Source organism: Chrysemys picta, chromosome 1 (genome assembly GCF_011386835.1).
Source record: "Chrysemys picta bellii isolate R12L10 chromosome 1, ASM1138683v2, whole genome shotgun sequence".
NCBI lineage: Eukaryota > Metazoa > Chordata > Testudines > Emydidae > Chrysemys > Chrysemys picta.
Genome location: NC_088791.1, coordinates 328,386,926 through 329,540,358, shown reverse-complemented (window position 1 = coordinate 329,540,358; position 1,153,433 = coordinate 328,386,926). Strand labels below are relative to the sequence as shown.

Sequence of the window (1,153,433 nt, the reverse complement as noted above, 5' to 3'; positions counted from 1 at the left end):
GCTCTCCCCTGTGGGGGCAGGAGGCAGAAGCTTGGTCCTGTGGCAGCCAAGCTCCTCCTCCCCCACTTCTTCCCCCAGCCAGCGTGCTGCTTTCCTGCCCCTCCTCATCTCCTTCCCTGCGCCGATCAGCTGATGGCCCTTGCGAGGGGGAGGGGGAGGCGGAGAAGTGGCAGCATGCTCGCTGCTCCGTGGAGGAGGCAGAGAAGAGGTACGATGGGGCTTTGGGGAAGGGGGTAGAACAGGGCATATCCCTTCCAGCCCCCTGCCATGAGCCGCTCAGGGCAGGGGGTTGGGAGCACCCTCACGAGCCAAGCACCCCAGCCTTCTGCCCTGCACCCGTGAACCCCTCCACACACCCAGACTTCTACACTGCACCCCCCACACCCCAGCCCTCTGCCCTGACCCCTGAACTCCCCCACACACCCACTGCTCTCTGCCCTGACCCCTGAACCCCCCCACACACCCAGCCTTCTGCTCTACACCCCCCACACACCCCAGCCCTCTGCCCTGACCCCCCCACACACACACCCAGCCTTCTTCCCTACATGCCCACAGCCCCCATCCCTCTGCCCTGACCCCTGCACCCCCCACACACAACCCCAGCCCTCTACCCAGGCCCCTGAACACACACACCCCAGGTCTGAGGTCCCGGCTGCTGGACGCTTGCCAGCCGGCGTCCCAGCCGCAAGCCCCGCTCAGCCCGCTGCTGGCCTAGGGGAACAGAACCCCAGGCTGGCAGCGAGCTGAACAGGCTGACAGCATAAGATCAGCATTTTAAAATGAAGCTTTTTAAACATTTTGATAACCTTGTTTACTTTACATACAACAACAGTTTAGTTATATATTATAGACTTATAGAGAAATGCCTTCTAAAAACGTTAAAATGTATTACCGGCATCTGAAACCTTAAATTAGAGTGAATAAATGAAGACTCGGCACACCACTTCTGAAAGGTTGCCCACTCCTGCTCTAGGGTTTTCGTTTTTGAATACAAGAGTCTCTTGTGGCTAAGAAGGAAAGATTTTTTCAAAAAGATTAGATATGTATTGAACAAACGGGATTTCAAGTTACACCAGCTAGCTTAAATGGTACAAGGGGGATTCTTCTTCAGGCTTCCTGGCACAAACTGATCACCACCAGCAATCAGGAAAGAAAGACTCCTCACTTCACTCTGAGAATACACCAGATGTGTCCAGGTGCATTGCTGAATACAACATGTTTGTTGAAGGACCTGCTTTTCTCCTTAGCACGAGGTATAGGCTGCTATTAGGGGGGCTGTGTTGGTGAGTATCTGAGTGCCTGCTGCTGGGACAGTTGGTCAGTTTGACCGTGTGCTTGATTGCTTGCTTGTTTGTTTGAAAAGTGTGAATTGGGAGTGCTTTGTTCCAGGTGGGCCTTGAGTGGGCCTGACTGGTATATAAGGGCAGTCAGCAGCGAACCAGCTGAGCGGCGAACAGCAGAGGCTAACAGCGGGAGTTTGCCTGGGGAGAGCGCACGGAGGCTTTCATCTGCAGGTTTCTCTGAGTAGGTCCTGCAACAGTTGAGGAAGCTCTTAAGAGGATGGTGATATGGAAGGTGAGCGATCAGCTGTTGTAACCTGCACAGGTTGTGCCATGTTTGTCTTTCTTCCACAGGACAGAAGCGACTTTGTCTGTACAAAGTGCAAGCTGGTCTCCATGTTGGAAGAGAAGGTTCGAGGGCTGGAGAAACGAGTGTCGACTCTGCGTTGCATAAGGGAAAATGAAGATTTCCTGGACAGACGTCAGGAGATGCTTCTACGGCCACAATGTTCTGAAGATTCAGAGCAGGCGCAGCAGGGACAGAAGGATTGTGAGGAGGTTTGGCAGCATGTGACCTCCAGAAGGAGAAAGAGGAGCGTCCATGCACCAGCAATGGAGATACAGGTGAGCAATCGTTTCCATGTTCTCTCTACAGGTACTAATGCGGAGAGTGGACTAGATGACTCATCTGAGGGAAGGGAGCAGAAGGAGACTCCACCGATTGGAAGGCAAAAGATGCACTGTCCTAGGGATGGGGGTTCCACGACCACCACTCCCAAGAGGAGGAGTAGGGTGGTGGTGGTCGGGGACTCCCTCCTCAGGGGGACTGAGTCATCTATCTGCCGCCCCGACCGGGAAAACCGAGAGGTCTGCTGCTTGCCAGGAGCTAGGATACACGATGTGACGGAGAGACTGCCGAGACTCATCAAGCCCTCGGATCGCTACCCCTTCCTGCTTCTCCACGTGGGCACCAATGATACTGCCAAGAATGACCTTGAGCGGATCACTGCAGACTACGTGGCTCTGGGAAGAAGGATAAAGGAGTTTGAGGCGCAAGTGGTGTTCTCGTCCATCCTCCCTGTGCAAGGAAAAGGCCAGGGTAGAGACCGTTGAATCGTGGAAGTCAACGAATGGCTACGCAGGTGGTGTCAGAGAGAAGGCTTTGGATTTTTCGACCATGGGATGGTGTTCCAAGAAGGAGGAGTGCTAGGCAGAGACGGGCTCCACCTAACGAAGAGAGGGAAGAGCATCTTCGCCAGCAGGCTGGCTAACCTAGTGAGGAGGGCTTTAAACTAGGTTCACCGGGGGAAGGAGACCAAAGCCCTGAGGTAAGTGGGGAAATGGGCTCCTGGGAGGAAGCACAAGCAGGAGAGTGCAAGAGGGGAGGACTCCTGTCTCATGCGGAGAAAGAGGGACGATCGATGAGTTATCTTAAGTGCCTATACACAAATGCAAGAAGCCTGGGAAACAAGCAGGGAGAACTGGAAGTCCTGGCACAGTCAGGGAACTATGATGTGATTGGAATAACAGAGACTTGGTGGGATAACTCACATGACTGGAGTACTGTCATGGATGGATATAAACTGTTCAGGAAGGACAGGCAGGGCAGAAAAGGTGGGGGAGTTGCGTTGTATGTAAGAGAGGAGTATGACTGCTCAGAGCTCCGGTATGAAACTGCAGAAAAACCTGAGAGTCTCTGGATAAAGTTGAGAAGTGTGAGCAACAAGGGTGATGTCGTGGTTGGAGTCTGCTATAGACCACCAGACCAGGGGGATGAGGTGGACGAGGCTTTCTTCTGGCAACTAGCAGAAGTTGCTAGATCGCAGGCCCTGGTTCTCATGGGAGACTTTAATCACCCTGATATCTGCTGGGAGAGCAATACAGCGGCGCACAGGCAATCCAGGAAATTTTTGGATAGTGTAGGGGACAATTTCCTGGTGCAAGTGCTGGAGGAACCAACTAGGGGCAAAGCTTTTCTTGACCTGCTACTCACAAACAGGGAAGAACTAGTAGGGGAAGCAAAAGTGGATGGGAACCTGGGAGGCAGTGACCATGAGATGGTCGAGTTCAGGATCCTGACACAAGGAAGAAAGGAGAGCAGCAGAATACGGACCCTGGACTTCAGAAAAGCAGACTTTGACTCCCTCAGGGAACAGATGGGCAGGATCCCCTGGGAGAATAACATGAAGGGCAAAGGGGTCCAGGGGAACTGGCTGTATTTTAAAGAATCCTTATTGAGGTTGCAGGAACAAACCATCCCGATGTGTAGAAAGAATAGTAAATATGGCAGGCGACCAGCTTGGCTAAACAGTGAAATCCTTGCTGATCTTAAACGCAAAAAAGAAGCTTACAAGAAGTGGAAGATTGGACAAATGACCAGGGAGGAGTATAAAAATATTGCTCAGGCGTGCAAGAGTGAAATCAGGAAGGTCAAATCACACTTGGAGTTGCAGTTAGCAAGAGATGTTAAGAGTAACAAGAAGGGTTTCTTCAGGTATGTTAGCAACAAGAAAAAAATCAAGGAAAGTGTGGGCCCCTTACTGAATGAGGGATGCAACCTAGTGACCGAGGATGTGGAAAAAGCTAATGTACTCAATGATTTTTTTGCCTCTGTCTTCACGCACAAGGTCAGCTCCCAGATTGCTGCACTGGGCAGTACAGCATGGGGAGAAGGTGACCAGCCCTCTGTGGAGAAAGAAGTGGTTTGGGACTATTTAGAAAAACTGGACGTGCACAAGTCCATGGGGCTGGATGCGCTGCATCCGAGGGTACTAAAGGAGTTGGCAGGTGAGATTGCAGAGCCATTAGCCATTATTTTTGAAAACTCATGGCGATCGGGGGAGGTCCCAGATGACTGGAAAAAGGCTAATGTAGTGCCCATCTTTAAAAAAGGGAAGAAGGAGGATCCGGGGAACTACAGGCTAGTCAGCCTCACCTCAGTCCCTGGAAAAATCATGGAGCAGGTCCTCAAGGAATCAATTATGAAACATTTAGAGGAGAGGAAAGTGATCAGGAACAGTCAGCATGGATTCACGAAGGGGAAGTCGTGCCTGACTAACCTAATTGCCTTCTATGATGAGATAACTGGCTCTGTGGATGAGGGGAAAGCAGTGGATGTGTTATTCCTTGACTTTAGCAAAGCTTTTGATACGGTCTCCCACAGTATTCTTGCCGCCAAGTTAAAGAAGTATGGGCTGGATGAATGGACTGTAAGGTAGATAGAAAGCTGGCTAGATCGTCGGGCTCAACGGGTAGTGATCAATGGCTCCATGTCTAGTTGGCAGCCGGTTTCAAGCGGAGTGCCCCAAGGGTCGGTCCTGGGGCCGGTTTTGTTTAATATCTTTATTAATGATCTGGAGGATGGTGTGGACTGCACTCTCAGCAAGTTTGCAGATGACACTAAACTAGGAGGCGTGGTAGATACACTAGAGGGTAGGGATCGGATACAGAGGGACCTAGACAAATTAGAGGATTGGGCCGAAAAAAACCTGATGAGGTTCAACAAGGACAAGTGCAGAGTCCTGCACTTAGGACGGAAGAATCCCATGCACTGCTACAGACTAGGGACCGAATGGCTAGGTAGCAGTTCTGCAGAAAAGGACCTAGGGGTCACAGTGGACGAGAAGCTGGATATGAGTCAACAGTGTGCTCTTGTTGCCAAGAAGGCTAACGGCATTTTGGGCTGTATAAGTAGGGGCATTGCCAGCAGATCGAGGGACGTGAGCGTTCCCCTTTATTCGACATTGGTGAGGCCTCATCTGGAATACTGTGTCCAGTTTTGGGCCCCACACTACAAGAAGGATGTGGAAAAATTGGAAAGAGTCCAGCGGAGGGCAACAAAAATGATTAGGGGTCTGGAGCACATGACTTATGAGGAGAGGCTGAGGGAACTGGGATTGTTTAGTCTCCAGAAGAGAAGAATGAGGGGGGATTTGATAGCAGCCTTCAACTACCTGAAGGGAGGTTCCAAAGAGGATGGAGCTCGGCTGTTCTCAGTGGTGGCAGATGACAGAACAAGGATCAATGGTCTCAAGTTGCTGTGGGGGAGGTCCAGGTTGGATATCAGGAAAAACTATTTCACTAGGAGGGTGGTGAAACACTGGAATGCGTTACCTAGGGAGGTGGTGGAGTCTCCTTCCTTGGAGGTTTTTAAGGACCGGCTTGACAAAGCTCTGGCTGGGATGATTTAGCTGGGAATTGGTCCTGCTTTGAGCAGGGGGTTGGACTAGATGACCTCCTGGGGTCCCTTCCAACTCTGATATTCTATGATTCTATCGCTCCATGAGAAAAAGGGAAGGTAATTGCTGGCCTGGCAAACCCCTATGAAATGCAGGATTGTTTCTAAAATTGAACAACATTCTATCTTTTCCATCAGGGCTCAGTTTAATATTGGAAATAATTTATAAGTAGCAAATATGGTTGCAAATATGGTCGCAGCAACTGACACTGGGGCCCTATTATGCTAGTGGCTGTTCAAACTTATAGTAAGAAACAGCCTCAGAAGAGCTTAAGGCCTAAACAGACCAAGGGGGAATTAGTACTGTTCCAATGCACAGATGAAGAGCTGAGGCACAGAGGAGTTAAATGACTTGCCCAAGGTCAGGAAGTCTGTGGCAAAGCTGCAAAACAAACCTAGAACTCAATAGTCCCAGTCTACTGCCATATACCAGGTTTCAGAGTAGCAGCCATGTTAGTCTGTACCAGAGACCTTCCTTCTTCTCAAAAGTCTACCAGAAAGTCTACGTTGTAGAGAGCTGAGGGATCCATTTAGGACTCTATTAGTAATCCAGTGACAAGCTAACTTGTGTCACCGACCTTAGTGAGAATGAAAGTCTGCTCCTACATATAGATGCTATAGACCAAGTCAGACATGAGATACTGGAATATTTCAATTTTTATGTGCTGGTTAATGACTGACAGCACTGGAGGTGCATTTCTTCATCTTCAATAATAAACAGCAGCAGTGCAAGCTTCCTCATGCTTATCCTACATCTGTCTCCATGGCCTAAAAAAAAGTAGCTTTGGTAGTTTGGTCTCCAGGCCCCATTCAGTCCTAGGTATAAAAATAATCCAAGAGCATAACATTTAGGAAACACGCCTAAGCTCTGAAGTCCTCTCCCCTCAGCCATCCAGGCAGGAAGAAAGTCTGTGCAGACAGAAACAGAGTAGCTAGAGTACCTTCGCTATCACCGAGTAGGCAGATACAATGGTTCACTGGCCAGTTAAAGCTTTGACTGCTTCAGCACATTTCCAATGCCATTTACAACATGTATTATCCCCAGTTTGCATTCCAAGCACATCCATTGTAGCTTCCTAGGTCAAGTCAACAGAAATTACTGAAGAGAGAGCTGTAACCATTGATCACAGTGAGAGCAGATAATGTGATTACAGAAAGACATTTGGCCATTTGTGTATTTTACCCACACACACCCCACTCCATGTCTCCCCAATTTGCCTTCCTTCTGGTCCTGGAGTATTTGCCTTTTCCTGTTTCAAATTTGGTTTGTTTGTGTGTGTTTACGCTCTCACAGTGAGTGACACGTGCTCAGTGCTGTACAAAACAGAAGGATACTCTTCCTGCCCGAAGGAACTTATTCTCCTGCTCTCACTGAAGTGAGTGGCACAACTTTCACTGACTTAATGGGAGCAGGAGCAGGCATAAGACATACAAATAGTAGAGACCAAGGTGTACATCCCCAGTCACAGTCTGCTCGCTGCACTTGTGGAAATGTGAAACCATCTTTATCCAATCCTCAGGCTCTGGGGGCTGTTTTGACCTCTGGTGCAAGCGTCAGGGTTGCTCTAAGGTATACCCAACTGACCACAGATGAAAGGTGCTGCTCCATATACAGTCCCTTCACCCCTTGCCCTTATGCTGGGATCCAAGAGGAGAGGTGTCAACGCAGAGCCTTTATACTTGCTCTGCATGACCTTAGGGAGCTGTGTAAGTCAGCTTCTGATCTGGTGATTCAAAGAACTGGGGATTGGGCTCTCAGATCCAGATCCTTAAAGGTATGTAGGCACCCAGCGCCCATTGAGTTCAGTCAATCAGCGGATGGTCTTTCTCTTACAAAAATGTTGCAACCCCCTCTCCTCCCCTTGTAAATAAAAAGGCCTTCAAAGGTTATATCAAGGAAGATTCCATTTTGAGACTCCTAAAGAAGCCTGTCAGACCTCCTTCTATACCACTTTTAGCAGCTTCCCCCTCCCGCTCAACCCTTAATTTCCTGTCTCGGTATTACATAAGCAGCTACTATATGAGGGAAGTAATTTTCATGCAATAAAACTCTGGAGTTTCAATTCACAGTCTCCAACTTCAAAGAGCTGTAGCCTGCGTGAGCTAAAGCCATAAAATTTTAGATATGCTTCCCATTTCCTAAGATGATTTGTGTACAAAATGTTAAGGGCTTGATTGTAATAGCTTTGATACCACCGGGTTGAAAACAAAAAGCTGTGCTGAGATAAGAGCATTCAGTGGCTGTTCAGACGGTTACACTGTGTTTTTCTTGGACACCTGCCTACCTCAATCAGCCCACAAAATTCAAAACATTGTGGCCATTTAAGAAAGGAAAAGGAGGTTTTGAACAGATGCTCAATATTTTCTCCTATGATCCCTGCCCTAGAGTAGGAGAATTCAAAGCCGATCTGGAGGGGGGAGTAATATATCACTGTGTAACTACGCAGTTTGCAGGTACTTAAAGTCCAGATCTTCAAAGGTATTTAGGTGCCTAGGTCTGACTGATTTCAGTGGAGTTAGACACCAAACTACCTTGAGGACCTGGCCCAACATCATTCTTGAAAATTCATAGATTGATAGATTCTAGGACTGGAAGGGACCTCGAGAGGTCATCGAGTCCAGTCCCCTGCCCGCATGGCAGGACCAAATACTGTCTAGACCATCCCTGATAGACATTTATCTAACCTACTCTTAAATATCTCCAGAGATGGAGATTCCACAACCTCCCTAGGCAATTTATTCCAGTGTTTAACCACCCTGACAGTTAGGAACTTTTTCCTAATGTCCAACCTAGACCTCCCTTGCTGCAGTTTAAACCCATTGCTTCTGGTTCTATCCTTAGAGGCTAAGGTGAACAAGTTTTCTCCCTCCTCCTTATGACACCCTTTTAAATACCTGAAAACTGCTCCTCAATCACTTAAACACCTTTAAAAATTTTACCCTTGATGTTATTCCACTCATGTATCCAATGCCCTGGATAAAGCTATGAGGTCAGACCCAGGCCAGGGGGACTCCTCCGTACAATGACCAGAGTCACCAAGGTCTGATGTGGGCATGGGAAAGAGCAAAGCCAGGGACCCTTCATCAGGGTTTCCTCATGAGAGCAGGGGACAGTCTCATAAACACAAGAGCCCCCTCTAAGTCCACTCCAAAGATAACGGATCCCTCCGCAACCCATCCAAGTTGGGTGAGTCTTCGTGCTCAGGTTCTAAGGACTTAGGATGTCTGAAGCCCCTGGACCATGACAAAAAGGCAGACAAGAGAAAGGCTCTGCCAATACCAAACTCCACACCAGCAACGATGCCGTTTGCAGTACCATCCAGGTCGAGGGGCTGAAAACTGCCATGTGACAGGGTGTACCAACCCCACATTGGAGAGGCGAGGGTTAATGAACTGCTCTGGACCCAAGATGCCATGCCCCCTCACCCCTACGAGGCATTCTCCCAGTGGAGGGAGCATTCAAAAGGGAGCAACTCAGTCCGGGCTGACTGAGTGGAAGAGTTGTTGGGTGCAGGAGCCTCCTGCCAGGAAGCTATGAGGGCTCCAAGCTGCTGGGGCTGAGTCTCCTAATGGTGCCACAGATAGCCAGACGACCACGGGAACTGAAGGGGACAACTCGCTCTTGCTAGTGGAGGAGACTCCAAAGACAAAACAGCGGGAATACAAGATGGACCCCATGTCCAACCCCGAGAGGACGTTGGAGGGACTGGAATGAGGGTAGGAAGCAACCCAGGCAACACGCTTAGGAGGTATTAGGACCTGAACCCTGTGTTGGGGCCCACTGTTTTGAAGGGCCTTGGGTTGAAACCCGGTCGAGTATAGTTAGCTTGGGTTCCCCTTCCCTCCCCTCATGTTCCAGTTAGCCTGGGTTCCCCTTCCCTCCCCTCAGGTGCCAGTTAGCCTGGGTTCCCCTTCCCTCCCCTCAGGTGCCAGTGGGTGACACTACCTAGTGATATTGCCACCAGGCAAGGCAGCCTTTGAACTCACCATTAAGCAGCATATCCCAGAGCATCGCCATTAGGCAGTGCTGTCAGCCTGGCACACTTAACCAACCCCCAACATGCCAGTACTAAAGAAAAGTCACCCAAGAGGAGCCTCATTCACTGGCATTACTACCACAACCTCATATAGAGCCACCAACCACATGGATACTGATGGGGCAAGCTGACAAGACTGCATGCACCCCAGAGAGGGGGAGGGGATATAAACCACTTGGGAGGACATGTTTGTTTTCCTGGAGCCAACATTTTCCCTGTTGTTGGGACTGATTCTCACCAGGGAGATTTTTTACCCTGTCAGGAGACACGGGACAGAGGAAAAGAAGTCAATCCCCCTTCCCATCTACTAGCTGTGGTTTCCTTTCAATGGAACTTCTGACAGAGTCATATCTGGCAATTATCAAGTGATCCATCCCTTGTCATCCAGCCCCAGCATCTGGCAGTTGGAGGATTAGGGACACCCAGAGCATGGGGTTGCATCTCTGACCATCTTGCCTAATATCTATTGATGGACCTATCCTCCGTGAACTTATCTAATTCTTTTTTTAACCCATTTATACTTTTTGTATTCACAACATCCTCTGGTTCCATAGTTGACTGTACATTGTGTGAAGGATTATTCCTTTTGTTTGTTTTAAACCTGCTGGCTATTAATTTCAGTTGGTAACCCTTGTTTCTTGTGTGATTGAATGGGTAAATAATACTTCCTTATTCACTTTGTCCCCACCATTCATGATTTTATAGATCTCTATCATATCCCCCCTTGGTCATATATTTTCCAAGCTGGACAGTCCCAGTCTTTTTAATCTCTCCTCCTATGGAAGCTGTTTCATAACTTTAATCATTTTTGTTGCCCTTCTCTGTACCTTTTCCATTTCTAATATATCTTTTCTGAGATAGGGCGGCCAGAACTGCATGCAGGATTCAAGGAGGAGGCACACCATGGATTTATAGTGACATATTTACTGTCTAATTATCTATCCCTTTCCTAATGGCTCCTTATATTCTGTTAGCTTTTTTGACTGCCGCTGCACATTGAATAGATGTTTTCAGAGAACTATCCACAATGACTTCAAGATCTTTCTTGAGTGGTAACAGTTAATTTAGACCTCATCATTTTGTATGTAGAGTTGGGATTATGTTTCCTAGTATGCATTATTTTTCATTTATCAACATTGAATTAATCTGCCATATTGTTGCCAAGTCACCCAGTTTTGTGAGATCCCTTTGGAACTCTTCTCAGTCTGCTTTGGACTTAACTAAATAAAAGTAATGTTGTATCATCTGCAAATTTTGCCACCTCACTGCTTACCCCTTTTTCCAGATCATTGATGAATATGTTGAACAGCACTGGTTCCAGTACAAATCCCTGGGAGAACCCACTATTTACCTCTCTCCGTTCTGAAATCCGACTATTTATTCCTACTCTTTGTTTCCTGTCTTTTAGCCAGTTACTGATCCATGAGAGGACCTTCCCTCTTATCCATGAGTGCTTACTATGCTTAAGAGCCTGTGATGTGGGACCTTCTCAAAGTCATTCTGAAAGTCCAAGTATACTATATCCACTATACCACCCTAGTCCACATGTTTGTTGACACCCTCAGAGAATTCTAATAGATTGGTGAGGCATGATTTCCCTTTACAAAAGCTGTGTTGACTCTTCCCTCAAGTAATTGTGTTCATCTAGGTGTTTGATAATTTTGTTCTTTACTAGAGTTTCAACCAATTTGCCTGGTATTGAATTTATGCTTACTGGCCTGTAATTGCTAGGATCGCCTCTGGAGCCTTTTTTTTAAATTGGCATCACATTACCTATCCTTGAGTCATTGGATACATAAGCTTATTTAAATGATAGGTTACAAACTACAGTTAGTAGTTCTGCAATTTCACATTTGAGTTCCTTCAGAACTCTTAGGTGAATACCATCTGGTCCTCATGACTTATTACTGTTTAATATATCAATTTGTTCCAAAACCTCCCCGATTGACACCTTAATATGGGACAGTTCCTCAGATTTATCAACTAAAAAGAATAGCTCAGGTGTGGGAATCTCCCTCACATCCTCTGCAGTGAAGATCAATGCAAAGAATTAATTTACCTTCTCTGCAATGGCCTTGTCTTCCTTGATGCTCCTTTAGCCCCTTGATCGTCTAATAGCCCCAGTGATCATCTGGCAGGTTTTTTGCTGTTAGTTTTTAAGTCTTTTGATAGTTGCTCTTCAAATTCTTTTTTGGCCTGCCTAATTATACTTTGACAATTGAGGTGCTAGAGTTTATGCTCCTTTCTATTTTCCTCAGTAAGATTTGACTTCAAATTTTTAAAGGATGCCTGTTTGCCTCTACCTGCCTCTTTTACTCTGCCATAGTGGGGAGGAGGGGGAGGTCCTCTTTTTTTTTTTTTAATTTGGGTATACATTTAAGTGATTTCAGTAATAAAGACTACCATATGCAGCACTAGCTTTCTTAATTCGCACGTCCACTTTGTGATCAATTGTCGCTTAATTGTTTACCATACTGCTGAGATAAACTGTTTGACAGCTTGGAGCTTATTGTTGGATCTTGGTAAAGTTCCAAGCTTATTGATGGCTCTTGGTAAAGTTGTTGAGGAGCTGACTGGTACGTAGCCCCAGTTTTCATTTAGCTGATGGTAAGGCCAAAGTTTCAAGCCTCCACAGCAAAATGATTTATAAGATCATGTGGAACGGCTTCAGAGTGTGCCAACAAGGCACAGTCATTGGCGTGGAGCAGTTCCTGCTTCATTTGCATGTAGATGAGAGAGATTAAAAAGTTTGCCAGTATGAAAGCATACAAAGAAGCCATTTGAAGAGCCATGGAGAGCCTCCTTTAACAATTCTAAGAATGAGGATCACTGCTTCACCCCATTCTTGATCGGAAATGGGTCTCTTAGATGACCATCAACACCTAACTCTTCCAACCATACCTTTGTGGAATTGCTGAAGAATGTTAATAAATTTGCCTGCCTGGATATCCAAATTTAGAAAACAAATGTCTAGCGGGCAGTGCAGCTGACCAAGTCAAAAAGAAAGTCAGAAAGAACTTTGTTGATAATTTGGGCCAGGAGCTGGTCAAAGAAGATGTGTGCAAGACTATTATTGGCCATGGAGAGAACAAGCAGATGTCACAGTAGTTACTACAGTCACTTTTTGAGCCTTTGTGCTTATAGATAGTAACAATGCTGACATCTTTCAGTAAGATTTCTTGAAGCCAGACATGTTAGAGGAATTCAAAAAGCTTGTAAATGAGAAGATGTCCTCTGTGTTTGAAAGTTTCAGCTGGAATGGTATCGGGACATCCCCCAAATCCAACTCCTCCTCCACATGATAGGATGTTGAAAACAGGGTGAGTAGGTGATTGCCATGTAGCATGAAGTATGGTGGGTGAGCGGTTCTCTCCAGGTCACTACCGTGGCCCTGAAGGCCTATGGTAATCTGTTCCAAAACACCCTTGTTAACAGGTCTCTGCTTGGGCAAATCAGGCTTGTTAGCCTGATAGCTGGCAACTGGTTTAAGAGATGGCCACTCCGAAAACAAACCTGTAACCAGCAAGTGCTTCAGTTGTCTCAGTCTTATCCTGCCACTGGCTAAGAGGGCATGCAAGTTGGTGCAAAACTGCTAGTCCACTTTAAATTAATTTCCAAGCAGCTTTTGACAGTCCAACAAGTCCTATGGTGATGGAGAAAACAGCAAAAGTGATCATGAGGGACATTACTGGGAGTCATAGTTGTGAACCTACACAAGGGCAGGTCAAGACTTTGGTCCCTCTGTGCTGACTTGGCGTGACACCATAGTTTGGCAGTATCTTGATGGACTCAGCTGCTCTATTCAGGGACAGCACAACCAGCCTCAGTCTGTGAAGCAAGTTAGAAACAGTGCCCTAAAAAATGCTCATCCCAAACAGCCCTACTCAGCTTACCATGAATGGAGGATGTCTCATCATGCAGTTGAACCTTAAGCCTCAAAAAGAAGAACAGGAGTACTTGTGGCACCTTAGAGACTAACAAATTTATTAGAGCATAAGCTTTCGTGGACTACAGCCCACTTCTTCGGATGCATATAGAATGGAACATATAATGAGGAGATATATATACACACATACAGAGAGCATAAACAGGTGGGAGTTGTCTTACCAACTCTGAGAGGCCAATTAAGAGAGAAAAAAAAAAAAAAAAAAAAAAAAACTTTTGAAGTGATAATCAAGCTAGCCGAGTACAGACAGTGTGATAAGAAGTGTGAGAGTACTTACAAGGGGAGATAGTCAATGTTTGTAATGGCTGAGCCATTCCCAGTCCTTATTCAAACCGGAGTTGATTGTGTCTAGTTTGCATATCAATTCTAGCTCTGCAGTCTCTCTTTGGAGTCTGTTTTTGAAGTCTTTCTGTTGTAATATAGCCACCCGCAGGTCTGTCACTGAATGACCAGACAGGTTAAAGTGTTCTCCCACTGGTTTTTGAGTATTTTGATTCCTGATGTCAGATTTGTGTCCATTAATTCTTTTGCGTAGAGACTGTCCGGTTTGGCCAATGTACATGGCAGAGGGGCATTGCTGGCACATATCACATTGGTAGATGTGCAGGTGAACGAGCCCCTGATGGTATGGCTGATGTGATTAGGTCCTATGATGATGTCACTTGAATAGATATGTGGACAGAGTTGGCATCGGGGTTTGTTACAAGGATAGGTTCCTGGGTTAGTGGTTTTGTTCAGTGATGTGTGGTTGCTGGTGAGTATTTGCTTTAGGTTGGGGGGTTGTCTGTAAGCGAGGACAGGTCTGTCTCCCAAGATCTGTGAGAGTAAAGGATCACAAGATGATCTTATCTTATCACACTGTCTGTACTCGGCTAGCTTGATTATCACTTCAAAAGTTTTTTTTTTTTTTTTTTTTTTTCTCTCTCTTAATTAATTGGCCTCTCAGAGTTGGTAAGACAACTCCCACCTGTTTATGCTCTCTGTATGTGTGTATATATATCTCCTCATTATATGTTCCATTCTATATGCATCCGAAGAAGTGGGCTGTAGTCCACGAAAGCTTATGCTCTAATAAATTTGTTAGTCTCTAAGGTGCCACAAGTACTCCTGTTCTTCTTTTTGCGGATACAGACTAACACGGCTGTTACTCTGAAACTTAAGCCTCAAAAACTTTTCTTTTGTCTCATTGTTGCAACATGGACTGTCCATGCACTCCTTGATTGTCCAAATCGCAGACCACTCTGGTGGCTCAAGAGCCAGAAAGATACTTCATTGACACTACGGCATAGAGTGAGATGCAATTGGCTGAAGAAGGCCAACTGACCGAGGAGATTGCTGGGTACACTTTCTTGTGGAAGGGACACCCACAAAATGAGCTACATGCTGCAGGAGCCAGTTTTGCACTTAGAAAGAATCTTGTTTCTCATTTGTAGAGCCTACCCATAGCATAAATGCCAGAATGATGAAGCTCTGATTGCCACTGAGAGGGGAACATTATGTTTCACCGATCAGTGCCTAGGCATCAATAATGACTAAGCCTGGTGAGGTGAAGGTACAATTTTACTCTGAACTAAATGATCTGATCCAATTGACTCCCCACGAAACTAAATTGATTATGTAGATGACTTTAACTCTCATGCTGGTAGTGATGATTCTATGTAGCATGGCATACTTGTCAAACATGACATCGGCAGGATGAACAGTAATGCCTGGCTTTTGCTGTTGACGTGTGTCAAACACCAATTAGTTGTCACAAACACCGTCTTCCAACTCCCTGACAAATATAAAACAACCTTGCTCATGTCATTGGCATTTAATAGACTAGGTGTAGTTCTGACAGCGGGATCTACAAGATGTGCTCATAACCCAGATATTACATGGAGCGGATTGCTGGACTGATCGTCTTGTTTGATCAAAGCTTTCCCTTTTTATTTGTCAAAAAAAATGCATAAAAACTAGTCAGTTAAGTATCTAAATATTGCCTGCCTGAAAGATCTGTCAACCAGCAAACAATCATCAACATAGCTAACTACCACTTTGGAAACTCTTCCAACGATCTGTGATAACGCATCTGTCGAATGGGTATCCCAGCGTGATACAATCTAGAATACTGTTGTGAACTGCATTTGATATATGAAATGCCATCAGTGCAGACTGGTTCAATGACACTGATCCTGAAATATCAAATCTTCTTGATGTCAAGTGGAAAGTGCATGATGTGCTTTTAGCTGATCCACGGTCTGAGTTGAAAAAGGCCAGAAATAGAGTACCTTGCAGCTTGCTCTGCCAAATGCAAAATATGTGAATGACTGCAAAGTGGTTGAACTGCAGGTACTTGCTGAAAAACATGACTCCAAAGGCTTCTATGATGTGGTGAAAGCTGCGTATCGTCCTACCTAATCTGCCTTAACACACAAACAAGTGCTGATGGTGAATTTCACATCATAGATCACACTACCACCCACCAACTGTGGCATGAACACTTTAGTGAACTAATCATCCATCTACTGTCTGAGTTACTGGATAACATCCTCAAAGTATCTACATCTAACAAACTTGCTGATCCACCCACATGAGCTAAGATGTTGAAGGTTGTCCAAGCAATAAAAAATAACAGATCTCCTGATCCAAAACATTTAAGCAGCATATAAAACAGAGGATATAGCACCTCATAATAAGGCTAAATACTTGGAAGCTAACCTAAAACAGCAGCAGACTCTCCCAACTCTCCAGTGCTGAACATAGCTACTTTGAATGTCACTACATCTATAAGGAATAGACTGTTTAAGCTACCACTGTCAACACTTACCCCTCAAAGAATTAAAAAGAAAACCAAGACCAGTATTTTAAAGGAAGTTATAGGAAAGCTCCCACAGCACTTTGTCCACACCAGACCCAGCAATTTTGTTTTGGTCAGCCTGGAAGAGAGTTCCAGGCTGGTCTCCATACCTCAGAAAGCTTTCCCCTCCTTTGGTTCAAGAGAAAAGCATTTAGTCAGAAGATTTAACAATGCTGATCTCTATAGAGAGAAAATGATATTTAATTATTCAACTAAAATGGAACAATTTCAATAGGAGAGATGGAGAGAAACCCATATCACAACATCCCACAGACCAGTGGTTAGGGCCTCCTCACACTCTTTCTTGCTCGGGAAGCCACTTGGGAGTTAAGTGGGGTACCTCTGCAGTATTAGGAGTGAGAGATCTGGAATAACCAAACTATGGCCAGACAGTAATCAATCTCCTCTGCATTTCCAATGGATTGGGCTAGGTTCAGCAACAAAACTGATAGAGAGAGCTGGAATGATATACAATCTAGGAGCTATTTTATACTGAGCACTCTGTATGTCTGTTGCTTTGGAAATTTTAAGACCATTCAAACAAGCATCTATAATGGTCTCTTTGCTCAGTATCTCCCAAGCTTTTCTGGCTCTCATTCCAGAGATATAACATGAAAATGGGGCTGGAGGATGATGGTAATTAATTATTATAGTTAGTCTGCTATGGTGAGACAGCTAAAGACTCCCCTTTCTCCAAGCCACTGAATGAAAGGATTTGAGTTGATATGTTCAAGGATTTTGTGCATTTGGTAAAATAGGTAATTGAATATACAGGCCTGCAGAAGCCAACATGATGAATGTATATGCTTTCTCGTCTCAGACAGTCTCTTAAAGAGGGAAGCAGACATGCAGGGTTACAGAATCTGATAGAAGGAAACCCAAGACTTTCTATTTTAGACCTCTTGGGATCTGGTAGGTGCATGTGTGGATGTCTGCCATGCTAACTGAAGTGAGAACATGCCCCTCCAAGTAAGATGCCATCCTCAGAGCATATCTAAGATATATAGTTATTTTAGCCAATATTGACATTTTAATTGGTTAAGCTTTCCCACTACAGAAGGAGAAGGTGCCATATGAACAGATATTATTTAATTTCATTAACCAAAAGGATAAAAGTTGCAGGAATGCAACTCAGAAAAAGTGTACTTGGGATTGAAACAGTTAGATAGTAGAGTGATTTCCCAGGACTGTGAAAAGGAATGTGTGTCCAGCAGAGGATACAAACACTAGCATGTCATCAGCTAAACAGCTGTGAATGGATTCTACCCCCCGTGAATGCCCAGAACGGAAACAGAAGAATGAATGACCTATGATAAGGGTTCTACACCTAGAGCAAAGAATAAGGGGAGAAAGAGGCTCCATTGGCCTTGTCCCACTGTAGGGGAAAAACTTTGGTGCTTAACATCACAGGTGCACCATCTTTAAATGCCCAAACAACTGGGACTCCATCTTGGTTGCCCTTCTTCCCCCTCCCCAGGTGACCTTTCTGCCAAAAGGTGGGGAACCAAGCAAACCATGTGATCTATGATCTGCCCAGTAAGAGTAGGGCATATAAGGGCTAGCACGTCTAAGGGAAGGGGCTGCCTTTCTGAGTGGCAGTCTGGAGGTGCTGCTGCTGCAACTGTTGGAAAGCACAGTAAACACCTCAGCTCTCCAGATTGCCTTAGAGGAATATGCTGAGCACCGCACTCTTTCATCTGGTTGTGGGAGGGTAATTCTCACTTGCATCCAGAGAGTGTGTCACCAGCTGCCACTCTTTCACTGAGGACAAACACACACCCACAATGTCGCAGGGGGAGAACAAGCCAAGTCATCACTGGGGCAGAGCTGTCATCGCCTGATCCTGAGGTCCACTTCTTACCTGTGAGTTTCACCTACCTGGATGGAGTCTGGAGCTGTCCTGTTGTCATGAGGCTCCTCAGAGCTGCAAGACCTGGTAGTGGTCCATTGATCCTCCATTCTCTTACCTGGGTCCCATCATAGGGGAGGGAACTTACCCTCAGTCACAATCAGCATACTGCCAATCCTTTACTTATATCACCTGTTGTATGGGGTCCTTGCTTTACCTGTGTTCCTATTCATTTGGTTTACCTTGTTTAGAGCTGTTGATGGTTTAATAAATACCTTGGCTATTTACACACACACTTCCTAGTTGGTTATTTTTTAAGGGGCTAGCAACAAACCCCGATGACAGATGTAGGCATGGGGACATTCCCCTAGCTTGGTTTCAACACCATCCTCTAAAGTGAAATTACCAGAGGAAGAAAGATTGTAGCAGCTCTAGTGGAAATGTACTAAAACTGGGTGCAACTGAGGAAGTGTGTGCCCAGGCCAAATCTGCAAAGAACATGTAGAAGCTGTTTCCATTGAACTCTATAAACAACCTTCTTTGCAGCCAGGAAAACCAGCAAATCCTGGATTTTCCTGGACACCAAGAGGCAAGAGTGGGAAGCAAGTGTCTGACATTGAGCCTGAGTGGTGGCTGACAGGAAAAAACCTAAAAGCACAACAGTCTTATCTGGTTTAACCGAAAAGGAATGGAGAGTGCTCAGCTGAGTGGCCAACATTTTAAGCAGAATTTGTAGGGTTTATAAGAAACAAATCAGTCACTTCAAAGTTATATATAAAGAAGAATTATCTTACATGACTAAGAGATTCCTCTATAAAAGCATGATAATAGACCCCAAATAGGATCAAAGTCCAGGGCTGCACCAACATTTTAAAGGCTTCAGCTCCAAACCCACCGGAGCACCAGGTTTCATCCAACCTGAATTAGTGAACTGAAATGTAACTGTTTAACTGGATGATTTATTAAGCCACAGCCCTGGGTCCAAGACAAAACTGGAAATACAATACAAACATTCCCTGAATTAGGTGGAGCTTTTAATTATAAATCAGCATAGAGATAGCTATATAATGTGGGGTTTTTCATACACAAAAAACTCAAAAAGCAGAATTCTCCTTTCATATTCTTAACTGCAGGGATCGATGCAGATGGAGTATAGCCCTTAGTCAGTATTGCTAATGATCCCGGGATTGTTTTTCTCCCTACAAAATAATAATTATATCTAGCTGAACATACAATACTGAATTTTGGGACATTTCTTCTATCAGAGCATAAATGACAACATGGCAACATCTACCTCAGATTTATCCTACAGTCTGAAATGATGTTTAAGTTTAGCCTCAGGTTCTCTTATCTTATCCTCAAGATCTAAAGGAGTCTTGACTATTTCTTTCATTTTTTCCAGAGGCATATCAGATTATAGCCCTGCTAAGAAATGCTTTTGCTATCTCACCAAAGAAGGGAGCATTGCTGTCACTAATGGTATTTTCCTCCACAAATAGTATCTATTTTCTCAATATATTGTGGGATGGGACTAAGTGAAGCAGTGTTCATCCTCCAGGGTTCTTTGCTGTCCCAGGTGAGAACTTTATGTAAAAATAACTGGAAGTGTGGCATGATCTATATTGAGGAGTCTCTACTGCCAGTGTAAGGATCGATCTTTGGTCAACTTTAATATAGAAAAGCCTACTTGCGCAAAAAAAAGTGGGGAATTGTAATTTCCCTATGAAAATACTTTTAACAATAACAATGTGTGCTTCAGTGTTTGAAAAAACAGCTTTCACCTGTGAGTGGTGGTGTTTATGGATTGGCACACAAATGCCTCTGGAATTTCTTGTTGTAGAGTATGTTGAAAGTATCTTCATTCATACCACGGTTTAGAGAACTCCAGTTGACACAGATGAGGTTCCTGAAAGAAAGCAATCTGAGCACCGCTCCTCTTAATCTTCTATGCCATTTTCTTTAATTTTGGTGGGGTCTGGGTAGCATAAGGATACCATAAGGCCACTGCACTTAACAAAAGCTTATCATCAGTGCACACCAACATTACAAAAATTATAGGATGGTAAGTGAAAAACCAGTATATTGATCTAACTGAGCTTGCAGGGGGAATTTAAACAGGCAGATACCCATCATGGAATTTGACCGAGCTAGAGAGGTTCTTTATTATCATTGGTCCTTGTGGTAGCAGCCTGAGGCCCTGATCAAGTATCAAGTCTTCATTGTGCTAGGTGCTGTACACAGTATCCTGGAAAGCCCTTCCAAAAGCCCTTATCCTCTCAGTATATTAGAGGCTTGAAGAAGGATAATGGAATGGCCTTGCAGATTCTAAAACCCTTATGGTTTCACAAAGCATCATGGATTATATAATTATATATATAAAATTTTAAAAAGATCAACACTTAGGAACCATGTGTATACCACATCTACTCTTCCCCATATCCCGCTTGCCCTGCCATTGAAATGTAGAATATTTATGAGTCGTATTCCTAGTGCCTAGGAACCCAAGTCATAAAGTGGGACCCCATTGTGCTATATGCTGAACATACAGAAGAGAAAAAAAAGATAGTCCCTGACTCCAGAGCTTACAAAGTACAAAATAGGAGACAATAGGTAGATACAGACAAGGGTGATCAGATGTTCCAATTTTATAGGGACACTCCCAATATTTTGGACTTTGTCTTATATAGGTGCCTATTACTCCCCAGCCCCATCCCGCATTTTCACCCTTGATGTCTGGTCACCCTAATACAGACAGACAGTGGCACACAAGCAAATAATGGGAAAATACTGGTCAGCAAGATAGGCATCGGTCTCAGCACACCAGTAGACTTATTGTTAAGTTTTTTGTAGGCATCACAGCAAAGAAGAGTTTTAAGGAGGGATTTGAAGGAGGATAAAGAGTTAGTTTTGCAGATGTTAATGGGGAGCTACTCGCATGCATGAGGGGGAGCATGGGAGAAAGCATGAAAGTGCTTGTTTGAAAATGTAACAATTAGGCAATGGAGGCTGGTCAGCCCGTGAGCCAGACAGAGGTGGGGGTTGGTCTCTCGATATCATATGAGAGAAGATAGATGGGGTGGGATCGGCCATGAAGGGCCTTGAAAGTGAAGACAAGTAATTTGTATTTGGTATGATGGAGAAAAGGGAACCAGTGGAGAGCTGCAAAGAGAAGGCGATGTGGTCTAAGTGGCAAGCCAGGAAAATTCTCAGTAGTGCAGTATTTTGAATGGATAAAAGTGGGCCCAGGTGGAATTTGTCAAGGTCGGAAAGAAGGATGTTGCAGTAATAGAGATGTGAGATGATGAGAGCCTGGAAGAAAGTTTTAACTGTGTGGATGGATAAGAATGGACATATCTTAGAGATGTTCTGCAGAAAGAATCAACTAGATTTAGACATAACTTGAATGTCTGTATCAAGAGAGAGGCCCAAGTTGAAGATGGTGCCCAAGTTTGGGGTCTGCATGACAGAGGATGGAGGGGTTGTCCTGAAGTGACTGAGAAAGAAGGGGAGGAGGGAGGTTTGGAGCAAAAATATGAGGCATTTTGGTTTTGCTATGGTGAGTGAAAGTGGAGGGCCAGAAATCCACAGGGAGGTGTCAGAAAGACAGGCCAAGATCAAATACTGTAGTTTGGGATGTTCTAAGATACATATTATTGACCCATGACTGTAATTGCTGTTTCAGACTGGTAGTATCTCCTGCTTCTCCTCCCTGCATAGACCCCAGTTCAGGAGAACACTTAAGCACATGCAAAACTGGGACTTAAGTATATGATTAAAGTTAAGCTCATGCTTAAGTATTTTTCTGAATAGGGTTGATTAAACTTAATATTTCTGCACTGTGTTTTATTTGTCTGATTAGTATTCTTTTTTCATGCCATACGAAAGAGACTAACATGATTATACTTTAGTCCTATTAGAAAATATAAAAAAGATAAAATTCAATTAAAATTATGCTAATTTGATAGGATAGAAAATTGCTTATGTAGGATACAGAACTTATTAAGCTATATTGGCTATCCGTAGGAAAAGATTCATAGCGCTTATCAGTATTTATTTTGGAATGACTGAAAAGAGAAGAAAAAAAAAACTTCTGACTGCAAAGTCCAGTACTGCTTTCAATTCATCCCATGATTCAACAGAGCAAGGTCTAGCAGTAAAGCTCACTTTATTTTCTCTATTTATAAACTAAACTAACTCATGGTTGCTTAACTAACTCATGGTTGCTTAGCTACTCAGTCACAATGACCATCACCACCTCCTACCTATTTTGGAGCAATAAGCAGCTGCTGATGATTTATTATTTCTATCGTTGGGGGTGGGGGAAGGACCTACAGCCCCACCCATGAACCAGGAACATATTATATAGGTGCTGTACAAACACAGGACAAAAATATGGTCTGCCCCAAAGAGCCTGAAACCAATATATAAGGTAAAAGCAAACAGGTGGATACAGACAGATGGAAAGGAGAGGACAGGGAGACAATGAGTGTTCTTCATATGCTTCATTCTTTCCAGGCTCTCTTTCTTGAGCATACTTCACCTGAGTCCTAGTGTGATTTTATCCTTATTATTTTAAGTATTTTTGTTAAAGCTGGCAACAAACATTGAAGCACTGGACACATTCATGAGAACCAGTAATGGAGCCAACTCTAAATAAAGAGAATCAGATCAGTCCTGTTTCAGCTTACAAAGTAAACAAGGAAGGAAAGTCATCATATTTCACAAGAACTATAATCATATTTTGTCTTTCATTGGTTGCAAAAATCAGTGAGGCATCCCTTAAGGATGTCTGTGGGCTCCGATCTGTGGCTAGCCATAGAGGTTGGACACTATGACCACACCTCCTCCCTGCTTGTTTAGGGGTAACTAATGTGACCTATGAGAGCAAATTAAGGAGTATCCCTTGCTCCCAGGGAAGGGAAAATGTAGTAATTGTAGCCTTGTCCCTCCCTCCCTCCGTACTGTTAGAGTAATTGGGCCTACAAATTCACTCTAATTGTAAGCTCAATTGTAAAAAGTCTGTGAAAGTTCATAAGATGTCACAATCTATAAAAAATGTTAATGAAAAAGGTACGAAAGAAAAACTAAATTAGTCTAAACAAAAAGGTGTACTACTACAACTCAAAAACTACGTTAAAATTGTGCTTGATAAAAACAAAAAGATGTAAAATCAGAAATTAAGGAGTCAGAATTGGTGTGTTGGATAGTAGACCTAATTGCTGGACGAAATAATGAGGGGATGGACGATTCCATCCATTACTTTCTTTTGGGTCTTTGAAGAAAGAGACTTTGGGAGGAAAATAGAGAAGAACCGATGAAAGCTACTGAAGCAAGCTTCACAATCATGGCTCCCACCCCCACCATTTCCAAGGACCTCCAGGCCTTTGTCATCCTATTCCTGAAAGATGTCCGACCAGGCCAGAAAGAGGGCTCCAGATGACATCACCACCCCTACCACCTCCAGTTGAATCCCAACCACCACCTGAGCTAAAACAGCATTAAACTTTAACAGTGGCAGCGACAGCTCCAGCTCATCTCAGCTAACTTCTTCTCTTTTCCTCAAAAGGACAGTTATTACCATCTTTAACACCATCTAAAAATCTGTCAAATAAGAGGGCTTTTCCTTCTAAAACTCTCTCCAGCTAAAGAAAAAGGGAACAAGGGATGTTGTTAAAATGAAAGTCTTATTGAATTCTTTAAATTTCAAGTGCTTTAACTGTTTTTCCTTCTTTTCTGTATCTTTAATATAAGGTTTTAAAAATAGTGTTTGCCGTAGGACTAAGCAGGCTGAAGTCTTTGTATACCAAACCCCAAATCTCATTAACACTGTTTAATATTATGATTGTTTTGTCCTGTTTAACATCTTTAACTCTTTTGACCCTTGGAATTAATACAGCAGTATCCACTCCACCTGGGAAACAACTATCTGTCCCAAAGGTTGTCCAATTGAGATTTTTTCAAAGGTTTTCCTAAAATAGGGTTTCAATAAGATCTTGAAATGCTGCATTCTCAAATTACTATTTGTTTCCACGTCTGTGAACTCTCCATGAGTTGCTCATTTTAATTGCCTATTAATTAATCATGTTCGTTATGATAGTACCTGCTGCACTGGGCAGCACAGTAAGGGGAGGAGATGAGCAGCCCTCGGTAGTGAAAGAACAGGTTAAGGATTATTTAGAAAAGCTGGACATGCACAAGTCCATGGGTCCAGATCTAATGCATTCAAGGGTACTGAGGGAGTTGGCTGATGTGATTGCAGAGCCATTGGCCATTATCTTTGAAAACTCTTGGTGATGAGGGAGGTCCCAGATGATTGGAAAAAGGCAAATATAGTGCCCATCTTTTAAAAAGGGGAAGAAGGAGAATCTGGGGAACTACAGACTGGTCAGCCTCACCTCAGTCCCTGGAAAAATCGTGCAGCAGGTCCTCAAGGAATCCATTTTGAAGCACTTGGAGGAGAGGAAGGTGATCTGGAACAGTCAACATGGATTCACCAAGGGCAAGTCTTGCCTGACCAACCTGATTGCCTTCTATGATGAGATAATTGGCTCTGTGAATATGCAGAAAGTGGTGGACATGATATATCTTGACTTTAACAAAGCTTTTGATACGGTCTCCCACAGTATTCTTGCCAGCAAATTAAAAAAGTATGGATTGGATGAATGGACTATAAGTGGATAGAAAACTGGCTAGATTGTCGGGCTCAACAGGTAGCGATCAACTGCTTGCTATCTAGTTGGCAACTGGTATCAAGCCGAGTGCTCCAGGGGTCGGTCTTGATCAACATCTTCGTTAATTATCTAGATGATGGGATGGATTGCCCCTCAGCAAGTTCATGGATGACACTAAGCTTGGGGGAGAAGTAGATATGCTAGATGGTAGGGTCCAGAGTGACCTAGACAAATTGGAAGATTGGAAGATTGGGCCAAAAGAAATCTGATGAGGTTCAACAAGGACAAGTGCAGAGTCATGCACTGCTACAGGCTGGGGACTGACTGGCTAAGCAGCAGTTCTGCAGAAAAGGACCTGGGGATTACAGTGGACGAGACACTGGATATGAGTCAACAGTGTGCCCTTGTTGCCAGGAAGGCTAATGACATATTGAACTGTATTAGTAGGAGCATTGCCAGCAGATCGAGGGAAGTGATTATTCCCCTCTATTCGGCACTGGTGAGTCTACATCTGGAGTATTGAATCCAGTTGGGCCCCCCACTACAGAAAGGATGTGGATAAATTGGAGAGAGTCCAGCGGAAGGCAATGTAAATGATTAGGGGGCTGGAGCACATGACTTATGAGGAGAGGCTGAGGAAACTGGGCTTATTTAATCTGCAGAAGAGAAGAGTAAGGAGGGGATTTTATAGCAGCCTTCAACTGCCTGAAGGGGGGTTCCAAAGAGGATGGAACTAGGCTGTTTTCAGTGGTAGGAGATGACAGAACAAGGAGCAATGGTCTCAAGTTGCAGTGGGGGAAGTCTAGGATGGATATTAGGAAAAACTATTTCACTGGGAAGGTGGTGAAGCACTGGAATGGCATACCTAGAGAGGTGGTGGAATCTCCATCCTTAGAGGTTTTTAAGGCCTGGCTTGACAAAGTTCTGGCTGGGATGATTTAGTTGGGGTTGGTCCTGCTTTGAGCAGGGGTTGGACTAGATGACCTCCTGAGGTCTCTTCTAACCCTAATCTTCTATGATATCTAAGGGTTCAATCAAGATTGAAGCTCCATTGTGCTTGCCACTGTATAGGCACAGTAGTAGAGAGTCCCTGCCCCAAAGAGTTTACAATGTAAATATTCTATACAGGCGGTTATCTTCCCCTCATCACTGTGGCATCTGAGGGCAGTCCAGTAGTGCATTAAGTGACATGACTAATGTCTATCACATATGGTTCATTATTTCTCTCATCCATTCCCCAGCAGAGAACTATGTGTACAGTGGAATGTTCTGTTTTGGTAGGGTTTTCCTTTATACATACACACACACACACACACACACATATATATATATACATACACACATATATATAGTGGCAAAGTTCCTCCTCTACCTTGGTGGGTCCTGTGCTTATTGGCGGATTTGCTCACCTCAGTGATCTTCCCCCCTGGTGGAACCCACCGTCTGGGTCAACTCCTCCTGTGTGTGATCAGGAGTTGGGAGGTTTGGGCAAACCCAGGCCCGCCCTCTACTCCAAGTTCTGGCCCAGGGCCCTGTGGATTGCAGCTGTCTATAGTGCCTCCTGTAACAGCTGCATGACAGCTACAACTCCCTGGGCTACTTCCCCAGGGCCTCCTCCAAACACCTTCTTTATCCTCACCACAGGACCTTCCTCCTGGTCTCTGATAATGCTTGTACTCCTCAGTCCTCCAGCAGCACACCTTCTCACTCTCAGCTCCTTGCACCTCTTGCTCCCAGCTCCTCACACACATGCCTCACTGACTAACTAGGAGGCTTTTAACTAGTTCCAGCCAGCCCTTGATTGGCTTCAGGTGTCCCAATCAATGTAGCTATCTCCACTGCCTTCTAGAAGGATCTTAATTGGCCACAGGTGTCTTGATTAACCTGGAGCAACTGCCATTTGGTTACCATGGTACCAGGGATTTGTTTAGCCTGGGGCTAACATACCTGTTCCTCACTACTTTACTGTAGCCATCTGGCCTTGTCCCATCACAATATATATACATGTATTATATATATATATATAAAATGTACACACTGCCCTGTGTTAATATTAGAGAAAGCCGATCAAAGAAATGTGCCTCGCACCTAGGCTGGAAGGTGGTGAAGTTTGTGATGGTCCTTAGTTCCTGGGGGAGTTCATTCCCCAGTCTCAAAGCAGCCCCCTCGAGAGCTCTGTCTCACCTACAGATGAGCTTTATCCTTATGTTAAGGAGATCTGTTTTTGCCAGAGGAGTAAAGTTGTTGACCACGGTTTTCATCCAAGAGGCTATTCTGGGCTAAGGCCATTGAGTGCATTGAAAATCACACCAAGACAGACAAAGGGTACAGGAAAGGAATATCACATGACTATTCAATACTCTTTTCCTTCTTAATCCTTCTGCTCTCACCATTTTGAATTGGGAATACAAGGGGCAATCTGAACTGTGCGTGATGAACTGCCATAGGATGAAATGTTGACTACATATTTTTATATTATTGAAGCAAGTGCTAAAATGTAATAAGGTTATCCTATTTTGTTTCTGTCAACATCCTGCTCAAAAGGAAGTATTTCACTCATTATTTGTGGATTGCTGCTTTACAATTACATCTTAATTGACTTTTGATAACCAAGCTGAGCATTTAATATTATAGTATCATTAGCAGATTTATTCTTCATCTAAATCATACAATTACAGCAATTAAATTGGCTGCCTTCTAAACACTTGGTTCATTGATCTTTAATTAGACTTCTGTGAACTGAGTTACATGGGAAAGGTGCTAAGTTTACAGTTGTAGGTAGTGCGTTTAGTACCACATCATATGGGAAAGATTTAGCTAAATGTGATATATATAACTGAATGCCAACTTAAAATATTTTTGGGTTCCCTACTGATTCAGAGAGGCTGTGTACCACAACACCATAGGCAAATTTCCGAGATCTTTTAATCCCCAGTGGAGGGTACATAAGAAAATGGTACACACTATCGTACGTCTGGGAAACTTGGTCTACAGAGGAGGGATCTAGGAGGCACCTGGACAGTAACTCCCATCAGGCACCACTATTGGTGGCATCTACAAAAATCGGGTTTTCAGATTAATGTTTTTGCCTGTTTTTTTTTTGTTTTGTGTTTTGTTTTTGTTGTTTTTGGTTTTTGTTGTTGTTGTTGTTTTAAGAGAAGGGGCTGCCAATTTTTCAGTGTTTGATGAAAATTGTCAGGATTTTTTAGTTTGTTCATTTCTTTGTTTTACCACAAACTCTAAATTTTCTGTAGGAAAACATTTTTAAAAATCCAAAAAGTTATAGTAGGAATCATGGCTTAGTAGCTAGGGCTCTGGACTGTGTGAAGCTCAAGAGACTTGTGTTTTTTATCTCCTGAGCCATGTTTTTAGTATATGATCTTTAGCTTAATCTACCCTGTGCCTCGCTTTCCCATCCATAAAATAGGGATAACAAATTTCTCTACCTTACCAGGATATGGGAGGATAAAATACATTAACAGTTGTGGTAGGGGCTCAGATACTATGGTAATGAGGGCCATCTAAGTGCACCATGGGATGCTGCAGCAATCAGTATTCCATTCCTGGCTGTTGTCATTTAACGCAGCCATTAACAATCTGAAAAAGCCAATGATAAATTTTAAGCAATGAACAGAACCAACAGTAGTCAAACACTTCAGAAGACACCTTGATAAGATTCTTGAATTGAAAACTCAAATTGAAAGTATTAAGTCTTTAGCTGGAGCATTAATTAGAAGTGATGTAATAACATCTAAAGAACTTGATAGGCAAAAACCACCGTATGAATTCTAGTGCTGTACAGATTCTTGAAATTGGGTTAATCTTGCTAGTATTGAACTGTATGAAAAAAAATCTGCCGTATTAAATTCTCCTGTTAATTGAGATTTAGCTATTGAGATCCTTAGAGGCACAGCACAGAATTTTCAACCCAGGGGGAGAGTGGGCTACTTGCAGCAGGTCTCCTCAGAATCTCCATCATGCTGCATCCTGGGTCCTGTCCCTGCCACATCTGTCTCTTCCAGCACACCCACTAGAGCTGGCCGGAGCTTCCAAGGGGATCCTCAGGGAGCAGCCTTATGGCTGTCTTCAGCAGTGCCTGCATCAGGGGATTCTTCCTACAACAGGATATGGGTTTTTAGGGCCCTTCTAGGTCATTCTGGCCCTTTTAACTGAAGAAAAAGAGCAAGATCATTGGTGAAGATCTCACCCTTAATCTTCAAAATTGTATTCTCCTATTACGTCTTCACTTAACACTATTACTATTGGTTTGTATTAGAACTTTTTTTATATATAAAGATAAGCTATTATCCTGCAAAAACTTAGTTATGGGCATATTCATTTCAATGGGACTACTCATATCTGTATAATCATGCCATGTGCACAATCAGGGTCTTAATGATATACCTATGCTCTTGGAGGTTACGAGAGCAGTAAGTGATCATAAGTATTTTATGACTTAATTGTGTAAATTTAAAAATGATATTTTATTAAATAATAAAAAGCATGAAAAAGTCACTCAAGTTAAAGGAGAGCTTCCTCCTTCCTCCCCCCAAGTGATACAGTTCCATGAATTTTTGCAGTTCTATGTTTCTGGAAAAATGGAGACAGAACATGAAAAATATATTTTATCAATCAAGCCAGATAATTATTGCCTTCTCAAATGCACTAAAAAGCAACAATCACTAAGCAAATTAAATTAAATAAATCAAACTTTAAATTCATCAAATCGCACCTATCTCTATAGGTATAGGTGCCTCCCAAAATATAAATTATTTAATTAACGGTTATCACGGCATGTGTTTCCTTCAAACTTTCCAATGGCATAAACACGAACCGTAAAAGAAGAAACCCCAACCCCACTCACGAGGACTCATCCAATTATTCTTTAGATACCAGTCCTGTAAACATTTATGCACGTGCTTCACTTTCTGTGTGAAAAATCACCGGGATGATTCAGGTGCATGAACATTTGCCAGATATGGGCCTTAATCTCAAGCTCTTCACCTAGATAACCCCAATTTCTCTAAATACCTGAGAGAAAATATGGAATTTCTGGCATGTCTGGAATAATAACAAATTTGGGCGTGCTACAAACCTCATTCCTGGACTACAATTCTTCATGGAGATTGCTCTACCAGCAGCTTCCCCCATGAATTTGTGGAATGCTCTCCAAAGGAAAGTGGTGGGACCTCCAACTTTGAGGACATTTAATAGTTAGATGGGCTATAGCAGTAGAACATATACGCTAAGCCAGAGCTTCTCAAACAGGGGGGCAGGCCCTCCTGGAGGGGTGCAGAATGTATTCTGGGGGGCATGAGAAGCTCTAGGGAAAAAAAAAAGTTACTACGCACATTTTACCCACAGCAACGAATAACTAGCAAAGCTGATTCCTCCCGACATATCGGGTCCTCAGATGGCGCTGTGCATTTTGACTGATTTGTTAAGCTTGCAGAGCATTATACACGACGATGAGGGCATGGATCGCATTCACGTCGCGCTCCGTATCAGTTCCCAGCCCGGAGAAGCGAATGATCCAGCCAGCAGACCAAATCCTGGTCACGTGCCACCTGAGGCACGTTGTACATATGCTAAGAAGCAGAAGCATTATACATTAAAATCATTGCTATCTGTATGTTAATCTGTTTGCTACAATGCGGTGTGCACATTCCATTGTAAGCATAGACCACAATTGCGTTTGGCTTTTGCTCTTATTACAATGGATCATTGGCTCATTTGTTCAACAGAAAAACAAAACCCAACTCAAGTGAAAAACAAAGAAGCCGATTCAAGTGCTTCTTTCACTGCTGCCACATATATTGGTATATGTACTTGTGTGGTGGGGGTGGGGGCGCATAAACTAGTACTGACACAAAGAAGGGGGGTCACAATCAAATAAGTTTGAGAACCACTCCCCAAAGCAGTAATCCTGCAGTGGCAGAGGAATGGACTAGGGTCCAGATTTCAAAAGGAGTTGGGCCCCTAGGTGTTTTGAACATCTCAGTAGGGGCCTATCTGCATCTGTAAACGCTTAAATACCTTTACAAATCTGGCGCTACGTGACTGTTTGCCCATGTTTAATTTCTTGCATTCCATGACTCCCAGTTTGCTTCTATAATCACTTAACATCACTTCCTCCCTCTGATTAGAGGAGATAAACTGTATGGCTTATCTGTGAAAAGTTGTTCTATAGGTTCATTTTATTCAGCAGATACTAGCACACAAAAATCATCATCTTGTGATTATGAACTCCCCTCTGCCCTCTTATCCTCCTTCTGTTGAGCTCAGCCCAGTCATCCGTGACATACAACATGACCATAATGGAAGTGCTGAACTTGATATGGCAGACAGAAGGGCACTTATTGAAAGGTATCCCATGCTACTCACAAAAGTTGTCCGTAAGCGTAGCAGGGTGTGCAGGATACAGAAGCTTAATGTGTGAACAGCAATAACCTCAAATTCCAAGACAGACAAGTAAGCAGTCTTAATAAACAGAGGCTCCACAGTAGGAGCCTTGTTATACATTTAAAAATAAATTTAAAGCCTATTTAATAGCACTGGGCTGCTCGCTGCTGAGTACAAAGTGTTCAGATTTCCCCCCTTGTACGGTACCGTACAGATCAACAGGTTTTTCCAGCCATTGCATGCACCGTTTGAAGACAGAAGGAGTGTGCAGAGGCAGAGGCAGTGTGGTCTACAGGAGAGGGCATTGGACAGGAATTCAGGACACCTGGATTCTATTTCCACCTCTGCCACTGACCTGCTGTGTGACCTTGGGCAAGTCATTCCCCATCTCTGCTTCTGTTCCCCCTTCCACCATTTGCTTTGTCCTTTTAGACTGGGTTACTGCGTATTTGTACAATGCCTACAAATGCCTATGGGGCCCTGGTCTCCATAGGGACTTTTAGGCATTCCTGTCATTACAGTAATAAATAAGAAAATTTGAAGCAGACATCACAATTCCTCTATTGAATATGGAAACTAATTACACTCTTCTCAGTTCTCATGATTAGGAATAAAATATTCAAAATCACCTAAGTGACTTAGGAACCTAAATCCAAAAGATTTAGGCTCCTAAGTCACTTAGGTGCTTTTGAACATTTTATCCAAGGACTATTATAATTAGGATCATATGTGATTTTTAGTGCCAAATTTTCAAACATACTACGAAAATTGCACCCACACATTAGTCACATGCACCCTGTAAACAGGTATTTGTCCACCTAAGTACCCAATTTACTTGTTCATACCTTATAAGTGTAGTTTTACAAGCATATTTGAAAATTGAGCTTTCATTTTGCTGTCCTTTGAGAGAAGAACATTATTTTTTAAAGTTAGGATAAGTGCAAAGCATGATGGGCTTTGACTGTATGCGGAAGTTACATTTCAGTGTTGAATGAACATTGACATTAAACATAATGGTTGTGGGACCATCGAGAAATAATTCATTCACTGAGTACTATAAAGCTAATACTACAGTAAATTGGATACTACAAAATAAAAAAGGATATGCTGAAAACAGGTGGTCATGTGACGTTTAGCCACCCTGCCAACAAGATCTGTCCAGCATTGTCATTTTACTACAGCATGGGGCGAAACTGGTTGCCTAGTAGGTTACAAATTCAAGCAGTTATTAAAACCTTAAGCCATATATTCTATTTCTGCCTCTTACTTACAAGTAACACATGTTGTGCCATTCAGAAGTGGTAAAAGTCAATGTAATTGACTGAAGAACATAGGTAACTGCCATACTGGTTCAGAAAAGTTATTTGTCCAGGATTTCTGTCCCCCACAGTGGCTATTACCAGATTTTTTCAGACCAGGTGTAAGACCCCCATCATGGACAATTATGGAACAATCTGCCTATAAGAGAAGCTTCTTCCTAGCCTCAGGCAGTCAGTGGATGGCTAGTGCCCTGAAGCATAAAGATACCTCTTGTATATTTCTATCGCAGCAGCCACTTGAACTAGAGGAGTCAAAGTAAAGAGACTGAATAAATAAGAATCCTTTTTAAATATTTCCTCTGATTCTATTACCCTACAGAGCTGTTTTCAAAGTGGAGTGGTTGTACCTCTTCTCTGCAGTTTTGAAAATTGTTGGTCACTGCACGCCTTCAAAATACAAAAAGGGTCCTGGGAATTAGATATGGGGTATGAAGCTCGCACTTTCATCTGCTCATGCAGCTTTTCACTGAGCGTGGAACCTGCAGCACTGAAACATAACTGAGCGTTTATATTTGTGCAGCAATGATTTCTGCCTGTCTTTTACTCATACTTTATTATGAGTCTGATTTATTATAGACTCCAACTGTAGTTGGATAAGGCTGAATATTTGTAATTTTCTCTGCAGGGGTTACGTAGCCATTTCTTGCTTTAGAGTAGTTGCATGAGGGTAGGGTTCCCATGTTCTTTGCTGCCAGTTCCAGTTCCTTTTGAAAGAGTTTTTTGTGGCTGCAAAGTTTGGAGGTAATAATTACACACAGGGCACATGGCCATCTTTACATCCCATCTCTATCATTTGTCTTCCTGTCAAGCTCTTTGATTTGTAGAAGAAGGTACAATATTCTCCTGGGCTGTTCTGGAAATCAGAACTAAGAATGGGAAAATATCTCCTGACATTCTGAATCCAACTAGGTTCTCCACCTTTCTGAAAAGACCTGAGTGTGTGAATTTCACTAGCACCGCGCACATTTTCAGCCAGAACATTCACCAAACTCAAACTGCATAAAACTAGCCATGTGTGTCATTCAGGTTAGTTACACAAGCCATCCAATCGACTATCAGAAAGGACACCATGTAACTTCTGCCATAAACCATAAACAGGCCGACTTGCTAACAACAGCATCAAACCAGTCACAATCTGCATGTGGAGAAATATTTGAATTTCTTCAGCAAATCAAATTTGAGAGTTTTGTTAGCTGTTTTGCAGGCAGCTCAGTGGTGCCAACTCTTGCTGACTAATATTGTCTCATTGTTTCCTTGTACTATCTATCTGTATCCATTTGTTGTCTCTTGTCATATTCTTATAAGGTAAGCAGTTTGGGCAGAGACTGTGTTTTTATTCTGTAAAAACAACGAGGCATCCTTGTGGCACTTTAGATAGAGACTAACAAATTTATTTGGGCATAAGCTTTTGTGGGCTAAAACCCACTTCATCAGATGCATGGAGTGGAACATACAGTAGGGAGGTATAAATACACAGCATATGAGAAGATGGAAGTTGCCTTTCCAAGTCGGGGGTCAGTGCTAACAAGCCAATTCAATTTAAGTTGGAAGTAGGCAATTCTCAGTTTACACGAAGGAGTGGAAATCAGTTTTGTAGTGTTAATGAGGCCAATGTAAACAGGGTGGCCCATTTCAAACAGTTGACAAGAAGGTGTGAGTATGTGGCAAGGGGAAATTAGTACTTGTGGCACCTTAGAGACTAACAAATTCATTTAGTTTTTTTTAGTGACCCATCCACTCCCAGTCTTTATTCAGGCCTAATTTGATGGTGTCCAGTTTGCAAATTAATTCCAGTTCTGCAATTTCTCGTGAGAGTCCGTTTTTGAAGGTTTTGTTGTTGTTGTTGAAGAAGTGCCACTTTTAAATCTGTTCTTGAATGACCAGGGAGATTGAAGTGTTCTACTGGTTTTTGAATATTATAATTCCTGATGTCAGATTTATTCTGTGTTTGTACAGGACTTAGCACATTGGGGTTCTGGTTCACAATTGAGGCTCATTCACCATTGGAGAGCAAAATTTGTCCATGAAAAAAAAGAATCCAAGGGGCGAGGAGCCTATACAGTATCACAGCTGTTATTAGCATTTGACTTATTGATTTCCTTTTTTTCTTTTAATTTGTATATTTTTGGAAGCAGTTTAGTTGATGCACTGGAAAAAAAAATAGTGTGGCACCTTAAATGCTTTAATGAATGACACCTTATTATCTGCAGCAGCGTGCACACTAGGCATCCATTTGATTATGTTTTATTGATTTCAATATTGTTTTCTTCCGTCTGAGCAGCAGAAGTTGCAATATTGAAAACCATCTGTAATAAAGAAGCTTTCTGATGCCTCTTGTCGCATGCCTGAGCGAACAAGGAAACTGAACTTCTCTTCCCCCATCTAGTCTAGAAGAGGGATGCAAGCTGTGCAAATCTGTTCACTTACAGGTTAGATTGCCAGGGCATTGTTCTCATAGATATGATCTTCATTTTTCAATCTCCCCACAATATTTATCATCAAGTAATAACTCATAAATTCACCATTTAGGTCAGTCACCAGGAAAACATATGGAGCTTTCCCCACCTTTCAAGCTATCATCTGTGGGTGGTCTTAAAATATCTTTGTGGTTGGAAGGATTAGAGATTTATCAGTAAATGTCAATAAACATCAATGTCACTGTAGAAACTGATGAAAAAATATTGCCATCAATAATAACAAATTTACAAATAGGCAAAGTAAGAAAATTGTTGCTTGAGAACTTAATAAAGTTTGATTTAAGGTTATTTACTTTGTATATTTTGACATATTATGATGAATATTTGTGTTTTAACAGTTATAAAACTTTAGCTTTTCAAATGGCAACATCTACTGTCATTAAAATAATTATTTTCTGACCTCCTCGTAAGTTCCCACAACTGTGAACATTTAAAATTGGATTAAAAAAATAAATGTCTAAACCCCATAATTTTGTCTGACTGAAATTTTAAATAAATTTAAAATACTCGAAAATATATATTGACATTTTCCATCAAAATTATAAAACAAATAAAACAAAACAAATTCTGACAAGCCTAAATATCACTAATTAAAATGATAACAGCTGTGCACAAAACTGTAGGCAATATGTAATTGATCACAGATTACAAAGAGAGGATGTTCCTATGAACACAACATGCTAATGTGTGTATACTATGGGCCAGGTTGTCCCCAATCCATATGGAAGTGTGCAAAAGAGAGGTCACAAAACCTTCCTACTCTCATTCTCTACTCCCTGGTGTCTGTTTCAGTAGCAGCTGTTGTATTCTTCCAGGCATGAGGTATCTTAAGGTCTAGTGATACCAGGGGTACTATCCTCTTCCTCTCCTACTATCCCTGTCCTTCCCTCCCCCCCGTAAAAAAATGGACTTGGCCTCTAACTATTAAATGTCCTCAAAGTTGGAGGTCCCACCACTTTCCTTTGGAGAGCATTCCACAAATTCATGGAGGGAGCTGCTGGTAGAGCAATCTCCATGAAGTTCAGACTTGGGTGGTGGCACAATGGCTGCACTCCCCAGAAGATATTTCGACTTCCCGAAGCACAGTACTTCTGGCAGCAACTCCTGGCACATTCAACTCCTCCTACTTACGTCTCTGCCTAAATGGCACAATATGGAGTGGACCAGCATACATACCAACATGTCAAATGCTAATAACCATACATTAGGTACTCACTAACAGTGTCAGTACAGTATAGCTAGAGGTAAATATGGCCAAATTCTGCTCTCATTTACACTAGTGTAAATCCAGAGTCACTCCACTATCTTCCAGTGTTGAGTTATTCTTGATTTGCACTGATGTAAATGAAGAAGAGACTCAGACCCATCATTTATAGACTCAATAGACTCCCAGCATGATTTTTATCTCTTCCTATCCTGAGTGACAACTTTGTCTTCCACGATTAATGAGGAATAAGCAGCAATACTGACACCAAGCAATTGTAGCTTTTCGAGTAAGATTTTATGGTGCACTGCGTCAAATTATTTTACGCTCGGTGGCAAGATGGGGCATTCTATTTCATTCCCATTTGATCAGCGGTCGAAAGCCTATTCGCCAACAGTAAATATAACTCAAGCAATTGAAATACATTGTTTACACGACAACGGATTGGTTTTAAGCACTGATAAAATGATTTCTGTGAAAGCTGCTGTTCATGAGGAGCTCAGCTTCTTCAGACTTCAGCTCCAACAAGATTGTTTGAACAATGACTGAGGCATATTAGGTAACCTCGTTACCAGGGAGACACAGGAAGTGTTTATTTTTCATGGCATATTTATATCTCGTAGGGCTTTGAAAATTGTTTCTTTAAACACTGCATTCTGATTGGGCCTTCTTGGTGATGTCATATCTGTGTACCAGCTCCCAATGGTTCACAGCTGGAACAAAATAACCACAAAGAAAAAAATATACCCCTACCCCTTTTATTCTTATGGGCACACCTTAGCCAGCCTCAAGATGCATCTCCATGTCTCAAGCAAGACACTGAAAGCTCATTGTATGAAGCCCACAAATATGCACATAATCAGGACAATGGACTTACGTGAAGGATGCTTATGTCTTTAATTTTTAGGGCCATGGGTGACTGTCATAAGAAGAAAACAGGTGCTCCGTCTTTGGATAAAAGAAAAACTTCAGTGTTTATATCAGAACACAGCATGTAAAGGAGAAAACAGTCCGCTCTATCATTTCATCTGCAAGAATGTGCCAGATAGATCCAAACCTCTAGAAGTTTGGATCTGGGATTTTGGTTTAATTAGCTTTGGCTAACACCAATCATTGAAAGTAGGCTGGCAATTTCTTTTACAAATGTATTTTTTTTTTAAAACTGTCTTTTAAAACTTTTTTACAAGTGACCCCTTTTGTTTTAAATCAAAATGCCTTTCTGATCAGAAACATTTTTTTCCTTATTTTCATACAATTCTCAGACTTGTAAATAGACAGGATTATTGTACTTTCTTCACTTGCAATCTTTTATTCCTCTCAAAGCACATGCATAAAAGGGTAACTTATTTCCTTGCATTTTTAATTAAATTAAAAGCAAAGTGTAGAAGGCTTTGAGCTGATCTGGTGAGAAAGAGGACTGATCAAGGGATCTGTTACTACAGCTGTGTGTAGTGAGGTTACAGCCCTTCTCTCAGCAAAGAGCATGTTAAAAAGAAGTCACTTTTGATTTCCATAAAACGGTTCTGTTAAGGTCACTCACAACAAGTAGAAAATAAGCATTTGAAGCCAATAAGAGTTGTGGGTGTTCAGTATCTCTCAGGATCATGTCCTTGAGAGCAAAAAACCCTATGTCGTAATAATGAACACAAAGAAGGAAATGGCTTGTTATGGTTATAGCCTTATGTTTTTAAAATCTCACCTGATTCCTTGATCAACACCTTGTTAATTTCCTATATCACGCTATAAACCTTCCACCTAGAGAGGCCTAGATTCATCTGTGGGTATAGATGCTAAACCTATAGCTAAAACTATATAAATACCAAGTCAGTGTGTGGACTTGAGCTTTACCTGGCAACCAAAGAAATAGCTCTTAGGAATTTGAGTCTAAATCTCTATTTCAGTCACACAAGATCAATGCGAAACTGTAGGAATATATGGCTAGTACTGCAAGCTTTACATTGGGGTAAGGTGTCCTGCTTACCTAAATGTTTCCTTATAGCTAGGCAATATACCACCAAAATCATGGTTCAGCTCAGAAACTGTCCAGAGGTCAGATTAAATAAAGGGGCCAGAGTCAGAATACATGTTCTAAATTCTGACCTAAAAATCTATCAGTCTAAGAAGCTGTAAACTCAAGGCTATAGAAACTGCACTAGGTGTCCTACTTTCCACTGGCAAGCAACTCTTCTCAGGGATGATTTAGCTGGGAATTGGTCCTGCTTTGAGCAGGGGGTTGGACTAGATGACCTCTTGAGGTCCCTTCCAACTCTGATATTCTATGATTCTATGATTCTATGATTCTCAGCTCCTGTAATGAAACAAGGCCAGAACCAGGTGAAATAGCAGCATCTGGAATCTAGGCAGGTAAGATTCTTAGGAAGATAGGTCTCTCAGTGAAGGTCTCTCAGTGAAGCAAAGAAAGAAACTTTCAGGATAATACTGTTTTCTTTATTCTAATAAAGTAGAGTCTCAGTGAAAACAAAATGACTATCTTTAAACAGTATATACTTCACAGGATGTGCCATCTGGGATCATTATATAATCTACTGGCATGTCCTTCTAGCACTGAACAAGAAGCTTCATTCATTAAGTGTTGTGTCAATACTCAGCTTGACCAGTTCAACATCAACAGGACTTTTGAATATACCAGAGAAGGAATAAAAGTTATGTGAAACCATACTAGTGTAGTTAAAGTGTAGTTCTACTCTGAGAAGTAAAGGTGTAAAAATGGCATAATGCAATCTCATATTCATTGCCTCAGACTTCCAGATCAAAGTTTTGTTTAAGATGAAAATACATGTTTTCATTGTATTTATTACTGTCAGCCCAGCAAATTCAACCTGGGATCTGAAAGCCATGCTATGTTATTTCTGGCTTCTGTTAACAGAGATTCTGCAGACCAAATTCTGCCCTCAATTACACTTCTGTAACCCCATTGTCTTCATTGGGGTTGCACAGGTCTACAGACAAAAGTGGAAATGTAGTTTCCAATTCTGTTGCTAATGCAGGAGGTAGAAATATAATCTAGAGGCTCCACAGAATAATAAAATAATAATAATAATCCAGACTCTGTTGAAGGCAATGGGAGTTTTGTTATTGTTTTCAGTGGATCCAGAATTTCACCACAGGTATTGACCAGTGTTTAGCTTGACATTGCAGTGCTAAAGGAACGTAAAGTAGCCAAAACTTATTTTTTTTTCATTACAGTCATTAGATAGAATACTGACTATACACAGGCATCTGAATTCTCCATTACCTGGCACCTTGTACAGTCATTACACTCACGCCAAGTGGAAGGAAAATGTTACCAAATGAAAATTGTCCACTCACGTCCACTGGTGGTAGCAGTTTACATCCACTTTGCATGGATGCCGATAGACCAAGGACTTATGAGGAGCCTATGCTCACTCACCAGACACACTGTATACATTTGTTTATAGGCATTTCCATAGAACTTGTCACCAGAGTATCTGCTCATTTGCTAATCATGCACCTTCAAGGAGTGTTCAGTTTAGCACTGCTCATCATGATTTACATCAGTCCTGCAGCTAGTGTAGTTACTTCCCTGATGCAGACAAGTACTTTGTACAACCACCACCCAGCATCTAGCTTTGAGGCAGCGAAGTACTTTAGTCACAATTTTCACACTAACAACTGATTATGGCCCAAACATGCCTCCAATAGCCAACAAGATGTCCCTCCATAAAGACACTCTTTTGTAGTACTTAAATGACTTCACTCCAACAGCTGTTGATTTCTGAAGGCCTAGTACAATGGTAATCTCTTTTAAAAGATTGGTGTTTCAGAACCAGTTAAGGTAGAATTCCTGGGTCACAGATTTAAGAGAGATCTCTGTCAAGTCATTCTGCTGAATTTGTGCATATTCAGACACAAATAGCATAAAATTGCTGTCTGTGTGGAGGAGACAATAAAAATCATGCTGCAACAAATCACAGGTCACTCTGTTCCCTCACCTGTGTGTCTTTCTACCAGCTGCTGAAATGTCCTGAGAGTGCAGCATAGTCTGAGTGCTATCTAAGTACCTTCCTAGGTAGTTGGAGAGGTCGCAAATGCATTTGTTTCCTTCATCTTCAGCATGGGCACCCAGCCACCCCTAACCACACAGACTGAGTTGCAAACTATTAATTGATTTAGTGAGACAAGAGACCTATGCAGGGAGCAAGCCACCTTATGATCTGAGCATCCAGCTTATTAAAATCATTATCGTTCCATCAGTGTATTAAAGAGAATCAGTGAAGTTCAAGGGCCCTGGCTTTTCAGTCACCCTAGCAGCAAACATATGGTCTCACTTTTCTTCAAAGCCTCAGGGATATCCACAATTACCCTGCATAGCTGCTATTTCAACTTCTGTTCTGTCAACATTACGTTCTTGTTGAGAATACTATTTATGGTACTTCCTGAAAATTGTACAGCTCAAATGTCTGTTCAGGCAACAGAGTAGTTGTCTCTCTACTATCCTGGGACCTACACGGCTACAAGGCAGGTGAGGTAATATCTTTTATTGGACCAACTTCTGTTAGTGAGAGAGACACGCTTTTGAGATCAGGCCTGAAGAAGAGCTCTGTGTGGCTCGAAAGCTTGTCTCTCTCATCAACAGAAGTTGGTCCAATAAAAGATATTACCTCACCCAACTTGTCTTTCTAATATTCTGGCAACAATGTGACACCCTGAAAAATCAACAGGGACACAGATGTCCTTACCAATTCAATGCACAGTTTGCCCTGGATACCTTCCCTTGTATAATCTGTCTTAAATTCAAACCACAATTAACTAAACCTGTTCAAAAACATTTAAAAAGATGAGATTTGGAAGGCTGGGAATGGGCAAATTTTCCTTTTTCTGAAAAACAAAGTTTATACTTGGTCAAAAAACAGGTAACATTTTTCATGAAAATGTCGTTTAAAATGTGTTTTTTTTTTCAAATTTCAAAAATGTATTTATCACAAAACCCAGGACGAAGCATGTAAGAGCTGGGGGACAAAGCATTCTACGGCTTTGTCTACACTGGCACTTCATCAGCAAAACTTTTGTCATTCAGGGGTGTTAAAAAAAACAACACACACACACATACCCCGAATGACAAAAGTTTTACCGATGAAAAGCGCTGGTGTGAACAGCACTTTTTTGGTAGAAGCGCTCTCCTGCTGACAAAGCCACTGCCGCTCCTGGGGGGTGGAAGTTTTTTGTCAGCAGGAGAGCTCTCTTCGGCCGATAAACAGCAGCTACACTGCGTGCCTTTTAGCGGCACGGCTGTAGCGACACAGCCGCGTCACTAAAAGCCTCGTAGTGTAGCCATACCCTAAGCGGAGGGGAATCCAGCTATGGAACAAATGTCCAGAAGAGATCAGGTGAATCCAGAGTCTGAGTGTCTTTAGGAAACACTGCAAAACCTTCCTCTTCAAAAAAACCTTTCTACCAGAATAATGGCATTCACAATGCTGACACTCCCTGCTAATGTCTAAATCCCTACCAGTCCCCTCAAAATCCCTACCTGAACTAGAGTTATAACCCCAAAAAGAGAGAAGTGGTAGACATCCCCTGAAGTCCACTAGGGACTTTGCTATTGCTAAGATTTTAAATGGAATGCGCTCAGATACTATGACGGGTGAGAGTATAAAATCTTAAGAAAGATAAATAGATAAATTTGTGGCTTGAAAATTATCCGTAAACAAAATAGTTTTCTTTCCAAATATGTTTGTTTATTTGCAGAATCATTTCTCTGAATACTCTTTTGGTCTGTAGATCATTTGGTAGCAATTTGTTGTGAGCACTGAGTATTCATAATTAGAGCTGTTTTGATTGGCGGCAGCTTGCCTGGTATATTTCTCCTCTCTAACAGGCAGAATATAATTGTTAGAATCAGATTTCTGGTGGGAATATTCAAGAATAAAAATTCAATATTTTTGAATGCTCAGCAAAATTGCTATTTTAGGAAACAGTCCTGACAGTAAATGTGCACATCAGCATATGCACAGAGTGTTAACACAAGAGGAGCATGAATGTACAGAAAAGGGTTTGTGGAACCGAGCCAGAACTCATTAGCAGAAGTTCTCTTGGAGTCAGCCTACTGGGCAGAGTGCAGGGTATGTGTCACAAATGCATGATAAATACAGTTTGGTACATGGTTCCGCATTCTGTCACATGGATATTGGTACCACATGTGATGTCTGAGCCGTGCACAATGATGTACATCAGCAATACATTTGTTAAAGTGAATGGGCTTACCTGAGTATAAAATTGGTGTAAGCGAAACACGACTCAAGTCCATATATACACATACAAACACTCTGACCCTAATCCTGCAAGATGATGAGGAGATCCCTGCAACCTGGCAGAGCCCAACTGACATCAGAAGAAATCAGTGAAATTACACCACCATCACATTAGTGGGAGTGGGAGCAGTCAGAATCGGGTCCAGTCCAGCTTATTTAAATTCACTCTAACGCTGTTAAGATATATGTGTCTTTATCAATTACACATAAGAGCAAGTCAAGAGTGGCTTGATGAGCAAAGTTTAAAGGAACCTATTGTCAATAGCAAAAATCTACCGTGTTAATCCTATGATCCAAAGATTAATATCCCACTAATTTCTTCTCATTAAAACTTCATGTTAAACTGCTCAAAAAAAAAATCACATAGGAATGGAGACCAAGCACAGAGCTAGCTTCAACACCATCTCTTTGAATGGGAGGGGAAAAATCAAAGGGTTATGAATCACAGCTTGTAATTTTAACATTAACATTGTTGCTGATGCTTTTACAGAGAAGTCACATTGAATCTGATACTCATTCTCTCTCTTTCTGTTTCCTTGCTGTGGTTTCTTCACTCCCATCCTCCATCAGAAAATTCAACTCTTTTATCAACAGCAAGCTTCTACCCCAGCGGAAAAGAGTATTTACATCCCAATTGCACCTTTAAATTGTCCAGTTAATTAACAAGTTTCCACCATCAGAGCTGAGGGTGATGTCATTTTAGAGTGAAAAAGCACCCTTTTAAAGTAGTATCCAGGCAGGCAAAGTGATTCTGGGACAACAAAGAAGACTCCTCTGGTAATATTAATTCAGATATGCTCTGGGTCATACTAATTGCCAGACTTGGAGTCAGGAAAGAATTTTCCTCTGGATCAGATTAGCTGGGATCTTGGAGGTTTTTCACCTTCCTCTGCAGCATACATGGTTAGCCTGCTAGGATCTTCTGGGCATATTTCACCTAATCAATTGTCTGCCATTAGAGACCAGGGACATTGGTGGCACCTTGTTCTTTCCCATTCTCTGCCTGTGGCACACAGATTAGTTACCTCAGGATTAGATTCTTTGGTCTAACAAAAGTTTTCAGGCTTAATATATGGTATTTGGGTGTAGTTTAATGGCCTGTGATATACAGGAGGTCAGACTAGATGATCTAGTGGTTTCTTCTGGTCTCAATCTCTAAGGAACTATGAGATACATGATATCACAAATGCAGACATTTTCATGTAGAAATTGTGCACGGCCTTTATGTTCTTATAAAGATGGATACAATCCCCAAAAAGATAAGTCAAAATGTGCAAGCTGATATGCACAAAGTTAAACTGGTAAACAAATCAAAAGTGCTCTGATTTTCAAAATGCAGTGACTTCCTGTGATTTATGGGTGCTCAGTGCTTCTTAAAATCAAGCTCCTTAAATCAGAATATAGGAGCCTAATTTTAGTCATCCAGGTACAAAAATGTTGGTCTTGGAGACCAACTTATTTAGTGCAATGAAAAACAGTGACAACTCTCAATGTCTTCAGAGTCATTCACCAAGGATATTAAATCACACTAACTGGGGAAGTATTGTGGGGGAGAGTTTCAAAGGTACCTAGTCCCTTCAGTGCCTTTAAAACTGTGACCAACCAGGCAGCGGATAGTCAGCCCTAGTGGTTGAAATGAGACTTCAGTTTACTGGTTAGAGCTGGGTCCAAGGGGACAGAGCCCACAAATGAGCCAAGGGTTAATACCAGAGGGACAGAAGCCAAATACCAGAGCTGGAGGATAACCCAGAGTCATAAGCCAAAGGCGGGGCCAAGGATCAAAGCCAGAAGTCAGAGGGGAACAGGAGCTGGAGCCAGAGCAGGTAGCAGATGGAGCAGGAAGAGGTTCAGAAACAAGCCCGGAGCAGAACAGGAACAGAGCAGGAGCACAGACTGAAAACAGGCTGGAGCAAGGGCTAGAAGCAGGAGCGAGCGAGCTAGCAAGCAAACACAGCTGCAGACATGATACACACTGAGCAGTCACTGACCTGCTGTGAGTGCTAAGCTTATAAACAGGGCTGCTAAACCAGCAACCAATCGAGTGCTGGGTACAGTGTTGCCTAGCAGTGAAGTTAGTCAAAGAGCAGGCCAGTGGCTGGTCCTAGATGGCCTGGCCCCTCACAAAAATTCCTACCCTAAGCCTGCCTTTATAGATTAGAAGACAATTTGTGATTTACCTAACACCACAAAGGGAGTCAGAAGCACGAACAGATTAAGAGCCCCGGTCTCCTGACTTCCAATTCCCTTTACGAACTACTAAAGCATGCTGCCTCCATATGTAGGGCTGCCTTAGATAGGTCTGGTCCAAAGCCCATTAAAATCAATTGAAAGATTCTCATTGACTTCATTGGGATTTAGTGCTGGTCCAGTATAAACTGCCCCTTAAAATAGAAAACACTGATTTGAAATATAAAATATTTGAGTCGGTGTTGGTAATATTCCATTCTGTAGGGTAATTGCTCTGCTTTGCTTGTCATTTGCTTCTTGTTCTGCAGATCAATTGTAGAGGTTTTCTTTTATAAGAGTTAAAAGACCTGTTCCTAGTGATTGAATTACTTCATGATAATCTACCCTCTTGAGCTATTATAAAAACTGAGTTAATAACTTTGACTGAATGACATTTGAATATGATGCAGCTGTCTGATTCATATGATTATAACTACCTTTTGATTGTCAGAAAAACAATTCCAATCATTCTTTTACCATTTCCATCTCTATGTTAAAAGGTTCAGCTCCGGAATGACAAAGAGCACAACATAAAGAGAGAAGGAATTTTGATGAAATTGGGTAGAAATATCCCTAAAATACCCATTTGACTTTTCTAAACTAACACATTTCTAAAAGTCTCCTTTTCTATCAGATCAGAGTCCAGCTCATTCTTTGGGAAAAAATCACTGCTAATGGCCAGGTCGTTACAGTACTATGCATTCCCCAATTAAAATGAAAAGGAATGCCTATTAAAACTAAGACTCTGGTCAGTACATACAGGACAGTTTGAGCTACAAAAGACTGACTGAGCCACAAACTGAATATCAATCTGTTCTCTTCAGAATCAGTTACTCTAATGGACAGTCAGTCCTATAAAATGCTGAGCCCACCAAGTCCTGATTCTCCTCTCACGGATGCTAGTTTGACAATGGTGTAACTCCATTGTCATCAATAGAGTTCTTTGTGATTTATACCAGCGTGAGAGGTGAAACAGGCCTCCTGACTATAATCTATGAAATGCTCAATTTATTCACTTCCTTTGTGAGCCAAAGTCAGAGTGGAAAGTTCTGCATTGCCCTCAATATGTTCATTATATTTCCAGCTCTGCATAAAAACAATCACTGTAATCAAATCTCATGCTTCAGGACTTCAGCCTCTTGCCTGCCAGTGTCAGGAAGGATTCTTTCACCTCTGCACAATTGATGTGATGTGTTTGGGGTTTTTTTTTTTTGCTTGTTGGGGAGGAGTCATCTTCCTCTGAACTATCAGGGATTGGCCATGGCCAGAGATATGAGACAGTATGGACTAACGCTCTGAGCAGGGCTGGCTCCAGGCACCAGCGGAGCAAGCACCTGCCTGGGGCAGCACATACTAAGGGGCGGCATTACGTCCATTCTTGGGGCGGCAGAGTCCGGGCAGCTTTTTTTTTTTTTTGCACTTCGTCAGCAGAGCGTATTTTTTTTTGCTTCGGGTGGCAAAAATGGTAGTGCCGGCCCTGTCTCTGAGGTAATACAAAGAATCCTCTGGCTGGTGAATTTTGCTCACATGTTCCAGGTCTAACTGATTGCCAGATTTGGGGTCAGAAGTAATTTTCCCCCAGATGAGATTGGCAGGAACGTTTTGGGGGGGAGGGGTCACCTTCCTCTGCAGCATGGGGTACAGCTCACCTGCTAGGATATCTGGACATATTGCTACCCAGGCAATTCCCTACCATTGTGGAGGCCTCAGTCATTAGTGGCACCTCAGACTTTCTTGCTCTCTGCCTGTGGCACACAGTTTAGTTTCCTGAGGATTGAAATGTGTTAATCTAACCCACGTTATTGGGCTCAGCACAGGGGTAACTGGGTGAAATTTATTGGCCTGGGATATACCAGACCAGGTAATCTAATAGTCCCTTTGGGTTTTAAACTGTATGAAATCTATTAAAGAGGAGTTCAGGGTTCTCAGCACCACATCAGAGAAAACAGAGCTTTTCAGGGCTGAACCCATGTTGGGCCTTTCATGGGTTTTTACAGCAACAACAACAACAAAATCTGGATGACAGGAAATATTTAACAATTCCTTTATTACATTTTTAACAGAGCCAGACAAGTTGCCTATAAGATTTACCACAAATGAGAAATGTGTATAACATAACACCTTACTTTATTGCACCTTTTGCCCTAAGAGGGCCAAATCCCAGAGGTATTTTCCAGAATATCATCATTCCTGTGATCTAAAATAATCTTGCACCTCTCCCTCCATGACTTCTTGGCACCATTAACTGATGTAGTGTCACATGATGCAGCAACTAAAACCAGAGAAAATGTAACAGAAGGCATTTCTAACGCTACAACATATTTATGTTAACAAGACAGTATTTTGGGAACACAAAATTTATTCCATACTTGATGTAGCTTTTAGGGGTCTATTGCTGTCTCCACACCCTCCACCCCCCACCCCCCGCATCTTAATTGTCACGCTAGTAGAGGAAAAAATGAACATAGTGCCAGTTGAAAAAATATACAAAGGGCCTGATTCTGATCTCATTTACATCTCTTGTTTCATCCTGGTTTTCAGTGGAGTTTACAGTCAGTGAGATCAGCATGAGACCCAATGACTCCACTATTCCTAGGGACACCAGGAGATGTGCTAAATAATGTTTGGATTAAAAGTTTTTTTAAGGAGAATGTGATAGACATAAACTATAAAACCAGACATGTATTTTTACTTACAGTAAACGCTTCTAAGAATCCAAAATCCCCACTCCTACTGTGCTGGCTCTGCTAAATTGCTGATTAACCCTTACTCATCAGCACCACTCAGTCATTGAGGGGTTTGCTTGGGAACTGAGTAAGTCATTTCAGATTTGCTCCTTTTTAAACTATAAAGACATGTCTCTGAAGCTGTTAGAGCCAATACTGATTGGGTAACGTGTTTACTGTGTACCTACATCGCCAACAGACATGGCGGCGCCAACGTCCCCCGCATGGGTGACCTGTGCGACGTCGCGGTGATCACCCACGCCTTCCGCCTGCTGACATGTCCTGACGCCATGGTAAGGAACATCGCAGCAAACGCCCTGCGTGATGCGACAGAGAAGCGGATTGGCAGAGCCCCCTCCAACCAAGACATCGCCACCTTCCTGAGCGGGTCCTTGGATGGGGAATTCGGACGGGACGGGCGCGACATTGTTTCACTGTGGTCCTGCACTTGCAACGCCACGCGTCGCCTGGGGAAGCACATCGACTACCACTGGGAGTGGTGCGAGGAGCGCCAGGAGCTGGGAGTCCGGGTGCTGCAGATCAGGTCTGACGACAACACCATCATCACCCCGAGGGCCAGGGGCTTGCTGGACAGGACTCTGAAGGCCGCCATCCACTTGCTGTGGAAACCCTGAAGCATAAACCAGACCAGGGTAAAGCCTTTGAGTTGACCAGCAAGTGGGACGCCAGCAACTACTTCCTCGCCGGGGGCGGCTTCACCCGTTTTGCCGACTGGCGGTTCATCCACCATGCCCAGCTCAACTGTGTCTCGCTCAATGGAGCTGTCCGCCACGGCAACCGAGACAGGCGTTGCAGGAAGTGCGGCTACTCCAACGAGACCCTGCCGCACATCCTGTGCAGCTGCAAACCCCACTCCAGAGCCTGGCAGCTGCACCACAACGCCATCCAGAACCGCCTGGTGAAAGCCATCCCACCACACCTGCCGGAGGTCGCTGTAAACTGCACCATCCCCAGTACCGACAGCCAGCTACAACCTGACGTGGTCGTCACCAACGAAGCCCAGAAAAAGATCATCCTTGTTGACGTCACGATCTCCTTTGAGAACAGGACCCCGGCATTTCGTGAAGCCCGAGCTCGTAAGCTGGAAAAGTACGCCCCCTGGCCAACACCCTGAGAGTGAAGGGCTACGAGGTGCAGATGGATGCCCTGATTGTTGGAGCCCTGGGCACCTGGGACCCCTGCAACGAGCGTGTGCTGCGGACCTGTGGGATTGGTCGACACTACGCACGGCTCATGCGGCACCTCATGGTCTCAGACACCATCCGATGGTCCAGGGACATCTACATCGAGTACATCACTGGCCACCGACAGTACCAGGAGGCGTGAGCCAGAGTGACATCATTCTCCCACTACGAGAAAGGGACCAAGAGATCTTCTCCGTTGGATCATATGAACTGGAACCATAAATTCCCTGAACATTAAATCTTACCAAATGAGGGTCAATCCATCTTCATCATCATATCCACTCATTATATACTGCACCCGAATATAGCCACTCTATGAACTTCATACCCTCATATCTCAATGCCTATACTTTGACCCATCAACCTTTTACCCCCAATCGGGGATATTGCAGATTATGTATTCCTTATGCCACCCGATCTTAAACCAAACTTTGCACCCTCAATAATCTGTATGTTATTCCCTGATAACCAGAAACTTCTGTGCTCAAACTCTGTTCACTTTTTTTTAACATCATCTTAATAAAATTTTTAAATCTGGGGCACACTCATCATTCTGATTGTTGTCCTCTAAGAGAGTCCTGGGTCCTGCAGTCACTTATGTTTCTGAGTAACTTTTAAACACTTTTAGGAGCACAAGGATTCAAGAGGGTTATTCACATACACAAAAAGTTAATCATGGGCTTATATGGTTGCAGGACTGGGGCCATAGTTTTAAAGGAGACTATTTGTGCACTTATGAGATAATTTAGACAATTCCATCCTGGTTTATTTGAACTCACACATAATTCAGCCTCAAGGTATTTTACACCCTTGGGACTATTTAGTAAAAGGCAGATATTTTTCTATAGGCCCAAATCTTAAGGCCCTGAGCACCCTCAACTCCCAGTGTCTGCAAGGAAAATCGAGGCAATTTGGCAGCTTGCAGGATTAGTTTCTAACGACCTGATTCAACAAAGCATATAAGCACCTGCTTAAATTTAAACACATGGTTAAATCCCACTGAAGTCATTGGGAGTTAAACATGTAGTTAAGTGAATTACAGAATAAGGATGGTATTACTTACACCCAAAGTGAAGCACATATTTAAGTGTTTTGCTGAATTGGGACCTATGGTCATTTACCTGCAGAATTTCCAACTTCATCCAGTTGCACATCTGGACATAACATTAAAATTATCCACCAGACCAAGCACAATTGTCATTGAGATGCATGGATTAGTAAGAAACATCAGGATGTCACCTGTATCCAGGATAGTTTATATTGCTTTGGATTATAAAGGCATCCTTTGTATTTCTTGCATAGATTTTAATCACAATAGCTAGCAGTTCCACTACCAGGAAATTAGAAACTAGAATTTCCTTGCAGGTGAGTTTAAAAAAAAAATCCTGTTTAGTTTACCCCACACCAACGTTAAAGGAGTCTGGCTTAGGAAAATTAATAGAAAAGAGGTGCATTGAGAGCTAATGACATCTCCTGCCAGCTTTCTCTAAAATGAAGTTCGACAATATTAATGTTATTACCAGACTAATAAGTTTCACTCTGTCCACAGAGCTCACATGAAAAGTTAAGAGGAGAGCAGTGGGCAAATTATTCTTTTTGCTTTATGTGTGGTGGGGGAATTACAGTGTATGCCATGGCTCTGTTTGAAATAAATTGTATTTTCTACTTTTTCTACATTTGGCATTTCCAGGTGCCTGTCTGTTTTGAGCATCTTCTTCAGGCTCGAAAAATTTGTTAAAACAAAACTCCGTCATAGTTTCAGTGAGTCACAGCTGAAAAATGAAGTTCTCTCTCAGAGGGGTAAGTGCAGCAGAGTTTTGCACGCTGTGATTGAGAGAGATTAAGTGACTGGTCAGAAAGAAAGTCTGTGGCAGTTCTCCTGAGTCAGCATCTTAACCATAAGAGTACGTGTCCTTTGTACACTATCTTCTCCTGTTGCAGTCTGTGCTGTATGTTCAGATAGCCATTGCTAGAGATTCCCAGACTTGGGGCTTTGGACTATTAGAAGTCCAGGGAGCATTTTCTGGTGGGCTGTGAAGACCTGGCTGGTCACATGGTACTGACTCCTCCACCTCCTTCTTCTTTCCAGATGGTAAATTGCATTAAAAGAAGGTGACACTTCATGAAATGTTGTCCTAATATCATATTTCCATGTACGTAGTCACTGTAGTTATCACAGGGATGTCATGCACTTGAAAATAGGAGGAGAGCTGATCTGTAGGATTGCAAGTGGGGAGGCCAGGTGGTTCATGAGACAATCTCAACATTAAAATGTCATCCATATGGTGAAGATTTTTGAGAACTCCTATGCCATTAGAACCAGGTCAGCTCTGGATATGCCTAGACGCAGTCCCGCAGAAGGCTTAATACTGCAGTCCTTGCGCAGACAAAACTCCCTTTGACTTCAGTGGGAGATTTGAGTGAGTAAGGACTGTGGGGGTCAGGTCTAGAACCGTATTTAATTAGTAGTGCCTCATACTGTCTAGCCAGAGATAGCCTGATGATTTATATTCCAGACCTCAGACTCTGGGAAGCTGACACATAATATTCTCTCTCTCCCTCCCTCCCCCTCTCTCCTTTATTATATTATCTTTTGCCATCATTTGCAGATGTTTTTAGCATATTATCCATAAGCAACATCAATCTGGTCTCTTATTTAATTTCTGTTCTCTACTGTTCTCCAGTTAAAATCCTAATCCCTATTATTTATTTGATCCCTGATCTCTTCCCACACATTCCACAACCCCAGTCCATTCAAGTCCTTTTGGGGTTAGCTTGCTCTGTTGCATCATTTTAGCAGATTTTCTTAAAATCCTACCCTGTAAAGAAGTTCAGTCGCTTTCCAAACGATTCCGTCCTCTAAGTCCTCAGTACGACTGTCTGTGCGGGGGGATTTCTAAATAAGACGTAACACAGTCTGTAGTAATGTATTATAAAACAAAGAACAGGCTCTACCAGCCGTATAGCCTCCATGCTTTCGATAAGATGACGTTCAGTACAACAATGAATTTTAAAATTGAGAAAATAATGATAATATTTTGCACCTTTCATCTTAAAGCAATTTATAAATACCAGTAGTTATTAATTATGCCTCACTCCCACTCCCCAGGCTCCCTCTTCCCACTCTGTGAGGTGGATAATAATTATTACAGTATATACACATCCCAGCTGCATAGGTTCAGGGCAGAGAATTTAGGGCCCCTTAGCTGTCCATCCCTATTCAGCAAAGTTCTTAAGCACATGTTTAAGCTTCAATAAGTGCATGCTTACATTTTTGCACATGTGCAAAGTGCTTTGCTCATTCGGGGCATAAGTTACTCACCCAAGCTCACATAACTGAGTCAGTGGCAAAGCCAAGACTAGGCGGAAAGCCCTGACTCCCAGTCTTCTGGTCTAACCACTAGTTCATATTCTTCTTTCCTTTCTCCTCCTCCTTTTTTTTCTAATTCTTTCTTTTTGATTTACATTTCCATCACTTCAGTGTCATGAGGTGTTTCTGTGTGACTGTATCTATCACACTATTGTTTATCTTAATGATACTGATATTGGGTATGGTCTATTCTTCAACACGTTACTCGATAACTGTATGAAGCATGTGAAAGATAGTCTAATACTGACCCTTCAGGGCCCTCCATGTTAGCCTTCTTTTCCCTTTGAACTCACCGACTGAAATCTTCTGTTTTCCATCAAATAAGCTTTTAAAAAAATCCAGTCCATTAATTATCCTTTTAACCAATTTACTGGATCTATGGAGGGAAAAAAATCTATCTATTCCAATATCAAGAATTATCCTGAAATATGGATAAATTATGTCTCTGCTTCACCCCTGCCTCCTAATTCAGAGATGTTCTTTAAGGAGTCAAGCTTCTTCATCTGGCTCCATCTTCCCCTTCTTGAACTCCAGCCCATTCTCCTGGATCATATTAAACATTTCGGAAATGCTGTTTAATTCCCCTCTCTTATCAAAATTTCCAGCATCTTTCTCACAGGCAGAATTCAGGCTTACAAGAGTTTCAGTGTCTGGAGTTAATTTTATAGGTCTCTAACGTCTGGATCCTTTCTGAACCATGGATACAAAGCATGTGTTCCCTGATTCAGCACCTGTCTGACCCTTTTGGATGTCTGCTGTGTATCCTAAATCTTCAAGGCAGTGCTTTAAAAAAACAACAGGTGCATCATGGCTCCTTTATAACAGGCTAGCAGGCCAGTGAAAGAAGAGAGATATTTTACAAGAATTATCTGCCCCAGGCTTTCTCTCCTTTACCCTTGCTGAAATATTTCCTGGAAAGTAATTTCATTGGGGAGCGGTTGTGATGATTTGGAAATCTGTTTGTACCATTTACACGTTCTGTGTGAGATTATGAACTCTATGTATCTTTACCATGCTGCAAACTTCATTTTGAACTCCTTTTGCTTTCTCTGTGATTTGTTTGCCTCCCTGTTAGGCTGAGATTCCAAAGGCTAGTGGCAAAAGAATAGCAAAAGAAGGTCATTGATTAAGAAATGTAATTTTTCTAGACCAGAGGTTCTCAAACTGGGGGGCATCCCCTGTGGGGGGGCATGGACTGTATTCTGTGGGGGCGTGAGAAGCTTTACTGTGCACATTTTACCCCCAGCCATGAATAACTAGCAAAGCTGATTCCTCCAGACATATCAGGTCCTCAGATGGCGCTGTGCATTTTGACAGATTTCTGTTAAACTTGCACAGCATTACACAAAGTCGTTGCCATCTGTACGTTAATCTGTTTGCTACGACGCGTTGTGCACATTTAATTGTAAGCATCAATCAAAGTCAGAGTTTTGCTTTTGCTCTTATTACAATGGATCGTTGCCTCACTCGTGCAACAGAGAAAAAAACCAAACTCAAGTGAATAACAAAGAAGCCGAAACTGATTCAAGTGAAGCACCGCCATTGCATATGTCAGTATATGTGGTGGGGAGGCGGGGATGCAAACTACTATAGACACAAAGGGGGGGTATGATCAAATAAGTATGAGAACCACTGCCCTAGGCAATAGACTGGATCCCAACCAGGAGAACAGTTTAGCAAGGGAGAGGTCGCCTGGGCAACGAAGCCCCCTGGCAGGGGTCAGGCTCACATGGGAAGCTGGCAAAGGTGTCACCTGACAGAGGAAGGTTATAAAGATGGAGGTGCTGATCTTTCTGGTGGTAATTGGCAATTGCTTCTTTAGCTCAAAAGGAGAGAGAAGCGACCCAGCATGTAAGGGCTTGCATCGGGTAGGGGTCTCTGCCAGCTTTCTGGAGCCCAAATGACCCTACGGACTCTCAAGGGAAAGAGATCAGAGTGGTCAATGGCAAAGGAGGCAAGCTGATCTAAGGGGAAGCAGGCTCCAAGTTCCAGCCTACAAGCCATGCGCTTAAGCAGAAGGACTCCGAACAACCAAAGAGACTCTGACCACTGAGGTGCTAGACCCTGGGCAAAGTGCCTCTCTCTGTGTGTGTTAAATGCTGCATAACTGCTATATGCCTCCAGAGTGAGTTACACTGGGTGGAGTTCTGGGAGAGGGTGTATTTAAGTAAACAGGAAACTCTGAACAGTCAGCGTTGTGCCCAGAGTGACTCGGCAGCTGGACAACAGATTCCAGCTCTCGGGAGAGGGTGTCAGATAGAAGGTCTGTGCCTGGGAACCCAGAGGCCTGGATTCCCCACGCAGCAGTCCAATGGATGGCTGGATTGGGATCATCCAGCCAAATCTGTGACGCTATTACCTGGTCAATTTAATATTAGGGATGAGCCGGGTAGGCACTGTTCTAACCGCAGTCTGGAGTAGGTTGGAGCAGTATATAGGGACTGAGCATCCCCATTATTCTAGTATGCCCAGACTCAGGGCTAGGGTTCATCAGTAGGTTGAACTGTACCAAAATCTTGTGTACTAGTCTCCCAAGATTTTGTACACAAATACTAGTGGCATTATGAGAATTGGCTTCTCGCATAAGATCTCCTTATTTATTTATTTGTATTACTATAGCACTTAGGAACCTGAGACATGGACCAGAACCCTATTGTGCAAAGCACTATACAAACTCAGAACAAAAGTGGTCCCTGCCCCAAGAAGCTTACAATCTAAGTATAATACAAGAGGCAACAGGTGAATACAGACAGGCAGATGTGGAAGCCTAAAGATACAATATCAACAGCAAATTCTTGTATGAGTTTACCTCCCCAGCATCCCGACCAATCCCACCGGGATCCTTTGGGATAAAAGACATGAATCATGATATTATTTACTGCTTTCATCTTCCTTAAACATATTTCCATACTTTTAAAATGTTATCCATACACACTTCTATCCTCGTGTTCCTCCTCTGAGATCGGCTTTTTGGAAGCCTACAATTTCTTTTTCCTGATCATTTCATGACTTTCTTATTCATCCACGTTGGTCTGATTTTATAGCTACTTTATTACAAAGACAATCTTTATGTACAAAATAATTTGCCTTTGAATTATCTGACTCTCCCCCACTATCTCATCCCATTTCATTACATTCAATAAATCTGACATCCTCTTGGAGTATAATGTGATTATCAACGTTAATGTTTTTCACAGTTCCACCCTTCTGATTGGATTTTTTCCCTGCAATTATTTCATGGTCTAGTTATTCTTTTTGATCAGATGGCCTATTGCATGTTCTTGCTTATTTTCTGTGGTCTCTCAACTTTTAAAGCACGCTGTCAATCTGTTTCATCCCAAGAAGATAAATCCATATAGTGTTACATGAGAATAATAGGGATAATGAGGACGTGGGTTAAACATTTTTAAGCAAAATAAAACCACTGAAGTATTTAAAAAAATAGATCTTGTTATTGCACAAAAAAAAGCACAGAATCTTTTTTTCTGGAATTGCAGAAAATTAACCATAAGCAAACACATATTTCCTTCAAAAATGAAGCAAATGGAAAAGATGGAGTTAATAAACGGTTGTATGAGCACAAGTCCATAGCTCCTAGACCATGTATACCTCAACAGTGTTGAACTTTATGCCAGTATTCAACTTAGGTGAAACCGTCACTTATGCAGCGTGCCAGCACTAGTCCTAAGTATCAGGGTTATTCTTTCTACTACCCAAGATCCACAAACCTGGAAATCCTGGACGCCCCATCATCTCTGGAATTGGCACTCTCACTGAAGGACTATCCGGATATGTGGCACTCTCTACTCAGACCCTATGCCACCAGCACTCCCAGATATCTCTCTGACACCACTGATTTCCTGAGAAAACTACAATGCATTGGTGATCTCCCAGAAAACACCATCCTAGCCACCATGGATGTGGAGGCTCTCTACACAAACATCCCACACACCGATGGAATACAAGCTGTCAGGAACAGTATCCCTGATGATGACACAGCACAACTTGTTGCTGAGCTCTGTGACTTTATCCTCACGCACAATTATTTCAAATTTGGTGACAATATATACCTCCAGACCAGTGGAACTGCCTTGGGTACCCGCATGGCCCCACAATATGCCAACATTTTTATGGCTGACCTGGAACAACGCTTCCTCAGCTCTCATCCACTCATGCCCCTTCTCTACCTACGCTACATTGGTGACATCTTCATCATCTGGACCCATGGGAAGGAGACTCTGGAAAAATTCCACCACAATTTCAACAGCTTCCACCCCACCATCAACCTCAGCCTGGATCAATCTACACGGGAGGTCCACTTCCTAGACACCACAGTACAAATAAGTGATGGTCACCTTAACACCACCCTATACCGAAAACCCACTGACTGCTATGCCTACCTTCATGCCTCCAGCTTCCACCCCGGACACACCACACAATCCATCGTCTACAGCCAAGCGCTGAGGTACAACCGCATTTGCTCCAACCCCTCAGACAGAGACCAACACCTACAAGATCTTCACCAAGCATTCTCAAAACTATGATACTCACACGAGGAAATAAGGAAACAAATCAACAGAGCCAGACGTGTACCCAGAAGCCTCCTGCTACAAGACAAGCCCAAGAAAGAAACCAACAGAACTCCACTGGCCATCACCTACAGTCCTCAGCTTAAACCTCTCCAACGCATCATCAGTGATCTACAACTCATCCTGGACAATGATCCGTCGCTTTCACAGACCTTGGGAGGCAGGCCAGTCCTTGCCCACAGACAAGCTGCCAACCTTAAGCATATTCTCACCAGCAACCACACACCGCACCATAACAACTCTTACTCAGGAACCAATCCATGCAACAAACCTCGATGCCAACTCTGCCCACATATCTACACCAGCGACACCATCACAGGACCTAACCAGATCAGCTACAACATCACCGGTTCATTCACCTGCACGTCCACCAATGTTAGATACGCCATCATGTGCCAGCAATGCCCCTCTGCTATGTACATTGGCCAAACTGGACAGTCCCTACGTAAAAGGATAAAAGGACACAAGTCAGATATTAGGAATGGCAATATACAAAAAGCTGTAGGAGAACACTTCAACCCCCGTGGCCACACAATAGCAGATGTAAAGGTAGCCATCTTACTGCAAAAAAACCTTCAGAACCAGACTTCAAAGAGAAACTGCTGAGCTTCAGTTCATTTGCAAATTTGACACCATCAGATCAGGATTAAACAAAGACTGTGAATGGCTAGCCAACTACAGAAGCAGTTTCTCCTCCCTTGGTGTTCACGCCTCAACTGCTAGAAGAAGGCCTCTCCCTCCCTGATTGAACTAACCTCGTTATCTCCAGACTGATTCTTGCCTGCATACTTATACCTGCCTCTGGAAATTTCCATTACATACATCTGACGAAGTGGGCATTCACCCACGAAAGCTTATGCTCCTAATACTTCTGTTAGTCTTAAAGGAGCCACAGGACCCTCTGTTGCTTTTTACAGATTCAGACTAACACGGCTACCCCTCTGATACTTGTTGGTTTGATGACTCTTTGGTGAAGAAATCTTTCAGCTATCACATCCAGGAATATCTGGGCCCCTACCATCATTAGTAGCACAATTACACTCTACAGTATTATTTAATACCAAAAGAAAAACTTGCATATATCTTCTCCATGTTCCAGGAATATATATTTGAAGGTATAAATACTAAGGACCCCATTCTGCATCCTTTACATTAAGGAGCACGGATTCCCATGACAAGTCTCACTTATACGTTCTCTTCATCACTGTGGCATGTACGCACTACTCGTGCAAGAGCTGCAGGATCCAATCCTAACAGTTTAACAGTGTCTATCTAGTCCTGTTAAACATACAAAGCTACTGTACATTTCCATCTCCCGTTACATTGTTTTCCTGTCTTTCCTGTATAATTATATTGTTTAAATATTAACGATAAACTTTGTCAGCCATTATTTTCTTCTCTCAGGCAAGATTCTGTTGTGCACATATGATCACATACTCCCAGTGTGCACCTGCCTCGAGTTATCATTTTGACTCAGTTCCTTTCAATTGCATGTGCAGTAGCCACAATAATATGTTCTGTTGCTGGGCTCAGTTCCTGCTGTTAATGTCCACAGAAGTCTCAAAAGGAATCTGTCATTTTATGCCGGGCCTCAGGTTTATCATAATCCCACCGCCGTTCTCATCAGTTTGGATTGATGACATGGCAACCAGTGAGAATTTGCTAATAAAAATTATAGAGATGGGAACATGCAAAGAACTGACAGAATAGACAAATTTTAATTTTTCACCACGAGATGACTGAGCCTGCTGGAGCTGACTCCCATGGATTTCCATGCACCTCGCAGGACCAGGCTCCCTCTACAACATAAAATAAATTAGACACAGACTATCACCCAGATAAATGACACAGATAAAATGTGGCCTATATCAAGGATTGAAAATCCCAGCTTCTTCAATGGACAAAACCCTGCCTCTCAGCCCCTTGAAAGGATCGCTTCACAGTGGCATGCTGTGACAGTTTTCATCAGACATGTCACAACTCACTCGCATGCCTGAGGCAGTCCAAGATGGCGTCCTACATGCGGCGGGCCCTCACACGATGCATGCATGGTCACATTGTGCAGAGGATGTCATTTTGTTCTACAAAATGGTGTCCTCCATGCAGTGTGACCTTGCACATATGGTGTGTGCAAGGTAACTCTGTGAAGAGGATGCCATTTTGCATCCTCCAGAGGGGGCTGGACATAATCTTCCCACACACCAAATCCAGTCAGACATGCAGGGCGTGCTTTGCAGACATAGACAGCACACTATTGACAGCTTGTTTTGGTCAACAGTGCCATCCTGCCAGATTTAGCTACTGCAATGCTCTACTAACTATTTTGGTTTGGGGGGAGGGATAGCTCAGTGGTTTGAGCATTAGCCTGCTAAACCCAGGGCTGTGAGTTCAATCCTTGGGGGGGCCACTTAGGGACCTGGGGCAAAATCAGTACTTGGTCCTGCTAGTAAAGGCAGGGGGCTGGACTTGATGACCTTTCAAGGTTCGTTCCAGTTCTAGGAGAGAGGATATCTCCATTTATTTAATTTAGGGTTTTATACTGCCATCCATCCATCACCATGGCATCTTAGCCCTTCCATGTAGATTCAATAGCAATAGCCGAGTTCCTAATGGACTTCCTGGAGTCTCTGGTAATCTCTGCTTGAGAGAGGGTTTTTTTTTTTTTGCTTGGTTGATGGGTTTGGTTTACCATACTGACACAGTCCCCCTGCCTATGGGATATGCCACATTTGCAACCATTGCCCTAGATAGATGAAGAGGTAAACTACATAGCCTGTGCTAGTGCAACCCACACACCTCCTTGGGTGTGGTGCTCTGTCCCATCTAGTGGCACCCAGACCACTTAGAGAGAGAGAGTTAAATGAGTTCGCTCTACAGCCTTAGCTAACAGCCAGTTGGCTTTTAGCTCATGTGGTAGAGGCTCATGCACTAAGCTCCAGAGGTTTCAAGTTCAACCCTGTCTGCTGATAACCAGGGTCTGTCAGCATTATACTAGGGGGGGGTTCTGAAGAATATGCCCCTATTACTAATACAGGTGCAGCTCCACCAGTGGCAAGAGTGGAACTTGCACTAGCATAGAGAAGGCACTTTCCAGACACACTGGTACTTGCCAGCATTGTAATTGCTGTGTCATGGAGACCAGCTCCAAGCAGGTTTACACAACATATTTACAGTTCCAGCAGCCACTTGGAGCCATATCTGCATTAGCATTCCCAGCAGTGGAGCTCCAACAGTGTTAGCAGTGCTGGAATATAGTCTTCAGGGGGGAAAAACCTTGTGTTGTCAGTGTGGCTTATCTCTTCACTTCTCCTGGTTTCTAGTAGTAGGAAACGGTTATCAGTGTGGTGTGCACTGTTGGTTTGTCAATATTCCATCACAGCGATGGTGAGAAATTTATCAGAAGGAGAAAAAAAATCTAAGTGCAGTCACAGCCCTGCTGACCATGTTATGCAGCTGTTGCCAATACCTGCATCCCTTGATTTCCTGGCATACAGAAACTCTGCCAGTTTCTGCTTCCCCTCTCCCCTTCCTTCTGGTCTTTATGTGACAGCATAACAGGACCTCTGGCGCTGAGGGCAGAACCATGCAAGTGCCTAGTGTGTCACCTCATCACCAGGTCAGTGATTATTTCTGCATCTGGGTCTCTTCAAATGTTGGGTCTAGATCCCAAGGATCCAATGATCTTGCTTCACCTCACCCCTCATACCAAAGGAATAGGTGCAGCCTGGCACAGTGCAGGAAATGTTTGCAATAAGGATGGCTGAAGGAATTTGGAAAAAATAAAAACTCCCCCTAAAATAGTCTCAAACCTTCACTTCCTAGAATCAACTCATATCACCCCTCCATCCCATCCCCTCTTCCCCCCCCACACACACACACACACTCACACTCTTACACTTTTTTAAGGTTCTGAAATGTTCACACAAATACATTTTATTCATTTCTTTCTTCTGTTCATGGTCAGAAACATAAATGACAGAAACCCAGCACTCCCTTCTTTGCCCCCCCCCAATCCCTCTATTCCCACAAGATGCCATTAGTGCCATGAGAAACAATGTGATCTAGTGGTGTTGGACTGGGATTATGACACCTGGATTCTATTCTCAGCTCTGCCACTGACCTACTGGGTCACCTTAGGTATGTCACTTTGCCTCTCTTTCGCCTCTCTCCCTGTGTCTGTTTAGACTGTAAATCCTTCAGTACAGGGTCTGCCTTTCACTATGTGTTTGTGCAGTGCCTAGCACAATGGGGCACCAATCTCAGAGGGACCATCTAGGTGTTGCAATAATATACAAAATATAAGAATGAAAATGTAATTAGCCCTGTTATGCACCCTCTCTTCACTTCTGCACTGAGTGGAGCTCAGCATCAGGAATCTGGTCCACTGTCATGGACCCACACGTGATAACTGCACACTTGTATATGTGCCTGCTACTGTACTAAACATTTGGAAGCGGCAGATCCTATGATATCCCCAAAGCACTTGGCATCTACAAGTGGAAACAGCCACAACCTGCTGAAAACAGCATGTTTGGTTTTGCATTCAGTGTATAAACTGTAAGATGGTTGCAGCCATATTTCATTACCCATTCAAATGTTTCCTCAATAGCAGTTTGTACCATCTGTTGCACTGTTTGCCTACATGTTCTGCTTGTTAGCTTGCCCCCCTCCCAGGAGCAGACATGAGTGGAACGATGGAGGTGATACCATTCAGAAAGGTGTCTCTCCTCCCCCTGCCTCTTCTCATTCCAGTACTTCACTGCACTAAACAGATGTTGCTCCAGTTCTATTGCATGCATCTTTCTTTAAGGACCTCATCCAAAGCCCGCTGAAATCAGTAGAAAAACTTCAGTGGTCTCTGGATCTGCCATTAAGTTCCTTTTTAGACACTATACTAAGGACCTGGTGGCACCTTAAAGACTAACAGATTTATTTGGGCATAAGCTTTCGTGAGTAAAAATCTCACTTCTTCGGATGCACTAGGCATCTGGGAGGCGGAAGCAGCATCCGCGAGCGCAGGGACATGGCTTCGGGCGGCGCCTGCAGCTCCAGCCCCTCTGCGGAGCGGTTGCCCCCGCCCTTCCCTAGGGCCGAAGGGGATGTGGACAGCGACACCGAGGGCGAGGACATCTTCACCGGCGCCAGCAAGCCCCAGTCTCCCAAGAGGGAATCTCCTCTCCCAGTGACTAGCAGCTTCAAAGAAAATGGGGTTCGTGTGGAACAAGATGATCAGGACCTATTTGCAGATGCCACGGGTGGAGCTGTCTCTGGACAGTACACAAAACAACCAAAAAGGAACCAGCCAGAGTGATGAGGTTTTTACTCACGAAAGCTTATGCCCAAATAAATCTGTTAGTCTTTAAGGTGCCACCAGACTCCTTGTTGTTTTTGTAGATACAGACTAACACGGCTACCCCCTGATACTATACTAAGGGCCAAACCCCGCAGTCTTTACTTAGGCAAAAAGAAAATGTACAGTTGGGTAAACTGAGGCATGGGCACTCCTATTTATTATTTGTGTTGTCATAGTGCCTAGGAGCCCCAGTCATGGACCAGGACCCAGTGTGCTGGGTGCTGTACAAACACAGGACAAAAAGATGGTCCCTGCCCTACAGCATGTTGGGCAGATCTTCAGCTGGTATAAATCATTGTAGCTCCTCCGAAATCAATAGAGCGATATTGATCTGCACCAACTGAGGAGCTGGCCCATCAGGTGCTTTGCTCGAGGTCACACAGCGACTCATCGGCAGAGCCAGGAACAGAACCCAGCAGTCATTGTTTTCAGTCCGGCTCACATAGCGACACATTTGGACAATAGGTATTATTCAAAGATGGTTTGTTTTTCTAGCTGCATTTCCCAACCCTGTGCAACGGCTTAGGGGCTGCACTTTTACTGGTTTGGTCCTAATCAGAAGAAAAATATTGAATTGCTCTTAAAAATCCTTGGTCCAGATTGAGCCGCCTGGAAAAACCTGCATAGGAGAAAATAAACTCCATGGGGCCAGATCCTCAGCTGATGTAAATGGGCACAAGCAATGGAGCTGGTTCACACTAGCTGAAGATCTAACCCCATCTGAGGGGAACCTGTGCGGAGTTTCCATTTGATCATTGGATCAGGGGAGGGATGGCAGGTTTCTCCCATGTGGAAGGAGTGTAGGGGAGTCAGTACCCAGAATCTGCAGCTCCCTCCTGATCAGCATGGCCTCTGCTGTACCTTACAGCCCCCTTTTTTAACCCTACCCACCCCTCAGTTCCTGTCTCTCCCTATTAGCACCATTCCCACATAGTGAGCCTGACAAGGCTTCCCTTGCCAGGAGCTGCCCTTTGTCGCTACCATCAAAGTGGAGCGAAAGCTATGAATCACTGCGGCGTTTTGGTTTTTAAACCAAAATCGGGCTATTTCCCCCAAGCAATTATTAGCCCTGTGCAAGTCTTGGCAAATGATTTTATTTGGAACGTTGTGTGAAATGCGTTGAACAAGTCCTGCAATTAATATTCACAAATTATTAGCTCCGTAATCTGGGTGGATAATGGGAGGCGGGGGAGAGGGGAAATCAGTGACATGTGTTGAATAAATTATGCAGCAAATACTATTCAAGCAGGTCTATTTTTAATAGCGCTACACATCTCGCTTGTGGCAATAAGCCATGTCTAGCAGCAGGAGGGAATTAGGAGGGGCATTCACCCACAGCAGTACTCTATTCCTGGTTGCACTTTCACTCTGGAGGAGCAAGGTCACAATGCCACCCACAGTTGCTGGAACCAGAGGTGCTAGGGGTGCAGCAGCACCCCCTGCCTTGAAGTGGTTTCCATCATATACAGGATTTACAGTTTGCTTCAATGGCTCTCAACACCCCCGCTACACAAATTGTTCCAGCACCTCTGGTGCCAGCCCTCCCTACACTCTTCAAGGAGTCTAAGGCTACATCTATACTTACCTCCGGGTTCGGCGGTAAGCAATCGATCTTCTGGGATCGATTTATCGTGTCTTGCCTAGACACGATAAATCAATCCCGGAAGTGCTCGCCGTCGACACCGGTACTCCTGCTCCACGAGAGAAGTACACGGAGTTGAGGGGGGAGCCTGCCTGCCGCATGTGGACCCGTGGTAAGTACCTTGTAGTTCGAACTAAGATACTTGGACTTCAGCTACATGAATAACGTAGCTGAAGTTGCGTATCTTAGTTTGAACTGGGGGGTTAGTGTGGACCAGCCCTAAGTCCTGCAATGGTACCAGACATAAGTAGCCTTTTTGCTAAGGGAGTCTGAAGATTACAGTTTTGCCCTTGTGCCCACCACCTTTGCCCCTGCTCAGCAGCTAAGCATAGTCAAGCCCACTGTGTGTGACCAAGAGGATTCACATGTTGCATTATAAAACATTTCTCTACTGTTTCACTTTCTCCTTGTGGCTTGATGTTCTTGCCTGTTAGAAATCCAATTTAATATCTTAACATTGCCCTGAATTCTGAGTAAAGAGACCTTTCTGCTAGCACCAGAAATATTAGCCTGTTTCCCAGTCTTGGCATCAGGTGCATTTAAAACCAGATTTTCAAAATGGCTGCAACAGAGGCTCTAAAATGGCATCAAAATGTTTTCAGACGTGCACGTAAACTCTACTGTGTGCATGCAAGATTGTCATGAACAGCTGGGTAACCTGTCCCTAAGTACCTGATTTGCACATGCAACTATTTTCTAGGCACAAATCTGAGTTTGAGTTTCCGCCCCATCAGGAGGTCAGGCACATTAGTAGGGCAGTTAAGGTAATGCTGCACTGTAGGTAATGCTGTTTGATGATGATTTGTATTGCGGTTGTACATAGCAGGCCCAGTCATGGACCAAGACCCCATTGTGCTAGGCACTGTGTAACAAAAAGTCCTTTGCCCCAAAGGGTTTACAATCTAAGTATGAGACAAAAGACAACTGATGGATCCAGACAGAGGAGCCCAAGGAAACAATGAGACAGCACTGGTCAGCATGCTAGGCAGTGATCACAGCTCACAGCTGCTATGCTTTTTGTAGGCATCATGGCAAAAGAGTGTTAAGGAGGGATTTGAAGGAGGACAATGAGGTATCTTTGTTTACAGGAAACTCCTCCGGAGCTTTGATACTTTGGTGATTGAGGCAATAGAAAATCCTAATAATATAAGATCAGATCGATGAAGCAGATCGACAGAGCCAGTTCTAGCCCATTGGGGGCCCAAAGCAAGAATATTGGGGGGGGCACACACAATACTAAAACAGGCAAGTGCTTATAACAAGAAGCAAATTGGGGGGCCCTTGAGCTGCTTGGGGCCCTAAGCAATTGCTTAGTCTGCTTATGTCTAGCATAGGTGCTGGAATTAGCGGTGCTGGGGGTGCTACCGTACCCCCGGGCTTGGAGTGGTTTCCATCATATGCAGGGTTTACATTTTGGTTCAATGGCTCTCAGCACCTCCACTATACAAATTGTTCCAGCACCTCGATGCCTAGCGCCTGCTCTGCGGATTGACATCATGTTAGTAAATGGAGGATTTCCGTTTCTAAGTGCAGATGTAAATCTGGCACCTTTCCTGCGCACAGAATTCATTCAAAAATTAAAGATTAAAATATTTTGCCAGCACTTAGGATTTCAGATCATGAGACTGAAGCAGCAGCAGCAGATCAGGTAGTCTTGGCAGGAGCCATGTCTGTTTTCTGGTTAGATTTTGAAATATACTGTAATTGACACATATGAAACATAGTATCTCTCAGCAGCCCCGGTAATTCTATGTACCTTTCTGGCAGGTGGGAATTCAGGGCTTCTTACTGTCCTGGAGGACCAGCATCTGCACATAGCCTTCCTTGCAGGGCCGGCTCTAGGCACCAGCAAAACAAGCTAGTGCTTGGGGTGGCACATTTTTAGGGGCGGCATGGCCGGCGCCAGAAGGCCGCCCCTAAAAATGTGCCCCGGCCGCCCTAGCTCACCTCCGCTGCTGCTGCCACGGCGTGCGAAACAGCTGATTCGCGCGCCGCTACTCGCCCTCCCTCCCAGGCTCTCAAACCTGGGAGGGAGGAGGAGCAGCGACGCGCGAATCAGCTGTTTCGCGCGCCACGGCAGCTCGGGGTCTCCCCCTCCCTCCCAGGCTCTCAAACCTGGGAGGGGGGGAGACTCCGAGTGGCCGCGGCGCGGGCGCCGCTTCTCCCTCTCCCTCCTAGGCTTTAGAGCCTGGGGGGAGGAGGCAGGGCTGGGGATTTGGGGAAGGGGCGGAGTTGAGGCGGGGCCGGGGGTGGGGTAATTAAAGAACGGGGGGGGGCGGCCAAAATTGTTTTTGCTTTGGGCGGCAAAAATCCTAGAGCCGGCCCTGCTTCCTTGGACTATGATCTTTGCTTTGTTTCTCCACTAGGGACAATATTTATGAATGGTCTGAAATCATTGCACCGGTGCCTGCAGTAGTAGGTAAAGAGAATGACGGGGAATCTCCTTTATATGCTCCTGCCATATGGACTGACCTTATGCTAAAAGTGAGCAAATACAGCCTCAGCCCAGGAGTGGAATTTTTTGTTCTTTTGCGGCTTTAGCTGATGATCTTTAAATTTGCCTGCTGTGCATCTGATGTTTCATTAATGTTCCAGTGAAGTCAGTAGGTTAGGTCCTACCTGGAACATTCAGTAGAAATTCAAGTATGTTTTGCTCCATCAATGTGAAGCCTCTGACAGCAATCCAGAGCTTTAAAAAGAACTGGCAAAAATATCTATGTGGTGGCTAGGTTACAGGAAAGCAAACCAAATCCTCCCTTCTTATGCTTTCTTTCAGATGCATAACCCCAAACAGACACCTGAGAAGTTGGAGGATCGTATAATCAGTTGCGCTTGTCAAAATAGGAAGTTTTTTTTTTCTGTGGAAAATTCAATTTTTCAGCAAAAATTCCATTATTGACATATTTCAGCAAAACAAAAGCATCAGAAGTTTACTGGTCTTAACGAAGTCAAGCAGCATCTTCTCTGCAATCTGGGCTCCAGGAATGCCAAGTGCATGTGAAAATTTAGTGTTGCCTAGACACTGTAGCACACAGTATGAGACAGTCCCTGCACCCAAAGACCTTCCAATAGACAGGACAGATAAAGGGTGGGAGAAAGGAAGTATCATCTTTCTTTCTGTACCACACTGAGCAAGTATAGAACTGAATTTGGTTTAATTGGAGTTTGGAGCACTGGGGTCACAGTATAATTAAGTAGCATAATGCATCTTTTATTTATGAATAATGGTTCTAGTCTAGCCTGTCAGGTACATATTGCATATGTAATCTAAACATATGTAATTTAAATTCTAAACAGATATGTTTCTGACTGACAACTGAGTATTTAATACAATATTTTATTTAGAACTGACTATATAATTATCAAAGAGGATGGATAGTCCAAAGCCTTTTTGGTCTTACAGATTAACTATACTCATTTTATAATGGGGGAAAAGGAAAATTAGCTTAACGTGTTGCCATTTCTGAATATGAGCTATGATTGTTAAACCTGCATCGCCAGATACTCAAGTTAAATGTAAAAACGGTATTTCATTATTTGAACACTCTGACTTAAGTTGACAAAAATCAGGAATATTTAAAGTTAAACCTCTCATTAGTTCCTTAAAATTTTCCCAAAGACTAATCATTCACATTGGTTTTTTTGCAGGGTATTTTTTTCCACTTTCCATGTGTGCTTTCACACACACACACACACACACACACACACACACACACACACACACACCAAAAAAGAGAGTAGAAACATTAGGTTTAATGTACAACACAGCCAGTCAGTGCCAGCATTCCAAACAAGTACATGCCGACATCAGCTGTGTATGAAGGGCTGCGTATCTGTCCTAAAAGCCCTGGGCCAAACTTTGCATTCAGATGGACACACAAAACTCTCATCAACTTCCATGTGAACTCTAACCCTAACCCTACCATTTAACTAAAGCCTTTTATTCTTTTATTTACAGATCGTTTACCCTTTTGGCATTGCAGGTTCTTCTGTCGATCTTGTCCTGAAACTGCATTTGCATGAGTAAATCCAAAGGCAAAAATTCACCCTAGAAACTAGAGACAAGGGGTGTGGGTGGCTGGGAGGGAAGGCATTAAATCATATTACCCATGCTTCTGCCAGTGCAGGATTTTTCCCTGCAATAATATGTTTTCTAATGTTTTTGTCCAGTCTATTTTCAAAAGTACTTAGAGAAAGGGCTTCCACAGTTTCAGATATCTTACAGTCAGGATGTTTTTCCTATTATTTGACTTCAATTTTGCCTCAGCTGGGTGTCAATCAGCACCACTTCACTGCAGTCAATGCTGATTTACACTGCCTCAGGATCTAGTTTATTATTATTACTTTGATTGTAAGTTCTTGGGGGCAGGGACTATCTCTTTGTTTTGTGTTTGTGCAGCACCTAGCGCAATGGTGTTTTGATCCAGGACTGGAGCTTCTAGGCGCTACTGCAATAAAAATACTATTGTCCTCGTGCAGTACTGCATGGAACGTGTTGGTGGATTTTTTACAGGCCATGCAGCATGCTCCATGACTGAGAAATTTCTGCACTTTACTAAGTTGGGAGATTGGAGAAGGAGGGAATTAAGTACCACCCACTTAAATCCTCAAATCTGCCTAACTAGTAGCTGTTGATAAAGGTTCTTTACTTAGGGCCACTGATTTCAATGGCCTTCAGAGCAGTCCCTTTGCTGCGCTGTATCCTGAGTGAGAGATTACAGTGTAGCTGAAAGGTAACGTATTTCAGCACAAAGGCGGATAAACACCTGAACACAATGCAATGCCTCCAACTCAGCTCTGACACATGAAGCATGTGCATTTGTGTTAATGCCAACCTCTTCGTGTAACAACTCAACCCAGCAAATGTCACCACTTTCTAAGGTTCAGGGAGGTTCAACATAAAAGGAGATTCTCTTTTGAAATAAAGGGAATTATAAATTAACTCTGACTGAAGAACCCCTTTGCCACATTGAAAATTGCTGAAGCTCCACCCCTTCAGGAACTGTAGTCTGTTTCTTGTCCTTCACTTGATGTGATGGTAATTACATACCTGTCACCCTACCTACTGCATTTAGAAGGCAAGTTGCACATTTTCCCCAACAACCTACCACTTAGTTCTCTTCCACTTTTTAAATAGTGCTGACTGGTACTTTTTAATTAAGATCTGACAGTTGAAATTTGCATTCCAAAAGCCAGCTGAAGTCCCTGGAATTAGATTGTCTGTTATTTTACACTATACATTCGCACAACATTGCACTGCAAGAATACCCTACCCGTGTCTTCATCACTCACAGAGAGAACTATGTGTGAGGGTTATAGGCTAGTTCTCCAAGACCATTCTGAATTGGCATTTTGCAGTTTGATGCTCAGTTAATGGAGTGTAATTAAGCGTGCTGTGTGACTTGTGTAAGTCAGATAAAAACATCGTTCTTGTCTGATTAATTATTCATTCATACCTACTAGCTTAAGAAGTTGCTGCTACCAAAAGGACAAAATTCTTGTAGCAGTTTTAACATAAGAATGTTAAGAACGTAGGAGCTGCATACAGGGTCAGACCATGGTCCGACCATGGTCCATTTTGCCCAGTATCCTGTCTCTATCGGTGGCTTGTAACAGAATTTCATGGGAATAGGGCAATTATGGAATGATCCATGGGGTGGTGTCTCTGACCATCTTGGCTAATAGCCACTGAAGGACCTATCCTCCATGAACTAATCTAGTTCTTTTCTTAACACAGTTATACTTTAAGAACATAAGAATGGCCATACTGGGTCAGACCAAAGGTCCATCTAGCCCAGTATCCTGTCTTCCGACAGTGGCCAATGCCAGGTGCCCCAGAGGGAATGAACACAACAGGTAATCATCAAGTGATCCATTCACTATTGGGCATCACAACATCCCATGACAATGAGATCCCCAGGTTAGTTGTGTATTGTGTGAAAAAGTACTTCCCCTTGTTTATATTAAACCTGATGCCTATTAATTTTATCAAGTTACTTAGTTTTTGTATTGTGGGAAAGGATAAATAACACTTCTCTAGTCACTTTTTCTACACCATTTGTAATTTTATACACTGCTATGATATCCCCCCTCCCCCGTAATTGTCTTTTTTCTAAGCTGACTAGCCCTAATCTTTTTAGTCTTTCCTCATATGCAAGCTGTTCCATACCCTTGATCATCTTTGTAACCCTACTCCGAACCTTTTCCAGTTCCACTATATCTTTTTTTGAGATGGAGTGATCAGAACTGGACACAATATTCAAACTGTGGGTGCACACCATGGATTTAGGTAGTGGCATTATGATATCTTCGGTCTTATTTTCTATCCCTTTTTTTAATAGTTCCTAACATACTGTTAGCCTTTTTGACCGCTGCTGTGCATTATGCGGACATTTACATAGAACTATACATGGTGACACCAAGATCTCCTTCTTGGGTGGTAACGGCTAATCATTGTGTGTGTGTATATATATATATATATATATATATATATATATATATATAATGGTTGGGATTATGTTTTCCAATGTGCATTATTTTTCACTTATCAGCATTGAATTTCAGCAGCCATTTTGTTATCCAAACACCCAGTTTAGTGAGATCCCTTTGTAATTCATTGCCGTCTGCTTTGGACTTAACTATCTTGAATAATTTTGTATCATCTGTAAACTTTTCCACTTCACTGTTCACCCCCTTTTCCAGATCATGAATGAATGAGTTGAACAGAACAGCTCCCAGTACAGATCCTTGGAGGACCACACTGTTCAGCTCTCTCCATTGTGAAAACTGACCATTCATTTCTAACCTTGATTTCCTATCTTTCAACCAGTTCTTGATCCATGAGAGGCCCTTCCCTCTATCCCATGGCTACACAGGTTCCTGAAGAGCCTTTGGTGAGGGACCTTGTCAAAAGCTTTCTGACTATATGTAAGAGAAATAGCTAAGACATCCTAGAAATATCACATATCCCAAAGATCTCACTGAAATCCTTTGTATTCATCATGCCTTTTTAGAATTAAAGCTGCTAGGATCTTTATTTTGCATCTTTTAAACACTGAGCAGTGGCACATTGTTGGGGCTTAATACTTACAAAAGAAGGCCCATGGGACAACTGATACAACTGAACCAATGGGGCAGGCCGAAATGTTCCTTGTCCTGCAGCAGAGGAGCTGAATCCCTGTTACAAAGCACTGGCCCTTTGCCCTGCCTGATGATATCCAACTCAGGAAGGTATCAAGGAAGCTAACGTTTACATCTCAAGGGCAAATTTGCCAAAACTAGACTCTTGAATGCAAGGCTCTTCACAATTCGGATGGATTCCCTGTATCTGAGCTCATCTCAGTTTTTCCTTCTTGGTAGGATCTAGAACTGGAAAGAACCTATTTTCCAGTTCTGATTTAGAGGCAACTGCCACCTGATGTTAATAGCTGTGCTTGCAAGATTATGACCCCAAATGGCAAAAATCTAGTGTTGATATGATTTTGGTCCCATTTCATCCAAACCCAACCTAGATTTGGCATTGAACTCTACTCTGAAAATCTAGCTTAAGCCTGACCTGAACAGCACCTCCTTGGCTCATCTTGATGCTGATGCAGGAGAGGGGAAAGAAAATCAATGTCATAAGCAGAGGTATAAGTGAAATATGAAATGTAGGAAGGTAAGAACTAAAACTCTAGTGTTGACTACAGTGAGCACAGTCAGTACATCAGGCTGCAGAGAGGCAAAATGAATGAGCATCCTCTGGCTTATGAAAGAAAAAAGAACACCACGTAGCAGATAAATCCTTCTTTGTAATATCATCAGCCCCTGCGGTCTGCATGCTGCCAAGAGCTTTAGCTGGGAGAACATGATTCAGAAACAAAGCGCTCCTTGGGCCTTCGATGACAGAACTCTACAGATTAGCTGGTTCACCTCACGACAGGGTAATAGCAGAATTACCAGCAGCAATAAGGTAAGCACAGCAAGAGAGTCATATTTTCCTAAAGGGCATGATGAGCTTTTAACATTGGCACTCCATCCAAAACTAGATACAACTAAATGGCATAGGAAAGAAGTGACTGTATTTTGACACCAAAGGAAGTGAATCTGGCTGGCCTTCCCCCTAAGCTTTTACAGACAGCACCAATTTCCTATGACTGAGACGTGAGTCCCAACTGCATCATAAATGCATAGGGCAGATCCGCAGTTGAGAAATCATCGGTCCATTGATATCCTAGACCAACCATTTTAAAATATGAAGCTGGGAGAGAGCAGTGACATAAGTTAGTGGGTATCTAATGGAGAGGCCAAACGCCTTTTAAATGGTTTCTTCTTAACAAGTGCTATTTCCTATCTCCCGTCTCCAACAACTGCCCCATGAGACTCAACTGTCTTTGCACATAGCGACCTCACTTGTGTGTTTGAATTATTCTTCCCTTTCCCTTCACATGTACTACTCTGCACATGCTGCTTGTGTTTCTTGGCTGCTACTTGTAAAGAATCTTTCTGATGGAAATGCCATTGAGTTCCTCTCCTGCAGAAAACCCCCCGAAATACAGTTGTCAGCTGAAATTATTACCTCATGTTTAAAAGAATGGAAGGGAGAGTGCCGGGGGCTTCCACAGAAACGTTAGTAGATTAATATCAATGTCAGCCTTATCAGATGGTGCATGAAGCTCCATAGATTCCTGGAATGCGCACACCACTTTGAAGCATTGACACAATCAGGGAGGATGGAAGCAATTTCTGCAGGTTTGCCTCAGAGCCTCTGACTAAAACAAAGCCTGGGAAAAGTGGCATTGCAATTGATTGCTGATAGGAAGTGACTAACGAGTATTTTGTGAGTAAGACTGAGCTGGTTAGATTAGTCATGTGATCCCACTGGGCCTTAAACACCTAGAAGCCAAATAGCAGAGATTGAAATGATGCTGGGAAAGGGTAGTAGAAATGAGATTGCAGCAGTCAGAATAGCTGACAGTTATGTTAGAATGGAAAGGAGGAAAGTGGCAGGGGACACAGCTGAGGTATTCGGAATTATGAAGGGCAGAGGGACTGATCAGTCATCTGTAACTCTGCCTCATACCAAGAGAGCAACGGGGCACTCATTTAAAGGAAAGGGGCATTCGATTTAAACTGAATACAGAGAAATATGACTTTGTGCAGCCTGTAGTCAGCCTCCGGAATTTACTGCCACAGGAGACCATTAAGTCAAATAGTGTGGCTGGCTTTGGATAATGTAATGGTTATTCACAACATACGTTGTTATACTAGCTAAGACAATGGCAGAGATAATAAAATTTCATGCTTCAAGACGTAAACCTGTCACCTGTGGTGGTCAGTAGGGAATCTCTCTTTCTTTCCCCCTCAAGTATTGCACAAGTACTTGGAAGCTGTAAGGGAGAAGATTGAGGCCTTCACCAGGGCCAGAGGCAGGATGCTGTCTAGAAGCCCCAGTGGTATAATCTGATATGGCAGCTCCTAGGATGTGAGCCCCGAGGATGTCAGAAAAGCACACAGTAGAAAGGCATTTTCTCTAGTGCACTGCTCTAGGTGATGGGGCGACATGTGCGGGCAATAATCAGGACTCTTAACTGCTTCCATTTTGACATGAATATAAACTGAACTGTGAAAGCAGCCCCATCTGAGGCACTGTTGTGTGTGGCTACTGGGGGAGAGGCAAGTGGGAAAGGGAAAGCAAAGTGAGAGGGTCCCTGATAAAATGACAGGCGTTAGGCTGCCTTTTCTGTAGAGACTGCAGTACATCCTTTAGAAACAGGACCAAATCCTCAGCTGGTGTAAATCGGCATTGCTCCACTGAAATCTGTTTCCAGCAGCTGAGGATCTAGCCCATCATCTTTAGATTAGAGTTGTGGGGGAAAGGTTTTTATTTCCCACACTTCTTTACCTGTCTAATATGCATAATTGATGGATACTTTATTTTGTAAATGTGCCAATCAATGTCTTCCCCATGTATTGTAGGGGATTAACAGAGGGAGATGGAGCCCCTAGCATTATTGTCAGGTTTCCCAACAAGTCAGTCAAAGATGGCAGACACTCTCTCTTGCTACAGCATAGCTTTTACATTCATCCCCCACATGCAACATTGAAAAGGTTTAAAATAAAATTTTAAATAAATAAATTAATGGAGAGATCCTATCTCCTAGAACTGGAAGGGACCTTGAAAGGTCATCAAATCCAGCCCCCTGCCTTCACTAGCAGGACCAAGTACTGATTTTGTCCCAGATCCCTAAGTGGCCCCCTCAAGGATTGAACTCACAACCCTGCGTTTAGCAGGCCAATGCTGCATCTTTGGCAAGTGTCATATCACTGTGCACACCCAGTTTATAATTAAAGCTGATTGTGTGTTATGGCAGAATAATAAAAATAGAAAAATACATTTAAAATGTGCAAAGTCAAACTCATCATTTCAGCTTCTAAAAATTGGGAAAATTACTGGCACATAATATTTTCAATAACAGTAAAATTTTCCATTAAAAATTTGCTTTTTCACACACACACACACACACAAAAGTGTCAAATTCATGGACGTGTTTTGTCCAGGCATGGGAACATCAGGGTGGCCTTTTATGAAAAATATTCTATAGTTACTGGCCTAAAGTTTCAATGAAGAGCTAGTGATATTGGGTGCCTCTGATTTTGGCTATCCAACTTGAAACACTTTAGAGGAAACTAATTTTCATGGGATGGGTGCTAAAGTGGGTTGGGGAAAAGTATGTATTTGAGCTGATTGGAGGATGGGGCGGTTCCCACAGAAATTTTCAACTTTTAATGGAAAATCCCCCAAAATGTTCCGCTTTGGACAACTGAAAATTTTCAGCCAAAAAACAAAAAACAAAAATGGTTTTCAGCTCAATATTTTTGAACTGGGGGCTTTCCATTTGTGATGAAAATTCAATTTTCTTCAAGGAAAGCAGATGCTTTCCACAAATATTTGATTTCCCTAATAAAAAAACACCCCAATTTCTTGTTTAAAAAAAGTTTCAGTGGAATATTTTCAACCAACCCCTTACTAAGGATGTTGCATAAATATAAATGCATTTTTTACATTTCATTCAAATATTTTTGGGGGAATTATTTTAATTGAAACAAAACAAAAAATGGTAATTTCATTTCATTTCAGATTGAAGATTTTCATTTTGTTTTGGTTTTCACAATATGAAAACAATCAGTTTTTTATTTTTCACTCTCTCCTTTACTTTTTTGGGGGAAAGCAAAAAATAAAAGAGACAGGAAGGGAAAAATTTTAGTCCTGCAGTTTCTCTTTGAATTTTTTTTGTTCAAGTATGGCTACTTTTAAATCTGTTATAGAATGTCCAGGGAGATTGAAGTGTTCTCCTACTGGCTTTTGTATGTTACCATTCCTGATGTCCGAAGTCTCTTCTTCAAAGAGAAACTGCAGAACTAAAATTCATTTGCAAATTTAACACCATTAATTTGGGCTTGAATAGGCCCTGAGAGTGGCTTACTCACTACAAAAGCAACTCTCTCTCTCCGGTATTGACATCTCCTCATCAATTATTGGGAGTGGACTACATCCACCCTGATTGAATTGGCCCTGTCAACACTGGTTTTCCACTTGTAAGGTAACTCCCTTCTCTTCATGTGTCAGTATAATAATGCCTGAATCTGCAAGTTTCACTCCATGCATCTGAAGAAGTGGGTTTTTACTCACGAAATCTTATGCCCAACTAAATCTGTTAGTCTTTAAAGTGCCTCCTCATTGTTCTAGCAAAAATGTGCACCTTTCCAGTCAGAATTCATTTTCAAGGTGCTGGCATATAATCTGCCATTAGTCGATATGTGCTGCTAGCCAAGACTTGCAATAACTTTTGCATTGGTTCATAGAATGGAAATCCTTCCCATTCCTGTATTAATAAATATTAAATGGAGCCAGTAACTTACCAGGCTCTGGGGCAGCTTCTGTCCCTTCCATTTTTGCTGCCGGTTTGATGGGAGGCTGTCCCTCAGAGGGGCATCAAAAAAAGCTCTTCTGAGTACAGCCTCAGGATGTGCGGTGGCAGCTCCAATGTCAAAGCTTCCACTAGGACCAGTGTCAGCAGCAGAGTCACTTCAGTGGCCTCATTCAGCACATGCTGCTGGCTCCCTCAGTTCCCATGCTGGATTTTGGGGCCAGCAAGTCACCATCCTGACTGATCAGGTCCTCATGCATTGCCATTGGCTCAGTGTTCAGCGCTGTTCCCAGCACCCAGTCAAACGCCTCAGAAAACAGGCATGATGTTCATGAGCTGCCCGAAGTGGTATTCTGGTCCCTGGTTTTCTGGTACTCGGTCCTGAGCTGCTTAATCTGGTCCCCAGTCTGGTAAATTTCCAACATTGCTAGCATCTTCGCTATTTGCTGGTATGCATGGTCATTCCTGGCACTCTTACTAACAACCACTGTTTTGCTGGCCTCACACCAGAGATTAACCAAAACTCTGGCTGTGCTCCTGTGACTATGAAACAGCGCACTTTGCAAAGGACTTCTTCTGTTTGGTCTCCATTGCAAATGCAGAAGGTTCTCCGAAGGTGTGTTTGCAGCTAGGTGGTCAGAAAACAATAGAGGGGGTAAACACTGACTCGCCAAGCTGCGGCGCTACAACGAGAGGGGTTGCTTCCATTTCACTGGAGTCAACTGGCAATTCTTCGGATAGAGGGGACAAAAGGAAGTTAGCCCATGGGATTGTGGAATACTTTTGGTGGAGTCTCAGGACCTGAGTCTGGAGGGGCTGCTTCTATGCTGCAAAGCAATAGAACTGCCATGATAGCTGTTGTGATGGCTGTATCTGGGGGTGGTAAAGCAGATCAGTAGTGGAGGCTGACAGAAGACCGCCCCTCCCCAAAAAAATTCACATGAGAGTTTACCATGTCTGGTTTGCCTATTTCAGCCTGCCTTTTACTCTTATTAGAGCACCTAAAGTCAATGTGGATATTATTAAGCAACCAGGGTAACCTGAGTGCTCCTGAGAGGGGTTACAGAAATTAGAAAGGTTTAAGGGTTAAAAAAAGTCTTTGGACTTAGGCTGCTTGGACTATGAGTAGTTAATACTAGAAAAAAAATGGAACACACAGTAGTGCAATAGGAAAGAATGTAACACATCAGGCACCCAGTTCATCAGAACACACAACAAAAAGTCAAGGCACATTCTGAACCACTGAGTTAAGGTAGTAGCTGTGTTTCAGCTGGCTGAAAGGACACTCTGCTCACAGACCTGAAAGGAACTCAGCCCTGGCTCAAAGCAAGTATAGTATAAAAGGAGTTCTGAGGTCATTCAGGTCTCTGTACATGCCGAGAGACACTCTGTAAATACACTCCTAGCTAAGGAGTGCTCATGAAGTGGAGAGGCAATGCAATGGCCATGTGACTGCAGGGTAGTGGAGGTGTGTCAGAAAATGCAAATTAGATCCTCCTTGTCTATAAGGAGTCTATAGTGGAAGCCATTCACAGAAAATTAGAGGACTACCACATATGGGCCCTGGCCTAGTCTAATGATCGGTTTTGCAGGCTGTACTTCCTTATCTAGCACATAGTGAATAATTGGCTGAGTTTTCTGACTTTTTTGGTTCCTTTAACCATAGACAGGGTGAGTCAGCCGACCCTTCCTGAACGCATCAGAGTAAGAGGATGTAGGTCAGAGGTTCTCAACCAGGGGTACGTACAGCCCTGGGGGTACACAGAGGTTTTCCATGGGAGTACATCAACTCATCTAGATAGTTGTCTAGTTTTACAACAGGCTACATAAAAAAGCACTAGTGCAGTCAGTGCAAACTAAAATTTTATACAGACAATGACTTGTTTATACTGCTCTATATACTATACACTGAAATGTAAGTACAATATTTATATTCCAGTTGATTTATTTTATAATTATATGGGAAAACTGAGATAACACTGCTCTACAGCCAAAATGCTTCTGAAATAAATGTAGTCAAACTTTACTAATTCTGGGTCACTGAGAACGAAAATGATGCTTAAAATTGTTGATTGGCTCTAGTTTTCAAGATATGCTATTGGGTCAGTATATACGACCCTTGACTTGGGAATGGCGGAGGATAAGTGAGTTATAAAGAGAAGGGATCTCAATTTAAACCAGAAATGACTAAAATACATCTTTAACTGGATCTATGAATAAATCTATGACTGGGTTTGGACAGTACTTGCTTTTTAGGCAAAACAATGAATGATGCAATCTGAAGCTGGTATTTCTGACTCTTTTGGTTCCTTTAACCATAAACAGGGTGAGTCAGCCGACCCTTCCTGAAGACATCAGAGTAAGAGGATGTCATGGAAGGTGATCTTGTAGCCTGCAACAACATCGATGGTGTGATGGCAGCCCTCAACATTGTTCACGATCCAGACGAGTGGAGACTGTTCATTGATTCATCGAAGACGAGTCTTAAAGCTGTTTTACTGCATAATGGCAATGTTTTGCCATCAATTCCAGTTGGTCATGCAGTCCATATGAAGGAAACCTATGACAACATGAAACAACTTTTGAGGTGCATAAACTATGACCAACATCAGTGGCAGCTTTGTGGCAATTTGAAGATTGTTGCTCTCTTGCTTGGTCTGCAGACTGGATACACAAAGTACTGATGTTTTCTCTGCGAATGGGATAATCGTGCAAGAGATTCCTACTACATCAAGAAAGATTGGCCACTCCGACAGTCATTGGAGCCTGGGAGGAAAAGTGTTCAGCATCCACTACTTGTTGAATCAAGGAAAATTTTGTTACCACCCTTACACATCAAGCTGGGTCTGATGAACTTTGTCAAGGCCATTGACAAAACACAAGCAGCTTTCAAGTACCTCCGTGGAAAATTTCCAAGGTTAAGTGAAGCTAAGATAAAGGAAGGTATCTTTGTTGGTCCTCAGATTCGTGAACTTCGAGATGATGCATTTGACCATGCACTGCGTGGCAAGGAAAAGACGGCATGGAAAGCCTTCCAGTTAGTGGCAATAAATTTTCTCGGAAACAACAAGGCAGACAACTACAGGTTGTTGATGGAAAACCTCCTCAAGGCATACAAAAGCCTTGGTTGCAACAGGTCACTAAAGATACATTTTTTGCACTCTCATCTAGATTTTTTTCCACCAAACTGCAGAGCAGTGAGCGACGAGCACGGCGAGCAATTTCACCAGGACATTGATAATGGAGGAACGCTATCAGGGCAAATGGAGCCCATCAATGCTTGCAGACTATTGCTGGACAGTGACAAGAGATGCTCCATTTAATGAATACAAGAGACAAGCCAAGAAGCGCCGAGTAGACACTGAATAGGACTAAACTATGTACAGAATAGTTGATTTTGTTTGCCTTTTGTTTCATAATACATTTTGTTTATATAACCCTTTTGCCGATTTTTGAAGTGTTACATAAACAGGACAGGTGACATCATCATGTAAAGCAACCATAAACACATGAAAAGACCTAGGTTTACAATTTATGATTAAAACTCTACTATCTACACAATATACATAGACATAAAATGTAAAAACTTAAATCTTAGAAACAGTAGCCAATCAGTTGTTTTAATTGTCATATTTGAATTCAGCACATCAAAATACATAATAAATAGCACATTTTATCTCTGAAGCAGACGACTTCTCAAAAATTGTAGACCAGTGTAATGAGCAATTTGTCAGTAATAGTGTGCTGTGACGCTTTGTATTTTTATGTCTGATTTTGTAAGCACATAGTTTTTAAGTGAGGTGTAACTTGGGGATACGCAAAACAAATCAGACTCCTGAAAGGGGTACAGTAGTCTGGAAAGATTGAGAAACATTGATGTATGTGGTAGTACACAAGTTCCCACCTACCCCAGGAGACTTCAGAGGGGAAACAGGTTCCAGGATTTGTTGGAATGAGGGAAGAGAAATAGGAAAACAAGGCACAGAAGGGTGAAATGACTTCCCAAAGGTCTCCAAGCAAGGTAATGTCAGAGCCTTGAACAGAGCAGGAATCAGGAGTCTTGGGCTCTAACACCCTACTCACTGGAGCATGGTCTGTCCCAAACACAACTTCTCCTTTCCTTTTGATTCCTGCACTCAGCTGGCCTGGTCTAGCTATAGGTTCCGTTAGTTTCCCTAGCCTCCAACTATGTCCCAGCTCGTGGAGACTGGAAGGACAGGAGAGAATAATGAAGCTATCATCTCTCAGCACAGACACAGAAAAATGTACCAGCTCCTGCTGCTTCTCCCTGAAATCGGGAGTGATTTCAAACCAAAAAACACAAGACGTGGGTTCTTCCTGGTTGCTGAGGGAGCTTGCTGTCTCTGATAGTTGAGTCTAACACAATGGGTGCCTCCTGATTATTTACAGACACTAAAGAGGAACAAGCTTATTACATCAGTGATGGGTTTAATAGGAGACAACTTTGGGCACACGTGTCACATAGCTGACATCCTACATTTTAATGTATTTATTTGTTTTTAAACCAGTCCTGAGACTGAGGTCCCAGCAATAAAATAGTCGATTAACTACACTGGCGATTTGACAAGCCCTCACGCTAATTACACAAAATCTGGATTTGTTTGTGACCAAGCCAAAAGCCTTCCAGTGCAGTCTTTCCCCTTTTAAATCAAGGCAGGATGGGTTCCAGGGTCTGGGTTACAAACTAAGTTGTGTGCGATTTGCAGTCATTCATTTGCCAACAGGGGATTCTTCACAGCTGTTTTTTCCTCTCATGTTCATAAAGCAAGTTTTTTAGTTTAACTGTTTGTATCACTGTTCTTATAATAGGTCCTTTTCTGAATAATAATGACACCTACCTCATATACCATATGTCATCCATAGACCTCAAAGTGTTTTACAAGGGAGGGGTCAGTATCATTAGCCCCTCTTAGCTTTCTGTTTTTGCCTCTCTACAGATAGCCTACAGGTTAGTTAAAAAATGCTATGGGTTAAAGGCCTAAGCACCAGCATCTCCTTTTGACTTCATTGGGAGCTCTGAAAATTAGGCCATTTGTTTTCAAATATGTGCATGCAAATCATGCACATGCATATACACAATTAGCTCTACATAGACAATTGTTTATTTTGTACACCCAACTCCATCACATCTTCTTGAAAAGTAGACATTACATTTTATATATATATATAAAATGTAGTCTTCTCTAGTGACCAGGTGAGATGTTGCTTGAACACAGGTCTGGCTATTTTTCAATTTGTCATGTGAAGTGGTTACCATTAATGATTCAACAGTTGTCACTCCGGAGTGACTAGACTCATATCCTCAAAGTTATTTAGGCACCTAATTTACAGTGAAACTAATGGGTGGTGGTGCCTAAATACTTTTGAGGGTCTGGGCCTGAGGTCCTGTGATGTCTCCTATTCCCTGTATAGGAAGAGATCCCAGTTTCTGCCCGATTCTGATCCAAGTTACACCAGTGTAGAACCTCATTGTGTGGTGACTGTTGGTTTTTACTGAATTTGCTTACCTTCAGGACTCAGTGAAATCAGGTGACCACAGATTAATCCATATGATTTTAACTGAGTTCAGTTTTCTCTCTCTACAGACCCCTGCATTCTTATATGTCTGGCAACAAGAGCCCTGTATAGAAGTGATGGGAAGGAAGTGCAGACAGGACCAGATGAAGGCAGAACAGGTGGCTCCATAAGACAGGAAGACATCAGGGGCAGGAAAATGTCTGAGGCTGTCTAGTGTGTGAGTAACTTCAGACTCTGAGATTTGGACATTTTCCATTCTGTCTAGGACAGCAAAAAACAGAGCTATTTGTAGAATTTGACAGAAGTTTCACTTACTGCAGGGAGTATTAACTCATATTAAACAGAGTAAAATCTTTCTGATCTGTGTATTTGGGAAACAAAGCTGAATTACAGGCAAAGCTTGCTCCACACTTTCCTTTATAAGAACTTGTTTTTGTTTGTCAAATTCAACTGTTCAGGTATAAATGTTTCCTTCTGAGTGTCTGCTTGAGCTCATTATTTTTGTAAAGTTTCAGCAGAAACTGATTAGACATTTCTGAGAATGAGGTTAGGGGAAAATATGTTGTTTTGTCCATGTCTCAAAAATTCTTCTCACTGTTTCATTGAGAAGTTCTCGTGCCTCCATGCTTTGGAGTAGGGACTTGAAATTTGTAGATGGGTCACCCCAAAGTCAGGGATGTGCCTTTTACCATCAACATAAAAATTAACTAAAATTTGGTAAATTTTAAGCCTCTGAAAAATCTCAATTCACACATTCTCTGTAGAGGTTTGTTAGAACTTTGTAGATAAAATTCTCCAAAGATTCCATCTGCACTGAGCATGCTCCATCCCCTCACTCTTCCTATGTACAGCCGCACAGTGCATGTGCCATATCCACAGAGGCTGGGCCGGGCAGGATTGCAGGGCCTGAGAGAACTTTCCCTGCAATTGTTCCTGCTGGCTGCTGCAGGCCTTTGTGATGCTAGGCACAGAACCTGGGCAGGGAGACGGTCTCTCCTGTGCGCTCATGTTTCCCTCTGCCTTTGTTCAGGCAGAAACAGCCTGAGGCACATGCAGAGGGCTGAGGAATGGGGAAGAGGAGCCTGGGGGAAGGGAGCTAGCTGCAGGTGATGGGGGAGATAGGAAGAAAAGGGACAGGAGCTTTGGAGGGAAGAGGATAGGAACAGAGATGAGGGACATTGACAGTATTGGCAGAATGAGTTATTGTTTGGATTGGCATTTGGTGAAGGGAAGGAAAGGGGATGGAGCATTGTCAGATTCAGCAGGAGCCATAGGGGGTGAGTCCAGGGGCAGGTAGGAGCCAGAGAGGTGAGAATTGGAGTGGGAGGTGGGCATGGTGAGGATCAGGGCTGAGGTTGAACAGATAGGAGACAATGGTGGGTAGCAGCAGGGGGGGGGGCAGGCAGGGGAAGAAGAATCTGTGACCAACAGAGCACACTCTTCTACAGAACCTGGAATTGAACCCTTTATCCCTGAGGATCTGTCTAGCAAACAGCTGTGAAGTCTATTGGTGAAAGGGTATATCTCCACACTTCTCTAGTAGCAGGTCCACATAGAAGTTAACCGCCTATAACTGCTGTCGGTTACTCCATTAGCTCACGTGGTAGAAATAGAGAGGAGAGACTATACCCCTAGCCAGTAACACCTCAAATGCTGGGGTTAGGTGGAAGAATCATAGGGCTGGTCCACATTAACCCCCCATTTCAAACTAAGGTACGCAAATTCAGCTACGTTAATAACGTAGCTGAATTCGAAGTACCTTAGTTCGAACTTACCGCGGGTCCAGACGCGGCAGGCAGGCTCCCCCGTCGATGCCGCGTACTCCTCTTGCCGAGCTGGAGTACCGGCATCGACAGCGAGCACTTCCGGGATCGATCCATCGCATCTAGACAATACGTGATAAATCGATCCCAGAAGATCAATTGCTTACCGCCGGACACGGAGGTAAGTGTAGACCTACCCATAGATGCAAATTTCTGACGTAGCCCTATTTCAAAAGCGATCCACACCAAAACTCCAGATTCAAACACTTGTGAACAAACTAGGGTGTTTGAAATCCAGCAGAGGCCTTCAGCCTCTCTCTATGAGGCAGTCCTGGAATAACTAGTGTGGGAATAGGGGCAGACTGGGGAAATTCTGAGACATCTCTATCAATCAACTGGTGCAAGGTGAAAAATAAAGTGTAAAGGGTCTGACATTGATTATCAAAATAAATGTATCCTGCTCTTATTCAGTTAACCTTTGAGAGTTTCCACTCCTTTTTCTAGAACGTTTGTATATGTATGTACTGTATTGTATCTTGTGCTCTTTGTTCTGAACAAAAACAAACAGCTTAAAGGTGTCAAGAGGTTTTTTGTGTGAAGGGTAAAGGGAAGAGCCTTTTGTCAGATCTTTGCTAACTAAGAATTTTCAGCTAGAAATATACCATTTTCACCTCAGTCCTCACACCTACTCATGCTGAATAAGTCTTACAACATCTTCATGTCTTCTGTGACAAAGTTCCTCCTCTATCTTGGTGGGTCCTGCGCTTATTGGCGGATTTTCTTGCCTCAGAGGTTCACGATGCGGGTTGGGGAACAGCCCAGAGACATTCCCCTCTGGAAGAACCCACAGTCCAGGTCAATTGGGAGGTTTGGGGGGAATCCAGGCCCACCCTCTACTCCAGGTTCCAGCCCAGGGCCCTGTGGACTGCAGCTGTCTATAGTGCCTCCTGTAACAGCTGCATGACAGCTACAACTCCCTGGGCTACTTCCCCATGGCCTCCTCCAAACACCTTCCTTATTCTCACCACAAGACCTTCCTCCTGGTGTCTGATAACACTTGTGCTCCTCAGTCCAGCAGCACTCACTCTCAGCTCCTTGCACTTCTTGCTCCCAGCTCCTCACACTCACACCACAACCGGAAGTGAGCTCTTTTTAAAACCCAGGTGCCCTGATTAGCCTGCCTTAATTGATTCTAGCAGCTTCTTCTTAATTGGCTCCATGTTTCCTAATTAGCCTGCCTGTCTTAACTGGTTCTAGCAGGTTCCTGATTACTCTAGTGTAGCCCCTGCTCTGGTCACTCAGGGAACAGAAAACTACTCATCCAGTGACCAGTATATTTGCCCTCTACCAGACTCCTATACCCCACTGGTCTGGGTCTGTCACACTTCCTTATAGCTTTCCCCCCTCTGTCAACTGAAAGGATAAAAAATTCTTTTCTACTTAAATAGCATGAATTTTACTAGTCACAAATACACATTTCAGGATGTTTTAATCCATATTCTTTTACCATTATATCTCTACACCAGTTTTTGTACATTGCTGCTAGGTCAACAATAACAACATACCTTTCTTTATATAAAGTGCTCAATTCCAAAGGCCTCTGAACAAAGGAATTTTAAAAAGATGGCATTGCTGAAGAAACAAATTCTGATGATTCCACAGGAACTGCGGGGAAAAAAAAAGGTATCTCCTGATTTGAGTAAATGCAAAGAAATCCAAATGTTAAGATTAGTGTTTCTCTCTCTCTCTCTCTCTCTCTCACACACACATACACACATGTTGTTCATCAGTTGGCCAAGGCAGGCTCTCACTCAGTCCACTGTCCCCTAAGGCTGAATCGAATCACAGAACCCCTTGAGTGTTAGGGAAAGTCATTGGCTCTATGGCCTGTGTAATAGCTTGGGAAACCCCTAAATTTCCACAGCAACCATGTGAGAAGGACAGGAGTGATTCACATGTGTGTTCTGGGGTTGAGTCATGGCAGCGGGTGGACCTCCCCCTTTGGGGAGGCTAACCCTACAGCCCCGCCCCTTCTGCACAAAGCCCCACCCCTCACGGCCGGAGCCTTGAGCCCCGGCTTCAGGCTGGAGCAGCCCCAGACCAGCATCCCATGGCAGCAGCTGCATGTTATACCCACCGCCCATGTTGACAGTGAATCTCAAATCAAGGGTCAATTTGAAATGTGTAGTCCTCATGGCTCCTGCTATCGGTTCTGGATGTCTGGGAAAGCATCAGAGTGGCAACCCCAAGTAACTGGTGAAATGATTCCACCCAATCCTTGGTTGCAACTCTCACCCGCAGTCCCCTGCAAATGCAGACTTGACAGCCTCTCACCCAGCTCTAGGAAGCAGGTGGCTTTGGAAGCCCCAATAGCTTCAGGTCCCTGGCAGCAACAACTCCTGATCTGGAAGGAGAAGGAACTGCTGGCCTCCAAAATGGCTGCATAGCAGGTGGTCTAGGAGCATGGCATGTGGAATATCTCCCTTGGACCTTGGCATGTTTCTTTCTTCCATGAGTCTAGTTGTGAGAGCAGGGCCAGGACTCCTAGATTCTAGTGCCAGCTCGGTCACTAACCCTTTGGGTCAGTTGCCTAACTCTTCTCTCTCTGCCTCAGTTTCCTTACCTGTAAAATGGGATAATACTACCTATCTACTCCGTAGGGGCACTCACCTTATTGCTATGAGGCTTACTTAACCTGTAAGTCTAAAACGTCTTTGAGGAGAGAGTACAAAGTTTTTATTCCAAGCATGTGAAGCACTGTGGGATTAATACACAAAAGGAAGCCCTAGTTCTCTAAATTCAGGTGGAAATTTTGTTGAGTTTCTGCCAGAGTCCTTACCAATTGGAGAACATTAATTGTTCTGTTTTATTTTCTGATTCAGTTCAAAATATTACTTTAACCTATAAAGCTCTGTATTCTGAGTCCTATAAATGGCCCAATCCCGTCTCAGCTGTGACATTCAAAGACACTGAATAGCATCCTAGAAGAACTGATTCACCTTTCTGGGGTTTTCCTCCTTCGTTCCCTTCATTTTTTCCCCTCATCTTTCTTTTATTTTTTTTCTTTATTTTTTCCAGGGTCTTTCTCCCTCAGGCTAATTTTCAATAACACTTTAGAATGGATAGTAAGATTTTAGTGTCAACTCACTGAACTTTACGGAGCTAGTGAGACTTGAAGATGATGAATATTGCTGACTCTCCAGGGCAGAGACCTTTGCCAATGAACTTGGGGGTCATATTCTACTTTAAGACCTTCAGTGATAACATCATGAAAGCTGCTTAGGCCTGTTTCATTTTTATTATTCATTATTATTATTAATGTACTGCTTTGTAAGGTTTTTTTTAAATACAAGAAATAAACATACCTGGATAAACAAATTAAGCACATAAAAATGTTAAGGGAGGAAATAATGAAACTGGAAAGGTGACATTGAGGACCATTGAATGGGCTAAGGATTTTGCCAGAGCAGCCCAATTACAGGAACACCTGTGCTAAATCACTCTATGCTGATTCACCATGTTCATTCATAAGGCTGAAGAGCCCTCAGAATGTCTCATTTCTCGTCTGTAGTGTGATGGCAACGATGGTCAAGTGGTTGCACTATAAAACATGAAAGATTGCTTGTTCAAATCCCCTTAAAGGGCTCTTATTTTATTTAATTTTCATTACATCGCTTGCCAAGGACACCTGATATACTCCACTTGTCTTTGGTATATAATTTATTTTTGCGTCACTTTTTAAAACCCTTGAAGTAGGACAATAGCTGCTACTGATATAATTATAGGTCAGGGTTTCAAGTCATTCTGCCTCTTCAATAATCTGCAATAGCATCATCCCATATCAGAACCAAATCCGGCTTTGTTCCCAGTACTGCTTCCTGCTCAATGTTTCTCTGAATTCTCCTGTAAGCTCAAACATGCAGTGTGGATCTCTGAGTCACCATTTAACAGTACTAATGTCTTTTTGCTACCAGCAAAAGTTGCAAACTCCTATTTGCCAACTGAGAATGTGAGCTGATTTGGAGAATTTCTTATCCTTTGCAATATACCTGTACCACACCAATCTTGAAACAAAGAGACTTTTATACACCTACGGATGACAACAACATTGTTCTGAAACTTTTCTCTAGTGAATTCAGAATACCTCTGCTGACTTTGGCAGGGATCAGAAATTTCCTACAAGGAGCATCACCAAAATAAAGATACAGTTGCTACTGTAAGTGCTGCAGCTGCACTATAAGTTGGACAAGAAACCTAGTATGTTAGGCAATCAGCATTGATCCTTTCATTCCTGAATCCATTGAAATCAATGGCAAAACTCCTATTGACTTCTGCAGTTTACATGACAGGTCATCTTACAGGAAAGCAAGTGGGATCCCAATAGTTTTTTGATTCTGTTCTATTTAGGTTATTATATTGTGCCCATCACCGTGGACTCTAAGTACGGACAAATGGATTCTAAAACTTCTCCTTACAGTAGTGACCTGAAAAACTACATCATCCCAGGGGACCTTACAGGTAGAAAGTGGAAGCAAAACTAACTCTAGTGTCCTTGAGGAATCAAGTGGTTATAGTCTCCACAGTTGGTTTTCTTCTTCTCAGCTCTACCAAGCTCAGTAAGACCAGTCAGTATGTGGATGGGTGACCAACAAAATTGTGGATCTACAAGCAGTGGTGTTATTATTTAATGCCCTCTTTCTTCTGAGTCACCTCTCAATCAGTGCCCCAACATGGTGTTAGATGCCCTCTTCAAGGTGAGATGAGACATAAAAGCCAGGTTCTACCCACTTATGATCAATAAAAATCATGTGCCTTTTTCACAAGAGGAGTAGGGATGTTGGCACTGGTGTCCAACTGAACAATGGCATGCTGCCTAACTATCTTTCTCCTGCACTTCAGTTGGATATGGCTACTCCTTACATACTGTTGCTGTGCATTGGCTAAAGGCTGTTGCATTCAGGACTGGGATCCCTGTTCATATCATATAGGCCCATAGCTCCTGCAGTAAAACTCACGACCCAAGAGAACAGGAAACGCTGCAAATTAATTCAGGGAAATTTCTTCCTAATATTCTACTTAGGGGGAAAGTTTTGGGTGGCAGGAGGAAAATGGCCTCTAAACCGGAAGGTCCAAGAGATCCATTGGGGAACCCTATCCCTAAACGTGCAGACTCCCCCATAAAAGACCTGCTTCACACTGCTCTGTAGGCTTCTCTTCCCCATCTGGCTCCCCCAGGAGCAGTGCTGCTGTTCCTTCCCATACTGGGCAGCATCGGAGCTCTACAAGATTTAATGGTGCTTTTAGAAGTATTGACTCCAGCATACAATTGGGTTCAGAAATCAGCTGGGTTCTATGGGAGGCATGAAGCAGAACACCTCCTTACCACCCAATCTCCTCCAAAAACAGCTTACTAAGCCTTAACTATACAGAGTAGACAGGGTAAGGTGTCCAGGAAGCATGGAGCATAGTACAACGATTCACTTCTGACCACAGAATCAGCGCTTCGTTCCCCAATTTCTGCTTCTTCTTTCTCCAGAGCTGGGTAATGGAGAGGAGCATAGCAAGTGTAGCTTATTCTGTTTTACAGAATCTTTGGATGAAAGGCACTCTTGCTAAAATGTCCCTCACAATCATTACTGCCCACAGTTCTCTCCCTCTGAAATGATATAAAATTAAGATAGCCCAACCCAGCAATCTCACAAATGTATTCCTCTAGTATGTAAGCTTTCAAAGTGATTATAAGATCAGGCAGGGTTTTTCTTTAGCTCCCGGCTCTAGCAACCTAAAATGCTGCCACATAATTTGAGAAAGAAAATCAGATATTCTGATATATAAACCCTACACATATGTCTGACTTTGAATAATGCATCAAGTGTTTCAAAATAAAATCTCTTAATAATTTAGTCACCGTCCTTGAATCCATTGTGATGGAAATCTGCCAACAGAGGCAAGATGTAAGCCTGAATATGCCTTTGGGGCCAGTGCTGTTAAAGCCATACATTCCAATATAATGCATGGCTAGTGGGCTTCCCAGCTCAGATCAGACTGATGACAGTTTAACAAAGAATAGAGCAAATTGCATGTAAGGAGCCCACTGAATAGGTCACTGGGCCAGGACAGTGGTCCCTTCTGATCTTATAATCAAGGGAATTGTTAACTAACTTGAAATTGTGCAATCCCATTGTTTTCAAGTTACGCTTTCAGTTGAGGAGAGTTTAGGTTGTCACCCTAAGCTGTCAGTACCTTAGTTTTACATTCCAACCATAAAATATCACCTCCAGTTGCATGTCAACCCCTAAAACTACTGAGTCCCCAACATTGCTTTCCAGATGTTCTACAGAAGTCTCCATCCAAGTACCTACTCTGTGAAACCTGACAGGAACCCTGCACGTGGTAACAAGACTCCAAGCAAAAAGCGTTTCCTTAGTGGGTGTGATCTCAGAAGACGTTCAAGGGGATCTTTCTAGCAACGGTCAGCACTGCAGTACGTTGTTCAGTAAATAGGCAGTTGATTCCCATCTGAAATATCATGGTCAGCAGTTAAAAAAACCCACAACTCAGGTTAGTTTATTAATTTTTGTTTATGTTTTAACTCAAATGGCTACAAGTGGCTTTTGGAGAGGGAAACACTGTGTGGTTTGTGACAGAAAGGCTGCAAAAGCCCTAAATCCCTCAAGCGAAGTCTCCATTGTAACAAATTTTCAAATGCCAGTGCTGTCAAGGGATGTCCCTTTCATTTTTACATAAACCTATCCAGCAGTGACATGAAAAGAGCAAATAGCAGCTGATGCAGAGCAAATGCATTAGACAAACTCTCTCTCACCATTACAAGTATAAGTACCTTTGGAGACCAGGGGGATGATTCCACAGATGGTAAATTGGCTGACATGTATGCAAACTGACAAGGGTTTTCAACCTTCAATTGTTAGACAGAATCATTTTCTGTTTAATACAGGATTTCCTCCCCTGAACTTCACTTTATATTATTATTTTTGCAGGGCTACTGTCAGCTTCAGGGCAAAAGTACTTTGGAGGCTGCAAAGTGCTATTTAGAAACTGTTAGTTTAAAGATTAGGAGATAAAATTAGAATCTGGGATGACTTCACTTCTTCAGGTGGAGGCGCTAATCAGCCTCAGAGACAGATCCTGCCGAACAAAGCCAACAACAGATAATATTACCTCGCTACTCTTCATTCTTAATACTTTGTAATATGACTGCAGGCAGTCCTGTAAACACCAAACATACAGATGGCAAAGCACTGAAGTCATCTGCAAACCTTGCCTCTTTGCTGTTTGAATCATTAGGTCTGATCCATCCAGGCCTTCCTCCCATTCTACCCTGGTGTAACACTGCTATTGGACTACAGTAACGGAGGGGAGAAATTGAAACCATTTCTGGGAAGTTGGAAACTATTCCCCTATAACAGGTCAGAGGGCAAGAGACTGCTAGAGATGGCCACATCCTGGGGTATTGTTTCCTTGGTGACTTTATCAGTTTGTTCCAGTGACAAGGCGGGCTGGCTCATGAAGAAGAGGCAGATTAGTCAAATTCCGTTTCAGACCCAGTTACAGTGAACTGTCAAATGGATGGTTCCCAGAGGTACAGGAAGCAGATTAAAAACAGGAACCTCGGGGGAGAGAGTTTAATGCTGGATATGAAGCCAGAGCTGGTAGGGGGCCTACTGTAAACTTGAACTAAGGACTTTTGTGACTTTGTTGTTGGTAACTTGTCGTCTTACGTCTGTGAGGAGATTCTTTGTTTTGGTTCTTTTCCAAGGAGGATAAAGACACTTTATTTTCTTCTTGTCTCATCTGATTGAGGTGCCCTTTATAAGTCAATCTGGCCACTCAGTCTCTGAGATACTTCCTTATTTCATCCTACTTCAGGTAATAGTATTGGTTGCCCGTATTTCAGAGCTTCACAAAGCTAACGGCAAAGACAGTTTGTTTGGTTAGTAGAAAGGCTTTCTGGCGCTACATAAAACTGATAACAGGTCATAATCTTAGTCAGCACACAAAGCGCATATAATGTCAGCCAAACATTTGAGAGTACAATCAAAATTAGCCTGGTTGAAAGCAGTCTATTATCTGCTTGCCAATAAATCTTGTCTTTAAACAGGGAATAAATTGCATGGCTAATGATACCATATTTTTGCCATTTTAGTTTAATCCCTCTTCTTCAGAAAGGAATATTTGGACTGTTAAACATGAAGCAATAAACTAACAGCAGGTGTTGCTAAATATATAGCATGCAAAGGCAGCTAAGCTTCTTCTCCGGACAGAGGAATCCGCCTTAGCAAAAAAAGCAGAGATAAATTTCATCAAGAGACACCACGTAATAACCAAACATGAGGAAAACATTTCAGAGGAAGAGGCTAAGGCAACTGAAAATGCTTCATCACATGATCAGTTCCAAGAATAGCAAAAGGACTGCAAGACAAAGGGGGGCTTCCCCCCTGAAAAAACAAAACAAAAAAGACCACACCTTTCTAAAGCTGTACAGTGGCAGGTATGCCTTCAAATATACCGGCAAACTATTTTTGTGAATTCCCATGATCCCATTTACCCATATTCAAGGTTATGCTCCATTATATGTATGACCATATTAGATTGCATTAATCCTTCTATCGGCAGATGAACCAGCAATGGAGAAATGCAGAACATAATTACCTCCGCACAAAAGCATCTTGGAAGATTTGAAGTGACAGTGTGACTGACTGTAGTATGTTCTGAGCTAATTCTATGCCCGATAATGTAGTCACGGACAAGATGAACACTGATTCACTCCTAGCCTTCACCACCATAACTTCTTGTGATTCTTATTCAACACATCTTTTCAAAGCCAAATCTACACTGAAGATCCATGCCCTCTATTTTACATGTGACGTTTTTCTCCAGTGAGTTTTAGGTTCTTTCCTTCCTTTTCAATATTAAAATTCATACCAGCTTTGGCTCAGTAACTTCTTCTAATGAGATTATTATTTTGAACAAAGCTGGTCATAAGTGAACCAACTGTACATATTCTACAGCTCATTGCACTTCTGGGATCAAAATGGGCAGCACAATGAAAGTTATCTCAGCCTTGAGATGTTCGGTTGCTGCTAAAACAGTACCAATGTAAACTTCTAATAAAAAAACCATGATGCACTATTTAGAAGTCACCAGGTGGTGGTGGGTGTGGTGGTGTGTTTCCAGAGTGTGCTTCTACAAATTACAGTCATCTCTCTCCTCTACTCCAGCGTGTTACCAACAAAGCCAACTGCTGTCAGTGACTGTGAAACTTATGCTGATGCAAACTTTTTCAGATCCAGGCATTAATCTAGCATCTGGAAGCTTGTTAATCAGAGCTGCAAGATTACTTTAACACTCCCAGTGGCTTTCCCTCCCTGGCAAAGCTTGCCATTTCATGAAGCAATCTGTTACTGTCTGTGTTTCATAGAGAAAGATGTTGAAATTCGTCACTGATGGCACTCTTTGCAGTCATTCAGTTATAATGCATGCACCTGGAACCCACTTGTCTAAAGTGTAACAGGATGGAGTTACTAAATATCCCATACAGCTACTCCTAGCCTCATGCAAAATTTTGAAGGTTATTGAGCAGACGGTTTGAGACAACATTAGTGTCATCTGAAATCTTCAGACATCTTGAGCAGTAGCAGTCTCGCTTTCAGCCTGGGGACTGCACTACTCTCATTGATAATCTACTCCTAGCAATGGACAAAAGTCAAGCATCCAGGCTAATTCTTTTAGAGCTACCAGCCGCCTTTGATATCATTTAACCACAAGGTTTTGTTGTCCAGACTCAAGAGAGGAATCTCATGCAGGGTTCCTAAGTGTTATGTCCTGCCACTGTTCCTGTTCAAGATGTGTGTAATGCCATTATGAAAATCAGTGAGGAGGTTTGGGCTGATTTTCCTATGCCAGGCCAAGGTTGAGATTTAGCTAAGAACATGCTGAGTAGGCTGAAATGTAACTGAGATGAGACAGAGGAGTTGATTGTTGGTTAGAGGAAGGGTCATCTTGGGGTGCTTCCTTCTATTACTTTGGGCCTGAGCCAATGGGAATCTTTCCATTGACTTAATAGGCTTAATACATAGGTGCTGGAATGTGGAGTGCTGGAGGTGCAGCTATACCCCCTGGCTTGAAGTGGTTTCCATCATATACAGGGTTTACAGTTTGGTTCAATGGCTCTCAGCACCCCCACTATACAAATTGTTCCAGCACCTCTGGCTTGATCATGTCCAATTTAAGTAGATGTCACAATCTGGGGGTGTTTTTGGACCCCTCATTGGACCCCTCATTATGAGGGGCATCAGAAGTCACATTTTCCCCCCATTTACCTCCGGTTAGGTGGGCATTTGTGACTTTAGGGCCCTGTGCTCCCAAATCCCTCAGGTGCTTTTGAAAATCTCCTTCTTCCTGTTTTGAATGAGTTTTTTCATCCACCAGTGAGCGAGCATTGTGAATCACTTTGAGTAAAAGAACTGGTCTGAATAGTGTCTACCCATACTCCCCCTTTTTTTTCACTCCATACACTGCTCATCGCACTGAGCACTCCTTCCACTGGACTGCTTGTTGCTGGTAAATGGAACAAATTGTATTCTGAATAGCAACACATCTGGAACAAACACTCTGACTGATGACAGAGAAACTGGCATAGTTCTGGTATTCCCAAAGAAGAGTGTAAATGAGAATGAGGCTGAGGATCATCATATAAAATGCAGGATTGTTCGGGTAAAACCAGGATGTATGGTTGCTTTAAATATGAATTATGGTGCAAAGGCCAACTTCCCTCTCTGGCTTTTGCTTGAATGTGAGACTGGTGGGGTGACATTTTGCACATATGCCTCAAGTAGGGAAAGAGTGTGGCCAGCCTATGAACAGATACCTGGGGGTGAGGGAAAACCAAAAAGAGTCTCTTGTACATGACACATGCTCTGCAAAAGACAGTCATAACTACAGACCTTGCGCTTACCTGAGGCAAGGACATATAGAATCAACTGTGGTAGACGTCTCAATAAAAGTGGAGACCCGACTGGGGTGGGTTGCAGGGCCTTCTGCGCAGCGACAGCAGAGGTATTCCTGTGTATAGAATAAATCAAGCATAAATATCTGAGAACCCATCTTACTGAAAACCACAGTAAAACATTTTCATAGAAAACATAGGCCAGAGTATTCAGACCACCTCAACAATGCATGATTAGTAAAGTTACAATTAATGTTGTAGGAGAATTACAGTGCATAGATCGAGCTATTTATCTCTATGTACTAGAAAATACAATATCTTCCCACTTAAGATGGATCATTGCTAAGGGCAGGTCTTCACTACGGGGGGGGGGGGGGTCGATTTAAGATACGCAAATTCAGCTACGTGAATAGCGTAGCTGAATTCGACCTATCGGAGCCGACTTACCCCGCTGTGAGGACGGCGGCAAAATCGACCTCCGCGGCTCCCTGTCGACGGCGCTTACTCCCACCTCCGCTGGTGGAGTAAGAGCATCGATTCGGGGATTGATTGTCGCGTCCCGACGAGACGCGATAATTCAATCCCCGAGAGATCGATTTCTACCCGCCGATTCAGGCGGGTAGTGTAGACCTAGCCTTAGTCATCAGAATACAGTATTGCCTGGCATATATTAGCTATGAGCTGGAGGTTTTCATAATAATCATCCCCTTATAAAAAAAGTCCTGCACAACTTGATGAATAAATGAAACTGCTCCAAAATCCTTAAGTTGAGGGTAAAGTTTCTATAGCTTTTTAAAACATCCTATAGAAATGTGTAACAGGTAGGGTTACCATATTTCAACAATCAAAAAAGGGGACACGGGGGGGGGGGGAGCGCTGCCCTAGCCCCGCCCTAGCCCCGCACCCACCCTGCCCCCATCCACTCCCTCCCACTTCCCGCCCCCTGACTGCCCCCCTCAGAATCCCCAACTCACCCCGCTCTTTGTCCCCTGACTGCCCCCCCAGAACCCCCAAACCATCTACCCCCCCTGCTCCCTGTCCCCTGACTGCTCCGACCACTCTCCACACCCCTGCCCCCTGACAGGCTCCCCCAGAACCTCCAACTCATCCAACCCCCGCTACTCCCTGTCCCTTGACTGCCCCCTCCAGAACCCCACTGTCCCTTCTCCAACCCCCTGGCTCCCTTACCGTGCCGCTCCGCAGCACACTCCAAGGGGCATCTGGACACAGTCACAACTGGCTCAGAGGGCCTGGGGGTGGGGAGACTTCAGAAGACATTAATCAGGGGGGGACCCCCCAAGGCCTCTAACCATCATCTGTCTGGGGCTTTGTTTTTTTAAATCTTCCCCAAAATCTATCCCCCAGCGCCCAGCACCAGGCTGGGCACGGCTACTGCTGCCAGGCGTCCTTTCCATCTGTCAAGTACCCCGCAGTCACCCTTCCCCTGCCCCCACTCCGTTCCAGCGAGGGCACAACCAGCGCCCCACGAGGAAACGGACACCTGGGCTCCAGACAGGAGCTAAACTCTCTGTTTTCCCTGCTGCTGGGCGGTTCTCTCCCCCCTGCAAAAGCAGGTTAGAACAGCCGTGCCCTAGCTCTCCCCAGGGAGCGGCACGCTGGGCAGCAGGGGAGGGGGAGGAGGAGGGAGGAGCTCTAGAGCTGCCGGGGGCTGCCTGGCCAGTGATTTGAAGCTGCAGGGGAGAGGAGGGTGGAAGGGGAGGAGAGGTTCTGGCTGCTAGAGCCCCATGCTAGTGGCTCAATCCAGCCGGCCGTCCTATCACCCGCGCCGCACTTTGCGGGGGGGAGAGAATGCCGAACATTTTAAGATATTTACAAATTTCCCCCCGGACGCTATTTTTAACCTAAAAAGCCGGACATGTCCGGGAGAATCCGGACGAATGGTAACCCTAGTAGCAGAGATATAATATTATAGGATGGTTAAAAATTATAGAAGGAACATAATCCTCTACTATATTCTAGATGGCAAGAATCTGTTTTGAAACCACTATTTCCGCCCCCCACACACACACTCCAATTCTCCTCAAACGTGTTAGAGACATGACCCCACTTAACATAATCCAAGATATAATTTTTCCTGTGGCTTTGACGTCCCTGTGCTGCACCATCTTTGTATTCTATTGCAGGCCAGTGGCGGTTTCAGACATCTACAGGCCTAACCAAAAACACGTATGGAGACTGAAGCAGGCCCTGGGAAACTCGTATTGCACATAATTAACAACAGAACAGGACTGCCCGCCTGAGAGTCAGATAGTTTAGGCTGAGGGAATGTAGCTTGTTATCTGAACACATGCCAAAGGCAGGGGATTTATAGAGCCACACACAATGTATAGCAAAATAAATATATAAAAGAAATTTCCCCACAACATTGCAAGTCCCCTTGCCATGCATTCAGATGAGGTCAAAATTATGTTACTTGGGAAATGGGACTTTATGCAGCTGAAGTGCAGGTGTGATTGGGAGGCAAAATTCACACTATCCACACTAGGGCACAAAGCTGCAGTACTGCGCCCTTTCCCTTGTCTCCACCCCCCATCATGGGGAGCCCACTCCAGCCTACAGACTGAAACTTGGACTTTTTGCAATTAAAAGTAATCTCTCTCTCATGCACACAAGGCAAGCCTAGCTCTCTGCACCATGTAAGCCTTTTTCCTGTGGCTTCACTTAGATTTCAGAGTCTGGCATGGGACTTTTGCACTGGGTACATTTCATCCTGTAAGATGCTATCTGGTGCAATTTTCTTGTACCTGCTACAGCACAGTCTTAAATGAGCTGAGCCATTAATGTCTTAGTCTTTTGGTTTCAATACATTGCAATCATAGCAGATGTTTAGAAAACTGTGTTCATAGGATTGGATCCATCGCATCTGCTTCTACTAATACATGCTGCTTTTGTAGTTCATTGCACTCTCATTTAAATTTAAAAAAGCAGACGAGTTTGATCTCATGCTTGATATTAAATTAATCAGAAGGAGAAAAGCTGATATTTACACATTCTTGTAGTGACTTGTTTTTAAACAAGTTTCAAAATGAAGCAATTGCTCCAGTACCTTTAACGATTATTGCTCATTTCTATACCATATATCCTTCCAGCTGACTAAAAGGATCTTATTTCCTTTTAATGAGAAAACATGTCCTGAGCTCCGTGATGATGAAGATGATAATAATAACAATAATGATGTAATCATGTAATGACTGGGATTACATGCTATCATGTAATGACTGTAGTGGGAGGCAGTGTGACCTAATAGCTAGCACATGCACCTAGGATACAGGAAACCTAGGTTCTATTCCCATCTCTGCCATTGACGTGTTGTGTGACCTTGGGCAAATCACTTCCTTTCCCCCACCTCAGTTTCCCCATCTGTAAAATGAGAATGATGGTATTTCTCTCCTTCCTAAAGCCCTTGGAGATTGACTGATGAAAAGCTCTGAATAGGAGCTGAGTATTATTTAGCCTGGTTGCTTTATAATATCTTCATTTAGTCTTGATTTGCTCTCAGAAGAGTGACAGGCTGTCAGAAATTTGAAAGGCAGACTGGTAAACTTACAGGTGATATTTATTGGTGAAATATCTGCTGATTATATCTTTGATATCTATTGATGAAAAGCAGCATATAAAGGCTAGATATTATTCATGGGGATAACAATACTGACCTCCTTTGTAAAGCACTTTGAGATCTACTGACAAAAAGCACTATTATTACAATGTTTCATGGAAACACATTTTACATTTTTCTTTTTCTAGAACCCTGTTCTCACGATTTGGGATTAAATCTTTAGCTGGTGTAACTCAGTGCAGCACCGTGCACTTCAGCTTGAAATCAATGGAGCTACAATATTATTACACTGGCTGAGGATCTGGCTGTCTTGACTCCTATTTCTTTTGTACAGGTGGCATCTCCCATGACTGTCAAGGATGTTTGCAGTGTCAAGAGTGTGACAGGAATGAGAGACAACTCCCCCGTCTCCTGGAAACAAGACGAGGGAGAAACTTCTTTTTTTCCCTGTGCAGGACTCACCCTGTGCTGAGCTGGGCTGGGTGAATAATCTGAGGAAAATTCTCAAAATATTTAATCTTGAAACAAATGCACTCCATCTCTGTTAGGCTATTTATGAGCTTGCTTTTCATTAGTATGTTAGCTAATGGGTTTAGTGGAAGGAACATTCCCTAACGTATGTGGCCAATCAAAACCGAATAGATTTCAAATTGCAACTATCCAATACTCACAATGAAGCACTTACAAACAAGGTGCATACCAAGATGTACTGGAAAGGTTCTTTCCAGCCCTAGAGCTATTACCATTTCTAGCAGTATTCCCTAATTTGAAGGATAGGGAATATTGCAGTAGCCTATAATCTCCCTGAAACCAGGGTGAGTTTTTACATGTGCCCTCTGTACCTAAAGACATTCTAATGCTTTGTGATGGGTTGTCCATTCTAATCTGCAACTAGGGGGACCAGATGCCCCGATTTTATTGGGACAGTCCTGATATTTGGGGCTTTTTCTTATATAGGCTCCTATTACCCCCTATCCCCATCCCAATTTTTCACACTTACTGTCTGGTCACTCTATCTGCAACTCAGTGTGAAACATGATGGTGCGAATTTATGCAGCTTAAAGGAACTCCAAAGATATTGAGAGAAAGAGCGTGGTGAATTTCCAGCCCTCCAGTGCAGTGGAAAGGGGAAAAGTCCTGAGATAGGCTCCAGTGGGTGAAAAGGCGGGGCAGGAGCAGGGAGAATCATAGAATCATAGAATCATAGATTATAGGACTGGAAGGGACCTCGAGAGGTCATCGAGTCCAGTCCCCTGCCCGCATGGCAGGACCAAATACTGTCTAGACCATCCCTGATAGACATTTATCTAACCTACTCTTAAATATCTCCAGAGACGGAGATTCCACAACCTCCCTAGGCAATTTATTCCAGTGTTTAACCACCCTGACAGTTAGGAACTTTTTCCTAATGTCCAACCTAGACCTCCCTTGCTGCAGTTTAAACCCATTGTTTCTGGTTCTATCCTTAGAGGCTAAGGTGAACAAGTTCTCTCCCTCCTCCTCATGACACCCTTTTAGATACCTGTAAACTGCTATCATGTCCCCTCTCAGTCTTCTCTTCTCCAAACTAAACAAACCCAGTTTTTTCAGCCTTCCTTCATAGGTCATGTTCTCAAGACCTTTAATCATTCTTGTTGCTCTTCTTTGGACCCTTTCCAATTTCTCCACATCTTTTTTAAAATGCGGCGCCCAGAACTGGACACAATACTCCAGCTGAGGCCTAACCAGAGCAGAGTAGAGCGGAAGAATGACTTCTCGTGTCTTGCTCACAACACACCTGTTAATGCATCCCAGAATCATGTTTGCTTTTTTTGCAACAGCATCACACTGTTGACTCATATTTAGCTTGTGGTCCACTATAACCCCTAGATCCCTTTCTGCCGTACTCCTTCCTAGACAGTCTTTTCCCATTCTGTATGTGTGAAATTGATTTTTCCTTCCTAAGTGGAGCACTTTGCATTTGTCTTTGTTAAACTTCATCCTGTTTAACTCAGACCATTTCTCCAATTTGTCCAGATCATTTTGAATTATGACCCTGTCCTCCAAAGTAGTTGCAATCCCTCCCAGTTTGGTATCATCCGCAAACTTAATAAGCGTACTTTCTATGCCAATATCTAAGTCATTGATGAAGATATTGAACAGAGCCGGTCCCAAGACAGACCCCTGCGGAACCCCACTCGTTACGCCTTTCCAGCAGGATTGGGAACCATTAATAACAACTCTCTGAGTACGGTTATCCAGCCAGTTATGCACCCACCTTATAGTAGCCCCATCTAATTTGTATTTGCCTAGTTTATCGATAAGAATATCATGCGAGACCGTATCAAATGCCTTACTAAAGTCTAGGTATACCACATCCACCGCTTCACCCTTATCCACAAGGCTCGTTATTCTATCAAAGAAAGCTATCAGATTGGTTTGACATGATTTGTTCTTCACAAATCCATGCTGGCTGTTCCCTATCACCTTACCACCTTCCAAGTGTTTGCAGATGATTTCCTTAATTACTTGCTCCATTATCTTCCCTGGCACAGAAGTTAAACTAACTGGTCTGTAGTTACCTGGGTTGTTTTTATTTCCCTTTTTATAGATGGGCACTATATTTGCCCTTTTCCAGTCTTCTGGAATCTCTCCCGTCTCCCATGACTTTCCAAAGATAATAGCTAGAGGCTCAGATACCTCCTCTATTAGCTCCTTGAGTATTCTAGGATGCATTTCATCAGGCCCGGGTGACTTGCAGGCATCTAACTTTTCTAAGTGATTTTTAACTTGTTCTTTTTTTATTTTATCCGCTAAACCTACCCCCTTCCCATTAGCATTCACTATGTTAGGCATTCCTTCAGACTTCTCGGTGAAGACCGAAACAAAGAAGTCATTAAGCATCTCTGCCATTTCCAAGTTTCCTGTTACTGTTTCTCCCTCTTCACTAAGCAGTGGGCCTACCCTGTCTTTGGTCTTCCTCTTGCTTCTAATGTATTGATAAAAAGTCTTCTTGTTTCCTTTTATTCCCGTAGCTAGTTTGAGCTCATTTTGGGCCTTTGCCTTTCTAATCTTGCCCCTGCATTCCTGTGTTGTTTGCCTATATTCCTCCTTTGTAATCTGTCCTAGTTTCCATTTTTTATATGACTCCTTTTTATTTTTTAGATCATGCAAGATCTCATGGTTAAGCCAAGGTGGTCTTTTGCCACATTTTCTATCTTTCCTAACCAGCGGAATAGCTTGCTTTTGGGCCCTTAATAGTGTCCCTTTGAAAAACTGCCAACTCTCCTCAGTTGTTTTTCCCCTCAGTCTTGATTCCCATGGGACCTTACCTATCAGCTCTCTGAGCTTCCCAAAATCTGCCTTCCTGAAATCCATTGTCTCTATTTTGCTGTTCTCCCTTCTACCCTTCGTTAGAATTGCAAACTCTATGATTTCATGATCACTTTCACCCAGGCTGCCTTCTACTTTCACATTCTCAACGAGTTCCTCCCTATTTGTTAAAATCAAGTCTAGAACAGCTTCCCCCCTAGTAGCTTTTTCAACCTTCTGAAATAAAAAGTTGTCTCCAATGCAGTCCAAGAATTTGTTGGATAGTCTGTGCCCCGCTGTGTTATTTTCCCAACATATATCCGGATAGTTGAAGTCCCCCATCACCACCAAATCTTGGGCTTTGGATGATTTTGTTAGTTGCTTGAAAAAAGCCTCATCCACCTCTTCCCCCTGGTTAGGTGGCCTGTAGTAGACTCCTAGCATGACATCTCCCTTGTTTTTTGCCCCTTTAAGCCTAACCCAGAGACTCTCAACACTTCAGTCTCCTATGTCCATCTCTACCTCAGTCCAAGTGTGTACATTTTTAATATATAAGGCAACACCTCCTCCCTTTTTCCCCTGTCTATCCTTCCTGAGCAAGCTGTACCCATCCACACCAACATTCCAATCATGTGTATTATCCCACCAAGTTTCAGTGATGCCAACAATGTCATAGTTGTATTTATTTATTAGCACTTCCAGTTCTTCCTGCTTATTCCCCATACTTCTTGCATTTGTATATAGGCATCTAAGATACTGGTTTGATCTTTCCTCCCAGTTTTGTCCTGACTCTCCTTTCTCTCTGCCAATATAGCCCACACTCCCTCTTGTTTCCGACCCATCTCCCCGGTCTCCATATTCCCCACTTACCTGTGGGCTTTGCTCACCTGTCCCCGTCAAACCTAGTTTAAAGCCCTCCTCACTAGGTTAGCCAGTCTGTGGCCGAATAGGGTCTTTCCTCTCCTCGAAAGGTGAACGCCATCTCTGCCTAGCAGTCCTTCCTCAAATAGCATCCCGTGGTCTAGGAAGCCAAAGCCCTCCTGGCGACACCATCTTCGCAGCCAGGCATTCACCTCCATGATGCATCTGTCTCTGCCCGGGCCCCTACCTTTGACAGGAAGAATTGAAGAGAATACCACCTGCGCTCCAAACTCCTTCACCCGTACTCCCAGAGCCCTGTAGTCACTCTTGATCCGCTCAGTGTCACACCGCGCAGTATCATTTGTGCCCACATGGATGAGTAGCATGGGGTAGTAGTCAGAGGGCTGGATAATCCTCGACAATGCCTCCGTAACGTCTCTGATACGGGCCCCCGGCAGGCAGCATACCTCCCGAGATGAAATGTCAGGGCGACAGAAGCAATACTGGCAGGCGTTGCTAGGTTAGTTTGGAGTTTTAAGGAATATGTGAACCACAGGAACTGAAATGGGTAGTTTTCACACATCCCTAGAAACATTCAATTTATTTATTGGAAACATAACTCGGGTCATCAGCTATTATGGTGAATGTAGAGACACTGCTGGAAAAGCCAAGCAGATATCATACCTGTGTCTGAGAAAATCATCCTATTGCAAACTGGAAACACCATAACAAACTGGATTTCTACACTTAGCTGAACAAAATAGGGCAGATCCACCCTTAATATAATTTCATCAAAATCAGTGTGGTCATACTAAAGATGAATTTGGCCCACTATATTTTTCTACTAAATCTAAATGCTGCTTCTAGAAGCAAATTGATGCTATAGTTTGAATCACTACTTAAGACATCCAAACTAAAAAGACACATTTAGGACTTCCTTACAAATGAGATTTCATTTTAGATTAGTTGTCATTTCTGACCAGTTCTATAATTCATCATGTTATCTATACATTTACACATATAAAGTTTGGTTTATTTCAAAACAAGGGTATTAAATCAGCATAAAGGCAAAAGATCTCCTAAAGAAATCTTCATGCAAGTCACTTTTGGTGTGCCAAACCAACATCAGGGTCCCATTGTACCAGGTGCTGTACAAATACATACATATTTAGGACATCTGAAGCAGAGCAAGGAATTGCACTTAGGTCTCCTGAACCCACCACTACCATCCTAACAACTGCAACATCCTTTCGCTGCATAGCACATCCTCGGACAGTAGTTTTCAGAAAAGTGTGTGAGGGGAATGGTTAAAAGGGGAAAGGATATCTGCACCACCATCTTCACCACAGGCTTTGGCAACCTGTTGGTTCACTGGTACACTGTGGGAAGTCCGGGGAAGACCCTCTGATTTAATGCTTTATGCAAATCCAATGGGCACATGCAGGTTGCACCATATAGGCTGGAATAGCAGCTGCAAAGGACCTGGCTATAAGTTGAGAGTGGTGGATTCTGTTCTCACCAATCCCACTTGGTTCAGTGCCTATACACATTTTCACTGGGTTTATGCCAGGAGAGAAGAATTCCACCCAAATAGATTTTGTCTGAGACGGGAGTGTAGCCCCTGAGCCATGGCATGTAAGGAAGTCACTTGCCAACCTGTCTCATTGTATCACAATACATATTGAGTCGTCTGGTCTGAAAACCCCACCTCTGTAAATAGACAGTGTAGGCAATCAGCAGTGACAGCACTGAGATCTCCATTCTGGAGGGCTCATCTTCCCAGGGAGAATGCAGAGTCAGAAGCTAAGTCATTGGGCAATTTATGGGCACCCATAGTCAGACCTGGGTATTTAAACATATGAGCATCTGGAGTGGGTGGAGAGGGGGAGATTATTGTAGAGGAGTGTTGTTCTACTAATGGCAAGTGTGTACTCTTGTATATTTCCCAAAAGAGCTGTACCAACTTCAACTTAAGAACATAAGAATGTCCATACTGTATCAGACCAAAGGTCCATCTAGCCCACTATCCGGTCTTCCGATAGTGGCCAATGCCGGGTGCCCCAGAGGGAATGAACAGAACAGGTAATCATCAAGTGATCCATCCCCTGTCGCCAATTCCCAGCTTCTGGCAAACAAAGGCTAGGGACACCATTCCTGCCCATCTTGACTAATAGCCATTGATGGACCTGTCCTCCATGAATTTATCTAGTTCTTTTTTGAACCCTGTTTTAGTCTTGGCCTTCACAACATCCTCTGGCAAGGAGTTCCACAGGTTGACTGTACGTTGTGTGAAAAAATGCTTCCTTTTGTTTGTTTTAAACCCGCTGCCTATTAATTTCATTTGGTGACCCCTAGTTCTTGTGTTATGAGAAGGAGTAAATAACACTTCTTTATTTACTTTCTCAACACCAGTCATGATTTTATAGAACTCAAACATATCCCCCCTTAGTAGACTCTTTTCCAAGCTGAAAAGTCCCAGTCTTATTAATCTCTCCTCATAGGGCAGATGCTCCATACCCCTAATTATTTTTGTTGCCCTTTTCTGAACCTTTTCCAATTCCAATATATCTTTTTTGAGATGGGATGACCACATTTGCATGCAGTATTCAAGATGTGGGTGTATCATGGACTTATATTGAGGCAATATGATATTTTACGTCTTATTATCTATCCCTTTCCTAATTATTCCCAACATTCTGTTCCTTTTCTTTTTACTGCCACTGCACATTGAGTGGATGTTTTAGAGAACAATCCACAATGACTCCAAGATCTCTTTCTTGAGTGGTAATAGCTAATTTAGACCCTATCATTTTATATGTAGAGTTGGGATTATGTTTTCCAAAGTGCATTACTTTGCATTTATCAACATTGAATTTCATCTGCCATTTTGTTGCCCAGTCACCCAGTTTTGAGAGATCCTTTTGTAGCTCTTTGCAGTATGCCTGGGACTTAGCTCTCTCGAGTAGTTTTGTATCATATACAAATTTTGCCACCTCACTGTTTACCTCTTTTTCCAGATCATTTACAAATATGCTGAATAGGACTGGGCCCAGTACAGACACCTGGGGGACACCGCTATTTACCTCTCTCCATTCTTAAAACTGACCATTTATTCCTACACTTTGTTTCCTATCTTTTAACCAGTCACCAATCCATAAGAGGACCTTCCCTCTTATCCCATGACTGCTTACTTTGCTTAAGAACCTTTGGTGAGGGACCTTGTCAAAGGCTTTCTGGAAATCTAAGTACATTACATCCACTGGATCCCTCTTGTCCACATGCTTGTTGACCCCTTCAAAGAATTCTAGTAGATTGGTGAGGCATGATTTCCCTTTATTAAAACCATGTTGACTCTTCCTCAACAAATTATGTTCATCTATGTGTCTGACAATTTTGTTCTTTACTATAGTTTCAACCAGTTTGCCCAGTACTGAAGTCAGGCTTGTCGGCCTGTAATTGCCGGGATCACCTCTGGAGCCCTTTTAAAAAATTGGCGTCACATTAGTTATCCTCTAGTCATTTGGTACAGAAGCTGATTTAAATGATAGGTTACAGACTACAGTTAGTAATCCTGCAGTTTCACATTTGAGTTCCTTCAGAACTCTTGGGTGAATACCACCTTGTCCTAGTGACTTATTATTGTTTAGTTTATCAATTGGTTCCAAATGCTCCTCTAATGACACCTCAATCTGGGACAGTTCCTCAGATTTGTCATCTAAAAAAATAACTCAGGTTTGGGAATCTCCCTCATATCCTCAACTGGGAAGAATGATGCAAAGAATTCATTTCTCCAAAATAGCCTTAGCGGCCCTGAGTGCTCCTTTAGCATCTCGATCGTCCAGTGGCCCCACTGGTTGTTTAGAAGGCTTCCTGCTTCTGATGTACTTACAATTTTTTTTGCTAGTAGTGCAACAGGTCAGTCTGGATCAGATAGAAAATTTATTCTCTGTCTCTTTGTGTGTGTTGTTTTATTAAGAGATTACTATAAACTTCAAGGGGCCAGATTCTTTATGTTGTACAATGACCCATTTTAAGGGTGGGGTGGAACCACACAGGAATGCAAATAATGCCAATTTTGATTCTTCTAGCACAAACAGACATCTCCACTGACCACTGTGGACTAAGATGGATGCAAGGCCTGCTTCCTTTAGAGCGATTTTGCATTCTCATAGACTCTAGGAAGGACCATTGCTTGGAGAATAGGGAATGAAATTGTCTATGGCACAAAGGGAAGGAAAGGCTCTCACTCATGCAAGCCAAGCCCTATAGCCCCTGTGTAAGCAGTATAAGGAATTTAAATGCTATACCTTTAAACTTAACTGGGTTTTAATTCCCGTTCTTATTTTTTTTATTAGAAATCAAATATGTTTTCCCTTTCCCGGTTGCTTTATTTATTGTTTTACTTATAATGATCTTGCTTCTCACACCCAAATGTGTTTGTAATTTGCTCAAGGTGGTTACACTCCAGCACTTTGCCCAGGCAATGATACCAGCTATCAGCTGATTGAATAAAGTAATCAATTGGCTTTACCACCCAGCCTTTCAGTAACAAAAATACTGCTGCTCTCACTGGAAAAAAATATTTAAGAAGCTCTTGCCACCATGTCTGTCTCTATCTGCCCTTTTTTAAAAAAGAATCCCTGTGCGTTTCTGTTACTACTATAACTGCCTCTCCCCAATAACCATTATGTTCTATCAGGTCAGTTATCAGTGGCACCCTTTAAGCCAACCCTTCATACTGTAAGTCTGCACTACTTAAATCCTATTTTGTTGGCTGGTGACCAAGATGCTCCAATTGATTTTTTTTTTTTACTAATTCCCAGCAAGATCAATACACTACTGAAATCCACTGCTGCACGGCTCTTTTATCTCTGTATTCAGATAACTGGTTGCAGTGCACAGGAAACAAAGAACTAGCAAACTCAAAGCAAAGGTATGGTATGCCACTAAGTATTTCTATCAGCCATATGATTTGGAGTTTATTGCCATTTTGCTGCCTCCTCCACTGAGACACCATCACTTATACAAGAATCCTAGCATTATTTTAGCACCTAGAGGCCCAGATTCTGTCCTGACTTATACCTGTTCAAAGGCCAGTGTATCTCGGGCAGAATCTGGCTATTTACAAATATACATATACACAGAAAGAGATACCATTTTGTACGTATAACATACTGTTCACATCGATACATAGCTTTGAGTACAGAAGGTTGGGGCCCGCAAGGATTTTAAAAATTAATACTGGCCACTCCAGGCTTATATTAAACTCCCAAGGTTACAGCTTTTCTCTGACCTTGGCTTGGTAAACACGGCCACCACCCAAATGCAAAAAAAACCCTTGGACCCAGGAAGGAACACTTGGGAATTCCTCTCTGTGGGATACCCTCAAGCCCTTTCACCCTCCTTTACCCCCCCGCCCCCCGCTCTGGGGAAGAGCTGAGAAAGAAAACAAAGGAAATTAGCTATTGCTACCAGCTTATCAAACAACATGCACAGACTTCTTAGGACACCAAAAATCCAATCCTGTTCTTAAAAAAGAACAATTTTATTAAAAACAAAAAGGAGGAAAATACACTGGGAACTTAGGCTTTTGCTAGATTTTAAAAGAGCAATTTCAAAAGTTAAGCACCCAAAATAGCTCTCTTTGGGGGTTACCTTAAAGGTTACAAGTGAACAAAAGGATCTAGGGTTAGCATAGAGGAGTCCACCAGGCAATAAGAAATAAAAGGAATAACCCTCATCGCGTCTTTTCAGACATTCCCTAATTTACTTACATATCTGAGGCTTCAGATAAGTAGGTTCAAGGTATGAATTGATAATCTATAATCATACCTGACTTAAAGCTGCTTACAGTATTGCTGCTCCATGTCCCTGCAGCCCGGAGAGAACAGACAAAGGGAAAGTTTCTTTCCCCGTTTTAAAAATTTCTAACCTTCCCATTGGCTCTTTTGGTCAGGTGCCCACTTTTTTTTCCTTCTTTACCTGTATACTTTAAGAAAGTATACACTTTCATTTAGCCTGCTTAAAACACATATTGTTTGCTTGCACCCAGCTTATTGAGTGATCCAGATCACTCTGTATCAAGCGATCTCGGGTGGAGTTTTTTCCATTATTACCTCTCCCCCAATTTTTTTGTCATCTGAAAATCTTATCAGTGATGATTTTGTGTTTTCTTCCAGGTCATTAATAAAAGCATTACATAGTTTAGAAACAAGAACCAATCCCTGGGATCCCACTAGAAAGCCATGCATTCTATGAGGATTTCCCATTTACAGTTACATTTTGAGACCTATCAGTTAGCCAGCTTTTAATCCATTTAATGTGTGCCATGTTAATTTGATATAATTCTACTTCTTTAACAAAAATGTCATGTGGCACCAAGTCAAATGCCTTACAGATGACAAAGTATATTATACCAGTGCAATTACCTTTATCAACCAAACTTGTAATTATCAAAAAAAGAGATCAAATTAGTTTGATGGATCAATTTTCCATAAAGCCATATTGACTGGCATTAATTATATTCACACCTGGATCGATCGGTCTTCAGCTGTCATTAAGACTGTGCCGATCACAATACATCCGCCATTCTTCTCGCATTCTTGTCTTTCTTCTCCACGTTCATCCGAAATGTTTAACAATGTCATCTTCCCATCTTCTTGGAGGCCAACCAAGTGGTTTTTTCTGCTCTCGCGGGTACCACTCAGTAATGATTGCAGTCCAACTATTGTCTGTGAACTGTGCTATGTGGCCCGCCCATCATATCTTATTATATCTGCTTTCCACAACAATATCTTTCACACCGCTGCGTTCTCTAATCATTTCATTTGGGATACAATCCAGAAGGGAAATTAACTTCTTGGCCCAAATATACGTACTGTTCCACTTCTTAATTTCTTCTCCTGTTACCATTATTCGGGCTTTTCGTAAGATGTCTGATCGCATGTATTTTGTTTTGCAACGGTTCATTTTCAGACTGACCTGAATGCTTTTCTTGTCGAGTCTTCGTAGCATGGTCTGCAGTTGGTTGGTGCTTTCGGCAATTAGTACAATGTCATCTGCGAATCTGAGATGAGATAATCATTCTCCATTTATATTAACACCACTCCTCCCATTGATCTTGTTCATAACCATTTCAAGGCAAGCGGTAAATAGTTTAGGTGAAATCGTATCTCCTTGCTTTACGCCTTTCTCGATTGGGATGCAGAGGGGAGTTTTGAGGAGAGTAATGTCTGTTGTACATCCAGTATTCACTTCCTTCAACAAATTGATGTACTGCGTATTACTGCCCTGCTCTGCGAGCGCCTTTAATATTGCATTGAACTCGACGCTATCGAAGGTCTTTTTATAGTCGACGAAAGCAATGCACAGCGGGAGTTTGTATTCCCTCGCTCTTTCTAGGAGCTGGCTAAGGGTAAATATATGGTTGATCGTGCTGAAATTTCTTCGAAACCCTGCCTGCTCTCTTGGCTGCCTTTTCTGTATTATTATTGATAATTCTACTATTTCCCTCTAGTAATGGACAAATATCATTGTTAAAGTCCTTTTTCTTCCTGATATATTTAAAAATGTCCTTCACTCTGCTGGACATAGATTTCTCCTTGTGACCCTTTGCTTCCCTAATCAATTTTCCACAATTTCTAGCTTTTGATTTATATTCATTACTATCAACCTCCCCTTTCTTCCATTTGTTATTTATTTTATTTATTTTTATAAAATAAATTTCTTCACTTTCTTTCTAAACCAGGTCTTTTTTTAACCAATATGGCCTTCTTCCAGTGTGGGATTCTAGCTTTTTAGGCATCTAGTAAAGTGTTCCAAAATTATTCCCAATTATCATTCACATTTTTCTGATTAAATTCTTCCTCCTAGGTGGTTTGGCTCATAATTGTTTTCTGTAGATAGTGTGACAGACCCAGACACGTGGGGTACAGGAGTCTGGTAGAGGGCAAATACACTGGTCACTGGATGAGTAGTTTTCTGTTCCCTGAGTGACCAGAGCAGGGGCTGCACTAGAGTAATCAGGAACCTGCTAGAACCAGTTAAGGCAGGCAGGCTAATTAGGACACCTGGAGCCAATTAAGAAGAAGCTGCTAGAATCAATTAAGGCAGGCTAATCAGGGCACCTGGGTTTTAAAAGGAGCTCACTTCAGTTTGTGGTGCGAGTTTGAGGAGCTGGGAGCAAGAGGCGCAAGGAGCCAAGAGGGAGAGAGAGAGAGAGAGAGAGAGAGAGGGAGAGGGAGAGGGAGAGGGAGAGGAAGAGGGAGAGGGTGTGGGTGTGGGTATGGGTATGGGTATGGGTATGGGTATGGGTGTGGGTGTGGGTGTGGGTGTGCTGCTGGAGGACCGAGGAGCACAAGCGTTATCAGACACCAGGAGGAAGGTCCTGTGGTGAGAATAAGGAAGGTGTTTGGAGGAGGCCATGGGGAAGTAGCCCAGGGACTTGTAGCTGTCATGCAGCTGTTACAGGAGGCACTATAGACAGCTGAAGTCCACAGGGCCCTGGGCTAGAACCCGGAGTAGAGAGCGGGCCCGGGTTCCCCCCAAACCTCCCAATTGACCTGGACTGTGGGTTCTTCCAGAGGGGAAGGTCTCTGGGCTGTTCCCCAACCCACATGGTGAATCTCTGAGGCAAGAAAATCCGCCAATAAGCGCAGGACCCACCAAGATAGAGGAGGAACTCTGTCACAATAGATAGATAGATCAGTGGTCTGGACTTTATTCTGTTTGCACATTATAAATGTGATGAAGTCATGATCACTAGTACCTAAGTTACCATTAACATTTAGTTCTGTGATTGGTTCCTCTTTTTCTATCAAGATGAAGTCAAATATAGAATTTCCCCATGTAGGTCATTGTAGGTGATTCTCATCTATAATATTTAGAAAATCCAATGATGTTTTAATTCCGGCAGCATGAAACCTCCAGCATACGTCACTCAAATTGAGATCCCCCATGATAACACAGCTTTTTTTCCTTACCTATTATTGGTGAGTCAGGAGCCAGTAATCCTTTTCCCTAGTGTGATTTGGTGGTCTGTAGCAGACACCAACTAATGCCCCATCTTGTGCTTTATCTGTTAGAGAGCTATGAAGTATATCTGCAACTATTTGCACGAAAAAAAATCAGAGGCTATTTTTTCAAAATCAGGCCATTACTTTTCCAATTCCAATTCCAATTCTCCTACAGTTTACAATCCCACTATCCTAGCTGTTCTGGATGTGCGACTCTTGTTGACTGCTGGAATTGCATGGCAGTTGCACGATTAGATTAGATTCTTCATTATTATTTGTACTGCAGTAATACCCACAGGTCTCAATCATGTAAGACTAATTTCCAGCATGCTAGGTATTGTACAAATATAGAGGAAGGCATGTGGTTCTAGTCCTGAAGAGTTTACAATCCAGATTTAATTAAGTTAATAATTATTATATTATTATTTTTATGAAGCTATTTTACATAGGTGCTTTCCCCCCATTTTATAGATAGGAAAACTGAGGCAGGGAAGTTAATTGACTTGCTCAAAGTAACAGAGCAAGCCAGTGTCAGAGTTCAGATGTTCCTGGGTGCCAGTCCTGTGATCAGATCCCTACAACACACCTCTCTCAGTTCTAATGGTTATTAATTATAGAATATGTTAAATCTTTATCAAAATATGAGAAAAGTAATAAATGATGGTGTTTAGGATTTGACTAGAAAAATACTGGCATAGAAATAGCTTGCAATGACAGAAAATGTTTCAAAGGGTAGGCTGATGTCATTGACTGCAATAGACAACCCACTGTCAATTTAGTTGCTCTTTTGGACACCCATACTTCGTTGCAAGATTGTTCAAAATTCTTATAGAATTGCAAAAGCTAGTAGACAATATCCTTTCAAGAATAAAGAACAATATTCTTCCCCAAAATTTGAAAGTGGTTATTAATTGCTATTATTTCTTTGCAATTAATATTATTTATTTGCAATGCCCAGAGGCTCTGATCAAGATTCAGGCCCCATTGTACTGGACAGTGCATCCTATTCCATCATGAAATAAAAGAGATTGCAATCAAGACACTAGATCTTCCAGCTGTATCTACATGGGTAGTCCACTATGCCTGCATGGAGCTCATTTGACTTTAATAACTGGAGCTCCATGCTAGGGCAGGTTCAACCATGTGGAGCTTATTGCAGGACTGTTTTCAGACAACCTACCATTCAAGTGGGCTAAGAGAATTCAAATGTATCCTTAACATGGATGCCTTCCCCTCTGGCACAGCATGAACATGTCTGGCAGATGTTCAGTACTCTAGGTATCTGCTAAACTGTCTAAACTGCACCGTTTGTCACAGCATTGTCCACCCACTGCAACTGTGGTTCTCCAAATTATGTCAGTAAAATTTTGCTTGGGGATTTCCATGTTTGCTTTGCAGATATTTTCCATGAAGATCATAACACAGCAGTTCTGCCGATGATCCTAGGAACAGAAATCAGACCAAGTCTATCTCAGAAATAAATCAAGTACAAGTGACACTCACAATATTTACTTCTCTCATAGAATGCCAGCAGGTTTTTCAATGCTTTTGCTTATTTCTACATGTTAATGGTCCCCAAAACCATTACCCGCTGTGTCCTTAGATGTACAATATGTAAGATCATACATCTGGCCCTCAGCTAATATACTGTTGAGCTTGCTTCATGATTTATTAATTATTGTATAATGACTCACCTTTTTTTAAAAGTAATTAAGCCCACCATTGTAAGGACATGCTAGTTCAGAGATTACTATAGAAATGTTTTATACGTGGGTGTTTCTTTAAATTATCATCTGATGAGAATTAAAGTGTAGTTTTTCAGAGAATGTAAAGTCATTAATCTCCAGTTACATGTCTGTTTCCATTTATGAAGAAAGCAGGTAAAGAATGGTTTCCTGGTGCATATTAGATTGCATATTGTATCAATAGAACCAAGATTCTTCTCTTCAAATGAAATGATAAATATGCTTATGAGGCTCTGAGTTTAACACATTTTGATTCACAATGTACACACACATACCACAAAACCAATTTCCTGACAGATTATTTAGACTGAAAAATACTAGCTCCAAGGTATATTAAAGTGTGGCATTAATAGCAGCACAGCCCCTTCATGATTCCAACACTTTCAAATTAAATTTTCCAAAATCCTATGTTTGCACATTTAGGCCACCCACTTCCATAATTTATTATTTTAAAACTGTTTATACACATGAAATTGTCCATTTATCACCAGAGAAATGTGACACATCAAACGTTGAGCGCCAGAGTTAGGGATTTTTAAAATAGGCATGTCTCTCCCATACACCGAGAGTGGAATTAAGAGTACTAAATCATCCTGTCTCTAGAACCACATATGAACTGTAAACGAATGAGGTAAGCAATTTTGGCTAATTAGAATCAATAGCATCATCCTTTAATTAAACAATATTGATTGCATAATGCAGACGGCGGCCTTTGAAAGAATATGGTTTAATGCAGTTTCTGTTTGACTTGCAAAAATATGTCAAAGGTCAAATTAAACTTGGACATGGACTGTCCTTTTCTGTGCTGAGGACTTTAGCACTGAATTCATCGCATTTCTTCTCATCATGTATACCCATGCAGAAAGTTGCACTACAAGGAAAACATGTTGATTTTCACTGAGAGGTATATGATTTATTTATTTAAAGTTCCTCCTACAGAACAGCATTAGTAAGGCCAGCATCCCATTTTCCACACCGTCCCCAAAGTCAGGAAGGGCACTAGTGCTACATGTTACCTCAAGAACTGCATTGAACTCCATGGCTCCCACAGAATCTCCAATAAATCATACAATGTATGATTTCATGTGAATACAAAGACTTGTAAGGTGAGAATACAAAGTGGTCTCATATGTTTCCGGAGTCATTATTTCCTTCAGATCTGTGGCAGCAAGTTCCAACTACTCCACTACATGTGTGAAAGAGTTCAGAGCAGGTCAGGAGCAAAAATGGAACTAGAAAGCTAGGTCTCTGTATTCCCCGTCTAATGCCTTAACTCCTGGATCACACTGGCATTTAGATCTTGTATGTGGCAGTAGGGACAGAAGAACTGAGATCCTTCTGCTCTAAAAATACAGACATTTGCCCCTTCAGTTAAAAGAGAATCTGCATTAGCTATAGGCATTTTAGAGCCTATGACACTCTGTTGAACACTTCTGATCAAACAGCGGATCAATATCTCACACCCAGAGAGCAGTGATGTGCATACTATTCCATCCCCGGGAACAGAGTGGCACATGTACCATTTCATCCATGGAACACAGAGGGCAGAGGGGTGTCTACCATTGCATCGCTGGAAAGTGGTACCATTATGAGTCATCCCTGAACTAGAGCCTGATTAAGCTACATGCACTGTTGAGTAAGGCTACGTTTTAGTCACCGGTATTTTTAGTAAAAGTCATGGACAGGTCACGGGCAGTAAACAAAAAATCACTGCCCGTGACCTGTCCATGACTTATACTATACCCCTGACTAAATACTGGGAGTGCTGCAGGTGCTGGGGTGGCCACACGTGCTTGGGGGGGCAGCCCAGAGGGTGCCGCAAGTGCTGGGGGGGAGGGTAGGCCCAGGTGGAGCTGCGAGTGCTTGGGGGGGGAGGCCCATGGGGCATCATGAGTACAGGGATCCCCCTGGTGCTGTGGGAGGGTTGGTGGAGCTGGTAGACTCCCTACCTAGCTTCTTGGAAGTGATGACATGTCCCTCCCTAAGCTCCTAGCTCCATGTGCTGCCTGCTCTGCAGCTCCCATTGGCCAGGAACAGTGGCCAATGGGAACTGCGGAGGTGGTGCCTGTGGGCAGGGGCTGCACGTGGAGCTAGGAGCTGAGGGAGGGAGGGAGGGACATGTTGCCGCTTTCAGGGAGCCCTCCCCCCACCCCCAAGGTAAGCACTGCCCAGAGCCCTCGCCCCCTCCCATGCCCCAGCCCCCAGTCCTGAGCCCCCCACCTAAACTCCTCCTGCTGCAGGGGAGGGGATGGCTGGAGAGTGCCCCAGCAGCAGCCAGTGTGACTGACCCAGGGGCAGCCTGAGCTGCTCGGGCAGCCCTGGAGCCAGCTGCAGAAGTCAGGGAGGTCATGAAAAGTCACAGAATCTGTGAATTCCATGACCTCCGTGACAAACTCGCAGCCTTACTGATGAGTCATTCCTGTGCTAGGCTCCAGCCAATCCACAAGCCAGGAACTGGTCTGGTCACTCTGAGGGCAGGTATGTAAGCCTCAGAGGAGGAACAACAGCTCCTCACAATCTGCTCACTGTCACTCCAGGGAGTGGAACTCTCCCCTGCCTAATAGTGGCAACAGACTCCTACCCTTAGCCTGCTCTAGTCCTGTTTCAGCCTTGCTCTTGCTCCAGCCTCACTCCAACCGTGCTCTAGACTCCTGCTTCTATCTCTGACCACTAGGCATGACCATCCCCATCATGGTTCCTGACCACAACAAGGGGGGTATACCATTCCATCTGTGGAATGCAGAGGGCCGTGAGGTACAACACTTGCCAGCTCATTCCAATAGATTGTATTGACAGGGAGTAACATTCATGTTAGTTTTAACTCCAATCATTGGAATGAAATTAGTTATTTAAAACATGCTATTTATTCCATTGATCACATTCTAAGTATTCTCCATTTCTAGGCTTCGCTCTCTGAGTTATTTCCCCCCAGCTGTCATTAATACAATGACAAGATGTGATGGGGTGGCTGCCCCACACAGGGGGAAAGGGTTAAAGCAGGCCAGAGAGAGCCTACGCAGAACCCTCCAATTAGAGGAGGGCTCACTAAGCAAGCCAAATGGGAGGTGGCTTGTTGCAGCGGCCAATCAGGGCCAGTAGGGGCCATATATAAAGGGCTGCTCAACAGAGCAGAGGGCAGTCTTGCTTTGGCCTACTAGGGGAAAGGACTGGCTGTCTAGGAGCCCTATGGCTAGAGCGGAGCAGAAGGTGCTTCTGGCTACCTGCTGCCCGACTGAGGCCCTGGAGGAAGGGCAGATAAGGTGCCCTCACTTTCCCTGAGGGAAGTGACCAACACAGACTGCAGTTTGCCCCTAGAGCAAGGGACTAGACTGGTGACTGCAGCAGGCCACTGAGGTGAGTGACTGGACTATAGACTCCTGGGGAAAGCAGGGAGACAGTGGAGGTCCAGGCAGCGACACAGGTCACAGAGTGGTGGAGACTGAAAGTGAGAGTAACTGTGAGTGAGACACCATCGGAGGAGGGTGCCCTGTGGAAGGACTTGAGCTAATTTTAGAATGACCAGAAGGAGGCATCACGGTAGTGAGTCTTGCTCTAACTACACAAGCTAATGAAGCACTAAATAGAATATGAATATTAATGAGGAGTGTTAGTGTCACTAGCTACAAGGCCTGTGGGGAAAGAGAATTGAAGAGGTGAGTACAACTCTGGAAGCGCATATGTGCTTCCAATCATAGCAAAGGACTCTTACTATTAAACATCAAACTTTCTTTGTCCTTTGGTTTTGAATTGCCAGACTAATCATGTAAGTAGAGTGTAACCCAATATACTCCCAGGTTCTCCAGTTTGGATAAGCCTGAGTGATACGTCAGCTCTAAGATGTTCATGTTCAGATCTGCTTTCCTTTTGATCACAAGATTGTATTGAGATTTCTCATCTTATTTTTGATGGGTGTGGTTTTGTTTAATGAGGAATGCAAGTCTCAAATCAGCAAGACCAGAGCAGGAATTAAGTGTGGCTTTTCCTGTACTGGTGAGAGGTAAAAATTGACTGCTCCTGATTTCTGCTCTCAGGCTCGATCCTGCCCTTGATGCCATCAAGAGCATCAGGGGGATGTGGAAGGGCTACAAATCTGGAATCCCCTAGAAGGAATTGGGGAGCACATGCCAGCTGCACTGCTCTGAAGAAGGTACAGCATACTCTCCACTCTATGCATGGGGAGGGAGAGGTGGGGGGAAAAGCAGGTTTTCAGTGCTAACTAAGGGATTTACCCACACAATTTAGCCATTGAAATTAATAGGAGTTGTGTGGCTAGATCTTTGAGCTGGCTTTGAAAAATCTCAGACAAAGCTCTTTGCAGCCCCTGCACCTGCTCCAAAGGCCTGTTTCTTGGGCTTTGTTTACTGCTTTAATGTCTATTGCTTTAACTACAAGAGTGTTGTTAAAGTGGTATAACCCCCCCCTCCCCCATATGGACACAGTTACACCTGTCTATAGGTGCCTTTCTACTGGAATAACTGCATCCATGCAAGGGGTTGTATTTATTTAACTAGCACACCCCTAACCCACACAGAGCTATACTAGCACAAAACCTGTGTGGACAAAGCCTGACTTGCACTAAGGCCTCTTTATACTGTTCTGGCAGTGGAGGGTAAAGGGGCCTCACTCTGAAGCCCTTTTATGCTGCCAGAATGATGAGGAGGGCTCCTACTATAAATGGGAATCAGGCCCACTTCATTTCCTGCCTTTTTCAATGAATTCTGATCTCTCTCTCTCTTTCTCCCCCTCATTTGTAAAGGTATGTAAGGTATCGAGAGGGGAAGAATGGTCTTGTGGTTAAGGCACTGCATGGGGATGTGAAAGGGATTATTTCTTCTCTCCGCCACAGCTTTAACCCCAAGCAACTTTGGGCCAGTGATTTAACCTCTCTGCCGCAGCTCCCCATCTATAAATTGGGAATAATCCTTCCTTTCTCCCACCCTTTGAATATCTTTTAATATTTTAGGGTCTGGGATTGTCCCTTGCAATGTATTTGTACAGTACTTGGCACAACAGGGCCCTGATCTCCCTTGGGCACTCCAGGTGCTCCTGTAAAATATTGCTAGCCAGGTGCTGCCAATAACATCGAAACAAATTGGTGGCTTTGATCTGAACCAATGTTTGAAAATACTTTTTGCAATATTTGCCCAGCTTTGTGAGGTTCCCACAACCAATTCCCCTGCAAAGTATGTTCCTCTGCTTTCACGAATGAAGCGAGAAGCAGGCATCCTCCTCCCCTTCAGCCCCCACTTCTGTAATGACCCTATCGTATAAAATGCATAAGTGAAATGCTGTGCCTGTTAAATGCATTTGCCATTTCTGAAGTTCCTTGGCAAGAAACATGAGCTAGACAAAAACATTGTCAGTTTCAGTTGTCTCATGATCACCTTTTATTAAGAGTCTTGACATAGAGGAGTTTTCTGGCTGTGCATTGTTCACACTTAAACAGGCTCAAATAGAAAATTATTGCCAGCACACTGATTTAATTGGAAGACATAACACTACAGTGCTTGCCTAACTTGATTTTCTTCATGTCAGCTCCAGCGTATCTATTGTTTGACACACACACAGGACAAGCGTGTATCTTATTTCTTGGGAGTTCAGGGCTCACACAGCTACCTCTGGGCAGTTGATGCAGACTGAAACCTTTCTAACCTCTCTAGTACTTCCCAGCCAATTTTACTAACGGAAGCCGTGAGACTTCTCCATTTAACTCTGGGAGTCGGAGGTGAGTAATTGCTGGTTTCTGGAAGCTGCCATTTTATATAAAACAGCCCAGGCCATATTTGTTGATCATACTGTCAATCTACCTGCCAACATATTCTCATAGATGCACTGGATCAGAAAAACTGGAAATGTATTAGGGTGTATTTTGGTATTGTGGATGGTTTTTATTGTGCCTTGGCTAGGGATTATACAATCAGATTATTCCTTGTTTCATCTAGTCAGTCCACAGGCCAGCCTTTAGCCCACAGTGTCAGAACTCTCCTTTTTAAAAATGTCTTGTTGCCATTCTCCTGCTTTGCCACCACCTCATCTTTTGTTCGCCATCCTTATCAGTGCAGTCATCCCACCATTGATCTGCATCAATTTACCCATTGCAGACTATCTCCTCAAGTACAGTCCTTAAGGGTTTTTTCTAAACTTTGTAATTGCCTTTCAGCCTCAAGCCGTCACTTGTGTGTGGGGAGGTATTAAGCATGTGGTCTAGGGTTCAGAACCATGAACTGGGTTCCTTGGATCAAGCAAGTCCCCAGTTCTGCCTGGGCTTTGCTGTGTAACCTCAGACAAGTCACTTAATGCTGTCTCTTCAAAAGAGCATCTGCAGATGTGTGCACAGAAGCCAGAATCTGTGTTTTCACTGGTGTCCCGATAATAATAATAATAATAATAATAATTAATAGAAGTCTAGAGCTTTGCCTGACTCTAGACTGATAATGCTGCCACAGGCACAACCCCCAGCCACACTAAGCACAGTGCGTTATCCTACATATGGCCCACATCCTTTATGCCTTTTTGATTTTCAAAAAGCCCAACTACCATAGAAGCACTAGGAAAACAAACATACCATCAAGGAAATTCCAGGAGGAGAATCCAGTTGGCAAATACACTGGGAGGAGAGGGCCAAGTGGAAGGCTCATTGCAGGAGCTCAGTGAAGACATGGGTTGGCTTTGATAAGGGGACAGCAATGTGAATGGTGCAGAGAATGGTCACCAAGGACTGGGGGTGGAAGGACTACAAGATGCGGGGGGGGAGGGGGCGGAGAGGGAGAGGAGGAGCTGAACCACACTAACTGGAGGGATAGGCTGGCTTATACATCTGGGACGCTGCAGTTATCCATGTACCACCAGGCACAGGGCAAGAGTTCCATGCCAAGCAGAGTGTGGGAAGTGGCAGGGGACTAGGAGTGGTAAGATAGGGACTCTACTTTAGGAGATGTAATCAGGAGACAAGAGGTGGTGCCTTGGCCTGTCTCTAATTCCAGTCTTCCCAACTGTAGTTTAGGCTTTATGTCAGGTGATGCCTGAATGGCCAGATGTTTCTCCATCTCTTTCTAGCTCTACCTCTCCTTCTCTCTTGCTCTGTTTTTCTCCCATCCCCACTATCAATTTCCCCCTTATTTTTATGGAGATGGGAACCACTCTTCTTTCATTGGAGGCTTCTGTCCCCTCTTTCTTTTATCCATTGGGGCCTTCCACACCATCATCCTGTCTTCTCCTCTCCTCACCATCAGGGGGTTAACTGTCTTTTGCCCCCTTTCTGACCCACTAAATGCAGAACTGTGGAGACCCTAAATTTGGAGGACTGGGGGAGTGATCTGTAATTACTACACACATGGATTTTTTTCCCCCCCAGCTCTGGTAGGTAACTCCTATGACCTTTTAAATCAACCGGGTTCCTGGGCAATTGCTCCCTCTTCCTGCCCCCCAAGAGTTTTTCATTGAAGTTGTTCAAATGTTTCTTTTTGTAAAAGTAACCCCCAAAACTGAACAGTTTTCATTCAGAAAACATAAGTGTTTCAGTTTTCAGTAACCAACAAATGTTTGGTTCTTGGCTGAAAATTCTGTGGTTTTATTTTTTTTTTAGTTGCCAAAACAATCATTTTTGGCTTTTTTTTTTTTTTTTTTTTTTTTTTTGATGAAATACTTCAGTCTGACACGTTCCACAAACTTCTCTAAAAATAATTTCAAATAAAGTTGATCAACTCTAAATCACAGGTCATAATTTGTGACGACTTAGCTGAGAAACCCGGTCTCCAGACTGGCGCCATATAATGGTGGTTCTTTCAGGCCTAAATACATGGGTTTCCCCCAGTTTGACATACCCTCCTATCTTAAAGAGGCAGCACCTTAATTTTGTGTAATTTTTTTTTTTTTAAGGCTAGAGCGGTGACCTTCCCAGAAAATGTCATCATCTGATGTCTCCCCAGCTACATATCACAATAGGCAAAGCCACTCATGCAAGGTCTAATTTCCATCATTATCAGTGCCAGACTGGTGACAATGAAAACCACAGTGAAATGCTAAAGATCTGAAACTTCAGAAACTAAATCATACCACTTATGTGGTGTTAGCCAGTTATCAGTGCTGCTAAACGGCACTCCATCATTTCCCTCCTTCCAGTGCAGTTGGCCACAATGCTACCAGCTATCTGTCTGCACTGTGCTTTAGCTTCCCACACTCCACTCGGGAGCAATTAGCTCAGGCTGGCTTCCTTAGTAAGCATAAACCCCTCCCACAACTTACACTGAACACCATTCCAGAGACACGGACCAATTCTACTCCGTTACAGGGTTCTGAAACCAGAGCATCTCTTGACTTTAAGAGGGCTACTCTGGGTTTACATCCGTATAACATACCAATTTGCCACAAAAGCCCTCGTTTTCAGAACAGCTGAGCACCTAGAACTCCAAATGAAGTCAGTGAGAGCAGGCCATAAATGTATAGTTGCTCATGAATGGGATAGAGCAAAGGGTAGAATCATAACCACCTAGGAGAGAGGTTACTACTGCAGAACTTGCATCCGACGAAGTGGGTATTCACCCACGAAAGCTTATGCTCCAATACATCTGTTAGTCTTAAAGGTGCCACAGGACTCTCTGTTGCTTTTTACTGCAGAATTATTTATTGTAGCCCAAATGAAGCTTACCGCATGTAGTAAGTTATCTTCACGTGCCCAGCAAACTTGCTTGATACTAAAATGTCTAGTTTTTGCTGTTTGTTTTTTTCATATCTGAATATAGCAAAAGTGAATTTCCTGCACATACTTCCAGTTCTACAACACATTGTCATCACTCCCATGGCCACATACATGCCGAGAAATGAACAATGAGGAGAGAACACTCCTGCATAGAAATTGTAGCAATGTATATACATGAACATCAGCTTCTTTTGCAAACTTACACAATCATTGCACTGTGTGGGGCAAAAACTGCCCTATGATGCATACTCTAGCAATTTATAGCAGGATAACATCAAAATTTCTTTAATCTCTTCACTTTCTCAATGAGTGTTACAAATTGTACATGCACTCACAGGAGGTTAATCTGTCGGTACACAACACCATTCACTCCACTTTGATTCCTATGCCACAGATACTACACCTGCTTCTGGCAATGATGTTCTAATATACCGCTATTACTTATGAGCTCTGTTTAACCCCATCTATGCTTAACTACAGTTAAGGCTCGCTACTTTCTAAGGCACCATAGCTGATTGCTGCAAGTCCTCCTCTCATATATGCTAAGGTTCAAGTTACCTCTTCTGCCATTGCTATCCTGCCTGGGCCTGCTCTCAGCTACCCAGGTGTAACTTGGGAGTAACCTCACTGACATTACTGAAGCTGCACCAGTATAAGACTGTCCCAGAAATGTGTAATGGAGATTTCCCCCCCCCCCACTTTGGGGGGGCATGGATGCATGGAGTGCCTCCCTTCCCTATGTGGCCTTGGGGAAAGAGGTTGCAGGGAGGAGCCCGCTAGAGACTAAAGCCAGTCGGAGCTGCTGCAGAAACAGTTTAAGCAGGGATCAATGGACACTGTTAGTATTTTCTCTAGTACTAAATAGAGATTGTGTCTGCTGTGCTGACTGGTTGTTTGCTTCAACCTCCTCCTTCAGTCTCTTCATATCAGCTTCACTCCATACCCGCCCTTTGCACCCTCCTCATTGTTCCCATCCCTCTTCCCACCTGCTGTTCCCCTCACCCCTCTCCCTTCCCATGTCCTTTCACTGAGTGCATCAGTGCCTATCTCATAACCCAAACTCCTGTCACAAAAAATATTTTGTAACTAACATGTCTGCCACAATTGCACTGTTCACTCTACTTCTGTGTTCTGTCCCTTTCCCCTGCCTTGTGGTGTTTTTTTCTGTTCAAGACTGCTACTCTTGTTTTGTCTGCTACTCTGTACAGGGCCTAGCGCCGTGTGGCCCTGCTCTTGATTGGTCCCTAGGCACTATTGTAACAAATAGTTTTATTCTTATTAATCATAAGAGAGTAAAAACAAAGTAAAAGAATAAATGAGTAGAAGAATCAGGTATTTGCTTTCAGGATACTAAATATAATCTGTGTGAAGGATGTTCTGCTGAAGACTGGTCACAAAGGTTGACATGCCTCTGGGTGGTTTGGTGAAGGGGAAGAGAAAAGATTCTTTATTTAAAACTAGCAACAAAAGCACCATTGCCTGAGCTGGGTATGGGCTAGGGTCAGCTCCGGAGGGAAAGCCTATTTAGTTCATAGCTAGGCCTTCCCTTACTTCAAGAAGACCCGAGAACCTCATCCACTCAGTCATGACAAAAGCTGCTGGGTACCAGTGACTAGTGTGACCATTGCAACTGCCTTGCCTGCTACCTTGTCCTCCCATCTCCTCCAAACCCATTTGTCTGTCCATTAACCTGTCTAAATCCTACATCATGAGCTCTCTGGTTCAGGGACCATCTGTCTCACTTTTTTCTACAGTGGGGCCCTGCTTCCTGACTGGGGTCCTTAGGCACTACATCAGTAAGACCTATAAACACAGGCTGGGTCTACACTACCCGCCTGAATCAGCGGGTAGAAATCCACCTCTCGGGGATCGATTTTATCACGTCCCATCGGGACGCAACAAACGATCCCCGAATCGATGCTCTTACTCCACCAGCGGAGGTGGGAGTAAGCGCCGTCGACGGGAAGCCGCAGAGGTCGATTTTGCCGCCGTCCCTACAACGGGGTAAGTCGGCTGCGATACGTCAAATTCAGCTACGCGAATAGCGTAGCTGAATTTGCGTATCTTAAATCGACCCCCTCCCTGTAGTGTAGATGTAGCCACAGTCTGTACAGGTAAGAGACAACATCCCATGTATTAGTTGTGTCCAGGTTGTCCCTCGCTGCTGGGAATCCCAGACAATCTCACTCCAGAATGATCAAAATGGGGCTCAAATGTCTGCTAATTTGATATCATGCAATAATTATGGCTTGCGCTGCCTTCAAAGAGAGAGGTTAGTAGAATGTACTTATAAAGCAATGCTGAGGAGCAGATAAATCCCAGTATTTATTTTGGCTGTGATTTTCAAAGGGTCCTATGGGAACCATCTCCCTTTGTCTTTCAGTGGGACCATACATGTGCCATATGTTATAGGAAGTCCTGAGCTGTACCCCATTACTGTATATCTGAGGTCACTGGCACAGGCCCCTGTTGGAGACAGGATACTGGAATGGATGGACTTGACTCTCATGCAGCCTGGCAAGTCCAGTGTTCTCAGGTAAGATTACCAGATATGTAAAATACCCTGCAATTATGAGTTTTTTCTATGCCAGTTTATTTTCCTTGTAGTCAGCAGTTATCCATCTGGGGCTACAAACCTGGTACTAAGCACAGAGCTTTGGTTCAAAGGTGAGAAAGCATCACGCTTACATTCAAAATAGTAGAGAATGGAAGAGACAGGAATTGGGGGGAGGCTTTATGAAGTATTTGGACTGATTATCCAGCGAGGAAACAAAAGTTGTCAGACTGAGGCATAGCAAGTTCTGTTCAAAACAGACAAGGAAACATCCCCTCTTCTTCTTGACAGGATGACAGAAAGGTAGAAGATCTAAAGCAGTTACATGCACGACTATTGCAAGAGCTAGTTTCACTCCCTGTCGTGTGACACTCAATCCCTCCCTAGGAGAGGAACAGATTCACATACAACTTTGTTTTGGAAATGTATGGCTCTTGCTTTTGAAACTAAGGGCCAGATCCTCAACTGATGTAAATTAAGACAGTTCCATTGATTTAGATGGAACAAGGTCAGCTTACACTGACTGAAGATTTGGTGTGTTTAGCTTCCTAGACATTAAAATACATATTAAAAACAATATGGGGTGAAATCCTTGTTTCCTTGAAATCAATAGTGGTTTTGTTGTTTATTTCTGTGGGACCAGGATTTCACCCATGTCCTTAACTCCTGCATTCCTTGTTTTCCCCACATTTGTACCGAGGTCAAGTTTTGGGTGTGCAAGGAAAGCAGGATCAGGCACCATGTATATTTCTTTGGAAAGTATTTGTGTCTCTGCAGCCCCTGCAAGTTGTTGTACATTTACAATGAGAGATCAGAACTGCAAGCCTCCAAGGGAGGGATCCAACAGTGTGAAATATACCTACCTCAGTACTGAATGCCTTCACAAGAGCCTCTGCACAACTTAAATCCCCTTTAAGTCCTGTGGTAAGGGATAAAGTGGGGCAGAAGTGGCCCAAGAAGGGTTTGAATGAATTTCACCATTAATGACACTAAATAACTTGGACCATGGCCTTTGAAGTTAATGGGAGTTTGAGATGTTCAGCATCTCAGAGGGCCGGACTGACCACGTGCACATGAAGGGTCCTCTCCATTCACAAACCCCTCTTTCTACACATGATATGTGGAGTGCCACTTCCATCACATCATTCCAACTCTTCCTTTCCCATGACTTCACTTACCCTGTGCTGATGCCACTGCCCTACAGCTCCATAGAGACTTCAGGGGTGGTGCCAGGAGCCAGGGAGGAGATGCGGCACTATCCACTTACCCTGTTCTGTCATTTCCAAGAGGAAATCCAGGCAGAAGGCAATCTTTCAGTACTATGTCACTTCTCTCTAAGTCCTGCCATGAGCACTGCAAGAGGACCACACACAACTCTTGTCTTGGGGTAGGGGAGGCAGCAGAACCAATTGTGACGGGATCCCTGGGGTGCAGCCTGGGACCACGGTGCCCCCTTAACTCTCCAGCCTGGGCTGTCTCTCACAATGCCTTGCTAGTGACAAGTAGCAAACCCCTCCAGGCGCTGTTATTACTCAGCACAACTGCATGTGGAGCCCCACAGCCAGCTAGATTGCATGAATGCTCCCAGAGTCACTCATGAATCTCAGAGAAAGGCACCAGCCAAATCCCCCCAGCTCCTAATTGTACCTCAGGAATATACTGTCTCGCACTGCTCAAGACCCTTTCTTCAGCAACACAAATTTATTAATTGGCTCACCACTTCATCAATGGAAAGTGGATCTACTCCAGCCTTTGCAAACCTGAGTAGATTTACCAAGCAGTTCAGGCAAACTCACTGGTAAAGATAAACAGTAAAACAAATGTATTGATTACAAAAGATGGATTTTTTAAGTGATAGGGAAAAAGTCAGAGTGGATACCAAAAGAAAATATAAGCACACAGTCTAAACTCTCAACCCCCTTAGACTTGGCAACATCTAGATTAAGCAGTTTTTCTCAGCCCATTGGATATTGCAATTCAGAGTACACAGATTTCACTCTTGAAACCTCGGCCAGTCTCCTTTGTTGGAGTTTTCGGTCTTCTGAGTGTCCTTGTTTCTAGTTGCAGCATAGATGGGGGAAGGAGAAAAGGCAAAACATGGGCCACTGTGTTCTGTTTTATACCCTTAGTCCATGTGCTTGGAGAGCACAAGTCCAGGCATGTCTGGTGGGCATTGCTGAGTCCCCAGACAAAGTTGAGCAATTCCCCTGGTGTAGCCTTGTGCAAGTGGGGTCATTGCATTGTAACTCCCTTGCTGGACAATAGCTGTTGATGGTTGTTCAACACCCACCTGGGTGTTGGTTACTTTCCTTGCTGTTGTCTCTGGAGATCTAATATCTGGCCAGTTGCCAACTTACAGCATATTTTAGTGACAATCAGACAACACAATCTCATAACTTCATATGTACTAATGATGTATGTATTTAGATAGAACAATGACTTTCAGTAGATCATAACCTTTCCCCTGATATCTCACATGGCATACAATTATATATACATGAGGAATATGGGGGTTAACAGGGTTCTCCCCCAAGGTATAGAATGTCACACCAGTCTCCCTTTACCAGTGGTGGAAAGGGCCTGTTATTTCACTGTGGATCTTCCAATTCTGCGGGGGTCAGGTGAGGGTACAGCCTCCAAAATTCAGTGATGGTTGGCCCATTATTCCTGTCTTCTGCAGAATAAAGACCCGATCCTGACATTTTTACCTTTGCAGGGCTTTCAGGATTGTTCTTCTACCAGAAATTCTGAAAAATACTCTGAATTGTTTTTGCTTTTGAAAATTGCTGCAAGCAGCAGATCAGCTTCTTTAAATGACAAAGAAATAATATGGATCTGTTTAATTCCTTTGCTTTAAAATTGAGAAGCTGGAAGAGGTGTATTCTAGCAGAAAGCATTATTATTATTTGTCAGCAACTGCACTCACGAGGCACAAGCCCCTGTGCCATCATAAAGGAAAGGCATTTCCCCAGTGACCCTGGAAACTAGCGAGACTAAGGAAAGTGAACATGGAGGACTGACCATGTGAGACAGGGTTTACGAACCCCAGGCTAAGGCTCAGACAAGGGACGGGCTGGAGCAGTACCCTCAGGCACTGCAGAGTATGCTTTGGGCAAAGACTAGTATAAAGGGAGCTTCCTTAGCCCTAGGTGAGGGGGGGGAAATAAGAGGCCATTTCCTAGAGGAGCACTGCAGCAGTAGAGGAAAATTCTGGAGGGGGAACCTGGCTGTGAGTCTTCCCTCCACATGGGCAAGGCCTCCAAGCAGGGGCACTGGAAGTTCCCTAAAAGTGGGGGCACCACCCCTTCCCACTGAAACTCTGCCCTTGCCCCACCCCTTGCCCCCCCATCCTCACACCACCCGTTCCCCCTGAGCACCTGCCCTCATGCTGCCCCCCCCCCCGAGGCCCTGCCCCCGCTTGCTGCTTTCCATCCCCTTACCCCCATCGCTCACCCTTAGGGCTGGTAAAAAGTGAGGGGGCCATGCCCCCCTGCCCACCTCCGTTCTGGCACCCCTGGCTCAAAGGCCACAAGCATCAACCCTATAATGTGGAGATTTGGAAGTAAAAACTAATTCCACTATAGCCGTATCGGTGGTAAGAAGCTCCTAGGGGAAGGTGAGCAAATGGGTGGCCAAACTTAGCCTAGTGCTTTACTTTCAGGATGCTGGATCAAGAACCAGTGGAGAGGGAGAGTCTGGGGTCCCTTTCCCCACCCTGAAGCTATGACCCCTGACCCCAAGGAGGGAGCTTCCTTAGCCCTAGGTCAGGGGGAACTAAAGAGGCCAGTCCAGCTAAGACCTCAGCTGAGGGCTGGGCCACCTTGATCTAACAGAAAGACTGGAGTCGGAGGCCCAGACCAAGAGGCCTGCTGGCCAAACAAACCACCTTGCTACACGAGATCTTAATCCTTATTATTTGAATTCGAGACCCCAGCTAAGCTCAGACCCCATTGCACTGGTGCTGTGTACACACATAACAAGAGGCAGTCCCTGCCTTGAAGAGCTTGCAAGCTAATTAGACAAGACAGCCAAAGGCTGGGAGAAAGGAAGTGTTATCCCCATTTTTTTTTTTTAGAAATTAAGTGACTTTCCAAGGTCACACAAGAAGTCTGTGGCAGAGGTGGGAATTGAACCCTAATCTCTTACATTCCAGGCCAGTATCTTAAAAGCAAGGCCATTCTTCCCCAAAATTAATGATATAGATTGCTAGCGCCTACTGTCTCCTCCATCATGCTTTTATTAATCAGCCCGTTGCTTGTAGGTATCAGAGCAGAAATAGGTCATCAAGAGGGGTTTAAATGAGGAGAGGGCGCACTGGTCTTATGAACCAGCTCAGTGAAAGGTAGTGAAGCCTAATGAACAGCATGGAAGAAAGCACAGAGAAGGGGACAATGATGTATGGAGGCTGCCATTGCTGGTGGGTGGAGTAAAGAGGACACAAAAAGGGCTGACTGCACCTTTCAAAGCCCACACCCCTCCCAAATTGAATAGCTATGGAGCCTGGTCTCGGTGCACTGTAGTAAATTGGAGTTTTGTCTTTAATGGGAGCAAATTTGGGCCTTTAATGTGCAATACACTTACAATAATTTTCTTCAGGGAAATATGGCACATGTTTTTGTGAGTGAATTTAGACCCAAAAGAGAACAGAGTAAGATGTTGGTAACCAACATTGTGTGAACTGGTCCTTTGAGAAAAGTAGGAAAAACCTAGCACAGCTGAGACTGGAAGATATTTACATGTTTATTCATACTAGTGACAACACCAGCTTCCCTCCATTGTCCCTCTTAACACTTCTGTATTGGGTGTTAACTTGTAACTAAATGTTATTTCTCACATGAAAGAAAATGAACATGAGAAGATGACAACATACAGCATTCCTTGGCTTCTACATCATATTTAAACACATTGGGCCTGATTCTCCATTGCCCTTTACCTTGTGTAACCATTTACACCCTTGTAAAATGGGTGTGTAAATTACTATTCTGATCTTATACCCATTTTGCACTCACTTTTTCCACTAGTATAAACGGTTATGCAAGGTTCAGGTCAATGGAGCATTAGGCCACTGGTCCATATGTTCAACACTGGATACAACTGTCAGAGTCTACACCTAGGACCTCAGGCCCAGGTCCTCAAAGGTATTTAGGGAAATAAATGACATTGATCTGGGCCATATTTCTTAACGTGTCACCTTTTCCTTCTGCTTCACCAATGTATCCAGCCCAACTAATCTCCTTCTCCCACTCTGGTCTCAGTTCCATTTCTCCTTGCTGGCCCCTATGTATGGAATGCCCTCCCTAATGCAATATATATATGCTGGTTAGTGTACTCTTGGGGTTCCCAGTCTTCTGAGCCTAGCTGATTGCAACCTCTTCAGAGCAGAAACTCTATTCCTTTTGTGTTTTGCACAGTATCAAATGTTATCAGCATTTAAATAATAATACTTCTAGCCCCATCATGGTATAGCTGGTATGCCTCTAGATTTCAGGTGTAAGCTGAGGCTCTATCTGAAATCGCTATATCTACTCGCCAATTGGTAGTACTCTACAGGTTAAAATATTTACAGAGAAATGAAAGATAGTAATACCACTATTTAGAGAAAGAGGTACATAGCTTCATGGAGAGAGAGAGCTCTCAACCTGAGTTTACATGTGTTAAATATTACATAACTTTCTCAGTAGGAAAACAGTGGTCTATTATTGCTGGTCCACTAGAACTATGTAAATATTAATAATTGACTATTAAAGATGTGTATTGAGTTTTGCAAAACAAATCAAGGTGGAGTCCCTGCCCTGAAGAATTTACGATCAAATGATCAAATTCTGCACTTTAATCAAACAAGACTCCCAGTGAAATTGCCTGAGCCCTGAAAAATGCCTGTACCCTGTCTACATTACAGTGTCCACCATTACACTGACAGTGGGTACCAGCTGTGAACTATAGGTCTAATTATTGCAGGTGTAGATGCAATTACTTACTGGTATGCAGTCTAAGACTTATCAGAGAGTGCATCGTATCCCAAAGCACACTGCTACTGTGCTCTAAAACAATCTGGTGTCTTATTAATAAGTTAATTGAATTCCACTGTAATTTTCCCCTTATTAGGCATCTAAGCCTGTCATTGACTGATAGACAGATGAATTTGGAGATATTTAAGAGCTTCATAAGAAGATGAACATCCATACCTAAATTATCATTAAAGAGGAAAAGTTAATAAGGGACTGTGACAGTATTTCATGGGAAATTTGATATGGTAACCATTGCAAGCCCAGTCTTGTTCCCATTGATGTCAGTGGGAGTTTTGCCTGAGTAAAGTCTTTAGAATCAATGAGAATTTGCCTGAGCAAGGACTACATTTTGCCTACAAGTCAAACCAATAGCAGCAGAAGAAGGTAAATATTGGGAAAGATGACAAAGCTGGAGATATCATGCAGTTTCTTGGGTGACAAATGTATCTTGGGTGTTGAATATATATTATCTATAGGGTCACAATAGTCAGCAGTGCTCATGTATTCAGCAAAAATTGAGGCACGCAGTATCTCTGCAACTTTTGACACAGTAAACCATCAGGTATTGCTAATCCGCTTATGTAACACAGTAGGAATAGAGGGCTCAGTAGTACAGTGGCTCCAACTGTTGCTCTGTTGAAGAGCTCAGAGTATGATTATGGGTACCTGAGCCTACTCTCCACAGGCCCTCACCTATAGAGTCCCACAATGAGCCACATTAGCCCCTATTCTCATCTAATATCTAGATGAGCCCACAGAGATAGAGAGACTCCATGGGCTCAGGTGCCAACAGTATGACGATGACATTCGACTATAAATCTCATTCTCAGCTGATGCAACCATTGCCACTCCGAACGTATCAGAATGATTAGCAGGCTGAAGGGCAACTGGCTCAAACTGAAGCCAGGGAATACTGAAGTGATGCTGGTTAAAAAAGGGAAACACTTTAAAGGAGAGGTTGTCTCCACCTTCCATTGAATGCCCATGGCACCTCGATCTTGGCACCAAAAAAACCTGAGGCATCCAAATCATTAGTCACTTTTGAAAATAAGAACGGCCATACTGAGTCAGATCAAAGGTCCATCTAGCCCAGTATCCTGTCTTCCAACAGTGGCCAATGCCAGGTGCCCCAGAGGGAAAGAACAGAACAGGTAATCATGAAACGATCCATCCCATCACCCGTTCCCAGCTTCTGGCAAACAGAGGCTAGGAACACCATCTTGTTTCTATATGTATAAACCACATGATGTTGGGGTACATAGGTTTTATCAGCATGAGTTTAAGATGGCTTTCATAATTCACAGGTGGCAAAGCCAAGAATGAATCCCAAATAAATGCCCATAGCATCTTAACACTACACCATCACATATGTGGTGTTTTGATGTGGTGTTCTGAAGGGTTAAGGTGGCATAGATAGGCCAATTAACCTTTAGGCTGCACCTCGTGGAGTCTGGCTTGATTGAAAATGACTAGCTGAGGGAGAAGCTGCCTAAGGTATAAAGCCAGGAAGTTTGCAGCCGAAAGGGGCTGCAATGTGAAAGCTAGCAGTCACTCTCTGGGCTTAATGCAGGAAAAGGAGGAAACCCAGGGAGGGAGAGAAGCCTGGGGACCCTGGTGCCAAGGGAAGAGCTTACCCAGAAGGATGGAGAAGAGAGCCTGTGGGAGGCAGAGTAGGAAGCAACCCAGGGAAAGAGCAGCAAGGTTAGAGATTGTGCAGACCTTGGCTCCTGATTGTAGGGTCTCTGGGTTGGAACCTGGGGTAGTGAGCAGGCCCAGATTCCCCTACCAGCCCTGGGAGATGGCATGCGATTGTGGGAGACACCAACTGAACAGCTGGTCAAGAGGGACGTTGATACTCTGGAAGTGGGGCTATATAGTGACCGGGGCAGAGGGCTGAATCACCCAGAGAGCACCCAGAGTCAGAGACTGAGGCTGCAGGGCAAGCAACAGACAAGAGCACCAGACTGGCCAAGAGCTGATTCCCTAGCCACAGCCACAAGAAGGCACTCCAACAACGAGTGAACCCCGTGACAGGTATATATGCCACATGTACTGGAGGAAAACTATTTAAGGACTGACTTCAAGCAGTAGAAGGTGATGAAAAGGGTTAGGAACAATGGCACAAAGGATGTTGTCATACAAGCCGGGGCAGTGAGGAGACAAGAGCAAAGTGGTGGGAAGGAGCAAAGTTGTGGAAGGGGGTGAGACTTTTATTCAGTGGTATGTGTCAAGGGCTAGGTCTACACTACCCGCCTGAATCGGCGGGTAGAAATCAATCTCTCGGGGATCGAATTATCGCGTCTCGTCGAGACGCGACAATCGATCCCCGAATCGACGCGCTTACTCCACCAGCGGAGGTAGGAGTAAGTGCCATCGACAGGGAGCCACGGAGGTCAATTTTGCCGCCGTCCTCACAGCGAGGTAAGTTGGCTCAGATACGTCGAATTCAGCTACGCTATTCGTGTAGCTGAATTTGTGTATCTTAAATCGACACCCTCCCCCCCCCCCCCGTAGTGAAGACCTGCCCTAGGAGATACGACTCATTTACATCCATTTATATTATGCTAACACAATCCAGGATCGGCTGTATGTGACTTCAAGCTGCGCTGAGTGGAAGACCCAGAATCAGGGCTGCTAGATAAAGAGAGATTGTTCAAAGAAGGCTCAGGTTTAAAACACTCTCACACATCCCTCTTTGGGGTTTCTGGGTTATTTCAGCACATCTGGTTTAACCAAAAGAATACAAATTGGCTAAGTCTCTGACAGCTGAATTCCTTCCATGCTTCCTTTACAGTAAGCCAATAAACCAGGCAGCTCTCTCAGTCCCATCTCTTCTGCTCAGAAAAGAACCCGGCCTTTCCTCCTATTAGATCTGTTAGGTCCGAACCCAGGAACTTCCCAAGTAAGACATGGACAGAGAGCAAAGAAACCCGCTTGTTTATTCAGCTGCTTCTTGCTCTTTGGCCTGGTCTACACTACGACTTTAATTCGGATTTATCAGCTTTAATTCTAATTAACCCTGTAACCGTCCACACAACGACGCTAGTTAATTCGATGTAAAGGGCCCTTTAAATTGATTTCTGTACTCCACCCCAACGAGCGGAGTAGTGCCAAAATCGATTTTAACAATTCGAATTAGGGTTAGTGTGGCCGCAATTCGATGGTATTGGCCTCCGGGAGCTATCCCACAGTGCATCATTGTGACCGCTCTGGACAGCAATCTGAACTCGGATGCACTGGCCAGGTAGACAGGAAAAGCCCCGCGAACATTTGAATTTCATTTCCTGTTTGCACAGCGTGGAGAGCACAGGTGACCACAGATACCTCATCAGCACAGGTAACCATGCAGGCTGATAATCGAAAAAGAGCACCAGCATGGACCGTGAGGGAGGTACTGGATCTGATCGCTGTATGGGGAGAGGATTCAGTGCTTGCAGAACTTCGTTCTAAAAGACGAAATGCAAAAATTTTTGAAAAAATCTCCAAGGGCATGATGGAGAGAGGCCACAATAGGGACTCAGATCAGTGCCGCGTGAAAGTCAAGGAGCTCAGACAAGCCTATCAGAAAACAAAGGAGGCAAACGGTCGCTCTGGGTCAGAGCCGCGGACATGCCGCTTCTACACCGAGCTGCATGCAATTCTAGGGGGGGCTGCCACCACTAACCCACCTGTGTTCGTGGATTCTGGGTCGGGGATAGTCTCGACGCCTGAGGATTCTGCCGATGGGGTAGAGGAGGAGGAGGAGGAGGATGAGCTTGCAGAGAGCACACAGCACTCCATTCTCCCCAACAGCCAGGATCTTTTATCACCCCAACTGAAGTACCCTCCCAAGCCAGTACCCAAGACTCTGACCCCATGGAAGGCACCTCAGGTGAGTTTACCTTTTAAAATATAAAACTTGTTTTAAAAGCAAACGGTTTTTAATGATTACTTTGCCTGACTTTGCATTCGCGGTCAGTTCAGCTACTGGAAAAGTCTGTAGCTACTGGAAAAGTCTGTTAACGTGTCTGGGGATGGAGCGGAAATCCTCCAGGGACATCTCAATGAAGCTCTCCTGGAGGTACTCCGAAAGCCTTGCCAGAAGGTTTCTGGGCAGTGCATCTTTATTCCCTCCTCCATGGTAGGACACTTGACCACGCCATGCTTGCAGCAAGTAATCTGGTATCATTGCCTGACAAAGCCTGGCAGCGTATGGTCCCGGTGTTTGCTGGCATTCAAGCAACATCCGTTCTTTATCTTGTTGTGTAATCCTCAGGAGAGTGATATCACTCCTGGTAACCTGGTTGAAATACGGGAACTTAATTAAGGGGACAGAGGTGGCCGTTCCTACTGGGCTGTTTGCCTGTGGCGGAAAATAAATCCTTCCCTGCAGTTAGCCAAGCGCAGATGGGAAATTGGCCCTGAGTTTTTCGCGTTTGGCTAGCAGGGATCTTCCCTGTTACCAGCCACGCGGTGGGGGGAGGGGTACTGTGATCATCCCAGAGAATTCATGGCGAGGGGGGGGGGGTTAGTTTGGTGCCTGTAGGGATCTTCCCTGATACCAGCCACGCGGTGGGGGGAGGGGTACCGTGATCATCCCAGAGAATTCATGGCGAGGGGGGGGGCGGCGGTGGGGGGGGGGGGGGTTAGTTTGGTGCCTGTAGGGATCTTCCCTGATACCAGCCACGCGGTGGGGGGGAGGGGTACCGTGGTTAGTTTGTTTTCTGGTGCTGCTGAATGTTAACAGAAAAACCGCAGCACTCTACTTGCCTGAAGGGGCCCAGACAAGCCCCACCACACTGCCCCCCCCCCCCCAACTGGCTGAGATTGGCCAGGCTTCTGCAGCACTCTACAAGCTATGCTTGGTATGTGGGAAAGTAGGGCGCAGAAGCTGTAAGAGAATGGCTTACCATGGCCGCATGCAAGCAGAATTCTGTTGCCCAGACCTGTGATCTCTAGCAGCAAAGCCACAGGCACTCAGCATTAAGAGGCAAAATGCGACCTTGCACAGAAATCACATGTGCTATGTAATGTGAACAGTGTTGGTCACCGTGAAAGAGTATAAGCTTGTTCGGCAAAATGTAGCTTTTAAAACAATTCTCTCTTTTTTCCCCTCCCTACAGCAGCTGCAAATTCCTCAAGCCTCCCTCCTCCATCCCGGAGGTTATCACAGATAAGGCGTCGTAAGAAGAAGACGCGAGAAGAGATGTTTTCGGAAATTATGGAATCCAGCAGAAGTGACAGAGCTCATCTGAATGAGTGGAAGGAAACAGTTTCAAAGTATAGGAAAGAAGTCAGTGAACGTGAGGAGAGGAGGGACCAACGTGAGGACATGAGGGACCAACGTGAGGAGAGGAGAGACCAACGTGAGGAGAGGAGAGACGCTCGAGATGAGAGGTGGCGTCAGGAAGACCAGAGGATGAAGGAAGCAACGCTGGGGCTGCTCCAGCGTCTGGTGGAGGTTCAGGAACGGCTGCTGGAAAACAGACTGCCGCTTCAGCCCCTGTTCCACCCTCCCCCCTCCCCATGTTCCATATCCTCCTCACCCAGACGTGTAAGAACGCGGGGGGGGAGGCTCCGTACACCTTCCCATTCCACCCCAGTAGACAGCCCAAGCAAAAGGCTGTCATTTTTTTAACCTTTTCTTTGTGGCTTTTTCCTTCCCAGTAATCCTCCTCCCAAATACCACCCGGGTTCCCTCCCTCTTTTTCTAATCTATTAATAAAGAATAAATGATTTTTAAATGATAGTGACTTTATTTGGTTTGAAAGAAAGCTGGGGGAAGGGGCAGGGTGGGTTCCTTACAGAAAATCAGTCAATAAAGGGGGCGGGTTTTCATGAAGGAGAAACAAACAGATATTTCACACTGTAGCCTGGCCAGCCATGAAACTGGTTTTTAAAGCTTCTCTGATGCACACCGCTTCATGGTGTGCTCTTCTAATCGCCCTGGTGTCTGGCTGCGCGTAATCAGCAGCCAGGCGATTTGCCTCAGCCTCCCACCCCGCCATAAAGGTCCCCCCCTTACTTTCACAGAGATTGTGGAGCACACAGCAAGCAGAAATAACAATGGGGAGATTTCTTTGGCTGAGGTCAGAGCGAGTCAATAATGAACGCCAGCGACCTTTTAAACGGCCAAATGCACATTCTACCACCATTCTGCACTTGCTTAGCCTGTAGTTAAACAGCTCCTGACTCCTGTCCAGGCTGCCTGTGTATGGCTTCATGAGCCATGGCATTAAGGGGTAGGCTGGGTCCCCAAGAATAACTATGGGCATTTCAACATCCCCAACGGTTATTTTCTGGTCCGGAAAGTAAGTCCCTTGCTGCAGCCCTTTAAACAGAGTTGTGTTCCTGAAGACGCGAGCGTCATGAACCCTTCCCGCCCAGCCCGCATTGATGTTGGTGAAACGTCCCTTGTGATCCACAAGTGCTTGCAGCACCATTGAAAAGTACCCCTTGCGGTTTATGTACTCGGTGGCTTGGTGCTCCGGTGCCAAGATAGGGATATGGGTTCCGTCTATCGCCCCACCACAGTTAGGGAATCCCATTGCAGCAAAACCATCCACTATAGCCTGCACATTTCCCAGAGTCACAAACTTTCGTAGCAGCACCTGAGTGATTGCTTTGGCTACTTGCATCACAGCAGCCCCCACAGTAGATTTTCCCACTCCAAATTGATTCCCGACTGACCGGTAGCTGTCTGGCGTTGCAAGCTTCCACAGGGCTATCGCCACGCGCTTCTCAACTGTGAGGGCTGCTCTCATCTTGGTATTCTGGCGTTTCAAGGCAGGGGACAGCAAGTCACAAAGTTCCATGAAAGTGCCCTTACGCATGCGAAAGTTCCGCAGCCACTGGGAATCATCCCAGACCTGCAACACTATGCGGTCCCACCAGTCTGTGCTTGTTTCCCTTGCCCAGAATCGGCGTTCCATGTTTAGAATCTGCCCCATTAACAACATGATCTCCAAAGCACCGGGGCCTGTGGTTTCACTGAATTCTGTATCCGTGTCCGTGTCCATGTCCTCATCATGCTTGTCGCTGCGCTGCCGCTGCCGCTGCCTCCTCTCCTCGTTTTTCTGGTCCTGGCTGAGCATAAACTCCACGAGAACGCGCGAGGTGTTTACAATATTCATGAGTGCTGTCTTGAGCTCAGCGGGCTCCATGCTTGCCGTGGTATGGAGTCTGCAGTGTTCACCCACCCAGGAAAAAAGGCGCGAAAATGGTTGTCTGCCGTCCGTTGCTTTCATGCAGGGAGGGAGGGAGGGAGGGAGGAAGTGAGGCTGTACCCAGAACCACCTGCGACGATGTTTTTTGTCCCATCAGGCACTGGGATCTTAACCCACAATCCCAATGGGCGCGGGAGACTGCGGGAACTATGGGATAGCTATGGAATTGCTACCCACAGTGCAACGGTGCAGAAATCGACGCTAGCCCCAGTACTTGGACGCACACCACCGAATTAATGTGCTAGTGTGGCCGCATTCATTTCGACTTTATACAACCTGTTTCTCAAATCCGAATTATCTAAATTCGGATTAATCCCGTAGTGTAGACATACCCTTTCACATTCGGCTGCTCCACTACTAAGGCTCTTGATACATACAGATGTCCCCTAGTGGTTAGGTATGAGACATGCACAATCCCATCACATGCAACACCTCCAGGCCCCCCTGTTGGTCATTAGCCCCTTTTTCAGGCAATGGGACCAATTAGGCTCAGCTGCATGTACTTAGTTTCCAGCTGGGAGTGCCACTCTGTGCTAACCTGAATCCTGTGTCAGTGCCAACCCAAGCTTCCACCTGGCTTGATGGAGAATCAACATAGGGACCCCACTGAGGCTAGGGGAATAACAGGGTTGCTGGATACCTTCTAGGGGGCACCAAATAACCCATATACTCCATTGCATGCTTTCTTACCTAGTTGAGTATTTTCAGTTTATAAGGTTGCCAGTACCACTCATTGAATAGCTAATGGATTCAAAAACTGGTTACATGGTGCTGGATAGACAGCTTCTAAGTAACTAACCAACTACTGAGACATGAATTGTTCATCTTTTGGGGGCAGGTCCTATATAATTATGCCACAAGCCTAAACTATTAGAAATGTTTCCAGGCCCCAGGATGGTTGGTATTCTCTAACTCAGTAGCTTCCTCTGTATTTTCTTAAGTGATTATAAATAATGCCCAAGGACATTTAGGGCTATAATTTTAGAACAGTATGTTGAAAACTCTGACCACACAGATCCCCAGTTAATAAGTAAGAGAGTTTTGGTGCTTCTTTTTGCACACATTCCTTGGAAACGTTGGTCTGCCCTTTCTTTGTCCATTTCCAGGAAGAGTTAAACTTCAGACCACAGGAAACCTTTTGGAAAACAAGTAAACAGTATTTTGTCCACCAAAGCAGATTTCCCATTATATTCACTCCATTTCTCCCCTGGGTCAATTTGCTTCTTGAATCACCCTTGTGAGTTTGCCTCTTGAACCTAGAAGGCCAGTGGTCAAAATCAATTTTTGTTTGTCCATCGTCTAAATGATTAATGTCCCTGTTTGAGGTATAGTCTGGGCCAGGTCTTCAGTCAGTGTAAACGGGGAAAATGCTGATTTACACCAGCTGAGGACCTGGCCCCTTTGTAAGTGTCTCTGATAAGGAAACTTATTTTAGGCAATTTCTTAAGACCACCAATTTTTTTTTTAAAAGGGAAATGGTTTCTTTTGGACATTAAAGCATGTGCTTCGTAAGCAATTCAAATTAAATTGGGATTCTTATAGCATCCTTCTTGTGACATTATATTTAAAAATAAGGGCACCATATTTTAAGATTAAATTGGTTATACCTCAAAGGAGTTTAGTTTTTTTAATTTAATTAAAATTGGATGAGCCTAGTTTTTCCCTTTGGTTTAAGAGAGGGAAATAAGAATTTTTACTGGTTTATAAAGAAAAGATTCATTACTGTTTTTAATCACAATCCAAATTCTCCAGGCTCTGAACTTTAATATTGTGTGTTTTTTAAATATTCAATACAGTTAAACTTTTGTAAACAATGGGGAAATATCAATGTAAGCATATTGTGTTAAGGGAAAGTTGTAAGGGCTGACATATAGATTGGTTTTAAGTCTAGTCTGACTTAAATATAATGGGATACGCATAATTCTTACCCAGTCTCCCTCCATCCTATCTCAGTTGTGTTCCTTGCCCCTCTATTATGTCTTGTCTTTTAGGCCTGGTCTACACTAGGCGTTTATGTCGAAGTTAGCGCCGTTAAATCGAATTAACCCTGCACCCGTCCACACTGCGATGCTATTTAGTTCGACATAGAGGTCTCTTTAATTCGACTTCTGTACTCCTCCCCGACGAGGGGAGTAGCGCTAAATTCGACATGGCCATGTCGAATTAGGCTAGGTGTGGATGGAAATCGACGCTAATAGCTCCGGGAGCTATCCCACAGTGCACCACTCTGTTGACGCTCTGGACAGCAGTGCGAGCTCGGATGCTCTGACCAGCCACACAGGAAAAGCCCCGGGAAAATTTGAATTTGAATTCCTTTTCCTGTCTGGCCAGTTTGAATCTCATTTCCTGTCTGGACATCGTGGCGAGCACAGCAGCACTGGCAACGATGCAGAGCTCTCCAGCAGTGATGGCCGTGCAGTCTGGGAATAGAAAGAGAGCCCCAGCATGGACTGATCGTGAAGTCTTGGATCTCATCGCTGTGTGGGGCGATGAGTCCGTGCTTTCCGAGCTGCGATCCAAAAGAAGGAATGCAAAGATCTACGAGAAGATCTCTAAAGACATGGCAGAGAGAGGATACAGCCGGGATGCAACGCAGTGCCGCGTGAAAATCAAGGAGCTGAGACAAGGCTACCAGAAGACCAAAGAGGCAAACGGACGCTCCGGATCCCATCCCCAGACATCCCGTTTCTACGAGGCACTGCATTCCATCCTCGGTGCTGCCGCCACCACTACCCCACCAGTGACCGTGGACTCTGAGGATGGGATACTGTCCACGGCCGGTTCCTCAGACATGTTAGGGGACGGGGAAGATGAGGAAGGAGATGAGGAGGGCGAGGCAGTTGGCAGCTCTCACAACGCTGATTTCCCCGACAGCCAGGATCTCTTCATCACCCTTACAGAGATCCCCTACGAAGCGTCCCCAGCCATTACCCCGGACACAGAATCTGGTGAAGGATCAGCCAGTAAGTGTTGTAAACATCTAAACATTTATTTTTAACAAAACAGGAATATTAACAATTAAAAGAATGGGTTGTTCATGATTAGTGTGCCCTAGGCGCTTAACGGTTTAGTAAGGGGCAGTGCAAGTTTTGAAAAGAAATCTAGCAATGTCCGGTTTTCAGTGATTGTCCTGCACAAGCCGCTCTACTGTGTATTCCCTGCTACTGCAGCTACAGTAAAATGCGGTCTATATGTGCGGGGATAGAGCAGTAATCCTCCTGGGACATCTCGATGAAGCTCTCCTGGAGGTAACTTGAAAGCCGTTGCATGAGGTTCTTGGGGAGAGCGGCCTTATTGGGTCCTCCGAAGTACGACACGTTGCCGCGCCACGAGATTATCAGGTACTCGGGGATCATTGCTCTGCACAGCAGGGCGGCATACGGCCCTGGTCTTTGGAGGCTTTCCCAGAGCATTCTCTCTTTGTCGCTCTCGGAGATCCTCATCAGGGTGATGTCGGCCATGGTGACCTGCTTTTAATTAGGTAGGGGAATGTTAGTGTTGGGACTGCTTTCCCGTTCCTTTACAGAACTGTCACCGCTGGTTTGCAGCCACGCGGTGGAGGCGGGAGAGGGGCAGCCGAAAGGGATCATTCCCGGGGACAGCCGCGAGGGGGTGGGACAGGGGCAGAGTTCCCGCTTGCCGGATTGCTGGCAGCAGGGACTGACATTGATTTAAATGTGAAATGAGGCCAGTGGTAATATAAAAGTTTTAAACTGCCACAAGTGTACGGCTTACCATGTCTGCCTGCAACAGAAATTCCGTTGTGCTGCCTCGCTTCTCAAATGTGCTGTTCAAGACCCCAGGCACAGAATGCGAAGGCCGAGAATTCGACCTTGTGCTGAGTGCGCATGTGAAAGGTGCTGTGCATGGTCTTGTTCACAGAGAAAGACTATGTTCTTTGTTCACAACTACATTTATCTTTCAGAGGAATTCACTCCCTTTTTCCCATTTCCACAGCCCCGTCTGCGACTGTCTCACAACCTAGCCTGGAATCACACTCCCAGAGGCTAGCGCGGATTAGGCGTAGGAAGAAGAGGACACGGGAGGACATGTTCTCTGAGCTTATGGCCTCTTCCCAAGCCCAGGCAGCACAGCAGACCCAGTGGCGGGAGAACTTGACCCGAATGCACCAAGCCAACATGGATCGGGAGGAGAGGTGGCGGCAGGAAGACCAGCAGGCGACTCAAACGCTGCTTGGACTACTGAGGGAGCAAACGGACACGCTCCGGCGCCTTGTGGATGTTCTGCAGGAACGGAGGCAGGAGGACAGAGCCCCGCTGCAGTCCATCTCTAACCGCCCTCCCCCGCCACCAAGTCCCATACCCACCTCACCCAAAGTGCAAAGAAGGAGAGGCGGCAGAGTCCCTGCTAACTCTCACTCCACCCCTGCAGAGAGCTCTAGTAGCAGAAGGCTCTCATTTCCCAAAATTTGAAAAGTTCTTTCCTTCCCGCCTGACACAAGCCCACGTCCAAGTTTCACCTCCCAATGCCATGTGTAGTTGATAATAAAAAATTCGTTTCTGTTAACTACTGTTTCAATCATGTTCTTTTGGAGGAGGAGGGGAAAGGGGGTTGGAAATTGGACAGGACAGTCTCCTTTGGCAGGGTACATAGTCGGGGGCAGGCACAGCAGCAGGGCACATACACAGTGCAGTGATGCAGTGACTAGTTGCCCCGGTTAGTCTGGGAGGTTGTTTTGATGTAATGTTGGGGGGGGGTGGGTTGCTCTGTGACTTTGTGGCGGGGGAGGGCAGTTACAGATCTTAAGCGCCGGTCCTTAGACAGGATCACAGAGCCACACAGCATGGGATCTGTAACCGTCCTCCCCCTGCCACAAAGTCAAATAGACCTCCCATACACACAGTCCCGATCAGGAGGGGTGACAGGCTCCGTTGAAACAAGCATCCCACCGCAGCGGAGCCTGTCAATCCTTGAGTTTAGAAGCTGCATTCGCATCACAACACTAGACCCGCCCCGCACCACAGTCTGCGTCCCAGTTTTAAAAAATTCCCGCTAAAACAGTATTAAAGAAAACGGTGTGCTTTAACAAAGTAGAACTATTTTTATTTCGACACGTGTGTTGGAGGGGGGGTGAAGGGGGTATGTAACTGGATAGGATAGTCAACATTACCTGGGTAAAGAAACGGGGGCAGGTTTAGCTTCTCAGTACACAAACTATAAAATCACAGGTTACCCTGCTCACTCAGGAACTTTGCTTTCAAAGCCTCCCGGATGCACAGCGCTTCCCGCTGGTCTCTTCTAATCGCCCGGCTGTCTGGCTGTGAGTAATCACCAGCCAGGCTATTTTCCTCAACCTCCCACCCCGCCATAAAGGTCTCCCCCTTGCTCTCACAGAGATTGTGGAGCACACAGCAAGCTGCTATAACAATGGGGATATTGGTTTCGCTGAGATCACAGCGAGTCAGTAAGCTTCTCCATCTCCCCTTGAGACGGCCAAAAGCACACTCCACCACCATTCTGCACTTGCTCAGCCGGTAGTTGAAGAGTTCTTTTTCAGTGTCCAGGGCGCCAGTATAGGGCTTCATGAGCCAGGGCATTAGCGGGTAGGCTGGGTCCCCGAGGATGACTATAGGCATCTCCACATCCCCAACAGTTATTTTGTGGTCCGGGAAGTAAATACCTTGTTGCAGCCGTCTAAACAGACCAGAGTTCCTGAAAACACGAGCGTCATGAACCTTGCCCGGCCATCCCACGTAGATGTTGGTAAAACGTCCCCTGTGGTCCACCAGTGCTTGCAGCACCATGGAAAAGTATCCCTTTCGGTTAATGTACTGGGTGGCCTGGTGGTCCGGTGCCAGGATAGGGATGTGAGTTCCATCTATGGCCCCACCGCAGTTTGGGAATCCCATCGCTGCGAAGCCATCTATGATCGCCTCCACGTTTCCCAGGGTCACTACCTTTGGCAGCAGTACATCAACGATTGCCTTCGCTACTTGCATCACAACAACCCCCACGGTAGATTTGCCCACCCCAAACTGGTTCGCGACTGACCGGTAGCTGTCTGGCGTTGCAAGCTTCCACAGGGCTATGGCCACTCGCTTCTGTACACTCAGTGCAGCTCGCAACCGGGTGTCACTGCGCTTCAGGGCAGGGGACAGCAACTCACAAAGTTCCAGGAAAGTTCCCTTCCGCATGCGAAAGTTTCGCAGCCACTGGGATTCATCCCAGACCTGCAGCACTATGCGGTCCCACCACTCAGTGCTTGTCTCCCGTGCCCAGAATCGCCGTTCCACGGCATCAACATGACCCATTGCCACTGTGATGTCCTCGGCGCTGGGTCGCCTGCTTTCTGACAGGTCTGTGCTACTCTCAGACTTCAGGACATCACCGCGGTGCCGTAGCCTCCTTGCCTGACTTTTCTGCATCTGCCTCAGGGAAACCTTTATGATAAGCTGCGAGACGTTGAGAGCGGCCACAACTGCAGCGATGGTCGCAGCGGGCTCCATGCTCGGAGTACAGTGGCGTCCGCGCTGTCAATGACTGGAAAAGCGCGCGAACTGTTTTCCCGCCGGCGCTTTCAGGGAGGGAGGGCGGGAGTGATGGACGGATGACGACAGTTTCCCAAAAGCACCCTCGACTCATTTTGTTACCCAGAAGGCATTGCCGGCTACACCCAGAATTCCAATGGGCAGAGGGGACTGCGGGAACTGTGGGATAGCTGACCACAGTGCACCGCTTCGAATGTCGACGCTATCACCGTTAGTGTGGACGCACAAAGTCGAATTACTGTCCTTAGTGTGGACACACACGTTCGACTTTGCAATATCGATTACAAAAATTCGATGCAAGTAAAATCGAACTACTCTCGTAGTGTAGACAAGGCCTTAGATAGCAAGCTTTCTGGGACAAGGACTATCATATGTTTGGACAGCATCTAGGACAATGGCTAGCTTCTAGGTGCTACTGTCATGTACAAGTTAGACAATAATAATAATAGTTAAAAGTATATTGTCATTGGGTGCTCTGCGCATCACCGGAGCGACTCTTTCTGGCTGTGTCTGGGAATTAGCTCTGCCAGTCCAACATCACTCCTGCCATTGCTCACTCTATTACTCTCCCTGTCCTGTTTGCTTGGGACTTGACTGCTCCCAGTTTGTGGCTTGGGCCTCCAGCCAGGTCACTGTAGCCCTCCACTCCCAGGGTATGAGTCTCTCAGTACCCACTGTCCCAGGTGGCCTTCCTCTCACTGCCCCTTAACAGCACCACTACCTGGTAGGGGAACTCAGGACCACCCTCTACACTGGGTGCCAGCCCAAAAACCCTACAACAAGCAGTCAAGGTCTGCACAGTCCCAAACCTTACTGCTGTGTCCCTGGGCTTTACCCTCTTTCACCCTGAGAATGACTGAAGTGTCTCACTTTACAACCCCATTCTGCTCCCAGCTACTGGGCTTTATACAGGCTTCTCCTGTTCCTGTCCAGCTGAGCCTCATCTCTAATTAGTTCTTGCTCCCTGGTTCCTCCTCCAGGTGCTTTGTAGGTGATTAATTGGCCCACCTGGCCATTTTAACCTCTTCAGGCCTTTTGTGGGGTAGACACCCCATCACATATCTGCTGTAAAAAGTTGTAAGTGTGCATCTGCAATAGTAACAGTATTCAACTGATGAACTACCCAGGACAACAGCTTTCCAGAGCACCACTCCTTCAAATTCAGTGAGGAATCGGAATGCATTCAGGATTCCCTTAAGCCTGGGCTACACTGGTGGAAATAGGAGTGTTGTTCACACAGGTGCAGCCCCAGTGGAAGCTGTAGCGTAAACAGATCTCAGGAATTTTTATCGCTGTCTCGTCCCCTTTCTTCGGGTTAAATGACAAGGTAGTAAAGCTTTGAAGATTCCACCATTTCTACCAACAAGGGAGTTACATGAGAAAGCACCAGTAGTGGATCGGGGTCCTTTCTTGAAAGTAGACATCACTTACACAAAGTCACTTACAAGGAGATCAAGTCCACTTACTACCTACACGCTCTAGATGATTTATCACAGAGTGGATCATATCCCAAAGCACAGTGCTAACAGCTCTGAAATATTCTGATGCCTCATTAATAAGTTAATTGAATTCCATTATACCTCTCCCTGTATTAATGCATCTAAGTTTGTCATTGACTGATAGACAGAGATGAATATGGAGATATTTTAATATCTTCTTACATGAACAGATGAACATCTATATCTAAATTATCATAAAAGAGGAAAAGTTAATAAGGGAGTGTGATAAGGTTGCATGAGAAAGTTGTTGTAGTAGCCACTGCAAGCCCAATCCTGCTCTCACAGAAGTCAGTGCTAAATCTCCTTTTGCTGGCAAGAGGACTGGCAGCATGACTTACAATTTAAAGTAGTAATCACCATTAACAAATCTTATTAGTTGAAGATTGTGCCATTGGGTCTGACCACAGCACAGTTCCTCAAAGCGAAGAATGGAAGGGCTCAAAGGTCACAAGATGCACCACCCCTGTCTGTGTCCTTTGGGTGGTTTCATAAATGCTATGGCCATTATGACCATCTAGTCTGACTCTTCATAACACAAGCCATAGGATTTAGTCCAGTGATTCTTGCATTAGGCCCAATAACTGGTGGTTGAGCCAGTCCATATCTTTGACCCCCTGGAATGCAAGACATCTGGAAAGAGACAAGGAGGAGGCAATGACAAGCAGTAGGAAGCTCTCTGTCATGCTGGTGGGACTACACTCCTGAGATACAATGGTGACCAATGCTCCCACTGGAACAGTGCAGTTCTGAACCATTCCCTACTGGAGGCTGTACCTGGCATGCAAACCCAAGCCTAATGTGGTAACTGTGTGGGCATTAAGTTTAGAAAATAATTAATATGAACAATGTGTTAAGCTGTCAAGGTGGTGCATGGTATTTGAGCTATCCTGAGGCGTCTGACCTGCCCCAGGGCTTAGGACAGTAAAGGATGTAACTTCAAATTTTAGCTAACCACCCAAAAGTTCTGGATTTCAGCTACCTTTTGAGTTATATCCTACCCCTCCATTCTCTGGGTCCCATCACACACCCAAAACATCAAGAACTTTTGTCTGTCTCTCATACCTTATTCCATAATTGACTGCTGCAGGGTTCTTCTACTTTCCTCTGAAACATCTGGTTCAGTTAGAGACGGGATATGGGATCAGAAAACCACAGCTCTGATCCTGTAAGGCAGTTCCCATGATTCTGTAAGTAAAACTGATCAATTGCAAACACAAAGTGTTATATAGCTTTTAATTAGACTTTTAAAACTGTTGAATCAAAGTTAAAAGCTCGCAGGTGACAAGGCGAGAGAAGCAAGGAACCTCTTCCCACATCACTTCCCTGAATGCTTAGCTGTGGTTGGCTGCTGTCATTCAACTCAGAGCTATCGATATTGCAGCTAGAGCTGGTCCAAACAAATGTTAACAGAACAATTTCCTGTGAGAAAATGCAGTTTCATCGGAACAGAAATATTTTTCAGGATTGTGGCGTTGATTGTAATGCCATTTTAGACTGGAAAAAAGTCTAAACACATTATTTTGATTTTCTTGTTTTGTTTTGATAATGTCAAAATGTTTTGTTTCAGTAAGGCAGGGGTTCTCAAACGGGGGGCGGGACCCCTCAGGGGGTTGTGAGGTTATTACATGGGGGGTCACGAGCTGTCAGCCTCCACCCCAAACTCCGCTTCGCCTCCAGCATTTATAATGGTGTTAAATAGACTTAAAAGTGTTTTTAATTAAGGGGGGTTGCACTCAGAGGCTTGCTATGTGAAAGGGGTCACCAGTACAAAAGTTTGAGAACCACTGAAATACGGCAAATTTTCATTCCAACTTTAACTTTTCAATTTATTTTGTTTCAATTTACAGCTATTAAATTATCTATTAGATAGATTAGATTAGATAGTAGTTAACATTTTGACACTACCAGAACAAAACTTTTTGACGGTCCCGAATCTAATTTTGGGAGAATTTTCATTTTGTGGGCAATGTCGGCTTTTTTGTTCCAGTTCAGAACTATTTTTTTTTTCAGTGATGGAATTTGCCACTGAATGACAATTCCATTTTCCAGTCAGTTCTACTTACAGTGATGCTGTCTGAACGTGGCTTGTGAAGAGCCCCAGGAAGCAAGATAGTATTATGTTATGTCTTCCAGAGGGAGAAGGAAAGCACCCTAGCAACGCATATGATAGCAGGCTAGATTGAGCCTTTGAGCTCAGTCCCTACTGTGCTGCTTCAGGAGAAGACTTAGGAAGGAACTGTGATTCAGATCCTCCCTTGCTCCTAGGAGGGAAATAAATTGCAATGCCCCTTGACAAGGCTCAGCTTACTTATCCGGGAGCTAGGGGATACACTGTGCTCATGAACACTATTTCCTTTATACTGACCTCTTCGCTCACTTTTTTCTCTAGTATATTCTCCATATATTTCTATTATGTTAATGAATAAAAATGGGAGCCCTCCGGTGGCCAAACCAATGCCTTTTGAATAGTATGCTTTATTCTGGTCATCCCCCTGAAAGCTCCAGCAGCTCAAAGGGCTTTTGTCCATGAAGCTCAGTAATGCCTGCACCCTGTGAACTGAGTTGGTAGCGCGACATCCTGGGACACTGAGTGGAAGGATCATGGTCACTGGAAGCATTGTGGGAGGCTCGCACTGAATTCAGTGAGCACTGGAATCAAGCCCTGCTAGATTGAAACATATTATTGTTATTTTTAAAAGCCTTGAGTAACATAGGACCGGTCTCTCTCGCTCTCAGGAGTGAGCTCCAGGAGAATGCAGCACCCGCTCTCCTAATCCCAGAAGGACAGGAGCCAGGGACTTTTCTGTTGAAAGGCTGGGAGTCTGGAAAGCTCTCCCCTCCACACCTACCACAGGACACCTGCGCCATTATTTATCCAGTGCCCAAATGTGGGCTGGGTGCTAGGGGGGTGATTCCCAGCTCGCGTAGACATACTCACGCTATCGGTCATTGAGCTAGTGTGCTAAAAATCGCAGCGTGGCCGGGGTAGCCTGGGCAGCAGCAAGTACAAACCCGCCTGAACCTGGGCGGTGTGTTCTCTGCACAGCTAGCCCATGCCGCTGCCAACCACTGCCCAGGCTAGCCCGGCCACGCTGCTATTTTTAACATACTAGCTGAATGAGAGCTAGCATGAGTATGTCTACGGGAGCGGGGAATCACCCCCCCCCCCCCAGCTCATAGCAAAGACATAGCCGAAGAAAGCACAATCCCCACCCTGCAGAGCTGACAATCAAACTAGACGGCACATAGATAAGGGCTGGGGGGAGGGGGAGTTACAGGCAAATTACGGTAAATGACCAGTTAGTTCCACTATTCATTTTTTTCAGATAGAAAGTCCATTTCACTAAACCCTTCTTGACTCACAACTCCCTCCTCCCCGCCCCAAGCTGGGCCAGCAATGCTCTTCTTCCCACCCACTCCCTCAGTCTCCATCCTCCCTACAAGGCATCCCCTGGGAGAGAGCAGGATCTCCTGATGGCTTCTGCTGCTGGCCTTAGTGGTTCCTGCTTGGTGACCTCTGTACTTACTGAGAAGGAGAGCAATATTAGTGTATGTTTGAGGCTGGGTTGTAAAGGTTGGTGTTCAGGAATTCAGGCTTGTATTCATAGATTCATAGAAGATTAGGGTTGGAAGAGACCTCAGCAGGTCATCTAGTCCAACCCCCTGCTCAAAGCAGGACCAACACCAACTAAATCATCCCAGCCAGGGCTTTGTCAAGCCGGGCCTTAAAAACCTCTAAGGATGGAGATTCCACCATCTCCCTAGGTATTATATCACCTGGATCTTCATTTTTGTCTGTAATGTAAATCGGACACTTTTGCCACCACATAACAAGACTGGTAACTTATTGTGTAATTGGGATAGAGAGAGGAATGCTGGGTTTTGACTCTGTACCATCTTACACTGTGTTTGTTAATCACAACATGTCAGTGGTAGTCTTGAAGATTTGCATAGTAGCATTTTTGTCATGAATCTTAAAGAATTTAGGAATATGTGCATTAGAAAAAACGTATTATTTATTAACACTTCCTCTAAGGCTTGGTCTACACTACCCCCCCTAATTCGAACTAAGGTACGCAACTTCAGCTACGTGAATAACGTAGCTGAAGTTCGAAGTACCTTATTTCGAATTAGTTCAAACTTACCTTGGTCCACACTCGGCAGGCAGGCTCCCCCGTCGACTCCGCGGTACTCCTCTCGGCGAGCTGGAGTACCGCAGTCGACGGCGAGCACTTCCGGGTTCGACTTATCGCGTCCAGACTAGACGCGATAAGTCGAACCCAGAAGTTCGATTTCCAGCCGTCGAACTTGCCGGTAAGTGTAGCCAAGGCCTAAATGTTGATGGCTGCTAAAGTCTCCGCTAAAGTCAAGACAGTATAGGTGACAGGTTAAAAGATTATCTTGTGATTCAAAGACATTAAGTTACAATCCTTTTGAGGTTGTACTTTTATTGCAGCCTAAACTATTTTTATCAGTGCAATTATAGAGTAATTCTTATCACTTTTCTAAAGCAAAACCCAATTATATCTGATTTTTATAACATAGCTTGAAAAAGAACAGTTCAGCCATCGAAAGTCATATCTACTCCTTTTAAAAAGCCTCATTACAAAAGGGCTAGCCACTTACATTGTCACACTAAACCAGATACAATTAAGGCTGAGTGTGTCCCTAACACTACATCTCATGGTTTCCACATATGGATTTATAAACAGCAGGGTAAGAACAGAGTCAAAATTATCTCTATCTTTGCCTTATGGAACCTATAAGCAGCTGAAACCTAGATTCTTATGGCAGTTCTTATCCTAAGCAAATATTATAGCTCTTTAAATGGATGAAGTATTTTTAACATGGCTTTTTCCTGAGGTTTGGTCAGACCTGGACAGAACTGTCCTGCATGGGAATGAAAAGCTGAAGTATCCCTCAGGAGCAGACCAATAATGCTTTGGATCAGAGCTGGCAGTAAACTTTTTGAAAGCAGAACCGTTCAGTGACTAAGGCAAGGAACAGGGATTCAATATTCTGGATTCTCTTCCCAGCTCTATCAATGTATATCCTTTGACAAGTCACTTAGATCAATCATAAGCAGGGGCCTAATTTTAAGCACTTGAGAAGTCCCATTGAAGTAAATGGACTACTTATGTGATTAAGTATCTTGCTTATTTGGAACCATAATTTTTCTGTGCCTCTGTTTCCCCATTTATAAAATGGGGAGGATGCTTTCCACTGTTCTGAAGCATGCTGAGAACTAATGCTGAACGCATTATAGTCAGCAAAATGTTTATTAAGCACAGCACTATACAATGGTTTGAGCTTCTATAGCATATTTTATTCAAGGACCTCAAGTCACTTTGAGAATATTAATTCTCACTGCATCTGTGAGATTATGCTGGCAATATCAGTGCAATCATAATGGGGCAAGTGCCATTTACAGTTGAACTACTCTGATTTCCTTCAGCATTTATAAGACACTCCAATAGCTCGTTCTCTAAGAGGATGAACTTCTAGCGGTGCTGTGCAAAGGACAGAAATCCCATTTTGCGAAGGATTTTGATATTTGTCTTCATTCCTGTTAGGAATGAAACCTGAATTTCAAAATCCTCTGGGAAAGAAAATACCCAAAGATTTTGTTTCAGGTCAACTGAAATATTTCTTTTCAACAAACGCAAAATATTTGGGTTTTATTTTGCCTTTAGAAGCATAGAATTGTAGACAATCAAGGTCGGAAGGGACCTCAGGAGGTCATCTAGTCCAACCCCCTGCTCAAAGCAGGACCAATCCCCAACTAAATCATCCCAGCCAGGGCTTTGTCAAGCCTGACCTTAAAAACCTCTAAGGAAGGAGATTCTACCACCTACCTAGGTAACCCATTCCAGTGTTTCACCACCCTTCTAGTGAAAAAGTTTTTCCTAATATCCAACCTAAACCTCCCCCACTGCAACTTGAGACCATTACTTGTTGTTCTGTCATCAGGTACCACTGAGAACAGTCTAGATCCATCCTCTTTGGAACCCCCTTTCAGGTAGTTGAAAGCAGCTATCAAATCCCCCCTCATTCTTTGCTTCTGCAGACTAAACAATCCCAGTTCCCTCAGCCTCTCCTCGTAAGTCATGTGCTCCAGCCCCATAATCATTTTTGTTGCCCTCCGCTGGACTCTTTCCAATTTTTCCACATCCTTCTTGTAGTGTGGGGCCCAAAAGTGGACACAGTACTCCAGATGAGGCCTCACCAATGTTGAATAGAGGGGAATGATCACGTCCCTCAATCTGCTGGCAATGCTCCTACTTATATAGACCAAAATGCTGTTAGCCTTCTTGGCAACAAGGGCACACCATTGACTCATATCCAGCTTCTCGTCCACTGTAACCTCTAGGTCCTTTTCTGCAGAACTGCTGCCTAGCCATTCGGTCTCTAGTGTGTAGCAGTGCAGGGGATTCTTCTGTCCTAAGTGCAGGACTCTGCACTTGTCCTTGTTGAACCTCATCAGATTTCTTTTGGCACGATCCTCTAATTTGTCTAGGTCCCTCTGTATCCTATCCCTACCCTCCAGTGCAGGGGTGGGCAAACTTTTTGGCCCCAGAGCCACATCGGGGTTGCAAATCTGTATGGAGGGCTGGGTAGGGAAGGCTGTGCCTTCCCAAACAGCCTGGCCCCCGCCCCCTATCCATTCCCTCCCACTTCCCACCCCCTGATTTCCCCCCTCAGAACCTCTGACCCATCCAACCCCCCTGCTCCTTGTCCCCTGACCACCCCCTCCCAGGACCCCCTGCCCCTAACTGCCCCCCAGGGACCCCATCCCCTAGCCAACCCCCCCTGCTCCCTGACTGCCCCGACCCCTAGCAACACCCCAACCCCCTGACAGCCCCCCTGGGGCTCCCACGCCTATCCAACCCCCGCTCCCCATCCCTTGATCACCCCCCCCAGAACCTCCACCCCATCCAACTGCTCCCAGTTCCGTGACTGTCCCCTGGGACTCTCCATCCCCGCCCCCTTCCCATGCTGGAGCCAGCCACACTGCCGCGTTGCCCGGTAGGAGCAGCGGACCAGAGCGCTGGCGGCGCGGCGCAGTGAGGCTGCAGGGGAGGGGGGGGCAGTAGGGGAGGGGTCAGGAGCTAGCCTCCCAGGCCAGGAGCTCAGTGGCCGGGCAGGACAGTCCCGCAGGCTGGATTTGGCCCGCGGGCCATAGTTTGCCCACCTCTGTTCCAGCGTATCTACCACTCCTCCCAGTTTAGTGTCATCTTCAGACTTGCTGAGGGTGCAGTCCATGCCATCCTCCAGATCATTAATGACACGATACTGGCTGCCAACTAGACATGGAGCCATTGATCACTACCCGTTGAGCCCGAAGACCTTATTTATTTTATATTCTAAAATATAATAGAATTCAATTTTTTTTTTAATTAAAACAAAGTTGTTTCGAAACAAAATGGAAACAGTTCATTCCAAAAAGGTCAAAACGAGATGTTTCCTCATGGTATGAAGTTTTTTTTTCAGTCTTTCTCTAAAATGAAATTTCAGCTAAATCAACACTATTTCCAAAATAGTGTTTTGATTTCAATAAAACCACTTTCTCCAATGGAAAATGGTTTCAGCCACTTCCAGCCTGGATCCTTCCATAACAGCTACTAGTTGCAGACACAAATGTCAAGGAAGCATGGGTGGACTTTGGGGGTGGCCTGGGGGCCCCCCCAAACTGCAGCACAAGAACCAGAGTAGGACAGCTCCGGGGGCAGCTCTGCATGCCTCCCACCTCCCTCTCGAGGCCCTCTGGCCGAGTCAGAAGACAGTGCTGAGTGGCTGCTGCTCTGGCTGGTTCCAGGGAGCAGGTGGCCGCGGCGTTCCCCCATCTGCTGATGGTGCCTGGGGATGTGACTGCTCCTCAGCACCCAACCCCTTTTGAATGCTCGTGCAGCTGGTAAGAGCCATCAGGGTGGGAAGACCCAGCTCCGGGCCCAGCAGAGCCCTCGGGGAGCAGTGACCGGGGGCAGGACCCTCCCAGCACACAGCTCCTAGCTACCTCCTGCCTTCACTCTGAGGTGAGTCACAGGGTGGAGATATATGTTCTCTCCCTGGGCTCTGCCGTGAGGCGCTGACCTGAACCCCGCCGGGACCTTCCCCTCCCCCCAAATATAGAAGTCAGACTATGCCTATGCCACGAAGAGAGATAAAAGAAGAAGCTGGGGCTTAATGGTTCCTGAGGGATGTTAGGACAAACACTAATCCAATCCACTAACTAGTCAAGCAAGGGGAACAGCTGAGTCACCTAGGGGAATCTGTTGTGATAGGTCAGTTTGAGAGCAAGAGAGAGATGTATTTGAGCTGGAAGTGAGATTGAACCCTTCTAAACTCCATCTTTAACACAAAAGACACTTTCTGTCTGTCTCTCTAGGCCTGTGGGCACATTAGCATGCAACATCAAACTGCAGTTCAAATTATGTTCACCATAGAATATCAGGGTTGGAAGGGACCTCAGGAGGTCATCTAGTCCAACCCCCTGCTCAAAGCAGGACCAATCCCCAGACAGATTTTTGCCCCAGATCCCTAAGTGGCCCCCTCAAGGATTGAATTTATAACCGTGGGTTTAGCAGGCCAATGCTCAAACCACTGAGCTATCCCTCCCTTCATTTCTATGGATTCTCTGTTTTTTCCTATGTGGAATACACTCTGTTATTTAAGTTACATTGGAGTTTTTCACTGTTCTGAGGAGAAGCAAATGATACTGTGGCCGCTGAGGAGAGGCTGAAGGGCAGAGGTGTGTTCTTTTTATGGCACAGAGATCTTGTCTTTAACAACTACATTATTTTAATTTAAAAATTTACATAAAACTCTAATACAACAACAACCAAAGCTTGCAATCCATAGAATTTAAGACCAGATGGAACCACCAGATCATCTAATCCGACCTCCTGTATATCACAGGCCTCTACACACCACCCCAACACGCCTACATTAAGACCAACAACCCGAATTAGACCAAAGTATTACAGCCCCCAGGAGATTAAACTATTGTGTGCCACAGGTAGAGAACAGGAGGTACTAATGTGCACCAATGTCTGAGGCCCTTGTAATGGCAGAGAACTAAATGAGATATACCCAGATGATACCAACAAGTGACTCAGGCCCCATGCTGCAGAAGAAGGCAAAAAAATCAAAGTCCCTGGCAATCTGACATTGGGGCAGATTCCTTCCCATCTCCACATAGAATTATAGAAGATTAGGGTTGGAAGAGACCTCAGCAGGTCATCTAGTCCAACCCCCTGCTCAAAGCAGGACCAACACCAACTAAATCATTCCAGCCAGGGCTTTGTCAAGCCAGGCCTTAAAAACCTCTAAGGATGGAGATTCCACCACCTCCACACATATAGAATCATAAAGGTGTATGACTAGAAGGGACCTCAGTAGGTCATCTGCTCCAGTTCCCTACACTCAAGGCAGAACAACATAATAACTAGACAATTCCTGACGGATGTTTTTCTAATCTGTTCTTAAAAACCCCAAAGGTGGAGATTCCCCAGCCTTCCTACGCAATTTGTTCCAGTGCTTAACTATCCTGACAGTTAGGAAGTTTTTCCTAATGTCCAACCTAAACTGCTCTTGCTGCAATTTAAGTCCATTGTTTCTTGTCCTATCATCAGAGCAGGGGCACTGGAACAATTTCTATAGTGGGGGTGCTGAGAGCCATGGCATCAAGCTCTAAACCCTGTATATGATGGAAACCACTTCAAGCCGGGGCTTGATCCCCAGCATCCCTAATTCCTTAGAGGTTAACAAGAACAATTTTTCAACTTCCTCCTTGTAACAACCTATTATGTACTTGAAAACTCTTAGCATGTTCCCCCTCAGTCTTCTCTTCTCCAGACTAAACAAACCCAATATTTTCAATCTTTCCCCATAGGTCATGTTTTCTAGACCTTTAATCATTTTTGTTGTTCTCCTCTGGAATTTCTCCAATTTGTCCACGGAACTGTGGTGCCTGGAACTGGAAATAATATTTCCGTTGAGGCCTTATCAGCATGGAGTAGAATGGAAGAATTACTTCTTGTCTTGCTCCTGCTAATACATCCCAGAATGATGTTTGCTTTTTTTGCAACAGTGTTACAATGTTGACTCATATTTGGCTTGTGATCCACTATAACCCCCACATCCCTTTCCTCAGTACTCATTCCTAGGCAGTCATTTCCCATTTTGTATGTGTGCAATTGATTGTTCCTCCTTAAGTGGAGTACTTTGCATTTGTCCTTATTGAATTTCATCTTGTTTGCTTCTGACCATTTTTCCAGTTTCTCCAGATAATTTTGAATTTTAATCCTATCCTCCAAAGTACTTGCAACCGCTCCCAGCTTGATATCACCTGCAAACTTTATAAGTGTACTCTCTATGCCATTATCTAAATCATTTATGAAAATATTGAACAGATCCAGGACCAATTCCTGTGGGACCCCACTTGATATGCTCTTCCAGCTTTATTGTGAACTACTGATAACTACTCTGGGAATGGTTTTCCCAGTTATGCACTCACCTTATAGTAACTCCATCTAGGCTGTATTTCCCTACTTTTCTTACGAGACGGTCATGAGAGGATCAAAAGCCTTACTAAAGTCGAGATATATCACCTCTGCTCTCCCCCCCATCATCCATAAGGCTTGTCACCCTGTCAGAGAAGGATATTAGGTTGGTTTGACACAATTTGTTCTTGATCCATGCTGACTGTTATTTGTCACCTTATTATCTTCTAGGTGTTCGTAAATTGATTGCTTGATCATTTGCTCCATTATCTTTCTGGGTTAGTGAAGTTAAGGTGACTGCTCTGTAATTCCCCGTGTTGTCCTCATTCCCCTTTTTATAGATTGGCACTATGTTTGCCCTCTTTCAGTCCTCTGGAATCTCTGCCATCTTCCATGATTTTTTGAAGATAATCACTAATAGCTCAGAGATCTCCTCACTCAGCTCCTTGAGTATTCTAGGATGTATTTCATCAGGCCCTGCCAACTTGAAGACATCTAACTTGTCTAAGTAATTTTTAAGTTGTTTTCTCTAATTTAGCCTCAGATCCTATCTCATTTTCACTGGTGTTCACTATGTTAGATGTTTGATCACTACTAATGTTTTTGGTAAAAATTGAAACACAAAGGTAATTTAGCACTTCTGCTATTTCCACATTTTCTGTTATTGTCTTTCCTCCCTCATTGAGTGTCCTTGGTCTTCTTCTTGCTTCTAATGTATTTGTAGAATGTGTTCTTGTTATCACTTTTGTCTTTAGCTAGTTTAATCTGGTTTTGTGCTTTGACCTTTTTAATTTTCGTCCCTTCATGCTTGTGCTGTTTGTTTATATTCATCCTTTGTAATTTGACGTAATTTCCACTTTTTGTAGGACTCTTTTTTGAGTTTCAGATCATTGAAGATCTCCTGGTTAAGCCAGAGTGGTCTCTTGCCATACTTCCTATCTTTCCTATGTAGTGGGATAGTTTGTTCTTGTGCTCTTTGAGAAACTGTCAACTCTCTCTGTTTTTTCCCTTAGACTTGATTCCCACGGGATCTTACCTATCAACTCCATGAGTTTGCTAAAGTCCACCTTCTTGAAATCCATTATCTTTATTCTGATGTTTTCCCTGCTACCATTGCTTAGAATCATGAACTCTATCATTTCATGATCACTTTCAGCCAAGCAGTCCACTTCCAAAGTCTGATGATCAGTTAGATCATGCGCAAGACCCAGCTGCCAAGCACTCAAAAGACAACTCTCAGTACCATTTCAGAGCACTGGGCCGTGCCATCAATTGTCCAAAATTGAGCATGACCTTTGTTCTCTGCAGCCAAACCCACATCCTTACATCATGATCACAGCTACTGCACACAAGGGGAGCTGATCCTAAGCCCAATTCAAGCTCTTGGCTAACAGCACGGTGCAGGGGGCACCATTCCATAAGGTACTTTTGTCAGTTTGGCTGCCATTGGACTAAAGCATGGGAAAAACCTAAAGAGCAAGGATGAAAGAGGAGTTCAGAGATGCCAAGGGTAACATTGGGTATTCTTCTCTTACCTGCAGAGTGGTCAGCCTTCATACCCAGATTCACTTCTGACCATGCAGACTGACCTGCTATAGAGAGAATGTGGCAGAAACACGTCTACCAGCTACACAAAGAAGAACCACCAGAGAAATCGGAAACAGAGATATTTGTAGGGTCTGGATCACGACAGCCTCCCCACTGAACTTTCATTTTCTGAGTGAAATCCTGAATGATAAATATCTTAGTCTCAGCATTGTTGTGAACCACAGATACAGCCCTGAGCCATGGCTCCTTGTTCTGTAGTCTTCTCAGCAATCACACTGTAGGTAGTGGCTGGGCCAGGTTAGTGCATGAAAGGGTGACCTCCAAGCAAAAGTAAAGCAAAACCCAAGTGCTGAAGGAATTGGCATTGATGATTCAGTAGGTGTCACTCTATTCTGAGTCAATGCCCATTACGTCTCTGTGTCATCGGTGTCCCTATCTGCTGGAAGAGCTCGTCTTTGGATGAACTGTAAAATAGAGATTCTGCCCAGTCATAATAATAAAAAAAAATCATAATTCTTTCTGAGATGAGGGTGATTAATCCCTGGCCAAATTACAACACAGCCAATTATATTTCACCAAGGTACATTTCCCCTGGCAGTTTCCCTTGGGATATTCACTGTCTGGCCTAGACTATGGTGTATTGTTTCTGGGTACTGATGCATGCCAAAAATGGCTTCATTTCAGAGGCAAATGAAATTATAGTTTCTTTGGGGTACTTTAGGGTGAAAGGTCCTGTATAAATGTAAAATGTCATTGCTGAGAGTTATTCTCCATGTGTAGATACATATCAGAAGCTAAAGGCCAGTTCCTCAAAGGTAGCACCCATTGAAGTCAGTGGGAGTTAGGTGCCTCAATACCTTTGAGGATCTGGGCCTAATTCTACAAGCTGCTCTGTGCAGGTGGGCCCTGGCCCCCACACACAAGCCAAGTGCCATGTTCAAAAGCACAACCCATTCTCACAGAAGCCAATACACAAGACTACATCTGAGGCATTGAAAGAGAAGAATACGAGGCACAGTCTACCCCAATGAATGATGTAGCTGAACTGCAGCAAGAAAAATCAAAGAAGGGAATAGCTCACTGGAGCACCCTTAATGTGTTTAATATGGGATTATATTAAATCTGGACAGCATTATCTCATTACCAGGTATTATTACAATATTCTGTTGAGGCCATGTTCATTTTAAATGCAGCTTCTCATTAGGTTTAATCAGGATAGAAAGAAAATGTGGCTTCTCTTGAATGCATATTCCAGTTGCTACCTAGTGAGGAGAAGGAAAAAGGGCAGTTAGTTTAACTCTGTATCATTTAAAAAAAAACGCAGTGTAACAAGTTTAGTGACTTCAGTAACTTTAGAAAGAGTCTGAGGCATTTAATGTGCCGGTAAGGATTGAATGAGAAGTAGCTTTTTGCTGCATTCGCTGGAAGTCTGAGATTTAGGCTGAGCACAAGCTGTCAATCATTTCTGTGCGGTGTTCTGCGAGGTCAGCTGCAAATATTGTGTTCTCCTTCTGACCTGTCTAGAGTCTCAAGATGGGGGCCAGCATCGTGTTTATAAAACCTGCATCCGACACAGCTGCTTAAAGCAGCATTTTAGAGGCAGGAGAGCGAGAGAGAGAGATTGGCAGAATTATCTGACTGAAGCACCGAGGGACTAAAAGGAGACGCATACTGTGCTCCGGCATCGCACTGGGAATGCAAGTTTGTCACTGACAGAAAAAGAAGCAGAATGTTTTAAAGCCTAAGATTGAAAGGGTTTTGGTAGCTCATTTTCTTCTCTCATTCTCACCCTCCCTCCTTACCTTTCCCAACCTCTAACTGGAATTCCTGCCATTACACTACGGCTATAGGAAAATTTCTACATAAACTCACAATGAAATGGCCTATCCCCATGGACTCAGATTAACTTCATACTATATGTTGGGTTCATTCTTGTCTGAGTTTTTGCACTTTCCACATTCACTCCAATTGCTGCAATTTGCAACACAGGCACCAATAGGAGTGCAGTTGCAATGGAGAGGAGTTTCACACTTGAAAGAGGGGGGCAACATTAAATTCTGGCTGGGTTTTCATAGGAGCCTTACTAAGGGAGACTGTCTATTAAATGTGCTGAAGCCATGCATCTCGTGGCTGGCCAGTCCCACCCCCACTGGACAAATGCTGCTCATTCTTCTGACAAGCAAAGACACCAGGGTTGTTGGTAGACTCAGCACGTACAGAGGTCTGCAGCCCAAGGGGTAATCAAGTCTTCTCATTGTAATTTGAACCAATTATTTTTCCATGGCAGGATCAATGTAAAAATATATACAAAGCCAGGTTGTCTAACTAGCAGGGAGTCTGTGTTATTTATTAGAGACAAAAATCTAGGCTGGCCTAAGTGTGTATACTCTCTATCATAGCTACTTCACTTATTTTTTTATTAGTCTATTTGTCTCTCTCCACCTCCCTCTGATCTTTACTTCACAGCCCTGCTGTCTTTACGTTTCACTCTGCTCACCCACCATTTCATGTTTCATTCAGGTTTTTTCCTTGTCCTTTTTTTACATGGTTTTTCCTAATGCATGTGGAGGGGGTCAAAATCTAGCAGAAACTGTCCAGCAGAGGAGACAGTAATGAATCAATGACAGGCTCTTCTGCCTCGGCATACGTCCCACTACCCCAACTCTGCAGGGGTGTGATTTTGCAGCTGTGTACAGTATTTTCCTGCAACACAAGAGATGGGAACAGAGTATGACAGTTCGCCATGGCATTCTCCCACAACCAAAATTGCTAGTATAATCGTCCATAGCTTCCCACTCCCTTATGTAAAACTACTCCCTCGCCCAAGCGGTTATTGGATCACCTGCCAGACGGGATAACATAGCAGCAGAGCTCTGGAGGAAGTCTGGGAAGTAATACAGATATACTAGACCTTCCTGTGATCGGCAAGAGTTCTGAGATCCTCCAGATTTCGGGACATCCACATTTTTGCTGTGTCTTCCTGCCTTTCAGCTCATGATGGAATGGTATGATGGAGAATCTGTGTGATGCAACCTGTGAAGCTTTTTAGCCTACATGGGGCCAACTTTGACTGCTTGTTTGTGTGTTTTCAATGGAAGTGGTCAGAAAGTGGGCTGGTGTCCACTGAAAATGTCAACTTTCATCAAAAATTGGAAAACTGAAAATGTGTGACCAGAAATTGCTGAAGGGAAAAAAAAGTTTTGTTTTGTTTTGTGTTTTACTGAATGTTTTTGGTTTGGGGGTTTTTGTTTTCCAATGAAAAAATCAAAAGGTTTCAATTAAAGCACGGATACTTCCTGTGAATTTTTTGTCATCAAAAATCCCATTTTTCATCAAAATAAAGTTTAAATAGAAAAATTTCAACCGGCCGTAGTTTCCAGAGCCTCATATCTGATGTTCAGGCTCAGATCTGTCTTTATATTCTAGGCACAGAAATCAAAAATGGAAGAGAAATATTAAAATGAAAAGAAATCAGACTTTGCCATCAAACACAGGGAGAAAGGAGACAGGTGTCTATCTATCCCATTAGCACACAGTGTAACATGACTAAATACAGGAGTGCTGCAGGCAAGATGGCATTCAGGCAAATTGCCCAACAGATGGTACAACCTATTAGTGGAGAAACTTTCAAATGGATAACAAAGCACAGCAGAAAATGCAGCCCTTTTCGTATGCAGAGACTGACAGTCTTTGGAGGGAGGAGAGGGAACCCACAAACATGTGATTTCAGTTTTTCTCTTAGTATATACTTTAGATAAAGAAAACCTACTTAATTGCCGCAGCAATAGACAGCTCTTCTAACCAATAATGTAAAAAGATATAAGATAACACACTGGCAACATGATGACTGGGGAAAACACTATTGGGATTTGTTGGTTGCTTTGAGGAGCCCTGTTGTGGGGTGCTTAAACCCCACACCGACAGGGAAAGGGCCAAGGAGGTTTCAGTAACTCTACCTCTGCCAATCATGCATGATAGCAAGGTGGAAAGTGCAGTCAATGGAAGTCTTAGGGGGGTAGTCCGGAGCAGGGAGTGGCTAGAGCAGCTCCTGAAGCAGTGAGAGAAATTTCCCCCATGATAAATATTCGTCCTCCTTAGGAAAACTCCAGCACCCGCTGAAGCTAGCCAGCATCTTGTGAAGTAAGCCAAACCAGGAGAGGCTGCTACTCTGTCAGGGAGGCCCCGCACAAAGCTGCTTTGAAAGCAGCCCTGAAGGAAGGTGATGCTAGTGACATTTGCCCTGGTCAGTAGGCCCCCCAGGAGAGGCTTATTTTCAGGGGTTTCAGAACATTTATGTTTTTTTTTCTTTTTCCACTGGCAAACAGGTAGCAGGGCCTGCCACGACGACTAAGAGGTGGGCGCCTGATTCGGTTGACCCAGCGTTAGTAGCTGGGCGAAACAAAGGACATCAACCCCACTGAGCAGGAAGTAGAAAGGGCTGCCCTAGAGAAAAATCACGTACAGCCTCAAAGCTGCTTTCCACTTACAATGAAATTGTCACATGAAAAATTAATAACTAGGTCCAGATCCTCAGCTGTAAGTCACTGTAACTCGGTTGAAGTCGATGGAGTTAGGCTGATTTATGCCAACTTAAAAACCTCTGTGTCCAAAGGCTAAAATGAAAGCAAAATCTTACTGAGTATAAGCACAGAATCTTTTTAACTGAGCGGTCTGGGTTATCAATACGAAAGCCATCAAACTGAGGGCCGTCTAATTACCCCCATTCCTTTTGTACTGGAGCTGCAGGTATGGGGAAATATTATTACTGTTGTCAGTCTTTCCATTAAGCACAGTGTATACGATGTCGCTGGGAGTTTGAATTCACCAGGACAGAAACCCATCATTTGTTTGTGGAAATGAATATTTGCATTGTAAATGGAAGAATCTGCCAGTCCTCAATACATCAGCACTGCAGCCCAACAATTCACAAACAAAAGCAGCAGGGGACACAAGACATACAGCTCAACTGACAATATACTACTATAATGTAAGCAATAGTGGGTCGGCATCCAGTGTTTTACTGCCATTGGCAGCGGACTGTGTGTGCGCTTGTTCCCCCAAACTTGAAAAAATGCAGAGCATGAAAAATTACCGTTACACAGTTTACACGCTGCGTATAAACTCAGAGGGTCAAATGCTGCTCTCAGTCATTGACACATGCAGCTCAATCTTCAACCCTTTTCTGATGAGTCCTTACTCACATGAGTACTCTCACTGAGCCAAATTCTGCTTTAACACCAATATAAGTCGGGAATCATTTTGCTAACATCCAGTTCAGACAGATGTAACTCAGATCAGAATTTGGCCCATTGAGTGCAGTGGTTCTGATTGCTCAAATAATGCTAGTGGATTACACCCATTGTTTGTTAGTATTTAATTTATTTAAAGATGTGTATATGAATAATGTAAATTTAGATTTTAAAAATCTGTTTAGATAGCACATGTATAATATATAACCTGCCAATGAACTTATATTAACTAGCACTAACAGGTCTGAGTCGCCCCTCACTTACACACGATTACATCAGTTGAACTCCATTAGGACAGACCCTTAGCTGGTGTACCTCAGCATAGCTCCATGAGAGCCAATGAAGCTATGTCAATTCATACCAACTGAGGATTGACCCTTTGACTTCAGTGGTGTTACACCTGATTTATGCTGGTTTAAGTGAGAAGAGGTTCAGGCCGAAAGTCTTAAATTAATGACTCAACTCAAGGTTCCGCCTGTGCCCAGTACCCTATACAAAGTGTTGGATCCCTCAGTTCCACTGGACATCTTTGTGAGTTGGGGGTGCTCAGTCTCTCATTTGAGGTGGCACTGGACACCTGGCAGGATCAGGTCCTGAGCATGTAGTAATCAACACTGCAATATAAATTAGAGCATTCCCAGACATTAGCACTAGTTTGGAAGCTTTGTGTTTCATACACTCAGTGGGTATCAATGGAAGGTTGGCTAGAGTCCTGTGCCGTGTGGGAGGCTCCCTTCCTCACATTTCAATGTACATTTTCATTGTTGTAGAGGGTTTTTTCCCTTCTCTTCCATGTTAAATTAGAATATTCAATTTAAAAATTCACAGCTGTATCTAGAGCACACCCCGTGTAGTAACTATAAGGGCCTGATCCAAAGTCCATGGAAGTTAATAGAGAAATTCCAAATGGAATTTGGGTCCAGCGCAATGTCCGGAGCTTAAAAAAAGTCCCTCAGCCTTTATCCTCAGAGCTGATCTGCTATAAAAAGCTCAACTTTTGCCCTCAGAGTTTATACATCCAAGGATACAATTATTACCTCATAAATTATGAGGCACCCTCACGTTATTGTTACAATATCAAAACTAGGTCTTCTTTTCCCTAGAAGCTGAATTGGTCACTTTCTTGACCAACACTAGGAAATGAGAGACAGTTCTTAGCCTCTAGCCACACACACAGGGTCCACTGGCTCATTACATCTTTTCAGAGAGTCATCTCCACTCGAGGTTAAATGTGGGTTTGAATAAAAGATTGTCTGCTGGACTTTATGATGTTGGGTTGTTTTTGCCATTATGCAACAGCTGTAAAAGTAATTTATGAGAACATCAGTTAGAAGTTCACTGTAAAGTCAGACAGTGAGGAACAGTGGCTTTAATGCTTGCTTGAGCAGAGCACAGATTCTGATCCTGTTTGTCAGTTCTGCTCAGAAAAAGACTTAGAGCAGTGACTTGGCAATCTGGGATTTACTAGACAAATGTCATGTCATCGCTCCTCTCATTCTCCAATGTCCAGGATGAGATTTATATGTATCGAGCAGCCGACTCTCAATTTTGAGGAGAAAGACAACTAATTAGGACCATAAATCAGGATGAGCCTCAACAAGCAAAAAGGGACATAAAAATTAAGCATGTGGAAATAAGATAGAGACAGAATTGCTGCTAGTGGGGATATTACTGCTGGAGTGAGTGAGAGACACAAAGGAAAGTTAATCCAGTACTGTGGCTGATGGCTCATGTCAGTTCTGACAGTAACAACAACAATTGTTACTGTATATGTTGACAGCTGAAAATGAGTGGCTGAAAAAGAGACATTTTCTAGACTCAGATCCTAAAACACCGTTATTTAAGCCAATTGAGACAAGTGACTGGGACATAATTTAGTAAACTCTAACATGCGTTATGCATTCGGCAAATTGACACAGATATTCTTCTGACACCTAATAGCCAATGATAATCTTTGCATGCCAGCTGGTCATGTAATAACCCACTTCATTTTGATTTGTCAGTATGACTGAACTTTCCAAGGCGAGAGGTATAAAAAATAACAAACGTGGATAAAGGGAAGGGATTTTGATCTATTTCGCATAAAATGAAAAACTACAGGAAAGGCTTCGGTTATTTTCTAACAAACAAGTTGCTTGGGACCACTCCGTCCACAAGCAGATATATACCTCTATTATTATTCCTTATTTGCATTACAGTTACACTCAGTGCAATAGATATGTCCGTACACACAGAGAAAGATACCATCCTTGTCCCAAAGAACTCACTCAATCTACAAATTTCAGCTCTCATCCCTGCTCTGCTGGTCCGTTTCACCAGTTTATTTCTCTACTTCCAGATGGCCTCTGTTTCAATACTCTGTAGAAGAAGGACATTAACAACCAAAGAAACACAGACAGAGCACCATCTTTGAAATGTGAGATAAAGCCACAGTCCTGCCACTTGTGGTCAGTAAAGGAACTCCGCATGCTTTATAACAAAGGGAGTATTATCCTTGGTGCCTACTAATCCAAGCTGGGTAACTGAATTCTGCTTACTTACAATACATTCTCCATGCAGCTACATTCTTCTCTTTGACAATGCCCCTGGGTCTCATGCATGTGGTTGAATCCTTCCGGCTGGTGGATAATCTGGTGAATCCAGCATTCCATTGCTTAGAAAGTGTTTTTATTTAGTATTTTGTTGTTAGAAATCTTTTGTACAATGACTGTGCCCTACTGTACCTGGCACTATACAAACTTAGATTAAGACAAGTTCACTTCCCCAAAGCATTTACCAGGACGAAAAAAAAAACAAACACAAGACAAGACAATGGATCAGTTGACTGAGGGTGTGGATTTATGAATGGTGAGGAGATGAGAGAAGGAATTTTCTGCAGTGGCAAATTTTAAGGAGTGATTTGAAGTAAGAAAGAGGATCCTTATCAGGCAAATACAGGAAGATTGCGCCAGGCATAGGGGGCAGCATGGTAAGCTTGAAGCAAAGCTTTGGAAAAATAAATGAAGAGAACAGTGAGGGGAGGGGATTGGGAAGAATGTAAGGATTGGAGTGGGAGTATGGGACATTAAAGCAAACATGCGGGGCAAGATTACATAGGGCATTGCAGTGAGGAAGGGGAGCTTTCATGATGCTAAGTATTAATACCTAGCTCTTACGTAAAGCTTTCCATCAGTAGATCTCAAAGTGCTTTATAAAGGAGGTCGGTATCATTAGCCTCATTTTACAGATGGGGAAACTGAAGCACAGACAGGTGAAGTTGCCCAACATCACACTGGAGAGCCACGAATAGAACCCAATGCTTTTGAGTTTTAGACCAGCGATCTACACAGTAGGCCACACTGCTTCCCTCAGTACTGTAAGAGAATCTACATGTGCTATGGGAGTATTCAGCAGCTATCTGTGAAGTGGATACCTGCCTAAATGATCAGTAAAATCAAGCAGGTAAGAGAAAGGGTTTCTATACAGGTAAGTACTGTCTGTTGTTACGGCTCATTGAAATCTTCCGAAAAGTGCCAAAATTCTTCAAACAGTCACTATGCCCTTGCTCAAAAAAGATTTCTGTTCACACTGACAAACTATTGTAGTGGTTATTCATTTGCACTGCAGGAGCACTTAGAAGATAGGTCCCCTATCATGCTATGCACTATAAAAACACTTAGTAAAAGGCTGACTCCTCCCCGAAGGGAGGTGAAGTAACTTCCCCAAGGCCACTCCTCACAGTAGAGGCAGGAATAGAACCCAGGTCTCTACTCTGACCTTTTGGACTAAATTAAGAGACAAGGATAGTGAGGGCAAGCCAGCACTATGTTCCTTGAGCCTTAACAGTCTCATTTCAGTCCTTTATACAGTATAAGGACTGCACTGTCCTCATCTATGCTGATTCTTTAGATCTGTGCTCAGTCTTATATGCATGATGATTTTGTTGACTTGGAACAGACCTTAGTAGTAATGAGAAGGATTGCACCTGAGTGATTATCTTCCTTCCTTAGAGAGATCCTGGATAATGGTGTGATATCAATGTCCTTCCACCCCCTACACACCCCAAGATCTTTCACAGGTGGTTCCCAGGTTTCTGTCCATCACCCCTATTCTTCAACATATATATGTAAGACTGCTAGAAGATTAGTGAGGTGGTCTGGACTGCCATGCCACTTGTATGCAGATGACCTGCAGCTCGCTCTCTCTTTCTCTCTCTCTTTTAATTTATACCCAGACAATGTAGTTCTCTCTTTTCCTAAAGCGTGGCTGTGATAGGATCTTGGATAATGGCAAGTCAGCTGAGGCAGTGGGGATGCTGCTTGCGGGAAGTAACTAGGGAGTTCGGCAGGAACGGTGCTTTACATCCATTATTGAAGGGGGTTTATTCAAACTTCATTAAGCAGGTTCATGGGTTATTAGTATGTCTCAATCCCTGATAGTTCTTGGAGTCCCCAGGTGGCTTTGATAACTAGGGCAATGGCTAAGCTACAGACCTTACAGCAGCGTAGCTGTGCCGATGCAGCTGCACCGCTGTAGCACTGCTAGTACAGATGCTCTAAGCTAACGGGATAGAGCTCTCCTGTTGACTTAATTACTCCAGTCCCTGCGAGCAGCAGCAGCTATGTCGATGGGAGAAGCTCTGCCGTCAACATAGTACTGTCCACACCAGTGCTTAGATCAGTGTAACTTACGTCCCTAAGTTGCCCGTTAACACCTGTGCAGTCACAAGACAAAAAGAGGGGGTTAGTGGGTTACAGATTGTTGTACTAACCCATAAATCCAACATCTCTGTTCAGTCCAGGATTTTTAGTGTGTAGTGGCGCAATAAATTTAAGCTCCCAGGCTTGTCTTTTGAAAGTGTTGTGCAGGTTTCCTTTGAGGATGAAGACTGATAGGTCAAATACAGAGCGATCGCTTTGTGAAAAGTGTTCACCCACAGGTGAGATGGTGGTTTTGTCTTTTATCATTTTCCTGTGTGAGTTTTCTGTAACCCACTAAACCCTGAATCCTATGACTGCAGAGGTGTTAACAGGTAACTCTACCTTGAATGGTCCCTTACAATATGTGCTAATTACTTTTGCTAAACAATTCCCAGATCGGTAGAAGACCTCTGTGTGGCTCCAAAGCTTGTCTCTCTCACCAACAGAAGTTGGTCCAATAAAAGATATTACCTCACCCACCCGTCTATCTAATATCCTGAGACTGACACAGCTGCAACTACACTGCTTACAACCTTGCTATAGTAATTCATGCATTTGTGACTTCCATGCCGGATTGCTCAGCAAGAGCTAGCGTGCCACTGAGAAGTGAAGTCTGGAAAGTAACTGAAACACTTCTCTTATGGATTGTATTTACTGAGGGACAACCTATCCTAAATTCTCAGTTAGTGAGGGACAATCTACACCCATTGCTGTATTTGCTTTCCACAAGCTACTCTTAGTATAACTTTTTATGAATTATGTATCTGAATAGTTGGATGCTAATATTTAAACTGTATCATAAAATTTATTAATCTTAATTTGGGGTATTGCAGATCATGTACTATATGTATTTTATGACTTTTTAACCCAAACTGTAATTTTGGATAATTTAAGCAATATGCCCAGATGTATAGAAACCCTTTCTCTAAGCTGTGTATTAGGTAATCTTAACATTAGCTATCATAAAAAAATTTAAATCTGCGGACCACTCAGAAGCCTTAGTTAGTAGGCACAGAATGTGGTAGCCCAGTTGCTTACTGGTGTTATCTCTACATTAGTAGCTGGTGTTGCACATTACAACATTGGTCTATATATTCCATTGGGTTCCTGTTGACTTCCAGGAGCAAATCTACTTATTAAATATTGATCTTTAAATCTTATTCTCTGTATCAGGGGTGGGCAAACTTTTTGGCCTGAGGTCCACATCTGGGTATGGAAATTGTACAGTGGGCCATGAATGCTCACAAAATTGGAGGTTGGGATGTGGGAGGGGATGAGGGCTCCAGCTGGCGGTGCGGACTCTGGGGTGGGACCAGAAATGGGGAGTTCAGGGTGCCTGAGGGGGCTCTGGGCCGGGGCAGGGGGTTGGGGCACCGGAAGGGGTCAAGGGTGCAGGCTCCGGATGGCACTTACCATAAGCAGCTCCCAGAAGCAGCAGCATGTCCCCCCTCTGGTTCCTATGTGGAGGCATGGCCAGGCAGCTCTGCATTCTGCCCTGTCCTCAGGCGCCCCCCTGCAGCTACCATTGGGAGCTGCGGAGGCGATGCTTGGGGTGGGGTCAGCATGCGGAGCCCCCTGATTGCATTAAAAAGTCTGAAAGGCCGGATGCGGCCCCAGGGCTGTAGTTTGCCCACCTCTGCTCTATATGGCATGGCCCCTTGTTCCCCTAGAAAGGAGCCCCATGCAGGCCCAAATTGAGGGACAAGTTGGATGTTTTTGCTTACTATCCCTAGATTTGAATATTTGACAGATGCTTTTTTCAGTGCAGAGCCCTCAACTCTGATATTCACTTATGCTGTTTCAAAAGAGCCCAAATTTCACTTGGATTTTGCCAGGGAGTTTCAGAAAAGTTTATTTATAATCTCATATATTATGTCAGGAGTCTACTTTTTAGCTAAAAAAAATTTCACTCAGAGGAAATGGGTGAATTTTTAAAATTGTATAAATAAATCAATTTGAATACAGAATTATTTTTCAGTTCCTGTGCTAATCTTTCTGTAGTCAGACTCTGTGCTATTAAAGAACCATTGCATTCCACCCATAAAATGGCCAGATTACAGTGAAATCTGATCAAGTTTGTAAACTATATATATTACAAAGAGCTTTGGGATTCTCCAGGCTGGAAAGTGCTTAGATACTACAGTAAGGGGCACATGAGAAAAACGAGACTCCAATAGCAAGGAATTATTTAAGAATACAAGGATTTGAAACAGATCCTTAATGTTGCATATGGACTTGTTGCCAAACTATTTTTCATGAAAATGTGAAGAATAGGGTATTATTGTCTGTAAAATGCATATGAAAATTCAAAGGCAGTAGCAAATTCACAATCTGTTTAATGCATATAATGGTGATTCACAGCCTCTGAGAGCATGTCATTAACTGATATTATCAACTGGTTTTAATTATAATTCTAAAGATGATACATGTATTCTCTGCCTACTGTACAATCTCATACAAAAGATATGTCATCTGTGATTGATATTGTACTGTAAGGGAATCCATGTTGGGCATTACTATAGAATAGATAATTACTTGCTGTTCAGTGTGGGCACATGTGTTTCTCTGAAATCTAGAAAGGCAAAGGGACAACTCATATTTGTACCCATCACTCAGCTTTTGCTGAAGACTGACCTTAGTTTGACCTGGGAATATAAAGGCCTAATTGAAGAGTTAAATGAGAGTTACAATGAGCCGACAAGACCTATGAAGCCTTGCAAGAAATAAAAGCAAACTTATAAAATTACACTTAATCACTATTGGCAATTCTTCAGGGTATGAGCAAATGTTCCTGGGTTATATCTAGACAGGAAATCACATCACCATATTATTTGTAGGATTCTGAATACATGAATAACTCTCATCACTGATCTTAATTAGTCCCAGAAGTACTGAAGGTCAGTTTCTAAGTAGAAAGTGTTGATAAAAGGAGCATTAGGTTCTGGCAGAATCCACCATACTAGGATTCAGAAGATAATGGAAAACTACTTACCAGTATTTTTCTCATGGTATAAACAGGATCAGATGCTTAAGGTTAATAATAATGATGGCTCGTTTATATAGCAGCTTTTCATCCTGAAGGATTCCCGAGTATTTTACACACTTTATCAATGGATTTACAAACTATCGACTGGATCCAGTACCCATTGACTATTACCATTGACTTCAGTGGGTGTTGGATGCAGGAATTAGTCCATGAACCACTTAAGTGTATGCCTCATTGTCTTCTTTCTCATGGGAAGTGTAGCCTAGCTAATTTAGTGCCTGGGCTGTTATAATTCCATGACAGTCTTGCAAGGCTGGTGTGACGAAGCAGAGAAATTGCCTACCAGCACAGCAGCGGTTGAAGAGAGCCTGTGAGCCTAGCTAACCCTGCCCCATTATACCTGTGGCCAATGCCAGGCCTAGAGGTGGGGAGAAAGGAAGAAAGCCTGGATCAGTTCAGGGCTGACTGGCAAAGAGGCAGGAGCTAGCTGCCTCCCTACTGGAGAGGAAGGGTCACTAGCCTGCCAGGCGAAGCAGCCAGCACAGAGTAAGCACTGTCTTCTCCGCCAAGGGAGACTGCAGAGAAGACATAGGAGCCCCCAGCAACTCAGGTAACTGGGTGCCTGATGCACAGAACCTCACCAAACTTACAGCTGCCCTGCCCAAAGGAGCCTGGGACTGTGGCAGGGCACAGTCAAAGATCCACAAGGGGGCACTACTGGAGACCCAGCCACCAGCAAATTGGACTATAGGGGTCATGCCCCAAACTGAAGGAACAGTGTGGGAAGTAACCCAGGACAGTGGATTTAGACTTCCTGTTTGGAGGGCCCCATGTTCAGAGGTTAACTCATTCAGGGCCCAGGGCTGAGACCCCGTGAAGAGGGAAGGCCTGGTCCCCCTACACCACCACTTAAAAGACTAAACCAGGGAAATAAGGGACCAGAGATCAGGCACACCAACCACTAGGCCGACCGGCACCCTGTTAATGTTGCTTTATGAAATCTGATGCTATCACAGCCTGCAGTGATTTAGTTATGGTGACTTTTGCTCAATGCACAGTTAAAATAATTTTCAAATATGGGATCAGGATGGATATTTTCCCCAGTGTACAGTGTCAGGAACCTTGGGCAGAAGGATTGGTGTTGGTTTTCCTTCCTCTGGAAAAAGAAGAATGGCCCTTAGGTACTAGCCCAGGACTCAGGCGACCCAGGTTCAAGTCCCTGTTCAGTCACAAAGTTCTTGAACAAATCACTTTGTCTCTCTTTGCCTCAATTCCCCACCTGTAAAAGGAGGATAACTGTACTGCCCTACCTCTCAGGGATATTGTGCTAAATACGTTGAAGAGTATGAGATGTTGAGACACTATGGACATGGTGACTATTTAAGTGCATATGGATTGACAGACCGTGATAAAAAGAGTAGTGAAGACTATCAATAGCCAAACAATTCCTATTTATGAATTCATCCTTTCTACAAAATTATTTCCATATTCTTTTTTTTAGGTGAAATCTTGTCCCTTGTCCATACACACACTCTTAATTCACTATTTCTCCCAAGAGTTGCCAGTTATGCCTCACAAAACAATTCCGGTAGACACAATCAAATGTAGTTCTGACTTGTAGATATCACCTCAGGTGTCTAGGCAAGCCCTGTATGGCCTTCACCACTCTGTTTAGTAGCATTCAATTCAAATCAGAATACTAATCCCACCAAACTTGCCATAAACAGTACATTAATTGAACAGACATATGATCAGAACTAATTGCAGGATTCAGGACTGTAGTGAGGTGGAGGGGCCTTCCTCTGAGGCTAACCGGGAAGAACCACTCCCTGCCCCCTGGTGGGCAGAACCAGGTCAGTCCCGGCACCTGCAGCGAAAGCAGAGAGGTGGACAGGAAGTATAAGAGGCAGGGCCTCCAACTCAGTTGTGCGGTGCTCTGGAAGGAGGTAGATGCCCCTGCCTTACTGCTGAACCAGGAACCCAGCTGTGCAGTGACCAAACCATGGTGGAGACTGATGCCGGGGAGGGACTGCTGGGACTACCGTCCACCAAATACCCAGAGGAGCCGCTGGGACTGCTGTCCCCGAAGGAGACAGAGGACCTGCAAATGATGGAGCCCTACGATCAGACTGGGGTAGGAAGTGGCCCAGGGAAATCAGACATTAGTCTGGTTGCTTAACTGAGAGTTGAGTCAGCATGTTGCAGTGGGATCCCTGCTGACCCAGTGGCGGGATCACTCACCACTGTTTGGGCCCAGTGGAGGAGGTGAGGTAGGGTAACCTCATGGGGGGGGCAGCCTATTCACCTGAATCTGAGAGGCCTGTGTTTGCTTGCTGTCTGCCCCAGCCAGGGGGCTGGGCTAAAGCCTGCTAACTGCTCTGCCCTCCCAGAGGGCTAGACCCTGACTGTGGTTCCTGTCTGCCCAAGTGAGGGAGCTTGGCTTACAGATGGCTAGTTACCCACTTCCGTCCCAGGGCCCTAGACCATTCTAGCATCCTATACCTTGATAATCCCCTGCCGATTGACTCTTGATAGCTAGGTGGCGCAGTGAGGCAGAGTGGCCTCCCTCCGAGACTGTGCAGAAGGAACCAGCCACTACAGGGACTTAGTTTGGGTTTTTTTTTTCCTTGTGTATAAAGAGGAAGCTATATAGTCTTGCTGAAATGCTGTAAAGCTCTGTGCCTGTTTATTTTAAATGGTAGTTAGAAATAATTCTCAAAAAAATTCCCTGTATGTAACCTACACTTGAACCTCCTTTCTTCCTACAATAAAAATGTTTGAATTTTAATATATATTTTCTGAACATACACAGTAATGGCAAAAGAAAAACAAGTGTAAATAAATAATCATAGGATGGAATAGGACATGAAAGAGTAAAGTACTTCCAGGCTCATTAATAATGAAACACACAAAAATAAACAAGAGCAAAACTAATATGAAAGAACCCAGAAAGGTCATGCGATGCAACATTCATTTATTTACGTGATTAAACAAATATGTGGAATAAGTAATAGTAAACATATGCATTCAACTACCATGGTATTCAGGGATGGCCTCGGAGGTCCTGAAACCAATAACTCTAGGTCTTTCAATTTCTATGAAGCTACCATACCAAATCACTGGAAGAATATTTTGTTATGTGATTATTTCTTTATGTGGCACAGAAAAACCTAGCTATCATTATTCTATAGTACATACGTGTTTGTGGCCCACTTTCCAATTGATTTATGACTACCTGAAAATCAGGCCTTTGGTGCATGAAAAATATAATAATCCGATATAAATATAATAATCCTATTCTCATAGGTATCTGGGAGATTAAAAATATAACCTATTCCTTCAAGACTAAATTCTGCCACCTTTACATTAAGTTATTAATCAAAATAAGTAAGCTTGTCAGAATCTGACCCTTAATATATGAACTTTTGAAAGTATCTAGTATCAAGTATACACTGGAGGACATCAGCTGTAAATGTATTGCAAGACATAGGAGCATTGCTTATGGTCCATGTACTCCAGCATCCTGTTTCTGACAGTGGCCAGCACCAGTTGCATCACAGACCCATGCAAGAAAGCTCACATTAGGCATATGTGGGCTAATCTGTTCCCCACATTAGGTTTCCTCCTAATTTCTAATATTTAGTGATCAGATTAGTATGAGGTTTAACATCTCTTCCAAATTTTGTTAGCATTAATTATGATAACTGTGGCAGTGCCGAATTAAATAATTTTGTGGTCCTATGTAGTATAGCAATGGGGGACCCCCCCATCTTCACTGCCCCCAAGGGGTGGGAGGTCCCAGGGGGAGGGTTATTGAAAAGTGAGACCACCCCACCCTCATCCTGCAGCAGCTCTTGTCCTGCAGGCCTTGCAGGGCTACCCACTCCGGCCAGTTAGCTCTTGCCACAGCATGCAGGCAGGGCCCTCTCCAGATGATGACCTGCCCCCTTCCTGTCCCAGAGTTGTTTTGGGGGGCGGGGGAAAGTGTTCCCCCTGGTATTGCGGGGCCTGTGCAAGCGCACCGAGTGGACATTCATTAATCTGGATATTCTTGTTACCCAAATAAATGTCCACACCCTTTTGGAATCTCACCAAGACCATCACGGCTCATAGATGAGCCTCCCTTACCTTGCCCTTAGTCCAGGATGGGATTTTTTTTAAAGGGAAATAAGGGATTTAGATGCCCAAATCCCATGGAAATTTCTGTCCCTAGTTCTAGAATATTAAAGTCATCAAGACAGGTAGATTACACATCTGGGTGATCTCAGTATGGAATTGGGCAAATTATGACATGGCTGCTCACAAATATATAGCCTAGTGACCTCACTCAACATCATTGAATTACACCAGGAATGAATTTGGCCTGGTATCTAATATTGCGTCAGTGGCGCATTTCCCCTTATAAATGTCATTGTTCAGGAGTTTACAGCCTGCCAATAAAGATCCTGTCTGGGCTAGAAGTTCTAAACCATGGGATGTAAGGATGTCAGCAGAGAGCAGGATGATTTCTGTGCACAAATGTAGTACACATCTTAAGTCATGATCTTCTTCCTTTTGAAGTCAATGCGGAACTTCTATTGATTTCAATGTGGCCAGAACAAACCTAGGTAGAGTGAAATTAAGAAACTCATATATTTTGGAACATTTTTTAAGCTTATGTACAGTAACTCAAAACGAGGTGTGATATAACAATGACATTTAGACGTGGTAACACAGTCTAGCAGTGGTTTTTTTGTTTGTTTTTTGGGGTTTGGGGTTTTGCATAGAAAGAACAGCGGAGCTATTCATTTTAAAAATCAGCATTTGGCCATGAACACTAGACTTGCCTTGCAATCGTTTCTCTGGGGTTTGTAACATGCAACCTAAGAAGTATTCCTTTCCTCAATGTGAGCACGTAGCCCCCATTAATGTGAATAAGAGCTATGCACAAGCATGAGGGAGGACTAAACCACTCAGTATGCATGTTTAGTAGCTAGATTAACCCAATAGACTGCAGTGGTGCTAGGAAATTGGTTATGATATAACAGATCAATAATCAATTATAAACTAAGTTCACGCCAGTCACTAGATAGCTCAAAGGACTAATAATAGGATATTCTGCCACTAATTAGCATGCAGGATGGGTTAGCAGTGACCAAAAGGCGTACCATCCCCCTATGTGAAACGAGTTGGTGGTCCAAGTTCCATTTCCAACAACAGCCACAACTGTAAACAGACACCTATAAAAGCCTGTAGCATATACATTAGTATCTAGTACCTTGAATGCCAGTAAAGTAAAAGATCCATTACCAAAATAAGCTTCCAGTGCTTTATAAAAAAAAGGAATAGGTCTCTCCCTCCAAGGTTTTCTATAAAAATTATTAACTTTTTTATCTAATAAACTGGAGTATGTTTGATGAAACAGCAGCTGCCTCTAACAGGCATAGTTCAGGAAAACTTATATGTTTAGTTTCTGCACGACAGACATGTGCACAATGTCCTAGAAGCCAATATTGGCAGTGAGGTGTTGGATCTCAGAGGATCCGACACTTCTAATGTCTAATATGCACAGTACGCTTCCAGTTATTCAAATGGCCTGGGAGACAGCCGAAACTTTCAGATAATCGTGTGTCCGTATAAACAGAAGTGACAAGCTACCTTAGGGATATATGGGCGGTACGCTGTGAATTCAGATAACTAGGGTTTTTGGATAAAGGGAATTTGGATAACTGGAATTACACAGTAGTACTCAAATTCATAGCTAGATTTTAGAACCAGTGAAGTCAATGGCAAATTTGCCTACAGAAGGACTGAACAAGGACACGATTTGGCTTACAGGCTCCAGTGAGACTTCTGGGTGCTCTTTCATCTCACATAATCAGGTCCTAAAAAGTATTTAATCTTACTATGGTAACATCTGATAAATTCAGCTAGATGTACCCCCATCTAATCTATCCAGTATATATTTCTAAAACTGGAACGATTTACAACACAGATACATACAAATGGAAGTATGTAGCTTTTAAATGTATATGTCAGTGGTGGACTTGAATATGTTTGAGCACTTACTCACACAAATACTCCCATTGAACCCAATGTGTCTACTCACATAAATAAGTGCTCACCAGCTGAGTAAAGACTCCACAATCTGGACCTGTGTGCGTATGTGCATTGTTGGGGAGATATTACCCGGATAAGATAATTGCAAACTATTTTGTAGGGATGGTCAGGAATTTTCCATCAGAATGATTTTCGGATGGAAAATTACTTTTTACCAAAATCTTGTTATTGTGGTGTTGTTGTTTGGGTTTTTTTTTTTTTTTTTTTTTTGCAGGAAAATTTCAATAGTGTCAAAAAAATTGATTTGTCCATCTGGGGAAAATCAAAATGACAAGAAAGTGAAATTGACAAGAACCTTCCAGGCAGGCTCCTGACAAGCCAAATAAATCATTTCCCCTGAAATCCATTCCCACAACAACAACAAAAATCATATTTTTGACCCAATTTGGGATGAAACTTTTTTTTCAAAAATGTGAAATTTTTGGCAGCAAGGGATTTCCATTTTCCAGCCAACTCTAGCTGTTAGTGCCTAAGTCTATGAGCCAAACCCATAGTACTCATTCAGGCAAAGCTCCTCTAGAATTAAGTGAATATTGCTCATACACAAACATATTAGCATGACAGTACTGCGTATTATATGTATAACCGACACTTCCAAAATCCAGCACCACATTATCACAGTAGCATCTGACACATGTGTTTGTAAATATAGGCAATACTCAAGGAAGAAGCCATTTTAATTTTTTTGTTTCCATTAAACTGCTTCCCTCTCCTCCTTTTCTCTTCGTAATAGGTCTTGCAAGATCAGCCCTTGTACAAGGGAATCTAGACAGATTCTTGGCATTTTTAATACAGAAAAGGTGCCATAATTTCATGCCTCTACAAACACACACTGTGAGCAATCAAGAGAAAAAGAAATTAAAATCTAATTCTGCTATTTATTTTCCTCATTTATTTTATCAGTCATCTCACTGTCACACTGAATAATAATCAACAAGACTCGATGCACACACACGTAGCACATGGCAGATATCTTTGTGGGAATCCAGAGAAGGCTGCAAAACTAAGTCAAATACTGGTATCTTAGGAGTGGTGGGTTTAATTTGAGCCAAACGTGGCTCTGGTATTAACATTTCTGTTCGATGAACTATCCAATTAGCAGTATATGCTGCAAGGATGAAGAGTCAAGCTAACTTTATATAAGTGATCATGTCTTCATAGGGGGGAAAAAAATCTTCAAAGTACTACTGCGATAGAGGGCTGCTGATATATGCCAGGTAGAGTAAACAACATATCTACAGTGAGGTATGAAATTACAGCAGAAGTGCTGTGACAGACTATTGATAATTATTACTCATAAAGTCTAACTGCCATTATACGATTCTGTACCATTCCACATTTAGTAGCTCAGAGTTGGCATTAGGGCCTACGATGACTGCTGTGATGGAATCCCATTTAAGTTTCAAAAATGTTATGAAACTGATTCATAATGTTTAACATGAAATTCAACATCAAAGCAAAACACATCATTTGGTTTTCTTCTGAGACCCTCTTTTCTAAGGAAAACAATCCAAGAAGCATTAACCCTAATGACTCTTAAAAGCCTTCAGAAATTTTGTAACAATTACCAAGTGGGTGAAACTGGTATGAAACTTTACAAAAACTCACTGATGAGTAATGTCTGGAAAATGTACAGGATGTAAATGTAAGCCACAATTGTAATTTGCGTGATGCATGTCTGGAGGAAAGACAATTCAACTCTTGAATTTTGTGAAGCAGAAATATGCACTCAGCAAGGAGCATTGTTTCAGTGAACACCAAAAATTATGGAAGTGGCAAAAGTAGGTTGTCTCTTATAGTACCTCACCTGGGGGTAAAATGTTCCTAAGCACCAAAGAGCCAGATTTTCTGAGGTATTCAGGCTGCTAAAGATGCAGATTGGCACCTAGTGAGATTTTCTAAGCGCCCACGCACCTAACTCCCATTAAAATCAATGTGAGTGAGGCACGTAAACGCTTTTGCAAATCTGGCCCCAAGTGTCTATTTGATGGAGCAAAAGTGTCCAGTGTCTAGAAAGCCACCAAGGCAGGTTTTGTGGCAAGGAAATATTATCTATGTCATTAAGATTCCTAAATATATTTTAGACTCTTTGAGCTGATACACAAAACAGACTGGTTCATAGGGGAAATTTTCCTTCTTTACTTCTGTATATGCTTTTCTTCTGGCAGAGGGAAAGAATTACAATGTCTAAAAGGGGAGTTATAAATTCTAGTACATGGCTAAATACAGTGTGCACGTAAATCTGGCAACTGTGAAGTGTTGTTAGATAGATAAATGTAAAGGTTTTTTTAGCTGGCCGTGTATCAATGCAAGTTTCCCCATACCCTCTTCCTCCTGTCTGTTTGCTAGTGTTTTTGCCAGTAGAGGAAAACTGATTATTACTTGAAATATAGCTACATAAAAGTAATTCTACCAGCCAAAAGAATCTGCCTTAACCTTTTTGTGGGCTTATGACAATATACTCCCATATATATCCCATTTGTCCCTAGCCTCTGTTTGCCAGAAGCTGGGAATGGATGACAGGGGATGGATCACATGATGATTACCTGTTCTGTTCATTCCCTCTGGGGCACCTGGCATTGGCCACTGTTGGAAGACAGGATACTGGGCTAGATGGACCTTTGGTCCGACCCAGTATGGCCGTTCTTATGTTCTTATGAACCTCTGAATTATCCAAATCCCTTCCTTATCCCTGCCCCCAAAACAACTCCCTGTCTGCAATCTCCCAGTTAGCCACTCCGCCTAGGTGCCAGCCAGGGCCGGCTTTAGGCCAATTCCACCAATTCCCCCGAATCAGGCCCCACGCCTAAGAGAGCCCCACACCCAGTGGCAGGGCCTCCCAGAGTGGGGGACAAGTGGCAGAGAATCCCTTCCCTGGCTAGAAGCGCCTTTTTAATTTTTACTCACCCGGCGGTGCTCTGGGTCTTTGGCGGCAGGTCCTTCTGTGCCGCCGAAGACCTGGAGCGAGTGAAGGACCCGCCGCCAAAGACTAGGAGCGTGGACCGGTGAGTACAAGCCCCACGTGTTGGTTTTTTTTAGTCATCCCTGTCGGGCCCCCGTCGAAACTGTTGGAATCAGGCCCCGCACTTCCTAAAGCCAGCCCTGGTGCCAACATACAATCCCCTAGTGCAACCCCCTGCAGCCACCTGCATACACATTCCCTCCCCTGACCCCCTTGCCTCCTCCCCATCCCTCTGGCATGGACTTGCTCTTCACCTTGTGGGTGTTGTAGTTCTGGCCTGTGTTAAGCAGCACCGAGGTGCCCAGCTCCCCCTTCAGCCTGGACAATCCGGGCACATGCATGCCAAGCTGAGCAGCTGCAGGAGGCACCTAGGAGCTAGGTAGTCTTCTGCCTTGCTGTTCCTATGCATGCATAGTGAAAACAGCAAAGTTTATACCCCATCCAGCTGTTTCTGGCTGCAAGGGAAAGCGCTGGGGGGATTGAGGTGAGAGGCTGCCCTCTCAATTATACAAACTCCTGATTGTCTGAATAAAATCTGTGTCCCCCATGTTATTAGATAAGCGGGAGTCTGCTGTATTTGTATTGTAGCAGCACCGAGGAGCCCAAAGTCATGGACCAGGACACCCTTCTGCTAGGCACTGCACAAACACAAAACAAAAAAGTTGGTCCCTGCACTAAAGAGATTGCAATGTAAGTGTAACCCACATACCTTCTGGGTGTGGTGTTGTGTCCCATCTAGTGGCACCGAGACCACCTAGAGAGAGTTAAATGAGTCTGCTCTACAGCCTTAACTAACAAGCAGTTGGCTTTTAGCTCATGCAGTAGAGGCTCATGAACTAAGCTTCAGAGGTCCCCGGTTCAATCCCACCTGCCGACAACTGGGGTCTGTCGGCGTTACAAGTGCCTCTATCGCATGAGCTAAAAGCCAACTGGCTGTTAGCTGAGGTTGTAGAGCAGACTCATTTAATTTTCTCTAAGTGATCTTGGTGCCACTAGATGGGACACAACACCACACCCAGAAGGTATGTGGGTTACATAAGTCTAACTACAGACACTGTTGGATCCTACATCCAAGCTACCAATCGGCTACAGTGCAGTGTCCACATCTGATCCTTACTTCTTGTTGGAAGCTTCCATCATTGAATTCTACCCTGCATGTCATTCCACTCCCACATTTTCCATACGTCATTAGATTAAGTTCTATTTAAAGTGAGGAGGAAACAAACAAGGTCCATGCATGACACTAAGTTTAGCCCACCATCATTCATCTTTGTGGCCAGGCCTCTTCTTTTAGTTTATTGTCCTTTGCGGTGTTAAATCAAGGTTAGTAGGACAGAAACCTGTCACTGCAGTTATCCATAAAGTGCCACATGCACTTAGGACATTATAACACATTATAATAAGAAGACAATGGTGACTTTTCTCATTGCCAACCCAAGCTAAAATCAAGCTTCTATATATCAATCTAGGGATTTATATGGACCTCTGGCATAGGTGCAGGTGAGCACCTCCTCTTGGCCACTTGCTAGACTGCTGTGAGGGGATCCAACTGCTGGATCCCAGGTGTTTTAAGCCTCCAGAATCTGAACAGAGCCCAGACACCATCCCTACCTTGGGGGTCCCCAAGCACAATCTATGGATGCAGATCTTTTTTCTAGAACCTTCTCCTGATATGTTAGGCCACACAGGCTTCTAACCAGTCTCTGAAACCAGTGCAGATCCCATTGGTCTCCCAACAAAGCTTTAACACACACACCCCTTCCAGAACTGCCCTGAAGGTGAGACCCTTTCAGTTTACCCCTCCAGGAAGCATGACAGGTGTAAATGCATCACATATACTGTCAAACTTTGCACAGGGTTCTAGCACATTATTGCTTTTTCTTTACTAGCACGACACACACAGAGATCTATACAATAATAATAAACCCCACACGCATTTCCCTGCCTCGGTCTCCTCACCACTCTGGAGCATTCTTTGGCTTTGCATCAGCGTCCTGTTGGCCTGTCCAGGGTCCTTCTGATTCAGCACATAAACCATGCACTGTAACATGGGACCTTATCCTCCCATTTGGCCTCCTCTGTCCTTGGGAGGTCTGTCCCCATCCCTTCTCCTTCCCAAACTTCCTGTGCGTCTCCCTAAGTCTTTCCCCCGTGAGTCCTTTTATTACCTTTCAGTCCCTTGCTCAAGTGACTGTCAGATCAGCCTCGATAGGTGATTGCCGTGTTGCTGTAGTTGTGTTGGTCCCAGGATATTAGAGGTGGTAACAGACCTCTACCAGGTGATCTCACTGTCAGGCATCCTCTCCCCTGCCAAGGTAGTTCTTCTGGCTGGGAGACAGTCTATTGGCTAGGAGATTTGGATTAGGACCATGCTGAGATAACGGTCTTTTACTGTTAGGTAAATAGACATCAGAGAAAACAACTAGCCGCTCCCCACCAAAATGAAGCTTGCAGCTTGGTAAAGATGCATACAGAGATTTCAGAATCTCACACAGAATCAATCAACTGTGCAGACAGATTCCCGCAAATCATCACACCCCCATTGCCCCTCATTTATTGCTTGAGGCCTCTAGTCTCCCCAGAAATGCTCTCTCAATCACTGCCCACTCACAATATTGGCAGTACAAAAATGGGATCTAGAAAAATTACCTTTGACTATGAATTAATGGCCATAGGAGTTGGTGTCGGAGTAGGAATGCACCACAGAATCTCCAGCTCATTGGAAAGAATGGCCTCTGGTGAAAAACAATATGGTAGTGAACATATGAGAGTGGATCTGGAAAGAGAGTTGGGATCAAGAAGTGATTAACAGGGACAGAGATGCATCCAAGAGCATTTTTTGTTTTATTGGTCATTGAGATTTTGTCTCTGCAATTCATGAAGCTACAAACATTTAATAGATATAAAACTTGCCCTTGTAATTTAAAAAAAATCTTTGTTGGAAAATATTTCTTACAAATGTTTCAACTAGATCTTTCCTCCTATATTCTGTGCTTCTTACCTGGAGTTAGGATTGTCCACTCCCAGAGAAAGTTTTATTCGGGAGGTCACATTTTCCTTGAGTCAGAGCCTGGCACCAAGCAGAGACATGCATCCATGATTTATAAGTTACTATGAATGGGACAGTACTGTGTTGACTGCTTTCCAAGGGTTGAATGATAAAAACATGGCCCTGGGACACTGCTGTTCCAGCCATGTCATTTAAAGCAGGGGGATACTGTGGAAAAATAGAAAATCACTTTCTGGGGTTGAGACAGGAGGAAAAATCTCCTTGGGAACCAGCTATGTCTGTCTTCTCATAATAATGCTTTCTTCAGTTGGGTTGGTCAGAGTGCTGTGTATTAAGGGACAAATCCTGGACTCCAGTGCACAGCGTGAGAGTCTGGGCTATGGACCGGGAATCCACATGGAAGCTGACAGAGTAACATACCTCAACCTAGGCTTCTGGGCTGTGTTAACCCCTGTGGCCAGTGCAATCCCTGTGGCCACCATCACTCCTGCCCAGCCTGCCTTTTCCGCCCCGTGGTCACAGTTAGATGGATTCTCTGTTCAAGATCCTTAAAGACTCTATGATGGTGCAAATACATTTGTTTCGCTGGGTCAAGCCCCTTCGCACTTGCAGAGGAAGAGTCAGGATTTGATTTTCATCCTGTCCCTCATTCAATCCTGAATGATTTCCCATGAAATCTCACATCAGACAACATTACTAAGGGCTGGCATAGAATAATCACTTGCAGCAGAGTTAGTGGCACTGAGATGCAATAATGACTGTGTGACATGTTGGATCACAGAAACCTCTTGGGAGCTGCCACCCGATGTGCCAAGACTACTCCTACCCCTGCCTTCTCTGCCAGTTCGCGGCCCCGACACACTGTCTTGCTGAGTCAGATACTCCCGTCAGCTCCAACACAGACACAGGGTCTGAATTACTTGCCCCAAAGCTGCAGGTTTACCTGAAAGCAGCTAACAGAAGCGTTCCTGTCTTTAACACTCAGATGCCCAACTCCCAATGGGGTCTAAACCCAAATAAATCCGTTTTACCCTGTATAAAGCTTATATAGGGTAAACTCATAAATTGTTCGCCCTCTATAACACTGACAGAGATATGCATAGCTGTTTGCTCCCCCAGGTATTAATACATACTCTGAGTTAATTACTAAGTAAAAAGTGATTTTATTAAATACAGAAAGTAGGTTTTAAGTGGTTCCAAGTAGTAACAAACAGAACAAAGTAAGTCACCAAGCAAAATAAAATAAAATGCGCAAATCTATGTCTAAATCAAACTGAATACAGATAAGATCCTCACCAGTTCCAGAATGCTCCCTTTTACAGACTAATCTCCTTTTAGCCTGGCTCCAGCAATCACTCACACCCCTTGCAGTCACTGCCCTTTGTTCCAGTTTCTTCCAAGTATCCTGGGGGGTGGAGAGGCTCTCTCTTTAGCAGCTAAAGACAAAATGGAGGGGTCTCTCGGGTGTTTAAATAGACTCTCTCTTGTGGGTGGAGACCCCCCTCCTCACTCCTATGCAAAGTCCAGCTCCAAGATGGAGTTCTGGAGTCACCTGGGCAAGTCACACATCCATGCATGACTCACAGTCTTTACAGGCAGAAGCCATTGTTCACATGATATCTTGTATATCTCCAGGAAGACTTCTTATGTGGATTGGAGCATTCCAAGATGCATTGTTCCACATGTGCTTCCTGATCGGGTACTTAACCTTGCGAATTCCTTCCTAAAGAAACTGACCAAATGCCTCACAAAGCTTACTTAGAAACCAAGCAAGTATACAGCCCATATTCTTAACCTCAAGTACAAAATGATATATGTGTACAAATAGGATGAATAGATATGGTAGACCATAACCTTTACAGAGATATGTTACATGGCACAGGCAGCACAAAACATATTCCAGTTATTTCATATTCCCATAAAGCATTATGGGGTACAGCATCACAGACTGCATTATTGAATGGTGATGATGCCATTAACAAGTCAACCCAGTTGCAAAATTTTCACTCTCCGGGAACCAGCATATCCCATTCCCAGACTGCCATGTGAGCCACTTTTCCTTGGCAAAGTGATGGGCAAATCTCAAAAGGGTTCAGGTTCATTTCTGATATACACCCAAGCATTTAGAGGTTCCTCTTATTCTCCTAACTACTCAAAACTGAGCTGAAAATCTGAAAAGAATATGATTTCTTATGAGAGTTTTGGTACTTCCTCCAAGAAATGCACACAACACAGGGAAAATAAGAAAGAGAAAGGTTAAAACAAGCAGACCAGAGAACAGGGCACAGGCATGAAAGTCATGGAACTTTCCATTTTAGCTTGAGCTAAAGCTCTGTAGCTATAGGTATAACATATTCATTTTGTGGATTAGGCACAGAGGGATACCTGTAAAACACACTCACCAGCAGGTTACATAAGCCTTGATTAGGAGCACAAAAATAGGACAAATAAGACTCCAATGGCTGAGCCTGTAAAAGGTAGAGAATCTCCCCGGTGACAAGATATGTAAACCCCAGCCAGGGAGTGGCAGGGAGAGGGTTAAGAGTCTTTCTGTGACAGAGGAACAGCCACAGCTGCATGCCTTAAATGTAGGGATTGTCAGGGCAGAAGGGTTGTGCCAGCTGTGGGAAATTAAGTAATTCCTCCAGCACATTATATTAGGGAGATGCTCTGAGAAGCTGAGACTGGCTGATGTTAGAATCAGGAGTCTGATCTTAAAATATGGGCAGGAAACCACAAACCATGGCTTCATAAAGTTACCTTAATTTCAAACCAGGGCAAGGAAGCCGTTCTAACACTTAGCTTCAAGCAGTGGTTTTCAACCTTTTTTTCATTTGTGGACCCCTAAACATTTTTGAATGGAGGTGCAGACCTCTTTGGAAATCCTAGACATGGTCTATGGACCCTCAGGGGTCTGCGGATCATGAGTTGAAAACCATTAGCTTAAAGCCTTGGTTGCAAAGAGGTCAGCTCCTTCTTTGCTTTGAGGTGTTTGGAAAAGTCTTTATATACAAGTCAGCCAGCTGGACTTCCAGGCTCTGAGATATCAGTCCACCCTCTGTCACACTGCAGATTTTATGGCCTGCCCTGTGCCCACAAAATGGTCATTCTCACCTGTACATTGAGTACTTGTACCCCCAAAAGGTACTGAGAGCAGATACTCAATCTGTAGCCACAAACTATCTGTTTGAGGCTACAGCTATTGCCCCCTTCCACCACCACCACACACCCCTTTAAAAATTTGGTCCTATGTATTTTAACAGTGAGAGTAACCAACCATTGGAACAATTTGCCAAGGGTTTGTGGTGGATTCTCTATCACTGGCAATTTTTAAATCAAGATTGAATTTTCCAACAGATATGCTCCAATTCAAACAGGAATTAATTCGGGGCAGCCCTATGATCTGTGTTACATGATCACAGCAGTCCCTTCTGGCCTCAGAATCTATGAATGTATGAGAAAAATAACATTGTTGAAAGTTTGTGTAGTTTGCTTTAAAGAGACAAGCACTGAATTTTATAAAAATGTGAACTACAATTACAAAGTTGACAGAGGTGAATAACTGAGTCACAGTGAAACCCCATACATATCTATCTCTACAGTAGTTTATACTAGGTGATAACCAGGGAACCAAGTTTTCCGTGATAAAAAAAAGCAAAATTCTCCAGTAAAAATACATAAAAATCCATGTTTTTCCATGATTAAAATGAAATGCTGAACTTTAGTTTCCCTGGCTGCAATATACGTACAGACACTCCCAACTTAAGCAAGTGTTCCATTCTGGAATGCCTTGCGGAAGTCGAATTTTGCGTAAGTTGGGGACGTATATCCGACAATTACGCAAAAAAAAAAAGCTTACGGAAGTTTTTCCGTAAGTGTGGGTTTGCGTAAGTCAGGTTTGCGTAACCCAGGAAATGTCTATATCAGGTGAACACAATGGTTTACAGATACACAGGAGAACCTATTTATCTGAGCCTCCATTATCCAGCTCTCCATATAAACTGAACCGCCAACCACCTGGGCTAACAGTGGCTGGCGCTCTGGTGGCCAGCCCTCGGCAGCTGGGGCTTCAGCTGACTGGCCCAAGCCACTGCCGCTTGGGGGTGACTGCCCGGAGCCACCGTGGCCCCAATCTTAACTTTTATTTTTTTATTTTTATTTTTTTGCCAATTCTCCTAATTATCCCAATTTTTGATTATCCGATTGGGCCCCAGTCCCAATTAGATCAGATAAATGGGGTTACACCGTAAATGTAAAGCACATTGAAAAATTCACCACAAGATGGGGTGGTTGAGTGCATTGAATAAGTGACACGGGGACTTTTAATAAAGTTTGGTTAATCGTTAACATATGTTTTTATTTTTTCACAAAATGAAAAACTAAAGAGTTTCTGTAAAAATGCAAATTCTGCATTTTTCCATGGCAAACCGATTTCTAGGATCCCTGGTGATAAAACTGTTGCAAACAATGGAAACTCATGGTATTAGAGGTGGGGCTATAGAGGATGAGGGTATCTAGTGGCCAAGGTGCCAGCCTGGGACTCAGAAAAAATGGGGTTCATTTCTTTGCTCTGCCATGGTCTTCCTGTACAATGTTGGGCAAATCACTTGGACTTTCTGTGCCTCAGTTGCCCCTCTGTAAAATGGGGATACTAACACTTCCCTACCTCATAGGGGTGTTGAGAATAAAGATTATGACGTGCTCAGATGTTATGTTAATGGAACACATATACCCAAGAGATTTATTTATCTACATGTTGAAACCTTTTGAATATCAAAAGATTCAGATTTGAGCATTATTGTATTTACAGTCACCTTAGGCGGGGTGTGGAAGAGGAGAGACAATCCAATGAAAAATTAGAAATGAGAGCAGTCATAGAAAAATGACAGTGGAAAAACAAATGATGCATATAGCATATAAAATACCCATTTGTGCCAGTCTGCTCATCAGGGTGATCATCTATCCCTAATATATCATGCAAGGCTCTAGAAAAAATTGTAAGGCTCTAGAACAAATTGTGAAGGAAAGAATAATTAAATTCACAGAGGTAAGTCATAATGGAGATGTAATGCAACATTGGTTTACCAAAGGTAGATCATGCCAGACTAACCTGATTTCCTTCTTTGAGAAAATAACTGACTTTTTAGATAAGGGAAATGCAGTAGAGCTAATATACTTGGACTTCAGGAAAGCATTTACCATGGTACCACATGGTAAATTATTGCTTAAATTAGGGAAGATGGGGATCAATACAAGAATAATAAGTATGGAATTGGCTGAAGGGGAAAAGGCAATGGGTTGTGCTGAGAGGTGAATGAATGGACTGGAAGGAGGTTACTAAAAGAGCGTGGGAGCGTTCTAATTCAATATTTATATTAATTACCTTGGCACAAGAAGTAGGATGTGAGCTAATGAAATTTGCTGATGATACAAAGTTTGGAGGCATCGTCAAGACAGAGGAGGATCGGAATATTATACGGGAAGATCTGGATGACCCCATCCGGAGTGACAGAAATAGGGGTTGAGGTTCTGGAACAGCCTCCCAGTAGGAGTTGGGTGGCAAACAACTTAATTAGATTAAAGAGAAAGCTGAACAAATTTATGAGTGTGATTGTTTGATGGGGTAGCTTGTGATGGTGGAGAGCAGGACTCAGCAGCCCTGGGGCTCAGTTCCAGTTTATGTCTTCTGTTTCATGTTTCAGGGCTTCAGCCAGCCCCCTGCAAGGGACCAGAAAGGGAGCCCCCACCCCGGTCCCATGTATTCTTGGAGAGAAGGAGGCGGGTTTTGAGCTTCTCTGAAGCATCAGAAATGTTCACGGCTGGAGATGGGACACTGGACAAGGCTCTGACATGGCACTGTGCATTCTCCCTCTTTCTCAGGTGCTTGGCTGGCTGGTTCTTGCTTGCATGCTCAGGGTCTAACTGATCACCATATGTGGAGTTGGGAAGGAATTCTCCCTCAGGTCAGATTGGCAGTGACCGTGTCTTCCTCTGCAGTGTGTGGGCGTGGGTCACTTGCCAGGATTATCTGGATATAGCTCACTTAATCATTTCCCTGCCACTGCGGGGGCCTCAGGCAGTGGTGCACCTCAGTCCCTCCTATTCCCTGCCTGTGCAATGTAAGTCTAGTGTCCAGAGAGCTGTAATGCTTTAGTCTAATTTTGGTGATTGGGTTTAGTGTGCTGGTGCTGAGTGATGCTGGTGGCCTACGATATACAGAAGTCTGACTAGATGATCTGGTGGTCCCTTCTGGCCTTAAACTCTATGACTCTGACTCCAAGTTCCCCATTAGCCAGGAAAAAAAAGTCTTATTTTGTGGTTGGATTGGGGGGGGAGAAGCTTCATGGACTCAAACTAATCTGGTGAACCCCCAAAATAGTCTCAGAGGTTCATAAATCCTCCTGCTCTGTGAGAGTTCCCCAGTGGTAACACTATGCAGAGTACCTCATTATCCCCTGATACCAGGGCTGGATTACCCAATAAGCAGACTAAGCACGTGCTTAGGGCACCAGCAAAGCAGGGGGCACCAAAATATGAGATTTTTTTTAATTGATATTTGATATTTCAAAAAAAGCATCGAAGTAGTCATCATGGGAAAAATCAGAACTTTGCTAGACTTCCTTACACTCCACTACACACTCTTCCCCATTTTTCTGTTCTCTTTTTATTACTTATCCCCACCTAAACCAGGGGGGCATCCTACTAATATAGATCTTCCAAAGCTGACATCATTTTCCAAAGCAAATCCATCAGAAGCAACATCTTCTCTCAGTAGCACATACATCATTCCAAAACCTGGAGGTGTTTCAGAGACTGACCCTTCTTCTATTGGTGAAACAAACACCATTCCAAAACATGTGGATGTGTCAGAGACTGTAACTGATCATCCTACTCCTGGTGGTAAAACAGACATTGCTCTAGAAGGTGTGGATGTGTCAGAGACTGAACTTGCTCATGCTGTAAATAATAGGAGAAAAGATCCTCGTACATGGGTTGATTTCAGTACTGATGATGTAGCTTACTGGATAGATCATGAACCAAATGACTGTCAACTGTCACACTGGGCCATTTGAGAAATTACATCGGACTTTTACCAATGGCAAACCAGCAAGATATTGTCCACAAAAAATATTTTTCGGCATGAAAGCAAATGGTGAGAAATATACTCACGAATGGCTACTGTAAGGGCAACTAAAACGATTAAGGGTTTGTAACGGGTCCCGTATGAGGAGAGATTAAAGAGGCTAGGACTCTTCAGCTTGGAAAAGAGGAGACTAAGGGGGGATATGTCTTAGTCATATCCTAAGATTTTGACTAATCATGAGTGATGTGGAGGAAGTGGATAAGGAAAAGTTATTTACTGATTCCCATAATACAAGAACTAGGGGTCATCAAATGAAATTAATAGGCAGCAGTTTTAAAACAAATAAAAGGAAGTTCTTCTTCACGCAGCGCACAGTCAACTTGTGGAACTCCTTACCTGAGGAGATTGTGAAGGCTAGGACTATAACAGAGTTTAAAAGAGAATAGGATAAATTCATGGAGGTTAAGTCCATTAATGGCTATTAGCCAGGATGGGTAAGGAATGGTGTCCCTAGCCTCTGTCTGTCAGAGGATGGAGATGGATGGCAGGAGAGAGATCACTTGATCATTGCCGGTTAGGTTCACTCCCTCTGGGGCACCTGGCATTGGCCACTGTCAGTAGACAGGATACTGGGCTAGATGGACCTTTGGTCTGACCCGGTACGGCCTTTCTTATGTTCTTATGTTCTTATGTTCTTATCAACAGGGTCTGTGTACTGTTTTGTTTGCAAATTTTTGCATATAAACCTTCAACATCCCGGTGTGCTGCAGATGGATTTAGTGACTGGCGGAATACTGTTTTAATTGAACAACATGAAAATAACACTACTGACAGAGATTCAATGTTGACATATTTAAATCGAAGACAGGGCTTTGAATTGACACAAAAATTGGAAGAACAAATTAAAGGGGAGCGTGAATACTGGCAACATGTCTTGCAACATGTTATAGCTGTTATTCAAATATTAGCTGAATGTGGTCTGCCTTTCCGGGGATCAAATGACACATTTGGATCATTGCAGAATGGAAATTTCTTGGGATTGTTGGAGCTTGTGGCTCAGTTTGACCCATTTTTAGCAGGCCATATCTCAGAATATAGGAATGCTAGTTGACACATACCCTGTTGACTTGAACATGAATCTCTGTGGAGAAGTACGGCAGTTCCACTGTTATATGCGCGCAAAGTTTAATGAAACAGGAAAAATGAAATTCAGTCACATTGATCTTCATGACACAATATTGAAAGATGGAATACAATGTGTATTTCCAAATGTAGAGATCGCACTACGTATTTTTCCAACATTGATGATTACTAACTGCTCCGCAGAATGCTCTTTTTCTCAGCTGAAAAAAATAAAAAACCCTCAGAGAACAACAATGTGTCAGGACAGACTTGATTCACTTTCCCTATTGTGTATGGAAGTGGATATGCTTTGTCGAGTCAGCTTCGATGAACATATCCAGAATTTTGCAATCAGAAAATCTAGAAAGAAGCTATTTTAATTTCAGCATACATGTAAGTCTTGTGTCATTTCAAAAAAATAAGATTGTATTTTACAGTATAGTATTGTTTTTATTTTGAATTACATATGGGGGGGCACCATCATCTTTTCAGTGCTTAGGGCCTCTAAAGGTCTTAATCCGGCCCTGCCTGATACAGTCAATAATATCTCACCACTGGGATTTTGCTCATGAACTAGAAACTCTGCAAGTACAGGGAGCTGCAATGTTCCTCAAAATTGTGTTTTTAAATATTGATATGACCCAGGCTATTATATCGGTGATGTGTTTAGCTGCCAGTATTTTAACAGGGGGTGCTTTAGTAATATCCAGGAGACCTACAATAGGTGCAGAGGAAACAGACTTTCTCTTCAGTTTGGTGATAGAATATTGTTACGAGGTGAGTGAGACCTGTTATGGGTTGAGTTAAAACCCCGTTGAGGTGTGAACTCACCCTTCAGTTACCATAACTGTTAGCGTGAGCCCCACCTAAGACAAAAGTTGTGGGTGAACCTGCCCAGGAGCTTTTGGCTGAGTATTGTTTTGCATAGGTGAGGGAGCGAGAGCACACAAAATGAGGTCAGACAAGAACAGACTGAAGAGAGAGAGAGAGACAGCCTGAAGGAGCATCTGAAAGCATAGTGGCTGGGAACAGGTCGGGGGCAAGATAAAGACTGCCCTTGGTGTTGTGAGCAAACAAAGCTGTTTGCTGCCATTTGATTTCTTCTGTGTTCAGAGACACAGGACTTTGTACACGATTGGTAAATAAACAAAACTGCATTAAAAAAACCAGACTCCATCAATTTCTACATACAATTGGAACACACACACAAGGCTCCAAACTTTGATTAGTTGCTTTGGTTGAAAAGGGGCAACAATATTTGAACCAGGGGTTTTCAACAGCCTTAGAAAGTGCAGACTACTCCACTCCATGTTATGGTTAATTTCCTACCAATGTCTCAACACAGAAGACAAATGATGTTTTATTTTTCACCTGAAACTTATCAAATCATTAGTACATGCGCTTTCCATCCAAGGGACTTTGCTTCCTGTCTCTAATATAATGGAATTGGTCTATCCAGAAATGAAATTTCTCACTGAGGTTGGTTGGATATATATAAATATGTTAAACAGAAATATCATTTGTCAGCCAGAGGTATTTTGGGTTTATTTTCTTATTACCATTATATTCTTGGTGCTTTGTGTGCAATGAAAGAGACCTGGGACCAGATTAACAGCACACACATGATTTGTGACATAAATCTTAACAGAATGCAGTTTTTCTGCAGATTGCATTTGCAGATTTACTTTAAAATTGGTTTTCAGTGGAGCTGGGTGAAAAATTGCTTGGAACCATGAGCCCACCTGAAATCAAGATAGGTTGAGGCTCTAACCCTACCTCGAAACAGGTGCCAGGGCTGGTGCTATTCACACAGATCTAGTACCCCTATGCTCCTGAACGAATGCCCTTCCCCTTCAGAACCTAGCCTTGTTTCTTCTGTTGGGGACAGCAATGGCCTCATCATTCTCCTATTTCTTCGTAGTGCTAGATGTCCCCTCCACCCAGGTTTTGATGGCCTGGAGGTGCCTGAATCTAACCTGAAAAGGTAACCTAGGAAACTCCAGAAACATTGCTTCTCGCACGGCTAGAAGAACAACAAGGTTATCATCCCATAAGACTTAGGGCAAGTCTGCACTAACAAATTAAGTCAACCTAAGCTACGGCGACGTACAGCCACCACAGTAATTAAATCACTTTGGCATGTCTACACTAGGCTTTTTGTGTCAGCGGTGATTTAACTGTAGTGTGAGGCATTGTGGGACGGCTTCTGAAAGGCAGCCACAATTGATGTAAGCAACACAGTGTTTACACTCACACTGCGTCGACCTGACTACATCGACTAAGCGCTACACCTCTCATGGAAGTAGCGTTATTAAGTTGGTGTCGTGGGTGAATTACATCAGTGGGAGCTACATTTTAGGGTAGATGCTTACAGAGTTGGGTCGACATAAACTGCCTTACGACAATAGTGAAAAGTGTAAGGTGATGCATTTAGGGATGACTAACAGCAATTTTAGTTACAAGCTGGGGACGCATCGGTTAGAAGTGACAGAGGAGGAGAAAGACCTCGGGGTCTTGGTAGACCGTAGGATGACTATGAGTCGACAATGTGACGTGGCAGTGAAAAAAGCCAATGCGGTCTTGGGTTGCATTAGGTGAGGAATATCTAGTAGGAACAAGGAGGTGCTGCTTCCGTTGTATAAGGCACTGGTGAGACCACATTTGGAGTACTGTGTGCAGTTCTGGTCTCCCATGTTTAAAAAAGATGAACTCAAACTGGAACGGGTACAGAGAAGGGCCACTAGGATGATCAGAGGAATGGAAAACCTGTCGTATGAAAGAAGACTAGAGGAGCTCGGGTTGTTTAGTCTGTCCAAACGAAGGCTGAGGGGGGATATGATTGCTCTCTTTAAATATATCAGAGGGATAAATACCAGGGAGGGAGAGGAACTGTTCCAGCTCAGTACTAATGTGGACACGAGAACGAACGGATATAAACTGGCTGTGGGGAAGTTTAGGCTTGAAATAAGACGAAGATTTCTGACGGTCAAAGGGGTGAAATATTGGAACAGCCTTCCGAGGGAAACGGTGGGGGCGAAGGACCTGTCTGGTTTCAAAATTAAGTTAGATAAGTTTATGGAGGGAATGGTTTAATGGAAAAACATGATTTTAGCCAAATGAATACCGTGCCTTGGTAGGTAAATAGTATAATGGCCAATGAGGGTCAGGCTGGAGACTCTTGCCTACATGCTCGGGGTTTTACTGATCGCCATATTTGGGGTCGGGAAGGAATTTTCCTCCAAGGTAGATTGGCAGAGGCCCTTGAGGTTTTTCGCCTTCCTCCACAGCATGGGGCAGGGATCACTAGCAAGAGGGTTCTCTGCCAGTTGAAGTCACTAAGCCACAGGATTTGGGGACTTCAACAGCAGAGTTAAGGGAAAGGGTAGGGACGGCTTTGTGGCCTGCGACATGCAGGGGGTCAGACCAGATGATCATAATGGTCCCTTCTGACCTTAAAGTCTATGAGTCTATGAGTCTATGAGACAACCTGACTCTATAGTGTAGACCACGGCTTAGCTTCTTTCATAGGAAACCCAGGCATCCCATATAGTGTGCTGATCTCCTCTCAAGTCTATGAGCAGCTACTTGCCCAGGGGCTAATTTAGCATCCAATACAGCCAAAGAGGGAAAATTCGCCCTCTGGATGAAGGGGTGGTGGGGCAGGCTTTATTCTGTCCTGCAAGCACCCTTTTAACTTTGAAGCAATTCTTATTAGTCAAGCCCCTAGGGAACAGCCTGTGTATTAACTAAATGCCAGTACACACTGAAAGAAGAACTGAGAGAGGCCAACAACAACCCAACTGGAAGAGTTGTGGGGCTCTCAAGGCAGGTGGGTAGCTGGAGGGTTACAGGTTGCACTGGGAGGGATGGAATAGGGGATAGAGTAGGCTGGTCTCCCTGAAGTTTGGGGCGCTGTAGAAATCTAACTTAATATGATCCTGCAGATGGTGGCCTACAGCTACCCCCTATGAATGGATCTTGCACAGGGTCTGCTTCATTTAACCCCCTCAGGTTCATGCAACACAAGTCTTAAGTCAATAAAAGTGACTTTTAAAGAGCTGCTACAGTCAGGAGAAGTGATGAATAATGGCACCTTTTGACTCAACATATCTGCTTCCCATGAGCCAAGTTTTCAAAAACAGTCCCTCCATCTGCGGTGCAAACAAGTTCAGCTTCTGGAGATCGTTAGTTAGATGGCCATCTACTTGATTCATGCTCTCATGTCCCGTCTTCCCATGCAAATCTGTGCACACAACCATGGGAGTTATACTGAGATCAGACTGGGGATAGAGATTCATTGTTGTGAATCATATCTATTTGGATGACTGGCAAAAAGCAAGTCTGTGCTGCTTTGCTTTGCATAGTTCCTGGATACCGTGCTTCTGAATGGCAAGTTGTAATTTTTTCTTCCTCGTGTAACAACACTGCCAGGCAAGTTTTGATTCCAGAATATTGATTGTTGGTGACATACAAAGCAGAAAGAAGGCAGCTTGATATTTCAGTTCCAGGGTGAGTTTGCAATGCTGGCAGTTGACTAGCCAATCGTATTGTTGACTTGCAAATTTGACATGGAAACCACTGATGGTGAGGCAATATGGATACTCCAATAATTTAGTTTCACATATCCATTTTTTAATTCTAACCATACTTCCAGGAAGATATTCTATTTCATTTTCTACATATCACATGTAATGAGTGTTATGTAAAGCCTCCGCTCAAATGTGATTGTAAGATCTGTAACTTGTATCATTAAGTTCTGCAACCTTTTCGCAGACTTTGTAACTTCAGTGATTGGTAGCAGAGCCTTTGAAGTTTTGTAACCTTTGCAAGCTCTGTAACCTTTTCAAGTTACCACTTGCATGAACTTCCACGCTTTGTAATATCCCATCACTCAATCAGAGAGAGTGTGAATGAGGGAGTGTGTGGGGAAGATAAGGGAGAGTGAACAAGGGAGTGTATGTGGGACTGGGCAGAGAGGAACTGCAAGAAGAAGAGAGCCCGGAGCCAGGAGCCAGGTGTGCCTGATGTAATCTGCCCTGAGAAGGCAATCACGGAGTGCTGTAAAGAAACGATGCATGAAAGGAACAGGGACTGGGATTGCTTCTCGGTGACGGACACGAGGAAAAACTCAGTGTACGTGACCGGAGCTGCCCAGTTCCAAAATAAAAGGAAGCAGCCACGCACACAAGTGGCTGCTCCTTGACCCGCTCAGCAGCCTGGATTCGTGACCGCGGGCGGACACACCAGGTCTCCCCCGCTTCGGCTTCTCGGCCTCCATGCTGTCTCCGGTAACTCTCCGCCGGTGTAAGTGTGTGGGGGCATGAGGGTATGAATGCAGTGAATGTGTGCGTGTACGAATAAGCTCCATCTCTTTTCTATCTGACCTAACAGCGGCATTGTAATAAAACTAATACAAGTGTGAGCCTGGGTTGGTTTTTGGGGGAACAGAGGTAACAATGAGAATCAGACATTTGACAGTGTATTTTGTAGCCAGTTTAGGGTAAACAGAGTTTCTGCAGCCTCGGTGTTCAAATCATAGCTGCCAGGATTGCTTTTCAGACAGACAGCAATGTGTGTGCTTGCACATGTGTAAAAACTTTTACAGAAAAGTTCTAGGATCCGATTCCTCCATTTTATAGGTTGCTGTGGAAACAGATTAGCCCTGTGGAATTAAAAAAACATGTTTGACTATAATGCAAAGAACAATCCAGAGCATGAAAGGAAAGAACAGCTGGGAGTTGGAGTAGTATATGCCGACATGTCAGACAGTAGCCAGACAAAGTGAGCCAGGCTCTGTCTGAAGAAAAAAAGAAGTAACAACTGAGTACTGTCAACAAAGTCTACAAACTGGTCCAGCTGTTCACTCTCATCATAACTAAGAAAATAAGGAGAGAATTCCAGGGCAGAGGATTAAATTTACGAACAGAAGAGAACCTGTACGGTAAGAGGGAATAGGATTTCAGACAAAACAGACCCCGCTCAGAGGTCTTTATCGGAAATGGCCTGGAAAGTACAACTCTGGGTTCTGGACAAAACATACATCCCTCTGCAGCCTTGCTTCTAAAAGGCCAAGAGGAGTCAGAGTACACGATGTTCACCAGATTCTACAGCAAAGCAAAGTTGTGTTAGGGTGAATATCACTGTTCTGGGCAGCTCAACAGACTTTGAGAATTAGGAAAAAGGAAGGTCTGGCATGAGTGTGTGGGCAGGACAGTGGACAATCAGGTTTACTGCACAGTCCCACTGAAAACAGATATTAAAGCAAAAGGCTTTCTGAGACCTGGTCTACACTAACCCCCCAATTCGAACTAAGGTACGCAACTTCAGTTCCGTGGATAACATAGCTGAAGTCGACGTACCTTAGTTCGAACTTACCGTGGTCCAGACGTGGCAGGCAGGCTCCCCCGTCGACTCCGCATACTCCTCTCGCCAAGCAGGATTACCGGAGTCGACTGTGAGCACTTCTGGGTTCTATTTATCGCGTCCAGACAAGACGCGATAAATCGAACCCAGAAGTTCGATTGCCTGCTGCCGAACCAGCGTGTAAGTATAAACAAGCCCTTAGATACTGTAACTAGCTTGTCAGCTCTTCTTGCCTTAAGCAATATCTGGAACTCTGTTTTGAAGATAAATAATCCAGCCAAAGATTCCCAGGATCCCATGGAGGGAAATGGAGATGTGAGAGAAGACGCCTTCCCTTGTTAATTCAGAGACATACTTACCTTATAAGTGAAGTCATTTAGCAATGCAGCACCTGACTGAGGACTCTTGCAAGAAATCCAATATCATTCACCTAGAATGAGCAGCTGGGACTATGTATGGGGGCATAAACGGGAAACAATAATGGATGCATTTTCTTTTCCCTGTTTTTTTTTTTTTTCATTTCCTCTTTGAGCAATGGCATCACTGCCCAGTGATCCTCTTAGGAACGAAGCCAGATAAACATCTAGCAAGATGATTGATTAAGAAGACGCTTTGTTTCCATTGTCTGTGAGATAAGTCTTAGCATTCAGCAATCTAATCTGTTAACTGCTGCATCAATAAGTATGTTATAAATCACGAATAAGAATCATAAAATTCCCAGTGAGGAAACTTCATATTCTTTAGGTGAACCCAATTAAGAGAGTGGTTTGCATTACTGATAGGACAGTTCTGAAATATCACCCTAATAATTACGCATCCCTGCTCTGGTGTCCAAAGATAACATTAGAAAACTCTGTGGGAATAATGGGATAACCGGGTTGAACTAATATCCCTGAAAGTATGTAATTTGGGCATTCAGTATTCACAGCTGATACCTACTGAAATGAGCAGGGAGTGAGGAGGAGGGCGTGAGATTTACTGAGCTTTCATAAATCTCCCACTCCTATCATGATCAATGATCATGCAGTGCATTTGTGTACATCCTACAATAATTACGTCTTTTGTTTGTGCCCAGCAAGCTCCACCGCCTTTGCTAATCAGGCTTTAAGCATTTTCACCTACTTGTTTTACTTCCCACTTTTATTTATGTTGGGTGATAGGGAAATGTTTGGCTAATTAAAGATACACCTGAATACATAAGAGTGCAGGGACTAAGTTACTGAGACAAAATGGGGCTCAGTTGTTGATCTGTTACACAGTGAAGTCTCTTATCACCCTATATCTAACAAGGGGAATTGTGCTCCTCTTCTCATTCCCCTCCCACAGTTGTATTGTGACCTTGGCAGATTCCTTCTGGATGCCACCATTTTCATTACCTTGAAGAGGTTTCAGGAAGGACCTAGTTTGGGTGTGACATCAAGGTCTCAAGAATACCAGCTGAGGTCAGGCTGTCACCACACAAACACCTAACCTCAACATGTAATACTGTACCCTCAGCAGACTGAGCAAAGTTCTCCTTCCTCCAGCTCTGCCTGCCTGCTGCAGCACTGATGGCTAAAGGAACACCTGCTACTCAAGTCTTGGCCCCTGCATAAAAACATCATGGTGCCCATCATAATTGGAGCCACTTAGTTTTCTGATATTTTTACAGAGCTCAGATCATAGAATACCAGGATTGGAAGGGATTTTAGGAGGTCATCTAGTCCAACCCCCCTGCTCAAAGCAAGACCAATCCCCAGACAGATTTTTGTCCCAGATCCCTAAATGGCCCCCTCAATGATTGAACTCATAACCGTGGGTTTAAGCAGGTCAATGCTCAAACCATTGCGCTATCCCCCCATCTGCTAAGGCAGTCAAGCTAACAGTCCTCAGATAAACATCAGAGGAGCTGCTGGCAGGATGTTCTTGATGAAAGGTCTTTGATTCACACTGCTGCCCTGAATCTGATGCCACTGGGCTCCTCAATGTGCTCAGAGTTTTGCATGAGGGTATAGGATGCAGAGGATGGGGGGGGAAGTAGGTATACTGCAGTTTAAACTGGACCAAGTCCTTTAAAAAATGTTGAATTGATTTGTTGAATTTTATTTTTATTTTTTATATGGGCCTGATTTTGCCACCTTTCCCCTGAATATCACTTATTCCCATGAGTAGTCCCATTGAGGCAAACTGTAGCACTTAGCCACTGGCTCACATAAGGGTTGGGCCAGGAGAACCGTGGAGGAATTGGTCCACAGCCCGGTGGCCTGGTGTGTGGGGACATTGCACAAACAACACCAGCCCAGATTACTTCACCCAGTGATGTGGATCTGCTTGGTGTGCCATTGTGGAGGGATAACATGGAATCACTGCCTCCCACCCACTTCATGGCGCTGTGCAGAGCCAGGGATGCAAGGAGGGAATAGTCACTGAGGGATTACTTTGGCTTTAAGTGGTGCATATGCATTTTCTGGTCCTCTGCATAGGGACAAATTCCACCCAGAGACTAGCACTAGCATGATCAAAGGCTAATCGTGCCAAACTTCAAGTGAACACACGTTTAAAAAAAAAAGTTTGCAAATGGCCCAGTTTGTGTGTGTGATTAGTGTATTTTGTAAATCTAAAAAATAAATTAATTAAACCTAGACCTCTGTCTCACCAGTAAGACAGTTGGGTACAATGTGAAAAACTCCCATGATCGAGACTTGCCTCATTTCCTGTCCCTTTTACAAATGTGCTTCTTTTTGCCTAAGGCAGAAACAAAGGAACACACCCAAACAAACAAAGACCTTGTGAGGCAAACCCCTTAGTGGGACTGGAATCAGCCCGCATTCCTGCATGTTTTAAATTATAGCCATGCATCTAAAAGTGCTAGGTCAGCACACAGCCAAGAGAGAAGTATGAGATCGAGGGGACGCTGACTTTCCCCAGTGTATTGTAATTACAATAACACCTGTGCAAAATTTCATGCTGAAAAGCCACATGGTTCAAAATATCCCAATGCTACCTGTGACTGGATAGGCTGTTCATTGAGCTACTACAATATGAACCATATACTGGCTTGTATGGTGACTCACTCAAAATAGATGCAAGCCCAGATCCAGATTTCAAACATCTAAAGTTCAGGGGCGTTTAGCTACAAGGTGTTGGTTGCTGTAATGGTCATTTGCCAATTGTGGCTCCATCCCTCCAATGCCCCTGATGACGGAGCTGCTGCCTGGGGCAGTGTGCAGCACTTGCAACAGGTATAGAATCCCTTGAATCACACTCTCCCTCTCAGGCTGCTCCAGGGTCCATGCTGCAATGCACGGTCCCTAATGCAGGGCTTATGGCCAAACTGTGACTGAACCTTAGGTTCCCCCCCTCTTTGGGGGCCTCATTTTGGTGTTATATCCAGCACCTAGCACACTCTTGGCACTTTAGTAAATAAATAATAGTGAGGGTAGGGACTGAATTTTGTTTGTGTTGCACACATCACATTAGTTCCCTATTTATTTGCCCCGCCCACACATGTATTTGTATCTAGTTGCACCAGAGTTGCTCCCAACTAGCATTAGGGAGATCGTCAGAAGCTGATGTCTGATGACCTTTCACCTCCAATCTGCTGCCACCTAGTACGGTTTTCCAATCTTTAATAACATGGGTGAAATTGATTAGGTTTTCACAGCCACCAAATTACTCTTTTTTTTAATTTCCCAGGGCTAGCCATTGAGGTGTCAATGCATGGTGATAGCAAAGACCAGTGCTTCCAGCTAAGGGAAAGGGTCCATCTCTCCCTGCCTGGCAAGGATAGGATGTGAAAGGCCCCCTCTTCCATCTCTCCTTCAGCTATTGCAACAACCACCATTTGCCCAGTCTGTGTCACTACTTTCTTTCTGTCCCTTCCCGCTTACAATTCTCACCTCTCCAAGGTAATCTGAAGATTTTCTACCCACTCCTGATGTCCCCAGTGTTTTTGATTTAGAGGAAGAGGCAGGAAGGGCAGATCCCTTTCGTGTACACAGAGTCTTAGTCCACAGCACCTGAAAGAGGATGCTGCTCTGATCTCCTGCCCCAGACATCTCTGGAACTGGGAGCTCTTAGGGCAAAGGCTGACAAGACCAAATTCAAGTTTAAGTGTTTTAAGATTTCTTTACAGCATGGCATGCCTAAAATATGGTGACACCTACTGCTCAGTGCTGTTTTCTCAAGGGTGTGAGTGAATCAAATAAAAGGGGGCCTCTTTGTAGAACAGACTGGCTGCCTGGCATGTCATCCCTCCATGTATTTAGACACCATGGTGATAAGCACTGTCTAAAAATCCAAGATAGAGAGCTAGAAGTCAGGTAGCTATAAAATAGGTGACAAAGAAAGTGTAGAATAAAAGCTATGTTGAGCGGTATTTTTATTTTTGGTTCTGTACATAATACAAGGGGTGAAATGCTACACACTGAATTAAACTGTCAGTTTGGAGTTTCATGAGAAGAAGGGAAGTCTGGTGATTAATGCATTAAGTTAGGTTTCATCAGATTTGGGTTAAATTTATGCCTCTGACACAGACTTCTGCTGTGACATTGGGCAGTTCACTTAATCTCTCTATGCCTCAGTTCTCCATCCGTAAAATGGGGATAGTAGTTCTTTGGCTGTCTTGTCCATTTAGATCATGAGCTCTGTCGGTCAAGGATTGTCTAGAAGTCACCTGTTTCAAAAGCTTTCCTAACAGTAATTTCCTGTTGTTCTTTCCCCAAAATCTCCCAATACATTCACCCCATTAGATGTACCATAATCCAGAAGTCAGGAGTTGTGGATTCTAGTCTGGGCTCCGGCACTGTCCTACTCTGTGGCCTTAAGCAAATCACTTCACTTTTCTGTTCTTTCCCCTCACACCCTTTGTCTGTCTTGTCTATTTAGCTTGTATGATCTTGAGGGCAAGGGCTTTCTCTTAGTTTGTGTCTGTACAAAATGGGGCCCTGATCTCAACTGAGCCTTATAGGGACTACTGGAAAATAAACAAATAAATAAATAAATTGTGGCTTCTAATATAAAGAAGAAAATTAAAATTCTGTTGTCACCACAAAATCCCCCACACTTTAAAAATAAAGGAGGTGACATGAAAATACAGTAGATCAGGCAATTGTTTCTACAGCTTCATATATAACAATCTAGGTTTTTCCGCCCTACTTTTTCTAAGCTATGTACCCTGATCATTTTTACCTTGTCCATGGACTATGGATTTTCTTTTCAGTCAGCAGCAGTTCGGGTGATGTCAGTTAACTACTGTAACTCCTCGCTTAACATTGTAATTTAGTTCCTGAAAAATGCTACTTTAAGCGAAACAATGTTAAGCGAATCCAATTTCCCCATAAGAATTAATGTAAATCGGGGAGGGATAGGTTCCAGGGAAAAAATTTTTGCCAGACAAAAGACATTATATACATCTACAGTATAAGTTTTTAAATAATTTTAAACAAACAATTTAATACTGGACCAGTGATGATTGTGAAGCTTGGTTGAGGCAGGGGTGTAGTGGAGTCGGGGCGCGGGGGCTTGCCCTGCTCCGCCCGCCCGGCGTTCCAGCCGGGCAGTGGGGTCGGAGCATGGGAGCTTACCCCATTCCACCTGCTCGGCACTCCTGCCTGGGAGCGGAGTCAGGGGCTTGCCCACTCCCTGGCTGGAATGCCGGGCAGGTGGAGTGGGGTAAGCCCTCGCGCTCCGACTCCACTCCCTGGCAGGAGTGCCGAGCGGGCAGAATGGGGCAAGTCAAACAACCTTATAAGGGAACATTGCGTGACTTTAAGTGATTATGTTCTCTAATAGATCAGCAATCTAATAACAAAACAATGTTAACCGGGACGACTTTAAGTGAGGAGTTAGTGTATTAAGGTAATTTAGCTGCAGACTTCACAGGCTTATATATGCCCATGTCTCCAGGGGGAATTGGTGTCAGAGCCAGGTCTAAAATTCAGGATGTCTGAGAGACAGTCTTGTATCTAAGAAGCTGGACCCGTTATGCCTTTCACAGCCTTCTCAACCTGGCCAACTTCTCCTGGCACCATTATGTGCTAAGTAGAGCACTGTGAAAATGAGAATAAACCGTAAAAAATCAAGCAAGCAAGCAAGGTGCTGAGGAGGGGAGTGGAGAGTTATTTTCAGACTGCTGAAGAAATACCTCCCAGTGGAAGAAATAATCAGTGCTGTACAATTAACAACAAGGAGAGAATCCCAGTTTGAAAGCTCACCATGCAATATGTCACATAGTTTTAATTATGACATTTATCACAATGCAGCCTTTGAAGAAGGAAAGTCCAGAAACCAAACAATATATTTTGAAGGCAACTAATCCTGTGGTTATATTAAACAATGCTTCTGGACTATCTAAAACCAGCATGGTTTCTGGAGATGTCAGGTTCGTTAAAAAGCTCTTCCTATTGCTAAACAGCAGGAGCAGTGCACTGTGACATTAGCTAGCAACAGTAGTGAGCAATCATCTCCTTTTCACAGCTGTGTGTATGCATGATTAAAAAATAAATAGGGGATCCTTTTTCTAACCGCGACTGAAGCAAAAAAAAAAAAAAAAAGGAAAAGAAAAATGGTTCCAAATGTAGGATTATTATCCTTTTCTCTTTTAGCTGAGTTAATTTTTCTATTACTTCTCAAGAATTTTGTTTTGTGCAAACCCACTAAAGTGTGTTGTCTGAAAGGGGAAATGATCTTTTTAAATACTGCGCAAAGGAAAAAAATCATTTTTTAAGATGACTAATGATAGGCCAGATTGTACCCTGCTCTTGTGCAGGTGTGAGGGAGCAGAGGGAGAAGAGGGGAAGTGAGGAAAGCACACAGAGCCAGATTTGCAAAGGGATTTCAAGGAGCTGGCTGAAACATTTTCAACCCTGCAGTTTTCCATCGGAAAATATAGTTTCATTGTAATCAAAATGTTTTGCACCAACGTATTGATTTTGACAAAATTTCAAAGGGAAAAGGTCAAAATGTTTCACTTCATTTAGTTTAGACTTTTCTATTATATTTTAATATTAATTTATTATATTATCTCTTATAGTAAATACAATATACATTATTTAACATTATATTTTTATGTTTCAAAATGAAATGTTTTTATTTTATCGAATCAAAACTTTTTGATGTTTTCCAACATCAACATTTTTCAGATTTTCTGTTCCATGAAATTTTCTTTACTTCTGATTAAGAACAAAAACAAATTTTGAATTGTTGGAAATTCCCCAGAAAATCTGTTTTCCATCCAGCTGTATGCACCAAAAGATGAGGGTAGGTAAGGATGTACAGACATCCCCAAGCAGGTGAGGTGCCTAACTCCCATTGTTTTTATTGCATAAATATCTTTGTAAATCTGACCCATGGTACCTTGTACTCTTTATGAAAGCGCAGGCCACAGTTTGGGTCCTTGTGCTCCCCAGAGCACAAAGCCTGTTCTTTGCTAGTTCTACTGGTGGCACTAGTTACACCGATGTAGCAAAGAGGAAACAAAACTATGACTCTATCCCCTTCACACTATTCAGCAGAGCTGACCAGCCCCACAGACAAGCACAGGCTGCACTTCCTTGCAGGATGTAGCGGAAGGTTGCTTCATGCACTCTAGGATGCCTCTGAAGTTATCACCGGGATGACATGGGTCCCCCCATGCAGGACAGTGCCACAGAAGTACAATCTGACTCTAAACAAATTTGCTTAACCTTTTCACTAGTGTTCACTAATGTTGAGTGCCCACCTTGTTCCCAACCTTAATGTGACTCAAGTTGATCACACAGAAATAGAGACAACCAAAATGAGAAGTCACATTTGAAAATCTGTGACTTTATTCGATACCAAATTAAAATACATGAAGTACATTCAGCAACATGAGATTGAGTAAATTAAGTAACTCTTCACTAGCTATATTTTTTTCAGACTTCCAGGCTTTTTTTTAATATCATTTTCAAATATTCATGTTTTAGGTAGACAGAATATAATTCACCATCTTGAAATTTTCCCCCAACACTAGCTAACAACCTTGCTTTTGCAAAAATATAACATGGAATCTTTGATAGCCCCCCACCCCACCCCACCCCAAGAACTCTGTTTTATAACTTATCTTAGAGCCTACTAGATACTATGGTGATGGGTACCCTAAATGCCTAAAATAGATACATTTTCCAGACAGTGCCACCATCAGCAAAAAATACCAGCTGTTCAATCACCACCACCATATCTTGCAGCATCCTGGGTTTTCTTTGTTAGACCTCTATATCCAAGTACTGTACAGGCTACTTAGCTGGTGAGATCCAGCAGGATCACAGGGTGATCTAGCATGTCTGTACTTTCAGCTATGTCTACACTATGAGCTATTTTCAGAGTGGTAGCCATGTTAGTCTGCATCAGCAATTCAATGAAGAGTCCTTGTGGCCCTTAGAGACTAACAAATTTATTTGGGCATAAGCTTTCGTGGGCTAAAACCCACTTCGTCAGATACATGGAGTGGAAAATACAGTAGAGGTATAAATACACAGCATATGAAAAGATGGGAGTTGCCTTACCGAGTGGGAGGTCAGTGCTAACAAGCCAATTCAATTAAGATGGAAGTGGGCTATTCTCAACAGTTGACAAGAAGGGAGGAAAAATCACTTTTGTAGTGCTAATGAGTTCAATGTAATCAAGGTGGCCCACTTCAAACTGTTGACAAGAAGGTGTGAGTATCAGCAGGGAGAAATTAGTTTTAGTAGTGACCCATCCACTCCCAGTCTTTATTCAGGCCTAATTTGATGGTGTCCAGTTTCAAATTAATTCCAGTTCTGCAGTTTCTCGTTGGAGTCTGTTTTTGAAGTTTTTTTGTTGAAGCATTGCCACTTTTAAGTCTGTTATTGAGTGTCCAGGGAGATTGAAGTGTTCTCCTACTGGTTTTTGAATGTTATAATTCTTGATGTCAGATTTGTGTCCATTTATTCTTTTGCGTAGAGACTGTCTGGTTTGGCCAATGTACATGGCAGAGGGGCATTGCTGGCACCTGATGGCATATATCACATTGGTAGATGTGCAGGTGAACGACCCCCTGATGGTGTGGCTGATGTGGTTAGGTCCTATGATGATGTCCCTTGAATAGATATGCAGACAGAGTTGACATCAGGGTTTGGTTCCTGGGTTAGTGTTTTTGTTGTGTGGTGTTTAGTTGCTGGTGAGTATTTGCTTCAGGTTGGGGAGCTGTCTGTAAGCGAGGACTGGCCTGTCTCCAAGGTCTGTGAGAGTGAGGGATTGTCCTTCAGGATAGGTTGTAGATCCTTGATGATGCGCTGGAGATTTTAGTTGGAGGCTGTAGGTGACGGCTAGTGGCGTTCTATTACTTTCTTTGTTGGGCCTGTCTTGTAGTAGGTGACTTCTGGGTACCCATCTGGCTCTGTCAATCTGTTTCTTCACTTCACCAGGTGGGTATTGTAGTTTTTAAATGCTTGATAAAGATCCTGTACGTGTTTGTCTCCGTCTGAGGGACTGGAGCAAATGTGGTTGTATCTTAGGGCTTGGCTGTAGACAATGGATTGTGTGATGTGTTCTGGATGAAAGTTGGAGGCATGTAGATAAGTATAGCAATCAGTAGGTTTCTGGTATAGGGTGGTATTTATGTGACCATTGCTTATTTACACCGTAGTGTCTAGGAAGTGGATCTCTTGTGTGGGCTGGTCCAGGCTGAGGTTGATGGTGGGGTGGAAATTGTTGAAATCATGGTGGAATTCCTTAAGGGCCTCCTTCCCATGGGTCCAGATGATGAAGATGTCACCAATGTAGCGCAAGTAGAGAAGGGGCGTTAGGGGACGAGAGCTGAAGAAGCGTTGTTCTAAGTCAGCCATAAAAATGTTGGCATACTGTGGGGCCATGCGGGTACCTATAGCAGTGCCGCTGATTTGAAGGTATAAATTGTCCCCAAATGTGAAATAGTTGTGGGTGAGAACAAAGTCACAAAGTTCAGCCACCAGGTTTGCCGTGACATTATGTGTAAGTACCCAACACTTTCAGATGGGTATGTACTCAGCACCTGTCATAACTATAAAGGGAAGGGTAATAGCTGTCCTGTGTACAGTACTATAAATCCCTCCTGGCCAGAGACTCCAAAATCCTTTTCCCTGTAAAGGGTTAAGAAGCTCAGGTAACCTGGCTGGCATCTGACCTAAAGGACCAATAAGGGGACAAGATACTTTCAAATCTTGGGGGGGGGAAGGCTTTTGTTTGTGTTCTTTTTTTGGGAGAGTGTTCGTTCTCGGGGACTGAGAGGGACCAGACATCAATCCAGGTTCTCCACATCTTTCTAAGCAAGTCTCTCCTATTTCAAACTTGTAAGTAAATAGCCAGGCAAGGCGTGTTAGTTTCCTTTGTTTTCTCAACTTGTAAATGTACCTTTTACTAGAGTGTTTCTCTTTGTTTGCTGTACTTTGAACCTGAGACTAGAGGGGAGTCCTCTGAGCTCTTTAAGTTTGATTACCCTGTAAGGTTGATTTCCATACTGATTTTACAGAGATGATTTTTACCTTTTTCTTTAATTAAAAACCTTCTTTTTAAGAACCTGATTGATTTTTTCCTTGTTTTAGATCCAAAGGGGTTTTGGATCTTGATTCACCAGGAGTTGGTGGGAGGAAGGAGGGGAATGGTTAATTTCCCCTTGTTTTAAATCCAAGGGGTTGGATTTGTTTTCACCAGGGATTTGGTGAAGGTTTTTCAAGGTTTCCCAGGGAGGGAATCCATTGAAAATGGTGGCAGCCGAACCAGAGCTAAGCTGGTAATTAAGCTTAGAAGTTTTTATGCAGGCCCCTACATTTGTACCCTAAAGTTCAAAGTGGGGATCTCAGTCCTGACATGGTGGCAGCGGTGGGATCATTTTAAACCCAAAAGCCAGTGAGATTTTTTTTTCCTTCTAGCTGCTTGGAAAGCCGAGCTGGAAGTAGATAGATGCATATCTTATCTCTCCTTGCCTGAAGGCAGAGGTGTTAAGTTTTTTTTTTACAGGTCCTTTGTTAAGAGAAGGGTTCAATTAGCAAATGACTGGTAAAAGGTATTTACAAGCTGAATTGTTTTTTTTTCTTTTTACATCCTCGGGAGTAGCTAGTTAGAAAGTTACTGTTAACTCTGCAGCAGCCAGAGCTGAGAGCTTCCCAGTTTCAGCCCACTGCAGAGGGGGTTACCCAGCACAAGAAAACAGGAAAATGACTACCAAAGAAGTAGCTAACAAAATAGAACTGGCCAAACTAGAAGCAGAAGAAAATGAAAGAAAACATCAGAGACTGCTTCAATTAGCAAAACTCGAGACAGAGCAGAGAGAAAGAGAAGAAAAAGCCAAAAAGGAGGCCCATGAAAGAGAGATGGAGCTGGAAAAAGCCAAAGAGGAGGCTCACAAGAGAACTATGGAGCTGAAAGAAAAAGAGATGGAGGAGAGAGAAAAAGAAAGGAAGCATGAACTGGAAGTGGCAAAAGCTAAGCAGGATGCACCAGCCAATGCTAACAACCCCCCTCCCGGTACCACTTCCCATCCCAGAAAATTCCCCATCTACAAGGCAGGCGATGATACTGAGGCCTTCTTAGAAAATTTTGAAAGGGCCTGCCTTGGATACAGCATCACTGCAGACCAGTACATGGTAGAGCTGAGGCCGCAGCTCAGTGGACCCTTAGCAGAGGTGGCGGCTGAAATGCCTAAGGAACACATGAACAGTTATGAACTTTTTAAAAACAAGGCCAGACTCCGAATGGGGCTAACACCCGAGCATGCCCGTCGGCGGTTCAGAGCCCTAAAGTGGAAACCGGATGTGTCATTTACCCGTCATGCCTACCACATTGACAAAAATTGTGATGCCTGGGTATCAGGAGCAAATGTTAAATCTCTGGAAGATCTGCTTTGCCTAGTAAAAATGGAGCAGTTTTTAGAGGGTGTTCCTGAGGAAATAGAAAGGTACATCCTAGATAGGAAGCCCAAAACTGTAACTGAGGCGGGGGAGATTGGAGCCCAATGGGTGGAGGTGGCAGAAAAGAAAAAAACTAGTAGCAGTTGGAACGAATATCAGAAGGGGCAAGCCGAAACAAAACCTTACCACCGGGGACAACCCAAGGCCCCACCCACATCCCAAGGGAAACCCCAGACGCCTTCTCACCCCACCACAGCAGTATCCACCAGCCAACATCGTCCCAGTGATACCTTAGCAGGGCGATGTTTTAAATGTAATGAACTGGGACATATAAAGGCTCACTGCCCCAAGAACCCCAACCGATTACAGTTCATTACACCCCAATCACACCAAAGATCCCCAAACCCAGATGCCTCTCTCATACCCTCGGAGCGAAGGGAAACCTTGAGAGTGGGCGGAAAGAAGGTTACCGCTTGGAGGGACACTGGGGCTCAAGTGTCAACTATCCACCAATCCCTAGTGGACCCCAAACTCATCAACCCAGAGGCTACAGTGACAATTCAACCCTTCGTGTCACAATCTGTAACCTTGCCTACAGCCACGTTGCATGTCCAGTACAAGGGCTGGTCAGGAATGTGGACTTTTGCAGTCTATGACAATTATCCCATTCCCATGCTGCTGGGAGAAGACTTGGCCAACCATGTGAAGGTAGCCAAGAGGGTGGGAATAGTCACCCGCAGCCAGGCTAAGCAAGCTTTCACCCCCATCCCTGTTCCTGAGCCGTCCACCAGGGCCCCGTCTGTGTTACCGGAGACCCAGACAAAGGTGGTGGAACTGGATCCCCTGCCAACGACTGCAACAGCCGTAGTGGATCCAATCCCAGAGACCCAGCCAAAGCCAGTCCCAGAACCGGAACTGGCAACGCAACCAGCACCAGAACCATTGCCAGCCCTGAGTCCAGCGCTTGCAAACCCGTCTACAACTCCAACGCCAGAGGGCACCAGCGAGCCTGAATTGGCAGAAGCAGCAGATAACCCTACCCAAGAGGCTCAGCCAGAGCCTGAGTTACCACATAGTGCTCCAGCGGACAGCGGTTCACAGTCAATGGAAACAGCCCCAGCACCTGCATCGCTTCCAGAGGGACCAAGCCCCAGTCCACAGTCCAAGGAGGAACTGATGTCTCCAGCATCAAGGGAACAGTTCCAGGCCGAGCAGGAAGCAGATGACAACCTTCAGAAAGCTTGGGCGGCGGCGCGGAGCACCCCACCGCCTCTCAGCTCTTCTAACCGATCCCGGTTTGTTGTAGAACAAGGACTTTTATACAAGGAGACTCTTTCGGGTGGGCACCAGGAAGACTGGCATCCTCAAAGGCAGTTGGTAGTTCCCACTAAGTATCGGGTAAAGCTCTTGAGCTTAGCCCATGATCATCCCAGTGGCCATTCTGGGGTGAACAGAACCAAAGACCGGTTGGGGAAGTCCTTCCACTGGGAGGGAATGGGCAAGGACGTTGCTAATTATGTCCGGTCTTGTGAGGTGTGCCAACGAGTGGGAAAACCCCAAGACCAGGTTAAAGCCCCTCTCCAGCCACTACCCATAATTGAGGTCCCATTTCAGCGCGTAGCTGTGGATATTCTGGGTCCTTTCCCAAAGAAGACACCCAGAGGAAAGCAGTACGTACTGACTTTCATGGATTTTGCTACCCGATGGCCGGAAGCAGTACCCTTAAGCAACACCAGGGCTAAAAGTGTGTGCCAGGCATTAACAGACATTTTTGCCAGGGTAGGTTGGCCCTCCGACATCCTTACAGATTCGGGAACTAACTTCCTGGCAGGAACCATGGAAAGCCTGTGGGAAGCTCATGGGGTGAATCACTTGGTTGCCACCCCTTACCACCATGAAACCAATGGCCTGGTGGAGAGGTTTAATGGAACTTTGGGGGCCATGATACGTAAATTTGTAAATGAACACTCCAATGATTGGGACCTCGTGTTGCAGCAGTTGCTTTTTGCCTACAGGGCTGTACCACATCCCAGTTTAGGGTTTTCACCATTTGAACTTGTGTATGGCCGTGAGGTTAAGGGGCCATTACAGTTGGTGAAGCAGCAATGGGAGGGGTTTACGCCTTCTCCAGGAACAAACATTCTAGACTTTGTAAGCAACCTACAAAACACCCTCCGACATTCTTTGGCCCTTGCTAAAGAAAACCTAAAGGATGCTCAGGAAGAGCAAAAGGCCTGGTATGATAAACATTCCAGAGAACGGTCCTTCAAGGTAGGAGACCAAGTCATGGTCTTAAAGGCGCTCCAGGCCCATAAAATGGAAGCGTCGTGGGAAGGACCATTCACGGTCCAGGAGCGCCTAGGAGCTGTTAACTATCTCATAGCCTCCCCCACCTCCAACATAAAGCCTAAGGTATACCATGTTAATTCTCTTAAGCCCTTTTATTCCAGAGAATTAAACGTTTGCCAGTTTACAGCCCAGGAAACAGATGATGCGGAGTGGCCTGAAGGTGTCTACTACGAAGGAAAAAAGGATGGTGGCGTGGAAGAGGTGAACCTCTCCACGACCCTTGGACGTCTGCAGCGACAGCAGATCAAGGAGCTGTGCACAAGCTTTGCACCAATTTTCTCAGCCACTCCAGGATGGACCGAACGGGCATACCACTCCATTGACACAGGTAATGCTCACCCTATTAGAACCCCACCCTACCGGGAGTCACCTCATGCCAAAACGGCTATACAAAGGGAGATCCAGGACATGCTACAGATGGGTATAATCCGCCCCTCTAAGAGTGCATGGGCATCTCCAGTGGTTCTAGTTCCCAAACCAGATGGGGAAATACGCTTTTGCGTGGACTACCGTAAGCTAAATGCTGTAACTCGTCCTGACAACTATCCAATGCCACGCACAGATGAGCTATTGGAGAAATTGGGACATGCCCAATTCATCTCTACTTTGGACTTAACCAAGGGGTACTGGCAAGTACCACTAGATGAACCCGCTAAGGAAAGGTCAGCCTTCGTCACCCAGGCAGGGGTGTATGAATTCAATGTACTCCCTTTCGGGTTGCGAAATGCACCCGCCACCTTCCAAAGACTTGTAGATGGTCTCCTAGCGGGATTGGGAGAATCTGCAGTTGCCTACCTCGATGATGTGGCCATTTTTTCTGATTCATGGGCAGAGCACATGGAACACCTGGAAAAAGTTTTCGAGCGCATCCAGCAGGCAGGACTAACTGTTAAGGCTAAAAAGTGTCAAATAGGCCAAAACAGAGTGACTTACCTGGGGCACCAGGTGGGTCAAGGAACTATAAATCCCATACAGGCCAAAGTGGATGCTATCCAAAAGTGGCCGGTTCCAAAGTCTAAGAAACAGGTCCAATCCTTCTTAGGCTTGGCTGGATATTATAGGCGATTTGTACCCCACTACAGCCAAATCGCCGCCCCGCTGACAGACCTAACCAAAAAGAAACAGCCAAATGCAGTTCAGTGGACTAATGAGTGTCAAAAGGCCTTTAACCAGCTTAAGGCAACACTCATGTCTGACCCTGTGCTAAGGGCCCCAGACTTTGACAAACCGTTCCAAGTAACCACAGATGCGTCCGAGCGAGGCGTGGGAGCAGTTTTAATGCAGGAAGGACCGGATCAAGAATTCCATCCTGTCGTATTTCTCAGTAAGAAACTGTCTGAGAGGGAAAGCCATTGGTCAATCAGCGAAAAGGAATGCTATGCCATTGTGTACGCGCTGGAAAAGCTACGCCCATATGTTTGGGGACGGCGTTTCCAACTACAAACAGACCATGCTGCGCTACAGTGGCTTCATACCGCCAAGGGAAATAACAAAAAACTTCTTCGGTGGAGTTTAGCTCTCCAAGATTTTGATTTTGAAATACAACACATTTCGGGAGCTTCTAACAAAGTGGCTGATGCACTCTCCCGGGAAAGTTTCCCAGAGTTAACTGGTTAACAATTGTTTTTGGAATGAAACATATTGTTAGTTTTTATATAATCAGTCGTATGTCTAAAGGTACATGTGTCTTATTAACTCTGTTTTCTCCTAAAACTCCAGGAAGAAATCACAGCCAGTGTGGAACCGAACATCCAACACTATCTGTGATTTGGGGGGCGTGTCATAACTATAAAGGGAAGGGTAATAGCTGTCCTGTGTACAGTACTATAAATCCCTCCTGGCCAGAGACTCCAAAATCCTTTTCCCTGTAAAGGGTTAAGAAGCTCAGGTAACCTGGCTGGCATCTGACCTAAAGGACCAATAAGGGGACAAGATACTTTCAAATCTTGGGGGGGGGAAGGCTTTTGTTTGTGTTCTTTTTTTGGGAGAGTGTTCGTTCTCGGGGACTGAGAGGGACCAGACATCAATCCAGGTTCTCCACATCTTTCTAAGCAAGTCTCTCCTATTTCAAACTTGTAAGTAAATAGCCAGGCAAGGCGTGTTAGTTTTCCTTTGTTTTCTCAACTTGTAAATGTACCTTTTACTAGAGTGTTTCTCTTTGTTTGCTGTACTTTGAACCTGAGACTAGAGGGGAGTCCTCTGAGCTCTTTAAGTTTGATTACCCTGTAAGGTTGATTTCCATACTGATTTTACAGAGATGATTTTTACCTTTTTCTTTAATTAAAAACCTTCTTTTTAAGAACCTGATTGATTTTTTCCTTGTTTTAGATCCAAAGGGGTTTTGGATCTTGATTCACCAGGAGTTGGTGGGAGGAAGGAGGGGAATGGTTAATTTCCCCTTGTTTTAAATCCAAGGGGTTGGATTTGTTTTCACCAGGGATTTGGTGAAGGTTTTTCAAGGTTTCCCAGGGAGGGAATCCATTGAAAATGGTGGCAGCCGAACCAGAGCTAAGCTGGTAATTAAGCTTAGAAGTTTTTATGCAGGCCCCTACATTTGTACCCTAAAGTTCAAAGTGGGGATCTCAGTCCTGACAGCACCACTTAGCCATGGCTCTGCAACTGCTACCCATATTACCACAGCTACTATAGCTGCTATTTATACTCATGCTAGCTCATTGACAACTAGTGTGAGCATGGGTATACAAGCAGGAGAATCACACCCCTAGCTTGTAATGTAGATGTAGCGTATTGGTTTAACTCAGCTTCCTTTGTAATTGATGGTATAAATCATGCTTTTTTTTTTAAATTCCCTCCTTGCTATTGCTAGCATCTTCCCTTTTTCTTTTTATCTCTTCAATACTTCTTTTGGTAGTTCCACTACCTCCCAGTAGGTGCAGATCAAGTGTCCTTTTGCTCATAAATTAACACAGGTTAATATGTATTGATTCCGTGCATTTCAGGGAAGAGTTTTCCTATGTCAAGCCTTTGCATAATTTTAATGAAAAATGGTCATGTAGAGAGTAAATGTCATTTGAGTTAAGGTTTGGGTTTTTTAAGTAATATTTTCTTTCTCTTATACTGTGTAGTCTTCATCAGTGTGGCCTGGCCTTACTTTACTTGGGATCTTTTTTTTTAATTTACCTTTGTCCACTCCAATATAAAACTACCTCCTTGCAATGTTCTCTTATATTAAACCATCTATTTTTAATTTGACCCACTAAAGGCATTTGTCTGTTATTACTTTAAAAAAAAAGCTGCAACTTGCTTACACCAAAAAGAGAGAGAGAAAAATTAAATCTAAAATATTGAAGACAGTCAGCTTTTTTCCTAAGAACTGTAAAATCACTCTCAGCAAGAATGCCGAAGAGAAGAAATTAGATGGATGGCCAGAGTTCAATAAAAACAACTTGGAAACGTAGTGGCTTGTGCTATTGCATGGCTCTCCTGCTTACAGCCATCATATTTTCTTTTTATTATGAAGCATAGTTCAGACTGCAAATATTTCCTATTGACCTGAACTTTGTTGCTTTTCAAGCTCACTCTTAGTTATGATTCCCAGCCCTGTATCTGCCTCTGGGTTTGTCTTTAAACTATTTTCCTAGTGAGTTAAAAGCAAAAACAAATGTTTATTTTAATTTCTAGTAACTATCCTCAGACTGTCAGAGATTAGCTATGGGCCAAATTCTGCTCTTATTGAAGTCAACATTAAAGCTCCCAATGACTTTAGTGGGACCAGAATTTCTAGGTATGTAGTTTATGCATTTCTGTACCACCCACCAACATTGTATCCCATACTACTGAATGGTACTGTAGTAGCACCTAGGGGCCCCAGTGATGGACCAGGACCCCCTTGTGTTAGGCATCTACACATACAGAAGAAAAGGACAGTCCCTACCCCAAAGAAGTTACAATTCAAGGGTTTTTTCCTAAGTGGCTAATCTAATTCTATGCTGGCTAAGGCCCCAGTCCAGCAAAGCATCTAAGCAGGTGCATAGCCCAATTGGCTTCAGTGTTATCCATGGGCTTACGTGCTTTGCTAGACAGAAACCCAAATAAATATCAAGATCCGGTCCAGTATAGACTTGCACTTTGTCTCTATTGAAAAGAAACTATCTTTGTCCTGATTTCTTCAAACAAACCATTTTTTGATTATTCTTCTTCCCAAACATGAAAAGCATTTTTGATACTTCTTCCCCACTGTCTCTGACATTTTATCAAATTCTCACCAAAGTAGGCCTTCCCTTTGCTCAGACCAGCTTTTCAGAAACTTTTCATTCTTCTTTTTTTTCTGTTTAGATCAAAGTTACCACAATATCAAAGCTCAAAGGGACTCTGCCAAGACTTATTGACCCTAAGTGTAACCTAGCCTAAATATACAGTTCCACATTATAGCTGAAAATAGGCTACCAGCTGTAGATCTTTTAAATCCAATTGTCCTCAGTCTGAAAAAGTAAAAAGTAAAACCGAAGTCCATATAGTGTTTGGCCAACACTCTCAAACCTGAGAATCTGCCCCATTTGTATTATCAATGGCCAAGGATTTCAAAAGGGATTTGGATGTCCTATTTTTAGAGTGCCCAACTTGTGTTATGTTAAAGGGGCCTGATTTTCAGAGGTTGGTGCTTCACAATTTGTCAGGCTCCTTTAGGGCTCCCCAAAACTGATACTACTAATAGTCTGTACTAAAAGTTAATACTAATAGTGCACATGGGCAGTTTTATTTGTGTAACTAACTCAGCTTACTAGTCATGGCTGAATCCAATTAAATAGTCCTTTGGTTCACTCCATCCTACCTCTGTGGCCTTATATCAAATTGCTCTCCACTCATTCTATTAACCTTTTCTCCATTATCCCCTCCCTGCGATTCTCCATGACTTAGGGTTTGCTTTTCCATTTGTGCTGTTCCATCTATTGGGAGTTCTTTTCCTTCCTCCTCCGATGCCACTGAGTCACATCCTCTGTTCAAATCTCACCTTAAAACCTTCCTGTTTGCTTTAGCTTATGATTGACAGTATGCCCCACTCCTACCTGTTTCTATTTCCCCATCATTTGTAGCTAGTCTGCAAGAATACCTTCCTGGCACCTTATCAGATTTAAATTTCAGCTTTCCCTTCCTTCATCTTGTTCTCCGTCTCTGTACATTATTGTCCTTGTCTGGCAGTACAAGTGCCTTTGTTACCCACTTGTTTCTCATCTCAATCCTACCTGTTCCTCTAAAGCATTTTCACATACTGTGTAGTAGGGCTGTGGAATAAAAATAAATTGCATTCTACGCAGAGAACATTTCCTAAGTACCACACTATTTGCTTCATGCATTTTTTTTTCATCCTGGAAAAATCAATGTAAAAAGGAATAAATGTTTCAAATGGAATAAGGCTTATTGGCCCAGGGCATCAATGAACAAATCACTGGGGAGAGAGGGCACACAGAGGTGGGTTTAAGCAACCTTTATGACCCTCATTTCAGGGCTGGATGTATACCCAGCCAGTCCCCTGCTATAAATGAAATCAGTACATGGACTGATATGTCAACCAGTGTTCATTGGGACCATGTCCCTTTCCTCTGGGTACAACCCCTTGTTCTGGTGGCTGGGAAGGGTGCTGGTGTAACTTGTAGTGATCCTCCCTTAGTCAGCTATGCCAGTTGTAGGGTTGCTTTGTGCCAGAGAAGTGACACAAGGCAGCCGCAGTGCAGCTGAGAACTGGGGAGCCCAGAATTGTCCAAGTTTCCCTCATTCTGTCCGTATGTCCTGACCTGTGATATATTGCACATTTCAATTAAGAGTTTGACATAGAACGCAAAACGCAACCTTTGAAGGTCACATTGGGGGCCCCAAACCTGCTTTTCAAAGGGGCGGTGCACAACTGTGTCCCTAATTTGTAGGCACATTTATGGCAATTGGACCTGATTTGTATGTAGAAATGACCAGTTAGATTTGTGATTTGTAATTACAGTAGCCATGCATGCATATTAGGAATGCAACTGTGCATGCATTTTTGTGTCATCTGCGGCTTCTGCTCTTGACAATCAGGTCCAAAACATCTTGATAGCATGATGTCATTTTAATTGCATATAAATGTCTGAAATCCTACCCATTGTTTATTAAACATTAATTCATTGAACATAAAAGCCAAGTTTCAATGTGAATGCAAATGTGTTAGTGAAGGTATTCCTCATATCTGCCTTTTGTGGGGAAAATTAATGAGTTTGAGAAGCAGGGAGTTTGATAGTTTAGAATTGCCATCCTTCACATAAGACCTGAGTTCTGTACCCACTAATCATGGAAATCATGCTTTCGCCTAAAACATTCCATGCCTGAGGGATAGGTGTTTAAACAAAGGAGCAGCTTTTAGAAACACTGTTGCTATCTCTCGAATTTAGCTAGTCATCATGTTATGGAACAGAAAACAGGAAACTCAGACCTTCAAAACCCAAACTGAGGAATTACGCATGGAATTTACATTAGCCTGATATGCCGTGTACATATTATGAATATCAGTACAAGAAGTAGCTTGTGCTATTTGCCTGGTACTATAGTGCAAATTAAAGAATGAAGCTAGGTTTGATGAGGCTCTTGGGTAGAGACCCATATTAAATTGCTACGGTCACTGAGATGTACTACAGACTCAGAAAAAATTTCCATTCAAAACCACTGCAAGAGTGTTTGTAGTAAAGACTGTAGGTTCATGGACCATGATGCCATTTGTGCCACCTGGTAATCGCATTCTACATTTACAGATATAAAAGGAATGCAAATAGTGTGTCATATTCTTAGTCTTTTTGCAGTTTAAATCAATGCTACAAAACTACGGGATGGGCAAGCAACAAACACCTACAAAAATAAAGTCCTGGACAAATAAGTAAGAAACAAAATGAGGGACGCAAATTTTCAGTCAATGGAAATAGGTGGGTGCTAAACATTTTTGAATATCAGGCCAATTCTTTAGGTGTCTAATTAAGGAGTCCAACTTTATTAACACACTTCAAAAATATTGGCCAGGATACCTAACTTATACACCAATATACATGAATGCCTATTACTTACTCAACATCCATTTATGAAGAAGAACTACTTCATTCCTAGTATACTGAAAGCTTCCACTGTGGTCTAATGGCCAAGGCCCTATGCTGGGAATTAAGAGCTGTGGATTCTATTCCTAGGTCTACTACTCACCTGCTCTCTGATATTAGCAAGCCACTTCACGTCTCTGTTTCTCCCTCCCATACTTTGTCTATTTGGACTCCAAGTTCTTCAGATGTTTGTCTTGTTCACCACTTTGTTCAAGGGGGCCCAGGTCTTGGTCACAGCTTCTAGGTGCTGTAATAACAGTAATGTGTGTTTTATCCTGGTTTTCAGACTTGGGCACAAAATATATTAAGCTTCCTTAGCTATTTAATGTGTAACCTGCTCTGTTTACAATAAGTGATGAACAATATAAACATTTGCTACGGCCAATGCTTTTCTGGAATACTATACAGCTTCTTAGGGCAAAATGCATTATATAGCTATACCACACCTAAGGAAAGTCAACAGGAGCTGTGGATGCATCACTCAAGACAGAAACTGGCCTTAAAAACTTTAAAATTAAGCTGCGGGTCAAGCATATATTTTAAAAAAGAAAAATCGACAATACTCATGCACAGCTCACACTTGTGTTATCAATAATACTTTTCTCATGAAGTCCGCTCATAAGCAACATGAGTTAATGGAATTCCTGTGCGTCTTTTAGAGGAATTAGGTGAATAATGCAACATGATATTCATTTGCTTTTTTCATCTTACCATTCTTCCACTAAGCCAGCTGCCTGCTTTAGCTGTCATTTCCAAGGACCTAAAGATCAGGTGGGATTATATACTCAGGCTTTTCTGATTAATAACTGTGTGAATCAATAAGGGATACGACATTTAGCATAATATACCTGGGAAATAATAGGAAGTTACAGAGCTTATAACAGCTCAGTTTTTTACTTCCTATTTCTTATCCAGCTTGGTATAGATGTGATTCAGGAGCTGTCAGTTAAACTTGCCTAAAATGTCAGGGATGAGAAATACATGGGTTAATTGTATTACACTGGAGTTCTTTCTTGTTACTTTGGTACATATGTGATCCAAAGAATGGATGCTTGCAACAGTGTTGCTTACAGGTTTTATTTTACAAGTATGCCTGCAGTTTGTTACTAAAACAACAAAGAGGCACTTCGTTACCACAGAATAATGCACTAAAATGTTTCAGTATCATTGCTTCAGATCTTTTCAATAGAACTTTTTACCTCCCCTGCCCCATTATTTGAGAACAAGAGGGTCGCTTACCAAAATCAGTGAATGGCAAACTTAAGACAAATCACTGGAAATGATACACCATACAGCATGTAGTCAGTGGAATTCCATCTATCTTAGGTACTTGTATGGCCTCCATAAATGTAATATCTGAGCACCTCACAATCTTTAATGTATTTATCCTCGCAACACCCCTGTGTGCTAGGGCAGTACTATTGTCACCATTGTACACATGGGGAACTGAGGCATGGGGGTGGAATGCTCAAAAAGCCTAACTTCTATTTAGGCTCCTAATTTCCGATAGGAGAGACTAAGGCCCAGGTCATCAATGGTGTTTAGGTACTTAGCCCAAATACCTTTGAGGAGCTATGTCTAAGTGATTGCCCAAGGTCACAGAGGACATCTGTGGTAGAGCAGGGAATCCAGGTCTCCTGAGTCCCAGACTAGCACCCTAAACACTAGATCAGGGGTTGACAACCTGCAGCACGCGTGCCAAAGGCGGCATGCGGGCTGATTTTTAGTGGCACACTGCTGCCAGCCAGGGTCCCAGCCGCCGGCCCTGCTCAGCCCGCTGCAGGCCTAGATTATGGAACCCCAGACCAGCAGCGGGATGATCCGCTCAGCCCGCTGCCGGTCTGGGGTTCCAGCCACCTGCCCCTTGCCAGCCGGGGTCCCAGCCGCCAGCCCCGCTCAGACCGCTGCTGGCCTGGATGGACACTCTGTGGTGTGGAAAAGCCTGGCGCCATTTTGTAGTCAAGGATACAGCCGCTCTACCAGACCCCTAATGTGCCCCACTCCTGTCCTATCACTGCCAGTACTGGCGGCAGGCAGCCCTGGCAGAGCTGTGCTCTGCAGCACACCATGGGTAAGCATCTCCTGTGCAGGATTCCCTCCTCCTGTGCCCTCATCACCTACACTCACTGTGGAACCATTTAGCCAGAGACCTTCACATTCATGGAAGCGTCTTGACGTCACTGCCAGAAGCAAAATGTTAACATTGCTGAGCCAGCATTCTCATCTGGTGGGGCAAACCTTGTGCCCCTGTGCTGCGTTCACAATGTGCATATGCCTGATGCAATTATTCTCAGAAAAATGAATGTTCTTCTTCCACGATGAAGGTTATTGGCAGGTGCTGCATACCCTTACTCACTGATCGATGTCAGTGCTCCCACTGAAGCTACACACTATAGGATCGGACCCTGGAAAGCTGCAGTTCCATGCTCTGAAGGTGTTCTAGACTTAGCAGTGCTTAAAAATAAATTATAAAATAAAAAAATAAATTAATGGAGATATCCTATTTCCTAGAACTGGAAGGGACCCTGAAAGATCATCCAGTCCAACTCCCCTGCCTTTACTAGCAGGACTAAGTACTGATTTTGCCCCAGATCCCTAAGTGGCCCCCTCGAGGATTGAACTCACAACCCTGGGTTTAGTAGATCAATGCTCAAACCACTGAGCTATCCCATTAAAATTAAATATGCTGGTTAGCCTGACTTGCTATTTTATGCCACCTCAGTGCAGTGGATTTTCACTGGAAAGGGAAATAACATACATTGACTTGGAAGTAGAGAAACTCATGGAAAATCAATAAAAATAAATGTAATTCAAACAAAGTGCAGCTTTTTGGTAGATAGCTAGAAATGATACAGGTGATAGATGCAGTTGATATGCGTGACAGATCGAGATACAGATGAATTACTGTACATTGCAACCTTTAAGCTGGAAATATTTGCCATTCTGAACATTCAGGGTCTGATCCTGCTGAAGCCAAGAGGAAAAGCCCCATTCCCTTTGTTGGCTTTGTTCTGTTTGTTTTGTTTGACTCAGTCCTATTCAGGCAAGACTCTTATTCACTTCCATGGGAGCTTTGCCTCAGTAAAGATTTAAGGAGTTGGCCCTCTGTCAGTGCTTGACCACAAGCAGCCTTGTGGCCGGTCTTCCCCTGGGAGAACAGATATCATGTTGCTGATACAGAAATGTAACGTGTAACAGAATGTAATGTGTTCTTTTGCTGATCCATGCTGGTGGCAGGTGTTGGAAGCCTGTTGGGAAATAATGAGGGACTCACTGCAGTGTGTTAATTCCACCTTGGATAGGAGGGAGGTGGGAGCAATCCTTTGTTCTTTTAAATCTAGCATCCAGGGCTGAGCAGTCTTAAGGAAGGGACTGCCAAGCCAAGTCAGAAGGGCTGGCACCCACTTTGTGCCACAGAGCAGAGCTCTGCCCGGGCCACCTGTACCCCAGCTTTCAGGGATGGAGAGGGTAGGGTGGGAGTGGGGCATGTTAGATGTTTGAGTAGAGCTGCTGGACTCTTCACTACACAGCGGCACCAGTGTTTTCCCCACTGCAGGTGGTGATGGGGGGGTTATGTTATTTATTTGTGATTAAAGCAGTATCTCAGACAGCAGAATTGGCCCTAGGCATAAGCAGACTAAGCAAAGACTAAGCCTCAAGGGTGCCACCTATTCACTTTTTTGGGGTGGAAAGGGGAAATATTCCTGCTTAGGGCCCCCAATGGGCTAGCACCACCTCTGCCAGAAAGTGGGGTCACATTATGTGTGACTGTTTTGGGGGCAGCTATACAAATGAGATGAATACACATCATTTGGAAGCATCTGGTGCACTACTGGGCACCATCTGAGATTGTCAGAATTTAGCACCTTCAGCTGAGTTTGAGGACTAGGCAGCCCAGCCTCCCAGCTGGGTTGCAATAGGATGAACGATCCCAGCTGGGTTGTGATAGGATTGGCTGAAGGGAGCCAGCAGGCCTGCTTTTAAACTCAGCAGCCGGTTGCTGGCTGCTCAACACTTATGCTTGCAGCTGCAATCATGCCTCTGCCTGCCTTGTTCCTAATCTCACTCCTGCCTTGTTCTTGTCCCGCACCAATCTGCTCCAGCCCTGCCGCCCTACTTGGTCTGGACTCGAGCTCTGCCTCTTGACTCTAGTTCCTAGCACCTGACTCCTGCTTCAACAACTAGGTCTGACCACTCACGCCCCACGCGTGACAGAGATAGCATACTGGAATAGATTAGGGTTGTCAATTTTGCTTGGATGTATTCCTGGAGGTTTCATCACATGGCATAATATTTAATTAAAGATTAATCTTTAATTCCTAGAGACTCCAGGACACTTTTAGAGGGTTGGCAACCGTAGAATAGATGGACCTCAGATCTGATCCAGTCTGGCAATCCCTCTGGTCCTATATAATGTTACTATGAGAGTGGCTATGCTAATACCTATACTATGCCTCAGAGCATGACCAGTATAACCAGAAGCCTTAGCTGATTAAAACTGACCCAAGTGCTCATGAAGTTAATAAAAGCAGGCTGCCTTCTCTTGAACCTACCGGTTTCCTGAGTGCTTTCTAACCCTTCTACTCCTGATCACCTGGAGCAGGAATAGCCAACCAGGGACCCTGAAGACTTACCACGTGAATTACACCTCGTGACCTTTCCCAGTGAATGGAAAATATAATCTGAAATTTACACTTATCCTCTGAATATTTTTTTATTTTATTTTTTTTCTTCCCGTTCAATCAAAAGGGGCACAGACCTGAAAGAGCTTAGGATGTGTCTTTACTACAATACCAGGGTATGATCGCGGCTCGAGCAGATGGCCCGGAGCTAGCTTGAATCTAGCGAGCTTGGGCAACCCAGCAATGAAGCCATAGCAACTTGCTCTTCAGTACAGGCCAAACAAACCTGCCTGGAGCCAGGGGTAGTTACTTGTGGGGTTAGCCCAGGCTGAAGCGCTGCGGCAGTACCCAAAGCTAGCTACAGCCTGTCTACTTCAGCTACAGTCACATCCTAGGATTGCAGTAGAGACATCCCCTCAGCATGAAGCCCTGCCCACTAGCAAATAGAATGCCAGTGAGAAACCAGGTCAACCTGAAGTGGGTTCAAGTTTCATAACAATGCCTGTGGATAGCTCCGAAACTATTGACTCACCTCTTCATGTGCACATAGCTAAAGGGAATCCAATGCTCACACTCTTTCTGTTCTGTATTTTTAATATGTACAAATTGTGAACTGTTATGCCACAATATTAAGAGTAGTGCTGTAGCATAATGTTATGAAGAGTGTGTGTGACCTGCTCAGTGAGGAGAAGCTGTTGTATATTGGGAGTACTGGGATGGTTATTATATACCTTTAATGTCTGAATTCAGTGGGGTCAGGGCAGGAAGGAGACCCAGTGGCTTCCCAGATAAGAACACCAAAGCACACAGTTGAAAGGCACCGGCCTGCCAGGCCCTAGGCAGAAGTGACACAGCTGTTTTGTCAGGCTGAGGGGCAAGAGCTGAAAAGGGCTCTAGACAGTTAAAAAATGTCTTGATCCTGCGAAGCGGGTGAGTCGCCAACGGCTGTTTAGAACGGGTCAGTGAGCTCTGGCAGAGAGAGGCTCTGCAGAACAGTCTATGGGGAGTTAGTCCTACCTGGGTCCCACTGTGGAAGATGGTCACATGCCTGGTAAGCTAGACATGCGTGTCGTGTGTTTTACTGTTTTTAAGATATTTTTTCTCTGAAATGCTTTTCTTCTAAATAAATGATATTTTGTTCAAGGCGGCCATTTGGTCACTGATGATCACTGCCATTTCCCCACAGGGAACAGAATGGCAGGGTCTGAGCCTAAATCAGAACCGCTGAAGCAAGCAAGGTTAGTACCAGGGACTGCAACCTAGTACCCAGTCTGAGTGAGAGAACAATAGAGCTCAGGTAATGTCTAGAGACCTGAGACCTGAAGGGAACACACTTGACCAGACGAGGAGTTAGTCAGAGGTACAGTTCATGTGGTAAATGTGGTACAGATATTTTCTAACTGGCTAATAATTAACAAGTCCCCCAGACAGAAATAAAACTCTAGCATGATTTTCCCTCTCTCCCTCTCTCTGAACTTGCTACTTCACTGGTTAGCATCTTTGTTCTCTGGAGCTCAGTGAGTTAATATACCGTAACAAATGTAGCTTCAGTCCTCAGATTTCAAAAGTTATGTTACAATTTTACAACTGTACTTACTGAATGGGGAGAAGAAAGTTCAGAAGGGGCCATTAACTAGCAATCTCTTTAGAAGTATTGTTCTTAATTGGAGAGCTGTGTTAATAAACTAAACAGGACCAAAAAAGCAAAAAGAAAGAAAAGAAAAAGACTTCCAGTGAGCTAGTTCAGCAATGAACCTACCCTGTTCTCACATAATTGAAATGTTGATGCCTATGTTGCTTTTTTATTCACTTGCCTTTGGCTTTCCAAAACACTTCCCACTGACAGGTTGACATGTGGATTCTATATTAACTGTTAGAATTGCTGCACTTTAGTTTCATAGTATTTTTTTTAAAAAAAGATTTAAGAAAAATTGAGCATGTTTCCACCTTATTAGTGACAGTGAAAACTCACCAAATTCCAAGCTGTTTTCAGGGTTAAGTTATAAACTTGGCATGTGTGCACACAGACAGACACACACTCTCTCTATTTCATATGGGTATAAATAATTAAGTCATGTGAGAATTGTGGTTATTTGCATATCCTGTCTCACTTCTAAATTTCAGTGTCCAGACTGTTTGTGAGTTTTTCTTGTACAGTTTTAGCTCCTTGGAGCCTGTTTAAAAAGAGCTGTACTGAGTCGATAGAAAATTAAACATCAGTCTGCCCCAAAAGAAGGAAATGAAATGAGGGATTCAAGCCCACTTCCACTGGCTAAATGCTACTTGCCACCATCGATGGTTTGGCTAGGAAAACACATGCTTGGATCAGTTTTCAGAAGTAGATGAGAAATCAGCATGACTGGTTAGCCACTGAGGCTCTGCCATGGACATGCCCCTTCCCCAAAATCATATTGTAGTCGTGTGGGCAGGGTTTGTCCCGCAGCAGCATGAGTTTCCCCAGAGCCAGTCAGATTCCCGGAGATCTGCACATCAACTTGCAGGAGAAAAGAGCAATCTCTGTCTCTGCACTGATTCTTATGCCCTGCCTCCTTGAGAGCCCACTTCAAAGGAGATTTCTGCGTGCTAGGCCTCTCCTACAGGATGGCTTGGGCTATAATAGCTTTTGCGAGTTATCTGGGCAGGAACAGTGTGAGAAACTAAGAAGCACGGGTGAGATCATGGCCTCAGCACAGTCAATGGGAGTTTTGCAATTGGCTTCATTGTAGCCAGGATTTCAACCCATATGTTGGGATGATACTGGTACAAGCAGGGGAGATCTGTGTTTGGATATCAGGGACATTAACTAGACCCAGATGAACATTTAAAAACCAAACAGTTTTCACATGAACAGATCACAGCCTTTCAGCTGATATATGACATAACATCAGGAGGGGGAAATAATTTGCAGTAATGAACCAAACAGAAAATAATTTTATTAGAAAAATGGTCTTTTTTGCACAAGTAAATAATAAAAATAGAAATAACTCAGATTCATCGTAAGGGTAACTCAAATGAGGCCAATGAAGTTATCCCCAGGATGAATCTGGCCTAAAATATTTATAAAGTTCCTTTATATCGCATCCTCTTTCTTAATCTTTAGTGTTCATTATATAATTTTATATATGTTTTGTATTTACTTTTTGCCTTTTAACTGCAAGTCTGAGAATTACTAACATGCAGGTTTATTATGGTTTAGTGCCATTTCTCCTTGTACTGTAATTATCTTTTATGCTTCATGAAGGTTTTGCGTGGTTTTAGATATTACTATATGTATGTTAATTAAGTTTTATTTCTATTTCTTTGTTGTCCTCATATGAGTTACTGTCAATTGTAAAAGAGTCATATATGTATTCTGTAATAAATAATAGAATATGTATATATAAATATATTATATGTAATTAAATATATATGTGCATATATATAAAATGAACACTTTGTTCCTATAGTGCCCTCCATCTGCACATCCTAAAATGCTCTAAACATCATAATGCAAGTAATTATTATCCATTCCAGTTTACAGACACATAAAAAGGCTCAGAGAAGTAAAGTGAGTTGCTCAAAGATACTCAGTAAGGAAGGGTACTTGCTCAGTAAGTTGGCCCCAGACTTTGTACGTGACCTGGTATAGAGAAAGTAGATAGGGAAGTGTTGTTTACTACTTCTCATAACACAAGAACTAGGGGTCACCAAATCAAATTAATAGTCAACAGGTTTAAAACAAACAAAAGGAAGTATTTCCTCACAAAACGCACAGTTAACCTGTGGAACTCCTTGCCAGAGGATCTTGTGAAGGCCAAGACCATAACAGGGTTCAAAAAAGAACTCGATAAATTCATGGAAGATAGCCATTGATGGACCTATTAGCCAGGATGGGCAGGAATGAGCAACAAGGAATGGATCACTTGATGATTACCTTTTCTGTTCATTCCCTCTGGGGCACCTGGCACTGGCCACTGTCAGAAGACAGGATACTGGGCTAGATGGACTCTTGGTCTGACCCAGTAGGGCCATTCTTATGTTCTTATGACCCTGGTAAGGTCACTTAGACTCAGTGTGCCAAAGTTCCCCACCTGTAAAATGGTAATACTTCCTTACTATACTACTACTACTTCCTTACTACTACTATAAGGAAAAGTACATTAAAGATTGTGAAGTGCTTTGAGATCTACCGATAAATAGTGCTATATAAGAGTTAGATATTATTATTCAAAGCTAAATAAAGACTTTCCATTGCCTCCAATAGGGTTTTGATCAGGCCCTCAGTCTGTGACCCATCATGAAGTAGAACCCAGTCTCCTGAATCTGACATCTACGCGTGGGCCAGCTCGTCTATTAACAGTCTGGAAAATTATATCCTATAAATATATGATGAATTTCATTTTTTTTCCCTGCAGCAGGAAGTAGGATACTAAATTCCAGTTGTTGCTGTGGTGACCCAAAGGATAATTAGCTCCCCGGCCCATGAAAAGATAAATTGCTCTTGCACATTTCTCACTGGTCCATCTGTTGCTGAATGAGATTTTGTGTCATTTACTGTATGGTCGCTCATAAGTCCTGCCAGCCACCAGTTACTGTAGATGAGCTCTATGCTCTAATATCATTGACACTGAAAACAATCTGATGTGCTGTACCACCTGCTGTGCTGAGCGCATTTTCTGTGCAGTTTCATAACCGGGATAGAATTGCAACGTGAGCAGAGCATGACACCAAGCTCTGAAAACAGGCTGGGGTGTAGTTATATCATAAAACAAGCACATTATCATTATTAGCTAACATTTATTAATATTCCAATAGGGTTCAGAGATCCCAAGCCAGGCTTGTTGTCCACATGTGCAATGTGTTGTACAAATACGAAGAGTCAGTCCCTGTCCCGGAGAAGCTTATAATCTAACCACTGGGTTTTTCAGCGTTCTGCTTATAAACTTCAAAGGCCTTTAGCAAATGAACCAGCTTTTCTGTTCTTGTTGTCAAGGGTTCATACCCAACCACCTTGGTGTCCCCTTCAGATTCCTGCGACCAAACCACATCAAACTGGGTGCATATAAAACTGAATATTGGGGGACAAACGGGGATAATCTTTTCCTGCTGGGGGGGCGGGAACAGGAGCCAATCACAAGCAGGAAATGATGGAGAGATTCCTTTTGTAAAAGCAGCTAGGTTGCCTCTAAAAACTGCAGCATGTAAAAGGAGGCATTTTAACATACTCATAAAAGCTCATGGCCAAACACTATAGCAGAGTCCATTACAAAGGCAGGAATGTCATAGTAAAACTGAAACATCTGTTTGCCTTATTCCAGGGGCCACACTAACTTTTTGCTAATGCTGTCCTTTTCTGTAAAGCTCTCGATAGAAAATCAGGCTGGTTTCGTCAGCATGGCAATTCTGTCATTTACTGAGTACTGGACATGTATTCCTAGTCTTGCTCAGTCCTTTGCAGGCTCCGCAGCAGAATTCAAAACATTTCCTCTCCCCCCCCCCAAAAAAAACCCACCACACCCCTCATTCACACCTAGAAATGATGGTATAAGGCCTTTCAGGGCGGTTTTGTACAAACTGTCATCTCCCATTTATTTTTCATAAAGGAAATATGCAGCTCCATTTTAATCCAATCATAGCATAGATGTAATTGCAAACAATGTACTCCCATGCTCTCTAAAATGCATATCCAGGTGATCTTAAATCCATCAGTAACTGCTCTGGTTGTGTTGCCTGAACTGGACACCAGCATAATTCTTGGAATGTAATAAACCCACAAACACAGAGCTACTTTATTTCCTTTCCACTGCACGTGTTGCTCAGAGCTATTTAATTCTCCAGGGTGCTGTCTGCTGCAGGAACAGGAGGGATGAAATGAGAACTTTTGAGAGGCAGCATGGACTAATGGAGACTTTGGGTCTATGCTCACCTCTGCCACTGATCTCCTCTGTGACCTTGGAAAGTCGCTTCACCTTTGTACCACAGTTTCTCCTCCATCCTTTGTCTGTTTTGTCCATTTAACTTGTAAGCTCTTCAGGACAAGGCCTGGCTATTCTGATATGAATGTACAGTGCCTCACACAATGGTGCCCTGATCTCACTTGGAACCTTTAGGATATATTGTAATACGAATAAATAAGAAATAGAAGAAATGAATACCAATTAAAACTATCAAGTTGGCTCCTAAATACATTTCTTTCTGCCTTCAGATAAATTGGCTCTGCCAAAGAATTAAAATTCATTGCCAGCCTGTATTTAATATTATCGTCTTTGACTAGCATTGGAGAAACAAATGGTAGCTGACCCCAATGCAAAATTGTGATATATATATTTTGGATCATTGTGCAGTGTGTAGACATACAGTACCACATTTTGCACAGCAAAGTCTAAGAGCTGGACTTCAGAATAGTGTCAGCTCATTGCAAAATGGCTGATAATGAATTGTGCAACCCAAACTGGCATTCTTTGGTTTGGCCTACTTTACTTTCCTCCACACTTCTCTAATAAAAGCATAGCACAGAAGCAGTGACTCCCTGCTCTGTACTAACTCTTGCCCTCTTCAAGGAACATTTTCCCTGGCATGCATTTTTGTGGCTGGCCCTTGAAATTTGGCGGAGCCAAGCAGTTGCAGCTCTCAATGGACCATTTTACAATTGGCTACAGCTACCTGCATATGTTTTTCAGCTGGGTAACTCTTACGTTCCCACACACCGAGATTTCCTTTTCTTATTATTGAGGAGATGGCATATTTTTACACAGCAAATATATATTTTATTTCATATCACATTTATAAAGCATCATTTGCCTATGGACTGCAGTTTCCATTGCAGTCCCATCACATCTCACACGGTAGGGAGGGGTCCGTTTTTGGATAGGAGATCTCCAAGGCACAAGAGTTGGTGCTGGTAAGGCTGCAAGAGGAATTCTTGCAGTGAACAATGGTGCAGGATGATGTTACAGGGCATTGTGCTGGTGCAGATGTCGTTGTTTAGATGAGGCCTGGCTGCTTGTGGGTATTAAACATCAAGTGGATTCTTCCTGTAATAGCAAAGGAGCTAAAATTAGTATTCTGGCCGGTGGAGGAGCAGACTGGTCATGGAAGGTCTGTGCATGGAGAAGTGAGGATTAGCTAGTAGAACTGATTGGAAAATAGGCTCTCTTCCTCCCCCTGGAAAAATTTACTGGAAAAAAACATCATTTTCATTGAAATTTTCCATTGATTTTTTGGTAAAAAAACAAAAACTTAAATATTTCAGCTAAAACCAGATATTTTAATTTGGAAGTACTGCTTTGTTGCCTCATGGAAGCTGTGTTCAGGTGCCTAATGCATCCATTCTCCCTTATGTGCTGGACTCTGAAGTCAGACTGAATTTCCCATGATGCACCATGGGTTCCCCTGATAGTGCGGGGAGGTGCTACAAAGGGATCTCACAAAACTGGGTTACTGGGCAGCGAAATGGCAGATGAAAGTCAATGTTGATAAATGCAAAGTAATGCACATTGGAAAACACAACCCCAACTATACATATACAATGATGGGGTCTAAATTAGCTGTTGCCACAAAGAGAGAGATCTTGGCATCATTATGGATAGTTCTCTGAAAACATCCACTCAATGTGCAGCGGCAGTCAAAAAAACAAACAGAATGTTGGGAATCAATAGGAAAGGAATAGATAAGACAGAAAATATCATATTTCCTCCATATAAATCCATGGTACGCCCACACCTTGAATACTGCGTGTAGATACAGTCACCCCATCTCAAAAAAGGTATATTGGAATTGAAAAAGGTTCAGAAAAGGGCAACAAAATTGATTAGGGGTATGGAATGTCTTCCATATGAGGAGAGATTAAAAAATTGGGACCTTTCAGAGAGAGACAACTAAGGGGGAATATATAGAGGTCTATAAAATCATAACTGGTGTGGAGAAAGTAAATAAGGAAGCGTTATTTACTCCTTCTCATAACACAAGAACTAGGGGTCACCAAATGAAATGAATAGGCAGCAGATTTAAAACAAACAAAAGGAAGTATTTCTTCACACAGCTCACAGTTAACCTGTAGAACTCTTTGCCAGAGGATGTTGTGAAGGCCAAGACTATAACAGGGTTCAAAAAAGAACTAGATAAATTCATGGAGGATAGGTTCATCAATGGCTATTAGTCAGGATAGGCAGAAATGGTGTCCCTAGCCTCTGTTTGCCAGAAGCTGGGAATGAGCAACAGGGATGGATCATTTGATGATTACCTGTTCTGTTTATTCCCTCTGGGGCACCTGGTACTGGCCTCTGTCAGAAGACAAGATACGGGGATAGATGGACCTTTGGTCTGACCCAGTATGGCCATTCTTATGGGATTGCAGCATAGGAGTCCCTGTTAGGGTCTGGTTGGGGAGCATGGCCTAGTGGTCACAACCACAACCCCAGACTGCCAAGGGGATTGTGGGGAGGGGAGTCCGGGCCCTCCCACTCCACCAGGCTCTGACCCAGGGCCCTTTGGGCTACCCATAATCTGGCAACCAAGGCTGCTTAAGCCTGTCCTTCCTGTGCCTCTTCCTCTTATTTCCCCCCCTTCCCCGGTCAGCTCAGACCAAGGCCTTCACCTGGTGGGGAAATCCAAACCAAAAGAAGTAAGAGAGAGTTACCCATGTCCAAGGTTACAGGATACTTCCCTCGCTGGTTGTCTCTGGGGTGGATCCCTCCCTTCCCTCAAAGAGGGCCCCTTTAGGCTTCCCTCTCCTCTCCTCTGCTCTGCTCTGCTGGAACTGCAGGTCTACTCACTTCTGCTCCCACAAACCTAATTCCCTGCCTTAGCAGATGGAGCATTTGCTGCAGGTGTGGCAGGGTGAGGCTGGCTGAGTCCAAAATGATCCCTTAACCCCTTGTGGCTCAGTGTGGGGTTTGTACACCCCATCACACCATCCATTGTGCATCATGGGAGACATAGTATGGCTGAGTAGCCCAGCCCATGGAGGAGAATGAGGCTATGAGAAAAACTGGACTATAACTACCATTAGGCACTACAGCAGCATTTCTAAATTGAAATATTTCAGTTTCAGACAAAATGTTGGGGTTTTAGGTGTTTGGTTTTATTTTTGATGAAAAATAAAAATTTTCCACAGAAACCAGAACCTTTTAATAAAAAATGTTTAGTCCAAACCCCCCGATTTTATGGTGAACATTTGTTTTGACAGAAAAGGTTTGACTAACCCTATTAACTAGTAAATATTTATAGAATGCTTTTAAGACTAAAAGTATTACATCAGTGCTAACTATTATTAGTAGCATCCTTTGCTAGTCTGTAACAATTAATTAGTATCAGAATTTCTAAAGGGCATTTCATCCCCTTTCTTCCTCTCTCAAAGATACCAACAGAGATATTATAGACAGTGATGTACATAAATAGCTATGATATGATACACTGCTGTCTTTATATGAGGGGCACATTGAGAAGAAGAAAGGAATACATACAACCAGGTTTTATAGAGCTTTGCAGAGAAGGCTACAGCAAGGCACAGAAATAATTAACGTGATATTTGGAAAGCTGTTTCAGTCACACACTCTCTCTCTGGGTTACCTTCTACGGCTATTTATTTTATTGACTGAATGATTCGGAGATGTGCAAAAGAGACTGTAAATCTTCTGTTCAGCACAGCGCTGCTACTGTGCGAACGGCATGTCCCTCAGCCGTTTAGTGTGTCGTTAGTACCTTATTTGCAGCATTCTTATTTTTGAGACTAACTTAGAGAGCAGCCTGTGCAGTAATTTCCTTTCCATCCACCTTTTTTATTCCTTAATTAAGTGCTTCATTGAGATGAGTGTAAATGTAATCACTGACCTGAAGAAAAAATGATTCAAGGAGCCAATCCTGCAGTTAGCCCAGAATAGATACAGTCACTGATAATATGCTCATATTTCCTGCAATGTAATGCCATGTGTGCCTGTAGCCAGAGCACAAAGTGGTGGGAGCTCATCAGGTCTCATAAGGTTGGCAGGGTCAGGCTGAGCCTGGGCAATTATTTCGTTGGGAATGCTTACAGTAGCTGCTGCAGGAATTGGTGTTAATGATTTCAGTTCAAACTCAGGTAAACTTAGCCTGTTCCTAGCAGTGTCTTTTTCAATGTTTACCACTACACAATTTTTAGCCGAAAAAGAATGCAGTCTCACAACATACCAAACGGTTCAGTTTTCAAAACACAAGTCCCAGCATGCAACATGTTCCTTCTGCTAAAGGTGGCAGGCTTTCTCCTAGGGTCCAGGATAGTGAGGTACAGCCATTGAGTCCACAAGATCTCCTCTTACCATTCCAATTGTTCCTTCAGCATGTCCTTCAAAGGATCTTCCTCCTCCCTCCAGCTTTCCGTGGGGGTTCCAAAGGGCTCTGTCCTTGTCCCCCGTTCTTCCCCCTCGACACCTTTTCTCAGGTAATGTCATCCAAAAACCCAAATTCATCTCCCATCTCTATGCTGATGAAACGCATATCTACCTCTGCTCCAGAACTGTCTCCTTCTGTCCAAATTCAGCCTGTCATTCTGATATCTCCTTGAAGATGTCTGCCCATCAACTCAAGCTCAACATGGCTATTATAGAGCTTTTAATCTTTCCCCCAAAACCTCCCCCAACCCCGTTCTTTCCTCCATCCCTGTGGACAACACCTCTGTCCTGCCTGTCACTCAGGCCTGTAACCTGGGTGTCATCTTCTACTCGGGCCTCCCTCTAGCTCCTCACATCCAGGCTATGTCTAAATCTGTCAGATTCTCGTTGCATAACATCTCTATGATACGGCCTTTCCTATGCAGCTAAAACTCTTGGCCAGGCTTCTGTTATATTGTGACTCAGTTACTGCAACGTTCTTCTCTCCGGCAGTGACAAATGCTGTCTTGCCCTGCCCATATCCATTCAGAACGCCGCTGCAAAGCTCATTTCCCTAGCCCATTGCTTTGACCATGTCATTCCCCTCTTTCAATCCCTCCACTAGCTCCCCCTTCTCCAGCACATCAAACATAAGCGAGAGCAAGACACTATGTTCTTATCCTCTCTCAGTTGTGGAGACTTACATTTGCTCTTGCTTTCTTTTATCTAACAGAACAACGAAGAAAGAAAGGTTGAAATTGCATCGTACTCATATGTGTTTAGGAAACACAGCTCCCACCTCCTTCAAACTCATGTGTCCTCTGCCTGCAGTGGGTGGGTCACTGCCAAGCCCCATACCGAGCCGCAGGGTTCAGTAGTGTAAATAAATTTATTTTTCTAAGATACTAAAACAGTTAAATAACAATGCAAAGCTCACAGGGAGAGTGATGGCAGTTGGTATCTCCCTGAGGGATTTAGATGGCCCTGTGATGGGACATACCAACACCACACTGGTGAGGTGAGGGTTAAGGAGCTGCGCTGCATGCAGGAAGCCACGCCTCTCTCACCTCTGCTGGGCTGGGCATGCTCCTAGTGGAGGGAACATTCGAAAGGGAGCAGCTCATCTCAGTCTGGGCAGATGGAGCAGGAGAGCAGTTGGGTGTAGCAGCTTCCTGCAGAGATGCCTCTGGGACAAAACCTCACAGCCAAGCTACTGGAGGCCTTTCAACTGCATGGCCCAAGGGTGACAAGTCACCACTGGCAGGGGAAGGTGCTCTGGAGACTGACCTGAGAGGACACCAAGAGGGATCCCACAGCAGATCCGTGGTGCTGACGAAGGAACAGAAGCAGGGGTAGGAAGTGACCCAAGTAATGGGAGTAAGCCCTAAGTCTCGTGTATGGACTACTGTTGTGAAAGTCCCTGTGTCAGAACCCAATGCAGCAGGATGGGCCTGGGTTCCCCTACCCTCCTCCTCCACCTTCTCCTCCCTCCTTCCCCCCCCCCCCCGACTGTAGCTACTAGACAATGTGGCCACTGAATCTGGTCAGTAGGTGACATAGTCCAGGGTATCGCCACTAGGTGCTACCACCAACCTCAGACAGCAAACACCCCCAACAGGTCCCCATTCCCAAAGTATCTGAACGCCTCACATTCTGTAATGTATTTAACCTCACACCACCTGGAGCAGATAGGCATGGCCATGCTGGTCTGCTAATTTCACTTTGCATGCACTATGAAGCCACAGGAGCCATGCATGGATATCCCATCAGAGATCCACTGAAGGACAAAGAGAGCCTCTTCCCCTCCCTATTGCATACTGGGCAGGAGGAAACCTGAATTTGGCACGGAGTGTAAGAGATGGAGACTTTTTATTACCATCTACAGTGCTCCCTCCTACCACCTGCACACCACCAGGCCTGTGCTAAGGGGTGCACACTTTATTAGAAAAAGACAGTGTAAGTCACTGGTGAGGATCTTCCCCCAGTCCTCTTGCAGCATTATGCTCATCGTGCTGGCCTGTATGGAGGTAGGGCCCCATCCTGCAAAGTGCTGCACTCACTCAGATTTTCAGAAGCGCTCAGCAATTATTTATGCACCACAGCCCATGGGCAGATTTTCAAGAGAGCTCAGCAGACAGGGTGCTGAGCACCCCTGAGAATATGACAGGTTTCAGAGTAGCAGCCGTGTTAGTCTGTATCCACAAAAAGAACAGGAGTACTTGTGGCACCTTAGAGACTAACAAATTTATTAGAGCATAAGCTTTCGTGGATATGCATCCGAAGAAGTGGGCTGTAGTCCACGAAAGCTTATGCTCTAATAAATTTGTTAGTCTCTAAGGTGCCACAAGTACTCCTGTTCTTTTTCCTGAGAATATGGAAATTATCTAAGTGCCTAAATGGGATTTGAGCTCTTGAAAATCGGGCTTCAGTTGTAGGGGGTGAGCAACTGACAAATCTGGCTCTTTGAAACCTGGACCAGTGACTATTACTATCTAGGGCAGCGGTTCTCAAACTGTGGGTCGGGACCCCAAAATGGGTCAGGACTCCATTTTAATGGGATCACCAGGGCTGGCGTTAGATTTACTGGGGTCTGGGGCTGAAGCCCTCGGTGGCGGGGCTCAGGTTACAGGTCCCCTGCCTGGGGCTGAATCCGTTGGGCTTTGTCTTTGTCCCCCCCCCCCCCACACACACACACACACACAGGGTGGCGGGACTCAGGCAGGCTAAGGCTATGGGTGCACCTCCTGGAGCCGTGTAGTAATTTTTGTTGTCAGAACGGGGTCACGGTGCAATGAAGCTTGAGAACCACTGACCTAGAGCCATGGTGGATTATTTGTCACTTCAAGTCTTTAAATCAAGGCTGTTTAGGGTGACCAGATGTCCCGATTTTATAGGGACAGTCCTGATTTTTGGGTCTTTTTCTTATATAAACTCCTATTACCCTCAGCCCCCATCCTGATTTTTCACATGTGCTGTCCGATCACCCTAAGGCTGTTGGTAGGACTGCTTGAACATTTTCAATGGAATGTTTTTCCATCAGAAAATACCATTTTGTCAAAATCAAAACCTTTTGTGAAAAGTGTTGATTTTGACATTTCATTTAAAAAAACAACCTGAAATGAAGTGTTTCATCACTGTTGAAAGGATGATGTTATCAGAATAAAATGTGTCCATTTTTCATTTTGAAAAAAAAATTGTTTCAAAACGTGTGCAATTTTATTGTATTATTTATTTTATATTATAAAATGTAGAAAGTCAAAATCAGAATGAAACATTTTGATTTTATCAAAACGGAACCTTCTGATCCAACCAAAACTTTTTTTTTTTAAATTCATGGGAAGTTTCAAATTTTGTGTTTTGATTTGGAATGAAAAAAAAATGTTGAAATCTCAACATTTATCATGGAATGGAAATTCCATTTTTTTACCAGCTCTAGCTGGATGAAACCCTGTACAGGATACCCTCTCAATCAGAAATTATGGGCTTGATGCAGGAAACATTGGATGAACTTGTATGGGCCTGTATTATGCAGGAGGTCAGACAAAATGCTCATGACAGACCCTTCTGGCCTTTAAATACAAATCTATGAACTATGATGCCTCCAGCTGCCACCAATTGGGCAGGGCATAGCCCTCATGTGGTGCTGGTTCATGACAGAACGAATACAATTGCAAATAAACAATGCCAGTAAATTCAGTTACTGTTTGCAATAAAAGTGATAAAACATCAAGCTACTGGAATAATCTACGAGTACAGCTAGATATCTTCATAAAGAGAACCCTAAGCAGAACTCTGTGGTGCAATTCATAAATGTGCAGCTGCTCTCAGCACGGTCACACCAGGACAATCAAACCGGTTCTCTTGGACAAGCTGTTCACTGATCAACAGTGTCACTTCAGACAGCATGGGGTGAGACAGGCAGAAGCTCAGTCCATGGGCAGTGGCAAGGAAGGAGGAGAGGCAGAAAAGAGTTAGCTTGATGCAGAGACTTGGATAATGAAAGGAGTGCAGTAAGATGTCACAGTAAATGATTCTATGCGTAGGGCCCCTTGTGTTAAACCAGGACCCAATGACACATATAATCTAACCACAGATGAATGCTCATTTTGCCACCTTTTCCATAGATCCATCATAAAGTCACAATGTCCATTCACCAAGAATAAACTGGTAAAGTCCAAACTAAATTCAGGATCCTGAAAACAAGGCCTATTATTCTCACTCTGAGTCTGCAGCCATCACCAACTGCAGTTTCCTTTTTGTTTTTTCCATTTCTTATATCTGTGCCCACTACCTTACTGGTTACTTGATTGCATCTTGATGGTTTTGTAAGTACTTTTTACCATACTACTACCCTTCCATGCCGTCTTCCTTTTCTGTGTCTCCTAGAAAGAATATTTATATCCATCCGTGTCAACATCCCAGTCATGAGCCTTGTCCTGCCAAATTTCAGCTGGGCCCATTAGATCATACTCTGTCATTCAGCTTCACTTCTTGTTCCTTCTGCTAATTCCTTGCATAACAATGGGACAAATGTTGGGGGGAGTATAAAATTGTGTCGCTTACACCTTCTGTACAACTTAGACATGACAGCAACTCAGACCAATTTACATCTGTTTCCCAGATTATAATTTACAGCAGTCCTGAGGTGAAATTCTATGGCCTGTGTCATACAGAGGACAGACTAGATCATCATGATGGCCTTAAAATCTAGAAGTCTATGAATAAACTGGCCAGTAAAATCAGTCATGATCCTTTTTATTTCCATCTACATGTCGTTTCAGAACATCTCCCTTTCCTCTCTATTAGTAAATGAGATATACTTTGGAGCAGAATGTAAGCTTCTTTCCATCCATTTCCTTCGTAGTTTAAAGCCTTGCTAACAAGCCCTGCTAGTTTGGAACCCTGGTGACTAGACCCTATTTGCTTAAGTGAAGACCGTCTAATCCAAACATCTTCCTCTCTTCACAGAAGGCATCTGTCACAGGGTGACTGGCCCCTTTAAGGGATATGAGGCCAGCCACACCTGGGCCATAATTAATTAGGAGCGTCAGATGGTAGTTTAATGCTCACCTAGACAGAAGAATCTTTTTGTTTGTTGGGACTTTTTAGTTTGGCCTGTTGCTACCCCAGAGGTGGGGTTAAGTTTCATTTGTGACTGGGCTGGAGGGCTAAGCACAGACTAGTGAGTGCAGTGCCGAAGAGACTCACCTAGGGGAACTGTGTCAAGGAGTGCCTGCAGAGCCATGCTTGCCCACCAGGGGTCTACAGGCCAGGATCTCACAACAACATCCCAATTGTCTGTAAATCTCATTCTGATATTGGGCCTGACTTCTCTCTCTTATACTGGTCTAAATTGAGACTCATTCTAATGAAGTCCATGGAACTGACCATAGTGTAAAACTGGGATAAGTGGGAGCAGAAACAGGCCTAACTTCAGAGCATCCCTTGAGCGGTTTCTAGTAGCTTCTCCCATCTTTACTAGTATCTGCCACAGAATGGCTCTTGGAGAAAGTCCCTTTTGTTAACCTGATGGTGCCTCTAGGTCATGGCTGTGTTACATTGGTGGGAGAAGCTACTGGGATATAAAAACTTGCACTGTTGCTGCTTTTGCAGTGCTTGTCCTGTGGCTAAATAGGGGACTTTGACTTCGGAGACTGCTACTCTCATATCTTCCACAGTCATTCACTTAAAGAAAAATGAGTAACTCGTTACAAATGTGCTTCCTGACTGCGTTGTGATAGTTCTGGAAACTAAGCTCACTGTAAAACTACTCTGACACCATCTACTAAAATTCTACGAGGTTGTTAACTGGGGTTTTTACAATCCTCTTAATTATACAAATATGCTTATGGTAAAAAATTTAACCAGATAGTAGTGTAATTCATCAGTCCAAGTGCAGTAAGTTGCAAATTAGAGGTGAATGATTTCCTCCACCCCAACCAGAACAGTAAACATAAATCTGCATCAATACTTGACCACTTTAATATGGTTTGAAAATGCAATCTTGTTTCATTAAGAAGAATACGAGCCTCCTGCTTAAATGACAGCTGCTGGTGGTACCGACCACTGCACAGCATCAAAGGTCATCAAGTGCACTAAGCATGTCATCAGCTACAGTATGTTGTCAACCCTCCACTCCAGCTGCTGGGGCTTGCAGCCAGGATTTCTTTCATGTCCTCTTGCAAGTTCCAATGGAACATTTCCACATGCTTAGTACATCAGGCAACTGATCTGAGGAGGCATCAGTCTGGCCTCATCAAAGTCAATGAAAAGTCAATGAAAAAATTGCCATTACCTTCAATGGGGTTAGGATGGTCGGTAGAATCAGGGCCGGATCCAGATTTTCTGCCGCCCCAAGCGGCCAAAAAAAAAGCCAATCGTCGGCACTTTGGCAGCAGCTCAAGCGCACCACTTCATTCTTCGGTGGAAGTTTGGCGGCGGGTCCGTCGTTCCCTCTCTTCCTCTTCGGCGGCACTTTGGGGGCAGCTCAAAGAGGAAGAGAGGGACTGAGGGACCCACCACCAAATTCCCACCCCTTTGTATTGGCCGCCCCAAGCACCTGCTTCCTTAGCTGGTTCCTGGAGCCAGCCCTGGGTAGAATGCTACCCATTTTACAGAGTAAGAAGCTGATACACAGAGAAGTTAAATGACTTGAGCAAGTTATAGAGGAAATCAGTGGCAGAACCTGGACTCCTGATTATGCGTCCTGTGTTCTAACCATTGCACAACACAGGACAGCCCCCTGTGAGGCGGTTTATATTTAGGCTAGCAGCAGGAGGGAACAGGCACTCAGGGGGAGAGCACAAAGACTGACAATTCCACCCATAACCTCTGTGTTTTGTATAGATCTGAAATGAAACAGTGGAGAGGGGGTCGTATAACAGTTTCAATTAATATTGTCCCATATTATATCCACGAGACGTAGAGGCTAAGCTAGGAGTCATTGGATGAAATTAAAAATGGAAAAATTTAGGTTTACTATGAGGAAAACTTTCTAATAGAGAATAATAGGGAAAATATGATGTGTTTAAATAAATCGGTGATTCAGCCTCATCTGGAATACGGTGTGCAATATTGGTCACCCCACAGAAGCACAGAAATCGCACACAAAATGTAGGTCTAGAAGCGATGTCAAGAAGTCACCAAGTCCAAACCCCTGCGCTGAGGCAGGACCAAGTAAACCTAGACCAGTGGCTCTCAAACTTTTGTACCTTTCACACAGCAATCCTCTGCGTGCGACACCCCCCCCCCCCCGATAAATTAAGAACACTTTTTAATATATTTAACATCATTATAAATGCTGGAGGTAAAGCGGGGTTTGGGGTGGAGGCTGCATCCCTGGCATGTGTTTGTCCAACCTGATCTTAAAAGCCTCCAGTAATGGGGATTCCACCACCTCCCTTGGAAGCCTATTCCAGAGCTTAACTATCTTTGTCATCAGCAAGTTTTTCCTAATATCTAACCCTGTGGCAAAGCAAGCCCATTATTTCTTGTCCAACCTTCAGTGGCTGTGGAGAACATTTGATCACTTTTGTCCTCTTTATAACAGCAACTGATCACAATTGTCCTCTTCACAACAGCCCTTAACATATTTGAAGATGTTACCAGGTCCCCCCTCAAATCTCAAATAGGATTTGCAGAACAAGATGAGGTTCCAAGAAGCTAGTGATGACAATGATCAGTGACCTGGAAAACCTCTCATATGCACAGAGATTGAAAGGAGAATAAGGAGGGGCATGTCCCTGTCTCGTAACATGAGAACAGGGGAACAGTCAATGAAATTAAATAGTGGGAGAGTCAGAAACTATAAAAGGAAATACTTTGTTCACACAGTGTGTTTAAACTGTGGAAGCATTGCCACAGGAAGTCATTGAGGCCAATGACTTAGCGAGATTTAAACAGGGATTGGACATTTATATGGATAACAAGAATATCCAGAGTCAAAATTAACAACAACAAAAATTCAGAAGGGACATAAAACCTTTGGCTTCAGGGCTTAAGCTGATCTCTACTTTTTAGAGCTCAGTATCAGACCTAATGTGGGGGGCAGATACACCAAATTTGCCTGCTGCAGGGTTCTTACATCTTCCACTGAAGGTGCTGGTTGTGGCCACTGACAGACACAGGCTACTGGACTAGGATCACACCCAAGGTCTATCATTATGGCAACCCCTGTGTTCCACCTCTTCCACACACATGGGGTTTATCAACTAGTTATGGGCCCAATTGTGACTGGTCTCTTCACAGGAACAAATGGGAGTAAAGGGTGCAAGATAGTGGACAATCTGTCTTTGTGGGTCCCATGTGGAGTCAGGCATATTTTCAGTCTCTGTGCTCTCCAGAGTGAAGGGACTGCATCCTTCTAGTGCTCCCAGGAATACACACTGCCTCCCATGGTGGGGACAGGCAGGGAAGGCACCCATAGCCTGGAAACTCTGGGAAGAATTGTTTCTCCTGAAAATCCCCCTGGGACTCACCGCTCACAGGATGGACCAGTGTCTAAAATCACTGCTAAGCTCTATAAATTTTGGATTGCCCTTGCAAGAAACCGCATTATAGAATATACATTCTGGCCCAGATTTTCAACTACGCACAATTATGCACCTGCAAAAACTTTATCCTGCAGTTCTGCACCCACAATAAATTGTGAGCACAAATGCCAACAGTTGAGCACCTAAGTTCATGACTTGTAGATGTAAACAAGTAGTTTAGCACCTAATATCTGTTGTCAAAAATAATGTGAATGTAAGATATCGTGGCTGCAAAATTGCATCTACTGAAAAGGGGTCAGTATGTTCCTAAGAGTGACATCTTTGACTGCAGTAGTCTCTCCCACAGAAAGAGATATAAGCCCCATTGGTTGAGACATTATGCCTCCAATTCAAGAAAGCAGTGGAGCAAGTACTTAACTTTACGCATATACTTCACTCCCATTGACTTCACTGAGACTTAAACACATGCTTAATATTAATGTCCTGATTAAGTGCTGTCCTACATGGGGCTGTTTTCCTGAATAGAGGACTTAATGCCCAGCTAGCCAAATGAGTAGATAGCATTGTAAAATTGTGAAATTTCATGTTAGTTAATATTTGTGCTATTATTTATAGCCCCAAGCCATACTTATCTTTGTTTATTTTATGTGCCAGGGAGCCAGACACATCTATAAAATTTCAATGCAAATATAGCTGTGTGGGTCAAAGAGCTAATGTGAAAATCCTTTTACAATGAATACTCCTGTTATGCCTTCCCAAATCCAATAAGCCAACTCTGCCTTTTCAATTATCTACAATGAGTGGGCCAGATCTCAGTTGGTGTAGATCAATGGTGCGCCATTGATTTCGGTTTACTTGACTAATTTATTCAAGCTCAGGATCTGGCTCAAGGACTTTAACTGGATCAGAACAACAAGCAAATAACATAAAATAAAAAACCAAAATGAATCAAGCTCGCAGTGTGTTTGGATCCAGATTTACAAGATATATGGAGCAGCCATTCTCTGGAAGAATCTGTGTCCAGCGCAGCTTCAGGCACAATTGACAAGTCTTGTGGCAACTGCATCCCAAGATGTTACAGAACGTAAGGGTACAATATCCAGACAGAGTCACCATCGTTACTAAAGTTCCCTACACCACAATTTCCAGGACAAGAGGATCTCAGGCCTGAATCTGCAACCCTTTGAGTAGCACCTATGCACACAAGCAATCCCAGTTACTATTACCTGTATTACAGTAACGTGGCCCCAGTGCGCTAGGTGCTGTACAAACACATGGTAGAGAGATAGTCTCTGCCCTGAAGATTTTATGATTTAAATAGGCAAGACACACAAAGGGTGGGAGAAATGAAGTATTATTATCATCATCCCTCTGGTACAGAACTGGTATACAGAGAGATTATGATCCTGTTCCAAAGTAACTTCACTGAAGTCAATGGGAGTCTTCATCCAGGTCTGACTTGTGACTTGTCCAACAGAGAATCATAGAAGCAGAGTCACACTGTTGTCTTGTTGAATGACTGATTCAACTCCAGGCTTATCTCCACCACTGTCTGCATCTTCATCAGTATCAGAATCAGAATCAGCACCATTCTCACCTTCAAGAATCTTCAGCAGTTTTTTTTCCTCAGATAGCAGTTCTAACTGATCCAGGCAAAGCTTTTTGATTTCCTTAAAAAAACCAGGCAGCATTTTCTGCAGTTTCTTCTCCCCTATGACACAGAAGCACTGATGAAGCATTTCTTTTGTCTGCAGTGTAGGAATTAACTGGCTTTAGTGACACACGGAGGTCTTGTCCACCTTCCTCTATGTTGCTGGGCTCTTCATCTAACTCCTCCTTTTCTGCAGATGGCACAGTACATTTTGTTTCCTCCGGGCAGCTGGAATGAGAGCGGGACTGCTTCTTCTCCTTAGGGGATTTGCGGCCCAACTTCAGCCTTGCCTCACAGCAGTGGAACCGTGCTCCGTCCCCTACTAACAGTCACATTCCAGCCCTGCTGATTCATCCAGGGAACATTTTTCACACCCCACGTGCTGCTGCCCGCCTGCAGCCATCGCGGGTTGATTACATGACCCAAAGTCTGTGGCAGGGCTGGGAATTGAATCCAGGTCTCTTATGTCCAATCTGACACCACAAGACCACCGTTCCTCTCCAACAGAAATGACAGAGGGGGGTGGAAGGAAGAGCTAGATTGTATAAGTGCCACTCAATGTACATGAAAATTGAAGACACAGGCCTTTAATTTCTGTGTCCTTTTCATACCAAAGTCATGCCGGTAATGTTCATTATAAAATGCAGATACTTCCTAGTGCAGCATGCAGTGTATTTACTTAACAGCAGTGCCCCTTGATCAGGTGTTTACTTACAGGGAAGATCCTAAATTACACAGACACAGAACTCCTATGTAAGACATTTATTTTTTCCAACAAGATGCTTCCACTATGAGCCACTCAGTGCTATCATTAAGTCTAAAAGAGTGAAGTGGCCCTAAATAACAGGAGTCATCACAGCAGGTTCATCCTTTTGTTAATATGATCCAAAGAAAAATTGTGTGAGATGGAGTCCCATTTAGAAAAAGCCACAAACACACATAATAACTTGTTAATAATTTTAATAGCTTTAAACCCCAACAAACCACGGTGACATTTACACGTGAGAATTCAGGTAACCGCTATCTTATATGAGGCAGGAAGAAAAATATCTGTGGTTAAGACCCCAGCTTGCGACTCAAGAGAGAGGTTCAATTTGAGTGATCTTGTATAAGTCACTTATGCCCAGATCCTCCAAGATATTTAGGCATTGAAACCAATGGGAGTTAGGTGCCCCAATTCCTGTGAGGGTCTGGGCCTTAATCTCTCTGGGTAAAATGTTCAGAAGTGTATAAATCCCATTTTCAAAAGTGATTTAGGCACTTAAGGTGGAATTCACAAGGGAAACTTAGGCACATAAGTCCAACAATTAGGTGCCATTTGCATTCACAAAACACCTATCCACACGATCAGTCCTATGGCCCCAGTTTAGAACAGTTTCTGAGACAACCCCTTCAGTGCTCAAGACCCCCACATGGGTCCCACTCTGCCTCCAGGGTAAGCCACAGTGCTTCACTGGCTCCTGAGGCTGGCTCTGGGCCTTCAGCACTCCTCCTTCACACCGTGAACTCTGTTCAGCAAGTCCAACTGAGATGGTCCCCTGAGAGAGAATTGTACAATCTGAAGGAGCAGCGTACCTCCACAAGCATCTGCAATGGCACTCAGCCAACATTGTCAAACAGTACTACTGTTACAGTAGGGTTTATTAGCTGACTGGAACACAGCATGGGAAGACCTTGGATAGCACAGAGAAATGAAATTTATAGCATTGACCAGTGTTTCTCAAACTCTGGTCTGGGGGCCCCTGGGGGTCCCCAAGGGACTCCAGGGGGTCCGCAGACCCTGCTGAGAAACTCTTACCCCTCTCTTCCTCTGCTTCTCTCCCTCCCTCCCAGGAGTACCTCCAGCACGCTGGGAAACAGGCTTACCAACTTAGGGTATGTCTACACTACCCGCCAGATCGGTGGGTAGTGATCGATCTATCGGGGATCGATTTATCGCGTCTAGTGTAGACGCAATAAAATCGATCCCCAATCGCTCTGCCGTCGACTCCGGAACGCCACCATGGCGAGAGGTGGAAGTGGAGTAGACAGGGGAGCGGCAGTGGTCAACTCGCTGCCATCCTCACGGCCAGGTAAATCGACTTAAGATACGCTGACTTCAGCTACACTATTCGCGTAGCTGAAGTTGCGTATCTTAGGTCGACACCCCCCCCCCAGTGTAGACCTAGCCTTAATAAGATAAATAGAGATACTACAGAATGTACATTTGCACACCCATATACTTACACCATTTTTTGTAGAACAACCTGAAATGTTAGCCATTATTTTTTTATTGCCATTACCTTTTTTATTATTACCAGTGGCCAATATTTTGGCACCTTCCAAAGACTACATTTTTTTCCCTACCACCCCTAGGCTGGGTTGCCACTTTTATGATACATCTCTACCTCGATATAACGCTACCCGATATAACACAAATTCGGATATAACGCGGTAAAGCAGTGCTCTGAAGGGGCGGGCTGCGCACTCCGATGGATCAAAGCAAGTTCGCTATAACACGGTTTCACCTGTAACGCAGTAAGATTTTTTGGCTCCCGAGGACAGTGTTATAATGAGGTAGAGGTGTATGTTACACTGACGCCACTATGTTTGATGCATATTTAGTAAGGGATTTTCCCCCTTTTTCTTATTTGTATTTTCTTACCTTATTAATGTTGGAGTGTATACACAGAAGCCTCTAAGTATAGATGTCTGTCCAGAACCTCTTTCCATTCTCTTTTAGGATTGCTCCTGGTTTTGCTCCCAGCGTGCACTTTAGGGTCATAGACACACCTCTGCATCTTTTGAGAGAGCATCTGCATCACTTTCCATGGAACACTATGCGTGGCTGGTGGAGTTTGGAGCTTGTTTTTGGAACTAAGGGATCCTGTTCCAGATGGCAGAGCAGAAACAGCGACAGGCAGGGAGATGTCCTACTGGAAGAGGAAATGATGTTGGAAGGTTACCAGGTAGCTTGCTGAGCAGCATGGACTGATAGAATGTAGGAAGCAGGGAGAAGAAGTGTGTGGGGCATGGAGCTACATAAATGTGAAGGAGACTTTAATATTCTGTTTTCTGAGGATGTAAGGTATATTCCTGTCTGTTTGATGGGCCAGATCCTCAGCTGGTGTAAGACTGTGAAGTCAATACAGCTACACTGATTTATGCTAGTTGCGGAGCTGGCTCCATATTCCCAATGAAAATTGCCTATTGCCTGGTTCTGCAATGCCAATCCCAAAACATGACTGACCCTGTCCTGACCCACCCCCATTATGCCCATCTACACTAAGGAGGCTAGTATCACAGTTCAGGGAACATTTAAAGGGCTTGTGCCTATTCTGATTTTATTGGAGCATAATAGTGTGACCTCTAGGCAGGTCACCATTTCCTTCAGTGTCATGAAACAATCCTGTATGTGCCTGATGCTGCACATTGATCTTATTTATGGAAATTTCATAAACACTATCTTACAGAATGTCAGATGTGCAGGGCTGTTTCTAGGGTGTATTGCTTAGGAATGTAAATTATTTACTCGATTTGTTTCAATGTTTTGTTGTTATGTGCTACACCCGCCAATAGGGAGTTCTTGTACAGTATAATATTCAGAAGCATTTTCCCATAGAGATACATTTTAATAAGAAAGGGGGAAAGTTTCCAGCCCTCAATTATTTATGTTTATATGGGGAATATTTAAAATTCTCTTCTCTGAGAAGAAAGGAATACACAACATGCATATATGATTTCATCAACTGGAATAGAACGACCCAGAGGATTTCTGAATGTCACCAGCTCTTCTTATGGAAAAGACCAATAGGGTCAGATCCTCAGCTGATGTAAACTGGCAAACCTCCACTGACTTCAATTAATGGGATTCTGTAGAAAATATTCTAAAAAACTTCAGAATTTCATAGAAAACAGTAACCTTTCCGTGTTTTGGGGTCCATGTATATTAAGGTTCCATTTATAACTGGTCTATAAATGTTTAGTAAATGACTACTAGAAGTTTTAATTAATGGTTAATCAATTGCTATATATTTTATATAGTTCAACAGCACAACATATCGCTTCTTATAAACATCTATAATACCTTTGAGTTATGTGCTTCTAATCACCTACAATGCACATACTTAGATTTGTAACATGTTTATAATCTTTATCAATCACTTTTTAACTCTTTGTCAACCATTTGTAAATGGAACTTTAGCATAAAGCGTGACTAGTTTTTGGAAACATCCTATAGAATATTATAGCAGGGATATAATTCTAATAGGCCAAAAGTTATCTTCTGTTAAATTCTGTAGGACTTGTTCTAAAAAGTCGTTGATAATGCACTATCACTTCTACCTTCTTAAAAATAAAAACCCTGTAATATTAGAGGGAGATAGGGGAGCTGCAAGGACTATATTTCTGAAACATTCTGTCATGAAAGTCAGTTATGAGTTTCATTATATTCCTTTTAGTAAAGAGGAAGCGCAATTCCATGGAAATTACAAAATTACATTAATGGAACTCTCAGATATAGGTCCTGTGAGGGAATAAATTCAACCATCCACTGAGTTATGGTCTAAGCCTTTGAGGTAAATGGAAACTCTTGGCATCTGACAGGATTGGGCCTTGGACTCTGGATCACAATTTAATGAGCTCTCTGGGACCCTATTTCTGAGTGGTGTGAAATCAATTAGAGTTGTGGGTGGGTAGCATCTCACACGAAAAGGGCCTGAATGAAAAGGAACAACGTTAATGATAGACAAAATAGAGCGGTCAAGCAACTGCTAACTTAAGAGATACCCTTTTCCCCCTTTCTGTAAGTGACCAGACCTGTTCTCACAGTTACACCTACCATCATTATGTCAAAGACCCGCAAATCTACCTCTCCACTCCTGCCCCCTTTCCCTCACTCCAGTCCCACATCTCAGCTTGTCTCCGATGTCTCATTGTTCCGCTGGCCAAAACAAAAGTGGTCTTCCCTATCCTCTCCCACAATTCTCTGCCACTGTCACCTCCCAGTTATGTCCCCCACTCCCACAATTCTCTGTCACTGACACACCCACCATTATCACCTCTCCCCCACCATTCTCTGTCACTCTCAACAGCACCACAATCTTCTCTGTCACCCAGGCGCATAACCTGGGGTTCATCTTCACCTGCTTCCTGGATCTTAGTCCTGCTACGAGTGCACGGGACTGGACTAGATGACCTCTTGAGGTCCCTTCCAGTCCTATGATTCTATCTTCTCCCGCGCATCCAAGCCATGTCCAAATATCATCACTTTGTCTTCCCCAGCATTTCTCGGGCCCAACTTTTTCTTTCTGTCCTAATAGTTAAAACTCTCATCATCATCATTTCTCACGACCCTCTAACACCAACACTGCCCAGGTTCAGTCCATACAAAAGGTAGCTACTCAGATCATTTTAGCCCATCTTACTCCAGTTGAAATCAATAGCAAAAGTCCTACTTGGTTTCAGTGAAGGAGGATTCAGCTCAAGGTGGTTGGAAAAATATAACCCCTTTGAATATTTATCTACATTTTCCCCCTCTTCTCCCCCCACTCTCCCCAGTGCATTATTTCAAGCTTAGCTATCAAGCAAGAAGGCATTTAGGCAGGTATTAAAGTCTAAGCAGTTAAGATTATTCAAGTTTTGCATGACTGTCTTCAGTGCAACTGACATGCAATTACTAAGAAGTTTTCAGAGAAGCTTCCAAGTTACAGTTTAAGGCTGCTGATTCTGGAGTTATTACAGTGCTGGACATACAGGAAATATTGTTTTCTTTCCTTTAGAAAGACCCAACTTTGTAGCCAACAGTTGTTGTACAATATTGAGTACTTCTACTGCACTAGCATCTAAAAAACCCTTACGCAGGAGTCATAGCCCCATTGTACTACATGCTGTATAAGCCAATATACCACAAACGCAGACCCTGACCCCCAATAGCTCACAGTCTAGGAAGTGCACAAATGGTCGGTAAACTGGCGGAATGGGTCAGCTGGCACAGCAACAACAGAAAACTCAAATGAGAATTTCCTCAATTGGCAATACTGGTGAGAATCTTTCAGTTTTCCTGCCAACTCTTTCCCCACCTGCAGGGAGGGGGAGTAGCAAACCGCTCACAGGTACTGGCCTCCAAGAGCAAGGTCGAGCAGTGCGAGTATCCCATGCAGGGGAGTAAGAAGACTCCTTATGTTACCTTCCTGCCCTGCGTGAGGACACAGAGAGGCTCACAACTGAGCCCATAATCATCAGATTAACTTCCAAACTTCTGGATGCTTATCCAAATTGAACCAAACCATTTGATCTCGGTCCATCATTAATCACAGGGGCCTGGCTGTCTGCCACTCCTTAAAGAGACACAGACTGGCCTTGTAGTCCAAAAATCATAGCTATAGGCATTGTTTTGATTTGCTGATGCACTGCGTGTAAGCTGCGCAATCCCTTCGCAGTAGAAGACGGGATTGTTGTAAATTTCGATAACCAACACGCATGGAGCGGGCAGGCAGAGCAGAGGGGACATCAAATGAACACATGTCCAGCTGCATCAGCCTTGAGTTTGTTGCTGGCAAGTCCCCCGGCACAGAACCTAGGATTTTATCTGGTGCGGAGCAAGCCTTGAAGGTTTTGATTTGTTTCTCTTTTTTTTTTTCCCCCAAGCATCAGGATGCCTTCCCACGGCACCCCCAAAGTTATTTTTAATTAAACATCAGGAAAATTTAATATTTCCACTAGGTCCAACAAAAAAGAATGCAATGCCAAATTACAAGGGCTGCAGACTGAAAACATACAGAGCAGCCTAGACAATAAACTGGCTATGGACACAGAGTCTCTGTCTTTGTCTCTCTCACACACACACACACGTAAAAGCCTAATGAATCAAACAGTCATATGAGACTTGAGGCTTCTGGCTGTACAGCCTGCCAAATCTGCCCTATAGAGTGGGAGCTGTTAATTTAGCATGACTTTCTGAATAGATCCAACATGAGTTGACTGGTAGCATCTCACTTGCCAAAAAAGATCTATTTGTTTTTAGAGCACCCAGAGATTATGAAAACAAGTTTTCTGGACAGAGTCTGCTTTGCCCAGTGACTGGGATGAAGTGGTTTCTCACGCAATGTGTGCTAGAACACCCAAAGCTGAGTCTTCTAAGTGCAAACAATTGCTTTTTTTATTAATATATTAATCACCGAGCAAAAATAAGCACTTAATGCTGCCTGCATACAGTTCATATTACATGGTGGCATTACCTGCTAACTCTCGGTCTCTTTCTGTGCACATAATATTTCCAGTTGCTACCAGACTGGGAAAGCATTTTTTCCACATACATTAAATTAAATTTGGCTTGTAAGCAAGATCCCGCTGCCAGCACAAGTGCTCCTCTTTCCCTTTCTGATGCTTCTTAGCCAACAACAATGCCCAGCGAGAACACTCATACCTCAGGTCAATCATCAGTGAGCCATTTACAGCATGCTGATAACTTTAATATGAACTGGCCAGTCCATAGATTGCCGCAGCGAGAAAGGATGGATGGTTTTTCAGCTCTTGCTTAGCTACATAAACTGTCAGCTGGTCCAATGTGACTATTTCAGTGGCATGAATTAAGGGCTAAACTAGGGTGACCAGACGTCCCGATTTTATCGGGACTGTCCCGATATTTCCTTGTTTGTCCCGCGTCCCGACCGACGTGCGGTCGGGACGCGGGACAAACAAGGAAATGCCCCGGAGCCTAGAGCCCGGAAGTGCTCGCGCCCCCCCCCCCCGCCCCGACTCCGCCCCCTCCTCCCCCGATTGTCTCCCTCCCCGAATCCCCGCCTCTTCCCCGGGCTCACCATTCCCCCTCCCTCCGCAAGCGCTGGAGGGAGGCCCAGGAGACTCAGGGGAAGCGCGGGGCCGGGGTGAGTAAGAGTCCGGCCTGGCCCCGAGCAGGCAGGACTCAGATGGGTGGTTGGGAGAGGAGGGGGGCGGCCCGCGGGGTCAGGCGGCGGCTGTTCTCCCCCCGGGCAGCGGGACTCGGGAGCAGCCGCTGCTGCAGCTCCCACTGCCGCGGGGGAGGAAGCGGCCATGGCGCTCCGCGGCTGCGGCGCCTCCGAACCCCCCGAGCCGGGGCCTGCTGCAGGGACCCAGCAGCGCGTACGCTGGGCCCAGCCCCTGGCCAGCGTCTGGGCTGCTGCCCAGCTGGTGCTATCCCGCGGCGGCCCCGGGGTGGAGGCATCGGCCGCCCAGCCCCGTTCGTTCCCCTGCGGGACGGGGGGGCTGGGGCCTGCTGCCCCCACTCCGGGGCCGCCGCGGGATAGCACCAGCTGGGCAGCAGCCCAGACGCGACTGGCCAGGGGCTGGGCGCAGCGTGCGCGCTGCTGGGTCCCCGCAGCAGGCCCCGGCTCGGGGGGTTCGGGGGCGCCGGAGCTGCAGCCGCGGAGCGCCATGGCCGCTTCCTGCCCCCGCGGCAGTGGGAGCTGCAGCAGCGGCTGCTCCCGAGTCCCGCTGCCCGGGGGTGAGAACAGCCACCGCCTGGCCCCGCGGGCCGCCCCCCTCCTCGCCCTACCACCCAACTGAGTCCTGCCTGCTGGGGACCAGGCCGGACTGTTACTCACCCCGGCCCCACGCTTCCCCTGAGTCTCCCGGGCCTCCCTCCAGCGCTTGCGGAGGAAGGTTTTTTTTTTTTTTTTGCCACGCCCCCCCCCCCCCCCCCCCCCCGCGTCACCCCACCCTCCCCCCGCGTCCTGATATTTGTCTTGGGTGATCTGGTCACCCTAGGCTAAACAGCTGAAATTAGTAGTAAGGTAGGTGTGCTGAAGAAGCTTGAGCATATAAATATGTGTGTGTTGGGGGTGGGTGAATATCAGTTGAAATGACACCAAGATGATATGTGCTTTTTTCACTATATGGATTTCCTCATATAACCGTTCCTTTTCTCTTTTGTTTGTGCTAATGTTTCTGTTTTCTAATCAAACAAATGAACTGACAGAAAGCTAAATACCAGAACAATACCCTGAACCTGAGTCACCTTCTATTATCTGTCTTATTCTCCCATCTACCCAACACACACACACACACACACACACACACACACACAGAGCCCTTGCTGTATTTGATACTGGGAGAATATTGCCCATTCAGCATGGAATTTATTACCAGCAAAAAGGCCATCATGATAACCAGCCTTGCTGGAGTACCATTTTAATAATCAGAATAGAAATGATTTGTCAGGCCAACACAGCCATGTTTGAGTTGGAACGTTTCACCTTGCTGTTTGTTTCTGTTCAGTTTCATTTTAGCCTCTCTCCAAACTGCAAGAATAAACATCTTACAAAAGGAGCTATTTTAGTCCAGTTATGTGGTCTCTAGCCACATAAATTAAAGCAACATCCCCAAGATACCACATGGTATTTATTCGAGAGCCAGAGAGGAATTCTATTTTCAGAGAAAATTAGAATGTAAATGGAGGTGAAAGTGTCTCTTTCTCCCTTTCTCTTTTGCAGAACAAGTCACAGACATTGTTCGATGCTTCAAAGCTAACAATAAAGACCGTCATCTTATTCAAGTTGCAGTGCTCAGTGCTTTTGTTCTCAAAATCTATTTCACCATGTGTAAAGGCTTTCTGAAGAGTTAATATACACTGTATACGTATTGTCTCCTTATAAAAGAATTACTGCAGTCTAAAAATAGTGGCAGCCTCACTACATGCATTTAAAGTTTTCATCTCACAATGGGAGCAAAGTTTGTGTCTACTGAGCAGACAAAAAGTTATTTACAGGTGCCATGTACCATTCCACATAACAAAATTCACCAATGGGGTCAGGAGACACCTCTGTTATGTAACAGAGATATCAACCTCACATAACCCTGACCCACATCTCTCAAATGGCATGTCTGTCTTCACGGCACTCCTGTGCTCACGCATCTAATACACTTCTATATTTCCGAAAGTCCTGAGCTGTGAAGGAGCTGTCCACCCACATGTTGATAGAAAATCACTGTTGATTGGAAATAGAAGGCCTAAAGGCCCACTGAGTCACCCATGCTTTTAATGCCTTTCTTTATTGATCAACATAACTTATGTACCATTCCATAATAACAGAAGAAACCTCATTTTCATGGAAACCAGCCTGTTTCTACTCTGCAAGGATTTCAGATGTATTTGTTTATTTAATGACCTGTTAGAGATGTAAAATTTAACTCAGGGTTAAATCATCCCCTCCAGTGTCACTGTTACAAACAGAGCCACAAAAAAGGTCTGTGAACATTAATAGAACTGAAACATGTCATTTGCTTTGTCCTTGTTTGTGGCCCTTTTGCATTCGCTGAGACCGATTGAATTTTATTTACAAGAAGAAGGGTGATCCAGTGACTAAGATGCTAGCCTGGGCCTTGGGAAATCTGGCTTCAGTTCCCCTTGCCACCATAGGCTTTCTATGTGACCTTGGGCAAGTCACTCAGATGCTTTCAAAAGTTTTACCCTAATTCCCCCCCCCCCCCCCCCCCCCCGGCTGCCTGCAGCCAGTGTAACAACACAAACAGCCCCACCGGCAGCGTGTTTTGCCTCCATGTGGAGCCAACATCTGACCGGCATGGGCATGGTAAGGGGAGTCCCGGGGGGCAGCCAGGGAGCAGGGGGAGGGTTGGATGGGTCCCCGGCCTCCACCTGCCACCCCTACCCCGCGCATCCCTCCCCCTCGCCCCACCTCTCCCGTGCCTGCTTGTGCTGCCGGAGTAGCACATTCCTACACCGGCAGCAACTGCTGTCTGCTGCCCCAGGGTCCTAGTGCCCCCCATCCACTAATGGCAAGGCAGGCTGCCCTTACCCTGCCCTTCCACCCTAGCCCTGAGCCTCTCCAATGCCCCAAACCCTTCAGCCCCAGCCCCAGCCCTCATCCCCCCGCACCCTTATCCTCTGCCCCAGCCCTGAGCCCCCTCCTGCATCATGAACCCCTCATCCTCAGACCCAACCCTCATCCCCCTGAACCCTAATCCTCTGCTCCATCCCTGAGCCCCCTCCTGCATCATGAACCCCTCATCCTCAGACCCACAGCCCTCACCCCTGCACCTCCTATCCCCAAACTCCTTCCTAAACCCCCTCCCCCTTCCCACACACCCCCTCCTGACCTCAAACTCCCTCCCAAAGCCTGCACCCCCTCCCTTTGCACCGTCTCCCACCCCCAAACTCCATCCTAGAGCCTGCACCCCTCACCCCCTCCTGCACACCCACCCCTGCCTGCACCCAGCACCCAAACTCTATCCCAGAGCATGCACCCTGCACCCTAATCCCCAGCCCAGGACCTGCACCCCAGACCTCCTCCCCCCATCCAACCCCCCTCCCAGAGCCTTAGGCAGGTGGGGGGGGCGGGTTCTGGGCACCACCAAAATTTCTAGAAACCTGCCACCCATGCAAGTGGATAAGGGTCGGGACAGTCAGGGGACAGGTAGGGTCCTAGGGGGGCAGTTAGGATGGGGGGTTCTCAGGAGGGGGCAGTCGGGGACAAGAAGCAGGAGGGGTTGGAGGTTCTGAGGGGGGCAGTCAGAGGGTGGGAAGTGGGAGGGAGTGGATGGGGGCGGGGCAGGGCCGGGGCGGGGGCAGGGCTCCCCCCCCCAGTGTCCTCTTTTTTGATTGTGGAAATATGGTAACCCTAGTAACCAGACCCACCCACTCCACTAGGTTCCAGCTCAGGTCTCTTAACCCAGGTAGGCAGAATCAGTCCTCAACAATTCTCCTGCTGTACCCTGAACTCCTTCCTACCTCCCTTGGTGTAATGGGTCATCTGTGAGCCTGAAGAGGGCTCTGAGCCTGATGAGTCATCACTGAGCATGATTAACTGAGGGCTCCACATCAGTCCACCAGGGCTCAGCCCATCCAGAAGTGCACTCTAACTAGGTGATCCCCTAGACTTCCAATGAGAGTAGCCACTCCAGTCTGCTCAACATGGCTACCTTGCTGGGAGTATCCCCTCCCTGCTTGGTGGTTCTGACAGACTGCTTCCACTCCTGCTCCTGCTCTATCCCCAGCCTGTGCCTGCTCCTGCTTCAGCCTTGTTCCTGTTCTGACCCCTGGCTCCGGTTCCTGGCCCAGCCACTAGGCCTGACCATCCACTTCTCAGGTTCTGACGCTTAGTTCTGTAGACTTCTGCAGCCTGTGGCTCTGGTTGTTGTCAGTCTGGGGCAGCTTCTCACCAGCTGGCTGGCAAGACCTTCTTTCCCTAGCCTGTTTGCTCCTCTGGCAGCTGTCCTGCCCCTCTGCTTCTCAGCTTATTTGTTCTCCCAGCTGCTATGAGGCTGTCAATCAGCATTTGATGGCATTTCCTGCCTTTAATCCTTGGATGCCAGCCCCATATAGAAAGTCCCATTTTCAACCCTATGAAAGTCCCATTTTCTACTCTATATAAGTTTTATGTACGTCTCATCACCATAGTATCTGAGCACCTTCCAGCGGTGCATTAGGCAATGTGACTACATATCTGTCTCATGTTGTTTGCTCTCTCATCTTCTCCCAGAGGGAGAAGAACGTGCAGAGGAGAGTCATGTTTTGATTGACACCTAAGTCCCATTGACTTTCCATGGGACTGGGGTGCCTAAATGACATTGCTAGTTTTGAAAACAGAACTTAGCTTCCTACATCCTAAACTGTAGGGGCTTTGGGGATGTTTACCTTTCATCTCCCTTTGTCTCTGTTCCTCGTCTCTAAAACAGGGATAGCACTTCCCTTCCACACAGCAGTGTTGTGAGGATAAATATATAAAAGCCACTGAGACACTGAGATATACTATGGGGCCACACCAGTAATGCATAGTGAGACTCCTAACAGGAAGCTAATTTCAAACTTACGTGTGTATTTTGCTCTGTGTACAGCACCTGGCACAATGGAGCCTTGATCCCGGATCGGGCTCTCTAGGCACTACTAAAATATAAATATGAAACAACAATACTGGTGTAAAGTGAATTTTAAACAGGCGGTGAGGCAAAGCTGCAGCCAGACCAGGGCAGCTCACTCAGCCATGACTCACCCCTCCAACAGAGCCTGCAGCAATTCATTGTCCCAGGGCCAGCCTTATGGGTGGGCACGGTGGGCAACTACCCAGGGTACCATGGTCAGGAGGGGCGCCTTGGCCAAGAGGCTGCAGAAGGGCCGTGCCCACCTGGGAGGCGGAGGGAGGAGATAAAGGGAGGTGCAGGCAGAAGCCAGGTGCTCACATGCAGCCCCGTTCTGCCCTCCCAGCAGCACAAACCTGCAGTGCCGCCATCACTCCACCTGCCTGCTGAGCAGCTACTCACTGCTTCGGGAGCAGTACTTAACGGGCACCAAAGAAAGTTTGCCCAGGCCGCCATTTTCCTTAAGGCTGGCTCTGCATCATTCAGTCATGCTGCAGAAGCCTATCCTTGGGCAGAGCCTGGGTCAGATGACCCCCAAGAACAGGTATTTCACTGACCCCTGCAGACCTGCAAGTTAGTCTGTGCAGCAGAACTACTTGGACAGGAACCCTCTTGCGGCCCCACAGTGTTACAGACTCCCTAGGCTTCCAGCCTGCCCTTGATCCTGTTCCTGCCTAGGCCTTGCCCAAGCTTCTTCCAGCCCACTTCAGCCTTGTCCATGCCCTACTCCAACCATGCTCCAGCCCTGTTACTAACCTCTTCAGCCCTGCACCCGCCTCCTGCCTTCCCTCTTCCCCCCGGCTTTCAGAGTGACTCCAACACAGCTTCGACCTTTTGGCCTGCATCTGGACTCCGAATACGACCCTGGTTTGGCTTGTCTACAGACTCTGACCTCAGTTCTGACCCAGAGCCTCTCCCCGAACCTCGGTTTCAGTTCTGCCCTCAGCCTGGTCTTAACTATACATCCAGTTTCAACCTTTGTACCTGTTCCCGACTGCAGTTCTAACCAACAGGTTTGACTGCCTTGAACCCAGAGCCTGACACAGGCCAGTAAACGAGCCAGTAAAGGATACTGGCACATAATCCATATTTAGACACCTAGGTAAGTGGCCTGATTTTTCAGAAGAGCTGAGCATACAACAGCTCCTGTGTTAGTTGTAATGGAATCAGTGATGCATGTTGTGTTTGCTTAGGGCTTGACCTAATCTCTACTGAAGTCAATCATATATATGGGATATAACCTCACATATTGCTCTGAAACACCTGCTAAATTATATTGGCTTAGGCTATGTCTACACTACGAGCAAGGGGTATGATTCTCCTGCTCGTGCACACAAACTCATGCTAACTCGACAAGGGGTAGAGCAAGTATGAGTAGCAGTGTAACTACCATACCACAGGCGGTGGCAGCAGAAGCATGGCTGAGCTGTGCCTAGTACATACCCACCAATTTCAGACAGAGTTGTACTCGGCATGGCTCTGCCACACCTCCGTTGCTGCAACCGCTGCTACAGTTAATGGGGTATTTTGCTTCGACTTCAGTGGCAACAGGCTCAGACTGATGGATTGACATAACTAAGGTCAGAACGTGTGACTGTACAGGTATTTCAAACCTTTCAGAACTTGTTCTTTGAAAGAAATCTCTAATAGGCCTTTTGTTATATGGGCACATCACCTATGGAAGCATTTCAGCTCGCTTACAAAGAAAATGCTCCACTGCAGATTTATATGCCCAAAAGCTAGCAAAAAAAGGTGTTTCCTAATGCTGCGTGGATACCTTTGTTAAAAAGTGACTGAATGATTCAGAGAACTACATAATTGACAAGGTGACTGGTTTAAGTCTGCCTGATAGTGTATTAAAGTTGATACCATGAAAGACCATAGATGAACTCAAGAGACAGCTAGATTGTATTCACAGAAGGAAAGGCTTGTCAAGCATAGGTGTGATGTGGTCTACCAGGCCATTGCGGCTTTCTGTAGGAGGCCCCATGGTCCTACTACACCCAGCCCCAGGAAGCAGCGAAGTGACGGGAAAGGAGAAGCAAAGGTGGGTCCTCCAGGCCTATCTAAAGAGCTCTCATGGAAGCAGCCAATCAGAGCCCAGCAGGCTCAGATAAAAGGAGCTGCAGGGCATTTGCAAATCAGTTCCTGGCTAGTGTAAGAAGGTCAAGGAAGGGTGAGCCTCTCTGGCCAAAGGTGCTTGAGGGATAACCAGAGTTTGTTTCTGGCTCAGTTTGCTCAAGCTGGGTGTGCAGGGAAAGAGAAGACCTAAGAACCTTAGCTAAGGGTGAAGCTGAAAGGGGCCAGGTAGGAAGAGGTCCACGGAAGAAGCATCACTGAACTGAAATCGAGCAGTGTGTAGTTACTGTGTATAGGACCCTGAGTTAGAACTCAGAGGAATGGGCGGGCCCAGGTTCCCCACTGGCCGTAGTAGCATAAACCACAAGATGGGGAAAGGACTAATTTGAGATCCCAAACAACAGGCTGAATTTAAAGGGCCAAGAGCTGGGGCTGAAGATCCTAGCCAGGGCAACGGAACTGTTCATTTATTGGACTCTTTTCTACCCGAGAAGGGGTTTGTTTGGACTTTGTGACTTGACCGGAGGGCCAAGTCACTGAAGATCCACCAAGGTCAGCCAGCAGCCTACAGGGGGCACCAGGAGTGAGGAAAGGACTGCTGTACCATACCTAGCTGGTAGGAGGCTCTCAAGTAGTGATTGCCACATTATAATGGGGAAGTAAAAAAGAGCCATGGGAATGAAGAGATGTAACCCTACTTCAGTGAAATGCTATTGCATGTTTTAAAGGCAAGAACATTACCAAGAAAAGTGTACATAAAGCCTCATTAAAACTTCAGTGAAGAGGGTAAACACCAAACCAATGAGAAGAGATGCCCAGTTGACAACTCCAAATCTCTACAAAAAGTCAAACCATAACAAAGTATCAGCAATAAAGAGCAAAGACTGAGTCATCAACCAGATTGTTTCCTTCCATGTCATCCACATTTTGGGGTCCTGAAAGCCTGAAACTGCTATCCACCTATGCAACACCCTAGTGTATTGCATGCTAGAAAGTGTATAACACAGGATAAAAGATAAGACATACATAAAAAGCAAGTACTCCTGACTTATTCAAAATTCCTGTCTAAGCATTTAAATTAGTAAGAGGTGGAAAAGGAAGACAAAGAATATAAAAGGAGGAACATCCCATGATGTTTGACTCTTTAGGCAAGAGGATATTATAGTTCACTTAGTAAAGCATCTCTAGTATCAAATTAAGGTAGCAAAAGACAGTCGGCTATTGGGAAGCTGCATGCTTTTTTGGAATTACAGAAAGATTTTTGTCTTTTTAGTTTCTCCAGCAGCATACCTTGCAGGTCAATCCCAGAAAACAAAACTTCCAGCTGCATGTGCATCATTGACCTTGAGATGGGCAAAAAATTACATTCTCTACTGTCTTTTTCCACAAAAAGGCTTTCCCAAAGATATTAAGCTGCCTTCGTGCTTAAAGTCAGAAGGTTCAGAACCTAGTAAAGCAGAATTCTCTTATCCTGTGAAAGATGCACTCGTCGAAATCTAAAATTCTGTGCAGGCATGTTTAATGCCCTTCCTTGCTCCGCTTCCCTTTGGCTTTTCCACCAAGAATGGATGCTCTGTTATATGTCAAGCTCAATTCTCACACTCTTTAAGCTTCTTGCATGTACACATGCTCTTGGATGTATTCATGGCTTCCAATGAATTCACTAGAAGTTAGATGAATCCATCTAACAGCAGAATTTTGCCCTACAATTCATAGAAATTATTTAGTGAATCATTGTAACTAATTAATACATCCAAGAAAAATCATAAACTGCTGGATGGACAATTCACAAATAGAAAAAGCCTACATTCATCAAATAAATTAGCCACTATGGATTATTCACTCAGCTCCAGCAGAATGCAATTTCTCTAGAAGGATTCAGGTCAAGAAGCTGAACCATCCCCAGCTCCTGTGAAAAGGGTGCTGAACTCTTTCATGTTCACACATGCTCAGAGTTCAGTTACGTCCAGAGCCAAGCTAAAAGCTATTGATTCCTATGGGTTTATCCAGTTTCATGACGTTTTCTAGCCCTCTCAGGACATCAGAGCTCACAAAGATTTCATTAGAAATACAAACCAAAACTGCAAAACTCAGTCTTGAAAAATTTGTGCTTAAACAGAGGAGGAAGGAAAAGTTTTATTTCCAAGTTTGCTCATAGTTCTGGGAGCCTCAGAAATGTCCATCTTAAATTAGCTTAGTCAATGGTCTGATCTTTCTGCCAGTGAAGATAATGGAAGGCTATCAGGGACTTCAACAGAAGAGGATTGGACCTCAAGTATGACACTGTTTTGGGTGTCATAATAAAACTTTGGTGAGGGACCTTGTCAAAGGTTTTCTGAAAGTCCAAGTACACTATATCTATTGGATCACCGTTGCCCACATGTTTGTTGACCTTCTCAAAAAACACTCGAAATCTGAAGTATTTACAATAGTTCCTCCTGATTAAGTCACAGCTCAGCAAGGTACATAAAGATGTGCATCATTCTAAGCACATGAAGTCAGTAAGATTAGTCATGTGCTTAAAGTTAGACACATGTTTAAGTACCTTTCTCAATCAAGACCGTCAAAATGGACCCAAGCCACAAAGTTCAGGTATGCATTCTAATAACCTGTAAGGAGTTGTAGGTCTAGAACCCAGGTCTGTGCAAGCTGCTATGCTCATATCTAACCCAGGGCAGTTAGGTGCCACAGGAAACACAGCTAAAGTTTTCACAGTGACAACACCCTGTGGCCTGCTGTTTGGCCCATGCTCACTATTTAACCCTGGAGGGTGGTTCAGAAAGTTGTCTGAGCAATCATGCAGACTTCTGGCTTGTTGTGATGCCAGACCTTACCTTGCATTCTGATCTCCAGTCTCTGACCCCAGGCTGACTTTTTCCTCCACCATAACAGAGACTCAAATTAAATGTATCCCCGGGGAAAAAAATAGTAAGATCACCAAAAAATGCCACCGTGACAAAACAATAGAGTAAAAGAGGTGGTTAGAGGCAAAAAGGCATCCTTTAAAAATTGGAAGTCAAATCCTACTGAGGAAAATAAAAAGCAGCATAAACTCTGGCAAGTCCAAGTATAAAAGTATAATTAGGGAGGCCAAAAAAGAATCTGAAGAACAACTAATAAGATTCATAGATTCATAGAATATCAGGGTTGGAAGGGACCTCAAGAGGTCATCTAGTCCAACCCCCTGCTCAAAGCAGGACCAATTCCCAACTAAATCATCCCAGCCAGGGCTTTGTCAAGCCGGGCCTTAAAAACCTCCAAGGAAGGAGACTCCACCACCTCCCTAGGTAACCCATTCCAGTGCTTCACCACCCTCCTAGTGAAATAGTGTTTCCTAATATCCAACCTGGACCTCCCCCACTGCAACTTGAGACCATTGCTCCTTGTTCTGTCATCTGCCACCACTGAGAACAGCCGAGCTCCATCCTCTTTGGAACCCCCCTTCAGGTAGTTGAAGGCTGCTATCAAATCCCCCCTCATTCTTCTCTTCTGAAGACTAAACAATCCCAGTTCCCTCAGCCTCTCCTCATAAGTCATGTGCTCCAGACCCCTAATCATTTTTGTTGCCCTCCGCTGGACTCCCTCCAATTTTTCCACATCCTTCTTGTAGTGTGGGGCCCAAAACTGGACACAGTATTCCAGATGAGGCCTCACCAATGTCGAATAAAGGGGAACGATCACGTTCCTCGATCTGCTGGCAATGCCCCTACTTATACAGCCCAAAATGCCGTTAGCCTTCTTGGCAACAAGAGCACACTGTTGACTCATATCCAGCTTCTCGTCCACTGTGACCCCTAGGTCCTTTTCTGCAGAACTGCCACCTAGCCATTCGGTCCCTAGTCTGTAGCAGTGCATGGGATTCTTCCGTCCTAAGTGCAGGACTCTGCACTTGTCCTTGTTGAACCTCATCAGGTTTTTTTTGGCCCAATCCTCTAATTTGTCTAGGTCCCTCTGTATCCGATCCCTACCCTCTAGTGTATCTACCACGCCTCCTAGTTTAGTGTCATCTGCAAACTTGCTGAGAGTGCAGTCCACACCATCCTCCAGATCATTAATAAAGATATTAAACAAAACCGGCCCCAGGACCGACCCTTGGGGCACTCCGCTTGAAACCGGATGCCAACTAGACATGGAGCCATTGATCACTATCCGTTGAGCCCGACGATCTAGCCAGCTTTCTATCCACCTTACAGTCCATTCATCCAGCCCATACTTCTTTAACTTGGCGGCAAGAATACTGTGGGAGACCGTATCAAAAGCTTTGCTAAAGTCAAGGAATAAGAGCCATCCACAGAGCCAGTTATCTCATCATAGAAGGCAATTAGGTTAGTCAGGCACGACTTTGCCTTCGTGAATCCATGCTGACTGTTCCTGATCACTTTCCTCTCCTCTAAATGTTTCATAATTGATTCCTTGAGGACCTGCTCCATGATTTTTCCAGGGACTGAGGTGAGGCTGACTGGCCTGTAGTTCCCCGGATCCTCCTTCTTCCCTTTTTTAAAGATGGGCACTACATTAGCCTTTTTCCAGTCATCTGGGACCTCCCCCGATCACCATGAGTTTTCAAAAATAATGGCTAATGGCTCTGCAATCTCACCCGCCAACTCCTTTAGCACCCTCGGATGCAGCGCATCCGGCTCCATGGACTTGTGCACATCCAGTTTTTCTAAATAGTCCCGAACCACTTCTTTCTCCACAGAGAGCTGGTCACCTTCTCCCCATATTGTACTGCCCAGTGCAGCAATCTGGGAGCTGACCTTGTTCGTGAAGACAGAGGCAAAAAAATCATTGAGTACATTAGCTTTTTCCACATCCTCGGTCACTAGGTTGCCTCCCTCATTCAGTAAGGGGCCCACACTTTCCCTGATTTTCTTCTTGTTGCTAACAAACCTGAAGAAACCCTTCTTGTTACTCTTAACATCTCTTGCTAACTGCAACTCTAAGTGTGATTTGGCCTTCCTGATTTCACTCCTGCATGCCTGAGCAATATTTTTATACTCCTCCCTGGTCATTTGTCCAATCTTCCACTTCTTGTAAGCTTCTTTTTTGCGTTTAAGATCAGCAAGGATTTCACTGTTTAGCCAAGTTGGTCGCCTGCCATATTTACTATTCTTTCTACACATCGGGATGGTTTGTTCCTGCAACCGCAATAAGAATTCTTTAAAATGCAGCCAGCTCTCCTGGACCCCTTTGCCCTTCATGTTATTCTCCCAGGGGATCCTGCCCATCTGTTCCCTGAGGGAGTCAAAGTCTGCTTTTCTGAAGTCCAGGGTCCGTATTCTGCTGCTCTCCTTTCTTCCTTGTGTCAGGATCCTGAACTCGACCATCTCATGGTCACTGCCTCCCAGGTTCCCATCCACTTTTGCTTCCCCTACTAATTCTTTCCTGTTTGTGAGCAGCAGGTCAAGAAAAGCTCTGCCCCTAGTTGGTTCCTCCAGCACTTGCACCAGGAAATTGTCCCCTACACTTTCCAAAAACTTCCTGGATTGTCTGTGCACCGCTGTATTGCTTTCCCAGCAGATATCAGGGTGATTAAAGTCTCCCATGAGAACCAGGGCCTGCGATCTAGCAACTTCTGTTAGTTGCCAGAAGAAAGCCTCGTCCACCTCATCCCCCTGGTCTGGTGGTCTATAGCAGACTCCAACCACGACATCACCCTTGTTGCTCACACTTCTCAACTTTATCCAGAGACACTCAGGTTTTTCTGCAGTTTCATACCGGAGCTCTGAGCAGTCATACTCCTCTCTTACATACAACGCAACTCCCCCACCTTTTCTGCCCTGCCTGTCCTTCTTGAACAGTTTATATCCATCCATGACAGAACTCCAGTCATGTGAGTTATCCCACCAAGTCTCTGTTATTCCAATCGCATCATAGTTCCCTGACTGTGCCAGGACTTCCAGTTCTCCCTGCTTGTTTCCCAGGCTCCTTGCATTTGTGTATAGGCACTTAAGATAACTCATCGATCGTCCCTCTTTCTCAGCATGAGACAGGAGTCCTCCCCTCTTGCGCTCTCCTGCTTGTGCTTCCTCCCAGGATCCCATTTCCCCACTTACCTCAGGGCTTTGGTCTCCTTCGCCCAGTGAACCTAGTTTAAAGCCCTCCTCACTAGGTTAGCCAGCCTGCTAGCGAAGATGCTCTTCCCTCTCTTTGTTAGGTGGAGCCCGTCTCTGCCTAGCACTCCTCCTTCTTGGAACCCCATCCCATGGTTGAAGAATCCAAAGCCTTCTCTCCGACACCACCTGCGTAGCCATTCGTTGACTTCCACGATTTGACGGTTTCTACCCAGGCCTTTTCCTTGCACAGGGAGGATGGACGAGAACACCACTTGCGCCTCAAACTCCTTTATCCTTCTTCCCAGAGCCATGTAGTCTGCAGTGATCCACTCAAGGTCATTCTTGGCAGTATCATTGGTGCCCACGTGGAGAAGCAGGAAGGGGTAGCGATCTGAGGGCTTGATGAGTCTCGGCAGTCTCTCCGTCACATCGTATATCCTAGCTCCTGGCAAGCAGCAGACCTCTCTGTTTTCCCGGTCGGGGCGGCAGATAGATGACTCAGTCCCCCTGAGGAGGGAGTCCCCGACCACCACCACCCTCCTCCTCCTCTTGGGAGTGGTGGTCATGGAACCCCCATCCCTAGGACAGTGCATCTTTTGCCTTCCAATCGGTGGAGTCTCCTTCTGCTCCCTTCCCTCAGATGGGTCATCTAGTCCACTCTCCGCATTAGTATCTGTAGAGAGAACATGGAAACGATTGCTCACCTGTATCTCCATTGCTGGTGCATGGACGCTCCTCTTTCTCCTTCTGGAGGTCACATGCTGCCAAACCTCTTCACAATCCTTCTGTCCCTGCTGCGCCTGCTCTGAATCTTCAGAACATTTTGGCCGTAGAAGCATCTCCTGACGTCTGTCCAGGAAATCTTCATTTTCCCTTATGCAACGCAGAGTAGATACTCATTTCTCCAGCCCTCGAACCTTCCCTTCCAATATGGAGACCAGCTTGCACTTTGTACAGACAAAGTCTCTTCTGTCCTGCGGAAGTAAGACAAACATGGCACAACCTCTGCAGGTTACAACAGCTGATCGCTCACCTTAAGAGCTTCTTCAACTGTTGCAGGAACTACTCAGAGAAACCCACAGATGAAAGCCTCAGTGGGCTCTCCCCAGGCAAACTCCCTCTGTTAGCCTCTGCTGTTCGCCACTCAGCTGGTTCGCTGCTAACTGCCCTTATATACCAGTCAGGCCCACTCAAGGCCCACCTGGAACAAAGCACTCCCAATTCACACTTTTCAAACAAACAAGCAAGCAATCAAGCACACGGTCAAACTGACCAACTGTCCCAGCAGCAGACACTCAGATACTCACCAACACAGCCCCCCTAATGCAGCACTTAGCGTACCTCCTCTCGGACAGCTCCCAGGCAAACTCCCTCTGTTAGCCTCTGCTGTTCGCCGCTCCAGATACAAAAACTAACATCAGAAGCAGGGAAAAATCAGTGGGGCCACTGTATGATCAAGGTGCCAAATGAGCACTAAAGGAAGACAAGGCCGTGTGGGAGAAGCTAAATGAATTCTTTTCATTGGTCTGCACTGCAGAGGATGTAAGAGAGATTCCCACACCTGAGCCATTCTTTTTGGGTGACAAATCTGAGAAACTTCCCAGATTGAGATGTTGGTAGAGGAGGTTTTGGAAGGAGGAGGTTTAATTGATAAATTAAACAGTAATAAGTCACCGGACCAGATGGTATTCACTCAAGTTCTGAAGGAACTCAAATATGAAATTGTAGAACCTATCACTTAAATCATCCCTTGTACCAGATGACTGGAGAAAAGCTAGTGTAATGCCAATTTTTAAAAAAAGGCTCCAGATGCAATCCTGGCGATAACAGGCCAGAAAGCCTAACTTGAGTACCAGGCAAATTGGTTGAAATTATAGTAAAGAACAGAATTATCAGACACATAGATAAACACAATTTGATGGGGAAGAGTCAAAATGGCTTTTGTAAAGAGAAATCATGCTTTACCAATCTATTGGAATTTTTTTAGAAGATCAACAAATGTGTGGACAAGGGTGATCCAGTGAATATAATGTACTCGGATTTTCAGAAAGCCTTTGACAAGCTCCCTCACCAAGGTCTCTTAAGCAAAGCAAGCAGTCATGGAATAAGAGGGAAGGTCCTTTCATGGATCACTAACTGATTAAAAGACAGGAAACAAAGGGTAGGAATAAATGGACAGCTTTCAGAAAGGAGAGAGGTAAATAGCAATGTAGCCTGAGGATCTGTACTAGGCCCAGTGCTGTTCACATATTCATAAGTGATCTAGAAAAAGGGGTTAACCGGTAAGGTGGCAAAGTTTGCAGATGATAGTTGACTCATCCTCTAGCAATTATTCTAATTTCTTCTCACTGACTACCACCTTGTGACTGTCCTTGACTTGTAGACACCTGCTCAGCTGTGACCTCTATGCCAGAATGCCTATGCCCTGATCCCTTATACTGGTGGCTCTCAACCAGGAGTAAACATACACCTGGGTGTACGCAGAGGTCTTCCATGGGGTACATCAACTCATCTAGATATTTGCCTAGTTTTACAACCGGCTACCATAAAAAGCACTAGTGAAATCAACACAAACAAAAATTTCATACAGACAATGATTTGTTTATATTGCTCTATATACACTGAAATGTAAGTATGATATTTATATTGCAATTGGTTTATTTTATAATTACATGGTAAAAAAGGAGAAAATAAGCAATTTGTCAGTAACAGTGTGCTGTGACACTTTTGTATTTTTATGTCTGATTTTGAAATCTCTGGTCTACACTGGGGGGGGGAAATCGATCTAAGATACGCAACTTCAGCTACGAGAATAGCGTAGCTGAAGTCAACGTATCTTAGATCGACTTACCTCCCATCCTCATGGCGCGGGATCGATGGCTGCGGCTCCCCCCGTCAACTCCGCTTCTGCCTTTCGCTCTGGTGGAGTTCTGGAGTCAACAGGGAGCGCGTTCGGGGATCGATTTATCGCGTCTACACGAGATGCGATAAATCAATCCCTGATAGATTGATTGCTACCCGCCGATCCGGCGGGTAGTGAAGCCGTACCCTAAGCAAGTAGTTTTTAAGTGAGAGGAACTAGGGGTAGGCAAGACAAATCAAACTCCTGAAAGGGGTACAGTGAAGTCTGGAAAGTTTGAGAGCCATTGCCTTACACACTGTACGGATAGGCTCCCAATATGGAGTTTGGATCCAGAGCTGAACTTTCCTAAAGCTCATGTTCAGATCCAAGCTTTGTTTCAGAACTATTCTTTCTCTAGCACTGAGATTATGTGTCAAGTGCCTAGTATGTCCCAGCTTTGAGCTATGAGTGAAGCACCCATTATTATCAATAAGAGTTTTCAAGGGAAAACTTGGCCTTGCATGATTTATAATCCATTTCAACATGTTTCTATTTTGATCTTTCTCTTCATTTTCTTCCATTCTCCCTCTGAGAGCAATCCAAGTGTTTATATTAATTATATTCAATGCACAATTTTTCCATGATGTTATAATCCCCCTATGGAGAAGATCTGTTAACAAGCACCGCTTCGCTGGTGTTAGAAAGAAGTCAGGAAGCTGCTACTAATCAACTAACACTGCCTCATCACTTCTCAGCTGATGTGCGGGAGTACAGTACATGCTGACTTTCCTTCCCAGGAGGTCATATGTGCCATCTCAAACCGGCTCCTCTGACTCAGAGCAAGAGTTCTCATGAATCAATTGCATATGTTGCTGAGGAGGCTATGCATCTTTATCAGAGTTTAGTAATGCTTCATATTTGCATTTTTAATAGCTATCTTGGCTTCCCTTTGTTTTCCTTAAAAACTGTACTCCTCAGCTATTTTGAACAAGTCACTCACACCAGGCTGCAAAAGTTATCATCCCTCAAACTCTGTAATTAAATATAAGACATAATTTGAGTGATGAAGAGCAGCAATTGTACCTGTCAAACTATGAGTAAGTAGGGCAATTGGATACAGACAAATATTTTCCTTTTTTAAAAGGTAATAAATGTATAGAATAAAAAATGCATTGCCAGTGAAGATAGGTGAAGCCAGTCACTTCAGTTGGCACCTCAGTGCATCTCCAGACAAAGGGTAGATGGAGGAATAAGGTAAAATAGCAAGAAGATGAAATTAAGATCTTTTTTAAATGGCTAGTCATAGTAGAGAAAATAGTCCTTTCCTGTTACAATATATATTAGTAAGTAGAGTGATCATGGTGATGGTTTCCTTCTCATATGATCTGCAAAAGGTACCTGTCATTTAGAGTATGTTGTCCAGTTACTATCAGGCTGGGCATCAAGATTTCTGGGTCTGTTCTTGGAGTCATGAGCTTGGAGTCATTGTGGATAGTTCTCTGAAAACATCCACTCAATGTGCAGCAGCAGTCAAAGCGAACAGAATGTTGGGAATCATTGAATAGATAAGAAGACAGAAAATATCATATTGCCTCTATATAAGTCCATGGTATGCCCACATCTTGAATACTGCGTGCAGATGTGGGCACCCCATCTCAAAAAAGATATATTGGAATTGGAAAAGGTTCTGAAAAGGGCCACAAAAAGATTAGTGTATGAAACGGCTTCTGTATGAGGAGAGATTAATAAGACTGGGACTTTTTCAGCTTGGAAAAGAGACGAGTAAGGGGGGATATGATTGAGGTCTATAAAATCATGACTAGTGTGGAGAAAGTAAATAAGGAAGCCTTCTCATAACACAAGAACTAAGGGTCACCAAATGATATTAAGATTAAAAACAAACAAAAGGAAGTATTTCTTCACACAATGTACAGTCAACCTGTGGAACTCTTTGCCAGAGGATGTTGTGAAGGCCCAGACTATAGGGTTCGAAAAAGAACTAGATAAATTCATGGAGGATAGGTCCATCAATGGCTATTAGCCAGGATGGGCAGGGATGGTGTCCCTAGCCTCTGTTTGCCAGAAGCTGGGAATGAACGACAGGGGATGGAACATTTGATGATTACCTGTTCTGTTCATTCCTTCTGGGGAACCTGGCATTGGCCACTGTCAGAAGACAGGATAGTGGGCTAGATGTAACTTTGGTCTGACCCACTATGGCCATTCTTATGTTCTTGTTCTTATACTGACTCATTAGGTGTTCTTATACAAGGGATGGCCTATTTCCTCAGATGGCCAGCACCTTGCAGTGACATGTGGAGCTGCTCAGCACCAGTGAAAATCGGATCCCTTGTATTTTGGTGTTTAACTATGGATTTAGATGTCTAACTTTTGCAATTCACTGTTAAAAATATGAGTCGTAACCTTTCTGTCTCAGACTCCCTAACTGTAGAACGTATAAAATTCCTTCCTACCTCAGAAGAAGGTGTTATTTGACTTATAGCAGGCATTTATTATTCTTGTTAGATCTCTCTTTGAAGCCAGATGCTACTTTGTGAAGTATGAAACGAAAAGAAACATCCAAAATACCTGACTGGGAACCAGCAAACAAACTGGGTTCAGAGATGCTGGAATAATTTTTATAGTGGGGGCGCTGAGAGCCATTGAACCAAACTGTAAACCCTGTATATGATGGAAACCTCTTCAAGCCACGGGATGTGAGAGCACCCATAGTTCCAGCACCTCTGACTGGGTTTCGTTCACAGCTTATGTAGGTCCAATCTTCAAATCCACTCAAGAAAAATTTCTCTTCTTTTGACTGCACAAGTCTTAAAGTAGATTGCTGAAGAAGAATTCACAGAATGCTCAGAGAGCCAGCCCATAGTGGACTATAACTGTCTAAGAATGTCCTACAGACAAACACTCACACAACACAATTCATGCATGCTAATGTTCCTCATGCAGCTGCTTCTGAAGCTAGAAACTCATGTCCCCATAGCACCCTAGAGAAATTAGTATTGAACAGTCTACCACTTTGAAAATATAAAGATACCAAGGTCAGGTCAGCTTGAGTCGTTATTTGTTGTTGTAGCCGTGTTGGCCCCAGAATATTAGAGAGACAAGGTGGGTGAGGTAATATCTTGCATTTATTTATTTTATTGTAGAAGTTGGTCCAATAAAAGATATTACTTTGCCCACCTTGTCTCTGTTATAGCAGAGACAGTCAGGTAAATTAAAGCATCTGAGAAACCACTTTAGCTTTCCTAGTCTGTCTTTCCCTAAGTTGTATGCAGTGTTGTTGTAACCATGTTGATTCCAGGATATTAGAGAGAGAAGATGGGTGAGGTAATCTCTTTTATTGGACCAATTTCTGTTGGTGAGAGAGACAAGCTTTTCAGTTTACACAGAGCTTTTCTTCAAGTCTGGGACATTTACTCAGAAATGTCCAATTCTTCGCTAGTTTGTGTATGGGGTCATCTTTTTTATTTGCTCCTTTTGCTACCTTATGTGTCTCACTTCCAAGTACCTGTAACTGTTTCATTGTTAATTATAGAGAAGCACATGGTGATGTAGAAATGAAAGGTTCCCAAACTATGGTCCATGAAACACTTATGGTGAATTATTCTTCCAACCCAGTGCAAAGGCAAAGCCATGATCTTGTCCTTCATGCCATAAATGTTGAAGAAGAACTAAAGGTTTCTAAAGGAGAATGAATGTTGCTGTACCTCACTCCTTCACGATTTTTGCAATGCTCTCAGCCTCAGCTAGCAAGCCAAGCAAAGCCCCCCTCGTCCCGCACCCCACCCCCCCGCTAGATCTAAATGATATATGGGCCTAATCCAGAGCCCACTAAAATCAATGGGAGCTTTTCTACAGATATCCATGGGCTTTGAGTCACTCCTTACAATGTATTACTGTCTATCCATTTGTACTATTGTGGCACCTAGCAGCTCCAGTCCTGGACCAGGACACAATTGTGCTAGGCACTGTACAAAGGCAGAACAAAAAGCTTAAAATAGACATCTGAGAAAACATGTGGATACAGAGACTGACCCTGGAGTACAAGGAAACAATGGGACAACATTGACCAGCATGACAGGCAGTGGTCTCAGCAAACAAGCAGCCTAACCCTTGACAAGATCTTTTTCGGCATCATGGCAAAGGAGGGATTTGAAGGAGGAAAATGAGTTCGTTTTGCAGATGTTTACGGTGACCTTCTCCCAAGCATGCGGGGCGGCATAGGCGAAAACACAGAGATGCTTGTTTGAAAATGTAACAAGTGGGCGATGGAAGCTGGCATCATGGGCTGAGCAGCAGTGAGAGTCGCCATCGGAAGTGGGAGCGACGTGTGCTGGAGGGCTCATGTTGCCAGTGTTAAAACATCCTTGGAATTTTTAAACATAATAGATGACAATTTCCTAACTCAAAAAGTGTTGATCCCAAGACAGGGGAATTCTTTATTAGAGTCGCAGAGTTAAAGGCCAGGAGGGACCACCAGTTCACCAAGGTAGCCTGTGATATACAAGACGTCAGAAAACACCAACCGAAATTAGACCTATCTATTACAGGCCTCAGACAATTCAACTATTATGTGCCACAGGCAGGGAATATCAGGGATCAAGTGCACCAGTGCTTGAGGCCCCTGTCATGGCAGGGAAATGATTAAATGATATACTCATAATCCTAGCAAGCGACACATACCTATACTGCGCAGAGGAAGGTGAAAAAACCCCAATGTCTCTGCCAGTCTGACCTGAGGGAAAATTCCTTCCTGACCCAACATCTGGTGATCAGTTAGACCCTGACCATTTGAGCAAGAACCAACCAGCTAAGCACCCGAGAGAGAGAGAATGCTCAAGGCAATCTCAGGGTCCTGGCCCTCCCCGTCCAGTGTCCCATCTCCAGCCGGGGCCATCCCTGATGCTTCAGAGGAAAGAGATTTTTAAAAAAATCTTCCCAGAATACATTGGGGGGCAATCCCTTCCTGACCCCTGCCAGTGGCTGGCTGAAACCCTGAAGCATGAACTTTAGGAGCATAAGACATAAACCAGAAGTGAGCCCCAGGGCTATTGAACCCTGCCCACCACCATCACAAGCAAACCCACCATACAATTGCACTAATAAATTTTTCCAGCTCTTTCTTGAAACCAGTTACGCTGTTTGTCCCCACAACTCCTATGGGGAGACTGTACCAGACCCTCACTCCCCTGATAGTTAGAAACCACCTTTCTAATTTCCATCCTAAATTTATTCATAGTTGGTATATATCCATTTGTCCTTGTGCCAGTGTTGTTCTCTAGCTTAAATAGCTCATCACCCTCCCTAGTATTTAGCCCCCTAATGTGTTTATAGAGAGCAATCATATCCCCTCTCAGCCTTCTTTTTGCTAGACTAAACAAGCCAGGTTCTTCCAGTCTCTTCTCCTAAAATCACCCCTCCATTCTCCTGGTCATCCTACTAGCTCTTCTCTGCACCTGTTCCAGGTTAAAATCATCTTTCTTAGACACAGCAATCCAAATGACAGCTTACTAGTGCCTTGCACAATGGCATTAATACTTTGTCCTCTCTGCTGGAAACGCCTCACCTAATACATCCGAGGATCACATTTGCCTTTTTCACAGCCACAACACATTGGTGACTCAGAGTCATCCTGCGATTGACCCACACACCCAGGACTCTCTCCTCCTCAGTCACTTCCGATTGATAAGGCCCCAGGTCATTGGGTTACCATTAAAAGCAACTAAATATCAAGGCCTTAAAATTGCAATACCTCTGCAAATGCAACACAGGAGAATTCCGAATGACATTTTTTTGGTAATGATTCACAAACAAATCTGGACTTTGAATGAAAAACCCGTGGTTAAAGAAGATAAATGTGGACAGTAAATAATCATAGTATGTTCTCCAACCCTACCCCCACCCCACAATAAATTAAAGGGATAATATATACTGACGTATAACATTGAAAAACAAAAATGAAAGATTGCTAAATGGTCAGATTAAAAGCTTTGTTAGTTACATTTTAATAATCTGTCATACGGATAGCGAATGAGTATAGATAAAGTAACACTTAGGCAAAGGCCTTGCCTGGTATGTTTTTTGCCAATTCTTTTTTTATATAAATTGCTGATTAGTTTAAAATGATGATATTGTTGGCATGATTGGTAATATGTCATGTTGGAAGACACAAGTAAGAGGTTCACAAACCGGTGATGATAAAGAACCGCTTTTCTAAGAAGACCCAGAACAGGGTGTTACAAAAAAACATGATGCAAACTTCAAAACCAGCAAGAAAAATGCAGAAGTTGGGTAATGGAAGCTTGCATGTGCATGACATACAACTCACATAAAAAATAAAGGATCAATGTGCTAAAAGCCAGTTAGATAAAGGTTAACTAATTTGGAATGTGGAAATGTATAAAAGACTCAAGTGAACTTGGGTCAAATTGGAGAAATACCAGACCAGAAACTGAAGGATGGGACTACAGGACCAGACCAGGCCATCAGGGGAGGCAACAACCACCATGGAAAGTGGAAATACTTCTCGGTGTCTCTAAATGCGGTAACTTGGACCCATTTACCTATTCAATCTTGTCTGTTGTTAATTGTCTGGCATAAATGTATGGTCAGACACTATAAGTGACAATAATTCTGTCAAATTGTATAAGTAAAGGCAAAAATTTATATTAAATTGGGTGTGACTCAGTTTCCCCATTCTACCCCCAGCCAAGATAGTAGCAGAAATTTTTATTATTAGACCCTAAGTGCATGACCTTGCACTTTGTACTGTTGAATTTCATCCCATTTTTGTCAGTTCAGTCTTCAAGGTTCTAGATCTTTATTAGACCTTGTCTGAAGAGATAAAGAGGAACTGATCACAGAACTAAATATTAATGATAGCTAAGGTGCAAGTGATTATGACTTGATCACATATATAATATGCAAGCAAAACAAAGTCCAGACCAGTAATACACATATATGTGGTGCTTTAAGAGTGCCAGTTTCACAAATCTAAAAACAATTATGAGCCAAATTAGCTGGGAGGAAGAATTTAATTGGAACAATGTGAATGATAACTTGGAATAATTTAAGAACATCTTACTCCATGCCCAAAAAGCCACAATCCCACAATTGAGGAAGAAGACTGTTAATAAAAGTTGATAATGAATATAAATCAGAAGTTAGGAATTGTAGAAAATTGCTAAGGGAAACAAAGGGACACAAGGAGAACTCTATGGCCATCAGACATTAAGAAGGTTTTTTTGTTTAATATATTAGGAACAAAAACAATCTTAACAATGGTATTGGTCCATTACTAGAAGGAAATGTTAGAATTATCAATAATAATGTAGGAAAGGCAGGAGTGTTCAATAAATATTTCTGTTTTGTATTTGGGGAAAAAACAGATGACATAGCCTCATCATATGGTGACAACACTCTTTCCATTCCACTAGTATCTTGGGAAGATGTTAAAAAAAGAAGCTACTAAAGTTGGAGATTTGCATATAAGAGTTTTAAAGAACTGGCTGAACCATTAATGTTGGTTTTTCAATCAGTCTTGGAGCAATGGAGAAGTTCCAGAAGACTGGAAGAAAGCTAATGTGTGGTTGGATAGGAAAGGCAATATCTTAGAGATGATATGCTGAACAAATCTGCAAGATTTAGACATAACCTGAATGTGAGGAGCTAGAGGGAGGTCTGAGTTGAAGATGGTACCCAGGTTATGGGCCTGAGGAATAGGCAGAATGGTGGTGGTGTCTACAGAGATCAAGAAAGGAGGTAGCAGGAAGGGGTTGGGGGAGATGAAGAGGTCTGGTTTAGCCACGTTGAGCTTGAGCTGATGGCTAGACATCCCCAAGGAGATGTCATATCACTGGTTTGGCCCTCAATACGATTTATATTCGCATATGCAGTTGCTTAATTTTAAATAGCTAGGATTTCCCACCTGTTTTAAATACCGAGCCAGTAATACTATGATGCAGCCTGACAACTAAAATGTTCCAGTTTAGTAAGATTCTTTTTGCTAAATCGTGGCAGTGCATCTGAACCGCTGTCTATCTGAGTCTAACAACATCTGGCAAACAAGCATTGATTCATTATAATGTTGATAGCACCATATGGCAAGATGTCTGCAATGTCACCTGCAGGTTGAAATAAAATCCTTGTTATCACTATTCCTTACACACACACACACACACAAATAATCACAACATTGATTACCATTGTGTACTAAGAACGCATAATACAAATGTCAGAAATAGCAACAGATTGCTATGAAGCCTTAATTACAAAAGGGTTTAATGCTTTTAATTACCATGGAGCCTAATAAACCACTGATGTGTCTTGTTTTCACTACAAACGCTAGTATTTCTGCACCATAGAAAATGACTGATAAGCTATCATTCTGGTCAGCAATTATTGTAAACTTCTGGAAGCAAGGAACAAAAATATCCAAGGTCATGTGCATCCGGATGCATATACATAAAGTCAATGGAAAGCATTTTCACTCCTTTCCAGCAGTCTCCTATGGAATATCAAGTACTTTCCACTTTCACTTGAGATTCCACATGTTTCTTCCTCAAACAAGGACAATTTGAACTCATTTTAATCTTCCATTAGTGGGGTTTATCACATAGTCTGTTTCCTAAAGCCCTGTTCTTTATGGATCTACGGGGGAGTCGGTGAAAAAAAAAATCAAGCCATTTCTCTGGAGTGCTCATTGGGGAGGTTCTCCTGCTCTTTTCCTTTTGTAGACAAAGTGAATATTCTATTATATTTTATCAACAAAATCTTGGCTATCTTCAAACATAAGATGATTTACAGGGTACATTTTAGACTGGTGGGGATGAAAGCTTGTGTGGATCAAACATATGTTTCAAGGCTATAGGATATTTATTTTTAAAAGCCTGTAACATCAGGCATCATATTTTGCAAGTCTTACAACTGTTCATATTTTAAGTGTTCACTGGCCAGACAAATTAATACACTATATTAAACTGGGAGTTCTCTATCTGCTAGCAAACAAATTAAACTATTAGTCATTTATCTGAGGCCTCTGTTTCACACTGAAAATGTAAAACCAGCAGACATGCCATGTTTTTAAGATGGTTTGTGGCTTACATTCACAGAGAAACAGGAGTGCTAGTGGTATAGTTCTTTTAAAATACATTGCCCAATGTCCTAAAAAGAAGCACAAAAGTATGGAAATGGAGATGCTTAAATTGGCATCTTTATCCAGATCAGTATCCTCTGGCCTGTATTGTGCAGGACTGACGAATAGCAGAGTTGTGTATTTTCTCCCCTAATTATTATTTAATTTTCACTTTAGCTGTCACAAAATGAGTGTTAAAAATGAAAATTAAGTAGCAATTAGGGGGCAAAATGCACAATTATGTGATTTTTTTACATCTAGCACAGCTTTTTAATAGTGATGGCAAATTAGGCATGACAGCTTAGCAATTCTACCCTGCTTTTGGTCAGCTGGGGAAGGCATTATGGCCTTGAACCTGTGCCCAATGAAATCAGTGAGAGCTTTGCCATTGACTTCATTGGCAGGAGAACTGAGCCTAATGTCAAGATCTAGATTTTAAACGGTGTTTGTGGTCATGAGATGAGAAGGTAACTTTATACATTGTATCAAAATTTTCAAACTTGGGTACCTAAAGGTAGAACCTAAATCCATAATTAGGCATGTAAATAAAAGTGTCCTGAATTGCAGAGATGCTTAACACCTGCAGATCCCAAAGAGATTAACAAGAACTGCAAGTACTCAGTATCTTTGAAAATTTAGGTGTCCAAATATGGATTTAGGTGTCTAATTTTAAGCAACTTCCTTTGAAATGCTGGGCCTTGCACATCAAGTTCAAGGTGACATCAAACTGATGGGAGACATAAGATATCCCCTGACAATTCTCATGCATGCACCAGTGAGGAATGTTATCAGTATTACATTCCAGAAGAACCCAGACTAAAATGATTCTGCTTATCATTATTTATATAACAATACCATCAAGAGGCCCCAACTGAGATCAGAGCATCATAGTGCTAGGCACCGTACATTGACAAAATGAGAGAGAGTTTCTGACCCAAATAATATGAATAGATAAAATAGACAAAGAAAGACAGGGAGCACAGTAAAACCTTGATTTTATGAACACCAATTTTGAGGACGGCCAGTCACACAAACCATTTTTCCTGCCAGAAAACAAAAAACAAAAAATCACACAGTGCAAGTGATGTTGATGAAGAATAAGTCAACAGCCCTTCACATTCTGATGCCTTCAGTGCACTGGAAATCACTTTGCAGTCGTTAGAAGCACAAGAAAAAAGTGATGTGATGCACCAAAATGCAGCGTATGCGCTGGACCTACTATCATTATGTTCAAGTTTATGCATTTGCAACGTCAGGAACTCTTCAGTCCCCAAAGATGGGTTCTGCTGGCTGTTTTTCCCCTTTTACAGATGGGGAACTGAGACACAGAGAAATTAAGTGAGTTCCCCAAAGGCACACGAGTAGATGGGTTCTGCTGGCTGTTTTTCCCCTTTTACAGATGGGGAACTGAGACACAGAGAAATTAAGTGAGTTCCCCAAAGGCACACGAGTAGTCTGCGACAGATCTGGCAACTGAACCCAAGTCACTTGAGTCTCAGTCAGAGGCGGATTTACCATGAAACAATGACGGGGGCCCCCAAAATACAGGGCAAACTCATCTGACAGTCTGCCCCTGAGTCCCAGCCAGTGGTGCAGCAGGATTCAGGCAGGCAGGCTGCCTGCATTTCGTGGCCAGTGGCCCCATGCTGCTCCCGGAAATGGCCGGCTGCTGGCATGTCTCTGCGCGCCCCTGGCATGGGGGAGGCAGCTCCTCGCGCTGCCTCCGCCCCAGGCCGCACACGGAGATCCACTGCCCATCTCCCCCCAAGGTGCGCGCAGAGATGTGCCAGCAGCAGTGCAGCAGGGCCCAGGCAGCTCCCTGCCCGCGGTGCCTCCCTCCCTCCGCGCCGTGTCGCTCCTGGAAGTGGCCGGCATGTCCCTGCAGCCCCTGGGGGGGAGGGGTTGTCTCCATGCATTGCCCTCGCCCCGAGCACCAACTCCGTTTCCATTGGCTGGGAACTGCAGCTAATGGGAGCTGCGGGGGCAGTGCCTGTGGGCAGTTGTGCGCAGAGACCCCCTGGCCCCGCCCGCCTTGGAGCTGCTGCCAGAGGGGTGTGCTGGTCGCTTTGGGAGCTGCGCTGCCCAAGGTAAAGCGCTGACCCCTGACCCCTCCCTCCTGCCCCAGCCCAGAGTCGGCACTCCGCACACAAACTCCCTCCCAGAGCCTGGCACCCCCTCACCCCCTCCCACACCTCAACCCCCTGCCCCAGCCCAGAGCGCGCACCCAAACTCCCTCCCAGAGCCCGACCCCCGTACCACCTCCTGCACCCCAACCTCCTGTCTCTGCCCAGAGTCAGCACTCTGCACACAAACTCCCTCCCAGAGCCTGGCACCCCCTCACCCCCTCCCATACCTCAACCCCCTGCCCCAGCCCACAGCCTGCACCCAAACTCCCTCCCAGAGCCCGACCCCCATACCACCTCCTGCACCACAACCACATGTCCCAGCCCAGCGTCAGCACTCCGCACACAAACTCCCTCCCAGACCCCAACCCCTGCACCCCCTACTGCACCCCAACCCCCTGCCCCAGCCCAGAGCTCACACCCAAACTCCCTCCCAGAGCCCGACCCCCGCACCCCCTCCTGCCCCCCAACCCCCTGCCCCAGCCCAGAGCCCACACCCAAACTCCCTCCCAAAGCCTGACCCCTGTACTCCCTCCTGCACCCCAACCCCCTGCCCCAGCCCAGAGTCAGCACTCCGCACACAAACTTCCTCCTGCACCCCAACCCCCACACCCCCTCCTGCACCCCAACCCCCCTGCCCCAGCCCAGAGCCCACACCCAAACTCCCTCCCAGACCCCAACCACTGCACCCCCTCCTGCACCCCAACCCCCTGCCTCAGCCCAGAGCCCACACCCAAACTCCCTCCCAGAGCCTGACCCCCGTACCCCCTCCTGCACCCCAACCCGTTACCCTAATCAAGGTACCTCACTTTATTTTCATTTACTTCCTATTACTTATAATATAGGAGGAGGATGATGGAAAAAAATGAGAAATGGGGGGGAGATAAGAGAGAATGTTCTTTTTCTTGGCTGGGTCCCAAGGGGTGGGGGGCTGAAAATGAAGCTGCGCACAGGACCCCAACTAACTCTAAATCCACCACTGGTCTAGTCCAGACTTTAACTACAAGACCACCCTTCCCCTTATGGTACATTCTAAAATCAGTGGGCAGCAATTTTTCTTCCAGAGCCGCCTCCACAGCTCATAAAAAAAAAAAAAAGATATTGTAGGGAAAGCGTTTAGCCCTCAAGTGCCCATGTGCACACTGCATATTATCAAGGAAAGGGCATAGCTAATGCTCTTCTATGAACACACTATACTTCACATCACCCCCAAGACATTCTAAGGTGTCCACACAGAAATGTCTGGTGCTGGGCACAGAGGAAATCTAATTAAGAAGAAAAATAAAGAAATTTTTCCTAAGAGGCTTTAAACAGTCTTCTTGTCAGAAAAATAGGCAGGTTTTTCGTTTTGCCCTAAGTTCGTTCTCTACTGAAATGTCTTCTCTGAAAAGGAAGTGTTTTAATTTTCTGACATATAAAGCAAGCAATGATGTTTTTCTGAGCAATGTACAGACTAGCGGTCTGTGTCCACAGACCCTCAGACACATTCCTTTAAGGGATTGTAGTACATAGGCAATTAACTGCATAAAAAATAGTAGCTGCTGCAAGATTTCAAAATAGTTACTCTACTGTCTAGTTAAATGAGGTCTGTGCCTCTTGTTCAAAATGATCCCACCACTCTGCCACCATGTCAAGGCTGATTCCCCACTGTGGCACTTCGAATGCAGAAGGTGGGGGCCTGCATGGATTCTAAATTAATACTGGCCACTCCAGGCTTGTATTAAACTCCCAAGGTTACAGCTTTTCTCTGACCTTGGATTGGTAGATGCTGCCACCACCCAAGTGCAGAACCCCTTTGAGAGCCTAGAAAGGCGCACTTGGGAATTCCTTCCTGTGGGGTACCCTCAAGTCCTTTCACCCACACCCCCTACAAGGAAGAGCTGAGAAAGAAAAAAAGGAAATCAGCTGTTGCCACGAGCTAATTAAACAACATATGCACAAACCTCTTAAGACACAAAAATCCAATTCTGTTCTTAAAAAAGGTAAATTTTATTAAAAAGAAAAGGAAGGAAATACATCTGGGAACTCAGGCTATTGCTAGATTTAAAAAAAACCAACTACACGGATTAAGCATCAAAAATAACTTTCTTAAGGTCCAACTTAAAGGTTACAAGCAAAACAAAAGCACCTGGGTTAGCACAGAGAAGTCCATAAGCCATAAAGAAATAAAAAGAGATAAACCTAATCACATCTTCCTAGATATTTCCTGATATACTTACATATCTGAGGTTTTAAATGAGTAGTTTCAAGGTATGATACTGATGATTTTTCATACCTGGCCCAAGCTTCATACAGCATAGCTCTACCCTGTCCCCTCTCTCTGGGTGAACAACCACAGACAGACAAAAGGGGCGTCGTTTTTCAATTTTAAAAAGTTCTAGCCTTCCCATTGGCTCTTTTGGCCCGGTGTCCACTTACTTCCTTTAACCTATGCATAGCAGTGAGACTTTTTAACCCTTTACAGGTAGAGCAAGTGAGACTTTTTAATCCTTTACAGGTAGAGCAATTAGAGAACAGCTACTAAGAGGGATTTTATAGCTATTGGCTGGCTGGTTGCCCATAAAAGGGAGCTATCCCTCCCCCTTCATTTATCACAATATATCATAATTATATGACAGTGGCGAATATGGGGGCTCCAGGGTGCTACTCTGAGGTACAGTGTCACAGCTGGTCTGATAGGTTGCTGATGCAGGTTCAATTCCTGGCTCTCCCACAGACTTCATCTGTGCCTATGTTTCCTATCTATAAAATGGAAATAATAGCACTTCCCTGTCTCACAGGGATGCTGTGAGGATAAACACATTAAAGATGATGAAGGCTCTGATACTACAGTAATTGGCCACAGAAGTAAGAGCTGACCAGAGGATGACAGATCTGTTTTGTGGCCACATTTGAGGTGTTGAAATTTCTTTCTGTTCTGCAGTGGAACAAACACAAAACCTTTAGACCATTTATGTGTATGTGGAAGCGTTAGTCAGGGCACTGGCCTGGGTTATAGCAAACACCGGTTAAAGACCCCACTCTGCTGAGTCATATGGAGTTTTTCATTCTAGATCATGCTGATTCAGTCAGAACAGTGACTTGAACTGGGGTCTCCCATGTCCCAACCCAGTGTCCTAATCACCAAACCATGATGTGTGAGAGTCTGTCTTGCTCTTACCTCCGCTCCCTGCCCCAAAATATTTTTTAGTTGAAAATGTTCCAACCAGCTCCACATTTGTATCATAGATAGACTGCTGAGATTTCAAAGAAGCATCTCTCAGTGCACGCACACACACACACACACACAGAAACCTCTAGGTGAGCATTCATCAGCACTGTCTGGAATTTCAGACATCTGCACTGAGTAAACTGTGTCGTTTGTTTCCTTCCTTATATTTTAAATCCCATGGAGGAGAGAAAATACAGCAGAATAGAAATGGTTTAGCCAAAGTGTGAGTGGGAAATGCCCCACTTAGTGGCATGTGACATGAAAGGCACATCATCACACCCCTGCAGTCTGTCAGTGACATGCCTCTTAGCCTGGGCTATGAGAAAGGCATGGCAGTGTACAGAGGACATGTAAGAGCTGAAACAGAGCTATCTAGCAGGCAGCAGGTCTTTCACATTACTGACACACCGGCCACAAATGCTACACTCCCTATTGTTTTCTCTTGGAGCCCAACCTTTTAGTTGCAGTAAATATGACACGATGGTGGGGCGGGATCCAGCTGAGAAGTTACATGATCTCATAGATGTAAGTGATAAGTATCAGTTTCTGAGAAATAGTTGCTGCGTGAAATAATTCATCATAGGAGTCAATCATCTGGACTAACTGCTTCAGTACAAACATAAATATGCCCCAGAGGATGTTAATCATAAAGAAGCTGGATTCTGTGTACATTGAGATTGGAGAATAAGTAAGAAATGTACTATGCCTGCCAGACAGAACAAGGCAACATGTGCTAAATCTACCTCTGGATATGGAGCTAACCATTTGCTAAATGCTGTGTGTGTGAATGGTGTGGTACACTCCCATAGTGCCAGATCAGGCAGTAGGGGAATTAGAAGCGATTTCCCCTGCCCTGGCTGTGCTCAGAGATCCACAGATGATTGCGGTGTCTGTCCAGGGAGGTCTTGCTATCAGGACCCCCCAACTTTCTACAGTTCCTGTTAACTGATTTCCAGATTCCTCTTGCTACATAAAATTAAGCACCAGGCAGATTGTTCAAAGCCTTTCAACAGGGAAAAGTTGGACACACTGAGAAAAGTTGAATGTGAGCCAAAAAAAATTAATAGAAACAGTTAAATTGCAGACTTGTTTCCATCCTAATTAATAATTTATGCACTCCAGAGATATGGCTGTTTACTTAAGAATATTTTAGTAATGTTTCATACAGCTATTTTCATGTGAGCGTTCAATTAGCATAGCTTAACGACAGCCCAACATAATACAGCTTTCTTTAGAGCTGGCGGAGGAGGCCAGACAATAAGAGGACTGGGAAAGGCTCTAAAAAGAAGCTCAAGAGTGAAGCAGAGGCAAAGTTTTAGGGATAATATAGTTTTCCTTAGTCTAATAAAGCTCATTGGTCAGCATTAGAAGAAATCAACTCTTTTCATGCGTCTGACGAAGTGGGCATTCACCCACGAAAGCTTATGCTCCAATACATCTGTTAGTCTTTAAGGTGCCACAGGACTCTTTGTTGCTTTTTACAACTCTTTTCTGTGATTCTTTACCATTGTTTTGCAATATGCTGTTGAAAGATGATTAGTATGGCCACCTTAAACAGGAGGAAAAGAAAATAGCAAAGTTCAACCCTTTATATTATTCTTTTTCAGTTTATCTGTTAGTTAAGCGCACTAAGAGCCGTGAAGGGAAGATTGTAAGCTTTTCAGGGCTTCAACCATGTCTTCTTTTGTATTGGTACAGCTGTTAGCACACGTTGTAGATTCAGAGGTTTTAATGCCAGAAGAGATCATTGTGGCCATGTAGTCACACCTCCTGCATAACACAGGCCCTGCTTGGTGCTATGACAAAACAAATATGAGTATCAAGAATAAAAAAGGCATTATCAGAGGGCAAAGTCTTATTTATACCATCACTTTATGTGGCTGTGGCTCGTTAGCATGTCTCCCTTCAGTTTTCTTTTCCTTTTCCCTAATGAGACCTATTTCTCGTAACCTTCCCCAGTACCTAGGTCTAATTTTCAAACCTTTTATCAGATGTGTTGCTTCCCCCCTTAATTTGTCTAAGTTATCTTTAAAGCTCGATGCTCATAACAGAATGTTCTCAGAAGTGCTGGGGAGCGCAAAATAATTATCTCACTTGTTTTATATGCAATATGCCCATCTTCCTCATTGCTCTTGTCACTGGCCTAAATACATCAACAATCATTGTCATATTTATTCCAGTTCAAATGAAAAAGTAATTACTTTTTGTAACCCAACTATATTACAACCTTATTTACTTAACTGGAGTGGTTGTGACCCAAGCACATTATAACATGTCTCAGAATGACATCCTGAGCTTGCCCCACACCACTGGGCCACTGCTCTCCTCTGCATATGGTGCCCCATCTAACTCCTACTGGAGTCAAAGGACATCCTGGCATGGACACCCAAAAGGAAGAGAGGAACCAGATCCCACAAGAGGGATGGTGAGAGTGACAGGGAAGGACACATGAGGAGTTTAGTACAGATAGATAGATGTGGAGGTGGGAAATATTTACACTATTCCTCTCCACCACAGAGTTATGCTCCATATGGATGGGAGGGCAGAAGGGACTGTGTCTAAGGGAGGAGAAAGAGGCACAGATGCCTAACTCAACATAACTTGTGATGACAAAGCATGGCAGGTCTCAGAGGGGACTAGATCATGTCTTTACAGGGTAGCACAGTGCCTCAGTACCCCAGGGGAGCACCAAGAAGCATTCAGCCTCCAGGAATGCCTCCCAGGGCACCCTAGTTCACCCACTGTTTTGCATCATTACAAAGTTCAGCCTGTCCCCCCTCCTGGCACTGAACCTACTCTGTATGGTCTAATGATTAAAGCACTGGGACTCAGTGGATTCAATTCCTGACTCTGCCATGTGCTTCCTGTGTGACCTGAGGCAAGTCACTTGATCTCCCCTGTGCTGAGAGCAGGAGCGTTCCCTGTCAGCCCCGGGCGGCTGTTGTCAACCCCGGCCTCATCCCCGAGTGGCCAACAGAGGAAAATTGCTGAGAAGTAATAATGGAGTTTATTATCACAACTAAGAAGTTCCTTTATTACGGTATTTTTTTTCAATTCTCCACGGCTTTTCCCCAACTCAGATGCAATTTTTTGACAATCATCCCGCAGTTTAAGCGAGGCCTTAGTCATTAGGAGTTTTGCCATTAACTTCAATGAGAACAGGGCAAGGCCCACTATGAAGGACCTAGGCAAACCCAGTGTTGTGTGCTCTGCAGTAGCATCTGACTTTCATACCCTGAGACTGATTCTAATCTCACTCATATCCATGCACATCAGGAACAAGTCCACTGAAATCTATGAAGTTATACTAGGGAATACAAGTTACGTGAGATCAGACTCAAGCTCCCTATTTCTCAGGTGCTGCTGGCATCATTCATAGTGTCAGTGCACTAAAGAGGATGCTAACAAAATATTCATTTCAAGCTCCACTGGAAGCACAGTAGAATAATCAATATTTGCTAAAAGAAAGGGGGGAAATAGAAAATAAACTTGCTGTGGAAATACTATCCTAGTGGTTTGCAAATAAAATGTACTGTGAATAATTGGGGGGAAATACAACTATATAATTAATTTGTGCATTTAAAGGGGCATTATCAAGATAAAAAAAACCCTTAGTTAATTTCCTTTCACTGTTTTATTCTTGTTTGCTCACCTTTTGCATCTCAGTCAACCTGGACAAGTTAATAAACTTGGTCTTCACTTTTGTTTCAAGTCAATTTCAAGTTGCCTTTGTCCAGTGTTAGCACACTGTTGTTTGGTTTTGTGATGGACCATTACATGAGCACATACCTACATCAAGTAATTGCATGATTCTTTTGCCACAACTCTCTTCCTTCCTCACCTCTTCCCCATTGTTTGTTACCCTCATTGTTGTGTGGGCCCTGATTTACAATCTGAGCTGCTTAGGATCACTCTTACCCTCAAACAGAATCCCTTTGAAGTTAAGAGGGCTCTGCATAAGAATAAGTGTCTGCCCATGTAAATCTAAATGCAGGATTGGGATTTTAGATTGTAAACTCTTTGGAGGAAGGACTGTGTACTCCTAATTGCTCAGCAAAGAACCTAACACTCTTTTTTCCCTGAAAATTTTCAGATGGACCGTTTTTACATAAGAGAATGCCTTTTTGTCAAAATCTAAACTTTCATTTTGAACACAAAATAAAATGATGCATTTCCATAAGTTAGATAGAATGTTTTAATTGTTTGTTTCATAATGATTTTTCATTTATAAATTTATTATATTATAAATTATCACATACATTTTTAAAATCTAACTCAGAGTGAAATGTTTTGATTTTATCGAAATGGAGCCTTTCAAATTACCTGAAATTTCACAGGAAATTTCAGCTGTTTTTGTTCTCATTCTGATTCAGGACAAAAACATTTTGAAATGCCAGAATTTCCTGTGGCGTTTCAACCTGCTCTGTAAACAAACAGCAATAAAACATTTGAATTTACCAAAAGTGATACAAAATTTTATTTGATTTTTTTTTTTTAATTTAAGCACAAAATCCTTTCAAAAGGCAAAGGCTAATATTGGCCTCATTTGAGTTCCTGTTGTCCTTTTCAATTAAGCCAAGAATATCACTTGAAAAATACAGATGAATACTCTGAGTTGGTCTTTTCCATTGACTTCTGTGGAACAACAACCATAGATACCTGCTGAGGATCCACAGAGGCTGCATTTATGAACATTTCTTCCACTGGTTAAGATGCTACTGGTTTCATTGGTATTTGCTATATTAAGCACAGGGATTTGTCTCAGACAAGTATATTTATTCATAAATGATTTGGATAATAGCATAAAGAGCACACTTATAAAGTAAATGATACCAAGCTCGAAGGGGTGCAAGTGTATTGGAGGCCAGGATTAGAATTCAAAATGATCTTGCCAAACTGGAGAAATGGCCTGAAATTAATAGGATGAAATTTCTATAAGAAAAATGCAGAGTACTACACTTAGGAAGGAATAATCAATTGCACAAATACAAAATTTAGTTGGTGTTCATCCTGCTTTGAGCAGGGGATTGGACTAGATGACTTCCTGAGGTCTCTTCCAGCCCTAATATTCTATGATTCTATGAAAATGGTAAATGACTGCCTAGGAAGGAGTATTGCGGAAAAGGATCTGGGGATTACAGCGGATCGCAAACCAAATGTGAGTCAATAATGTAATACTGTTTCAAAAAAAAGGTGAACATATTTCTGGATGTATTAGCAGGAGTGTTGTCAGCAAGACAAGAGAAGTACTTCTCCCATTCTACTCAACACCGATAAGCCCTCAAGTGAAGTACTGTGTCCAGTTCTGGGCACCATAAATGAGAAAGGTGTAGACAAATTGGAGGAAGTCCAGAGGAGAACAACAAAAATGATTGGAAGTCAAGAAAACATGACCTACAAGGAACAATTGAAAAAATTGGGTGTGTTTAGTCTGGAGAAGACTGAGGGGGAACATAACAGTCTTCAAGTATGTAAAAGGTTGTTACAAAGAAGACAGTGATACGTTGTTCTCTTTATCAATTGAGAACAGGATAAGAAGTAATAGATTTATATTGCAGCAAGGGAGATTTAGGTTAGACATTAGAAAGAACTTCCTAACAGTGAGGGTAGTTATTAAGCAGCGGAACAAAATTATTTATGGAGGTTGTGGAACCTCCATCATTGGAGGTTTTTAAGAACATGTTAGACAAACACTTATCAGGGATGGTCTAGATAATATTTAGTTCTGTCTTCATGCAGGGGATTTGACTATACTACCTATCCAGATCCCTTCCAGTCCTACATTTCTATGATTACAGTAATATCTAGGGGCCCTAGTAAAAAAAAACAAGTCCCCATTCATCTAGGCACCATGCAGGGAAGTAACAACAAGACACCTTCTCCCACAGAACATACAGTCTGGGTTTCACAAGACTCAACAGGTGGATGAAACAATCCTTGGGAAGGTGGAAGAGTGAGGTCAGAGAGCAAGGTAACAGGAAATACTCATGTTTTGCATCATAGTTTCAGCTCGCCACCTGCCTAGGCAAGCCATTCAGACTCAATGAATGCATTACAGTAAAAGCTCTTTTAACTGGCATGCTGGGTGAATGGGGGGTGCCAGTAAAGTAAAAACGCAGTTAACTCAGAGGAAGGGGTTTGGAGTGTGGGGGGGATGCAGAGCAGGGGCATGGGAGGCGCTGTGGGGCTTGGGCTCTGGGAGGGAGTTTGGGTCCGGGTGGGGACTTGGGGCAGCGGGGTTGGGGTGTGGGAAGGGACTCGGGTGCCTAATAGGAAGGGCGCTCACCTCCGGCAGCTCCCCTGCAAACAGCTCCCTGTCCCTGCTGCTCCTGGTGGAGGCGTGGCCAGGCGGCTCTGCAAGCAGGCACACTGCCTCTGTCTGCAGGCACCACCCCCTGCAGCTCCCATTGGTCGTGGTTCCTGGCCAATGGGCTGGGAGCTGCGGAGTCAGCACTTGGAGCGGGGAGACGGAGGCAGGGTGCCTGCAGAGCTGCCTGGCGGCACCTCCGCCAGCAACAGCAGGGATGGGGAGCTGCTTTGCGGGGAGCTTGCCGGAGGTGAGCGCCCCCCCATCCAGCATCCCCAAGTCCCTCCTGTGCCCCAAACTCCTTCCCCAAGTCCCCTCCCAGACCTAAACTCCCTCCCAGAGCCCAAGCCCCACTGGAGTACAGCCCGGAAGCCCCATTCTGGATCTGGACCCCATTGTGTTAGGAACTATATCTATATGGTACAAACGCATAGTGCAGTGCAGCCCCTGCCTCCAAAAGCTTACCATCAAATGGCTCAAATCCAGCAACTGGAGTGCTGTGCCCCTATGGGGCCCCATTGATTTCGGTCGGAAAGTGCAGCAGTTCGCTCATGCGCTATTACAAGATCAGAGCTTGATTTAAGACAAGATGCTACATGTGGCTATAGTGAAAGATAAGATGGAAGGGGGAGGCAGGACAAAAGTAACAGCAGTGAAAATCCAGGGATACGTGGGTTAGAAGTGTGCACGACTTGATGATCAAGATGATAGTTACTTTTGATGAGGGATAAGTGAGACTCAGAGAGTTTAAGTGACTTACCTACTATCACACAGTAAGTCAGTAGCAGGATGAGGAATGGATCCCAGATTTTCTATTCTATTTTAATTATAAGCCTGTCAGTCTGACATCAATCCTTGCAAGCTAATGGAGCAACTGATACGGGACTCAATAAAAAATTAAAGGAGGGTAATTTAATTAATGATAATCAACATGGGCTGGGGAAAATAGATCCTGTCGGACTAACTTGATATCTTTTTTTGATGAGATTACAAGTTTGGTTGCTAAAAGTAATAGTAGAGGCGTACTATATTTAGTCTTCTCTAGAGTGTTTGACTTGGTACCACATGACATTTTGATTAAAAAACTAGAACGATGTAAAATTAACATGGCAAACATTAAATGAATGAAGAACTGACTGACTGACATGTCTCAAAACATAACTGTAAATGGGGAATCATCATCAAGCGGTTGTTTTTCCAGTGAGGTCCCTCTGGGCCTTATGCTATTTAGCATTTTTATCGATGACCTGGAAGAAAACATAAAATCATCACTTATAAAGTTTGCAGATGACACAAAAATTGAGGGAATGGTAAATAATGAAGAGAATAGATCATTGATTCAAAGAGATCTGGATCGCTTGGTAAACTGCGCACAAGCAAACAATATGCATTTTAATACGGCTAAAAGTAAATAGAAGAACAGGAGTACTTGTGGCACCTTAGCGACTAACAAATTTATTAGTAAATATACATTTAGGAACAAAGAATGGAGGTTCTATTAAGGGGGGAGGGATAGCTCAGTGGTTTGAGCATTAGCCTGCTAAACCCAGGGTTGTGAGTTCAATTCTTGAGGGGGCCACTTAGGGATCGGGGGCAAAAATCAGTACTTGGTCCTGCTAGTGAAGGCAGGGGGCTGGACTCAATGACCTTCTGAGGTCCCTTCCAGTTCTAGGAGATAGGTATATCTCCATTTATTATTTACTTACACACTGGGGGACGCTATCCTGGGAAGCAGTGATACTGAAAAAAGATTTGGGTGTCATGGTGGATAATCAGCTGAACACGAACTCCCAGTGTGAGTCGCTATGGCTGAAAGAGCTAATGCAAGCCTGGGATGCATAAACAGGAATCTTAGGCAGGATCAGAGAGGCTATTTTACCTCTTTATTTGGTGCTGGAGTGACTGCTGCTGAAATACTGTGTCCAGTTCTGGTGCCTGCAATTCAGGAAGGATGCTGATAAATTGGACAGGGTTCGGAGAACAGCCACAAGAATGATTAAAGGATTAGAAAACCTGCCTTACAGTGATAGTCACAACAAGCTCAATCCACTTAGCATATCAAAGAGAAGGGTACCGCGTGACTTGATTACAGCCTGTAAGTATCTACATGAGGAACAAATATTTAATAATGGGCCCTTCACCTTTGCAGAGAAAGGTAGAACACAATCCAGTGGCTGGAAGTTGACAAATTCAGACTGGAAATAAGGCATATATTTTTATGGTGACCGTAATTAACCATCAGAACAATTTACCAACATTCACAGTGGTGTTTCCATCACTGACCATTTTTAAATCCAGATTGGATGTTTTTCTAAAAGATCTGCTCTGGGATATATTTTGGAGAACTTCTACAACCTGTGTTATTCAGGAGGTCAGACTAGATGATCACAGTGGTCGCTTCTGGCCTGGGAATCTAGGAATCTATTCTATGCAGACTCTCATAATACCCTCGTCACCGTAGTATCTAAGCACCTTCCAGTAATGTATTAAGTGACTGACATCTGGACACATGACTAACATTTGTTCTGGTTCCCAGCTCCATGCTCAGTTAATCAACAGCTCCATCAGGCTGTTTGTTAAGTAACAAACACCATGCCAAATTTTGCTGTCATTTATACCCATGGAATCCCAAAGAAGCTGTGGTTGTAACAGAGAAGAATTTGGCCCACTTGTTCCAAATCATTTGAATATATATCACACCTATGTGTCAAAATGTATTTGCCAGGATCATCTATCCACGGCATGTTTTCTCCTGCGCCCTCTGTCACCCACCCCACCTCCCGACACACAGACACACACAAACATTTCGTTCATTCCAGTGGTGGAGCACCCCTTGATTAACAGAAAAATTGCATGATATGTGATGGAGAACCACATTCAGGAAAGCAGAATTATTCTCTTATATGCTTGTTTCAAAACAAGGACCTTGGCATTTACACCAAAACCACATTGTTTAAAGTGTCTTGTTGCCCATCCACCACCACCAGGCCTCTTCATCCATACAAGCCCAGTTATACTTTGACACATTTAGTAGTTCTGAGCATCATTAGGATTTTTTTTTAAATGTGTTCCCAAAACAGAGAGAGGAGATGAGCAGAAATGTCCACAAAATCCACTAGGGACTTCACCGTGTAGAACTGATTTGCTTAGGAAATGGGTAGATACCACAGTGAAGGATGCTATAGAAAACCCTAAGGCAGAGGGAGGTGGAAAGTCATTAAAAAAGGATCCAAGGAAAAACACATATAAAACCAGAAGGAGCTCCAGCCTTTTACAAACTATGAGCAGTACCTGATGCAACAGGGCCAAGAGAGGGAAAGGCATGGAAAGACTGATATTCAGATGAGCAACTGCAATACGTAGAAAGGCTATTGCTATAATACTAAGACATTGTCATTAACACAAGCATGTCTATATGGAAATGTCTCAGACATAGCATTGATAGTACGTATGTGATTTCTTTAAGAACTGAAATGCTTGTATTGTTAATCTCTTTTAAAGGAAATATTTAAATAGTTTTGAAAATACCAAGGCATGTTTCCCAGCTCTTCATTCTAGCCACTGGCTTCTAATCATATCTAGTCTCTCGACTTCCTTCTTCACTACTCCATTTCACAAGTGCAGGCCATCCATATGGTCTCTCTTTTAATTTCTTGAGACTAAAGATCAAATTAAAGATTATCCAATCAGCCTTTTTCTTAACAAACATTTGGGCCTATCATATTCTGAACCTTAGATGATGCTGCAACAGAGAAATAGCACCCTTACAGCGACTGAACGTTTGCTTCTCATAAAAATTCATCGTAAAATGAAAATGGCAGCAAAGACAATACAGAATATACCGTTTTTGGTTAATACACATCTGCTAAATAAAATCTAGTGGTAGAATAAACACAAAAGGGTAAATATTTTTATAAAGAAGCATACAGAAAACACGTATATTTGTGCTTACAAATTTATGTTATGTTATGCTTCTAAGGGCTCATTTCGAGGGCTTATGTCTAACTCTTAATTTGCAAATGCTGTTGATACTTTAGCATCTCATTAGCGTATAAGACACGCTTTGTAAATTATACAGTCACTGCTAGCAAAAAATTGCTCAAGGAGATTCTAGAGAACCTTGACACACAAAAGGATGTTTAATATCAAACATTTTAGCTCCATTCATAGCCTACATCGATGAAGAATGTGTTCTGGAGCAGTGTCATTAAGACGCTGTACATGTTAAGAATAGGAATCACATGAGTATCTCATATTAATAGACACATGAATATCTCATTTTAATAGACTAAAAAAGAATAAGAATCACATGAGTATCTCATTTTAATAGATTAAAAACACTTTGAAAAGAAACAGAATTGAGAGCCAAAAATGAGCTGCACTGCACAGGAGTTTCAGAAGAGCTGGGGTATAATACTGGCAGTACATTCTTAATATTAAAACTTGAGAGACAGAGAGAGAGAGAGAGTGTTTCTATGTAAAGGGCTGTCGTTCTTCCAGGATTGTTCTTCATAACAGGTACACTATTCACTTTTGTCCTGCAATGTTTAAATGACAATGACAAATTGAAGCAAAGAACGTTGGGTATATTTTCATATGCAAATTTTTAGAAGTTTGCTATTGCAAATTGAAATTGTACACACAGTATGTTTCTATGCAGCCTTTGGAACTCATTATGTGAGCAAACACGGGCTTACTTGAGAAGGGAAAGTGTATGCAGATTGTTGATTGCCTGAATATGCAAAATGCAAAATGGGAAGGCCCTCAGTTTGGATGTCCAAACTGAATGCCATTTTGTGGGGGATTGTTATTAATAATTATTAACATTATTCATAATAATATTATCTAATGACAGGAGGGGTTGAAAATTATGCCAGATTATCAGGGCTTGAGAGTGAAGTCCTCTATCCATAGAACAGCTCCAGAGCAAGCTGTGGCCAGGCAAGCTTCCCACTGTAACCCTTCTGCAGAGGTGCAGCCCGCAGCAACCAGGGCCAGGTTCAATATCTAGGGGTTCCTTTTCAACAATACAACACAAAACTGGCTCAAGCCCCCACCCAGTAACCTGGGGAAATTACACACCACCCCTGAGTGTCTCTGAGAGGCAATACTTCCCCACTCACAAACACAGAGTCTGAGTGCAGAAAATAAACTTTTAATGAAAGCAGAGAAGTCACCTGACATTAATTAGGGAAAATTCCACAAGCAAGATTCATAAACATAAAACTGTGAGCAGGATACCCACCCCAGAGTGCATGGGGCAGTGTCTTCTACCTCATGTTCTTGAGTTCTACAACCAAAAGTTACTTTTCTGTGCCCCTCTCTGCTCCCTCACCACATCCCACTCACAGTGGTTGTCCTTGGTCAGTGAGGACCCAGGATTCAGAGGAGCATGTGTGAGTTCACCTCCCACCTGGGGAAAACGACACCTGGCTTGCTCTGCCATCTGAGCACTTCCTCTGGCTGGCTGCCCTACCAGCTGCGGTTCCTTTCCGCTGGCCACCCCACCAGCCACCGTTCCTCGCCACCTGGCCGCCCTGCCAGTTGCTGTTCCTTGCTGCCTAGCCATTGTTCCTTGCCACGTGGCAGCCCCACCAGCCAACTGCCTGCCACTTTCACTGGCCTCTCCCGCCAGTCAACTGCTCGCCACTTTCACCAGCTGCCTGTCAATTACCTTCAGCTACCACCTGCCTCTCTGCTGTGACCTCTGTAGGTCAATCTCTTAGTGATTTTTAGCTCTCATCAGGCTGGGCAGAAATATGACCCCACCACAAGTGATTTCAGCTCTTATCAAATACTTGAAATACCAACAGGCGCCTAATGAAGCCTATTAGTTCTAGCTTTGAACACTGTGGAGAAACAGGTTAAACCAGAGTCCACACTTCCTCACTGGTACACCTGTCCCTACCCCGCTTACTTTCAGATGTGTCTGGCATTCGAGCCCCTGGCTTACCAAGGTCCTTTCAGCTGAGGGTGACCCTCCTCATTTGGGACAGGTTAAGCACAGTTCTGCTCCCCTTTATTCATACAATAAAGACAACAACATCGATAACAATATTTCATCACCGTGCATTCAATAATAAAGTGGTTTGTAACCCAACACCAGCTAAAGTTGATCTCTTTGAGCAACACAGCTCTATCTGCTGGATATCTAAGCAGAGTAGGTGTGTTCATATAAATACAGTTTGTTCCTGAAGTCTCTCCCCCTCCCAGCTAGCTGACAGGGGAGAACTCCTTCAGACCCTGCTTACACCACACCACACCAATATGACTTACTGAGTTTACTTCAACATCCGTGACCACTCAGTCCTTGGCTCATTCGCTGAGACTACCAATTTTGTCAATGGTTTCTTGAGATAGACACCGGCCCCCTGGAGAAGGAAACAAGACCACTAGCTCATTTCCCTGTCACTAAAGAGCTGCTTGATCTCAATCCAGTCATTTGAGTTTACAAATATAAAAAGCCCTTAACTGACAAAATATTCCTTTTTACTTTCATGTATCTGAAGCCTTTGCTACTACTTTTTATTTTGAAGGGTCTCAAAGAGTTTTACACACTCTGTACAGAGATCACTTTGCCAGCCCCTGAAATGTGACTGTCTTTATGAAGGAAACACAGCAGCAGATCTATAACAACATTCACTACAAAGTGAAGGGCAGCTTAACTAGGTATAGGATTAACATCATCTGCAGCCACATAAAATAGGATAAAAGGGTATAAAGGATATAAAATCTGATGTTTTAGGGCATTATTCAACCAGTAATGGATGGGGTTAGTATAAAACATCTCCAGGATGTAAGCTATTCTCTTGTTTTCCCCATGGCATTCCCCGCACCTCCCTCTGAAGCATATGGTGCTAGTCACGGTCAGAGACAAGATACTGGACTTGATGCATCAAGGATCCTAGGTCTGTAACTTTAAAGGGCAAATCCTGCCCTCAGTTATGCTCTTTGCAAGTCAGTGCATTTGAACAGCTGTAAATGAGGACAGAAATTGCTCCAAGGAGAAAAAAAGAACGGAAGTACACCGAAGCTTCAGAGGACAAATACTTGAATAATTTAATCCTTCATATAGAATAGCACTTTCCTGGCCATGCTTAGGGCTGACTGACCAGGCTGATGCTGTCACTCTCATCATGTGTGTAAAAGATGTAACACGGTTTCTTGCTAAACTAAATCTTCTAGCAAAAATACTGTTATTGCTGAATTCTTCTAATGGTGTTCCTACAGAGTTCCCCTTTAATAGGCAAGGAATAAGCCTGGGGCACATTGTGGTGTCAGCGATAGCTTTGTCTTTACTGCAAAAAGTGTGGGTTTTAGACTGAGATCACTATTTTGGGATACAATCTGAGTGGAGACAAGGCACATGCCTTCATGTCTCTAGCTGAGATCAACACTATTCCCCCATCTGAGGCTGACTTTGGCCAGTTACCCTGAAGTAAAAACTAACTGTGCCTTGTCTCCATTAGGATTTTACATGAAGGTAGCTCTCTGGAATCAAAATCACACCTTTTTTGCAGTGAGGACACAGCCTATGTGTACACAACTCCCCTGGACATGAGTAACAGCTGCACACAATGGTCCAGATTCCCAGCTGCTATAAATTGGTACAGCTCATTTTATGTCAATAGCAATTTCCAAACATTATGATTTATGTACATCATGGAGCAGAGCTAATTAACCTAGATCAAGGGCTGCAGCGGGTCTATAGGACATATATTGCAGTAACAGTTTCCTGCGGTTGTGCCCTGTTCTCTGCTTTATCAATGGCTTGCCCCAAGAGTGACATGCAGGGAATTATCTGTTCTCTGCTGTTCCTGAGACTTTCAGAAAGAATGTGCTGAGGAGGCTTATTGAGACAGTAGAAACGCAGAGAAAAAAATGGATTCAAAGAGACTTCTGAGGCTTGAGGTCACTTCATAGAATTAATGTAGGACCAGGTAGCTTGTAAAATATGGAGGAAAGCTCTGGTTTTCCACTTCAATATTTTTTCCTTGGGTCAACATTTGAAAAAAAAAAATGTTTCCTGGTGCCTTCTGAGGCAGCATCACATGATCGTTTCATTTATGTTTTATATAATATCTTTTAAAACTTTCCCTGTGATCTAATATGAGTGAAATGCACTTTGCTGGCTAAAAGAGTTACAATATTAGGGCCAAACTCTGAGAAGAGTTGAGCGCCTGTAACTCTCATTAGAACAAGAGACTCCCCAATGCTTGTGTTTAACATTATCATTTGAAAGCCCATAATATTCTATGTTATATACTATTCTACATAGGTTCCTATACTGTGCTTATCACTATAGTATCTGAGCACCTTCCAGTAGTGCATTAAGCAACATGACTACACATCTGCATGAGTTGTTTGTTCTCTCAGAGTGGTTATAGCTAAAAGTGATTGAAGAGATGGGGGTAAAATTTTCAAAAGTGCCTAAGCCTAGATCCTCAAAGGATCACAGGTAGGTAGGCACCTAAATACCTATGATCTGGGTCTAAGTGATTTAGGAATCTAGACTCGAGGTACTTTTGAAAATGGAACATAGGCTCTGAAGTCGCATTTTCAAAAGTGACTTGGGCCAGATTTTTAAAGATGCAAATAGGTGCCAAATGGGATTTTCTAAAGTAGGTTAGCCATCTAATCAACTTATGTATAACTGATATATACCTTGCCGTAGCGTATACACGCCAAGTTGCCTCTTGTCACATCATCTTGTTTTAAAAGCATAACAAGATGTTTTACAACTTTATGGTGTTTCTGTTTGAAAACAATTATACTCTGAAAGAATCACAGATCAGTGTTTGTTCTGGCTAATTATTTTTATGTGGAGTGTCTATTTCTGAGCTCCTTCTGGGAAGAAGCCTAAAGTCTAAATACATATATACTGCACAAAGCAACAAATTATGAGCATCCTTTCCTGGCTATACTTTTCACTTGTTTCCCTTTCCTCTTGCAATTATAATCCCAAACCTTTCAATACAGCAGAACACAGAAACAGAAGCATTCAGTGGTCATTCCACAAGTGGGACAATATTTCACTTTGCAATCTTTGTTACAAAATAATCTGTTGACTATAGAGCATGCACTTTATACCCTACATGCCACGTGATCCCTCCATGCAAAAAGGGATTCCGGAGAGCCATCTTGCTTTTGTCTCTTCATGTCTGGTGGTCAAGATTTTTAAAAAAAAAACTCATTTTTTGAAATTTACATGGCCAAACATGAGATATTTGTGTATTTATTTGGTGTCTGTAATCTGGTCAAGCCAAGCCACAGTGTTCTTATCAACAATGTTCAAGGCATGAAGCCCTCCAGAAAGTTGAGTCATTTTTCAGTCTTCAACAATGTGTGTCATGGTTTGTGGCTGCCCACATAGATATAGTGGATTGTCTCTAAAACACAAATTCCATGTCTGGTATGAAACCGAAATATTTATGAGAAGCACTGAATATTTGGGTGGCATCAAATTTCATGATGACTCCAATTATTTTAACCCAAAGGAGCACCCCTTTCACCATATACACAACCCACATAACTAAGCTGTGCATGTTGTGTACTATGGTAGCAAGAGGAGAAGAATGTCTCCTCTCCCATGTCCACTGACAACAGACAGAGTTACTGCATACATTACATGCACACAGGGACACTGCATTACAATCTTGGTCCTTCAACTATAGGCCACAGTCCTATAATGCTTGAGCTGAAGGGGTATTACATTAGGGCTCAGTCATGCAAGGTGCTAAGCATGTCTGGAAGGTGCTGTACGCTCCTTGAATTCTCACTGGCTTCAATGGGAGCAAAGGGAACACAGCACATTACCGGAGTGCTGTGTATTTGAGCAGGGCCGGCTCTAGGATTTTTGCCGCCCAAAGCAAAAACAATTTTGGCGGCCCCCCGCTTCTTTAATTACCCTAGCCCCGGCCCCGCCTCAACTCCGCCCCTTCACCAAATCCCCAGCCCTGCCTCCTCCCCCCAGACTCCCAAGCCTGGGAGGGAGGGGGAGCAGCGGCGCGCGAAACGGCCGCTCGGGATCTTGAGAGCCTGGGAGGGAGGGGGAGACCCCAAGCCACCGCGGCGCGCGAAACAGCTGATTCGTGCCCCGCTGCTCCCCCTCCCTCCCAGGTTTGAGAGCCTGGGAGGGAGGGCGAGTAGCCGCGCGCGAATCAGCTGTTTTGCGCGCCGTGGCAGCAGCAGCGGAGGTGAGCTAGGGCGGCCGGGGCACATTTTTAGGGGCGGCATTCTGGCGCCGGCCATGCCGCCCCTAAAAATGTGCCGCCCCAAGCACCAGCTTGTTTTGCTGGTGCCTAGAGCCGGCCCTGTATTTGAGGCAGTGTGGAGCTAGGACAGTCCAATAGGTGTTTTGGGAGGAATTGTTCTTTAGGGAGGAGGCACAGGAGAAGCATGTCTTTCAAGTAGGCAACATACTCCCCTCCTTCACAGATCTGCTGGCTCACTCTGGGGGTAGGCTTGGCCCTGTCTCCTCCTTGCTCCCTTTGTATGTCACAGTCCAGGGGGCACACAGAGCAAGCAGCCTCTGTGCTCTGAGGATACAATTGCAACTCTCTCCTCTTTAGACCCCCTCCCAGCAGGGCACAATCAGGCCTTAGCTAGCAGTAGTAGTCAGTCATTCATGGGAGGCTACATCATCACACTCTCTCATAGACATAAAGCCAGGAATGTGCGTTACAGGTGGACCGGGAACCAGCAAACCCATTAATCCCAACTCCTCTTCTGACCCAAAGAACTTCATATCTCCTACGGAGGCTTTTCAAACCCACAGTAGTACTTGGGGCCTTCACACCCTTGGACTGGGATTTTCTCCATAAAGAGTATGAAATCTCAATATGTTAGTGAAAATCCTGGCAAGTTTTCAGACCTGGAGGCAGAGGATGAACCCAGCCCACACACCCGTCTCTCAATTGAAAAGTGGTTCATGATGTCCAAGGTTGTAAGTAGCTGCAGAGAGCACAATGCCGGTCATATTTGCCTACAGAGTCACTAGATACAGTTCATTATTGTGAAGTGCTCTGGGACACCTTGAAAATGAAAGGTGCTAGATAACACCATCTTTTATTCTGCAGAGACATTGCAAAGCAAACTTTGTTCTTAGAAAATTATCCTTTCTGGTCTTTTCTGTCTGTTCAGCTGATTCTGTGGCTAATGTATCCTGTGTGCACTGACAGAATCAACACTGAAACGATTGTTTTTTTTCCTTCCTCTGTGACAAGAGGATTTTTTTCCTTATACCAAGGCAATCACAAAGAGCTGGACGTGAATAAAAATCACATATCAACGACTTATCCTGTTGGCTATAGATGTGAGGGATTAAAGCTACATCAAACTCAAGGTGCAGTTTCATCACCCACTCCAATAGCTCCGATGTGCTTCGCTAGGGAAAGAAGTAGCTGCATCAACAGCAAATCAGTGTTACTTCAAACATAATCCCCAGTATACTAATTTGTGGACCATCTGCTGGAGCAAGATGTAGTCCCTAGAACCACATCAGAAAACAGATCTGTGCCCACACAGGTAAGTAATGTCAAAACTCCAGTACACCCCAAACCACCATATTTTCAGAGCTCCTGCAATATTACTAGTTAAGAAGCATTTTAGAGCCTGATTCTGCACTACTGGAGCCCACAGAAGCCTTGTTCTGGACTTTCATGGGTGAAACATCAAAACCTTAGTGAGGGTAATGTATCTTCACTGCACAAGCAGTTGTGCCTTTAGTGTTTGTTAAACTTACACAACATATGAACTATGATCATCACCAAGATTCTGACTCAGACTTTGGCTATTTTTCAGTTGGATCATTGTATCAGTCCCTTGGCTGCCTTTTCCATTCCTCTGTCACATGTTTGCCACGGACTCAAGCTCTGTCACATTTCATTTTCTGCCCTTCCCAGAATTCCCATGTTACCCCTTTTGCTTCAGCAATTACACCGGTCCCTGCCCACAGAGAGAATTAGGTTTCCATTTTGGTATTAGTTTTAAAAACACTCCCACCACTTTTCTCTGCTCATGCCTGCCTGGTTTAATTCATGTTCCAGCTTGCTCTATATTTCCTATCCTTGGTTCACTATTTGAGATAATAAACACACAGCATTTCTATACTTCCTCACCTCTGCAGATCTCAAAATGCTGTGCAAAGGAGAGTAAGGATCATTATCCCCATGTTACAAATGGTGAAACTGAGGAAAATGGGGGTTCAGGCCGAACCTTCCAAAATCAGATGCCTAAAGATGTGGACTGAAATCAATGGAATTCCACCAGCCTAAAACTGGAGTACTACAGTGGAGAATCAGGTCCAGGGAATTTATAGAGCACCAGTCAATTGTTTTTTCCACACACTGCGGTGTTGCAGCGTAATGTAGAGGGAAGTTTGTAGTGCTGCTACCTGTGCTGCAGATAAAGAGGACTCCAGTCTGCACTCCTGTCCATCCACCACATTTCATGAACACTAGTGTCTCCTAAAAGGAAAAAAACATTGTTTTTAATGTTAGCGTGCCTATGTTTTGTTTTGTTTTTTTAACAATATAGCAACACCAATTTACACCAGCTATCTCAATCATAATACATCCTGAGAAGAGAGAGATGGATTTTAGGGTTACTTTATGATGTAGATGAAAGTCTATACAAGAATAGTCTGAGATCAGCAGACTCATTTTGTTCACAATGTAAGGGCATTTTTTGAACCCTCGCTATGGACTGAAATCAGTGTGTCCGTGCAATGGTTCCATCTAGCTTTCATCATTTGTTTTAATCACTACAGACATGTTGTTTTGCCTCCAGACGTTTTGCTATGACAACGATGATTAATAAGTATAATTCAGCCAGGTTTGTTTTATTAAGAGAGTAGGATTTAATATTCAGGTGACAAACACATAACTTATCATTTTAAAGGAGAAGTCTTAAATTAAGTCACATTTTAGAAAATATACTGCGTGCGGTGAGTAAAGCAGTGTTTTTATGTAACACTCACATTGTAACACATTCATGCTAATACAGCACCGTATCATTTACATCAAATCATTAGAAACAAATGGTCTACCAGATTAAAAATTTAGACATGTTTTCTTGTCAATTAATCATCTGTTGTGTGCGCTACAGACAGGTTATTTTGCAAATACATGGGCGCAGTCCAACTCCATACACAATCCCTCTGTATGTAGAAACCAAATTCAACTTTGAAAAGGGGCCAGATACGTACATATAGAGAGAGAAAAATCAAAGATGACTTCCCCAGAAATAAACAGCAACTCCAATCAGCCCATGCTACCAGCCTCCATTGCCCACTTGTAAAATTTTCAAACAAGCACCTTTGTGCTTTCTCTCGGGCTGCCCCTTACGATTCAGAGGAACTCCCTGTAAGCATTCACTAAGCAATCTTAATACCTCCTTCAAACCTCTCCTTTGCTGCAGGGCCGGCTCCAGGGTTTTGGCCGCCCCAAGCAGCCAAAACAAAACAAAACAAAAAAACCAAACAAACAAAAAAGCCGTGATCGCGATCTGCGGCGGCAATTCGGCGGGAGGTCCTTCGCTCCCAGGCGGAGTGAGGGACCGTCCGCCGAATTGCGGCTGAATACCTGGACGTGCCGCCCCTCTCCGGAGCCGCTGCCCCAAGCACCTGCTTGAGAAGCTGGTGCCTGGAGCCGGCCCTGCTTTGCTGTCATGTCGCCCAAAAAAATCAACAATAGTTAAGCAGCTGGTAAGCTGATACCATTGCTTATCATGCTGGCCAATATTGTCTCATTGTTTCCAGGGACTTCCCTGTCCATCTGTCTGTATCCCTCTGTTGTCTCTTATCTTTAATTTATATTGTAAGCTCTTTGGGGCAGGGATCATCTTTTTGTTCTGTGTTTATACAGCACCTAGCCCAGCAGGATACTGATCCACAGCTAGGGTTCCTCGGTGCTGCTGTAATACAAATAAATAGATAATAATAAGAAGAATTAATAAAGGGTTGGAATCCAGGCCTGTCTAATAAAATTTTTTCTAGGTTTTAGACACCACCTGGGCTATAGTGATAGAGCAAATGGGTGAGGAGCTACCTGCTTCCTGAAACAACATGAAGTGTTTTGAATTTCCAATGACTTTACCCCCACTTTATTCCCTTCACTCTTAGGAGACTCTTCCCACCTCACAGGACTGGACCTGAGCAGCCATCTTAACATTAAGTGTTGTTATCTTTTAGAGCAAGGGATCAGATACAGGGCCAGTTTTTCTACCAGATTCCAGTTTTGTCCACTTCTGCCAGCACAATCACGTACTGAACAAAAATGAATATGCACCTATTAATTAGCAGGATGTCCACCTTGTGTTGTGGGAGGTGAAGCTGCTGCTATGGCAGATCATATCTATAATATCGGAGGCCAGGACTGAAAATAGGACACCTGCAGCATGGTCAAAACTATCAACGAGGTGCCTAACATTAGGCTCCTAAATCCATATTTAGACACCTAAACAAAAGTGACCTGCTGTGCAGAGGTGCTGGACACCTGCAGCTGTCATCAGCCTCAGTCAGATGTATGGCTGCTCAACACCTTTGAAAATGAAGCTGCTTTTATTTACCTGGTTAAATATCAATTTAGGAGCCTAACTTTGGGCATCCAGGTTTGAAAATTCCACCCTGTGGTTTTAGGGGATTCATACAGTCTCATGGGAGCCAAGGGAGCTCAGCTCCTCATAGTAGTGGTCTGCTCAGGCCTAATTTTAAAGCCCGACTTGGACCCAAACCCAAGCCAAGCCTACCCTAACTAACCTGAACCCAACGCTTCCCCCCCAAACCTGAGTCATTGCCATCACCAGCCCCTCCTCCATGGGCTCAGCATGGTAGGGACTTCCCACTCCCCCCAGCCCACCATGACTGCAACCTGTCTCCAGCCATATCCTGCCCATGGGGTTGGTGCAGCAGATGCTGCACGCTCCACTCCTGCCAGCCGCCTTGCTGCACTGTGTGCGGCCTCAGAAGCGCTGCGACTTGGCAGCATGCTCACTGTGCAGGGCACGCAGGGAGCGCAGCAAGGTGGCAGCGGCCGGCAAGAGCAGGACATGCAGCCAGCACTGCACCAACTCCACAGGCATGAGGAGCCAATCAGAGTCAGCCTGACCCAATCCAAGCCCGAGAGGGTCGGGTTGGTTTCAGACCTGACAGGACCTGAACCTAATACTTGTAGTTGGGTCCTATCAGGTTCAGGTAAGTTTGCAGGACCTCACACATCCAAGCCTCTAAGCCCTTATCTCAATCTAGGTGCTGTACAATGCCAAGCACGTTGACACTGCTCAGGAATAAATAATAATAATAGTGGCAAAGAGTCTGCAGCTAAAAGCAGAAGCTGTACGAATTAAAGGGCTCATAATTTGTGTTAAACAAGGAGTTGGCTTTATTTCCCACTCAAATAACAATTAGGCATTCCCCCGCACACATACCATAAACACAAACATGAAAAGCATGGTGTGGGGCCCTGCTGTTTTTCAGTCTCACACTTTATTACATGCCTAATGGCCACATTCAGGCTGGCAATGAAGAGAGAACCTTATGCTTAGCTTTGAGAGCCTTCAGCACTGACTGACTGCACCTTCAAAACAAGCCATAGGGCCAGTTTCTGCCCTCAGGTACATTTGAACAGAGAACCAATGGAGCAGAAGCCATCCTATAGCTTCCCAAGAATCGTGTTTAAACTATTCTCTGTGATTCATACAACTGTTCTTTGCAGGGGGGCTAGACCATGGAATTAACACAAACTCAGAATAAGAGACAGCACATAGGTGTCTGGGAGTCACAAGTCAGTCCCCACTGCTCTCTGGCTCTACTCGTGGTGAAGTCAGCTGTCCCAGCCCTATACCTGAGGTGCATCTTACTTACCTCTCTATGGGGCTCAGCTGTGCTAGTCAGTGAGTTCTCTGGGTGGAGTCAAGATTCCTCCCATTCCTCATCCCACCGCACCCACCTGCAAAGAGAGGAAAGTAGCAGCCTGCAGTAGCTGCTCTCCTCCCCATGCACAAAGTAGAAATGTGGGTAGTTTACTTGCGAAGCAAGGGGGCATCTTTCCCCTCTGTAATGGCACATAAGTCAGCTCAGGGTTGAGTCCTTAATGAGGACCCCATTACCCTAGTCAAAAAATATGTGTATGTATTTCCCACAATAAATTATTGTGTTAGGAATATGCCCATGCTGCTACAGAACCATTTGGCACTTGTCCATCTGAGGACCATTAGCTGACCCATCTGAGGAAGAGCAAGGTGAGACGCTTCCCATAAAGGCTCCTGAGAGAGAATGAACACTTATCTAAAGTGGATCAACTGGACACACACATCCAGACCTCATGTTCTCTTATATTAACAGATCCTTTAACAGCACAATAGCTGGTATTCACAAGATGCAGTTCAATGGAAAACTGACTTTGGATTTATTGAAACCCTCTCTAATGAGAAATTAAAGCTAAAGAATGATCTTATCAGGGAGATTTTGAACACTGTCTTTGGGCTGAGAAACAAAATCCCTGAAAGCTCTTTTGTGCCTGCAGTCAGTGAATGTTTCTGGCTCCTTTAAGGAATTTCTTTAGTTAGCTATTAAAAGAGATTGGAACCAATCAGATAATCTCTTGCTGATGATTTTTGGAGTAAAGCATGAAAAGAACTAGAGAATTTGATCCCTCATTTCCACCTCTGCTACTTACATTCTCTCTAGATATGTTCACTCTATCTGTGTTGGCTCATTAAACAACATCTGAATGTCATAAAAGGAAAGGAAGGTGGGATGTGTTACTGAAATTCTTGGCCAAAAAGAAGATTCATCAAATTTCCTTGTAAAAAAAGCTACAGACTCCAGTGTGAGTCTCAGACATACTCAGCTCTAGGGGGATATGTACTATTTCCTCTGGGGGAGACTGTCAAAGGCCAAGTAGGGTCCCAGCTCCCATTGACTTCCAAATTCCCATTTGTGGCTTTGAAAATCTCCCTGTACATGATAGGAAGAAAAGAGAAGTTTCATGCTTTCCTATCAGGGCTTGCTCCAGACACCCAATCCTAGGGTGGCACGGCCGCTTTTTTTCTTTTTTTTTTTTTTTGGTGTTCCACTCCGGCCGCCCTGTAGGGGGCGGGGCGCGGAGGATGGGAGCGCCCTGCAGCAAGTCTGGCAGGGCAGCCCGCGTCCTTCTCTCCCAGCCAACCGGAGCCGCACAGAGCCCTCCGGGCAGGCGGCAGGGCCGCGTAGCAGCTCCCCGCTGAAGCCCTGGTCGCCCCCCTTCTCTCTCTCTCCCCCACACTCCCTCCTCCACCCCCCGCTAGCTGGGGCACATCTGCAGCGCAGGGAGTCCCCCTGCACCCTGGCTCCGGCCGCGCCGCAAGTTTTTTTTTTTTTGCTTTGCCATTCTGGCCGCCCCCAGTTTTTTTTTATTATTTTTTTTCTTTTTTGGTTGGGGCGGCCAAAAAGCCAGAGCTGTCCCTGTTTCCTATCCAGCATCTTTCCAGAGAACTGTTGAGGAAATGAAGAGTTAGTCCATCTCTATTGGAGAGGCATTTTTGAGGTAGCAAAGCACAATTGTAAAACCAGGGGTTAAAGGAAGCCACACTTGTTGAGCTGCTAAGATTACCATCTGCTCCATCAGGAGTGAGATGTAAATGGAACTGGCCTGTAAAATTTCTAGCACTGCTTGTGGAAATCTGATGAATTCTGCAGTGCAGATTTCTCTTGGGCTTATAAGATTCTAGAGGCATTTCTTCACCAGGAAGAGTGTGCCTTTGAAACCATTTTAAGGGACTCTAAAATGCCAAATGGGCAATAGCTGAACATTAGGGAACAGTGTTTTCTCTAGGCACCATAATCTGTATAATCACGCAGCACAGTGCAAATCTCTCTGACTCATGAAACATTCACAGTCTTTTAGGAATGTGTTTTTTCTATAGATTCAGTACTATACTCAGGGATTTACTAGCTAACAAGGGGGATGTGTAACTAGTCCAATGTTATTATATATTGAAGTTAGAAATGCTAATGGAATAATAGGAGCTAGTATTAGAACACCATTTAGCAGTGATGCATTTCAACTGAATGCTCAGATCTGATACTTACAAAAGGGTGTTTTTGAAATGGGGTGGGGTGTGGGAGAGTGATATTCTTTCACATTCTTTGTCTTAATCTGGCTCAATGCAATCTGGGGCCTGGCTCATATCCAAAATCGGAAGGGGGCATGTTCTCTGAATCCAGGTCAGATGCACCCCAAGATGGTGGAAATCTCACAAGACCAACCAAGCTCATAAGATTTCCTAAATCTGGTGAGAGCAAGGCTTTGTGAGAGTTTTGCAAGAACACAGGCACATCCAAACTGAATATCAAACCCAAAACCTACTCTAGATCTGAACATCACCTCCTGGGCCCATCTCTAAGGCAAGTAGAAGTAAGTAACAAAATTGGTAACTATTACCAATGGACTCATATATATTTATGAAATTGGGACTCATGCTGCAAGTGGGCAATATGCCAAAGCCACAGAATCTCAGCACAGCATAGCAATGTACTATGACCATCCATTATTCACTAGCTATATAAGCAAAAGCACTGAAACCCATTGACTTATGACAGTATTCAGAAGAGATTAAAAGGGCCTGTTAGATCATCCAATATTTTTTCTAGTTTTCTGTCAGTCAAATTTTAAACACCATCTTCCTTTTAATACGTGGGCATATTTCTCACAGAATGACAAATATAAATAAAGGTTATATCAGGAACAGTATCCCTGATAATGTCACAGCTAACCTGGTGGCTGAACTTTGTGATTTTGTCCTCACCCACAACTATTTCACATTTGGGGACAATATATACCTTCAAGTCAGCGGCACTGCTATGGGTACCCGCATGGCCCCACAATATGCCAACATTTTTATGGCTGACTTAGAACAACGCTTCCTTAGCTCTCGTCCCCTAACGCCCCTACTCTACTTGCGCTACATTGATGACATCTTCATCATCTGGACCCATGGAAAAGAAGCCCTTGAGGAATTTCACCATGATTTCAATAATTTCCATCCCACCATCAACCTCAGCCTAGATCAATCCACACAAGCGGTCCATTTCCTGGACACTACTGTGCTAATAAGCGATGGTCACATCAATACCACCCTATACCGGAAACCTACTGACCGCTACACTTACCTACATGCCTCCAGCTTCCATCCAGGACACACCACACGATCCATTGTCTACAGCCAAGCTCTAAGATATAACCGCATTTGCTCCAATCCCTCGGATAGAGACAAGCACCTACAAGATCTCTATCAAGCATTATTAAAACTACAATACCCACCTGCTGAAGTGAAAAAACAGATTGACAGAGCCAGACGAGTACCCAGAAGTCACCTCCTACAAGACAGGCCCAACAAAGAAAATAACAGAACACCACTAGCTGTCACCTTCAGCCCCCAACTAAAACCTCTCCAGCGCATCATCAGAGATCTACAACCTATCCTGAAAGATGATCCTTTACTCTCACAGATCTTGGGAGACAGACCTGTCCTCGCTTACAGACAACCCCCCAACCTAAAGCAAATACTCACCAGCAACCACACATCACTGAACAAAACCATTAACCCAGGAACCTATCATTGTAACAAACCCCGATGCCAACTCTGTCCACATATCTATTCAAGTGACATCATCATAGGACCTAATCACATCAGCCATACCATCAGGGGCTCATTCACCTGCACATCTACCAATGTGATATATGCCATCATGTGCCAGCAATGCCCCTCTGCCATGTACATTGGCCAAACCGGACAGTCTCTACGCAAAAGAATTAATGGACACAAATCTGACATCAGGAATCAAAATACTCAAAAACCAGTGGGAGAACACTTTAACCTGTCTGGTCATTCAGTGACAGACCTGCGGGTGGCTATATTACAACAGAAAAACTTCAAAAACAGACTCCAAAGAGAGACTGGTGAGCTAGAATTGATATGCAAACTAGACACAATCAACTCCGGTTTGAATAAGGACTGGGAATGGCTGAGCCATTACAAACATTGACTCTATCTCCCCTTGTAAGTACTCTCACACTTATTATCAAACTGTCTGTACTGGGCTAGCTTGATTATCACTTCAAAAGTTTTTTTTCTCTTAATTAATTGGCCTCTCAGAGTTGGTAAGACAACTCCCACCTGTTTATGCTCTCTGTATGTGTGTATATATATCTCCTCAATATATGTTCCATTCTATATGCATCCGAAGAAGTGGGCTGTAGTCCACGAAAGCTTATGCTCTAATAAATTTGTTAGTCTCTAAGGTGCCACAAGTACTCCTGTTCTTCTTTTCACTATCATTTGGCACCCTATTGCCACAGCCATCTTCTGCTCAGATTCTAGTCATATCTCTGCTATTTTGATAGCTGTCTTACTGTAAAGTCACCTTGCAGGGCTCTCATACAGCCTGATTCTTTTTCAACTTTATTGCTAAGCTGATTTGTTTACCGATGAAATTTAACGGCAACCAGAAATATTTGCTCAATGACTATGAATAAGCCTATAGGATATTTACAGGACAGTCTTCACAAGCAGTGAGGAATAACAGGGCAAAAATTACCATTAGAGTATGTAAAACTGATGGCCACCCAATGTACATTTCTCAGACAGCAGTTACAGTTTGCTCAGCATATTATCAATTCATTTCGCTGATAAGAATGGTAAGCTCAAGACACAGTCGCGGGGAATGGAAAACAATACATCTGTGTCTCTTTTCTATTCATACCGAAGAGACACAGATGAAAAATACTGTACATTAGTCGTCGAATAGTAATCTGTTATGATAATGATTCCATTGCTCTCCTGTGGGTATTGAGTTCCTTGAAAACAGTGTAGTTTGTCAGCTAATATTGTAGTTAGTTCCTCCTCAAACATAAACACTGGTGAGTACATACATCTGTTCTGTGATCCGATAGCCAACATTATAATAGCAAATGTATTTTATATGTTAATTTTTAAAATAATTAAAATAAAAGATGTTTACTTTTTGTGCTGTTAAAAAGGGGGACTTTTTTGTTTATGGGGAAGCTAATACTATGACTGTAGGTATAATAAGGCCTACTTTTTTCTGCAACATACCTCTAATAACGTTTACAGAGAGAGTATGATCTTGTTATTAAGGCTTTAGACTGGGATTTAAGAGCTTTGAGTTCTAGCCCTAGCTCTGACAGACTCGTAGTGTGACCTGGAGTGTGTTGTTTAATTTTTCTGTGCCTTAGGTCCCCATCTGCAAAGTGATATTTAATATTCTGTCATGTCTATTGGGACAGGAACTGTCTCTTACTATTGCTATTACTCCTGGGGGGAATTCTATGCCACTGCGCATGCACAGAATTCACAGATTTTTTTTTTCTGCAGAAAATACATTTGCCAAAGAGGCGCTGCAGTTATGCTTTTCACTCACCCAGGGTTTCTGTGGCACCAGAACAGAGGGCAGCCAGCTCATCAACCATAGCAGTCAGTAGAATTTTGCAGAATTTTAAATTTTTTTGGCACAGAATTCCACCAGGAATATACTATGTGTGTACAGCCTGAAACCCTAAAGAATGTATTTTTTTTAATGGAGATATACCTATCTCCTAGAACTGGAAGGGACCCTGAAAGGTCATTGAGTCCAGCCCCCTGCCTTCACTAGCAGGACCAAGTATTGATTTTGCTCCAGATCCTTAAGTGGCCCCCTCAAGGATTGAACTCACAACACTGAGTTTAGTAGGCCAATGCTCAAACCACTGAGCTATCCCTCCCCAATGGGGAGTGCGTCATTGATATCTGCTGGTGTATAGGGAGAACGGAAGCCCCGAGCTACTTGACAACTCCAGCTGCATGCACGCTCCATTGGGAAGGGAGTTCTCTGTTGGTGAGCAAGGGGAATGACTGAACTGGCCAGGCTCCATTTGTACTTCTGTTATATGACAGTTTGGGTCATTTTGGTCAAAAATCAGTTACAGTTTTAGCCTGGGGTTAATATTAATAAAATGCTATCATCTCTGTGGAGTAATCAAAGGTCAAGACAATTCCACCAAATGTGCCTGGGGTGAGGGGTGATCCTAACCAAAACCATAGTCTGACACAGTCAAGTAGCAGAGCCTGGATTAAAGTGTTCAAAGGGAAAGTGGTCTGTATTTTTTGTGGGAATGTGTCTGTGATGTTTCCCTCTGGTGTTATCTTGACCAGTGATCTGCTAGGTCACTCCAATCCCTTGACTCTGGGAGCCAGCCTTACCCTGTTCTGCTATGAGGACTCCCACTCCTGGGCTGTTCACGCACAGCCTCTGGCATGTAAGCAGCTCCCAGCTACTTGCAACTGAATGACACTAGCCAATATCTCCGGTCCCAGACACAACCCTAAGAACCTCTGTCTTGCAGTGTCCAGTTACGCCCACTGGACGCTGCAAGCTTATATGAGTTCGTCATTTTAACAAATAAATTGATATGTACCAGGCTTGTTATCCCAAGGGAAGTCTCTGACACACTTCAAACCAAACGCACCGCTTCAGGTAGAATAAACAAACAAATTTATTAATTATGAAAGACAGATTTTAAGTGATTATAAGTCAAAGCATAACAAGTCGGATTTGGTCAAATGAAATAAAAGCAAAACGCATTCTATGCTGATCTTAACATTTTCAGTGCCCTTACAAATTTAGATGCTTCTACCACGGGCTGGCTGGTTGCCCTTCACCCAGGCTCTCCCCTTTGATCAGCGCTTCAGTCGCTTGGTGGTGGTGTCTGTAGATGGAGGTGGAAGAGAGAAAGCATGGCAAAGTGTCTCCCTTTTATCGTGTTCTTTCTTCCCTCTTGGCTTTGCACCTCCTTCAGAGTCGGGTGAACATTACCTCATCGCAGTCCAAAACTGACCAAAGGAAGGGGAATGACTCACTCGAGAGTCCAACAAATCCTTTGTTGTTGTCTAGGCCAGTGTCATTTGTTCCTGTGAGTCTGGGCTGGGTTTGTCCCATACGTGCCCTGATGAGGTTTGAACTGCCCCTCTGCTTCTGGAGAGTTTTTGCCTGGGCTCACTTTAATCCATGAGGACACATTTTCAGCCTCATAACTATAGACATGAAATTACAACCTATAACATTACTATAACAATGATTACTATAACATTACCATTACAACAATGCTCAATACATCATGAGCCTTCTGAAGACACCCAACATGACAAACTTTGCATTAGATACCACACAATCATATTATAAGGATGAACATGGGGGTGCTGGGTGTTCCCCCGAGGTACAGAACATCACAGTGTCTTAGAGTGTAGGGACTCTCCTTGGGGTCTGATATGCTACTGATCTCTCTTTGAAGAATTTGTGAAGCAGCAGCTTTGAGGCAGTTGATGGCCTGGAAATGTCTTTAGCTGATGCTGCTGAGGGCAGTAGCATATCTGAAGAACTCTGGGGAGAGCCTCCTTTTCCAGCAATAAACAAAAGCTATAATCACTGATTCTGGGATAGATGGTACAGCACCTGATTTAGACCAGAGAGCACTTTAGGGGCTAAGAAGGATCTGTCTGAACTCCGGATTCCACTGACTGGCTCTGCTGACCCTGGACAGTGAATAGTGAGTGGGGCAGATAATGAAGGATGGGGGAGGGAAGTGTCTATCATAGGAATGGATTACCTTATTGGACATTCACACCACAAGTGAAAGGCTGAGTTTAAAAGTATTGCCAGGTCTGGGGTAGGGGTGGGGGGAGGGGAAGAAAGGGGGAATATAGGAGAAGGAATATTACTTAATAGATATGTACAGCTATTGCTGATTGATTATTACTGACTTTCCCAAAATTATTCTGTGTTCCCTTTTCCTCCCAGTAAAGTTTCCTTTTTTGTATAATGGACTCAGTGTTTACAAGGAGGAGGTATTGCCTATCAAGGGTGCTCACCAGGGCTGGCCTTACCATGAGACAAACTGAGGCGGCCGCCTCAGGTGGCAGATTGTGGGGAGGGCACCACCTGGACCCAGAGTGTAGAAAATTGTGTCTGCTGCTGCTGCATATGTATTCTCTCTGCTCTAGATGCACAGAGATGGTGGAGTGCTGTGCTGGAGGAAGGAGGGCACAAGAGACATGACAGGCAGGCAGGAGAAAAGGGGAGAGGGAATAACAGAAAGCAGCAGGAGCTGCAGGGAGAGAGAGGAGGAGGAGCCTCTTATTTACCTCTCTAGCATCCCCAGGAGCCTGGACTGATTAACACCAGCTTCTCAGGGAGCTTCCTGTTTCCTGCTGCTTCCCTGAACCCACTTGAGGAGAACAGGCAGTCAACTGAAGTAGTAGGAGCCAGTTAGGCCCTTAAGACGCTGATATCTTCCCTCACTGAGGCCCTGCTACCAGCCTGCTTATTTGTCCCCTTCAACTGAGTGTTAAGAGTCACTATAACTGGCACAGAACAGCAGTCATGAGAGAAAGAAGAAAATGCCCCTCTGGGGCAGCATTAAGAAAAAGAAAGAAAGCAAAGGAAGCTTTTCTATTTAAGCAGGAAGGAGCTCTCCTGAGACACATAGACACAAATGTTCACGGTGAGCTTTTCACGGTGAGCCTTCCGGCCCCAGTGAGGATGTGAGTGGTGAGGAGATGCCTGATCTTCCAGTTAGTCAGAGTGCAGGTGACCTGGCAGTTACTGCAGCATCCATATCTCTATCTCAAATGGATGTAACCATGCACATTCCTGACGAAAAGTGTAGATGAGAGAAGTGTGCAGTGGAGGAACAAGAAACAGCTGCTGCTGAGTTTAGTTCCTTAAGTCTAGATGATCCAGGACTGTGGACCCACTTGAGCTGTAGCCTGAGGGACTTCCTTGTACTGCATGGGCCACAGCAAGTGAAAAACTTCATGTTCCCCAAAGACAATGAAAATAGAAGTTTCCATCCAACACATTACTGGCATGAAATCCCCAATGATAACAAAGTGGACAGGCCATGGCTTATGTACTCAAAAACCCAAAATGCTGCATACTGTTTTTGTTGCAAACTCTTCCAGTCTAATGTTCCAGCCACATTGGGTTCTACAGGAACAAAGGGCTAGAAATCTGGCATGCCATGAGAAGGCAGCAAATCACCAGAGAGCATTCCATAGGTGGAAAGAGCTTGAGATAAGACTAAAGTTAAAGGCCACCATAGATGATTAGCATCAAGAGAAGATTGCATCAGAGTCTCTTTACAGGCAAAATGTTCTGAAAAGGCTCATTGCCATTGTGAGAATGCTTGCTACCCAAAACCTAGCACTGTGTGGCACTTCAGATCAGCTCTATGTGCCAAACAATGGAAACTTCCTTAAAAATTGTGGAGCTGATGTACTGTTTGATGCTGTACTCTTCATCTAAGAAGAGTCACCACTCAAGAAATGTACATGCACCACTACCTTGGAAAAACAAGTCAAAATGAGATCAGACAGTTACTGGCAACAAAAGTCAAGCAGAAGATTGTGGCAGATCTGAAGTCAGCAAGATATTACTCTGTTATTCTGGACTGCACACCTGATATCAGCTATACGGAACAAATGACTTTAATGGTGCATTTTGTAACAACAACAGAACCTAGTGAAAATGTCCCTGCAATGGTGACTGTCAGAGAGCATTTTCTAGAATTTATTGACATTGATGATATTACAGGAGCTGGTATGATAAATGTGCTCCTTAAAAAGCTGGAAGACACGGGAATTGCGATAGCTGACATGAGAGGTCAGAGCTACGATAATGATGCCAACATGAGAGGAAAGAACAGAGGAGTGCAGACATGGATCCGAGAGTTAAACCCTCAAGCTTTTTTTCCCATGAAGTTCTCATTCATTGAACTTGGTGGTCAGTGATGCAGCATCAGCTTCTAGTAAGGCTGCTGAATTTTTTAACGTAATTCAAAGTATCTATGTATTTTTTTCTGCATCAACTCATCGATGGCAAATTTTGAAGCAACATCTGGGAACATCCTCTCTGACACTGAAACCACTGAGTGCCACATGATGGAAAAGTCGAGTGGAGGCGATAAAGCCTATCAAACACCAAATTGGGAAGATAGATGATGCCATAGTTGCCATTATGGAGGATAATGCTATGACAGGAACTGTTCGTGGGAGAACAGTGGCAGAGGGAAATGGAATCATCAGAAACATACATAACTTCAAGTGGCTTAATGTTGTGGCATGACATACTGTTTGAAATAAATGTTGTAAGAAAGAGACTCCAAGGTGTTGACCTTGATATATCTGGAGCAATGGAACAACTGGACAAAGCAAAGTCATACCTAGTCTTACCAGTCAGATGAGGGATTTCAAAACGTTCTGAAGAGTGCACAGAAGTTGGCAGAGGAACTTCACACTGAAGCTATTTTCCCACCCATTCAAGAATACAAGAGTCATTGAAGAAGAAGACATTTTGATTACGAGGCACGGGATAATCCCATAAGAGACCCCAAACAACAATTCAAAGTTGAATTCTTTAACCAGGTGCTAGATTGCGCAATACAGTCAGTTGAAGAATGTTTCATGCAGCTCAAGGAACACAGCAGTGTTGTATGATTTGGGATGTTGTATGATATTCCAAAACTCCTCACTATACCTGAAGAAGACCTACACCAGCAATGCAGGGCACTAGAGACAGTGTTGATGCATGATGACATGCGCGATGTTGATGCAAGTGATTTAGGTGATGAACTGAAAGCCCTTTCAAGATACATTTCAGCAGGATCAACTCCAAAGGCTGTTCTGGAATATATATGCACAAATAAGACGAACACCCTCTTTCCAAATGCTTTTGTTGCCCTGCACATACTTCTAACACTTCCTGTAACAGTTGCCAATGGAGAACGCAGCTTGTCCAAGCTGAAGTTAATAAAAACACATCTACGCTTCACAGTGACACAGGAGAGGCTGGTTGGCCTTGCAATCATCTCAATAGAGCATGAGCTTGCCCAGATTGTGGACCTTCAGCAGGAAGCAGTTCAAATCTTTGCAACCAAGAAGGCACAGAAAGCACCACTTTGATTATTCAAACAGATAAAAATACCAATGTTTACTATGCAGACAAGAAAAGTTACATTTGCTGTTCAAGCATTTGAAAGTAAAGTGTTAACTTAAAATGCCTTCTTCAAAAATTTTAAGTGTTAGTTCTCCTTTATTGGGGTAGATAGCAGAGCAGTACCATGAGAGGAGTAGAACAGGAAGAAGACAGAATTGAGACCTTTCAAAGTTTTGGCCCAAGCAAGGGGGCATGGGGGCATCATTTAAGCTCCCCGTCTCAGATGCCAAAATTTGTTGTGGGCCGGCCCTGATGCCCACTGTGTTATTTCATTTCCCCAGGTTTCTGGGAGGCAGGATGAGCTGGTGTTATTTGTTAGGTTTTCAGAAGGAGCCTCTAGATGACTGACCCTGGCCCTCCTTGCTGCTGATAGCACCTTGCAGAAGGGTTACAGGTGTATGCAATCCTGAAGTAAAACATTTCCTCAGTCTTGGTTGGGGCCTTTAAGCACTATTGTTATACTACTAATAATAATAATTATATATCTCACAGGGTTAGATTAAGAACATAAGAACAGTTATATTGGGTCAGACCAATGGTCCATCCAGCCCAGTATCCTGTCTTCTGACAGTAGCCAATGCCAGATGCTTCAAAGGGAGTGAACAGAACAGGGCAATCATCAAGTGATCCATCCCCTGTTGTCCAGTCCCAGCATCTGGCAATCAGAGGTTTAGGGACACACAGTGAATAGGGTTGCATCCCTGACCATCTTGGCTAAAAGACATTGAAGGACCTATCCTCCATGAACTTATCTAATTCTTTTTTGAACCCAGTTATAGTTTTGGCCTCCACAACATCCCCTGGCAACGAGTTCCACAGTTTGACTGTGTGTTGTAGTATTTAATGAGATTAATGTGGCAGGTCTGGCCCAGTCTGGTTCTTGGTGGACTCTAAAATAACCTAAGATAGAGGAAACCATGGTCCTGATCTTGCTTCCTCTGAAGTCAATAGGAAAACGCCCCTTGATTATAATGATGCAGGAATAGGTTTATATATCACTGTTTAGATACTGTAATGATGGATACAATAGACATAGTCTCTTCTGCCCCTTCCTCAGCTTCTTACAGAGATTTTCTCACACTGTCCATTAGGTGTGGAGTTAATCCATAAAACCATGACCCCACTCCTCCTTTAATTCCTTCTAAAGACTTACCTCCATGTGAAGCCTATAAAAATTCAGCCAATTAAGGCAGGATTGTTAACCCTCATCACTCAAAAATCATGAGGCAAGCCCCCCAAAATCATGCATTTGGCTAAAAAATCATGTGATTTCTTTAAACAATAAATGTTGGACTCTTTTATTTGCTTTCTGGCTTCTGAGTCACTCATTTCATGTTTACCAGCTTTTCTCTACAACCATGAGGTCTAGAAACTTACTTTTTATAATTAAAGCTGAGACTCTCAAATAATCACATGAATCCAAGAGCTGGGGCTTACATAAAAACATAAGAACTTCCATACTGGGTCAGACCAAAGGTCCATCTAGCTCAGTATCCTGTCTTCTGACAGTGGCCAATGTCAGGTGCCCCAGAGGGAATGAACAGAACAGGTAATCATCCAATGATCCATTCTCTGTCGCCCATTCCCAGCTTCTGGCAAACGGAAGCTAGGGATACCATCCCTGCCCATCCTGGATAATAGCCATTGATGAACCTATCCTCCATGAATTTACCTAGTTCTTTCTTGAACCCAAGAAAAACACCAAATATCTCAAAACTCATGACAAAACTGTGAGAACTGGCAATCAAGGTTAATGATGGCTAAATTGAGGAGCTGATAGATATCACTAAAAATTACTTTATTTATATTAAAAATACAACAAATGCCTATAAAAGTCATTTATTTGACTCTCTCTCCCTCTGTCTTATGTATATCATCTTTATTAGAATGCAAGTTTTTCGGAGCAGGGATTATCTCTATTTATTTTGTACAGTGCCTAGCACAATCCTAATTGAAATCTCTCTCTGGGCACTATTGCACTATGTATGTTATTAAATAATAATAACACTGAGCTCATCAAATAACAGGAAAATCCGTTCACAGCAATTACTCCATCCATATTAGTTACTCCATGAACAAATAAAAAAATCCCCAAAATATAAAATTGGCTGTCTTTTTAAAAGACATGCTCTAGTTCAAGCAGAAGTTATGGATTAGATGCAGAAATCACTGGGTGAGGTTCTGTGGGGCTGTGTTATGCAGGAGGTCAGACTAGATGATCATAATCAGGGCCGACGAGAGGGGGTGGAAGCCGGTACAAATTACCGGGGCCCGGCGGTCCGGAAGGGGGCCCGGCTTCCCCGGCTTCCCCCCCTTCTCGTCGGCCCTGTTTAGCTGGTCCGCCCTTGCTGGGGAGCCCGAAAAATTTTTTTTACCAGGGCCCGAACCCGCTACCAGCGGCCCTGATCATAATGGGCCCTTCTGGCCTTAAAATCTATTAATCCTGTACCCATTGACTTCAGTGAGTGCACAATCAATCCCTACAAGACCAGCACTTGATAGTTGGGGGCAGACGTAACAAGGGAAGGTTCCTAAGAAGACAGAAAGCCACACCTGTTTCTTACAGACCTGCTGGACTGTAACCCTGGCTGGGTTTTTCCCATTTGTTTCTCTTGTCCTAATCAATGAATAAGCAAACCTCAGCAATAAAACCGTAAGGAGGAAAACTTGCTGACTAATTATCTGGATTTTCTCTAATTCCTGAACTAGCTGACCATTCCACTAGCTCACTGGATCACTAATTAGCAAATCTCTTTCATTTAATCTTTGGTGGACAAAATGAAAAAGTTCACACTTTATATTAAAGGTACACAAATAGTATATTAAATGATATTAAAGTTATATAAATAGTTTCTCAAGAGTTCTTAAATTATTAATAGATGTTTTAATAAATGGTTTACCAATTTCTAGAATCCTACAAGTCAAAAAGTTGCTTATAACTATGGTTTATATCCATCTATCGTTCCTTCTATTTAGGTATTTATAAAACTTATATACACTCACATCTGTACCGTGTTCATATCACTGTGACGGGTGTCAATGTTCCTAATTAAATGAGACAATTTCAAAATCAGCAGTAGCACAAAATGTAGCTCAAAGTGGGACTGAACAATAACGGATTGCTTTATTATAAATCTGCATGACTAACATTTTCACAGTGATGTGGCAGGAAGCTTATAGCATCTGCTCCATATGTACCAAGATTCAATTAAACCATCAGCCCTGAATTACCGTGGAATAAATATCAGCAATGGAAACTTTGACCTAATTATTTTATTATTACACCTGTCCCTGATATAACACGCATTCGGATAGAACGCGGTAAAGCAGTGCTCCGGGGGGGGGGTAGGGCTGCGCACTCTAGCGGATCAAAGCAAGTTCGATATAACACGGTTTCACCTATAACACGGTAAGATTTTTTGGCTCCCGAGGACAGCGTTATATCGGGGTAGAGGTGTATTTAAGATTTTTAAAACAGCAAAAGGTCACAATTCAGGTTGCTGATGCTGGTAGATGCATTTTGTGACAATGAATAGACCTTTTTAAAAACAAGGGTCTATTTTTCAACAATGGGGAAAAAAACCTTCCCTCTATTCCTCCTTGGTTTTTGGCAGGTTCCCCTGAGTTACATTTGCTGATGTTCAGAAAAATACAGGGCCAGATCCTCAGCTGGTGTAAATTGTCATAGACTACAAGGGTTGGAAGGGACTTCAGGAGGTCATCTAGTCCAACCCCTTGCTCAAAGCAGGACCAATCCCCAGACAGATTTTTACCCCAGTTCCCTAAATGGCCCCCTCAAGGATTGAATTCATAACCGTGGGTTTAGCAGGCCAATGCTCAAACCACTGAGCTATCCCTCCCCCTCATCATAGCTGCACTGAAGCTCCATTAACAGAACACATACTCCTGCTGAGGCTGTGCCCTGCAGTCCCAGATGCCGGCTGCCATTTCTGAAGAGGAGATATTTATTTTCATGAAATGAGTTAAATAGAACCTAAGTTTCCAGTGGCTCAGAAGCACAATTTATGTTTTTCTTTCAAGTGTGTTCATCCTCCACATCGTCACGTTCTGTATGACTGACAGGAACTTTGACTTATCTTAGATCCTTTCCTATTTTGCTGATCTCTCTCTGAAAGGTTAACCTTTGACCATGTTAAAGGCTGGTAGCCAGAATGACCATCCAAAGGGAATGTGTGTGCCAGACAGCTAATCTCCCTTCAGATCAGAAGAAAATGTATTCCTATATTTATCGCCAGATAAAACTTGCTGGTGGATAGACTGTTTTCTTAGCACATAGCACATGTTGTGATAAGCATCACAGCTAATAACTAAGAGTTGGATCCTGAAAATGGATGTGGGCAGGCCCCTGTAACCACAGCCCCACTGGAGTCATTCGGGCTCTGCATAGGGGCTAAAGTCCCCCACACATAGATCCAGTTGTAGGACTGGGTCCTTACACCGGCAGTATACAATCTTACAAAACTGTAATGCTCACAGCTGTGAAAAATGCCTTTTAAATCACTATGCCCGATAGTAAGTGTTTGCAGGACTGGGAAGGATTAGGAGATTAGCAGCATATTGGTTGTGTGTGTTAAAATATCTAATGAACAGAGAAAAAGAAGAAATAAAGTAATGGCTTATTTCTATCTGACCATGTTCTCCAGCTTGCCAGTGCTAACTGCCAAGATGGATGCAAAAAGCCTTCCTTTGCTTCTGTGTGCCCCATTTAAAGGCTACAGACAATTGCAGTCCATATATTGCAGAGAATATGCATTCCTGGGGATGGAAATCACTGCAAAAAGGGATGGGGAGGAGATAAAGCTATGGTCTACCCATCTCCTGCACCAGCTCACATTACTGGCTAGCGGTGGATTGGGGAGCATACCCCTTGTCTGTGCAGGAGACAGAGATTTCTCAGCGTCCATCCCCAGACCGTGGAACGAAGGGCCATCCCAAACCTCACCACCTTGTGCTCCAAGAGCAACACACACTTCTTCTGCCTTCTCTAATATAAACTTAGAGCACCAGGTACATCTTAAAAAGAAAAGCCTACCAAAACAAAACACGCCATTACATGCACAGATCTCCCCCTGAGAAAAGGCTGGGAGACAGGATGAACCACAGGTGACAGATGTTTGTCGTGTCACTTAAGGCCTTCAGATACTGAGTGATGAGGCCAGAAGAACTTGAATAAAATAGAATAGAGCCAAATTCTGCCCTTAAATGTACACAGACCACTTTTAGTGGCATGAATGGGAAGTGTGCCCATCTCCAAAGGCACTACTCCCCTATAACAGGGGACTGGTAGACTATTGGCCATGTATGTGTTTAAATATCTAATGTACAAAGAAAAAGAAGCAAACTGTGTTGAAGATTTGCTTCTACCTGCAATGCAGCTACCCGAGTGATCACCATTAGTTCACTAACAAATATGAGTTGAAAGGCCAGTTGCCAGATGGATTTTTGTGCTTTTCTAAACTAACTAAAAGTTGGAAAGTGTCAGGAGTTTTATAGCTTATTTCTCAGCAATTTACTACAGAAATGTAGATTTTCTAAAGACTTCAGCTGACATGTATTTCACATCAGTGCACTACAATCTCTGTGCTTCTTGCATTAGTTGCATTGATTTTTAATCCATTTGAGTTGGCAGCTAGCTTCAATCAGTTATATTAGTTGACTTAACATTTCTAGGAGGCTTTAGAAAGTTTCCTGTCTGCCACGTAAGTGAAACTTGAATCAGTATTGACCTTAAAAGCTCTTCTTTGTTTGCATTTTTTTTTTAATTGAAACCTACAAATTGTGCTGAATGCTACTCCATGTAACTACACGTTCCTGTAACCCCTCTGTGGTGTGCTGAGCCCCCCTGTTGCATCGTGTCTTGAACTAGGCCTTAATCCTGCAAAAATGTATGCACATGAGTAATTTATGTATATCATCCCATTGAAGTCAGCAGGATTACTCACACGTGTAAAATTACTCACATGCAAAAGTATTTGCGGAATCAGGGCCTTGATCTGTGATCTGTTCACAGCAAGCATGGTCTTTTAGTATATGCTTTGGACCAGTACAATGGGGCCCGGATTTAGGTCTCTGGGCCGCTGCTGTGCCACAAATAAAAATAAGGGTGATTATCTGAATCCTTATAAAGCCTAGATTTATAATTCTTCAGGTTCCTTGGAATCCAGATACCAGTGATACCTTGTAACTGCCTACCCCAACCTTCGCACTCTACTGACTTTATCTTCTGCTGCAATTTTCACCGTATGCCATTTAATTAAGTAGTTGCTTGCTAGGTAATTTCTCCATAGATGGTAAAAAATTGTGCCTCGTTCTGTGAAGAGCACTTCATTAATAAGATGACAAGACGAGGCGGGAGCACTGCCACATTTCTGTTTCAAGCAGGCCTTTTGAGACTGCATATTCACCCCAATGATAATCCAGTATTATGTGTTTAATTATGTTTATTGTAGTTCCCAATGAATGTTCTCAGGGAAGTAACAGAGAAAAACAGTTGCTATATTGATATGCAGAGCTTTACAAAAGCCTTCATATTTTTTGTTTGCTGTTAATCTGATTCAGCATTTAATTACATTAGTGTAAATCAGGACTAACTACATTGGGATCAATGAGGTTACACTGGGGTAACACCATCATGAGAGAAGAATCAGGACCTATCTATGGACCATGTTAGCTCCATATCCCAAACCTGCCAGGCACCGAGTGCCCTCAAATCCCACTGTCTTAGCACCTTTTGGAAGTTCTCAGTACCTTGCCAGATCAGGTCCTAAAGTCCTGCCTCTGCTTCTGCTGTAATCTGGGGGCTTGCTTCTCATTTTCACTTGAAACCTCTTTGCATTTTGTTTTGGCCATTAAGTTACACTGACATCTGTTTTTTTTACACTGCCAGAGCAGTGTAACACACCCTTAGTGTAACTGATACTCAGTCCAAAAAGAACAGTCAAGATAACTGGAATGATAAGACATTGCAGGATGTGTTTTACCCTCATTTACACATACATTGCTGTCACTGTATTGTAGGGGTATAAAGTAGGGTGAATTTGGCCCTTCAGGCTTTTTAAGTATCATTTCTTTGCCAATGTCATTAATTTAGGAAAAGCCAGGCATTTAGGTAGCTATAATACCAAAGGAATCTCTCTACACTGAGTATTTGTCAAGTCTTTACTGTCCATCCCTTCAGCGGGTGTGTATTAAAGCAGCAGCATTCCACCGTGATGAGATTTTAACTAGGGCTGGCTGCTGACCAATTCCATTTCCCCAAAAATTTCTCTGCCTGGTTTGGAGCAGGTACTAGATCCTAGGTCTCCTATATAACAAGGCGAATTCCCAGCTACCACACTATTGGCCATCCTGGGATGCTGCCATTTATACATTCACATGCATATACATATGTATGTATGTTCATTCCACCCTGGACCTGAGACACCTTCCCAAAGGAAATGTTGTTAAAACTTTCCGCAGGTTTCTGCAAAACATTTTTGTTTAGATAAAACTGCATTTTCTGACAGAAAAAATGTTCCATCCATTTTTTTTTACCAGCTATAATTGTAACAGACAACATGATATATTGTAGCAGTAAGTTTGATTAGTTTCCATTGTTCACACCATATGAACACCCAGGAAGCAATTTAATTTGCCCACTACTGCTGAAGTATATTTAGCAATTTTGCCTCCCGATACCTTCACATTGTGGAAATCCCACTCCATGTGGTAAATCTACCTAGCGATAGGCTTGGCAGAAATCAATTTTTTTATTTTACAATTTTAATGGATAATATGGCTATTTATTTTAAGCTTTTTTTAATTATTATCAATTGAAGTTTTCACAGTTGCAGGAAATTATTTCATGCCAGTAGCTTTATAACATGTTAAAACACAACTTATCCACATCACATGTCAAATATACAAAGTAAATATACTTAAATCAAACTCTAAAAAGTTCTCAAGCAGCACTTTTTCTTACTTTGCCTCTCTATAGATGTTGATTAATATGGATGGAAATATTTTGCATCAGTTTGTGTGTGTACAGCGAAATTGACATTTACTGACATTTACCGATAAAAATCGAACCCTTGCAAACCTCTCTACCGGTGCCAACTTGATGAGGCCAGCATACAGAGATTAGACAGATAACAAAGCATTCTTCGCTAGGCCAGCAAAACATTTTTGCTCCCGCTCCCCTCCACCCCCCCACAAAAAATTTAAATGACAAGTCTCCTGACTCTCCCTCCCTCCTGAAAAAATTAAACAACTTTTGTCCAGCAATCTGACCACTAACTATGCCATTGCTGTCTTTATAAATATACATGGTAAAAAACCATGTGTTGGTGTAAGCTAGAAATGTCCCTGTTTTCCTGGCCAGTCTCATACTGGCCACCTGAACGAGCAGGGAACCAGCTGAACGGGTGAAATTGACAACAGTCTGGACAAGCACCTGTGCTTCTCAAGAACCACCCTTAAAACAATGTTGAACTCTGCTCCCTCTGAAACATCCAAGGAAGCAACCCCTTTGAGTCTGCCCTCACTCATCTACACACACAGAGAATTAGGTCCATGAGGAACCTGAAGGTGAGAGCCTGGCCCCTGCTTTGCTTTCTTCCCCCTGCCAAATAGGAAGTCTTGTTCTTTGTCCGGCCCACAAGGAGACAGTAGAACTGTCTAAATACTGCTATGGAGGGAACAGGACTGCCTGCCAGGAGAGGAATCTACCAACACTGAACACACACAAAAAGTTCCAAAAGAGCGAAGGAACCTACTTGGTTTAACCATTTGGGGGGGGTTGGAGAGTACATTTTATTTAACAAGTTAGCATCCCCTTGGACAAGATGTGTCTGACCCCTGCTCAGGTCTTCAATTGTGTGCTAGGAAATAACATGAAAGGACTCCATGCTTGTTAAATTAAACTGACTCTTTATTAAGAGAACTATTTAGAGATACTACAACTGCAGCTAGCATTGACTGACTTCCTGGTGCCTCCTCCAAACTCTTCTCTCCTGTGCTCCTCCCTCCAAGTTCCATGCAGGATGCTACAAGTTTGCTTCCCCTATTTCATGCAGATGCTGGTCATAATGGTCAATCTTTGCCCTAAGGGATTACAATGGCTACACTGCACTAATGCTGCTGCTGGTACTAACCTCTCCAAAGAGGATTGGGCACTGCACCCTTTACTTGAATGACCTCAATAGCTGTGCTCCCCCTGCAAAGCCTGGATCTCCAAGAAGCACTGGCCCTGCTTCCCAATGACTGCCACAGCTTCTACTGAGCAATGTGCTTCTGCACCATCCCCTCACAGAGGGCTGTGGCCTAAAGGCATTATTAATTATTATTATTTTTATTAGTACTTATTAGTACTGAAGTAGCATGTAGGAGCCCCCATAATAGACCAGGACCCTATTGTGCTAGGTGGAGAGACCAGGGATACAGACAGACGGGGAGCACAAGGAAGCCGTGAGCCATCATTTCCTTCCACTTCTACCTAACAAGCTGTAGTTTAACAATTAAATGATTAAATAGGCTGGATGAAACATTCATTTTAAAGCTTTTGCCTTTTCACACATAAATTACATTTCTTGTTTAATCTCTGCTTTTCTTCTAATGAGCTCTCTCCACACACACTAATGGCTCACAGCTAGTATCTCTCTTCAAGCAAAATGATTAGGAAGTGGCTGTGTTTTCGCACAATAGATGGTAATGTTATTCTCTCATCGTCTAGACGCTGGTATGATGATATACCAGGAAGGCAGGAAGACACCATCATTCAGACACATCCGACTAGAACTGGGTGAAAAAAAAATCTGTATTTTAGAAAATATATTTTAATGAAAATTCTGTAATATTGCTTCCACTTCAACACCTATGATTTCATAGAATATCAGGGTTGGAAGGGACCTCAGGAGGTCATCTAGTCCAACCCCCTGCTCAGAGCAGGACCAATGCCCAGACAGATTTTTGCCCCAGATCCCTAAATGGCCCCCTCAACGATTGAACTCACAACCCCACGTTTAGCAGGCTAATGCTCAAACCACTGAGCTATCTCTCCTGACAACTGGAGAGATAGCTCACTGACCCACTGATGAAATGTAGGTTTTTCGTGACGTTTCAGGACAGAACCTTTTTTTTCAAAATTGATGACCGTGAACCATCTTTCATGTAAAATTATAAGGCTGATTCATGAGAATGGCTGAGAAGTGAGAAAAACTGGGCCTGTCCACATGGTCAGAAGAAATAAGCCACAGAGCTGGCACTCTGGCTTCAGTCTCACCTGGAGTAGAAGTAGGTAAATGCTATTGGTCTCATGACAAGAAAGTTTCCATCACTGTCATGGCATGGGGAGAAAGAAAGCCCACTTGTACTATTTTTTTAATATATATATATATATGCATAGGTAAATATAGATAACAATAATAAACTTTGCAGGTATCACTGCCCTCTACTGGATAAAATCAGAACTAGTCAGGTGTGTTATAGAGCCCTCACTGCTGACAGCTGAGAGTCTCCTTCAACTTAGGCTGAAGCTGCCTGTGCTTTTGGAGCACAGGGATTTGAGCTCTCCTCTGTTGTTGCTGTGCAGAGTCAAGTGGTCATGCTGGGTAGCATAGTGACAACTAAATTTACCAGGTGGACACAGGTTTGTAACTATATACAGAGGACAGTTTTATGTAGACACACACTAGATTGCATGGGACATTATTCTCCCAGCCCAGGAAAATGTGAGATTTCAAAAAAATTTCAAATCCCGAATTGGGACAAAAAGTCCAAATTTTTGCAAACAGACCATCTGAATACTAACTCAGTTGAGGTCAATCAAAACGTTTCATTCTGATAATGTTTGAAACATTTTGATTTTTGCCCCATTTTTTACTTATAATGAGCTTAAATGTCTAAAAAAAAAAGTCATTTGAACCACAAAATGGAGTTTTTCATTTCAAAAATATCAAAATGCAACATTTTGACAACCTCTAAACTTTTTTCCATTTTTTTAAATAAGAAATTATTCAACACTGACCCTTTCCTGTTAATAGTTTTCACAAATTGCCACTTTCCATTGAAAAAACATTTTGTCAAAAAATTCCCAACCAGCTCTAATCCACAAACCCAACCCTCTCCCCCGCAACACACACACACACACACACAGAGTTCTAAATAACAGCACAATGGAATTTTCGTTTCCCCTCAATCTGTGTATATGATACAGCGACTAGGATCAGTGGAAAGCTATTTTACTAGTACATAACCTACTGCATCTATATCACAAGCAAGTTTAATTTTGGACAGCAAATAGTTCCAATTAATTTGTTAGTCTCTAAGGTGCCACAAGGATGCCTTGTTGTTTTTTCTCTTGATATATTTCACATCCCGTAGGGGAGCATTTTCACAGCTTGCATTTGCACAGCTCCTTGCATTTGCACAGCTCCCACTGTAGCTCAGAAGAGCATTTAGCTATTGTTTGGCTGGATGCATCTTCAGCCTCGCCAATTAATTGATGAAGAGCATTAGGAGACAACTGTATCATCTGTGTTTGAACTGCCTTGAATAGAAGGTGGCTGAAGTAACGACTAAAAGAGTCAAAGTCATGGGGCGGGGGATGTCAAATGGCAAAGTTCTGTATCAAGTCTACAAACTAAATTCACTCTTGAAGATGGTTTTAGCACTTGTGGTGACATAGATGAATGATGCTGATTAAAAAAGAGTGAAGGAAGGATTATCACCTTAACATGGATCCTGCTGGTGTCATTTGCAGTACGATTAAAATAAAACACTTTGAATTTTTCAGTGGCTTCATAGCTTTACTGTGAAGTTGCAGGTGTCACTGTGTACTGGTAGTTGAGTGCAAGATAAGGCAAAAGTGGAGATAAAGTAGGATATAGCAAGAACAATAGCACACAAAGAATGAGAAGATATGGTAGTTCTGTGGTTTAAAAATAGTGTCTTCCTGGGGCTTCTTTGTGGCTGAAATATTTGTATTGGTGCTGCCAGCTATAGTGAGATATCATTTATACTGAGCAGAGATGCTTACAGTCACTCTGAAGGAGCCAATTGTTAGTTAACGATTGAAAATGTAAAGCACTATTAGTGTTAAATATTATTATAGTTATAATAAAGGGCTGGCTGGTGAGGCAGTATGATCCAGTGGACACCACACTGGACTGGGATTCAGGAGACCTTAATCTCTGCCACTGATCTTCTGTGTGACCTTGGGTAAGTCACTTAACCTCTCTGTGCCTCTCACCCTTTGTCTGTTTTGTCTCTTTAGGCTGTAAACTGTTTGTGACAGACCTGTCTCCCCTCGTGTGTTTGTACAGCTCCTAACACAATGAGGCCCCAGTCTTGGTTGGATCCTAATGTCATATAAATAATTAATAATAAATATTCATAAAAAGATTTACAGTGTGACTGCATGAAATCAGAACAGGCATAAATAAGCCAAAGTATAATGCAGACATTTCACTTACAGTTGCATCCCCATTAAAGGCAGTGTGCTGACAAAAGTTCCGTTCCCATTGTGGAAAGCTTGATTTTATGATTTTCTGGACCCATGGGAAGGAGACTCTGGAAGAATTCCACCATGATTTCAACAGCTTCCACGCCACCATCAACCTCAGCCTGAACCAATCTACACGGGAGGTCCACTTCCTAGACACCACAGTACAAATAAGTGATGGTCACCTTAACACCACCCTATACCGAAAACCAACCGACCACTATGCCTACCTTCATGCTTCCAGCTTCCACCCCGGACACACCACACGATCCATCGTCTGCAGCCAAGCGCTGAGGTACAACCGCATTTGCTCCAACCCCTCAGACAGAGACCAACACCTACAAGATCTTCACCAAGCATTCTCAAAACTACGATACCCGCACGAGGAAACAGGGAAACAAATCAACAGAGCCAGACGTGTACCCAGAAGCCTCCTGCTACAAGACAAGCCCAAGAAAGAAACCAACAGAACTCCACTGGCCATCACCTACAGTCCTCAACTTAAACCTCTCCAATGCATCATCAGTGATCTACAACCCATCCTGGACAATGATCCCTCGCTTTCACAGACCTTGGGAGGCAGGCCAGTCCTCGCCCACAGACAACCTGCCAACCTTAAACATATTCTCACCAGCAACCACACACCGCACCATAACAACTCTTACTCAGGAACCAATCCCTGCAACAAACCTCGATGCCAACTCTGCCCACATATCTACATCAGCAACACCATCACAGGACCTAACCAGATCAGCTACAACATCACCAGCTCATACACCTGCATGTCCACCAATGTTATATATGCCATCATGTGCCAGCAATGCCCCTCTGCTATGTACATCGGCCAAACTGGACAGTCCCTACGTAAAAGGACACAAGTCAGATATTAGGAATGGCAATATACAAAAACCTGTAGGAGAACACTTCAACCCCCCTGGCCACACAATAGCAGATGTAAAGGTAGCCATCTTACAGCAAAAAAACTTCAGGACCAGACTTCAAAGAGAAACTGCTGATCTTCAGTTCATTTGCAAATTTGACACCATCAGCTCAGGATTAAGCAAAGACTGTGAATGGCTATCCAACTACAGAAGCAGTTTCTCCTCCCTTGGTGTTCACACCTCAACTGCTAGCAGAGGACCTCACCCTCCCTGATTGAACTAACCTCGTTATCTCCAGACTGATTCTTGCCTGCATATTTATACCTGCCTCTGGAAATTTCCATTACATGCGTCTGACGAAGTGGGTATTCACCCACAAAAGCTTATGCTCCAATACATCTGTTAGTCTTTAAGGTGCCACAGGACTCTTTGTTGCTTTTTACAGATCCAGACTAACATGGCTACCCCTCTGATACTTGATTTTATGTGTGTGTATTACACTTATGAGTTTTCCCAGTAAGCTATTAGTTTTTCATACCATTACTTTTAGCTGTACAATCAAACACTGATAGCTTCAGACATTCAAACCGTTTAAATGGGTTCTTTAATATGCAGTATTTTAAGTGATTAAATGTCATTTACAAAAAAAAAAATCTGATGTGTTGGTGACAAGAGTTGAATGTCACATAGGGAGAGATAAATTGCACTAATAAATTACAACAGATAAAATAGCTACATAACTGTGTGCAATTCCTTAAAGTAAGGATAAGTAATATTTTCTCTGCATCTCATAAAAGCATCATTAACATGTTAGGCATGACTCCTATTCCTATCTGAGGCTGTGCCACAGAAATGGCAAAGGGGCTCTGGCCAATTACTTGCAACAGGATTTTGTTCTGAGAATTTTATTTGCAATGTCTAAACTGATGCAGCCTATTTAAGCAAACTTGCCTTACTGTAGAATCCAGATAAGGAGAAAAAAATTATACATGGAAGGGCTTAGTAACCCCAAAGCACAACATGAAATCACGTCCACACACCACACTCCTTCCTGGCGTGTTATTGAATAGCCATTTTCTGGCTGTGTTTGCTGGCTGTTTATAAGCTCTACATGGCAGCTTCTATGTGTTTTACATCATGAAAGGCAGCGTTGGTGTGGCTATAAAGGTTCACCCTTATTGGCTTTTTCAGGGATCTGTTGTTTTGACAGAGGAAGAGGACCTGGCAAGTGTTTATTGTAGTTTATTTTTAATCACACTGGACACAAATTGAGATCTCAGAGGTTCACCGTAGCAGTCATATTTTGCACTTTACACCTTTAGATTATAGGATCTCAAAGTGTCAATACAGGTAGGTTTAAACCTAGTGATCAAGATTTTTCAAAATGTCCAGTGATGTTAACATTCCAGAGCAGATCTTGGCCTCCAGACGAGTGTGCAGTACTGGCTTTTCCTTGATATGAAAGCCACAAGTATTACAGAACAAAGCTAAAATCCAGCATGTGAGAAAGATCACAATTTTCAAAGACCATGAGGACAGTGTTTGTGTCTTTACCATGCCTACCCTAATTACCATGTTTGTGAAGAAAGCGAATTTGACACTCTGTTTGTACACTAACATGGGCTGCGACAATGAGATGGCAAATCCAAAATCCCAGCGGGCCCTGGGAGAGTGTGTCATCTCTAGGAGAACTCAGAAGGGAAGAAAAACTTCAGGCATGTCAAAATTAAGTCTCAGGGCGGAAAAATGTTTCCTTAAACTCAAAAGTTGCTTCTGTGTCTCCACTGTGGGTTTTTAAATAGAGAGAAGCCAGGTAGCATTTGCAATCTTTATATCTTACACGTGAGTCTATATTAATTGTAATGAAAAGCCAAGCGGACTCTCTCTCTCTTCTTGCTTTTATAAAGATGCCTTCTTACCTGGGTATTAGAAATAAAAGTAACACACTTTGCTTTGGCTGCTCTGACACTAATTATAGAAGAATGCACTGTAATATCCTCTGCGCATTGGTAACATTTTATCCTTTTTCCTTTTGTTTATAGTGTTATTTATTTATTTGGATTAGCCAAAATGGAGGTAGTTTCTAAGTAAGGGTACCACTGGAGAACTAAATCACGTTACTCAGGCCTTGATTTTGCAAACACTTCAGCACATGTTCAAGTGTTTGCAGGATTGGGGCATTATTATTTACGGCTCTTATTATATCTATTGTGGTAGCACCTAGAATCGCCAGTCATGGACCAGCACCCCACTGTGCTAAGCACTGTAAAAGCACAGAACAAAAAGACAGTCTGTGCCCCAAAAAGTTTACAGGGTAATCCTCCCAATACCATAAGCCTATTCATACAGCCTTGGCAGAGAGTAGAGACACTAACAAAGATTCAGCAAGGAGAGGGTTAATTTCCTGCTTCCTACATCCAAATAACTGGAAAAATTTGAGCTCATAACTCAGTTCTGACTGAGGATCAAACAGGAGAAGAGTCTCAATTGGAGAACTTCATGAAAAGGAAAAACAAACAAACAAACAAACAAACAAAAACCCCAATACTCTCTGGTAGAGAGGGGAAACGGATTAGCATTGGATAAATTGAGGCCCCAAGCCTGCAAACATGCTTCAAGATAAAGAACTGGGACACTTTTGTGGTGAGATCTTTAGGGTCGTGAGCTACTTGTAAAAATAAAGCTACTTATAAAAAAGCTACTGATAAAAATACAGGGTGTTGCTAATACTGCCAACTTGTGACTCAACAGCCGCATGGGCTTGTTTCTCAAAGAGGAAGACATTTTTCCAGGGACACAGTGTTCTGAATGACTTGCTTCAGGAAACACAGAACGAGTGTCATTAATGTTCACTTTAAGCTAAAGAACAGCTTTGACCCGGCGTATGTTCATTGGACTATTCTCTTCCCTCCGCACGTTGCCCATCGCACTGAACGCTTATTTCCCCAGACTGTTTGTTCCTGGTAAAGAAAGAACAAGCTCTACTCAGGGCAGCAATGTATCCTGAACAGACAGCTTTTAGCTGTAAAGAAAATACAAAAACGTTTTGACTGCAGAAATGAAGAGCCAGGAAATTTCATATGTCTCCAAAGAAGTTCCTGGGACACCATATGTAACACCAATTAAACACACAACAACCTTTGTGGGATTGGGGTCTAATTCAAGAACCTTTGAGAATGCTGTCTTCTGACTGAGGTCATTACAAAAACTAATTTCCCCCTACTGTTACTCACACCCAGGCACCAGTGTAGCAAGCTGTGTCTGGGGCGGCCAATGAAGAGAGGGGCGGCACGTCCGACCCTTCAGCGGCAATTCGGCGGTGGGGCCATCACTCCCTCTTGGAGCAAAGGACCTGCCGCCGAATTGCCGCCGTAGAATGAAGCGGCGGTAGAGCTGCCGCTGCTTGCGATTGTGGCTTTTTTTTTTTTTTTTTTTTTTGGCTGCTTGGGGCAGCAAAAATGCTAGAGTCGGCCCTGCTCACACCTTCTTGTCAACTGTTTGAAATGGGCCACCCTGATTACATTGGCCTCATTACCACTACAAAAGTGATTTTTCCTCCCTTGGTATTCTACTGTTGAGAATAGCCCATTTCCACCTTAATTGAATTGTCTCATTAGCACTGACCTCCAACTTGGTAAGGCAACTCCCATCTTTTCATGTACTGTGTTTTTATACCTGCCTACTGTGTTTTCCACTCCATGCATCTGATGAAGTGGGTTTTAGCCCATGAAAGCTTATGCCCAAATAAATTTGCTAGTCTCTAAGGTGCCACAAGGACTCCTCGTTGTTTTTGCTGATACAGACTAACACGGCTGCCCCTCTGAAACCCGACTGAGGTTGACATTCTGGCTTTTGGTTTTAGCCGGAATCTACACTGCAGTGGGGAGGGTGCTTCCCACGCACTAGCTCGAGCTTCCAACACTACACAAAGGAAAGTGTTCATCACTTACTTTTTCTGTTCTAGCGATCCCATTGTGCTGGAGACCGGACAAACACATCATAATAGACTGTTCCTGCCACAAAGGAATAGACAAGACAGACAAAGGTTGGGAGGGAAATTAGAGGCACTGAGAGGTGAAGTGACTTGCCAAAGAACACACCGCAGGTTACTTGCAGCACTGGAAAGAGAGTCTAACTCTCCTGATTCCCAGTCCAGTGCCCTACCACCAGACCACTGACCACCCACTTTGCCATTAAGAACACACCCCAACAGCTAAAAATAAAGCGTCTAAGGCTCTGTCTCCACTTTGAGCTGGGAGTGTGATTCCCAGCTCGCATAGACAGACTCACACAAGCTCTCATTGAGCTAGCGAGCTAAAAATCTCCAGGATAGCATGGGAAGCAGTAAGAGATGGCACGGGCTAGCTGTGCTGAGTACATACCCATGGGGTTCAGGCAGGTTTGTACTTGGCACAGCTAGCCACCACTCACCCACTGCCCATGATCTCCCAGCTACACTATTACTTTTAGCATGCTAACTAAATGACAGCTAGTGCACATTTGTCTGCACAATCTGGTAATCACACACCCCCAGCTCCAAGTGGAGACATTCCCTAAGAGTAATTGCATGGGACAGTAACAGAGGGAGGAAAAAGGGAGAGGGAAAGATAGTGGGAAGAAAGCTGGGGTGATTGAGGGAAGGTAGATAATTCTTTAAAAAAATAAATAAGTTAAAATGTAATCCAGGTATCAAGGCAATGAGTGAATGGGGTGGTTGGAGAATTAGGGTAAATATTAAATTAGCGACAGATTCTGTCACTCTACAAGTAAAATGATTGGGGCTGCTGATAGAGCAATGAACCCGTCAACAGAAAAAAATATGGCCCTTAGCATATCAATAATAGAGATAATGTGTATGGCTAGATTAGGTTTATTGGACACACAGTTAAGTATAATGGGGCAAGGGATTTTACAAAATGTCCAAGGACCCTTTTCTCTAGTGCACCATAAACTTACTGACATCAACTACTCTTCTCTCTCCCCCACTAAACAACAGCAGAGCTTCTTGTGACCCAATAAAGGAGAAAAGATCAAGAGACTACATAAAACTCACTTTGTAGTTAACTATTGCCCATCTATTTCATGTGGAAGGTATTCAGATACTACAGTGATGGACAGCAATACAAAACACTAAGAGAGATTTGTTGTCATCCTAAGACTGTAAGCTCTTTCGGTTAAGAACATAAGAAAGGCCATACTAGGTCAGACCAATGGTCCATCTAGCCCGGTATCCTGTCTTCTCACAGTGGCCAATGACAGGTGCTTCAGAGGGAATAAACAGAACAGGTAATCATCAAGTGACCCATCCTCTGTCACCCATTCCCAGCTTCTGGCAAACAGAGGCTAGGGACACCATCCCTGCCCATCCTGGCTAATAGCCATGGATGGACCTATCTTCCATGAACTTATCTAGTTCTCTTTTGAACCCTCTTATAGTCTTGGCCTTCACAACATTCTCAGGCAAAGAGTTCCACAGGTTGACTGTGCATTGTGTGAAGAAATACTTCCTTTTGTTTGTTTCAAACTTGCTGCCTATTCATTTTATTTGGTGACTCCTCGTTCTTGTATTATGAGAAGAAGTAAATAACACTTACCTTATTTACTTTCTCCACACCAGTCATGATTTTATAGACCTTTATCATATCCCACCTAGCCGTCTCTTTCCCAAGCTGAAAAGTCACAGTTTTATTAATCTCTCCTCATATAGCTGCTGTTCCATACTCCTAATCATTTTTGTTGCTCTTTCTGAACCTTTTCCAATTCCAATATATCTTTTTTGGGATGGGGCGACCACATCTGCACGCAGTATTCAAGATGTGGGCATACCATGGTGTAGTGGGGCTCCCACAGAACAGGGGTTGAAAGCAGTCCTGGAGAGGGCTTTGGCTGGGAAAAAGAGTTAAAAGCAGCCAAGCTAGGCTGAGAGGGGAAGCAGCCACAGCTGTGGCCAGCTCAATCAGGGCCCAGCTGGCCCTTATAAGAGGGCTGGGGGCCAGAAATCTCTCTCTTGCTCTGGAGAGGGAAGGACCTGGCTGCCTGGGATCTTAGGGTACTGGGAGTAGAGCGGAGCTGGGGCGCTCCAGACTGGCAAGTTCCCTAGGCTGTGGGCCTTGCTAAAGGCCAAAGCTGGTACAGGGGTTGCAAAGGTGCAGCCTGGGCTTAGGCAGAGGCAGCTGGTCTTACTCCCTTGCTGATGATGAGTGGCCTTTACAGACTGCTGTCTGCCCCAGTGAGTGGGGGATAGATGACAACTGGCAGTAGCCACTGAGGCAAGATGGGTTTAGAGGGTTGGGAGTTCCTCTGGGAGGGGAGACCCAGAGTGTGGGGGTACTGCTGGGGCAGAACCCTGAGGAAAAGGGCACTGGGGTCTGGAGGGGACATGGGGGGCCAGCGGTAGGCGAGACCCTGGCCTGCAGAGGGTGCTCCATACACTGGAATCAAGCTAATTCCCGGGATGACCAGCAAGTGGTGCCACACCAGTGAGGCTTTGCTTCGCTACACATGGATTTATATGGTGGAAATATATTTTCTGTCTTATTATCTATCCCTTTCGTAATGATTCCCAAAATTCTGTTTGCTTTTCTGACTGCCACTGCAGATTGAGTGGATGTTGTCAGAGAACTATGACACAATAACACCAAGATTTCTCTCTTGAATGGTAACGGCTAATTTAGACACCATAATTTTATATGTATAGTTTGGATTATGTTTTCCAATGTGCATTACTTTGTATTTATCCACTGTGACAGACCCAGACACGTGGGATACAGGAGTCTGGTAGAAGGCAAATATACTGGTCACTGGATGAGTACGTTTCTGTTCCCTGAGTGACCAGAGCAGGGGCTGCACTAGAGTAAGCAGGAACCTGCTAGAACCAGTTAAGGCAGGCAGGCTAATTAGGACACCTGGAGCCAATTAAGAAGCTGCTAGAATCAATTAAGGCAGGCTAATCAGGGCACCTGGGAGCTCACTTCAGTTTGTGGTGTGAGGTGAGGAGCTGGGAGCAAGAGGCGCAAGGAGCTGAGAGTGAGAGGGTGTGCTGCTGGAGGACTGAGGAGCACAAGCGTTATCAGACACCAGGAGGAAGGTCCTGTGGTGAGAATAAGGAAGGTGTTTGGAGGAGGCCATGGGGAAGTAGCCCAGGGAGTTGTAGCTGTCATGCAGCTGTTACAGGAGGCACTATAGACAGCTGCAGTCCACAGGGCCCTAGGCTGGAACCCGGAGTAGAGGGCGGGCCCGGGTTCCCCCCAAAGGTCCCAGTTGACCTGGACTGTGGGTTCTTCCAGAGGGGAAGGTCTCTGGGCTGTTCCCCAACCCACATGGTGAATCTCTGAGGCAAGAAAATCCGCCAATAAGCGCAGGACCCACCAAGATAGAGGGGGAACTTTGTCACACCACAATGAATTTCATCTACCATTTTGTTGCCCAGTCACCCAGTTTTGTGAGATTCTTTTGTAACTTCTTTGCAATCTGCTTTGGACTTAACTATCTTGAGTAGTTTTGAATTATCTGCAAATTTTGCCACCTTACTGTTTACCCCTTTTTCCAGCTCATTTGTGAATATGTTGAACAGGACCGGTCCCAGTACAGACCCCTGGGGGACACCACTTTTTACCTCTCTCCATTCTGAAAACTGACCATTTATTCCTACCCTTGATTTCCAATCTTTCAACCAGTTCCTGATCCATGAGAAGACCTTCCCTCTTATCCCATGGCTACTTTCTTTCCTAAAGACCCTTTGGTAAGGGACCTTGTCAAAGGCTTTCTGAAAATCTAAGTACTGTATATCCACTGGATCATTCTTGTCCACATGCTTGTTGACCCCCCTCAAAGAATTCTAGTAGATTGGTGAGGCATGGTTTCCCTTTATAAAAACCATGTTGACTCTTCCCCAACAAATCATGTTCATCCATGTGTCTAATAATTCTGTTCTTTACTATACTTTCAACCAATTTGCCCAATACTGAAGTGAGGCTTACCAGCCCGTAATTGCCAGGATAGCCTCTGGAGCCTTTTTAAAAATTGGTGTCACATTAGCTATACTCCAGTCATCTGGTACAGAAGCTAATTTAAATTACAGTTAGTAGTTTTGCAATTTTACATTTGAGTTCATTCACCCAGAACTCTTGGGCGAATACCATCTGGTCCTGGTGACTTCTTATACTTTAATTTATCAATTTATTCCAAAACCTCCTCTAATGACACCTCAATCTGGGACAGTTCCTCAGATTTGTCACTTAAAAAAAAGGGCTCACGTTTGGGAATCTTTCACATCCTCAGCCATGAAGACCGCTGCAAAGAATTCATTTAGTTTCTCTGCAATGGCCTTATCTTCCTTAAGACCCTGTCTCTTTTATATGGCTGTAATGTACCAGCACACTTTGTGTGCTATGTAAATAATGATAAATTAATGTGTAACAAATGTACCTGAAAGAAGATGAAAGCCTCTGTGTTAATATTGCTGCTGCTGCAAAGAAATTGATAGCAATTGTAACTATTGGTCATTACTAACCAGTTGGAAAGAGTCTGCTTCATCGACAGAATTGTTTAGTAGCATTTCTTTATTTTATCCAGCTGAAAAAGTGACAGCTGAAAGAAATAGTTATGACAATCATAAAAGTTTGGCAATCACATACCAATTTCACTGAGGTTTCAGCAGCTGTATCTCTAAAGTTTTAACAGTTATAGCAATGATATTAGTGATCTAAACTCCAGACTCACTGTAGCCACAGATTCATATCCTAGTAGACCCACACATACACTTCAAAAAAAAAAAAAAAAAAAAAACCTTAAGGAAGGAATAGAAACTCCAATAAAATCTACTTTGTTGCTCTAACCTGAGAACACAATTCTTACTAAGCTTCCTGTAACTTTCCCTCTTTCTCCATAGCAAATGTAGCAGTGTGACACACGGGGCCGGCTCTAGCGTTTTTGCCGCCCCGAGCAGCACAAAAAAAAAAAAAAGCCGTGATCGCAAGCGGCAGCAGGTCTACCGCCACTTCATTCTACGGCGGCAATTCAGCAGCAGGTCCTTCGCTCCAAGAGGGAGTGATGGCCCTGCCGCCGAACGGCTGGACATGCCCGCCCCCCTCTTCATTGGCCGCCCCAGGCACCTGCTTGCTATGCTGGTGCCTGGAGCTGGCCCTGGTGACACACATGTTCCTTTAAAATCTGCACACTTCTATCAGTTCTGCTTTTCCTTGTCAAAGGGACAACTGCTTTGGAAACTAATGATGTTTATTTTATTCAGTGTTTCACTGAGGAAAGAGGATGTTGTTGTGCCTTCCAACTGGTCAGACACTACAGAGGGTTTGACCAATTAGTGGTGCTCTCCAAGTCTAATGGTTGGACTCCATGCTCCAAATTCTTCCTTGTTCACCTCCTTACAGCCCCATTGAATTCACAGGGACTACACAGCAATCGCTTGTGTTCGTGGCCTGTATATTACTACAAGCAAGGTTTGAACTAGGACTGACTTTCCTTGATCCATCCATGACTACTCCTTCCCTGAACTCCTGACTTGTCACTGATGTGCTGGCTTGGAGTTATTTTGCTGGGTGCTGAAGAATTGGCCTTATTATTGGCCTCTTCCGTAGATGCCTTTACTTGATGGCCAGCTTGTGGAAAGCTGGGAACAGCAATGTGTTAGTCTTTGCTCTCCATGCCCTGATCGTTATTAGTTGTGCTGCTGTACAGTCTAGAGACCCCTTCCCCATTGTGCTGGGCAATGTACAAACATACAAAGAAATGGTCCCTGCCCCTGCAATCTAAGTATAAGATGAGAGAGAACAGGCCACATGGGGGCGCACAAGTTTATAATGAGACAATATGGATCAGTGTGATAAGCAGTCATCGTAGCAGTGCCCTATGAGGTGGTCATTCCCACTGTAGGCATTTTTTTGCCATATTCTTGTAGGGACCTCAGCCAGATCAGAGGGGATGTGAGACCCAAGGCAGCTTTTCTAGGATCGCGATGTAACAAACCACATCCAAATGCAAAGAGATACTAGAGTCACAGTGAGGACCAAACTCAGGACCTATAGCACAGGCCATTACTTGTGCTATAACAAAATTTGTATATATGCAGCCACAGTTCATTCCAACAGGACTGACTTTCCACAACATCCAGGCTCAGGGCTAGATCCACAACTGGTGTAAATTGGCATCATTCCATTGACTTCAGTTCCATTGATTGTGTTCCTCGGGTTGTGAGTTCAGTCCTTGAGGGGGCCACTTAGGGATCTGGGGCAAAAATCAATTCTTGGTCCTGCTAGTGAAAGCAGGGGGCTAGACTTGATGACCTTTTGGGGTCCCTTCCAGCTCTATGAGATAGGTATATCTCCATATATTTTATATTTATGTGTTTCAGAAAGCAGCACAACTTTCATAACTGCTTGTTCTGGAGGCAATAGAGAATCATCTGCCAAAAATGACCACGTATTAACTTAGCTCTGATCCATTCTCCTCTCAGCCTGAATTATAACCCATTTTTATCTTCCAGTGACTGAACTCCAACCTACCTGAAGGATCCTGAAATGTCACGGCACATGATTTGACTTAGATTTAATTCCACTAATTGTGAACAGTTATATAACTATAGCAATAAATAGTCTAAGCTGACTGGATAATGGTTCTCAAATGAAGAGTTTGAAGGCTCAAATTGATCTAGTTGTGTCTTTTAAAATTTTGTGATAAATAGTGCTAAAAAGGTTATCAGGGTGGACTCCTTTTCTGGTATGCATGTGTGTGAAAGGAAGTTTATTTTCCATTATTTTATCTGAATAAATCCCCTTCCCTTTCTTTTTCTATATTTAAAAAGTTTTACATGGGGAATAATTACCATTTCATTGGGAGCAGATTCTGCCACCTTTATTCACACTGAATAGTTTTTTACTCCTTGAAATAGTCCCATTGTAGTCAATGATATGACTTCTGGAATAAAGAGAGCTATTCAATGTAAGTAGGGTTATCAGAATCTGACCCTTGAAAATGGAAACAAGGAAAGCTGCTCTTCTTTCCTCCTGTGGTTTTCAGTCATATGATTTTATTTTTCAATAAATAAGATTTGTGACACAGCAGTTAGCTTTAAATGAATCTATCTAGGCCACCGTGATTGGAAAATGTAAGACACAGGTTATTAGAAAATTAGAACACTGAAATGCATAATGATTCTCAGGCTAATCAGAGCCAAGAATGTTCTGTTCATTACAGATTTCTATTCAAACGCCATGAGGAAAGATGGTCTCCAAGGTTTAGATGCTTAATTTTGTTTAATAGACTCAATGCAATAACATACCTTTAATCAAAGAAGCCCGGTATCACACATTACAATGTAATAACACTTGACTTTCAATATTCTCTTCCAAATAAATTAACCAGATGCTGACATATTAAAACAAATTTAGAAAGCAGTCCTTTTGAGAATCTTTTATTTCCTAGTCCCACAAATCAAAGCCTTTGGTGATCAGTTGACATTCTTCAGAGACTGCCTAAGATACAGCTTATCATCCTGCATGGAAAAGCTCTGTAAGAAAAGCAGGCTACTGACATAGTATGTTAAGGGTTTAATTTTCCCCCTCACATAATGACAAATATTGCTCTACATATATTCCTAAAATCAGGAGGAGTCTTATAGTCTAGAGGTGTGGTAATCATTAGCTCTTCATGAATAAACTCTACTGATATTAAGGAAAAAGCTGGCAAGAATGGCCTACATGTAATAGTTCATTTTCATGTACATAATGGGTGAGATTACTGAGGTGTAAGTCTACTCCAAGCTAGCCTACCCCGCACTCACTATCTGTGTAGACTCTGTTGCCGCACACTATCTGTGTGGGCCTTCCTGCTATTCACTTGATTTGTGTTTCAAAGCAGGGTAGATCAAAGCACACTATGGAACTCTTAATGTGCAGGAGCAGGTTCCACCTGGACAATTAGTGTGCAGCGAGCGTTAGATTGATTTGATTTACACCCCCAGCTTGCTGTGAGCTAAGTGTATGCATAGACAACCCCTATGTGATTTAAGAACACACATTCCCCTGACAATCAGTGTCATGACCTGTGCTCCTGGGGCCTGATCCTGCACCACTGAAGTCTCTGGGAGTTTTGTCACTGACTTTAATGGAGGCGGGATAAAGCCACTAATCACGTAGGTGCTTTTGAAAATTCCACCAATATTCATAATGTGCAAATACACATCCCCAGAACGATGATACCCACTCCCCGCTCCCCAATATTTCTTTCTGGATTTGGCAAGTTTTTGTGTTGCCCTACATCAGTTTAATCCCTATTTTATCTTTTAGATGGATTAGTTCCTAAACTATATCACATAACAAATAAACAGGAATGACTTTATATCTGCCCTAGGGTACCTTGACCCAAGGTTGCCCATTCTCTTCCTTATAGGTCATAATCTTTATAGCACCACCAGTTAAGATGATAACTAATCTACTCGTTACGGGATTAAAGGGTAATGAGAAAGCCCATCGGTTCTATGCAGGTGATGTTCACTATACATACAAGAATCAACCAACAACTTACTTTCCTGAGATAGTAAAAACAATTGGTACCTTTAGTAAAATATACAGATATAAAACTAACTTAGCAACAAACTGAACTTCCAGCAGTGAATCAGAATGGATGGTTTTCACTCCCACAAACAAAAACCAAGATTGCTGAGTATCCTAACAGCTGAATAAGTGATTTGATTTTCACTGTGCTAAGCACCCTCATCTATGGACTGAGGAGTCTGATTTCATGCATTCTGTGGATTTGGACAAAACACACAAGAACAAATCCAGTTTCTTTTCTGTGGCCTCTAATGATGCCTTTCCGACAGAAGTCATGCACATGGAGAAGCCTTGGGGGTGCTCTAAGTTGTGTCAATTTGTAATGGTTCTCATGGGGCTATGATGTTATCAGGGACAGCAGGAGTGCAGCACGCTCTGACCACTGCCTTCCCACTCCCAACACATCCCCTGCACCAGCCAGAAATTCCCTTCACAAAAGGGGAAACCTCACTACCTACTAAGGACACAATGTTAGCAGGGCTAAGGATTTGACCAACAGTCTTTAACCTACTTTTTGATAGACTCATGAAACATCAGCCCTACCACCCTACATCAACAAGTCTTCCTACCTGCCACATCACTGTAGAGACTCAATGAACTTTATAACCCCAACCAAAACAATGCACAGTGAGGTACTTCATCTAAATATGGGAAGAAATTATAATAGTCTTTAGGATAGCTACATTTTCCAGAACTTACGGGACTACCATAACACTCCAGAATCTCTCCAAGCAAAGAATATAGTGCAGCATAACTACACTGCACTATATTCTTTTAGAAGCAGACCAGTCAAAATGAGAATTTAGTTAAATGCAATCTCTAAGTATCATTTACAGTTTCAGCAATGCACTGGCTCCGGGCACTCTTCTTTTAAGACTGACTCCAATATTTATTTTTAACAAAAGGGCCCCACAACAAAACAGTTCATTTCTTTGATTTAAAACATCTTGCAAGTAGTTGGGTTTTTTCTATCCAAACTCTAGAATCTTCTTTAGTCCTTATAGCAATTGGAGACTGCAACAGATCTTTCTGTATCTTCTCAAGGGAAAACAGAAAGAAATATAACAATTAACAAACACACAACCTCCTCTAAATTTAGACCATCATACTATTTTCTCACTCAGAGACTTTTATTTCTCACCTGTTAAATTACACTGCCTGGGAGCACAGCCAAGGAACAACTGCTGGCATTGTCATCCTCAGCAAGAAGCAACATTTCAGATATTTTGGGAATGTCCCCCTAGTTCTTCCAGTTCTGATGGGGAAAATAACTTACAAGCGATTAAGGAGATGACACTAATTAATTGGTACCTCAACCCACTGCTTTGTCTTTTGGGAATGGCTAAATCTAATAACTGTGAAGTTAAAATCGAGTAAGGATTATTTTGGATACTCAACACTTTGTGCTAGAAAACATCTTGCCAGCACATGGTAATCTGAAAACTCTCCAAAAGCAAATGCTGTCCACAAAGTCACCTGCTGTTTCCTGATGGAAGAGAGACGTTACATGCCAGACAAAGAGGGCTGTTTTCTATATTCTACAATATGAAATTAATTATTTAAATGCAATGGGGGAAAATAGGCTAACTAAAATATTTGTCATTACAGACTGCCTGTAAAGTAAAACAAAAAGGCCTGGTGGCATAAAGAGACCTTAAATGGGGTTTAAATGGCCCATGCAGAATACCTTCCTCATAGAGGAGTTCTCCAGCAAGCATAGAAACAGCATCATGGCTCTCCACTGGCCTCAATCCATTTCCCAGTCATAGAGGGTGTGACCGCTTCACAGTGTGCTCTGGCTATTCTGTGACAGCATAATGGCCCTTACTGAGCTGAATCAAGTATCCAAAAATCCACTACCTGAAGCTGTGAGGGTGGCCTGGTGGTTTGAGATGGCTTAGGGTGCTGAGTGATTTGGTTTGGTTTGGCTTTTGCACCTTTATTTGAAATGTCAAATTTATTTGAAAAGTTTTCAAATAACAGTTGAAGAATCAAGCTCTCAAAAGGCAACAGATTAAACGAGTTCAAACTGAAATTAAGGTTAAGTTCAGCCTAACTCGAGCCTCCTTAAAATATGATTTCTCTCTACATCAATATTTAGCAAATAAGACACTGAACTATGAGTACAACTTTACATACAGTAGTGCACTTAGGCTTGTCTATATGGAGAGTTAGTGCATGTGTCATGAACATACAGCTAAGGGTAGCATAAAATCCCTCCTTTACCTGTAAAGGGTTAAGAAACTCAAATAACCTGGTTGGCACCTGACCAAAAGGACCAATAAGGGGAGAAGATACTTTCAAATCTGTGGGGGAAGGTTTTTGTTTTGTCTCTCTGTGTGTTCTCTCTGGGTCAGAGAGGAATCAGGGCAGGGAAAATACATCTCCCGAAGCCATACCTGAACTAAGCATCTAAGATTACAAATTGTAAGTAATAGGAAGTGTGGTGGGGCGATTGCCCACACTCAGAGAGGGTGGGCTACAGCAGGTCTAGGCGCCTGCGCAGCCACCCAACCAATCAGGGAAGGGCTTACAGAGGGCCAATCAGAACACAGATTGGGGCCAGCCAATCAGGGCCCGCCTCAGCCATATAAGAGACTGCCCAGAGCAGGAGCAGTCAGTCTGTCCCAGGCCTTCAGAGGGGAAGGTCTGTCTCCAGAGCTGGGAGGCCAGCACCTCGGACAGCGCAGTGCAGGCCAGTCCAGCCAGAGAGTGGGAGAAGGCCCTACTCCATAGCCTGCTAGGCGGCAGGCCTGGGAGGAGGAGGCCTAGCGTAGTGAAGGGCTGTTGGGGGAAGCGGTCCAGAGGGATAGTCAGAGGAGGAAGGAGAAGGAAGACAGTGAGACTGTCACACGAGGGCCTCTGGACCGGGACTCAGAGTAGTGGGCGGGCCTGAGTCCCCCCCCCCCCTTTTTCCCCCTTTTGTTTGCTGTGCTACCCCACGCACAGCCACAGGCCGCAGGGGGCGGCTGGTCAGAACCACACCAGATCCTAGACTGTGAGGATTGGACTTGAAGGTGTGGGGCTGTTGTTTACCCCCCCCCCCCCCGGAAGGGGGTGTGATTGGACAAAGGGACACTGCCGGAGGGCAGTGCTCCGGGAGAGGACGCCGACGTCGGGAGCAACGCAAGTCCGTGCACCCCTCAGAGGCGAGACGACAGGCGGAACGCCACCCAAAGAGGGCGCTCTACCGGCGCAAAACTAATTCCCCGAAGCGGCCAGGAGGAGGCGCCACAGCGGTGAGCCACAGACCCTGTCACACGTGGTGGAGAATGCGGGCATAGCGGTCCGCCCCTGATACGAGGGGCCAGCGCCAAGACTGCGGACTATTGCCCAGAGCAGTGTCTTGCGCAGACAGACGGTCGACCCAGATTGTGGGTACAGACCCGGACCCACCAAAGGGGTCCAGAGTGAGGGGATTGAACCGGGAGTAACCCGCTGAACCCCAACATGGAGGCTGAGAAGTTATTAAAATGGCTGCTAGAGAAGCAGCAAGAGCAGTCGGCCCAACAGCACCAGCAGCAGATGCAAATGCTGCAACAGATGACCACTCAGCAGCAGCTGCTGATGACTCAGCACCAAGAGAATCAGCAGCAGCTCCTCCGAGAGTTGGCCACCCAGCAGCGGGTGCAGCAGGAACATTTGGTGCAACAGATGGCCGCACTGTTACGGCCGGCAGGAGGCACCCCTGCCGCCCCCATGGGAACCGGACTGGGGGATACCCCAGAGGCCCTACCAATACACCTCACCAAGATGGGGCCCGAGGATGACCCAGAGGCCTATCTGGTCACATTCGAGCGGGTGGCGACTGCTGCCCGGTGGCCCTCAGAACATTGGGCCACGTTACTAGCCCCTTATTTGACGGGGCAGGCTCAGGCCGCATATCGGAGCCTCGACCCCCGGGAAGCACTCGAGTATGCCCGAGTCAAGGCGGCCATCCTAGACCATACCGGCATTAGCCCAGAGACCTACCGACAGCGTCTCCGTAAAGAACAATATCCTCCGGGAGCCCGACCCCGCGCCGTGGCCCAACGCATCCGGGACCACTGCTGGAGATGGTTGGACCCAGAGGGCCTGACGGGACCCCAGGTGGCGGAGCTGGTAGCCTTAGAGCAGTTCACCCAGATCCTACCCCCGGGAGGGAGGGCCTGGGTGCGACGGCATCGACCGGCCACCCTCCCCGCAGCAGTGGCCTTAATGGAGGATTACTTGTCGGCAGAGGGGGCGGAGGCGCCACCCCGAGCGGCTGGAAGCCTTGGTCGCAAGGGCGGTGCAGAGAAGGTAAACTCTCGTGGGGCGGGAGCCTCCGAACCACTGGCAGGCCACAGCCATGGGCGTCCGAGGCCTCCCAACCCTGAACCCCGACCCAAGTTACTACTGGGGACGACTCGGAGGGAGCGACAGCCCCCTGAGCGAACAGGCCCCCCCGGAGGAGGCACAAGCACGGCCGAGACCCGAGAGAGGTGCTGGGACTGCGGTCAAGAAGGACATTTCCGTCGAGATTGCCCTTTTATGGACTGCAGCTACGGGCAGGCCTGGATGGCCGGACAACGGGCCCGGAAGAGAGGGGCAGGAAAGTTGATAGTCCCGGTCCGGGTGGAAGGGAACCCCACCAATGCCCTCGTAGATTCGGGGTGTAGTCAGACCCTCATACGAGAGGGGCTCGTCCCAAATCTCAATCTTTCGGGACCCCCGATCTACCTACAGTGTGTGCATGGGGACATCTGCCAGTATCCCACAGCCTGGGTCAAGATGGGAGTAGGCGGCCGAGAGGAGGGTCTCCGAGTAGGAGTGGCCCCTAGGCTGGCCTACCCGGTGGTGTTGGGGCGAGATTGGCCCGGCTTCGGAGAGGTCCTCCTAAGATATCAGCCACCCAAGCCCCGACCGGATAGGACTATAGCACCGGGAACGGGGCTGCTTGGGAGCAGGCTAAGCGATGACCCCGGCGAGGGGACCTCCTCGACGGCGGAGACCCCTGCGAGTTGTCCGGGAGACAGACCCCGTTCGGTGGAGGACGCCCGGGTAGAGTTAGAGCGCGACGGGGACTTCTTACGTGAGCAACGGGAAGACCCAACCTTAAGCCGAGCCTGGGAGCAAGCCACCAACCCGGTCATTGAGGGGGACGGGACGCAACGGATTCCGCAGGGCCCCCGCTTTGAGGTATGGCAGGATCGCCTGTACCGAATAGCGCAGGAACCCCAGACCCGGGAGACGTTCCGTCAGCTGTTGGTCCCCCGGAGACTGCGAGCCGGTCTCCTCCACTTAGCCCACGCGAACCCTTGGGCTGGACACCTCGGACGCGAGAAGACCCTACAGAGGGTGGCCCGCCGGTTTTTCTGGCCAGGCATCCACCGGGAAGTGGCAGACTTTTGCGCCTCGTGCCCAGAATGCCAGCGAGCCGGACCGAAAGGGGTAGCTCCTGCACCCCTGGTACCCATGCCAGTCGTGGGGGTACCCTTTGAACGGATCGGGATGGACCTCGTCGGCCCCCTTGAGCGAAGCAAGACAGGGAACCGCTTTATACTAGTAGTCGTGGACTATGCCACACGCTATCCCGAAGCCGTTCCCCTAAAGACAGCGACGGCACCGACCATTGCGGGTGAACTGGTAAAGATTTTCGCCCGGGTGGGGATACCCGGTGAAATATTGACAGACCAGGGCACCAATGTGTCCTCCAAGTTAATAGCTGAGCTATGTCGCCTCCTCCATATCCGGACCCTCCGGACATCGGTGTACCACCCGCAGACCGATGGCTTGGTAGAGCGGTTCAACGGTACACTAAAAGCCATGTTGCGGAAGTTTGTGGAGGAGGACCCCTCACATTGGGACACCTTGTTGCCGGCCCTGTTGTTCGCAATAAGAGAGGTACCACAGGCCTCGACGGGGTTCTCGCCCTTCGAGCTCCTATACGGCAGGCAGCCCAGAGGAATACTGGACCTCCTGAAAGAGGAGTGGGAAGCACAGGAAACACGGGTCCTTGGGACCACACACTACGTACTACAGCTCCGGGAGCGACTCCAAACGTTAGGGGCCTTCGCCCGTGAAAACCTGGAACGGGCCCAGGCAGGTCAGGAGCGCCTCTATAATCGAAGGGCCAGAGGGAGGAAGTTCGCCCCAGGCGATAGGGTGTTGCTGCTGCTGCCCTCGTCCGAGTCGAAGCTCCTGGCCAAATGGCAGGGTCCCTACGAAGTGATCCGACGAGTGGGACCAGTCGATTACGAGGTCAGACTGCCTGGTCGACGCAAAGAGACCCGTATTTACCATATTAATCTCCTAAAGGCCTGGAAGGCCCGGGAAGCCATGTTCATCGGCCCGTCCACCCCAGAGTCGGAACTTGGACCCCTAGCAGGAGATCTTCCCGACCCCGGACCGGCTGTGGTGGGGTCAGGCCTCGACCCCAGACAGAGAGGGCAACTGCAACAGATGCTGGAGAAGTTTTCAGATGTCTTATCGGCCCGCCCGGGCCGGACGACCCTAATGAGTCATCATATTGCCACAGACCCCGGGAAGAGAGTGACGGACAACCATCGACCGTTACCCAAGAAAATGTGGGACACCGTCCGGCGGGAGGTGGAGACGATGTTGGAGATGGGAGTGGTAGAAGAATCGACGAGCGAGTGGCGAAGCCCTATCGTCTTAGTACCGAAGCCAGATGGGGCGACCCGGTTTTGCATCGACTTCAGAAAGGTCAACGCTATCTCTCGTTTTGATGCCTATCCAATGCCGAGAGTGGATGAACTGTTAGAGCGCCTCGGAGGAGCCAAGTACCTGTCAACTTTAGATTTAACTAAAGGATATTGGCAGATCCCACTGACGCCAAACTCCCGAGCGAAGACGGCCTTCCCTACGCCCTTCGGCCTCTTCCAGTTCGTAACCATGCCGTTCGGCTTGCACGGAGCAGCAGCCACGTTCCAACGTCTGATGAACAAGGTACTCCAGCCCCATGACCAATACGCGGCGGCGTACATCGACGATATCGTGGTTTATAGCCTTGACTGGGAGAGCCATTTACACCACCTGGCAGCAGTGCTACAAGCCCTCAGAGCGGCCGGCCTGACAGCTAACCCGGCGAAATGTCACTTAGGCCAAGAAGAAGTGACCTACCTGGGATACACAGTAGGAGGGGGGAAACTAACACCCCTGATTAGCAAGGTACAAGCCCTCAGAGATGTACCCACCCCCACGACGAAGAAACAAGTGCGTCAGTTCTTGGGATTAGCTGGGTACTATCGTCGTTTCGTACCAGACTTTGCATCTATAGCCGCCCCCCTGTCAGACCTAACGAAGAACTCCCAGCCTCGACAGGTACAGTGGACTACGCAGTGCGAGCGAGCCTTTAACACGCTCAAGGAACGGCTCACTCAAGAACCAGTACTACGGCACCCCGACTTCACGAAGGAGTTTATTCTACAAACAGACGCTTCAGAAGTCGGCCTAGGTGCAGTACTCTCCCAGGAAGTAGACGGGGAGGAACACCCCGTACTGTATTTGAGTCGGAAGCTGTTCCCCCGAGAAAGACACTTCTCAACAATAGAGAAAGAGGCCCTGGCGGTGCGGTGGGCTATCGACGCCCTCCGTTACTATCTGCTAGGGAATAGTTTTAAATTAATCACAGATCACGCCCCTTTGCGATGGATCCACAGCATGAAAGACACAAATGCTAGAATTATGCGGTGGTACCTCGCCCTTCAGCCTTACGACTTCCAGGTGCTCCACCGACCGGGTAAGGCCCATACTAATGCCGATTTCTTCTCCAGGCTAGGGGAGGAGGGCGAAGAATCGGATCAGGGAGGGGTATCTGTAGCGAAGGGGGTGGTCTGCGAGGGGGCAGCCAAGCCCCCATCCAACTGCCGAGGTCCTAGACAGTCAGCCCTGACGGCAGAGGATCCGTCACGGTCGTACGGGGTGTGTCCCAAATGCACGGAGAGCGTGAAAAGAGGGAGCATACCCCAGCCTAGGCAGACGGTCGTGGGAGAAGAACCCTTGCGGGAAGCCCCGGTGGAGGACCAGCCCACACTCCTGGAACCGCTAGGGACTGTGACTTCTCCAGGTCGAGAGGGAGCCTCACTGTGGGAGGGACCAGCCGAGGCGGTGGACCACGAGACCCGTGGAGAATCAGGGGACCCGTGGGACACTCCGGCAGCTGAACGGATAAGAGACAGCTTCAGGGAATCGACAGACTGGTACGTCGGACCTGGTAAGCCTCAGCGTGTTTCGGTGGGATCCCCCCGCTGAGGCAGCGGATAAGCCGGGTTGCCTGGTAGCAAAGACTAATTTCCGTGACAAGGGCTATGTTTCTGGACTGTGAGCCGGTAAGCCGAGACACTGTGGGATAAAGGCTAAGTTCCGAGCTCCTGAACCTTAGGCCGACTAGGATGCCCCCCCCCCCGGGAAGGTTCTTAAGGGGGAGGGTGTGTGGTGGGGCGATTGCCCACACTCAGAGAGGGTGGGCTACAGCAGGTCTAGGCGCCTGCGCAGCCGCCCAACCAATCAGGGAAGGGCTTACAGAGGGCCAATCAGAACACAGATTGGGGCCAGCCAATCAGGGCCCGCCTCAGCCATATAAGAGACTGCCCAGAGCAGGAGCAGTCAGTCTGTCCCAGGCCTTCAGAGGGGAAGGTCTGTCTCCAGAGCTGGGAGGCCAGCACCTCGGACAGCGCAGTGCAGGCCAGTCCAGCCAGAGAGTGGGAGAAGGCCCTACTCCATAGCCTGCTAGGCGGCAGGCCTGGGAGGAGGAGGCCTAGCGTAGTGAAGGGCTGTTGGGGGAAGCGGTCCAGAGGGATAGTCAGAGGAGGAAGGAGAAGGAAGACAGTGAGACTGTCACACGAGGGCCTCTGGACCGGGACTCAGAGTAGTGGGCGGGCCTGAGTCCCCCCCCCCCCTTTTTCCCCCTTTTGTTTGCTGTGCTACCCCACGCACAGCCACAGGCCGCAGGGGGCGGCTGGTCAGAACCACACCAGATCCTAGACTGTGAGGATTGGACTTGAAGGTGTGGGGCTGTTGTTTACCCCCCCCCCCCCCCGGAAGGGGGTGTGATTGGACAAAGGGACACTGCCGGAGGGCAGTGCTCCGGGAGAGGACGCCGACGTCGGGAGCAACGCAAGTCCGTGCACCCCTCAGAGGCGAGACGACAGGCGGAACGCCACCCAAAGAGGGCGCTCTACCGGCGCAAAACTAATTCCCCGAAGCGGCCAGGAGGAGGCGCCACAGCGGTGAGCCACAGACCCTGTCACAGGAAGGAAATGCATTAGATTATATTTTGTTTTAGGTTGTGAATTGTCCCTATGCTAAGAGGGAGGTTAATTCCTGGGGTTGTTTTTTTTTTTTTTTTTTTTGTAACTTTAAATTTTGCCTAGAGGGGAATCCTCTGTGTTTTGAATCTTATTACCCTGTAAAATTACTTTCCATCCTGATTTTACAGAGGTTCTTCTTTTACATTTTTCTTTATAATAAAGTTCTGTTATTTAAGAATCTGATTGGGTTTTAGTGTCCTAAAAGCCCAAGGGTCTGGTCTATGCTCACCTTGTTAACCTATTTGGTTGGTATATTATTCTCAAGCCTCCCCAGGAAGGGGGGTGAAGGGGCTTGGAGGGAATATTTTAGGGGAACAGGAACTCCAAGTGGTCCTTTTCCTGAATCTTTGTTTAACTCACTTGATGGTGGCAGCAGTACCCATCCAAGGACAGGGAAGGATTTGTGCCTTGGGGAAGTTTTTAACCTAAGCTGGTAGAAATAAGGGTAGGGGGTCTTTCATGAGGGTCCCCACATCTGTACCCCAAAGTTCAGAGTGGGGAGGGAACCTTGACAGCGTGGCAAGCTGGGGTGTAAATATAGAGCGCTCCAGCCTATAGCAGTAGCTCAAAGGGCATCACCGAACTTCTTGTGCACAGTAGCAGGGTACACCCAGCCAGTAAATGCATGGCAGGCTAAAGGATTGTAGATTTCAACTAGGGTTGCCAATGTTGGTTGGATGTATTCCTGGATGTTTCCTCACATTACTATCTTTAATTAAAGATTAATTCCTGGAGGCTCCAGGACAATCCTGGAGGCTTGGCAACCCTAATTTCAACCCCAGTGTGTCACCCATTAGACATACTCTTAGGCTAGTGTTTTCAAGTGGGGGCCTGAGTGAGATAAGCACTCAGCTTTCAATGTGAGTTGAACATCTAACTTATTTAGGATTTGAGCCATTCAATAGCAAAACTCCCATTGAATTCAAAGGTACTGGATCAGGGCCTTCGGCTCCTTTGGAAATCTCAGGGTTAATACATTTACCATGCTATGCTGCCATGTAATCCACGTCCTGCAACTAAACTTCTAACTGGAAAAGCAATGCTTTCCCACTCACAACAGTGTATTAAAATATCACACAAGGTGTATTTACAAAGCATACAATGCATACCCTGGGGTACTGGTGTTGGTTAGGAAATTATGGAAAACAGAGTAATCTTTTCAAATGTATTATTTTAAAAGTAGAAATCTGTATGACTATGTATTATGACTTATATTAACATCCTGTGGACATCATTCTATTTTGTTTTTCCTTTTGGTTTCGCAGGCTGCTTGCAAAAGGCTTTCAGTTGTGTGAAGAAAAAAGAAGCCTGTGGTATCTGAAATGTCTGATGTGTTTCTTATCAGTCTGAGTAGAATAGCTCTTGCTTATAATTCCACTGAGAACGACGTTGTTTCATTTTTAAACACAGTCTTGATATCCATTTGCAAACTGCTCTAGATCAAGGAACTTACAGACCCAGCTGCCTTGTAAAGATTGTGTTGTTGAAGATAAATACTCAAGAACATTGTAAACAAGTTTCAGATATAACATAAATGTATTGCAAGAACCTTGGGTGAAGTCCTGGCTATGTTAAAGTTAATGGAGGTTTTGCAAGTTTGTCATTGACTTCATTGTGGCCAGGATGTTCCCCTGCTTGGTTTCTTTTAAGGCAGTACAGCAAGAAACTTTAGCCCTCCTATCTTGCAAACAAGTGCCATGAGACCTTAAGATCTAGGTCAAGCCTCTCTCCCCCAGTTTAGATGTCTCACACAAAAGACAGCACTGTACCCTCAAAATCACGCTGCAGGGACTAAGGAGGAAGAGTGCCACTTCCTGCAACATGCTGGGTTGAGTGAAGGCATCCAGGGACTAGGCCCAACACTGTTTAACTTGTGAAATAGGGTGAGATCACAGCCTGAAGTAATAAGCTATGTTTGCAAGGTTTATTAAGCTTGGCTTGGCTGGAAGGCATTCTTTGCATTGTTTCGAGGGATGAATATTTTTTCAGGGGTCCATAAAATCAGTGAATTCACATCTCAGGGGATATTTTTCTCTTCTTGAGAACTGTGGGTATAGATCTACTGAACAATACTTCCCATCAAGTTCTGCAAGAAGCAGTTCTAACATGCTCCTGCGTGCACACTCCTTAAGGCCCTGATTTGGCAAAGCACTTCAGCATGTGCTTGTTAGAGCTATACGGAGAGAGGTCATTCCATTTTGCAGAGGATTTCAATACTATGAAATATGGTTTCAATCCAATTCAGAATGAAAACAAAAAACTTCTGAATTCAGTACCCCAGGGAAAGCTCCAGAGTCCCTGACTCAAAGATAGTCCACCTGTCCTCAAGCCATGGACTTCTGAAGGCTTACAATCCCTGACTCTGAGGCAATCTGCCTGGTGGGCTGCCCCATAAGAATAGCCATACTGGGCCAGACCAAAAGTCCATCTAGCTCAGCATCCTGTCTTCCAACAGTGGCCAATGCCAGGTGCCCCAGAGGGAATGAACAGAACAGATAATCGTCAAGTGATCCATCCACTGTCATCCGTTCCCAGCTTCAGGCAAACAGAGGCTAGGGACACCATCCCTGCCCATCCTGGCTAATAGCCATTGATGGACCTATCCTCTATGAATTTATCTAGGTCTTTTTTGAACCTTGATATAGTCTTGGCCTTCACAACATCCTCTGGCAAGGAGTTCCACAGGTTGACTGTGTGTTGTGTGAAAAAAATACTTCTTTTTGTTTGTTTTAAACCTGCTGCCTATTAATTTCATTTGGTGGCCCCTAGTTCTTGTGTTATGAGAAGGAGTAAATAACACTTCTTTATTTACTTTCTCCACACCAGTCATGATTTTATAGACCTCTATCATACCCCCCTTAGTCATCTCTTTTCCAACCTGAAAAGTCCCAATCTTATTAATCTCTCCTTGTATGGCAGCTATTCCATATTTAATCATTCTTGTTGCCCGTTTCAGAACCTTTTCCAAATCCAATATATCTTTTTTCAGAGGAGGCGACCACATCTGCACACTGTATTCAAGATGTGGGCATACCATGGATTTATATAGTAGCAATATGATATTTTCTGTCTTATTATCTATCCCTTTCTTAATTATTCTCAACATTCTCTTTGCTTTTTTGACTGCCACTGCACACTGAGTGGATGTTTTCAAAGAACAATCCACAATGACTCCAATATATTTTCCTTGAGTGGTAACAGCTAATTTAGACCCCATCATTTTATATATATAGTTGGGATTACATTTTCCAATGTGCATTACTTTGCATTTATCAACATTGAATTTCATCTGCCATTTTGTTGCCCAGTAACTCAGTTTTGTGAGATCCTTTTGTAGCTCTTTGCAGTCTGCCTGGGACTTAACTATCTTGAGTAGTTTTGTATCATCTGCAAATTTTGCCTGTTTACACCTTTTTCCAGATCATTAATGAATATGCTGAGGAGGATTGGGCCCAGTACAGACCGCTGGAGGACACCAATATTTACATCTCTCTATTTTGAAAACTGACCATTTATTCCTACCCTTTGCTTCCTATCTTTTAATCAGTTACCAATCCATGAGAGAACCTTCCCTCTTATCCCATGACTGCTTACTTTGCTTAAGAGCCTTTGGTGAGAAACTTTGTCAAAGGCTTTCTGAAAATCTAAATACACTATATCCACTGGATCCCCCTTGTCCATATGCTTGTTGACCCCCTCTAAGAATTCTAGTAGATTGATGAGGCATGATTTCCCTTTACAAAAACCATGTTGACTATTCCCCAACAAATTATGTTCATCTATGTGTCTGACCTTTTTTTTTTCTTTTACTATAGTTTCAACCAGTTTGCCTGGTACTGAAGTCAGGCTTACCAGACTCTAATTTCTGGGGTCACCTCTGGAGCCTTTTTTAAAAATTGGCATCACATTAGCTATCCTCCAGTCATTTGGTACAGAAGCTGATTTAAATTATCTGAAATTAGATGCTACCGTGTTGGGCCATTGTGGTGTTTTACCCACCACAGGGATGTTAAATTTAATTATATTATGGTCACTATTACCAAGTGGTCCAGATATATTCACCTCTTGGACCGGTTCTGTGCTCCACTTAGGACTAAATCAAGAATTGCCTCTTCTCTTGTGCGTTCCAGGACTAGCTGCTCCAAGAAGCAGTCATGTACAGTGTCAAGAAACTTTATCTCTTCATCCCTTCCTGAGGTGACATGTACCCAATCAATATGGGGATAGTTGAAATCCCCTGTTAGTATTGATTTTTTTTATTTTAATACCCTCTCTAATCTCTCTGGGCTTTTCATAGTCACTATCACCATCCTTTTCAGGTGGTCTATAATATATCCTACTGCTATATTCTTATTATTCAAGCAGGGAATTACTATCCATAGAGATTCAATGGTACAGTTTGGTTCATTTAAGATTTTTACTTCATTTGATTCTATGCTTCCTTTCACATATAGTACCACTCCCCCACTAGCACGACCTGTTCTGTCCTTCCGATATATTTTGTACCCTGGCATTACTGTGTCCCATTGATTATCCTCATTCCACCAAGTTTCTGTGATGCCTATTATATCAATATCCTCATTTAATATGAGGCACTCTAGTTCTCCCATCTTATTATTTAGACTTCTATCATTGCTATATAAGCACTTTAAAAACTTGTCACTTTTTAGCTGTCTGCTGTCATGATATAATTGAATGGGACTTTTTTTCTTTTGACTGTTTGGCATCAGATCCTACCTGTATTTTATCATCTTCCATCCTCTCCTCCTTATTAGGACATAGGGAATCTCCATTTATAGATCCTCCCCTAACGGATGTTCTAACCATGTGCTCCTCCCCACCTGTCGCTTTCCCCGAGCACTTAGTTTAAAAACTGCTCTACAACCTTTTTAATTTTAAGTGCCAGCCATCTGGTTCCATTTTGGTTTAGGTGGAGCCCCAGAACTGCAGAACTTGGGATACTAGGCCCCAAAGCAGTCCACCTCACCATCTGCCCACAAGCCAGGGACCTTGGAAGCTCTGGGATCTGTGACTTTGGGGGAGTTTATCTAAGGCTTCTGCAGTGGGCTGAATTTCACACCAACAGTTATATTTCACAGTATGGGTAATAGAAATAGCATAGTTTTATTTGAAAGTTACCAAAAAAAAAAGTTCCCTTGATAAGTTTTATTTAAATTAGAACACTTCCTAAGGGAAAAAAAATTCAGATAAGAATAAAGATACCGCATAGGCATATGCATGTGGTGACATTTCAGTTTAATTAGGAGGACCACTGTACAAACACTTGTTGTTAATATCAAAACAAGTCTGATTCCAGACTGCTGCTAACAGTGAAATTAAAATAAGGTGAATAGATGATGCATGGGACTGGCAGTGCCTGAAACCAGACTGCTTTGTGCTAAATCGAAAGAGCAAAATTTGCCTCTGCACCGAGGGACAGAAAAAGGTCTATGTATAAGTACCATCCAAGCCCTCCAGAGAGATAGAGTGGTGATGCAGACAGGATAATGACGTGTTATTCAAGAGACCTGGGTCCTCTTCCCAACTCTGCCGCTCACTTGGTTGTGTGACCATGGTCCGGTCACTTTTCTGCTTCACCTTTTGCATCTGTGAAATGGTGATCTCTTCCTCATAAAGCCTTCTGAGACCTGCGGACGATAAGAACCATATCAAAGAATTTTTTATTATTATTAAATGAGATGTAAGTGGTGAGAAGACTTTCTGGTGGCATCCTGCACAGGGGGTGAATTTCACTCAGTTAAAACAAGTGCATTTACATTTACCTGAATCAGAACCCTCCTGTTCTGGTGACAGCATTAACAAGTCAGCAATCAGTTGTGGAAGGAATGTCAAGGCAAAAGGAATTAGAATTCAGTGCAGTGACTGCCATTAAAAAGTCACAAAGAGACTTGCCAAAGGTCACCAAGAGAGGACGTGTTGAAGTAAGGAATTAAACATGGGTCCCCTGAGCCCTAAGGTACCACTCCAACCACTGAACCATCCTTCCTCTCCAAGCAGACCCTCTTAGATACCTCACTTACCTTTAGATTCCAAAAAGGTAGAATATGATGATGTGCCATATACCAGTGTGTGGTAACTATTGGCAAATCCCAATTTTTAAGGATGACCCCACAATATGCAAAGCAATAGCTATTTTGGTAGCCACTCAGCTGCCTTCAAAAGCTTTGACCTGACTTCATTCTCTAGACTGATGACAAATATTCATACTGATGGTTTGCTTTCTGAGCTGTGTATGAAACTGGGACATAATATGGGATAACAGAGCATGTTTTCAAAGTGTTGGTGGGAATTACAATGAGAGGCAGCATAGAGAAGTCTCTATTAACTAATAACACACATATACTGTAGGGCAGATGGTGGTTTCCCCTCTGCACATGCAGGACATTAAGGAAATATGATGTGCTTTCTTATTCCGTGCAGGCAGCCCAGATTTCTGGTATTGTCATGGTGAAGTTAGGAGTCCCTTTGAGCCAGCCACTGTCCCTTCCATCCACCCCACCTCACTTCCCCCCACACACACTACAATGGGTGATGCAGCTGAGCCAGCTCTGAGGGGGAAGTAATGTGCACCACGTAAATGGCTGGCCAAAATTACACTCAGGCTGGAGCTATAGAGGAAACCAGGGACCAGAGTCACAGTTTGGTCCAGAAGCAGTGCAGTTACACAGTGCCCCTTACCCAGACCTTGTGGTCCACAATCAAGCCCTGTATAAGCTTCTATCCCAGAAAATGGCAGCAATACAAATCCTTCAGCTTTCCCAAACCAGCAGTGGTACAGAAGATGAAATTTCAAAGCACACTAGTTGCTCTTTGTTGTTCCTCTTAAACAGATTAAAAGCCCTCTTTTAACTCCCATGGAAATATGTGCTAACATAACATACTTGGCAGTGCAAATCTTGGAAACATCTCTATTTTCTAAACTCTCCTTTCGTTATGCATGTATAGTGGCTGTCATTGAAGTATTGACTTTGAATGTTGACCACTGTCTATGCACAATCAGATCAGTATACTGAATTATCTGCAAGACTCTAAAGTCTCTGCAATGAAATGATTTAATGTGAAAGAAATATTCTACATCACACATCCTTAGATGCCATTGGATATGGGTGGATTTCCCCTGCTTTCTGAACTATCACTAAGAGGCTGCCAGAATGTTCAGTGAAGAGAGTGAGAGTGAGTATTTTGTATCACCAAAATACTTCACAGTACAGTAGGAAACAAAAAACAGAATTTTAATTCATCATGTCAGAATAAGTAGTTGCTTTGTAAATGGGTGAATTCTCTGTAATTTGAAGTCTTCAAACCACGAATTGAGGACTTCAGTCACCCAAGCCAGAGGTTAGGGCTCTATTACTGGAGTCGGTGGGTGAGATTCTGTGGACTGCAGTGTGCAGCAGGTCAGACTAGATGTTCACGATGGTCCTGTCTGACCTTAAAGTCTATGAGCCAAAGCCCATATGCACCACCAATAGTGGTGGCAAGGAAGAAGGGTGGTTCTATGCGAGTGTGTATTGATTACAGACACCTGAATGCTAAGACTACTCAAGATGCATTTCTTCTGCCCCGTATCGAGGAAAGCCCTGGCTGCCTTAGGAAAAGCCAGATACTACTCCACCCTGCACCTTACCTCAGGATACTAGTAGGTGGAAATGGCAGAGCATGATAAGCCTGAGACCACATTCATCAGCCCATGGGGCTTTTTTAATGTAATCGGATGCCTTTTGTTCTACAGAATGCACCAGCTACCTTTCAGAGACTGATGACACATACCTTGGGGGACTTAAACTTCTTGGCAGGACTGATTTACCTCGATGATGTCATAGTGATCTCCCACAATTTTGAGGAACATCTGCAGTGCATGATGGAGATGGTTCTTGATGAACTCTGCTAACACAGTCTCAAGATGAATCCCAAGGAGTGTCACTTGTTACAAGAGAGGATAGGATAGCTTTGGCAATAGTGTCTGCCCAAGGTATTGTAACAGAGCCAAATAAGATACAGGAAGTATGGAATTAGAAGATCCCTTCTAACAGGAAGGAAGTGATGCAGTTTCTTGGATTCACCAGCTATTATAAGAGATACATCAAAGTATATTCCAAACTGGCACCCCCATTGTTCAGATTAACTGCAGATGAATCCCAGACCAGAAGGAGAAGTCAGAGGGTTCCCAATAAGATACCCAGTTTCACCTGGACAGAGTAATGTGACCAGGCCTTCATGGAGCTGAAGACAAAGCTGACTACTGCACCAGTGGTCAGATATGCTAACTAAAGTTTAACATTCATGCTCCAAACGGAGGCATCCATGGAGGCGCTAAGAGTTGTACTGATGCAGGCTCCGTCAGGGAAGGAAAGAGTCATAGCTTATGCCAGCAGGGGCTTAACTCCCTCAGAAATAAAAATATCCTGACAGACTTACCCTATCTGGAACAACCCCATACCGGAAGGGGATTACACATGGAAGGTATTATGGCCCTGCTCTCAGTCTCATCTGGGATATAGAGGCTAGCTCCTGTGCTCCCATACAGTAGGGCACTTGCTCACCATTTCAGCTGAGTAATGTCCTACGTTGCATGTCCTGTTAGATCTGGAAGAGGGAGCCTGCCAACCCTGCAGCTACCTTAGTAAAGAGTGGAGCAGTGATTAGCCCACATGCCATACTGCATTGTAGAATATGATCACACCCCAGCTCTATTCAGCCATTACCTAACACATCCCGCCGACACCCAGGAGAGACGCAAAAGGGTGTGTGTCCCATGTGCAGAGTGAGTGTGTCCAGGCCCAAGCTTGGGTATTCCACTTCCCAGCCTTGCTGTTGCACTGTCATTCAAAAGCTCAGCAGTAGAACCGATCAGAAATTTTCCAACAGAGTGTTTTTCCATCAGAAAATGCCATTTTGTCAAAATCAGAATGGAATGTCTAGATTTTTTGTTTCAAAATCACTTTTCATTTCAATTTTTTAAATTGTATATAACATAATTGTGACGTTGTGCACTCTATATGGTTTTATAAAAATATAAGTGAATATAATGTAACTGGGATATGCTTCATGCAAAAGGTCTCTTGTAAGGTATCATTACAAAGCTCATAATCTACTGAGTGTGATCATCCTATTTGTAGAAATGTACCACTCTTGTATCTAAAACTAGAAATATAAAACATAACTCTGAGGGCCTATTGTAATTATGTAAAGTGTGGGCCATTAAGGATGGTTTGGAATCTGGATGACTCCCATTGTCTGCAGATGGCTGTATTTACCTGTGAGTCTTCCTGTATGTGTGTATGCTGGCAAGTGGGTAATGAAGTCTTGCAGTGACATGTGATCATGTCACCTGAACTGGAATCCATCTTTAACCTGGTGCTTTTCCAGTGAGGGGGGGGTGGAAACCCAGAAGGACAAAGGGTTCCTGCCTTATGCAAAAGATATATAAAGGGGTGGAAGAGAACAAAAGAGGAGGAGCCATCATGAAAAATCCCCTAGCTATCACCTGAGCTGCAACAAGAGGTGTACCAGGGGAAAGAATTGTGCCCAGGCCTGGAAGGTGTCCAGTCTGAAAAAAACTTACTGAAGCATCTCTGAGGGTGAGATTATCTGTATTTAGCTTGATTAGACATAGATTTGCTCATTTTATTTTATTTTGCTTGATGACTTACTTTGTTCTGTCTGTTACTACTTTGAACCACTTAAATCCTACTGTCTGTATTTAATAAAATCACTTTTTATTTAGTAATTTACTCAGAGTATGTATTAATACCTGAGGGAGCAAACAACTGGGCATATCTCTCTATCAGTGTTATAGAGGGCCAACAATTTATGAGTTTGCCCTGCATAAGCTTTATGCAGGGTAAAACGGATTTATCTGGGTTTAGACCCCATTGGGAGTTTGGCATCTCAGTGCTAAAGACAAGCACACTCCTGTGAGCTGTTTTCAGGTAAACTTGCAGCTTTGGGACAAGTGATTCAGACCCTGGGTCTGTGTCTGGAGCCAGACGGGAGTGTCTGGCTCAGCAAGACAGGGTGCTGGAGTTCTGAGCTGGCAGGGAAAACAGGAGCAGAGGTAGTCTTTGCACATCGGGTGGCAGCTCCCAAGGGGGTTTCTGTGATCCAACCCATCACAATAATTTTTTTGAAAAAGTCAAAATCAGAAAGAAACATTTCAGCTCATGGAAACAAGACACTTTGGTCAACCCAAAGTGTGTGGGTTGGTTTTTGTTGTTGTTGTTCACTTCGAAAGAGAAAAAAAAATGAAATTGTGGAATTTCCTGCAAAACTGAAAATCTGGTTCCCACACAGTTCTACACAGCAGTTATTATTATTTGTGTTGTTGTAGCACCTAGAGCCCTAGCCATGGACCCCATTGTGCTAGGCACTGTACAAACATAGAACAAAAAGACAGTCCCTGCACCAAGGAGCTTACAATCTAAGTATAAAACAAGACAACACAGGAATACAGACATTTGATGGAGTACAAGGAAACAATTAGACAATACTGGCTAGCAAGACAGGCAGTGGTCTCAGCACACCAGTAGACTAATAGCCCAAGTTTGTCATAGGCATTATAGCAAAGGAGAATTGTGAAGAGGGATTTGAAGGTAGACAAAGAGGTAGCTTTGTGCATGTTTATGGGGAGCTGTTCCCAAGTGTGTAGGACAGTATGGGAGAAAGCACAAAGGAGTTTGTTAGAAAATTTAACAAGTGGGCAGTGGAGACTGGCATCATGGGCCGATGGGAGGAGAACATCGACAGCTCACTAGTGAATGTGTGATGTTAGGTAGGGTGGGCCTGACTGTGAAGGAGTTTGCCAGTGAAGGTAAGCAGCTTATGTTTGATACAATAGAGAAGTGGGAGGTGGTGGAGGGATTCAAGGAGATGGGTGGCCAGGTCAAAGCAACGAACTAGGAAAATGATCTTTGCAGCAGCATTCTGAGTGGGGATAGTAGTGGGGCAAGGTTGTGTTTGCCAAGGCCAGAGAGAAGGATGTTGCAATAATTGAGATGCCAGATCATGAGAGCTTGTATGAGCGTTTTACTGTGTGGGAGATAAGAAAGACCAGCAGTAACTGGGAGGCCCTCATGGGTGCTGAAAGTATTGCAATTCCCATGTCCTTTTAGATCTGAATGAGGGATCCTGCCAACTCTGCAGTCTCACAAGTAAAGTCAAGCATTGCTTGGACTTTAATGCACCCACCTTCCATTCTGGTCAGATTTGGAAGTGGCCACCTTAATGATGGCTTCGGTCATTCCGTTAGTTTTGTAAGGGAACCATTTCATGGGTTTACAGCTTACCCCAGATCCACTGGTATAGGCCTGCCTGCACACCTGTAGCTTTAATCAAAATCTGGCTTCACTACTTGTGAAATCTACATCTAGCTCAACATTCTGTGATTTGGCACATTTGAATTTTCACCCATGTGCAGCATGGTGGTCATCTTTGGTCGCCTTGGCTTGTAGAGAGAAATTGGGGTGAAATACAGCAATACATAGGCAACTGCAAAACACTGATATAAAAACACGTGCACCAGATCAAGAGGACGTGCAAAAGGCCAGGGACATATGTATTCAAGTTCCACCTCTGGACATGGCGTGGGAATCTGTAGAGAGAACTGTGACCCAAAGATTTCCCCATCTTGTGGTCTGGCCAAGTCAGAGGGCTGAGATTTTTCTGCTGAGTGAGTCTGGGAGGTAGGCCAGATGGCAGCCGTCTCCTGTAACCACTGTGTTATTTCTCGCTCAGCATAACTGGGCACTGGAGGAGAATGAGTGAGTTCTGGATGAATGGGAGCTCTGGCTGCTCAGCAGGAGATGCAGGCTTATCTCACTGCTGTGCAGCTTGATGTCAGTGTCGTGCAACCAGCCATGCAATTAGTCAGGGGGTACACAGAGTCCATATGGGCACCTGTTCTGCTGACTCACCAGTGATGGACTCTTCCAATAGCCCTATAACTGTGGTGCCATTGCAAGTTGTTTACCGGACTCATAATAGCCAAAAAGTTCAGAGCTGGAATGCTTATCTGAATGTGTGGAGGACCTCGCCAGGAGACATTTTCCCACACACCCCCTCTATCTCTTTCAGGTGTTGTCTTTGCAGGAGGGAGGAGGATCAGTAACCCTGCCCCCTTTCAGCACCTTTGGATGGGCTGCTCTTTCTTCCAATGTCTTTGACACTGACAAGCTAAAAACCTGAATGGATCATCAGGATGGTGGAAACATATGTGGCCTTCCCCTCCCACAGCAGCAAGATACACAACAGGGCCAGTGACTGCCATCAATTAATTCTTCTTTTGGAGAATGACTCACAGAGACCTCATAAACTACTCTGAAAAAGTAGGCCAACATCATCTGTGATTTCAGTGGAATTGCACCTATTTAAAACAGGGTTGACGTTGGCTCCATTAATCAAAAATGGAACTGTTCCTCAAGCATTAAATCTGTCCCCTCAAAATGTAAACATGGTGATAGATATACCAAGTTTCTGTAACCACTAGGTCCTCCCTTGTTCTGCAGCCTAATCTCTTGATCTGTACCTCCAAGGTGCAAAATAAAAGATGTCTTGCACTGGTTTTATTATAATAAAAAAGAAAGCAGTTTGTGCCCTAAGTCTGATTTATACTAAACAATGAGCAGTATATCTGGTATGCCAACATTTTAGGAATAAATGTAGCAAACGTGCAAATTGTAATATCTGCGTCTGAGAGTTTAGTGCCTTTATATAGACAAGTAAACTCAGGCGGCAGCTCAGCAAATTTATTTCTTGGCAGTAGCTCAGTTTTGAGATAGAAAGAATGTTGTTTGTAAAACCCTCTGTTCTTACACATCTTCGCATGTCTTAATTCCCTACCACTTTTCCCCTCACTAGCCAGTAATTGCTTTTAAGTTGCAGTTTTTTTAAGCCTGTGAAGAACAAGTGGAAATTATCAAAGCCAAGAGAGCTGAGACATCAACAAAGTTAAACAAAAATCAAGGCAAAATTTTATCTTGCACTTAGATTTTACATCTGAGCTAATTATGTCAACCTAGATCCTGGCACAACTCACCATTGTAATGGAGGGGATGTTTCAATGAAAAACCTGCATCTTTATATAGTAACTGTTCTTTGAGTCATTTCACATTGAACCATGACAGAATCAATACTACAGAGTTCACCAGTGTACTGTAGTATTGTGAACATGCTGCTGGCTGGCATTCAGATTTCCATTTAATTGTGCTCTTATTTAAAATTCTCCTGCACCTGCAGTAGAGCAAATGAAATCTGCTAGACATTTAGTATGGTTATGAACAAAGAGCACTTTAGATACATGTCAGATAAGTAGTGTAGACCATAAATCAACAGATGAAGATACTATGTGAAAAAATCTGATTCCTGAGGCAAGCAACCCTGAAGATGTTCAACAATGAATTTCTCAGCAATGCAATATCTCCACTGAGGCTGGACAATGGACCATGTCTGCAATGATAGAGGGAAAAGAGAATTTTCTTCAACTTATAATTCTTTTGATTTTTCTAGGGATGAGATTTGCCATCGGTGAAGCATAAAAACAGGGAGAAACGTCAACATCAGGAGTTGCAATGGATTGTCTCATACATCTTTGACAAACGTACACAACAGATCTATTTATATGACAAGAGTGGCTTTTTTGATATTGGTGAATGTTAATGGTGTCTCTGGAATGTTGTCTTTCGAACTGCAGCAATTGAGGCATTCAAACTTCTATGATACAATCTCCCAGCGCCCCAACAGGCTTTTTATATATGTACAGCTGCCTGGAAAGAAAGCCAGCAGAGCCTGGAATCTCCGGGGACTCCTCAGCAAATATTTTTAAAATAAATAATTTACTTTTAGTTCCTACATTTTCCAATCTATTCATTATTTAACTTTTTATTGATAAGAATAAAAGGCTGTTTTGCTGATGCAGTAGCAAAGCAAAGTAAAATGACAGCACAGAAACAGAAACATTCTCTTTTCTTCAGGCTGCTAAATCTACTCTTTGTTTTAAAATAGGTATTACCATTGTTTTTTAAGAGTCAGATTTTCAAAACTAGGCAGCTAAGTTGTGCCTGCAAAATATGAATACCTGTGGGGGCACATGTGCACATACACTGACACATACCCCTACTTGCTTTCAGACCGTGAGAGCTTGAGTGCACAAATGCGTGTTTTGTGTGTTTGCCTGTGTGTGCATATTCTGAGCGCATAAATTAGGCACCTATTTTTGCAAATTGGGTCCTTACGACTCAAAGCTCATAGTGTGCGTTTGGGGAGGAAGGGACCCAGACAGAATCCCTCGGAGAGCACTGGAGCAGCACATGCCATGGCGGAAGAGTAACACTTTACAACAGGAGGACTTGTGGCACCTTAGAGACTAACAAATTTATTAGAGCATAAGCTTTCGTGGACTACAGCCCACTTCACCACGAAAGCTTATGCTCTAATAAATTTGTTAGTCTCTAAGGTGCCACAAGTCCTCCTGTTCTTCTTTTTGCGGATACAGACTAACACGGCTGCTACTCTGAAACTTTACAACAGTGCAATGTGCACCTCCCCACAGACTATACATGGTTCACTAGTTGGTGCAGAAGGGGACCATAGATAGACATTCGACTCCTCTAGTTCTTGAACAACAGTGACCCAAGGATTGAAATGGTGTCTCCTGTTTGCTCAGGAGGGGCTGCCCTGTGAACTGAGGCAGGACCAATCCTATACAACTTGTGGGATTTGACTATTCAGGACCTACATTTTTACAAAGTTTGAACAGCATCCAAAGAAGTTAAAACTACAGATGGGCCTTGTGACAAGTTGACACTCCATCACAGGCTAGAAAGGGTTAAAAGCCAGCTCAATACATCTATTATACCTCTACTGTAATTAATTAGCTGTTTCTCAGCCAGAGGAGTGGGACTAAGAGGGGTCAGGTTATAATTTATTGGACACCTGGGCCCCATAAAAGTCTGAGAGAGTTCAGTCAGGGGAGAGAGAGGAACAGCAGAGGCAGTCAGAGGTGGTGGACACTCGCTTGGGGAGAGCTAAGTTTGGGGTAGGGGGTGCTGAGGAGTGCAGATAGAGGTCCAGGGTGCAGATAGAGCTCAGGCAGTGCCAGGGCTCTGACAGAGGGGCAGGGACTCACCTTGGCCTGGGTGACACAAGTCAGGCTGAGAAAGTGGCATGGTCTGGGCAGCTGTGTGGCCTGGGGTCCCCGCTCCCCCACTCCAGGCAACCCCTTCTCCCCACCCTGGCTGCTGCTTTCAGGCAATTAGCAGCAGCTCCTGTCCCCAAAATGCCACAGCTGCAGCCAACTACCTCTTCCCCACCCAGCCTGGATCCTGCTCCCACCTCAAGGCACCCCCTCTCCCTGGCACTGAGGGGGCTGGGCTGGAAGAGGAGCTGGGTCCAGGCTGCCCTGTCTTTCACCCTTCCTGGGTACAGCAGAAATATTGTGGGGCAGGAAACATGGCTCAGCCCCACAGTATTTCCATTGCAAGGGCACTAACCCCAGTGTCCCCCTAGTTCCACTGCCTCTGGAGAGACTCCTGGGAAGGGGCCTGAGTGAGAGTCTCCAGGAGCATAGACACGACAGGAAAACTCAATCTGAGGGGCCATTGCTCAATACCAGAGCTGGAGAGGAGACTCCAGAGTAGCCCAGAGAGGGAAATGAAGACGAAGCCCAGAGGAACGGCTGATTTGTTGAGACACTTTGGCCCTAGTTTGAACTTGGACACTTAGTTTGAATTTTGTTACCCTGAAAGCGAAAGGGATTTAAACTAGAAGCTTCTCCGCCAGCAGGCTAAACCGTGCACAAAGGCATATGGCCTACAGAGGGCACTAGGGCGAGAATCCCTGCACCGACAAGCTCCAATAATAGGGGGCACTAAGGCAGTGAGTACCACCACTAACAGCCCTGAGAGAACTTGGACTTAGATCTGGATTTCCATGCACACACACCAGGCACATACATACATACAAAGTTCAGCAGGTTTTCATTATAAAGATACCATACTGTGTCCCTACTGCTTTGGGGAAAGGAATTGGGCTCAATCTGATTTCCAATCTCCAGTAATAAGGTTCAAGGATCCCAGAGCTAAAAAGAAAACTTTTCTTCCCAATCTGCCTCTTTGGTAGCTGTTACAAATAGAAAGCAACGGCTTCCTGTGCACTCTGATATACAAGCTTCTTTCTAGCTAGGCGGGCAGGAGCTGGCCGTTATTTCTAACTGCAGCTTGCAACGGCTCAGCACTGCACAATGATCTTTCTTCCTTCCCAAAAAAGGGAAATGTCTAAGTGCCAGGGACTCCTTGCACTCCTCAGCAGCTTAAGGTTACTTCTTTACTCTCTGCACTCACATATATCCAAAGGTGACTGGCAGCTCTGGAAATAACAATAACCCTCTGCTTTGCCCTTATATTACAGACCTGATGATTTTAGCCATGACTTTAAAGGACAGCCACTCTAGCAGGGAGAGGGTGGTCATTCTTTATTATTTATTTATATGATATGCTGTATTATTGCAGTTGAAATAGCCGGCTGTTCGATCCATGGATAAAGCAGCACATGGAATGCAGGGTATTCAGATCTTCTTGGGAGAGGGACTGATCTTCCAGCTAAAGCTCAGGACTGGGAATCAGAACCTAGTTCTCATCTTGACTCTGTCACGGGCTTCCTGTGTCCCCTCAGACACTGAGGGTATGTCTACACTGCAAGAAAATGCCCATGGCTGGCCTGTGTCAACTGACTCTGGCTCATGGAACTTGGGCTGTGGGGCTATAAATTTCAGTGTAGAGGTTCATGTTCGTGGGGTCCCGGAGCCCGGGCTTCAGCCCAAGCATCTACACTGTAGAGCCCTGCAAGCACGCACTGTAGAGCCCTGCAAGCACGAGCCAGCTTGGGTGTTTTGTTGCAGAGTTCACCTACGTTGCAGCATAAGCCCGGGGTTAGTGGGACTCAAGTCAGTGGAGCCTGGGTGAGAAAACCCAGGGCTTGAGCATCTACACTGATTGTAAACCTTAGGTAAAGAATTTTCTAACCTGGAATGGAAACCATGGCTCTGGCGTCCACACTGCAGCGCACAGACCTGAGTCAAACCAGCCGGATCCTAGGCTTCCTAGCATCCTCCCGAAATGTGGCCGCTCTGTGGGAAAACGTGACTATCCACCCTGCGTGTTATAGGAAGTTTGAACAGCCTCCTAATACATCCTGCCGAGCGATCATTTTGGTCTGTGCACTCCCAGCAACTGGAGCCAGCAATATGGAGGAGGTGCCATTTGAAGAATTTCTCTTGTTTGCGCTTTCATTCCTGTGTCAGGAAACAGGCAGAGTTTCCAAGAGATGCTGGTGGACATTTTAGCAGCATTTTCTGACCCACCAAAAGCACCTGATGGAGCAGGAGGAAGAGGACACAGCCATGGCAGACGTGAATTGGTTGACTCTCAGTGTAGCTGCTGATGTCCCCTATGTAGACCACTGCTTCTGGAGCAAGGTCACAAGCACAGACTGGTGGGACCACATCGTCTAGCAGACGTGGGATGACCAGCAGTGGATCCAGAACTTTCGCATTAAGAAAGCTACATTTCTGGAGTTATGTGAGTAGCTTGGCCCAACCCTCCAGCGTAAAGACACCCGCATGAGGGCTGTCATGTTGGTTCAGAAGTGGGTTGCTATAACCATCTGGAAGCTGGCTACCCCGGACTGCTACAGATCCATTGCCAAGCAGTTTGGTGTTGGAAAGTAAACTGTGGTAAAGGGGTAGTGAAGGTTTCTGATGCAATCAGGCATGTGGTTTGGCCCATGTTGGTGGCCATCAAAGATATTCTTGAGGTAATTGCTGGTTTTGAGAGAATGGAGTTTCCAAACTGCACTGGGGCCATTGATGGGACTCCTGTGCTCATAGTTTGCCCTCCTCCAGGAGTACATGAGTACATAAACTGCCGAGGGTACTGTTCCATTGTCATGCAGACCTTAATGGACCACAGAGCCCGATATATGAATGTCAGCATGGACTGTACTGGAAAAGTCCATGATGCCAGGGTTTTTATTGCTGATTGGGAACCTACATTTATGGACAGGCTGGGAAATCATTCCCACCAAATGACATTGTCATAAATGAGTGACTGTCCCCACTGTTAAATTCCCAATTGTCCCCGTTCATGTGTTTACCTTTATTATTTGAAATACACCTTGTATCATGTAATGTAGGCTTTCTTAATCAAATAAAAAGCTTTATTCATAAGCATGTATTAGAAAAGTACAACATTAACCCATTGCCAGGCAGCCCAACTGCCATTACCCCACCAAAACACCAGTAACAATATAGTCTTTTAAAAAATGCATGAACAAATGCAAACAGTGAAACCACGTACTAAACAGAACCCCCCAATTGTTGCATGTCCCCACCCTGCCCCCTATTCTCCTTTTCCTTCCTTCCACATTTGCCATCCACTTGGCACCAGGGAAAGGGGTAGAGGCATCCATGCGGGAGGGGGTAATATGGAAGATTGTATAGGGCACAGGTGCCCTGCCCAGCTGCTCATAGGGCCTGATTGCATGGGCCACCCAGCCATGAAGTTGTCCAACTATTTCTGGACTGCAGCACAAGGAACCACAGAGGGGACTCAGGCAGGCCATGGTGCAGATGCATCTGGAGCTGGTCCTCTTGTGGCCATTAGAGATAGCAGCTGCTCAAACTGTTCTTTCTGCTGAGCTCTGTCATCTTGTTCCCTTGCTGAAATCCTTTTCCTCAAGCTGTGCAGCCAGCCTCAGCCTTTCCTCTTGCCGTAAGTCCCTCGGTCTTTGATACTGGACCTGCTTGTTGGCCCTCTCCAGAACTTCAACGATCAGTTCTTCACAGAAACACTTCCTCTTGGAAAGGTCAATGAAGGTACATTGACCCAGGCTTCTGCTGCAGTGTGCGCATGCCATGGAGGTACTGCAACCTGCAGAGGTCGAGGGGCTTGGAATAGGACAAGACACAGAGGGTTAATGTCTCAAATAGCTCCGTGAACGAGCACAGAAAAAAATCCTTGTGGAATTTCAAGGACATAAAACATTACTTTTTCCAAACTGAACTGTAATACAGCATGAGAGGGATGCTTCAGACCACAGAAGCTCCCTGGACACAGCGGGGTTAATCACAATGAAAGAAGTGCAGAGACAATGGTAAGTTAAAAAATCACAGCTTCTTTTTTTTCTAAAAATTGCAGAACAACTTGGGTTTGGGGGGCAGTTGATGGCCATGATACAAAAGACACCATATTTCAGATATGATGTAAAACTAAGATCATGATGATTTGCCATTAAATATACCAGGGTTCTTTTCAGGTACCTTTTAAGAATAGGGGTTTCATCACAATCCTATTTAGCCAATTGTATTCTGCCTACCTAAAATGACCCCTACAGTGTCACATGAATGAAGTACTGTATTCTCCTTCTCTTATATCTTAAAATGTTGTTGTCAGACAGCTGACATGTTTCACCCAAGACATGGCTGCAACTCTGGTGGGTGAAGAGATCCATGTTTCTAATCTGGATATGTTTGTTAGGATTTGAGATGATGGGTGCTGGATGAATAAAAAAGCTAATATTTTATTTATTATTACTTTGGTCCTTAGGGCTTTCTCATTCAGGCCTATATCATTCATGAAATGCAAATGCAAATACACTATCTCTGTGCTATAGAAATGGGACTTTTGTGTCATTTGGGGCATAATTTCTCCTCGCGCTACTCCCCGAATTCCACTTAGTTGCACCTTGACTTTCATCCCCCTCAGGAATGTGAAGTCCATAGTAATAACTGCATGCAGACAACATTGTTTTCCCTAGATAAGATTATTCCTACCAACAAAAAACGTAAAACATTTAAGAAATGCAGGTGTGTATATATTATAAATTCACGCTGCAAAGGGTAGGAAAATAGATTGTGAAGTCAAATTAATCAGTATTGTATCTTAGCACTTCTTCTTGCTTGGACCTCATTAGGATTGGGACGGGACTATCATGGTGAATGCAAACCTGTGTTCCGCATTTTGTCTACTTTCATTTCACTTTATGCTACTCACAGGGGATGCCACAAGAAAGCAATAGACACATCATCCAAGAAATTTGGTTTAGGCCAGTCTTCACAGAGTGACTGCAGGGCAGAGATGCAGACAGTCAAACATGTTGGAGGAATATAAAATTAGAAGACTGGAGGGTGGACTCCCACACCTTGCTACCAAACATGCCAAACCCATGAAAAAAACACAGACATTGGGATTGTTTGTGGCTTAATTGGCTTGTGAGTTGCTTGTTGGCTAGTTTTTGGCTTGTAGCTTGTTGTAGCTTATTGCAGCTTTTTTTTTATCGGCTCCTGGCAAGCAGGAACAAGGGGGGGCAAGCGGGGGCAAAGGGGGGCAAGCAGGGACAAGGGGGGCAAGCGGGGGCAAAGGGGGGCAAGCAGGGGCAAGGGGCAAGCAGAGGCAAAGTGGGGAGAGAGTCAGGGGTGCACAGTGGGCCCACCACAGTCCCAGACTGCACGCCAGGGGGATCTAGTCACACAGAGCAGTGGTTCTCAAATGTTTTTTTTCGTGGACCACTTGAAAATTGCTGAGGGTCTTGGTGGACCACTTAATGATCTTTCCAAATGTTGTTTGTACCGTTAGCTAAGTATTGTAAAGTGCTTTGGATAAAAACACTGTACATAAAAAAATTAATAATTCACTTTTTTTGTTCTACAAATAAAAGCACACAACTCATATTTTAATATCAGTAGTCTTACCTTTCTAATGCGATGGATATGCCCTCTGTCTCCTGCTGCGGCAGCCCGTGAGCTGGGGCTGAGCAGGAGGGGGGTCTCTCCCTGGCAGCCGCAGCCCTGGAGCTGGGGAAAGTCACCTCTTTCTCTGGCCACCACAGCACTGCACATCCCAAATTCCCCCCCCTCTTTTCACCCCACCGCTCCCTACCACCTACCCCCTATTCCCTCCAAAGCCACCACCTCACCTTACATGTGCATCTTCTCCAGAGTCCAGGCACCTAATTAGTGGAGCCACGCCTGCGTGGTTCCACTAATTAGGTGGGTGGCCCTTCATTCTCTCATGTGTGGCCGCCCAGGTGTGCACCTTAGAGGGAACTATCTGTGGACCATCTCAATGGAGTTCGCGGACCACAGTTTGAGACCCTCTGACATAGACTGTTGGGGTTCTTAGGGATCGGCTTGTTTTGGCCTTGTTTTGAAATGGGATTAGTTTTATGGAGGGAGGGATAGCTCAGTGGTTTGAGCATTGGCCTGCTACACCCTGCGTTGTGAGTTCAATTCTTGAGGGGGCCACTTAGGGATCTGGGGCAAAATCAGTACTTGGTCCTGCTACTGAAGGCAGGGGGCTGGACTCAATGACCTTTCAGGGTCCCTTCCAGTTCTAGGCAATAGGATAGCTCCATTAATTTATCCTGCTTTGAGCAGGGGGTTGGACTAGATGACCTCCTGAGGTCCCTTTCAACCCTGATATTCTATGATTATTGGCTTATTGTGAAAGTCAGGGTGCTTATTTACCAGGTGAAAGTTGGCAACTGTGCTTGCTACCCTCAAGGATTCATCAGTTAGGTGGCTGAACAAGCTAGATATTGACTTGTAACACATAGGAAAGAAGACCATGGTAAAAATTAATTAGGGGAATTTTCTAACCCTGCAAACAAGAGCAGAAACATTACAAGAAATACCAGTAGCAAATGAACCTGTAACTCCCCTAAACAACATGAGATAACATGTTTTCCACTCAATTTAAAAGCAGGAACTCTTTACGGACAGTACTTCCAGGCTATAGACAGACAAAAGAGCTGCAGTGGCCGTTGTATGCGTTCAACTCCAAGTATGCACTTGAAAAAAGTTCTACTTGTGAGGTTAATGTCTAATGAATATTGTAGGAGAACATTCTGACTCTCACTGTATTGAAAGCTGCCTGCAGTACAATAAACAGAGGGAGCCACAAATAGAACTTTTTGTTTTTTAACTGGAAAAAGTTTAATAGGAAAGTACCTCAGCCAGTGAGTTTGAGTCCCAAACCCCTTTTTTGTTTATTGTATCACATTTAATTGACTTGGAGGATAATGCGGAAAGTCAACTTTCTAGGCACGTAGAAGGTAACATGAGGAAGAACAAAAAATGGCAGGAAAAATGCAGATGAAGGCAGGGGGGCTTAATGTACATAATTTAAGCACTTGGGGCGGTGGATGCCACACACAGCTCAGGGCACAGTCATAAAATCCGAGTCTTGAGGCAAAGATTGCTCAGAGGAAGATGTAATAAGCGGAGATATTCTACAATATGCTAACTACTAAAGAGATAGAGCAGTCATAGAAGACATTGGGAATTATAGGACAGAGGAAGGCTAGGAACTGCATCATAGAATTATAAAAATAAGAGCTGGAAAAAACCTACTAGGTCAGCTAGGCTACCCAAACCAGTTATCTAGTTGTGAGGACCCTAGTTAGGGTGACCAGACAGCAAATGTGAAAAATCGGGACGGGTTGGGGGGTAATAGGAGTCTATATAAGAAAAAAACCCAATGATCGGGACTGTCCCTATAAAATCGGGACATCTGGTCACCCTAACCCTAGTACCAAATCCAGCAGCCTTATCCATTGCACTACAGTAATGTACTGAACCACTACCCCTGACTAAGAAGAACAGGAGTACTTGTGGCACCTTACACGTCTGCTACTCTGTACCCCTGACTAACAGCTTAGTGCTTTTGCAGTGTTTCTCAAATGCGGCCACCAGGGCCTTTTCTTGCAGCCACAGCCATCTGGGCTGTGATGTGGGGGTGGGAGGAACCAAAACAGTGGCCCCTCTCCCAGAGCTGCCAGCAGTGGTTGGGTGCTGCCCCCCTCCAGAGACACAAGCTCTGGAGGTGCAGGCAGCTGGTGAATTCCCCTCTTTCCCAGGGGGAGGGGAGGCAGGCTTCGGCCGCGGGGCTTCGGGCTCCATTTACGTGGTGGCAGGCTCGGGTTCCAGGCTCTGACCTCAGGCTCACCACCCCTGCTACTGTCTCTGGGCCCTGCTGCTTCCCTGTCCACCTCCCCATTCAGGACTTAATTCGTCGCAGGGCTTGCCGGGGCTGAGTAAGTCTGCTGTGAAAAGTGGTATTAACAAACATACAAATATCACTTTTCACAGCAGAAGACTTACTAGCTAGCAACTCTTACAAGAAAAAAAAGCGCAACCAAAAAAGCAAAAGAAACAACAACAACAACAACAAGACAAGAACATGCAAAGCGCCTTATTTGTGTTTCTATCCTGTTTAGGTACAGTAAAGAATAGAGACAACAATAAATTATTTTTATTACTGAGTCTGAAAAAAACCCTACAAAAATAAATTACAATGATTTGGACACGGATATGTGCATATTTATTTGTTTTTCCTAAAGTTAATTAATTATTTTAGAAAAAATTGTCAACGTGGCCACCAGCAAGAGTTGGTGGCCGCACTCTGAGGCCACCAAAAAATTTGTTGTGAAAACCCCTGGCTTAAGGCCTACTGACCTGCAGTGGTCACACCTCATGCCCCTGATTAGCTGGACAAAAAGCATTGGGTACCTGGATTGTATAAAGACTCTAACAGGAAGAGGACACTGGCTGACCAATAGACCTGTTGGTTCCTACCTTGCCTGACTCTGCCTTGCCTTCTCGTCTCTCTGACTGGGCCCCTTACATGGGATCTTCTGGCTACTGACCCCTGTCAGAACTCTGACTATTGCCCGTGATGGCCTCTGATACTGATTGACCTCCCAGCTACCCAACACCTGCACACACTTGACCACTGCTCTGGATTGCCCCCTAGTCTGCCTTGGCCACTGGGTATCACAATGGGTCTGTTCCTGCTTTAAGCCCCAATTCAGCAGCCCCATTGTTTACAGTTGATTTAGGCACATGCTTAAGTACCTTGTTGAATCAGGGCATTAAGATGCCCTTCCACAATATTTTCCTCTTACTAGTTCTATAGTTCTTATTACCCTGTTTGTTTCAACTGCTGCTTGTGCCTGTACATTCCATACATTAACTATGCTCTCTCTAAGGAATTCCCCTTAAATGCCTTTAGCGCCTGGACTGTAACTTAAGTGTGTGCCTCTGCTGTTCTCCTGCTGTTCCTGTATTTGACATAAGCTAATAATAGCCTTATAGCATTTATCTTCTCTAGTCCCCTCAGAATTGTGTTTACCTTAATGAGGCCCTCCTACTTTCCAAATAATCCACTGTAGATTTTCCATTCTGTTTGAATGCCAGAGTCTTTGAGCCGTGTTATCATTCTGGTTGCCCTCTGCTGTATGTTTCCCCTTTTTGGCAAGCAATTTGTGTAATAAGTCAATTGGAACAGCACACAGCATTTGACTTCACTAGTTCCTTGCATTGTAGATAAGTTTTTCCAAAGTACATTCAATACTCTTGCTTTCAGCATGGATCACAGAATTGCATTTGCTGTTATTCCCTCCCCTGAAGGGTTAAAAGATGCATTCACCATAGCCACAGACAGTCTATATAATCTCATCATAGATCTTTCATCCAGCCACAGAGACATTATATCCCAAGCATCTCATACTTTAACAGTTCATCACACCAACATTTGGTGGTGGCTTCCGGTATTGAAATATACAGGGATCTGGAGGTACAGTTTGTAACTCCAAGAAACATGTAATGCTGGGGAGAAACAGCCATAAATGAATGATGTGCTATAAACAGGCTTGACAGAATTTCGTGTTTTTTTTATAATGTTGATGGATAACATTGATGTTTATTTAAGCATTTTTTAAATTTTTATTTATGGAAATGTTCACAGATGTGAGAAATTATGGGGGAATCACATAATTATTTAATAATGGTAGACACTGAGATTCAAAAAGTTAAAGCTTTATAAACCATTAAAACACAAAATGTCAATATCACATGCCAAAATATGCAAAATAAATATCCTTAAATCAAGAAATCCTACCCATTTTAAAGCCACATTTCTAAAATAAATAAATAAATAAATAAACTACAATTAAAAAAGAAAACCACAAAACGCAGCCCAAAACAAAGTCCAGGCCTCAATGACTCTGGAGGAGTGGGAAAGAGAGAAATATATCTCTGTGTGTATGGTTTGTAATACAGATACCAAAGTTGTATGTACCATATAAGAATCTAGATAGATAGAAAGATAAGTCATGTAAAAAATGTACACCAAGGAGAACAGCATATTGTAATCAATTTATGCAATAATAGAACCAATTTATATTTTTTGTGGATTCCATTATCATTATGCTATGTATTTATAAAAAGGAAGGAAATTCATTTTGCTGGTTCAGAAGTTCTTGAATATACGGAGCCAAGGAACAGACTCATACAGAGTTAGGAATTTCCTTGGCTTACTCCACTGCAAATAAATCACTGATGTAATACTTTAAAAATGATAAACAAGTGGAGCTTGTGTCAATACTAGCAATTCTGCAGCTCTTCCTATCAGAGGTGGCTCCAGGCACCAGCGCAGCAAGCCCTGGGGCAGCAAGCTGCGGGGAGCGGCATGCCAATCGCTGTGATGGTGGCAGTCAGGCAGCCTATGGTGGCGTGCCTGTGGGAGGTCCACTGGCCCCACGATTCCTGCGGCAACACGGCGGCGGGTACACTGAAGCCGCAGGACCGGCAGATCACCCACAGAAATGCCGCCAAATCTGCATGACCGCAGACTGCCCGCAGGCATGCCGCCAAAGGTCGCCTGACTGCTGTGCTTGGGGCGGCAAACAACATAGAGCCGCCCCTGCTTCCTATATATTTACTGCCTAGCAATGTATTAAAACAAGTGTAATAATAGCAATAATGCTTTGCACTGCTGGCAGTCTGAGGATCATTCTTAATCGTGTATATTACAGTAACCTCATTGTGGTAGGTACAGAGCAACCACAGAGTAAGGCAGTCCCTGCCCCAAAGAGCTTACAGTCTAAATCAGAGGTGGGCAAAGTACTGCCCGGGGGCCACATCCAGCCCGCAGGACTGTCCTGCCTGACCGCTGAGCTCCCGTCTGGGGAGGCTAGCCCCTGACCCCTCCCCTGCTGTTCCCCCTCCTCTGCAGCCTCAGCTCACTGCGCCGCCAGGCAGCTCAGCACCGGTGCACCCCCCACAGGGAGGGGGGGGAGCAGGGGAGAGCCGGGAGGGAGGCTCATCTGCAGCCTCAGGGGAGCAGGCAGGAGGTGCGGATGGTGGGAACGCGGCCGGAGGACTCAGGAGAAGCACCGGGTGGCCGCGCAGCTGGCCGGAGAGAAGCGGTGCTTTAAAGGGGAAACCACCGCTTCTCTCTGGTTGCGCGGCTGCCCCTGCTCCTCCTGAGGCCTCTGCCCGTGTTCGCAGGGCCACATTCCGAAAGGGGCTGGGGGGGAGGGTTGGATAAAGGGTGGGGTCCCGAGGGAGTTGGATAGGGGGTGGGGTCCCAGGGGGGCAGTTAGGGGCGGGGGGTCCCAGGAGGGGGGCGTTCAGGGGATGGCAGGGGGTTGGATGAGTCAGGGGTTCTGAGGGGGGCAGTCAGGGGGCAGGAAGTGGGAGTGAGCAGATAGAGGGCGGGGGGCAGGCTGTCTGGGGAGGCACAGCCTTCCCTACCCGGCCCTCCATACAGTTTTGCAACCCTGATGTGGCCCTTGGGCCAAAAAGTTTGCCCACCCCTGGTCTAAATAGACACAAGGTATAGGATATGCAAGCAGAGTGAGCAGTGTGATGGCAGAAAATGTTATGTTCATGTAATCCCCTTTTATTTTTCTTATTTCATGGTGTTCAGTCAAAAACACTTATTGCTGTAATTACAACTGCTGTTTTTACTTGCTCTGAGCTGATATAGAAACATTCCCAGACAAGGTGGCGGTATAGAGCCTTGAGTGACTGCAAAGTAGTTGCTGTTTCAGCACAGGAGAGGGAGCACAGGAAGCTGTTAACCATGCTCAGTAGCTGTTTGAAGCTGGTGTGAAAGGTTTCATTAAGGGCAGATATCCCTGCATGTACACACGTTTTGCCAGCATGTACACACAAAGAATCTGGAAGCTCCTGGCCATGCAGTAGTGAGTTCTGTCAGGTGTACAGCACTGGCAGCCATGTTGAGCACCCATCAGATCCATCCCAGCCCTGCAGGCAGGGGCCGCTCTAGGCACCAGCAAAGCAAGCACGTGCTTGGGGCAGCCCATTTGCAGGGGCGGCAGGGATCCAGCATGGGAGCTGAGAACCAACAGGGGGCCCTGGGAGCTGTAGTTCCTTGGTTAGCTCCCTGCCGATGGAGCCAGCCCTGGAGCAGGGAAAGAACTACATTTCCCAGCATTCCCTTGGCCACTACCAACAAGAAAGAGGGGGAGGGAGTGAGGTAGCTGAGACTTCATGCTGCAGTGAATGGAGAGCTGCACTGTGAAGGTAGGGATACCATATTTTAACATTCAAAAAATAGGACACTCCACGGGGAGGTAGGGTAGCCCCACCCTGCCCCCATCCACTCCCTCTGACTGCCCCCCACAGAAACCCCAACCCATCCAACCCCTCCTGCTCCCTGTCCCCTGATCACCCCTTCCCGGGACCCCTGCCCCTAACTGCCCCCCAGGACCCCACCCCATATCTAAGCCTCCCTTCTCCTTGTCCCCAACTGCCCCCTCCTGAGACCCCCCCCAACTTTCCCCCTAGGACTCCACCCCCTACCTGTCCCCTGACAAACCCCCGGGACTCCCATGCCTATCCAATCGCTGCCTGTCCCCTGACTGCCCTCCCAACCCCTGACCCATCTAACCCCCCCTTCTCCCTGCCCCTGACTGCCCCCCCCGAACCTCCGCCCCATCCAACCCCCCAGCCCCCTTACCGTGCCACTCAGACCAGCGTGTCTGGCTCCACGCAGTGCCAGGCACACTGCTGCATACATGCTGCCGTGCTTCCCCGCAGAGCCACAGCCCCCTCCCCCCCCAGCACCTGCCTTCCAGATTTGAACACCTCAAAATTCAGGAGTGCTCAAGCTCAGTTTGGGCAGCTGTTACTTCATTTCTCCCAAATCAAATATACTGATCCACTGTAACTTGCTGTAGAAAAAGTAGGATAAAATTGAGCAAGAAATGCTTCCCAGTGGTTATTAGGACTGGAATTGCTATTTTCAACAGCCATTGCATTTTTTGTTTGTTTGTTTGTTTGTTTAAAAGGAAGACAGTGATATTGCATTGGCAAATTCCCCATAGAAAGAAAGAGAGGAACAAAAGAATGAAGAAAAGTTGAGGTGCCTTTATTATTTATGTAGGACAGTCTTATAATATGCATCCAGATATCCTCCAGTCACACAAGCTGAAAATTGTTCCACTTTACTGCAGTTCTGTAACCATATGGGAACCAATCCTGTCTGTGTTCTGTGCACATCTAAAATTCCTGCTGAATGACCCACCGTGGGAGCGAGTTACCAGTGACCCAGGGCTGCGGTGGAAGGAGGTTGCAGTTGTGGGGGGAGAGAGCCCAGGGCTGGGGCGGCAGGAGGTGTGTGTGTGGGGCAATGGTGGGGGGGAATGAGAGACCCCAGATCTGGGGTGGCAGGGGGTGTGGATGGGGGGGAAGAGCCCAGGACTGGGGCAGCAGGGGGGTCCAACAAGGAGCCCAGGGCTGGGATGGGGGGCAGCCAAAATTTTTTTTGCTTGGGACAGCAAAAAACCTAGAGCCGGCTCTGCCTGCAGGGAGAAGATAGAACTGCCAGGGATAACCCAGACTGAATCTGTGGGTTGGATCTCAACACAGTTTCCCGTATCTTTATAGAAGTCAGTGAGATTGAGACTCAGAAACACTAATAAGGAGGAATCACAGACGGGAGGCAAAATGTCTTTGCAAGGTGTATTACATCATTGATCAGAAGACACAGTGTGTGCTTAATAGCTAGGCTTGCCAACCCTCCTCGTTTCGCCGGGAGTCTCCTGGAATCAGGCCCTATCTCCTGGAGGCTACCAAAGCCAAACCAGGAGATTTCAGGAGCTAAAAGTCTGGTGGTGCAGCGGGGCTAAGGCAGGCTCCCTGCCAGCCCTAGCCCCATGCTGCTCCCAGAAGCGGCCCGCACATCTCTACATCCCCCGGGGGTGGAGGGCAGTGGGTGTCCACCATTGCCCCCACCCCAAGTGCTGACTCCGCAGCTCCCATTGGCCGGGATCTGTGGCCAATGAGAGCTGCGGGGGAAGTGTTTGCAGGTGCAATGAGCCCCCGGCCCACCTCCCCTTCCCCACAGGGACATGCTGTCCCCTTCTGGGAGTGGCGGGGGGCCAAGGCAGGGAGCCTGCCCTAGCCCCGCTGCAACGCCAACTGGGAGCCACCTGAGGTAAGTGCCTCCCAGCCGGAGCCCACACCCCTCATCCCCTTCTGTACCCAAACCCCCTACCTCAGCCTGGAGCCCTCTTCTGCATCCAACTCCCTCCCAGAGCCTGCACCCCAACCCCTTGCCCCAGCCCTGAGCCCCCTCCCACACCCAAACTCCTTCCCTGAGCTTGCACCCTGTACCCCCTCCTGCACCCCAACCGCCTGCCCCTGGCTCAGCCTGCAGCCTCATCCCACACTCCGAACCCCTCAGCCCCAGCCCAGAGCCCACACTCCCTCCTGCACCCCAACCCCCTGCCCTAGCCTAGTGAAAATGAGTGAGGGTGGGGAAGAGTGAGCGATAAAGGGAGGGGGATGGAGTGAGTGAGTGGGGTGGGGCCTTGGGGCAGGAGCAGGGCCTTGGGGAAGGGGTGGGGCAAGAGTGTTTGGGTTTTGTGTGATTAGACAGTTGGCAACCCTACCAACAGCTACAGTCATTGTCAAGTTTTTTTTCTTATTTGAAGTTATGTATGTGCTAAATAGTGTGGATGCTGAAACAATTGGTTATGTGATACAACTAAATGTTTTATTTAATTGTCAATATAATACCCAGCATGAGCCTACATGAAAGCAGAAGATCTCCCTTGTCAGATGTCCCAATCCCTGTATCTATATTGTAAGGTTTTATAAATACATATATCTTTGGGTTTAGACCCTGTGTTATAGTCTTCAGTTTAAAAGGAAACACATTTCTAGTTAGTCATGTTCGTGTAGTTAGGGGGCATTGTAACTGTTATTCTGTAACAATTTTTTTCTAGTGTTATTCATAAAAAGGAATAGGAAATTATTAACTATATGTGCGTAACTGTCTTATGGTAAAGATTGGTACTGGATTCCTAAGGAGGGAAAGAAAGTGAATCCTATTATAATTTCCTTTCCTACAGAAAATCCTGCTGTAGTTTCTTGCAAGGATAAGCTTTCGTGGGTGAATACCCACTATGTCAGACGCATGTAGTGGAAATTTCCAGAGGCAGGTATAAATATGCAGGAAAGAATCAGTCTAGAGATAACGAGGTTAGTTCAATCAGGGAGGATGAGGCCTAGTTGGCTAGCCATTCACAGTCTTTGTTTAATCCTGAGCTGATGGTGTCAAATATGCAAATGAACGAACAGGTGTACTTGTGGTACCTTAGAGACTAACAAATTTATTTGAGCATATGCTTTCGTGGGCTACAACCCACTTCATCAGATGCATATAATGGAACATATAGTGAGGATATATGTGTATATGAAACAGAGAACATGAAAAGGTGGGAGTTCCCCTACCAACTCTAAGAGGCTAATTAATTAAGATGAGCTACTGTCAGCAAGAGAAAAAAAACTTTTGTAGTGATAATCAAGATAGCCCATTTAAGACAGGTTTCAGAGTAGCAGCCGTGTTAGTCTGTATCCGCAAAAAGAAGAACAGGAGGACTTGTGGCACCTTGTTAGTCTCTAAGGTGCCACAAGTCCTCCTGTTCTTCCATTTAAGACAGTTTGACAAGAAGGTGTGAGGATACTTAACATGGGGAAATAGATTCAATGTGTGTAATGGATCAACCATTCAGCTTTTCTGTTGCAAGTTGAAGTGTTCTCCTACAGGTTTTTGTATATTGACATTAGGAATTAGGAATGGCAATATACAAAAACCTGTAGGAGAACACTTCAACCTCCATGGACACACAATAGCAGATTTAAAGGTAGCCATCCTGCAGCAAAAAAACTTCAGGACCAGACTTCAAAGAGAAACTGCTGAACTTCAGTTCATTTCCAAATTTGACACCATCAGCTCAGGATTAAACAAAGACTGTGAATGGCTAGCCAACTACAAAAGCAGTTTCTCCTCCCTTGGTGTTCACACCTCAACTGCTAGAAAAGGGCCTCATGCTCCCTGATTGAACTAACCTGGTTATCTCTAGACTGATTCTTGCCTGCATATTTATACCTGCCTCTGGAAATTTCCACTACATGCGTCTGATGAAGTGGGTATTCACCCACGAAACTTATGCTCCAATACTTCTGTTAGTCTATGAGGTGCTACAGGACTCTTTGTCGCTTTTTACAGATCCAGACTAACACGGCTACCCTTCTGATACTTGCAAGGTTAGGAATTCATGGTCTGTGAAAATACTTTAGAGAAATTCTGTAGCACAGAATTGGTAAGTAAATTGACTTATCTTTCTTCTACATAGGTTACATTAGTTCCACATTTGGGGGAAAGGTTTACTTAGGAGGGGATCAGGTAAATGTTACATAAGTATTACCATAATTCCTGTTTTAGAACATTGAAGCACAGCGATATTAAGTGACTTGCTTTAAACCACACATAAACTCTGCAGCAGAGGCCAGAATAGAAGGTAGTCTCCTCAGTCCAGTGCCTTTACCACACGGCCATCCTTCCTGGCCGTGTATACACTCTGTAGTCAAGAGAGGAACAGCCAGATTTCAATTGCACAACCCATATGGGCCATTAACTGTTCAAATAGTCAAAACTACCCCTTGGATTTAAAACCACATTTATTGTGCCAGAGAATTGTTTTTGTTCACATTGGACATTGGTCCAAATGTACTCAGCCAGAATTGCCAGAACAAACAAAGGCTGGTGTAGTAAATCATATCTGGGCGTGCTCTAATCACATTTGCTATGGGATCGTCCTAGGTTTAGATAATTCAGGGAGGACATAGCTGGTACAACTGAAAAGAGGACAGGTTTACTTGGACCCTTCACTGAGCTCTGCATTCGTTTCACAAACAGATCTAGTCAACCCCACCCACCATGATCCTTCCCGCTCAAAAGAAAATGGTTCCCTTAAATATCTCTGGTCTGATCCTGAAAGGAACTGAGCATGTACTAGAAAGCTCTGAGCACCCTCAACTCCTGCTTTAATCCCATTGACCTCAACAGGAGCTGACAGCATTCAGCATCTTGCAGATTCAGGCCCTAGGGCCCATTCTTGTACCCATTAAAGTCAATGGGAGTTTCGCTACTGACCTCAGTAAGAGCAGGACTGTCCTCTTATGTCTCAGTCCTGCAAGGTGCTGACTGCCCTCCACGCCCAATGAAGTCAATGGAATTATGCATGTGCTTAAATTTAAGCATTTGTTTAAGTGCTTTGCAGGACTGGGGCCAGAGCGCTCAGGATTTTGCAGGATCGAGCCCGTTGGGGCATGTGCTCAAGCCTGAATAAAGCAATGGTGTAATCAAAGGCAGAATTTGGCCCTTGATGTTAATCAATGCCTATCTCTGAAGAGCACATAGAGTAGGTCTAATATGGCTGCAAAGGTTGTTGCACTATTCAAGGCACATGGGCCCAAATCTCCAAAGGTATGTAGGAGGATCTGGCCCATGATGAATTGGACTTTCTAGTGCTGTAATTTCTCCCAAACCTATGAATAAACCACTATCCAACATTGCAGTTTTATATGGCGATATACCTATCTCATAGAACTGGAAAGGACCGTGAAAGGTCATTGAGTCCAGCCCCCTGCCTTCACTAGCAGAACCAAGTACTGATTTTGCCCCAAATCCCCAAGTGGCCCCCTCAAGTATTAAACTCACAACCCTGGGTTTAGCAGGCCAATGGTCAAACCACTGAGCTATCCCTTCCAATGGTTGTGAGTTCAGTCCTTGAGGGGGCCACTTAGGGATCTGGGGCAAAATCAGTACTTGGTCCTGCTAGTGAAGGCAGGGGGCTGGACTCAATGACCTTTTAGGGTCCCTTCCAGTTCTAGGAGATATACCTATCTCCATATATAAAATATAAAAAAAATAAAGTTTAATCTAGACATTTCAGAACAAGCCATCCTCATCTTTTCCCTCATTCTTTGTCTCACGAAGAAATGTGTGATAGGTTGAAGGTTTGGTCTGGTATGCACTGATTTATGAAAACTGAAAAGAAATAAATTATATTACTCAAAAATAGATGCATCCATCCCACCTTTCAATGAGAAATGCTATTGGATGTGGTTCTGTCAATAGCCCCTGGGTATCCTAGAGAGGGAAATTAAAATGACATTGCTATAAACAATCAGAAATTATATTTTGGGGTATTTCAATCTGTTCTCTTGCAACTTGGCTGTTGCTCAAGTAAATTGTTTTTTTATTGTTTTTTTTTCCCCCAGTAGAAAGTCTGATTGGATTCTTTACATATGGTACAGTACATTCCAGCTGTCCCTATTTAGCAGAGAATGCCCTGTTTGGGGGTTGGTTTTGGTTTGGTTTGGTCCTTGATTAGCAATGAAATGCACCCGCTTCCCTCTCTTTTCATCCAAAAATCTTCTTTTAATCTAATGTATTTCAGTGGATCAAAAGGGGAGGTCCCGATTCCACCTCCCACTAGATTTCGCTGTTTAATAGCATTCAGATCTTGGCATCCATGACATTGAGAGGAAATACAGCGAAGCTGTGCTAGTCTTGCTCCCTCTCCCTGCCCTTGATTTTCATGCTCACAGAAATAGACTCAGTAGCCATCTGTATCTCCACTTCTAAGCAAGTTGAATGTCAGCATTCCTGGGGTTCTTCCAACATTAGACAGCTCGGGGGAAGTTGCTGGTAGCTAATTCAAACACCAAAGGTGGCTCAACGTTTTCCACTATCGATATGTTCTCTTTCATCCTGTGGGTCTTTAAAAATCCATGTCTCTGTAGCAAAGAGGAAGAAGTACCATAAAAGGACCTCTTCAGGTAGCTTATAAAAACTTTTCCCCCAGGAGGGATTGCATGCACACTCCTGAGTTTGTTTAAGGAAGAGAGCCCTCTTATGCCCTCTCAACACTATGAAAAGGGGTGTGTGTTTAAAATGTGATTTCTAAGACACTGTAAATGTCTGGTGTAGACAGGGCAAGTTGTGGTTTTACCTCCATTTACCAGATCGAGATGAACCCCTATTTTCTGTTAATATTTTTGAAACATTCAAAAAGACATTTTTTCACTGAAAAAACATCCTTTTCCAGTCATCACTAGTGCTGTGTTTAGAATGAAGGGGGAAGAGTTACGCTTTAATAAATAATAAATTAATGGAGATATCCCATCTCCTAGAACTGGAAGGGACCTTGAAAGGTCATCAAGTCCAGCCCCCTGCCTTCACTAGCAGGACCAAGTACTGATTTTTCCCTAGATCCCTAAGTGGCCCCCTCAAGGATTGAACTCTCAACCCTGGGTTTAGCAGGCCAATGCTCAAACCACTGAGCTATCCCTCCCCCCTTTAACTGACTATTGTGTACGATGACTTAGGCCCAGATCCTCAAGGGTATTTAAGCTTCTAATTTCCATTGATTTTAATGGAAGTTAAAAACCTAAATACCTTTGAGGATCTGAACCTTAGGTCCTGATCCAAAGTCCATTGAAGCCAATGGAAAGATACCCATTTGTATGTTGCACGTAAACCCCTTCAATCAGGCTGTTAAGGAGAGAGCAGAAAATACCCTGGAGCTGGAGTCATTATTTTTCTATCCACAGACACAGGGAGCCACTCAACTCCCAGCAAGAATGAAAAGGCCCATGATCCAATGAATGATATCATTCTCTCTGCACCCAGTACCAAAGGGTGGATCCCAAAGAGAGGTCATTTTAAAATTAAACTCTTGCTATTTTACTGGCAGTCCTGTGATATTTGGTGGTTTTCTTAAAGCCCCAATTCCTGGAGTCTTGAAATTACATGAGAATCTGTTTTTGTGCATGTCTCTTTGTTTGTTTTTAATGTAAGCTTCTAGCCTTCCTGGTTGTGGAAAAAACCTTGAAATCGTAACTCCGAAAGGCTTGAAAACCTGAAGGCAAATAACCCCACCAAATGTGGTGTCTTTGAAATTATGTGATTTCAAAGCCAACTTCATGGGCAGCTCTGACTCATGATTTCTGAACACACGCAATGGCAATATTAGATACAATGGGTTGGAAGGGACCTGTGTGAGTCTCTGGTTAATAGAAGCAGCCGCTGGACTCCTTCAAGGAGCATTTCACCTGTCATTTCATATAAAAAGTTTGTTTCACACCCTCCTCTTTGCAAAGATGACATGGAAAATGTAAACTGATCATGAAGGTTGAAAGAAAGAAGCAACTGGCTGTCACTCCTGCAGCAGTAGGCTGGGTGGAACTGAATGGTCCTCCCCACACACACGCGCACACACACTTGATGTAAATGTCCCTAGCCTCTGTCCCTAGGCTCTGTTTGCCAGAAGCTGGGATTGGGTGACAGGGCATGGATCATTTGATGATAACCTGTCTGTTCATTCCCTTTGGGTCACCTGCCATTGGCCACTGTCAGAGGACAAGATACTGGGCTTGATGGACCTTTGGTCTGACCCAATATGGCCGTTCTTATGTTCTTATGTAAATAAGTTAGATGCATTTGGGGTGGATCCCAAGAATCTTCTCTCTAGGCCTCCGGTGATAGGCTGTACAAACTCCACACTGGGCAACAAGGGGTTAAGGAATTGATTTGGGCTCAGCCAGCCCCGTCCTGCCACACCTGCAGCAAATGCTCCATCTACTGGAGGAATTAAAAGGCAGGGAATTAGCTCATTTAGGTGGTAGAGCTGGAGGTGAGCAGACCTGCAGCCCACAGCTCCAGCAGAGCAAAGCAGAGCAGAGGGAAGCCTAAAGGCTCTGACATAGCTGCCAAAAGGGGCCCTCCCTGAGGGAAGGGAGGACCCACCCCAGAGACAACCAGAGAGGGAAGTATCCTATGCACCTTGGGCATTGGTAACTCCCTCTTACTTCTTTTGGTTTGGTTTTCCCCACCAGGGGAAGGCCTTGGACTGAGCTGACCCAGGGAGTGGGGGAGACGAGAGGAAGTGGCCCATGGTTGCCAGACCACTGGTAGCCCAAAGGGCCCTGGGTCAGAGTCCTGTGCAGTGGGAGGGCACGGGCTCCCCACTTCTTTTTAAAAAAACAAAATCCTAAATTCTTACTGAGCATGCTCTGGGTCCGCAGCATCCATCTCAGAGTGGGGTGATTTTTGTTTATTCAGAATGGAGATCAGAAACACAAAGCAGAGACTAGAGAGTTTTCTCTGGTAATACCTTAATCTCTCTGTGCCTCACTTCAGCATAAGTAAAATGGGGATAATAATACTTTTCTCCCTCCTGATCTTTCTGTGGGGCAGGGACACTTTCTTATGTGTTTGAACAGTGGGGCCTTGATCCTGGCTGGGGTGTTTTAGGCATTACTGTGATACAAAGAATAATTAGAATACAGGCGTTTCTGGTTCCCCAAACCTGTGTATTCCTCTATAGCATATTGTCTCTTATACACAACTCGTTGCTATTGTGTTTTAATTTCTTTCACATTATTGATCCTTTTTAAAGCTTATAGAATTTGGCATGCAGACCATGATCTTCATTGCTCAGGCAAGGGCTGCAGGACATGCCACTAGATCGTATGAACCAGTCAACTTGACGAAAATGCATTGGCTGGCGTTTTCTGTCACAGCATTTAAGATAGGCATATTACACACACACACACACACACACACACACACACACACGGAACAAAGAATAAATACGTCAGTGAAAACTACTGACATGACATAATTACTCTATAAAAATTCATGGTAGTTGTGTTTTACTTCATTTGCATATATGGCTGAGGAAACATGGAATAAATGGATATAAGGTAAATTAAGAAAGCAGCTCTCTCTAGATTCTTGGGGAATTAGAGAACATTGTTTTTGACACAAAAACACTGTGTTTGGACAGGTATTCAAATTCCGTAGGGTCACAGGTTGTATGACTTTCCAGAATGTACAATACTTCATTCCATGATGGTAGTGCTATAGCTAAAGCTTCATGTAGCCAGTTAAGGACTTAGCCTTCAGGGAGTAGCAGGATTTGTGCCTCGTTAAGGGAAAGGGGCAAATACAGAAAAGGCTTTCCCTGCAATACAGTGTATGAAAATGATTTAAAGGAGCAAGGTTGCTGATGTGTATCTAGGCACAATCCTGAGAGATACTGAGTTCCATCCGCTCCCGGCCTAGGCAGTGGGAACCGAGGGCGCTCAGCACCTAACAGGATTGCGCACTTTGTCTATGTGCATTTTCATTCTGAACTGAACCAAATACAGTGGATTTATGGTAAATAAATGGTTCTTGCCATTGAAGTCCCAGATATGGAGGGGAGCAGTTTTATGTTGTAACTATTATAGTAATCCCTATTAAGCACGTTTTGTACTGTACAAACATAGATTAGTGTCAATTCTCACAACACACCTATGCAGCAGATAAGATTGGATTCTAATACTGGCTCATCTCCAGTTCAGAGATCGAAAGCCAAAGCAGAGACATGAAGACCTCTGTAGCGTCACAAAGGCAAACCATGGCAGAGGCCAGATTGGAGCTCAAAACATTCCTGATGCCAACTCTTGTGCTCATATAATGCTGTCTCTCTCTAGCATGCTTGAATATGCAGATGAAAGTTGCCCATGTGGCTGGTAATTTGAAATTCCATCTGTGATATAAAGTGCGGCACGACGGCCTATCTCTGCTCCCATTAAGTCAGGAGTTTAATGCAACATACACAAGATGTGATTAGGCATACTTCAATGCTAATGATAGCCCTACATTTTCACTAACCATATGCTAGACGTTAGTCACCAGTGACTAAATAGTATCATGATGATTCCAATGTAGCATTTCAAAGTTAAATACCTATATGAAGTAAAGCAAAAAAGGTGTTCCTACTCATTAGAGCTCTGTGCCAGTCATTTGGTATGTATGGCCTTGGGCAATGGAAGTTATCTTTGAGGATCTGGGCCTTAGCTTCTCTTTCCTTCAGTTTCCCCATTTCTACAATATCTGGCCCCATCCTACAATCCCTTTCTCACATGCTTAACTTTAAGCACAGGAATAGTCTCCTTGACTTCAATGAAACTGCTTGCATAAAGTTAAGCACATATGTGTCTGCAAGATCCGGGCTTTGTTTTTGTTCCAGGGGTGTTGAGAGGCTTAGATCATCTGTGTTTGTAAATTGTTTTGAGATCAAAGGTATTTGGCTGACGTACTATGAGCTGTGTTGTACAGAAGGCCAGACTAAATGATTTAATGGCCCCTTCTGGCCTTAAACTATTGAATCTGCAGATGGAATAATACAGGGATGCAAAGTGTTTTCTTAACGAAGATCAGGAAGATTAGTAAACCACGTAGTAAACAAAGCTTCAAAAACAGAAGTGTGTAAAATAATGCAATAAGTAATCAATGACCACACCAATGTCAGCCATCTAGTGGGCGTATGTAGTAAGCAACCAAGAGTCAGCATATTAATACTCCCTTCCCACCCCCCTGCCCCAGCATTATTCCAAAGCGTATCTTTTTTCAGGGGTGATCTACTTCCCTATCTAAACTGAATGACAACAAGAAATCTGAAAAACTAATGAACAGAGTTTGGCCCAACCCACAAAATTCAGATCCTGATTTCAAAACCCTCTGAAGCATGAAGGTGTCTGGATCCAGGGCTGCGGATCAGGCACATCTCTATTAATAATGTAAACATGCACTATAAGTGCAATAAGCTCTCAACATCATAAGTGCAGGAACAAAAAAAAAAATCCTTCTTAATGAATGCCTTGCCTTGAGTTCCATCAGCAGGGGATGCATGTATTATTCAATTATACACCTAGCTCCATTATGGAGTAGCTCTTAATTAAAGTACTAGTGGAACCTCTCAGGTAATCAGAATTCAGGGGTAATTCGCACTTATTCCCGCATCAATATATAATAGACAATATTAATCAAATTTAGAGTTCCTAGTTTTCAGTGATTATTTCATGCAAACAATGACTCATTTTTAGAGGGGGGGGATTGTTCTTTTAATATGATTCTCTCTTTCTTTAGCTAAATAATTTATAACGCACCTATTGCCACAAAAGTAACTTAGCATGAGACAAAAGTTTAAGAGCTATAATGAAGGGCAGTGTGTGCAATGGATGAAGTAGCAACCTGAGAATCAGGCTATCCAGCGTTCTACTCCAACTGATCAGCTGTGTGACATTATGCAACTTCTTTCACTTTTCTGTGCCTCTGTTTCCCCTCCCACACTTTGTCTAACTTCTCCATTGAGACTACAAGCTTTTTTGAACAGGGACTAGCTCTTGCTATGTGCCTAGATCAATGGGACCTAGTGAATATATAACATAAATAATTAACTGCCACAATGACCCGGCTACATATCCCCAGAAGCTGTTCCTCCTCTGTTAGATCCCAACACCATTGTTCCTCTTTTGTCTTTCAAAATTATGCAGGTCATGTAATATACAAATTATACTCTGGGGGAATAAAATAATACCAAGATCAAGTGATTTATTTGGGACATTCCTAGAGAAGGGGAATCCATATGAAGTTCTCAAAGCTGCAAACCAGCATTCGCAGCCTGTTGTATTATAGTTCCCAGAAGATAAGAAACATATAGAAAGGGGAAAAATACATTCTTTGGTTGGGAAGCTTTGGAATCAAGGAGCTCGATAAATAGATCAATGGGATTATATGATGAGGTTGCATGTGACAGCAGGGGACAGGACTCAGTGGCCCAGGAAGTCCCTTCCAGTCCTATGTTCCTATGAACAGATTGTTTGTTTAGAGGGAGGAATCTCTCTGCCTGACCTCACTACAAATATATCAATAATTGATATCATTCTGAAAATATTACAAGTTAAGCTTCAGTTGCAATTCTGCAGATATTCCTATGAAGTATTTACTAACAATTTTTAAATGATGCTAGTACTTTGCATTCATATAGCGAGGGCCCTACCAAATTCACAGCTATGAAAAATGTGTCACAGACTGTGAAACCTGGTCTCCCACCGTGAAATCTGGTCTTTTGTGTGCTTTTACCCTATACTATACAGATTTCACAGGGGAGACCAGTGTTTCTCAAATTGGGGGTTCTGACCCAAACGGGAGTTGCAGGACGGTCGCAAGGTTATTTTAGGGGGCTGTCCTTCTGCTGGGTGGTCGAAGAGTGGCAGCTGCTGACCAAGGGTCCAGCTCTGAAGGCAGCAGTGCAGAAGTAAGGGTGGCAATACCACACCATGCCATCCTTACTTCTGCGCTGCTGCTTGCGAAGGCTCTGCCTTTAGAGCTGGGCTCCCAGCTAACAGCCGCCACTCTCTAGCTGCCCAGCTCTCAAGGCAGCAGCAGCGCAGAAGTAAGGGTAGCAGTACTGCGACCCCCCACAACTCTTTTTTGGGTCAGGACCCCTACAATCATAACACCATGAAATTTCAGATTTAAATAGCTGAAATCATGAAATTTGTGATTTTTGAAACCCTATGACTGTGAAATTGACCAAAATGGACCATGAATTTGGTAGGGCCCTACATATAGCACCTTCCATTCAAGGATCTCACTGGTCTTTAGAGACATTAATTAAGCCTCTTAACACCCTTATTTCGTATCTGTGATGCTCATTTTACGGATGAGGAAACTCAGGCACAGAGAGATTAAGCAATTTACTCCAAGTCACATTGAGCTGGGAATAGAATGCAGGTCTCAATTCTCCAAATCCTGTGCTAAGAATGTGCTCATGCTCGCGCGGTCCAAATCTTCCCAATGCTACATTCCAGGTACGGACAGTCTCTAGACCAGTGTCCAGAACGCCCACACGTGAAACACTGGTCCTGAGCTTGGGTGGCACGTGGGGTTTCCTGCTTGGGTACCTGTGCAATCTGGTCATGATGGGTCTCCCCAAGTTCTGGGCTTAATGATAGTCAACATATTCATCAATGATCTGGAAATAAATATAAAATGACTGCTGGTAAGACTTATGGTTGGCACAAAAATTGATGGAGTGATAAATAATGATGAGGACTGTGCAGAGCATGAGCACACTCAATGGTTAGTCTCATTCTTAAAAGACTGTGCTTAATTTCTTATTCAAATTTGTCGGGCTTCAGCTTCCAACCATTGGCTCTTGTTATGCTTTTCGCCACTAGATTCAAGACCCTTTTCGTACTTGGTATTTCTTTCCCATGAAGGTACAACTGTAATGAAGTCACCTCTCAATCTTCTTTTTGATAAGATAAACAGATTGATTTTTACAGTGAGAGACTTAAAGACATTTTCTCCAGCCCTCAAATCATTTTGTGGCTCTTTTTTCGCTCTCTCCAATTTCCCAGCATCCTTTAAAAAAATATGGAGACCAGAACTGTATGCAATATTCCACCAATGCTTTATAACAGAGGTAAAAATCACCACCTTACTATTACTTGCTACTCTTGTTTATACATCCAAGGATTGCATTAGGTCTTTTTGCCATAACAGTGCACTGGGAACTCATGTTGAGTTGCTTGTCCACTATGAACCCTAAATCATTTTCAGAGTCACTGCTTTCCAGGAAACAGTCCCCCATTCTGTAGTTATGGCCTATGTTCCTTGTTCTTAGATGAGTAGCTTTGCATTTGGTCACGTTAAAATGCATTTTGTTTGAACTGGTCCAGTTTACCAAACAATCAAGATCACTCTTGCAACAAACTACCAGGGGAATGACTTCTATTTATATAAGCCCTTCCACTGAGGAGAATCTTAAAGCACCTTAGAAACTGTGGGTCAGTGGTGCTGGACCTAGGGGTGCTGCCACACCCTCTGGCTTGAAGTGGTAATAACAAACACCAAATACATGATTTCTGTCATTAGTAGCCCCACTGTAAAAATTGTTCCAGCACCCCTGCTATGGGTCAGATTCTCTGGGCCACCTGAGCCGCACTTGATGCAGGATCAGGGAGGGGCAAAAGTCATAAGCTACCCGTATACTTCCCTGATCCTGGATGAGCCAGTCCAGTCCCCGGTGAAAATCAGAATGAAGTCTGCACTATTTTATACCAGTTGCACAGGGGCCCCTAAGATTAGAATTGTTCCAGCAGAGTAATTCAGCTAGACACTTCAGCATCTGAATCACAGCCCTTTCGCCCTGGCATGCCCATCCCATACTGGTGGGGGCAGCATAGAAGCCACTATGGCTACCCACACCAGCAAAACAGTCTCTCGCAATGGGCAGTTCTCCTGCAGCCAGACCCACCAGGTTTAAGTTTGTTTGGTGCCATAAGACCAATGCAAAGGGGATAGATAGCGGCTGTATCTGACCAGTTGAAAATTCATCCAGTGGTGGGGAGCTCTCAAGTCGTGTGAATCTGAAATAGGGCGTGTGCTAGGGGCTCAGGTACAACAATATCAATGTTTTTTTCCCATTTCTCATCTACAGGACAGTCCCTTGGGACTGTTGCCAGCTGGCATGGGTCACAGCAGCCCCTAGCCTGCTCTAACCTATGCTGTGACTATGTCTTCATAGAGCAAAGAGTGAGTGAGCTATAACCTGATGGCTTAATCCCTTCTCCTGAGCTAAGCAGGTTTTGGCACAAGAGAGAATCTGGCCTGCTGGATCTGAAAATTGGAGGTGCTGGTAAGGCAGGATTCTCTTTTTCCCTTAAAGCAGGGATTCAGCCTCTTTATTTTGTCTGAAGAATACAGAATACTTTCCTCAAATGTACAGCACGTAATCTGTGAGTAAAGATGAACTTTTTTCAAGATTTTCAGGTAGGGCTGTTAATTGGTTTAGCATTATAACAAATTAAAAAATTGCTGCTTTAAAGAACTTTTTTACTTTCAGTTTTAAGACTTTCCTGGGTAATTAATTACTGATTTCTGATCACTGAAAATCGACTTGCTTGTAGATTTCATCAGCACCTGAAGGAAAGGCTACTTTCTAACTTTATTGTTGTGTTCATTTTTATGTATTGACAATCTTCATCGTAATTTGTTTTTTTTCCCCTCCATCACAATGTTGTTTGACAAATATTTTTGACAAGTTAATGGCTGCTCCAGACTCAAAGCTTTCAGTTAAAAACAATAATTATGTTTCTAGTACTTATGTTTCTGCAGAACATCTCGAAAGCAGCGTTGCCTTCACCAGCTAGCAACTTTAAAAGAGTCTCATTCGCCAGCCAGTAACAATGTACTTGACAAAAGCAGCATCTTTCTGAAAGGGCACAGCTGGTTCAGGACCACTTCCCCAGAGTTACAGCTGCTTTGCATCACCAGAGTGAAACAAGCAGCTGGAATACACCAGGGAATCTGACCCCCCATTTTTATTATTCCAAGCAATGGTGGCGTAATTCACTGGTGTACATGTATTACAAGCCCTCTTCTGGGCCCAATCCACAGAGTCTACAGCCCAAGTGACAGAGCAAGTTGGAGAGCACTGTTAGCTCATGCTCAGCTCTGAAGGTCCCAGCTAGTTCCAGTTCTGTTGGCCAAGATGGAGGCTGTCACAGTGGCACTTGTCAGAATGCTAACTGTGCTCACAGCACGAAGAAAGGTTTTATCTGATACTAGGCCTATTTGAATGTGATCTTTCTATTTAATATATAGAAATTGGGAGAATTAAATGCAAATTCATTCCCACACCAAGGTTCTCAGACATGTTGAGACCCTACCACTTATCTTAACAATAAGACCCTTTCACTTGTTTCTAGAGAGGTTCACACCATCCGACGCATGGCTGGTGATGACCCCTTTCCTCCACCCCCAGCTATCTGTCACCACTTCTCCTCCTGCAACAACTGTACTAACACCGTGTTATATATGGTCTTCTTGCCACGTTGCGCTGATGCTAAAATGTATACCTCCATATAGAAGATTCAGATGCCAAGCTCTCCCTTTAAATAGAAGGTTATACTACCCAATGAACTGGGGTGACTTTTCCTTATTGTTGGCATTCAAATAGCATGCTGGGCAAAGAGTAAGCCTTCTGGAATGACTCACTGCATGACTTTTCCCCTTCCCCAGGTGCGGTTTTTTTGTCTTTTTTTGTGTATATGTGTGTGCAACCAGTTGTTTGATATTTTACAGCTTTCTAAAGGAAAGAACATTCCATCCTTTTTTAATTTAGCTCAGTGTACAGAAGTATCACCATCTGAGAAGTGACCTGGTTTCTTCTTCTGCTACTAAAGGTATACAGTCTTTCACTTTTGTTTGAAAGCCCAGCAGCAGTTCCAGCTGCAAGAAACTCACACAACTGGGCTTTTTGGGGACAACTTTCCAATTTTGAAATAATTACAACATTTTTTTTACTTCACTTTCTTTATCTCTAGCACCCAACACAAACCAAGTAGAAATTCAAATTGACATTTTTCAGCTGCTTCTTTCTGGTTCTGGTTGAAAACTAGGTTTTAGTGCAAAGCATCAAGCCTTTTGGCCTAGTGATTCTTGAATATATTGGTTCCTGAGTCCACTGGTCTCCCAGTGGAAACTAAGGCCCTGATCGAGAAAAAGCATTTAGGCCCAGACCCTCAATGGGAATTAGGTACATAAATATCTTTAAGGATGTGGGCCCTAGTCACATTCTTCGCTGGGGGCAGTCAGGAGAGCAGGGATCACTCATCTGACACACCCCATTGCAAGCAAGTTTGCAGGTAGTGGGCTGAAATGATTAAATTTATTAATGATCTGGATGATGGGATGGATTGCACCCTCAGCAAGTTTGCGGATGACACTAAGCTGGGGGGAGAGGTAGATACGCTGAAGGGTAGGGATAGGGTCCAGAGTGACCTAGACAAATTGGAGGATTAGGCCAAAAGAAATCTGATGAGGTTCAACAAGGACAAGTGCAGGATGGAACAATCCCATGCACCGCTACAGGCAGGGGACCAACTGGCTAAGCAGCAGTTCTGCAGAAAAGGACCTGGGGATTACAGTGGATGAGAAGCTGGATATGAGTCAGCAGTGTGCCCTTGTTGCCAAGAAGGCTAACGGCATATTGGGCTGCATTAGTAGGAGCATTGCCAGCAGATCGAGGGAAGTGATTATTCCCCTTATTCAGCACTCCACATCTGGAGTACTGCATCCAGTTTTGGGCCCCCACTACAGAAAGGATGTGGACAAATTGGAAAGAGTCCAGCGGAGGCAACAAAAATGACTAGGGGGCTGGGGCACATGACTTACAAGGAGAGGCTGAGGGAAATGGGCTTGTTTAGTCTGCAGAAAAGAAGAGTGAGGGGGGATTTGATAGCAGCCTTCAACTACCTGAAGGGGGGGGTTCAAAGAGGATGGAGCTCGGCTGTTCTCAGTGGTGGCAGATGACAGAACAAAGAGCAATGGTCTCAAGTTGCAGTGGGGGAAGTCTAGGTTTGATATTAGGAAACACTATTTCACTAGGAGGGTGGTGAAGCACTGGAATGGGTTACCTAGGGAATCTCCATCCTTAGAGGTTTTTAAGGCCTGGCTTGACAAAGCCCTGGCTGGGATGATTTAGTTGGTGTTGGTCCTGCTTTGAGCAGGGGGCTGGACTACGTGATCTCTTGAGGTCTCTTCCAACCCTAATCTTCTATGAAAGGAACAAAGATGCCTGAGTTAAGGCCTTTATATCAATGAGTATGGCCAAGATACTGAAAGATTCATAGGCATACACTTGCCCACAGGGCAGTTTCCTGTGAATTTAAATCTTTCAGCTAAATATTTTCAGATATACTGAGAGCCAAAATAACCAATTGTTTGTTTGTAAATGGAGCCTTCCCCCCGCCCCCCATCTAGAATACTCAAGGAGCTAATAGAGGAGGTATCTGAGCCTCTAGCTATTATCTTTGGAAAATCATGGGAGACGGGAGAGATTCCAGAAGACTGGAGAAGGGCAAATATAGTGCCCATCTATAAAAAGGGAAATAAAAACAACCCAGGAAACTACAGACCAGTTAGTTTAACTTCTGTGCCAGGGAAGATAATGGAGCAAGTAATTAAGGAAATCATCTGCAAACACTTGGAAGGTGGTAAGGTGATAGGGAACAGCCAGCATGGATTTGTGAAGAACAAATCATGTCAAACCAATCTGATAGCTTTCTTTGATAGGATAACGAGCCTTGTGGATAAGGGTGAAGCTGTGGATGTGGTATACCTAGACTTTAGTAAGGCATTTGATACAGTCTCGCATGATATTCTTATCGATAAACTAGGCAAATACAATTTAGATGGGGCTACTATAAGGTGGGTGCATAACTGGCTGGATAACCGTACTCAGAGAGTTGTTATTAATGGTTCCCAAACCTGCTGGAAAGGCATAACGAGTGGGGTACCGCAGGGGTCTGTTTTGGGACCGGCGCTGTTCAATATCTTCATCAACGACTTAGATATTGGCATAGAAAGTACGCTTATTAAGTTTGCGGATGATACCAAACTGGGAGGGATTGCAACTGCTTTGGAGGACAGGGTCATAATTCAAAATGATCTGGACAAATTGGAGAAATGGGCTGAGGTAAACAGGATGAAGTTTAACAAAGACAAATGCAAAGTGCTCCACTTAGGAAGGAAAAATCAGTTTCACACATACAGAATGGGAAGAGACTGTCTAGGAAGGAGTACGGCAGAAAGGGATCTAGGGGTTATAGTGGACCACAAGCTAAATATGAGTCAACAGTGTGATACTGTTGCAAAAAAAGCAAACATGATTCTGGGATGTATTAACAGGTGTGTTGTGAGCAAGACACGAGAAGTCATTCTTCCGTTCTACTCTGCTCTGGTTAGGCCTCAGCTGGAGTATTGTGTCCAGTTCTGGGCACCGCATTTTAAAAAAGATGTGAAGAAATTGGAAAGAGTCCAGAGAAGAGCAACAAGAATGATTAAAGGTCTTGAGAACATGACCTATGAAGGAAGGCTGAAAGAATTGGGTTTGTTTAGTTTGGAAAAGAGAAGACTGAGAGGGGACATGCTAGCAGTTTTCAGGTATTTAAAAGGGTGTCATAAGGAGGAGGGAGAAAACTTGTTCACCTTAGCCTCTAAGGATAGAACCAGAAGCAATGGGTTTAAACTGCAGCAAGGGAGGTCTAGGTTGGACATTAGGAAAAAGTTCCTAACTGTCAGGGTGGTTAAACACTGGAATAAATTGCCTAGGGAGGTTGTGGAATCTCCATCTCTGGAGATATTTAAGAGTAGGTTAGATAAATGTCTATCAGGGATGGTCTAGATGGTATTTGGTCCTGCCATGCGGGCAGGGGACTGGACTCGATGACCTCTCGAGGTCCCTTCCAGTCCTAGAATCTATGAATCTATGAATCTCTTTTGCTTAACTGGGTAAATTCTATGGCCTGTGTTAAACACTAGGTCAGACTGGATGACCATAAGTGTGCCTTCTGGCCTTAAAATCTATGGAAGTATGTAACCTTTAAAAAACTGTAGATTAATGGAATCATCTGATGTCTGGATACAATGAATGATGGATCAAGGTAAGACAACAGGGCTTTTGGGGGGGGCACAATCCTTAACAGAGACACTCGAGCATTGTTTAATAGTGTTTCATCATACCCTCTGAATTTGGTTCTGTTTCTTCCACATACAAATTACTGATCACAAGGTATGTTGTTTGTTATTTCTCTTGCGTAGTACCTCGGTCCCCCAGTCAAGGAGCAGGACCCATTCGTGCTAGGTGCTGTATATATATAGAACAAAAAGATGGCCCCACCCCAAAGAGCTTACAATATCCGTAGTACAATCTATGTTCCACCATTAGCAACCTGGGACTCGAAGGCAGTGTCTGAAAACCATCTACTTCTTTACGGTTGCCCAATAGGGTTCTATTAACAGCAAAGAAAGCCTTTTTTATCACTGTTAATTTGCAGCTCTGTTGAACCTACTTTGCTGTTGCCTTCCTGCACAGGGCTTCCTTTAGCAATCTGACACCTGTAGACACATTGATCAATTCATTTCTTCTCCCACTCTACCCCGACATCAGTAGACTCCTAATCTTCTTAATAGACATGTCTTTTACACGTACAATATGACCACTAGCGCGGGGGATGCTGTTAAATAGAGAAACCTAGCAGTGGGTTAATAAAAAGCCTCCTGAAGAATTAAACTACTTGCCAGTTGCCACAAGAAATGTCACACACAGGATATTAAAAATTGTATGTCATGGAGTTTAGTGGTGCATGCCTGCTTATACCCAGGGTCCTGCAGATTGCCTGTCTGGCTGAAACACATTGATGGCTGAATCTGCAGTTCACCTCCACTATCTCTTGTTAATCTGCTAGCAAAAACTCTTCCTTTCACCTACTGCATTACAAGATATGAGAAGCTCATTTGCTGTGAGCTGAATTGGCCTCAGCCTGTACAGCTCTGTCACCTCTAACCACAAGAAAATGTTTCCTTTATTCTATTCCTTTGCTAATCCTCACCCTATGTATTTGAGATTTTCTCACCAGACTTAATTGGGGCATATTAATGAGAGCCATCCCTCTTATTGCAGCCATTCTTTCTAATTTTTTGCCTGGGTGTGTTTTACGGCTGTTAAGTCATCTTGATATTATATTATAGGTACGATCTGGAAAAATACAAAGTGCACTGACCTAGCCATCAGCACATTCTTTTTGGAGTGCAACCTGCCTCAATTAAATGACGAAAACATCAGCAGAGCAACGGAAAGATTCTCTACATTACATTCATGTTAAGAAGGTAAAGAATGTCAGAAATAGTGTGTAAGAAAGCTCTCGAGTGGTGAAAGGAAAATACTTTAATCCATCACTGAAGACATTTAGAATGAAGGACTACATTTTTTCTGTTAATTTTTGTTACTTTGTAATTTCTGTGAGTGCTCTTTGGTAAAGCTCTAATTACTCTGCAAAAAATTACTGTTGTACATCTGATTCACTTGAATGCTATGATGGTCTGTATTTAAGGGAGATATAGTCTAGTGGTTTGAGCACAGGAACTGGAGACTAGGACTCTTGTTTTCTAAACTAGGTTCAGATACTGAATCCTCATGAAGCCTTAGGCAAGTCATTCAGGGTTGCTTCCTCAGTTTCCCCATCTGTAAAATGTGGGGAGTTAGTGTTTATAAGGCACTTTAAAGATGGAAAGCTGTATGTAAGTTTTAAATTATTTACTGTACGAAGCAACCATACACAATTATTTAGCTCCTTTCATAACAGTGTGGCAGATATGACAATACCCTGGACAAACATTATTGAATTAAGTTAAACTTTATTGAACTGAGCTTTTTAGGAGTTCACTGTATTAAAAATGCAAATGTTTATGTACTATGAGGGAGCATATGTATTTCCATGAGGAAGGGGGACCACAGCCCTCCAGAAACTAAAACCAACGGTGCAGGGGGTGGGGCGTAGGCAAATTCATTCAGGTTGTAGCCCTTCCAGAGAGCGACCACCACCTGGAGAGAGGCTTGCATATACAGGTTCAAACAGGAATCTCCAGGAACCAACAGACAAAGAAAGGATATTTGGTTAAATAGCCTGAGTTAAAAACTGAGTCAGGGCCTTCTTTCTGATCTACCAAATGGACAGAACCTCTGGTCCGGGGATGGTGTGTGTGTGGAGCACTCAATCCTTAAGGAAGGGTTGGAAGGTTTTTGACCTACTGAGGCCCCAGAAAACATAGGGTGTTGCTTCAGAGCTGAAGCTGTGATGAAATTGTGATCACAGGAAAAACCCCTATGTGGAGTTTGAAGGACTAGTCACCGACCAGAGCCCTCGTTGGAATGAAAGGATGATCTCTAGTAAGCTTATCAGCATGTGTTTTGGTTCTTTTTTTGTTTTTGAATATGTTTTTTCTGTAATGCTTTCACCTTAAGGATAAATGTGCATGCTTAGAAAGGGCTGTGTGGTAATTTAATTGTGGCAGTTACACTGTGTACTGTCTCTGAGGAGAGAAGTGAAGCAGGAATGTTTAGGCAGTCTGTCTTTTTCCAGGGAAGTAGCAGTATAGTCAGGGAACTGTTCAGCCTGGAAATATTCCAGTCAGAAGGGAGAGAGATGCATGTCTCCACCGAAGAGAGGCAACAGCTGGGGATCCGGAAGCCTAGAGTGGGTGCCCTTGCTGGATCATAGAGGGGGAATACAGGTGCACTTGCCCTGAACTGTGACTGACTATTACATCAAATGCTTATACTTTCCACTAAGCAAACAGAGACTGGAAATTGTTCGCTGTTCACAGTTTTGAAATGTAATGTAGCCTTTCTGCAAACATTGCCAGATTGCCTGATTTTTTTACTCTGTTTACATCTCTTTCAGATACTCCTTTCCCTTGATAGGACACAGAGGTTTTGCTGCTTCTGGAGTTACATTTTAGTCTCTTTTGAACAATGTTGCTGTGAAAGGATATGACTGTGAGTTATCACTTTCAATTTTAATTATGGCTTTCCCCCCTTCTCGGAGGGATAATTTGTTATGATGCAGAATTTAAAAAATACAGTATTGACAATGATTCCAGATGCCAATTGGTATGAAAGAGTAACTGCCAAATAGAAAAAACATTTTTCTCAGATAGGTTTTAGACCTGGAATATGTCTTATTTAAGTAATATGCTTGGAGCCATTCACCTTATGCAGAGATCCTATCAGATCTCACACACCTGGATGGAGGTATACTTGGATGAAAAACCTCTGAGGAACTAGGAGCTGCAGGAAGTTGTGGTGTTGATTCCACAAGTATCCCTTTTTCTAAGTCAGTACTGGACCAACGTCTCAGGCTGGTGTTAGTGGACTCTGTGCTGATAGGGTTTCTGTCTTTCTGCAGGAGATGTACAATTAAAATGCTAACCACTGTGAATCAGAAAAGATTCTGTGGCACTTGTTGAGGGCTTAAGGGCACCAGTCCCTGTGTTCTGGTCAAATCCCAGCTGGGATAATTACATTCAGAGTCCCCACATTCCTCATGCACTTTCCACTGGATATGCCATTTGTCACCTCCTGTCTTAAACTGCAGTGTCCTATTGACACTGTGGGCTATTAATAGCAGTGGGCTGCATTTCCCTTCAGAGATGGCTCCGTATCAGTAGTGAGTGGGGTGATCCCTATCTATATTTTGTACATTTTTACATCTAGATGGCCATTAGCCATGTAATGGCAACAGCCACCATTTTATTAGATGGCATAAAAAGACATTATGGATATAAACTTTAATGCTTCAGTGCATAAGCCAATCACTAATTGTCGGGAGTCAGCAAGATAAAACTTTCTCCGTCAGCAGGTTATTCCATCATTGTCTATTACAGGGCTTCTTGCACCTTCTTGTGAAACACTTGCTAGTGACCATTGTCAGAGACAAGATGCTAGATTAGAAGGACTTTTAGTCAGATCCACTGTGGCAATTCTCATTTTCCAACTGCCTGAATACCCTTTCAGCAATATGTAGAATACAGCGTGTTGCACTTTATAAAATGATCGCTCTCCTTTGTAGATCAGTTTTATATCCAGGATATTTCCCACAAAACTGATAATTCCTAAAACAACTTCATGTACCTCCTACTATCTACTTGTCAGCCTTCCCTGGGAGATTCCTCTGCTATGCACAGCTTGTCTGTAAATCTTCAGGCTTCCTCCTTCCACTTAGTCTTCAGCTTCTCTTTGCTCTCTACTGACCATTTCTAAGACACACTTTCTCTCACCCTTTCGCTGCAGCTCCTCTCAGTTTTCCTCAATCTCCATGGCTTTCTTCTCTGACATCAGCTCCCCCACAGGTAGCCTAATTTCTCAGGCAGCCCCTACCCTTTATGCTTCTCTCAAGTTCTTTCCCTACCCCCTATTCTCAGGCTTACGCCTGACTGTTCCCGTTCTGTTCATTCAAGTTCCGCACTGTAGTGTGTTAGCGGTGGGCCCTCCCCCTCTGGGTCAGTGGGAGGCCACTCCATCTCACTAAGTCAGTGGGAGTTCTCATAGCCAGGGTATTAACAGACATTGAACAGTTTATGACTCTGGCCTGTACTCAGGGAACAGCTGCAAATGAGCCTACGGGCCCAGGCCATCAAGCAGGGTGAGGCACCCAACAGTCTATGGTTCTGGCCTGCAGTCCGGACTGAGCAGTAAACAGTTAGAGCAGGGGCGGGCAAACTTTTTGGCCTGAAGGCCGCATCGGGTTTCATAAATTGTATGGAGGGCCAGTTAGGGGAGGGGGTCTTGGCCCAGCCCCCACCTCCTATCTGACCTCCCCCGGGACTCCTGCCCCATCCAACCTCCCCCCCCCCTCCCCCCCCCCCCCCCCGCTCCCTGACGGCCCCTCTGGGACCCCTGCCCCATCCACACACACCCCGCTCCCTGTCCCTTGACTGTCCCCAGACCCCCGCCGCCCCATCCAACCCCTCCTCTCATTCCTGACAACCCCCCTGGGACCTCTGCCCCATCCAACCACCCCTTCTCCCTGTCCCCTGACTGCCCCTGGAACCCTGCCCCTGACTGCCCCCTGCCGTCCCATCCAACTTCCCCTCCTTCCTGACTGCCCCCCAGAACCTCTGCCCCCATTCAACCCCCTGTTTCTCCCCCGACCACCAACCACACCCCCACCACCTGTCCTCTATCCAACCCCCCCTGCTCCCTGCCCCCTTACCGCCCTGCCTGGAGTACCGGTGGCTGGCGGCGCTACAGCCGTGCCACCTGGCTGGAGCCGGGCCACGCTGCTGCTGCCGCCGCCGCCGCCGCCACCACGCAGCACAGAGACTGGGTCAGGCCGGGCTCTGCAGCTGCGCTGTCCCAGGAGCTCACAGCCCCGCTGCTCGGAGCATTGTGCCGGTGGCAGAGCGAGCAAGCTGAGGCTGCGGGGGGTGAGAGGGACAGCAAGGGAGGGGCCGGGGGCTAGCGTCCCAGGCCAGGAGCTCGGGGGCCGGGCAGTATGGTCCCGCGGGCTGGATGTGGCCTGTGGGCCGTAGTTTGCCCACCCCTGAGTTAGAGGCTCTGGCCTGCGATCTGGGCAGAGCAGCACAAGTCTATGATTCCATGCCCTCAGTCAGGGTGGGGCAGCACGCAATTTAAGGGTCTGGCCTACAGTCAGGGCAGAGCAGCAAATGGTTAGGGGCTCAGGCCTACAATCCAGGCAGAGTAGCACAGGCTCGGGCATCCTATCTCTGGCAGATGGCCAACAAACACAGGCCTCTTGGCCTAGAGAGAGCAGGCTGCCACCCCAGGGGTCGAGTGGCAGGTGGTAGGGAGGCCCAGGCCCACCTGACTCCACTGGGCCCCAGCCCAGGGTCCTCACAGTGGCAGAGTGTTCCACACTGGGTCAGCGGGGATTCCAGCCACAACACGCTGACTGGGTCTCTGGCACCACTGCAGCCAGACTGGGGTCGGCTGCCCCAGGGCCACTTCCTCCCCTCCCCTTGGGGAGTACCTGGATCCATGGCGGGCCTCCATTTCCTCAAGGTAGAAGGCCAGTAGTAGTCCCAGCGACTCCTCAGTGCCCGGGTCAGTGGGCAGCTCCAGCAGCTCTGACCAATCCTCAGCTTAGCGGGGCTCCGCTATAGTCTCCCAGCTCGGGAGATTAGTGCATCTATGCACCCATCTAATTAGAAGAATCTTATGCAAACAGCACTGGCGATACTTCTCCAGTGTCTTAAGATGTCTCCTTTTGGTGTCCACATTTCAGCCCCATAGGATAGGGTGAGGATCACAACAGCTTTGTAAACCATACGTTTGATTTTAATTCTGATGTCACAATCTTCAAATACCCTCTTTCTCAGATGACCAAAAACTCAGCTAGCACATTTGAGGCGATAGTGGATTTCTTTGTCAATGTCAGCTGTCTGTGAGAGGTGGCTTTCCAAGATATGGGAAATGCACAACATTCTCCAGAAGGTTATCATGGATCTGTATTGCTGGTGCTTGGAATTGTGCTGATAGAGAACCTTTGTCTTCTGGATGTTGAGTGTCAGTCCCACTTTCTGGCATGCTTCAGCAAAGACGTGAATGATCGCATGAAGATCTGTTCCCAAGTGAGCACACATTACAGCGTCATCAACATACTGCAGCTCAATGACATGGGTCAGCAGCATTTTTGTTCTGGATCAGAAGTGACCCAAGTTGAACAGCTTACCATCCATTCAATAGATGAGCTGCACAGCTGCTGGGATCTTGTCTATGATCAAATAGAGCATCACAGCAAGGATGGAAAAGAGCATCAGGAGAATGACACAGCCCTGCTTAACACCTATATCATCCTTAAAAGGAGCCATAGGAGATCCATTACAAAGGATCACTGCTTGCAAGTCATCGTGAAGGAGATGAAAGATGGTGACAAATTTTGGTGGCTATCCAAACTTCAGAAGGATTTTCCACAGTGCTTCCCTGTTGATGGAGTCAAAGGCTTTTTTGTCAGGTCAATGAACACCAGATATAATGGTCAGAGTTGTTCTCTACATGTTTCCTGCAGCTGGCAGGCAGTAAAGATCATATCAATCGTGCCTCTAGATGGTCTAAACCCACACTGAGATTCAGGAATAATGTCTTTGGCAAAAGGAAGAAGACAGTTCAGAAGAAATCTAGGGAGGATCTTTCCTGAAGTTGCTAGCAGAGAGATTCCTCTATAATTTCCATAGTTGAATTCATCTCTTTTCTTAAAGATCATAGAATCATAGAATCATAGACTTTAAGGTCGGAAGGGACCATTATGATCATCTAGTCTGACCTCCTGCACAACGCAGGCTATAGAATCTCACCCACCCACTCCTGTATCAAACCTGTGTCTGAGCCATTGAAGTCCTCAAATCATGGTTTAAAGACTTCAAGGTGCAGAGAATCCTCCAGCAAGTGACCCATGCTGCACGCTGCAGAGGAAAGCGAAAAAACCCCAGGGCCTCTGCCAATCTGCACTAGATGAAAATTCCTTCCCGACCCCAAATATGGCGATCAGCTAAACCCTGAGCATGTGGGCAAGACTCACCAGCCAGACACCCAGGAAAGAATTCTCTGTAGTAACTCAGATCCCACCCTCTCTAGTGTCCCATCACAGGCCATTGGGCATATTTACTGCTAATAGTCAAAGATCAATCTCATTATACCATCCCTTCCATACGCTTATCAAGCTTAGTCTTGAAGCCAGATATACCTTTGCCCCCACTACTCCCCTTGGAAGGCTGTTCCAGAACTTCATTCCTCTGATGGTTAGAGACCTTCGTCTAATTTCAAGTCTAAACTTCCTGATGGCCAGTTTATATCCACTTGTTCTTGTGTCCACATTGGTACTGAGCTTAAATAATTCCTCTCCCTCCCTGGTATTTATTCCTCTGATATATTTGTAGAGAGCAATCATATCTCCCCTCAGCCTTCTTTTGGTTAGGCTAAACAAGCCAAGTTCTTTGAGTCTCCTTTCATAAGAGAAGGTTTTCCATTCCTCGGATCATCCTAGTAGTCCTTCCCTGCACCTGTTCCAGTTTGAATTCATCCTTCTTAAACATAGGAGACCAGAACTGCGCACAGTATTCCACATAAGGTCTCACCAGTGCTTTGTATAATGGTACTAACACCTCCTTATCTCTACTGGAAATACCTCGCCTGATGCATCCCAAGACCGCATTAGCTTTTTTCACGGCCATATCACATTGGCGGCTCATAGTCACCCTGTGATCGACCAATACTCCAAGGTCCTTCTCCTCCTCTGTTACTTCCAACTGATGCATCCCCAGCTTATAACAATAATTCTTGTTATTAATCCCTAAATGCATGACCTTGCACTTTTCACTATTAAATTTCATCCTATTACTATTACTCCAGTTTACGAGGTCATCCAGATCTTCCAGTATGATATCCCAGTCCTTCTCTGTATTAGCAATACCTCCCAGCTTTGTGTCATCCGCAAACTTTATTAGCACATTCCCACTTCTTTTGCCAAGGTCAGTAATAAAAAGATTAAATAAGATTGGTCCCAAAACCAATCCCTGAGGAACTCCACTAGTAACCTCCCTCCAGCCTGACAGTTCACCTTTCAGTACGACTTGTTGTAGTCTCCCCTTACAGTTCCTTATCCACCTTTCAATTTTGATATTGATCCCCATCTTTTCCAATTTAGCTAATAATTCCCCATGTGGAACCGTATCGAATGCCTTACTGAAATTGAGGTAAATTAGATCCACTGCATTTCCTTTGTCTAAACAATCTGTTACCTTCTCAAAGAAGATCAGGTTGGTTTGGCACGATCTACCTTTTGTAAAACCATGTTGTAATTTGTCCCAATTACCATTGACTTCAATGTCCTTAACTACTTTCTCCTTCAAAATTTTTTCCAAGACCTTGCATACTACAGATGTCAAACTAACAGGCCTGTAGTTCCCCCCCCCCCCCCTTTCTTAAAGATAGGAACTATGTTAGCAATTCTCCAGTCATACGGTACAACCCCTGAGTTTACAGATTCATTAAAAATTCTTGCTAATGGGCTTGCAATTTCATGTGCCAGTTCCTTTAATATTCTTGGATGAAGATTATCTGGGCCCCCCGATTTAGTCCCATTAAGCTGTTCAAGTTCTGTCTACCTCGGATGTGGTAATATCCACATTCCCATTTGTCATCCTGCCATTATCCCTAATCTCCTCATTAGCCTCATTAAAGACTGAGGCAAAATATTTGTTTCGATATTGGGCCATCCCTAGATTATCCTTAACCTCCACTCCATCCTCAGTGTTTAGCGGTCCCACTTCTTCTTTCTTTGTTTTCTTCTTATTTATATGGCTATAGAACCTTTTACTATTGATTTTAATGCCCTTTGCAAGGTCCAACTCTACATGGCTTTAGGCCTTTCTCTCTTTATCCCTACATGTTCTGACCTCAATAAGGTAGCTTTCCTTGCTGATCACTCCCATCTTCCACTCCTTGTAGACTTTCTGCTTTTTCTTAATCACCTCTCTGAGATGCTTGCTCATCCAGCTTGGTCTACAACTCCTGCCTATGATTTTTTCCCCTTTCTTGGGATGCAGGCTTCTGATAGTTTCTGCAACTTTGACTTGAAGTAATTCCAGGCCTCCTCCACCTTTAGATCCCCAAGTTCTTCAGTCCAATCCACTTCCCTAATTAATTTCCTTAAATTTTTAAAGTTAGCCCTTATGAAATCAAAAACCCTAGTCACAGATCTATTTTTGTTTATCCTTCCATTTAGTTTAAACTGAATTAGCTCATGATCGCTTGAACCAAGGTTGTCCCCTACAACCATTTCTTCTGTGAGGTCCTCACTACTCACCAAAACCAAATCTAAAATGGCATCCCCTCCTGTTGGTTCAGCAAGTACGTGGTGAAGGAATCCATCAGCTATCGCATCTAGGAAAATCTGAGCCCTATTATTATTACTACCACTTGTCCTCCAGTCTATATCTGGGAAGTTAAAGTCTTCCATGATCACACAATTCCTTTTAGTATTTACTTCATTAAAAACATTAAAGAGGTCTCTATCCATATCCAAATCAGATCCCGGTAGTCTATAGCACACCCCAAGCACTATCTATGGGGAGGCTCTAGTAGCTTTCTTCCCCAATGTGATTTTTGCTCAGACAGACTCTGTCTTATCCATTCCGTCCCTTCTTATTTCTTTACAGTCTACCTCATCATTGATATACAATGCTACTCCACCACCTTTGCCTTTATTTCTTTCCTAAACAGCACATATCCTTCAATACCTGTACTCCAGTCATGACTACTATTCCACCATGTTTCTGTTATCCCTATAATATCCAGTTTCACTTCTTGCACCAGTAACTCTTGTTCCTCCATTTTGTTACCTAGGCTCCTCGCATTGGTGTACAAACATCTTAATTCTTGCTGTTTGGCTTTGCTCACATTCTTTACCCGATTAGGCCCAGACATTCTACCACTAGTATCACCTATTAGAATGGTATCTACAGTACCCTTCCTCCATATGTCCATTCTCCTACCCATGGCTGTATCCTTTCTTTCTTCGTTTTCTTCCCTCTCAATGTTAAAATCCGGCGTGGAGATTACCTGGACATCTCCCAACCATCTCCCCCCAATTCCTAGTTTAAAACTCTCTTAATCAGTTGTGCCAGCCTCCATCCTAGAAGTCTATTTCCCTCCCTATTCAGGTGAAGTCCATCCTGAGAGAACAGTCCTCTGTCCATGAATGCCTCCCAGCGGCTATACATCCCAAAGCCCTCCTTATAGCACCACTGCCTGAGCCATCTGTTGATCGTCATAATCTTGTCACACCTTTGTTGCCCTTCTCTAGGAACAGGCAGAATCCCACTGAAGATCACTTGAGCCTCGATTTCCTTAAGCATTTCCCCCAGCCTGGAATAGTCTCCCTTGATACGTTCCAGCGAGAATCTAGCCGTATCATTTGTTCCCACATGAAGGACAATCAGTGGATTCTTTCCTGCTCCCGTTAGGATCCTCTTCAGCCTCAGGTCCGCATCCCGTATCTTAGCACCCGGCAGACAGCACACCCTTGTGTTCTCCGGATCAGCTCTGGTTACAGGCCAGTCTATTCTTCTCAGTAAGGAGTCTCCAATCACATAGACCTGCCTTTTCCTGGTGACGGTGCGATTCTCTGGTCTATCCCCTGTTCCCTCTGGCTGCAAGTCCTCTCGATTCCTATTCACCCTTGCAATCCTCCGCAAACCATCCCGTATCCTCCTGGGGCTCATGTTTGGTGTTGTTATCTCCATTGACTCTTCCCCTCTTCCTATAGGACTAGCTGCTCTTCTCTTCTTCCTTGCCCTCTCACCTTCAGGGACCACCTGCTGTGCCCCTTCTTCATTTTCCAACTCCGCAAACCTGTTCCTGAGCTCTATTTCTCCTTCACTAGCCCGTCTTTTTTTCTGCCTGGTTCTCTTAGTCACATGCTTCCACTGTCCACTTTCCTCACCCAGCAGTCTCCTCTCCAAGTTCTTTGGTCCTGCTTCCATCTGCAAGTCTGAGCGTTTCCATTCAGACTCCTCATGTCTTTGCTCCATCATCCGCTCAAACCCCCTTCTGAACTCAACCAGAGTTTCCACCTGCATCTCCAATCCTCGGATCTTTTCTTCCATCAGTTCTATCAGGCGGCACTTCATGCAGACAAAACTCTTATCAGGTACCCCCTCCAGGATCATGTACATGCCGCAGCTTCCACATCCAGTCATCTTCATTGTGTCTTCCACTGCTTGGGTCACTACCCACTGCTGCCTCTGTATCTGTCATAGCCTTCTCATCTAAATCCTGTAAATCTGGGAAACACAAACCAAACCAAAACACCACCACCCACAGCAAAACAAACCCCCAACAAGCATCAAAACACTGCTAGAACAGTGCACACTCCCTTCAGTAACCTGTCTGCCTGCCTCTCTTAGTCTTCCCCCAAATTCCCCCTGCAAACTCCCACTCAAACTCCCCTGTTATAGCTCTCTTTGCTGGCTCCTGTGCCGCTGCAGCTGTCTATGCTGCTGCCTGACTGTCTGGCTACCTTTATAAGACTCCTAGTCAGAGAAGCCCCACCCCCTACTCAGGGCTCAGCTTCTCTCCCAGCACACTGCCCCTACCAGCCTCCACACATACAAATACAACTACAAATACAAATAGCTACAAATACCTTCTCCTCCACCTTCTCATAATCACAGCATCTTTAAATTCATCTGGAATTTTCTCATGGTTCCAGATTTTCAAAATAAGTGCATAGTTGTAAGGAGAGTTCCTCTCCCCCGTGCTTATAGATTTCTGCAGGGATTCCATCAATTCCAGATGCCTTGTTGTTGTTCATCTGCTTAATAGCTCTACACACTTTTTCCAGGGTTGGAGGTATTCTGAGTTCGTCTCGGGTGTTGTGGGATGAAGGTGAAGACATTGTCATCAACAGTAAAGTCCCGACTGAGGAGAACTTCGAAATGTTCCTTCCAGCATGCATTGACAGCTTCCATTTCTTTGATCAACTCCTCTCCATCCATCAATCTCAGAGTGGTTGGCTCCCAGATGCATGGGCCATAAATGGTTTTAATTGCATTAAAAAAGCCACGCATATCATGGGTTTCAATGAGGAGTTGAAACTCATGTGACTTATCTAGCCACCACCTGTTCTTCATGTTCTGAGTTCTTCTTAGAACCTCTGCCTTTGCTTGCTGGTGAGCTGACTTCTTTAGCACCAAATTGATATCATTCTGCCAGACACAAAAGGCCTTGTGTTTGTGATAGATCAGGTCGTCTATCTCCCGATCATTTTCATCAAGACAGTCCTGATGGTTCCTAGTAGAGAATCCTAGCATGACTTCACAGACACTGAGGATGCTAGATTTGAAGGCATCCCAGGTACTTATGACTCATTTCAGTTGTCTTTCTTTGGGATTTGTCAGTTTTTCACTAAGGCGTTGGCGGAAGAGATCATGCTTTATCTGAACCTTGAATGTCTCTATATTGCTTTTCTGTCTCTATTATTTCCATTGCAGCCATCATTTAGGAGCCAGTCTGACAGTCATGATCAAGTGGATTAGGCGATCAGTACAATAGTCATCTCTTCCAGTCATGGCTTGAGTAATGTGGACGTCTTTGCGATCCTGAGCCCGGGCAATGACCTAGTCAATCATGTGCCAGTGCTTGGATCATGGGTGCTGCTGTCAAACTAGTCTCACTGCATGTATATCATTTAGCAGAACATATGCAAACCAGGAGGAGGAAGAAAGAGAGCCAGTTATGTCAGAAACATCATCATATGGCCTGGTCTCCAAAGAAGAGTGGACGTTTTCTATCCACTGCAACTGCAAAAGGTAGAAGGTGGTGGCTGACAATCTCTGCATTGGAGACCTCACTTGAAGAGAGAGTTGAACAGTGTCCAAATGAGGTGTGCTATAGAGGAAGGAGAAGAGCTGGTGCTTTCAATGGCTTATGTTGCAACTCCTCCAGCATTGTAGTTTTTAATGTACAGCAAGGGCAGCCAGAGGACTTGACAGGCATCCTTTTGGTGAAGTTGTTTTTAGATGGAAATCAAAATGTAAAAGCCAAGGGTGATATCGTGGCCCTACTGACGTCAATAGAAGTTTCACCATTGACTTTAATGCTGTCAAGATTGTACTCAAAACATCTAGAACCAAGGCCTTCATTCTCAGCTAGTGTAAACTGCAGTGTTTCTCCTCATCCCTCCATGGATTTCTTGTTATAGTTAGTTAGATAGTTAAAGTTACATGCCTTTTGAGACGCTTGGGACCCTGGGACAGGATTCTCAAAAAACAACTAGTGATTTTTGGGTGCTCAACCTGAGACACCTTAAAGTGTCTTGATTTTCAGTTAGTACTGTGCAAATCAGGGCCCTCTAAGGTGTCTCAAGCTGTGCATTCAAAAGTTGAGGCACACAAAACTAGTCTCTTATAAAGATACAACCATAGTGTCCTTGGTCCACAGGTAGACTGCCAGTCTGAACTTCTGGGAATGTGAGTGGTGGAAGCAGTAATTCTTGGAGTCTTCTTTCAGCCTGAGGAAAGGCCAACCCCACTGTAATAGAGGCCCTTCAGCTCACTATCAAGCTTTCCCCGACCTCCATGGCAATTGGCCTGGCCGTTATTTGAGAAGAAGTTGGAAGTGTGCACACTTTTCTAAGGCTGTCATGTTAGCTTTGTAGGGAGGAAACGTCCATGTCCCTCAAAGCTATGAATTCCCTGACTCTTTTCCATCCCTCCACATCAATCCTTGGTCTGTCCAATAAGGACCAATGGTGTGTAAAGTGCCCTTTACGTGCCCTTGGGCATTAATCATCTTTATCAATCATTACTAAACGAATAAACTGTTGGCAGAATAGACCTGTGACAGAGTGCAAGCTGTAGCGCCCTGGTCACTCAAGTGATTGAGTAACAGAGATGATGACAGGTTTAACTGGGAGCAATTGATCTGTTATGGTGGAAATTTTGACATGTGGGGGCAATGACTGGGCTAATGAGGTAATTAGCTCAGTAAGGGAAGATAAATAGTTGCTAGGTGTGGCAGAGAAAAATGGGTGGAGGGGGGCCCTGGACCTACGCCTGTACTGTGTTCTGTAGTGCCTGGAATCTAAAGATTAAAGATACACATGGTGAACAGTAACAGACTGCATGCATATTGTGAATAGGAGACCACCCATATGGGTCAGGCAGTGCAGCACACTGGGTAGCTGGGGAATGCCTTCTGACATGGCCTTATTACTTGACCAAGCAATGGGACATTTTTCCTTTCTCTCTCTGTCTTGTTTTTCTTTCTCTCCAACATTTCTACTTATTATAAGGTGTCATCCAGCGCAAGGAACCACCACGTACTGAAGCAGTTGTTGGTAGGGAATGACACATCTGGAAGCAGACGGAGGTGGGTGGGAAATAAAAACAACAGCTTAGCACACTAATTGTACCTGCCAGGCTGTCACTGATAACGGCCACAAACATAAAAATACAATAAAAGGAACATGACTATACAGCGATAGTTGTGCCAAGTTATTGGTGAAAGCCACCTTGATACAAGTTTCTAATTCAATAATTCTGTTCTGAGCAACTTTTAATAAGAAAAAAATGGAGCAGCAGTAACCGTAAAGGAAGAGCGGCATGCGTAGATACCCACTGATCGATGTCTCCCCTAATGGGTGATGACAGCTATGAAATGAGACCATGAAAATGTTGTCACTTGTATCTCTATTGTTTATATACTCCTTTTTAAACCAGGTACTGTGAATGTATACAACAATGGAAAAACCTGTGAACCCTAATACACCTTAATTATTATCTTCGAGCTAGCAAACAGGTGCAGCAAACAGTTTTGTGAGGGAGCTCTCCAGGTGAAGGAGGAGTGACTACATGACCGTTGGAGTGAGGTCTGTTTAGGGGCGTGTGTGCTGAGCCTAGCGGCCTGCTAGGGAAGGCTGAGTGCCTTGCTAACGAGGCTCTAGCCTGCCGCCCTTCGATCCCTAATCCTTTTAGGAACCTTTGACAATGGGGTGGTGCTAACTCTGGGAGAACAGGGGTTCAAAGACCAGCTTGTAAATGTCCAGAGGAGCTAGATCAGTAGTTCTCAACCAGGGGTACGTGTAGCCCTGGGGGTATGTCAACTCATCTAGATATTTATAGTCCAAACTCTTTATTTTGTAATTATATGGTAAAAATGAGAAAGTAAGCAATTTTTCAGTAAGAGTGTGCTGTGACTTTTTTTTTTTGTATTTTTTGCAAGTAGTTTTTAATTGAGGTAAAACTTGGGGTACACAAGACAAATCAGACTCCTGAAAGGGGGATAGTAGTCTGGAAAGACTGAGAGCCACTGAGCTAGAGAACAGGAGCAACAAACAAGGGAGTTTTGTGAGAGAGTCAAATAGACCTAATAAACCCTCTCTAAACGTAAGCCAACAACCCCCCTGAAACAAACAAATCATCTGCAACAGTAAAAAATAATACAGGCAGAAAGCCACCACTCTTGCTGCTGAACATCCAGTTTATTGCACTGAATGCACCTTTGTGGGCAGGTGGCATATGTGTGAATTCGGTGCAAGATGCTCATGGCCCTCAGAGTATGGGCTCTTGAGATCATCCTAGCTGAACTGGAGGAGACAGAGAGGTACATAGACAAGATTTACTGGGGAACAGTAGAGTGGCCCCACTCCCAGTCTGACAGCCGCTGTGCTGTTGAGGAGGAGAAAAGTCTTGGGGAAGGAGAACATCAAGCTGGAGCAGGGGTGAACAATCCCACTCTTCTTCCAGGTAATGTCATGTTACCCTTGCACTGAGAATATCCTTCCGAGGTATATGTGAAAGAAACCATAGTCAAATATACTAAAAATCTTAACACAGAATCTCTAGGGATAGAAGTCTCATGCTTGAATAATACAAATATAGCAGTAGGAATATGTGATCAACCACCTGACCAGGATGGTGGTGGTGATTGTGAAATGTTCAGGGAAATTAGAGGGGCTACAAAAACAGAAAACCCAATAGTAAGGGGAGATGTCAACCTTCCCCATACTGACTGGCTATATATCACATCAGGATGGGATACAGAGAGAAAGTTTCTAGACACCATTAATGACTGCTTCTTGGAGCAGGTAGTCCTGGAATCCACAAGTGGAGAGGCAATTCTTGATTTCGTCGTCAGTGGCACAAAGGATCTGATCCAAGAAGTAGCTGAACTGTTTGGTAATAGCGACCATAATGTAATTAAATTTAACATCCTTGGGGGGAGGAGAAATACCAAAGAAACCCACCGAAGTAGCATTTAACTTCAAAAGGGGAAATTAAACAAAAACAATGAAATTAAAAGAAATAGTCATAAGGGTGAAATACCAGCAAGCTACATGGAAACTTTTTAAAAACACCATAATAAAGGCTCAGACTATATGTATACCTCAAATTAAAAAAAAAAATGTAAAAGGGCCAAAAAAATGCGCCATGGCTAAATAACTGGGTAAAAGAGGTCGTTAGAAACAAAAAGGCATATTTTAAAAATTGGAAGTCAAATCCAACTGAGGAAAATAGAAAGGAACATAAACTCTGGCAAGTCAACAGTAAAAGCATAATTAAGGAGGCCAACAAAGAATTTGAAGAACAACTAGCAAAAGCCACAAACCAACAACATTTTTTTTAAAGTGTATCAGAAACAGAAATTCTGACAAACAATCACTTGGGCTACTGGACAATTGAGGTGCTAAAGGAGCACTTAGGGAAGACAAGCCTATTTTGGAGAAACTAAATGAATTCTTTGCCTTGCTCCTCCTGCAGAGGAGATTCCCACACTTGAGCCATTCTTTTAGGTGACAAATGTGAGGAACTGTCTCAGATTGAGGTATCAATAGAGGAGGTTTTGGAACAAATTGACAAATGGTAAATCACCAGGACCAGATGGTATTCATCCAAGAGTTCTGAAGGAACTCAAATATGAAATTGCAGAACTATTAACTGTAGTATGTAACCTGCAGCAGAACCTCAAAGATAGGAACACCAGAGTTATGGAGTGACCGGCCAACCAAACACCGAATGAAACCAGTGTCCGGAAGTAACCAATCAGGCAGCAGCAGAGACCGAAAAAAAAGCAAATACTGTATGTGCCTGTATTGATTCTTAAAGATAGGCACATCTAGGCTGCCTGTCCCCACCCCCACATGTGGGTCAGTCACTTACAGCAAGACGCTTGGGCTTGGAGCATCAGCTGCTGGATCTAGAGCCGAAACTGCGCTTTGCTCAGAGTTACAAACATTTCAGAGTTATGGACAACCTCCAATCCCGAGGTGTCCGTAACTCTGAGGTTCTACTGTATTGCTTAAATCAGCCTCTATACCAGATTACTGGATTATAGCTAATGTAATCCTGATTTTTTTTAAAGGCTCCAGCTGTGATCCTGGCAATTAGACGCCAGTAAGGCTAACTTCAGTGCCAGGCAAATTGGTTGAAACTATCATAAAGAACAGAATTATCAGACACTTAAATGAACACAATAGGTTGGAAGAGTCAACATGGCTTTTCTAAAAGGAAATCATGTTTCACCTATCTCTGAGAATTCTTTGACGGGGCCAACAAACATGTGGACAAGGGTGATCCAATGGATACAGTGGACTTTCAGAAAGCCTTTGCTTAAGAGCCTTTGGTGAGGGACCTTGGCAAAGTAAGCAGTCATGGGATAAAAGGGAAGGTCTTCTCATGGATCAGTAACTGATTAAAAGATAGGGAACAAAGAGTAGGAATAAATGTTTAGTTTTCAGAATGGAGAGAGGTAAATAGTGGTGTCCCCCTGGGATCTGTACAGAGCCCAGTGCTGTTCAACATATTCATAAAAGGGTTAAACAATGAGGTGGCAAAGTTTGCAGATGATACAAAATTACTCAAAGTAGTTAAGTCCAAAAATGACTGTGAAGAGTTACAAAGGGATCTCACAAAACTGGGTGACTGGGCAACAAAATGGCAGATGACATTTAATGTTGATATATTCAAAGTAATGTACTTTGGAAAACATCCCATCTATACATATAAAATGATGGGTGATTAAAAAGACTGGGACTGTTCATCTTAGAAAAGAGACGACTAAGGGAGGATATGATAGAGTTCTATAAAATCATGAATGGGGTGGAGAGAAATATTATTTACATAACACAAGAACTAGGGGTCACTCAATGAAATTAATAGGAAGCAGGTTTAAAACTAACAAAAGGAAGTACTTCTTCACACAATGCAGGTCAACCTGTGGAACTTCTTGTCAGGAGATGTTGCGAAAGCCAAAACTCTAACTGGGTTCAAAAAAGAATTTGATAAATTGACGGAGGACAGGTCCATCAATGGCTATTAGCCAAGATGGTCAGGGATGCAACACCATGCTCTGGGTGTCTCTAAACCTCTGACTGTCAGAAGGTGGGACAGGACAACAAGGTATGACTCATTGTCCTGTTCTGTTCATTCCCTCTGGCACTGGCAACTGTTGAAAGACCAAATACTTTGCTAGATGAATTACATTCTTAGCTTGCTACTGCACTATTATCCTACACCAAGCAGTACATTTTTCTCTGTTAAAGCTAAGAATTTTATCTACAACACTTTATTTGCAGTGGCTTATAGCTCAGCTGGTAAAATTTTGCACTGGTCAGAAGCTTGATGTATAAAATCTCGAGTCCTAAAACAGGAAATGAGCATTTTACACCATTAATTTAGGTTTTATTTATTTTTTGCAGTTGTGACTGTCAAAAATCACGTTTGTTGCCCATTAAGGGCCGAATCCAACACCCATGGAAGTTAATGGAGAGTCTCCCATTTCAGTGGGAGCTGGATCATGCCTGAAGTCCATACTGTTGTTTTCACTAGACATGGGAAACACCCAAAGAAGGCACTATGGTGTTTTGGGCCAATGAATCCCAAGCTGCGGCCCTGATCTTGCTAACAGTAATGCATATGCTTAACTTAACATTAAAAGTGAAGTCAAATGATTATGTCTCTGCATAAAGTTAAATGTGTGCAAGTGTTTGTAGGCCTGGAACCTCGGCACAATGGACTGACAGAAGTGACCGCACAGAGCTACTGGGGATATAATACCCTTCTCAAAAAAATCAGTAACTTCTTAACTACCCTGTAGGATGGCCTGAATTCTGGAGTTCTCGCTGTCTGCATTGCAGCAACACTCACAAAGTTTATATAACCCACTTTTATTACACCGCTACCTCGATATAACGCGATCCGATATAACACGAATTTGGATATAACGCGGTAAAGCAGTGCTCCAGGGGGGCTGGGCTGCACACTCCGGTGGATCAAAGCAAGTTCAATATAATGCAGTTTCACCTATAACGCGGTAAGAGTTTTTGGCTCCCGAGGACAGTGTTATATCAAGGTACAAGTGTATTATCAACATATTATTCTTGTTTGCATGTTAAACATGTTTTGCTGTTTGATAAAATCTTTCATCTGATCTCAAAGTGCTTTTCAGCATTAAATCAGTCTCATAATTATTCTCAATTTATTTATTATTATTAAAATGGCCTAAAGGTCCCACCACAAGATCAGTACTCCATTGTGCTAGGCACTGTACAGACACACACTGAGAGATGATATCTGCCCTAAAGAGCTTCCAACAGGGATGGGATGGTATCTACCTGTGTGGTTTTTATCAGGTAAAATCATGATTTTTACCACTCTGGGACAAACTAGGTTGTCCGAGGTCAAGGTATTTTTTGTTTTAAAAACTTTTTTCATTAATCCATGCCACATTACACTTAGTTTTAGTTACATATTCTACTCCTGTGGGAATTCTGCACCAAAACATTAAAACTATTTTGCAAAATTCTGCATATTTTATTTGTCAAAATAACACCATATAATCATGCCAGTTTCAATTATGAAATTTATTTCAAAATACCTGTTAGAAAATATATCTGCAACCATACAGGCAACAAAATGTTCAGGAAATGTAGCTCCGCTGGGGCTCCCGCTGCCACAGAAGCCACAGTCACCTTGGGCTAACAGCGGGAGCCCTGCCACCCATTCTCCAGTTCATCCAGATTTTTGATTATCCAATCTGACCCATGTCCCAATTAGATTGGATAATCAGGGTCCCACTATATGTAACTAATACTTTTGAAACATGCAAAACCGGAAAAAGGAAGCATTCTGGTGAAAATCACAAATTCTGCAGGAAAAAATTCTGCAGGGAACATTAATTCTGGACAAATTCTGCATTGCACAGTGGTGCAGAATTCCAACAGGAGTAATATTCAAATTGTGGTTACATAAGACAGTAGATTTGGAGATTAATGTGGGGTTGTTCCAATAAAAAGTAAAACGTAATAGAATACTGAACATTGGAATGTCTATACATTTTGGTTCAGTATTTTCTCAAGGAAGTTATAAATGTCATGACTCATACTTCAGTTTTCAATATTATATATACTGCAAACTATTATAATATTGCTAAATATTTTTCAGCAGTTTTCATTAGTATATTCTAATAATTTTATTTTTCCTGGTTTACATTGGGTTTAAGCCAGTATTTACTGATGCCCTGTCCTAAACTAGTTTTTCCTGGGAAATTGCCAACCCTGGCTTTCCGTCCAAATAGACAAGACAAAATAAGTATTCATATCCCCCTTTTACAGGGGAAAGTGTGGTAGACAGAGATTAACATGACTTCTCCAAAGTCACACAAAACATCCAGTATAAATTCCGGAATTGAACTCAGATCTCCAGCAGCCCAGACTAGTAATATAGCCACAAAACCATCCAGCCTGTGTCTTATATTGGCATTCTTCAGTGTAAGTATTATAGTGCTTTGCTTTTATAGCAGGGCAAACTAAGGCACAGGGAGGTTAAGGGACTTGCCAAGCGTTACACAGCAAAAGTCAGTGGCTGAGCTGTGACTAGAACTCGGAACTTCACTCAGTGTTCCATGCTCTAACCACTAGACAGTACTTCTTCCTGTCTCAAAACTCCCTAAAAGGCACAAAACCCTGCTTTCAACGCTCTGTAAACAGGATTCATTCATGGATCAAGTCATCAAGTTTGATATCCTCCCTCTGGAGAGGAAGTGTTCCAGTATCACAAATATGTATCTCCTAAAGGCCAACTCAGGTCGGAATCTGTTCTTTGAAGGTGGCATGTCTGATTTCTTTGAACCTAGGTTAGATGCTGATCAGATACACTCCTCTTAGAGTTCATGCTGTGCCCAGTCATGCTAAAGTGATCCTTGATTGGATGTGGGAAGAATTTAAAGAGAGCAAACAGAAAGGTAAGGCTACAAAAATCTGAACTGACGTTGCCTCTACATGTGCCATTGTCTCCTTGTTTGCAACAGCATAAATTAAGAATGAATGTCAACTCCAATGTATCCCTTTTACTCAGAATGACCTAACTCATGAGGGTTTAAGTCAAACCTTTAATGTTCCTTTAATACGGTTCCAGGGGGGTTAAATACTATTGTGCTGTAAATCACAATCTAGAATTATGCTAGTGAAGTGTTTTAACTTGGATTGTCAAAATCAATTTTTGGATGCATGATATCATTGCATTCATAAAAGGAAATAGTAACTGCAGTCCCCTTCTGACTATCACAATAAAACTCAGTTGCAATGACTTCTGCATTAGACTGGGGATCTTTCTTGTTAAATGGCAATTACAGCTCAAGATAATCCAGATACAGCACCTGTTCTCAATTACTAATATGATGACACCTAGAGGCCCCAGTGAGGTATCAGCTTCATTGTGCTAGGCACTGTACAAACAAGTAACACAAAAGACTTTCCCTGCCTGAGAAAGGAGGATTATGATAAAGTGAAGCAAGTGGATAAACAGGCAACTGTCCTGGGGTGAGGGCCAAGGTAACGGTAAGAAATGATTTGTTTGCATACGTATGTAGCTTCAGTGGTCAGAATGATGGGCCAGTCTTACCAATGCCAGATAGTTCTGATCTGTAAACATCATGGCAAAGGAAGGTTTCAAGGAGGGAGCATTAGTCCTTAAAGATGAAGTATTTAGCTAAATCCTTAGTATTTAACGGCTAGTGACATCTCAGATCATTCACAGTGTGGCCCTTGTTAGTTTCATTGATTTTTAAGATCCCATTGCGAGCGTGTAGTCTGACCTCCTGTATTATACAGGCAACAGAATTTCATCCAGCTACTCCTGTGTTGAGCCCAGTAACTTGTTAGATGGCTGGCACTACTGAAGATCAACCAATTCCTCATCAGAGAGAGCATACCTTTGAGTAAGATGTGCTCAAGGACGTGAGGACTAATGTCCCAAAGAAAAACGTCTGGTATGGGCTCCATTTAGCTGAATTGTGCCTCCACATCTTGTTTCTAAAGTAGAGTATGAGTAATGTCACAATCTGTTAACTTTTAACACTGACTTAGTGTTATAATTAAAATATCTCTTGCTGCCAGCAGATGTGAGAAGATATACAAAGATGCACGGGAAGTTTGCACGAAGTTTTATGGCATCATCGGGTCAGTGGGTACCATGCTCTATCACTTCCCAAATAGTTTCAGAATATATGATGAGAAATTAAACTGTAGGACATGCTTCTGTTTCTTGATTGCAGATTCACAAACATCTGTTACTGAGATGGGTGATTTTGCCTCTGAGAGAAATAAAAAATGATGGGCAATTGATATAGAAATAAATGTTTTTTTGTCAAATGATGGAACTGAAAACAAGAGCGTTTTTCAAGTGACTCCTTAATTTCATGTTGTCAGATGACTTTTTCAAATACCTGTTTTAGACCCCAATTCAGCAAAGCAGTTATGCATGTCCGTAAGTCCATCCATAAAGTATTCACCCATGTGCTGAAAGTATGTTTTTAAGTGCCTTGCTGAACTGATGCCTTAAACAGTAGATAATCTGTAAGAAGTAATCCCGATTACTTTTCAGACAAAAAACTCAATTTAGAGTATTTTCATTTTCACTGACGTACATGAGCAGTAGAATGGCATTGTGGTACCTGTTATAGCCAGATATAGCAAAGGGAACTTAAGACTGTGATCAGCATTGCTATCGGCTGCTTGTGGACTCATGGAAATTAAGCAAATAGGCCTCCCCAGTGTCTACCTCTGGCACCACAGTTGCCAAAATTTAAAACAACTTTCTTTGATGTTCATGCCTTTTTGGGCAGGAAGCACAATTATCCTCTCTCCCCTTTTAGCAGCTTGAGGCCCTGTAAACTGTAGGTATGTCTACACTGCAATTAAAAACCTGTGGCTGGCCCATGCCAGCTAACTCAGGCTTGCAGGATTCAGGATAAGGGGCTGCGGTGTAGACATTCCGGCTCAGACTGCATCCTGAACTCTGGGACCCTCCCATCTCCTAGGGTTCTAAAGCCCAGGCACCAGCCCGATCCTGAAAGTCATCATCACAATTAAACAGCCCATTAATCTGAGTCCAAGTCAGTGGGCACAGGCCAGCAATGGGTTTTTAATTGCAGTGTAGACATACCCAGAAAGGCCAGCCTGGGCCTATATGAAAATAATCAGTAGTATTTTGAATCAAGCAATTGACGATTCATAACAGATTTGATTCTTTTCAAAGTAACTTTCACAACAGCCCTGGGGAACAACGTCTATTAAGATATTTTTTCATTATGCAAATAGTTTGCTGTTTTGAAAAGTAGCAGGGTTGCTAACATTTGTTCTGGTGAAGTAAAATATGTATTAATTTGCCTAAGCAAGTGACTCTAAAATAGTGTACAAGCAGCCCTTCGCATTAATTCCAAATGAAATGTCAGCGTTTCATAATTCATGACAATATGCTGAGATTTATTTTTAATAGCGTGCTGCAGGTTGAGTTAAGATCAGATGTAAAACCAGTCTCTCTGTCCCTTCTTGGAGCTCTTGGAAGCCTTTTTCCCTCTGACTTGGTTTTATTTTTTCTTTACCTTAGCTGAATAATCATTAACTACAATTTCAGCGTAAACTCTGAGTAGATTAAAAAGTAAGATCATATATCCCAATAGTGATTTATTTAGATCTTCATTAACTTGGTCATCTTTGCAGGAAGGTGACAAGATTTCCCTTGCTGTTTGTTTAGAAGATGGCATAGGGGGATCAAGAAGCAATTTCAAGACTGGTGTTTGTAGAGTGTGATAACACAATAAATCAGACATGATAGTTGTGTGTTTTTTTTTCCAATAGTAATGCTATAGAGATTATGTTTTAGGGACAGCTGGATCAAGTAGACTGAGTTGGGACTTGGAGTCAGGAGACCTAGGTTCAGTTGCTGACTAACACAACTCACATAACCACTCTGGGCCAAATTCTCCTCTTACACAGTGTAAATTAGGGGCAACTCCACTGAAGTTGATGAAGTTACACTGTTGTAAAAAACTGGTATGAGAGGACAGGGGACTGGACTCGATGACCTCTCGAGGTCCCTTCCAGTCCTATAATCTATGATTCTATGATTCTATGACAGTATGGTCCTCTATGCCTTAGTTACTCCATATGGAAACTGTTTCCCTCCTTTAGGAAAGTAATCTACAAATGAACAAAATGCTACATCCATACAAAGTGCTATTGCTAATCAACAGAATTCCCTCACTGCTGGGGATAGTTCAGAGAAGAGCAGCAAAAATCATTACAGGGCTGGAAGGATTGATTAATAAGGAAAAACTGAATTAACTACTAATACTCATTAGCATTTATCTACTGTAACACTCAGTAAATATATAGGCAGAGGGAGGCTTGGCAGAACTAGACTTTTTTTATATAATTTTGACAGATAATATCAGTTTATTTTTAAGCACTTTTTTCTATTTTTAGCAATTAAAATTTTCACAGTTGCAGGAAATTATGGGGCTCTGACAATTATTTAATGACAGTAGACATTGAAATTCAAATTGTTAAAACACAAATTATCACATGTCAAAATACACAAAGTAAATAGCCTTAAATCAAACTCTAATAAGTTCTCAAGCAGCAGTGTTCTTATTTTTCTTATGTGTAAATTTCATTTATTATCAATGGAAATATTTTGTCATCAGTTTGTGCATGTATGGTGAAATCAATGCTTACCGACATTTACCGATAAAAATTCTAATACCTTCCAAGCTGATATACGGTATATACATCTCTACCGATATAACACGAATTTGGATATAACGCGGTAAAGCAGTGCTCCGGGGGGGCAGGGCTGCGCACTCCGGTGGATCAAAGCAAGTTCAATATAACACGGTTTCACCTATAACGCGGTAAGATTTTTTGGCTCCTGAGAACAGCATTATATCGAGGTAGAAGTGTAGTTTGGCTAAGTGACAACTAAGGAGGATCTACAACAGATATGTCTGTTAATATCTGAAAGATGTATTACCAAAGGATAGAATTAAGAAAATAGAAATTTAGGCAAATATTGAGTGGGGTGTAGGTGGAATAGAGAAAGAACCTGTCCTAACAGTGAAATCCATAAAATTGTGGAATAGTTTCCCCAGGAGAAGTGATGGAAGCCCTATCCTAGGAGACATTTAAAAGAAGGCTAAACAAAGGACTGTGCAATATTGTAACAAATTCAGTGCATTATTTTCAGAAGTACATGACAACAGAAGGGACAGCACTGCAGTCTTCATACTTCCTACTCCAAAAATACAGCCTCCTTCCATTTGAGTTAAATATAAGCAGTTGCATCCGAAGAAGTGAGGTTTTTACTCACGAAAGCTTATGCCCAAATAAATCTGTTAGTCTTTAAGGTGCCACCAGACTCCTTGTTGTTTTTGTAGATACAGACTAACACGGCTACCCCCGATATAAGCAGTATGAGAACTTTGACACACAGTTCTGATTTTATCCAGTAGAGGGCAGAGGTGTACACATACACTAGCCAGTTCATTACAATAATTTGTAGGGACCAAAATTGCAGTGCCATGGAACACAATCTATCCTAGTATTTTAATTTATAGTTATAGGAATTTGTGTTTGGTTTTATTTATGTTTTTATAATGTTACCATTCACTCACAGAGACAGTTCAAAAATATAAAGAAAAACAGCCAATACCTAAAAAAGATGACTTAAAAAACAGTATAACATTATCTGTATGGTCTTTTGGAAGCTAAGGAGCACTATTTTTATACTAGGACTGGAGAGATCTGGTTTCCTGGCTCCAGAGGTGGATTACGGTTTTGTGGGGCCTGGGCCAGAGCAAGTGGGGGCCCCTCCCTACCCCTTCCGCCTGTAGTCCCCCTGGTCCCTCCCCCGGCATTACTGCAGGGGAAATGGGGGAGGGGGGGGCTTGCCATACCTGCCTGCCCGGCGCTCCTGCCAGGCAGCGGGATCAGGGGCTTCCCCTACTCCCTTGCAAGAGCCCCAGGCAAGTGGAGCAGGGCAAGCCCCTGCGCCCTGACCCTGCTCCTTGGCAGGAGCGCCGGGTGGACGGGGAAGAAGGGGCGGTGTGTGGGGGCGCCCATTTTTCCAGGACACCCCAATTGGCTAGGGCCCCTGGACATGGGTCCCATTAGCCCTGTGGCTAATCCCTCAGCTAAATCAGTTTTTCTCCCAATACCATCTGTAATATAGTATATTTTCCTTCCCAGTCTATGTTGGTCTTGTCTGTGCAGAGTATAAGCTCTTAGGAACAGGGCTATTCCTTACTTTGTGTTTCTATAGTACCAAGCAAAATGCTTCCCTGGTCTCAGTTGTAGCTTCTTGAGACTACCATAACACAAATATTACTAAACTTTTAGGAGTAGTAGTAAATTTCACTGGATGACCCATTATGAGAAAAACAAACATTAGTATAAAATGACTTGTAGCAAAGTTTTGTTTTAGTAAACGTAAAATTGCCTATGTACTTCTGCCATGGGGCATTCACACTTTTATTTGTAGTTAGTAGGGTCTTAAAATAAACAATTAGTGTTTGATGTTTGTTTGTTTCTTGTTTTGTCAACTACAGTCTGGCCCTCCTGTTTTGTGATTATTGGCCTGGATAGTGTGATTAATGTGGGCTTTTGCTGGGTTTTTTCCACCTTCACACTAATTTACAGCAGCAGATTGCCCACTGCATGCTGAGCGCTTTGAGATCAGTGGAGAGAGCAATGCTGACAGTGGTTTTCATGGGGAACTTTTCACCTGTCCTGTGGTTGGAAGTCATGTTTAGCAACAGTGACCAGCAGTAAAGGGGTAGGCAAGAAAAGAGTGAAAGAGCAGCAGACTAGAAAATAAACGAAATTAGCACTTCAAAGCACTTGCACTGGTGATAGCTGTCTCTCTCAGATGTAGTACATAAGCCGTAAGTGACTGTACAAGCAGGGAACTGGATTCCATCTCTACAAAGGGAGATAAACGGATTTAGAGATGATGTACCTTATCGTAACACCCCATTAAAATAGGGATTGTTGAGCATCACCATCAACACAAATGGGAAGAAACTGCTAATATACGGAAAATGTTCTCAATGGTAGAACAAGAGGGGCTCCTTGGGCAGATTTACCCTTAGCATAGCAAAGGGGCCATAATGGACCTACAGTTCAGCAACATGAATATGCATATTGTGAAACAAGTAATAAGTACCCTAGTACATAAAAGCCGGCCCCAGTACTCAAAAATGAAGAGGTTCTCAACCCAAATAACTACAGAGGCGTAATCCACTCTTGTATTTCCTGCTCTCAACAGCCCTAACCTCCCAACCAATGGAGTGAAAAATCTGAAAATGCTCAAGATGCTAGACCCTACATAATAACAATATATGAAACACTGGGAAGAAATCAACCCTTTAGACTGCTACAAACCCTTGTGCAGAGCTATCACAGCAGACTACCCTCACTACAGTGAAACACAAAGCTAAACTGGACTCTTACCAAGTGCAGAATCCATGAATACAAACTAGACATGAAAACTGGAAGTCCTGAAGCACCATTCAACCCCAGATGGGAACCAATGGGACAGAGAAGAAATTGAGACACCAAAGCTGGGAATGGGTGATAGGGGATGGATCACTTGACGATTACCTGTTCTGTTCATTCCCTCCGGGGCACCTGGCATTGTCCACTGTCGGAAGACAGGATACTGGGCTAGAGGGACCCTTGGTCTGACCCTGTATGGCCGTTCTTATATTCCAATGTGTGACACACAAGAGAGTTTGAGAAAGATCTTTCCTGTAATTATCAACCAAGATAAAATATTTTTCATTAAAGAAAAGAAAAGAAAAGAAAAGCTGCCAGAAGAAAAACAAGCAATAAAAGAGGAAGGATGGCTCAAAAATTAAGCTGCTAGCCCGATCTGTGGGATATATAAATTTAATTCCTTGCTCCACCCCAGGCTTCTTGTGTGTTCCTGTGTGGCCTTAAGTAAACCATTTAGGGAGGCATTTTAAAAAGTGCCTAAGTGACTTAGGTACCTAACTCCCATCCCATTGACTTTCAATAGGGGCTAGGAACTCACCTTAGGTGCTTTTGAAAGTGTCACCCTTAGGCTACGTCCTCACTACCGGGGGGGGGGGGGGGGAAAGGATCGATTTAAGATACGCAAATTCAGCTACGCAAATAGCGTAGCTGAATTCGACGTATCCGAGCGACTTACCCCGCTGTGAGAACGGTGGCAAATCGACCTCCGCGGCTCCCCCATCGACGGTGCTTACTCCTACCTGGGCTGGTGGAGTACAAGCGTCGATTCGGGGATCGATTGTCGCGTCCCGACGAGATGCGATAATTCGATCCCCGAGAGATCGATTTCTCCCCGCCGATTCAGGCAGGTAGTGAAGACGTAGCCTTAGTCTCTCAGTTCCTCATCGCTAAAAGGGGGATAATAGCAGATCCCTACCTCATAAGGATGTTGGCAGGAAAGACACATTAAATAGTGTGAGCAAGTCAGATACTACAGCAGTAAGAGCCATAGATAGTGACTCATCACACATAACCACCTGCCAGGGGATGGGGTAAACAACAGTAAGGACCAAGGGCCATGGGATAAAAGCAGAAACACACTGGGAAGCCCTGTCCAGACCTCAGGTTTTTACACTGCACCGTGTGGCTCGCCCTGCCACTGAAGTACTATTGCATTGAGCTGAGGGTGTATCCTGTGGAGCCTGCGCCGGTGGGATGGGTTGAGGCAGATGTGAGAGGATACAGGGTGGGTGTGTAGGAGCGCAGCAGCTAGTGATGGGAGAGAAGAACTGTGACGGGAAGGAGGCAGGCGCTTGAGAGGATCCAGGGTGAGCTGTGTGTGTCTTTGATGGGAAGAAGAGGCAGCAGGGAGGCTGTGGAGAGCGAGCGCGTGGTCGTCTCTCTGCCGGAATGAGCGGACCCAGAGGCTGAGTGTCCGTGTTTGCGAGAGACCAGGCGGCAGGACGGAGTGGGGTGAGTGGGTCTGTCTCTCCGCTGGAAAGAGGGAGAGGCGGGGGGAGTGATCCGTGGGGGGAAGAAGAGGCGGATACACGGGAGCGGGCTCTCCTCCCGGTAGGCTGCGCTGTGATCAGACCGGCGGGTTGGGATCGCCCCCTTCCCCCTCCGCTCAGAGCCCCCAGGCAGAGTCCGGAGCTGCGTGCCGAGCGCGCCGCGCCTCCAGCCTTCTCCTGCCGGCCCCAGTCCCAGTCCCGGGCTGCGCGTTGCACCGGGAGGGCGCAGCTGGGCTGGCTCCCGGGCTCATGGAGACAGTGCAGCGGAGGCAGAGGGGGAAGCCCCGCAGCTGATGCCGCTGGAGGGAAGGGTGCGTCGCTTTTGCTTCTTGGGGTTGGCCGGTCCCTGGGCAGAGCCGGGCAGGGGGCTGGGGGCAACGCGTGGAAACTTTCCACCTTGCAAACTTGCCTGGGCGTGCACAGCCCGCCGTGCCGCTCGCGTGGGACGCCGAGGAAGGTGCAGCAGCTCCGTGCACGCTCCGAAGGGGCTCAGCGCGATAGGGAAGCTTGCATGTGCAAGTTGCAAAACTTAAACCTGTTTGCTTTTCGTAAAGCAGGAGAAACTCCCCTTAGGCCAATGCAAATTGCTGACTCCCGCCCCTCCGGTGTGTTTGATCTTTATCTCTAGTTCAGTGGCTCTCCGGGTGACCTGTCCTTTTGCAAAGGGAGGAAGCAAGTGAGTCCCCTCCCCCCCCCCCCCCCCCCGTGCACTCCAGCTGCTAGGGAGTCTTCTGCTTTGCACCAGATTTAAATACAGGCGGAGGCTGGAGCTGGGGGGGGGGGGTGTTCTGCTTATGCTGTTCAGCTGCGTTTGGTACTAGCCCAGTCGTTCGCGGTGCCTGACGGAGGCTTGCTGCTGCTGGGGGCGGGATGCAGCAAGCAGAGAAGGGGCTCCCGTTTTGAAGGCGAATTCGCTTTCCCCAACCCCGTCTCCTCGCGGCGTGACTTGCTCGTTGGAGGTGCGGGGGGGAAAGGGGCCGTGACTGTGCTGCGGTTTGCATGGCTGCAGCGGGGGGTTTCCCCGGGAGGTGGCGACGAGGCTGCTGCGGCTGCCCGGGCTCCTGGAGACCAGGCGAGAGACTCGCTCAGCTGCTCCCTGCTTGGGGGCTGGCAGCGCGGACTCTGCCCGGTGGGGGTCGCACAGGGAAAGTGCTTGCAATGGGCAGTGCTGGGGGGAGGGGAGACTGCTTTCCCCATCGCGCCCTGGGGGCCGATCGCTTTCCTTTGGATTTCTGCACGTTTGAAACAAGTTTGTTTTTTTGCAGGAAGGCTTGGGGAGGGCGGGCGGGCGGGGGGGTGAGCGTTGCAATAACCACTCACCTCTCCCTTGGTGGCTGCTGCCTGGGCTCGGGCGGAGGGAACAGACCTCGCTTTGCCTCTGCAGTTAATGATTAGTTCAGCCTTTGTCGGGCAGCCGCGGGAGGGTTGCTGGGGCCTCGGACCGTTTCCATCCCCGGTGCATTGGTTTCCAAAAGGGACTGAATTTTCATTGCCAACATAAAGGCACTAAAACAAACGATCAAATGACCGTGTTTCCACTTGCTGCTAAATGTAGGCGTGGAACAAAACCCGCCCTGGTGTGGGGACTGGTAAATGTGGCTTTCCCACCTCTAACGTCTATGATTAAGAGACAGTTGAACCTCTTTTGCTACTGCTTGAACCCGGCCGGATTATTTACAGGGGCAACCCCCGTCGCTAAAGAGACGTATCGTTGTGTGCCTTGTATTTTGTTCTTGGTGGCTTCGTGCCCTTGCTTTGTTGTTTGGAGGATTAAGCTTTGACGATTGTCCTCAGTCCTAGATCCAATTAAAATAAATGCAAGTAAGTGGGACATAAAAGAAGGAAAAACTCTGCTAGCGCTACGAAGCAGCAAGCTTACCTTGTTACAGAGACAAAGCGTGCATTCCCTCTCTCCTCCTTTTCTGTCCCTTCGCATTGCTGTCAGACTCAGCGAGGAGCACCATTTGCTCAGTTGCATCCGAAGAAGTGAGGTTTTTACTCACGAAAGCTTATGCCCAAATAAATCTGTTAGTCTTTAAGGTGCCACCAGACTCTTTGTTGTTTTTGTAGATACAGACTAACACGGCTACCCCCTGATACTTGACATTTGCTCAGTGTTGGTCAAAAATCTAACTCGCCTCTGTCCAGCAGAAAATGTATTTTCCACCGGCATAGTCATTGAACATCCTTTAATATTTAGCAGAGGCTTTACTTATGAATGATCAGGTTCCTGGCAGAGGAATTAGCAACTGAAAAAGAGAGAGAGCTCTGAGAATTAGGGAGGAGAAATTCTGCACCGTTCACTAACCGCTGAAGGAGTGCCCTTGCTTTCACTGGTCGCTTAGTTCTGAATTGAAACAGGTATATAGGGGGTATGAACCTGAGCTGGGAAACCTGGACGCCATAAAACAGCGTGGGTCCAGTTCTTGCTGCCCTTTTTTTGCTGACCTGGAGCTTATCCTTTAAATTTAACCAAAGTTACCTTGTTTCCTTGAAGAAAACGTGTTGGTGGCGCTGGGAAAAGAACAAACGATCCCTCTGAAGCCAGTCTGTGTTCCCAAGATGCTGCTGTGAAAGAGTTCACAGAACCCGGCGGTTATCATTGTGCCCAAAAGATGTTGCAGGCTGGGTGAGAAACCCAAATTAGAACCAATTTACTGGAGCTCCAGAAACCAATGATGTAGCTCTGCTTATTTTTTCCCCAGTGCCTACGTATCTAGTGTTATCGCAAATAATCAGTAGGTTGCCTTGACTGTACTTGCCTTCAGATGTTGAGCTTTTTTTAAAGGACAAGAGCCTTGCTTTCTAACTAAAAGTTGTATCTTTTGGAATCTTAATATCTGTATAGTAACACCTGTTAACTAGCAATAAGATGAGGGTGCCCATTGACCTGTGTGTTATGATGCCATTTTACTACTGTGATGGATGGCAGCATAAAACACTAGGTCCTTTTAGTGCAGTCCTTGTTTCTGACATAAGTGCATTCTATTTGATCAAGTTATGTTTTCATTGTTGCCATTCTCAAATACGGCAATGCGACCTGATGTAACCTACTTTATAGATTATGTCAAATAGAATGAAGTGGGCAATTATAACTGAGTAGTGTGTCGAGCCATTACTTGCTGGTAGGATTTAGTAGCTCTTATTCCATTACGAACATAAATATGTTTGGAGTTCTCAGACGTTTCTGACACATGCAAACAGTACAAATGTTGCTCAGATTAATAGTTTTCTTTTACTCTATTGAGAAAAAATTGTGGGGTAGGGTAGGATAGGATTTGTTATCGTATGCAGTCCCAATACAGGATATAGAATAGCTTTCACCTCTTGGATGCAGGTTTGAATCAAGTACAGGTCAGTAGTGACTAAAAGCTTTTTGGTTTTGTGTTTTTTTTTCTTTTCTTTTTTTACCATCTTATGGCTCTTTGATGGCTTATGTGAAGGGTTTTGTGACTTGTTTCTAGTTCACATCACTAAAACTGCTTGCACAATTAGCATCCTGATGGTTTTGGCTAGAAGGCCAAAGACAGACTAGACCGGGAGACAGAACTACTAGACCAGTGGTGAAATCCTGTTTCAGCTGAAGTCAAAGGCAGCTTTGCCCCAGGCTTCAGTGGGACCAGAGTTTCACAGGAGAAGTAATCCCTACTAGTCTGGGAGGCACATTGGTATGTAGTGTGGAGAAGCTTTCACTGCTGCCACTTACGCTGTGTCTGTTCAATGGCTCAACAGAAGATTTAAGGGAGACAGGGTGGGTGAGATAATATCTTTTATTGGACCAGCTTCAGTTGGTGAGAGGCAAGCTTTCGAGCCACACAGAGGTCTTCTTCAGGTCTGGGAAATGTACTCAGAGTGTCACAGGTACACTAAACAAGTGGTTCTACCTTGTATTTAAGTAGTTAATGCATATTTCAAGGGATCATTCAAGGTGAAATGGCCCGTTATCACTTCTCCTGTCATAGTGGGGAAAGGACAGGTGGGGAAAAAAAGGTGGTAGGGGGCATAAATAGGTTATAGATTGTTGTAATAAGCCATAAATCCAGTGTCTCTATTCAGCAAGCTCTCCACAGACCAGGTTACAGCAACTCAAAGCAGCACCAGACTCTGCCAAAAGAACAGCAAAACTTGTAGCCATATCTCCACCGCTACATCTACCCCCACAACACGTCTTTCAAGATCCATTCCTATCACAACATGTGGTGTACCTCAGCCAGTGCACTAAATGCCCCCAAACAACTATGTTGATGAAACCAGACAATCACTATGCTCTCAAATGAACTCACACACAAAAATAAGACAAAAACACGACATCATCTGAGGGTGAACACTTTTCACAAAGCCATCACTTTATATCTGACTTATCAGTCCTCATTCTCAAAGGAAACCTGCCCAATACCTTCGAAAGACAAGCCTGGGAGCTTAAATTCATAACTTTGCTAGATACTAAAAATCATGGACTGAATAGAGACACTGGATTTATGGCTCATTACAGTAATATATAACCCTCTTAACCCCTCTCCTATCTTTTTTTTTCTTTTCTCCCCCATGACTGCAGAGGTTAATGGGCCACTTCACCTTGAATGGTCCCTAGAAATGTATGTTAACTACCTATGCTAAACAATCTGTTCCACCTTGTATTTAGCTGTGACACTCTGGGTATGTCAGAGTTACAGCACCGCTCAGAGAGCGCTGAAGGGAAACCGCTGTTGTGTGTTCACACTGTCAGCTGCCTGCGCAATAGCATGTTCACACTTGCGGCACTTGCCCCGGTATTTGGAGCGAGGCACTCTGGGTGCTATCCCACAGAGCATCTCTTCCTCTTCTGCCTCTAAGAGTTGTGGGAAGGCGGAGGGGGTCGTGGGGCATCTTGGGTCCTATCCCAATGCCCCATGATGCATTGGTTCACATCTCAGCAATCCCTGTGCTTCCATCCGCATTTGGTGCCATCTTTCAACAGTTCGTACTGTGCGCCCTGCCTCTTCGGGCTCCAGGAATGGATCCCAAACTGTTGACCAGTATTCTGCTTGCTCTGACCAACACATCATGAGTGGCAGTGGAGTTATTCCTTAAACTACAAAGGCAAGAGGAGTGTGACATTGATTTTGCCATGCGTAGTAGCTACGACACGAGATTGCTTGTGATGTTCATGGAGGTGCTGACCACAATGGAACGCCACTTTTGGGCTTGGGAAACAAGCACTGAGTGGTGGGATCACGTCGTCATGCACATCTGGGATGACAAGCAGTGGCTGTAGAACTTTCGGATGAGGAAAGCCACTTTCATGGGACGTGTGATGAGCTCGCCCCAGCCCTGCAGCGCAAGGACACAAGAATGAGAGCGTCCCTGCCTTTGGAGAAGCGCGTGGCGGTTGCACTGTGGAAGCTGGCTACTCCAGACTGCCACCGATTGGTCGCTAACCAGTTCGGAGTGGGAAAGTTGACTGTTGGACTCGTGTTGATGGAAGTGTGCAGGGCCATTAATCGCATCCTCCTCTCGGCAATGTGCATGATATTGTGGATGGCTTTGCACAAATGAGCTTCCCTAACTGTGGAGGGGCGATAGATGGCACGCATATTCCAATTCTGGCACTAGACCACCTACCTACCTAGTACATTAATCACAAGGGGTATTTCTCAATGTGGCTCACCGGGGGCGTTTCACAGACATTAACGCAGGCTGGTTTGGAAAGGTGCACGACGCGTGCATCTTTCGGAACGCTGGCCTGTTCAGGAAGCTGCAAGCAGGGACTTTCTTCCCAGACCAGAAGATCACCATAGGGGAAGTCAAAATGCCCATTGTGATCCTGGGAGACCCTGCTACCCCTTAATGATGTGGCTTATGAAGCCATACCTGGGGCAACTTGACAGCAGCAAGGAGCAGTTCAACAACAGGCTGAGCAAGTGCAGAATGACCGTTGAGTGTGCTTTTGGCTGTTTAAAGGCCTGCTGGCGCTGCCTCTATGGGAAGCTGGACCGAGCTGATGACAGTATTCCTATGCTTATAGCTGCACGCTGTATGCTCCATAATATTTGTGAAGGGAAGGGTGAAAGCTTCACTCAGGGCTGGACCGCAGAGGCTCAGCGCTTGGAGGCTGAGCAGCCAGAGACTTGGGCTATTAGAGGGGCGCAGCGTGGGGCCATAAAGATCAGGGATCCCTTGAGGCAGCAATTTGAAGCTGAAAGCCACTAATATTTGTTGCTATGCTTGGGAATGCAGTGCTTGTAATGCTAGGAGGTGATTGTGATTGGTGCAGATGATGCAATATAAGGTTTAACATAATTGTCTGTTGCTTTGCAGGGCTCTGTTTGCTTTCAATTAATAGAATAAAGATTGCTTTCAAACCAACACAATTCTTTTATTAAAAAACAACAATTGGAGGAGAGAGTCAAACCAAAGAAAACCTCAACCATGATGGGGATGGGAGAAGGGAAGGTTCCAGGAGGAGGAGGGATGGCCAAAGATTTGTGTATGTACAGGGATCATATCTAACCTTCTCCTTTGGAGTACAATGCAGCGGATACTGTACTTCAGCAGGGCCAAACTGCAGAGGGCTGGGTGTTGAGTGCTGTGGGTAGTGGGAGTCTGCAGTGCTGGACTGTGTGTGGGGAGGAGTGGAATGCCGCATGTATAGACTGGAGCCAGGAGGTAGATAGGAGTGTGTTGGTGGTGTCTGGGGGGTGCATGGAAATATCGCCTGGAGCGTGTCCACTTGACGGTCTATAATGTTTAAGAGCCGCTCCATGGCTTCGTTCTGGCATGCCGCGTTCTCCTTTCGGTCCCTCTTCTTGCTGTCCCTCCACTACTTCAATTTCTGTTTCTCAGCCGCGGAGTGCATCATAACATCATGCAGAAAGTCCTCCTTAGTTCGTCTTGACCGCTTCCTAATTCTGCGCAGCCGTTCAGTTGCTGATAACAAAGAGGGAGTCTGGGCTCCCAAAGTCATCTCTGTGAAGTTTAAATGCAACATTTTACAGAAGCAGTATTGTTTGCAACACAGACAACATTGATTCAGTGCTTTAAAACACAGCTAGTACTCTCACACCTGTCACTAACTGGCTGACCCCAAGCAAGCACACATGAGCCACATGACCTCCAAAATGGTGAGTAGCCGCAGGGGCAGGGTAAATCATTCTTCCTGGCCCCTGCTGTACACTGGGCATGTGGCTCTTGGTGACAGCCAGCAATGGGGGTGGGGGTGGGGTGGGGCTGATAATCATTCCTGTCCCCACACTTTCCACAGGATGTGATCATTATGGAAAATATCTCGCTGCTGAGAGTGAACAGGGAGTCAAGGGAGGGTCTTCTCCAATACTGTGGCTTCTGTCCTGGCCCCTATGCGGCTCGCCTGTGTGCAGCAATGGTGTCCTCCCTCTCCTCCCCCCCCCAAGGCCTTGTCATTTGCCTGGGGGTGCTCAACTCCTGCTCTGACCCAGGCCCCACTCCTCCCCTTCCCCCAAGGCCCTGCTCCCGCCCTGTCTCTTTCCTCTGAGGGAGGGGGAGGAGCTGATTGGCAGGGCCTGCGGGCGGTGAGTGCTGAGGGGGGGGCGGAGGGGGGAGCTGATTGGCGGGCCGGTGGGCAGTGAGTGCTGGGGGAGGGGGGAAGAGGGGAGCTGATTGGCATGGCCGCCGGCGGGTGCTGAGCACCCACTATTTTTTTTTCCCCGTGGGTGCTCCAGCCCCAGAGTACCTACGGAGTCAGCACCCATCATTCAGTGGGAGGGAGGAGAATTTGAGAGAGTAGAACAAAAATTGTGATGTGACATTGGGTATAAATGTTACCTTTTGTGGAAAAGTTTTCACAGAAGTGGAAAATGAAACATTTACATGAGGTTTTTTTGTTTTGAATTCCTATATAGAGAGTTTTTCATTTAGGTTCAAACAGTTTTTTTGCAGTGCATTCAACCCATATAATGCTTCATTGTGGGATTTGCACAAGAATTAAAAGTAAAATTGATCACAAAGATGAGTGCTTTTTGGAACTCAGTCAGCATTCATTTTGGAAAAGTACATTTCTTTAGAAAAAAAATCTTTGAGCAGGTTTATGGAAATTAAGAGGCTTTCATAAAAATAAAGGTATTTGTTTAAAAAATGCAATTTATACCCTGTTAGTATCTTTTAGTTATATTTGTGGAAAAAAGGTGACTAAAACAGAACGATCCTGATTCTCCTTTCTGTTAAACCAGTGGCAGGTCCTTGTCTTGCACTGTTGTAGTCAATGGGTATTTTGTCAATAACTTAGGTGGGAGTGGGAGCAGGAGTGGACCCTAAATTCTGTGTAAGTTCATTGAAGTCTTTGGAGCTGCACCAGTGCAAAACAGATTTGAGATCAGAATTGAGCCCACTGACTGTTCAAGCTGTTGCTACACAAAAGGCAGTACGGCAGTGAGAGACTGATGAGATCCAGTATTGTACTTCTTTTCCCTGGACTGCACTGACTCCCAGTTCATTTCTGAGTGCAATGCAGGGAGTTGATTTTGATCTCTAAAGCCCTTTGTGGTTTGGGTTATGTGACTCCTGAAGGCCATTCCTTTCCTTGTGTTCTAACCTGATCGCTGATATCAGCTGGCACGCTCCGCTCCAGCCAACAGTCTTAGATCTTGTAGCTCTGGGAGCTGGAGGCAGGTCACTTACAGTGGCTGGCCAATGACTCTGTCAGAGTCCTATTTTTGTTGATTTTCCAGGCAAGCTGTAAAGTTTATTTATTCGCTCTGGGTGAAATCTTGGCCCTACTGAAATCAATGGGGAAAAAAATCGACTGACTTCAATAAGGCCTGGATTTCACTCTGTTTTTTCCCTGAGGAGGGGGTGATTTGGGCTGTACGTGGGTGGCTGAGGGTGTTTGTGTTGGAAAATTCTCTGTTATCATTAGTTGATGTCTTCTAGTAATGTGCCTGGATGCCAGGATAGGAGAAGTAATATACCTAAACTGTGTACCAGCAGTCAGCCACGTTTTCTTCCTGGGTTATAACTATTCTAATTGTACTGCGAAATCAGTAGGTGTTGCGAATGTACCACCCTTTCTGCTAACCCAGCTTCTCTCTGGTTTTCATGAACTCCTGTCTTATGCTGTGGGAGAAGTCTGAAGAGACATTCTCTTATCATCAGGGTAGGGAACTGATTTGGGAGACTTAAGAACTAGGGCTGGGATCCATAAAGGGATTTAGGCATTGCTGTGCTCAGTGTCACAGCACCTAGCTTTTAGACACAGCATGCAATCCACAGCTGCCAGGAGAGAGGTCCAAAAGAAAGTGATCTACAAAAGCCAGCTTGCTAGGTGGGGAGCCACCTATGCTACCAATGGGAGATGATTGTGTGTCCTATGCTCCACATCCCCCCCCCCATCTCTGCTTAGTGATCCACAAATGGGAACCTGCTGCCTTCAGGCAGGTGGATTAGGTGCCCTCCTCATGCCACACACACAACAGATGGAGGAGAAAGAGGTAGTGGTGCTGCTGCCCAACTTACAACTGTTAGCCTAGTGGTTAGAGCACTCAAATGGGGAGTGGGAGACCAGGTTCAATTCTCCCCTCTGCCAGAGGGGGAGAGGATTTGAACAGAATTCTCCCACCTCTCACAACAGAGCTCTAACCACTGGTCTTTGGGATAGTCTGAGATGGGGCTTCCTTAATCTCTCCTGTTGAAGTTGTTGCACTCTGGAGAAATAACGAGAGAAGAGATTGGAATAGTGGGACTGGACACACTGGAGTACAGAGTTGTTTCCACTTTCTCTGACCCAATGACTGTTTAAGTATTTATCCACAGCTGAACAGTCACTGGGTCAGAGAGCGAGAGTCTGAGAATGACTGTAGTCCAGTGGTTAGGGAACTGCCTGGGAAGCGGGAGACCCAAGATCCAGTGCCCCTGCTCCAACCACTCTTAACTATCCAGAGTGCAACAGGTTCAACAGGCGTGGTTGAGGGAGCCCCGCATCAGCATATCCTACAGTTGTGTAGGTAGAGAGAGGTGGGAGACCCAGGTTCAGATCCTTTCTTTCCCTCTGGCAGAGACAGGAGAATTGAACCTAGGATCTCCCACACCCAGGTATGCTTTAATTACTGGGCCAAACCAGTAATTGGGTGCACACCACTTCCTGCAGGAGAAGTTTGAGTAGCACCTGTTCCAGTAGGTGTGCTCAGAGGCTGCTGATCAGATATGGCCCCACATGCGATTTAGGTAGCTGAAGGTGCCTTTTCTGTGATTCATGAATCACTCTGGGGCTTAGGTGGGAGGGAGACAGCAGTGCATGTGCTCTGAGGGTGAAGGGAATTTCTCCTTGAAAAACTTAGGTGCCAAGTCCATTTAGGTGTCTACAGGGTTCGGCAGGAGTTTTGTGGATTGCAGTGGAGCCAAACCTGGAGGTCAGGCGCCTAAACTCCTTTGTGGGTCCCACCAAAGGTGGCTCTTCTGACCTGAAATTCCCTTCCAGCTTCAGTTAACTGGGTGGATTTCTTTGGACCGTAAAAGGGGTGTACCATTCTTTACGGATTTAGTACCTGATCCTTAAACTTATTGGATTCTACAGGTGGGATTTTCAAAAGTCCTCGAAGTTGGCTCATTCCTCCATTGACTGCAGGGAGAGAACAGTTAGGCCAATGCTGAGGGCTTCTGCAAATCCCTTTGTGCGTGTTCCCAGGAAAATTACACAGCAATTTTGGTTTCAGCCTTGAATAGCATCTGGGCTTGAGGGAGTGAAAGGTGGGGAGAGGAAGTAGCTTTGATGATTTTCCTGCAGTGCTGGTAAGAAATGGTTTTGTTTTCCACCAACTCAGAAAATACATAATTCAACTTGCTGATACTTGTGTTGTGCAAACCAGTTGTAAATAGCATTTTGTGTCCTGTTCTTCCACCCCCCCCTTTCCTCCAGATTTGAAAGATTATTCTAGCTGTTGAATGAAGCATAGTTAAAAAAGGTAGCTGTGAGTTTAATTATAGCTTCAGGACTTGAACTAAATCAAATTCCAAACAATCTGATAAAAATTACAGCCACTTGAACGTTGTTAAAGGTTAAAAGTGAGCCATCTCGAGAGGAGCTATTAGTGTTCCCATTTTGAAATAAAGGAGGTTATTAATACTTCTAAATAACATTGAAAATACGTTTTGCCTTATAACCATCTAAGCACTTCTCAGGGTAATGCAGATTATACCGTCATTATATGCACTTCTCACTAAATTTAAATGTCCATTTTGCCATCAGATCTGTTGCGCTGGTTTTTTAAATGTTAAACATTATGATGTTTCGCATTGCTTATAGGAATTATGGCATCTAGAGAGTCTTAAACTAGACTAAAGCAACAGAGGGTCCTGTGGCACCTTTGAGACTAACAGAAGTGCTGGGAGCATAAGCTTTCATGGGTAAGAACCTCACTTCTTCAGATGCAAGTCATACTTAAACTAGACTGTATTCTGCCATAGGGTGAAATGTTCTGTGGACTCTTCAGATTTAAATGTTGAGCCAATAATTTTGACGTTTACATGGCTATTTTTAAGGCTGGGATTTAGAGTTCTTTGCTAGGTTTCCTTTAAGTGGTGATTAAATAACGGCAACGCTGTTATTGGTTGAGTTATGTGGAGTCATGTAAGCTGTGAATCATATGGCATGATTCCATGTGGAGTAGGGTTGTCAGCTGCTATTTCTTTGGAATGACCTATCTTTATAGATTTTCTTTTTTTCCCTGCAGTTCGATGCATACAAGGGATAGGCTGACCATAAATATGGACCCAAAGCAGAAATTTGGTGTGTACTCCTTTTTCCCCATAGCTTTGTTACAGTATTTTGTAGCAGTGGTCCACAGGCTAGAATTTACTTTAGCTGAGATCTTCAGGGGAGCCTAACTCCCTTGGGCACCTTGAAAAATCTCAACTTGCTTCTTTGTATCGTCAGTGTTCTGGATAGTCTGTGTCACTTTCTGTACTCTCATTGTCCCTGAAACTTTAGTGCATGTCATTGTTACCTGTGTTGTACTGGCCACACCTCAAAAACTTCACTCCTGGCTGGCTAGCAGGCATGAAGTTTCCCTAGTGAATAAGGTGGGGAAGCAACACCAACTATGCAAAAATATTTGAAGCTGAAGGTTTTTCATCCCAGACCTGGATGGGAACAGAGAGGAAAATGCAATTGCTTTTTTCCAGTGGCCAGAGGAAGGCTTCCATTTTACCAGAGACCTTACTAGCTAGAGGGTGATTTGAAAGATGGTGCATTCTGGTAAGAATCCCATTGCCTTCACCACTTCCCAGAAGCCTGGGGTTAGGTATGGCTGAGCTGTTCAGGGCTTATCAGTTCCTGCATCTCACCTGGGCAGCGGGGCTTCCCTCTCCTCTTTTGTGTCTGCGGTTGACATATAGGTTTAGTCCCCATTTAGGGAATGCTCTTTTTACTGGCCTTTCAGTTTCTTTTTTTAAAAAACTTACAGCTGACACAGAATCCTGCTGCTCCTTTAATTTGTTTTGATGGGCTCATTATTTGTGCAGTTAGATTAGTTGCCTTTTAAAATTGAGAAGCATTTTAAAAATCTTGCTGTTGAACTTCAGCATTTTAACGATTTGTGCACTTTGGTTCAGATTTGTGCTGCTTGCCATTTTTTTAAGGGCCTTTCTTAGACTTGACCTCCTTGTATCTTCTGTTTGCAGTTTCCAACGACTTGGTGTTGCTCCTGTTTTGCTGGGGGTCTTTAGCCTATGCGCAGCAGAATATTTCAAAACAAGCTGAAGACTCTCTCAGGATAGTTTTATCTGATTACTAAAAAGCACTTTGATATGTATAATTAGTGCTACATATATGTACTCTGTGCCACCTAGAGGAAGTCCTTGCCCAGCTATGCCAGCGGGTCAGGAGGAATGGGGAAGGACTATATATCATTTAAGAAGCTTTGTAATTAATTGGTTCTCCTCAGGCTGAAACAAGCTTCCTTGCTGGTGTCCCTTTGTGCCCAGTTTGGATTCCCTGTACTATAGGCTCGGGCTCAGAAATGCACTATAAAATGGTAGGTGTGCCTTAAAGCAGGAGTGGGCAGTATTTGGTTCTCTTTTGCTCCTCCTACCCAACCTGCAACCATTTCCCCCTCCACATCTACCACATGGGTCACAATCGAACACAGTTGTCTTCCTATGTACACAGAGCAAGGTCTGAAATGATTGTTAAATGTCTATAAAATATCAGTTGACTTGCTACTGACTCCAGACATGGATTGGAAGGGTAGGAGGCTAGGAGAGGGAGTGGAAATGTGGAGGAATAGCAGTCCAGGAGAGGTACAGATTGTGAATAGGGTGCTACCTGGTCTTGGAACCAGGGGAGGGCGGCTGGAGGAGGGCAGGAAACTGGCAATGGCAAGGTTTTGGGTGTGATTGATGGAGATCTACAGAGAGGGCACAGAAGGGAGCTGAGTGGGGGACATGAAAAGGGACAGCGATAGGAAGAGACTCTTATCCATGTTAAGTGTAACATTTTCTAGGTTTAAAACTTTAACCACCTAAAGTTTTCCATGTGGATAAAGCAGCATACGTAATACCATTTGTAGTATTAGCTGGGCTAGTTTAAAACACGCTTTCAGTTTTCTTCATCATTAATTGTATTTGCAAGCAGAAAACTTGTTTGGGTGTGTATAATATCTGGGAAGCAGTGTGGCCTAATGGGTAGGGAATCCTGCTTAAAGTGTCATAGAATCATAGAATATCAGAGTTGGAAGGGACCTCAAGAGGTCATCTAGTCCAACCCCCTGCTCAAAGCAGGACCAATTCCCAGCTAAATCCCTCAAATTCTAGCTCCGGTGGTGACTTGGGCAAGCCACTTAACTTCTCTCTGCCTCAGTTATTTTATCTGCAAAATGGGGATACTAAGGCTTGCCTAGCTTTCTTTATGTAAAGCACTTTGGAATCTTCACAAGAAAAGAGCTATATGTGTTCATTGTGATTAGCAGGCTAAGGCTTTTGAAAAATGCTTTTCATATAAGCCCTGGCTGATTTTCACCTGTACTTGTTTACATTTGAAAGTCCAGTTGTAAATGTGCTTCAATAAGTTAAACGTTAATTTGGAAGCTAACTCTTTCAGTCACTTCGGAGAGATCTTCATTTTTATTATTTCTCCACTCTATAAATATGTTTGTTACCCAGAGTGTTTTTAAAACAAATCTAGCATTCCATCATTCCTGCAGACATAGCTGATCATTCACAGTCTGCTTGAACTGCACACACTGCCCAGAGTTAGTCTTTCTGGTGTACTTTGAATCTACATGAAAAGGATAACTGGCAAGAGAATGATTTAGAAATATCCTCTAATGATCTCTTCTTGTGCATATACTCTACCCCCCCCCCCCCCCATTTTATTTTTGCATAGGCTAGTGCAGGGGTCTCAAGCCCGCGGGGTGATTTTCTGCGGCCCGCGAGCCCCTCGCAGCCCCCCTGCTCTCCCCCAGTGCTTACCAGAGCGGTGGCCGGACGTGCACCGGGAGCAGGGAATGGGGAACCGCGGCCAATGGGAGCTGCTGGAGGCGGTGCCTCAAGCAACAGAAATACACAGCCCCTCCGCCCCACCTTCCCCACGTTCCAGCCTCTTGCGGGAACAGGGCAGACAGGCAGGGAGCCTGCCCTGCCCCCGGTACGCGCCAGGCCAGATCCTACCCCCCGAACCTCTTCTGCAGCCAAACCCCCTGCCCTGAACCCCCTGCCGCACCCTGCACCCCGACCCCCTGCCATACCCTGCACCCCTCCTGCACCCCGACCCCCTGCCTTACCCCTCACCCTTCCTGCATCCCAACCCACTGCCCTGAGCCCCATGCCGCACCCCTCCTGCGCCCTGACCCCCTGCCGTACCCTGCACTCCTCCGGCCCCCTGCCCTGATCCCCCTGCTGCACCCCATACTCCTCTTGCACCCTGACCCCCTACCCTGAGCCCCCTGCCACACTCTGCACCCTGACCCCCTGCCCTGAGCTCCCTGCCACACTCTGCACCTTGACCCTCTACCCTGAGCCCCCGCCACACCCCGCACTCCTTTTGCACCCCAACCCACTGCCCTGATTCCCCGTCGCACCCTGCACCCCAACTCCCTGCCCTGAGCCCCCTGCCGCACCTCTCCTCTTGCACCCCAACCCACTGCCCTGATCCCCCTATCGCACCCTGCACCCCTGCACCCCAACCCCCTGCCCTGAGCCCCCTGCTGCACCTTGCACCCTGATCCCTTGCTGTACCCCTCACCCCTCCTGTACCCCACACCCCAACTCCCTGCCCTGAGCCCCCACCACACCCCACACCCCTCCTGCAGCCCCTGGGGGCAGGGAGGGGGCAGAGTTGGGGTGGGGATTTCGGGGAAGGGGTTGGAATGGGGGAAGGGAAGGGGTGGGAAGAGGTGGGGCAGGGGCGGGGCCTCATGGAAGGGGTGGAGTGGGGGCGGGGCCGAGGGCGGCGGGGGGAGGAGCTGTCAGTAACGCGGCCCTCGGGCCAATGTACTAGTCCTCATATGGCCCTCATGGTCATTTGAGTTTGAGACCCCTGGGCTAGTGTGTACCCCTGGGCTAGTGTGTATTTGGTCTGTGAATGACAATTCTGCTGGAGAAAAGCAATATGCCAATATGGAAGACCCATCCCACATATATTGAAAAGAAATTTGTTTCCTCATTGCTAGATACTAAGGAAGAGTTTGCTCTTTGGGAGCAAGCTTACATCCGCACTCATTTGACTTAATTGGAACAATTCATATGAATAATGCTTGCAGAATCGGATCTTTATTAGAAACAATATAGGGCATAATCCATTAAAGCGCTCTGTGTGCAGAGCATTTGTAGGACTGGGTTCATAAATATTATTGCAATATACTTTTATGAAGTAAGTAAAGCTGTGCTTAAATGATCTTAAAGTTTTTAAAGTCACTGATGATACAATCCAAGATCTACAGGGGGAATTTTATGGGAGTGTTTTAGTTGTTGTACTGAGTGCATAAATATATTTCTTGCTGAAAGTTAAAACTTTGCTGAAAGTTAATAGAATGATTTAGAATTTATTCTCATCTCAGTTAAGTGATGTAAATCTAGAGTCGGTCCTTTGACATTAGTGGAGATGCTTTAGATTTACTGCAGTGTAACTAAGATTAGAATCTGATTCTTTGACGCTTTTTCATGTGTTAGTTTCTCTGCCAAAAAAGGCTAGATGACTTAACCTTGTACTTATCAGGTTGTTTGAGTTTCACAGCAAAATATTTAGCAGTAACGATAGCAAATATTTAAAAACATTAGCCTGAATTTTAATTTAGGGCCTAATACTGTGCTTGGTTATGCAACTCCTACTGAAGACAACAGGAATTACAATACATGGGTACATCTGAGGATAGAATTTAGCCCTATCTATAGTACTGTGTAGTGGGAGAGCTAGCAAAACATCCTTCTAAAGCAAGATGGTTTGTGGCATGGCATTTAATCAAGTATGTCTTACTAAAACCAAAGTAAGGCCCTGTAACCAAAGGAAAAACAAAACGTTTGAAGCCTCTTCTGTTAGGACCGTTGCTATGTTATTTATTTTTTTAAAGTGAAAATATTGAATTAGTTTTGGATGCGGTTGCTAGGACAGATTTATTGTATAGCTTTTTCTTCTTCTTTCTTTTATTTCCTACCTCCAGGTCTTAAGGTCTGTCTTTAATAGGCAGAAGGTTTAAAACAAACAAAGGGAAGTATTTCTTCACATAACGCACAGTCAACCAGTGGAATTCCTTGCCAGAGGATCTTGTGAAGGCCAAGACTATAACAGGGTTAAAAAAATAACTAGATACATTCATGTAGGATTGGTCCATCAATGGCTATTAGCCAGGATGGGCAGGGATGGGGTCCCTAGACTCTGTTTGCCAGAAGCTGGGAATGGGCGATAGGGGATGGATCACTTGATGATTACCGGTTCTGTTCATTCCCTCTGGGGCACCTGCCATTGGTCACTGTCGGAAGACAGGATACTGGGCTAGATGGTCCTCTGGTCTGACCCAGTATGGCCATTCTTATGCACATTGGAGCTGGAGGTGTAACTTCCAGCTTAAGTAGACCTACCTGCACTAGCTCTGGTAGCATGCTAAAAACAGAAGCGTAGCCGCAGCAGCGGGAAGGACTTTCTGCCCTGAGTATGACCCCATCCGTGACCATAGGCTTTTACTTGGATCGGCTAGCCTGGCCTGCACTTGTGCCACCATGGCAACCCTCTTTTTTTTAGTGCACTAGCATAGATATGTCCTGGGAGCTGTGAATTACACCTTCCAGCTCAAGTGTGGGACCTACCCTTTGAATTGATACAGAGCTGAGCCTCTTAGTTTCAGTTCACAGTAGTTTATGAGAGCCAAACAAAATTAAAGCGAGGAACTGGACAAAAGTATAATACACGTTTGACTGTGGAAAGTAATTAAGTCGCTAGATTTGTTTTTAAAATGTCTTTTACAAACTTGCTCTCTTGTATGAGTTCTTGTCAAGGTCTCAGCAAAACTTTCCAGGCTGTTCATTGACTATGTTCTGCAGCTGATAACACTTCAAGGGGACAGTAGAGCAGAACTTGGATCAAAAGCAACTTTTCCAAGCAGGCTTCCATCATCAAGAACAACTCCTGATTCCTTTTGCCATCATTCTAAGGAGCTAGATGGGGCAAGTTTCTTCAGTGGGTTGCTGTATCTTTGGATCGATGGGTGATAGAGGTAATTGGCAATGTCTGCTGGACAGTCCCCATCCATAAAATTCTTTCAGTACTCAAATTCTCCATACATAAAAAAATATATATATATAAAATCAGTCATTGTCCTCATTTACTAGTTATTGGGGTCAGGGGCCAATCTCCAAATCAAAAGATCTCCAAGGAACCTATTCCATCTTTTGTGTTTCCAGTTGCTCTGGAGCAGGGATCGGCAACCTTTCAGAAGTGGTGTGCCAAGTCTTCATGTATTCACTCTAATTTAAGGTTTCGCGTGCCAGTAATACATTTTAACGTTTTTAGAAGGTCTTTCTATAAGTCTATAATATATAACTAAACTATTGTTGTATGTAAAGTAAATAAGGTTTTAAAAATGTTTAAGAAGCTTCATTTAAAATTAAATTAAAATGCAGAGTCCCCCGGACCGGTGGCCAGGACCCGGGCAGTGTGAGTGCCCCTGAAAATCAGCTCGCGTGCCGCCTTCAGCATGTGTGCCATAGGTTGCCTACCCTTGCTCTGGAGGAATCCTCCTTGTGAGGAACGTGAACCAATGGGTCAGGAGATCCAGGTTAGAGATGGAAACCTTGAAATCCACACTAGCAACTATATGGTGGGAAGTGATTTCTGGCTTCATATTACTAACTACACATCCTGATCAGGCCTCCCCACAAATGATTCCTCAGCTTCTCTTATGGACAGAAGTTATTGATGCAGGGCTTTGTTGGCGTTGCAGACCATTCAGCTATTCCTCCTTGTCCTAAAAGAATACTTGAGATATTGACACACTTAGGCCATGTCTGCCCTACAAAGTTAAGTTGACTTTATGTAAGTTGACATCAAGGCTCTGATTTAAGCAAGTCGATCTTGCATGTCCACAGTACGCTCATTGTGTCAGTGGAGCGCATCCTCACTAGCAGGGCTTGCATTGATGCACAGAGCACTGCACTGTGGGTGGCTATCCCACAGTCAATGTAGCCGAGTGGAATTTTGGGTTTGGCTTGCAATGCCTTATGGGACCAAAACATTGGCGCGGGTGGTTATGGGAACATGGCATTAGTCTCCCATGATGCACTTACCTCCCCACAGGAAATGAACCAAGCCTTTTTCCATAAGCCTGTGTTACCAGCGCCGATGCCATAGCATGATAAGCATGGATCCTGCTCAGCTGTACACTGTTGTTGTATTTACACAGCTGATACAGGAGCTGCCATGCAGAATAATGTGATGCTATGCAAGCAGCCTTGCTGGAAGGCATAGAGCAGAGCAATTCGCAGTTGCTGGCAACAGTCCCACATCCCCTTGACATGGTGGAGTGCTGTTTCTGGACCCGGGAAACAAGCACTGACTGGTGGGAACACATCATTATGCAGCTATGGGATGACAAGCAGTGGCTGCAGAACTTTTGAGCGCATAAGGCCACTTTCATGGAACTGTACGAAGAGCTTTCCCCAGCCCTGAAGCGCAGCAATACTAAAATGAGCACTGCTCTGACAGTGAAGAAGCGAGTGGCGATAGCTCTGTGGAAGCTTGCAACTCCAGACTGCTACTGGTCAGTGGAGCGTCAATTTGGAGTGGGTAAATCTGCTATGATCCAAGTTTGCAGGGCCATTAGTAGACTTCTGCTAAGAAGTGTAGTGACTCTGGACAATGTGCAGGACATAATGGTTGGTTTTGCTGCGATGGGGTTCCCTAACTGCGGTGGGGTGATAGGGATATGTGTGGCACCAGACCACCTTGCCAAAGAGTACATAAACCGAAAGGGATACTTCTCAGTGGTGTTGCAAGCGCTGGTGGATCACAGGGGCTGTTTCACCGACATCAACATGGGATGGTCTGGAAAGGTGCATGACACGTGCATCTTTAGGAACACAGGTCTGTTCAGAAAGCTGCAAGCAGGGACTTTCTTTCCAAAATATTGCAAAATAACTATTGGTGATGTTGAAATGCCAATTGTGATCCTGGGAGATCCAGCCTACCCCTTGCTCCCATGGCTCATGAAGCCATACACCGGCAGCCTGGATAGCAGTAAGGAGTGGTTCAACCTTAGGCTGAGCAAGTGCAGAATGGTGGTGGAATGTGCCTTTGGACATTTAAAAGGTCGTTGGCGTTGTTTGCTTACTAGGTTAGACCTCAATGAAAGCAATATCCCCATTGTTATAGTTGATTGCTGTGAGCTCCGTAATATCTGTGAAACAAAGGGAGAAAAGTTTCCGCTTGGGTGTGGGGTTGAGCCAGACAGCAGTGCAATAAGAAGAGCACAGTGAGGCTTTGAAAACCAGTTTCAGCAATGACCCAGAGTAATGTGACACTTATCTGAGTTGTTCCTTACCAAACTGTCCCCCCATTGCATTTTCTCCCCTCTAAACACCACCCCCACCAATCACTGTGTGTTGAATGAATAAAGAGCCTTTTCTCCTCAATCCATTTAGTTTTATTATGCACACAAACACACAGAGACAGCAAAGAAAAGTAAGATAACCTGGGGCAGAAGGGCGGATAATAGTGTGGGGGAAGGAACAAGGAAAGCTTGCTCACAGATACACTGCAATAACAATCAAAGGTGTAGGAATGGGCACCTTCTAGTTTTTGTACCCTCCCCTGGTGTTGAGTGCAAGAGATACTGAACTCCCCCCATCCCCTCAGGACGTTTTGGGGAGGAGGGTGTAGAACTGGGAGATGGCAGCAGGTTCAGCATAGGCTGCAGAGGGATTCTAGCAGCTAGCTGCCTTTCTTGAACCTCAACCAGACACCTCAATATGTCTGATTTGCTTCTTCATAATCTGCAGCATCCCTTCCTGTGTGGCATACTCTTGTTCCTGCATGCTCTCCTTTCCTCCCTGTCCATGTCCAGGTTCTTGGACAGTGCAATCATCCATGCTCTGATGTTACTTTCGGAGGTGCGTATTAACTCATTGAATATGTCCTCCCGAGTCGTCTTTTTCTGCCTTCAAATTTGGGAAAGTCTCTGTCCTGGTGTGGAGGATGTGCCTATGGATATAGTTTCAGCTGCAGGGAATGCAAAGCACAAAGGTAGCATTGACAGTGCATACATTGTTTTTGGTGCAAGGTTAATTTTTTTTAATAAAAAAACACCCCTCAATACACTTCACTGCAAGCCACAACATAACCACAACTGCTGGCTACTGCAAGAGTCGGTTTGCTGCTCCAGCCAGGGTGAGTAAGGCCACAAGGCATGGGCGAGAGGTGAGGACATTGTTGGGATCAATGGTTCCAACCTCAGAAAAGCCCCCTTTCCCCTAGCAGCCTGGATGGTGGTTGAGGACAGGCACCAGTGTAAAGCCCCCCAAAAACGGCACCGGGTTGGGGGGAAGGGAGACAAACAGGAAGCCCCCCCCCTCCTTTTTTTCCAGTGCTGCTTGCAATACACGGTGGTCCCTTCCAACCACAACCATGGCATGTTTGGGAAAGCATGATTGTGTGACCAAGATTTCACCAAATGGGGGCAGATTACTCGTTGACTTGTTTGCGGCTTAAGGGCTAGCATTGAAAACTTCCCCCGTTTTCCATAGGTGACCCTATGCAATCTCACTCTCCTCAGGGTGAGAGAGACAGCAAGGGAGCAGATGCTGCAAGCGTCTGGGTACAGACCTGGTTCTTATGCTGTGTGCTGCAGTGATGCCAGCAGAGTTAATACTGGAGTGTTGCGGGAAAGTATTACTGTGGTGGATGAAATAAGGCAGCCCTTCCCAGAAACCTTCTGCAAAGGATTGCAAAGTACCTCCATGAAAGCTTGCTAGAGATCTCCATGGAGGATTCCGGGGCCATCCCCGTGCACATAAACAATCTTTTTAGGAGAGCACCCTCTGCATAGCTGGAGTGGCCACCGATACCCACAACACCCACTTTTCTGTTCAGGTTAAACATTAAATAATAATAGCATGCAACTGTGATAGGTTGGACTCCCCATCTGGGATGCCCCCTGATGTGCTGGGGTCCCACTGGGTCTGCCCGTTCCACCAGCCTGGGTTTCCTCACCCTGTCTTAGTTGTGCCAGGCCCTGAAGCCTTCTCCGCCACACACACAGGTAGGGACACACCCTGCGGCAAATGGACACACAGACACTGTGATCAGCTCTGTGTGGGAGGAATCAGCTCTGGGATTCACCCAGCACACATGTGCACACCTCCTTTGGTGTATAACCCCAAAATAATATTGTCTTGCGCTGTGTAGAAAGATCTGCACACCGCAAGCTCATAAAAATTCACCCTCTCCCTCAATGTAGAGAGAGAGATGCATAGCTTTTTGCCTCCCTCCCTCCCCCTACATGAAGTGCACAAACTGAGTTTTGAAATAAACAAGAAATAAGTTTATTAACCACAAAAGGTAAATTTTAAGTGATTATAAGGGCTAGCAAACAGAACAAAGCAGTCAAGTATCGGGGGGTAGCCGTGTTAGTCTGGATCTGTAAAAAGAGTCCCGTGGCACCTTATAGACTAACAGACGTATTGGAGCATAACCTTTCGTGGGTGAATACCCACTTCATCAGACGCAGAACAAAGCAGATTACTAAGCAAATAAAACAAAACACGCAAACTAGGCTTAATACACTCAAGAAACAGGTTACAAAATGTAATTTCTCACCCTCAATGTTGTTTTAGGCAGGTTGCAGAGTTTCTGAGGCTTAGAGTTCCAGTTATTTCTCTTTACAGACTGGACCCCTGTCTCAGCCTGGAGTCAACCCTGCCTTTCCTTCCAGGTGTTTTTAGCAGTCTTCCTTCCTGGGCAGGCAATGGAGGAGAATCAAGATTAACCCCCACCCCAGCCTTAAAAGGGATTTACCTAAGGCAGGAATCCTTTGTTTGATCCCCATCCTCCTACAGTGGAAAAGTACCAGCAAGTTGAGACATTGTCCAGTACCAGGTGACACGGTCACCTGACCCTGCTGTGTCAATGCAGCATCCCCGTAAACTTATCAGGAAGGAGTGAAATTAGCATTTTCAAAATTCTATTGTTCTCCTTAATGGCTCATCCAGGCTCTTTGCCTACTTTCTGGTGGGCGTTTCCCAAGTGAAAACACAGTTGTAATTGTTACAGAGTTAGTATTCCTAACTCCAGACACAGAAATGATACATACATACAAATTGGATAAACACATTCAGCAAATCATAACCTTTCCAATGATATCTCACATGACCCATCTTGCATAAAACCTATCTTAGTTATGCCATATTCATATCATAACAATATCTCTATGAAGAATGTGGAGTGTAATGCCACAGTAACCCCTGCAGTTTGATTGGAAATGTGAACTCACCAGAGTTTGCCCCGGCATCACACTCCTCCGCCAACTGGTCCTGTGAAGGGATGGTCTCCAGGGTTAAAAACAGTTCTTGGCTCTCGAGAATGGATCCTCCACTTGCCTGCCTCACATTCTTCTCCTTCTCCTCCTCCTCCTCAACAGTGTCCTCCTCATTGTTGCTCAAGGTCGCCCGGGGCTCCTGGGAGGTATCCACGGAGTGTTTTGGGGAAGTGGTGAGGTCGCTGCCGAGAACCGCAGGCAGCTCCTCATAAAAGCGGCATGTCTGGGGCAGAACCAGAACGACTGTTCGCATCTCTTGTCTTCTGGTCTCTTGTCTTCTTGATGAAACTCCTTTATTTTCACGCAGCACTGCTGCGTGTCCCTGGTGTAGCCCTTCGCCTCCAGGCCCTGTGTGATCATGGCATATATGTCAGCGTTTCTTCTCCTGGATTGGAGCTCTGCCTTCACAGACTCTTCTCCCCACACAGCAATAAGATCCACCACCTCCTGTGTACTCCATGCTGGAGCGCGTTTGCAGCCTTGAGTCTCCATGATCAGCTGTGCTGACAAGCTCTCCACCCTGATCAAACAGGAAATCAAAATTCAAAAGTTCCTGGGGCTTTAACAGGGGAGCGGCTGTTTTCCTGTGTACTTGGCTGAAGTGCAGTGGAGTTGAAAGTGCTTTCCAGAGTGGTCACAGCAGAGCACTATGGGACACCTCCTGGAGGCCAGTTCATTCGAATCACACAACGCAATGTCTACACTGTCCCCATGTCGACCCATGGATGTTGAATCAAGCACTACACCTTTTGCGGAAGTGGAGTACAGAAATTGACTTTACAGGCCACTTAGGCTGGCAGACGGGACTTGGTAGTGTAGACACGTACATTATTAGATCGACTTAATGTGGCTTATGTCAACCTAAATTTGTAGTATAGACCAGGCCTTAGTGACAACAGCCCTGGCCTATGCACCTGCTGTGGTGCAAAGGACTTGGAAAGCTGTCTTAACACACCAGCTCGGCATTTCTGTTTCCCTATGACCACTCCCACATTGTGTGCCAAGGCCATTTCACACTATCGATGCCTGGCGTAAGTTAGAGCAACTTCAGGGCTGTTCTAATGTTAAAACAGTGGCTACGCAGACTCCTTGTTGAATCTAGAATCAGGAGCGTGAAAGGTTTAGGACATCTTTGCTACCTGACGCTCATGTTTAGTGCCAGGTGTAATTTGGCCCGAACAAGAATCTGGCCCTATGCTCTGAACACCATGACAGGGCAGTCCTGTCCTCAAGAGTTTTCTTTCTTTGTAACTACTTCCTTTTACAGTTGGCTGTTTTCTTCAGGCACGTGTGAGCTAAACCAGACGAGAGAGGAACGCGGAGGGGATGGGAGAGAGGAAACATAAATCTCCGTTCTTTTACTGTTAACTCCTGAGGCCTGCTGAGTAGCAGCAGGCATTAGTAGACACTTAATTGTGCACAAGGTAAGTTTGGCACATCTCCAGCATGACAGTGAAGTAAGAATTGTGCTAATCAGCTAGGACGTACGGCCTGTATTGATTAGACTTAGGTTTTTCTCCCCCATAAGACATCCTTAATAATAGTGTAAAGATAATTAGAAGTAATTAAAAGGTAGTTAACTTACAGTTCTTTAGACGAAAGAGCTTTTTGATATGTTGCCTGGATATAAACTCCAGGGCAGTCAGGAGCCATCTCTAAGTGCTAGATGTATGTTACACCATATTGCAGCTGTCATTCAAGTGAAAAGATTGTATGGATATGTAGATGAAGGCTTTAGGCATTAAGTTACACCACTCTGCTCCACCAGCAGCCTCGATTTATATATTTGTGTTTTTGGTTTTTAATTTGAAGGTGAGTTAATTCAGTACAAACCGCTGTCTGCTTGGGAAAGGGGGTTAGTGAGAGAAATGCAGGTGATGTTTGATGACCTCTTAAGGACAGAGAAAAGCAGATATGTCACTATCTAGGTTTCTTTTGTACTGAAGAGCCAGAGTGTTTAGCTGCTGGTGATGGGGTTTCTGGATTCACTAGCTGTAAAAAGTGTAGAGTAGTTTGGTTTTCATAAAGTGTTTTCTTTTTTTTTAGACTTGAGACCTGCAGCAAGGTAGGAGTGGGGTAACTAGTCAGTAGTTATCAAGCAATATAGAAAGGAGAGAAGGAAAAGAGCTATTAGGCCATCTAATTCTGCCCTAATGCTGTGTAGTTTGCTGAGAGAGGCCCCAGGCAGGTTGCAGCACTGACAGAATGAGCCCAGGGGAATTTGGCACTAAGGTGGTGTAGGTGGTTTAATTGGTTATTCATGATCTAGAGTAAAGAAAATCCATTAAGTAAACTCAGCCACTGAGAAAACCATAAATTCTAACTTACAGCTAAAGATAAAATCCAGCTCAAGCTTTTATCCAGATGCAGAGCAAAACCCCTGATTCAGCTATGGAGGCAGAGGCCAGCAGCAGATTAATCATGGTGGGGACTATCCAGATTGATTAACAGAGTACAGGATATAGGGCTACCGGCCTTGTAGCCAACTGGTTGTATGTATGTGCCTTATGCAAGCAGCTTGTGACCCTCAGAGCCTAAGTACGGTGTCCTGAAGCCAGATCTGGTGAACCAGAGAGAGAGAAAGAGAGAGTTCTTTATAGATCATTGTTGTACAGAGATATTGCAGAATGGGCCCCCATGAAACCTTGGATGCCCCAATGCTCTGGTTGAGGAGGCAGCCTCAGGATGGGAGAGGGACCAAGGTGGAATGAAGGAACCAAGATAGAAGAGGCGGATTATTCTTCATGCAATGAGGAGGTCACTGCGATAGAAGGGGTTGCAGTTGTGAGATGGAAGCAGACTGTGGCGATGGGAAATGAAATAGTTAGAAATATCATTATTCTGGCATGGTGACCATGAGAACTGTTTGAGTCTAAAAGGACATCTTCTAGACAAACATCAATGCATGCTGGAGAGGTACCTGTATTGGTACTTGTGCTGCAAGGAACTGTAGGAGAGGGAAGCTAAATTTGGATTACTAGGCGGACTTTCCCAAATTAGAAGGCGGAAAAAGATGACTTGGGACCTGGGATTATCCTCTGTGGTCGCTTTCTCTGAAACATTGTAAGGCTAGCTATAAAGGGGGAGCCCATGGGTCTCAATGCATGAATGGATGAGAAATAGGTGTAAAGAGAAAGGCATTAAATCTGTTAGCCATCGGGGATCTTTTTGGCAAAATGAAATCCTCCCAGCAGATGCTTTTGAAGTCTTTTTATTTACTTCTTGTTGTTGTTGTTTTTTTATTATTTTCTCTGTAGTCTGGACCTTGACTATACCTTGACCAAGAGATTTGGACCTTGACAAAAAATAGACTATCCCTGCCTTACAAGTTTCCCTTTTGGAACAGTTAGTTCCAGAGCACTCCAGAGGGCAGGCCATTCTTGATTTAACACAGTAATATACTGGAACCGGTTCAAGAAGTAACTCTAGTCGAGTCACTAAGTAACAGTGAGCACAAGATAAGCTCAATATCCTGAGCACATAAAAGCAGTGGGACAGATTCATCCTCCTTGTAAGTTAATAAACTGACAACAGGAATGAATTGACCCATTATCTCTGGTCTACAACATCCTCGCCAAACAAATTGAAGACAACCCAGACTGAAGCTTCTAGGAGTATGTTGCATCTGTTTCTATCACATGGCAGTTGTAATCGTCCAGCTATTTCTTAAAGTGCAGGTGTACTCTGAAAAGAGACCTATCTTTTCAGAGTCCATTTTTTTTAAGTCTCAGTGGTCTCCTTAACTGATGTGATGAATTTATAACTAAAAACTTGGCTTTTTTTCATCTGTTGGCAGCCCTGCATACTCAACCCTTGGATTTTAGAGTTTGGTTCATTTCCTCTCTCACGTTTCCTATGACAATAGAGCAGAATTTGGCCTACAGACTCTCTCACACTTCTGCATCTCTGTCTTTAGTTTATATCCTCAATTGCTTTTGCGCAAGCACAACAGCTCCAATTGGGGGTTGCACAGGTGTAACTGAGGGAAGAATTTATCTAGCAAAATCTATGGTACTGATGATGATCTTTAAGAAGGAAAGATCTCAGCCTGATTTGCAGATCCCAGGCTGAGTTTGCGGGTCAAGTTATTTACAATACATGTTTTCACTTTTAAAGTCAGATAATGAAGCTGCTGATATACAATTGCCCCCTACAATCTCCCCCAACACTCTCCCCCCCCCCCCAAACTCTACAATGCCTTTTATCCAGAATGTCTTCAGAAAAAACATAGCACTTCAGAAGGAGTCCTCAATTTAGTAGGCTAGGAATAATGTCCCACAAGCTCTAGGTCTAATTTTGCTGCATTAGGGATGTTTCTACTTCCAGATCCAATATTCAATCTAAAAGATTTTCTTCCTTTCTGCCATTCTGGCCTGTTTTTTTTTTTTTTTTTTTTTTACAGACTCAGTGAGTCCATGTGTTCCGGACTTCAAACTGTACCAGCAGAAAACTCATCATCTGTCTTGTTTCTTTATTTAATTTTAAATAGAGAGAGATCAAGTAAAATAGCAGCAGCTGCTCAGTGTGTAAATTTGCAGCCAAAAATAAACAGTTGGGTTCTAATTAGAATGATGGTTTTGGAGATGTGTGCCTACTCCCTTTGCCCTTTCCATTGCTTAGGGGCTAGGGGAGGATGGTACTTTAAAAGCCTCTGGATCTTCTGATGTAACATCATCATTGTGACATAAAGTGGTGTGCATTGTGTCAGGTTAATATCTACCTACCCTAGCTGGAAAAAATAAAAACAAAACCCTTGGATACCTGTTTCCTTAGAATTTAATTTCAAGTTGTCCACAGCTTATAAACAAGTGTATTTTTCCATTACTTTCTGGAAAAAAAATACAAGGATTATCTAATATACATAGCTAAGAGGAAGTGAGCGGAAGAAAAATAAGTGTTCATAAGAACAAGATACGTATTAGGTTACATCTTTTCATATATTTGTAGTTCAAAGAATTTGTGGCTTAGATATTATTGCAAGTTTAAGTTATCTGGTATTTTGTAAAGTATCCTTTCCATTACAGTGAGTTAATTTAGCCCCATACTCTGTTTGCTAATTTGTGGTGCATATGATGATTTCCATCTCATTAAAATTAATTTCTTTGCCATGAGGAAAGCTTGCTCAAGTCATTTCTTATGATCTTTGGTAGTGTCACGTAGACTCAGTAAGACTCTTGCATAAAGTGGTGCACGTCTCATAGTATTTATTATTCCCACCATTAATTGGATCTGGATAATAATCCCATTACCATTTTTTTTTATCTTACACGTGATATGGGAAGATTCTAATGGGGTACACGGTTTAGAGTGATAATGTCAACATATCAAGGTTTGAAAATCTACTCCCATCCGTAATTGGAAGCCTTCTCTCTCTCTCTGTGTGTGAGAGAGAGAGGAGGGGGGAGGGCTAAGCTGTCAATTTTTGCAGAATTTTAGCTTACACTTAAAAAAAAAATACTGGTTTCCTAGCTCTTGTAAGTTCTCTACAAGCACAATCTATTACATTAATTCAGTAAGCACTGTTTGGGGGCAAGGGCCGTCTTTTTGTTCTGTGTTTGTGCAGCACCCTGCATGTAGGGGTCTTGGTCCATGACTAGGGCTCATAGGCTCTATGTCTACGGTAATATTAATACTGTACTGTCATCTGGTGCAGAGAGCTCCAGTACCTTTTGTGTGCTCATAGCTCTGCCCAGCAGTTAGACTGTAAATACCTGCGATACAGTTTGTTTCACTGCTAGTGTTCGGAACGCTGCTCTAGATGATTAAAGGGACAACCACCATGTCCGTTTCATGCAGCTACAGTTTTTGAGAAGATGCAGCAGCAGCAGATACTAGAGAGATTCACATAGAAGCACCCAATAGTGGAGGCTGAGAGAGAGGGTGAGTGGTTGAGACTTCACTCTCCCAAGGAAGCTCTGGAAGGAGAATGGAGAGAGAAGGAGAGAGCTTCTTCCAGCAAATGGAAATATTGTGTGGGAGGAGGGGTGTGCGGTTTCACATGTTGAGGATGTTACAAAAGATTGAGCCATCAGATAAAGCTAGAGCCCAGGGCCAGCTCCTTGGTAGAAATCCCAGAACCTTCTTTTCCCAGTAGCTGGGACTGTGGCTAGGAGAGAGCTTGTCTAGTAGGACATTTCCTGTTGATCTTGGTGGTGGAGTACCCTAACTTTCAGCTGTCGCATTGATTTTTGACTAGTAGGTCAAGTCCTCCAGCTCATAGATGTCTGGTAAATGTTTCGATCCCTGCAAGATATGTTATTCTGTATTTAGTGTGCACTGAGTATTTGTCACGTGGAGTTTGGTATGTCTGAGTCTTAAAAAAACAAACATACCCCACACAGATTGTTGTGTACATGTGTGGATTTGGTGTATATTTTGATATCTAGAGGATATTTTTACTTTTAAACATTTAAGCCAATATTTTCAAAGCTGTGTGCCCAAAGGTACCTAAATAAAAGTGGCTTGATGTGTTTTTTTTTTTTTTTTGTCCAGAGGTGCCAAGTATCCGGAGCTCCCATTGACCTCAGTGCATGTGTTCCAGGGGCTCAGCACTTCTGAAAAAGTCAGGCCACTGTTATTTAGGGGGCCTGCCTATGGACTTGGATGACAAAAGTTAGGTCCCTAAGTTTGAAAACTGTTGGCCTATGTGTCTCAAGTGTCCAGTGACATTTGTGTGGCATCCAGATCCTTGCTGTCCCCTTGGTATCAGGACTGTAGATGATTCCAAACATGGATACGTTTTCAGACTCTTCACTGCGTTTATCATTTTCCTGCGTAAGACACAGTACAAAAGACTTCGCCAGCATTGTACCTCTGGACTCTTGGCTGTTGGGGAGGCTGAAAAGACCCCGCAACATAAAGCAGAGCAGCCGCAGGGCTGCCTGTCCGTTTCTCTGCATCTCAGAGTCCCAGTAGCACTGAGTACCTTGAGATGTATGCCCCCGCCACCCCCAGGCAGACCCTCTGTGCTGAGGCTTGTACTGCTCCTGTGGCAGGATAATTATCCCCTAGCCTCCTGCAACCTCTTTACATCCCCTGTATGCTACCTGAGCAGCATATAGAGGCTGGAATAGAGCTTAACCCTTTTTGGAAGAGGCTGTTAGGCATTTTTAAACTTTGGTTCGAAAACATGCGTTTACCTGCAGCGATGCTTTGTTTGAACTGGGTTATATTTTTCTCCCTTATGCAAGAATGAATAGATTCTGAAAAACACGCTGGGAGAAACTGAGACACTGGATGCTGTGAAGTATTTATTTTTTTTTGCTAGAAAGCTATTTCTGTAAAGTTCTCTGAGTGCCTTCAGTTTTTTCACCACTTGTTGCTGGAATCTTGAAGGATGATGATGTGTTCTCCATAACCTTCCGGTGTGTGTTTTTAACTAGTATATTGAGAGATGCTTTACTATTTGAGGAGAATTGTGTCTCATTTTAACAGTCGGTAATAGGTGCATGAAATTGGCACACTTTCTCTAAAAACTGTAATTGAAGGTTCAGTAAAAATAGCATAAGGCTACAACAAATATTTTCTTTAGCGTGTCTGACTCATTTTATTGATATATATTGTTTTGTAAAGTGAGGGTGACTTGCATTGTTTTCAACCAAAATAACTCTCATCAATCAACATAAGTGGGTAATTTATTTACATATTCTCATTGTGGAAATGTTCCAGAGACTTGATTTTTTTTTTTGTCATGCACTGCTAGACTCAAGAGAAGAAAAATGAAGTAATACTTTAAGTTCATAGTTTGTTATAAGCTATTCTGCAACTTTTCCCCCCATTGATGAAAGCCTTCAGATTTGCTTACCATTGAATATTGCCCTACTGTGGAATCAACATAAAGCAAGGATTAGAAACAAAATTATACTTTGTGACTCAGTGCTTTTGTCACACATAATTAAAATGTAAATAAGATGCAGGGAGGTCATCTATTGTATTCAGTGGCAAAACTTGTTCCTAAATGCTCATTACAGAACACATTCAAGAGAGTTAACCATGTAATTACCCTGTGCGGGGCTGTAATACACTTCTGAATATTTATTCCGCATTCTAAAAACGTAAAGCACTTTGCAAGTGCTACATATTATCTCTTATTAAATAAAACATACTCACTTTGATTTTATGATCCCCACCTTCTCTGCCTCTGGACAGCATCATGGGTCTCTGAAGCAGAATGTCCATGTAACATCCATTTAGAGGGATGCTGTTAACTAGATAATCATATTTATCTGAACATTTTGCAGCTCCTATAGTTAAATGTAACACACAAGATTATTAAAACTGTACGAAGTTAGTGAAAATAATATTGTTTTGTATTTTTTCAGCTTGTTTACTTTGTGGATTGTCGCTTGCTGTGTTTGGTCTCTTGCACTTCCTGTCTCATACTCTAGCATAATGATATCACTTCCTCATGTGCACACTGTCCCCCAGATACTACATCTGTGTCTGCCCATGAGAGCAGCAGCAAAATGGAAATTGAGGAGGCAGTGGGTTGGAACATGGGGGCCTAGTGCATTTGGCCTTGTCTACTCTAAGGAAACTTTGAATAACTTCCCATTGTTGCTAATGTTCTTCTGAAACCTGACATCCTTTTAGATTTATCTTATGAAGATATCTGTTTGAGGTGGACTTCCCTATATGTTTAGATGAGCTCTCTTGCTCTATAATTTTCCGATATTGCCTGTTAAGGAGTGATTTGCCCTTGCCTCTTAGAAAGCTCTTCTTTATTATACTGCAAGGAAAGCCATTTCGTGAGAGGGCTGCTGTTGGTGAACTATTGTTGTTACAGAAGTGAAGGCTGGAATCTGACATCCTAACTCTTAGGAGCCCTGAGACATGAGAACAGGGTGTAATATTGAGAGACAGAGTTAATGCTGTAGCTGTCCGGATGTTAAGCCAATCATATCAGCAGCTGATATAGAGAAAGCAGAAGAGTACTCCTGCGGGAATTCTGCACCAAAAAATTAAAAATTCTGCACACACTATTTTAAAATTCTGCATATTTTGTTCGTCAAAATAACACAATATAATCATGCCGGTTTCAATTATTTTGGTAATTTATTTAAGCTACAATGAAATGGATGGAGAATGGAAGTGGGTAGTATTGGAGGAAATCCCCAAACTCCCTTTGTCTAATAGTAATGTAACTAGGTTTGACCCTTTATTTCTCGTTATTATTCAACAAATATAGGCAGCTGTATGCTCAGGGTTACATTGTAGGCAACTGAAGAGCAAGTGAGGGCTGGGGAATCAAACTCAGAATGTATATTGGCTACTGACCATCTCCAGAAAGGTCAGTAGTAATGGAGCACATTTTGATAGGAAAATTTTTCAGTCTGAAAATGTAGACCAATTCTAATAATTAAAGCACCATAAGCATTTACAAGGCCACACTGTCATTTACAGTACGGATTCTTTACAGCCTCTGGCAGTGTAAAGGAACTTTAAAACTTTTACACCTGTTTTATGTTCCTGGGGGAATTCACTAAGAATGAGAACAATTCACCAACAAGAATGGGAACAACTAAATAGGCAGGATGCTACATATGCTCTCTGTGAGGAGACAGCGCTTGCCTCATGCCTACCTCCCAACACCCTGAAGCCCTGCCCCTCCATGCCAGGCACGGTGCAATAGTGATCCAGAGGGACAGAGTCTCTCTTGCTTACTCGCTCATACGCTTGCCCAACCCCACTTCCTGGCAGTGATTGATATCTCCTCATGCAAGCGCACCCAGCCACCCCACCCCACCCAACCCTGCACTGATTTACATCTCCGCTGTCTGCTCCTGGCTGCCGGGGAGTAGCAAGTGACCACTTTTGTGGCTTCCCTTCCCCTCAGAAATAATTTTTCTGATGGGAAGCAAAGAAATCTGCGGATGACATGAATTCTGTGCCAATTCCCCCAGGAGTAAGAAGAGCTAGAGCAGCTAGCTAGGGTTTGTCTTCATTGCAGATTTAGCCTACGCATTTCCTAATTTCCCCCCCCCCTGTCCATACACACAAACCTCTCACCTTAGTTTAGTGGTGCTTTCTGTTGAGGCTAGCTGGCCATCTGGGATGTGTGGGCTAGAAACCAATGCCACTTTCACTTGGGCTGGTAACCTCCTTTTGCAGTGAGGATGTGGGCTAAATCACTCGAATGCTAAACTTGTCCAGTGCCTTTCCCCCACCCTTCTGCCTGGAAGGACAGATGGTTTCTCCCAACATTTATTGGGTGGAAAATCCCATGTTCCACTCTGAAGTGCCTCCAACTGCCCTAGTGACACACATGGGCGAGCACAGCACTAGTGAGCAGGCAGTAATTTGAGCAGGTCTTGAGTAGGCTAACTTGGGTGCCAATCAGCTGGGCTAACTCTGTAGAGAAGACAAGAACTGGCTGTAGAGCGACAATTCCAGTCCAATTCTGAGGCTTCAGAATTTGTTTGCATTTCATGTTGGAATGAACAATAGAACTGTAAGTGGGTCCACGGCCTAGTGGTAGGGTACTGGTCTGGAGTGTGGGAGACCCAGGTTCAAGTGTCCCTGACCACCCATCTATAGAAAACCGCTCTCTTTCTCCTTCCTCTATTCCATTTCCAATGAAAACCTTGTCAAAACCAGTATAGCTTTGAAAACTGGAAATTTTCCAACCGGCTCTACTGAAGACATTCCCCAGGTGCATTGCTATTTTCAACAAGCTTCCTAGAAGAGTGCTAATGGCTATAGCAGGCGATGCGTAATAGGTGACTCAAACTGTGAAACTTTGTTGGCAGAAATAGCCTTTTCTTAATGATAGGGGAGCACATTTGTTGAAATGACTTTAAAACATCAGCTGAGAGAGAACTCATGCACATTCAGTTTTCCTAAGAGCTAAGGAATTATCTGGGCAGTCATCTTTTTACATAAGAATGGCTGTAGCATTTCTCTACACCTCTACCTGTGGACTCTCCCCTTAAATGTTGACATCCAGTGGCAGTGGCTTTACACTTTAGCAAGTGAGGTAGTACTCAGATAACTAAGGGCTGGTCCACACTAACTCCCCCCAGTTCAAACTAAGATACGCAACTTCAGCTACGTGAATAATGTAGCTGAAGTCGAAGTATCTTAGTTCGAACTACAAGGTACTTACCACAGGTCCACACGCGGCAGGCAGGCTCCCCCGTCGACTCCGCGTACTTCTCTCACGAAGCAGGAGTACCGGTGTCGATGGCAAGCACTCCTGGGATCCATTTATCGCATCTAGACAAGACGCGATAAATTGATCCCAGAAGATCGATTGCTTACCGCCAAACCCGGAGGTAAATATAGACGTACGCTAAGTGATAGCTGGAGGGGGGGGGGGGGGAAGAAAGGCATTGTCTTCACTCAGTGCAGCTTCTTCCCCCCCCCCCCCCCCCCCCGCAAAATGAGAAGTCATTTGAAGCTGTTCCATTTTACACTAATGTACTCATTGGTTAACAAGTTGGAAGGTTTTTTCTCTCAGTTCAGTGAGGATGAGTTGAAAGGGGACTTTTATCTAGCAGAGAAAGGTGTAACACAATCCAATGGCTGGAAGTTTAAGGTAGACTAATTCAGACTGGAAATCAGGCATAAATTCTTAACAGTGAGAGTAATTAATCATTGGGACAATGTACAGGAGAACCTCAGAGTTACAAACACCTGAGTTCCGAACTGACCAGTGAACCACATACCTCATTTGGAACCAGAAGTACACAATCAGACAGAAGCAGTGACCAAAAAAAAAAAAAAAAAGCAAATACAGTACAGTACTATGTTAATTGTAAACTAATTTTTTTAAAAAGGGAAAGCAGCATTTTTCTTTTGCATAGTAAAGTTTCAAAGTTCTATTAAGTCAATGTTCAATTGTAAACTTTTGAAAGAACAGCATAACGTTTTGTTCAGAGTTACGAATGTTACAGAGTTACGAACAACCTCCATTTCTGAGGTGTTCGTAACTCTGAGGTTCTACTGTACCAAGGGTCGTGGTGGATTCTCTATCACTGACAAATTTTAAATCAAGACTGGATATTTTTTCTGAATGTTACGCTCTAGGATGTACCTAATGATTTTAGTTTATTATCCCTTTATTGTGAGATGTTATGATTAATCAATGTTATACCATATATATTAATTGTATGTTAATTAGAGTTCATTTGTAGGATTATAAAAGTATAAGATTGATCAGTATTTAGAGAAACCATGTAGACATAAGTAAGACAAGCTGAAATACAAGAACCTGTATGCTGAGGCCTGCAAGATTTTAGCTTAGCTATTTTGCGCCTTGGAGACAAGAAACGATGGTATAAGTCAATGACCGAGAAGTAACCCGAAAGATTATGGGAGAAGAGGTACAAACTGGTAATATTGGAAAGTATGGCCGCGAAGATTACATTTCAGTTATAAAATGCTGTAACAGTAAATATTGTCTCCAACATGTGCCTTAACCACAAGATAAAGGTGGTGTGTCAATGTTAACGAGAACCTACACAGCCTATAGAATTTGGGGTCCCTTGTGTTTCTAGGGGACACAGACCAATAAGATAGAGAGGGTTGACACTTTCATGTACATGCACAGAATGTAGGTATAGACAGAATCACAATATAAAAAAGGGTGTCCAGAGCAGGAAAATTGAGCTTCCTATGGAAAACTCCAGCAGGTACCACTCCCATATTGCTGATCAATCCATGAGAGGGCCAACACACTCTAACACCATCTGGGAGGATGTGAGGATGTCTGTAGGTATAACTGGTACATGGTACTTATCTTTAGGAATTGTAGATGCTGTGACATTTATAGCTTTGTTGGTAATCTTAATAAAACTGATAAAAGATGGATGCTCTTGTAATTGTGTTATTTGACTATGGTTTCATGTGTTCATAGAATCATAGAATATCATGGTTGGAAGGGACCTCAGGAGGTCATCTAGTCCACCCCCATGCACAAAGCAGGACCAATCCCAACTAAATCATCCCAGCCAAGGCTTTGTCAAGCCTGACTTTAAAAACCTCCAAGGAAGGAGATTCCACCACCTCCCTAGGTAACCCATTCCAGTACTTCACCACCCTCCTAGTACAAAAGTTTTTCCTAATATCCAACCTAAACCTCCCCGACTGCAACTTGAGACCATTACTCCTTGTTCTGTCATCTGGTACCACTGAGAACAGTCTAGATCCATCCTCTTTGGAACCCCCCTTCAGGTAGTTGAAAGCAGCTATCAAATCGCCCCTCATTCTTTTCTTCTGGAGACTAAATAAGCCCAGTTCCCTGAGCCTCTCCTCATAAGTCATGTGCTCCAGCCCCCTAATCATTTTTGTTGCCCTCTGCTGGACTCTTTTCCACATCCTTCTTGTATTGTGGGGCCCAAAACTGGACACAGTACTCCAGAGGAGGCCTCACCAATGCCGAATAGAGGGGAATGATCACGTCCCTCGATCTGCTGGCAATGCCCCTACTTATTCAGCCCAAAATGCCGTTAGCCTTCTTGGCAACACGGGTACACTGTTGACTCATATGGTCCACTGTAACCCCTAGGTCCTTTTCTGCAGAACTGCTGCCTAGCCACTTGGTCCCTAGTCTGTAGTAGTGAATGGGATTCTTCCATCCTAAGTGCAGGACTCTGCACTTGTCCTTATTGAACCTCATCAGATTACTTTTGGCCCAATCCTCTAATTTATCTAGATCCCACTCTATCCTATCCCTACCCTCCAGCGTATATACCACTCCTCTTAGTTTAGTGTCATCTGCAAACTTGCTGAGGGTGCAGCCCACGCCATCCTCCAGATCATTAATGAAGATATTGAACAAAATTGGACCCAGAACCGACCGTTGGGGTCCTCCGCTTGATACGGCTGCCAACTAGACATGGACCCATTGATCTCTACCCGTTGAGCCCGACGATCTAGCCAGCTTTCTATCCACCTTATAGTCCATTCATCCAGCCCATACTTCTTTAACTTGCCAGCAAGAATACTGTGGGAGACCGTATCAAAAGCTTTGTTAAAGTCAAGGAATAACACGTCCACTGCTTTCCCCTCATCCACAGAGCCAGTTATCTCATCATAGAAGGCAGTTAGGTTAGTCAGGCATGACTTGCCCTTGGTAAATCCATGCTGACTGTTCCTGACAACTTTCCTCTCCTCAAAGTGCTTCAAAATTGATTCCTTGAGGACCTACTTCATGATTTTTCCGTGGACTGAGGTGAGGCTGACTGGCCTGTAGTTCTTCGGATCCTCCTCCTTCCTTTTTTTAAAGATGGGCACTACATTAGCCTTTTTCTGGTCATCCAGGACCTCCACCGATCGCCATGAGTTTTCAAAGATAATGACCAATGGCTTTGCAATCACATCCGCCAACTCCTTTAGCACCCTCAGATGCAGCGCATCCGGCCCCATGGACTTGTGCTTGTCCAGCTTTTCTAAATAGTCCTGAACCACTTCTTTCTCCACAGAGGGCTGGTCACCTCCTCCCCATACTGTGCTGCCCAGTGCAGTAGTCTGGGAGTGGACCTTGTTCATGAAGACAGAGGCAAAAAAAGCATTGAATACGTTAGCTTTTTCCATATCCTGTGGACTCTAGATCCAGAACAAACAGAGATAACTCTGTTGAACTTGAGACTGTAGCTGCCAGAGCTGAACCTACTGCAGTACAATTAACATTAAATAAATAAAAGGCTGCAAGGAATTATTTTGGAGAATTTGTATGTCCGGTGCTATACAGGAGGTCAGAATACAGATGATCACAATGGACCCTTCTGGCCGTAGAATATGTATCTATTAAAAAAAATAAAAATAAAAAAATACTTGCATCCATTGCACGTGTTCACACACAGAGATAACATGCCCGATCTTTTTTTGTAGTCAGTTATCTCAGAACATGCATCTTGCCCTGTGTAGTGTTTCTACCATAGCTCGATGTTGCCTAAATGCAGGAATACTGCACCAAACAGGAAATGTTAGCAGCGTGATCAGACTTCTAATTATTTTCATTTACGATGGCACTGTTTATCTCAAGTTTCACAGTTTGTTGGGTTTTCTGAAAACCTGAAGTGATATGATTTAAGTTGGGGATGGGAGGAATTAAGTGTTTGTAGAGAAAAAGCTTGAAAAATGTGACTCAGAAGGCAAATAAAAAGAACCCCAGATTACTTTAAACAAAAACAAAAAAACAAAAAAACCCCAACCCCTCAAGATTTCTGTCAGTCTCATGATTTTTGGGTCTTCACTCATATTTTTGACAGAACAAGGAGCAATGGTCTCAAGTTGCAGTGGGGGAGGTCCAGGTTGGATATTAGGAAACACTATTTCACTAGGAGGGTGGTGAAGCACTGGAATGCGTTACCTAGGGAGGTGGTGGAGTCTCCTTCCTTGGAGATTTTTAAGGCCCGGCTTGACAAAGCCCTGGCTGGGATGATTTAGTTGGGAATTGGTCCTGCTTTGAGCAGGGGGTTGGACTAGATGACCTCTTGAGGTCCCTTCCAACCCTGATATTCTATGATTCTATGATTTTGTAATCCTTGCAGTTTTCAATACTGCAGTAGTGCCTCGCATCCAGTGGTCATAAAGTAATTTAGCATCACCATGGTGGGTAAGTATAACTATCCCCATTTAAGAGATGGGGTAATTGAGAAACAGATTAAGGCCATAATTCTGATTAGTATTTACCCATTAGAGACACCTAAGGCTCAATCTTCGGGGGCCCAGCATTTTTGGAACTCCTTTATTTCCCCCCCTCCTCCCCAGGCTCCCCATGTGTGCAAATAAGTATTCTTCCAAGAGCCACTTTAAGATTCATTAGGAATTTGCAATCAGGATCCTTTTACGTTTCTGTTACAGATCCAGACTTTTAATTTTTCTGAAAAAAACAAATTCCTGATCATGTGTGGTCATTAAAGAAGAGTTCCCGTGATGCTTCATGGAAGTGGGGAGGGTATTAAACATTCAGGGTTTTTTTGGCAAATTCCAGTGGAACAATTATTCTGTCCCCCTAAAATTCACTTTGTAGTTTGTTTATAGAGGATGTTGTTCAGTTCCGCTCATAAGGACTGTTCTGTAGTATTATTGGTGCATGATGGCTGTCACTTTCCACCCCAGAGTTGGCTGTGTTTCAGTGGTGAATGATCCCTATATTGTGTATGTACAATTGCAAAATGCTCTTAGAGTGAACAAATTAATGAACTGGAATGCTGATTCTTGCATATCCCTCTAGATCTTGCAGAGCTTCACTGAACTGCAATACCTTCTTTGTTCTTAAAACAGCCCCCGCTGATTCGGCTTTTAATTGCAGATATTACAGCTGTCAAAAAAAAAAGGAAAAGATGACCGAATGATTACGTTCAGAAGCTGGGGATATGTCATGTTCCAGACTTTAGATCTTCTCTCATTCAAACTCAATCACAGATATATTTGTATGCTAGAATGATTTCGTGGAACACAGGAGATCTTTCTAATATTAAGCTGACCCTAAAGTGGATTGTGTCTCATTATAGGCACCGGGTTGACTAAACGAATCATGTAGGCCTACAAGGACTGCAGGTCCGTAATAGAAACAAACAGGAACAGATAGTTATTTAATATGCTGGTGGAAACCTGAGCCTGATAAAAGAAGAAAAAGAATTTATTCATGCACAGAGGCACCATGACTTGCGGTGACAATTGGTATATTAAAGAGCAAAAACAAGTCAAACCTCGGCACTAAAATGCACGTGAACCTTGCACATCAATCAATAGTTATCAGAAGCGCAGAACTTCCGTGTAAATGAGCTGAATCTTTTCAATCCAGACATGTCAGAGTAATTGCGATCAACCAAGTGTTCTGTCACACCTGCTTTTTTACTTCATTACCTAGTGATTGACTTTTTGGGTTTTACCAGTTCATAAATCACTTTATTTAGGGAAGCCTCTTACTTTGCTTTGTCTTGTTTTCTGTTTCTGGTCCCTGGAAAGATTGATAGTCTACTCCCAGTTAGGGGATGCTTCAGCTTCCCTGTTTCTCTTCTTGGTGTCGTTACATAGCTTCCTTTGTGCAGCATCGTAACGGAACGCGAGGCCATCCACACAACCCGGAGATGAAACACATGCCACAAAAGCGGACTGACTTTGCAGATCAGTGCAATGCTTAATGCTAAGACTGCAGACAAAGGCCTAGATCATCAAAATAATTTAGTGCCTGACTCCCATTGAAATCAACGTTTGCAGTGTTGTTGTAGCTATGTTAGTCCCAGGATATTAGAGGAAAAATGATGGGTGAGGCGCCGATCCTGCAAGCCAGTACTCCGGTTGATTTGAATTGGGCTACTCACATGCATAATGTTACTAATATACTTGGGTCCTGATCCTGCAAATACTGAAGTGCGGGCTGAAGATAGTAGTAGGGTTGCAGGATCAGGTACCTAAAAAGGAGCATCAGGCTCTGTCTCCTGTTGTGACTGTTGAAGGTAATATATTCAGGGTCATTGAGGGGTTAACCACACCCTTTCAGAATTCCAACATGGCTAAAGAGATTTTGCTAAAACAACAAGAACAAAAAAACAAAAATAAAAATTGCCTTTTGGCCAGAGATTAGGGCTGGAGAATGTCAGTCTAAAAAGTGATTTTTTGCAGTAGTGCAGAAATATGTGAAGATGGGGAAGGAGATCTTTGTTAGATAATCACTAAAACTGTTTCTCAAGCTTAATGCCTGGTGTTTGTTACTAAGCAAGCACAATAGTAAATACAGCTTATTTCCATACGTGGATGAAAGGTGAAATCTTTACTCAAAAGACTTCAATATGCCTGCATGTGCGGCTAAAATAATTCCATAAATGAACAATAGCATTTGTAATTAACAATGAAGTTTGATGGTTCTTGGAGCTGAGAATTATTGTGAGTGTGTGTGTGTGTGTGTGTGTGTGTGTGTGTGTGTGTGTGTATATATATCTATATCTATGTATGTATGTGTATATATACAGTAACTCCTCATATAACGTTGTAGTTATGTTCCTGAAAAATGCGACTTTAAGTGAAACGATGTTAAGCTAATCCAATTTCCCCATAAGAATGAATGTAAATGGGAGGGTTAGATTCCAGGGAAATTTTTTTTGCCGTACAGTACTATAGTTGGGAGGTGGCCCCGCCTTACCCCACACTGGCACAGCCCATTGGCACTGGAGACAATGAGGCAGGCACAAGCCAGCTGATTGCTGTGGGCAGGAGTGGGGGGAGAAGTGGGAAGGCGCTGATCTGCGGGGTCTGCCGGTGGGCGGGAGGTGCTGTGTAGGGGGCATAAGGGAGCTGATAGGGGTGCTGCCAACTATGGACAAAACAGACAGCCAAACAACGTTATAGCGAAGCATTGCACAACTTTAAATGGAGCATGTTCTGTAATCGAGTAGTGATATAAGGTCGAAACAACATTAAGTGAGAGGATGTTAAGTGGGGCGTTACTGTGTGTATGTGAGTGTGTGTGTGTGTATATATATGAGAGCGAGAAACAGAGAAAAATATGGTGTCATATCAGGATACTTGACTTCTACTTCCTTTTGTTCCTTGTTGCTTGTTTGAGATGAAGAGAAAATCAAGTGGAGCTTTCCTGTCTGAAATATTTAATCTCTGAGTGCTTTAACAAGTCTGGAATCAGGGTTGTTTTAAAGTTACAAGTATCATTTGGATGAGATTGAATCTTCACTCGGGAGTGTGAAATGCTTTAGCAATTTTATATGTATGGTGCATCATTCTGAAACTATTTTGAAAATCACAAAGCAGTCTTTATTTTTCAACTGTACTTCTGTCCTCTCCGTTATTGGCTATGGCGAAATCACTTGTACATTCAATGTCAAGACTTACATTTTCTCTAAGTAGAGAAAGGGGAGACAGGGAGAAGAGAAAATGCAGTGTTAGTACACTGGCAGCATAATCTTCAGTAATGACCTTATCCTTAGCTGCCAGGAGTTTGCAGAGTTAATTTAGAGGCTCTGTCTGCATCTCTTGTACTATTTTAACAGGCTGACACCAACTATTAAAACGTTGCTGTGTGGAAAGCAGCTGAGGATCAAATCCTGTGTTTCTGTTAGGCAAATCTCCCATGGAAGTCAGTGTAAGTTTTGCCTGCTTTCATGTAAATAATAAAATAAGTATGTTGTTATATGCATAAATGTATTCCAATCAGAATTAGATGATTTCATGTAGGATAGATCCATCAATAGCTCCTAGCCAGGATGGTTAGGGGTGCAACCCTGTTCTCTCATGTCCCTAAATTTCCAGCTGCCGGAAACATCTGGCACGGGTCACTGTCAAAGATAGGATACTGGGCGAGATGGACCATTGATCTGACTCATATGGTCATTCTGATGTTGTTATATTCTAGTTAATTATTTGTACGGTGCATCATTCAACTTTTGCATGTTGATCCCTGTGATGGGTTGCTCCCCTTAGGATGCCACTTGATGTGCTGAGATACCACTGAGCCTGCCTGTTCTGCCAGCATGGGCCCCCTTTTTACCTGTCTTGTGAGCCAGGCTATTAAGCCTCCTCCAGCACACACACAGGCAGGGCCACACCCAACTGCAGAACGACACAGACACTAAGATCAGCTCTGGGAAGACTCCATTTTAGGGACTTGCCCCAGCACTCAGGTGTCCACCTCCCTTGGAGTGCAGACCCAAAGGTATATTATGAAATCTGGCTCCTCCCTCAGTGTGGAAGAAGGTATGCACAGCCTCTTACCCCTCTCCCCCCCATTATGAATTGCACAAACTGGGTTATATTATAAACAAGAAATAAGTTTATTAACTACAAAAGGTGACTTTTAAGTGAATATAAGAGATGACAGAACAAAGCAGATTGCTGAGCAAATAAAACAGAGTACGCAAGATAATCTCAATATACTTTAGAAGCAGGTTACAAAATGCAATTTCTTACCCTAAACGTTATTTTAGGCAGGTTACAAAGTTTCTCTTGCTTAGCGTTCCAGTTATATTTCTTTTCAGACTGGACCTGTCTCAGTCTGGACTCCCCCCTTGCCTGCCCTTCAGGTGTCTTTAACAGTCTTTCTGGGCAGACAGGCCATGGAGTAGAGTCCCCTTTTTCTTCCTCCCCACCCTTAAATAAGATTTACGTAAGATGGGAATTCTTTGTTTCCCAAACCTAACCCCCCTTTCCTTTTAATGGAAAGTTACAAGAAGTCCCAGGTAATGTTTAATATTAGGTGACAAGACCACCTGACCTAGTAGTGTCACAGTTATGTCCCTGGATGCCTCCCAGGACGGGGAGAGATTAGTATCTTTATAGTCTTGTTCCTTCCTAATGGCCCATCAGATCTGATGGCCTGTCGTCTGGTGGGTGTCTTCCCAGTAAACACCCAGTTGTAATTGTTACATAGTCCATATTCCTAACTTTAGATACAGAAATGATACATGCATATGTAATCTATACACCTTCTGGGTGTGGTGCTCTGTCCCATCTGGTGGTACTGAGACCACTTAGAGAGACAGATAAAATGAGTCTGCTCCACAGCCTTAGCTAACAGGCAGTTGGCTTTTAGTTCATGCAGTAGAAGCTCGTGCACTAAGATCCAGAGGTCCCCGGTTCGATCCCGCCCACTGACGACTGGTGTTACACATTCAAATTGGATAGCCACATTCAGTAAATCATAACCTTTCCAATGATATCTTACATTAGCCATCTTGCATAAAGTACATGTGATATCATATCTGTGATGTCATATTCATATCAGCATATTTTCATAAAGCATGTGGAGCATAATGTCACAATCCTAGTCTGTCATGTTGCCCAGCAGATTGCGGTTGCGTTGATTTCAATGGTACAAGTGGAATCTTTGCATCTTATGGGCAAAACTGATGGGGAAGATCATCTAAACAAAACAAAAATGGAAGTTTAAGAAAACCAATCAATGCCCCCAAACGCCACAACTTTGCTATCGCAAAAGTAGGCTTTGTTGATTTTAGGAAATCCAAACCATCCTGGTTAAGAAAGGAAGTGAAAGCAGCAATAATAAAGGTGACTTGGTCATAATCTCTAAGTAGTTGCATAGGGAGAAGAAAGTGCTCTGTAATCTAGCAGACAAGGTGTAACAAGACCCAATAGTTGGAAGCTGAAGCTAGACAAATTTAGAGTAGAAACAAGACACTTTTTTTTAAATCAGCTAGTGTAATTCACCATTGGAACAATTTACCTAGGGCTTGTGGTAGATGCACTGTCACTTAAAGACTTTAGATAAAAATTGGATGTCTTTCTAAAGAGATGTTCTAGCTCGTCTAGAAATTATGGGCCTGATGCAGGAATACTTAGTGAAATTCTCTGACCTGTGTTATGCAGGAGGTCAGATTAAGGGTCCCTTCTAGTCTTAAAATGTGTGGAAAACCTTACAAGGATCAGGTCCATTCTGCTTTCATGTGATTATTTTCTACACATCCGTTAGTGGATATGAACCTCCCTGTAAGGCCCCCAGTTATTACAATGGGCGAATAGTCCTGGTCAAAGGAGGTTTTGTTTGTAAAGAGATGAATACAGTAACTTTTGGTTCAGTTGCATTCTTGGGTCAGGTGTGTTTGTATAACTGCATCTCACCAGTGCGCTCAGTGTTGTTGCTTGCATTCATTCTTTGTCATATGCTGGCTTGTTTGTGGCATCAATAGCGTTAATTTCATAGATGGATACGTGAGATGCACTCTATTTCAGGAGAAATTCATTTGCATCAGTTCTGTTTGCTTAATTCTATGTAGGGCTGAAATGATTAATCAAACCGCTAGATTAAAAATGGTATGCCTTTTACAAAAGGGATTGGATAATACCAAGATGGTAGACAGATCAAGCTGCATGGCTGAAAAGGACACACAAGAGACCAAGGGGAAAGCACCCCAAAGCATTACTTCATAGTATCTATAAAGCACCAAGCTATTTCTAAAATATTAAACTAGGTTCTGGCTTTTCCCTGTAGCACCTCATTATCTTTCCCCCCACTTATCAAAAATAGCAACATAAAACTTAATAGAAGAACCGTGAATATCCTCGAGAAACATTCATTGCACAATATAGTTAACCAGCTCATTGAACTTAAGTGAAATTTCACAAGGTGCTCTATAGAATAAAAATGATGTAATAGTTAAGCATGTGTATAAGTATTTGCAAAACCCTTAGTTATCAGCCGTTGAGCTATCCCCCTGAAATCAATTGGGCCACTCCTGTGAGGAAAGCTGAGTGTGTGCATAGGCAGTTGTAGGGGTATTGCTGTCGCGTTCAGTGATGTTGCTGATATATATTTTGGTAGCTCTTAAAGGTTTGACAAGATGATCTTAAAGTTTGGCTTGCGTTCAGAAGCCCCACTGCTGTAGCCAAAGCCAAAGTTGACCAATATGTTAATACCAGATCTACTGCACATAGATAGTAAAGGGGGATATACCATAATTTGGGCCAGCGGAACGTCTGCTACTTGGGAAAGAAAACAGGCTGCCTCGTAGTGAAAAGGAAACGTTCTCTTTTCTGGGTGATACTGCATCTAACTTTATTCTCATCAGTATCTGCCAGAAAATAGGGGTATTTCTCATGAGAGTGTTCTGAAAAAGATGGGTCAATCTGGAAGGACTCTCTCTATAGTTCCCCGTTTATTTAGTGCCTTCTTAAAGTCACTGGATTGGCCCTGCACTGTACTTAACACACCAGACCCAACTCCATATAGGTCCTTCATTAAGTGAACTCTGTCAGGAGTGCCTGATGGTAACTCCATGGGATGTTTACAACCAGTGCAGACTGAGACATCTCTTCAGGGCTGTAGGGACAAGTGCATGAGGGCTACATTGGTAAAAAAAAATAATGGTTTACCGCAAACAAATATTCCTCAACCAATGTGGTTGGGGTAAAGAGACTGCTCAGATTCAAAGTGTGCAAACAAGAGGGTTCCTAAATCAAGTGCTGAGGTTGGGCAGCGCAGTTTGTGGATGTTTTAACAGGTATCCTGTTGGGGATAATGACAGTAAAGGGAGAGGCAAAGTGCTCGGATCCACAGAAATTGCACAAACACCTGCCAGGGCAGAAATGGAGTAAGTATAGCTGCATGGGACCTGCTAGAATGTAGTGAAACCGTTTTATAAGTCCCTTTGTCTATGCAGCAAGTGGCAGTAGCACCAGAGGCAAAGACCTTGGAATTGTCCTTGGAGAGTAGAGGAGATATTTGTATGCATTGAGATTCAGGTTATGGGAGCAGACCTTGGCAATCCCAGCATTTATGTCATTAACGCAGCTCCAGCTTACATAGCCAGGTGTAACCCACACCCACTCAGTGTGGCACTCTGTCCCTCTCCAGTGGTGACTGGGCCACATACAGATATTGATGGGCCTGCTGCAAGCTTGGCTAAGAGACCTGGTTCTCTTAGATGAGATAGAAAAGACTCCTGCTTTTAGATCTAGAAATCCCAGGTTCAGTCCCTATTGCTGAGCTGCCCAAAGGTATGGGGTAACAGAAGCACTATGCTTCTGTTTTCAAAGTTCTGTTGTTCTTCTTTGAGTGCTTGCACATGTCCATTCCGATGTAGGTGTGAGCGTGCCCCGAGCACGGTTGCCAGACTTTTTCCCTTAGTGGTCTCCCTCGGGTCAGCTCCAGCACTCTCTGGTGCCGCACACTCATAACATCGCTATACGGGGCCTCTTCAGTTACTTCTTAGTGCCCGTGACGGTTGCTGGAACTTCCCTCATTTCTCAGGCAATTTCTCCCAGTAGTTTTCCTTCGCTTTTCCTGTGTATATAGTTATTGTAGTTTACTTAGTTTGTTAGTCATAGTTCTAGTCGTTAGTTTTGGACAACTCCACATTTAGTTGGCAAGGCTGGTCTGCTCCCCGGTGCTGGAGCACGCCTTGGTCACCGGGCTTCAAGCCCTGCGCTTCCTGTGGCAAGTCGATGCCCTTGAGCAATGCGCATTCAAGCTGTCTCAAATGCTTAGGGGAAGCTCATAGGAAAGACCATTGCCAGATCTGCAAGGATTTCAAACCCAGCACTAAGAAAGACCAGGACACGAGGTTGAAGGTCCTCCTCACAGAGGCAGCCCTAACACCAGCGTTGGAGCTGTGCTTAGACTCGGCACCAAGCAGCTCAACTTTGGTGTGGAGTGTTCCTCTCACCAGTTGAGAGTCCCAGCACTGATCCTCTTTCCTGGTGCCTAAGAAGAAACACCATAAGCACCAGGAGAAGAGTCGTTCCCCGGTGCTGAAAGTAAGCAGGCAAGGGGATTGGGACAGAGCGAGACCCACGTCGGGCCGCTTTCCCTCCCCAGCACTGCAATAGCCATCTCCGTCAGCCTCGGTACCCCCTCAAGCGCTGCTAACTCGAGCATGGGAAAGCAATCCTCCAGGAGATAGCATACCGATCAGGTTGTGGTGCCATCAACCTCAGAGGCATTTGCAGCTGCTAGAGACCTGCTCACTCTTCCGGTCCCAGGGTTCTCAGAGATTCAGGACTTGGCGCCACCAGTACCGATGAGCAGCAGAGGGCCATCCCCCAGCTTTTGTGTGGCACCCGGGCCACCCTCTAGGGGAAAACCCCCATGGTAGCCTCGGCTCAGACTTCTTTGTGGCACTGAGAGGGTCGGCATTGCCTTGGGCTCCCTGCTGCAGCTTATCTTCCTCATTGGAGTCCTACTCTCCCCACCGTCAGGACCATCCGCGCTGCCCTCCTCACCAATCCTACCCTGCAATATTTCCCCAAACGCTTTGCATGGGTGCCAGTCCCCATGGTCCCAGAGGCTGTGGCCTTTTTGGAACCCATGGGGTGCCCCTGGGCCAGGGCACTGTTTCAAGCTGTTTGTATCCTGTGGCCTAAGAAAGTAGGTTACCTCTGGTACCACACTGCAAGATCCCCGATGGTGCCAAGCCCTGTGTTGAACCTCAAGAGGAGGAGGTCCCACCGGTCTCAGTTGAGACAGAGGGGGAGGGAAGGAGGCCCCTCAAACAGCCTTAGCCACTGCCTTCTCTTCCCTAGATCAGGCAGTGGTGGCTTTCGGTGTGCCTTACCTGAAGATGACCACAAGGCCTACCTGCGGCCCGTCAGGGTAATCCATTGATGGGCTGCAAGACAGTGTTTACATTGACGGTCTGAAGGCACGGCCGCCCGCAGCTCCCAGTGGCTGCAGTTCGCCGTTCCCAGCCAATGGGAGCTGCAGGAAGCGGCGTAGGCCACAGGGACGTTCCTGCAGCTCCCAATGGCCATGCCAACTGGGAGCTGTGGGCGTCCGTGCCTGTGGACAGTCAATGTAAACAAATTGTCTCGCGGCCTGCCAGCAGATTACCCTGACGGGCTGCAGGTTGTCCACCACTGGCCTACCAGGACTTATTAAAGCGGGTAGCCTCAAACTTGAGTACCCATGCCGAAGAGGTCAAAGAGACGACACACAGTTTACTAGACATTTTGTCTGCAGCAGATCCCTCAAGAGTGGCTCTACCCCTTAATGAGGCAATCATGGACCCAGTTAGAGCGCTCTGGCAGACCCCTGCTTCTCTCCCTCCTATGGCCAAATGGACGGAGTGCAAATACTTTGTACCAGCAAAGGGGTACGAATTTCTGAATTTCACGGGGTCCCTAATGGTGGCAGCGGCCAATGAGAGGGACTGGCAAGGTTAAGTGGGCAAAGCAAAGGACCCATAAAAACTGGACTTGTTTGGCAGAAAAATTTATTCGATGGGTGGACTACAACTCCGAATAGCAAACCAGCAATCTTTGCTGGGTCTCTGTGATTTTAATATGTGGAAGGCAATGCAGAAATGTAAGGACATGCTCCCCCAAGAGGCCAGACAGGAGTTCTCTTCACTAGTCGAAGAATGGAAGACAGCAGCCCAGGCCTCCTTGCATGGAGCCTTGGATGCTGCCAATTTTGTGGCCAGATTGATGGCCATGACTGTTACCATGCACAGGAGCTTGTGGTTACAGTCCTTGGGGTCCCTCAAGAGGTGCAGCAGACCCTTCAGGATCTCCCATTCGAAGGGTCCTCACTCTTTTCAGAGCAAACAGACGCCAAACTCCACGGGCTTAAAGACTGCATGGTGACCCTAAAATCTCTGGGTCTATATACATCAGCACTGTCCAGAAAACACTACAGGCCTCAACAGACTGGATGCTATTTCGTGCAGCCTGCCAGACAAAGGGTTCAGGCATAGACCCCCTCCACCAACCTCCTCCTCAGGGCTGATGCAGTCTGGCCTTAGACACATGGGCAGCTTGAAACACTCATTTTGATGAGGTGCTTGAGGGTGACATCTTTGTTATCCCTTTGTTTTCCAGTTATCCCTTTGTTTTCCAACCGACTCTCCCTCTTCCTCAATGCCTGGACCCACATTACCTCAGACTGTTGGGTTCTAATCATAAGAGAATTAGGTTATACCCTCCTGTTTTTATCCACCTCATCTTCCCATTCCCCCTCCCTGTCCCTCTTCAGGGACCCATGTCCCAAGCAACTATTGGAACAAGAAGTCCAATCCTTCCTTCAGGTTGGAGCCGTGGAAGAGGTTCCACATTATCTAAGAGGAAAGGGGTTTTATTCACGTTCCTTCCTAATTCCAAAAGTCACGGGGGGTCTCAGGCCGCTCCTAGACCTGAGTCGTCTCAACCACTATCTCAAGAGTTTGAAGTTCTGCAAGGTCTCCTTGGCTTCCATCATTCCTTTGCTGGCTCCAAGAGATTGGTATGCTGCCCTTGGTCTAAAGGACGCATACTTCCACATATCGATTTTTCAAAGGCCACAGAAGGTTCCTAAAATTTGTCGTGAAACAGACTCATTACCAGTTCGTGGTTCTCCCGTTTGGCCTGTTGACTGCCCCATTGGTCTTCACCAAATGTATGGCAGTACTAGAGGCTTTCCTCAGGAGAAAGAGACTTCATGTATTCCCATATCTTGATGAATGGCTAATCAAAGGACGGTCCAGAGCTCAGGTGGAATCTGACATCATCTCATCCAATCGACCTTCCAGGCATTAGGTCTACTAATAAAGCCACCCTTATCCCTGTACAAAGGATAGAGGTCATTGGGGCAATTCTTGACTCCCTACAGGCCCTACTTCTGCAGGATTGTTTTCGCTCAATCTCAACCCTGATAACTTCCCTTCAGACACATCCGTCACCACAGTCTGGATATACTTGAGCTTTCTGGGGCCACATGGCATCATGCACATATGTGGTGCAACATGCGAGGCTACGTCTCAGACCTCTGCTGGCCTGGATGGCCAGGATATATTCACCTTCACGATATCACCTGGACATGGTACTCACTGTCCCACCTCAAGTCCTTGATTCACTGACTTGGTGGTTGAACCAACGCATGGTCTGTGCAAGAGTATCTCTTTTGAGGCATCAACTGTCGATGTCTCTGGTTTCTGATGCCTCGGTGCTGGATTGGGGGGGTCCACTTAGGGTGCCTCAGGTCCCAAGAAGAACTCTCTCTTCATATCAGTATCAGGGAACTCGGGGCGGTCCACCTAGCCTGCCAAGCGTCCCTACCCCATATTACGGACAAGGTGGTTTTGGTTCTCACGAACAATACAACTGCCATGTCCTACATCAACACGCAGAGCGGAGCTCTTCCCCCTATGTCAGGATGCAATTGGGCTGTGGGAGTTCTATATCACACACTCTATCTATCTATCTATAAGCATCTGACCTGCTAGGTACACAGAACCAACTTGTGGATCACCTCAGCAGGTCCTTCTCCACTCACCACGAGTGGTCCCTTCGACTGGACATCGTAAGGGACATCTTCCAATGGTGGGGGACTCCCCTTATAGACCTGTTTGCTACTCATGACAATAGAAAATGCCATGAGTTCTGCTCCCTGTGGACCCCTTCCTGTTAGCATGGACAACTCACCTGTATTACGCCTTTCCCCCCATTCAATTGATGCACAAGGTTCTGATGAAGATCAAGCAGGACCGAGCATGGGTCATCCTCATAGTCCCGACATGGCTCAAACAGCACTGGTTCACCACCCTGTCAAGACTTTCGGCAGAGACCCCAATCCGGTTTCTGCTACACTCAGACCTGATCTCCTGAGACCCACGGTCTGCTGCTACATCTGAACCTCAGCTCTCCTCATCAGATGGCCTGGAACGTCCCTGGCTGGATTCGGAAGAGCAGGCTTGCTTGCAGCAGGTCTGTAGAATACTACTAGGCAATAGAAAACCCTCCACCAGAGTGACTGACACGGCAAAGTGGAAACAATTCTTCCACTAGTCTTCCCAGCACGGAGTAACACCTGCACAGTCCTCATTGCAACGTATTTTGGAGTACTTTCTGCTCTTTAAGCAGCCAGGCCTGGCCTTCAGTCAGGGTCCACCTGGCGGCCATTTCAGTATTCCATCCTAATCTGACAACAGATTGGTTTTTTTGCACGAAATGGTAATCCATTTTCTCAAAGGCCTGGAGTGGGTGTACTCTCAAGTAAAGGAACTGATCCCTCCCTGGGACCTAACCTTGTCCTGTCAAAGATTACAGGCCCACCCTTTGAACTGCTAACGACGTGCTTGCTTTTGCACCTTTCCTGGAAAGTGGCTTTGTTAGTGGCCATCAGTTTGCCCAGGAGGATTTTGGAGATCTGAGCCCTTACATCAGAACCTCCATATATGATCTTCAAAGATAACGTACAGCTGTGCCCGCATCCAAAGTTCCTCCTGAAAGTGGTCTCACAATTTCACAGCAGCCAAGCAATTTTTTCTATCCGTATTCTACCGAAATCACATGTGAATAGGGAGGAACAGCGCCTACACTCATTAGTTGTTAGATGGGTCCTGGCGTTTTATATTCAAAGGACCAAACCATTCCGCAGATCAACTCAGCTGCTCATAGCGATAGCTGAGAGAATGAAGGGACTCCCCATCTCTGCCCAGAGGATTTCATCTTGGATTACCTCATGTATCTGTGCATGTTATAAACTCATAGGAGTCCTACCTCCGACTAACCTGGCTGCACATCCCAAAGATCTCAGGCCACTTCGGCTGTTTCCTAGAGCAAGTTCTATTCAAGATATCTTCAGGGCAGCAATCTGGTCCTCGGAGCACACATTCTCAGTGCACTATGCCATTACTTAACAGGCAAGAGACGATGCCAACTTTGGTTGCGCAGTCTTGCAGTCAGCTTGTCCTTGACTGAGCCTGCCTCCTGTTCAACTGCTTGTGGGTCACCTACATTGGAATGGACTTAGGCAAGCACTTGAACAAGAAAAAATGGTTACTAACCTTTCTGTAACTGTCGTTCTTTGAGATGTGTTGCACATGTCCATTTCAGGAGCCGCCTTCCATCCCCTCTTATCAGAGTCAGTCGGTAAGAAGAAACTGAGGGGGTGTGGGGTCAGTAGGGCCCCTTGTACCGGTTCTATGAGCGTGCGGCACCAGAGGATGCTGGAGCCGACCCGACGGATACCACTAAGGGAAAAAATTCCAGCAAGTGTGATCAGGACACGCACACACCTATGTTGGAATGGACATGCGCAACACATCTTGAAAAACAACAGTTACAGAAATGTTAATAATCATTTTTTACAGGCCCTATACCAACACTTTCAAACTCTGGTGCCTAAAGTTAGGCATCTAAACCCATACTTAGACACCTATTACGTGGTCCAGAGTAATATGAAACACCGACAGTTCCTACTGAAATTAAACCGCTTACATAGTTACTTATGTTTGTGGTGGTTGTTTTCCCGGGCTGGATTCTGTGGCGCCAGCATAAGAAATGTGCAAAAGATACGGCATAGCCAAATGAAGGGTATTGTGACGTTTAGGCTGCACTCATCACCTAGTATCTGAATGCACACCAGGGAGGGCAAATGAAATTGCGCAACTGTAATAGGCGAATACTAGCCAAACCTTTAATGACTGAGTTATACAGACATGATGTGGACCAAAGCTTGATACAGTTGGGGATTGATATTTTTTTAAATCTTAGTTGGGGAGAAGACTTGTCTCTTTCCTGGATCCCTGTCAGGATGTGGTTCACGCTGCACATGCTCTCTGTTCATTGTGCCACTCAGTGGCAGGGCACAGAGGTGATCTAGATTCACATGTTGAAGTGCCAACCCTCTTAACCCTTGCATAGCCATCTCCTCTTCTGCTGGAATCACTCCTGGTCCTTGCATTGATAGTTCAATGGGAGAATCCAGTGCAAAATAATATTGCGGAAGTATTAATTTGGGCCCACGTTGGGGAATGCTAAAAGTTGTCTCAACAATTCCTGTTGTATTGCTGTTGTCTTCACAATGTGTAGCAATTGTAAATCCATCTTGGCATCATTGTAAAACTCTAATTCAATGGCAGTTTCACAATGGCATGGTACCAAATGTAAAGTAAAAGTGCAAAGAAATCAATGTACATTATGAACTATCCAGATTGGTCTGATTTGCTTTGTATAGCGCAGTGTACGTTTATGATGCGATATTAATAACTAAAGGCATAACATGCAAATCCAAAAGCCGGTTTGGAATAATTTTGTTATCCCTCTCCGCAAAGGTCTTAAGCTCTGCTATGTTCGGTCTGTGTGTTGGGGAAAGGAGTTAATACAATAGGGGGTGATAGATGCGTGAGTACATTCTATTTATATTGCCTCACTTAATTAATAATGATAGTATTTTGGTTTCACTTAGAGGTTCCATGTTGCCCGCCTCTTGTTTACAATGTTTACAATGTCACCTGAAAGTGAGAACAGACATTGGCATGGCACTGTTGTAGCCAGTGTCGAAAGATATTTACATGCCAGATGTACTAAAGATTCATATGTCCCTTCATGTTTCAGCTACCATTCCAGAGAACGTGCGTCCATGCTGATGACGGGTTCTGCTCGATAGAGATTCAAAACAGTGCAGACCAATGCATGTTCATTTTCATCATCAGATGCCACCAGCAGAAGATTGATTTTCTTTTTTGGTGGTTCGTGTTGTGTAGTTTCCGCATTGGAGTGTTGCTCTTTTAAGACATCTGAAAGCATACTCCACACCTCGTCCCTCTCAGATTTTGGAAGGTACTTCAGATTCTTAAACCTTGGGTCGAGTGCTGGATCTATCCTTAGCAATCTCACATTGGTACCGTCTTGGCGTTTTGTCAGATCTGCAATGAAAGTGTTCTTAAAATGAACAACATGTGTTTGGTCATCATCCGAGACTGCTATAGCATGCAATATATGGCAGAATGCGGGTAAAACAGAGAAGGAGATATACAGTTCTCCCCCAAGGAGTTCAGTCACAAACTTAATTAACACATTATTTTTTGAATGAGTGCCATATGACGTTTCCCTCTGGGAACGTGTTATCTAGACCGGTGATCTGCTAGGTCACTCCAATCCTTGACTCTGGGAGCCAGCCTTACCCTGCTCTGCGGTGAGAACCCCAGTCTTGGGCTGTTCACACACAGCCTCTGGCTTGTAAGCCGCTTCTTCGATTATGCAACCGAATGACACTAGCCAATATCTTCGGTCCCAGACACAACCCTAGAAACCTCCATCTTGCAGTGTCCAGTTATGCCAGCTGGATGCAGCAAGCTTATATGAGTTCGTCAATTTAATAAAGAAATTGATATGTACCAGGCTTGTTATCCCAAGGGGAGTCTCTGACACTGCTTCAGGTAGAATAAACAAACAGATTTATTAACTATAAAGATAGATTTTGAATGATTATAAGTCAAAGATAACAAGTCGGATTTGGTCAATTGAAATAAAAGCAAAATGTATTCTAAGCTGATCTTAACACTTTCAATGCCCTTACAAACTTAGATGTTTCTCACCAGAGGCTGGCTGGTTACTTTTCAGTCAGGCTATCCCCTTTGATGCATCCGAAGAAGTGAGGTTTTTACCCACGAAAGCTTACGCCCAAATAAATCTGTTAGTCTTTAAGGTGCCACCAGACTCCTTGTTCCCTTTGATCAGCACTTTAGTCGCTTGGTGTGGTGTCTGTAGATGGAGGTGGAAGAGAGAGGAAGAGCATGGCAAATGTCTCTTCCTGTTATCATGTTCTTTCTTCCCTCTTGGCTTTGCCCCCACCCCTTCAGAGTCATGTGAGCATTATCTCATTGCAGTTCCAAACTGACCAAAGAAAGGGCAGTGACTCACTCAAGAGTCTAACAGATCCTTTTGTTGTTGCCTAGGCCAGCGTCCTTTGTTCCTGTGAGGCTGGGCTGGGTTTGTCCCATACGTGCCCCGATGAGGTGTGAACTGCCTCTCTGTTCTTGGAGAGCTTTTGCCTGGGTTTGCTTTAAACCATGAAGATACATTTTCAGCCTCCATAACTACATACATGAAATTAAAAGTTATAACATTACTATAACATTACTGTAACAGTTACTATAACATCACTATAACAACCATGCTCAGTGCATCATGAGCCTTCCAAAGACCCCCAACATGCCAAACTTTGCATTGGATGCCACACAGTCATTTTATAAAGATGAACAAGGGAGCGTAGGGTGTTTCCCCCCCCCCCAAGGTACAGAGCATCACACGCCATTAGCATGCAAGCATGTCCTCTGGAATGGTGGCCAAAGCATGAAGGGGCATATGAATGTTTAGCATATCTGGCATGTAAATACTTTGCAATAGTGGCTACGAAAGTGCCATGCGAACAGCTGTTTTCACTTTCAGGGGACATTGTAAGTAAGAAGCAGGCAGCATTATCTCCCATAAATGTAAACAAACTTGTTTGTCTTAGTGATTGGCTGAACAAGAAGTAGGACTGAGTGGACTTGTAGGCTCTAAAGTTTTATAATGTTTTGTTTTTGAGTGCAGTTATGTAAAAAAATCTACATTTGTAACTTTCACTATAAAGAGATTGCACTACAGTACTTGTATGAGGTGAATTGAAAAACACTGTTTCTTTTGTTATTTTTACAGTGCAAATATTTCTAATAAAAATAATAATATAAACTGAGCACTGTACACTTTGTATTCCATGTTGTAATTGAAGTCAATATATTTGAAAATGTAGAAAAACATCCAAAAATATTTAATAAATTTTCAGTTGGGATTCTATTGTTTTAACAGTGCAATTAAAACTGCGATTAATCGCGATCAATTTTTTTTAGTTAATTGCGTGAGTTAACTGCAATTAATCGACAACCCTACTAAACACTATTAAACATCTATCTGATTTACACACCATCACTGACAACTTTACACAGAACATACTGCCGATTCATTTTTATCATGCCTGAATACCTTAGTGTATCTGGATTTGCAGGGACACTGTAAATTTAACCATTATCCAGGTAATAAAGGAATATTTGGTAAAGTATTCATTTCTGTGAATGTGCAGTCTTAACTGTGATATGCACCGTTGTGGCTGAAGTTAGAATTCAGTAGGATGGCATTTCCCCAGCTAGAGTGACCTGTGGCCTTTTCCGTGCTGCAGAAGGTTTTAGGTCTCATGCCCCCAAGCAGTCCACCTGGTCAGCAGAAAGACTGGATACAGGAGGGAGGAAAACTCAAGCTCTCCTCCAAACGACAGCACTTGCCTTCTGATTATGTTGGGTCCTCTGGAAGCTGGAAAGTTTGTGCCATGTATAATATGTCCAGCAAAAAGCACAAGTAACTCCCCTACATGCAAACACATTGTCATCTGCATTCTTGGCCTCCTATGGTCAAATGCAGAAACCATTTAACAACAAACAAAAAGCTCCTTATCTGCTCTCCCATGAGGGCCCTCTTTGGTTTGTTTGAGGACAATCCATCATTTTAAAAAAAGTTAACTTTAAAAAACAACAACAACATAGAGGCTTTGAAAGACTGCCACAACTGAGCAACAGTTGCTTAGCTACCAAATGGTAACAACCTTTCCCCATGTAAATAATGTTGGAAGCTTCACGTGGAAATCAGCCTACAAAGGAAAAGAACATAAGACCCAGATGAGAATCATCAGAGATTTTCACTTAGAAGCTATGGCGACCATTTGATTTTCATAAGCTTCCCTGATGATCGCAAGATGTGAACAAGAAAAAAAATTATACAATTGTTAAAGATAATCTTTCCTCTGGACGTCTCAGAGTGTCTCATCTCCTCCATTTCTGTCCAGTAGATTGTAACCCTTTTGGGGCAGGTTCTTGTATGTCAGGTACAGATCTGAGCACACAATGAGTGGCTTTAATAGAGGGTGGTTGTGAATAGTAACAACATCCACCATATATAAAAGGCTCTTGTAAAGAGGGCGGTCATCAATTGGTCTACATGTCCACAGAGGATAGGATAAGAAGTAAATGGCTTAATTTGCAGCAAGCATGAATTAGTTGGATGTTATGAAAAGCTTTCCAACTCTGGATAGTTAAGCACTGAAACAGGTTACCTAGGAATCCCCATCCTTGTAGGTTTTTAAGAACAGGTTAGACAAACTCTTAGGGACGGTCTAGGTTTACGTGGTCCTGCCTCATTGTGCAGGGATGGACTAGATGACCTCTTGAGGTCCTTTCCAGACCTACCTTTGTATTGTTCTATGTAACCGTTTTCTCTTGTGGCTAGCATTTTGAGATGTGGCTGCTGAACAAGAGTGTCTGCGAATAAAAACAGCATGTCAAAGGTACACCCAGGCTGGGATCAGTCCTGCAACTTTCAGCTGTAGTTGCACTCAGGAGGGATTCGGTACCTTGCCCAATTGGCTCAGAACGGAGACATTTTGTAATTGAAAATCTATAGCATGTTGTCTCCTATTACAGACCCGGTAGTAGAAAAGTACTTTAGAATCTGTTACAGAATGAGATGCTGCCCATAGGTTTATTGAGCACCCTGTAGAAATTTTATAGCGGGGATATAATTCGCTATCAGATTCCATAAGAAGGTTTTAAAAGGGAAACCCTTTAGATATATAATTTTTAAAATTGAATTTGTATAGGATTTTTCCAAGATGTGGGGTTGCTTTGGCATGAACTGAGATTTCTCCTTTTCCTCTGGGACGGACAGGCAGGGCCAGAGATTAGTCAGACTGAGGAATATTGGCACCGTCTTTGGATTCCCCTTCTTCACTTACAAGTTTGATTAATGCCTAGCGAAGGACTTAGGGACAGGAATGCAATGTGTAGCCACCCTGGTTGCTATAGTGAATGCAAGGCAGAACAGAGAAAGTCCCCAGCTTCTGTGTTACCTGCAGCTGCGCTTCAGCGCTCAGCACCTTCGGTTCACACTTTGAACTCATGTATATTCTGCGGGGTTCACTGAAGCCGATGGAGGTTTTGCTTGAGTGAAGATGATGGGACTGGACCCTAAATTTTAGAACAGGCGTGTTGAATTTTCTTTTTATTATTGAAATTTTTGAACACTCTTCTTCGGATGAAAACAGTATCTTCCAGGAGGATCGGTCATAAAACTTGGATTTAGTCATCTGCACTAATCTAAGATCTGTTCCAGATGGCTGGAGATTGGAAAAGCTATTGTGAAAATAAAAAGCAACACACTTCTGTAGAGGACATTGATATTTGCTGATCTGCCCCACTGTCTATACAGTAAGATGGCTGTGACACTGGTAGACCAGGCACCATCTCATGCCAAGGGCCCAGGCCTCATTGAACGCTTACAAATGCATAGCTGGAAACCAGTCTTGCTTACCTGTGTGATAGACGTTAAGTTGATAAGAATGTGTTTAGTGTTTAGACTTTATAAAACGCTTGTAGGATGCTGCATGTATTGATCTCACTCATAACCCCTATAGCCCATGGTATAAACCTATATTGAGTGTTAGCACTGTAAACCTTGGTAACTGTGTAACTCACGAAACCGTAAAAGAGAAGCATTGATTAAGATAAAGTGCTCGTCTGTGGCCCATTGAAGCCAAATGAACTATCATGTAGCATCAAAGGACAGAGATTTTGTTGACTGCATTCACCTACGTATGAACTCATCCCATCAGTTTGGACCCTGGAGTGAATGGGATAAAAATCACTGACAGGGAGAAACGGTGTCTCTTTCATGTTGTCTGGACTCTGAGGAGCAAAATTCCTAAACATAAGCAAAGAGATCCTCATGCTATTTGGCATGGATTAGCTCTCAAAGACACTTTGAATTGCCATAGTACTACAACTGTCACTTTTGAATCACACTGAAATTCTTGTAAGTATGCTTGCTTGCTTTCACGTATCAGTAACCCTCTTATTTCTTTTTCCTAATTACTAAATCTTTAGGTAATTTATTACAGGATTGGCTACAAGCGTCTTTGGTGTGTGATCTGAGGTATGTCGTTGGTCTCTTGGGACGGGAAGTAACCTGAATATTTTTTGTGATCTTTGGTGTAGGTGACCAATTATCATTAAGTCCAACTTGCCTGGCAAGATAGGCTGGGGAGCCTAAGGAGACTGTCTCTGACTCCATGGTAAGACTATTACAGTGATCCAGGGGTTCCCATTTGTTACTGGGTTGGTGAACTCTAATTATAGAACATATAATCAGTTTGGGGGTATCTGCCCTGTTTTCGACAGTCTGACCTGAGGTAGGCACACGCTGTTGTGAGTCAATCCAGACAGCGTGACAATGGCACTGTGTTTTTTGGAAAAAAATTGGAATTATCGAAGGTAATGATTTTATATTGCTAGTTTTCCCCTTATCTACCCCTTTTAAAATCCTTTTGCTATTGCACGGTGCTTGTAAGGGCAGTAAAGCTTCCCTTAGCCTGAGATTGCGCTTCATCAGCCGAGCTGTTCATTCCCAGAAAGAAAATGAAATTAACATTTACTGAAGAACATTGCACAGCTGTCATCTGAGATGGCACCTGAGATGGCAAAAATGGGGACCTTATGGGCTCTCTCTCTAGCCTGTAGCCACAGAAAGGCATGTAATGGAAGCAGCATGAAAACATCTGGCTCGATCTCCAGGAGTTGCATATGTGCGATGGATTATGTAAAACCTGGTGGCCTGCTTTTCAGAAGTGCTAAGAAAGCCCAAATCCCAGTGAAGTCTCTGGGAAATTGCAGGTTCTCACCTCTTTGGAAATCAGGCCATGAATCTGTAAGCTGTTTCTTGTTTAAAAATCTCCACATTTTTAAAGAGTTTCTTTAAATAAACCTGTAGCCATCAGAGCATAAGCTGCAATATATTTTTGTTTGTCCCCAGTCCACATTTTTTCACCCTCTTTCCCTATCTGCAAGTAATATCAGCTTGGGTATCTTTGTAGCTGGCTGTCATGAATGCAGTAAGTGGCCCATGCCTTTTAAATGACAAATTAGCCTACGTAATCATCAAAATGTGTTAATGGTATCATAAATGAGGAAACCCATATCCCAGTAAAATGCTTTGCAATTTGTCCAGATTTTGTGCCAAAGTGTAGGATGCCAGACAGACGGTAAAAGAATTTAAACAATTGGTATCCAGTTCTGTTTTTGTGTGGATATTTAACAGTTTGAATAGTAGGAGAAAAATTGTTTTATTATGCTTGTACAGTGTAGTAGTAGCTTATTACAGGAAAGAGGGAGTCAATGAAACAGAAGCTGTATCATTTTTCATATCCAAAAATTCTATAAATTAAAAGGTGGGGTCCCTAGAGATTTTGTAAGGAATCATATTTAGCGGTGGGAAAATGGGCAGAATTAAATTTAAAACAAAAAAGAACATATTAAGCAGGGGCGGTGCATCACATAGGCTGGGGAAGGCTGTGCCTCCCCAAACCGCCCGGCATGGCCCTGCCCACACCCTGAAGCCCCCTCCTGCTTGCTCTTCCCTGTTGGCCCCAGCCTAGGCAGGCTGCTCCTCTTCAGGGAAGTGTGCTGGAGCTAAGGTGGCTCGGGCTGCCCAGTGCTGGGGAGTCGGCTAGTGCTGGAGGATGGGGCTGGAGCCCTGGGGCTGTCCACGCTGTGCTTGGGGGGACTGGGAGCACTGGGGCTGGAGGGGGCTGCGCACCGCCTGCTCGCTCAGGGGCTGGGGGGGAGTGTGTGCCCTGTGCACGGGGGCTGGGAGGGGGGAGCGCTGCTTCGGGGATGGAGGGGGGGGGGCGCGCAACGCCTACCCTGCGCTTGGGAGCTGTGGTGGAGGGTGGGGGGCTGCCGGCCGCAATGAGGGGGGTGCTCCAGTGGGGGGAAAGGGGACAGGTCCTCGGGCAGGGGGGCGGGGCCAACCAAGGGCTAGCCTCCCCCAACCGACAGTTCACCAGCTATCCATGCTATTCAGTGTTGTTAGACGTGATCTGAGAAAAGCGAAGAGACCCAGTTAAGGTTTGGACTCTGGCCTAGATGTACATTTTGATCACCTGCAATACAGAAGCATAAGAGAAGTGATGAGGTAATTTTTTTGTGAGATTAAAAGAAAACAATATTAAGGAATTGTTGCTTGATATTTTTCACTTGAAAACAATAACAGTGATTTAAAGTTAGGAGTAGAACAATGTTTCTTTAAACCAGGATATATTTCAGGCAACCTTTTAAACCTGGGCTGCACCTAAATTCGAGTTTAGGCATTAATACTTTTATTAGGTGCTACCCAATTAAATCAGACAGACATGTTCCCTGACCAGAAGAGCTTACAATCGAAATATAAAACAAGACTGAACAAGTGAGAGACATAAACAAGAGGTTGGGGTGTAAGAGGAAGGGAGCAAATAGAAAGTTAGTGCTTTCTTAACTATGTCCATGGCTTGAAAACAAATATCACTGGACAGGATGAACAATAGCTGTGCCACTGCTGCTGTTCCCTTGGAGCTTGATCCAATGACCATTAATGTGAATGGAAAGTCTCCCATTGACTTCAGGGAGCTTTTAATCAGGCCCAAGGTTCTGAATAGCAGCAGTAGAAACCTCCAAGTCTCTGAACAATTTTCACTCTGCTACAGTTTGGGAAAGTTCTGAGCATCAGTGATGATCAGCGGTTGGAGGCCCCAAAGGAATGCAGAAGGGCAAACGTAGTACCTGTCTTTAAAAAAGGCAACAAAGAGGACTTTGGGAATTATAGACCAGTCAACCTAACTTTGACACCTGGAGAGATACTGGAACAAATTGTTCAACAATCAGTTTGTAAGCACCTAGAAGAACAGAGGGTATCAGGGTTGGGCAGCATGGATTTGTCAAGAACAAATTGTGCCAAACCAATCTAATTTCCTTCTTTGACAGGGTTACTGACCTAGTGGATGGGGGGGAAGCAGTTAGCATGATATATCTTGATCTTTGCTGTAGACCCGGATATCGGCAGATAGATCTAGTGGTTGGAGCTGTGGTGGCGGCCAGGCCTAGTGGTCAAAACAGGAGCCAGGAACTGGAGCCAGAGGTCAAACCAAGGGTCAAAGCTGGAGTCAGCGTATTGCTTGGTATCCTCTAGGTGGTTTTTCTGGTCATCTTGGGTGGAGCTGTTACACCTAGTGTAAGGTTGCTGGATTGGGACAGTCATGAGTAGTTTAGGGTAAAATCTAGGATGAACCCTTAGATAGAAAAAAAGGGGCTTTGTCTTGTAGACATGTGTTCTGCATTATTGTGTGAAAACTCTGCAGGGGGTAGTTGCGAGGACCAGTCATCCCGGTGGTAGTTTATATACCATTGTGGGTAGTTTATATAAAATTTGGTTTGTTCCCCCTGCCTGACCATTTGACTGGGGGTGATAGGCAGAGGAGAGACAAATATGAATGCGCAACATCTGGAGGACTTTGTGTCAGTAGCGGGAGATAAATTGTGCATTGTGATTAGACATGATGTGCTCTGGGCGGTCATCGAGGTGGACGACTTGGTCCACCCAAAGTTGGGCGGTTTCCCGGAAGAAGGGCCAGGCCAGTGCAGAGGTTGAAGTGTGGCATTTTGGTGAGGTGGTCCATCACTGTCAAGATGGTCATGAGCCTGTTGGACTCAAGTGGTTCTACTATGAAATCTAGGGTGATGACAATCCAGGGGTTAGATGGAGTCTTGAGAGGTTGCAGCAGGAATTTGTTATGAGGTGCCTTGAAGTGGGCATGCACATTACAAGAGGCCATAAAGGCCTGCACTGTGGCTTGCAGGTGAGGCCTCCAAAAGATACGAGACATCTTGGCATTGGGTCTTGAAACGGCTAAAATGTCCTGCATGGAGTGGTGGTGGTGGAAGTTTTGGCATACTTAGAGGGCCGTAATTCTTGAAGGTGCAGGAGGAACATATATGCGCCCTTTCACATATCCCATCTTGAACTTTGTGGGGTTCTCTCAGATTTTTAGTAAGGCTTTTGACACAGTCTCACATGACATTCTCATAAGGAAACTATGGAAAAATGTAAATGAAATTATTGTAAGGTGGATGCACAACTGATTGAAAAACTGTAATTATTAGTGGTCAGTCTGGGAGGGCATATCTAGTAGGATCCTGCGGGAGTCTGTCATGGGTGTGGTTCTAGTCACCATTTACATTAATGGCTTGGATAATGGAGTGGAGAATATACATATAAAATTTGTGGATGACACCAAGTGGGAGGGGCTTTAGGCACTTGGGAGAATTGGTCTGAAATTAACAAGATTAAATTTGATAAAGACAAGTGCAAATTACTACACTTAGCCAGGAAAAAATCAAATGCACAACTACAAAATGGGGAACAACTGACTAGCAGTAGTACTGCTAAAAGGGATCTGGGGTTTCACATTGTCCTCCCCGTCAGTACCAGGCCCAAGCCGGGGAAATTAATGATCCAACCAGTGGGCCAAATTTGGTGATGAATCCTGGTCTCATGCTGCCTGAGGCACATTGTGCATACGCTAAGAAGAAGTAGTGGATCATAAATTGAATATGAGCCATCAGTGTGGTGCAGTTGTGGAAAAGGCTACTATAATTCTGGGGTGTGTTAACAGGATTGTCGTATATAAAACACAGGAGGTAATTGTTTTACTCTTTGTGGCACTTGTGAGGCCTCCGTTTGGAGTACTGTATCCAGGTGTGGATGCCACAGTTTAGGAGAGATGTGGACAGACTGGAGAGAGTCCAGAGGAGAGCAACAAAAATTATAAAATGTTTAGAAAGCCTGATCTATGAGGAAAGGTTAAAAAAACTGGGCTTGTTTAGTCTCAAGAAAAGAAGACTAACTGAAAGACATCAATTTAGGATTGAAATGAACTGATTTTTTTTTCTTCTTCAGATTTTTAGTTTCAGACATCGAACTGAAAAATCAATTATTCTCTCAGCTTGTAGTCAGATGCTTCATGGATAGTCAGACCTGGCATGTATTTCAGCATTAAAGAGTTTACAGATTAACAGGTTGAGCCTCAGAGTTCATATCACCACTACATTCAGTGTGTTCCACAGCTTCAGTTGTTTTCTGTCCATCACTTCCCTTTTCAATTTATTTAACATTGTTCCCTTCAGGGTTTAGTCTCATATCTTACTCTGAAATATATATAATAGTTGTCCTCTTTCTGTGTAAGGCTGGCTTAAGTGGGGAGTTGATTTCACATGAATGGCTTGTTTGTCATCAAGGCGGGTAGGATAGAAAACTATCTCTGACAAGTGAACAGGACAGTTCTTTAGATCTCTTATTTAATTCTTCAGCTGAGACACTAAGGTCAGATTCTTCATTATATTGATTTGGAAAAACACTTGGACTCTCATAAATGGAAACATTTGCGTATTTAATGTGGTTGGGGCTTCAGTTATTTGCATTAGCGATTGTGCTAGCTCTGATTTTAATAAGACAGGTATTTTTTCTGTAAGTAAAATAAAGGAAAGATTAGTTTAGTGACACAGGTTAATTTTTTATATGGAAGTAATGATTTCCAACAGCCACAATAGCACACAATATTCCCCTAGTGAGATCTTGAGTCAGGAAAGAAATTAACTCCTGTTAATACTGTATATTAGGTTAGCACTGGCAAACAAAATTGAAGATGTAAAGAAAATGAAGGGGCAGGAAAAGAGGCCTCATAATTCAACACTCGGCTTTGCCGTATGGGACAACCAGGTTTAATTTCAAGTCCTGGGTATTTTCTCCAAAGCCTAGCAGATGAGGAAAAAGCTGTGACAGCATTGAGCCATATCCAACTCCCATGGAAGCTAACCGGAGTTAGATCAGGCTCTGTTATTAGTTCCAAGCACTCTGTTTTGGCTTGAAAAATGGATGCAATGTAGACCCACTATGTTTATAGGTTAAAAGGTAAATATCCTTAGGGCTTGTAAATCACTGCATTTGTTAATATATACTTACATTTTTAACATTGCATTGGATGGAAAAAACAGAAGGCCTGATTCTGATCTTGTTTACACCTATGTAGCATTGGTGAAATTCAGTTGATTTCATACTGACGAGACCCCCATTGCAAGAAATGTTGGATGACATTAATTCCATCTGGTATCTGGTAGTACAGTCAACGTGCCATGAGCTTGGAGGCAACTGCTGTAGGTGTTCCAAGCGCTAGGCTCCACAGTCTCTAGCCCTCAGTGAGTTCTCACAAATACTGAGTAACAGGTGACTGCCAGAAGTAAAAGGTGCAGACACCCTAAGCACAATGGATACAATTTTCAAAAGTACTGAAGTCCTATTTTCAAAAATGCCGTAGGCACTTTGGAGCCTAAGTCCCATTGACTTACATTGACACTTAGGCTCCAAAGTATCTGCCCATTTTGAAAAGGGGACTGAGGTTCCTAAGGCACTTAGAGGCTTTTGAAAACTTTACCCATTTGCTTTGTTACAACACAAAGCTCAATCCAGCAGTTCCCAACCCGCCCCTAGTGGCTGCCCACTGTGTGGGTAAAAGGTAAAAATCTCCATGTGATCCCTCCACACTTTGCCGATGCTCTTTTTCCTCCCGCTGAAGGTACTGCTGGCCCCCTGCTCGTGAATCTCTGCCCAGCTTTCAGAATTCAAGTGCCAGCTCCCAGGGTGCTGCCTCTGGCCAGCCTGGCCTTCTTTGACTTTGAGTTGCACTTCCCTTTCCTGTGACAGAGGGATTATGGAGCTCTCTATTAGTTAGATGTAGAATTGGGTAGCGGAGTGGCCTCCACTCATCGGGTCCCTTCGCTCCAGCTAAGCCAGAGTGGAGGGGAAGGAATTTAGTAAGGAGCCAGCAGGTTCAGTGCAATACCAACATGTCCCTGCAGCGTTCTGCCTTCAGACAGGATAGCACTGTGCTAGGGCCAGAAGCCAGAAAGTGAAACTGACTATGGACAGATAGTGAAACTAATAACTACTGTGGTGATTTCCCTGCCCACCCTAAAGTAAAGGCAACACTCCCTCCAAAACAAACAAACAAACAAAACACCCCACAAATGAGTACAGATTTTTGAAGTTCTATCTTCAGTGTCCTATTTTATAAAAAAACAAAGAAACCCAATAGCATGCTTTTAGTGTTCCCAGTTCTTGCCACGACTGATTCTTTGCTAAATCAGTTTTTTTAAAAAGCGTCTATATATAGAACTTGGCAATGCTCTTAATGCAGGCAGAATTTTGGATAGTGTTCATTTCTCTTGTAATGTGGCTAGTTCTATTTCTGTTGTGTGCAAATACTGTCCGATCGACAATATTGAATTACAGTCCTGCCTTGTATTTGCCAAACATCTAGGTATTATTTAGCTGTTCTCTTTGTCTGCATTATCAAACCAGACAGGGCTAGAAGATGAACAAACCTGAGGGTCTTTTTACGTTTAAGGTGAAATTTGTCCCAGTGCGAAGGGCCTGTACAAAGGAGGACTGAAGTGGTTTTAGTAGGCTGGCTGTCCTAAGGTGAAGTGTCTAGATGTGTGTCTCGTTAAGAAGAAACTTACGGACACCACAGTAAGGCTACGTCTACACTGGGGCCGGGGGGAGGGAATCGATTTAAGATACGCAAATTCAGCTACACGAATAGCGTAGCTGAATTCGATGTATCCTATTCGACTTACCCCGCTGTGGGGACGGTGGCAAATCGACCGCCGCGGCTCCCCCGTCGACAGCGCTTACTCCTCCTGATGAGGTGGGAGTACGCGCGTCGATTCGGGGATCGATTTATCCGTCTAGGTGAGATGTGATAAATCGATCCCTGAGAGATCGATTTCTACCCGCCGATCCGGGCAGGTAGTGTAGACTAGCCCTCAACCAGAGCAAGATATGGAACAATATTGGACTTGGGAAGCCTTGCCCCTCAGTAGCTGCAGGGCATGTTCCAGGTGGAGGGACAGTGTAAAAGGGCACTGGGTGTCCAGGGGAAAGAGGAGAGGAGCTATAGGCTGCACCAGGAAGTGAGATTGACATCTGGAACTGTAGGCAGTGACTAGGGTATTGGTAAAATCACTCTGGAAACAGTGATCAGGAACTATCTTGCTACAAAATACAAATTAAAGGTTAAGAACAAGACTTTTTCTCAAAAGATGCATTATTACATAACCAATATCAGCGATAGTAGGATGGAAGTTTTATAGAGAAACCAAATAGAAATCGGAGGCTGCCAAATATTAATGGGCACTTTTGAATATTTGAGCTAGACGATGGGGAAGTACTGATTGCAGAGGGAGTTGCAGGTACCTGCACCTCCCTAAACCAAGCCCTAAAGAGCCACAGTGACTGAGTGTGCTGTGGAATACACCTCTACCCCGATACAACGCTGTCCTCGGGAGCCAATAAATCTTACCGCGTTATAGGTGAAACCGCATTATATCGAACTTGCTTTGATCTGCCGGAGTGTGCAGCCCCGCCCCCCCGGAGCGCTGCTTTACTGCGTTATGGTCGAATTCATGTTATATCGGGTCACGTTATATCGGGGTAGAGGTGTAGTTGGTTACTACCCTGCACCTTGGAGGCTGCTTCATGTAAGTAGTGCTACATAGTTTTAGCCCTCTGGATCTATTGTTATGTAAATGCAATTTTTGTAATTACCAGTAACTATTACTGCTTCCTGATGCCATGACACGATGTTGATGGGCATTTATGGATATAAATCCACGCTTGAACTGTAGTGATTGCTTCTGAAATTACTTTGCTGTGTGTTTACATTGCATACTACTTTAAGTAGTATTCTGTATCGTTCCTTGTGTCATCATGGCAACAGCCAGATAGCTACAGCCACAATGCGTAAAAAAAGCTCTGCTGAAAGCATGACTAAAGCTCTGTGTGTTATAACGTTGCAGAGTCCATAATTCTTGGCTAGTAATTGGGTAAAATACCTTTGCAGATTAAATGAATTACGGTAACGTGCTTGCTAGGTCCCTTTAAATCATAAGATTATCTTTAACAATAAACACAGTATTTTCTCCCATCTGTGGGTATGGTGGTTCTCAATAAAAAATCAGCGTTTGTCAACAGTTACTGTAATTTTCCCCTGTGTGGAAAATCAGAAATAACAGTAGGCAATACCTGAGACACTGGTAGTGGTAACTCTTGGGAAATCTTTACTTTTTATCCATGATGAGTACATGCTTAACATCTATTAACATTAAGAGAATAGTGCACTCAAATGAGGGAATAGACTCCACAATGTTTGGGATTTTGTAAAAAATTGCCTACATTAGCACAGATTTTATTGCTTCAGGTTTTTCAGTTAGCTCCTTTCGGTAGAGGATAACATACAATGAAAGACTGGATTGTGATAGTTTTGGGGCAGTGATCTGTGTGTCTGTTTGGTAAAGCGGCTAGCACAGGTTTTGGTGCTGAAAAATTGATAAACTCAATACTTTTCTTTTGCTACTTTAATTTAAAAAAATCAGCTTATGAAGTGGTAAACTTTTTTTAAAACTTTGTAATTTTGACAAAAAATGTTGCAAAAACTTTTTTTCAAGAATAATTTCAAAGATGTTTGTTCCTTTTTCAACTAGCACTAACTTGAGTCCACTTGAATTGGGGAAGATGAACAGATTTTAAAGTATTAGTGTCTTTATAAAGCTTAATTTATTCATGTCCTTTGTTATTTTTTATTTGATCAATTTAAGAGGCTTTTCAGGGTTTCTTTTGCTCTTACCTGCTCTCAACCTGTATGGGAGCATGTCCAAAGGTTCATAGCAGGGGGCGTGCATGCTAGATAGTTGGAAGTTGGCCGATATGTCTCAAGCTCCTTACTGACTATAGGGAAACTAAGACACAGAGTATGAAATCTTTTGTCCCCATTGACTTCAGTGCGGGCAGGATTTCACCCAGAAATGTTAAATGATTCACCCAAGGTCACACATACTAAGTCAATGGAAGAACAGGGAATAGAAAACCCTGGTCTTTTAACTCCTGATCTGGCGGTCTGTTGCCTGAGCTAGGCTGACAATGTAGAGCACTCATATACTTAGATGCATATCTCAGACCATGCAACAGCTGCTGAAATCTATAAAAGGATTCCTGCAGGGATGTCAAGTCTTGCCCCAGACCAGTATGTGGCTGTGATGTCGTAATGCTAGTACATGAGACTAGGGAGGGTAATTGACTATTTACACGATGTACAGAGTAAATAAACTGGAAGATACAGAGAAATATAATAATTTGCTCACATCCTTCTTTTGTAATAATCTGAGGTATTGTAACAATAGCACATCAGAAATTTTCAACTAGGCAGCTGACAGCATCCCTTTAATCTTCAAGTTGCTCTTTATAATCATTTCTTTCCCCTCTGTCAGCTGACATGTATGCAGTATTAGATTTTTCCCGATTAATGCTTTACATATTTCCCCAGGCTCCAACTAAAATACAAGTTGCAGTATGTTCCAGACAATTTTTTTTAATTGAGGGAGGCTTTGGGGGTATTTTTAAGAGCAGACTCCATTACAGAATGTAGAAGGGTGTTGTTTTGAAGAAATTGTATTTTTATTTTCAGTCTCTTTTAATCCTGTTTGGGAAGAAAATTAAAGAATGAAGAGATTGATTATAGTATGTTTTATGTGAGGAGCTGGAATGGAATGTAAAGTCATATTCCCCGTCCCCCCAGGGAGGAGATATCACTCTATCTTAAATAGCCTTAGGTCGGAGCATATTACTTTAATAATTCAACATTTTGAACTGGGTGAATTAGAAGATTCTCACTGAGCTGAGGGTCATGAGTTAAGTTAAAATTTCTTGCAGCTATGATGAGAGTCGGAATATTGAGAGGGGGAGACAGGGAGATATAAGGGGCCAGTAAATGTTTGCTTCTAATGAGGCAGAAGTGCATAGTTATTATGTCTTGCTTTCCCACCTCATCACCTTGAGGTGGCCTCAATTCAAACTGATCTATCCTTTTGCTGCATGCGAGTGGTTAAAAAATTGTTACTCCATTTCTCCCCCTCCCCCCCCGAGGAATTTTAGTGTATACTCACAAAATCTGCTGTTTTGATTTATTTTCAGGGTGGGTTTTTTTGTTTTTGTTTGCTTTCTGATTTTCCTACAAGAAAGTCGGCTGGGTTCACTTCTGAAGCAGAGAGAGCATTTTTGTCAGTTTGATTGATCTTCGAATAGCTTTGATGTTCTAAGACCGTGTTAATAGAGTTTGTGGCATAGAGTCACAGGAAGAAAAACTAAAAATAAAGAGCATCGATTCACTTCCACAGTGTAAAATGAGTACATAAAATACAGTGTGCACAGGAAAGATGGGTCAGGGACTAGGATACTTCGAAAAAGATACTCTGAAACTAGAAGCTGGAAAATACAGTACCTGCAATTTACATCTCATTGTAGTCTGACTGGTGTATCTTAATTAAAATCAAAAGAGAAACCCAGCTCCTAGGATGGAGCATTTAGTCCATTTACTAGCTCTAATGATATTGCAGCTAGGGGAGGGTAAAGATCCCCTGTGGCAGTAGAAGGTGGAGCAGCTTTCAGTGATTTCAGTTGGTGCATTGGCTTAAGATGACTCATTTTACCTCTGTATCTGCACCCTGGTGGTGTTCCGCTAAAGTGGTATCTCAGGGCCTGGTCCAGAGCCCCCTGAAGCGGTGTGATCTCATGGATAAGGCATTGGATTGAAAGTCAGGAGACCTGGTTTGTGTTCCTGGCTTGGCCAGTGACCTGCTGTGTGACCTTTGGCAAGTTACTTCAACTCCCATTCTTAATGTCTGTCTTGTCTACTTAGATTTTAAGCTCTTCCAGGCAAAGATTGCCTCTTGCTATGCAGATGTGCAGTGCCTAGCACAACGGTGCTTCCAGGTGCTACTACGACATAATTAAAGATAATGATAAATGGAAAGAATGGAGAGGAAATGAAGCCTCATGGACTTCCCTGGGCTTTGGATCTGGTCCTGATTCTATGAGCTGCTTATTTGTCTCCTGCAAAATGCAGAGCACCAGCAGTTCCCTTTGAAATTAATAGAGGAGGGCACTCATTGCTTTTGCAGGATCTGGCCCTTGATGTCAGATAAAGCCAGGCCTCACTGGCACACCTGAGGAGTTTTTAATTCAGGCAGAGAATTCCCAGTGCTCTTTTAGGCTGACACAGAAGAGGGAAGAAGAATTAATTGAATTAATTTAAAATGATAATTTCCCCCACAGTTGTACTCTGAAGGATGAGTGAGGATTTTGTTGGTTTGCCAGAGAACTGTGAAGTTGTCAGCGGCTTCAGAGAAGGAGGCAGTTAATAAAGGGTTCCATTCAGGTCACAGAACCTGTAAATGATGCTAGGACCACCTTCAATCCAGTTGCCCTGCCACTGCTGTGGGTGGGTAATGACCCAGCAGTGTCTTCTGGGTTGATGGATCTCATCTATATGAGACAAATCCCTCTTCCCTTTTTTTTTTCTTATCCCTCCCACTTCCCCAGGCTCTCCATTTCATACATCTAAAGGCTGACTGGTTGTACTTCCTCTTGACCTGTGTCTTCATGATGTTAGCATCTAGATCATGGCTACTGCTATAGCACTGCCCTCCAAACTTCTGAAGAAGATGTCTGAATAATTCCTATTTATTAATAATAATTTATGTTTATTTGGAGCCTTTCATTTTGAAGATCCTAAAGCACATAACTTACACTCATCCAGCACCACTGAAATGTGATTCCCCATTGGGGTTGGAGGGTGGGGACCATCTGAAGTGTAGGGGATGGGAAGCTTTGCTCAGAAACACGTTAGCAGATCCCTCTGCTGAGCTTACTAAAAGTACTGTGGGATCTTTGTTGCCCATGGAGAGCAGACAAAATTCTAAAGGTCATATCTGAAAGTTCCCCATGCAGTAAAGTGCATATAACTCAGGATGCAGGGCTGTGTTGATTCTACTGGGACTTGAGTTTGCGGTTTGAGAGAGTTGGTTTTTCAAACCAGAGGCTTAGATCAGTAAGCCATCCCCTCTGGACAGCATTTTAGGTAGTGATCTGCTCTGAATGCAGAGGAAGGAGGATGAAAGCTTTTTCCTGTAGTGATCTGTCTGTATTCTTTCACTAGGCTATGGTAACCTGTTAGCCAGTACTGCAGCTTTTCTCAAACAGCCTTTAATAATTTCATCTAAACCTAGTCTTTCCCTTTCCTTTTTGGTTGTAAATGCTCCAGAAGTAATTGTCGTATTTTGATGTTAGGGAATCTGTTAAAGTGTTTAAGCATTTGCTAAGTCCACTTTGACTGGTACCATCTGGCAGGAAGGTTCATGACCTGAAGGCTTGAACCAGTGCTTTCTGGCATTCCTGGCTAGCTTACACTTGTGTTTATAAGGCTTTAATAAATTGCTGTGTAATAAATGACTAGGATGAAAATAGCTTGTCAGTACTAGCTGCAGTGAATATTCTTGAAAATCAGACGTGTGTAAAAACTTAATTTATGTAGCAGACTTTTCTTCTAATAAAGGAGAAAGGTTGCATATTGGTTGATTCAGGGGACTGGTAATGAATTAGACACTAGAGCAGTGGTTCTCAACCTCTTCCATCTCCTGATCCCACGTTACTACAGCAAGAAGCTGTGAGATTCCCCCCTCCCATCAATTCAGCACCCTTCTCCCAGTTAGCTATAAACAAAGGGAGAGAGTCTGTGATCCTCCAGAACCTGTCAGTGATTCCCCTTCCACTGAGAACATCTACACAAGAGCAGTTGAATTCTTGGTTGTCAGTTCATTCGAGCATTGGCTGAAGTTGTTACCATATGATAGCTGCTTGGCCCCGGGGTGATGGGAATGGGGGGTCAAGTCCATTTCCTAATGGAAAGGTGTCAGTGTCACAAAAAGCATCACACCACGACTGGCTCCCTTGTTGGCATCTGAGTGAACAGGTCAAGGAGTTAGTTGGTGTGGAGACTGAATTATCCTCTCTCACCCCTAACATTGTGGCCCCTCTAGGACCAGAACACAGACAGGATGGTTTTGAACAAATTTGTTCTGCTACTGCTCATTCTCTCTCTCTTCTGGCTCTAGGGTTGGGGTTCTGATACCCTTCTCCCAAGCTAAATTCACGCGCACAAAGTGCAGACAGTGAAATATAGAATCAGAATATTTGCACCTTAAAAACAAACAACAACAAAAAACCAAAACCCTTTCATGAGTTACTAAACCTGCAGAGATTTTTAGAAAAAAAGAACCTCAGATATTTTAGGATTTGAATTATAATAAAAGGAAGATTGGTGACCTGCTGTGAGACCATTTAATCCTGGGCAAGGATATTGATCTAGTAATATAGCCTGCAGATTTAGCTGTAAATAATTGTACAGTAGCCTACACATTATCAAAAATAATTTAGAAGTGTATGAGCGAAGTTGTTATAGACCCTTGCAGGAAAATCAAATGAAAGTTAGAGGAGGGCGGCTGGATGATATTTAGAAGGGCTGGTATAAAGGACTGAGGGGTGAGCAGAAAATGTTAACTGCATGGAGACTCCATTAAACCATGACTGGGATTTGTAATCTGAATTTGTGACACCCCAACGGTCTTTCCCCCCACCACACACACACACACCTAGAAGGGTTTTGATGGAGAAATCTACTAAGCTGCCTTTCTAGGAAATTGGGTGAGCGTCCCCCTCGCTTATGCTGGTGTAAAATCAGGTGCAACTCCATTGAAGTCCACGGATTTACACTGGTGCAAGTAAGAGGAGAATCATGCCTCCAGTTATTACCACTGTGAGTTATCTTTAAGTATATCTTATTTCATATATCGTGGGGACTGATCCAAATCCCACTGAGAACAATGGAAAGACTTGCATAGACTTCAGTATGCTTTGGATCAGGCCCCTACATAGTAGCAATGAATTGTCTAGTGTGCTTATATTAGAATATTTCTGATGTGGGAAGTGAATTTATAGGCTGTTTATTGGCCTCTGAGAAGTGCAGTGGCTAACTGAACACATTGCCTTTTATAGCCTATTATGTAGCAATCTACAGTTCACAAAAATGTGAAAATAATTGTCATGCCATTTAGACTTCCTTATTAAAAGGTAAGTCTCTGTTTTTGAAACTTGCATTAATATTTTAATCAGATTAAACTTCTATTACAGTTCTTGGGAGCTCCACTTTTTAAAAAATTTATTCAAGTTTCCTTCAACATTCTTTCTTAATACTTTCTTAATCTGCACTGCCCAAAGCACAGTTGGGGAGGAACAATAGTAGGTAGTTAAAAGGAGACATTTCCCCCCTACAATTATTATTTTTTTCCTTTTAATGAGAAGCTTTCCATTTTCAATAGCAAAATGGGCCTTTCATTTTTCTGATCTAGGTTCTTTTAGCCGGTTCAAATCTGGTATGAAACAATAATGAATGCTCTTGGCATTCTGTGTGTTTCTTTAAATACAAAGGAACGGTTAGAGTCAGAAGTAGTGTATCTGTAATGCTTTATCAAGGAGCCACACACACATTCTAAAGTGAAAAGTATAAAGTGCACACACAGCTTTCTTGTTTCAGCTGACACTCACTTTGAAGGGAGACGTGTCATTCTCTTTTACTTTGTTTGCCTGTGCCTGAAGGCACAGTATTAAAAATAATAAATACTGCCACTAGTGCCAGATGGAATAGCTTAGTAGTTAAAGCATCAGGTTTGGAAGTAATGGAGTCCCCAAAACTACAGCCTCCAAACCCATGAGTGTCTTGACACTGTACGTCTGAGAAACATCTGCAGAATTGTACCATCAGTGTGCATTTTCCCCCCAGAGCATGAGTTCTCATCTACGCTGCAGCCCTTAGCACAGGGCTTCAAAGAGTTTGTAGGGCCTTGTGTGGGTCTTCCCCACTGGGGTGAGTGCCCAGCTTTGTTTGTTTAGCTTTTAGATAAGGAAGGTGCCTATGCAGGAGTTCCAAGCACCCCTGACAGTCAGTCTTACAACAGCATAATACACCCTGCAGTATGGAAAACAAACATTGAAATAAACTCCACTCAACTCAGACAGCCTGGAAACAGCTACAGAAAGGTTCCTGCCCCATGTTGCCAGGGAAGAGTCTATAACTGTAGCCATTTTAGGGGAGTACAGGGACCCAGCTGAGCGGCTGAACCCTTTGAATAGAAGTAGAGGAGTGAACTCCTAGGAGGAGGATAATGATACTGACCTCCTTTGTAAAGTATTTTGAGATCTACTTATGAAAAGGACTATAGAAGAGCCTAGGTATTCATTATCGATTGGTTGGCGCCTGATCCTGCAACCCTTAGGCTTGGTCTACACTAAACCCCCAAATCGAACTAAGGTACGCAACTTCAGCTACGTGAATAACGTAGCTGAAGTTTGAAGTACCTTAGTTCGAACTTACCTCGGTCCACACGCGGCAGGCAGGCTCCCCCGTCGACTCCGCGGTACTCCTCTCGCCGAGCTGGAGTACCGCAGTCGACGGCGAGCACTTCCGGGTTCGACTTATCGCGTCCAGACAAGACGCGATAAGTCGAACCCAGAAGTTCGATTGCCAGCCGCCGAACTAGCGGCTGGGTATAGACGTACCCTTAGAAAGATACAGGGTATAGGGATGATTCCAGGAAATCTGATTTAGAAATGCCCTGAGAGTAGGTGGTCTAGGAGGGAGGAAGAACCGTGGAGCTTTGAAATAGCAAGTACCAGTGTTGCTTCAGGCAGATGCTGTCTTGGAGATGTAGTAAAGAAGTAATTTGATTGCACTAAACCATGGGGTCTCAAGCTTGCTTTTTTTTCATTATGTGGAGCACATCTTAACAGACGGATTATATTGCAAACTGCTTTTCCCCATGGAGCTCACCTCCTCTCTCATGCCTGATTCCTGTGGCAACTGTGGCAGTTGCATACACGGGAAAGTAATAGGAAAGTATTTAATGTATTAAAAGAAACTTAGAAAATACCATTTTAGCACCTGGGGATGATGAGGAGGAGTCAGCATCATGTGACCAGCCAGCTCTCTGCAGATCACCAAGTGCCACGGTTAGTCCATAGACAACCATCCAGGAACTTTTGACGTAAGCATTTTAAAAAAATAATATTTGGTAGGTAGATTGATTCTCACTGCCATTTTGTTGTTTTTGTTTATATCAATAAGTTGCATGGACATTTTTGCATTGCATTTAGCATTTTGGGCTTTTGTTTTCCTTGATTGAGCCTAGTACTCCGTTTGCAGAACTTCAGGCAGGAGAATGTATTTATCTTAATTTCCCGTATTTCTCAGAAAGCTAATTGGGTTGCTTTTTGAACTCCTTAAATCACTGCATCTCAAGCTCCTTCCCCTCAAAGTAAACTTCCTTGTGGCCATCTCATTGATCCCGGAGGATGAAGCAACTGCAGACCCTTTCAGGAATACTCCACCGCTTTCACAGGGTAACCAAATCTTGGAGAGAAAATATTAGCAGATTTGGGAAAATGTCAAATCAGGTCATATAGACATACTGTCCAGCAGTATTTAAAGCACTTTCTATATATTGCCATGAAGAATCTGTTGGACCCTTCATCAGAAATATGGGGGGTTTGGTTCCTATACAAACTAGCAGTATGCAGCACAAACTGAGGTTGATAGAGTGAATGTGTTATTTTTACTGGTCACTTCAAGAGACTTGGATCTTTACAGGAACACCGAGGGCAATAATACAGGAGTATCAGAGACATGCAGAAAATGCAAAAGGGTAGGTTTAATCACACCATTGGCAAGCTCTCTGTTTTCTAGTGCTCAGTATGCATGCCCAATGCAACCAGGATTCAGAAAAGGTGGATGCTGCATTTAAAGTATTTTTTTTTAAAGTAGCATTTGGAGTAATTTTCCAGAATACCAAGTTTCAGAATATGAAATACATGTGAATGCACAGGTTGTTCATAGAGCCATAGATTTTTAAGGCCAAAAGGGACTATTTGAGTATCATCCTGTGTAACACAGGATCAATAAAAATGGACTGGTTAACTGGACTGGGTGGTTAACTGGACTGGGACTTGGGAGACTGGATTGAATTGCTTGCTCTGCACAGACTTTCTGTGTGATCTTATTGCCTCTGGCCCAGATCCTCAAAGGGGAGAGAGTAAGGCACCTAAATATTTTGAGGCTCTGTGCTTCTGTGCCTCAATTCTCCATCCGTGAAATGGGAATGATACTTCCCACCTCGAGGGGAGGGAGGGTGGGTGCTGCCTTGCTGGCTTCCTGGAGGAAGGGCTTCAAACACCCGGGCTTGCACCTTTTAAAACCTTTCACTCGTAGTTTCCCAGGGGATGAGTCAGAGACGCCACGCTGACCCCCCCCCCCCACACACACCTTTTTGCAGCCCCTCCTGTAAGGCCCTGTTACCTTCCTTTGGCAAGCCCGGACAATGTCTCCCTTCTTCAGGTGTGGTGCAGTCATTTATATACTGCCACCACAGTAGGATCCTGAACCTAATTGTGGCCTCTGTAGGTGTTATTGTAATGTTATTTATTTCTGTTTGTTTTTTTTGCATTTGCAGTTGACAGTTCACTAGTATGGGCCTCCTGTTTGCAAAGAGGGCAAGCTAGTATCTATTAACGCGGCTTCGTTTTGCCAAATGATTAGGCTGCAAAAATTATAGCAAATTGAACAAGCTGAGCAAGCTTTAATGTACACAGGAACAAGATGACAGGGTTAGATTATTGAACAGGAATAATACATATTGCAGATTGATAAGTGCTTGGAATACCCTATTCAGGGCACTCATCTAACACTGTGCAGTGCAAGTGAAGAGTGTACTCAAGTGGCTGTTTCATAGTCTGTGAGACATCTGGTGACGCGCAGTTATAGATCGATTGTGTTAGTGATGAATTCATTTTCACAAAATTGTGAAATTAATCCATTTATGTTCAGATGAATTGTTTTGGCACAGAACTCTTATCTCTGGGGTATACTTTTGCATGTTCAGTGTATAGAAGGCAGGGTATATTTTCAGTTCATCTTGCATTTGGTGCCAAAAATGTAATTAACGCTATTTAGCAATGGGGTCTTTTATGGAGTCATTTTTTTATGCTTAGCTGTTGCCTGATTTCTCTGCCTCCTGCTTGCCCCATCTCTGCTCCCTCTTAACTCCAGCAACTACTTACTATAGCTTTGTTGAGAAGGTGGAGAAGAGATCACTGGTAAGCAACTTGGCAGCCCCCCCAAGGGTCAATGATAGTACTCTCTACAGATAGGTCTGTTGGCAAGAGCTGCTGTCTGAGTAGTATGACTTTGCCTTTACCCAGAAACTCTGTGGCTTGCTTTCACTGTGTGTTTGTTTTCCGCTAGTTGGAGGCTTAGAATCTAAGTAATTCTTGTTCCTGAGATACATTCTCTTTGGCAGTGGAGTACATTGTTGGTGCTCTACCAAGTTAGCTGTTTATTTCTTTCAATATTGCGGAGGGTCTTCACACAATGTGTGTGTTTTGATAAATCAGTGTTTTAAATATTGCAGTGATTTCTATGGGCTTGAGCCATCCTTGCACCTGAGCTGATCTCAGCACCAGAACAGAGATGTGACTGGGTCAAGGGGGCTTTACCACCATTGTGCTTTCTCTGTTCTGGGGCCGACTCTAACTTGTGCCTTGTGGTGGTCCCAAGGCCAGAGCTGGACAGAAAAGTGGGTTTTATTGCCATGGAAAACGTGGGCAAAAATGACTTTTTTTGTTGACATTTTCCATGGAAAATTTGGAATTTTCATCAAAATATGAAAAACGAAAGTATTTTGGTCTTGTTTTTCAACAAAAGATTGAATTTTTCCCTGGAAAGCAGACAACCATCCCTATCCAAAAAACTTGGTTAGCAGCTAGAAGAACTGTGGCAGAGAGCAACTCCTGCCGTGCCCCCTATGTTACGGGAATAGATGGTGTAGCATCAACATAGCCATCTCTGTGCTATGCAGAATGACTCCTGGGCCAGGGTAATTTCTCAGTGACTAATATGGCAGTTCCACATAATCTTTGTGATAGAGCACCAGGAAGGGATTTTGGGACAACCCTGAACTGGGCTCTGTATGCCTCTGAAAGAGTCAGTGCAGTACGTTTTCTCACCCCAAATTCTTGTAGCTATGGAAGCTTGGATAAACTAATGGAGAGATGAAAGCATGTGATTCTGGAAAGACCTGTAGGATGTGTGCTTTTTGTTCCAAAGGTATTACAGGGCTGACCCAGCCGGGAGTTTTACCATTGACTTCCGTAAAAGCAGAATCAGACCCTTTATGTCAAAGAAAGCAAGGTTGTGCCTCTGCTGCATGCTTGCTTATGGTTAAGTGTGTAATACATGTAATCCCGTGGACAGCTGCACCCAAGTAGTAAGACATATTTTTATTTTGTTGGGAGTGTCTTTGTACATCCAGCCATTGTGAACAAGGTGAGGGGGAAAAAGATCTGGCTAAAATATGGTCTCTGAGTTATCTCCTGAAGCTGTGGCTTTGAGTATATATTAATATATGGAGATATATCTATCTCATAGAACTGGAAGGGACCCTGAAAGGTCATCGAGTCCAGCCCCCTGCCTTCACTAGCGGGACCAAGTATAAAAGGAATCCTTGTTTGTGGTGGTTTGGTAAGTAGCTAAGAGCATTCAGTGCATCACATTGATTTAAAGTTGGCCTGATATGCTATGCCAGGACAAAGATATTGTGTGTGCAGCTTTATTATTACTGTTTGCATTTGCACTTATTGAGGAAACTGCCCTTCCATCTCCTTCTCTAAGCATTGGTTAGTTGCAACTCTTCAACATTGGTGATTCTTAGGCATATTAGAAAGTGGTATTTTTCTGCTGAAGAACAGTACTGTTCCCGTTTGGAAAAAAAAAATCCTCTTTAACATCTTCAGTGTACATAATCAAGATAAGGCTAAAACAAGTTTCTTATTGTTAAAGTGAGTATTTGGAGTTCTCTGTGGCTGCATTTTGGAGAACAGAGATATTTATTTTTAATGAGAAGAACTGAAGAATAAAAAAATAGTAGCCGTGGAGAATTGCAGATCAAAGGTTTCTTCATTATAAAACAAATGAAAGGTCTCTATTCTAGAAGTGATGAATAAATTGATAAATTTTTAATAGGAGGAATAGGCAATACATGGTAATTTAATTCTTTGGGGGGAGAGAATCATTTAAGCGGTGTTTAAGAAATCAGATTTTTTCCTAATTTTTAAGGAGTGAATGGGGAATGGGGAAGTCTAGTTTATTTCAGGATGTGGAATTGTACCCTTAGCTCACAGTCCAGTGCTTTTGTCCCTTCCCGCACCCTGCCAGTGAGACATACCAGCACACAGCTGGTCCTTTCCTCTCCCATTGCTGCTGATCAGATTCCGCATCCCTCCTCCTCTTCCCAAGGATACCATCCAGCCCTACCCTTTCTCTGGCAGGCAGATGCTACAGCAGAATGCCCACAAGTGGCCTTTGAAGCACTTTGCTGAATTCCAGGGAAAGTACCCACTTCCTCTGCAGAGACAGAGGGCTGCTCAGATGCCTGCCTTTCCTTGGCTGGGGATAGGATGGCTGAACTCCCAGGGAGAGGCGTGTGAATGAGGCCAAACCTTGGAGCCAGGTAGTGGTGGCTGCTGATACGGCAGCACCACTTCTGCAAAGCTACTGTGAGCGTGAGGTGAAAAGAGGAGTGTGTGAGAGGCTGGGACTCCGGGCTGCTCACAGAATGGGCTCGCCCAGCCCCCAGTCTCACTGCTGTCTTTCAGGAGCAGCTGCCCTGGCTTGTCAGCCTTCCTTCTTCCAGCCTGCTCACCCCCCTCTGCCTCACGAAGGCTCCTGGACCTCCCCCATGCAGCCTGGCTCTGCTAGTGCTCCCCTGACCCCAAATCACCCCCTCTGTTTGGTGAGAGGCAGGGCAAAAGTGAGTCATGGGGAAGAGAACCCCATAACAGACCGTGAAGGGGGCATGTCAGGGGTATTGAAGGGGGCATGTCAGAAAAGATGGAGAAACGGGCTTCTGAATAGATTGTGGGTGACTGGGGGAAAAAGAGACTCCGGGTGGGGGAGAGTGAGCAGGCCAGTGTCTGTGAGAGTTGAGGAAGGAATGGGGGAAGAGAGGAGGGCCCGGACTGCTTGGGATGGGGGTAGGGAGAGGAGCTAGAGCATAATTGAAAGGCCATCTGCACAATGCCATGAAAGGAAGAAAGGGTGGGTGGTGAATGGGAAGAGGGATGAATTATTGGACCACATAGAAATATAAGACTGAAAGAAAAGAGACGTAGACTGGACTAAGGGGGGGAGGGCAAATACACTGAAGTTCACCTAGGTCAGCCCCCAAATAAAACAATGATAGGTTGATGGGTGTTTTAGAAATGTATGTAATAATGATGGCACGAATATATGCCTTGGGCTTTGTGCCACTAACTACTCCATTATCACTGATAGCGTCTTGACTCCAGGAGCGCTGCTCTGTTACACTGGGTTTTTCCCATTTGTATTTGTCCATGACCCACTTTTCACATTTGAAACCCTATTTTTTTTGTCATTAGTGGGACAGTGTCCAATCAACCCGTTTCTGCAAGGAAACCCTGTCACTTCCTGTAAGGCCGTCTTGCACACCAGCGCGTCACCATTGGAACTGCCAGGGTCAGAGGTCAGGAGGATACATAAGCATCCCTGGAGCAGGAATCTTTCAGATGTGTTCTGGCACTTCATCTTTTCTGCTTGCTTTCAATTTTATTTCTTCAAGTGTCACTGTGCCACTCAATAACTGATCCCTGTTGTTTTTTCTCTCTCTTGCTCGCTCAATTTTTTTTTAAAGCAACAGAAGTAATAGCTTTTTTTTTTAAGACTACATTCATCTGTGCTTTTTGGTTGGCAATCTGCACTGTTAATACCCTGATATTAATTTTATGCATTCCTCCCCTGATCAATTTTCACCCCTTGATTTTAAGTCGCACCTCTCACAAGTGTTGTGTACAGAAAAGCTCCACAATACCACTGCACGGTGGTGTGTTGGCTTAACGGAGCTAGGTTGCTCAAACACACCTAATGCCCCCAGGTGGCAGCTATTTCAAAGAGAAAATATGCTGCTGCTTACTCTTGTGATTAAATTCTGACTTCTCTGTGACCTCACAGCAATGCAGGGAAGGAAAATGTGAGCAGTATTTGCAAGGCTTGTCACATTTTTGAACCACTCTGCAAATATTCTGTTAACACAAATTAAGAGGTTTTTTTTTTTTTTTTAAATCACAAAATCAGAAAAATCGGTGCTGTGCATTCTGGTTTAAAAAAACTTTCTCTAGGGAAAAATGGTGATTTTGTGACCACTTTTAAAATCTTGATTCAGCTCATTGTGAAGAAAGTTGGGAGGAATGATGGGAATGGTTAGTCATGGCATAATATTTTTATTTGCGTGCTTTCTGCTTACTCGGAATCAGAAATGTATATGTATACTTTAAAGCTTTGCTGTGCCACTGAATTCCTGATAAAATGCCTAAGCTTCACAGCTGGTCATGGTGGCAATAAACTACAGACCACAAACCCAGATGGATGGCTTTCAAACTTTAACCCTAAGTGAACCACAAATGAGAGTGATTGTATCAGAGATATTTTAGATTCTTGTTTGCAGCTGAAATCAAGGCACTCTGAACGGAGGACAGATGTACTATAAGTTTTAATAATTCAGTTTCTTAGCTTGTAACAATTTTAGGTAGTAAATGGATTATTTGATATTACTGTCACTAAAGCTATGACTAAAGTTGATCCAACTCTGTAGGAGGTATACTTATTTTTCCAGAGCGTTAAGATCTGGCAAAGCATGTGTTTCAAGTAAATGTAATATCACTGTCTCTTTGGTACCTGTGGATTTACTCAATGCTGCTGATCTTGTTGACTGTGGATGCTAGTTTGAAATCAAAGCTGTAGGTCCTGAAAGAGGTTAAACAATAATATATAGGAGGCGTCTCGATACAAAAACAGTCCACCTTTGGAAATCCATATAGACATCCAGCATACTCTTCATTAAGATTTTTTTGGCCTGATTCTGCTTCACACTGGTTTTACGCCATTGTAACTACATAGACCCGAGGAGATCAGATCAGAGTAACACCTTATGGTGTTTAACCCTTTGCAGTTATATATACAAACTTTTGAGAGCTGTGTGAGAGCCTCTTTTCAGGAAAATAAAACCCCTTGCTCCCCACTTCAGCCCTGCCGTGTTAGCAGGGCAGTATAGGGGAAATTTGTACTGCCACTGTTCCTTGCTTCTGGGCAGAAGATAATGAGCACTAAAAGGGATGATGTCAAGTCATATGTGGCTTAAAATTTAGCTTTTGTAAAACTTGCTCCTAGAAAACCTGACACCATCAGAAATAGTTTTTGTTTCGTTATTTTAATCCAGGGAAAATCTTGTTTCAGAACATAAACATATCCTTGCAATGTGGGTGCACTATACTGATGAATGAGAACCTGCAAGTGAAACTGACTCTAAACAAAAGTGAAAGGGACTAGCCGGTTTGCATTTAACCCAGGTATGAGGAATACACAAAGTACACCAACTCATAAATAGTGAAAAGGAAATTAGATGTTTATAACTGTTTCAGTTTTAATAATCAAGATATCATATGATGTTGTAACATAGGTGTAGATCTTATTTTATAAAATATGATTTTAACCTGGCCACTTTTCTGTGTCTTTTTATAGCTGCCAACAGGAATGCTGGGAGTTCTCTCAAGGATTTATTTGACTGGTGGTCTGGAAATGACGGTGTTCTGAGAATTAAAACTTTGCTGGCTGGGCTTCAGATACCTACTATGTCTGTTTACACCCGCCCTGAGCATTAGTGCTGCCTTGCAAATACCTCCAGCTTTGTTTTTTCCACACTCACATTTATCTTCCAGCTTCATCTGTTTCTAGCTTTTGTGCTGATTCAGCTGTTTGAGTTTGACTTGGTTTTAGGCCCAGCGGTTTCTGAATGTGTTGGATGCATGTGTTTCCATAGCAGGACCTGGATTGCTGCACTCCAGCTCCCGCTGTTCACCCTGTAGAAATCGCTGCCTGTGAGACTTAGGGTACATCTTCACAGGCAGTGGCCTCGCGCAGCAGCAAGCTGCCAAGCCCTGGTCGACAGACATGGGCTTGGGGGGTTGTGCTACTGCACTAAAAATAGCTGTGTAGAAATTGCGGCTTGGGCTCTGAAGCCTAGGGAGGGCGGGGTGGGCTTCAGAGCCTGTGTTTCAGCCTGAGTTGCACAGTAACCCGAGCCCTGTGTTCCTGAGTCTGTTGACCCAGGCTTGGAGGCTCTTGGCCAAGAACACACCTGTACTAAGTGAAGGGAATGGATGGTAAAACTGCTAATGTCACTTGGTTGTGATTCTACTTTTCCTAACCACTGGCAGTTATGTAATAACTGTATAATTGCACATTTAGAGCCAGATTGAGTAGTATTTACTGATGAACACTCCTTTCTTGTAAAAGTACCACAAGCTTTTCTTTTTTATGGCTACAAATGGTTAATTCCTCAGGTCCTATTCAGAAGACACAATTGCTAGGAGCTCAGTGCCTTCTAGTGCCCTACCGACTTGAATGGAAGAATGTCCTTCATGTTTTCAAAAGCAGGGCATTGTATCTTTCTATGTTTTGAGCAATGCCTTCCACACTGGGGCCCCAGTCTTGTCTGGACACTAGAAATCTGTGATTGAAAAATCTGCTCTGTCAGCACCAGCACTCCATATAGGACTCTAGGTTTTCCTTGATCTCCAGTCTAAGTATTGAAGCAGGCCTGCACTCTCAAGGAGCTGAAAGTGCTGTAGATTTTATTTGTGAAATTTGGCTTCATGCAAATTCTGTGTGTAGATCATTTTGAAAAACAAGTTAACCCAGTGTAAGAAAAGAGGGATTGCACAATGTAAACTAAGGCAAAAATACATATGTGTTCTCTCATTGTCACATCAGACAGCTTGTGAAAATTCAGATTTTCATTCTGGTTACTTTAATTAAAAAAAAAAAAAAAGGAATCAAGCTATCCTATTGTTCCTTAAGCTGGTAGAACGTGGATAGATTGTGGATGCAGAATGCTTGGCTCATGTGAGAGAGGGGTCGACTTAGTGTACTGCTTTGGCAGCTTATATTCCTAGTTCTTTGTAGCGTCCATGAATCTCCTTTTGAGAGCATGGGATCAGTGTCTGTACTGTATTATTCAAAGCGGTTTCCTCATTGCCACTGTCACTGCTAGGAAGGGGTTGAGTGAACTGTTGTTGATTCTGTAGTGCAGGCTGCTCCATTTAGTTTTAAATTGGGATACAATGACCCATAAGCCTTCCCGAATTCCTGCCCAGAGTGGCTTCAAAGATCCTTTTTAAACCACAACTTGGTGTTACCCATTTCGCCCATATTATTTATTTATATACATTGTGTTTCAACCCGGCAGAGATCAGGGATCTTTGTACGAACGTATAGGGTGACTTGGTCCCTGCCTTGAGTAGCTTGCAAGATAAAATGACAAAATAACAACCAAAGAGGTGGGGGGGAAGGGTACACCAAACAACAGTGATCAGGTGGGTTACGGGCACATGTCATTCATGTTCTGTGCCATTTTTAATAAAAGGTGCAGAATCTTAGTGTTAGAGGCCCTCTCTGGGGGGCAACCAGAAATGTAGGAGAGGAGGAGATTGTTGGAGGAAGAGAGAGAATGGAGAGTAGGAAGGTAGGTAAGGCAATGGGCTCTGTAAAGCAGTGCTGGGCAGCTTAAGGGGGTGGCAGTGGTCAGAGAGGGACAGCATAAAGGGAGTGGGGAGTCCAGCTGCAAGTGGTGACACAACAAATGTGGCAAGAGAAATCCAGAGTGCCTGTTTCAGAAATAAGCAAGTGATCCTGTCGAGGGGTGTGTGAAGGCCCTTTATAGCTGTAGCTGCTGCTGTTCTCCTGTGAAGGGAATTGGGCCCTATGTCTGGGTTGGGAGGGAGAGGGAAGTGGTAAAAAGAAGCTGTACCCCTTCATCATACCCCTGTGTGCTCATCTGTATCTGTGGTGGGAAACCTTGGATATGAGATGGAGCATGGGAGCTGTTATTGGCACCAAGGGCCACCTAATCCAGGAGAATCCTAGGATGCTTTTTTGGAGCTCCTGCTATGTTGCCAGTGATGGCCTGCCTAGTTGGTCTGAAAGCGTCACCACTTCTGCCTGGACGAAATGATGTGAAGTGTCAGCAGAGGATAGTGGTTTTGTCTGTCTTTTTAAACCTTGCTTTTTGCATCACCATATGGGGATTTTGGTGTCCTAGAGTTCAAAGAGAAGTTGTAACATCTTAAAAATGTCTCACTAGTCTCCTGATGTGGAAAAGAGACCTGGCTTCCTCCCTCAATCCATCAGTTCCTCATTGGGGGTTGCTGGGGGAAGAAAGGTCACAGAAAATGTAATTCTGCTTTTAAAATTCTTTTTGGTCTTTCATATCCACCACTGGAATTGCTCTCCTGGGTTCTGTAGCTAGGGCAGAGCAGAAAATAAGCCAAGCCAAAGACTGAGGACTGTGGAAGCTTGGGCTCACCAAGACAACATTTAACCTACTGTAGTTGATGGGAATCTCCACGTAGAATTATATGCTTTTGTGAGCATGTGTGCATAACAAGGAAACAGGGAGGTGAAGACATCGAGTGCATAGGCAGTCTGATTGACAGCCCAGCTGGTGGAGATCAGTAATTGGAAATTCATTGCACATAAATCTTCCAGTACTTACCATGAGACACAGGAAAGGAAAAGATCTAAGCAGGGAAGCACTTAACTCTTTCCGAGCAATCTAGTAAGGTGGTCAGCCTTCTAAATTCATTGTTTTCATGTCACAGTAAGAGAAGTGCTAGTGAAAGAAAAAGTCCCTTCAACTGATAGCATTTGTTTTAACAGCTTTAACTATGTAATGCTTATTCCTGTTCTGGAATGGCTCTAAATTTTCAGCTTCATACCTTCAAAATCTGCCCCAGGGGAAATGCATTTTGCCTTTGCGAAAACTATGTTTGCACATGCAGACTGACAGTTGTACCTGATTTGCATTTCCATATTTGTGGGTTTATTTTGTTTCCATTCTACTGCAGAGTCTGAAATTGGATTTTCAGAGCCTGAAAGAGCCCTCTTTGGTTTTTCACCCAGACCATGGGAGACCCTGGCCACACTCCGTTTTTTCACCCACACCATGGCATACACTGGGTAGCTTATGTTCAGGTCCCAGTTTCTTAGTCCTTGCAATGGGGACTGTGCCTTCTTGTGTCTCTTCCAGTGCAGGATCAAAAGGATAATAAATGCTCCAGTGAACTTGAGAATAACTTCTTCCCGGAGTCAACTCAAAGGGGAAAAGGCCAGCAGGACCTTCTCACTTGCGGGCTGTCTGCATAGCAGTTTTCTAGGAGTCTTTCTGGCTGAGTGGGGCTAACTCTGTCAGGCATACCCTGGGAGTTTGCTGTAGTCCCCAAAGGGTCAGAGTGGAGATCTCCTGCATGGGAGCTCTCCATGTCGCTTAAGGAGTCACTCCAGCCTTTTTCTGCTTAGGGTGATCTCTCCTCCTGTTAACTGCAGTTTCCTTCTTTTTAAAGGTCTCCTTCCTACCATACATGATTGACAGGGCTGGAGAGGTGGGGCTAGCCCCGCACATGGTGCCTTCCTCATGAGTGTGGGGCCTATATACCTCATCACAATGTGTAAATGGTTATATTCTACTCCATGATCCTGGGACTGATTGTATGTGCTGGAAAGAATCCAGATATATTGTTACATATTCCATTTTTAATCAATTTCATCATACTAATGCTCTATCCTACACAGTTTATAGAATTTCAGTTAGTTTCTGTTAACCACATTGTGCATCATTTATTTTTGTGGTCTGTTCTCTGATCTGCTGTTTGAATATTTGTCTCCCAATTCATGTCAATGTGAAGTACAGACATGCGGTGAAGAGCACTAGATATTTTAGAAGGCAGTTTAACTATCTACGAACTTTGCATGTGCACAGGGCAACTTATAAATACCTAAGGAGTCAAACACAGTGCTAGAATGTGATGACAAAACTGCTAGTGCCCCTTGATTTGTATTGTCACTTAATAATGCTGCATTGTAGTTTCGTACCTCTAAAATTTCAGGCATACAATCAGTAGAAGACTGACTTGTCTAAATCTCAGTAAATCACTGCTTGGAACTTCATTTCACCCGTAAGATGTTGTAAAAATGTCTAGACCAGTGTTTTGCCCTCTTAAATTACAGCTGTTAGATTAAAACTTCTTTCCCTCATTTCAGAAAGGTAAAAATCGTGGGCCAGAGTCTCTACTGGTGTAAATTATTATGGCTCCATTGACTTAAACGGGAAAAATTACACCTGCAGCAGCAGAAAGTGTGGCCCTTTCTCTTCATCTTAATACCTTTTGCTTCTCTAACAGTGCCTTGCAGAAGCACTGCAGGATGATTCCTTAAAGGGAAGCTCTTGGCTACATTTTTAGCTCATTTTCAGAATAGTCTGTATTAATTATATATGACTACGTGTTCAGGCTCGTGATTACAGAATCTCTCGTTTTGGGCTCCCTATAATGGGTTATATGTTCTTCTGTTATCATGGGTAAATCTTAGTGAGGAGCGGTGGTGTATTTTTTTCCTCAGTAGCTGCTTGAATTATTCTCAGATCTTTGGCCTGAGCTGTTGCTTGCTGAACGGCTCTTGGCCTTATAATTTTTTTCCGATTTTTATTTAGTTTCTTCTTTGGGAGTTCAAATTATCCCCACATCCTGTGTAAATCTTCCATAACTGTTTCCATCGATAGCAGCTAACTTGAATGTATATAGTGCCTTTCATGTTGAACGACTCCAACATGCTTTATTTATTTAAAGGGTTCTAAGTGCCTGTAGTGTCTGGGCGCTGAACAAACATATAAAAATATACAAAACTCCATCACTTATCTGCCCTGAGAGGCTAGCCTCGCCTCGCCACCGCCTCTTCCAGGAAACCTCCATAAACCTAATTACTTGCACAGTTTGGCGTTGACATTAACAATCAAACAAAAGCATATTATTTTTGCCCAGTGAGCCTCATTCCCCATCAGCTTCCACCCTGTATGACACCACTGAGTTCGCAGGATGTATTGATGGGTATTATTGGGACTCTGGTTTTTCCTTTATCCATATTTGTGTGTTTTCTGGATATTCTCTGGGATATCTCCTTTAACTCGTAACATGTCAGTATTTGCTCGTCACCAAATGTTGCCACCTCTGGGATGGATTGTGGTTGCCTTTCTTCACGAGTACATGAGGGGGTGAGATCTCACCCCTACTCTGGCCCCTTTACTCTCGGTGAAAGAACTGGAGCAATGTAAAAGAGGCCCCTAAAAGCCCTTTTTCTGCCCGGGGAGGATTGCCCCTGCCTAGGGAGTGTGGAAGATAGCTGTGAGGCTGCCTTCCGCGGATCCAAACGCAAGCCTTGCTATCGGGAGGAGGGGTGGGTTAAAGGGGGGCCACGTTACACAGCAGAGAGATTTCAAGCAGCACTGTGGCCCATAGAGCACCCTGGGGAGGCTGCCATAAATTAGATGAGCCTCTTTCCAGCCCCCAGAGCAGCCCAGGATTAGGAGAATACAAAGTGGCCTTAAAACCACCTTGGGAATGGCCCCTCTTTCCTTTTCTGTGCTGCATGTCTTAGAAGTGCAGCATTGAATCTCCCCCAATGTCAGCTTGAAGAGGGGGAGTTCGTTCTGGGGAAACTTAGGGCATGGCTACATTAGAGAGTTTAGAGCGGCGCAGGTGCACTGATGCAGCTGCGCTGCTGTAAGCTCTCTAAGGTATCCGCGCTAAGCCGATGAGGGAGAGCTCTCCTGTTGGCTTAATTACTCCAGCACCTGCAAACAGCAGAAGCATGTCGTCAGCAGTAGAAGCTCTCCCACCGACACAGCGCTGTCCACACCAGTGCTTGTATCAGCAGCGTCACTTACGTCGCTCAGGGAGGCGATTTATGCACACTCCTGAGTGACGTAAATTATGCCGACATAAGCTGTAATGTAGGCATAGCCTCAGTTATGTTCAAGGTATGGGTGTTGTTCAAAGATTAAGACCTTTATTCTTGCAAAAGTAGCATGGGATTGTCTAATGACCATGGTCCTGTCCAGGCCTCGCTTTTACGTCTTGAGTGAAAGGAGAATTGGCGTAGTACTGACTCTTAGAGAAGAATTCACCCACTGAATCACCAGCACCACTTTGCAACATTTGGGGTTTCCCCATGCAAATACTGACTAAGTCCACTGATGCTTAACTCAGAATATCTGACTACTGGTAGGTCATGTTCCAGTGAAAACCAGTTTGTGAGGTGTGTGACTTAGTGCCTTGCTCCTTTACTGAATGGTTCTTCCTTCTCCAGTGATATCAAGCTACCCATAACCCCAGCCGCTCCCTTCTCATGTGCATTCTTCCAGTGGAGCACTGGATTTTTCTCATCTGCCAGTTCTGGGCTCCTTTTGTCCGCTGTCTTCCAGAGTGTCTCCTGGAGCATTCATGATCCTCATGCCTTTTTCCTGCAACTAGGCCTCAGATGCTGATTTTGCTGCAAGATTATTCCCTCCAGGGCTTTTACTTCCATCATGGAGATGTGGATCTTTGTCCTTGTCTTCTGCACTATGTATTCTGGTACCTTCCACAAGACTCTTTGCCATCTCTTGGTCAATTAAAGCCAGAGGATATGACCTGGAGATTCCTGTGCTCTTTCTTGAGACACTGTAAAGCTGATGCGGCCTCTTCCACCTATGCTGCCTTTGGGATTCTGCCAGCCCTACTGTGGGATCATTGACATGCCACTTAGTAATTTATTTTATGTAGTATTGGTGCTTTTATTTGTGCTTGTCTTTCTTCTCCCTGTTTTCTTCCACATTGTGTGGGCCTATGTGGTTGTTTGTTTGAAGCTCCCTTGAGCGAGGCACTGTGCATAAGTATAGTATGACACAGTCCCTGCCTCAAAGAATTTATAATCCAAATAGACAAAACAGATGAAGGGAGGAGGAATGTTCCTATTTTATAGAAGAGGATCCGAGGCAGGGAGAGATCATGACTTGCCTAAGGTCACAAATGAAGTCTGTGGCAGAGCCAGGATGTGAACCTAGATTTCCTGAATTCTGGTTCACAGCTTTAACCTTAGGGCCATTCTTTCTCTGCGAGCATTGTTGTTTGATAGATCACTGAGTTACCCTTTTATGTATAGTTGTGGAGTACAGATGTTTAACAGTGAACTCCTGAGTGGGGCTAAGACGAGGAGAGTGGAAATGCGGTGCAGAAATTCCCAACAACAGTTGGATGGGTCTCCGTGATTAATGGGAGTGGGAGTCTAATAATCCAGCCTATGGGCTCGTGGTTGCAAGTTACTGAAATGCAATTTCTAAATAGGAAATTGGCCTTTTATCTTTAGTACTTGCTACACAATAGACAGACCATTAGTCAGCTGAACCTCCACGGTGGTTTATTGTGCCGTTGTAAATTGTAATTATTTAGCTAACCTTTGCCGATGCTAAGCTCTGTAAAAGGTTGTTTTTACTCTTTTTTTTTTTTTTTTTTAAATCTACCATTACGTGTTCATTCTGTTTATTCCTCTATTAAAATGTAATTTAAAAGAAAAAGAAAAAAAAATCCATACCTACTGATCTCAATGAATCATCTCTGTGGAAAGTATGTATAAACCAATACTCTGAAACATGATACAAACTCCCTCGTTTGGTAAATATTTAAAATGTTCAGATATTTCTCTCATTCTTGTACAAAGACCAAATCAGCATGTATGCTCAATTGTTCCTATTTTGAAGTATCAGTGCTTTGAAGTCAGGATTTATTTATTTGTAGCTATGTGTCTGGGAATGAGCTGGATATATGGTGTTAAACAGGGTTGAAAGGAAAAGGGAGAGAAAAATCTGCTAATTTATTTGCCTTTTAATCATCAAAAACAGTATCTTCTAAAAATCAGTCTAAACAACCTAAACAAATATTGCCTCCGGCTTTAACTCTTATAGTACAGTTGCAAGGCTTACATAATGAGCAGAGTTGACGATGCTTGTAATAAAGTGAATTAGCTGTTACGTGGTGTAAAACAATGTGTATCTTTTACTGTTTTAATTTCCCTTATTGGCAATTGGGGCCAAACGTGTTGGGGAAACATCTGTATAAATTGCAGAACTCTGCTGTTTATTTCAGTGCTGCCATTTTTTAATATAATTTCTCTTTTTAGGGGAGAAAAGGGGAAAAATCTCCAGAGTGTTTGTATTACAGTTCTGTGGTGTACAGTTACTCCATTAGCACTGGTCATTAGTTCTTGCCCTCAAAGCAGTAAATACCTATTGGCCTTTCTCTTTTAGTAGCAGCTCCGCTTCTTTGATAAATCTTTCTAGCTTGGACTTTTATTTAGGTGCTCATTACTGCTCTTGTAGAGTGGGCTTCCATGTAACTAAAGCAAATGATGAGAGAAGAGGATGATTCATGTTGTATTACCACTCCTTTCTCTGAACTATATTAAACCAAACACTAAAATCTGTGTGGTCTATTCCATGGCATTTTATTTTGGCATCATGTAGCAGCTGGGAGGGTGTCATCATTTTCTCTTCCTCCTCATCTGTCCCCCAGAACCCTGGGGGGTAGGGGCCATCTGAATCCCATGGAGGGGAACTCTGGTGGCATGTACCAATCCCACACTTGGCCTGAAGAGGGCCTGAGGGCGCAATCAGCCTCACCCCCCACTCCTCTGCAGAAAGTGTCAGATCTGGAAGGCTAAAAGGTCTGAGTCTGGTTCAGGTAGGGCCTGACCAGGAAGGAGAGTAGATCTCTGGCTCTCAGTGAGAGAAGCATGGCTGGAGTCAGGGAACGAGGTGGGACTGCTGGCAGATAGAGCCTCCTGGAAGGAAGGTAGATCTCCAACAGGGAGCCCAAGGCAGTTGGGAAGAAGTGACAGGAAGTGAGTCCGCCTAGGATTTGGTGCACTCGTGGAGGGTCCTGCAGGGAGCAGGAAGATGACTGCTGTGTCAGGGACTGCCCTGCCAGGGGAGTAGAGCAAACTCTCCTGCAGCAGAACCAGATGGGTTGCAGAAAGTGCTGAGAAGTCCTGCTGTGAACCTGAGGAAGAGGCTTAGAGAGTGGGGAGCTGGCACGCTTGGAGCCCGGGAAGAGGCTGAGGCAAGACCCAGGACAGGGCAAGGTGGGAAGTGGTCCAGGAGGCAGCCAGTGGTCTATGTAGTCAGTCCTTGGCTGCTTCTTCAAAGGTCCCTGGACTAGAGCCTGGTGGAGAGGGAGGACCTGGGTTCTCTCACCAGCCCACTGAGGACGGCAGAGCGGAATCCCCTCTCTCCAACTAGGGGTAAGGACGACTGAAACCCCCTGGTCCCAGGGATACGAACCAGAGTTCAGGCTCAGACTGAGGGTCCAGCATGAAAGCTGATGGACTGTTCGTTGTTGAGCAGTTGGTTTGCCCCAGAAGGGGTGGGAGTATGTGACCTTGGGGTGGGGGGTGTCAAGTTGCAAGAAGAAGCAGACCACCATAGGGCCAGAACAGCAGTCAGCAGGGGGCACTAAAGGAGGAGAGTCTGCTATGGCATGCCCAGCCTCCATAGGGTGTGCTGGCTGGTGAGTTACATGCCTACAGGTAGCCAGTCTTGCAGAGCCCAGTGGGGCATTCAAGCTCCATTGAAGGGGAGCCAGAGGCTAGGAGAATCTGCGAGCAGGGCAGGATTAAGGCAGTTGGTCCCTACATGCACCCCTTTCTGGGGGACCCATATGTGGGAACCCCTTGTTCCAAGCCAGGATAGATGAAGGCAAGCTGCCTTCCTGCCCCTCAAGATCAGTGAGTGCATGGTTTGCTGTAGTGGGAGATGTGGGGCCTGGGACTTACTTCTTCCCTGGCTCTGGTAACTGCTGCTTCTCTCTGTGTGGAACGCTGGCTGCAGACTCAGGAAAACACCCCTGCATTGGTTATAGTGAGGGAACATTTTCCAGCATTCTCTCGTAACTGAGAGCTGCTTCTGCAGGGCTTCCTTCTAGCTCAGAAATATGGTACCAATGGGGGACTCCGATTCTCACACCTCCCCTGTGGCATCACCACATGACCATCGTAATGTTCTTCTACTAAAACAGAAATGTGCAGTTTGATTTAGTGTCCCGAGTATCTTAATTCTTCTTGCACATGCACTCTCTCTCTCTCTCTCTCTCTCTCTTGCTCTCTCTCGTTTGCTGCTGGTGATTATGATACATGGATACTGTATAAAAATCATATACTGTACTTCACAGAGTAGACAACAAAAGAAGCCAACCCAAGAGTTAGTCACCCTCTGCCCATTGGCAAACAGATCCCATATGGGTGTTGTTAAAAACTGGGAGACTGGCTGAGTGTGCATTGCTCTGTGCTGCGAAGCTTGCTCAGCCCGTGCTCTGTGGGAACACGAGGAGTGTGTTCCACTGGCAAGAAACTTCGACTGAGGATGCTGAGCTGCCGATTCCCAAGAGTTCAACCTTTAGGACTGACGGGAACTGCTTCTCTCCTTTAGGCCCCATTGCTCTTTAGCTCTTGCAGTTGGGAATAAGACGGGAGTTCCTAAGGAAGCCGGGTTCTCAACCTTGTCAGCACTTAACCAGCATCACCAGCCCCTTGAGTTGTGCCTAAAATAGACTAGAATGAGCCTGAAGGTTTTTGGGGACTAACAGTTTGACTCTAGAACAGAGTTGTTGTTTTTGCGGATACAGGCTAACACGGCTGCTACTCTGAAGTTTGACTCTAGAAATATTTCAGATTTTATAGTCTACCCCTGGGGAGAGCAGTCTTGTGACTAACACACCGGGCTGGGACTTGAGAGACCTGGGTTCAGTACTGTGCTCTGCCCCAGACTTTCCTCTGTGGCTTTGGGGAAATCACCTAATTTCTCTGTGCCTCAAATTCCCTGTGTGTATAATGTGGATGCTAACACAGTTCTACTGCATAGAAGTGTTGGGAAGAGAGATTGATTAATTGCTTGTGTGGGGCTTAATAACTTATGTGGCCCCCATTAAAGTAGTGAATACTTAACCCTCCCAAATACACAAATACACATTAGATCCCATGTGAGCCATATAAATAAAATGTATTTTGTGAAAATTAGAATTCCTGCTGCGTGAACCCCTTGGTTTGACACCTGGGCTCAGTTCTTGCTGCCCTATGTACCTGAACTGTGGAGTTCAGGCACATAGCCTCAGGGAGAAGGGAGAGTCATTCTCCAGTGCTCCTTGCGCCTGGTTTTTCACATGCTGCATTTGCAATCCTTAAAGTGAACCCCGCTCTTTCTCTTTCTCCAGAGGCTGGCGTCTTATATCTCGCTGTCTCATGGAAGGAGGGTGAAAGTTTGGTGGGCATTCTCAATAGGACAACTTGGCTAAGCATTGTTTGGAAGGGATCCCAATGCTTTTCGTAAACTTAAACTGAGAGACACTGTATACTAAGAGAGCTTATTTTATGAACCACTAAAGTGCAGCCACTTCTGGGAAGGAATGTAACAGAACAGAAGTTAGCATTACACTACCATTTACAATAAGAAATGAACTTCCAGTTAAAACTGGAAGCAGGGTAATTTTAGCTCAGCAGCATGTGATATTTTATGGGATAACACTATAAGGTGGCTTATGACGAAGACCCTTCAGAAACATGGAGGACATCACAGAAAGATGAAGAAAATAATCTGAATGCAAATAACCTTATTAAATACCATACAAGATGTAGGGGAAACTGCCAAACAGAGTGGAATTCAGAGGTAACGCAGGACAGCCATTAAATCTCAGTATTTTGTTCTGTTTTTTCTCCCTTCAGTTAGTATCATAACCTTAAAATTATTTAATCATGGGTTTTTTATCCCCTTATTTAATTCTTCAATATCTTCAGTAGCACTTCTGCATGAATGTCTATCTTCCGGAACATTTTGAATTGACCTTATTCTTATGGAAATGCGATCTCCCATTAATTTAACAGGATGGATTTGAGTCTGCTGCTGTAAACCCAGCTGTTCAGTCGATGAACTAGTTCAGTGTTTTTTATTGTGGTTGGTTTGTAGATTAGGGCCACACCAGAAACAAAAGGAAATAGCAGATACTGATAATGCAAGTTGGTATTTGTGTGCAAGTCCACTTCTGGGTTTTGTTAGCTTGGATTTGCACTAGTCCATGCGAAATAAAATGTCTGCCTTGCCTAGCTAGTGACTGTCTTTCATTTCCCCTGGGTTTAAAAAAATGGATAAAAAATATGTGCAGGGGAGAAAAGTTCTTAACTTGAGACTCCCAAACAAACAGGTCAGATTTAAACACAATACTAGATCATTCTTATATTAATGTGTCTTGTGCAAACTGTATCAGTCAGTTGTAGATTGGATTGTATCAATTTGCAATGGCAACAGTTAAGTCTAATAATTGCTTTTCCTCCATAGTGGAAGCCTGTAGCAGATTGTTTTTACATGGCAATCTGTGATTGATAGATCAGTGAAAATAGGACCAGAGAGAGTTACTGCTTCCTACCCGCTTTCCCCTTCAAATTAAAATAATTTGCAGTTTGAAGAGTGCATTGTGGCACGTGTTATTGGAATGAGCCAGTCAACGCATTACTGATGAATTCCCTTAAAGCAACCAACTTGTTAATGCATTTTATTTACTGAAATATGCAATCGTAGTGTGGGGAATCCACTTAAAACAAATGTGCTTCTGATACAATCCCAAAACCCGTCAACAAACTTCCTGTCCTTTAAAGGTATATTAGACCACAGAAATTGACCTGGTGAAAGTCAGTTTGAGAGTTGTTGTCTGTCCACTGATTTGAAAGATCTGTTATATTTTAAATATACTGTGGAGCCTTCATTGAAATGAGTAACCAACCTTATGCTTTTCTCAAGTTTCTAACAAATAGCTTGTCACTCACTTGGATTGGTGGATTTTTTTTCCTTCTTGTTGGATCATTCTGAGATGGATGGGTGAGGTGGAAAACCCCCCAACCTCTAACAGTCACAAATTGGAGGGCTGCTTTATTGTTCAACACTGCTATAAAACAGCTTATATTATATCGATCATACTAAGGAGCTAGCAAAGTACAGTGTTAATTGGGTCCACTGGAATTCTTACCCCCCGGGACCGAGAGCTTCGTTGGGGGGGAGGGGAGGACGAACCCATGGCGAGCGGCATAAAATGTAAGTGCATTAGACATCCAGGATTCTGCCTGCATTGCTGGAAAAAGGACAAGGCGATTTTTGCAGAATTTGGCAACTTACTGTTTCATTCCCGTTTATTTTTGGAATTAGCTCCTTTATTCTGTGGAGGAAAAAATAATACATTTTTATTGTTTTTCTCTCCTTCCTGCAGAACTGCGGAGCTCTGCTTTGAAAACTGCTGCCCTAGAGAGTAGTTGCTTGGCTATCCTGTTAGCATTGTTCTAATGCTCATTCCATATGTATGTCACATAGGAGCTCTCTCCTCCTCCTCCTTTGCTCCCCTTCCCCCAATCCAGGCATTTGCTTCCCCCCCCCCCTTCCTAAAGACAGACTTTATTTTTTTCCAGAAAGCTTGCAAGCAGGGAAATTCAAACTTAATGATCCTCTGCTGTGGGTTAGGTATACGGCCAAGGCCAGTTCCTCTCAGTGAAAGTATGCTCTATTTTTGCCTCTCTTTTTTTATATATAAGCACAAGGGTTTTTAAGAAATTAAGATCTGTAGTTCTTTTTGCTTTTCCTTGTTACCGTGGTAGCATGTATCTCTGTTGCCGAAGAATGAAGCAGGCAGGCTGGAGTTTTTTATGTTCAGTGCTTTTGGGACCACTAGAGAGAAGTCCACAGAGAGATGTGTACAGCAACCGTGCCCACTGAGTTTATTGTGCTTATTGGTCACTTATTCTGACTCAGAGGTAAGGGCTTCTGTAATTTTTCTATTAAACGTCTTTGTGCATTGTTTTGTGCAATGTTTGTGTGATGTTTGCAACTAATTGGCTCATGAGGAGGAAGGATATGAGGGTTTTTGACTTATACTATTGTACATCATCCAGTCAAAGCTCTTTACATCTGAGGAAAAATTGTTGTTTCCTGAAAATTTTCCTTTTCATCGCAAGTAGTTCCCCCACTTGACTCAACATTGGTTGAGGTCTAAAGGCAAGATATTAACTTTGCATCTGCTCCTTTCTATTCCTCTTTCCCAACTAAGAAGTATACTCTGTGTGTGACATATATACATGCACACATGCGCGCACGCACACACACACACACACAATATTTGGCAGCATGTTCATTATTTCCTTTTACACTAATTAAATATACTCAAACACTCGTTGCAAGGTAAGAATGCCTTAGTTCAGCAGACTGCAGCTTATGCCAGTTTTAAAATTATTACTTGGATTACAGTGCATACTATGGAAAGTTATTAGTTTCCACAAAGACCAGTTTAACTGGGGGGGATATGTTTGCACTGAAGCTATCCTATGCTGTGCATGCATATGGGCTTAGAGAAGCACGTGAGATATTATTTCTTCTTAACTATTGTGCACAATAGTGATAGAGTTTTATTGTAATGTCTAGCAGAAAATTAAGTTCTTGATTGATTTTTTTTAGCTAAGGTTATCAGAGGAAAATGAGTGGTTACACACAAGGACAGCCTACAAGGCTTTTACATTTATCTTTTATAATCATAAACAGATTTGTAAGAATAATTGTGTATGATATACTGGAGCATGCAAAATGTTATGGAAGGAATGAAACCTTCACTAAACACAAAGCAGCAGAAGATGCTGTTTGGACTGTATCATTGTGATCTTTATACTGTAGTAACCTGTTAAAGCCATAACCTTGATGAGCAAAGAAATTTTTTGCACGTCCATCCTTTTAAAAGCTCTTAGTTCAAGAGGGCTCTGTTTTATGAAACATATTCTGGCTTTGCAGAATGAGAGTGTATGCAATTACTATAGATCGATCCCTTTAACTGTTACACATTCTATTTATTTTGGTGGTTTGGCAATAACATTTTTAAAGGTTGTATTGCTTTATTAGGTACTGAATTGAAAGGCTCCATCTTATTTATTCATTTATAGTTTTTGGTTCTCTGCATAGAAAATGCATCCTTTTAAGTGCTTTTGTTTGAGCTGTTTTAAAATGATCAGTAGCAGATTCAGCTGAGCAAGCTCCTTTACTAATCTTACTGTGCATATTTAAATAACTGGAAATTCTGCCAAATGCCCAAAGCTTTTAGTTTGCAATGCTTTAAAATCCAAGGTGTGAAGAAAGAGACAGCGGGCCCATCTAAAGGCATGAATTTCTTCATTTACAACAGTTTTTTTTTTAATGTCATTTCAAAATGGGATGGATATTTGCTAACACATGCTCTGTGGCTGTATTTTCCCATGATTGCTGCTTTATATTCGTACAAAGAAAACAATCATTTAGATAACAGGTTGCCACTGATGTCCTCCTTAGAGTACAGAAATGAAGAAGCAGTAATAAGTTAAAAATTGGCATCTGCTAATTATGCTGAATACAGATTGTGAGCTCTTTGCAAGTCTTCCCTTGCCTTAATGCTGCTAGAATATTTTAGCACTGGCAACCCAGGGAAAGTGACTTGAATGTTCCCACATAAAAACAATGATTGGTGAAGACATGTGAAGTTCTTTTTGTCTTTTCTGTTTGTGTTCTCAGAAATGGAAGGGCATCATATGGCCATATGGTTGTGTGGCTCTCGGGAAATTGATTAAAGATCATTGAGAAAAAGAATTGATTAAAGATTCCCAGTGATTGATTCTGATCCCCATTGACATGCACGTAACTTTCAGGCATGAAACTTCGTCCTCAAACTAGGTTAAAACTTGGGAATTTTAGACGTTCTTGGTCAGTGAATATTTGATTCTCTTGTGCTTCTTGAAGGGAAAAAAAGGGTTCATTTTTATCTCATCCACAAGTATTCACAGCAAAGTATTTATTTGACCACCTAAATCTAAAATCTGCAAGTGTGCAGCTGCCACTAAACATAAGGCGTATCCTATCCACCTCAGAAGTCATGGTTTGGCCCCTCTGCTTTCTCACAGTATAACACCAGCCCTAGTCTGCGGGGATTGAATGGGGACTTCTGTATCTAAAACCCCAAATGTCCATTACTTGTGGTAAAGGACCCTGTCCATCCGTTTGGAGCAGCCGCAGAAGATTCATAAACCTCTTGCGTGGTTCAGCCACTAGAGGGGGGGGAAGAGCCACACTATTTTAGTGTGGATTATTGCTGAGTACCAAGTTTCTCTGAACAAGGGATTAGTTTTCTGCATATTGCTGTCCTTTGGCTTGCCCCACTCTGTCCAGGTTGTTTGTCATTAACACCAGTTTTGTACTTTTAAGGTTGTTCAGCTCAGGGCATTCTATGTCTCTCACATACACACCTTACATTCTGGGCCACACACATTTATCTGCTTCCAAACTCCCTCCTAGTTATTCCTAGGATGGAGCCCTCTCATGGAAAAGTGTGCACTCGGGAGACTAGGGGAGCAGTTTGTGTGCCATCTGCTGATGGGAAACCCCATGGGGCTGGCTGTTTCTGTCATTCGACCAGTCTGCAGTGATAGATGGTGTGGGAGTTGGATTGTGGGCAGTAGGGTTGATAAAGGACACTGGTGCTTATCTTGATTGTTGTCTTGAATGTAGTGCTTGATGGTGCTTGATGGTAATTAGCCAAAATTACTAGCTGGTGTCTTAGTGGCTTGCTGATATAAGTTGGTGGTCTTGTTCTAGTTCTTAATGGACAGATGTGCATATTACACAGTTGGCACTAACTGATTTTAACTGTGTCCCTTGTCAGTGTTCTGTACAGAGAGTGTCAAAAGACTGACTGGAGATGGTAGAACTTTCCTGCAGCGGTTCCTGCAGGTCAGGGTTGAGGCTCATTGCAAGGCCAGCGTGGGAATCTTGCGCTCTGAATTTTTACATGTTACGGTTGCGTCTTCATCTTTGCTCAAATGCGAGCCTAATTGTGTTGAAAATTGTCCCTATTTTTTTTAACAAGATGTCACAAATTTGGGCTCAAAATGGGATTTTGTGTGTGTGTGTGTGTGTGTCAGAGAGAGAGAGAGAAATAGAGGGGTTTTTCAGTTAAGCATGAAAATACCTTGTTTTCAGTTTAATTGAAAAAAATGTCTGTCTCTCTCCTGGGAATTCAGCACCTTTCATGAGCACTAATGGCCTGACCATCATCCTTTGCTCTTGCGGGGAGCCTTTTAGAAATAATGGGTCTATTTGTGAGAATAACGGTTGTAGACTCAAGCCTTAAATTCACTTAAAGGGACTGATCCAAAATCCATTGAAGTCAATGCAGCCTTTTCCTTGACTTCAGTAGACATTGGATCAGGTCCTAATAATGTATGTGTTTGTGTGTATCCATGTGTGTGCACACAAAAATTCGTTGGTAGCTTTATACTTCTAAGATGATAAACATTATTTAATTAAAAATATTCAAAACTTTAAAATATTGTTCACCATAGGACCAATCCAATGCCCACTGAAGTTAATGAAAAATTACCATGTATTTCAGTGGGTGTGGGACCAGGCCCAATAAACAAAAGAGCATTTTTATAATGAAGTGTTTTTTCTCTGCTGTCTCTTCCCTCACAAGTAAATAAAAGATCAGTTTTTCTGCATGGGAACGTTGAAGTTTAAACTGACACAACTAAGTGACCTAAAGACTGGCTTATTGCATAAATAAAATATGCAGGGTTTGGTTGTTTGAACTGCATTAGCATTATAATGGAGAACGGCATGGTGAGTTGGCTAAGGTGGCCAGGCAGAACTGGGGGTGCTTGTTCTATGGAAATCCTAAGAGCTGGGAATTCTTTTCTGAGCCATAAATAAATCAATCTGTGTCCTGAGAAATTAATGCATACAGAAGTGTGAACAACTTTAAGCCATTTGGGGTGTTTAAAAAATAAAACCTTTCTGGTACTTTTGGTTGTTGTTGTTCATCTCCATGTTCTGACTTAGTTATTTTAGCTGAAAGAACCAGATAAGTACATTTTCCACCCCAGGGCCAAGGTGTAACTGCTGCTAACTCCCATGTCTAATCCAGTGCACATTGTGCTGAAATTCTGCCTCTGAAACATAAAATCTTTCGGAAACATCTAGGAATCCCAGGCAGCTTAGCACAGAGACTGGAGCTGCCGAGTAAGGAATACTGTCCCTTTGGAATTCTCCTTCAGCTGCTATTGCTAGTTATCCCTCAGACACCAAGTAGATTGTTCAGCAGTCAACAGTAATACTGTGAACACATATAGTACGGTTCATCAAGAGATCTTGAAGTGATTTGCAGACATAAACTAATTAAAACTCACAACATCCCTGTGAGGCAGATAAGCAGTAAGCACAACTTACAGATAAATAAGATGAAGCACAGAGAGGTTAGTAGCCTGATTTTTCATGGAAGTGAGCGTCTGACGGTCCCACTGGAGTGAACATGAGCTACAAGTGCTCAGTAATCAGGTCATAAATGACTTGGCTGAGGTCACACAGAAAGTCAGTTGCAGAGCTAGGAAGAAAATTTACAAGTTCAGTCCTGAGGTCTAACTACTAGAACACTCCTACCGGCAGGAGAAGTGCCCCAGGCAGGGGAGGTAACTCTTTGTTTTGCCCTGGTCTGAATAGTCTTCTTGCTGAGGATTTTCTAGTTAACTATACTTGTACCCTCAGTCATCATCAAAACAACAGCATTGCTATTTCATACCAGTAAATTGGACTTTTAAATATCTGTGTCCAGTGTGGAGGCAGTGCAGGATTAGTCCCATCCCAATGCAGTTCACTACAGATTTCCCTGTTTGCACTTCCTTGCTATGATCTTTTGCTGCTTCTTACAGCTGTGAAACCATTTCCAAAGCTGAGGATCTCTTGGGAAAGGGACGGTGGAAAAACAACTCTATTTAATAACCTGGAGGAAAGCCTCAGATTAATGGATGTATGAAGCATGAAGAAGACAAATATGGGCAGGGAATAAAATTCTTGTGCATGTATCTGTCCACCGCGTCAGAGGTATTGTTGGAACAATGAAAAGAGGAAAAATGCAGCAAAACAAACTTTGGTATTTAGGAAGGAACAGTAGAGTGGCTTCCAACATCCCAAAGTAGCCCCTGTAGAAGAGAGAGTGCTTACTGTGAGCTTTTAATGCATGAATGAAGTGCATGTCTTTGCTCTAGTAAGCGGCTGGAGTTCCCCATGGATGTCTGATCACTATTTGTAACAGAAAAGAAAATAAGGTGCAAGATTCAACGGCTGTATGAGTCAGCCGTCTCTTTCTGTAATAAGGCACCAAATGGTCCATTGATGACTGATGTTGAAATAGGCTCAACAGATTGGCATGTGCAGATTACTGGAAAGTAAGACATCCTCATTGATTACTTTCCTGATCAGTTACGGGTGGATTCTTAAACTGGAATCTTCCTTTTTCTTATGATGATATCGAGGAGATACAGCTAAGGACAATAAGATACCTGCAATATATCCTCTTAAATTATTGAGAGACTGGAACTAGGTCATTGTATCCAGAGCATAGGAAGTTATGGACAATTGCTGTTTTTTTGACGTTGTAGTGGTCTGAATAGTAAGGAAGCTGTTAATTTGAGTGGAATCGTCTGGGACTCTGTCTTGTCTTGACCAGTCCTCTTACTGTTAGGTAGACAAAGGAAGAAATTAATGATGGATGGACAATGTAAATGAGGTTAGGGTTAGCTAGCCCAGCTAGCTAGAAATATCAGTTACGTTTTTAAGAATAAATTTTAGAAAAAATAAGGTAATTATGGGACTACGAGCATAACTTCAGCATTTAAGATGTAGTACAGGAAAAACGAATGGACGTGTGTAACAAATGAGATATTTTGAGAAAGAGGAAAAAGGAGGTCCCAGGGAAGCTATGGGTATAATTTCTAGGACTTTTGTTAAAAGTTCTTTGATATAGTAACCTACTAAAAGCTTAATCTAACAAGATCAGCTAGTATGGCATAAAGGTGAGCTTCAGCGCCAGTTTAGATCATTAAGAAGTGGGGTATTTGTGAGACAAAACAGTTTGTGATGGAGGGAAGAGATTAGTGGATTGCTGCAAGAATCAGCATTTGGGCTGGATTGTCTCAGGTATATATCACTAATCTGGAAGAAGAAATGTTCAGTAAGGAGACACAATTTACTGACCGCAAAATTCAAAGCATGATATTCTTAAATAATACAAGAGCCAAACGAGCACGGCAGATAAGTTGCCTTCAGAACTGAATGTACAGGTAATGAGTGTCTGACCTTACCCGTGGAAAAGAGATATAACCTCCAGAAGCCATAAGTGACAAAACACTAAAGTAGGAGAAAAGATATGGTGATAGGGTGGATAAGACTTCTAACATAATAGCAGCTAAAAGACAGTTCTCTGATAGAATAAGTCTTTGGATAGGAGTTTTGAGCAGATTGTTCTAGCACGTAGCTATAGGTTTTGGAGGTAACATTTGAAATAACGTATGGAATTTTGTCTATATGCTTATATAAAGGGTATTGTGGATGTGGAAATGGTGCACCAAGAGGAAACTTAAATTCTACAAGGATGCAAAGGTCATGGAGAAAGATGAGATTACTGAAGACGTTGGAATTCTGAGGTGTATATACACAACAAAGCTGCGTCAGCTGCTAAAAGTAGAGGACACCAAAGCTCAATGAAAGAATGGCTGGGTCAGTGAACACGGTGGACAGTGGAATTTCTTTAAACTAAAGTTGTTATATGGAGTAAGCTACTCAGGCAGTGATGAGAGCAACTAAACGTTTTCCTAAACGAAACCTCAGAAACTTTTAAAGAACAGAAATACTGTGTGATGGTACAAGTGCTAACCCCCCAAAGTGCAAATCAATTTCAGATTGGCTTCCTGCCCTGAAAATTGCCTGTGCTCCTAGAAAATAACACTGTGTGTGGAATAAAAATGATGGAAAATAAGTATTTGTTTTTAAATTACTTCCAGTAATGCAGCTGTAACTCAGCCCATGAATAGGCTGATTTCTCAGCATTAAAGAAATAAATTTCAAAACACTCGGTTCCCGAACTACAGTGGAAGGTTGTAAAATTTCTACTGATGCACATTTCAGCGCCACTTGGAAGTTGTGTGCAAACGAAAATGTCTTTGTATCATTTGTTGCTCAAAATTAATGGTTGATACTCAAAATTAAAGGTTGTCCCCCCCCCCCCAAAAAAAAACAACTCACAAGTCACAAAGGTGACTAACATGCATGAAGTATCACACGGCACATGCAGAGGCTCTGTAGCAAGATGCTAAGAGGAGACTGTTCATACATGGCAGATAAAATGGTCTTTTCTTTAAAGGTAGCTTGTTAGCTTTTTTTTTTTTTTTCCCCAAGCTGTAGCATGTCTAAGCTATCAATGTGTCGGAGGCATTGACAGTTTTCACACTAATAAACTGTCCAGTGGTGTTGGAATTTACATTCTATGTGGTGATTTAGGAGGCACATTTATACAGTACTCTCCAACTTCATTACAACACTGTTTCCTTGGATACTGAGCATTTAGCATATCATTACAAGACAAACATTAAAGATGCTTGGTTATTCTAATGGTTTTAATAAAGGTTTCTCCCTTAGTTCATGAGTGATTGTTATTCTCCTTTCCAGAGAGGAAAAACAAGAGGGAAATTATTTTGTCAGCTAATTTGTTCAGCTCACTTTGAGCCAAGAGCAGGTTATGTTTCATAATATGTGCAAACCTTGCATGTTGTTAGTGGAGTTACATTGTTGAATGCGGTTTCAATAGGAATTGAAGTGCTACTATTCATTTCAGCTTCAAATTCATGCTGTTTTGTTTGCAAAGACTCTAACAGCAGCGAAGAGAAGCTGTTTAAATGCTGAGTGACAAGTAAAATCTGCCATGTTTTTAAAATGACTGATGCGAAGTGTAGTTTTATACTTAATGTGTCTTTTTAAATAGTATTATGTATATTTTATGGTACGTTGGTAGTTTTGGTTAAGTTTCTTGTAACTACTGTTTTTTGTGATAGAGAAGCCTTTCTCCCTCAGACTATACCGTGTGAGGGTCACTGAAGGTCAGCGTTTTCCAACTTGGTTACCTAAGCTAAGGTGATGAAATCTGTAGTCATCTAAGGATGTATCTATACAGAGAGGTAGTGCGCAGCAAGCTGGGTTGTAAATCGAGAACAGTCTAGCCTGCTGCACACACATCAGCCCAGTGGACCCTGCTACTGGGCACTAACAGTTCTGTAGTATGCTATGATTACTGTTGTTTCATTTTGGCCAGAATGTGTAGTATGCGCCGTATATGTGTGTGTATGTGTATCTGGATTTTTGATAGCACTATAGCTTTGCAATACCTATTACACACATCAATTACGTTTACTGGAAATGGTACTTGATAAATATTGAGAACTCATTTGCGGTGGGGGGAGAGCGGAAATATTTTTACATGTCAAACAAAATCAACGTTTAACAATTCTTTTGAGACCGCTAAGGCCTTATGAATATCCTAGCGCAACAAGGATTTAGACATTTAAATGTAGAGCCCTGCAAATCCACAGATTTTATATCCACAGATACGTGCATCTGTGGATGCAGATATTCGTGGACCAGTTTTGCGGATCGCGGCTCAGGTGCGGATATAAATTTTGTATCTAGAGCCCTGCAGATCTCCGGATATCTGCGGATCATTTTTGCAGATTGTAGATCGGATGTGGATACAAAGTTTGCATCCACGCAGGGCTCTACTTAAATTACTTCAAGTGACGAATACTGTATAGTTCAGTGAAGTATTACTACAGTTGGACTCAGATGAAATGCACTGTACATATAAATATATTTTTTAAGGTGGCCACTTATCTAAAGGGGTTAATTAAGTGGGAGCCAGCTCCTCTTAGCATTAAAAAGGCTCCTTTCGTTCCCTATAAATACTTTCTCTTTAAAAGCAATATATCACAGTTCATTTAATAAAATATAGTCATCACCCCAGAGACACACAAAATACAGAGAATAATACAATAGCATTTGGACATAAATTCCTGGGACAGGTGTAAGACAGTGTTTTTGCAGTACATTCTGCTTTATTGAAATTCTCTTCAAATGCCAAAAGCTGTTCAGAATCTTTCTTTATAAAGGCTGTATAGAAATATAGTATGCTTCCCATTTCTTTTTCTTCCCCATAAGAGTTAGCATCACAGTTGAGCCAGGCTTTTTTCCAGGGTGGATTTATAATATTGCAAAATTTGTGTTACTGTGCTTAACGCTGCTCCTTTCGTAACCCTACTTTTTGTTCTTGGCTCGTGCCTTAAAAGAACCAAGCAGGCTGATATTGCAAAACACCTGTTAACTTTATGGAGCACTTCGCCTGAGTAAGGACTGCAGGATCAGGTCTGGGTGGAGAAATAGTACAAGTGACAACAAGTCCTTGTACAGCCGTTTGTCTGTAAAGGCGTACTGTGTTTTAACATGAGAAACATCACTTTCAGTCTGGTTTCCTGTGATCCACCTGCTATGAGTATAGACAGGAGGAACAAAACACTGTTATCTACATTGGGGTATCGGAGTCCCAGAAAACAGGTTAGTAGGTCTTTCTGCATCTTTTATCAAGGAAACTGGTGGACAAAACCCTTGGCTGTGGCTCAGGATCACGTGGCCCAGGTTTGCCATAGAGGTTGTGTCAAAGTAGCAATTTGCCTTTTATCCTGAGCCCCTGTGCACCAATATGGTCCTCTTGGTGTAGGGCAGAGCAGATGGAGGGCTGCTCTATTTTACACCAGCCGCTAGTGACACCAGAAAAGGAACCAAATAGGGGCTTCCTTCCTCTGGCTATGTCCCCAACGTTAGCAGCTGGAAAGGGTTGGTATAGGCGTTTCCACATCACTTGAGAATCCCTCTTGAACTGTGGTGATGCTCCCTTAGCTAGTTATGCAGCCTATGAAACCAAGCGGTTGTACCAGAGGATCTGGCTCAGTATGTGTAACCTGCGGAAGAGAGCTCCTCATCGGAGTCTGAGACATAGATTCATAGATTCTAGGACTGGAAGGGACCTCGAGAGGTCATCGAGTCCAGTCCCCTGCCCGCATGGCAGGACCAAATACTGTCTAGACCATCCCTGATAGACATTTATCTAACCTACTCTTAAATATCTCCAGAGATGGAGATTCCACAACCTCCCTAGGCAATTTATTCCAGTGTTTTAACCACCCTGACAGTTAGGAACTTTTTCCTAATGTCCAACCTAGACCTCCCTTGCTGCAGTTTAAACCCATTGCTTCTTGTTCTATCCTTAGAGGCTAAGGTGAACAAGTTTTCTCCCTCCTCCTTATGACACCCTTTTAAATACCTGAAAACTGCTATCATGTCATGACAGGGCTGGAACACCGCCAGTATATGACAGTACAGTGCATCAGCACCTCTTACTCTCCCCATCTGGTTCTCCAGAATCTAAGCTTTCATTTCATATGGAAAAAAAAAAGTCTCTCTCACTCTTATCGCTACTGAGAGAGCCTCAAAAGCATAAGCCAATGAGTAAGTGACCTCTGCCTGCATTTACAGTACCTGGGACAACAGCTCTGATAGGTGTGAATTGTCCCATTTGGTTCTGTGGGTTCTAACCCAGAAGTCCAGTGTACTGTACTGACCAACAATAATACTTTGACTGCTTGTCAAACCATGTAAAAAAGGAGAAGGGGGATCCTATTATGAAAGATCTTCATACTGTACTGTGAGTGCCACATGACTTTGGCACCATGGGTGTGGGTTTCCAAGAATACTGCCACTTTTCCCATCCTTCAGTCAACAAGGAGCCTCTCAGAATCCAAGAAGCCCACTGGGGTCACATGAGCCTCACTGCAGGGAATCCAAGGGCAGCAGAGACCAAGAGTATATTTGGAGTGCATTAAGGAGGAGCTAATCTCAGAGACCATGTGTACTCATCTTTTTCACATCTGCAAAATCTACTGTGAGTAGCACCTTTTTTTTCTTTTTTCTTTCCAGTTTGACCTTTGGTCACAGATAATCACTGACTCTAGGAATGCCATTGGAAAGTGATCTCACTCTCTATCCTGGAAACGTTAATTAAACATAGAATTTATATTGGAAATATTGATTTTTTTCAAACTAATAAATGTCTGTTTGCTTAAAAAAAACCCCAATCAAACAATAAACCTATTTTTAAATACAAAGCCCTATTTCTTTGAATTTTTATTCAGGAGACAAACTTGCAGTGGGCATGCGGGGTGTGTGTATGTGTGAAAACATGCTGGGCACTAAAAACAAGGACCTTCACACCTTGAGTGAAAGGACCCTTCTCCATTAGCTTGAAGGCAATAGCAGATTAATAAAGACGCATGCATAGTCTTGGCACGGGGGGATGGGGGGGGGACAAAGAAACATACCCTCTTCATGTGGATGGCATGTGCATAACCCTCATGGAAGTTCCTGCATGCAGAAGAGTGCTTGCCTTTGTCGTTGGTTGTCAGACTACTGATGTAGTGCGGAACTTTGCAGAACTACCCTAGAATAAGTCCTTGTTTCTTTATGCTCCACCACCTGTCTCTCTGTATCCTTGTTTGAAACTTAGATTGTAAACTTTTCTTTTACTTTTGTGTTTGTACAGCTCCTAGCGCAGTAGGGTCTTGGTCCATGACTGGGGGGTCATGGGTGCTACCACAATAAAAATAATAATAATAAGAGACTACCTTCTATATATCTGTAAAGCATCTAGTATGTTGTGGGCTGTACAGTTAATTTAATAATAATGGGATAATTGTGGAAATACTAAAAGGAATGCATTCTTTCAAAATTTCCTATAGCCATACCTTGTATAGGATGAAGTTTCAATACAAAACTCAAAAGTTTGTAATCAAAATAGATATACTGGTTAAAGCTTTTTAAAAACAAGGAATAATTTAAAATACTGGCCTTTGAATGATAGCCCCATGAAATAGCTTGATGAATTTGAAACTGCTCAGTAGCTTCCCCATTTTAAAATAGTTGGCAAGGTTTAAAAAGTAGGTGCTGGGTGGGGGAGGGGGAATAGGGGATCTACAAGGCATGAAAACTGTTTATCATTCTTTGTTTCCAGCCAAATGGACTACCAAGGGACAAGCTAAAATCGCCTTGTAAGATCGCGCTCTGGAATTCTCTTTCTGACACAGTTCACATGGCAGCAAATTATTCCTTTTTCTTGTTCTCCTTTCCCCAAGCCATGTTTCATGCTCTGGGTGTGTGTGTTTGAAAGGCTCTACCACCGCACCAGCATCTCAAGAAGACAACAAATGACTGAAATCACGTTCACAAGTTTGAAGTATCTGATGATGATGAACTGATACTTGACATTAACTGGTGTATGGAAATATCCCTCCCCCCCCCGCACCTGGTATAAAACAAAGCAAGGTATTCATAACAGATTGCTGGGTGGTTGAATCTTCACTTCCTTGGGGCTGTCTTGAATTACACTTCCTTCATGCTGAGTGGGCTTTTCTCCTGCAAGATTACATTCAGGCGGCCGAAGGATTTGCTGCTATGACGGAAGTTAGAATTTACTGTGTTGCCTGTTGCAAAGGGATTACTCTCTGGGAAAGGTCATTTTCTCGTCAGTAGCATATCTACTATCAGTCTTTTGCTGCTGTGTTTTGGGGTCAAACATTAGTTTTCTAATGCCCTGTGGCACAACATGTATTTCAGTTTTCAATCTTTATTTCTTTTCCTAACCAATGTCACCATTGCTTCTTGCTAATCTGTTTTGAGCTATTGTTGGGGGGCGTGAAAGGAACATGTGAAAGGAACACGTATGTTACTTCTCATTGCCAGACATTGCACCATATTGCATTTGACAAAATGCAGATTATCAGGCCTGTGTAAGTAGGTAAATGCTGCAAAGAATCCGTGGCAACCTACAGCACAACTTTCACAATCGTTTACTATGGTTGTTTGGTGGCAGGAATAGAATTCTGGTCTTTCTGCTCCCAAATCACTCTACTCCTGTTGGTGCTAAAAATGAGCTTTGAGCATAGACACACGGTTAAGCAGTTTCCTTCCAGTTAAGGTCAGTGGTATAAAAACACACTAGTGAGTTCATTACAATATAGACAACCGATCATGACAGAAATCTTTTGTTGTTGCCTGTTATGCCCTTTATTTTGGTGAAATGCACATACGAGGTTCCCAGTTTTGCCAAAAGCAAGATGTCCTCCCTGTGCCTATGTGGAGCCCCACTGAAATCAGTAGGGCTCCCTGGATCTGCCTGAGTGAAACCGCAGGATTGGGCCCTTGGTGACACTGTTTGAACAGTTACCTAACCTTGTTATCCTGAATAGTCTTAAGTGACAGGAACGAGTTATCAGTAAGATTTAGGGTGCTTCTGTCTAACAAAATCTTGAGCTGCTGCTCATACTTCAGATGTGTCACGTTGCTACGAGTTATTTAGACTTCTGCATTGATCAGGAATTAGAATTCTGCTGCCTCCGACATGCTGTCATTAGAATCTGTAGGGCAGTAAAGCTCAATTCCCACACACACTCATCAGCTGTTAAATTATTGATTTAGAGAGCACGGTCTCAGAACATAGAACTGCACCATTAGAATGTTAACTTGTGGCTTAAACACACATGCTGTAAAGAAAAACTTTACAGATGTCTAGTGTTCTAGGCTACTCTCTCAGCAGATCGCTGTTCAAGTCCTAGTTCCTCAGAGTCCAGGGCTCTGAGGAAAAGGAATAAACTTGGCATTGGCAAAGCTGGACAAAAACTCTTTATTTTTATCCCAGAATTCTGCTTGTGTCCTCTAGGAACCGGGACAAGCTTATTCTCTCAATAGTGGGAGTTCATTCGGAGGATAAGTAGGGGTGCGGTTCGTCCTATCCTTGAGGTGTATGTGGAATTTGAGGCACAGATCAATTTCTCTTTCCTTTCAACGTTCTGCTTTGTCCTTCAGTCTCATGGCAGCTCTGAGGGAATTCTCAACTGTGGTGACAGCTGTCCTCCAATCTGACAAATTCCATAAATGACTTTACCCAGCCAGCTGGCTGCTAAAAATGCCATCTCAGCCCATGACAATGTGGTCTTTGTCTCCCTCTAGTGGCTCGTCTGCCAAAGAGGATATGAGCCTACTACAGCTATCTAATAAACAAGCTAATCTGATGGATGCTCTTTTTATTTTGCTTAAAGGGTCTCAGAGAACGGATTGCCCCTTGATTGGCACTTGTTAAGGATAGTCAGAGTTGATTCAAGAAGCATGTATATCACTTCCCTCAAATAGTAAAACTCATTCTTTAGTGGTAGGGTGATCTTCTGGGTCAAAAGAGTCTGCCACAGCAGACAAAATCATCCCAGAGGTCACTGAGCACTCGGTTCATACCTTCCCATTGCATTAACTGTGTGGATGATGGTGCTACTTTAGAGGCATCATTCACTGCATGGTAACACTGGCCAAATCTCCTCCCTTCCCCCCCCATCCCCGATCTGGTCTAGACTAGTGCTAGATGCAGCCCAGATTATTGGAACCAAGAGTTAAAAAGGAAACTTCACTCTGACATTGCACTATTGCAGGGGTTGGCAACCTATGGCACGCGTGCTAAAGGCGGCACACGAGCTGATTTTCAGTGGCACTCACACTGCCCAGATCCTGGCCACTGGTCCGGGGGGAGGCTCTGCATTTTAATTTAATTTTAAATGAAGCTTTTAAAACATTTTTAAAACCTTATTTATTTTACATACAACAATAGTTTAGTTATATATTATAGACTTATAGAAAGAGATCTTGTAAAACCGTTAAAATGTATTACTGGCACGCGAAACCTTAAATCAGAGTGAATAAATGAAGACTCAGCACACCACTTCTGAAAGGTTGCCAACCACTGCATTATTGTATTCCTATGAAGGGCTCCAGCAATCTAGGAAGGCTGCATATAGTTTGGAATATATGGTTACTCATTGTGATAGAAGTTATTGACTAGTTAGTCAGGGTGGCTCCTCACTGGAGAGCTGAGTGTGGAACAGTGGCTTGCCACATCATGTTCAAGCCTGTTGTATTCACTTTCAAGGCCCCTCAGAATGCTATCCCCCCCCCTTACTTTCCTCTCCTTGTTATTTCATTTACATGATTGTCAGCCGCTCACACAATGGGCAAGTCTACATTACGGGGTTAAGTCAACCTAAGTTACGCAACATAATTTACGTGAATCACGTAGCTGGAGTCAACGTAGCTTAAGTCGACTTATTGCGGTGTCTACACTGCGCTAGGTCGACAGGAGAAACTCTCCCATTGACTTACCTTATGATTCTCGTTCCGGTGGAGTACTGGAGTTGACTGGAGAGCGATTGGCGGTCGATTTAACGGGTCTTCACTAGACCCGCTAAATCGACTCCCAGTGGATTGATGGCCGCAGCGTTGATCCCCCAGTAAGTGGAGACAAGCCCAATGTCTCTGCACCTTCTCACCCTCTGCACTCGCATGGAATTCCTTCTTTTAAGCGTACTCCTCAAGACATGCAATTAGCAATGGCTAGGTTAAGGGACAGATGATGATAGTTGTCGATTACTGTATATAGGTAGAATAATAAATAGCAAATATTTCTATATCAGTGTTTCTCAAACTGGGGTCGCCGCTTGTGTAGGGAAAGCCCCTGGCAGGCTGGGCTGGTTTGTTTACCTGCCCCGTCTGCAGGTCCGGCCGATCGCAGCTCCCACTGGCCGCGGTTCGCTGCTCCAGGCCAATGGGAGCTGCTGGAAGCGGTATGGGCCGAGGGACGTACAGCGTCTAGCACAGTGCGGCCTCCATCGTAATTGGACTCTTGTCATAGGAATATTAAATACTAATTCCATAACTAGCTGACTGATTTTAAAGTAAGTTAGTCTCTGCAAAAATGTATTAATTTCATTTTGTTAAATACCTGTCCGTTCCTCTAGGGGCTCTTCCAGTGGTTAGAAACCTCAAAATACAGTTGTGAGTACAGTAAGAGGTTGCCTCTGATTATTACTGTTGTTGTTTCATTTCATTGCAGTAGTGCTTAGGAGCCCTCGTCATGGACCAGGAACCTCCTCCCCCCGCCATTGTGCTAGATGCTGTAGAAACAGAAAACAAAAGGATGGACCCTGCTCAAAGAGCTTTGGATCTAAATGCACCATCAATTCAAAATCATCCGCCCAATAACAACAGTCATGAAAGCCATATCTACACTATGTCCTTCACCACACCCACATTGTATGCGCTTGGGAGTGTGGAGAAAACACCATAATTACTCTACATAGTAAAGTACAAACATAATATAAAAAATGGCCCTGATCCTGGTATCTGCAAAGCACCTGAAATTCCTGCCTTGTTTAGAGAGATCTGTTGTGGTAGGGTGTTGCACTCTTAGCTAGAGTCACCTTGGCTGGCTCCCTGTATATTGGTAACATGACTTTCATTTTTAATTTTTGCATTTAAGGGAGAGCTAATTTCTTGCTTTTAAATGAATCTTGTAGGCAGTGTCAGGAAATTCTTTGGCAAAGTTCCTGCCCAAACATTTCAAAATCAAACTGAAGTAATAACAATCTTCCTCGTTACTTGAAAGCGTAGCATTTTTTTGACAAGGAGTGCTTATAAACTGATGTCTCCATTTATTGTGGGTTACTTTTTACTTTGTTCCTATAACTATCACATGACATTTCCTGTGCGGCAAGCATGTATGCATTATGAGGCTCTTTAAAAGAAATATCTGATATGAAAGGGACTCAGTAAATAAATAAGTACATTCCTATATAGTCCCAAGTGCCCGTTGAATAGGTAATCCACTGGGACACTGAGCTATTCTGAGGAATATGTGGAAGGATGAAAAATTGCCATGAGAAGCCTTTTACTGTAAAATATATCCCATCACTTCTAAGTTTGATACTGCGTAACATTAAGGGCTGGTTTTCCGAATGCTGAACCCAAAGTTGTACCCACAAATGGGATGTACATGCACTTTTTCTGGGTAGAATTTAGGGTCCAAGGGTCAAATCCTGATCTCATCTACACTGTTGTAAATCCAGGGTAACTCCATGTACTTCATTGGACTTATGCTGCTATAAAACCAGAGTAATTGAGATTAGGTTTTGGCCTGAGTTCTTTAAATATTTTTGAAAACAGTGTCTGGCCGTGATGTGTTTTCATATAGATAAAGGTATTTGTTATAAAATGTGTTTGTGTGTGTGTGTGTGAGAGAGAGAGAGAGAGAGAGCTCTGTGGTTTGGGAAAAGAGCAAAGGTTGCCCTAATATATTCCCTGTCTTGTGGTAGTTACGTGAACTTTTTCATTAGGTGTTTGAGATAATACAACTTCATAAATATCTGTTGCTTAATTTCTGCTTCTGAAACATGTAAGTCCTTCAGTCTGGCTAACCTAAGGGTAAACATGTACATCATTTTTATTTGTAGTAATGAATTTCTTGGGGAAACTGATCTCAGGGAGTTGAGTGTGGAAGTCTTGGGGACATGTGTAATGACCACTAAGAGGCTGTGTGGCAGAGAGAAATTAGCTGGAGGAAGCTGTTGTGTGGACTTAACCAGGAGCTAGGTCACCCCAGACTGGGTATAAGTGAGATGATGCTCTTCTCTGCTTTACTCAGACGCTTAGTGCTTATAGGCTGCAGAGCTGCTGTTCAGTTGAAACGTAAAATCATTTTCTATTGTAAACCTGCAAAAATTTCACTTGGGTTACTTCAGAAGGTGTAAGTTTCCTTTGAACGCTGGGTTGAGGCCATGATTGCATTGCAGAGGGAAGAGTCTAAAGCATCCTTGTGACAAAGGCCAAACAGTGGTCGGCCTGGTAAGTATTTGAACAATGCCACACCACATAACCAGCACAGCCTTTTATTTTGGTATTAATTTTCTCTAACTTGTTATAATTCCTGTTTCCATAAATCAGCCCCCATGCCAGCTTTTTTTCTCAGTGGCATTTATTGTGGATACCTTCTGTTGTACAACATTGTCTCCCACGCTAGGTTGAAGCAGCATTTTTTAGTAGCAGCGCCTGGAATGAATCACATGAAGTCCCATGAAAATAAGGGCCCGTCCATTTTTCGTCCCATTGGGTTACATTTAAAAAGATTTCCTGTTCTGGAAGAATAGCAACTGCTCAAGCCTTTTTGGTGCACGAGATGACAACCCCCATCTTTCCCCACCAGAAGAGAAAGTGCCATCTTAGCTTTTATCAGGAATCAATAACATGGGTGAAACCAGGGCTTGCAAATGCCCAAAGCATGTTTCTGTGAGGAAACGGCAGTGTATAACTGTGTGCATCCATGGGTTAACAGTGTTACTTGCTTTTGTGCATCACTTGATATGTTCCTAATAATCACATTCATGTTTAAATTACAGAATGAGGCTGATCGAGATGTGGAGGAGTATTTGTCCAGTAACAGACCCAGCTGGTGGGTTATATCATCTCCCGTAAAAGAGACTTCTGTTGTCTCGTTTATACAACACAAAAGAAAACCTGATTGGGGGGGAGAAATTGCCTATGAAAATAACTGTCTTGATAAACACTTGGGAGAGTTGATCAAATATTATTGATTAAGCTGTTAGGCCGTGGAATAGAGACTCTGGAATGAGGAAGCTAAAGTGTTTTGATGTACATAATACCAGTAAAATAAATTGATTGCCCTCAGTACTTAAAAGTGCAATCATCATACTATTATACAGGAAGCATTAACTCTGACTTGAATTCATATTCTGAAACTCATATGCAATTTGTATATCTCCCAATGGGTATTGAACTCACATTGGAAACTTAAGCTAACCCCTGTCATTACCAATAACTCTTCCTACCCCTTTCTGCCCTGTGTTCTGACATTTCCTTTATTACAATTTCAAGCAGCTTTGAAATGTTTCCTTTTCTATGAAAATAAGAGCAATGGGGGGGTCTTATAGCAATTGTCTTTTGAAAGGAGTTTTTAGGATTTTCACTCCTAGCTATGAAAGTAATTGGCAACAAACACTCTTAAGATGCCTGAAAAACCATCAGTTTTTTAATGCTAACTTACAGTTTTGTAAAAAGTGACAAAGAGTCTTCTGGCACCTTATAGACAAACAGACATATTGGAGCATAAGCTTTCGTGGGTGAATACCCACTTCGTCAGAAGAAGTGGGTATTCACCCACGAAAGCTTATGCTCCAGTACGTCTGTTAGTCTATAAGGTGCCACAGGACTCTTTGTCACTTTTTACAGATCCAGAATAACATGGCTATCCCTCTGATACTTTACTATTTTGTGTTCATTATGGGCACACTCCAAGCCATTTGAAGTCAGTGGAATGATTCCCATTGATTTAAATAGCTTTTGGATCAGGCTCTATATACAGAGAATCATTCTTATTTTTTGTAAACTTACTAATGAATTAGCTAAATCTTTTTTTAAAAGTAGAAAGTATCAAGTGGAAACAATATTGAAAATGTCACTGAACAATAACTCTCAATATGTTTCAGCAATATACATCATTCTGTTTTTATGTTTTGTAAACTTCTTGTAGAAATTCATAATATGGAGTATAATGGTAGTAAATAAGTGAATATACTTGAAATATCTTGGTATTAAGCTAGGGATAAAAACAGATTTGTACAAGAAATCTGCTTGTTTTCAGGGGTGCTGGAACAATTTGTGTAGTGGGGCTGCTGAGAGGCATTGAACCAAACTGTAAAGCCTGTACACATTGGAAACCACTTTGTCCAACACCTATGCTTGTTTTTTTAGAAAATAAGACAAATCAAGAAGGAAACCAACTACTGTACACACACACACACACACACACACACACACACACACACTCGTAATTCCCTAGTAGCTGTATCTAAGAAAGTTTGTGTTAGTTGGTCTGTGTAGTGAATGGGAATGCATTTAAGCTGCTGGTGGACAGGATGTGCAAACCTGGGGCAGAGGTCTTGAAGACCCCTGCTTCAGTCATAGATTCCAAAGTCAGAAGGGACTATTGTGATCATCTGGTCTGACCTTCTGTCCAGCACAGGCCAAAGAACTCCCCCAGAATAGTTCCTAGAGCAGATCTTTTAGAAAAACATCCAATCTTGATTTTACAGGTTGTCAGCATGGTCGAATCCACCACAACCCTTGGTAAATTGTTCCAGGAGTTAATAAGACACACTGTTAAAATCTGTACCTTATTTCCAGTTTGAATTTGTCTAGCTTCAGTATCCAGCCAATGGATCATATTATACTTTTCTCTGCTAGATTAAAGAGCCCATTATTAAATATTTCCTCCCAGTGTAGGTACTTGTAGACTAATCAAGCCCCCCCCCCCCCAGCTTCTCTTTGTTAAACTAAATAGATTGACCTCCTTGAGTCTATCACTATAAGGCAGGTTTTCTAATCCTTTAATCATTCTCATGGCTTTTCTCTGAAACTTCTCCAGTTTTTCAACATCCTTCTTGAAGTGTGGAAATCAGAACTGGACACAGTGTTCCAGCAGCAGTTGTACCAGTGCCAAATACAGAGGTACAATAACCTCTGTGCTCCTACTTGAGATTCTTCTGTTGCCCTTTTGTCCACAGCATACCACTGGATACTCTTGTTATCCACTATGACCCCCAAATCTTTTTCAGAGTCACGGCTTCCCAGGACAGTCCCCCATCTTGTAAGCCAAGCCTATGCATTCTTTGTTCCTAAATGCGTATATTAACATTTAGCTGTATTAAAACACACATTGCTTGCTTGTGCTCAGCTTGCCATGTGATCCAAATCGCTCTGTATCAGTGAGCTGCCCTCTTCATTACTTACCTCTCCCCTAATTTGTGTAGTGATGATTTTGAGATCTATCAGTTAGCCAGCTTTTAATCCATTTAATGTGTGCCATGTTAATTTATATCATTCTAGTTTTTAATCAAAATGTCAGTTACATCATGACTATTACCTTTATCAGCCAAACTTTAATCTCATCAGAAAAAGTTATCAAGTTATTCTGACAGGATCAATTTTTCATAAAACCCATATTGATTGGCATTAGTTATATTACCATCCTTTAATTCTTTATTAATTGAGTTCCGTATCAGTCTCTCCAGTATCTGGCTGGGGATCGATGTCAGACGGACAGGCATATAATTACCCAGATCATCCCATTTACCCTTTTAAAATATTGGCACAATATTAGCTTTCTTCCAGTCTTCTGTAATTTCCCCTATGCTCCATGTTACCTGGACCTGCTGAATTAAAAATGTCTAACTTTAACTTTAGCAGCTGCTATTTACCATCTTCCTGAGATACCAGTGTAATGGAAAGCGTGTTATCATATGATCTGACTATATCATCTGTTTCCCCATGCACTCTTCCCCTCCCCCCCCCAATACAGAACAGGGATATTTATTATGGGGGGGGAGGGATAGCTCAGTGGTTTGAGCATTGGCCTGCTAAACCCAGGGTCATGAGTTCAGTCCTTGAGGGGACCATTTACGGAACTAGGGTAAAAATCTATCTGGGGATTGGTCCTGCTTTGAGCAGGGGGTTGGAGTAGATGACCTCCTGAGATCCCATCCAACCCTGATATTTTGTGATTCTATGATTGAATACTTCTACCTGTTCTGCATTGTCATTGATAATTCTAGCATCTAATAGTGGACCAATACCATAATTAGGACTCTTTTTGTTCCTAATATGCTTAATAAGAAGGTGGTTTTGTCCTTAACTCTGCTGGCTATAAATTTCTCCTAGTGTCCCTTTTGCTTTCCTGATCAATTTTCTACAATTCTTAGCTTTTTGATTTATATTCATTACTATCAACTTATATTTTCTTTCATTTGTTATGTTTAAATATATTTATTTTTTTATAATTGCCTTCACCTCCGCTCTAAACCAGGTAATTTCTTTAACCAATACCGCCTTTTCTTAATTGCAGCTTGTGGGGCATCTAGTTAAGGGTTCTTAAACAGTTCCCAATTATCATACATATTTTTCTGATTAAATTCTTCCTCGCAACTGATTTGACCCATAATTGTTTTCAACTTTGTGAAATCGGCCCTTTTAAAACACCAAGTATATAAATCACTGGTCTGGACTTTGTTGTGTTTGCACATTATAAATGGGATCAAGTCATGATCACTTGTACCTAAACCACTGTTAATTTTTAGTTCTGTGATGAGTTCCTCTTTATCGGTTAAGATGAAGTCTAATACAGAATTCCCTTGTGTTGGATGCAACGCTTTTTAGTTAGGAAATTGTGATTTATAACATTTAGAAATTCCAAAGATGTTCCCCAGGAATATGAAGTTTGGACAGTGTGCAGCTAATGAGACTGTGGTCAGCTGTTCGGTTGCGTGTGTGTGTTCTCTGTGCATGCTGTACTGACTCTGATAAGATAGCCCGTACAGCAGGCTCCAATTGAACTGCCCAATAAATCCACAGACTCGGTTTTCTGCGAAGGAACTTGGTCAGGTTTATTGCCGACAAAGCACGGTGCTAATGCCCCGGCTCAATGGTTACAGATACACTAACACATGTATGCTCGTGACAATGGGCCAGCTCAGTGAATTGCGGGACTTTCCATTCTCCCCTCAGCCAGACAAAGACACTCCCTCTGAGATACATCTTTATACACAGATACAAACAAATTGTGTATTACCCCATTTGTATCTAGGTGCCACCCTCTGATGTATTTGGGTGCCACCCATTACCTTGTACATGTTGGTTCGATCAAAATATCTCTATATGTTATGCTGTCATCCTGACCTTATCTTTAAGCAGGGTCAGTGAGTTCCTGTTATCTTTGGGGAATGTGTTTGGTATCGAGGTGTTTTGGTACTGTTTTCTGGCATGTGTTTGCTTATATATTCTTACGCCTAGCACTAGGTAGGAAATAGAGTTTCTGCAATATTAGCCCTGTTCTTGTCAGATTCTGTGAGCAGGGCCTGCCTCTTGCTCACAACTTAACTTTGCTTTATATTAGCAAGTTATGACCATTACTTCAGCTCAGGCCTCTGATACAAGGGCTTATGTTTCAGGCTCTCTTCCTGCTACAGAGACAACCAGCAACTATTGAATAGTGAGGATAAAAATGTTTAAAACCTGTCTCATTCACTGTGCATTATATTACATGCACACAGAATGAAGCAGAGAAGGCACATGAAAAAAACAAAGTATGTGCTCATGTAATTGCAGACTGTACTGTAATATATGTGCATGAAGGGGCAGAGTTAATGTCTTTCAAACAACCTTAACTTTGCTTTGCAACCTCTTTATCATACTCTTTGTATGGGTGTATGTATGTACTTAAGCAATCTTAATTCATTCTTAATTGTTTTATATAGGAATATATAACTACAGTAATGAACTGGTCAGTGTTTATGTGTACCATTGTTTGCTCATTTTACTATTTTACCATTCTAGACTTTGCAAAACTTGATACTTGCCCACCATATCATTACACATAAAGCAATAGCGTCTGTTCCCACCTCAAATACTGGAGCAAAAAGATGTAGCGTGCCTTGGAAGTTAATAAGTCTGGGCTCTGGTGGACAAGCAGTGATTATCATCTGTAGTCACTGTGTGTCGTTCATCCTGTCTTGTATTATCCTGTTTGGGGTTTTGTGGGTGTTTGCTTTTTGTTTATGTCACAGTGATTATTATTTTTGATGGGGGAGAGGGGTGTATGCTTGGGATTGGTGATTTCCTATTTTTTATAATCCAGTAACATATAGTCCAATGGCAAGTCCTCCCAAAGTGTAATATATCACAGAATCGCTATTAGACTAACGTTCTCTACTTCAGTTCTACCACTTTTACTCGGCAGTGACTGCCACCATTACTTCTTAATAATGCAATTATTGAACACTTTTTTTAAAAATAATGACATTTTCAGTGCTGATTTCTTGTCTCCCCATTATTAATTATGATTAATTATTCTTTTCTCTTCTTTTGCCTTAGGATGAAAGAATGATGTGATGGAGGTGAATATGGGCTGCTGGTCAGGCACAAGACCCCCATTGTCTTGCCTCACCATCCTGCTTGTCAAGCTTTTGGCCTGCGTTTGCCAGGGGCTTCAAGGGACAATACCACTCGGCTTTCACTTTACGCATTCCATTTACAATGCTACAGTGTACGAGAACTCTGCAGCCAGGACCTATGTCAACAGTCCAAGTAGAATGGGTATTACATTGGCAGATCTTTCATGGGATATCAAATACAGGATAGTGTCTGGCGATGATGAAGGCTTTTTCAAAGCAGAAGAAGTCATAATTGCTGACTTCTGCTTTCTCAGAATAAGAACTAAAGGTGGGAATTCTGCTATATTAAACAGAGAAATCCAAGATAACTATTTATTGATAGTAAAAGGGTCTGTCAGAGGAGAGGACTTAGAAGCATGGACAAAAGTGAATATCCAGGTTTTGGATATGAATGATCTAAGACCTTTGTTTTCACCAACCACTTACTCTGTAACGATAGCAGAAAGCACTCCTTTAAGGACTAGTATTGCACAGGTGACAGCAACAGATGCAGATATTGGGTCCAATGGCGAATTCTATTACTACTTCAAAAACAAAGTTGATCTCTTTTCAGTTCACCCAACTAGCGGAGTTATCTCTTTAAGTGGCCGGTTAAACTATGATGAGAAAAACAGATATGACCTTGAAGTTCTGGCTGTGGATCGTGGGATGAAACTTTATGGAAACAATGGAGTAAGCAGCACTGCCAAGCTTTATGTTCATATTGAACGTATAAACGAACATGCCCCAACCATAAGTGTGGTAACCCACATACCCTTTCCATTAGACAAGGAGCCTACGTATGCTGTTATTAACATTGATGACCTAGATGAAGGAGCTAATGGGGAGATTGAATCTGTTTCCATCGTAGCTGGAGATCCCTTAGAACAGTTCTTTCTGGCTAAGGAGGGAAAATGGATTAATGAGTACAAAATCAAAGAGAGAAAACCCATTGACTGGGACAACTTCCCCTATGGTTACAATCTTACTCTCCAAGCAAAGGACAAAGGGTCTCCTCAGAAGTTTTCTGCAGTCAAACTGGTCCACATCGCTAGTCCCAAGAGAGAAAGTGTCCCAGTAAAGTTTGAAAAGGAAGTTTATGATGTGTCAATCAGTGAATTTTCCCCTCCTGGGGTAGTGGTAATTATAGTTAAGTTGGTGCCTGAACCACAGGGTGTGGAATATACAATATCTCCTAATCAGGATGCTGAATATTTTAAGATTAATCCCAGGACAGGTCTTATTATCACCGCTCACCCTTTGAAAATCATTGAGAAGGAACTCTATGAGTTAGAAGTAGTAAACAAAGGTGGTGATTTAAAAGCACAAGTTATTGTCAGGTTAGAAGATGCCAATGATCACACTCCAGAGTTCACACAGCCTTCGTACAGCTCCTTTGTCAATGAAAGTGTTCCTGTAGGAACCAGTGTTTTGTCAGTTTCAGCATTTGACAAGGATCGGGGAGAAAATGGATATATAACATACAGCATTGCCAGTCTGAATTCACTGCCCTTTTCTATAAATCAATTTACTGGTGTTATTAGCACCTCTGAAGAACTGGATTTTGAGTCTTCTCCAGAGAGCTACAGGTTCATTGTCAGAGCCTCCGATTGGGGTTCGCCGTACCGTCATGAAAGTGAGGTTAATGTCACTATATACATAGGCAATGTCAATGATAACAAGCCGTTGTTTGAGAAAGTGGCTTGTCAGGGAGTGATTTCATCTGACTTTCCCATTGGTGGTCACATCACTGCTGTATCTGCAATAGATATAGATGAGCTAGAACTAGTGAAATACAAAATAATCTCTGGAAATGATCTTGGGATTTTTTATTTAAATCCTGACTCCGGTGTGCTGCAACTTAAAAAGTCCCTTGTTAATTCTGGTATAAAGAACAGCAATTTTGGCCTTAAGATCACAGCTACAGATGGAGAGAATTTTGCTGATGCCATGTTCATTAACATTTCAGTAGTACATGGGAAAGTGTCTTCAAAGACCTTTAGTTGTAGAGAGACTAGAGTTGCTCAGAAGCTGGCAGAGAAATTGCTCAAGAAGGCAAAAGCAAATGTGAAGCTGAATTTGGAAGATGGCTTCCTTGATTTTTATTCGATTAACAGACAAGCTCCACACTTTGATAAATCCTTTCCCTCTGATGTAGCGGTTAGAGAGGACCTTCCAGTTGGTGCTAGCATCCTGAAAATAAAAGCCTATGATGCGGACTCTGGATTTAATGGGAAGGTTGTCTATACAATTTCTGATGGTAATACAGATAGTTGCTTTAACATTGACATGGAAACAGGGCTTCTTAAAGTTCTTATGCCCATGGACCGAGAGAAAACAGAGTTGTATCTCCTTAACATTACAATTTATGATTTAGGTAATCCCCAGAAATCTACATGGAGACTATTGACTGTAACTGTAGAGGATGCAAATGATAACAGTCCTGTTTTTTTACAGGATAGTTACTCAGTTAATATTTTAGAAAGCATGAGTATTGGTACAGAAATGATCCAAGTAGAAGCTAGAGATAAAGATCTAGGATCTAGTGGTGAAGTGACTTACTCAGTATTGACAGACACACAGCAGTTTGCCATCAATAGTTCGACTGGAGTAGTTTATGTGGCTGACCAACTAGACAGGGAATCAAAAGCCAACTATACACTAAAGATAGAGGCCAGGGACAAAGCTGAGATTGGCCATCAGCAATTTTCTGTTGTTCCTCTGAAGGTTTTTTTGGATGACGTGAATGATTGTTCTCCAGCTTTCATTCCATCTAGCTACAGTGTGAAGGTCCTTGAAGATCTGCCAGTTGGCACTGTAATAGCCTGGCTAGAAACTCACGACCCAGATCTTGGTTTGGGAGGTCAAGTGCGTTACTCTTTGGTGAATGATTACAATGGACGATTTGAAATAGACAAAGCTAGCGGCACTATCCGCTTGAACAAAGAACTTGATTACGAGAAACAGCAGTTCTATAACTTGACTGTGCGTGCAAAAGACAAAGGACGTCCAGTTTCCCTCTCTTCCGTTTCTTTTGTAGAGGTTGAAGTGGTGGATGTTAATGAAAATCTCTACACTCCTTATTTCCCTGACTTTGCAGTCATTGGAACTGTAAAGGAAAACTCCCGCACTGGAACAAGTGTATTGCAAGTGACAGCTCGGGATGAAGACTCTGGAAGGGATGGGGAGATCCAGTATTCCATCAGGGATGGCAGTGGCCTTGGAAGATTTAGCATAGATGAAGAAACTGGTAAGTTTAGAATATTACTTAATTTATTTTATTTACTTTAACCTTCATAGAAGTTTTTACAAAAGTAAAGCATGTGGATAATCATTTCACTTCATAATGTAACATAAGTTCAGTTCTTCATAATAGGCAAGATAAAGTTATAAATATAAATGTTTCAGGCATAGATATAACAAGAGTTTATTACTTGGATATATCCATCACGCGGTGAGTGTGAAATAATACACATTACTTTGCAGTCGCCATACAGTTCCACTGAAAAGCAATGCGGGGATTCCATTACAGCTACCATATTATCTGTTGATAACTATAAATTACTCAGGTCACTGCTGCAGACTGTCACTGCACTCTTGACCTTGACTAAAGGTTGAACCCAATAAATGAGGAGTGTGAAATAGGTTTGGGGATGAAAGAATTCCTGTTTCTCTGGTATTACTCATAATGCTGGCATGCTGTTGTTTTCAATTCGCATTCAGCAGTTTGAAACAATATGTCACGCTGTATCATATGCTTTGAGATAATGCACAATTCAGTTTGTGCTAATATTGATTCTCTTCATAAGAATAAAATTTCAAACATGCACAATAGAAAACAATATTTGAATGCTGATTAAGAAGTTTGTTTTTTAAAGATTTTAACTGCAAAGCCACCAGCATTATAAAACATAAAAATCAAGCAGGAGAAGCTGTGTAGTAAAACACAGTTTAGGAGCTGGCTGTTTAAGTATCTAATAGCTGTTGGCAGTAATAGTGCAGCTGTGATACTAGATTAAGTGTGGAAATTAGAAAACATTAGTTTGCATTTTAAGAAATTACATTAAATATGTTGGGTTTGCTGTGGTTTAAGTCGACCATGTGTTTCTTTTTCTAAAGCTTTTAATTTCGAACATGGTATTAAAGCATTAGATTAAAAATGTATGTTTTGGCTAATTCAAACTGCTTAATCAAATATCAAAATTCTAAACTGAACGTTATGAAAAACAGATGGTGGGTCTAATATGAAATAAAAGCATTGAAAACATCTCAAACCTATTTGAGCTACAGTCTATATACTGCAGTTGGGCACAAACAATGTATTTATAGCCGTATGGCCAAAAAATGCAAACTTGGGTGCCCGAAGCAATATTCAAGGCTGTCATTAAAAGTGGTCTCTTTATAAGTGCTGAGCTCCCCAACTGAAGATAATGGGAGCTGTAGGTGCTCGGGCTACATTGATTTAGGTAAATGATTATGGGTTTAGAAACACAGTTTTAGGTTGGCAGGTTTGAAAATGATGGTCTACAATCTTACTGAGTTGCATAGTCTCTCTCTCACACACAGAGCTCTGTTAGAGCTCCCTCTGACCTGGCACTCGCTATGCTGTTGTGTTAGGCCCTCACCTCACTGGGCCCCATGTGCTTTAACTCTCTTGACTCTGAACAGAGTCCAGACATTGCCCCTGGCTGGGGTCTCTCTGTACACTCTTGGGGTGCAGATCCTCTGTTTAGCACTCTCTCCCGATATCTGAGACTCGTGATAACCCCTCCGACTTCCCCTTAGGTTATACACACCTTCTCTCAGAACTCCAGCTCTAGTTGCTCTCAGTATATAGTTCACCTCTTCAGGGGCAGGTGACGGTAAAAACTAGCAGACACGCAGGCCGGCTTTGCACAGGATTCTAAACACAATTTCTCTTTACTTGGATAGCACAAGAAATACCCTGATCTAGACAAAATAACCACACCTGTGTGCAATCCCCCATCTCAATTTCCTTACCACTCTAGAGAGGAAACCTCCGCTGTGAGGGTCCTTCCATACTTCTTCTCAAGCTTCCTCTACTTGTGGTCTCTTGTCAAAATGACTGTTGAGAGACTCTCTCTTTTATAATTTCTCATCCCCTTTGTCAAGTGACCCCGCTGTTCAACCTGATCAAAGTCCTTCACCAGGTGATCTGATCCCCACTTGAGCAGACTGATTCTTCTGGGTGGCAGCTAACTCTTTGTCCAAGGGTGCTTCTGTTTGAATAAAAACAACGAGGAGTCCTTTTGGCACCTTTGAGACTAAGACATTTATTTGAGCATAAGCTTTTGTGGGATATAACCCACTTCATCAGATGCATGGAGTGGAAAATACAATAAGCAAGTATAAATATACAGCAATTTGTTAGTCTCTACAGTGCCACAAGAACTCCTCGTTGTTTTTACTGATACAGACTAACACAGCTACCGCTCTGAAATCTGTTTGAATAGAAGACCATCAAGGCTGAACAACCCTCTATTATTATCACTTTGCCACTGTCCCTTGAAATTTCAGACCAATATGGAGTTAAAAGAGCAACAGGGAAGGCAGCAAGGCCCACATTCAGAATGGAGTTTGCAGCCTGACGCAGATACCTATAAAAAACCTCCGATATCAAACAGAATTCATACTCTCTGCATAGACAGAGTCCCCAAATCATCATATTTAGGATTAAACAAAATAAATCCAGCTAAAGGCAATGGAAGTTACCTGGTGAAATTCTGAAAAATTAGGGGTTCATTGAAGACTTTCTTTAAGTAGATTATCCAGATTTTTAACCTGTGCCCCAACTAGTTTGAAAGATTTGATCGCCTACAATGGATTATGGTCCCAGATCAGCAAAATACAGTGCATACTTAATTAACCATGTGCTTGACTTCAATGGGACATAACCATCTACTTCAGATTAAGTGTGTGCTTACATGCTTTCCTGAATTGAAGCCTAAATTAATTAATATTTGGGATAGATCCTTTTTTAAAAAATAAATAAATATAGGAATAAATACATTTTTCTTTCACATTTGAAAACATATTTTAAAATTGTAATCAAACAAGCCCCTTATCAGTATTTCATTTGACTGTTTTGAAAGATTACCTAGCAGCAAAGCATTTAAAAAAATAATTTTCCTTCAGTTGCCCTTGTGATTACACTGAATATTGATTCTTTTAAAAAATCTTCAATTAATTGAGGAAATCAGGTGCTTTTTGCCACCCAGAAAGGTGACTACAGTTGCGATCGAGGATATGTGGACAACAAGTTTTGATGCTTTGGGTATTACTTTGCACCCTTGTAATCTGAGTGCAAAATTTGATCTGTTTGCCAAACGGGTGAAATCTGTTGAGTTTTGCTGTTGGGCTAGTGAAAGCTTAAAAGCTGTTGAATGATGGATTGGCTTTCTAGATGTAATGAAGAGCTGAAATCACAGACTGAATTAATTTACAAGGAGATTGCTGCTTATTTACTTTTCATGCACTTAATTTGTCACTTTTTAAACTGACTTGCTCTATTGACTTATCCATTGTCTTTCTTGTGAAACTTGTGAAGGAAAGCAGAAGTGAGAAGTACAAAAAAATCAGTATTTTTGGCTACTGCCTTAATGAGAAGAAGACGCCAAATTCAGTCCTTGTGTAAGTGGGTGTAATTCCAACTCTACTCCCTCTTGTCTGTGTCACTCCATGTGCTATCAAAGCTACATCTGAGTTTACATGGTGAAATTCTGGCCCTGCTGAAATCAATGGAAGTTTACTGGGACCAGGATTTTATCCCAGAACTCTTCTCTTTAGCCTCTGTGGGTACTATTTGATGAATTATAGAATTCAGCACCTCAGAATCTAGTGCTATGGCACGCGTGCCGAAGGTGGCACGTGAGCTGATATTCAGTGGCACTCACACTGCTGGGTCCTGGCCACTGGTCCGGGGGGCTCTGCATTTTAATTTAATTTTAAATTAAGCTTCTTAAACATTCAAAAAACTTTATTTACTTTACATACAACAATAGTTGAGTTATATATTATAGACTTATAGAAAGAGACCTTCTAAAAACATTAAAATGTATTGCTGGCACACAAAACCTTAAATTAGAGTGAATAAACGAAGACTCAGCACACCACTTCTGAAAGGTTGCTGAACCGTGATCTAGTGAGTCAAATTTATAGCAGCAAACTGTGGCTGTACCTCTGGCTACTAAATGCAAATTGAGGTTGCTTTAACAGAGGCACAGCATGCAAGTCTAGGGAGGTGATAGTACCACTCTATTCAGCATTGATTAGACCTCAGCTGGAGTACTGTGTCCAATTTTGGTCACCAACGTATAGAAAGGATGTAGAGAAACTGGAAAGGATCCAGAGGCGAATGACAAAGATGATCAAAGGGACGGAATGCAAGCCATGTGAGAAAAGGCTGAAGGAACTGGGTATGTTTAGTTTGGAATAAAAGAGATTAAGGGGAGATATGATAGCATTCTTCAGATACTTGAAAGGCTGCCATAAATGGATGGAGAAAAGTTGTTCTCTTTTGTCACAGAGGGCGGGACAAGAAGCAATGGATTTGAACTACAGCATATCAGATTTAGATTAAATCTCAGGAAAAACTTCCTAACAGTAAGAACAGTAGGACAATGGATCAGACTGCCTCGGGAGGTTGTGGAAGCTTCTTCACTGGAGGTTTTCAAAAGGAGTCTGGATAGCAACTGTCTTGGATGATTTAGATACAACAAATCCTGTATCTTGGCAAGGGTTAGACTAGATGACCTTTGCGGTCCCTTTAACCCTATGATTCTATGGACAGTTTGTTCATCCCTATGTGCTAACTAGAGAGCTAGTTTACCTCCTTTCTATATGTACAATTCCAAATCATCTTCATTGCTTCGCCTATTCTTTATGCTTTCTTGTTTCTAATTAGCTTGTTTATAGGCCGGTTGTTTGCCATTAAAAAGGCCTCAGTAGTGGACAGCTGATGTGATCCTGGCTGTGACGAAGTCTGGTGTTCTTGTTCTTTTTCCTCAACCAGCACTGCCTTTCGAAGTGGCTTGGTGTGTCCCTCTCTCTGGTTTTCTTAGGCATGCCTAGCATTTACACCCTCTGTAAACTAACTTCTATGCTATGGAGGGGTGTGTGTGTGTGATGCTATGTTACACTCATGTCCTAACCTTGGAATGCTGTTGGCTGTATATTAGCAGACAGTATCTGAGGCATCTCCATGTATAGTGTTTAGCACTATTGTGAGGCTTCAGATTCCAGGAAAACAATGTTAGTTAAGAAAGAGCTCTCCTTGCCTTCCTCGTCCCTCTCTCTTGAAAGGGTAGCCTCTCTGAGCCATGGACTCTGCTGGCTGTATTGTACTCAGTTCATGGGCTTCAAGCAAGTTTCATCGTGTTTCCCAGACATGGTCTCTTGTTCCTCATCTGGTACTTTCATCCATTTAGTTTCTGGTTATATCTAGTCTATAATGATAACTTTCTCCTTCAGAGGATAACTGTACAAAATGCTTCCTGAATCATTTACAATACCAAAATCTACTAACACAAGCATGAACACAGATCTATTATGTATTTTTGTGGGGTCCCAGTGCACTTAGGTTTTTACATTGGTTGAGCTTCTGAAGGATATGAGTAGCCTTTTAAAAATACCCTGTATCAGAAACCCTCCATTGTTCTTTATCTAGACAGTAAATATGGGAGTATTTCTAATTCACTCTTTCAGGGCTTGTCTACATTACCGGCTGGATCGATGGGCAGCGATCGATTCAGCGGGGGTCGATTTATCGCGTCTAGTCTAGATGCGATAAATTAACCGCCGAGTGCTCTCCCGTCGACTCTGATACTCCACCATGGCGAGGGGCACAGGCAGAGTTGACGGAGGAGCGTCAGCCATCGACTTACCGCAGTGAAGACACCGCGGTAAGTAGATCTAAGTACGTCGACTTCAGTTACGTTATTCACGGAGCTGAAGTTGCATAACTTAGATCCATTTCTCCCCTCCCACCAGTGTAGACCAGGCCTTAGATCCTCACACTTTTTTCATGTTTCTGTGGTACAATGAAACACCAATTTTAACTCAAGCTCTGCCTTTCATTCTGGCCTATGCTCACAACAATTTGCCCTGGTGCCCTTAGTAACAGCCTTGCACTAGGAAGGGTCCTATATTTACCTCAGCCAGGTCCAAAGAATTAGCTATGGTAGAAACAGAATGAAACAATTTCTTAACGAACAGAGAGGCTGGAGACAAATAGTGCCTTCTGGTAGTGTGATCTCAGTATGCTTTATATGCATCAATTAATGTAGTCTACTAACACCCCCGTGATATGGAAAGTATGATCATCTCCGTTGTTACAGATGAGGAAACTGAAGCACAGAGTTTATGGGCCCTGATTAGGGAAGCACTGAAGCATGTGCTAAGGTCCCATTGAAGTCACAGCTGTACACAGACACGGTAAAACCCTAATGTTATTAAAAATCCTATGAGATCTTTAATATCCATACAAAGCAGGGATAACATTTTCTAAAGCTGCTAATTCACTTAGGAACCTAAATCCTATTTTTAAAGGTCACTTAGGAGCCTAAGTCACTCCCTCTACCCCCAGTAAACTATTTTTGGCTCTAAATTTTTCTACTTCAGAAGAATGAAAGACTGAATTGACCCTGTCAGGGTTTTAACTGTGGTCTCTAGGAATTTTTTTTTCAGTCCTGAAACTTTAGACCAACAAAGCCAAGCCTTTGCCTTTAAGAAATATTTCTCTTTCCTAAATGACAAAAAAAATTAAGGATGCCATTAAATGGAGATGGGATTTCAAATGATTACAAATTACATGTAGTGATTCACTGTCACTAGTGTAGCAATTTGATGCATAGTTCTGAAGCCTTTAATTTTACCTAAAGAGTGATGGAAATACCCTCACAAACTGTCGCTAGAGTCCAAAGAAGAAGCCAGTTACTTCTGGAAAATCTTAATCATGGCTTAAATTTATTTGCAGTGGAAACATGAAACACCAGGAAATATAGTTCACAACAAAATAAGCATGCCCATGTTGTCTCTATCTGGTGAAGGAATAAATTTATTGCTTCAGACTATTTGCATCTCACTGCTATCTTCTAAAATAGTTTCTTAGGTAATGTGTATGCAAGTAGAAGGATACTGTCATTTATTATCAGAGTTTGACGAGTTATAGAGTTTGATAAATATTTATGTGATGCCAGCAATAGTGGTTTATTGAAAAGAACATGAAGTGAAAATGAAAATGGGCTATAGTCTGCATTTTTTAAATTAAAATATGTTGTATCTGCTGACTAAATCTATGAAGAGTTGAAGCTGTGAATGGGCGACAGGGGATGGATCACTTGATGATTATCTGTTCTGTTCATTCCCTCTGGGACAACTGGCATTGGCCACTGTCAGAAGACTGAATACTGGGCTAGATGGACACTTGGTCGGACCCAATATGGCGCTCTTATGTTTGAGTTGCATGTAGAATTCAATTCAATTTATTTTAAATTCCTGGTTCAAGTATTTGCATTATTAGGTATAATGGGATGCTCCTAGTTTTCCTGTCAAAATAAGGAATTTACTTGCCTAATTGACTTAGACTCCCATTTTCAAAAGTGACATTAGTTATTTATAGGAGTCTAAGTCTCATTGAAAGTTGGTAGGAGCTGGGTCATGGGAGATCTAGTCCAGCCAGGGAGCCTGGCCCACAGAGAAGAATGGGGACATGAGGCATCTGAACTACAACTCCCATAAGGCACAGCTGCAAATTTCCAAATTGAATTTTTGGATTTGAGCCAAGTGTCTTTGGCTTAACATTTTTGGTATTCAGTTTTTCCCTGAAAAATCAACATTGTCCACAAGGTAACCAAAAACTTTTCACCACAACCAAAATCTGTGAAAACCCCAAGTGACTGAAGTCCAAAGCCTGCTGGCTCTGGTATGTGGCATCCCACATTGGGTTGCATTGGCACCTCTGATTAGAGAATCGGGAGCAATTTAACTGCCTAACTCATTTCTAGCCTTGATGCTGTTTGCTTACATGGTTGCATTTCATTCAGCCCAGCCAATGACAAAGACTGGCTGCCTCCATCATTAAACAAGGGCTATTATGCTAGTCACTTTCAGCTATTACGCTAGTCAGTTTCTGACTAGCTCTGCTGCTGAGGAATCAGGGGTTCTGCTGACACACAAAAAGATGGCAGTGCCATCATGGTTTAATTTTTTCCTGCAATATGTTTTCTTCTCCGATAACTACCTCGGGTACTGGACTAGATGACCTCTCGAGGTCCCTTCCAGTCCTACTATTCTATGATTCTACCTTTCTATTAGTTTTTAACTTAGCCTAAAGTAATATCAAAAATCAAGTGTTTACTTTGTAAAGTTCACTTGTAGAGGCTAATGTTTCTGACCTTTCTAAGAACAATTTTAGGTTTTCCACCTCTTAGTTGTGAGAACATCAAAACTTGACCTGGTCTTCATTAGTGATATGGTGATGGATATCAGCCATTTTTCACTAATTTGTTATTGAGTATGCACCAACAATTGTTCATTTGTATCTGTATGTCCACATTTATGCTTCATTTCCCTCTGTAACGTTAGGATGCTTGTTATGGCAAAATTCTATTCTTTGGGCTGTGCATCAGATCTTAGCTGTGCTATTCTGCTCTGTTGCCTATATTGGAAGTGCTGTGGAACAGAATATCAGAGGTGAAATCCATTGTGTGGTTCAGGGAGCAGAATTCTGGCCTGAATCTGAGACTGTGGAAGCTCGTCCCTTCCACCAGCAGAAGTCAGTCCAGTAAAAGATAATACCTCACCTATCATGTTTCTCTCATATCCTGGGACCAGCATGGCTGCAACAACACTGCAAACATACTTTGTCTGTGTCAGTTGTGAGTACAGCATTCCTGTAAAACACAGGCATTTCTGTGCTTCTGGGAGTGCTTTCTTGTTCAGCTGTAAGTTATCTCCGGCAGCACTTTAGAATATGGTCTTTCCCCATTGATGGTATCCAACCAATTCTGTAAAGTAAATGTTAAGACAATCCTTTTGCTGTTCAAATTAATTGCAACAAAAACCCTTTGATGTAATGTCTGTGTGTATTTTTATAAAAAAAATATAAATTTTGCTGTCACATCTGGCTGCAAATTACTAAAGGCAATGAAGTCTGTCTGGATTTGACAGGGGAAATTTTATTTTAATCATTTAATCTTTAAAACATACATCAGCTTTTAAAATATTTATGTTAAAGGTGCCCTAATATAATTATGGCATATTTTGAAAGTTCACTTATGTGGAGTCGGTTACACAGAATTATTCCGCTCAAGCTGTTCAACATTCACAGCTTAATACCACATATAATGGTTTATAATGCACAACTTTTACAGCTGTGTGTAATTTTACACGTTTTCCTTCTTTGGAATATGCCACTAGAGAGCCATCAAACACCACTGCCATTTGCAAACACCTTTGTTATCCAGGATGCTCCTGATAATAAAACATAAATTCTGGATCATCTGAAATAATTTTATAAGGTAGAAATACACAACCTATACTTTTCCTCAGCTGTCACCACTTATTGTATCTTACTAGCATTAATGTGTTGCCAAAAAAAAAAAAGAAGACCGAGAGGAAGCCAAATATATTGGCGGGAAGAAAGGTTTTCCTTGGATTTTTTTATCGGGAGTTTACACTAATGGGCGTTTCCAGTGCTTTAAAATTAAATTGTCAAAAGAGTGTGGCGACATGGTTTTGCCCCGGCATGTATAAGGCACACCCTGTGGTAGTTACAGGGCTAGTTGCTCCTCTACTCCCTTTGTGACCTCTCTGATGCACCCCCTGCAGTGTCAGGCCTCCTGCTTTTACCTGTCTCACAGGGGAATAATGCAATTTTCCCACTCTTAGACTAGGTCCTGGGCTACAGTACCCTGTATATCAACCATTCTTATCCCACAGGTTCTGGCATCTCCAGTTCTTCCCTTCAGGTTTCTGTAGCCCTTGTCTTTTCTGACTGCTTGGTTTTCCATACATCCTCCTCCTAAATTAAACCAATACATGCCCACAGCAAACATCTCAATGACCAGGTCAACATACGGCATTCATAAATTACTACAAAGCAGCCCCATGTTTGTCACATGCTCTGTTCATGTGGAAGTTACTTTGTTTTCAAGGCTATGATAGTCATTTAGGGGCAGATTCTGATCAAATTGATGCGGTTTAATTTCACATTTCTCCATGAGTGGTTCCACTGAAGTCAATGAAACCACTCATGGAGTAAGGTATTACTTGACGTGAGTAATTGCTAGGATCTAGCCCTCAGTGAATTATGACCTTTATTAGAGACACCTGACACATATTTTTGCACAGGTTGTTGCTAGCATTCATTAACCAATATCACATTGTCTTTCTAAGATGATCCTACATTTTTCACATGCTTTTGCCCAGCTTTTAGTTATGCTTTCTTCAAATGAAGATAATTAGTCTATATGTAAACATCACCATCTATCTAGCTTTCTGTCCTGCCGTCGTCTTATATCCAGTTAATCTGTAATTTTAAATAGCATTAGATATTAAAGTTTGACATGTAATTTAAATAATGGAGATGTTAAGACACACATTACACAAAAATAATACTGTTCTGCTGTTGCACCTTGTGCTAGACAAGGATAAGTGGGCTAACCTCTCTGTTCAGGAATTAAAAACTGATCAAGACTTTCAAACCTCAATTTCAATTATTTTGAGCACATCAATGGTCCTGCAGTTACACAACTCTATATTTTATAGGAAGACAAAGGCAAATGTGTAAGGCCTGACCCTGCAAATGCTACTGTGTGTAGTAGTGTTCACTTTTGGCTGTAGTGCTATTGAATACAGCTTGATTTCAGTAGGACTACATTTGGTAATAAGCCAGGAGAAGTTCCGTCTGTTAGCAAATGCTTTTCTGCTAATTAAATGACTTTTTCAATGTTGATGTTGAGCCAGATATCTTAGTTCACAGGTTAAAATCTATCGTTCTTTGAATTGATAGAAAATTAGCAAGGGTCAATTAAAAAAAGAGAGGCCTGGCTAGCTTTGCAGCTGTATATCTAAACGGAAAACAATATTTGAGTCTGGCTTTTCTAGGAAAAATGTCTGCATGTTGCAATTTGAAATAAGCCTCTTTCTGAAATGATTATGGATGATATCATTTTTAGCATTTACGTATAAATTGCAACCAAATCCTGTTGCTTCAGTCTTTTCATTGTCTCCAAAGCCCATGCCTTCCTCTTGAGCCCCAGTGCTCTGGTCTGTGCCCTGTTAGTCTCTGGACACCTCTTGCCTCCCTGTCGTCTCTTCAATCCATTAAAAAAGCTGCAGCTAGGATTGTCTTCCTTGCCTTCTGCTTCAGTCATGCCCATCTCCACCCGCCCTCTGTCAAACTTCAAAGCTCTCCACTAGCTACCCACCTAAGGCCCCAATTCAGGAGTATTTTTAAGCATGTGTGTAATTGTAAGCACATGAGTACTCCCATTGACTTCAGTGCTTAAGCACCTTGCTGAATCAGGGCCTAACTTCACGTTCAGTTTAATGAGGGCTCTGCACAATGTCTCCTTCACCTACATTTCATGCCTCCATTCTTGCTATTTTTTCATTCATGGTTGATGCTGTGTTAACTCTTTATGCTTCCCTGCATCCACTCATGGCTGCACACCTTTTATTCACACTGCCCCCATAGGCCAGGAGGAGCCTCATTTCCTTCCCCTCCTTTAAAATCCTTCTCAAAGCTCATTTCCGTCAAGCTACACCTCCTCTCTCCTCTGGCTTTCAAGCCACAACGTGAAAAACCTGTAAAATTCCATATGAAGAATGATAAAATTAAATAGCTAAATTAAAAAACAAAAATCCTAGTACTAACAAGGGGCCCAATCCAAAGACTAGTGAAGTCAGTGGAAGTCTGCAGTGGGCTGTGGGAAGATTAGAACTCAAAAAATCCAAATCACATGATTTGTTCTATCCCTTCTCTTTCCTCTCCCCCCACCTTTATTTTTATATAATAGTGGTTCACGGACATGCTGGAAGGGCATAACGAGTGGGGTCCTGCAGAGATCGGTTCTGGGTCCGGTTCAGTGATTTAAATAATGGCATAGAGAGTACACTTATAACGTTTGCGGACGATACCAAGCTGGGAAGGGTTGCAAGTGCTTTGGAAGATAAGATTAAAATTCAAAATGATCTGGATAAACTGGAGAAATGGTCTGAAGTAAATAGGATGAAATTTAATAAGGACAAATGCAAAGTACTCCGTTTAGGAAGGAACAATCAGTTGCACACGTACAAAGTGGGAAATGACTGCGTAGGAAGGAGTACTGCAGAAAGGGATTTGGGGGTCATAGTGGATCACAAGCTAAATATGAGTCAACAGTGTAACGCTGTTGCAAGAAAAGCAAACATCATTCTGGGATGTATTAGCAGGAGTATTATAAGCAAGACATGAGAAGTAATTCTTCCGCTCTACTCCATGCTGATTAGGCCTCAACTGGAGTATTGTGTCCAGTTCTGAGCGCCACATTTCAGGAAAGACATGGACAAATTGGAGAAAGTCCAGAGAAGAGCAGCAAAAATGATTAAAAGTCTAGAAAACATGACCTATGAGGGAAGAGTGAAAAAATTGGGTTTGTTTAGTCTGGAAAAGAGAAGGTTGAGAAAGGACATGATAACAGTTTTCAATTACGTAAATGGTTGTTACAAAGAGGAGGGAGAAAAATTGTTGTTCTTAACCCCTGAGGATAGGACAAGAAGCAATGGGCTTAAATTGCAGCAAGGGCGGTTTAGGTTGGAGATTAGGAAAAACTTCCTAACAGTCAGAGTGGTTAAGCACTGGAATAAATTGCCTAGGGAGGTGGTGGTGGAATCTCCATCACTGGGGATTTTTAAGAGCAGGTTAGACAAACACCTGTCAGGGATGATCTAGATAATACTTAGTCCTGCCTTGAGTGCAGGGGACTGGACTAGATAACCTCTCAAGGTCCCTTCCAGTTCTATGATTCTATGATGTATATAAATTTATTTGTTTTTTGGTGTGTTACTTCATTTAAGACCCAGTCCAGCAAAGTGCTGAGAATTTCCTGCAGGGTCCAGAGTACCTTCAACTGCCATTGACTTCATAGGGAGTTGAGGGGACTTTCTTAGCACTTCACAGGTTTGGGCCTATAATTAACCTCGGGAAATTATTCCCACGGCATATTATGGAGACCAGGAGCTTTTCAGAATTCAGATAAATATCAGACACTCATATAGATAATGGGAACATCTGCCCTTACATTAAATAGGAGAAAATATGCTTTCAAGGGCATTGGGGGTTGGTAAGAAACTCCCCCTAGAGCAGATGAGATGTTCTGTTTGGATCAGTTAGTTTATATTGTGTAATATGCAATGTCCCTGGTAGCTATATTAGAGTTGGTTTTTGTTTTAAACCAGTTATTACTAAGTGATTACGCTAATGGAATTTCACACACGGTTTCCAAAAAGCTGTCTCTTATTACATGCACCTTTGTGCTGGAGACAAAGCCTTTTATTTTCAGAGGGGGAGAGAACATTGCATAGCCACAACTCTTAGAAAGAGATTCGGTTAGTCAGATTGTAGAAGTCTGAGTCTGCTGGCAAAACTGCCAGCAGATGGAGATGGTTCTAAATGCAGTCCCAGTGTGATATCGGGTCTGACCTTTAAGACTGTTAGACACCTTTGGAGAGGTGCCAAATGCCCTTAATTTCCACGGACTTCTTCCCAGGTGATCTGCAGTCTCTCTCTTTGAACTTGTCACCAGTAGGAGTGATTAGTATCCAGATCTAGCCACTGGCTGTATAGTCAGTCAGCTGGGTGAGTGGTGGAATCTCAACTGTGGGGAATCCTTAATAGGGCCAGAATCTGTCTAGCCAAGTACTTATATGGCCCCCATTAGGGACATCACAATTTTTAATGTATTTTTTCTCCCGACGGCACTGAGGATATTAAACTATGTGCCTTCAGTACATGCATTCAGAACAAATGGACTGCATTTCTTCTCATCACCTACAAGCAGCAGCAGCCACCAATGCACTAATGAGATCTGGTGCTGTGTATTAGTGTCTGCTTCCTTGACAGCCTGTTGCTAGTTTTATCTTTAACAGGTAGTTCAATCTCAGGAGTGAGCACCTCCTGAGGTGTGATGAAATTTCCTCACAGAGAATGGAAAAAATGACTGAAAAGAAATAATGTGCTTTAAAACGGGGCAGTTTAAAAGGAGACTGTGTCTATTTGTGGAGAGTGAGTAGGACTGGTGTTTAGCTGAGTTAAATAAAAGGTAAAAGCTGTTAAATAAAGAAGACTTCATAAAAGCCATTGATAACTCCAAGTGCAGAGTGCTGACTGGAGCCGTTCAATGTATTTATAGAGCCTCTAAAAGCATGGCCATGTGTCACTGAAAAGAAAAGACAGTATTTGAGTTGTGATTTTGTAAATAAAGTTACAAAGTTTGGATTGGTGACTTAGGGTCACAGGGTGTATTAAGTTATGAAAGTCAAGTTGAATTGGTCTGGAATTTCACCTTGTCTGGGCTGATCAGTGGGGAAAATAGCTTGGGGAAGTATTTCCTCATGGAGAGGTAATTCACCATCCATCCCTCAATGCATTCCCCACGGGACAGGTGCCAAGCAGGTCTATATGTGTGTGTGGGTAGCGGGGGAGGAGAGATTGTGGAAGGTTTTTCTTCAGTGCTCCCAGGAGCTTGTTGTATGATGGAGAGAGAGAGAGAGAGTGGGATAGAGATTTCATAATTAAAAGCCAAATGAGTGTTGAAAGCCCCTCCGGCTAGGGATCATCTGAGCTTCTGTGTCCTGCTCGGATTTTCTAGTGGTCCAACAGGGCTTTAAATTCATGGTATAATAACTATGCGTTAGCAGAGACAGACACAAAGGATAGCGAGCCACATCATTTTATTGGCCTTATTTTTTGTTGGCCACAGGCCACAATAGCAGGCAAATTGCCAAACGGTTATATTATTATAGTGCAGAGGAGACTCTTGTCTTCTTCCTGTTGTCACTATAAATCTCAGACTGAGAAATTCATTCAGGCTGGCTCAGCTATTTCATGGGATTTTGCCCTCCCTCATTCACACCACCCTTCCTTCCTCCCCCCCCCCCCCCCGCCCCCCCGGTTTGTCTAAACTGACTTTCTCCTGCCAGTGGTTTGATGGCTTGGACAGAGAGAAACTTCAGCAAGCTCTAGGAAGATTTCTTCCTCCTTCATATCTCTCACAATCTTTCATGTGTTTATCTTCACAACACCCATGTGAGCCAGGACACTGCTATTATCCCAATTTTACAGATGGGGAACTGAGGCACAGAGAGAAACTGATTTGCCTGAAGTCACATAGGCTGTTTGTGCCAGAGCAGGGATTAGGACCCAAGTCTCCCAAGTGTTTGGTTCAGTGGCCCAGCCCCCAAATTAAAAGAGTTGAGGTTCCAGCAAGGGGTCCCAGCCTTCTGAGCTCTAGTTAGAACTTGAACACTGCCAGAAATTTCTCTGGTGGTCAGAAGCTGCTCAGATAATGCAGCCATCTGGATATCACCAGTGTGCAGAAATGAATATGTGACTAGATGGAAAGATTCAGTGCCCTCAAAGCGTGGATGCCATTCAGGGACACTGGGTTCCTGAAAGAGATCACAAGGCAGAATCCACTGATTTGAACAGAGAGCACTCTGAATTATAGGCAGCACTAGAGAAAGATTAAAATACTCAACTGCAGGAACAGGAAGGGGAAATCATCACACTTAGTGAGCATCTAGCCTCAGAGTTAAGAGGGGAGAAGAGCAATTTCTTGCAGTGCCACTAAGGCCTAAAAAGAGTACAGGAATTAAGCTATTCATCAACCAAACTGCACCATAGAAGAAACACAGTTAGAAATTAAACAATTAGAGAAAACTTAAGGGGATGGAAGGACAGTAGATGTGTAAGTAGTCACTTTATTCCCTGGTTTGAAGACCAATTAGACATTTTCAGCTATGCTTCTGCTTCTTGGTTCGGCACACGCATGACTCATCTATACTGATACAATTTCTAAAGGAGGTTTGTTGCTAAAGGACCCTCGTGTTCAAAGTGTGTTTGTAATAGAGCTGGTCAAAATGTTTGACTTTTCAAAATTTCAGTGGAAATATTTTTGCTGGGATTTTTCTACATTTTTTGTGAAAGACATTTGCTGTTTCTCAACTGGTTTAGAATGGTCAGTATTTTTAGAAAATTTGGATTTAAAAAATATGAAAGATTTGGAAAATATTTCTGTAGGGTTTTTTTTCACCAGCTCTAATTTCATGCCTTTAGAGGGCTTATGAAGAAAGCTTTAAGGAGTTTTCGTTATGCTGATGACACCTGGCTTTGTTTGTCCGTGTTGACTGATTAACAGGGAGGGTGTTTGATACCCTAAGAGCTTGTCTGCACTGAAGGTTATAGCCATATAACTATACCACAGGGGTATTGCACCGCGACCCCCTTCTGACAACAAAAAATACTACATGACCCCAGGAGGGGGGACCGAAGCCTGTGCCCACCTAAGCCCTGCTGCCCTGGGTGGGGAAGAGGGGGCCAAGCCGTGCCCTACCACCCCAGGTGTGTGTGTGCGTGGGGAGGCGCCAAAGCCCCAGGGATTCAGCCACCGACCTTACTTTAGACCTTAGTCCAGAGGTGGGCAAACTACGGCCCGCGGGCCACATCCAGCCTGCGGCCCCTGAACTCCTGCCATGGGAGGCTAGCCCCCAGCCCCTCCCCTGCTGTTCCCCCTCCCCCGCAGCCTCAGTTCACTGCGCCGCCGGCGCAATGCTCTGCGGCTGGGCAGGGCAGCTGTAGAGCTCGGCCTGACCTGGTGCTCTGTGCTGCGCGATGGCGTGGCCGGCTCCAGCCAGGTGGTGCGGCTGTAGCGCTGCCAGCCACCGGTGCTCCAGGCAGCGTGGTAAGGGGACAGGGAGCAGGAGGGGTTGGATAGAGCGCAGGGGAGTTCGGGGTGGTGGTCAGGGGGCGGGGAACAGGGCGGTTGAATGGGTGCAGGAGGCAGTCAGAAAGGAGGGGCGTTGGATGGGGTGGCAGGGGGCAGTTGGGGTGAGGGTTCCGCGGCCCCTCAGGGAGCTGGGGGGTGTAGATGGGGCAGGTGTCCTGGGGGGGGCCAGTCAGGAATGAGGAGAGGGGTTGGATGGGGCGGCGGGGGCAGTCGGTTAGGGGTTCCGGGGGCAGTCAGGGAGCAGGGGGGCATAGATGGGGCAGAGGTCTGGGGGAGGGGTGGCAGGGGCCGAGAAGTCAGGGGGGATGGGGACCGGGGCCAGGCCATGCCTGGCTGTTTGGGGAGGCACAGCCTCCCTAACCGGCCCTCCATACAATTTCCGAAACCTGATGTGGCCCTCAGGCCAAAAAGTTTGCCCGCCCCTGCCTTAGTCCCTCCCGTGCTTTGCTGCATATTGGGCTACCCACATTTGCCATCCTTCCCTGTCAGCTGCCCTTCTCTCCAAATCTTCCTATTTCATGTTGAGGTGCTTGAAGTTGTTCAGAACTGTTCATTTCCATTTTATTCGCAGTCTTCCTCTCTTTCTTCTTGCGTTTTCTGGCTTCCATTCAAGGGCTGCATTTGGAAAGCGTTCTTTTTCCATTCTCAGCACATGTCCCAGTCACTGAGGTCTTCTTTTGCAGATTATTTGTGAGTGGTTGCCTTGTCCAGTAATTTTTCTGACTTCTTCATTCGTGTTCCTATCTCTGTATGTTATTCCCAATGTTCTTCTCAGACATTTGTGATGAAATGCATCCAGCCCCAGGCAGGGGGCCTGTAACCTGAGTCCTGACACCCAGGGCTGAAGCCCTCGGGCTTCGGCTTCGGCCCCAGGTGGTGGGGCTCGGGCTTCATTTTCAGCCCTGGTCCTCAGCAAGTCTAAGCCAGGTCTGGCGACCCCATTAAAATGGGGTCACGACCTATTTTGGGGTCCTGACCCACAAGTTGAGAACCACTGCTATACTGGATAAAAGAAGAGGCTGGAAGTTATGACAGATTGCAAGGACCTCTGTTTTTACCAGGCTTTTGGGGAAAAGAGGAACAGAGATGGAATAGGGCCCGGTCGGTGGCTGAATAGGTTATTGGTCTGTTTTACTCTTGATTATGGCTGGATATTACTAAGGGCTTAGGCTGATTGGGCTGCTTATTTTGTATGTGATATATAAGCGATGGCAGGGGGCCTAGTGCTTTGGTTAGGCTTTATTGCTTTTATTTATTGTGATTTCTAAAACAAAAATAAAAATGTTAGGGTCACTTACAGTAAATTATATAGGGGAAAAGCATCCCCCAGACAGTGAGCCTAGCCTCTTCATGCGTCACTTTCCCCATCTGTACAATGAGTCTAATGATTACCATTTCACAGGAGTGTGGTGAGGCTTGCTTGATGAATGGTTGCAAAGCGCTGAGGGTGCATATGATGGAAGTCGGTATCAAAATGCACAGTGTTGTATAAAGCAGTTGCGTTCTGCTTGAAGTGCGAGGATGTTAAAGGAGAGGAATTTCCTTCAGGACCCACTTCTTTCCCATTCTAATCTCCAAGGAAAGCTGCCGAATCACAGCAACTGTTTAAACTAATACATTTATTCCAAATAGTCACCACTTTTTTTAAAACAATTTTTTTTTACAGTTAACTGAATTGGAGATACTCGACAGATCTGTATTCATAGTGACGATCATTCCTTTCAGCCTTCTGGGAAGGAATGATATTCCAAAAATCTGGCTTAGTGTGCTGTTCTGAGAAAACAAAACAATGAATTAATTTTAATGTAAAGTCTTTGCTGGGCAGGAAAGATTGTGCTGCCATTGGGAAGACTCAGATGTTTTAAGAATCCCACCCTAAATCAGGAAGTTGTGCTCCTAAGTCACCTCGACACTTTGGGAAAAGCTATCTCAATCTTTATTGGGCCACGTTTTGCCTTCTGATACATTTTGACAGTGCTCCCTGAGGATTCAAAGATTGCAAGGCCATTTAGTCTGATCATTTAATCTGGCCACCTGTATACAACAGGCCATGGCACTTCCCCAAAATAATTTTAGAGCATGTCTTTAGAAAAACATCCAGCCTTGGTTTCAAAATTGCCAGTGATGGAGAATCCATCACGACCCTTTCGTAAATTGTTCCAATGGGTAATTACCGTCACTGTTAAAAACGTATGCCTTATTTCCTGGGTACAGGTCCACTAAAGTCAATGGAATGGCAAAACTGCTTATTATAGGTTTCTATGGTTCTTATTTTACAAACAGAACTGGAACGTGCATATCCATATAGGACCTGATACTCTAGAGTTCTGCATGGGTGAACCTGCACAAACCTCATTGCATGCGTGGGCCTTTAGTTTGTAAATTACCCCAGGGCACTGTCTGTAACTATTTCTGTTTGTTGTTCAGATTTCCAATTAATTATGATGTATTGTTATTTGTATTGCATTAGCACCCAGGAGCCTCAGTCCTGGACCAGAACCCTATTGTGCTAGCTACTGTACAAACACAGAATAAGAAGATTGTCCCTCTGTTTAACTTTGCCAAGGCACTTGAGATCAATATTTATCTCTTGACTTACCCCATTAAATAGTTTCAGCAGCCATCAGTTTACGTTAAGTGCTGTTTTCTTAGCGTAATTGTCCTGTCAATAAAAAACCATGCCATGATGTTCTTGTTTTAAATGCAATACAAGGAACTTTTCTGGTGATGGGAATGATTCTGAGCAACTGATTTCCAAATTTTGGGCTTTAGGCCAGGTTATTAAGGCAGCAATTAGAAACAGAAAGAAGTAGATTAGTATGGTCTATAGTTAGAGCCCTGCAAATACATGGATATCTGCTTCATATCCGTGGATATCTGCGGACTATTTTTGCGGGTAGTGGATCGGATGCGGATAGAACCGCGCAGGGCTCTGCTCACCAGCGATACCTGGCCCGCGGCGTCCGGCTTGGGCAGTTCATGGGGTGCAGTGCGCTTGGCGCCGGTGGCCAGCGGCCAGTGGCTGGGGCTGGGCAGCAGGCTGGAGTCGGTACTGTCCAGCACCAACTTGCTGCGCTGCTTCCTGTCCAGAAGTTCGGGCCTCACGGGCAACACCAGCGTCCCCACCATGGCCTGGCCTGGCAGCACTGGCCGTGCCCCCAGCCCGCCGTCCCACCCCTGCACCCTGCTGTGATGCAACATGCAATGCTGCTGCCTTCGCTTGTGAGCCCCTGGGAGCAGCATGTGATGCGACACCCCATCCCCGAGCCCCCACCCTCACGCCATCTCTTCCCTGCAAGACCCCGCCCTCCCCTTCCTGCTGCAGGTGGGGATGTGGATGTGGATGTTGGTTCTGGCGGATGTGGATCAGTTGCAGAGCCACGTTTTTGTATCCGTGAAAGGCTCTATCAACAGTGTCTGATGTTTTGGCTCCAAGCTAGTAAAGGAAAGTTTCATTGACTTGTCACAACTTTCTGCTTTATGTGATATAAACAATTATAATGATTCTTTTAAAGAAGGCTGCTCCCTTACCTTGTAGGATCTTATTGTATGCTGTTGGTTTACTTACTGCCTGTCATACTGGAGTATGAAACTAAGCAGGTTAGTTTCTCTTTTTTTTAGTCAGTCTTTAATTTCTGGTTCTCATGCTCTGTGTCTAGCACAGTGATCATGGTGTTTGGGTTCTCAGCACCGCAAGGAAATGTTTTAGTCATCCCCCAAAGTGTTTTGGCCTTCACAACATCCTCTGGCAAAGAGTTCCACAGGTTGACTATGTGTTGTGTGAAGAAATACTTCCTTTTGTTTGTTTTAAACCTTAAATAAAACACTTAAGTAAAAGGAGAAAATTTGGAGTAGATTTTCATTATGGTACAGTGTCTGAAAACCCAGAAACAGATTTTACTCCATCCAGCAACTCTGAGTAAGCAATATACACAGTAACTTCAGAACATCATGTTGCCCATTTATATGTACACCTGTATGTGCAGCACTCCCTTATTAAAACTGTAGACAAGTAAAAAATAGATTTGAGAACTAGTAATTGGCATAAACTTGCTGATAGAATGATCCTTTGTTAGTTTCACTATGTTTTTAGATGAAATATTGACAGTAATGATCGGGTTATTGGTAGTAGTAATCTTAGGGTTGCCAAGTGTCTGGTTTTTGGCCAGAAAGTCCAGTAAAAAAGAGGACCTGGCACTGGTTACCCGAGAGGGGGAGGGAGGCACCAGGTCATCAATCCACGCCAGCCCCTGCTCAGCTGGGGCTACTTCCTACCTGCCTGTCATGGGCAGGCAGTCTTCGCGTCAGGGGCTGCAGCTCCTGGCCCAGCCCAGGAGGAGAGGGGGCCCAGCTGGGAAGGGGGGGAAGGAGGGAAGTGGAGAGGATCCAGCAATGAGGAAGGGGACGGAGGGAGAGCAGTGAGCGATGTGGGGAGGGGCCTTGAGGGAAGAGGTGGAGCAAGGGTGGGAACTTGGGTGAAGAGGCGGAGCAGGGGCAGGGCCTCGAGGGAAGAGGCAGGGCAGAGGGTCAGGGTTTCAGACATTAGAAAGCTGGCAACCCTAAGTAAACTACGAACCACCCATAAATGGTGATACCACTACTTTGTCCCGTGCATGTTTTTAGTTTGGACTTAACATTAGATTGAGAACCATACTCCAGGAACCAGGAGTAACAGTTTTATCCGTCTAATTACTTTGTCTCTAGCTACTGGCAATAGTTGTTTTGTTTTTTTCCTCTGTGGAATGCTGTTAACATTTAGGGTGCATACTCTTGATTACTGTAAATGAAGTGTAGCAATAATGCAGCCAATTCCATGTAAATGACCATTTTGTTCCTAGCAGTTTCAAAGGGTTTTTCATTTTTGGACTAAATATATCGAGTGCTGGGCTCTCTAAAGGTCAAAACTGTTTACAAAGCTCTTCTTTGCTTGGTTTTTGTTAAAAAATAAAATAAAATAAATAAACTGGTATTTCGTGGATTTCAGGATTAGTTAATGTATTTACCCAGATTTTAAAAGGTAATTTTCAAGGGATACAGAGATCTTGTTTACAATGTTTAAAAGATTAAAGAGAATTAATTTAATTGTGTAAGACTATTAAGTAATCTCCTGCCTTCTGCTGTGAACCTAACATACCTTCAGTCCCATTTAATTTTCTGATTCCACTTACCTCTGATCTTCAATTAACTGGAAAGCTGTCTTACATTTTTAGTGCTATTTCCTTTTCCCCTCCCCTCCTGAAACTTTCTCCAGCCAATTCATATACATTTTAGTGCCCTCGGCCCTATCTATTGTAGGCAATTTTATGTCCCCCTCCCCAGGCCAGTCGAAGGGGGGCAGGAGGGCCATTTGGCCTGGGCCTCAAGCTCAAAGAGGGCCTCAATTTAGACACTTGTTAATTTTTTGGCATTTTATAAGTTTCGCAATTTGTTTTTATGCGCACAAAAGCTATATTTTTCCTCAATAATTAGTGCATTTGCACAAAGGCTAGAAACGCATTTGTTAAATAAAATTTTTTTCAAATTATGTCTCTCTTCTTTGGTGCCTTATTTTGTTTTCATGTGTCTTCATTTATATTTATTATGACTAGGGACCTCAAAAGCTGGAAGTGGCCCAGGCCTCTCTGGACCTCTGAGAGGGCCTCTTCCCCTCCCCCCCTCCCCCCAATCTAAGCATCTCCCAAACATTAGGGCCTGATTCAGCAAAACACTTAAATCCCATTGATTTCAGTGAGGTTTAAGCACATACTTAAGTGCTTTGCTGAACAAGGATGAGATTAGTTATGTGCTTTGCTGAATTCAGGTCTTCATGAATTTGCCTTCACAAGTGTAGTGTGAGATAAGGAAGTGTAATCATCTCTATTTTAGATAGGGAATTAAGATATATAAAGAAGTTGTTTGCCTAGCGTTGCTGCCTCTTCTCTTCCGGGCTGGCAGATGGGGTGATAGCCCATCTGAACAGGTCTTACTTTGCACTTTTCCCGGGACTGCTTTCTTTTTCTCATCTTGGCCCACATTGCGCTATTACTGTTCTAAGTGACAGCGCAGCACAAGTCCCTTTGGTCCATCGGATGGCACTTGTGTTTCTAAATCCCTTGAGTGCTTTTGAAAAATCCCACCTCAAATTCACGTGGGCTCTAAACACTCCGCGTGGTAATTTCCATTTGTTTTCCTCTCAAGCAGGACTGATCGTTCTGGGTGAGTGTGACTTTTTAAATATTTTAACAGGTCTCAGTTCATGTGCACCTTTTTTTACATGCACCAGACTTGGAAGCACACCCCTTTGAAAATTTGAACAGTTATTTTCCTTTATGACTCACTTGCTGTCCCACAGATAGATATTCAACATCTGACTGTTCAGGTAGTCCCTGGGTATGGCTTTATGACTGCACATTCTGAAGAGTGTGTGTATACCGTGGGCATGAGTTTACACCAGCTCTGGTGTCAAAGGAGCTGATAATGATCCAGCTCCTCCCCCTTCCCACTCAGAGTTTGAGAGCGGGTTATTGTCATCTGTTTTCATCCCTTGCAAAATCCTCCTACTCCCTTCCCCCCTTCCATTTCCTCTTAGGAGCAACTGCTGCAGTAGCCTCCAGTTGACTGGGAGCACACAGCATTCAGTGCTCATCTGTGTGGGATGCTATCAGAGTTCAGTAGCTCACACCCCTTCCCAACCGCTTTCACCCCTATATAACAAAATGTGCCTAGTGCCTATCCGCTTAAGGAACACGTATCCAAAAGTGCATTGATGAGCGTCACGCCAGCAGATCGACTTCTGGGAGCAGATGTAAGGAGGTGATTTGGGAATTGATGTTAGTTCATGAATTATCAAAGTGAAAAGTTCATCATGGGTTTAATCCTCAAAATGCTGGGAGCCAATGAGGTACTCATGTGCTTAAAGTTAAGCATGTTATTAAGGGCTTTACTGAACCAGGGTCAGATTGCTCAGCACTCTTAATGCAGAAATTTAGGGACCTTCCCATCTTCTTGTTCTGTGCCTGTAGAGCGCCTAGCCCAATGGGACTGTGGTCCTTGACTGGGGCTCCTAGGAATACTCCTACTATTCCTATTTTAATGCACAGAGTATTTATGTGTCTAACTCCTGCTAGAGCCCATTATTCAAATAATACCCAGCACATCAAGATTAGAATATACACCTCAGAGTGGAACGATTTTCTGGATTTTGGAAGGTGATTTGTCTGGGTCATATTTTTATCTAATGCAATGGGATTCAGCAGAACTCTGAAAAGGATAAATGTGCTACATATTTATTACTGAATGTCGAGCAGTGAATTGTGAGCTTGGCAAGACAGTGCAATAGATATCTCCAGGGATGCTGGTAGCCTTTGTTCACTGAAGGAGCAGGTTTTTGTATTCTGATGTCTACAGAGGAATTATCCTTTTGATTTTTATGGGGGGAAGGGTGTTAAAAAGTGGTCTGACTGTTTTGGTCACGGTACATGACACACTGTGTAAGTGCAGGGGTGGGAGTAAATAAGTGATTGTGGAATACTTTATTTAATATATTTATAAAAGGAATCAAATTCTAGACTTTTGTAATGATCACTAGGAGGACTTCACAGAGTCTTAGAAATCAGAGATGGAAATGACCCTGAGCTGGTGGTCTTGTTCCTTCCTTTGCCCACTGCAGTATTTCCCCTGCAGTATATCCTAGAGAGTCCTGTTAAATCCAATTTTGAATGTCTCTAGCAATGGGACTTCTTTGAATTTCTTTGCAGTATTATTGCAGGCTCCAGCACAGTGGGGTGCTCCTTTTGCAGAGAGCCAGGGTTGCAATGTGCCAGGTGCCAGAGGTCTGTGCCACACTTTCATATGATACTTTTAGGAACTTAATCGGATTATTATTACTCTTAAGCTCCTGCTCCTTCCCTTCTGACTGGCTTCCCTGTTCTATTGCTCGGCACAGCCCATTCTCCTCCCCCTGCTCCTTTGACCCCTGTTTCCATTCCCTTGCTCTGCTCAGTCCCTTCTCCTCTCACTACCTCTGAGTGGCAACTTAGTGCAGCTCTGCTTAGACCCTTCTCCTGCTGTTCTCTCCCCTTTTGTCTCGTAGCTCAATTCTAGGGCTCCTCTTTTCCTTGAGGCAGCTCATTTCTCTCTGCTCCATTCCTGCTTAGTTCCCCTGGCCGTGCTTGGCTCTGACTGGCACCTCAATGCTCCTGTGCCTGATGGCACCCAGCCTGCCTTCAGGCCCTAAAAGACAGCCCTCCTTGTCCTAGCAGAAGGATTGGAGAACTGCCAGCCGATTGTTTCATCTCTGCTCCCGCTCCTACCAGTGCGCCTCAGTGAGGGGAAAGCAGAATTTAGCCCGTTGTGTTACCCTGTCTAATTTGTGAGATTCTCTGTGTACTAATAGTGTTGTATAGCTCAGCCTTCCCTTCCCCCCTGCTGTCATTTTTGGGTAATTTTATCCTTTGGGCAAGTTTCTATCCTTCTGGTATTTGAGATGCAGACTTACACCTTATGGCATGAAAAGAAGCAAACCCCGTTCCACTCCCCCGATGCCTCTCTCCTCAGGTGACTCGATGTCTGGACATGAAACTTTCATAACCATGTCAGTGCAATTAGTCAGGGATTCCTTTTTGACCCACGAGGCCATACAGTCCATAGCTTCATCATTATATTCACAGGAAGCTGGTCTGGCACAAAGACAAACTGTTTCATGAGTCAGTGGTTCAGAGAACTGGAGCTGGATCCTTATGTGTCCCTTGACTCCCCTTAAGAACAAGTTTTTAGCTGCAGTTCATGCAGATTCTTTACTAATTGTATTTTTTAGCACATTAGAGGGCTTTTATTCTTATTGGCTTCATACCTAATTAGCCTTTCTCTAAATAAACACCACAGTGCCTCCCCAACTACATGCACTGAAAGGGAACACAATTCTCACTTTCCCTAATATAATCTGTTTCGTGCTTCATGGAAATGATGCATTTGTCTCACTATTGAACTGAACAGGCACACTTTTCATAGCTGCTTAGCTGGGAGCATATTTATATTTTACATGAGTTATTTTTTTAAGGGTGTATATTATTTTTGGGTGCTACCGTGATCTCGTTCCTTGAAGAAGGGCTGATTAGAGCGGAGTACGTCCGACTTCCCCCAGTATGGCTCCTTTAGTCCTATTTCATTGTCTCACTCTGTGTATTTGTCATGCACCCACACCGTGGTCTCCTTAATGATTCGCTTAGTACAATGTGGATGTTCACCTATCTACTCTGCCTTGGGTAGCCTGACCTTTAAGTTTGAAACATCCTTCATATTTCTCATAGCTTGGCTGGATTGCCAAGGTTGTTCTCTTCAGGGTTAGTTGTGGGGAAATGCTCATCAAGAGGTAAATGTAATCAAGTGATTAGACTGTAACCATACTGTGAACTCCTAATTTAATGAAAAAATCACCCAAACGATAAAGTGTGTAATTATGCTAAATTCCACAGTATTTGGGTCACAAATGGATTCTTCCTCGTGTACAGATGACATCAATTAATTCCAGTTGTAGCTGTCTGTAAAGCTGTCTGTTAAGCAGTAGATTTGGTAATGCTTTATATTAAGTGGACATTAATTCCTGCAAAATTATGATGGGATTCCTTCTGAATTACTTATTACAGCCAGAAGAATATCTGGAGAGTTCCATCCTCATCCTAATGCTAGAACAATGAGCACCAGTGGAAATTATAGGAATGTCTTGCGTACTGTGAATTTATCCCCCTTGGGAATGTATCTTTGCTTTCCAGCTTTTGCAGATTTTTTTTCAGACAATTTAACTTTCCATTTATTTGCCTGACTTTTCAAATGATTTTTTTTAAGTTAATTTCAGTGCTGGAGAAAGGAGCCAGTTTGATAACCATGGAGACTGCTGTCATCTGCTTATACCCAGATAAGGTCTGACATAGGCAGCTGCAGTATGAGTTCTCCCATATTGCTCAGCCAGTGCTCAACTTCAGGTTTGACCTAGAGGGCAATACCTCCTCTGGATGTGAGCAGGATGATTCTGTCCGCTCTTCATATGCAGTCAGATCTTGGGCTCTATACTGGAACTTTGAGAGAGGGGTCGAGTTGTAGTGGTGTTGAAATTTCCCAATAAGGTGGATACCACACTCACTTTAGGACCTAGACTGAGTTCACTGAGTAATATCATACAGGCCGCCTCATGGCAAATTCACATTTCTCATTAATGAGTATTGCTTGTGTATGATATGACGTGGGTAAGAATGACAGTACTGAATTAGAGAATTAAATCGGGTAGGGAATTAAAAAGGGAATACAGCAGAAAACGGTTCTCTTTCTTTATTGAATTCAGAAGCACATCACTGATGGGTTTTGTTTTTTCCCTTTAATAATCTTGTCGGCTCTTAATGAATTATACATTATGTACATTATATAATATAGTCATCTTGTTTTCTTTACCCTTTGTAAGCCCCATAAGGAAATACTCTTTCCCTATCATCCTACTCCCTGATTTCTTCCTGTGATATTTTATTAAATCCCACTTAAATCTACTAGCCAAATGATATACAGAGTTCTTCCTACATGACCTCAACATTAATATTAACAAATGGTGGCATACCGTATTTGTTTTCTTTATTAATTTAAATTAATAACAAAGTGAGTTAATCAGGTAACATTCACGTTGAACCTGCATGCTTTAAAGGGAGATGACTTCTTGTCTCTTGCATTTTTGCATTAGGTGGAAAATTTCAAAGTACATTATGGCAGCTGCATTAGAATATCTTTGAGGATTCTAGTTAAATATTCTGTTTATAAGCGCTGCTGCTTAGTGATCTAATGAGCATAATACCAGTCTCCCACTGCATTATATCTCTGAGATTTCCTACAGTCAGCAAATGCATCTCCATTCATGCAGCGTGTAGAGTTGCTGTCAGTTGGTGTTATTTAATGTGATGGGAATAAAAAATAAATAAATTCTGTTTTAAGTGCTGTCAAATTATCATTTTTAAGTCCCAGTCCTTGTATTTTGTATTTTAAAGAAACCCCTCATTTTAGGGCATTCAGTAGAAAATTAGATCAGTGCTGTAAGATAATGACTGTATTTCACAGTTGCTAGTTTAGATTGCAGGGTAGTGCACATACAGAAGTACCCACTCTTTTTTTAAAATGGATTAACTGAACTTGGATTTTGTTGGACTGTTGCCAGCTTCAGGCGGGTTTTGTGTATGAACTATTAGGACAAAAGAAACTCTTTAACATAGGCATCTAGGGCATGATATTATGGACATAATTCCTGTTGCTGCAGGAATGATTTCAAGAAGAAAATATAGGGCTGTATAAAATTACATTATAAATCTGGGGTGAGATTTTTTTCAAAAGCATGGTTCAGCGACCATGGCTATAATGGGAGCAGAGTAAAGCCAACACAGAATGTCTTTGAAAACCTCTTTCCCCTAGTATCTACTTTATATAATCATAAATGTATATAAAATATTACCCAAAAAACCCTACATTAGCAGAACATTATTGAGATTGCAAAATCAAGAACTCAGAAATTAGGAAGTGCCAGAATTAAGGTTGCCTGGGCAACCTTAATTTGGCCTCCTTGTGTGTGTGCATTATGATACAGTCTTTAATTATATGGTAACATACCATTTTTTTCAGCAGGATTCCGGCTTCATTTGGAGCACAGGATGGTATTTTGTTTTATCCTTTTTGAGCAATGAATGACCCTAGTGCTTATTTATGGCATATGACTCAAATTCTGCTCTGAAGTCAGAATTATTAAGTTGCTCATGGGCTTTTCTCTTGTGCTCATCGCTATATTATCTGGGTGCTTCACAAATATTAACTTGTCTTCACAGCACCCCTGTGGGATCAGGGGCATTATACCCATTTTACAGATGGGAAAGTGAGGTGTAGAGAGATTAAAGTTAGATGCATCTACTAAACGTTGGGTGCCCAATTTCAGACACCCAGGACCTGAGTTTACAGAGTGTGTAGGATTACAATAGCACTGTGTATGTTCAAAGCACAGCTGCCATTGATTTCAGTCACAGTTGTGAGTGCTGACCATTTCTGCAAATCAGATCCGAGAACCAGACCATGATTCATTCAAAGCTAGAGCTTTTCAAAGGGAAGGTCACCACATTTCTTTTTATCATTGGCAAAACAAAGTATTTTCCTTGGCCTTGTTCTCGGAAATGGGTCAACTGTTTTGGCTGAAATTTTCCAATAAAAGTTTCCTCATCCCGAGGCAGGCCACTGGCATGGAAAATTTCAACCGTTAAAGCAGTTAAAAGTTTGGCTAAATTATAACCAGTTAAAAACAGTGTCTTATAATGGAACGTGTTGGGCAACCTTAATAATAGGTGTGCTACCAACCCTGACTATAATAAGAATTATGTGTATAAAATTAGCCTGGAATTTCTACTTGACATTTATTTAGGTACATTAATATCTACTTGGTGGCCTTCCATCTTGCCAGTCAAGCCGTTACCCTGGGAAGGAATCAGCTTTATCTCCCATCAGCTACTGAGCCAGGCTTCTGCCACAGTCAACTTTGGGCATATCTGCGCTGCCCCATAATTCTCACTATGGGGGAATGAGTGGCTGTGTGCCCCAAAGTGCTGCACTGTAACTCCCCCTTGTGCATGCTGCGGGTTAGAACTGAAAGGTTCCTACTTCGCATTAACATCTTCAACCAGGATTACATTAATAAGAAGTAGAAACCTTTTTGTTGCGCCCACAGTGTCCACATGGGGGAGATACAGCACAACACTTGGGGTGCACTGCCATTTGCACCCCTGTAGTCTGAATTGTGGGGCAGTGTAGACATACCCTTAGTATTATCAAGTACGAATTTGAACTAGGCTCCCTTTCCTGAGGGATAAAAAAAAGAAAAATTTCACCTTCTCTTGTGTCCTCTGTCACTTCTGTTTCCATCACATTGCAGCATGGGCGCACTGCACACAATTGTCAAATTTGGGAGCCTGATGTTAGGTAGCTAAATAAGTGACCTGACTTTCAAAGGAGCAGAGCACCTGCAGCTTCTGCTGACGTCAGTTAAAGTTGGGGTGCTCAGCACCTCTGAAAATCAGGCCATTTAGAGTCTAATCCAGAACTCATTGAAGCTAATTTCCAATGAGCTTTTTGAGCAGGCCCTGATTTAGGGGCTTAACTTTAGGCTCTCAAATTAGAAAGCTTTGGCCAATGTCCATTTCAGTTCTGTGCTGTGAGACTTGCTTTTTTGTTTGATCTCTGCTCTCTTCTCACTTTTCCCTTATCACCTAGACCAGGGGTCGGCAACCTCTGGCACGGCTCGCCAGGGTAAGCACCCTGGCGGGCCAGGCCAGTTTGTTTACCTGCTGCGTCCACAGGTTCGGCCGATCGCAGCTCCCACGGGCCGCGGTTCGCCACTCCAGGCCAATGGGGCTGTGGGAAGTGGCGCGGGCCGAGGGATGTGCTGGCTGTGGCTTCCCGACGCCCCCATTGGCCTGGAACGGTGAACCGCGGCCAGTGGGAGCTGCGATCGGCTGAACCTGCGGACGTAGCAGGTAAATAAACTGGCCCGGCCCGCCAGGGTGCTTACCCTGGCGAGCCGCGTGCCAGAGGTTGCTGACCCCTGACCTAGACTGAGCAGAAAGCAGTTGATTAAATGGAGAGGTGCAGGCCTAGAAGCAGGATGAGCAATGGTTCAGAAAGTTATGATTTATTGGCAACATGGTGGGGACAACAAGACACTGCCAGGAAAACGGCCTTGAAACATGATATCCTGCAAGCAGGATATCTAATGTGGTCTGATTGGTGAAATATGGAAATGTTGCACATTTCTCAACAAAAGCTGTTAATTCTCAAGATCTGGGCCAAAAAAATCTCTTTTTAGGACCCGGTGAGCTTTCCCTCTGTGCTTCCCCTTTCAACTCTGATTTCCATGTTTCATAGCTCTCATCCCTTCTTACTTTCTCTTGACTTCCGTAATCATGATTTTCCATGTCCCATTTACTGCCTCCTTTTGTTACTGGTCTTGGTGAAATATGCAGCAATTGTTGACTTTTGAGATTCCAGCAAAACAAAGGATGGAAAGAAAAAAACAAAGGCTAGGTCTACACTACCCGCCTGAATCGGCGGGTAGAAATCGATCTCTCGGGGATCGAATTATCGCGTCTCATCGGGACGCGACAATCGATCCCCGAATCGACGCGCTTACTCCACCAGCGGAGGTAGGAGTAAGTGCCGTCGACGGGGAGCCGCGGAGGTTGATTTTGCCGCCGTCCTCACAGCGGGGTAAGTTGGCTCCGATACGTTTGCGTAGCTGAATTTGCGTATCTTAAATCGACACACCCCCCCCTCCCCCCGTAGTGAAGACCTGCCCAAACAAACAAAGAGTTGGTTTGATAAAGGCTTTGCATTGCCCAGGTAAACTTGGTCTATTTTGCAGAGTTCCTCTAAAGTTGGACTATCTGGGAAAACAAACAAATAACCCCCCCCGCCCCAAGAAAAATGGTCACATATTATAACTGATAGCTGGAGAGAGACTCGTTTAGATCCCAATCCAATTCCATTTGAAGTCAAATTACAATCCTTCCCTTGGAAGTGAGAAGGAGATGGATTTAGGGCCAAAGACTGTAGGATGACTCAGATATGTAGTATAAATTGTTTATATAAATTGTAAGAGGATAAATAGCAGGGGTTTTAATTCTTCCTTTCTGAATTCTTTGGATTTGAACATGTTTATTCAGAAGTTAGATGTTAGCATTTATGGCATTTAACATTATATTTAAAAGCAGACATTCTCTTTATTCATTATATCTCACTGTGTGACATTCCTTGATGTTCATATATCCTTGGCATTTAAAGGTAGGACGATCATAGAATTGGAGAATATTGGAAAAGGCCTATAGTGCAGTCTCCATAATCCATCTCTCCGCTGTATCCATTGTATCGGTGGTACATTTATAGCAGTTTCAGTAATCTTGTAGCTTCCTTTCTCTGCCTCCCCTACCGCCCAAAGCCAAACAAAAAACCAACCCTTTGCTACCTTATTGCTAAGAGTTTAAGTAAGGGAGGTGGCTATGGCTTGTAAAATAGAATTAATTCTCATCTGCTGTCCTGTGTTATACATTTACCTCTGCCAGCATTACCCAAAGACATTTTTCAAGGGGCGGGGTAAGCACTGGATAATTCACTGTAGGGTAATTGGCCCCAGATCAGTTATGTTGCCATCTGATAGCAATTTGATAACTTGTGGGAGGTGATCATTTATATGTATCACATGGACAGTAATGTAGCTATCCAGAATTATTGTGATTAATGACAACACAGTTTTTGGAAGGGATAGTAAATGTTGTTCTTCAAGGCTTAAACCAGTTTCTAATTACACTGCTCTACAGCCAAAATGCTTCTGAAATAAATGTAGTCAAACTTTACTAATTCTGGGTCACTGAGAACGAAAATGATGCTTAAAATTGTTGATTGGCTCTAGTTTTCAAGATATGCTATTGGGTCAGTATATACGACCCTTGACTTGGGAATGGCGGAGGATTAGTGAGGTATAAAGGGAAGGGATCTCAATTTAAACCAGAAATGACTAAAATTCATCTTTGACTGAATCTATGAATAAATCTATGACTGGGTTTGGACAGTACTTGCTTTTTAGGCAAAACAATGAATGATGCAATCTGAAGCTGGTATTGCATCATACATGAAATGAATTGCATCATGTTATTCCTAGAAGTCATGGATGATGCAATCATAACGAAGCTTACATCACTCTGCTGAATAAATTGCCCTATATCAGCTCTAGAAATCATACAGTGTCGTGCTCTCTTATTTGTCAGTGTTTGATTTTGCAAAGGGACACGTTTCTGTTTAGCCAAAGTGAGCAGAGATGCCTTGTACCTGTGTCAACAGTGCAGATAACTTCTGCTATGTTTGTGGTGAAGTGACTTTTGCATCACAAAAACGCAGTATAACCACTATGGTTAAGAAAGCCTATCACCTTTATTTTGGCTGCAAAATTGGAGATCAGGACAAGAGGTGGGCCCCACACATATGCTGCAACACTTGTGCAACCAATCTTCACCAGTGGTTGAACAGGAAAAGGAAATGTATGTCTTTTGCAGTGCCAATGATTTGGAGAGAGCCAACAGATCATACCAGCAATTGTTACTTCTGCATGGTGCCTCCAGTTGGGAAAGGTGTGTCAAAGAAGAAAAAGTGGACTGTGCATTATCCAAACATTCCATCAGCTATACGCCCAGTACCCCACGGAGAAGGACTGCCGATCCCTGATGCACCAGAATCATTCTCACTTGAGTCAGACGAGGAAGAGGATGAAACTTCTGGTCCTGAACCATCAATGTCCTAGGACCCACATTTTCTCCCATCCTCCTCCTCTGAACCACACCTCATAACACAAGGTGAACTGAATGACCTGGTCAGGGATTTGGAACTACCCAAGAGTAAGGCAGAGCTGTTGGGCTCCAGACTACAGCAGTGGAATCTCCTGGCAGGTGATGTTAGGGTTTCCGTATTCCGTGACCGTCAAAAGGATCTTTTCCCATTCTTCTTCATGGAAGGTGATCTTGTAGCCTGCAACAACATCGATGGTGTGATGGCAGCCCTCAACATCGTTCACGATCCAGATGAGTGGAGACTGTTCATTGATTCATCGAAGACGAGTCTTAAAGCTTTTTTACTGCATAATGACAAAACACAAGCAGCTTTGAAGTACCTCCGTGGAAAATTTCCAAGGTTAAGTGAAGCGAAGATAAAGGAAGGTGTCTTTGTTGGACCTCAGATTCGTGAACTTCTTCGAGATGATGCATTTGACCATGCACTGCGTGGCAAGGAAAAGACGACATGGAAAGCCTTCCAGTTAGTGGCAATAAATTTTCTCGGAAACAACAAGGCAGACGACTACAGGTTGTTGGTGGAAAACCTCCTCAAGGCATACAAAAGCCTTGGTTGCAACATGTCACTAAAGATACATTTTTTGCACTCTCATCTAGATTTTTTTCCATCGAACTGCGGAGCAGTGAGCGACGAGCACGGCGAGCGATTTCACCAGGACATTGCAACAATGGAGAAACGTTATCAGGGCAAATGGAGCCCATCAATGCTTGCAGACTATTGCTGGACAGTGACAAGAGATGCTCCATTTAACGAATACAAGAGACAAGCCAAGAAGCGCCGAGCCGACACTGAATAGGACTAAACTATGTACAGAATAGTTTTTTGCCTTTTGTTTCTTAATAAATTTTATTTATATAACCCTACTGCTGATTTTTAAAGTGTTATATAAACAGGACAGGTGAAATATTATCATGTAAAGCAACCATAAACCCATGAAAAGACCTAGGTTTACAATTTATGATTAAAACTACTATCTACACAATATACATAGACATAAAATGTAAAAATTTAAATCTCTTAGAAACAGTAGCCAATCAGTTGTTTTAATTGTCATATTTGAATTCAGCACATCAAAATACAAAATAAATAGCACATTTTATCTCTGAAGCAGACGACTTCTCAAAAATTGTAGACCAGTGTTGTCAGAGATGAAGATGAGAGCAAAAGTGGCAGATTATTCCACATCTCTGCTGTCTGTGGACTTTTTACACTTTCCTTTGGAGCATCTGGTGCTGGCCTGTTTCAGAATCAGGATACTGGACTAGATCCACCTTGGGCCTGATCAGTATTGCTATGTTTCTATTTCAGTTCCTATCATTATTCAGTATTGATATTATGGAAACACCGAAGAGGCCAGTCAGGTCAGGGCCCATTTGTGCTAGGCGCTGTATAAATGTATATGTCCACATTACATTTGGCACCAAGTGCTGAAAGTCTCAGTGGAGAAGGCCATGGAAACTAACCTGGTTCGTCTTGAATAGATGTGTTCCTGCCCAGCGCAGGGTTGAAGCCCATCGGTGGGACAGCACTTTGGGAAGATTGTGGTGCTGCAGGTCAGGTTGTACCTTTTTGGTGCCTCAAAAAGGTGTTCTAACAAGGTACCTAAAACTTTACCTTTACGGAGAAATGAAAATATTGGCAGCATACGCAGTCAAGCAACATCAGGCGTCTCATACTGTACAAGAGTTGTAAGTATTGAAATGCTGAATTTGTCAGTGTTTTTGATTTAGCGTGTCCATTAATTTCTACACCTTTCCCAATAGAAACTAGGACTGTCCATTAATGTAAGTAATTTCACAGTCCATTGAAATGCTGCACAAGACTATCTTCTGAGACCTCTTGATTACATCATAGTAGACAATTTGGATCTTCAGTATGGGGATTTTTTGTGTGTCTCTGCTGTAGTGTTCAGAAATTGAAAGCTGAGCAGCTAACAAGATTAATAGGACAGCAAAGTTATTTTGCTTTAAACTTCTAGTTTTAGTATTTTGTCAGAAGCTTTTGTCACAGTTTACTGGAGGCAGCTAAGTTTCTACTTTAGATGGACAGGAAATGGGTTTCCCATCCAGTGAGAATTTTTGACATTATGACAAATTTTCCCCAAATTGAGATAAAAAGGCAATCTTAATTTTTCGGAGAACTAAAAAACTGGAAAAATAATGGGATCAGAGGAGTCGAAACAGTTCATTTTGTTTTTTACTAGAAATTAACTTAAAATTCAAAATGAGAAGTTATTTTGAACAGAAAAATGGAACTTTTCTAAAATGTTGAAATGGGATGTTCTGAAAAATCTGAAACTTTTTTTTTCCAAAATTTTTCTCAAGCAAGAAATTCATAAAGACTGAACATTTTCTGCAAAGTTTTGCTGTTGATGAATCAGTATTTTTTGATTAAAGAAACATCTTGTCAAAAAAATTCCCTACCACTTCTGTTTTTCATGCCCTGCCAGAACTTCCTATTGATAAAAGTCATGTGTTTCCTTGATAGCAAATAGCCTAATACAAGGTGACTATTAAGAGGATTATTCAGAGTTTATGCTGTAACCTCCTTCTGTAGATGTTCAGGCCCAGGTGGAAAAGCCTTGATCCTTTTGTATACTTTTAATCATAGCCATGCGTTCGTGAGAGGACCAAATTTGAGTGCTGTACTTACTCCTCTGTTTGTATTGTTGTAACCAAACACAACTCCTTCTCTTCATTAACAGCATGTGCTAAGGACTTCTTTCAGCCACCCCATTAGTTATGACTCTGGTTAATCTGTTTTTTTTTTTGGGAGGGGGTGGGGGTGGTGTCTAGCTGTTGTCCTTCCACATACTTCTTCATCTGTGTTTCAGGAGACTGTCCCCTCTTGGCATTTCTATAGGACTGATGGATATAGAACTCAACTCTTCCTTCCAGGAGGAGCACTGAGTTCCCCGCCTAAACATAACACTCCTTGGACTCCCCTTGCCTCAGTCTGTAGGCAAACAAAATGCTTCCATACCTTTGTCCTGTCTCCAGCAACTCACTCCTCCCTGTCAATTTACAACCCATGGGAAAGAGGCCAGAATCTGCATCCTGCTATTGCCTCCAAGGGCTAAGTGTCAATTCCATCTCAGTGAAATAGACTCATTTAATAGTACAGATGGTCACCTGGGAGAGCTGAACTTCAAGAGCCAGTCACTCCAGTCTTGGGCCTGTAGGGATTATGGCCTCAGTTCTGGTGCATGTATGAGACCTGTCTTGTGTCTCTACCTTGCAACCAAGTGGCCAGGGCTCTCAGAACCAATATCTTGTAGCAGTCACTTGGTCTGGGATTCTCTGGCAAAGGAGGAATTATATGTCTTTCCCTACTGCTTCTGAAAGGGTCCATAGTCTTTAAGAGAATACCTTTTATTGTGGCAAAGACTATGTAAGAATTGCAGCTAAGTCCTTTTAATGATATTGGGTACGTCAAGACTACCCGCCGGATCGGCAGGCAGCGATTGATCTATCGGGGATCGATATATTGCGTCTCATCTAGACGCGATATATTGATCCCCGAACGCGCTCCCGTCAACTCCAGAACTCCACCAGGGCAAGTGGCGGTAGTGGAGTCAACGGGGGAGCCGCGGCCATCGATCCCGCGCTGTGAGGACGGGAGGTAAGTCGAAATAAGATACGAAATATGGATATTCCCGTAGCTGAAGTTGCGTATCTTATATCGACACCCCCCCATCCCCCAGTATAGACCAGGCCATTGAGTTGGATGCAGTGGCTGCAGCTAAACCCCTGCAGATTCCCTGTCCAGTTCCTTATTTCAACGAAGTTTTCAGCTTTGTTTCTCAACTACCTTTGCAACAACCTATGATCCTCAAAAATATACTTTCCAGAGCTGAATGTTTTCACCAGTTGTGACTTTTTTGGACGGCGTGGGGGGTGCAGTTAAACAATTTATAAAAAAAGAATATTGAAGTTTTTCATTGTTAAACAAAAGGGTTGTAACAAATTTTTCTTCACTCACAATGGAGGAGAACAAACACGTTGCCTTTACCAAATGGAGAAGTTGATAATGGGGAAGAGGAGGGTGAATGTTTTCAACCATCTAAAAGAGTAGTTGGGTTAATACAAAGTAAAATGAAACGTATTTAATATGACAGTGATCAAGGAGGTAAATGCAGCATCTTCCCCATAAAATACTTTTTCTGTTACAGCATTTTTCCCATTGTACTTGCCTCTGCACTGAAATCTAGTCCATATACAGTGGTTTAGAAGAAATTGAAATACTTGGTTTATCTATAACTCCTTTTACTTAATTATACATAAACTTAGATAAACAGAAACAAGCTAATTAATAATGCAGACTGAATAATTTGGGGAGAAATACATATCTGGTTTTTGCTTAGAGAAGAACACGTGAGTAGATTGGCCCTTGATTAAATCGAGTGTAGTCTATCTTGGCGGGGGAGTGGAGCCAGGATTGTATTTACATTATGGACAAATGGTGCATTCCTTCACCCTGCAGGTTCTGCATTTCCACTCACATCTGTTTTCTGACCGATCTTACACTCAGCATGTACGTTACACCACCATTTATGTTATCTCAGGATTTGGCCTGAACAGATTAACATGAGTTTACAAATCCAGCTGGCTGTTTTGAAGCTCCCAAAGGAGCACTTGATTACCAATTACACTGTTTCTCCTTTCTATCAAATTGCTAAGAAACAGTAACTCAATTGATTTAAAATGACTTCTATCCCACATAGCCTGTAAGCCAGGCAATCAGTTTATTATGCTCAGTCTCATGATGGTATTTTACCCCATGAACTGTTTTTTTTAGTATTGCTCATAATGTACCCTGTTTGACTCCATATTCACCGGATCCTCGCTAGAACGCGGGATTTGGGATCCATGTGCGGTACCGCATTAACGCGGGGACTGCGTTAAAATGAATTGCAATTAAAGTAATAAAATTTGGGATCCATGCCCGCGACCGCATTATATGCGAATTCGCGCTATATAGACACGTGTTCTAGCGAGGGTCCGGTGTATTAACTTTTTTAATCTACATTAGCCATGTTTCCTATCAGATCACTCCTCCTGCCTGTTGATCCTGCACAATTCAAAAGCAACGTGCCTAAAAAAACAAACAAAAATGCTTACCGGTTTGGATTGTGCGGATAAATTTGAAAACAACTTCGTTAATTTATTGTTTTTGTTTAAAAAAAAATCATTGTCACTTTGCTTTCATAGTAAGCACAGGATTGCAAGTAATCTACTAGTTTAGATGCTTTTTTGTGATTTTAACTTTGATATCCAGTTACTCTGAAATAAGACTTTGAAAAGAAAATTGTCTGAAATGACACTGCATATATTTTAGAACAGTAACATTTTGCTCATCTATAATACATCTCCTTCCAAATACAACCTTTTCCTCCTCAGCTTGTGTGTGTCTCTGTAAGGGCTTGATAGGATCCCCTTCATGGCCTGTTTTCATAAGAACCGTATAATGGGTGACTCAAAACCTCCCTTAGTTCATGAACAACTGGCACAGTAGAGTCACAGAATAAAAATATCTTGGAAGAAGTTAGTGTGGCCACTCCTCTCTGATACATGTGCCATAGGCATCTCTGATTGCTCGTCTCCCACTGTCTGCTACAGGTCTCTTAGGGCTGGTCTACACTGGGGTGGGGGGGAATCGATCTAAGATAAGAGAATAGCGTAGCTGAAGTCGACGTATCTTAGATCGACTTATCTCGCATCCTCACAGCGCGGGATCGACGGCTGCAACTCCCCCGTTGACTCCGCTTCTGCCTCTAGCTCTGGTGGAGTTCTGGAGTCGACGGGGAACGCGTTTGGGGATCGATTTATCGCGTCTAGACAAGACAAGATCCCTGATAGATCGATTGTTACCCGCCGATCCGGCGGGTAGTGAAGACGTACCCTTACATATGTCACCCTCAGCTTTCTCCAGCCTCCTCAGTAATTGTTTGGAAGTTATGCAGACCGACCCAAACAAATACCAAAAAGTCCTTATCCCACACCACACCATCATGTAAACGATATATGGCACATGTGATATAGGAAGGCTGTTTAGAAGTGATTGAGAGAGTTTAAAACATTTTATGGAACTATTTTCCATATCCTTTCCCAGGCCTGGTGCTTTGAATAAGGCTCAGGGCCACCTATTGAATGATGAGAATGAAAAGAAATATTGAAGAGATGTCTTATTCCCTAAGGACCATCCATCCTGTGCACTGAATGAGGCGGTGTCCTGTCCCGGGGTGGTCTCCTGTGAGTCCTCTCTTGCCTTAAGTAAAGACCACACCCACTTCAGGTCTCCTTCACTACTACCATGCTTTGTTATACTATTCCAGCCTGCCATCTCCTGTAGTATTTACAAGTCCCAGCCAGCTCCCCCACTTGCTGCTGGAGGAAGGGAGCAGTGTCAGCTCTGCCTTCCTTCAGGCTCTGAGCTCCCCTCCCCCCTTCCAGGTCTTCCTTCCTTGCCATTTGTCTGCTCACAGCTGCTGTCCTTGCATCCCCCTCTAACTAGTCCTTTAGCTGTAGCATCACTTGTTAATTGATCTTCTAATTAAGTTCCCAGTTAACCTGCGTTGGGATTTGAGTGCCAGCTCCTGACTCAGCACCCTGTTACGTCCTATCAAAAAATAGAATGTGAGCCTGTACCACAGTGCATATGGATAAGGGGGACAAATTAAAAGTTACATAGGAAACTTTGAATCTGGCATTTCCTGACTTTCAGGTGTTGGATTTTGCAGCCTAAATAATATTGTTTAACATAGGTTTCATATGCAATTACAATGTTTTATTTTTGTATTTAAGTATTTTAATTGTATCATATTATACTTACCGGTATATATTTAATCATGTATATAAGCTAATACCCATGTACACAGTGTGCTAAGAAAATACTTAATTCATCTATAACAAACATACTTGTAAAGGTAAACCCACTCACTTGGCAGGTGCTCCCAAGCTCACCCGGCTCTGATTGTCTCTAAATCCCTGCCGTAGTGCAAATAAAGGGCTATTGGGGGTGGCTTTGAGAGTGAGTGTGTGTATTAGGCGGCATTGAAAGTTTGTTTGTTCTACTGTTGAGGTAAACTGTACAAAAATGTACTTTGAATGCAGTTATGTTTTATGTAAGGAAAAAGACTTTGTTCCAAGACAGCCTAGTCTGTTTAAAAGCTGCTGTTTTTGCAACTGAGAGCCAAGAGTTTGTCCTTTCTATTATTTTTCATTCTCTCTCTCTCTCTCTCTCTCAATAACATAGTCAGACAGTCATAAAATTTAAGGCCAGAAGGGATTACCAGATTCTCTAGTCTGACCATCTATGTGTCACAGCCACCAAACCCACCCATCACCCCCACCACTGATAATTGACGAAGGTAGGACAGCCCACAGGAAATTAGACTATTATGTGCCACAGGCAGAGATTAGGAGGGACCAAGAAGCACCAGTGACAGGGAACTGATTGCAGTGACAGGGAACTGATTGAGATATACCCGGAGGGTCTAGGCAAGTGATCTACATGCCACATTCTGGAGGAAGGCGAAAAAAACCCCCAAAGTCACTGCCAATCTCATGTGGGGAAAATTCCTTACCGACCCCATATGTGACAATCAGTTAGACCTTAAGCGTTGTGAGCAAGAAGCAGCCAGCCAAGCACCTGAGAGAGAGAGAGAATGTTTGGCACCAGCTCTCTTTTTTTCAGTATCCCATCACCTGCTGTGACCATGCTTCAGAGAAGGAGACCAAAAAACCCAACAACTCCACAATGCACCAGAATGCACTGGTTGGGAGGGATCCCTTCCTGACCCCTGGAGGTGACTGGCTGAAGCCCTGATGCATGAAATTTTAGGAACATCTGACGTGAACCAGAAGAGACTTTCGGGGCTGCTGAGTCCTGTCCTCCAACATCACAAGCAACCTAGTCATACAATCCCACTCATAAATTAGTCCATCTCTCTCTTAAAAGTACTTAAGTTGTGTGTGCTCTTATAACTCCTACTGGGAGGTTATTCCAGTACCTCACTCCTGACGGTTAGAAACCTCCTTCTAATTTCCAGTCTGAACTGGTTCATGGGCAGTTTATACCTATTTGTTCTTGTGCCAGCATTGTCATTTTATTAAAAAGCTCTTCACCGTCCCTGGTGTTTACTCATATGATGTATTTATAGAGAGTAATAATATCCCCTCTCAACCTTCGTTTTTGTTAGGCTAAACACGCCATGCTCTTTTAGTCTCCTCTTGTAAGATAGGCTCTCCATGCCCCTCACGATGCTTCTACCTTTCCTCTGCACCTGTTCCAGTTTGAATTCATTGTCCTTGAACATGAGTGACCAGAATTGTACACAGTAACCCAGCTGAGGTCTTACTAGTGCCATGTACAGAGCTGTTAATACTTCTCTATCAACTGGAAATGTCTCCCCTGACACATCCTCGGATCACGTGTGCCTTTTTCGCTGCCGTATCACATTGGTGGCTCATAGTTATCCTGTGAATGAGCAACACACCCAGGTCTCTCTCTTCCTCTGTTGCTCCCAACTGATAAGCCTCCAGTTTATAGCACTAATTCTTGGTATTAGACACCAAGCTCATAACTTTGCACTTTGTACTATTAAATTTCATTCCATTTCTGTTACCACAGTCTTCAAGGTCATCCAGATCTTCCTGTATAATATTCTGATCCTCCTCTGTTGATGATAGTAGATGATTCCTCTCAACTTCGTATCATGAATAAATTTCATTAGCACAGTCTAACTTTTTGTGCCAAGATTATTAATAAAAATATTGAATGGGATCACTGCCAAGACTGATCCTTGAAGAACTCCAGTAATAACCTCCCTCCAGTCCAAAAGTTCCCCTTTCAGCCCAACATGTTTCCATCTCCCTTTTAGCCAGTTCCTTTCCCACCTTACTATTCTCATACTAATTTCCATGCTAATTCCCATCTTTTCTAATTTAACTAATATTTCCCCATGTGGTACTGTGTTAAATGCTTTCCTGAAATCCATGTACATTTCCCTTATCTAAAAAATCCGTTATCTTCTGAAAGATGGATATCAAGTTATTCTGGAAAACCCATGTTGCATTACATCCTCTTTTCCATTTACTTCCTGAATTGAATTATTCTTTTCTCAAAATTTGTTGTAAAGCCTTGCATACTACATAAGTCATGAGATCATGTTTCCCCCATCAGACATGCCAAACCCACGAAAAAAATGAAGAAATTGGGCCTATTTTTGGCTTAATTGGCTTGTGAGTTGCTTGTTGGCTAGTTTTTGGCTTGTAGCTTGTTGCTTCTTTTTTTTTGATCGGCTCCTGGCAAGGGTGGGTAAGGGGGGAGAGAGTCAGGGGTGCACAGTGGGCCCACCACAGTCCCAGACTGCACGCTAGGGGGATCTAGTCAGAGAGTTTTGGGGTTCTTAGGGATTGGCTTGTTTTGGCCTTGTTGTGAAATGAGATTAGCTTGATTTTTGGCTGATTGTGAAAGTCGGGGTGCTTATTTACCACGTGAAAGTTGGCAACTGTGCCCCCGATACATTTATTCTCTTTGTGCCATCTCTTGCTCCGCTCCTTTTCATCCTGGCACCCTGTTTGTCTCATCCCTTTCTCCGCTCAGTATTCCACCCTTCCACAGCTCATGAGAATCAGATAATTAGGAACAGATTGGATGCCGTGCTGGGCTCATCAGAGAAGGATTGCCAGGTTGCCACAGATATGAGTTGGAAATAAAGAAATGTAGTTGTTATGGCATGTTTAAAATTCTTGGCTCTACTCCAGGAAAGAAAGAATTGCCTGCTTGCTGAAGCTCATGTAGGGAAAAGGAGGAGAACCATATATATTTTTGTGGCTGTTCAGAAATTCCACCAAAAATGTTACTTGGTATCTTTTTTTTATTTACACAGGTAAATCCTGATTGTGACACCCCTCCCCCCCCTTCTTCACTACCCACCAAAAAATTGTGAAGAACCCTATGATTGTAAAAAGATACTTTTAGGAGTGCATAAAGTAATACTAGGACAGATGCTGGTATCATATCCAGCCATCATACTGCATGGTTAATATAACAGATGTCAGTAACATACATACTGTACATACAGAATGTTTTCTGTATAGTAGAGAGATAAGGTAGGTGAGGACCAACTTTTTATGGAATGTACAAGAATTCAAGCTACACGGAGCTCTTCAGGTCTGGGGAAGGAAGCAGTGTATCTGAACCTTAAAAAAAGAAAAAAAAGAAAAAAAAAAAAAAAGAGGATATGGCATCCCCTACCTTGTCTCTCTCATATCCTTGGACCAACATAGTTACAACACTGTAAATTCACTATACTAGAAATTTAAAATCTAACCATCCAGCATCGATTATGTAGTAACTGGGTAGGGAATGTCTATTTTCTTGTTTTCTTAATAGAAAGCTAATGGTGTATTAGGTGCTTTATAAGGAAGGAGAAACTCTGAGGTCTTCAGTTAATTTGTTACTTTTTAATTATGCTGTTGCAAAAATAAATAAATGCAGTTTTGGGTTGCATTAACAGAGGCATAGCATGCAAGTCCCGAGAGGTGACAGTACCGCTCTACTTGGTGCTGGTTAGGCCTCAGCTGGAGTACTGTGTCCAGTTTTAGTCACCAATGTATAGAAAGGATGTAGAGAAACTGGAAAGGGTCCAGAGGCAATTGACAAAGATGATCAAAGAGATGGAATGCAAACCATATGAGCAAAGGCTGAAGGAACTGGGTATGTTCAGTTTGGAAAAGAGGAGATTGAGGGGGGACATGATTGTGGTCTTCAAATATTTGAAAGGCTGCCATAAGAGAGATGAAAAAAAAGTTCTCTCTTACCATAGAGGGCAGGACAAATGGCAATGGGTTCAAACAACAGCATATCAGATTTAGATTAAATCTCAGGAAAACCTTTCTAACTGTAAGAACGGTAGGACAATGGAACAGGCTGACTCGGGAAATCATGGAATCTCCTTCACTGGAGATTTTTAAAAAGAGGCTGGATAGCCATCTGCCTTGGATGGTTTAGACACAACAAATCCGGCATTTTGGCAGGGGGTTAGACTAGCTGAGCCTTGCACTCCCTTCTAACCTTATGGTTCTATGATTCTAAGTTTGAGGGGTTTGTTTTACCATGGTCCAGATAGATTTATTTAATATTAAAGTTTTTAACAGTTTCTCCAGCTGCATTAATTGGTAGTTCATAGAATTTACTTCACTTTGTATTCTTTGTGGGTGTGTAACTGCTCTGTAAATATACAGATAGATATAAAGGGATCTGTAACTTATAATATGTGTAGTTTATTTTCAGTTTGCTCTGTGAGCTATTTAATATTTCCCTTTTGCAGAACAACTCTTCTTTGAGTGCTTGCTCATGTCGATTTAATTGTAGGTGTGTGCGTGCCCACATGCACAGTTGCCGGAGATTTTTGCCTTAGTGGTATCCGTAGGGCTGGCTGTGGCTCCCTCTGGAATGGCACTCCGATGCGGCGGTATGTTAGCCGCTGCTGGCCCTGCGCCCTCTTAGTTCCTTCTTACCGCCCGTGGTGGTTAGTCGGAGCGCCTTTCCTTGCATAGCAAGGGCTAGCGGTTTCTTCTTGTCCAATGGACTGTGTGCTTTAGGGCCTTTTGTAAATAGGTGTCAATAGTGTTCGTTAAGTAGTTGTTAAGTATAGTCGTTAGTCAGCAGTTAGAGTCCCTGCTGGGACTTCGCCCCAGGCAACCACACCGGGGCCATGCTCCGCTTGCCCGGCTTCAAGTCGTGTTCGACATGCAGCAGGCCAATGCCCGTCAGTGATCCGCACGACGGTTGTCTCAGATGTCTGTGAGAAAGCCACAGGAAAGACAAGTGTAGTATCTGTAAAAACTTTTCCCCTCGTACCCAAAAAGAGCGGGATATCAGCTTTTTGTCCCGTGCTGGAGTCCTCCACGCCTGACCCTGTGCTTTGTCTTTCGCTGGTGCCCAAGAAGTGGCAGAAGAAGCAGAGCCCTTCGGCACCGAAGGCCCGAGGGTCTACGGGCAAAGGACCTATGTCAGGCCGTGTGCCTGCTTCGGGGCTTCAAGCAGGTACTGTGGTGGTCCGACCCCCAAGCCTGGCCAGGGACCCGCCCTCAACCCCGGGCAGCTGCAAGGGCTCCCAGCCTACAGTGGGGCCTTCAGTGCCCGAAGCGGTTCCAGCGGCTAAAGAGCAAAGTTGATCGACTCCGCAGGTGCCACGCCAGGGGACTGAGACAGCCTCGTCCCCATCACCAAAGACTAAGCCCACTGGGGTTCAGCAACGTAGACTGGCAGAACACCCTCGGTCACCAGACCGCAGACGCAGTTCTCTTTCGCCGTGCCCTCGGTCCCCAGCACCGCACCCCAGCTCGCCAGCCAGAAGGGGTAGGTCCCCGACGAGATCCCTGCCAACAAGATGTGGGACTCCTGAGACGCGGCACTGTTCCCCATACCACTGGTACTGGCGAATGTCTGGCCACAGTCACCCAGGCGCTGGTCACCCTGTCTCAGATGGTCTCCCTGACATCGGTCGCCATCCTGGAGAAGCAGTTCAGGATCTTGGCACTGGTCTCGTTCACCTTGGTACCAATCCTCAGGTAGGTAGTGCTATTTGCACCACTGATCGCCCGCTAGGGTCAGCAGGCAGACCCAGGCCTCAATGGCCCTGGTGTGGTTGCCGGAGGGGCAGTGGTCGGGGTCAGATCACAACTTCAGCCCATCTCCACCAACACAAGAGACTGGGGCGGCGCCAACGCAACAAGGACAGTGGCCCCACCAGTGGCAGTACTGAACCCATGCAGGGTGCTGGTGATGCCGGTCCAATACTCTCCGCCTTCCCTGGCCGAATCGGACAAACCAGCCGCGGAGCCACCGGCACCGCTGTCAGAGCACGGTACCGAGGTGGAGGCCGAGGCGGCGCACTGCACCCCAGCACCGAGGGAGCTCTCCCCTGAGAAAGAAGGGAACAACACCCTCCCGCAGGCAATGCAGTCATCATCGTAGTCCCCAGACGAGGCGGTGGTCAGACCCTCCCTTGCCAGCAGTCCCCCGGACAGTTTTAAGGAGCACCAGGCTCTCCTTAAATGCGTGGCGGAGAATCTAGGCTTGCAGATTGAAGAGGTGGCTGAAGAAGCAGACGACCTCTTCAGCGTCATCGCGACCACCACTCTGGCAAAGATTGCCTTGCCCGTCCACCCAGGGGTGCTCACATTAGCCAACTCTCTGTGGCAAACCCCCTCATCTATTCTGCCTACTTCTGAAAAGGCGGAAAATAAATACTATGTCCCTGCAAAGGGCTTTGAGTATCTCAATATTCATCCCCTCGCAGCATCCCTGGTCATGTCTGCGGTGAATGAGAGGGACAGACAGGGCCACCCTAGCGGAATGCCCGAAAATAAAGAGGCCAAGAGACTGGACTTATTTGGGAGGAAGGTTTATTGGATGGCCAGCCCGCAGTTCTGGGTCTCCAACCACCAGGAACTGCTGGGGCATTATAACTTTAACCTGTGGGACTCCCTAAACAAGTTCACGGAGGCCCTCCCACAGAATCGTGCCCAAGAGTTTGCCACGTTGGTGAGCGAAGGCACAGTGGTAGCCCCTGGAGTCCTCCAGATGGCCTGGGATGCGACGGACTCGGCTGCCAGGGTGGTCACATTGGTGGTGACCATGTGATGCTGCTCTTGGCTGCAGGCTTCTGGGCTGTCCCAGGAGATGCAGACCACAATACTGCACCTGCCATTGCAGGGTTCAGGGCTCTTTTCTGAGCTAACTGACTCTAGGTTCCATGGGCTCAAGGGCTCCCAAGCCACCCTCCATCCCCTGGGTTTGGACACCCCGCAGCAGTCCAGGAAGCCCGTTCCACCCTCCACCTCCTCCTCAGACGCAGTCTCGGTCCTGGGGAGCTCCCATGTCTGGCTCCTACAGGAGGAAGGACAAAGGGCCCAAGAGGCGCTACCCATCCGCCTCCATGCAGCTTGACCCTCCCAAGAGACGGGGGGCCAGAAACAATCATTTTGAGGGTGCGGTCGAAGACAGCGCCCCACCCAATGCACGAGATCCCCCCTTCCTTTTCCTCGACCGCCTCCGCCCTTTCCGGTCGGCCTGGTCCCGGGTCACCTTGGACCGTTGGGTGCTAGACGTGGTCTCTTCAGGCTATGCCCTGCAGTTTGCAGCTGATTGTCCCTCCTACCCCCCCTTCCCTGTCCCTTTTCAGGAACCCCTCTCACGAGCAACTCCTCGTCCAGGAGGTCGAAAACCTCCTACGTCTGGGGGCAGTGGAAATGGTCCCACGGGACATAAAAGGCATATGATTTTACTTCCACTACTTCCTAATTCCAAAGGCAAAAGGGGGCCTCAGACCCATCCTAGGCCTGCATCGCCTCAACAAGTCTCTCAAGAAGTTGATGTTTTGCATGGTCTCTCTGGCCTCCGTCATTCCCTCCCTGGATCCGGGAGACTGGTACGCTACCCTCGATTTGAAGGATGCATGCTTCCACGTCTCCATTTTCCCTGGGAACCAGCACTTCCTTCATTTTATATTGAGCAGGCACCATTTCCAGTTTAGGGCTATGCCCTTTGGTCTGTTGTCAGCCCCGAGGGTATTCACAAAATACATAGTGGCAGTGGCTGCTTACCTGCAACTTCGAGGGGTCCAGATATACCCGTACCTTGACGACTGGTTGATAAAGGGATGGTCCCCGGATCAGGTGCAGAGGTATCTCGACCTGGCATGTTCCACTTCTCATGAACTAGGGTTGATTATAAATGAGAAAAAGTCAACCCTAAACCCAGTACAGTGCATAGAATTCATCGGGGCAGTCCTCAACTCCACTGGGGCCGGGGCCTTCCTTCCCAAGGCTCGGTTCCGGGCCATGGCGGACTTCATCGTGAGTCTGTGGGCCCACCCATTCACCACCACTCACATGTGCCTGAGACTTCTGGGCCACATGATGGCGTGTTCTTACGTGGTCTGGCACATGCGTCTCTGCCTCAGACCCCTTCGGGCGTCGCTAATGTCGGCCTATGTCCCCAACTGCCATAGCATGGACAGGGTCGTCAGGATCCCGGACAAGTACTCTCATCCCTCGCCTGGTGGCAGGATCCCGTGTCGGTGCTGAAGGGAGTTCCCTTCACGACCCTGGCCTTGTCAGTGACCCTGGTCTCCAACATCTCGGACCTAGGATGGGGAGCACACCTCAGCACTCAAGGTTGTTGGTCCAGTCCCGATCGCGCTCCACATATAAATGGCAGGGAAGTCAGGGCGGTTCGACTGGCCTGCCAAACCTTCCTACCTCAGATTCAGGACAGGGTGGTCCAAGTCCTGACGGAGAATACGGCTACGATCTTCTACATCAAGAGGCAGTGCGGAGCCAGGTTGTCTGCCCTCTGCCAGGAAGCCCTCTGTCTGGCTTTGGGACTTTTGCCTGCAGCACTACACCCATCTCATAGCCGCTCACCTTGCAGGGACCAGGAATGCTCTGACGGATCACCTCAGCAGAACATTCTCATCTCACCACGAGTGGTCCCTCCACCCGGAGGTGGTCAGTTCCCTTTTCCACAGGTGGGGAACTCCCCAGGTGGACGTGTTCACGTCCTGGCAGAACAGGAAATGCCATGTCTTCTGCTCGATTGGGGGCATGGACAGAGAATCCCTGTCGGACGCCCTTCTGCTCCCATTGTTGTAGGCCCTGATGTATGCCTTCCCTCCTCTGCCATTGTTACCCAGGGCCCTCACAAAGATCAAACAGGACAGGGTGAGGATCATTCTCAGCGCCGGCATGGCTGGGCCAGCACTGGTTCAGCACTTCACTGGATCTCTCAGTGGCAACACCGTTCCGGCTACCGCTCAGATCGGACCTGTTGTCACAAAACCAGGCAGTCTGCGGCACCCCAACACGGCCAGATTCCTGAAGGGCCTAGAACGTCTCTACCCGCAAGTCAGGGACCTCGTCCTACTATGGGACTTAAACTTGAACTTGGTGCTGTTGCAGCTCACGGGTCCCCCCTTCGAGCCTATGACTTCGTACTTTCTCCTCCACCTTTCTTGGAAGGTTGCATTCCTAGTTGTGGTCATGTCGGCCGGCCAAGTATCCGAGATTCGGGTGCTTACCTCGGAACCGCCGTACACCGTCTTCTATAAGGGCAAAGTCCAACTCAGACCACTTCCGGCGTATCTCCCCAAGATCATCTCTCAGTTTCATTCGAGTCAGGACATTTACTTACCGGTCTTCTTCCCGAAGCTGCATAAATCGGAAGAGGAGCATAGGCTACATGCCTTGATGTCCAAAGGGCTCTGGCTTTCAACATTGACAGAACCAGGTCGTTCCGTAAGTCGACACAACTATTAGTCGCGATAGCCGACAGGTTGATGAAAGGTTGCCCTGCATCCACTCAAAGAATTTATTTTTGGATCACAGCTTGCATTTGCTTCTGCTATGATCAAGTGAAGGTACCGCCCCGGCGTTCGTCACTGCCCACTCTACTAGGGCGAGACCTCCTCAGCAGCCTTTCTGGCCCACGCGCCTATTCGGGACATCTGTAGAGCAGCCACCTATCTGTCCATACCTTTCTGTTGCACTATGCACTGACCCAACAGGCCCGGCCTGACGCTGGCTTTGACAGGGCAGTACGGCAAGCCACTAAGCTGCGAGCTATGAGCCCACCTCCATGCATACCGCTTGTGAGTCACCTAAGATGGAATCGACATGAACAAGCACTCAAAGAAGAAAAAATGGTTACCTACCTTTTCGTAACTGTTGTTCTTCGAGATGTGTTGCTCATGTCTATTCCATTTCCCACCCTCCTACCCTGTTGTCAGAGTTGCCGGCAAGAAGGAACTGAGAGGGCACAGGGCTGGTGGTGCCTGATATACCGCCACATGGGAGCGCCACAAATACCGCTAAGGCAAAAATCTCCGGCAACTGTGCACATGGATGCGCACACACCTAAAATGGAATGGACATGAGCAACACATCTTGAAGAAGAACAGTTACAAAAAGGTAGGTAACCGTTTTATATCTTCCTTTACCTGCTCTACAGGCTATCCAGGAGTTCTATAGGCTTTGTTTGAATAGGTTTTAGTGGTTATTTTTCTTTCACGTGTTCGGGATTGAGGTTATAATCTTGTAGTGGATGCTGAGTTGTAAATTGATGATTTCTGGAAGGGAGATAGTGTAAGGTTGGAGAGATGGGGAAAAAACTATATATTTAGGGTCTAATCCAAAGCCCATTAAAGCCAATGGGAATCTTTCCATTGAATTCAGTGGTCTTTGGATCATTCCCTTATGCATTGTGGGGATTCATAGATTCCAAGGGCAGAAGGGACCATTGTGATCATCTAGTCTGGCCTCCTGTACAACACAGGCAATAGTAGAACTTCCCCCAAGATAATTCCTAGAACACATCTTTTAGAAGAATATCCAATCTGGATTTAAAATTTGCCAGTGATGGAGAATCCATTACAAGCCTTGGTTAGCCTCAGTTTGAGAGTACAGATGTCGTCCTGGATTTGTGCCATGTGTATTGCCTAAACTAAAGCATCTAGTATGTTTTTGGAACGCCAATAACTAATGTGTAAATTATGTGAAATTACCAAAATGGGGTGTGTGTAAACTGGCACTGTGTGCATACTTTATATCCACATGTATCCTACACATACATGGGCAGATCCTCAGCTGGTGTAGATCAGCCTCATTGAATTACACCAGCTCAGGATCTGGACCACGGGTCATTTCCTCCCCCTTTCTCCACTCCCAAGCCAGAAAGGCTTGACTGTTACATTTTGCCTGTTAACGTTCAGTGCTTTGAACGGATAGTGTTTCTTGCACCTTTTTGAACTTATAAACATTCTGTATTTACTTTAAAAAAAAATACTGTCAGTCTTTTTTGTGAAAATGTAGGATTGATAGTGCTGGCCAGGAATCGTGTGTGGTTGTTACCGAGCTAGCAATAATAAAGCAAGCTGCCCACACTTTGTTCCGTTCTACTGTCTTGCTCTGTTGCACCTAACTCTTCCAGACTTTGAGCAGAAATGGCCAATCGTGTGTGTGTGTGTGTGTGTTTGGGGAAGGGGAGTGGTGGTTTTATGAAGTCTGCAAACAGGGAGATGGATGAAACTATCGAACTCATTAGCACTTCTCACCTAGTGAAGATTTTAGCCCAGGTCTGGAGTGATAAATAGGCATTGCTGTATGCCATTTTGCCATTTGACACTTCCCTTCGCACAGTGAAGACACACTACCAGGGTCTCTGACCAGCTGCTGCCCCCAGACCTCTGCTACGGTATGTCTTGGTCTGCCTCACACAGTGAAGTGAAGAAATCCCTACAAATTGCTGCTGACTTGGTTAGTATGGTGCCAGCAGGCCATGGGTTTGCATATAGATTTGGGGGTGGGGGGAGGAGGGAATGCTGTGGAGAACAGCTGTTCCCTTCCACCTGTAGCTCACCATCCATGGAGCCTGAACCATCCAGAGCACCTTCACAGGGCTCTGGGGAAGAGGGAAAGGATGTGGTACAGAGAGGAAGGATGGCTCACTAGTTAGGTTGCTGGCTTGGTACTTGGGAGACCTTGGCTCATCTCCCTGCTCCACCACAGACTTTGTGGGTCACACTGGGCAAGTCACTTAGGCCCAGATCCTTGAAGGTATTTAGGTTCCTAACCTTTGGTTTCAGTGGGAGTTACCTTTGCTCAGTTCAATACCTTTGAGGGCCTGAGCCTAGGTCTCTCTGTGCCTCATTTCTCCACCTCTAAAATGGGGATAATAGCACTTCCCAAAGGTGTTGTGAGGATAAATAAGTTAAGGATTGCGAGGTGTTCAGCTCCCATGGTAATGGGGATAGCTAGGAGAATATGCTGTGCATTTAGGCCTGGATTCTGTTTCAGTGAGAGCAGGACTGGGGCATTCATTAGTATTATGCAGGAGGTGGGGTGCATCAAGGTCAGGTCCAGCGGGGAATATCACTTTGCATATAACTGTTCTCCTGTGGGTGAGAGAGGCTATACATTTAATTATCTATTTTGAGGGCGGGGGTTGATTATTTTTCAAAATACACATTCCTCTCTAGCTCTGTGGAGAGTGAGTGTGTGTGTGTGTGTGTGTGTGTGTGTTTGTGTGTGCGTAGCAGGGGGAATAACAGCAAATGTTGGCTGCTTGGATGCTGATTTCAAGCACAACAGTGCAGAGCTAAAGTATGTTTCTTTGTTTTTAGCTTTCAGCTGTTTAGACCACGACTCTGCCTCACAGTCTCCTTTCATTCTTACATATGAATGACTGGCTTGACAACACTGTCCGACTGGGATTCTGTGTGCTGCTAAAAATAAGGAAGTTTTGACATGCTCACACAGTGGGGTGAGGCTGCATTGTAAGTAAGGAGTCGGGGGTGGGAATACAGTGCATGTATGTTTTAAAAGACTTATTAACATCAGTGACAGGAGTTTTGAGGAAAATGTTAATCAGGGCTCTTTGCAAGTGCCCATTTACTGCAATGCTCTTCCTGAAAACAACTGTATAAGTACTTAACCACTTGCCAATTATCCTGCTCCCGGACAAACTGTGAATGCTTTTCCAAGTGGGAAGGGAATCAATGGAAGCTTTGATAGGAAATCCACTAAGCTTCAACAAGCCAATCACAAGGCTGCTTTGCCCTGTAGCAGACGATGTTCAATGAATCCCTGGTCACTTAGCAGAAAATTAATATTGACGGTTTTAGGGCTTTTTACAAAAAAAAAAAAAAGTACGTGAAGCTTGATGCTCATTACCCAAGGAAACAAACAATAAGACTGTTACTAACCAGAACATGTTTTATAATAACCAGCTAGCGCTCCTTAATCTTTCCTGGAAGGGATGATAACTTTAATGGTGAGCTAGTTGCCACATCAGATGCATGTTAAAGAAAGAGGTAGCTCTTACCTCAAATGAGATAGTAATACATTCTGTTCCTTTTGGTGTAATGAGTTGCCTTTGCATAGTTCTGTCACAGAGAAAATCTCTTGTGAATCTTCTACTCATTAGATACTGTTTTGTTCAGTGTTTTCCTAAATAATGATCTTATTCCACATGCTGCAAGCCGCAACTTTCTAAGACATCTGTTTCTTACATTCCAAAGAATATTTCAGATTCAAATTTCTGCATAATGATAATACAACTGTACTGTTTCTGGTCTATGACCAAAGGCCTCTAAGGCACCTTCACAAAAAAAAAAAAGAAAAAAAAGACCTAAAAACATAATTAAGCATAAATGAGCAATTAGACCAAAGAGGTTCAAGGCAATAACATATCCACATCCCCAGTATATAAATACATACATCCCCATCCTACCATACAAACAGTACATACATACGTAACTCCAAATAAATAATACAAGCTATATCCTTACCTGTTCAGAACAAGAAACCATCTGGACGCATTTTATCCAATCTAAATGTACTCTGACATCAATCATTTTATGGACTGGTCCGATTCTATTCTATTTATGTTGTTTTTTAAGCCTTCCTCCTGACCGCAGCATCTGAGCACCTTCCAGTTGTGCATTAATCAATGTGACTAGCCTCTGTCCCGTGTGGTTTGTTCTGTCCCTCACCCTCTCCTCAGAGTGGGAGAATTGCGTGTGTAGCATGGTGTTTTATTTGGCAGGGTTTTGTTTTTGTTTTTAAATGTTCATGTTGCTCTGTGTGTACATTCGAGACGGTTAGTCCAAGAAGTGCACTTGGCAAATGGAGGGGAAGGCGGTGGGGATTGTGATTGTCCTTAGCTCCTGGAGGAGTTCGTTCCACATTCTCGGCTCAGCCCCTGAGGAAGTTCTGTCCCCTGTGCAATTGAGCTTTACCCTTATGGCTCGGGCTAGGGTCCTACCAAATTCACGGCTGTGAAAATGTGTCACGGACCATGAAATCTGGTCTCCCCCCCGTGCAATCTGGTCTTTTGTGTGCTTTTACCCTATATTATACAGATTTCATGGGCGGGACCAGCATTTCTGGAACTGGGAGTCCCTGCCCAAAAGGGGGTTGTGGGAGGGTCGCAAGGCTATTGCATGGGATTGTGGTATTACTACATTTACTTCCATGCTGCCTTCAAAACTGGGTGGCTGGAAAGCAGCGGATGCTTCCTGGCCAGCTCTGAAGGCAGCGTCACAGCCAGGAGCAGCGCAGAAGTAAAAGTGGCAATACCATATCATGACACCCTTATTTCTACACTGCTGATGGCAGTGACGTTGCTTTCAGAGCTGAGCTCCCAGCTAGCAGCCACAGAGCTTCCTGCAGCCTGGGATGGTTCCTAGAGGTGGGTCTGACCTGGCCCTAGGAGAGGCCCCTGCAGGGGAAGAGAAAGTCCCGTCCCTCACCAGCCTGGCCAGGACCAGAAGCTGGAGCCCAGTGTATGGTAGGAGCCTTTGACCAGGGTGCTTACAGGCCTGCCCTCCCCTGGCTCCGCGCCCTACACCCCAGTGCTGGGAGTTTTTTGATGATAAATTGAAATTTTACACAGAAAGCAGACACTCTTGGTGGAAACAATTAATTTGGGGTGGGGGAGGAGGGAAGAGGAGAATTGTCAACCGGGAACGGTGAACCGTGGCCACTGGGAGCTGCGGGCGGCCGTGCCTGCAGACAGTCATTGTAAACAAACTGTCTCGCGCTCCGCAAGCGCATTACCCTGACAGGCCAAAGGTTGCCCACCACTGGTCTAGCCTGAGCTGCTGTGAATCACTTTGACTCTAAGACCCTAAGAGAATAATTTTCAATATAGTTACATTATTCCTTACATATTACGTATACACACATCTTGCAATGATTGAGTTTTGAAAAGTTACAAGCTTTCAGTAGAGACCCCACACACTACGCTGAAAGTGGTGTATTAGGTGTAGTGAGTCTGTCAGGTCTGAGACAGGAGTTGCTTGTGAAGAACAGTGAACCCTTTGCTCTTTGGCACCAATGGGCTTCTGTGTCACAATTCTTAACTAGCCAGAAGACTAAACCTACTAGCCAGAATATGATGATATGTGGAGATGGGGGTCTATTAATGATGTCCGGGGTGAATCATTGGTGAGAAGCCAGCCAGCCCAAGCAACTAGGTGGGCAATGGGATTCCTACTAGGATTCTCTGTCTCTCTCCAGCGTTCTCGGGGGTAAATAATTGATATTTTGGGTACCTCCCCACCATCAGCACCTCTGCTGTTGGAAGGGAAGATACCTCGCTCTTTCTCTTCACCTCCCTCCTCCCCCACACCAGAGCTTATTGATCGTTTGGCAGAGGTTAATCTCTGCTGTTCTCCATCTACTTCATTGCTGGCGTAAGTGTGGGAGGAATCTCTTCTCTTCTCTCCTGCCCGCTGCTCTGCCTCTTCATCCAGCTTCTGTCCTCTTCCCCTGCCTTTGCTTCTGTGCATCACCTTCCAAAACTGTGGCAGGGAGAAAAATGACATGATTTGTGTCAATTTCACTCAAGCCCAGAGGGGTCTGGATATTTTACCTGTGAAACTGGCTAAAGATTAACTCCGACTGTGGGAAAGTTAGCAGTGTCAACAGAAGCTGGACAGGGGAATTATCTGTCTGCAAATGTGGAAGGAAGGCTCTGGATTTGTTAATGGGCACAAGGTTATCTTTGCAACCTTTAAATGCTAGAAGCTTAATTTTTTACGTTTGAATTAAAGTTCAGATTCTACAGATGGCTTTGATAAGTAGGCAAGTGGATTTTTCATCTCCTGTTTGTTATTACTGTGAACTCAGAGGAGGGTCTGGTATTAAGGCTATCTGGAAGAGAAGTGTGTAAAGACTGCATGGTCGTTAGAAAGGGAAGAAAGCCAGTCTTCGCAGGAATGGCACATCATAAGAGTGGTCATACTGGATGAGACCAGTGGTCTATCTAGCCCAGGAACATGTCTTCCAATGGTGGCCAATGCCAGACTCTTCAAAGGGAATAAACAGAACACGGAAGTTATCAAGCGATTCATCCAGTCCCAGCATCTGGTAGTCTGAGGTTTAGGGACACTCAGAGCATGGGATTGCATGTTGCATCCCTTACCATCTTGGCTAATAGCCAACGATGGACCTATCCTTCATGAAGTTATCTCATTCTTTTTTGAAGCCATTTATACTTTTGGCCTTCACCACATCCCCTGGAATGAGTTCCACAGGTTAACTGTGTGTTGTGTGAAGAACTTCCTTTTGTTTGTTTTAAATCTGCTGCCTATTAATTTCATTGGGTGACCCCTGGCTCTTGTGTTATGTGAAGGGATAAATAAAACTTACTTATTCACTTTCTCCACACCATTCAAGATGTAATAGACCTCTGTCATATCACCCTTTAGTCGTCTCTTTTCCAAGATGAACAGTCCCAGCCTTTTAATCTCTCTGCATACGGAAGCTGTTCCATACCCTTACTCGTTTTTGTTGACCTTTTTCTGTATCTTTTCCAATTCTAATATATCTTCTTTGAGATTGGGCGACCAGAACTGCACATAATATTTGAGGTGTGTGTGTACCAGGGATTTATACAGTGGTATTATGATATTTACTGTCTTACTAACTATCCCTTTCCTCATCATTCTTAACATTGTGTTAGCTTTTTTGACTGCTGCTGCACTTTGAGCAGATGTTCTCTGAGAACTAGACACAGTTACTCTAAGATTTCTTTCATGAGTGGTAACAACTAATTTAGACCCTATCATTTTGTATGTATAAATGGGATTATGTTTTCCAATGTGCATTACTTTGCATTTATCAACACTGAATTTCATCTGCCATTTTGTTGCCCAGTTCACCCAGTTTTGTGAGATCCCTTTGGAACTCTTCGCAGTCTGCTTTGGACTCAACTATCTTGAGTAATTTTTATCTCTGCTAATTTTGCCACCTCACTGTTTGCTCCTTTTTTCCAGATCATTTATGAATATGTTGAACAGCACTGGTTCCAGTACAGATCCCTGGAGGGACGCTACTATTTACCTCTCTCCATTCTGAAAACTGTCCATTTATTCCTACCCTTTGTTTCCTGTATCTTAACCAGTTACTAATCCATGAGAAGATTTTCCCTCTTATCCCATGACTGCTTAGTTTGTTTAAGAGTCTTTGGTGAGGGACATTGTCAAAGGTTTCTGAAAGTCCAAGTACATGATATCCACTGGATTACCCTTGTCTGCATGTTTGTTGACACCCTCAAAAAATTCTAATAGATTGGTGAGGCATGATTTCCCTTTGCAAAAGATGTATTGACTCTTCCCCCACAAATTGTGTTCATCTAAGTGTCTGATAATTCTGTTCTTTACTGTAGCTTCAGTCAATTTGCCCGGTAGTGACATTAGGCTTACGGGCCTCTAATTGCCAGGATCACGTCTGGCGCCTTGTTTAACAAATGGCATCACATTAGCTATCCTCCAGTCATCTGGTACAGAAGCAGATTTAAGTGATCGGTTACATACCACAGTTAGTAGTTCTGCAGTTTCATATCTGAGTTCCTTCACAACTCTTGGGTGAACGGCATCTGGACCTGGTGAGTTATTATTTTTTAATTTATCAGTTTGTTCCAAAACCTCCTCTATCGACACCCCAATCTGGGACAGTTCCTCAGATTTGTCACCTAAAAAGAATGGCTCAGATGTGGGAATCCCCTTCACATTCTCGGTAGTGAAGTCCTATGCAAAGAATTCATTTAGCTTCTTTGCAATGGCTTTATCTTCCTTGAATGCTCCTTTAATGCCTTGATCGTCCAGTGGCCCCACTGATTATTTGGCAATCTTCCTGTTTCTGATGTACTTAAAAAGTGCAGAGTGATTTAGAAATACAGTATCTGCTTGTGTTCCTGTTGTATCCCTTTTTATGCTGCCACTACAACCCTTGGAATATATTTTTGACTCCAGTGTAAATTATTTCAATAAAAGCTTGTTTTTTGTTTCCCAGAAGAAAAAGTGATGGAATCCTAGGGGATAGGTAGGCAGGTATAACAACTCCTGAATCCAATTGCAACAGGACAAGGAACCACCTTGTCTGTTTCTTTAAGCAAAAGTAATATATTCAAAGATTTTATTTAGTTTTGTTGTCCAGGGTGCTGGGCTCCCTTCGGTGCTGCATTCCTTTATTTGGCAGATCATGCAGTTAGTTCCAGCTCCTGTTAATAAGCATGATTGTGCTGGTATTTGCAAAATGCCTCAAAATAAATAATCAAACTTTTTAGGTTCTCCCCTGCAATGAAAGGATATTATCACATATCTTGATCTCTAGAGAGAAGTTACTTTGAAGTTCATTTTCTCTCCTCTTCCTTCACCCTCTCTCCCTGGAAAGATAAGAAAAATTCCTCAAATTGAACTCCTTCAGAAAGAGATCACTTTATTCAGGAACTGGTTTGTAGAGGCTAAAGTTGCACACCCCTCTCCACTGTGCCTCCATACATCTTACAGTTCCATATTTAGATGCTAAACTCCCTTTTGTCCCTCACTGAAGCAATTCTCTATCTAGTCTAGCTAATTTACCACATCTTAATTATTGTTCTTTATTAGGCTCTGAGGTACAGGAGAGTTAAGTAAAAACTATTTTAAAAGTCTCTGTATTTACTGTTGTCGTATAAAGTGTTGATATTGTTTTATTGCTTTTATGTGTTTTCCTTTTTAAATGAAATGAATGTAATGTGGCCAATGAATCTTGGCCCCTATCTGTATATCTTGGCTTCTATTCAGAAATCTTCTTGGCTGGCTGTATTTCTCCCTTTCTCTAGCCTATCTCATGTGGAAGTATTTACATTTAATGATTCTTTACTTGCTTCCGTAGCTATTTGGTAGCTGGAATGACATCAATTTCCCTGACTGACAGCTTTAGTTTGAGCATGTGTTTGAGAGATTAATATGAGCAGTTACCTCTGAAACATTTTAACCTCACTTTTGATGGTAATGAAAAATGGATAATCAAAAGCAGCAATCAAAAGCAGTAAATCCTTACTGAGGAATGGAACACTTTACAAGAGTGTTTACTAATGCCAAATGTGAATTGCACCCAAACCTCAATGAGGATTGACCAAAATAAGACCCCTGCCCAACAGGTTTTTAAAAAGTGGTCCGCAGCCAACATTGAAGGGTGCTCCATGTAGTTCTTTCACGGAGTCAGCGGGGCGCTGCTCTGGAACTACTCCATATGAAGCCAGTCAGCACTCTGGGGGAGCATGCCTCCTCTCTGTGAGCATACTGTCTCCAGGGCAAGAAGCTTACACAGCTTCGACCTTCCTGGGTCTGACCTCGGAGCATTCAGCATCCCCTTCCACACTGTGCACTTCCTGCAGCGAGTCCGCCCGGGCGGGGCTCCTGGGGAAGCCAGAGGGCCCTGCACCTCAACTCCGCAGTCAGATATGACTCTCAGCCAGCCAGTAAAACAGAAGGTTTATTATTCGACAGGAACACCGTGTAGAACAGAACTTGTTAGCACAGAAATCAGTGACTTTTAGCCAAGTCCATCTTGGGTGGAGGGGAGCCTAGAGCCAGGGTTCTAGCCTTCCCACTGCGTCCCAAGCCAGACGAGACTGACTCGCTTCCAGCTGCCTAGCCCCTGCCCTGCCTGTTGCTCCTCCTCCGGCCTTTGTCTCGCTTCCCAGGCCAAGAGTCACCTGGTTGCGTCCCCCTCCTGAGCCTCAGGTTATGAAGGGGCAGCCATACCTTCCGTGCAGGCAGCTGGAGCAGCCCCACAAAAGTCACACACCCTTATTCCCACCACCTAGACCAGGGGTCAGCAACCTTTCAGAAGTGCTGTGCCAAGCCTTCATTTATTCACTCTGATTTAAGGTTTCGCGTGCCAGTAATACATTTTAACGTTTTTAGAAGGCCTCTTTCTATAAGTCTATAATATATAACTAAACTATTGTTGTATGTAAAGTAAAAAAGGTTTTTAAAATGTTTAAGAAGCTTCGTTTAAAATTAAATTAAAATGCAGAGTCCCCCGGACCGGTGGCCAGGACCCGGGCAGGGTGAGTGCCACTGAAAATCAGCTCACGTGCCGCCTTCGGCACACGTGCCATAGGTTGCCTACCCCTGACCTAGGCATTGGTGCAATACACAGGGAAACTGAGGCACAGACCACATTCATGCAAAACAGTAAGACTCACATAGGCTCACATACAACATAACAAGGGAAAATCCCCACTACATCACAAGTTCCCATCGTGCATTGCTTTATTTCAATCCATTGCTTCAGAGTTATAGCCTACTGTCTCTGTGGGTTGCATCTTCATATGACGTGTGCCTCTAATCTGCTTCATTAGATGCAAAAATAATATGATTCTTGGGCAAATTGCCAACACGTTTCATGAAGTTTGGATGCCTTGTACATGCAGTAGGCACTGTTAAATACTGTATTTGCTGTGGAGGTTGCATATTTCCCATTTCAGGTGTAGGGATACCACAAATACTGTAGTAAATCACTCCTATGTAGCAAACATCTCCTTAAATGGAGCTCATTGCAAATGTACATTAGTTTGCATTGAGATGCATATACTTACTGCACTAAAAAATTAAAATATTCTGTAATGGAAACTTGTCTTGAAAACAAGTGATAAGTAAATGGGATAAGTAAGCAAGCAGTGTTTTTCTTAAAAAAAAAAGTCTGTCAGACTTAATAACAACATTAAGAAGAAAATAGCAAAATTGTTTTTTTCATTTCTAAAAATAACCTTTCCTGATTTAGCGTCTCTGTCAGGCACTCCTCAGAGGATGTCAGTAACTGAAATTCCCCAAGCACACACACTGCTGCCTTGCAAAACGCATGCTGTGTTGTTCAAGCGAATGTTTATGGCTCAGGCATTGTATTCAGACAACTTATGTAGTTAGATCTCACCGGCACGAGAATTTAAATCTTGCTTTTAAGGTAACAAAGTTGGAACAATAGATGACTAGACCATGTGTTATCTTTTAAATCCAGGATGAGCCAATTGATTTTAAACACTAATAGCCAGATCCAGCAGAAAACATCATCTGGGCCACGCAAGGCCTGGTAGGCCATGGGTCATAGGCTAGCGTAACCAGGGGAAAGGTCGGCTGACTGCTGAAGGACCAGAGGAAATTCTTCTTGGGAGTATGTTACGGGGCTGTTGCATGCCTAAAGAAAAATTAGGAATATTACTATTTACTAAGGATCTTGATTCAGAGCCCACTGAAGACGATGGAATGACTCTTGTTGCCTTCAGTGGGCTTTGGCTCAGGTCTTCAGATGCAGAGCAGTTTCACTGTGCTTTTCACATGTGAATGACATTAAAAGATTTAAAGAAGTTTGGACACCTTAGCTAAGTTATTAGAGGGTCTTTTTCTCCGTTACAAATCTCACATACCTCTTCGCAATCAGTAGCTTCTTAGAGGTGACCAAGCACTGGAGTGCCGCTGGTCAGATGTTGAGATGTGTTGATGCAACATGATAAACAGCGAACCAACCTTCCCCCATATACTCTACAATGTGCTGCACCTGTTACTAGACAGTGCTTTTAGACCATATATTTCTTGATCATCACACATTCAACCAAAATTAAAAACAGTACAGTAGTAATATAAGATGGTATTTAGTAGTATGATTTTGCATTCTTTTGCCTTTGTTTTTTAAATTATGTCGCTTGATTTATTTGTTATGTTAGGTGCTTGGTTGTCTTAAGTAGCTGCCCAACGAGTGGCACTTTATAAATAAAATTATTATTAATTCTATTGTTATATCTTGGTCTGTCTTCAATAGTTGTTAGTTCTAAATATGCAACAATTTAAGGAATGGGCAATTGATTATCTACTTGGCGATGAATATAGACTACTACATGCATTTTATTTGGTAGGACACATCTGCATTAAATTAAAACATGCAAGATAAGTATCCTGCCAAATATTTAAAGGGGTTACAACTGTTTTTTGTTTGTTTGTTTTGTTTTAAATATCCACTGGCTGTAAACTGCATGTTTAGATTTTTTTCATTGAATTTCTAGCAAAATTTATTAAAACATTCTAATCCTAGCCAGGAATGTCTAATCTGAAGCAGGATTTTTACAATAAATCAGGAGAAATATAAATAATAGAAGAACAACGGTATAATATCCTTCCCCAAAGGAGAATAAATTAGAAGACAAGCTGCATCCAACATAGCATAGTTGATATGTGAACATGCCTGCCTGCACGTGTGTGTGTGTGCGCGCGCGCACACACACACACACAAACTCTCTGTTTAATACAATTGGTTACATAAGAGTTCATAGATATAAGTCCTCATGTTTTGATTTTCTTTTTTCTTTTTTAATTTAGGACCTTATTTTCAAAACATAGATGCACAAGTGCATGTACAAAATATACACACAAGTGTTCAAACAAGGAATTGAATACATAAATGAAGTAGCTGCATGTACAAAACAGATAACTGTATGTATAATTAACAGCTTTCACCCATGCATACATGTTTAGCAGTTTACAGCATAGAGTTCTGCTTTCGAAAATTTGCCCCTTAATATTTTGCAAGTATTTTTGAATGAAGTTCAGAAATTGTTTAAAGCTACAGATGTAGGGTTTTCCTGTGAGAAGTGTCCAGTATTCTGATCTGTGTTCTACTGGTGTAGATTGGGAGTCACTCCATTGATTTCTGGAGCTACATCAATTTGATTGAGATGAGAATCTGGCCTATTACCTCTAGAATAAATGTATTGTATGCTCTATTGATATGTTTCCCCTGGGTCAGAACATAGCAGCTGGAATAGGACTGAATTGCTCTTTAGTTCTGTTTTTTGATTCCCGGTAAAGCAGCAAAGCGATTCTGGGTTGAGACTGTTATTTCAGCATCTTTAGACAGTGTTCTTTCCATTGAAAGAAAAAGTCTTCTCACTTGTGGCAATAATGGGATACATATTTCAATTAACCAGTAGTCTGTGCCATTGCACGCTCTATATGCAGAGGAATTGATCAGTTACAGTTGCATAATACCCTGAGACAAAATGACTGTTTTTCTAAAGTGCACTTTTCCCCACATACTCATTTTAAAATATTTTAATGACCAATGCTGCCACTGTTCTGTGCCTTCCCGACTTTGAACCAGTATAATCATTTAGTGATAGTGTCCACCAACCTCCCAAAGCAAATAAAAAAAATAATAAAATCAATAAATCTAGGCAGTTCAGCAGCTTCCAGCAAGAGTTATGAATCTGCTTGTGCCAAGTGAGCAGTTGGTAAAATAAGTTTAATTACAGCTTGTTTGTGATATAAAAGTTTTAGCTTCAGCTCGTACATGTAGCCTCATGTTTTTTCCAATTTATGTCTGCCCATGGACTGAAAAATTATTATTATTAATTATTATTGTGGAATCCACATTTTGAGAGACTTGCTTGCCGTAGAACCTAGATTTTTTTGTATAACATCTGTTTAAAGATGCCATCCAACTTTGCCTTTTAGATTGTTTATCCAAAGCTTTTCTTTCATTTTGAAAGTGTTCATTTGTATTGTGGCTTGAGTCCCTCCTGCGTCTGCTGGGATGTGTGTGTGATAGGAGTATATATGGCAAACTGGTCACAAGAACACAGGGATGACCACCACTAGCAGCTGACTGGCTAATCAGGTATAGAAGAGGGAGGGACGGACATGGTAGAGGAATGCAATTTGAAGGACTGTGAGGTCCCTTGAAAGTTTCCTTGAAATGCCAGAAATGGTGATGACAAATCATGTTTTCCAGCAAATCATTGCAAAAAATCATTGCCGGCAAATCATAGCTGGCAAAGATGACCAGTTTTGCACTTCACAGTGGATGAGTAGTTTTGAGTGCAGCTCCAAGGTGAGATGTCTCCATTTTGGGGAGCTCACATTTAAAATAATGAAAATGAATGAATTTTGGTGCTTGTGAAAAGTGCTGGATTGATAGCCCTGAAGACTAAAGTTCTCTATTTGTCCCCAGAACAGATCCAGACCTTGTAGTGGCAGTGCAGTCTCTGCACAAGTTTCCAAGCCCTGCTTGGAGGGAAATTCATTTGGTCTCTCCTCTCAGTCTTAGGCCCCTGCTTAAACTACCAAACAGTGCCGTTTGTGGTGGTGGTGGTGGTGGTTTTTGTCACCAGCAGTCAAGAGATGAAAGGCTCTATATCCCATTATCAATCCGCTACGCTGTTCGCTCCTCATAAGATATGCTTCTCTGAAAATCTTGGCAGATTCATCTGCCCCTGTTTCCTGGGCGCCATGGATACAGTTATATGGTGAATATGCTTAATTGCTCTGTTGCCCTTTTTGCAGTGGCTACAGCTCCTGCACTTACATGTCATACATATTCAGGAGGCTGTTTCATTTTTGAAGGCTTGGGGGGATTAATGTGCTTCATAGCCATTAGCAGGCTTTTCTGAAGAGCCCTAGAAAGGCATTGCTTGGCAGAATGAGGGAGACAAAATGGGAGAGCCAAGAACCCCTTGAATGGACAGCAGCACAAGCCACGTGGACCTGGAAACAATTAGTGTCCAAGGACTTTAGTATTGTCTCCCTGACAGCAGAGGAATTTCTGGGCCCCAGGACAAATGAAGCCAGACCAAGCAATTAGGAGAAATACTCCAGTGCACCTAGTTCCTAGAGAGATCTGTTGAACCTAATTGGTCCCTTCCAACACTATTGCTCTCTTGGTACTTACATGAGGCTCCATCCTTGACCCTGTGGCCCTATCCAGCAAAGCTGCAAGGGGATTGCTTATGTGCTTCAGCTTTTCTGGAATGGGCCAGAATGCTCAGCACCCGGCAGGATTGAGCCCTTGGCCCCAGCACTACAGCACCTGGACATAGTATTACTTCTGCTGTCACCAGTAGGCACAGGCAGGATTTCAGCAATTGGGCTGATTGGTCCCCTCATTGGCGCCCTCTACAGTGGAGACGAGGACTGAATAAAACAGGGGGCCAGTAATACTCTCCTCTTCTAGGGGAGGTCTGTCCCAGTAAGCATTGAAACGCACTGGCAGGGCAATGGGGAAGCGTGCACTACTGGGGCCTGTACCATACCCACGCTGTGGAATATGGGGGATAAAGTAATTCTATCTCCGCAACACTTGCTCCGGCATCTTCACTTTCCGAACCATCTAGAAAGAGAATAATAAAACTAGGTTGGCAATACCGACCATCCCAGCAGGCAGTGTTCATGCAAGAGAAATGATTCTTAACACAGTGGATTTCACTTATCACAGAGGAGGTAATCATGGACTATCGGTTACAGTAGACACACACAGCTTTTCCAAGCTAAATACATGCGCTTCATTTTTCTGAGCACTGCTTGTCTCTTGAATCAGAGGGAGGGGAATAATTGGCAAGTGCGCTAAGGAGATGAAGGTGTTAGAGATTTAATTTCCTGAAAAATAATCTTCACAAGCTGTGTAAACTTTTTTTTTTTTTGGGGTGGTGGGGTGATAAATGACAAAGATATTTCTGAGTAACAATTGCCTGTTTCTCCTTTCCAAGAGACTCGACAAACAGTTGTGGCTTCCCTATAGCTTTCGACAGTAAACGACATTCTGGAAAAAAAAAATCCATCCCAATCTAAATACTTTGTAGACCATGACTGGCAAATAAAATTAATTAAACATAAAGCACCCAAGGAGATACGCACAGCAGGATTTTGCTTATTTTGAATATGTCATTTTTGACTGGAGTTTACTCTGAATTGCTCTTTGTGTTCGTGTGCGCATGTGTGTGTGTGTGTGTGTGTGTGTGTGTGTGTGAAGTGTGGAGGTGCTGACCGTAACACAAATTTAAGGCTGAGTTCTCCATGTAAGGCAGGGATTTTTGTTATGTGTAAAGAAAACAACGTAATGTTCCCTACCCAAAATGACAGCACGTGCTATCTGAGTGCACAATGAGTTTTCTGATAATTTTGGTAAAGCTCTTAACTGCTCTGAGCTCAAATTAATTTTGAAAAACAGGTCCTTTAAGAAATTTTGCAGCATATTTAACCCCCTGCCCTCCCTTTTTTTTGGTCCCAAATGATGATGTTCATGAAATAGCACAGACTCTTCAAACTTTCCATATAGCTAAAACTCAGTGAAATCTCGTACATAGACTACATTTGGAGTAGGAGTGTTAAGGTGTCTCAGTAATTGTCCTTCTCTCTGGAGTGCTGATTTGCTCCAGTGAGTGAATCTTCTCAGTTTCTAGTTTGTTGGTTGTTAGCAGTCTCTCTCTGTTATTTTTATTAGAACTTTGTACACAAGTTCAATGGATAAGTGGCTGAAAAAGGAAAGTGTAAAGACGCTGGAATCAGCTAGTGTTTCCTCAAGTCCACACTGTGGAAAATCTAAGTCTAATGATCATGATGGTCCTGGAAAGTCACTTACAAAGAAAAGAAAATATGACGATGATTATATAAAATATGGCTTTACACGCATTTGTGATCAAGAACATCCCAAACCACTGTATGTGATTTGTGGTGATGTTCTAGCAAACAGCAGCCTCAAACCTTCTCTACTTCGGCACCATTTAGAAACTAGGCATCCTGCACAACTCGACAAGCCTGTTGAGTTTTTCAAGCAAAAATTAGCTGAGAAGAAAAGTGACATTACCAGTTTTATATCCAAAGCTAGTACTGATAATGAAAATGCACTTATAAAGCGTCATATCGCGTGAGCTACCGAGTAGCAAAAGCATCAGAAGCCCATACCATAGCAAAGAGCTTGATTGGTCCATGTATAAAAGATGTAGTTCATTGCATGCTCGGAGAAAAGGCTGCAAAAAGGATTGACATGGTACCTTTGTCCAATAATACGTTGTCACGAAGAATTAATGACATGTCAAATAATGTAGAGACCACAATTGTACATAGAGTGAAAAATAGTCCATATTATGCTAGTTGGCTGAATCAACTGATGTAGCTAATCTAGCTATTTTGCTACTGTTTGTACATTATGTAAATGAAGGTATGGTTGAAGAAGACTTGTTGTTTTGCCGACCGTTGGAAGAACGTACAACTGGAGAAGATATCTTCAATCTGACTAATGCATATTTTCAAGAAAAGGAAATAGATTGGTCTCATTGTCTAGGCATTTGCACTGATGGGGCCACATCAATGACAGGGAAGTATACTGGATTTGTAGTTCAAACAAAAAAGGTTGCATCAAAAGTCTCTTGGACTCATTGCAGCATCCATAGACAAGCCCTTGCAACAAAATGCATGCCAGAGGGACTGAAGGAAGTGCTGGACAATGTAGTGAAAATGGTGAATTTCATAAAATCATGGCCAAAAAATTCCAGAATATTTCACATACTTTGTGAAGAAATGGGTAGTATACACGTCTGTGTGTTGACCCATACTGAAGTTAGATGGCTCTCAAGGGGTAAAATCCTTGTGCGCTTGTTTGAGGTTAGAACGGAAATCCTAGTTTTTTTTCAACAGCCACCTTTTCCACCTTGCCAGCTGTATGGAAAATAATGTCTGGCTCCAGAGCCTAGCTTATTTAGCAGATATTTTCTCAAGAATTAATTACCTAAATTTATCTCTTCAAGGCCTCAATATAACAGTTTTCAATATGCAAGAGCGAGTTGAATCCCTGATAAAGAAGTTGCAGTTCTGGGGAAGTTGTTTGGAAGACAATCAAACTGAGTGATTCAGTAATCTTCATGACTTCCTGGCAGAACATAAACTTCAATTGGATCAGTGCACTAAAACCAATATAATTGCACACCTAAAAGGACTTTGCACAACTTTCAGGGAATACTTTCCAGCTATGTCAGGCGATAATGACTGAATTCGCAACCCTTTTGATGATACCACTTTCTCAACACAGACATTAAACACCAAGGAAAAAGAGAAATTGATTGAGATCTCCTGTGATTACGAACTGAAAAGGAGTTTCAGAAATCTATCATTGATCAACTTTTGGCTGAGTTTAAGAAACGACTACCCCTTTCTGGCAGAAAAAACTGCTGCAGTTTTGTTACCATTTTCAACAACATACTTATGCGAGAAAGCATTTTCCTCGTATGCACATCTGAAAACCAAATACAGAAACTGACTTGATGCCGAACCAGACCTGAGACTTTATCTTTCTCCAGTGGTTCCAGACTTCCAAGAGCTATGCAGAGCAAAGCAAGCGAGTCCATCACAGCCCAGGGGCCCTACAACAAGCAGTCAAAGTCTGCACTATCCTAAAGCTTACTTCTCTATCCCTGGATTACTTCCTACCTTGCATTCTCTCACCCTGAGAGTGACTGCTGCCTCACTCTCTGCAGCCTCTTCTACACTTAGCCACTGGGCTTTATACAGGCCACTCCTGTTTCTGTCCAGCTGCGCTTCCTCTTTAATTAACCCTCATTACCCTCTTTCAGGTGCAGCCTATGCTGTTAATTGGCCCACCTAGCTATATTAACCTCTTCAGGCCTTGTGTGAGGTGGACACTCCATCACTGGCATTCAAATATCCTTAAATCCGCCCTGTAGTGACACCATGAGGAAAACAAGTATGACAAAATTTTAATGTCTTTATAAGTTGCTTTCATCCAAACTGGGATCACAGATACTAAAGTGCATTAATCAGAATTGTATGGTTGTTGCCTAATGTCATTACAGGACAGAGTTAAGGTTGCTTTTGTGCTCTAACTGCATTTTCATCATCACAATTGAAAGAGCTAGTGTAACACATCGGACTCACCCCTGCAGCACCTCCTGCTGGTTATCCTGGGAATTAGCTTGTCCAGCATCCGGAGCGCCCTCTGCAGGCCGGTGATCTGCCTTATTGCTACTGGGCCCTGTGTCCCTCCCAGGACCCCGGTGCCCCTTTAACTGGGTCTCCCCCTCCTAGGGGAACCCCCACCCACTATCCCCACCTTGCCTCAGTACTTCCAGTCTTCATCTAGCCCCACGCCCAGGGGCAGACTGCAGTATCAGCCTACTCATCACTGGCAAGGGTGGGTTTGAACCTGCTGCCCTGGCCTACTCCTGGGTTGCTCTCTGCAACCCCCAGTACCCCTTGGCCTTCCACTAGGCCACAGCTTGGGGCTTTTCAGGCTGGAGCTCCCCAGCCCTGCTCCACCCAGGTGCTCTGTCTCAGCTCCCTGCGGCCAGGCCCTTCTCTCTCTGAATGCAGAGAGAGACTGTGGAGCTTCTGGCTGCCCTGGCCTATATAGGGCCAGCTGGGTATGTTTGGGGCATGGCCACAGCTGAGGCTGTTTCCCCAGTCAGCCCAGCTTTCCCTGCCCTAGCCTTCTCCCAGGACTATTTCAGGCCCTTCCAGGCAGGAGTGGGTGTCCACTCTGCTACAGCTAGAAATTTAGTTTTCTAAAGGTTGGGACCTGATCTTGCAATTGATTCTGCATGGGCTGGACCGCTTCATAGCCCACTGGCTTCAGAGATCTGAAAATCTTGAGATGTTTAATTTCCTCCTCTGCTTATTTTAAAAGTAATTGCTTTTCTCTCGCTCTCTCCCTTCCACCCCGCAAGGGTATTACCGGGTGTGTTTCAGCCAGATATTTTCAATCTCCTGTCCAACTCAGTAGGGTTGGTATCCAGTGATGTCATAAAAGGATAAGGACATCATTACATTGTTAGCTCTCAGAATAGGGATTGTCTGTTTTATGTGTTTGCACAGTGCCATGCACAGAAGACCTCCCACCTCATCCCAGTTAGGGCCTTTGGTCACTACCATAACATAAATATATAATAATGATTTGTTAATAGTTATAAGTCTTAGCAGATGTAATGCTCAGTGAGTGCTTATAACTTGAAAATGCTTCTCTCAACACCCTGTCGACAGAGAGGTTGACTAGATGACGCAGTAGGTAGGGCCTTTCACTCTCTAACTTCTATGACAATGAAGCCTCTACTCCTATAATGAAAACTATTTCCTTGCAAAGTTTCAAATGTCAGCCTTTTCCCTCTCCTTGTTTTCTTCATGTCTTTAAAGAAATGGAGGTTTTGTTCTTATTTTTTTAAACTAGCAAACCAGTTTTCCCCTTCCCTTGATGAACTGAAAATCAGCTCAAATAAAGTTACTGAAAGTTTCCCCAAATGTTCACCTTCTGGCTGTGACTGAACATGGAAAGTTTCTGCCCAAAGTAAAGCTTTTCAGAAGGGCATGCACTGGGTAAATTATTGTATGTGGTTACAATTTGCAGGATCAGGGCCTTTGATTGCACATTGCTTGAGAGCAGGGTCCTAGCTGTCTCACAATGCCCTGCCTTCCCTGCCTGTGCTCATCAAATAATAAATAACATATGAACCTTTGAAAACTGAGCTGCCCAATGGAAACCCAAATCTGCAGCTGTTTGATTGCATATAAAGCTATAATGCCTGTCTGAGAGTTCACTCTCTAGCAATGCCCAGTAGCTGAAAGCCTCATTTTACTTTTCATATCCTAGGCTATTTGCTTAGCTCTGTCAAATTTATTCACTTTTAGAGGCCTGCTAATTCTCACAGTGGGGGGCGGGGAAGAGAGTGAAAGAAATCCTAACATTAAGGCCTGTTAGGAAGAATAGGAGAGCTGGGCTTTGTGGGTCTGAGGAAGATCAAACAGAACCTAATTGGTTTAAATGGCCAGTGTGGTTGACTGTGGAGTACTTTTCCTACTTGGGTAATTTTTACTGACAAGCTGTAATGCGTTCTGTTGTAACGTATCAGCGTTTTCCGGAAGAATGAATCTCAGTAGGACTCTGATAGCATTCAGAATTACTGAGATTGTCATTGTGCACTCTCTAGTTTCTGGAACATAGAGAATGTTAGGCCACAGCGTTCCGAGTAGCTACATGGAGCCCGGGTGTAGTTTGAGGGCAGCTGAGGTATCACCTGAACTGTCACACTTGAGAGTTCTGTTTGTGCTACTCAGTTGGGGAAGGATTTCATCAGTATAGAGCTGGAATATCAAAGCCATTCAAAGGAAAGGACCATTTTTAATAATTGTCCATGGGTCAGGATATAAATCCAGGACTTCATGTTTCCTTCAATATATACCAGATCTTGTGCTGATTTTCCTGGGAGCTCTCTAGGGAGAGTGAGGGAAGAATACAGTCTTATTTAATAAGTCAACTTTCATTTATTATTTATTCAGCACTTTGAAGTCTCATTCCGGATCACTCAGTGAGAAAATTCATGCCCTTTTAGGCCACTGTTGCTTCTCCCCTCTATTTCTCTTCCTTCCGCTCCCTTCTTTCTTTCTCTGGAGCAAATCCCAATTTCATTTCCTAGAGGACTTCACTTCCACCCCTTTTCCTTCCACTGAAATGATCAGTAATGAAATAGTTACTGGTAACATTGAAATGTCCTCATTATACTTTAGAGTTGACACTCCAATGGATTAATAGGAAATGGGAGTTCACACCTCTGAGTCATTGTTTCAGGCTGTCTGCAGACTCAGGCAGACATCAGTTATGAAAGATTATCTTTGCAGTAATGAGAACCAGAAACTTACTTTCATGTAAATTAATTTTTTAGATTCTGCACAATAGGAGTATGTCATGCTGGCCAAAGATGTACATCATTCAGACTAGAGCTGGACTGACAGTTGGACATTTGGTATAGTGGCAGAATAGAAACATAAGACCAAATGCTGCCCCTTCCTTGCTAGTCACAGACTACCCCAGATGCAACAGAACTGGTGTAGTTCTATTGTACAGGGTGGGAGGCTGGGTTTCTGGAACTCAGGGTATGTCTATACTACCCGCCGGATCGGCAGGTAGTGATCGATCTATCAGGGATCGATGTATCGCGTCTCGTCTAGATGCGATACGTCGATCCCCGAACGCGCTCCCCGTTGACTCCGGAACTCTGACAGGGGAGTGGCGGCTGTCGATCCCGTGCCGCGAGGACACGAAGTAAGTCAATCTAAGTCGATCTAAGATACGTCGACTTCAGCTACACTATTCTCGTAGCTGAAGTTACGTATCTTAGATCGATTTCCCCCCCCAGTGTAGACCAGACCCCAGCCTGGGGGATTGTACCCTTGTTATGCTTTGGAGTCCAGTTCTAGAGGGTTTCCAGATGCAGCCATTGCCTTCCTATAGAGTTAGGCTGGGAAAGTTACTGCAGCCTCAGGGTTGCAGCTGTAGCCTCAGAGGGGGGGAAATTTCCAGTCCACATACTCTATTGGGTCTTATAATCCAAGCCAGGGGCAGGAGCGGGAATATGAGCAATATTGTTGTATCAGTATTTTTCTGCACCACCTGCCCTATCTATTGACTCTGCAGTAGAGAGGTATTCATGTGTGTATTCCTAAGATTCCCATCTCCATGTGCCTGGGTGGTGTCTTCATTCAGATTGGGCAGTGGTGCAAGTAAAATCCATTTCTTACTGGTTGGGGGCGGGCATCAGCTAACGAGGGCAAGTGACTCCTCACCGTCCCTCCCCCAGCCTGGGGCTGCATGCTCCTCCTGGCCCCTCCCCACATCCATCCCATGTTACTTTGGGGTGGGAGGAGGAGCTCTGTCTTCTTCCTGCTGTGCTGGAGACTTTGGGGCAGGGCTTTCCCAGTAACCGCAGAAGGGAAAGGGGCCAACCCCCCTCCCCTCAGCCCCGCCCCCTGCCCTTCCAGGAGCTGCGTGTCCGTCCTCCCTCTGTGTACCACAGTACAGCCCCACTGGAGGACAGGGCTGGGGGAGTGAGGCTGGGGGCGGTACAGCTGCTGGAGGAGCTGCTGGGATTCTGCTCCTTTCCCCGCTGCTGCCCCTCTCAGCGGGGAAAGGAGCAGAACTCCCAGCCCCGCCCTGCAGCCCTCTCCTCTGGTGGGGCTGCTGCTGTGTCTTTCTGGTACAGTAACTCCTCACTTAACATTGTAGTTATGTTCCTGAAAAATGTGACTTTAAGCGAAACGATGTTAAGCTAATCTAATTTCCCCATAAGAATTCATGTAAATGCGGGGGTTAGGTTCCAGGGAATTTTTTTTTGCCAGACAAAAGGCATTATATACATATACAATATAAGTTTTAAACAGTTTTAAACAAAGCAATTGAATACCAGAATCATCACTGCTGAGTATGAAGCTTGGTTGAGGTGGTGGAGTCAGAGAGTGGAAGAGGGTGGATTGTCCGGCTGCTCCTCTTGCTGAACTTTCCGAACTCAAAAAAAACCACATCTAGAGATTGTTGTTTTGCTTTCCTTTTTTTTTTCCTTGGTAAATTTCTTTATAGCAAGTCATTATATGACCAACTCCCCTAATCACTTTGGAGCTGCGTCATCACTAAAGATTTGCAAGCCAGCTTCAATCATTTGGAAAGCTTCAGAAAGACGTTTGGCAGTCAAATTTCGATGGCTTGGTTCTTTTTACTTCTTGGCCCTCTTCTTCCATTACTCTCATCATCTCCAGTTGCATCAGATCTTCATTGGTTAGCTCTTCTCTGTATGATTGCAGAAGTTGTGAAATGTTGGCTTCTTCCACCTCATCAGAACCCACTTTCTTGGCCAAGCCGAGGATATCTTTCTTCATAGTGGGGACAACATCTTTAAATCCTTTTAAGTCATTGACACATTCAGGCCACAACTTCCCCCACACACCATTCATGCATGCCTGAGTAACTTCAGCCCAGGACGCGCCAATGCTATTGATGTATTTCAGGATGTTGTAGTCACGCCAAAATTGCCAAATCATAGGTTTGCCTTCCCCATCGGTGCCTCTGATGAGCTGGTTGAAAGTACGGCATAAGTAATACGCATTAAATGCAGCAACGATGGCTCCTTGGTCCATGGGTTAGATGCGTGATGTGGTATTAGGTGGCAGAAAGACAACTTTGACGTTTTCGCACAGGTCGTCCAGGTTGATTGGATGACCCGGTGCGTTATCAATAAGCAATAAATCTTTAAATTAAAATTTTCCTTGGCACAGTATTCCTTCCATGTAGGGACGGCATAGAGAGTCAGCCATTCTGAAAAGATAGCTCCAGTTATCCATGCCTTCTTATTGGATCTCCAAATGACCGGAAGGTGTTCCTTTGAAAATCCCTTGAGAAGCAAGGTTAGGCGGTCTTTAGCTGCTTTAAATCCGGGTGCTGTTTTCTCCTCTCGGGAAACGTAAGTCCACTCAGGCATCCTTTTCCAGTACAGGCCCATTTCATTGACATTGAATACTTGTTTAGGGGAATAGTTGCCTTCCTCAATTATTTTCTTGAGATACTCGGGGAATTTTTTAGCTGTATTTTTTAGCAGTATCAGCACTAGCTGCCTCACTGGACGTCTGGATGTTATGCATGTGGAAGCACCCTTTGAACTGATCAAACCATCCCCGGCTGTGAAAGTCTCTGTCTGTGATCCTTCACCTTGGCCTCTCTTCAAATTGTCATACAAACTTTTTGCCTTAGCTTGTATCACCTTCAAGCTTAGAGATATGTTCCTCTGGTTTTGGTCCTCTGTCCACACTGAGAGAAGACACTGCATGTTTTCCAGCAAACTACTTCTTTATCGACTAACTGTAGTAGCACTAAGTGGTGTTACACACCGAGCACTAGCCCTGACCTTTTCAGCATTACTCCAAATTGTTCTCTCAGTGGTCAGAGTAAGACCTAGAATGATGCCAATGTCTGCCGCACGCTTGCCTGCATCAAAATGCCTTAAAAATGTCTAATATAGTACCCAAACTAATGGTTTTCCTGGTTTTCTTACTGCTTGTGCTACTGCTGCTGCTAGCACTTCACTATCACTTGCTGGATGTTTTTGACTCATGATGCTGGGTAATGCTCCTCCAGCTGGTGCATGCACATGCTACTTCGCTCCCTTCAGCATGGAGTGGCCGGAGTCATGCAGCATTAATCAACTATTGCAAGGGAAAGAATTTGGAAAACCCATGTCATTCTCCATGGTAATCTGCTCCCCTACTGGAAGCCCTGTGGGTTTAGGCTAGGACTAGTTATGGGGGTTCTTATGTTCACAGGAGCCCTGCTGGAGGACCAAAGGCCTGTCTTCCAGGGTGCCCTGGAAAAGCTGACCCTGCTGTATCTCCCCTAGTAACCATGCACTCAGCACCCAGGCAGCATTGCAGCCAATGTAGTAAGAGGAGGAAAATAACATTTGCTGCAGGGCTGTGCCCCTCCCTGCTGTGTGCATGCAGGGGCAGAGAGATGCAGCTGGCATTAGAGTGAATGGCAAAGCTCCCGTGGATTTCACAGAATTTCCTGGGAGCAGGGCCAGGTTCTGTGCATCCCTACGCCACTTTTCCCCCTTGCTACAGTGAAGTAGGCGCTAGAACGCTATTACTGTAACTTGCTTTGGGTGGGCTGCTGCCCGCTGTGTTCTTACACCCCTCCAGCGAAGGAGGGGAGCGGATGGAACATTGTGTATTCAGCTGCAAGACAGCAAGGCAGGGCCATTTCTGTGCATCTCCCACAGCTGCTTTGCAGGCACTTGGCATAGCGCCCTATTCCCGAGCAGGGCGGCGGCTGGGCCATAAAGTGACGGTGAATTGCTGGAGGAGAGGGGGTTAGCGTGCACATGCTGTGTGTTTACTAACATACATACTGTACAGTACTGTAGTTGGGAGGTGCCTCCACCTTACCCCACACAGGCACAGCCCTCTGCGGACAATGAGGCAGGCAAGGAGGCTGAAGGTGCCATGTTAGGCTAGGAAGCGCCTTGAGCAGCAGCAGCAGCGGCAGCTTCCCCTCCCCAGAGTACGCCACGGCCTCGCTCCTCCTCCCACCCCCGCAGCCTCCTGAATGTCGCAAAACAGCTGATTGCGGCGGGCAGGAGGCAGGGGGAGGGAGGAGGAAGGTACTGATCTGTGGGGTCTGCCAGTTGGCAGGAGGCGCTGGGGGGCAGGTAGGGGAGCTGATGGCGGGCTGCCAGCCCATCCTGGTTACAAGTTGTGCAATGCTCTCTTATAAAGTCGCTGCTCTTCCGGAGAATCCTGCAAGCAGTGGACAAAGCAAGCGGCCAAACGACGTTATAAGGGAGCATTGCACAACTTTAAATGAGCATGTTCTCTAATGGAGCAGGGACGTAACATCGAAACAACGTTAAGCGGGAGGACGTTAAGTGAGGAGTTACTGCACGCCTTAACAGCTATAAATAGCTTGCTGGTAGGGTGTACCGGAGCATACCAGCCTACTTGCACGACTGGATTTGGGAGGAATGAGAGAGGTGAAACAAAATGCTTCTGGAGAGCCACACTGGCATGATGGTGCTCTCTACTACTAAACCTTTGTTTTTATTTTGGTGAATGAATGTCAAACCATTGTATAGCTTGAAAACATGATAAATCTTTGCCAAAGTTTCTGTTGCTTCTGTACTTAATTTTTTACCTACCCCTCTTTGCCAGCTTATATAGGCTCTGTAAAGTATATGTTAAATAAGAGGTAATTACTAGGGTGCACTGGAAAAGAGATAGAAATGCCTTTCCCTTGGCTTAAAAGGGCCTAAGATATGTTCAACTAGTCTGTTTTTTTAAAAAGCAGCTGTTAACCTTTCTGTCCCTCTGCCCTCAAGTCCTGTCTAAATGTTGCCGCATTTGGATTTTCAGGCCCAAAGTAATTTTAGACAATTGCTCGTAAAATGGGTTCTGGGGAAGAGAGGTTTTGGTTTTTTTTTTCCTTTCACAGGTGAGACAAGGAGCATAAACATTGACACTCTAGTTGCATGAAAGAGACAGTAGATAGTTAAGCACTTTTCTGGTTCTGAGTAGTTTGTTGACGTATTTTTATTTTGTAGTAAATGAGTGATATTCTTCAAAGAGAGCTGACACTGGAAAATCAAAGCTCTACTGAAGCGTAACTGTGATTCCCACATTGTCATGTTCAGTGCAAGTCCAGCACAAAAGCAAAGCTAATTATGCATCTGAGGGAAACCATCTGATGAATGTTCTTTGTCTTCCTCTGTTAGCTTGTGACAATTTATGTCCTTTGCTTTGGATTTCAAATTGTTTTTACAAAAACCTTTTATCATGTTAAAAGTGTATGCTCCACGCACCTAGAAACCATCCATAACATAAAAACAAAATGAGGAACAGCAGACTTGTTGAACTAAGTAAGATGAGTATGAGGCTTGATTTGTGTTCAGAATTAACTTTGTAAACTGTGTGACTAACTTTCCTCAGTTGCTTTGGAAGCCTCCTGTATCTGTCCATTACTGCAGTGTTGCTCAAATCTCCATTCATTTGCATGATAACAAAGGATTTGTTCTGTGGTGGATGAATGCTGTGATACTGACTAGGCCTTTGCTGCTCAGCATTCTGGAAATTCTAATCTGAGGGCTTGTCTACTCTACAGGTTATGTCAGTATAACTTATGTCGCTCAGGGGTTTGATTAAGCCACCCTCCTCAGCAACATGAGTTACCCCCACCTAAACGCCCGTGTGGACAGCACTGTGTCGGCGGGAGAGCTTCTCCTGCCAACATAGCTACTGCCTCTTGCAGAGGTGGTTTTATTATGCTGACAGAAGAGCCCTCTCCTGTCAGCAGAGAGCATCTTCATCAGACTGGCTATAGTAGCACAGTTGTATTGGTGTGGTTGTGCTGCTGTAGTGCTTCTAGGGTAGACTAGCCCTGAGTGTGAAGCTGCCTAGAAAGGGCAGAGACAGCCCTTTTGTAATGCAGATGTGAAAGGCCAGATTCTTACTAGATTTACACCACTGTAACTGTTAGGAGTAACGGAAGCCAGTGGGAGTTTTGTCATTGACTTCAGTGGGACCAGGGTCTTTGGCCTATTGTCTCTAAATTTGCTTTCCTTTCCTTAGACACACTTTACTAAAACCAACATGGGTTTTGCAAAAGCAGATGTTTATTACGACAGATAATTTTACATTACCACTGATTAGTATTACCGTTGTGATTGTTCTGTAATTGTATGTGCCTTAAAGACACTGTTTAGCTGTTTTAAAATTCTATTCAGCCCCAATCTAAATCTTTGCTTCATTGGATTAGGGAATGCAGCATTTTTTTTAGAACAATTTCCATAAAGTCAGATATAGATTGTCTGGCTCCGGTCTGCTCATTACAAACAGAAATATCCTAGAGCGCAGTCACCTGTTCTAAGAGGACAATGCCATTTAAAGCCTTGTCCAAGGCATACATTTGATAAGCTTTGTCATCCTTTTGTCTGCAGATCATAGACCCTGCATTTTAATTTACTATACATAATGCTTTCTTAATGAGTTCCAGTGGATAGCCATTGAAACATGCCACTGCAGCTGCTGGTGCGATTATGAAAAAAGAGTCCGTTATTTGATTTCCGTGATATTCCATGATGGTAACTAATATTTGCAGACAGGGTACAATAGAGGAAGAAAACCCGCTCCATTTAGACTTCAGTATCACAGGACTAAGGTGCTAAATCAATTTATTTTGCTTGTACGTGTGCAAACTACTGATTGAAAACTAATGAAATTATATTTGCGTGTTGAAAGTCTTGAGAGACTGTGGTTTGCTTTGTACCAGAAAGCCTAGTAAAACTATCAGGATTTTTTCAAGGGCAAATTAGTTTCCTACTACAGTACACAGAAGCATTTTACAGTATAACCCCCAAAATAAATGCAGATGGAAGAGAGGAATTAAAATAACAAAAACAGATGGACTGAAGTTGCAAAGCTATAGTAAAAATAATGCTTTGATGCTTTCTCTAAGATTTTTTGTTGTTGTTGGTTTTTCTTGTTTAATTCTCATTATGCAGCAGATTCCTATATGTAAGCCGCTGTCATGCTTGCTTTGCATGCGTGTCAGTACTCTTTGTTACATCGGGCAATATTGCAACACACTTAACAAGGTTAAATGCTGATGCATTTTCAAAAGGAGGCCATGTTTGAATTATTGGGTTTTATGGTTTTCTAAATTATTGTTATTTGCATTGTGGTAAGGCCAGAGGCCTGAGTTCCATTGTGTATGAGGCACTGTACAAACATATAACAAATATAGCAAAACAGTTGATTTGAAGTAGCCACAAGCTTAAGTTATTAATTACTGTTTGATGGAGCACTTCTTTAAATACACAAGGTTAGCAGTTTCTTTAATTATCCCAGTTTTGATTTTTTTGTACCTCCTACCCCTTCCCACTCATGCTTGGTATTTTCTTGCTTACCATCTGTTTGCATACCCCGCACATCATCTCCTCTGGTATTACATGCATCAGGAGCTGTTTCAATGCAGCCTGTGATTGGAAGACTTTGCCAAATCATAGGTGTGAGGTCAAACCTGTTAATTATGATATATTTTCTAAAATACCTCGCTGTGTGTTGGACAATTAAAATTTATGTTTTTGTGTGTGTGTGTGTGTGTGTGTGTGTGTGTGTTAGGTGGGGAGAGGGGTTTGCCCATCTGTAATAGTGTCAATGGGGCTTCAAACAAATGCAGGGGTTTGTTTGTGTGGCTCTTATTGCAGGATTAAGCCACAGATCAACATTTTAAAACCTAGGTGACTAAAATGAGGCTCCTAAAACAAGGAGCCTGAATTAATACTGCACAGACAACCTTAATTCTGCCATTACGTAACTTTTGAATGCTAGACTTTGCAACCTTTAATGTTCTTTAATACAGTTATTATATGTAATTTCCTATAACTTTAAAAAAATATTGAAAAAAAATTCTATATACAACTCAAAAAGTATAGTCTGTCCTTTTACAAAAAATCATTACTTTTTCAATGAAATATCTAATTTTTCTTTCTTTATTTTTGTATCAGTAACATTTGTTTTTATTGGGACAAATACTCCCACTGTTTGCAGAATGAAATTCATGAATAAACACTCCTCATGCAGGCTGACTTTACCAGACATGATGTTATACTTTGGTCTTAATGTATCAATTCTTGATACTCAGAAAGAAGCATGTGTGCCTCCATACTATGCTGGTTGGTGCTATGTAAATATCAAAGTGTCTATAAATACATCAGGAGGGTAAACACTAGGGAGGGTGAAGAGCTATTTAAGCTAAAGGACATTGTTGACACAAGAACAAATGGCTGTAAACTGACCATGAATAAATTTAGGCTGGAAATTATAAGGTTTCTAACCATGAGAGGAGTGAGGTTCTGGAACTACTTCCCAACCTAACTAGTTTTAAGGTGGAGCTTGGTAAATTTAGGATTGGGATTATATGATGGGGTTGCCTGATATACCAGGAGACCGGAGTTAGTACCCAGGAGGTCCCTGCCAGTCCTATGTTCCGAGGTAATTTTTTAGCCAGTTTTGCAAAGTATTATTTAATAAAACTGTTTAATTTAAATCTCCAGCAACTACCAAAAAGTCATTCCTCAGCATTTCTGCTCTCCATCTATCTAGCTCATGGAGTTTAGCTTTTGTTCCGGCAGTGAAACCCTTTCTAATTTTTTTTTATTCTAGCCAGCAAACACAGTGTGTTTGTGTGTGTATGTATTCGTGCAGTGTGACAATTCTGAGATTAAAATTTCCACCAGTTTAACCTAATTGATTTTCCTTTTGAGATCCGCCTGTCCAGCAGAGCCATGGGCCAGCTTTCATCAGACTGATCATGATCTTCATCTACCCTTAATGTTGGCCAATCGTTTCTAGCAGCAACTCTGGTTTAGGGGAGTAAAGAGAAGTAGAGTGAGAGAAAATAGGAGGAGATAGTTAAGAGAAAAGAGAGAACGTGTGCATTCTGGTTTGCATTGCATCGCGTCGACGGCAGGTTCCTTCACTTGTGTTGTTACCCTGGGGTTTCGGAACCGCCAGCCCTTCCGTCTGATCAAGGAGTAATGCAAGTAAGCATGCTCTCGTCTAAAAGTACAGATTATTAGATTTAAGCACACACAAACATAGGCAGTAGGTTTAGAACATCCCAGATATTTAGCTAACATCTGGAATGGTATTGAGTAATTAACAGCAGGTTCGCAGTGGCCAGAAGAGAAGAATGAGGGGGGATTTGATAGCTGCTTTCAACTACCTGAAAGGAGGTTCCAAAGAGGATGGATCTAGTCTGTTCTCAGTGCTAGCAAATGACAGAGTAATGGTCTCAAGTTGCACTGGGGGAGGTTTAGGTTGGATATTAGGAAAAACTTTTTCATTAGGAAGGTGGTGAAGCACTGGAATGGGTTACCTAGGGAGGTGGTAGAATCTCCTTCCTTAGAAGTTTTTAAGATCAGGTTTGACAAAGCCCTGGCTGGGATGATTTAGTTGGGTTTTGATCCTGCTTTGAGCAGGGGGTTGGACTAGGTGACTTCCTGAGGTCCCTTCCAACCCTGATATTCTATGATTCTATGATATTAGTCAGTAATTGAACCAAGATCTCCTGAGTCCCAATCCAGGGCTTAACTGTGTGCACATTCTTCCTCCCTGAACAACCCAAAGGCCTTGGCTACACTGGCACTGTACAGCGCTGCAACTTGCTGCTCTCAGGGGTGTGAAAATGCCCCCCCCCAAGCGCAGCGAATGCAGCACTGTAAAGCGCCAGTGTGATCAGAGCCTGCAGCGCTGCACGCTCACTCGCAGCGCTGCAAGCTACTCCCCTCGGAGAGGTGGAGTACAGGGAGCTCTCGCAGCGCTGGCGGCGCGACTACACTTGCGCTTCACAGCGCTGCCACAGCAGCACTGTGAATTCCTGAGTGTAGCCAAGGCCAAAGTCTTTCCTCTTCTAAACAACAGGCTGGGGAAAAGTCTGTCTCTGTTTACAGTGGTCTTTTGGAGTAACGTCTCTGCCCAGAAATCACTGTTTGCGATCTATGGTTGTTTTCTGAAATTCTGTATGTGCCCGTATGTTATCAAAAGCAATGATATATCAAAAAATGCTTTTTCTGATGCAGTCATTTGTTCTAGCAACCATGCCATAAGTTGCTTCTGACTTTAATGCAAACTGTTGTAGTTGTAGCCTTCACTTTGAAAGGGGTGCTTTGTTTTGTATTTCTCTCTCTCTGGTTTTTTAAAGCTTGCAAATGGTTTCTCCTTACCTGAGAGTAAAAGCTGTTTTGTTTTGTTTTTGTTTTGTTGATTTAAACATAAGGTACTGGAAGTTCAGAATATTCCAGTACCACAGTGCTGGGGTGCTATAGACAGACCTTAGGAAGCAGATGGTGATAGGAAAAAAATTCATTATCCAAGGATAAGAAAACAAGCTCCATGAGCCATAACAATTTTATGAAACAAAGGATGAGCCCAACAGTTCAGATGTTTCAGGGTTTGTTTTTAAATAGTCTATTCAGCCCAGGTCCAAATTGTTTTATTTTTCGTGGAACTTTCGTCCTGACTATTATTGTTACAGGATGCAAACTCCTTGGGCAACTTTCTGTTTTTATTGTAGGTAGGGTCACCAAAAGCAGTTAGCACTTATTTCTCTGCCTCTTCATGCACGTACTAAGTGCTAAGTATGGCAAGACATTTGGTGATAAAGAGCCAAAGAGGAGAATAAAGTTTACAAGCATGAAGGGTGATAGGCTGATAAATGCACAATATGTTATAAGGAGGGGTGTGGTGATCTGTTTAGCTAGATTTTCAGCATCCATTTTATAGTACTGGAAAAGCCCATTGATTTTTTTTTTCCAGTGTAATGGTATTTTGATTAGTTTAATGCTGCTCGGAAGGTTGATGGATATTACAGGTCCTAGGGTTGATGCTGTTTTAGTTAAATAACGAGAATACACATGACAAGAGAGACTTTAGTCACTCTATCCAGACTTGGGGGACAGTAGGAAGCTCCCAGAGGAAATGTGGAGTCCTTTGCCTTGATCAGAAGAAATTGGTAAATATACACAAAATTGATTTAAGGGCTGCAGAAAATGCCTTTCAGTGGGAGACTTAGAGCGCAGTCTGTTTAGTTGATCAAAGAGAAGATTGAGAGGTGACTTGATTACAGTGAATAAATATCTTCATAGGGAGAAAATACAAGGTATTAAAGGGCTCTTCAGTCTAGCAGAGAACCATATAACATTAAAACAATTGCTGGAAGTAGAAAGCCAGGGAAACTCAAATTAGAAATAAGGCACACATTTTTAACAGTGAGCATGATGAATCATTACAAGAAACTACACCTCTACCTCAATATAACGCTGTCCTCGGGAGCCAAAAAATCTTACCGTGTTATAGGTGAAACCACGTTATATCGAACTTGCTTTGATCCACAGGAGTGCTCAGCCCCGCCCCCCTGGAGCCCTGCTTTATCACGTTATATCCGAATTCGTGTTATATCGGGTCGCGTTATATCGGGGTAGAGGTGTACCAAAGGAAGTGTTGGATTCTCCATCTCGCGATGTCTTCATATCAAGACTGGATGCATTTCTGGAAAATGGGCTGTCGTCTAACACAAGTTATTGGGCTCAATGCAGGGGTAACTGGGTGAAATTCTGTGGCCTGTTATGACACAGACCTTTTGGCAAACAGTCCTTTGTTCTTTTCTTTGTAAATAGTCCTCATCTCAGACCTGACAAATTCATTACACCAAACATATATCTGGCAGGGTATTTATGCCATAATGGATAGAGTTAGATATCGACAGAGAGCTCATAACTTGTCATGACTCATAACCTTTGCGAGATGTATGTGCAGGTAATATTTAAGGAGCAATGTATGCATATTGAAAGTCTGCTTTGTGGCCTTGGAGTAGATTTTAATCACCAAGACGTAGTGGGCCTCAGGGATGGTGTATCCAAGCAAGAGGGAGTTGTCACGCCTCCTTAATCAGCTGGCGAGGTAATGCCAGGCTCAGCTCACCGGACTTGTTCCCTCCCAAAACTATCAATGGAAGCTATCAGAGGCACCACCAAGCGATAAAAATCTCTTAGAGGTGAGAAAGGAACAATACATAGACAGAGCTTCACCCTGGCCATGAATAGCAACAAGAGACTGTTTTCAGTACAACAGAGTGTAGAAAAAAACACTCTGGATCCATTCACTGAGGAAACACCTTGGGGAATGGGGGTGGGGGTGGCGGAGAGCTGGGTTTCATGAATGTTTTGGATCCTGGTTATTGAGAAACCAGCCAGCTCTGCAATAGGCATCTACTTTAATATATAAGAAAAGTAACTATTGATAAATGCAGACCCAGGCTCGCATTTTATTATTTTGTTTTGTAATTTCTTGTTTCCCTCACTCTCTCTTGTTTCTAGTTAAATCTTTTTATTCTTTCTTAAATAAATCTACCTGTTTTATTATAAGTGCTTGCAAGTGCTGTGTAACTTACAGGAGTGGTGGTTTAAGGTAAAGCTGGTAAAGTGGGGCACACTGCACCTTAGAGTGCACAGGATCTGAAATGTCTGTGAGTAACCAGTGTCAGGGGCTGGATGTCACAGGTGAATGATTCAAAGGGGTTCAGGGGTTGGGGTGCACCTATTGTTAACCCGCAAGGTGATGGAAAGCTGGCATAGCACAGAGGAGAGGACTTAAGTTGTTGAAAGGCTGGTGGTGTCAAGGAGCTGACACCCATCTACCACAAAAAAGAGTCCCTCTTCCTGGAGGTAGGGGGTACCAAGGTGACTCTCCGTCCTGGGTGCCCAAGAACCATCACACCTGTAATATACAGGAAGTCAGATTAGATGATCTAATGGTTCCTTCTGGATAGAATCTATTTCCTTAATCTTTTCAAACAGGAAGCAGAATATGTCTGTGTGCACACAAGTGGTTTATGGTTTTGAAACTGATAACTTGGAAAAACCATTAAAATTAATAAGCAAAAACTGAATGTTGTGAGTTGATTGCCACCATGGTGAAATTGGATATGGTTTCCTCTGAAAAATGTCCCTGAACTTCTATTTTTGACAAAAACATCATACTCTGCTCAGGTGATTCTAGTTGGCCGCTAGATAAAAACTATATTAAGGTGGAGTTAAGTTTGAGAGTACATGTCTGGAATTTAGAGTAACACGTGTTACCAAGATATTAGAATTATCCTTGAAACAACCATACTAAACCCAGCATGTTCAGAGTTAACATTAACCTTAAAAGATATCCAAACATGTTAAGGTATGGAAATGCACAATTAATACATTCAAACAATTCTGAACTCTGCCCTGGGGTTCACCATGTAATAACCATATAATAATCATTATTGCACATTAGAGTAAACTGATTTTTAAATACATCAGTTTTCCCCCCCCCTCATGGTGTCCTTACAGGGAGGAATTGCAGTTTATTATCGGACAGTGATTGACACATTTTTAAAAGACCCATTTTCGATTAATTTTAACTCATAAACTTAATGGCCCTACTTATAAAGTCTCAGAAAATTCATTCTGTATTCAAAGAGTATGTGAGGTAAATGTGGGAAAGATATGCTGTTTTTTTCATACGTGACAAAGAGGTTGAATTTGTTTGACATGCAAAACTCAACTTAGTCTTAAGTAGAGAAACTGTGGCTGCTATTTCCATAGCCTACTATGTGTAAAAGAACAAAATCTGGTGTTAAAGATGAGTTCAAAATATCTGACCGTGGCAGCAATGTTATCGATTGATGAAGCATCAGCTTCTTGTTTCACACACTGAAGAAGGATAGAGTGATAGAATCCAAACTCACATGGAGGACTGGAAGAGAAGACTCTGTGATTGGGGCGAGGAATTAATCGTTGAACACCCCTAGAAGGATATTGTTGGTACTGTGCACGGGTCAGAAGTCAGCCTAGAAAACATTTAGTGAGATTGTGCCAGAAGACGTAGTGAGGGAAGACCAGTGACTTAGTGAGAAAAAGGAGGTTGGAGTTGGAGTGATCCAGAAAAGATCAGGTAAGATTTTTGTCAGCAGCTTTTAGTGAGACAAGAAGAGATCCAGTGGAGATGCTGGTGATATCAGGAGCAAGGATAAGAAAACAGAAGGTGACAAGTGCAAATGAAAAAGGGAGGTGCTTTCTTGGTAGAGAAGATGAAGTTGTTACTGGCTTTGCTGTAGCTATATGCGGATGATGAGCTGCAGATGGATCTAGAGTGAATCTAGATGGATCTAGAGCATGATACAACCGTGGAATTGTCTCTCCATTTTGTCTTAAAGATAAATGTGGCAATATTATAGCAGTTAGTGGACAAAAAGATGGAGATGTGGTTGAGTTGGCCGTCAGTTGTGAGGAACATGTACTTCAAGTTACACACATCCTCTGTGTATCTTGGTATACAAGATAAACTAAGTCTTCGCTGTCTGGAGAGAATGTTAGTATATAGGGAACTAAACACTATTTCACTGGACCCAACGGACAAAAGTGCACCAAAATGTGCTGCTGTCTTTCCAAGCACTGGAAGATGGACTTGAATTCCTGGTGAACATGTGCTGCTAGACGTGTTATATAATTGAAGGATGCACGCTGGTAAAGAACTAAACAAAGACTAGAGATAGTGTGTATTGACAGAGGGATTGAAAGGGATGTCAGAGGTGATCAGTAAATAAGAGATCAGTTTAGTATTAATAATTTATCTGTCTTGATGGGTCCAATTTCCTTTTTTAAATAGGGAAACAATAAAACAAGAGAGAAGGGTTTATGGAGCATGGGAATTGCCCTACTGAATCAGACCGGTGACCTATCTAGTCCGATATCCTGTCTCTGGCCCGCACCCATTACTTCAGAGGAAGGCATAAGGAACCTCATTAGGAAATAAGCTGCCCATAGGGGAATTATCTTCCTTATACTACATGTGCTCCCTTGAAATCCATGCCACTTGGTGAAATTATGTGACCTTTGTCATACAGGAAGTCCGACTAGATTATCACAATCTGTGATAATCTGGCTGTGAAATTTATGAATCTGCTTGTGTGAAAGATACTGATTCCTGAGAGATGACCAGAATCAGACTTATATCAAATCGCCAGGCTGGCACATGGGAGGCCGAACCCTCACCATAGGCACCTTGGTATATTACATTTGTTCATTTGAGTCGCTGCTGGAACTAAAGCAGCTTTATTGGCCTGAAGGGGGATTTTGTCCTTGTGTTAGGCTGTCTGAGTGGATTTAGAGACAGCAAGGCTGTTTGCAGCACTCCTGCAAGAGTGGTGACGATGCAGGTCGTTCCAGTCCACCATATGTTCATGTTTAATAGCAGTTTATAAGGATGTGAATCTTGCCTATGGGATATGTAAAGACTCTGGGGTCATGTAAATTGAAACAATGCAAAATTTATTGTGCATTTAACTGAATTTAAATTCCCAGAAACAAGCATGAGGGGATTCTTACCATTTCCAGTTATTGGTTTTAATAAATATTCCTGTAATTGAATGTGATTTAATAAAAACAGTTATTTCCAGCCTTTTGGAGTGGGAGTGTGACTCCCTGGTGGGAAAGCAACAGAAGGGGGTTAATCAAAATAACTCTTACTTTAACTTGCTCTCTAATACAAGGCTGGAAAAGAAATAGTAAGCTACTCTGACTAGTGAGTTGGCTTTTTGTGTCATTGCATACAATTTGTGATGAGGGATGCTACACTTGGGCATTTATAGTGGAGAAAAGGACAAAAACCATATTCTAGACTGCTGCTTTCAATGCATCCCTCTCTGACACGCTAAATCAGTTTGTCAAATGATTCCTGCGAGGCGATGTGAAGTTACTTTAGTGTCTTTCATTGTAGTAGTAAATGTAACACTCCCATTAACTTTAATGGTTCAGGATCAGGGCCTAAATAAATATGGGTACAATGCTCTCTCTTCACGGAGGGGAAGCCGCACATATTGAAATGTATGTAGTTGCTTGTCTATCTTTGCCCCCCTTCCCTCCCCGAAGCCGTGTGTGTGTGTGTGTGTGTGTGTATATATATGTGTGTGTGTGTGTGTGTGTGTGTATATATGTGTGTGTGTGTGTGTATCTGATTTACATGTTTGTGTGTGGGCAAGCTGCCATTGATTTCAGAAGAGCCAGGATTTCACCCAGTATGGATATATTTGTTATCTGTAATTTCTATGCAAATATATACTCCTATTAATGCTCCACTACCGAAACGTGCAAAATTAACATAAATCACTGTACTCCTCATACTAACATGAACCCTTATGTACTCCATGTATAAAAAGGAGATTAAATACCTGGAGATAAATGTGAGGGAGTCTAGTGTGTGTGGTTCTAATACTATTAACATGTACACATTATGAGAAAGTGTAAAATTGCCTGAGGCATCAGTGAGCCAGCATCATGTTACTTTCACCCATTGCTGGTCTGACTGAAAACAGGGGTAGTATGATCAACTTGCTGAAATTTCATTTTGAGGTAACACTTTCACAAATAAAAGTTTGACATCATACATGACCTCATTTCTTGTCATGCCACATTCAGTTAAATGATTAATCTCAAAATGCCATTTCAGCTCATTGAGGGATGTGATATTATCTGCTGAGGGAGAAATCAATGGTAGCTAGTGGGGGGAAGGCCAAATACCCATCCTACCCACAGGTACCGGTGTTGTGTCCATATGTTATTGTATTCCTTGTATGTGCGCCAAAACCCAATTTTGACCACAAAGCTAGGATGAGGGGAAAAAGGAGTCTGATATAAATAAAACAGGAATCATGGACTGAAGAGTATTTGAAAGGAAAGTATTTAATATTGCACTGTGATAACGCTTCTCCACCTGAGGTGGCTTGTGAATATTTTATTATACTAGCGTGAAACAAGATTCAAGATAAAATAAGAAAAAAAATTCTATAAACACCAAAGTGAGAACATCTCTTCGGCTGGTTTTGCTGACTCTACCAGCTTCTTTATACAGTGTCTCTCTTTGCCTTAGTGTCTGAGTCCATGTTTTTTTAAATCACATCTGACAGTATATACACCGTATATACATTCTCTGCACCGTTACATGTCTGTCTCTCTCCCTCTCTGCAATCATTTGTTATTTAACTCCAATAAGGTATTTTGCTTTGGGACATAGTTTGTAAGGCTCTGTACAAACTACAATTGAATTGCATCAATATTGTATTATGAATTTTCCATAATTATAGTCTGATTTTGCAGCCCTAATTTAGCCAAACATTTAAGATGTGGTTTAGTTCATCCGTATTCAGCAAAGAACTTACACACACGCTTAACTTCAAGTATATGCTTAAGTCCCATTGGAGTCAATGAGAGCAATGTGTTTAAGTGACTTGTTCTATTAGGACCTGAATGTTTTCTGGAAGTCAAAGGACACACCGCACCCTAGAGGAATGTGTTCAGCACATTGAAGAAGTGGACAGGGCATTCAGGAGACCTGGATTCTATTCACAGCTCTACCAGTGTCCTGCTTTGTGACTTTGACCAATTCACTTCACCTCTCTGTGTTTCCCCCTTTGTCTGTCTTGTCTGTTAATCTGTGAGCTCTGCAGGTCCCAGACATTCTCTCATGATGTGCTTATATACACACATACACCTCTACCCTGCTATAACGTGACCCGATATAAGTGGAGCTATCCCATCTCCTAGAACTGGAAGGGACCTTGAAAGGTCATCGAGTCCAGCCCCCTGCCTTCACTAGCAGGACCAAGTACTGATTTTTGCCCCAGATCCCCAAGTGGCCCCCTCAAGGATTGAACTCACAACCCTGGGTTTAACAGGCCAATGCTCAAACCACTGAGCCCTCCCCCCTATATATATATATATATCACGGGTTCGCATATAGCGTGGTAGCAGCGGGGCTTGGGCGGCACTTTAAAGGGTCCGGGGCTCTGACTGCTGCGGGGAGCCCTGGGCCCTTTAAATCACCGCTGGAACCCTGCTGCTGCTACCCCGGGGCTGCGGCAGCGGGGCTCGGCCGGCAATTTAAAGGGCCCAGGGCTCCGGCTGCTGCGGGGAGCTCTGGGCTCTTTAAATCACCGCTGGAGCCCTGCCGCCCCTACCCCAATATAACGGCGTTTCTCCTATAATGCGGCAGAAATTTTTGGCTCCCCACGACTGTGTTATATTGGGGTAGAGGTGTATAGCAAAAAGGGGTCTGGAGGCACTTCTGTAATACAGACAAGAGTAATCTTCAATAAAACTAATGGCAAAAATACATGCACCATAAATTTTGAGTGAAAGTTTGTCAAACAAAAGAAGAAACACCACACCATTGTGAAAGGAAATGTATTTTATTGTGAGGATCTCTTTTGCAGAGCTGTTTTATTGAGCATATTGGCTGATTCTAGTTGACTTTTGAATGCCTTTACATTTTTCTTTAGAATTTGTGTAGCTTTGTGTGATATACTGTAATTGCAAGAAGGGTTTAGGTTTTGATCCAAAGCTCTTCAAGGTTAATGGACATTTTATTAGGCTTTGTGTCTCAAGTGCTGTCCTTTGAAGGTGAGAACTGGTTGGAAAATGTTTTCCTCCCCGCCCCAATGGAAAATTTTGATTTTTCAGCAAAAATATTTAAATAAAATATTTAGATTCTGAAATGCTGCCACAGTGCCTCATACTTCCATTATCCTCTGTATACCGGGCTTGATTGTCAGACTGCATCTCCAATATGCACCACAGTCTGCCTTCTTGGTGAGGAGAAACAATGCATGAATTAGATGAAGTCTGACTGGGAATCCTGGCCCATAGTGGAGAATGGGGACATGAGGCAACACAATGGCATATGTGAGATAAAAATATAAGTGTTTGGCCAAAAGTTTTAGCTTTGGAGTGTTCATTTTTTTCTATGTAAAATAGAAATTTTCCACAGAAAGAAACTTTTTGTGAAAAATTTCATTTATACAAAAAAATCTAATTTTAACTGATTTTTTCCTACCAACCATAGGACATGCCAAGTTTTTAAACCTGTACATAAGACTTGAGTTTCTCCTGCACTTCAGTTAGTTAAAAGAACATCAGGAATACAGGCGAGAATAACCCCTGTCATGGTGGGATTTGGCTAACCTCCTAGTTAAATGTGGATTTCAGGTATGGCCACTTTACCTCATAAGGTGTTAATATTTGTGATCTCAGACCTGACTAATTTTCAGAAGTCATTTGTGGTGTGTTTCATTAACAGTATTTTGCTGGGGCAGAGAATTCCCAGTGAAGAGCAATGAGATGAGCTTTCCCCCTTAAGTGTGGAAATATTATTGTTTTTTGGTCAAGTGTCTGGAAAAGGGAATTTTGGACTAGATAAAGTAGACCAGTATTAGGAAAAAAACTAACCCATGTGATTGACATTAAACATGGTAAGGCCAGAAGGTGACATATGAATATCTCTGTTATCTAGAGAACCAGCTATATATCGATAGGAAGAAATATGTTGTTAAACTGAAACCCTAAAATGGAATATGTCTAGAAGAGAGAGTACAGAGTAGAAGAGGGACAGATGTAAATTGAAAAATTACTTTAGGGCCTGCGAATGAGTCTTTCTTTAGAACCTTGGTATGAAAATCTGTGGATTTAAAAGTCAGTATTGGTTGAAGCCGATGACAACAGTTTATCAGTTTCACTGGGCTGAAATTAAACATAATGCAGAGAGAGGATATCAAATGATTTAATCTGAAAAAAGTGCATCTTTTCTTCTGCAAGAAAGGATGGGACCATTTCCATTAACCCTGAAGGTGGCAAATATAAAATACTCCTGAACGTGTACTTCTGCACAGCATCTCTGCCTAACACCCTCATTAAAAAAAAAATCCTGAACCAATAGCAGTCAGCTTGCTAGAACTCTAGAGTAGTTGATCTGTAGATGAATGGCATTTAAATCTTCAAGAAGAGGCAAATTAAACAAGTATGATTGTAATAAATTACTTAGAGGTGTGCAGTGAGCTTAGGGTGCATTTATGTCATAGAGAGAGAGAGACATGCTTGGGAAAAGGAAGTGATCAATAGCCTGAGAACGGTGCCTGGAGACATTATGGTCATGTATTGCGTAATGTTTCCAGGGGCTTTGAAAAGATGTTACCCAGCAAATACCTGCTGGTGCTGTCTGGCATTTGGGGTGGAGGGAGGGAAGGACCATGACCTCATCCCTCCCAGACATGTTCCAGAGGGGCCATGCATGCATGGGGCTTCAGTCATACCTTTACTGGCACGCTCTTTCCTTTTCACTCCCCCAGTGCCAGCCCCATATGGGTTAAATGTTATTGTGCTGCCCCAGGAGCTATCTGGGAAACAAGTTTAACTGGAAGTGTCAATTTGCCTCCAGGTTTCCTCTGACTGCTGGAGGGGACTTAGCCTGTACCAGCTGTATACCTGGCACCGCATACATCTACCGGCGTGGCTGTGCTGCCATGCCCATTAGGGAAGCAGGGCCTCCCCACCTACGCAAGGAGAGTGGGGGAGCAGGTCTGTGGGACCTACTCCCTCTCAGACGCTTCCCCACTGCTACTCGTGATGCACTGCTGTCAAGGCTGAATCCCCACTCTGGCACTTCGAGTGCAGACAGTGGAGGCCTGCAAGGATTCTAAAAATTAATACTGGCCACTCCAGGCTTGTATTAAACTCCCAAGGTTACAGCTTTTCTCTGACCTTGGCTTCATAAACGCTGCCACCACCCAAATGCAAAAAAACCTCTTTGAACCCAGGAAGGAGCACTTGGGAATTCCTCCCAGTGCGGTACCCTCAAGCCCTTTCACACAGTCCTTCCCCCCGGGGGAAGAGCTGAGAAAGAAAACAAAGGAAATTAGCTGTTGCCACCAGCTAGTCAAATAGCATATGCACAAACCTCTTAGGACACCAAAAATCCAATCCCGTTCTTAAAAAAGGTAAATTTTATTAAAAACAAAAAGAAAATACATCTGGAACTTTAGGCTTTTGCTAGATTTTAAAAGAGCAATTCCAAAATTAAGCACCCAAAATAGTTTTCTTGGGGGTTCAGCTTAAAGGTTACAAGCAAACAAAAGCATCTGGGGTTAGCACAGAGGAGATCCACAAGCCAAAATAAAGAAATATACCTGATAGCATTTATCTCAATCTTCCCTATCCAAATGATTCCTTCTAGGTATGGAAGATAATTTTTCATACCTGGATCAAACCTTACACAGCATTGCTGCTTATAGCATCGCTGCTCTGTCCCTGCAGCCCAGAGAGTGCAACGGAACAAAGGAAAAGTTTCTTTCCCAATTTTAAAAAGTTCTAGCCTTCCCATTGGCTCTTTTGGTCAGGTGCCCACTTTTTTTTCTTTACCTGGGGGACTTTTTAACCCTTTACAGGTAAAGCAAGTAGAGAACAGCTACCAAGAGGGATTTTACAGCTAACTGGCTGGGTGGGTGTCCATCAAAGGCAGCTCCCCCCCCCGCCATTTATTTTCACAGCTCCCTTATTCCCCTGTGTGAAAGTAGGTGAGCCACTGTCCAGCTTTGTGACTGCTCTATGTGATCCAAGGGGCCAAACTGCCTTGCTTCCTTGGCAGGGTACAATAGCGGAGTTCTTGCTGAGAAGTCATAATTTAGAGCTCAGTTCTCTATGATGCAGAGCAACCTGATCTCCAAGAAATTATCTGAATAAAAAAAAGAAAGGCTGAGGGTCAGTTGAGGATAGTCTCTGTACGCTACTTACAAAACAAACAAAACCTGTCCTCAGTTTATCTGATCTTTGGGGGAAGGATCATCTTGTTTTGAGCTTTCACAGCTCCCAGCGCACTGGGCATGCTACAGGAAACAAATAATACTAAACGTTTTTTTCCTGATTAGAAAAATTTCTTTTTGCCAGTTACCTGAAGGTGTGTTGACATTCAGATAGACGCAGGTAAGGAGCACATGGTTGCTAGCATTAGATCTCCCTTATGGAATTTTACTGGTGTCCAGTTGGCCCAACATCAAATTAAAAGGTAGGTCTGAGTGTTTGAGAGCGAGCTGGAGGTTTTCAACAACCTCCATATTGCTATATTATGGTGGAAGCTGGTGGGATAACTCAGCAGAAACAAAACAGGTGGAATCAGCAAGATTCCTTCTTAAAGAAAAATGTGTTTAACTGGAAGGTAAAAGAGTTAAGAGAATATTCTCTCAGCCTGGAGTTCAATCCAGCCCCAGAACCCGGGGTGAAGAGCCTTCTTATAGGACAGTGTTTCCCAGACTTTTGAAAGCTGAGTCCCCTTCAGGAAAATAAAACAAATTGTTATCCTTTTGTAGTCCTGTCATGTGGGGTAAAAGGTGGCTTACATATCTTAATTTTTGCATTTCCCCTCCAACCTGGTATTCCTTCCCCCCTTTTTCTCTTCTCCCCTCCACACACACTTTAGGAAATGCTGAAGTAGATATTTGTAATTTGTTACTGCCTCTCCTTTTTTTCATGACTTGATGCATCCCCACTAGAGTTGATCAGAAAATAGATAGTTTTTGTGTGTTGAAAAAGTACCCCCCACACCCTTCTTTTCTTTTGTCAGAAAACTTCTGAATTACTATTTTTCAACCAGCTCTGATTAATATGAAATAGGTTAAGAAGGTTAACATAGAAAATATCATAATTGCTAACAGAATTAGTACCCATTGAAGTAAACAAGGTAGTTTGTGCCTCAGAACTATTGTTTTAGGCTCTGTGCAAACTCAGGCAAAATATCACAACATAAATAAATAAATTACAATGATTTGGACATGTGTATGTGCATATTTATTTGTTTTTCTTAATGTTAATTAAGTATTTTAGGAAAAATTGTCAGCGTGGCCACCAGCAAGAGTTGGTGGCCGCCCTCTGAGGTCACCAAAAAAATTGTTGTGAGAACCCCTCCCTGAGAGGGGTGCACCTACTCTTTGAGAAGTGTTGCCAGAGGCATTCTTTTTCACTGAAGCTAGCCCATGTATAGCTCTTCTCTTGAGCACCTGTGCAAAAGGAAGGTAGAAGCTTAACGAATGTTAACTCCGTGTTTGCCAGGAGCATGTGCACTTTTATCCTGTCACATGGATTTTAACCATTCAGCATCACGGGTGTTTAGGTGGAAGGTTGCACACTCAGTAAAATAATTATTATGGAATTTATTATTTATTTCCCCCCCAAATAGAGCAAGGATGTTGCTGACACAGCTGATTTTTGTGAGAACAAGGCCTCTTGGGGTGGCTGCACATATATGGTTTTGTGTGTGTGTTGATTGCATATGGAGGGAAAAAGTGAGGAGCCAAAACAAGGAATAGAAAATCTGGCATGATTTCTCTCGAGATTTCTTCCTCTTCTATAACCCTTCCTTCCATAACACTGGCCTACAATTTTGAGAAGTCGTCTGCTTCAGAGATAAAATGTGCTATTTATTATGTATTTTGATGTGCTGAATTCAAATATGACAATTAAAACAACTGATTGGCTACTGTTTCTAAGAGATTTAAGTTTTTACATTTTATGTCTATGTATATTGTGTAGATAGTAGAGTTTTAATCATAAATTGTAAACCTAGGTCTTTTCATGTGTTTATGGTTGCTTTACACGATAATATTTCAACTGTCCTGTTTATGTAACACTTGAAAAATCAGCTAAAGGTTTATATAAATAAAATGTATTATGAAACAAAAGGCAAAAAACTTATGTACATAGTTTAGTCCTATTCAGTGTCTACTCGGCGCTTCTTGACTTGTCTCTTGTATTCATTAAATGGAGCATCTCTTGTCACTGTCCAGCAGTAGTCTGCAAGCATTGATGGGCTCCATTTGTCCTGATAACGTTCCTCCATTGTTGCAATGTCCTGGTGAAATCGCTCGCTGTGCTCATCGCTCACTGCTCCGCAGTTTGGTGGAAAAAAATCTAGATGAGAGTGCAAAAAATGTATCTTTAGTGACATGTTGCAACCAAGGCTTTTGTATATCTTGAGGAGGTTTTCCACCAGCAACCTGTAGTCGTCTGCCTTGTTGTTTCCGAGAAAATTTATTGCCACTGACTGGAAGGCTTTCCATGCCGTCTTTTCCTTGCCACGCAGTGCATGGTAAAATGCATCATCTCGAAGAAGTTCACGAATCTGAGGACCAAGAAAGACACCTTCCTTTATTTTAGCTTCACTTAACCTTGGAAATTTTCCACGGAGGTACTTGAAAGCTGCTTGTGTTTTGTCAATGGCCTTGACAAAGTTCTTCAACAGACCCAGCTTGATGTGTAAGGGCGGTAACAAAATCTTCCTTGATTCAACAAGTGGTGGATGCTGAACACTTTTCCTCCCAGGCTCCAATGACTGTCGGAGAGGCCAATCTTTCTTGATGTAGTGGGAATTTCTTGCACGACTATCCCATTCGCAGAGAAAACAGCAGTACTTTGTGTATCCAGTCTGCAGATCAAGCAAGAGAGCAACAACCTTCAAATCGCCACAAAGCTGCCACTGATGTTGGTCATAGTTTATGCACCTCAAAAGTTGTTTCATGTTGTCATAGGTTTCCTTCATATGGACTGCCTGACCAACTGGAATTGATGGCAAAACATTGCCATTATGCAGTAAAACAGCTTTAAGACTCGTCTTCGATGAATCAATGAACAGTCTCCACTCATCTGGATCGTGAACGATGTTGAGGGCTGCCATCACACCATCGATGTTGTTGCAGGCTACAAGATCACCTTCCATGAAGAAGAATGGGACAAGATCCTTTTGACGGTCACGGAACACGGAAACCACTGCTGTAGTCTGGAGCCCAACAGCTCTGCCTTACTCTTGGGTAGTTCCAAATCCCGGACCAGGTCATTCAGTTCACCTTGTGTTATGAGGTGTGGTTCAGAGGTGGAGGATGGGAGAAAATGTGGGTCCTGTGACATTAATGGTTCAGGACCAGAAGTTTCATCCTCTTCCTCGTCTGACTCAAGTAAGAATGATTCTGGTGCATCAGGAACCGGCAGTCCTTCTCCGTGGGGTACTGGGCGTATAGCTGATGGAATGTTTGGATAATGCACAGTCCACTTTTTCTTCTTTGACACACCTTTCCCAACTGGAGGCACCATGCAGAAGTAACAATTGCTGGTATGATCTGTTGGCTCTCTCCAAATCATTGGCACTGCAAAAGGCATAGATTTCTTTTTCCTGTTCAACCACTGGCGAAGATTTGTTGCACAAGTGTTGCAGCATATGTGTGTGGCCCGCCTCTTGTCCTGAGCTCCAGTTTTGCAGCCAAAATAAAGGTGATGGGCTTTCTTAACCATAGTGGTTATACTGCACTTTTGTGATGCAAAAGTCACTTCACTACAAACATAGCAGAAGTTATCTGCACTGTTCACACAAGTATGAGGCATCTCTGCTCACTTTGGCTAAACAGAAATGTGTCCGTTTGCAAAATCACACTGACAAATAAGAGAGCACGACACTGTATGATTTCTAGAGCTGATATAGGGCAATTTGTTCAGCAGAGTGATGTAAGCTTCGTTATGATTGCATCATCCATGACTTCTAGGAAGAACATGATGCAAATCATATCATGTATGACGCAATACCAGCTTCAGATTGCATCATTCATTGTTTTGCCTAAAAAGCAAGTACTGTCCAAACCCAGTCATAGATTTATTCATAGATCCAGTCAAAGATGTAGTTTAGTCATTTCTGATTTAAATTGAGATCCCTTCCCTTTATAACTCACTTGTCCTCCGCCATTCCCAAGTCAAGGGTCGTATATACTGACCCAATAGCATATCTTGAAAACTAGAGCCAGTCAACAATTTTAAGCATCATTTTCGTTCTCAGTGACCCAGAATTAGTAAAGTTTGACTACATTTATTTCAGAAGCATTTTGGCTGTAGAGCAGTGTTATCTGACACCTATTTGGTGGGCTCAGTTAAGTTCTCAGTCAACCGGTCACTACGTCACAAAATTAATCACTGCCAATGATTCCTTTCTGAGACAAGCAAGCATGAATGGACATGATTTTGCTCTTGCCCCTAGAAGTGGGTCCCTCCCCATTTCAGGAATTAGGCAACTGCATTCTGTAAAGGTAGCAAAGTTTTGTATACCATTGTGTATGCCACACCTGTTCTGAAAAAAAGTCTCTGGGATGGTCAAAGCTGGAACCTGTCAGCAGAACTAAATTTGTATCAGGGAGAGTGAAAAATATTTTTGATCTAAAAGTGAATTTTAGATGAGACTGTACAGTACAAACTTAACTCTTTAAAGAAAATGAAGTGAGAACAACACATCACCTATTACTCTGTTTATGTTCCCTTTTGCATTAGGCACATCCCACTTCTATTTACTAGGTGAAGTGTGTACTTTCAAAACAACAAAACAACCTTGAATGTCTGACTGGACAGAATCCATGCATTGTCTTATATTTTTAAAGTCTGTCAAAGAGTTTATCACACTGGATCTCCCAGGAGTTAAGTGATTGATTCACAAGACAATAAAAAAATCTTTATGATCTTGTCTATATTCTGCAGTTGCATGGTGGACATTAATTTAAGGAATATATTGTTATTGCTTGCGTCTTCTCTATGCACTGAGTAAAAGGATAACTCACTTGTGCAACTGAACTCTTTTAGCACATCTGAACAAACAACAGAATCTCAAATCATAGGAAGCCAGATTCCACCACACTTACTCACACTGAGCAGTAATCAGTGTGAAAATTGTTGGGACCACTTGCTCTGAGAGGTACTACTTCGTTTGAGTAAGAGCAACAATTCATCAGGGTTGGAAGGGGCCTCAGGGGGTCATCTAGTCCAGCCCCCTGCTCAAAGCAGGACCAACCCCAACTAAATCATCCCAGCCAGAGCTTTGTCAAGCCTGACCTTAAAAACCTCTAAGGAAGGAGATTCCACCACCTCCCTAGGTAACCCATTCCAGTGCTTTACTACCCTACTAGTGAAAAAGTTTGTCCTAATATCCAACCTAAACCTCCCCCATTGCAATTTGAGACCATTACTCCTTGTTCTGTCATCTGGTACCACTGAGAACAGTCTAGATCCATCCTCTTTGGAACCCCCTTTCAGGTAGTTGAAAGCAGCTATGAACCCCTCCCCCCCAAATTTGACCCATAAGAAGTACACCAGTTGAAAAGGTGTGCAGGATGCAGAAAAGATCAATGTGTAAATTGAGCAAAGAGGCCAGATGAAACAGAAATAGTATATGCTGTTACATACATGTACTTTGTTTAAAAGGAAGTGAATAGTTATTGGGATGAGGAAGAAAACCCACAAATCTAATTTCTGGCCTTAAAGAGAAGCAGTACTGTCATTCAGAAAGTGCAAACAAGGCTTCAGAACTTGAACTGTTCACTTCCAGAAATCCTATCTGGGTAAAAAGAGGACCTTCGTCTTGAAAGCACTGAGACAGGATTGTGGAATTGGTTCTTTGGTGGCCAGATTGATGACAATGTAGAACTAGAATGAGTGGAAATCCATGTCCAAGTCTTAACGATACACCCTGGGTTTTATGCTCATTTCCCATCATTCCTACTGCCTTAATGTCAGAGCAAGTGATCTCTTCTCCAGCTCAGGAGCACATCAACAATGCTTGGAGAACAACTGAAAATGGCTATACAAGGTTAGAAGGCGCTTGTCGCTTTCATTTCTTGGAGCAGGAGAGCAGTGTCTGTGCAGCACTCCCATCCCCTGATAGCCTGAGAATAAGGCACATATTGGGTCTCTAAAATTTGTGTACAATTTAAGGATGGATAAACTCATGTTGCGTAATTTCAAATCTATTAAAAAATTATGGATTTGAAAGTTCAGCTCCAAGACAAGTCGTATCCAGTTCCCATTTCTTCTAGGAGACAGTGTAAAGAAATGAGCACTGAGTTTGGTTTACAATATGATTTTGCATTTCTGGAATTTATGGCACTATCACAGAAATAAAGGAATTTGTCAGTTCTACATCACTGCTCCTTTAATTGTACAATTATACATATACACACAATCTTTTAAGCACTTTGAGTGTGGCTGGTGCTGTACAGACAGAAAAAGATCTCACCCATATCCCAAGAAGCATTCAAGGCTATCCTAAGCCTAAATCAGACAGATAAAGTTCAGACACACCACACCATAAGACACCAGAGGCCAGAGACAAGTCCACTCTCAAAAACAGTGAGATATCCTTCAATATCATCTACAACTTCCTTCTCCTTGGTAGATGGCCACTGAAAAGTTTTGTGGAAGAAACACAGTGGTGCTGATATATTCAAAGTGATTCTCTTTGTATCAGCAAATCATTTGCTATGTTTCAGTGGGTCTTCAGCATGAATAACCTCTATAAATAAAAATGTCTGTTGTTCCAATTTTGTCATACCCACACGTGTCCTGAAATGCATCAGCCCAAAAGTGTATCTAAAGTAAATAAATAAATAATGTAGATTTAGCAATGTTACTTAATGAAGCACAATAGTTTAATTTGAAAATTTATAAGATGAGTTCAACCTACTTAGCATTTTATACCCCAATTCTGGGTACCCAGCAAATATAACCAGTGAAACATGGGTAGGGACATGATGAAGTTGACATGCAGATTTCTTCCTCTTTTTAATATATGCTACTGAACAAATGTTATCTAATTACTACTACTAAAAGAATTAGCTGCTTCATTATGAAAAAAAGCATACTACTTTTCTTTGACTCATTCCCTCAATATAGGGAATATTAAATGGATTTTCTATGTTTGTGTTGGATATATACTGACCCAATATAGCATATCTAGAAAACTAGAGCCAATCAACAATTTTGAGCATCACTTTCGTTCTCAGTGACCCAGAATTAGTAAAGTTTGACTACATTTATTTCAGAAGCATTTTGGCTCTAGAGCAGTGTAATCACTTTTATGTTTCTGGTCTTAATTAGAATTTTGAGTGCTGTTATGGAAGACGTATATGTATCCCCCTGTTGAGTCCTCCATCTGATTTGGCATCTACAAATGCATTTCTAAGAACTTAATTAAATTGCTTTTGATGAAAGGCCAGTTCTTTTGTGTTAACTGTTAATTCTTAGCAGGTAACGTGATTAAATGATAATCAGCTTGAATTTCAGCTTTATATATTTGTGGTATATGTTTTTTTCTTATTTCAGACATTGTGTAGTCAGATGGCTATCTAGCTTTAGTGGTCTGTACAGAAAAACACACTCTTATAGGAGAAAAGACAAGGCTGCCACCTTGAAAGGACTGAAAGACTGCTAGTATCATATAAGGTTACAGTTACCAGTTTTTTCACTTTTGTAAAATAACTCCTTGGTTATTCTTGCATGGCTTTTCACAGCTCCAGCCAGCCAAGAGAAGTTTTAAATGCATTTCTCATTTCTTTCTTTCTCCCGCTCTTAATATGCAACTAATTTAGTTGTTCAGTGTGAGGAGAGGAGAACAGATTATCAGTCTTGGGACATCTCCATCTCTGTCACAGTAAGGGAAAACAGTGCTTAGTGCATGAGGTTGTATCTAATGTCCTAAAAAGAGGCTTGGTAGCAAGGTGGATTGATTTAAATCAGTGTGATTTAAATAATAATTTAAGTGGAAACCAAGTGGAAACTATTTGAATAATCGATTTTAACCAACTTTTCCATCAAATTGTTATTTTCTAAAGAAAGATGCATTCTCATTGTTTGATATAAATGTTAAAACACGTTGATTTACATCTAAATGGAGCCTTTACACTAGATTTTGTACATCTTTTTGCTACCTAGGATGGTACATTATACCTATATACTAGGGCTGTCAGGTGATTAAAAAAATTAATCCCGATTAATCGTGCTATTAAACAATAATAGAATACCATTTATTTAAATATTTTTTGATGTTTTCTACATTTTCAAATATATCCATTTCAATTACAATACAAAGTGTACAGTACTCACTTTATATTATTTTTATTACAAATATTTGCACTGTAAAAATGATAAACAAAAGAAATTATATTTTTCAATTCACCTCATACAAGTACTATAGTGCAATCTCTCCATCATGAAAGTTGAATTTACAAATGTAGAATTATGTACAAAAGACCCCTGCATTCAAAAAGAAAACAATGTAAAACTTTAGAGCCTACAAGTCCAATCAGTCCTACTTCTTGTTCAGCCAATTGCTCAGACAAACAAGTTTGTTCACATTTGCAGAAGATAATGCTGTGTGCTGCCTCCTGTGCGCTGCCCCCATAGCTCCCATTGACCACAGTTCCCAGCCAATGTGTGCTGTGGAGCCGGAGCTTGGGGCAAGGGCAGTGCGTGGAGCCCCCCAGCCGTCCCTCCACTTAGGAGCCAGAGGGACATGCTGCCGCTTCTGGGAGCCACGTGGAGCCAGATAGGGAGCCTGCCAGCCCCACCAACTGGACTTATAATGGCCCGGCAGCGGTGCTGACTGGAGCCGCCTTTTCAACTGGGCTTCCGGTCAAAAACCGGACACCTGGCAACCCTACCCTCAGCCTTCGAACACGGCTGCAATACCCTATCTTAAAATCTCCCCCCTCCCTCTGCCCTCTTTACCTGGTCTCACTTACATCTACCTCTTCCTCCTCCCGTTTGCCCACAAGACCTTGAATGTGCTACCTATACCACTACCTTGACTTTTCTGCTTCAGTTCCTTACCGGATTGTCTGGGATATGATTTCTGTCATTGAAGCTGCTCCTAATAAGGTCAGTGATGGTCTTCTCTCAGTCAGATGATCTTCTCCTCGATCTATCTACTGCTTTAAACACTCTCCTCCTCTGGACTTTCATGATATTGTGTTTTCCTGGTTTGCTGGGGGGCTACTTGCCAGTCTCTCTTCCTTCTACATTTAATCCCACTTGCTCCTACGTCTGTAACTACCACTTGCAGGCTAGTAACTCTCAAGTTAGCCAGAATTGCTCTTGGAGTTCCCTTTGTTCCCTCTTCCCCCTGCACCTGGGTCAAGGCTTAATTTGCCAGAATCTGGCCTGAAATGTTAATGATTTCTGATTTTGTTCTGATAATTGAGTGAACATTCTAGCTCAGTTATTGTAACTGGGTCTATGCCTTTATGAAAAGTGATCTCTCTCCTGAATGAGGTAATTAAGGAAAGCCATATGTGATATAGCAGACACAACAGGATTCAGGTATGATGTTTTGCAGAAGGCAGTAGTGTAATCTCTTTTGCCAGAAGCACAGTGTTTGTGAAGGAATGGAGATTGTGGAGGGGGAGCGGGGACGAGGAAAATATCCTTTTTATTTATCTCTAGGCAATTGAGCGTGCCTAGGGCACCCTCTGTAACATCAATTTAATAACACAATAAAAAGGCATTTTTTATTCTAGTGTCTGGTTGTGATATTCTCTCAAATTAATAAATTAAATTTAAAATGCATGCAGAGGTGTAATAGTGACATTTTGTTCCTCATCATCGTCAGTAGTAAGTGAAGGAAAAGAATTTCGCAGACTAAGATGAGACACAATTATTTTATTTTGGGTTGGTTTTTTTTTTGCATCCCCAAATTCATTACAGAAAAATTGAACTGAGACCATTGCAATGATGCAATAAGGAATTGCTGTTAAATTAAGAAAAGTCCAAATTTCATTCAGCATCCTTCAGCTAGGAGATTTTTTTTATTGACTTGCTCCTTTGAGGCTGTGCTCATTACAGTAATAGGAATTCATCTGGAGGTGCTGCTCATCTTTTCTAGCTGGCTGTTTGGGGAATGAGATGGTTAATTAGTTCAGGACATAAAATATTACATGGAATTTCCCCCCAACACTTCCTTTGTTGTCAAGGTCAGCAAGTGTAATTTTGCTTTAATTGTGGCTGAGCCTCTGTCTTTTTTGTATGTTCATAAAGTGCCTTTCTCCAGTTAATGACAAGAAACAGTTGGGAAATCATATTATATTCTGTAAATAGTGGTGTCCTAAGGGAGATTATTAATATATAGAGTCAGGAAACAAAACTGACTGATGCATGAATGTCACAGATATGTTTTAGGAATTTTCTGCAGTGCACGTCTGGTGGGGTCTTTTCTTTATCTTATAGGAGACTTTTAAAAATAAAGGGTGAAATCCTGATTCCTTTGAAGTCAGTGGGAGTTTTGGCGTTAACTTCAGGGGGGTCAGGGTTGCATCCAAAGTCTAACATGGAGCAGCACATGGAAACTAGTTGCCATTTCCATGATGGAAATTCAGGAGGGGAGACTTGTATGGTAGTCTAGTGAATGTTCTAGAAGTGCTGTAACTATAACTTGTGTAGCTGAAAGCTGCCCAAGCTCCTAGTTCCTCCTTGGCAGGTCAGGTTCTAACCATAGAGAGTGTTAAAACATAAGAAATAGATACTCCATCTTGGTTTCATCTGGATGATTTATTAAACCAGTTCATGTTTTATAAAAGGGAAATGAACACAGAACTGTAGGTAGGTTGGAAAGTGACTTTCACTTTTCACTTTTACTGGTTTCCCATACAGGTGGTGTGTCAGGTGGTGTCTCAGTGACTCCAGGGTCTGGTGGCAGGATATATTGAACCCTTTATGACTAGGTGACTGGCTGCATCCGGCCCAGTGTGGTAGGGACTGAGTATTCTCTGCCATCTATAAATGAGCCTGATACTAAAGTGTCCTTCCTACTCTCCAGTTACTTGGCCTGCTCCCCTTGAGCTCATCTCTACCTGCCTTCTGACCTCCCTCATCCTTCCTGTTGCCCCCCCCCTGACCCCCACATCCTTATTGTCTCCATCTGTTATGTCTGTTTTCAAATATGCCACTGTCTCCCCATCCTGGAAAAATACAAATCTTCCATGAAACCTTCCTGGGTCTCTGGCTATGATCTCATCTTATCCTTATCCTCAGATCCAAGCTCCTTGTGCTACCTCCACAGCTCTCTCCTTTACATTCTGGTTTCTGCCGCCTCTATTCCATTGAGATTATATTGACTAAAATCACTAACAGTTTCCTCCTGGCCTTACCCCAAGGCATCTTTCCCATCCTCATCATCCTTGACCGGTCGTTTTCTTTCAGTACAATCAATCCCTCCATCCTCTTCAATGCTCTCTCTTCTCCTTAGGACTTTGTAACTCCATATTTAATTGGTGTTCAGTGCTTTCCTTGGTGGTTTCATCTTCTCCTTCCCACTCTGTTTGTATCCCACAGGGTCCATCTTTGATCACCTTCCTTTTCTCTTTTTTGCACTCTTGTACTGAGTGACCATGTCTGTTTTTATGGCATCAGCTGCCATCTCTATGCTTGTTACTCATAAATCTCTCTCCCCGCCCCCTCTGAACCTTCCCTCTCTGTTCAGACTTACCTCTGCTCCTGGATACTCTTCCACCAGCTTGCTCTCAGCGTCATGGAAATATTCTGTATCAGTCTGAGCCCCCCAACTCCAACCTTTATTGCTCCATTACAGTAGGTAACTCTGCTCTCTTTCTTGTTACTTAGACCCACAGTGTCAGTCCCCCTTGACCTGTTTCTCTCTCACCTCTTGCAAACATGGTGTTGTTCTTCTGCAGTAGCTCCAAAATCTATTCCTTGGATGTCCATCCTTCTGCCAAAATGTGTCCCAGATAGATCACAGCAACCTCCATTTTTTCCCTGGTATCCACCTATCTCACATTAAGAACTTTGCTGCAAAGCCATCTTCCCCCATGCTTCTGAAATAAATTTAGTCAAACTTTACTAATTCTGGGTCACTGAGAACTCTGCTGAACTCTGTCCTATATCAGCTCTAGAAATCATACAGTGTCGTGCTCTCTTATTTGTCAGTTTTTGATTTTGCAAAGGGACACATTTCTGTTTAGCCAAAGTGAGCAGAGATGCCTCATACTTGTGTGAAGAGTGCAGATAACGTCTGCTATGTTTGTAGTGAAGTGACTTTTGCATCACAAAAGTGCAGTATAACCACTATGGTTAAGAAAGCCCATCACCTTTATTTTGGCTGCAAAACTGGAGATCAGGACAAGAGGCGGGCCACACACATATGCTGCAACACTTGTGCAACAAATCTTCGCCAGTGGTTGAACAGGAAAAGGAAATCTATGCCTTTTGCAGTGCCAATGATTTGGAGAGAGCCAACAGATCATACCAGCAATTGTTACTTCTGCATGGTGCCTCCAGTTGGGAAAGGTGTGTCAAAGAAGAAAAAGTGGACTGTGCATTATCCAAACATTCCATCAGCTATACGCCCAGTACCCCACGGAGAAGGACTGCCGGTTCCTGATGCACCAGAATCATTCTCACTTGAGTCAGATGAGGAAGAGGAAGAGGATGAAACTTCTGGTCCTGAACCATCAATGTCACAGGACCCACATTTTCTCCCATCCTCCTCCTCTGAACCACATCTCATAACACAAGGTGAACTGAATGACCTTGTCAGGGATTTGGAACTACCCAAGAGTAAGGCAGAGCTGTTGGGCTCCAGACTACAGCAGTGGAATCTCCTGGCAGGTGATGTTAGGGTTTCCGTATTCCGTGACCGTCAAAAGGATCTTGTCCCATTCTTCTTCATGGAAGGTGATCTTGTAGCCTGCAACAACATCGATGGTGTGATGGCAGCCCTCAACATCGTTCACGATCCAGATGAGTGGAGACTGTTCATTAATTCATCGAAGACGAGTCTTAAAGCTGTTTTACTGCATAATGGCAATGTTTTGCCATCAATTCCAGTTGGTCATGCAGTCCATATGAAGGAAACCTATGACAACATGAAACAACCTTTGAGGTGCATAAACTATGACCAACATCAGTGGCAGCTTTGTGGTGATTTGAAGGTTGTTGCTCTCTTGCTTTATCTGCAGACTGGATACACAAAGTACTGCTGTTTTCTCTGCGAATGGGATAGTCGTGCAAGAGATTCCCACTACATCAAGAAAGATTGGCCACTCCGACAGTCATTGGAGCCTGGGAGGAAAAGTGTTCAGCATCCACCACTTGTTGAATCAAGGAAGATTTTGTTACCACCCTTACACATCAAGCTGGGTCTGTTGAAGAACTTTGTCAAGGCCATTGACAAAACACAAGCAGCTTTCAAGTACCTCCGTAGAAATTTTCCAAGGTTAAGTGAAGCGAAGATAAAGGAAGGTGTCTTTGTTGGTCCTCAGATTTGTGAACTTCTTTGAGATGATGCATTTGACCATGCACTGCGTGGCAAGGAAAAGACGGCATGGAAAGCCTTCCAGTTAGTGGCAATAAATTTTCTCGGAAACAACAATGCAGACAATTATAGGTTGTTGGTGGAAAACCTCCTCAAGGCATACAAAAGCCTTGGTTACAACATGTCACTAAAGATACATTTTTTGCACTCTCATCTAGATTTTTTTCCACCGAACTGCGGAGCAGTGAGCAACGAGCACGGCGAGCGATTTCACCAGGACATTGCAACAATGGAGAACAGCTATCAGGGCAAATGGAGCCCATCAAAGCTTGCAGACTATTGCTGGACAGTGACAAGAGATGCTCCATTTAATTAATACAAGAGATAAGCCAAGAAGCGCTGAGTAGACACTGAATAAGACTAAACTATGTACAGAATAGTTTTTTGCCTTTTGTTTCATAATAAATTCTATTTATATAACCCTTTAGCTGATTTTTCAAGTGTTACATAAACAGGACAGGTGAGATATTATCATGTAAAGCAACCATAAACACATGAAAAGACCTAGGTTTACAATTTATGATTAAAACTCTACTATCTACACAATATACATAGACATAAAATGTAAAAACTTAAATCTCTTAGAAACAATAGCCAATCAGTTGTTTTAATTGTCATATTTGAATTCAGCACATCAAAATACATAATAAATAGCACATTTTATCTCTGAAGCAGGCGACTTCTCAAAAATTGTAGGCCAGTGTTATTTGTACTCTAGAAACTCCCAGAGACTCCAGTCGAGATGGGGGCTGAATATAGTCTCTGCCCTTAAGAGCTTACAGTATGATTTAAGACAACAGGCAACAAGTGTGTGTAATCAAAAACAGGAGGGAAGGGGAAGTGAGGAAGGAAACAGCAATAAGATTATGTATTATGCCTGTGATCTTCCAGTTTCATTTCCTTCCATTCCTGGTTTGTTCTTTCCTTGCACAAATATCTCAATGCTTTGTCCTGTGCTACCCCCTACATCTGGAATGCCCTCATTGTCTGAACACCTTGCAATGTCCCTGTACTTCAAATCCCTATTCAAAGCTCGCCTTTGCCAATAGTCCCTCGAACAATGACGAATGCATTTAAAAAAAAGAAAAAAAGCCTTGAACTAACAGGATGCATGATTCCCATCCCATGGCTTTATCAGTATACTCCTTACTCTTTGCCTGATGCTGATTTCCTTCTTGTTCTCTGGTGCTCTCTTACTTTTACTCTCGTAATCTCTCTGGGAAAGGGATCTTGTTTTTACTTGCAATGCCATGAGCATATCAGATGCTGCATATAAATGTTAGATAATAAATCTATCGAAGAGAATGAAATTTCACCAGTGTAAATCCGATGTGATTTGAGACCAGAATCGGGTCCAAAAATTTTAACCATATGTTCAGAACTTTGCAGCCATCAGAAAGAGACGGTCTGAGTACTTTAAATGCTTGATTTCATTAAGAGCCTGAAACGGTGGTTTCAAAAGTGGCTTGTGAGCCTAATCATTTTACTGTTATGTTGCGGGTTTGATAATGAGGACAGCAAAAAGCAATTCCAGACATGTGATCAGTTTATGAATGGCTGTAACATAGTGGTTTAATATTGCTGCTCTGCAGGAAACCATGTGCATGCCTGATTATCTTTACCTATTAAAATAAAACAATCATTTATAGTGGAAAGAAAAATAAAGCATCTGTTTGTCCTTGGGGAGGAAACACCCTGTGCTTTGCTATTATGGTACATGCATATATTGAGATTTTTGCCTTCCCTAGTGCTTTAACCATTTCTGTGAATAGTACTGCATGCCTTTGTCCTCTGTACTATATGAACTTGAGAGAGGTTTGCCCAGTGGCCAATTCCACTGCTGTATAACAATGTGCGGTGTGACATGTTTACCTAATTTGGTAGAAATTGTCCCATCTTGCTTGCTGGACCACAAAGCAAACGTTGGAGGCATATTTACACCGTCAGATACACTGAAGACTTGTTTCAGAGTAACAGCCGTGTTAGTCTGTATCCGCAAAAAGAAGAACAGGAATACTTGTGGCACCTTAGAGACTAACAAATTTATTAGAGCATAAGCTTTCGTGGACTACAGCCCACTTCTTCGGATGCATATAGAATGGAACATATATTGAGGAGATATATATACACACATACAGAGAGCATAAACAGGTGGGAGTTGTCTTACCAACTCTGAGAGGCCAATTAATTAAGAGAAAAAAAACTTTTGAAGTGGTAATCAAGCTAGCCCAGTACAGACAGTTTGATAATAAGTGTGAGAGTACTTACAAGGGGAGATAGAGTCAATGTTTGTAATGGCTCAGCCATTCCCAGTCCTTATTCAAACCGGAGTTGATTGTGTCTAGTTTGCATATCAATTCTAACTCAGCAGTCTCTCTTTGGAGTCTGTTTTTGAAGTTTTTCTGTTGTAATATAGCCACCCGCAGGTCTGTCACTGAATGACCAGACAGGTTAACGTGTTCTCCCACTGGTTTTTGAGTATTTTGATTCCTGATGTCAGATTTGTGTCCATTAATTCTTTTGCGTAGAGACTGTCCGGTTTGGCCAATGTACATGGCAGAGGGGCATTGCTGGCACATGATGGCATATATCACATTGGTAGATGTGCAGGTGAACGAGCCCCTGATGGTATGGCTGATGTGATTAGGTCCTATGATGATGTCACTTGAATAGATATGTGGACAGAGTTGGCATCGGGGTTTGTTACAAGGATAGGTTCCTGGGTTAATGGTTTTGTTCAGTGATGTGTGGTTGCTGGTGAGTATTTGCTTTAGGTTGGGGGGTTGTCTGTAAGCGAGGACAGGTCTGTCTCCCAAGATCTGTGAGAGTAAAGGATCATCTTTCAGGATAGGTTGTAGATCTCTGATGATGCGTTGGAGAGGTTTTAGTTGGGGGCTGAAGGTGACAGCTAGTGGTGTTCTGTTATTTTCTTTGTTGGGCCTGTCTTGTAGGAGGTGACTTCTGGGTACTCGTCTGGCTCTGTCAATCTGTTTTTTCACTTCAGCAGGTGGGTATTGTAGTTTTAAGAATGCTTGATAGAGATCTTGTAGGTGCTTGTCTCTATCCGAGGGATTGGAGCAAATGCGGTTATATCTTAGAGCTTGGCTGTAGACAATGGATCGTGTGGTGTGTCCTGGATGGAAGCTGGAGGCATGTAGGTAAGTGTAGCGGTCAGTAGGTTTCCGGTATAGGGTGGTATTGATGTGACCATCGCTTATTAGCACAGTAGTGTCCAGGAAATGGACCGCTTGTGTGGATTGATCTAGGCTGAGGTTGATGGTGGGATGGAAATTATTGAAATCATAGTGAAATTCCTCAAGGGCTTCTTTTCCATGGGTCCAGATGATGAAGATGTCATCAATGTAGCGCAAGTAGAGTAGGGGCGTTAGGGGACGAGAGCTAAGGAAGCGTTGTTCTAAGTCAGCCATAAAAATGTTGGCATATTGTGGGGCCATGCAGGTACCCATAGCAGTGCCGCTGACTTGAAGGTATATATTGTCCCCAAATGTGAAATAGTTGTGGGTGAGGACAAAATCACAAAGTTCAGCCACCAGGTTAGCTGTGACATTATCAGGGATACTGTTCCTGATAGCTTGTAGTCTATCTTTGTGTGGAATATTGGTGTAGAGGGCTTCTACGTCCATAGTGGCCAGGATGGTGTTTTCTGGAAGATCACCGATGGATTGTAGTTTCCTCAGGAAGTCAGTGGTGTCTCGAAGATAGCTGGGAGTGCTGGTAGCGTAGGGTCTGAGGACAGAGTCTACATAACCAGACAAGCCTGATGTTAGGGTGCCAATGCCTGAGATGATGGGGCGTCCAGGATATCCAGGTTTATGGATCTTGGGTAGCAAATAGAATACCCCTGGTCGGGGTTCTAGGCATGTGTCTGTACGGATTTGTTCCTGTGCTTTGTCAGGGAGTTTTTTTAGCAGATGGTGTAGTTTCTTTAGGTAATCCTCAGTGGGATCAGAGGATAATGGCCTGTAGAATGTGGTGTTAGAGAGCTGTCTAGCAGCCTCCTGGTCATATTCCAATTTATTCATGATGACGACAGCACCTCCTTTGTCAGCCTTTTTGATTATGATGTCAGGGTTGTTTCTGAGGCTGTAGATGGCGTTGTGTTCAGCATGGCTGAGGTTATGTGGCAAGTGATGTTGCTTTTCCACAATTTCAGCCTTTGCACGTCGACGGAAGCAATCTATGTAGAAATCCAGTCTGTTGTTTCGACCGTCCGGAGGAGTCCATGCAGAATCCTTTTTTCTGTAGTGCTGGTAGGGAGGATTCTGTGGGTTAGTATGCTGTTCAGAGGTATGTTGGAAATATTCTTTGAGTCGGAGACGTCGAAAGTAGGATTCTAGGTCACCGCAGAACTGTATCATATTCATGGGTCTGGAGGGACAAAAGGAGAGGCCCCGAGATAGGACAGACTCTTCTGCTGGGCTAAGAGTATAGCTGGAAAGATTAACAATATTGCTGGGTGGGTTAATAATAAATAATAATAATAAATAAATAAATTAATGGAGATATCCCATCTCCTAGAACTGGAAGGGACCTTGAAAGGTCATCGAGTCCAGCCCCCTGCCTTCACTAGCAGGACCAAGTACTGATTTTGCCCCAGATCCCTAAGTGGCCCCCTCAAGGATTGAACTCACAACCCTGGGTTTAGCAGGCCAATGCTCAAACCACTGAGCTATCCCTCCCCCCAAGGGGACTACTGTTGTGGCTGCTTGTGGCATGTAGCAGTTTAGATAGTTTAGTGTCCTTTTTCCTTTGTAGAGAGGCAAAGTTTGTCTTGTAAATGGCGTGTCTAGTTTTTTGAAGACTGAAGTCTTGGTAAATGATGTGGGAATCTTGCACTGGACAAGTGCTCTGTGTCAAAGTTAGCAATATAAGTGTGTGTGTGTGTTGTTTTCTTTTTTGGCGTGTTCTGGCTGCCTCTTGGAAGAATTAGCAGATGTTTCATTTGATTCATGATGCTGGATGTCACTGAATGGAACTGGTGCTTTAATTAGGTGGCAGCAGATGCTCGTTTGGTACTGCGCATGTTAAAGAGCACACATGCTGAGAATGGCATTGTTCTCTTTAGCGCCATTGCTGCCTGCAGTGATGTTTTCTCATAGCTGTGATTTCTGTTCAGAACACCTACATTATATTGGGCCTTTAGCCGCTGGATTACATTTGGATTGTGTTTAGATGGGGAAGATCAATGCTGCATTGGAGACCTCTTAGAAGGATTTTGCCTGTCATATTAATACTGTTCTCACTCGTTTTGAAAGCGCATGCTAGTCAGCAGTCACAGGACCTGTCATGGCAAGGTTGTCATTTGTTCTCAGATTCCTCCTAATCTATCCACCATGTTACATTTTTGATAGGGCACATAATCAGACACCTTACATGTTCAACATCTGTCCCACCACTGTGGCTTTGAAGACCAGGCACAAGTTGTCTCCTGGAATGAATGATGGTGACTGCACCAACACATTGCACTCTGACACTATGTCTTCCCTTTCTTTCTCTGCCCTGGGGCTAAGAGTATTGTCTTTCTGAAACTCACAACCGCTTCTGGCCAGCAAAGTGAGACCAAGTTTAGATGGTTTGACCACAGGTCCTTTCAGACCATCTTTTTGGGAAAAAGAACCATAAATATGCAAAATCTTGGTACACAAGATTTGAATAAAGAGTTTCGCTCAGACTCTTGCCATTATGATTCCAATACATTCCTCTTTCCCTTAGTACCAATGTCATAAACATAGAGCCTTTTACAATAAGTATGTAGAGATGTATTTATTTATTTATTTATTTATGTTGCAGGGTTCAATGGCTGGCCGCCATGCTTTTTGTACAAACTTAGGATTTCACTATAGTGTAGGGGTACCCTGTTAAATTAACTATATTCCTCCAAGTGCCTAAAATATTGCTTCTGCAAGTTTCAAAATTCCATATATTTGTCAGACAGAGTTTTAGTAGATAGAGAAGGGTACTGTGAAGCTCCTGTATTCCTGACTGTGCCACAGACTTGCCCAGCTATTAAACGGGCTCACTAATTCATATCTCGTGTGGGTTTAATTAACGTTTGTAAAAGGGTACAAGATCCCTGGATGGAAGGTGTGATGGAAATTCAAAATATTTATTAACAAAGTTACCAATTATATCACTTATTGTAAAGTAAAACTCGGAGGCGGAAGTTTGATTGAAAATTCTAAAATATATCAAATAATTTAAATATTATAATGATTCAGCATGGAAAATACAAATGATTAGACTGTGCAAAGCTTTCCTAACCCAACCTTTTCTCCTCCCTCCCCTCAACAACACTAAAAATACTCTACCTCCACATTGCACCAATAAAGCAAATACTCCCCTGCCCCCCAATAATAACCACCTTTTCTCATAACTGATCATTTTTCTGATCTTCTACTTGGTAAATTTTTATGATAAATTCTGTTTTAAAAGACCAGAACTACCAAGAATATAGCTTTGCATTTCACCTTGTCAAAGTGAGCTTTCTAAAATGAGTTAGTATTTATCAAGCATGTTGTCAGAGTCTCTGGTGCTCAGAACAGGGCAAGTGGACACATTACATCTCAATTAAGAACAGAAGATAAATGTGTGGTGGTAAATGGAGGTTATAGGTTAGAGTCATTTAATGAAAGAAATGGAAATGAAATCAGAAAACAATCTAAGGGATCTATAGGAGATAAGAATGAAGGAAACTCAATTAAAGGCAACCATGCTTTCTCCTGCTCTTGGATCTGGGATAATTTCCTGCCTTTTTTTATTGCTAGTGTAGTTGGCAAAGGTGCATTTTAAATAAAACAATAAAATAAAATTAAACTTGCATTCTATGCTTTTCTCATATTGCCTTTCCTTTTATAAAAAGGAACCCTGGTCTAAAATACTGTATAAATAGCCAACAGCGTCGTCTTGCTGGCTTAAACATGGCCTTTAGGTTAGCCCTGGGCCAAGCGCAAACCATATTTATTGTGTGTTTCAGGTCTTAAAGCACAAAGTACAAGAAGATGTTAAAAGCTAAAATATTCTAGAGTGCAAATTCTAATGCCAAGTGTATATCAAAATGTCATCCTAAATAAAAATATGGGTTTGTAAGGCAACCCATGCAGAGAAAAGAAGTGTTGGCTTGTGTATGCACTGGCCATTCATTTTTCTTTGATTTTTGTCTTCTCTTTTTCTTCCCTTACATTTGGTATACGAGTCTGCATCTGTCTAAAATGTACACGCCTATGTATATACAGTTTCACTGATAGGAATAAACACGGTACAGTGCTAGAAGTCACTGTAAAGCATAGCCAGCGGTAAGTGGTGCATCCATAGGAAAACCTTTATTTTCTGTGGTTTATTTCTCATTAGCCCTTACAGCCAGTAGTTTGTCTCTAGGAATAATACAATAAGGATTGGTACTGACGCATTTCATTATTTACTTTATTGCGATGTCCTTTTTTCCCCTTTCAGAAAGATCAGTGTCTAGTCATAAAACACTCTAAATTTGAGGTGCTGGAATTTTTGTGTGTGCGTGCATTTAAAACAAGCCAGAGACAGTCTAGAGGCCAAATGATGTTTTATCTCAGTCGGTTGGGGTAAAGTACAAATCAGCTAAGTGGGGAATAATCACAAGTGTATCCAAGTTACCGTAGTTGTTTTAACAGGAACTACTACTTAGGCTTACACCATAAACAACTGTAAACTATTACTCTTACCTACTATATATTAATTACTAATAACTATTACTCTTGTCTACTACATATTATCTACTGTCTTAATTAAACTCACTTTATAGGTAACAATGTTTATGAAATAACCGAATTGGGAATTAGAAAATATAATACACTATAACATAACCCTGCAGTCCCAGTTTCAGTTTCTCAGTTTTCAGCCTCTTTAAGCCCAGAAGGAGGAAAAGGAGGAAAAGTTCTTAGGATGTTACCTCTTGAGCAGTCCTCTTACGCAATATTTATTTACTGTTTCGAGTTCCAAATTAAATAAAGACCACAGTTTTCCTTGTCACGATGTGTTGGCTTCTAGATTGAGCAATTATCCCTCTGCTCCTTTCTGGTTTAGTCTATTTGCTCTCTGACAGTTTCTCTATTCCTGTCACTTCACCTTGTATATCTTAAGATACTGTCCGAACGTTTTGTTTTACAGTTCTTACTCTTTTCTTATTTTCACTACAGCTCACTTCCTCCTTATTTCTTAAGTCTGGTTCTCTTTTATTACAGCTTGCTTCCCTCACATTTCATTGTTGCTTTACTTTTCTCACCGTTTTCTAACTGTCTTTCTAATAATTTATTAATTATTTAGAGACACTTGAGTTATTTTTCCTCGTTTAACTGTACTGTTCTTCCTTTATCTTTCCCTCTTATACCACTTTCTTCTTACAGCTATCCCTACTGTTCCTACTCTCTGTCTTCCTGTCCCTTCTGAGATGGACTTTCTCCCTTTCAGGTCTGTCACTGGCACCCTGACAACAATGCAACTTGGCCGCTGGGGTCCCTATCCACTGGGTCCCCACTTACTGTGTCCCTTCGCTTCTGGTGCCATTTGGTGCCTCGCTCGCCACTGGCCTCTTTCTTTCTCCCCCATTGCTAGGCAGCCTCCCTCCAGACTCCACCAGCCGTTTCTGCCACTGCCTGTTTGGCCTGCTTGCAGCAGTCATCTGGGGGTAGCTGCCATCTGCTCTTCCCTGCTGTTTTTTTTCTATATTTTCCTAAAAAAAAAAAAAAAAAATTCAAGTCCCAGGCGTGAGCTCACTCCACTTTAACTGCCCCGGAATCTTTTTGAATACCTTTAGCATTGTCCGAAGTGACTGGGCAGTAAACCGCACAGCTTCTCTTGAGCTTTTGGATCCTCTCTGCTACTGGGAGTCCTTGCGTGAAGCCACACCCTCCGCGAGGAAGTGACTTTTCTAGCCAAAGTGACAGTCATGTCACGTAATAGTATATGGGAGTTCTCTGGGGAGAACTATCAGAAGTTGCCATTGGATCTTTAAAGCGTATAAGAGGTCAAGGAGTTGGCTATATGTCTCACCTGAAAGGCAGAGCCACTAACGTCCAGTGCAACCAAGTGCCGTTAGGTGATTGATTCCATTCTGAGTCAGAAGGTAGAGTACAACCTGCTGAGTCACCTGTACCACTTCCTGTATCACTTCGGTTTTTACTAGCACACTTTCATCTCAGCTTTCCCCATCTTAGCATTTGAGATCTTGAAAGATCACACTGCAGCCTGTGGTTGTGCATGTCATGGGTTTTATTTCATTGTTCTTATTTGCCCACTATTCCTTCTGTCTCTCAGCTTTGTGTTTCTTTCCATACTCTTGTCTGCAGAGTGTCTCGGAATGTTGTCTTGACTGTAGAATATTATCAAAGAAAATTTCCAAACTAAAACTACAAGACGATTAAATGAACACTGCCTCCTACCAAGCTTCCTTATACCTAGTCTTCCTGACGCTGCCATTTATTGCCATGAGTTAGACCAGGGATCAGCAATCTTTGGCACGCGGCCCATCAGGGAAATCCGCTGGTGGGCCAGGATGGTTTGTTTACCTGCAGCGTCCACAGGTTTGGCCGATCGCAGCTCCCACTGGCCTCGGTTTGCCGCTCCAGGCCAATGGGGGCTGCGGGAACCAGCGGCTAGCACATCCCTTGGCCCGCGCTGCTTCCGGCAGCCCCCATTGGCCTGGAGCGGCAAACCGCTGCCAGTGGGAGCTGCAATCGGCTGAACTTCAGGACGCTGCAGGTAAACAAACCATCCCGGCCCGCCGGCGGATTTCCCTGACAGGCCGCATGCCGAAGGTTGCCGATCCCTGTGTTAGACAGACTGTGGGGAGTGAGACAGAAATACAATTAAAGTGCTGCTTGTACAAGCCAAGGTTTCATGCTGTATACACTATCATAACGAGAGCTCAATTTCTGCCATGTTTCACATGAGCTGGAAATTAAGGTTCTGCCCACTTTAAAGGTCCCATGCCATTTCCCCCCAAGAATAGGTCTGGTAGCCAGCAATGTCTTGGCCAACTTCCAGTTTGGATAATTGCATTCTACTTCTCTAACTTTCCACCATCATAGAGGTAGCTGCTTCTTTGTGATAAATGAAGTAGTTTCTGTGTAAAGTTTGTAAATCCGTTTGGGGGCTGTCTGGGAGAAGGAGGCTTATAAATGTAAGCCGCCATCACCATTAGAAAGTTCTGAGTTGCTTATTTGTTGTGATACTCAGGGGGAAGTGGATCTTACTTGCGGGCACATCGCAGGATGCTTCTTATTGCATCATAGTCACTTTTTAGTGGGAAGATACATATTGGTGATGAGGCTATTGGAAGTGATAAAGGAAGGTTCACAGAGGACTCTTGTCTCCAATATGAAACTATATATTTCTAAAGCAGCATTTATAGAAGACCAAAGTGCTTAAAATATTAGAAATTTTATTCTTTGTAGGATTCTTAGGCCAGCGAGGTTGCTGGCAAAAGTGGCTTTGGGGCTGATGAGCTTGAAGCAGGCAGCCAATAATATCACCTTTTTGGCTACAAGTGAAAGACCAACTTCTGCTGGTACATGTGCAGGGCTCCAGCTGAGCCACATGTGTGAAACCAAGAGTGGCATTTGGCCCTGTGCCTTCTACCTAACTATATCTCTGCAGATCCAAACTACAGTTAATGAAAGCACTCAAGCCAGTTTTTTCAGCAGCCTCCTTGGCTGCCAACTCAGAGAGGAGTCAGTAGCTTGCCAAATGCTATTCACCTGTCCTAAAACACCTTTCTTGTGTCCTGTTACTCTGGCCCCATCCCCCCTTTAGGAACTCCTGTTACAGACACACGGGGTGGAGGTAAGTGGAGACAGCATGTCCCAATATTGTGGTTCCACCAGCTCCAGTAAAACATCAGTGCAGAAGGGAGTGTATTGAGGACTCCATCAGAGGAGTTCCTATGTGAGGGGTGAGGGGACTCATGATTCCTGCACCAAATAACAGATAGACAAGGAGGAGGCACCATGCAATTGAAGGATAGTATGACACATCCTTTTTACTCAGGAGGAGGAGTGAGTCTAGAAAACCACTGTTTTCTTAAGATTTTGACTAGCAAAAGCACAAGAGAACTGTAGTCCCTACTGAACTGGATGGATAGTCTCCCCTAACTTTTCTCCGTGTTGACAGATGTTATCTCCTTCAAACAGCTGAACCCAACTTTGGCCTCCAGTTAATAGTCATTTCCCTCTGCAACCACGAGAGCTTCTGCTCCGAGCAGTAGAAATAGCCGGTGGAGATCTAGAATAGGGTAGTTTTAATTCATTAAAGGTGAGATGTCCTTCACACATCTCTTCAGAGGATAGAGAAGAGAAAGAATGTTGGAGGAAGCATTGAGGTCTATGCAGTAGCATGCAACTGTTTTAGATGATAGATAAAAACTTTCCATCCTGACAAAGAGTTTGCACCTCTAGTTCTTCAAGCAGGAATGAGATGCCCAGCAAGCCCGATTCAAAGCAGATTTCCTTCACTTTCATTTTGAGGGTCACCTTTCTTAACATGCAGGCGATTGCAGATACTTTCATCTATGCTTCACCTACAAAATGATATAGGAAAAAGATTTTAGTTGTCTAGAGGTGAAGAGAGGCTGAAAGTTGTCTGAAGAGAACTTCAGACTCCAGTGTGTCCAATCCATCTTTGGTGGTGGTGTGAATATAACAAAGGGCCTGTCCCATTCCTTGGAGCAGCTTGGCATCCAATGCTATTTTGTTAATTGTGTTTCTCTGTGTTCTCTATGCAAACTCAGACCTCCTATCTGGTGTATATAAACTGGGGCTGTCAATATCGCAGTTAACACACGTGATTAATGCAAAACAAATTAACTAGATTAAAAAAAGTCACCAATAATCACAATTTTAATTGCACTGTTAAACAATAATAGAGTACCAATTAAAATTTATTGTACATATTTTTGGATGTTTTTCTATATTTTCAAATATATTGATTTAAACTACAACACTGAATACAAAGTGCAAAGTACTCACTTTATTTTATTATTTTTGATTACATATATATTTGCACTGTAAAAAGATCAAAAGAAATAGTATTTTCCAGTTCACCTCATACAAGTACTGTAGTGCAATCCCTTTATCATGGAAGTGCACTTACAAATGTAAAATGTTTTTGTTATATAACTGAACTCAAAAACCAAACAAAGTAAAACTTTAGCACCTGCAAGTCCACTCAGTCCTAATTCTTGTTCGGCCAATCGCTAAGACAAACAAGTTTGTTTATATTTACGGGAGATAATGCTGCCTGCTTTCTATTTACAATGTCACCTGAAAGTGAGAACAGGTGTTCACATGGCACTTTTGTAGCTGGCATTACAAGGTATTTACATGCCAGATATGCTAAACGTTAGTATGCTTCTTCATGCTTTGACTTTAAGCTCTAAGGTTTTACATTGTTTATTAGCCCCACAGCCTCATGACCCTGAGTTGGGTAGCCTGGGTCATGTGTGGCTGTACTCAGTGGTGAGCTGGAGCTGGTTCGTGCGAACTGTTGGTTAAATTTAGAAGCCGGTTTAGAACCGGTTGTTAAAGGGGAGGGCAAACTCCGGCCCACGGGCCACATCTGGCCCACGGGACTGTCCTGTCCGGCCCGCCTGAGCTCCCAGCTGTGGAGGCTCCCCCAGCCCCTCCCCCGCCTTCCCCCCCTCTCTCAGAGGCTCAGCGTGCCGCACCGCCGGCACCAGCACTCTGGACCACTCCTGGGCAGCTCTGCAGCTCCTGCCACTTTGAGCGGCATGGTAAGGGAATGGGGCTGCGAGCTCCAGCGGGCCGTGTGGCAACCATACACGCTGCCCTGAGCAGCATGGTAAGGGGGCCGGGCCGGGGCTGGGAGGAGGGGTTGGATAAGGGGCAGGGAGCGTTTGCAGGGGACGGAGGTTCTGGGGGGAAGTGGGGGGACGGTCGGGATGGGGAATGGGGGGGGGTTGGGTAGGCGTGGGAGTTCCGGGGGTCTGTCGGGATGGTGGTGGATGGGGTCAGAGTAGTCAGGGGACAGGGAGTGGGGCGAGTTGGGTAGAGGGTGGTGTCCTGGGGGGCAGTTAGGGTGGGGGGTCTCGGGAAAGGTGGTCAGGGGACAAGGAGCGGGGGCGTTGATGGGTTGCGGGTTCTGAGGGGGGCAGTCGGGGGCAGGACGTGGGTGGGAGTCGGATGGGGGGGACAGGCTGTTTTGGGAAGCACAGCCTTCCCTACCCGGCCCCCAATACAATTTTGCAACCCCGATGTGCAGGGCTGGCTTTAGGAAGTGCGGGGCCCGATTCGAACAGTTTCGACAGGGCCCCAGCAGGGATGACTTCAAAAAAAAAATCACGTAAAAAAACACATGGGGCTTGTACTCACTGGGCGGCGCTCCGAGTCTTTGGTGGCATTTCAGCGGCGGGTCCTTCACTCGCTCTGGATCTTCGGTGGCACTGGTAGGAAACCGGTTGTTAAGATTTTGGCAGCTCATCACTGGCTGTACTGCAGGTTTTTCCTTGCAGCATAGACACATCCTACGAATCCCAAATCCTTTGAGAGTCATTGCTTTCTATGGTCTTAGAATTCATCTCTAGGTTTATATTAGTTTTACTTTAATGCTCTTGAACGAGATGAATTTAGAGGGAGAGAGAATGCACACACACACGTGTGTCTCTTGATATGACTTGATTGACATTGTCACCATAGTTTTAGGATCCTACCAGCATCTCTGAATTTCAGATAAAAGGGGAAATATTTTTAACATGTGGAATATTCATGAAGCGTTCTTTAAAAGGATGCTAACAATGCATATATGCAATGGTCATCAAATCAGAAAACCGGCTATGTTTCTTCAGTTATTTCATACTTCTGTTCAGCCATGCTGGATATGAGTTAACAGTGTTCCCTTGTTGCTAAGAAGGCTAACGGCATTTTGGGCTGTATACGTAGGGGCATTGGGAGCAGATCGAGAGCAGTGATCATTCCCCTCTATTCGGCATTGGTGAGGCCTCCTCTGGAGTACTGTGTCCAGTTTTGTGCCCCACACTACAAGATGGATGTGGAAATATTGGAAAGAGTCCAGCGGAAGGCAACAAAAATGATAAGGGGCTGGAGCACATGACTTATGAGGAGAGGCTGAGGGAACTGGGATTATTTAGTCTGCAGAAGAGAAGAATGAGGGGGGGATTTGATAACTGCTTTCAACTACCTGAAAGGGGGTTCCAGAGAGGATGGATCTAGACTGTTCTCAGTGGTAGCAGATGACAGAACAAGGAGTAATAGTCTCAAGTTGCAATTGGGGAGGTTTAGGTTTGATATTAGGAAAAACTTTTTCACTAGGAAGGTGGTGAAGCACTGGAAGGGGTAACCTAGGGAGGTCGTGGAATCTCCTTCCTTAGAGGTTTTTAAGGTCAGGCTTGACGAAGCCCTGGCTGGGATGATTTAGCTTTGAGCAGGGGGTTGGACTAGATGACCACCTGAGGTCCCTTCTAACCCTGATATTCTATGATTCAGTAGGAGGCATTTGCATGTAGGAGGCATGTTGAATCTGTGGTAACCACTGCATGATGCCAGAGAGTGCACAGTTATTGGAGGGTCTGTCATTTAATTAAAACATGAAGCTGGGATTCTCACCTAATCAGATTATTAAAGAGCCCATGGCAATTTATCTGATTAGCGGTAGATTGTGCTGGCTATGATGTCTGGGCAAATTTCAGCTTAATGATTATATTTAGCCTGTCTAATTCCCCTTGTTGTCACATGACTCATGCGTGGGCAGTTATGCCTAGTGGTTGGAGCAGGAGTCAGGCCCCTATGGTCGGAGCAGGAGTCATGTCTTGTGGTTAGAAGAGGAGAGCTGGAATCAGGAGTCAGGAATGGAGCCAAGGGTTAGAACTGGGTTACCTGGAGGGGGGCCAGGCTGGGTCCAAGGCGGGAGCAAGGCTGGGAACAAGGCACAGGCAGCCATGGGTGAATGCCTTCCTCAGCTGCTGCTACGGCTGGGCTTAAGAGCTTCTTAAGCCACATTAGGTATTCTACCGTTCAAGGTTCAGTATTTTCCAAACTAACATCCTCAAATAACTTAATCTTGACACTGTCAGTTCCCATGCATTGGCTTTATCTTATATATATAAAAATAATTTCAAATCAAAATGAAACACCATTTTAAAATGACAACTGCAAAGTCACACATTAATTTCAAAGCAATTTCCCAAGATCATCATCAAGAAATTGAACTGCACCCTTAAGCCAAATACATTTTCTATTTTCTTCCTTGTATGGATGAAACTAGATGATTTTGCCAACATTTTCACCTTACTGGGGCAGTTCACAGTTGCTAAATTTACCAACATAGTCCTATACTCAAGAAAATTTTCACTATCAACTTGCCTTAACGCCAACGGTAATTTATTGAGGCTCACTGGAAAGAAACAAACAGAATTTTATCTGGATCGATCAAGTGCATGTTTCTGAAAGCACACTTGCTTAGAACAGCCAGAAAAGAACCAAAATATCGTTAACACTATCAACTCGAGTGTAGCTCTAAACCATATACGCTCTAGTGCATGAATAATCTATTCCAAAAGTGGCAGCCCAACACATTTCATCAGCACTCACTAGTGCAGCAAAAATTGTAAAGCCTCCGGCAGAGAGGAAACCACAGTAATTCTTAAACTCTAACACCTATCATTTCCTGCTCAATACTCCTGGGTAGGGCACGAGGGATGGTGAAACTATCCTGACAAATCTGATGTGGAACTGGACTGGACGGCCATAGTCCTGAAACCATATTGTTTAACCTGTATAGCCAAAGATCGTTACTGTCTGCATTTCCAAGAAGACCTATTTCTCTTCATCAGTTTTATATCCTGCTCACTGACACATCATAAACACTTGCTTTATGACACCTATTTATTTATGATCAACCTTACACTATTTGCTGAACACTGCTAGGCTGAAATTTGCAACCAAAATGACAGACAGGGGAAAGGGCTGCAGTCTCAGGAACTCTTCATCTGGAATTTGGGACTGCTGCTCTGCTGACTCTTCCAACCAGGCAGGCATATATAGCCAGTCAGGCAGCCTAATACAGGCCAACTGTGCTTGTTAGGTTGCCCGGACACTGGGTGTGCGGCAGGCCCAGATTCCTGACACTTGCAGTTTCAGTGTGATAAGATATGCATCATTTCCTGTCCTAAGCTGTTGTGTGGGCTTTAGGGTTGCCAGGTGTCTGGTTTGCGACCGGAATACCCGGTCAAAAAGGGACACTGGTGGCTCCACTGCTGACTGGGCTGTTCAAAGTCTGGTTGGCGCGGGGTTGGCAGGCTCCCTACCCAGCTCCATGCGGCTCTTGGGAAGCGACTGGCATGTCTGCCTCCTAGGCAGAGGGGGGTCCACAGGGGCTCCACGCACTTCCCCTAGCTGAGTGCCAGTTCTGCAAGTCCCACTGGCTGGCAACCGCCACCAATGGGAGCTGCGGGGACGGCGCCTGTGGGCGGGGGCAGCGTGCAGAGCCCCCTGGCTGGATCTCCACCTAGGAGCTGGAGGGACTTGTCACCACTTCCTAAGAGCCACCTGAGGCAAGTGCTGCCAGCCCAGAGCCCCCTCCCGCACCCACACCGCTCATTTCTGGCCCCACTCCGGAGCCTGTACACCCAGCCGGAGCCCTCACCCCCTCCTGCACCCCAACACCGTGCCCCAGCCCACAGCCCGCTCCTGCACCCCAAACCCTTCATCCCCAGCCCCATCCCAGCCCCCTGCCATAGCCCGGAGCCCCCTCCCACACCCTGAACCCCTAATTTCTGGCCCCACCCTGGAGCCTGTACCCCCAGCCGGAGCCCTCACCCCCTCCTGTACCCCAACACCCTGCTCCAGCCTGGTGAAAATGAGCGAGGGGAGATGGAGTGAGTGGAGGCGGGGCCTCGGAGAAGGGGCTGGGCAGAGCAGGGGCAAGAGGCGGGGCAAGGGTGTTTAGTTTTGTGCAATTAGAAATTTGGCAACCCTAGTGGGGTTGGTGTGTGCTATTAAACAGCTGCCACTCAGAAGTGGCTGTAGTGATTCTAAACCCCACATGGTCAAACTTTTTGAAATCCTTCTGGATGGAAGGTGCTATATAAATGTATTATTACTGAGAAGAGGCTGCTGCTTATCCTCAATTCAATCTCTGAGGGACTTCCAACATGCACATGTTGTATTTACTATAGTTACGTAGTTTTACAACCTTCACATATATATTTAATACGTTGTTAAATGGCTAATATAATAAATAGTAGGATCCTGATGGCCAATGCCAATTCCAGCAATGCTCCATGGTTGAAGTGAAATCACCAAAGTAATGGGATGTCATGTAGAACATGAACTGGAGGTCTGTGGCTTTGGTGGATCTGAAAACCTGGAATTTTTCTCAGTGTTAATGCAGTAAAAGCTGTGTTATCTGACACTTTACCAACCGGAAAGCTCTATAAACTGGCATTTCTGACCTTCATTGAAAGTCCGGTTTATAGTCAGTTTAGCACGGGGCTGGCAGACTCCCTGCCTGGCTCCACGTGGCTCCCCGGAAGAGGGGACATGTCCCTGCTGCTCCTAGGTGGAGGCACGGCTAGGCGGCTCTGTGCGCCACCTCCGCCCGCAGGCACCGTCACTGCCCGCTGGTGCTGTCCTCCCAGCTCCCATTGGCTGTGCAGTTCCTGGCCAATGGAAGCTGTGGAGTCAGAGCTCAGGGTGGGACGGGGGCAGCATGCAGAGCCGCCCAGACGCGCCTCCACCTGGGAGCAAGCAGGGACATGTCGCCGCTTGTGGGGAGCTGCCTGAGGTGTGCACCGCCTGGATCCCGCACCCCATCCCATGTACCAACCCCCTGCCCTGAGCCCCCTCCCGCACCCAAACTCCCTCCCAGAGCCTGTGCCCCGCATCTCCTCCCGGGCCCCAATGCCACACCCTGTCCCACACCCAAACTGCTTCCCAGAGCCCATGCCCCGCACACCTTCCCGTGCCCCAACCCCCAGCCCTGAGCCCCCTACCACACCCAAACTCCCTCCCTCTTAGTTAACTGGACTTTTTTTTTACTTACTGGCACCCCACATTCCCCCAACATGCCGGATACCAAAACTTTTACTGTATATTGAATGCCCTGGCCACTCACAAACCTGGTTAACCCTGGGTAATTTGGGACATTCAAGAAATTGTATCAAACAGCGTGATTGCTGGAATTTTTATATAGGCATGCAGCCTTTAATATCCATAGAAATTACATTAGTGAGAATTGTCTCCCTAATTCTCTTTTATTAAGCTATCAACTGGAGTATAGTATCAAATGCAAAGGCTTCACGTTAATGCAACATTAAATTTGCACAGTCAAAAATGGCAACGAGTAAGAGTTTTAAGCTTCCATTGGGAATGTTAACAAGCTTACATTGCATGTTTGGTATGTTTATGGTATACATTTCACAACATAAACAGTAAGGTAGTAAGCTATGCATTTAAACAGAAAAATAATATTAGAAAATTCTACATGTGCGCGACTGAACGGAGTTAATGTTGCTTTTGGAACCATTCCTTGGCTTGCTCTAATTCCAATTTTTCCATTCATTTTAATGGGTGTTGGGTTGGCATTTTAATATGCACTAACATTTACAAAAGATGTGGTATATTTAAAACGGGAAGGCAAAATTTTCAAAGTGAGGAGCCTAGACTTAGGCACCTAAATCCACCTTTAAGCACTTAAGTGGCATGATATTCAAAGGTGCTTAAATGGGAGCAGTGGGTGCTACTTATTATAGACCACGCGTGTGCTCAGGTTGGGTTCTGTGGTTGCTGTGATGTCACTAGCTTTCAGAAGAGTAGCTGCTGACTTGAAGGGGCATAAAGAGGGGTGGGATACAGTACAAAGTTTACTCTGAGTCCCACTGACTTCAAAGGGCTTTGAATCAGGCCCCTAACATGCAACTCAGCTCTTGCACTGGTTATTGAGAGCAGTCAGCATATTAATTGGACTGAAGCTATTTAATCTTTGTATGTTGTATTTACTGTTTATCTCATCTATTGAAGGAGGTATAGACCCTATTTTTTATAAACATCAAGGCCTATCCTCTGAGAGCTACCCAAGCCAAAAATACATGGTTTGGGGATGATATTGGCTCTTTAAACCCTACATTTTATTTCTTAATCTTTAAGAGAAAAATCTTATCTACAAATCATGTCACTCTTCACTTTTTTTAAAAGTAAGGCTCCTTATAATTATAACCTTTACTTTTCAGTCCTTCAAAAATAGTATAATTAGCTAATGCCAGGAGTAGGAGCTGGTCCTGACATTTGGGATTATATTTGCAAATCTCATGAGAAAGATCTGCAAAGCGACTTCATTATCTGCCTTCTGATCCCTCGTTAAAACTCTTTTTTGCTGTGACGGCTGCAAAAAACTCGACAGCGGTTAGGCTGCTGGTGTGCTGAAACCACTGCTAGTCATGCTGACCATGTTTTCTCATTGATCACTGGTACTCCCCGTCCGCCTGTATCCATCAAAGTTTTTTATCTTATACTTAGATTGTATTATGTTCTTAGCATATGTGTGCCTCAGGTAGCATGTGACCAGGATTCATCACTGAATTTGGTCTGCGGGTTGGATTGTTAGCTTCCCCAGCCTAGGCTCGGTACAGGTGAGGTGTGCAATGGGAATGCTGATCCAGGCCTCCAAGTATGCCTCTTAGGGCAGGGACCATGTTTTTGTTGTTTGTGTGTGTACAGCACCTAGCATAACAGGATCCTGGTCCATGACTAGGGCTCCCAGGTACTATTGTAATACAAACAAACAAACAAATAAATAATGTGGATTCACCTATACTCGTTTCAACTAGGGCTGTTGATTAATTGCAGTTAGCTCATGTGATTAACTAAAAAAAAATTAATCATGATTAATCGCAGTTTTAATCGCACTGTTAAACAATAGAATACCAATTGAAATTTATTAAATATTTTGGACTTTTTTTTACATTTTCATATATATATATATATATATATATATATATATATATATATATATATATATATATATATATATATATATATATATATATATGGTATTTTGTGTTGTAATTGAAATCTAAGTGTATATTATTTTTGATTACAAATATTTGCACTGTAAAAATGATAAAAGAAATAGTATTTTTCAATTCACCTCATACAAGTACTGTAGTGCAGTCTCTTCGTTGTGAAAGTGCAACTTACAAATGTAATTTTTTTTTGTTACATAACTGCACTCAAAAACAAAACAATGTAAAGCTTCAGAGCCTACAGGTCCACTCAGTCCTACTCTTTGTTCAGCCAATCACAGAATATCAGGGTTGGAAGGGACCACAGGAAGTCATCTAGTCCAACCCCCTACTCAAAGCAGGACCAATCTCCAGACGGATTTTTGCCCCAGATCCCTAAATGGCCCCCTCAAGGATTGAACTCACAACCCTGGGTTTAGCAGGCTAATGCTCAAACCACTGAGCTATCCCTCCCTCAATTGCTAAGACAAACAAGTTTGTTTACATTTAAGAGAGATAATGCTGCCCTCTTCTTTTTTACAATGTCACCAGAAAGTGAAAACAGGCATTTGCATTGCACTTTGTAGCCGGCATTGCAAAGTATTTACATGCCAAATATACAAATCATTTGCATGCCCCTTCACGCTTTTGCCCACCATTCCAGAGGACATGATTCCATGCTGATGACGCTCGTTTAAAAAAAAATGCATTAATTAAATTTGTGACTGAACTCCTTGGGGAAGAATTGTATGTGCCCTGCTCTGTTTTCCCCACATTCGGCCATACATTTCATGTTATAGCAGTCCCGGATGATGACCCAGCACAAGTTGTTTATTTTAAGAACCCTTTCACTGCAGATTTCACAAAATGCAAAGAAGGTACCAATTTGAGATTTCTAAAGATAGCTATAGCACTCGACCCAAGGTTTAAGAATCTGAAGTGCCTTCCAAAATCTAAGAGGGACGAGGTGTGGAGCATACTTTCAGAAGTCTTAAAAGAGCAACACTCCGATGCGGAAACTACAGAATCCGAACCACCAAAAAAGAAAATCAACCTTCTGCTGGTGGCATCTGACTCAGATAATGAAAATGAACAAACGTCAGTCCGCACTGCTTTGAACTATTATGGAGCAGAACCCGTCATCAGCATGTCCACTGGAATGGTGGTTGAAGCATAAAGGGACATATGAATCTTTAGCGCATCTGGCACCTAAATATCTTGCGATGCCAGCTATAACAGTGCCATGAGAACGCCTGTTCTCACTTTCAGGTGACATTGTAAACAAGAAGCAGGCAGTATTATCTCCTGCAAAGGTAAGCAAACCTGTTTGCCTGAGTGATTGGCTGAGCAAGAAGTAGGACTGAGTGGACTTGCAGGCTCTAAAATTGTATATTGCTTTATTTTTGAATGCAGTTTTTTTGGTACATAAATTCTACATTTGTAAGTGCAGCTTTCATGATAAAGAGATTGTGCTACAGTACTTGTATTGGGTGAATTGAAAAATACTATTTCTTTTGGGGTTTTTTTACAGTGCAAATACTTGTAATCTTTTAATATAAAGTGAGCACTGTACACTTCACATTCTGTGTTGTAACTGAAATCAATATATTTGAAAATGTAGAAAACATCCACAAATATTAAAATAAATGGTATTATATTATTAACAGTGCAATTAACTGTGCGAATAATTGCGATAAATTTTTTTAATTGCGTGATTAATCATGATTAATTTTTTTTGTCGCTTGACAGCCCTAGTTTCAACCATTTTTTTTCTCTCTTTGGCTGTGAATAATGTATTAATCTCAGTGAGCCCTGATTAGGTTTTTAAGCTTTTTTGTTTTCTTTATTTTCAACTGTCAGCTTTTGAAAGATGTCATTATCCAACTATCTTTTAAAATTTATTTTAGCTAAAAAGGAAACATTACCAAGGAACTAGGCTATTGGTTGGGTGACAAATGTGATCTGAGGTTCACTAATATTAAAAGCACTGAGCTTTTGATGAGGCTTATGAATAATTAGTAGCATTTAAAAATCAATCTTATTTTTTCCTGTGAATTTTGAGTGATAAAACAGAGTTTTACCATGTTCTTTATATCCATGCTTACCTATGCGTAATGCGCACACATACCCATAATCATTTTTATTTTGAGACCGAATGATTACTACTTCCTAAACTGTTTGTGTTCGACTCCTTTCTTTCAAAGGCAGAGGAGTAAAATCCAGTTCTCACATGCTGTAACAGTATTTCTTCTTCTTCGAGTGATGGTCCCTATGTGGGTGTGCATGCGCCTGAGGCTGGAAGTGTTTGTTAGCAGTGTCTGTTGACCCGCACGTGTGTACTGTGTCCCCTCATGCTCCCAGCTGAGGGCATAATAAGTAGGGCGGGTCGACGCCTCCCCAGTTCCCTCTTACTGCCTTATGGCCTGAGTTGAAATCCCTGTTCCTTCGCACTCTCAGTTTTTGCTGAGAGAATGACTACTCTTCATTCAGCATATATAGTTATAAATAGTTGCAGGTAGATAGATAAGTTCCTGTAGCTCTTTCCCTGTTTGAGGGACAGATCCCTCCCTGTCCCCCCCACCCATCCCCAGGACGATGCCCTGGATTTTGGGATTTAAAAACAGTGTCTCCTGCCCACACTCATTCTCTGTGAGCAACAAGCACCAGAGGCACCTTTACTGCCCTCAGCAAGGCACATATTGCAACTCGCTGTTCCATCTGCAAGTCCTTCCTGCCCCAAACCCGGGAAGCTCGAGAGCTCCGCCTCCATAAGTAACTTGATGGAGGAAACCATGAGACCGAGGACACATTCGGATCTGGGACTGGTACAATGACCGTCCCACCGTACAATGACCGTCATCTGTGGTGAGTGCCCTCCCATGCCCTGGATCTGTCGGTACCGAAGACCAAGGACAACGCCCAACATTAGAATAAAAAACATTCTCACAGGCACAAGAGCAGATCCCCACCACAGACTACTCCTAAGCGCAGCATTTCTTCCCCAAACTGGGCTAGGTCAGGGTGAGAGGTCACACATGGATCTGGTCAGACTAGCATCCAACCTTCTTTGTGTGAAGGGTAGGCCTGGCGCAAATGGGATCCGATAGTACTGACGACAGCCATGGTGCCGACGCATCTGGAATGCTATCCATGCATGTGACACATCTCTGCCTCCTGTGCTTCACACCTAAGAGAGCGGAGAGGGCAGATTTTCTTTTTACTCATCCACCTCGCAGCTCTCTGGTGGTCCATGTGGCAGCAGAGCAGGCACCCAGCATCTGCAGAATCTACTTCTGTGGACAGGGTGGCAAAGAGGATGGATCTGCTGGGCCAGAAGGTATATTCTTTGGCGGGACTACAGTTCTAGATTGCAAACTACCAGGCTCTACTAGCCAAGTACTATCTTAATAACTACAACAGGCTAGCAGAGTTTAAGGCCGAGCAGCGGCTGGACCAACAGCATTGGAAAAAAAAAGAAAGAAGAAAAAAGAATGTTTTTCTCTAATCCGTTTCAACTGTAACAACCTTGAGTCGGTTCTTGCAATAATAGTTAATACAAAACTTTCAGATGATTTTTGAAGTGACTGTGACCCTTTCAGTGATTTTGCTGAAGGACACAGCAGAACACTGGATGAGCCAGGAATAGAATTGCAGGCCACTGGCTCCTTATCCCCTGTACTAACCACTAATTCACACTATCTTTTCTATTTTTATATCTTTTAATGTAGCTTTTCAGTGTGTGCCATGGGTGAGGACCTATCAGTATCAATGGAGAAAGTGGCTAACTCCTTTTCTTTTGCTGGGGAAAGAAGGAAAACAGGCCTCTAGAAGAAAGTTGAACACAACTTTTGCAGCAGTGAGGGCTATGCTGGCATGTTGCCCAGAGCCCAAGGGCTGTGTTTAATTTACATTGAAATGTGCGTAGGATTTTAATCAGAGATAAACGCACACTGTTGTTGTTTTTCATTTATAATGTTCTTAGCGTACACAGTGATTTGCAAATCACGCAGGCCAAATGTACTGTGACGGCTGTAGTGGAAGGCAGATCAATGGTGGTGTTTTTCTGACCCCAGCTTCTTGATGTCTGGGTTTCTCTCTCTGAGGGTACCATGTGCCTTAGGGAATATAAGTTTCAGGCTTTTAGGGAGTTGCAAAGCTTTGATTTCTATAGAAGCGTTGTAAGAAAAACTTGGTCACAAATCTAACCACTTCCACAGAGGGTGCGATCAACTGCCTTCTTATATACTGTCTATCTGGAACTCAGTTATCATTTTATAAAAACTCAGTAAGTGAGTCTTTTATAAAACATGGTGACAGTGGATTGGAACATTGTACATCAGTGTGTTTTTCAAGTTCAGCTGTAAAAGGGTCTGGAAATAACTCAGACCTTCCCTCTCCCCTTCCTTCCATTCTTGCCCCCCTTCCCCAGAAAGTTTCTGAATCACTGATGATGATCCTTGGCACTTCTTGATTTGTTCACAGTGGGGACGACTGTCTCACTTGTATTTCTTTTAATATTTGTTAGCTACTCACACATGAAGAAGGTCATCCCATGTCCATGAAAAAGCTTGCAGCTTAAAGCACAAATCTCCACTTCTCTCGACTTTTGTGGCAGCTTCAAATAAATTTCTTTTCTTCTGCAAACATTTTCATAGTTGTAACTACTTTGAACATATTTTATTTGCTAAGGAGTAAAATAGTGGCTACAGTTTTGAAGAGAATGGAGTCGTTTTTGAATCTCTGGTGATCCTACATTCACACACATTCTCTACTCTCCTTCCTTATTCATTCTCAATAATACACAGGTACTACAGGGATAAGTTTAAGACAAGTTTTGAATTATCTAGTAGAATGTTTTCCATCTCCTAATGTCTGTGATAATATTATATCAACCACTCTGTGATATACACATTGATTTCATGCCAATATAATGAACAGCAAACATTGGTAGTGAAATGCCATCATGAAATTTCAGAGTTAACACCTCATTGAGATGAAGTTGGATCCTTCTGAATGACTGGAGGCTGTCTAAGAGCTTTCTTAAGATTAGTTTGTCTAGAGATGTAGGAAGACAATGATACATTGGTTCACATTTGAGAAGTTTTCACAATCATAAAGGTTAGACTTTTTAAAATAAAGTTCTCTTTCTATTGAGAGCTGGGGTTGGGGGAGGCACCAGCCGACTGCAGGAAACATCAGATGGGTTGTTGATTATGCACTAGGCCTCTGATTCAAAGCCCAGTGAAATCAGTAGAAAGGCTCCCAATGACTTCATTGGGCTTTGGATCAGGTATTAGGAACTTAATGGATCTGTAGATGCTTTTGTAGCAACAATAAATGTGGAGGAAATTATTGTGCTTCACTTGGGAGCACTCTTGTGGGGAGTTCCAAAAGGCACTGTCAGCAGAGAATATGAAGAGGTGCTATATTTAGAGAACATCCAAATGAAAGTAGATAAACTTTTAATCTGTTTATCAAGTTTCTGTTTCACGGCAGGTGAAATGACGAGAAATACTGAGCAAAGGAAATTAATCTGTAGCTGGAACATTTTAATAAATCAATTTTTAAATGCATTGGAAAAGACATGTTGGCAATTGCCTACACTTGTTCCGTGATCCTTTCCCTCTAAAATGCAGAAGTGCAAAGTAACTGTTGCCCGCAGTAAAGTAAAGGAAGGTCTCAGAAAATATATTTATTGTCAGCTCAATGCTAGTGGAATTCAGCTTCAAAAACAGCTGTTAATTTTCCAGCACATTCCCTTGTTCTCCTTGGGAAAAGAAAAATCAGTCATTTCAATTTCTGTTTACGTATCTAAAATAATCCCTCTTGTCTTTTTGATAAATTAGCATTTCTATGGCCATTTATTCTTCATCTCTTTGCGTTATCCCTTCCTGGTTGGATTTATTTATTTATTTATTTATTTCCAGAGTGTATTGTTTATTATGGGCTCTTTTCATGCATAGAATGTCTTTTCTCTTTTGGATTTCTAGGTATTTCCATCACTCTTCACTACATATTTCATCCATGTTTCTACAGAAAGTCATTATGTGGCAGAGCCTGCCGACAAGGGATATTTAGAATATACTCTCCCTTTTCCCTAAAGCACTGTGTTACTTCCCTGTGTTAGGTGATTAATGTATCTGATCAACAAGGTCATGGACCTGATGTTTCTGGAAAAAGACTGTGAGTTTTTATATTGCTGGAATTCGTGCCATTTTCTCCCTCTCTGTCTTCCCGTCTGTGCATTGGATTGAAGTGCCTGGGAGCTCTTATCAGACAGGCTGTTCACGCCCAAAAATGGTTTTTGCTTTTTGATGTTTAAAAACTTTTTAAAGAAGTAAGTTAGTAGCCTAAGTATACTTCCTAGTGGACAAGTGTCCCTACTTCAAACGCTTCTACTAATTGACTACTTGGGTCCTATGTTCTCTCCAGGGCTGCACAGAAATCAGTGGGGAGGGTGCTGGATACGACTTCTGTCACAGGTTCACGGTAACTGCATCTGCATTTCCCCCTCCATAGTCCTTCAAGGGCACCCGCATAGGAGTTTCTGGCTCCCAGCCGCCACCTCTCCTGGGTGGAGATCCAGTTCTCACGCCCTCCTGACCGGGGTTTTTAAGGCTGCCTAGCTCTTCTATCTGCACTGATATGTCCAGCAAGCCAGTCTGTCTAAAAGGCCAGTGCCTGCACTTTTGCTTTCTCTGAGGGCAGTGACCAGTGTATTGTATTACAAGTTACCAGACAGCTCCACCTAAGCAAACACATTTATTCTTAAGATAAAAGCATTACGGAGAAAACATAAAAACAATAAAAGAACCTGTACACATGCTAAAAAGCTTACCTGAGGTCACCCCCAACTCCAACATAAGACTCTGGTAGGTGTCAGTCAAACCCCACAACTGGGTTTTCCCTGTGGTTACAAGTTCATCTCAGTCAAGAACCAAAATGAAGGCCCTTAGGCCTAGTCTTCACTTACCGGCTGGTCCGGAGGCACGCAATCGATGTTCTGTGATCGATTTATCGCGTCTGGTTAAGACGCGATAAATTGATCCCGGATCGATCCCGGAAGTGCCCACAATCGGCGCCGGTACTCCAGCTCTCCGAGAGGAGTACGCGGCGTCGACGGGGGGAGACTTCCGGCCGCGTCTGGACCCCGGTAAGTCCGGACTAAGGTACTTCGAATTCAGCTACGTTATTAACGTAGCTGAATTTGCGTACCTTAGTCCGAAGTCCGGACTAAGTGGGGACCAGCCCTGAGTCAGTTTAAGCCTGGGCTATTTATCCAAAAGTCATTTCTTTGTCTGTTGGTCTCTGGAGAATCCAGTTTAAATCAGAATATGTTAGCCTCCCTAGAAGGTGGTACTTCTCTGGAGGTGTTATAACATGAGTGATTTGCCTTAGTCATTCCCTGCTGTTTTCACTACCTGGAGGAGCTGTGATAAGCCTTGTGGAGTGCATACAATCCCTGGCCCACACTGGTACATAAGCCATTCATACACCTGGAGTTTATCTCTCCTCCCCCACTTGCGTTCCCTCATCAAGGACAATGCACAGTGAGGCGGGTGAGCAGAGCCACTTCTTAGCCATCGTGCTAGCCTCTCCAGAGTGGGGTGAGGCAGGGACCATGGATCTGACCCCTTCCACACAGGCCATTAGAGCTAGAACTGGGGAGCTAGATTTAAACCATTTAAAGGACAATAGATATCTCACTGCAACATGCTGGAATCCTGGCTGAGTCAAGCTTTTCCTCGGGGCTGGAGCACATCCTTTCTACCTGAACCAAAACCTATCACAAATGGCTGGTTTGGCCTCCAAGGCACAAATGCAGCCCTGAATTTATAAAGGATCACACAGATCTATTCTGATTAGCTTAAAGATTGTGTAAGACTTTAGGCTGCTACGGAAAGTCCTGTATGGTGTAATCAAAAATAACCCATTAGTGCTGGCCCATGAGCAGATCTGCCTCCTGAATGATAAATTGATGCATTTAAACTCTTTATCTAGTACTAAATGCATCTGTGGCTAAATCCAAGTTTCTTGTGTTACCATCCTGCCCTACAGCTTCTTCACTAATTTCTCTCTATTAGCAGCATGACTTACTTTTCTCCAAACCGTCCCTGTTAATATATCTCATCCTTGAGTTCAGCTATATTGGTGTTTCTGCCAAAATGTTAGCATTGGGTTAGGAAAAGTAAATGGTCTGTGTATACATCCCAAAAGTGGTAGGGGGGAAATACAGCTGAATGTGTTTATTTTGGTATTATTATTACTTGTGCACTGTTACTGTGTTTATCACTCTTCAAACACAGAGTCTGCTCTGAAGTCGATAAGAATGTAAATTCTGAAATTAGAATTGGATCTATGTAAGAAATTGTCTATGCCACAAGAAATTTACAATGTAAGGGACCCTGTGATGCTTTTACTGAAGTCAATGTGGTATTTGCTATTGATTTCAGTGGGAGAAAAATGGGTCCGTACATCACTTTAGACTGAATTGAAGGTTGGCGGATGGCTTTTGGGAAAGGGAATGCATGGCGTATAGTTATATATATCCTAAAGGGTGGTAGCTCTACATACACACTCAGAGTGGATGGGAAACCTGTTGTCATTTTCTGTCCTCAGCAGGTGGAGTGGATGTGCCTTGATTAAATAGCAAGCTGTTGATTATCTGGGACATATGCAATGTGTGACAAGTTATCACTGTTTGGTTTAATTTGAAAGCAATGTCAGTATTATAATCTTCATACCCTGTTTCAATATCTTTAGCGAAGTCTCAGGAGGTCTTTTCAAAGGAGGAATTGTCTCCGTCCCATCAGTTGTGATCATCTGATGCAGTGGTTCTCAACCTGTGGCCTGTGGGCCGCTTGTGGCCCAATCCGCACATAGCGGCAGCCCATGTGACATCCTCAGGGCCATACAGGCCTATGTATATTGTGTAGATGCGGCCCACATAGCTCATTAAGTGTTAAGTATCAGAGGGGTAGCCGTGTCAGTCTGGATCTGTAAAAAGCAACAGAGAGTCCTGTGGCACCTTTAAGTCTAACAGATGTATTGGAGCATAAGCTTTCGTGGGTGAATGCATCGACAAAGTGGGCATTCACCCACGAAAGCTTATGCTCCAATACATCTGTTAGTCTTAAAGGTGCCACAGGACTCTCTGTTGCTTTTCATTGAGTGTTGTGTATGCAGCCCACAATGGTAAATAGGTTGACAACCACTGATGTGACAGTTCCAGGGTTTAAAGAAGATTGGGTATTTGCCCAGGGCATTTTGGCAACATATTATTCACTCTGGACCTTCCCCCTTCAACTCCAAATCTACTAAACCCATCTCTTCCCAGATTTTTCTTAGGGTAAGGTGGAGCTGTTGAGCAGGGTTTGAGAACAGATGGCTGAGGATAGATTTGTTGTCATTGTGTCCATATGCACATTTAATGATTTAGTAATTTTTTGCGATTGATATGTTTTATACATTTGCACTATACTCTCCTTCTAAACACCAGGTGAAGATGTGCCTTTTATTATCTCTGTTGTTTTTTGAGTGACCCACAGTACTGTGCTTACTGTCTTTCCTGCAGGAGTTATCTATACTGCAGATGTCCTTGACCGAGAGACAACCAAATCCTATTGGCTAACAGTGTATGCGACTGATCGTGGTGTCGTCCCACTTTATGCTACCATCGAGGTCTATGTTGAAGTTGAAGATGTGAATGACAATGCCCCTCTGACCTCTGAACCTATTTATTATCCGGCTGTCATGGAAAACTCCCCTAAGGATGTATCCGTCATTCACATCCAGGCCCAAGATCCTGACTCCAGCAGCAGTGAAAAACTGACCTACAGGATTACAAGTGGAAACCCTCAGAACTTCTTTGCTATCAATCCAAAAACAGGTAATGAGATACTACTACTTTCTGTTTCTTGGTCAATATGGATTTTGTACAGAGCTGCTTTTCTTTGCGTGTCTCTTGCATTGGACTCTTCTGAAGCTGTTTTTTTTTTTTTTTTATGTTTTGGGAAAATTGTTGCCTATTTTTTTTCCGGACAGTCAAGTTCCAATTTCACAGTTGATTAAATAGCATGGCAGTAACCATAGCCTTTGTGTAAGGATTGTGGTACTGTTGTGTACACCTTTGTGCCTATAAACATCTGCACTGGCAGACGATGCAACACAAACAATATTTTCTTCGTGCCGTTATGGTGATCTTTTTCTTACTCATCTTTTCATAGCTTTCACTATTACCCATCAACTTTACCCGAAGGGATAGGGCTTTGCTGTACTAAATACACTTAATGCTGCGAGGGAAGATTTACCAGTGGGTTAGAGCTGTTGTAGTTTATGGGACAAATTCCCATCTGTTGTAATTTGGTTGTAGCCCTGTTGAAGTCAACATTTGTCAAACACAAGTTATTGGACTCAATACAAGAGTCAACCGGATGCAGTGTTATGGCACGTATTGTACAGCAGATCAAACTACATGATCTAATGGTCTCTTGGGCCTTAAATTAAATCTACACAGATTTATACCAGCTGGGGTTCTGGGCATATGTGTGACATGTTAGAGAAATGATGTGTCTGTCTAGCTATTCTTCTGAGCTGCACTGCAGTCACCTGTTAGCTCACCTGGGCCCCAGTTCAGCAGAGCACTTGAGCACTCACTCATTGACTTCAGTGGGACTATGCATGTGCTTTAAAGTTTTGCTGAATAAGGGTGCTATAAATACCACACCTTAGCTGGAAGATCAAGAATTAACACTCGGGAACAGTAAAGAGTGTAATAGGTGGTTGAGCCTGAGACCACTTACGTTAACCTGCGTGCATACCTGTATGCTACTGCAAAATGGCCTCTGTGCTGTGTTTATCAAGCTGCCATCCATTATCTGCCTTGCAAACCTCCTCAACTTGATGTGGACCTGACAGCATATTCTGTAGCCAAGGAGGTGGTGGGATATTTCATAGCAATAGGCAGAGATTTTTCAAAGCAGTGTGGGCTTTCACCTCCCACCCCCAGTTCATTCTAATGAAAGATGCATGGCCAAATGCCTCCTGCACTGCTTTTAAATAAACCTCAGTTTACATTTTTTTTTTAAAGACTTACATCTATTAGCTCTCGAAAGGAACAGGAGGGAAAAGAGAAGGTGTATGCACAGTCGAAGGCAAATACAATCAGTTGTGAGTAATAACGGGGTGAATAACTTTCAGTATTTGGCTAGGCAGCCCAGCTACTATATGTGGTAAAAGAATTGGCAGACTTCTTCTCAGACATAACCCTGCAGACTGGCCTTAATAAGTGCTGTCGCTGAATCTGCTGCAGATACACAGCCTAAAGCCCAAATCACACTCCTTCCCATGATAAGGGATGGAAGAGGAGGGTTGGCCCTACCCTCAAATCCCCATTGTGAAAGGAGCCCCAGGTGAGTTGGGTTGTAATAATGCATGTGCTTCCCCTGCCTTGGCTCCCCGAATCTTTCAGCACAGCCTGTTCAGTGCAACTGCACTTCCTCCGATGTCAAGCTTATTGGAGCAGGGACCATCTTTTTGTTCTGTTTTTATACAACACCTTGTACAGTGCGGTCCAGGTCCAGCAACAGGACTACAGTAATACAAATAATAGTCATATTCACTATAAGAGCTCCCTCAATCAGGGAGCCAAGACTGTTTCCCCTCACAAGGTGCCTCTGTTATTTTCAATAGGGAGTTTAATTTGAAGTTTGCTTTGCTTAGTTTTATGAGGTAAAACTGTTACATGGCTGGAACGTAGAGGCTTCAGCCATTCCCCTCCGGAGCCCTCGAAACTCTCAGAGCTTCTAGTGCTGACGGCAAGTAAGATTTTTAATATTTAACGTTTATTTCAGTAGCTCAGGAGGGACCTTATTGTTCTATGGGAACCTTCTGGCTAATGTATGATTTGTGAAGGATTGTGTACAGGTGGGATTCATCTGCTCCTTTTGTGCAGCTTACTTAAAGAGAAATAAAATGGAAAACACTGAAAACTGGGTGGGATGCCTCTCCTCTTCCCCCTCTCCCCCCCAAAGTTCTTCTGTGGATGGATTGATGGCATATGTGCACAGTGGTTCTGTGGTGCTGAGAAAGGAGGTTTCCAATTTTAAAGCCCGGGATTGGAATCACAGTCTCATAAATTATCGAAGTGCTGTGGGTTTTAGCAGCACAGGTCTCAGTGACAGCAATGGGAGGTAGGAGACTCAAAGCTGAGAGAGAAACATACAGTGTTAGCTTTAGAAAGTAGCCTTCAGCTAGCTGCCCAAGCTACTTTTAAACCTCTCTCAAACCACATTCTTTTCTTACTGATACGATTTTTATAAGAAACAGGTTCACGGTTATGATGTTTTCTAGTAATTAAGAAATATATTTATCATTTTCCAGCGTATACAGAAGAGATTTGTCTTAGATTTTTGTGTGGCATGCTGGCTTTATGTGCTACCTGACATTCAGCAAAGCTGTAATTTATGTAGTGCTTTGCAGGGCAGACTTAAATGCTGCAGCATGCTGTACAATAAATAAAGCTTCATATGTTTAATGTGAACCCAGATACGTCACAGGTGGCGATGTAGCGATGGCAGGATAGGTGAGTGGTGCTTGGGTGTTTGTGCCTCAGATTGAGACTATTCATCTGTGCCAGGGGGATCAATTCAGTTCTAAAATGTTAAGTAATGTCAACAGTCGGTCATCTTTCATCTATGACTAGTCAGGCTTTGTGAGTGAAAATTAAAGTGGTGTCCCATTTAGGACCATGCTGGCATGGACGGGAGTCCATTGAGTATTCTTGCACTCAAATCATAAATTCAACAAATCCCTGGCTTTGTTTTGCTTTGTTGGGTGCAGTTTGTATGGTATTTCCAAAGAATCACTTCTGGCTGGTCCATTTTATAGTGCTGTTTCTATACACTCAGTTCACCAATTCAGAAATGACAAGGTTTTCCACCTTCTCTTTCTCCTAAGCTTGCCTTCATCATCTTCAGTGCTCATACCAGTTATATACATTTCTATAATGTTGATGGGATGGGTTTGCAGTACCTAGCCATGTGTTTCTATTACACAATAGTTTATCATATATTCATCACCATAGTGTATCACCCTCTGGGGAGGGCACGCCACTGGGATGCTGGAGATCTGGGTTTGATTCTTGGCTGTGCTGCAGGCTTCTGGCAAGTGACTTAAGGTGAGATTTTTTTTAAGGGTATTTTGGTGCTGCCTCAATATGCAATAGATGCCTAGCGGGATTTTCCAAGTGCCTAAGCTCTTAACTCCTGTTGAAATCAATGGGAGTCAGGTGCCCTGGCATTTTTGAAAATCCCATGCAGTGTCTACCCTGCATCCTTAGGCACCGTGATACCTTTAAATATTTGGTCCTTAACCAGTGACGGATTTAGAGTTTGCGGGGCCCTGTGCACAGCTTCATTTCCGGGGGCCCCATCCTCGGGATGCAGCCAAGAAAAAGAACATCCTCTCTTATCTCCACCCTTTTTTTCATTTTTTTGTCTTCATCCTTCTGCTATATTATAAGTAATAGGAAGTAAATGAAAATAAAGTGAGGTACCTTGATTGGGGTGCAGAAGTGGGTGCAGGGGTCGGGCTCTGGGAGGGAGTTTGGGTGCGGGCTCTGGGCTGGGGCAGGGGCTGGGGTGCAGCAGGGGTTAGGGGGTGGCGCTTACGTTGGGCGGTGTGGCTCCCAAAGCGACCAGCATACCCCTCTGGCAGCGGCTCCTAGGCTGGGGGGGCAGGCAATGGGAGCTGCGGAGTTGTCGATCGGGGCAGGGGTAATGCGCAGAGACGCCCCCCCAGGGGCTGCAGGGACATGCCGGCCCCTTCCGGGAGTGGAGTGGTTTGGAGGGAGGGAGGCACCGCGGGCAGGGAGCCACCTTAGCCCTGACGACATAGGAAGGAAATAGGAAGGTTTTCTGGTCTTTTTGGAGATTGACCCATGACCACCGGGCCATTAAAAGTCCCATTGGCAGAGCTGGCAGGCTCCCTACCCAGCTCTGTGCAGCTCCCAGAAGTGGTGACATGTCCTTTGGCTCTTAGGCAGAGGGACGGCCAGGGGGGCTCTGCACGCTGCCCCCACCTCACACGCCAGCTTCGCTGCTTCCATTGGCCTGGAACTGCAGCCAATGGGAGCTGCCGGGGCAGCGCCTGCAGGTGGAGGCAGTGCGCACAGTGCAAAGTCACCTGTCTGTCCCTGTGCCTGGGAGCCGAGGGACATGCCATCCACTTCCAAGGATCCCCCTGAAGTAAGCGCTGCCCAGAGCCTGCAACCCACACCTCCTCCCACACCCCATCCCATGCCAGAGCCACCTCCTGCACTCAAACTCCCTCCCACACCACCAGCACTGAGGCCCCTCCCCAAGCCTGCACCCCACATCCCCTCCCACATCCCAACCTCCTGCCCTGGAGCCTCCTCCCACAGCAAAACTCCCTCCCAGATCCTGCACCCCACACCCCCTCCTGCACCTCTTTCCCAGCCCTGAGCCCTCTCCCACACCCAAACTCCCTCTTGGAGCCCGCTCCCCACATCCCCAACTCCCTGCCTCAGCCCAGAGCCCCCTCCTGCACCCTGAACCCCTCATTTCTGGCCCTACCCTGGAACCCGCAGTCCCAGCTCAGACCCTGTACCTCCTCCCACACCCAACCCCCTGCCTCAGCCCGGAGGTCCCACCCACACGCCAAACTCCTCAGGTCCATGCCCCAGTCTGGAATCCCTTCCTGCACCTCAAACCCCTCATCCTCGGCCCCACCCCAGAGCCCACACCCCAACCCTCTGCTCCAGCCTGGAGCCCCCTCCCGCACCCAGTGTAAACGAGCAAGTGAGCGATGGGGGGGGGGAGTGAGCAGGGGGCAGGGACTTGGGGCAGGAGTGTTTGGTTTTGTGCAATTAGAAAGTTGGCAACCCTACTGTTCCAGGGTACGTGTTTTTGTGTGGGTGTCAGAACTGGCTCCAGTACCTCTTGTTTCTACACCTGAGAGGAGAAAGACAAGAAGAAACTGTCAGAACATCCTACCATCATCCCTGAGCTCTCTAGCACAGCAGACATTGTGGGGCAAATGCTTCCTTACATATAGGTTCCTCCTTTCATGTCCTAGATTTTGTTATAATGTATAGCTAAGTGGCATCCGGTGGGCAGAATTGTACTTTCTGTGATGAGCTGATATGCATAAGTACAGGCACCAAGTAGATAATGTAGTACATGAGTGCGTAAGAAACCATAAATCATCTGTGCTCTCTTTCAGGGAGCTATTAAAGGTTGCCTTTTCCTGTAGAACAATGAATCGTGTTCGCTTAATTTAGCAAGTCCAACAGGACATCTCTGACTTTCCCTGATTTATTGTGCAAGGGGTGTTTAAATTCGATATTGTCCTTTTTTTGTGGATAGAAGTGCACTTCAAATAGGAAAGGACAAATGGTGGCTGCAGTATGGTTATAGTCACAGTAAGGAAACGTGTGTTTACACTTGTTTGTTTGGTAGGCACCTACTGTACTTAAAATGGTAACTTAAGTGTTTCCATTACACTGCTCTAAAGCCAAAATGCTTCTGAAATAAATGCTTGCTTGTCTCAGAAAGGAATCATTGGCAGTGATTAATTTTGTGACGTAGTGACCGGTTGACTGAGAACTTAACTGAGCCCACCAAATAGGTGTCAGATAACACTGCTCTACAGTCAAAATGCTTCTGAAATAAATGTAGTCGAATTTTACTAATTCTGGGTCAATGAGAATGAAAATGATCCTTAAAATTGTTGATTGGCTCTAGTTTTCAAGATATGCTATTGGGTCAGTATATACGACCCTTCACTTGGGAACGGCGGAGGATAAGTGAGTTATAAAGGGAAGGGATCTCAATTTAAACCAGAAATGACTAAACTACATCTTTGACTGGATCTATGAATAAATCTATGACTGGGTTTGGACAGTACTTGCTTTTTAGGCAAAACAATGAATGATGCAATCTGAAGCTGGTATTGCATCATACATGATATGAATTGCATCATGTTATTCCTAGAAGTCATGGATGATGCAATCATAATGAAGCTTACATCACTCTGCTGAAAAAATTGCCTATATCAGCTCTAGAAATCATACGGTGTCGTGCTCTCTTATTTGTCAGTGTTTGATTTTGCAAAGGGACACATTTCTGTTTAGCCAAAGTGCACAGAGATGCCTCATACTTGTGTGAAGAGTGCAGATAACTTCTGCTATGTTTGTGGTGAAATGACTTTTGCATCACAAAAGCGCAGTATAACCACTATGGTTAAGAAAGCCTATCACCTGTATTTTGGCTGCAAAATTGGAGATCAGGACAAGAGGTGGGCCCCACATATATGCTGCAACACTTGTGCAACAAATCTTCGCCAGTGGTTGAACAGGAAAAGGAAATGTATGCCTTTTGCAGTGCCAATGATTTGGAGAGAGCCAACAGATCATACCAACAATTGTTACTTCTGCATGGTGCCTCCAGTTGGGAAAGGTGTGTCAAAGAAGAAAAAGGGGACTGTGCATTATCCAAACATTCCATCAGCTATACGCCCAGTACCCCACGGAGAAGGACTGCCGGTCCCTGATGCACCAGAATCATTCTCACTTGAGTCAGACGAGGAAGAGGATGAAACTTCTGGTCCTGAACCATCAATGTCACAGGACCCATATTTTCTCCCATCCTCCTCCTCTGAACGACACCTCATAACACAAGGTGAACTGAATGACCTAGTCAGGGATTTGGAACTACCCAAGAGTAAGGCAGAGCTGTTGGGCTCCAGACTACAGCAGTGGAATCTCCTGGCAACTGATGTTAGGGTTTCCATGTTCCGTGACCATCAAAAGGATCTTGTCCCATTCTTCTTCATGGAAGGTGATCTTGTAGCCTGCAACAACATCGATGGTGTGATGGCAGCCCTCAACATCGTTCACGATCCAGATGAGTGGAGACTGTTCATTGATTCATCGAAGACGAGTCTTAAAGCTGTTTTACTGCATAATGGCAATGTTTTGCCATCAATTCCAGTTGGTCAGGCAGTCCATATGAAGGAAACCTATGACAACATGAAACAACTTTTGAGGTGCATAAACTATGACCAACATCAGTGGCAGCTTTGTGGCGATTTGAAGGTTGTTGCTCTCTTGCTTGGTCTGCAGACTGGATACACAAAGTACTGCTGTTTTCTCTGTGAATAGGATAGTCGTGCAAGAGATTCCCACTACATCAAGAAAGATTGGCCACTCCGACAGTCATTGGAGCCTGGGAGGAAAAGTGTTCAGCATCCACCACTTGTTGAATCAAGGAAGATTTTGTTACCATCCTTACACATCAAGCTGGGTCTGCTCAAGAACTTTGTCAAGGCCATTGACAAAACACAAGCAGCTTTCAAGTACCTCCGTGGAAAATTTCCAAGGTTAAGTGAAGCTAAGATAAAGGAAGGTGTCTTTGTTGGTCCTCAGATCCGTGAACTTCTTCGAGATGATGCATTTGACCATGCACTACGTGGCAAGGAAAAGATGGCATGGAAAGCCTTCCAGTTAGTGGCAATAAATTTTCTCGGAAACAACAATGCAGACAACTACAGGTTGTTAGTGGAAAACCTCCTCAAGGCATACAAAAGCCTTGGTTGCAACATGTCACTAAAGATGCATTTTTTGCACTCTCATCTAGATTTTTTTCCACCGAACTGCGGAGCAGTGAGCGACGAGCACGGCGAGCGATTTCACCAGGACATTGCAACAATGGAGAAACGCTATCAGGGCAAATGGAGCCCATCAATGCTTGCAGACTATTGTTGGACAGTGACAAGAGATGCTCCATTTAATGAATACAAGAGACAAGCCGAGAAGCGCCGAGTAGACACTGAATAGGATTAAACTATGTACAGAATAGTTTTTTGCCTTTTGTTTCATAATAAATTTTATTTATATAACCCTTTTGCTTATTTTTAAAGTGTTACATAAACAGGACAGGTGAAATATTATCATGTAAAGCAACCATAAACACATGAAAAGACCAAGGTTTACAATTTATGATTAAAACTACTATCTACACAATATACATAGACATAAAATGTAAAAACTTAAATCTTAGAAACAGTAGCCAATCAGTTGTTTTAATTGTCATATTTGAATTCAGCACATCAAAATACATAATAAATAGCACATTTTATCTCTGAAGCAGACTACTTCTCAAAAATTGTAGACCAGTGTTATTAGTGTTGCTCAGCAAGGGTGATTGCGTATGTATCAAGTATCAGAGGGGTAGCCGTGTTAGTCTGGATCTGTGACAAGCAACAGAGAGTCCTGTGGCACCTTTAGGACTAACAGATGTATTGGAGCATAAGCTTTCGTGAATGAATACCCACTTCGTCAGACGCATGTGTATGAAGATGATATAGGGTAAAATTTTCAAAAGCATCTTAACACTTAACTCCCATTGATTCCAATTTCAGTTAAGCACCTAGGCACTCTTGAAAATCTAATTTGGGGGCTTTCTGTATTGTTAGGCACCTAAATATCTTTAAAAATATGGCCCTTAGTCTTATTTTCAGAAGTGACTTCGGGCCAGACTTGCATAGGGATTTAGGCCCCTAAAGATGCAGATAGGAGCGTTAGTAAAACCTATCAATTTAGGTTACTAAGTACATTGGTAAATCTGGCCCTTAAGCATTAAGGTTCTAACTGCCTAAGTAACTTTTTTTAAAATGGCTTCTAAGTCACTTAAGCACTCTAAAATTTTACCCATAGTGTTGTCTGTTTTCATGGCTAGTCTCATCACACCCACATGCAGGTTTGCCTTCTTGGCTTGACCTCCATGCAGAGGGGAGGGCTCCGTCTTACTCTGACACTGAACGTGGAGCAGCGAGATAAACAGCATGAACTGATGAGATGTGTGTGTATTATTTGTAAACCCAGGACAAACAGCTACAAAGGGGAGGAGGTAGTAATTAGTCCCAAGGGGTTAAAAGGCCTCTCCCAATCCACTGAGGGGAGATAACCAGGGGAAACAAGGTTCAGCTGGAAAAGGGGTTACTAGGGAACTAATTAGTTTCAGCTGGCTCCAACTGCTTGAGACCTTTATAAACCCTCCCCTGGGTGGAAGGAGGGGGTTAAGAGAGTGAGAGAAGCAGGGAAGCTGCCAGTAGGCTGAGTGTAGCAAGACACTGAACCCTTCCTGGAAGGAAGGCTGCACTCCCTCCCCAGAAGGGAAGGAAAACTAGTACAAGAGTCTGATTGGGGAACGGAATAGCCGGACCCTGTGCTACCAGTAAGGATCTGCCTTGCCCAAGCCTGTGTTTCCAAAGCAAAAAGGACTGAGCCTGCTAAGGAGAAGAAGGTACTTTGCCACAGTGCCTATATATAGATATAAAAATCACCGGGTGGAAGAGTTGGAAATAGAGAAGAATCTGAGTGTTGCATGAATTCTCAGGCTAGCTGAATTCTAACCACTACTAATAGTGCTGTGATGGAAGAAAACTGTTGGAAATTCTATGGCCATGCTAAACAGTTAGTGCTGAAGCTGGTATCAATTATCTGGGAGAGGATGGTGGAAGAAGATAAATAAGACAGATGATGGAGTTATAAAAATGATTGATTAGGGCCATAAATTCTTATTTTTATTTCATGTATGTAGGTATTAATTTCACAGCGCAGCATAGCAGTAATTTACTGCACTGATTTATTACTTTTTAGTGCTCTGAAGGAAATGATGAATTTTAATTCATACCATTACTTTTTTGGGGAGAGGATACATTGTAAAAACCCAATAGGCTTCTGTTCAGTCTTATGCAGATTATATTAAGACATATTTTAACTAACATGATTGCAGGCAAATTCGGCTGTCATTCACACCAGTGTAAATCCAAATTAACTATTGATTTTAATGGAGTCACTCCAGATTTATACTGATGTGTCTGTGAGTTAAATTTGAACCCTAGGTTGCCTGGTGTGTTAGCAGTACAGTTTACTGTTTTCCATTTGATTTAACAATGCCTGACCAACACCACTCCCAAACTAATGTGTGCTTACATTGTAACACTGGATTCATTAATATAATTGGAAAGGATATATATAACTCAGTGCTTCTTGGGTATGGCAGTACCTGGCTTTTCAAATACCACAGACAGATTTCGAGAGAGGCTCGGTTAATTCTATGACTATGCAAGCTAGCATAGGGTTAATTAAGGCCATAATCTGATTGCTGGAATCAAGATAAAATGCCTCCGACCCACCATGAAGAGTTTTGGGCAGTTGCTGAGGCGTATTATGAGACTAAATTGTTCTTTGCCACCATCTGAAGCAGTGGGCATATGGACTAGCTTAGCCAGAAGCAGAATATCTGATTTGCTGTGCTATATCAAAACAGGCCTTACACATGATAGTCCCCATTTCCGTGGCCCCCCCTTTCCTCTACACTCCCACTTTTTCTAAATTCTGTCAATCTAAATTCCCCCTCCAGTTTCAGCTGGATATAATATTGTTCACATATCCTATACCAAGGGTTCTCAAACTGGGAATTGGGACCCCTTAGGGGGTCGTGAGGTTATTATGTGGGGGGTTGTGAGCTGTCAACCTCCACCCCAAACCCCGCTTTGCCTCCAGCATTTATAACGGTGTTAAATACATAAAAAAGTGTTTTTAATTTATAAGGGGGGGGGGGGTCGCACTCAGAGACTTGCTGTGTGAAAGGGGTCACCAGTACAAAAGTTTGAGAATCACTGTCTATATTCCTGAGGGGTATAGCTAGATGCTGTTCAACGATTGCCTCTTTTCAACCCAGAAGAAGTGGCGTTTCCGTGGTGAGTCATTCCAAAATATGTAGACCGTGAAGCTCTCTTGGGATCCTTTAGTAAATTGTGGTTTTATTTGCTTGCCCCATAAAGACCCAGCCCTGTGGTGGCTTTTCTGTGATTGAGTGTGGAGCCTCCCAGAGCTTGTCATCACTGCTTCAGGCTGCAGCTGGTGGGAATCATCTGAGAGTGATGCTGAATTGCCCTGGGAAGTGGGCCTAATACTGTACAGTGCTGAGAGCTCTCTGGGAGGTGCTAATGTCATTGGGAGTTGAGGACCCTCAGCTCCAACTAGGAAGCATTCAGTACCTTGGAAGATCAAACCCAAGTTGGCCTGGTTAGGACCAGAGTACTGCATTGTGGTAACATACTGTATGTGGTTGATGCAATTCAGTTTATAAATCCCCTAATCTATGGAGTAGTTACAAGCAATGCAAGATCGTAAGAAATGTTTACGTGAAGCTATTTTTACAGAGACCTTCTTCTTCTTTTTTTTAAATGGACACTGGATCAATAATACCTAATAGATGTTTAAATTACTTGGGTGCTTTTGTTGCTCTAGATTGTTTGGAAGCTATTTCATATGCCCATCATTTCTGCAAGAATAAGCAACTTGTATTGTCTCTTTTTGACTTGAAAACATTCAAGTCCCATCTGAAAGTAGGGGGTGACATTCTGCATTCCATTAAAGTTTCAAGTAAACCTCTTCTTGACTAGCATTTTATAAGCCTCATGAATAAAGGTCTTGCTATTCTTATGGCTTATTTCTTTGGGTTGTGACTAGTAGCAACTCTAACCCCATCTCTCTGCAAGAGGGAAAAAAGTCTATGTAGTTTTTTGAGCGCTACCTTCAGAGTGGGAAACTGAGGCATAGAGAGATGAAGTGACTTTAATTAAAAATATAAATTAATGGAGATATCCTATCTCCTAGAACTGGAAGGGACTTGAAAGGTCATCGAGTCCCGCCCCCTGCCTTCACTAGCAGGACCAAGTACTGATTTTGCCCCAGATCCCTAAGTGGCCCCCTCAAGGATTGAACTCCCAACCCCCGGGGTTTAGCAGACCAAAGCTCAAACCACTAAGCTATCCCTCCCTGAGGTCACCCAAGAAGTCTGTAGTAGAGTAGGGAATTGAACCCTAAGCCGAGAACCAACCATCCTCTTCCAGTCACTGAGACTACTTGTATAACTGCTTATCACCATGACTAAGGGCTGCACAGTCTAGTCCATAGTACACATGTTTGCATAGAACAGTTAGATATTTTTCTACAGTATAACCTCCTTAGATCAATATTATTTGTTGTAGTACCTGCTAGGGACACTATACATGCACACTAGGCACAGGGCCTGCCTCAAGGCAAATACCTACAAACATAGCAAATGGAAAAGACATAAATCATCGAGTCCATCTCCATGCCGATGCAGGTTATTCCATATAGTATGTCTCCAGTTAAGTCCTCCATGCCAGTGCAAGTTTTGGTTTTGAGCTAGCCGTATAACTTCCCCGTTTCCCAATTTTTAGAAACGGGAATGGTATTTACCTACCTCATGTGACTGTGGTCAGACTTAATTCTCATGAAGTGCTCTGAAGGTGAAAAGTTCTGTCTAAATGACAGCTATTTTAAAAATATGTGGCCATTTGCTGAGGCAGCAAGATGCATCTCCAGCCTCCCTAGAGTGAATCAGAGTGTGATCTAGTGGCTAGGAACTGGAGCGGGAGTTATGAGCCTTGGGGGTCTGTTCCCAGCTTGACTTCCCACTTACTGTATGATTTTTAGTCAAAATACTTCACTCCCCTGCCTCCCTTTTTATCCTTTGTCTGTCTATTGACTGAAATATCTTCAGGGAATAAACTGGCTCCTAGTCTTTGTGTGTAACACCAAGCACAGTGCTGCCCTGATCTCAGGTGGTGCTAATGTAATACTGCTTTTAATACAATAATAAATAAAACATTTCAGTCTCCTCTGATTAGAGTACTTTTATGCTGATTGAGTTTTGTTTTGTTAAACATCAAAGTCAGTTCAGCTTGCTGGAAGTTCCTGAGAGCAGGAGCCTCTCTTTTTTTAAATTTTACCAACAGCTCTGCTGTTATTGTAATTGCCAGCTCCATTTTTCTGTAATCAGCACATTTTAACTGGCTTACAGAACATTTCACTTTCATTTAAGCCTCAGTGATGCCACTTTTGTTCCTGTTGAGTAGTACACTCCATGAGATTCCTGATTGATTTCATTGGACCATTGTGCCATCGTTCATTAATTGTACCATCAGCTTTTAAGGAGAATATTGCTTCAGTGGGGAATTCTGCTTAAAAAGTCTGGTATGATATAGCCAAATAGGCTGATATTGTTCACAGAGGAAGTTGCTGTTCAGCAGGAATGAAGTTGGCAGAATCAGACCTTTAGGGCCACATGTCATTGAGTCAACGGGAGTGTTTCCGTTGACTTCAACTGGGCTTTGGATTGGTCCCTTTCAAGAAGGAAGAGTAGTGATCCAAATTCTGGGACCCTTCCCCCTCCTGAATACTTCCATGCAGTTAAATAATTTCCTTCTATCTTCCTGCCCATACAGAACATGGATCTTAGAGCAGTTTGTTATGTGAAATGTTGGCAATAGTTCCCTATGAATCTAAATTATTGTAGATGATGTCAATTACCTTACCCTGTTCAAAAGGTTAGCAAAAGCTAGAATTTCTCCTTTTCAACTCCATGCTGGTTATCAGCTTAGTTCTAAAATGCTGTCTTGTCTTTCAGTATCATTTCCTTATTCGTAACATTTCAAGACACTATGATTAGTCAAAACTGGTCAAGCAACCACTTTGATATACTGCACACCCAGTTATTCACCTCCCACTGATATTCAAGGTTAGTAATTAGGTCTGTTATACACTCAGAACTTACAGAATAATATTCATTGAATTGTTATCAGAGACAGAGGCATGACTGAGATCATTGGATAAAAGACACTATATACTATAATGGGAAAAATTTATTACTGAGGCACAGGCATGCTAAACATTTGCCAGTATAATTTTTTTTTCTGAAAGATCTATATCAATAAGGTAGTCTTCACTTCATGTCCTAAACTATTATAAATAATAGCAGGGAAACGAAAACAAAACCAAAAAACACCCTACAAGAATGATGCACTTGTCGTGATGCAAGACTGCAGCTCAGAATAGAAATCAGTGGGTGGGGAGATAGATTTTGAGAATTATAGGCATATAGATAATATAGAAGCCAGGTGAGTTCTCGCAGGGATAAGGGGTCGGCCCGGGGGGACTAAGGACAGAACTCTGAGTGTTCCAATGCTAGACCAGCCAGAGTTAGTAGGGGGTTTTAATTGCTACCACTTTCCAGTCAGTCACTTAATTTGCATTTAGCTTGTCCCTTCACTGATCAATAAACAGTACAACGTCATTACTAAAACAGTCCAACACAAACAACATTAGGAATAACATTTTGTGCTTTCTCTCATTTGCCATAACAATTTCTCTTATGTCCTCTTAGAATGGGCACTTCCTTCTATAGCGACATATTGTGTATCTGCAACTGTAACTGAGGACAAAATTAGTCCCGATACCTTTTTCTTACCCATCCCCCACGGTCATATACTTTCTTTTTCCAGGTGGAAGGAATCATGGAAAGTGTTTGTAAAAATGTTTCCATTCTGGGACAGATCTTCAGCTCGTGTAAATTAGCACAGTTCAATTGAAATCAATGGATCTTACACCAGTTTGCGTCAACTGAGATCCTAGCCGTATTCTTGTATGGCTCCCTTTACCATACTATTTAAATGCACAATAAAGAGACAAGGTTATTTATCTCTTAATTTACAGGTGACGGGGGTTAAGTCCCCTCACAGAGAGTTATGTAATTAATGCAGATCTACATGGATTTATGGGAAATAGATCCTCTCAGGGTAGGTCTACACTTACCCGGTAGTTCGGCGGCGAGCGATCGAACTTCTGGGTTCGACTTATCGCGTCTTGTCTGGACGCGATAAGTCAAACCCGGAAGTGCTCACCGTCGACTGCGGTACTCCAGCTAGACGAGAGGAGTACCGCGGAGTCGACGGGGGAGCCTGCCTGCCGCGTGTGGACCGAGGTAAGTTCGAACTAAGGTACTTTGAACTTCAGCTACGTTATTCACGTAGCTGAAGTTGCGTACCTTAGTTCGAATTAGGAGGTTAGTGTAGACCTGGCCTCAGACTCAGGTTATCTTTTTTTGATGAGATGACAAGTTTGGTTGATAAAGATAATAGTGTTGACATAGTATACTTACAATTATGTAAGGGGTTTGACTTTACTGCATGACATTTTAATTAAAAAACCTAAAACAATATAAAATGAACATGGCATACATTAAATGGATTAAGTTCTGGCTAACTGATAATTCTCAAAATGTAATTGGAAATGGGACATTGCCATTAAGTGCATTTCCTGTAGGGTCCCTGAGGGACTAGTTCTTGGCCCTATGCTCTGTAACATTTTTATCAATGACCTGGGAGAAAACAGAAAATCATCACTGATAAAGTTTGCAGAAGACCCAAAAAATGGGGGAGTGGTAAATAATGAAGAGAACAGGTCTCTGATTCAGAGCAATCTGCATCTCTTGGTAAACTTGATTCAAGCAAACAATATACATTTTAGTATGACTAAATGCAAATGTATATACCAAGAAACAAAGAATGCAGGCCGTGAGTACATATCGATGATTCCATTCTGGGAAGCAGGGACTCTGAAAAAGATTTGGGGGTCATGGTGGATAATTAGGTGAGCTTGAGCTCCCAATACAACACTGTGGCCAAAGGGGCTAATGAGATCCTGGGATGCATAAAAAGGGAAATCTCAAGTAGCAGTAGAGAGGTTGTTTTACCTCCTGTATTTGTCACTGGTGCAACTGCTGCGGAAATACTGTGTCCGGTTCCGATGCCCACAATTCAAGAAGGATGTTAATAAATTGGAGAGGGTTCAGAGAAGAGCCACAAGAATGATTAAAGGATTAGAAAGCATGCCTACTAGTTATAGTGATACTCAACAAACTCAATCTATTTATCTTAACAAAGAGAAGGTTAAGGGGTGACTTGACTACAGTCTATCAGCACCTACATGGGGAACAAATATTTAATAATGGTTTCTTCAATCTAGCAGAGAAAAGTGTAACACAATCCAATGGCTGGTATTTGAAATCAGACAATTTCAGGTTGGAAATAAGGTGTAAATTTTTAATGGTTAGATTAATTAACTATTGGAACAATTTATCAATGGTCGTGGTGGATTCTCCATAACTGACAATTTTTACATCAAGATTGGATATTTTTCTAAAAGCTCTAGGAATTATGTTGGAGACATTCTATGGCCTGTGTTATGCAGGAGGTCAGACTAGATAATCACAGTGGTCCCTTCTGTGGAAATCTGTTTAGGAAGAAAACGAGGCCAACATTTTAAATATGGGCACCTAAACTGTAGTACCTAAATAAAGTGACCCAATTTTCAGAAGGGATAAGCTCATGGAGATGTGCAGGTGCGCAACACCTCTCAACACCTTGCCGCTTGCGGAGGAGCCCTTCACCACTACAGCGGTGGAGATCCCAAGGAGCAGTGGAAACAATGCAGTTTTTCTGCACATAATGATGGGGAGGGACAGAATTTCTGGAGCTTGAGAAAGCTCTTCACACCCTCAGCTGGTCCCTCTATATCAGCACATACCAAAGGTTTGAAGCCTAGGGGCTGTTGGCCTTAGGGCTGCAGCAGCGGGCAGAGACTGTTTCTTTTATTCCCCCATTCTCTGGAAGAGAGGATCTCTCCCATCAACCCCTGCAAGCATACCCTTACTCAAATCTGGCTACTCAAGGTAAATTACTGAAGAGGGGAAAAACACCGAGGAGTCCTTGTGGCCCCTTAGAGACTAACAAATTTATTTGGGCATAAGCTTTTGTGGGCTAGAACCCACTTTATGAGATCCATGGAGTGGAAAATACAGTAGCAGGCATATATATACATAGTACATGAAAAGATGGGAGTAGCCTTTCCAGGTTTGGGGGGGGGGAAGGTCAGTCTAACGAGACAATTCAATTAACAGTAGAATACCAAGGGAGGAAAAATCACTTTTGGCTCATTTCAAACAGTTGACAAGAAGGTGTGAGTAACAGTAGGGGGAAATTAGTATGGTAAAATTAGGTTTTGTAAAGAGGGGAAAGTTTGTTTCTCATCTGTCTCATCCTTCTAGCTCTTGAGCTGGTGAAGATGACATTTATATCTACAAAATATCTGTAATGGGGGACACAGACTCCATGCAAAGCACAAGGGGTTAATGGGATGCTGAAGGCCTAATGAGCCCAAATTGAGACATCTGGAGCAGGAGGCAGGCTTCTTGGGAAGGTCTGGGAAAGCCTTGTTCAGTCAGAGGAGAGCAGGCAGAGAGAGAGAGGATGTGGTGCTCTCACTGTCAGAGAGAAATCTGGCTAGGGTCAGGGAATGGGGAAGACTGGTGGCCTAGCAGATCTTCTGGAGGAAGGGGAAGAATTTATTTTGCTTCTGTGTTCTTTGAGTGCCCTATAGTGGATAGAACCGTAAGTGACAAAGGCTAGGTCTACACTACCCGCCTGAATCGGCGGGTAGAAATCGATCTCTCAGGGATTGAATTATCGCGTCTCGTCAGGACGGTTGATTTTGCCGCCGTCCTCACAGCGGGGTAAGTCGGCTCCGATACGTCGAATTCATCTACACTATTTGCGTAGCGGAATTTGAGTATCTTAAATCGACACCCCCCACCCGTAGTGAAGACCTGCCCTCAGACAGAGGAGTAAGTCTCTTCAACTCAGAAGAAGTGGGCTGTAGTCCACGAAAGCTTATGCTCTAATAAATTTGTTAGTCTCTAAGGTGCCACAAGTACTCCTGTTCTTCTTTCAACTCAGAAGGTATTGGAGGCTGGGTGGAGCAGTAGAAGACCAGCTGGGAAATTGAGGCTGAGAGGCTGCTGCTTTGCACAGTGCTGCAAGGGGGTACTCTGGTAAGGGCATGCTATAACAATATAACGGCACAAAAAGCATCTTCACCAGTAATGTGTGTTCAACTAGCCACTTGTATTCTATAGCAAACGTTCCTGTAGCCTCTGCCTCCCTACCACCCTTCTCCCACATCACCAAAAGTAACAGAATCAGTCAGTTTCTGTAGTGATTGGACCCATAGAAATATCTAAGTACACAGAGAACATACATTTAAGTCTTATAAGGTGACTAATACCCTAATGCTAAGACAGGACCTTGGTTATGCAGGTTTCAGGCAGGTCCTAGAAATGTTTTTCCATGAAGCAAAATGCCATGGGCTCTGTAAATGACCATGCAGAGCTAATGGGTGTGCAGTTTTTCAGGTCTCACTTGAAAATCCACAGATAGCAAAACTGTGTAGATCACAGTCTACCTCATGAGGATTAAGGTTTGAATCACTGATGATAGATAGTATCAATGGCCAATGAGGGTCTGGCTGGAGAATCTTGCCTACATGCTCGGGGTTCTACTGATCGCCATATTTGGGGTCGGGAAGGAATTTTCCTCCAGGGTAGATTGGCAGAGGCCCTGGAGGTTTTTCGCCTTCCTCTGCAGCATGGGGCAGGGGTCGCTAGCTGGAGGATTCTCTGCTACTTGAAGTCTCTAAACCAGGATTTGGGGACTTCATCAGCAGAGTCAAGGGAAAGGGTAGGGACGGCTTTGTGGCCTGCATCATGCGGGAGGTCAGACTAGATGATCATAATGGTCCCTTCTGACCTTAAAGTCTATGAGTCTATGAGTGTGATGTTGCTTGTCTTGCTAGAAAAAAGAATATTTTGAGACGATGTCCTGAGAAATACAAGAAAAATGTGCGTGCACTGTACTTGTATTGATTTCAAGCTACTTTTTTTGTAGTGTTAAAAGCCTAGTATAACCAAAGTTATGAATAAATAAAGGAGTTAGCTCTGATACTATGTTTAGCTTCACTTGTAGGAAATTATGGGAGACAGTTAACTATAGATTTGAAAAACTCATGTCTAGTGTTTACAGTAGTATTAGAATAGAAGTGTATTATGAATAGTATTTTATGGGCCTTTTTGTGACAAGATATACAGTCTATCAATCATCAGAAAATAAGTAAGTGCAATCCTGTGCCAAAGCTAAGTTCTTCTCCCTCAGCTTATATAAAACTCTCAAATATAAAATGCACTTCCATTGCATAGTGGACCCATTTACTCCTTGTGTGTCTCATAGCCAGAAAACAGGACAGAGTGGACATGGTATAGCATAAATGTTACCAAAAATTGAAATAATTATTTTTAAATTTAGTCTTGGGCCAAAGTCTTCACACTGACGTCCCTGTAGGTTAGGCTCCTGATTCCATATGTAGACACCTAAATTAAAAGTGGCCCGATTTTCATCGCTGCTGAGCATGCAGTGGCTGGCGTCTCTCAGCACATTTTGAAATCAGGCCAATTCTGTTGCGGTGTCTGTGTCCCTGATTTTGTAAACTACTTAAGCACGTACCTAACTTTAATCATGTGTTGTTCTGTTTACCTCAATGGGACATTTCACATGCTTAAAGTTAGCCACGTGCTAAAACTACTTGTGGAACTGGGGCCTTTATGTATACATTGAAGTCGAACTTTAGGCACGTGGATTTGACCATTTTGGCCTCTAAAGTAGGTTGTTAGAAAAGAGTGCAAATATTTGCAGTAAGGCCTTGCAAGCTGGGATGAGGATACTGTTTTCTCTGGCTGCTTCATTTAGGCTTTGGCTGATGTTTCATATCACCTTGCTGCGTGTTTATCTCACAGAACCACCTCCCCTTCAGAGTCTTTTTGGTCAATTGGTGCATATATAATATGTGTTAATGATAATTATATAGAAAGCATGTATACTGTAAGCCTATTCTTGCCTCCCCCCACCCCATCTCTCTCTCAGGCGTCAGCTTCTCATTAGTTTGCTGCCTCTGCCTGAGCTAGCAGCAAATGTATGCCTTCTGGCCCCCCTTTATTTAAGGACTGGTCAAAAAAATGGGAATTATTGTCCACCAAAACTTAGAACAAAAGGGTTTTGTTTTGCTTGAATTTTTAAAGGATTTTGTTTCAGCAAAATGATTTGCTATGTAATTTTTTTGTTTCAATTTAAATCAAATGGACTCTAAATGACATCTTTTGTTTGTCTCTCTCCCTCCCCCCCCCCGTCCTTTCCTTTTCCTCCCTTTTGTCATCAGGAAAGAGAGGGAGAAAGCACTTAACAAATAAACAACAAAGTGTTTATATTCTATTTGATTTGAATAAAAAAAATACTTTCAGTTGAAGTGAAATGTTTATTTTGTAAAAAAAAAAAAAAAAAAAATCAGAAAAAACCTCAAAAACAGTAGACCGGCAACTAAAATAACAACGAATGAATATTTAATCCTCCAGAAAAGTTCAAACTGTTGCACCCAGTCCCAGTTCTTCATCATAACGCCGCCACATTCGTGTCTTGTTCACGAGGGAGTCTCCTAGCAAAGCTGGATTTCTCAGACTGTCAGCTGGATAAACTTTTCTGTGTTCCTGAATGTAGGCTGCAGAGGCTGGCAAGTGTTCTCATCCCGGTGCAGGAACAAGCTAGAAAAATACCTTTCCCCATAGTTCTGGAGTTCCTTCAGGAGGGATTGAAAGGCCTTGGACATACCATGTTTTAGCTGTAGGCATTGATGGGTACCCCATCGGACTCACCGCTGAGTGTTGTGGCTGAACATTTAGAGCCAGATTCTGATCTCAGTTACACTGTTCTGAATCCTGAGTAACTCCAGCAAAGCCTGTGGTGGTACTCAGGGTTTACACCAGTGTAGGAGTGATTACCATTTGCCTTACAGTGAGAGACTAAAGAAGTTCAATCTATGTAGTTTAACAAAGAGAAGGTGGCTTGATAATTAAGAGGTGACTAGATCATGGTCTATAAAACAAAATAATCTATCAGTAAGTGGCTAAAAGACAGGAAACAAAGGGTAGGAATAAATAGACAGTTTTCAAAATGGAGAGAGGTAAACAGTGGGATCTCCCAAGGATCTATATTGGAACCTGTGGTGTTCAACATATACATTAATGATCTGGAAAAGGGAGTGAACTATGAAATGGCAAAGTTTGCAGATGATACAGAATTATTCTAGATAGTTAAGTCCAAAGCAGTCTGTGAAGAGTTCCAAAGGTATCTCACAAAACTGGGTGACTGGGCAGCAGAATGGCAGATTAAATTCAGCATTGATAAGTGCAAAGTAATGCACGTTTGAAAAAATAATCCCAACTACACATATATAATGATGGGTTCTAAATTAGCTGTTACCACTCAAGAAGAGATCTTGGAGTCATAGTGGCAAGGTCTGTGAAAACTTCAGCTCAATGAGCAGCAGCGGTCAAAACGGCTAACAGAATGTTAGGAACTATTAGGAAAGGGATAGAAAAATGAGGGAAAAAAATCATAATGCTACTATATTTCTCCATGATGCGCCCACACTCTTGAATACTGTGTCCGGTTCTGGTGACTCCATTGCAGAAAGGTTATGGAGGAACTGGAAAAGGTTCAGAGAAGAGGAGAAAAGACCATCAGTGGTATGAAACAGCTTCCGTACAAGGAAAGACTAAAATGATTAGGGCTGTTCAGCTTAGAAAAGAGATGACTGAGGGGGCATATAATAGAAGTCTATAAAATAATGAATGGTGTGGAAAAAGTGAGTAGAGAAGTGTTACTTACCTTTTCCCACAATACAAAAACCAGGGGTGCTCATTGGAATTAATAGGCGCTAGTTTGAATACAAACAAGAGGAGGTACTTTTTCACACAATCACAATTAACCTGTGGAACTCATTGTTATGGGATATTGTGATGTCCAAGAGTATAACTGGGTTCAAAAAAGAGCTAGATACATTCTGCCAGAAGCTGGGAGAGGAAGACGGGGTGAATCTTTCCACAATTGCTCTGTTCTGTACACTCCCTCTAAAGCTCTGGCACTAGTCACTGCTGCAGTCAGGATACTGGGCTAGATGGACAATTAGTCTGACCCAGGATGGCTGTCCTTATGGTCTTGTAAGTACCCTCATGGCGAAAAGATTTCTGGTAGCAGTGGGCTCTTCCATCTAGCAGAAAGAGACACAATAGCTGGAAGTTGAAGGTAGGCAAATTCAGGCTAGAAATAAGGCTCCTCCTTTTTTTAACAGTGATGTTAATTAACCATTGCAACAGTTTAGCTAGGCCAGGTGTCTTTCTGAAAGGTATGGGCTAGCTCAGCGAGAGGTGGGATTGATGGAGGAACGACTTGGTGCAATTCTATGGCTTGTGTTCTGTGGATGGTCAAACCAGATAATCAGTGATCCTTTCTGGCCTTAAAAATGTATGAATCAATGATGCATAGTCTAATTTTTTTATATAATTCATTGTACCTAAGATCTCATGCATGCAAATAACAGATTTCCTTTAATACATGCCTAAAATACCATTACTACTGGACAAGGTTGTTCAAAAATACCAAGCACCTTCACCATCCTTTTTTTTAGAAAGGTGTGTCTGATGTTTCTGCTAGAACAAAAACAGAAATGTCTTAATGGCAAGTTGCCTCCTAGTGGGAACATGATGTTTTCTGTTGTGATATTCAAACATTTGCAGACTGTGTTTTTAAATCCCTCTTTCAGTGATAGCAGAATGTAATGAATCTTTTCTTTGTTACAACTTTAGAATTAAAAAGTTCCCTATCAGGTACAAAACAGCCGTAGATGCGTTTGGTGAAGTGTATGATAAGAATGGCTTGTTCTTTTTCTGGGGGCAAACATTTTATCATCTTGCAGCCTTCCTGCGATTTGCTATGCTCAGAGAAATTAATTTGACTCTTCACAATATTTAATTTTAAATAATTATTCAAGCATGTGTAACCACAGACATCTACAGTATGTAGTAAACAGATGGATGAGTAATTGTGCATGTAATTAGAAATTACCCTTAAAATACAAAAATGCATTTAACTGTTCAGCTGCTTTTAAAAAAAAGTCACAAATTCACTTCTTTCATCACCTGAAAAGTGATTTTATTAACAGAAAATAAAAAAGTCCCACCCCTCCCCCCCAACATCAGGGAACTATCATGATGTGAACATAATGTAAACGACTGTATGATTTTATTACTTTAGCTGTTATCCTTCCCCTACTTTGAATTTTGTAAGTACTTTTCATTGTGTCTGGTGTGAAATTGATTTGCAACATTGTTGGGGAAGGGACCATAGGTAAAATTTTAAAAGCACCTAAGTCCCATTTTCAAAAGTGATTTAGCAGCCTAACTAAACTGAAGGTCAACGGGACTTGTCACTTTTGAAAATGAACTTAGTTTTCTATGTCATTTAGGTGTGTGAAAATTTTACATCCCATAATTTCTTTTTTGTCTGAGAAGTGGCTAGCACATACTTCTATGTGGTCTTGAGATATAGCCACTGGAAACCAAGCAGCACTTTATCAATGATAAATACGTGTAGACTACACCAGGCTGATAGGGTTTAATTGAGCACTGGTGTAAGTACGTGCAACTTCATTGTTCGGTCTTGTTGCTTCTGCTTCTGCAAGACTAGATATGTCCCTTCCTGTTGCTTCATAGTTGTCTTAAAAAAAAAAGTTACACTGATTATCCTGCAATATCTACAGTATAAGAATCCTGTCCTGTTCCCATTGAAGTCAGTGGGATTTTTGCCATTGTCGCAGATGGAAGCAGAATTGAGCCCCAAGTGACTGAGTGTGAAGTGAGAAAATGTATTTAATTTGGTTCATTTGAGACTATTAGAAACAATAATTTGCTTGGTGCAAATTCACAGCTAAGATAACTGTCTGAACTGGCTTCTGTGTCTTTATATTAAATAAGATTTAAATTAGACGGTGAAAATGGAAAAACTTTCAGGTATTTTAAAGAGCTGATATTTTCCGGACCTTGTTCCCTTCTGGAGATGTAATTTAGGAGCAGAGAACATTTTTGCCTGTCCATTTTGAGATGTGTACTGTAATTTGTGGGATTATTCCCTTTTTTTACAAATTGAAGATAAAGAAACAGCTTTTGTGCTGATAATGTTTTGGCATAATCTCGCAGGGCAGGTCTACACTACTGGTTAATTTGATCTAATTTACATCGCAGATCAGAGGTGTGAAAAAGCCCCTCTCCCGAGCGACATGGTTACAGCAGAATTCTGTAATGTAGACATGGCTTATGAATTTCATACTGTCTTAGGGCAAGTCTACGCTACAGCGCTACATCGGCACAGCTGCAGCGCATCTGGTGAAGATGCACTAGGCTGACAGGAGAGCGCTCTCCCGCCAACATAGCTTACACTTCTTGCCGAGCTGGTGTAATTATGCCGACAGGAGAGAACTTTCCCATCAGCCTAGTGCGTCTTCACCAGACACACTACAGGGCACAGCTGCAGTGGTGCTGCTGTGCCAGTGTAGTGCGGTAGTATAGACTTGCCCTAAGACAGTATGGAATGCATTGGCCAGGGGTCGGCAACCTACGGCACTCGTGCCAAACACGGCACGCAAGCTGATTTTGAGTGGCACACTGCCTGCCCAGTGAGAGGAGGAGGAGGAGGGGCAGGAAAGCATCATGCTGGGGGAAGAAGCGGGGAAGGGGGGAAGCTTGGCTGCCGCAGGACCAAGCTTCTGCCTCCTGCCCCCACAGGGAACAGCGGTGGGCGTGGGGGCTGAGTGGGGCTGGGGGCCGGGAACCCTCCCCCCACCGCTCTCCCCTGAGGGGGCAGGAGGCAGAACCTTGGTCTTGCGGCAGCCAAGCTTCCCCCCTTCCCCGCTTCTTTCCCCAGCGTGGTCCTTTCCTAAGTCTCCTCCTCCTCCCCCCTCTCCCTGCGCCAATCAGCTGATGGCCCGGGGGAGCGGAGCAGAGCCGAGTGGCAGTGTGCTCGCTGCTCCATAGAGCAGGCAGTGAAGAGGTAGGGACGGGGCCTTGGGGAAGGGGGTGGAACAGGGCATATCCCTTCCAGCCCCCTGCCATAAGCTGCTCAGGGCAGGGGGCTGGGAGCACCCCCATGAGCCGAGCACCCCAGCCTTCTGCCCTGCACCTCCCCCCCCCCCCACACAGCCTTTTGCCCTGACCCCTGAACTCCCCCACATGCCCCCAGCCCTCTGCCCTGCACCCCCACATGCCCCCAGCCCTCTGCCCTGACCCCTGAACTCCCCCACCCCCCCAGCCTTCTGCCCTGCACCCCCCCACACCCCCCTGCCCTCTGCCCTGACCCCTGAACCCCCCCACACCCCCAGCCCTCTGCCCTGACCCCTGAAACCCCCCCCCCAGGTCTGGGGTCCCGGCCGTCGGCCCCTTGCCAGCCAGCATCCCGGCCGCAGGCCCCGCTGCCGGCCTAGGTGAACAGAACCCCAGGTTGGAAGCGGGATGAGCAGGCTGGCAGCGTAAGATCAGCATTTTAATTTAATTTTAAATGAAGCTTCTTAAATATTTTGAAAACCTTGTTTACTTTACATACAACAATAGTTTAGTTATATAATATAGACTTGGAGAGAGAGAGACCTTCTAAAAAATGTTAAAATGTATTACCGGCACATGAAACCTTAAATTAAAGTGAATAAATGAAGATTCGGCACACCACTTCTGAAAGGTTTCCTACCCCTGGCACAGGACATGTCTACATTACAGATTTCTGCTGTAGCCATGTCATTTGAGGTGTGAAGAGGTGTGATCTTTGACTGATATAGCTGTCCCAGGAGAAGCCATTAACGTGAACAGAAGTTGTACTGGCAAAACTGTGTTTTTTACTGGTATAGCTTGTTTCGTTTATGGGTGTGTGTGTGTGGAATAAGCTATACTGGCAAAAGCAGCAGCTTTGCCAGGACAAATTGTATCCTGACTAGGAGTACTTTGCCAGTACTGTATACTGTTATACCTCTACCAGTAAAGCACTGTTAGCATAGACATAACCATAGATTTAAGGCCAGAAAGAGGGACCATTAAATCATCTCGTCTGACTTCTTGTATATCACAGGCCATAAAATTTCAACCAGAAATACCTGCATTGATCCTAATAACTTGTATCTGACTGAGGCACGTCTTCCACACAGGTCTTGATTTGAAGACAGGAAGAGATGAAGAATCCATCACTTCCCTTGGTAACTTGTTCCAGTGATTAGTCATCCTCACTGTTAGATATTTGTGCCATATTTCCCATTTGAATTTGTCAGGCTTTAACTTCCAGTCACTGCTTCTTGTTACACCTTTCTCTGATCGATTAAAGAACCCTTTAGTACCAGGTAGTTTCTGCCCATGAAAGTACTCAGATACTGTAATTAAACCAGAAGAGTTACTCCATTACATAAGGTACAGTATTTCACTATAATGCATAGAATAGAGAAAGCCACACCTATGCTAATTAGAGCCAGACTGTAGTTGACCTCCGGATAGGAAGTGCTAGATCGTTCTGCTCCTCAAAGCGACAAATGACAATACAATTCCCCACCGGCCTTTGCCAGCAGGAAGGACAAGGGTCCAACTTGCATGTGGAGGCATAAAGCTGCCTAAGCACCTCTCTCATGGCTTTTGAAGTAGTGACTAGAGAACCCTTGGACCAGGCAGTCCCTCCCTTTATTAAGCTCCATCTACAACACATCCTGGCCCTCTCTGGTCACTGTGGAGGACCAAGAACTCTATAATCATTGCACAGCCCCTCCATAATCCCTGCATTAACGGCTGAAATTCAGAGAAAAAACAGAGGGTTGTAACTTGTGTGAATTATTACTTATGTTCAGATGAGGTGACTATGTATCCCACGTTGAACTGATTAGCCACTTTATTTCTTTTCAAAGTACGGATGCATAGGGCTTAGTGATTTGTCATCCTGCATGGATTTTCCCCCTAAAGAAAAAAGTACTGTTATTTTTTAAAGCAGTAGATTTCTAGGGATGAAGGGTTTTTTCACTTTTTCATCTAGTGTTGCCTTTACTGGCAAAAGCCAAGGAAAATTAGTCTAAATGTGCAATAATAGCCACCAGTTCAGGGGCATGAAGATCTAGCCAGCTAATTTAGGGTTCCAGACATATCTCCTCTCTTAGACTATTAAAAAATGGATCAAGACCATCCTTCTGGTATTTGTGAATTTTAGTACAGTATTATTCTATAACTGCAAGGTAGAGGCTCTTATTGAAGATTGTATTTGTTTTCTTTTTTTTACCATCAGTTTCAGGCCTGCACACATTGCAAACCAACACTGTTGTGAGTTTATCAATCACAATTGGTGAGTAATGTTGTGTGCCACAAAAAGGAATAGTCCAATCTAGTCTAATCTGTCTCCTTGGTACTGTGGTCATGTATTTACCTGTCAAAGTTTTGCCACTGGGGCTGCCGATGCTTCTTCTCTCAAATAGCAGTCCATTGATTGTCAGTGAGCCTCACTACATGCCCGGCCCATTGCATTTTACTATGCGTGCTCTCAACAACGTCCTGCACTCCTCTCTGCTGTCTGATCACTTCATTGGGGACTTGGTCGCAAATTGAAATTCCCAGAATTCTTCTTTCCATTGCCCTCTCCGTGACAGACTCCGTCTTCGTCAGTGCCCATGGGTACAATTGTCAGTCATTAAAAATGGAAAAAAAATGAAATCTTAGGCATTAGTCATTATTTATGTTCTTTATTTAGTGTTTTGTTTCTCATAGCATGGACAGAAATCTGTAAAGTCCATGTTATTTTGGTTTATAATTTGATTCAGTTTTGGGGTCTGGTGGTAATACTGCAAGGGAATGTTTATTTGTTTAAAAGAATAACTGTCCCCACTGGAATCTAAAAATAACTTGTGGGTTATTTTATTGGATTTAGCTTTTTATAAAATGTACATCTTGGGTCATATGTTTAAGTTGACATTTAAGTTGCTGAATATTAAAACCTGAACTTATTTTTCAAGTTTTCTTCTTGGAAGATGGTTAGAGTAGTTCTTTGTCTGTCTTGGCACTGAACAGGTTTAGATCATCTGCTAAAGTGTGTGCGTTATCAGTTTACTCAGTAGGGTCATTTGTTGAACTCATATTTCAGTCCTGAAAGGTAATTAATCATATAGGTAAATGGTTTGCATTTTTTTACTTGTTTTTATATTTACCTTCTAATTACAGTGGATAATTTCTCGGGACCTGTTATACTTTGATCAAATGGAAGCTAGTGGGTTTGATGCTGGGGTAACTGGGTGAGATTCTATGTCTGTATTTCACTGGGAGTCAGACTAGCTGACCTAATGGTCCCTTTTGGCCTAAAAATCGATCGATGTGTGTTCCAGGTTGCTGCTGCTGCCACAGCAGGTAGTAAGCCTGGCAACCGTTGTAGAATAGAGCCTGTATCATGGAAACACTCTGGCCCGAGTTCTTCCTTCACACCAGTCAACTATGTTGCAAGCAGTGTTAAAATGGTGTTAATGAGAAGAGGGAAAGGATCAATGACTGCGGGGGGCATTCTCTGTCTCTGTTTCATGCTGAAACCATCTTCTAAGCACTTGCACTGTCAGTATTGCCAACTCTTGTGATTTTTTTTTTCTTGAGTGATAGCGTTTTGCCCAGGGATGGAGCCCAGCCTGGCAATGACATGAGAAGCTCCAACCCTCACATGAATTTGAGCGCTGCCTGAGGGAAATCCCCTCTGATTGATTGGCTCTCTGCTCATCTCCTGTGTCAGAAGAAGTTGAGAGCTGCTGTAGGCAGAGATCTCCCTTGCCCTCCGCAACTGGAAACCATTCTCACTGGATTGGGGTTGAGAGAGAGCCTCACAGCTGCTCTGCTCCCTCTTCCCCTTCCCTACCTCTGAGCACAGGGATGGGACAGCCCCTCTGTACCTCCCCCTTCCCTCCCTGCAGTACCAGGCCTGGGAAGGGGCAGAGGGGTCCTCTGGAGCTGCCCCTCTGCCGCCAACCTAGAAAGGGGCGAGGGGAATTCCCGTTCTCTGCCCAGCTCTACTGATCCCCTGCATGGCGCGCGGGTTGCAGGATGTACTGTGAGGCATTTGTCTGTTCTGGAGACAATTAGGGTTATTCACAAGCGTAATTTGTTGCTAAATTCATGCCTGAGATGCTGTGATGATGGGCACTTTAGAAATGCCTAGATTAAATTCATTTCTGTTCTTTTCAGGTTTTTATCCCACACCTGTCACCGTGCCAGCTGAACGCCTTTCAGAAGTGCATTAAATGGCAGGCCTAGCATCTCTAGATAGGTATTTGCTTGCTATGAATAATTAATAATATTATACAGCTCAGCACCCGAGCAAGATTGAGGCCTATGGAGACACAGTCACTGACCTAAAAAAATCTTAGCATCTAATTAGCTTTTTAAAGAAGAGACTGTTTGAAATGTAATCTAAAGCCAGTTAGGCAGGGATTTTAGAGAGAGAAAAGAATGTCACTTTATATAGCCATCCACTGATCTGGGCTCTTCTGCAGGGCCCCAGCCTCAGCAGATATTTTTACGGTCAGAGGATGCAAGAGAACATAGCTGAAATCTTTCTAGTCACTCCCCTTCTGAATTCACAGGAAGGCCTCAATCTCGCTTTCTCCTCTAATCCCTTATTCCCTCCTTCTCTTGTTCCCCACAGGTACAGTCCCATTAACACTTACCTACCTACCTACCTACTGTGTTTCCAGTTGTCATTTGCTCTCATGAAAACAAATTCTGCCTCCATCAGAAGCAGCACTAGGTTAACCTCAGTCATTACGGAAGGTCATCTTGATTCTGTTCCTATAGTCTGGATGATTATCGGAAGTTTAGCTACATCATGTTAACCTTTGATGATCAATCCAACTCCACCATCCCTATGCAAACTTCTTCACGATACTTATCTGGCCCCCTTTATCTGAGTTTCTCACAGTCTTTAGTGTATTTACCCTCAGCAACACCTCTCTGAAGTAGGGATAGCTCAGTGTTGGCCTGCTAAACCCAGGGTTGTGAGTTCAATCCTTGAGGGGGCCACTTAGGGATCTGGGGCAAAATCAGTACTTGGTCCTGCTAGTGAAGGCAGGGGGCTGGACTTGATGACCTTTCAGGGTTCCTTCCAGTTCTATGAGATAGGTGTATATCTCCATCTATATATTTATATCTATATATCTATAAAAAAAAAAAAGAGGTAGGGCAGTGCTATTGTCTTCCATTGTACAGATGGAGAACTGAGGCCCAGAGAGATTAACAGCCGTTACATAAAGTCATTGAATAAAACTGTAAATGCAGTATATGATGAAAGCCATGCATTTGGTTGCTATTATTACTTCAAGCTAAGGGATACTGCCTCACCCCCAACAGCTTTAGTTCCAGTGCCCATCGGGTAGACATGCATGTGCTAGCTCTACTCGAGCTAGTGTGCTAAAGAGAGCAGTGAGGCTCTGACGGCCACTCAAGTACATGCCCAAGGGGTCGGGCAGATTGTCTGTAGGCATCTAGCCCGAACCACTGCACATGCCACTGTGGCCACACTGCTGCTTTAGCATGCTAGCCGAAGCATAGCTAGTGTGTGTATGTCTACCCGAGTGGGACTCATATCTCCCAACTACTGTGCAGACATATGAAAAGTGATTGCAGAAAGAGCCCAGTAGCAGCTCTACTCCATCCTCTCCCTCCCAACTGGGAGAGGTGGAGTTGGGACAGCTCCTGTGCTCTTTCCCCTGCCTGCCTTGCAGCAGCAGGCCTAGGAAGGGACAGAAAGGTGTGTAGAGAATCCCAGGAGCTGCCCTTCCCCGCACTGTCCCAAGGTCACATAGGAAGTCTGCGGCTGAGCAGGGAATTGAATCCTTCTCTCTCAAATCCTAAGCCACTCCCTAACCACTGGACCATGCTTCATCTCTTGGGAAGCACACACCTGGTTTCTCTGGGTCTGCCTAAGTTCCAGTGCTCTTCCAAGCATTCATTCTCTCATCATTTTGTGGCTAGTCTTGCAATATTTGGTGGTTTTCTTTAAGCCTGGAATTGAAGTTATTTTCTGTCCTCGTGGTTGTGGAGAGAAGCTGGAAAACATGAACCCCAAAGACACCCTCAGAGACAAATAAAAAGACCCAACCTCTATTATTTGGGGGGGAAATCACTGGTTTAAAAACATATCTCATGATTTTCAGGACGGGGGAAGATCTGACTCACAATTTTCAATGTTTGGTGCTGGCAATACTGTGTCTTGCTGAGAGGGAGTCTTGGCGGCCTGCTGCCCTCTCTGGAGTGAGATCCCAGGGTTATTGTTTGCATGGGCTGAATTCTTGTTCTCTTTGTGCTGGGAATTGGTTGGTGGGTCCTGCATGCTTCCTCTTGAAGAGGAGACCCACCACCAAAGTGGTAGAGCAGGATGTGCAGCTGGAACTCCTGACAGTTGCCAGGGCCGCCCAGAGGATTCAGGGGGCCTGAATCCGCCGAAGACCCGGAGCGGAAGAAGCTCCAGGGGCCCGGGCCCCGTGAGAGTTTTCCGGGGCCCCCAGAGCGAGTGAAGGACTCCACTTGCCCCCCCTTCCCCCCTCCCCTCCGGGCGGCCCTGACAGTCACGGTGAAGGGAAGAGAGGATGTGGTAGGTTGTAAGCTCCTTGGGGTAGGGACACCTTTTTCCTTTGTTTGTACTGTGTACTTAGCACAATGGGGCCCTAGTTCATGACTGGGGCTCCTAGGTGCTCCCAGAATAGAAATAAACAATAATAATGATAAATGGTGATGAACCAAGTACTTCTATACCCCCAAAACATTTGATTTGGGCTGCTTCTTACCTTATCTATAGGAATAATAATAAATTCCATTCTTTAAAGCCTAGATATATATGCCATGTGATACTTGTGAATGTATATTAATGAGAAAAGGAGAGTATACAGGCCTGTATCTGAAAATAGAACATCTTTGCCAGCAGTGGCACGTTAGAATATCATTTTTATACTGATTTAACATATACTAGCAATTAAACAGCTTTAACCTTTCAACCTCTGTGCTGTTGCAGGTTAATGAAAATGTAAAATGGAGAATATGTCCCTCTGAAGAGGTTACATGAAAAAAGATGTTGTGTGTGACTTATCAAGATTCAATTTACGCAGCAAATACAATTATTGTTTTAACTGTGGCCTTCAAAGAATAGTGTCCAGAAAAAAAAATATTGTTCCAGCTGAAAGCTATTTAGTAATTAGGTTTAATAACTGAAGGGAGGCAGAGCCAGAAGTGAACATTGCTTTACTATTTCTCCCTCTTTTTATAATGAATCTAATAAAATAGCAAAAGTGCCATCTCAGTCCAAAATTCTCCACTTAGATCCACATGTTAATGCTCTAATGATATGTTGTTCTCCCCACGTGCACAGCTCCAGGGTGGTGGAAATAGGAGATACAGGTGTGAAGGTAAAGCAGAATATTAGAGTTAAGAGTTACTGCATCTATCTGAGAACTGAGTTTTGCTCTCTGGTTTTAGAGTGGAAAAACTATTGCCCATTGGCTTGAAAAGCGACCTGTGGTTATTAATCAAGTGCAAAGGTCCAGAACTCCGTGTATTAATGCAGATAAAATTGTTATTTAAAGTGCAGTCATTTTTTAAACTTAATAGTTTTTTTCACTCTTGCTCTCAACTCTAGTAAGTATACATTATCCATGCTTGGAAGTTACATTCACCACTCATGAGTGACAAATGTCAAGCTCTTCTTAACCAGCATGAGGACTTCAACTATCAGTTTAAGCTTTTATTCTTTTTTTAAATGTAGCTTTTATGGGCATTTTAAGCTTCTGAAATGAGGCTGAATGCAAATGGAAATTAAGTGGACTTCCAATTTCTGCACATGTTCAGTTCAGGTGCTTCTGCTGCAGTTGGTAGCATCAATGAGTTAGGAGTAGAGTGAGAGGGCTCTTAAAACTATGCTCAGTTTCACTTCTGCTCTCTAGTCCTCTGGATAGCCGTGAAACAATCAAGGATCATATCAGCTTCATGATTCTGCTACATGTAAGCAGCAATACAATCGGTACTGGAGGTTCTTCCTTTCTGAATGACCCAAATAATGGAGCAGGGCCGCCCGGGGGGGGGGCAAGTGGGGCAATTTGTCCCGGGCCCCTGGGCCCTGTGAGCCCTGGCCCGGCGGTAGTCCGGGTCTTCGGCGGCATTTCGGCGGTGGGGGGGCCCTTCAGTGCTGCCGAAGACGCGGAGCGACTGAAGGGCCCCCCGCCGCCAAAATGCCGCCGAAGACCCGGACCGCCGCTGGGTGAGTACAAGGGCCGCAGCTCCCCTGCTTTGCCCCAGGCCCCCTGAATCCTCTGGGCGGCCCTGTAATGGAGACATAAAGTTAGAGACTCCTCCTTCCCACCCCCACTCTTTGCAGCAGCCAGGAGGCTAAGAGAAGGGTATCCCAGCGGTGATTTGCTCCTTCCCAGTACAACAGCCAAGAGCCTGAAGAAGGAGTGGAGTAGCAGGGACCTTCCATTCCTTCCAACTAGCAATAGCCATGAGGCTTTGGAGAAGAGACAGTAAATCTCCTGCACCTTTATGGTAGCTAATTATAGAATGGAGCTTCCCAGCTCTTCTAACCTAAGGCTGATACTGTATAAAAGAAGGACCCTCTGCCCCAGGCTGGGCCCCCAAAAAGTCCCCTGGTAGAAATCCCAGCACATCCTGCTTCTCAGTTGCCTTTAACTTCCCCCTCATCTTTGTCTGTTTTATCTATCTCAAGCTAGCGTCTGGTTTAAAAAAAATATTCAAGCACCGTATATATTTATTGGGCAAATTCTGGTTACCTCCCCAAAACTCCATTGCCACAAATTTAAATAAAGGCAGATCCTGTCACCCACATATGAAATGTATTTCTGAATCTATGAAGTTTAAAATTACATTATGATTATAAATAGTAGCTGGCCAGTGAGCACTGAAATATCAGTATGGGAAACCATGCACAATCCGATTAAACAGGCACATATGTATCCTAACGTTTTCCGACATCACTCAGCAAGTGTGACAGTATTGCACTGATTGGGATCTGGGGGAGGCTCCTGCAGTCGTGTAACAAAACAGAGGTGTCTGTGTAATATCTGTCTGTAGTACTGGGGTGGCCTTGTGCACTCTGAGCTGGGCAGAGCCTCGGAGCAGACACCGGGTGCGAGAACCTCATCCCCCACCATAGTGTGGGAAAGGGGAGTTAACAGAGGTGAAACCACAGAGAAAGCCTTAGCTGGAGATAGGGGACAAGTGCTGGAGCCAGGCGGGAGGGGTGAGGAACTGGGAGCTGGGGAATAAGTGCCTGCAGTCAGAGATAGTTCAAAAGCCAAAAGACAGACCATTTTTTTTAAAACAAAAACTAATGATTTTTATGCCAGTCTCATGATGTTGGGGGTTCTGACTCATGATTTTTGAACTCTCTATACTGAGGTTGTTTAGAGATGTGTGATGATTTTCTCCACTATATCTCTGCGAGACAACATCACCCTCTTGCACTGTGTTAAAATCTAAAAGGTGTGCCTAGAACCTGAACCCAAATATGAGATCACACTTCTATTTAATCAAATCTAGTCTGAGCTCCTGAAGCACTGATAGCATAGCATCTGAGTGCTCCCTGCGGCTTTCCTCGCCTCCCTGATAGCCTGTCTGTTCGGTTAGAAGCTGGATTGGTGATGAGGAGTTATAGCGCTGCATAGTACTTTAAACAAGGACATGTGAAACACAGTCAAGGTGGTTCTTGCAGCCCTTGGTCATTTGCCCATGCTATCAAGTACGTTACTACAAAGCACATACAGTAAGAGTTTTCCCAAACTGTCCCTAGATATAATTGGGGAAGATGTCTCTGAAGGCAAGTTGAATAAAAAGGCAAACTTCTCATTTTTGCAACATTGAGATTGATCCAACATCCTGAGGTCCTTGAGGAAGAACAAAATCTGATTTATGTCTGTGTGACAAGCCGAAGGAGGTTTAGCAGAGGGTGAGACTGCTTGTCATTATGACACACACACACACACACACACACACACACACACACTGTTAAGAGCATTCTCGCCTTGTGAGTTCCAAGTTAAATACATGTTTAAGCTTGCATGCTCATAGAATATCTGGAAATTAAAATCCATTAAACTGGTTTTAATTATGCAAAGTACAGTGATGGTGGTTTCAGTGTTTCTTTGTTGTGGGAGCTACCATGTATGTAGAGTTCAAACCATTTCCCATCATTTGCACTTTGTAATAGGGGGAGAAGTGAAGTGCTTAATTAATAATATACTGGGATCATAGAAACTAGCGATGGAAGAGACTTTTTGATTGATCATCCACTGTTCTCCCCCACAGAAGATGTGCCGGATATTAAACATGTGATACAACATTTAATTGTATCGGAAAGGAATACATCTCTCACAGTTGGATTTTTGTAGGCATATTATATGATAAAAAAATGGGAATAATTGTTTCAAATTAAATTTAACCTGATCATCGGGGCTAGAAGGTCACTGTGGAAGAGCTTTTGGATTTTGTAATTGTCATCTTCAAGAAACATCTTTGTGAAATCCAACATTCAGCATCCAGAGTCTCAGAATTTTGTCAGATTAGCCATTTATACGGGGGAAAGGTAGACCTGCTATTTTCCCATTTGATGGCCATGCGCATTGTATGTATTCTCAATCTCTCTTTTTAAATCCCGATTCTTATATTAAGGTTCTTGGATTTTACTTCTGATAACTTCTAAGAAAGAGCAAGTGAAAGACACAACTTATACTGCAGCTGAAGTGCTGAAGAAGAGACACACGGTTCTTTAATATAAAAGGAATGTGTAAATCTAAGAGACAGGTTTGTCTGAAGTTTTCAAAAAATATTCCCCAGGCAACAGAACATGGAAAGTACCAAACGATTTCAAATGAGAAAGTAGATACAATACAAATGTGCACAGTTATTTTAACTCTGGTCTTGTCAAAGATGAGCGAGTATGTATCTGGGGATAAGGTGGAGTAGAGTGAGAGGATAATTTTGTCCTGATATGATTGAAATAGCGGAGCAAATCACCTGGACACTATTGCTATAATTAGCTTACGTTCTTTAGAAAGTAGTGTGGAGGACGATATGTGAGGAGCTAGTCTCAGTTCTGCACAGATAAGATTTCATATGGGGTAATACTGCTCAGGAAACAAGGACATTATGAGCACATAAAAGAGAGATGTATATTCAGTTTCATTACAGATTCTAGTAATGTCTTCAGTAAGAGAGAGGATAGAAAGCGCGTTTAGTATGTTAAGTCACTTACGTCATTCCCAAAAAGTTTCACACATAGGTTAATGCGTCTTTTGTTTTTAAATAAATATGGGGTCACTGAGAGACTGTATCTACTTTGAGATTTCATTATAACGGTGTAGAGGAAAAACAAACAAACCAAACCAAAACCCGTGAAATGGCACCGTGAGGGGATGGAGCACTCTCATTCACTAGGAGCTGAGAGGGCATGCTCGGTGAGGACGAAATCTTCCGATATTTTAGCTGCTGAAATTGAAGTCAAGTGCAAACTGCAGTTTTTCAAAATCTTCTATAACTTGGCCAAATCTGTGTGGATTTTCCCAGGGATGGAAAAAAGTCCTGACAAGACCTGCCAAATTTCAAGTCCCTGCTTCACAGCTTGGGGCTACTAGAGCCTTTCAGATAAAAGGAATCAAGAATTTTTAATGTGGAAAAAACAACATATTTTTGCCTAGCCTCATTCTCAGAAACAGCTGAATCAGTTTGACTGAAATCCTCCCCCATCCCCTCAAAAAAGTTAGCATAAGACAGACACCTGGCATGTAATATTTCAGCCTAAATTGTTAAAGTTTGGTAAAGGCATAAGCAGCTGAAAGCCGGGTGTTTATACTGGGAAGTGTCAGGCAACCTTAATAATAGTCCATACTACCAGCCCCCATATAATTCTCAGCGGAAGTTCTGGTTGATGCTTAGATGTTCATGGTATGTCAGAAGGTACCTTTGCAATACCTTAGGCAACCTTGGTAGTGCATTCTTTTGGATGTATTATACTTGTTCACTTTTAGTAATAGCCTAGAGGTTTAGCCATGGATTTTATGGGAAGGGGGAGTTCATTAAGAGCCTAAACAATAAAATATACAAGAAGGAGATAATGTAATATGTATTTGATTCCTCCAGGAGCCATAGCAAATTTTAAAGAATTTATAATGCTAGTGCACATGGAATGTATGATCGTTTTAAAAAATGATTAAGCTTATTGTGATGCGGTTATAGTCATTTTTAGATACTATTTATATATTTAAATCACCTTTCTTGGTTAGTTAAGAGTATTTTTGCTTGATCCGATTTGTGTGTGTGTGTGTGTGTGTGTGTGTGTGTGTGTGTGTGTGTGTGTGTGTGTAAAGTATGTCCTGGAGACACAACTTATGGTTGTCGTTCTTGGGAACAGGAGAAATCTGTCCTATTTTTACCTCTGTAGCATTCACAGTAGAGAATTTAATAAAATCTTCAGATATTATCTCGCCCAATCCTTTTTTCCTGCCTTCACTCACTAATTCTGGAAATTCCGATCACTGGGGCATTTAGAAATAAGTACAGAAACAGCCTCTGAAAGGTACTTCATATCTTTTAAATCCTTGAAATGCTAAAGACGTTAATAAGGTTCTTCTATCAAAGTTGTCCTAGCCCTGTGTTGAAAAGCCACACTGACAGCTAAACTTCACTTCAGAATAACTCTAGGGGCTAACTTCTCAGCAGACAATTTGTTCCAAGGCCTTTTGGAATTGAATGCACAAATCTCCCTCCCGTCCAGAATGCCATGGTGTACTCTGGTACTTCCCCGGACTTAGGGATGCACAGTCTAACCACAGAAGCTGTCCAAAAAGCAAATGACTACAATTTTCCAGGCATTCTCTGGAGAAGGTTTTAACTCCAGCCAAAGTGGAGGGCAAAGTCCTTTCTATGGAAAATGGGTTGTTTTATTGTTTCAAGGATCATCAGGATTTTGGCTGGACATGTAGGGAGAGTTTTTCAAATAGCCTCCCTGCCCCATGCCTTTCGGACTGATATCCTTAGGTTTGCTTTGTATGATTTGGGACAGAGATTTGATTACCAAAATTTGCAGAGAGAAGGTGTAAAATAAATGCTGACTTGTGTACAAAGCAGTGCCTAAGAGCCAAATTCTGTGCTCACTGGCACTCATAACTTCATTGACTCAGTTTAAGTCAGATGTGTTATAAATCAGTAAAGAATTTGCCTCTTACCTTGTTAATGACTGAATATTAAAGGGAAAAAATGACAAGATCATACTTTGATTCTTATATGTGGAATTTACTTGTTTATAATTTAAGGTGGAAACACAAAATGATAGTAACACAGATTTTGGGAATGACACATACTTGATATAGGTCAGCAGTTTGTAAACTCTTGAACTGAGATTAGATGCACCCAAATACTGCCAATAAATTTCAAAGGGATTGGAAATGCAATCCTCAGTCATTTGGATAATGCAGGTATTCTACTAAAGATAGGGAATGGGAAGGTGACTAATTCTGTGGAATTATTTTATTCCTTAGTTAGTTCCTCTAAATAAAATGTTATAACCGTTTTACCTCCATCATCCACTCCTAACCAGCACCTTGAGATCAGGTTTTAAACTGTATGAACTAATCCATCAGGTGAAGTGTGACTTCACTTTTTTTTTTTTAAAGCAGATGGTGTTTCGAATGGGAAATGGAACAAGCTATTTGATCACATTTTAAGCTGCATTGAATATGTTATCTAATGACATACTTTGTCAATAGTATTAGACTTTTATTTTCTAGCAGAGCACAGTTCCTTTCCCTTGACTTTCACATTTTGGAATGAGTCCAAAAGTTTGTAACGGTAGAGATTTGTCACCCAAATGGTCCCACACGAAGAATGAGATAGCAGGCATAGGAAAGGGTCATTCAGAATTACTGCTGTTGTAAAATCCTTTTTTGATGGGGCTGAGGTGATGAGAAGAGATATATTGTGATCAACAAAATGCTGTATGTTTTCTGAAATGGTCTGCATTCCAGCAGGAACTTACTGTGATGGGTTGGATCACAGAAACCCCTTTGGGAGCTGCCATCCGATGTGCCAAGACTACCCCTGCTCCTGTTTTCCCTGCCAGCTCAGGACTCCAGCACCCTGTCTTGCTGAGCCAGACATTCCCGTCTGCTCCAACACAGACCCAGAGTCTGAATTACGTGCCCCAAAGCTGCAGGTTTACCTAAAAGCAGCTAACAGAAGTGTGCTTGTCTATAGCACTCAGATGCCCAACTCCCAATGGGGTCTAAACCCAAATAAATCTGTTATACCCTGTATAAAGCTTATACAGGGTAAACTCATACATTGTTCGTCCTCTATAACACTGATAGAGAGATATGCACAGTTGTTTGCTCCCCCAGGTATTAATACATACTCTGAGTTAATTAATAAGGAAAAAAGTGATTTTATTAAATACAGAAGGTAGGATTTAAGTGGTTCCAAGTAGTAACAGACAGAACAAAGTAAGTCACCAAGCAAAATAAAATAAAATGCGCAAATCCATGTCTAATCAAACTGAATACAGATAATCTCACCCTCAGAGATGCTTCAGTAAGTTTTTTCCTCAGACTGGACACCTTCCAGGCCTGGGCACAATTCTTTCCCCTGGTACAGCTCTTGTTCCAGCTCAGGTGATAGCTAGGGGATTCTTTATGATGGCTCCTCTCTCTCCTTTTGTTCTGTTCCACCCCTTTATATATCTTTTGCATAAGGCGGGAACCCTTTGTTCCTCTGGGTTTCCACTCCCCTCCCCCACTGGAAAAGCACCAGGTTAAAGATGGAATCCAGATCAGGTGACATGATCACATGTCACTGCAAGACTTCATTACCCACTTGCCAGCACACAATATACAGGAAGGCTCACAGGTAAACACAGCCATCTGCAGACAATGGTCCTGGCTAATGGGAGTCATCAAGATTCCAAATCACCATTAATGGCCCACACTTTGCATAATTACAATAGGCCCTCAGAATTATATTTCATATTTCTAGTTTTAGATACAAGAGTGGTACATTTATACAAATAGGATGATCACACTCAGTAGATTATAAGCTTTGTAATGATACTTTACAAGAGACCTTTTGCATAAAGCATATTCCAGTTACATTATATTCACTTATGGTCATGTTTTTATAAAACCATATAGACTGCACAACATCACACTTACTATGAGATGGGTTTTAAAAAGTCAGAGTGTTATCTGTGCCTTCTGACTGCCACTGCTTCAGGACATAGGGGAGCAGGCTAATAAGCAGAAAACTACATAAAATATATATTGCAAGTAGATGCTCCACAAGTCTGCTTCACTGAATTTGGTTAGTCTTGACTGTAAGGGTAACTGTACAATGGCATAGATCTGAATTCTCAGCAGGATCTAATTATCTTGGAACATCAGCTCGTTAAATCCCTTTATTATTATTGTTGTGGATTTTTTTCCTTATGTCATTCGTTTTCTCTGCAATAGCTTAAGATAAGCCATATTTTGTATCTTTTTATTAATGGATTTAGAGCTATGTTGAATCCTTGCCCACTAGCATAATCCACTAAAATCCTAACACAAACATAGAAAATCCATTTAATATTCCCTATATTCCTTATATTGAGGGAATGAGTCAAAGAAAAGTAGTATGCTTTTTTTCATAATGAAGCAGCTAATTCTTTTAGTAGTAGTAATTAGATAACATTTGTTCAGTAGCATATATTAAAAAGAGGAAGAAATCTGCATGTCAACTTCATCATGTCCCTACCCATGTTTCACTGGTTATATTTGCTGGGTACCCAGAACTGGGGTATAAAATGCTAAGTAGGTTGAACTTATCTTATAAATTTTCAAATTAAACTATTGTGCTTCATTAAGTAACATTGCTAAATCTACATTATTTATTTACTTTAGATACACTTTTGGGCTGATGCATTTCAGGACACGTGTGGGTATGACAAAATTGGAACAACAGGCATTTTTATTTATAGAGGTTATTCATGCTGAAGACCCACTGAAACATAGGAAATGATTTGCTGATACAAAGAGAATCACTTTGAATATATCAGCACCACTGTGTTTCTTCCACAAAACTTTTCAGTGGCCATCTACCAAGGAGAAGGAAGTTGTAGATGATATTGAAGGATATCTCACTGTTTTTGAGAGTGGACTTGTCTCTGGCCTCTGGTGTCTTATGGTGTGGTGTGCCTGAACTTTATCTGTCTGATTTAGGCTTAGGATAGCCTTGAATGCTTCTTGGGATATGGGTGAGATCTTTTTCTGTCTGTACAGCACCAGCCACACTGAAAGTGCTTAAAAGATTGTGTGTATATGTATAATTGTACAATTAAAGGAGCAGTGATGTAGAACTGACAAATTCCTTTATTTCTGTGATAGTGCTATAAATTCCAGAAATGCAAAATCATATTGTAAACCAAACTCAGTGCTCATTTCTTTACACTGTCTCCTAGAAGAAATGGGAACTGGATATGACTTGTGTTGGAGCTGAACTTTCAAATCCATAATTTTTTAATAGATTTGAAATTACGCAACATGAGTTTATCCATCCTTAAATTGTACACAAATTTTAGAGACCCAATATGTGCCTTATTCTCAGGCTATCAGGGGATGGGAGTGCTGCACAGACACTGCTCTCCTGCTCCAAGAAATGAAAGCGACAAGTGCCTTCTAACCTTGTATAGCCATTTTCAGTTGTTCTCCAAGCATTGTTGATGTGCTCCTGAGCTGGAGAAGAGATCACTTGCTCTGACATTAAGGCAGTAGGAATGATGGGAAATGAGCATAAAACCCAAGGTGTATTGTTAAGACTTGATCATGGATTTCCCCTCATTCTAGTTCTACATTGTCATCAATCTGGCCACCAAAGAACCAATTCCACAATCCTGTCTCAGTGCTTTCAAGACGAAGGTCCTCTTTCTACCCAGATAGGATTTCTGGAAGTGAACAGTTCAAGTTCTGAAGCCTTGTTTGCACTTTCTGAATGACAGTACTGCTTCTCTTTAAGGCCAGAAATTAGATTTGTGGGTTTTTTTCCCCATCCCAATAACTATTCACTTCCTTTTAAACAAAATACAAGTATGTAACAGCATATACTATTTGTTTCATCTGGCCTCTTTGCTCAATTTACACATTGATCTTTTCTGCATCCTGCACACCTTTTCAACTGGTGTACTTCTTATGGGCCAAATTTGGGGGGGGGGGGTGATAGCTGCTTTCAACTACCTGAAAGGGGGTTCCAAAGAGGATGGATCTAGACTGTTCTCAGTGGTACCAAATGACAGAACAAGGAGTAATGGTCTCAACTTGCAATGGGGGAGGTTTAGGTTGGATATTAGGACAAACTTTTTCACTAGTAGGGTAGTGAAGCACTGGAATGGGTGACCCAGGGAGGTGGTGGAATCTCCTTCCTTAGAGGTTTTTAAGGTCAGGCTTGACAAAGCCCTGGCTGGGATGATTTAGTTGGGGATTAGGTCCTACTTTGAGCAGGGGGCTGGACTAGATAACCCCCTGAGGCCCCTTCCAACCCTGATATTCTAAAATTTGTTAGTCTCTAAGGTGCCACAAGTACTCCTGTTCTTCTTTTTGCGGATACAGACTAACACGGCTGCTACTCTGAAACCTATGAATTGTTGCTCTTACTCAAACGAAGTAGTACCTCTCAGAGCAAGTGGTCCCAACAATTTTCACACTGATTACTGCTCAGTGTGAGTAAGTGTGGTGGAATCTGACTTCCTATGATTTGAGATTCTGTTGTTTGTTCAGTTGTGCTAAAGGAGTTCAGTTGCACAAGTGAGTTATCCTTTTACTCAGTGCATGGAGAAGACGCAATCAATTACGATATATTCCTTAAATTAATGTCCACCATGTAACTGCAGAATATAGACAAGATCATAAAGGTTTTTTTATTTTCTTGTGTATCAATCATTTAACTCCTGGGAGAGCCAGTGTGATAAACTCTTTGACAGACTTTAAAAATATAAGACAATGCCTGGATTCTGTCCAGTCAGACATTCAAGGTTGTTTTGAAAGTACACACTTCACCTAGTAAGTAGAAGTGGGACGTGCATAATGCAAAAGGGAACATGAACAGAGTAATAGGTGATGTGTTGTTCTCACTTCATTTTCTTTAAAGAGTTAAGTTTGTACTGTACAGGCTCATCTAAAATTCACTTTTAGATCAAAAACATTTTCACTCTCCCGGATACAAATTTAGTTCTGCTGACAGGTTCCAGCTTTGACCGTCCCAGAGACTTTTTTACATAACAGGTGTGGCATACACAATGGTACTAAAAACTTTGTTACCTTTACAGAATGCAGTTGCCTAATTCCTGAAATGGGGACTGACCCACTTCTAGGGGCAAGAGCAAAATCATGTCCATTCATGCTTGCTTGTCTCCGAAAGGAATCATTGGCAGTGATTAATTTTATGACGTAGTCAACAATTGACTGAGAACTTAACTGAGACCACCAAATAGGTGTCAGATATATAATGCAGGAGTGACCAAATTTACTGACCCTCTGAGCCACATACAACAGTCTTCAGAAGTTTGAGAGCTGGGGTCCACCTGCCAGGACGCGGGGCTTCAGTCCCGCGGGATGCAGCTGTCGGGACTCGGGGCTTCAGTCCCACTTCTGCTGAAGCCTTGAGCCCTAACAAATGCACCCTGCAGGGCTAAAGCCCCAAGACACCCTTCCCCACTGGGCAGAAGCCCCTACCCCACTACCCACTGCAAGGCAGAGGTCCCTAGCTCCCCCCTGCAGTCTGGTAGCTGGAGAAGGGGGGCGGGGCGTGGAGGGCTCCGCGAGCCATACTTTAACTGTAAAAAGCCCCATGCGGCTGACGAGCCATGGCTTTGAGTCATTTTATAACTCTTATATCTATAACAAACCCGCTACTAGGCTTTAAAGAATTGTGGTTTTTCAAGAAATCTGATGAAGTTCAATAAAGACAAGTGCAGAGTCCTGCACTTAGGAAGGAAGAATCCCATGCCCCGCTACAGACTAGGGACCGATTAACTAAGCTGCAGTTCTGCAGAAAAGGACCTGGGGATTACAGTGGACGAGAAGCTGGATGAGAGTTGACAGTGTGCCCTTGTTGCCAAGAAGGCTAATGGTATATTGGGCTGCATTAGTAGGAGCGTTGCCAGCAGATTCAGGGAAGTGATTATTCCCCTCTATTTGGCACTGGTGAGGCCACATCTGGAATACTGTGTCCAGTTTTGGGCCCCCCCACTACAGAAAGGATGTGGACAAATTGGAGAGAGTCCAGCGGAGGGCAACAAAAATGATTAGGGGGCTAGAGCCACATGACTTACAAGGAGAGGCTGAGGGAACTGGGCTTATTTAGTCTGCAGAAGAGAAGAGTAATGGGGAATTTGATAGCAGCCTTCAACTACCTGAAGGGGGGTTCCAAAGAGGATGGAGCTAGGCTGTTCTCAGTGGTGCAGATGACAGAACAAGGAGTAATGGTCTCAAGTTGCAGTGGGGGAGGTCTAGGTTGGATATTAGGAAAAAATGATTTCACTAGGAGGGTGGTGAAGCACTGGAATGGGTTACCTAGGGAGGTGGTGGAATCTCCATCCTTAGAGGTTTTTAAGGCCTGGCTTGACAAAGCCCTGGCTGGGATGATTTAGTTGGGGTTGGTCCTGTTTTGAGCAGGGGGCTGGACTAGATGACCTCCTGAGGTCTCTTCCAACCCTAATCTTCTGTGATTCTATGAAAGGAACAAGGATGTCTGAGTTAAGGCCTTTATATCAATGAGTATGGCCAAGTTACTGAAAGATTCATAGGTATACACTTGCCCACAGGAAAATCTTTCCTTAGAGATTTTGTCAAGGCTTGGCTTGACAAAGTACAGGTTGGGATGATTTAGAAGGGATTGGCCCTGCTTTGAGCAGGGGGTTGGACTACATGACCTCCTGAGATCTCGTCCAACCCTGATATGCAGCCAATTGTAAGTTGTGCTATTGGGGCTCTTTAACTTTGTGACAGGATGTGCTGTGGACCCACTAGAGCCAACAGTACCCGAGCCTCGGAGGGTCTGGATCCTCCTGTGGAAGAGGTAGCAGGTGTCATGTCTCCATAGCTGCGGCTAAATGCCCTTGTTTCAACAGCCAGCCCAGCCCCCACTTCCTAGTCAAACAGGATCTAGTGAAAAGATGGCTCCTTGGGTAGGGTGCTAGCTTGGGAGACCTGGGGTCAGTTCTCTGTTCTGGCGGAGGCTTCCTGGGTGACCTTCAGCAAGTCACATAGTCTCTCCTTGCCTCACTTCCCCACTGGGGGTAATAAAGGGGCACTACCCTACCACACAACACAAGAGTGTTATGAGGAAAAATACATTTAAGAACTGTGACTCACTCAGGTACTAGGTAATGGGGGCCTTATACAGACCTGACAGAAATAGATAAGGTCTAGTCCCTGTGACCAAAAAGGGGGGCCATATAGGTGAAATAACGTTAAAAAATAACTTTTAAAAATAAGGCAGAGTTTAAAAGAGGTTGTTATTGCTCAAGTGGGTTCTCGATTTAAGGAAGTAGATCCACACTTTAAGCAGGCTTTTACTGTAGAGTGTCTGAAGAAGTTTAGTCATCCTTTGTCGAGCTTAAACAATTCCTTCACACCTCAGTAATAAAGAGGAGACATTGGTTAGCATATTTTAACAGGGGCCATTCACATTTCTATCAGCTTCTGTATTGAGAACAATTTGTCATGCAAGGATGCATAAATAAAGGAAATCAATCTTGCACAAGCAGCCAGCCCAGTGGGTTTAAGCAGTTAACATGTGTACAGCATTCTCCACTCTTACTCCAAAGCCGGTTTCCTGATGCCCTGCTGCTGCTTAGGTCAAGACTGAGTCACAGAGAATTTAAATGTAGGCAAAATAAGGAGAAGATCTTTCAATTTCTGCTTCCTGCTCTTAGTGGAGGGATAACTCAGAGAGAGCATCTCAGTGTTTTCAAAGCATGAAATTGACCCAACAGAGTTACCGTAGGATATAATGGGCAGTTTCCTCCATACAGTCTCTCAAGGCAGGTAAATATCACTGTTTTCTGTGGAGGGAGGGCCTTTCGCCTACTTACATTGTAGGAAGGAGAACTAGACTTGTTAGTGGCAGAGTGAGAATGACCCAGCAACTGAGGACCACTCCTGTAGCGTCCTGCCTGCTCAGCTGCAGGCCCTCCGGTGGTGGATCATCTATTCTTCAAATTAATTAAATCAATCAATCACCAGCTGTATGAATTGGTTAAATCTGCAGATCTGTTTCTAACCTGTGTAATATCAGGCTGCTTTGCCAGTTGGAGTCCCTATGATATACACCTCTACCCCGATATAACGCTGTCCTCGGGAGCCAAAAAATCTTACCACGTTATAGGTGAAACCGCGTTATATCGAACTTGCTTTGATCTGCCCCACCTCCCACCCCCCCCCGGAGCGCTGCTTTACCACGTTATATCTGAATTCATGTTATATCGGGTCGCATTATATCGGGGTAGAGATATAACTCCTTCCTCTGTATTAGTGAGTTGCAGCCACCACTGGAGCACCCCCCAGAGCCATGTTGAGGTGCTAGCTCGGTAAAAAAGCTTCTCGTCCCATAGTGGAGTAATTGGATGGGAACCTCTGGCAAAAGCAGCCAAGTCCACCCACACAGACTGCTGCTGGCCAGGGATCACGCAGGACTCAGGCAAGGAGAGCCAGCTGGCCTCAGCATGGAAGTGTTGGCAAGGGCCTCCATCCCCTGCACACGGAGAGCTGGAAAACACAAACGAGGATCTAAAATATGTCTCCATTGCCACCGTGAAGTTACAAAGGACCAGTGTGTGTCGCAGAGTGACAGCCAGGCACCCCGAAGTGGTCACAGACTTATCAAAATATTAAACTACCTACAAACTGCAAATGCTTTTTTATAGTCCGTATCAGATCCCTATTGTACAAACACACAGGTGTAGACATGGTCCCTGACCAGAAGAACAAGGTGGGAAAAATGTATTTCTAAAGAGCAGGTTTCTGTTATTTCTTATTTGCACATTTTAATCAGATTCAATTGTGGCTTGTACTGCGTTGACCGAATTGTTAACTCAGAGTCCAATCTTACCTCTGAACTCAGTGATAAAAGTCCCGTTGACTTCCATGGCAGCGGGATCTGGCTTTAAATTCCATTTGCAGAACCAAACTCTGGTCTTTTTACACTCATCTAACTTAGTTTTGGGAGGCCGATTCTTCCCTCATGTAGAGCTCTGTAGTCCCATTCAAGAGAACAGGATTGCACAAGTATATTTTGAGGAAAAAACTTGGCCCATATGATCTTCATTATTGGTGCCATCAGGGCCGGCTCTGGCTTTTTTTGCCACCCCAAGCCAAAAAAAAAAAAGCGGGGGGGGGGGGGGCAGCAAAAAACGGCAAAGGAGGGCGGTTGGTGCGGAACAAAAAAAACAAAAAAAAAGGCGGCCGTGCCACCCTAGGATTGGGCCGAATGCCACCTCCTACAATCTGCCGCCCCAAGCACGAGCTTGCTCGGCTGGTGCCTGGAGCCGGCCCTGGGTGCCATTGCATGACCCAGGTAGAATTTATAGGGCTGGCAGTTAGAAAATTCCTCTTTTTACTTGTAAACTGAGCAAATGTGATACGGAGTCATTGGAGTCACAACCCCACTGTTGTACTTTTACAGTCACTTTACAGAACAGAGCTAGCCTTACTCTGTCTGACCTTAATGGAGAGTGGCAGAGCATTGGCTCGGGTTTACAGTAGCACTACTTACTCTTCACTACTTTAAGGTGTAGCCTCAATGATTGAAGGGAAGGGCCTACGTTGCTGGAGCTTCCTATGGATCAAGAAGCCAAATTCAGAAATTCTGGTAGAGTAAGAGACATCTATTTCTTAAAACAACAACAAAAGACACATATATTAATAAGAATTGCACAGATGCTGTTACACTTGGTAGGATAAAAGTTATAAGGGATATCTGTCTTTATCCTTTGGGGGCGGGGGAAATGATCACCTGCTGGGGTCAAAAAGAAACTTTTCCTCCATGATGCCTAGAATTGCACAGATAGGGACATAATAGAGGTTTTACAACTCCTTAGGAAGCATCCAGCACTGGCCGCTGTTGGAGACATAATACTGGATTACTGTAAATGGACTATTGGTTTATTTCAATAAGACTATTCTTATCCTCTTAACAATGACACAGGGGAGATATTCTCCATCTAACAAGGGCAACTCAGAAGAAATAAATGAATGAATAAAAAATATACATGCTTTGAAATGCAAGATTTATTTATAATCTATACATTCATAATTTATTCTAGAGTTCACTGGTTGTCACACATTTGCATTGTTTTTCTCTCTGGTTTAGCAATATTTGTGGAAAGCACCAGACGGAGAGGTCACAAAAGCAATAGTTTGTGAAATAACAAGCAATTCCATCAAAGAGATTATATTTTTTTAATCCTTTTGGATGTGAGAAGACCTAACCTTGGAACGTGGATTTTTTTTTTTTTTTTTTTTATGTGACCACAATCCCTTTCCTGATAGCTTTATCAGAGAAGCTGTCGTCTTCCTGGGGTAGTAACTCATAGTGAAACATGTAAGACCTGTTGACAGGGATTTGGTAAAGCTCACCCTGATCTTTTATCTAAGGATGTCTTGTCCTCTCTTTTTTCCCCCCTCCCGTAATCTCAGTGTCTGTCTCCATTCTGACTTTTACCTGTAGCACTAGCAAGACAAAGATGATTATTAGACTCCAAAAGCCAGATCTGGATTCACTTATCCATTTGTGGTGTAAATTCAGAACTGGCCATTTCCAGCAAAATGAATATAAAATTTATTTTAGTATAAATATCTATACAACACATACACAATAAATGGTCATCACGGACAGAACTGGAATAATTGTGCATATACTTAATGGGAAGAAGGAAGGTGAATGACAAAAATAAAGTGGCTACCTCCTGTATTGCCCATAAAACATCGGTTGTGTCTGCCCGTTCCTGCTTTGTTTTATAGTATTGCTGTGTGCTGTTAATCCTTCATACCTCAAAGCAGTAGTGGCTGCACTTTGGGAATAGGTACCATGATTTGTGTACTTCAAATGCTTTGCAGTACTTCAGGATGACACATGAATAGCTAGGGGGAGATCAATTAGTGATCTAAGCATTAGGTTAAAAATACCTTGATTCTCTGGAACTAGAGGCTTGATCTTGGCAGAATCAACTCAATCCTTTTTCCTTTGCTGGCAAATGAATTGCAGACCATGCAGCTTATTGTGTTTTCCTATTTCGGATGAGACCTTAAAAATGAAGACTCTGAGTCTGTTGCATTTTTGGTACTAATTGGAATTTGCTAAGCCATTTTTCACAATATTGCACCTTGCGCAAAATCTGCTGTTTACCACCTCAACCCTGTCCTGGAGTCTTTGAATACTAACTGTTCTTCAGGGTAATACCTCTCCTGCTATATAAATTCCATTGAATGACACTGAGTTCCTGAAAAGAAGAATAATTAATGAAATCTGACAAAATACTTCTTCCTGCAGAACAGATGGAATTTGAAGGCTTCGGGGCTGCATATAATTTTGAAACAATTTGGATTCCCTCAGGATGAAGACTACATAATTTTAACTTATTATTATTATTTATTTTAGTATTGTATCTTATAGTATTGTATCTTAGATATTTTTAAGGATGATCTGAAAATAATATTCTAAAAGTTCAGTGATTTTACAAAATTAGATATTAAATTTACCTACCTGCTTCCCCTGCCCCTCCACTAATTTTGCCGGTCCAGACTTATTCCAAGTGCAAGTCACAGTTTGCTACATACTATTTTATTAAAAACAGCAACAAAAAGATTGCATCCTTCCATGACCTTGTAGTGATGTCTAGTTTGCAGCAAGGTTCCAGGGAAGGTGTGACATCCTGAGCCTTCAAAATGAGAAAGGAAAAACATAGCTGTGTGTACATTTCATGGGCTGACTTTCCTCTTAGCCTTGCTACTCAGGATGTTGAGTGTACAATTCTGAAGCTGTAGGATTTTCCTGTAAGCTTGTGCAGGTCACTTTTAACAAGACAGGTTCCTAATAGTTTGTTTCAAAGGGCAGAAATAGCAATTGTCGTGTCTGTTCATTGGATAGGATCTGACAAAGTAAAGAACAAATTTATTTTCAGCATTTGTATGAAAACATTGTTCATCAGGGTGACCAGACAGCAAATGTGAAAAATCAGGACGGGGGGTGGGAGATAATAGGAGTCTATATAAGAAAAAGACCCTAAAATCCGGACATCTGGTCACCCTGTTGTTCATACTAGCCCCCAACAGTGAAGTTCCTGACTCCTTTAAAATATTAGTTGTGAGCCATCCACATAGAATCTGATCTGATTGGCTAAAGTGGGGCTTGACTTTGGTCCATTCCTCTGATCTGTCTGTGCTAACTGGACAATTATTTCCTGCTTTGTGTTTAATGTAGATAGTTAGCAAATCATAAATTAGGGGGGATGCTGCCAGTTGTCTATAAAACACTGAAGCTTTTCAGAACACACGTATCTGAGACAAAGCATTTGAAGCAAGACCAGTCAGAAAAAAAGAATGAGTCAGGGACTCACAAATTTGGTGACTGAAAACAGTGTGTAACACGGGGCTGAAGCATTCCCAAGGGCTTAATTTCAGCTGCCAACCTGTGCAATTCCCCTTGCTCATGTGTTTAAGAGGAGAGTTGTCAGAGGGGTTGCTGAAGAGGCAGAAAGAGGATAAATTCCCTACTTGACACTGAAGGCTGGGCTGATGCCCAGATGAGGAACTCTTTTTGCTTATGTTACCTTGTTCATTTGAGGTTTCCCTCCTGCTGAGCAGGTCTTTCTCTTGTAGTTGCGTTTTTTGTTTTTGTTCAATCATCCCACCGATTTACACAGCCTTTTTAAAAGTGTGTTAGTTGTTTAAATGAACAAATTAAGCAAACTACAATTAAAACGATCTTGGCCTCTTCCCTGGGTTCATGAACCTGTGTGTGGCAACTCCTCTTTGAGCAGAGCAGGGAACCATATTAGTCCTAATGTGCCCTGTTACAATTGATCATGGCAGTGATTAGTTCCTTCCTAATGTGGCTCTTTATAGAGTTATCAAAGTAATATTGGCATATTGTAGATGGAGAAGCAGTTGTTTGTTATGATAATGATCATGGTTAGGGCTTTGGAGACCTGGTTTCAAGTCCTTGTGCTGTCCAGACTTCCTGTTTGACCTTGGGCATGTCACCTAGCCAGTCAGTTCTCTGTGAGAATATATGCATTAAAAAAGATTGTAAATCTCTCCATTGTGGACCATATAAGTATCTGAGACAGATAGACAGAGCTGCCCGAGGGAAGAGTTGTTCTATTTAAAAGAGTCAGGGACAGTAATGACTTGCTACAGATAAGATTTTCAATCTGAGCCTTCATTTCATTAGTGGCACTCTCCCCATTCCTATTCCAGCTATTCCCCTATTCCCCACTCCTAGGGTGACCAGATCACCCAAGTCAAATATCGGGACGCGGGGGGAGGGTGACGCGGGGGGCGGGGCAAAAAACAAAACAAAAACAAAAACCCTTCATCCGCAAGCGCTGGAGGGAGGCCCGGGAGACTCAGGGGAAGCGCGGGGCCGGGGTGAGTGAGAGTCCGGCCTGGTCCCGAGCAGGCAGGACTCAGTTGGGTGGTAGGGAGAGGAGGGGGGCGGCCCGCGGTGCCCAGCTGGTACTATCCCGCGACAGCCCCGGAGTGGGTGCAGCAGGCCCCAGCCCCCCCGTCCCACTCGAGTCCTGGCCAGGGGCTGGGCGCAGCTTGCACGCTGCTGGGTCCCCGCAGCAGGCCCCGGCTCGGGAGGTTCGGGGGCGCCAGAGCCGCAGCCGCCAAGCACCATGGCCGCTTCCTCCCCCCGCGGCAGTGGGAGCTGCAGCAGCGGCTGCTCCCGAGTCCCACTGCCTGGGGGGGAGAACAGCCGCCGCCTGGAGGGAGGAGGAATGGTGAACCCGGGGAAGAGGCGGGGATTCGGGGAGGAAGCCAATCGGGGGCGGAGGGGGGGGTGTGAGCACTTCCGGACTCCAGGCTCCGGCGCATTTCCTTGTTTGTCCAGTGTCCCGACCGCACGTCGGTCGGGACGCGGGACAAACAAGGAAATATCGGGACAGTCCCGATAAAATCGGGACGTCTGGTCACCCTACCCACTCCTCATGGTTCCTCCCACACCTTTAGAAACTGGCCACTCACCAAGATGTTCGACACTTGGTGCCCAAATCAGCAGTTTCAATGCAGACAAAATTCCTGTTGAAATCACTGGGTGTTTACCTGTCCTGAGACTGAAAGATTGGGCCCCTAAGATATAACCAGTATTTCTGTAACTCCTTTGTTTTATCCTACACAATGTAAGTGACACCTGTTGTCATATCTGAAATGTTGCATAGCAATAACTGAGCTTCAAGCAAGCACTCTACAGTAGAGGGTAAAAAAAAAAATCTTTCATCACACCTGTGACTTGATGAAATTTTAAAGTAAAGTACAACCTTCACTCAGTACTAGAAGCTAGACAGAATGGGGTTCTATTTATTTATTTGTACCAACAATTTCCTGTTTTTATGTTTGATGCTGCAACATTTGCGTGACTTTTTCTGCCTAATTTATTTTGGAAAAAATGTCTAGATGACCCCTGGTCAGGTATTCCCATTTCTGCCCCTGATTGACCTGAAGAACACTGTGACTTTGACCCAAGTTCAGCAAGGTACATAAGAACATGCCTGATTTTATGCACAAGTAGTTCTATTGACTTCAGTGAGATTACCTGCATGCCAAAGTACCTTACTGAATCAGGACCTTACATAGCACACCACAATTATCATTTATTCATCACATCATTCATATGAGGATATCCGTATCCCCATTTTTATAGCTGGAAAAACTGAGGCTCCATGGAGTTAAGTGACTTGTTCATAGTCACTCATGAAGTCAGTGTCAGAGCTAGGATTGGATCTTCTGAATTTAGACCGTAAGCCAAATCCACTACATGTGAAAACAAATGGCAGAAGATTGCACCCATATAAAGTTTTCACCAGTTTTTGTCCTGTTTTTCTCATTACATCCAGGGCCGCCCAGAGGATTCAGGGGGCCTGGGGCAAAGCAATTTCAGGGGCCCCTTCCATACCCATAAAAAAAAGTTGCAATACTATAAAACACTATATTCTCGTGGGGGCGCCTGTGGGGCCTGGGGCAAATTGCCCCACTTGCCCGCCCCTCTGGGCGGCCCCGATTACATCTGGAAACATGAAGCAGAAAACTGTGCCCCCTAATTTACATAGTCTTTGGTGGACTCTCATGGGGACTTTGAAATATATGTTTATTCATAAGATGCTTTTGATTTGATCCCATTTAAAAAAAATAGTGCAGATTTGAGTTTTTGCATACCTCTAGCACATTTGAAAGGATAATTACTGTTTTGCTGGGCAACCTTAAAACAAATTAACCAAGAAGAAGAGTGTTTAAAACAATTATTTGACTGTAAAATAAGCTGAACTCAGATTCTGATACCAAATGTACAGGGACACCAAAGTGAAGTCAGTGGGACCTGTGGACACGCTCATCATTTCTGAAAATCAGACCATTTATTTAGGGGCCTATGTCTGGATTTAGATGTCGAACTGTGGGCAAGCCAGTTTAAAAACACTGCTGAGTGCAGGTGTGAAGGGAAACATTCAGCGAATAAGCATGTACATAGATAACCACACACGTCCTGACCACCCTTTAAGGACTCCAGATTGTGTCATCATGTGATGACACCTTGTGTAAGCGTGGTGATATAATTGCACCTTTTTGTTGTCTTTGTAAAATTGAAATACACGTATTTATGGTTCTAATGATAAATCCCATAATAAAATCTTAATTGCAACCAAAGAAACCCAATTTATTGGAAGAACAGTTAGCAAAGAAACAGCTGCTTCATTAACATGCAGATGCAGGATAATGGCGTCTGACTCGAAAGGGACATTGAAAACACTCAAATGCAAAGATTCTTCCCCAAATTGTTCCCCCATGTTGGCCATGTTGTCTGGTGGGCATGAGCTTTACAGAACACTGATCAAACCTATATATCTGTTTTAGGGTTTTGACACCCTAATACTGACACCCATCACCATAGTATCTGAGCACCTTCCCCATAAAGTCAGTAGCAATAGTGAAGTGCCCTAATGGTCTTCATGGAGAGTCTGACACTTCTCTCTTTATGGGGTCAAAATTCTGCTTGGGGTAGGATCTTGGGGTTTTAATTTTTTTAAATTAATTTCCTCTCTTTGTTGGGCGTGGGTGGTGTATGCCTATGTGTAAGGCTCCCTAAATCTGCCTGTGGTACCTGAGTAAGATGTAAGTACTCCGATACCACAGTGATGAGCATGGTATTAAAGCTATGCCATTTTGAAGAATATTTACCATAATGTGGTATCATTGGTAGCTGATAGCTTTTTAATAGGGACCATTGTGCTCTCTCGTCAACTAGTCAAGATATCCGCTTAAAAATGAGAATCTTCTCCCATTTAACTATGGGACCAGTATTGTGCCTTATTAAAGAGATGTAGGGTAAAATTTTCAAAAGTGCTTAAGGGACAGATTTTCAAAGGCATTAAGGTGCCTAAAGATGCAAGTAGGCACTTATTGGGATTTTCAAAAGTGCTTAAGCAGGTTAGGCACCTAACTCCCATTGATTTCAATATGGAAATTTGGCCCTAAGTGACTTACACACCAAGGAGCCTGCAGCTGTGCTGCTGGTGTGCTTCAGTGTAGACACTCACTACAGCGATGGGAGGGTTTAATCCACCTCCCAGAGAGGTGAATTCTTCTGTTCACCTAGTGCTGTCTACACTAGAATCATAGAATATCAGGGTTGGAAGGGACCTCAGGAGGTCATCTAGTCCAACCCCCTGCTCAAAGCAGGACCAATCCCCAGACAGATTTTTACCCCAGTTCCGTAAATGGCGCCTCCAAGGATTAAACTCACAACCCTGGGTTTAGCAGGCCAATGATCAAACCACTGAGCTGTCCCCCACTAGAGTTAGGTTAGCTTAGCTTAGCTTAAAGGGGTCGCTCAGAGATATGGAATTTTCACACCCCTGGGTGACATAGCTGGGTCGACCTAATATTTTAATGTAGACGTGGCCTAAATCTGTGCGATTTAGGCTCCTAAATAACTTAGGCACTTATCAAAATGTTACATGTAGTTTGCTTATGATTCATATTTATGTCTGCAGCGTTACTACTTGGTATTGTTTCAAGTAACACCTGAGATTACTACACTGAAAGAGATCAGAAGAAAAATAAATTTATAGTAATCTTAGGCGTTACTTGAATTTACTATACTCTGTTCAGACAAAGGTGTGATTTCATTTTAAAGCTGACTGTGTCCCTTTAAGCCTGTGTTTTTATAACCACAAGGGACCAACAGGACCAGAATGCTGCCATGAACTCCATATGTCCCAAATATGTAAACATGTAAATTCTGATTTGCACTGACTCCAGTGTGCATACACCAGTGCAAAGTGAGCATAAAACACTAGTAAATCAGAATGATGAAGATTTATCCTAATTGGCACTTGTGTAAGTAACAGGGTAACAGAAAACCTGGGCCATAATGTTTTTACTTATCCTTTTCAGCAACATTTTCTGAATGTTTGTTTTCTGCTACTATCACTTTTCAGAGACCTAGATAGTTTTGTTTCAGTTGCAGTTGTGAATTACAAATAGTTTTCGCTGCAGTTTTGTGTTTGCCTTTGGAATTCCTACCTGAACTGATGAAGAATTTACATCCTCAGGAGGTAGTTGCTTAAATACAATGTGCAATTTCAGAAGTTGTTTCTAAACACACCAAAATCTCAGCACAATCAATACAGTAGCAATGACTGCCGGTGGCAGTGCATTCTTAATACCTGAATCAGATGTTTCAGGTTTGTTGAAAATAGCTTGACAGGGAAGCTTGGATTCTCTTTTCATGTATGCTGTTGTAAATCAGGTGCAATTGCACTGAAATCCTTAGATTTATACCATTGTAAGGGCTAGTCCACACTGGGTTTTTAGCCACTAGCGTGGTTATACCCGAGTAGCTGCTCCAGTGCAAACACCCATTGTAGTAGTGCAGCATTGGTGCAAGTCATGGTGTACACTGATGTAATGCTTCTGCATTGGGGTGAAATATTGGTCCCATTGACGTCTATGCCAAATCTCCCATTGACTCTGGTAGGATCAGGATTTCACTCTAGAAGTTTGCATAGCTGTAGCTATACCAGTGGCTAAAAACCCTACTCCTGGCAAGGCCTTAGTGAGAAGGGAATTTAAAACCAGAGCATGCCAAATACAAGTAAATGGGTATCAGACAGCATGTCCCATAGTGTTTTGAGGAGCTAACTGTTGTTTTTTTAGTAGAAAGCAAGCATGTCAGTCTGTAACGATCACTGCATCATTTGTTCCCCATAATGGTAGGTCACTCATGTCATTTGTAATTGTCTGAAACCTTGGATAATTATCACTTAACCACTTACAATCAGCAGAGCCAAGCTGCCTTTTACAGCTCTCAATAGGAAAGGCAAAAAAAGTTCAAGATTCCACCTTGTATTAGACATGGAAATCTGATCAATCTTCCTAGCTACTTTTAAAACTCTGCTATGCTCTCAATTATGAGTCCAAAGTAATGATGGCCATGAGGCAACCTGCTTCTCTATTTTATTTGCATGCAACACACCAGTTTTAATAAAAAGTACGAATCTCAGGCACATGGTAACACTGACATTTCTGTTCAGCCTTGTGGCTCTGAAGAAAAATTAAGTGTTTTAAAATAAATATTTATCTTAAAAATAACCCTGTCATATTAGACGCTAACGGAAGTTTTTAGTGCTCAGTACATAGTGCTTTTCCTGTCTGATCTTGAAAGGTTGCAGAATGTGAACTTTTGATAAATTCAGTTATTGAATAATATGAAGAGTATTTAAAGATTATAGTTAAATCTTGATGCTGGGAATTGGCCTTTGAAGTATGTTCACGCTTATGTAAAGAGTGGGGAAATGACTTCAATGGGAAATGCTTAAACATTTTTAGTGTAAGTGCTTTGCTGAATTAGGATCACAGTAAAAGGAGGGGAAAGACTGTGGCATTTAGACAGAAGCCCTGAGTGGGAGTGGTGCAGAACCACACTGTATCAGCAAGAACACCAAGGAGACCCACACTTTGTCTTCACTGATATGGAGGTGTGTTGCGAGATAACTATCAGATGATAGTTATCTCACTGTAACATTCTAAGTTTGCAGTGTTTATCCTGAGGTAGTAGATGAGTTCAGCACTATTTCCCCTGCTCTCCCACCCCCCCACCCCCCAATGGTTTGCCCCTCAGTAAAACCCAAGTGCCATGTCTCTCTGCTACGTTTTTATGGTGGGATAGCTAACACGCATCCGCTGTTGTGTAGTAAACGCACCTTTTTGTCAGGGAAGATATTGTCCCTTTCCAGGCAAGCGGGAGGTATGCATTGTGTACTCCTGCAGGAATTCTGCGCCAAAAAAAAAAATTCTGCACACATTTTAAAATTCTACAAAATTCTGCCCATTTTTTGTCAAAATAATGCAATATAATCACGCTGGTTTCAATTATTTTGGTAATTTATTTAAACTACAATACAATGGATGGAGAATGGGAGTGGGGAGCATTGGAGAAAATCCCTAAACCCTCTTGCCTTAATAGTAATGTAGCTAGATTTGACCCTTTATTTCTAGTTATTAGTCAACAAATATATGCAGCCATATGCTCAGTGTTACATTATAGGCAACTGAAGAGCAAGTGAGGGCTGGGGAATCAAACTCACAATTTATATTAGCTACTGACCATCTCCAGAAAGGTCAGCTGCAAACAGTTCAGGGAGCACATTTTGATAGGAATTTTTTTCAGTCCAAAAATGTAGACCAGTTCTAATCAGTAAAGCACCATAAACATTTATAAGGCCATACCGTACTTTACACCACTCTGGCAATGTAAAGGAGCCTTAAAACTTTTACATCTGTTTTATACTGCTGAGGGAATTCACTAAGACAATGGGAACAATTCACTAAGCAAGCAGGCTGCTACATTCTGCTCTGCCTGAGGGGACAAAGCCTGCCCTACTCCTACCGCTCAGAAACATCCCGAAGCCCTGCCTCTCCACGCTAAGCGTGCTGCAATAGCGAGTGAGAGGGATAGTCTCTCTCACACACAAGACTGCTCACTCTCCACCCCTTCGGAGTGATTTATGTCTTTACTGGCTGCTCCAGGCACCCAAACCGACCTGCCTGCGCTGCTGGAGAGGGGCAAATGACCGCTCTTGTGACTTCCCTTTGCTTCCCTGTCAGAAGTCATTTTTCTGTGGGGAAAGCAAATAAATCTGCGGGGGACATGAATTCTATACATCCGCAGTGATGCAGAATTCCCCCAGGAGTAATTGTGCCCAGCCATTAGTCCGACACAGAATGCTTCCCCCAGGACAGTGGCTTGCTCCATGTCCCAGTGTGGGAATAGGTCACGATCCCACCTCCCTGCCCCTTGTTGAGTGTCCTACTCCCTGGGGGTGTGATGGGGGAGGGGAGAACAATAGTGAGCAGTTTGTGTGCTCCCTAGAGACTGCAGGGAATTAGGTGAATACTACTGTGAATGTCCTATGTGCTCATCTGGGGAGGAGACGAGGGGAAGCATCTTGCTCAGCCATCTGCCTCTGCACAGTCTCACAGGGGCTGCTCACCATCTGGGCTTAAATACAGATCTTGGTCCTTCTCTCTTGATCTGCCCCAGTGATCCCCTTCCCGTCACCATGTTCAGAGCCAACATGGAGTTCCCCTCTGCAATGCACAGAACAGATAGAGATTGCCTGTGTAGCTGCTCCTCCCATCCCTATGCAGACCCACTGCTTCAGTGGTGCAGGTAGGTTTGAAAGGCTCTCTTTTCCTAGGTGAATTTCAATCCAAGAACATAAGGAACAGATGCTGCCCTAGCATATGCAACATACAACCCCTTTGAAGTCCGTGGGTTATAAACAAAGGTGGAATGGAGCTCAGTATGTCTTCTTTAGAGAGTATAGAATCAGTGGCCATTACATAGACCTGTATGATTTTTCTCTTATTCTGTGTTGCATCATAGTTTCAGCCTCTGTTATTGGCGCATCATGTTGTCAGCACTTACGGGGAGGTGGCTGTCTGGAGCCATCCTGGCCTATTCATACGCTTTGTCTGCCAGCACTTGCTCTCTGTTAGCAACACACAGCAAGTCGGTGATGTTGACATTTGTGTCTTAACCTTCCCCCCACACCATCCAAGACAGCTGCTGTCATCACCACGAATGACACCTGAGGCTAGTGAAGTCAGTATCTTGAAACTTGCCACCATCACGTTGTCAACTTGAGCCCTCAAAAGGCTCAAACTGAGAGCAGAGCTGTTACTGTCAAATTTTGCAGAGAAATGCACTTAGATACCAGACTCGCTCTTATTTTTCTTTTAATGTAACTATTGGCAATGATCACATCTCCCTCTGGAGAATACCTGCTGCTGCCTCGCACTCCCCCCTGCAGATTGTTTTTTTTAAAAATCTGTCATTGATTCCCAATTTTTTTCATAAGGTGCAACACATCTTAATAGAGTGACGGCCTGTGGACACCTCCCCCTTCCATTCACAGTCACACAACATCCCTGTAGCTACTTCAGCAGTTGCTTACATGGAAAAGTGACATTAGGAAGATGTTTAATGTATTTTTTTAGCTGTCGTAATGCAAGTTAATAGCTGAAAATGGGAAGCCAGCACCAGCTGACCACCCAGCTCAACAACGACCATGAGCGAATGCCCCATTCTTATTTTCTTGGAAGCCAGTCTTTTTATGAATTATTTGAATGTCAGGCTTTCAGCTTCTCCTAGTTCTTGCACCGCCTGAAATGATTGCCAGATCCATCATAATGAACACTCTCGGGCACCCTGGTTCATATTAAAAGGCTTTCTATTTCCATCTACAGGAAAGTTGTTCACAGTACTGCCTTTTGGTTGAGGCAAGTTAGGAATATTTAAAATGGCTTGTTTGACAGACGGCCTATAGCACGAATCCTGTGATTTTAAGAGGTTTGGATTCTATTGTTCAAACAAACGGTTAATAGATAAAGTACAGAACATATGGGACTGCTATTGTTAGGACTGTCAGGGTAGATTTATTCTGCTCTATTGCCTTTCTCAGCTATTAAGCTTGGTTCTTTTTTGCTTCTCATGAACTCATTGTGCTGATTCCTGTATGAACCTCTCATTATTACTGCATCTCATCTCTGCAAATGTAATTCCTCTCTCCCCCTCCTTGTAGCTGAGACAGCGGGCCATTTATAATTTCTTCCAGCAGATGGAGACAGAAAAACACAGAGATTTTGCTAATGCCACTTCCCCTTTGTGAAGGGTATGCTGCCAGCCAGGCTCTCATTCTTTCTGTTAGCTCTGCTGTGCTTTCGTCTTTATCTTTTCCTTTCACTTCATTTTTAGATTTTGTTTTGACTAGTCGTTACATTAAAAGGCTTCAGGAGAGCTACTTACCTGTGGACCCTACTTGATACCTGTCCACCCAAATATGGTCAGGAGGCAACGATAAGTACATTTTCTGATAAACCTCATATTACAAAAATGAGGAGTCCTTGTGGCACTTTAGAGACTAACAAATTTATTTGGGCATAAGCTTTCGTGGGCTATAACCCACTTCATCAGAGGCATGGAGATAGAGACTAACACGGTTACCCCTCTGAAACCTCTCATATTACAGTTGATGAATGTGTTGTTATGAACATACTGCATGCTCCAACTATGAAGCTCAGTGGAAGAAAGCATGGATCAATAGAAACAGCAATGTAAATCAGATTAATTAGGAGGCACTGACAGGATCCCACTAGTGAAATGTTTACTGAAGCCGTGTATATAAGATATATGCATTAACTGTATATGTGTGAAGCTCTGCATATCTGTCAGCATTTGGCCTAGACTTGCATTAAGGATCGTTATTAGCAACTAGTGTATTCAGGATGTTAAAGTTTGACTGTGCTGCATTATTGATGTCCAGTTTGGTTCCATGTTTCCCAAATTTACAGAAATGTTTCTAATGGTTTGTGGTAAAGCTTTTCAACAGCAGGTTGCACTTTCAAATGTTTCTATTTAACATTTTAAATATGTTGAGTATTCACATAATGAGTGTTGTGTTACTTCTAAAGACCCACTGACATCTCATGGAAAAAGTACCTAGTTGGAAACATTGAATGTACAGTATAAGTATTTATTTTTCAATCATCCGACCTGTATTCTCAGAACAGCAGCTTCACTATCTTTCTGTTCTTTTCAGAATCCTTGTTTTTATAAAACCCTTCATGCACTTACTCCAGTCAACCTCCAGGACCTCATACCTCTTGATCTCCCATCCTGCCTTTTTCTGCTTATCTTAGGACCTACCTTTGCTCTACCTCTTCACATAATTTTACTATTGCCTGAGTGAGAGTGTTCTTTTATTGTCATTTATTCTTATTTTCAGTCTGAACTAAAACTCATTGATACTACTTTTGTATTTTCACTTAGGACTGTACTGTTTAATTCTGTGCAGCTGTGGTGGTGGTGTGTGAAAGATGCCCTATAAAATAAAATTGTGGTGTATTTCCTTCTCCTGTTTATTCCTTTGTTCCTATAGGATCATGTATATGAAAAATGATCACTGTTGCTTTGGAACTCATCGGCTACTATTCTGTTTATTCCTCACTGGAAGTCGATAATCTTCTGTTTCTAACATCATAATACAGTAGAACATCGATTTTTCGAGAATCAATCTTACGAATAACCAGTTATATGAACCATTTTTCCCTAGGAAACCCCCCACATCATGAAAGTGATGTTGATGAAGAACCAAATCAACATCTCTTCCATTCCAGTGCCTTCGGTGTCCTGGAAATATGTTTGCAGTTGTTTGAAGGACAGGAAGAAAGTGATGCTGTGCCCCATACTGCAACTTATGCAGCATTCCTATTGTAATTTTGAAATGTTCACTTTTATGAACTCCTCAATCCCCAATTAGTTTGCAAAATAGGGCTTCTCTGTAAATTGTTGTGGAAGCAATTATGAAGTCACAACCACATGCTCATGGCTGCAGGTGAGGACTAAGCAACAGAGGCAGATGACTTTCTATGCAACAACAATCGATTTTTCACGCTAACTTCCTTAGTAATGAAAACAGAGGAAGGGGAAAAAAAAGACCCAGAATATATACTGTATCAGCAGAATTTGTTAGTATGTTTTCCACAGTTTTCTCAAAGGAGTCAGGGATTTTAAAAGTGAACTGCAAAGAACCTGTGGTATTAAATATTTCATCACAGTTAGTTACAATCTGTTTGTCAGTTCAGAAAGTGAGCTCATCATTTTTGTTTTGAAATAGCGTATTTTCAATGCAAATCAACTCCATTGGGTCTGCTGCAAGGTTTTAAATTGCTGCTCTGTTCAGGGGTGGGGCAGGGAAGGAGAGGAACTAAAGTTGCTAATGTTTTAAATGTTGAAATATGTTCCATGAACTGTAGGGCTAGAAGTTTTATCCACATACATATTTAATAGAGATTTTGGGAACATGGAAACACATGTAGGGGGAAATAGTTGCTCCGTGTAGTCTTTATTCCATCATCGGTTCTGATCTTATGAAAGGTGCTAAGTATCATCTATAAGGTGCTGTGGGGGCCGTCCTTTCCACAGAAGCTGATGGAGTTCAGCACATCACTGGATGTGCTCAGAGTCTCACAAGATCAAATTACAAAGGGATCTATTATTATTTTATCAAGCAGTAAACTATGGGAATTAAAAACAACACTAAATAAATAATCTGTACAACTCACTGCCACAAGGTATTGAATTTAGTAGTATTAAAAAAGGATTAGACAGTTGTGTTGTTAATGAGATTAACTACAGTTGCATTAGAGAGGGTAAGATATTTACTAGCGCTTTAAACTGTCATGCTTCAGGGCATAAGCCAACGACTAATGGGTGGAGGTTATGAAAAAACTTCTACTGTGGATGATCTTTGTGATTGCTTGCAACTCCTTCAGAAACAACTGGCACTAGTCACTATTAGAGACAATATGGATGGACTAGATGCACACTGATTCTGATCCCATAGGGCAATTCCTGTATTATTATGCAGGTCCTAAACATAAATCCTCTTCAACATTGCCATCGACTGGTAATGCGGCCTACAACAGAAGACATGCCAAGAGGCATTAAATGGACATTCTTCTTATCCCATGAAGACCTGGACTTTGCAGATGATGTCGCTCTCCTATCACATACGCAACACCATATACAAGAAAAAACAACTCGACTCAACGCATTCAGCCAGCAAATTGGACCATCACCAGTATCAATAAAGGATTATGTTCTCACCAATGTAGAAACATTCACATACTTGGGCAGCACCGTCAGCCAGCATGGTGGAACAAGCCAGGACATCCGGAACAAAATCAATAAAGCCAGGAACACCTTCAGGAGCTTAAATACAGTCTGGAAATCATCAAAATACAACACCAAAACCAAACTCAAGATTTATCGGAGCTGCATACTTTTAACACTACTTTATAGTGCAGAATGCTGGGGAATGAGAAAGTATGACATGTCCAAACTGTCTTCATTCCATACAACCTGCCTCAGAAAAATCCTCCGTATCTTTTGGCTCAGAACAATCTCAAACCACGATCTATTGACACAGTGCAGCTAAGAGGATCTGAGCACCATCATTGCCAGGAGGCATTGGAGATGGATCAGTCATGTGCTTCGGATGGAAACTGATTCCATCACCAGAGTAGCAATAAGATGGACACCTGAAGGCAAGCGAAAACGAGGCCGCCCGAAAACAAGATGACGAAGAGCTGTGGAAGCTGAGCTGAAAAACCCGGGGCACAGCTGGGGAACCATTGAAAGACTTGCCAGAAACAGACAGGAGTGGAGGAGCTCATCACTGCCCTAAGCACCAGAGACGTAATAGCAACATGATGATGATGATGATGAAATGTAGAGAGATTCTGATCACAGGCTGTTTGGCCGCAGCATTGTGCTAGTTTTTTGTGTCTGTGTGGATGGGGGTGGGGTGGGGGTTAATAATCGTTCATTCCTGGAATAATTCCCTATCTTAAAAAATAGAAAGGGGGTGGGATTATGACGGGAGGTAGGAAGTGAGAAGTATACCAGGAAACAGGTGAAATAGTGACCAGAGAATGTATAAATGAGCCTCAGCCAAAGCACAAAGCCAAAAAGCATAATAAAGCAAAACATACCACATTGTAAAATGATCTGCAGTGCTGTAGGATTCTAGCACTCCATTATGTCTATATATAGCATGACTTCAGCATTGCTTCATGGTTGTCTGTATGCCGCATGAAAGAAATTTCAAGTTCCAAGCTAGGCTGAATTTATTTTAAAGGATTTTTTTGACCCTGCAGCATTTTGAAGCAATTCGGTCCAATATTTGAAATCCAGGAGTGCCGGCTGCTTTTTGTCTAACATGTGACATGGTTAACTTCGTGGAAGCAGAGCTGCCATTTAACTCAGCCACTACGGTGCTGCTTGCTGCTAGTGTCTTTTCTAAAGCAAATTGCAAACTGATGCTTATTGTTCCCTTTTGATGTCTCTGGACTTAATTAATAAGAGCAATACGTGTATTAAGTGATGATTACAGCTTTTGTAAAGTTTACCCTTTTACAACCCCAAACAAATCTTTCAGGGGGAAGTGTCTGTTATTTTCAGTATGAGTAAATTATGCACAGGGGCAAATAGCAGGTAAGAACAAAACTCCAGAGGATTATTCTGTTGCTACATTGCCCTCTGTACAATATGAAATGTTGGGGAAAATGAAAGACTTAACATTACATTGTGACAGTCAATTGTGAAGAGGGCTAATGGTTGCCTCCCCCCCCCGCCCCCACCAGTTCTTTGTTCAAAAAGTAATAATGAATGTGATTCTTAACCCCCTTCTCAAATAAAATTTAACTCAGAATTGCAAAGGCTTTTGTTTACCACCAGTTTTTTATGAGATTTTCATCACTTTGTTAGCTGCAGACAAAAAGAAAAAGGGTTTATTAGATGTAGAAACTGAACACATTTTATTTTGGCTGTTCTACTTTAGTTGTTCTGAACTGCTCTTATGAACATTCGTCAAGAATTATCATCAAGCAAAGACAATCACAATTACAGCGAAAACAAAATCAATGCAGCATTAAAAATGACAACATCAATAAGATCAACACTGGTAACCTTTGTGGGATTTTCCATGGAACCAGCATAGTATGTTAATTTCTACAGTAGCACTAGTAAGCAAAGACAGTATTTGGGGGGGGGGGGTAAGGTGTTTTTTAGGGTGGGATGGATGATTGTGAGCTTGTGTTGTTATAGGAGGCAGCGGTGAACCAGATGATTATGCCTCTCTTTGCTATAAAAGCTGCAGTTGCCTTTTTACTTGGCGTGAATCGTTCCAAGGAAAGATAAGTGGTCTTGGCTGCACAAATTATAGCTAAATGTTTTTAAGTAATGGGGGAAGATAATTGTGAATTATCCCTTCAAAAGAGTATGTTGTCACTGGAGCGGAGGAGCCAGCTTTCATGAATATCCCATGCATTTTTGTTGCTTCTGTTCTTGGCAGTGGACAGTTCTTCTAACACTGGATTCAGTTTGGTTTATTTTGAGTGAGTATGTAACACTTGTAATAGGTGCCAGATTGGCATTCTTGGGAAATGAAGCTTTCTGTAAATCCATAGAAAATGTACAACACAGGCAGCAACAGAGCAAGTTTTCCCACATTGCCTTGCCAATGGGCCTCAGCCTCCAGGAGAGAAACAACCTCTAATAGGAAGGCACACGTAGATTGAAGAGGAAGAATGATCTAGTTTTTAGGCCACAAGCCTAAACTTGGGAGACCTGGATTCCATTCTGTGCTTTGCCAGACTTCCTGAGTGACCCTGGGCAAGTCACTTGACCTCTCCATGCCCAGTTCTCCATCTGTAATATGGGAATAGAAGTACTTCTGTGGATAAATACATTAAAAAGATTGTGAGGAACTCAGATACCACAGCAGTGGGTGACATATAAGTACCATAGATAGATAGATGTCCATAAACATTCAATCCTTGTCATTTCTAACATCCCCCATATTCTGAATTCAGATACCTAGGTGGGATATGTTCAGCTGGCAACTACTACACCTTTTAAATGTTAAGGCTGTTGTTTCAGATGGGACTTAGCTGTTTAGCTGCATTTAAAAGAGGTCTCTGATACAGTTTGTATATTGTGTAAACATTGGTGTAACTCTTGATGCTTAGTGAAGAAAATCCTCCTCAGAAGAGCATTAGCTTTGTGACAAAATGCACTAAGTGTAAGTGCTATAATTAATGCTGTTCTTGGATAGCAGTGTTCATTCTATCAGACTGTAAGCTCCTTGGGTCAGGACCTAGTCTGCTCCCTGTTCTCTAGAGTACAGTTCATATTTTCATAATTATATCTGTCTCTAATCCTTGTAACTGTGAGGCTCCATTGCCTTACGCTTGTTGAGAACTAATTAAAAAATACTGTTACACTCACACATGTGAACAAATGAACTCTCAAGTTGTCATTGTCATAAGATGATGAAACCACTAAGAACCTGAATTCCCTGGCACGTTCTTATGACACCGTAGACATGAAACACTTTCAAGAAAAGTGGAAGTCTTCCAGAATTCCATGGGTGAATATCTGATCATCTTAATTCTTTCATGTTTGAAGCTCTAGTACCCTGAATCTGACTGAATGCTGTCAGTTGCCAAATATTCAGTTGCCATATATTCAAACTCAGAAAGTATTAGTGAATGAAACCAAGTTTTTTGTAGTGGATATTGTGTGTGTTTAAAGAATGCACTATATCTTAGCCCAGTTTTTGTGGCTCCCTGATCACTTTGCAGTTGTCTGAAGTTTGCCACCTACAATTTGTTAAGAAGCAACTGTGCTACAAATAAGCAGACAACTGATATCAGCTGTTTAAGGTTATCAGTATACTTCCTGCCTATCAAGCTGTTTGGAATCTTATTGATCCCACCAAAACTCAGCTGAACTTACATCTCAACAACTTCATTAAGGCAAACTGGCATGTCCAGAAGTAGTGAGGAATACTGTCAGTCCTGTCAGGGCAGCCACCTTTCATCGTCACAAACTCCATCAGTCCCTGTAATTGTATCATTACTGTAGAACATAAGACCAAGTTTTTCCTAAAGAGTTACAATATCCATATATAAGAACGTAAGAACAGCCATACAGGGTCAGACCAAAAGTCCACCTAGCCGAGTGTCCTGTCTTCTGACAGTGGCCAATGCCAGATGCCCCAGAGGGAATGGACAGAACAGGTAATCATCAAGTGATCTATCCCCTGTTGCCCATTCCCAGTTTCTAGCAAACACAGGCTAGGGAAACCATCCCTGCCCATCCTGGCTAATAGCCACTGATGGAGCTATCCTCCATGAATTTCTCTACCCTATTATAGTTTTGGCCTTCACAACATCATTTGGCAAAGAGTTCCACAGGTTGACTGTGAATTGTGTGAAGAAATACTTCCTTTTGTTTGTTTAAACCTGCTGCCTATTAATTTCATTTGGTGACCCCTAGTTCTTGTGTTATGAGAAGGAGTAAATCACACTTCCTTATTTAGTCCATGCATTGATTCTGCTCCTTGTCATAACAGTCAGTCAGCACTGTCCAGCCAATGGAAAATATTAACATCTGGTAATGCTTCACACAATGCGGTCCTAGGTACTGTGGTAACATAAATAATTATAATTAAGGGAACGAGGGAATAGGATCCATCAGATTCCATCCCCATTTCTCCAGTTTAGATGAAACTTATACTTAAGGTCCTGCTCACACATGATCATTAAAGATCCTGTGTTATGTTTTGCAGGAGAGGGTGGCTGAAGTGTCTTTTGTATCTTGTGAGTAATTACATGTTGCCTTCCCAAAATTCCCTATTTATTTATTGTTTTTATTGGTTACAGTATCCCTCATTACTTCTAAATTAGTAGATGGTCTTGTTGATAATACATACATGTATTAATAATTACAATAATGATCTAGGGTTATTAAGGATAAACTACATAGCTACTTTTATTTGGAAGGATTCCTAGTTTTTTCTCCCAGTTGTGCCGGTCATAAGTTCTCTAGGTGCATTACAAAAGCAGTAATCAACTCCATGTTAAAAAAAGACGGGGAAGCTCTTAAAAAAGAAATGGGGAAAAAAGAAATTAGGGAAACAGGCAAGACTTACAGCATTACCTGAATGTCACCAAATCCATGTTCCGATAGACTAAGGGGAAGAAGGGGATGTGAATTTCTTGGTTGCAGACTCCTTATCCAAGAACACATGGCCAGCAAGCCCTCCACTGGTCTGAATGAGGAGCAAGTAGGGGTCTAGCTTGGGCATCTCAGCTGATCACAGTTGCTTCAGATGATTGTAATTGAAATACCATACAGGGAGAGAAGTGGTGTCTCAAGCAACTTGGGTCTAACCCATATATGGCTTTAGAAGATCAAGCACGACTTCTTAAGTTTTATCCAGGAACCTGCTGATATCCTACATAGCATATGTAACGTGCTCTTTGTGTGATCACCCCTTATAAGAGAACTGCCACAATCAGTAATACACCGCTACCTTGATATAACGCGACCCAATATAACACGAATTCGGATATAACGCAGTAAAGCATTGCTCCGGGGGGGCGGGGCTGCACACTTCGGTGGATCAAAGCAAGTTCAATATAACGCGGTTTCACCTATAACACAGTAAGATTTTTTGGCTTCTGAGGACAGCGTTATATCGAGGTAGAGGTGTAGCTACTCCTGTTTGCATCTATCTGTCTGTCTAAGCCACACTTCAGAAAGCGCTTTGGGGAAACACGTAAAGTTAAGTATGTGCTTTGCTGACTATGGATGGACTTTAGCATGTGTGCTGTTTTCCAGATTCAAGGCCTAAACACGCTTTTGGACCCTTCAACGGGAAAAGTACCATTTAAATGTAATCTTTATTATTAAGTTAAATGAAGCCATATGAGAGGTGTGTACTTTTAATGCTCCAGTTCTGGATATCTATTTATCCAAAGTTTAGCACCAGCAGGAGTTTGAATGGAGAGTTAAGGGAGGGACTTAGATTACTGAATCTATGAAACTGGTAATGCTCTGGTCTTTGAAGCAGGAGCACCTGTCATTCCTTGTTCTGACTCTTGTCTTTTTGACCCATTTTTCCCTCTTGTGCTGTATTATTTTCTGAAGCACAACTTCCTGAATCCATGACCAAGGCAATCTCTTGCTGCAGCTGTGGCCCTCATTGATGATGGTGTGATCACAAATCCGCTTGTCATACAAAAAAACAGGCAAGCTGGCAGAATGCTGCAGCATCAGCATTAATAGCTGAACCAATTTGATATTTCAACCCCCAGTTCAAAAATGGACTGTCAAGTCAATTATTGTTCTGGATACAGCACAAGTGTACTGCCGTCTGCAAGCCATGCCACTATCAGGACAATTGAGTTTGATGTTACGAAAAAGAGTTTCAGCTATAAACTTCCAATAACCAGAAATCCTTTTCATGTAGAATAAAATTCCCTCACCCACCAAAAACATCAAGCAAGCAACACAATGCACATGTAGACAGGAGCCATTACAGGGCTGGATTTTGATGTGGTGTATTTAATTGAGGATCAGCAAATTAGCTACTATATAACACACACACACACACACACACACACACACACGTATTTGTCTCTGAATGGCTGAAAAGACTTCTTGATGCACATAAGGAGTTTCTGTTGCTGCTCTGCAAATGTGGGACGTTGCTTGCTGAGGTCAGAGATTCTGGTTCCTTGGGTCATTGTAATTATTGCTATTTATTTTTAGCCTTATTTTATTGCTTTATTATATCTGATACAGATTTTTTTTTTCTGCTAAGAAGTTTCACACTTAAAATGCTCATCTGTGCTGACAAAGATAAGTTCAGGGCCTCATTAACATCCTTACTGTGAAAAGAACAACAAGCTAAAGCACATTGATAAGCAAATAGTCTGGGCTATGGTTGTATCAGCGCTCCATCCAAAATGGAATTCTCACATGCCAAGAAAGCTGAAATGCTTTGACCAGGCTGTACTTCTTCCTCAGGGTTGTAGTTTGAGGTCAGAAGTACTTGTACCCCTAAGTCACCAAGGTGCTTTCAAAAATCTCATCTTTAGGTGCCTTAAACATGGATTTAGGGACTCTTCTATTTGAAAAAATATGGCTTGTATGCATTAAAACAAAAAAAGAAAGAAAAAAAAATCCCCATAACTTTGTTATAGTACTGAAAGTCTAATTAACTTTTCCTTGTTAACACTAAAGCAATTTTGTTTGGCAGTGCCAAACATTTTATTCCACCAAGGGAAAGCTTCAATACAAATACAGTTGTATCCACGGATTATACATAAGCACATAAGAAATCATAGAATTGTAGGGCTGGAAAGGACCTCAAAAAGTCATTCAGTCCAGACCAATGCACAGATGGAGGACCAAGTAAACCAGGACCATCCCTGACTGGTGTTTCTCCAACCGGTTCTGCCAAACCGCCAATGATGGGGATCCCACAGCCTCCCTTGGTGGCCTACTCCAGATTTTAACTACCCTTAAGCATGAGTTGAAGTCAATGGGGTTATTCATGTAAATAAAGTTATGTACCTGCTTTGAGTGTTTGCATGATCAGGGACTTAATTTTCAATATTTTGTTTTTTGCCTGTGGCAGTTGTGTTAAATTCAAATAAGATACCCTACTAATAGTGACATTTGAAAAAACAAAAAAAAACTCCACCGCATTTATAATTTAGTTCGGTATATATTTCAATATAATGTGGCAATAGCACAAATGATCAAAGATTTTTTTTTTAAAAAGTGATTTAAATCAGCACTTAACAGATAATAAATAATACTTAAAAGAAGTCTCCCCCGCGTCAGCAAAGTAAAAACAAATTCCTAGCATATGCCCTCAAAATAGCAGTGGAGATGGTGGGGCGGGGTCGGAGGAGAACACACACAAGAAGACCGCTAGGGAAACCAGTACAACAGTGGTTAATATTACAAGAAAGGCCATGATAAAATGAACCATATGGTATCACTTTAGCTCAGTCTTCCGGTTGATTTCAGTGTTCAGATGGCAAATGGTCTTTACAGAAGCAGAGGTGTAAATTCTATACATTTCAGCAGCAAAAACAGAATGCTTTGGTTCCCTGAAAATGTCTGGTCACCTTAGTGGCCGGAACAACTGTTTCTGATGATTACCACTTGCTGGTTTTTTTGTCTTGCAAAAGGAAGGATTCTGACCCCTCAGTAACCTATAATAATTTATGTAGGTCAGGGGAGTGTGATTAACTTCTAACATTGTCATCTTATCTACTATCTATTTTTGGGCAGATTTTGATTAATTCTCCATTAAATTTTTTTATTAATGGAGATATCCCATCTCCTAGAACTGGAAGGGACCTTGAAAGGTCATCGAGTCCAGCCCCCTGCCTTCACTAGCAGGACCAAGTACTGATTTTGCCCCAGATCCCCAAGTGGCCCCCTCAAGGATTGAACTCACAACCCTGGGTTTAGCAGGCCAATGCTCAAACCACTGAGCTATCCCTCCCCCCCACTGGTTCACATTATTACAATATCAAGCTTTTCTGTAGTATGATACTTTTGTCATGTGATTAGCTGTCCTGAGGGCAAGAAACCAATAACAATGGCATTCTTTGCTTATTATTTGCACCTCTACTCTTTCATAGCCCATCATCAACCTGTGTGTTGCCTATTGGGGCAGAGACAAAAGTTAACTACAATCACCGCCACTTCATACCTTGTAAAAGATTATCGCATTGTGGATATGAGTAGTTATATGGCTCTCCATATAAATTCTTCAGCTTCTTTCCCTTACGGAGCTTAAAAACTGAACCTTAATTACGACCTGATTCTGGATTTTACCAATAGGAATAAAGTACCACTCAACATGAGTAATGATGGCAAAATCAGGTGTACCCACCACTAAAGCCTCACTTATTTGGAAAGCACTTACAGTCATATAGCCAATCTTCCCTTACACAGAAGGGATCCTTTTTTTAAAATTGTATTTTAAGTTTTTGCACTTTATTTACATCAGTCACTGAAAGTAATTTTGTGAAAAGAACAATTCTTAAAATCTGTGGATATGAATTGTAAGATAAAAAACTTAATTGCAGTTTAGACTTCAGATTTATTTGAAAAGGGGATAATGATAGTAATTACCCAGTTTGAGTTTTGTAGGAGATTAATTAGATCCCAAAAGCATTTGTATGCACAAGGCAAACCATAAATACAAAAGACCATCTGGTCCTTATCAGCTTACAACACTAACACTGTCTGTAATTATATTTTTGATATTGTTTTGATGTTGACATTTTATGGTGCAATCCATCCAGTCCTGGTTAGGGAATAACCTGTAGTGCTGAAAAGCTCTGTTGGATGTTTTGTCCTAATTTTTCAAGGTGTTGGCTGGCTCTAGGTGTGTTGTGGAAGAGTCTGTATTTTGTTAGAACTACAAATATGTTGTAATATTTTAATCTGTAGACCAGTCATTTTTTAACTGAACTCAACTCTCTGTGTTACCTGAGTTCTAGCTGGGGCTTTGCAATACTCTAATGTTAATAAAATCATTTATAAATATGTGGGGCAGGGTTTGTCAGGCCTTAAAACAGATTTACACTCTTTGAGATGTTTCTTAGAATCATAGGGACTAGCTCTGAGGTCCATATTCAGGAATGAAGCACGACTCCCTGATCTGTGTGTGGATTTACTCCTGTATATGTGGCACTCATCCCGGCTCCTAGAGAGAGCCACACATAAATTGGGGGAGTGGCAGGTGTGCTACATACGTCATCCCTCCTACCAATCCTGCTGAGAATCTACTGAAAACTAATGAAGCAGCATTTCAGCTGAAGCTTTTCAGCAGAATTCTTCCAAACTATGAGGTGGCGCTAACTAGGGATACCAGGGTAATGTGAGGCACCTTGCTACCACCTGCCCTTAGTATGCGGCAGTCTTGTTTGTGCCTGCTATGGCTCAGCTCTTGACTCCACCAGCCTCTGGCCACAGAAGCACCACCTTCCAGGCCTTGCTCTCTCCGTAGAGGTTAGCGATACATACATATCAACCTCCAAGTTCTCAAAGTGACCCTATGGAGTGCCCAGCCCCTGTTCCACTGAGCACTTACAGAACTCTGATTCTCTACTTCCAAAGGAAAATTACACACCAGTGTACTAGTTTCACCTCTGGATCATCACTCCGCTCCACACACACCACTTAAGTTGTTTATAGTGAAAACAAGAATAAGTTTATTCTTCTTCGAGTGCTTGCTCATATCGATTCCAATTAGGTGTGCACCCGCTGCGTGCACAGCCGTCAGAGAATTTTTATCCTAGCAACGCCTGGTGGGTCGGCTGTGGAGCCCCCTGGAGTAGCGCCTTCATGGCGCTTGATACCCCAGCCGACCCAGCACCTCCTCAGTTCCTTCTTACCGCCCGTGACAGTCGTTGGAACTGTGGAGTCCTGCTTCGCTGTTCTCCACTCTCCCTAGCGTATACCTAATAGTTAATAGTTGATCGTTATAGTTATAGTTAGTTGGTTTACTTAGTGTTAGTGGGGTGGAGGGGGGTCTTTCCCCTCCTCCCCGATTCTTCTCTTGGGCTCATGCCCAAGGCTTTGGGATTCAAGCCCTGCGGTTTCTGCTCAAAGCCCATGCTAACGGGCAACCCCCATGACTCTTGCCTGAAGTGTCTTGGGGAGTCTCATTGTCAAGGCTGGATCCCCACTTTGAACTTTAGGGTACAAATGTAGGGGCCTGCATGAAAAACTTCTAAGCTTAACTACCAGCTTAGCTCTGGTTCGGCTGCCACCATTTCAATAGATTCCCTCCCTGGGAAGCCTTGAAAAACCTTCACCAAATCCCTGGTGAAAACAAATCCAAACCCCTTGGATCTTAAAACAAGGGGAAATTAACCATTCCCCTCCTTCCTCCCACCAACTCCTGGTGAATCAGTTCCAACCCCCCTGGGATCTACAACAGGGAGAAATTAACCATCCCCCCTCCTTCCTCCCACCAACTCCTGGTAAATCAAGATCCAAAACCCTTGGATCTTAAAACAAGGAAAAATCAATCAGGTTCTTAAAAAGAAGGTTTTTAATTAAAGAAAAAGGTAAAAATCATCTCTGTAAAATCAGTATGGAAATTAACCTTACAGGGTAATCAAACTTAAAGAGCTCAGAGGACTCCCCTCTAGTCTCAGGTTCAAAGTACAGCAAACAAAGATAAACACTCTAGTAAAAGGTACATTTACAAGTTGAGAAAAACAAAGGAAAACTAACACGCCTTGCCTGGCTATTTACTTACAAGTTTGAAATAGGAGAGACTTGCTTAGAAAGATGTGGAGAACCTGGATTGATGTCTGGTCCCTTTCAGTCCCGAGAACGAACACACTCCCAAACAAAGAACACAAACAACAGCCTTCCCCCCCCAAGATTTGAAAGTATCTTGTCCCCTTATTGGTCCTTTAGGTCAGATGCCAGCCAGGTTACCTGAGCTTCTTAACCCTTTACAGGGAAAAGGATTTTGGAGTCTCTGGCCAGGAGGGGTTTTATAGTACTGTACACAGGACAGCTATTACCCTTCCCTTTATAGTTATGACACTCATCAAGCAGAGAAGTGCAGGATCTGCAAAGGGTTTCGTCCCCAGACTAAGAAGGAGCGGGACATTCATTTAAAGTAGCTCCTCATGGAGGTGGCTCTTAGCCCTCAGCCTCCTGTGGCGCACCTAGATCCTGCACCAAGCGCCTCGGTGCACAGCGCCCCGGCGGCAGCAGTAGGAGCGGCACTGCGGTTTGACTCTGATCAAGACCCACGGCACCGACGCTCCCCGGCACTGCTCCCATTCTCCCAGCCAGAAGTGGCACCGGAAGCCAGAAAAGGGTGGCCCACCTCCACAGAGACCGGCTTCCCTGGAACCGCCCATGGAGACGCGTCCTGCAGCTAGAGAAGAGTATTTATACTGTGTGATGAAGTCTCCTTCTATTCTCCCTTCCTCCCTTCCACTTTGGCTGCTACTTTCTGTCCAGGGCCTCAGTACTCCCAAGTCCTGCTCCACGCTCCAACCTGCACTCCCTCGATGTCCGTAGGGCCCTTGCTTTCTACACTGAGCATACAAAGCCATCCAGGAAAACGACCCAGCTCTTTGTTGTGGTGGTGGACTGGATGAAAGGCCTCCCTGTCTCCTCTCAGCGGATCTCTTCATGGATGACGTCCTGCATCTGCGCTTGCTATGATCTGGCCAGTGTACCAACCCCGCCCCTCATTGCTCACTCCAGAAGGGCCCAGGCCTTGTTGGGGCTTTTCTGGCCCAGGTGCCGATCCGGGAGATCTGCAGAGCTGCAACTTGCTCCTTGGTACACACTTCTGCTTTGCACTATGCCATCTTCTGGCACACCAGAGACGACGCAGCATTTGGTAGAGCAGTCCTACAATCCACGTTGCTTCACTTCGACCCCACTGCCTAGGTAAGGCTTAGGAGTCACCTAATTGGAATTAATATGAGCAAGCACTCGAAGAAGAAAAAACAGTTACTCACCTCTGTAACTGTTGTTCTTCGAGCTGTGTTGCTCATATCCATTCCAAACCCGCCCTCCTTCCCCTCTGTCGGAGTAGCCGGCAAGAAGGAACTGAGGGGGCGCTGGGTCGGCTGGGGTATATATCGAGCGCCATGAAGGCCCCACTCCAGGGGGCTCCACAGCTGACCCACCGGGTGTTGCTACGGTAAAAATTCTCCGATCACCGCGCATGCGCGCACCTAATTGTAATGGATAAGAGCAACACATCTCAAAGAACAACAGTTACAAAGGTGAGTAACCTGTTTTTTATCAAAGAACAGAGATTCAAGTGATAGTAAGTAAGAATATTGGAAACAAATGGTTACATATAAAACAATCATTCCACACTTTCTAGAGCCTAAATTTACCTCACTTACCTCCTTGTATCTTATAGGATGGCTTACCCTCTGTCCTTTTCCAGCATTGTCAAGCAGATTGGCCAAGATCCCACTTTCATAAGATCAAGCTTGCTAGAAGCTTGTCTGCACAGATGGAAGGATGACAAAGATGTATCTCTGGACACCCAGATATACCATAACTGACCTTTGATGCCCACCTGAAAATAGGGTTCCTCCTCCTTCCTCATTGTTTACCTCTTCCTGTTAAAGTTCTTCTGAAGTCTCTGCCAGCAGTTCATTAGCATTTTACTTAGTATGCTAATAGACTTCTGTTATATGACACACAATACAAAATGGTCTGCTAGAAAGAGAAGTGTCTCCCACCCCTGTCTAGAGAAGTTTGTTTCAAGACACTCTCTAACTTTGTGACCTTTTCACTACAGACCTAGAGAACATAATTTTTAGTATATACACATAACTCCTCGCATATTTTTTGTACATACATCTCACAGTGATTATGATGACAAGTGTGACACAGACTTTCAGTAGAGATCTTACATGACCCCTTGTGCTGAACTCATGGGATCCTTGCATACCTATATAGCCCTCTGCCAGTTGGCATCAAGAGGTCCTTGGGTCACATATGGAATTACCCTTAGGGGCAGAGAAGATCCAGGAGTAATTGTGGGTAGGATAATAAACAGGAGCGTGCAGCTGGAGATCCTGGAATCATTGTGGAGACATCTATCTCTTGAAACTTTTGGCAGGTTCTGGAGTCAAAGCCTCCAGCTGATTTATTGGAGAGGAGGGGGGAAGATTCTACCATCCCCAGTGCAAAGGTCTGAAGAAAATTCCGCAAGGGAAATCTCATGGAGTTTCCTCCCTTCTTGTGATCCTTTCCATTAGAGGTAAGATCTTGCCCTTAGTCAGACCTTTTATCAGGGAGATTCTCATTGACTCACTGACTTCAATGTGAGTTTTCCTGAGTAATGACTGAATAGGGTCTAAATCTCAAATCCTGCACTCAGATCCCTGGGAACCCTACAGAAGTCAATGGGGCTCTATGCAGGAGCAAGGATTAACCTGTGGATGCAGTTGCAGGATAGGGTCCTCAATAAGGGCTTCAGGATTTGCCCCTCTACAATTGGAGATGAAAAGGTTATATTAGATCATTTAACACATCCCCTGGAACCAGAGCAGGATTGTTCCCTCCCATTTATTCAATGTTCTGTTCAGTCCAGTTTTCAGTGACTCAGTCATTTCAAGGGCCTGATCAACTTCACCCTTAGGAAATTTCCCCTGATTTAGGCAAAATGCTCCTTTTCCTTAACTTCATCCTATTATTCCTCATTATACTTTGACTACCTTAAACATCTCCTTGGTGTTCACATCCTTCAAATTCTTGTCATATTAAAGAGGGGTTTCATGTTTATTGTAAAGCTGCTTAAGAGGCAGGTTTTAGAAACAGTATTTCAGTGCCAAATACTGATGCTTTTCCCTGATTGAGAAAAAGGAGAGCTTTTCAGTTTCAAAAATTGCTCTCTAGTTTTAAAGGCTGGAATTTAACATCTCCTGTACCTGGAAGTGCTGTTTCATCGTTGTTTTTTATTGCAGTAGGGAACAGTGGGATGGATCAGGATGGCTCTGCTACCTGTCTATCCAAAAGCGTACTGAGAGACGGTTTCTACTTTATTAGGCTTCCAGTCTAAAAAGACAAAAATAGGGAGGTAAACTGGGTTACAACACCCCAGCTAAGTGACCGGGATAATGATAGGCATGTAGTTGATTAATTCAGTTTTATATCTTTATCCGAAAACAACCGTCATACAAAGCGTGGGGGAAACAATCACAGAGCCATGCTATCCTTGTCCCAGAGGTCTTTTTTGGGTAAGTCTTTCCTGCAGTGTGAAGCAGGGAGAGTATTTTTTTTTAAATAAGAAAATGTGTCTTGAAAATCATATTTGGCAGGAGGGTTTAGGTAGGTGTAGTATTTTGAACTACTACTCTTCAGTACTTCAAGATCTGCTGATGAAAAGAACGATGTGGTGTTATTGTTGTAATTCATGCTTTCAAAAAGACTAGATTTGAAGCTGATGTTGTCCTTGAATGACCATCATTAAATCTCATAACATTTTCCTATGGAATGTGGATTCCCTGGGGCCAATTACATTGAGAAGCTCCAGCTGCTTTGTGCCATTCTGGTCATGCATAACCGTCATAAACTCCGTTTAGCTGGTCAGTTAAATTGGGTTTGCAGCAGCTATGCAGCACTGCAAAGCCGCCAGGGTGTACTGGTGAACCTGTCCCTTTAAAGTCTCCCTGAAAGCACAGCAATACAATATATACAGTGAAGCTGCATTTGTATGGCTTATGAGAATCTGGTGATCTTATCACATCTAAAAAATAAATTGCCTTCAGCCCTAGCAAGGGGAGTGTGGCATCCAAAAGGTTAGGATATACAAGAAGAGCCAACAATAAAATGTGTGAATTTAATCCCTAATATAAGACTGCCAGAAAATAACACTATGTTATTACTAAAATTGTTTTTGGGACTTATGTGGAATCATTTTTTTGGTTCTCTTTGGGGGGGCTTTATAGCTGTGTGTAGAAAATCACTGGAGATTAGTCTTAAAAGTGCTGTTGTGTGTGAAAGAGACAAATAGACCTGCTGTTTTCCAGGGTGATTGAAGTAAATGGTGTTGCCACAGGCTAGTGCTGAAGCTAAGAGAAGAGCATTTATACTGTGTGATGAAGTCTCTCTTCTTCTCTTCTCCCCTCCCCCCTTCCACTTTGGCTGCTCCTTTCTGTCCAGGGCCTCAGTACTCCCAAGTCCTGCTCCACTCTCCAACCTCCTTTTCTAAGGACTTGTCTTTTATCACCATGGCATCCCCCAGCCCACTAGTCCTCTGGAAGGAACACACAAATCTTGGGGCAATAGAAATGGAAGATGGGAGTTAAATCCCAAGCGTTCCTGCAAGATGGCCACCAAGTTTTTTCTTTTAATTATTTCCAACCATTACAACATGCAGAGAGAGAGGACAGTGTTCCTGGTGTGTCCTCAGACTCCACCCTTAGTACACTTTTCTTTCACTTGCAATAGAGCTGAAAAAATATGTCCAATAAAACTTGCTTATTCTATGCAAAATAGACTTTTTAAAAAGCAAAATTTGTCAATGCATTTGAATTTTTTTTTTGGCTTAATTCTCTCCCTCCCATCCCGATATTGGCTTTTGAAAGCAGAAAAAAAGTTACAAACGTTTGAAAAAATTTTATTAACTTTTTGTGTTCTTGAATTTTTTAATGGAAAATACCATGTTTCCATCTGCTTTATTTGCCAACATGGAGTTGCAAAAAGAGCTAAGATTATGGGTGTAGTAACAGGTGTTGTGTATGTAGGACACAGGAGGCAATTCTTCCGCTATACTTTGCACTGGTGGAGTACTGTGTCCAGTTTTGGGCACCACATTTTAAGAAAGATGTGGACAAATTGGAGAGAGTCCAGAGGAGAGCAACAAAAATTATAAAAGGTTTAGGAAATCTGACCTTTGAGGAAAAGTTAAAAAAACTGGGCATGTTTAGTCTTGAGAAAAGAAGACTTAGGGGAGAACCTGAAGACAGTTTTCAAATATGCTAATGGCTGTTATAAAGAGGACTGTGATCAATTATTCTACGTGTTGAGTAAAGGTAACAGCAAGGAAGATTTAGGCTAGATATTCAGAAAAACTTTCTAACTATAAAGATGTAGTACTAGAATTAGGTTATCAAAGAAGCTTGTGGAATTGCCATCCTTGGAGGTTTCTAAGAACAGGTAAGACAAACCAGTCAGGGATGGTCTAGGTATAATTGATCCTATCTAGGTGGGGAAGGATGGACTAGATGATCTTTATTGTTTTGGCCAACAGATCACAGAATCATAATTAGCTGCTGATACAGTAGAATTGGGTGTGAGTTTAAAAATATAAGTGGAGAAATATAATTAGAAAGACCAAAAAAGAACTTGAAGAACAGCCGCCACTTCCCGCAGCCCCCATTGGCCTGGGATGGCGAACCGCAGTTAGTGGGAGCCGCGATCGGCTGAACCTGCAGACACGGCAGGTAAACAAATCGGCCCAGCCCGCCAGGGTGTGCCAAAGGTTGCCGATTCCTGAGCTAGCCAAAGACTCCAAAAGCAATAGCAATTTTTTTAAATACATCAGAAGCAGGAAGCCTGCTAAACAACCAGTGGCCACTGGATAATCGAGATGCTAAAGGAGCAGTCAAAGATGATGAGGCCAAACTAAATGAATTCTTTCATAGAATCATAGAATATCAGGGTTGGAAGGGACCTCAGGAGGTCATCTAGTCCAACCCCCCTGCTCAAAGCAGGACCAATCCCCAACTAAATCAACCAATCCCCAACTAAATCCATCAGTCTTCACTGTTGAGGATGTGAGGGAGATTCCCAAACCTGAGCCATTCTTTTTGGGTGACAGATCTGAGAAACTGTCCCAAATTGAGGTGGCATTAGCGGAGGTTTTGGAACAAGTTGATAAACTAAACAGTAATATGTCTCCAGGACCTGATGGTATTCACCCAAGAGTTCTGAATGAACTCAAATGTGAAATTGCAGGACTACTAACTGTCATCTGTAACCTGTCATTTAAATCAGGTTCTGTACCAAATGACTGGAGGATAGCTAATGTGATGCCAATTTTTAAAAAGGGCTCCAGAAGTGACCCTGGCAACTATGGGCCAGTAAGCCTCACTTCAGTACCAGGCAAATTGGTTGAAACTATCATAAAGAACAAAATTGTCAGACATGTAGATGAACATAATTTGTTGGGAAATAGTCAACATGGTTTTTGAAAAGGGAAATCATGCCTCATCAATCTATTAGAATTCTTTGAGGGGGTCAACAAGCATGTGGACAAAGGAGATAGTGGATATAGTGTATTTAGCCTTTGACAAGGTCCCTCACCAAAGGCTCTAAAGCAAAATAAGCAATCATGGAATAAGAGGGAAGGTTCTGTCATGGATTGGTAACTGGTTAAAAGATAGGAAACAAAGGGTAGGAATAAATGGTCAGTTTTCAGAATGGAGAGAGGTAAATAGTGGTGTCCCCCAGTACTGGGCCCAGTCCTATTTAACGTATTTATAAATGATCTGGTAAAAGGGGTAAACAGTGAGATGGCAAAATTTGCAGATTATACAAAACTACTCAAGATAGTTAAGTCCCAGGCACACTGCGAAGAGCTACAAAAGGATCTCACAAAACTGGGTGACTGGGCAACAAAATGGCAGATGAAATTGATAAATTGATTAATGTTGATAAATGCAAAGTAATGCACATTGGAAAACATAATCCTAACTATACATATACAATGATGGGGTCTAAAGTAGCTGTTACCACTCAAGAAAGAGATCTTGGAGTCATTGTGGATAGTTCTCTGAAATCGTCCACTCAATGTGCAGTGGCAGTCAAAAAAGCAAACAGAATGTTGGGAATCATCAAGAAAGGGATAGATAATAAGACAGAAAATATCATATTGCCTCTATATAAATCCATGGTACGCCCAAACCTTGAATACTGCGTGCAGATGTGGTCGCCCCATCTCAAAAAAGATATATTGGACTTGGAAGAGGTTCAGAAAAGGGCAACAAAAATTATTAGGGGTATAGAACAGCTTCCATATGAGGAGAGATGAATAAGACTGGGACTTTTCAGCTTGGAAAATAAGCGACTAAGGGGGTGATATGATAGAGGTCTATAAAATCATGAATGGTATAGTGAAAGTAAATAAGGAAGTGTTATTTACTCCTTCTCAAAATACAAGAACAAGGGGCCACCAAATGAAATTAATAGGTAGCAGGTTTAAAACAAACACAATAAAGTATTTTTTCACCAACGCACTATCAACCTCTGGAACGGGGTTCAAAAGGGAGCTAGATAGGTCCATCAATGGCTATTAGACAGGATGGGCAGGAATGGTGTCCCTAGCCTCTGTTTGCCAGAAGCTGGGATTGGGTAACAGGGCATGGGTCACTTGGTGATAACCTGTATGTTCATTCCCTTTGGGGCACCTGCCATTGGCCACTGTCAGAGGACAGGATACTGGGCTTGATGGACCTTTGGTCTGACCCAATATGACCGTTCTTATGCTCTTATGAGTATCTCTTCCAGGACACCAAGAGCCTGGGAATAAAGGAATGTTGGAAACCTGATCTCGCATACGTGCATTTATTATCTACATAAGTGATATAACCTGTGAAGCCCATTTTCTAAAGTCAGATGGTAAAATTGGTACATCTGCTTTTAAAATGTTTAAGGCCAAGATGTTTCATTCTGTTGACATTGAGATATCCTGTATGGTTTTTACAAATATGTTTTGAGCTGAATTTCACTCTTTCTGCTGCAGGGACAGCTCTGGAGAGCAAATTCATCTTTCCACACAATAGGGACAGGATATAATAATATATAATATAATAATTAATGGAGATATCCCATCTCCTAGAACTGGAAGGGACCTTGAAAGGTCATCAAGTCCAGCCCCCTGCCTTCACTAGCAGAACCAAGTACTGATTTTGCCCCAGATCCCCAAGTGGCCCCCTCAAGGATTGAACTCACAACCATGGGTTTTAGAGGCCAATGCTCAAACCACTGAGCTATCCCTCTTACTAGCTTGTAGTAGTGTATGATTCCCACCAAAATTCTGCCCCCACAATGGGCCTCAGTCCTGTCTTGAAAAGACCACATCTCTGTTGGGAGATGGTCATTCTGTATGCCTGTATAGTCCTTGACCTATGCAATTATCCTCAAATCTAATAGTTTGTATCACTTTTGACGGGGTTTTATGTGATGTGGACATGGGTTGATTTGTCACTAGGAGAGATATCCAGTTCCTACTATGGGGGCCACCAACACCCATCACATGATACTGACCTTTCACTAATAAACTAGGCCTGACTTGAAGTGAAATCTCCATATGTTATTAATTCCCTAAATTAGTCTGTCCTGCCAGGTTTTGGAAATTGCATGCTGTCCTACTCATTGTATAACACTTGGGAAGTCATGAAAAAGAGAAAGTATGTGGGTTTATACCTCAGTCTTGATTTATATAGCCAGCATTTTTTTTCCTGGTTAGCACAGTACATCGCTGGTTTTGGTACTCATTGACAGTTTTGACATAGAAGACCAATTCATCAACTAGTATGACCCAGTGGAGCTCCATTGGCTTGAATGGAGCTTTGCCACTTTACATCAGCTGAGGAGCTGGCCCTAAATTCTGTCTGATAGAAGCTCCAAATTCTCTCATAGTGTAGCTTTCAGTGCTGGTTTCTGGGAAGGATCTCTCTCTGTGTCTTTACTTCTATGGCTTGAGAAGACTTAAGTGATGTTCAGGCTTCAAGAGAACTAATTATATCACTTTTAGGGATCCTTCCAGCAGTACTTAGGATTTCTTGACTGAATTTGTCCTTGGCCATATAGCTTTTCAGTGTCTCTTCCATTTTGCAGTTGGGTATAATCTCTGGCATCAGTTTATTTTAGCTTCTGTACCATATCCTATCCCCATAGTGTCAACACTGTGAAATTTACCTATCACTGACCACAGGTTTCAATAACAACTGCAGCTGAACGGATGCTGTGTGTGGTTTAGCTGCAAGTACAGCCAAAGACTAAACATGTTTCACACTGTTTCAGAAATCCTGGTTAGAACCTGTTCAGGTTCAGCTGCCCTGTTGTTGACACACATTGTAGATTCATATTGTAGACAAATCCTGTCTGTATGTCTCCCTCTGTCATTGAGTACTTTGGTAGCTTGGAGATCTGTTGTGTTTTGGAGTGTAATATGTTTGAGCATATTTTGTTAATTATAAATGTTTGGTAAATTTCTGTGGTAGTGATAGACTAGGGCTGTTTCAGTTGTTTTGAAACAGAATTGAGAAGATCTCTCTCCTTCTCAGCATATGAGCAGTCACAATTGGCTACTGTGTCCTTGCTTCCACTTACTACCATTTTTTAAATGTTGTCAAGGAACCATGCGCAAAATCAGCTCTAGTCCTTTGGTGTGTATGGATTATGGTGCCAGGTTTGATTCTTCTCCCAGTTACACTGGTGTAAATCTGGAATGGAGCATGAAGCAGATTATCTTCAGTTACATGATGACAAAGTTAATGTCATACTAGCGTTTTTCCCTACAAGCTTAGAAACCTGTGTAACAACTTAACATGTTTTATTCACTTGTTTTGATTGATGGATTTTGTTGTTCAGTGAATCTTTAATGGCTCGTGGCTTAGAGGTGCCTTGGTGCTTTTGAAAATCCACCTAGACACCTAAATATCTTTTAAAAAGCTGGCCCTTAGAGGAAAATCCTGAGGGATGCTGAGCACCTGCAGCTCCTCTTGAAGTCACATCTCATGATCTGGTCCAAAATCGTCAGCAAAGATGTACTGCATTATTTGAGAAATGGTATATCTTCATGTAACTAAAAAGCATAGGTCAGAATCTAGCCTCTAGTTCTATCTCCCCAACACGACTGAGCTCCCCTAACATGACTGCTGGAGGACTTCCCTAATGTAGAGGAGCCCCAGGATAGGGTAAAGCCATCAGAGCCAGGTCTGTGCCACCTGTTCCACCCCCTGCGCAGAACTAGGGAGCATTCTGTGGACATGGAAGGAGGCGTGGCCAGAGTATCTCCAGCCAGCAGCGCAGTCCCTAGGGGAGCACTCTAGCTGCCATGGCTTTTATCAGCACTTGTACTCTATATGACCACATACCTGGTACAAACTAGGAGTCGAAAAGGTGGCCAGACCTGAGGATTCAGCCCACTATCATAATGACACATTCAAGAGGACAGAAGTGCAAACCTTCTATATTCTATATTAATGTTAATATTTTACTGATTAACCATGTACAAAAAGTACTAGGTGGTTTACATATAATATAAATGTTGGCGTAACACAATGGGTGAGAGTCACTAACCATATGGAGAATGGGGTGAAGACACAAAACAATAAGATGCCTAAGTCCAGTTTTCAAAAGTGCCAGAGTCACTTACAGACCCTAAGTCCCACTGAAAGACAAAGGAACTTAAGTGCTTTTGAAACATGGTTACTCAGTCATGATGTGCCCACTTCTTAATGTTTCTTTCAAAATAGTCATTTTCTCAATGTAAAACTTAGCTATCTTCTTGAAGCTGACACAGAAAAGAGGTTTTCAGTTGGAGATTGAATAAGAAGAAAGTTGTAAACTATATGAATTGTATTTACACCATGTGTGTACACATGCATGCACTCTTGTGTGTAAATTTTCAAAAGCAACTAATGGTTTGGGGTACTCCATTTGAAACAATTTAAAGGGGCCTGAGGTTCGGAAGTGAAGGCAGGCCCTTTTAAAGGGTCTCCGTTATGGGACTCAGAAACGGAGTCATCCAGAATCATTGTTGAAAATGTAGGCTGTGGAGGGGGGGGCGGGAGATATTCCATACAAAAACTAATCTTCCTGCAACATTAAGGTTGAGAAATGAGGCACTCAAAATATCATGGATGGAAATACAGAATTTAGGTTGCGTGATGAACCTTTTCAGTGTCCACCTTATGTGTACTGTATACGTTATGTAGCAAAGCTCCTCCTCCATCTCACCTGACTTAGCTTTTCTCCTCTGGTGATGGCGGGCCTGGGGTAATCAACCCCACTCGGGGCAGGGTTTGCCTTCCCCCTTCTGTTCTCCCTGAGTTGTATTTTCAGGGTAGGCCTGAGGGTCGACCTAAGAGGTGATCCTCCACCAAACAAAAAGGAAACAGTCTCATGAACAAAAAAACCCTGGAGGAGTACCTCACTGGTGCAGGGTCTTGCCCTGTTGATTGCCCTGGGATGTCAGTCCTTCCCCCAACAGGCACTGAGGTTTGGCTGTTTCCTCTATGGAAAGTAGCACAGACTCTCTCCCTGGAGCAGCTTATTTCCCTACTGCTACTAGCCTGGCAGCAGCTTGTCTCTCTCTTCCCCTCTTTTCTGCCCAGAGGAGGGAATTAAAGGCCTCAGGAAGCCCTTAATTGGGATAAGTTGTCCCTAATTGACATTGAGGTAACCTCTTCTCAGCTTGTAGGGAAAAGGGCCTTTAACATTCTAGACCTAACATATCAGCCTTCCAAGACCCTCTTGTAGCTGTCCGGCCTGACTTTGTCACAGCTAAAATATTGTCTCTTTATTTTATTATGTGTTTGATAAGGAAAATTATTTACCTATATGCAAAATACAATTCATAATATCTCTTAATGTACATTTATACACCTCAGGCTGTTCTGCTCGGTAATGCAAATTGCATCTCAGCTGAAAACTGAGAACTTTATTTTTAAAGACAGCAAACATTGGGAGTGGTTAATCAAGACTAGGGAGCAGTCCTTTGATCAAGTTTCTGCTCCGATTGGCCTTTTCTAGAAGCAGAGCGCTGATCAGTGGGACCCAACTCTATTGGAGTTGTGTGCTAACATTACTAGGTAGGGGGTCCACTCAAAGCACCCCCCTTTTGATTTGCTGTTGGTTGTGTGTGTGTGTGTGTGTGTGTGTGTGTGTGTGTGTAGAGCTGTTCAGCCAGTGAGCGTATATTTATGTTGTGGAATTGCTTTGTAGCCTTTTCTTACTTTTTGGCTTGAGAAAGAGGAGGTCAGCATCTTTACAGGAACAACCAGGTTGCTGTAAAATCCCTTTTTGGTGAGAGAGAGCAAATTGGCTCATTCAGTGCTTGCAGCTTAACATCAGCTTTGTTAAATGAGCCGAAAGTGTGCTAGAGATGCGGAGAACATGAAGAATGCTCAAAAGTGTCATAAGAGCAGATGGGCAAGCAGTAATGCGAGCCTCTGGTAAACTTGTCAAAAGAAGAATGCGACTGATACTTCGGCTTCCTTGCTACAGAAGCAGGAACTGAAAGGGATGACTGTGTAGCTACTGACTAAAGATGCTCGTTATCACAAAATTTTAATGATGGCTGCTGGATGACAGAGACTTTGATTCATCTCTGGAGCTAGCCAAGCGAAAGAGAAGCCGATACAGTTGTCAGTCTGATCACTGAGTCTGGACGCGTCACGTTCTGACAGCTCTATCTGGTGTGTATATTATAAAATCTTCTTAACTGACACTCGAGGGGAGAGCCCGGAAGGTCTAGCTAATTTATCATCTACCTGTGGTATGGATAATGCACCTATCACCAAGGAACCTAGGTGCTTTCTTCCCTTTGCTGTTCAGCAGGAGTCCACTGCCTGTCCAGCAAGGCCAAATGAAGGTTACAGCCTCTAAACTGCCTTTGGAAGATACAGTATTTACCATACCAATTACCTGTTATGTTCATATTTATCTTGGCTAGATTCCCCTCTTTGCTGCCCAGAGAGGAGCAGCAGCCCAGGACTACGCTAACCCACCCCTATTTTACCACCTCCTAGGCTGCCTAAAGATCAGAGGCAGCCAGGGCCTCTCCCTGCCTGGCCACCTGGAAAGCAAGCATCGGGGTGGACAGACTGGGGCAGTTTTCTTCCTCTGTCATTCAAGGCATAGCAGCAGTGGGTTGGAGCCCCAAGACTGCATGGAGAACTATATCACGACTATCCCATAAGTTACCCACTTACTTCATCCTTGCAGCAAGTGGACAGGGTATGAATGGAACCGTGACTCTGCCCCTTCCACTCACTGATCATAATAGCCAAGGTAGCACTGGGGAGCTGAGGGTGGGGGAGAGATTTGTAGTAATTTACTACTGGCATATAATAACTTAATAATAACAATAACTTACTGTCTCCAGAAGCAAGGAAGATGCAGGGGTGTAGTTATGACTCAGGTGTATTTGTGAGTCACAATGCATCCTGGGTTATCCTTGTGGTGGTATAGATTAGGCATGAGCCTTTGCTCTAGAATTTAAAGAGCAATTAAAGACATAGGCCCAGATTTTTAATGGAATCTAGGTATCTAGGTTCCATTTAAATCAGTGGAGGTTAAGTACTGTGGCTCCATGTTAAGAATCTTTGCAAATACATTCTTATAATCAGATGGTGTCCATCTCCTAACCACAATTCCTGCACTTGCTTGGGAAAAAACATATAAACTTAGACTTTTGGGGGAGGTTTCGGGGGAAGGGGGTTGCACTAGAAGTTCAATAATTTGTCCCCAACTAACAACAACATTACCCCTCATCTCTATCTGTGTTGGTACTTAGACTCCAAATTGCCAGTATCTGACAGCTGGCGAATATTGTGGTATGAGATGAGAATACTCCATGCCAGGAGCTATTACTGAAAGCAAGCGCAAGTGTGATGACAGGCTTGAGAAGCGGCAAGCGCAATCTGAGAAGTGACATAGCAAGGAATTTCCCAGTTATTTCTGCTTCATTGCTTTTTGGGCAGCAGGAAGGTCATGGAGAAGTAGTGCTGACTGGAAAGGTCCAGTGCACATTTTCCAGACGTGTTTCAAAATAATAATTGGAGGCTGCTATTTTTTTTTTGAAAGAGAAAAAGAGACATTAAACTGTTGACAGCTGAGGTTGCAATCTGAATTTAGCCATAATCAGAACCACAGATGCCTGTGTTTTCACACAAGTGGTAATGATCATTGTCTGACTTCTATAAACAGTAAAACTTCAAGACCAAATTGCCAAAAGAAAACAAGACTTTTGAATACCAGTGTGCTGCCACACATGGCTTTTTTAACTGGGGGGAGATGAGTGAGGGGGAAGTGAGGGATGAAGAATAGGACCCAAGTGAGTGCTGGTCCGTGCGGTTTTGTATATTTTACTGTGCCAAAGGGGGGGTGGCTTGCAAGGGCTCTCTTCTAAAGTTTCTTGCAAGGCCATTTTTCCATCTAGCAAAAAAAGCTATGTGCTATAGAGCTAGGCTTGAAAGGATTAGATGTTTATCGGTGAAAGTTGGTATATGTTGATTTCACTCTTCACACACAAACCAACAAAAGAATATTTCCCTCGATAGTAATTGAAATTTATGGATAGGCAAAATGAGAAAAACGCTACTTGAAAACTTATTAGAGTTTGTTTTAAGAATATTTTCCTTATATATTTAGTAGTGCAAAGTGCTAAGTCATACATTTAGGGTACGTCTATACCCAGCCGCTAGTTCGGCGGCTGGCAATCGAACTTCTGGGTTCGACTTATCGCATCTTGTCTGGACGCGATAAGTCGAACCCAGAAGTGCTCACCGTCGACTGCGGTACTCCAGCTCGGCGAGAGGAGTACCGCGGAGTCGACGGGGGAGCCTGCCTGCCGCGTGTGGACCGAGGTAAGTTCGAACTAAGGTACTTCGAACTTCAGCTACGTTATTCACGTAGCTGAAGTTGCGTACCTTAGTTCGATTTGGGGGTTTAGTGTAGACCAAGCCTTAGGGACTAATAACAAGAATGTTTGCTATACGTTGGAAACGTATCAGTTGGAAGTGACAGAGGAGGAGAAAGACCTGGGTGTATTGGTTGATCACAGGATGACTGAGTCACCAGTCAGTGATGCGGCTGTGAAAAAGGTTAAATCAGTTTTAGGGAGCATCAGGCGAGGTATTTCCAGTAGAGACTGAGGAGTGTTAGTACCATTATACAAGCAAGGCACTGGTGAGACCTCATCTGGAATTCTGTGTGCAGTTCTGGCCTGCCATCTTTAAGAAAGATGAACTCAAACTGGAACAGGTGCAGAGAAGGGCTACTAGGATGATGAAAGGTTTCAGAGTATGCATCCGAAGAAGTGGGCTGTAGTCCACGAAAGCTTATGCTCTAATAAATTTGTTAGTCTCTAAGGTGCCACAAGTCCTCCTGTTCTTCTTTTTAGGATGATGAAGGAATGGAAAACCTATCTTATGAGAGGAGACTCAAAGAGCTGGGCATATTCAGCATAACCAAAAGAAGACTGAGGGGAGATATGATTGCTCTCTATAAATACATTGAAGGGGATGAATACCAGGGAGGGAGAGGAGTTATTTGAGTTAAGCACCAATGTGGACACAAGAACAAATAGATATAAACTGGCCATCAGCAGGTTTAGGCTTGAAATTAGATGAAGGTTTCTAACCATCAGAGGAGGGAAGTTCTCAAACAGCCTTCCAAGGGGAGCAGTTGGGGGGGGGGGACCTAACTGGCTTCTGAGCTTGTTAAGTTTATGGGGGGGAACAGTATGATGGGACTGTCTACAATAGCATGTAACTGATCTGCAACTGCTAGCAGCAAATATCTCCAGTGGCTCGTGATGGACACCAGATGGGGAGGAATACCACACACAGCACTGAGTACCCATTCAAGGGCTGGTTGCAGTCTGACTCGGACACCAGAACGGTCAGAATTGGGCTGCCTGATCACCTTGTTGAGAGATTTGTGAATTAGTGAAAGTGTAGCTGAAAAAAATTCAAGGCTATATCTTCATAGCAAGAGCTAAGTCTGCCCCATTTCCTTACTCTAGCACATGCTCCCTAAGCCAGGGTGGAGGAGTGAGGTTGGTAGAAGGGCCAGCTCCGTGTCAGCTGAGAAGTCCCCTCTGCCAGGCGATTTTTGAACTGGCCACACACAGCCAAATTATGTCCTTGTTGCACCACTCCGGCAACACAGAGGGGACGGCACTAAGACTGAGAATCTAGCCCTATGTAATTTTTTTTTATTTTTATTTTCACTGAAAAATTGAAAACTGAAATATTTTGTTTTGGGAATGCTGCTGTGTGGTGCCCCATGGAGTTGCTGTTCAGGTGCCTTATGCTCCCTTTCCTTTCTATAGGCTGGGCGACCTGCTCAGAGTACAGCTCCCATGATAAACCACAGTTGCATCATGGGAGTCCCTGGCTGTGGGGCATCATAAGTGATGTAGTCCATCTGGGGAGAGCAGCCCATAGAGGCTAATGGAGACATGAGAAACCAAACTACAGCTCCCATGAAGTTCCATACTGGGGATATTCAGATCTAAATATTTCAGTTTTTGACTGAAATAATTTGGATGGAAGCTGAAAACTCTTTGGGTTTTGGGTGTGTGGTTTGTCAAGGAAAAAAACTGCATTTCTCTTGGAAAGCAGAGGTTTTTCACCAAAAAGTACATTTAATCGAAACCCCAATTATCCATTGAAAAAGAGTATTGATGCACAATTTTCAACCAGCCATACTCACGACAGCTTGTGTGTGTGTGTGTGTGTGTGTGTGTGTGTGTGTGTGTGTGTGTGTGTGTGTGTGTGTGCTATCAAATCTCTACTGAGATGTGGAAGATAGGCTGCCATTTTTGGACGGCAAAGTAGTAAAGTGTGAATAAGCACATTTCTACTAGTTCTAGAGGACAATCCGTACCACACTGTAAGTAGCTTATGGTAAATCAAACTTTGAGTCTAAACTAGGGCTATCAAGCGATTAAAAATGTAATCGTGATTAATCGTGTGATTTAAAAAATTAATTGCGCTGTTAATAATAGAATACCATTTATTTCAATATTTTTGGCTATTTTCTACATTTTCAAATATATTTATTTCAATTACAGCACACAATACGAAGTGTACAGTGCTCACTTTATGTTTATTTTTATTACAGATATTTGCACTGTAAAAACAAAAGAAATAATATTTTTCAATTCACCTGATACAAGAACTGTAGTGCAATCTCTTTATCATAAAAGTTGAACTTACAAATGTAGAATGGTGTGCAAAAAAGCTGGATTCAAAATTAAAGCAACGTAAAACTTCAGAGCATACAAGTCTACTCAGTCCTACTTCTTGTTCAGCCAATCACTCAGGAAAACAAGTTTGTTTACATTTGCAGGAGATAAAGCTGCCCACTTTTTATTTACAATGTCACCTGAAAGTGAGAACAGGTGTTCACATAGCACTGTTGTAGTCGGCGTCGCAAGATATTTACATGCCAGATGCACTAAAGATTCGTATGTCCCTTCATGCTTTAACCGCCATTCCGGAACACATGCATTCATGCTGATGACAGGTTCTGCTTGATAATGCTCCAAAGCAGTGCAGACCGAAGCATCATCTGAGTCAGATGCCACCAGCAGAAGGTTGATTTTCTTTTTTTGGTGATTCGGGTTCTGTAGTTTCCACATTGAAGTCTTGCTCTTTTAAGACTTCTGAAAGCATACTCCACACGCTGTCCTGATCAGATTTTGGAAGGCACTTCCAATTCTTAAATTTTCGGTCAAGTGCTGTAGCTATCTTTAGAAATCTCACATTGGTACCTTCTTTGCGTTTTGTTAAATCTGCAGTTAAAGTGTTCCTTCATCCAAGACTGCTATAACATAAAATATATGGTAGAATGCGGGTAAAACAGAGCAGGATACATACAGTTCTCCCCCAGGGAGTTCAGTCACAAATTTAATTAACGCGCTGTTTTTTTAACAAGTGCCATCAGCGTAGAAGCACAGCTTCTGGCATGGTGGCCGAAGCATGAAGGAGCATACGAATGTTTACCATAAATACAGTGCAATGCTGGCTACAAAAGTGCCACGTGAACGTCTGTTCTCCTTTTCAGGTAACATTGTAAATAAGAATTGGGCAGAATGATCTCCTGTAAATGTAAACAAACTTGTTTCTTAGCTGAACAAGAAGTAGGACTGAGTGGACTCTGAAGTTTTACACTGTTTTGTTTTTGAGTGCAGTTATGTAGCAAAAAAATCTACATTTGTAAGTTGCACTTTCACAATAAAGAGATTGCAATACAGTACTTGTATGAGGTGAATTGAAATATACTATTTCTTTTGTTTATCATTTTACAGTACAAATATTTGTAATAAAAATAATATAAAGTGAGCACTGTACACTTTGTGTTCTGTGTTGCAAGTGAAATCAATATATTTGAAAATGTAGAAAAAATCCAAAAATTTAATAAATTTCAATTGGTATTCTATTGTTTAACAATGCAATTAAAATGGCAATTAATCACAATTAATTTTTTAAGTTAATCTCATGAGTTAACTGCAATTAATTGACAGCCCTAGTCTAAACTATTTTTCAATGAGGGATCTCCAATTCCAATCTCCATGGCAGGTTTTGTAATGAAAGTGCCACTTGCACCAGTCCAATTAAATATGGAAATTCCTTAAATATATAGCTGTTGATTCATGTTTGGAGCTACTGGATTTCTTGGTTATATTCTGTCCCCTGTGAACACTGGTTGGCTAACTTTTTTGGTAGCTATCTCCTCAAGCTAACAAGCTTGCTTTTTTATGCCTCCTTTTGTCACTGACAGTTGCTCAGCTGTGTAAGAACTGAACAAGTTTGAAGTAACATTTCATGTCTGGAATTGTTCGGTGAATACCCTACCACCTCTATTCTCAACATTCTTAAACTTTTTATAACTAAATAGGGCAAAAATATGTTTTTCATCCCTCAACCTCCCAAACAGAAAACATCCACTTTGGAGATTCTGCATATGCCATGAACCAAAGTGTTCGTCAGCAGCTTTTCATTACATATATTTTCTTTCTTATTTTTTCCATAGTTTTCAAACAGCTATTGTTATCCTTATAAGTAAACCTTCCTTCTCTTCCTTTTATCCTATGTAATCAAACTGTTCACAGGCGAAGGAGGATGGTACAGGTAGGACCATCTGTACAATAAGAATAATAGTACTTCTCTACCTCACAGGAATATTGGGAGGTTAACAATTATCAGGGACTCAGATAATGAACTAATATGAACTGTGGAAGACCTTCAGATATCTAGAACCATTTTCTTCTTTAAATGTGTTTTAATCCATCCCAAATTCAGAGAGTCTGAGTAAGGCCTGAATTTTTCTCCCTTTCTGTTTTCCTGTTCTGAGTGCCATTCCCAAGTTGGTGATAATCTTGTCTGTAATGAAACCATGTCATCCTCCCTGCATTGCTCTGCCCTCTCCCTTTTCCTGACATACGAGGCCAAACTCAACTCCCTTGCAGTCAGTCCAGAAATCAGGGCAGAATTTGACCCACTGTCAAATCAATTATGTATTTGCTGCTTTTTTCTCTGATACTGTTTTTACCCTACAGTAAATTCTTCTCTCCCAGCTGATTCAGAAAATCTGCTGAATGTTGCTTTCCTGCTGCATGTATGATTCTGGCAGCTTCACTGTTTCCACCTCTCCTATGGCAATGTTACTCCTATTTCCCTGAGTCCTCGGACTCTAGGCATTGGCCGCACAGAAATGAAAAGAGGCCAAAAAAAAACTGAGCAGCAAGAATAGCACTATGGCTGGAACCACAAAGATTGTGGGAGACAGGAGGAATTTGTTTTGTCTTTGAAAAAGTACGGGGAAAAAATTCAACCAATGTTACTGTTTGTTTATTTATTTATTTTTACCCAGCCCCAAATACAGAGTTATAATGGACCAGATCCATAAAGCATCATTTCATAATGTCCCTTAGAGACTGTCCTTATTATTACTGTTTGTTAGTTTGACTAGTGTTGATAGTGTGCATGACGTAAAAATCCTTGTCCTACTTTCAAGGCCCTGCTGCACCACAGGCTTCTTGTGTGACTTCTGGCAAGTCACTTCGCCTCCTTGGGCCTCAGCTCGCATCTGTAAAGTGGAGACAAAAGTACTTTGTGAGAATAAATACGTTAGTTTGTGAGAGACTCCAATACTATGGTAATTGGGGCACTATGCTCTAAGTACAATGTTAGATAGAAAGAATTTACAATATTTGTGCATATTTGCCTAGTCAATGACTGTGACTCTGAGGTGTTACCACAATACTTAACAGTAATGTGAAAGATCGCCACATGGGAGATCGGGCTCACTGGGAATTGCAGAGGTAAGGGTTATTCTCCTCCTTTTACCAAATTATGATAAATTCACTTTTTAAATGACTGAGTTCCCTAAAGAATTAGTGCAGGGGTTCTCAAAGTGTGGGTCGTGACCCCATTTTAATGGGGTCGCCAAGGCTGGTGTTAGACTTGCTGGGGCCTAGGGCTGAGGCCGAAGCCAAAGCCCGAGACCCAGTGCCCAGGGCTGAAGCCGAAGTCCGAGCCCCACTGCCCAGGGCTGAAGCCCTGGGAAGGGGGGACTAAAGTTACATGCCCCCTGCCTGCTTCAGCTCTTCTTCTCCCCCTCTCCCCCCACCCCCAGGCGACAGGGCTGGGGTGGGCTCAGGCTTCGTTCCCCCCTCCTGGGGTCATGTAGTAATTTTTGTTGTCAGAAGCAGGGGAGGGAAGAGGGGGTCACGGTGCAATGAAGTTTGAGAACTGCTGAATTAGTGGAGTCTCTACTTTCTTATTAGAGGTGGAGTTTTCTGTACAAGAAGTTTGTTGTGGTTCCCATATAGATTTCCTTATAGCTTGCAGAGAAAGACTCATAGGTGCAAATCATTTCACTGTGCACTGAGGACTGTTCTTGATCACAGAAGGAAAGCAGGAGCTGGTTTGGTATGTTTGGGGATTATTTTAACCCTGGATTACTTTATTCTTCAAATTACATACCGTAAAATGCAGTATTTCTACCAGTACTGGTTGACGAGTACACTGTCCAAGGTACTCTTGATATGGGTCCAAGCCTCTTTAAAAATGAGGCCAAGCATTTTGGCAGGTCCCTTTTGAATGGCAGAGCTCAAGTGCTGACAGTTTAGGCCTGGCTGAATGGGGCAGCCTCAGGAAGGTACTGATTAATGATGCAGACACAATCCTGAAAAGAAATGGTTGAGCTAAAGAGGGTGATGTCACCACTAGCAACAGATGGCAGACCTCTCCTCCTCTCTCTCTGGGTGTTGCTTAAGTGTTCAGTGTTTGTGAATCAAGAACAATAAGGCTACCACAGGGTTAACTGCCACTTTTATCAGTGCCTTTGTGTTGTCTTAGCCCTTTCATTAGAAATGTCATTGGCTGAATTGATTATTTTTTTTGTTTTGCTGTCCAAAGGCAGTGTTCTAATAGAAAAGTGGTCACAAGCAACTTTTAGTTCTTGAGGTCTCATGCTAAAAGATACATAAGAGCATGTAAACTGTTTTTTCCTGCAAATGTGGCAAAACCAATTGAAAGTAGAGTTGTTTTACAGCAGTGTCTGATAGTATGGCAAATTGTTATGGGTCAGTGGCTATTTCCATTGTAAGCCTCAGCTGCTCATGGTAGTTGAAAATGTCAGTGTTAATTACCATTAGGCTAAAATCCTGTCTGTACACACAAGTGGTACCACTTTAATGACACTGATATACTTAAAGAGCTGCTTCCATTAGGGGTTGTCCTGGTATAACTATTTTTTTTTTAATCACACACCTCACTGACCTACTGTAGTTATACTGGTACAAAATCTGTGTGTAGACTAGGCATGGAAACTTTCAGACTGAATGCTCACCTTTTTTTCTTTTTATCAGGCTTGTGTGTGTGTAAATGGAATTGTGTAAATAACTTACACTGTTTTGATTGAAGATATAGGGACCACTTCTGCCCTCTTCTCCCTCAACTCTAGCCCTATATGCTGCTCCAGTAGCATAAAAAAAGTCACAAGGGGCCAGGGGTTGCACCGGGCCACTGAAAGGGCTTGGCATGTGGCGGATGCCGGAGGAGGGGCAAGGTGGGGTGGCGATGGGAGTGGGGGGATGTGTAAGCTACTAAAGGAGAATCTGGGCTGCTCTGCGGCGCATAGGCAGATCCTGGGGCTGATCTGATTTACGCCAGAGGTCAGACTGACTGTAACAGCCCATAATGTAGAGGGATCTCAGGTTGCATACAGCCTCCTTGGTGTCTTCTTCTTTCTCCTAGGCTGCATCCTCTGTACTGTCCTCCTAGGAGTCACAGCCAGGTCTCCTAGGGTTCAGTTCTTCCCTCTGTTGATCCCATGATACCCATTGGCTTGCACTGGTGTGACTTCAGGGAAAATGTACTCCATTTACTGATACACCTCTACCTCGATATAACGCTGTCCTCGGGAGCCAAAAAATCTTACCGCGTTATAGGTGAAACCGCGTTATATCGAACTTGCTTTAATCCACCGGAGTGCGCAGCCCGCCCCCCTGGAGCACTGCTTTACTGCGTTATATCCAAATTTGTGTTATATCGGGTGGCATTATATCAGGGTAGAGGTGTATTACATAAGGTTTGTAGGTGGCTAACTGTTTCCCTTTTAAAAAATAAATCCATTTGATTTTTAGTTGCCTTACTTGCTTTGACTGACAAAAATAATGGTTTGAGTTTTAAAATGTAATAATTGTTCAGACATAGAGTGGACTGGTGAACATTAATTGCTGTGCTAACTGTTCCACTGTTACCTTGCCTGTCTGTCATTCACCCGTGATTTGGTACCTTCGTCCTGCTAGTGGAACGGAGTTCCTTGCAAGATACACATCTGCAGCACCCCTCAATGCCTCCTCACTAATCAAACACAACAAAGGCTGTTCAGTGCAAAGTTGCTGGAATCACTGGCTGCGTGAGGAAGTACTTGAATATTGAGCTTTAACTGCCTTCTGCAAAGGGCTGATGAACGTTGACATATGAAATATCATAATGTATTAACATATCTTTTAGATGTAGCTTTACAGTTCTGTTTTATGACCAGCTTTGTTTGATACTAAATGCACTGGCCCAGGGATAGTTTGAAATAGAAGTGTAGTGCAGGCATGGCATATTCAATGTGAGCCTTCACAAAAGGAAGTGTGTCTTCACACAAGGAAGTGTGTCTTCACACAATGCACCGCCAGCCTGTGGAACTTGTTGCCAGGGGATGTTGTGAAGGCCAGAACTATAACTGGGTTCAAAAAAGAATTAGATAAGTTCATGAAGGATGGGTCCATCAATGGCTATTAGTCAAGATGGTCAGGGATGCAACCCCATGCTCCAGGTGTCCCTAAACCTCTGACTGCCAGATGCTGGGACTGGATGACAGGGGACAGATCTCTCGATAATTGCCGTTCTGTTCATTCCCTCTGAAGGATCTGACATTGGCCACTGTTGAAAGACAAGATACTGGGTTGGATGAACCATTAGTGTGATCCAGCATGGCCATTTTTATGTTCTGAAGTTTAGAGGGCTGGACATAGCCTGAAGTGTATTATACAGAGATATGTAGCTATTGTGACCATCACTGTGGTATTTGGGCACCAACAAAATTACATAAAACTACAGTGTGCAGGGCTGCATTCCCTATCCTCTCACTCTATTATGATGCCATTATAGAGAGAGGGGGAAAACGTGTGTTTATTCAGAAAGTGGTAATATTTGTCGTCATCCTGATTTCTGCTGCATGAGGATTCCACAGCCATGGGCCAGCCCCCAAGAAATCCTTCTCCAGTGTGTTCCTGCATGACTCCCCCAGGGACCTAGTACTGCCAGCTCGAATGACTCCAGGGTGAATGCATTTGATAGGGGATGTGAAACTTCAGCCTTAGAGAGGTTGACAGTATTTTTCTTCCTTTTAAAGCAGTTTAGTGTGATTATTTTAGCCTGTGCCATTTTCAGCATTTCTGGTGGTTTCACCACATTGTATACAGTCCTGTCACTCAGAATAGGTATAATCTGAACATGAAAGTCCTTTTGGATCCTAAAGGATCAATTGCTGGCCCGTCATGGAAATGGCCCTAAAATAGGCCCGTAGTACTGTGTCAGAAGGGATATATTGCTAGAAAAATGAATAACCTATGTGGGTGAGAGGGTGTAATTGTCTGTCCAAGGGGTATATAGGCATAAACTTCTAGAGCACGCTCCCAAGGCACTGTTTTGGAGATGCATGTTGCATAAGGCCTGAGGAATTGTCACTCCAAAGGTTTTAAGGGAGCAGAAAGTGTCTCTTGTTCCCACAAATTTTGTCACTTCTCTAATTTTTAGCCCTCATTATCTGTGCATTTTCATTTTGAAAGAATGATGATCTTGTGTTTAAAGCACAAGCCTGGGAGTCTGAAGATATAGGATTTAATGCTGGTTCTGCCAGAGATATTCTGTGTCATTATCTCTGGGCCTGAGTTTTTTCCTTCTATAACATGGGGGAAATACGTGCCTCAGAAGGGGTGTTGAGGCTCGTTAACAATTATGAAGTGCTGTGTAATCTTTGGATGAGAGGTGCCATTCAAGTGAACAGAACTGATGTGCCTGTTTTTTTTTTATTCTTTCCTTTGTTAGAAGTGTCAATTGGAAAAGTGTAAAATCATTTATGAGTGGAATTTTATGTCCAAGTTTCTAAGAAGATATTGAAAACAATAAAGAACTTAAGTAATTTAAGTGTTGTTTTGAGTCCTATGTCTGAAGCGCTTTTGTACTTTTTGGTATGGGGGTTGAAAAAAATGTTTTAGTGATCCTTAAATCAACCCTTTGATGCTGTAAAACTGCCAGAAAGCAAAAACTTATTGCGGTGGCTCAAACTATAGACCCTTGTACTGGCTGACATGTTATACTTGTAGTTGGAAGCTACACACTTTGAAATGAATTGGATAGAGAGAAATCATTTCAGTCTTTAGATGTAGATAGTGACAGGAGCGTTTATGTTCCGTGCTCTTAGTTGAAGCATGTAATATGCAAAGCAAGCTGCTGATATCACTGATTTATAATCGAGGATATTTGCCCTTTGCTAAGTAACGGGCTTGCAATCCCATTTTGCTGGAATATGTTCTTCCTATAAACTAACTTAAATCACATGGAACTTAAACTCATTTCTTACTCCCCGATCAAAACCTTCAGGCCTGAGCACCTCACAGAGAGGAACATTAGGCTCACATGTCTGTAATCTTGTTCCTTGTTCAAGATTTGTTCCTGATAACTCCAACTACTGGGAAAAAAAAACAAACCCACCACACAGACTGTAAAATGGAAAATTGGATCATTTTGACCACTGTGCAAAGCCTTTCATTACTAAGGGGGAGCAAAGCAAGCAGAAAAGAACTCCATGCATCCAAAAGCATGCACAAATCTTTCCGCTTGTTCCCAGGGCTCGAACAACAATGCTGCTATGAAAATAGCTTTGAGGAGGAAGAGCATGCTGGGTAATGAGATGCAAATGAGCTCACCAAGCATCCCACTTTCTCAGAATCATTGTATCCAGTAGCGCAATAAGAAGTATTCCAAATGAGTCTGAATACATTTTACACAGGCTAGTTATGCAACATGTGTTGTTGATGCTGCTTCTGAGCTTGCAGTAGACATGACAGTTGAAGGTGATGGCCATTTTTGCTACAAGGTCACCAGCAGCACCCGCCTAGACTAAAAACAGAGGAAGTTAGGACAGAGGTGGGGGAGAAAAGAGACAGATAATTGAGGAAGAGAAATAATTATACAGATAGAGAGAATGGGAGAAGGGATACTGGTGGAGTGGTAACTACAACCTGTAGAAATGCCATTTGCTTCTTGGGCTGGGAATACTACAGTGCACACTGAGAGCGTGTCAGGTCTCAGCTGTGTGACTGAAAGAGCAGCATCCATGCGTTCTGGAGAGAACCATGTTCATCCCTCCTCCATGTGGAGGTGATCATCATAGGGTGAAGAAGTCAAAGGCTGGGGTAGGAGGATCTCAAACAAAAAAGAAGGGGAAAAGACTGAAATAGGGGTAGGGAAGGGAAATATATTTAGGCTCTGTAAAAGTGACGGCTGAAAGTAATGGTGTGCTGGAGGAGAGACTATAAAGAAGAGGGAGAAGGGTGGTTCCTTGCAGCTGTAACAACCCCCAGCAGCATTCCAGCCCAGCTTCTGGGCATTCCTGCTTCTGCCCTCACAGATAGCACTGCATTCAGCCAGGCTCCACTCCACAGCCTGCCACCCCATGTTGTCTGTCTGTTTCAGTAGCAACTCACTGACTCCTGCTTATAGTTTTACAGTGGGTAGATTGTGCCAAACCAGCCTGATCTCTTTCTTTGAAAAGATAACTGATTTTCTAGACAAGGAAGAAGCAGTAGATGTATTCTACCTGGATTTCAGGAAAGTATGTGAGACAGTTGCATGTGGGAAATGATTAGTTAAACTTGGAGAGCGTGGGGCTTAATATGAAAATTGAAAGGCGGGTAAGGAACTGGTTAAGGGAAGACTACAATGGGTCATGCTGAAAGGAGAACTGTCAAGCTGAAGGGAGCTAACTAGTGCAATTCCTCAAGAATCAATCTTGGGAACAATGTTATTTAAACACTTTCATGACCTTGGCACGTAAAGTGGGAGCGTGCTAATAAAATTTGCAGATGACACAAAGTTGGGAGGTATTGCCAATAGAGGAGGACTGGAATATTACACAAGAAGCTTTGGATGATCTTGGAAACTGGAGTAATGCAAAAGGGATGAAATTTAATAGTGCAAAGTGCAAGGTCATACATTTAAGGACTAACAACAAGATTTTTTGCTATAAGCGGTGGACTTATAAGAACAGAAGAGGCGAGAGACCTAGACAGTGTTGAGATAATTGGGCCTATGAATTTACCTGAATTGTGAGCTCAACTGTAAAAAGTATGTAAAAGTTCATGAGATGTTACAGTAACCTATAATAAAAATGTTGATTGGAAAGGTACGAAAAGGAGGCAGAATAACTGAATTAATTTAAACAAAAAGGTCAAGTTTGTATGATTCAAGGACTGTGTTGACATTGTTAAAAACAGAAGATGTGGGGCTGGAAGGTAATGAGCCAAAATTGGTATGTCAGATATTAGGCCTAACTGGTGGACACAATAATGAGGAGATGGGCTATTCTATCCACCACTTCCTTTTTGGGTCCTTACAAGAAAGAATTTTGTGGTGAAAGTATCAAAGAACAAAAAGAGGAACATAACGAAAGAACAAACAGGCTACTGGGGTGAGCTTCACCATGGTGGCTCCCTTCCCCACCATCTTCCCAGGCCTTAATCGTCCTGATCCTGAGAAGGATCCTGACCAGATAGAGGGCTTCAGATGGCATTGCCACCCCCAGCAGCTCCAGCTGAATCCCAAACACCACCTGAGATGAAACAGGATTGGAGTGCAGCAGCAGCAGCATCTCCAGCCCATCTCAACTAACAACTTCTCCTTCCCCCCAAAAAGGATTGGGGGGGGGAAAGTGTCCTTCAAAAAAACTCACTCCAGCTAAAGGGGAAAGGGACAACGGATGTTGTTAAAATTAAAGGTTTATTTAATACTTTAAATTTCAAATGCTTTAACTGATTTTCTTTCTTTTCTGTATCTTTAACAAAAATAAAAATTATTTTTAATGCTGTGTGTGCCATGATTACAAGCAGCCGGAGGTCTCTGTATACCAAGCCTTTGTTTAACACGGTTTAATGTTGGACATTGACTGGGTTATGTTAATACCTTTAGCCCATATATTCCATCTAAATTAATATAACAGTGTATTGGTTGATCACATGATGACTATGAGCCGTCAGTGTGATGCAGCTGTGAAATAGGCTAATGTAATCCTAGGTGAGGTATTTCCAGTAGGGATAGGGTAGTCTTATTGCCATTGTACAAGGCACTGGTGAGACCTCATCTGGAATACTGTGTGCAATTCTGCTTCAAAAAGATTCATTCAAAGTGGAACAGGTACGGAGAAGGGCCACCTGGATGATCAGTGGAATGGGGAACCTGCCTTATGAGAGGTGACCTAAGGAGCTTGGCTTGTTTAGCCTAACAGAATGAAGACTGATGGGAGATCTGATTTCTCTGTACAAATACATCAGAGGGATAAACAACATGTAGGATGAGGAGTTATTTAAGTGAAGGGACAATACTGGCACAAGAACAAATGGATATAAACTGGCAATCAGCAAGTTGAGGCTTCAAATTAAATGAAGGTTTCCAATTTTCAGAAGAATGAAATTCTGGAACAGACTTCCAAGGGAGCGGTGGGGGTGAAAATACTAACTTGTTTCAGGACTGAGCTTGACAAGTTTATGGAGGGGATGGTATGATGAAGTTGCCTGCATCTGGCCCATTGGCGATTGCCATTAGCAAATATCTCCAATGGCTGGAGACAGGAAGGGGTCTGAGTTACTATAGCAAAGTCTTGCCCAGGTGTTCCACATGCTCAGGAGCTCACTGATCACCATATTTGGGTTTAGGATAGAATTTTCCCCCAGGTCAGATTGGCAGAGAGCCTGGGAGACGGTGGGGTTTTGCCTTCCTCTGGCAGTGTGAGGCACAGGTCTCTTGGTGGATTCTCTGTAACTTGAAGTCTTTAAATCAAGAGTTAAGGACTTCAGTCTCTCAGCCAGAGGTTATGGGCCTATTTCAGGAGTGGGTGGGTGAAGTTCTGTGGCCTGTAGAGTGCAAGAGGTTAGATTATATCAGGGGTTCCCAAACTCGGTTCATGGCTTGTTCAGGGTAAGCCCCTGGCGGGCCACGAGACACTTTGTTTACCTGAGCGTCCGCAGGAATGGCTGCTCGCAGCTCCCAGTGGCCACAGTTCACTGTTCCTGGCCAATGGGAGCTGCGGGAAGTGGTGGCCCAGCCCGCCCCACTTCCCACAGCTCCCATGTGGAGTCTATGAATCTGGTGCCACCAACTTATCCTAGAGCCTTCAGTCCCTATTACTATGCACCCTGTGTTATATTGGAGATCAGCTTAAATGATTTAGTGGTCCCTTCTGTAGGGGGCAAAGGGGCCTGGTGGGGATGTGCATCAGCGAACTGCCCGTCTCTCTTGGAGTCTGCGACACTTCTTTGTGAGGGCCTCTTAATTTCCCTCTGTGTTGTTCACCCTCCTCCCGTAATATGTTGACCTATAAGGCACCCTGCAGGGCTCACTCATTTGGGTAGCTGTCTGGGGAGGCTGAGGCGGGGATTTTCATTTGGAGGGGGCGGAAACTGATTTTTGCAGGAGCTGAAATAGGGAAATGCTGGGTTTGAGGGAAAAGTCTGTTTGTTTACTGCTGTTGCTGCTCATGTTTTTATTATTATTATTATTTGTCAGGGCATCTGTAGTCTGGGATGTTTTTTATTTTTATGATGAAATCCATTTAAATAAGTTTTTGTCATTGGGGTGGTTACCCTGCCAGACAAGTGAAAGTATAAAACCCTGGTAAGGAAAGGAATTTATTTCAGTAATTGAAGGAGTTGGTTTTTTTTTCTTTCCCCCCAGCTATTTAACAATTAAACTTTGAGAACAATTAAGGTGAATTTCATTGGTGCTTTGCAGGACTATTAGGTAATAGTATCTAGCTCTCACGCAGTGCTTTTGCTTTATAGGTCTCAAGGCACTTTTCAAAGAAGAGCATTGTTATCCCCCTTTTAATGTAGGGGAAACTGAGGCACGGAAACACAAAGTGACTAATGTAAGGTCACAGAGCAGGACAGTGGCAGCGCTGGGAAGGGAACTCGGGGCTCCCAGTGCAGTTCGTTAGCCACTTTGTGAATGGTAACAGATCTTAACAGTTTCAAGGTATTAATTAGGTCTGTTCCTGAGATAAATATGTCATGAAATAAGACCATAAATCTTGATGAGAGGCTTCATTCTGCATCTGGCTCAGGGAAGGTCACACCACAAAGCGTTTTTATTAGAGATGAAGATGAGATTTACCTGATCCTGATAATCTGCGGCCAGCAAAGGGTACTGCTAACATGGTGCTTTGGCAGTCCAGATAAACCTTGGCTTTGCTAGACAATTGCTTGTAATAAGCAATCAATCTCTTTATTCTGATCACAGTTGGGAGAAAAGGAAGGTGTTTACCCATTGTCAAGTATAATGCTCATTCATAATGTGGGTGGAAAAATGTAAAATCACTTTCCTTTAAAAGGTGACAAGAGAGTCTGGATTAGGAGGCACAAATGACAGCTCTGTTTGTTAGGGGATGAACTGTCCACTCCTCCCCTACAATTGATAAAAGAAAATTCCAAGGCTTCACCATGCGGTGACCTATGCATATGGGTTACAAAAGCACTGACTGAGGACTTAATCCCCTGTCCTTCTTATAGTGTCATAATATGCTAGAAATGAAGATCAAGCAATGATTGGTAATGCATTAAACAACAGAGTGGCATGTGGGTTATTTGCACACCCTCTTACTACTGAGAGCAGCACCACCTCCCCTGTCCTCTCTTTCATGTTGTACAAGTTTCCTTTTTTCTAAAGGGTGAAACCGACTGGCATAAATTATAACCATAGGCTAGCTAGGCTCACTCGATTTAGACATTAGCAGGCCTTTGTGCATAGAAAAATTAAAGGAAATTGCATAATGATCATGTGTATTGGATACCAAACTAGCCAAGAGTTAGATATATTTATAGCTACTTCTACAAGTACTAATTAGATGCTAATTACAACCAGAATGGAATGCTGTAATTTCTCATTGAAAATGAAAGAGTGACCTAGGGAGTTGTTAAAATCTGCACAGAGGCATCGTATTAACAATTAGTTGTGTAGGAGGCACTGAATTTTTTTCTGAAGGGAAAACACAAAGGAGACAAATGTTATTCTAATTTATTTATTCATTTATCTTTAAATGAGGAACTTGTAAAACCTTTAACCTGCGGATCACTGTGGGGAAGCATTCCTAAGAGCTTGCGTCCTCTGTGACAGCCCCCCCACTATCTTGGTTAATTGTTCAGTCCTTCCATGGCATTGAAGCTATCATAGACTCCTCAGGGCTACTGAATACTGTAACACCTTATTGAATTTCATCCTATTTACTTCAGACCATTTCTCCAGTTTGTCCAGATCATTTTGAATTTTACTCCTATCCTCCAAAGCACTTGCAACCCCTCCTATCTTGGTATCGTCCGCAAACTTTGTAAGTGTACTCTCTATACCATTATCTAAATCATTGATGAAGATATTGAACAGAACTGGACCCAGAACCGTTATGCCCTTCCAGCATGACTGTGAACCACTGATAACTACTCTCTGGGAATGATTTTCCAACCAGTTATGCACCCACTTTATAGTAGCTCCATTTAGGTTGTATTTCCCCAGTTTGTTTCTGAGAAGGTCATGCGAGACAGTATCAAAAGTCTTGTTAGTGTCCATCCTCTCACTTTGCCTCCCTTACTGTGTTTACCTTCACTTTATTTTGTCAAGTCCAGAATTTTGATTATCATCTCTTTAATGTAGGAATCCGCCTTTTTGTCCATTAAATTAAGCAGCTATCTCCCAGGAAATGTATCAGGGACAAGTAAGTGAAAGGAAAAGGTGCAATTTCAACTGTTTGGGGGTTTTGTTGTTGTTTTTTAATATAACCACATGTTAAAAAGAAAATGTTAATGTTTTAAAAGCGGTAGCATTTGTGTTTCACTTATTTCAGAGAGAGAGGTCATTTCATTCTCATTGTCATCTCAACAAAACCAGTAATGCAGTAATCTTTAAAGTAATTACACAGTCTTCCTAATTTTTTTTTCAATATAATATCATTCATTTAGGATCAGAATACATTCGCTTAAATTAGAGGTTTACATGTGTAATTATATAAAATGATATGTTTGTTTACATCTCCAAGTCAAATTTAAATTATATTCTATAATTTATCTTTGATATGCAATTTCACTATGTCAATCGCTAATTTATTATGCTAGATGAATGTGATGTTTGAGTGTTTAAAATGCCTCTTGCTCACTGTGGATAATAGAGTTGCCCTGATTATTGCTAACCATTTCTGCACTTCCACTATCATGGATACTGGACAATTTTATACTCCAGCATGCACTATTGAAAAACATAATGTATTCTAGTGACCCTCCTTGATCAACCTAGGCTTGCAGGTTTAATTCTGTACCATCAGGGGAAAACAAGGATGTTTACAGTTGATGGCTGTACTTCTGAACAGAAGTATCCTGTCTCTTTATGCCTGCATACAGCTCATGAATGAAAGTTCTGTGTTGACTTGTGAGTATAATTGCTGTGTACTTGGGTCTTCTAGAAGGCCCATCATCTCCTTTTCAGGAATGAGTTTCTGATCATTTGAGTTAATTGGCAATATTTATTACCTGTCCTTTGACTTCTTCAGTCAGAAGCACTTTTCCTGGGAGCACAAGCATTAGTTTCTTCTTCTATTTCATTGTTGGGCTGAAATCTCCATACCTGTGCCAGATATTTTCCGTTGCTTGTCCCACCTTTTAGGAATCAGTGCCCAATAGGAGCTGACTTACAGGCATTGGTTCCTGCCTATTAAAATCACCTTACCTAGAATTATTAAGAACACCCTCCGAACACTTTTTTATAAAGTGAATTTTTCACTGATGAAGCAGGCTCTTATCTTTCCCACTAGATGGATTATGTTGGACAATTCCATGAATGGCTAAATCCACAGCAGCTTTTGTTGTAGATGCTAAACTAGGATACGTGGGTTAGTTCCTTTAGCCTTAAATGACCAAAGAGATTTGAACATCTTACATTTAGGGGGCAGGTTAAAATAAAGGGTTTCCTGGGGTACAGGATATACTTTGTGGTCTCCCTGAAACTCAAGTTTCATTGATGGTTGAGATTCCAGTATGGAAGCCTTCTACTACCTTTGATTCTCTCTTCTTCAGTTCAGAGCTTGGATCCTAGTCTAGTGTTCATGTTTGGTTCTACCTTAAAGAAGCTGGAGGCAGAATCCTCATATCCTGTGAAGAGGAATTAGACTTTTGATCAACCTGAGACCAGGTTCCACAAATTGAGGCTCTCCTCAGGACTTTGGGGGTTTAGGTAGAGAAAGATAAATGTTTCAGTATCCTGTGAGGGACCTTTGGATGCGGATTTCCTTGTTAGGATCTACAGGCCTCCACCAGTGATGGTGAAATTTCTAAGACTGAGACCGAGCATAGGATTATCAAAAGTGCCTAAGTGATTTAGAAGCACAAGTTCCATTGGAAGTCTAGGCGCTTTTAGAAATCTCACTCTCAGTCAAGCAAGTTCAAGCAATTTTGAAAAAAGATGGCCTGACATTCTTCTTTGAACAAGAGGACCAAGTGTATGTATTTGAGAGGCTATGGGGAAAGCAAGAAACTGGTTTTCTGCTAGGAAACCGTATACATACAGGTTCTAGGAAGGATACCTGAACTTTTCCAGAACACCCGTCCATTGAGGAAAGAACAAATAGTGGTGCGCTAGAATGTGGGTTCTGTATCAAAACTATTAAAAAAGCTATATACTCTCTCAAAGAGAAGGAATCATTGTCATTGTATTTTATGGCACACAGGAAATAAGTCTCTCAGAATGTGGTCAGTTATTAACAAATTTAAAGCTTCCTTGATTACTCCCCTTTAAGGTAAGATCCCTTTTAGAGAAGGAATGTCCAGTTCTTAAGTTTCTAGTAGAGGACCAACTGCTTCCTTACATCTGGGAAAGCTTCCTATGTAGAAGGGCCAGTCTTCTTTTAGCTGAGGAACACTTCTGCAGCAAGAAATCTGATTGTCTAGGCCAACTAGGAATTAGTGTCAGATCACTCAAACTATTTCTGTTCTGGTCGATCAGGATCCTACCCCAGATACAGATCAATATGAACATTGGAGCCTATGTTGTCCATTTCCTCTTGCTCTCAAACTATGGGTCAGCTTCACTATTTTGTTTAGGCATAGACCCATTTGGCATCTGACTGCTGGGACCTGGACATAGTTTTCAAAGGCTACCCTCTGAAAGTTGCTTTGATAACCTGGAGGGTTTTCTTCTTACTGTATCTTTGTTCATTGCAGCGCTTGAGAGCAGCAGTTAAAAATCTGGGAATAAGCATCTGTGACGAGGAAGGTGGAAAAACTTCTTAATGTGGAGAAGCTCCCTAGTTTTATACTTTGGGTACCATCTCTAAGTCGATATATTTGGAGGCCAGGATGAATATCTTAGTGAGAGGAAAGCTTTCCCCTGAAACCAGGATATAGCAAAGCTTCAGGCTGAGATCTCAACTATAATCTATATAGTATCAGTCCATGTGGCTTTGCCATACAGGCTTTACGATTCATGGCAAATTGTGTCTGGCCTTGTCAATTGCTGCTCAGCTTGAATAAGGTTATCAGACTCTAACCTTACAGTTAGAATCAAAATAATTTCATTTCATTGGAAAAAGCTACTGAGCGCTCCCTGGATTAGTATTAGTATTAGACCTATGAGGGAAACTCAAATATTCTGTGTGAAAGAATATTTGCGACAAACTAACTTTCAGTCCTTAGATGCCTTGGTACCTAAGATCCACTAAATGAATATTTCTCAGAAGTCAAATATATGTAAGGATGATATGTATTGATTTTTACATACAGGAAGAAAATCCTGGCTGAAGATAGTCATATGATGAGTCTACAGGTTTGTTTACTTCCTCATAGGGTGTTTACTGTGTATGTAAATAATTGATAGCAGTGGAGAGTATTCCAAATATTTCTAATGCAAACATTTAGAATAATACATATTAAATACGATTATGAAAAATTGATTAACCTAACGGTTTGTCTTGTTAACTCAAGGTATAACTCGAGTGTTGCCCCTAACCCACACTCCTGTCCGCACACAAAAATGTCTAGTTTGAGTTAACTGGTGCTTTAAACTCAAGGTAGCCAGCACATTAGGAGGGAAGCTGGAGCTAGTAATGCAATGGGTATGCAGCAGTTTAAATTAGAACTTTTTAGCTGCTAATCCAATAACTCACTGTGTGTAGCTGAGTGTTGTTTGGCAGCATGGTTTTAAAATTCCTTAAAAGGGTCTGGTAGGTTTGATTAGGGGAATTACCTTAGAAGGAGCATTAGCAATCAGGGTACATTGGACCAGGGGCCGTCTCTACTTCTAGGCTCCAAGAGCAGAGGTATCATCTTGAGTTTTGTAAAGCAGCTACCAACACATTTTGGAAGGTGTGTTCTGCCGGCTGCCATAATGATAAGCAGGACCTATGCAGATCATTTGTGTTGCTGTTGGACTACTGCTCTTAAATGCCCATATGCCCAGGCTGATGGAGGAGGAGGATGGAAATAAGTAATTTCATCCCTTGCAGTTTGGTTTCTCAAATCCTATTATGCCAGTCTGCATGTCCCTTTGTTGTTTTGCTCTTTGTTTTGCTTTGGTAGTACTGGAGTTGGGATCCAGTTTCACCTAGTTTGCAATTGCATGAGACATTACATGTAGGAGGAGCAATTCTCCCTATACTGCTCATCACAAATCCTGCATATCCTGTTCCCTTGCTGTTTAAGAAGGCATAGAAATACTGACCTATATAATATGGATGTTAACAACTTAGGGACAGCTGGGCTTTCCGAGGGTGCAAGTCAGGGCTGCATGTGCCCAGCACAGTGTAGCCTGTCTGTTCTTGATGATACTTTTTAGGACCTTTATTTAATTCCTATGCCCTATGGGATTCTGGGATCACATCTTTGAAGAGTACAGTTGTAGCATTATTTCCTCATTTGTTTATTTGTCATCCTCCATTTTAATCAACATCAATTCCATCTTAGACTTAAAAGGGTAGATTCAGTGTTGGTGAAAAGTTACGTGTTAGCTTCTCCTTTACCTGTCTGCTTTTACTCAAGATACTCTCTCAGCCTGCATATCAGACCTACATTCCTTGTCAAGTTAACCATATAAGCTGCCAAAAAACATGAGCTTTGTGTTAGCGTAACAAATGTCCTATAAAAGAAGTTTACATTTCCAGTACTGTACATGGTAAACTATCTGAAAGGTTGGCAAAACTGGCAGAACTTAATTTTGCTTTGCAGCTTTGGTAGGAGTTAAATGACATTTTATGTATTCAAAGAAAGTACAACTTGCACATACAAATAAAATAATGGATGCTGAGATTGGACAGGGACTTATCAGATTTTTGCCTAAAAATGACTTTTGATGCAATTTATTAAAAAATACAACTTTTTTTCTTGTTACACAAAAAGTAGTGATTTACAGTGGGTTTTTCATATACTCATGATTGAAGATAAACAGACCAAAAATTAAAAAAATAAAATCCTCTCAGACAAATCCTTAGCTTGTGTAAATTGATGTGACTCCTTTGACTTCAGTGGAGCTACACTGATTTACACTAGCTGAGAATCTAACTTTCTGTTTTGATACCTAAATGGCATCAGGCCCATAATGCAAATAAGTACTTTTGGGTATTTCCCCAGATACAAATAAAAAGCTGCATAAACACATGATTAACCATCCAAGCAAAACTACTGTTTTAAAAAAATTAAATCACAAGGGAATCATTTAAAGTCAAAAATAAACTTATTTTTTTGCATATCACACAAATACCCATGATGACACAAATCAGCAATTCTAAAAAGCTAAACACAAAGGCTAACAGTTTTTGGCACTGTCTGGCTTGCTTATTTTATTATTAATTATTTCATGTCCATATTTTACCATTGCATAGAGTGCTAGCCTCATTGTTGAACTCAAACTGTTCCTATGCTTACGTGTTCGCTACAGTATATATACGTTAACACCAAAGGTTAGTGAACTGGTTCAAAGAGGGTTTGTTGTCCGGTGGCTAGAACAGCAGACATGGAGTCAGGAGTTCAGAGTTCTGTTCCTGGTGGGGTCACTTATTCACTCTGTGACCTAAGGTGAGTCGCTTATTTGTGTCTCAGCTTCTCTGTCTGTAACATGAGGAGGATGATAATTGTTTATCCTGCAGAGGATGCTTATAAATTGCTTTGAGATCCATGGATGAAAGGCTCTGTAAAAGTGCAAATTAAGACTAGTCTAATTAGTTCTGGACCCAGAACTTGACCTGGGTCTGATCTGTTGTGAAGTTCACAAAAGTTTAGCTGACTCCCCACTTCCAGTGCTTGGCTGGGAGCAGATGTGCTAGAAGTCAGTTGACAGGATGGTTTGAATGGAAGCAGGAAATCTCACAGCATTATCCATGCTCGTGTACAGCCAAGACTAAGGACCGAGCCCCTGAAGCTGGCTGGCCCAACAGACTTCTATGATTACAAAGCCCTCCCCATGCCCGAGGACGGGACCTTCTCCCTGTTTGGTGTCCGGTGGGGGTGGCGGGGAGATAACTCCTCTTGACATCTGAATGTCAGGAGCAGCAAGTATCCTCCCTTACTACTGCCTGACAGCCAGGGAGAGACTGACTGAACAATTCCCAGCTGGCAGCTCAGGAATGGGGCTGCCCTTCAGACAGAGCAGCAAATTATCTTCTTCTCTGGATGGGGGGCATGGCAGTCATCCTAAACCCTCCAGCCCCACCAGCTATCAATAAATAAAGCACTACCATCACATCTGCCACTGGCCTCCTGGGTGACATTGGTCAAGTTCCCTCAGTTTCCCCACCTTTCAAATGAGGATGATACTCACTGAGACGTTGTGCAGATGGATTGGTTAATGTGTGTACAATGCTTGAAAGATTTAAAATGTTCTGCTGAGTACTTTTACTTATTTGTTACATTAATAAACTTGGCGAGGGGAAAAAATGTTACACCACCATTGGCTGAATTCTGCTCTGACTAAAACCCATGAAATTCAGCTGAAGGCACTCGTGGGGGCTGATGTAATTGGCCCAACATCAACAGCCTTTATAGGGAACATTTATAGCCATCTCTGTGTAAGATGATTATTTGATTGAAGAGTGTATACTAAGTATTGTTCAGTGTGGGGTCTAAGGGCTGCTCTTCTCTTCCTGTAGCCATTTCTTTGAAATTATATGAACCATTTTAGGGACTTGCTATGTGTTTGTATTTATTATTATATCATTAATCATGTTTATTACAGTAGTGCCTAAGCGCCAGCCAAGAATGGAATCCCACTGTGCTAGGCACTGAACAAACACACAGACAGCGCCTGCTCTGAAGAACACATAGCAGAATGGGAGCCAGATGTATTTGGTGCCTTTGGATAGAACTGTAATACCAATGTCTGTTGCTTAAAAAAACCCCAACAAACTTACAAAAGCACACATGTGAGAATTGATCATAGTGACCGTCCCTTTCGCCTGTCCAATGGCAGGTGCCAGGGTGTTCTACCAACTGGAAGGTTTAGTTTGAACAGTCCATTGTGAACCTTTCATTTCAAAAGGAGAGTAAGATGTGCTCTCTCTGTGGGGTAGAAATCATATCTAGGGTGGCGAGGCAGCCAGTTTTTGACCAGAATGCCCAGTCAAAAAGGGACCCTGGTGGCTCCGGGCAACGGTGCAGCAAGGCTAAGGCAGGCTCTCTGCCTGGTCTGACTACATGAGGCTCCCAGAAGTGACCAGCATGTCCGGCTCCTAGGCACAGGGGCTGCCACAGGGGCTTCGCATGCTGCCCCTACCCTGAGTGCCGGCTCCGCAGCTCCCATTGGACAGGAACAGCAGCCAATGGGAGCTGTGGCAGTGGCGCCTGTGGGCGCAGGCAGCGCTCAGAGCCCCCTGGTCACTCTGTCTAGGAGCATGCTGCAGCTTCCGGGAGCCTTGCGGAGCCAGGGCAGGCAGGGAGCCTGCCATAGACCCGCTGCGCCGCAGACTGGGAGCCGCCTGAGGTAAGCGTCACCCAGGCAGAGCCTGCACCCCAACCCCCTGCCCCAGGTCGGAACCCCCTCTGGCACCCTAACTCCCTCCCAGAGTCCACACTCAACCACCTGTCCTAGCCCTGAGCCCCTTCCTGCACCCCAAACCTCTCATCCCTGGCCCCACCCCAGAGCCCACACCCCCAGCTGGAGCCTGCACCCCCCTCCCACAGTCTGAACCCCTTGGCCCCAGCCTGGAGCCCCCTCCTACATCCCAAACCCCTCATTTTTGACCCCATCCCAGAGCCTGTACCCCCAGCCAGAACCCTCACCCCCTCCTGCACCCAACCCCCTGCTTCAGCCTGGTGAAAGTGAGTGAGGGTGAGGGAGAGTGAGCGATGGAGTGAGTGGGGGGTGGGGCCTCAAAAGTGGCGGGGCAGGGGACAGCGTAAGGGTGTTCGGGTTCATACGATTAGAAATTTCGCAACCCTAATCATATCACTCACTGTAATGACTGGCCATGCATGCAAAACCGTTTGGGAAGGTATAGGGTGCATTTGACTATCTGACCTTCAGTCCATACTCTTTGTGCATGTACATTTCTGGCTTAAGAAGAAGTTGGGTACCATTTATAAATAGTGCCTTAGCAAAAAGAGAGTGGGAGGGCATATAAAGAGATGTCATATCTTCAGCAATAGTGATAGTTCTATTGATACATGCCCTTGCTGAGCACAGGTGTCTGTAGTGGTGTCTAAATGCCACAAAAGGGCTTAATGAGTTCTACTTTAAAATCTTGTTGATACTGAAATATTTTCTTAAATACAGTAAACGCCCGTTAGGAGCACTGTATCAGTGCCCTTTTGCTATGTTGCTCCTAAGCAACCGTTGCTGTTATTAGGGAGTGTTGATAAGTCACAGTAGGGAACATGTTCCCAGGGGAAATGTTGCTTGTAAGGGGCGGTTGCTCTTACAAGGTGTTTCTGAAAACAAGCATCTGCTTGTAGTGACTTCTTCCTTGTGTTCATATATGATGATCTGCATTCACACAGAATACAGAGTTGTATGCATGGCACAAACCTGTCATCCACTGTGATGCCTTCCTAAACCCACACAATTGCAGTCATCTTACAGCCCAGAGAACAAAATTATAACCATCTGAGATCGAAAAGGCCTGCTGCATTTTTCTTTTCCATCCTTTGCTAGCACAGGATTATTCTCAATAACAACAGTATACAATTTGTTCTGATGCTTTGTCAAGTCTAGTCTGGTTTCTATCACTTTCTCTTGGGAGTCTGTTTTTCAGTCCAATAGGTCTCACTGTTAGTCTGAAATATCAGGAAACACTTCCCTTTGTTAATTTAATCCCATTACTCCTAGTTATAACCCCTATTTTACTGGTGAGTGAAGTGATTCCTCCTAAGTAGAAAGTGACAGTGTGTAAAGTGCTTTAGAGTGCTTTGAGATTAAAGGCACAATATAAATGTAGGATATAACAATTATTATTATTCTGAACAAAATCATGGTCATCATAAGGGTAAATCCTCTCATTAAATAAGTAAGACTTTTAGCTCAGACATGGGACATTACTGCCCCTGTTTTTCTAGCAAATGTGAAGGATGAATTCTTGCAAAGTATATGGTACATTGGCATTGTCTTCAATAAAATATATACCTCTGGGATTCTGGTTTCTTAACACTAGTCAGAATCTACCTCCGAGACAGCACACAATGTATCCTGCTATTCAAAGAACACTTTGTGTGAGGTAGAAGTGGAACCTTTTAATTGCTACTGAGGAAAAATAAAAGCTAAAATTGTTTTTAACAACACAGTAAAGTCTGTGAGAGTATCTCATATTTTCTTTGCTAAAGTCTAAATCCTGCATGAGGTTATTAGTGTATAGAAGAGCATTGTTTAAAGTAAAGATGTCTTGATCTTTTTAATGTAAAAAGTTATTTTGTTTAAAAGCTCTTTATACATGGAACAAAATGATGACGTAGTACAAAACCGTCAGTGCACAAGAGCTGGAAATCATTATGCATACAAGTAGCTATTACAGAAATAACCTTCGTTGTCAAATATAATAACAAAAAAAGAGAGATCAAAAACCTATCAGAAAGTTAAATAACAGAAAACAGATCTTTGGCACAGAAGTAATCAGCATCCCATCCCATTAATTGTTCAAGAACTCTAAAATCTTTAATGAGGTACATACTGTAAGATTTCACTCATATGCAAATGTTAATTAAAATTGCTAATTACAAGACAGCTAGTGATTCTTTACTGAGATTTTTTAATTTACCATACTAACTACAGTGTATTAACTATATAAACGCAATTGTAACCCATTTTCAGTTTTTAATATTGTATTCTTTTTTCCCCTTACAGATTCATTTTCAGGGAAACACTGACTGTGGTGATGTCAGAGAGACATCAAGGAAACTAGGCATGATACTGTTCCAAATCATTTCCCCCCCCCCACCACCACTACTTTTGGAGAATTCAGCAGATGAACTTGTTTCTTATGGTCAGTGGAGAGACTTATGTTGCTCCAGCAGATATTGACAATCAAATGTTCTCCTTTTTCCACAGGTCTGATTACTACTACATCAAGAAAATTGGATCGAGAGCAGCAGGCAGAGCATTTTCTCGAGGTAAACTCTGATGGGGAATACGTATTAAAGGGGTACCTCCGTCTTCAAATCTTACCAATTTCGAATAATGAGTTTAAAGCTTGTTTCTGGTATTACACCTGTTGTCTAATTTTCCATGTTAATTTTCAGTAAAACCATTTTTTCTCCCTCTTTCTAAGACAATGCTTTGCCCTCTCCTGTTGCTGTCACAAAGAGGGGAACCCGACTAACTATACAGGGAAAATAATTCAGTCGACAATTCACAAAATGCTTTCAAACACATGAACAAACTGTAGAAATAGATGTTCATTTTTTCTCTAATCTCTGTTGGTTATAGCAATTTTTTGTTACTTGTAACAATAAGTTAAAATATTTCAGAGAAGCATGTCATATTTCAGTCGTCTGTGTCCCTTTAATGAATTTCTAATGCAGTTTGGAAGGCCTTGATTCTGCAAAGACTTCTGCACATGGATAACTTTGCACCCTGTGATTAGCGCTATATGGCAGCGTTTCTCAAACTGGGGTCCGCGGACCACTAGGGGTCTGCAATGGAATTCCAGGGGGTCTGCTGGCCCCACCGATCAACTCCTCCCCCTCCCTTACTCAACTCCTCCCCCTTCCTCTATCTCCCGGAGGCTACTGAAGCCAAACCAGAAGATTTTAGGCCGGTAAAAGTCCAGTGGCGCAGTGGGGCTAAGGCAGGCTCTCTGCCTGCCTTGGACCTGCGCCACTCCTGGAAGCGGCCAGCACATCCCTGCGGCCCCTGGGGTGGAGGGTGGGGGGCAAGGACAGGTCTCCGTGTGCTGTTATTGCCCCGAGCGCCGACTCCGCAGCTCCCATTGGCCGGGAATTGGCCTCACCGCAACCCCCTGCTTCAGCCCAGAGCCCACACCCCATACTCCCTCCAAGAGCCCGCACCCCATACTCTCTCCTGCAGCCAAACTCCCACCCAGGGCCCGCACCCCCTCCTGCACCCAAACCCCCTGCCCCCAGCCTGGTGAAAGTGAGTGAGGGTGGGGGAGAGTGAGCGATGGAGGAAGGGGGGATGGAGTGAGCAGGGGGTGGGAAGAGGTGGGGCAAGGGTGGGGTCTTGGGGGAAGGGGTGGAGTGGAGGCAGGGCCTGGGGCTGAGCGGGAGAGTTCGGGATCCCTGAAATATTTTAAATCAAAATGGGGGTCCTCGGGTTGCTAAAGTTTGAAAACCGCTGGTACATGGGATTGTTCCCATTGTGCAATTAAACATGTTAAAGTTTTTGAAGGATTGAGGCCTAAGATTGCATCTTGAATCTATATGCAAAGCCCTATAATGTGAGTGGAAGTAAACTCTGGTTTTGCTCACTTTGGCTGGATCATCAGGATGAATCATTTTTGAAATTTCAAATTTAAACCTATCAACTACAGTTTCCAAGTAAGAAATTACTCTTTGCAGTGGAAAATTTGTCAACTCTCTCTCCATAGTATGTGTCCTCTCATCTGAATAACTATCTGTAATATGTGTATCTCTCACAAAACTGTACCTGTGTATTGCCAGATCCAATATGTGATTTCTACCTTGTCGCTCTAAAAACCATGTGATAAAATGTTTCCATCCTTTTCCATATACGGGGCTTGATTCTGATCTCACTCTAATTTACAGGGACGTAACTCCCCTGCATATACTGAAATTACTCCTGATTCACATTGGTGCAAGTGGAAAACGAGGGCTACTGTGTAAGATCATCCAATAGACACAGCCATCCATATAATATGATTTCAGAAACTCTCCTCATAGCAGTGTTAGCTAAAGAATATGTGGACATATTAAGCACCTTTACAGGATCAGAGTGTTTTTTTGTTACAATCACTATTTGGCACAAGAATGTAGTAATCTCTGGTTTCAGATATTCCTCCCCCTGGTGAGTACTGCTTGAGGAAAATCCTGAGCACTTGGCTTAGTACAGAGCAACAAGAGAGGAGGGTTAATTTCTTATCTGACCTGCTAACTTTTTTTCCTCTATATGTTTCTGTACCATCCCAGATATCCCAGGCTATAAATAAATGAGGAGGAATAAAGGGATTTTTTTTCTCCTTTAAGGGATTTCTTCAGTTGGAAAGTTAGCTAAGTAATTCTTTATTCCGATAACTGGAGATTTTTCAGCCTTTACTGCTAGGGAAGATAGCCAGCTGAAGTGAACTTGGCATAGATTTTGGAATATATATATTAATGAGAAACTTGGGTCTGAGACAAGATGGGTGAGGTAATATCTTTTAATGGACAAATTGGGGTCTGGACTGTAAGTCTTTTCTGCATCTGTGTTTTCTCAGGAGATCTGAATGAACCACACCAGATGCCAATTTTCCAAAGGATTCACCCCTTAAAAAGGGAAGCGTTATACATCTTTAATGGTGGGGGCAGAGGGGAACTCTCTCGTATTATTTATAAAACTCAGGCTTTAGCCCGCTGGGCTGGATGCTTTCCTCAGATTTTTGTCCAGTTTGAAAGATATTGATTGGTCTACAAGTTTTTGAAGGGTGCATACGTAAAGGAATGAGATGACGTGTTTAGGGTGATCCAGGAGGTTTAGAATTGGGATTAATAGGATGAAACTGAGCACAGAAAAGTGTAGGCAATCGGGGAAGTAGAAATGCGAACAGCATGGTCTGGAATAGCCTCTTGAAGAGAGTGGAAGGAGCCCTGTTGCTTGAGACTTTTAAAACTAAACTGGGCCAAGTGCGCAAAAATTTACTGCAGGGAATAGAATTGTGCATTGACAAGGAGATGAACTAGCTGACCTAGCCGGTCTTTTCATTTGCTAATTAAAAGTTAACATTTGCCATTTCTACAGCATACTTGGAGGCAAGTTCAGCATGACAAAAACAAATAGGCTGTTGATGGTTCAGAACTGAGCTGTCTAAGGTGGGCACGTTTTTATGACATACTTGAAACATTTTGTGAAATGTTTGACTCTCAATGTGTTTAATTAACCTCCTAGGGAGTCCTTAATTGCCAAGATTACCATGGTCTCCCAATAGTACGATTATTACCCTTCCGGCTTTGTTTCATACCCTCTCTCCAATAAAAGAGTATAAAAAAAGAGTAAAACTGGCTCCCTCTGAAAGGATCTTATTAGAGCTTGACCCAGCAACCTCTGTTTCCGCTTGCATGGTGCATATATGAGGCATTGATGGACCTTTCCTGGTTAGAACGCCTTTTAATTATTTTTTAAATAGTCAGGTCCTTTTCTCAACTTGAATTTGATTGAGGCATTGTTCCCAGACAACACAGTACGTACAGAGCAAATTCCATTGGTGAAAGGTCTGTCTCCGCCCCATTCACAATAGTTGTTAACGAAACAAGACAAAATGAGATTGTGGGGGCTGATGGTTATGATACTTTGCAGTGTTATAGCACATTTTCATTCATAGCTCTCCAAGCACTTCACACTGGTGCTTTACAGGCAGAGCAAATAGGGCACAAAGTGGTCAAGTAACTTGCCAAAGGTCACAGAGTAAACTAGTGGAGACCCTGTTCTCCTGATTCCAGTACCCATGCTTATTCCACTTTGCCACAGCTGCCCAGTATAAACCAACCTTCTGTTAATCTAGGTACTTATATGTCCCCTGATTCACACCATAGTTGTGTGCCTCACAATATTTCATGAATCGATCTTCACAATTCCTTGTAGGATAGGGGACTGTTTACCATGACCCCCATTTTACAGAGGGGGATTTGAAGCACAATGACAAAGTGACTTGTCCCAAGTTACACAGAGAGTCTGTGGTAGCATCAGGAATTGAACTCAGATCTCCTGAACCCCCATCTAGTGTCTTCGTCTCAGACTATGCCTTTTTGTAGTTATCTGTTTTCCAGTGTCTGTCTTTTTATAATGAACGCCCACGGCTGTAGTTAAAGGATTCTGCACAAGTCAAAGAATACATACAAAGGAAGACATTAACTTTCAGAACCTACTTATGTGATAGACTTTACTCTTCCTGAATTCTTATCTAGATTCCTGACTAAAAGATTCAAATTGTTTGGGGGGGAGGAGGATTGGAGGTGTTTGTTTATTTCTTTGAAAAAGGCACCTTTTAAATCTGCTATGAAAAGTAGGTTATCCCTTTAAAAAAAAAGTTTGATTTCTTTGACATTTGTAAAATCATGTAATAATTCTAGGGTTTAGGACATTATTACATGGTTACTGTCTTGTAGCATTTTTTTCATGACAGACGTAATTTGGTCTCAGTGGATCACATAGTGCATGGTTTCTCACTTTACTGTATACTTACTAGTGGGATGGTTCTAGTTTAAATTAGGGGGAAATTATCAACTTGTTACATTACTTTCTAACATACAACAACCCAAATGCAGTTTTCTCAGATTATTCTGCAGAATATCTTAAATGGATCCATGCTTTAATTGTTAAACTGATGAAAGGAATGAAATTGTGGTAGTTATCTGCTTGCTAAGCAAGTGAATTAAAATAAATACCTATTTCAAAATGAGCTGTGACTTACAATTTGCAGGGAATCTACCTTTATTCCCCTGTAATAACTGGACATTGCAGCATTTTTATTTCATCTTTCTCAGCTGCTCCTTCCTGCCTTCATCCAATTTCCCTCCTCTGTCCCAGATTTGTGTCTCTGTTGTTTTCTAATATTTCCTGGTTTTTGGAGTCTTGTCTCTCATTTTTTTCTTGCATAGTTCTTACTCGCCAAAGATGTAAAAGCTAACAGTGGGCAGCATTATTGGAATGTTAGCTCTGGAAAGAGAGTGAAAAGTTTAGGTCTGCCTTTTGCAGCAACTGTAGTGACAGCTGTCTGAGATACGGAGGCTGAAAGTAAACCATTTCATGAAGGATCTACAACCTTGTTCTTTGTCAGCTTACTCTGAGACACCAGGAATATAAATAATTCCCGTTCTGCTCTGCTGTGTACATGTGCAGCTTGATGGGAGTGAATTGTTTAATCCAAGTTACAGCTCATTGACTTGCACATTCGTTCTGTAAAATAGATCTGAGTATATGTTCTCAATTTCAGTGGTTTCAGAATGAGCTGTTGCAAATGTTGGTTCAAGCCATCCTGGGCAGGCATCTGTAAAATTTACATGCTCCTGATGAGTTTCGTTAGCTAGGACGCTCTTGCATTGCAAGCCCTGTATTTAACAAGGGGATTAGCCTTTTGTATAGAGAAGATTCGGGTTTTAGTGTACAATTCTCAACAGAGGCTCCAAAACCTGAGAACAGCATGATTTGAAAGTTCATAAAAGATGTAGTAAAATGTTGCTTCCTCCTTTTACCTCACTAGTAATATAGGGTACAATTTCAAAAGTGTCTAAGTACCTTAGTCAATTTTGAAAATGGGACATGTGCCCTAAGTGTTTAGAAGCCTATCTACACTGCAAAGAAAACCCCATGACACCAAGTCTCATAGCCTGGATCAACTGACTCGGACTCACAGGGCTTGGGCTGTGGGGCTAAAAACAGCAGCGTAGATCTTCCTGCTTGGAGTAGCGCTCAAGCCACAAGACCCTTCCCCCTCGCCAGGTTTCAGAGCCCAGGATCCAGCCTGAGCAGGCATACTTACACTGCCGGTTTTAGCCCCACTGCCCGAGCCCTTCAAGCCTGAGTCAATTGACCCAGACTCCTAGATACAGCGCTGCGGATTTTTCTTTGCAGTGTGGACATAATTTTCAAAAGTGCCTAAAAGTTACTCATAGTCTTTCCATGTTTAAATTCTTGACAAGGGACTCTGTAGTTTCTTACCATATTCTGTAGTTCTTCTTTAACTAAATGATTGATCAAAAGGTAGTTTCAGTAGAGTCTCCATAAAGAACAAAAAATAGCTGCTAATAGTCATTGTAGATAAGCATGGGTGAAATGTTAACTATCTTAAAAGTTTAACTATAACTTAATGGTTTTTAAGAAGCAGTTATGACAGGCTTGCCCTTGAAATTTCAGCTCAAGGATCATTATTAATAAGGGGAAGAGAGTGCCTTGGCCGACTCCCTGCTTATTTTTAACCAACTTTGTTCAATCAGAATGTTGTAGCAGTACCTCTCAAATGCCTTGCTTTTGTAGCAAATCTGTAAATACCGGCCTCATCAATCTTGCTGCTGTGTGATTTAGTATAGTTCTGAGAAGGAGGTCAGTAACAGTGCAAGAGACTGTAATGAAGATAAATGGGCAGATCTGATGTAAGTGCCAAAATTCCAGGGCTCCAGTGAAACGTGTTGGTTACCATTTACTGTGAGTACAGTAGCAAAGAGCACTATATAATCTCTGTTATGTAGCGTGTATTTATGTGCAGTAATCAGAGGGAAACAATTACCTCCCCCCCAAAATGCAGTCAGAAATATATCCTTCTAAAAAGTTAGTTTCCATCCATAATGAAAAATTGAAACTGCAAGGGTCATTTTGATATGTGGCTATGTTGTTAACCAATTTGAAATTTGTCCTGAATATTAAATTGGGGAAGAGTATTATTGGAAGCTGTGGCATGACCACAAGTGGGTAAGGATCTTGCTTTCTGACATCTCACCCAAAAGATAGCACTTAAAATATCACAGTGTCCTCCTAGCACCATGTCAGGGCATTGGTTTAGTACGGAGCCATATGGAAGAATTTCATCTCACCGACACTACTTTCTGCAGTGTCCTTGGTTTTCTGTGGAAGCCTCCCATCCATGTACTGACACACCTAAACCCTGCTTAGCTTCTGAGATGTAGCTAGTACTATACAGAAGATTGATTATTTAAATCCTAAATTATGAATTTGTGTAAACATCTATTCATATAGCTTTAGCTTTGTCCACTTTTGGCAAAGAAACACGTGCATTCCGTCTTGGTGACGTGCTAGCAATTGGGGTATAAACTAGGCAACTGTAGAGGAGCTGACTCACCCCTGTGGCGCCTCCTGCTGGTCTCTTCTGGGAATTAGCTCATCGACCCAGGAGCGCCCTTTGCAGGCCAGTGATCCACCTGTCCTCTGGCCCCGTGTCCCTCCCAGGACCCCGGTGCCCTTGTACCTGGGTGCTGCTCCCTAGCAGTAACCCCTCAGTCTTAGGGTCTCCCCTCCCCGGGGAACCCCCACCCACTATTCCCACCTCGCCTCAGTATAAGGCTACTACCAGTCATCGTCTAGCCCCACGCTCTGGGGCAGACTGCAGTATCAGCCTACTCATCACTGGCAAGGTTGGGTTTGAACCTGCTGCCTTGGCCTACCCCTGGGCTGCCCTCTGCAACCCCCAGTACCCCTTGGCCTTTCGCTAGGCTGCAGCCTGGGGCTTTCCCGGCTGGAGCTCCCCAGCTCCACGGCCTGTCCCCAGCCCTGCTCCACTCAGCTACTCTGTCTCTAGCTCCCTGCAGCCAGGCCCTTCTCTCTCTGAATGCAGAGAGAAACTGTCCTGGGCCACTGGCTCACAGCCTTTTTAAACAGGCCAGCTAGGGCCTGATTGGGGCATGGCCCAGCTGTGGCTACTTCCCCAATCAGCCCAGGTCTCAGAGCTGCAGCCTTCTTCAGAGCTGTTCAAGCCCTTCAGGGCAGGAGCAGGGTAACCACCCTGCTACAGCAACATATCTGGCTCAGCTTTTTTTATCTGAGATTTAAGTGTTGCCAAGAGGACACATGCCTTTCCCTTTTTAAAACTGAAGTCCATTAGATGATGCAAAAGAAACTAGTAATATAGGAATGCAAACTATTACTTATAGCTTGAACTTAAAACTAGAGAGAAAGGTTGTAGGCCGCCTTTGATTATTGCTAGAATGATCTAAAAATCATTTGGCATGGCAATATAAGTCTGAGTCCCTCTTAAAAAGGTAATAAAAGCAACATGATAGTGACAGCATTGCAAAAAATGCTTAAAAACAGGAAAGAAATAAACTTTAACAGGTCTGAAATTTGATTTGTGAGTGGGGGCCTATAAAACTGCCAAGAGGATGTCCCAAACTTTGCCCAACCAATGGTTTCATTCCTGGGAGGTGGTGGGCCACACAGACCCCAGTGGATCTCCCTGCATGTGGCTCACTTTGCAGGTCTGGGAGCTTTGTTTGTACAGTATATAATGGAGCAGATTTCAACATGTTGATACTTACAATGTGGCAGTACAGCTGACTGAGACTACAGCTCCCAGCACGCAGTGCCATTGCTTGGGCCAAGCTACAGGCAACTTAGAGGAAGTCGCAGCATTCCTTGTGTGCTGAGGTCACAGCCTATTATGCTGACCAATAGAATCATAGAATATCAGGGTTGGAAGGGACCTCAGGAGGTCATCTAGTCCAACCCCCTGCTCAAAGCAGGACCAACACCAACTAAATCATCCCAGCCAGGGCTTTGTCAAGCCTGACCTTAAAAACCTCTAAGGAAGGAGATTCCACCACCTCCCTAGGTAACCCATTCCAGTGCTTCACCATCCTCCCAATGAAAAAGTTTTTCCTAATATCCAACCTAAACCTCCCCAACTGCAACTTGAGACCATTACTCCTTGTTCTGTCATCAGGTACCACTGAGAACAGTCTAGATCCATCCTCTTTGGAACCCCCTTTCAGGTAGTTGAAAGCAGCTATCAAATCCCCCTCATTCTTCTCTTCTGCATACTAAACAATCCCAGTTCCCTCTGCCTCTCCTCATAAGTCATGTGTTCCAGCCCCCTAATCATTTTTGTTGCCCTCCACTGGACTCTTTCCAATTTTTCCACATCCATCTTGTAGTGTGGGGCCCAAAACTGGACACAGTACTCCAGATGAGGCCTCACCAATATCGAATAGAGGGGAATGATCACGTCCCTCGATCTGCTGGCAATGCCCCTACCTATACAGCCCAAAATGCTGTTAGCCTTCGTGGCAACAAGGGCACACTGTTGACTCATATCCAGCTTCTCGTCCACTGTAACCCCTAGGTCCTTTTCTGCAGAGCTGCTTCCTAGCCATTCGGTCCCTAGTCTGGAACAGTGCATGGGATTCTTCTGTCCTAAGTGCAGGACTCTGCCCTTGTCCTTGTTGAACCTCATCAGGTTTCTTTTGGCCCAATCCTCTAATTTGTCTAGGTCCGTCTGTATCCTGTCCCTACCCTCCAGAGTATCATTGTTTTCTTGTACTGTCCTGTTGCTCCGTCTGTATCCATCCGTTGTCTCTTGTCTTATGCTTAGATTGTAAGCGCTTTGGGGTAGGGATTGTCTTTTTGTCCTGTGTTTGTACAGCACCTAACACTATGGGTTCTGGTCCATGACTGGGGCTCGTAGGCAGTACAGTAGTGTTAATAATAATAATGCTGAGATCTGCATTCTTTGTGGGCTCTACCTCTGTATCAAAGACAAGAGCTGAGGGCCACCTAGAAGTCTATGGTCCGTGTTTACTCCTCTGCCCCTGCTTTGCATACCCCAAGGAATTAAATTTGAATCTTTACAGAAGCCTGCTTAAAAACGAATAGCAGCAAAATGGTGGTACACACTTAAAAATGCCATTTCTCTGAAGGTTCTGTTATCAGAAGTTGCCAACAAACTTTCCAAAGACAGGGACTGGCTTTGGAGGTTAAAATCATTGCTCAAGAGCCAGATTTACATATGACATTGGACACTGCTTCTCAGGAGTATTGAAGCATAAAATGTTACACAGCAGAATGTGAAAGTCATCTGGCTGTGATTACATCTGTCTGCCATGATAAGTGACTCGTAGACTACAGCATCATCTCTTACTAATGTGACCCAAGAACACAAAGAGTTATCACATGCATGATTGGAAATATTACTACTTCATCTGCTAACCAAGAGGTCTGTACAAGAATTTAAAGCTGCAAAATAGTTAAGGCATGGCATTGTTACAGATATTTTTTTTCTCTCTTTCCTTGATTACAACACGTTTCAGTGGATTCCAGATGTTGTGTTATTTTAGACAGCAACTTGAGAAGTAAGGCTGTAGATGAGGCCAAAGTAGCAGGAAGACTAAATTTGACAATGATTTTTTTAAGGCAAAAAATAAAAATTGTGCTAAAATGTAAAGCAACGTGAATATTGCTGAAAACGAACAGCCATTTTTATTTTATTTAAGTCCCTTTAGGCTCCTGTGCAAGATGCACATAGTCAGTGAGAGGTATGTGAACATTGCTGAGGACATAATTTTTACCACAGCAAGGAAGAGACTATGTATATCTGCTAGGAGATGGACTGAGATCCACACTCGATTTCTGATGAGCTATACAATACTATTGAGATAAGAATGACTATGAACCCTTGAAATGTTTGGGTTTCTATAAACTCTTTGGAATTGGGGCATCCCAGAGGAAATGTTTGTTTCACTCATGTCTACTGCAGATCTTAGCCTTCAATTTTAAAGTATTAACCAACTACTTAATTTAGGCCTTGTCTGCACGGGATTTTTTTCCCTTACAAATTTATTTAACACAACATTGAGATTCAAGCAGCACCAAGAAGTAGTATTGGAAACAAATGGCTACATATAAAACAAAATCATCACATGCATTCTAGAACCTAGACTTAATTAATAAGATGCTCTTATGTCTTGTAGAATATTGCTCACCCAAAATCCTTGCAACAATTTACAGCCAGGCTGGGCTCTGGTCCTCCTTTTATGAGACAAGTACTCTGTCAGCTTGCCTCTGAGGTGTAGGATTCAGTGTGTTTTCTTGCACCTCAAGGTATACCAGAACAACCCTTTCTCTTTATTCAGAAACAGGACACCCCTCTGCTGTTTGTTTCATCTTGTAGATTTCCTTCCTGGTAGATTTCACAACTTCTTCTTTTGCCTGTAACTCAGTATGCAAATAGGTGTATGCTGTGAGGCATACAATGCACAAATGAGAAGACAGGGAAATAGGTGTCTGTTACCTCCTGCCTGAAATAAGCATCTCCGAGATACGTCATCTCCAGGTGACCTGCTTTAACTTCGAGACCTTAAGATCATAATTTTCAGCATAGATACATAACGCCTTCAATATCCATACATACATTTTGCATTGATTATGATGACCAGTGGGCTACTAGCTCTCGGTAGATCCCTCACATACCCTTTGATGAATTATTATGTATATCTCTGACCCAGGGGATCCCTGTAAAACCTTATGCACCCCCTGTGCCCTCTGCCAATTGGCATCCGTGGGTCTCACTTCCCCAGTGGAGTATTAGCTGCAGGACATTTCCACAAGATCAGATTTCACCAGGCAACAAGATTCTGAGGAGAAATGAACTGTAAAGGGTTGAGCAGCTCTTGGGAGCTGAGGTTCCTAAATGTATGTGAGGAAGGGCTCATCTTGGGCTGCATTCTGGTCTCACTGAGCTTCTCTTCACTAGAAAATGAGTGTGTGTGAGAACAAGACCTTTTGGTTAACTGACATGTTGAATAATATAGCATTGCAGTTGCTGTAGTGAGGGCCAACTCACATTTATCATTATGTCATGGTCATATTCTCATGTGACCTCATTTTCTAATTAACACTGATCTACTTAGGCGAGTTTTAACTCCATTGAGCTCCATTATTCCTGATTTACCATGGTGTGAGTTAAGAACCTGCAGCATTCTCATTTTTATTTCTGGGATATATATTTTGAGAGATCACACACACTCCTCATCAGTGACTGTGGGCTTGTCCACAGTAGGAGAAAAGGTGTGTTTTTTAAACCGTATTAGTTGACATGATTTAGCTAGACAGCGCTAGCTGTATTTCACAGACATGTTAGTCGATTGTGCTGTAGCCTAGATTTCCCTCTCGGGTTTATCTTGGCCAGCTGTCTATGATAGGGTTGTAAAATGGGTCTATTAAAATGTGTTCACTAACACATTTTTAAAAATATACCTTTTATCCTAGTATGGACATGTCCTATGTCATCCCTTGTGTTTGGAGAACTAGGAGATGATGGGTGTTACCTTAGCTTAAACAGAATGGATGGGTGTTTTAATAACAAAACACCCAACATTATTGTGTCCTTATGAAAATTAGGCTATTAGAAGTTTGTTAAATGCATGATGAAACAAAAAGGAACATGCTATAATGTTTTTCCTTCCCTCTTCCTGTTTTAAACTTTTCTTGACAGTAAGTTTATGTAGGCAAATTCTGTAGTTCATTTATATCTTGTTCTCTGTCATAATTTTGGAGTTCTGTCTGCTGTAGCTTTCCTTTTGATGAATTAGCTCAGAGATTAGTTCAGGGTTCATAGGTTTTTAGTTTGTTGTACATTTCTGAAGATGTGTCATTCTGTTTTATTGATTGGAGCCCACCCACGAGGCTCACGCTGGTTTGATTTATCCCTTGCTATGTCTCCTCCAGAACCTCTTGCCATGCTCCATGCTTTACTAAACAAAAAGTCATTGTGGAGGACATCTCAGTTTACTAAATCTTCAGATTCATTTTTATAAATGTACCAGTGTTTTAATCTTCTACGGAAATGGCAGGGAATCTTTCACATCATTTGAATCTATTTGGATGTACAGCGTCTTTGTGTTATCTGAAGCATATCTACTTTAGTCCTATGTCATGTTTTTGTATCATTTACAGTACCTAACAGCTGCCATGGATTCCTGATTTGTGACTGTGTGTAATACATATACAGAACATACACTCATTGTGGAGGTTTCCAACTGCAGCTTCATAGTTAAGTTTTGCACTTAAAGGAGGGATTCAGCTTCCTTGTTATGTATGAGAAATACACTGTATCCTCCTGAAAAGTAGAGCGCTTACTTGTTGATTACAGAATCCATTTTCTGAGAATTTACAAGTAAAATTATTGATTAGTTAAAATTAATTTTAAAATAGGTCCTTTAAGAATTGTAGCACTCAGTATTAGGCCTTTTCTTTTCCTGATTTTGGCTCAGGTCTTTTCAGTCTATCCAGAAATTGGCAGAGAGCTGAATCTTGAATAAATCTGGTAGAATGGATATCTTTTGTGAAGATTTTTTTAGGTTTAATTTTCATTCCCCCCTCCCCCCCATAATATCCTTTAGAACTGAAGGTTTCTCCTTCATCAGTGACTGAAGGATAATGTTCTCACTGATATTCCCCTTCAGAGAACCACACAAAGAATTTCCTTCTTTCAGAATGGTCACCCTCTTTGTTCTCAAAGAGAGTGAGGCTACAGGCTACCCTTAGCAAAGATGGCCACTGTGTACATTCCCCATCTCCTCTCTGCCTCCTGTACAGCACAGGAGACCACTGTCTTCCCTGTGGGTAGTTTGGCTTCACTCTTACTTGGGAACACTTCTTCCTGTGACCTATTAGTATATAGGTATAATTTTGATTGTTTTAAAAAGTTAATTTAGCTCTTCTAACGAGTGGTACATTGACATTCCGGAGACTACAAAAACACCACCTTCCTCTCCATGTACCACACGCTTCCCTTCTCCACCTCACCTCTAAACTCACTGAGTATGATATTGACAACTGTTGTCTCACGTTTCTCTCCTTCAGCGCCATCCTTGATCCTTTCTGCTTTCTACCTTCTACTCCAGTGAAACAACTCTCCCCAAAGCCTCAAGTGACCTCTGCATAGTTCAGTCTCAGCACATCTGCCTCCATTCACAGCCTCCTTGACTGCTATTGACTCCACTGATCATATCCTCCCCCTTGAAATCTCCTCTTGGCTTTTGCAATTTTGTCCTCTTCTGGGTCCCCCTCAAAACTCTTTGCTCTTTTTTTCCACAGTGTGTTTTCATGCGGGATACTCCTTCTCTGTCTAAAAGACAGGGAACAGAGGGTAGGAATAGATGGTAAGTTTTCAGAATGGAGAGGGGTAACTAGTGGTGTTCCCCAAGGGTCAGTCCTAGGACCAATCCTATTCAACTTACTCATAAGTGGTCTGGAGAAAGGGGTAAAAAGGGAGGTGTCAAAGTTTGCAGATGATACTAAACTGCTTAAGATACACTGCTCTACAGCCAAAATGCTTCTGAAATAAATGTAGTCAAACTTTACTAATTCTGGGTCACTGAGAACGAAAATGATGCTTAAAATTGTTGATTGGCTCTAGTTTTCAAGATATGCTATTGGGTCAGTATATACGACCCTTGACTTGGGAATGGCGGAGGATAAGTGAGTTATAAAGGGAAGGGATCTCAATTTAAACCAGAAATGACTAAACTACATCTTTGACTGGCTCTATGAATAAATCTATGACTGGGTTTGGACAGTACTTGCTTTTTAGGCAAAACAATGAATGATGCAATCTGAAGCTGGTATTGCGTCATACCTGATATGAATTGCATCATGTTATTCCTAGAAGTCATGGATGATGCAATCATAACAAAGCTTACATCACTCTGCTGAACAAATTGCCCTATATCAACTCTAGAAATCATACAGTGTCGTGCTCTCTTATTTGTCAGTGTTTGATTTTGCAAAGGGACACATTTCTGTTTAGCCAAAGTGAGCAGAGATGCCTCGTACTTGTGTGAACAGTGCAGATAACTTCTGCTATGTTTGTGGTGAAGTGACTTTTGCATCACAAAAGCACAGTATAACCACTATGGTTAAGAAAGCCTATCACCTTTATTTTGGCTGCAAAATTGGAGATCAGGACAAGAGGTGGGGCCCACACATATGCTGCAACACTTGTGCAACAAATCTTCGCCAGTGGTTGAACAGGAAAAGGAAATCTATGCCTTTTGCAGTGCCAATGATTTGGAGAGAGCCAACAGATCATACCAGCAATTGTTACTTCTGCATGGTGCCTCCAGTTGGGAAAGGAGTGTCAAAGAAGAAAAAGTGGACTGTGCATTATCCAAACATTCCATCAGCTATACGCCCAGTACCCCACAGAGAAGGACTGCCGGTTCCTGATGCACCAGTATCATTCTCACTTGAGTCAGACAAGGAAGAGGAAGAGGATGAAACTTCTGGTCCTGAACCATCAATGTCACAGGACCCACATTTTCTCCCATCCTCCTCATGAACCACACCTCATAACACAAGGTGAACTGAATGACCTTGTCAGGGATTTGGAACTACCCAAGAGTAAGACAGAGCTGTTGGGCTCCAGACTACAGCAGTGGAATCTCCTGGCAGCTGATGTTAGGGTTTCCATGTTCCGTGACCGTCAAAAGGATCCTGTCTCATTCTTCTTCATGGAAGGTGATCTTGTAGCCTGCAACAACATCGATGGTGTGATGGCAGCCCTCAACATTGTTCACGATCCAGACGAGTGGAGACTGTTCATTGATTCATCGAAGACAAGTCTTACAGCTGTTTTGCTGCATAATGGCAATGTTTTGCCATCAATTCCAGTTGGTCAGGCAGTCCATATGAAGGAAACTTATGACAACATGAAACAACTTTTGAGGTGCATAAACTATGACCAACATCAGTGGCAGCTTTGTGGCGATTTGAAGGTTGTTGCTCTCTTGCTTGGTCTGCAGACTGGATGCACAAAGTACTGCTGTTTTCTCTGCGAATGGGATAGTCGTGCAAGAGATTCCCACTACATCAAGAAAGATTGGCCACTCCGACAGTCATTGGAGCCTGGGAGGAAAAGTTTTCAGCATCCACCACTTGTTGAATCAAGGAAGATTTTGTTACCACCTTTACACATCAAGCTGGGTCTGCTGAAGAACTTTGTCAAGGCCATTGACAAAACACAAGCAGCTTTCAAGTACCTCCGTGGAAAATTTCCAAGGTTAAGTGAAGCGAAGATAAAGGAAGGTATCTTTGTTGGTCCTCAGATTCGTGAACTTCTTCGAGATGATGCATTTGACCATGCACTGCATGGCAAGGAAAAGACGGCATGGAAAGCCTTCCAGTTAGTGGCAATAAATTTTCTCGGAAACAACAAGGCAGACAACTACAGGTTGTTAGTGGAAAACCTCCTCAAGGCATACAAAAGCCTTGGTTGCAACATGTCACTAAAGATACATTTTTTGCACTCTCATCTAGATTTTTTTCCACTGAGCTGCGGAGCAGTGAACGACGAGCACGGCGAGCGATTTCACCAGGACATTGCAACAATGGAGAAACGCTATCAGTGACAAGAGATGCTCCATTTAATGAATACAAGAGACAAGCCAAGAAGCGCCGAGTAGACACTGAATAGGACTAAACTATGTACAGAATAGTTTTTTGCCTTTTGTTTCATAATACATTTTATTTATATAACCCTTTTGCTGATTTTTAAAGTGTTACATAAACAGAACAGGTGAAATATTATCATGTAAAGCAACCTTAAACACATGAAAAGACCTAAGTTTACAATGTATGATTAAAACTCTACTATCTACACAATATACATAGACATAAAATGTAAAAACTTAAATCTCTTAGAAACAAGTAGCCAATCAGTTGTTTTAATTGTCATATTTGAATTCAGCACACCAAAATACATAATAAATAGCACATTTTATCTCTGAAGCAGACGACTTCTCAGAAATTGTAGACCAGTGATAGTTAAGACCAAAGCAGACTGTGACGAACTTCAAAAAGATCTCACAAAACTAAGTGATTGGGCAACAAAATGGCAAATGAAATTTAATGTGGATAAATGTAAAGTAATGCACATTGGGAAAAATAACCCCAACTTATACATACTATAGGATGGGGGCTAATTTAGCTGCAGCTACTCAGGAAAGAGATCTTGGAGTCATCGTCGATAGTTCTCTGAAGACGTCCATGCAGTGTGCAGCGGCAGTCAAAAAAGCAAACAGTATGTTAGGAATCATTAAAAAGGGGATAGAGAATAAGACGGAGAATACTTTATTGCCTTTATATAAATCCATGGTACGCCCACATCTTGAATATTGTGTACAGATGTGGTCTCCTCATCTCAAAAAAAGATATACTGGTGTTAGAGAAAGTTCAGAGAAGGGCAACTAAAATGATTAGGGGTTTGGAATGGGTCCCATATGAGGAGAGATTAAAGAGGCTAGGATTTTTCAGGTTGGAAAAGAGGAGACTAAGGGGGGATATGATAGAGGTATATAAAATCATGAGTGGTGGAGAAAGGTGAATAAGGAAAAGTTATTTACTTGTTCTGGTAATATAAGAACTAAAGGTCACCAAATGAAATTAATGGGCAGCAGGTTTAAAACAAATAAAAGGAAGTTCTTCTTCACACAGCGCACAGTCAACTTGTGGAACTCCTTACCTGAGGAGGTTGTGAAGGCTAGGACTATAACAGCGTTTAAAAGAGAACTGGATAAATTCATGGAGGTTAAGTCCATTAATGGCTATTAGTCAGGATGGGTAAGGAATAGTGTCCCTAGCCTCTGTTTGTCAGAGGGTGGAGATGGATGGCAGGAGAGAGATCACTCGATCATTACCTGTTAGGTTCACTCCCTCTGGGGCACCTGGCATTGGCCACTGTCGGTAGACAGGATACTGGGCTGGATGGACCTTTGGTCTGACCCACTATGGCCGTTCTTATGTTCTGTCCCACATCCTCTGGGTGTCCCATGGGACTCTATCTTTGATCCAGTGCTTCTTCTCCCTCTACCTCATAGGTAACCTCTTCTTTAATTGGTTTTAATTGTCAACCCTACAACAATAGCTCACAGACGTACCTCTCTGCTACTGACCTGCCTCTCTCCATCCAGTCCTGCATATCAGCTGTCTCCCTGCTATCTCCTCCTGAACGTTTCATCTTATACTTCAGCTTACCATGGCTAAAACCTAAATCATTGCCATTCCTCCTCTTTTCCCTCTTGTCTCCATCAGTGCTGACAACATCGTCCTAGTCACATAAGCCCATAACCTGGAGTCATCTTTGACCCTGCTCTCTCAATAGACCCACATATTCAGGCCACCTCCAAATCTTCTTCCTCGATAACCTCCCTAAGATCTGGCCTTTTGTTTCTGTTTTGGTTGCCAAAACTGTCATCTAAGCCCTCGTCATTTCCCATCTTGACTGTCTGCCGAAATCTCCTCCTTTCTATCCATCCTGATGCCCACTTCAGTCTCCTCAGTTCTATACCATGGTGCTCCTAAGATCCTCTTCCTGACCTATAATTCGAACTTTTCTTAATCTCCCTCTTCTCCATCACAGTTGTCAGGTGAGCCCTTTCACAGCTAAGCCTCTCCCTACTTATCTGTTCTTTTATCTTACAAAATAACCGCCTCTCCTGCCCACGTTCTGTTAGATAAGTAGAGATAGACAAGACATACACAAAAGGGTAGAATATGTCACAAAAAACCCTGGCATCCTACAGGATTTATTTATCTCTCAATTAAAAAAAAATAATTTATCATGTCAAAGAAGTGTATCTTTCACTGACAAGAATCTGGTAGTGAGCATAATTTGTAACATGACACAAATAAAGCATTTACTAGAATCTTGGGTCTAAGAAGACCTCTAATCATGTTGGGAATCACACTTTAATAAATATACTAGACACAAATATTTTTTCTCTAAACTTATTTCCTTAAGTATAAGAATCCTGTTGCCTTGCTGTCTCTGACATAATGGATTATCTCTAAAACAGTGATACACTAGAGACTTGAGAGATTAAAAAAAAATTCAGATTTGTAGGTTAATTCATCTTTGGTATCTACTTCATTGACACTGTTATTCATCATCAGAATGGATAAAAAAAATCTTTAGCTTGATCATAATCATAGACCAAACTGGGGCCTTTCCTGAGATATAACTTAGACAGAAAAGTACAGAAGCCCTAAAGCATCAAGTGCTATGAAATCTACCCTCAAAAAAAAAAAATTTTTTTTTCCTAGCTAGAAGAGTTTTGAGTTGTGAAGAAGTAGATGAATCTCTTCCTTTTGAAACATAATATTGCTGTTTTAAAATCTCTCATGATCTTTCTAGAGATGTTGAAAATGCTGCAATGTTAGTTGTGGAGTGGGTTTTATGGAAGGTTTTGGCAAAAAAAAAAGTAATTCTCTTATTTGGAACACAAAATATTTGAAGGGGTGTATTATCATAACTAATTATTTGCAAAATCAGTTTATTTCCCTCAAATAATACAGGAAAATCTAAGCTGTGAACATTAAAAATCTTGTTCTAGTACTTTACAGTGTCTTCTTTTCTACAGAAACAGCATTTTATCTTTAATTAATACACCAGTGAGCATTTTAATACTTTCTTCCATAGTCTTGAACATATGTATTTTTCCCCTGGATTCCTTCCCCATCTTTTTTCAGATAATTTTAAAACCATCATATGAATAAATGAGCTCTTAGCCTGTTTTGCCAAAACAGGTATTTTCAAGTTTTAAAGAAACAAACAACAAACATGTAGTAACTAAAAATGTAGTATGTGCTTGGCAACCATTTTTTAAGATCTTGGCTATATTCATTTAAAAAACAACCTATAAATAATAATTCTCACGAAATTGCATCTTTGGGATTGTGTACTCTTTAGCTGAGGGGAGACATGTTTTATTCTGTGGTACATTAAAAAGTGGAGTATGGCCTGAGTTCCCTGATAAAATTTGTTTATTGAGATAGATACTCAAAGCTTCAGGATTAATTTGCTCTTCTTCAGGATGAAAGAGTAGCCCAAAGTATAAAACCAGAGGGTTAAAAGTATTAACCGGTGTTAGTGCTCCCTCCTCCATCGCCATCCAGCCCAAATACCCTGTTGTCTTGGACAGAGATGTGACCAGAATTTTTCCAAAGGAGGGTGTCCAGGGAGAGAACCCCTCTCTGGTAGGGTGCTTGTCCGGGGGGAGAAGACAGTGGAGTGCTCGCTGGCCTGAGGGCATGGCTTGGCTTGGCACACGGCTCACAGAGGGCAGAGCAAGATGCAGGCAGGTTTGTGGGGCTATAGCCAGAGAAGGAAATGCTGGGACATGCTGAACCCAGTGCCAGGGCAGGGCTCAGCACCATAGGCTCCCAGCACCCTCGATCCGCATGGAAAGCCCTGGAATCTGGGCTCCAGACACCCTCTCCTTGCAACTTCCCCACCTGGGATAGGGGGCTTAGGGAAGTGCTGGGGCCTCCCCTGCCAGCCCACAGCACTATGACTCCAGCCAGGGCTCCCCCCATGGGGAAGAAGGATCCCCTAGCTGCAAGGCTGCCCCTTGTTGCTTTCTTCCGCATGGCCAGGAAGGGAGGTGGCAGCAGCTGTGTGTTGCACCTCGGATCATGGGCAAATCATCACAAGCCACCAACTCCCCACAATGTTGTGAGTTCTGAGTGTGATCATTTCTTCGTGGAATTAAATGCAATACCCAAAGCCAAGCCATGGTGTGTCTTCTCTGCATACGCCAGTGGCATTTACCCAGTCCTGCTATAGTTAAGGGTCTTTCAACATTTCTATTATAAGCCTCTTGATATAACTTGACTATGCAAATTCACTCCAGGCTGAGATGCCGAGTCTGAGCAAGGGAGTGACATTTAAAAATTAATAAAATCAAATTTGCTTTTATTTCTTATCCCCAGGCATCCATTTCCTGTACAATCTAACTCAGTGTGAAAGTATCAAGTCAAAGGTCTGTTTCTGAGGGGTGGGGTGAGAAGAAAGGACTGAAAAAGACAAGGTTTTTTTTGTGTTTTGTGACCAAAAAGATTTGTGTTTGTTTCTGAAGGGAGTGGTTTAAACACATGTAGTTGTGGAGATGGCAACTATATCTTAATCCTTAATCTTGGCAATATCACAAGTCTACATCCAAACTTTGTGATTTGGGCTTATCTCTGCTTTTAGCCTTTCCAGAATATAGGCTTGCCTTGGGATGTTTAAATGGCTGATTTAAAATGCAGATTTCAGCACTGTTTCCCAAGGGTTTTTAGCACAGGAACTCATCATGCATGAGCAGTGAAATATGAATATTCATAAAATGATAGAAACGTAGAGCTGGAAGGGATCTCAAGATGTCATCTAGTTCACCCGCTCCCCCATGCTGACACAGGACCAAGTATACTTAGACCAGGTGTTTGTCCAGCCAGTTCTTAAATACCTCCAATGAGAGGGATTCCGCAACCTCCCTTGATAACCTATTCCAGTGCTTAACTATCCATATGACATGCATCCGATGAAGTGGGTATTCACCCACGAAAGCTCATGCTCCAATACGTCTGTTAGTCTATAAGGTGCCACAGGACTCTTTGCTGCTATCCGTATAGTTAGAAATTTTAAAAGTTTTTCCTAATATCTGACCTAGATCTCCCTTGCTGCAGATCACTTAAACTCACTCTGAATTATACAAGCTACCTTTTACTCAATAGTCTCTTAATGAGATTTAAATATTCTATCAGGTCAATAATCAGTGGATTAAGGCCCCTTTTTGAAAGAGGACATCACATTGGCCTCTGATTTTACACATTCAAATAATAGTTTTGCAGACACAGAGATCTGCCAGTGTGTTTCATGGTACTCTTGTGCCAGAGCTCTGCTTGCCACAGCAGGTGGGATGGGGGAACAGGGAGCCAGTTACAGCTCCTTGATTCTGAAGGCCAGCCCCAGCCCTGACACCATTTAGAGCTGCTGCTAGGAAGTTCTGTTGCGTCACTGACATAGGGTGCTTCATGTGCCCTGTTCCAGTGGAGGATAGTAGAACTTTGCCATAGCACCTCCTGCCTCTGACCCGAATACCTAGCGATGGGGATTGCTGCCCAGGGCCTGGCTGGGGCATATTGTCCCATCAGATACTTGCCCTGTGTCAGGAAGATTTTCAGCTGGATAGTTTGCTTCTATAATCTATCATGCTAAAAAATCCACAAAATTGTTTCAGAACAATTAATTCTGCCCCTGACCATTCTCTCTCTCCATCCTGTTAAGAACTAATTGGATGCCCATAAAATGAGTCAAGGTAAATTCTGATTCTCCTCCCTTGTGTCAGTCCCACATTATCAAATTAGGCACGCTGTCCCATGCAGTGTTTTATTGTCCCCTGGATCACATTTGCTAGAGGACAGTGTTTCAAAAGGCTAATAGCATTATGAAGTTGTCTCAGTCGGACATTCCTGCTGATCATTCTAAGATCCACTCATTTTACCAATAGCATTAGACCCTAGTACTAAAAAGTTAAGGGGGATGCTGCTCACCGGGGCCCTCAAATCTCCTCCTATAAATCAGTGTTGCATATAAATGACTGGCTCTGCTCTTAACTTTAATTTCACAATAGGGAGACGTTTACATGGAATGATGCTCCCTATACTTCAGCCACGTTTTGTGACTTTTGGAATCCAATTATCACTCACCTTGGCTGATCTTTCTCTCTGGCTATCCTCCCTCTGGTCTCTCATGTATCACCAGCTTCTCCTATTGGTATGCTATAGGGAGAATAAACAGGTAAATGGTGAGACTATATAATTCCATCAAGGGGTTATAGTGACTCAATAAACTATAGGAGTGATACTTGAGCACTTTATTTAGTTGCTAATATCCCAAAATGGAATTATTTGCTCCATAGTTAAAAAGTCCTGATTTAGTGAAGTCAGACAAAGACAGATACCTACTGAGAATTTATATACCTTGATTGCATGGGAGTGAACTATAGACAGTAAGGACTTGATCCTGCTCCACTGAAATCAGTGGAAGCTTTACCATTGGCATCAGTGGGCTGGGAGTAAATGGGTATTTTCATCACTTTGGATCAATCCAGAGGGCTAGTCCAGTGCCTGTGCACTACTTAAGTCTCACTGATCCTTGCAACAATAATAATAAATAAAGCACTATAGAAGTATGGTGCACAAGAATAATGGGATTAAGAAAAATCAAAAGATTTACAGATCTGTCCTCTTAAAATTCCCCATCTCCTGCTGGAAAGGAGTGTCGTTCTTTTTTATTTTTCAGGTTTATAAAGAGGCCATTCCTGAGCTCTGTGCATTGTAGAGTATATATAGTTATAATCTCCTGAACCTTTTTTATGGGAACTCAGTGACATTTCCTTCGGGACATGAAATCTCTTCCAAGACACTTGGGATTTTAAGGCTTTCGGACACTATGGCCTGGGAGGGGAAGCTCAGTGGTTTGAGCATTAGCCTGCTAAATCCAGGGTTGTGAGTTCAATCCTTGAGGGGGCCATTTAGGGATCTGGGCCAAAAATTGGGGATTGGCCCTGCTTTGAGCAGGGGGTTGGACTAGATGACCTCCTGAGGTCCCTTCCAACCCAGATATTCTATTCTATGATTCTAAACCAACCGCCCCTCCCCCCCAAACAAAAAACCACCTCTGATCCTACACGTCTATGTCTGTAAGTAGTATGAGACTGCACACATGCTAAAAGTCACTCACACATGTAACTGTTTGTGAGATGAGGCCTATATGAGGGAAGAATGAGCCAGCAGGAATAGCTGATTTTAAACACAAATCCCTGATATTGTATATAAGAAATAGCTAATTTTCTTCAATGAAAAGGGGACACATTTTTCTTGGGGTAAAAATGTTATGTTTTTCCTTACCTGCTCTAATAATTATTGCTGTATTCAGACAGTTGTATACATCTTTTGTATCCCTTCCTGTAGGCAAAGGCCTGGATCCTGCAGGTTCTTGTATTGCATGCTGTGCAGCATGGAGCCCAAGGTTAGGCAAAGGCTATACGTGGACTCAAGTAAAGTTAGTAAGCACTAGGGATGAAATCCTACCCCCATTGAAGTCAATGGGAAAAATTCTACTGACTTCAAAGGGCCAGAATTTCACGTCTGATGTATTTCTCCACTGAGCAGATTGCAATAAATCTGTTTCACTGGACAACATGCACTTGGTTTGGCAGGGCAATGCTGCTTGCCTCTAGCCTCTCAATGTGTATTACTAGCAGCCCACACATCTTACCATATCTGGGCTGTTCAGATAAAAATTAAAATAAAATGATTACACACGGTTCAGGGCAACAGTGAATCGGTCCCTAAATGTATTCAGAGCCACATCTACTTACTTTAATGGGAAAATACGATTTTGTTACTTCCGGTGAGAATTGCAGACCCAATGCACCTATGGAAAAGGAAAACTGGCTTTTATCCTGGCATCAACGGAATTGTTAATGGAGTTCCGATTGCAGAATCTTTGTGCTGGTCACAATAGGTGAGCCAAAAAAGACACAATTTGGTTTTCATTTTCCAGGCAGGGTTTTCAAGACTGATAACTGAACTTTAAAGGAGAAAAAAGAATAAATCATGAAGATAAAAACTTCTCCAAAAATAGCATCTGAAGGGAATTTTGGGTCCTGTCCGCTACGAGGCCCAGACTGATTCTGAAATTAACTAGTAAAATTGACCACCAGTTAGTATGAAGATCCAGAATAGTATAGATTTTGTTTAGGGATTTTCCATCATTCCTCTCAACTAGTATTAATTTTAAAGTGATGGGATACAATTAAGAAAGGGAATAAGCTGAATATCAGGAAAAACTTCCTGAGGATTGATGCTGTAGGTTTTGGAATAGTCTCCCAAGTACGGTGGCACAACTCTGCATCAGTTAGGACACAGACAACTAGAGGTAACTGGAGTTAGAGGTAATAATTCTGGCCTCTCCTGGGAATGGACTAATGACCTAATAGATCTTTTCTACCTGTAATTTGTATAGTAGTAAGAAGTCTTTTTATTTTGCAGATTTTTTTTCACTTTTTTTTTACACAAAACTTTAAAAGCTTCATTTTAAATGTTAGCGCATCCATAACAGACCTACACAAAAGGTTGCATCATCCACTATTAGAATGCAGCTACTTCTGATATGAGACTTAGCAACTGTTCGTTAATTGCAGTTCTACCCTATAGTTTAGGGTAGAATGGCTGTTATCCAGGTGCAACAAATGTGGGAATTAGGTGGGCAGAATATATTTACTCACTTTGGGATATGGCCAGGACAGTACAATAAACACCGCACATCTTTCAATAAATGCCAGGAGCGGTTTAAAGAAAATGGAGTCCGGGACATGTGTATTATGTCTTATCTGAGAGACGGCACATTCAACATTACAGCACGTGCTAACACCAGGCAGTGACGTTGGTTTATTATGAATCAGAGGGAAGAGTGCTACATATTAAATCATCAGTACAGTCCTGGGAAGTTTCCCATGGAAGAGCTGACTTGCACCAACATTGCTTAGCTTGGAGGAGTCATGGTAAAAAATGGTATTTCTGCAGACTGTAGCAAGGACATGATGTACCACTTCTGCTGTTGATTAATTTTTTACAGTGTCTGGTAAGTTGAATCGTATTTTGAACACAGCCTATCTGGAGACAGTTAAAGCATAAAACAAACTGCAAAAGGTAATTGGGTACAGCTTGGGCAATTTGTTGGTAGCGGTTGTGACAGGGCACTGCTCTCTACACTGCTCTGGCGCCTCCTAGTGGTACACGTGGAAAATTAGCTCACCACTGTTCACGCCCCATCCAGCAGTCGCTCAGCCTGCTGTCTCGCTCTGCTGCCCCTCTCTTGCTAGTAAGGAGCTGCAGCACTTCTCCTTAGTGGCTTAGTCCTCCGACCAACTCCCCATCATCCGCCCCGTCTGGGGGGGGAGGGGGGGTTCACCAGAGTCTGTCTCCACACAGTCTCAGGCAGTCTATATCTCCACTCCCCATGCCACTCCCACAGTGGCTTGTAGGGCCCACCCTCTACACTGGGTTCCAATCCAGGGGCCCTCGAAGGAGCAGTTCAGGGCTGTTCTCTCAGCCCTTACTGCTCCTTCCCTGGACTGCCTTCTGCGCTCCTACTCTCCCCCCTTGTATCAGGGACTGTGACTGCAGCTTCTTGGCTTTATAGAAGCCCTGCCTGTTTCTGATCAGGTGAACTTCATCCCTAATTAAAGCCTCATTGCATCCTATTTCCCCTCCAGGTGCAGTCTCTGGCTAATTCGCCTCTCTTGCTTCTATTAACCCTTCCAGGATTAGTGTGGAGTGAACACTCCATCACAGTGGTACTAAAATCTTACGTCTTTGTTCATGGCAGAATTGTTCTTAATAGCTCATGTGATTGGAGAGATTGGGCTAGCCTATGTGAAAGGGAAGAGATTAGAATTGAATAGCAATCATCATAATTTTAAGGAAACTTTGAAAAAGGTGTTTAGTTCCTGCTGATAGTGAAGATTGGAATCAAGCAAGTTTTATGAATAGAAAATGAAGGGTAGATGGGTCTCCTAAGAGAATGGTAATGTGATGAGCTTAGTAGTTGATGCGTACGTTTCTGCAGGCGGGCATGAGGACTTTAAGAGGTGTCAGGCTGGGAGCTACTCTATTTTCTGAAGTTTAGAGATAAGAGTTTTGAAGGAGACTGTTATCTGCAAAAGTGGAGCTAGGCAAGGATATAGAAGAACAGCTCTCAATATCAATATTTGATCACAAGTCTTCCTCAGCCCCAGAGAAGAAAGAATCACAAATGGCTAACGTAGATGCTCCTTTAGGTACATTAGGAAAGGAACTACTGGACTGCAGACAGCCTTTGCACTTAACATAGGTGGGTAAAACCTGAACATTTCTTCAAGTGAAATAGTATAAGAGATCATGAAAAAGATCAAAAAAGCCTTGTGAAGTTTGTATATTTATTCACTGGAGCAGGGACTGGAAGCTCTGTGTCCCAGGTGGGCGTCCTAGCCCTTGGACTATAGAGTCAGTTTCACTCTCTGTCTGGCCAATGACCATTTAAGTATTTTGTACAACACAGAACAGCTTCAACAAGAGCGAGGGAGCACACACCTCTGGCCCAGAGTCCACTGGGAAGTGGAAGACCTGGGTTGAAGTTCCTGCTCCACAGCAGGCAGAGGGATGATTTGAACCCAGATCTCTCTCATTCTGGGTTAGTGCTCTAATCACTGGCCTGTAGGGTATGAGAGGGGCACCACCTCCTCCTGTTCCTTGTTGTTTTCCATTGAGAACGGTCTGGGCTGGCTTAGGTGCCTAATTCCAGGAGAGCATTCACAGCTGTGAATCCTGAGTGCAGGGAGGTGCCTCTCTCCAGATTGGATTGAGGCATCTAACTCCCTTTGAGAGGCGGGGTTTAGGCTGCATCCTTCTCCTCGGCATTTCCTATTGGCTAGTTTAGGAAGCTCCCAGCTTGGCATGCTGGCATTTGTGAATTGCATTCTTATGCACCTAACCGTCCCCATGCATTGCTTAGGGAGCCTGGGCACCTAATTTATATTTCATTTATATTACTATAGAGCCTACGAGCCCTAGTCATGGATCAGGACCCCACTGTGCTAGGCACTGTACAGACACAGAACAAAAAGACGGCCCCTGCCCCAAGGAATTTACAATCTAAGTACAAGACGAGGCAACAGGTGGATATAGACAGATGGGGGAGTACAAGGAAAGAACAAGACATTCTAGGTCAGCATGATAGGCAGTGGTCCTGGCACAATAGCAGCCTAACAACTGTCACATTTTGTGCAGGCAGCATGGCAAAGAAGAGTTTTGAGGTGGGATTTGAAGGAGAATATTAGTTTTGTGGAAGTTTACATGGAGTGCCTACCAAGCATGTGGGGCAGGCTGGGAAAAAGCTTGGAGGTGCATTTTTGAAAACTCCACAAATGGATAGTGGAGTCTGGCATTATGGGCGAGCATTGGCAGCTTGATAGTAAATGAGAGATGATAGGTGGGATTTTCTCTTGACATGTAGCAGACTGCTGTGCTGTCATGAGAAGTTAATGGAGTAATATCTCTTTCTTTGAAGCTTTCCACTTATCCATTCCAGAGTGCCATAAATATAACTTAGTACACAAAGATTGATAGTGACTCCAAGTGTATTGAACCTCTGAACCAGTGTCTATGGGGGACTGTATTTTATTTTTAAAGGGACACGGTAAAAATTTTTATATAATCAAAAAATCTTTGCCTGTTTTACTATTTAGATTATTACAACTAAAATGTAAATATAATTTGCTTTTCACTATTTATTCCCCTTGTTTGCTTTTTAGACTTTCAAACAACTAGGTCAATAAAATAAATGTATGTATTTAACTTTTGTTTGCAGTTGTGTTGTAGCTATATTCGTCCCAGGATATGAGAGAGACAAGGCGGGTGAGGTAGTAATAATTTTTATTGGACCAACTTCTGTTGGTGATGGAGACAAGCTTTTGAGCTACACAGAGCTCTTCTTCAGGTCTGTGAAAGATAATCAGAGTGTCACAGATAAATATAAAGTGGAACAGATTGCTAGGCATAAGGAAAGGTTTCAGAGCATCCGAAGAAGTGGGCTGTAGTCCACGAAAGCTTATGCTCTAATAAATTTGTTAGTCTCTAAGGTGCCACAAGTCCTCCTGTTCTTCTTTTTTTAGGCATAAGGAGTTTACACATGTTGCAAGAGACCATTGAAGATCAAGTGGGCAATTAACACTTCTGCAGTCACAGGACAAAGGATGGTTAGTGGGCTACTGATTGTGGTAGTGAGACAGAAAACCAGTGTCTCTATGGCGGTGGTTCTCAACCTATTTATCACTGTGGGCCGCCTATGTGGCCCACCACAACGTCCCGTCCCCTCCCCCCCCCCAGTCCCCTATGCCTAGAGACCCCTCCACAGAGCGGGGCCAGGAGCAGGGTGTGAGGCCGGGCAGCCGCATCCTGCAGCGCAGGGCCACCGCACCCCGCCACACAGGGCCAGGCAGCTGGCAGCCAGGACCCGAGTCACCTAGTTTCCAGCGCCCCCCACCTTCTCACTGCCCAGAGTGCTTCCCCTCTCCACAAGCCTGCCCAGAGACCCACTCTCCCGCACCCTGCCCCCCTGCGGCACTCACCAGCTCCCTGCTGGCAGGAGTGCTCCAGCAGGCTGCCAGACACTGTCTCCCTCTCAGCCAGCCCCGCCCTCTGCCAGACCAGAGTGGCAAATTTTGAAATTTTCTTTAGCCCACAGCTGGGCTGCAGCTGTATGCTAATTGGGCTGCATGATTCTATAGAGAGAACCACTGCTCTACAGAATCATGATTTTTGTCTAGCAAAGTTACGGACTTAAGCACCACTAGGGTCGCCAATTTTGGTTGGACATATTCCTGGAGGTTTCATCACATGACAATCTTTAATTAGAGATTAATCTTTAATTCCTGGAGTCTCCAGGAGAATCCTGGAGGGTTGGCAATCCTACTCCCAGGCTTGTCTTTTGGAGGTGTGCAGCTTTCCTTTGAGAACAAGGACTGAGGTGTCAGATATAGAGTGATCATTTTGTGAAAAGTGTTTGTCCATCGGTGATGTGATGTTTTTATCTTCTATCATTTTTCTTTTTGAGTTCTTTCAAGAGTGTAGTGATTGTCTTGTTTCATCCACATAGTTATTGGGGCACTTGATGCACTGGATGAGATATACCACATGTTGTGATAGGCATATAGGCCCTGTTGATCTTGAAAAGTGGGGTGTTGATCATCGGTTTTGAATCTGTTGTTATGGCAGGATCTGGTGTTGCTTTGAGTGGTCATGTCCTGGTCACCTACTCTGACTTCCTGTATAGCATAGGTCATAGAATTTCACCAAATTACTCCAGTACTGAGCCCAATAACTTGTTTTCAACTAAAGCATATCTTCCAGAAAGGTATCCAGTCTTGATTCGAAAACATCAAGACTTTTCTTAATACAGTCCTGTAATATCTGGATTGAAAATGTTTATTTCCAAGCCAATAACTATTTTCATTTTTTTCAATAACAAAAGCTTTTTTCTTAGTAAATGTTCTTAAACTTCTTGTTAGCAATAGTTGTTGTTAGGGCCTTGAAACTATCTGACAATTTAATCTTTAGTTTTGAATATTCAATTGTTGTGCTCATTTTCCAGCTTGGATGTGGCCTGAAATCAGTGGCTTTCCTAATCAGCTACCTAGAGTGTTTGTGTCTTTAACAGACTGTTGTTAAAACTGAATTGTAAATTACTCATTTATCATATCTGGCCAAAGTGAGTGATTAATTTTCATGATTGAAAACATAAGAGTACCAGATTAACAGTTCTCCAATGGGAGAGAAGCAGGGATGAGTCCCATTGCTATAACTGGCAGTCTCTTCTACATTAAGTGTTGGAGTCATTTGTGTTTTTCAGAAATTTGCATTAGATTAAATGAACTAAACAGCTGCCCACCTCATGTCTGTTTTACTTCCAAGATCTCTTAGATCTATTGTGTGTTGATTTTTGTATCAATAAGCCCTAAATTTAGTATAGTAAATCACACATTTTACAAAAATTATTGTCCTAGAGTTCCCTAAAACACTGATTGTTTATTTTTCACTGAGATCACACAATAACCATACCTTCCATACACACTAACTCAGAAGAGCAATTTGACTGTGTTTATGCTATTGCCACTAAGGATTCTGGGTATTGTTTTAAATGAAACCTCTGGAACAATGTAGCCACTATTCCTGTCTTTCTCTGGAGTGCAGGTACATGCTGTATTTCGCTGTCTTTGTCTTTTTCTTGAAATGCTTCTGCCTTCAGAATCTTTATCTTTCTTCTTCATGCTAACATCCACAGATCAGATCCAATGGATACTTCAGTGTTCTTGCAACTTGGAGGCAGAACCACACCAGGCAGGCAGTGGCAGGAGGGGAATGCCCTGCCTCTTGAACTCACTTCCATATTTTTCTGCCTCCACAGTGGCTGGCAGCTCAGCCAGACCTCCCTGCTGCAGAGGGAAATTCCAAACTTTACTTCAGTTTTTTTTAGGCTAACAGTTCCGTTGAGTACTGACTAGCTAATGTCCAGCCCTATCCTGTGGCTTCATTTGGTTTCGGAGAGACAATCTCTGCAGCTCTGCTTCCTTGTCTGAGGTGTTGGTAGCAACTGGTGCCCCTGTAGGCTTCAGGGAGCGAGCTGGGCCCAGAAAGCCAGAGATGCCGAAGGAAAGGATTGTGCCTTCTGCTTCCACCCCTGTAGAATGCAGTTTCCTTCACAGCCCAGTCTGGGTGGGGTCACCTCAGCTCCCCCATCCCTGGCAGGAAAGGAGCTAGGAAGGATTGGAAAAGAACTGGCTCCAGGGTAATCAGCCCCTCTCTGCCTGAAGATGATTGCACCTGAGACCCTCTAGGCCATGCCAGCAACCTTGCCTCTGACTGTGGAACTCAGCTGCTTCCTCCCCTCCACTTTCCCCTGGGTTGCAGATGGAGGGCACTAAACGCAGCAGGGGTAAAACCCCCTTTAAAGCCCTGCGAAAATGCTGGCTGCAGTCTGCTCTGTGGCCAGGAGGCCAGGGTAGAGACACAGGTATTCAGCAGGGACCCCAGCTGCAAGCCCTAATCAGGGCTGGCTCAGAGGAACATGCTGAGCTGAGTGCTGACAGCTGGGCTGAGGCACCGGAGGGCTATAAAAACCTGAAGAAACCTCAGAGAGGGAGGCTAGACTGGGAGGAGACAGGAGGGTAGTATTGCTGTCTCCTTACCAAAGAGGAAAGCCTCAAAGGCAGGAGACCCTGGGGAGGGTCTGTGGGGCGCTAGCTGTTGGGGGACCGGGGAACTGCACGAACACTGTAAATAAAGACCCTTGGGTGATCCAGCAAAAGGAAGACATGGAAGACTCTTTATTATACCAGCCTAAACACAGGGTGCAGGCACAAAAGTGGGAGAGCCTGCACCGACCCTGTGACACAGCCCCTCTCCCCATGTGGGATCCGTGCTGATATCCCAGGCTGAGACCACAATGGCAAACGCAGACCCATCTGACCCATGTGGATCCCATGCACTAGAGAGGGGTAGAGCTTCTGGGAAGCCCATCCTTGAGACCCAGGCTGAACCTTCCTTCAGAGAGAGTCAGAAGGGACCCATGCCTCTCGAGGTTCCTTCCAGTCCTACGATTCTATGTGGGGGAGAGGAGAGAAGCCCAAGCCTCTCTGAGGACAGGGAGATGCCAGCCACTTGAAGTATTTTCAGAGCTGTCTCAGAGCCCAGTTTGATTCTGCCTTCCAAAGTAGGATTATGGGGACAAACTCTCAAGGGGGAAATAAATAAATAATAGAATCACCGCTGTTTCCCCGGTCACCTTCACTGAGTGCAGTGGGACAGATAATCCAGCACCTGGTTCCTCTGCTCACTCCATGGAGTGCAGCCTGGGGGATAGTCATTAGTGCTGCATTCCCCTGATCACCCTTGTAGAGTAAACATGACAGATCAATGCACAAAGGACCAGTCCATAGATGCTTTGATCTCTCTAGGCATGTGTACACACACCTCCACAAGGGGAACTCTTCCTCTTTAGGGAACTCCAAATGAGAGTTACAGGTTCAGATAGGTTCAGTTAGGAAATCTGTAATGGCCTGAGACAGCTGTAGCTACCTTCTTCCCAGCAGCTGGCTATGGAGTGCCGAGAGGGACAGCAACCCATATCTGGAAGAGCCAGTCTCCATTTTATAAGGCCACAAGGTTCCTCGGTGTGCACCAATCAAAACTGAACCTAGTATTGCTACAAAGATACATGCGGCTATTTTTCTTGGGCTCAGGGAGTCGGCATTTCTAACAGAGGGAGATTTTTACCTGAAGCAATGGGCTCCTCGCCATATGGACCCTTCATAGGCAGCCATTTCCAGGCAGGCATCCTCTCAGCTCCCTCCTTTGAGTATGGAAACTCTCAGGTTGCAGCAAACTGAAAAAACAAATGCGAACAAGTCATGTGACACCATGAGTTTCTCCACAGGATTTCACAAGCAGTACTAACATAGTGAATATTGTAAGGAGTATTGTAAGCAAGACACGAGAAGTAATTCTTTTGCTCTACTCCATGCTGATTAGGCCCCAACTGGAGTATTGTGTCCAATTCTGGGCACCACATTTCATGAAAGACGTGGACAAATTGGAGAAAGTCCAGAGAAGAGCAACAAAAATAATTAAAGGTTTAGAAAACATGACCTATGAGGGAAGATTGAAAAAACTGGATTTGTTTAATCTGGAAAAGAAGAGACCTAGAGGGGACATAACAGTTTTCAAGTACATAAAAGGTTGTTACAAGGAGCAGGGAGAAAATGTGTTGTTCTTAACCTCTGAGGATAGGACAAGAAGCAATGGGCTTAAATTGCAGCAAGGGTGGTTTAGTTGGACATTAGGAAAAACTTCCTAACTATCAGAGTGGTTAAGCCCTGGAATAAATTGCCTAGGGAGGTTGTGGAATCTCCATCTCTGGAGATATTTAAGAGTAGGTTAGATAAATGTCTATCAGGGATGGTCTAGACAGTATTTGGTCCTGCCATGCGGGCAGGGGACTGGACTCGATGACCTCTCGAGGTCCCTTCCAGTCCTAGAATCTATGAATCTATGAATTTTTAAGAGCAGGTTGGACAAATACCTGTCAGGGATGGTATAGATAATACTTAGTCCTGCCTTGAGTGCAGGGGACTGGATTAGACAACCTCTCGAGGTCCCTTCCAGTTCTATGATTCTATGAATAGTATGTTTGTGGTCCCTCCTAACCTAAAAATCACATGGCCTAAGGGCTTCTCCTTGGAGGAGGAAGAGGAAGAAGAAGAAGTGGGGATTCAGATCTGTTCCATGCAAATGTATGGTGCTTTAGTCCTTGGGATGAGATGCTCAGACAAAGCTGTTGCCAGCTATCAAAAATACAGTGGGAACTTCATGGAAAGATGAGGCTATTAAGAGTCATCAGAAAAGTTGACTTATGATTCTGACTCCTGCCAGACATTACAAAAAGGAATACAAGTCATGTGGCAAGTTGAAGTAGTCCATGAAGTACTCTTTGCAAGTGGTAGCTAGAACCAATGCCGGGTCAGTAACTGTCCTTTATTGCCTCAGAGCTATATGCAGCTCAACCAGCCATGTCTGAAGTTAGACCCTGGTTGGTTTAAAGTTCTCTCAATTTGGGAGTAAAAGGACTATCCATGGCTTTGATCAAATGCGGTCACTGAACATTGCCCAAAGTGGGTACCCTATAGAACTGTGCACAAATTTCAGGAACAGATTTGGGACATAGAAAGCAACTCATAGAAAAGCCACAATATGAATGAAATCATCTATCATCTACAAATGGGACCATTGCAACCCACTTACCCTCCTATTTCTAGTCTCAGAAAATCAAGGACAAGCAGAGCAGGACCCCGCCTGAAACATCTAAATAAATTCCTAACTGTAATAAGGGCAAATTTAAACCCAAGATTGGATGTTTTTCTAAAAGATATGCTGTAGGAATTATTTTGGGGAAGTTCTATGGCCCGTATTATACAGGAGGTCAGACTAGATGATCACAATGGTCCATTCTGGCCTTGGAATCTAGGAACCTATGAATCTATTAGAGGCTTGTCTTCAAAGCATGGCCATCTTACGATCCTCAGACAATCCTAATGTTTTCGAGTCCTTTTTCTTTTTCAAACTTTGATCATTACCATTTTGTTCCAGGGTCTCTCTCCAGGATCCTGTTAGCAAATAATATTGGCTTTACAAGAGAAGGAAATGCATCTATCTTTTCCTGGACAGTGTTTTCTGATCTAGGCCCTACACAGAGAGAAAGCTGAAGCAAACACACAGTTTGATATGGTTCCTGGAGTGTCTTGGATTCTGTACAAACACAGACACATTGTGCCAAGGAAGTCTATTAAAGGTCTGGGCTGAGGATGAATACTATCAGGTACAAGGTCTCACCTCAAGAACATTCATAAAAGATGAAGATGATCATAAGAAAAACAAGTGGTGTCACAGAAACAAGAATCCACTTCTTACTAGAGCTTACTGGAAATTCTGATCTCATGCACAGGCATGCTTCCGTAATCCACAATTCATATGATACCTATCCAGTAATTCTGGATGTCCCCTATGCATCTTGCCCTATATCATTGATCAGCAGAAAGCTAGTTCCAGTTGTATATTCTTCACTCCCACAATTGGGAGATTTCTTTTTATGGTGGGATCTATCCGATTCTGTCCAGGGAACCGTTTCCAGAAAGAGAGCGCACAGCACCCATCAGCTGGAAGTCAGTGACTCAATGAGGTCTCCGAACACCTCTCATGGAAAACAGACCTGTTCTGGTCACAACGGTCAGTGTCTCTGTGTCACAGTGGGGTGTCTGCTTGTGGCTGTGTCTGGGGAATAGCTCCATCTGGTTTGACACCCCTTTTGATCTTTTATTTGTGCTGTGGCCCCTCTCATGCTCCAGGAGTTGCAGTGCCTCCTCTTTGTGACTTGGGGTGCTCCCTGGACTGGCTGGCCAGGTATCATTCCCAACAGTCGTCCAGTTCACGTCAGAGTGGCGTCCCTAGTGGCCGGTGGGGGAACCCAGGCCTGCCCTCTACTCCAGGTTCCAGCTCAGGGGCTCTTGAATCAGAGGCCAAGGTCTGCACAGTCCCGAAACTTGCTGCCATTTCCCTGAGCTTTTTCCTTTCCACCTCTCTCAGGCTTCCACTCCACCACCCTTCTGGGTAAACCCTCTGTTCAGGGATAGGATCCCAGGGCTTCTACTTTCTCCCTGGGTTTCCTCCTTTCCCTCTCAAGCCCAGAGAGTAACTGCTGACTTCCACATTACAGCCCCCTTCCTGCTGCAAACTTCCTAACTTTATACCAGCCCTGTCAGCTCCTGTACAGCTGGGATCCATTCTCAATCAGGTCTTTCCTGTCAAGCCTAACTTTCCCACAGCTGTGGCCTATCAGGTTGTTTAGCCCTTTCTGAGCCACATTAACCCTTTATCATAGTCTGATAGTGTTTTCATAATAACTGGGAAGAACATAAGCAGCCCTACCCCAGAGAGAAATTCTCCTCTCCTGGGCGGAGCAAAGTTTCCTGTGTGCACTGCCCACAAAAGGGGAGATGAACACCATGTCCCTCATGGCAGAAGTCAGATTGGCAGAGGGGCTGGTGGTCAACTTCTTTGCACCTCGAAACAGAAAATGAAGTGCCCTGTAGTCTGTTTCTGTGTCACGATCCAGGATGTGGGGACATCTTACAAAGCTATCCAAAGTCCTTGCTATATGTGTTTCCAGCTTTTCCACTACTCCCAAAAATAGGAACCAAGAGAGATGGAGTGACTGTTTATCCCTTTCTGGCTGAAGAGGCTATGGCTTTCTGCCTTGATTAACCTAACATTGGATCTTTGGATGTCTGTCTCACAGAAGAGGTCTGCTGTTGCAAGATTAATCCTCTGTCCAGGAACAGACATGTTTAAAATGAACACTTGAATGAAGTTTGTTATTTATCTCCTGGACCCCAAAAGAGAAGTCAACTAATCCATAGTTTAACTACCAAGTTAAACCAGTGAAAGAGTCTTGAATTCCTCTGGAAGTGCTGTATTGTGGATGTTTAAGAAAAGTTTTGTACAAATCCCAATATATTATACTTCCTTACGGTACCAACCTTATCCTAGCTGCACGAGGCCATAAAGCACAACCTCAGAGCTTCTACTATTTACAGCACTCCGCAGAGTGAACCTCTGCAGGGTGTGTCGTTATGTACTACCCTTCCTAATGTAGGCTTCCTATTGGCTATGATTTCCAATCCGATGAGTTTTTTTTAGTTGCATTGGGGAGCTTTCTCTAATGAGACCCATTATTGTAATTTTAATTCAGATCAGTCATTCTTACAATGGCCATAGAATTCATTTCCTAAGCAAATTCAGGAAATAGTCCTCCTTCAGTTAAGCAGCAAGTCCAGTGCTTAGGGGCACCAGCATTCTCAGGTCAGAGTAGGCATGTCTCCTGTACTGAGGTCTGCTAGATAGCCATTAGTTCACCAAATTCTGTATATTGGTCATCCAGTGTTAGCAGATGCCATTTTCTTTCTGTTGGCAGGAGACAGAGGAGCTACTTATATAAAATCTACCTTTTTTTGGATGTCCGTAATTAAAGGATGAATCTGCTTCCCACTCTGGAGGCGCATTACTATGAAAATCCCATTGTAATGTGTAGGCGGACCTTAGCATAATGAAGAATAGGAAAATGTATCCATGCTTACCTGAAAATTTCCTTTCATTGAGTAATAAGGTGAACAGATCTGGCTCATCCTGGAGACAAAATGGATCATCCACAATAGCAGTGGCGATTGACATCCAGGGTTTTGAGTTTGGTGTCATTACTTGGGATTTACCATAATCTGCAGAAGAAGAATTTCTTCCTTCAGTGTATATTGAGGAACACAATCTGTAATTTAGGAAAGTAGATTTGAATTATGCTATTCCAGGAAGCAGGGCATTCTTTTGCTGCCAGTGACTGACAGGTCTGGTTCTGCTCCAGAGCTGTAAGCTGGCTGATGTATCCATTGGTAACCAAGCTATGGACCTTGTTACTCGAAGAAAGGGAATTTTCAGATAAGCATGGATAAATTAAATTTTCCTATGAACTAGTATATCTCAGCACTGCCTTGATTAATAACCCCTAAGGCCATTGTAAAATTGCAGAGAACTTCAAGAGATTTCAATGTTTCCAAGAAAATTGCAGAAGATTTTTCTGGGGTTTGTGAGGGGATCACCTCACTACCTTGCAGTGTGGTTTTTAACTATTTGATGTTTGCTCTGAGGACTGTAGTAATGTTGACTTGAAAGTGAGTACATCAGAGAGGTCAGTGTAACATATTGGTGTGTTGGAGTGTCCTGATGTAAATGAGCTAGTGCTTGGAGATTGGTGTTGTGTTGGGTGATTGTTGAGATATCTTCTTGTTTCCATGCTATTCAGAATTTGTGGTGTGTGGGAATATGGATGAGAAACTTTAAACTTGCAAAGTTGCGGGGCGTGGGGGAGGGCAAGGGAGGTTGGGGGGAGGTGATTTTGAAAGTCATTTTGTTTTTTCTCTTTTATTTTAATCTGTTTTAAATGTGGGATCTGACAATCCAGGGCTGGAGATAGGCCAATGGAGTGGAGAAAAGGGCTATCCAGGGACTGGAATAGCAGTTCAATCCGATCTCTGGTTGTTGGGTTTTGGATTTTTTAAATTTACAGGCCTGAGAGATAAAGCTTTAACTAACACTTCAGCTTCCTCTGTCTGGCGCTCAGAGCTTTTCATGTGAAGCTGGAGCCTGGCAATTTGAAAAGCTTGTGTCACCAAGAAGAAGCTTAAATGTAAAGCTTTCTCCTCCAGGGTGTACAATTTTAGAGCAGAATTGACAAACTTTAGGATTAAAGTAAAACTTTATAATTTTGGTTGCTTTGAATGTTGTTAATGTATTAATTTCTGTTATTTAATTAACCCTACTAGTTGTAACCATTACTGTCTTCAATTGTTATGGACGTATATTTGAATCATTTAATATATTTGTCATTCCGTGGATGTTCCAGAAATTGGTTTTACAAAAATTAATATATTTATAGCCCCATGGTGGTGTAGAAGACTCGTTTTACACTCAATTTATTTTATCAACATTTTCTTAACGATGAGTGTTAGGAATTCTTAGAACTCATCGTTAATTTATGTTTTCAATATTTTCTTGAGTGTAATGGGGGGTTTCTTCTCAATCACAGGTGCTATATAAATAGTTAGATTCTTGAGCATCCACTTGACTCAATAGTGGGGCTTGGGGTGGTTCCTCGTAATTTGTCATATCTGTCAGCTGCCATTGGAAGAATAGATTTGGTTTCACAAATTTTAGAGATAACTTTTAAATTTATTTATTATATGTCCCACTATGTAGACAGTGTCCAAGGTATTCTAGAAATGAGATGGATCCCAGTTCTACAACTTGCTCCACATGAGTAAAATTTGAAGCCCCATGGTTCATCTGGCTCTTATATTAAATGGACTTTAAAAAAAATCTCTGGAAAAGAATTCCAGAATTCAGAAAGGGAGTATTCTAAAAGGTTTTCTGTACAGAGTTACAGAATATTTTACTGCCAAAAATCCATAGAAAATTCACTTTTACTTTGAAAGAGTTTTTGTTCCAAGTTTGGAGACTGAATTCAGTCAGTAAAGTGTAAAACAAAGGATTTTAATTCACCTTTGAGAAGCAATCACAATATGCTTTTAACTGTATAGCCCGTACCAATGCCTTCCTAATAGAAGAAGCTAGTTTGTAAATTAAGAAACTAGAAAATTCACTTTTTTATTTTAATTTTTTTTAAAAAAGCAAAAAGGGAGTGAGAGAAAAACTTGGATCCTGTATCAACTCCAAAACAGAATTGGCCCCAGAATCACTGCTGTCTGGTAAAGGGGCATCTTCATCTGTATCTAGATCTATCTGTGTGCACAAAAAAACTAAATTAGAAGAACATTAGCAGGTTGCAAAGCCAAGCTCTGAAAAGTTAGAAAATGCCAGCATTCCGCCCTCTTGTGCGTGTGCATTATGATAACCTTAGATTATGTGATCTCACATTATTTTTTCCTCAGGACCCCTGCCTCATTCAGTGCAGACAGGATGGTGCTCCCATAACAAGCAGCTATTCAGTATTTTGTTCTCTCCTTATTGTTCAGTGTGTGGCCCCATGCCTTGTTTACTGCATGCTACTCAAACAGGGCCGGCTCTAGGTTTTTTGCCACCCAAGCAAAAAAACAAAACAAAAAAAACCTCCTGGAGCACAACTGCCAAAGCAAAAAAAACCAAAACCGCTCCGAAGTGTCCAGAATGCCACCCCTCAAATTGTGCCGCCCCATGCACGTGCTCGGTTTGCTGGTGCCTAGAGCCGGCCCTGTACACAAAGCCTGGTCTGAAGACAGACTCACTAATTTCCTTGTGGCCTTTCTGTAGGGGCTTATCGTTATATAACCTGAGTTCTTCACAAATATTAATGAATTTATTTTTACAATATTATCATCCCCATTTTGCAGAGAGGAGCTGAGGCACAGAGAGATTAAAGTCAAAAGTATCCACTAATTTTGGGTGCCTGATGTGAAATGCATAGGGCCTGATGATATAGCACTTAACATGTTCAAAGCACAGCTCCTATTGACTTCAGTGGCTCAGTGCTTCTGCAAATCAGTCCCCAGGATCTCTAGTCAGTCACCCAGAAAATGAGGTGCACACAATTCATTACCATTTATAAAAAGTGTGGATTAAGTGACTTGCCGAGCATCACACGGGAACCTTGTGGCAGAAGCAGAGATAGAATCCAGTTCTCCAGAGCAGCATTCAACTGCTTTCACCATGTTTTTTCTCCTCCTCGTGCAATCCCCTGCCTCACTCACTACAGACTTTCCAACTTCTGCAACAAATGAGTCAGGGTCTTCTTCATTACACAGCCCTGATCCATCTTCAGAGAAGGCCCATCCTGTGTGATGAATGGGGCAGGGATCCCATGGGAAAATAGCATATGATCATGCAATTAAAGACTACATAGTTATACATATGCACAAGGGAGGCAAAATAAGGTTGCCCAGGCATCGGGGGGCATTGCGAGCAGAGGAGAGATTTGCGTTCAGTTCGGGTGCCTTGACCCCCGTCACAGTCTGCTGCTGTTACTGGGAAAGTCACGCTCAGCCCCACGCTTGAACGTGCCCAGTGTGCATGGATCCTTCTGGGTATTTAGCTGCTAAAATCTAAGTCTCTACTGAGCATGTGCGAGCTTTGATTTTCAGAGACTAATAAACTTGGCGAAATTTGGGCAGATTTTCATGGAGCCAGCAAAAGGCCCATCCCTGATGCAAAGGCTACCCCTCTGCCAAATGTCACATCCCCGCTCCAAAGCCTGGGGCACAAGAGCTTCGCTCAGAAAAGATCCCCATAATTTTTTAACATGGGCAAAACAATGTATTTATCCCTCGCCTTGTTCTCAGAAAATGCTGGACCATTTTGGCTGAAATCTTCCAAAAAAAAAAAAATAAAGCAACAACAATCACCCCAACTTGAGGCAGACACCTGGCATGGAAAACTTCAGCCCAAACAATTAAAGTTTGGCAAAGTCATAAGCAGTGAAAACAGGATCTAATAATAGAAGTATCAGGTGATCTTAACAGGGCCCCACCTATAATGTTTTTATTTGTGTTCTCCATTGTTCGCAGTGTTCCTCTGGAAGTTTGGAAGACGTATCATTCCCTGATAATAGTGTCATATTTCATTATGCAAACATCAGTATTTTCCCTCTCACTCTGGCATTTTCTGTGTATTAGGGACATTACAGAAATAATAAACAGCATTGCATTGTATTTTGATTGGTGTTGAAATTAGCATGACTCATTTTGTTTTGGTATGCTACATCCTTGCTGTACTGCCGGTATTATGGATTATTTTATCTCTACAATCAGCAGAACTCCTGGAATAGGATTTCTTTAACTTGTGCTCATGCCAACTGCCTGTCTTGCTCTGCAGCAAGAGAGCAGAAGTACGGTGGGATCATCCTTAACGATGGCAGATTTTTTTCTTACTTTTTTATGCTAGTGATAAATTGGGGGTATTGCTTTTTGTTTACAAATGATCTAGCATTCATGGGTTTATTGAGTGAAGCAACTGCTACTTCCAGAGGTGTTAACTTCACAATATGAGAGAGGCAGATCAGTTACCACTCATGCAGCCTTTTAAAAATGATAAATAATATTTTTTAAAGTGCAGTGACGAGGAACTGTTTGGTTGAACTCATCGGCAATGCGAAATGAGTCTTTCACCTTGGGTGACCAGATGTCCCGATTTTATAGGGACAGTCCCGATTTTTGGGTCTTTTTCTTATATAGGCTCCTATTACCCTCCACCCCCATCCCGATTTTTCACACTTGCTGTCTGGTCACCCTACTGTCACCTCTAGATTGCTGGTTGCTCCAGTAGTGACTGACAGATGGTGGTTTAGTGGCTTGTGAGAAATACAATGATGGTCTCAGTCCAGTTCTCAGCAGACAAGTGTGAACATCACGACACTGCAATCCCAACCGGTATTAATTGGCACCCAGGTTGACAGTCTCTGAAGAGAGATGCCCAAGGTTGATACACTCCCAGAGCAGGTCCCTCTCCCCAGATAAGTGATTGGATGATGTGGGCAATCTTTTATTGCCGATGTGTGCTGCCATAACAGTTGTTGTCTGTAAAGAGAGGGTTTGAGTCTCCACAGCTGTCAGCCCAGCACTTTCCATGGTTTCAGTTTTAAAAAGTGTGGTTAAAAACAGGCCGGGGGAAAAAAACAGCTTGCCTCCTTCCTAAAAAATGCTGTGCTTCTGCTGCTGATTCCAAGACCACTTCAGTGTTTACTCTAAATCTAGGTTTCTAATTGCAGGGGGTGAACAATGTCAGGGGATAAGATTTCCAGAACAATTTTGCTTTCTTTGAGGACTGGGAGATGGGACTTCGTTTTGTAAGGAGAAAAAAGGAGACATTTAGACAAAAATAACCCATTGAGCAGTTAACCAGCAGAGCCATTGCTGTCAATGGTCGGCACAGACAGACTAGAAAGTATGTAATATCTTGGCTGACCACCATCAAAAATTGCTAGTGTGGGAATTGGCATGTTAGCAAATTTAATTGAAAGCAAATCCAAGCTTCTTTCATGCAAGAAGTCTCTTTCTGCCTTATTACTTAACTTGTTAAAATTGTACTTGAAAGATAGGGGGAAAGCTTGAAATGTATATTGATTGATTTTAAAAAAAAATTAGTATTACTGAGTCTCTCGACTTTTTGCTGATCTTGGATCATTTCATTTTCACAGTATTTCATAATTAAAAATTATTAGTAATTCTGTTTTAAGTCTCTGCCAACTTCCTAATTAACTCTTCTTTCCCTCAGATTGCAGTGCTTATTTATTACTGTCAGCTCACTGTATAGTTTACACAATGCACCAGGAATTTTTACTAAGAATGTCTCTGGTTTTGTTCTGTTGATATATGTATCTCTGTTTCCACTGCAGCCATACGAATCATGGGATTAATGAGCTGTCAGATTCTGGGTAATGAATGAAAAAATTACAGAGATCTTTTCAGAATTTAAGAAGAAATGTGTTAAATTTGTCATCAGTGCTATAAAGAAATCACATCTCTTCCATGTATGAATCAGGAAACTTCTTAAAAAAATAAATAAAAATTGCAGTGGTGCAAAGGCCCCACGTGATCCCCTGGTGAGCAAGTGGTTATTTCCAATTCTGTTTCCATCTCTTTTGGCATCGCTGCTCAGGGGCTGTTTGAGAGAGAGAGAGAGAGAGAGAGAGAGATGCAGGCAGGAGAATGTGTTTTGGAAAAAGTAATGGATTTCTACACCTGGGGCTCTAGGTTCTGAGTTAAACCCGCAGCTGGACATTTTTCTGTGTTCTCTCTTTATGCCTATATGAACTCGCTGGATTTCTTGTTATAAACATTACTCCTTAAAGGGAAGACCTTGCTGACTGCCAAAGAGTTATTTTTCCATGTGGGTCATTCCACCCATTTACAAAGTTTCATTAGATTTAGATTCCATAATTCTTCTTATATATATATATAAATATATTTTGATCCAGGTGACGGTCACAGATGGAGGCATCTCTCCCAAGCAATCTACTGTTTGGGTGGTGGTTCAAGTTCTGGATGAAAATGATAACAAGCCTCAGTTTCCAGAGAAAGTCTATCAGATCAAGTTGCCCGAGAGGGACCGCAAGAAAAGAGGGGAGCCAATCTACAGAGCTTTTGCATTTGACAAAGATGAAGGACCGAATGCAGAAATTTCCTACAGCATCGTGGATGGAAATGATGATGGAAAATTTTTTATTGACCCTAAAACCGGGATGGTTTCTTCCAGAAAGCAATTCACAGCAGGGAATTATGACATCTTAACAGTAAGGCTTCATTAACCAGAATTAGCACACACCATTTGATGTTTCAAGAATATGTTTTTTAAAGTTAGTATAATGTCACATAGTTTTCCCTAATTTAGGAGTTATATGTAAAACCTTAACCTATTAAGAAATCCAGTTATCATACATAACTATAGATAAAGAAATAAGCTCTTTTTACTCAAAATGTTTTCATACTTCTCAGGTTGTTCAAAAGGTAGATCTTCAAAGCATCAGTTTGTCTTACCAATGTACAGGGAAAAAACATAGACCGAGGGCTTTTCTACGCACACAATAGTTGTACCACTTAACTATACCACTTCAGTTAAAACAATACAACCCCCTTAGTGTGGAGACAGTTATACCGGTATAAAAGTACCGTATATACTCGTTCCCAAGCCGAATATTTTTGGTAAAAAAGTGACGCATCAAAGAGCAGGGTTTGCCTTATAAACGGGTCTACACCAAAATTTGATGATTTTAAAATCTATGGAATCATTGAATTGAATATCTAATACATTGTTGTTTTGTTTACCTGGAGCGTCTATAGGCATCGAGCCCCACAGCAAACCGTGGCCCCTGGGAGCTGAGGGGCTCCGTGCCTGTGAACGCTCCAGGTAAACAAAACGTCCAGGCCCACTAGAGGCTTACCCTAACGGGCCAGGAGCCAAAGTTTGCCAACCCCTGAAATATAGGGTTGGCTTATGAAAGGGTCATATCGTGTTTGCTCTTTTTACCTAACCATCTTGGGAGGTCGGCTTATAAACGAACGGGCTAATGAACAAGTATATACGGTAATTATACTAGTATGGCTTATGGAGGCCCTCTCAGAGATCCAGAGAGGCCCGGGCCACTTCCAGCTTTGAGGCCCCCTAGCCATAATAAAAATTAAAAAATGACAATACATGAAAAACAAAATAAGGCACCAAAAAAAGAGTGAGACATAATTTGAATATTTTTTTATTTAACAAATGCTTTTCTAGCCCTTCTCTGTGCAAATGCACTAATTATTGAGGAAAAATCTATATCAAGTGTCTAAATTTGAGGCCCCCTTTGAGCTTGAGGCCCACGCCAAATGGGCCTCCTGGCCCCACCCTCTTATTGGCCCTGGGTTTTTGCTTGTAAGTGAAGGGGAATAATCTATACTGACATAAAGCACTTTTACACTGGTGTAACTTCACCCACACTAGGGGTTGCACTGCAATAACTATTTCAATAAAAAGAATCACTGCCTTAAGCACAGTAGTTATGGGGCACAAAAACTGTGTGCAGATCAGGCCTGAGAGAGACAAGAGATGTGTGGTATTTTTTGATAGAATCAAATTTAGGGGCATATGAACTCCAGAAATCTATATGTATTGGAAACACTTGTGTGATTGAAAACGATTCATGGTAGGTACTTAAACAAAGGATTATGACAGCAAAGTATTGAGTGGGCACAGGTGTCTAGTGGTGTGCCACATTGATTGATGTTTCATCCCGTCTTATTTCACATCTTCATCAGGGATCTAGGTATCAGCGTAAACAGCACAATGACCAGGTGCCTTTCAGATCTCACACTGCGAGCCAGGTCTCTCTCACTTCTTGGGAATTGGCTTTATTAATAAAATACTGTCATGTAAAGTTCAGCTCAGGTCTTCTCCCCAGGCTGAGTTCCCACTCTGATTCGTACCGCAGGACTGCTCAGGATACAGCCTTGATCCTCTCTTTCTAAAGAGTCCACCCCTCTTAAATCCAAGCAGAGTAACAAACCACCTGTTACAGTTCACCAGAATACCTTAATCTGTTTCCCAGCAAGATCAACACTGGCTGACAGGATATGGTATTTCAGGCAAATACTGCCAGCCTTTTAAAAAGTGTGTTAATCACATTAATTGATGCTATAGTCATATATATTTATAAATATCTCCTATAATGTATAGCTTGAAAACACACTAAAATAAAGGAAAACTAGCCAAACTCTCAGGATGTTGGCATAACTGACCAAAGTACCCACATGAAATTGTATTTGTAACCCCCATCCTCCCTTCTCTGACCCAGATGTTTGTTATCCCATGTCTTTTTCTACACATAGGGCTCGTCTATCTGGAGAGTTACTGTGCAGTAAGCTGCGCTGTAAATCAACAGCAACTTCGACTTGCGAAGTAACTCCCTGCTCTCCATGTGTCAGTATATAATGCCTGCATCTGTAACTTTCACTCTATGCATCTGAAGAAGTGAGGTTTTTACCCACGAAAGCTTATGCCCAAATAAATCTGTTAGTGTTTAAGGTGCCACCAGACTCCTTGTTGTTTTTGTAGATACAGACTAACATGGCTACCCCCTGATACTTGACAGCCCTATAGGCTGCTGCACACTAAGTCACCACGTGTACCCTGCTGCCTCTCACTAAAAGTTCTGCAGTATGCTTTGACCTACTGCATTCTGAAACAGCGGTAGATCGAAGTGCACTATGGAACTTTTAGTGCATGGCCACAGGTTCCATGCAGCCAATTAGCACAAAGCAGGCTAGAGTGCTGTAGATTCACACCCCAGCTTGCCATTCACTAACTCTTGGTATAGACAAGCCCCTAGATTGTAAACTATTACAGGCAAGGATCACGCTTATCAAGCACCATGCACATTGATAGTATAATACAGGGGTCGGCAACCTTTGAGAAGTGGCGTGCCAAGTCTTCAGTAATTTAAGGTTTCGCGTGCCAGTAACACATTTTACATTTACAGGGCCCCCCGACAGAACCCCAGACTAGCAGCGGGCTGAGTGGGGCCAGTGGCAGGGACCCCGGCTGGCAGGGGCCGGCGGATGGAACCCCAGACCGGCAGCAGGCTGAGCCATCCAGGCCAGCAGCGGGCTGAACGGGGCCGAGACCCTGGCTGGCAAGGGGCCGGCGGCCGGAACCCCAGGCCAGCAGCAGGCTGAGCGGGGCCGGCAGCTGGGACCCCAGACTGTCAGCGCAGGAGGCAGACAGAACCCCACACTGGTAGTACGCTGAGCCACTCAGCCCGCTGCCAGTCTGGGGTTCCGTCCGTCGGCCTGGCTCAGCCTGCTGCTGGCCCGGGGTTCCGTCCCTTCAGGCCGGCAGTGGGATGAGCAGGGCCGGGACCCCGGCTGGCAAGGGGCTGGCAGCCAGAACCCTACACCGGCAGCTGGCTGAGTGAGGCCAGCGGACGGAACCTCAGACCGGCAGCAGGCTGAGCGGCTCAGCCCGCTGACAGTCTGGAGTTCCGGCCGCCGGCTCCTGCCAGCCGGGGTCCTGGCCGTCGGCCCTGCTCAGCCCGTTGCCGGCCTAGGGTTCCGTTCACCCAGGCAGGCAGCGGGCTGAGTGGGGCCGGTGACCGGGATCCCGGCTGGCAGCAGCGTGCCGGTAAAAATCGGCTCACGTGCCGCCTTTGGCATGCAAGCCGACCCCTGGTATAATATAAATAATAAGAAGAATGAACCCTAAGTTGGGAGGAATTGTGAACACTGAGGGCAGAGAAACAACATAAATAGCTCTAGAGAAACTGAAACAAAGGAAGAAAGTAATCATTTTGGAAAATGGGTTGAAGTAATCCAAAACTTAGTACTGTAAGAGACTGAAGGATCATAGCATACTGAAAAGTTAAGGGACATTTGGGGAAGATTATTAATAATAATACCTACCTCTTATATAATGCTTCTCATCAGCAGGTCTCAAAGTGCAAAGGTAAATATCATTATCTCCATTTTACAGATGGGGAAAATGAGGCATGGAGTGATGAAGTGAGTTCCCAAAGGTCACCCAGTAGCTTAGTGGCAAAGCCAGGAATAGAACCCAGGTCAAACTTCCTGACAGTGGAAGCCTATTACATTTTAGAAAAGTCTTCTAGAGAAGATAATAGAATTGGACTAATATAACCCTACATTAGTCCAATTCTAGACCAGTATCAATAAAGCACTGGTAGACTCAGGCACCAATAACAGGTTAAAAGTGTGAATTATTTGACTAGAAACATATGACACATACTGTTAAAAAGCTGAGATTCTTATTTGTCTGTTGCTTGTAGCATATCTTTTTAGTACTGGCCTGGCAAGCAGATATAGACCTTTACATCTCATTAATGTGAATGCCATCTTGCTATTTTACCCTGTTTGAATGACAAAATATTAATGCCCAATATCTCACAAAAACTGCAGCAGATGTAAAATCAATGGAGTTAAGCTATGGGTGAAAAGAGCCTATATAGGATATTTAAGTCATCATCATCTACCATGCTGAAAACCCTCTGTATTCAATATTTGTTTTGTGAGTTCACGCATCCCTACAATACTGCTGGTGTTATTTGACAGTGCCAGTTGTAGTGGTTTGTATCCCTTCCGCATAGCAAGGATTACTTCAAACCCCTGACATAATTTTATTTTATCAAGTTCCCCTTGCTGCCTCAGAAGTGCAGAGAAGACCATAAGCAGTAACAATCCCTTTAGACTTCAATTCTATCTCAGGTATTGGGCAGGTCACATACGTTAGTTAGTTAGTTAGTTAGTTAGTTATAAAAAAAAAAAAGTAGTGCAAAATTGAGTTTTCAACTAAATGAGATTTTACCAACTGAAAAGTGTCTGGAGAAATTTTTGATTTTGGGTGAAATTAGTGGCCTTAGATACACAGGAGGTCCCTTCAGACCTTAACCCTATGAGACTATGGAAAACTTACATATTTAGGCTGAAAACTGAAATATTTTGAGCCAGATATCCTGTCACAGTTCCTCATGAAGGGCTGTAGTTCAGTTTCTTCATGTCCCCATTGTCCTCCCTGGCTGGGCCATGTCTCTCATGATTCACCATGGCCAGGGGCTTTCATGTTGCAACCTCTCCCTCACCAGAAGGAGTAACTGTTTCAGGGAGCCTGGACCGAAAGGGAGCATGAGGTCCTTAGAATACAACTCCCATGAGGCCAGCAGCATTTCCAAACCATTTTGATTTTCACTGAAAGATCAAACTTTTACATGAAAAATTTTTACAAAAATGATTTTTCATTTTTGATGAAAATTTCCACAGAAATAAACCCAACTTTACTCTGGTGGCAGGAGTATTCTCAAGATGCATTGACAGAGCAGCATGTTAAGCTACCATATGTGTTCTCTCTATGTGTAACAGATAAAAGCAGTGGACAATGGACGACCCCAGAAGTCTTCAACTGCGCGCCTCCATATTGAGTGGATTAAGAAACCCATACCCTCACCTGTATCACTGACTTTCGATGAGCCCTTCTACAACTTCACAGTCATGGAAAGTGATAGAGTGACAGAAATTGTGGGCGTGGTCTCTGTGCAACCCGCTAACATACCTTTGTGGTTTGATGTAGTCGGTAAGTTTGAACTCAGTGCCATGAATAGGTATCAAGAAAAACACCTCGGGATGTGTGGTTTTGAGAGTGAGAAAACTAACTGAATTATCACCCAAATGAAAAACATGAAATGCTGAGATGAAAATGCCTATTTTAATATAATAATAATACTACTACTCATGCTTTTGTTATGACTCCTTAGCTAAGCTGAAAAGAAAGCGCTGGATGGCTGGATTGTTTTTTTTTTCATAGTATGTTATTTACTGCAATCTTGATGTTGTCTGTCATTTAAATTCTATTGTCATACTTTGCTAATCTCATTTCTAAATGTATTTATGGTACTTAGACTTGCTGTCCCTCATTTCTCTCTTTTCTTCACCTTTTTTTCTGCATTCTGTTCTTTTTTTTCTGCTTCCGACTGCCCTGCTTCAAGGTGGCAAGCATGCTCGAGAGATGTTCTATATTCTACAGACAGCTTGTGGGCAGAACTGTTCAACAGAAGGTACCCTTAGTGCAAACACATTTGCTAAAATACAACTATCCAAGCTGCCTTTTTTTTTTCTTTTTTTACAAGTTCTTTGAAGCAAATTATATTACATCTTTCATAAGTGTCTGTGACAGAATGGACTTGATACGTTCTTTTCTATGACAGCTTTTATCGTATCCAATTATTATCCCTTCATTCACGGATTTTCACAATTTAACCAAAAAAAAATCCAATGTTTTACAGTTCAATGCTGTCCGTTTAAAACATGAAATGGAAAAAAAATAGGCGTGAGCAGCAGCAGCATGTGGGTTGCAAATGGAGCCACCAAAATGATCATCTTGAATGCAAGCTGAAAAAGAGAAATAAGTTTAGATGTGAGATTTCAAGCACAAAATTGCCTAATTTGCCTTCCATAACTTTGCTTATAAAGATGGGGAAAAGGAAAGCAAGCGTGGTTGGTAAAAGGCAGGAGAGGGCATGACAATGGTGGTATTTTAAATGCAAAGGCAAATGCAGTAGGTCCGTGGATATCAGAAAAAGAGGGAAGAAGGAGTATTGCTTAGCAGTTGGAACAGGAAACTAAGAATCAGCATTCCTGAGGTCTCTTCCCAGCTCTGCCATTGATTTATTTGTGTGGCTTTGGGCAACTCACTTAACATCTCTGTAACCTTTCTGTCCTTAACTGCCAATCTGTGCAGATCAGGAAGAGAAACTATTGTGTTTCTTCTTGTATCTGTAGCTGGGTTTCTGAGATGCCAAATATCATTAAAACTCAGCCCAATGCTGTCGTGCTCTTGGGTTCCCGTTAGCCCTTCGAGAAGAGCAAAACACATCTCCTAATGTCTTCCCTTGCGTTCTTCGATAGTTTTAGCACAGTATGAGCAGTTTATATTAGCATCATGTTTACATTCCCTTCCTCTTGCTGACCCCAACTATCCTCCCAGGGGGAGGCTCCCCCCCGCCCATTGACTTTATTGTCACTTTTTGAACTCGAACTTCTTGTTGGACTTCTCTGCCCTTCATCCCGTTTTGTCTTTTGCTCAGTGAATCCCACCACTCTCATTATAATGATTATAATGCTCTCAACTTTAAGTCTGAGAGAAGGCTGCTGCTTTCCAGCTACATTCTTACGCATCATTGTAATTATTCCTGTTCCAGCACCACCTCATAATGGTGCTCAACATGTTTGCCTCCCAAAGAGACGGCTGATGAAGAGCATGCATGGTAATTAGAGCCCGTAGTTTGTAATTCAATATAGTACTTACATCTAGAATAGCTTAAATACTTTTTAAAATTGGTTTTAGTTTATCTCCCCTCCCCCTGAAAAAAAATCCTAACATTGTCCATAAAGGCTCTATGGTTTCATACTGAAAGATGTTGAGTCAGTACCAAGAGATGTTGAGCGCCTAACTTCCATTGACTTTAATAGGAATTCTGGGCACGTGGCACTGCTCAGTACATTGCAAGGTCGATTCCCTAGTCTGCATTTGTGGCCATCTACTTTATTAGTAGTAGTAGTAGTAGTTCTACTGCAGTAGTGCCTAGTAGCACCAGACATGAACCAGGACCCCAGTGTGCTTGGTGCTGTGCAAACAAAGAACAAAAAGATGATCCCTGCCACAAAGAGCTTACAACCTAAGTATTTTATGTTTAGATTAATTTAACTGCTTCTAATCAGTGTCAGGTACTGTACGGGAAAGTCTGAGGGACTGATGGCTCAGGACAGCTGTTTGTGAGCAACAGTAAAAGAGGGCAGCAGCCTTGCCCTGATCTGAATTTTGCACTTGCATCTCCATGAACATCCCATAGTAAAGTCAACGGGAGCTCTGCATGCTTATGCAAGTGCCTGATTTAACTCAGAGTTTGGAGTTCAACCTTTACGTTTATTGGCTTCATAAAATAAATGAGAACCAGAATCTCCCAGTATAATGATTTCCCTTCATTGTTTTTTTTCCTGATATCTACTTGCCTGTTTGTTTAATTTGGAATTCACCTCCTCACATAGGAGGCTGCCTTCTATTTGGGCCTCTCTAATCAATAATGGTTGAAAAGTCAAATCCGATTTCTGTTTTCAGCATGTATTCAATATATCTGTCAGATCACACACAGCCCACAGCATTGCATTGTGAAGGCCCTGTACACAAGAGCCCATTTTCTCAGTTTTTGTTCTATTTAATCACTGTTGGATAAGAAACTCATTTTCAATGGAATAGAAGCTCCTAGACAGTTGAAATTCTTTTTTGTTCCCAAGTAAACTGAGCCCTCTCTCTGTCTCTGTCTCTTTCACCCCTTTGCACTGGTGGTGGGAGTGGTACGATAATTAGTGTGCTACTTTCGCTGCGTTAGCTGAGCTGCACGGTGCTGATTGTTGCTTATGTAGCATGTTGCACAAAACCCTTCTGACACTTTCCCAATAGATCTCTCTCCATCCCTTCCTCCTACTCCTGATGTAGGCCTTTAAAAGGACAGGCATCTTTTAAAACTAGAGCAGGACGTTCCTACCCCATTGTGCTTAAATTCCAGTAATTTCAGGATCCCTGGGTAACAATAATGTAAATTTTTTCCTGTGAAAACCACATTGCACTGATTTTCACTGAGTGCCAAAAACATGTGATTTCCCAGCCTCTTTTGAATCATGTGCTACGAGACCGGTGTACTATATTTCTTGATTTTTTCCCCCTACGCCTTACTTTTCTGCCCTGTCCTCAGCTTCTCAGGAGAATCATAGCCTTGGATTTGCTACTAACAGCTACTTTGCTGAAATTCAAAATATCTCTGCAGTGTCCTTCCCTTTCTAAGGGTATGTCTACACTACCTGCTGGATCGGCGGGCAGCAATCGATCCTGCGGGGGTCAATTTATTGCATCTAATCTAGATGCGATAAATCGATCCCCAAGCGCTGTCCCATCGACTCCTGTACTCCACCGCTGCGAGAGGCTCAGGCAGAGTCAGCTTCATGTAGCTGAAGTTGCGTAACTTAGATCGATCTTCCCTCTCCCCCCCCCGTGTAGACCAGGCCTAAGATAATGTGCTACATATGAAGTCTTGCTTTGCATGTCGGGTTACTAATATTTCTAAAATATGCCATGTTTTAACTGAATGCTGCAGTTGAATTCAGAGTTGGTACCCTGTTTTGCCAGCATATAGATTTATTTTAGATCCGCCAGAACTAGAAAGCTAAATTTCCGATCCTGACCTCTCCCTGAGTCTGAGTAATTTGGGCTGTACCTCTCTTTCTGCAGATGCCAGAGGCAGTTTAGACTCTTCCTTCGGACCCTGGAATCTGTCCATTCCCTTTCCATCGTTGTTCCTCCGGCACTGCATACAGGGCAGAGGTTCAGCTGTCCCATGTTTTTCTTTTAGAATCCTAGGTTTTATAACTCACTTTGGGGCAGGGCTACGCAAGATTTTCCCCCTCCCCACACCTTGGAACAAATATTTAATTCCACTAATTTGTAGGGAAGACAAGAGTTCTATTTCTTCTGTCTTACTTTATCCCGCCTTTCCTAGTATTGTTTCTGCATTGCTTTCTACGTCCCTAAAGTCTGACTGGGGAGAAGCAGGTTCCAGAAGTAAAACCTTTTATGATTTTGTTTCTGGGAAACACCTGTTCCCCATTCTGTCCCACTTGAGGAAATTCCTTTGGGTGCATGTATGTAGTGAATGCATTTGTACAAGCTGTTACAGTTAAGAATTTATGGATAATTTACTAATAAGGCTTCAGCATTTCAATACACTTTTGGAAACACTCACTTAGTTAGTGATTGTTTGAAGTAAAAAGCAACAGAGGGTCCTGTGGCACCTTTAAGACTAACAGAAGTATTGGGAGCATAAGCTTGTATTGGGAGCATAAGCTTTCGTGGGTAAGAACCTCACTTCTTCAGATGCAAGTCTTGCATCTGAAGAAGTGAGGTTCTTACCCACGAAAGCTTATGCTCCCAATACTTCTGTTAGTCTTAAAGGTGGCACAGGACCCTCTGTTGCTCTTTACAGATTCAGACTAACACGGCTACCCCTCTGATTGTTTGAAGTGTGGCTAAGCCCTGGAACTCTCAGACACAAGTTTGACTAGCCTCTGGTGTATGCTAGAAGAGAGGCACAACCCAAATATCTCAGGCTGAGTGAGAGGTCATTCCCCTAAATGAAATAATCAAGTGACAAATTCTCTGTTGTCTGCAGCTGGTGCTAAATACAAACTACCCATAAATATGGCCCTGAATCCCAACGGAGATTGGGTTGATAGCAAACCTCACCCTAAAATGCAGACCCAGTTCTTTGACCTAGCCTTTCCTCAGTAACACACTATTTAATACAAAACTGAACCTTGAAAAATAAACATAGCCCAGCCCCTGCTAATTGGTGGGAGGGACAGGAGAAAGAGAGAGAGGGAGAGAAATATATCGTGAATATAATTTTGGAAGGCCACATGAGAACCTACACTATTAATCCAATTGAATTAAGTTTCTTAATTTTAGGAAAGGTATTCTGGAGTTAGTCAAAGTTGTCTGTGACTCATAGAGCAGGTAGAGATAGGTGTTATTTGTGGCACAATGTTGAACAATCTGCATTGTCCTCATCCTAAACACTATACTTAGCAAGCAAGGAAAGGGCATTTAAAAACTTGCAGTGCTAATCTCTCAGTTTTAACTTCTTGAAATTTTTAAAGGCATAGTTTCCTTGGAAGTGCGTGCTGATAACATACGATTTTTGATTGCTCATTAAGATAGTTATTAAGCATTTTGTATTAAAGTCTTTAATTTTATTTCTCACGGTTATCAGTATGAAACATTCTCTTTGAAAAGTGCAGACTGTCCCAATGCTAGCTTCATTTCAGCCTAGGTTTCCTTGCAACCGTCTACAAACTCGCTTCTTCAAACGTTTTTTTTTTTCCCGGAATTGATTTTTTTTTTAATGCAGTATTTCCCAAGTAAATCAATTAAAAACATTAATTGGGAGATGACCTCTCTCTTTTTTTAGGTTAACTTAAAAATACCCCCAAACATATGATCTTATAGTTTTCAAATAACATGGTGTCTCCATAACTTTAATTAAATGTCAAGGACAATTATGCTTTCACTAGCAATTAAAAAGTGTTAAGTATATATAACCGCTGGGAACTGTAAGTGGTTTGGCTATGCAGAAACAGGGTGGGGAATGGAGAGTGCTTCTCTTCTTTGTAAATCACAGCAGACCAAATTGCAGTGTTTTAATGGAGGGCCACATTGTGCCCGCTAGGCTCAGTTCCCTGGTGGGGCAGTGCAGGAGACAGGTCCCTCTGAATCTCCCAATGTGCAGAGGGAGTTCAATGATTGCCCCATAGCATCAGAGGGTGCCCCAAACTCCCACACTGTGCAGCTAGCAGTTGCAGGTCAGGGTGAGGCCCTGCCTGCTCCCCTCCCTAGACTTTTTTGTGTATCAGGGTGTGAGAGGAAGGAGTAACGGTAACCTCCAGCCCCCCAAAAATGGTTAAGGTTTCACCAGAACAAAGCAGCCATTCAATTAAAATTACTGAGCAAAAACAAAATTAATCAATGGAATGAAATCTTTCAACTACAGACCTGATCCCTAGTGAGGCTAAGAACCTCCTGAAACATTTTAAACACCTACTGAAATAAATGGGAATCAAAGGCACACCACACCTCGCAGGATCAGGCCCTTAGAAAATATAGCTCCTGGAATGGTACTAATATTTAATTAAAATAGCGGAAGAGTTCTTTCCCCATCTAGTCTTATTCCTCCTCCCTCTCCTCATGCTCCAGAAAATCTCTGAGTTGGAATTATAATAAACTCCTCTTTATAGCTGAGTAGGGTGACCAGAAGGCAAACTTGGGAGTAATGGGCACCTGTATAAAACAAAGTCCTGAATATTGGGACTGTCCCTATAAAATCGGGACATCTGATCTCCCTGAGTTGGGGGGAAGCACAGCAGTTGTTAATGCAATCCTACTTTTTGCACAGTGACCAGTTCTAACTTATGAATTGTAGCTGTGGTAGAATATTCTTGGTAACCCTTTAATCTCTGGTTGTATATGGCTTTCCCTTATTCTTTTGTTGATTTTTTTTCTACTTTATGAGCTGCTGCAATATTTTTTGCACTGCTGTAGGTAATTTGGTTTGGCAGGACAACTGTGTATTTGGAACAATTCTGATGTAAGATGCAGAGAGAAGTTTTAGAGGTTTATTTTGATTTGGTGGGGGTTTTTTTGTTTTTTGTTTTGGTGTCTTCCCTGTCAACTCTGTTTAATTATTTCTGAGAGAGACATATTATTTGACCTCTCCTGACAAATATTTACATGCCCTTGAAATTAGCATTACATTCTTTTTTTCCAAATATGCTATAAGCCATACTCATTTTAAAAGACCAGTCTAGTCCTCACGCCCATTGACATAAAATTTGCAGAAATTGAGCCCCCTTAAAATGAATTTCTTAAACCAAAACTTATGCTTGTTCATTACAGGAATTACAAGGGCACATCTCTTGTGGGTTTATAACCCCTAAAATATTTTTATAAATGCAATTAATTATGTTTCACTTAAATATATTGTTGAAGCTTTTGTTTTCGGGGCATTTTTCTAACATCTGTTTTACAGTTCACAAAACTGTGCTTTGAAATATAAGTTATTTTAGAACAAAAAGTATCACTAAAATTCACTGGGTTATGCACAAAGAAGGCCCTAAACGTGGTTGTCAATAAACAGATACACCTACCTCTAGATACGTTTTCTATGGAAAGTTTCCAGAGATAGCTAATTGAATTGTGTTTTTGTGGACGATTAGGAGGGAATTTCGATAGTTCTTTCGATGCTGAGAAGGGCGTGGGCACTATTGTCATTGCAAAGCCCTTGGATGCAGAGCAGAGGTCAATATATAACATGACTGTGGAGGTCACCGATGGAACAAATGTTGCAACCACTCAGGTACAATATCACATTCTTTGTGTGCAAGTTTTTCATTTGTTTGTGGAATTTGTGCAATTTTATAGAATAACTGTGCCCTCCGAATTAAAAGAACATCCAATGGGAGCCAAATTAAATGATTTGGCGTTTGGTGAATATTTTGAAGCATGTTTCCACTTGCTTTGAAGAGATTTCAATGTTTAATACTTAGAAAAGTGGCATTTCTTCTTCTGGTCTTCATGTTCATGTTGAACCAAGATTCTGTCCCAGGGCTGAGGGTTTCCATATCAGATGGGAGCTAGGCACAGATGTTGACAGCACAGATTTGTATTATACAACATGGTCCAGAGAACATCATCTTACAATAGTGATTCTACAGTTTTTGTGGATTTTACTGTAGAATACTGTGGATTATTTTCTGTTTCTTTTTTTTTTTTAAATAAAGTTCATACCTCTCAACCTACCCATGCCTAAATGTGGCATAATGTGTGGCAAAGACCCAAAATGAGGGACAGGCACAAATTATTCAGGCAGGAAACTTGTACTGTGGGATTCCTTCCTTTCCTGTCAAGTTTGACTGTCTAACCTCAATTCTACATTTCTTTATTTATGATGTCAGTAATTTGCAACAATACAAGTAAGGGGATGAATTTGAGTGGAGCATAGACAACTTTGGGACTAAAAGGAGAGCTGTCCCTCAAAGTGAGGTACAGTTGAGAGGTATGGACTAGTTAGTGCCTTGACTCCTAACTCAGCATGAGAGTGAAGTGTGCATGAAGCATGCACCTTATACCGTTAGGATGAAATTTACATCAGTGGAATGTACAGGGCCTCCCAGATTAAAGGTGGCCTGCAGAGGAAATTTAAAAAATTAGGTTTGTAATGTTATTTGCTTCTTTATAATGCAAAAAGATGTCATGGCAGATTTATTTTTTGCTTTTTTATCTTACCGTTATCAGAAATGTCTGGTTTTGCTTGGATGAGTCATATATAGTTTGGGAGTTCTCCGCCCTTATTTGAAATGGTGATCAAAGTCTCAAACCTTCAAGAATTATGAGCTGTTTAACCTTCGCTATTTACAGTACTTCCAGTTTGTACTTTTTGATTTATCTCCAGAGCCTTCAGTGACAGTTAAACAGAAGCATTTGATACAAGCTTGTAGCTAGCAAATTGAATTTTGTACATATATTGGCTAGTTCTTTATCCCAATCCTAAATATAACCATAATCTCTGCGGGCCAGACATGTCATGTTACATACCCAATGCAATCACTTATGCAACCTCTGTGATTTGATTTAGATATTGAATAGTATATTACTAAAATGCTTGATAAATAACCAAAAGAAAGACCCAAAAAACAAAAACAAAACAGTTGCCCACAATGAAAATTGTACTTCTTTGTGGGTGTCCACCTAAACCCATCATTTAATAGAGAGGAAGCATGGCCCAGTGGTTAGAGCACTGGTCTTGATAAGCTTCTTGAGGAAAGGGCTGTCTTTTTGTTCTTGTGTTTGTACAGTGCCTAGTATAGCATGGTCCTGGTCTGTGACTGGGACCCCTACGTGCTACAGTAATACAAATAATGAAAAATAATAATAAATAGTAGGTTGTGGGTGGTCTTGGCTCAAGTCCCTGATCTGCCACAGGCTTCCCGTGTGACCTTGGGCAAATCACTTATCTTCTCTGTGCCTCGGTTTTCCATCTCTAAATCAAAGATAGTAGAACTTCCCTAAATCACCAGTGTGTTGTGAGGATAAGTACATTAAACATTGTGAGGTACTCAGATACTATGGTAACGGGCTATATAAGATATAGCAATAACCATCATTTCCTGTGTGATATATAATCAACTCATTAACTAGTTTTTTCTGGAAGTTATGTTTTCATATGTAAAAATAGGAATTGAAATCATAAAGATTGTTTTCTTTTATAGCGTGTGAAATAATGTTAGAGATGAGAATTTATAATATAGGAAATACTGAATAGTGTTCCATATATTCATATTCTATAATTCTCTTATATAATTTCAGGTAAGGTATTTTTATCATATTCAAAAGTTTGAATTTTCAGACTTAAAAGCAATAAAAAGAGCTGAACTATGTTACTGACATTTGTTTATTTAACAAAATAAAGCCCATGTGCTAAGTCAAAAATATCTCATATAAAATATTAATATAATCTACTGAGAGTTCTGCAGAGTACATTACACGATAGGCATAGAACCACCTGGGTTTTAATTAGGGCTGTCAAGCGATTAAAAAAATTAATCACAATTAATTGCATGATTAATCGTGATGTTAAACAATAATAGAATACTACATATATAAATATTTTTGGATGTTTCCCACATTTTCAAATATATTGATTTCAGTTACAGCGCAGAATGCAAAGTGTACAGTGCTCACTTAATATTTATTTTTATTATAAATATGTGCACTGTAAAAAATAAAAAAAGTATTTTCAATTAGCTTAATACAAGTACTGTAGTGCAATCTCCTTATCATGAAAGTTGAACATACATATGTAGAATTATGTACAAAAAATAACTGCATTCAAAACCAAAACAATGTAAAACTTTAGAGCCTACAAGTCCACTCAGTCCTACTTTTTGTTCAGCCAATCGCTCAGACAAACAAGTTCATTTACATTCGTAGGAGATAATGCTGCCCTCTTCTTATTTACAATGTCACCAGAAAGTGAGAACTGGCATTTGTACGGCAGTGTTGTAGCTGGTGTTGCAAGATATTTACATGCCAGATGCGTTAAGATTCATATGTCCCTTCATGCTTCGACCACCATTCCAGCGGACGTGTCCATGCCAATGATGGGTTCTGCTCAGTAGCGATCCAAAACAGTGCAGACTGACGATGTTCATTTTTATCACCTGAGTCAGATGCCACCAGCAGAAGGTTGATTTTCTTTTTTGGTAGTTCAGGTTCTGTAGTTTTCACACAGGAGTCTTGCTCTTTTAAGACTTCTGAAAGCATGCTCCACTCCCCATCCCGATCAGATTTTGGAAGGCTCTTCAGATTCTTAAACTTGGGCCAAGTGCTGTAGCTATCTTTAGAAATCTCACATTGGTACCTTCTTTACATTTTGTCAAATCTGCAGTGAAAGTGTTCTTAAAAGAACAACGTGCTGGATCATCATCCAAGACTGCTATAACATGAAATATATGGCAGAATGCAGGTAAAACACAGAGCAGGAGACATACAATTCTCCCTCAAGGAGTTCAGTCACAAATTTAATTAACACATTATTTTTTTAACAGCGTCATCAGTGTGGAAGCATGTCCTCTAGAATGGTGGCCAAAGCATGAAGAGGCATACAAATGATTATCATATCTGGCACATAAATACCTTGCAATGCCGACCACAAAAGTGCCATGCGAAAGTCTGTTCTCCCTTTCAGCTGACATTGTAAATAAGAAGCAGGCAGCATTATCTCCCATAAATGTAAACAAACTTGTTTCTCTTAGTGTTTGGCTGAACAATAAGTAGGACTGAGTGGACTTGTAGGCTCTAAAGTTTTGCATTGTTTTGTTTCTGAGTGCAGTTATGTAACAACAACAAAATCTACATTTGTAAGTTGCACTTTCCTGATAAAGAGATTGCAATACAGTACTTGTATGAGGTGAATTGAAAAATACTATTTTTTATCATTTTTACAGTGCAAATATTTGTAAGAAGAATAATATAAAGTGAGTACTGTACACTTTGTTTTCTGTGTTGTAATTGAAATCCATATATTTTAAAATGTAGAAAAACATCCAAAATATTTAATAAATTTCAATTGGTATTCTATTATTTAACAGTGCGATTACAACTGCAATTAATCACGATTAATTTTTGCGAGTTAACTGCTATTAATTGACAGCCCTAGTTTTAATGTTACTTGCAAAAATATTTTCTGGAAGAAGTATGTGTGTCTGGGGGAATCCATCTATAAATCCCTTCGCTTCATTTAAAAAAAATAAATAAAAGAAGCCCTCCCGCGCGTCCCCCTCCCCCAACATGCGGGGATTTAGTACAAAACAGCTGATCTTCATCATGCCTAATGGAGACATATTTCCTTTTATTCAACAGCGCTTGTTCTTCCTTTATCTCTTTCTGGCATTTGGTGCGTTACACAGAAGTGGTAAAAGACATTGTAAAAATGCCAACGATTTTTGTTTCAGTAATATGATCAGTGGTGAAGACCTGTGTAACAGCTTTAGTTTCATCAGTAGCTGCACATTTATTAAATTCTGATAAACTATTGAGACTTCCCTCACCCCATGGCCCTCTACACTGTATGTTACAGTGTATGTTACAGTGTAATAAGAGAAACAAAACCATTATGATTTAAAATTCATACGTTTTGTGTTATAGATTAGTTTGGTGGAAGCAAAAGAAAGAAGTTAAGAAACCCAAAAAGGCCTTAAAGCTTTCCACATGAATTAAAGAATGTTTGGTGGGGGTGTGGATGATGTCAAGTTACAGAGATCCATGCAGATTCGTGAGTGAGACACTATTCGTGTTAATGTACTTTTCCCACTTACCATGTTGCCCCTTCATCAAGGCTGCAACCACCACGTTTTATGCCAGTAAAAATCTATTTTAATGCAGTCTTGCTATGATCCAAGCATAGTGGCAGCGGTAGTTGTGAGGGAGGAATATTGATTTACTTGATATATTATTGGAGTGTGAGTATGAAGGTACCTATTAGATTGATTAACTTCTGGGAAGGCTAAGCCAGGAACAAGACAGTGGTGGAGGGGTTATTTTCCTCCACTCAATTCATCATTGCTGAAGGCAATGTGATAATTTATAAAAATCTGAAGTTGTACACCACGTCTGAGTTCATGAGAAATGTGATTCTTGCAGGTATCGCCTGCTCACTAGTCCTTGGGGGACATCTGCTGTCCCCAAACTTGAATGAAATCATGAAGCCATGACCCTAGGACTCTGCTTTAGCTATAAGCCATAAGATTTAATTTGATGGAGAGTATATTGCCCTCAATTGAACAAAGAGGGACTTCTGCTGGCATGGAATCAATTTAATGGTACCCTTTTCCCCACTCCCTTCTCAGTATTGACCAACCCTGATGAAATGATGTCAGGAATAGAGCTGGCCAGAAAATAGAAATCCCTCCCCATGAAAAATTTGGCATTTAAATGTCAATTGTTTTTGCGAAAAGGTATTTGAAGAAAAAGATCATTTTAGGAGAACTAAAACAGAAATATTTAGTTTTCCGGCTGCCCACCTGGAAGTGTCTTGTCAATTTCACAAGAACCTTCCAGCCCAGCTGCTGAGAAACAAAGAAACTGGGTGCTCTGCCTTCCTGCCTCCCCTTACACTAACTAGCTGTTCGCTCTTCTAAAACACATGGAAAGGTTCAGAGGAGTCAGGAATGATTTTTGTGTCAACTCCAGTGCTACCAACTCTTGCAAGTTTATTTGATGGTTTTTCTTAACGCCCCACCTCTTGGAGTCGTGCTATTACATGAGAACATTAGAACATAAGAACGGCCATGCTGGGTCAGACCAGTGTTCCATCTAGCCCAGTATCCTGTCATCTGACAGTGGCCAGTGCCAGATTTCAGAGGGAAAGAACAGAATAGGACAATTATTGAGTTGTCGCCTAGTCCTAGCTTCTGGTAGTCAGACGTTTAGTAACATCTCGAGCACGGGGTTGTGTCCCTGACCATCTTGGCTAATAGCCATTGGTGGACGTGTCCTCCATGAAATTATCTAATTTTGTTTTGAATTCAATTATAGTTTTGGCCTTCACAACATCCTCTAGCAATGAGTTCCACGGTTTGACTGCACACTGGGTGAAGAAATACTTATTTTGGTTGTTTTAAACCTGCTGCCTGTTTATTTCATTGGATGACCTCTGCTTCTTGTGTTATGTGAAGGGGTAAATACCACTTCCTTCTTCCCTTTCTCCACACCATTCATGGTTTTGTAGACCTCTATCATATCCCACCTTAGTCGTCTCTTTTCTAAGCTGAATAGCCCCAGTCTTTTTAATCTCGCCTCATATAGAAGCTGTTCCATACCCCTTCTCTGTATCTTTTCCAAATCTCATATATTGCTTTTGAAATAAGGCACCGGAACTGAACACAGTATTCAAGTTGTGGACATACCATGGATTTATATAGTGGCATTATGATATTTTCTGTTTTACTATATATCCTTTTTCTAATGGTTCCCAACATTGTTAGTTTTTTTTGACTGCTACTGCACTTTGAGCAGATGTTTTCAGAGTACAATCCACGATGACTCCAAGATCTCTTTCTTAGTGGTAACAGCTAATTTAAACCCTCATTTTGTATATATACTTGGGATTATTTTTTCCAATGAGCATTATTTTGCACTTATCAACGCTGAATTTCATCTGCCGTTTCGTTGCCTAGTCAGTTTTGTGAGATTCCTTTGCAACTGTTCATGGTCAGATTTGGAGCTAACAGTCTTGAGTAATTTAATATCATCTGCAGACTTTTCACCTTACTGTTTGCCCTCTTTCCAGATCATTTATGAATATTTTGCACAGCATAAGTCCCACTACATATACCTAGTGGACACCGCTATTTACCTCTCTCCATTCTGAAAACTGTCCACTTATTCCTACCCTTTTAACCAGTTACTGATCCATGAGACGACCTTCCATCTTATCCCATGATGGCTTACTTTGCTTAAGAGCCTTTGTTGTGGGTTCTTGTAAAAGCCTTCTGAAAGTCAAAGTGTGCTATATCAGCAGTATCATCTTTGTCCACATGCTTGTTGACACCCTCAAAGAATTCTGAGAGATTGGTGAGGCATGATTTCCCTTTACAAAAACTTTGTTGACTGTTCCCCATCAAATTGTGTTCCCCTATGTGTCTGATAATTCTGTTTTTTACTATAGTTTCAACTAACTTGCCTGGTACTGAAGTAAGGCATACTGGTCTGTACTTGCCAGGATCGTCCCTGAAGCCTTTGTTGAACATGGGTGTTTCATTAGCTATCCTCAAGACGTCTGGTACAGAGGCTGATTTAAGTTATAGGTTATATACTACAGTTAGCAGTTCTGCAATTTCATATTTGAGTTCCTTCAGAACTCTTGGGTGAATACCACCTCGTTCTGGAGACTCATTACCGTTTACTGTATTGATTTCTTCCAAAATCTCCTCTATTGACATCTCAGTCTGGTACCGTTCCTCAGATTTGTCACCTAAAAGAATGGCTCAGGTGTAGGAAACTCCCCCACATCCTCTGCAGCGAAGATCGATGCATAGAATTCATTTAGCTTCTCCACAATGGCTTGACTTGCCAGAGTTCATCCTCCTTTCTGTTTTCCTCAGTAGGATTTGACTTCCAGTTTTTAAAGGTTGCCTTTTTGTCCCATACCACCTCTTTTAGTCTGCTGTTTAGCCATGATGGCATTGTTTGGTCCTCTTACTGTTTTTTGTTTTGTTTTGCGCGGAAGGGGGGGGTATACATTTAGTTTGAGCCTCTATTATGGTGGTTTTAAGTAGTTTCCATGCTGCTTGCAAGCATTTCAGAAACACAGCTTCCTTTTGGTTTTTGTTAATGAAAGTTTTATTCCTCCTGGTTCAGAGAAAATGTGAACCCTGAAGGCTCAAAATCCAGACAGTAAAGGAAAAAAAGCTTTAAAAAATAAATCTCATTATTTATAAACCAATCTCATGATGGCTTGGTTCATGCTTTGTGTATGCTTAGGTCTCTACTCCTACACAGTTTTCTGTGAGCAATATTTGTAGTTCCTGTTAAAAATGCTTTTGCCCAGACCAGCCAAATTGTCTTCTGGTTGAATGAGCCTCAGCCAGAGCTATTATTCATGGATCTTTTCCCTCCTCTCTGCAGAAAGCCAGGGAATTTTTCTGCTCATTAGAATCCTTTAGATGGGACATTCATGATGTAGAACTTGTTCTCTTTTTACAGGGCACACGTTTCTTTTAGGAAATAGTTTTGCTGAACTGAATACCTAATAAATCATAGTGCTCTTTCACATGAGAGGGAGGTTGTTTCTGCAGAATGCTGAAAGGCTCACCTTCAACCAGCAGTGGCGATGGGTCAAAATGTAGGTGAGCATCATAGCCCTCTATAGCTCCGCATGTGCACTTTAATTCGGGACATTTTTAAAATGTCTTTCAGCCCTCTACCAGGTTGCCAGTTGTTAAACAAACTGGATCCTTCACTGAAGTCCTTTTTCTGCTGTCTCCTGATGGCATGGATGGTACATGGGCTAAGCCATTCCCACAGCTGTTCCCATATCAATCAGTTCTAGAAGACTTAACTGTTAAGTTAGTTGCTGTGAATGGCGCACAGAACTCAGATGAAGCTACATTTTGTTTTAATTCAATTCTTTACTTTTCTGAGTAGGACGGTTCTCCAGAACGAGAACCTCCACTCTCCGGAGCCTGGCTTTTTCCTCAGGCCACAACCCCAGCACTATCTTACCACATGCCAGTCTGTGGAGTGGAGGCGGTGTGTGATGTTTCATTTCCATTTCAGTATAAATTCAGAGACATGTTAAAGCATGTATGACTGGCCACTGAGGATGGTGGAGAAATTGTTTGCATTTGTGTGGAAAATTTAGAAGGGTAGAGAAAAAAAACTTCTCAGGCTGTAACAAATAAACCTGTGTGGTAACACTCTTGAAAGCAATATTAAATCAAAGTAGGTTTTCAAAACCCATACAAAAGCGTAAGCTGAGTTGAAGCAATTCAGGCACTTAATGGGTTGTACTACAACACAGTTCCCTGACCAAGCAATTAGCCCAAGAGGATTCTTCCAGCCTCAAATATCTGTAAAGCAGCTCCTGGCATGTGTCCAGTTTTTATTCAACTACGTTTTGCCTCGACCAGAAGTATTTGTGATGGGCAACATTAAAAACGCCTTTGGAGAGACTTCCTGCATTAGGCTTTGTTCTGCTTTGATTTGATTGTATTTCTCTAGGCCTGTCACTTGCCATTTTGAATACAAAGTCTCTGGTAATGCTCTGAGAGTTACTTTGCCTAATTTATAAGCTTGGAGCTCCACAAGGTCCTTTATTTGAAATTTGCTTTAACTGTGGGAAATAGGAAGTGAGTAGGGAGAAGGAGATCTTTTATAGCAAGACACTTGTTCAGACTGTAAATTAGACAGGGCACAATGTGACCAGAAATGGGCAAGCTTTTGTAGAGCCTGCTACATATTGGAAAAGATATGAGCTCTCAAGGATATCTGGGCAAGGATTGCTGTGCTGGAAGTTTGCTTTATGAGGGTGGATAAAGTCTTTCAGATAACGTTTGCATATGAAAAGTGTTTTAATCGGCGACCTCAGTAAAGAGGAATTCCTGAGGCCATCACTACTTAACAGAACACAAGCATTAAATATTTTCATTGCATCTCATTGAGGAGATGTAACATAGAACTTTTAAAATCAGACTTTCATTTTAAATAATAAGTATTGTGCCAATATAATGCTCCACTGACCTACAATGTTAACAGTTACCTTCTTCCAAGTTGACAACAACTTTGGGCAACTGCAGCTAGTATATAAATATTTTTAAAAGCCAGTCCTGATGTGTGCCAATGAATCTTTGTCTGATTAAAAGCTTACTTGACCTGTGAAGTAACAGTCATGAATGGCAGATTCATTCATGTCAAATTTTCAATTTGGAACAAAAGAAAAGGGTTTGAAACACACACACACACATGCATTGTTAGCCTTGGATCCAATTCTGTTGGTAAGACTTAATTCTTGTAAAAAAATACAAGACACTTCCCTTACTGCGGGATGGTTAGGCTTTAAGGCTTCAGGAATGAAATCATGGCTGCATTTAAGTCAATAGGAGGTTTGTCAATGAGGCCAGGATTTCACCTCTGGATTTTGGCACAATCCTGCAAATACTTGTGTATTTGAGTAACTTTACTCACATGAGTACTCTGATTGAATTCAGTTCAGCTCATTTAATGTTATCCACATATGGGTAATCAAGACCCATTTGTATGTGTGTGATGTTCATGTCACCTTAACATTGCTCCTTTTTTGAAGAGAAGGACTTTTTTCCTCTCTGGACCTCATTTTTAGTCTATAAAATTCAACCAGCATAGCAGGAAATCTTCTACAAGATAAGGAAATATTGTAAGGTGACAGGACTAATGCGGAAATGGATCAAAAATATACCTCTAATAGTCAAGTGATCTGGATTCTATTCCCCGCCCTGCCCCAGACCCCTTGTGTGATAATCGGTAAGTCATTTAACAGCCTGTTGCCATGTCTCAGTGGGTCACAGCTGAGGATGCCTAATTCAGGATGAACAGCTGAGAAATAAGGCAGACACACCCCAGGCTGGTGGTTATTCTTCCATAAGATATACCAAGCCAGTAACAAAAGTAAACTTTTCTCTCACACTGGTTAACAAGAAGTCGAAACTACAGTCTCCTTAGGCATTCCAGCACTCATTTCACCATGCAGACATTAAACTTGGATGAGTAGTTATTTAAAACCAATTTAATCAAACAAAGGGTCCTTCTAATCCCAAAATCAGCCACGTAACCAGATCAAGATATAATTGAGATCTTGCCCAATAATCATGCTGTTGCCAATCCTTTAGTATCTAATATTTAAAGGTTTATTTATAAGATGAAAAGAAAGAGGAGAGAGTTAAAATGGTTAAGGAAATCAAATACATACAGTCATTGCAAAGTTCTTGGATCAGGTTTGTAGCAGTGATGTTACAGACTGCTGGCTTGTAAAGTCTCTGATAACTTCCAAAAGATTGGAAGGTCCTCAGTCCATTGGTTGGAATGCTCCTTTTAGTGTTAAGTCCATAGTCCAGAGATTAGAGCAGGAAAGAGGTCAAAATGGAGATGCTTCCAAGGTCCTTTATAACTGTTCCCATGTGGAGGGACTGCTCTCAGTCTTAGTTTGTGGAAAATTATAGGCACAAGATGGAGTCCAGGGTCACGTGAGCAAGTCACATGCCCTTGCATGCTTTGATAACTCATAGGAGCAGCCATTACCCATATTCTGGCTAAAGTGTCCAAAGGAAAGCTCACTGGGCCAGGGACAGGCTTCTTCTATGGCCCTTGTTTTCCTTAATGGGCCATCAACTTGAATAATCCATTCACAATGTGCGGGTTAGACTGGATGTAAATTACCTTACCCCAGGAGCAAACACATTTGAGCAAACTGGTACATAGTCAATATGCATAACTTTAGATACAAAGATGATACATGCATACAAATAGGATAATCATATTTGATAGATTGTAACTTTTCCATTGATACCTTACATGACGTACTTTGATCAAGATTTGTTGCATCTGTCTAACAGTGGCAGTATTAATGATATAAATGGTTATATTTTGATCATACAGCATCACACAACCCCCGCTCTCCTTCTGTTTTTTCCCATCTGTAGAATGAGGATAATAATACTTCTCTACCCCACAGAAGTGCTGTGAGGCTTAATAGGATACCATCAGCTTAAAAATCATACTTGTGTCTGCACATTTTTTACCTACGGTTTTTACAAGTAACTCCTAAGATTACTAGAATTTAAAGAACTCGGAGAAAACAAAATTCTATACTTTGTCCAGTTTGTGGAGTTGAAACACTTTGTATATAATAATTTTCTCCTATACAGTCAGTTTCCACTGTTTTTATTTGGGTGGGGAGAGGACTTTCACACAGCAATAGGGGAGAGAACATGATTTTAACACAGGAAAATATGATTATAAACTCATAACAAATTGGCAGGGATACAAAGGGGCAGGTGACAATACCTGAAATTCCTTTTAACTCCTTTTTTAATAGACTAAATTTCAAGTTGATAGTGTCATCTTCAGTCATTAATGTTCGTAACGCACTTTAAGATCTCCAGATGGAAAGGTACTATAGAAATGCAAAGTACGTAATAAATAATATGTATTGCACTATGGATCACTTCACACACCACTAAAATGCAGTCATCTCTAGGGAGGGAGTTGGCAACCATTAAACAGCAACTATCAACATTTCATATAAGTTCAGGACAGAAAGTGAAAAGAAAACCTTATCCATGAAACTACCAAGAAAATTTAAAGTGCAAAATTCCATGGGATTTTTAATAACCACAACTAATTAGGACCTCAGTCTTATGCAAGAAGCACCTCAGTGCTCCCTAATAATGTGCTAGATCATTGGTTCATTGGTGTATCAGAGAGAATGCCACCTAATGAATCACTGCTATGATTTCCTGTAGCATCTTGGTTTCCATTTTGGTCTCTTGATGTTGACCCAGCTCAGCCCTGCTTAGTTTATGAGATTGAATGAGATCATAGATCAAGGAGCTGTGAGTGTACAATGAAGGTGGTGAACAAAGGCATGTACACATCTCTGGGTTGCGGTATCTCATGGTTGCTACAATGGAATCAGAAATCCTGCACATAAACACCTAGAGGGAAGCGATCGTGCCATTTGTATAATCTTATACAAAACAGCAACAATGGTGTTGGTGGTTAATGTCCCCATTGTAGCACATAATTCAGTGCTGTTAAGACTTGTCACTGTGAGCTCCCACGTTTGCATAACCATTGTTTCCTATAGAGAGAGTGGATTGAACTAACACACTCTAGCATTAGTTAAAAAAAAAAAAAAAAAACTCACATGGCAACTTGTAATGATCCCAAAATGAATGTAATCCGTGCTGTAATAATAGGTGTGCAATCTAATACACTCAGCATTTCAGTGAAATGCTATTTAACGTTTGAAAAGTGTTCACTTCTCAATTAGAATGTCTAAATTAACTGATGTATGACAAAGCTCCTGGCCACTAATTAAATCAACATCAAAATAAATCTCTTTTCTTTATAGTCTGTGTTAACAATGTAGCAAATAATAATCACGCTGCTTTACAGTAGGATGTGTCAAGGGTTGAAAGTGTCACGGCTTTTAGGGAATGTTCTATTTGAATAGCTTTTCATATTAAGTGTTAGATGCTGGAGATCATATTCCCATCATATTCTCCCACATTCAAATTGGTTCAGTGTCTCTTTTCTATGCTCACAAAGGAGCAAGTTGTTGGTCAGGTAGCCTTACTCTGTGTGCATGTAGAGCAGAATTAGGATCTTTATTTTTATTCCAAACCTTTCCCCATGTTTTAAGGCATCTAAAATCCCTAAGTGCTACATCTTTTTTTTTTTTTTTTAAGGATTCATTTATCTCAGTATCTCAGAAACATATCTTGATGTATTATGTATGTTAACAAAAATAAAACTGCAATGAGTAAGGGAGATTTGTCATCATTTTAGATCTAACGATATATGTTTACTCCTCTATTATACGTCTCTCTCACCAAAAAATAACCTAATACAGCTTCCTCCCTTCTTCATAGCCCCATAAGCTATCAAAGATTAAACCTTCCCAAATGCACAGTCACATGCTAAATCCTTGATAATAGCTTTAAGATATAGACCATTTCATTGCAACTGCTTTTTAGTCAGTTCCCAGGCTAGGTCATTGTGACTGGATTTTGCAACTGCTTGTGTTCTGTCTGGTAAAGTATTCAAGAAAGCCTTCCAAACATGGAAATCTAAAGTTTCATTTCCCTCTGAGGCCATGTCTTTTCATGTGAAACTGTAGTAACAGATTAAATAAATTTTTCCTCTATTAAAACAAAAAGTGTGGGTGAGCTGGGCTTGATCCAGCACTGTAATAAACTCTTTCTGCTACAAAAGAGCCAGGTTGAGACACTTCTTTATACCAGAGGTAGTATCCTGGAGGCTAGTCAGATCACTCAGCAGACATGTGTTTGGTTTATAACTACATCTCCTAGGCACTGTCTCACTTCATTCCCTATCTCTTTCTAAAACTTTTGAATAATAGGGTCAGTCCATTTATAGCTGGCAACCTGTGAGAACTATTTTTTTTTAAATGATGGATTCCCTCCTGTGGTACATTTATTCTTCATCTCTAGTGTTACATGTAAAAAGTGTATCGAGTTTCCCAGACATCCTCTGCAGGAGAGACCGCTTTTCCCCAATGCAATGAAAGATACAGCTGTATTTGTTGTTGTCTGTTTCAATGTTACAAACACTTTTCCTTGTCCTCTTCTATGATTCTGCTGCCAGGGTCCCAGAAGCAATCAATAGCATATACAGGCTTGAAACCAAGCCCACAGCAGGGATCTGATTCCTCGGCTGGTGATAAACACCTTTTGTGGTATATTTATGGTTACATATTGTCAAAATTATAAATAAGCAAAAACTTGAAGGTGGGGATGGTGATTATTAACCATTTGAATTGGGGTAGCATCTAGAGCCCCCCAATCAGGATTTGGGGCCCTGTTGTTCTTGGCAGTACACATGCACATATAATGAAAAGAGGGCCCTGCCTATAACCTATGAGAAGAGAGAACAGGTGGATACTACAATCAGATGGGGATAGACCAGGGTAACAGTGAGCTGTTACAATCAGTATAATACCCTGCAGTTACAGTGTACCACTGATCAGTGTTTTGTGGACATCACTTTGGAGTTGAGTTTTAAGGAGGGATTTGAAAGAGGATAATGTAGTGGCTTTTCAGTTTGTTATGGAGAGGCTTAAGGCAAAGATTGGGGGAAAGCACCAAAGTGTTTGAAGGAAAATTGAACAAGTGGGCCACAAAGGCTGGAGTCCTGGGCAGAGCATAGGCAGGAGGGGATTGAATGGAATTGTAAATTATTTTTAAATAAATCTGCCATATAGCCAGTACCCTTAGATCGCCTATCCTTGAAAATATGTTCAAATTTACGTGGCTTTACATCTGTGTGGCGTTGAATTGATTCTTGGCCCAAATTTCCACTCCTACAATTGTTGCTTAAAATGTGATGAACGCTTGCTGTACCCATCACTGTTGTGTCTGGATACCAACATACTGACTGATAGTACATCACAGTGCAATATGAGGGGCTGAGAAGGGTACGGGATTTAATGAATGCTTAGTCCGGTAAGAGAACAGGTTTAAACAGCAGGAAAATGATCAATTTTGGGGCCTTGATAATGAGAAAAAAAATCCCCAGAATATGTATGCAACTCTCTGGTAACGCCCACAAAGCGCATGTCTCTATAGCAATTCAAAGTTCCAAAATAGTAAGTCATTCCGATTATTGCTGGAAACCTAGGTGTTGTGAATCTCTTGTTTAGATCATTAATGAGCCTCTCTAGGATAGATCATTTTAATTAAGATCAATTTGCTTTCCCATTGAATATTCCTGCTATTTATTTTGATTGTGGAGGTGACTGTTTAACATTAAATGATGCCTCTCGGCTGCTCTGCCCCAGCACGCATATGAATAACATATCGTACAGTTCTGTAAAGCAAATCGTATTTCTTTGAGTGCCTGTTGAGTGAACTGACTTGACTTCAGTAACTCTTAGTCACAGTTGCTTTACTGATTTATTTATTTCATGTTATCTGTAGGTTCTTATCAAAGTATTGGATAACAACGATAATGGCCCGGAATTCTCTCACCCAAGTTACGATGTCACGATTTCGGAGGACATCCTCCCTGATACTGAGATACTGCAGGTCGAAGCTATAGACAGAGATGAGAAACACAAGTTGAGCTATACTGTTCACAGCAGCATTGATTCAGTCAGCATGAGAAAATTCAGAATTGACCCCAGCACGGGGGTACTATACACTGCCGAGAGATTAGACCATGAAGCTCAAGATAAGCACATCCTTAATGTAATGGTAAGAATGGAACATAAGCTTGGTACCTAGAACACTATCATTGCTGTTTAAGGTGTATATTTACTTTAGTTTTTGGATAAGCAAAGAGTTTTCAGGATGGTAAATGGTAATTAATTTAATCTTTTCCTGCACTGCTGTGCATTGATTTTACATTTTTTATTTAAGCTCTGCAAGACTTATTACCAGTACATTTTATGTAATATGAAATGATTTGCCATCCTGACGGAGAACAAACAAGAAATGTTATAATCTCTTGACATCTGGCCCTTTCATCTGAGATCATTTTCAGAGTTTCTGAAGAAAATCTAAAAAGTTCTTTGAGAAGTCGCTCACAGAAGAATCGCTTTCTTGCCGTTCACAAAGCTGCGGCCTTTGGAAGCATGGCAGCCTGATATATAGTTTACTTATATAGGTTTATTTCAAGGTAGTAGATATTCATATACTAAATAGCTTTCAGCTACATTTCCAAACATTAGAGTAGGCAGAGAAAAAATTAATTATCGGTTTGTATGCTCAGTGTGCCTAAATTATAGAGCTGAACGTGCTCTGCTTTGATGTGGAAGTTGCATATTATGAAGTGGTGGTTAATTTTAAAACAAAACAAAGAACTAAATTAGTTTAAACACTGTAACCTACTAATTTTCTTTAACCATCTAAGAGCCCTGCAGAATAAGCCCTTTGAAGCACCACCGTGTGGCCTGTTAGATGCAAGGCTAGCTTTAGGAGGAAACAACTTAGGCACCATCCTACATACTGCTACTCATCTTCAGGCAAGCAGAGCCCAAGGAGAAGGCAGGCCTTTGGTGAGTGAGATGTGACGGGAGCTAAGAAGAAGTGTAGACATGACTATAGAAACACCGGGGCATGAAGATCATTGCTGGGACAGTGTGCTTAGCCTCCCTATTATGTGAAGTTTGCTTGACTTTATTTAAGAAGAACCAAAATATTCAAGGTTGTCTTACACTTGCCAGTAGGATCTTCACTGTAACCAGTGCTGAGATTTTGGATGTGGGAGTGAAAGAAGCTACAGGAGTGAATAATAGCTTCAGGTCTGCAAGGTTTTGAGAGCCTCTTGCGAGGTTTGATCAATCCCCATAGATGGCAGTCTAAGTGAAGAGTGCCCAGCACCCCCTAGGATCAGCACTATTCTTTTTACCATGGGTACCGTGATCTTCAAAAATGTATGTACATATTTGCTGATACAAAAATCTACATGTACCTGTCTGCACAAATTGGGTTTTTACATGCAAATGATTAGATAGCCACATAACTGGTCATTGTGTGTGCAATCCCATACATTTTTTTTTTTTGAAAGAAGGAACAAAGCTACGTAGATATGCACTGTACATACTGCTGCTTTGTTCCCACACTATGGTGTCAGTGAGGGGCATGGCACATAGCAGTTTATATTATATTTGTCAGCATTAGAGAACTTTGGCACAAACTCAAAACTGAACATCAAATGAGACATTACGACATTACTTTGTATCAGATTAAAAATCTTCAGTGCAGGGGCACCAGGAATAAATTTACAATAAATTAAATTTAAAAATACCCTCCAAGTCTTTTTCTCCTCTTGATTTCTCACTTTGTGCCATATCTTCGGTTTGTCTGTCTTTTAGATTTTAAGGCCTTCAGGATGGAAAAAAGTCTGTATTTTGTGTATTGTACAGCAGTGAGCACATTGCCAGGGCTCAGATAGTTATTATTACTGCTAATAAAGTTATTTCAAGATGTTTCTCCTGCATTTTTTCTATAGGTTCGAGATCAGGAGTTTCCCTATAGAAGAAACCTGGCCAGAGTCATCATAAATGTGGAAGATTCCAATGATCACAGTCCCTACTTCACCAGTCCTTTGTACGAAGCCTCGGTGTATGAATCAGCAGCTATTGGATCTGCTGTTTTGCAGGTCACTGCTTTGGATAAAGACAAAGGAGAAAACGCAGAGCTTATCTACACTATAGAAGCAGGTTAGAGCACAGGGACACAAAAGGCTGCAACATGATGCATTCTATAAACCAAAAAGAGTGATTATGCTGGCTTTAATTCAGAGATAGGGTAACACTAAGAAATCTTTATGGATTCTTGATCCTAGCTATCCCCTGATGAAAGTGTACAAAAAGTACAAACTCTTGTCTGCTGTTTTCAACATTTAAGCTACTGATCAGAGAGAGTTGACTTCATTTTAATTAGATGGCTACTGAGGCTTTTACCTCTAGGTCATTGGTTCAAATTACCCACAAGTCAGTGACCGAAAGTCATTCCATCTGATATCTATTTTTTGTTTTACTGGCTTCATTCTAGTGCAGTGGACAGGATGGCTTCATCATAAACTAACACAATGACAGCTGGTGCTAACTGGCATCTTTGTTCATTTTAATCAGAGGAGCAGGGAGACTGAGGCCACTTTTGCTGGCATAGGTTATGCTATCCTTCCTCCCCCCAGCCAAGATTTCTATGCATGCAAAGGCCCTAGTATACAGGCATCTTATACAGGTATAAAAGTGTTTTGGCTGGTACAACTTCGCTCTCTCACCGAACTGGTATAAGCTATACCAGCAGTAGCACTTTATTGCTCGTATAAGCTGTCTCTACACTGGGAAGGTTTGCCGGCATAGCTATACTGGCAAAAATGTTAAGTATAGCTTATGCCTGAGTTTCTTTGTGGCCCTAGAGTTGGTTACTCCAGAGTAGAGCTAATAGCAAGACTTTTTGGAAAGTTGCATTGTCTTTGTTCATGCTGTGCTGCTGCTGTGGAAAATTAGTGGATGTGAATCACCAAGGCTGTCTATCCCGTATTTTTTGTGGTTTAATTTCCCTAATGCAACTCTGTGTGTATGCATATATATGTAAGAGGTGAACATTTTATTGCTTTTATAGATTTGAGTTTAGAAACCATTTCCAAAGCCAGAAATTAGTATGCATTCAGTAGAGATACTTGCAAAAAGTGAGAAAATGGAAAATCCTATCTCTTAAATTGCTTTTGTGTTGCTGCTGCACTCTGCATTTTGAAATAATGTGAATTTTCCATTTTAATAATAATAATAATACTTGGCACCTATATCACACTTCTCAACTGTAGATCACAAAGAGGAATTCCATACTCCATGATGGTCCCAATAATTAATCAAGACACAGACTTCACTTATTAGACCTTGATCTTGCAGACTGATCTATGCAGGCGACACTTATGCTGTCCTAGAGACCCATTCACTTCAATGGAGCCATGCCAATTTACACCAGCTGAGGATCTCGCCCATTATTCTTAGTATCATAAACATATTTATAGACAAACACTAAGCATACCTATGAAAATGCGGTTCAGAAAGTTCAACATCTGAGCCAGTTTCCAAAATATCTAAACAATCCTCTTCATTTTTCAATGAGATATCGGGAGTTTTCCAATGGCCACAGAATATTTATTGTTTGTGATATTTGTGTAGCCTTTCCGGAAAAACTAAGGCTACATACCCAGCCCTGAGCAGCAGTATTTTCTTGGCTCTGTCTTGTGTTGTTTAAGTCATAGAATCATAGACTATCAGGGTTGGAAGGGACCTCAGGAGCTCATCTAGTCCAACCCCCTGCTCAAAGCAGGACCAACACCAACTAAATCATTCCAGCCAGGGCTTTGTCAAGCCTGACCTTAAAAACCTCTAAGAAAGGAGATTCCACCACCTCCCTAGGTAACCCATTCCAGTGCTTCACCACCCTCCTAGTGGAAAAGTTTTTCCTAATATCCAACCTAAACCTCCCCTACTGCAACTTGAGACCATTGCTCCTTGTTCTGTCATCTGCTACCTCTTTGGAATCCCCTTTCAGGTAGTTGAAAGCAGCTATCAAATCCCCCCTCATTCTTCTCTTCTGCAGATTAAACAATCCCAGTTCCCTCAGCTTCTCCTCATAAGACATGTGCTCCAGCCCCATAATTATTTTTGTTGCCCTCCGCTGGACTCATTCCAATTTTTCCATATCCTCCTTGTAGTGTGGGGCCCAAAACTGGACACAGTACTCCAAATGAGGCCTCACCAATGTCAAATAGAGGGGAATGATCACATCCCTGGATCTGCTGGCAATGCCCCTTGTGACAAAGTTCCTCCTCTATCTTGGTGGGTCCTGCGCTCATTGGCAGATTTTCTTGCCGCAGAGATTCACCGTGTGGGTTGGGGAACAGCCCAGAGACCTTCTCCTCTGGAAGAACCCACACTCCAGGTCAATTGGGAGGTTGGGGGGAACCCGGGCCTGCCCTCTACTCCGGGTTCCATCCCAGGGCCCTATGGACTGCAGCTGTCTATAGTGCCTCCTGTAACAGCTGCATGACAGCTACAACTCCCTGGGCTACTTGCCCATGGCCTCCTCCAAACACCTTCCTTATTCTCACCACAGGACCTTCCTCCTGGTGTCTGATAACGCTTGTGCTCCTCAGTCCTCCAGCAGCACACCCTCTCACTCTCAGCTCCTTGCGCCTCTTGCTCCCAGCTCCTCACACTCACACCACAAACTGAAGTGAGCTCCTTTTAAAACCCAGGTGCCTTGATTAGCCTGCCTTAATTGATTCTAGCAGCATCTTCTTAATTGGCTCCAGGGTCCTAATTAGTCTGCCTGCCTTAACTGGTTCTAGCAGGTTCCTGATTACTCTAGTGCAGCCCTTTCTCTGGTCACTCAGGGAACAGAAAACTACTCATCCAGTGACCAGTATATTTGCCCTCTACCAGACTCCTGTACCCCACATGTCTGGGTCTGTCATACCCTACTTATACAGCCCAAAATGCCTTTAGCCTTCTTGGCAACAAGGGCACACTGTCGACTCTCATCCAGCTTTTCTTCCACTGTAATCCTTGGTCCTTTTCTGCAGAACTGCTGCCTATCCACTCGGTCCCTAGTCTGTAGCAGTGCAGGGGATTCTTCCTTCCTAAGTGCAGGATGCTGCACTTGTCCTTGTTGAACCTCCATCAGATTTCTTTTGGCCCAATCCTCTTTGTCTAGGTCCCTCTGTATCCTTTCCCTACCCTCCAGCGTATCTACCATTCCTCCCAGTTTAGTGTCATCTCCAAACTTGCTGAGGGTGCAATCCACGCCATCCTCCAGATCATTAATGAAGATATTGAACAAAACCAGTCCCAGGATCGACCCTTGGGGCACTCCGCTTGATACCAGCTGCCAACTAGACATGGAGCCATTGATCACTACCCATTGAGCCCGACGATCTAGCCAGCTTGCTGTCCGCCTTATAGTCCATTTATCCAGCCCATACTTTTTTAATTTGCTGGCAAGAATACTGTGGGAGACCATATCAAAAGTCAAGGAATAACATGTCCACTGCTTACCCCTCATCAATTAGGAACAGGTTGAACTAAACTGAAATAAGCCTCTCTCAAACCGAAATAAGAGTGCCTGCACAACTTTATACACTATACACCTTAACTTAAACCATGCAACTTTCTCATGGTGACAAACCCTAAGGAACCCCCATTCTTGTTCACCCATCTACTCTGGAGGTTTTGTAAGAATGACAGGAATTGGAATTTCACTTCCTTAAGCAAATAAGAAGATAATGTCATAAGTTGTTCAAAACAGAAGACAGTTAAATACGGACCTGAAAAGCAGCCAAGCTGGACAATCTAAGTAATCATATATATTATTTATGCATGTGGTCAGAATGCAGGTTTATTATTTATATCATGGTATCCTCTGGAGGCGCCAACTTAGATCACGAACATTGCACTAGGAAGGGTTCAGGTGCACAGAAACAGTCGGGCCTGCCCTGTGTGATTGGGTTGCGTGTGATGGTGCGGGGCAGGGCTCAGCAGCCCTGGGGCTCACTTCCTGTTTGTCTTATGTTCCTAAAAACTCATGCTTCATGGTTTCTGCCAGCCACCTGCAGGGGTCAGAAAGGGATTCCCATGTATTCTGGGTTGGGTTTTTTTAATCTCTTTCCTCTGGCGCATCAAGGACAGCCAAGACTGGAGATGGAACACTGGGCAGGGAAGGCCATGGCTCTGAGGTGGCACTGAGCTCTCTCTCTCTCTCTCAGTTGCTTGGCTGGCTGGTTCTTGCTCACATGCTCAGTGATCACCATATGTTGGGTTGGGAAGGAATTTTCTCTCAGGTCAGATTGGCAGTGACTTTGGGGGATTTTTCACCTTCCTCTGCAGCATGTGGGTACAAGTCTCTTGCCAGGATTATCTGGGTATCTCACTTAATCATTTCCCTGCTATTTCAAGGGTCTTGGTCATCTTATTCCTTCCTATTCTCTGTTTGAGGCACATAATAGTCTGGTCTCCCATGGGCTGTAATACTTTGGTTTAATTTTGATTGTTGGGTTTAGTGTGGAGGTGCTGGGTGGTGTTGGTGTTCCTCTCATATACCGGAAGTCAGACAGGATGATCTGGTGGTCCCTTCTGGCCTTCAACTCTAGGAGCTAACAATCTAAATAGACAAGACAGATAAAGGGTGGAAGCGGAAGCACTCAGAGGTGAAGTGGCTAGTCCAACGTAAGTGGCAAAGTGGGAATAGAAGCCAGGTTTCCTGAGTCCCAATCCTGTACTCTATCCATTGCTTCATACTGTCTCTCTACCGGTTCTGCCTCCCCCTGTCCTTTCTGTGCACATCTTCCAGTATGGTCAGCCAGTGTCAAGAGTGTGAGCAGCTCCAGCGGAGTATCAGACAACTTATTGTCTGTGGGAGGAGCTGGTCTCAAGCTCTATGGACAGACAGCTGTGGCTGTTTTTGTCTGATTTGACTTCATCTTCCTTGCCACAACATGTGACTCTATGCATGATTAATTAGGCAGTGCTCCCATCAGCCATACAAATACATGTGGCACAGCATTATGTTCAGATGTAGTATGTTGGGGAATACAGTTCTGCACAGAGTACATCACCATTCTACGGGTGGCCTTTTCTTTGAAAGAAATAGATGCAATAAGTTTTATTTATTGTGGCCCTTGGGAAAGGCAATAGATTAATAACCCTGGAAGAATTAAGTCCTGGTCATCACAGAATGAGCACAGCCTGGGCAGCTGCATTTCAGGTTTACCCACACTGCCACACCAATATGCCTCAACCCTTTCCTAAGGGATCATCCCAGGGAGAGAGGGCACCCAGCTCTCTGTCTCTGTGCCTGTTCCATCTTTGGCCAGTCTGCTATGGCTTCTCATATGAGAGCCGAAGAAATGGTGTTTTAGAACAGTCTAAATAGTCAAACCAAACTAAGGATGGGTGAGGAAACAGAGGAGAAGAGACTTGCCCAGTGTAAGTAGCGGGGGTAGCAACAGAACCCAGGGGCCTCTGTTCCACTAGCACTGGGGCAGAGGCCAGAAGATCATAGAATATCAGGGTTGGAAAGGACCTCAGGAGGTCATCTAGTCCAACCCCCTGCTCAAAGCAGGACCAATCCCCAGACAGATTTTTGCCCCAGATCACTAAATGGCCCCCCTCAAGGATTAAACTCACAACCCTGGGTTTAGCAGGCCAATGCTCAAACCACTGAGCTATCCCTCCCGCTAAAGGTCACCAGACCTGAGCATCTGCCTGAAGCAGATTCCAACTGACAACCTAGTGATAAAAGACTGCTTGTTCCATAACCTGAGCCATCTACTCCCCTCTGTGCTACTCCTCCATGATTCACTCATTGGGATATAGTTTTATATCCCCTATTATGATGTATATGTGTGTGTTGGGTGGGACTGAGGGCGTGGGATTGGTTTATTGCTTTTTTTAAAGAGGTAGACAGCAAACCAGTCAAGAATTGCACATGTCCTACTATTTTTATTTGCCTGTCTGTCCCACAGCCCACTGCTCGTCCTGTCCACCTTTTATCTCTCATCTGCGAGACTGTGAGCTCTTTGGAGAAGAGACTGTTATTTACTGTATCCTTGTAGGGCACCTAGCACAATCGGACCTCAACCTGGTTTGCCTCTAGGTGCCATCACAATACACATGATAAATAATGTAGTGCTGTAAGACTATGGCTATAATGCATTTGTAATATAGTACATAATGGAGACCGAACATAAGATGATGATTAGAAATGATGTTTAGGTTATTAGATGGCCATTTTTAGGCTGTATGTTTTCCTCCTTTCTACATATTATATTACAGAATCATAGAGCCATAGGGTTCGGAGGGACCGCAAGAGTCATCTAGTCTAACCCCCTGTCAAGATGCAGGATTTGTTGGATCTAAACCATCCAAGACAGATGGCTATCCAGCCTCCTTTTGAAAACTTCCAGTGAAGGAGATTCCATAACTTCCCTAGGCCATCTGTTCCATTGTCCTACCGTTCTTACAGTTAGAAAGTTTTTCATGAGATTTAATCTAAATCTGCTATGCTGTAGTTTGAACCCTTTGCCTCTTGGTCTGCCCTCTGTGGCGAGAGAGAACAGTTTTTCTTTATCTTTTTTGTGGCAACCTATTGTGGAGCCAATACACCCCTTCACTCTTTGGGGCATGGGGAAAGGCATGATAGCCCCACAACTGAGTCCCAATGACCACCCTGAGCCTCAGGGCCTACTGGCCCGAGTCAGTATGGCTGCCCTCTTAGTCAAGGCTGTGAGACCGAGCAGCTAGTTGGGAAGTGGGCCGCCATCTAGGGGTGGCTGGCAGCCGGGGTAGAGGGATCCACGCCATCCCTGCTCCACCAGGTCCCAGCCCATGGCCCTGATAGCAGCGAATGGATTCATCACTAGATTAGTGAGGATCTGTCCGAAACACGCTGCCTTTGTCCTGGTTCCACAACCGGACCAATCTCTAGTTCCCCTGGGTTACTTCCTACCCTGTTTTCCAGTGTTGCTGTCCACAAGTCTCCTGGACCTCTGGGGTCATCAGCTTGCGAAGCTCCCAATGACTTGGGCTTCCGTGGGCGGCCTGGTATTGGCCTGGGTCTCGGCACACTTGGCCTTCACGATCGGGGGCTCCAGCAGCTCCCAAGAGGGAGCCTGCAATGAGCATTCTCTCTCCTCAGCCCCGACTGAACTGGCCTTTTATGCTGAGGCACCAGTTGGAGCATGCCCAGCAGTGGCAAGGGGATGTGGCTTCCTCCACCCAACATATGGGGTTAACTTCTCCTTCTCTAGTGTGGGGCATGTACATCCCGTCACACAGCCTTTCACGTATTTGAAGACCACTATCATGTTCCCCCTTAGTCTTCTCTTTTCAGGGGTGAAAGTAAAATTGAATTCTTACCTGTACAGGGGCCTCGGGCAGAAGGGCCAGGGCTGGGGAGTCAGTGTCCCCCAGCCAGCCCATCTGCGCTGCCTGGCCCGTGCTGCCCCGGATTCCAGCGGTGATTTAAAGGGCCTGGGGCTTTTAAATCGCCGTCCCCAGGGAAGCTGCTCCTTTTGCGCCCCCCCTCCCGTCAGTGGCCCGGGGGAGGGGGCAAAAGGGGCAACAATGTTAAGCTTTAAGCAGGGTCCTTTGCTGCAGCAGCGCTTTAATGTCACTGCCCCTTTTGCCCCTCCCCCCCATCATCAGTGGTGGCAGCGCTTTAAAGTCAGCTGTATGGGCCGGTACCAGCGGCCACTTTTTACTGGTACACCATACCGGCCCGTACCGCCTTACTTTCATGCCTGCCTCTTTTCCAAACTAAACATACCCAGTTCTTCAGCCTTTGCTCATAAGGCTTGCATTCCGTCCCTTTGATCATCTTCGTCTCTTGCTTCTGGATCCTTTCCAGTTTCTCTACATCCTTTCTATACAGCAGTGACCAAAACTGGACACAGAACTCTATCTGAGGCCTAACCAGCGCCGAGTAGAGCGATACTATCACCTCCTGTGACTTGCGTGCTGCGCCTCCGTTAATGCAACTCAAACTTGCATTTGCCCTTTTTGCAACAGCATCATGTTGTTGACTCATGTTGAGGTTGTGAGCCACTACAACTCCCAGATCCTTCTCAGCTGTGCTGTTGCCAAGCCAGTTATTCCCCATTCTGTATTTGTGCATTTGGTTTTTCTTCTCTAAGTGTCGCACCTTGCATTTGTCCTTGTTGAATTTCATCTTGTCTGTAGCCCAGTTCTCCAATTTATCTAGATCCCTTTGAATTTTAGTACTATCCTCCAAAGTGTTCGCATATAGGTTTGTCTTCTATAACAGCCTGTTGTTTCTGTTTTATCGTGAGCTCTGTCTGCTATTCCAGGCTTCAAGCCTTCATTTACTATAAAACTGAACTCCTATGGTTTCATTATGCACAGATGTTCCAATCCTAGATGTATCAAAATTGAGGCTTCAGTTGCTATAGTTTCTATAATCTATAAATTGGGTGCAGTGAGGATGCTGATTTTAACAGCTGGGCTCAGATCATACTTCTTCATTCACAGGAAGTACTTTGAATGATGAAAGCAGTAGTCTCATAATTTAATAAGAAATTTCTAAAGGAGAAAAACACCCTCCTCCCCATCCTTACATGCATCAGTCTGTGACTGTAACTAATTCCTATTAGCTAGCAGTACCAAAATAAAACTGCTCTGCCATATGCAATGTTTGTCAGTGCCAGCAATGTGCTCATCCTTGTGGGAATCTGCCCCCCGGGCCTCTCAGTGAACAGCACAAAGTTTGGTTTAGCTAACATAACCCTTGGCCTCTGTAGCTTTTACGGGTGTGTGTATAGCTGATATGTAGGAGCCACTGTCATACTGATTTCTGCTGTTTGGACTAGCCTCTGTGCCTCAGAACCTGCAGCAAATACGGGTAGTCTTAACAGTCAGTTACAGCGTTTAGAGAATCTGTATTTATTTACTTTTTGGGTCACCACATAGTTTGTTCTTCAGCTGGAATTTTCACACATGCTGCCCTCTGCGCAACAGCTGTAGCAGTTACCACTAAAAGATCACGGTTTACTAACGGTTACCACTCAGTGGTGTATGAGAAAAGTTCTTACAGGGGTCATGGACCCTTGACTCTAGCAAAAAGATCCCAGGAATAGTCTCCATGATAATCTACCATTATATCAAAAATGGTTTGACAATAAAGATTCAAAATTAGTACAGGTCAATATAGGCCGTTTGGCTTTGGAATCAAAATGAGAAAAAGGAGCTAAAAGCTTGTGTGTGTGTATATATATACAAACACTCAGTGAACCACATTTTAAGCAATTACTTAAGATGCCACACACAAAAATGTTGCCTAATAGAGGCGACATGTAGTAACAGTCCATTAATGGCTATTAGCCAGGATGGGTAAGGAATGGTGTCCCTAGCCTCTGTTTGTCAGAGGGTGGAGATGGATGGCAGGAGAGAGATCACTTGATCATTACCTGTTAGGTTCACTCCCTCTGGGGCACCTGGCATTGGCCACTGTCGGTAGACAGGATACTGGGCTAGATGGACCTTTGGTCTGACCCAGTATGGCCGTTCTTATGTTCTTAACAATTAAAAACTTGGACAGACCCTGAAGTTTTGCATCTGTCTCCTGAAGAACAGTCAGAGAGTATATCACGTTAGTTTAAAAAACAAACAAACAAAAAAAACCTGTGATCCAAACACATTATTTTCTCCTTTATGCAGTCAGTGACCTCTCTCTCTGCACATGCTAACACTGATCTGAAAACATTTTCTACAAAATCTTATTAATCTAGATTTCTCTTTCCTCAGAAACCAAATAGTAAACCTCTCTGACACAAGATACTTTTATCTATTTTATATGGTATTGTTCCTTGTAATTTTTCTAAATTCTATTCTAACACTTTGTAGTCAGTTCTTTGTAGCCTTGAGCTACAGTGGTCCGCTCTATAGTTGCTTAATAGCCTCTTTCTTTCAGGGCATAAATTGTTATTCCTTTGTCAAGCAATTGGCTTGTTAGCCTTTGATCCCCTTTTTGTGTCTCAGGTATGCAACTATTTGATAGTCTAATACCATAATGTGGGGGGGTGCATTTTCCCACATTTTACTTTTGCATAATATACATTGCCCAAATTTTCAAACCTGGGATCTTAAAATTAGGCTCTTAAATTCCTGTGTAGGCACCTAAATAGAAGTTTCAGAGTGGGTTTCAGAGGTATTGAGCGCCTGCAGTAACCATTAAGATAATTTTAAATATTTAAAGATAGAGAAAAAGACTTTCTTTTAATCAATATGAAACAAATGTATAAACCAAGATTTTCAAAACGGGGCTCTTAGGGCCATATTTACACACCTGAGTATGTGGTCTGATTTTCAGAAGTCAGTTGAAGTTGCTGGATGTTCAGCACTTATGAAAATCAGGCCACTTATCTGGGTGGCTAAATATGGATTTAGGAGCCCAGATTTAGGTATCTGTTTTTTTTTTTTAATTCTATGCAATTACTAGTATTACTGATGGCCGCTCGTGGGTTAATGTGACGGTATCATAGTCAGATTCGTTTTATAACATATAATTTTCTCAATGTTCAATATTTCACTTCTAATATAGCTTTCAACATTTATGTTTTAGGAAACACTGGGAACACATTCAAGATCGAACCAGTTTTAGGCATCATCACAGTATTGAAGGAACCGGACTTGACAACAATGGGACAGTTTGTTTTGTCAGTCAAAGTAACTGATCAAGGTTCACCACCACTGTCTGCAACGGCAATTGTACGCATTTCTGTGACCATGTCAGATAATTCCCATCCAAAGTTCACACACAAAGAATACCAAGCAGAAGTTAATGAAAATGTTGATATTGGAACTTCAGTCATTTTGATCTCTGCAATCAGTCAGTCTACATTAGTTTATGAGGTCAAGGATGGGAATGTGGATGGAGCCTTTACTATAAACCCATATTCTGGAGTCATCACCAGTCAAAAGCCACTTGATTATGAACGCACTTCCTCTTACCAGCTCATTGTTCAAGCAACTAACATGGCAGGCATGGCATCAAATGCCACTGTCAGCATTCAGATTGTTGATGAAAATGATAACCTGCCAGTTTTTCTCCTCTCCCAATACTCAGGCAGCATAAGTGAAGCTGCTCCTGTAAACAGTATAGTCCGGAGCGCAGCCAACAACCCACTGGTGATACGAGCTACGGATGCCGACAGTAATCAGAATGCTTTGCTGGTCTATCAGATTGTTGAATCCACTGCTAAGAAGTACTTCACTGTAGATTCCAGCACTGGCGCGATCAGAACAATTGCAAATTTAGACCATGAAACCATAGCCCACTTCCATTTCCACGTGCATGTTAGAGATAGCGGAAATCCACAGCTCACAGCGGAGAGTCCAGTCGAAGTTACTATTGAAGTAACTGACATCAATGACAATCCTCCAGTCTTCAGTCAGGCTGTGTTTGAGACAGTCTTGCTTCTGCCCACTTACGTTGGTGTAGAGGTTCTTAAAGTCAAGGCTACAGACCCGGATTCAGAGGTTCCACCTGAACTAACATACAGTCTGATTGAAGGCAATGTGGACCATTTTTTGATTGATTCAAGTACTGGGGTACTCACCATAAAAAATAATACTCTTTCCAAAGATCATTATATGCTTATAGTAAGAGTGTCTGATGGGAAATTTTACAGCACTGCTATGGTGACCATAATGGTAAAAGAAGCCATGGATAGTGGGCTCCATTTTACACAAAGTTTTTATTCCACATCTATCTCGGAGAACAGCACTAATATCACAAAGGTAGCTGTGATGAATGCTGTTGGAAACCGTCTCAATGAGCCCTTGAAGTATGGTATATTAAACCCGGGAAACAAGTTCATGATCAAATCCACCTCGGGAGTCATTGAAACAACGGGCATCCCCTTTGACAGAGAAAAACAAGAGCTATATGAACTGGTCGTTGAAGCAAGTCGTGAACTAGATCATCTGCGTGTGGCCAGGGTGGTTGTCAGAGTTAACATTGAGGACATCAATGACAATGCTCCAGTGTTTGTAGGGCTGCCTTACTATGCTGCTGTACAAGTTGATGCTGAGCCCGGTACCCTAATATATCGAGTGACAGCCATTGATAAAGATAAGGGTGCAAATGGTGAAGTCTCCTATCTGTTGAAAGAAGACTATGGGCATTTTGAAATTGACAGACAAACTGGTAGTGTCACTTTAAGAGAAGCCTTCAACTCTGACTTATCTAATATAGAGTATTTAGTTATCATCCTTGCAAAAGATGGTGGTAATCCTTCGTTGTCTGCTTCAGTAGAACTTCCTATTACTATAGTTAATAAAGCAATGCCTGTGTTTGACAAGCCCTTCTATACAGCTTCTGTAAATGAAGACATAGAAATGCACACCCCAATTCTTAGCATAAATGCAACCAGCCCAGAGGGCCAGGGTATCATTTATATCATTGTTGATGGAGATCCCTACAACCAGTTTAACATTGACTTTGACACCGGCGTTCTGAGTGTCATCAGCCCATTGGACTATGAAGTAAATTCTGTTTTTAAGCTGACGGTACGAGCCAGTGATGCCCTCACTGGTGCTCGGGCTGAAGTCACTGTGGACTTAATTATTAATGATGTAAATGATAATCCTCCGGTTTTCGATCACTCGGCCTATAATGCCACCTTATCCGAAGCATCTTTGATTGGGACTCCTGTGTTGCAGGTTGTTGCTACCGACGCAGACTCTGAAAATAACAAAATTATACAGTATCAGATTGTCCAGGACTCCTTTAACAGCACTGATTATTTTCACATCGATAGCACAAGTGGCCTAATCCTGACAGCCCGTATGTTGGATCATGAACTATTACAGCAGTGCAGCTTAAAAGTCAGAGCAGCTGATAATGGATTCCCACCACTGAGCAGTGAAGTTCTTGTTAGTATTTATGTGACAGATATGAATGACAACCCTCCAGTTTTTAACCAGTTAATATATGAATCTTACGTGAGTGAACTGGCCCCTAGGGGTCATTTTGTGACTTGTGTCCAAGCTTCTGATGCTGACAGCTCTGATTTTGACAGACTGGAGTACAGTATCTTGTCTGGAAATGATCGGACCAGCTTTATAATGGACAGCAAGAGTGGCATTATAACTCTGTCTAACCATCGGAAACAGAGGATGGAGCCAATGTATAGCTTAAATGTCTCTGTCTCAGATGGATTGTTCACCAGCACAGCTCAGGTGCATATCCGGATCCTGGGTGCTAACCTCTATAGCCCTGTGTTTTCACAGAGTATTTATGTGGCAGAGGTTAGAGAAAATGCTGCCCCTGGAACTAAGGTAGTCCACGTAAAAGCGACAGATGGAGATTCTGGTATATATGGCCAAATAAACTACTCCATAATAAATGATTTTGCCAAGGACCGATTCTTAATTGATAACAATGGACAGATCCTAACAACTGAGAAATTGGACCGAGAGAACCCTTTGGAAGGGGATATCAGTATATTTTTGAGGGCCCTGGATGGAGGTGGTAGAATGACTTTCTGCACCGTGAGAGTGATCGTAGTGGATGAGAACGACAATACTCCCCAGTTTATGACAATAGAATACAGAGCAAGTGTCAAAGCAGATGTTGGAAAAGGTCATTTGGTCACCCAAGTGCAAGCATTAGATCCAGATGATGGAGCCAATTCAAGAATCACCTATTCATTGTATAGTGAAGCCTCTGTTTCAGTCGCAGATCTGCTTGAAATTGATCCTGACAATGGATGGATGGTCACCAAAGGTAACTTTAACCAGCTGAAAAACACCGTTCTGTCGTTCTTCGTCAAAGCAGTTGACGGTGGCATTCCCATGAAGCATTCCCTTATTCCTGTCTATATCCATGTTTTACCTCCAGAAGCTGTTTTACCTTCCTTTTCCCAACCCCAATATTCTTTTACAATACCAGAAGACACTGTCATAGGAAGCACCCTTGACATTTTGCATGTTTTGCCAAGCCTGGGTGCTGTATATAGCACTGTTAATGGTGAATTAGCTGAAAACAACAAGGAAGGGATTTTCATCATAGACCAAGACACTGGAATCATAAAGCTAGATAAGAGACTTGACCATGAGACAAATCCTGCTTTTCACTTTAAAGTTGCAGCCACCATACAGCTAGACAAAGTGGACATTGTATTAACTGTGGATGTGGAGGTTAAAGTGTTGGATGTAAATGACAACAAGCCTGTGTTTGAAGCTGCCAACTATGAAGCTGTAATAATGGAAGGGATGCCAATAGGGATCAATCTTATCCAGGTTAAAGCAATTGATGCGGACTGGGGTGCAAATGGGCAAGTCACATATACTCTTTCAGTGGAATCAGAGCTGGACAAGATCATGGAAGCCTTCACAATCGATGGCAACAGTGGGTGGATCAGCACATTGAAGGACCTAGATCATGAAAAGAATCCCACTTTTACTTTTGCAGTGGTAGCTTCAGATCTGGGAGAAGCTTTTTCCCTCTCATCCACCACCTTGGTCTCTGTCACTGTGACAGACATAAACGACAATGCACCAATCTTTGAACACGAGGTGTACAGAGGATCCGTAAAAGAGAGTGACCCTCCAGGTGAAGTTGTGGCAGTTCTCAGCACATGGGACGAAGACACGTCTGAAGTCAACCGGCAGGTTAGCTACCATATCACAGGTAAGAAAGTTGCAAACCCCTTTTCTTCCTGAAACCTGCCGTTATTGAAGAACTGAGATTTAGTACAGATTAGCATGAAAGATTTAGAAGGATTTCAGGTACATCCTCAGCTTGCAAGCAAGTCAGTTCTATTTCTCTTGGATTTATTGTTCTCTTGGATTTATTGTTCTTAATTTGACCAGAATTTTGTAGCAACTAGTGAAGCTTAGAGATAGAGAGAAAGAGATTTGTGTGTGTGTCACTTTCCCTCCCTCTCTCCCCAGTTTCACAGCCCAAGACTTCATGCTGTGCTGCAATGTAAGGAAGTGTAACCCATCATGATTGATGTGTCAGCATGGGAAAGATCAGAACTTAATGTATCAACCAGGGAAAATGAACAGCATTTATTCTCAGGAGGAAAACCCTTACATTTCTACGCACTTTTTTTTAATTAAACCCTTCCCCTTCCAGAGAGGGGAATTTTCATTTAAACTTTCATTTAAAAATTCAATTTAAAAAATCACTATCTGTGGAAAAATTGATGTGCACTGTAAATTAGGGAGGGAGGAATACCACACTTTCCCCACTTACCAGAAGCATCGTATCACAAACCAGGGAAGCAATAACCCTCTGTACTGCTGTTCTGGTTTGCAGACATGCGGCATGGTGTAAACGTTATTTCATTACTAATATTTTTTCCAAGCATGGTAGTATTGTTTGTTCCTATCATTCTATATTTATTGTCATTCTTTTTCCAGAGCAAAATTAGATGTGTGTATGTGTATGGGTGGGGGAAGGGAGGTGGAGGGGGAAATGGGGTGTGGTTATTTTGTCTGTCTGCATTCTCCAGTACATTTGTGGGAGTAAAGTGTTGGTTCCTCCTGCGTCCCATCCTGCAGAGCTGCTAATATATTGTAATAACCTGGTTATTGTTGGTGTGCGCCACGGTCTGCACTGGATAGAATTAGAACTGCTTCCAGTTTTGTCATAGACTCAGTACTGCTAACAAGTAATGGGTAAAAATAAGAAGTCTCATTTAGCTCAAGTGGTGCGTGGGTTTGTGTATTTGGAGCGGGAGGATCTGAATTCTGTCCCTGCTTTTGCTATCAAATGCAGAATGGCTGTGGCATGTGGTATGGTAACAATCATGAAGTCCTAGATACCATGGTTTGTCATCATATACATTCAAAATATCACAGGTTTCAAGTGATTTAATAATTCATTTTGACCATTTGAAAATAGTCTTTATTCAGTTTGGAAGTAAATTCTTCCACACCTGTAAAGGCTAAGCTGGTACACCTCTACCCCAATATAACGCTGTCCTCAGGAGCCAAAAAAACTTACCATGTTATAGGTGAAGCCACGTTATATAGAACTTGCTTTGATCCGCCGGAGTGCGCAGCCCCGCCCCCTGGGAGCGCTGTTTTACCGCGTTATATCCAAATTCCTGTTATATCGGGTCACGTTATATTGGGGTAGAGGTGTATATTAATAGGGTATCATATAATAGTGTATAAGGACAGGAGGTGAAGGCTAGTTTTGTGAGTAAAGAACAAAACTGGAAGGCAGGAGTTCTATTCCTGACTCAGCCTCCCACTTCCTATGTGACCGTGGGTAAGGCACTTCCTCTCTGTGCTTCATTGTCCCTATTTGTAAAACTGGAATAATAATGCCGGTGTCCTAGATGCTTTGTGACACCTATATAATTATTGTCTGTGTGGAGCTTTGAGATCCTCAAATGGAAAGTGCTGTAGAAAAGCAAAGCAGTGATGTTCAAATTGGGAGTAGTTTAGTGCACTGAGATAATTATTAACTAGCATTTTTCCCATTTATGTAAATTGTCTTGAAGTCTTAAATCTCCTGTTCTAATGCACAGTACAGCTATATTATATATTAATCCACTTTCATTAATTTGAGAAAAATACCAGTTTAACAGCAATCTCCTCCCGTAAGACCTAAAAGTTTCAAAACTATCCCTTCCTGATTTTATGTTGTCATAGTAAATTTTAAAAATGCTACTACTGAAAAAACAAGAGGTTTAAAAGGCACATGTGATACCATTGCAACTGCTAGAACATAATACCAAAGAGGCTTTGCTATCTTCAGTTTTTTAAGACATCCTCTTAGATATGGGAAATTGTAGAATGAAAATCATCCAGAAACATTTAATTCTATTGGCTAAAAAACAAATGTTAAAAAACAGTTGCATTTTCACTAATGAAACATTCAATTCATACTTTGAGTTAAAAATGAGTTCAGCTAGTGGACTCGAACATTCAATGGGATCAAATTAGCTGGGAATTTTTTTCAGTGATCGTGTCATTTTGAAGGTATTTTGAGACCCAGAATATTGTTCTGTAAATACAGCCATGCCTGAGCCGTTCACTGGAGCAAGTATAGATCACTGAATTAAAAGGAAAAGAAAGTAAATGACGAGAATGGCATTTAGTGCACTGAGAATAGCCTTTCATACCTTTCCCTGTGGACATGCAACACACACAGAATGTGTGGAAAAATCGCCTTTTAGATGAGGCATAAAATCAAAGCTCTAACCGCTTGTGATGACTAAAGATCCCATAGTACTTACCCCAAGAATACAATCATTAATCTCAGTGTTCTGGCCAACTTCTAATATGGATGACAACACTGTGCTTGACTAACATGCCCCTCCCATTTTTAGTTTAACTTAAATACAGTTCTTCAGTTCAAACCTGTTCTTCAGGCTTGCTGTGTGCTGGTAAACAGCTGCCATTTTCGAACCCAGAGCCATCTGCATTTCACTGGTAGAAGATGTGATGCCTATTTGTCCATTCATTGATAGTCCTTGTAAAACAATTTGGGATCCGTACCAATGAAAGGCATGATATAAAAGCTGGCTGTTAAATATCTGAACGTTCCTGGCAGTGATAGCTGGAGATGGAAGAGGCACTGTTGCTTTTCTTGTGAGAGCGCAATTTTGGCCAGTTGCATGCAACAAACCATAGGCCCTTTCATGTGGATTATTGAAGACTTGTCAGTATTGTTTTAGACAAATAGATAAGGTTTTCTTGGTGTTTGCAGTATTACCTACAGGACCCTGTAATTACGGTCGGGGAATGCCCCTGCTAGTGCAAATACTGCAGGTTCTGTAAAAGTATTTAGATATCCAGGGACACTCAGGAAAGTTAAGGCAAATCAACTAAAAGGTGTGAAGTCACCTTCAAGGTGGAGGGGGAAAAGGGTGTGGGGGGGCTGATTCAAGGCAGATTAAGTTACTGTAAATTAAGGCCACTCTACTCCTTAATGAGGGCATCCACACACCATGTGCATTGACTTCACACCTCTAGTTGATTTACATTAACTTTCCTGAGTGTCCCTGTGTAGACACGGCCTAAAGTAACTGGCGTAACCACTGTTTGGGGCTGTTAAGATTGCTTCCCTGTCCTTGAAGCTGCTCCCCACCCACAGTTCCTGTTGAAGTAAGTGGGAACAGAGGATGCTCAGCAGCTGAGAGGCTCAGGCCCTTAGTGAGGAGGTATGGGCTGTAGCAGCTTCAAAGTGTGCCAGTGGAACTCAGTCTGACCTCCTCAGTGTGCCTGACCTACCTGGTGAGGTGGAATGTCTAGCCCAGTGTCTGACTGACGTCTGAACCTGGGCAAGGGTGAGCTGGTTGATGCCCATCTCAGATAAGCCTGAGGTGTAATGCTGGTAGATCGGGGGAAAGCAACCAGAAAATGTGGCAGAGGTTATAACTTTGATCCAGCAAATCATTGAAGCCCATGCCAATGTTTCTGATTAAGAGAGAAGGACCCCTTAGTCATCTCTTTCTCAGTATTTGTGGAAGGGAGAGTTTATGTTGTTTGTGGTCAGTATTATTTTCTTTTTGTCTGTGTTTATTTTGCATGGGAAGCTCAATCGGTATTTGTGTAATTTTGGGGTGAGCGGCACATTTTTATTCTTGCTTTGTGCGCATTTCAAGCACCTCTGGGCAGATCCCCAGCTGGTGTAAATGGCCAGAGCTCTGCTGAAGTCAATGGAGACAATAAACCAGAGCTGAGGATCTGTCCTCTAGGGTACGTCTACACTGCAGTAAAACACATGCGGCTGCCTGTGTCAATTGACTTGAGTTCAAGGGGCTTAGGCTGCGGGGTTATAAAACTGTATTGTAGATAAGTGGTTCTCCGCCAGGGGTACACATACCCTTGGGGGTACACAGAGGTCTTCCAGGGGCTATTCAACTAATCTAGATGAGTGTTTCTCAACCTGGGGTTTGCAATCCTCGGGGGGTGGGGGGTGTCACAGGATGGGTTTAGGAGGGTCACAAGTGCAGGGTGGTAGTGGGGGGGCAAGCAGGGCAATTGCCTGAGGCCCAACACCACAGTGGGTCCTATGAAGCTAAGTTACATGCTCCAGCTCTAGGCGGTGGGATTCAGGCTTCAGTCTCACCACCTGGGGCTCTGGCTTCAGACAAGACTCACAAGTGAAAAACAGGCTCAAGGCTCACACTGAAATGTAAGTACCATATTTATATTCCAATCGATTTATTTTATAATTATATGGTAAAAATGAGAAGGGAAGCAATTTGTCAGTAATAATGTGCTCTGACACTTTTTATTTTTATATCTGATTTTGTAAGCAAGTAGTTTTTAAGTGAAGTGAAACTTGGGGTACTCAAGACAAATCAGACTCCTGAAAGGGGTATTGAAGTCTGGAAAGGTTGAGAGCCACTGGTGTAGATGCTTGGGCTTGGGTTGGAGTCCAGGCTCTAGAACCCTCCCTCCTTGTGGAGTCACAGAGGCAGGGCTCCAGCCCAAGCCTGAACATCTATACTGAAATTCTGTAGCCCCACTGCCCAAGCCAGCTGACATGGGCCAGCCGTGGGTGTTTTCTCGCAGCATAGACATACCCTTAGAGTCATTCAGGTAGCCACTTCTGAGAGCCCTGGTGTCATAACTATAAAGGGAAGGGTAACAGCTGTCCTGTGTACAGTACTATAAAATACCTCCTGGCCAGAGACTCCAAAATCCTTTTCCCTGTAAAGGGTTAAGAAGCTCAGGTAACCTGGCTGGCATCTGACCCAAAGGACCAATAAGGGGACAAGATACTTTCAAATCTTGGGGGGGGAAGGCTTTTGTTTGTGCTCTTTGTTTTGGGTGTGCGTTCGCTCTCGGGACTGAGAGGTACCAGACATCAATCCAGGTTCTCCACATCTTTCTAAACAAGTCTCTCCTATTTCAAACTTGTAAGTAAATAGCCAGGCAAGGCATGTTAGTTTTCCTTTGTTTTCTCAACTTGTAAATGTACCTTTTACTAGAGTGTTTATCTTTGTTTGCTGTACTTTGAACCTAAGACTAGAGGGGAGTCCTTTGAGCTCTTTAAGTTTGATTACCCTGTAAAGTTATTTTCCATCCTGATTTTACAGAGATGATTTTTACCTTTTTCTTTAATTAAAAGCCTTCTTTTTAAGAACCTGATTGATTTTTCCTTGTTTTAAGATCCAAGGGGTTTGGATCTTGATTCACCAGGAGTTGGTGGGAGGAAAGAGGGGGAATGGTTAATTTCTCCTTGTTTTAGATCCCAGGGGGGTTGGAACTGTATTCACCAGGGAATTGGTGAAAGGTTTCTCAAGGCTTCCCAGGGAGGGAATCCATTGGGAATGGTGGCAGCGGACCAGAGCTAAGCTGGTAGTTAAGCTTAGAAGTTTTCATGCAGGCCCCTACATTTGTACCCTAAAGTTCAAAGTGGGGATACAGCCCTGACACCTGGTATTTGCGGGAGGAGTCATATTAGCAGACATAAGAATATTGTCTTAGAATATCAGGGTTGGAAGGGACCTCAGGAGGTCACCTAGTCCAACCCCTTGCTCAAAGCAGAACCGATCCCCAGACAGATATTTGTCCCAGATCCCTAAATGACCCCCTCAAGGATTGAACTCACAACCCTGGGTTTAGCAGGCCAATGCTTAGGCCAATGCTTAAACCACTGAGCTAACCCTCCCTCCTCAAAAGCTAAGATGTAGTGGTGGTAGAATTTGGTGGGTTGTCTTTATCATTTGGGCAGTTCCATAAACATGTGCACTGTTTTAAATTTTGTGTAAACACTATTGGTTTTAATATGCATAAAGTACCTACAGTTCCAGATAGGCACTAGACATTTCTAAATAAATAAATATAAAATCCAAAAAAAAGAAACAAAATAAATAACCACTCTAGTATGGACTATGAATAGGGAAGTTGCAGTGAAAACTCATGTGGTCAATATCTAGTTTTCAGCTACCCTTTTAGTTGTTATAACTTATATATGTGCGCTTTAGTAATGATGTGTATCAAAATTTGTTTATTTGGGATCAGCATGTTTGTGGATTTCATTGTGTCTGGCTGTTTTTTCTTTCATTAAACTTGAGCCCAAGTTGGTTTTGTACCATGTGCTGACTAGGGCATGGGGGAACAGGCCATTAGTCAAACTTCAAGTAACAAAAGATGAAAGATAATGCAGATTCTCTTAGCCTCAAAGTCATTCTAAAAGTTGCTTTTATTTTTAGCTAACACTTCAGTGTTGTGACATTCAAAGCAGAACATAAGAAAACTGCCAACAGATTTTAAAGAATCCATTAATACTCGTAGTCAGGAGGCTTCCGTTTAGAAATTCTACATTATTCAGAGTGAAAAACTAATTAATTAGAATGCCCTTAGGACCCAGAATCTGCTTAAATATGTTAGTGGAAAAGTTAATTAATCATTGCAGAATGAGATCTGCAGCAGGGCATACATATGAATGCTAGAAAATGGTTCCCTAAGCCACAGCTTATTTTTTTTTCCTTTCCTTTTAAGAATATTTCCCTGACAGTATTTTACTGTTTACATCTCATTATTTCTGTAACACTTTATCATATGCCTTCAGTCTTTCATCAGCAAAATGTAGCACCAGTGCTGAGCAATGGAGAAAGGAAGGATAACGATAACAAAAAAGGAAGAGACACATGAATCAATCCTTTGATTCACATGTTTTGTGTTTATCACTAAGGTTTCTTGGTCATTCAGATGAATCTTTTAATAGAATAAGGGAAAGAAATGGGGGTCTTAAAGACCCAAACATTTTATACACACTCCTATAATTCCCAGCATATGATATAAAAGCTATTTCATGTACAACATGGCGGTAATGACTATAGAGTTGTTCAAGGCTGGTGTTACTATTAACAGGACCAACCAGCCAACTGATTGAAGCTTTTACCTCTCCTCTTTACTCAGCAATGGGATATACATGAGGTGGGTATACTGCTTCATGTTAACTGAAGCTTGTTAATCATTTGCTTAACCAAAGAACTCTCATGTACAGTGCAGAAAAGTATTGAATGCCATCATGAAGTTAAAGACATATATTTAAGGCTTTGTTATATTAAACAAAACTCTTGCTATGGCTGGTTCACAACCAGCTGTGGAGAAAAATTATGCTTCTTTACCCTGATGCTGAACTTAAATGGAGATATTTTAATGTGTTAATCAGCATGTGCCTACCTTTCTCTACAGCCCGATTAGGATGTGTTTCATAGTTCAGTCAAGTCAGTGGACAGACTCTCAGTGACTTGACTGGTCTTTGGATCCAGCCCATGTTGCATAATGAAATACAATGGACCGTATTTTGGGGAGATCCATTTTTTGTCGCAACACAGCTTCAGCAAGGGCCTGATTCGGCATGGCATTGAGCATCCAGTGCTCTCATAGAAGTCATTGGGAGTTGAGGGCCTTTCAAGATTGGAGCCTGTGACCATTGGGTTGCTATAAACAGAAAATGGTTAAGTGTTTGATATACCAACTTTATATTTTAATACGAATGCACACACTCAGTCTAAAAGTTCTATAAAATATGTGGCTGATCAGTCATCTAAACTGCCCTCATTTTCTGGTGTTTGATATACACACAAGGCTTAACATATGTCTTCAACCTTTCTGTTTGGTTTTAAGTTCAGAAATGTGTCTCATCTGCCCTCTTTTTCCTGGGCCTGTCTACTTAAAATGCTGTGCCAGTGTGGTATTTCAATGAAGACACTACTTATGCCGACGGGAAAGCGTAGGTATTTCACCTCCCCAAGAGGTAGTAGCTAGGTCAACAACAGATTTCTGCCATCGACTTAGTGCTGTCTACGCTGGGGGTTAGATCAGTTTAAGGGTGTCACACAGGGGTGTGGATTTTTCATACCTCTGAGCGATGTAGTTATACCAACCTAATTTCCTAGTGTAGACCAGGCCCCTGAGAGACTTCATGGAGAACTGGCAGAGTTATGATATCTGAGATGCTAGGTAGCCACACCTAATTAAGTGGTGTGATCACAGGGGAAGAATGATTTTTTTTTATTCCGACGGTTTATAACTTTTTCTCTTTTCTATGTTTTTGTTAATACCTATTTTCTCACATACTGAACATAAATAGTTGGGAGTAAAGATTAAAAACCTACCTTTTCCAGTAGGGGCCACGCGGTCTCACAGCACACATCTAAGACACTGAGTGAGCACTCCAGCAAAGCCGAGGAACATCAGACTTTACATTCCTGATATTGCTAAGGAGGAAAAAAAAATTAATGAAAAAACTCCATTTGTGCTGCCTTTTTACATCACAAAGAAGTAGGGCACAAGCCCCCCCCCCCCTTTTTTTTTAAACCTTTGCAGTCTCCCTTTAAGAGAACAGTAGCAAACTTCGCTTAGTGGGAAAATAGCGGGTTAGCCTGAGTTGTAATTTGCTCATTGAAACAATGTGGGGCTTTTCCATCTCCCCATTCAGTTCGTGCAGCATCTGAGTTCATGATAAACAGATGCCGTTCTGCCTGAATGTGGTGAATGTATACATCTAGTTTTACAGACCAGGCATGTTCTAGGAGCTGTACACAGAGAGAGGAAGTCGTGTTAACCTGACCCAAAGAATTTCCAGTCTAATCTGACAACATAAAGACAAAGGTTGGAGAACAGGCTACAGCAAAGGAATGTAATTGAAGGTGATCTTCTTATAGAAGAGATTAGGGATTATACCCTTTGAAATGCAGGTGTAAATAACCATTAGAAATGTTATTGACAAAGAACCGTGCCCCTTTTCACATCACTTTTAATTCCTTGTATCCTTCAGTGTGTGAAATGACATTATTTCCCTCTCTGAGGATGATGAGGACAAGTCTTTCTCTCTACAAGCTGCTTTTGTCTCCATGCAATTTAATGATGTGGAAAAGTAATATTGCCAGGTTCGGTGTCAGTGTTTCAGCATAATAAAAAGCTGTTCTGCTTCATCTCCTTCACTCCTAGCTGGCTTTCACTAGCTTTCACTCTCTGATAAATTTGATCTAATTGCTATGCTTATCTTTGAACTGTTCCTTAAATGACCCCTCGTTAGGGCTAATGTGTCTTTCTGTGTCATGTAAACTTTTTTTTAAAAAATAGAATCCTAATGAGTATAAGAACAGCACAGCTGTATGATAAAGCTTTCATTAAAGGATTCCTTAATAGAACCTACTGCCATTCCTTGATTGCATAATCAACAGCTAATGAAATTGTCTTGGTAACAAGAGCTACAGTGTATTACATCCTCTCTTGAGACTAAGTGGAAAGACAATTGTACCATCCTGAGAAGACTATTGATTGTTCACAGTTTGAATTTGATTGCCCTTAAGGAGAACTAAACAAGAGATCATCTTGAGCTCTGCTAAATGGATTTTGTTTTCTTTGGATATTAGTGGTTTACTTTCATACAAGGGACCACAAATGCCTGGGATCATAATCTTATTACAGATTTCCAGAGTTTGCCAGTTTGAAATCACTTCTCATTGTATGAGGAGAAATGGTAGCTGCTTACTTGTGACACCTTTAAACTGCATCTGTGTTTATGTTTGAATGAGTGCAAAGCTCTGATAGGCCTCCATTGCCTCTTTGTAGGAGGTAATCCCAAAGGGAAGTTCGCCTTGGGACTGGTTCAGAATGAATGGAAGGTTTACGTGAAGAGACCACTAGATCGGGAAGAACAAGACATTTATTTTCTGAACATCACTGCTACCGATGGCCTCTTTGTAACACAAGCTGCTGTGGAAGTGACGGTCACTGATGTTAATGATAATAGTCCTGTCTGTGATCAGGTTAGTCAGCAAATTTTAGTTGTGTAATATTTTACTGGACATAAAGTTTTCCTATAAAGTTCACTATTATTTATCATTGGTTTCCAGTTTCATTTATTTTAATTTCTTAGCTCCATGGATGGTATGCTCTTAGTCCAGTGGCCTGACATGTTCTGGGAGGCACTGGTGGGAGTAGATAGTTTCACTAAAGCAGGTGGAAGGGATAGTGTTTTAGAGAACATAGCAGTGGAGCTAGAGGAGCTAGGCCTTCTCCACACTGGTAGTTTTCTTATTATGTAGTGAGATTAGATTATTGTTGTTGCAGTCCCTCTAGTGGTAAACACGGTGAGAGGATCAGTATAGACAGGGCACAGGTAGCCACTGGCATTTTAACCACCGTGACGTCTAGACCTATCTGAGCACAGATGATACAGTGGTAAAATTACCCTGTGTCCTGTCCTTGCGCTCCCACACTCACCGTCAAGGGTGCAGTTGTACTGCTACAGTAGTGAAATGAGGGGAGCGTTCAAGAAAAAGTCAGGGTAGACAGTGGATAAGGTGTGTCAGCCTTTTTATTCCGAACACCTTTGCAGTCCTATTAATGTTTTTAGTTTGTGGTGTTGTTGTGATACTTAAAATGCTTAAGAACTTATACTAATGAGTTAAAGTTCCTTAAGAAAAGTTGTTTCTTTTGTATAAAAATGTTGAAGATACTTGTAAGTGCATGCACCATAGAGAGTAACCATGCAAAATTATGTCTGTGCAAAGATAATATAAACTGCAGCTCTTGCATCTCCTGTTTTCTGCTTTTGTCCCTAGTTTGCATATGCAGCATTATTTCCTGAAGACATTCCATCAAACAAAGTCATCCTTAAGATCAGTGCCAAGGATGCAGACATCGGATCCAATGGTGAAATTCGCTATTCGCTGTTTGGACCTGGGAACAATAAATTTTTTTTAGATCCAGAAAGCGGTAAGGTGACAAAACTTTTGTCTCTGAATGACATTGCTAACCCTGGCCACCAGTTGGGGCCAGAGTTCTCGCCAATTACTGCTAATGCATTTTCCATTAAAGTGTCACATGGAAATCTGAACTTCTGCTGTCAGTTTATATTATTGCAGGCACTTATGTCCACTTTGAAGGTGACAGTTATAGGACAGTAGAAGGGAAGGAACCCCTTTGATAGCCACCTTGGATATTCCATCCATTGGGGGGGATTTAACCCTCACGTTTCCCAGCAAGACCTTCAAACCAGTCGTGGGCATCAGAGGCCTTGAGCTGGAGCCCACTTGGTATAAAAGAGAGGGAGCTGCTGGCCGAATGTTTACGAGGAGCCTTCAGCTTTGGAAATCATTTCTTCCACCAGGGTCTGAAATAGCCTGAATGTGTTGATCTTCAGTACATGTGGCAAGGACTATCTTTTCATCCAAGCTTTTGGGGAGGAAGGGCCATGGATATCGTATTTGTTAGCATGTTAGAGTGTTGTGGGAGTATTGCTGATTTGATACATGGTTTTTGATGCGTGGTTTACTAACAGGAGGCACTGCATCTGGTGGTACTGTTTTGTTACCATAAATCACAGAGGTTGAAGCAGGGGGAGGTGTTTAGTATGTTAAAGGTGGGCTATTGTCCCCTATCAGAATGAAGTGTAATGCATTTAAATATGGAATCTGGCATATAAAAACTAAATCAGTCCTGCTGACTAGTACCAGATGCTTTGCTGATATGTTAATGGTTGAAGACGATTTATCTGTTTTATAAGAAGCAGATAATATTTAAAACTTGTGGAATATGAACAAGCTGCTTTGTGGTTGCTCTTACTGCCCATGGTCAGACCTGTGTCCTTTCATTGGCCTATAACATGTATCTGAGAATGAGAGATCTGATCTAAACTGGAAGGCAGAGGCACCTACTGAGACTCTGAGTTGTTTGTTGGCAAAGATCAGCATTACGGCCCTTTACATTTGATTATCTCTGCTGTCATCAGTAGATTTACAGTGCATTTATGTGTTTAGAAATCTAGAGAGCCATGGAGATTATGAGAGTAACCAAAAGGCAGACATGAAAAATACTGTTTATTATACTCTCAGCCAAGGGTGAAATTGTAGGGCTTTGAAGGTCATCCAGATTGGCTTACCTACTGCATTTGTACTGGCAGTTAACTATGGTGGATAAACAGAAGTAAAATGAAACTTTCAGGATTTTGTATTCCTTTCAATGATGGACACTATTATTTGTTTCTTTTTTTTCCCCTCTTTTTTTCTTTTAATTCCTGAAAAATATGTGATCTTTCTGGTACTTCCAGTATCTAAAAATGGATATTCTGTTCTATTAATAATGATGATTGCTGCTTTTACCCAATTTTAGGTGAGTTGAAAACCTTGGCCCTTTTAGACAGAGAGAAAATCCCTGTGTACAACTTGATTGCCAGGGCAACAGATGGCGGTGGCAGGTTCTGCCAGTCAGAAATCCACCTTTTCCTGGAGGACGTTAATGATAATCCACCAATGTTTTCTACTGATCATTACACCGCATGTGTCTATGAGAATACAGCCACTAAAGCTTTGTTAACAAGAGTCCAGGCCACGGATCCTGATGTAGGTAAGTGAGAAATGTTACTAAGAATAACTACAAAAAGAACAGGAGTACTTGTGGCACCTTAGAGACTAACAAATTTATTAGAGCCACAAGTACTCAAGTACTCCTGTTCTTTTTGCAGATATAGACTAACACGGCTGCTACTCTGAAACCTAAGAATAACTAGTACCCAGGAAAAATGCATGGGTTGGTGGAATTGTGACATAGATGGAACCTTCTTCCTTGTCTCTTTCTCTCCTTATTCACCTCTTCTGCTTTTCCTTCCTCTCCCCTTTGTTATACCCTTTGCTGCTGCTCATTGTTGAGTGTGGCATGGTGTCATAGATGTATAAGTATTGCAGTGGCCAGGGAAGTCTGTCGTCACCATATTCTTATTGTAGAGATCAGGCATGGTGTCATAGATGTATAAGTATTGCAGTGGCCAGGGAAGTCTGTCGTCACCATATTCTTATTGTAGAGATCACTGGTAGCAGTTATGATGAATTTAGGGTTAAGTAAACTTTTATGCTATAAAGATCTCAAGTTCTTTTAGAGCTGAAGTTCTCCATGCCTGTTTTTTTTGTTATGCCTGTAATATAATTATATGCCAGTAGAAATCTATACCTGGGTAGAGAAATATAGGTCTTGATTCATCACAACTTTGTTATAATTTTACTCTGCTATTGTTGTACTTTGTATAGACTGGAGATATTCTGGTTATTTTCTTACTGATTTTTTTTTAATGGCAGCCTTTTGTTATATGCGGAACTTAATCATCAAATCTAGGCAAAATTTTTTGTCTTGTAACACAAGTGTTAAATTGTAAAAGCCTTTGCTCTTTTTCATCTAATTTGTTTCAGGTAGATAAATATAGAGTCTGACAGTTTTTTCTTTTCTCTGCTTTATTTTTGGGAGATGTTTTATGAAATCGTGGCATGAGTGATGTTACCTACAAACCAGTGAATGGAAAATACTTTTTATTCATATTTTTCTGAATTATAATAGATGCTGGTAGTGTCCTCTGTTGTTAAGGTTGCTAGTTTAAATTTGCTGCATTCAGTAAAGTTAAAGAATAAGCTGCAAACATTCATTACTATATCTATAAAGAACACATTATGCTCCTTGGTTGAAAAATCACAATTACAGTTTATTGTACTGCCCTGTAGTGAAAAAGCCAATTACTCTTAGTAAGCCAATACATGTGTTGCAAACCCAGTGTGTTTATTTTCCACTGCAGTTTTAATTAGCATTTTTCTCATGTATGAAGTGACATTTAAAACAAAAAAAAGATAGCAAAGAATTTGGAATAAATGTTGTCAATAAAAGTTGTGCTAAAATCAACTTTACATAATGAGATGATGAACTATTTAAAAATGGAGGTAATTGCTACATTCATTCTCTTTCTGAGACTGCATATTTTTATAGAGGTGGATATGTGATGACAAATATGAAAGGATATATAGTCTTCCTATAATGTTTAGAGCTGTAAATCATAGAGGGCTGTGTAAGATGGAGGACTTATTCTGGTTTATGAAACTGATTTTAATACAATTCCATGTTTTATTAGTCAGCACTAAAAAAACATATAATGCTGTTGCCAATTTCTCTAGTAAACTAACTAGAGATGTATTAGCTAAGAAAAAGAAATGAGAGTTATTGAGAGATTAATGTAAGTAAAATACATTACAAGTGAGTCAGAGTTTGTAAGTCCAAATGATTAGCAAAGGCCAAGTAATCTCCTGATTTCCATAAATCTCTCAGGATTACCCAAAACAACTTTGGGGATCTCTGTCTTGTATCTGGAACGCCCCCTGAAAGTGTCCAAACAGCTCAGAGATACAGGATCGCTCCCATGGTAGATTCTGATAGCTGTTTTCCCCAGAAAGCAGTCGGGCATGTGTTCCCATCACAACATGGATCTGTAGATTTCCCTTTGTTGAACGCAAGGACCCATGCTTTGAAGTTAGCATGCTTCTCATTTACAGTTCTAAGGCTTCAGTCCTGGTTAACTTTACAGGGACATACATAATGCATTTAGTTAAGCCATTCAGACAGTCTTTCATTAGTTTTCATGAACAATGTGATAGCCAGAAACAATCCTTCATTAGTTTTCATGCAGTTTTACACGTTAAGTAAATTCTCATCTAAACGCTAATACATGCTTTGATCTAGGGTTAATTAAGTACAGTGATGTATAATGTAAAATATAATGTAATAGCATTCAACAGGTTACAGATAAATGAAGACAATACCATCACATTTCCTTTTTAATTATGCCAACACACAAGTGAATTGGCCTGATCACATTACAATGCCTTTTGACACTCCTTTGATTTCTATTAGCATGTGAGTGAATTAGCCTGCTGCCTTGGTGGGAGCTGGCAACCTGCTTGACAGCATCACAGAGGGTACTCAGTCCTATGCAGGATTTGAACCTAAATTGGCTGATTTATATTTAACACATTCATTGATTTTGTTTCATATGGCTGGCTCTGGAAGCAGAAGAATGAACTAATCAAACCTCCATTGTTCTTCTGAACTCTTGGATACACAGTTGGTAGCTCCCAACTACATCTAGGCAGATACACATGCTAGAGGGGGACAGGAATGGGAGGGCTCTGCTTTCCAATTTCACAACTTTCAGTCGAAGAGAATTGCTTTGGATAACAAGGAGCATATTCCAATACAGTGCATAGTTCAATTTATATTACCCCTCCACAAAGATGGATGATCCAAACTGTTAATTAAATGGGTATCTGGAAGAAAGGGGAGGGTCTGCACAACTGCCTTTGTTACACTACAATTATTGATTTTTTTTAAACATAAACATATAGCATTGCTATCCGCCCTACTTTTACTGGAAATTCCTGATTTTTCATGGAGTTCACCTGTATCGCGCAAGCTAGTGAAATAACCCACCGTCCTGCTATTGTAGATAGAGTATAGAGGCTTTGGGACCTGAGCTGTTACTGGCTTTACAGCGTGGCAGAGAGGCTCCCAGGTTTGCAGAGACACCATAGCAATCTGATATGTGGAATCTGTTGTGCAACGTCTACCCTACAGGGAAACTTGATGGAGAAATCCAATGGGAGTTAGGTGCCTGGATGCTTTCAAAAATTCTACTACTTCCAACTAGGCCAGCACCAATATTCATCTTCAGGTGCCTACACGCCTCTAGAAATCTGGTCCATAGAGCTTTAACATTTGTGATGGCCAGCTGGCAGATCCAGCTCTCCATTTCCCTCATCCAGTACTGGTGTTTTTGGCAATTTATTGAAGTTTAACAAGCTCCTTCTAGTCAGTCTTTTATTTGATCAGTCTGTCATGGGAGACATTTGCTAGAGGTACCATTCAGCCATCATTACAGTTTCTAAAAATTGTACATGATAATTTTCTAACACAAAAGATATTGTACCCAACACAAAGTAGCTCCTTACGATGAATAAAGACGAATTATCACTGGACTGAAGGGTGATAAGTGCCGAGAGACTGGTGATCATGACCAGACAACACTGAATATTGACAAGTAGGGGACAAATTCCAATAATTATTATAAATACTTGGTGCTTCAAAAGGGCTAGTTTCCGAAAGCTGAGCAAAATTCATTGAGATAAAAAAAATAGATAGAATAATGTGTATGAAAATTCAAAGTTCTTTAAAAAAAATGTATTAAATGTTCAAAAAAGCTGTGTTTCCACAATCAAGAAAGAAGATAACTTTGGCTAAAAATCCATCCCAGTTCAGTGGCAAAATGAAGACAAAAATTAGCAATAAAAAACAGTATATGAAATAGAAAAGGAGGATAATAGAAATCATATAAATTAGAAGTTATGAAGAGCAAAAAATTGATAAGGGAAACTAAAGACATCAGGGAAATATCCATAGCTGCCAGGGCTAAGGACAGAAATATTTTTTTACGTATACTAGGAACAAAAGAAATCCTAATAATGTTGTAGGCCCATTACTAGATAGCTAACTGTTAATAATGATGCAGATAAGGCAGAAGTGATCAATAAATATTTCTCTTCTGTATTTGGAAAGAAGGAAGATGATGTGCTCATATCACATGAGAACTATGAAGTACTTCACAGTCCATTCATAACTTAGGAAGATGCTAAACAACATCTACTGGGGTAAACACTGTAAACTCAGCGGACCTGGATAACTTGCAACTAAGATCCCTAAAGGAGCTTTCTGAGAAGATCTCTGGCCTGCTGATGTTAATTTTTAATAAATCTTGAATACCAAGGAAAGGCCAGATGACTGGAAGAGTGCTAATGTTGTGCCAGTATTCAAAAAGGCACGCAGAATGACCTAGTTAGCTATAGGCCAGTTAACCTGATATCAGTCCCAGGCAAAATAATGGAAAAGATTATATGTGATTTAATTTATTACGAAATAAAGGATAGGAATATAATTAATGCCAGTCAACATGGATTTATGAAAAATAGGTCATGTCAAACAAACCTGATTTCATTCTTTGATGAGATTACAAGTTTGGTCGATAAGGGTAGACTTCTGTAAGGCATTTAACTTATGACTGCACAGCATTCTGATAAAAAATTCAAACTATACAATATCAATTGCATCTGAAGAAGTGAGGTTCTTACCCACGAAAGCTTATGCTCCCTGTACTTCTGTTAGTCTCAAAGGTGCCACAGGACCCTCTGTTGCTTTTTACAGATTCAGACTAACACGGCTACCCCTCTGATACTTGACAATATCAATAACGCACACGTTAAATGGATTAAGAACTGGCTGTCTGACAGATCTCAAAAAGCAGTTGCCAATAGGGAATCAGCATTGAATGGGGATGTTTCTAGTGGGGTTTCACAGGGATTGGTACTCGGACTGAAGCTATTCAACATTTTCATCAATGCTATGGAAGTAAATATAAAATCATTATTACATTGCATCTTCCAATGTTGGTGCACAGGGCGGAATCTAGTCTTCCCCTTTCCTCTCTGTTATTAGCTGCTGCTTCCACTGTTCTATGGTGTTGAAATAGATTGTTCTGCCCTTCCTGCTTAGAGTTCTTCTTGAGGTTTCTCTTGGGTGCCCTCATTTCTGCACACCAGCTGGTTTCCACTTGACAGCTTCATGTGGGAGTCTGTGAGTTGGTATCTGGAGTAGATGCTCCAGATATGTCCAGCGCTTTCTTCTGATTCTAGTGGAAACAAGTTGCTGGTTCGTAATTTCTTGGATCTTTTCTTTGGTGATGAAGTCTTTCCAACCAATGCCCAGAATCTTTCATAGGCACATATTTTTGAAGGCATCTAGTTTTCTGTCTAAAAGATCATCAGTTCTTGCAGCCATATGTTAGCATTGATATTGTGTTTGAATTGAAAATTCTCAGTTTTGTTTTGATGCTGTATATCCTTGATTTCCATATGTTGTTGAGTTTAGTAAATACTGTAGATGCCTTTCCTATCTTTGACATCCTTTCCTTCTTGAGATCTCTGGCTAATACAGTGCTGCCCAGGTAGGGAAGCTGTTCTCCTTCCTTGATGTTTTTGCCATCTAGTGTGATGTTACTGCTTGATGCCTGGATTTCCAGTATGTTTGTTTTAGCATAACTAATTATGTGGCCTGCTGTGTTTGCCAGATTGACTCTCTTTGTAACTTTTTGGGGGTGTCACTTGCACGCTATCATCAGCAAAGTGTAAGTCTTCTAATAATTTGCTATCTACTGATGCTATACCAGTGTTAGTACTCCAAATGCACTTCTTTAGTATGCAGTTTATGGCAATGCCAAACAGCAGCAGAGATAAAATGAAGTCCTGTTTCATGACAGTGTTCCCGCTGAGCCACTCTGTAGGCTGGCTTTTCACCCTTACAGAATGAAAAATCACTATTTATAAAATTTGTGGATGACTCAAAGATTGGTGGAGTGGTAAATAATGATGAGGACAGGGCAGTTATATGAGTAATCTGAACCGTTTGGTAAGCTGGACCCATGCAAACAAAATGTACTTTAATATACCTGAATGCAGAGTTCTACATCTAGGAACAAGGAATGCAGGCCAGAACTACAGAGTCAGAGACCATATGTGGCAAGCAGTGACTCTCAAAAGGATTTAGGGGTCTTGTTGTCTGGGACTATCCAGAGCAAATTATACCATTAGAGCACATGTCTCTCTCCCCTGAGGTGAAGACAAGTCTAGGAATGGTCTCTGCTGGGAGGGGTGAAACTTCACTGGTATAGTGTAAGAGTGCAGTTTTGGGAAGGATTTCTACAAACCTAAAGAAAAGTTTAGAATACATCATAAAGCAACACATACCATGAATAAGCTCTGTGATGCATTTCCAAAGCATCCCTTTAGTTTTGTGAAGCGGTGCTTTTAGTTTCTGATATATCCTGCTCTTTTGAAAGGCTTTAACCTCACAGCAGAACACAGAGTGCTCTGAGATGTATCTGTCAGTTTCAAAAATATATCCACACAGTGGGATATTTTGTACGATGACCTTGGCTGCTCTGCATCTTGTATGACTCCTGTGGCTCAGTATGTCTCTGCTATTTGATTTACTTCCATTCAGATTCTATTTCCTGGGCTTGATTCCTTCAGGATTTCTGCTGGAGATCGTCATGGCCTGCAGCGGAAGGCCCCTGGCAGCAGAATGTTTGCCTAAGTCTGATGAAAGCGGCATTATGGGCTTGCACCCATCAAAAAGTGGGTGGTGCTCTTTAGGTCCAGGTAGCTCAGAGGATGCATTATATTCAGCACATCCCACGTCACGCAGGCTCTGCTAGTTGGGGCTCCTATAGACCCTTGTGTGTAGTAAGTGATAGCTGCCCTCCTATATGTTAGGGTGATGTGCAAACACTCTGCTCTCACGCTACAGTCAGTCCCATCTGGGGTGCATTTGCCCCAGCTGCTGCAAAGAGAATGAATCAAGCTCATTATCTATTGCTTTCTGTATCTATGTATGGTTAATTTGTACCTGCAGTTATCTCTAAATGCCCTCTCTCTGAGTTTTTCCCTCTGTTGGTTGAGGGAGGATACAACATTTTCAGCAAAGATCTCAGTAACTATGATTAATATCTGTTCTGTCTGAAGTTCTGCTCCTTTTCGAAGTGTTTAAATCTTTGCGAGTACCAAGGGAACTACTAAAACTCCAATACAAATGAAATACTACTAACAAAAAAGGCCAAGGGATGTGGATAATTCTCTGTTGTTTGTGTGTGTATACATATAAAGAATTAAGTTAACAAGATACATATTTGCATATATGTATAAAGAATTAAGTTAACAAGGTGCATGTCAGTCACTCACCCACTGTCCATTTTATTTGTATGGTCTATTTTTCCCCAGTCTCTGCCTTTTCAGATTGCAGAATATGATATATATATATATAAAATTATACACACACGCGCACACACAAACCATCTACCGAGCAATTTTCAAACTTTTTGAGCTGAGCCCCTCCTTTGAGTTACAGTTTTGGGTTGTGCCTCCCAGCCCCATGCATCAACTCTGGGTTTTAAAATTTGAGTAATCAGGAAAGGCCATAGGACAGGGGTTCTCAAACTTCACTGAACCATGATCCCCTTCTGACAACAAAAATTACTACATGAAGCCAGGGTGGGGTACCAAAGCCTGAGCCCCACCGCTCTTGGCAGGGGGGGAGGGGGAGCGACAAAGCTGAAGCCCAGGGGCTTCAGCCCCAGACAGGGGACCTGTAACCCAGCCCTCCCACCAAGGGCTGAAACCCTCATGCTTTTGCTTCAGCCCTGGGCCCCAGCAAGTCTAAGCCAGGTCGCGACCCAATTTGGGGTCCCGACCCACAGTTTGAGAACCACTGCCATAGGAGCATCCTAAGGCTAATAATTACACCATGAAAAATGGGGGTGGGAGGAAGCACTGTAATTAGATAGTCTGCTTACAAATAATTGCTAACTTGAAAAGTAACCACTTATTTCACAGATCTTATGGCACAGCTTTCTTTTTCTTTTTCTTTTTTTTCATATTCATAGAATATTTTTTTCTTATGGTTGTCATGACTTTTTGCCAAGCTTTAACAGGGTGATTGTTTTCTGTAGTAAAGAAAATATTTCAACCCTCTCTTTTTGGTTTTCTTTTGCAATCTCATTTATTTAAAAAGAAAGAAAGAATTCGTTTAAAAATTCAATTAAAATAGAGTAAATTAACTTTCCTGGAGAAAACATTTTTGTTAATTAGTTGATGGAGCTGGATTAAAACCAGGAAGAGAAACATGCTGCAAACCTTTAATATTTAAAAAGAAAATGGTTATGTGGTGTCATCAGCAGGCATTGTCAGCTGCAGAAAAGTAGATGGATGTCATGTCCAGAAAGAAACTGGCTCAAGGCATTATTTGATAATACTTACTCCTTGCTGAACTTGGTCCGGGTCAATCCTTGAAGTAACTCCACTGACTTCGGTTGAATGTGGTCCCCTCAGCCTGGGCTCAGCCGTAGTCTCTTTCAGTTTCTTGCCCCGGGGTCCCCTATGGGAGCCTCCCACGCCTGGGCAATCTCACTGTTCCCAGCAGGAGTTCAGTTCATTCCCAGGGTCCTTTTTGAGTCTAGTTACCTCAAATGCTGGCACTGCTCCCCTGGTGCCTCCACAGATTGTTGGCGAGGAGCAGCCTTACAGAGCCTCTTGCCCGTATCAGGCTTGTATGTCCATCTGGCCCCACACGAGGCAGGAGTGGAAAGGGAAGGCTAGCCACTCCGCTTGCTGCAGGAGCGAATTGGGAGTCCCTAGCTGTCTCTCCTCCAGGGTAAACTTCCCTCTTTTCCTGGGGCGAGCGTCACCTTTTTAAGCTCCCCTTCTTCAGGTGGATCACATTCTGCAGGTGTGCCTAACTAGCGCTGCCTGAGTGCATGAACACCTTTATATCAGCAGGATAGGGTCGTGTCCCATCTCCCACACCCCTTCCCAGACCACAGAGGTTTCTTGCTCAAGTGTCAGGCCAGTCCCTGTCAGCCTGGGAAAAAAATCCACATTTGTATGCTCTTTCCCTGTGCGTTGCTGCTCCCAGAAGCTGGAAGACTGGAGGGCTAGATACCAGTTTATAATGTGGGGGTTCGAGCTCTTCATGGAGTGTAGCCACCGCAAGGGCACATGGTCAGTGACTAAGGAAAAGGGACCTACCCAGGCGGTAATACAGCCCACTGGATAGCCAGAGCTTCTTTCTCAATAACTGAATACTATCTTCCCCGGGGGAACAACTTCCTGCTTCCATATAGGATTGGGTCCTCGGAGAGCACCACTCCTGGGCTGACATCGGAAGCATCTGTATAGAGAATAAACTCCTGGGTGAAGTGTGGGTTGATGAGGACCGGCACCTGGCTTAGAAGTATCTTCAAGGTATTAAAAGCTTCATCGGACCAGTCCTCCCACTAGATGTTCTTGGTGTCTTTGCCTTTTAGCAAGGGAGCTAAACTGGAGTGCAAAATTGCAGATGAACTGGCAATAGAGTCCCACCAGGCCCAAGAAGCAGCGTATTTGTCTCCTAGTCCAGGACATGGGATATGATTTTAATGCACTAAGACTTTGTCTAACACAGGTTTCACAGGGCCTCCACCTATCCAATACCCTAAATAAATTACTTCTGTTGTGGCCAACTTACACTTTGCCAGGTTAGCTGTGAGGCTGGCCTCCTGTAGGAATGTCAGTACTGCCCTTAGGTGCTGTAAGAAATCTTCCCACAAATAGCTAGAGATGACAATGTTGTCAAGGTAAGCCACGGCCTACTGCTGGTGGGGTTTGAGGATTTGGTTCATAAGATGCTGGAAAGTTGCTGCCAATCCTTGCAACCCATCCACCATTTACTCTAGTTCAAATCAGAAGTGATCTGTGCCCCATTAGTCAGTGCCATGAGAACCCAGGGTGTCTGCCTCTAAGATTTAACAAGATTTGGATCTGCTGGGTTCTTCTCGTTTCCCAAAAAAATTTCAGGGCTTCTCCTCTCAGAAAGTTAGCTCTCCCTCCATCTGCACCTACACATCTCTTCCCCTGAGATTTAGCAGTAACCATACCCCCTTCTTCCCATGACATACCTCTGAGAGTATGTCTAAACTGCAGCTGGGAGGTGTGATTGCACCACATATAAGCCTACCCAAGCTAGCTTTGATCAAGCTAGGTTGCACATCAGTGAAACTATGGCAGCACGGGCAGTAGCATGGGCTAGCCATCCAAGTACAAGCCTTCTCTTGACCCTGGGTATGTACTTGGGTGGCTAACCCATGCTGCCTCCCATGCTGCTGCAGCTTCACTGCTATTTTTAGTGAGCTAGTTCGATCAAAGCTAGCTCAGGTATGCCTACATGTGGTGCAACCTCCCGATTGCAGTGTAGCCGTGCCCTGAGTTGGATCCCTTGTAACTAGTTTTATCAATGAATACTGGGCATATTTTATTAATCATGTAGCCAAGACTATTAAAAAGCAACGTTGGATGAAGCAGCAAGAGGAGATCGGTCTGCTTATATTTCATTCAGATTATAAACCCCAGAGTTATGGCTTCCTGCATTTAAATGCATTCTACAAGTTGCTTCATCCACCAATCCTTCACCAGACAATGGATGCCAGTACTTATATCTAAGGACCTTTTGAACAAAGAAATCAAAGAGATTCTCTTGCTGAGGTTCCAGAAGTGCTGAGTGTACTTCAAGACACAACTTGTAGTTCGGACCTATGTGTACTCTGGCTGGTTAAGGCCAGTTGAGAGACTCTGGGCTCATTACTGGAGATTATCATTGCCTCCCTTTGGGATGGCAGGCTGCCAAGTTCAACTCTCTCTGTTCAAGAAATTCTACCTTGGCATTGGCAGTCTTCGCAATTGTTAACCTGAATTGAATTTCTGGTTTGGGGAAGGATTGTTGAGAAGGTTGTGGAGAAGCAGTTCTGGAGATATCTGAAATCTTCAGTTTCAGTCTGATTTCAAACCTGGGTATAGGTCAGAAACCACACTGATGGAATTTGTTGACAGTCTTCTCTTAGTGATGAATGTGTCCTTTCTGATTCTTTGCAATTTGACAGTAGCATCTGATACAGTTAGCCACAAGGTGGATGACTGTCTGTCTTATCTGATCATGGCATCACAGCATCAAGTCTGTTTCCATATGGCTGTATAGTCCAATCTGTGAGGTGCAAGATCACGAACAGGTATCACACAGGAATGTGCAGACTCCCACTGAAGACTTGGCATGACACTTGGCCCCTTTTTCTATCAGTTATTGCACCTGTCTTCCTCATAATGTTTACAACCTTTATTGATAGTTGCACTCCATGGTGGCCATGTCTTCAAAATTATCATTTATGCTGCATGAGGTGAGATTCTGCTTAGGGGGGTGTCTTTGAAGCATTTCATTGATCACCCCTCCTGCACTTTCCACGTTTCAGCTCGCCATAGAAAATGTATTTTGCAGACAGTCATTGCCCATCATGATAACATGTCCGTTTAAGCTGAGCTTTGATGATCATCACCTCAATACTAGATGTTTTTGCTCTTTCAAGGATATTAACATTTGAGACCTGGTCTCACCAGTGGAGCTTCTCAACAGAATGGAGACCACGCATGTGGAAATTTTCAAGTTGCTTGAGGGGTGTATGGGTGTGTGTGTGGGTGTGTAAATCTGTCCATGTTTCATACCCATATACAAGGGCTGCTGTTACTGCTACCTTGTATATCATCAGATTTGTTGACTGTTTGATGGTGCGCTGGATGAGTAGCTGAAGGTGAAGTCCTCCAAAGGCCTGGCTTGCTTTTCATATTCTAGATGATGTGTCACACAGTTAAACAGACTCAAAGCTTTATCTCTCAATGACTGGAAGAAATAGTGACCTGCATTAAAACCATTTGGCTTAAGATCAACCTGAAAAGGGTGGCAAGAATGCTGTTCGGTACAGGGAAGCATCCTGAGGGCTTAGGAGAGTGTATGATCACCTCATAAATTGAGATTGGACCACAACTTCTTTGACAAAGGGAAGAGACAATTAGGTGCATCTCTGCTTCTAGACTCCCAAAGAGCAACAGTGGCCACAAATGCCCTTTTCCATCCACGCCTTTGCACAATGCTTCTAGGCTGGAGTGAGTCACAAAGGCCACTTAGAAATTTCAGCAAGTGCTGCAGAACCAGGCTGTCCACCTCCTGAGTAGGATGGGAGAACAAGGGTATATTCTACCTGGGTTTCATATTCTGAGATAGCTGCCTGCAAATTGCCTGGTTTCGTTCAAGGTATTGGTTACAGTCAGCAAACCTCTACATGCCTTCTGGTCCGGCTACTCTAGGGGCCACCTCTCTATCTCTCACCCATCACAGAACCTATTCTTATCTGGACCACTTAGTGAGCTGGAACTACAGAGGCCATTGCTTCTGTAATCCACTACTCCCAGGGGTTTGCCTACGATTGGCCACATTCAGAAAATCCCTAAGACTCATCTCTCTTTCTAGCCTTTTTTCATAAGTACGAGCTCATTTTCCCTGTGCTCTCAGTGTCCTCCTTATTTCTGTCCTCTTAAAAACTTGGTTCCCAGGTGATCACAGGGTGTTAGCATTTTACTGTACAGGGAATTGTTTTTTTGCGTTCATGTAGTTGTTGTTGTTGTTATATATGTATTTATTTATTTGTATTACCAGAGTGCCTAAGACCAGGACCCTGTTGTGCTAGGTTCTGTACATACACAGAACAAAAAGACAGTCCCTGCCCTAGGGAGCTTACAGTCTAAGCCATGTATGTTGGGCATAAGGCACTGGACTGGGACTTAGGGGATCTAGGTTCAGTTCCAGGTTCAGCATAGGCATCCTGTGTAACCTTGAGCAAGTGGCTCTCTGTTTTTCTGTGCTGACCTCAGTTCCCCATTTGTAAAATGCAGATAATACTTCCTTTCTTCCACCATTTGTCTGTTTAGATGGGGCAAGGACTGTTTTTTCTACTGTGTCTTGCATAATAGGGCTCTGATTTCAGGCGGTGCATCTAGGTGCTACTGTAACACAAATAACAATGAATTAGAATACTGGCAATTATATGTCTATTTTTAATTACATTTGAATGTTTAAAACACACCATAGGTGTATCAAGGACTTCATTATTCTCTAGAGAGCCAGCTAATCCTAATGTAATTTAAATAGCGTCTGTTTTTTTTGTTTTTTTGTTCTTGTTGTTGCTTTTATGTAAGCATGGTTGGAGAAAAGAGAATCCCTCAGCTCCCCCTGGTGTGAATATTGCACTCCTACTATGTCAAGCAGAAAACAAATGTGATCTGTGTGGCTTTGATCAGTCATTTTTACAATGCTTTTCTACTGCTGTAAAGCAGAATAATACTGTCACAAATTTTAAATTAACAAAATAGGCCTAGAAGGGGTCGGTAGCTCTTGTGTGTTCAATTAATGTCAGGCTTGTAAAGTTCTCAGACAATAAGGGCAACAAATACTCAACTGATAGAGGCTAAGAATGGGGAATCTACAACTTAATGGATCTTTGTGTTTTAATAATAATCTCTGATTGCAGTTCCCAGGACCTGGGCATAAAATAAACCAGCAACCAGGAAACTTGTGTGGGGTTGTTTCAGCATTCACTTTTACAAAGATTTGAAATAGCTATCCCACTGAAGTGTAGGAAGAGCAAGCAACCATATGGTACCTTCACTTCAGGTCTCATTACCGCAGACAACTTTAGCATACACATCTATGCAATCTTTGAGTGCTATTCCCTAAGGATATCATTGTGAGTGCACAAGTGTGCCCAGGGCCAGAAATTCTTTAATAGCAGTGTCCACTGGTCCACACCTGCATCCTGTCCCCCGTTGTAAGCCCAACTTGGGATCCCTTTGTAACCTAGCACAACAAAAACAGATACTGCTCTTGGGCTGCCCCTGGCCTCAGCTCCAGAGGGGACGCCTTCCTGGGGAAGTGGTCAGAAGCACTGACGTACACTTTCCCTCCCACCCCTCTGCTTCCTTGCATACTCAAGATCAAACTTGATGGAACAACGGTGATCCTGATAGCGCCTTAGTGGCTGAGGCAAATCTTGTTCACTACCACACTATAGCTAGCCTCACACCATCCATTTACCTACAACCATTCCTGGGCCTGCTGTCCCAGAACATGGCCAGGATGAACCATCCCAGCCCAGCATCCCTACATCTGGCAGCATGAGTTTTGGATAGACAACCAACATAGAGAGAACCTGCCCTCTACGAGTTCGTCAGTTACAGCTGGAGACCTTTTATGCAGATACGTTACTCCGCTAAATGGAAACAATTCTCCCTTTGGTGCCAGCACATCCCAGCAGGTAACCGGTGATCAGGACTCCCCCTCATACTGAAGTATCTTCTGTCACTCAAGACATCCAACTTGACCTGAACCTTGTCTTTTCTGCTCACAAGAGACCACCATTTGAATCTTTAGCCTCCCATCCTCTCCTGCACCTATATAAGTGACCTTCTTAACAATGATTAACTCTGCTAGAAGGGTTGGAAATCTCGGAGCCCTTAAGGTAGATCTGACTTGTACAGTTTTCCACAAGGAGAAGGTTTTGTTGCAGCTACATCCTATGTTCACCTCTAAAGTGTTCCATCTTAACCAGACTGTTCACCTTCCAATGTTTTGTCCTAAGCCTCACCAAAGCATGGAGGAAACAATACTCCATTCCCTGGATGTGTGCAGGGCTTTATCTTTCTACCTGCACAGAACAGCACCCCTAAATTCTTTGTTGCTATTACTGAAAGAATGAAGGAGAAGGCTGTTTCATCCCAAAGGCTCTCTAGGTAGATTTTCTCCTCCACTATTCTTTCCCATAATGTTATGAAAGCCCCTCAGGGACCATTCTGCAAGAGTCCAAGTGGCGTCAATAGGGGACACCCCCCCCGCCGCCCTCTCGGAGATATGCAGAGCAGCTGCTTGGGGTTCCATACAAACTTTTACCAGGCATTATGCACTGGTCCAAGCTTCTGCTGTGGATGCATCATTTGGCTTGGTGATCCTCCACTCTGTGGCACAGCATACCCTCCTCCTCAACGAACACTGCTTGGGAGCCACGCACAGTGAATACCCATAGAGACCCACACTTGAAGAAGAAAGGAGGTTACTTAACTTATAATAACTGGATTTCTTCCAGATGCATAGGCTCTATGGATAAACATGGCCTGCCCTACTTTCCCTCTGTTTGTGTCATCTTCTGATTCATGGTAGAGTTGGAACTGGAGAGGCGGTCAGTCTGGGCCACCCTTATGCCCTCAGCTAGGAGCACAAGGAGGTGCAGGGCGCAGGCGTGGACCAGGCTATTGAAGAAGTTGTGGTCCCAGGCGCAAAGAGCGTGTATGCACACAGTGAATACCCATAATGACCACACATCTCAAAGAATTCCAGTTACTATAAAGTAAGTAAGCCATGGCTTTCTGGAACTATAACTGGGATTTGAAAAATAAAAGACCATATTGCCCAATTCCATTACTGTTCTCAACCTGAAAAAAAGTCTTTCCTTTCTAAAATGTCCATGCTGTTGTGTGTGCGCAATGGAATGAAGGCAACATTAGTAGTGAAAGAATGTAGTTTGCCACCTGATGTATACACTAGAACCCCATTTATCTGTACTGCTGTTATCCAGGCTCTTTGTATTAACCGAACAACCGCCACGCACAGGTCCAGAAGCACGTGATGTCTCCTGTGGCCACTAGACGGGGATGCAGCCTCACACTTCCCCATTCTCTAGATTATCCAAATTTTTGATAATCTGATCGGCTCCGTTCCCAATTAGATAAGATAAAGGGGTTATGGTGTATTTGTTTTTCCATATGTACATTGCTATTTCTCCGAGATGTTCTCTGAGGCAATGCATTTTCAGCATATTCTGTCTGTCTCTTATCTATTTAGATTATGAACTCTTCAGGGCAGCAACTGTCTCTCTCAAGGTCTGTACAATACATAGCAGAAAAGCGGAGGCCCTGGTCTTGATTTAAGTAGTCGCTACTGGAATATTGTAATAACAACATGGGATAGAAGGAGAAATAGATGCACAACTGCTGCTGTTGTCATTCATGGGAATTCTTCTATGCCCAACATAAGGGCCCATCCTTACTCAGGCAAAACTCATGTTGGAGTGACCTCAGTAAGGACTGGACCCTAAACATTTATCACGGCAGTATGAAAACTTTTTTTTTTCCTCATCACTTTACATTTCAAGGTTCTCTACAAATATTAGCTAGTTAATCTCTCAAACCCCAGTGAAGTCAGTGAGTATTAATATTGCCATTATTCAAATGGAGAAAATGAGATGGAAATGTTATTTACTTGTTCAAGGCCACAGAGTCAGCACCAGAGAATGGGTTAGATCTCAGTAGTCACTGGTTCTCAGTTCTGGGCCTTGCTTGTGGACTGTTGGTTTTGCTAAAGGATTACCATGCTTTTTGAATCAACACCCTCTGGTCAGGTGTAAAGGATTGCAGAGACTGCTCACCAGGGATTTTTGGTATAAGAAAGGCCACTCGACTCCACTACCACCACATCCCATGGTGTGCTAGGGAAATGAGCACCAAGGTTGCAACTGTTTTGCTTTCAAGCATTTTTTTTTTTTAATTCATCTTTGCTTCTCTTTCAGGTGTGAACAGAAAGGTGGTCTATTCCCTAGCAGACTCCGCAGATGGTTACTTCTCTGTGGATAGGTCATCAGGAATCATTATTCTGGAGCATCCTCTTGATAGAGAGCTGCAGCCTTCCTATAACATCAGTGTAAAAGCATCAGACCAGAGCATTGTGTTGTCCCTGTCTTCATTTGCCACAGTTACCATTACAGTGCTGGATATTAATGACAACCCTCCTGTGTTTGAGAGAAGAGACTACCTTGTTACAGTGCCTGAAGATACCTCACCTGGCACCCAAGTACTGGCTGTTTTCGCAACAAGCAAAGACACTGGTACCAATGCAGAGATTACCTACCTTATCAGGTCTGGAAACGAGAAAGGGAAATTCAGGATCAACTCAAAGACGGGTTTGTAATACAACACTCACGAAAAGAGTCTCTCTAACTACTAGTGATTTGGGGAAACCTGTAGAACTCAATGAGTTCCAAAGACAGCTCTATAGATCCTTTCATTGTGGAATTAGTTTTAGACAGGTACTCAAGTGAATTGTACCTTACTCCATGAATCAGTGGCCTAGGATGTTATAGGCTCTGAGTATGGATAGCAGAAACTAGTCCTTGGGGTCCAACTATGCAGCCCTTACTCACAGTCATGAACACTTACGCACAGTGGAGCACCTCAAGCGCTTGCCAGTGTGAGCAAAGGCTCTGCGATCCTGCCCTTAAGGACTAACCTGCTGTGCTACCCAAATGTGACTCGCTGCTGATGCTCAGCAGATTGGGAGAAGATTGGTCAATGGACAGAGTACTAAGGGCTTGTCTCTGGCCTTACATTTATAACCCTGTAGAACTGCGCTGACTTCAGTGAGGTTGCTCCTGATTTACAGCACTGTGAAAGTAGGCTTAAACCCTTTATGCTTTTATTATATGTAACGAGTTTTTAAAAGAACAGCTTGCTTGGCTTTTTCATAGAAATACCCAGAAACACTGGGTATTCCAAAAGGCTACTGCTGTTTCAGTTTCCTGGTTGGGATCTATTTCCCATTAATTATCCCCATTAAGTAACAGCAGTGAGCTGTCAGGATTCCCTCATCCCACAATATTCAGGAAGAGCCATATGGACTTGCCACCTGAGGTTCTTACCTGATTGATCTGTAGTGTGAAAGCTGAAAGTAACAGTTGTTTAGGGGCAGCTATAAATGTAGCCCGGAGCCTAGAAATACCCAGAACAACACGTTATCTCACTTACACTATTCTGTGTAAAAAATTCCCCTTCTCTCTATGGAAACTCTTCACTTACAGTTAAGAGGCTTTTTAAAATAACTAATGCAAGTGTGTTTTAACGTCGGTTTATTTCAGCAAGGAGTAGCTGAATTTATACATAAGCACCATGGAAAGAAATACTTAAATATTGTTAAATTTTCATTTGACAATGAAGCCAAGGAGACAAACCAATAAAAGACAGAGGTGAAGTTTAATTGCACATGAAGAAAATAGCATTTATTATTCATTAATGAGTGACAGCTTCATTATTACCAGTTTAGATGCAGGAGCTGAGATTCCAGACAGCCATGTACTGATGTAACATGCCTGATCAGAGCTTGAAAAATAATCCCCCTCAGTCATGCCATTTATCAATGGGAAGTTCACTGCACTAGCAAGTGCAGGCTTCTCCACAGGTCCTCTTCAGCACTCCTGCTCTCAGCAAGTCATGCCGAAGGGGGAGTAATGCTTATCTGGCTGGGGTTGCTACTCAGCCCTTCACCTTAGTGCCCAATGTACCTCCCTCAATGCATTTTACTCAGTGCAAAAAAATCTCTGGCTATTGACTTGTATTTAAAGTGATTATCTCCTAAGGGTAGCATTTGTACATAAAGTTAATAAGATGAAAATGTATTCAAATCATTGGATAAAGAGAAATTCTGCTCCTGCAGTGTTGTGAGACCGAGGTCAACATTGTTAAACCTGGTTGCCTAAAGTTAGGCTCCTAAGTCCATATTTAGGCACCTAAATAAAAATAACCTGATTTTCAAAGCTGTTGATCACCCAACAGCTCCCACTTCAGGTGGAGTTGTGGGTACTTAGTGCTATGGAAAAATCAGACCTCTTGTATTTAGGCTCCTAAAGATAGATTTAAGTGTCTTTAGCCATGTAGATTTGAAAATTTTGGCCAGAATGTTTATTGGGTTCAGAACATTGAGCTGTGAATCAAGCTTTCTGGATTCTATCCAGTTCTGCCACTGACTCCCTGTGAGCCCGGGCAAGTCATTAAACTGTGCTTTCTCCGTTTACCCATCTATGGCACTGGTGTAATAAAAGCTACCTTTAGTGGTGCCATTAATCACTCTGAACCACTGGAAGGTCCTGTCCTGAGAAGTGCTATATAAGCTCAAATTATTATATCTTTCTTTAATTTATACAAGAAGAAATGTGGATGTCTAATTGTATGTTTTCCTTGGATTTGCTGGCCTTATTGTTTCAGTAGCATCATGTGGTATTTTGCTATGGTGTTAAATAATGTATTCTATTATATACCGGTAATTTTTTGGCTATAACAATGCTGATAATATTACTGTTCACAGAGTTTGCTTCTTTAGATCTGTTAACATTCCTTCTCATCTTTCAAAGGATCCATTTCTGTAATTGAAGCTTTGGACTATGAAATGTGTAAGGATTTTTACCTAAGAGTGGAAGCAAAAGATGGAGGTACGCCAGCCCTAAGTGCTGTTACTACAGTGAACATAAATGTAACGGATGTTAATGACAATGCACCAAAATTTAATCAAGAGGCCTACAGTGCGGTCATCAGTGAGGATGCTTCAGTTGGTGATTCCGTGATTATGGTGAGTATAATATATATGATTTCAGACAGAAAGTCAATACAAGGTGTTGCGATAAATAACTGTGTTTGCATAAGCATATAATAAACGATTATTCTGTGGCCGTGCAGATGATAAACTATAATAGCCACTGCACCTTTGACCACCTCACCTGCCGTCTGTCTGGTATTCTGTCTCTTCTAGAACTACTTTTAATGTTCCAAACTGCCAATCAACTTTCAAAGCAGCTGCCATTTACCCCCTCCCCCTCCCCCACCCAAAAAGAACCCGCGAGATAAAATGTTTTCTTTTTTCCTCTCAATTTTGCACTCCGCCTAGGCATAATTTTGCCCTGGACCCATGAGAGGTGACGTCTGATGTCTTGTGGCTCATCAGAACTAGAAACACATAATGTTTCTCTTTGGAGAGGCAGAATTTATGGCTTTCCAGTGAAATAAAAAGTGTTTGAATCTAGCCCTGCTGGCATGCAACATAGCATACCTCAAAATCACAACAACAACTACTGTATCTGAGACATCTGGCTTTCGTAGGGAAGGGCTGTGTAAATGCGTAGCATTAAAAGATTTTAAGGCTGAGATTTTCAAAGGCTCCTAAGGGAGTTAGACATCCAGCTGCCAGTAAAAGTCACCTAATGCCTTTGAAAATCCCATTCTAGAGCGTCAACAAATTTTCTAAAATAACTTCTCTCTAAAATGTGGATAGCCATCTGTCTTGGATGGTTTAGACATAACAAATCCTGCATGTAGTTTTCAGTGGTTCACAGTCATTCTGGAAGGGCATAATGAGTGGAGTCCCGCAGGGATCGGTTCTGGGTCTGGTTCTGTTCAATATCTTCAGCAATGATTTGGATAATGGCATAGAGCGTACGCTTATAAAGTTTGCAGTTTATAAGTTTACACTTATAAAGTTCACAAATTACTGATTACACTTATAAAGACACCAAGCTGGGAAGGGTTGCAAGTGCTTTGGAGGATAGGATTAAAATTCAAAATGATTTGGACAAACTGGAGAAATGGTCTGAAGTAAATAGGATGAAATTCAATAAGGACAAATGCAAAGTACTCCACTTAGGAAGGAACAAACAGTTGCACACATACAAAATGGGAAATGACTGCCTAGGAAGGAGTACTGCGGAAAGGGATCTTGGGGTCATAGTGGATCACAAGCACTGGAATAAATTGCCTAGGGAGGTTGTGGAATCTCCATCATTGGGAATTTTTAAGAGCAGGTTGGACAAACACCTGTCAGGGATGGTCTAGATAATACTTAGTCCTGCCTTGAGTGCAGGGGCTGGACTAGATGACCTCTCGAGGTCCCTTCCAGTTCTATGATTCTATGATTTTCTATTCTTCTATGTTAGCAGGGAGTTAGACAAAATGATCCTTGCAGTCCCTTCTAACCCTATGATTCTATGTGGCCTAAACAAAATGTATGATCATATGCAGCGATATGAAGGGCTCATTGGTACTTGTTTCATATGACTTGTATAACACACACACACACAGGCTTGCCCCTTGCAAATAATCTTCCCATTCCAAATTCATGATGAGAGAACTTTTAGACAAACATGCACTGTCCAGTAAGGTATATCTACTAACCGGATGGAATGTAAAGTTATTCCTTTTGGCGTTTTGATTTCTTATTGTACCATAGAAATATTTCTTAATCTGTATAGTTAATTTTATTCTTCTCTCAAAAAGTTGATAGCAGAAGACCAGGATAGTCCTACCAATGGCCAGATTCATTTTTCCATAGTGAATGGTGATCGGGACAATGAATTTTCAATTGATCCTGTTTTGGGACTTATAAAGGTTAAAAAGAGATTGGACAGAGAAAGGGTAAGATAACATGTGTTGGGCTTTCTTCTAAACTTACTAGAAATTGCATATGTATATTGACTTCATCTGTGCTGCTGGCTTTCTGCATGACTGCAGGCTTGTCATTCATGTAGTCTGCAATTGGTACTAAAAAATATTCCATCATCTATTTCTAATATTGCCCAATTCACTCCTTTCACCCCAGTCCTTTCTACAAGTAAACTGAGCTTGAAATGCTCCCCTCTCTACTGGCATAAAATCAGATGAAAGAAAACAAACCCGTGACAATGCAGAAAGCTGTAGTGTTAATGAGCTGCCACCCTGTTTCTATCATACACATACACAACGGTGATTGTAACACATTCTGGACAATAACACCAGGCAGAGAGCCAAGACCTCAACTTTGAATTGGCAATGTGTGTAACATATCATTAGCAAGGTTATATTGTGAAGTGGCCAAGCTATAGAGGTAGTGATAGGGTGCTATATTTGAGAGATCCCATTGCTTTGTTTACCCCAGTACAACGTTCACCCAAGACAACTTATCACCATTTCACCCAGCTCTCAAATAACAGCATTTGGCAAACAAAGATGGTTTGCCTAGTGTTAGTGTGAGCATAGGAGAAAGTTACATGACTTCAGCAATCTTGCAACACATAGGGAAATCCCTGTCTGTTTGCCCAAACAATGCAGGTAGCACTAGCGGTGCTAAGGACACAGAAGTCATGAGGTCAGTGCATGTATTTGTTCTTTGCTGCGCTGTGGTCTACAGGCTAGATAGGCACTATATATTTTTAACAGTACAGCCTTAATTTCATAATTTGCTTTAATTTCATGTTTGTGTTTAGTATAGCTGCAAAGGACACACACACACGTGCTTTATGTAAACATGTACGTAGGGCAAAATTCACCACTGGTATAAACAGGGGCAATTACATGATGTGAGCAGAGTTGCACCTGCTTACATCAGTAGTGAATTTGGCCCATTGTCTCTGATATTCTTTAGAGACAATACAGCAAGCCCAACTCTGAAATACATAGAATATAGCATATACTCTAGGACATCAATGTAGGGCTTCCTCATTCTTGTACAAAAAAAATGGATAGGCTAAACTTTCAGAAGGAGAAGCAATACTCATTTCAAAGGGGTAAACCTACGGACAGGTTAAGTTCTTAAATCCAAGGTGAGTGATAGAGGGCACAGAAGGACAAAACCAGAAAAAAATATTATTGGAAGAAATTCCAAGACAACAACCAACTCTGAATCAGCCAAAGCCTGTCATAGGAGAGAGGGAAATAAGAAAAGCCATTCCCCAGGTGCTGTTGTGATGTTTTAAACATAATGCTGCAGGCACTGTGTGGTTTGTGCTATAGTCTGAGGTAAAGACATGTCCCAAAAGCATAAAGACAACTGCTCCCCTAATGACATGTTTTGTGTGGCTGTTTCTAATAAGAACCCAGAAAAAGCTGTCTCTTTAGTGGCAGGTAGATGATATCCAGCTGCAAGCTACCTATCCAAGCCAGGGGTTACAGAGGCACTGGTGTTACTAGCCATTTAGGCCACCTCTCTATGAACTTTACCTTGGTACTTTGCAAATGCCATATTAGAAATGTTTCATGTTAGATAGATAATGAGACATGTTCTCAGAAATCATGTACAAAAGAGTCTTAGAACCCATTCCTAAAATCCTGGTTTGATTGGAATCTGACCAAAACGTTGCAATTGGCACCTGGGAAACTCAAAGTATTCTCTGTGCATGCTTGTAAGTTAAAGTTGTAATGGCTGATTTTGCATATTATACGCAAGGCACCAAGCAGTTTGTTTTCGAAGTGTACCATTATCTACAGTATGCATCATCTGGTACAGTTATTTTAATATGGTGAAGCCATTCAGATTATTGATAGCCTTATAAAACAGAGTTTGGGACACAGTGAAGCACTAACAGGGAAATGTTATACAAAGGGCAAGACAAGTAATGAGGCCAGACAGCTTTCCACAGAATGTGGTACGTGGCACACAGGATAGAAGGAATGATTGCTGAAATTTAGGACCCCTTTTGCATTGATTTAATGTTTTCACCTTTTCGCAGGTGTCTGGATATTCACTAGTTATTCAGGCAAGAGACAGCGGCATCCCTCCTTTGTCATCATCTGTAACGGTCAACATAGACATTTCTGATGTGAACGATAATAGCCCTGTATTTACACCAGCCAACTATACAGCTGTAATTCAAGTAAGTTTATCCTGCACATCAAAAACTGATCTGACCTTTAAACATGCCATTAAGTTACTTTTGATCAGCCCAAGGTATATCAAATTGTCTCCTTTCAAGCAAAGGATAAGCATGTTTTTCTTAACTCTTTGACAGGACTCTGTTTACTGAGATTCCTCAGAATCTGCCACAGATTTTACCATTTCTCCCAGCTGCTCCAGAAACTTTCCCTTTGTCTAAGAAATGTTTTTTATTCTTCTGCAATTGAAGCCGTTCCAGCTCCCATCTCGGACTCTCTTGTCTTTCCTGCCTGTCCCACAGCTAGACAAAGAATAAGCTCAAATTGTAAACAAAGGGTTCAAGCCCTCCTTGATCGGAAGGGCATGAGGCTTTGGAGAGGAGGAGAGAAGAAAATGAAAGAAATTCTGGAATTTCCATTTCCCAGACTCCTCTGAACAGAGTTTCTGCACTCTTGACTAGTGTATTCCATGTCTGGTACTTTGAAGATGGATCTATCTGTCTATGTTAGTGTTTTATACTGCCCCTAATCACTGTGGTATCTCAGTGCCTTCCCCATAAAATCAAGAGCAATTGCAAAGTCCCTAGTGGACTTCATGGAGTCTCTAGCACTTCTCCCTTTACAGGGTCAGAGCTCTCTTTGGGGTAGGTTTTTGGGGGAGGATCTATCTGTTTCAGTGTGTCCTGTGGGAAAACCATGAACATTGCATCACAATGCTGCATGATCACACTGGGATGCAGTCATGAAAAATGTTATGAAGCAGCATTGTGATATGATTACCTTCATAATACTGGGGACAGTTAAATGTTCTGACTGGCAAGCACAGCATCACCCTGGTAAATGCATGTTGGTCCTGCCAAATGGCTACCCAACCCTAAGCTGGGTGATGAGCAGACAAGATTTTATAGTTTTCTTCACTTTATTCAGTGTACGAATGGTCATGTATAATAAATACAGTGGTAGTTTAAAAAAAAAAAAAAAAGCCCCAAACCTGGACACCTCACTAGAGATGCTGTGTCAAATTCTACTATCAGTCATCTCTGTGCTTCCCGCCAAGTGAATCGTGTTGCATGTGTGTAACTGGAGCACAATGGGGAAGAATGTAAAAACTATGGGGAACTGCTGTGGAAAAAAACATGTTCTTGTGTATTCTGAATGTTATTTTAACAATATGGTGAGATACATCATTGTAATTTCTCTTTATACGCTGTGTATATGCATAAAGGAGAATAAACCTGTGGGCACAAGCATTTTGCAGCTGGTAGTGACAGACAACGATTCTTTTCACAATGGCCCCCCATTTACCTTCACCATTCTGACTGGCAATGAAGAGGAGGAATTTATGTTGGACCCACATGGAGTTTTGAGATCTGCAGTTATCTTCAAGCACATGGTAACAACTGAATACATGCTCTGTGTGCAGGTATGGCCTTATTATTGCACATCAGCACAAACCAAGAAAACTCTCTTAGTTGTCATGTCATTTTTGCCACTATTTTTATGTTGCCTGTTTGTTTTGTTTTTAATTGATTTTATTCAGTTAGTCAACATAATGCATTGCAATATACAGTGCACAAAACAGTGCATTTCCTTCACTGCTCACAAACCCAATTTCATATAAATATAAATAGGTAACCAGCCACCTTACCAATTTTATTTGTATGGAATGGGATTTGTGAGTAGGAAGCGTATGATTTAAGAGTTTCATTAATTTTTTTATAAAGCTCAGGAAGGAAAGTAGGGGAATAGAATAACAAGGAAAAAATACCTTCTGCAAATATAAACCCACAACAAAAAGAGCAACAACAAAATATTGTTATAGGGAAGGAAATCACATCAGTTCCTAAGTCCGTAAATGTAGTGATACATTTTCCGAAACAAACAAAGAATTCATGAAAATTTTCCAAGTTTGTTTAGTTTATAAGGGAGGTGAAAAAAGACCTAATAATAGAAGTCGCTACTGAGGAGCTTCGTAACCAGAGTAATTTTTGTGACGTCTAACTCAAAAGTACGGTGTCTGTTTCTCTTCATGATTTGCAGGGGGAAAACAGTTGGGTATCATTCTGCAGCAAGCCTAAAACTCATAAGCACTGAAACCAATTTTATTCTCAAGCCTTACAGGAAAAAAAAAAAAAAACTTTCCTTAGCCTTTATTATAAAACTGCCAATTTTCAGGCCAAACTAATTTTCCTGAGCAAAGTTCTTGTGTGGCTATAAATAGTGTATGTAATGGAAATGTGGTTGCAATTTTAGTGATGTACCTATGACTGTGATATAACTGGAGTAAAAGATAGACATCATAGTCTAAAATGTATCAGAACTTACAGAAAAATATTGTGCTTGACTTTTGGAGGCTTAATAGACCCTTCACATTCCTTTCGTATTTAAGGGCTTCTACAATTAAAACATTTTTAATGTTGTTTGGAGTGTTTGGACCCCACCAGCATATCTGACAGTTCAGGGCAGCTTAAAGAAGAGCCTCTCTTTCCACTCTCCCACCAGTCCTCCTTTGGTTTTTTTATTAAAATTAAATTCGGAGGAGGGTCAACAAAATTACCTTTTTAGCTTTCCAGCCCTATTCACGATGAGAAGGAGTGATTTTCAGAGGTGCTTAGCACCCACTGCTCCTACTGAAGGTATAGCATTATTAGCATTCTATATTTTTTTCTTTTTCCTTGTTGATTTTTATAACCACATTCAATTCTCCAATAAAGATCTTGGGATCAAGTGGCAGGTCTGTGTTCTTTTGTTCTGTTCTCCTTCAGAATGAGTTGTAAATCTTAATAGTGAGCTGAATAGAGCATTTTTATTACTGCACAAAAAGAACATTGATCCAAGTTTGCACAGCCTTCTGTCAGGAGGGCCTTGAGTTTTTTGTCAGACCTGCTCTGTTGCTCTCTATAAAAAGTGCAAATGATGCTATCATATGTGCTCTGGGTCACAGAGTCAGCTGTCCAAGCTCAGTTCTACTCTCATATTTTATTGCTAGTAATAGAGCATGCATCTTATTTCATCTTTGGAGGGTGATAAATTTTCTTTATTTCAAGCATGTTCCTTGAGTGATTTAGGTAAAGCAATACAGAAAGCAGTATTAAAAAAAACAACCCTAACTTTCTAAGATCCTCATAAGCTAAGCAGGGTCAAGGTGGATCAGAAACTTCTGAAGCATGCCCAGCTGCTGCAGAAAGCAGTCTTGATGATTAAGTAGGTGGCACTCTCTTCTTTGAGTCAGTACTGAACCAAAGCTCCATCAGATGCACAGGAGGGGCCATCATTCAAATGGGAGTGGGACTAAAATAAAAAAACTGACCATTTGTGGTAATTGAAGATCCCATGTAATACAATGGAGTACAAGTTCTATCTGTGGTATTCTGGTCGCATTTCAGTCTGGCTATATGTTTCCCCCTGCAGTTCACTTAGGCCTGGTCTACACTGGGGGGAGGGGGAGATCGACCTAAGATACACAACTTCAGGTACGACAATAGCGTAGCTGAAGTCGACGTATCTTAGGTCGACTTACCTCACGTCCTCAGGGCGCGGGGTCGACTGCCGCCTCTCCCCTGTCGACTCTGCTTCCGCCTCTCGCCACGGTGGAGTACAGGAGTTGACGGCAGAGTGATCAGGGATTGATTTATCGCATCTACACTAGACGCAATAAATCAATTCCCCGATAGGTCAATCACTACCCGCCGATCCAGCGGGTAGTGTAGATGTATCCTGTGATATAGTTTTCTTAATTTCCCTAAGGTGTTTTTATATTCCACATCAGAGGTGGCAGCATTGCAATGTGGGGGCAAGGTGTTTATGTATATAGTTAGTAAAGTGCTTTGAAAGAGTGTCAGGATGACAGACTATATAAATATACACCTCTACCCCGATATAACGTGACCCGATATAACACGAATTCGGATATAACATGGTAAAACAGTGCTCGGGGGGAGGGGGGCGGGGCTGCGCACTCCGGTGGATCAAAGCAAGTTCGATATAACGTGGTTTCACCTATAACACGGTAAGATTTTTTGGCTCCCGAGGACAGCGTTATATCGAGGTAGAGGTGTAGTAGTAGGGAGAAGGAGGAGGAAGAGTGAGGAGTTGTTATTATTGACTGTGATTTATTCGTGTGCTTGTTCTTTCCAAATTAAATTAGGCTAAAGATTCTGGGAAGCCTCAACAGGTGTCCCACACTTACATTCAAGTGCGAGTTATTGAAGAAAGCATTCACAAACCAACAGCCATTCCACTGGAGATTTTTATAGTCACCATGGAAGATGACTTTCCAGGGGGTGTCATTGGAAAGATTCATGCCACAGATCAAGATGTGTATGATGTTCTCACTTATACCCTGAAGTCAGAGCAGAAAAGTCTGTTCAAGGTTAACAGCCACGATGGCAAGATCATTGCCCTAGGAGGGCTAGATAATGGCAAGTACACACTGAACGTGTCAGTCAGCGATGGCCGGTTCCAAGTGCCGATCGATGTTGTCGTCCACGTGGAACAGCTGATGCAAGAAATGCTGCAGAACACGGTCACCATCCGATTTGAGAACGTTTCCCCTGAAGATTTTGTGGGGCTCCACATGCATGGGTTCAGGCGCACCTTGCGAAATGCTGTGCTCTCACAGAAACAAGATAGCCTGCACATTATCAGCATTCAGCCTGTGGCAGGCACCAATCAGCTTGACATGCTGTTTGCAGTTCAGATGCACACCAGTGGATTCTATAAGCCTGCTTATTTGATTCAGAAGCTAACCAATGCAAGGAGACACTTAGAAAATGTGATTCGCATCTCGGCTATCTTGGAGAAGAATTGTTCTGGACTGGATTGTCAGGAGCAGCACTGTGAACAAAGCCTGTCTATTGATTCCCATTCCCTGATGACCTATAGCACAGCGCGAATTAGTTTTGTGTGTCCCCGTTTCTACAGAAATGTACGCTGCACATGTAATGGTGAGTGCTACTCCCTCTTCACCTTCAATCTTTGCTACTCCCTCTTCACCTTCAATCTTTCCACATTATGGGTTAGGATGGTTTTTATTTCTCTGATGCAAATTGGAAGGGGCAGTTCAATTCATTTAGTTAAAGAGCATGTGGCAAATGTATGGTGGGAATTGATTTCTGAGGCTGGTTAAGAATTGTTCATGTTTATTGATGTAAATGGAAGATGGTGAACTTTCACCTTCTGTGACTAAAGGCCACTTTGCTGGAGGCATGGTAATCAGAGCCATCAACAAACCTTCTGCTGTGGTTTTCCACCCAATCCGTAACAGTACTGAAATGTACATAAAGTGTGGTCATGTCAGAAACTGCCCAGTCAGTATTTAGAGACTGCACCCAGCATTTTGAAAGTGAGGATGACCTTTAACCTAAGTGATAAAGATGGAAAGGCCTTTTTCATTCATATTTGGGGGGGGAGGGAATGGAAACCAATAAAGTATTTCGTTAAGTAATTGGGAGCAAGTAGTGCTTCTGACCTTTTGAGCTACACTCAGGCTTCCAGGTATGTGCATTTTTGTGTGTGGTTGGTTTTTGTTTTAACCACTGTGGCACTGGTTCATGAAATTGTTCCACAGTTTTGAAGGGATTTCATACGGGAATGGATAACATATTCACTAGGTTGCCCGTCTTCCTTCTGCTTCTGTGTACTAGGTAAAAAACCTCAAGCAGTTATAATAATAGATCTGTTCCTTCTGTTTGTGCAGTTTTCTGTTCTTCTTTCCACTTTGCTCAAGAGTGAAATAAGAAGCTGCTGTAAAATCAATACATTTAAACCTCCCTTCTCGTAAACACACACAGAGAGATGGGGCCTTGTTTTCTGCTGGTGTCAGTGGACAAAAGTCCTGTGACGTCATTGAGGCTGCGACATTTGCGTATATTGCATTTGGCCCATAAAGACTGTGCACCACATTTTGCTCTCAGATCTGTGTGGCAGATCTTCAGTCTGACAACCTAGCCTCCTTAAGGGTTTGCTCTTGCTCCCGTCGAAGTCAATGAGTGTCTTACCAGGGATTTCAGAGGGGATTGGGTCAGGCCTCAATGCATGGAACTTCAGCTGGAGTCACTTGAGTCCTGCAGAGGGGAGATAATAGGGCCCTGATAGTTGAGCGCATGTGAGAAGATTAGAATATTGGAGTTGAGATCTTTTATGCACATTTAAGGGCTAATTGTTAAACGATAGTGTTAAGTGTTTCAAACAGGTTTAGATGTATGTTATAGTAGTCCCTGCTATTATTGGCTATACAAAAGCTGTGCAATAGAGACTTTCATAGAATGGACTGCACAGTGCTATCATATCATCTAGCCAAGCCCCCAAGCCAGTGCAGGACTATTACCTACAGTATATCCTGTACTGTTTTGAAACTGTATCTTTGTCCAGTCTAGTTTTACATGTACCAATCAATGGGGAATCCATACCTATCTTGGGAGACTGATAGATCTCACTGACAGGAATTTTCTCCTGATATTCAGTTTACATTTTCCCATTCTTATTTTCATTCCATTGTTGCTAATTATACCCCTTGTTTACCATCCTGAGCAGTTAACCTTGGTCCGTGGCATGTGTTCCCTTCGGATACTTGTAGAAAATTAACCTGCCTCAATCTCTTTAGTTTTTGTTAAAGCAAACCATAGATAGTTCTTTTAATCCATCTTTCCTCAGAAATGTGTGTGTGTGTATTCTGTATGATAAAACATAATGAGTGTGTATCTGCATATTTATATGCATATAAATATAGCAAGTGGAAAAATAGTATACAAAATACTAGGATGGATTTCCTCATGGTTCTTTTAACGTGATAGCTTTGGCAAGACACATTCAGCAGAATCAGTGTTCTACTATATTTGTTTCTAGAGTAGTTTAATGATGTAGCCAAATAAATATTGATAGATTGAAGCATGACAAACCCATTAAAATATTGCATATGTTTTCACTGATCAGATTCAGTTATAACCCAGGAAGCCTGAGTTTGAGCTAATTCACACATTCTTGAAATATGTATCAGACTTGGAACGTAGTTCCCACTGCCAGATGTCAAAGATATGCACAAATTATGCATGCCAGCTGTGCATAACCTAGATTACCTTTATGAGCAAACTGAGCTATCTAGCACCAGAATGCCAAGAGACTGTTAAAGCAGGTAACTTGTGAACCTCTAAAGATTCAGCAGCTCACTTCAGGTAGGATAAAGTCCAAAAGTTCAGATGCCTCAGTCTGAACCTTTAGAGTCAATAACTAAAAAAATCTTGCAATAACAGGCTAACTCCTGAGATTTCTGGCATTTGTGCTTCCAGTCATGTGAAAAGTACTGGAATAAAGAGCCATTCTCTTGATATTTTGGTGTTTCAGAGGCAAAAATGATAGTTTCGTGTTATATTATCCTTTTAAAAAAACTTAAAGATTTGGTTTGGTTTTAGTTTTAGGACAAAGGTTCATGGAGGGGGGGGGGGGTAGATTAGTTTTGTTGGAACCAATTTGTCCATAAAGTCTTGTTCACAGTCCCATTTCTAGCCCCTGTTAAGGAACTTTTATGAGGAGCATAATTTGCACTACACTGGGCAGTTTTTGAAACCATGGGTTTCTGTTAGTCTTAAAGGTGCCACAGGACTCTCTGTTGCTTTTTGTTAGGGAAGAGGATCGAATATGGTTCTGACTTAATCATTCAGGAGCCTTGTGAACACTGTCCCCAAAAGTGTTGTGTGGAAGTGAAAGCTCACACCTCTATATTAGAGTGCATATGGCTTCTTCTACAGTGTGACAGGAATAGATTCTTCTGTCTTGTACCAAAATCTAAATTCATGGGAGGAAAGAAGGAATCTAGGCTTTAGGTCTTGTGGAGCTATACCTGGTACATTCTGAAGGAAAGCAGAAATAACTAAATATAATGTGCTGTGATCCTCTGCCACTAATAAATAAATAAAAGGGCCCAATTTTTAGAGGTGCTGTGACCCCTCAGGTCCCATTGTAAGAGTTGAGAGCACACAGCACCCGCGAAGAGGTCCTCAGTACCTCTCATGAATGGATCCAATGCGTCCAGTCCTACACCATTGAACTCAAGTGCCAACACCAATGTGCCAGACTCCCACTCTCTGCTCATTCAAATTCCTCCAAAAGACCCACTGACTCCCATAAAGCCCACACACAGATCCTGCCCCTTGTAAGCCATCATGGTAGTACAGCTAAGAAGACTGAGTGAGAGAGGAGGATCGTATCTTTCCATCCAGTCTGCACTTAGGCATTAAATAAAAATGGTCTGATTTTTCCAAGGTGCCGAACACATTGTGTGGTATAGGAGGGTCATTTTAATTGTTGGGCGCCATGTAATTTTATTTTAAACATTACTAGAAATACTTAGTTTAGAGAAATGGTTGGCCAGCTCTTACTAATTGTTTCTTTTATTGCTATATTATGGGTGTGACTCCCACTACTCAGTCATAGAAGTTCTTCTATGTATCTTAGGAGACCATGATTAAGACCAAGCAAAATAATCACAGTTATTAATTGTGGTCATTTTACTAGTGAAGAAAGAAAGAGAAAGCATTAAATAAAATAACACAAATGAGAAAACAAATATAATAATACTGATACTTCTATTACGATCTCTCCTATATTATATCTTTCTATGGAGGTCTTTTAGCAGAGATTACACCTTTTAGAGTGGATTCCCTTGGCGGTGGTGGGGTGCTTTTTGGTTTTTGGTAAGTTCAGACCAAAATATAGTATTATCCCGAATTGAGCTTTAGTATCTTATTAGATACTTAAAAATGTGGATAAACAGGCAAAAAAAAATGTGTTTAAAGGCAAGTGAAGCCTGGCTAGTTATTAATAATAACTAAGCAGTTTGTAGTTGGGCAAAGTAACAATCTTAACTAAATCCTCTGAAATCAAAGGAAATATTTAAATTAGTTAATTAAAAGAAGCTATCTTAAAACAGGCCAATTACAAATATTAAGAATCCTAGGTGTAATTAAATCCCACTATTTCTCTGTTTACCAGTGTTTATCCCATCTCCTCTCCAGCAATACATTGCCTAACCAGCTGGTGATTATCAGGAGAAACTGTTAATATTTTAAATTACAATAGCATTCCAGTATCCCAATAAAATCATTATATGAATTTAAATCTAATCGCTTGTCAGTGTTTTAGTTAACTTCTCTCACCTGTCCATGTTGAAGTTTGGGGAGGTCTTCCTTGGGTTGGTTTCTTCTTGAGTCTTCTCTGTTTTTCTTAATTGTCTGTGGCAGCTTGCTTGTAGAGATGCACAGGATCAGTTGTGGCGTGTTTGCTGTCTAAGCAGAATAGCAGGGAGTGTGTGTCTGAGAGGTGCTCACTTTGGACTCTTTTATATGCATCTTCTTCCGATTTTTAGGAAATTTACAGGAAAACACACAGGCTTGTTTCTTTTCAAAGTTGGTTGCTGTCACCTTTTCATTGGCTTGATGCCTTCAGGGTTGGCTTAGATGACACTTTCAGCTCCTGAATATACAATCTGTTTAATGAATATGCAACATTTCTTTCATTGCCTTTGTTCTTCTTGTGGACGAAAGCATCAGATAACTTTCAAAGCTAGTTTTAAATGTTTCTTTTTATTTGATCCATCCTCTGAGATATTCTTTCAACTTTATTAGAGTTTGACAGAAAATGAAATTCTGTTTTGAAAAAGTCCAAACACCCCTGTTCTTTATATAAAAGATTTCAGTTCTCCAAACAGTTTTTTAAAATTAAAGTTTTTTTACAGCTTAGATAATATAAAAAAGTGTTGATTCTTGTCATAGTTTTAGAAGAGATGATTCCTGTCTTCTGGAGTTGGATGAGGGTTTGCTTGCACACTGCCAGTAATTAATTGGCATCTTATTAATATAAATATTCTATACTTAAATGGCTTCATATTAGTACACATTTATAGCATCAAATTACCTTGCTATATTTGTATATTAAACATATTACTATTCCTACATTTAAATATCTTTGCAAACATACATCTCCAAAGGTGTTTGTCATTTCAACATTTAAGAAATAACAAAAGTTTAAAACATCTCCGACAACATGTTTTTCTCTAAAGATTTTAAGAACACAAGTAAGTTTTCTTGCAAGAGGGTGGAGGTTGGTAGAACCCACAGTACCTAGATGTATCGCTCTGATACACCCTACGTTCCAATCATATTCAGGTTTCTTCCTAAAACATGAATGTTTTACATGGTTTGTTATCTTGATCTTTGCTTGTCCTTGGGAGATAGGAGTAGAAATCTTCCTGAATTTCTTTGATTAGCTTTAACATTTTGTAACATAACTAGCTAAACATGTGTATTGTTATATTTCTAAGCATCCTGGCTATAACGTTCTTGTAACTATATCTTAATGTTCAATAAATGCGTAAACAGGTTTAAGAACATAAGAGCGGCCGTACTGGGTCAGACCAAAGGTCCATCTAGCCCAGTATCCTGTCTTCTGACAGTGACCAATGCCAGGTGCCCCAGAGGGAATGAACAGAACAGGTTATCAAGTGATCCACCCTGTCGCCCATTCCCGGCTTCTGGCAAACAGAGGCTAGGGACACCATCCCTGTCCATCCTGACTAATAGCCATTGATGGACCTATCCTCCATTAAAGTTTGTAATGACCTAATAAAAAATAAGTTGTTATAATATAATTAATATCATTTTTGCATTAATACCAAGATCTCTCCCCTACAAAATGTATGCTGCCTTTGAAGCCAGTGCATCACCCAAGGTTGGAAAAAGTTGACTGTAGTCCATTCTCTTTGAAGCACAGTACTTTTGAACCGCTAAAGTATAGATTACATGCAAGGTGAGACAGACCCCCCACGCCCCCAAGATAATCAGCCTTTGGAATTCTGTGCCCCACAAGATATCAGCATTTTCCACGTGTCTCAGATTTTAGAAGAGGTATGGTTTGAGAGAGACTTGGCCCTGGAGTGAAAGGGGCGTGATTTTTAAGAGGAAGAAAGGAATTGTCACTGGGTTGTGTAGGAGATGGGATTCCCTTATGGTACCACATAATGGGTATCAATGAGGAGAACTGCTGTTGATAGTCAGAGCATTGAGGTAGAGGATGTTGCAGAGAACTGGTATAAAACATGAGGAATGAGGCCCAAAGGTGTGTGAGGCAAGTAGAGACAGGCAGAGTGGGAATTGCTACAGACTGAATCATAGAATCATAGAATATCAGAGTTGGAAGGGACCTCAAGAGGTCATCTAGTCCAACCCCCTGCTCAAAGCAGGACCAATTCCCAGCTAAATCATCCCAGCCAGGGCTTTGTCAAGCCGGGCCTTAAAAACCTCCAAGGAAGGAGACTCCACCACCTCCCTAGGTAACGCATTCCAGTGTTTCACCACCCTCCTAGTGAAATAGTTTTTCCTAATATCCAACCTGGACATCCCCCACTGCAACTTGAGACCATTGCTCCTTGTTCTGTCATCTGCCACCACTGAGAACAGCCGAGCTCCATCCTCTTTGGAACCCCCCTTCAGGTAGTTGAAGGCTGCTATCAAATCCCCCCTCATTCTTCTCTTCTGGAGACTAAACAATCCCAGTTCTCTCAGCCTCTCCTCATAAGTCATGTGCTCCAGACCCCTAATCATTTTTGTTGCCCTCCGCTGGACTCTTTCCAATTTTTCCACATCCTTCTTGTAGTGTGGGGCCCAAAACTGGACACAGTATTCCAGATGAGGCCTCACCAATGTCGAATAAAGGGGAACGATCACGTTCCTCGATCTGCTGGCAATGCCCCTACTTATACAGCCCAAAATGCCGTTAGCCTTCTTGGCAACAAGAGCACACTGTTGACTCATATCCAGCTTCTCGTCCACTGTGACCCCTAGGTCCTTTTCAGCAGAACTGCTACCTAGCCATTCGGTCCCTAGTCTGTAGCAGTGCATGGGATTCTTCCGTCCTAAGTGCAGGACTCTGCACTTGTCCTTGTTGAACCTCATCAGGTTTTTTTCTGCCCAATCCTCTAATTTGTCTAGGTCCCTCTGTATCCGATCCCTACCCTCTAGTGTATCTACCACGCCTCCTAGTTTAGTGTCATCTGCAAACTTGCTGAGAGTGCAGTCCACACCATCCTCCAGATCATTAATAAAGATATTAAACAAAACCGGCCCCAGGACCGACCCGTGGGGCACTCCACTTGAAACCGGCTGCCAACTAGACATGGAGCCATTGATCACTACCCGTTGAGCCCGACGATCTAGCCAGCTTTCTATCCACCTTACAGTCCATTCATCCAGCCCATACTTCTTTAACTTGGTGGCAAGAATACTGTGGGAGACAGTATCAAAAGCTTTGCTAAAGTCAAGAAATAACACATCCACTGCTTTCCCCTCATCCACAGAGCCAGTTATCTCATCATAGAAGGCAATTAGGTTAGTCAGGCACGACTTCCCCTTCGTGAATCCATGCTGACTGTTCCTGATCACTTTCCTTTCCTCTAAATGTTTCATAATTGATTCCTTGAGGACCTGCTCCATAATTTTTCCAGGGACTGAGGTGAGGCTGACTGGCCTGTAGTTCCCCGGATCCTCCTTCTTCCCTTTTTTAAAGATGGGCACTACATTAGCCTTTTTCCAGTCATCTGGGACCTCCCCTGATCGCCATGAGTTTTCAAAAATAATGGCTAATGGCTCTGCAATCTCACCCGCCAACTCCTTTAGCACCCTCGGATGCAGCGCATCCGGCCCCATGGACTTGTGCACGTCCAGTTTTTCTAAATAGTCCCGAACCACTTCTTTCTCCACAGAGGGCTGGTCACCTTCTCCCCATGCTGTACTGCCCAGTGCAGCAATCTGGGAGCTGACCTTGTGCGTGAAGACAGAGGCAAAAAAATCATTGAGTACATTAGCTTTTTCCACATCCTCGGTCACTAGGTTGCCTCCCTCATTCAGTAAGGGGCCCACACTTTCCTTGATTTTCTTCTTGTTGCTAACATACCTGAAGAAACCCTTCTTGTTACTCTTAACATCTCTTGCTAACTGCAACTCCAAGTGTGATTTGGCCTTCCTGATTTCACTCCTGCACGCCTGAGCAATATTTTTATACTCCTCCCTGGTCATTTGTCCAATCTTCCACTTCTTATAAGCCTCTTTTTTGCATTTAAGATCAGCAAGGATTTCACTGTTTAGCCAAGCTGGTCGCCTGCCATATTTACTATTCTTTCTACACATCGGGATGGTTTGTTCCTGCAACCTCAATAAGGATTCTTTAAAATACAGCCAGCTCTCCTGGACCCCTTTGCCCTTCATGTTATTCTCCCAGGGGATCCTGCCCATCTGTTCCCTGAGGGAGTCAAAGTCTGCTTTTCTGAAGTCCAGGGTCCATATTCTGCTGCTCTCCTTTCTTCCTTGTGTCAGGATCCTGAACTCGACCATCTCATGGTCACTGCCTCCCAGGTTCCCATCCACTTTTGCTTCCCCTACTAGTTCTTCCCTGTTTGTGAGCAGCAGGTCAAGAAAAGCTTTGCCCCTAGTTGGTTCCTCCAGCACTTGCACCAGGAAATTGTCCCCTACGCTTTCCAAAAATTTCCTGGATTGCCTGTGCACCGCTGTATTGCTCTCCCAGCAGATATCAGGGTGATTAAAGTCTCCCATGAGAACCAGGGCCTGCGATCTAGCAACTTCTGCTAGTTGCCAGAAGAAAGCCTCGTCCACCTCATCCCCCTGGTCTGGTGGTCTATAGCAGACTCCAACCACGACATCACCCTTGTTGCTCCCACTTCTCAACTTTATCCAGAGACTCTCAGGTTTTTCTGCAGTATCATACCGGAGCTCTGAGCAGTCATACTCCTCTCTTACATACAACGCAACTCCCCCACCTTTTCTGCCCTGCCTGTCCTTCCTGTACAGTTTATATCCATCCATGACAGTACTCCAGTCATGTGAGTTATCCCACCAAGTCTCTGTTATTCCAATCACATCATAGTTCCCTGACTGTGCCAGGACTTCCAGTTCTCCCTGCTTGTTTCCCAGGCTTCTTGCATTTGTGTATAGGCACTTAAGATAACTCAATGATCGTCCCTCTTTCTCAGCATGAGACAGGAGTCCTCCCCTCTTGCGCTCTCCTGCTTGTGCTTCCTCCCAGGATCCCATTTCCCCACTTACCTCAGGGCTTTGGTCTCCTTCCCCCGGTGAACCTAGTTTAAAGCCCTCCTCACTAGGTTAGCCAGCCTGCTGGCGAAGATGCTCTTCCCTCTCTTCGTTAGGTGGAGCCCGTCTCTGCCTAGCACTCCTTCTTCTTGGAACACCATCCCATGGTCGAAGAATCCAAAGCCTTCTCTCCGACACCACCTGCGTAGCCATTCGTTGACTGGAAGGAGCTGGGAAGAATTTGGAGCCAGCAGAGGTGGTCAGATATCCCAGCCAGTTCCACTAAAACCTGGGACAAATTCCCAGTTATAGAGTAGAACAGATGAAGATGCCTGGTCACCCTAATCCAAGAGTACAACTGCAGTACTGCCAACCCAAGCATTCAAAAATTATGAGTCAGACCTCCCCCACACCCCCAAAAAAATCATGAGATTGTTTTAAAAATTGAGGTTTTTTACAATAATAAGTTTGGGGTTCTTTTTATTTGCCTTGGTATTTGTAGCCTTTAGGAGTCACTTTCAAATTTTTTTCTGCAACCAAGAGAGTTTAACATTTATTTTTTAAAATGAAATCTGAGATTTTTTTAGGTAATCACATGTATCCAGGAGCTGGGGCTTTCAGAAAAACACAAAACACCGAGACTTGGCAACACTGCAAATGGGATTACATGGTTCTGGGTGATTCTTTCTTATATATACAGGGATGAAGTAATTGCCACAGTTAGAAATGAGAAAGTATTTTCCTCTTTGTCATACTGGCAGGGACCTTGGAGTAGCTCTACCTCTTCCTAGAGCAATAAACAGAGATCATCTGTCAAACCCCCTTCCAAAATTTCCTGTCAGTTACTGGTTGACCCTAACTCCATGTTTCTGTGCAATTCCTTCTTGGAAACAGAATTATTAATAGTAATGTGAGTTACATGGGAATGCCATGGATTTTCAGGACTTGCCTAGGGGAAAGAAAATCAATCCTAGTCCATATTGTTGAATCTCTTTCAGAAAGAACAAAGAATGGTAAAAATGCTGGACTTCAGAGTGGAAATGTGACAACTAAATTATTGTATTTCAACTCTGGCTGTGGATAACATATCCGTGAATTATTTTACAAGTTTACTCAGTGTGGTTATGAAATCAGCCTGAACATGCACATTAGCTAAAACAATGCAATACAGTAGTGCATGATTTGTAGCTTATGCACTTATAACCATACAGATAGGCATAAAACATTTCTTCTCCCAGGTTTGAATATTTTAAAACTTCGGTCACAGCTGTGAAATCCACAGGATGAATAAAAAGTTAATTTGCTTGTAGTTTATCTAAAAAAACCATTCATAGTCTGCCAGGGTAAGCTTACATCTTCGTAGTGATAATAAATATATTAGATTCTTTCCATATACTTTTGGACCATGGAATGATGAATCTGAACTACAAATCAAGAGTTAGAATCAGCTAAAAAGTGGCAGAGACTGATAGAGAAGCCAAGTATTGATTTATTGCTTAATGTCAGAGATTTTAATCAAAGGTTAAAGGGTTGTGAAAATGTGCAATGCCACATTCTGAAATCTCAGCAGTTCAGCATATTCACAAGCTCTGGGGCTTTTGCCCAAGTGACTTGTCTATTTGTCAGCTACAGAGAGGCTCACGTAAATTACTGCCTTACATAAGGTTTAAGTATCTTCAAAGAACAGATATACCGTGCATAAAGAGCATACACCTAATAAGAATGTATTGAAATAGCTGATGGAATTGAACAGTAAATTATAACCTTTCTGTGGAATATTTGTACCATTCTCTAGAGAATTATGTCCTTGATATAGAATTCTATAGGATTGTGGTTGTTTAAAAAGAAAAACAAACAAACAAAAACATCTATGGAAAATATCTTTCTCAGTTAAATTCTGTATTTTTAGAATATTTTCTTTAGAACCCTATTAAATTAAATTTCCATAGAAGCCTGTTGATTTAATCCCTATTAGTATCTATAGGAGTTGAAATGTGATAATATATTAGTAGTGTTATGCATGAGAGGCAAGGTGGGCGAAATAAGATCTTTTATTGGACCAATTTCTGATGGTGAAAGAGACATGCTTTTGTGCTTACACAGAGCTCTTCTTGATTATTATGCATGTTAATATACCCTATTACACTGATTAATAAAGATTGCCATGCATCATTTCACATCAGTGCTCATTTACTTCACAGACGTCTCAAACAAATGTTTGACAAAGGAGGGGAGGTGTTAAAAGATTAAACTGACTGTGTTGCTCGTCAAGCATAGACATTGATAGTCTCTGCCATATTTGTAGGCAGATCATCTCCACTTTGAAACCTACAGTAATAAGTTTTCTGTTTCCAGAACATACCTACCGTGCCAGGTAACTTGAGCTATGCTTAGTCTGAGCCATGCTTGGCTTGTACAAAAGTGTGTTAGCAGTAACGTAGTCTCTTTCATAACTGTAAGGAGTGGGAGGGGATTGCCCTATTACAAGTTCATTACTTTCTTTATGCCCTATAAATAAAATACATACACTAACAAAAAACCCAAAACCCACATTCAAATGACATTAAGGTTGTGACACAAAGCAGGAACAGCAAATATTCAATAAGGGGCACTCTCCTGTCCTTAAATCTGCTCCAAGATGTATTAATTTAAGTTTGACAGACGAGGAAGTGCTAACCCTATCCATCCCCCACCACTGGCCCTCTCTCTGTTCAAGCCCTAGATACAAATCAACAAAAACAAATAAATCTCAAGCATAGGCAGGCGTGCACAACCACATGCATTTCACTAGAAGTCCCACAAACTCATCCAAGGGCAGAACTTGGCCCAGTGCATGTTAATTTCCTTTGCATTTCTTTGTGGTGGCTAAAAAGAAAGTGTCTCTTTCTAGAAACATTTGAGGATTGATATGATGAGCTTCAGTGGCTCCCTCAGAGGCTGTGTGGTCATTTGAATTGTGGTTTACAGTGTTTACATGCCTTTCCAGACTGAGCTAATTTAAATATATATGTATTTAAGGGCTTTTAAAATGACAAAATAAGGTCCTGATCCAGAATCCATTAAATTCAATGGGAACTTTCCATTGACTTCCATTAGCTTTAAATCAAGCCCTGAGCAGCCATCTGAATTTGTTGGGTGTTACATATTTAGGGAATTTTTGAAGTGCTTGCAGTGCCTGTGTTGTAAGGAAAGATTTTAAGCAAGGTTTAGACCTTAGGGACTCAATTCTGCCTCCAGACTACCCCTTGAAGTCAGCAGGAGATCTTCATGGATATAGGTCAGACCAAAATTATGTCCCATGTTGGCAAACCTAATCAAAATTCTTATGAAAGTACTGACGGTGCCTCAGCTGTCATGACTTTTCAAAGTTTAAGTAATTTTAACCCATTTACATATGCCACTAAATACAGTTTGAGTATTTTAAGGATTATTTTGCCCAATTTAAGTCTGTAAAGTGAAGCTAGCTATTTAGAGTGTTAACCTTCTCCTGTCTTAAAAATATATAATTTAAAATAACCCATCTGATTATTTTTTAAATGTCGCCACCCTGATTCCTACTTAGCTTCAAAGACAGGAAAATCCTGTCCACTCCTCCTTTTTTGTCCAGGATCCCAGATGCAGTGGAATGGATGCAGCCACATTTGGAAGGGAGGGTGCAGGATTTGTGGCGCCTAGCAGTGTATCCAGAATCCAGCTTTATGGGGTTGCTTTCCTCTTCTGGAAGGATCAGCATGCCACTGTGGAGCGTGAGGATACTGCAGTGCCACCTGCACAAGGAGCTCTCCTTACAACTGTGCAGCCTGGGCGTGGCTATCCTTCCTGCCTGCACAGAATTCTCCAGACTTGAGGCAAGGCAGAAGAAGGATGTAGCCCCTAGTAATGTATTTCATGGGTCAGCTGTAGATCCCCCTCCAGAGAGGGGGTTTGGGACGAAACACTGGCAAAGCCATCATGACACCAGTGAATTGGTCATAATTGTTTATTATTATATGTATTGATTGATTTGTCTTATGGCAGCACCTACGCACCCAGTCAAGGACCAGCACCCCATTACGCTAGGCGCGGTACGCACACTTATTTAAAAGACATCCCCGCCCCAAAGAGTTTACAATCTAGAGTTAAATTCTGTTACAGTTTTTAAGTCTCTTTCTGCTTCCTGTTGCCAAGGTGTATGTTTGATATTGTATTCTTAACAGCATGTTTCAATTGATCACAGGAGGGCTGTGTCCTGGGTCCAGTGATCCCTGTATGGAGAAGCCGTGTCCAGGGGACATGCAGTGTGTGGGGTACGAAGCTAGTCGAAGACCATTCATCTGCCAGTGCCCTCCAGGGAAGCTCGGAGAATGTTCAGGTGCAGATTCCGTCAAAAGAGTAACCAGGAAATACTTAAAAGTGTAAAAAGAACAGGAGTACTTGTGGCACCTTAGAGACTAACAAATTTAGTAGAGCATAAACTTTCGTGGACTACAGCCCACTTCTTCGGACTGTAGTCCACGAAAGCTTATGCTCTAATAAATTTGTTAGTCTCTAAGGTGCCACAAGTACTCCTGTTCTTTTTGCGGATACAGACTAACACGGCTGCTACTCTGAAACTTAAAAGTGTGATTTTTATATAAGAAGTGCTGCCGTTGTATCATAATACAGAGAGTTGCTATTGAAGTCAATGGGAGTTGTGTATGCACAATACCTCTCAGAATCTGGTCTCACTCCGTTTACTTAAGAGTGTTGTAAAAAATGCTGGTTGTGCAGACCTGGTGCTGTATATATACACCTGATTCTGCATCTACAAACAAAACTCCCATTGACCTGAATCTGATCAGGATGGGACCCCCAAATCAGTAAAACATGGGACTTTTGAGCAGACAGTTCTTTCTAGAGAACTGCTATCACTAGATATTGCCCTGCTAGCGGCAAAGCACTTTGGGATCCTTTAGGAGACATATGGTACTAATTCAAGGTTTTATTTGTTATTAACATTCATTAAGTTTGTAATTTTTGTGATAAAAATACCATGCTGTCTTGAAAAGAACGTTTCAGAAACTTTGTATATTTTGTTCAGCTTATGTTAACCACCAAGGCACTAGGGTCCTGACGCAAAGTCAAGCAGATTATTTCCATTGACTTCAATGAGCTTTCAGTAGGACTCAGTGTCAGAAATATCCTGATGCTAACAGAGGGTGCAGATTCACCAGCAAATTCTGATTTCTGGTGCTCTGCTAGAGCTAAATCCTTCTCACCTTACGCCTGCCAATAGTTCCAAGGAAGTTAATAAGGCTTCTTGTCTGAGAATGGTGAGTTGGATTTTCCCCCTGATATGAAATTATTCTCCCCAAATCTATGGTGTGTGGTTTGCAATGGAGACACATTTTTAATCAGTCAAGGGTGGGTTTTATTTAAGAGTTTCTTCTTTGTTATCTACCTATGTTCTGTTATTAACTTCATTTGCAATATGTATCTTTTCAAAACGGTTATTTCAGGGCACACTTCCCTTAGCTTTGCTGGGAATAGTTACATCAAATACCGGGTTTCTGAAAATAGCAAGAAAGAAGAATTCAAGCTGGCTCTGCGTCTGCGAACCTTGCAAAGCAATGGGATTATAATGTACACCAGAGCAAATCCCTGTATAATTCTGAAGGTAATTGAAATGTTATCTTTCCCGCACTTATTTTCTTGATTATATGTTTTCTCATTGGCTCTTGCTTTGCGGAATGTTGTTCTCATTTCAGCTGTGAATTCAGAAGATGAAGATTGATCTGTTCATGGTAACAGGGAAAAGCAGCAATTTCAACAAAAACAACAAACAAAAAAGCAGCTTAACATGCATTGCAGTAGTAGTGTTCTTTGAATATGGACCATTGGGTGCTGTATCTTATATGACCATTGTATGTGTCTAGGCGCAAGAGTCGATCTACTTGAGATGTAAGACCTGGCCATTCAGATGATTGTGTATTCTAAACCACACTTGTTGAAAAGGCTGTTTTTCCTCTGCATCTGTGTGATTGGAAAATGTGCCTTCATACCGCTGAATTTCAAAAACATTTTTTTTTTTAATAAAAGGTTCTCTGTTTGAATGAGGTGGCTTATCGAATCTGTGAGTTATGATTGTTCTTCTAGACAGCTGGGGGTAGGTGGAGACTCCTATTATATTGAATTAAGTCTCTATGACTTGACTCTGCTGAACAGCCTAAAAAGTAGTTGTATGGAAGGCCAAATTTCTGTTGAGCGGGTTAAAAGAGAAGGATAAACAGTTCCAACAACCTCCATGTGTAATACTTCTGCTGGGATCCCGAAGGCACTGAATGAAGACAATGTGACTGATTGTATCTTTTCCATGTACTGTAACTCAGCAGTGAAGAAATGGTACAGAGCATTTTGTATTTGTGTTTGCAATTTTTAGATTTTTGTTTTGTTTGAATGTTCAGGTAATTTTAAAACAGTGACAGCAATTTTTAGTGTACAGTAAATGTCTCTATAGCTGTTGTGCTTAAATACAAAAAATGTTTCATGAGTAGGAGTATTGTGCCTTTCATGGGGGGCAGGGAGAGTAGGGAAATCAGCACAGCTCAGGCTTGTGTGAGACCTAATTGAGTCCTAAATGTTTGGAGATGTAAAAAAGGCCATTGCTTGAACTTTCAAATATGAGGGTGCTAGTGGTTTCCAAATAAGAGTTTTTTAACATGGACAAAAATGATGTATTTTTCCTAATCTCATTCTTGGAAATGGCTGAACCATTTTGGATGAAGTTTCCCCAGAAAATTCAACCTGAAGCAGACACTCATAAATAAAACTTCATCCTGAATAATTAAAGTTTGGTAAAGTTGTAAGAAACTGAAAATAGAATCTTATGGTAGGAAGTGTCAGGCAACAATACTCAAATGATAATCCCACATTCATATGGTGCCTATCATTCCAATGGATCACATATTTAGTTAACATTACCAACAGGGGCTTGGATACTATGATGACAGACACTTAAAAAAACCTAAAATAGAGAGAAAGCATGTTCCAGTGATTAGGGTCTGATATGGAGATTTGGATTCATTTTGCTGTTCCGCCATGGACTTTGTGCCATCTTGGGCAATTCACTTAGGCCAATTTTTTCAAAGCATCTTTAGCCCATTTGAGACTTAGACTCCTAAGCCACTTGTGAAAATGGGATTTGGCTCCTAAATCTCTTAGCATCAATTTTTCAAAGGCGCCTATCTGTAAAATGGGTGTTGTGAGGATAAATGCATTAAAGATTGTGAGCCACTCAAACACTATGGTAATGCCGGTCATATGCATATCTAAGATTGATAGACTGGACAGAGGTCTCTAAATTAAATTAAATTAAATTAATGGAGACATCCTATCTCCTAGAACTGGAAGGGACCTTGAAAGGTCATTGAGTCCAGCCCCCTGCTTTCACTAGCAGGACCAAGTACTGATTTTGCCCCAGATCCCTAAGTGGCCCCCTCAAGGATTGAACTCAAACCCTGGGTTTAGCAGGCCAATGTTCAAACCACTGAGCTACCCCTCCCCCCTAAAATGTGAGACTGTTATTCAGAAGATTTGAGTATTGCTTTCAATTAAGTTAAATCTGACGAGATATTTCAAAGAAGGTGATAATGGATTGATCCCGCAGTGTGCAGAGCACTCTGGCCCAATCCAACAAAGCACTGAAACGTTTGCTTATTTTCATGCACATGAAGTCATTGAGACTATCGGGGCGGCTCTAGCTTTTTTGATGCCCCAAGCACGGCAGACAGGCTGCCTTCCGCGGCATGCCTGCGGGAGGTCCGCCAGTCCCGCGGCTTTGGCGTACCCACCACCGAATCCGCGGGACCGGCGGACCTCTCGCAGGCAAGTCGCCGAAGGCAGCCTGACTGTCGCCCTCACAGGGACCAGCAGGGTGCCCCCCATGGCTTGCTGCCCCAGGCACGCGCTTGGAGCGCTGGTGCCTGGAGCCACCGCTGGAGACTATACTAAGTTTTAAGCACATGCTTAGGTGCTTTGCTGGATCAGAGCCAGAGGGCTCAGCACTTCACACAATCGAGCCCTAAATGAGGGTAGAAAATGGAACAATATTGATGCTACCAATTTTAGGGCTTTATGTGAAACTCTCTTGAGGCCAAAAGATATATTTAGGGCTTATTGTACTATTGATTTGGAAATAAGCTTTCACCACCACCACGGATATCTACTTAAAAATTGATAGCACAGTATGGTCTTTAATGTTTAAATGACCAGCTTAATTTTGGAAGCTCATAAATGTATAATAACTCAGGGGGTGGAAATGCTTCATAATCGTAACACAGGGTCCTTCTTCACTGAATAATCAATTTAGTTGAACAAACTGCATGTCTACCATCCTGTTCCAAGCTTTTAGTTATAATACGTTGATATAATAGGGGTGTTATTTATTTGGTTGTTTCAAATGAAGCAATTTATCCATTGATTTAGAGGGGTCAGCCATTCTAAAAGTAAATGCTTTCAGATGTATGCTTCCTGATTTTAAGCTGTTGGAGCAAAATGAGATGTCATTCAATTGCTTTTTCCCTAGGAATGATTACACATGCAGAGAACTGCATCACGCGTTCCTTTCTCTTGTGTAACATCTATCAGTGAAAAGTAATAAAAGGTTAACCAAGATTAGGTCATTTTGGATGAGAATCCTCATTTAAGTCCCACTTGTTTTATAAAATCAAAGAGATTAAAAAAATAAAGACCAACTTTCCTGTCATGCGATAAATGTAATTGTTGAATAGTATAAGGCGATCATATATATTTTTAGTCCAGGCAGTCAGTGCGAAACTTTGCAAAGCTTAGTTAAGTGAATTTTATACATTTTAATGTATTACTACAACATCACCTTATGCAGGATAAGATTGAAGCTTGGGTGTGATCCCAGGTGTTGCTAGAGTTGAAGCAAGTAATATTTCAGTATTAAATATACCATTTTACACACATGAACCTGAAATGTAATCCCACTAACAAAATATTTCCCTAGATAGATCAGTAGGCATCATGTTGTATCCATGGTATGTGATTGCAGATGGACTGTGCAAGCCTAAGGTGGTCTCAGAAGAACCATTTGATCAGTTTATTACCTGTGTTGATGTACTGATCCAAGCCCCTCTGCCAGGCTAATATTTTACAATATTCATTTTGCTCATTTTGCTTATTGAATGAAACAATCGAAACATATGAAATTGCATCACCCTTTAGAAGCACCTCTGCACCTCTCTGCCTATTTCACATATTTCATGAGTTTTATATATTTGTATGCTAGGGCACATACGTGTATCCAAATACAGTAACTCCTCACTTAACGTTGTAGTTATGTTCCTGAAAAATGCGACTTTAAGCGAAACGATGTTAAGCGAATCCAATTTCCCCATAAGAATTAATGTAAATGGGGGGGTTAGGTTCCAGGGAATTTTTTTTCACCAGACAAAAGACTATATTTTATATAGATAGATAGATAGATACACACACACACAGAATAAGTTTTAAACAAACAAGTTAATACTGGTACACAGTGATGATGATTGTGAAGCTTGGTTGAGGAGGAGGAGTCAGAGGGTGTGATATTTCTCAGGGAATGCCTTACTGCTAAATGATGAACTAGCAATTGGCTGAGCCCTCAAGCGTTAACTCTCACATTCTAAAAGGCAGCAGGAATGGAGGGAGGGGGGGAGACACCATCACAGACAGAGACACAAACTGTGTGTGAGAGAGAGAGAGAGAGAGAGAGAGATGCGCATTTCCCCTTTAAATACACTGCTTTGTTAATTAGATCAGCAGCTTGCTGAGACCGCAGCTGCTGCCAGCAAGCTCCCTCTGTCCTGAGCCCTGTCGTGTGTCCCTCCTGCTCTATGGAAGATGGGGTAAGCGGGGTGCAGGAATAGGGAGGAGGGGGACACCCTGACATTAGCCCCCCTCTTCCACCTCTTCCCCCTGCATAGCAAGCAGGAGTCTTGGGGAGCAGCTCCAAGGCAGAGGGCAGGAGCAGCACATGGCAGTGGGGGGAGGGACAGCTGCAATTGCTAGCCTGCTGGGCAGCTGCTGCACAGGGAACCTAGGGGAGCGGGGAGCTGATGGAGCGGCTGCCGGTCCATTCTGGTTCCAAGCCCCTACCAGCTAGCTGGAACGGGCTGCTCTTCCTGCAAGCAGTGGACAAAGCAGGCGGCTGCCAAACGACGTTAGAAGGGAGCATTGCACAACTTTAAACGAGCATGTCCCCTAATTGCTTAACAACGAAACAGTGTTAACCGGGACGACTTTAAGTGAGGAGTTACTGTATATATTTATGTATCGGGGGTAGCCGTGTTAGTCTGTATCTACAAAAACAACAAGGAGTCTGGTGGCACCTTAAAGACTAACAGATTTATTTGGGCATAAGCTTTTGTGGGTAAAAACCACACTTCTTCAGATGCACAGAATGAAAGTTACAGATGCAGGCATTATATACTGACACATGGAGAGCAGGGAGTTACTTCGCATGTGGAGAACCAGTGTTGACAGGGCCAATTCAATCAGGGTGGATGTAGTCCACTCCCAATAATAGATGAGGAGGTGTCAATTGCAGGAGAGGAAAAGCTGCTTCTGTAATGAGCCAGCCACTCCCAGTCCCTACATCCACCCTGATTGAATTGGCCCTGTCAACACTGTATATATATTTATGTCACAGCCTATGCAGCTGTAAGGAGAGAGACTGTAAGATAAGTTGTGTTCTGAGGTAGGAAGCACTCAGCTGTTCAGGAATTACCCAGTTTAAAGAAACACAGGCTGCCCTGCAGTGAATTTATAGCATCATTCTTTAATGTGATCAGAGCGGGCCTCCACTGAGGTGCCACGGACTGTATTACCACAGGATGGGGCAGTTTGCACCTCACTGTATGTGCAAAAATAGCACCGGAGGCTCTGTTCTGAGCTGAAGTCCCAGACCAGCAAACTGTTAGCCATCCCATTTAGGTCCAAAGGCGTAAAAGCTATTTGCATGGGAATCTGCATAACCTGACTTGAGCATCAGCTTTTAATTTGATTTTCATAACATTTGCTAGCATCTACCGTCTTCAGACAAAATTTTAGCTTTGTTTCCCATATCTCTCAATGCACTACCAAAAATTAGATTGTAACTTGACAGTCTGTCCTAAGGAAGGGGCAGCAAACCAGAGGTGAATTGTGACTCAGTGAGAAACAATTTCTCCTTTACTCAGTGCCTCCTCTGGGAGAAGGAGTAACGTGCTTCACCTGTTTTTGTGGAACAGTTTATTCCTCCCTGTGTGTCTATCCAGCTTCTGTAGCCAGCAATTAGGTTGGGTGGGGCCAGGCCTTCTCCTGCTCTCAGCCCCTCCTCACCCTCTTACTCATAGCTCACAATTTGAGCAGGACACCTTACTTCCTTTGCAGGCCACATTAAGGGCTGTAACTGTCTGTGTGTTTGTCTTTCTAAAATACTTTATGGCCCTCATCCCTGTTGTATCTGAGCAACTCACAATCTTTAATGTATTTAATGTAGGGCTATTATCCCCATTTCCCAGATGGCAAACTGAGGCACCAAGATCACACAGAAAGTCTGTAGCAGAACAGGGATATAACATAAGAACAATCATACTAGGTCAGACCAATGGTCCATCTAGCCCAGTATACTGTCTTCTGACAGTGGCCAATGCCAAGTGCCCCAGAGGGAATGAACAGAACAGGTAATCATCAAGTGATCCATCCCTTGTCGTCCATTCCCAGCTGCTGGCAGCTAGAGACTTAGGAGACCCAGAGCATGGGGTTGCATCCCTGATCATCTTGGCTAATAGCCATTGATGGACCTGTCCTCCATCAATTTATCTAATTCTTTTTTTAATCCAGTTGTACATTTGGCCTTCACAACATCCTCTGCCAATGAGTTCCTAGTGACTGTGCATTGTGTGAAGTAGTTCTTTCTTTTGTTTGTTTTAAACCTGCTGCCCATTAATTTCCTTGGGTGACCCCTGGTTCTTGTATTATAAGCAGGGATAAATAATACTTCCTTATTCTCTTTCTTCACACCATTCATGATTTTATACACCTCTATCACATCCCCCCTTAGGGCTGGTCCACACTAACCCCCCACTTCGAACTAAGATATGCAACTTCAGCTACGTTATCCACGTAGCTGAAGTCGAACTATCTTAGTTCGAACTTACCGCAGGTCCACACGCGGCAGGCAGGCTCCCCCGTCGACTCCGTGTACTCCTCTCACCAAGCAGGAGTACCGGCGTCGACGGTGAGCACTTCCGGGATCGATTTATCGCGTCTAGACAAGACACGATAAATCGATCCCAGAAGATAGATTGCTTACCGGCGGACCTGGAGGTAAGTATAGACGTACCCTAAGTTGTCTCTTTTCCAAGCTGAAAAGTTCCATTCTTTTTAATCTCTCCTCATATAGAAGCTGTTCCCTATCCCTAATCCCCTCTTATCCCAGGACAGCTTACTTTGCTTAAAAGCCTTTGGTGAGGGACCTTGTCAAAGGTTTTGTGAAAGTCCAAGTAATTATATCCACTGGATCCCCCTTGTCCACAAGTTTTTGACCCTCTCAAAGAATTCTAATAGATTGGCGAGGCATGATTTACCTTTACAAAAGATGTATTGTCTCTTCCCCAACAAATCATGTTCATCTGTGTGTCTGATAATTCTGTCCTTTCAAACAGTTTCTCTGGACTGAAGTTATGTTTACCGGCCTCTAATTGCCAGGATCACCTCTGGAGTCTGGTTTAAAAATTAGTATCATATTAGCTATCCTCCAGTCATCCAGTACAGAGGCTGATATAAGTGACAAGTTACATACAAAGTCAGCAGTTCTGCAATATTATATTTTAGTTCCTTCAGAACTCTTGGGTGAATACCATCTGGTCCTGGTGACTTATAACTGTTTAAGTTATCAGTTTGTTACCGGTGACATGAATGCAGGTCTCCCAAGTCCTAGGTTAGAGCCGTAACCCCTGGACCATCCTTGCTCTCTCCAAGACTTGCCTTGCACGTGTTTTTCATTTAATGAAATGGACATGAAATTTCAGAGCATACAGAGGAGCTGTAATATTTAATAAACATATGAACGGGTAAGAATAAAACAGATGAAAAAGAAAGGAAAGAGAAGATCAAGCTACAACAGAAGATAGGTAAAGCATTTTTAAACTCGAGATCCTTTAAAACATTGTCTCCCAGATAAAAACTGTTTGTCCCAAGAGTGTGTGTACGGTGCTGTATTTAGATAGATAATTGGAAACGCATGTTATGTGGATACTGGTAAAAGGCATGTCAATAATGGACCTGTCAGGGTATAATGAGCCTTATGGGAGTTATATGTATATAATATGCAGGAGAATAGACTCCATAGTAAGCGTAATAAAAGCCTTTAGGAAAAGAACTGTATTTACCGCTCCTGTATTGGCTACTTTTCAAAGCACCTCTTCTCTCCGCCCGCCCTTGTATTTAGACCATGTTAGGCCAAACTTTCAAACCGCCTGTCTAAACTGCTCCTACAGATTTGGGGTGTTTATTTGTTGCATGGGGAAAAATAAACTGCCGCTTCTTAATTTAAAAACAACAACTGTAGTTTGTGGGGCCATCTTGATGATCAAAAGATTCCTCTTCAATTGATAGTTTAATAGGCCAGTTTTAATTTAGAGTAATTGTTGACGGCCAGTTTTTAAGCCGTCTGAGATAAGACTTTGAAATGGAAGGTGAATCCAGACTTATTCTTATACACACCTCTCACCCTTTTTCTTTATTGAGCTTTGGGAGTAGAAGACAACAGTTTAGATTTCTAAACTCTATAAGTTAAGTTTGTTGTGTTAGAAACATTTCCAGTTTTCTTTAGTTCCATCAGACTCCTACAGGTTTGTCTGGTCAAGGACTTTTAAATAAAGGGTTGTTCATGGTAAACTCATATGGCCAAATACTTCCCCTTGTCCTCTGCCCATTTCCTCTGCTAGGCACCACTCCTGCATGTAAAGCAGCTGAAGAGAGTCCCTATGTGGCTTACAGCCGGCTTAGCCAGCTCTGTGCCCCCACCCTCTGAGTGCTGGGCAGTGGAACAGCCTCTTTAGAGCCATTATCCCCCAGCATGAATTGGAGCAGGCCCATTCAAAGTTACAGACAGTCCAAATCTGGCCAATCTCATGATCAGAAACTGTGAGTGGTGGAGCATAAGGTCTTATGGAAGTTGGCCATAGCTGAAAATTCAGCCCATGCGCTTGTCCCAAATATTTTACCTAGATTTCCAAAGCCAGCAAAGTGGGGAAAAAAATTAATGTCAAGGATTTGGGAAATGTCAAGGAGTGTATTAGCTTTAATATTTCATGGGACTTTTGTGCAAACTCAAGTGCAGATGAAAGTAAAAAACTAAAGTACCTTCTAGAGCCAAGCAATGCACAGACAGACAGACATTTCAATGAGTGTATCTGGTGGCTAGAGTGAGCTGGGGACCACTGCCTCCTGGGCACCTCCCCTCTCTTTTACTGATCAGAGGAAACTATTTCCCTTTCATTGTTGCACAACATCCCATTACCAACTACGACAATTGTAAACATGCGGAAATGTTTAGTTATTTGTAGTCATTCTGCGGTTGGCTCCAGTCCCCGGGAGCTGCTCTGGTTCCATCTTCTCCTCCTGTTATCTAGCAGTAGCTACTAGTAGATGCAGGTAGGCTGACACTTCTTGCTTGTTTCCAACAATTTCCATGCTCTTCTTCTAATGATAGGCCTGTTGACCCAAGGACGGGGAGCCAACAACATGTGACTTGCCAGCTCTCTGGCATGTGCTGCACAGACCACGGTTTGAGAACCTGTAGAACAGGCAACCTGGAGTCAACGCTCTTGGTTTCTATACTCAACTCTGCCATGGTTTGCATTTTGACCTTTGGCATCCCAGTTAACTATTCTCCCCGGTTTACCCAGGTGTAAAATAGATATAATGGGCCAGATATATGGACCAGATACAGCCTGAGTAGATGCCAGCTTCTGCCAGTGTAAACTGACACAAAAAGAGTCCTCTTAGCAGAGTGTCTGCTGCATGGAATGCTGTGGAAGTATAAAGTGTCTGCACTCTATGTGGGGGATAAACACTGGGACAGAGCTGTCCCAAAATGGGGCTGGTGAGGATAATTACTGCTCAGAGAATGTGATAAAGCATTTTGAGTCACAGTACAGAGGCTATTCAAAATAAAACTGCAATGTATACAGTAAGGACCTGCAGAAATCACCAAACTTATTTTCACCAGTAACCTAATCTAGATCTGAACACTGGTCTCTAGGGCTAAAAGAGTAAGTGCACCATCCTCATTCTGCCAACTGTCTGTTTCATCCCTGATGCTACATCAGTTAAGGCCTGAAGGCTGTTTTCCTTTCATTGTGCTACACTAGAGCTGAAAGCTGAGACATCTCTATTACAGGTGCCCATTTTGTATGACTTAAGGGAAGAAGTAGTAATGGCAGCAGTTAAATCAGAGGCTGGGTTGTCACTTGTATCACCATGCTCCAGAAGAGATGGTAGCGTGTCCTCACAGCAAAAAGATTGTGCCTTTGAAGGACAACATTTAGTAAGAAATAAAAGTAAAACAATTACAAAGGTTTTAAAAGTGTGTGGGTCCAATGAATGTGTTAGCACATCAAGGGAAATGTTTCCCAATTCTGTCAGCCATTTTAAAGTTCCTCATGGTCCTCTGGTGACACTCGCAACCTTTGAATAAACAGCTAATCAGGGAAGCCAGTCTTTGTGCTCTGGATTTGGAGGACCAAGAACTTCACCTTCCCCACAATGCTGGCAAGCTTCAACTTCAGGGAAACCCAGGCATAGGGTTCTACTTGTCACTATTTATGTACATGCACTGGCCCTCACACAGTTTTCAATGGATTGTATGTTCACAACCCCTCTGATGTAGGGAAGTGTAAACTCTGATTAACAGATGGAGAACTGAGGCAGAGGGTGGATCAAGTGACTTCCCCAATAGCACACAAGGAGTCGGAAGCAGGAATCAAACCCAGGTCTCTTGAGTTCTAGTTCAGTCTCCTCTCCACACTAGACCCTCTTTCCTAACCAGCACCTCCATTCCTCTGCCGCCAGCCCGACAAGGAGCAAGAGGAACAGTAATAACTAACCACCACCATCAATAAATCCCCAGCTGCCTCTAGGGGAAGAGGGAGGAAACTAGACTAAGGTGTGACCTTTACGTTGTGGTGGTGATGATGTTTAAATTAAAGGCTCAGACCCCACAGTGATGAGCTCAGTACAAATATGAGGGAAGGAAAGAAAGTAGAAGCTCTCAGGCAGTTCTTGCATTTTCTGAGTGGAAGCTGGAGTGCAGTGAAGTAAACTCCACAGGTCATAACTGACTCCTGGTTAACCAGGATTTCTCTGTTTGTTGATAGAGGGGAGTGAACTTGTGACATCAGGAAAAACAACAAAAATACTGCTCCTCCGTGAAAGCTACAGGGATGCAAAATCCTGCCGCCCAGCTAGTGTAAATGCCATTCAACCTATTTGTTTGTATTAGCACCTAGCATCCCCTGCTGAGATTGGAGCTCCATTGTCCTAAGCACAGGCAATGCACAGTGCAAGACAGTCCTTGCCCCAAAAGCTTTCAGTCTAAATAGACAAGAGAGTCACATGATGGGAGAGGAAACAGGCACAGAAAGATGAAGTGACTTGCCCAAAGTCACATGAGAGAGCTGGGAATAGATGCCAGGTGTCCCAGCCCAGTGCCTCATCCCTTGGATTACACCATCACGCTCTCTCTCCTGTAGTGTGAAACTTATTTATACTGCTACCACTAATGAACAGTAATGTGTGTCTGTGTGTTGTTGTGAATGGTTGCTACAATATACCACAGTATTCGTGTAAAGTATCAGACCAGTTTTAAGGACACACATTAAAGAAGTGCTGTAAAACCAATGTTTTAAGCGGTTTGGTTTTTGCTTTTATCCTCACAGATCGTGGATGGCAAATTGTGGTTCCAGTTGGACTGTGGAAGTGGCCCAGGAATCCTGGGAATTTCTGGCAGGACTGTTAATGATGGGAACTGGCACTCGGTCTTCCTGGAGCTCAATCGGAATTTCACAAGCTTGTCACTTGATGACAGTTACGTGGAACGGCGCAAAGCCCCCCTCTACTTTCAGACTCTGAGTACAGATAGCTCGGTCTACTTTGGAGCCCTGGTGCAAGTGGATAATGTCCGGAGCCTGACTGACAAGAGGACAACCCAGGTCTTGAGTGGTTTTCAGGGCTGCCTGGATTCTGTTATCCTGAATAACAATGAACTGCCGCTCCAAAACAAGCGCAGCAGCTTTGCAGAAGTGGTTGGCCTGACTGAATTAAAGCTTGGCTGCGTTCTGTACCCTGATGCATGTGAGAGGAATCCTTGCCAGAACGGAGGGAGCTGTACTAGTTTGCCATCTGGTGGTAAATGTCTTTAATTACATTTTACCTTTTTTTTTTTTTTTTTAAATGGGGGAGGCAATGTCTGTCTCGTTCAGTGCTGGAGCTGTGTTGGCCCCAGGATAGTAGAGAGACAAGGTGGGTGAGGTAATATCTTTTATTGGGCCAACTTCTGATGGTAAGAGAGACAAGCTGTCATGCTACACAGAGCTGAAGAAGAGCTCAAAAGCTTGTCTCTTTCACCAACAGAAATTGGTCCCATAAAAGATTTTACCTTAGTCTGAATGAGAGACAAGGTGGGTGAGGTAATATCTTTTATTGGGCCAACTTCTGATGGTAAGAGAGACAAGCTGTCATGCTACACAGAGCTGAAGAAGAGCTCGAAAGCTTGTCTCTTTCACCAACAGAAATTGGTCCCATAAAAGATTTTACCTCACCCACCTTGTCTCTCATTCAGACTATGTCACAAGTCTTTCACTGCAGAAACATGTTGGAAAAGTCTCAAACTCTATAAAAGCTTTTTAGGTTTGGCAAAGTTTATAAAAGCTGCCAGCTTCATAAACAACAACTAAATGGCACTCTCCCTTCTCACTGTATTAGTATTCAAGGAGGAGATTGTCTTTTACTAGGTGTTACTATAATCCTATTTCTATAGACGCCAATCGCATAACAATTACTGAAGTGCTCAGCTGAGGCTTTCAAAATCCATTTACTGCAACAGAGGTTGCAAACAAAAATGGTGGTACCTAATATCCATCACAGATTGAACAGCACGGTTGTACTTCTCTGTATAAGCTGGCACAGATTGTTACTTAGACTTCCACAACAACGTCATCCATTTCTGAGTACATAATTTGATTACATATCTATATATTAAATTGTGAGTCTATAGTGTTATAAAACTACAGACAAAACCCATGTGCATTAGAGTCCCGGGGGATCTGAACTCTTCTGGGTCTTAGTAACGGGGCAAAGCCATTAGGTCATTGTTTTGACTTACACCTGTATTGGAGGTGAATTGTTCCTGTCTAGTAGCAGTTCCACAGCTTGTGTGAAGTGGGCTTCGTAGCATCAAGCTAATTCCCAACGAGCAGGTGCCCAAATCATAAAAAACAACACTGGTATCATTGGCAGTCCTGTCAGTGAGAGTGTTGAATGGGTGTGGAGACAAATTTACCTCCTTGTTGCTAAGGCTGGGGCCTCCTGGTCAGAGTTTGCAGCACAGAAATGAGGAAGCTTTTTTTCCTGCCATGCACAATTCAGTGCTTCGTTTTCCGTATCTGTCAGGTTGGCACCTCTATGCACGCCTCTTCTGTGGCGTCCCAGGACCTACTCATCAGCCGCCTCCATACATGGTTCTCTGAGATTGTGGGCCCTTTTTCCAGTCCTTCATACAGTCACACGTCTAGGTAGGGTTCCTCTATGCAGCATCCACTGACTCCTTGGAAATGTGGGTGTTGCCTGGGGTTCTCTGCTTGGCGGCCCCTTCTGGAGCCCTAGTTTTGACTCTGTGACCTGCACTTCTATCCTTGCTTTCTTCTATTGATTAGTAGCCCCTCCCTCACCTGAAGGGGTGGAGCCTTTCCTTGTCTTTGTGGGCTCCAATTCCAGTTATTAAACAGTCTGGCACCTTTTCCAAGCACCTGTTAGTAATAATGTTACTTAGCATCTATTTATTGCTTCTCAGTCCCAGCCCTGCACTGACATTAAATAGTTCAACTGGCGTGAAATTCAGTTTTAGAAATGGAAGAAAATCTGCAGGAAACTTGCACATGCTGGTGTCCTTCCCTCTGTAAAAGCAAGCTTATTCAGCAGTATTGCAAGAAAACACAGAAGCTGGATTTTCGCTTTCACGTGGAGGAGGTTATAAGCGCTTTCCCTAGTGCTCTTGTACAGAAGGCAGCCATAACTGGTCTGTCTGTGCTCCCTGAGCATATGGGAGGGACTCGCTGAATGGCCTCCAGCCCTCTTTGCTTGTGCATGGTACCTTCTTCACAGCTCCGCTAGTGGGAGGTTTAATTTGGCCCACAGCACCCTGCTGCCATCCCAGTATTTACTTCAGTGCTTCCTACTTTGCTTTGATCTTACTTGTTGTGAACCAAGGATGAGTCAGGGAAGCTGTAGACGTATGGTCAGTGGAAGAAAGTGCAAAGATAGTTAAAAGAAATGAACCCACAGCACATGCATTAACAAAGCATCTCAGTATGAACACCAAGCATGGCAATGGGATTTCGATGTGCATCACGAAGACAAATGTTGCAGCTCATGCGTTTGTGTAAGGTCTTTACCTGTGAAGGTAAGGAAAGAAAATAAGCAGCGTGCAATAAAGGGGGAGAGGAAATAGTTCTGAGTGAAAGAAGCAGTGGCCTTTGAGAAACTGTTAAACAAGATTATTGAATTCCTGGGAAGTAAAGATGGAACGTAAACTCAGATTCCATATATAATAAATCAGGTCAAGTATTCACCAAGTTAGCAAGATGGGGAGAGTAGGAATTGCATTTTTTATTGATTTAACTTGAATCTATTTATTGTATTGTCTAGCAATTGCATGGTGAGTATATTGAGACCTTTCTAACAAATCACTTCATGGTAATTCTTTTTCCCAACACCATATGTATTGCCAATTTACTGGAGGGCAGTGGGGCGGATGCATGCAGCTCCAAATGTTGACTCCATTTTATTATTAGAACAACATAAATGGTTCAAGTCAAGATAATTTACGTCTGGAATCCAGGCACTGAAGTTATTTAGACTTGCATAAGTTATTGCCTCAATGAGGAGGCAACTGCCCAGAGGGGATATTTCAGCTGTCTCTAGTTAAGAAATCTGTTTGCTCTTTTTACTGTTTCAGCAATATATGTAAATAAAGGATTGTTATAGTACCATAATTTCAAAGCAGTGGGCCCTAACTATACATGAGTGGCTCTATAAACCAGCCCGCTATGACAAGTCATGGGCATTTTTTTCCACCAGGCAAAACAATCCTGTTCGTGTAGCCATCCTCAGTATATAAAAAGAGCATATAATTAAATTGGGTTGAAAGGAGAACCCTGCACCATGTCAAATGCTAGTTATATAACCACAAATTGTAGCATGCTTTTAAGGATGGCAGAACATTGTGCTTGCTGGCACAGATGGTAGCACCCACAGTGGATTTCAAATAAAATATACAAAGCTTCATTTTTATCTTAGGAAAGGAGATGGCAGCTTTTCTTTGGGGGGGGAAAGTGCACACACATATTTTGCTACGAAAGGGGCCCGATTCTGGTCCAGTTAAGTCAAGGACTATCAGGATAACACAGCAGCACCTACAGCCCAGAGCTTTACATAGCACCTTACTTCACAGAGTCATTGAAGTCACTGGAGCACGGTGCTACTAACTATGAACAAGGTGTCAGAATCTGTCCCAAAGTGAGCAGTGTTCAGCGTAAAAGCAGAATTTAGTTTGATAAATTTTTAATTTGAATTTTCTAGAGTAGTCTGTGTACAATTGTAAGTTCCCTTTTCCTAAAATAATCCTACTATGATTTACCATGAAATTAAGAGAAAACAAAGAGCTCAGAGTTATAGCTATGACCAAACACTGTGACGTCAAAGAGTCATTGGCAATGTACCAGGAGCCATGGGGGCCATGGCTAATTTACATATAATTTGCATAAGTTATGTAAAATAAATGCAGACATCCATAATGCCATCCCTGAGGTGATACCTTCCTTCCTGAATAGAAATGGCTGGTTGTTTCTGTACATCAGCAATAAAACCTACATTTGATCAACTTTGGTTTCCTCTTGCCATTACAGCTTTAGAGGCATTTTAGGACTAGCTACAATGAATCTCAGGCCATTCTTTGGGCACCCCTAGAGCGAGAGAGATAGCATGTCTGAAGGGAAAAAAGACTACTCCCAACAGATCAAAGTTTATTGCTAAGACATATAGAGGGGCTGAGACCAGAGGCCTTCCGCAAGGGGTTCTCCAAAATTGAAGTATGGTGGACCCTAAAGGTAGAACTGTACAATGTGAGCAGCTCAGAAGCTGAAGACCTCATGCTGTTCATGTGGGGACTTCCACCAATACAGAGAACTGCTTCTGATTGACCTGTGTGGGCATTCTGCTCATGAATGGAGGATAACCATATAGTCCATAGGATGATGCCAACTAGGAAAGGGCTAGATGTGTAAAAGAATCTAGAACCTGAACATCAAGTCCTTGACATAAGGTCCCGGGAGCCAAAGCACAGGCTCACACAGAAGTATGATCAGCTAAATTGATCATGGCAAGGAGGAAGGATGGCTTGTGGGTAAAGTGCTGAACTGGGACTCAGGAGCCCTAGTTAAATTCCTGGCTTTGCCACAGACTTGGTGCCTGCCCCTCTCAGGAAGCCATTTAGGAAATGTCTACACTGCAGTTGGGAGTGTGCCTCCCAGCCCGGGCAGACAGACACACGTTAGCTCTGCTCAAGCGAGCATGGGGAAAATAGCAGAATGGACATTGTGGCACAGGTAGGGTAGCTACCTGAATACAGAACTAGGGGATGTGGGTAGGCTTATACTGGGATGGTTCGCCGATGCTGCCTACCCTGCTGCAGTGTCCACGCTGCTATTTTTAGTGCACTATCTTGAGCAAAGCTAGTGTGTACTAGGCTGGGAGGCTCACTCCTAGCTGCAGTGTAGACATACTCTTAATTTCCCAAAACCTCAGTTTCCCAACTGTTTAAATAAATGGGAGTAATAACAACACTTCCCAGGGACATTGTGAGGGTAAATTCCATTAATGTTTCAGAGAGACTGTGGTGATGCTGGCTTATACTACAAAAAAACGTATCAAAAGAACACTGTGAAGGTTGCAAAGCCAAGCACTCAAAAAGATTGCCCGTGCAACCTCAATTTGGTCCCTTTGTGTGTATGCATTATAGTAAGTCTTTAAATGTGTGATCACATACTATATTTTCCACTGACTCCTGCCTCATTCAGTGCACATTTAATTAACATCTATACAATATTTTTGTTGTCTCTTTGTTCAGTGTGTGGCTGCGTGCCTTATTTATTGTACACTATTTATTCAAGTCCTGTTCTAAATACAGAATTACTAATTTCCTCATTGGTTTTCTGAGGCATACATCACATTTAGCAGACAAAGGTAAATGAAGATCCAGTGTCCCGAAGTCAAAGCAAGACAAATTCTGATTGGAAATAAAATGTTAATTTTTAACAATGAGGGTAACTAATCATTGGAACAACTTAACAAGGATTGTGGTAGATTCTCCATCACTGGCAATTTTTAGATCGATATTGTATGTTTTTCTAGTTCAGATAGGAATGAATTCAAGGAAGTTCTCTGGCCTGTGTTATACAGGAGGTCAGACCAGATGATCCTGATGTCCCTTCTTGCCTTATCTATGGAACTATAGTAGCTGTGTTCTCTACAAACATTAATTTATTTTCACAAAACCCACGAGAGGTGAAGAAATGGTATTATCCCCATTATACAAATGGAGAAGTAAGGCACAGAGAGATTAAGGTCAAAAGTTTCCACTAATTCTGAGTGCCTGATTTGAAGCACCCAGGACCTGATTTGTCAAAGCACTTAGCACTATATATATCACTTTTTATGTTCAAAGCGCAGCTGCCATACAGCTCCACATTTCCACAATTTAGGCCCTAGGGTCTCAAGTCAGGCACCCAGAAAATGAGGAATACACATTAAAAGGACTACCTGTGAAAAGTTTGGTTTAAGTGCTGTGCTTAGAATCACACAGGAACTCTGTGGCAAAGGCAATCCAGTTCTCCCGGGCATCATTCAGCTGCCCTAACCATGAAACCTGCCTTTCTCTTCCTGCAATCCCCTGCCGCAAGACTACACATTACTTCCAACTCCTGCAACAAAAAAAGCAGGGATCCTGCACACGACAGTCTTCTCTACTACACAATTCTGATTCATTCCCAGAGCAGGGGCATCCTGTGTACTGAATGAAGCAGGGATCCTGTGTGGAAAAACTCATCTAATTAAAGATTCTATCATAAAACATATGAAAAAGGCGGCTGAATTAAAAGGAAAGCTTCATTCTGGCATTTCCTAACTTTTGAGTGCTTGACTTTGCAACCTTAATGTTCTTTTAAGAGAGGATTGGGGAGGGGGAGTGTGAGTTCCTAGATTTTTTTTTTAAGCCAGATTCTCATCAGCAGGCTTGGAACCCTTAGATCCATCACACAAAACTCTGCCATGTGAGCTAATAGAGTAGCTGATGGTGGATGACAACCTACCACTGCTATGTGGACTGGAACTACAGGAGGATGGGAGACTTTTTCAGTGGGTTTCACAACTGTTTTCTGACAGTGGAGATGCGGTGAGACTCAGGACTCTTCAGTTCCTGTCTGTGCTCTGGAGGGGCGTGTTGTCTAGTTGACACAGACTCTTCTACCCATTTCCCCCAAGCTTGAATCCTTCTGTCCAGGGCCAGCTCTGGCTTTTTTGCCGCCCTAGGCAAAAAAGCCACCCGCTGCACACACACCCTCCCCCCAGCGCGGCAGGGGAGGGCGCCGAGCCCGGCCACGGGCCCGCAATCCCCAACCGGCCGGAGCGCTGGGGGGAGGGCGGAGAGCCCGGCCGGGGCTCTCCACGCTCTCCCCGGCGGCCAGAGCGCCGGGGGGAGGGCGGAGAGCCTGGCCAGGGCCCCGCTCTCCCCGACCGGCCGGAGCACCGGGGGAAGGGCGGCGAGCCCGCTGTGGCTCCGCTCTCCCCGGCGGCCAGAGTGCCGCGGGGAGGGCGGCGAGCCCAGTCGCGGCCCCGCTCTCGGGCCAGAGTGCCCCGCCGCGCCATCCCCCTCCAGGCACCGCCCCAAGCACATGCTTGGTGGGCTGGTGCCTGGAGCCGGCCCTGCTTCTGTCCCATCCCCTCCGCCCTGTCCCTGACCCAGTCCTGATTCATAGATTCTAGGATTGGAAGGGACCTCGCGAGGTCATCGAGTCCAGTCCCCTGCCCGCATGGCAGGACCAAATACTGTCTAGACCATCCCTGATAGACATTTATCTAACCTACTCTTAAATATCTCCAGAGATGGAGATTCCACAACCTCCCTAGGCAATTTATTCCAGTGTTTAACCACCCTGACAGTTAGGAAGAAGTTCCTAATGTCCAACCTAGACCTTCCTTGCTGCAGTTTAAACCCATTGCTTCTGGTTCTATCCTTAGAGGCTAAGGTGAACAAGTTTTCTCCCTCCTCCTTATGACACCCTTTTAGATACCTGAAAACTGCTATCATGTCCCCTCTCAGTCCTCTCTTTCCAAACTAAACAAACCCAATTCTTTCTGCCTTCCTTCACAGGTCATGTTCTCAAGACCTTTAATCATTCTTGTTGCTCTTCTCTGGATCCTCTCCAATTTCTCCACATCTTTCTTGAAATGCGGTGCCCAGAACTGGACACAATACTCCAGCTGAAGCCTAACCAAAACAGAGTAGAGCGGAAGAATGACTTCTCGTGTCTTGCTCACAACACACCTGTTAATACATCCCAGAATCATGTTTGCTTTTTTGCAGCAACATCACACTGTTGACTCATATTTAGCTTGTGGTCCACTATAACCCCTAGATCCCTTTCTGCCGTACTCCTTCCTAGACAGTCTCTTCCCATTCTGTATGTGTGAAACTGATCTTTTCTTCCTAAGTGGAGCACTTTGTATTTGTCTTTGTTAAACTTCATCCTGTTTACCTCAGACCATTTCTCCAATTTGTCCAGATCATTTTGAATTATGACCCTGTCCTCCAAAGCAGTTGCAATCCCTCCCAGTTTGGCATCATCCGCAAACTTAAATATTGGCATAGAAAGTACACTTAAGTCGTAATGAAGATATTGAACAGAGCCGGTCCCAAAACAGACCCCTGCGGAACCCCACTTGTTATGCCTTTCCAGCAGGATTGAGAACCATTAACAACAACTTTCTGAGTACGGTTATCCAGCCAGTTATACACCCACCTTATAGTAGCCCCATCTAAATTGTATTTGCCTAGTTTATCGATAAGAATATCATGCGAGATCGTATCAAATGTCTTACTAAAGTCTAGGTATACCACATCCACAGCTTCTCCCTTATCAAGACTCGTTATCCTATCAAAGAAAGCTATCAGATTGGTTTGACATGATTTGTTCTTTACAAATCCATGCTGGCTGTTCCCTATCACCTTACCACCTTCCAAGTGTTTGCAGATGATTTCCTTAATTACTTGCTCCATTATCTTCCCTGGCACAGAAGTTAAAATAACTGGTCTGTAGTTTCCTGGGTTGTTTTTATTTCCCTTTTTATAGATGGGCACTATATTTGCCCTTTTCCAGTCTTCTGGAATCTCTCCCGTCTCCCATGATTTTCCAAAGATAATAGCTAGAGGCTCAGATACCTCCTCTATTAGCTCCTTGAGTATTCTAGGATGCATTTCATCAGGCCCTGGTGACTTGCAGGCATCTAACTTTTCTAAGTGATTCTTCCCCAGTCTCCTTCCACATCCTGTCCCAGTTCCCCACTCCCAACACCTCATCCAGAATGTCTCTCCTCTCCCTCCCCAGTGTCTCTCAGTTCCAGTCTCTCTCTCCAAGCTATACCCCAACCTCCTTTTCTAGCTCCTTACCTCAGTGTCCCCCCTCCCTGCCTCCTTGTCCCAGTCTCTTTGCCCAGCCAGTCCCCGTTTTCCCACTGTAGCTCCTTGTCAGATCTGTCTCCATTCCCCACACTGGTTCCTAGTTCCAGTCTCCTTGTCCAGCCAGACTCAGTTTCCTCTCCCCGCTCCCCAGCTGCTCATTCAATCTCAGCATTCCCCTTCCTGGACAACTGACTCCCAGTTCTCCCATCGCCCTCTTTCCCTCACCAGTTCCCAGGCTCCCCGCCTCCCAACTTCTAGTCTCCTTGCTTAGCCAGTCCACGATTCCCCTTTTGTCCGGTTCCCAGTTCCAGCCTCTCCACCCAACCAATCCCAGCCTCTTCCCCCAACCAGTCAGTCCCAGTCTCCTTGCCCTGATAATCCAGTCATTCCCCCCCCCCCCCCCCGTCCCAGTCTCACCAGATTCCTTGTCCCAGTATACACCTTTATAGTCCCCCGGACCAGCTTGTCCCGCTTTGCGTTCAGATCAGACAGCTCCCTCCTCCATGCTGCCTGGGTGCCATCAGGGGACATCATATGAGAGCACAGGAGAGACAGGCTCCCTGCTCTCAGTTCCAGTGTCTGGCCTGACCCTGGCCCAGAGCAGCCCTTACAGGGGAAGTCCTTATGAGCCCCTGTAGCCTTGGGCTGGAAGGACCATGGTCTGGTTGAATGGAGCATGCACAGTTTGGTCAGCACTAAGCAGTGAGGCGATAGCACAGACTTAGTAAAGATGAAGTCTTAGATGTTTAGAAGCTAAAATCTCCTAACATTTCTACTGAGCATGTGCAAACTCCAATTTTTGAAAGGCATATAACTGGGCCAAAGTGGTTGGATTTTTACAGGGATCACAATATGCACCTTGCATATTGTGTCACTCCCCCCCCCCCCCACTGGCGGGGGAGTGACACAAAGGTCACTCCCCCGCCAGATTTCAAGTCTCTGCTCCAAAGTGTGACAGCTCTAGGGCTGTTCAAAGAATAGTTGTTGGAAAAGTTTAACATGGGCTAAACAATGTATTTTTCCTTAGCCTTTTTTGGGGGGGCAGAGGGAGGGAAGAGATGATTGCACTGTGTCAGTTGAATGTTTCCCCAAACAATCAGCCCAAGGCATGGAAAAATTCAGCCCAAACAGTTGGAGTTTGACAAAAAAATATAAGCTACTGAAAACAGGGTCTTAAAATGGGAAGTGTTGGGCAACCTTAATAATAAGCAATCCTATCAGACCCACCTATAATAACTGGCAATCCAGCCGCTCCTGTAACAAGATGAACAAAGGCAGGCAAACAACAGTGGCATATACAACATTACTGTAACCAAATGTACTAATAGTACAAGCATGAATATTGGACCAAGTTTTGCATCAGTCACAGAAACAAACCTTAGATGAGTTAGGGTCTTGTAATTACAAGTATAGTTATTTCATTTTAATTTGATCAGTGCTATACATCTGTCCTTGAGTGAATTGTCTGAACGGGCAGTTTTACCCATGTCTGAGTGAAAAAAAAAAAATCATGTTGGGTTGAGTCTCAGGAGTTGTTTTGAACCAGTATGTGGTGAGATGATGTACCAGCAGCCCTCTTTCAGCCCTTCAGTTTCTGCAGAATTCAAACTTTCAACTAAAGGGTAAAAAAATCGCATCCTTACCGCTTTAAAGAAAATCTTTCGAACATGAGCTGACAGAAGCTGTCTTACCATCTGTACGGATAGACACTAGTTCCCAGAAGGATGCAGCTGCCCCATTATTAACCAGTGAGGCACTAACTCTGAATCCTAATGACAACATTATAAATATCAATGTTACCTATTTTAGTATGTATCATTTTAATAGCGGCATCTAGCTTCTCTGGGATCATAGGCTAAGTATGAGTAGAGAACAGTACTCCTTTTCTCCTCCTCTTTCTATGAGCTCTTGCTTTTTTACATAAATACCATTAAAATCCCAAGTAGGGGGAAAAAACATTTTGTAGCATATGGTATGCATTTTAGAGATGTTAACACGTGAACTAGGTATTTCTCAGAACCCCCTGAGAGTTAGGCAAAGAACAAAAGACTGCTTTAATCATATGGTTATTAACTGACCGGCTATCTCTTTTTTTCTTCTTCAGAGAGACGCAAATGAAACACCGTGATTTACAAAAGCAATCTTAACATCACAACTCCATTTAATGTTGATTTTTAAAAGACTTTAAGATTTAAAAAAAAAAAATTAAAGAGTTGGAGTGTTTTATTATTTGTATAGCTTTAAGTGACTGCTAATCGGCTCTTCCAGATTTCCTGATTGAATTTTGTGGTTTCAAATTAGGTAAAAGATTCTGATTATAAATTCACAGAAACAATTTGGTTCCAAGGGTCTTGAGTGAAAGACAGAGTTTCATTGTAATTACAATTGGAATCGCAAGGGAGTCACTGTCTGTGTCAGAAAGATAAAACAAACTGGAGGTGGCAGGAATATGTTAGGATGAAGAATACTCTGGTCCCCAAACCAACCAGATGTCTACAGAATCATATCAAAATGTGAAACGGGGAACTCCCCTTTTGTTCCAATGCTTCATACTAATCAGCTCCCTGTATAACTGGATTTGAGGCAAGACTTGTTTCTATAGGTCCAACTCTGAATTGGTGAGGTAAAACTGCACGGCATGGAAACAACATGCCTAAAACTGATGTAAAAGCAAAGCAAGTCACAAAAGAAGGCCAGGTAATCGATGGAAGCAGGAGCCATATGCATGTTAAAAAGAATTGGCAGCTGTTTGGAACATCCGCTTTAATAAAGTCGAGTGAACCTAAGGATAGGCAGCAGCTCAGAGGTTCAGGCTGGAGATTCTACCAACAACAGACACACACTCTGCACAACAGCTGCAGAGAGTCATCCCATCTGCTACAATGGCACAGTGCCTCCTTGCTTACAACTTCTTTAGAAAAGTGTCATGGCTTGCTGGAGACTCCTCTTCTGGGACCACACGGAAGATCTGCTTGAGTGTCCTAGTGCCACTTGACACTTTATATCACTGTGAAAAGTTTGGGACTCACCACCACAGCGCCTCCTGCTGGTTGTCTCCAGGAATTAGCTCAGTCCAGTGGCGGGCCCTCTCCTGGTGGTGTCCCTCTTGCTGTTGGTCCCCCATGTCCCTCTCAGGACCCCGGTGCCCTTATCCCAGGGTTCTGCCTCCTGCAGTACCCCACAGCCTTACTGGGTTTCCCCACCCCAGGGGAACCCCCACCCCCTATTCACACATCACCTCAGTCATGGCTACTGTCAGTCTCTGTTTAGCCCCCGCACCCTGGGGCAGACTGCAATCTATCAGCCGATCATCACAGGCAACAAAGGGTTTGGACTGGCTGCTTTTACCCACCCTCCGGCTGCCCCTCTGCAAGCCCAATACCTAGGAGGCCTAGAACTAGGCCCTGCAGCCTGGGGAGTTGCTGGCCTAGGGCTTCCCAGCTCCTAAGGCCTTTCCCCAGCCCGGCCTCCCTCTAGGTCCCCTGGGTGAGTTCCCCAGCAGCCAGGCCTGTCTCCTTCTCCAGTCTCTGGCTTCCCTGGCCTTCCTATAAGGCCCAGTTGCTTAGTTTGGGGCGTGGCCCCAGCTGCAGCCACTTCCCCCAATCAGCTGGGGTTTTACTCCCTTGCCCAGCCCCAGCCCCCTGCAGGGCTTTTCCAACCCCTTCCGGGCTGGAGCGAGTGTTCACCCCGCTACAATCAGCAAAAAGGGAGAGGTGAGCAGTGGAGGCAAGGAAGATGCTGAAATCAAAGTGATGAGGTTTGAGGAGAGGCAAGTTGGTAGAGTGGTGGTAAAAGCCTTATTAAAAGCTGAAGGATCAGCTCCTCAGTTGGTGTCGGTGGGCACTGCTCCTATTCACACCAGCTGAAGACCAGGAGTGAGGTTTGCAGGGTGGCCTTCTGGCAGACAAGTGCTATACTGAATGTGCACACCTTTAAAAATGTCAGGAAGACAAAGTACACTTGATGGTGTTAGTATTTGTGTTATTATTTATAATAACACGTTTTTATCTGTCATCTTCCTATGCTCCCTTTTGAAACATCATCAGTTCAGCAGTGACTCATACCGCACTGAAGTATATAGACCAGTGTTTTCAAACATGGGTACATAAAGTTAAGCATTTAAATCCATATTTAGGCACCGGAATACATGGCCTGACTTGAAGGGGTGCTGAACATCCACAGTCCCCCCTGACTGGCTTCAATAGCAGCAGGATCAAGCCCTAGACTATTTGAAATGTGCTCTTTTCTGTGCAGAAGAGGTTGAGGTCGTTAGTGTTTCCTTTAACTTTGCCTGCCTTTGTTAGGAAAGCAGATTTGTGTTTTTCTTCTCATAGTGCCAGTGGGATGATAGCTAACTTTATCCCATGGTATGTCCCATGAAATACAATATGTATCATACCTCCTCCCTGGGGGCCTAAATCTGAACCCCACATCAGAAACAGCAGCCAAAGGGATTTGCTTCAAGGTCAAACCTTGTCACGGGGTGTGTTATGGAATCCTCCGTCCTGACCTGCCGTCGCTGCCATGCAACAAGAACACAGGCACTTCTGAGGGGATAGGAGGGAGTAAAGGGAATGGCCAGTCTTTCAGCCCAGGGAATCTGCTTTGTGCACTGGCCCGCTGGCAATACCTCCAGCAAGCTCAGTGCTTCACTTCTGTAGTTCCCCGTGGAGAATAGTTCTCCACCCGTGAATGTGCTGGAGTGAGTGGCATCCTCCTGAACATGTTTCCGGTGGCTTGGGCTAGCTGTGCAACCGGAAAGCTGTCTCTCCGCTGCTTTTGGTCCCAAACTATTAGCATAAGTAGGTTCTGGATTAGCGCCCTGAGATTAAATCAGTGATAAATGTGGACTCTATTTACCTCGTTTTATGAATGTTTTTTCCTAACCCAAGAAATGGATCCCTAGACTTAGATACTGTGCTGCTTAGTGTACTAGGCTCGCGTCTGGGGGCATTTTAAAGGCCATATCAGTGAGTAAAATTCAGTGTAAAATGCAGCTTTGTAAGTATAAGCTTTTATGACAGAGACTTTTTTGTTTTGTTTTGTTTATGCACTGCCTAGCACAAGGGAGCTTAATCCGTTCTGAGCATCTGAGAGGTTTTCTAAATGCTGCTTTCAATGCAAATAATATGAAAAATAATAAAAATGGCATGCTTTTTTATTTCCAGTGGAAATAGATTTCCTTTAGCAATCCAAACATGGTAGCATCATGCTTTATTGCATGAGAACGTGAAAGAAAAATTGACTAACCTCTTTTCAGTTTTCAAGCTCCGAGACATGCAAAAAGTGACAGGAAAATTATATTTTAATCTAATTCTTGGTAATTATTAGTAATTTAGATAAAGAAATTTGATTTATAAAAATGTTTTATTTTGTTTTATGCTGTCTGGTTACAATTAGGTCAGGAATCTACTGAAAACATATTAGTTCAGCTACTACATTGTCACATGACAACTTTCTGCATAAAATCTTTTGTATTTGAATTAAATATTTTGGTTAAGTTAAATACACAGCGAGATTATAATGCTTTATATAAAAACCGATATACTGTAGTGTTTTGGTCTATAGATGTCACTATTGAGTCATATAATGGAACACTGACATAATCTTGTTCACTCATGCAGTGATTCCTTTCCAAACTATTTGTAAGCAAATGGTTGTCCGGGTAACAAGAAATCTTCCTAATAGGCTGGCATCATATAATGCATATGGCATTGTCAGTTTCGCATCTCGTTAGGCCACTCTGTGTGTTTGTCCAAATCTCTGAATGTAGTTCAGAATGTCTGAATTGGAAAAAAAAACAAAAAAACCACCAACCACCTGCTCTTGCAGATACAGTACTGACACCGGAACACAGAAAATATGTGATTTTGTGATACTTGCAGTTGTCTAATAGGCCCAGTGACAGCATCCACAACACTAACTTTGTTGCAGGTTCTTAATTTTAAGCAATGTTCACTAATGGTACTCATCGTTACAAATATGAGTGTGCAAGGAAACTGGAAGTTCTAGGAACTGTTGGGTTCTATTTCTAACTGCAGCTGACCTTCAGTATGAGACTGGAAACTTGGGGCCAACAGTACGATCTCGAATCCAGGCTGTTCCGTCAATTTCAACGGAGTAAATCCTGATTTACACCACGGTGTGATTAATCAGGTTCTTAACCGTATGCTGCCCCAGGTTAGCTAGCAGTTTGGATGTCATACTGCTTTCCCACCTCACTCGGGTGTTGGGTGGGTCAGTTACGGTTTGTAAAGCACACAGTCTCTTAGATGATAGAAATGTTAAGTATCGTTTTCATGTCTATTCTTAATGTAGTGTCATGTGATTTTCTGTTCTAGTGATGAGATCAGTAAACTCTGTGATGTACCATCCTTGTAAATGTCTGAATTAGAAATATTTTCTAAGGGTCTAGACCAGGGATGGGCAAACTTTTTGTCCCGAGGGCCACATCTGGGAATAGAAATTGTATGGTGCGGGAGGGGATGAGGGCTCTGGTTGGGGGTGCGGGTCTCTGGGTGGGGATGGGTATGAGGAGTTTGGGGTATAAGAGGGTGCTCTGGGCTGAGACCAAGGGGTTCAAAGGGCAGGAGGGGGATCAGGGCTGGGGCAGGGGATTGGGGTGTGGGAAGGGGTGCAGGCTCCGGCTGGGGGTGCGAGCTCTGGGATGGGGTTGGGGATGAGGGGTTTAGGGTGCAGGAGAGGGTGCTCTGGGCTAGGATCAAGGGTTCAGAGGGCGGGAGGGGGATCAAGGGTGCAGGCTCCGGGTGACGCTTACTTCAAACGGCTCCCAGAAGCAGCAGCATGTCCCCACTCCAGCACCTACGCAGAGCCGCAGCCAGGCGGCTCTGGGCGCTGCCGCATCCCCTGACGCCACCCCTGCAGCTCCCATTGGCTGCGGTTCCCAACCAATGGGAGCTGCAGGGGCGGCGCTTGGGGTGGGGGCAGCGTGCAGAACGGAGCCCCATGGCTGTCCCTACACGTAGGAGCTGGAACAGGGCAATACTGCTGCTTCCGGGAACCATGTGGAGCGGCCCCCGACCCTGCTCTCCAGCTGGAGTGCTGGAGCAGGGCAAGCCCCAGACCCTGCTCCCCAGCGGGACCTCGAGAACTGGATTAAAAAGGCTGGCAGGCCTTTTTAATCCAGTTCTCGAGATCCCGAGTTTGCCCACCCCTGGCTTAGAAGCATTTATTTATTCTGCACGGAAGCTCTGAGGCTTTCTCAAAGGACAGTTGCTGATATCAGAAAGTGAAGGAAAACTTACTGACTGTAACTGCTTCTTTGGTGGTGTCATCTGTTGGGATTGAACTCAGGACTCTAGATGTAAAAACATTTTGCTGTACTCCTGGAGCCAAAAGATCAACTCCATTAGGGCACAGGCATTTGCAGATGTATAAGCTTCGTATAAGGTCTGGCCACCAGCGCGGGACAAACTCTCAGATTGCTATTAATGTGGGTCACAGTTGCGTGCCAGAATTCCTGTATGACACCCCACCCCAAGTGACTCTGTTTCAATTTACCCGACAGCTATTAATATAACCAGATTGTATTGTGTGTTGACAGTTGTACTTATAGGCCCCTGTTGTTGCTTTTGTTTTTATTTTCCCAGGTTATCAGTGTAGTTGCCTCTCTCAATTCACAGGAAGAAATTGTGAATCGGAGATCACAGTGTGCTTTCCAAATCCATGTCGGAATGGAGGGTCGTGTGACCCGATAGGCAATGCCTTCATCTGCAATTGCAAAAATGGACTGACAGGAGTAACGTAAGTGAACTACCAGTGGGGAATTGTCATCTTTGAATGATTTTAATAGGAGGTCTTTTTTGCATAGGGCATCTTGTACCCCAAAGCCTCTAGTTACCTAACAAAGTATAGCCAAATCATGTGGCTTACCAAGAGGCCATATTAACATGATCCAAGAAATCCAGGAGGCCAAAGTTTTCCAAAGTGGGTATTTAAACTTAGCTTCCGAAGTTGTTGTTTAGCTCTGGGATTTCAGTGGAATTTGGGCACCTAACTCACATAGGCTCCTTTGAAAGTCCCCATCACCCACTCCTTTCCCATATTAGTACAGTTTTGATATCTCCTTTTCCCCCTATTTGTTCTCTTTCGTTTCCATTCCCTTTCTCTTTCCAAACCATCTAAAATCCTATAGAATTTAATAGCCAATGCTAACCTTTTGTTAGGTTATTTGAACTATTTTGTGGAATTGTACAGCAGGGATATCAATTTGTATCGAATCTCATGGAATGGTCCAAAACACCTACGGAAAAGTTCACATTTTTATTACAGTCTGTGAGCCTGATTCATCACTGTATTGGTCCAGTTTTATACCGGTTTCACTCCACTGAAATCAATGGATTTGCACCAGCATAAAACCTGGGAGTAATGCAATGGTCAATCAGTCCTAGGAGCTTTTTCCTGAGGAGTAGCATTGATCAGTTCTTTTCTCCAGTATGTTTTCTTGTCATTGACTTAAAAAGCAGCAGAACTTGTTTCCATCTTTAGAAGATTTTAAATATTGTAATGTGGCTGGATAATAATATGTTCATTTGCCAGACACTGGCAGAGAACAAAACACAATTGCTGCCTGGACATCCTAAATAAATGAGGGTAAGCGGTGTTGATTGCTAAGGTTTCTCCTCCGAAATCTATGGCCATGTCTTGTTCTCTTAAGGTGCGAAGATGATGTCAACGAATGTGAAAGAGAGGAATGTGAAAATGGCGGCTCCTGCATCAACGTTTTTGGCTCGTTTCTATGTAACTGCACTCCTGGATATGTGGGGCAGTATTGTGGCCTCAGACCTGTGGTGGTACCCAATATACAAGCCGGACATTCCTACGTCGGCAAAGAAGAGCTAATAGGAATAGCAGTTGTCCTTTTTGTAATCTTTGTGTTGATCATCCTGTTTATAGTTTTCCGCAAGAAAGTGTTCAGGAAAAATTACTCACGCAACAATATCACCCTGGTCCAGGACCCGGCTACTGCTGCTCTGCTCAACAAGAGCAACGGGATCCAGTTCAAGAACCTAAGGAACAGTGGGGACAGTCGCAATATCTACCAAGAGGTAGGGCCACCGCAAGTCCCTGTGAGGCCCATGGCTTACACCCCTTGCTTCCAGAGTGACTCGCGGAACAATTTAGACAAGATAGTGGATGGACTTGGAGTTGAGCATCAGGAGATGACGACGTTTCATCCAGAGTCTCCTCGTATACTAACAGCAAGGCGGGGTGTGGTGGTGTGCAGCGTGGCTCCCAACCTGCCGGCCGTGTCTCCCTGTCGATCCGACTGTGACTCCATCAGGAAGAGTACCTGGGATGGCGGTACTGAAAGTGAGTAGCGTCATCTGATGCCGGGTGTTACTTTCCCTTTCTGACACATGTTATAACAGCTCTTGTCAGAGTACAGCAGTTTTATGAGCTCAAGTGTGGCAGAGTGAACCAGGAAGTTCTGTCTGGTTAACGCTAGGTAAGTTTGAACGGGAACACTTAATGAACCTTATTGAAAGCAGCCCAGATTCACGTACTCACAGTTGTTACATTTCACAGAGAAAGTGATTGTTTAGTTCTGAAAGGATGTAATTAGGATGAGACTAGGTATACAAGTGCCCTATTTAGATCATCAAAATATGATGACCCACCTACGTTTTATATTCATTCAGAACGTTGGAGGAAGACTGCTCTGAGGACTCCGGTCGCATGATGCAGTGCAAGTGTCTTTCTGTTGAAAAGGAAAATTTTAGGCTAAGTTTCCTGACTGTGAGCGCTCTTAGCTTGGGCAATCAGTCTTGCAAGGGGTATTTAGAACTAGACAAGACAAAGCACTTAAAAATTAATGCAGGAAATGAATTACTAAGTACTTTTTATCTCTAATATTTATGCTGCTCGTCGGAAGAGTGTAAGCTGCTCTTATAACCACATTTTAAATCTATTCCTTTCTTATCTGCGTTAAATGTTAAAACCTTGTACAATCTGTTATCTTCATATTTAAACCATTTGTGCACCCGGTGCTTCTCTTCCCTTTTCACTGATAGCAAAGCACATCTTCAATTTCTGTACAGTCTATCCACACATGGGACATGATGCAGGTGATCACATCAGGAAATAGCGGTTCCGAAGGGCCATATATTAGGCTGTATGTCCCTCTGCCCTTATTGGAAGGCAGTGCTTGATAAGAAGCTTTGTATTAGGGCACAGGTCCTCAAAGTTTTTTCTTTTTTTGCTCATCATTTTTTTTTCTTCTTAGTAACCTCATTCCTCTTTTATTCTGTTGCATCTTGAAACCCGTTTTGTAGATTAAACTAAAACTTCCAACGGAAGGAGCCCATACTACGACCTTTATCTTAATATGGGAAGTCCCATAGTTCTGAAAATTATTAATCGAGAACAAAGGGACAAGTGCAGAACTAGCTTAACCTTTTAACTTCAATTGGATGATGTAATTGAGGTCCGAATTTTGACCAAATGTATTTCCAGCATTGTGAAGTACAAGAATAACCTTTATTTACTGAGGATATCATTCTCAGGCTTTCTGGCAGTGTTTTAATTTTTGACTTGCCACTTACATTGAAGACAACAGCATTTGCAGATATAGGTATGTTTTTCTTACCTATAAACACGGTTTCATTGATCAAAAGAAGAATAAAGACCTAAATACTCTTATTACAGAATGTAATTGTGCCACTTTGATAGTTGTTTGATTGGAAATATATATCTGTCTGTGTTTAATTGTGTGTCTTATATGGTGTGTTTGTACCTTTATGTGGAGGAGAGAGGATATATACCATAGATGGCAGTTAAATTAAGTACCTTTCTGAACTGTTCAGGAGTTAGGAGAAATTGTCAAGTGCTTGAAGAGGAAAGGCACTGGAAGTGCAAAGTATAATCACTGTGACTATTCACCAATGGCAGAGCAAGTAGAGCCTAATTCAGAGGCCACTGAAGTCAATGGAAAGACTCCCATTAACTTCAATAGGCTTTGGAGCAGGCACTGAGTGAGATTTTGCCCCAGGATAGTGAACAGTAAAGATCAATGTAATTATGATCTATTGCATAAGATGTTTATAGCACCCTTTTGAATCATAATTTTAATTAGTTCTGATCCCACACAGCATTCAAAGGCGAAAATTTAGAACAGCTGCTGCTTCATTGCTTCGGCTGTCATCAGCCATTTCAAAACTTGTCAAGTGTTTCAAAAACATAATTCACATCTCCTGATTGGCTGTCCTCTTGTCCAATAGATGAGGTCATTTCCCACAGTTGAAGTAAATAATTTTATTCCAACAAAAGCAAGAGGGAACTACTTGTTTGCAACATTTAACTCACTCTGCAGTGGTATAACTAGACATATGTGCATACCTACACAGTACCATTTTGCTTTGTTTTTTGCTATCGATGAAGGTAAAGAGGTTGATGACGCTGAAGAGGTGACCTGTTTTGCAGGAAGTAATAAAGGCAGCAACTCTGAAGTTCAGTCCCTCAGCTCCTTCCAGTCAGACTCAGGTGATGATAATGGTAAGAAATGACTACAGCATTATTATATTGGGGACGACTGATCAGTAGAGGTTGCCACCACTTTCAGTTGTTTCCACATCTAGTAAACCCATCCAGCCCTTATAGAGAGAGGGCTGGAATCTGGTAGAAAATCTAGTGCAGTCTGAGCACAGTCTTGGGAGCACAGAGCTCCTGCCCTTTATGAGATGAGGCATGAGGTGAGGCAGGTTGCATGCATGGACCAACAGACACTGTTTTCAAATGTTCCGGCTGTGGGCTCATGGTGCACATGCATAACCCACAGAGGAATACAGATAGGTACCACACGTCTCAAAGGACCTCCAGTTACAGGTGAGTAACTCCTCTTATTCACTTGACTCAGTCTTTTCATCCATACCTTAAAAATAGAAATTTCAGACATTTTGACCTTTTCTGTGGTACTCATGCCCATAGAGTCTCAGCACCTCCCACACAGGAATGAATCTATCCACTCTGCTCCCTTGTAAAATGGTATTCTCCCCACTTTTCAGCGGAGGAAACTGAGGGACAGGGAGATTAAGCATCGCACAGAAAGCCTGGCATAGCCTGGAACAAATCTGTGAACGTACGATCTCCTGAGGCTCAGTGCAGTCCTTTAACAAGAATCACCTTTCCTCCTTCCATTGTAAGATGTTCAGAGTTTTCAAACCCAAAATTATAAGCACAATAAAAAGCTTAGAATATGTGTTCTTGGTGATAAAAAGTAAACCATCCCAATCATACCTTGTACCAGTGTTCGGTTGAAATTCTCCTCGTGGAGCCATACCCCGTCTGGAATGAGTGCAGAATGTATAAGTGATGCCTCCCCCATGGAATGAAGGGGAGAATTTTACTCTTTCTTTCACAGACAGGGTAGCAGTTTTTAATTCATAGGCTACAAAAAATGCTGACTATAGCTGGATGGTAGCTATCAAACAAGTGACTGTTTTCCTTTTCCTTTATATCCGAATAAACTGAACACATTCACATTTTCTTGTCCAATTGATTATTTTTCCCTCCCCCTTCAAAATAAGTAAAAGAAAAAAATGCACATTTTTATTTAAAACAAAAAGAGCAAAGACTCAGTTTCCTTGCAGTTAAGGCCAAGCTTCCATGCAGTTCAAGACCAAATTTTCAAAACTGGCTATGTAATCCTGCATTATTTGTTGCACTTCTGTTGCATTTGCAAAACATGCATTTGCATGTGCATGCAGTTACCTTTTACGCCAACCAAATTCTAACTAGTGTGAGTGCAGGCTTTTCAGGTACCTGATCCTGTAAGTCAATGGCAAAACTAGAGTTGCCAGCCATCCAGGATTGTCCTGGAGTCTCCAGGAATTAAAGATTAATCTTTAATTAAAGATTATGTAATCTGATGAAACCTCCAGGAATACTTCCAACCAAAGTTGGCAACCCTAGGCAAAAGTCCTCCTGGGAGCTGGATTGGACCCTTTGTGTCCATACACATTTTGTGGAAGCAGTATTTAAAATATGTCCCTTAAAGATAAGAATTCTAGTTCAGTATCTACTGTAATCAAGGCTCAGAGAGCTTCAGAGAGAATAGGAAGGCCTTTTAGGTCATCGGCGTCATCCCACAGAAGTCAGTGCAGAATAGCGTATTCTGTTTTTTGTGATTTTTTTCACTGTAGGACCCCCAAAGAGGAGCACAGACAGAATTCAGACATACATGGACACACACACAGGGGGTAAGGAGACTCTCCTTTTAAAGCAGTTAAGTGTTTCTCCAGGAGCAGGACTGGAAACAAGGCTGGAGCAAGAGCAGGGCCTGTGGGACCCGTCACCACTATCAGGCAGGGGATTGTTCCAAGCCATTCTGTGACACTGAGCTACTGTTTCTCCTGTGAGGCTTATATAGGTGCCCTGAGTGTCACCAGAACAGCTCCTGGCTTGTGCATTGACTGGAGCCTGGCAGAGGAATGACTCATCACTGCGAGGGATTTAATCAGGCTCTGGTTCAGGGATGACTCACCACCTCACATTCCCATACTGTAGTTCCATTCTAAAGCTAGTGAATGAATCAGTCTTGCAAAGGTCAGAGTGTTGACTGTGTAGCTGCTCACCAGCCACGTCCTCAAGGAGACACGAAGGAGGAGTCGTCATTACACTTCTTCCCATCAAGGTTGCGCATGACCCTGCCTGCAACAGACTGTCCTCTTTTGGGGCTGGGCAATGTGTTGCATCATGTTGCAAAAATTGTAGGGTGTAGGGTTTTCATCTTCCACTGACTTGGGAAGCTTGTTCCATATATGGAAGCAATAGAACTCATCTTGCTGGAGCTGGGAATAGTTCCTCTAAAAGTGCCATTACAAGCAAAAGGTATTGCTGCTTCCTTCTAAAAGAAACATCATACTGTTCATTCAGTTTGTATCAATACATGGGTAGGCAGCATACGTTCCCCCTAGTGTTGCTGGTTTGGGCCTTTCTCTGTGGATTTCCATAGCTTCAGTGGGTTCATCTCATAATTCTAACATTTCTTTTGAATGCTTTTTATTGTGAACATTTACTGTGACTGCGTTTTTTTTAAGGTGACGTTTGAATGTGTTTAAATTGCTTGTCTCAGTTTGTTGTGCTCAGAGTAATTAGCATTAATTTTCATGATCAAAAAAGGAAAACGATGTCTTAAAATTCCTTATAAACCTTAATGGGAAAAGAATGCCTGCTCTCAGCACAAAGGTTTTGAGAGTGCACTTTGAAGTCAAGTTACTGTTTCCTGTAAGAAGGAATTTTGAATGGATGGGCTAAAGCAAACTTAAAAGGACACTATCAGGTTACTGGGGATCTAGGGTGGGTGAGTTGGTTCAGGGATCAGAGGGACCCCTAGTTCTCTCCACAAAAGCTGACCCTGTTCGTGGATGCTACCCCTGTCATAATGAATCAGCCAGAGGGATTCCCTCCAGAACAGCATGAGGAGAGTGAGTGCACAGCCTCTGCAAGGAGTCCCACTCCCTGCTGTCTCTTGCAACTGGTCTCAGAACCCAAACTCAGATCCCACGGGGAAGGGTAACTCCTTAACATAAGAACGGTTATACTGGGTCAGACCAAAGGTCCATCTAGCCCACTATCCTGTCTTCTGACAGTGGCCAATGCCAGGTGCCCCAGAGGGAATGAACAGAACAGGTAATCATCAAGTGACCCATCCCCTGTTGCTCATTCCCAGCTTCTGACAAACAGAGGCTAGGGACACCATCCCTGCTCATCCTGGCTAATAGCCACTGATGGACCTATCCTCCATGAACTTATCTAGTTCTTTTTTTCAACCCTGTTATAGTCTTGGCCTTCACAACATCCTCTAGCAAGGCGTTCCACCGGTTGACTATGCGTTGTGTGAAAAAAATACTTCCTTTTGTTTGTTTTAAACCTGCGGCCTATTAATTTCATTTGGTGACCCCTAATTCTTGTGTTATGAGAAGGAGTAAATAACACTACCTTATTTACTTTCTCCACACCAGTCATGATTTTATAGACCTCTGCCATATCCCCCCTTAGTTGTCTCTTTTCCAAGCTGAAAAGTACCAGTCTTATTAATCTCTCCACATATGGAAGCCTACCCTTTTCTGAACCTTTTCCAATTCCAATATATCTTTTTTGAGATGGGGCGACCACATCTGCTTGCAGTATTCAAGTTGTGGGCATACCGTGGATTTATATAGAGGCAATATGATATTTTCTGTCTTATTATCTATCCCTTTCTTAATGATTCCCAACATTTTGTTCGCTTTTTGCACTGCCATTTCCATGCGAGGCTGACCCTGGTTTTTAATATTTTGTTTTCAACTCCTGTCTCTCAGATTCTTCACACTAGCATCATAGTCTCTTCGGGCTTTGCCTTTTTTTTTCATTAGCCGTGCATTTGTATTAGCAGAGGGACGGACAAGATTTTTTTTATGTCTCCAAATTGTGTGTGCCAAATCTTGCACTAGTTGGTGCTGCTAGGCTAAGCAGTGACTCCGTAATTTATGCTGGTGGAATCCTGCTGGCCAAGTGGCCACTTAGTGCTCCCTTCACCCTCTTTCCCCAGTCATGCAGCAGCATATAATGGAGGGTTTTTTATCCCTCTCTATTACTCATGGTGCATTAACAGATATGGGACTCCCTTGTTTAAATGATTATAATCACTGATGGCATCTATAAGGTCAACACAGCTCAAGGATATGGTTATTTGGTTAACCAGGCCTCTCTCTGCTAAATGGCTGTCAATGAGGGATGAGAAGAGAGGCTATTTCTGGCTCAATAAGGGGGCCTCTTCCCAAGACCATTAAGTTGGCTCATGGTAATTAGAGATGGGAAAGACTGTTCATTCATGAAGAGTCAGCACCAATTTAATGGAAGTCTTTCCAGTGACTCCAGTAGGCCTGGGACCATGCCTCAGTGCAGGGGCTAGCCTCTCAGCAGAAGCAGAATGGGATATTAATCAGAATAATGCTGCACATTCTGAAACCACCTATGAAAACTTGTTCGCCAAAAATGTCAAGTCCTGGTTTGCCAAGCTGTGAGATCAGGAGAAGGTTCAGATAAGCATTTGAACTTGAAGTAGCTCATCCAAAACCCAGGACCTTGTGGAGTCCACTCGTCAAGGTGTCTATGCCATACAATGCTGTTTGGTCCTGTTTAAACCGTGATTGGTCTAAATTAGTTACTGGTAAAACACATGTTTTGAACCCACAGGACATTCAACGTAGCATTTTATTTAACGCGGGTCGAAATTTGGACTGAAAATTTGACTGTGTCCTAATTATAGCAGCACTGCCTAATGTCCTGGAGTTACTATACTGTAGGGTACGCACAGTAAATAAGTAAAATATCTCTACTAGGAAATAGATTAAGTTGAAGGCTTAACACCATTTCAGATCTGTGTGATTGCCTCAAAGATAATGATTCCTTGGAACACACCACACTGTCTCTGGAGGACTTTGAGCAAGAATTAATTTGAGATTAGTATCTGGTAAAACTAGATACTACTTTGGTTAATTGAATCAGCTGGACAGTCCCGTTTGAATTTATGAGTCGATATTCATCATTGCATGTGCCTTTTTGGAAGTAATGCTTTGGAATTTATCACCATGTGCTTCTCCATTTGAAAAATATACAGGATTATCTGAAATGAAATGTGTTGGAAACCACTGCATAATTCATGAATTGTTTGGCAGCCTTTTCCATGCCAGTTCTGTTTGAGAAATTTTAATGTGGGAACATATTGTGTGTGTTTTTAAATACTAACCTAAAGCTGTCCTTCCCCTCCCTTTATTTTCTGCTCTCCCTTTTCCACAAGCTTCCATAGTGACTGTCATACAGCTTGTCAACAATGTAGTTGACACTATAGAAAATGAAGGTATTTAATTTTTTTTCTTTATTATTCTGCAACCATTGCCTCCTGTATTCTTTGTTGAAACACTACAGCAGAACCTCACTAATCTACACTGACTGGCAAGCCCACTACAGATGACGGCTTTACAAATTAGCAAGGTCACTTTGCTACTTTGGTAATTTTGGGTGACATCCAGGGTACAGAAAGGCACACGGGGCTTGATCCTGTGCCATTTAAGTCAATGGGAGTTATTCTGTTGACTTGAATGGGAGCAAGATTAAGCTCATGACGTAGCCAAATTGCTGTGGCTGTCCTACAGGTAGATGCATGGGGACTGTGTAGCCCCTGACCACAATGGAGCTAAGTTCTGCAGTTCTTCACTCCACAGGACCACATGGAGAGGAGATGGGGGCTGAAGGTAGGCGTGGGCATAGCCAAATGGTCCCAAATGCCACAATGCCAACACAGGGGTTGTGCAGAAAGTTATGGATGCTACTACAGAAACATGTCCTGGTTCTCAGTTAGAGTGAGGGTTAGATAGCCCCCCATTGGAGGCAGTGTTGCCTAGTGAATAAAGCATCGGACTCAGGAAAAACTGGGTTCTGTTCCCAGCTGGAACACTTAGCTTGCTGGGCAAGTCACTTCACCTTGCTGTGCCTCAGTTTCCCCACTTGTAAAATGGGGATAATTATACTCTCCTCCTTTGCAAAACACTTTAAGATCTACAGGTGAGAAGTGCTATCTAAGAGCTAGGTTTTATTATTTATTTGCTAAGCCCATCAAGTCTGGATTGCTCAGGATTTCACGCTTATTTGGCAAGCATAGTTTAGTTCAGCCTTACAGACTGCTGCTAGCCCAGGCTGAGTAATGTTTCTGATGTCTTTATTATAATGGCAATAAATGGGGAGCTAGATGATTTTGTGCCCAGGCTAGTATATTTTCATGGCAGTTTTCAAAGATTCATTTAGCCGGAATTGCTTATGAATATACTTGCTTATTTCCTGAGATCTAAGGATATACCCTTAGCAGTTGTCTAACATATACAATGTAATAAAACCAATACAATGAGATAATCAATGTTCACTAACAAAATAGACTCCACCCCAAGTTAAGAAAATAAGAAACAATGCCAATACCTCAGTGTCTCAAGGCAAAAACTTGAAAAACAAATTGGCTGCACACCATGCCATAAAGGTCAGTTGACTCAAGACAATATAGAAATAAATTTCAGAAGCCTCCACTGAAAATGTTGTGCCCACCTCCAGACTCCTGATGTGAGACCTAGATGTTCTGTGGTAGAGTTGGGTGAAAGCAGTGGATTCTTAGGGTGTCTACGCTGCAAAGTTGTCGACAAAAAAAGCCTCCAACCCCCCACGAAAGACAAAAGTTTTGCCAATGTAAGCAACAGTGTGAATGTGGCTTTGTGACAAAGCTAAAGCCACTCGCGGTGTAGACAAGCCCTTAGTCACATGAGACCCCACAACATCATCTGCTGTTAAATCCCTGCTGGGAATTCAGGGGCAGGGGGCAGAGGGCATTGTTTCATGTGGGAATTGTGGGTGGTGCAGGTCAGCAAATTAGTGAGGTTCTACTGGGTAGTGAAAAGATGCAGCTGCTAAGATACCTGGTGCGCCGTGGGTACAGTATAATGGCACTGACTGAAGGCCACTGGGAGGAGAGGATAATACTGGTTACAAACAAAGAGTGTTGTCCGTGTAATCCAGCGGTCCCCAAATTGTGTGGTGCAACCCCCAAGGGGGGAGCATGGAGGAACATTTCAGGAGGCGCAGCTGGGGCCCGGGCCAGCCCCCACGTGGGGTGGGGAGGGAGTGCCACCCAGTTCTGCTCCTGGCCCCACCCCCAGCTGTGGCACCAGCCTTGGCCCCCTTACCCCGTACCCCCGCCCCCCCTCCCAGAGCCACAGCCTCGCTCCTGGCCCCAGGTTGGGGTGGGGAGCACGAGGTAAAAGTTTGGGGACCACTAGTGTAATCATTCCTTTTAGGCTCTTTTTGGACAATATTTGAATGGCTAGTGGAGGTTCAGTGCCGCCACACCTGCAGCCTCCAGGCAAGCATGTCCCCAGCCATCCCAGAGACCAGTTGGAAGGCTAGCATGTCGTTTACTAACCACGCTACATTCCCATGTAAACTGGCCTGGTGCTGAATGAGAGCTCTGTGTGATGTTAATAAATTGAGCCCCCAGGGAACTGGGATGCTTTCCCCCCGACCCCCCTTCCACACACACTTTTATCTTAGCCCTGGCTGGGATACATAGATGAATACATTTGAAGGCCATAAAGTACCTTAAGTACCTTTATGATGATTTAATCTGACCTCCTACAATAACACAGTCCATAGATTTTTGCTCAGTGATTTCCTGCATTGAGCCCAGTAACTAGTGATTGAATTATTAGAGCTTCTTTTTAAGAAAACATAACAGGTTACTCTCCTCCCGTTTAACACAAAACCTTCATCCCTCTTCTCTTCCCTACCCCATTTGGAATCCCCCTTCCCCCATCAGCTAGCATGGCAGAACAGTTTGGGGGGTCACGGGTGTAGGATCAGTGAGCATGCAAGCTTGGGTAGTATAGCTGATGACCCCATGGAATGGCTTTCTATTCTATTCAGGTTTTTATACCATGCCCATCATCATGATACACCTCTACCTCGATATAACGCTGTCCTCGGGAGCCAAAAAATCTTACCATGTTATAGGTGAAACCGCGTTATATCGAACTTGCTTTGATCCACCGGAGTGCGCAGTCCCGTCCCCCCCCCATCCCTCCGGAGCACTGCTTTACCGCGTTATATCCAAATTCGTGTTATATCGGGTGGCGTTATATCGAGGTAGAGGTGTATCTGCACTTGGGTGGGCCGAGATTTGTTTGAACTGGCCCTGAGAATGGTAGATTCTTATTTTTCCATTTCAAAGTGAGCAAGAGAGAGAGAAATGTATTATACAGTTATAAACCTTACAGACTGTGGGTGGCCCTTTCATACTAAGAATTCCAGCTTTAATTTAATTCCATATTTGTTAAGGGAGGATAGATAATTAAGATGATGAAAGGAAAGGAATATGACCTGCGGATACAAGTGACAGAATGTTTCCATATATGCCTACGTTTGACTCGGCAAGCTTACCTGGTACGTTAAACTAAGGTGCAATTAAAAATGCTATTAAAACAACGTACAGCCAGCTGTATTTTAGACATATGCATGCTAAGAGTTGTATTTTCACCTGTAACTTTATGCTGGTAGCAAGCTTTGAATTACCAGCTTTTACTTTTCACTTTGTATCTAACAGTGTCTGTTATGGATCAAGGACAGAACTACAACAGAGGTGACTTTTCTGAGATGCTTTCTGCCTTTTGGACTGTGTCGGTGGGGGGGAAGGCATTGGTTTCTGTTTTCTCAGTATCGATGTGCTTCATCTGTCTTCCCTCTTCCGGATTATATTATGTCCAAATTCTGCATGCTTGGGAATTTTGCCATCCAGTGTTTACTTCAGGGGCCGTCCATACTTTTCGACCTCTCAACCGTTCACTTTGTGTGTCCTGTGTATTTTCTCTCCTAAAACAAAGTTGTTTGGGGGTGACAGACGTGCTATTTTGAGCATGCTGGACTTTTTAAATCTCTTGTGAAAAATATTAATTCACAGATTTCTAGCATTTTGGTTTCTTAGACTCATAATTTCTAATACACTTACTTGCATCCTTCAGTGTGAAATGCTTTCAGATGGTCATGTTTTGTTTCTTTTAATCTTTGTGTTGGCACCGTGATGTAAAGTTGTTTTTCCCCCCTCTGGGGAGAGCATGGCTGACCAGTTTTAGCAGGCTATGGAGCATGCCGATTATATTTGCATTTGTGGCTGAAATTTGCTGTGAATATTTGCTCTGTAGCAGGTGCATGCAATAGGTTTTGTTCTTATTAGTTACTCTCCATCCTAAAGAGTTTGTTCCCCTTTACAGCTTATCATTGGGACACCTCTGACTGGATGCCAAGCGCTCGTTTGTCTGACATTGAGGAAGTGCCCAATTATGAAACAGCAGATGGAGGCTCGGTGCATCATGGAAGTAACAGAGAGCTGGAAACTGATTACTACCTTGGTGGCTATGACATTGACAGCGACTATCCTCCTCCTCACGAAGAGGAGTTTTTAAGTCAGGACCAGTTACCGCCTCCGCTCCCAGAGGACTATCCAGACCAATATGAAACTCTTCCGCCATCCCAGCCAGTCTCTATGGCTAGCACACTCAGCCCAGATTGCAGACGGCGGCCACAGTTTCACCCTAGCCAATACCTCCCTCCTCATCAGCTCCCCAATGAGATGGACGCTGCTGGGTCTCAGACTGTGAATGAATTTAGTACTTTTGCTGTTGTCCCAGGCCAGAGCGTGGAAAACGTTAGTGCAGGTAAGATGCCCTTATCCTTACACAACTCTCTGGATGCCTCCTCATCTGACATCTCAGCCAGCTGTGGCTTTGACGATTCCGAAGTAGCCATGAGTGACTTTGAAAGTGTGGAGGAACTCATCCTAGATAATGTTCACATTCCATTTGTGGAGACCCAGCATCAGACACAAGTGTAAAGGAGGCTTTTTTTTTTTGGTGGTCATTTGGTCCAATTAACAGTATAAATACTGAGAAGACATTTTGGTAAAGATGTATTTATGTATATTGGGCAAGGCAGAAATCCAGTATAACCTATTAACTTGTTCAGAAATGATACTGTATGTGCAGACACAAAGAGACCAGTTATGTTAAGCTGTATGCCACAAAATTGTTACAGACAATCTGGAGAATATGTACCATCTATTTATTACCAAGAGTACACTCACAGAGTTTCTGAGGGGGGAAACAATTTCATCTTTTAAGTTCCCTTTCTTCACCTGCTATTTATTTGGTATTGTATTATTAAAAGTGTTACAATCTCTCCGTGCAGTATTAACAAACGGGAGGATGATTCCAAGAGGCACTGTTGCATGAAATTTTAGGTCAGCTAAAGAGTGAAAGAATTTGATCATATGTAAAACAATTCCATTGGTTTTATTAAAAAAGCATTTTAAAGACAACTTATCGACATGGATATCTGTCCATAAATAATTATTTCTTTATAGCTTGGTTTATATATCACATCAAATCCTAGCTTGTGTGTATAGAGTAAGACAAATATATGCATTATATATTATACACCAAACTAGACTAGGTTGGTTGCCATTATTCAAACTTACTTTCAGATGTTTGTGTATACATTGAATTATGAGACTTTCCAAATATTGTGACATTTAACCCTTGCGAGTTTGACTCACTAATGGCCAAATTCTGCCCTTAGATACACGCGTGTAACTCCCAGTGACTTGTGTACAGAATGTGACCACGTATCTGAGAACAGAACTGAACCTGAACTACATTTTGCTGCTTTTATTTTGGGCTTCCTTGCAGCTTTTTAACAGCAGTCATAATGCTGTCATAGTCCAGGTAAATTAGTTTTAATTATAGTAGAATGTGTATGCAAATTAATCTTAAATTGCTAGATCAACTACAGTTGAAAAATGTCCTGCCCTCGAGTTTGTGGAACAGATCCTCAGCTGGTGTAGACTGGTGTAGTCAATGGAGGTATGTTTATTTACATCAACATCAGCTGAGTATCTGGCCCTGTATTCCCTCAGAACTCCCAAATAGTATTCACAGAGTTAAAAGCACTTTTGTATAATACTGTAAAATGCAAAAACAACACATCAGGTTAATTTTTGGCATTTCACATTAATCATCCAGAGCAGGTTAAATGCAATATGGAAATCTGTTTTTTCCACTCACTGCAGTAAAAAATATATATGCGCCCTTTACTCAATGCTGTGAAAATATTTTTACGAGTAGTTCTACAGCATTTGTACATCTCTGTGGCTATACGTTGTACATTGAATAGTAGGAAGTCTTCGCTTTGCATTAATGTTTTATTATCCACATCCTTCCCTAGCAGAACTCAGTCATTCTGAAAGTTTATTGGATAGGTAGAAGTTATGGATGAATGGATGCTCTAACAGGTTTTTCATACTGCTGCCTTATCCTGTTTCTTGGTCAAATAAGTTAACTGGATCATTTTTAGGAAGAGAGATTCTTGACTGAACTGAATTTTACCCATTTGGTTGTCATAAGTCAGTCTTATTTCTTATCATACAGCTGGTGATTACTCAAAAGTTGCCCCAAAAGAAAACAGGTTATTGAGAATGTTACTTATATAGTTGTGTAGCTTGTGACACTTTTAATAAAACATGGGCTCTAAAATGTGCAGTGTAACCTGATATTTCAGTGCTTCCCTCCAGGATATCATCTATCAGTAGAAGATTGGTTTTACTTTGGATCATGCAACAATTCTTCATTAGAAAACAATCCAGTTACAGTCTGTAGAGGTACATAATTAATAAAGTGGACTTTAGGCAAGAGAATGTACTGCACATACAAGTATTATGAAGTACTTGCCTGCATATAATTTGTGTTCATTGAATTTATGAATGTCACTTGGTCTCCTCAAAGCAGACGTGCTTCTGTAAGAGTGATATGTTCTAAATGTGTTCATGGTACATTTTGATCCCCTTTCCCTCCCACTCTCCCACCATTTTTAAGAAAAAATACAGATTTCAAATATATCATGATTGCAAGGAAAATGAGGGATTTCCCTACAAACCATGAAATCGTTTGGCTAAGGCCAAGGCACAGATTCAGTTATGCAGCATGACCATGCCTTGCTTATAAAGTTTACATTGCAGAGAAGTGGTTGCAAGGAATAGATTAGTATTACTCCAAGGACAGGAATATTTGAGTTTTAACAAATTTAAAAAGCTGCAAGTTTAGCTGTTGTGCAATAGTTTTAATGCTGATATGAATTTCTATGAATTAAATACTCTTTTAGCACATGGCTGTGACATACATGGGGTTTGTTTCAAGTCAACTCTTAATGTACTACATTTTGAACTATTATGCAATGAACTCTCTTTTTTGCACCCAATTAGTTATTAAATATTATTAAATATACTCACCATCTTCATCTGTAGAAAACATCTTTGGGTAATAGATCCCTGAGACACTGGTATCTAAGTTATTTTCCTTATAACGACATATCAAAAGTGTCACAAAGGGAAACACAATTGGTAACATAGCAATTGCCATACCAGAAAAGACCAATGGTTCTTACTAAGCTTGTTGCCTCAGTAATATCTTGTGGGCAGTGAGTTTCACTGGTAAAATACACTAGCTTCAGTATATACTTCCTTTTCTGTCTTTTAAATTTTGTTGCCATTTCATTTAATCAAGCATCAATTTGTTAATGTGCTATGGAGAAGGGGATATAGGACCACTTCTCCGTACCATTCATGATTTTATATACCTCAATATCTCCTCCTCTCCAAACTAAATAGACCTCCTGTATTCAGTCTTTCCTCAGACAGAAACCCCTCAATTCCTATCCCCACTTTTGTTGCCTTTCTGGTTCTCTTCCGGTTCTTTTCAATGACCAAACTTGAATGCAGATCTCAAGGTGAAAACCTTCCCAAGCATTACAGCGTGCAATAACATTCTCACATTACTTTCTATCTCCTTGTTAATACAACTCAGCATCTTATTTACTTTTTTAATTAATGGTGTGCTTTGGTTAACTCTGATATGAACCAAATGAGTACATAAGTAGGTAGTTTACACTATTCTATCCGATGTATGTTACTCTGTCGTATGATGGGTTTTTTTCTGTTGCTGTCTTCTCAGCTGCCTAGTTAGGCCTTTCCTCACTGTCATTGTGCCTGTAGAGTGTCACAATTCACATTCCTGTAGATGGCTCCACTATATGATATTTCCCTTCAGAGTCTTCTGTAAAGGGTTTTCACAGAATGACTACAATATCAAACGATGATATTCCACGGCAAAACCACAGTCCTTTATGGTAAATACCCTCTTTGCTTTTTATTTAAAAAAAAAAAGACAGCAACTACTCAGAAAATAAATTCGTATCTTGATCAGAATTTCTTAGACTTCCAGGATGCTTGTGGGTCTTACTTACACGATGCATATGTTCTATTTTTGACAAAGGGTCAGATTCTCATTTACACCAATGCGCCTTTAAGGGCCTTAAAGTGGGTGTCAACACCATTTACACTGCCAAGACCCTCTAAAGTGGCCTTAGCATAAAGGAGAATCTGGCAATCATGGTGTTTTTTTTTTTTAATTATTGTTAACATTTTGCCTCCAGTTTATGAGCTTCTGAGGTAAAAAAAGCTAGTATTCCTGCTCTGGCTCCTTTGCACTGGGTAAAAGGGCCAAAGTGGTGTAGAGGGACCCTAAAAGTCCCATAGAAAGGCGGGGGAGGATTCGCCTGGCACAAGCACTGCAGGAGACAGCAATAGGGCCGCCCTTCCAAGAGTCCTTTCTCAAGGCAAGGTTTGGAAGACAGGAACAGCCCATGGTCAAGAAGACACAAAGGTGGTTTAGAGACCCCAGCTCCACCTGGGCTGCACCTCTCAGAGGCACAGCACAGAATCTCACCCTGAGCATGTTTCTTCGAGTTGGTTAACTTTGGTCCTCAACAAACAGAATTCTAGCCTGTTATAAAGCCTTTGATATGTTACATGACAATTGTTGTTGTGCCTCAATACAAGTTACAACCGTCTAGCAGGAATGGTGTATATATATTTGTGTGTAGCAAGTCATACTCCTGTTTGAAAATCATGCCATGATATTTAAACCCCACAACCCAGGAGTGACTCAAGATGCGGTGGACCATTACTCTTGATTACTACAATGCTTTCTTTAAAAGGCTGGTGTCATTCATAATTAAGGAAAACAGTTATTTTAAACAAATAGAGGAAATCCATCTTTGTTAGATCAATATTACCATTTTAGCCTTTTTTTTTAAATTATTACATGAGTAATTATGGAAGTTAAAAGGTTCTAAAGGGGAGAGAGACTTCTTTAGATTCATGATGGTACATGCTCTATGGTATAGTTCTCTGCTTTTTTGCCAGTTTGCATCTCTGTTCTCTCAGTACACGTCAGTGATACAACAAGCCCTAGAAATTAACAGTATTCGCATTATTATCCATTGTCTTTAGCCTGTAGTCTGTAAACTTGACCTACAAAGTCACACATTAACAGAAGGGGCATTGATTTACCTATAGCCACATCTTATAGGGGAGGAACAGGAGGGTGGGTGGGGAAAGAATAAAACAAAATTCATTTCTTTATGTAATAACAAAAAGCAATAATTACAAATACGTAGTATTATGCGAAGGCCATAACTTGTCGTTACCAGTGTTAAGGATGCACTTGAATTGTATTATGGGAATGAGATTGGAACCCTCAGTACTGTAATTATTCTTCCGTCATATGAATACCTGAATTGCTACTATTTAACAATTTTATGAGCCCATACTACTGCTTTTCAGGAAGTGACAAATGCATTTGGGAAATGGAAGCAGTTCTCTTTAAAGCACTGTATCAGAAAGATTGTCTTGTAAATTTTACCTGTTGCAAGCAGGCTGGTTTGTAAAAGATGTATGTTTTGGTGTTTAAAAAGAAGTTTATAAAAATAATGTATATAATGGTTTCAAATTACCAGGCTTTTGTAGATATTTGATGCCAATCAAGTCGCTTTAAATTTTGTTTGATATAATTAAAAGAAAGTCATCCAAGTTGGTTTAAACTTTTAAGGTAATGGCAAAAAAAAACAAAAAAAAAAGTTTTAGATTTGAAAAAATGGTAATTTTTACTCATTTCAAATGTACTGTAACTTTCCTTTTGGTTCAGCTCTTTTCATTTAACTTTTTCTGTTTTTAAGAAGATGTTTTTTATTGACTTTTTTTAAATCGATGTGTTTTGCACAAAGACTTAGAGACATGATTTTTACGCCAAGTCAAGTAGCTGTTAAGATACGTCATTTCTTCATCGACAAAAAAAACAACCTTATGCAAAGGAGAAGGTAATTGCTTCGAGTGGATCTCGGCCCTCATCTGAAGATTAATTGTTCCTTCATAATTGCTGTTGGCAGTATTGTCTTGTGTTCTTTTGCTATAAAAAAGAAAAAAGTGTACAGGTTTGTAACTGCCAAAATTTGCTAAAGTTGATGGTTAAAACAAGTTTAAGTAAAAAACAAAAAAAACCCTACTTGTGGTTACTATTTATTGACGTTTTCATTAGGACACATTTTGAAAAGAGGGATTCAGATGAGGCATATAAATTCTGCCAGCAGTCTAGGGAAAATTCACATTGCAATGTATAGTTCTCCCTCCTGTTCGTTGTCTTCCAGAAAGCACTACACTTTTCAGATTCTTCAAATCCGCCTCCTTCTTATAGCGCAGTAACAAAGTGAGACACTATTGTGCTAGGCACAGGGTACACAATTACTAAAAAAAAGTCCCTGTCTCAAAGATCTTTCAGTCTACTCAGACTTCTGTGTATAGGGGTTCACGACAGCAGAATGCAAGGGATTCCCCCACCCACAAGATTCATTTAACTCTAGACACATTTGCTCAGATCTTCTGACCCACCTGCTCCCAACGTGAGAAGAAACACCAGCTCCAAGTAAGAAGAGAAACTGTTTCAGAGCCCTTCAAACACATTTTAATCCTGTTTACATAACACAACCATATCATTTTTTAAAAATGACTCCCATACAAAACTGTTTGGAGAATGGATTTAGACCGCTCACACCACCAAGTTGGAAGAGTGATTTCATAGAACAGCATCACTTGAAACTAAGGCCTTGGCTACACTTACCCGCAAGTTCGACGGCTGGAAATCGAACTTCTGGGTTCGACTTATCGCGTCTAGTCTGGACGCGATAAGTCGAACACGGAAGTGCTCGCCGTCGACTGCGGTACTCCAGCTCGCCGAGAGGAGTACCGCGGAGTCGACGGGGGAGCCTGCCTGCCGAGTGTGGACCAAGGTAAGTTTGAACTAATTCGAACTAAGGTACTTCGAACTTCAGCTACGTTATTCACGTAGCTGAAGTTGCGTACCTTAGTTCGAATTAGGGGGGGTAGTGTAGACCAAGCCTAAACCACTGATCATAATTCAGATACTATTCCTTGGCCTCCTGGAAACATGAATTTAAAGTCGCATAGTGGGAAAACAAAGCAAGATGCCAAGCAAAAGCATCTATATCAGGGGTGGCCAACCTGTGGCTCCGGAGCCACATGCGGCTCTTCAGAAGTTAATATGCGGCTCCTTGTATAGGAACCGACTCCAGGGCTGGAGCTACAGACGCCAACTTTCCAATGTGCCAGGGGGTGCTCATTGCTCAACCCCTGGCTCTGCCACAGGCCCTGCCCCCAATCCACCCCTTCCCGCCCCCTCCCCTGAGCCTGCCATGCCCTCGCTCCTCCCCCCTCCCCCCCCCAGCCTCCTGCATGCCACAAAACAGCTGATCGGGAGGGAGGGGGAGGCGCTGATTGGCGGGGCTGCTGGTGGGTGGGAGACGCTGTGAGTGGGTGGTGGGAGCTGCTGGGAGGCTGCTGACGTATTACTGTGGCTCTTTGGCAATGTACATTGATAAATTCTGGCTCCTTCTCAGGCTCAGGTTGGCCACCCTGGTCTATACCTTCCAAGGGGACAAAGCTTTCCTTAGGCTTCAAGGCCCACATTTGAACCATGTTAATTCCTTTTCAGTCCACATCTCCTTTGTTCTGGGAGTAGAAGGCTGCTCTTTCACTGCTTCCCCAAACAGACAGTGTAAACAGAGGTGGATGCTCTGGAATCCGACCACATGTGGGCAAGTTGCTGTCAGGACTAGGAGTAAAAAATTCAGCCGTTGGAGGATCCATCTGCCTGTTTGGAGAGGTAGGAAGTGCAAGATCTTTGGGGAGACACTGGCAAACATCATTTTCAGGCAAAACAAATTACTTTCATCCCAGTTTAGAAGTGCTAATACAGAGAGTGCTTTTTAAAAATCACTCTCTTTAAGTAAAACTCTATTCCCCTTCCATGGCAAATAGTTCAGCGATTCTCCCCAGTTTTCTGGTATCAGCACCCGGTTCTTTGTTCCATGACGCTCTCAGAATGGGTGCCTTAGGACCTGGAATTTTATTCAAAATTACTAAGATACGTGGGACAATAAAACTATCGTTATAAGTATGAGTAATGAGATGAGGTTAAAGAAGGGGAATTCTTTATTTTTTGCCAAAAAGCAGCATGTGTGGTGATAAGTTTGTGATAAGCAGTGTTTCCAATATGTAAAAATAATAAAGCATTGAAAAAATTAATAGGTACAGAGGATGAAATACCAGCTTCATTGAAGTCAGTGGGAGTTTGCTATTGACTTCAATGGTGCTGGGTTTTCACTGCAAACTTTTCTTATATATTTACAGTGGGATGTCCAGTCAAGCTGCATTTGCAAAACAGAATGGAAACATTTCGGCAAAAGAAGCCATGTATCTAACAAGGCAGTTCCGGCCCCCATGGCTGTAATATCTGAGCATCTCACTGATAGAGACTGCACAGTCCTCTGTGTGCATCAAATGGTAGTGAAGAGATAGAGGCTTCAGGGTCATTAAACTTAAATGAGTGTCACAATTTTCAAATTGAAGACTTGCCACTCCTGGTAGCATCTTTTCCTGTTTCTCTCCCCCTCTCCCTCCCAGTTAAAAATAAATCACCACTGTAACTAGGACTCTCTCTGCAGTGCGGGAACAGTAATTTACAAACCCCCTGCCTGCTCTCTACCAGTAGTTAGATGCTGCAACAAAGAGAGACTTCCGAGTCCCAATTCCTCGCTTGTAAATAAGGGCTATGAACTGCAGGGAGCGGAATCCATGGGCCAGGAAGAGAGGACAGAACAGTCGAACAGCAGGTGGAGGAAACTGCTTCAGTTATGACTTGTTTCTTCAGTAGTTTAGCTCTCACCGGTGGTATTTTCTCCCTTGACATGACAAGGCCTCTCTCTCTGGCTTTGTTTCCCTGACGACACTTGTTGCCCCATACCTGCCAATATCAGCTTCTTTCATTTACCTGAGAGAATTTGACACTGGATTTTCGTTTCCAATATTTTAGGGCTTGCTTCTGCTCTCCCTTACACCAGTATAAATTAGGAATGACTCCACTCAAAACAATGGAGGAACCGCTGTAAAGTCAATGGCAGGTGGGAATATGGCCCTGGGTTCTTCGGCGAGCAGAGAATTCTGTTGAGTCCAAAGCAGTGCAGAATTGTGTAGAACCAAATTCAGGTTTTCCCATCTCATCACTAGTTGTTTGAACTCATAAATGTCATAAGCTTGCGTCCCAGGGCCAAATGTTGCTGTAAACAGGTGTAGCAGAGAATTTGGCCCTCAGTCTCGGTGTGAGGGTCAATTAGCTGGGCACACTGTGGGATGCCTTGTGTATTCCTCAGAAAGAAGCGAAAAAAGATGCACATTCAACACTTGTTTTTCCTTTGCAAGTCACCTTTCACAATATATTTTCTTTAAAAGAACCTAGAGAATTAAATGCATAGATAATTCTTAATACAATCACAGGCCAGTACAGTGTTAGTCTCCAAAACCAGGTGTGAAGATAATAACAGATATGTTAATTCAGCCTCGTTACAAATATTTAGGGTGAAATCCTGGCTCCATTGAAGCAAAACTCCCATTGACTTCAGTGGGGCCCAGGTTTCAACCATATTTTTTTTCTGTCCCTGTTTACCTGGTTAAATATGTAGTTAAATATGTTACTATTTGTGCACTGAAATTAATACCATAAATCCTACCTCATGCATTTGTAATTTTATTGGACACATTTAGTGCTATTGCAAAGCAGCTTTACCAATGTAATAATTATAACAAATCTGTGATGCAGGTGAACTGTCATTGTTGAAGGACTGACTTCCGCTGTATTGGACTTCGGGGAACTCTAACCATGCAAATTTCATTGCAATATCGCAACTTATTGCATTTGATTATTAACTGAGAACAATTACTGTGCTTGGTGCTGTACAGAACAGAGCAAGAGGCACAGTCACTAGTCCTTGGAGCTTGAAAGAAAGAGCTAAATTATAGCTGTTAGACCCAGAGCTGGACTGCTCTGGAAAGGTGAAGATCCCAAGCATAGGGCAGAGTGGGGGAGGGGGATTTACTCACTGGTAGCACTTACTGCATCGTTAAAAAGAATGCAGCTTGCTCTAGTACCTAGCACTGGATGCTAGGATGTCTAGTAAGTAGATAGCGGCAAAGAGTCCTGTGGCATCTTATAGACTAACAGACGTATTGGAGCATAAGCTTTCGTGGGTGACGAAGTGGGTATTCACCCACGAAAGCTTATGCTCCAATACATCTGTTAGTCTATAAGGTGCCACAGGACTCTTTGTTGCTTTTTACAGATCCAGACTAACACGGCTGCCCCTCTGATAGTAAGTAGATGGGATCTAGAGATATGCCGTGCTAAGAGGCTCTCTGCATGCTGTAATGAGGGAATCCCACCTGTATTGTTGCAGTGGCTTGCTGCTGTGGATCAAGTTGTTGAGATGTGCCTAATTTCAATCACACATGTAGTCCCACGGACCAGTCCCTCTTCTAGGGGCCTGATGCACAAAGGAATTTTGGCTCCTAACAATGGACACGGGCACCGACTGGCGTTTATGAAAGCGCTTCAATGAGTTAATCTAACTCTTGTTGAAGTCAAACATCCCGCTAGAGCCCAGATCTTCAAAGGTACCTTCCATTCATTCCAAAGCTCCAAAGTACCTTTGTGGATCTGGGCCTCCACATCCATCGGCATCTTTAGGCACCTAAGTAGCTTTGTAAATCTGGCCCCTTATCTTCAATGGGAGTTTGCACGGCCTACTGCTCCCTGAGGCTTGAGCCTGTCTCCCGGAAGTCAGTGTAAAATTTTGACGTGGTTCCAATGGCAGCGAGTTCTTAAAAACCAAAAGTACGAAACCCCCCTGCAGATAACTGCAAGTCTTAATTCTGCATTATTTTTTATTAGAAAATAGGAAGCGCCCCCAGAGGTGCGGGTGCTGCTGCTGCTGCTCTCATCTCAATGGATCTTTCAGTGTTTCCATCATCTTATTATTTTTCTTACAATTCTCTCCTAACACCTGTATAAATTAGACCCAGCCCCTAGCGATGTTCATTATTCATCTCCTCTAAAGAGAGGTGTACAGTCTGACACGGTAGGTTTAGGAACAGCTTTGCTTGTCATATCGTTCACAACCAGCCACCATTCCTCCCGCGCTCTGGAGAGGAAGTCAGTTATGACACATGTTACACTCCCAGAGCAGGGATCATTTTAAAACTGGAGTTTTACTCAACTTCGTATCCAAACAAACACACACAGCGTAGCCCAGTCCTTGCAGAGCGCACATTACTCTGCTGCTGCAACCACAGCTGTCCCCTTTAAACTCTCTCAGCAGCCCTTCAATCCTTAAAGGGCACAGGTAACTCTAACCCTGATCTGCCCTTCTGTGTGCTACTCACGTCTCTCCAGGGAGCAGCAAACCCCTTCCCTGTTCACCAGGATACTGATGCCAGTTATTCGTTAGGGCGATGGGAGGCTGGGCTCCTACTTGCAAGCATCCTTTGTCTCCCCCCTGCAGCCAGAGTAGCCATCTGAGGAAGGAGGATGGTTTTACTCCTGCTTGTTCAGCCACACCGGGGAACAACAATGCTGACAATCTAGCCTTTTGTCAGCAGCACCTCTGGTCAGCAGGGCATGTTCCTTTCAGCCAGGAGTCCAGTCTTTCCTCAGATGACATTCAAGGAACTGGGGGAGCTAGCGCTGCAGAATATAGACTGGAACAAGGTGTTTTAGCCATGATTTAGGGGGCTGTTGTACACAAGTTATTGCTATCTCAAAATTACTAAAAAGTATAGTCTGGGCTGGCAGGCAGTTGCTAATAACTGAGCCTCATTGTCTGAGCTTCAGGGTCACGATCCCACTATTCGGCATGTGGGCTCTTCTCACACATGAAGGGGTGTAATGACTCAGACAAGCAAAGAACTCACAGCTATTATTAACCTGATATTTATTCAATAGCAAAAATAAATGACAACAAGCAACAAAGCCTTTCAGTAACCAAGCCAGCTCAGAGAAAACTGTGTCTGAGATTCCAGCCCTTGCCCCTTCTTGGAGAGAGGGACCCATGTGCTTCTGGGGGCAGTTGTCCTGTAGGCTTATGAGTTCACTGAACTTGGCGGGACGGACTCAGCTTGGGGGTTTGCTTGGTTTCAGTTCTGTACTGTTACCTTGTCCTTTCCCCTGTTGTTTGATTTATTCAGCTCAGGACTCAATGCCCTTGGAGGTCACTCAGTGACCCTACCACCACATAAATAGAACTAATAATGATTCAGCAACCAAGCTGGACTGTCCTCAGGCCGTAATTCAGGGTTGTGTAGTGTCTGAGGCTGTTTGTAGGATCTCGGCCTCAGTTGCTTTAGAAGTCAGAAGAGAACAAGGCAAGAGGCTGCAGGAAGAAAAAGGGTGTTCTTAGGGCTAAGGCACTTGAATGCCATGGAGGAGAACTCAGCGCTACTCCTGCCTCTGGCACAGGCTTCCCTTATTTTGCTCAGCAAGTCACCAAAATCTTGGCAGGTGGCCACTAACGAAATGTGTGTTCCTCATTTTCTGGGTGCCTAGTTTGAGACACGTGGGGCCTGAGGTGAAGAAGTGCTGAACGCTTGCAACTCCAGCTGATGCCAAGGGAAGCTGTGCATGCATAGTATTACGGCTGTCTGGCCTGGAGGTGTAAAGCCAGTGTTGGGAGTCAGAACAGCCTTAGTTCCAATCTGGGCTCTGCCAGTGAGTCACTGTGCGGTTACAGTGAATTCTTGTTGTCTCAGTTTCCTCATATCTTAAATGAGGATAATAATACCCTATTATGTTGCAGTGTAAATGAATTCATTGTTTGTGAGACACTCAGACACCACAGTAATAAGTATCCTGGAAAAGGTCATGAGGAAATGATTAATTATGTATGCGCTGCAGGCCTGGGAATGTGTGCAGCAAATAAGGTAGAAACCACTAATTAAATGATGAAGCTAAAAGTATTGAACAGCTGCCTCCTTCCTTCAACACCACCCATCCTGTGCACTGAAGGAGTCTGGGGTCATGTGTTAAAAATGGTATGTGATCATGTAATGAACGATTGTGGGGCAGAGGTTAAGGTTACATGGACAATCATAATTCTGCATTTCCTAACTTTTGAGTGTTTGACTTTGCAACCTAAAAAACAGTCCTTTTAACATTAATTTGGTTTGATTTTGTTTAACGTAATAGCATATAGAACAGATATCCTTAAATTGTGGAGCACTTGTTGGTGGATCATGAAGTGTGTGCTGGTCACCTGGTACTGGTTCCTCCTCCTTATCTCCATCTGCTAAATTTCATTCAAAGAAGCTAAAAATGCAATAAATAATTTCCTGATGTTACTTTCCCAAGTCAGCATTTGCTGTAGTTGCCACTGTCATGTAGCAGTTGGGATGTCATGTGATCACAAATGAGAGGGGAGATAGCATGGACTACCAGGAAATGGACTGTCCACAAGACAATCTACCTGTTAAGATTGTAGTCCACAATCTGATCATGTCTATACTTGGGGAGGGGAGGTGTGTTTTTATAACCAGCTAACACAGAAGAGTAGTGTTGATGGGGCAAGCTGTAGTTCTACCTCAATGTAATTGGTCAAGGTCAACCCTAGACTTCCCCCTGAATTTTACCTTAACAGCTACAATGAAGTAAAACTAGAACCTACCAAGTCTATACTAGAGGTGAAATCCTAGCCCGCTGTCGTCAACGGGAGTTTTGCCATTGACTTCAATCAGGCCAGGATTTCACCCTAAGATTTTACAATCGACTAGTTGTTATGGAGCTATTTTTCCTAGTGTATACGTGTCATACACAAAATGCTTGATAACCTCTGATATAAATTATTTGGTTCCATTTTGTGTTTGGAGCTAGTGTATCTAATCATAAAATTTTCACAGAAAAGGCATGTTCATGATAAACAAGCCTAGCCTTTAGAAATGTATCCTCTGCAATTTAGAAAATAAGGCAATTTACAACATTTGCAGGGAGCAATAGCATATATAATTTCTAAACACTGATACATAAGAACAGAAGGCTTCCACATTTAAATAAAATACTCTGGACAAAACTTTTACCACCCGATAGAATTCTGAACTGTTAACTTTTTATATTCCTATGCATTTATGGGTTGATTCCCACAAACTTCCACTTGCAGTTAAACTGAATGGCTCTTTTGTATATTTGTGCTGGATTAAAAAAAAAGAAATCTTGGTTTGGACACATTCTATATTAAAGATATATTTATACATAGCCTGTAAAGGGTTAATACATAATGAATAGATGTTTTAATAAACAATAAATTGTTATAGAGCCTAACAGGTCTACAGGTTGCTTATAACTATTTATAACACCTTCTACTGATGTGCTTATAACAGTCTACATGGATCCCTACATTAAACAGAGGGTAAACTAATGGCTACAGAACTGTACAAGTTTAACCAATGGGTCTGCTATTGGTTACAGCATTATCAGTTGTGATCAGCATGCAACCATTGCTGTGATCAAGAGAATAGAAATATGCTCATTTATTTCCTCCTGATGATTGCCCTTCCACCTACAACAGGCATATTAAAGGCAAGACCTAATAGCTGTGCATTTAAAAATAGAGGGTATTTTTAAAAACAACCATTGATATCTTTTAGGACAAGCTGATACTTTCTGCAACCTATTTATATAGCAAGAGCTGCACTCAACCATCCTGCCATCAGCCCTACTGCCCATTGTTGTAATTGTTTCAGAGATGAACTGCTTTTGATCACTTGAAATGCCACTGACTACAAAAAGCACATACAGTCCTCCACTGGGTTTCACCTGAAAATCTCACAGTATTTATCATGGAATGGAGTCACAGTCAGTAGCTCAACTGCAGCGGACAACAGGGGAGTTAGAATCATAGACTATCAGGGTTGGAAGGGACCTCAGGAGGTCATCTAGTCCAATCCCCCGCTCAAAGCAGGACCAATCCCCAGCTAAATCATCCCAACCAGGGCTTTGTCAAGCCTGACCTTAAAAACCTCTAAGGAAGGAGATTCCACCACCTCCCTAGGTAACACATTCCAGTGCTTCACCACCCTTCTAGTGAAAAAGGTTTTCCTAATATCCAACCTAAACTTCCCCCACTGCAACTTGAGACCATTACTCCTGGTTCTGTCATCTGGTACCACTGAGAACAGTCTAGATTTATCCTCTTTGGAGCCCCCTTTCAGATAGTTGAAAGCAGCTATCAAATCCCCCCTCGTTCTTCTCTTCTGCAGACTAAACAATCCCAGTTCCCTCAGCCTCTCCTCATAAGTCATGTGCTCCAGCCCTCTAATCATTTTTGTTGCCCTCCACTGGACTCTTTCCAATTTTTCCATATCCATCTTGTAGTGTGGGGCCCAAAACTGGACACAGGACACACAGTTAAAAGCGTATGTTGCTTTAACGGGATGTAGGTCAAATGCTGAGAGATGCTGAGCAGCTGCAACACCCACTGGAGGCACAGGTTCACCGGTCATTGATTTCAGTGGGAATTACAGGTGCTGAGAATTGTTGACCTATGGGCCAGACTTCTCTAAGGCCTATTGCTTGCTTAGGAGCTAAACTCCCAGAGTGCTCCAGCAGACATACTAAGAAGGGGGAAATAGCTTGCCTGCAAATTACCCAAAAAAAGATCTGCCAAACTTTACAAGAATTGTTAAGCAAGGGTTATTATTTTTAGAAGTACTAAAAATTGTAATAGACATTTTGGCTAGCAGAATTTAATATGTTACACCAGTATCAGGGGTAGCCATGTTAGTCTGTATCTACAAAAACAACAAGAAGTCTGGTGGCACCTTAAAGACTAACAGATTTATTTGGGCATAAGCTTTCGTGGGTAAAAACCTAACTTCCGCTTATGCCCAAATAAATCTGTTAGTCTTTAAGGTGTCACCAGACTCCTTGTTGTTTATGTTACACCAGAGACACAGATTTTTCAGATATACTGGAAATTTATGAATAAAAAATAATTTTGAACCTTGCTAAAACCCTCATTGGTAACAAACTGGTAACAGCATCTCTCAACATTTGATCCATTTAGTCACTGATATGGGCTGCACACAGAAAAGGGATTAAAGGATGGTAAAATAATCCAGTCAACTTGGTTTTGTGGAAAATAGGTCTCGTCAAACAAACTGGATATTGTTTTTGATGAGATCACAAATGTGGTTGATAATAGTAACTGTATTTACATAATAGACTTCTGTAAGACATTTACCTTAGTCCTTGTGACGTGGGTTGACTCACTGCTGGCGCCTCCTTGTGGCCAGGCATGGCATAGCAGCTCTCTCCCCACTGTATGTCTCCTACTGACAGCTGCTCCATCTTTGTGGTGATGTGCCTCTTCCTGTGACTTGGCCCTCTGGCCAGGTCACTTTAAAGTCTCTCTCTTTCTAGGGTAGTCTATTAACAAAAATGCAAAGGGAACTAATACAAATAAACTGAGCTACTAAGAAGTAGCTGTGAATTCCCTCTCAGTGTGAATCAGTATCTGGCCCTCCCTTCCCTCAGGAAGGGGGTCGTCGGGTAGCGGTCATCTGGGAAGCTCCAGCCAGGGCTGGCTCTACCTTTATTGCTGCCCCAGGCAAAAAAGAACAGTGCCGCCCCCCCCCCCCCCAGATTGCTGCGCCGGGCCGCCCAAACCCCTGCACCCCCACGAGCGCTGGGTTGCCCAAAACCCCCAGAGCGCCGGGCCACTCAAACCCCCGAGCGCTGCGCCAGGCTGCCCGAACCCCTGCCCCCCCCCCCCCGAGCGCCTCGCCGGGCCGCCCAAACCCCCGCCCCCTCCCAAGCGCTGGGCCAGGCCGCCCAAACCCCACTCCCCAGCACCGCGCCACCAAAGCCCCCACCCTCCCAGCATCGCACCACCGAAACAAAAAAAAAAACCTCGAGCACCGCCCCGCGAACAAAAACAAAAACACCACGAGCGCCCCCCGCCACTCCAACATTGGCCGCCCCTTATAAGATGCCGCCCCAAGCACGTGCTTGGTCGGCTGGTGCCTGGAGCCGGCCCTGGCTCCAGCCTCCAGTCAACCCTTTCCTCGGGAGCTGCAGGTCTGTTCTCTCCCCTGGTCTGCCAATAAGGGAGCCGCTCTGCCTCCCTTTTAAGCTCCTCCTCCAGCCTGTGCATGCCTTGCAGGTCTGGCAAGGTGGAGCAGTGGTGCTGGAACTAAAGATGCTGGGGGTGCTGCTGCACTCCCTGGCTTGAAGTGGAAATAACAAACAGTAAATATATGGTTTCCATCATCAGCACCCCCACTAAAAAAAAATTTCCAGCACCCCTGAGGAGGAGCTGCCTGAGTCCCGAGCTGCTCCTTAATTCCCTGCTGTCCAGTGGGGGATTTGTAAACCTCATCACACACCCTCCCCCTCAAGATGGCATCTAGGAAACCAGGGCCAGCAGATTGCTCCACCCCTTGGAAAGAAAATCAACACTTTGGTGAGCATTTCCAGCTCTATGCTGAATTTGGAAGGTGCACAGCTGGAGGGACAGATATCAGAACATAAGCTGGGGGCCTCGTGTCTTTCATGACGATTAACCAGCTCAAGGGAGCATGGTCGGTGATAAGCTTGAATGGATTTCCCAGGAGGTAATATCAAGAAGAGTACATGACCCATTTCATGGCCAGTTCTTCCTTTTCTATCACAGAATATGCCTGTTCCTGAGGGAACACTCTGCGGCTCAGATAGAGCACAGAGTGTTTCCTCTCCATTTGCTTCTTGGGTCAGTCCTGCACCTAGGCCCACTTCTGAGATATCGGTTTGCAAATTGGACTCTTTTGAGAAGTCATGACTGAACAGGACAGGCTTTTTGCACAGGTGGTCTTTCAACTTCTGAAAGGCCTTTTTCACAGGCCTAAAACCAGGGAACCTTCTTGGGGCTACTGTCCTTAATTAGCTCGGTTAGGGGAGCTGATATTACTGAAAATCTTGGCAAATAATTGGTAATAACCTGCAAGCCCCAAAAACCTTTGGACTTTCTTCATGGCTGGAGAAGAGCATGCTTTGAGGGCCTGGACTTTGTCCACAAGGGGATGGACATTGCCATTCCCCAAAGTATGTCCCAGATAAACGCTTTCTTCTTTCCAAATCTTACACTTTGCTGGGTTTGCAGCTAGCCCAGCCCCCGCACCCTCACCCCCACCCCCCAGTAGTGATTGACCTACAGCAGTGACTTTTGGTAAATATTCCTCCCAATCTCAGCTGGAGATAACCACATCATCTAAATAGACTGCAGCATAAGACCATGTGGTTTAAGAACTTGATCGATGAGCCACTGGAATATCGCTGGGGCACTGTGGAAGCCAAAGGGCATAGTCCTAAACTGATAGAGGCCAAACGGTGTGGCAAAGGCAGTTTCCTCCCATGATTCTGCTGTGAATGTGATCTGCCAGTATTCCGTGGTTAGGTCTAACATGGTGATATATCGGGCCTCACCTAGCTGGTTTAGTAGTTTGTCCACTTGGGCAGGGGATAAGCATAAAATTTGGAGATAGCACGGCCCTTTTTAAAGTCTATGCAAAACTGGATAGTGCTGTCCAGCTTTGTGATTAATATAACTGGACTTTACCAGTTGCTGCAGGATTCTTCAGTGACCCCTAGTTCCAACACTGCATGGACCTCTTGCCTCACAGCCTCTTGTGTTTTGCGGGGGGAGTCACTGTGGGCTCTCCCAGGAGTTGCCCAGCTTCTGTTTGGATGTGGTGTTGCACGAGATGAGTCCATCCTGACTGGGATACAAACACCATTGAGAAGGCTTTTACTAGGTTTCTCGCTGGGCTCTCTGTTCTGGGCAAAGGTGTCTTCCCATTTATATAGCAGTTAGGTCCAGTGGGGTGGGCCTTGGGGCCCCAGCTCTGACTTAGGGGGATAAGGAATGATAAATAAGCTCTCCCACTCCTTCCATGGCTTCAGAAGGTTAATATGGTAGATTTGGGTTCACTTTCTCTTATCAGGCTGGCTGATTTCATAGTTAACTGGCCTGATCTGGCAGACTACTTTGTATGGCCCTGGCCATTTATCAAGTAACTTGGGCTCTGCACTCGGGAGTAGAAGTAGTACCCAATTGCCAGGCTTAAATATTCCCACGTACTCACCTTTGTTGTAGGCTCGCTGCCGGGCCTGTTGAGCATGGAGAAAGTTTTCTTTGGGAAAGGTCCCTAGGGTTTTGAGCCTCTCCCAGAGCTTCACTACATTCTGTACAACACTCTTGTCCTAGGAGCCTGTTCTTCTCACATCTCACAGGCCAGGTCAAGAATTCCCCAGGGTTGTCTCCTGTGTAAGAGTTCAAAGAAGGAGAATTTAGTAGATGATTGGGGAACTTCTTGAATAGCAAATGACAGGGGAGAGATCAGCTGATCCCAATGACACGATCCTCAGCAATGAACTTCTTTAACGTCCTTTTCAGGTGCGCCAGACATATGTAAAGTCTTTATTTTCAATAGATTACAACACCTCCTTCAGCAGACATGACAGTGTTGATGTCTTGATCAGTGAGGATCTCCTTAGGTACCCCAACTTTGGCAAAGACTTTTAGCAATTCTCCTGCAATAGTCTTTGCATGCGAGATGTACAGTGGGTTTGCCTCAGGACAGCGGGTAGCATAATCAACTACAACTGTTTGTACCCAATTGAACTTTTTTCTGAGGGTCTGAAGAGGTCCATCATGCCTACTATGGGAAGTCAGACCAGAGGGGTTTTTTGTCACTCCTTTCGGTCCTATGAATTGGCATTTGGGATAGGAGCTTCAGAAGACTTAAAGTTCTTGGTGAATCCTGGCCTCCCAAAAAATCAGTCCACAATCCTGGACAGAGTCATCTCATGACTGAGGAGACCTGGAGAGAGGATAATGTGAGCCAGTCATATAACCTTATGCTTATGAGGTCAGGGAACGAGGAGCTGTAATCGAATTTCACCCATCGGTCAGTCTTTCTCTAGTAGGTACAATCACTCTGCCTACAGCTCAAACCAGGGGTACTGCTCTGCTCATTATGAGTCTGTTAGCTCCCTGCTAACCCCCAGTAGTTGGCCTGGCTCAAGGGTTCGTCTTTCTTCTGATCCTTGATGAAGACAGTCCTTCTAGTTAGGATGTCCCTCTCCTGTAGGGGGGCCAATGTCACTTTGTTATCAGATGGGCCTTCTGGGGGAACTTCTCCTTGGATCCCCTGTCTCCAGGGCCCAGCTCCCCACCTACACCTGCCAACATCACAGGTTTTGAGAGCCCATCTCCCAGAGTCCCCTCAGTTAATTCCTGTGGGGCTAGTTTAACCTCCCTCAGTACCTCAAAGTAATCTGACCAATCCTGACCCAAGATAATGAGGTAGGCTAGTGTCCAGGCCAGCCCCACTTACAAGGGACTTCATGTTTTCACCTACAGCCAAGCGCATGTGTGTAGTGGTATAGGGTTTAATGTCTCAAGGAATACGCTGTAGAAAGATAGGCTCCCTAGGGAGCCTTAGGCTTTGGGACCAAGCTGTCCCAGACCAGGATCTGCCCTCACCTGGACTTATCTCTGTTCCATTTATCTGAACAGGGCCCATTACTTTAGCTGGGGTTTGCCTAGGGTACGTCTTTCCTCAGGCCACATCTCTCCATAACCACACTCCATATAGAGGCAATCATGATACTGATGATCTGGGCACCCACATAAAAAACAACCCCCCACTGCTGGCTGAGTGGGTGCTGGCCCTGGGCCTAATGTTTGAGGTAGCCCTTCCCTGTGTGGCTGATCTGCTCCTACTCCCTTGCATTCCTGTAGAGATGCCCACAGAGGTCCCAGGGGTCTCTGTGTGGGCTGGGGCATGAGATGCTGGGATTTCCCAATGGAGGCCAGACTGAGGCCGAACAACCTGTTGGGCCCCTCAGAGGCTGGTGCTGCTGAGACCATATTGTGCGATCGCTGATTTACCTGGGTGAGTTTTTCCTTGAGTCAAGGGGCTCAGGCAGTTGCTCATGTGATGTTGCCAGAGCTTTTTCTGCAGCTAGATTATTTTCCATCAGACAGCACTAGGTAGAGACTCTGGTCAGTGTTTGAGCACCCAGTCTCTATCCCCAGCTGGATGTACGCAGGCGAACTGCTCCACCACAATGAGCTCGGCCACCTCAACTCCATCCCGATTCACCTGGTTTCAGGTCTTCAGCCCAGGTCTCTTAATTTCTGGGCTACCATGCGAGGCTGGGGATATTTCTCCCCACGGAACTTCTGTCAGAAGTTCTCTTCCAGAATGTCAAGGTGGTCGAGTACTACCACTTTCACCTGGGCATAGTCTTGGGCAGATACTGTGTTCAGCTCCCTATATGGGCCTGCGCTGGTCCCGTTAGGTAAGCTCGGCCACCACTGGCTAGGGGGCCACTGGGCTGCCATTGCCTCTCATTCAAACATTAGCAGGAAAGCCTGCAGGTTGTCCTTGGAGCCCATCTTTGTGAGATTCACTGGCACAGGCAAGATCATGGGGCCTATAGCCCCCGGAGGAGAAACCCCAGGAGATCCTGTGGCTGCATTAGGACCAGTACCTGTTGGACTAGTCTTTGCTGCTGTTCCTATTGTTGCACCCCCAAGCCCTGGACCAGTGTTGCTGCTGGGCTGCCATGTGTTGCAAGAGTTGTTGCTGCTGCTGTTGCTGCGCTGTCTGTTGCTGCTGCTGGTTTTCACTTATCCACGGGACAAGATGCTCTAGATCAAGGGTGGCCAAACTTACTGACCCTCCGAGCTGCATATGACAATCTCCAGAAGTTTGAGAGCTGGGACGTGCCTGCTGTGGCTTGGAGCTTCTGCCACATGGGAGGCACCTACCAGGGCTCAGGGCTTCAGCCCCACTACTGCTGAAGCCCTGAGCTCCTCCCCGCCATGCAGAAGCCCCTACCCCACCACCCTGCTTCAAGGCAAAGGTCCTGAGCCCTTCCCCCACCCCTCCCCCAAGTCAGGTAGGTGGAGAATGGGGGTAGGAGAGGCTCCACAAGTCGTATTTTAACTAAAAGAATTGCATGCAACTAGCGAGCAATACTTTGGCCACTCCAGCTCTAGATCCATGTTGTCTGTCCTACCAACCAATGCCTTTAGGTCTAGGGTGTTTGACCATCTGGGTCAGTCAGTCCTCCCTTCTCTCTAGGCATGGGAAGGGTGCCAGCATTCTCCACCGGTTGTGAAGGTGTTGACTCACTGCTGGCTCCTCCTTGTGGCCAAGCCCGCATAGTAGCTCTCTCCCTGCTGGGTCTCCTGATGATGGCTGCTCCACCTCTTCAGTGACCTGCAATCACTTTAAAAGTTTCTCCCCTTCCAGGGTAGTCAAAAAGCAAGGGGGGATTATGCAAATAAATTGTTAATAAGAAGTAAAGGGAAATGATTCCCTCTCAGGGTGCATCAGCATCAGGCTGGGGCCGTCAGGCATGGTCATCTGGAAAGCTCCTTCCTTCAGTCGGCCCTTTCCTCAGAAGCGGAGGACTCTGTTCTATTCTCTTCTCTGGTCTGCCAACAGGTGAGCTGCTCTGCTCCCCCTTTTAAGCTCCTCCTCCAGTCTATGCATGTCCTGCAGATGTGGTGGGGTGGAGCTGCATGAGCCCAGAGCAACTCCTCAGCTCCCTTGTTGCCCAGTGTGGGCTCTGTGTACCCCATCACAGTGGTAAATAATGATTCAGACACGTCAGTTATAAAAACCAACCTGGATCACTTAGCATGGTGGACTCATCTGAACAATATGCATTTTAACAGAGCCAAATGCAAGGTAGTACTTCTGTGGGGAAAAGGAATGTAGGGCCTTGGCTACACTTACCCGGTAGTTCGGCGGCGAGCGATCGAACTTCTGTGTTCGACTTATCGCGTCTAGTCTGGACGCGATAAGTCGAACCCGGAAGTGCTCGCCGTCGACTGCGGTACTCCAGCTCGGCGAGAGGAGTACCGCGGAGTCGACGGGGGAGCCTGCCTGCCGAGTGTGGACCAAGGTAAGTTCGAACTAAGGTACTTCGAACTTCAGCTACGTTATTCACGTAGCTGAAGTTGCGTACCTTAGTTCGAATTAGGGGGGTAGTGTAGACCTGGCCTAGGCCACACTTACAAGATGGGGGACTGTATCCTGGAATGCAGCAACACTGAACGACTTAGGGTCAGAGCAGGTAACCAGCTTAGAACAAGCTTCAAGAGTGAGTCTGTATGTGAAAAGGCAGGTGCATACTTGGATGTATAAGCAGGGGAATATCAAGTAAGGGTACGGAGGGTGGTATTCCCATGGTGTGCGGCATCAGCGAGACCATTACTGGAATAATGTGTCCAGTTCAGGTGTCCACATTTCAGAAAAGGATATTGAAAAACTGGAAAGCATTCAGAAACAAGCTACAAGACTAATTTGATATTTGGAAAACATGCCTTATAGTGAGAGACTAATATTTGATTTGATTTCAGTCTACAAGTAACTACACGGAGATGAGATTTCTGATCGTAGACAGCTCTTTAATTTGGCAAAAAAAAAAAGGCATAACAAGAGACAGTGATGGGAAGCTGAAACGAGACAAATTCAAACTAGAACTAAAGTGCAAATTTTTAATAAGGAGAATAATCACCCATTGAAACAACTTACCTAGGGACATGGTTGGTGCTCCATCACTTGAAGTCTTTAAATTAAGACTGGATTTCTACCTAAAATATATGTGTTAGCTCAAACAGAAATTATGGGTTTGATGCAGTAATTACTGGATGAGGTTGTTTGGCCTGTATTATGAAGGAGGTGAGACTACATGATCATAATGGTCCCTTCTGGCCTTAACATTTATGAATCTATTAATATAATATGGAGATGAATGTATTAATGATGAGGACTGCCACAAATGTGGAAACTCTGTGGTATGTTCCTGGCCCACAGACTAACCTTTGGCCATTCCCACAATGCATTGCCAAGGACCGTGCCTTTGCATGAGAGCCCTTTTAAAGGATATTTTAATACTCTGGAGTTCGCAGGTGACACTAACTTTGTTTCTGATTGTGAGTGCTGGTTTATAACGTGTGATATTTCCATGTTATTTCATCTCTTTATTTATTTGTTTTTTATTTTATTTTGCATTCAGATTTGTAATCAACTGAGGAAACGTCACCTTCCTGGCTGTGATTATGAAAGCATAAGCCTTCAAAAACAGTACTCTAAAATGCCTTTTGAGTGGATTTAGCATTTACAAAGGAATTACTCATAGTGCACTCGGCAGCAGGAATGAAAGCCTTTTCTAAATTGTCGGGGAAGATGTTTTGTTCACTCTTTTAATTTTTTTTATTTTTTGAGCCTGAGAGGTTTTTGACATTAGATGACTATTTTGATGTGGTTTCTGCAGAGGATGCTAATTTTAAAGGGCGGGGGAAGGTAATGGAATTTATCAGCTGGAGGAAAATTACTCATCACTCACCATAACTGAGGGAAGACCAAAAACTTGGAATCGTCAAAAGAATTGACTCAATAGAAGCTCAAACCTTGTCATGCTTTGACCCCAGAAAACTGCTTTGCCATATATGCAGGCATAGATAAATCACTTAAAGAGGAAATAAACTTTAGACTCCTGGCACTACACTGGTTAACAGATGAGTTTCAATGTAGTGTTTTTAGACTTATCCGTAAAATCAGAGTGTGTGTTTCAATGTTGTAATGTGGATGTGTTGAAATGGGTTGTATTTAAAACTCTGGTATCCGCTATTAGTATTATTTGTACTATGGTGGTACCCAGAGGCCCAAGTCAGGATTGAGGCCCCACTGTGTTAGATGCACCGCTACAAATTGCCTTGGGAAGTCGATTTTCTCACCCAGGTCCATGAAGTGAGGGGAACGTTATCTTGCTGCAGACAGTTGTACCAGTCCTATGCAGCTGCAAGGGAGGCCTAGTGGATTTTATAGTGGCTCCATGGGCTGGTCCACACTAACCCCCCACTTCGAACTAAGATAGGCAACTTCAGCTACGTTATTCACATAGCTGAAGTCGAACTATCTTAGTTCGAACTTACCGCGGGTCCACACGCAGCAGGCAGGCTCCCCCGTCGACTCCGCGTACTCTTCTCGCGGAGCAGGAGTACTGGTGTCAACGGCGAGCACTTCCGGGATCGATTTATCGCATCTAGACGAGACGCGATAAATCGATCCCAGAAGATTGATTGCTTACCGCCGGACCTGGAGGTAAGTATAGACGTACCCCATGACTGCAAAGCACTTCAGTGTCCTCTTTACTCAGAAAACGTTATCTGCCTAAGGTGTTGTACGAGCACGTGAGGACAGATCTTGGTGCCTGTGGTCCAAAATCCATTTGCCACCACTTGACGATTGCGAGCATTACAGTTGCTATTCCAAGTAAATTGAATGTCTAGATGTCCCTAGAGGTCAACAAGCCCTTATCAACTTGAGCAGGTCTGGCCCTCTCCAGCAGAAGGCCGTGGCTAGCATACACACTGGCCCTTGCACTACACTCTGCTAGACGAGGTATTACTATTTGGAATTTTAAAATGATCTCCAAGTACAAGAACAGTTTCTGTCTGTCTTCATCTTTGTCTGTCTGACTCATTCCTGCAGGGTGCCTACCACTATGTGCGGTGCCTGATGTGACGGTGACATAGAGTTGACCTTCGTCTGTGCAGCATTGCTGGCATTGTACTCCATGCTGATTCATGATCTCCCCTAAGGTGTTCACATAGCTATTGACCATATTCGGGGAGAGGATGGCTGCCTGGGCAATGCCCTAGGTGGGATGTCTGCAAACGGAGGCACGGGTGGATGATTTTTGGCTCCCAAAGAATGCTGAAAGGGATTCCCTTCCCTTAGTCACTGTGAACGAATTGAATCCTTGAGCTGTGCTAGCCTCCATTTCTTTGTCATATACCTCCTCTCCTCCCACCAGGGATCGCGAGCAGCCCTGACAGGTAGCAGCATGTCTCCACCTACCAGGAAGCAATGAGGCAAGAAGACCTGTCAGCTTTGTCCAGTGCAAAGTCATCAACCTGCCCACCTGATTCCCTCTTCAATTTTCCCATCTCCTTTGCCTGGGAGGATAGAGCCTGCGTCAGTCCCTGCTTTAATTCTTGGCTGCATGTGCGTATGCTTTTACTAGCTCTAGCCCTCCTGTCTGTTTGAAAAAACAAAAGACTATGTAAACAAAGAGGAGAGAAGAAAAGGAAAGTCCAGGGAAATAATAATAATAATAATTAATCATCTCTAGCTCTTAGCTATGCAGTGTTTTTCTAGCCATGTTGGTCCCAGGATATTAGAAAGACAAAGGGGATAAGGTAATATCTTTTATTGGACCAACTGCTGGTGGTGAGAGACAGTCTTTCAAGCTACACAGAGCTCTTCCTCGAGAGCTGCTGCGTGTCTGTGCACCCTGTTCTTATCACAGGTCCCTGACGCCTCCAGTCCATTGTCCTGCTGCAAACCATGCTAAGTTCCCATGTTCAGCCCGCCTGAGCCTCCCTCTTAAGTGATAATCGTTAGGTTATTTGAGGTCCCAGTTGTCTTTTCTGGGTCCTCTGTTGATATGTGTTGATTCCATCTGTTGATGGCTCATTCAGAGCATCCCAGCCAGCCATGTGACCCAAATGCCTTCCCTCTCGTCCAGGAGAAGCACTTTAACCTTTCTGCACCACTGCAGAGCAATACCAAGCCAAATGGGTCAACTGACATGTACATTGTTCATAAAAATATTACAGAGAATTCCTACATCCATCACACCAGCATCGTAGCTTCTGGGCAGCTTCTCCCGCTTTGGGCTTTTTGGAGCCCTGAGATGTTGTATGTGGAGCTGGTTGAGAGAGGCTGTCATGGTACAAGTGTCTTTGATAGAGCAGGATCTCCTAGCTCCTTGCCCTAGAACTGGGAGCACTATTCTCACAGCTGAAATATTTTGGAAATCTGAGAGCTTAACAGCTCACCCTTCGCTATCACCTTGATATGGGAACACATTCTCCTCTTGGGTACAGGCACTGCAAGGGGAAGGCTGGCTATGAATGGCTGTATTCCAGACTCTCTTTGAGGCAGTGCTGGCAAGAGTCCAATATAATGGCAAAGAGTTTTGATGGCCCAGCACCATTTCCTCTTCTTGTGCTTTGCACTTGAGTGCTTTGTGCGGTCTGCAATGCTGCATTGCTTTGAAGGTAGCACCTTGCTGCCTCTGTGCATGTCAAGAAGGGGAGCACCGGTCATGGGTTCATTGAATGCACTGAACTGAGCCTTGTGGACGAGATTCTAGGCCTCAAAGCCTCAAAAGATCCGTGCAGCAATACGGACACCCAGGCTGTATTACTTTGTTAGTAACGCAGTTTGGCCCTGAACATTACTGCTGAGGGTGGGCAGGAGGGTTGGGCTAGGCACTTGGTTTATTTTCTTTTGCTTGTCTTGGTGATACTGACTTCAGACCTAGGAACTTCGGTGGAGAATTCCAGAAGCACAAATGGCAGTGAGCAAATCAATGGGAATGATCACCCGCTCCTTCCAAAACCTCCCCCCTTAGTGTTGGACAGCACGGTGGATGTCTCGAGAGGCTGAGTTGTTGTGGCATAGGTGGGCCAAGGAGTTTTTATAGCAGGTTGGGGGGGGTAAAGGGGGAACTCAGAAAGAAAAAGTTTGGGAACCTCTGTTCTAGAGCATATCCAGTTGGACAGTGCTGGAGAGAAGTGTTGGGTTGCCGTTTTGAGCAAAGGCGTCACAGTTTACTTCTTAAGGATGCGGAGTTCCGCAATTTAAGTAGCCCAAGAATCCAGTCTAGTTCATTATGTAGGGTCACATCCCCATATGGTCTAGATATAGTTCTTTTCCATTTCGGGAGAACTCCAGTTAATTTGGATGTTTCCCCCAGTTGGGGCTCAGGTTCGCTACTGATGGCTTAGGAGTTTTTCTGCTGAGTGTTTCTGTTTTTTCCTGGCTCACTCAGAGCTTGAGGCTGACCTGCATTTTTCAGCCAATTCAGAACCACGATTGTACACACATTCTGCAGCTGGAAAGAGCTTTAGTTCTATGGGATCAGAGGGGTAAAGTAAGCATAGTCTGTTTCCACGGAGCAAAATCTCTATTTTTCTTCCCAGGAGAATAGTCTCTCTTTTTATTAAGGTCTTTCCTGAAGAAATTCTCTCTTCCTGTCTTCCTGGGCCTGGTTTGAAAGCTTTGCTCCAAGGATGGGTTAACATTTTTTGTTGGGCGCAGACCAGAATTCACCCTTCTGTGCCCACACCATTACCAGCACCACCATGGCATATCCCAAAGGGATATAGCCTCCTTGCAGATCAAGTGCCATCTGGATTGATCCCTGACAAGGTGCTTATGGTGGTCTGGCTGGATGTTCAGTTTATGTGCCTCACTAACAATCTCACCATGCCACTGAAGCTTTTGGTGCCTGCATGATCGCTCTACTCTGCGCTGGTTAGACCTCAGCTGGAGTATTGTGTCCAGTTCTGGGCACCGCATTTCAAGAAAGATGTGGAGAAATTGGAAAGGGTCCAGAGAAGAGCAACAAGAATGATTAAAGGTCTTGAGAACATGACCTATGAAGGAAGGCTGAAAGAATTGGGTTTGTTTAGTTTGGAAAAGAGAAGACTGAGAGGGGACATGATAGCAGTTTTCAGATATCTAAAAGGGTGTCATAAGGAGGAGGGAGAAAACTTATTCTCCTTAGTCTCCAAGGATAGAACAAGAAGCAATGGGCTTAAACTGCAGCAAGGGAGGTTTAGGTTGGACATTAGGAAAAAGTTCCTAACTGTCAGGGAGGTTAAACACTGGAATAAATTGCCTAAGGAGGTTGTGGAATCTCCATCTCTGGAGATATTTAAGAGTAGGTTAGATAAATGTCTATCAGGGATGGTCTAGACAGTATTTGGTCCTGCCATGAGGGCAGGGGACTGGACTCGATGACCTCTCGAGGTCCCTTCCAGTCCTAGAATCTATGAATCTATGAAAAAAACATGCTTTGGAATTCATTGGTGTTCCAGTCTAATAATATGCCCATAACCAGAAAGCCACCGAAACCAAACCAGTGCTGATGGAGGCACTATACCGGTTTAGCAAGCATTCCAGCAACAGCAGAAGATCACATTGCACACACTGAAGAAACCTACAAACAATAAGGAGCCTCTAGATGGCAATCTAACTTTTTATTTTCTCTACTATCTGACAGATGATTTTCCCCCTTCCCCTGTGCCGCCCTGCAGTATTGAGAGCAAGTAACCTCAAGAGTACTGAATCCCAGGCACAAAGTATTCTCTGTCTTAACCATTAAGATGTTTCTGTTGTTGTTAAAAATAAAATCTCAGTATAAAGAGACCTGAAAGCATTATTTCCTGTGGTTAATTTTACAAGTAAAGCAGGGCACAGAAGAAGTTTTGCTGCAAGGGGGAAAAATATCATGGAAGCACAGCTGGTATTAGATAGTTTTTCAGTATGAGTCTACCTCAGAGAGTTTGTTTTAAGAGGTTAGTCACAGAGGTACCAGCAGCATCTTTTGCTTTTGATGTAATGATTGTTTCCTGCAACAAAAATATCTATCTATGGTAATTCTCTAAACTGGGATTTGGCTGTTCTGCGTATAATGTATAAAACCAAATAAAAAGCAATTGCGCTGCACTGAAATTAGCACAGCAAGTTGCATATGTATATATACTCCTGGGGGAATTCTGTGCCAAAATTTTAAAAATTCTGCATATTTTGTCAAAATAACACAGTATAATCATACCAGTTTCAATTATTTTGGTGATTTGTTTCAAAATACCTGTCAGCAAGTGTGTCTGTAACAATACAGACAACAAAAAAGATTCAGGAAATGTTTTTTGATAAATAGATTCCTTACTAGGCATATTAATGCAGAACTCTGAGTAATAATTCATTTAAACTACAATGCAGTAAAGTATTTCCTGCACTCCTCGGAAGCAGTGCAAAGGCTTAGGGGAGTCAGGGGTAATGGAGGAGCCGAGGGAGAGGGAAGTAATTGCTGGGAAGAAGCCTGGGAGTGAACCTGGAGGGTTGTTGGGTGTGAGTAGGAAAAGAATGGAACAGGGTTGGTTTTTTGCGGGGGGGGAGGGAGGGAGGAATTGTTAGGGAGTTGGAGAGACTCCCCCATGCAGACCCTGGCTGGCCCCTTGCCTCTCCCATACAGTCAGGCACATCTGCTCCTGTCCCCATGTGTCCCTGCAGTCTCACTCAGCCATCCCCCTCCCACCATCCCCATTCAGCCCCTGCCCATATCTGTCCCCCCTACTAGCCCTTCTGAACCCCAATCTATGTGACCCCCCAACAACCCCATGTGCCCCTCTCTGTCCCCCTCACATCCCATACCTCCTTACTTGGCCCCACGGGCAGGGTGCAGTGAGGAATGCAGACAGTGCTCCCTCCCTATCTGCGCCTGGCTGCTACAGCTGGCTGCCCTCTTTTCTGGCACCATAGCAGCCCCTGGTGGTCTAAAGGCATAATTGCAGTGCTTCTCCAGCAGAATGTATTTTCTATAGAGAAAAAAAAAATCTACGGGGAGACATGAATTCTATGCCTGTGCATTGGCGCAGATTTCCCCTAGATGTAGTATATAGTATCTTAAGATTTCTGGTGTATATTGTTTTCCCAAGGTGGAATTCTGTTCTCAGAGCCACATGTGCCAGTAATATCTCTATAAATAGAGAGATAGGTACTGTGTAAAATCTGCCCCCCACACCTTGCGATTCATAGATTTTTAAGGTAAGAAGGGTTATTAGGATCATCTAGTCCAGTGGTTCTCAAACTTCATTGCACTGTGACCCTCTTCTGACAACAAAAATTACTGCATGACCCCAGGTTGGGGTACGGGAGCCTGAGCCCACCCATAGCCCCACCACTCTGGGCTGGGGGGCCAAAGCTGAAGCCCAAGGGCTTCTGCCTTGGGCAGGGGGCACGTAACCTTGGCCCACCTGCCCAGGGTTTTAATGAAAACATTTGAAAAAATAAAAAACTTTCATTTCATTTCAAATTTTCCATATTTTTTTTTAAACAAAACCAATTGTTTCAGTGCTGTAATGTGACAGGGAGCACAGATCCCACACCAGACAGGAAGAGGCTAAGGAGTGGCTATAGGCTTGAGTAGACCTGCTCTGCCACACCTGCCCAGCATGTCAGGGTTGGAGGAAGAGCTCCAACAGGGAGAAGCCCAGCTCAGTAGGCGGCAGCTCTAGGATGGGGACAGATCTCTAGTTCTTCCAGCTCCCAGTGAGAGGCCTGATGGAGGGCACAGCCTGCTCCCATGCCTACAGACTGTCTAAGCACCCTGACAGAAAGCTGGGCTGGATGCTAAACAATCACCTTGAAACACTTTATGGGGGTTGATCAAGTGACATTGAGTTAGACTGCAGCTTGCCCCAGGCCCTGGTGGGAGGGATAGCTCAGTGGTTTGAGCATTGGCCTGCTAAACCCAGCGTTGTGAGTTCAGCCCTTGAGGGGGCCACTTAGGGATCTGGGGCAAAATCTGTACTTAGTCCTGCTAGTGAAGGCAGGAGGCTGGACTTAATGACCTTTAAGGTCCCTTCCAGTTCTAGGAGATAGGATATCTCCATTTAAAAAAAAAAAGGCCTCCCAGAAGGAAGAGGAGCTGTTTGAAACTGTTTCTTTTCTTCCCTGCCTTCACCATTATTTTTGTTTCCTCTGAACCCTAGAAGTGGTAAACTCTAGAGGGATTCAACTGGAGGAATGAGTTTCTGTTCTTGGGCTGATGATGCCAACTGCCCCAAATCAGACGAGAGCCTGAGTAAGTGCATGACCCTCTCTCCCCCCAAGGGAGTGCTGCAGAGAGATCCTTGATGAGGGGCAAAATAAAACTTTCTTTCATTTCTTTTTACTCCCTTTCCTCCCCGCATCTTTATTCCAGTGAGAAAAAATATAAAAGTGTGTGTGTGTGTGGTTGTCGTGGTTCCCTGGGAAACTAAACAATTGTTTTAATCAAAAGAAGTTCCTTTTTTGTGTGTGTGTGTGGTCCAAAATGAAAGCTTCCCCCCGCAAATATGTCTTGTTGAAAAAGATATTTTGTAAAGGTCACAGTGCAATAATGAGCTGATAAAGGTGTTTCTTAAACTAATTTCCATTCTTGAGGGGAAATAAGTGCTGGGCATGGGGCTGCGAACTGTGGATGGGCAGGCAAAAAGAAGGTGTCTGTGGCCCCTCCCCCAAGGAGCAGCTTAAGTCTCCTCTTTGGTGTGTGCTGAGTGGAGTGGCTACTTCCTCTTCTTCACATGGGTTGGGTGCACGCTACTACAATACAGCAAATGCACCTATTGGTACTGTCTCTGAATGTTAGCAATGGTCACCATGTGTTGGAGAATAATAAAGAGTCTTTCACTTTCCATAAGTTCAGTTTTATTCCACACCCATGCAAACATATTTATGTATGGGTAACCTAGATTTCATACATACAAGGGAAAGTATCTTTAAAGGGGGAGGAACAGGAAATTCACAAGCAGGTTTGCCAGTGAGGCTCTCCGAGCTGGATGTATGTTCAGCTGTCATTGTGCGAAATGCCCCACAGGGTGGAGTGCCTGGGGTACTGCTGAGGCCCCTGAGGAAACCAGGCATGTGAGGGGAGGTGCAGGAAGGCAGTGCTGTATGGGCTGCAGGGGGAGGCGGGCCTGGGTGTGTACAGCCTGAAGTTCAATCAGGAACTGCAATATGTCTTTGCTCCCCGAGCAGCGTTGTCATCTGTTCCTGCCCCTGATTCCTATCCTGACTACCCCTCTGCAATTTCTCCCTGATTCCCTCCCGCTATGCTCTCTGCTCACAATCCGAAGCACCAGATGACTGCAACACCTCCTTGAACAGGTCTGCCTTACTCCTCCAGTTTCTTTTCCTTATCTGAGTGAGGCACTCTGCCGGTGCACGGGAGACTATTAAGGACACATCTGCAGCTGCTAAAGAAACAATAGACGGAGGTGGTGTTGTCAGTGCACTTACACCCTTGACTGAAACAAGTAATAAGCACATCTTTCTCACTTTCCCTTGGTGCCCACACAGCGCGGCAGTAGCCCCAGGGAGGAGGGGGTAAGTTGGGACAAAGGGTGCGTAGCCATGGGGTATCAGTACCAGTGCAAAGGGCTGCTGTACTGAATCCTGGCACTGCTTTTCACAGGCGGGGTTGATTGCAGCTGATTTCTCACTCCTGAAGTTAACTGAGGCAGCAAGGGTCCAGCTCCTGTATGCCTGTGGTTGCAGACCAGGACCATATGCTGCTGCCCTGTGTGCTACTATGGTGCCTGCTGAAGTAATTGCCGAGTGACATGGCAAAGTTTCCTACCACCGGGGGAGAAACAAAGCTGCCTTCCCAAGAAACCTTCAGCAGAGGATTGCAGACTACCTCCAGGAAAGTTTCCTAGAGATCTCTATGGAGGAGTCACGGGACAGCCCGGTGTGCATAAACAAACCTTTCCGCAGGGCTCCCTCTGCCTCACTGTACAGGGAAGTGAGAAGAAGAGAGCATCTGTACCTGTGTTGATTATTTCACTGCCTCTTGTAGCCCGATTACAAAAGCAGTCCATGACCCGATGTGTCCCTGCAGTAGTTAAGCAGAGAACTTACCAGAGGTTCCTTACCCTGCATCAGGCTCACTAGAGCTTGACTGCTGGGACGGGCTAGAATGCTCAGGAGACAAAAAGAGATCCTGGCTCCCCACACCACTGGATCTCCCTGTTGCCTGTCCCCCATCCTCCTCTGCCTCCACTACCTTGTCCAGCACGTCGTCCTCTGGGTTCACTCTGGTGGCCAGTGACTCCAGATGGGGCTCTTGGCGGTGGAGGCGGGGTTGCCACTGAGGATGGCATACAGCTCCATGTAGAAGTGGCATGTCTGGGGCTCCGCACCGGAGTGGCTATTTGTCTCTCTTGGCTTCTGGTATACTTTCCTCAACGCCATGATTTGTACGCGGTGCTGCAGCATGTCGCTGTCATAGCCCTTCTCCACCATGCCCTGAGCGATCTGGCCATAGATATCAACGTTGCTGCGGCTGGAGCAGAGCTGTGCCTGCACAGCCTCTTCTCCTCACAGACCCAGGAGATCCACCACCTCCCGTGTACTCCAGGCAGGAGCGCGTTCGCTGCATGGAGCCGGCATGGTCAGTTGCTCTCCGTGCCGAGCAAACAGGAAGAGCAATTTCAAAACTTCTTGAGTCTTTAAAGGGGGATGGGCATTCACCTTTTACTCCTGAGGGAATTCTGCACCAAAAAAAAAAAAAAAAAATGATGTGCACAATGTTTTCAAATTCTGCAAAACTCTGCAAATTTTGTCAATAAATAAATGTGGAGGCTCCAGCATGGCAGTGGGGAGCACAGGCCAGTGGCTGCACGTAGGTGGGAGATCATCCTGCAGCTCCTCCCAGGACACAGACTCGATGGTGAAGCTGCACCTGACTCAGACGCAGGTGAGGCTGCACTCGACTCTGACACAGTGCAAAGGCTGGGCTTGCCCCAGAAACACCCTCGGCCCTGCCCCTTCCCCTCAGGGACACCAAGATAGCAAGGGAAAGGGACAGAGTTTTGCACACGCATGCCCATGCCTGGCTCCCAACCAGGTGTGGGGCAAACAGGCTCAGCTTGGCAGGATCCAAGTGTGGAGGGGCTCGGTGTGGGGTGAGAGGGTGCTGTGTGGGCAGCTCAGTGAGGGGTCTGGGAGCAGGAGGATCTGGATGCAGAGGGGCTCATTTGGAGGTTCTGGGGGCAGAGATAATGGGACTCTGCTGGGGGGTCCAGGTGAAGGTGGTTGGGGCTCAGCAGGAGAGGTCTGGGTGGGGGGAGCTCAGTGGGGGTGTCTGGGTGCTGGGGGAGTGGGGTTTAGTGGGGTAGTATGGGGGGTCCGGGATGAGGGGCCAGGTGTGGGGGGCTGGTCAGGGTGGTCCAGGTGCAGGAGACATGTGGCTAGTTTGGTGGGTGTTCAAGTGTGAGGAGCTCAGCAAGGGGTGGTCTGGGTGCAGGGGTGGGAATCTGGATTCAGGGGAGAGGGGCAGGGTGGGGGTCTAGATTAGCATGGGTGAGGCTTGGCAGGGTGGGGGTTCGGGTGTGGGAGGCTCAGTGTGTGGGGCGGTTCTGGGTGTGGGGGGGGTGAGGCTCGGCGGGGGGATCTGGGTATGGGGGGGTCTGGATACACGGAGGTTGGGCGGACAGAGATGCAGCTCTCCACACAGTGACCCCCCCGTGGCTGAGGCCCAATGGGGGCAGGAAGTGTGTGTGTGGGGGGGTGCAGAGCTTCCTGTAGCTGAGAGAGGTTTCTGGGGGTGGGTCTGATCTTGCTCTGGCCCTTGCCCTTGCCCTTGCCCTTGCCCTGGCCCTGGCTGCTCCTGGAGGGGAAATGGAAGTCCTGTCCTCTTCCACCCCCATCCCAGCCAGGACCAGCAGTTGAGCCCCACACAGGGTAGGAGCCACTGGCTGGGGCATTCCCAACCCTGTCCCCCTGTGGTCATTTACCTCTCTGATGGCCGCTCCGGTCTACCGAAACAATGCACCCACACTGCTGGGAAGGGATGCATGACCGCTCTTGTGGTTTCCCTTTGCTTCCCAGTCAGAAAATCATTTTTCTTCGGGGAAGCAAAGAAATCTGTGGGGGACATAAATTCGGTGTGCACGCACAATTCCCCCAGGAGTAACCTGTGTACCTGGCTGCAGGGCAGCAAAGTTCAAAACGGTGACCAGAGTGGTCACAGTGGGCATTGTGGGACACCTCCTGCAGGCCATTTAGGGCGACATAAGCAATGCAGGATCTACACTTACACTGTGTCACTATAACTATGTCACAAAAAGCTCTATGCCTCTCATCCAGGTGGCTTTATTAGGTTGGTGTAGGAGGCGAGTTAAAGCAGTAGGAGGAGCATTGTACACTTCCATAGTTAGATCAGCATAAGCTGCCTTACGTTGACTTACCTTTGTAGTGTAGACATGCCCCAACTTCCAAGTTAAAAGTCACATACAGTAACTCCTCGCTTAATGTTGTAGTTATGGTCCTGAAAAATGTGACTTTAAGTGAAACAATGTTAAGTGAATCCAATTTCCCCATAAGAATGAATGTGCTTTTTTTTTTGGCATACAGTACAGTACAGTACTATAGTTGGGAGGTGCCCCCGCCTTACCCCAGACAGGCACAGCCCACTGGCACTGGAGACAATGGGGCAGGCAAGGAGGCTGAAGGTGCTGTAGGCTAGGAGAAGCATGTTGCGCAGCAGCAGTGGCAACTTCCCCTACTCTGCAAGCACGAGGGGTGGGGGGCTCAACCCTTGGCCCACCCACGCCACGCCTTTCCCCAAGCCCCCACCCTTAACCTGCCTCTTCTTCCTCTCCGTTTTCTCCGCACGCCGCATCCTTGCTCCTCCCCCCTCCATCCCATCCCTCCTGCCCGGGGCAATCAGCTGGATTGCGGAGTTCAGGAGGCAGGGGAGGGAGGGGGAAGGAGCAAGGACACGGCGCGCAGCCTCCTCCTCCCTCCGCCGCCTCCTGCCCACGGCAATTAGTTAGTTTGCAGCGTTCAAGAGGCAGGGGAGGGAGGGGGAGCCTGCGTGCTGAGTCCTCGCTCCTCCCCCCTCCCTCCTGAACGCCGCAAGCCAGCTGATTGCCGCGGGCAGGAGGTAGGGGGAGGAGGGAAAAGGCGCTGATCCGTGGGATCTGCCGGCGTGTGGGAGGTGCTGTGTGTGGGGGGTCGTAGGGGAGCTGATAGGGGGGCTGCCACCTGTGGACGTTAGAGCGAAGCACTGCACAACTTTAAATGGAGCATGTTCTGTAAGATCGAAACAATGTTAAGTGAGAGTACGTTAACCGGGGAGTTACTGTACTCCTGCATAAGGGAGTGGAAGAGGACAAGAGGAAGACAAAAATATGCATTTTATTCCTCAAAGGACCTGGCTACCTATTTCTATGAAAAAAAGAACATGAACCAAAAAGAAATTGAGAAAGACCAAGTGATCTATCAAGTTCCTATTATATCAGTGACTGGTATGGCAAGAAAGCCCCTCTTCTGCATCACAGTTAAGGTTTGATTCCAGGCATCTGCTCTGACACTTGATTAGATGACTCATTAAATGCAGTGAGTTTCTGGCAGCAGAGGTGTGCTTTTTTCCCCCTTGGCAATACACTACATTATAGAGAATAAGTGGGCTTAAGGAGAGTGTGTGCGTCAATGGATTCTGCATGCGCTGAAAAAAAAAATCATTTATTTCTTGCGGTTGTTTACAATAAGTTCTTGGAAGTGTTCATTCTTTTTCCTTACTGATTCTCTCCCCCTCCATCCTGGACTTATAGGGGAAATGTTAGTTACTGTAAGATTGCTCATTATTAAACACACACATACAATCACAAAAACAATTCTATTAATTGAATTCTTACAAAACTTTAAGTTTAGGCCTAAATTATTTGACAAGGTCACTTGAAAAATCAAATGGTAAATGTCATTGCTAAATATATATTCATGCTTTGGTATCATGCTCTGAAAGGGCAAGATGTGGGGAGCAATACAGTTGTAAGATGTATTTCAATCAGGGTCCTTGTAAGGCTCAGGAAATAGAGCCTTTAGTTGGGGGTTAGAATCATAGAATCGCAGGACTGGAAGGGACCTTGAGAGGTCTTCTAGTCCAGTTTCCTGCACTTGTGGCAGGACTAAGTATTATCTAGACCAGGAGTGGGCAAACTTTTTGGCCTGAGGGCCACATCGGGGAATAGAAATTGTATGGTGGGTCATGAATGCTCAGAAAATTAGGGTTGGGGTGCGGTTGGGGGTGCAGGTTCTGAGATAGGGCTAGGGATGAGGAGTTTGGGGTGTAGGAGGGTGTTCTGGGCTGGGACCGAGGGGTTCGGAATGAGATCAGGGCTGGGGTGCGGGAAGGGATGTAGGTTCCGGCTGGGGGTGTGGGCTCTGGGGTGGGGCTGGGGATGAGAGGTTTGGCGTGCAGGAGGGTGCTCCATGCTGGTATCGAGGGGTTTGGAGAGCGGGAGGGGGATCAGGGCTGGGGCAGGGGGGTTGGGGCGTGGGGAGAGGCTCAGGGGTGCAGGCTCCTAGTGGTGTTTACTTCAAGTGGCTCCCTGAAGCAGTGGCATGTCCCTTCTTAGGTTCCTATGTGTGGAGAGGCCCCTGACCCTCGGAGCAGGGCCATGCCGTGGCTTCCGGGAGCCGCGTGGTGCGGCCCACGACTTCGCGCCCTGGCCGGAGCGGGACAGAGCCGCATGGTGCAGCACCCAACCCGGGGTTCCAGGCACAGAAGCAGGGCCGAGCCATGTGGTGCAGCCCCTGACCCAGTGCCCAGACTGGAGCGCCGGAGCAGGGCTGAGCCACATGGTGCAGCCCCCGACCCGGCTCCCTAGCGGGAGCTCACGAGCCGGATTAAAACGGCTTGCGGTCCGGATCCGGCCCACGGGCTGTAGTTTGCCCACCCCTGATCTAGACCATCCCTGATAGGTGTTTGTCTAACCTACTCTTAGAAACCTCCAGTGAGGGAGATTTCACAACTTCCCCAGGCAATTTATTCCAGTGGTTAACTACTCTGACAGTTAGGACGTTTTTCCTAATGTCCAACTTAAACCTCCCTTGCTGCAATTGAAGCCCATTGCTTCTTGTCCTATCCTCAGAGGTTAATAAGAACATTTTTTCTCCCTTCTCCTTGTAACAACCTTTTATGTACTTGAAAATTGTTATCATGTCCCCCCCGAGTCTCCTCTTCTCCAGCCTAAACGTACCCAGTTGTTTCAATCTTTCCTCATAGGTCATGTTTTCTAGACCTTTAATCATTTTTGTTGCTCTCCTCTGGACGTTCTCCAATTTATTCACATCTTTTCTGAAAAGTGTCACCCAGAACTGGACATAATACTCCAGTTGAGGCCTAATCAGTGTGGAGTAAAGTGGAAAAATTACATTTACTGGTCGTTTCTGATGACTGCTGTTAATAGCATTAAGGTCCCCAAATTATGAATATGATTTTATTTCCAGTGGCCAGTATCAAAGCATAATATTAACAATCTTGTAGCATATTACCCTGGATCCTACCTCTCTCTCTGCTGCTACTGTGTATGTAACTGGATGATTATGCTGACAGCTATCGGCTGGATCACAGAGAAGTTTCATGGAGTTTAATGAGCAGATGGGACCTTTAGATCATCTAGTCTGACCTCCTATATATGACAGGCCACCGAATTTCACACACTTGTCTCTGTATTGAGCTCAATAACTTGTGCTTGACTAAAGTATATCTTCCAGAAAGGCATCGGGTCTTGATTTGAAGTATTAAGAGATGGAGAATCCACCACTTTTCTTTGTAATTCGTTCCAGTGGTTAATCCCCATCACTTAAAACTGTATTCAAGTCACCTCTCAATCTTCTTTTTGATAAGCTAAATAGATCAAGCTCTTTAAGTCTATCAGACCTGGTCTACAACTAACAATTAGGTCAACCTAGCTACATCGCTCAGGGCTGTGAAAAATGTTGTGACCTGTGCAATGTAGTTAGGTTGATCTAACCCTCACTGGAGACACGGCTAGGTTGACGGAGAAATCTTCTGTTGACCAAGCTACTGCCTCACAGAGATGTGGATTAACTGCATTGATGGAAAAACCCTTTCCTTTGTCGTAGGAAGCATCTACTGTGACGGAGCAGGGAGCAGGGCAGATTTGACCTGGGAATGTTGCAGGGGGATTGCAGTGAGGAGGGGGGACTTCCCTTGAAGGAAGCTACCTGAGCTGTAACCTGAGCCAGGAACGGGGGTGGGGAGAATTAACACCTTCTGCCCGGGAGACTGAACAAAGGAGAGGAGCAGCAGGAGGAGTTTGGAGTTTAGTTTCGGTTTGGGCTGGGTGGTGCAACGCAGGGAACCCCAAGCTGGGGTCTAAGCTCCCTGAACCTCCCAGAGGGACCTAATTGAGGGGGTCTGGTCGTACCTACACGCTCTGCTTGAGACTGTGTTCCTGTCCTTAAATAAACCTTCTGCTTTACTGGCTGGTTGAGAGTCGCAGTGAATCTCGGGAAGAGGGGTGCAGGGCCCTGACTCCCCCACACTCCGCAACATCTACACAACAGTATTACAGCGGCACCACTGCAGCGCCGTAGCTGTGCTGCTGTAGCCACTGTAGTGTAGACATGGCCACACAGTAAGACATTTTCTCCAGCCCTCCAACCTCTTGAAATTTCTCAACATCTTTTTAATAATGGGGACACCAGTATCAGATGCAGCAGTCCGGTATTGGTCTCACCAATACTATATACAGAGGTAAAATCACCTCCCTGCTCCTACTCCCCTGTTTATACATCCCTGTTTACACCGGGAGCTCATGTTCAGTTGCTTATCTGCTGCGACCCCTTAATCCTTTTCAGAGTCATTGCTTTCCGGGATTCCCCATTCTGCAGAACATGACACTATTACCATTAGGTAGTCATGTTCCCCCTTCAACTCAAAGTCTTAGCAGTCTGCCTCTTTGGAGCTGAAAGACCAGAGTTCTAGCCCTGCTCCCCTGGTGAACGTGAGATTTGTCTACTAATAGTGTGTCTGATGTCAGCAGCACATGGCTTTGTTTCAGACTGGTGCCTGCACAGTGTTGTTGTCTGAATCACACAGATTCATTATAATGCCAGTCTCCTTCCTACTTGTACTACCCTGTAAGGCTTTGTTTATATATCTTCCTAAGGTCTCTCACTAGTATAACCTAAGCCTCATTTTTCTTCCTAGTTGATTTTCTAAGGAGACTCGGCTGTCATTTTTCATATCAGAGGAGATGCTGGAGGGAAAAAAATCTGACCTAGAGCCAGGGGATTCACAATGGCTTTCCCAACGCCCAGGCCAAAGGATTCTTGCTCTAGCAGCCAGTCCCTTGTGCAGCCTCACACTCTGTACCCTCTCTCCTGAAACATTCCAGGTGTAAAGCCATGAAGGACTTGTTGATTGTATCATGGACGCACACTCCTATACTCTAATCTATACATGTCCTTCCCTTAGCTAGACTGCACCCCTGTCATGGCAAATTGAGGAATGGATTATCTTTTAGTGTAAAAGACAATATTTACAGAAATGTAAATACGTGTGGCCAGATTTTTCAACCCTGCTCAGCACCCAGCAGCTCCCATTGTTCTCAATGCCTAACTGAGATCTGACCTGAACCCTACAAAACAGAAGTGAGGTCTTGCTGCATATTTTTGGACACTATGAATGTAAATATTTCGGGTCCAGTGTATGGTACTGTGGTGGGGCGGCTGCCCCACCCCCATGCTAGAAGGGGCTGGAGCAGGCCAGTGGGCCTGTGCAGACGAACAGCTAATAGGAAGAGGGCTTATTGAGCCAATCACAGCCAAGATGGGAGACAGCCAATCAGGGACAGGCTCAGCCCTATAAGAAGGCTGCTCAGGGAGAGAGTAGTGAGTCTGTCCCAGACCTTCATGGGGGAAGGTCTGTCTCCAGAGCAGGAGACCAGCACCTCGGACAGAGCAGTGCAGGGCAGGCTCAGGGGGAGCATAGTAGGGCTCTGGCCCAATACTTGCCAGACTGCGGGCCCTGAGAGAAAGGGCCTAAAGGGTGCAAGGGGCCAGAGGGGAAGTGGCCCAGGGACAGTTGGACAAGGGGAGAGAAGGAGGGCAGGGAGGCTGCCACTAGAGGGTCCCTGGGTTGGGACCCAGAGTAGTGGGCAGGCCTGGGTCCCCCCATTCCCCCTTGTACTGCACCTGGCCATGCAGTAGGGTGGCTGAGACACACTGCAACCGGCCCTTGAGACAAGAGGCTAGACTTTGGAGGTTGTGGTTGGTCACTGAGGCCAGTGCAAGGACTGCTGAACTACTGCCCCTTGGAAGGGGGTGAGGATGGACTAGGGGGCACTGCCGGAGGGCAGCGGCCTGAAGATGCCGCCGCTGAGCGAGGAGCAACGTGGGTCCAGACACCAGTGAGAAAGAGATGATGGACGGGACACCACCAGCAGAGGACGCTCCCCATGGACTGAGCTAATTCCCGGAACAACCAGTGGGAGGTGCTGCGGTGGTGAGTCCCAACCCTGTCACAGGTACCAAAAATATTGCCATAAATAATTGTTATTCTCATGAGTTTAGTTCACTGTTTATCAGCTCAGGCACTTGGAACTAGGGATGACGCGCTGAGTTGAACATATATTTTCCACTAGGGAATGTTTATTTCATGCCCTAGAAACCAGAATATGTTGCTAAACTGTTTTTTATCTCCTAAATTCACAAGAAAGGTACAAACTTTATATTGGAGAGCTCCCCTTGTGAAGAGAGGCAGAGAGCGTGCAGCTCAATCAAATCCCGAACTTCCCCATCCTCCACGTGTACCTGCGGCCAGTAAGAAACGGAACACACAGCCGACTAAAAATAACTTGCGTGTCACTCTGTACCCCACTGGCAAACTCAGCAGCCGCATCTCTCACCAAAGGTCAAGTTACCTACGGAACGAGCTCAGAAAACGTACTTATAAAATGAGACAAGACGGTGGATACACCTACACTGGCAAACTACGTTGATTGTTACAGGGATTAAGGAAGAGAATCTAACCCCTCTCCCCTCCCCCCAAATGCTGTTGTGCCTCCTTCCCCCCCACATCCACACTACTAGTATATATGTTCATTGAAGGGCTCCACACGCTTGCTGTGCACGGAAGAACAGCATATTTATTCCAGCGCAAGTACAGTCAAGTCAGACATTTACATATAAGGGCATCTGAAGAATATAAAGAGGAAGAAGGAAAATGATAGGGGGGACTTGAGCCAAAAGGTGTTTTGCCATTGGCTGCAATGGGACTAGTATTAAACCCTTTATCATTTACTTTGCCAGTTCTCCTATTTCAGGGGTTTGCTGGCGCTTTCTTCCTGCGGGCGGCTTTGTACGGGAGAGTTGTCTCATTGACGCACCTTTCCCATTAAATCCCCACGGCTTGTGCCTCAGAATGTTTGCCACCCCCAGGCGGGTGTGCATGCAGGCTCCTGGTGGTCCCCACACCTGTTAGAAAATCTCTGTTCCATTGGGTTTTGCTGAGATGTTGCCATTTTTAACCAAAGAATGTTGAGACCTCCGCGGGGTGAAATTTATCCTTAGACAGAGGCCAAGAGAAGACCTGTGTGCTGCTTAAGTCCTCACATAAGCCTGACTTAAGTGGGCTTGCCCTGGCTATCTGCCCAGAGTGGATTTCATCAACGGAGAGTATCACTTAACCCACAAAAACTTCCTTGCCATCTCTCTGATTTGAGGGCCTGTCCCATCGCTGAGGAAAACCTTCCTTTTTGAAAAATGAACATTTTAGTAGCTGAAAGGAAAATAAAAGTGGCATATGCTACCAGTTACAATTCTTTTATTCTCAAATTAAGGCACTGGTGTGGGGTGGATACATGCCAACAGCCTATGCTCATAAAGATTCTACAGCTCTCTTTACCTCCCATCCTTTTCCTGAACACCAGTCATGCTTTCACCACTCTCATTCATATGAATAATATACTAGTGCCTGACCACTCCGTGATAAATGCAAGAAGAGATGGCAGCAAATGATCTAGTCCCAGAAGACTGGGTGAGCAGCAGACCAGTAAGGTGGAGAGCAGTTTGTTCCTTACCTCCCAGAAGGTATAATATCTAACTGCACATTTTATTGCAATACAGGAAAATGCGATCCTTTATTTCTTATCATCTGCTCAAAGGACAGATTCTGGTGTCCTTACTCCTGATGAATAGCACATTACTCTACAGTTAGCCCCATTGGCTTCAAGGGGACTGCTCACAGACTAAGATACAACTTAGTGTGAGTAAGTATGTCAGAATTTGGTCTAGATATATTAATCAGGCTGTGGTTAGCTTTTGCAAATGTTATTGTTTTAATATGTACTGAGTAATACATGTTAAATATCCTACCTTGTTTGGTATATTTGCAAGATTATAGCACCTTTCAGTTGTAATGCCCCATTGTGGGACAAAATAGAAAATATACTAAACAAAAAAGGTCTGAACATTAAAATATTATAATTGTCCTCCATAATAATAGAATAACCTTTACTAAATAAGGCTTTGTATTTTTTTAGTGCTTTTCATCCCTAGGTCTCAAAAGCAAGGATGAGCTCAAGGCATAATGACAAAGGATGGGTTTCATCATCATCCTAATTTTACAGATGGTGAAACTAAAGCCAGACAGATTAAAACCAATGGGCCAAATCTTGGGCTGATGCAAACTGACTGAGTTCTATTTAAGGCTTCTGAGCTATGTGGATTTACACTAGCTCATTTTCAAACTTGTGCGCCTGAAGTTAGGTCCCCAGATCCATAAATAGGCACGTAAATACACAGAGGGCTGACTTCTGAAAAGCAGGATACTTTTAGTTAGGTGCCTAACTTTCATGGGTATTCACCCACAAAAGCTTATGCTCCAATACATCTGTTAGAGTCCTGTGGCACCTTTAAGACTCTGTTGCTTATTGTTGAAAACGTTGGCCTAGGTGACTTGCCGCAGGACACACCATGACTTAGTAATAAAACTGGGATTAGAAGCGCACTCTCCTGACACCCAATCTTGTATTAGCTCCACTGGATGCTGGATACATCACCCGTCATGAGTACTTTATTTTACTGCAGTAATTCTGAGGGCTTGTTTACACTTGAAATGCTTCAGCAGCACAGCGGCGTTTCAGTGTAGATGCAACCTAGTGCTGTCTACACCAGGGTTTAGGTCTGCTTAACTATGTCACTCAGGGGTATGGCTTTTTCACACTCTTAGCTTGATCTAAATTTTTAGTGTAAACCAGGCTGGAACCTCATCTCCCTGAGATGACATAATAAACTAGGGGAAGGGGCTGGGAATTGTTCCCTGTGCCACGAAAGGCCCCAAATATAGTTGAACATCCCTAGTGGTACAACATGGAGTGCCAGGCAGGGGGCCTCACTTAGCTAGACAAGGTGTTGTGAATGGGTTAGCTGAAGAGCCGGGCCTGGCACTAACGTCACAGTTTTACTCTCCACAACACATCTTTGGGAATGAGGCCCTGCCAAACAGTGTGGTAATAGCAGGTGCCCTGCACCTTGCTCTGAGTTGTGTAGACGAGCCCGAAGAAGTTGTCTGTGCACCAAAGTTGCACTGATTTAACTTACGTCAGTTTACTTAAACTGGTGCAATTTTTGTGCGTGGACTCCCTTGTATATTGATTTAAAACTGTATAAGTGCAAACCAGTATAACCCAGTTTTAAACTGATATAAGAGTCCACACGTGAAAGTTGCACTGATTTAATATAACTGGCACGAAACCACACTTTTAGTTACATTGGGACAACTTTGTGTGTAGCCCACACCTAAGAAAATAGAGGTAAGCCCGAACCAGCTACATGTTGCAGCTTCTGTAGTAGCATCTGTTTTTGTTCCAAGCATAGTGCTATACTGTGTGTTTCCTGATGCTGTGTGGTTTGGAACTGGCCAGGATGAGGATGTGGGAAAGAAAAATTGCCCAATGTACTGTGATGGAAATGCAATCACCCTTTAGACCATTAGTGCGAACAATAATAATGATGTGACTAAGATGCTCTCAGCAGCTTTTTTTCACCTTCACCAAGAGAGTTCACACGGGGTGAAATGAACTTTAAAGAGAAGAGAGTCTGAGATAAAACAGAGTAACCTTAGATACTGTGTTAAATTTATTCGGTTGTGAATTGTAAGGAAAGCTTTGCTAAGGCCCAAGAGCAGCATGGATGGCATGTATAACAGGCCAGGGGAGGCTAAGCCTCCCCAAACAGCCAGGCAGTGGCCTTGCCCATGCTCCATCCCAAGGCTCCTCTTTCCGCCTGCAGGAGCACGGGCGGGCTAGGGGTGGGCTGGTTGGGGCTCGGGCCGGTTGGTGGGCCGGGGCAGCTGGCAGTCTGGGGCTTGGGCCAGCCGACAGCCTGGGACTCAGGGCAGGTGGGGTGGCTGAGGCCGAGGATAGGACTTGACTCAGGCTGGCTGGTGGGCCAGGGCTCGGCATTGGCACAGCTTGGGCTGACCGGGACGGGGGGTGGTGGGGTGGCCAGTGCACCAGGGCTCGGGCTGGGGCTTGGACTGGCCAGCAGGCTGGGACTAAGAGCAGCTGGGGCTTGGGCCAGTGGGTGGGCTGTGCCTCAGGGTGGCTCAGGTTGGCTGGTCTGGGGCTCGGAGTGGGGCTTGGGGCATCTCGGGCTGGGTAGGCCAGGGCTCAGGACGGCTGAGGCTTGGGCCAGCAGGCAGACCTGGGCTCCTCTGGCCATGGTGGGGCCTGGGGACTTCTCTGGCTCTGGTGGGCAAGCTGGGGGCAGAAGGGCAGGGTAGGGGTGGGGCCTCAGGCAGAAGGGGAGGGTAGGGGGCCAGCCTCCCCAAACAGGGAGGTTCACACGCCACCCATGAAAAGAAGTACCAATATCCACCCAGTACAGAGCTCTGTGAGCTTCCTCTCCCATCATTTTGACAAAAGGCTTGACATTGCACATCTCCTGAAGTCCGTGAGATGTGAGGAAGCTCAGTGCTTTAGGTGATCCAATCCATTTTTAACTCTCTGCAGGGCCATCTTCTACATCCAGCTGAAGCTTCTCCCTCTTGTCTTTAAATCACTCCACAGTTCATCCTCTTTTTTTGACCTCTCCCATGATTGACTCTCTGGGTACATCTACACTGCAAAAAGAAAAGAAAAAAAGTCTCGGGGTTCAGGTCAACTGAATCAGGCTATTGGAATATGGCTAAAAATAGCAGTTGCAGCTGTTCCCACTCAGGCTGGAGTCCGGGCTCTGAGACCCTCCTCTCTTGCAGGGCTCCAGTCCGGGCAGGAATGTCAATTGTTAGCTTGGTAGTGTGAGCCCCATTCAGTTGACTGGGGATCTGAGACTCCCTGCCTTGTGGGCTTTTATACAGTGTAGACGCACCCTTTGTCTCCTTCCCCACTTCCTCTCAATATTGTGTCTAATTTTGTCAAAACATGAAAGTTTAAAAATAAATAAATTAAATAAATAAATAAAGGTGGGGGTGGAGGTGGGGGTGGCAGAAGCCATTTTTGGACAGAAAAATGTTGACCAAGTCTGCTAATAGCAAATATATTTTATACTTCTCATGGGCATATCTTCAAGCAGAATTAGCTGCTTTTTAGTAGACATCGATAGCCAATGCAAGGAGTTTTGTTGCAATGGTTAGATATTGTATGTGGTTGGTATTTCTTGTTCTGAATACCATTTTTTCAAAATATCCATTCAGGGTAACATCAGACTACTGTAACAGACAGGGAAAAACTCCAATGACTCCATAGATTTTTCTGCTTTTGTTCTTTGTCAGTTGTTTATTATTGTTCATTATTTGTACGTCAGTAGGGTCTAGTGGCCCCAACTGAGGTGAGGACTCCAATATGCTTGGCACTGTGCAAACATGTAATAAAAGGCAATCCTTGCCCCAAAGATTTGACAAACTAAGGGATAAATTATAGTCTTGCAGCCTGCCCCATGTAAGGGGTAGCACACAGCTGCACTGCTGCAGGAGTAGGGCATGGTGCATTGTGGGAGGGGAAAACAGGGTGGAGCCAGGGTTCTGCTGTCTCACCCTCACAGTTGGTTGGGAATTTTTCAATGATTTTTTGTTGGAAAATGCTGATTTGTCAAACCATTTTTTTTTTGTGGGAAAGGGTCACTTTCAACAAATTTTAGAAAAATAAGTTTCAAAAATGAAATGAAATGAAAAGTTCATTTTTTTTTTGTTTGAGAAATGTAGAAATTGTTTCATTTACAAATGTAAGCTAATTGTATTAAAAAAAAATTAAAAAGGTCCAAATCAAAACACAATATTTTGAAATGATCAAAATGAAACATTTTGGTTGGCCTGAACCAAATTCTTTTCTGGATTGTTGGTTCATAAAAATTTTTGCAATTTTGACTTTTTATCCCTATTTGGGAAGGGAAAACTTTTCAAAATCTCATATTTTTCCATGATGGAAAAAATCCTTTCCTGCCCAGCTTTACTCCCCTCCCAGCCACATGGAAATAACAGCAGGACTTTGGTGACAGCTGCCCTCTCCCAAGTGCATTGAGTAACAACATTGGTAGCCCAAGTAGAAGAACAAGAGGGCATTTTATGCCCCTTTACTCCCCTGCATGGGCATGTTAGGAGATTTACGACTGAATCTTAAGTTTAATTAGTCAGTGTTTGTGTAGTGCATTGAAAATGTAAAGAGCTGTGTAAGTGCTATGTGCTATGGTTATGCAATTATTTTCTAAGGAACATAAGAATGACCATACTGGGTCAGACCAATAATCCATCTAGCCCAGTATCCTATCTTCTGACAGTGGCCAATGCCAGATGGTTCAGGGAGAATGAACAGAACAGGGAAATTAACAAGTGATCCGTCTCCTGTCATCCGGTTCCAGCAGCTGGCAGTCAGAGGCTTAGCCATCTTGGCTAATAGCTAGAGCCCTACCAAATTCACAGCCGTGAAAAACATGTTACAGACTGTGAAATCCGGTCTTTTGTGTACTTGTACCCTATAGGGTACAAGTATATAAAAGAATACAGCTTTTCTCAAACTGGGGACCACAACCCAAAAGAGGGTCACAAGGCTATTGTAGGGGGGGCACAGTATTGCCACCCTTACTTCTGTGCTGCTGCTGGTGGCAGTGCTGCTTTCAGAGCTGGGCATCTGGCCAGCAGCCACTGCTCTCCGGCCACCCAGCTCTGAAGGCAGTGCAGAAGTAAGGGTGGCAATACCGTGCCCCCCACCCCCTCTAAAATAGCCACGTGACTCCCTTTTGGGTCAGGACCCTCAGTTGGAGAAACACTGTGTCTTGAGGGCTTTACATGTTTATATTTTGCCATTTTAAAATACACAGTCATGTTTGTTACAACACTGTGAAACTTAAGATTTAAATATCTGAAACCAAGAAATTCAAGATTTTAAAAATGCTATGACTGTGACATTTTCGAAAATGGACTTTGAATTTGGTAGGGTCCTACTAATAGCCATTGCTGTACCTATCCTTCATGAACTTATCTATAACTGGGTTCAAAAAACAATTACTTTTGGCCTTCACAGCATCCCCTGCCAATGAACTCCACCGGTTGACTGCATCGTGTGAAGTACTTCCTTTTATTTATTTTAAATCTGCGGCCTATTAATTTCATTGGGTGACCCCTGATTCTTGTGTTATGTGAAGGAGTAAATAACTCTTCCTTATTCACTTTCTCCAACTATTCATGATTTTATAGACCTCTATCATATCCCGCCCCCCTTAGTTATCTCTTTTCCAATCTGAGCAATCCTAGTCTTTTTAATTTCTCCTCAAACGGAAGCTGTTCCAAACCCTTAATCACTTTTGTTGCCCTTCTCTGTACTTTTTCCAATTCTAAGATACCTTTTGTGTGATGAGGCGACCAGAACTGGGTGTAGGATTCAAGGTGCGAATCCATCATGGATTTATATAGTGACGTTAAGATATTTACTGTTTTATTATCTATCCCTTTTCTAATGATTCCCAACAGTTTGCTAGCTTTTTTGACTGCCGCTGCACATTGAGCAGATGTTTTCAGAGAATTATCCACAATGACTCCAAGATCTTTTTCTTGAGTGGTAACAACTAATTGAGACCCCATCACTTTGTATGTATAGTTGGGATTATGTTTTCCAATGTGCATTACTTTGCATTTATCAACAGTGAATTTCATCTGCCATTTTGTTGCCCAATCACCCAGTTTTGTGAGAACGCTTTGTAACTCTTTGCATTCTGCTTTAGACTTAGCTAATTTGAGTAATTTTGTATCATCTGAAAACTTTGCCACCTCACTGTTTACCCCTTTTTCTAGATCATTGTGAATATGTTGAACAGCACTGGTCCCAGTACAAATACTTGTAGGACCCAGCTTTTACCTCTCTCCTCTAATTTTCCTATCAAATTTGTCCATCTCCTTTCTTTTTTTTTTTTTTTTTTTTTTTTTTTTTTGTGTGTGGAGAGCATAGTGCAGATAGTTATAGACAATAGAATTTTCATGATCTATTTCTTGGCTGTCTAGGTTTGGTTCCTGCTTGGTTGCATTGTAACACTCCGGCTGGTTTACACTAGGCTTTGCAATGTTTAGAAGGACGGATTTAAGGGTAAGTGACTCTTTTAAAGTTTAGCTATAGGCAAAAATAAAGCCAATACCTAAACTTTGTTCACTTTTAAATTCATAGCTTGTGATGGAGACCTTTTACCGAGTGGTAGCATCTATGTACCTCTGTGTAGAGGCATTCACTCAAATCTGTCCTGCTGAAGGGGTTGGAGTGTGATGCAGTTATTTCCATTTAAGTGTCCAACGCTTTCATAATATCTCCTCTCTTGGTGCCAAAAATCACGAGAAAGATAATCACTTGATTCGTTCTTGGGATGGCAAAATTCTGTGCTTTCCAAGCACCTGACAAGTAGCTCATTGTCAGAAGGCTGACCCTAATACTTAGATGGTGATTCATTATTGAATGAAACATGCTTACCAATTCATAGATGTAAGGTAAACTCATTATCTCTCCCTGTGATATCCTATAAATCACCAGGTGTCCTTATTAGTCAATTTAACTTTGAAAAATGCAAAGCCTCCTGCAAGAACAAATGCTATTGTGCCGTGCAGAATACAAGAGGTTTCACTGAGGTACAAACCTAAATTTCATAGCAGGGCCATAAAATAAATCTCTTTAGATCTCACTTGTAAATTTACAGACATGAACAATGTGAGTATATCATAGGCTTGAATTCTGCTCAGGTCTGTACTGGCTTAAAGTACTTGTTGCCATATTCTTTCTTCTTTCCCATTCATTCATTCTTTCATATTCAGCCCTTTCTTACACTCTTCCAGCAGCCAGAACACTCCCACAAGAGAGCAAATAGTATATCACAGCTGCTGCTATAGTAACAGTGTATTTTATACCCTAATTGATGGAATGTAGGATTGCATTGTCTTCTGGTTAATTCTGTAGGTGCTGTTTGCCATGCAATGCTCTGTACACTCAGGCTTTGCATTGGGGGAAAGGGGTGAGATTTTGGATCTAATTTAACAACTATATAAACAACTAAAAAAGAAATGGAGCAGAGGACATTAACCACTAGAGTAGGAATACTTTTTGTAATCTGAAAGTTGGGAAGCATTTTGGAACTGATGGTGAAATCAATCTGGGCCCAACTTTTAAGACTCAAATTAGCAATTTCTGTATCATGTAAAGCTCACATTTAGTGTTGCTTTGGCTGCATTGGAGCACTCGCTTACACTCGGCTTTGCAATGTTTGGAAGCAGAGAAATTCTGGAACCAATTTTGAGGGGGGGAAATAAGAGCACTGAAAGCAACCCAGGTAACTGTTGTTTCTTCATAATTAACATTCTCTAGAAGGGAATGCTGCAGGGTTTGCAGCTACCAAAAACAGTGATGTCTTTCTGGGCTGGACATTTCCTCCATTTTTTCCTGTCAAGCTCAATCCTAGGTTTTCCTGTCACACAGAGAACTGCAAGGTACCCGCACTGCAAGTGAGGACTGTACTCAAAGAGTGTGAAAGAATTCCAGTTCTGAGAGAGAAATGATTGATGTGTCTAGGCTTTATTTCAGTTTAACTATGAGAGAGAAGTCAGTTTTTCTCTCACTTTCCCAGCTGCGGAGGATCCAGATTGCTTTGGGCATGAGGGATAATAGGGTCAGGTCCCCACACAGTGTAAGCACTCAGTGAACCAAGTATTTTTATGTTTGCAAAGCTCATAAGGGGCAGAGGGCAGGATGTCATGTGTATTTACAATTTTTATTTCTTAAGGGACCTTAGTCAGTTGTTGCACTGGTAAAATGCCCCTGGAAATTAATATGCAAGACTCTATATAGATTGAAGGATTTGGCCCTAAATTCGGAGGCATCTTACAACAACAATAAGAATGACACTGTTAAGATATTTTAAAAAAGAAAGAATCAAGTGTCCTTTGCTGCTGGTAGATCCCTCATGCTCTACTATGAGCTGAACCATAAAAATCTTACCAGGTTTTACTCGGTGCAATTTTTTCCATAAAGGATGATGCCCTGGATATGATTCCTAATCTACTGTGGGCAAGTGCTTCCTCATAATCATCCTTGTTGTTATCAGTTGGAATCACAATTTTCGAGGCAACAACAGCTAAAATAACTCATTTAATTGTCTGATGATCCTTCACTTGGAGCTCATTGCCGGTATCGACAAATCTATTGAACGCCCGCACTGATGCATTTGGGGGTAGAATGTGGCTTAAAACCTGCTTTCATGGGGCAGCTGATGATAGCAAAAGTTAAAAGTGCAGCCCCAAAAGTTGCCATCAGCATCAAGTACTGTGATGATCCAACAGTTCAGCTGTGACTGTGTTCCCCACCACTTCCATCACATGTTAAATGAAAAAAAGATGTTTGGTGGGAGGAACATTAGTTTGGTATTGGCCAGTATACTGCTAGCAGAATGATTTAAAATTATCATTAAAATGCTTTAGTTTTGTTGATAAAAGCCATCTTTGGCCTTGGCTGGCTCAGAAATGAAGCAGTATTTTTAGCAGGTGAATATGGAAGCATTTAGAAGTAAGAGGTTTTCTGATTTTTTTGAAGAGGTCAAGGATAAATGACTTATTTCTCCTTGTTGCATCAACTTCTCTCCCCTGATGTAAATGGTTGTTGCTACAGAGATAACTGTCTTGTTTACAGTTTGAACTAACATAACGATTCTCAAACAGAATGATGATTTTTAACAGAAACAAAGATGTAGATTCAAGGTCACTGCTAGGATGTGTCATGCCCTGAGGAGCTTATAGTTTAGGCCTGAGACTGAAATGGGGCCCATTGAAAGTGTTTACCAAATGGAAAGCCACAAATAAGCCCACAGTGCAAGGAGAATAATAATCATGTAAGTGTTTGTTAAATAAACCTTCTGGTTATTAGTGGGTTAGCTAACAACAATTCCCTCTTTGGAATTCTCACAGACCTTGGGAGGCAGGCCAGTCCTTGCTTACAGACAACCCCCCAACCTGAAGCAAATACTCACCAGCAACTACACACCACAGAAACACCAACCCAGGAACCAATCCCTGTAGCAAACCTTGTTGCCTACTCTGTCCCCACATCTACTCTGTGACACTATCAGAGGACCCAACCACATCAGCCACACCAAGGGCTCATTCACTTGCACGTCCATTAATGTTATATATGCCATCAAGTGCCAGCAATGCCCCTCTGCCATGTACATTGGCCAAACCGGACAGTCCCTACGTAAAAGAATAAATCGACACAAATCGGACTTCAGGAATGGTAACCTAACATACAAAAGCCAGTAGGTGAACACTTCAAGCTCCCTGGACATTATATAACAGATTTAAAAGTAACTATTCTTGAACAAAGAAACTTCAGAAACAGACTTCAAAGGGAAACAGCAGAACTAAAATTCATTTGCAAATTTAACACCATTAATTTGGGCTTGAATAGGGACTGGCAGTGGTTGGCTCATTACAAAAGCAGCTTTGCCTTTCCTGGAATTGACACCTCCTCATCTATTGGGAGTGGACCACATCCACCATGATTGAATTGGCCTTGCCAACACTTGTTCTTCATTTGTGAGGTAACTCCCTTCTCTTCATGTGTCATTATATAATGCCTGCATCTGTAACTTTCACTCCATGAGTCTGAAGAAGTGAGTTTTTTACCCGTGAAAGCTTATGCCCAAATAAATCTGTTAGCCTTTAAGGTGCCACCGGACTCCTTGTTCTTTTTGGAAAGTCACTGTACTACCTGTGGTAAGCACCAGACTGAGAGCTGGGGTGACTGAAATGCCATTTATTCACAGAGCACTTACAACATGGAGGAGGGGCAGTGGATGCTTTAACCGCATGGCTCTGCCAATGAGCCTCACTCGTGATCTAGAGGGCCCGCCCCATAGGTGATAAGTCAGTACTACCTATATGTTCATTCCATCCATGGCATTTCACATCCACAGTGAGGCTGCTGGGATCAGTGATAGGTTTATGATAGGGACACCGGACTAGCAAATAGCTGTCTGAGAATAATGACTTTCAGTCCCTTCCAAATTTAAAATAATATAACACAGCCTAATATGCTGAACAATTCATTCACTTGATGAACATTTTATTTTTCTGTGACACAGTGCCCCCCTCATGGGCCATAGGAATTGAACTCTGCACTTTAGGATCTAAATGCATGAGGTTCTCCTGTCTCAGCTAAAAGGCTTCCCATTGGGCTCTGTGTGGTTTAGCCACCACTAGAGGGAGACATAGCAATGCACTGACTACAGTTTACATCAGTGGTTCTCAACCTTTCCAGACTACTGTACTCCTTTCGGGAGTCTGATTTGTCTTGCGTACCCCAAGTTTCACCTCACTTAAACTATGTACTTACAATGACATAAAACTAGAAAAGTGTCACAGCACTCTATTACTGTAAATTGCTTCCTTTCTCATTTGTCTATATGAAATTTTAATTTGTACTGACTTCACTAGTGCTTTTTATTAGCCTGTTGTAAAACTAGGCAAATGTCTAGATGAGCTGATGTACTTCCAGAAAACCTCTGCATACCCCCAGGGGTACATGTACCCTTGGTTGAGAACCACTGGTTTACATTACTATAGGAAAGAAACATAGGCATATAAGATAGGGTTACCATACGTCCGGATTTTCCCGGACATGTCCGGCTTTTGGGGGCTCAAATCCCCGTCCGGGGGGAAATCCCCAAAAGCCGGGCATGTCCGGGAAAATCGGGAGGTCAGCCGGGCCGGCGGGGAGCCGGGCCGGCTGGGCCCGCGGGGAGCCGGGCCGGCGGGGAGCCGGTCAGCTGGGCCGGCGGGGAGCCGGGGCCGGGAGCCGGGGGGTGCGCCGGGCCGCCGGGGGCCGGCAGTGATGGGTGGGCCGGGGGTGGTCGGCCGGGGCCGGCACACCAGGGCCCGAGCCGACCCAGGCTGGAAACGCCGGGGGGCCAGCCGGGAAAATCGGGAGGTCAGCCGGGCCGGCGGGGAGCCGGGCCGGCGGGGAGCCGGGCCGGCTGGGCCCGCGGGGAGCCGGGTCGGCCGGGAGCCGGGTCGGCCGGGCCCGCGGGGAGCCGGGTCGGCGGGGGGCCGGGCCCGCGGGGAGCCGGGTCGGCCGGGCCCGCGGGGAGCCGGGCCCGCGGGGAGCCGGGCCGGCGGGGAGCCGGGTCGGCCGGGCCCGCGGGGAGCCGGGTCGGCCGGGCCCGCGGGGAGCCGGGCCGGCGGGGAGCCGGGTCGGCCGGGCCGGCGGGGAGCCGGGTCGGCCGGGCCCGCGGGGAGCCGGGCCGGCGGGGAGCTGGTCAGCTGGGCCGGCGGGGAGCCGGGGCCGGGAGGTGCGCCGGGCTGCCGGGGGCCGGCAGTGCTGGGCGGGCCGGGGGTGGTCAGCCGGGGCCGGCACCCCAGGGCCCGAGCCGACCCAGGCTGGAAACGCCGGGGGGCCAGCCTGGGCCGCGCCTCCTCCCCCCACACCCCACTTACCTGCTTCAGGCTTCCCGCGAATCAAATATTCGCGGGAAGCAGGGGAGGGGGCGGAGACTTTGGGGAGGGGGAGGGGTTGGGCGGGGCTGGGGGCGGGGCCGGGGGCCGTGGAGTGTCCTCCATTTGGAGGCACAAAATATGGTAACCCTATATAAGAACACCCAGATCTTTTGGTTTGTTCCCAGAACCTGGACATCAGCACTGCTATGAAAAACTATGAAAAATCCTGCAAGAAATGTTCACAGCATTCTGGGCCATGCTAGCATTAGACGCATAGATGGGCCTGAACCAAAACCCCAGATACAAACTTGGATTTGGAGCCAAATTCACAGTTCCTCAAATGCCTAGATTTGAACACCCCAATTATTCAGGAAAGCTTGGAGTCCACACTGGAGTTTGAACCCCAAACTGGGACTGTTCAGAGCACAAGTTTTGTTGCCAGCTGTGATCGTGATGTGACGTGTATATCTAAATTCAAAGTTTGGGATCAGGCAGCAGCAGATACTGGTTCTGCAGCTGGCTGCAGTAGCACCAGCACCCAGCAGAAGCAAAGGTTCTTAAGGTAGAAGAGTTAGGAATAGATGGGCAGCTCGGGGTAGTTGTGGTGTGGGCAGGCTCTGGAAGGGAGGAGGGAGTCAGATGAAGAAAAGAAGCAGGCTCTTTTCCCACCCCTGCAACTCCCAGATATTAAAACCCCTTTGTGTTGTGTCTTCTCCCACCTCCTGGGAAGAGGGGGACGCTCCCAGTCTTGTGGATTTCATCTAGATGGACCCCTATTCTGAACAAGGAGTGGTGGAGAAGCCCTGCCAAGAGCTCCGTTGAGGAGGAATTAAAGTAATTGGAACAAGCGCTTTTAAAAAGGGATTTGAGAACAAAATCACATGTGTGAAAGAATGTAAAGCCGCTGAGATTCGTCATAGGATCACATTGTAGGTTCCACTGACTTTCAATGTTACTGATTCCCAGTTCATCTGAGAAAAGAAAATATTACTGACAAGAATGGAAAAAGTCGCTCTCACTTACTGCTAGTAAAAATGCCATGTGATTAGCACAAGGCGAGTAATTTGTTTTTCAGTGTGGGAGAAGTGTTACCTTCCTGCAAATGTTTCCTTATTGTTACTTCCTTGTGGGGAGTAATCACGATATATACACAGGGCCAGGGCCAACAGTCTTCTAATGGCAGAACCTCAGCAGCCTGCCTCAAGTGTTCCAAACAGCTCCAGGACTGCAGACAACTCTGCAGACAATTTCTACTGTGGTTCTGAGATCACAATCCTATGGTAGGTCTTCACTCCTAGGACACTAGCTAATGCTAGATGCCTTGTCTGATTCACCCCAATAAAGTCTCCATCAGCGGGACATCATGCATGAGAAATTTCAGTCAGATTGGTTGGATTTTGGTGACATTAAAGGAGGGATTTAAAATCAGGTTTGTAATGCAAAGTATTTTCTCACTATACTACTTAGCCCTTTACAGGTGTGTTACACTTTGAAAAGGTTGCACAAACACAAACTGATGAACGCTCATGATGCCCCAAGGAGACAAGTATGTATTATCCCCATTTTACTGAAAGTGAAACCAGAGACACAGAAGTTAAGGCCTAGCTTTTCAAAAGAGGCTTATAGTTTTGGGTGCTTCCATTTTTGAGGGCCTACCTTTGGATACTTACTGTAACATTTAGTTTTCAATGATGCTGAGTATATACAATACCGACTAAACTCATCATGGTCCATGAATTTCAGCAGCTCTGAACGTTTAAATTTGGGATCCCAAAAACTGAAGTGACTAAAGTGCGAGGCCATTTTTGAATGCTTGACTCTTGGTGACTTGTCCAATGCCACCAAGCAAAGTTGGGACTCCAGCATAAACTTGTGCTCAGTGCATTAGTTCATCGTTCCTGCATTAGTTCTGCTGCACTAGTCCTGTAGAGCTTGTCTTAGTACTAGCCTTCCTTCTTTTGCAACGTGTATGTGGATGCAGTAGCTTGGTGTTATCTGCTGATGCTTGCTTTTCATCTAGAACAACATTTGGATAATGGAGGTGGGACTTTTGAGAGCCTCGCCCCTCATGTATTTATCCCTGTTCAAACTGGATGTAAAACTCCACTAAATCTTGACTGGTACTGTCTCCACCCACTTTGCCTGGGAGTAAATGACTACACAAGGGTTCAGATGGTGGTGTACCAGGCACTGAAGCTATAATTAGAGATGTGCAAATAACTGGTTTGGTTTTTTTTGGTCCACTGGCAGTTCTGAAAAATTGTAAAAATTCATTTTGGGTCAATCCAAAGCTGAAGCTTTTGGCAAACTGAAAAGCCAGAAAATAAATTCATTTTGGGTTGACTAAAACCAAACATTTCATTGTGATTTTAGGCATTGTTGCCTTTGTATTTAATTTTTTTAAAATAGTCAACTTGGAAGTGAAAGGCTGGATTCACAGGATGGCAGGAGAGAGATCACTTGATCATTGCCTGTTAGGTCCACTCCCTCTGGGGCACCTGGCATTGGCCAATGTTGGTAGACCGGATACTGGGCTAGATGGACCTTTGGTCTGACCGGGTACGGCCGTTGTTATGTTCTTATGACTGAGGTGCCATTCACAAAACCAAGGAGGAGGCGGGATGGTAATAGTTCTGTGTTTAGCAAACTCACCTGGGATGTGCGGGATCCAGGCTTGAATTCCTGCTCTGGAGCAGGTCCTCCTCTCCAGGGGAGTGCCCCGACAACTGAGCTGTCAGGTATAAGGGGGCTGCCAGCACCATATACTCCAGGGTTCCTCAAACGGTGGCAGAATGTTGGAATTGGACACCTGGGCTCCTTTGTGAATCTAGCCCAAAGAATTGAAGTGTTTTGTTGTCAAAATGAACAGTTTGGACATTTCCATTCCCCTCCCCCCACAACAGAAACAATTCACTGAAATCAGCATGAATTTGTGAAATGTTTCCGTCAACCCAAATCTACATTTTTGAACAAAATTTTTTGCCAAAAAGTTCACCCCCCGGCTCTAGCTATAATAATGAGCTGTCAGAGGAAATGCGCCAGGCCCTTTATTCCCAACACAGTTTAACCAAGTCCTCTCTATTTTGTTACAGCTCTGTTGATAAGCAGCTTGTTCTTTCTGGCGCAGAGCTAGGAACACAGCACCTTTCTGGCCTCCTGGAGAAATGAACTGCTCAAGCTGGCTTTTGCAATTGATGTGATGCAGTTGAGCCTGTATGTTTTCATTAAGTTTTTACCAAGCCTGGAGTGTTTAGCCAGATATCCTAATGGACGTAAGTAGGATTAAAGTGGTGCCTGTGTCTTGTGCTAGCACTCTCCACAGGAGCAAATTTTGCCGGAAGAGAGTACTTTGAGTTCTAAGGTTTTGCCCAGAGAGAGGGGATTCCTTCCAGGTTTTCCCTATTATCCCAAAATAGGGATCATTGTAGGCCATAGCCTCACCTGGTTTGTTTAATTGCTTATCAGCAGAAAATTTCTCTAATACTGTGTTGCTTGCATTTGGGAGATGTAATATGTAGGAAATGAAACAATTACCAGCTGTTCAGATTCTCTTATTTACTTTCCAGCTCTCAGTAATGACACCTGCATCACCATGAGTGTGCGCACATGCGCACACACATGGCTCCTTAGAATTGCAGAAAACAATATTTTACTCCCAATAGCTCTGTAAATTACAGTTGTTTCCAAGGGTCTCGTATGTCACCTGCGGGCAGAGCTATTCCTTGCCCTCCCATGCTACCTCAATGGATGTGCCTAAGCCTTCCCAATAAGGAAGGGATTATGGCTGAAAGGAAATGAGAGGAAATCTATTACAACTCTGGAATTCCATGGGACAGGACATCTCAACACATTGCCTCCCATCCACCACGCTTCATCTCACTCGACCTTGTGCTTCCTCATCCCCTTGTCATATCCACTTGTCTCATTTTATAGTTAGGTAGTAAGCTTTGGGGCATAGGCCATCTGCATTTATTCAGCACCTCTCACAACAGAGCCCCAACCCCTGGTTGGTGCTACTGCAATATAAATAAATCATAACACCATAATTGCTTGCAGTGGTGTTGTAGCTGTATTGGCGCCAGGATATGAGAGACAAGGTGGATGAGGGAATCTCTTTTACTGGACCAACTTCCATTGGTGGAAGGGACATGCTTTTGAGCTTACACAGAGCTTTTCCTTGGGTCTGGAGAATGGAACCAGACTGTCTAAGCTAGGGTTACCATATTTTGTGCCTCCAAATGGAGGACACTCCAAGGCCCACGGCCCCGCCCCCAGCCCCGCCTACACCCCTGCCCAACCCCGCCCCCTCCCCAAAGTCTCCGCCCCTCCCCTGCTTCCCGCGAATATTTGATTCCCGGGAAGCCTAAAGCAGGTAAGGGGGGTGTGGGGGGAGGAGGCGCGGCCCAGGCTGGCCCCCCGGCGTTTCCAGCCTGGGTCAGCTCGGGCCCTGGGGTGCCGGCCCCGGCCGACCACCCCCGGCCCGCCCAGCACTGCCGGCCCCCGGCGGCCCGGCAAACCCCCGGCTCCCCGCGGGCCCGGCTGACCCGGCTCCCCGCCGGCCCGGCTCCCCGCGGGCCCGGCTGACGCGGCTCCCCGCCGGCCGGGGTCCCCGGCTGACCCGGCTCCCCGCGGGCCCGGCTCCCCGCCGGCCGGGGTCCCCGCCGGCCCGGCTGACCCGGCTCCCCGCGGGCCCGGCTCCCCGCCGGCCGGGGTCCCCGCCGGCCCGGCTGACCCGGCTCCCCGCGGGCCCGGCTCCCCGCGGGCCCGGCTGACCCGGCTCCCCGCCGGCCGGGGTCCCCGCAGGCCCGGCTGACCCGGCTCCCCGCCGGCCGGGGTCCCCGCGGGCCCGGCTGACGCGGCTCCCCGCCGGCCCGGCAGACGCGGCTCCCCGCCGGCCGGGGTCCCCGCCGGCCCGGCCGACCCGGCTCCCCGCCGGCCGGGGTCCCCGCCGGCCCGGCCGACCCGGCTCCCCGCCGGCCGGGGTCCCCGCCGGCCCGGCCGACTTTGCTCCCCGCCCGCCGGGGTCCCCGCGGGCCCGGCCGACCCGGCTCCCCGCCGGCCGGGGTCCCCGCCGGCCCGGCCGACTTTGCTCCCCGCCCGCCGGGGTCCCCGCCGGCCCGGCCGACCCGGCTCCCCGCCCGCCGGGGTCCCCGCGGGCCCGGCCGACCCGGCTCCCCGCCGGCCGGGGTCCCCGCGGGCCCGGCCGACCCGGCTCCCCGCCGGCCGGGGTCCCCGCGGGCCCGGCCGACCCGGCTCCCCGCCGGCCGGGGTCCCCGCGGGCCCGGCCGACCCGGCTCCCCGCCGGCCGGGGTCCCCGCGGGCCCGGCCGACGCGGCTCCCCGCCGGCCGGGGTCCCCGCGGGCCCGGCTGACCTCCCGATTTTCCGGACATGCCCGGCTTTTGGGGATTTCCCCCCGGACGGGGATTTGAGCCCCCAAAAGCCGGACATGTCCGGGAAAATCCGGACGTATGGTAACCCTAGTCTAAGCTAAATACAAGCTGGGACAGATTGTTAAGCGTAACGGGGGCGGGGGGGAAGAGAGAGAGAGTTCATGTAACACCTTCAGAAGAGGAACCTGGGAATTTAAATTCGCAACTCTGCTGGACACTAAGGCCTCATCTACCCTTAAAATGCTACAGTGGCACAGCTGTGCTGCTGTGCCACTGCACCACTTCAGTGTAGACACTATGTATGCTGATGGGAGGGATTCTCCCATCAGAGATAATCTACTTCTCCAAGTAGGTAGGTAGGTGGGAGAATTCTTCCATTGACCTAACGCTGTCTATATGGGGAGTTAGGTCGGCTTAACTATGCTGCTCACAGGTGTGGATTTCTCACCCTTGACCAATGTCGTTATGCCGACCTAATTTTCTAGTGTAGATTGGGCCTAAGAACCATGGATTTAGCAGTGACCCTGGTTTTATGACTCATTACAACAATTTGTAACACACCCTGCTGCCTACTAACCCTCCATCTTACAACTGCAGAGGTGTTAATTGCTCACTTCATTTTAATTGGTCACCTACAAGTGTTGACTACTTATGCTTACCAATCTGCCCCACCTTGTATTTATCTTAGGCCTTGTCTACACTTAAAGTACTGCAGTGGCGGAGCTGTAATGCTGTCGCACTTCAGTGAAGACACTATCTATGCTGATGAGAGGGAAGTCTCCCCTCAGAGTAGGTACTGCACCTCCCCAAAAGTCGGTAGCTAAGTCGATGAGAGAATGCCCCAGTCAACCTAGTGTTGTCTACACGGGGGATTAGGTCAGTTTCACCTCAGTCGCTGGAAAAATCATGGAGCAGGTCCTCAAGGAATCCATTTTGAAGCACTTGGAAGAGAGGAAGGTGATCAGGAACAGTCAACATGGATTCACCAAGGGCAAGTCATGCCTGACCAACCTGACTCTCCTTCTATGATGAGACAACTGGCTCTGTGGATATGGGGAAAGCAGTGGACATGATATATCTTGACTTTAGCAAAGGTTTTGATATGGTCTCCGACAGTATTCTTGCCAGCAAGTTAAAAAAGTATGGATTGGATGAATGGACTATAAGGTGGTTAGAAAGCTGGCTAGATCATAGTGTCCTGTTTTGAGTCCCCCACTACAGAAAGGATGTGGACAAATTGGAGAGAGTCCAGCGGAGGGCAACAAAAATGATTAGGGGTCTGGGGCACACGACTTATGAGGAGAGGCTGAGGGAACTGGTCTTATTTAGTCTGCAGAAGAGAAGAGTGAGGGGGGATTTGATAGCAGCCTTCAACTACCTGAAGGAGTGTTCCAAAGAGGATGGAGCTAGGCTGTTCTCAGTGGTGTAGATGACAGAACAAGGAATAATGGTCTCAAGTTGCAGTGGGGGAAGTCTAGGTTGGATATTAGGAAAAAATGATTTCACTAGGAGGGTGGTGAAGCACTGGAATGGGTTACCTAGGGAGGTGGTGGAATCTCCATCCTTAGAGGTTTTTAAGGCCTGGCTTGACAAAGCCCTGGCTGGGATGATTCACTTGGTGTTGGTCCTGCTTTGAGCAGGGGGTTGGACTAGATGACCTCCTGAGGGCTCTTCCAACCCTAATCTTCTATGAACTGCATAATTTAGGGGGGAGGGGTGTGGATTTTTTCACATCCCTGAGCAACACAGTTAACTGACCTAATTTCCTAGTGTAGACCAGGCCTTAGGGATATCTACATGCAAAACACTCCACTGACGCTCCTGTGCTGCTGTAGTGCTTCAGTGTAGACGCTTACTACAGTGATGGGAGGGGTGGTGGGGCTCCCGCTGTCAGTGCACCACAATGGTCCACACTGACAGCTGGTGCAAGCACTCCTGGTGAGGATGTGCACCACCGACAGAAGGCGCTAGTGTGGACATAATGATTAAATTACTGTGGTGGCTGAACGTTGACATAGTTTATGTTGACTTACTTTTGTAGGCTTTCCATATGGCTACCTTCTCCAGACCTGAAGAAGAGCTCTGTGGAGCTCAAAAGCTTGTGCCCTCCACCAACAGAAGTTGGTCCAATAAAAGATTTCACCCACCTTGTCTCTCTCAATACCAATAATTGTAAGATGGCTTGAAGCTGATGACAGAATGAATGAATAACTTTGGCTTCACTTCAGCATCAATCTACAACATTTGAAAGTTAATGAGTTAAAAAAGAGCAAATGGGAATATTAATGAACTACAGCATGAGGCATTCAAGAGACAACTTCCCTCCATACCACAGCTAATTAATGTAATTAGTCTAATAACTACTTTTTAAACACTCCCATATTCCTACTTCATGTAAAAATAGTACTTAAAATGGCACATTCAATTGTGGAAGAAAACACAGACATTTTTTTTCAAGTAGTTTATTGTATATCAATAAGGATCCCAGGTGGTGGTTGTTCTACCAGCTAAACTCAAATTGTTTTAATGATGGATCTGAAGGCTAAATAGATTGGGCCAATTTCTGTGCTGATTCATAGTTTGTGCAAATCCACTGAAGTCAACGGGGTTGCACAGAAGGTAAATCAGCACAGATTTTTGGCCTCCACTATTAAAATGTTAGTAATGGTAACAAATTACTAAAAATTATCAAGATGAAATACAAATGGGCTAACTTACCCCAGAGAGCTTTGCTTCAGTTGAAGGATAAAAAGTTGAATCCAATAAAAAATAAACTTGTAAAGAAATATGAGGCGATTCTGGACCAAAATACTACATCTAAGCACCCCCAAATTTGGAGATAATGGATAAAGTTCATCTACCTACCCATCCTGAATACATCAGCTTTGTATCTGAGCAATTTATACAATATTTCTCTCTCTTTCAGTCACCAAGTTGGAGGAAATGTGTGTGAATGAGTTTAATGGGAAAGCAATGCTGAAGAAGCATATTTTACATTTCATTCTGAAGGCACTGAGATTTGTTGTCAAATTCAGAAGACCACTCCATCACTCTTTGGGAAACTGAAGATCCAGATCAGAGAGTTGTGGGTTTAGTATGAACTGAGCCTGAAAAAAGTTAAGGACTGGATAGGATATATTTATAAATAATTCTTTCATGTCCAACTCAAGAGCAGTGTTAAAAGTAGGCAATGAAACACTCAGGGTACAAGTTCTTAAAATATATATGGATTCAAGGAAAGAATTGTTCAGGTCATCCCACCTGTCCTTTTTGAACATTGTCACAATATTAGTGCTATTACATTCTTCTGGAATTACCCTGGTATTCTAAGATTTATTAAAAATTAACATCAGTGGGCCAGAGATCTCCTCAGCCAACTCTTTCTGACTGTTGAGTGCAAGTGTCCCAGGCCTGTAGATTTAAAAATGTTTATCCCCTAGTACAGTGCTTCTCAAAGTCGGTCCACTGCTTGTGCAGGGAAAGCCCGTGGTGGGCCGGGCTGGTTTGTTTACCTGCCGCGTCTGCAGGTTCGGCCGATTGTGGCTCCCACTCGCTGTGGTTCACCGTTCCAGGCCAATGGGAGCTGCGGGAAGCGGCGCGGGCCAAGGGATGTGCTGGCCGCCCTTCCCGCAGCCCCCATTGGCCTGGAACGGTGAACCACGGCCAGTGGGAGCCACGATCGGCCGAACCTGTGGATGCGGCAGGTAAACAAACCGGCCCAGATCACCAGGGGCTTTCCCTGCACAAGCAGCAGACTGGCTTTGAGAAGCACTGCCCTAGTAGATATTTAATATCTTCCTTGGTTACTAATGGTCTGGAGAACTTAATCATCCTTATTTGATACGAGTACATCATCTTACTTCTTTCCAAATGCAAGCCAGAAATATTTAGCCAAAGTTGTCTGATTGTGAAGTCATGTCTTTTTGACTATCTAATAATCTCTTAAAGAACTCCATTTTATTCATATTTTTCTATCAATTTTGCTCATAATTTTCCTCATCTTTGGGAAATTAGCCCTTTAGAACTATATATATATATATATTTAGAACACACACACATTTCACTGATTGGGATTGCCCTCTGGTTGCCCATATTGAATATAATCAGGTCATAATCACTGATTCCTAGGAAATCACCATCTTCCACTTCAGTGATTAATTAATTTTAATCAATCACAACGAGGTCCAAAATAGAGTTTCCTTATGTTGACTGCAATACCTTTTTGTGTTAAATTTATAATTTTTAGAAACTCTAATGATGTTTTCCTACTGGCTACATGAGATCTATAGTACATCTAAATTTAAGTACCCCATAACACAATTTTTCTTTCCATACATTACAGTTAGGTGCTTAAGGAGTAAGGCATCCTGTTGTCTAGTTTGATTTGGTGGTCTGTAACAGAGCTCTCTCTAGGGCTTTGTTAGTTAGCACATTGTTCCATATACGTTCAACATTCTGGCTTTCTGAGGTATCAATAACTCTAGAACATCTCCCTCTACCTCTTTTACCTTCTGTGTCCTTCCTAAACAGGGTATAACTAGTTATTTTAATATTCCAATCATGTGAATCATCCTGCCAGGTTTCAGTAATGCCAATTATATCAAATCTCATCAGTGAGAATTTCCCATTCCTATTGCTTGTTATCCAGTCTCCTAGCACTCTAATATAAACAATTGGAAATGTTCTTCTCTTCACATTCTCTGTCTCTTTAGTTCAATTCATTCATGACACACTGAATTTGACGATGAATGAGAGAGAGAGCAGAGACTGTGTTGGGGTCTTGCTTTGCTCTGAGCTATTTCCCTAGCGTTCTGGAGCCTGGAAGAATTGTCTTCATTGAACCAGAACTTAGAATCCTAGAAATGTAGATCTAGAAGGGAACCTCAAAAGGTCATCAAGTCCAGCCCCTGCACTGATGCAGGACCAAGGAAATCCAGACCACCCCTGACAGGTCTTTGTCTAATCTGTTATAAAAACCTCCAAGGATGGGGATTCCACAACATCCCTTGGAGCCTAGTGCAGAGTTAGCTACCCTTATAGTTAGGTTAGATATTAGGAAAAACTTTCTAACTGTCCCTTACTGCAGATTAAGCCCATTACTTCTTGTCTTACCTTTCATGGACAAGGAGAACAACTGATCACCCTCCTCTTTATAGCAGCCCTTAATGTATTTGAAGACTGTTATCACTTCTCCTCAGTCTTCTTTTCTCAAGACTAAACATACCCAGTTTTCTAAACCTTTCCTCATAGGTTAGGTTTTCTAAACCTTTTAGCATTTTTGTTGCTCTCCTTTGGACTTTGCAATTTATCCACATCTTTCCTAAAGTGTGGCATCCAGAATTAGATACTGTACTCCAGGTGAGGCCTGACCAGTGCCTAATAGAGAGGGAAAATTATTTCCCATGTCCTGCATATGACAGTCCTATTAATTATATTAGCCTTTTCCACAACTGCCTCACACTGACTCATATTCAATTTATGATCCGCTCTAACCCCCAGATCCTTTTCAGCAATACGACCACCTAGCCAGTTATTCCCTATATTGTAGATGTGCATTTGAGTTTTCCTTTCTAAATGTAGTACTTTGCAATTATTTTTATTAATTTTCATCTTACTGATTTCAGGCCAATTGTCCAATTTGTCAAGGTGGTTTTGAATTCTAATCCTGTCCTCTAAAGTGCTTGCAATCTCTTTCAGTTTGCTGTCATCTGACAATTTTATAAGCATACTCTCCACTTCATTATCCATGTCATTAATGAAAATATTGACCAGCACTGACCTCTGCAGGACCCCACAGCGAACCATTGATACTGCTCTTTGAGTTCAGTCTTTCAATCAGTTGTGTACCTACCTTATACTAATTTAATCTAGACTGCATTTCCCTAGTTTGCTTATGACACTTATGTGAGACTGTATCAAAAGCCAAACTAAAAATCAGGATATATCATATCTACTGCTTCCTTCCTATCCACTAGGCCAGTCACACTGTCAAAGAAGGAAAATAGATTGGCTGGGCATATTTTGTTTTTGACAAATCCATATTAGCTATTCCTTAAAACCCCATTACCCTCTAGGTGCTTACAAACTTACTGTTTAATAATTTGTTCCAGTATCTTTCCAGGTATTGAAGTTAGGCTGACTATAATGGGTGGACTCACCTCTTGCAAGCGACCCTGAGTGTGTGCGGGCCTGCAGTTTTTTCTCAGTTTCCTTCACTCACGGTGCCCCCTATCAGCCGCTGCGCTTGTCAGGCCAGTCTTCAGTGACTCAGCCCTCTGGCCGAGTCACACTGAGTCTGCGTGCAAAACTGACAAAACCTCTTCCGGGGTACACAATTGAAAGTGTCCTGCAGCCCTTCCTGGGATCAGTCCTCTCACTGTCCAACAGGGCCTGTCGCGGTACCCTCCATTGGTGTGTCCTCCTCTGCAGCCCTCCCTGGGCTCAGTCTTTAACCAGTCCAACAGACCATCACGGCACCCTCGTTTGGTCCGGCTAGGTTACAAGGCTCCTACTCTGGAATTGAGCAGCACCCCAAGGGCTTCTTCCCTGGGAACTCCTTGCCTCTATTTGAGTCCTCAGTGATCCCAGCCTCCCTGCTGAGCCACCCCTCCTGGACTCAGTTCACTGACCACAGCTCCCCACTGACTCACTCCCTGTAACTACCTGCTTAGTCCCTTGCAGCTGCTCTGTCCACCCTTTCAACTCCTGCAACCAGCCAGGAGCATCTCTTGCTCTCTCTCAGTCCCTGCAAGCAAACTGAACTCATTGTAGCCCTGCAGCTCCTTTTATATGAGCCTGTTGGGCCCTGATTGGCTGCTCCCTGCAGACCCTCTCATTGGCTGTGTCCCACACTGCTGTTCTAGGTAGCTTGGAGGACCTCTCTCTTGCTCTTTTCTGGGGCAGGGTGAGGCAGGGTTACGAGGCCTCCAGCAGGGGCCTCCAGACTAGTTCACCCCATCACACTGACCAATCTATAATTCCCTGGGTCCTCTTTGCTCTCCTTTTTAAAGAAAAGTACTGTTTGCACATCTCCAGTCCTCTGGGATCTCATATATTCTCCATGAGTTCTCAAAGATAATTGCTAATGGTTCCAAGATTGCTTAAGCTAGTTCCTTCAGTACGCTAGGATGAATTTCATCAGGCCCTGCTGACTTGAATATATTTAACTTATCTGTTTGCCAGAAGCTGGGAATGGGTGATAGGGGATGGTTCACTTGATGATTACCTGTTCTGTTCATTCCCTCTGGGGCTCTCAGCATTGGCCACTGTTGGAAGACAGGACACTGGGCTAGATGGACCTTGGGTCTGACCCAGTATGGCCGTTCTTATATTATGTTCTAAATATTCTTTAAGCTTATAGTTCCTTATCTTAGCTTGCATTCCTTCCGCCTTGTTGTCAATGTCGTGTTTCATATCTAATCATCTTTAACCTTTTAGTGAATAATGAAGCAAAATAAGCATTAAACATTCCACCAAGTCCCCGTGATGCCAATTAATTAATAATTTAGCTTAAGTATTAATACTTCCAGTTCTTTTGTTTATTCCCCATGCTTCTTGCATCTAAGTTGTTGAGCAGATTCCCCCACCGATGTCCCTCTTGTTGCTCCTATGACCCTTTTGTAATTTGTACCTCTTGACATAGTACAGACGACTGTGCACAACTGGGCCTGATGCACAACCCCTGGTAGAGATGACTCTGTTGAGCCAGGACCTAGCATAGCAGACCTGGAGGAGATAACTTTGCTAAACTAAAGGTTACCCTGTTTCTCTTGCCCTCCAAAGAATGGTGGAGATAATAGGAGAGTTTTAATATGGGGGATGTGCAGGGGTATGATTTGGGGAGTGTATGTGCAGATTGTATATACATCCAACACCTTTGATGCATTCATTTTTATCACAGCAGCAGCTTTGGCAGAAGATGACTTTGCTGAGTGGGACCTGGCAGCAGAAGACCATAGTGGGACCTCCTTTACACTGGAGCAGAGAGGCTGAGGAGAGCTATATGCCCCAGCACCAGCTGACTGTCCCTAATCTTCCTGGCTGTAGGAGTGAGGTATAGGTGTGTGGGAATTGTGTTGTGGGCCCCCAACAAGCCAGGCAGTTAATAACCACTCAGAGTATGGGGTCTGCCATTCTCTCTGGCTTTTGTTAATTTCATTTTATTATGTCAATAGCTGTATATCTGTTTCCCAAGTAAAAGATTTTCATGTTCCATCTTTTCAAGGACTCTCGAGTGCCTTCTGAGCAGGGGAGGATCAAGCCAAGAGTCCATTTAAAAAGGGATCCCTAAGCATTATATTAAACCTAGTCTTTGCTACTGCTAAGGACACCTGGCAGTAGGGTTAGATTGTGCTGGGTTGGAGCTTCTGGTTAAATTCCATTTGTGCTGCAGTGCAGACAGGTGTTCAAATGCAGCTTGGGTTGGCTTGTGAGTGGCCTGAGGCTTTCAGTCAAGAATAGTTTCTGAAGTGGTGTGAGTCGCTGCACCCTCTACTCATCCCTCCCAATTGCAAAAGCCTGGGACAACAAATGGGCAGTATCACCTGGAAGTCAGCAAATTCATGCTCTGTTGGGGGGAGAAACAGCATGGGTGAAATCCTGGCCCCATTGGAATCAAGGATAAAGACTCCCATTAATTTCAATGAGCCCCCAGATTTCACCCCATGTCTTGAGAATTTTCCAGAGCAGGGTGGTAGGAGCATTTGAAAGTGCAGTATTTGGGAGAGTCTGAGTTTTGTTCACTGTATTCTTATAAAGGTTCTCCCAGAGCACTTGTTGCATTCATTATGATGAAGTGAAATAAACAGATTTGGGTATCACAATAGTTATCTCCTATGTAAAGCCTTATATATGAGCTAGGGATTATTAATAAAATAAAGATTCACATAAAGCAAAGCAGGTGAGTTTCATGCTGTTCTGTTTTCAACTTAACTTGACTTTTTAAATAAATGATGAGGCCTACTTTTCAGTCATTAAGAAATGTCACATCTCTTGGATAGTGTCCTAAAGTTTAACATGTAGGTACTTAAAATAAACAGTAGGTGGCCTCAGAACATTCGTATTCTTGTTCAGTAGAACAGAAGGCAAATACAAGTGACTGGGGAGAACCCTGCTGATTCTCTGTGGTTCTGAAAAGCATCTTTACTGGCTCCCCTAATTATGTGAAATGTGCTGAGACAAATCTGCAGCACAGGATTATTGTTTTTTTTTACCTAAGAACTGGGCCATACGTCAAATCTCAAAGTAGGGTGATGCGGTCTAGTCTCATTGGACTGTTTTAAACCCAATTTTGTCTGTTATAATGCCTCGGAGGAGACTGAGAAAGTTTGTTGAGAAAACTAAGGAGTGTATGCATTGTTATGCATATTTATATTTGCCAAACCCATTCACTAATCAGCTACCTAACATGAAGAATGTTTGGAAGCCCAGGTCAGGAACTCTGCGACTCACATGCTGTCATTTTCAAGTCACTACAAAGTTATTGCCTGTTAGAGAGATTCTGCATGAATGGCAACATATGGTGGTTTTGGAAATGATGATGGACTAGCACTGTGGACTATTCCAAGAGTTGGTCTTTCTTTTATGGGGAAATTATTGCACAGGGTAATGATTCAATCCACAGACACCAGCACATGGCAAATGAATGAATATGCTCTAGTCCAAACAAGAATTATTTCAGGGAAATCATTTGGCTTGTGTTATCCAGGAAGTCAGACTAAGTGATCACCTTAGAATCTATGAAAATATTATTTGAATCCAGAACAACTCTATTAATACATGGTGGGCTTAAGTAATAAAGACCCAGTCACCTGGGAGATAACCGTTCTATCTCCAGACTTGTCATAGCAGTTTAGACTCTTGCTACCTGTTCCTGGGGTTGAACCCTCCAGGATGGGAGTCAGTGTGCTCTCCTAGGAGGACTTATGTCCCCTCTTGGAATCCAGCACAAACTGAATGTGGTGGGCATCAGGTCACCCTGTCAGGCCTGGTCTACACTAAAAAGTTAGGTTTATCCAGCTACATTGCTCAGGGGGTTGAAAAATCCACACCCCTGAATGACATAGGTAAACCGACCTAATCCCCAGTGTACAAGCTGTGTTACACCACAGCTAACTTAAGCATTCATTGCACATCACACTTCAATGTATTTTTCCTCACTTTGTTACCAATATAGTTATTTTCTCTGTCAAAGCCGGGTTTGACAATTCTCCCGCCCATTATAAATAAACTGGAGGTGTGTTCTATTTTCTGTGATTACACATTTTGCTACTAAGAGACACATCAGTTGCCTTTTCTGGCATTTTCTGGAATCTTTAAATTTGTCCATTAATGCCAGGTGACAGGCTTTTGGAGAGGGGAGGAACTTTGAATTCAAAACCGTGGAAAGACTAATGAAACATTACTGCAATATTTTTGTATATTTGGGTAAGAAAAAGTGTTATGGGACATATTAGCTGGAAGCATTTCTGGTATTTACCAGGGTTAGTGAAATATGCTGTACGTAGATGCCTGAGTGTCTAATAAAATCTGCTTAAGATTTTGATCTACATTTTTTTTAGTTTGTGACTTTGTTTTTGTTAATAGTTGTTTTAAATGGTGCATCATACAATATACCAAAGTGACCGACATTTTTATAAGTCTCTAAGTCTCTCTCTCCACACACACACCCTGCCCGCTATCCTCCCCTCTCCCCTCCCGAGATGCCTGAGATTATGGGCTGGTCTACATTACTGCTTAAGTTGATGTAATTTATATCGCTCAGGGGTCTGAAAACGACACCCCCCTGAGCAATGTAAGTTACATCGACTCAAAGCGATGTCCACACCATGCTATGTCGGCGAGAGACAGTCTCCCGTTGGCATAGTCACATAGCTCTCGCATTGGCATAGTCACATAGTTAATCAGTGTCATGGTTGGAAGGTAAAAGTAAGGTATCCTGCCTCCCAGTCTAATTAGGCTGCTTTGTACGTGACAGGTCTGTTCTTAATTTAAAGCTTGTCCTAACTCCGAATGAGATCAAGCGTTGTTTAGAATGGCCTGGAGGGAAGTACAATACTAAGTTTGGTCAGCTGCTTTTGACGCTCTAATAGTGAGCCTACTAATATAGTGCTGCACCATATGGCATGCGATCTGGGTTTCTTGCTGCTTTATGTATTTACTCTTACACCCTACAGGCTTTAATACTTACATTTGAATCTTCATCCCCTCATCTCTGCTTTCCCTGGGTAGTGCACTTTAAAATCCAAAACAACTGCTGTGAAGCAAAATGAAAGAAAGCAAAGAAATCAGGTGACAACATTTGAGACACACTAGCATTTTGGGTAGAGTCATTGCTCTGAAAGATTGCATTTTGCATTCCCACTTCCCGTAAACATTCTTCTAGTCTCCAGGAATCAGAGCAAGAAGTAGGGGGCCTGTCTACTATACAAACAACAGGTCTGATGTCCTAGTTCTTCCCGCTGAAGTTACAGACTATTTTGTTTATGTAGAGCAGAAGCACAGAGTGCACACACAAGCCTCCTGCCTCCGCTTTTTCTAGGGGGATCCAAAATGCTTTGATAGTTAAACTATTTCCCTGTGTAACAATAAAGTAAGAACCAAGTTCTCTGCAAATTTCTTTTTTATACTGGTTGCTGTGGCCTGTTACTGTGATGTCTTTTCATAAAGGTGTCCAAAAGTCCTCTGACTTCTTGGAAAAGAAGTAAAAGAGTAAATCTTATTTAGTACATCTTTGTTGTAGAAGGGCTATTAGTGTTGGCAATAAGAGCCCTGCTCCTCTTTACACTTACTCTGCACAGGGAGTAAAATCAACTGGAACTGGGGTGGGGAGTCCACGGTAGAAAGACAGTGAGTTTGATGTTCCACAGGTTTTGAGGGCAGGGGTTTCAGGGAGCAGCCGTGCTCCATTGCATTTGCCCCCTTGGACCTTGTCGATTCCTAATCAGAAATCCACATGAGAGTTAACGTTGCTGGAAGTATCAGGGTGGAAGAGAAAGCTGCCTCTGGGGAGGGCTTGGAATTAGCATGCCTGTGGAGTGATTTCCCTGCAGATTCTTGGGATGCTTGATGTTTGCAAACCACACCTCCTGCCATTTTGTGAGGTTGCAAACTCCTCCCTCCTGTCTCTGGCACAGAGAATGCAGCATTTAGAGTGGGAGATGAACGTATGCATGGACTCTATCACTGTTATACAAATTAAAAAAAAAAAAAGATTAGCTCTTCTTTTAAAAACACGTGTTTCCCTTTGAAAGGGATAGACACCCTCACAGCATTCAGCATAAACCAACTACTAATTTGGGGATTAGGAGGAAGCTTTCCATGCCTGGGTGCAGGTTATCCCTTAACTCCCTGTTGCAGGCTTCTTTCCTCTGATGCACCTGGTATTGTCCACTCTTGGATACTGAAATTGATGGACCACCACTCATCTGGTAGGGCAATTCCTATGTTCCTATGGATTAGGTCATATGAGGACCCACTGGGAAAAATCTTGAGGGCCATAATCACATTTTACTGGGCCCTTGGTCAGGCAGATTTCCTTTAACTGCTGGAATCTTGACTCTGCTACCAGTGCACCAGCTCATCACTCATGGCTGAGCAATGGAAGGAAAGTCCTTTAAGTTTTACGTCTCTCTTCCCCTCTGCTTGGTCTGTTTGTGAGACGTGTTAACTCCTCTTCTTTACTCTTCACACTGTTATGGATTGATTTCCTCCTCCCCTGCCCCCATTCATAATGCCGTATCAAGGCAGCTCCTGAGACACGTCACTCAAGTTTCTTATTATTGTGGGTGGAACTTTGTAGCACTACAGAATGCAGGAGTATTACAGAAAATACATTGGCTGCACCAGACACTAGGATCATTGAACTCAAAAGGGAGACTTGTACCACAGAGGGAGGAACGTCTGGATGCTGTCATGTGAGTAACAACTCTTCTCATCTGTTGTGAAAAGCATGTATTATTCAGCAACTAAACCAGCAGCTGTACCCGCTCATTGACAAAGAAACCCCCGGGGCTGCATGAAGTGAAAGGTCAGTGGCAGTAGAAATCAAAGCCTTATCTTGACCATTGCTGGCAACTACTGTTGAAGAGAGGCTCTTTCAGGGTCCCAAGGAGGAGATGGGGTTGCTACTTGCTCCTACAAGAGCCTCCGTAACCTCCTGGGCTGCCCCACCAATGCCAGCTCTCTAACCACTTGCAGAAATGGGACCAAAGCTTGTCAGCTACACAGTTAGCTCTCAAAGCAACAGTGACAGAGATGAGATTGATTACCACATGCCCTGCCTGGAGAGTGAATTTGTTAATGATTTATTGAATCTGTCTTTTGCTCAGCGTCCCCATGGAAAGCACAGAACTTGACTGGTCCTGTTCAGCGTTGCAGTGTGAGGCAATGTCAAAAATCAGCATTTTGCTCATTAGGGCATCTGATTTTTGGTCTCCCTGAGTTTCAATGAAAGGTGACCTTTGGCTCAACATGGAAATATTCATGACGATGTCCTATGTGCTGCTCTGCAATTCAGGTTTGTCATCCACATAACCCTGCTTCTGGCTGCACTCCAGTACATGGGGATCCTGCGTGCCCTTTACCATGTGTGATTATCTGTCAGTGTGAGACAAAGTGGGGATGTGAGATTTTCCCTTGCTGGAGAATTATCTTCTGTGTCTGACATTAGGCCATTCCTATTACATGTGTACATTAAAGTAACTGTGTGGTTTGTAAAACTGAAGTTGCTCTAAGAGTATATTCTAATGAATGACCCACAGAGTTTTGATCCCCACTCTATGGTCATTTTAAAGTGCTTGGTTCTCACAACACATTTTTTTGGTGGCCTCAGAGTGTGGCCACCAACTCTTGCGGGTGGCTGATCTGACAGTGTTTCCTAAAATATTTAATTCACTTTAGGAAAACAAATAAATATCCACATACACATGTCCAAATCATTGTCATTTATTTATGTAGAGGTTTGGTTTTTTTGCAGACTCAGTAATAAAAATAATGTACTGTTGTTTCTATTCTTTACTGGACCTAAACAGAATAGAAACAAATAAGGTGCTTTGCATGTTCTTGTCTTTTGTTGTTGTTTCTTTTGCTTTTTTGGTTGCCTTTTTTTTAGCCTTGCTAACTAGTGTTGGAGAAAAACAGAGTTCTCATTCCTTTGGTTGGGTGCAGCAAAGTCAGATACTTTACTCTCAAGCAATTGCATAGAGGGAGAGAGCTAAACAGGTCTCTCTACAGGTAAACAATTACAGCAAGCACTTATACCCAGGGCCGGCTCCAGTGTTTCTGCCTTCCCAAGCGGCCGGGGGAGGACGGGGGGGTGGCAGAAACACTGATCGGCGGCACTTCGGTGGCTCCACCGCGCCACTTCGTTCTTCTGCAGAATTGCGACCGAAGAGCCGGACGTGCCACCCCAAGCACCTGCTTGCTGCGCTGGTGCCTGGAGCCGGCTCTGTTTATACCTTTTGTTACATACAATAATGAGCAACAGCTGCATTTTGTTTATACATAGGTCATCCTGATATCTTACTTTTCACATCTATTTAGACTCTAGTCTACATTCCATATTTATCTACACAAGGTCGCAACAACTTCTCACACAGTTCTTTCCCATTCGCCTCACACAATCCTCGCTTCTACTAATCTCGCGTTATTAGGGTTACAGCTAGCCTGACTCTTGCTCACAGAAGAGACTGTTTGCATTGAAATCCCCATCAAATCCCTGTCAGTTCTTGCTCTACTTCCACACCCACCCCTTTTGTACTTCTAGTACAACTAACATCCTTAAACCTCCATTTGCATTAAGCCTTGGATTTCAGATTCTACATCAAATGCTTCAACCGTAGGGGTTTTGATTGGATGCAATGACAATGCATCATTAGCATGGGCATGAAAGGTGTTACTATTATCACTTCCTTTACAACAACAATAACATAATCCTAAACCAAATAACAATAAAAGCAGTAACATTCCCACAGTAATAATATGATGGGGTTGTTGTACAGTTTTAGTCACAAAGCACAATACATCATACTTAGTACATAAAGTAACACTCTATAAGCTGTATGAAAGGCATTCTTTTCAACTTGATATATATTTTAAAGCATATGAATTTGCCTTTGTAATTCAGAGATTCTTGATTAATATGTGTAACTCGCAACATGGTGGTTTTAACATACACACAGCTATCATTAGCTTGAAAAAGTGGGTGTCCTGTCAGGGTAGTTCCTTGTCCCCTACCCTCCCAGCAAACGTAGCGATGAACAGTGACAACTTCTCCTGGCTTCAGTTTACGTATAAACTGAAGCTGTGGGGGGTTCTAACAGCCAAAATGTCCATTGACTCCCTATCCCCATCCAAATGTCGGGTGTTATTCCAGGAGCACTAACAACAAATCGGCTTGGCATACCAGGTGGTCTAATCTCCCAGATATCATGGTGAATAATCCAGTCCCACATGCTTCCTCCCCATAGACCCGGCAGGGTTCGGTATGTGGGAGCCCACACCCCTCCTACCGGCCCATATGCTTGGGAGGAGCACTGTGAGTATATACAACTCCATCCTGAAAATCTCCAAGTATGTCTCCATGGCCACAAATCAGATGGCATTCCTGAGGTATCTGTAAGGGCAGTAGGCTATGCCTCATGCTCGAGATCACTCCGAATGGCCATCAGCTGGTGTAGTGGGGCAGCTGCCCCACACCTGAGAGTATGGGCTGCGGCAGGCCAGTGGGCCTGCGCAGACTCACAGCCAATGGGAGAAGAGCTTATTGAGAGCCAATCAGTGCCCGGCTCAGCCCTGTAAGAAGGCTGCTCAGGGAGAGGAGAGTCAGTCTGTCCCAGGCTTTTGACAGGGGAAGGTCTGTCTCCTGAGCAGGAGACCAGCACCCAGGACAGTGCCGTGCTGGGCAGGCTCAGGGAAGCAGAGTGGAGTTCTTAATGTCTTTTGTAGGCAAGAATCCCTGGACTTTGGTGGTTTCAATGGAGCGAGTGTTCCTTCTTCTCTTTTCCTGAAACAGTCACGGTTCAGCATCATACAGGGGAGAGGTTACCAGCACATCACCCTGTAATGGTTTAGCTTCTTCTAGAAAAATCCAAAGGCACAGTAGGTCTGTCAGTGGACAAGAGAGAGATTACTAGCACTTCACTGTGTCCTTTTTCCCTGCTGTCCAGAAAGCACAGCAGAGCTAGAAGGAGAAATAGGCTAATCATCAGTAGGAGAATCCTCCCGAGGTGGAGGGGTCTTTTTTTCAGTGTGAAGCATGGGTCCAGGCAGGTAGTCCTTGGCACTTCACAGCAGTGTTGGTGGTTAACAGGATTTTGGAAAGGGCCCTTCCTGTGTGGAGCCAGGGCAGTCTGTTGCTGATGGACCTTTACATAGATCCAGTCTCCTGGTTCCAAGGAGTGGCAGGGCTGCTAGGGTCTTTGGGTAGCGCTTCTTTACCTGTGAGAAAAGAAACCTAACACATTTCATTAATGCCTGGCAGTGTTTTGCAGATCTCATAGCTGCTTGGGTACATTCAGGCCCCCCCTTTTCTTGGTTGTCAGCCAAGTCTTAGCTGTGAGCGGTGTCTTTGAACGGGGTCAGCATCTTATCTTTGGACAGAGCTTGGTAGCTATTTTTTCCCCCCAGTTAATTCATTCTGTTCTTTTTCCTTCTCTCCTTCTTGGCTTCCTTTAACCTACAAAGGAAACTTCCACTCTTCACTCATACACCTTTTCCCAACAAGGAACATATACACATTGCAATTATACAGTACATTAGTCTTATTATTCAATGTATGCCACAAATACCCTTCCAGTAAAATAACTTTATTACAGAGCTTTGGAGCAACAAGCCAGGACAAGCACACCCACTTTTGAGGAGTCCACTTGGTACAGCCTCTGGTGTCCAATAGCTTTCTCCCTCCCCAGTCCTCTGGCTAGAAATCTGAGGTAGCCAGAAGGATCCCGTGTGCAACATGGGGAGTGGGTTAATCTTTCATGTCCTTGCTTCCAAAGACTGTTGGTATGCAAATTTTAACAATTTTTTTTCAATTAAAAGATCTGGCCAATGAAGTTTCTTTTTCTTAATTAAGCAAATGTATTAGACTTTAGTATATCACATTTTCCTGATTTAACCAAACACTTGTTTTATTCAACTTGGAATTCAAAGTATCTGCTTTTTGATTTAATCCTTCTATTTAATTTTGAACTAGACTGTCTTATGAAAATATTAAATACAACAATTCTGGCCACGAGACAAACACCACAAGAGAGGACAGAGAACATGATTCCTATTGTGCCAGTAAATGGATGGTACGTTGAATGCTGTTCAGCTGGCATCAGTTTTCTCTGATGATCTGAAAGACAAAAGAACAGAGGTCTACCCCTTCTGGGCAGTCAGTCATTGCTTAAAATATTTCCTTTATATAAATACTCTTGTTGATTTCAGGCAAAACAGAGGAATTACCCCATATTTTCTTGTATTTGTTTCATAGGCAGCCCAGGTTTCAGTGGCTTCTACCTTATCAATTAGATAATTTGCATTCATACAGATGCTTTCTGGCTTGCTTCTGGATCCAAAGCTATTCACAGCTTAAAGATTCTTACTTAAAAAGGGACACAATTAACTTTCCCAGACTTTTGATTGCCTTTTACTTCTAACTCCTGCTTTCAAACACACAGTGATCTGAAAGAAAACACTACTTATAGTGCCCCTTAAAGACTAATAGGATTTTAATTAAATTGCATGGTAGGTTTGCATTTCTTTTACCCCTGCTACAATATACACTGCACATGTTCTGGGTAAAATACACATTTCCTCCATATGGAAACTTCCGCAATACTAGTCACACTAATTTCTACACAAGGTGTAACTGTTTCTTTGTGCTTACAAAATCTCCATGCACCCTTAGTAAAGTGACAGCTCGACCACACAGACCTAGGGGCACTATCCTTCTCTCTCTTTACCAGATCTTTTATCTACTATTTTGTTACCCAAAACCAAATTCAAATCTTTTATTCTCCTGGCTTTGACTACCCTGCTGCAGCCACAACCTTTGGTTTTTATTTAAAACATTTTAAATCTTGTAAAGCATTAAGTCACCTTAAGGATTAAATGCTAAATACCATATTAAACAACACTAGTTTCCTGTGTCTGGCAAAAGTATTCTTGGTTTTGTAACTTTAAAACAATACCAATTCATCTCAAATGTATAAAACACAGATTGTACACAGCAGGAGTGTTCTTCAGCAAATTTGACTAACTTATTCATAGTCGAATAATTCCACTTAAATAACCTCTTGCCTGGATTACTTACAGACATTTCTACCAAGTTTCACTGCTTGATTCCCTCTAGCAACTACAGAGTTAACTTCACTCTCTTTCCTTAAATCACTTGCTTGTCTCCCAAAATGACACCCAATCAACTCAGATTTTACCATTCCAATTATTGTCCTGGGGATCTGAAATCCCCATGTTTATAATTACATACTCCTTTCCTTCCACTATGCCCTCAAAGTTTCCAACCTGTTTTCCAATCTCTATCTGTTGCCTGCCCGCTTGGGCCCGATCCTGCTTTTCTCGCTGAACCGTCCCTTCCATGGGCATCGGCTTGTTCCACTACCAATTTAGCTAGGAGGGTGGTCTTCTCAGGGTAGCCTCCACCCTTCCTGGTCTCTTCCCTTAAACGTTCTTACTCACAAGGCTACCCGAGTCCTCCCTTGTGAGGCTTGCCACCTGGGCAAAAATGCCTGGCCCATTGGTGTTTAACTATTCAATTTTCTCTTGTGGCAAACACACTGCTGTTACAGCGTATGCTGAGCACAAATGATTAAATTTTGACAAGTCCCTGAAGGACCGGTACTTGCTTAGCCAGTGCTTCCTTTTCTGCCTGGAAGTCCTGTCTCAAGGCTTGCAACTTGCCCTGGGCGTAGGTTTGAATTGCTGCCTGGTTCATGATAACTAGAATTGAGCCATTAAGAGCATAGATCAAGTACACATCTCTTCCCTTTTCTCCAACTTCTCTATTGCCCAGTCCTGCTACGACTGGGGGTATATCCACCTGACACCCTTCCCGGTCAACCGAGGTGGAGAGAGGAATGCTAAACCCCTCTCCGGTTCTCAGACTTACTGCGGCTGAGAGTGGGCACACTTTGAATGATATAATCCTCAACATATAACACCAACAATACCAAGCAAAGCAAACATAAAATAACAAGGGCAAAACAAATAGATGGTGTGCATTCTGCAGGGCTCCCCCCTTTTCAATTTTCTACCAAAACTGACAGATTTCTGTCACCAATCTATTCCTTGTGTCAGGTGATCAGGCTGACACCGCAGGATCGTTGGGGGAAGATAAAGAAAACACACCATATGACTGAATTTTAAAGCTTCATTAATAAAATAATACAACAACAGTGTGTGTTGGGAATGCTCCCACATCACTCAGGGGGGAAAAAACATTAACGCCCTAAGCCACTTTCATACTCACACATACGTCCAGACTGGCCACGTCTGTGTATAATCCCCAGAGAACCGGGGGGGAGCATGGACGGGAGAGTATCCTGTATACGGCTTGTCCAGAATCTCCCACCTTGCTTCCACTCTTGGGAGGGCTGTTCTTTTACACTCTGGGGTCTCCTGGGGCATCTTTTTCAGAGATTCCAGTCCAGGCCGGCTGCCTGTGGCTTCTTCAGCGTCCCCAAACCACGCCGACTCCAGGGTCGCAAAGGCAGACTGTTGGATTTCACTGGACAGTTAAGCTTTGTAAATGTAATCTAAGTCCTGTAACTTGTATTGCCTTTGGTTTGCCTCTGTCTATATATATATATATATATATATATATATAATTTTTTTTTTTTCAGTCAGCTGGGGTCAAAAGCAGTTTTCTTTGTACTTGGCATAGTCTGCGTTGATTCTTGACCTTGAACGCAGAGCAGCTTTCTCTTTATCTCTGGGCCAAGCTGAATTTTTCAAATTAACCCGTTCCTTTCCTCAATAGACAAATTGTTCCCATTGTGTGTCAGAGGCTTTTTGGTGATTAAAAGCTCCACTGAGATGTATGATCTTATCTAGATTGAAGGTACCTTCTAGTGGGCATTGTTTAGATGGATTTTCACGCATGTAAAGATTCCAATACATAAATTCCTGCAGGTTCTAGGACCATAATGTATGTACATGTAATCTGCTGGGGTACCCTTAGGGGCTGAGGGAGAATGCTTAGACTGTCCCCCACCATTTTCCAATCCCACACACCAAGGCCTCTGTTTCTAAATACCACAATGCATCGGTTTTCTCCTCTTTTTATCCTTTTTTTCTCTTTTTTATTTAACCTGAGGGCGTCACCACAACCCCTCTGTCTGGACTGAAAACACCTGTGTTCTTCTCTGAGGGCATTACCACAACCCCTCTGCACCGATGCATTAACCTAATGCATTTCCCTTATGCATTAACCTTATTGGGGGTGGCAAAACAGTTCCCCAGCACTGCTCTGCATCTGATCCTGCTTCACAGTCAATAAGTTCGGATGGCATAAGCACAACAGGGACAGACGGCCCCACGGACAGTCCTCCTCCGATACCCCAATAGAGATTTCAAAAGGTCTCCTACCTCTATTGTGGTGCCATGGGGTTCGAAGGGGAACAGTCCGCAGCAGTTGCCGCTGTCTCAGCAGGCATTGCCATCTCGGACGAGCCCCCAAATTGTCAGAGAAAAACAGAGTTCTCGCTCCTTTGGTTGGGTGCAGCAAAGTCAGATACTTTAGTCTCAAGCAATTGCATAGAGGGGGAGAGCTAAACAGGTCTCTCAACAGGTAAACAATTACAGCAAGCATTTATACCTTTTGTTACATACAATAATGAGCAACAGCTGCATTTTGTTTATACATAGGTCATCCTGATATCTTATTTTTCACATCTATTTAGACGCTAGTCTACATTCCATATTTATCTACACAAGGTCGCAACAACTTCTCACACAGTTCTTTCCCATTCGCCTTACACAATCCTCGCTTCTACAAATCTTGCGTTATTAGGCTAATAGTTAGCCTGACTCTTGCTCATAGAAGAGACTGTTTGCATTGAAATCCCCATCAAATCCCTGTCAGTTCTTGCTCTACTTCCACACTAGTAAGTCTGCTTCTGTGAAAAGTGATATTTGTATGTTTAATATCACTTTTCACAACAGCAGACTTGCTAGCTAACTGGGAGGCAGCGAAAAGTGATATTAACAAACATACAAATATCACTTTTCACAAAAGACTTACTCAGCCCTGGCAAGCCGGGGGACAAATGAAGCCCTGGATGGGGAGGTGGGTAGAAAGGCAACGCGGGTCAGGGGCAATTGGGGATGGATGGAGGGCTGAGGGAGGCAGTTGCTGGCTGGGGGGATGGATGAGGGGTTGGGGGAGGCAGCAGGGCCCAGGGGCAATGGAGGTGGGGTGGTGAGCCCAAGGCCAGAACCCAAAGCCCAGCACCATGTGGCCAGAGGACAGAGCACACGGCCAAAACCCGGCATTGGAGGATGGAGCAGAGGCCAGGCGTGATGTGGGGGGTGACCCTGGAGCCAGCATCTACTGCTGCAGCAGCATGGCTAGGGCTGGATCCCATGGCCCTGGAGCCAGAGCCTGAAACCCTGCAGCTGGGGGATGGAGCCTGCTGTCACATGGCCAGAGCCTGGGGCCATAGGAGGCAGTAGGGCCTAGAGGCAATGGGGGGATGGTGAGCCCGGGGCCAGAGCCCAAGCCCAAGCTCCATGGCTGGGGGACAGAGCCTGAGCCCCACCACCCCTGGGAAGGTGGGGAACTCACACAGGCTGCCTGCTCTTCCAGTGTTTGTGGCTCCAGAGGATGGCAGGGCTCAGCCCCAGGGGAGGAGCCATTGCTTTGCCACCCCCCACCCCGTCACCACCCAGGAGGCTGTGGCTGTATGAAAAGCCCCTGGTGGCTGCATGCAGCCACAGAGGCCACATTTGAGAAACACTGGTTTAGATCCAGATCTTTAGCTGCTTTCAATCTGCGCAGCTCCAGTGACTTTGGGCTTGTCTGACCTACGGACTAAATTGGTGCTGCTGCGATAGATGCAGTGGGCATCAATTTAGCGTCTAGTGAAGACGCGATAAGTCAATGGCAGAGTGCTTTCCCGTCAACTTCAGTACTCCACTTCAACAAGAGGCGGAAGCTATGTCTACAGGAGAGAATCTCCCTCTAACACAGTATGGTGTAGACACCGCTGTGAGTCAATGTAAGTCGTTATGTAACTTAACTAGTGTAACTTAAATCGACTTACAGGGTTAGTGTAGACAAGGCCTTCAGTACAGCTGTGCTGATTTACGCCAATTGAAGATTTGACCCCTTGTATATTAGCTGCCCCGGTTGCTGTTTGTGCAGGGAAAGATGGGAAAATCTGGAACTCATACAATCATTTCAGTTTAAATGGCGTATTCTACTTCTTCAAAGTGTTTTGTATTAGAATAATCAAAGAGAATTGTCATTATTAACATCTCTGTCAAGTGCAGCTAGAGGGTATTATTCATTTTCAGGCGATTTGGGACACAGCAGAGAAGTAGTGGGTCAAATAGTCTTGATATCAAGTTTGTATATTGCATAGCTAAAGATGTTGGACTCTATGTAGGAACTGCTGTGTAAAATTCTATGGCCTGTGTTATGCTGGTCAGTTTTGATGATCGTAAGGGACACTTCTGATGTTAAAAATCTGTGAATCAAAGAAAAGGGACTTCTTAGATTTCTAGGACCACCAGAATTCTTTCCATTAGAGAGGGCAGATATCTAGTAGTTAGAAGAGGTGACTAGGAGATAGGATTCCTGTTCTCAACATCTAGCCCGGCTTGCCATGTGATCTTGGGCAAACAGGGCCGGCTCTGGCTTTTTTACCGCCCTAGGCAAAAAAGCCACCCGCCGTCCCCCTTCCTCCCCCCCCCCCCCCCCACAGCGCGGCAGGGGAGGGCACTGAGCCCGGCCGCGGGCCCGCAATCCCCGACCGGCCGGAGTTCCAGGGGGAGAGCCCCCGGGGGGAGGGCGGAGCTCTCCGCTCTCCCTGACCGGCCGGAGCGCTGGGGGGAGGGCGGCGAGCCCGCCCAGGGCCCCGCCGTGCCGCCCCTCTCCAGGTGCCGCCCCAAGCACATGCTTAGTGGGCTGGTGCCTGGAGCTGGCCCTGTGGGCAAATCACTTAAATTCTCTGTGCTTCAGTTTGATCATCTGTAAAGTGGGGATAGTAAAACTTACCTGCTGTGAATAATTATTTATTATGGAGCACCATAAATATGCCCGCTGCTTTATAGAACATATAAAGAGACAAGGCCTATGACCTGCAGAGTTACACAGGACAATGGTTCAGGCAGAAGGAGATGCATGGACATTCTTGGGGAAGATACGTAGGAAGCCTAGATGAAATAGGGGAGTTGAGGAGAGGTTTGAAAGAGGAGAGAGAGGGTGCTTGGTGCATGAGAAGTGACAGGCTGTTTCAAGCATGAAACTAGAAGATAAGAGTGGGAGGAGACATGTGGGGCCAAATCTTGCTTTCAATTACACTAGTATAAAGTTGCAGTAACTTCTCTGAAGTCAATGGAAGATTGAATGGAGAGAGGAATTTTGCCCAAAAGGAGGAGTTAGGAGAGAGCACGCAAATGTGCAGAGGGACTACAGTCAGAACAGAATAAAATGTCTGACTAAAAGGTTGTGTTGCCTTGCCTAACATTTAATACCCTTTTCAAAGTGTGACACACTCCTGCCAAAGTGTAGGAGGTGATTCTGTATCAGTGACCTCACCTTCCTCCCACACATAAAGCCAATGTCTTTACCTTGAATCCTACTCAGCTTCCAATCAGAGAATGCACTGCGTCAGTTCTTCATGGTCTGAGAAATACATCTTGATTTCAACAAGAACTGGGTCACAGACATGTGTGTGCAGAGTTGTGCTGAGTGCACTGCCGGCACTTAACAAATGACACGTCACTGATAATAACAAAGTTACTCTATCTCCAACTCCTGAATAACTCTGGTCTCCTAGACCCAAATCCAAAAAGGGACTTAGACATTGCAACACTCAGTAATACAGAGCCTAATTTTTAGGCAGCTATTGCCCAGCAGAATCCACTAACCTTGGGGTGGGCTAAGCTCCCTATACAATGCAGGGGGAGAATTGGGCACCTAAGTATGGGATCCACAATAGCCAGCAAGCCTAGGCCAGGCACCTAACTATCCAATAGCAGATGCTGCAGGCAGGGGTGTGTCCTAAGCCTCACCCCTCTCAGGGAGTGCAGATGCCCAGAGGCAGAAATTTAGGGTAGGTCTATACAGCAGCTGGGATGTGTGCTTCCTAGCTAGCCCTGCTCCAGCTAGTGTGCTACAAACAACAGTAAGGCTGTAGTGCCTCAGGCTAGCCCCCTGAATACAGTCCCACCCAAGACCTTGGGTATGCACTTGGATGGTTATCTAGTGCCACAGTGGCCACATGCTATTTTTAGATGCTAGCTTGAGTCAAGCTAGCCTGTGTACATCTATCTGATGTGGGAATTACCTCTCTCAGCTTCTGTACAGAGATACCCTTAGGTGTCTTGGGGCCTTCAATGGCAGAAATTTAGGTGCCAAGGGATTTTAGGTGCCTCCAGGGTTAGAAGGTAGCAGAGCAGAGGTTTTGAGGATCTCAGTGGTGCCTAAAATTTGGACTTAAGTGCCTAAAGTAGGAGTAGGTGTCTAAGTCCTTTTGTGGGGCCTGGTGTCATGGCTTGGGGACATCCCAGATTTCTTCAGCCATTATCAAGTTACCTTTTTCTAGCAAATGAGAAGGATGATAATTCCCACTTCCATCAGGCCCCCTTAAATCTTTAAGGGCCTAAATTCAGGATCAGACTCTAAAGTTCAGGCTAGAAATTAGACGAAGGTTTCTGACCGTCAGAGGGGTGAAATATTGGAACGGCCTTCCGAGGGAAACGGTGGGGGCGACGGACCTGTCTGGTTTTAAGATTAAGTTAGATAAGTTTATGGAGGGAATGGTTTAATGGTAAAACATAGTAGCCAAGGAAAACCAAGCAATGGTACGTAAATAGTATAATGGCCAACAGGTGTCAGGCTAGAGACTCTTGCCTACATGCTCGGGGTCTTACTGATCGCCAGATTTGGGGTCGGGAAGGAATTTTCCTCCAGGGTAGATTGGCTGAGCCTCTGGAGGTTTTTCGCCTTCCTCCGCAGCATGGGGCAGGGATCACTAGCAGGAGGGTCTCTGCCGATGAAGTCACTGAAACACAGGATTGGGGACTTCAACGGCAGAGTCCAGGGAAGGGTTTTGTGGCCTGCAGCATGCAGGGGGTCAGACCAGATGATCATAATGGTCCCTTCTGACCTTAAAGTCTATGAGTCTATGAGTAAGTTGGCCACCATTTTGCCTCTATCATCTACCAAATTCTCAGGTGACGTATCCTTTCTCAAACCCGAGGAAAACTCTTTAAGGTAAATACATTTGTTAGCAAGATTGCCCTCAGCTTGTTTTTCCTTAATGCTATCAGGATGATTTTCCCTCTCATACACTCCCATTATACACTTCAGTTCAGGTACTTCTAAACTCTATCTAGGAAGCATGGAAAACCCAACCAAAATTTCAAGGATAAAATATTCCTCAAAATAAGGTTTGCATTTACTATCCTATGAGATTATCTCTTACTTGCCTCCCATGGAAACCAGGTAGTGCTACGCTCCCTTTCATATACATTTCTTAATTCCCTTTTAGGAAAAAGTTAATGAAACCTAGGCATCTTTTAATTCAAAAGTGTGAGAGACTCTGCCACAGGCTGTCATGTGCTAGGACCTTGTATAGACATACCATGTGGCTTTATTAGCTCCAACTCAGAAGTATAAAAGGTTTGAACATCTCCCTGAAGCAGAGAGTACAAGAAACAGGGAAGGCACCTAGGAATAGCCACGCTTAGTTGGGAATTCAGAGGGAAGTGTATAATTCTTATTTAAGGTTGAAATGAAATATACAGTGTGTGTGTGTGTGTGTGTGTGTGTGTGTGTGTGTGTATATATATATACATACACACACACACACACACATAGTGTGGGTGTCCAGAAGCTCAGTTAGGAACAGGATGGGAATTCCACCTGCTTTCATCCTCAAATAATCCACCTTCCTCAGGGTGAGTGAAATTTCCTTGTGCTGCACTCACTGCAGGCATGGTGCCTCCTCCTGGGCGTTTAGGGGATAGCTCACCAGGTCAACACCTCCCCCCGCACTTGCAAGCTGTCACTCCACCTCTGTCTCTGGCCCCTCTCTTGCTCTAGGAGCTGCTGTGGCCTTTTTGTGATTCAGCTCTCCAGTCAGGTCGCAATCTGCATTGTCCCCTTCCGGGGTATCAAAGTCATTCCTCTCCAGCAGTCCTAGGCAGTCTGCCCATTCACTGCCTTATAGTGCCACTCTCTCTGTGGCTGGCAGGGGAACCCAGCCCCGGCTCAGGGACCCTCTAGCCAGCAGTCAAGGTCTGGTCCTTTTGAGACCTTACTGCCTTTCACTGAGCCCTTTCCTTATCATCTGGTGCTCCCAGAAAGTAACTGTGGACTATCTGTCCCTATAGCCTCCAAAGACACCTCCCTTCTCCCAGGGAGTGATTCCAGACTTTCCCAGCAGCCCTCTTTCTGCTTCCAATTTCTTGTCTTTATAGTCCCAGCCCAGCTCATTCTTCTGCAGGTTGGCTTCCTCATGCAGTCAGGGGATTACTTGGCCACCTGATTCCCCTCAGCTGTGTCTTGGTGGGTTAATTAGCCCCATTCTCACTTTCCATTAACCCTTTCCCAGCAAGTGTGAGCTAAACACCCCATCAGACCATGGCAGATTTGTGGTTATCTAGTGAGATTAAGAAAGTCTGAGATATTCCATTGCAGTGTTGCAAATTCTTGCATTTGTAGCTGGGGCAACCTTAATTCTGGTGTTTCCTATCTCTGGAGTGTTTGACTTTGCAACCTTGATATTCTTTTTAATGTAGTTTCTTTTGTGTAATTTCCCAGGTTTTTTAAAAAAGCTAACAGAATAGCTACTTTTTCAATCATGTGGACCCACACTGACTCCCACATGGTTCATCAGCAGAGTTGGTATTTTTAGGTCCATAGCACAGCCCTCTGCTACTTCAGTTAACAGAGCAACTGACCGTGGCGGTAGGTTGTTATCCTCTACGTAAGACAACCCTTAGAAGGAAATGAGGCACACATTTTGTCAGTGGGTTTCACAGCTGAGGAATGGGGAGATGCAGGAATCTTGAGCTTCCTTCCAGGGGGACTGAAGGGACTGCCTGCTGTTCGATACAGATACTTGGCCCCTCCAGCTTGTCCTTTTCCTAGTCCCAATCTCCTCTCAACCCCTCTTGCCTTCTTGTCCCAGCCTTGGTTGTCCCCGGCCCTCCTCATCACCATGTTTCAGCCCCAGTCCCAATCCTCCCTCTAGCTCCACATCTCAGTCCCCTCCCCCCACTACCCCACATGTCTAAGTCTCTATCTTCCTAACCCACCTCAGCCCCTTGTCCCTGTCACCCCATTTGCCATTCCCACCTTGCCCCAGTTCCTCACCCCTCTACATTCCAATCAAACTTCATCCTTCTTGCTCTCTGGGCACTATCAGTCTGATTATTGAGATCACTGGAGAGACTGTATCCTGCTCTCTGTTCCAGTACCCAGCAGCCCATGGCAACTGGGGAGAACAATTGCAGACACAGTCCTGCTCAGACCCCGCAGTCCTGGGATGGAAGATGTATAGGGCAGATGGAATCTTCAGAGAATATAGCTGGCAAATGCTAGCAGCTCTCAACTGAGATTTTCAGACAATCATAATTTGGTGAAATTTTGGGGAGGATTTTCAAAGACTGCAAAAGGCACATGCCTGACAGCCAGACAAGTCCCCTACCAAATGTTTAGTCCCGGCTCCGAAGTGTGAAGGTGCTAGAGTTTCTCAACAAAGTTGTGTTTTTATAAAAAAACAAACAAAAAAAACAAAAAAAAAAACAACAAAAAAAAACTTTTAACTTGGACCAAACAATGTATTGTTTGTTAACCTCATTCTGAAAAACTGCTGAAGCATTTTTTTCTGAAATTTTCCCAGAAAATTTAGCCTGAGGCAGACTCACAACATGACAAATTTTAACCCAAACAGTTAACTTTCATCAGAGTCATTAGCAACTGAATACAGGGTCTTATAATGTAAAATGTCAGGCAACCTTAACTATGACAGTACTATCAGCTCCTCTTCTGATATCATCAGCATGTCATAAAATGTTACCTATCTCGATATAGTGAAAGACTAGCCAAATTTGAACAGCCTCTTCCATGTATCCATATTTTGCCAAACTCCACTGACCGTCAAAGCCAGCGGAGTTTATACTCCACAAGTGCTCCATGGCTGGAGTTACAGAGTAGACTTTTCAAGGCAGGGCCTGGGTTCAGCAAGCTGGTGATTCAGTTTTAGCCCTGGTGCTCCCTGACTCTTTCACCTCGTGCTCCATGAAGCTAGGGCTGCATCCAAGGCCTTGGCTACACTTGGGGATTCACAGTGCTGCCGCGAGAGCTCTCTCGCAGCACTGCAAGTACTCCGCCTCTCCGAGGGGAATAGCATGCAGCGCTGCGAGCGAGCGCTGATTACACTGGCGCTTTACAGCGCTGCATTCGCTGTGCTCGGGGGGGGGGGGGGGTGTTGCCGTTTTCACACCCCTGAGCGCAGCAAGTTGCAGCGCTGTACAGCGCCAGTGTAGCCAAGGCCCAAGTCAGGCATATACACTGGAGATTATTGCTGCTTGTCTGAGCAGTAGCTCATTCAGGTTTTCCTCAGATAACAGCTATACAATTCCTTGCTAGGGTAATTCTTCCCACTCCCTCATTAATAACATGCCTTTTAAAGGTTCTTTTGAGCTCATGCACTCCTGTTTTCGGGGGAGGCAGGTGGCAGGAAATGATCCCTGTAAGATATCATTCACGACTGTTACCCTGCTCAGGGTGTTGTCTCCTCTCTTTTTGGGAGTATTTGATGTTTCCTTGCTCAGTAGCATGCCAGTCAAGGGAACATATGGCCCACAGTTTATAAAAAGCTGCTGGCAGCTTGCCTCTATGGCTGTTTTAGCACATTGTGGAGACTTGGTAGCTTGCAACGTTTCCTTCTCAGACTGATCATTTCCTAGCAGTTATTGCTGGCTGTGCTGACAGCTGCAAGTTTACGTTGGGACAAAGGAGCATTCATATGACAAGCGCCATTCCATGAATGGCAGTGAGATGACTTTATAGGTGTGAAGCCTGGTTTACCTCAGCAAATGCAGCAGGGCTATCTACAGCCCTCCTGGAGACAGTGTGTGAATGGCTGCTTCTCACCCTGAAATCTAAGGTGATGACTTGCTCTTCTTAGCACCCCATTCATGTTCCCACATGCACCCTGAGGAATCTCACATTGGCTTTGTTAGACACAGTGACGACATTCACACCAGTCCATCTTTGGAACTGGAGGTTTCCAGCCTCTGAGCTCTGACGGAGAAAGCCCTCTCAGCACCTGTACACCAGACAACCTTCCTTCTTATCTCTCCTCAAGAACTGGTCTTTCCTATTACCTGAGCTCTCCCCCTTCCATCTTCCCTGACTTCTACCCCTCAGAATAGCGCTAACATACAAAACCAAAGCAAACCAGAAGCTGACAAGACATTGTGGGTTATGCAGCATCTCTTGATCTGTCACCATTTTGCCCTTGTTCTTCTCGTGTGTCATGCCTTGTTGTCTTATGTAAAATTTAGGTTTCAAGTTCCTCCTCAGGGGCAGGGACGGTGCTTTGTAAAGCCACGTGTATGCTTATGGTGCGATATACGTAAGAATTAAAAGCCCAGCCGCTCCTTCTCCCTGGCCTTCTCTAGGCTAATGCTCGGCTCTAATCAGCACAGAGCTGTGTTCCAACACAGAGCCAGCTGGGTAATGCAGCTAGGTCTCAGTGATATGAGGAAGGTTCAGAGCCACCATCAGTCAGATTGTGGTTGGTGCTGGGTTCATTAACAAGAGTATTTACACTAATCAGCATGAACCAGACTTCAGGGTCTCGCAGTCTGCCATTGCCTTGTCACTGAGAGATCAAACGCCAGGCCTGGTCGAAGGAAGATACAGTCACGTCTGCCAACTTATAGTTTTTTCTCTTCCTAACCCATGCCAGGCAGGGTTTCTGTAACACTTATAGTGATGCAGGATAAGATTATCAGTCACAGAACTATCTAGTCTTTTGTAAACAACAGCAGCAACAAATCTAGCTATAGTATTTATTTCCCACTATAGTTTTCTGGGCCTCTGATTTCCATAACCTTCCCTCTGCCACTCTTAGGTGCCTGATATTATTGTGGCTCGCTTTATCCTCTAGGGATGGGATTTTTACAGAGGCCTAAGGGCGTTGGGTGTCCAACTCCGATTGACCCTTTGAAATTTTCAGCCTAAGTTCTCAAGAGACTGTGGGCCATATTACGCTGCCTCAGAGGTCTCAAGAAGAAGGTGTGCCATTTTAGTGGCAGGAAGCATAATGTCTTTGGAATGGCTGGGGAGCAAGGGGGATATAGCCAGCTCTCCTCTTAGCATAGCCATCCTGGTGGGTGGGGAAGGGGTATGGCAAATGGATTAGCTTGCCCATGGGTTGAGGCAAGCCCACTGGCTAGGTCTGCAGAAAGACCTACAGGTACCATTTTGGGGCACCAGGGCCTCTGGGATTTAAGTGCTGAGGAATGTTGTTACTGCTGCCCAGGTGTGACGGCTGCTCAGTGCTGCTGTTCTTGGAGCTCCGGTGTTAGCTGCACGAGCAGAGGACTCAGTGTGCTGATTCAGCAGATCTCAATGTTATTCATAAGAAAGTTCGGTGGCGAAGGGGCTCGGCCAAGTTTACTGTTGACAAAGCATGGTGCTAGCACCCCATGGGAGCTTCAAGTACGCTGGCACATGTATGCCTGCAACAATGGTACCAGCTCATTCAGTACACCGGGATGCTGTCCTCTTGGCTGGCCAAAGACGCTCCTCGGATGACTTGTCCTTTTATACACGGCTGCAAACAAGTCAAGTGTTACACTCTAGACAGGGCTAGTTACCACCCTGATCCTTGTAGCTGCTAGTTCGAACAAAACATCCTTATCCATGTATCAGCATGTTCCTCTACCAGCTCTTAAGAAGGTGTTTACACAGTTATTTGAGAGAGGTGTGTGTTTGTACCCTCCTATCCAGTCAGGAATGTGCTTACGTGGTGTTAGTAATAGCATGCTGTTAGTTCGCCAAGGCCAGGCCTACTCTGGTTCATTGCCACACTGTTAGTTATGCCTATGGCTCCAGCCAGAATGTCTCTAGACTGCAGCTGGGAGATGTGGTTCCCAGTGTGGGTAGACACTCATGCTAGCTCTGCTCAAGCTAATTCACTAAAAAATAGCAGTGTGGTCTTTGCAACATCAGGGGTGTGGCTCAGGCTAGTCACCCAAGCTCAGATCCAGGGGGTCAGGCGGGCGTGGACTCAGGTGGCTAGTGCAAGCCACTTCCTGTGCTGCAACATCTACATTGTCTGTCTACCCAGGCTGGGAATCACACCTCCCCGCTACAATGTACATAATGTTCTAAGTGACGTAGGAATACAAGGTACTTTCACATCTTTTTCAATACATACTCTACCCCCAAAATGTATTTGCCCTGCTCCTTTTCCTTTGAACCATTCGGGAACAGAGACTGGCTGAAAGGCCAGTGCTGGGGATTGCCCTGAAGTGGGGACTCCACCAAGGGTTTACAGTCTGCATAGTTGGTTCCAACAGTTCTCTGCCCACAACATCTCTTGTTGCAGGAAGCTTGTCCAGGGTCAGAACAGGGGTGAGTATCTGGAGTGCAATTCCCAACTAGTGGATAGTCCCTTTTTGTGCTAGCTGCCTGCTGGGGCATGGTAGAGTAGCCCCCAGGCTGCTCCAACCTGCATCTGGGGTTTGGCATAGAATCAAGGAACCGTAACTGGCTTCCTGATGATGCCCATCTCTGCTTGCACAGCAGATGCTGAAGGCACCACAGAATCTGGCCCTTATATATAGACAGCAATATCCATCTATCTGACATTTAAACTGTATCTCTCTGCCTGTAAGGTAAATATTAGCTGCTAACACCCCCCCTTAAATGAAATGGGCTTTGACTTGTGCGTTTACAGAAAACCCTCTCTCCTATTTGTTGCTTTTATTCTTGTGCCTTATATCTCAGAAAGGCAATTTGAGTTGCTGAGGTCATAAAGTGCAACAGTTAAAGGCAGAAAACTTCAAGTTATTCACAAATTTGCTCATTCATTTGCAGTTTATGTGCTAAATCATTCAAGTACAGTTTGAAGTGGCATTCACTGCATATAATAAGGGAATGCATTACTGTCCAAGGGGAAAAAATCATATTTTACTCATCAGAAAGAAATAGTCTGAAAAAAAATCCTTCTGACACAATGGAAAGGATTTGAGAGGAGGCAGGGGGTAGAAATGAAAAACACAACAAAATTGGCAGTGCCTTGCAAGAATGATTAATACTGCTACAGGCAAGGTAAGGAAGAAACTGAAAACTCATTGACAGGACTTGAGGAGGCAAATGGAAGGAAAAAATCCAGACAGACAGATGTACAGAAGTTTAGCAGGTAGCTCATTGTGATTATTGTACTGATGGGCTAAGCAATATGCACACAATTGGTTGATGCAAAAATATCCTAAATGTTTTCTCACTCTGCAGGTCTCCACCCTCCTCATCTTGTTTGTCTCATCACCCTTATTTCTTATCTTTAGTTGGTAAGATCTCTGGGATAGGGACTGTCATTTACTGTGTTTGTAAAGCACCTAGTACAACAGGACCTGAGCAAGTGGGGGGCCTCTAGATGCTACCGCAATCCAAATGTTAATAATAATAGCTAGCTAACTGGTGTAATTGAGAGAGGGTTATTTGGGTTCCAAGGCTGTCGCAATGGTTTTTGTCTCAAGTGGGCTCACTTTATGAATTCAGATATTTATTTTTTCTTAACTGTCAGTCCTGCAAATTCACCTTAAGATCTGAAGGTCAAGCTGGGTTCTTACCTTCTCGTGCACCATTGCCAATAATAAAGGTTTGGCAGGCCAGATACTACCCTCAGTGAGAGCTGTTGCCTTCAGTATGGTTGTACAGGTGTGACTGGTGGGAACTTACTAAACACTGCAGTTGTTACACAGGAAAGAATCATGGGATGATCTGCTAAGCAGAAAGCTACCATTCCATCAAACCCCTCCCCTCTGACCTATGACCCTCCAGGTGGATATGTGAGTACATCCCCTTTGTCCGGCCACGACGGGGACGGGCAGAAATGTTATGGGGACCCTGAGCCAGGAAGTAACCTCGTTCTTGGGGAAGCAGTGACCACATGACAAACTGGGAACATCAGGGAAGCTGAATGCTGGGGAGATTGCCAGGAAGCGGCATGCAAAGCAAGCTGCAGCTGGGGAACTGCATGTGAACGGGTGTGACTTGAGTACACTGCAGCTGTGGTCAAACCTGTGCAGACTCTGTGGGGAAGCAGCAGAGTCTGGGCAGGGAGCCAGTTCAGAGGGGCCCTAATCACTGCTTACTGATCCTGGCCTGGAAATCTGGAAGCTCCTGTTTGCTTCTACAGAGACCCGCAGGCATTAGACTTGAGGAACCCTAACTCTCTATTGAACTGCCCCCAGGGCCCAAATAGGAACTGCTGTTGTTTCACTTTGAATTGCAATTGTTTAAGCAGTGTAACTATGGTATTTGCAACCTTCTGCATTCCTCCAGTCCCAGTAAAATGTATCTTCCCTTTAGCCACATGTCTGAGTTGTTATTGGGACCAAGTGGGGCAACACATACAAAAGGAAGGGCCAGGGTTAATGAAGAGTGATGCCGAGCTGGGGAAGGACAGAGCCAGCAATATAAAGCCTGCACTGAGGCTAAAAGCAGAAGGGCTGCAGGGGAAGGAGGCTCCAGTCATTCCCTGGGATGAGGGTAGTGGTCAGGGATAAGGAGGAAGTCCAGGAAGAGAGAAAGCCCTAAGAGCCTGTCCTGGAGTCTAGCAAGAGGCTAGGAAGGAGTGAAGTAGCTATGGGGAGTAGAGGACTGTGGTAAACCCAGACACAGGCAAGGGAAACAAGAGGCTGGGTAGGAAGGAGCCCAGGGAAACAGAAACAGGTATGGGGACAAAGCAGACCTGGATTGCTAGTTATAGAGTCTCTGGACCAAGACCCGGAGTAGCGGGAAGGCCCAGGTTCCCCTGCCAGCCAGTGGTATAGTGACACAAAGCTCCGAGCTGGGGTGAATGCCATCTGGAGAAGGTGTTTGAACAGTTATCCTGTCGGATTTCCTCACCCCTACAAGGTGAACTAAATGGGGACCTGGCTGGAGGGCCAAGTGAGCAGAAGAGAGACAATCACCGAGTGAGCTGAGAGCAGGAGCGGGGTACACAATGTAATGAGAGCTACTTTCCCAGATCTAGATGCAAAGAGGAGCACTAGTGGTGAGTGGGAGCCCCATTGCACTCAGCTTCCCTTTGGTTGATTAAAGGAATAAAAGGCAAAGTAAACTGGCTGATTTGCCTGAAATTTGTATGCACCCTCGGTTCAAGCTGTCTCATCCCTTTATTCAGTTTTGAAGCTGTCATTCTTACTATGTTTCTGCTGTGTTTGGGGAACCACTGAAGAGCTGTTTCATAGCTTGCTTAACACCTATTAATTCCTAGAGTTTCTATAAGAAACTGTGTCACTTGGGGGCTGAAGTGTTCATGTGTTTCAGAGATTCTGTATTCAAATGTGTTAAGACTGAATTATTACTATTACTAATTCTGCCTTCAGGTATGCAGGTGCAACTTCTATTGCAGTCAACAAACCAGATCCTTGACTGAGCTGGGGTTGCTTTGTGCTGCTTCAGGCTGTTCCGCAACCCTACCGTCGATGTAGCCATTCATGAAAGGATCCCTGGTGCCATAGAGCCACTCTTGCAGCTCCCACACCACCCACGGTGAATAGCCCTCTGGGTGTTCTAAGTCATGTAGGGGTTAGACTGGTGCCCAATCAGTCTGGAATCTGAAGGGAGAAGTGGCCCAAAGGTGGTTTAAAGGCTCTACCCCAGCTGAGCTGCCCCGTGCCCTCTTTGGGCGAAGCAGAGATCAGGATGTGGTTATGTCCTCCGGTGTTGGAGGGAAGAATTCATCCCACCAATACTACACTTTGAACGTTTTTCCTTGATTGTGACTTTTGATTAATTGCTGCCATTTTTATAAAGCAAAAATCGATCAGAAAAACAACAAAGAAACCTTTGTTAATCTAAGGAGACTGGAAATGAAGGTGGCAACTTGTCAGGCTCAAAGACCATTTGACACAAACCAGGGAAGATTTGCCCATGCACAGGCTACTGGGCAATAGGAAAGTGGAACATACATTGTCATCCAAGCTGCTGACTAAATGCAATGGCAGTTCTAATTCTATATTGGAGGAAGGAAAACACTGGCACTATGGGTCACATTTTTCTGACAGTCACTCTTGTGAACCTCAACAGAAGTCTATGGGATTGCCTAGCTGTAATTGCAGGTAGCATGTAGCAAAGAGGACTGAACATAAAGGTCATCCACATAAAGAGGGCAAAGGATGTGGGCAGCCATATTTTTAATAAATAATATTTAGCAAATAGTGACTTATGGATGCAAATCACAAGTTTGATGAATAGAGGGCAATTTGCATTTCTGACTACCCGATTTGCATGTCCAGTCATGGTAATTGTGTACACAAATTAGGTATGCAACTGCATGCTAGTATTTTTAAAAATCAGATCTATTGCTGAGGTTCTGGTTTACATAGTTTGCATAACTTGGGGGCGGGAGGGGGAAGGTGAACTGAAGAGCATTTTACCTGCCGTGAGGACTGGTTGTTTTGGAGGCACTGACAGCACAATTAACAACTAAACCAGTAGTGGGATGCATTTCATGACTTGCATCAAATTCTGCACAGAAGTGTGCAGCTGCAACTCCCATTGTAATCAGTGGGTCAGGTCCTCTCCACTAGCTGCTGCAGAGAATCTTGAATGCAGAGCATGGCAAGTGACTGAGGAACCAGGTTTCAGCTCCAGTATTTTTCTTTCTAAATGGTTGGGTCACACTACACCCTGTTTTATCAAATCCAGCTAATCAAAGGTCTTGATTAAATAAGGATCAGTTCCCCCCTCGGGACTCTACTGTACTCTTTCCTGCACTCACATAGAGTGAAGTCAATATCCCCTGGCTAGCTTCCAAGGCCAACAAGCTGAAGAGGACCACATTGCTCGGTTTCCCCAAGGCCAGCTTGCACTCAGACTCACTGAACCCCGGTTCCCAGCCATGTGCCATATGATAGGGAGGCCAGCCATATCTGTCAGAGCTCTGGCTAGAATGAAGGTCTCTTGTCCCCCAGTCCTCTGTGCTAAGCATTAAACTCACAATATCTCTCCCACCTTGTTTTTCAGATAGGTTCAGCTGTGCCCCGACTCTTCAGGGTCCTACTGTGCTTGTAAATTTTATTGTATCTTTTTTGCTAATGATTTGGGATCTAAAACACGGTAGTTATCTAGGGAGCTATTCAGCGTTTAGGAAAGCAGCAGGTACTGCACAAGCTGTATATTTTCTCTTTAAATGCTTTTGCAAGCTCAATGAATTAAATGGACAGAAGCGTGTCTGGCTTCATAGATGCAGACAGCTTCTGAGATTGAAATCCTAGCAACATGTTGTCTGACTGTAGAGCTCCCTGTTTTACACTTCTTACAGATGATTGAGCAGATGGGGACACTTGTTTGCTATAGAGATGCCTTGATTTTATAGTGAAACCATTAAGTCACTATGCTTTTGTTGAGTGGTGCCAACAGCAATATTGTGTGATGTATGGATGGACAGGAATATTTTAGAAACTTATTAGGAATCAGGTTTATCTAGTCATCTGAACCCTGTTATTCATACAATCACAAAAGCTTGTTCAATTATAATTCCAGCAAGTACCTGCTTTCTTGAGAGTGGGGTTGGACAGGAGTTATTACCCAATTTCCCAAGGCCTGCTTTAGTCACTCTCCTCTAGAAAATGCCCAGGGAAATGAATCCTGTCTTGTATTTAAACAGTATTTATGACTAAAAAACAATGTGCATAAATTCCTGTTTCAAAAGAGTGTCCGGAGGTTGATGGAATAGACCTGAAGAAACTCAGGGGGGAGGGATAACTCAGTGGTTTGAGGATTGGCCTGCTAAACCTAGGGTTGTAAGTTTAATGCTTGAGGGGGCCATTTGGAGCAAAAATCTGTCTGGGGATTGGTCCTGCTTTGAGCAGGGGGTTGGACTAGATGATCTCCTGAGGTCCCTTCTGTGACGAACTGGGCCTGTTCTCACTGTGGTCTGTGAATGCTGACAGGGGAGTGGGGCTGGGATAGTCTGCATTGGAGGATGGGATCTGCCCGAGGGCGCATACCTGAGTGTGTAACATGAGAACCCAGGAAGGGGTTGAAGGCCAGGTGACTCCTGAGCCCGGGAAACTGAACAAAGGCTGTGGGAGGGGTCGCTGAGAGGAGAGTGCTGGAAGCGAGCTGGAGAGATGGCTGGGAGACAGAGATGGCTCTGACCCCCCCCCCCCCCGAAGGGGGGTGGGCTGGAATGCCCTGGGACCCCAAGCTGGACTTAACTGAGGGGGTCCTGTTGTCTGTGCCTGCAAGACCTGTATTGGACTGTATTCCTGTCATCCAAATAAACCTTCTGCTTTACTGGCTGGCTGAGAGTCGCGGTGAATCGCAGGAAGCCAGGGGTGCAGGGCCCTGAGTCCCCCAATACTCCGTGACAACTGGTGGCAGCGGCGGGATCTACTGCACCCCGTGGACGGCGCTTCCTGCAGTAAGTGACTGGGGAGCAGTAAAATGAAGGGGGATTGACGGGGACCAGGCCTGCTGAAGAGTGGGAGAGAGACGGTTATTACCCCTGGGAGTGTGTGACCAGCGAGAAGGACTTTTGCAGTAACAGGGTCCCCCGGGGGGATCGCAGCGAGTGGTCCCAGGGGCGGAGGAGTCTGCAGCTCGACCCTGGCAGAGAGGCGGTGACCTCGAGAAGGGCTGGCACACTAGGGGTCCCCCTGGGAACTGTGGGGAGCTGTGAGCACACAGGCCGGTGAGTGGCCAGCAGGAAGATGTATGCCAAGCGGCTTAAGAGCGACCTGGTGGAGCTGTGCAAGCAGAGGCGGCTGCGCATTGGGAGGCTCACCAAAGAACAGCTCATTGCCCAGCTGGAGGCGGAAGATCGCGCGAATGAACTGATCCCTGTGTCTCAGGGAAGCAGCCTGGCAAATGCAGCGCAGGCACCAGTGTCTGTCCCAGCTGGGAGTGGTCAGCCGGCTGCTGAGGGCTTCCCGAGACCCCTCCTTCCTATGCCTAGGGGAAGGGTGGGGAGGAGCCCAGCAAACACCGAAGGCGCCGTGACCCCCCCGGCCAGCAGGGGATCCCCCCGGCGAAGCCCGCCAGCCAGCAGAGGATCCTCCCGGCGACGTTCGGCATCCGTGGAGCGGAATTGGCTGGAATGGGAGAAAGAGCTAAAACTGAGAGAGCTGGAGGATCGTGAACGACAGAGACAGCATGAACGGGAGGAGAAAGAGAGACAGCATCAGCGTGAACGGGAGGAGAAAGAGAGACAGAGACAGCATGAACGGGAGGAGAATGAGAGACAGAGACAGCATGAAGAGAGACAGAGACAGGAGAATGAGAGACAGCGTCAGCATGACCTGGAACTGGCGAGATTGAAGGGCAGCGAACCCCCGGCTGCGGTGAGTGAGGGGGGACCCAGAACTGCACGGAGCTTTGATAAGTGCATCATGGCCCCATACAAGGAGGGGGAGGACATGGATGACTTCCTGGAGGCCTTTGAGACGGCCTGCGAGCTGCACCGGGTTGATCCCGCGGACAGACTCCGGGTCCTTACCCCCTTACTGGACCCCAAAGCCGTGGCATTGTACCGCCAACTGGGAGAGGCAGAGAAAGGGGACTACGAACTATTCAAAAGGGCCCTGCTACGTGAGTTTGGGCTGACTCCTGAGATGTACCGGGAAAGGTTCCGGAGTCAAGATAAAACCCCTGAGATCTCATATCTGCAACTAGCCGTCCGCATGGAAAGATACGCCAGCAAGTGGGCTGGTGGGGCCCAGACGAAGGAGGACCTGATTAAACTGCTGGTACTGGAGCAACTGTATGAGCGGTGCCCATCCAACCTGAGGCTGTGGTTGGTGGACAGAAAGCCAGAGAACCCGCGACACGCCGGGCAGCTGGCTGATGAGTTTGTAAAGAGCCGGTCAGGGGGTGGCAGGGAGGAGCCCCAAAGGAACAGGCCCGCCGCGATGCAGAGAGAGAGTCACCCTGGGACCTCCCAAAGGGGGAATATGGGGAATCCCCTCCCACGGGGAATGCCCAGCATCAGGGACAACCGACCGGCTCGAGGGGACCCACGGGACATGAGCTGCTATTACTGCGGCCGAAGAGGCCACGTTCGGGCCCAGTGCCCCAAGCTCAAGGACAGACTGAGCAGACCGAACCCGCACCGGGTTAACTTGGTAGAGGCCCAGACGGACGAGGGGCAGGCTTCTCACGCAAGAGGGGCTGGCAGCTTATCAACTGCTCAAGAAAGAGAAGGGCCCCAGGCCAGCTTCTCTGGGGGGCCAGATGCTCCGGATTCAAAGTTCTCCGTTTACAGGGTTGGCGCGGGGCTGTCCCTGCGGAGCGAGTGCCTTGTTCCCCTGGAGGTGGATGGGAAGAAAGTTTATGGATACTGGGACACGGGCGCAGAGGTGACACTGGCCCGGCCCGAGGTGGTGGCCCCAGATCGGGTGGTGCCCAACACCTTCCTGACCCTGACCGGGGTGGGCGGGACCCCATTCAAGGTTCCCGTAGCGAGGGTACACCTGAAATGGGGGGCCAAGGAGGGCTTCAAGGACGTGGGAGTGCACCACCATTTGCCCACTGAGGTGTTGATGGGGGGGGGACCTAGAGGACTGGCCAAGCAGCCCCCAGACCGCCTTAGTTGTGACCCGCGGTCAGAGCCGGCGAGGGGCACTGCGCCCTGGCCTTGGGGGGCGTGCCTTGCCTGAGGCGCAGGACCCTAACCTGGTGGGGAGGGAACGCCCAGGGACACGGCTCAGGGAGGCTGCAGCTTCGGACCCAGCGGGCGAGAAAGAGCAGGTGGCCATCCCTGTCCCAGCGGCTGAGTTCCAGGCCGAGGTGCAGAAAGATCCCTCCTTGCGGAAGATAAGGGACCTGGCCGACCTCAATGCGGTACAGACCATGGGACGAGGTGGCCGGAAAAGGTTCCTGTGGGAGAAGGGGTTCCTGTACCGAGAATGGGCTCCCCCAGGGAAAATGGAGTCAGGGGGGATCAGGAGGCAGCTGGTGGTACCCCAGAAGTATCGCCGCCAGCTGCTGTGCCGGGCCCATGACATTCCCCTCTCAGGGCACCAGGGAACCTGGCGTACCCAGCAGAGGCTGCTACGGAGCTTTTACTGGCCTGGGGTCTTTGTTACTGTCCGACAGTACTGCGGATCCTGTGACCCCTGTCAGAGGGGGAGGAAGGCCTGGGACAAGGGGAAAACAGCTTTAGGACACTTGCCCAGCATAGAGGAGCCTTTCCGGAGGGTGGCCAAGGTAAAAAGGGCGGCTCTAAACCAAGAGAGCCCAACGCACAGACCTCCAGACTGGAGCGCTGGGAGAAGACCACAGCCCAGTTGGAGCCCCAGAGGTATGGGGGTGGGAAAGGGGCATAGGCCACATAAACCTGCCCACATGCGAACTGCGAGTGCCATCAAGCACCCCCGACCTAAGGGGGGGCGTGAAACTGGAGGGGCCTGGTGTAATTCTCACCAAGGAATGGGAGGGATGCGGGGGCATCCATGGGAACGGGGGTAGGTTCGAACTTCCCCGGGTCACTGGCTAAAGTGACCCTGCTCAGTTCGGTCTCGAAGGGGGGAGAGATGTGACGAATTGGGCCTGTTCTCACTGTGGTCTGTGAATGCTGACAGGGGAGTGGGGCTGGGATAGTCTGCATTGGAGGATGGGATCTGCCCGAGGGCGCATACCTGAGTGTGTAACATGAGAACCCAGGAAGGGGTTGAAGGCCAGGTGACTCCTGAGCCTGGGAAACTGAACAAAGGCTGTGGGAGGGGTCGCTGAGAGGAGAGTGCTGGAAGCGAGCTGGAGAGATGGCTGGGAGACAGAGATGGCTCTGACCCCCCCTGAAGGGGGGTGGGCTGGAATGCCCTGGGACCCCAAGCTGGACTTAACTGAGGGGGTCCTGTTGTCTGTGCCTGCAAGACCTGTATTGGACTGTATTCCTGTCATCCAAATAAACCTTCTGCTTTACTGGCTGGCTGAGAGTCGCGGTGAATCACAGGAAGCCGGGGGTGCAGGGCCCTGAGTCCCCCAATACTCCGTGACACCTTCCAACCCTGATATTCTAAGATGTGATCTTGGCACACTTGACTGCTATTTTACACAAGCTATCTACATTAAGTTCTGAACCAGAGATTACGCTCCTTTATCTAACCTAAACTGATGATTTAGCAGAGACTGCTACATGTGAAAAGACCTACTTGTTTTGTTTTCCTTTCCTTTGGGCATGGAACAATTTAAAATCTATGAGCCAAATCCAGCAATCTTTCTCAGGCGAGATTCCAGCTGGAGTTAATGAAAGTTCTGTCTGACTTCTACTAATACTGGAATTCTGTCCTTTTAGAAATTTAGGAGACAATGTGTTTATAATCTCTGTACTGAATCCTGGATTGCTAAGTAATTTTTATGAGAAACCAGACAATCACATAGTCTGATATGCTACATATATTAAAGAAAAGAGGTTTAGGATGTTCTATTAAAAACAAAAAGATTCAGATTATTTTGCATCCCCTTACCCATACAGCCAGGTGCCTCATGAATCCAACAATCTAGGGCTCAGAGGGAACCACCAAACACCTCTAAAACCAAATTTTAAATAGCATTTTTGTGTCTAAAAATGTCAGTGTTTCAAGGCTAAATAGCTTGGGACCTCCTAAGGCTAAAACAAAGGCTGTGCCCCCCATTGGGAAGCTGGGACTCTACTTGTTCCAATTGTGTAAAGTTCCTGTTTCTAGTCTTGCAGGACTGTGAGGCTTGAGACTAAAGTCATGATCTAGGAAAGCTGTCACTGGCCTAGGACTGAATCTTGAAGTGAAGGAGGTATGCTGGGGGGCATGGCTGGAGCCCTGCCATGCTCCAGCAATTCTCAGCTGGCAGACGTATGTTAGTGCTGTAAACCTGCATTCCCCAGTCCTGTGCCAGTTGTGAGTATGGCCAGTGACCCAGTGTAACTGAAACCACCTCAAGCCTGCTCTAATTTCTGATGACTGCAAGTGGCCTCAGCAGCCTAAGATCTGCAAGATGTGTGTGTGTGTGTGTGTGGGGGGGTGACATTACCTTTACCCAGGCACAAGGAATGGAGTGGCATAGGAGCCACTATAGGAGCTCTATGCCACCAAAATAATCTCCTTGTGCTGGGGAGATCCTCCCATAATCAGATGCACCAGCACTACGGTCACTTTGCACCAAGAGAGTGGCATAAAGGGGCTCCAGCGCAGTTGAGGATGAGGAAGAATATATTAGACTCTTTGTATCTGAGAGGAAAGAAACCAGAGGCAATACGCTCTGAAATGGACATTAAGATGGAGATAGGGGAATTCTTCAGTTCGTACTTGCCAACCCCAAGCATTCAGAACTCTTGAGTCGGGGCCCTAAAATCCTCTGTTGGCTTAAAAATAACAATATGCTTGGGGTTGTAATTATTTAGCTTCTGACATTCGAATCTTTTTGACTTTCATTTTCAAGCATTCCTCCATAAACATGAAGGCTAGAAACTTACTTTTTTTCAATGAACGCTGAGATTCTGGTGTCTTCACATGACTCCAGGGTCTAGGAATTTAAGAAAAACACCAAGGAACTTGAGACTTCTGATCAAATTGTGAGAGTTCACAACTCTGTAAATTGGAAGTCACTCCCTTGAAGTCTGTGGGGTGGCTCCAATTTACACCAGCTGAGGATCTGGCCAAACCACCTTGGGGCCTGGAGCATTGGATGATAAAATCAGAGTGGTAAACACAAGGGCCTGAACGATGGGAGAGGATAACTTGGAGCTGAATCCAAATCTGAAGACAAGTGAAGGAGATTTTATTTAATATGGCGTAATGGATTGGTGTTCTGCAGAAAAATGCTACTAGGATACACTTGTAAGAACAAAGGCAGTTAAACAACAATCTTTGCCATTTATGTCTGATTTTTATCATTCCCAGGACCTATGAAAAGGGGATAAGTGACAGCTCAATGGACTGAAGTTAAAAGAAATATTTTTCAATTGTCACTCGCTACTAATCTTTCATCTAGGCTTAATGGACACATTACTGAAATAAATATGCAGTTTATACACTCTGTCAATTGCATCACTTTTACAGGTGCTGCAATTTGTTTCCTTTTCTCCAATGTAATATTTCAGCAGATTACTTTCCCATTTTTGTCTTTAGACAACAGATTCACTGTAATTTAATCTCTCTCCTCTTCGTTTTTATATTAAGATGACACTGAAACATTCTAATTAGTGTTATTCATTATGCCCCACGGATATTACGCTGTACTGAACAATTGGTGTTTTGGTATGTGGGATAGGTGTTATATTTAGTAATGTTCTTAATTGAAAAGTCTAGAAATAAAGAATTGCTAAAACATCAGAAAAGATACATTTTGCACAAATATCCTTGCTGTAACCTTGATTAGCTTATTTTATTGCCCTGTAGACTCATTTTTAAGCAAATGATATAATGTGGAACAATGGGTGTGCATAGCAAACTTGCTGATGCACAGAGAGCACCCACATAGCACATAAGGAAATAGTCTATTGTCTGATGCCAGTGATCATTTCTAAGATCATTTCTACCCATGGTTGCCTTCTTCTGATGCAGGATACAACTGCCTCCAGGGGCATTATTGACACCAAGGGGCATTATTCTGTTCCTCATGGGAAGTGAGTAGGGCCTTTTGCAGGGGCCCTACTCACTTCTGGGACACTCCCCTCCACCTCGAGCATCATGAGACGGGCCCACCAGAGGAAAGAAATTCCATGTTCTCAGAGCTCACCCTCAGCCCCAGGATACTAGTTTGGGATGATGCTAGTGGTGGCAAGAATCGGTGCCAAGTGAATTTAGAAAAAAAATTGAGCTCCAGCCTCCTCTCATAAGGAAAGGGCAAGTCCTGGAACTTCTCAGGCATCTTCTTCAGAATGTGACTGAGGGCACCATCATCCCACATGTGCCCTGCAAAGACTGTTGCTGCTTTGGGAGAGAGGAGACCTTATGGCTAGACTGAGTCTGACCTTCTGCACAACAAAGGCCATAGGAGTCCGCCCAGTAATTCCTGTATCAAGCCTGTATTTTGTGGCTGAAGCAAAAAGACTACCACTCTTGAGTTAAAATTTTCAAGTAATGGAGAATCCATGTGGTTCCAATGATTAATTACCCTCACTGTTAAAAATGTGCACCTTATTTCTAACCTGAATGTATTTAGCTTCAGCTCCTAGCTTTTCTTGTTATGTCTTTGTCTACTAGATTAAATAGCCCTCTACTGTTTAGCTATCTTTTCCGTATGTAGGTACTTGTGGACTATGATCAAGTCACCTCTTAACCGTCTCTTAGATAAACTAATTACATTGAATTTATTTAGTTTCTCACCATTAGGCAGGTGTTCCAGATCTTGAATCATTCTTGTAGATCTTTTCCAGGGGTTCTCAAACTGGGGGTCAGGACCCCTGAGGGGGTCGCAAGGTTATTACATGGGGGGGGGGTGTCGCGAGCTGTCAGCCTCCATCCCAAACCCCGCTTTGCCTCCAACATTTATAATAGTGTTAAATATGTTTTTAATTTATATGGGGGGTTGCACTCAGTGGCTTGCTATGTGAAAGGGGTCGCTAGTACAAAAGTTTGAGAACCCCTGATCTTTTCTGAACCTTTCCCAAGTTTTCAAATTCTTTGTGAAGGATGGACACCAGAACTTGACACAGCATTCCAGTAGTGGTCTCACCAATGCTGTATATAGAGATAACAACACCTCCTTCTTGATATTCCCCTGTATATACAGCCAAGGATCACATAATCCCTGTTGGTCTTTGCGGCCACTGGGAGCTCATGCTCAGGTGGTTTTCCACCATGTTCTCTAAGTCTTTTTTTAGAGGCGCTGCTTTCCAGGATATAATCCCTCATCTTGAAAGGGTGACCTATAGTCTTCTGTCTTCAGTCAAATTGTGCATCCTCGCTAAAATCTGTTACAAAAAATAAAATTAAAAAAATAAAAGATTGGGTGCTCAGGCCAGGAAGCAGGGTAGAGTTTATGCGGAAAATCTTAATTTATTCCAGAGGGGGGCTGAGTTATCAAGTTCATATCGAGTTAGATCTGAATCCAAATTTCCCCAGAGTTCCAGGGGGTTTGTATCCAAGGTTCTGCTCCAGACTAGGCAGAGAGAGATCTGGCCATGGATCCAAACTTCCCCAGTTGTTTGAAGGGGTTCAGATTTGGTGTTCAGGTTCAGGCCAACCTCACGTGCATATACAGGCCAACATTTTCAAAAGAGGTTGCTGGTTCTGGATGCCCAATCTTGGACTCCTTGGGTTTGATTTCCAGAGATGCTGAGCATTTGCAGCTCTCACTGATGTCATCAAGGGTTGTGGGTGCTCAGCGCTTCTGAAATCAGGCTCAGGCCCTCTCAAGTTGAGCATTCATTTATTCAAATTTTGGACAAAATGATTGTATATGTGCATATATACTCTGTGTCTGAATAGAGAAAGTGTTTAGGCACATTTTAAAAAGAACTAATTGCTTTTTAAATGAGCCCCTTGACCTCAGCAACAAAAGTGTTTTAAAACGCTAGTTTCCAGAGTACTTAGAAGTGGAGGACACTCCGATGGATATGAGTAGATTGAAGTAGATACGGTTTTCAAAATAGCTGTGGGTATTGAATAATTTTTATACCTATAATGAATGTGCTGTAAGCCACAGACACCCACTAAATGAATACTGTCATACTCAAGTAAACTTGTGTGGGCTGGCAGGTTTAATGACTTATGCTGCTGTCTTGTGTTTTTTAAGTCTGAATTCCCCCCTTAAACTATGAGCTCTCTTACTCACTCTTAGGCTCCAGGAGGAAGGAATGATTCTTCTATCAACTTCATCTTTTAAATTCCTTTGGAGTCAATATTAAAATGACAAATATTCAAGTTACAGGCAAAAATAAAGCTTGTGTGTCCTTCACCAGGGAGTAGCGTTCTCTGCTCTCTATTCCTGATGGACAGGGTGCTAAACTCTGCCGTCAGCTACAGCTCTGCTGAAGTTCATAGTGTTACACGAGTGTAACTGAGGGCAGAATTTGGCTCAGGAAGTTGAGTCTGGGGTAGTCAAGATCACTTCAAAATGGCTCTGTCAGCACAATGACCCATCATTCTCTGACACTGTACAAAGCAGTTATTAAAAAATCAATGTTTGTCAATACATTCTCTTTCTCTATCTCTCTTTTTATGTAGTGCCTACCACTGAGGTATCTAAGGTTCTGACCCTGGAATTGTCTCCAAGAGGTGAGATTCTTGTGCCCACATGGAGCCCAGTGAAGTCAATGGGGCTCTGGTGCCACTTGCAGCATTGGGGCGGGGGTCTAGATCCTCTAAAGCACGGGTGGGCAAATTACGGCCCTCCCAGATGTTTTAATCCAGCCCTTGAGCTCCTGCTGGGGAGCAGGGTCCAGGGCTTACCCTGCTCAAGCCAGGGAGTGGGGTCGGGGGCTTGCCTCTCTCCACGCAGCTCCCAGAAGCAGCAGCATGTCCCCCCTCCTGCTCCTACGCATAGGGACAGCCAGGGGGCTCCGCACACTGCCCTCCTCTCAAGCACCGCTCCCGCAGCACCCATTGACCAGGAACCACAGCCAATGGAAGCTGCAGGGGTGGCGCCTGCTCTAAGGTCTAGATCCTCCAAGGTATTTAGGCAGCTAACTCCCACTGAAATCAATTAGATTAGTTGCCTATATACCTTGGAGGATCTGGTTCTTAGTTACTTGACTGCCTGATAAGGGGACCAAAGCCAGGGAGCTGGAGGGCAGATGCCACAATAAATAGCCAGCCCCCTGCACCCACACTCACCACCTTTTTCCTGCCACAAGAACTGAAAAGTGGGAAGTTAATGCAGCTTAAAGCAGAATGGCCCCCTAGGAAAAACTAAAGCTGATGATATGCACCGATTACTGCTCACACCATGGGGTTTTAAAATCTAAAATAGTTAAATGAAGGGATGGAGTAAGGAAAGGAGCTAGGGGTGGGTAAGAAGTGTGGAAGGTGAAGCAAGACGTGGGCTATGCAGGAGGAGCGGAGGATGCGTAGTACACAGTGTCAAGGGGAATGCTGCCAGCCAACCTTTCTTCCCCTCTATCTGGAACATTGTCCTTGACTCTGCATGGCCTGAATCTTCACTCTCCTCCTACAAATCACGCATCAGAACTCACTTTATTTGATTAGTGCAGACCTCTGCTCCTTCTCCTTTTCCCTGACTGCATCCCCTAATTTTGCTATATTAACTAAAAATAGGAACTGTTGAGACACAAGATGTCTCTGCAGCTATAAATGTGTTTCCTGACATTTCACTGGTGTTACCTTCACCCTGCCCACGCCCCTTCACCCATTCTTCCTTTATCATTAGCCATTGCTGTATTATGTTGAATTTAGGCCCCGAATCTATGAGAAACTTCATGCAAGTATAGGGGTCCATCTGTATAAAGCTCCTGGCAGGATTAGGGCCTTAAATTGGAAGCGCTCTAGTCGAGAGAACCATTGTTTTTATTTGTAATGCCAAACACATCTATGGACCTGTATGAATTCCTAATAATCTAGGGATCCAAGCTGGTGCTCTTCTCCGAAGGTATTTTCCCTCACCCCTTCCCTTTTCTGAATCACCAACTTGGTCTAAATCTCAGTCCAGATATATGCTGCTTGTCCTGAAGAGGTGTCTTGCAGAAGAGTCATTTGGAATGAGAGTGATAGAATGTGGCCCCTCTCTCAGCCTGCCAAACAACATACTTAAAGGCACAGCACATTTTAATCCCTTGGTGATTATAATGATGTATATTAATGACACTGACATTACTAGGTAGTAAAACTTACCAGAAAGCATCTCTTTCTTTATGCTTTACTGGATTAATGTATTTCTCATGTCCCTTCTTATCTTTTAAAGAGGGAAGGTGATTTTTCAAGAATCACTGATAACGAGTCTTCAATTGTCAGGTTATTCTCATGCTTATCATTTTGAAATCCAAACTATACACCATGATTTCATGGAAATGAGAAGTGAATGGAGGGTATCCATTGTATTTTTCTACGGTTTTATTTTCAGCTCCGCTAACGTTCTCCCCACCACATTCCTTGCTTACAAATCTCTGTGTGGTCCCATTGAACTTTTACACTCGTTTTCATGAGGGATAGCCTCTCAGGTTCTTATTAAATATTTATATGTGATATGGGTTTCATTTCTTGAGTTGCAGGGGCTGAACATTTCCTGCATGTAAATGGGTGCTACAACTGATGCAAATGCTGCCTCTTCTATTCTTCAGCAGAGATACATTTTTATATACTTAATGGTACAGTAAATAGTATATTCACCAACTTCATTCGTCTTCAGAAGTCTATCTACCTCATCTGATTCCTTTTCCACAGGCTAACTACGTTATCAATTAGCGTAAGACATTATTTTAGTATTCTGCCAACAGAACTGATGAGCAAAAATAGGCATAGCTAACCCACAAAAAGGGGGAGCTATTCTTTATTATTTAGATTGCCTAGCACCTGGGAGCCCAGTCATGGACCACAACCCAGTTGTGCTAGACACTGTACAAAGACAGAACAAAAAGATGCATAAGAGACTTAAATAAGACATAAGAGGATAGATGTCTGAAATGCCCAGTGGTTAATGATTGTAACTTGTGTACTACTCCATGTACCAGGTTTAGTGCTTACCACACTCCAGAACAGAAGGTGTTTAAGCAGAGAAAGGATTAAAAGTTTCAGTTAACTGGCTTTTTCCTGTTGATGGCATTATGTAAATCAGATATATTGGCTATTTAGCATGTCCAACTCCCATAAAAGGGCATATTCTAATAATAAGGAAGACTTCATTTTTAAATTACCATTTAATTTTTGCTACCCAGCTCCAGTGTTAACTTTCTTCACAGATAAATCATTCCATGAATGAGGGCACCCTGCATGGCAGAAAAATGATCCCCACAAATCTGGTTGTTTCACATCCATATGCCTGATGACTTTATTAGCCAATAATAAAACACCTATAAGACATTTGAGGACTAATATTTGACCAGCTTTACAGTTAATTAAGAAGCAATGCTAGTCCTAGTGTTAGCTATTCAGCATAGAATAAAATATTCCTTACAATACTCTGGTCTTAAGTGATTTCTAGTCTAAGCTATTTTATTCCATTTTTTAAATGTATAGTAATAGAAGGTTGCGTAAAGGAAAAGAACCTACATTTTGGCCTTGGGCCCTTTAAAAATATTATAGGAAAAGAGAGATATGGTCTTGTCAGAGTCAATTAAGAAATGGTTCAGTGCTAGAAGACTCGGTTGCGTTGGTCAGCCCACGTCAGTGAATCACTTCCGCTTCATCGGCAATGGAAGCACACAGTAGCAAAATGCATCATATCCATCTAGCCAATGGGTACAACTCGAACGCCAGAAAAAGTAAAGTTAGTCACTGAGTTTATTTTGTTGAGACGCAGCGTTAAGCTCACAGGGTGCCATGCAAACTGTTCATGAACACAATGAGGTTACTTTTATTCTGATTAACTGGCTTGTCTAGACTTGGTCTCCAATCAGCAAAGAATAATCAAATAAATTGTAGTTACTACAGCAAAGTGTTAGATGCTCAAATGTATTGTTGGTTACTATTTAGATTAAAGTAGCATCCAGAGGTCCCAGTCAGGAGCAGAACCTCCTTTGTGTTAGGTGTGGTGCAAACATCTACAACCACAATCCATGTGCCAAAGAGCTGATCAGTGACAACTGATTAACAGACATTTAAGTTAACATTAAATATAGGTGGACCCCTCACTCTGAAATAAAACAGAGTCATAGTTCAGAAACAAAGTCAAGTTGAGCATAAAATATTGTGGTCCAAATTCTGCTTTCAGCTATACCAGTGGTGTTAAGTTTTCCAAACAAAGAGCAACTTTATACCTTCCATCTCTGAGATGCTTATTTTAGACTAAGGAAAACAACAAGAAGAAAGAACAATAGTAAATACACAGTGTACGCTTGATATTGAGGTCAGCAAGCCATTCCGTGGGTGCTTCCTCTGGAGCAAGATGAGTTAGGTAGATGCCATGCAGTAACACTGTTCAGCATAGGCTGTTTGCCTCGGCCTGCAAGCTAGAGACTCAGGCAGAGTTGTTGTCTCTCTATGTGTGCTCAAATAACGAGAAGTCCTTGTGGCACCTTAGAGACTATTTATTTGGGCATAAGCTTTTGTGGGCTAAAACCCACTTCATCAGATGCATGGAATGAAAAATACAATAAGAAGAATATCTATTATAGCACATGAAAAGATGGGAGTTGCCTTACCAAGTGTGTGTGTGGGGGTCAATGCTAACGAGCCAATTCAATTAAGGTGGAAGTGGCCTATTCTCAACAGTTGACAAGAAGGGGTGAATACCAAGGGAGGGAAAATTACTTTTGTAGTGCTGAGGCCAATACCATCAAGGTGGTCCATTTTTTAAATTGGCCTCGTTAGCACTACAAAAGTAATTTTCCCTCCTTGGTATTCACCCCTTCTTGTCAACTGTTGAGAACAGTGCCACAAGGACTCCTTGTTATTTTTGCTGCTACAGACTAACATGGCTACCACTCTGAAACCTATGTGTTCTCAGGAACCTCAATACAGACTCCTCCATGAGGCCGCTCTGTTTCTCAATATGGCTCCTTATCTCTGCAGACACTATCTTAGAGACTTAAGGGTGCAGCACACAAGAAACTTAAGCATAATAGTAACCTGGAGCGTGATTTTCAGAGGAGTTGAACACCTATGGCTTTTGCTGATGTCAGTTGGAGCAGTGGGAGCTCAGTAACTCTGACAAATCAGGCCCATATGTTGAAATTTTCCAAACTGACCACTGATTTGGGTGTCTTAATTTTACATGTTTATCTTAATCCCACCCACCCCTCTTCAGCTGCACAGAGTCCTAAACAAGACTGCTTTCCTGAGGCACAATTCCTCCCTTACCTAGGAGTGGCCTGAGTTGTTCTGTAGGGTAGGCCAGAAAATGTTTCTGGCGCCCCCTTTTTGGTGTCCACTGCCCCCCAGATAGCCACGCAATAACAACAGGGACAAAAAGGACCAACCAAAAGCCAATCAGTGAAGCAAAACCAAAAAAACCCAGCCAGCCAATCAGAGTGGAGGAGGGGGAAAAGGCAACCCCCCCCCCGAAAAAAAAACAGCCTAGTGGCACAGCAATTACCCTGCTTATCTGCTCCTAGAACCAGCCCCGTCCCTGCCTTCCCATGGAACAGTGCAGCTCTGATTTTGGGTACCCATTGTTGTCCCAGGTCTCACTCCAAATCATGCACTTTTAATCACATGATAGCATCATTCTGGTGCATGAACATTAGAAAGAGAAACTGACTAAACCGAAAGTGAAACCATCTACTAATTTATGTCCATTGTCCAAACTCAGCAAAGTGCACAAGTAAACAGCCAGCAACAATGGTGAAAGGTAAACCTGAGTTTAAAAACGATTTCACTTATAATAATCTAAGTGCCACAGGTAAGGAAATTTGCTTTTTTAAAAAAATATGATTTTAAACTTGACAATGTCCTCTCAGTGCACAATATATAATAGAACAACATTATGATTATGTGCAATGTAGCCAAGTTCCAGCAGATTTAGGGAACGGTCTCTGAATTTCCTGAATATTTGTGTATGTTAAGAAATAGTCTTGTTTAAGGCACTAGAGTGGGACTCAAGCCATCCTGGTTCAATTCCTGGCTCTGCCACAGACTTTTTGTGTTACCTTGAGCCTCAATTCTCTGTATATTTGTTACCCATCTGTAAAAGGGGGATAATAATGCTTCCTTTCCCTTCCCTTATTTGTTGTGAGGATAAATTCATTAATGCTGAGGCGGTGCTCAGATACTGTGGGTGATGAGAACATATATGTAGGTATAATGTCATGTTAAGGCAGATATTTTGCATTTAACAGCACTTTCCTTTGTGTCCTAAGAGATTCTATATTGAAAAATACCCAAAACGAGCAAGAATTTTGGGCCTTATCCAAAGCCCTTAGAAATCAAGGGGACTCTTTTCATAGATTTCATTGGGCCTTAGATCATACACTTTATCCTTTTCTCCCAACTTTTCTTCTTCCTTCCACTCCTATCCATAGCTTTTGGCTAGCTGTTCTTTTAGGAACGGAAGGGAAGATCAGTCTAACTTGTGATCAGGCAATCGAAGTAGCATCTACTTAAAGTGTGCAGCTTGCATGGAGCTCTCTTCTGCTGCTGCTGCTTGTTGTTTTTTGGAAGAGCTGTAATCCATTTTCCTTATTCAGGACACATGGTGAATGAAAGGTCCAGGATGTTTTTGGGAAGATCCTCTTTTTCTTATCACCTCATCAGAAGATGTGTTCCCCTACAACTAAAGGGGGAAATGGAAAAATTGACTAACCTGCTTCCCTATGGGAGAATTAGTCATTCTCCCGGCTAACTGCACTTCCATCATCTTTTTGCTTCCGTTGCTATTTCTCCCATATCATTGAAACAAAATGGATATTTGATTAGACTGAATAGGCTGATTCCCATGGAACCTATTTCTGATTTCTAAACTCTTAACTGGTTCGTGTATTGTAAAAGTACAGCGATAAGGGAGGAAAAGGCAAATTTTGACAGAGATATTGGTTCCTCTGCTCTTGGCTGCCTTGGAAATCCACTTTTCAATCAGCTGATACAAAGCCTACCCCTATGTTGGAACTAAGCATGTCACAAATCACTAAGCCCAGTGAGACTTGCCTACATAGCCACTCATATTGTAAGTATTTGGCTTGATTTTAACTCAATGTATAAAACAATATGACTAGTAAATACTAGTAATTCCAAAAGAATGGAACCTGGCAAACCTATCTAACCTTAATTCAACATATCAAAACATTTAAACTGGCCACTCCTTACTGGAATATGTCATGGACAATGAAGATGGATAATGTCAAAGGCTGTAGTGAAGTCTTACTCAATGACCATAGGATTTCCCCCTCTTACCCCCCAGTAATCATGGAGAGAGAATGCTAACCTAATTCACTGGTTTGCGGTCGAAATTTCTCAATTAGCAGAAAGTTTAACTTAACCAGAGTCATTATGGGAGAAAGGTGGAATAGTCTAGTGGCTAGGACACTGGCCTGGGCATTATGAAACCTGGGTTCTATTACTGACATGAGCCTATTGGGTGACCTTGAGCAAACCTCTGTGCCTCTATTTCCCCTCCTGGTCTAACCACCTTGTCTATGTCAATTGTCAGCTAATGGGGCAGTAACCACACACAGGGCCAAATCCTATGAGAAGAATGGTAGTCCTGTGTCTGCGGCACTGGACTGGGACTTAGGAGAGCTACATTCAATTTTTTTTATCTTTCCTACAAATTTACTGTCTAACTTCGGGCAAGTCACTCAATCTCTCTCTCTGTTATCCATTTGTAAAATGGGGTGTAACAAGGTGTCCTGGTCCCTTTAAGCTTAAAGGGGTCAGAAGTCCCCTTTCAAGGGAGCTGTAGTGAACAAAGGCCCAGCAAATGGCCTGTTGGTGGAAGAGTAGAAGCAGATTGAGGGAATTAGGAAGGGATTGGAGGGGAAAAACTCAGGACCCTGTTCCTTTAAGGGTCCTGCTCTGCCCCACCAGAACTACAGCCTTCAACCCTGTACCATGTGTCTGCAATAATAGAGAGGGAAGGAGGGTCAGCGTAGGGAGCCCTCTACAGCCCTAGTGTCATGGGATTATCTGAATAAAATCTGTTTTCCCCCTGCTATTTGGATAATTGGGAGTATATGGTACAAGATAAAAATGATAATATTAAAATCAATGGCAAAATTCCCATCAGGCCCACACTTGCAACTTCTTAAATCTCCATACATCGCAATTTAAAAGCTATTTCTAAAATGCCACTAGAGCTAGAATCCAAAGTTTTATGCTATCTGAAAATGTGGAACTCTGTGCCTTCAAATGGGATAAAGCAATTGCCTCTGACAGTAGCCTTTTCTAAGATGCTAAAATTGTGCCAGTTAAAATCAGGGATGGTGAGATTAACAATCAGAATTTAAGGTCTGCAATTTCATACCCTGCTTAGGGATCTAAATATTTTGGCAGATCATTATCAATTCTTATGAGGCCATTAACTTCTAAGTAATGCAACTGTAATTAGAAAGCCACACAAAAAAAATTGATCCTTGCTCTTTGTCATCAGTGTATTAATATTTTCTCTTTGTACAAACTTAACACTCAAATTTTACCACAGGGCTTTCTATGCTGAGAGTGCACTGAAGTCCATAAAGATTTTGATACTGGCTGTGAACTTTAGGTAACTTTAGTCTTTTCTTTCCTGAAAATTATTGCTGTTCATTCATTTGCTTTACACCCTGACTCTTGAGTATCTCTTTTATGTTTAATTTTAGCTGTACAGTCCCTTTCAGCATGTAAGCTTCAAGGTCAGAATCAACAGCATCCTTTGTTCTTTGCCAGTCTATCTATGAAGTGCAGTTATTGGCTACCTTGGAGGAGGCCACATGCTTCATTCCACACTTGAGTCAACAGAAGGAAGGTTCCAGAATGGCAGCCAACTGTTAAAGGCAGGTGCAGGAAGGGAGACATATGGCAGTCCAGAATGAGGGGGTGGACCAACGTACACAATGTGTTGGTCAGTGTGTGCTGTCATCATGTCAGTTCTCATTGCTAAGTCACAACCACTGAAATCTAACATGTAGGTAAAAGCCTCAGTTATTTGAGTTTCTCTTATTTCTATAATATGTTTGTTTCACTCTTTAGGGATGAAAACTATTGCTGTTCCATCAAAGGGGAATGGTCATTTTTTTCATGTACAACTCTGTCTTATCTCCTTTGTTCTCTGTTTGTACAGCACGTAGCATGCTGGGGTCCTGGTCCATGGCTGATCCTAGGCATTGCAATAATACAAATAACAAATAATATAATTGAAAAAAATGTGCTTGCTAGTGACAAGTCAGCAGAGCTGTCTGGCAAGTAGACAGGAGCTGGTAGGAGTGGAGTGAAATTGACAAGGATCTGCTTAGTTTCATTACTTCCTAATAGCTTCTGAGCAACAGCTGTGAAACAGAGAAGAGTCTTGTAAGTTTCCAGCTGCTGCTGCTCCAGAGATGCCTGCTGCTGGGGTAAGGGGGAGTGGATAAAGAGAGCCTTCCCCCCACTAGTAGCAGTGGAGGAGTAAGGCCCTGCTATTGCTGACCATAGCATCCAAGCAGCAGAGTGAAACTTAATGGAATACGGTCAGCTCATCTGCTGGTCTTCAGTAATCACTGGACAGCTGGAAAGATACCATACAAACAGCAGCAGATGCACCAATATGATCCAGGGGATATGGGGAGAAGATAAGGGTGACAAGCTTTATAGCATTCCCACAACCTCTCACTCATTTTCCGATGGAGCTGCGTTGCCAAAGCGTCCCACGGTTACTGCTGACCTCATGATCCCCCTTTAAGATGGATTTCCCCAGCGATGGTGGGGCCACAGAAAAGTTAACAAAGCTCCACTGTGCATTAATTTTCCACTGGGTTTTTCACAGGACTTTGAGGGGACAGGGTGGATAGGCCTGTAGTCTGTTGAGGACTGCTTTGGCATTGCAAACAAGCACTTTGCACCAGGAAACCACCCCTCCCTGCTCTTAGTCTGCAGGCTAGCAAGCTCTGCAGCAAAGCGTAGGAGTAAAGTCAGTCTGAAAAGAACCAGCTTAAAGCAACGTGGGGTGAGTTATAGCAGCCACTTCTATCTCTCTGTCTCTGATTTTGGATTCTTATCTTGTTGTTGTTCTGAATTCTGAGACATACACTGGTTCCACTGCGACCTTCCAGCAAGATGTTTGTTTTCATCTAACTTCTCTGTGTTTGTGCTGTGAACATAACAAGGGACAACGTGTGGGCTGTCCTCTGACCACCCCTTCATGCGTCTGGCCTATCCCTGTCATCTGAGGGTTCCCAGCCCCATGGAGGATGCTCTGTAGGGCTTGGGGCAGGGAGAGATGTTGCCACACAGGCAGTTGTCCCCTGTGTGCAGGAAATGGGGCTTTGCATTGAGGGAACCATTAACAGTTCTTTCTGTCTCTCTCAGCTACATGCACACACAGACCCAAGCTGTTTTCTAGTGTTTGGATAAAGAGAGCCTTAGGCCTGGTCTACACTGGTGGCGGGGGGAGGGGATTGATCTAAGATACGCAACTTCAGCTACGAGAATAACGTAGCTGAAGTCGACATACCTTAGATCGACTTAGAATCACTTACTTCGCATCCTCGCGGCGCGGGATCGACGGCCACTGCTCCCCTGTCGACATTGCTTCCGCCTCTCGCTGCACTGAAGTTCAGCAGTCGACAGGAAAGCGATCGGGGATCGATTTATCGCATCTACACTACATGCGATAAATCGATCCCTGATAGATTGATTGCTACCCGCTGATCTGGTGGGTAGTGTATACGTACCCTTAGTTTCCAGGCTCCTTATGCTCTAGCTAGGAAGCGCTTTCCCCACAACATCTCCCCCTTTCCCAGCTCTGCTCAGAGCAGCAACCTGTTCTCACTGCTGTAAACTTGTTTAAAGAAACAATACTCAATTAGGGAACTCTCCATAGTGCAGCTGAGAGGCGGTGGTGCGGTATATGATGCACCTCTATGAAACTACTGTCTTGTTCTCCAAAATCTCAGCTTTCATTAAAAAAAAAGTAAGCCTCTAGCTTGTAGGGGTGCAAAGAAACCCTAAACATGTGAGTTGAGTGAACCAGATACAGGAACGTCTATGGGAGCCTGCCGAAAGCCTGGAGTAATAGCTCAGAAAGGGAGATCATCCTTATTCATTGGAGTGAGGGGGTTCGCTCAGATGCTGACTGATGATAGTTAACAATGTTGACATTGTGCCCCTCCAGTGCAGGGGCCAGATTCACAAAGGTATTTAGGCACCTGAACATAGGCACCTAGTGGGATTTTCAAAGGTACCTGTGTGAGTTTCAAAAGCACCTAACCCCCATTTGCTTCCAAGAGGTGTCAGGCACCTCCGCAACTGAAGTGCTTTTGTAAATCCTGCTAGAAGCCTATCTGCACCTATACCTTTGGGAATCTGGCCCAAGGAGCCTAGTGGAGCCCAGGGGCAGATTCAAGCCCTTCCAAGGCAAAGCCAACCTCAAGGAGCCCTGTAGAGCAGCACGATCATATTTTGAGCCCCTTGCACAATCACCACTGACCGACATCTCCTTCTGGGGATTCGCAGGGACGGAGCTTATTTTGTAGGTGGAGCATGAAAGCGTATCGCCAACTTTTTTCCTCCCCACTCAACCTTGGTTACATACTTTTTATTCATTGTTGATCAGTGCACCGTGAAATACCTCAGCCTATGCCTCCTCCTTTTCACTGGCCACTAATAAGCCCTTCTTCCATGCTCTCCTGGACTGTTACCCTCACTTTGCCTTATGTTTGTCTTCTCTTATTTACACGGGGAGCACTTCAGGGCAGGGAATGTGGCTTTCTCTCTGGTTGGGAAGTGCCATTTACAGCGCTAGATAAATGTTTTATCATAAAAATAATAAACACATAAGCAAGTTAAACAGAGGAGACTCGCCAGCATTCAGATTAATCGGAACAGAGAGAGTCTAATATCCGGTGGGGTGACTAGCCCATAATTTAAACCCCAGCCATTGTTGGCACTTTTCTCTGTGAGTGCTGAGATTTGCTTCCTGAAAGTCATGAAGGTGCTTGAACACTCATCTGTTCTTTTTTGGCACCAATAATCTTTATCAGCACCCCCCCGGTCCGGGGCTGAACCACAAACAGCAAACAAACATCCAATATCTGAAGCATAAAATTAATCCTGGTGTTTATCTAAAGTGTAAAATAGCTAAACATACCCGTATCCCTATGCTGTGGCAACAGCGGATGAATCCTGTTTATTGCTAAATATCGTGCTGCAAATAAAACTTATAAATAATAGATTGCCTTTGGTCCTGGGCTAATGTGTTTTAGGAACAGGGATGAGGAAGAAATTTAAGGCATTGGAAACAAATTTATATTCCTGTGTTTTGTTGCAGCAAAGCAGTACAAAGCAAATGAAGGCCCCACCCCATTCCTGAATATTGATTTATGGAGAATATAATTAATAAAGCTTTTGATCATGGAGGATCTTTCATATTACCTGACAGTAACATCTGACCTACGAACAGGAATACAGATGGAGAGGAGGTAATAGTATACTTATCCTGAGATGACGAGTCAGATCCTCAGTTGGAATAAATGAATATAGCTCCAGGGATTTCAGTGGAGCTACGTTGCTTTACACCAACTGAGGACAGGGCCGGCTCTGGCTTTTTGGCTGCCCCAAGCAAAAAACAAAACAAAACAAAAACCAAAAAACGGAGCGGCCAGAACGGCAAAGCAAAGCAAAAAAAAAACCTGCGGCGCGGCCGGAGCATGGGTGCAGGGGGACCGGCTGTGGGGGGAGGAGGGGAGAGAGAGAGGGAGCGGGCGGGAGAGAGAGGGAAGGGGGCGGCCAGGGCTACAGCAGGGACGCTGCCACGCGGCCCCTCCTGCTGCGCCGCCGCCTGCCGCAAGGGCTCCGCTCTGGTCGGCGGGGAGGGAAGGAAGAGGACTGCCCTGCAGGGTGCTCTGGTTCTCCGCGTCGCCGCCCCCTACAGGGCGGCCAGAGCGGAACAAAAAAAAAAAAGCATGGCCGTGCCGCCCTAGGATTGGGCAGAATGCCGCCTCGAACAATCTGCCGCCCCAAGCACCAGCTTGCTCAGCTGGTGCCTGGAGCCGGCCCTGGCTGAGGATATGGCCCAGGGTATCTAAATAGATGCTGTAGCCTCTAGGGGTGGATAGTGGGGTGGGACATGTAGGGACATTGCCTCCCTAACTGTATACATTGATTTTTTTTCAGTAGTTTACAATTCAGATGAAAAATAAAAACATTTTCTACCCACCCATGATTCCTAATGTGAGGTAGAGCCCTGAAGTGGGACTGGGATCCTGTGGGTCCCACTGCCATAATAGCAGGAGTGGGATAAAAATCCAAGAAACAATGCAGGAGCAGGTGGGAGTGGGTATTGCAGGACGGGAGCGGGATTTAAAAAATAGTTCTCCTGCACCACAAACAACATGAATGCCCCAGCCAGCAGCCATTGCTTTCTGGCCACCCGGCTCTGAAGTTCTGCGCTGCTGCTAGCAACGCTGCTGCCTTCAGAGCTGGGTGGCCGGAAAGTGGTGGCTGCTGACCATGGGCCCTGCCCCCCAAATATAGAAATCAAACTATGTCTGTGATAGCCTCTTAAATGTGCCCATGCAGACAGTCAGGTCTTCTATACACAGATGGGGAATTTTAGAAGGACCTTTCCCCTCCCTTTTTTAATCCTTATTCCAGGTGGAGCCGGCAGCAACCAGGACCTGGTTCAATATGTAAGGTTCCTTTTCAACAATACAACACAGAACCGGCTCAAGCTCCCACCCAGTAACCTGGGAAAATTACACACCACCCCCTGGGTGCCTCTAAGAGGCAATACTTCGCCTCTTGCAAGCAGAGAGTCTGAGTGTAGCAAAGAAACTTTTAATGAAAGGAGGGAAGTCACCTGACATTAATTAGGGAAAATGCTGCAAGCAGGATTCATAATCATAAAACTGTGAGCAGGACACCCACCCCAGAGTGTGTGGGGCAGTGCCTTCTGCCTCATGTTCTTGAGTTCTACAACCAAAATTTCCTTTTCTGTGCCCCTTTCTGCTCCTTCATCACATCCCACTCACAGTGGTTGTCCTTGGTCAGTGAGGACCCAGGGTTCAGAGATGCATCTATGTGAGTTCATCTCCCACCGGGGGGAGGGGGAGGAGGGAAAGAAGGCACCTTGCTTGCTCTGCCATCTGAGTACTTGCTTTTTATAGAGTCATAGCTGTACATCTTAGTCCACTAACATTCAATTTGTGCACTCACCTTGAACTTCTAGGTTGTTTTTTTTGACATAGCATCCTTGATCCATATTTGTTAGAGTTCTGATGATCAAATAACAGGGCCCATGAAAAAAATAAAATGATAGCATTCCAAACTTATTTTGTATCTTAATGTCCATTTCAATATGGTATATTATGTAATATACAATTGAAATTGAAAGCTCTCTGAGGTAGGAGCCATTTTTGTTATTTGTTTGAACAGTGCCTAACACAGTGTGGGTCTGTGTTGGTGCTACCACAACGCAAATAAAGAATAACTGATGGAGAACTCTCAGCAGCAGTTCACTGACATTTGCCAGTTCTTCACTCTTTTCAAAATATTGAACAAATAATTAGTTTGGCATCAGTTTAAGTTGTGCATCTGACCATTCCTCTCTCCTCTTCCACAGTGCATGAGGACGTTCTGCCATGTCATTTAAGAAAGGAGTTCACACAGCTGGAAAGCTCCTCATTTTTTTCTGAAATGTGAAACTTCTTATGTGACACCCTGGAAACCTTTTTGACTGGGGCTCCAGAGCCCTATGGTTTGGTTTGTGTAATAACTGGATGCATTCACAACCCCATGGTCTCAGGAATCTGTCAATGTTTAGTTCCATTAAACTACCCACAATAGGGCACGAAATCATGTTCTCATTAAGAGTTCTGTTTCACACATTTCATGCATCAAAGAGTTGCAAGTATAGTTGTATCATTTTTTTGTTTTTGTTTTGTTTTCCTGACATTTTTAGGTAGTTTAAAATTCCACAGACTCTTTCCACTGCCCTGTTTCTCTGAAGAAAGCTGGTCATGTGTTTAAAATCAAACTATTGAAAAACCAGCAAAGGCTGTAGCAGGCAGCTGACAACTGTTTATGGACTTTAGTCCATGAATTATACAGCACATTGTTTTCTTCAAATCGACCACTTCAGTAGACGAGAAGAACTCTGTTTCAATGTTCTTGTTCAAGGTGACTAGGTCTCTTGCCACACGCTGGAAGGTCTCTATAAAAATGAAGTGGGTATCATTACTTCTGGAAGATAAGTCTTCAATATGTGGCATATGTTGCAATTTCCCATTATTCTTGAATTTGTGGGCTGAGTCCAATCTGCCACACTGGCCAAAGGGCTGGGCCAGCTCTGGCTTTTTGGACGCCCCAAGCAAAAAAAATAAAACAAACAAAAAAACGGGGCGGCCAGAACGGCAAAGCAAAAAACCAAACCAACAAACAAACACCTGCGGCGCGGCCGGAGCGCGGGTGCAGGGGGACCGGCTGGGGGGGGGAGGGAGAGGGAGCGGGCGGGAGAGAGAGAAGGGGGCGGCCAGGGCTACAGCAGGGGCGCTGCCACGCGGCCCCTCCTGCTGCGCCGCCTCCTGCCGCGAGGGCTCTGCTCCAGTTGCCGGGGAGGGAAGGAAGAGGACTGCCCTGCAGGGTGCTCTGGTTCTCTGCGCCGCTGCCCTCTACAGGACAGCCGGAGCGGAACATTAAAAAAAAAAAAAAAAGTGCGGCCGTGCCGCCCTATGATTGGGCAGAATGCCGCCTCGAACAATCTGCCACCCCAAGCACCAGCTTGCTCAGCTGGTGCCTGGAGCCAGCCCTGCCAAAGGGCCATTGCATGGCCTTTGCTTCTGCTTCTGAGTCCTTTGTGAATTGTTGACATCACCTGTGATCACAAAGTTTGTTGTATTGATCTTTCTTGCAGGATTTTGGAATATTCTCTGTAACAGAGTCAAAATACACACAGACAAATTCTCCACCTCCTGTGAGTCCTTCAGCAAAGCCTGTGTGGAGCCTTAGAAATTACTATTACCAGCATTTTTTGGCATTTGTGGGTGCTACTGTAAGTAAAGTGCTAGTGTCTAAGGCAAAATCTGGAAGTTCATGCAGGGATTCCAATCCAAGAAAGGCCAAGGAAGTCATCTGTTCTGGTTTTGATAGTGAGCTCTATACACATCCAGTAACGCTAAATACATTGGCATGCCAATAAATGGGGGAGAGGGGGTTATCCACATATCACTCCTCTGCTTCTATTAGGCCTCAGGAAACGAAGGCAACTGGTTGCCTTTCTCTTTCTTGTTGATGTTGTGTGAGAAAAGCCTCCAGATCATAAAGTGAGACATTTGTCAATGCCATGTTCTACACCTAGACACCCTTTCATGCTAGAACAAGGTGATTCTTGGATTGGCTATGAAACACATGGAAGGTTGGGTATGAATTTCCTCACATATATGTCAAGTATCAGGGGGTAGTTTTTCCTCTCCTGAAATTGACACCTCCTCATCTATTATTGGGAGTGGACTACATCCACCCTGATTGAATTGGCCCTGTCAACACTGGTTCTCCACTTGCGAAATAACTCCCTGCTCTCCATGTGTCAGTATATAATGCCTGCATCTGTAACTTTCACTCTATGCATCTGAAGAAGTGAGGTTTTTACTCACAAAAGCTTATGCCCAAATAAATCTGTTAGTCTTTAAGGTGCCACCAGACTCCTTGTTGTTCTCACATATATGCTCATCCTTTGGAGTTGTCCTATTACTCCTGCACTATCATTGTTTGCTGAAAAGTCTGTGAATATTTTTCTCTTTATTTTTTTTAAATAAGAGTTAAGCCCAGTTATAGCATTTTAGCACTTGTTCCTCAAATCTGTTGATAACTACTTTTTTCTCTCACTTTTTTTAAATGTAGGTGAGATGAAGAGTCCATGCATCACACTTTGTTATGCATTGGAATACCTTGTCAACTTTCAATAGCATTATTGCATCAGCAGCAGAACTTCTGTCATGTTAACATTCCCTGCCAATAAGGAATAGAATCCACACACAGTTCTGTCTTATGTCCCCAGGCTCTTTTGCAAAGTCTGATGACCTGCAAAGATGTTGTCTGTCTTTTGACCTGCCACTATGTGTGGAGATTGGGAGGTGGGTTTTGAGATATACTTTGTCAATCAGTTGACATGCACTTCGGACTCATTTCTCAAAGTCCTCTTCTGCCTCTGCAAGAGCAAATGGTAGAGACTCTTTTTTGATACCTATAGTATTTTTCTAGGTAAACTGCAGGTGATAAAGGTGGAATTCTTTTTGATTCTAGGTAGTAGATCATTCATAGAATGATAGAAATGTAGGGCTAGAATGAACCATCAAGTCCAACCCATGCACTGAGGCAGGACCAAGTAAACCTAGACCATCCCTGACAGATGTTTGTTTAATCTGTCTTAGAAACCCCTTAGAAGTCTATTCCAGATTTGAACTACCATTATATTACTTTCCCTAATATCTAATCTAAATCTCCCTTGCTGCAGGTTAAGCCGATTACTTCTTGTTCTCCCTCCAGTGGACATGGAGAATAATAATTGATCCCCATCTTCTTTATAACAGCCCTTAATGTATTTGAAGATTGTCATCAGGTCCCACCTCAGTCTTCTTTTCTCAAGATGATACATGCCCAGTTTTTTTAACCTTTCTTCATAGGTCAGGTTTTCTAAACCTTTTATCAGTTTTGTTGCTCTCTTCTGGACTCTCTCCAGTTTGTCCACATGATTCTTAAAGTGTGGGATCCAGAATTGGACGCAGTACTCCAGCTAGGCCTCACCAATGCTGAGTAGAATGGGACAATTACTCCCGTGTCTTACAGACGGCACCCCTGTTGTTACATGCCAGAATAATATTAGCCTTTTCTGGAACTGCATCACATTGTTGACTCATATTCAATTTGTGATCCTCTATAGCTCCCAGATGCTTTTCAGCAGTACCTCTGCCTAGCCAGTCGTTCCCCATTTTATAATTGTGCATTTGATTTTTCCATCCCAAGTGAAGGATTTTGCACTTGTCTTTATTGAATGTCATCTTGTTGAATTCAGACCAATTCTCTAATTTGTCAAGGTCATTTTGAATTTTAAACCTGTCCTCCAAAGTGCTTGCAACCTCCCAGCTTGGCATCCTCTGCAAATTATATAAGCATACTATCCACTCCATTGTCCAAGTCATTAATGAAAATACTGAATAATACTGGACCCAGGTCTGATCTATGCAGGATCCCATTAGAGACGCCCTCCCAGTTTGATAGCAAACCATTGATAACTACTCTTGGAATACACTCTTTCAACCAGTTGTGCATCCACTTTATAGTAATTTCATGTAGGCCACATTTCCCTTGTTTACTTATGAGAATGTCTTTCCACTCAAGCATTTTGCTCTAAGAAGGGCCAAGCAAGGCTTGTGCTGTGTTTTGATCATGAACTCCACATACACACAGCAAGGCTAAACACATTAGAATGCCCGTAAGTGCCTTATTTCACAATATGCACATACCACTGCTCTGCTTCTGTTATACTCAGGAAATGAAAGCAAATCTCTATCTTATTGAAGCTGCAAAAGGGATGCCCACTGGCCATATCATCAGACATCTTCTACTGCCATCTCCTGCTTCTTTTCACTATATCATGCCAGACCAGCTGGAGTTATTCTTTAAATGGTTGTGTAATGTGTACAACATCGGGTATGAAGTTTTTGAGATGTATGCGCATTCCCTGGAGTCTTATCATTTCTGAAGTATTTTTATGTGTTGGAAACTCAGGCCCAGATCCTCAGAGGTATTTAGGCGCCTAACTTTTTGATTTCAATGGAAGTTAGGAGCCTAAATACCTTTGTGTGTCTAGTTTTATTATACATGGATCAGCTTCAATCACATGAGTAAGACTGAGGATGCGTGGTCTTCAGATCTGATTTCTCTTTCGTGAGCTCACATTTTTTTATTCAAGGTGAGATGATAAATCATTGTATCACACTCTTTTATGCATTAGCATCCTTTGTCAATTTTCAATAGCAGCTTTGCTGAGAAAGACTGTGGTGTTGTTCTGTGACGTTGCTTCAGCAACAAACCTCTTTCTATCAGGGCTACTGCCAAGCATGTATGAAAATCACAAAGTGGTACTGTCCTATGTCTCTCACCTCTTTTTCAAGATCTGGGTTGACGTTGTCTGTCTTTTGAACTGCTATACTTTTTTGTGATTGGGTGGTGGATCTGGGGATCTTCTATGTCACAGTCAACATGCACTTGGACTCGTTTCTCAAAGTCCCGTTCCCTCTCTGACAGGGGAACCTTTTCTTCTTTTTCTTTTTTAAGGCAGAGGTTCAGCCAAATAGTTTTATTTAAGAATGGCCTGCAAAGGCTTAAGATCTGTTTTGATACTGCATAGGGGAAGAGTTCATTAAGATTTAAATATATCCCCAGAAATATTGTCTTTTCAATATGTACATACTGCCTTTAATGCAGCATCTGCCACTACCAGCTTTCTCGCATTGGCACTTTAAAGTGCCACAGCATAGATGGAAACATTAGCTCTCTTAGTGTTTGTATAACTCTAAAAGATGGGGTCTGAGTTTCCCTAGATGTATATTCATCACCAGAAGTCTCCTTATCACACCTGAAGTATCAATTAGTTACCCTGGTACACTTGCAGTTAGTACATGTCAGTTTCGGTTAAGCTCAACATTATTTTGAACGCTCCCTAAAATTCTAAAAGTATGCTTTTGTGCTATCTCACTTCACATATCACATATCACTTTCTTGTACTGTAATAATTATCTTATGACTTACGGTCAAATTATCAGTTAAATACAATTTACCTAGTAACTGCCTATTTCATTACTACCATACCATTTTATACCTAGGCCTTAGCTGTGCTAAGATAAATATCATACAGGTTTGAGGCCTATAGGTCTTTGTGTTACAGCCTTAGAATACCTGTGCTTTCCCTATAAATGGTTGTTGCATACATGGTAGTAGCTACACATCTAAATGTAGACATTGGGCTGAAATTGTTTTAAAGCCACAGATAACAGAGTAGAAAGTCTTCTTTCCATTTCGAGTGATGCTAGTGAAATTGCTGGTATTGGCAGAGCTGGCTGATTTCTAAGGCCTTTTAGGGTTCCCCTGACTTTCAGATATTTTTTGCATTTCCTTTTCTCGCTAATCTTTTCTCATCCCTCTGTCTTTGAGGCAAGTGTGGACAGTTGGCCATGTGTTTATAATAAAAGTCTTTGGCCAAACTGGTTGCTGAAGACAATCACAAGTCAACATCTGACATCAATGTTTCTAATGTGTCATGTTATTCACAGAATGAGCTATATCCTCCTAGCTGGTGAGTGACCCTTCCGCAAACTGGTCACATCCCTACTCTTCACTGTTGAATATTGTATTTATTACCACACATTAAGGTTTTGCATTCTTTCTTTTTTAATTGTGACCGACACCAATCCACCACAGTGATTAAAGAGCCCTTGTGTGGTACTTCTTTATGCACTGGAGTCCCTTGTGAACTTTCAGCTGTAACTTTGCTAGTCAGATCTGTGGTATTACTCTTTTTTGTTGCATAATCACCACAGTCACATTCCTGTCCATCAAGTCCACAGACAATTCTGTCTTATGTCTCTAGCCTCTTATACAAGGCCTGATCAGTCACAAGTTGATGTTGTCTGCCTTTCGAACTGCCGTGGTGTGTTGAAGTTAGGTGGTGATTTTGGTATAGTCCCTGTCAAAGAGACACACACACTTGATTATATTTCTCAAAGTCCTGTTACTCAGCTGATAGATTGTTTAAGTGGATACCTATGAGGAGCATTGCTAATTTTAGTATCTGTTTGCATATGTGTTACTTTTGTAGGTAATTCACAGGCATCCAAGGTAAAATCTTTCGATTCTGGGTGGAAGTTATCAAAGTATTTAGGCCAACAAAAGCTTGAGGTGTATTTACACAGTCCATAAACTGTGTAAATTATTTGTGTTTGTCTTCTTATTTCTTACATGTAACTGAGAAAATGGCCAAAGTTCCACAAGGCTCTATACAGCTGTTTTAAAGGACTACACAATCTTGTTTAGGGCAGAGGGGAAGTGAAGGCAACTATACAAAATAATATATAACAAATGGAAGAAAAGGGAAGTTGGTAATGATATAAATCAGAAGCTATGAATTGTAAAAAATTGATAAGGGAAATAAGGAGAAATCCATGGCCAGCAGAATTGAGGATAATAAGGTGTTTTTAAGTATATTAGGAATAAGAAGAATACTGTAATGTTGTTGGTCCATTTATAGATGGGCATGGTAGAACTAGAAATAATAATACAGAAAATGCAGAAGTGTTCAATAAATATATCGGTTCTGCATTTGGTGGAAAACAGATAATGTAACCTCATCATATGATGATAACACTCTTTCCATTCCACTAGTGTTTCAGGAGGATGTTATACAGCAGCTAATAAAGTTAGACATTGTTAAATCAGGAGGCCAGATAACTTACATCTAAGAGTTTTAAAAGAGCTGGCTGAGGAACTCGCTGGATCATGTATGTTGATTTTCACTAAGTCTTGGAACACTGGGAACATTTCAGAAGATGGGAAGAAAGCTAATATTGTGCTAATATTTTAAAAAGGTAAATGGGGTCACCTGGATAATTATAGGCCTGTCAGTTTGATATTGATCCCAAGCAAGATAATGAAGTGATTGATATGGGATTTGATTAATAAAGAATAAAAGGAGGGTAATATAATTAATACTAATCAACATGGGTTTATGGCAAATAGATCCTGTCAGACTAACTAGATATATTTTATTGATGAGATTACAAATTTAGTTGATTAAGGTAATAGTCTTGATTGTAATATACTTAGACTTCTGTAAGACGTTTGACTTGGTATTTGCACAATATTTTGATTAAAAAACTAGAATGATATTAAATTAATATGGCACACATTAAATGAATTAAAACCTGGCTAACTTATAGGTCTCAAAATGTAATTGTAAATGGGGAATCATCATTAAACAGGTGTGTTTCTAGTGGGCTCCCACAGAGATCTGTTCTTGTCCTTACACTATTTAATGTTTTTATCAGTGACCTGGAAGAAAACATAACTGCAGAGAGAACACTGGCATTGGTGTGAAGGTCTACCCATCTGATATAGAGAATCTTCCTAACGCAGCACTGTTGGTACCACTCCAGACACTTAAGATGACTTTGGTATGTCACCCATGTCTCACACCCATAAAGAAGAGTGGGGATGACTACTGCATTGTAGACCAGGATCTTAGTTTCCATCTGCAGATCTCTGTCAATAAAGACACAACAAAGCAACTTTCCAAAGGATACGCTGGCACAATGGATTCTATGTTCAATTTCCACATCAAGATTGGCTGTCTGAGAGAGGTGGCTACGAAGGTGAGGGAAATGTTCAACATTTTTCAGGGGATCATCACTGATGACAATTAGTGGGAGAAGGGGAGAAACTTGTGCTGGGACAGGCTGGTGGGGCACCTGATGGCTTTCGTTGCTTGAAAAAAGCTTCTTGTGTCATGCTGATGAGTGAAGCTCTGGATCTCCATGGCCTTTGCTTGCCACCACTGATTCTTGATGTCATGCAGCTTCCTTTGAACTACAGCTTTAAGCAGATGATAAGTTTCTTGTTTTTGCTGGTTTGAGAGTTCATTCAGTCAAGTGCAAAATGTGCTTCTCTTCTGATGAATAAGTGCTAGGATTTTCTCTTTGTTCTCATCAAACCAATCCTGACGGCGGTGAGTGGAGTATCCAATCAATTCAGCACATGCCTTGTGAATAATGGTCTGGAACTCCTCCCAGTGTGTTTTGGATGTCATTGATGTTGTCAGGTAGGTCAGGGAGCTTGTCAAAGAGGCATGGCTGATGAGTCTCATGACTAGCGTGATTTTGAAGTGCCTTAATGTTAAATCTCTTCTGCATTCCTTTCGGTTGTTTATGGTATTGTGGCGCAAGCCACATGTTCATGATTGATCTGCCTAAATGATGGACTGTCCAGCAGTCATCTGTACCTCTCATGACTTGTGTAATATGGACATCAGTACAATCACTAGCTCTGATGTTGACATACTCAAGAAGATGACAGTATTCGGAATGTGGGTGTTTCCAAGTGGTCTTATATTTGTCCCTCTGTCTAAAGATAGTATTTGTGATAAGCAAATCATTTCCCACACATTTACTGAGGATATGCTGTTAGAGCAAGGATTTTACATGGCCCAATGGCTGGAAGTTGAAGCTAGACAAATTTAGACTGGAAATAAGGAGTAAATTTTTAAGAGTGAGAGTAACTAACCAGTGGAACAATTTACCATGGGTGGTGGTGGATTCTCCATCCCTGACAATTTTCACACCAAGATTGGATGTTTTTCTAAAGATATGCTTTAGGAAATATTTTGGGGAAGTTCTATGACCTGTATTATACAGGAGGACAGACTAGATGATCACAATGGTCCATTCTGGCCTTGGAATCTATGAACTGTGGTTAAATTGCACTTTGTATCTCTCATTATGGACCCCAACGGTGAGCATCAAAGGTTTGTTTCAACTTCTTGTCATTATTTTTTGCTTCTACAATTAACAGAAGCATTTCCTGGATCTCATCAGAGGCATCTTTCATTGAGTAACTCTTACTGGGAATTCTTGGTCTCTATCCTCCAGTTATATGAAGCTCCTGCTTAGTCCAGCTACCAGGGAAGGAGGAGGAAAGGTGGCTTTCCCTGCCCCTACAATCTTGGGGTCAGCTAGTGCAAGTTAGAACAGCCGTAAGACTTCTCTAACTTATGCTTCTTTGGAAAAGTCTCCCACCTATCCTCTGGCCAGACCTCCTCCCACACAAGGCCCCATCCCTGAGCTAACTAGGAATGCCCCCTGTATGCTGGATTTCCCTCAGACAGTGGAGTCCTCATATGCATCTTTAACGATCTATTATCTCATTGAAACCTCACACCATCTGGAAGCATTGTAATCTTCCAGCCCAACCTGTGTTTGTGCAATTTAACTTTTCCAGGGCTGTTGCTGGGAAAGCTGCTCCAATTGTGTTCGTTTTTTCTTTCTCTGTGTTCTCTTTATAATGTCTGCAGTAGCACAGTTCAGTTCCTGTGAAGCTTGCGTTGTTAATAGAAGATGTTCCTCGGTTGCTATAGCCTGGCTCTTCAGCTGCATTTTCCTCTTGCTGGGTTCTTTCTTTCACTGTGTGCATGTTGTCTCTTTGCTCGGCTTTTGTTGTGGTCGGGATAGATGGCTTCATTTTTTTTTCTTCTGCACTGAGAGGTATTTCTTGCCCTCTGCTTTTCCGTGCTTTTTGGTTTTCTGTCCCTTAGCTGACTCTCTGCTGCACGTTCTCTGGTGCTCCAACCATGCTTTCTCTCCTTCACACACATTCTCCCACTGTCAAGTATTCTGTGAGAGCCCACATCCCCCCCTTTCATCACTCACAATCTGAGCTGAGTCAGTTACCCTTTTGCGTTGCAGGGGGTGGGTTTCTGGCCCCTATTCCACCCCTTGCCGTTCCTTCCACAGTTGCTCAAAGCTCCCTCAGGCAGCTGCTGGGAGAGCACCAAGCAAACACTGCTTTTACTTGCACAGCTCCAGTTCAGGAAAGAACTTAAGCACTTGCTTGGAGTCCATTCCCATTCAGGACAGCAAATCACAGATGTACTTCAAGTCAAGCATGTGCTGAAGTGCTGTCCTGAATAGGGATGGTTTCCTGAACTGAGGTCACAGTAAGTCTCTTTCTTGCTGCCTACATCAAGACTTGTGCCCCATCTCCCTACATCTTTCACTCATTCTGCCTATGGGGAAGGACATGAAGATGCCCCACTTGCAGACAGCAGCTCCTCCCAACTCCTCACCCCAGTGCTTGTGGGTGGGGATTGACAAGCTGTCCGTGGCTGGGGGCAGTGAAGATCCCTGACAGATGCCACCAACTCCCCTCCTCACTGCACAGGAAAAGGCAATGGCTGTACCCACTCTTGGTTCCCTTCTCCACTGCCTAGGGGAAGGGAGTGATATTTCCATGCCCCATCTGGGCTCTTTCCATCTGCCTCTCCATTTCCCCACAGCCTGAGGGACAGGAGCTGTGAGTAAATATTCCCACTCCCTTTCCCCAGTCTAGCCCCCTCTATTATGGAGTAGGGGAAGACAGGATCCCAGGTGCCCCCTGAAGAACCAGCAGCCCTGCAGGTGTTTGGCTGAAAGGTGGAGTGGAGAGCTCTGAGATTTATATTAATGGGGTTGTGAAAAAGGCACATTAGCCAACAATGCTCCCCACTCTGACTGGGGAGAGAGTGATCCCTGTGAACTTCCTCTCCACAGCCCATGCAATTCTTCAGGGGGTCAGAGCTCCTCCTTCTCCTCTCCCTGTGCTTTCACTGCCCTTCAAGGCAGAGTTTTGTTCTTCTCGCTCTTTGCCGCAAGCAATGAATGAGCACTTCTTGGTTACAGATGGAGACGCAGCCCTGTCAGACACCACAGAAAACAGTGCCAGGTCCTGTTTGCAAATTAACTGCTCCTTTTTCTCTCACCAAGTATTTTACGAAGAAACCAAGTCCGTGTAATTTGTAGTCTGAGCTCTTGTTTGAGCTGATGACCCCATTAGTAGGCTCCATGTGGATATAACACTCTGAGGGGTAGAATATATCAAGTGGCACAAGTGGTTTTTGCACACAAATCATTCCTCCCCCTCTCAGTCTCTCCTGCAGGGGACCAAGGGTGAAGGGAGGGAGCACCTCTTTGGGACAGGGTGGTGCTAAAGAAGTAGGACCTGCTGTTAACATTATAAGCCTGCTAACTACAAATACCATTGAAGCTCATCAGGTAATTTGGGCAATTCTTGCAGGACATTAAACATATGTTGCAAGCACAAAGTATGGAGGGAGGGAGAGGTCAAAAGTCCTCCGGCTTTTTACTGCCCAAGTAGCCTCCATAGTGTCCTGCTACCACTTCCACCTTCACGTTCCATTGAGTGCTTCTTGCTGTTAAACAGGAGCCAGGGTGATGAAGGATAAGGGGAGAAATAGGACAGGCCCTTAAGAGAAAGGAGGAGTTGCTGCTGCTGTCTTGTTAGGTCATCGTGATTCTTAATTTTTGTAACAAAGCTGCTATCTGGTTTGGCAGCAGGTCAGTCCGGTCACATGCATCCCACGGGCAGTGTTCCCCAGACATCTGAAAGCTGAGTCTCTGCTCCAGGAAAATGAAACCTGTCGCAACCTGCCATTGTTACAGGCATATCCAAAATGAACACCCACTCGGCACTCATCTACACTAGAAAAGAAAGTAAGCTCAAGTCAGGGTGGGTTAGCTAATATCATCTTTACCACAACGTTTTTTCTGGTGTAGACACAGGGTGACACATTTTATCTCGATTGAGTGAATCAAGATTTAGCCTAAGTACACTAAGAAAATGGTTGTGGTTAAGTTGAAGTTAGTTAACATACCCCAAGCTAACACTGACCTCACTTCAACTTATTTTCTATGGTAAACAAGCTCTTGAAGGAGACTGTATAGAGCTTCATAACATGATGCTTCTCCTTTCTTACATGTTGTGATAATCAGTGAAATAGCTAATTATGTAGACACCTAAAGTAGCATTATTAGCACCCATTGAGATGAATGGGGCAGTTCAAACTCAGAGCTATTGTTTTAGACTCTCTTCAAACTCAGGCAGACATTACTGCATCAGTACACTCAGGGCACATTTTCAAGGTTTTCCTCACAATGCTTGCAGCTTGAGACTAACTTCCTTCCAAAATAAAAGCTTGGACTGAAGAACAGATGTTGGGCCAAGACTCTTTGACTGGTCCTTTGCAATACCCAAAAGGGGTCCATCCCACATTTTAGGAAACATGGCCTTAGGGAGTAAAGTGACAAGGGAGCCTTAGTGTCCCACTGAAGTACTGGTGACTGACAAAATGCTGGAGCACCTTGCTGTCAGATATAATAGGTCCTAGTTTGAGAATAGCTGCATCTTGGACCTTTTCTCCACCAATAAAACCAGGTAATCCTCAGAACAGTTTATTATATGTAGACATTATCATGTGAATTCAGGGTACTGTTTGAGGGGAAAGTGATCAGTTTTCTCTGGTTTGCTACTTGTTTGGGGTTATATCTGTCCATGGCTATGATTCCCTCATGAGCTGTGCTCTCCAGCAGGTCTGGCTGTGCCTTGGCTGATAGTGCTTCATGAAGAGAGGAGTTATCGAGACTGGAAGTTGGCAGCCTCACTACTCGTGGCTAGCTTCCCATCCCAATGCTCAGTGTAAGAGTTCTCTGAGGTGTGAAGGCTGCTTCCCAGACACAGAGTTGCCACCTCCCCTCCTTTGCCTGCAGCTGAGTGAGTGATTAATAGTGTATTTGTGTGTGGATGCAGATTGTTGGTGGACTTTATGTTAAGACTGTGTCTGTGACACCAGGTTTGGAACGAAAACCGAGAGCATTGTTGTGACATTCCTTCCCATATTGTTGTTTCTCTGTGCAGGGTTTTTTTTTGGAATTTATTTATTTATGTAATGTTGCTATGTTTGTGTTGGAGAAGGCCAGGTCAAAGAAATGCAACTTGTACTTGGAGTGGAAGGGGGTTAGATCTGTGATGGTCCTTAGTTCCTGGAGGAGTTCATTCCACAGTTTTGGACCAGCCCCTGAGAAAGTTCTCTGCTACACAGATGAGCTTTCCCCTTATGGCAGAAAGACCCATTGTGCCAAAGGAGTGAAGTTGTTGAGCATGGTCTCCATCTTGGTACCATGCCTCCAAGAGCACAAATGGGAGTGTGGTTGTTGTGCCTCTCTTTCACAGCGTGCAACGAGCAGTCCCTACTGCATGGGACTCGCTATCTGTCTGGTGTGCTCCAGAGAATGAGGACCACAGTCACAGCCTCTCTTTCTCTGGGAAGGCCATCACTGACAACAGTGCAGTGGTCCTTGAGGTCTGGGGAGAACAAGGATTGCATTGTGCCTGGTCCCTGCACAGATGTTCTTTGTGCTTTCCCTATCCTATCTTTTGTGCCCAGAGAGAACTGGGCACACCTGAGCCCTAAATGTTTGGATATTCAATTTTGAAATAAAAATTCCCAGGTCCTGTACAAAAGGCACATTTATCTAAGCCTCTGGACCTTGGATAGTCATTTCCTCCAGTGCAATGCAATTGTAATATGTTACCATGTCAGAATGGTAGCATTTTATACCCCGTCTGCACTCATTCTGCATATCTATGTTGTGTTATTCTTTCTTTTTATAGAGTAATAAGTTGCATTAATAATGTATTCCTTCATCTATTTATTTAGATTTGTAAACTCATTTTAAAAAAGACAGCCCATCCTTAGCTGTAGGCAATTCTTGACGTATATTACAAATAGACCACTCCTGTAACTACTCCAGCCTCTACCCTTTTGATCAATAATTAACATACATTGTAAACAGGCAGCCAAAAACACATTTAAGATCTCTGTGTTCTCCTAGCAGAGTCTTCCCGCTCCTTAACAGGTATGGAAAATATTATGTAACTTACTCTGAAGGTCAACAAACCATAACATTAGAATGCAGTGACTGTAATTCATTAATCTTACCAAGTATGTTAATACAGTTCTATATGTCTAAATAAGCAACTTTCATCTGATGCCAGACCTATTTTACAAACTATGGGGCTGATCCTGCAAAGACTTAAGCAGGTATGTAACTTTATACATGCAAGTAGTCCCATTGCATGTTTTTGCAGGACTGGGCATATATATAGATAGATAGAGATATACAGCGATTGGAGATAGAGAGAGATAGATATGGGGCACATACTTATATAAAATCAACCTCTTCACTTACGGATGAAGAGCAACCATCTTTTGAGTCAAATAAGTATATCAGTGAATAAATCCAGCTAGATCCTGGTTCTTGACCAATCAGACCCTACCAAACTAAATTGTAGTGAATTAAAATAATAAATACTGAACAACCCTTAACAGAGGAAAAGATCCAAAATACTTTGGTCCTGATACTGAGCTCAGGTATGTATCAGTTTTACACCAGTATAACTCCGTTGACTTCAGGGGAGTTATTCCTGATTTGCACTGTGTGAGAGCAGAATCAAACCCTTTGGCATGCCACTTACCAATGTAATATACTGAATTCTATACACCTAACCATACATGGTAAGGCTACTGTTTTGCAGAGTGACACTATAAATTATGGGAGCAGTATATGTGGGGGTTTTTTCAGCGTCACTAGAACTTTGAGATGAAATTACATCTATGCACAGTTATGGAGCACATTACCATTTATCAAATAGTAACAAAGAACAATTTGTTTTGCTCCTTGATCCCATTTATTACTTTCTCTCATTCTCCTTCCCTGCTCACCTTTCACCAGCCTCTTCCCTTGCCAATGATGTGCCTCTTGCTCTTGGAAATGAGCCATTATTAATGCACTGTGCTGGCTTGCCAAAAAGAAAAATGGCATTTGAGGTGATTTGTTTTTTTTAATTCTCCAGGGTTGAGACCTTCTGTGTCAAGCAGAATTGAAATTTTACAGCTACATTGTAAATGCATCAAAATAATGGGTTATTAACGAGCATCTGCTGATGAACCAGTGATAGCCAAATAGCAGGCACTACTATAAACACCTTTATAGGGAATTTCACTGAAAAGCTGTGTTTAAACAATCTTGAGGTTATGAAGTTTGGAGCTGTGACTCATCCTGTTGTGAAGTATTACATAATTTATTATATGTAAATATCAGGTACAGATTTGGGGTCTTTGCTGCTGTTCTTGCTTTTCCTCTTCTTTGTTGTGCTAAAGCATTGTAGGATATATTGTACCTAAAATGACCTATTGATCCGAGATGTCTGCATTACGAGTCCTTTACTCTCTTGTATTGTCAAAAATTATGGCACCCTCAGTCATTTCTGTTCAGTGCTTTTAGTTGCAATCTGATGTACAATACCTTGGGTTCCATAGAATGGTGAGGGACTGATTTTTCAGCCAAAAATTTGGTTGGGGGTGAGAACAGTGAGATGTGTTATGTAGTAGAATAGTCCCCTGAGGTGGAATGGTGGAAGTGGCAGTGTGGCCTGAAGGCATGAGCTCAGCATTGGAAGGTTCCACATTTTAATCCTGACTTACTATGTTGTGTGGTCTTGGACCAGTCACATCGTCTTGCAGTATCAGCTGCCCCATCTGTAAAATAGGGGTGATCAGACCTTGCCACTTTTATATTAATTTAGCTGGACTAAATGGGCCCAAAGAGTCAGAGATATTAATATGACCCAGTCACCGTCCAACATTAAACAGGGTTAAATAAGGTCTGAAGTTTGGTATTTGAGCCCTCAGCCTGCTCACTACCATGGCAAACACACTATTAGACATCTTTTAAACTTTTTATTAAAGATAAAGAAAAGAAGGAAAAACAGTTTAAAGCATTTGAACTGTAAAGTATTAAATAAGGCTTTAATTTCAACAACATCCCTGGGTTCCTTTGCTTTTAGCTGGACAGAGATTCTAGATGGAGAAACCCTCATGCTTGACAGTCTCTTAGATGGTGTTAAAGATGGTAATATCTGATGAGCTGGAGCTGCTGTTGTTGTTGAAGTCCAATCCCGTTTCATCCCATGTGGCATTTGGGTTTCAGCTGGAGCTTGTAGAGGTGGTGATATCATTTAGGTCCTTCTTGCTGGCCAGTCTGGTCAGGTCAGCTCTCAGGATCAGGATGGGAGAGGCCCAGGGTACAAGGAGCTGGTGGATGTGACAGCCATGATGGTGAAGCTCACCACAGTAGCCCATTTGTCCCCCCCACCACTTTCTTTATGGACCCACAAAGGGAGTGTGGCTGGAATAGCCCGTCCTCTCATTATTTTGTCCACCAATTAGGCCTAGTGCCCCACTGTGCCACAATTACCCCTGCCCCTCGATCCATGGACTGACTCCCCTTCTGCCCTGCTGTACCCCAGTTAGAGGAAAGTGAAAAGAAAAGAAATCCCAGTGCACTGATGGGGTTCCCAAGTGGGGGCGACAGTTAGTGGTTGGCTCATACCCCAAACCATGAAGGTTCATAGCATTTTAGATATCCCCTCCACCAATTTCTCAGAGACATACAGATTCTTGCCACACTAGCTTGACCCTGTGGATCCCAATGATTCTGAAGAGTCTCCTGTGGTACATTGTGTCACTAAATACATAGGTGTAATTTATCAGAGGAGCATTATTTACCCAGTAGATTATAACTGCTCTTTTAGAAGTGTAGCAGGGTGGACACCCGCTCCTGCCCTGAGGGGCTTAGAACAGCCCAGCAGAGGCCTGGGGCTGGGGCAAGCATCTCCCAGGCTGATTGGGGAAGTAGGCACAGCTGGGAGACACGCCCCAAACAGACCACAGCTCCTATAAAAAGGCTTTCTGCCAGGAGCACACACAGACTTCCTCTAGTTTCTGAGAGGGAGAGATCTGAGTGGAGCAGGGCTGGGGAGGCTCCAGCCTTGAAAGCCCCAGGCTGTGGCCTAGCCTAAGGCCAATAGGTACTGGGGGTTGTAGAGGGCAGCCCAGGGGTAGGCAAAGGCAGCAGGTCCAAACCCAACCTGGCCTATGATGAGTGGCTTTTACACTGCAGTCTGCCCCGGGGAGCGGGGGCTAGATGAGGACTGGCAGTAGCCCAGACTGAGGCAGTGTGGAGGTTCCTGGGGGAGGGGACACCCCAAGACTGAGGGGTGTATGGCCAGGGGGCAGCACCCCAGCTAATGGGGCACTGGGTCTGGGAGGGACATGGAGGCCAAGCAGAAGTGGGACACCAGTCTGCAGGGGTTGCTCCAGAGGCTGGATCAAGAGATAATTCCCAGGACATCAGCAGGCGGCACCGCAGGGGTGAGTCGTGCACCGCTACAAGAAGATTTAAACTGTGGTGTAGGATGAAAAGTAAGTCTGCTCCTTTCCTCTGACAGCTGAATACTAATACCACTGCATTTTGGAATGTGTGCTAATAATTTTTATTATTAATCATAATTTACATAGAGCTACAAATGTCCACAGTGCTTTACAAACATAGATTAAAAGATGTGCTCTGCTCCAAAGAGATTATTTGGAGGCAGAGCAGTTTACTGTAAACATTAAATATCTGGATTATTGAGCTTATGTTCAAAATAATAAAAATATGCCTTTGTTCTAATGATCTCAAAGCACTGACACAAGTAAGATAACATTTAAAAACAATTTCAGGGATTAACTCTGGTTAGTATCCGTTGATTTTATTTAGCATTTGAAAGCATGTGAATGCAATGAATTAAGAATATATCTTTTACTCATTTATTTTTAAATAATTATTTGAAAGACAATAGAGCTGTTCATTACATTAACAAATATAAAAAAGTCCAACATATTTAACAAAATGATAAGGAAAGCAGCAGCAGTATTCAATCCAGACCAGGTGATTAATGCTGTTCCTATGCAGTAGAGATATTGGGCTGGATTCACTTCTTACTTTGATGTAAATCAGGAGTAACTGCAGTGAAGTCAGTAGAATTACACTGGCATGAACTTCATATCTAGCTGAGATTTAGGCTCTGATCCTGCAAGTCACACAAAAAGTCCCATTGAAGTCAATGAGAGCTTAAGTCAGGTGCTTAAAGTTAAGTACGTGCATGGCTGTTTGCAACACTGGGGTTGTAAACTGCTTGGTGTATGGACTGTCTCTTAACTCTGTGTTTGCACAGTGCCTAGCACAATGGGACCCTAATCTTGGTGCTATTTTAATACAGACAAATTCTACTAATGAGAGGATAATCAGGGCCATAATTCTTATTTTGAGGTCTATTAGCCATGGGAATGCTTACATCTGCTAGGCTTAGGTAACATTAACCACTAATATAAAACTAACCACACACAGGCTTCAGAATAATTGGTATGATTTTAATCTCAAATTTTGATCTCATAAATTGGATTTATGTGACAGATAAACAATTATGAGACATTATATCTCTGGCTTGATGCTCTATTGCCTGGCACCTTGTGTTGTCATTTACATCAGTGCAGAGTCAAATGTTACCAAAGCAGAATGCCAGTGTTTTACACCCATTTCACACTTACCTATGGCTCCGGATTCATCAGGACACTTAAGCTGGTGCCTAACTTTTAGCACTCATTGTCTTCAATAGTACAACCTGGGTGCTGAAAATTAGGTATGCATTTAAGTGCCCTGCTTAATCTAGGCCCCCTATGTTTAAGAAAATACTCTAATGTAGAGTCCTTAAAATTTTTCTTAAGGAAACATTGGAATGACCTAAAACAGTCAATACTGATTAAAATAAGAGTTCAACTAACAGTGGTCCAGTAAAGAGTGAAATTACATTCATGCCTATTATATGATTATAATGAGAAACAATAATTCTAGATGTAATGAGGAGCAATGACTATGGTTTGTGGTTGCACTCTTACCATTATTCTGGAGAACAGAATAAATGAACCAATAACTGAATGATCACAAGGTAAGTCACAGTTAATCTTCAAAAAGAACAGGAGTACTTGTGGCACCTTAGAGACTAACAAATTTATTAGAGCATAAGCTTTCGTGGGCTACAGCCCACTTCTTCTGCTCATCATTAGCTCCTGTAATGCATTATCAGACCTAGGTAAAGACATTACATGAACTTTTACTGAGTATCCACTGAGAAATACATTGTTTAGTTAGTTTTTCTGCTAACACAACCATTTCTGCTAAGAGATTAAAAGAAAAAAAGCGAGTGAGAAACCTATGTTTGCCAAGAACAAGCTGCTAGTTCCATGCTCCCTCTTCACTTTGGTATGTATGTATCTGTAAGCACAGTTAATTAGCAAGACATAAAAGGAAAACTTTTCAGCCTCTGTGAATCATGGATTATAATTGGCAGGATGGACACTAATTCAATCTTATTTGTGGCAAAAATAGTGAATAGGGGAAATCACATGCACTTCTTGTAAGGGATTTTGCTCAGTGTCATTTTGGGGTCTAAATGCTATTAGAGCTGGGATTGTTGAGGGTCACGTGGACAGCCAGAGGGGATGGGTTAGTCATCTAAGTATCAGGCTTTAATCTAACTACTGTGATTTAATAAAATCAACTTGGGTCAAAGGGAGGTAGAGCCTATATTTATTTTTCCAGTTTGTAAATTATGCCCATTATTGCCTTAGGTGCATTTACAGTTTTGTTTTGTTTCAAACCCATGTTAAAACATAACGAGCTGGCCATGGCACAGCTGTGAAGAGGGAGATTCAGTAGGTGTTGTGCCTGCAGCTGGCAAAACACTTGGTGGATCTCCAAAGGGCATAACCCCTGCTCTGCACTTTGCAAGGCTATGACCCTCTCTTTCCCCCACCATGGCAAAGCCTGTTGGCAAGCGAGCGCACATGCTTCTCACCACCACGTACTTAGAGGACCTCAGCTATGCTGGATCCTTTGTAGGAGTGCACGTCATAGAGAGGCTCTTGGCACCAGTCTGCCAACCCAAAGCGTTCAAGAATAGTGCAGGGGACAGCACTAATGAGCCTTGAGTGAATAGACAGGGAACGTGGCCTGGAAGTTGGCTCAGTTTCTGGCAGACCAGTGAGGATGTTTCAGAGTTGAGAACTCTCTGCCCCAGCTCCCATCTGGGCAATGTCAATCACCTTGCTGGTTTCAGCTGTCAGGATTGGAGAGAGTGGTAGTTTCTAGGATTGGGCCAGGACCCAAACTACATAGAGCTTTATAGATCAAAACCAGCACCTTCTGTTGCAACTGGGGGAACACTAAACTGGGAAGCCAATGGTTTCTGGGTAACACAGCTATCGTTGTTTTGTGGAAGAAGACCCATTAAGATACAGGCAGGCACTGGCTGAAGTTTGAGTGGTTTCATATGCAGTACTCTGTGAGAATCTGTCCTGGCAGTGACAAAGCTAGAGAGGAGTCTGGAACAGAGAGAAATGGCTGCCACTTCATTGCCAAGCACAGATTGGGGGGAAAAAATGTCTTGGCTGCTGCTGCTTCTCATCCCAGGAGCATGTGAGGCTCTAGCAGGACCACCAGACTGTGAGCTCAGTTAGCAAAGGGCAATCATCAGTACTTAATTTGTAATGAAAATGGTGCCAGGCTCAAGCAATTTCAGTTCTGGGGTTCAAGCAATTTTTTTTTATTTTCATAATAGGGCCCTACCAAATCCATGCTCCATTTTGGTCAATTTCATGTGTGACTGGGGTCCCAGTGGGGGCCAACTATGTGTAAGCGGGGGGAATGGTCCCGCTATTGTGGGGAACTTTCCTGGCTTCTGCACTACCCTGGTGAAGTGGACTAGTGAAAGGATCTGAGTCCCCACTCCCTTTACCCAAAGGCCTCCCTGCCCTTGAGGGCTCCACTTCCACTCTCCTGTCTGGCAGAGTCCTCGTAACCCCAACAAGGCTGGGACCAGGATTCCTGGGGGGCTCGACCACCAACCCTGCTGTGGTCACCTAGGACAGGGACTAGGGTGTCCCCACTCCGGGGTACTCTCTCTGCACTGGGCACCTCCCTGACCCACTGATTATTCCATACAATTTAAAGCAAATACAAGTTGTTTAACAATTAAACTAAAGAAAAGAATAAGGAAAAATGGGAAAGGTTAAAGGAAAACACATCACCCCGCTCTGTGGCAGGGAACATCACAAACAGTGTCTTTGGACATCAGGGCACTTTGCCGTCTGTTCCTTGTAGGTCCCAGGTTTCCTTCTCAGGCCCTGGCTGTGCTGCAGGGATGCTGTCGGTTGGACACTTGCAATGGTGGTGGCCACACACCTCCGGGCTTTGAGTGGTGGGACCCTTCTTCCCAGCATCAGCCCCCCATCAGGTTAAGATCCCCCTCCCAGTCTGACCTGCAAGGGCCCTTGGCTAGGGGTGTCTTTCTGCACTGGGCCGTTTGCCCAAGGTCCCCTTTTGGCTGGCCCCACTTGCTCACCACACCTGGCTCTGTGGCTGCAGCTCTGCTCCCAACACAGGATCTGCTCTCGCTGGGCGGCGTCTCTGGCCCTGTGGCTGCAGCTCTGGGCCCCTCCAGGTCTGGCACAACTCTGCTCTCCAGCTCAGCTTGGGCCCCTGCTTTCTCCTTAGCTCGGCCCCACTCAGTCTGACCCAGGCAAATCCAACTCACACGGAGGACGGGACCCACCCTGGCCTCCTGTCTCGCTGATTAGCCTGCCCGCCCTGTCAATCAGGCTGATCTGGAGCATTGGCCTCTTGCCATTGTTCCTGGGGACTGTCAGTCTCAGGGTCCTGATTTCCCATTGACCCCTCCCCTTTTAGTGCTGGGAGCTAGCCAACCAAAACACCCCCACTGAATGTTAGTAAGGGGCAACAGTCCCCTTACATATGGTCACTCAATTAGAGTGAACTGCAAAGAATGGGGCAGCAAAACCCCAAAAAGTTGGTGGATATTCCAATACTTGTATTTAGCAAGCCGGCATAAAACAGCTTCTTTATTACCTTACTGGTTACTCAGAAGTCCAAACAACACAGTTCTCTTAAAGTGATCCAGCCTCAGGCCTCCATTCAGGCACCCACATCAAATATGATGAAAATTTCTGTAAATCTTATTTCATTGTATAAAAGAAAAAAGGATCACACATTACCTCCCAGGTTATTGAATATTCCAGATCTTACCCAAATACATGCCACAGCCAATTCTTATTAACTAAACTAAAATTTATTAAAATACAAAGAGTATGGTTAAAAGATCAATAGACATGAGTTCAATCCATTGATGTTCAGATTCATAGCAGAGATGGCGAGCTTTGATAGTTGCAAAGAGTTCCTTTAGAATTCAGTCCATAGGTTTAGTCCAATGTTCAAATATATTCATGGAGTACGAGCATAACTGGAACCTGAGTCTTGCGACTCAAACTTCCCCTGATGAAGCTTAAGCAGATCGGAGATGACAGAATTAGGACCCAATTATCTTTTATACAATTTCATGTCCTCTTTTGCAAATTGGGAGTTCCTCAGGGAACACAAGGTAATTAGGATGACTTTGAAGGAGGTCCATCACCAGTACTTAGCTTAGCGTGACCAGACATCCCGATTTTATAGGGACTGTCCCGATATTTCCTTGTTTGTCCCGCGTCCCGATCGATGTGCGGTCGGGACACTGGACAAACAAGGAAATGCTTCAGAGCCCAGAAGTGCTTGCGCTCCACCCCCTCCTCCCCCCCGATTGGCTCCCTCCCCGAATCCCCGCCTCTTCCCCAGGCTCGCCCTTCCTCCTCCCTCCGCAAGCGCTGGAGGGAGGCCCTGGAGACGCAGGGGAAGCGCGGGGCCGGGGTGAGTGAGAGTCCGGCCTGGCCCCGAGCAGGCAGGACTCAGTTGGGTGGTAGGGAGAGGAGGGGGCGGCCCAGGGGGCCAGGCGGCGGCTGTTCTCCCCCCCGGGCAGTGGGACTCAGGAGCAGCCGCTGCTGCAGCTCCCACCTCCGCGGGGGGAGGAAGCCGCCGATGGCCAAGCTCAGTGACTGCGGCTCTGGCGCCCCCGAGCCTGTGCCTGCTGCGGGGACCCACCAGCGTGCACGCTGTGCCCAGCCCCTGGCCAGTCGTGCCTGGGCTGCTGCCCAGCTGGTGCTATCCCGCGGCAGCCCTGGGGCGGAGGCATCGGCAGCCCAGTCCCGTTCATTCCCCTGCAGGACCCGAGCGGGATGGGGGGGCTGGGGCCTGCTGCCCCCACTCCGGGGCCGCCGCAAGATAGTACCAGCTGGGGGTTGTAAGGCTACTGTTGTGGGGGGAGGGAGGGAGGAAGGGAGGGTTGCAGTATTGCCACCCTTACTTCTGCGCTGCTGCCTTCAGAGCTGGGCAACTGGAGGGCAGCTGCTGGCTGGGTGGCCAGCTCTGAAGGCAGGGGTGACTCCAGGCACCAGCGCAGCAAGTGCGTGCCTGGGACGGCAAGCCATTGGGGGCGGTCTGCCGGTCGCTGTGAGGGTGGCAGTCAGGTGGCCTTCTACAGCATGCCTGCAGGAGGTCCGCTGGTTCTGCGGTTCCTGCGGCAATTCGGCAGCGGGTATGCCAAAGCCATGGGACCGGCAGATCACCCGCAGAAACGCCGCCGAATCTGTGTGACCGAGGACCTCCCGCAGGCATGCTGCCGAAGGCTGCCTAATTGCTGTGCTTGGGGCAGCAAAAAACAGAGCCGCCCCTGTCTGAAGGCAGTGTTGCCACTAGCAGCAGCACAGAAGTAAGGGTGGCAATACCACACAAGGCCACCCTCACTTCTGTACTGGCCTTCAGAGCTGGGCTTCCAACCAGCAGCTGCAAGCTTCCTGCAGCCAGGGAAGGTTCCCGGAGGTGGGTCTGACCTGGCCCTGGGAGTGGCCTGTGCAGGGGAAGAGGAATCCTTTCCCTCCCCGGCATGCCAGGACTAGCAGATGGAGACCAGCGCACAGTCGGAGACCCAGGTGGGGCATCCCCAGCCCTACCCTTCCTGGCTCCAGGCCCAGTGCTCAGGAGTTAAAGGGGAGACGGTTGGGAGATGCACAGTTAATCTCCACGCCAGATTCCAGTATGGAGAAGGTGAGTAAAATGAGAGGAGAGATAGCTGTGGAGATGAGATTGGACATAGGAAGGACAGGAGGGACGGGCACTAGGAGGCCCGCAACATATAGTGCTGCTAATGGGAGACGGGCTAAACGACATACATTAGGGTGTCTATACACCAATGCCAGAAGCCTAGGTAATAAAATGGAGGAATTGGAGCTCCTGGTCCAAGAGCTGAAACCAGATATCGTAGGAATAACGGAAACGTGGTGGAATGACAGTCACGACTGGAACACAGGTATGGAGGGGTATGTGCTGTTTAGGAAAGACCGGAACAGAGGTAAAGGTGGGGGGGTGGCATTGTATGTCAATAGTGAAATAAACTGTAAAGAAATAATAGTGGATGGATTAGACAACTCAGAGTCCGTCTGGGCAATACTTACAATGGGTAATAGGACTTCTAGAGCCTCTCCGGGGATAGTGCTTGGAGTGTGCTATAGACCGCCGGGATCGACCCAGGATATGGATAAGGAACTATTTAATGTGCTTAGAGAAGTAATTAGCAATAGAAACTGTGTAATTATGGGGGACTTTAATTTCCCAGAAATAGATTGGGGAACAAACGCTAGTAGCAATAATAGGGCTCAGATGTTCCTAGATGTGCTTGATGATCAATTCCTCCATCAAGTGGTAGCTGAACCGACGAGGGGGGAGGCCATTTTAGATTTGATTCTGGTAAGTAGTGAGGACCTCGTTGAGGAAGTGGTAGTAGGGGACAATTTGGGCTCCAGTGATCATGAGCTAATTCGGTTTAAAATACAGGGAAGGAGTAACAGAATTAAGTCAAAGACTAGGGTTTATAATTTTAAAAAGGCCAATTTTAACAAATTAAGGGGACTAGTAAGGGAAGTGGATTGGGCAAACATATTAATGGATTTAAAGGCAGAAGAAGCCTGGGATTACTTTAAGTTAAAGATGCATGAGCTGTCGGAGGCCTGTATTCCCAAAAAGGGAAAAAGATTACCAAGCAAGAGATTTAGACCGAGCTGGATGAGCGACCGACTCAAAGGGGCGATTAGGAAAAAACAGAAAGCGTACAAAGAGTGGAAGAGGGGAGGGATCAGTAAGGAAATGTACCAAAGTGAAGTCAGAGAATGTAGAGATAGAGTGAGAAAGGCCAAAGGCCGTGTAGAATTGGACCTAGCGAGGGAAATTAAAAGCAATAGTAAGAGGTTTTACAGCCACATAAACAGGAAGAAAGCAAAGAAAGAAGAAGTGGGACCGCTGAAGACTATTGCCGGAGAGGAGATTAAAGACAATCTAGGCATGGCGCAATATCTCAATGAATATTTTGCGTCGGTGTTTAATGAGGCCAATGAAGGGATTAGGGATACTAGCACCATTACAGAGGGGCGTTCGGGATGCGGGATTACCGTATCCGAGGTAGAAACAAAACTTGAACGCCTTAATGGGGCTAAGTCGGGAGGACCGGACGATCTTCATCCGAGAATATTGAAGGAATTGGCGCGGGAAATAGCAGGCCCGTTAGCGATAATATTTAATGAATCTGTAAACTCGGGGGTGGTCCCGTTAGACTGGAGAATAGCTAATGTGGTTCCTATTTTCAAAAAAGGGAAAAAAAGTGATCCGGGTAACTACAGGCCTGTTAGTTTAACATCTGTAGTGTGCAAGGTGTTAGAGAAAATTTTGAAGGAGAAATTAGTTGAGGACCTGGAGGGTAGTGGCAATTGCGATAATTTACAACATGGTTTTACGAAGGGCAGATCGTGCCAAACGAATCTGATCTCCTTCTTTGAGAAGGTAACGGATTTATTAGATAAGGGAAATGCGGTGGACCTAATATACCTGGATTTCAGTAAAGCGTTTGATACTGTACCCCATGAGGAATTATTGGTTAAACTGAAAAACATGGGGATCGATTTGAAAATCCAGAGATGGATAAGGAATTGGTTAATGGGGAGAATGCAGCGGGTCGTATTGAAGGGTGAACTGTCGGGTTGGAGGGAGGTTACCAGTGGAGTTCCCCAAGGTTCGGTTTTGGGACCCATTTTATTTAATCTATTTATAACTGACCTCGGAACCGATTGCAGGAGTAGGCTGGTAAAGTTTGCGGATGATACGAAGGTGGGAGGCGTTGTAAATTCGGAAGAGGATAGGGATATCCTGCAGGGAGACTTGAATGAGCTTGTGAATTGGAGTGTCAGAAATAGGATGAAATTTAATAGTGCAAAGTGTAAGGTGATGCATTTGGGGATGACCAATAACAATTTTAGTTACAAGATGGGGACGCATTGGTTAGAAGTAACGGAAGAGGAGAAGGACCTAGGGGTCCTTGTAGACCGCAGGATGACTATGAGTCGACAGTGTGACGTGGCGGTGAAAAAAGCCAATGCTGTCTTGGGATGCATTAGGCGAGGTATATCTAGTAGGGATAAGGAGGTCCTGCTTCCGTTGTACAAGGCGCTGGTGAGACCTCATTTGGAGTACTGTGTGCAGTTCTGGTCTCCCATGTTTAAAAAAGATGAACTCAAACTGGAACGGGTGCAGAGAAGGGCCACTAGGATGATCAGAGGAATGGAAAACCTGTCGTATGAAAGGAGACTAGAGGAGCTTGGGTTGTTTAGTCTGACCAAGCGAAGGCTGAGGGGGGATATGATTGCTATCTTTAAATATATTAGAGGGATTAATACAAGGGAGGGAGATGAATTATTCCAGCTTAGTACTAACGTGGATACGAGAACGAATGGATACAAACTGGCCGTGGGGAAGTTCAGGCTTGAAATTAGACGAAGGTTTCTGACCGTCAGAGGGGTGAAATATTGGAACGGCCTTCCGAGGGAAACGGTGGGGGCGAGGGACTTGTCTGGCTTTAAGATTAAGTTAGATAAGTTTATGGAGGGAATGGTTTAATGGTAAAACATAGTTGTCAAGGAAAACCAAGCAATGGTAGGTAAATAGCATAATGGCTAAAAGGGGACAGGATGGAGACTCTTGCCTATATGCTCGGGGTCTTACTGATCGCCATATTTGGGGTCGGGAAGGAATTTTCCTCCAGGGCAGATTGGCTGAGCCTCTGGAGGTTTTTCGCCTTCCTCCGCAGCATGGGGCAGGGATCTCTAGCAGGAGGGTCTCTGCCGATTGAGGTCACTAATAACAGGATTGGGGACTTCAGCAGCAGAGTCCAGGGAAGGGGCGGGGATGGTTTTATGGCCTGCAGCGTGCAGGGGGTCAGACCAGATGATCATAATGGTCCCTTCTGACCTTAAAGTCTATGAGTCTATGAGTCTATGAAAGGGACCTTGGGCTGGCTGTGTGTGTATGTGGGGGTGATCATGGTGTCCCCCTGACCATAGGGCCCTGGGAAGTCGTCCAGTCACCCACCTGTAAGGCCAGCCCTGCCCCCCCAAAAGTGGTGACCTCTCCCTCATACCATGCTACCCTAATTTCTGTGCTGCTGCTGATAGCAGCACTGCCTTCAGAGCTGGGCTCACAGACGGCAGCTGCTCTCTCTCCAGCTGCCCAGAGCTGTGAAATCTGGTCTCCCCTACAATAGCCAGATTTCACAGGGGAGACCAGATCTCATGGGTGAGATCAAATTTTGTGGTCCATGACACGTTTTTCATGGCCACGAATTTGGTAGGCCCCTATTCATAACTGATACGGCAAGCCCAGAGGTGCTGGGCCTATGAACTGCTAAGCCTAGAGGTGCCAGGGCTCAGCCCTTGCAAGCCCTAGCACAAATTAAGCACTGGTGAGCATATTTCCTCAAATAAGGAGGAAGATGCTGCCTCCACAATCCCTATCTTCTCTTGATGTTTTCTTCCATCCCACCAGTATCAATTCTGTCTTACCCAGACTGAGGGTTAGACAATTAGCTCTCATCCAGGCTCTAGTCTTGCAGGCTTACATCTCTGACACGGTCTCTTTGTATGTCACTCCCTGAACCTATACTTCACCAGTGATTTTTTTTTTCTATCTTGGGTACTGACATCTGCCCTATTACCACAATGTTTATTCTCCCACCCCATTCATTTGCTCCGCTAACTGTGTCTGTGCCTTCTTCCCTGCATCCTCCTATGCATGGAAGCAGCATGGTCCAGTGTATGAGACCTGGGCTCTCGACCTGCCTTGTGACTCTGAGCAACTGCTCTGTCATCTGTAAATGACCCATGTGACAGAATACACCCCTATATTCATACCCTACACACTATAGTACAAAGATTTGTGCCTTGTAAGGTATCATTTGAAAACTCATAATTTGCTGGTCCATATTATCCTGGTAAAATGTGTGGCAACATTGTATGTGATGTTCTGGGATTCCCCTGTATGATGTCATTAACAAGGCTAAGATTTTGGCATGGGTATTTTTATTAAAAGTCATGGACAGGACCTGGGCAATAAACTATAAATCAGGAAAATGTACACACACTAATGCAGTTTTCACTATCTGCACTGAAGCTTTTAAATTGTCTATTAAACCTTATATAATTTTGTCTACTGACAAGACTAATTGGTAGTCATTTACTAACAGAATTTTCCACGATTTCTGAAACAGCATATTGTATATCACCAGGTTGTCATCTTTGGTTGAGCGTCTATCATCTTGCAAAATATCTTTGCAAGACAAAAATGATCTTGCACTGTTAACAGACACCAATAAACACCTCAGAGCTTATTACGGCCAGACTTGGAAAGCGATCTATTAAGTTGTGCTAAAATTCCACAATGTCAAGGCATTTCATTTCAGAAACTGCACTTGTCTTTTGCCAACTCATATTTTGTTGTTGTAGTTTAGCTTTTTCGCCCAGACCCAATTTCAAGGCCTTGCGCCTTGTGTTTATGCAAAGCACTTTCTATATGTTTGTCTCAGCTTGCTTTTCACTTGTAATCTACAGGAACATTACATGCTGTATGAAAGATAATCGCCACTTTCATGAAATTTACTACTTCTTTGCATTGCAGCAGTGTTTGTCACTTTGCTTGGTGTATTTGGCGTTGCCATTTTTTCTTTCACTCAACTAAAACTCACACACGTGCTCCTCATGCTTGACTGCTCAATGACAACAAATCTTATTGGCTGAGCAACAACCAGGGCCAGTGTTAGACTCACTGGGGCCCACAGTAGAAACTAAGGCGTGGGCCTGCACCCCGCTACCCAGGACTGCAGCTGAAGGGGCTGAATTACAGGAATCTTCAAGAAGTTGCAGAGAACTTGTAAACTCATGGAATCTGTTATATCTGTGACAGATTCGTACCCTTACTCATGAGCACATCTTCCAAACCCCACACCCTGCCAAGGCAGGACAAAGAAAAGAATATATGCTTGCCTTAATTTGCATTTAAGCTGTAAACAGTCATCAAGCAGGGAGAGCAAACAAAGGAAGTTCAAACAGATGGGGGGGAGGGGAGTGAGAACAGGGAATAGCCTTCCATGTAGACTGTCTCTCCTGGGTCTCAGATAGAAAATTTTTTCGAGAGGGGGACTGAAACTATGAAAAGGAGTAACAAACACCCCAAAGCATCCATCTCTCTTTCCCTGCTCACCGCATTCATTGCACCTAAAAGGACACAGGACGCAGCCATTGGACTCTGGGTGAGGGGTTCTGACCTAACAACGTTTGGTCAATAAGACTGTTGAAAGCATGTGGTGAGAGAACTTTGCTTTGAATTTAATATAGTTTGAATTAGGCACTTGTTGCATTTTATCTTTATTTTCCTTGTAACCATTTTTGATTTTTATGCCTCATTACTTGTATGCACTTAAAATCTATTCTTTGTAGTTAATGAACTTGTTTTATTGTTTTGTCTAATCCAATGTGTTCAAGTTGAAGTGGCCAGGTAACTCCATTTGGGGTAACAAGTTGCGTGCATATAATTCCGTTTTAAAGGAATAATGATTTACCATATGTAAGAGGGCTGGGCAGCAAAGGACATATTTCTTGGGGATGATCTGGGACTGAGGTGTGTGTGTGTGTGTGTGTGTGTGTGTGTGTGTGTGTTGGGGTCATCCTGTAACATAATCAAGTCTGATAAGAGCCAAGGTGTGACTCGCTGGCTGCAGCACAAACACCAGACATAACTGCAAGTGACTTACATGCTGGAGGCTGTTTGTGAGCAGTCCAGGTTGGAGGCCACAGCAGCAAATCATTGTAAAGGGCACCCCAGCTTATGGGGCAGGAGTGACACAACTACATATTAGTCTGGATTGTACCCTGGTATGTCACGGACCCTTTTTTGTGGAAGGCACTTGGATAACATGTAGATGGGTGACCTTATAAAACCTAGATAAGTGGAATAATTCAGATACCTTAAGCACTACACTATTTTCATTAAAATACTTGTGTGATGTCCACAAGAAAAGGGACAAACAGTTCCTTTTCTGGGCTTCACAGTGAGTCGTGTCCACTCTGTGCCTGTCTAGTTTAGAGTTTGAACTCCTGAGGGAGTAGGGTGACCAGACGTCCCGATTTTATCTGGACTGTCCCGATATTTCCTTGTTTGTCCCGCGTCCCGACCGACATGCGGTCAAACAAGGAAATGCCCCGGAGCCTAGAGCCCGGAAGTGCTCGCACCCCCCCCCCCGACTCTGCCCCCTCCTCCCCCGATTGGCTCCCTCCCCGAATCCCTGCCTCTTCCCCGGGCTCATCATTCCCCCTCCCTCCACAAGCGCTGGAGGGAGGCCCCGGAGATGCAGGGGAAGCGCGGGGCCGGGGTGAGTAACAGTCCGGCCTGGCCCCGAGCAGGCAGGACTCAGTTGGGTGGTTGGGAGAGGAGGGGGGCGACCCGCGGGGCCAGGCGGCGGCTGTTGTTGTCCCCCTGGGCAGCAGGACTCGGGAGCAGCCGCTGCTGCAGCTCCCACTGCCGCGGGGGCAGGAAGCGGCCATGGCGCTCCGCGGCTGCGGCGCCTCCGAACCCCCGGAGCCGGGGCCTGCTGCGGGGACCCAGCAGCGCGTACGCTGGGCCCAGCCCCTGGCCAGTCGCGTCTGGGCTGCTGCCCAGCTGGTGCTATCCCGCGGCAGCCCCGGGGCGGAGGCATCGGCCGCCCTGCCCCGTTCGTTCCCCTGCGGGACGGGGGGGCTGGGGCCTGCTGCCCCCACTCCGGGGCCGCCGCGGGATAGCACCAGCTGGGCAGCAGCCCAGACGCGACTGGCCAGGGGCTGGGCTGGGCGCAGCGTGCGCGCTACTGGGTCCCCGCAGCAGGCCCCGGCTCGGGGGGTTCGGGGGCGCCAGAGCTGCAGCCGCGGAGCGCCATAGCCGCTTCCTGCCCCCGCGGCAGTGGGAGCTGCAGCAGCGGCTGCTCCCGAGTCCCGCTGGCCGGGGGTGAGAACAGCTGCCGCCTGGCCCCGCGGGCCGCCCCCCTCCTCGCCCTACCACCCAACTGAGTCCTGCCTGCAAGGGACCAGGCCGGACTGTTACTCACCCCGGCCCCGCGCTTCCCCTGAGTCTCCCGGGCCTCCCTCCAGCACTTGCGGAGGAAGGTTTTTTTTTGTTTTGTTTTTTTTTGCCCCCCCCCCCCCCCGCGTCCCGATATTTGTCTTGGGTGATCTGGTCACCCTATGAGGGAGGGACTGTGTGTTTTGTGTCTTGAATAGCACCATGCACACCCAGTGCTTAACAAATATTAAATAATAGTGACTAGCTAGACACTGGGAAAGCAGAGATGGCACCATCTGGGCCTAAACAAAAGGAGACATTGGCTGAATGGCATCCGCATAAGTCATGGCGGTGCAGGCTAACCAGCCCCTGAGTAATCTCAGCATAGGGACCCTGTGCGAGAGAACTCTCGGAGCAGATGGATGAATACCAGTTTCCCCTTGGGGATCTCTGAAAGTGGAAGGAACAGCCACGCAAATACAACTTCTTAATCCACCTCATGGTCCTCAGCTGCATCACCACCATCTCATGGCTAATAGATTCAAAGAGTTGCTGACAGATCTATGTGCTCGCCTGCCCTCTTAATTGGCCAGATTAGAAGGCAAAGGGGCAACGGCCCTGCTCCCTCTTAAAGGGTCAGTATCCTCCTGTGACAGCATGGAAAGTTAGGGCCCAATTCTTCACTGCCCTTCATCTTATGATGTCATTTATATAGCTCACAAAAGCCAGGCAGAATGTGTTTTGGGGGGGGAGGGGGGTGTAGGTGGGTGGGTGTTTTTTTTTTTTTTTTTTTTTAAATGTATCCATGAGAACCATGCTAGGCCTATAGGAGTCTCTGTGCATTCTGATATCTTGAAAAGGAATATTTTCCTTTGAAGGAAAAGGGTATTGCAGGGAGTGGGGGAGTGAATTTTCTTGGCTTTAGATTGACTGACAGCAAGAAGCTGAAAGGTTAGAATTCTAAAAATTTAAGTTCTCCTTCGGAAGCTAAGAATTGGCACAATGTGTAATGTGCAAGGCCCCATGTGCCTGTTCCAAGGCTGACCCAGGTGAAACTGAGGAGTCAGGAAGATCACATGATGATGGAGTACATGACAAAGTAAGTAAAGATGCCAGCCTCAAGATATAAGGTCAGCCTATGCTCCGTTAGGGAAGTGTTCAATACAGTTAGGGTAGAACATATTTCCCTTAATTCCATGTTTGGTTTGGGGGTATTTTTAGTTTTTAATTGCTAGGATATACAGTATAGTACTTACAGCATAGGTTACTTACCACTAGAGAGGAAGAACTGTTAGTTGTCCAAATATATTTCTTCACCAACCTTTTCCGTCAGTTATCAAAACAGACACAATTAATCTTTGGATTCTATTTAACATTCTAATTAGCCCAATCTCTTCTCTTCAGTCGTCATCATGCTGGGTTCTGGATAATACTGTATCGTAGTTGCTTGACATTGTTAGGCAACATGATATGCAGCAGCAGTTCAGATATTAAAAGGTCATTTGTTACTTAATGCAAATATGTCGTCCTCGTGGAGAATGTTGAGTTGAGCAAAACTCAGCTTCTGAAAACCAGGAAATGCACAGTTAAATTACCCATGCAACCTTAACTCTGCCCTTTTTCAGCAAAACCCCACTATGCCCATTAACACACACACTGTTATTGAGCCAACCCCAGAGCTGCTGAAATGTACAACTTCTTTGCATTCTTTTACAGCCTATTCGCTCCCACCCACAGGATTCCATCTAACACTCCTGAAGAACAACTGGGGGGGGGGGTGTGTGTGGAAAAGGTGGATAGAGCACTTACAAGAGCTGAGCTTTAAAACATACAAAATGGAGGGAATGGAAACCCTCTAGCCATTTTTCTGGTGTGTGTGTGTGTGTGTGTGTGTGTGTGTGTGTGTGTGTGTAAAATAAATTCATTCTTAAATACCGTTCTGTATTTAGTGGGTTCCATGTACTACTTTGACTCAAATCTGTCAAGTTTTACCCAATTTTGACCTGTATCACATCAATAGTTTGATCTCTAGTTCTAAGCAAAAAAATCAAGCAAAAACACAACAAACCCAACCCATCTTGAAACTTGTGAAAAATGACTTTTTCCCATGGCTTATCTCAGCAACTGCTAGCTCAAATGATCTCAAATTTGGGTCACTAACCCTCCCCTGCACTGTCTTGATGCACACCAAATTTCAAAGGGTTCTAACTAAGCACATCCATTTTAAAATACTTAGAAAAGTCAACCTGTAAACAGAAGTTGTGGTGCAGCAACTTTAACTAGAATACCTGTAACTTAAATTCTGGAGGAAATTTCCCTTTGAAAATATATATGTGACAGGCTTGCATGAGGAGCTATTGTGGGCAATTCATCAATCTGCACATGTACCTTGTCTGCACAGGACATCAGAATCCTTGACTGTCAGTGGATGACAGTCTCCACTATGTAAATCAAAGTTGGAGCTAATTGGCATTTTGTCCCTCAGATTTCTTTTGTCAGATTTCATGCGTCTGTAGGCTTTTCAGGCACTGAACTGCTCTCCGCTGAACATCAGAGGTGTTTTTTCTAATACAATTATCCATCCTTATAGAAAATTTCACCATTATTTAAACTTTTTATACCTTAATTATCTCTCCTAACACCTGCTGTTCTCTTGTCACCAAAACCAGCTGACTCTGGCAAACAGGCCATTTCCTCCCTCTTTGCTCCTTATGCCTCCTTACCCCCCCCCCCCCAAACAAAAACTAGAGGATGCAGTCATACAAACATCCTTGATGGCATTATTTTACTACTGTGCTAGCACACACAGGGTTAACTTTTGACAACTCTTTTCCTTCTCCCCACACTCTAGCAACTGGGCAACCCCCCCCCACCCCCCCCCACCCCCAACATTAACAAAATCCAGGAATGAAGAAAAAAATGCCGTCTGGTTTTGAACAGATGGAGACAAATGGAACAAAAGTGGAAATGTAATTATAGTCAGAAGAGAATAGCAATGACGCTTGAAATTTTATTCAAGAGTGATCTGTAGACTTATGTCTATGCTTCCATTCACTGTTTAACACACTTTCACAAGACTACACATTTTAGCATGCTACTTCATCTCTCTGGCAGTTGCTCCTTTTTTAAAAATAGGATTATCTGGTGTGTGAATGAACCATAATTTTTCTCCTTTTCATAGACCACCCTAGCAGTCCTTGACACACAAGGCATTTAAATTTGTGGCAGGATATGAATGGGTTATGTGTTTGACCCATCATCAGTAGATCAACCCAGAGCCTGAGTTAGTGTCCAAATTCTCACTGTTCCTGGGAGTTAGCTTTACTGGTAACTGAAGCCTAAGATTCCTCTGTGGGGGTACACTAGAAATGCTACAGTAGCACAGCTGCAGCACTGTAGTGTAGACACTTACTACAGCGATGGAAGGTTGTCTTCTGTTGCTGTAGTAAATCCACCTCTCTGAGAGACAGTAGCTTGGTGACATAGTGGTGTTGGCACTGGAACCTAGGTCAATTTAATTACATCGCAGAGCGTGACATTTTTCACAGCCCTGAGCAAAGTGGCTAAGCTGACCTACCTTTGTAGTGTAGACCAGCCCTGTGTTTGGTTTGCCTCTGGGCCTTCCCCTGTCCTAAATTCCTTATTCCCTGTCCCTAGAAAGCTACTGCCACCTCCCCGGCTGCTCCTGCTGCTATGAGGCAGCAGAACTTCAGCAGCTATATGCAGGGTTCTAACTAGAGTGGTTAGAAAATTGGGAAGGGGGTTCTGAGGTAAATTTCAACTTTTCATCAAAAGCCCCCAAGCTCAACACTTTCTGCAGAAAGCAGATATCTTCCACACAAATGTCCATTTTGTTGAAAACCAAATTTCCCATCATAAAATGGTGTTGATAGGAATTTTTTGACCACTCCTGGCTCAAATGTGTGCCAAGAGGGTACGCCAGCAGAATAACCCTGCCACAGGGTAAGGGCAAGAAATGTAGTCAACTCGCAGGCAGTAGTGTAATCAGAACACACTTAACAGTTAATCCTCTTCCTGGCATGTGTTGCTGGTGGTGGAGCATAATCATGAAAACATGCCTGTCTCTTTTTGAGATGATGGAGGGCTGCTGCCTCACAGGTGTGTTGAACTCTGCAGTGTTTTTCTTTACAAAAATGTTCATGAACGGCAATTTGAATTTTATTTCATAGTGATTGGGATGTTTGATCTTCCTTGTGCTGTGTGAGACCCATCTGTTCACTCAGATTTTGCCTAAGCTGGACGGGCACGAAGATGGGAGTGGTTTTGATCTGAGGGAGTCCATATAGTTAATTACATGAGCTGTCTGCCTATTCATAAAATTTAAGGCCAGAAAGGACCATTAGATCATCTAGCCTGGCCTCCTCTGTCAGACAGGCTGTAGAATCTCATCTGGTTACCCATGTATTATGTTTCTGCAGGTGTATCATTTCGTATTCTAGATGGAGCTAGAGCCTGCCATCTTAGTCATGTTGAGTAGCACCTTACTCTGTAAGTAGCCCATTGATTTAAATAGAACTACTCACAGGGTAAAGTGCTACTCAAAAGTAAGGGTGGAAGAATTTCAACATTGCCAGCTTGTGTGATTGTTATCACAAGTGTTGCAATACTTGGTGTTTTTCTTTAAGTCCCAGCTTTTGGAGTCATGGGATCATGTGAGAATATCAGCTTCAATTTAAAAAGGGGGGGGGGGTTCTAGGTGTGACAGTGCAGGACTCACCCCTGTGGTGCCTCCTGCTGCTCACCTCAGGGAATTAGCTCTTTCCAGCACAGAGCACCCTATGCAGGCTGGTGTGCCGCTGGCCCCCAGATCCCTCCCAGGACCCAGTGTCCTTTTATCTGGGGTGCTGCCCCCTGGCAATACCCCCACACTCTGCCTTTGGGTCTCCCCTCTCTGGAGAACCCCCAACCCTCTAAACCCTACCTGGCCTTAGTCTGGGCTACTGCCAGTCATCATCAAGCCCCCGCTCCCTGGGGCGGACTGCAGTGTAAAAGCCACTCATGATAGGCAAGCCTTCCTCTGCCACCCAGTACCTCTCTGGGCCTAGGACCAGGCCCTGCAGTCTGGGGAGTTGCCAGCTTGGAGCTCCCCTACTCCTCTGGCCTTTCCCCTGCCCTGCTTCACTCCAGTACCCTTTAGGACTCAGGCAGCTAGGTCCATCTCCCTCCTCAGTTAGAGGGAGACTCTTGCTCCTGCCCCACTGCCCTCTTAGAAGGGCCAGCTGGGTCCTTATTAAGCCAGCTACAGCTGTGGCCCTCCCCAGGGCTGCTTGTACCCTTCCAGGGATGGAGCAGGGTGATTACCCTGCTACACTAGGCCTCCTGGTTGGGGAGAAAAGCTTGAAATGTGACCAGAGTGTACCCTAAAGGCTCAATCTAAATTGAAAGGAACCCCAAATTTATTATTTTTATAAAACTCATAATTGAGCCAATTTCACAATTTTATAGGGCTTGACTCAAGTTTTGAACACTTGGGGTTGGCAATACTGGAAACTAACAATTCATAAAGATCTCCTAGAGGAGACAGTGTTCTGAGACTGCACCCCATATTCTTCAGAGATATTATATGATTATTGCATAACTATGAGATTTTATGCAAAATGGGTCATGTGAGATCATTGAAAAGGTTATAATTTACTGAATATGATTATCCTATTTGTATGCATGTTTCACATTTGTATCTGAAGTTGTGAATATTGACTATGTATCTGTTACAAATGTGTCTACACATGGGCAACGCCCACTAGGCAGAAAGCACTCGGTCTAGATGGCTGGCTGGAAAGGGCCATTAGAGAAAACAATAGACCTTAGAAGAAGTTTATCTCCCAGGGGGGAGGAGGGGAGTCTTCCTGAGGATGCTACAAATGGCCTCCGAGCAATGGCTGCTGTGGCACTACAGGGAGATGTAAACAGGTCACCTTGTACTGAACTTCATCTTGGAATACCAGTGTTTTTTCCATTGACTGGTGTGGGAAGCAAGCTTTGCGACAAAGGGTTCCTGCCATATGCAAAAGCTATTTAAGGCAGGAGAGTGACGACATAGTGGTTCTTCAATGACTCCCCACCCCAAAAAGACTCTTGGAAACACCTGAGGAACAAAGACTGAAATGGGGGGGGGGGAGTGCTGGACCCAGGCTAAAGGGACACCTGGGGTTTTTAAACTGTAAGCAAGTGCACCTGGCCCCTTAATCTCTGCTTGAATCATCATTTAGGGTGAGAATTTGCTACTCCTATCCAGTCTCTTTATATAATAATAAGCTTAGTTTGCGTGGTTTGTTTGTTTGCTAGGTACAGTAACTCCTTGCTTAATGTTGTAGTTATTTTCCTGAAAAATGCTACTTTAAGCAAAATGATGTTAAGCGAATCCAATTTCCCCATAAGAATTAATATAAATAAGGGGGAGGGGGTAGGTTCCAGGGCAATTTTTTCCACCAGACAAGACTATTATACATAGTATAAATTTTAAACTGTTTAATACTGTACACAGCAATGATGATTGTGAAGCTTGGTTGAGGTGGTGAAGTCAGAGGGTGGGATATTTCCCAGGGAATGCCTTACTGCTAAATGATGAACTAGTACTTGGCTGAGCCCTCAAGGATTAACATATTGTTAATGTAGCCTCACACTCTACAAGGCAGCACAAATGGAGGGAGGGAAGACAGTATGGCAGACAGAAACCGAGACACATACCGTGTGTGTGTGAGAGAGAGATGTGCATTGCCCCTTTAAGTACGCTGACGCCACTCTAAGTACATTGCCTTTTTAAGAAGATCAGCAAGTTGAGACAGCAGCTGCTGCGAGCAGGCTCCCTCGTCCTGAGCCTGTCGTATGTCCCCCCCCCCCCCCCGCTCTATGCAGATGGGGTAAGTGGGGGGGGGGGTCAGGACTGGGGGGGGGGGGACAACCTAACATTAGCACCCCTCTTCCCTGCACAGCAAGCAGGAGGCTCCCAGGAGCAGCTCCAAGGCAGAGGGCAGAAGCAGCACATGGCAGTTGGGGGAGGGACAGTTGAACTGCCGGCAATTGATAGCCGGCTGGGCGGCTGCTGTACAGGGAACTTAGGGGAGTGGGGAGCTGATGGAGCGGCTGCTGGTCCACCCTGGTTCCAAGCCCCCACAAGCTAGCTCCAACAGGCTGCTCTTTCTGCAAGCAGTGGACAAAGCAGGAAGCTACCAAACAACGTCATTATGTAATTTTTATAGTTTATTTTTCAGATTATGGCCACAATTAATTTCATATGGGTGGACCCCTGTGCCTGCATGATGCTCGTTGTAGGACTGGACTTTAAGATCAAATCCAGGAATTATCTTTGAAATTTTCAAAGAAATGCAAAAGCTTTTATGTATTTCTGTCTATCCATAAAAGCAATGATAAAACAGTATGATGGACCAAATTCAGAACCAATATAAATGCTCATGCAAGTTATACATAAGTAGTTTGTGTCACCTGCACAGGGGATGGGATGGCATGGCAGGGCATTAAACAGTAAGCAACAAGCAGGAGTGTATAGAAAGGTTACTTGCTATATCTTAGTCTACTTTTGGTTCCATTTTTGCCTACAGATTAGCCCTTCTCCCATTTTGGTGTGTAACTTAGGGTACAGCTATACTACCCACCGGATTGGCGGGTAGTGTTCGATGTATCGGGGATTGATTTATCGCATCTCGTCTAGACCAATAAATCTATCCCCGAATCGACACCCGTACTCCACCTCAGCAGGAGGAGTAAGCGGAGTCGACGGGAGTCGTGGCGGTCAACTCACTGCCGTGAGGATGGCTAGGTAAGTCAAACTAAGATACTTCAACTTCAGCTATGCGAATAGCGTAGCTGAAGTTGTGTATCTTAGTTTGGAAACCTCCCCCCTCCCCCCCCCCCCCCCCGGCTAGTGTAGCCCAGGCCTTACAATTGGTAACCTCAGAACTAGGTCTCATTGTTTACTATTTTTGCTTAGTTTTACCTGGATAGATGTGTTTGGGGGGGGGGGGGGGGGAAGGGGAGGTTGTTGTCTTTTAAATCTTGGCAGATGTAATGAGAGAATTCTCAAATCTTGGATTTCATATTAAAGTGAAGTTATAGCCAGAAAAAGTGACTAGAATAGAAATGAGATCATTTTTGTTTGGCTTCATATTTTTCAGCCTCTATTTCAATATCAAAGTGTGCTCAGTATTTTTCAGTGATTCAGTACCATTTTGTATTATTTAGAGGAGCATCTGAAAGGTGCTAGGAAGTCGTGATTGCTCCTGCCATTAAAATAGAAAGGCTGGAGGGTAGGGGAAAGGGATGTTACATGCAAACCAAATGGTTGAGTTACTATCAACACATGGCTTGTTGGCTCTAAGCCCTCTTTTTTTTTTTTTTTTAAATTCTTAGGAAAAAATGGCATGTTGTGTGTCACAGTTCAGGGCAATTGCACCTGTATTTCCCCTCAGAGATCCAGCAAGGGCACCCACTCTTGGGCTTCCAGCTCTCTAGCGGCTACCTTTCTGGATGGAGATCTGCAGCTCGCTCCCTTCTGACTGGAGTATTTCAAGCTGCATAGTTCCCTGTGTTATCCTCAGCACAGACAGGCTGCCTAAGGACACCTGCTTGCTTTCTCTTCAGAGATGGTTACCAGGTGTAATTGCTACCACACAGGCTGGCATAGGAAGTGCTATCTTATTCTTAAGGTGAAAGCATTACAGAGAAAACTACTTATGTTTAATATAAGAGCCTACACACATGCTAACAAGCTTACCAGACCTCACCCCGACTCTGACATGGGCTTTGGCAGGAGCAGTCCTTCAACACCCCTCCCACACGGTTTCCTTTGTGGTCACAATTCATCACAGCTTGAACTCAGAACTAGCACTGAGTCTTTGAGTGGTGCCTTCCATCCACCAGAGATCCTGTCTGTTTGTTGGATCAGAAAGAAGGCCATGGGCCAGTTAAACCAGGTTATTTTTTATCCAAAAACTTTCTTTGTCTGTGGAGAATCCAGTTTGAACTAGTATATGCATATTTCTCCATGGGGGTGGCTTCAAAGGCTGATAACAGAGGAAGTACATTACCATCCCTGCTAGAGAAGGGACACACTGTAACCCCTTTGGGGTTTAGAGAGCATGGTCCCTTTGAAACCTCATCCTGAGACAGAGAAATGCTGCTTGTTCCAGGGGAGGGGAACCAGTGGGTGGCTGTAGCTCCAGACAAGAGGTCCTACAGCGAGCAGGCCCTCATGTAGCGAAACAGCTGAGAACCAGCCCAAATCCCAGGAGGGACAGAGCATCTGACTGGGGATGACCCAGGACAGGAACCAGGAGGAGCACCATTCCAGGAAGAAATCACCTGAGAAGGACGAACCAGACCCAGCATCATGGTGATCGTGGTCAGAGCTGTATGGGGCTGCAAGTACTGGGACTTGTGACTTTGTACTGGGAATAAGGAGGGAGGCTGCAGCTAGTTAAGTGGGGAGGGCGTTGCTCTGTGTGGGTTTGTGGAGAACTGCAGATGAGGGCACTGAAGGAGTTTGTTGGGGAAAGGTTACTGGCACCGAAGATGACCAGGAGCACCCAGGACTCACTGTCAGACTGGAACTCTACCCAAGATTCCTGAACTGTGTGTTTAGATGCAGTGCTTAGCATCTATCCTTTTATACTGTGGTACCACCGGGCCCATGGGTCCTCGTCCTGTTTTACCACTCCCCCTGTCTTTTTTGCCCCTTGTGGGTTTTTTTTCTTCATTCATCCCTAGGTAAACAAACTTTCCCTTTCCCATATTCATTGTACTATTCTGGCGTGGGTATGAGGTTTACAGCAGGAGGTGGGGCATTGGAAGAGATGCCCCTGGGGTGGAAGAGAGTTTCCCTGCTGCGTTCCTCTGTGTGTCTTTTCTTGGCCAGAGGCCCCCCCCCCCAGCAGTGTGGACTCTGCCTTGGCCAGGAAAACACTACAGTTACAATACAATGCCACAATAACACATACAATCATATTTTTAATAAAATGACATTCAACCCCAAAGACATTCAACTTAATTCAATAAAGTTAATTCAGCATATTGTCAGTCTGTACAATGTGTATAAATGATCCCCTACTACCACCTCTCTTTTTAGCTATTAGTTGTCTGATTTCTTCAGGCGTCACAGTGGGAGTAGATCTTTAAGAGGGATTTGAATAAGGAGAGGGCAGCAGCCATGTGGAAACGTTCATAATAATAGGAATACCTCTCTATAATGCTTTTCAGCAGTAGATCTCAAAGCACTTTACAAAGGAGGTCAGCGTCATTATCTTCATTTTACAGATGGGGAAACTGAGGCATGGGGAGGCAATGTGACTTGTCCAAGGTCACCCAGCAGGCAGTGGCAGAGCCAGGAGTAGAATCTAGGTCTTATGAGTCCTACTTCTGTGCTCTATCCATTGGACCACACTGCCTCCAAGCTAAGGTGAGGTGTTCCAGGGGTGGGAGGGTGGCATGGAAGAAAGCATAGAGACAGTTGTGGGGGTAGTGGACCAAGGTGCCATTCAGGCTGGCATTGGCTGAACTAAGGATGCAGGAGGACATTGTAAGGGACAAGGGCATATGAATATGGAGGGAAAAGGAGCTTCTGCAGTGACTGGAACTGAAAATAGAAAGATGTATATTATGAAAGAGTGAGGATAAAAGAATGTATACAAATGAATCTTTACATGAACTTGGATGTGACTGTTATTAATTATGAGCTCTCTACCTCTAAAAGATAGCAATCCCCTGCCTAAAACTATCTAATTAGCTTATTTAAAACAATTATTTTTTTAGCATTTTAAAATGTAGATGAGAGAACAACTCAAGGTATGGGATTTAGAGATTTCCATGTAATGTCACCAAGAGGAAGATGTTTCTCTACCACTGTTCATGAAGAAATTTTGATCACCACGTGTAATCATTGTTTGATCCTTCTTGTATGATTGAGAGTCATCTGGGGTGCTGTATTCTCAGAGCTTAGGTAGCTTAAGGCAGACTGTATTCAGAACCTTGCTTCTTTGTTTTCGGATGAAGTTGCTAAATCATTAAACTGCCATTCAAGTCTGAAAAGTGACTCTGTAAATATGTGACCCTGGGGTTCTCTGTTTGTTCTCCCATTGATTTTTGGCATGAAACTTGCTCAGTTCACAAGTTTAAAAAAAAAATTTTTTCTTACTGCCACGGCTCTGGAAATCAAGCTGGGGAATCTCTCCTCTC

The 1,153,433-nt window shown here is 43.6% G+C and overlaps 2 protein-coding genes and 3 long non-coding RNA genes across 17 annotated transcripts; 4 read left to right on the top strand and 1 right to left on the bottom strand.

The window, feature by feature from the left end:
* Positions 1–132,550: 132,550 nt before the first annotated feature.
* On the top strand, positions 132,551–135,017 carry LOC135980935 (uncharacterized). The gene is made up of 2 exons (XR_010597901.1): positions 132,551–133,460; positions 134,692–135,017. It is a non-coding gene; the product is annotated as an uncharacterized LOC135980935 (long non-coding RNA).
* A 4,026-nt stretch (positions 135,018–139,043) lies between these two features.
* On the top strand, positions 139,044–141,321 carry LOC135980934 (uncharacterized). The gene is made up of 2 exons (XM_065581670.1): positions 139,044–139,757; positions 140,752–141,321. Exons 1-2 carry the CDS (start codon positions 139,181–139,183, stop codon positions 141,225–141,227), a joined length of 1,053 nt encoding a protein of 350 aa, XP_065437742.1. The 5' UTR covers positions 139,044–139,180; the 3' UTR covers positions 141,228–141,321.
* Positions 141,322–367,837: 226,516 nt separating this feature from the next.
* LOC122174255 (uncharacterized) lies at positions 367,838–429,201 on the bottom strand. Of its 2 annotated transcripts, XR_006175845.2 has the most exons (4): positions 428,770–429,201; positions 428,211–428,686; positions 425,506–425,652; positions 367,838–368,589 (listed from the first exon to the last, which is right to left on the bottom strand). It is a non-coding gene; the product is annotated as an uncharacterized LOC122174255 (long non-coding RNA). The 2 variants fall into 2 exon arrangements; XR_010597899.1 differs by lacking the exons at positions 428,211–428,686; positions 428,770–429,201 and adding an exon at positions 427,300–427,435.
* LOC135980933 (uncharacterized) lies at positions 376,931–417,404 on the top strand. The gene is made up of 5 exons (XR_010597900.1): positions 376,931–377,031; positions 381,026–381,119; positions 398,240–398,377; positions 399,952–400,046; positions 416,266–417,404. It is a non-coding gene; the product is annotated as an uncharacterized LOC135980933 (long non-coding RNA).
* Positions 426,554–993,483, top strand: FAT3 (FAT atypical cadherin 3). 12 transcript variants are annotated; one of them, XM_008171837.4, is made up of 29 exons: positions 426,554–426,852; positions 548,683–551,991; positions 688,244–688,558; positions 804,218–804,279; positions 847,269–847,583; positions 852,694–852,904; positions 853,317–853,385; positions 860,149–860,288; positions 875,686–875,961; positions 877,721–877,931; positions 888,364–892,437; positions 902,313–902,509; positions 903,308–903,461; positions 904,857–905,090; positions 921,628–922,017; positions 924,238–924,452; positions 926,150–926,287; positions 928,357–928,500; positions 929,724–929,921; positions 932,646–933,444; positions 946,808–946,942; positions 948,069–948,226; positions 959,541–960,009; positions 976,225–976,378; positions 977,292–977,947; positions 980,015–980,128; positions 985,416–985,475; positions 988,755–988,790; positions 989,419–993,483. In XM_008171837.4, exons 2-29 carry the CDS (start codon positions 548,700–548,702, stop codon positions 990,036–990,038), a joined length of 13,836 nt encoding a protein of 4,611 aa, XP_008170059.2. In that variant the 5' UTR covers positions 426,554–426,852; positions 548,683–548,699; the 3' UTR covers positions 990,039–993,483. The 12 variants fall into 12 exon arrangements, with proteins under 12 accessions (XP_008170059.2, XP_065437741.1, XP_065437740.1 ...); XM_008171836.4 differs by lacking the exon at positions 426,554–426,852 and adding an exon at positions 426,985–427,201; XM_065581667.1 differs by lacking the exon at positions 426,554–426,852 and adding an exon at positions 427,446–427,566.
* Positions 993,484–1,153,433: the final 159,950 nt, after the last annotated feature.

Coding starts and splice junctions, on each gene's coding strand:
- LOC135980934 (XM_065581670.1), top strand. CDS start 139,181: ATGCAGAGCTCTCCAGCAGTGATGGCCGTGCAGTCTGGGAATAGAAAG. Junction 139,758..140,751: donor ATCTGGTGAAGGATCAGCCA/GTAAGTGTTGTA, acceptor CCATTTCCACAG/CCCCGTCTGCGACTGTCTCA.
- FAT3 (XM_008171837.4), top strand. CDS start 548,700: ATGGAGGTGAATATGGGCTGCTGGTCAGGCACAAGACCCCCATTGTCT. Junction 977,948..980,014: donor CTGGGATGGCGGTACTGAAA/GTGAGTAGCGTC, acceptor CTATCGATGAAG/GTAAAGAGGTTGATGACGCT. Junction 985,476..988,754: donor TGACACTATAGAAAATGAAG/GTATTTAATTTT, acceptor TGTATCTAACAG/TGTCTGTTATGGATCAAGGA.